The following is a 1,130,277-nucleotide window of genomic DNA, read 5'->3' as shown; positions in this document are numbered from 1 at the left end:
TGGGATGCAAGTAAAGCGGTCATGAGAGGGTTCTTGATACAACAGAATTCTATAAAGAAAAGAACACAGAATGAAAAGAAAGACAGGATTTTGGAGAAAATCAAAGAACTAGAGAAGAAGTTAAGAGCAAATCCAAAATCGCAGCCGATCTTGAGAGAAATTAAACTCCACCAGGCACAATATTCTAAATTGATAAATCAGGAAATTGAATGGAAGATTAAGTTGATGAGACAAAAAACGTTTGAATCGGCAAACAAATGTGGGAAACTGCTGGCTTGGCAGTTGAAAAAGAGGCAAAAGTTGAATACAGTAACAAATTTGGAAATTGAAGGAAGAAATATCCAGAACCCCGTGGAAATTAGAAAGTGTTTCCAGAAATATTTCAAAAAATTATACACTCAAGGGCCGCAAAATGAGATGGAAATTAAACAATTCTTGGGAAAAAATGGGCTCAAAAGACTGTCACAGGAAAATAGAACACTCTTGAATAGCAAAATAACTCGACAAGAGATTGAACTTGCCATTCAGAACATGAAACTGGGCAAATCTCCAGGGCCAGATGGTTTGACCTCCAAGTATTATAAGACATTAAATGACTATCTGATACAACCACTGATGGAGGTCAGCAATGAGATTATGGAGGGGAAGAAGGCGCCGGAATCGTGGAAAGAAGCCTTTATCACATTGATACCAAAATCAGAAACTGAAAAGACACAGCTTAAGAACTACCGTCCCATCTCCCTTCTAAATGTGGATTACAAAATATTTGCTGAAGTTTTGGCAAACAGACTTAAAAGAGTTTTAAGTGAAGTAATACACAAGGACCAAGCAGGCTTTCTCCCAGGCAGACACATGTTTGCCAATACAAGGAATATTATTGACATTTTGGAGCTGTTGCAAACAGAAATTAATACCAAAGCAGTGTTAGTTTTTATAGATGCGGAGAAGGCCTTTGACAATATCTCTTGGAAGTTTATGAAGGGAAATTTAAAAGAAATGGGAGTGGGGAGGGGTTTTGAAAACGGGATTGATGCGATATATTCAGAACAAAAGGCAAAACTGATAGTCAACAATGTGGTTACGGAAGGGTTTAAAATTGAAAAAGGAACACGACAAGGCTGCCCAATTTCCCCGCTGTTGTTTATTACAGTCCTGGAGGTGCTCCTGAATCTTATCAGAGGGGACCGGTTGGTGCAAGGGATTCAGGTCGGAGCGAAACAATATAAACTTAAAGCTTTTGCAGATGACCTAGTTTTGACCCTGCAGGAGCCAGAATCTAGTACAAAAAGAGTTTTGGAATTGATTCAAGACTTTGGTCGGGTGGCGGGATTTAAATTAAATAAACAGAAAACTAAAGTATTAGGGAAAAACTTGACAGACATAGAGTCAGAACGGTTTCAGAAAGAAACAGAACTAACATTGGTGAAAAAAGTTAAGTACCTAGGGGTAAATATAACAGCAAAAAATCTGAGTCTATTTAAGGATAATTATGAAAAATGCTGGTCTGAAATTAAGAGAGACTTGGACTGTTGGACAAAATTGAAACTTTCTTTGCTAGGCCGAATTGCCGCTATTAAGATGAATGTATTGCCAAAGATGTTGTTTTTGTTTCAAACATTACAAATTGTGGATAAGACGGAGTGCTTCAGGAAGTGGCAGAGAGATATTTCTAAATTTGTCTGGCAGGGCAAAAAGCCTAGAATTAAGTTTAAGATACTAACTGATGCAAAAGAAAGAGGTGGCTTTGCCCTGCCGGACTTAAAGCTGTACTATGAAGCAGCAGCTTTCTGCTGGCTCAAGGACTGGCTACTTCTTGAAGACACGGATGTGTTGGATCTGGAAGGTTTTAACAATGCATTTGGTTGGCATGCATATCTATGGTATGATAAAGTCAAGACCAATAAGGCCTTTAAGAACCATATTGTCAGGAAAGCTGTATTTAATGTCTGGACAAAATACAAAGACTTGTTGGAAAACAAAACCCCAAGGTGGCTTTCACCTCTGGAGGCTAAGGCCCGGAAGAGACTCAATATGGAGGCCAATTGGCCAAAGTATTGGGAAATATTAGAAAAAGATGGTGACAATTGGAAATTGCAGAGTTTGGAGAAAATGAAGGGTAAAGTGTTAGACTGGTTACATTATGCTCAGATTAAAGAAGTTTTTAAAAATGACAAAAAGTTAGGATTCCAGGTGGAAAAATCGAAGTTAGAGACAGAACTGTTAGAACCAAAGAGTAAGATATTATCAAGAATGTATAACTTGCTGTTGAAATGGAACACACAAGATGAAATGGTTAAATCTGCTATGATAAGATGGGCACAGGACATTGGGTATAATATTATGTTTGAAGACTGGGAAAGGTTGTGGACCACTGGGCTGAACTTCACTGCATGTAATGCTCTGAAGGAAAATGTAATGAAAATGATATATAGATGGTACATGACCCCTGTTAAACTTGCTAAAATATACCACTTGTCCGAAAATAAATGTTGGAAATGTAAGGAAAATGAAGGAACATTCTTTCACCTCTGGTGGACGTGCCCGAAAGTGAAGGCCTTCTGGGAAATGATATATAACGAGCTGAAAAAAGTATTTAAGTATACTTTTACTAAGAAACCAGAGGCCTTCCTCCTGGGTATAGTCGGCCAGAAGGTGTTAAAGAAGGACCGAACATTCCTTATGTATGCTACAACGGCAGCAAGGATACTTATCGCTAAGAACTGGAAAACTCAAGATTTACCCACACTGGAAGAATGGCAGATGCAGCTGATGGACTATATGCAACTGGCGGAAATGACCGGCAGAATCCGAGACTTGGGAGAAGAAAAGATTGAAGAAGACTGGAGGAAATTTAAGATCTATTTACAAAAATATTGTAATTTGGTGGAATGTTAAGAAGGGTGCTTGATTACAAAAAATTGGCCATCACTAATCTGGATTTGAACTGGAAGATAAGTGAGATTTTAGAAAACAAAAATTGCTGAAGAATTGTTATTTATCATTTAAAAGAGCGACTATAAATTACATGATAATTTGCTTGGAAAAATGTATTGACAATGTAAGTGTGAACGGGAAACGTGAGGAAGTCCAAAAAGGTTTGAAAATTTGTTAAGACAAAAGGAATGTTGTTTATTATTTTTGTATTTTTTATAAAAAAACCCTAATAAATATCTTTATAAAAAAAAGAAGAAGCTTACCATTATGTTACATGCTTCCAACTTCATGATTGTTACATTTTGTTTATTTAAGTGGTGTTGTTTTCAACTGTTATTTTATGAAATATTTATTAATTATCCAGTTTCTGATTATGGATGACAGTAAGCTAAGTCACACTGAAAGCAGACACACTGAAATTAATGGAAAGTTTTAAATGCCATTTATTTCAGTGTGTCTATGCTGACTATGATTAATGCTGGGTATCATACTTTTTAAGGGAAAGTTAGAAATAAAAGCTAGAAATAAGTAAGTAAAATGTTATCTAAAATATGAGAATGTAGTACATTCGGCAACTACCATACCTTAATTAATTAGAAATGTCTGGCTATACCTAAAATAGCTAAACTGCTTTGGGGATCTCCTTCCTGTATTGGTGAATAGAATAGGATAGCAATCTAAGAAGTAGGCTGTCCCTAAAGTAGCCCTCAGCACACAGAATCACTTAAAGACTTGTATGGATTTTTAATCATATACCAGTCACCCAATTTTAGCCAGATTCATGTTTTTTTGGTGGGGCGTGGGAGAGAGAGAACTTATTATGATGCTTGGAGGTTCTCACAGTTTTCTCATAACTGAATAGCATAATGCTGATGCCACTATCTGCTTAACCTAACAGTTTCCTGTCTGTCCACCCATGGAATGCTCTTTACCCCAGGGGAGGTTCCCATGAATGGAAAGGGAGGGGGAGAAAGGTGATTTTAGCATATTCCCCCTTTTTCTTGCAGCCTCATGCTGTTTCCATAGGTTTTTTTGGATGGAAGGGTTCAGAGAGCACCTGAAGAAATAGGGAATTAAAATACATCCCCACTTCCATTCAGTATCCTGGAATGAAGAGCCTTCCATGAGCAGGAGGATGCAGTTGGATACAATCTTTTGTGTATATTGTTTATGGGGTTGCATATATACTTTCTGCAAATTCTGTTATCTTCCAAACACAAAATCCATATAATGCACTAATTTGACAACCTCCTATTTGTTATTTATTTAAAAGCTATCTGAAAATGAATATTGCCAAATCTGACTCCATTGTGTAAGGAAGCTGTTTAAAAACTTTTAACATGATAATTATGTCTTCTTTTCCACACTGATTGCAGGTTAGGAAATAGCAGCTTGTGTCTAGTTACTTTTTTCAAATGTGATTAACTTCTGAAAACACTAGGTTTATCAAGGAGTAAAAAGAGAAAACAACTGTGCCTAGTACAAGGTTACTGTGCAACTCTTCCAAATTTGTCTCAAATATTTGCATATTAAATAACTGATGTCATTTAATGACTCCAATACATTTGAGATCTGTTATGGTAATTGCATAATACATTTTTGGAGCAGCAGTTGTAGTAATGAAGAATGAAAGGTCCTAATATTAATACTGATGACTTTAGGAAACCAAAATGTTCTCAATTATTTGTTTGTTTATTTATTTTGCTTATGACAGATTTAATACAAGACACATATAAAATTGCCATATTCTCAAAAGATAGAACTTTGGAGAGATTACAATAATGTGTCTGATTTTTGCAAAAATATTGATGAGATGATTTCAGGTTTCTATTCAGTACTACTCACATTTGGTTCAGTACCTGATAAGGGCTTATTTAATAAAACCACAGACGGTTTTCCTTCCACCCATTGCACCGTATGTATTAACTGTTGAGTTAAAGGAATTTGTTAATTCTGTAGTAGATAAAAGAAGTATTACATGGCTTTAAAAGCCATCCATTGAAATGGCTTTTTAAAAAGGACTAGATAAATTCATGGAGAAGGCTTTCAATGGCTGCTAGCATAATGGTTGTCCTCTACCTCTACAGTTGGAGGCAGTAATGGAAACTGCAAGGAAGGGAGAGTGCTCAGGTGCTGCTTGTGAGTTTCCCACCGGGATCTGGTTGGCCACTGAGAGAACAGGATGCTAGTCTAGATGGGGCATTAGCCAGAGCTCTTTTTATATTCTTAAATATGCGAAGGGGTGTTTCAACTGGAATACAAGCACTAGAGGTGCTTCCAGGCAACAGTTTATTGTTTCTTAATTTTTATCCTCTCTCTCTCTTTTAAGCTTTCAGACAATGTAATAGACAGTCCCAGAATTTGAGTGCAAATTTTACTACCATTTACTACCATTTCTGGGGATGTATTTTCAGCTTCAGGAAGTGCAACTTTTGTGTGAGTTTTCTGATGAAGTGAGCCAAGGTGTCAAACATCCCTCTGTTCTCCCATCTCTTAAAACATGCACTTTTTTGTATATAAAAGTGGGTCCAGAGAGAGTTTTCTGAGCGGATGAGAAAGGCTACAGCTCAAATCTTGCACATGTTCTGGCTCTCACAGACAGTTTGAACAAAAATAAGTGGAAATCAGTCAGGCAGTGTAGAGGGATAATTAAAAACCCGATAGCAATAAAAGCAGCAAAATCTGAGCACTAAGCCTCTCATCTGGAAGCACCCTAGAAGAAAAGTAAAAATAAGAACCTGTGAACATAAAGGCAGGTACAGTAAGACTGCAAGTACAGCTGTGGGAAGCAGAGTGTCTATTTCAGCTGAAACATTTCTGTGAATTCATCACATCTCATTCCATTTCATTTAGAGAATTCCTTCCTGTTTTGCTAGTTCTACTGGGGGGCGGGGGAGAGAGACTGCCTGAAGAGTGCTTCCCTGAGGGGATTAGCTAATAAGCAAAGGAGCCATGTGAGAGTTAGCACCTTGCTTTGTCTGACAACATAGGATGAGTTTGCTTTCTTTGATCTACATTCACTACAACTGCTTCAGACTGCAAACTACACTAGAGCAAAAGTGCTGAAAACATCTGTATCAGCAAGACTATCCAGACACGTTTTTTTATTATAATTTGTTCCTAAATTTGCTTCAGGTGTTTTACTGCTTTTAGGGTTTCTTAACAGTTTTAAAATATTTTAAAATATTTTAATTTTTGAATGTATTTTTATTACTGAAGTATTTGCCACCCTTGGCTTCCTTAGGAAGAAAGTTAGGATATCAATTTATGTAAGCCGCCCAGAGTGGCTGGGGAAACCCAGTCAGATGAGTGGGTATAAATAATAAAATTGTTGTTGTTGCTAATTAATTAAGTGTCGGCTAAGTTTGTCCACACCTGGAGGCAAAAAAGCACAAGTGACTTCTGGTAGATGTTATAGTAATTTTAATTAATGGTTATCGAAAACTGTCAGCATATATAGCACAGTTATTTATAATGGAGATTTGGAGTAATCATTTTGCCTTCCTCTTCAAAAGTTTTATATCTATGAGTCAAAGCATATTGATCAGTATTAGTATGTTGCCTTTTCAATATATGATTTATTTTTTATTATAGAAGAGCTGACCTTAAAAAATTTATATTCTTTATAGCTTTCACTATGCTTATGTTATATTGAGCTGCTGATGAAGACCTTTGTGTCAAAACTTGTTCAGCTAACGTTGGAATATACAATACAGTGGAACCTTGACTTATATCCACCTCTTCTCGCGGACGTTCTAAGTTGCGACCACGGCAAACCTGGAAGTAAACACTGGGTTTGCCACGATTTGCGCATGCATGGAAGTGGCTTCTGCCATCTGCCCATGCGCACAAGCGGCGGTTGACTCTATGCATGTGCAGAAGCATGCTGCCACCGAATGCGCACACGCACAACGGCACCTCCACTAGCGTCTGGTTTCGCCCAGTGGACGGACCTCCAGAATGGATTATGATCGCAAGTAGAGGTTGTACTGTACAGGATTTGGATTACTAAGAATTTATTACTGTGGTGTTTGCATATATAATAATTATACCGGATTTTAAATATATATTTTTCTTTAACAATTTTTTTATGTGCACATGTGTTAAGGATCATTTGAATAGTAAGTATGGCAATTACTGGTTAAGAAATTAAGAGGTGGGAATCTCTTCATTCCATTTCCATGTGGGCATGCAATATGCCTGGTTTTGGCTGAAGTAATCAACAGGAGACATGTAACAACAAAATAATAATTTTATTCTATAACCTTTATCTTAAAAAATATTACTGTGTCTGATATTTAGAAATGAAACAAAACAGTAAGTAGCATGCTGTTTCCCCCCCTCCTGCTTGATATGACTTGAGAATGCATTATCTCGGCCTGCAAGGATTGTCTTGACATTTACTTTTGTATTCAATTCAGAACTGAAGTTCTGAAGTGTTATTTCTTGTTGAAATAACATTCTCAACTAATCTAAGTCAGAATGTTCTATCTGAGGATTAATTAATACTTGTGGCTGCACTGGTTACTTTTGGGGAAATAATCATAGCCCCAGAGCTTGGGCAGGCCATTGGAGACTGACATTTCTAGCTTGGTAAGTTAAAACAGTGTGCTGGCCAGGTGACTCCATTTCTCAAAAACGCTGGCTTTTATTGTATGGAGTAGAGGTGCAAGTGCCCTGCCATATCTGCCACCAAATGCAGTAATTCCAGCACCACTGGTCTTGCATGTTCAAGTCGAAACAGAATGTTGAAATATGACCTACTTACGTTGGGATCCAGTGCTCCCGTGCCAAATTGCACAATCAATCCTCTTTCCTTTGGGCTGCTCTCAGCTGCAGGAACACTGTCTGTGGTCCTGAATCTATTGCTGCTGAATTCCGGCCCAGCACCCTTGTCCCTGTTCAGGGTCCTTACTGCACTGAAGCACAAAAGCAACTGAGGCGCTCCTGGACCTGCTCCCAGCATCTCACTCAGACTGCTGCTTTTTCTTAGTGATTGAGGTAACTATGGATCAGGACAGTAAGCTACTTTACTAATCTTCTGCTTCCTGACATATATGCTCAGATGCAAATGTGTGGGAAGATTCCCCTTTCCACTGGGGAAGACAGTATATATAAACATAACATGTTTAGCTTCCACCTGACACACAGTAACCTGTGTTTAACAAGGATGTGTTAAGGCATGATACATTGGTGTGTTTGCTTCTTTTCAATATTTCAAACCCACCCTTCACCAGTTGGTCCCAAAGCAGGAGCACAACAATAAAACAACAGAAAATAACCAGATATATGTAACTAAAATATTAGAAAATAAATCCATGTCGATAAAACTCAACATTGAGATTTTCAGAATATTCCATCCATAGCTGTGCTGAACAACTTAGATACTGCTCACAATCCTTTAACGATACCCTAGAGAAAGCTGAGAAACAGCTCTCTCACTGAGGTCCATTCATGGTTTAACAAATAAAGAACAATTGTTTGAGATTTCTGAAGCCAACAGGAGAAATGGATGCCTAATTCATTTAAGATTAAGAGCAGCCAGATTTTCAAGATTTCATTGAGGTAGATGAATATCTCTATTTCAGTGCCCAATAATCACTTTGTTAATATTCTTTCATGGCTGTCAAATATCAAATTCAGTTGCCTGCCACTTTGCACTGCAGTCTCTCTGGAAGGCTGACATGCCTTTTCAAATGGGATGATTGCATTCTGCTTTGTAATGAACCTTCCTTCACACAGTGCCTTGGAATGAATATGGAGGTATCGTCATTGCCTCAATAGAAATGGATTGCATGGTTTCTTCAATCAAAATGGGAGGTTATTCCAAAATATCTGATACGAACGATTCACCAGGTGCAGGTAATTAGACTATTAGTGAATTTTACACAATAGAATGATTTCTGGCTTCAATACCCCGAAACGACTTTCAGACACAATGTGAAGTTTTCTATTGTGGCATATCTAATGATCTGGTGCAATAAATGTGCCCGTGTTAAATTCATTCCTTCAGTGAAGTCTAATTCTGAACATTTTTCATGCATCCTACTTGTTGCTATGAAGATATTAATCGCGTTTGGGAATCCAGTTTTCTTGCGAAGGAAGTAAGTAATAAAATCTGATGGTTTCACTTGCATCTATTATGGAGTAGTAGCTCAATACATTTATTCACATTATTAAGTGGCAGAGAGCTGTCTTCATGATGAGCTAACTGAAACCTCATAAGACAATCAATTTTCCTAGGGTAAAAGTCTGCTTCAAGTTATAAGAATAACCCTTTGACTCACCAAGTTACTGCCAGGTTGGGAAACAGGTTCTTGAGAACAAATAAGGCTGGCTGGAGTGAGGCAAGAGCAAGGCAGGGGGAAAACAAGGCAGATCAAGGATAATGGATGGCAGCTACTTCCAGTTCATTGCTGTGAACATGAACCATTTTGCATGAACATGTTGGTGTCTTGCAGCCACTTGAGCCCGCTCTTGAATCAAATGGCATTTAAAGATGACCTGGCCTGAATTTACCAAAATCAGAATCTAAGCAATCTTGAAACACAGTCCATTGTTTGTAGAGTAATCAGAAGATACAGAACAGTTTGAAATTATGGCAAGGCTTTGAATTCTGCTTTGTAGAAGTAAGAGGCAAAGCCTATTTGAACAAGGCTGAAGGCCCCAAAAAACACAAGGGATAGGGAAAAAAACACAAGGGATAGGAAAAAAGCAACCACCTCAAGCAACAAGAGCTGCAACAGAAACTGGATCCGTTTTCTGGGAGGGGATGGGCGATGGGGTTATTATTTTGTTTTTGTTTTTATTATGTATTTTGTGTTTTTGCTTGTCTTTTTATGGTGCGAACTGCCCTGAGATCTATTTGTATGGTCTTGTGCTTTATTTTTAATATTCCTAATGTACACAAACCAGAGATCTTTGTTTATGGGACAGCATGGAAATATCACAAGGGAAACAGAATGACAGAGGTTGTGACAAGGCCACCCATGCAGAAGTTCACCTTAGGTGACAGACTGTGAAGTACTGGGAAATGGAAAACAATTGTCAATTTATTCATTTATTAATTTTACCACTTTGAGTTTTCCATCTCTGACATCAGACAGCCTTGGGGCTTCATTGGGATGAAATATTAGTGAGGCAGGTTGTTGACAAATTGTTGCTCAGACATTAGATCACAGAGATAACATGACACTGATATTTTTATAGTGGTGGAGCTCAAGCCTTATAGTGTCATTTGCTACAAGTTCCTGTTAGCAATTTCACTCCTCTGATGCTGCAGATGAGATTGTTGTAAATCACATGCCTGTCTGAGAAGAGTGTGGGAAACGGAAGACAGTCTTATTTCTTTTGCGGTAATATACTTTCACTTTTGCTTGTGCCTGTTTGTTCTCTCAGAGCTGGAGAGAACGGACACCATTATGCTTTTGTCTGTACATAGTGTGTAAATAAATAGTAGATTAGATCTACGATGTCTCACTCTTCTTGCTGTGTTAAGCCAGAAGATTAGTGTGCATATATCATTATGATATATGTCACTAGGAAGCACACTGGAAGAGATGGGAGATGCCTTTTCCAGAGCTGCGCATACCGGAGGACGCTCGGAGTCTGGGGGCTTGCAGGCACCCCCAGGGCGTTTTTCCAACAGTTCCTGCATTGGCCAGAGCTTCATAGTGCTGAATTCCCACATAACATCCTACAAACAGATTTCACAAACAGATCCTACAAATACCTACAAACAGATTTTTTTATATACACACTGTCCAATATGAATGTCTGCTCCAACTGTTCATGGCTTTTCCAAATAAAATGCAAGAGACTTGTGATTTCTGTGTTTCAATTTTTAATGCAACTTTATTTTGTCAAATGTCCTTGAATTAGTATTTAAATGAATCAGCTATGCACATTTGCATTTATCTAAAAAACATATAACATATTCAGAAGTTCAGTTAAATTTATGCTCTCCGCAGAGAGTGATGTTATTTTCAAAGATTTTTAACAGCATGTGATTATGGAAGATTTGCAATGAATTGGAATAACATATCATTACGGCATGAATAAAGGGGGTTGTATCATTTTGAATATGGTGGAACAACTGCACATAAGAGAAGGGAATCTAGGCTGCAGAAAGAATTATGTCTAAAATTATACAAAGGATATTTAAGAAATAACTTTTCCTCCCCCCTCCTTAAATTTCTAATTGTGAGCCATAACAATGGAAATCAGATTTGGTTTTTTAATTGCAGTGGATGTGTGTGGATTGCTGGCATTTGTGCCCACTCTATTCCTGTGTCATATGAGCCTCATCAGCACTTGCACATTGGCACAATTATTGATAGCTCAGTTTTTAGGTCATTTTGTGTGCTGAGTTTTGCCATCTTCTTTATGATACGACCCTAAATATGTACACAGCTTGCAAAATCACTCGTGAATATTATGTTTATCCACTGTTTGCATAATTTCATTATACAGTCATCTATATGTTCACAAGATGTTCAGTGTGCAATGCCTATTAGAGGACATTAAGGCATTAAGAACAGGGACTTGTGGCCTTCATAACCCAGCCATTATAATACTACTTTTTAAATGTATTGTTTTGCTACTTCATTGTTTGCCACCCTGAGCTCCTTTGTAGCCCTACTGACATTTTGAACAAAGAGATTATTTTTTAAACAGAGATTGATAACCCCCCACCACCACATTTGTTACATTTATTTTCTCCTACCATGTTTGCCCATTGCAACCCTGTCAAAAATCAGTGAAAAATATTTAGCTGTTTTGGCTCTGTGTTAAAAAGAGGAAGACTAATCTACAATCAGATTTGTTTGGATGTCAAACACCTATGTGTGCTTAGCACCCCTTTATCATTTTATGGTAATTTACTGAAAGAATAAAAATATAAAGTAACCCATTTTCCCTTGTTGACATAACAATCAAATTGCATAAACTCTTTAATAGACCATGACCTCATTCTCACTGCAGCTTGCTAACAAGAAAAAGAAAGATACCATCAAGGAAGATGCTGCTTAATTGCAAACCAAGGTAGAGTTGAACATTATTATTACCAACTATTGTAGATAAGAGATAAAATGAGATCAAGCAAGGAAATGACCAAAACATCATATCTAACAGGACAACAGATATTCACCAAATTTCCCTATTACTACATTTTGAATGTCAAATCTACCTAAGAATTCAAAATATTGGTACTTTAAACAATTTCAACTTTATGGAATCTGTTAGTCTGTCGTATGACAGATGCAAAATGCTATTCCACATCAGCTATCAAATCCTGCAAAATGGTAAATATTGCTACATGTCATCAAATATTCTGAAATATCAACAGTTGCATGTCAAACGCTAAAACAAAACATCACTGGATGAAAAATATTGGTATAAAATATTTGATGAACATTTGACAGAACATTAGCTATAAAAATGCAGTGGAGATTTATGAGGAAAATGACTAGGAGAAAGATAGGAAGAGAGGGACCTGCCATATGCTGACTGAGACCATTGATCCATCTAGCTCAGTATTGTCTACACAGACTGGAAGTTGCTCTCCTGGATTTCAAATAGGGCTCTCTCCCATAACATGGATAATACAGGGTGAATCTTTTAAAAGAGGCCCCATGGAACATGGGTACTATGTATCCATGGGGCCTCTTTTAAAGGACTCACCCTGTAGATGCAAACCCACTCCTCACTTGCATGTTCACTCACCACCATAAGGTCCCAAAGCAGGTTGCAAAACAAAAACATTAGTTTAGAACAAAATAAATCAACCAGCCATACACAATAATCATCACCCACCATGCAGTCATTTTTAAAGTGGCCATCATAGTTAAGTGTCCATGTGGTTCCAAACATGAAGAATGGATGAAAGCAATTATTCAGTCTCTACGGGACTTGAGCAGAAATCATGAATCTACTCTATGTATTGGAAACTTTGTAATACACGTGTAATACACGTCCCATTCTACCTCTACTTTAGACACAGGCTGAGTTATCTGCACGTATTAGAGGTACTGAGGGTGTCTAATTACTTGAGATTGCTGTAAAGCTGTAATGGCTGTTAAGCTGATTTTACCCAATCTAGCTGGAATGCACTGATTGCTTTTAGAAGTGATATGAAATTTTCCTTAGAGCCAGGAAAAGCCCTGATGTTAAAGTAGATCACATACTGTATTATTAAGATCAGGAAAATTAGTCTTATTTAAATAATATGATTGGCTGTTCTATTGGAATATCTTGTTAGCTTATTTCAGATATGATGTATACCTTGTCCACCTTAATATGGTAGACAATCTTTGAACAGCAACCAAAATCCTAACTGTCTCAAAGTGGTGCACTGAAAAGGAATGGTTGACTAAGGATTGACTTGATACTGAGGGAGGGAACACAGAGAAAATGTAAAAAAATTTTTTTTGAAGCTATTTGAAAGATTGCCTCTTTTTGCATATGCCTTTTCATAATAAAATTGGGTATGTATGCTTCCTTTGACAAGGAGTACATACTGTCCACATTTCAAAGAAATTATGTAAATGCCAATGTATACAGGATTAAACTGACCACTGCCCTATGTGGTGAACATCATAACTGTAGTCTCTCGGGGAAGAAACTTCCTGGCCATTAGTTCCTCCTGGGCACAAAGGGGTAAAAAGGACTTCATTTTCTAGTTGAAAGTTACTCAGGCAACAAAGTGTACCTAAGCTCCAGTGTGTCTGGCTCTGTTTCCAGTTTCTGACATTCACCAGATACCCATTTTAAAGCCCGCTCTTCATGAAAGTCCCAGCAATGGTTCTAAGTGAATAAATGTAAAAGGCAGCATGCTCCGATCCTCTTGTAAAAATTTATGTGGGAAAAAGAAATTTAGTAGGGATTTTTTTCTTAGAAGATTACAGCTTCATGCAGAAGCAGAATAAGAAAGAATGGGGTAGCAGGGGTGGGGTGAACTCATCAGGAAGGAAAACAGAGTGGTACCACAGTGATTCTCCAGTCTAAATGCCAGTATAATACAATTCTGTGATTGCCTATTCTAGCACTGCAGAGCAAGGGTTTTGTTTTGTTTTGAATAAGACACTTAAGGGTTGCAACAAGTGATTGGAGAACTTTGCGATACTTCATATGGTTTTCAATTATCAGAGTGAAGGAAGGTTTTATGTGCACAGTCAGGTTTCCAGCAGTAGAGTGGCACAAAGGGCAAAAATAAATAAATTGGCAAGTGGGCCTTGAACAAAGTCAAACTACCCTTGGCAATCTACCCAAATAATTCATTTTCAAGTTACTTTGTGATTATGGTGAGTTACACTTGTCTTCTGCCTAATTGCCGTTCACACATCACAGCAGATTTTTAAATCAAACTCAAGTCTTGGACCGAGTTGAATAGTTACTTGAAGGTAGAGCTATATACAGTCAATACTCTTAATTCCCTGAGCGTTGTGTGGGAGGTGATGTCCTCTGCATGCCCCCTGTTAGGTCTCACACATCCATAACTTATGTTCACCAGCAGCAGTACATGAAATTAGGCTGTATTATTTATTTTGCCACAGGACATAGTAAAAAATTTTTTTAAAAAAAATATATGCATAACTTGTTCCTTGGCATTCATAGTTCCTTGATCCTGTACTAATTTTCTTCCCAAGGTTAAGGATTTATTTATTTAAGCTTCTGCTTGAGTTAGTAGAAGCTGTTTATGCAATCTGCGATGGAGTGTGAGGCTTGGAGGCAGCAAGATGTGAATTTTGAACCTCTCTGTTCTTGTGCATTCATGGCGGATGGACTGGGCAGGCAAAATCATGAATGCATGAAGAGGTGAAGAAAGTAGGATTGCACCGACTATTCACGCTCCTGACCTGCACACATTCAGTTTCATGTCTGTTGCTAGGACTCTATCCATGTGACTGGGAACTCTGGCAAATAGCTCTACAAATATACAGTTGCACCTACTTCACCTCTATGCATATATAGAACTGATTGCATGAAGACCAATATGTATGCTCCTAGTCATGCACATCTTGGTCTCTTATATCTACCCTCATATGAAGGTCCCTTATATTGACTTAGACTATTGGTGATCGTGCCCTGGAGTGCCTATGCTGCTGCCTGGCAACAGCTCAGACAACACTACCTGGAAATGCCGGGGTTTGAACCTGAGTCCTTCCTGCATGTAAAATATGTGTTCTACTACTAAGCTGCGACCATACCCCGCTTCCACTGACCGAAAACTCTGAAGACACCTTCAGATATCCAAAGTCTGCTGGAAGACATTTCTATTGTATCCTTATAGTTGTAGTCCCTCCCCACTTTGTTTTTCAGATGTTTGTCCTTAAAAGAGGCCCTCTGTAGAGTGGTAAAACAAAAATAAATTAGTTTTTTTAAAAAAAAACTACACATCACTTTCCCCCTCCATAGAGAGTTGCTCAAAGTGGCTTACAAAAAGCAGATATAAAACTAGTTTATCCAACTACTAAAATGCAAATGAACAGATTAATAGTAGCAGCAAAAGCATAGAGGGGGGATTCCAAATGTAGACCTCGAAGCAGAAGGAAAGGAATCTCTTAAACTGTAGAATTTCACTATTATTAAATAAATATTATACAAAAGTGATCCAGTGTGGTAAGTTTACACTAAAGCATGACAAAAGGAAGGCTCAAAAAAACCCCAACCACTTTCAACCAAAGAGCAGAAACTAATGAAAAAAATGTTGCCTGCCACCTTCAAACTCAGAACCTTCCTTGAAACTCTTAACTGCCATTTCTGAACATGGGACATCTGTATTTGTTTCTTCCTGGAGTGACATGTCATTTTCATACAATAATTTTTGGGAAAGGTGGAAATTGGAAAGTGTGAAGTTCTCCTCCTGCCAGCTAAATCCTCCAACTAATTCAAAAGCCTCAGTGCTGCTAGCTGACAGCATTCAAACACCGGGAGTCTGACCTCCCAAAATTGAGATTGGTTTCCAGTTGTTGCACTGTGAATCCAGGATTTCTCTTTTTCTTTTCTTTTTTAAGGTAGCACCTACTCAGAGCTGCTTTCCTTGTGGCATATATACTCTTGAAAACCCTGAGGACACTGCAGCCGCTGCTCAAATCTCCCAATTAGCGCTGGGACCCAAAGGCGCAGTTATAATTCAGCCACTCAGAGCCGGGAGAGAGCACAGAGAACATGAAAGCCACTAGAATAACAGGTGCAGCAATCACGTCTCTAGGAGCTGTTGGGGCTTCCTGAAGATATGCCGAGTTGTGGAAACCAAATGGTGTTCCCGCCTTTTTCAGAAAAGGGCGGGAAACGCAAGCTCATGGCCCTGTTGCCTGTGGGCTCCTCCTGTGCCTGCCTGGCCATCAGGTCAGATTTCAGCTGCCCCCTACACTCTTCCCTTCCTACACTCTTCATTTCCCCAGACAACAGGGGAGAGAAGATGAAGAGAATGAAGGAGAAATGAAGAAGGGGGGAGCAGTCAACAGGAGAACCCAGTGAAAAAACTCACTCAGAAAGATAATCTAGCAACCAGGATGAAGGAGAGGACTAGACAAAGGGAAAACCCACAGAAAACAAGCACTCAAGCAAGCATTTCTCCCACACACAGAGAGAGACACAAAGACCAAACCTTCCCCTGCTGGAGGCAGAGTATGTTGCAAGTTGAAGACCCTGCCTGTCTCTAGTAGGGGGAGTCATCCCTATCAGGAATGCAATCCCCCTCCATCTGGTAAAACTGGGCAAAGCAATGGTTGTACCAAGCTAGAAGCATTGTCATGGTTCAAAGACACATTCCATCCAGGTAAAATACTTGGGATGTGAAGAAGGGTTTGTGAGACATATGGTGTGGGGAGAATTCCAAGGGTCAGATAGAAATAGCTCAGGGGCCACATTTGTCCCATAGGCTTGAGGTTTCCCACTCCTCATTTAAGTGGCCTTTAAGAAAGCAGTGTGCAAAACACATTTGGGGAGCCCACCTGACAATTTTGGTTACAATTCACTGAAATTGTTCCCTTCCGTGAATCTGTTACTGTCAAACCTTTCAAACTTCTGATTCAAAACAAAATGTATTCACAGTAGGCTACAGGAAAAGAAATATCAATTTCACCATTGTGCTAATAAAACTAATCTGAGGGGAAATTCCAGCATTGAAGTCTACCGCAATAAAATTATAGAAGATGTAGCATAAATCCTTTTCTTTCTTTCTTTTAGTTTAGAGAGATTATACTGCAAAAGTTATATTGAATGAGTGAATGAATTCAACTGATTTCAAAGGTGGAGGCTTACTAGTCATGGCCCAGTAGTGTGATTATAGTAAGAATGAATTTTATTTTGAGAAGTTGAAATGTCCGAAATTTATATGGGAATCCCTCAGCTGAAACAGCTAGCTGCTCACCTCAGTTACCCTGTAATGTACAAGATAAAATATTTTGATTGTGCTTGAAGGATGAACAGAGTGAGTTATTTTTTAACAAGAATTCAGCAGAAAAGAAAAGCACAGAAGCAAAGCATATATTTGTACACAAATGATCGTACATGCAAGCAAATGGATCCCTTTGAGCTCAGAAATTTCAGACAGCCAGTACTTATACACCTGGCTTCCTCCTTCTCCCTTCCTCCCCATCCCTGAGACACACACCTAGCAGTCTTAACTAGCAAATTCTAAGAACAGAGTCTGTCTTCTTCTGACATCCCATTCCACTCTGCTGGCATCATCATCAGTCATAGCTGTCATCCCCTTACAGACTCATTATAAATCAAGGAACTGGGAACATACCAACTGCATTCATTTTCTCTCAATGCTGCTATACACTTAATATCACAATCCTATACAGGTTTTAAGAATCGGCAGGGTCAGTATACATAGGACTGCAACCTTAGCTCAACATGTTGTTGTGGACTAACTTGGCACAGACTAACATCTTTCACACCAATGTGTGCAAAAGGAAGAAAGAGATTGGTCAATATTAGTTTGTACTGAATATCACCTCTTTATTTTGCAAATTCAAGACAGCAATTGCACAAGGCCACATTAGCCAAGTAGTCCAAATGGTGCTTGCTAGTGGTATTTCTTAATGAAATGAAAAGCAGAATGCAAATTATTTTAAAAATAATTTAATAAAAATAAGTATTACTCTGTGCAGGAAGGAGTATACTGCCCACTGAGATGCTCTTCAACACATTAGTTTGCCACGTTGTGGTTCCTTGGAAACTTATCACACTATGATTATCATTACTGCTGTTAATATACTGCTTTTTGGTGCAAATGCCCCTTAAGCGGTGAACAGCACAATGAAACCCTCAAATCAGGAGTGCCATCTCACCCTCAGGATTGTGGGTGCCTGCCACCATAAGACGGATGTTCGACATCACACACACATGCCTTCATATAGTGCATGTGGCATCACACACACTATGTGCAGTCATGTGCTTGTGACAGTGCATAACTGCAGTGTGGCGGCTGGTGGCAGCAGAGGTTCCTCTTCCCCCTCCTCTCTGCAGCCAGCAAGGCACCCTTTTCTGTGGGAAGGGACTCAGACTCGGAGGCAGAGAGACTCTGCCTCCATGTCCAAGCCCCTCCCCCGGAAATGGATGTCACATTCGTTGGGTGCAGAGGGTGGAGCTGAACAGCTTCTCTCTCAGGGGCAGCACCACACAGACTGGCGGGCTGCCTCTCTCTCGGAGGCAGCACTGCTGCCGCCTGCTGGCTTTGCTCATTGACTTTGTGGGTGCCTGGCCCTCACAATTATATTATTGCGGGTGCCCAAGCACCCATGGCCCCTGGAGTTGGCTCCTATGCCTCAAATATATAGTAGAGCACAATAAAATGCCATAAATTAATCAAAACAATATGAAACAGCAAAATCAGAACAAAGAAGGACCAGAAGAAAGTCTTTGCAAGCTAGAGGACTGAATTAATACTCTTTGGTAAGAATCATAGACAATGTGATATCGAAAGGGTTCCCTAAAGGCAAAACTTCCACTAAATCACAGAGATCCAACACTGTATATATACAAACAAAGACCCTGGATAGCATGGACTTACACATTCACTTCATTTGTGATAGCAGCAGCTTTGAACTCACACTATGTCTTCATACGCACAATTCCAACTCTTGCTGCAAACAGGGAAACTCTAGAGAAGATGTGGATTCTGAATATGCATTAGAGCTCCAGTGGAGCCAAAGAAGCTCTGAATTAGGGCATGTGAATTTTCAACAGCCAGCCATTCTGGAAACATCAGTGATCATTCAGTATATCACAATAACGGTATACTCTGTTCCCTACTGTTTGTTCCCAATTTCTTATAGTCCATGGTTTTGGTAAGTATATTAAAATGCACCTTAACAAATTAGTAGTCATAATTATTTCAACTGGTAAAAAATAGTCTTACATTTTCAATCCAGTTATAATAGTTTTCATCAAATCCAAATGCTGCCCCTAGTCCTGAAAGTTGTACGTTTTCAGTCCCCCTTTAACAAAATTATACCTAACTTGAATTTACAGTGATATTGCTTCTGGTTCCACAGTTTGGTAATATAATGTTGAGCCAGTAAAAGTTAGCTAATTTAGCAGTCATTGTCAAAGGTAATGAATCAAGGCTGAACATTTATATTAGGGGTTCCTTGAATTAACCAGTGCTAGCTTCATCTTGTTTTATGACTTTAGAATAATTTTACATTGTGATTGCTAATTAAATATATATAATTTAAACTGCAATACAATTTTATTGATATCTCAGCACTCATCATCTTTGCAACTGCTAACACTGTAAATGATGTCTGTGAATCCAGGAAAAGTAAGGTCTGCTAAAGGGCATTCAGTTCAATGGGATCTGAGTCTTCTTTCAATTATGTTGATTTGGGTGCATCAGTACCATTACCTGTAACCATGGCTCATCTAAGGATCAGATTCATACATTAGGAAAGAGATTTATCTCACTTTCCCATGAGCCGCCATGCAGAAAACCTGGAAACTGATTTTGACTAGGTGGCTCAAACACCAGCATACCAGCAACTGGACATTTACTTCAACACAATACACAAAAGAAAGGAGCATTAGAATAATAAGGGCAAACTCCTTTCACCCCAGGGGCTGACAGATTTCCCACAAGTGAGGAACAGCAACAATCCAGGTGGTAACTCAGCATCTTCTTACCTTCCAAGAAATATAACAGGAAGTGTGGAACATGCTTGAGTGAAGCCCAGCTTCCAGACTGGGACTTTAAAACCACTGCAGGCTCAGGATTTCAGTGGGGTTTCTTTTGCCATTTGGCAAAGAGACAGTCCTACTTTAGTCTCATCTCCCCCTCCCCCTGGTAGTTTGTCCAACCCAATACATGTTTACTTGGAAGACTGACTGAATACAATGCTTAGGAACACTATCTAAAAATGGATGCTCAGTGACTCCAAATTATAATAGGTTGCCTCTGCACTAGTATCTTACCCATTCATTTTGCTAGCAAATGAGAACCCAAAGTTGCACAACCAGATGAAATTTTGATTTTCCATTTCTGCAAAGTAAGAAATCAAAACAACTGGATGTAAACCAAGCCTATTGGTCTTAGAGAAAAGGGCTTAAAAGCATATCCATCTTTGGGGGAGGAAGGGAAAAATATGTAACTCCTACTTACTTCTTCCCTAAAATATAAAAGCCTCAGAGACAGAGTATGTGGTTTGCATGCAAAATGTCCTCAGTCAATCCTTGGCATTTCCAGATAGGAGGTGATGAGGAAGATTTCTGCCAGAAACCAGTGGTGGAGGAAAGGGGGGAGTGGGGGTGATGGGCTGCCCCGGGCTGCTGGCTGAAGGGAGGAGAAAAGCGGGGAGGAGCTGAGATGGTGAGCCACTCACTGGTGATGCCACGAGGAGGGCTCCGGTTATAGTTCTATTGTTTGGTTAAAGGGCCAGAGGCGGGGAAGGGGGGTGTCGTGTTGGCTGACAGGAAAGGAGGCGGGGAGGGAGAGTGAGGAGGTGGAAAGGCTCTCCCGAAGGAACTCGTGCATGAGCAGCCAGTGACCTTTTGTGCTTCAGGGTCTGCTACTCAGTTTATTACTTTCCTAGACTTAGGAAAGTTTAAGATGGCAGCCCTTATCTGACCACACCATCCATAGGTACCAACTCCCTATGGCTGAGGGAACATCAGGTCCTCCTACCAAAATGAGATGAGGCTGAGCCTCCCCCCCCCTTCCATGAGGGGCCAGGCCTCACTGCAAGTGAGAGAGGGGGAAAGAAGGGAAGGATAGTCAAAGGGGAGAAGAGGACCATGGCAAGCCAGTGGGGCTCCTGGATGAGGAACAGCGAGAGGGGCGGCAAACTCAGGTGGCAAAAACCCTAGTTATGCTACTGCCCGAAACCCTGGAAAACCATCACTAGTCAGATGGAAAAACTAGTCTAGATGGAAAAAGAGTCTGACAAGGAATAAAGCAGCTTCCTTTTCTCTCTTCCTAATAATGAGCCTCTATACTAAATTTCATTGAAAGTACACATCTCACCAATGGAATCCAATGTGTTTGCAGTATTTTGTGTGTGAAAATTATAAAGTTCAATAAGAATAAAATGCTCTTTGAAAATTTACAATGAAGCTGGGGTATATGGTAGAAGAGATGTTAACCAGAGTAGATTTTCATTGATTAAAACAGACAGTGATATATCACTCTCTGCCACAAGACAATTTCATGGCCATGTTCTAAATCAAAAAAATGTTATTTATTTAAGCAACTGAACTTTACAAATAAGGGCAAGAAATTCACAACTGAAAGGATCTGGGGAGTAACAGAAACAGTTTTCAGACTGATTTTTTTTAAAAAAATAGTAACAAAATAGATTCAGACAAAAGAAAATTATCAAGTTAATATTTCAAATAAAAGAAAGCAACCAATCATTCAAAAAAACTCATTGAACAATTGAAGATACTGTTGCCTCGTGCTGTCCAGTCTATAAGGCAAGATCAAACCACGGTAAAGCATGCTAACGTTCCTACTATGTTCCTACAAAGGATCAAATCTATCATTTTTTGCACTTCCTAGGAAGAGTTCCATACTATAACAATTAGCATGGGTTATTTTATTGATTTAGAACATCTAAACTGAGTACAAGGGCACACTGTTCAAGATTATTTTTCAAGTTCTCTCTGTCTAAAGGACCTGAACAAGATCAGTCATAGGCCAACTGGAAGTGTGATAGGATTTTCCTTTCCATGAAGCTTTACCTTCACTCTGTTTTTCCTATCACTTCTAGTATCCACCAGCAAATCAGATATTACTCTGTAAGTATGTTCAACCTATCCTCCATTGCATGGAGAGCCATTAGTTGCCATCTGACCTTTTTGCCTGCCCAGTGTACCTGTACTGTCCCCACTGCCTTTACTGGGATGGAACATCAAGTATATTCTGTGAACAAAAAAGCTAATGCACATGGCCAAAAGTGTGCAGTCCATTACCAGATTTGTTTTCCTGGGGGGGTTGATCATGTGATTATTTTTGCTTTCATACATCCTGGAGTTTACATAAAAAGGCCACACATAGTGCATAGATAAACTATGGAATCTATGGATTAGATAAATTGATGGAAGTAAAGGCTATCACCCCCCAGATTCGGCCCTCCAGATGTTTTGGGGCTACAACTCCCATCATCCCCAGTGGTCAGGGATGATGGGAATTTTAGTCCCAAAACATCTGGAGGGTCGAGTTTGTGGATCCCTGACTTGGAGGAAATGTAAGTAGTGACCTTCAGAGAATATGTAAGACTTTTTGGGACTACATCACAATGCTATTTTGCATTATCTGTTAGTCTCCCTGTGCCTCACTTTGCCATTAAGAGAATGATCTCCAAGTATGCAATTGAATACCTTCAGCACTACTATGGTATTCTTTCAGATTGCAACTGATTTCCAGTGCTTTATTCTGCAGAAAAGGGGAACAAGGGCTATGTCACCTGCTGGGTTGCTATTCTAGTTGGCAAATCACATAGTGTGCTGTGCCTTGGATTTTCCAGTTGTAAAATATATGTAAGCACTGTTTCAGCAGAATTACATGTAGATATAAACATGGTGGTGCTCTTTAGAACAGCCATTGAAAATAATGAATGAATGTTAAACACATACCACAATGGTGTTCTATGGCTCTCTCTATTTTCATTTTAACAAAGGTGGCTGTAGATATATCTAAAATGGTGTTGCTTATACCCAATTTAATATCTGAATTTGGTACTCTAAAATGAAGCAATGCATGGTGGTTGAACTCAACTTGCTAAACAAATAACAAAAAAATTCTTAACTACTGAATTTCCATCTTGCCCTACAATTGTTGAATTATGAGATAGGGGGGGGGGGAGAGAAAACAAAAATATATCTTGCATTCTTTGTCCTCCAGTCAGTGGCCATTTCAGTAGTGCGATAATATTTCCTGATTCAAAATGCCTACTAGTTTCCAGGGAAGGCAAAGAAAAGATGTTTATTATGATCTTCACTTTTAATTGTACTTATTTCTCAGAGTTATATTATAATGAATCTTTCTTTCTTTTTAATTCCAATGCTCATTAGTTTTCCACTTTTCATCGCTCTAGAAGAAATTATAATTACAATGGAATACCCAAGGCTATAAAATAACCAAATTAGCATGAGTACTGTTTGGTAGCAGTTACAGTGATACAAACTCCCATGTTCCCTTCAGTAGTACACTCCAGAGTGGAAAATACAGCATTTTGTAATGTGAGGTCCATTTGTACAACATACATTTCCCAAGTCAAGCTCATTTGATAAAATTACATAATGATGATTTTACTAAGTCCAAAAGAAACAGATTGAACAAAATTTTAGAATTTTCTGTCTTCTGACAAGAAAGAAAGATCCATGGCAAGACCACCCCATCCCAAGATTCAGATTACTACTAGAACAGTGTAACTCTGAAAATGAATTACAGTCATACCTGTAGTCTGGAAATGTTGCTAACAGGTTTTGTGTGTTGTTTTTTTAAAAAAAGCAGTAAAGACTGAATGCAAATCTGATACTTATGTGATTTGTTTTGCCTGTTGTTCAATTATAGCTGAGTTCCTATTAATGTTACCCTTCCACTTCATTTGAAATGCTTTTTGCATTGTAATGAGATGCTAAATTATCCCAAGGCTGAATGGAAGGTGGAAGATTGTTATCACCCTCATTGTACCGCTCCCAATGTTGACAATTCAAATGCTGTTCATGGAACAACCAGATCTCCCATTTGCACTCTGGCAGGTGGAGAAAATTTAAATAAGTTTAAATTACAATAACGAATCTGAATTATAGCAGGGGTGAGCAATATTAATTGAGGCAATGCACTGACAAACAGTACCTATCTCTCAAAAATCAGAGGAAACAAAAGAGCTTGAAAACTGTAAACAAAATCAGTGCTGCCAAAATAAAACATATAAATAAGCATATCTTTTTCAGCAAAATAGTACTATTAGTAAAATAGTACTATTGTGAGCATCCTGTCCTCAAAGAAACTTTCAAAAGTAAAAATGTCAAGAAAGCTGTAAGAGGAAAGGAAGCCCATCTGCTGATAGAATTCTCTGATAAAAAGAATTGGTCAGGTTTAAAATGCACCTGAAAACTTGGGGAGGGGAGGAGGAGTAGTAGTAGTATTCAATTTATTAGTCACCATATCAGAGTTACCAAGTGACTCAACAAAATTTTAAGATGGTAAAGATGGTAAAATTTTAAGATGGTAAAGTGTAGCACAAAATCAGAAAAAAGCAATGCATTACAATAAAAGTCACACCAACAATAGATATACAGTGGTAGTTTGACTTAAGAACTTAATTTGTTCTGGAGGTCTGTTCTTAACCTGAAACTGTTCTTAACCTGAAGCACCACTTTAGCCTATGGGGCCTCCCACTGCTGCTGCACGATTTCTGTTCTCATCCTGAAACAAAGTTCTTAAACCAAGGTACTATTTCTGGGTTAGTGGAGTCTGTAACCTGAAGCGTCTGTAACCTGAAGCGTCTGTAACGTGAGGTACCACTGTACCAACACTATAAATGCCTGATCACTTTAATGCCCAATAGCAGAAATAAGTTTTTACCTGGCACTGAAAGAATGCTAATTATGGCACCAGGCAGACATCACTGGGCAGAATGGGGTGGCACAACTGAAAAGGCCTTCTCCCTTGGTACCACCCTCCCTCAATGGGGGCACCTGCAAGAAAACCTCAGATGAAGATCTAAGGCAGTGTTTTTCAACCTTTTTTGGGCAAAGGCACACTTGTTTCATGAAAAAAATCACGAGGCACACCACCATTAGAAAATGTTAACAAATTTAACTCTGTGCCTATATTGACTATATATATAGTAATTCTCTTGAATAGGAATCAAATAAACACAAAGAAAGTATTTTATAATTACTTTATTATGAAATAGTAAGTAAACAGAAATATGAAAAATTATTTTTAAATCTTTCAAATTTTTCAAATTTTCCCACGGCACACCAGGCAACATCTCGCGGCACACTAGTGTGCCGCGGAACAGTGGTTGAAAAACACTGATCTAAGGTTCCAAGTAGTTTCATATAAGGAAAGGCACTCTGAAAGACACTGAGATCCTCAGCCAAATAGGCTTTTAATTAAAGGCATTTATATTGATCTTCCTCCTCATCTTATACAGTTGAGGTGAGCACGTTTTCTCCTCCTGTAAAAGTAGGGTTTTGCTATCTAAAGTAGAAAAACATATTAACTCTCTTTGTCAGATTAGGTGTGGTGGAGCCTGGTCATTCTTAAACCTGATTAGAGGGGAACAAGCTGAAGCTGGAACAGCTCGTCCTCTCTGGATGATCAGCCATCTGGAAAACGTAGCATTTCCCTGTGAGCCATATATTTCTTGAGTGTATGTTTGTGTGGGGGTGGGAAGTACTAATGGCGATGTTAAGTGCTAGGTTTTCCTAATTAAGAGAGGAGAGGCGAGAGATCCAGCTTTGTGTTTCCTGAGCTAAGAGCCAGTTGGAAAGGACTTTGCCCTGAGACTATTACCGAGTAAAATAGAACAATTAGTCTGTATCCATCTCAGTTCTTAAAACATCAAAAGTGGCTTGCTGGTGGCGATGGCAAGAATTTCCCCATTTCAGTTTGTAAGATTTTATGATACATAGATCAATTGGTCATTAATTCACAAGGACATATCACATATTTGGATCATGATTTATTCCAGTTTATCTGCCCTTCCATTTTATGATTTCGCATAAACAAAGCTTCCACTTGCGAAGCATACAAGTCTATTTAAACCCTATTCCAGTGTTCAGTTTTCTCCTGTGAAACCCCAACCCCCCAAATCTTAGGAATATAGTAAGCTGCCATATATGAAGGTCCATTGAGCTCGGTATTGTCTACAATAGCTGGCAGCAGATCTCCAGGGTTTCAGATGAGGGGTCTCCCAGCTCTCCTGGAGATACTAGGGACTGAAATGGCAGTCTTCTGCATGCAAAGCTGATGCTCTGCCACTGTGCTACAGCCTTTCCTCTGTTCTATTATGTGCAAAGAAGCTCTCTTGTGCACACAAACAAGTGAGAAGGAAGTTTTTAATGTGTGATATTTTAGTGTATTTTTGGTTTCTGGGGAAGCCGCCCTGAGTGGCTGGGGAAACTCAGCCAGATGGGTGGGGTACAAATAATAAATTATTATTATTATTATTATTATTATTATTATTATTATTATTATTATTAGCAGGGTTGCACTGCCAAGCCCTTCCCTTCCAGTGTATCATTGTGCACAGTTTAGGACTCCCAGTCTCAAAACCATGATTGTGTATTAGTACACTTCCAGCTTGCAAACAGACAGCATCAGAACCTATTTGAGGTGAGTGAAACCAAGGCTGTGGACAAGTTGGTGTATCGCAATGGTTCGCAATTGGTGGTCCAGGGAGTCTGTGGCTCCATTCACATAACAAAAACTACCATAGAGATATAAAAACTTTCAAAAGTAGGGAGTCCATGGCTTGGCTTTTGAAAAACAGGGGGTCTGTAGTACTTAGCTAACTGGGAACCATTGGTCGATCACATGGTGCAGTTGCTGGAGCGAGAGAGTCTCAATGTTGCATGAATAAGGGGCAAGGATTCTTGAGACAACAGCTAACTATGGCTTATTAATAGGCTACTTTTCTGAAGTTTTCTCCTCTGGGCAGAGTTTGGTGTTTTGACTATAGGCTGAATCCACAAGTCCAAAGAGTGACAAGATTCTTCTACCTTTAACAGTCACTTCAAAGGAAATGTTTTAGAAGAAAACCTTCAGCTACTGCAATCCCAAATTCTACATAGCTATTGGATACACAACCCCTGTTTGAATCTGGCTAAAGTCCCAGCTTGAGGCTTAAGTCCTTAAAAGGTAAATCAGTATTTTATCAATCAAAGGTTTCTGAGGAGGAAAAGGAAGAGGAAGAGACCATGTTATTTTAAGACAAAAGGCCTATCCAATCCAGCATTCTTTTCCCCATGGTGGCCAGCCAAATGCCTCTTGGAAGCCCAGAAGCAAGACATGAATGCAATTGCCCTCTCTTGACTGTTGTTCCTCAGCACTTGATCTTCAGAGGCACACTGCCTCTGATTCTGAAAGCCATCACAACAGGCGGTTATTTGTTTTAGGTCTTTACAGAACAAGTAACAAACTATTGCTCCAAGTTGATTTCATCTGAATACCACATTAATTAACCCTCTTCTAAGATCTGACAAACACTGAAAACATCACAACAAAATAATTTCCATTTTTATTAAATTTTTTATTTATAAAAAGAAGAGAAAGATGAAAAGATGATTCGGTGAGGAAAAACTCAGTTTTCAATGTAGTTCTATTTTCATATGTTTAACTGTAGGCACATGGAGTTTATTATCTCCTAAGCAGAATGAAAAGTTAAAGAAATGTCCACTTATAGTTAAGGTTTTTACTATTGCAGACTCATCTATATACATACAGAAATTTTCATTTTCCATTACCACAATGGTACTACAGGAACACTGTTGGAAACTTGTTACATTGGCAGTTGCTGGGTTAACCCGAGGATGCTTTCAGCAGCATTCTTTCAGGAAGCAATTGCAGCAGTGTCATGTCAAGATGACATGGCAGAGCTCTTTAGCAGACAATCTGCTATTCTCTAGGAGGCCAGAGGATCCATTCACAGGCAACTATAGTTGGAAGCAGAAAAGCCTCAAGTGTGCACAGAGGCATTTGCCTGAACATGGGACTCTGTATTTGTAATGGCAGCCAGGTTTTAAAAGCAGCATGTCTGTGAGATTGCTGGGTGGGAGTAATGACCCTAAAGCTTAATGCATGTGCAGAGTTTCCTGTGCACAGTTTTATGGTGCTAGATTGGTATAGTGTAGTCTTCCCCTCTCTGATGTCCTCCGAACACTTCAGGTTACAGTCACCATCAACCCTAGTTAGCATGGTCAATATTTGGGGATAATGGAAGTTGTAGTCCAAACATTTGGAGGGCAACACATTGAGCAAGGCCACTGTACAGTGGCTACAGTCTTGGGACTGCTTTGACCCTTGTTTAGATCCTTAATTATCCATGAGACTCATTGACTGACCATGAGCCTCTCTCACTTGCAGGCGCGCTGGGTTCCACCCAACACTGGGGTGGGGGGCAATGCTTGCATGTGATAAGGCCTGATAGGGCCCAGTGCGCCCTTTAAAAGTCCTGAGGGGCCCCGCTGCTGCTGCGGGAGGGCCCTACAGAGCCCGTCACAGCTGTGGGAAGGCTTAACAGGCCCTGTCCATCTGCATAATATGGGGGGGGGTCTCAGCCCCTCGGCCTCCCCCATAGATGGCATATCGGCTCATTTGTGGCCAAATCTAATGCAGAATGTTGCTAGTAATAAACAATCATGTTGTGGCAGTATGACCTGGATAAAATTATTCATTGCAAAGATTCAGAAAGAAAGAAAGAAATGTTATTTTACAGCTGTATCGTTTCTTTTAAGCTGTTTTGAGTTCAGGTTTACAGAATAATGTTTTCTGAAGTCCAAGAAATTTGCCAGCATTTTCAGGTCCTAATGGAGGAGTTTTGACCCTGAAATGCTTGGGTATCTGAATTTTAGTTGCTATAAACTTTAAAACTTTTTTAAAACACGTGCACTTTCTGAAATAATATACCTGGTCTTGTACAGTGCAGTATTGCCACTCTAAGATAATATTGAATATTCTACATCACTGGCCTTATAACAGAAAATTTGAGTTCTTTGCATGGTTTAGGGTTGGCACTGGAGGAGAACAAGGTTCTTGGCCTTTTAACAGCTGTGTGGCATGCAGAGATGCAATAGGTTAAGCCTTTTCTATTAAGGAAACATGCTTTTGGAGAAAGCTTCAGATGTCTTATCATTTGTGTGTAGCCCCAGGTTTGTTTCCAGCCCACAAAATAGGACACATATTTGCAAATGACACAACATATAAGACCTATTTTGTGAATGAGGTGAAGGGCTCAATGTACAAAAAGTGTACTGGGCCCAGAATATCCTGTTGGCACTTCTGTCCTGGAGAATCAAGATCCCATGTTAATGCCCTAAAGGTAAAGGGACCCCTGACCATTAGGTCCAGTTGTGGCCGACTCTGGGGTTGCGACGCTCATCTCACTTTATTGGCCAAGGGAACCGCTGTACAGCTTCCAGGTCATGTGGCCAGCATGACTAAGCCACTTCTGGTGAACCAGAGGAGCGCACGGAAACGCCGTTTACCTTCCCGCCGCTGGAGCGGTACCTATTTATCTACTTGCACTTTGTGCTTTCAAACAGCTAGGTTGGCAGGAGCAGAGACCGAACAACAGGAGCTCACCCTGTCGCAGGGATTCGAACCACCAACCTTCTGATCGGCAAATCCTAGGCTCTGTGGTTTAACCCACAGCGCCACCCGCATCCCTACTGTTAATGCCCTAGGCAGCTCCAAAAGGGCACAAAATCATTTAAAGAGCAACACTATGTATGCTTACACAGAAGTAAACTCAGCTGTGTTCAATGGCTCTTGCTCTCTTGAGTATGTGTGCACAGGACTGCAGCTGCAAATACTGTAGTATTAAAAAAGAAATTCTGAGATATTACATGTTCCCCAAATACACTTGCAGCTTTTAACATAGCATGTACTTTGGCCCTTAGATTTCCTTCCTTTCATCACTCTTGGCCAGGATTTAAATTCTGAAAGAGATCATCTGCTTAGGTGTTCTTAAAAAGTAACTGGTTGTTTCATCTATTTTCTGACAACTTTGTCATATCATGCCCTCTAGCATACAACATTGAAATTCCAAAGATTAAATCATGAATGTAATTATAAAAGATTTGGAAGAGCTGAATGAATCATAAGGCTCGGCCTATGTTCTCCACTACTTAACAAGCTTTGGCTACATTGATTTTTGCTGAGTAACTTATTAATATGATGCTTGGGAAAGAACATAGCATTTTTATCCAAATCAAATAACTGCATCTAATGCTCTAACAATAGGCATTATGAAGAATAATTTTCAACTCTATTATATAGCAAATGTCTATCACTCCTATTTGACTGTGAATACATACATTAGAATTAGCTAGAGAGTTCCCAGTGCTGTTTTATTCATTGTTGCTTGCTCATATCTTTGAATCCCTACACCAGAGCTTTCCAAACTTTTCTTGTTGGTGACACACTTTTTAGACATGCACCATTTCATGACACAGTAATTCAGTTTTACTAGCAAACTGGAGGTTAAACTAACCCCTTTCCAGCCCCAGGAGGAGTGTGGGGAGCATTCACATTTGGAAAGCTCTGCCCTACACTCTTATATGTGCAATCTGAGGGAATAGAAAAATATACTGAAAAGGACACCTGAGATCCCTGCTGCTGGGAACAGAGAGCAAGTCTGGTTTAGCAACTTGGGCTTTATGCGCAATGTCAACCAAGCCTGCTGAGCAGCCTGCTGGGTGCCAAGTAAAGCCTGATCTACACATGCAAGAGAATGCAGCAGCAGAATGAACAGAATCATTTCATATTCTAGGTGGGGAAGACATGTTTTAATGCTCCATGCAAGCAGAAAAGAAACAATTAGGAGAAGCATTTTGTACACTCCATTTGTTGCTAATCTAGTTTTCTAGGTAGCATTAAAATAGCCTTTCCTATGCCGTCAGAACAAGTACAGTCTGTTTTACAAACTCATTCTAGTGTGACTGAAGACCAGAATTAAATGGTTGGGGTAGGGGACACCTGTGAGAGCCAAGAGTCATCCTATCTATGTTTTATAACAAGTAACCAAAGTCGAAACTACTAATGAAAGCATTCAGCTTTCACTTCCCCCGTCATTTGCAGGTAGAGAATGGTACTTCATAAACTTTCTCCCAACTATCTTTTACAGAACTTTATTTTACAATAAAAACAATAATAATAATAATAATAATAATAATAATAAAATCAATTAACAGTTTGGCATACATATTGGCATTTTTTCTTTTTTGAAATCATAACATTTGGGTGGGGGTATATGCCTTGGCACGGGTCCTGTCAAACAGAGAAGCATAAGCTTCATCCTCTTATTATTAAGGTCTACAAAATCAGCTTGTTGATTCTTGTACGTACCAGCATTGCAAATCCTCCAAACTTGGAATCCTCCAATTGAAATATAATCTGACTTAAGTGGGGCAGGAAAACAGACCACTCTTCTCTGTGCATGTGATTTTGCCTATCCAGGTAACTATTTTGGGGGTTCTTCCTTTCTCCAGGCCTCATTTCTCATTTTCTAATTGGCTATTATTCAGTAATGATACTAGTTTTCACCAAACCGAATCAACCTTTTTACTAGCATTCCAAGACATCAGGCTAATATTTTACCACTCTGCAAATTTGGAGTCTACCTTGATTTTCAATAGATAGATTTTTTTTAAAACATACACATATTATTCAGATTATTTTGATGCAGGTGTAAAGCGCTTAACAGGCCTTGGAACTGAGCATCTAGTAATTTCTCAGTGAAGATAAAGAACCTCAGTAATAGCCTATGGCAGTCAAAATGGGAATATAAATTGAATTACGAATAAATAATGAAGGATTGACTTTGACCTGCTATTATCACTGCTGCTCTATCAGATGCACTCTATCAATGTGCCAAAGAAACATGATGAGAACATTTTTGTGTGTGGAATCAATATAACTATCATTATTCAGACAATGAACGCTCCAGTTCCCTATTTGCAACCTGTTGTTCAGAGCTATGTCTTATAGCCAATGCCCAACTAACGCTTATTTCCATTTACTTTTTACATCTGTGAGACTATGGTTCAAATCCCTCTGCAGCGGTGAAGGTCACTGGGTAACTTTGAACTAGTTACTATCTCTCAGCCTAGCCCACCTCACAGGGTTGTTGTAAGGATAAAATGAGTAAATGGACAACTACCTATGTCACTTTGAGTTCCTTGGAGGAAAGGTGAACTATAAATGTAATAATAAATAATTTAAATATTTATATTTTCACTTTTTCTATATTATTTGTTTGTTTTTTATTGAGATTTTTCAAGGAAACAAAAATTACATAATAATATGTTGAGAAAGGACACCTGAGAACCGCCCTGAGATCTACAGGTATAGAGCAGATAGATAGATAGATAGATAGATAGATAGATAGATAGATAGATAGATAGATGATAGATAATAAACCTTGAAATGCATGCTCAGCAGTAGCACAGAATAAGTGTGCAGTGTGTGGTAACTGATGTTTGAGGTTATTATTGGAAGAACCCAGTACTTGAATTGTAACAAGGCTTTGCGTCAATCTCCTATGCTAGCAGGGAGAGACCTATACTGATAACCATTCCTTTTGTTTGGGGGAAATCCTTTTGAAGTGTCACCTCAGTAGTCCCATTCAGACATCATCCATTCTAAATTTTAAGGATAGGTGGGTGCAGAGAACACACTCAACCCGTTGTGCCTGCTACTTTAGAGTTCTTCTCATTAGCTCCTACATTCAAGTTGTCCATGCCAGAAACCTTCCATGGGAATTCAAAATTTTTACCTCTCCTAAGAGAGGTAGGCTTATCTGTCACTCTCGACCCACCAGATCTGAGAGCATATATAACATGGGGAATATTTCCCCCTGTTAGTTGTCACTTCCCTTGACCCAAGGATGATGTACACTGACTCTACATGGGTAGCCTCTAGATGTGCATGATGTGGATAATCTTCCAAGTGTCTTAGTGTAGGATAGCAATAATTTTAATATTTTGTTTTCTTAAAAGTCTCTGTCTGCTTTCCCTTTGACCCTTATTGCTTAGTAAATATTCCCCACCCATATATAGGCATTGGGAGGAATCAGCTGCACAAAATATATTGGACAGAGGGATCTGATAATTCCTTTGTAAATCATCAAAATACAAAAGCCTGTCCTCCACATGTGCAAAATGTGTCTCACATGTTTCTCAAGGAGAAAACTAGACAGGATAATTTTGTGCATTTGAATTACAATGTGATGCCCCAAATTCAAAGTGTGAAACTGCCATCTCATCTTCTTTTCTTTTAGGAAACCAACTGTGTCCTTTGATGAAGAGCAGGCATAACTTTGTAAAAGAAAAAAGTTTTAACAAGAACACAGAGCATAGGTGTTATATTTCTTGCTTCCAAAGAGAAAAGGCTCCTGCAGGTGAGAACCAAGAAAAGAAAATATGGTGAATAGAAGAGGGCTTCAGGTATCAGGTGTACATTTTTATTATTTTAATAATGCTTCAACATTTCACTTTAATTGCATTTAACCTTTCAGAATGTATTAGGCTTGATTTTTGTGTGTTCTGCATTTCTGAGTCTCCCCCTCTTACGCTGCATTCCATCTCTCCTTATCTACCTCTGAAAGTGGTACAAATGGCAGGATGTTTTAGCACCAGAGTGTAAATCAGCTATCCTTGAAGCTATCTGAGACCCAGGAAAAGGATTTTATGATGCTCTTCCCTCAATGAAGGCTCGGTTGCCAGGGTAACACCAGACACCTGAGACCTAAAGTGGCCAAATGGTCTGGGCACATCGGGGCCACTCCAAGGTGATTGCGGGGGTGAAGATACCAGTATGGAGCTATGCATGTTTTACTTCTCAAGACCTGTAATCTTTCCTGACGTATGTGAAGATGTTTTAGGATTCTTTGTTTGCTGTGTTTGAGCTACTATATAAGCTTTTGTTCTGAAGTGCCTCGGGGCAGACCTTCTAAACCAGCATGTTGAGTTGAGTGAGCTCTGTCCTACTGCAATAGCTGTAATAAACACTGGGTCCCTAAATCCAGATGCTGGACTTGAGAATAGTTTCATTGGTTCTGTGGTTTATTCAAAAGGTGATTGTTCCTCACCTGGGTAACGAACAAGGTGGTGTAGGGGTGAATTCTTACCACAGCCACTCATCAACATTTGTAAAAAGAAGCATGAAGTGGTTTGTGACAAACTGGTCAAGAGTTCCATTTAGAGTGCCTTGGCAAGCACCTTAAGAAAGTACACTGCACCTGCTTCTTTCTGCTTCTATTTGCTTCACTCTGACTCTAAACCTCCTAACTCTGCCCTGAATCCTTGCCTCACCTAGCTACGTCTTTCCTGTCTGACTGCCATTAGCTTTCCTGGGCCTGCAGATACCTAAATCTTCCACCCCAGAATGCTTCCTACCGTAACACCTTCATTTTTGTTTACCACACTGGAAGGCTGCAGGGAAGACAGCAGGGTACAAATAACTAAGAAACCAACCAATCAACCTGGCTTGACCCCCTATGGGCAGCTGAGGAAGTAGTCCTAGTATTGTTTTATCAAACCAAAGTTGAGCAGGTGAACTCTAATGATCACTTTCCTATCAGATTTAAGCAGAATGGGAAAAGGCGGGGGTATAAATAAATATAATAATAATAGATGATACTGTAAAAGTTGGCAACAATAAGCAATTGATGATGGCTGGTGGGCGTGACACAGAGGAATCAGCTGAGTAGAGGGATCAGCTGAAAGGACATACCTGTGCAAAAATTGTAATAAGAACTGCTGAAAGCAATTGTTCTAAATCAAATATTCAAAGCAAACACCGAGTCATCAAATATGCTGTCTTCAAATGTTTGGATTTAAATAATATTTGAAAGTGCACATCTGCTAATTCTATACTCAGCAGTTTATTTGTTCTTTTCAATATTCATGCAGCTCATTTCTTATAGCTCTCTTTTAAATTCTGGAAGTTGGCAGCACATGCCATGTGATCAGTGTAAAGGAGACAATTATTCTGTTGAAGGAAAGGGCACTAGAAAAGTTAACTGAAGATGTGGCTGATGTGGTGGGGCAGAAGCACCCTCCTAGTAGTCTAGCTTACTTAGATAGGAGAAAGGTCAGGCAGGGTGGTGACAAGGTCAGGGCTGTGCAGAAGCACTGACGGGAGTAGCAGATTGGTTGGACTGATGCATCTGCACAGTCCCAACCTTGTCACTGCCCTGGTAAGCTGTAGTGACACCATTGTCCATGGCTCCACACTGGCCACTACTCCAGCATTGTTTATGGTTTTCTGCTTCTGAAGAATACAGACACAACACAGAGACCTGTTGTGAATGCCTCAAATTAGGAAGGAAGTTTGACTGGATCATCATCCTTTCCCTTGTAAAAAGTTGGCCTGCAAGTATGACAGTTATCAATAATAATAAACACATTGGGTGTGCAACAATTATTCATATCTGCAATACACTGGAAAGAGGTGGGGGGGGGAGGGAAAACTGTGATTTTGAATGGACAGCATAGAATCATAGAACTGTAGAATTGGAAGGGACCACTTAGGTCATCTTTAGCCCAGTGTAGGGCTCAGACCCACAGCCCTGAGAATAATAGTCTCATGCTCTATCAACTGAATATGGTGTGCAATTAGGAAAATTATGGATAATAATAGTCATGGAATGCAAAACAATTACATGGCTGTGTGTTTTGAATACCATCTTTGCTCTTGAAGGTAAGTATTCTAAACTTCTGAAGGCAAAAGTATTCAGAGCTGGAAGAGATGATGGAAATTATCTAAACCATACCTCCTGCTCCAGTGCAGGAATCTGCAGCTACCACAGCCCAGAGAGATGGCCCATCTATTCTCTGCTTAAAGAGAAAAAGCTTTCTAATCCCCCGCCCCCCCGCAACCTGTTACATAGCCAAACAGCTCTTCCTATTAGGAAGCTTCTCTTAATGGCTATCCAAAATCTGCTTCCTTGCCATTTCCACCCATTAGTGGAACAACAAAAAGCAAATCTTCTTCATAGTCCTACATGACAGTCATTCAGATATTTGGTGGCCACTATCATGTCTCCCATTCAGCTTTTCTCTTGGCTAAATAAAGGAACAGGTTTTGCATAATTCTATGGAAAAATAAAACCACAAAAGCTAACAAAAACAAACAAAAAGTACTCTGAAATAATGAAGAAGCCAAACTGCGGAGGAACAAATTTTCCTGGGAGCAAATATGAGAAGTAATGAATTCAGCTCAACGTTTACATGAACTGAAATACAGGTTATTCACTGAAGCAGAGAAAATACCCAATTTCATTTCATGAATATCAAGAGGCAAATTCATTTTGGCTGCAGTGAAAGTACAAAGCAAAAGACATAGGATGGTAGAAAAAAATCAGGAAGATGGCTAAAGTGTAAAACCAATTAATATACTGAGCCATCTGAAGGGGATTTGGGATTTTGTCACAGGACAGCATTCTGGTGCAGAAAATCCTTTCGAAGCATCCGGTTAGAGATACATTAAAAAAGTAGCTGGAGCTGACTCCCAAGGGACCTGCCCCTGACTAATCATTAATGCTTTGACATGCCTCAAGTGGATTAGCCTGTTATACTAAACTGTCTCACCTACCCTTTGTGAATTGGAGCCCTGGGCATTTGTTAACAGGAAAAGGTCAACTTGTTTAAAGCAGTCACTTCAGTCCCACAGCAACACCCCCGCTATTCCTATCTTGGTGGAGCTCCTCCAGGCAGTGACATGACTCTTCCCCCACCCCCACACAATCTACATGGGGAGAAAAAAACTATCACCCCAGGATATTTTAGAGTCATAAAAGAAGCATGTTGGCTTTTAATTATTCAAATATTTGCCAAGTTTGAGAAATAATGGGGAGGCTTTGCTGGGCTGGTGTAGGAGAAAGGGAGCAGAGATGCAGCAAGGTAGCCTTTGCTGCCAGCCACGCAGATATGACACAAGGCTACTGGCCAGTTTTCACAAAAGATGATAAGACAGGAGCATAAGCCACAAGAAGGTTGTGAGGTCAAGCTGATCAATGGATAATCAGAGCAATAAGGATTGGCAAATACATACACATACTGCTCTTTCCAGCTATAACTCTGTGCTGGGTCCTGCAGGAGGCTGCTGAAAGGATGTGATTGACCCTGCTATGAACATAGATGAAATGTTACTTTTACATGGGGATGGGGTAGTTGAAATGCAAGGGAGAAGAAAATACTTTGTCTTATAACAGAGTCCACCTGCATTCCTCACAGAGTGATCTCTGCAAAAGGAAACATAATTACAATTAAAGAATCTTATCAAATAATTAACACCTGGAATACTGTATCCAATTCTGGACACTACAATTTAAGAAGCATATTGACAAGCTGGAATGTGTGCAGAGGAGGGCAACCAAGATGATTAAGGGTTTGGAAACTAAGCCTTACAAGGAGTGCTTGAAGGAGCTGCAGATGTTTAGCCCTGAAAAGGAGAGACTGAGAGGAAATATGATAGCCATCTTCAAATATTTTAAGGGCTGTCACATGGAAGAGGGAGCCTGCTTGTTTTCACTTACTCTAGAGGGCAGGACTGGAACCAATGGCTTCAAGCTACAAGAAAGGAAATTCTGACTAAACATTCAGAAAAAAATTCTGACAGTAAGAGCTGTTCAGCAGTGGAACAGAGGTGGTGGGCTCTCCTTCCTTGGAGGTTTTTAAGCAGAGGTTGGGTAGCCATCTGTCATGGATGCTCTAGCTAAGATTCCTGCATGGCAGGGGGTTGGACTAGACGACCCTTGCATTCCTTCCAACTCTAGCATTCTGTGGATTTGGTCTTTTGAGTATTGCGTCAAGCTGAACCAAAAGCAATCTCCAAACTTCTCAGCCCTATCAAAAAGCTGTGAAGAAAAACTGCTGCTGGTATCTGGGTTCCTCATCACTTCCCCAGCACCCAGGCAGGCTGATTGGTTGGGACACACACACACACACACACACACACACACACACACTCTTTCTACCTCCACCTCTGTGCTGGGCCATGCAGGAGCACACTGATAGGACTGTGCTATGAACACAGATTTTACACAAGGAGGGTAAAAGAGGCTGGTTGAAATGATACTATGCAGTGCAGTTGAGAAACAGATGAGAAAGAGAAAAGACTCTATTTCTATCTTGTAACAGGTTCCACCTGTAACCCACATCAAGTATCAAGGTAACACTCAGGCTAGGAATTCTCCAAACATTCCCTTGAGATTCACTCTGGTCATAAGGAGACATCAAAACAGTGTTCCTTTGGTTCTTCTTGGAGACTTTGGTCCTTTGTTAAAGGGTTAAACACAAAGTGGGGGGATATCTGGGATCTGTCACACAGGTTCCATATCATTTATGGAAGGTATGGAAAACCTTCAGCCTGGGCCCATGCCTAATTTTATATGACCCTCACCCTAATTATAGCAGAATTGTAAGGAGTGAAACAAAGCAGAGAGAGAGGTAGGGAGAACAAGGTGGCCTGCTCACTTTTTACTCTGGCACCACCCATCTTTGATTATGGCCCTGCCTACCATTTGCTTCTGACCCACCCACCATTGCCATGCAGTCCCTCAACAGGTTCTCCACCTGGGTTCAGAGTTTTATATAAAAGCAGCACCTTGAACTGTACCTTGGAAATGAACCAGTTAGCTAGTTAAGCTGTTGCAACATAGAGCTCACAGGTTTCCTACAATTGGTCCCAGTCAGCAGTCTGGCTCTAGCGTTCTGAACCAATAGCAGTTTCTGAACCCTATTCAGAGGCACCCCTATGTTTTGCATGTTAAATAACTCAACTGATGTAACTAAGGCTTGTGTCACCAGAAGGAGACCTGACATCTCCAGGAATGAGCAGATTTAGGGCACCAGTTTTCAGCTGTGCAAAGGTGGTCCTGGTCACTTGCTAAAACCTGAGCTTCAGATTCATACCCACATCCAGGAAAACACTGAATTTTCAAGGGAAATGAAAGCTCACCCAAGAAACCTTATTCCTTACCTGCCATTTTACACAGGAGTAGCACCATTGTCCTGTTTACTTTAAGCTTCAGTTTATCCTTACTCTGTCTAATATCAGTGCCAAATACCCCACATCCTTTCCAAAAAACCTCATTGCCCTTTTTTTTCACATTTGTGTCAAATCTGCACAGATGTTACAGACCATCTGCTCAAAACAATATCAAATGATCACATGTTTCTGCTATACATATGCCCAGTATTTAATTCCATTTCCAAGCCTTCACCAGTTTAACATATATATTGTAATGTATCCAGGAATAAACACTTGTACAATTCTGAAATCAAATCTACTGCTTTGTGTGGGTGTTTAATAGAATCTCCGCACTTGAGTAATTCCCAAGGCCTTCGAGACTCGTGGTTGATGAATTCTCTTTGCTTACCCTGGTCCAGTAATCTTGAACTTCACTCACGTTTTAGCACAATATGTAATATGCTGCTATATGTAGACCCTACCAAAGAGTTTCTTGCTTTAACTCTCCAAGATAATAAAGTCCCATTAGTCTTGTTTATACATTGTCATTAAAACAAATTAGCACCACATGATATCTTGCCTCCCGCCCTCCCAAGGCATGGAATTTTACAATATAAACAACCAGGCCCACCATTAGGCAGAGTGAGGCAACCCCCCTCAGGAAACTGGTTTTGGGTGCTGTGAAAGGGCAGCTAATGTGTTAGTTATTTAATTTATTATTACTGCATTTTAGTCCCAAGGAGAAATGCCTGTGGGCATTTCTGCCTCAAGTGCCAAAAAACATAGCTGGCCTTGGGTGCAATCAGGCACAGCACCAGGAGTCAGTGAGGCTGTACACTAGATGAGGGCCCAGAGGCTTAAAAGGGTCCCTCGCTGGCCTAACCCAGCTGCATCACCATTTCAAGCTCTACCCTCCAGCCTCCCAAATGCTTTTCAATGGCAGTGCCACTCTCAAATAGGAGTCAAGCTTAGCTCCTATCCACAGAGGCCACCCACCGTTTTATGTTACCTAAAATGCAATGCTTCCACCCAAAGATGCATTTCATAAATCTATAATCTATGAAAGACTTCCCAGCATCTTTGGATCCATAAACCCGCCTTGACACACACACGCCTGAAACACCCAGGCCAATGGATACGGCCTTGCCTGCCTCATCTCGCTCAGGGCACATCCACTCGAGGCAGCTCTCACCATCCCTATGCAATGGGAACCAATGGCTGCAGAATAAGGCAATGGCCTTTTAAACAACAGAACCTTCCTGTTGGCCCCACTCTCTCTAGGGCGTTATCAAACTGGCTGGCCAGCGGTTCGGTGGTCATTCACACTACCCTGTTCTCATCTTATCTGGTGCCAGGTCTTCAATACATAATAACTCTGCTGACATTCTGGGTGCCCTGGACTCTTACTTGTCCCCCTCCCACAGTGAGGACCCCAACTAGAGGGGAACAGAGGAAGAGCATCATGACTGGACAGCACTACCCTTGTCTTGAATACAATACATGAATGCAGAAGGCTTTGAGTTTGAATTTCAGATCAATTCAGGGGGCTTCCAATATAGCTCCCAATTCTCCTTTCATCAATCTTACCCTTCAGTAATTTTATCAAATCCATCCTTCAGCTCTATAGCACTCCTCCAGGAATTGCTTTTAATTCATTTTTAATCTGTGGGTAGAAGATTACCCCACCCACAAGCACACTCAAATGTAGGACCGCATTCAAAGGTCACTTCCTGAGCAACATCATTCTATCACTCAGGATTTAACAGCATATGAGCTCTAAAAGTTTTAACTGACCTAAGTGCTCTACGACCATGCAGGTAAACTTGTGTTCTTCACCTGTGTAGCAACTCAAAAGTAGCACAAGGCTTCCTATATGAATTTAGCATCTGCCCTTATAAGTAATGAGGTAAAGTGCCATTGAAGAATATACCAACTGCCAGCTTCTAGGCTGGATCCAATCTCTAGAGCAATGTTATCTGGCCCCTGGCAGGTAATGGTGATTTAAAAAGTATGCACTCACAAGAAAAAGAAAAACCAAGAGAGAGTTATTCTATACTTCAGTGTTCTTTCTAATTAGATAGCATATCTCATACCCAAGTTTGTTACTGCATATTTGCCCTTTAATTAAAAATGTGCCAGCTTTATAAACCCCAATCCCCTCGTGAAGAGTTTGGTTGATGTCTCAAGAAAAGACACTGCTATCTGAGATGACAAATAGTGGCCCTCCACAGTATAGAGGGTTATTTTCTGCCATGAACATGAGACTTAAGAAATGAAAGGTAAGGTAGCTATGGCTGCACAATCATTTTAAAGCCTTATAGAAAGGTGATGTGAGCTTTATAGAGTTTAAATAAATTTTTGATACCAAACACTTCAGTTCTGTTCTAGGCATCACAATTTAAGAAGGCTATTGACAATCTGGAATGTGTGCAGAGGAGAGCAACCAAGATGATCGAGGATCTGGAAACCAAGCCTCATGAGGAACAGTTGAGAGAGCTGGATATGCTTAGCCTGGAAAATAGGAGACTGAAAGGACAGCCACTTTCAAATATCTAAAGGGCTGTTGCATGGAAGACAGAGCAAGCTTGTTTTCCCCTGTTCCGAAGGGTAGAACTTAAACCAATGGCTTCAAGTAAAAGAAAGGAAATTCTGTCTAAACACCAGGAAGAACTTTCTGACAGTAAGAGATGCTTGAGCTTGCTGGTCGGACAGAAGTTCGAATCTGTGTGATGGGGTGAGCTCCTGTTGCTTTGTCCCAGCTGCCGCCAACTTTGCAGTTCAAAAGCATACCAGAGCGAGTAGAGAAATAGGTACCGCTGTGGTGGAGAGATAAACAGTGTTTCCATGTGCTCCGGCTTCCATCACAGTGTTCTGTTGCACCAGAAGTGGTTTAGTCATGCTGGCCACATGACTTGAAAAGCTACAAATGCCAGCTCTCTCAGCCTGAAGCGAGATGAGCGCTGCACCCCATAGTCAAATTCAACTGGACCTAACTGTCCAGGGGTCCTTTACCTTTACTTTTATTAAGGTAACAAAGAGTGGCTCTGTGTCAGACGACAAATGGGTGGGCCTCCCTGCCTCAACTCACTGGCAGCTTCAAGCTCATGAACCTCAAACTGCCAGTGAGCACATGGAAACACTCTCAGGTGAGAGACAGAACAATGCTTGATTTCTGCTGTACTCCAAGGCTGTGGCTATGGGAGAAACAAGAACCTTTTGGGGTGTTGATGCTGTGAGCCCTTCCTTCGTAGGCTCAGGTCATATGAATGTGTAAATAAACCATATATCTTAAAGACACCACAGTCTCTGCTGTGTGATAACAAGACTTGAAGAGGCAGGATTGGCTAAAGAAAAGATGCAAATGAAGCAACACCAAGTATTGTTGCCTCAGGAATCGCCTGGATACTGTTCCTTTCAGAAAAATGCCCTATGCTTGCCAGCATTTTCGCTTGGAGGGCTAGGGTAAGCCATATGCATGCATTGATCCATGTTGAAGGTGATTAGAAACGATAGCACAGCCGCTCAGATATAATTCCTGCAGTCATCTCACAGAGAAAGCTCAAAACTATTTAACCCTTCTTGAGAAACAGCTTCTCAAATGCTGTAGTAGTATCCTTTGAAGAAATGAACATCCGTTGAAAGAAATAGTGTTTCTGTTTAAGCTCATGTTGAACTAATGACATTGCTAAGCAGAGTGACTGATTTCCCCCCAAGGTACAAATGTTTTTTCAAACATGGCACACATAGAGTCATTCACCAACAATATATTAGTTGATGTGTATCTGGTCAGCAAATTCCATTTGCGTGCATATATAACTGCCTGCACACTCTGACTAGACATGATTTTACATGTCAGACACTTCAATAACAGTGGCCATAGCTGCAAACTAGAAAGGTTGCTCTGCAATATACACCATGCATCAATAAAATTTGAAACTCTTTTAAAATCAACCAAGCAACCAAACACACACACAAAAGTGTAGGACCTCATTTTGGTGGACTCAAGTCACTTTTACAGTTTTTTGTGTAGCCACAGTGGCTCCCACATAGATTTACACTTATGGCATTCATGAACATAGAAGAGTGTTGACTGAAAAGCTCCAACTTTCAATGGCACCAAATAACAATTATTATTGTTATTGTTATTGTTATTGTTATTGTTATTGTTATTGTTATTGTTATTGTTATTACCCTGCCCATCTGGCTAGGTTTCCCCAGCCACTCTTAGCGAATATATTTAGGATGCATACTTGAATTTGCGAAGTGGCAGTTGTAGATCTACTGTTGTGGAAGTGAGATTCCACCAATAGAGACACAATTCTTAAATAATAATTTCAACACTATTTTTTATCATTATTTTAAAGCTCAAATGAATATATGAAATGGCCCTCAAGTTAGGGCCAGCACTGGATAACCTGCTTCCCTAAGGCTACCTATATCACCTGTCTGTATTATCCGATGGTCAGATGGCTGATAAGTAAAAGAGTACATAAAAAGCAAAGGTAGAGGTGTTCCGCCATATGCAAAAGCTCAAAATCCACAGTTGGGTAATGTGTGGTTTGTGCATAACTTGCTTGTGCCTTGAAGAAGCACAAGCACTATAGCAACATAATTTTCTAACATCTAAAGATGGGCTTTGCATTTTGAGAGTTAAATCCTCTCCAAGCCACTAGGTAATACTCACTATTTGTATTCAAATGATTCTTCTACCAAAATTAATGTTTTGCTACTATACAGACTATCATGTTTTTCTTTCCATCTGCTTTCTGCCTAGCCAGGAATCTTTATGTTTTATTTAAGGAATGGGACGGACCTGTATAACCACCAGTCTTTTGTGCTTTCAAAAATGGGAAACAACAATTGCTTCTCTATTCCAGAATTCTAGGTGTACAACTTTGTATCTGTAACCCCTAGGGGAGACTTATCAACTACAATCTCCATCACTGAACTTAGTCTATAAGCTGACCTAATAGCTGCAACATTCAACCTAATTTTTGTATGTTTTTGTTTATTTTTCCACCTCCCCCTGCACTGTGTAACATCTAGACTGTGGCACAATGGGTAAGTGTGTCTGGCTGTTAACCAGAAGGTTGGTGGTTTGAGCCCAACCAGGAACAGCTGTAGAGAGAAATCCAGCACTGCAGGGGGTTGGACTAGGTGAACCTTGGGGTCCCTTCCCTCTCTACAATTCTATGATCTTGCCGAATAAAGACTTCTGAAAAACTCAAAAGCCTGATACGATTTTGTGACAAAATGAAATGGTATTCACTGGAATTTCCTCTTAGCTTCATGTAAATATAGACATGCTTGGTTCCATCCCAGAATTTGGGTATTTTTACATCTTAGTTTATGCTACCAGTCTGAAGACTTCTACAGTCATACATTTATTTTTAAATTGGCAACTTACATTTTTTTGAAGCTGAATATATGAGCGCACAGACATTTGGAGATAGCAACTGTGGGGAAAGGCCTGAAACTAAAATGTATCATGGTTTTAAAATGAAAAATGCCACAAAATTTACCTACCACAATTACAAACTTACCTGTTAGATTTCAAGCATCCTCCATGCACATAGGCTGGAAACTCACCACACCCCTAGTCTTTCAAGAGAAGATAAGAACTAGGAAACATTGCCTATCTTTTACTTCCACCTTCCTAGGTTGTTGAAAGGTGCCAATGACCTATGTCTCTTCGTGTACATCCCAAGTGTTAAAAATTCTCCCCTCCATGTAAGCTCAAGCTTTCATGGTCATACTGATGGAGGATCTGCTGCCCTGTCAACCCCTGTCCTGATTTCACAAAGTTAAAAATAGCAGTTATTTCCTGTGAAAATTTGTCATCTGTTGGAAAACACTCCTCACAAGTATATTTGATATTCTTCTTTAGCGTAGGTCACTTAGAGAGTAAATAGTTCTGTTTCTCTTCTATTTTTAATGCTACTTGTTTTCCCCTAATATCTCCACCCCTAATCCCAATAGGATTTTTTTTGTTTTGTTTGTTTTTGTTTGATTTTTTTAAAGGATTTTTAAAGGATTTTGTTTGATTTTTTAAGGAATCTAGGATCTGACAGTATGAATTGAAATATCTTTCTCCTGAATGCTGGTATGTACTGTTAAGCCATCATGCTTAGACCTAGAGGAGGGTTAAAGGGAAAACAGATGGAACTCACCCAGCTAACTGGAGAGATAGCAGGCTGTTGACCCCTCACAGATTGAAAATTGAGCCATAACTCTTGGGAATTCCTCTTGCTCAACAGTTAGGTTGAACTGAGAGGTGGTGGCAGCAGGGTGGTCTTGGCTTCAAGGCAGCTTAGACAATCTCCACAGCACCCACCCATGAAGGTGCATATAGAAGACAATGGACTACTGTTTCAAACAAAAAAGAGAAGTCCTGCCAAGCATACATGGACACTTTGGTGAAGTTTAAAAAAGGAATGTGATCATAGAAATGAAAAGGAGCATTATTAACTTTCAGTCTTTTCAGTCTTTTCCTACTTATTCCACACGTCTGCCTGCACATTTACCCAGAAGAGTGATAACATCAGACATCTAGGATGTACAGTTGACACACCACAACATTCATTTATACACTAACATCAACTACGGCAACATAAAGGGAATTGGCATATACACAAGAAACCTGGTTACTCTGACAGTTCACTGCATTAGGCAGCATGTGATGACACTTATGAAGACATAATTGTATTGATGCTTTTTTAAAAAAATAATAATTTAATTTTTCAATTCTTTTTAGCACCCCACTTAACACAATGGTTCTCATCAACATGTGCAAAACTATAAAATCAGTATTTTCTTGATCAGTCCATTGTAGAAAAATGAAACATTTAACAAAAATATTATGTAAATCTAAACCTGTGCCATCTGTTGAGGTTGGGGGAAGAGGTTTATCCATTTTTCACCAGTATTTGTTCATGTGGAGATTAACACAGTAGGACCTGCCTCACCATTATGAGGTTGTCATTATCTACCACAGAAGGTAGAATGACTTCCTCTCTAGAAAGCAGAGCGGTGAACTGTCATTCCAGAAGCTTTGGGGGAGGGGAAAATAGCAATACTGGTGGCAGTTTTATACTGTTAAAAGCAAGAATAATAAAGCTGCTTTTTTAATACAGTAAAGGGGGGGCAGGAGGGAACTGCACATAACAAGCACCTCTTCTTTACTACTACTATTCTCAGAATATTACTACTCCACCATGAATATGAGTGACAAACAGAGGCCATTTCAGTCCAGCACCAGTTTGCATAGAGTTCTCAAATTGCCCCCCTCCCACAGCTGGCTGTAGAGACTCCTTAATCTCCGTTCCACTTCATGCATTCAGACTACATGCAAAAGGGAGGTGTGGAAGGGACTACAGTGGCTACACTACAAACTGGAGCAATCCTGCCCAGAGCTCAAGGAGTGTACCATCAACCTATCAGGACATATAAGCATGAGAACATATGACATTAATATTACTTGCCCAGTAATTCATGAGATCCACAAGCGGAACTGATTTAGAACTTGTGTGTAAACTATTCAAACATGGTTGACAATAATAGCTCATAATAAAGTATCAGTTCTGAAGATTACATTTTAACAGCAAACATATCTGCCAAAAGACACCCAAATTGTATTAGATTATGTTAATGTTCAAAGTTTTATTTATGAGGTTCATAAATGCTGATGGTCAGAGAGGCTGTAGAACGTACAACATTTCTTGCACTTTTCAGGCATTATAAGTGTTAAGTTACTAACCAAAAGTGGTCAATGGAGATAAGTGCACTAGCACTCCCTCCCCACACCATCCTCCACCAACTCATGAAGGGTAAACTTCTCAGGACTTGCAGAGGCTCACCACCTGTTTTGGAACCCTAGAAAGTCAGGGTTCTAAAATGCAGGGGGAGCTTCCAAAAGTACAGAAGACTTTGTGCTTCATGAGTTGGAAGGCGATGAGAACTGTGATGGGGATAGGCATAATTAATGCACTCATCCCTGCACCACCCCCTATCATGTGGTAACAACACTAGGTTAAATGTTGGACAGTTTTGGGAAGCATTTTGAAGGTGCTTCCTTGAAGAAGATCTCCTGTAGGATTATAAATAAACAGTGTGTCATATTAGTGCAAAGGGACGCGGGTGTCTGTGTTCTAAACCACTGAGCCTCTTGCACTTGCTGATTGGAAGGTTGGAAATTCGGATCCATGCAATGGGGTGAGCTCCCATTGCCCTGTCCCAGCTTCTGCAAGCCTAGCAGTTCAAAAGCATACCAGAGTGAGTAGAAAAATAGGTACTACTGTGGCAGGAAGGGAAACGGTGTTTCCATTTGCTCTGGCTTCCATCATGGTGTCCCATTGCACCAGAAGCGGTTTAGTCATGCTGGCCATATGACCTGGAATGCTGTTTGTGGACAAACGCCAGCTCCCTTGGCCTGAAGTGAGATGAGCGCTGCACCCCAGTTGCCTTTGACTGGACTTAACCGTCCAGGGGTCCTTTACCTTTACAGTACCTACCTTACCAAATTAGTTCAAATCAAAACACATGTGCAAAACAGGTAAAGGGGTTGTGCTGGAAAGATTGTGAGGAGAGAGGTTAGTTTAAGTATACATGATGATTTTATCTGGAAAGAGATGTTCATAGCTCAATGAAACTGTTGACAGAGTGTATGGCACCTGTGAAATAGGTGAATTTGATCATTAGGAAAGGAATTGAATATAAAAAAATGTCTATATGGTAATGTCTATATAAAAATCTATAGTTCAACCACACTTCAAACATTGTGTATCAAAAAAGCTATTGAAGACCTCAAAATGGTACAACAAAACTCCAGACTTATCCGGAAGAGTGGTGCAACTTCTCTGTGGTAAAAGTTTACAGCGCTTGCAGTTATTTAGTTTAAGGGGTGGGGGATATGGTATATAAAATTATGGATGGCATGAAGAAAGTGGATAGAGAGAATATTTTCCTCCTCTTTTTTAGTATCAGCATCCACAGTTATCCAAATGAAGCTGAGTAGGACAGACAAGAGTAGCTCTTCACACAGCAACCCATAGAATTTGCTCCCTCAACTTAGCTGGCCACAAACTTTAAAGGAGATTTACCTAAAACCTTTATAAAGGGAATTACACAAATTCATGGAGTCATAACTAACCACAATGGCTACATCCCACCTGCAGCATAAGAGTCAGCATACCTTTGAATATCAGTTGCTGGAGAACACAAGTAGGATGAGTGTGCTGTGCTCATTTCCTACTTGTGACCTTCCCATAGGCATCCATTAACCAGTGTGGGAAATAGAATGCCAGCAAGGCTCTTCTTATGTTTTGGAACCTTGACAGAACATAATATTCTACGTAATCCCTGATGGATCTTGTTAAATGGAGAATGGGATAATGTGGTTTATTAGCTGCAAAGAGATAATTAATCTGTGAATGGCAAAACTGTGTATTGTTGAATCCTGGAGAGATAGTTAGACACCTTCTATTTCTCAGTGGAGGTAAAAATGAAGGGGCAATACTGTGATACAGAAAACTGATTTAGTACACATTGCATGTGGATTTTATCAGAAGGGTGACAAAATTATTGGAAAACTAGAATCCTTTCTCTGTTTATGGGCTGTGCACACACTGTGTGCACACAGATTCAATGCATCCCATGTGTGCATGGTTGTTGTTGTTTTTTGTTGTTTTTTTGCATCATCCACATGACATTGTTCCCATCCAAGTGACAGTCTGCATTTAATTCAAATCTTCCCAGTCCATGGATAAAATCATAGGGAGGGGGTGGAATCCAACAGAAAATTGCATGTTACCTATGGACACACTGAAGTGTATTATGGGTGGAATTTTTTTATCTGTGTGGTAAGGTTTTGCTGTGTCATCCATCACCATACCCCCTGCTTCCACTGGGAAGGTACTCCTTGGTGAACTACTGGAGGAACTGGGTAGGACACACATCTTTTACATTATTTTTAACCCACCATTTTGTGAAAATCTGGCATATCAGAAAACTTGTATCTCAAAAGAAACGTGGCAATGACAAATATCTGCATGCATGCCCACCATGGACCTCAGTTTTCTGAAATTCAAGGGTGTGTGTGTGAGGAAGTACTAACTGAGGGGAGGGGACAACAACACAGAGTGGAAAGGGTGACAACTCAGTGGAAGAGCATCTGCTTTGCATACAAGAGGTCCCACGTATAATCCCTTGCATTTCCAGGTAGGAGACACACCACCGAGAAACATTGGAGAGCTGCTGCCAGTCAGTGTAGATAATACTGAACTAGATGGATCAATGGTCTGACTTGGTATAAGGCAGCTTCCCATGTTCAAATGCATCCCATCAAACACTACCAACTATTGTGGACTTGAAATAGCTCATGTGTAGACAAAAATGCAGACAGAAAAAATGGATCTGTGTAACCCATTAATTCCCTGGTGTGTACACAGACACGGATAGCCATCAATTAGAGTGGATCAGATTGACACATAAATACAATCAATTCATAACATTAGCTGCAAGTTACAGGGTTTGTATGAATGTGAAAGGACTTAAATGTCATGCTTGGGAGTAGGGGTGTTTATTGAAATTTGTATCCATGTAGCTTTTTGTAAATAGTGACAAATCCAAATAAACTGAATGTTACAAAAAAAAGCTACGTAAGTAATCAAAGAATATGTTTTTTCAGTTGGCCAGAAGCATAGTAATCTGTATTCATAAATGGTTCAACACAGTGTGTGCTGCCCAGAACTTGGCTATTTTTATAGTTATAAGGATTGCCAAGAAAACAAAAAATAGAGGGGAAAGCATTGAAAGACAATAAGCATTTAAACTTTGGTGAGCAATAATAATAATTTTGGTCTTTAAAATGAAAGCAAAGACTGGAAGTGAAAGAGAGAATCAACAGATTCAAGAAGTACCTATGTAATCTTCAGTTAATGTTGGATGGAGATACCTAAATCCACTCTAGAATTAGTATGGGCTGAACCAACTGATTCCACCCCACTACTGCAAAGTCCATTAGAGCTTTCTGTTCCAGCGCTTTACTCTTCAGCACTCATAAACTCCTTTCATGTATACGTTCCAGGAATGAACACACATGTCTGCAAAAAGGTATCTTGGCTGCAGGCTCTGCCCCCAGTCTATACATGTTTATTAGAATTTCTAAAGACTCCCCATTCAAGCAGCTGTACACATGACAGACTCTCTCCAGATGTTCTAATCAATATGCATGGTTCAGGAGTGGAATCTGCTGTGCTTCTCCCTCAAATGAATTTAATTCATTAGCCTCAGAATCAGCTCCCAAAAGAGTGTGACTTTCCAGTCTTTGAGGCTGGCATGGGGAACCTGTGGTCCTCAAGATGGTGCTAGACTACAGTTCCCATCATCTCTGATCATTAGCTACGCTGGCTGGGGTTGATGGCCATTCAAGTCCCACAACATCTATAATGCCATGGGTTTCCCATCCCTGATCTGTTCTAGACCATTATTTGATCACAATGTGCTATTCAAAGAATAGGAAGTTTAGAGTTGTATTTTTCCTTGTGCAGTGGAACAATCTCCCCCTCTCCTTCCCCCATGTGCCAGCTGAATCTGTTCTGGAAGTTCCCCCAACCCCCTAAGTCTTGCACTAGCACAAAAGTGCCATTGAATACCACCCACAGGATTGCAGAATAGTGGAAAAGAGCAATGCTTAGTCATTTCAACCAGACTCTTGCCTTGAGGGGGTGATAAGTTCAAGAGTAGTACTGTCTACTATGTAGCATGGTGGAGCTGCTATGGAGAAAAATCAAAGGCCAAATCTCCCTTGAGCATTCTGTTCTTTGGATCCAAGCCTTGGTCTACGACTTTCTCCACAAATATACTTGCAATGGTTGTGCATCAAATAAATGTATTGTGTTATTTGGCCACAAATCTAAACTGAGACTTCTGCATAGACCAGTGGGTATGATCTGAATCAGCAGCAGCCACACGGACAAGTGTGACTGATAACGCTTCATCATCACCATCATCACCATCATCACCTTATTTGTATCCCGCCTTTCCACTAAAACCATGCTCAAGGCAGCTTACAACATGAAAATTACAATTTACAATTACAAATGTAACAAAAGTAGTCATAAACAAGATATACAACACATCAAAAAGTACACAACCAAACTAAACAATTTCCATACAAATAAAAAATTCTAAAAATAAAGATACAAAAAATTAACATCAACAACAGCAAGGAAAAACCCCATACAATACCCCAACCCAAGACCGTTCAGCAGGTTCACCTTTCATAAGGTAAAGGTAAAGGGACCCCTGACCATAGGTCCAGTCATGACCGATTCTGGGGTTGCGGCGCCCATCTCGCTTTACTGGCCGAGGGAGCCGGTGTACAGCTTCCGGGTCATGACTAAGCTGCTTCTGGAGAACCAGAGTAGCGCACGGAAAGACAGTTTACCTTCCCGCCAGAGCGGTACCTATTTATCTACTTGCACTTTGATGTGCTTTCGAACTGCTAGGTTGGCAGGAGCAGGGACGAGCAACTGGAGCTCACCCCATCACGTGGATTCAAACCGCCGATCTTCTGATCCGCAAGTCCTAGGCTCTGTGGTTTAACTCACAGCGCCAGTCAATCAGTCAGTCAGTGCCTCGCCCTCCCAGGCCAAATGGAAAAAGGGCCAGCAAGGCAAGGAACATGTCTTCCAGGACTCACAGTCAAGAAGGTGTGTGGCCTTTTCAGCAGCTTCCTCTTTTGTATCTGGAGTCAGTTAGGGCATTGCCCTCTCAGGCCAGGTAGAAAGAGGCTAGCAAGGCAGGGAGCAGGTCTTCTAGAACTCACAGCCAAAATGGCTATTACTAATTAAACAAGTGATTACTATATTGGTTATGTAATTTTTAAGATAGAATGATATTAGTGGTTTGCCAAGTAGTTTATGTTAGAAGCATCCATCATTCACACTTAACCAGAGTGTGTGTGGATACAGTTTGTAGGCAATAGGATGAGACTACTTACTTGGACAGCTTAAGGAAACTGGTTTCATTTATTGGGTAATAAATTCTACTAATTGACATTATCAAAAGATAATGTGTTCCTCTATTCACAGGAGGGTCTAACCAATTCTTTCCAGTCCTAGCTGTAAAAATAATCAGAGAAGCTCAAATATGCTTCCAACCTGCTTTAGAATCAATTGTGTCATGATCAGTAGAAAAAAGTGACCACCTCCATTAGCACTGTTCAAGCACTGCTCTTGAAAAACTATTTGAGTTGAAAGATCACCACCCACAGATATCCACAGGACACTTAACTACCACAAGTCACTTAAAAAAAATAATTAGTGACCAGAAGCAATGTCAAATTGCTTTTCGAAGTACAGCAAAATGATGGAGCAAACTGAGTTACAAACTAAGGGGGAATAAATTGTAAATAATAACTAGAGCCTGGAATTTGAAATCAATCTGAATATTACAGAGGATGATTTTAGAGCAAATCAGAACTGTATTCTGTGCATAGAATATAAATGGCTAGCAGGTTTTTAACTAGGCTTTTTGGAAAGCCTCATAATCATACAACAAGCACAATTACTTCAATAAGCCTTCAGAGTGCTCCTCTATGCAATGGACTGCTTCTACTTACTCCGAAGACAGAATATGTGGTTTGGTGTGTCTAACCCATAGCTATAGCCCTCAAATAAATAACTTTCATGGAGGCGAGATAGTCATTCTGCACACAGATAAGCCACTGAAACCCCATTGACATCTACAGGATTTTGGTAACCTGAGAACAATATTGCAGTCACAATCTACAAAAAGACTTTTGTGGGAAGATGTTTGGGCTAGATACAGCCATTGCATTTGACTGATCAAATGTATATCCAAGTATCATATAAGAAAGCAAGTATCATATAAGTATATATATATATATATATATATATATATAGCCTTATAAATCATCCAATTGCTTGCATTTAGGATCTGATTTCCCCACTTCTCCTTTAATGCTATTTGAAAAGCAGAATGTGTTGGATTGCAGAGAAGACAAGGGAAAAAGTTGTTTTTTAAAAAAATCTGCCAAAAACTATTGGAAGGAGATGGTGTTCAAAGGCTGTGATCCAGTACATGTAGTTTTTACATTGTAAATGCTGGTTCTGGTTCCAGAAAGGAAGAGAACACTCAAGTTTTAACACACTGAGGCACACACACCCACAAACCCACACCCCGACTCATCCTCTCCAACTCCACGTACAAGCCGCTGTACTTCAGCCCCACCCCCCTGGTGTGCCTCCAACTTTCGGCTTTCCTTCCTGTGATGCTGAGTTAACCCTACTGAGAAAACAGAGCAAACAAACCACCCACTTTCGACGCTGGAGACTTCCTGGAATATTAGCATGCTAGATGGCAAGTCTTGCCGACTTAAGGATTGAAGACGAAGATGAAAGATCTTTGAAATGCTGCTTGCTATCTCCCCTCTCTTCTCTCACTTCCGCTCTTTAGGGAAATATATCCCCCCTCTTCTTCCTTTCCAAATGATGAGCATTAGACATTCACTGGCAGCATGGCTTACACACGATTAAAGGAATTAACGTACGTACGTCTCTCTTTCAGCAACCCCAAAAGGCTGCTGGAAAATGTTTTGCCACCTTGCTAGCCCCCCCCCCCCCGCAAATGAATGAATTAATAACACAGCATGGGACCGGGAGTAAACAGGTTTTCCTCCGCGAGTGTGCTGCACACAGCAGGTTGCCGAGTTCTCCTCCTCACACACGTCTGCGTGAAAGGTTTACAACATTTCAAAAAGCAGCTTCCAACACAACCCCTGAAGCCACCCACTTTCCCCTCTTCTACAACCGCTAACACAAAACGACGAGCTCACACACATGCACACCCTTCGCTGTCATTTCCCCCCTTAGCGCGAATTTGCCTCTAACCATCAGTGTGTAGCTCTGTTAGTTGCAAGTGGCACATGCTTCGCTTTGCTCTTTTTAAAATGCCCAGTGCAAAAATCCAGTCTTTGCAAACACACATGAGAAAGGGAAAAAAGGGGAAAGATTATCCTTACCTCTCGAGGGTCTTCTTTGTTTGGTTTGCAGAGAAGAGAACGTGCCCATTACAGCACCCATTGTAACTGCTACTTGGGTGAGGGGCTACACAAAATATGCTTCCCCTCCCTCCTCCCAGTGAAACACCACCACCCCAAAAAAAATCTGTTTGGAATATCTACTCGGAGAAAAAGGAGGAGGGAAAAGCAAAGCACTGCAGCTGAGCGTTCAGCAAGCGTTAAGCTTTCAGATTTTTTTCTCCCCCTTTCAGTCAACACACACATGCACTGACTCACAGCCGGCTGCACTCTTATTATTCAAAACAGCTCCCCATCAAAATTTAAATGCTAGGTAGATTCCCTCAGACCAGAGCTGGCAGCAGATGCATCAAAATATTTACTGGAGCACAGCCACACAAACACACAGGCTAATTTTTTCTCTCATTTCCTTATGGCTCCAACCAGAAGCCTGTAGGTCTACAGGGAAAACATCAATGCATCTCTTCCATTGTATACTAAACTACCATTCTGTAGGCATGGCGAAGGTCTCAAGGGATGCCAGGGGACTCGGGCTGAGTACCAATCATGAATGAATGAATGAGAACTTGCTGAATGGAAAATAATAGTGAACCAGCTGTCAAAGTTGTGGTTCTGCAGAAAGCTAATTCCTGCTGATTAATGGTCTTGCTAAAAAGGCAGGAAAGAGCAGTCACTTAAAACTCTTCCCAGCCAGAGGACTGGGGAAAGCAATTGCTTTCCTCACAAAAAAATAATAACCAACAGCTAGTAAACTACACCATGTCCATTGTCCCTATGCTTCTCTTACATGCAGTGTAGAGACATGGAATGTGTATTTTAAAAATGTGAATCACAGTTATTTTAACTTGTGCAAAATACAGAAGGAACACTGGCTGATAGCAGAGCACCACTCTCTTTCCCCTAGAAAATATATGTGATAGGCATCATCATTACCTGAATCCCAATCAATTCCCTTTACTATTCACATTCACATTCCTGCTCCAACCATATAATACTATCTAAATATCACTCTTCAACTGAGGCCTTTGTACTTCTAAGGTTTCAGGAAAATCCAGGTTACACTATGTGTTGGTATTGACCATTTTGGTCAGAATATGATGTAGATTGTCTATTTCACACAAAGAATGAAAAATGGACAAAGGGTAGAGGGAAGTCAAGCCTAATTAAGCAACCAAGTCAGAGCACAGGAGTCAGCTTGCTGATCACACATCCCTTCAAGAGAGCAGCATTTGTGATAATATTTCATGGTACTGTGGAAATACCCTGTTCTACAGCAGAAAAAATGTATTCTATCTTAGTGGTTCTATAAGTCATTTCTATATTATTATTATTATTATTATTATTATTATTATTATTATTATTATTACAACAAACATTAACCAAATTTGATACACCAAACAACTTTGATGTACATTAAAACTATAGATTTCAGATCATTAATAGGGTGAAAATGATTCCTAAATAAAGTTTAGAGTGGTGTTTTTTTCTGGAATAAGGAACACTTTGCACATATTGTTAGAAATATATATATCATTTTACTGCGTTAACACCTCCCTGCCAAAGGATGTAAGGCTAAGTTGTGCCCCCAAATATATTTGGGTTTTGTATGGTTGAACCTGATGCATTGTACTGTGGAGGTTTTTTCTTCTTCTTATGGACTATCACACCCACCCTTGCTTTTCATATAGAAATTACGGCATAGAACTTAAAATAATGCCAATCCATGCAATGTACACCTCACATAGCCTTATTGAATATACCCTCTTACATATCAAAATAGCAAAGTCACAGTAATACCTTTAATAGACCCAGCACAAAAATCACAAAACAATGCAATACTTAGTCTGAGCAGGGCATGAATGACAGAAGCTACCCTACCAGCTTGATTATAGCTAGAGATGGTTGAAATCTCCCTAAGAAATAATATCTATCGTCTTCCCTTGACATTCCTGCACATGTTTCTCCTGGTGTTTCACCTGAACTGCTATGACAATTAAAGATGTGGCCAACATTCTTAAACATCTGAACCCAGTATTGAAACAACATTGCTTTACCATCTCTCAAAAATCCTAAAGTGGCTTTGCCTAAGCAAAACCTTCCAAATTCCCTTCAACTATCTATTTATTCAAAACTCAGTGGGTACTGACAATGCTAATCATGACACAAAGGATGAAATTCACAACCTCTGTGTTGCACAGAGCACCTAATTCGGCCTCCTTTCAGTCTCACTGCCATTCAATGACAGGTCCTTTGTGTGACATTGCATCCTGTTACATTTTGCATGCATCTTTCAAGCGAAACTTGTATTTTTGTGTGCACTTTTTGCAGATACACAAAAACATTCAGAAATACAGAGAAATCCCACACACGATCCCACACAACTTTCCACATCATGACTCATGCATTTTGGGTGACAGCACCACAACGCTAAAACATGAACATGTAAAATGAATTGCCCTACGTAGTTAATTACACAGAAGAGATGCCACAGGGAAAAACAAGTGGAAATTAACTCCTTTCATAATGCTTTTTGGCATTTATTGGACTGCACCCAAAAATAAAAGCATTTGATTGGCATAGGCCAATTCAGCCGACCATCTACATGGAGAATGGTGGGAAATACACTGCCAGCTTTTGTGAGGAAATCATGAAGGGTACTAGCACAGCAGAGTTGAACCCATTACCAAGATGTCTGTAATTCTTGTAGCTTCAGTGCTAGTGTCTGAGTATGGCAGCTGCTGTTTTCACAGAGCACCATGTTTTTCTGGGTGGATGAGAGCCTTAACAGTTGTTTTTAATTTTTCTTGTAATTTATATTCTTCATTACAATCTGGTGTTAGCATAATTTTACCATAGAAAGGTAGTTTTGTATTGTCCAAACAAAAAGGAAACATAAACTGGGAGTACATCTGCCACTGACAGCCTGACCCCACTTGCATCCCCAGTGCCTGCTCACCAATGTACATGGCAACCTCATTCACAACCTACCAACTCTTATCTCCATGTTCCATCTAAACGTCCCCCTCCTCTGCCTCTCAAGCAGACCCATGCAAAGCTTGTCTGAGCTCAGGGCAGGAGTCTTGTTAGAACAAAGTTACTGAACTCAAACAAAAAAGCAGCCGGTCCCTAGTGGGGCCACACAGCAGGCTTAGCCCTCCAAGGCCAGGGACTGAGGCAGATTTAGGGGAGTGCAATTGGTTCAGTTGCACTGGGTGCAGAGCCTCGGGGAAGCAGCAACTATGTTGTAGACAGGAAGGTGAGAGGCAAGGGGGTGTTGAATCTGGGGACTTCAAGGTCCACCACTGCCCAGGCCAGGTATACCCAGCTACCTCCCCCTCTGAACAGGGACTGCTCTCAGGCTTGGTGCAATCTGCTCTGACCCAATCTATTGCTCTTGAGCTTGCTTGTGGATCAGAACACAACATTTGGTTGGATTGCACATTGGATTATGGGCTGCAGTCCATTTTATATTAATAGATGTGTACAAAATGTGTATTTTATGGATGAAAACACTGAAAAACATTCGAAAATGTGGTTGCTTTGTTTAAAAAATGGTTATCCTACATTGAAAGTATAAACAAAAAGCCTACAATTCAAATGTAGACTTATTGTGTGTCATTTCAAGAAATCCACAGAAAATGGGATGGAACGGACCGGTGATGGAGTGTTGGAACAACAGAAACATGATGAAATTAGTTGCTCAACCTCAGTTCTCTGCTTGGGTCAAAGAAGAGAGTTAATTTTTTAAAAAAAGTTTCTCAATGTGAAATGCGGGGGGGGGGGGGGAGAATGACCCATTAGGGATGAAAACTAAGATCATCATCACCCATTCTGATGGTACACATGCTTGAGATCATGTAGAGTAAAAAATGAAGGACGAAGGAGTGACCTCACCTATACCCACAGCATGGCAGGCTTGTCACTGCATAGCCATATATATGGTTGTGGCGGCAACAGCTTTTAAAAAGCAAAGGAATGAAGCCCCAAAGCCAACCCACCCATGTGGCTAGGTGAGGCAATCGCCTCAGGTGGAATGATCCACAGGGGCAGTAGATCCAGTGTCCAAGGAATGCACCACCCGTTGCTGCTGCTGCTGCAGCAGCTGCAGTGTGTTTCTTGGAGGCCAGATCTATCGCCTCCTCAACAGCCCCCCCCCACCTGTACAGTGGACTCTTGGTGAATAAGAGGCTCCAATCCATGTCCCTGATATAGCTCTTCACTCACCCCTTCTTCCCTCTCAGGGGGAACATATTGTGGTTCACCTGAGGCTCCAAAAGGACTTGGGCTGGCCCTGCCCAAAGCCTTACAGAGCCAGAGCATGACATAGGAATGAGGGAGGTAGAATGGAAGCTGATGAGTGAGGAGATATCATGCAACATACACACACAAAGCGGAGATGCAGGGCACAAATACACACACAAAACAGTAGTGGGACAGTGAATTTATGGCTCAAAGCAAAGGGGGAGGGTGTCAGCAGTGGCAGGCACAGTGAGCGCAATTGACAGGTGTCCACCAGAGAGTTTTTTCAAAAGAGTGTGTTGGCAGTCTAGCCTCCTGGTAAGCATGACCTGGCGGTTTCTTCAGGTTGGGGCTAAATGCAGATCTCAACACTAAAGTGTTAAGAATTTCTAGCAGCCAGTTCCTGCACAGGTCTACTTGATTCATGTTTCTTCCTCCCATATAAATGTGATCTGAAGTGAAATTCTGTGAATTTCCTCTCTGAACTTTCGCTTAACAATTTCATGTAGTGTTTAACTTGAATGACTCCTTTAATACTTCCAGATTTTCCTTCCAACACAACACTCACTCTGCCCTCCACCACCATAATAAGATGAGCACAATAACGAGCAGAAAAAACACACCCTCAGTGATCATTGTCACCAACCTCATTCTGCACCCAAAGAATGGGGTAACACCAACCCACCCCTGCAGTGGGGATATGCTGCTATGTGTTTTTTGCTGGTCCCTCTTGTCTCTCTACAACTACATTTAATTTCAAGTCCCAACCCTACTGGGATCAGTAACAGAAAAAATAATTCTTGAATTGCACAAGGGATGTGTGCTGTGCTCAGGTCCTGTCCGTGGGTTTCCCACAGGCATGCAGTTTGCCACTGTGAGAATAGAATGATGGACAGATAGGGCTCTTATTATGCTCATATGGGTGCAAAAATGGTTCTGAGATGTATAGGAGCTACCAGGGGATGAGGAAATAATACAGGTGTAGGATAGGAGTACTGAGCATGTGAAGAAAGCACATAGGATTTAGTAGCTAATCATATATAATGAGATTCCTAGGATATGGGTACTTGGAAGACTTTTGAGGTTATACTTCAAAAAAATGTAGACAGTTCTAAGCATTTGAATAAATACAGGATTTAAGCAGAGTCTTGGGGAAAGTAATATATAAACAGCAGTTTTGGAAACTGATACAAATTTTTCATTGGAAACAGCATAGGCAACCATTTTGTCATTCTTTTCCTCTAAGTACCCTTCATTGAGCGGTATAATAAATTCTTTTTTCGGAATTTCTCAGAGCAAAATTTCCTACTTCCTTTCTACAAGTATTTTAAATGGCTGTTGAAACCTCCCCACCTTACTTACATCTCCTAGCTAGCTGCATAGCAAAAATGATCATCTTAAGCCAGAGACAAATAACAGTAACAGTAAACTTCTGCCTGGAGCAGAGCCCGTCCATCACTGGAACATCAGGGCATAGAACAAGTTTTATCTGGCAGCACAAAATGTACTGACAGGATCCAGCTGGCAAATCTGTGCACTGCAAGGATGCAAGTTATTGCTGGACACATGTCAACAGTTAGATAATTAGATTAGTTTACTAGGTATAACTAGGTGGTTTCCTGTTCTCACTATTTATTTATTTTTACAAATGACAGCTTTCATTTGCCCCAACTCCTGACTGACAAATGATGTCCACTAAGCAATGTGCATTGCGCTATCCACTAAAAACACTTGGTGATATACCCACATAATTCTTCAATCTGTCATTTCAGAATCTTCAGGCAACCTTCTCTCACTTAGGGAAGCAGCAAAACAATGCCTGCTGTAGCAACAGATCTGTGTTTTTTTTTATATCATCACATAAAGATTCTTAATCCCATAGATCACATTATATGGATTATTAAGCAGTATTTTACAGAGGTATTACATTGCATGGTTGGCCCATAATAATCGCCACAAACATGAAAGCCATGTATGCATCTCATGGTGTAGCTGTCCTCCCCCAGGTAATCACCTATGAAACTGAACTAATTGTTTAAACAAAACAAGTGGAGTGAAGAATATGAAGCTTCATCATGTAGTTGTAGACTGTTCAATGCACTTCATTGCCCTGACCTCTGATTTTGTATATGTATATGTATGTATGTATATATATATATATATATTTGCTTTCGTAGATTTTCACGGGTACAGGAATGCAGGTTTTGGTGTCCTCGGGTGTCTTCCCGTGTAAAAGTTGGGGTGTCTAGGCGACGTTTCGACGAGGTCTCACTCGTCATCTTCAGGCTGGTGCTTTCGGCTTCTTGTTACTGGAACAGAGCGGGATCTCAATGTTTGAGTTCCTATAAATACTGTAGAGGGGGTGTGGTGTCTAGCCTCCAATGTTCTGGGCAGAGAGGAAGTTCCCAGGCTAGTGTGCCTTTTCTTCTTTTGTTCCTTAATTACTTGAGAGATACCTTGAGTGATTTCTTGAGTGATATCCAAGAAATCACTCAAGGTATCTCTCAAGTAATTAAGGAACAAAAGAAGAAAAGGCACACTAGCCTGGGAACTTCCTCTCTGCCCAGAACATTGGAGGCTAGACACCACACCCCCTCTACAGTATTTATAGGAACTCAAACATTGAGATCCCGCTCTGTTCCAGTAACAAGAAGCCGAAAGCACCAGCCTGAAGATGACGAGTGAGACCTCGTCGAAACGTCGCCTAGACACCCCAACTTTTACACGGGAAGACACCCGAGGACACCAAAACCTGCATATATATATATATATATATAAAACTTACCCTTTAAATAAAGTTGTTGCTGTTGTTTTATTTGTGCCCCAGTTACAAACTTATTCTAAACATGTCCTGGGACATTATGGTGAAAGATGGGGCAAGAAAAGTAATGAATAACAACAGCATCAAAGAATGGGTGCTTTGCTTTGTCTTCCCCTCTCGATCTCAATTAGCTATTGCACAACATATATATGTGTGTGTGAGGGGTGGGGCTGGAGTGTTAAATTAAATACTATATTAAGAAGGGACCAAAAATATATACTTCATAGATATTATACAATGGACTAAAAGCATTATAAGTTATCTATCCAGGGCATGGCTTCTGTGCACAATTTCTCCCTCTCCCTCTCCCCCCCCCCCTCTCATCTCTCCATTCATTAGGTCTCAGCTGCTTCCTCCACTACCAAGACATAGAACCACCATGCAATTATCAGTGGAGTCCTTAAAAATGACATGCACCTCTTGCTCTTCTTTATCAACTAACCCTAACTACAACAGTAATTTTCCTGATGATCCTGGAGGGGCTCTCCTCTTCTTGCTGTATCTCTCAGGCAAGTCTGAAGAAACATTTTAAAAAGGGTTCTGAAGCTGTCATTTTTTTCACAATTCTAGTTCACCATTTTATTGCTGCAGCCAAAGGCCATGACAAACCTGCAGCAATAGTACCAATAAAATAGCGCAGAACGTACATCCATAATATAAGCCAACATCTGTGATGTAAGGGAAAGAAAATACCAGAGACACCAACAAGCTTAATTCTAGATTGATTTCAGATTAAACCTCCAAATCACAACAATTTATATCAATGTTATCTAATTTCTTTGTCCTGATGTTATGTTACCGAATAGTTGTCATTCAGATTCAGGCATGGAGTTACTCATTCATATGGTTGTCTTGTCACAAGTGCAAAAACTATGACTCAAAGGAGGGTTGGCAGGCATTCTTAGGGTACTACTAATAGCTTCAAGTAATTATGTACCTAAGTTTACCGAAGCTCAACAGGCTTATTTTTTTCTGCTTAGCTCCTTATAAGTTAAAAGGGGGGTAAAGGACCCTTGGATGGTTAAGTCCAGTCAAAGGCGACTATGGTGTGCAGTGCTCATCTTGCTTCAGTGCCACACACTCTGTCAACAGTTTCACTGAGCTATGAAGGTCTCTTTCCTGATTAGTCAATATACTGACATAAGATCATCATGTATGCTTAAACTAACGTCTCTCCTCACCTTTCCAGCACAACCCCTTTACCTCTTTTGCACATGTGTTTGATTTGCACTAATATGGTAAGGTAGGTAAATGTAAAGGACCCCTAGATGCCGGTTAAGTCCAGTCAAAGGTGACTTTGGGGTGCGGTACTCATCTCCGCTTTCAGGCCGAGGGACCCAGCATTTGTCCACAGACAGCTTTCCAGGTCATGTGGCCAGCATGACTAAACTGCTTCTGGCATAATGGGACACCATGATGAAAGCCAGTTTACCTTCCTGCTGCAGCAGTACCTATTTATCTACTTGCACTGGTGTGAAAGTAGCCCCTTATATTGCACCTATGAGCTGGTAGATGGATGTTAGGCAAAAAGGTGCAACGAATAACCAGTGCTTTAAAGGGATAATCTAAGGGTGGGATTAATTTAACCAGTCCTGTCAACAAAAGCCCTACGCCAAGACTTGCACTTGTGCAAAGGGGCTTTCCCCCTCTTCACTCCCTGAAATTGGCTCTGAAGAGGTTGAAAGAGGTTGAAAGAACCTTCAGAACAGCACAGGAAGGAGAGAATAGAGGGGGATTGTTCCCTCTGGATTGCACAGACAGAATGAGTGGAAGAGTGTGACACTGAATTTCACCCAATCTGTTCATATAAACTTCAAACAAACTGCAGAGATGATATCATCCAGAATGGTTTTTTCTCCACAAAAACAATTATGACAATAAAATTGAAACAATTTTTTAAAAAGTAAAAAAATAAAAATTGATTATTTAGAGGTCAGATCCTGCCACACTTTCTCACGTGGAGCAGCAGTATCATAGAAAATAATAGGCAAGACAGTTTTGGAAATCTATTGAAAAGGTAATATAACAATTTATTAGTATAGCTGTACAGGCCCAAAGCAACAACTCTCTCTGGATCTTGAAAGCTGCCCCAAATAATCTTCAACTAAAATAAAAATGTCACATTTCGTTCATGATTTTGAAAGTGGAAATAAAAATGCTGAAGTGTGCATGAAAAATGAGTCCAGTAGCAATGGGATCATCTGAAGCTAAAAATAAAAGATGGGGTAATATGACCAGGAATGTGGAAGCTCCTTTGCTTTGTCTATACATAATAAATATTCTGGGAACTAACATAAAACCACACCATTTACATTTAATAGCTGAACAGGACTGAGCATTTTGAGTGTTCAGCAAAAGGAAGAATAATGCATCATATGCAAATAAGAATTGATGAGGTTTTTTCCCTTGGCATAAAAAATGACAAACAACTCTTAAGTCCAGGCATTTCAGTATCACTAGCCAGCTCTCAAGTCTGGCATGTGTACCCAGTAATGAGTGTAGTGATGCAGTGCTGTGGGATAGGTTTACATCATCAGTTTACATCAACATATGATAACTGCAATAAGCTTACAAGCAGGAGAGTCCTCTTCAGTGATGAAACAATGCAGGGATGTCCAAATACATTCTGCAGCCTGAAGTGAAATACAAGATGGCACCACTCTCATTCCATACACAGAAGCTGACCCAGACTTGTATTCTGGCACCGGTGATGGCCCAACAATTCCGCCCCACACTCAAGGGCAGTAAGTTAGCATGAGTGAGTGCATGGATAAGGTCTCAAGGCAGGCCACACTGCACCCACAGCTCTATCATCCAATATCTGGTCCTCACACCTTGCCCCACACTTCAGCATCTGCCATCTGAAATGGTGCTTTATTCTACCTAATGAGATCTATATAGAGTTGAACAGACAGATCTTTCCCATGATCCAGTTTCATATGACCCTCTTCACATTGTAAATGAAAGCAAGCAAACAAACAAAAATCAACAGGTGAAGAAGATAGTTATGCAGTGGCGTAGTGTGGGGGTGCAGGGGGGGCCGGCCGCACCGGGCGCAACATCTGGGGGTTAGGGTTAGGGGGCGCAAATCCACAGGTTAGGGGGCACAAATCCACGGGTTAGGGGGCACAAATTACTTGCCTTGCCCCGGGTGCTGACAACCCACGCTACACCACTGTAGTCATGCATTTTAAAACTTTCTTTTGAGTTATAATGGCTAGCAGGCACTAAAATAAGACATCAGACTGAGTATAAAGGCCCTGTGTTTGCTCATTCATAAGCATGCAGCATGCCACAAGAGCAGCAGCATAGTCACTTGTTCATTTCTGAATATATTCTCATTTCTTGGTCCGTAGTGGAGTATTTCCATTTTGCAAACGTAATACCGAAAGAGCAGATATTACATTACTTGTTCAAGGTGGAATGACATTTGTAACACAATAAAGTATGGGATATGTTAAATTAATTCAGAATCCTCTGTTTGCACACATGCACCCTGACTCCCGCAAAATAGTCTTCAGCTCAACACTGTTTGAACTTTCATATAAATCTGTAAATGACTGACAGGTGAAAATCCTTCGGGTTTTTGTTCTCACCAGTCAGCCAAAGAGACTAAGTACTGAGAAGTTCTTAAGAGGAAAGTGCTACATCAAAACTGCATATAGAATATTTGAGGAGGGGGGAAACCACCCACAAATGTCAGTCAAATATTACTTCCTGCTTCAGTTCAAGGCCAAAAGGCCAAGCTGGAATGGTAAGGAAAACAATTCTGCTATCAGGGATGACAAGACAGGGATAAAAGAAGAAATAAAAAAAAGAACAATATTTTAAAAAGATGGTTTGGCTGCATCTCCTAGCATCTATTTGTGCTTTAAAAGCACTCAGATGAGAAGTGCCAAATCACCAACTGGTAATTCAGGTCACTGAGCAGATCTGCACCGATTTGTTGACACAGTGGTCATCCGGCAGACTATTTTTGCTTCCCAGCAGTATTCTACCTTTTGCCACAGAATTGTGGTCAGGAACATAATGGCTGTTACAAAGCCTAAAGTATGTACCTTCTCCTCCTGTCAGGTTAGATTACATCAGGCAAAGAGAGAAAGCAGAACAAAAAAATGATTTTGTTTATGCAAAGCTTAACTTGTTTTCTTTTTTTATATCAAATGGATCTGAAAAAATAATACCTGCACTGGTTACCAGTAGTGGTTTATAAAGCAGATATGCCCCATTGTGTGTAATGCTTATTTAACTTGGCTTTAAATTATAGCAAATGCATTAAGTAGCAGTACCATACTATAAGAGAGCTGAAACTAGGAGGGGTGTGCACAGATACAGATACACACACAAACAAGAGTGACAAGGATCTGTCTCCTTTGAAAGCTCAGTCTGGTACAGAACGCACAAAGGAGAGATGGTTCAAGAGGATGCTTTCTTCAGGGCTGAATTGCAGCTTAATGTTTTGCCACTGTTACAAATCTGGCCAACATATTAGGCACTTGTGTTAGATTCTTAGATTTTAAAAAAACAAAGAAAGAAAAGCAGCACATGTTGATGGTACTACAAAAACAGCAGCTTGAAGCAAACATTCAAGATTTTGTACTACCAGCGTTCTAAACTCTGGCAGAAATCCCACACACAGGGAGGCTGCTTAAAAATCTCATAGATTTCAATACAGTTTTACTCTGTGCAAGATTGCAGTCTAAATCTCTAACAAGGGCATCCACCCGAACAGCTTTAAGCTCTGATGGCAATATCGGCTCAGTATGTGTCACTGTCTATCACTCCCCTGGGTGCAGAGTATATATTGGGGATGCACTTCACTGATTACATAAAGCAAAAGAACCAGGAAGTTTCTTCTGTCCATGCCTGTCTGTCTTGCTGAGCACGTGTCTCACACTCTGAATAGAGATGTGTCATGCTTTAATCAGGCTTCATTTCCAAAGATGTGGAAAATGCCAGTGGGTTAGAAAGGGTCATTAAGCAGCTGGTCTGGTCTGATGAGGCTGCAATCCTTCCTTTCAAGAGGATGAGTGGACTGCAAAGAAAGACAGGGTTCCTTTACCTTTCAAGAGCTGTGTGGAAGAGGGCAGTTTCAGGTGTGTTTTTCTTGCCCCAACATAACAAGCCATAACTGCTTCTACATGACTATTCAAGGAACAGGAGCTTTGCCTTCATTTAAATCTTGGCATCCTACACAATGAACTCATCACGTGAATCAGTCCTCACAGGGATAGGAAATGCTCCTCTGAAGTTGTGGGCCTCTGAATACATGATTATCCACCAATTATCAAGGCTAATTGCTAGTGCATCAGTGCTGCTTGCTCTCAAGGGCACATTCCACCTGACCCTAATTGATCTTCAATTATGTTATTCAATATTATATTTTTGCACCCATTGTTTTGCTTTCTTCCCCTCCACTCGCACCCTGTCCTTGATCATCTTAAATTTGTCAAGCCTTCACTTGTAATTTGCATTTATTCTGAAGATTGCATCAAGCAAGCATGCTCTCCACCCACACTCCCCATACCCTGCTTCTGATCAGCTACTCGGATTTGTCTGCTGGCTATAGGAATTATTTTTAGCAATAATTCAAATGGATTATTTTTAATTTCATTGGAGTGAACACTGGTTTGTTTTATACTCTTAAGTAATCTTAACAGCTCTCTGAGAACAGGAAAGAGACATAGTTGCCAGCGCCAGCTGAGTAACAAAAACAATGAGCCCAATTTGCATAAATAGATGAATCCAAATTAGAGAGATGCTGAAAGCCCTGCATTGCAGATCTCCCTTATTGGTGAAGATACACAACTGCTGGGGTACATCCCTTGCTGCCACCCATTTCCGTGGAGACCTAAGAACTCAAAAGAGAGAATGAAAGGAAAATTCTACACCATTGTTATGAGTGCTAACTGCTTATTCATATTTATGCAAACACACTGCTGCTGCTTCTCCCAGTGAGAAGGAGGAACTCTTTAATGCATCCCTCATTTCTGAGCCCTATTTATTACTATAAACATAATTTCTCTATGTGGGATTCTGGTAATTCTAAGAGGTTATCCAGATGGTTCCTTTTGGACACAGAGAAAGATATAACTGAAACCATAACCCCCTTCAGGCATTTGTTCTTCATAGTCAAGAAATGCATGGAGTACAGCCACACATGCTGATCTCACCCCCAGCATTGCTGTCAGTCCTCACTGCCTCTGCCTTCCAAACCTCTACATACTGGAGAGGAGTTCTGAAGTTCTGTGCATATTCAGCTAACAAACAAAGGCTCCTCCAAGCTCGTGTGCTCAAGGCTCCTGATCATATGGAGGAGCCTACACTGTGGAGCTGAGAGTGTCGGCTACCCATTCAGGCCTTATCTCTAATGTGCTGAGGTCAGTAGGGCAGACACAAGAGGGTCAGCAATGATGGAGGCAGAGCTGGTACATGCAGCCCTGATTCTCCTCTAAGCATTATTGGGTAGCAAATATTTCAGGGGGCTAACATTAAAACAGAAGCCAAGACAAGCAAAAGACAAAAAGAGAAGTGTGTCATCACTTGCACCAAAAGCTAACCAAAGGACCAGAAATACTGCAAAGAGACTTTGATTTTGCAGCAAGCAAGCAAGTAACAAATAAACAAGTCAGGCCTAAATCCATGTAATGTGAGAAAGCTGTAATCAAATATTCTGATTAAAAAACAAAACCTTTAAAGCAGTGTGCACACGCACACTTCAGCCTTCAAGTGATTTGGGATCTCTGCAGGGGTGTGCAGTAATTTGCTGTTTTACAAAACCATGTGGGGTTTTTTGCCACTCTGTGAATATGGTTGTGGGGTGTGTGGGAGTAAGGTATAAGTCTGCTTCAATAAATGAAACAAACAATTTTCCTCCTTGCCTGTAGGCTGCCCTAGTATGGTGGAGTTCTCTCCATCCAGTACATTTCTGACACACCCAGTTTAATTATCATAAACTGTGGTATGCATTAGGGAAAATAAGATGAGCACTGAGAGAACAAGTCAAAGGCTACACACACTGCCCCCTTAGTCATGAGGTAGTGTTGGTGGCTGCATAATACATACAGCTGAAGAAGGAAGTTGGAAAAGTGATACTCTCACTCTTGATCACTTCTTCTTTCTGCACCAGATTAAGTTTGCTTGATACGACTTTACTCAGAACCCATGTGGGCACATGCTCTCTCATTTTCCTGTCTCTCAGCAAGGGGCCAATCCAGGATTGAGCAGTGATCAGAGGGGTAGTGCCCATAGCACTTGACTAAAAATACAAATGCCCACATAGGTCTAGAAAAGGTTGACAACCCATGCATACAGACAAAGCAATACATATGGCAGCATTTTGCTGAATTAGTTATGCAGCTCTCCTAGAGCCATTTATCTGCTATCCTGCAATACCAGCCCAAATAGGAACTTCATAACTAGGATAGACTCTAGTGTGCCACATACAATTTTCAATGCAGTGTGAAGTTCTGCACAGATCAAACCAACTTCAGTCCAGCATTCTTTTCAAATTAATATTCAGCTAGGCCAGGCTATTTTAAATTGCTTTTCCTATGCTTTGGTCCTGATGATGCCCTGTTAAGTGTTTCTGATTATTCATATATTATTTTAAGAGAGTTTTTCAGTGAAATATTAATCCATAATGTATATTGCCTGCCTTACTATGACATCCTTTTGGGGGGTCCTATTCAGTTAGCCACACCACCCTAATACCATATCAACATACATGAGTGAGATCTCCTGCCCTTCATTCTTAAGCACACTGTACAGTACTGATATGAAACATTGGTGGTACAACTGCTTCTTTCTTTCTTTTTTAAATCTTAGTGTTGCTGTAAAACAGTGCCTTCTGTTTTGGGGGACATCAAGCAAGTATACACACACACACACACACACACACACACACATTTTTTGAAGCAAAACTCATTAATGTAAGCCGGATATGTCCTGGCTTCATTTTGTCACCATAAGGTTAAAAAAATAAATCAGTGAGGTTAAATCAGATTTGGCTGCACAGATTTAAAAAACAAATGACAAAGGAGCCAGGAATATCGGAAAGACTACAAAACGTTCTATGACATAAATTTTCATTGGGCCAAAGTCCATTTCATCAGATATCATCTCCAAGATCACAAAGAAGTAATGTCTCTGTCAGAACAGATTAACACGATTATGTTTCTGGAATTATTTTATTCAGGATACTTTTAAACAATCCTGGAATATCAAGCCATTTTAACATGAATATTGCCGGACACTGTTGCTTTCTCCCTTTGAAATGGCATATATATTGTGGCTTTGGCCTTAAAGTGATCATTTTTCACTATTCTACGGTGATTTAGCAGCATAGGTTGGGTGGAGATAGCATACTGAGCAACATTCCCAATGCTTCCTTTTTCAAAAAAATTGCTAGTAAATCTGAAAAGCCTCCCTGCTGGAAATGTGAAATACACGCTGTCTTGAGAAGTGACATATTGCAAGAGTAAAATTCAGTTAGTGCTCATGTTCTGTTTGTTATGATGCTATTCAAAAGCAATTTTTTTCCATCTTGAGCATTGATCACGAACATTTGTCAGATTCATTTCCTGGGTGGGGGGGGGGGAGAGAGGAAGAGGGAGGGAGGGAGGATGAGGAGCTCTCTCAATAAGCATTACAGCAATTCAAGAATCTGGCATATGATCCATGTTTACTTTCATGAGAATTAATAAGGCTTCTGTTTGCATAAGTAGTCATACATGCATAAACAGATCAGCATCATCCAACACATGCATCTGTAATCATCCTCACAGTTCAGTCTGTCCAACATAAGTGATGATGATTAGGAAATTGATTTGAGAAGCAGGAAGTGGTGAAGCCCACAAATTCAACACAGCTGACAGAAGACTGTAGCACTGTGTGGGAAAACAACCATTTCATCTTGTTACTAGATGTTTATGCAATAATTCATATTGCATCTTAAATGTGTGGCAAGAAGATACAGATTCCTTTAGCAACAACAAAGCTGGCATACAAAGATAAATGTGAATAGCTTCTTTTCATTCTAGGAAGCATCTCTGGCATTACACAATAATAAACACATTTGTAGATCCACTTTATAGAGAGAGCTTTGTTAGATTATTGGAGATCTAGAAATAGTTTTAAACTGCGCAGCTTGTATAACATTAGCTCCATATTTAACTACTCCCATATTTCCAAATTTGCTTTCCTATGGTGGCAAAGAAGAAGTCCACAGAAGCCACGATGTGTTTCAAACAAACTTCTTCCACAAGTTTAGCCAAATATGGTGCAGCCCCAACCAAGAGTAACTGGGCATTTAGTGTGGTATCCAAATAGGGGCACCTGCACAGATACAGATACATGTGCACAGACTCTCCATGCAGGACATCAATTGGGTAGCATGAAGCTGGATGTACAGTTGCACACACAATAGTCTACCCATTCAGATGTCACTGAACATGCAGATGTCATAGGAGGGGTCTAGGAGATGCACGGACAGTGAGGGCAGCTAAGCCTAGGGTTGCTGCTCCCTCTAAGCAATTAATGTTAGAAGTCTGTGACAAGAAGGTTTATTTGAACACTCCTACTGCTATGCAAGACAGGATGAATTACAGGGTTTTTCGGGTGACTGGGAATTCTGCTTTTTCAGATAAACATCCCTTGAAACGATTAATAAGAATCAGTGTGACACAAATCACTGAGTCATGCTTTATATGCAGACCTTGGCTGCAGCGACAGCAACATGCAGCATATGTTTGGGATTATCCAAGTTTCTGACTAAAGCATTCATGAATATAGCTTGGTTTGAATAAGAAGGCTGTTCTGTGTTATAGAAGAAGCCCTGTGGATCATCTAGTCCAACCCCTTGCAATGCAGGAATATCAACTAGACCATACATGACAGAAGGCCATCTAAGCGCTGCTTAAAAACTTCCATATTATGTTAGCACTAGAGAATAAAATGTGAAATATATGATGAGGAATGAGTACAGACGGTTAAGGCGTGCGAAATCCATGCACTTTCTTCTTTAAAAAACTTTTTAAATTCAAAATTAAAACAAAACATATTATCCAGAAACATAGCATCCTTATTTTTTCCCCCATTTTTGGAAAAAGTATGGAAGAAACGTAAATGGAAATGATAATTTTTAAAAATCACAATGGAAAACTATGGCAAATACAACAGGAAATGGGAATGGAAGATAAGATTAACAGGCACACTGTAGGCATGGGGCTAAATTTGCACCTGTTTTAGTGACTGAATTTTTGCAAAGGGGGTTTAGTGTTTGCAAGCTTGCTAAATAACTGAATGGAAACCATTGAAAAGTGAACTGGTCATATGTGCCTGGCTTCATCCCATCGTTTGCAGATCTGTGGTTCCTTATTGAGGTATGATATAAAAGAACACTATGGAACTCTGGGAAGTAGTTTTTATTTTGACTGCACAGCAGGTGGTATATTGATAGGTACTATAATACCCCCCAACACCCTGTCCTATCCAAATTAAGCCTTTCTTAAGAATAATTAACTTTATTTAATTCCCCAAAGTCTCCAAGAGTCAATGCATGCTTGAGAGCAGTACATGTGAAAAAGATCTAGGAGTCTTGGTTGACCACAAACTTGACATGAGCCAACAGTGTGACGCGGCAGCTAAAAAAGCCAATGCAATTCTGGGCTGCATCAATAGGAGTATAGCATCTAGATCAAGGGAAGTAATAGTGCCACTGTATTCTACTCTGGTCAGACCTCACCTGGAGTACTGTGTCCAGTTCTGGGCACCACTGTTCAAGAAGGACACTGACAAACTGGAACGTGTCCAGAGGAGGGCAACCAAAATGGTCAAAGGCCTGGAAACGATGCCCTATGAGGAACGGCTAAGGGAGCTGGGCATGTTTAGCCTGGAGAAGAGGAGGTAAGGGGTGATATGATAGCCATGTTCAAATATATAAAAGGATGTCACATAGAGGAGGGAGAAAGGTTGTTTTCTGCTGCTCCAGAGAAGCGGACACGGAGCAATGGATCCAAACTACAAGAAAGAAGATTCCACCTAAACATTAGGAAGAACTTCCTGACAGTAAGAGCTGTTCGACAGTGGAATTTGCTGCCAAGGAGTGTGGTGGAGTCTCCTTCTTTGGAGGTCTTTAAGCAGAGGCTTGACAACCATATGTCAGGAGTGCTCTGATGGTGTTTCCTGCTTGGCAGCGGGTTGGACCCGATGGCCCTTGTGGTCTCTTCCAACTCTATGATTCTATGATTCTATGAGTTGCTGGTGCTTACACTTGAAAACAGTGCTTATTTCTGAGAAGACATATAGAGGATTGCCCTGTTAGTATGATAACAACAACGTATAAAATTTGGATCATAAACAAAACAATCATGGTTTTTGAATTTTATATATTTGTATTTGAACACCAGTGATTTGCAGTGTGGATAATGAGTAATACTGGGGAAGCAGCAGCTGAAAGAATAGATGTGAAGTAAATACTTGGCAGGGGGTTGGACTTGATGGCCCTTGTGGTCTCTTCCAACTCTATGATTCTATGATTGTATGATCCATGCAGTAACCAAATTCAACTGTATTGCAAATGGTGATAATCCAAAGTCTCTCCTAATGAAAAACTGAAAACAAACCCATAATGGCCAATTAGCATGGCTAAATGCTACCACCAACATGCCTCTGAATACCAGTAACTGTGAAACAACAGCAGAAGACTATTACCCTCATAATTTCCTGATTGTTGGCTTCCCATGGATCTGTGATGATGAAAACAGACTTCTGGTCTGGATAGGCCTTTGCTCTGATCTAGGAGGGCTGTTATGATCTTGCTCTTGTGGAGCAACACTTTGCTTAGGGAATTGCAATGGTAAATAATTTTTGTGTTCTCACAACACTCTTCATCTGTTTGGAGGTAACAAATTCTTATTACAGACAGCATATGTGGAATTCCTACAAAACAAAAACAGGGCAGATCCTGGAAGAGACAATGTACTGTTGTTGTTGTTGTTGTTGTTGTTGTTGTTGTTTAGTCGTTTAGTCATCTTCGACTCTTCGTGACTCCATGGACCAGAGCATCCCAGGCACTCCTGTCTTCCACAGCCTCCCGCAGTTTGGTCAGACTCATGTTTGTAGCTTCAAGAACACTGTCCAACCATCTCATCCTCTGTCGTCCCCGTCTCCTTGTGTCCTCCATCTTTCCCAACATCAGGGTCTTTCCCAGGGAGTCTTCTCTTCTCATGAGGTAGTCAAAGTATTGGAGCCTCAGCTTTAGGATCTGTCCTTCCAGTGAGCACTCAGGGCTGATTTCCTTAAGAATGGATAGGTTTGATCTTCTTGCAGTCCGTGGGACTCTCAAAAGTTTCCTTCAGTACCATAATTCAAAAGCATCAATTCTCACTTCCATACATCACTACTGGGAAAACCATAGCTTTAACTATACGGACCTTTGTTGGCAAGGTGATGTCTCTGCTTTTTAAGATGCTGTCTAGGTTTGTCATTGGACAATGTACTAGTGATAGGTTAATTGCCACCCCTCTTCTCATTGAGAATGCAATGAGGTTTGTTGGTGTTATCATATTCCTGAGCTAAAGCAGCTGTCAAAGCAACAAGACATAAGGTGCATGTTAGCAAGTAAATGTCAGACATTTCCTGATTAAGGCACCAGAACAATGGAAGGCAAATAGCAATGTGTAAATGAAACTGCTTAAAACTTGTGGACAAAATGCTGAGAGTCAGGGAGAAAGATGACAAGAGTAGGTATGTGAAGATGCAGTGGGAACAGGAAGGGAAAATCTAACTGAAATTACATCAAGCAAGTAAAGGAAGCTCAAGCATAACAGTATTACAGAGGACAAGGTGTTGAACAAGGAGTGAACAAATGCATGTTTGCTGGAGGAATTAGAAATAAATTCAAATAATGAAATTAATTCAGCATAAAATCCTTGGCTATCAAGGGTTGGGGGAGAGATCCAAAAAATCCATGGCTTTAGAATGGTGAAGAAAACTTGCTGTTAATAGAGAAGAAACAATGAAATATCTAGTGGTAATGGACTAAAATTTGCAAGGACCTAGGTTCATGAAGGATACAAGAAGATGCTATTAAATATCTAGAAACACTGATAAATATCCTTCTGAAGCCTGGGCCAAAAACAAAGAACTGAAAACTGGCAGGGTTCCATGGGCAAAATTTCGCTGATGGATGTTTACCAAGCCTCATTTGAAAACGTTCCAGACAAAGGGATGTCAAATTTCTCTCAGCAGCTTGCCCAGATTTTAGGTCAGGTCTCAAATGGATGGGGCCATTACATTCACACCAATAAGAAAGACCTTTTTTGAAATAGCTCATCAGATGCAATTACTTCTCGCTATAAACTGCCTTACATTTAATATGTAGCCTGCTGCATTAGGCCCTGATCCAGACTGCAGCCAATAGAGAGGTGCAATTAAATACTTCCCATCCCAGTGTCGCCTCCTCCCACCTGCTATGGCATGCAACAACCAGGACCAACTAAATTCCTTCCAATAGGATTCAGTCCAGGAGAGTAGAAGAAGCAGTAATTGATGTCATCCTGTGGGTCAAGCATTGATTCCCTATTTCCTATGCCACTGGGATTGCTGACTTAAAGACAGAAAAAGTTGGGATTCCAACACCACAAACCAGAATCCCCCTGGTGTCAGGAATCGGGGGGTCACTGGTACCTAATACTGTGCCAGTGCTAGCAATAAAGTTGTACTGCACTACCTGAGTCTGGGCACTTTGTCACTGAGAGAGGACACTTGACTACAGTATTTTTAGGCTATTGTCTACATTGGGCTGCTTGCTCTGTTCCAGCTTTTTGACAGTTATCCGGTGATGATAACTCACTTATTGGTTATTCAAGTTCCTGGTGGGAGAATTTAACCTTACTCTCACTCACTGGGTACCTTACAAGGAGGAACAACACGGATCCCCATAAGCACTATTACATTACACACTAAAAACATTTCATCCTGCTGGCCTTTCTGTTGTGCACACCACTTGTATCCATCATCATTCATTATAGTTTGCCCCATTAAGTGGAAGAATTAGGCTGTGACCATGAGCATGTGGTTTATCATTATGCCCTGCTGCAGCAACTGCTGACACATATGCAGAATGCAACTGCTGTGAGGAGGTATTAGGTACCTTGTTAAGGAGCCATCCTTGACTTTAAACTCTATATTTATTCCTAGAGGACTTATTAGAAAATCAAAGAACCTGAAAACAAAAATACACAATTTAATTAAGGCACCAATGAAAAATGGCCACCCAACTTGCAATAAATCACCCAAATATCAGAACAGAAATCACACTATGCATTGTACGGTAATTAGGACCCTCATAATCAAAGCAAATGTTCATCACATACACTAGCAAAACAAAATGACACAACTCAATTTACATTTATATGTGGGGTAATGATTTCATACTTCAAAATACAAAAAAGAGAGTCCATAATAGATGAGTTCATATATGAAGCAAAGAATAAATACGATGATAAGATGGATGCTATCCACTTCCCAGCATGACATCACACATATCCCTACATTGCTGGGATGAGTGTGGTGGAATGAAGCTGCTTGCAATATGATGGCTGTCATTCATGAGGCAAGAGCTACTAGATATTACAGTGGGATAGGAGAGGGATGTAAAGGACTCCCTACAGAGAAGTTTTGGGTTAAAATATTTTAAAACAAGGTATTTTAATGCAGTTTATTACAATTTTGAGGCAAGAAGTGTACAATAAAATTCAGAGAAGTGTGAAATGAGAAGGGTCATTTTGTTCTGATACAGGCTAGGGGTCTAAATTAGACCAGTTCACTTTAAAATTTGGACTGAACAAAATTCTCATTTCTGTCTGAGAAAAGTCTAATAGGACAAACTTCATAGCTCAGAACGAGACTCTTAATCTCAGGGTTGTGGGTTTGTGCCCCACGTTGGGAGAAAGATTCTTCCATTGCAGGAGGTTGGACCAGATGATCCTCATGGTCCCTCTATGATCCTATGACTTCTGAATAGACATAGATAAACATTTGAAAAGGCCTGCTGGAACAGGCCAAAAGACCATCTAGTCCAGCATCCTGTTCTCACAGTGGCCAACCAGATACCTACAGGATGCTTCACGCAGGGCCTGAGAGCAACAACCCTCACTCCATTTGTGATTCACAGTAATGGGCATTCTGCCTCTGACACTGAAAGGTATTATATAGCCATCATGCCATAAAAAGCTTATGCTGCAAAATGTAACATGCCTCGAGGAATGGAGGTATGGAGAAAGCATACCTTACAGGGACTCTTTATATTATAATATATTAGAAATAACCATTAAAGCAAATGTTCACCAGCTTGGAAAGTAGAGCTACATAAATACAAATAAATCCAGTTCATTTTATAGGCTATCTGCAGCTGTAGTACCAAAATATATCATTTCTATTGCAACCACAGGAAATCAATGAAGGAGAAAGGCTTATGAAATGTCATATTTGTGCACATCCCAGACCTAACACCTGTCAAGGCCAAGACATATTGAAGCTTCTTATATAATTGCAGACCTCTTAAAATATGTATTCTGTCTTAAGTAATGCTTGCAGATTGAAATATTTTTGAAACCCAATAAATATATTTTATTGGAGAGTTCTTGTCTACAAAAAAAGAAAAAGAAAAAAAGAAATGAGGCAGTATCTCACATTTCTGAAGAATTTCATTGGTGTTCTCCAAGATGCATTAGACAAACCTGTATGCTTTATAGGCATATGTCTTCCTTTCAGCACTTTCGACAGCTTTCCTAACAATTCAACAAGGATTAATATTTCAGCTAAAACAGAGGTGGATCTGGTTTCAGAGACACTACTAACTACACATTAGCATTTAATGCATTTTACATAGTTTGATAAAAAATGGAAGCAAAGGAAACAAACAAAAATTACACACTGGCCAAATCAGATTCACAAACAAAATCTGGAACTGGAAGACTAGGGAGCCATTAAGCATTTTCCCCTTCATCAACCACTTTATATATTTAGAGAAACAATCTAATACCCATCATAGCTTTTCATCCATAACACAGTTAATTACAGCCCCAGCATTCTGTCCATTCCAGTGATTGAAGAAATGCTACCACTTATCACATGTGATAGTTGAACAGGAATGCACTCAGTCAAGCTAAAGAAAAGCAAGCTAGCAGTTTAGTCTATACATATTTCCACAGCGGGGGGGGGGGGGGACAGCTATACTATAAAAAGAGTTGCTTTTATAGTGACTTCTGCATCTGATCTCACGCTTCCAACACCATTAAGCAGACTAAGGACTTTTAACCTAATCCCTCATGATGGACATATCTCTTTTATCATATCCTTCCCTCACTCATGCTCCATGCCCTCCCCAGATCTGCTCTTGAGGGTTGGGGAAAACCCCAGAACAGACTTAGGTAGTGTTGCCATATCTTGAAGAGAAAATAAGAGGTCAGCCTGAGCCACTGCCAGCCTGAGCTGGCGAAATAGGTGAGCGGGCATGCCAAAAAGCGTGTGCACGTAAGTAAGTAAGTAAGTACCTCCCAAACCCCAAAAATTTCTTTAAAATGTAAAAATCTCCCCTGGATGCGCATGTTGAGCCCCCAAAAGAGGACATGTCTGGGATTTGCCAGATGTATAGCAACTCTAATTTAGGGGGTATTCAGAGCAAGGATAGGGGGAAGTTCCATTGCCAAAATGCAAATCCTTTTGTTAATGGAATGAGTTTCCTGGGTACAACTCTTCCAGTACAACTGAAACCATGTCTTCTCAGAAGCAAGTTTCTTTGAATTCAATGGGGCTTCAGGTAAAGGGACCCCTGACCATTAGGTCCAGTCACGGACAACTCTGGGGTTGTGGCGCTCATCTCACTTTACTGGCTGAGGGAGATGGCATACAGCTTCCAGGTCAGGTGGCCAGCATTCTGGGAAACCAGAGCCGCACACTGAAACGCCGTTTACCCTCCCGCTGGAACGGTACCTATTTATCTACTTGCACTTTGATGTGCTTTTGAACTGCTAGGTTGGCAGGAGCAGGGACCGAGCAATGTGAGCTCAGCCCATCACGGGGATTCGAACTGCCGACCTTCTGATCAGCAAGCCCTAGCCTCTAGATTGCAGCCTGAATCTTTCTGGGCCCAAGGTAGAAAGGGAGCTTGTTAATTCCCAGTATTATTAGCAACATACACTCCCCTCTCTCTTAACTCTCTCACAAAGATTAAATATGTTAATATAACTGAACTGTACAATCATAAACACATTAGTGTTAACCTGTGGCTCAACACCTGTTATTCTACATGCTGCTTAGAACAAATCTTTCACATAATGGGAAAACTGACGTAACTCTCATTGCATGCAGGTGTAGAAAAGCAGCCACTGTGAATTACAAAGCTCCAGGAATCACAATGTTACACCTACCTATTATGTCTAGGTCAACCTTTTCATTTTTAAAAATATTCTTACTTTTAAATGCTGATTTGGATTTTTGCAAATGCATTTATTTCATTGGAGAGCATTATCTGTGGATGAAAGATAAAGCTATCATCAAAGAAAGATTTGCACATTCCTTCTTGCCCCAGACAATTTAAGATGTGAACTGTCAGCTGCGTAGCCTACTTTTTAATATATTACTGCCATATGTTTACTTAACATCTGACTAATGCTTTCTTGTGGCTCAAGAAAACAAGACTATTTAAAATGAAATATTAAATCACTTTTGACTGGACCAAGCTGACCTAATAATTACAAACTCCATTTCAATTAACACTCGGAAGTTTCCCTGACACATCCTGCCTTGGGGTTCTTAATAGAAAATGGAAAATTAGCATGTAAAAAGAAATCTTGGCTTTAAAGTGTTGCTGCTCTGGTGTAAAAATGATGCTATTAGCTAAGTTGTCATGCTGTGTAAGGCAGATGAATGTCAACCATTAGCTTGGGCTATGAAAGTTCAAAGGTTCACTAGAATGACCAATGAAGGTGACTACAGAAGTGTATCTTGACACAATCAGCAGTCCACCATTGCATGCACTCCTAACAGTCTCCATGTAGTGCATTATGTTTGTAGAAATCACTACTAGAAAGATGCAGGAGTGTCCAAAATTGCAGGAAATGAACTGGTCAGAAGAGTAAGTTGCTTGAAGGAATGGGAGAAGGAGCTCTCTGCCAAACACTTCTTCCATTTCATTTAAATATTAGGTACACTCCACTCATCCCAGCTTTTATGTGAATGGGACAGGTGTGAATAGGGATTAGGGAGAAATTTGATTCTGCCCTAATTCACACTTTCTGGAACAATGTGTGAACCGAAATGCCTCTACACTTCAAAACTTGCACTTCTCCAAATTTTGTAGCACAGTTCTCCAGCTAAATAACATATTAAAAAATACATATATTAGGGGAAAGTGCCAAAATACACGTTAATGAAAATAACATACAAAAATACATTATATTTTGAAAAATGGCTTACAAAAATGATTATATGTGGTAAATTGCTTGCAAAAATGTGTATATTAGGCAAAATGGTGTTCACAAAAATATATATGCTGATGAATATGATGACTTTTAAAAAAATAAAATCACAGAAAGATGGAGGACTGAACTTATACTTGGGAGGGGAATAAGAAAGGGGGGAAATGATAAATAGAGAAACCAAAATTGTTTCATTCACCTCTGGTTATGAATAAGATACATGCTACTACTCTGTCACATCTAGTTTGGACCCAAAACTATTTCAACTGCTAATAAGCAAAACAGTGATACCACGGTATGGTGTCCCCAACATGCTGGAGCAGTCTGTGGTTGCTATAGCCATTCTATTAATGAATGCAAGTAAATCCTTAAGGTGGAAACAAGCAATAAAAATTGTACTCAGCTTAAGGAAAAATATTATTGTTGCCATCAAGTTGCGTATGTAGGTGGGGTAAATAGAGAAAGTAAGAACTGCAGGAGTTCCAGAAAGACATCTACTTCTGCTTCATTGACTATGCAAAAGCCTTTGACTGTGTCGACCACAGCAAACTATGGCAAGTTCTTAAAGAAATGGGAGTGCCTGATCACATCTGTCTCCTGAGAAATCTCTATGTGGGACAAGAAGCTACAGTTAGAACTGGATATGGAACAACTGATTGGTTCAAAACTGGGAAAGGAGTACGACAAGGCTGTATATTGTCTCCCTGCTTATTTAACTTATATGCAGAATTCATCATGTGAAAGGCTGGGCTGGATGAATCCCAAACTGGAATTAAGATCACCAGAAGAAATATCAACAACCTCAGATATGCAGATGACACAACCTTGATGGCAGAAAGTGAGGAGGAATTAAAGAACCTTTTAATGAGGGTGAAAGAGGAGAGCGCAAAATATGGTCTGAAGCTCAACATCAAAAAAACGAAGCTCATGGCCACTGGTCCCATCACCTCGTGGCAAATAGAAGGGGAAGAAATGGAGGTAGTGAGAGATTTTACTTTCTTGGGCTCCATGATTACTGCAGATGGTGATAGCAGTCATGAAATTAAAAGACGCCTACTCCTTGGGAGAAAGGCGATGGCAAACTTAGACAGTATCTTAAAAAGCAGAGACATCACCTTGCTAACAAAGGCCCGTATAGTTAAAGCCATGGTTTTCCCAGTAGTGATGTATGGAAGTGAGAGAAGGACCATAAAGAAGGTTGATCGCCAAAGAATTGATGCTTTTGAATTATGGTGCTGGAGGAGACTCTTGAGAGTCCCATGGACTGCAAGAAGATCAAACGTATCCATTCTTCAGGAAATCAGCCCTGAGTGCTCACTGGAAGGACAGATCATGAAGCTGAGGCTCCAATACTTTGGCCACCTCATGAGAAGACAAGACTCCCTGGAAAAGACCCTGATGTTGGGAAAGATGGAGGGCACAAGGAGAAGGGGACGACAGAGGACGAGATGGTTGGACGGTGTTCTCGAAGCTACAAATATGAGTCTGACCAAACTGCGGGAGGCAGTGGAAGACAGGAGTGCCTGGCGTGCTCTGGTCCATGGGGTCACGAAGAGTCTGACACGACTAAACGACTAAACAACAACAACAAGAACTGCAGATTATTCCTAACCAACCAGCAAGTGCTAATATAGATTCATCACCAATCTTTCAAATCTCTCACAAAGCTCATACACTCTTAGGTATTAGGTAAAGAACCCTGTTTGCAGAAGACATATGCAACAGCTTCTGCTTGTGCAACTGGGCTATCCCACTCTCCTCCCACTTGTGCCCCCCAAAATTGGCTCAGGTGGGGTGGGAGAGTCTGCAGAACAGTGGAGAGTGGTGTGGAAGATAATATGCTTATGCAGACAGAGTATTCAACATAATGTGATGCTGAAGTTCACCTTTAGTCATTTCTAACTTTACGTAGAATTCTACCTCCCCCCTTCCCGTTCTTGGTTCTTGCTTCTATCTACCTTAGCTAAACAATGCTAATCTGTTGGTGAAGCTTGTTGTCTTTACTCTTGGCTTTCATTTTTTTTTTTTACATCAACAGAAGAGGAACTAACTGATGATTTGTAAAAGCTCTCCTTGTGAACAACTCAACAGGTGGTCAAGAAATGAAGTTGGGATCCTGCTGTACTCTGTTTAGATTGGTCAATTCTCTGTGTATCCTGTTTACAGGAGCAACAAAGACTTTCAAAAGAAACTACAACTTCTGAACAGATACAATTCTTATTCTGCATTGCAGCACAGCACATGTTCTGAAGGCTTGTTCCTCTTTAACATCATGCCTGTATTTGTTAGTGATGCACTGGCATTTTATATTCTGTTGTAGAAGCTTTATTACAGAATAAGCTGACTTTTGAATTTGTCAAAATCTTCTGAAAAATATGTGATGACTTCCTGTCTGGGGGGTATCAAAGAAGCAACATTCCAGTATTTTCTAACAGCTGACCCACCAAGAGATACAGAAAAGGACTTCTGGTTGTCCACACTTCTCATGCTTGATACCTGAAAGACTAACCACCAATAGCTCAATTGTATTGTTGACCACAAAGCTAAGAACCTAATGCTTCTGCTCTATTACACCCACTAGGAATTCTGCTGCTTGTTTTATTAGGAGTACTATCAGCCTCTAAGTGAAGAGTTTGATGCATTGTCATTACAAGCTCTCTTGGAGCACAGTCAAATAAGAGATTGAAAGTTGTCTTGATAAGTAAATGCTTTGGAGCTAGCAACTATGTGGTCTAGTGCTTACAGGTATAGATCAGGAATTACATATTGTTGGCTCACATTCATTCTTGTCACTGAGTTAGCCCTTATGGACTTTACACACAGAGATTGTAATTAACTTAAAAGACAGTTGGGAGAACAAGCCTCCAAAATCTTTTCCAGAACCATGAGATGTCTCAAATGAGTAATGTTTTTTATTTTGTGGGTAGCATTCCCAAGTATCTAAGGAGGGCAACTGCCTGTCAGTAAACACAGCAGTCATTCTAATAATAATTGCTTCTATCTATTCTAGACAGTGAAACAGAAAATTGAAGCATAGGCTTCTGACATATTCAACTTTTCTTCTCCAATTACCGATGAAGAAAAATGAGAAAGAAGAAATGTAGTTTATTGGAAAAGTGGAGGTAAAAAGAAAAGGCAAAATAGATTTTTCTCTAAGGGTAACAAAATTTCAACTAGTGGACATGAATACTAAAAAGCATAGTGGCCAGAAAGTCTTCCTAGAATTCAGGATGGATACACTAATTGTTTGTAATTTCTATTATCTTAAGTTTGCTGCTGACATTACCTAGTGTATGAAATACAGAAGCATATAAGCATGAGAAGAAAAGCTCAGGGATATGACCATTCCACTGCAAAAGGGCATGCAACAATTCAGGCCAGGGGCAAAGATCTGCCAGAAAATATGTAAGATTTTCCCCCACTTCCCATTTCTATCACTGCTGCCATAGACAAGGGGCATACTGGGGAGAATAATCTAAGAAAATACTGTTGGATTTCAATCATCTGACCAAGCTACCAAGTGTTTCTTAGCCCTAGAACATAAACCAGACTGGATAGGGTCAAAAAAGTATCACCCAGGAACGTCTAATATTGGGATGTGTCACCTTCTCTTTCATCTTGCCCAGAATGGCAGATGGAATGCTGACCTGCATGAATGGAAGGATCATGTTCTCTAAATAAGTAACAGAGAGGGAAAGAGAGAGAGAGGAAATAGAAATACACAGGGGGGGGGGGAGAGAGCTGGATAGGCTCCACTTATTGTTAAGAGAACACATCACCTTCCTAGAATGATGCATTATAATTTCAATTACTTGTGACCTCAGTTACTCTTTGCTAGCTTTCATCAGTGAGTTAAGACAGGGAATGAAAGTGCACACACGACTCTGTAAGCAACAATATCTTGATTCATTGCAGGGTTTTTTAAATATTTATGCAAAACTTATTGTTTTAATAATAATTTCAAAAATTTGATAGATTGAAACAGGTAAGTTGTTACTTTCTAAAGCTTCAAAATGAAATTACATTTCAGTTTCATATAACAAATATTTTTAAAAGCATTTAGAAAGTCTCTTGCAGGTTTGCATTAGCTGAAGAAATTGTTGGATATACTAACCTAGAAATAGAGTTAGCACTTGAGGGAATCCGAAAATCACTGATGAACTAATGATTCATTATAATTCAAACTGACAGAGTTTTGTGCAGCCTTAGGTGGAATTTAAAGTTAACCTCAGGTAGTATCCACTGTGAAGGGCAAGCAATGGTATCGCTTGAAAGCATCTCCCTTTGGGGATTAAGTGCTCAAACTGCTGCAAAGGTGAGCAATTTTTATCTCTCTGTCAGAGTGTCTAAGGACTGACCTAGTGACCTTTTTATTCCTTGGTTTGCAGCTTTGCTGACTAATTTCACACAGATGGTGATATGCTGCAGCAACCACCTCCCAGGATGACTGGGCCACTTAAGGCTTAAGCAAAGAGAGAGTACAGCACCTGTAGAAGGCAAGAAGGTATTTATCAACGCTATTGCACTCTGGTCCCCTCTGAAAGCATCTACTGTTGCCTGAACTGAGGCCTCCATTTCTCCCCCTGTCCAATGTAAGAGTTAATTGGATAGCAAATTGGTAAATTTGGATTAAATTGGGATGTAGGGCATGGGGAGAGTCCTGTTCAACTCATCTAGCCAACTAGTACTATTGTTCCCGTGACAATTTTGTATCAAGAGCCACAAGTCAATCTGAGCAGTGTATTATTAACAGACAGGCTGTCCTCATTACTGCAGATAAATCTGAGAGCAGAGCAACAGAAATGAAAAACTTAAAGGTCATTCCATGTTCAGGGAACATACAGTTCAGTCTTCAAACATTTAAAAGAAATCCTTGACTACTACTCCCTTATAGTGGTTAAGTGAGAGATCATTGGCGAAGGAAAAACAAGAATGATTGAGGATAATTATCCTTACAAGTTCACTTGCAGTTCATCCCAGTACCTGGCTCTCGCTCCAGCATAAAATGTGAGGGGGAAGGAGAGGAGGCACGGAGTGCAAAAGCACTTCACCTGCTGAAAACCTTCCTACACCATTAGGAAGAAGAGGTTCTCCTGTTAAGTAGAGCTTAATTGGACTAAAGTACAGGCATGGGATAGGGACATGGGTGACACTGTGGGTTAAACCACAGAGCCTAGGACTTGCTGATCAGAAGGTTGGCGGTTCGAATCCCTGCGACAGGGTGAGCTCCCATTGCTAGGTCCCTGCTCCTGCCAACCTAGCAGTTTGAAAGCATGGCAAAGTGCAAGTAGATAAATAGATACAGCTCCGGCGGGAAGGTAAATGGCGTTTCCGTGCGCTGCTCTGGTTCACCAGAAGCGGCTTAGTCATGCTGGCCACATGACCCGGAAGCTGTACGCTGGCTCCCTCAGCCAATAAAGCGAGATGAGTGCCACAACCCCAGAGTCAGTCACGACTGGACCTAATGGTCAGGGGAAGAGAAGAATTATACTTGTTAATAGTCGGAGTCCCCATGTTCATTTTCATTTCTTGAAAGCTTGAACCAGGCACTTTCTCTATTTTTTTCCAGGAGCCAGAACAATATCAGGCAGAATCAATCCCCACCTCAAGTCTTTAGGAAACCATTTGGAGATGGATCATCTTAATAGATCCCCCATTCTTAGAAGGAGTGTAGCTAGACTTTGAAATAATAGTTGGCAGGTCTCCAGAAATATCAGTGCACAGTATACAAGTGAGATCGAAAAGAAAGGAAAGGAAAAACAAAACTTGTTAAGTCTGAGAGTACTGAAAACATTAAACATGGTTACATCAAGTACAGTAGACAATTTCTTCTTTTTGTTATTTCTTTTTGTTATTTCTTTTAAAGAAGAGCCTATTCCAACCATGCTGAAGGCAGGTCTAGACATGAAAAGCAGAGTGGTAGAGGAAAGTTGTCTATTTGAAAGTAAGCTTCACCCTGAATTCAAGGAAATGTTACATCCAATAAGAATCAAACCTTGGTATGTTTGTTCCTTATGTTTTCCAACTCTCTTCATTTTTTTCCTTTTGCCTATTTCATAATCGCCACCACCCACCCCTACATGTAACTTCAAACCAATCCTGAAATCTCTTTTTCCTGTTGCAGTCATGCCATCTTAAACCCTGTAGCTAAAAAAAGTTTCAAATTTCTTCAAATGTTTACTAACATACATTTAGATACTGGCTCCAAATATTCACCTGCTTATACACTCTGTACACCAGTCCTATTTTCTGCAACATCAGATAGAATTTTTATTTCCATTCCCAGCTACCAAATATTTGTTTCTCCAGTTCCACAGAAATGCTTATACAAAAGAGGGGGATACACACTCAAAAACACACTTTCTTAAAAAGAAAACAAAAAAAGCTGCAAACATGATACATTATGATACATACATATTTTAAGATGTGACAAACTTCTGAATGAATGTATTTAGAAGATAAAAATCTATCTCATTATTTAAACACACACACACACACACACACACACACACACACACACACACCCTTGCCAGATCCTTCAAAGACAAACCTATATTGGTGACAACTTCCTGTTTGGCTCTTGACTATACCTCATTTGAAACAGTAAAGAAGGCTCACCTATAGGCTATGAACTTGTTTCTCCCATAAAAGACGATGAATGTATCCTCAAGTTGGATAATTCAGTGACTGCAGGCAATAACCAATGGAAAGCTCCTGAGGCATGAATGGCAAGAGATTTTCTCTAAGAATGCATCTCTTCCCAAAGCTACACAGTAGCCTAAGAGAATGGGAAAAGTCATAATGAAACACAAAATCATCTTCTCTGGAGGATAAAGAAATACACACATCTCTACTTCATAAAGATGAGTATCCAGAAAAGGGGCTCTAAGACACAAATATGCAGTTAATCACCAAGCTACAAAGCGCAGAGAGGATAAAAGAAACCCCTAAGTGCTGAACTCATCTCCAGATGGATGCTGCCCATTTAATGCAGTTCTCAGTGTACAATTCATCAAGACTGTGGCTGCATCTGACCTCAATTACTATGTTTCCTTCACAAGTTATTTTTGAAACAGACTATTCTACACTTCAGATGAAGCCATGCACAAAAGGCTAATAATAATGGCTAGGATTTATATAATCCAGAAAGTATCTAAAGTGACTTTTCAAAGTCGGGAAAATCTTTTCCCAACTCTGAATGTACAAATGAAGATACTCTGAAGATTTGAATCCACTAATTTATTTGGCATAAATACCAGTTACAAGATTTACCTGTTTCCAAGATTTACCTGGAAATGCCACATACAAATTACTTGTGTGTATCAAATATGCAGAGTCCTCTGACATATTCTCAGTCATTTTCACATTATGAACAATGTCCTTCCCAGCATATGCAGTTTTTACATACTATCCAAGATTTTGAACTGATCTTCATATAACAACATAGTTATTGCTGTCTTTGAATTGCATGTAACTTTATAATCTTGATTATGAGAAAGATCAACACCACTGAAAGCCCTAAACAACCATCTTGTTCTGACAAAGTTTGGAGTCCCTCTATTTAGTCTCTCATCCTAAGCTTCTCCTGAAAGGGCCAACCAACTAGCCTGGAAGTAAATACTTCTTTCTGTGGCAGTCCGCTCAATGTGCTCTCTTGCACTGTTGATTAAGTGCAGTGGAGGTACTTGGTTGTGCAGGTGGACTGGACTGGGGGGAGGCATTCATGAGGGTCCTGGCTTAGATTGTGCAAGCTCTTGAACATTAACCTCAGGTTCAATGTCAGGATCTTGGTCCAATTCCTCAACTAGTGGTACACAGAAGCCCTGGACTCCTCCTACTTTGAGCTTAAGGTTTAGACCATGACAATTATCAATCCAATTATCAATTGTGTATCTGAAGAAGTGGGCATGCATACGAAAACTCATACCAATAACAAACTTAATTGGTCTCTAAGGTGCTACTGGAAGGAATTTTTTTTATTTTTTGTTTCAATTATCAATCCAGTTCATGAAACAGGAAGTGGATAGTCACCATACTTAAAAGCTTTCAGATAGCTTCAGTATGGCAGAAGACTTGAATTACCCAGGGGAAAAATGGGAAACTCAGCCCTGGAGCTGGCAGTGAAACGTCCTTTCACTGCCAAATCAGTCTGATCCTGACTCTGAATATAAAGCCCTATTCTGATCAACTAAATGTTCAAACTCATCGGGATGTCAGTTTCTGGAGAAACCCACAATTGAATCCTTTATATTGATTACATACATCATTCTCAGCAGCATGACCTATATAACATTATTTCAATTTGAATGTGCACTTCAACATCAAAAAGAGGAACCAAGAAGATTGTAGGAAGTGTCTTACCAGTATCAAGTGCTTTTTATCTAGAATAGGTGCCAGTACTCAACATGAAGTTGTTACAGTAAGTGTCACACTTTTTAACAACAACTAAAAGAGCAGCCGGTCCTGCATGCCCTTAAGTACCCCCTGAAAAAAAGACTGCCAGTACCTAAGAACCCTCCCTCTGACTGGATCAGTTCACAGGTCCATCTAGTTGAGCATCGCACAGTATCAAGTCAGATGCCTCTGGGAAACCCACACACAGGGCATGAAGGCAGTAGTCCTTTCCTACTGTTATATATTGTTATATAACTATGATATAGTTATATCCAGTCTTTCTATAAAACCTTATAAAAATCTATAACAAGAGTAAAAATACACAAAGTATAGTAAAGCAACAAGAAAAACAAACTTCAATGAAAATAGCCTAAAAATTAAAGTCTAAATCTCGTAAAAATATATACCAAGTATGACCGCAACACAGATTTTTATAGAGACATTATAACATTATAACATTTCTTTTTAGTAACCCCCTAGCATAGAATTCAGCTTTTCCATAGCTGCTGTTAGGGATATGTGAATCTGTCAATTTCTGCTCTGTGTCACTTTCTCATGCTTTCATTTTTCACAGTAAACTGTGATTTTTTTTTAAAAAAAAGAAAGCTAAAGATATATATTTCACTATCTACTTAAATCTGTATTTTCTCTTAAAACATGTACTTAAATGAGTGTTTTGATCCTGCTGAAAACTGTATTGCATGTTTAGAGATGGAGTTACCCAGTGGATTGTAAAATTCTGGTCTGCACATGAGATCATGTCATTTCATATTGGAATTTGAAAAGACTGGAATCCTCAAGTATCCCAAAATGTTGTATGATGGTTCTACATCTTCAGTGACATATTCACTACAACCCCAGGATTTCTTTCTTGGTTAGAGAAAATGATGTCAACTCAAGTAGTTCCTCTAGTCACCATGGGCCCTAGCAACTGGCCATCCAGAATCTATGTGACTAATCCAGGGATAGCCAGCATGGTGTCACCCAAATGTTATAAACTGCAAATCTCATTATCCCTAGCAATTGTCAATGATGATACAACATCTGGATGACACCATGTTGGCTACTTGTAGACTAATCAAATCAACCATCCACTTCACTAGTTATACATTAGCAAAATGTCCTACCCTTGCAGGAAAGCACAGAGATATAGAAATGAACCCATCTCCATTCAACTCCCCACCTCTCTATAAAACATGGCAGGCAAGAGTTGTCACATGCATGCTTCTTTCTGTTGGCAGGGAACATCTTGGTTGCAATCCTTGAGCTACAATACAAGGGGAGAATTGTGTTGTTAGGAGGAAATGAGTTGAATTGCAGCTTTGGAAAAGAGGAATTGTGGTGCTTTCTCCTTCTGTGAAGCAACCTCAGTGGGAGGAGAAATTTACTCAGACACATGATTTCCTTTGGCAGGGCTGCTACTGAGTTCAAAACATTTTCCAACAACCATTTGTGGGGCAAGGATAATAAGCTACCCCTTTCCCTCTGAAGCAATTGCAGGAGGGAAGGCAAAAAATGAGTCCTAGTGACAGTCCAGTCCTTGATTTACATCCCCTGCAATGGCTGTCTGCAGGGTGAAGGAAGGCTGAACCTTCTCTTCCCCTCCAGAGCATTCACAAGGGCAAGAGATTATCCCTCACAAATGCCATGGTGTAGATACACTTGTCCTGACAGAATACTCCCTCATGCTGAATTTGAAAGAGGAATGCACACCGATATATAAAATTAAGGCCAGACAGCAACCGAACTCATTCTGCAGCAACTGGAGTAAGCAGCAGGCATGGTGTTCTTGTTGCTAAGCATTATGCTCTTTTCTGGCATCCAGTATTCCTTGATTTACTTGGTTTCTTTTGCAACAAGGGCTTTATTTCAAGTACACTTCCTGCTCTCATAAATAAATTGCTAGCTGCCCAAATGTAATGAAGAGCTGGAAGAAAGCATTTTGTGCCATTAAAAAAGAAGAGGAAAAAAGAAAAGGCGGCTGGTATTTTCATCCATCCAAAAGGACAGCCTAGCTCATTGGAACATCTGCCTGCACTATTTCCGTTGAGACACAGTCTATCCTTTATCCAATAAAGTGCACTGTCAGCAGCCAGTACCATCACATCTTAATTTTGTGGTTTGCTCTCAGATTCTTCCTCATGCTGTTAGCTGACACCCTATTACCTTTATGCTTACCAGCATGGCAATTTACAAGAGTCTTCGGCAAGATCTTTCAGGCCTCCTCCACACCCTGGCCCCACTTTAAACTAGTTATCCAAAGGACACCAACGCAGAGAAACTGAGAAGAGACTTTTTTTGCAGGAGTCCCCATGGCAATGCTATCGATTGAAGAAGTGCGATTTTTCTCCCCTCTATGAAATATAACAATGTCTCGACAGCACAGCTCAGAGAAATCACCTATTATAGGCAGCTGCACAAGAAAAAGCTGAGTAGGTCAGGTAATGAGGGATAATGATAGGTAGTAAGTTCAGCATCTAGGCAAGCGAGTAGCCCAAGTAATGTTCTTAAAGATTTTTTTTTATATAAAAAAGACAATTGCTACACACCAAGAAAATTGACTAGGCAGCAGAATACACAAAAGAGGGGGAAACTTTTTTGTATTATTATTTTCACTCTGTATCCTAAAAAGTACTGTACGTTACAGAACCTTACAATGTACCAAGTACTCAAACAAGACTTACTAAATCATGTACAAATACAATGCATGACCATCCTGATAGATTGACATTTCCCCATAACAGTTAAATGGGGGTGTTTTTATGTTCAGTTAGTTATTAGGGGCACTGAAAATGAACTTTCCCTCCCTCTCACACAGGATCATGCTCAACCCTCTTCCCTTTTGTGATGTTTCCCTCCCCACCCTCACACTTATTTTTTAAAGGTGTGCAGGGGTGATTTGAGCAAAAATTGGAGGAGTCATGATGATAAGAAATGGATATTGAAACTGTGGGTCTTTATATTGGGTGATATCCCAACATCAGCTGACATAAATCCAGCCCTCAAACAGCTAGAAGTTCAGTGCTTAATTTGTATGATTTTAATTTGTTTGATTTGCATCATACTGCAGAATATGCTAGGGCTTTTTAAATGAGTCAGGTATGTGACTACTCAAACAAAGCTTGTCTTAGAGATAGAAAAGAGTCATGCTTTCACCTTTTCTCCTTAGAAATAATTTTTATGCAAGTATAATTTATAAATGAATTTAAAAGCTTGGTAAAGCTAAGCTAAGCTTGGTAAATAAACCATGTTCGGGGAGGGCTGTTACCAATGAGCAGCACAGTCGCTAGTTTACCTAAACTGTGGTTTTGCTTTGGCATGCGAGTTATTTATTAGCAAATCCTCCTTTCTTCATGCCCTAGCCTGTTATTTAAAATGTAGATTTTATTTAAGAGCTGGGAAAACCTGTAAGCTCAGAATGACAGCGCATGTATAGAAGTTCATAGAAGTTCACTGGTGAGGATAAATTACATGACAATTTCAAGAAGAAATCTCTCAGGCACTTGGGAATTGGCTGTTGCTGGCTAACCAATGTAACAAAAAATGTGTCAGTGCTCTGAAATGAGAAAATTAATACCTTTTTCTAGCTTATGTTTTCAGTGAACTTTTCCATTTAGTCTCACTATATGTCGTCCAGTTTTATACAACATGAGGCTGAACATGCAGCAGCTTCCTACCATACAGACATTGTCCACTTTGTTCATGGCATGGAGCACACACAGGGGGAGTTCTGTTGTGTAAGCAGATGTTCTGCTCACACAGCTGAATACCACCCTCGTTCGCTCGTCTGCAGTCATAAGCATACTGATATGGCAGGACGTCTCTGTGAAATTAGTGGGAGTTTCTTCAGTTCTCTGGAGCAAACATGGAAAGAAACAGCCTGTCACTGCAGTAAAATAGTGATAGCAATCTGAGGGGTCTTAATCAAAATAACAATTACATTGTCTGTATTCAGGGCTGTTAAAGAACACATACTACTTAATGCCCTCTACTGCAAGGACTGCTTTTCAGGTTCTCCTAATGTTTGAGCTCCACTCCTAGGCTCACTTCATAACATGTCATGGAGGGAGTTAAAAGTCATTTTCACAGATACACTTCCTCACAACCTTCTGTGGATAACTTCCAATTTGAAAAAGAAAAAAACCCTTTTCCTGGATAGGGCAAGGCAAGAGGATATCAGCAAACCCAAGCTACAAGGCAAAAGGATATCAGCTTAGCTAAAAGATATCAGCAAACCTCTATTCCCTTTCAAGTTTGACATTATTCAGTGGAGCTAAGTAAGGCCCTAGCTGAGACAAATCTTTATGTGAAGGATTCAGCCTTTCTAACATCAGGCAATCACATTTGGGGATTAAAATGCCCCCATCTAAGTCAGCAGTTGAGCAGAGATCTGTGCATTTTAGTCCCCTATATTTAACCTATTACTACACATTCATTACATCAAGGATGTGCCAGGTGATGTACCAAACAAGAATATTCCATGGTGCCTCCCACAGCGCTTATAATCTACACACATTTAAAGGTCAAGAAGGCGATTTCATTCTACAGAAGCCAATTCAGAAAACCAATAGCCTCTACTGCTGGCATAGGCTGAAGCAAGAACCATATAAAAACATCAGGTTTGATAGGGTTGCCATATGTTCAGGAATGGACATATAAGAAAAGCCCCAAAACGAATGGTTTTTCTGCAAGATGTTCCCAAAAAAAACCTCAACAACTTTTCAATTTTGGGAATAAGGCAACCCTAGAGCAAATTCACTGCAGATGCATCACCACGTTATATTATACTATAGTGTATAATAGAATCACATTTCCTTCCTCAACCATACACATATGAGCATATTTGCAGGTAATGCACATGGTCATTAAAAGGAATGGGGGGGTGTCTGTAAAAACCTCTCACATCCTCCTCTAGTGCCACTCCACAGCTTAATCAAGGACTCGTATTCCTTTACCAACTGGAAGAGGTGGACAGATCCCTCAGTCCCTTTAGTGATCTTATGTACTATCTGCATAAATGTGTATGCATGTGGTGATCTGAATCAAACTCATTATATCAACTAAATTTAGCAATTAGATCAATGGTAGAAGAAAGATCTAGTGTAGGGGTACCCCATATGGTACCCTCCAGACTCTATTGGTCTGCCATTCCCATCAGCCCCAGCCAGCATGGCCAACTGTCATAGATGATGGGAGTTTCAGTCCAACAACATCTGAAGGGGGCTACATTTGTTTCCCTTGTCTTCTTACTTTCCTACCTTCCTTTTTTAAATTTGATTTTTTAATTCATTTTCAATTACAGTCCAATAGCCTCATTATAACAATATCAATTTATAATACAATTATGAATGCCAATCATTCAAATGCTGAATTATATAATTCAATTATATAATGGGGGCTGCCTCCATTAAAGCAGAGCAGAACCGGAAGCCTACTTTCTTACATCCCTAATGTACCAAGAAGTTCCCATAAAGTTTCTTTACTACAGTGGCTCCACAGTCATTTGACTACCAGATAGTCAAAATCATCTAAAATGCTTTAATTGCCCACAGATTTATACTTAAGATTTTTAGTGCCAACACAGTGACAGGATTTTATATCTTTATTTCCAGACTCAGCATTTCATAGGAGCTGGAGAATTGTGAATCCTGAAGAAAAGCTGTTACATTTGTATTTTGCCTATTCACACTTTACCTCATCAAAGATGTTTATTGCAAGCTGTGAAATGCCCTCTTCTCAAATAGCAGTCCACATAACACTTAAGGTCTCATGCTAGATGTGCAAGTGACCAGATCTAGAATTTTAGAAAAGTCAGAATTTTAGGGTCATGGGGAGTTCTAAGTGAGCAACTTGCTGTCATAGATAGAGTATCTGTGTATCTGAAGAAGTGTGCATGCACACGAAAGCTCATACCAAGAACTAACTTAGTTGGTCTTAAGGTGCTACTGGAAGGAATTTTTTTTGTTTTGACTATGGCAGACCAACACGGCTACCTATCTGTAACTGTCATAGATAGAGTCATTCAAATATGTCAGTCTCTCAAATGTCTACCGTTTGCAGTCAATGGTGACATTCAAATATAAAGAGAAGATTTTCATTTCATTTCAGCATATGCATTCATCAACATAATTAGCTCTCCTCAGTTGTTCTGACCCTCATGCAATAGGGGAGGGCAGGAACAAATGTTCTAACTCTGATGTTCCTATTAGCCTTTACGAGTTGGAGGGATAGCTTCTGTAGCAGAGAGCCTTTTATACTTATATAGGCTCCACACATGAACCCAGAACTTCCAAGGTTCTAAATCACACAACAAACCTACACATGTAGAACAGACTGTCCTACAGAATTCCAGCCTCCAGCACATGGAAGACTGCAGGAGCAGTAATAGTGACATAAGCAAAGGAAAGGGGACTGATAATAACTGCAAGTGGGAGAATGCCTGAAGAGTGTCATTGTCTGAATATGCAGGTAAGCTTCTGGAATTGTGGTTATTCATAAGATAGGTCCTGTACTGTTGGATAACAAACCTGTTTAAAAGAAGCATATCCTCAGATATGCAGTTGACACAACCTTGATGGCAGAAAGTGAGGAGGAATTAAAGAACCTTTTAATGAGGGTGAAAAAGGAGAGCGCAAAATATGGTCTGCAGCTCAACATCAAAAAAACGAAGATGATGGCCACTGGTCCCATCACCTCCTGGCAAATAGAAGGGGATGAAATGGAGGCAGTAAGAGATTTTGGGCTCCATGATCACTGCAGATGGTGACAGCAGTCACAAAATTAAAAGACGCCTGCTTCTTGGGAGGAAAGCAATGACAAACCTAGGCAGCATCTTAAAAAGCAGAGACATCACCTTGCCAACAAAGGTCTGTATAGTTAAAGCTATGGTTTTCCCAGCAGTGATGTATGGAAGTGAGAGCTGGACCATAAAGAAGGCTGATCGCCGAAGAATTGATGCTTTTGAATTATGGTGCTGGAGGAGACTCTTGAGAGTCCCACGGACTGCAAGAAGATCAAACCTATCCATTCTGAAGGAAATTAGCCCTGAGTGCTCACTGGAAGGACAGATACTGAAGCTGAGGCACCAATACTTTGGCCACCTCATGAGAAGAGAAGACTCCCTGGAAAAGACCCTGATGTTGGGAAAGATTGATGGCACAAGGAGAAGGGGACGACAGAGGCCCGATAATAAATGTTGTAAATGCAAAGAGACTGAAGGTACATCCCTCACCTTTGGTGGACATGCCCAAGGATTAAGACTTTCTGGGAGATGATCTATAATGAAATGAAAAAGGTATTTCAATATACCTTTCTGAAGAAACCACAGTCCTTTCTCCTGGGCATGGCCAGCCAATTGGTGCCAAAGAAGGATAGAACTTTCTTTATGTATGCTACAACAGCAGCAAGAATACTTATTGCAAAGTACTGGAAGACACAAGATCTACCCACTAGGGAAGAATGGCAGATGAAGGTGATGGACTACATGGAACTAGCGGAAATGACTGGCAGAATCCGAGACCAGGGAGAAGAGTCGGTGGAAGAAGATTGGAAGAAATTTAAAGTTTATTTACAGAAACATTGTAAAATTAAGGAATGTTAGAAGGATGTTGCAATGAAGTTATGTGGTTTTAGCAGAAATGTTATAAAGGATTAAGAAAAAACAGACTTAATTTGGTGAAAGGAGGGAAAGTACAGTTACATTACATTAAGATAAATTACAGGACAAAAATTGGAAAAGATGGAAAGGATTTGCTGAAATAGCTAACCAAACTAGAATACAAAAAAGGGAGGTGTGAGGAGGTCAAGGAAACAAGCAAATGAAAGATAAGTTATGGGAAGATTTGCTGTGTTTTTTTAATTGTTTTTATTTTTCTGTTTTCTTCTTTTTCTTTTTTTCCTCTTCTTTTTCCTTATTGTGATGTGTTGTTTTTGTTTAATATGTGTTTTCTGTTTTTTCTTTTTGTAACCTTTAAAACTTTAATAAATATTATTCTAAAAAGAAGAAGAAGAAGGGGACGACAGAGGACGAGATGGTTGGACAGGGTTCTTGAAGCTACCAGTATGAGTTTGACCAAACTGCAGGAGGCAGTGGAAGACAGGAGTGCCTGGCGTGCTCTGGTCCATGGGGTCACGAAGAGTCAGACACGACTAAATGACTAGACAACAACAATAAATCCTTTAGAAATTGAAGAAATTTGGCATTCCATATGAATCAAAACAAATACCTCAGTACATATTGCATGATAACTAACATTCAGATTACCTTAAGCAATTCCTTGACAAACCTTGTTAGTAAGATTTTACTGATAGCTTAGGCAGAATTAGCTTATATATTTTTAAAAATCTACATAATAGCTACGTAGTCATCAAGAAACTGACTTCCAGCATATGTTTAAAAACTCCAGATGTTAATTTAATGGTGCAAACAGAATTTAACTACCGTAGCAATATTCCTTTTATTTATGTAGTCTAATTTGTTTTCTTGCCTTTCCTATTTCTCCCTCCATTTTCTGAAATATATAGCTCACTGACTCAGTCTAGAAGGTATCCAGCGAGGAAGCTATTCCCATAATGATGTACAAAGAATGAATCATCATTCTTTAGTCACTTCTTCCCTTTATTTGAAACCTCATTTGAATTCATGGTTATTTTTTATTTATTTAAATAATTATATTTGCGAGTTCATCACAAAGTCATGCAGTTAAATAACTGACAGTATAATGGCCCTTCTATCCCAATAGACAAAGCATACTAAAATTAAGAAAGGAAATTTTCTCCACAGTGTATTTTGCCCTAAGGCTTCCCAATGTTGTCTCCACAGGAAAAGTATGCATGGACCAAACTATGGATTTTTCACTTTAGTTTAACTCTAGCTTGTTTTTACATCCTAGTCAAACCAGGCTTACAAACTATCTCTGGGGCCAACAAACCAACATCTGAAACCATGGGTATTATGTTCCTGAACATAAAATAGCCATTCCAAAAATGGGCTGCATCCAAGCAGTGCATCCAAGTCTCAGTGACATGGGAGAGAGTGGCAGGGAGATGGGAGGTGATGAGCAGAAGGTAGAAGTCTGTGCTGTGGGAATTGACAAAGGAGCAAGGCAAACTTTGCTTTCTGAGGACTGGGCAGGGGGAACATTACAGAACTAGGAATCGGATTGAATTATCCAGTGTGGTGTAGTGGTTAAGAGCGGTGGACTTGTAATCTGGTGAACCGGGTTCTTTTCCACGCTCCTCCACATGCAGCTGCTGGGTGACCTTGGGCTGGTCACACTTCTCTGAAGTCTCCCAGCCCCACTCACCTCACAGAGTGTTTGTTGTGGGGGAGGAAGGGAAAGGAGAATGTTAGCCGCTTTGAGATACCGTACGGTAGTGATAAAGCGGGATATCAAATGCAAACTCTTCTTCTTCTTTTTCTTGAGCTGGTAAATGGACATACTGAAAGGGATTGAAAAGATGCTGAGTAGGAAAAGGAATTTTTTCACACATGGCTGCAAGTTGTGGATCTCAGCTTCTACAAACTGTAGTTTGTTATTATGTCATGGCTTAATTCTAAATTGTTGCACCACTCTATCCCTGCTCCCCCACCTGGCTACAAAAAATGTATGGAAAGCCTATCCCCCCCTGCAAAAGAAAACGACTCACCATGATAGGGCTCTCCTGGTCGTCTCTTGCCCCACTTACTCTGCCTGGCAACAGGCTCCTTTCATAGTCCACTGAGAAGTTATCCCTTTCCAGATCAACTGTCTGGGGGAAATATTTTTAAAGGAACCTTGGTGCTTCTACCCATATCTAATAAATATTTCTGCAATAATCCACTCTCCCCTTTTTTCCTTTATTAATTACAATTTATTGAAAGTTAATCATAATTTCATACAAGAGAAACTTGCACAAAAATATAAAATTATGTATTAGCTCTTCAAACAATCTATACAAAAAAGAAAAAGGGAGTAAATCTACCTATTTACAAGAATAGTGATATAACACACACACACACACACACACACACACACACACACACACACACGTGTTTTATTAACATTCATGTCTTAAATATATTCTGCTATAGTACCATATAATCAATCCCCCCACCAGTTATTCCTAACTCTTTTTACTGAATTGTACCACTGGTCCTCATTTATGTAGAGCTCATTTATGTACTCCTTGCTTTCTTAACATTATAGTTAGCTTGATAACCTTCAGCTGTTACCACAATTTCCTAATTAATTCTATTTTACTCGGCATGCTATCCACCTTTCAACATTTGACATTCTTGCTAGGGCAAGTTTATAGAAAAAATGTTCTTGAGTTGCTGTCCAGTCAGATGTGCTAAAATGTGTATTCCATTGAACTTTGCTTTATTGAAGTGATGTTGGCAGCCATTAACAATCATTTTTATGTACTAGTACTAGCACTAGGTGTGGCAGGCAACACCACTGAGTTTCAGAAAACTTTTAAAAACATTGTTTCTGTTAGAAGATGTCTTTTGGGGAAACTCTTTAAGCTCTGGCACAGACGTGACTTGCCTCAACTGAACTGGCCTTAGAGGCCTCAGAAATAGTACAGGTTTCCATCATCTCAGGAGGGGGTGTGGCAGTCAAAAGCCCAAAACACCTTCCTGATTCCACTGAGCTGCTTGCTCAGAATCAGTTTACACTACAATGACTTGGAAATTATCACTTGGCCTTCCATCTTCTGGCTCACCTAACTGAAATTCAATCCCTCTAGGCAGTGTTTTATTCCCCCTTACCTCACCTTCATCCTTCGGGGCCTTCGGGCACACTCACTTCTCCTCTCACTCTGGCTTTCAGTCTGTGCTAATAGCACTCACCACCAATATTACAATATGTCCTTCGGACACCACGAGCAGCACCCTCCATCATCTCCTGTGGGGCCTCCTAGACCTGCCCCTCAGCTGTGCTTCCGCAATTAGGACTCAGGTGGAGCAAGCAGCACCCCTCCCCCAAGTTTCTCTCCTTCAGGATGAAGACTCCAGCTGCAGAAATCAGAAACACACTTCCATCTGTCCCCTGCCCCCTCTTCACAGGAAGATAGCAAGATCCATTATTTAAGAAGCTATATCACCCACTGCCGAGAGAATAAAAAACACTATAGCGCTATTTTCGCAAATTGCCATACCAGACAGAGATCATACATACATAGCTAAATGTGAACTGCAACAGTGTAACAAGAACACAATCAAAAGACAAGTGTTTCTTTGCCTCGTTCCTTAGTCCTTGCTGACACCCAGACCCAGTCATACAAGTTTTTATATACAGTACTACCTTCTTAGTCCGTTCTTAAACCAAAGCATTCTTAAACCAAGGCGTGCTTTCTCATAGCAGCAGGGGACTCAGTTTACAAATGGAACACACTCAACAGGAAGCAGAACATATTCTGCTTCCAAGGCAAAGTTCACAAACTAAAACACCTACTTCCGGGTTTGCAGCGTTCTTAATCCCAGTTATTCATAAACTAAGCTGTTCTTAAACCAAGGTGCCACTGTACCTTGATATATGGGTTGATTTAGCTGCGCCCTCCTCTTTGCCTTTTGCACCTACCCTCTTTCTACCCTAAGTTAGAAAGCTATTACTAGCACGTTTTTGTTTTGTTTTCCCAATCACTCATGCTCAGCTGCGAAGCTGTAGTACTGGAGAAAAAGTTTATCTTTACTCAAAGAGTGGCCAGAATGTGAAAGGAATTATGTTGAAGAGCTTTGAGAGGAAAGGGTTAACCCTTCATATGGAGTGTTTAGGAACAGGGGTAAGAAGGAAAGATTTAGGGAGGGGTAGGCTACCCAGTAGCCATCTCAATGTTGTGGTACTCAAGGTCTCTTCAGCCCCAGCTAGCATGGCCAGTGGTCAAGGATGACAGATGATGTTGTAGACCAGCAATGTATGGAGGACCACAGGTTCCCCACCCCCTCCTTCAGACTTGTTGTTGTTGCTGCATGCTGAGAGTGGTTGAAGATTTGAGGAGGAATGTTCATGTTCCCCATCCCATTTTTGCACTTGGACAATAGTAAGAGAATTGGTGGTGTTTTGCCAGTGCTTGGGCACTGCAAAGGACTTTGGTATTGCAGTAAGTTATTCACCCAGGAGTTTGAGAGAACAAACAAGCACCACTAGATAAAAATAACTGTGGTTTGTTTGAACATCTGTGGGCCAGTTCCTGGCATGTTTAACAAACTATGGTGAAAACAATTCTTGGTATTGCCAAGTGCATTGATTTGCCTTTGCAATGCAATTTTAATATTTTTAGTAGAGAGGGGGCCAAAAATAGAGGTAGAATGATAATGTAGAAAATGTAAAAATCTAGATAAGAAAGATGATCTTGTGAAAGTAAGTTTGCTTTCGGGGGCGGAGTGGAGAAACAGATGGTAGTGGAAACAGTAATTAATATAAACAGAAAAAAATGGCATTCTGCAACCATTAAGCTTTTGTAGATGAACTCCATTATACTCATATTCCTATTACTTAATTTAAAAATGGAGTAGGCAAAGATTCCATCCTGGATAAAAATTGATCTTGCATTTTTATAAATGGCATAAACTGAGATGCTTCAGTGGTTTTGTTCCTTTGGCAAGCCTTCCAGACAGTTAGAAAAGACCCAAAGTCTCTTGCCAGCCATCTAACAAGTGTGGAGAGCTTGAAAAGACAAGATCTTGCCTCACTTGCACCGAGGCCTGGATAAAAGCAGAAGAATCCTGCTGTCTTTTTCTAATCTCCTGTTGTGCGAGGAGTAGACAGTCATAGGTCTCTACAGTTTCTCTTCAGGAGGCAAGAGGCGCTAACACCTGGCAAGCTAATGGCTGCCTGGAGATACCTTTCTTTGCATCAGATTTTTTTTGGGGGGGGCGGATTCCTGAAGTTGGGGGTACTTCCATTTCCAGTGTCTTCTATCAAATTTATTTACTTCTTAAAAATCATTCCACTCCATATAGTAACTTCAAGTGCTCAAGGAACGTCACACACATTATTGCAGTAATCTTTACACAAACATTATAGCACAATTCTGTCATATAGTCACCGCTCCACATCAAACCCCTATCGCTCAAAACTGAAGTGTCTCTATGACAACACCTCCCATCAGAAAAGCTTTAAACTTTTCTGGTAGCTAGAAAGGGCAGCCTTTGCTCTCAGATGAAGGCTAAAGGTATTTGGAGATACCACGTGAATGCTTTAAATAGATGCCTGGATCATCCACTGGCTTATGGACTTCAGCCTTTCAGAATCTTCTGCAGCCATGCTCAAAAACAACATAGCTTATAGTATAGTGACATGATCAGTAACTCCTGGCCTAAGCAACAAGCAGCTCTGTGAAAACCGATGACATAGGCACAGATGACATAGGGGTCTGGAAACTTCTGTTTCAGTGTATCTGAAGAAGTGTGCATGCACACGAAAGCTCATACCAAGAACTGACTTAGTTGGTCTTTAAGGTGCTACTGGAAGGAATTTTTTTGTATAGGCAAAAGAAATAATAGAAAGGGTAAGGCTAGATAAGAATAAACTGTACAGTTGGAAGGAACACCAAGGATCATCTAGTCCAACCCCCTGCAATGCAGAAATCACAACTATGGGGATCTCTTCAAAAAATGCATCTGGAAATACCCCAGATTTGGGGTATTTTTGAGTGAATGAAAATGTATTGAGTGTATCCCTACTTTATGGATTTTGATGTTTTATGTGTTTTTGTTTTATGTTGTGCATTATTTAACTTTGCTGTCATATTTCCTTTGCAAACCACAGTGATATTTTATGGTGGGGAAAATAACATAAAAATAGTAAAGCTCCCTTGGCTGCTCCTGGTAATCCTTGCCAGTGGCCTCTCTATGCATGCCAGGAGTAGATTCTGCAACATGTTCTCCAATTCACTTGAGTATGGAAAGTGCTGAATGGATCCATTCCAGTTACTGTTCATCTTAATATCTGTCAGAGGCAACAGTACTATTCCCTATCTCTGTGGATATTGTGCCCTCAGTGTCAGTATACTCACAGAAGGACAACATGATTTCATGGCAGGTAGCCAATGGTCAATGTCTCCACTTAGGATGAATGGGTGATATTCAACTAAGACATGCTTAGAATTGATTCAATGAAATCAAGCTACTTAAATTATTTGAATAGAACTAATCTGAGTTAGACTAACTTTGGCTATCACCTAATATAGAGATAGGGAGCCTATGGCCCTCCAGATGGGACTCCAGTCCTCATCAGCCCAAGTCACCAGGGCCAATGGCCAGCAATGACGGCAGCAACATCTGGAGGACCACAGTTCTCAGCTCTTGCCTTAATATTAATGTTTACTGCCAGTTCTCACAATAAGGAAAACATAGTTATCTGACGCTACGTTCTTCATTCAGTACTTATTTGGCAAGCATAGTTTTCTGAATATATCAGTGTATACATCAGTGTTCTCCTGTTATTACTTCAATAAATCATTTATTGTGTGGCACATGGCATTTAACTAAAGGGTCAATATAAGATTATGAAAAAAAACTAATCACAGAAGAATCCCTGTGACCCAGAACTGTGCGATATTTGGTTGGGCTCATTAAAAAGTTGTGTAAAAAAGCCCTTCAACAGCTGAAATGGTTGCAAGAGGGTTCTGTAGTTCAAACTGCATTGGTTAATATTGTAAGGGAGATTTTCAAATAATAAAAACCAGCTATGCTGCCAGCTCAGACCAACACACCATTCTCTTAGCAAAGGATGGCTAGATCTGAATGCTTCTGGAAGTTTGCATTTTGAGGTACTTAATATATTTGCAGTCAATCATCTGAAAGAGACAAACTAATTTGTTTGCCAGCAGGAAAGCTCACATTACAGTTTATCAGAGAGTGATGGGGAATCAAAGAGAACAACAGGAATATGCCAGTGATAGATCACATCAGATGAAGCTCTTCCCAGGAATAAAGCACCCTAGTACAGAGGGAAAATATATGTATATTTCACACAGAGAGAGACAGAGAGAGCACCTGCCATGTGGCAACAATACATTTCTCCTTCTAGTGTCATTTATATCTCTGGGTCTGAAAAACGATTTAAACACACTTATTTGGCAGACATCATTTACATTGCAATTCAGAGCAGCTTCACACTTTATGTGGCATAGATGACTGCTATGTGTACACAGCAATATTTACACCAAGCACATAAAATGAAGATGACATACACATATCTTGAAAAAACTGTACATTCATCTGGATGCCCTAGGGCCTAGGCCAACCAGCACCCTGGCTGGGGACAGCAGAATTTTTTGGGCAGCTATACCATAACTCAAAGCAATTATTGTGTCAAGGTTTCTGGAGAAAATATAAAATAAAATATAAAAGTGCACTAAATTATTACTGCAGGGTATGGTGACATCCACTAGTTGGCTTTTTCAAAATCTTCAAAAATTAAATCATATATAACCAGAATTTAGAAGGCGATTAGGCCAGATCCGGCCCCCAAGCCTTAGTTTGCCTACCCATGGATTAGACAGGCCCTTATCTGATCTATCACGGTTGTTTTTATATTAATTCTTCATGAGATGCTGTTCTCAGTCAGAAAGTTGACGTTTCAGGAGTAAAGTGTTGGTAGAAATGTGAAGGCTTGGGAAAAAATGGGGGTACAGAGTGGGGACCTATTTTTCCTGATTTATTTCCAAACCTTCACATCCGCAGCAGTGTTTAGGCTGCAAGGACTAGAGCTCTTACCATTTAACCATTTTATGTCCACAATGCTTACGCATCAGAGGGAAGATTGCAACTTGGTTTCCGACGATTAAGGTATGCAAAGCAGGAAATCAACACTGTCCCACCTGCCCCATCTTGAAAGTGCCCAATACATTTTATGTCTGATACAATTTGAAGATGCAGGAACAGTAATCAGAATACTTAATAGTATTATGAACTGTAAGGCAGAGTGGTAAATTGGGATCATTTGGAAACAAGAGTCCATGGCTTTAAATTGTAATGTAGCTATTATTATAGCCCTGAAACAGGATGGGGGCTCAGGAGATATGATTATAGGCACTAGCTTTATTATACCCAATTGATGTGCTGAACAGGCACTGGACAGAAATGTGCTATTCAAACACTTTTTCAAACTACTTAGCATTTCAAAGTTACAGCATGCCTGTCTGGTTTTATTTTGCCCAAAATAGAAATGCTTTCCATTTTTCAAAATTCTGTGAATTTATCTGGAACCCCCTTTTAACAATTGCTCTCAGACAGTATAGATAACTGTAAGAAGGAAAGAATAGGAATAACACAGTTTTAAAAAGTAGCGCTTACTATGGAAATCATCTTCAATAATAACGATGCCATTTTTAACAATGTTTATTTTGAAATCAGTAATGGTAGCTACATTTTCACTTGGAATCTGCAACTTTCTTTAAAATTCTTCCAGGCTCATTTACCTGAATAAATTGACTCCTTTCTCCATGTTTTCAGAATGCTATCTACAGTAGCCACAAATATGTGAGTCATAACTAAATATTTTTAAATAATAGCAGTACAGTAATCACAACCATCATCCCAACTTTTTGCTTAGGAGTTGTAACATTGGGTGAAATGGCTTGAAGAAGCAGACATGCCTGGCAGTTCTGCACAAAGAAGAGGAGGAAGCAGCATGCACAAAACAGCATTTCCACCCACCCTGGGTGCAGTCAGCATACTCTCCTCCTTGGACTGCAGCCCTATCCCACTCAGCAAAGCTGCTCTCATGCCTGGGCTTCAGAAGCAACAGCCAGGTAGAGCCTGGGCTGACAGCTAGAAGTGTGGGCAGAGTGAAATCTCTGTTAGGCAGCACAGGGAGCAGTTGAAAGGGAACTGGACAGGAACTGAAAGTTGAAAGGGAACTGGACAGGAACAAATTCACCTCTGGGAGCATCAGGTTAGTACAATCCATATCTTTGTTTATGCAAGAAGAAAAGGGTTGTGTGTGCTCTGTGTGGTTGAACAAGTCTCACTTGTGTGCATGAGAGAGAGAGAGAGAGAGAGAGAGAGAGAGAGAGAGAGAGAGAGAGAGAGAGATTTCTCATCATCTCAAAGGCTTGGCTGTTTCCTATCTGTAGAATGGGTACACAATGCATAATGTTATACATCTCTATCATTCCCCCTTGACTCCCCCCCCCCAACTAAACATTCCTAAAAGTTTCAATGCTTTCTTATAGTGGAGTCACTCCAACAACCTGATCATTCCTCTTCTGTGAAAGCATTGTGTTATAGCTGCTTATCTGAACCATGCATGTCATTTAAATTATTTCTAGTCTGCAATCACAAACCATTTTTTCTGGAGCCCTGACTAATACAAGTTCAAACACTTGTTTTAAAAGAATACATATTTCATATGTTAATCCAGCTATAAGTAAAACTGTATTTCCACAAATAATGAAGTACCGTATTTTTCGTCCTATAGGACGCACCGGCCCATAGGACGCACCTCGTTTTTTGGGGTGGGGAATGAATAAAAAAAAATTATTTCCCCCCTCCAGCCGCGGCTGCCGCCCCAAGCCGTGCACACGCCTGCCCGAAGCACGGGGCACCCTCCAGAGGGCTACGCGTGCTTCGGGCGGCAAGCTGCCGCCCCAAGCCTCGCGCGCCCGGCGGGAGCTCCTGCCGGGCGCGCAAGGCTTGCAGACACTCGCCCGAAGCATGGGGAGCCCTCCTGCCGGGTGCGCAAGGCTTGCAGACACTCGCCCGAAGCACGGGGAGCCCTCCTGCCGGGTGCGCAAGGCTTGCAGACACTCGCCCGAAGCACGGGGAGCCCTCCTGCCGGGTGCGCAAGGCTTGCAGACACTCGCCCGAAGCACGGGGAGCCCTCCGGAGGGCTCCATGTGCTTCGGGCCGCCCCAAGCCTTGCGCGCCTGGCGGGAGCTCCTGCCGGGCGCGCAGGGTTGCAGACACTCGCCCGAAGCACGGGGCACCCTCCGGAGGGCTCCACGTGCTTCGGGCAACAGGCTGCCGCCCCAAGCCTCGCGCGCCTGGCGGGAGCTCCTGCCGGGCGCGCAAGGCTTGCAGACACTGGCCTGAAGCACGGGGCACCCTCCGGAGGGCTCCGCATGCTTCGGGCAACAGATGCCACCCCAAGCCTCGCGCGCCTGGCGGGAGCTCCTGCCGGGCGCGCAAGGCTTGCAGACACTCGCCCGAAGCACGGGGCAACCTCCGGAGGGCTCCGCGTGCTTCGGGCAACAGGCTGCCGCCCCAAGCCTCGCGCGCCTGGCGGGAGCTCCTGCCGGGCGTGCAAGGCTTGCAGACACTCGCCCGAAGCACGGGGAGCCCTCCGGTGGGCTCCCTATGCTTCAGGCAACAGGCTGCCACCCCAGGCCTTGCGCGCTCGGCGGGAGCTCCTGCCGGGCGCGCAAGGCTTGCGGACAGCTTCCTGAAGCCTGGAGAGCGAGAGGGGTCGGTGCGCACCGATGCCTCTTGCTCTCCAGGCTTCAGCGAAAGCCTGCATTCGCCCCATAGGACGCACACACATTTCCCCTTCATTTTTGGAGGGGAAAAAGTGCGTCCTATGGGGCGAAAAATACGGTATATCCATTTCACGATCATTCAGCCAGCAAGCACAATTTCCTCTAACTGTGCATGCATTTAACATTTGATAGCATGACCATGCAGACTTCACATGCCAAATAGACAACAAATTCTTCTAACACAGGCAAATATGTGAAGGAAAAGCCCTGAAGTATAAATTATAAAGAACAAACCAACTTAGCAAAAAATCAATAATAATAATAAGAAGAAGAAGAATTTCTACCCCAACCATCTGGGCGGCTTTCAACAGAACATTAAAAACAGAATAAAACTTCAAACATTAAAAACTTCCCTAAACAGGGCTGCATTCAGATGTCTTCTAAAAGTTGGATAGTTGTTTATTTCCTTGACATCTGATGGGATGGCGTTCCACAGGGCGGGCGCCACTACCGAAAAGGCCTCTGCCTGGTTCCCTGTAACCTCACTTCTTGCAGTGAGGGAACTGCCAGAAGGCCCTCAGTGCTGGACCTCAGTGTCCGGGCTGAACGATGGGGGTGGAGATGTTCCTTCAGGTATACTGGGCCGAGGCCATTTAGGGCTTTAAAGGTCAGCACCAACACTTTGAAATATGCTTGGAAATGTACTGGGAGCAAATGTAGGTCTTTCAGGACCAGTGCTATATGGTTTCGGTGGCCACTTTCAGTCAACAGTCCAGTTGCCGCATTCTGAATTAGTTGTAGTTTCCAGGTCACCTTCAAAGATAGCCCCACATAGAGCGTGTTGCAGTAGTCCAAGTGGGAGATAACCAGAGCATGCACCACTCTGGCGAGACAGTCCACGGGCAGGTAGGGTCTCAGCCTGAGTACCAGATGGAGCTGTTAGACATCTGCCCTGGACACAGAATCGACCTGCACCTCCATGGACATCTGTGAGTCTAAAATGACTCCCAGGCTGCGCACCTGCTCCTTCAAGGGCACAATTGCCCCATTCAGGACCAGGGAATCCCCCACACCCGCCCGCCCCCTGTCACCCAAAAACAGTACTTCTGTCTTGTTGGGATTCAACATCAATCTGTTAGCCACCATCCATCCTCCAACCGCCTCCAGGCATCATGTAAACAGAATATAAATATGGTACTGCAGAAATCTAAAGTATCAGGCGTGGTTAACTGGCTATATTTCCCAGCACAGCAAATTAAAAATCTCTCTCAAAGAAAAGCAAGGCAGTTTTATGCAAACATCTATTGAGAGCAGACTGCCTATTAAAATGTGCTCAAAGCTGGTGCAGCAAGGTCATTCATTTCTGTGGGTTTCCACACTACCTCTACCTGCAGGCTCTTCTTGGTTTTCTTTTTATCTTTAAAGCTCATATCCATCCAGTGATTTGAAGTCCCCAAGGACATATTTATAGAGATTGTTACATGTTCTAAGAAACCTGAAGTGAAGCTGTTAAATGAGCTTTGTGTAAGTTAGCATATCAAAAAGGGGGGGGGGGGAATATGAAGTATTCATACGTACACCATCTAAGAATTAAGACTGGAGCCACATCCTACTTAAGGTCAACAAATCACTCCTTTGGGGGAATAAGAATCATATAACTGACAATTTAATACATTTTATCCTTAAAATGGGCAACAATTACTGGATAAAATGTATTATGTAGGTGGAAAGGGTAAAGAAAAATAATGAAGACTTGTGAGGAAGGACGACAAGGGCAAAATAGCACATGTGCTGATTACAAAACAAGCCTCATATTATGAGATGTTTATTCCACTTGATTGGTTACCTATGCATTTTGCTGTGCAGCTGTTAATTAGGCTTCTGAGAATGCTTACAAGTCAACCATATCTGCTGGTTTTCAGTAAAGCTTTCCTCTGTGAAGCCTCAAGTGAAAGGCATTAATTGAAGTGTGTCTGAAAAGACTTTTTTCTTCTTACTGCGGCTATTAAATAAGTAAGCAAACTGAGAAGCTAAAAAAGAAAAATATTAATTTAGAAGTGGAATTGAAGATATGATTCATGTACATGCATAGTATCTTCCTTGCAATCCCTTCATTAACATCAACAGAAGAAGAAATATGTGTGATGAAAAATGCCAACATATGAGGTGGCCACACACAGCATTCAAAATGAAAGTATATCAGACCATCTCTTCCTACCCAAAGACACCATCCATAGTAAAACTATGGAAACTATTATCCCTGTTCACATGAGCAACTGGGCGTGCTAAATGTGTGGAGGTGGGTGTGCACATCAACCAACTCTCCTTCACAGTTCCTATGCATATACAAGTTGCACTTGCACAGACTTTGACCACTGAATCAGGTTTTTTCATGAATCAGGTTTTTTCAGGATTCCTATGTACATGGACAAGCCAATGACTGTGCTGAGGTTAGGGTTGGAGCCCATCATCATGATCCTGCCTCCCTTCTCCTTCCATAGTGACATAGATCGAGGGTTCCAGAGTGTTAGAAAATGGTATAAATTAATAAAAACTAGTATTTAGAAAATATTTGGGATATGAGGGGGAAATACAAGCTGCAGAACTGTGCCAGACAAGAAATTCCAGGGTTGGCTTATGCAAACCAGCCAGGCAGGGTGAGCTAAGTGGAGAGCCATTAAGAAACAATGCGGAATGAAATACTGAGCCATTAAGGGCCATTTGCAATGCAAAAGAACTGTCCTCCTCTATGGCTCTGAAGATTGGCAGGTTGCCAAGGTGACAGGGGGCATGTCACAGGAAAAGTTGTCCTTTTTGAACTCTAAAGGTGTTCTGGGAACAAGAAAGAGGAAGAAGGGAGAACCATCTTGGCGTTGGCTGGAGGAGGCTACTCCGAGAGATGGGGAGCCATGACTAACTGCTTTGGACCCAAGCTTGCTGAAGCTATAAGAGGGACAATGAGAGACACTCTTGGGATACAGTGGTCCCTGGGTTACAGACACTTCAGGTTACAGACGCTTCAGGTTACAGACTCCGCTAACCCAGAAATAGTACCTCGCGTTAAGAACTTCGCTTCAGGGTGAGAACAGAAATCATGCAGTGGTGGCGTGGTGGCAGCGGGAGGCCCCATTAGCTAAAATGGTACCTCAGGTTAAGAACAGTTTCAGGTTAAGAACGGACCTCCAGAACGAATTAAGTTCTTAACCCGAGGTACCACTGTATATTGTTCTGTAGTCCCTCCACTGAAGACTCCAGGTGTAGACATGCGTACAATAAACCATATTTCTTAAAAGACAATAGCCTCCACTGTGCCTTGGTTTTCCCAACAAAAACACAACCCTGGGTGAACACCTGGAATCCACCTGGAATCTTGGTATCACTCAGCAGAGATTGGGGGTGGCACAAAACTTTCAAAATAATACATTCAGATTGTATACACATGACCATTTGCTCCTGCTCCAGTGCATCCCACCACTGCTGTTTGAAGCAGAGTGTACATAACATATGTCACAATCAGGGTCAGATCTTATATGAAACTAATGGAGCTAAAGCGTCAGGACCCCTAATCCCGGAGGGATCCCTGAAGCTACTTTAATCAACACTCAAATGAATTACGTTTTTGTTGTATATATTTTAACAATCCCAAAGTTTGAAAGTGAGTAGCACAGATGCTGTAAAGGTGTTATGATCTGTTGCAGAACAACCTAACTGAAGAAGATAACAGTGGTTACCCAAAGCTTGTTGCTGATTGCAAAGGGATCCCCATGACAGTTAAAGCTTGAGGCCCCCAAAAATGTAGCTCCACCACTAGCCACATATCACATGTATACTGCAGTTCCCTGAAAAATACTATGTTTCCCCTCAAACAAGCTTCCATATTATTTGAAAACATAAGTTGTAGTTGAGCTGAGATGTGGAAATTTGAGACAGCTGTTGCACATGCAGATGACAGCTTCACTGATTAGCAGTTTGGCATGGGGAAACACTATCCCCCTTTAAAGATTATTTTGAGCTTCTTTCTCTCTTTCTAATGGCCTCCCACTCACTTTCACCCTGTCCAATGTTTCCAACTCCTGCCTCCTAGATGTGTCCCATATCTAGCACACACACACACACACACACACACACACAAATGCCAGAAGTTGGGTATTTTGAGGATCAGCTCTCCCCCCCCCCCCAATATTTTGGGCAAGTATTCAGGGCTCCTACCCTTTATTAGGGTCTTGGAGCCCTAGGTTGCCCTGCCCAACCTCTGAAATAGCAATCTCACCCATTCAAATGTGATCACCTAATAATAGACAGATTCTGATCTTGCATTGCTTATACTTTTTTGAGTAGCCAATTCTCCTTTTCCTCATTCCTTTGGTCATCTTGGTGTGCTTATTCTTGGATTCATAAGAGCTGCCAACAATTTTTATCTAGTGGAAATGGTGCATTTCTTTGGTATGTGTTTACAGATCAACTAGCCTCTTTCACTGTACTTCTTCAAAAAGAAAAAGGGAAATATATTTAATTATGCAAAAATCAGTCCAGTTCCAGAAAGCAATTCAGCATGTTTACTGGTCATTATTATGCTTTAACAGCAATCAATATAAAAAAACCCCAATATAAAATCAGGGTTTAAAATGATTCCTGGCTCTGGTTTAACTCTGTCAATGTTAAGGCAAGTTAAAAAACATCTTTTGCTTACAGCAATATTTAGCATGTTCTTTGAAGAGTTTCATTTGTACTGCAGGGAAAGGAAATCTAAATCCAGATTGTGTATTCAGAGGCATGTGAGGCTTCCTCACAGAAATAAATAAAAGGCAAACATTAAAACTGCCAGAGACTGAGGAACATCCCCAGTTTCAAAGCCAAATGGAACCTTAGTCACACAATAGACTTTAAAATAGGCATTAAACAGTAAAACCACAAGGAATCATTCAAGCGCAAAACTTCTATTAGCTATTTCCCCAGATCTTGCCTGTCCAACAAGTCTTATTTCCTATAAAAGATACTGGGTTTCCAGATCTCCTCTCATAAAAGCTATTGATATTTGCTTCAGGCCATATAAACTCATATTCCTTTTGGTTTAAATAGAAATTAAATTAGTGGGGAACCAAATCATACGCAGGAGCAATTCAGGTGGAAAAAGTAAGTGAACGAATGTCCTTGAAAATATGTTTTCAAATAATCACCATGTTCCTGGCTTCAACTAGACTAATCCAATACATACTATTTCAGCTGACACTGAATACATGGTTTAAGAGCTAGGCTATTTCAATTATTCATTGAATATTGTTATAGGGTTGGCAGGGGAGATCAGTCTCGTTGATACCTGTGGATCCTTTCTAAACCTGTGGTCCTGCATAGGTGAGGTTAGAATCTTTGAAGAAACTTGCTAAACATGTCAAATCAGCCCCTTTGTCAAGACAATTGCATAAACTAAGTTCCCATCATCTGCATCTTAAAGAGTGAGCTCTGTTGCCATAGGGACAAATGGATGCCACATCATCTTAGGATAGGGAAAAATAGATCAAGCAGAGGGCAAGGTAAGTTTGGCTGATGCTGGAAGCTGTCTTTTTCTGTGTTAGACCCTTGTAAACTGTAATGAAGAAGCTTTACTCTTTTTTTACACACATATATGTTATAAATTAATTTATTATATATTTGGAATGATTAACCTGCCCTATCTTAAGGGAACATTAAAATAAATGTTAAAAAATTATAGGCATCCAATATTAACAGCACGCCCTACCTGGTCCCAAAATCATTAACATTCCCCAACACCATTTTAATCCTGACCATGAAAATCAAAGCACACACATTAAAGGAAAGAATAGCACTGCTAAAAACCTGTGTGCCTTGCTAATTATAAAGATATAACATGAAGGTCAAAATGTTAATCTATTGCTATAATTTATGCAACTTAATTCTACAAGAAAGAGGAGTGTGAATAGAACTTTGCCTTATTATTATTTTTAATGGCTTTTCTTTCTTATATGGTAAGCAACCATTCTTGTAGGTTCATTACTTTCTCCTAACCACTTGGTCACTTCTCCACTTTCTCTGGTCCAAGGATCCCTCTCCTTATGTTGGTCTGTAGTGGGAGGCAGTGGCGTAGTGTGGGGGGTGCAGGGGGGGCCGGCCGCACCGGGCGCAACATCTGGGGGTTAGGGAAATCCACGGGTTAGGGGGGGCGCAAATCCATGGGTTAGGGGGCGCAAATCCATGGGTTAGGGGGCGCAAATTACTTGCCTTGCCCCGGGTGCTGATAACCCACGCTACGCCACTGGTGGGAGGAGACAGTGTTGGAAAAGAGAAGTGGTGAAGAGCTGCTATGCGTGGCAATGTAAGAAGCACTATGTGAAAATAAAGTGCTCCCTCAGAGTCATCTGTGTCATTATAGTAGATCGGAGTGTACACATTAACTTTCTGTGGGGAGAAGCACACCAGACACCTGCAAACTGTTTCCAACTCAGCCAACTGCCCCACACAAGGGAAACCCTAGCGTGATGACACAAAGTAGGCTTTGGGATATATTTCCACTGTGCACACAATGTCTTTCAAGGAGCTGGATTGCATCCCTTGGAAGTCCAAGACATAACAAGCTCTATAACTTGTACAATTTCAACTACACTTTTGGCAATTCTTTTCAATGGCTCTAATAGTGCTATTTTACTTTGAAGTAAATCTATAGGATTCCACTCTCCCTGTTCACTATCTGTTCTGTTTACAATATGGGGGAAGGGTGGAATATTTGTTCCAGCCTTCACTTGATAGATTCAGTGCCATTTCACCAATCATATCAAAGGCCTTTCAGATTTCCAGTGTTTTTGTCTTCTGGGAAATCAAGCTGATATTCTGTCTTCTTCCTCTGAGTTGTTATCTCTAGCACAGACTTTCCGTTTCAAGAAATCTTCTCTCCCCCTGAGCAATACTCTGTTCCCTCAGGCTTGGGATCAGAAACAGCCAGCAAGTGGTTGCACAAAATACTGATGAGCCTTTGAAGGAATCTTGGCTTTATCCTTCAGGAAATCTACATTTCATGAAACCAACACTAATCATTAAGATTTTTCTCCGAGAAAGCCGTATATGGGAGATGCATAAAGGTATGATCAGGGATATATATATATATATATATTTGCTTTCGTAGATTTTCACGGGTACAGGAATGCAGGTTTTGGTGTCCTCGGGTGTCTTCCCGTGTAAAAGTTGGGGTGTCTAGGCGACGTTTCGACGAGGTCTCACTCGTCATCTTCAGGCTAGTAACAAGAAGCCGAAAGCACCAGCCTGAAGATGACGAGTGAGACCTCGTCGAAACGTCGCCTAGACACCCCAACTTTTACACGGGAAGACACCCGAGGACACCAAAACCTGCATATATATATATATATACACACACACACACACAAAACACTATCAAATACAATAACATATAACATTAATAACATTAATGCAATTGCGAGACAAGAAAGTTTGGGTGAGCGCACAAATGCCAATTTTTATTTTTATGACTAAAAAAATTGGACAAATTGGGCGCCAAATGGGACAGGCGACTCTGTGCCCCCAAAATGGGACTGTCGTGTATTTTGAGGGATGGGTGGCAACCCTACATAGCCACAAAGAGGTTAGGGTATATAAATATAATATAAATCTCCCAGATTCAGAGTTAAGCTTTGAGCCCTTGCACAGGCCAGGAGCAATCTGGTGCTACATGTTGGCCTGCTGGGGTATATCTACTGTCATTTTCTGGAGCATCTGATGACTGATTGGGGAAGTAGGCTCTCTTATGTTATCTTGCATGAAGACCCTTCAGTGATTTTCCTGTTATATTTGGCTTGCTACTTAATAAAATCACTGAACTTCTTTCTACCAGTGTGGTTATCTGTCTATGAATCCAAAACAACCCTTGACTTTGGCAAGACAACAATATATAAAAATTTAAGAGCAACCATTAAAATCAAGAGCAGGCATAGGCAAACTCAGCCCTCCAGATGCTTTGGGATTACAACTTGCATCATCACTAGCTAACAGGACCAGTGGTCAGGGATGATGGGAGTTGTAGTCCCAAAACATCTGGAGGGCTGAGTTTGCCTATGCCTGACCAAGAGGATACATTAAAATACTAAATGCCAACAAAATATTTCAATCAATCAAAGGAAAGGAACTACCCAACAATCTCTGCTGTGACTAAAACAATTCTCAGAACAGAAAAAGTGCTGATTCATCTTTCTTAAGACTTGACAGATAAAGCTATAAATCATTTCACTTTCCTATTTGTTTTACAATCTGAACAGGAGGTTGCTTTGGTGCATATCTAATATAAATGTTGTATTGCTTAGCCTGTTCAGGTGTATCTGCCAGGCTTTTGCTATTCAAAATGTCATTATCCATTTATTAATATTTACTGAAGAGTAACTCCAGATCCCTGCACACAGCTTTATCTTAAGTGGTGTTAGGCTGATGTTTTTTACTATCTGTTTAACAGATACACAAGACTGATTTCTTCCCACTAGCTCACCCTAAGTATAAATTAATACTCTCTTTCAACACTCACATTAAGACCTGCTTTTCATTAACTGGAAATTCCATATTGGCAAATGATTTTATCGATGTTGCTGCTGTTGTTGGCAGTATCCTGTTTCCCTCCCTTCATGTTCACACTTTCATGCACCCGGTGAAATCCTAAAATATTTATAGTTGTACCCAACATAAACAATTTACATCATGTCCCTTTCTAACTATCTCTATTTCAACAGAGCACACAAACATGTGCACATATATTTCAGTTCTGAAATAATTACTATATGACTTCCATTACATTTCACCATAGCATTATTATATTATATTATATTATATTATATTATATTATATTAGTATATCTATACATTTCACCATAGCCAATACATTTCACCATAGCAGGGAAGACTGTGCGAAACAACCTTTAGCTTTCTCCATCTGCTTCAGGTGCTCAGTGTGGATGGACAAAACTAATGACTCCACACTCTCTTCTTAAGGATCCCTACATTTAAACTGGACTTGGATCAGATAGCCAAGTAAATAGAGGATAGCTTCAAACAGAAGGCAGCTTTTTATAGCTGTCTTCTGCAAAGTAGGACACAGTCTGTGACAATGTTCCCATCGTACTGCATTAAGGTCAGTAGAAGAACCTATAACTCAACTTGAGAAGCACTGAGAACAACTCAATAATTGCTTTGGACAAATCATTTTTCACAAACCAGCTAGTTGCAAGGTCTGGTACTGAAAGGGAACCAAAGGGCCTTTTTAAAATGAAAAATCTTAGGAACACCTTAGATTAACATAATGCAGGCACTTTCACGTGTTTCCACATACTTCCCAATGTCTTCACTTCAAAAGAAAATTAAAAACCATCTGACTAGAGATATCTCTGAGAAATGAAGTCATTAATATCAGGAAAAATTCAAAGGCCTAGTATTCCACTAAGTATATTCATGGAAAGCACTAAGCAGTTAAGGAGTAGAGGCACAGTCACATTTTATGTTAATTGTATCATTTTATTTTACAGCTATCCCAGCCAAAGGGCTAGACAGCTAAACTCACTAGCAAACTCAAGTAAAAGAAATATATTTTGCACCACCTCCCATTGTGATGGGTTGCCTTTCCTTCAAATTTTCATTCTGTACCATTTTGAGACAAAACTTAAAACTCCAAGGATATGAAAATTCAAATTGCTAGCATGCCATTTCATTTAGTTCAAAATTATTAATACAGTGGTACCTCGGGTTAAGAACTTAATTCGTTCTGGAGAGTCTGTTCTTAACCTGAAACTGTTCTTAACCTGAAGCACCACTTTAGCTAATGGGGCCTCCTGCTGCCACTGCACTGCCGCTGCACGGTTTCTGTTCTCATCCTGAAGCAAAGTTCTTAACCCAAGGTAATATTTCTGGGTTAGCGGAGTCTGTAACCTTAAGCGTATGTAACCTGAAACGTATGTAACCCAAGGTACCACTGTATTCCATAAACCTTCAAATTCTTCCCCCCCCCCCTCAAAGAAAACGGTCCAATGAAGGGAAAAGAATATCCACTGGAAACATTGGTCTATCTAGCTCAGTAATGGCTAAACTGATTTGTAACATTCAGAATTATTCTTCACTCCTACCTGGAGAAACCAGGGATTGAACTTTTAGTCTTATGCATGTTTCCAAATAAAAACCTTACAGGTAAATTTCACCTTATGTGAGGTTACGTTCCTGGCTATTGTGTGTATAAGCAAAATTGTGCAAAGGCAGAACAGGCCCTGGAATGGCACCACACAACCATCCCTACCTGTCTGAAGCTGACACTGAGTAGGCCTTGCTCTCCCCATCAAGGCAGAGAGCTTTTTAAGCCACCTGCCTTATTTACCAGGCTTTGGGAAGCTCATGCAAGGCCTCTGCAAGACTCTTGTGACCTTCCCAGAGCATGGAAAGCAAGACAGGGGCTTAAAATCTCTTTCTGATGATACTTTCCCACTGCAGAAAGAGCTTTTTAAGCCCCCACTTGCTTTCCACATCCTAAGGTCACACACAAGGGCACTTGCAAGATCTCAGACAGCCATTCTAGAGTTTATTCCTGCTTCTCACACCTCTTTTCCACAATCACATATTGAAATCTACCTGAACTTCTTAAATGTTCAGTAGAAGTTGCTTACAGATCTTTACAGCTTTGAATACTAATTTTGCAACTGATTTAGTTCCATGGGATTGTGTATATGTGAGATTGTGTATCCATGACCAGGAGAGCTGTATACTAATTTACCGGTAAAGACCTTCCTGGGAAGGAAAAAGTCAAGGGACAAATAACTCTAGTAATTTCATGGGTAAAACAATTTCTAACACTTCACTATCACATGGGCATACACAGTTTTTATAGGAATGTCATTACATTTTATTTCCAAAACAGTAAAAAGAAAGCAAATTAATGTGAATGCTTTCCTATATCTGGGACAAATAACAACCTCCAGTACTTAGAACAGACTTCTCCTGGATCCACAGCAGCCTCAAATGTAATGGAGAATCTCTGTATGGTAGCTCCAGCCAGTTCAGCATTGTCTGTACCAACTGGTGGACCTTATCCTAGGTTTCAAAAGTGGAGATAAATGTTTTAAATAAATAAAAATTCCCTGGTTCCTTTAGCAAAGCATGCATAAAACAACTGAGCTACAGCCCGCCTCCCACTAGTCACCCCCCTGCAAATTTGCAAATAGGGTGACAGATTTCTAAACTACAGGTCATAAATTCTAGTAATTTTCAGCCCTCCAGTTTCCATTTAAGAAATTAAGTACAGATGACTGGTGAAGCAGCATCTTTCCTCCCCTGAAGCAGTTAATTTGGCATTTTACAGCAGTGGTCTTTCAATACTGTGAAACAGACAAACAAACAAATGCTAGTTTTGAATTTTTAATAGTTTGGGCTATAATGCTGCATGCAAGAAAAATGCAGACCGAGAACATTAATATTTCTGACCCAAGTATCATTTATCTAAAAGCAATTGCAGCATTTCGCTTTTAGTACATTCTTTCCAGAAATTCTGCAGGTGATTTAACTACTGTGCTGCAAATTCTAGGAAAGGACCGTGAAAGCATCATGTTCTACATATGGACTGTACTGCACTCTGCTGTATGCTGGTGGTATCGGTCAGCTCAGATATACAAAGCAATTTACCAGAAATTGTGAGCAGTACTACATACTCCCAGTAGCATTTTGAGTAAGCATGCTCCTTTTATAGACTCGTCTTTTTTTAGGGTTCTAAAAAAAGCTATGAGTAAAAGGCCTTTGAAGAAAAAGATACACAAAGGCCAAATATTCTAGGGAGCCTTGACATTAGAAGATGCTTCCCTGCAATTGACTGATCTATGCAGAACTTTCCGCAGTGCAGCTAGAAAATGAAACATCAATCAATGGAGTGGACCTGAAACCATCTCCCACTATACAGTGGTACCTTGGTTTTCAAACTTAATCCATTCCGGAAGTCCGTTCCAAAACCAAAACGTTCCAAAACCAAGGCGCACTTTCCTATAGAAAGTAATATAAAATGGATTAATCCATTCCAGACGTTTAAGAACAACCCCTAAAACAGCAATTTAACATGAATTTTACTATCTAACGAGACCATTGATCCATAAAATGAAAGCAATAAACAATGTCCTGCAGTCACATAATCAATCAGTAGCTGAACTGGGTTCCACAAAGTCACAAAAACAAAAGAGCCACAAAAACAAAAACACAAAATGAATAACAAAACCAGACAGACCTCAGCGTAACACTCAAAACGGAAGCGTGGCACTCAAAACAGAGCATGTTTGGCTTCCAAAAAAAGTTCGCAAACTGGAACACTTACTTCCGGGTTTGCAGTGTTTGGGTTCCAAGTTGTTTGAGTACCAAGGCATTTGAGAACCAAGGTACTACTGTATCAGCTTTGGCTTTGCAAATGATGGTCATAAATTCTATTTTATGCTGGATTTTGAACAGCAGTTATTTCTTTCGAAAACAAAATACAGAAATTAAGGTGGCCAAATGAGTCCTAATGCAAACAAGCTCCACTGGTCCAGCAGCTGTGCATAAATCCAAAAGGAATGTCACGCAGAGGCACTCAACTTGGCTAAAGGAGCCATGTAGTCCCAAAACAGAGCTAAGGAACATGGTTGAACTGGAGTCCCAAAGCTAGAACAATTTGACTGTGTTCAGAACTGCCCCCCCCCCCGCAAAACAACAACAACTGGGCTTCCTGTCCCTTCTTCACCAAGCCTCCCTGCAGACAGCATAAGAATTTCCTTTGTCTGAACAAAAATTATCTCTAGACAAATGTTAAAGGGAAACAATATGCTTTTTTTGCACCAAGGCCCAAAATAAGCACACAAAAATAAGTAAGTACACTTCACTAAACAAGCAGAGCTGCTCCTCCTTCTGGTATGTTTCTTGATCTGTTGTGTGTGACTGTTGGACCTTCCAAAAGCAATCAGGCATTCAACACTGAAAATCCCCTAAGGGTGGGGGTGGGGATACTGCAAAGCACAGCTCAAAGTGAGGAAAGGGATAGCAAATAGCGAATTGCTAGGGGTTAGTTAAAAAAGTGTTTGTGTGCAGGGGCCCTGCACAAATGGATGAGCGCCTAATGAAAGCCCCAAACCCTATCCAGACTTTTCCCTGTTTCAGCCAACTCCCCACATCTTTTCAAAACAAGTGGTCAAAAAAGGTAACGAGGCCAGACCTTTCTGCTTCCTGTCATTTGAACACTACACCTTCTTCAAATAATCAATATTATTGTAATATTGGTGTCTCGGCAAGAGAGACTGAAAGTGTAGTACACTATAACTCGAAATCTATCCTCTTATTAGTTTTTTCCTCAGCAAAAGAGGCTTTTATTTTACTGCCTCATTCTTGGGCACTTGAGAATTTATTCAGAATTGGTTGGTACAGCGTTTGGAGCTTACCTTATTATTGTGAGGTGGCTAAGGGTGCTGTATACAGTTTTCATCTGAGTAATCGTTTCCTCTGTAATGCCACAGCTTTCTAGGCTGTCTACACTTCCTGATCCAAGAAAGCTCAAATGAAAGAGTCACCTCCACATGTGTCCACCTGGGCTTCAATTGAAACATAGGCACCTGGGAAGGCTGCAGTGTGTAGATTAGAGGTGAGATGATCTGCATACTATTAGAAAAGTCACTCCCTTGGTCACCTTAAAAGCAAGATATGCACTTTCAAAACCATGAACTGTGAAGATTGAAAAGTTGTTGTTTTCTATTCTCTTTTGGGAGGAAATGCAGCTTTTTTTCTCATTACTTGACAGAAATTGGTTTTTTAAAAAATCACACGCATGTAGGTGCCAGAACAAGTAAGCAAGCAATCCCAAAAATGGTAAAGCTAGACAGTCACATGATTGGGTTTATTTGTTTCTTATTTAAACATGGGAAAATCCATGCAAAACACTGCCTTTGTCATCCAAGACATGGGAGCCAGCGCAGGTCTGTATATACTCTGTGCCTTTGGAAGGCTGGGCAGAGAAAAGCCACATTCCTGTGGCTATAATGGCAGACTATAAGGAAGGGCTTATAAAGGGTTTGGACCTATAGCTCTAAAAGGGTCCTCGCCCTGATATATTATGGGTATTAAGCATATATGTCTGATAATATTTATATTTGTGTTTTTGTAGTTTACTGTGGAACTTATTTTTTGCACTGCATTCAGCTTCTAACTCAAACCAGACATTTATAGGAATAAACAGTCATAAAGCTTTTCTAGGAATGCAGAAAAAATTGTTTCCCAATTTAATAACTTTTGCTGCAGTGAAATTTAGTCCCTAAGATACCCTGTACATACATTTTAAGAGCACATGCATCTAAGTCCCCCCCCCCCCATGCACACTATTTTCATAACTGAGCAAATTAAAGTTTATTGCTATTCATGTTCAATGATTTCCTTTTAATTCTGCCCTTGGAATATTGGTTGCTTACTTCAGTGCAATATGTGGACAGCAGAGAGCAGTGTTATCTGGCTTATTTCAACATGGACTTTCAAAACTGCTGTTTGAGCTATCCAAAAGAAGGAAGAAACGGTGTCTCAGATTCCCATTTATCACAGAATGGGATTTCAAACAAAGTACTTCCATTCTCTGCACTTAAGTCCTAACTAGTTCCTACCTGTGTTTCAAATCCTGTCCAATTTAGAATGGCTATTAAAGTCAGAACAAAAAAAGTGAAATATGTAGAAAAATACACAAATTGCAAAGTTAGTGCTGTTGCGCTCCACTCAGATCTTTATCATCTGTTAATAAAATGCATGTTTTGGTGCTTAGTGTAGTAGAGGAGAGATAATGGAATTAATCTGTGAATTTAATAGAAAATAAATATTTTCTCTGAGTGGAGTGCATGCAAATTTATCTATTATCTGATTCTGATAATAGAGTTTGGTGTTGCTGAGTTTAGGGAGGAGGAGACAGTAGAAAATTGGTTGCATATGAGGTCTACTGGTGGTTAAAAAAGTTGAGAAGCTACCTTTTCACATTTTAGTAGAATAATTGGGGGGAAACTGCCTTATATCAGGTAAGATTAGTCTACTCCATTCTTATCTACTCTACTCCATTATTATTATTTTTTGGAATACACATGTGAAGGCAGCCCTGTATCATGGAGTTTTTAATGTTTGATGTTTTATTATGTTTTTATATGTGTTGGAAGCTGCCCAGAGTAGCTGATGGGTGGGGTAATAATAATAATAATAATAATAATAATAATAATAATAATTATTATTATTATTATTATTATTATTATTCAATGATTATTATTACTTCAGCCCTTCAGCTGGCTAAAACTAATAGCAACATCTGGAAGGCACCAGGTTGGGGAAAGTTAATTTGTTATGACAAGCTGCAGATCTTCAAGATCTCTTTCCTGCTATGTGACTCTTTTAATTGGAAATGCCAGGCATTGAATCAGGCTCCTTCTGTATGCAAAACATATGACACACATCAGCATATGTACTGTTTATTACTACTACTACTACTACTACTACTACTACTACTACTACTGCTACTACTACTTATTTATTTATTTATTTATTTATTTAATATACCAGTTTCTGTTGATTATCTCTAGGAAGCAGCTATGTTTGCAGAAGAATGTTTATAGTGGGGTCATAATTTATTCAGAAGAATGCTGCATGAATTTGTTTAGGACTGAGCTATTAATAACCAGGCATCAAGTTCACTGCATCCCATAGGTTAGCTTATTGGCAAGTGACAATTATGAACCCCCCTTTTTTTCTTGCATCTGTTAGTTTAAGAGAAGCCAAAGTGGTGTCAGTGTGTCCAATAATCAGGGCTGATGGAATTTATAGTCCAGCAACATCTAGAGGGCACCAGGTTGGCGATGCCTTTATTAAATTGCAATTCTGTGGGCAGGGGCTGTCTAGTTCTGTCTAGACCTTTTGGCTTGTGGCTGTCTTAAATCACCTGTGATTTTCTCTCAATTCTTAAGCCAGGCACACTGTAAATTAGGTTAGTAGACAAAGAGAAGGAAGTTCTCATAACCATGCAGTACTTGCCCATTTAAAGTAAAAGAAAAAAGAAAAAAGAATAGGCATCTGAACTTGCACAAAATAGTATAGCATCAACAATTCAGTTCCACATGTACAGCATGACCTACCTCCCCCCACCAAAAAAAAAATGTGTTGGCAAAGTTTTCTGCAGCTTTTAGAAAATCAGCACAATACTTTCTCCCACCACATTTTACTGAAAAGAAAATCCAGATTTGATATGAAGGAGTCTGCAAATGAGCTCTATGATGGGCTTCCCAGAAGCAGCAGCATGAATGACAGTGCTTGGTGCTCTGGTTTTTATGAAGGCTAATAACATCCTTCAAATATTGTTATTCCTTATTTCCTCTTAATATTCATTAATCTGTTATTTGGGAGCTTTTCAGGGAAAATGATAAAGCAAGACCAATGAAGATGAATATGCAGCTATACTAACTGCTCAGCTTCCTAAGGTAAAATAAAAGAAACAAAAAAGACCACAATTTTCTGGGTCTCCCAGAAGAAATAAAACAGTGATTGCTGGAAAATGCATTGGAGGGAAGATATATTGGGAAGGATAGCAACGGGAATCAGCTACCAAAGCTTGGCTTTAGTGAATACTGAAAAATATACACAGAGATTAAATAAGGGATTAGATGGCAACGAAGCAAGCAAAGCCTACTCTTGAGTGCATGATTAAGTGCATAAGTGCACAGAGATGAAAGATCAAAAGCTTAGCAATTCTAAGTAGGGGTACACTAAGTAGAAGTACACTAGGGGGCATATTATTGCCATTTAGAGGCTATATACAGGCTTATTAGAAGCCTAAAACTCTTTAACAAGGAAAATACTGCGTTAAGGGGGAACAACTGAGCAGAGAGGCAGTAGGAAGAAGGTGGTTAAGCTCTTTCCCACCCATCATTTCCCCACTTTAATTCTCCCCCAGCAGCTTTTCTCTCCCTTTTCAATCACCCTCTCTTGAATCTTCTCTAGATTGGAAAATAAGCACCAAGACATTAATAAGTTCATTTGCCTCTTAGGTGTAATTAGCCCTTTATTGCAATCATAATTGGGAGAGAGGTTGCTTCATTTTTTACATTGCAAGTGTCTTCAAGCACAAATATGCCTCCATTAGTTATTATTACTCTTCATGCTCATATCCTGTCTTCTTTGCTACAGGGCCAAGAAGCAACAGCAATACAACTAAACACAATGGCAATGTTCTTCCTCCATGGTCAGAGGAGTAATTCTGAAACCGCAGGAGGGGCGGCTGCTGTCATTCTCAGGTCCTGCTTGCCAGTTTCCCACAAGCATCTGGTTGGCCACTGTCAGAGCAGGATGTGGGACTACATGTGCCCTTGGTCTGATCCAGCAGAGTTATTAATAATGCAAAATTGTGCAATAGAAATTTACCCAGTCCCATAGCACCCTTAACTTCCCCCATATGGCATTACATTTACCAGTTCTCTCCTAATGCCATCTCTCTCTGGATGGAATTAGACATCAACATTTTGTTGGGAAACTAACCAAGTGCCCATTTGCCCAGTCTTAACTGCACTTCCTCTCATTTTCCGTAGAAACAAGTGCTTATTGACTGACAAGCAAAGTAAAATAAGAATGGGAAAGGAAAAAAATTAATGCAACTCACTCTTGGAAACTGCTTAGTGACTAACAATCCCAACACAAAGAAAAATGCTCCTGTCCAATTATGATAGTTCTGTTATCTTGTGTAAGCAGCTTTATATAAATACTTGGGGGACAGAATCATAGGACGGTGCAGCATTTCTTGAATAAAACGCAAGTTTCAAAAATACTATTAGACAGCCTGCTAACAATTAACAGGCTGGTGCTACAATCAGCATACCAAATTATTACTCTACTTTAGGACAACGCTTGAACTGATTGCAGTTTGAAAGGTGAGGTGTATCTAGTTCATGGATAGTTATTGCCACCATGTCTCCTGGGATGGAATAAACCGACAACAGTAGTCTTTTTTCCAAATGAGAATAACAATAGCAATTATTTATAGTATTTAGACAGCATTTCCCACTATGTTCAAAATTAAGGAGTGCTTAGAATGGTCTCAAAAGAAAATGGAACCTTCTAAATGACAATATCCTTCACATATCCTACACTGCAGTGCACATCAGCCTACCAGTAAAGTACTTTGTGATGTGTTCACTACCAAGCTCTTTTCAGGTGGGGGATTAAGGTAAGGTAAAGGTAAAGGTACCCCTGCCCGTACGGGCCAGTCTTGACAGACTCTGGGGTTGTGCGCCCATCTCACTCAAGAGGCCAGGGGCCAGCGCTGTCCGGAGACACTTCCGGGTCACGTGGCCAGCGTGACATCGCTGCTCTGGCGAGCCAGAGCCGCACACGGAAACGCCGTTTACCTTTCCGCTGGTAAGCGGTCCCTATTTATCTACTTGCACCCGGAGGTGCTTTCGAACTGCTAGGTTGGCAGGCGCTGGGACTGAGCAGCGGGAGCGCACCCCGCTGCAGGGATTCGAACCGCCGACCTTTCGATCAGCAAGTCCTAGGCGCTGAGGCTTTAACCCACAGCGCCACCTGCGTCCCGGGGGGATTAAGGAACCCATTGCCTAAAAATAATCCCTACATATAAAATGATGTTATCAGAGGAAAAGCTGGGCCAGAACCCTCTCTTGGCATAGAGTGTGAGTGTGTGTGTACATGTACATGTACATTTAGGCATGCAATAATTTACACAGGAAACATTCTCTCAGAAAGTGGTGTACCCTCTTTGATTGGAGTATTTTAGAGTGGGGTTTCTGGTTGTTGTTGTTAAAATTTATATAGTGTCCTTCATCTGAAGATCCCAGAAAAATACAACAGTAAAATACAAAATGATAATACAAAATGATGCTGCATTGAGTACCCAGGTGGGCACAGCTGGGTGAGACCAAACACACCCATGTCTCAATGTTGCAGACCAGATTGGCCTCCTCATCCATAATCAAATTTTACTCAGAATCAACCTGGCATTCAGCAACAGCAGCCGCAGACCTGAGGGCTGGCTGATAGGACCACTGCAATCCTGAAGATTGGAGAAAGGGCAGCTGTCTGTGCTGTGTGCCCCTACCCTACCTGCCCCAGCTCCCATAGCATATCTCTCTCTACCCTGAACCACTGTGATTGCTCCTCCCCCCTGCTCTTCCCAGACAACTCCCACATCTTTAAATTAAAAACAACAACTATACTAAACACAATGTGCAACAGTCTGTTCAAATTTCTTCATTTAGAAAAACAACAACCCAGAATCAACCGAATCAGCTGAACCCTGGAATGCCTATGAGTTTCCGCATCCCACACATCTGGAGCTTTTTAAAGACATTGGTTTTGGTGGAACAGCAGTCGTCTCTCTTTAAAATACAGCAGGGAAATGCAGGAAGAAATGTTTTGTCTTGGTGGCCTCAAATGCCATAAATTCTTTATTATCTGTGCCACGTTTACATAAGCAGCTGTTCCATTTTCAAAGCATCAAGCAGACAACATAAAACATTTAGCTAAATGGCTGCATACCACACAGACTCTGTGTTAATCAGCCTCATTTGAATCAAGACTAGCAGATGAGAAGGCAGAACCTTTCTAACCATTAAAGCACATTGGGAGGATTATAAAAGCCAAAAGTATTTTCCCTGTGCTGAATGTGTACAGCATGGGCCAACATGTGGTATTTATTGGTTTGTGCACAGGCAAAGAAAGGTTTCAAACAGAGTAAAAGCAGGTAGCCTCACAACAGATTACAATTCCATCCAGTCAATGAAATGGCTAAAGGAAGAGTGATGTACTCTTTGCAAGAATGCAACTATTACTCTCCAGCTGCCAATCAATGTAGGATTAATGTGCATGTTTACATGTGCAGTAGATGGTATTAGACAGATGGGAAAAGCAGCAATTACAGAGGCAAATGGTGCAATAAAGCACTTCTGTTTAGCTGTTGTTAATATTTTGTAAATAATTAACCATCACTTTTGGACAGCTTTCTTTCTTGTTGAGCAGGCAGATTGTAACACCAACAGTGTACCCTTATAAAATGTTGCCCTGCATGCACCTATTGAAAATACATTACTTTATTTCTATGGAGTTTTCCAGTGTGCTGCCCCATGCTCTTGGATATCAGTAGAAAGGCTTTGGGATGTGTCAGACATTTTTATTTTACTTTTCAAATGATATATGTGCATGTGGGATTCTTTGATCCCTGAAAAGCTGATGCTCAAACTCACAGACATCATAGAATCATAGAACTGTACAGTTAGAAGGGACTCTGAGGATCATTCAATTCCAACCCTCTGCAATGCAGAAATATGGAGCTGTCCCATACAAGGATCAAACTTGCAACCTTGGCATTATCAGTACTATACTCTAACCAGCTGAGCTATGCCCCAACAAAGAGTAGTGGACCTCTGCATTTGTATTGACATTTGACACAGGCAAATGCATGAGAAATACTGCTCATAGCACCACAATTCCAACACCATTTTGCTGCCTTGCAAAACATTTATAATTTGTGATGGGGAGGAGAGCCTAGATGGATATGCAGGAACATGCAATCATTCTAACTACAAAAAATGTTTTGCTTATGTAGTACCCTGACCGAGGTTTTGCTGCACTTGTTGAGGATGAGTATGTGAAGAGACTGAAATAATTAAATTGTTTAGTTAAGTTGTTTTGCAGATAAACTGCTAGATGTAAAGAAAATAGGCCATATTTCACATGGTTGAAATGGAGTGTGCAAACCATGTTACCATGGCACCCCTAACTCTTGAACACAAGGCAAATTAGTAGGCAATCCTATCCACATTTACTAGGGAGTAAGTCCCATTGAATTCACTGGAATTTACTTCAGAATCAGCCAAGTTACTTAAAGCATCATCTGTGCTCATATGAACCAGCCAGAGCATTGTTCCCACCATGAAGGGAGGTTAGATTGGTGGGCACAATATATGGGAACTTTTCAGTGTTAACCGCACAACTGTTGAACTCCCTCCTTCAGGAATTTGATTGCCCCCCTCCATTTAGGTGGGTCTATAAAAAGTCCCCTCCCTTTCATATTGCTATTAATGGAGGTGGTATGCCATCCAGTCATGAATTGCCACTTTCTTACAAGTTTGCATGTGAAACAGTCTAAGGACTGCCTAACGTCTTTCAAAAGTACTTTCACTAAGCATGAGACTCCTGCCACCGCTCATGATGAAATCAAAGTAGCAGGTTCTGCTTGTAGTGATGGGTCTTATGGACATGCTGCCACTCTCAGGGAACATTCTATGTATTTTGTGCACATTGTATGTTCAGGGGGAATCGAACATAATGTGTAAAATATAGCTAAAATCCCCAAACTAATAAAAATGTGCAAAACTTTCTATTAGAGTTATCAAGACCCATTGCTCCCAACAGGACATGCTCAATACAACACCTTTCAGCCATGGAAGCAATAGTTGTGACAACATTGCAGCTAATCCAGGAACAAAAGAAGATAAATTTGGCTTCTTCTTGCTCATCTGGCAATATCTTAGTTAATTAAAACAGAAAGCAGAGACAGTGCAGGAAGAGCCTATTTACTTTTATTGTAGTTCTCCTCTTTACAAGTCTCTGGTGTTTTCCCCATTTTTTAATCCAAGAGAATAGATGGAGTAAACTCATGCTGACTTAAGCACTTTTAAAAACTACCATTCCAAAACTCACAGTCACAGGCAAGGCTCAATACTGCTAAGAATTGACTCAGCTCAGTTGAAATCACTAGGGTTATGCTAATCTAGATCACATGATGATCATGTTGAGACAGCCAAACTTTTAGGAGGCTGACAATGCAGAACATTATTTGGAGGTCAGCAAAAGGCAGCTATACAGGACAAGTTTTGAAAACTCTAATTGCCTAAATTTATTCCCTCTCAGCTCTTATAACTTTTAGTTTTAATTTAGGAAAATATGTGAACATAGTCTGGAGACCTTATCCGGCAGGTAATTAAGCATACATTGGGAATTTGATTTTATAGGAAATGCTGAATAACCAATATCCTCTGGATAATAATGTGTCTAAACACAATTATGAACTTGAGTGTCTTGATCACTTGGTCTATTGGTATGGTTTTGCCAAAAGTGTTGAATGATTTTGCGTAAGATCAGGTATTTAAAACCATGGATAAAACGTTCACTGATAAGGTGCAACCTTGCAGGGCTCAGAGAGCAGTCAGATTTACATATAAAAGAGAATAAAATTGTATTTTAATTGTATTCTGGTTCTTTTTATTTCTTAATTTTACAATACATTTTAATACTGACTGCTTAGTTTTGTCCATATGCAGTTAACAAAAAATAAAAATAAAAGGAAACCATGGTTCCCACTATGAGAATGACATGCAGTAAGCCTCGGGCTTGTGCATTCTCCCTTCTCCTCTTGCATACCAGAAGAGGCTATCTTTAAGGCACCTGAACTTGGAGAACTATGGTTTGGTTAAACTGTGGTTTGAGAACCAGTCAGAATTTGATTTAAAAACTATACTTTAAATACCTCACACTTCCCTGAGTTACTAACCACCAGCCTGGTCAAAATAAAGAATCCTAACATTAACATATGATTAATTTTAAATTAGATCATTATAATGCTTAGGATTTTAGCAGCACGGTCCTCCACATTATCAGAAATATGCCTTATGATGTTCAACAGAGCTTATACTCTGTGAGTTTACTCAGGAGAAAGGACTGCAAGTGTGTTTACTAAGCAGTGAGTCCAATTCTATCCAATGAAGCTTACTCTAAAGTAGGGATGTAAGAAGGCCATAATCTCAATTCCAACCTGTCTCTGTCACAATCAGTGCTGTTTCCAGTCTGCTGCAGGTCATTTTCTACCAAATGCTATGCTATCTTGCTCTCTGCTATTTAACGTAATTACTTATGTGATTTACATTATTATGAAATTAACATAATTAATGACACAATTATTTACACACCATACATTTCAAAGTAAAGGAAATGTCAGAACAGTGCAAAAAGTTAGTTAGATGTGGGCTTTAAAAACTAGTGATCGTATTCAACCAATCATATTGGCTGGATTGATTTCTTTTCCAGGCCTGGGATGGAAATGCAAACAGTGGCAATTTCTATTTCCAGTGGAGTTCTCTGACATCCCTACTCCCAGGTAAGTGTGCATAAGTTTGCCATTTTATGCACTTACCAATTCCTAAGTTCTCTACAAAGGCCGGGGATCAGAGACACAGTTTCCTCCATAAGCTTCAATCATAAAAGAATGGACACAAGGAAGGGGATGGAGCACAGTTTGAATTATGGCAGAGTGAACCAGAGAATTAACCAATACTTCAATGCACAGCGAAGAGAAACCTAAGGGCAAATGGGTTCCCACTCAGTAAATGAAAGCTGAAGTGTTAAGCTGCAATGTTGGGTTTAAGCAGAACACCAAAGCACGAGATTGAAGAGGAAATGGGGAGAGAAAACAGAAAGATGTGTGCATTATGAAGTCAGTAAACATTTAAAGAGAATACAAGAGAAGAGAAACAAGTGTAAAGAATGAAAAAGCGTATTACAGTCATAACAAGCGGGATAGATTACAATCACAATTCATCCTCAAAGCAGCCTTTTGTGAACTGCTTCACAGTTCATTATTGCTACATTTTAAGGCTGAGAACACTGAAGCTGTGATAACAGAATCACCAGCCAGTGAATCCCTGAGTGTGTCGGGATATGAGATTATGGGATTTGATAATGATGAAATGGGTAACATCCAGGAGTAAGAAGTCCAGAGGTGACCATACATTTTCATAAGCAAGCCAACCTTTGATGGCTCCTCTGCTGTCGCTGTTATTTGTTTTCCCCAGAGCCTTAAAGTGTGCACAAAATTAAGCCAACGTCATTTTATTCCCCCTCCCCTCCGCTTCTTTTTTTGTGCTTTGTGAATATAGGCTGTACATAATGCAAGCACAGCTGAAAGAACTCCAGCCTTGGCCCCTGGGAGCATGCAATTTGTTTCCAAGATAAAAGTTAGCAAGCTATTAGCTGTCAATGATGCTGTCGCTGACTTAATGAGAGTGCCGTCTTATCTTTATGTCCTCGTTTGCAACAGCAGTCTAGATGCTGTGCAATAAAACACTGCAGCTCAAATGCTATCTTGCAGTACATTTCAGGAAAGGGAGGGAATGGAAATATTTGTTTTGTGATAAAAACTCTTCCATTATCTTCATAGTATTCTGGATGAAACATACTTCCATGCATCCAAATGCTGTTTTTAATCATCTTACTACTTACATCCTGCCCACCTAGCAGTTTGAAAGAACATCAAAGTGCAAGTAGATAAATAGGTACCGCTTCAGCAGGAAGGTAAACGGTGTTTCCGTGCGCTGCTCTGGTTCGCCAGAAGCAGCTTAGTCATGCTGGCCACATGACCCAGAAGCTGTCTGCGGACAAACGCTGGCTCCCTCGGCCTACAGAGCGAGATGAGCACACAACCCCAGAGTCATCTGCAACTGGACCTAACAGTCAGGGGTACCTTCACCTTCACTACTGGTAGAGCTTCTTGGACCATAGTATAACCTGACCTGGGAAAGAGGAAATGAGGCCTGACAATGCTAGCAGTCGCAGACTGAAGACATCCTCATGAATACAGAGATCCTTCAAGAAGCCTTCAAGTGGTGTGAGCTTCCCACAAAGTGAGAGTGAGGGCCCTGCTCCAGGCAGAGCAGCCAATTTAATTCACCTGCTTGACTATTTATACCTAGAGGGTGTTTTACACAAGAATGAAAAAGGATCATAGTAAAACTGCATATAATTATACCAAAGCCAAATCAGTGAACAGTATGACTCTTGTAATATTATAAACAAAAAAGGGGAAACAGAACAAGAAAGAGTGTTTTTTTCAAATGTGTTCCTTAAGATCTAGCATCATTCAAGGGCTGTGTGTGTGTGTGTGTGTGTGAATAGTACCACTTACAAGTTACTATGTGATATTATTCCAAGGGATGGGAATTGTAGGGGGGAAAGGGGCCACTACAGAGCTGCCAATTGCACACTTGTACCTGTTGGGAAAACTATGTTTAAGAAAGAAAGGGGGAAAGCAGCCATCACTTTTCCAGCTATGTGCCATCCTCAAATGAATACATTTCTTCCTCTTGAAAATTATGGGATTTTTCTTCTCACCCTTTCAACCACTCTCAGCTAAGGATGAAGGAATGAGATTCAGTTCAGTTCACATTTAATAGCAATGTTAGCTAATCCGCACTTCCCAAAACAATACATGAACCAAAACATAGGCATCCTTTGAAATCTGCACTTCTCTGAATTTTGCAATGTAGTTCTCCAGGCAGTGTGTACAAAAACACACAGGTTAGAGTAAATGTGTTATATTACTGAATGCATTATATTAGGAGATTTGCTTTGCAAACAATGTTTACAATGGCAGAATTGCATTCAAAAATCTGCATATTACAAAAAATTCACATTAAAATGCTGATGAACTTTCATGAATATATTTTATATTAAAAATTGCAAACTGATGTGGAAATATGGAGAATCAAACATAAGAATGGAAAAATGATAAACTGAGAGAAACTCAAAATGTCTATCCCTACTCTCAACCCAATTTTATTTGCTGAGAAAGCCACCCTAAAGAACTTTAAACTCTAGGCTATCTAGAGACTGAATTTTTCAACTATTTGAGACAAATAGCAGCAGTCCCAGACAACAAATCCACAACTGCATTGTGTGTGTAGAAGATGCAATGCAGACAAAATTTGTGCTGCCTCAGCACTTTCCTCCTTGTTTTCCAGAGCCAATATTTAAACTCCCTTATGAAATCTCCAGTGAGTATAAGAGCAAGTGCAGTTCATAAAAATTATTTCCTTTCCCCCCTGATGTATTGTTCACATTACTGTAGTATTAGGAAATGCCAACAAGAAAAAAAGAAGCATCAAAGCTGCTCCAGAGTTTAAAATCCATTTATCCTAACAGTTGGCTATTATTGGCTTAAGGGAGCATGATGATGTGGCATTCTTTAGAACACAAAATGCTCCCCCTTCTCCTTTTCCATGACTGCTTTGAGTTTCGTTAAAGTCCATCCTGAGACATTCTTTCAAGCCTTCTCAAATCCCTATGGAGGCCATTTTCATCCTTTACAAAGTTAGCTCTTAATGAAAACATACCACTTAGTTACTAGCCGATGGGGAAGACTTCTGGGGTTTGTAGAGCAGCTACTGTAAGCACTGAAAGGAATGATTTCCACAAGCTTGCTCCACATGTGTTCTTCAAATGGCTGAAGGACTTTCCTCCATTCTTCAGCAAAAGTGCACAAGGAAGTCCTCTCTCAGCTTCATAGGCAATCAACACCAAAGCCCAAAGGCCCATATCTACTGTTATGGAATGGCTATGCTATTAACACTAGTGATTCTGTGATTCGGGCTTCTACAATTTACTTCTAAATTAGTACATTCAACCTGTGCAGCTAGACAAAAAACACCCCCCAGTGCCCATCACACCAAATATTCATGTTGTTTTGAGCCCATATGCTTCTCAGCATCAGTTTTCTCCTCTGCCCCCTTTTTCTTCACAATTTCCACCCTCCAATTTAGGAAATATTTGTACTTCCACACTGCACAAAGGTGTGATAAGCTGGTGAGGGTGGTGGTTGTTGCTGCTGCTCTCCCTCTTGTTGCCTTGAGTGGCTCAATCACAGCATATACCTGTGTAATATAATAATAATTCCCAAAGCCCCAAGTCCCACATAGGCAATCATTCACTGGGAACTAGCAGATAGAAACACAGTTTTCTTCCTCCATGCCTAATATGAAGCCTTCTGGGATGAAAACAAAAAAACTCTTATTGTGAACAAGTGGAATCAATTACATTATGTTTGAATAAATGAATTAGCTATTCAGTACAGAGAAGGGAATTCTAGCAGCTAGTGTCATCTACGGCAAAGTAAGTCACATCCTCCAAAGGGCATGTTGCCTGACACATGATCAGGTTTAAATGCTACTTGAAATCCAAATACCAACCAACACAGAATGTAATATCGGGAACATTTAAAAGGGAAAATTGTTCATTTCTGGTCTTTCAGTCCAAGTCTACTTAGCCAAGTACTTGGAGAGGGGTGCCAAGCAGGCAGGCAATGGGTTGCTCTGCAGCTGTGGAATTGTTTCCCATGAACTGTTACCCCCTTCAGTATATCCTTATAGTGTTTCAAAATAAGCAAACAATATCCTAAATAATTTTGTTTATATACACACATGCAGTTTACTAAGGATTATAACAGTGAACTATGCCAAAGAGTTCATATTCCTATAAAAGAGCATCACAAGAATAAGCATGGCACAATTTCAAAGACTTGAGAGTTGCATTTCTCAATGCCTTAATTTCAAGAAGTTAAGTAAGGTTTTTCTGGATGGAGGCACTATTAGGAGGTGGGACCCATGGGAAATCAATTTCTCTGGTGTCCTGAAGCTTACTGTAACTCGATAAAAGCTGAGGGGAAGCAAGAACATGACTATTACCGAGGAGGGTTGCAACAAACATGCAACTTTGTTACATGATACTCAGTCCTTCCACATATTGATCCTGGCTTGACAGAGTCTACACTTGTTTAATAACCTGTGGTGTCAATTCACACTACCTACCTGCCCGGCCCCTGACCTGCTCCAAGCATTTGACTTGGTAGATATATAACTTTGATCATAGATCTAATCCTGCTTATTTCAATTCAATTTACTAAGCTCAATAAATCTTTGGTAGTAAAATCCACTGTTGTTAATGATTTGGGAAAGTCTGATATATGCATACACAGATCAACAAACATTGGTTAAAGGGGAAGTTAGCAATCATATGGCATGATTCCAATTTTAAAAATAATTACTGAGGAACTTATTTGTAAGGAAATCATGCTTTACATGCTTAAGAAGTGTGCAACACTTAATTGAATTTGGGTTTAGCGCATACATACTAATGAATCCATACTAAAGAGAAATCTGTTTTATATAATTCCTAAAGGACATAACAATGCCCCTTTTTCTTGCATAGCCTGACAAAGTAAGCAGTGGGTAGCATAAGTAGGAGATGCTATGGAGAAAGGTATGGAAAACCCATGACAACTTCTAAGGAAGAGCATTAGTGCATGAAATTAAGTGAGAAAACTACATTTAGAGTTGGTTCCACTTGAAGTATTTTGCATATGAACTATTTCTTTTCCTATCAGTGTAGCAAATTTGAATGCCCTAAGGTTACAAAGATATTGGTCATGGACAAACAGCCTCAAATTATTTTATCAGTTTCTTGTGTCAATTTACACAAAACCTCATCGAATTCTTGTATCCATGAATAGCTTTTAATTCTGATGTGCTGAGATATGGCAATAGCAATATAAGTTAAAAGCCTACCTATGTACTGTGATGGAAATTATAGGATCAGATTGTACAAGTCAGCCGGAATCTATCTTTGCTAATCAAAACAAAATAAAAAAAATCCTTCCAGTAGCACCTTAGAGACCAACTTAATTTGTTATTGGTATGAGCTATCGTGTGCATGCACACTTCTTCAGCTAATCAATTGAAGGTAGTTTATACCACAAGGGGGAGATGTAACTTCTTTGCATTAAGGTGTAGAATGCTTTAACAAAAAAAGCAATGCCTTTAAATAAAACATTCGCAGACAGAAAAGGTTTACATCATTGTTTACAGTGTCAGTATGCAGATCACTTAGCACCTGATGTATGTTGCCTGCACTGAAAATGTCTGCAAATTGCAGTGTTGTACCTTCTCCAAGAGTAACAGATCCCCCAGTTTAAGAACAAAAAAAATCCACAAAATCAGCTGTGCAGCCATTACCTGTGAAATAAAGCTAAAATTACAACTTCCCCTGTTTCATGTGTTTTTCTTTCTTTGTCTTTTGCAATGCCACTCTTCTGGTATTGAGAGAATCAAGAGCTTCAGATGTAGGCTAATGCCTATCTCTGCACATTATTTCCACACTGGCAGTACAAATGTGTGCTTTTGTTTGGTCGTTAATTAGCCTTCGCAAGAAGAAAAGCACCTTTTCCAGTAAGCACCATCCCTGCAGGTAAACTACAGTATATTGAAAGCTGTTTACATTTCTTAAGGTAAGGATCTCCCCTACAGAACTCTCTTTACACCCTCGACTATTTCACTCAGCTCCCAAGGCCCACGAACCCTCTAGATGTAAGAATCTTATTGAATTTTGTACACAACACTTGTGTTTGCTCCATAAGGAAACCACCCCTGGTTGCTCTGTGGTGGAAACGTTATCAGTAAACTACCTCCAGTCAATTAATGTTATCAGCCTTTTGTCCACTCTGTAGCATGCTTGAAATGTTGGTTTGGGGGAAAGTTTGTTACTGTGTTATGCCACAGACAAAAGTTTTCTAAAAATTGTACAGGTAAATGAATACCTGCTCACACAATGGACCTCAGGTCTCCAGAACTTCCAGAATATGGGCAAGTACTAACTGATGGACATGAACAACGACAGTGGTGATTGGTGCTCACTGGGACTGGAAGGGTGCAAGGCAGTGAGGTCAACAGTAGGTGGCACCAAAGCTAATGGCAGGCAGAGTCAACTAATTCTAGTTTTGTCCTCCTCTTCCCTGCTGAGTTCCACAAGGGATCACTAAAACTGAGGAAGAGGAAGCTGACAGGCAGTGCCACCTCTGGACTTGTATGCAGGAAATCAGGCACATGAGGGGTGGGTGAGGTTGGTGGCCCAGTCTCCACTAGACAACACTACACAGTGTAAATACATCCCATCAAGCACTGTGCACTACTGTGTATGGGTTACATTAAAAGAGATTTAGATTGAAAGTGCTCATGTATAGATAAAAGTGCACAAAAACACATACACAACCTATGGACTTGAAATCATATGCTTCCATGGCAACATGTGTACCATGTGATCAGGCATACATGTAGACTTGGTAATAGCATATATTTTTGTGAAGTGAGCTCTTGTTCATGATCTAAAAATAATGAGTGTATGTTCCCCAGAAAGCACACTGTAGAAAAAGAAAAATACTGTTGCTCCCCCCTATATATAATCTTCCACATGGATCATTTATTCATTCTATTTAATAGTATTAAAATTGTTGCAAGATGGATATTTCAGCTATAACTGGATATTTATTTCCTGGATTTAGCACTTTTCAGCCCACAAAACCAAATGATACATACAGCTTGCCTCTTTTAATTACTACTTCTGCTTCAACATATTTCACAATAGGAGGGGCAGACTAACTCTCATAATTCACAAAAATTGAAGTGCCCATTTATTTCCTCCTAATCTGCCTCCTGTGGCTCAAGCTTATTTGAGTTCAAAATCACCTTGCCTTGGCTCGCTGGGAAGATAAAAACATAGCAAATGGCTCTTTAAGTAATCTGAAGTGGAAAGTGAAGATGTCAACTCCTCAGAATGGAACATGTCATCTCTCTGTTTGGGGAGACAAATTCAATTTCTACAGGACAAATATCTTTTCTGTGTATGTGTGGTGGGGACACAAGGCTCCAAGCACTATGAAAATTATTTGCATTCTGTACTATATTGTTGCATGCCACCCCAATCTCTGAGTGGTGTGAGACTCCAGGGGTTCCAGGCACTTACCCAAGGTTCATGTTTCCTTTGGAATGAGGTACAGCAGATACTGTAAACAAATAAACTGTATGTCTTTATGACATATGTCTTATTTACACATACATACAACATGAGCCTATGATGGAGGGGTTCACAGCACTAGCACACCAAGAGGGTCTTGCTTCTCCCGTAGCCAGAAATCCATCAGATTCCATCAGAAATCAAGCATGGTTCTGTCTGCCAGCTTCCATCTTCTGGTTTGCAAGCACAACTTCCAATTCTTTGTCTTTCTAACTAACAGACAGTTGACAGGACCCACACATTTGTTTTCTGGCACAGAGCCACTTCCTTTGTTACCTGAATGACCCCTCCTGGCTATTCCAGGAATTGAATTCATGCTGGATCCAGGAATTAGAAGGGGGCTCTGGCATAAAGCCCGCACCCCAATTCATAACACTACAATAATAACATTTTGTTATTTATACACCATCCATCCAGCTAGGTTGCCCCAGCCACTCTGGGCTGCTTTTTCCAGGATGAAGATATGCAAGCTAGCCTTCCTTGTTACCCTTCTTTCCCAGAAAATACCGGTCACTTTCACACATTACTCACATTAAGGAGCAAAGGGGCTGCACCTTTGACCCCACTCTGACAACACTCAGCTCTCTACCCCTGCTTTTCACATGTTAGCATGGATGTCTGAAGTGGAGAAGGCTTGAGGCACTTAGACATCAACATGCTTTTTCACATGAGTAACACATGAAGGGAGTTTCTGTTGCCAATCTTTGCGGATTCAGGGTTTGTATCTGCAAAAAGCAGTAGCAGAATCCTCAAATGATGCATAGACCTGCTACCTGAATGAGCGCCAAGGTCTTTCTCAGGGCATATTCTATTTTAAGTGGCAGAGGGGAGGGGACTTTATTGAAACGGAGCTCTCTGCCAGAAGATTTTCAGATTCTTTGTGAGAGCCAAATATTCAAACATTACACAGAACATTACAGGGAAAGGTGGTTGGGGTTTTTTTTTTGGGGGGGGAGGATAGGGAATCTGGTATCTTTCTTTCTTTCTTTCTTTCTTTCTTTCTTTCTTTCTTTCTTTCTTTCTTTCTTTCTTTCTTTACAGAAAACAAAAAACAGCCACAACTGATGAACTGATCTGATAACAACCAATGCAACCAAAGATCTGATGTTAAATGGAACCAGCTGCTCTCAACAGACATCCCAGGAAACAAGTTGAAGTAATTGTTCCAGTAGTTATATACACCAGGGAGTTGGGAATGTGTGATGCTCCAGATGCTGTTGAATTCCCAACTCCCATCAGCCCCAGCCAACATAAATTCGTAGAATCACAGAGTAGGAAGGTATGCTGAGGATAATCTAGTACAGTGTTTCCCAAACTTGGGTCTCCAACTGTTTTTAGACTACAAGCTAGATAGCAGGACCAGTGGTCAGGAATGATGGCTCAAGTTTGGTAAATACTAATCCAGTCCAACCGGATTATGCAGTTGTCCCATACAGGGATCAAACCTGAAACCTTGCCATTATTAGCACCACACTCTAACCAACTGAGCTATTCAGGCTGAGCATGGTCAAGGGGTGATGGAAGCTATAGTCCAACAACATCTGGAGGGCCATAGGTTCCTATTTCTAGTTTACATGGACAAGGAAGTACAGTTTCTCCACAGATGTACCCCCACCCCCATTTACTCATTGCTAAAGGGGGAACTATAGATGGGCCAAAAGATAGTCCTCTTATTTTACCTATATAAAGTGAAGAGATATTATAACCAGTAATGGGTGGAGAAATAGGAGCACGTAAATGAAAATAAGATGAAGTCTGTTGGGACCTGCACTAAATTAATGTCTACAAATTTTAAAAGAAAAAGAGAAGCTGGATGAAGAATTACCAGCCACAACCTGAAAAATGATAGTTTGTTCTTCTCAAGTACTTCGACAGTACAAGCATATCTAATTAAAGAGAAGCAAACACTGTCATATAAACAAAAAGAACATTAGCTTGCTTGTATACTGCTCTACATTTCTAAGAGCTGCTGAACAAGAATTATACCAAACTGTAAATTCTGACAGATTTACATTCCTTTAAACCCTTTACTAACTTGGATCATAGCCCTGAAGCCAAAGCATGCATGTAAAATTGATGAAGAGAAGAGAGATGAAAAGCATTACACAGCAGGTTGAATCCCAGAAAACAGGCTGGGAAAGCCACCAAAAAAGCATTTTAAATGTATATATACCACAATAGTCTTGACACAGAACAGGGATTTCCCAATAGTAGTTCAATAATAATAATAGGTAAACAGACTTTGGCACATAAATGAATGGGGTTTACTTCTAAGTAAATAGGTTTAGGAGCGGGCTGGAAGAAGACTAACATGCACTATGGAAGAATTGGGAAATAATATTGGAGAAATGTGCATAAGAGAGATATTGTCCCTTGGACATTTTATGTTTACCATTAAGAACAAATTAATGAGACTTGCAACTAGGGATGTAAGTAGGCATTGACTTCCATTTTGACCCACATTCATTGCACGTACTGCAGTTTTCACTGAGTTGCAGTTCAGATTGTAACAAAAACTACATTGTCTCGCTTTCTGCTGTGGTGGAATTTTATGCAATTACTTATGTAATTAATGACACCATTACATCATTCTACACCATTAATTTCAATGCAAAGAAAATGCAGTGCAAATTGAGGAGAGGGCTCATCAATTATGCATCACCTGTGGACTGAATACAATAGTCAATATTGAACACATTCGCTAGATTGATTTCCTTTCCAGATATGGGACAAATAAACATTGGCAATTTACACTCTTGTTTCTATCAGAATTCTTTGACATCTTTGGCATGTCTGATAATTCCATCTAATTCTGTAAAATAAATAAATAACTGTTTCCTTTTAAAATAAATAAACAAATATTAAAGGTTTCTAGTCTTAAAACTCCTAGACCAGGGGTCAGCAACCTTTTTCAGCCATGGGCCAGTCCACCATCCTTCAGACCATGTGGTGGGCCGGACTGTATTTTGAAGGGGAAAAAATGAATGAATTCCTATGCCCCACAAATAACCCAGAGATGCATTTTAAATAAAAGCACACATTCTGTTCATGTAAAAACACCAGGCAGGCCCCACAAATAATCCAGAGATGCATTTTAAATAAAAGGACACATTCTACTCATGTAAAAACACGCTGATTCCCGAACCATCCGTGGGCTGGATTGAGAAGGTGATTGGGCAGCATCCAGCTCACGGGCCTTAGGTTGCCTACCCCTGTCCTAGACCTATCTGTATGTAATTTAGCAGGTTGTATCCACTATGGAGGGTCAAGTCCACCTGTAAATTTCATCCAATTATGTTTAAAAAGAGAAAGAGAAAGTTATAGGAGTTTTAAAAAACAACAACGTAATAGTGAAGCAGGGAAGCAAGGCACTTTGTTTCTCTGAAGTTGATTTGGCCTTAGCCAAATTGGAAGATTCTGAAGCACTTTAGATCAAAGCAAACCCTTTTTTTAAAGTCCCAAACTGAGATCCAAGCCAAATCTTTAATTCAGTACATACCTCAAATATAAACCACTAGGCAAATTAATGGCGTGACTTTACACTATTAGACTACTAACTGGTTTCTGTGGTCAACACAGAGACCAATAGCATATTAGGATATTCCAACAGATGAGCTAATACAGTATATCTCCTTAGAATGATAGCATTTGATTCAGCACATCACATTCCAAAATCAATAGAGAAATCCTTTTTGCATTGGGCTGTGGTTTGCTGTCTTTGGTTAAAAGAACACAATGTTGCTCTTGGCCCTACAGAAATACAAATCCAATGTTGGATATAAAATACTCTTTAATTGTCTATTGATTGTTCTTAAGATTTTTGTCTCCAAAACCTAGTTCAATGTATTCGCAGAGAACTTATGCCTTAGTAAAATCTTTGCAAGAATATTGATCTAGAGACAGGACACTAAAATCATGATGTCTCAAGTAAATATGTGCTACAATTATAAAGACTCCGTCTGCTCTGCGTTGTGCTCTCAAAATGGCACCTGATTTTGATACTGTTTGCCAGCTTTCCCCAACATGATGCTCTCCAGATCTTTGGACTACAACTCCCATCAGCCCCAGCCAGCTTGGCCAATGGAAAAGGATGATAGGAGCTGTAGTCCAAAACATCAGAGGGCAGCAGTTTGGAGTCCATTGCCTTGATTCACCATCCTCTAACCAGCAGCACAAAGGCTGTTGCACTAGGGCAATAATAATGGTTGAGTAATATGAAATCTAGCACAACTGTTGCGCCTCAGAAGCTGGCTTTGCAACAGGAAGTATCAGGGTTACAGCAATCTGTTGCACAACCAACCAAGAGAACCATGCTAGCTTCCTGTACAAGCCATTCTGCTAGCACAAGTAGCTAAGGGACTTCAACTTAGCACTACATTTAATTCATCCCCATGAAGTCCAATACAGTGGTACCTCGGGTTACAAATGCTTCGGGTTACAAACGCTTCAGGTTACAGACTCTGCTAACCCAGAAGTAGTACCTTGGCTTAAGAACTTTACCTCAGGATGAGAACAGAAATCGAGCGGCGGCAGCGCAGTGGCAGCAGGAGGCCCCATTAGCTAAAGTGGTACCTCAGGTTAAGAACAGTTTCAGGTTAAGAACGGACCTCTGGAATGAATTAAGTTCATAACCAGAGGTACCACTGTACCCTGTTTCCTACAGTGGCCAACCAGAAGCTTCCAGGAAATCTATAAGTAGGGCTTGAAGACAATGTCCTTTCCACTGTTGCTTCTCAGTGGTATCAGGAGCATTCCACATACCTGTCATGCCTAATGGGGATCAAGAGAGCACATGGCTCGATGCATCTCTAAAAGGACCCTGTCTAATTCATTAGGCTGCATCAGCTAAAACTGAGCTCATAACACAAGGTTAAATGTGGCATTGGACCCCTAAACAGAGGCCAATGACTGGCAGCAAGGTTCTCCCATATGTGAGTAACTTTGCTCTCAAAGTAAAGTTTGGTCATAGAACAAGGCAAAATGGACATAGAGGAGCTCAATGGGCACTAGAGGTCCATCTACCACAGCAGGTGTGGTTATCTCTGGGCCACTTGGAAACGTTCTGCTAGGAAATTCCCCAGAACATTGAGGAATCCCTTGTATTTAAAAAGAGGTGGTCTGACCATGAGAAAGGATTACTGTGGACTGCTCCTGCTTTCAGACATCCCCTCTCATCACTTGGAGCGAAACTAATGGGTGTGCTTTGCTCTTTGTGTTAGGCCAGCTACCTCTGGTAACAGCCATATCATAGCCATGGAGGCTAGGAAATCCTGAGCTGAACTGACTGCAGTTACAGCTGAACTGAGATCACCCTGAGCAATTGTCTTGTTGATCCCCCGACACCCAATGGCAATCTTCTCTTGACCTTCTGGCTCAGTGCCAATTCTAGTACACGGGGGGGGAGGGGAGAGGTGAATCAGGTCCAAACCACCCAGTTTGCCCATCCAAGTCTCTGAGTAATGTGTGACAAGTCAGCTCCCTGATTCATGATTAAATCATGAAAGTGTATTTTATTATTACAGTTGGCTTTTAATTTATCACATAGCATTTAACACATAATGACCCAAACAAATAAGTGATTCTTCAGGGCAGCATTGTTTTGTAGCTCTATGGGACAGAGATAGCAAATTGGTCACAAGTGTCCAGGTGCTGCTCATTAAACTAACCCTCATTAAAGTAACAAAAAATTCATATATTCTTAATACTGCACTATGTTAGTGGGTTAAAGCCTCAGCGCCTAGGACTTGCCGATCGAAAGGTCGGCGGTTCGAATCCCTGCGGCGGGGTGCGCTCCCGCTGCTCGGTCCCAGCGCCTGCCAACCTAGCAGTACGAAAGCACCTCCGGGTGCAAGTAGATAAATAGGGACCGCTTACCAGCGGGAAGGTAAACGGCGTTTCCGTGTGCGGCTCTGGCTCGCCAGAGCAGCGATGTCACGCTGGCCACGTGACCCGGAAGTGTCTCCGGACAGCGCTGGCCCCTGGCCTCTTGAGTGAGATGGGCGCACAACCCCAGAGTCTGTCAAGACTGGCCCGTACGGGCAGGGGTACCTTTACCTTTACCTTTACCTTATGTTAGTTCCTAGCTCCCTTCAGAGAGGGATGCCAGAGAGACTGACTGTGGGAAGGGCATGTATGCTCCCAACCCCCTACAGCCCTTATGCCCTTGTATATTCAGGCTGAACACTTTAAAACGGCTCCTTTATCCATTGGCCACTTCAGCATTCACTTGCCTGACTTGAATACTGGCACTGAGCCTACTCTCCAGATCATTAGGTACCAGCCAACATGGTTAGAAAAATTAACACACAATAAAATAAATGGAGATAAAATGTGTAATGGCTAACACAGCATGTCCTCTGCTCAAGCACATCAGTCAATGTTGCATTTTGCAATTAAAGCCTTGCAGGAAAGAATTAAAGAGATATTAATTATTTATTGCTGTTTGGTTTTTGCAATTACTCTCCACTGAATTTCCCCTTCATTGCATCACAAATAAAGTTCATTTGTAAGGCACTTCAACCTCTGTTTCTCCAGCAAAATCTTGCTGTTTGGTCTCAGAATACATTTAAGTATTATTGATATAGAAGAGCTGTAATTCAGCAATAAAAAGCATGTGTATATATAGTACCTGTACATTTTCCAACATGTTTATGAACTCGCAAAACCAGATGCAAATCATTATAGTGCTGGGACACAATTATTATCAACCTATTCCCTTCAGAAGGAAGAAGGAACATTGCTGGTATAAAAGGTCTTGAAAAGGGGGGACCAGCTGTAAATGGAAGTGATCCTAAAGAAAACAGTTTCACTGGGAGGCCAATCAAGCAGCCCAGATTTGAAAAGTATCTGGTTTCTCACAAATACATGTTGATTGCCCTCCAGTATGAGAAGCTAGGACTCCAGCTCCTGAGTTAGACCGGACCAAAAGAATAGCATCCTTACCTCGACCAGCCTTACACACCATCAAGCTGGTGTACCAGAGGAGGTAGCACAAGTGGCAAAAGATAGCAGAGAAGCAGCAGAATACCAGACACCAAGGCACAGGGCTGCCCATTTAAGGATCTTCATAATCAAGCAAGAGGGTGGGGGGCTGGAAGGGGTAGCCAGGGTCCAGGATATATAAATATTCAGTTAGCATGCAGCACTCATTGAAATATGTCATTCCTTCCTTCAGGCCTTTTTAGGCTTCTGAGGCAGCCTGTCTCTGACCATTCTTGATTTCACCTTCTACTACATAATTTTCAAGATGATATTAACTTATCATCACCCTGCTCTGGTTAGCTGGTCCAGGGCACTGTGTGACTGGCTTCCTCCCAACTCCTGTTGAAGTTTCCCTGGCCTAGACACCCATAGAAGAAATGGAAAAATTGAGCAGCCTGCTCAATATAATTAAATTAAGGCATAACTGAGTAAATATACAGGTGGCATTGGTCATCAATTGGTTACACCAGAAGAATGAAACCATTTTTTCCATTGAAAACAGTAAAGGCGCCTTACAACAAGAGGAAAAAGTGCACTCTTTTTTCTTGAATTTTGCAAATCAACATTTCACCGTAAGGTGTGTGTTTAAAGATAACTGAACTGTCTCCTACTGTGGTTTCATAAATTAACATGTCAGCATTCACATCTGTGAAATCAGTTTATTAACTCGGCATTTGGCATCTCTGTACACCAATAAAGATCAAAGACAACATAGGACAAGACAAAATGTAAACTGCTATAAGAAATGGATCAAGTGACCATCATAAATCCAGGGCGCATGTAAGCTGTGGGTTGATACTGTTGCAGCAATGCCATCTCTCTCTGAGACACACATGCTCATTAACCCCAGACTGAAATGGGCTTATGTCACAGCTATGTAGATGTAAATAATGACCCACATCTGACGGTATTCCATAGTTTTTCAATAGAGGCAATCTAATGTACTTTCAAATGTGAAAAGGGTGTGTGTGGGAAGATATGCGTGTGAATTATAAATGCAAAGAGGAAAGCAGTCTCAACTTTCATGTGTGCCATTGTAAACAAAGGCTGAGTCTTATTCAGCCTATGAATTTCACTACTCCACAGAATTAATATTGTGCAGTCTGTTTTGTTCCTGGTGAAGTTCATAGCCAGCTGGAAGCCCAGCCCAACAGGGGTTCTAGCATGGAATCTAGTTCAAGACAATCTAGTTCAGGTTGTGCTTTGTACCCTGGAGAGTCACATGAACAGAATCAAATATAGCTTTGGCAGTAGACAACCATAGATTGGCTCTTACATAGGGCTGTAGCTCATTCTATGTGGTTTGTTCAACGTCTGATGGCAGAAGTCTCTTGTAACTAATGAGCCTTGCCTTTGAGCAACCATCAGCTCTTAACAAGTGTTTGGGGGTGTGGGGACTATGGCTCCACCAAGGTTTCCAGGCTGGAATCCTTAGAATACAATATGATAGCACAACACCAGCTAGGATGTCACCTAGGGCTTTTAAGGAAGCAGGGCCACATGGGGTTGCTGCTACCTTCTTGCTTACCTCCTCTATTTCATCATTTCCTTAAGAGTCCACTGTCCAATCCCTCACACACAGGGATTCTGACCTTAGCACCATGGCATAGAAGGGTTGCACAAAGAACATGACCCATTTTATTTCATATTCTCAGAGGGAAGGGACAGAAAGACTGAAATCCTAAGCAAACTTCACTGACATCAAATGCTATTACATTTAGTAAGAAGTAAAGTCCACTGGGTTCAGTTTACTCCCTAGTAAGCAGACTTCAGATTGCAATATTACTTTCCAGTAGCTCAGTGGGGCTTATGCCTAATACACATATATAACATTGGACCATATGTTTCAAACCAGGCATAGGCAAACTCGCCCTCCAAATGTTTTTGGACTACAACTCCCATCAAAACATCTGGAGAGCCGAGTTTGCCTATGCCTGTTTCAAACTGATAGTTGCATATTGACATTTGTATTCAAAACCAAGAAAGATAATGGATAAAAACTAACAGTTTGGAGCTACAATTTCTAGTGCATTGAAACTGGCAGAAATTTTACATTAATGCCATGAACTTCTCATTTCAAAGGGAGTGCAAAAGGGACTATCATGTCTTTCCATATGGTTAACAGTAGGAAGGAGGCAGTCTCTCATTTGTTCACTGTGCACTTGATACTGTCATGCTGTTCAAGAATTGTGTGCCTGCAGTTTTTGCACAACTGGCAAAATGTTGAGCTAGGAAGATGATTTCTTTTTTAAAAGGGGGGACATTTACTCTTGCAGAACTAGACAAGATATATGTAGTGTGAATTCTAATTTTCCCATTATACAGTAGTTTTTGTTAATTAGCAAAATCCAGCATGCTGCGGCAGTCAAAGGGCTAATGAGACTCAGTTCAAATTCACACTCTGCCATGAAGTTCACTATGCAGCACTGGGGCAATAGCAATCTCACAGCCTAACATACCTTACAGGGTTGTGGTAAAGATAACAAACCTCACCTACAGTACAACGAGGGCTATGAACTTTGGGGTAAGGTGGAAACAGGAGCTAGGGAAAAAAGGGATCCAGAGGATTCTGAGAAGAATGACAGTTCAGCCTCCACTCACCCTTTGGCAGAAATTGGGATGTGCAGAGGAGAAGTGGGATTGCACTTAAGTTCCTGGCAGGATCTTGAGCTTTGCTTCTTGTTTGCTTACTGCAAGCCTGCACTGCTGAGAAACTGCATGTAAAAGCCATGGTAAAGCTTATACATCTTAGAGCTGTTTCCTCCATACTTCCCAGGTTTATTTAAATCTCTTTCTCTCCCCTTAGTCAGCTAACAAAAACAAACACTGAAGAGGAAGGTTTGAGCTTTCTATTTTAAAAAAGAGAGTTCAGAAGTACAGGAGTTTATTCATCATTTCCTTTGAAACTGCCTGGTTAAGTACAAACAGTTCCAGTAATAAAGAGATGGTTCTAATTCAGCTACAAGGGAAATCTGTCTCCCTCTCAAGCACCCCTGTGGCTAAAGAATTAATTAGGAAATGCTTTTCAATTAGATTAATTGTTTCACTGCTTACTCCTCAGGTCAAAAGAGTGCATAAAAATTACAGACTGAAGCAGTCATGTTAGGTGCAGCTAGGGATGGACAAAATCAGTGTATTTCATATCCATGCCACTTTCAGATGTATTTCCCCTCATAAGTATGTTCTGTCCCATTGAAAACTTTAAGCTTCATTTTCTCACTGCAAGGAATTAGCAAATATGTATTTCTAAACATTTTCTCTTTTTGAAAAACATCCATGCTTAAAAATGTATTTTGATAGGTTTGAGCTGAGGACTGCACTAGAACATTCAGAAAATGAGAAAACTAGTAGATAACTGAGTTCCAATCTGCATGTTGGAAGGTGCCAATCAGGTAAGTGTTCCCTAAAATTTGCAGAAACTGAATTCTAGAAGCATCGCTAGATGCTATTCTCAACAGTTAGCATGTCTCCATATGAGGCACACAGCATGACTGCCCTCCCAGTCTATTCCACTGAAGTGTGTGGACCAGCACAATTTGTACAGCTGAACTGAGGAAAAGAGAAATTCTTACAGGCTCTCCAGGGTAGCGGCACAGGGTATGCAATTTTTCACTCCCCAGGGAATCTGGAGGGCAGCAGCAGTTAATAGAGACAAAGGTCACCAAGCAATGAAAAAGAGCACAGTGGATGCAGTAGTGCCTGTGGGGAACAAAGAACACAGCTGTATCTCTAGCTGCACATATAAACCTTTAATGAACTGCCAGCTTTAAGCGCTTCAGTTTCATTCTGTGCCATCCTCATGCATCATCATCATCATGCTTCTATAAAAAAGGGGGAGTAATAAGCAGGTAGATGTGGAAGAAGCACCTCAGCTTAGCTTGAACAACCAACAGATGAAAAGGAGATTAGCCCAATGGAAAGAGTCATATTAAGTTATTTAAGGCCTGCCATAGCAGTCAATTTACCTATGCTCCATGTGGGTTCTGGAATACAAAGCTTAGTGATACAGAGGACACTACCACATAGCTCCTTGTTTGAAGAATATAGGAGAAACCCACACTATGGAATCTTCCCAAGCTCCAGTTCCCACATTCCTAAAGGAAGGGGCTTCAAACTATGGGGATAAGCCTTGGAAAGTCTGAGGAATTTTGTCCTAGATCATACCTGATGCAAATCAAGGAAACCATTCCACTATAAGTCCTATCTGAAATTTGGGGCTCAGATAGCCTGCACAAATACAATTATCTAGATTCATTTGTATTGCATCCAGCATTGTCAGGACTGATATGAGTGCTGAACAAAATAAACAAAATCAGTGTATAATCTTGACCTAAAATATTATCCAAATTGCTTAACAGAAAAACAAAAAGCAACACAGATTTCCTTTATTATATCTAGTCAGCACAATATGTTTTGCACAACGATTCACTATGGGCATACCAAGACCAGATCTCATAATGAGGGCATAAGATTAAAGGGTTGTATTCAACATAGTGCTAAATAGTTTCATCATTGCAAGGATATCTGCTTGTGCAATGGAATTTCCTCTGCCTCTTCTCGCACCCATGCCCTCCCGAACAAATCTTTTCTAAGTGTTTCCCCCAGACATGCCAACTCTAGGGGGCAGAGGTGTCGTCAGCCACCTCAATATTTCTTGGCAAATGGCTCAACCACCCTGAATACTGAGGGGTCAGAAGAGGCCAAACTTCTGAGCTGAGCGTGGTGCAGCATCAAAGGCAGGCTCCTCCTGAGTGTGAGAGAGGAGGAGCTGCGGTCATTGAAACTGCATGGTGCTGGGCAAGGCCTCCTCCCAATGATGCACCTTCTCCCAATGATGCATGTGCATCACGTGTCACGCATTACATGTCAGCATGTGATGTTACAGGTGCCCATTAGCTATGTAATGCATTGCTGCCCCTCCCAAATCTTTGGCCCAAGGTGACACCTTTGGTTTCTCCAATCCTCCAGAGCAGGAAATTTAGGTCCACTTTGGAATACACTTGGGATACATACAAGCTAGAAATCTCAGGAATCCAAGACCCCTAGATCCAAAAAAAAAAATCAGCCTGAGGTTTCAGACTGAGGTGAATACCAGGCCTTACAGAGGCCAAGAGGGACCATCCAGACATTTTATCTTGGTCATCCTTTTGTCAATACAGTACAACACTAAATAAATTTCAGATTTCAAAAATTCTAATACCTGGGTGAGGCCAGGAGCAACTATAGCACAGCACCACATAAAGAAGGTGCAAGAGTAATTCCCACAACTGGCACATTGTTCTGCCTCCACCCACAGCACACTCTTTTATGCATAGAGTGGCTATGGAGGAACCACACGAGTGCACAAATGCATATCCTAAAGTGCATATCACAAGCTATAGTACTGGATCTCAACTAAGCAATCTTAGACCTTAATAGGCATGCATTAGCTACATTGTTTAAATATGTACATTAAGCTAAACCTAATGAAAGCTAGATGAAAATTAAGCTGTTGATTTTTAGAAAGAATGCTAGCTTTTTAAAAAAACAAAAACAAAAGCCACCCTGGCAATTAGCTTGAAGATTTTTAATAAGACAAGCTAGACTGTTCCCCATTCACCACTGGCAACGCTTCTCTAAACTATGTTGTTACAGTGTGTCAGTGGTAGAAATACTAAGTTTGAAATTACTTGAGAGTTTGGTAAACAGGAGGAGGGAAGGGGAGTATAATTTGCCATGGATATAGGTAAAAGTAGCTGAACCAAAGAGAAACAAGAAACAGCTGTGCAGGCTGGTTCTCAAGCAGCTAGAGCTTAACTTGTTGGAAGCCAGTGTGATGCTTTCCAGATGTTTTGGAGCGGACTATAACATCCATCATGCCTGACCATGGCCATGCTGGTCAGGGCTGAAGAGAGTTGTAACCTACAACATCTAGAGGGCACCATATTGGCTATCCCAGATTTAACTGAGGTATTTTTCCTCCTCCATGACACTCCATTTACTGTGCCCTTTCCAAAACGGAAATGCCTTCACTACATTGCAGTCAAGCCGAGCCACTGCCAACATTTCAGAATGAGATTTCAGCAATGCTTCTTTTCCTTAAAAAATGTTTAGGGGTACTCTCATTTTCCTACTCAAATTGAAATACTGTCCCTCAATGAGGCCAAACTTAGATTCACAAACTGTTTAGGGGTATTTGTCCCCCTGCGTCCCCCTAGAAAAAAAGCACTGGATTTCAGTAATACAGAGCACAGTGTGATCTCATGACTCTTTCTGTGGCAAAAATAAAATAAAAATGCAGCTGACCATACCCACGGCAGTTATTTAAACTGTCCAATTTCTTAAGGGTAGCAAAAATATTATGCATGTAATCAACATCTTCTTCATGGGCTCCACCATCTTGTTAAGTCTTCATTAATAGGGCTCTGGCCCCTTAGCTGTTTCTATTACCAAAAATATAAAGGTAATCAGTCATCTATAAGCTGAGCAAAGAGAGAAAATGATTATTACAAGGAGGTATGAGCTGTTAATGACACTTGAGACTTTGTCTGGAGTTCTAGATGCAATCAGGCATCAGTACAAAACCTCAAGTGCCTGGAAATTCAGCAATGGAAAAGAGATTCATCCAGAAATATATGCCTAACATGCTATCCATTAAACCTTGATCTCTATCGTAAAAAAGCAACATACATCCACATCTGATCTAACTCTAGCTTCACTCACAGCAATAGCAAAGGACAACAAAGGCATCAAACACCTGGCACATCCCTCTGCCATCTGCTTAAATTGTCCTAATGCAATTCTTACATGGTTATTGCAGATGCCACTCAGACTGCTTAGTGCAGTCATTTAACCCTATGGCAAAGACACAGCATAGCAGTACTATTGGTTTCCCACCAATATCACTAATTTCTTTGTAACTGTTTGGTAAATAGTTGATGAGTTCTTAAAAATAGTCCTAACACAGTAGTTTCCTGAAAGGGGAACATTAATTTAGAAGTGTGTTTACGGAGGGGGGAATAGGTTGTGGGTTTTAGCAATACTCTTCCACAGTTAAACATAAATGGCTTGAAGTCCATACTAGTAACTCTTTGAATCCTCATTAGCTGATGCTACCCAAACAGCAATTGTTCTTCCTGATCCATTGCTTTCAGGGCTACCCACCAACACACATGTTCTAATTATCATCACCTGCTTCCCCTTCTGGCACATATCTCCTACAAAAAAATTTTTTTTAATGAATTTTCAATTGTCTCAGTTTGGATTCTGATATTAGAATTTTTATCTAAGATCCTAACACCTTAATTTAAGGGGCTGAAACTTGACATCAACGTTTAAAATCCAGGCATTTTGATTGTATGAATTTTCTTCCTTTTCAATAAAGTTGACTGAAAAAAGTCTTATCAGATCCTGCTAAATATTGATAACTGGGGAAAAAGTTGGGATGTTACATGCTGGTACTGAATATCAAATATTTCTAGGTTTTAAGTTTCACAAAACAGAATTGTGAAGGGATGTTGGTTTTTTGTGCATGTTCATTTCAATGCTGTATCAAACTAGCATAACTGAGACCATGTTGAGAAAAATAGACAGAAAGGTTGGCTTTGAAAGAAGCCTAATGCTTGTGTTAGCTTGAGATATCTCAATAAATAATTTAGATATGAACCGTCCTAGGGGTACACACATTTCAGGATCATTTTTTAAAGAAAATGAAACAGCAGCTCTTCATCTGATGAGCAAATGTTACAACAAAATAAGCTCTTTGCTTTACCAGCATACTAAAAATACTTTGTTTTGCTTAATTTTGTGTTATTTACCAAATATCCACTTGAATGTCCTCTTGGTCTAGCCAAGCAGGATCTAGCTTAATTATAGCTCTGATGCATGAGATTTACAAATAGTTTAAAGATACTAAATTTATAGCAGATTCTAGTTTCCTGTCCCTTGTACTTTATTTATTACAGAAGTGTAAGCAGTGCAATAAAAAAAGGAAATGAAAGCCCCTCTTTGCTGCAATGCAGGTGTGCACATAGAGTTTATGCTGTACAAAATGAACTGCTGCAAAGTTTCCTGGAAATGTAATTTAACACTCCGGAGTCAATTCCCTTTCTCTCTGATATAATGTTTAATGCCATATCTTTCAAGTTTCTGAACTAGACCATTAATCATCTTACTGCTGTTGTTGTTTTTCTTTTATTTCTTTTTTTGGAGGGGGTGGGTGAGAAAGGCTACTCAAACCGTATTTGTAATTGTGTCTGTTTCATTTGAAACACTTTAGCAACCCAGCTCAATATCAGTTCAGTTCAGTATCAAAAAGGAAAGCACAGACATGATATATGTGCTTATAAAAAATGGGACAACTTCTAAAAAAGGAGGTGTGTGGACACTTTCTCAAGTTCATTCTGAAATTCACATTTCTTTTAACTTTTTATTGATCTCCCACTTTATATATTTGCAAATCTCTGATATTCAGTATGTTTTTTTAAGGAAACATATGCATGGACAAATGCATTCACCCTCTCAGCCTGTATTATATAGTTTGCCATGACAATAGTTATAATGGCCTGTTTTTTATTAACTGAATTCAGGGACCTCTTTGGGGGCTGACCAGGGCATCTTAAATTATATAAATACTTTTAGTTAACAAAAATCCACTTGCCGCAACTTTCCCTATGGGGTTGTCTGAGACACCTTTTGGTTAACACATTTCATTTGAACTACCACCATCAGATTTGCTCTCCTAAACCTGAACATGTGGGTGTCCAGATTTACAGTATTTTAAAGGGGAAAAACCATGCTAGGTCTACTCTCCTACAGTAAGCAAGTACTGTTTGGGCAGGACAGGTGGATAAGACAGTGATCAAATAACCAACTCCAGATTTTTTCAATCACCTCCAGGTTTCTATTTCAAGAGAATGCATTAAAGGAATCAAGATAAAGGAGCTAGAGATACCATAAACTTCATAAAAAGAAAATAAATGTTTTATTTTCCCTCCATTCATTCAGTGACTAGCATGAAGCACCACCATCCTCATGCAAGGAGATTCCTAGGACCCATAGAGACGGCATGAGCAAGCAGAAGTCCTTTGAGCCGTGGCCACAAGCACTTGCTCAAGCTATCTACTCTGTGCTTCAGAGTGCTTAGTGCAGAAGAACTATGATTTGGTGAAGAGAAAACCAGTACCAAATCAAACAGGACCTGGGTCTTACAAGTTCCAATATGTAGCTGGATGACAATATATAGCATCTTCATTAGTTTATGCTTTAGAAGATGTAAATTGGGAAGTCTATTCCTTTGATTCTTGTCAGACTGGTTAAACACAGAGTAAAAACATCCTTGGCTGTATTGAAGCAAAGGAAAGTGCCTATGTCCTTGTTTGCTCTCATGAAAGGAAAGCTTTTAGTAGATAAAGTATTCTTTAAAAGACAGAAGGTTGGAGCTTTGGGTTTTTGTCACATCAGGGCTTGTGTAGCAGTTAACAACTATTCTCTTTAGAAAAGGCTTACTATTGTCTGAAGATTTCTCTACCCTTTGGCCAGACCTACTTTAAATTATTGCTAATATGCTAAGGACAGTAAAAAAAACCTCATCTAGAATAATTATGAAGACTTATCCAATTTTTATTTCTAAGTTACAAATCAGTACATTTTCGGGAAGCTATGGATACAATCCACAAGACTGCAGATGAAAATAAAATGTAATGACGTAACAAGTGATCAACATGGATGAATGAGTCTAAGGATGAACAGGAAATGTACCATCCCTAAATGTCTGCAAGAGATTGCACATGTCAGTCCAAGTGCTTCCACTTGATCATTTGCAATACGTATGATTCCTAGACACAGAACTGGTCCCAAAGTTCTAATCTCATCTAATCAAGCTCCTATCCCACTCAAGGTCAATGCCATTTTCTGAACCATAATTCCAGCTTTTTCTTTTTAGGTACAGTTATTGTGCATGCACATATACCCCAAAATATGCTAAGTATATAATTAAAATACCTGATGATGAAGCAAAATTGGTGCTGCCCTTAAAGAATGGAAGGGCAGCACCTCTTTTGCTTCATTTCTCTTTTTTACAATTACATGAATCATCACCATCATATATTTTAATATTTTATTATGATAACTTATGTAAGTTTTGCAATGCATTCAAAATCTGAGACCAACAGAATGTCCTTTTGAAGATGAGGAAATAAATCAATACTCCAGAAAGTGGTCAGTTGGATACAAATGTACAATTGGATTTCCAATTGTAGAAAATCCTTGACTGAGCAGAATCTTGATTATTTTCCTTAGTAAGAACTGTAATATTATCCATTTTATAGCACTCTTTTTTATATATACAATCTTTGCCCCACATTGCATTTACGGTACTATTCTTGCTGTACACAGTGATCATGTAACTTTGTCTGCATGTTCTTTTTAATGGTTTGGATCACTTTACATGACCCTCTCAAATGGGACCTACATGAAACATTAGATCTAAGTTCTAATCAGAATAGACGATTGCAATTAATCATCCTAAATTAGTTTTGCGCATTAACTTCAATGGATTTACTCTGAGTCAACCTACAACTCACAATTGGCTGCAAATCACAGCCTCTAAATTCAGCCCCCCCCCCAATATATATAACTGATCAAATAAAGAGTCTACACAGGCTCAAGAAAGAACTCAGGAATTTAGAAGCAGTGACTACCAGAAGCAGGAAGACACCCTGCATGTACATTTGCCACAAGGGTTGTTTTTGCTCTCTGCATTTTTTTTGAAGCCGTGAGAAAATAATATCCACTGCCCCCCTAGAAGGTAAAAAACCATTTTGGGATTCAGGAAGGGTATCCGGATATAGTTAGATCAACCCCTGTATATGGCATTTATTGACCTAAGGCCTTCAGCATTGTAAACCATACTGTCCTGTGAACTGTCCTTCTGAAAATTGGCTACCCGGAAAAATTTATGAACATCCGGGTCCTCCACAATAATATGACAGCAACAACTGCAGATAACAATGGCTCTCAAAGTGAACCATCCACAGTGGGATCAGGCGTTAAACAGGGATGTGTTATCGTCCCAACTCTATTTATTATTTTCATCACCATGATCCTACACACTGTCAGAGGGAAACTTCCCACCAGGGTAGAAATCATATATTGAACAGATGGAAAGCTCTTCAATTTGAGTAGGCTGAAAGCAAAGAATAAGGTTACCATAACTTCCGTCATAAAGCTTGGCCTATTGCTAAATATCCAAAAAAACACACAAAGTGCTGCACCAACAAGCACAAAACAGCCCCTCCGTAATGCCACAAATCCAACTTAATATTGGAAAACGATGATCATTTTTCCTACTTAGGCAGTTACAGTATCTTCACAAGGGCCGACACTGATGCTGAAATCCAGCATCACCTGAGCTGTGCTAGTGCAGCTTTCTCCCAATTGAAGCATAGAGTGTTTGAGAATCAGAACATTCACAGAGAAACCAAAATGCTTATTTGCAAAGCTATTGTACAACCAACTTTACTGTGAAACATGGACCACTTATAAACTTATAAACGCCATCTCCAACTCCTCTAAAGATTCCATCAATGGTGTCTCTGAAAATTTTTACATATCACTTGGAAAAATATGCAAACTAATGTCAGTGTACTGGAAAAAAGCAAAGATCACTGGTGTCAAAGCAATGATTCCTCATCATCAACTTCGTTGGACTAGTCATGTTGTCCAGATGCCTGATTATCATCTTCCAAAGCAACTACTCTATTCTCAACTTAAGAATGGTAAGTGTAATGCCAGTGGACAACAAAAGAGGTTTAATCTTTAAAAATGTAGTATAAACACTGACAACTGGGAAACACTGAGCTACGAGTGCTGCAATTGGAGAACAGCCTTCACCAAAGGCGTCATGGACTTTGAAGATGCACAAACTCAGGACCAAAGGGAGAAACAAGCTAAGAGGAAGGCACATTTAGCAAATGTTCACCATGATCAACTCCCACCCGAAAACTTATGTCTCCACTGTGGAAGGATGTGTGGATCCAGAATTGGCCTCCATAGTCACTTATAGACACACTGTTAGGACCACATTCATGGAAGACAATCTTACTCGGCTATGAGTGATCACCAAAGAAGAATAAGACATTTGACACAATTCCTGGCAGATGTAACTTTGCAGAATAAACTTTGTGTTGAAATCAAGTATTCTGAAGAGCACTTTTGACAGGAAACACATGACATCTTTATTAATGAGACAAAACCAATGTGGGTAGCAATGGTGCCAGATCCAACGAACATAGATCACAGTCCTGACCTTTGAAAACCACAGTCTGGTTTTCAGTTAGTTCAGGTGCAGCATTATCCTGTGTCCAAAACAAATTTTATAAGGATCATAATGATGTCTTTTGCAGGACTGCTGAGACATCCTGCTTAGAAAGTGCATGGAGTGCAGGCAGCCAGTTCCCTGCTTTCAAACACAGACAATAGCTTACATTACATATTTCAGCTACATTCCCAAGAGAACAATATAAAACATTATTCAGACTATTACACATACCCCTTAGTCTTATTTCTGAAATGCACGATAAAATGCACCTTGTCCTCTTTGCCGTACCACACACAACACCCCACCCCAATTCTGTAAAGTTATTTGTATTTACTACCTGTATCAGCCTGCCCAGGTCCTTAGATAAGAACGAACATCCAGCCTCTTGCCGTTTCACCACCACGTGAAGTTAACTAGGTGGTAATAAGGGATAGGATTTTCTCTGTGGCGGTGCCCCCAATTATGGAATGGGAATGACCTGGAAGAGCAACTGGCACTAACACCTGCCTGTTTGCCCAGGCAATCATGGGATGCAAGTCTGCTGCTGCAATTGATATGCTGGATTTTTTATTCTATATTTAGTTTGCATTATGACCTGGTATTCTTTTGTGTGGATTGTTGTAACCCACCCTGGAATCAACTGATGAAGAGCAGGTAATAAATAAACACAATAAACACAATTATGTTTGTATCATAATTGTATTGGTTTGTGACCATACAGATTAATTCATCCAAATGGGTATAAAATCTAATTTCAGAAGATAGCTCAGTTGGTTGGAGCATGGTGCTGATAATGCCAAGGTTGCAGGTTTGATTTCTGTATGAGGCAGCTGCATATTCCTGCATTGCAAGGGAGTTGGAGTAGATGATCCTCAGGGTCCCTTCCAACTCTACAGTTATATGATTCTATAGTCCACACTATGAATCATTAACACACTTAAGAGTAGAGGCTATACATTACAGCCATCAATTCCCATGGATAATTTTCACTCCCAGCCCCAGTTGTTGTTGGCACCAAAACACAGTGAATTCCCCAGTCCTTTCTGATCGCCATGAATGATACGGAATGAGGGTCATGGGTACATGCACTATGCAAATGCCCCCAATGTACATAATGATTGATGCAGTTATTGTCAAGAAGTTTATAAATGGAAAATTCATTATTCTATCCTGACTTGGGTGATTGCCATGAAAAGCAGTCTGAATTGGTAGAAAGTTAACAATGAATATACTACCTCGCTTTACAGGATTCCTGTGATTTGGCTATATTTATCAGACCCCAAATACTGTTCATTTGGCTATCATTGCATTTGCAAATGAACAGTCATCACATTTATTTCTGACACACAAACACAGTGTTTCCAGCAATACTGCTACAAGCGACGCATAAGGGGATGCGTCAGCATAATGCCAGCTATATCTGACAATCTGTTCAAGCAGCTGGAGCCCTTGTTTTCAATACTGTGTCATAACCAAATCCTGATGCCATTCCACATTATCCCAGCTCTGCACATTGCTGACTAAAGTGCAGAGATGACACTGCAAACCTTATAACGTGACACAAAATAACAATTACACACACACACACACACACACACACACACACACTTTTGTTTATTTATTCACATCCAAACTAACTCTCTCTTTCCAATAATAATTCCAGTAATATTATCATCTGTCCAGCTGGAAGGATGCCCTGAACCACCACACGCTTAATAAACATCTATCACTGTACATCAATGTCCATAAGGACTATCATTCTGGCATTTGGAAAACAACTGCAAGACAAAACCATTTTCAGCATCAATTTCTGTAGTGAAGAGAGTGACATAAAATATTGAAAGGATTTTGATAAGCTAATCTCTATTTTATGACCAATATTCGCATAGTTAATTTCAAGTGCTTACTTTAGAAACCTGGAGCAAAATGATGCTTGGGGAATTGCCCAGCCACAATTTGTATACATTTTTCTCACATCTGATCTAATGAGGTAGGCATGCAGGAAGACACCTTTGTGATGTGTCATCTAATTGCTGATTCTCTGTGGGACAGCAAGCCCAAAGGAGATGGTGGCCATCTCCCTGTTCTGGCCTGGTGTGGCAGGATTCCTGGGAGCCTCTGTGGTAACACAAAACTTCCAGGGGAGGCAGGGCTTCTTGGATATAAAAGGGAGCCCAAAACATGAGACGAGGCTTGTTCATATCAAGGCTTTTCCACTCACCACACTTCCTTCAGTCTCTCACTGGGAGCATTGCTGATCACTAGTTGACAGGGCCAGAATGTTATTTTGCTCATACATGATTGGCCATCAGAAGGGCTGAACAAGTGGTTATGACTTTGGAAAGTATACATGCATTAGTGGGGTGGTTTGTCCATCTTTGGTCCCTCCACAAAACTCAGCTCTCACCTGTGGCTCCTAGAAGATGTCAACATGTGACTGGCTAGCTAAACTAGGTGATGGTAGCTAATGGGACTCAAACCCTCAATGGGGTAGCCGATGGAACTTAAACCCTGCATGCAAAGACAGGTACTAGTAGATTGAGCAAACGAGACCAATAGTGGGTCCAACGGTCAAGAAAGCAGTTTCTGCACATGCTATAGAGGGAAGTGAGGGGCAGATGGCAGGTAGCTCATCTAGGGGAAGGAAAACTCTGGTGCTAAACCTCTGCTGCCTTGTGGGATATATCCGAGAGAAGAAAAGGCAAAGGAGGTAGCCCTAAACAAATCTGGAGTGCAGTCCCTAAGACAGTTGGATAACAACTTGTACACCTTCTTCTGGCAACTCCTGCAGCGAAGCTGGCGCCCAGTGTATTGCTCTGCTTTTCTTTGGACCACATCAGCAAGGCCAAGAGTGCGGGCTTGTCATCTAGGCAGCCCAGGACCTGCATTAACACTACCCAGGCTTGCACCGCAGGGAGGTCACTGTGGTGCTGCTAACACAGTTGTTTTACTTCACTCCCAGAAGTTCACTCCATTGAGTCTCAAGACAGATTGATGCCAACAACAACCTATGTTCCATCAAGGGGCTCTTTACTTTAGGTTGCAGCCTAAAACACGGTTGGGGCATCTGTCAACAACAACAAGAACAACAACATCAACTGAAAACAACATACAGAAATGCATCTTAATCAGGAAAATGCTTTGCAAAAATAGGCAAAATAGCATTTAAATTTGTAAATTAGGATAAATCCATACTAAAAAGGTGATGAATTTTCAAGAGGATTACACACACTCACACTGATATGTAAATGTGGAGAACTGCACTTAAAAGTGAAAAAAATGAGAAACTGAGGGAAACAGAAATTAAGACAGATTCACCCATCCCTTGCAACATAACAAGAGCATGGTTAACATTCCTGGCAATGTTATCATTGTAGTGGATTAAAATTCCCTGCGGTAAAGGCAGGGCTTGCAATAATTCTGTTAACTATGTGAGGCGTGTGCAATGAAGCAAATAAAAAGTCTATATAATGGGGTCTTGTATCGAAGGCAAATTTATAGCTCCAGTGAAAGCAATATCAATCTTATTATATAAGGATGGCAATCATAAATGTTCATTAGCTTGGGTGACAAAAGAAATGTTAGTGGTGGGGGAAGGATTTCCTTTTAATTTCTTACTCCAGTGAGAGACACACTAATAGATAAAGGATCAAAATGTTCTGATTTTCAAATGGGAGAAGAAGGCATCCTTCATTTGTTTCTGCAAGGTTATTGGACCAGATTTCATAAAATGCTGGCATTGAAATAAACGAGAAAGCCATTGATCACACATTACTTGTGGGGAACTGGTTGTTTTCTCTTTTGTGAAAGAGATAAGGACACAACTATTAACTCTGAAAACAAATGAAACATGTTGGTACATAATCAAGATTTCAGTTGGAGAAACACAGAAGGTTTTAATCAGAGTCCCCTTGGGACCAAGTTAAAACAATCCCTTTTCTCAGACATCACTTTTTTTCCTCTTGTTGACATTCTTTCTGGTGCTTGTCTGCACTAACCACTTTTTGTAGGGAACAGCATGAAGAATAGTCTTCTTCAACTGTTCATATCCCATATAAAGTAAAAAGGCAAGGGAGGACCCAGCTGCAATGAGTGCACAAGCCCTGCCATCTGCCACCATTCCACTTGCCCTTCACAAGCTGGAGGGCAACTGTCTGAAGCAGACAGCTAACTATATTCATGGAGGCTCCCCACACATTTTAGAACCTTGTAAAATCAGGTTGGTTGTGCAAAGAGAAGCAGTTTTAGAACCAGCAGAATGCCCTCACCTTATGAAATCTCATCCGATGACTGCATTGACCATCATAAAGAAAGAGCATCCAGCCTACCCCTTATATTGGCAAAAATGTCAAAGCAACCTAGGTAACTATCACCCCATAAATGAGCCCCATAAGGTAGTTATTCTCCAGGTGGTCCAAGAATGAGTGGAGGAGAGAGACGGCAATGTCTGCTGGCCCCACCTTCAAAATCCTAACGCTTACAGATCTCTATGTGTTGGGTGGTGGGTCTCAAGAGAAAGGTTGAGGCTAGCATGTATGACCCTGTTCTCCATGCCATGCCACACATTCTTGGAACACATGGAGAATACCTTCTGCATACAGCTAAAGTCTGAATACAAATGACATGAAGGAACAGCTTTCCTCCTCCACTGGTTCACTCTTTCCTCTAGTGTGGATTCCAGTCTCAAAAATTTAGAGGCTTAGTTTGTTACATCCAAGGAAGGGATAGTGAGCATTTTATAGCATGTTGGGGAAAGTCCTGCTCCCTATACAAAAGGTTATACTCTTCAAGAGGCTACTAAAGTAGGCATTGTTAATACAAACACAATTTTGTTAACTGACCCTTTCAGGAACTCACCACTGCTGTTATTATAGAGAAGTACATATTATATTAGACTGCAGTCAATGTTATGCTGAATTCCCAAAGAACTAACATTCATTATGGGGTGATTGCTCACTAATGCACAGTAAAATTTAATAACTGAAACAATCATGATCCAACACCTTGAATCTATATCTGTTCCTCTGTGAAAAGAGTGTCATACACGTTTTAATGTTCTGCCCTGCATTCTATCCGCTAGGGAGTATGCTAAAGGCATTTTTATCCTTGCCAGGCAATTATGTGCAGAAAGTCTGAATTCTCTTTGGTCAGCTTCCATAGATATTTCCCTTTACCAGCATTAAAATGACAATTTAGTTTGCTATTAATATACTTCAATTAGAAGCAGAGAGGCTAATAACCTCGCTGGGTTTTACCAAGATCAGAAATATTCTCATTTCACAGCCCACTGGTTCTTTAGAGGCAACTGAGGATTCCCCACAAGTGAAGCTAAAACACTTATTGAGCTAGCTTTGCATACTAGACGCACATTCTCCTGCACTTGAATACAACAGCTATGCTGCTTACACCTAATTTATGGATCAGCCAATACACAGAGGCTCAAACTGCACATGACATTAATCAAGTGGTGTTTTCCTCCTGACAGCTTTCTAAAAAAATATGTATTAATATACCTTGGGCCATTGACAATTAAGGTATTTAGTTTTGTGGGACCCACCTCTTACTTAATTTATATCATTTTATTCTGTTTGGAATAGCTTTTTGACATCCTGGGACCTTATGGGTAAGAAATATTATAAATAAATAGTGAAACAGCTACCTAGGCTGTTATCTGTAACTGGAGACTGTCATGGAAGAGAGCAGGAGAGTATTTCCTCCTTCCTCTTTTCCCTCTCCAGTCCTGCCCCTCCTTGCAGCTGTTTTTAGCAACTTGCAAGAAAACATGGATGAACAGCTATTCATTTTCCCACATAGAACTAAAAACAGCTCAGTTATGCCAACCTTTCCTTCCCCAGGTCAGCCATTGGAGATTTAGATTTTTTTGAGGGAGGGCTATTGTCAGGGAGCAACATTCCACCAGTTTATTTGTTTATTATTATTATTATTATTCCTTAGCACCCTGGTTCCAAAATGTAGCAGTTTATCTAAAAAGGTAAGTTCAGCTTAGTACTGGCTGTGCAGGATGAATTAAGTTGCAGTTTCCCCAATTCTCCTTTAATATAGAGAAGCCAGTGACTTCCACCTACTGTTGCTATTCATAGGGTGACCAGTTATGCATTGTCAAAAAGAGGTCAAAATAATTTGCATGAAATTTGCATATGGCAATTTGGATGTATAGGTGCAAATTTAGAAATGACTGCTACAATTTAGATGGAAGTAGAATACATCTCACCATAGTGGGGAAGATACCAGGTGACTCGTGACCAACTGCTGCTAACTGTTGATCGGCAAGTTCAAGGCTTCTGTTTCCCTCTTTTGCTCCATTTACCCCTGCCACTGCTTCTCTGCTCTTTCCCCCCATGCAATATTTTATATTGCAAGATTTAAGTGTCATGCATACAGCTTGTTGTTGTTGTTTAGTCGTTTAGTCATGGCCGACTCTTTGTGACCCCATGGACCAGAGCACTCTAGGCACTCCTTGTCTTCTACTGCCTCCCGCAGTTTGGTCAAACTCATGCTGGTAGCTTCGAGAACACTATCCAACCATCTTGTCCTCTGTTGTCCCGTTCTCCTTGTGCCCTCATGCATACAGCTAGTGCAACATAAATACGAACAATTCAAGACAAACATATTTCCCCCAGCAGAGGCTGCTGAAAAATTATTTGCAGCTAATACCGATTCGGAAGCCAGGCAAGGAGGTAGCCATGTCCTCACTTGACAACCATAACAGAATTGTGAACATTCTTTGACCTGAACCCCTCTGCGGAGCTCAGCAGCACCTCTTAGAAGTCTCTGTGGCCAACAAAATTGCGGCAGGATGGCACCAATGCTCATCTATGCAACCACATTTGCACTACTATTGGGATTTCAACAAGCAACACATGTGTTATAGCAAACAGCTAGGAACATATGGAGTACTCAGCATAGCTTTAAACAATAAACAACAGTGGTTTTAAAAACCAACAATGATGTTCACCAGTGGCTCCACCAGTGGCCCCACCATGAAAGCAGCACACACTTTACAGTAGCACACCCTCTAGGAGGGATGTTTTCTTTTTTAAAAAATGGGATTCTTGTTTGAAAGATTCCCACTGATTTTTTTTAGTATCCAAAATCTTATTTCCACCACTAACTTAAACTCCAAGTTACAGATAGGTAGCCGTGTTGGTCTGCCATAGTCAAAACAAAAAATTCCTTCCAGTAGCACCTTAAAGACCAACTAAGTCAGTTCTTGGTATGAGCTTTCGTGTGCATGCACACTTCTTCAGATACACGAAGTATCTGAAGAAGGTGTATCTGAAGAAGTGTGCATGCACACGAAAGCTCATACCAAGAACTGACTTAGTTGGTCTTTAAGGTGCTACTGGAAGGAATTTTTTTGTTTAAACTCCAAGGTATAGCATTAACTATGACCAATCAAGTCCCTTTGCATCAACATTTGCACCCATTGACACACACAAATGGCTCTTTGAGACTCCCTTTAAATACCCAGCCTTGAACTAGCAAAGCATAGGGACTTAGTAACCTAAATCCCCACAATAGTTTTAGCCCTGTTCCTTTCTTCCTTAGATAGAGAAGGAAATCTTTGGAAAGCTAACGTTTTAAAGGTATGAAGCCAATTACTTTTAAGGTGTGAGTGTCTCCCCATAGTTGAAGAGGTTTTTATGCACCTCTTGCCGGACATCTGGATCTGTTTTCTCATTAGAAAGATTTTGCAATAACTAGACATTTCCCATAACTGGAAAAGAGTATAGCAACAAGGATATAAGAGCTAATACTGAATTTGGGCAAACCTTTGACCCAGCCTTGAAGGAACATCTGAATCTAAATCTAAGTCCCTCTTTTTGCCATTTGCTTAATTTTTAGTGTCTCCCACTGTTCAGGGTGTGCTCTCAGGAGCAGAAAGTAATTCCGGAGACAGCAATGAAATAAAAACTTTCTCTGGATCTAACAATTTCATATTCTGATCTTTATTCAATTTTTATTACTCGGATTTATAGCAATGCATAATTAAACACAATTCTCATTACAATGATGCAAAATTACAACCTGGTTATGATTCTGCAGGAATATTTATTTTATACACACACCACACAAGATCTAACTTAAAATTCATGTTTGAAAATATATTTTCATTTAATGGAGGAAACCAATATACAATAATTTGACACAGGTACCGCCAAATAGGCATCTTTTAGAGATCTATTGTATTTAGTACAAATGAAAATAGGGCCCTAGGTTGGAGTTGTTCATAACACTGTGGGTCAGCTTAGAGTCTGCAGCAATTAATCTTTAAAAGACTGCACACTTCCATACCTTACCATTTATGGTAACAGAAATCTCATAATAAGTGAGCTAAGCTAAAAGTCCAGTCCCAGCAATCAGGGCAAGGAAGTTTCGTGTAATGGAGTTTTTTCAGCTGTGGATTTGCTGCTGCTTGATTGCTAATATGGAACAGACTCGGGATATGTCAAAAACATTATGAACACAAGACCTTCTGGGCAAAGACTTTACCAATTCCCTGCAATTGTAAGTAATATTTCAGAGAAGTTTGTTTACCTGTTTGCAATCCTTTGCTGTAGTTTTGGTGTGTGAGTATTTTAACAGAACAATTCTAAATTTCCTGAAGCATCCCCACCCCATCTAGATAGCAAACACATTTCAGAAATATTGCAGACAGCAAAGGACAAAAAAATAAATAAATCAATTTTTGAATAATGGACAAAAAAAGTCACAGGAGGAAATGTTTCACTGAATCCTTTGCTTATAAAAATTATATAGGGACAGGAAAAAAATAAAGTGAATAATATATGCTAAGATCTTGTGAACTGCACAGTGTGAAGGCATCATTGTGAGGGCCAGTGCTCTAGCTTCATCTAAATGAATATCCTTTGCTTCAGCAACGAATTTTTCTCAAGGAATTCAGTGAATTTGATATGCCCATTCCTAGTTTATTTTTTCTGTGGATTTGTAGTCATTAATTTTTGGTTAAGAATACTAAATGGAAAAAGCCCTTTCATGGCTGGGAATGAACCAAGAGCCACTTTAGAAGTTTGTTTGCGTTGCTTTGCTTTTCATTAAAAGACACATTTTTATTACATTTATCTTAGAACTTTTGTGATAGAATGGGTTAAGAGATTAAATAAAGAAACCCAAAAAGTCACATGTGAATAATCCTGATAACATTTATTGCAGGAAATCATATCAAATTATAAAACAAAACAAAATAAAGCACTCAGTGGGAAAACTATGCAATACCAACCCAAAACAAGACAAACACAAAGAAAAGCCAAACCAGGAGGCAAAGAATAAAAGAAACAAAGTTTAAAAAAGCAGAAATGAAGTTTGCTGTCCTTCTTCAAAGTGTCTGAAAGTTACAAACACACCTTCCTGGCTCCATGTTATTTTGTCTACAAAAGTAATTGTTATGTCTGTTTACAGGGGCCCTGGGTTATTCTTTCCATCTCGTGTCACTTAAGATTTATTTCTAGGACAGCATCACCAGACAGCACCTACAAGGTAACAATTCACATCACAAATTTATGGAGGAGAACTCAAGGGAGTGTGTACTGAGCTTTGATTCAAATAGGTTACAGAAATAAATTCTCATTTATCCCTCATGTTATGACTGTAGGTCAAGCATAACTTTGCTGACTTGAAGATTCCCCACATCCCCAACAATTTGCAGCCCTATGAGGCTGACTTGCAGAAATTCAAGTACCGTATTTTTCGCCCTATAGGATGCACCGGCCCATAGGACGCACCTAGGTTTTTTGGGGGGAAATAAAGGGGGAAAAATTATTTCCTCCCCCAGCCGCGGATATCTGCCCGAAGCGTGGGGCGCTCTGATTCAGCGCAGCCCACGCTCCGGGCAGCAGGCTGCTATACGCAGCCTAGGGAGCCCTGCGGGAACTCCCGCAGGGCTTCCTAGGCTGCGGATATCTGCCCGGAGTGCGGGGCGCTCCCGCAGGCTCCCCAGGCTTGTTGATAGCTTCCTGAAGCGTGGAGAGCATTCGCCCCATTCATTTTTGGAGGGGGAAAAGTGCGTCCTAGAGGGCGAAAACTATGGTAGTTCTTGCCCTACAACCAGAGACTTCACTGAAAAGAACTACCACAGGAAATGGATTTCCTCTGGAGAAAAATAGAACTCTATATCTAAAAGTTAAAATCCACCATAGAAGTTGAACCCGCAGGTCAAGCATAATATGAAGATTATCATGAGTAGCAGCAGAGTTCCATGATTACATACAACATGCATAAACAATAATTCCCAAACCCAGCAACATTCAGCAAGGCCACAAAAAGTTTAGGATTCAAAGTCTCTAGATGTAGCTTTGGAGCTTTTAGCATTGCTTCTTTTAACATTGCTTCAGCTGATTTACTAAAATACAAGCTTGTCTCTAAGTCAGAACTGAAATTACCCCAATGTACATTTAGGGTTTTTATCACAGACATTATTCTTTCATTGCTTTAAATTCCACATTGTATTCATATGCACAAACACAAAGCTTGGGAATGAGGTTCTATTTAAACTCTCTGTTGACATTTAAAATTCAATCAATTTATATAATTTCAACAACAAAAAGCGCCCCCCAGCAGCTGAGCAGAAAGTTAATTTGTAGGATTGCTAACCCATTTGTGTACGTGCACTAAACTTAGACACAGGAATGAGCAGACCATGAATTGTTCTGTCAGTATAAACTAGCAAAGTTAACAGAATGTATGCATACAAGGAAGAGCATGCAAACATGTACTTTGGGTCTGGCTGCATGCGTCACGCATTACAAAACCAGTCTTTCATTTTGTTTTGTTTTGTTCAGGAACAGCTGTACCTGGAGGGGTGTTTGGAAGAGAACAACAGTGTATATTGGTGGGGAGGGGAAAGTGCTCCATTATCAACCCAAGCCACTTTTCCACCTGCAGGGTCCTAAGGCTTGATGGGAGCAGTTGGGGGACCATTTGATGCAGAGCCAAGCAGTGGTGACTGAGGGGTACATAACCCTTGTATTTCCTGGTGCTTCACCACCAAGACCTGTGCTACCTCAGGACTTTCTGAGGCAGTTGCCTCAGGTGGTACTTCAGGAGGGGCAGCAGATTTGCATCTGGGTGCCATGCTTGCAGAAGTGAGGACCTCTTCCTCCTCCCTGAAAGTGAACTGGATTTTGGTCCAACACCTGAGGCCCTTCTTTGTGTGCCTTCACCACAAGAGTTCTGGAGGGTGGCACCTGGCGCCGTCATTATACACCTTTAGCCACCAGGCAAAAACGTTCCTCTTTAAAGAGGCCTTTGGCTGATTCACATCCAATGCCCTTTTAAAATGGGGGTTATTGGTTTGTTTCTGTTTCTATTTTGATTATGTGTTTTGTAGTTTTATATTGTGATTTTATCCTGTAAACCACCCTGAGACCTGTGGGTATAGGGCTGTATCCAAATTCAAGAAATAATAATAATTATAATGATGATGATGATGATGATGATGATGAAGAAGAATGTAGCAGTGTAGGTATTTCTCCACCCCCCCTCCACTCTAGTATTTCCCACTATGTGGACATCCTGATATGGTGATTCTAAAGTCAGGCTTAGGGCATCCTCCCAGTGTTCAGACTCATCACTGTCTTCCTGCACTGCTTTAATTTTCTGTCTCTGAGTTTCCTTGACAGGGTTTGAAAATCAGTTGGGTTTAACTCTAGAAGGTTCAACTTAGATTTTAAACTTTGCATATTTTATTGTTGTAAGCCACTTGGTAATATAGATGGTGAAAAGCCCTGTATACATTTAAGTAAATAAATCAGAAGACAGAGTTGGATAAATATCCATAAAAGTGGGATTAGGCTTACATTGGTGGTTTAAGATAAGGTGACCATATTGCAGAACTGGAAAGGACTTTAAGGTCCACAACCAGGGATGTTGGGGTGGTGTGGCTGTGGCTTCCAGGATCTGGTGAGATCACACAGAAGCATTCCTTGGATTCTGCTGAGGTGGCTGCCTCAATCTGCTTCCTGGACAGGATGGCCCTGTCTATAACTATGCATAACTAACACCACATGACCCCATACACCTTCTAAACCTGTTTGGGGGGTCCCCAAACTTCCTGAGTAGATTGAGGGGGCACCAGGGGGCACAGGAAGAAGAAATGAATACAAAATGTATTATTTTCTCTTCTTATTTCATATCCTCTTTATTCCCCTCCTCACAGGCCCAACAGAGAACATCTGCCTTACAATGTCATTCTAAAGGACTTGCATCTACATGGTTATAGGAATGTCCATCACTGCTCAAAACCTTAGTAATCAGGTATGGCGGCTCATGTTTTTTTCAAGATGATGACTGGTTCTTGAAAATACCGAGGGACTGTGTCTGAATCGCAATGAATTCCTTCCCTTCAAACTTTCTCTTCTGCTAGGTCAACTTTGCAAAACTCAACACTTCACAGTTAATGAAGCTGCTGAATGCTGCGATTAAAAATATTTTGCTTCTAGATAAAACTAACCCAGTCCCTAGAAAGATGGAAAGTTTTGTTACCCTGAGAACAGTCAACATTATCTCAACATTTCTAGCTTTTTCTGCTAACCTAGAAGTACAATGCACCAGAAAAAGAAAGTGTTAGTACTTATCTCTTTGAGTAGCAAAACTCATGTGAGCTTTAGAGAGACACGATCTTGTTAAGGCATTGTATACTAATTTCTAAGCAATCTTGAAATGGTGGAATAATACCACATGAGACAACAATATATCACTGAACCATTTCAAAGATCTATGATATTTAAACCAAAATGCATGGGATCTTCCTAGGACTGCTTTCATAACTCTCTCTCTCTCTCTCTCTCTCTCTCTCTCTCTCTCTCTCCCCACACACACACACACAAATCTAAAACTTGAGAACAATAAAAAAGCATATTGTGGCAGATACAGCATTGGTAGCAATAAATAAATACCCAATTTTAACAACTAAAAGCCTAGTAAAGCATTTTAAAGGCCTTGCCTGGCACCAGCAGTGTTGCGTCATTTGCCCGCACATGTGTGCCAAACGGGGGTAGGGGTTGGAGGTGTGAACAGAATCCACTGAGCCTGCCCAGTCCTCACGGCTAATGCCGCCAGGTGGGCGCACACAGGGTACAGGGGATTCACGGAGCCTGTGCACCAGCCCAGCCCTCACTACTTGAGCCATGCGGGACCATATTGTACCTCCTGCCTGCTCATGCAGCTCTTGGCAGGCAAATCTGTGAGTGGGTTGGGGATGTGGCAACGAGACCAGGCTGGGCTCTGGAGCCCAGAGATCCTTGGCAGCAGGCAGGGTGAAATGGGGATCCCTGTGTGGGGGCACCTGGTTCATGCCCCCTAAAAACGGTGCACCCAGGGCCACAGTCCCACACACACCCATGCTACACCCCTACCTGGCACCAAAAAGATATCAGTGTTCATATTAGGTGAGCCTCACAGGAAAAAGAAATCCATAAATAAGTCACCAGGACTGAGTAAGCCTTCTGATGACGATAATCTCTGTACATGAGCAGGTTTCCCTTGCAGAACTTTTGTTCCTAACTATGTACAGTGGTACCTTGGGTTAAGAACTTAATTCGTTCTGGACATCCGTTTTTAACCTGAAATTGTTCTTAACCTAAGGTACCACTTTAGCTAATGGGGCCTCCTGTTGCAGCTGTGCGATTTCTGTTCTCATCCTGAAGCAAAGTTCTTAACCCGAGGTACTATTTCTGGGTTAGCGGAGTCTGTAACCTGAAGCGTCTGTAACCCGAGGTGCCAATGTAAACTAGATCTTTAAGAAGATAGCACCACCAGCACTTTGAGATAAGTTCAGAAATAGTCTGGTCACCAATGTGGTGGTGGTGGTTGATAATGTATAATTAGGTAAAGAGGCCCCTGGCCATTAGGTCCAGTCGTGGCCGACTCTGGGGTTGCGGCGCTCATCTCACTTTATTGGCCGAGGGAGCCGGCATACAGCTTCCGGGTCATGTGGCCAGCATGACTAAGCCGCTTCTGGCGAACCAGAGCAGCACACAGAAATGCCATTTACCTTCCCGCCAGAGCGGTACCTATTTATCTACTTGCACTTTGACGTGCTTTCGAACTGCTAGGTTGGCAGGAGCAGGCACCGAGCAACGGGAGCTCACCCCGTTGTGGGGATTCGAACCGCTGACCTTCTGATCAACAAGCTCTAGGCTCTGTGGTTTAACTCACAGCGCCACCTGCTTAATCCCTTAATCCAGGCATAGGCAAACTCCAGCCCTCCAGATGTTTGGGACTACAATTCCCATCATCCCTGACCACTGGTCCTGTTAGTTAGGGATGATGGGAACTGTAGACCCAAACAGCTGGAGGGCCGGAGTTTGCCTATGCCTGCCTTAATCCCTGTCAAAAAAACCATTGAAGCTGCATTTTGAACTAGCTGAAGTTTTCAAAAGAATGTTCAAAGGCAGCCCAATTTGCAGAAAAGCACTAAAGGCTGCTCCATGCAGCAGCAGGCTGGAGTTGAAAGCTTGCCCCATTTCATCAAAGCAACTCATTTGACAGAGAGAGCAGCTGCACCAAGACACAAGTGGCTGTCCTCCCTCATAAAACAATAGGGGAGAGAGGTCACATCTCTCTCTCCTTATCCCTTTACTGCTTTAGAGGAAATACCATAACTTTCCTTTTATGCCACCACTTTCCTTTGCCAAAGTGGAGGAGGCAATGACAGAGACACCGGGAATCATTTCTGGTAGAAGTATTAATGCAGAACTTACTTACCCCACATCCAAATCCAAAAGTAGAGCACTCAGTTACTGTGCCTGGAGCTGGCACAAGCAAGATATAACCCAAGAGAGGTGCCAGTATGTGTTATTCCTATGGCTGTAATGGAAATTATACAACTGCTTCTGTTGGCTGGATGTATTTTGTCTAACTCTGTTCACAGCAGGTTTAAATGACATGGTAGTTAATGCATTAGAGGCTGCTGGCAGATTCACTGCACAAGTATACCCATCATAGCTATAAATAGCTTTAGTGCTTAGATGACACTGAGACACTGAAAAGGCTTAGTTCAAGTGAAAAAAATCAAGCCTTAGGTGAATCACAATGAACCATGTTACCCCAATCAACACCACATGCATCAAGTAAATGCCCATTAAGAATAGATATCCCTTTGTTCATAGGGACAGCCTAGAAAACAAATGTGTGAATGCAGTTAACATACCTGGAGGGTTTTTTTTGGGGGGGGTGTCATGTTAGGAGAAGCTTGAGGAGCTGCAGGACAATGGGAGTGGAAAGCAAAGAAGTTGACTCTTTCACTCCATGCCAAAGTCCCAACAAAAATCACAGAAGCTGCAACTTGCCTTTCAAGGGAGAGTTGTTTAGATATATTTATTGGAATTGATGGGAACTTCCCTTGAAATGCTTTAAAAACATGACAAGCAATTAATATCACATCCATTTTGGCCCACAGGTGCAGGTGAACACTGAAAATGAGTCATATTCACCTGCACTTTCTAATTCTAGCAGTGTTGAATCAAGCACGCTAAAGTAACAGTATACAAGCCCCATGAAGCAGCCAATGAAGGAGATGTGAACCACTGACCACTACAACAAATAAAAAGACAACATGCATCTGTCCCTGATATGCCTGCTGCATCCACAAACAAAGCATACCAGACCAGCTTTGTATGTGCAGTAAAACTCCAAAATTAACCAAACAGTATGTGACAAGCAATTAAGTCACACACAAACATAGATATATATTAGTCTGAGTATCTGAAATTTGGATTTTAATATTATCCCTGAATATGCAAAATTCATTCAGTGAATTGCTTTCCACATGCTACTGGGTTTATTTTGGAGTTTTGCTTCTCAGAATATAAGTATGCATAGATTTTTTTAAAAAAACACAAATTATCCAAGCTTTGCAAGATGAGGATGAGTTCTTGAGTATGTTGAACCACCACAATGGTAAAACTGATTGCTTCTGTTATTTATTTTATTTTTACACAGAGATAAAGGCCACAGAATCCATCACCATAAATCATGTTGGGGAAAAAGCCGGTGACAGCACAGAAACGAGGGGAGACCAGAGCACTCTGCCTGGGCTTGGCAATGGTAGCATGCTCAGTGATCATGTATTTCTTTATCGGAATCACCATTGTACCCTTATACAATAAAAGGTAACTGGACTTCTTGAGCAGGCATGTATGTGGTTTCCTCCTTCAGCATTCGGGACTATCCCAACATGTGGAATGCATTCTGGGTCTCAGTGTCACAGCCTGGTCCAGTCCATTTGGAATATTAAATTTTGTGATCTAAGCCTGATTTAAACATTGACAGTAATAAAACTTGCAATCTTGAAGATTGAGCCAGTGCTTCTCTCCACGTGAAACAATGTATGCTGTGTGTGGAACATGCCACACAAAGACGAGCCCTCTGCAATTTCCATTATTCTTTCCTCTGAAATTGAGGAAGAGAAACCACACAAACATGTTTCCAAATGTCCATATCACACACTTCTTATTGCGGAAGCGAACAATGTGTTCCCCACAACTGCATGGCTGGCTGAATTAAGTACATCAGCCTAACCATAGATAATTCTGGACATTAATGTGTTCTAAGAACTGAAATTCTATTTCACTTAGGAAGCACTTAAGGCAGGATGTTCATTAACTATCCATTCATAACAGACCTTCATTGCTAAATATGCCTAATCAAATTTCTGTCTACAGAGAAGTTAACTTGGAATTGCTTAAATGGCAGGCGCTTTAGCTTCTGGAGCAAGGAAATATGTTTATCCTTGCTGTCATGGCTCAGATCAGAACCGTCATGGTGTTCCCCATTGTGACAGTGATAACCTTTCAAGCTGACCACAGTTAACTAACAAATAGTGGGCACAGCCAGTGAGGTGAACTGTGCATATTTTGAGAAAGGAATTAGCTTATCTTAAATTTACCCTGGCACTGTCATTTCATATACCATGCACACCTACCCTCTTTTTCAAACAGTAAAGCTATTTGTGCAAATTCCACCAGAACTTAGAGTAGCATCTGTTTGGGGGCGGTAAGGGAATACTGCTATAATAAAAACTTTATTTAACAACAGCCAGATTTTAGGAGGGGAGGGCAGAGGAGACTAATACCAGAAACCAAACAATCAGGGATGAATGTATGTATATTAGATTTTTCCAACTCTGCCAGTAACATATGGTTATAAAAAGGCAAGTTGGGATGCAAGTGATGTTGTGGTATACACCACCGAGCCTCTTCGGCCTGCCGATCAGAAGGTTGGCAGTTCGAATCCACAGGATGGAGTGAGCTCCCGTTGTTCTGCCCTAGCTTCTGCCAACCTAGCAATTCAAAAGCACACCAGTGCAAGTAGATAAATAGGTACCACTGCAGCAGGAAGGTATATGGTGTTTCTGTGCGCTCTGGCAATCATCACGGTGTCCAGAAGCAGTTTAGTTATGCTGTCCACATGACCTGGAAAGCTGTCTGTGGACAAACTCAGGCTCCCTCAGCCTGCAAAGTGAGATGAGCGCTGCACCCCATAGTCGCCGTTCATTGGACTTAACTGTCTGGGGGTCCTTTACCTTTACCTTTGTTTTAGCAAAAGGCAGCAAAGAAATGTGCAGCAACCACATTTGTTAAAGGGTATTTCCTCCCCATACTCTTTTCTCAATGCCTACCCACAAGCCCCAAGATAACCCCTTGCATTTGCACCTTGACAAACCTTTGTATGTGAGGCGTATGTACGTGAGGTGTAGCTAGTAGCATTTTCATTGTTCAGCTTCTCCCATATGCTAGAGACACACCTCTTTACCTTGGGCTCTTGACAGTTAAGGTGTTTCATTTTCTGGACCCATCTTTTTGATTGAATTTATATTCTGTTCCACCTGGAACAGTTTTATGTATATTCTCATTGTAATGGTTTTATTTGTTTTCTAATCGTATATTCTATTTCTGCAACCTGCCCTGGAGCCATATAGTGAAGGCCAGACAAGAAACCTTATTTAAATAAATAAATAAATAAATAAATAAATAAATAAATGTAAGATATAGACTACTCCTAGTTTGTTATCAGTTGACAACAGTCATATATAGAATTGAGGATGCAAAGGTTCATTAACAGGCACCTGAATATCATACACCACAATTTACACACTGCTTTAACACAGTTGTAAATTGAACCTCATCTTAAAAGTAGTTGTATTGAATGAAGATAATTTCTATATTTCAAAATATAATTTATTAGATAAATCAGTGGTTCACAAAGAGTGTGGTGCGCTATGCTGGTGTGGGAGGAGAGGATGGCAAGTGAGGCGGGAAGATTCAAGGACAATATAAAAAAATGAAATATTATAGTATCAAAATAATATTTTTTTTATATACAGCCATGCCCGGCTGCCAGACAATGCCAGACTGCCATGCCATGCCAGACTGCCCGGCAAAAGCAAGCTCACATGTCTCATTGAGTTTGTATACATACTTAAGATACATATTTAAAATACCTGTTTATAATTATATTTTGGTAATGATCCATGTTCTCATGCAGCTGCATTGTTTTATATTTTCTGGATGTCCCATGATCATATTATATATTTTTTTTATAAAAATTTTTATTGAAGTTTTCCAAATTAGAACAAATCAAAGCAAATTAAATCCAATCTATTGCCAATAACTAGGACTTCCCCTCCCTACCCCCTCTTGTGTTCCAAATCTTCCAAATAAGCAATTAAATTCAACAAATTCTTATCCCCAAATTACACTCTTCATCAATGACCCAATTTATCCAAATTCTCGTCCCCTAAGATCGATCTATACCCTTCCACGGGTTTCCCCCTTTCAAACATAGTACAGATGAAAATAAGATAAATGTAAATAATAATTTTACAGCCTTTGGATTCCAATTTTCCCTCCCCTCTTTCCCCTTTGCGTTTCACCTATCCCTCCACTTCTAATATCTTCCTGGAGTTCCCACATTATACTATATCCCTCCGATTCTTTGCCAGTCTTTAATTACGGATGTCCAATCGTAGAAGGAGTCTATCAAATAAGGGCCCATTTCTTCTATCCAGGTTTTTATATCCAGGAGTAAAAACTCCAATTTTGTATCCATAAGCTTGTCAAACCTGAATATCTCAAATGTTCCCCCAGTTCTGTCCAGTTCTTGTTGTTTCCTTGTTCTTATCAATCATTCTCCTCCTTTTTATTTCTCTGTTCTCCCACAGAAATGTTCTTTTTCCAAAAGTTTCTAGTGTCTCTGCAGAGGTTTGTTATTCTTAAAGCAAAGCATTACATCATGTTCCTTTCATTTTCCAACAAATAGTTCCATTGTTTCCTGTAGTGTGTAAACCTCTGTAGACAAAATAGTGTTCCATTCCTGCAGTTTCCCAGGAGATTGAAAGTTCCATTCAACTGTTCACATTTCCTGTGAAAAACACATGCAATGTCCCTCGGCTCCTCTAGGTGGATTGCAGTAACAAAGTTCCCTTCCAGAATCACATCCACCAGCCCAAGTAGCTTGTTGACCGATATTTAAAACAGTTTGTATTCAATTTGTAACAAATATAACCGGCAAAGTCCTCATAACAAAGTCTCTATTTTAATCTTCCTTTTTGACAGCTCTTTGACAGCTGTCAAAACCTCCATCACTTTTCTCCAGGCAGTTTCACGAATCGCTCCAGGGATTCCGGGGGGGTTGCTTTTTTTTTTAAACAATTCCACTTTTCTCCTCCAGCTCAATCTTATAATTTTCCCTCGCGAACTTGCTGATTCGGCAAGATAAGGTTACACTCGATCTTAGTTGTCCAGTCCTTTGTTTTGGCTCTTCTACAATTTAGGGGTAGGTTGACTTCCTTTTTTCCACCTCCCCCGTTCGCTCCAAATTTTAAAAATTTATCCCCTTTTTTTTTTAGTCCATATTCCAATTACTCACGGGTTCTTCTTTAGAGCCGAATTTTCAATAGAAGAAGTCAGCGCTCTCCGCCGGATGGCATGCGGCTGCGCTCGGCAGGGATAGCAGAGAACTCAAAGCACCACGCTTCTCCCCGGCACCCGATCCGTAGCCTTTAAAAAGGCTCCTTCACGAGTCGGGAGGGCGCTAACGGTGCCAGCCGAGTCTCCATGTCCACGGCCTCAATCTGGCCGTGGTTTTTAAGGGTCCCCGCATCGCCGGTGCGGTAGGACCCAGCCCCTGCCAAGCCGGCTCCCTCCGGAGCTCGGAGGGAGCCCGCCATTCGGCGATGGCGCCGACCCGGAAGTCCCCCCATGATCATATTATAAAGTTGCTGTGTTCTATGTTATAAATCAAGCACTGCTAGAAGTTGTTTATTTTCCCCCAATGTATTTTTTATCAATTAAAAATTCAGTGTGGCATGAGCAAATTTTTATTCTGAAACTGTGGCACAGAGAAAAAAAGCTTGAGAATCACTGAGAAAAATGTCTAAATTACATACTTTGCCATAGAATTCATCAACATAATTCATTAAACTTCAGTTTCTTAACAATACCGCTTGCTGCATAATTTGAAAAAGTGACATTTTAAAATATTTGCCGGAGTTCAGCCTGAAATGCTATGGAAATAAATGAAGTAGTTGAATATTTAAGTAGTACTGGGCTGAAGTACATGGCTATAACTCTGGAAAGCTGTGATATGTGGTACTGCATTTAAAAGCAGGAGGGGGGTCTTATTTGTTTTTACAGTGTCTGGACCAATAAAGGTATATGCGAACTGAAAAATGCCAGCATCAAGGAACAGCAGCACTGTTCATTCAATGATGGCTCCAGTGATGAAAATAAGTTTCAATATCCTTGTCTGGACATCATGGTCAATTTGACACCTGTCGGGCAGGTGGTAAAGCTTTATCACCAGGAGGAGACCGTGTTCAGAAACCCCAAGGTTTGAGTTATATTCATAAGAAATCTTGATACTAAATCTACATACCAATGTCAAAATCCAGATATTCTCCAATGCACATATAGATAACATAAGCATAATGCCATTGCTCCTGGTCACACAGAAGTAAAAGATTTCCCCAAGGAAATCTGACTCTGATACAGTTTCCTAGCCCTGAGCCAGGTGACGCTAGATGTGAGATGTAAACAGATTCAAACAAAAATTTATCTATCCCTGCTTCCGCAGGCAAAAAGTAGCATTTTGGCCAAGAGCCTCTCTTCTGCCACATTATACAATCCTTTAATTATGCAGAATTTATAAACTATGGTCAGGGATGGCAAAATCTGCCATATCCCAAGGCTACGCTGGACAATCCGCATGCATTACTTGCTCACTCAATATGTGTTTGTGTGTAGCCTAAATGACAATTGTGCTGACTCTGAAGATATGTGGCCAGTACGTTTTTTCCTTAAAAAAAAAAAATGTTTAGACGTACTCTCATTTTGACTCAAGAAAATCACCATTTTGTAGTTCAAATCAGGAAAAATAAACACAGTAAATGGACAAAAGTACAAAGATTCACAAAATGTTTAGGGGTATGCGTACCTCTGCGTCCCCCCCCCCAGAAAAAAAGCACTGTATGTGGCCAATACATGGGCCCAGAGGCTTTTAAACATTACATTGGCTGCATGGATTGCCTGCATGCTTCTGGCCATAGCCACTATTATAGGGATGAGAGAGAAATTCTCTGCAGTTCACATTTAAAGGTGAACCTACCTAATTTGCACTTTCAGAAATAAAAGATACTGTAATCCGAAAAACAGCCATCTTTAAAAATTTGTACTTTTCCAAAATTCGCAGTGCATTTCTCCAGCCAAGTAATGTACACAAAATACTAGGGTATAGTGACCATTAAATGCATATATTACTGAAAGCAACTTGCAAAAAACACATTATTTTAGGGCAAATTGCATACATTTTTTTAAAATTGTACTGTAAATTACTTTGAGATCTCTCATAGCACACAATTCATAAAATAGCAGTGCAAACATGTATATCTTAACAAAAATTCTCATTAGAGGACTGCTAAATTGTCATGAGGACTTATATTGCAAACTGATGCTGAAAAACAGAGATATGATCTTAAGCCTGAAAGATGAGAAACAGATAAATGGAAATTGATAGATTTGCCCATTCGGACCCCTGGGTCAGATTTGTGTCCAGCTTTGGAAGTTTCATATTCCTGAATACTTTCACTTGGAATAGAAATCAAATATCAGAATCAATCTGCAGTTCTTGCAGAGGTATTGGTCTAAAATTTAACAAGACATTCAAAAAATACTAAAATAACAACAACCACCATTTAAAAACATTTTGGCTTTTTGTAATTGTGCAGTGAATGTTTAAATAATTCATTCACACATGAATTATGGATAATTAAAAACACATATCTGACCCATATCAGAAAAAACCCTGATATAACTCCTAAATCATAGGACCTAAGAAGCGGAGTAGGGGGGGTATTTTTTGCTCTTAAAAACAAAGCATTACAGTGGTGCCTCGCAAGACCAAATTAATCCGTTCCGTGAGTCTCTTCGTCTTGCGGTTTTTTCGTCTTGCGAAGCACAGCTATTAGCGGCTTAGCGGCTATTAGCGGCTTTGCGGCTATTAATGGCTTAGCAGCTTTAAGAAAAAGGAAACAAACTCGCAAGAACTCGCAAGACGTTTCGTCTTGCGAAGCAAGCCCATAGGGAAAATCGTACCACTGTACTGACATTCTAAAACTCACAATTCCTGTTAGAATCAAATGGAGCCCATGTGAAAGGTTCTCACAGTGTCAGAATAGCAAAGCAAAACTGAAGAAAATTGCTCATTCCTACAATATATCCAAACAACTTCAGTTTGAGTCATATAAGAGAAGCCATAAAACCTTTTCCAAATAGGGAATTACTATTTTAAACAGAATTATTTTGTACATTCACTTGTTTGTTTTTAGCTGCATTTGTTATTAGTTTCAGTGTCTTACAGTAATTCATAGTCTAGCAAGAAATAATCCTATTTACATTGCATATCTAAAATTCCCTAGACAAATTAACAATATGGGAAATTTCCCTAATGGAAAGCTCAACTTGTGCTTCAAGGCCATCAATAGTTGCTCACGTATTTTGTCTCAGGCACACAAGGACATTTAGAAATAAATATTATTGCACAGAAATACTTGCTCATATTAGAATTACATCTTTGAAGTAAGTGATTTATAGTTCTTTATTACATTGTTGCTGCTGTTGGTTCTACTTTTCAGTTTAACATACAGGAGAGAGCTTTTTTTAATATATACATAACATAAAATGCTACAGTGAGCAGTTAATTGATCTTAAATTGTGCGGCTAAACAAGAAGTGCTATATATTTCTCCATTTCTAATATATAATCAAGAAAAATTAGATAAATTGTAAATTTCTTATTATAATAAGAAATTCTGATTGTCTTACACAAGGAAACAGGTTTGCTCCAACTGTCAAAAGTTTCATAATTCTGGACATCCTTCCTCCCCTTCTATGTGACTGAGCTCTGTTAGTAGGGGTGGGTAACATGGAAGGGCAGTGCCACAGAGCTACTGTCCCAACAGCAGGGCAATGGTGAGGTTAGGTCTATGGGAGAACTATCCAGGTAAGCAGCAGTGATGCCACTCTCAGTAGGGTGGCCTATGCCAACACCCACCCATACTGGTTACTCTTGTCTAATAGTCATTTATTTTGTATTTCCCCCCAAGTCCTCAAAACATTTCACAAGGATTTAATAATCCTTACAATAACGCTGAAATGTAGGCCATTTTTATAACTCCCAGCAGATCATTCTGTTCTCAGATACTCTGTATTAGACATCAATAAAGGGGAAAATTCTGTGTATTTAACTATGGTGAAATACTGAAAGTGCAATCCAGAGAGTCCTTGATACACTTTTGTACTACAAAATGTGGTGGTTATGATTCTCAGTGACACCTTCTTTCACACACCTATCCTAAAGGCATCACTGGCTGCCTTTGATGTCAAGCAGAGTTAAGTTTTTGTTGCTACCTTATAAGGCACTGAACAGTTTAGGACCTGGTTGTCCAAGAGAGCAGCTCCTTCCATAGAATCCAACCCATTGCCTGAGATCAGGGGACACCAACCCCACTGTAGTGTGCCTGGTGGTGACTTAGGGGAAGGTCTTCTCCACACTAGCACCTTCCTATAGTAGGTGCTGTGCTGGCTGGGTAAAACATAGTAAAGGTAAAGGTACCCCTGCCCGTACGGGCCAGTCTTGACAGACTCTAGGGTTGTGCACTCATCTCACTCTATAGGCCGGGAGCCAGCGCTGTCCGTAGACACTTCCGGGTCACGTGGCCAGCGTGACAAGCTGCATCTGGCGAGCCAGCGCAGCACACGGAACGCCATTTACCTTCCCGCTGGTAAGCAGTCCCTATTTATCTACTTGCACCCGAAGGTGCTTTCAAACTGCTAGGTTGGCAGGCGCTGGGACCAAATGACGGGAGTGCACCCCGCCGCGGGGATTCAAACCGCCGACCGTGCGATCGGCAAGTCCTAGGCACTGAGGTTTTACCCACAGCGCCACCCGCGTCCCTGGGGAAACATAAACATACTTATTGGCAAATTCCATCCCCACAGCTATTCCTGCCCACCCAATTGCCATAGGAACCAATTATCCATTTGGGAGTGACTCCTGAAATTAGTCCTCAGATTGCTTGAGTTCTTCCACTTCATTTCAAAAGAGCTTAAGTAAAATTCTGAGGGAAGCTTTTGGAAGTACACCTCCCTCTATACAAAAGAAACGATAATACATATATTAATGATCTAGTTCACAGCTGGCACTTATTGCCAGAAAGCAATATTGGTAAGCATACGGCTTTTCCTGTTACTGAGTAATTATGATTAACTGGTTTCCTGGGGTTTGTTTTGTTTCTGCAGTGCTCCTACATCCCCCCGACTCTGAAGAATTATACTGCAGTTCAAGAGAATGTAGAAAAAGTAAGACAAAATTTCACAGAAGCCAAGGTGTTTTATTGTTATTATGACCCATCAGGACAAGAAGCCACGGTCCTTTTATACAGACTATATCTTCCAGAGTTCCTTTTGTTCACTTTTGTCTGGCCAAGTCTAATGTTGATTGGTGGAGTCCTGATTATTGTCCTGGTGAAAATAAGTCAGTATTTTTCTATACTCTTAGCTCCACAGTACAGAACAGGTATATAGAATGTCCCAATGTTTGCCTGTATCATACTTTCACATCTATATCCAAGACAAGCTGTGAACAATTTCTGAAGTTTATTCACTGCGAAGTAACAAGGCAGGAAGCTTAAAGGAGACACGGATAAGATTCAGAGCTGGAGGCCATCCAAATGAGACACATTACTGTACTGCTTTTGATCAGATAAAACTTGCAGAGTCAGCTTTTGTTCATATTTCAAGTTCTGAATTGTTCCATGATCAGAAAGCTGGGCAAGGAAATTGGCTATATTCTCACATACACTACTGTTGAAACTGTGGGTACACAGAACATTTTACAGATTGAAAACACCAGTTATTCTGGGCCAACTTAGTACAGACTTCCATGTAAGCATAGGCACGAGTCCTTCATTGTACACTATGAGGGCTAGATTTTAAAATTAATTAATATGACAAAAAGAAAGAAAGAAGCTATTTAACATAATGTGGAAAAAGGAAGAACATTCATGTCCTGCCATCTGCTCCTCCTCCCCAAAGAAACCCAAATGAATGTTATATTGTCAGGATGCGACATTTGCAACTGAAATTATTCAACACCCATTGCAAATCAGGTTTATTATCAAAATTTACAGATTTTCACCCCCCAAAAAAATTCAGCAATGAAGATTTTGCAATGATCAAAACAAACAAAAGTCATTGAAATAGCGCAGCACAATGGATGCTTTGAGTGATTTCCCCAAATTCAGCTGAAATTGCAACTTCACCAGCTTTGAAAGCAAGCGCTACAAGCAACTCAATGTACTGGTAAATTGCAGCTGTTGTCATTACCTGTGCATTAAGCTAATGTTTAAAGCTTCATTGCTCACTGAAGTGTTCATGTGCTACCTAAATCCATAACAAGCATATACATGGAGCCCTCTTAATAGCAGAGTCTGAGTACCAGGCCAAAGGCAACCTTGGCAAAGACATAATGGAGAGCAAGGCTATTAGTGGGGGACTCTTCCAGCATTACTGGGAAATCCTTATTTTTCCAGGGTTTCAGATCATACAGTCATGGTTGGTTGATAGGCATCCATCTGTCTCAGAAGACAGTGGAAGAGTACACCTTTGGAGGTGAAGTCAAACTTTTGGAGACTTACAGCACCTGCTATGACTGTACTGACTGAAATGGAAGATACCCATTTTGTGCAGTTGGGGAAGATGAAGGCCTCTGGTTTGCTGCTGCAGATGCACCATGGTGTTTCTTCTTTCTGTGTTGCTCCCAGCAGTCATTCCTCCTCTGGTCACTGCTGTGGATACATGACCTGACTGACTGTCTCCTGGCACTGCAGCCGTATGCAAGGGATTCCCACACAGGAGGGTTAATGTTGCCAGCCTTCGTGTCACATTTGCAGACAACTTTGTAACACAGAGCTGGTCTACCAAAGGTCCAGGTGCCTGAAACCAGCTCCCCATAATGCATGCCCTTGAAGATCTTCCATTCTGTGGACATTACCAAGCTAGCACAGATTTTGCGGATACAGGAGTGCAAACATGCTGGGAATGTTGGCTTGGGAGAGCACATCTTTGTTTGAGATTCTTTCCTGCCATGTAAAGCCCCAAATCTTCCTCACACAGTGCTTATGGGAGACATTGAGGTGTTACTCCTGGTGGGCGTAAGTTATCTACGTCTCAGTTCCGTAAAGCATTGTGCTCAACACACAGGTCTTGTAGCCCTTTATCTTGGTATTGGTTGTTAGCATTGCATTCTTCCGTAAGCTTTTGGAGAGGCTGATTCATATACACAAACATTCAACACAGCCAGAGAGCCATTTAATTCAATGTACATAGACTGGGGACAGGACCTGCAACCATACTGTGCAGAAGTGGAGTGAAGAATTTTTTTAAATGGCGAAATAATGTGAAAATGTGGAGAGCTGGACTTAATATAGGAAGAATGAAAAATCAAGAGAAACAAAAATTGACATATTTACCCATCCTTCACCATACCTCAGTGATAGAGCACATGAGGTGGTTGGTGGTTAGAGTAATTCAGATCTCATTTTTAATTCTATAAGAAGGGTTTGTTTTTTTAAAGCAGCAAATACAGCACAACACAAAATCCACACATGGATTCCCCCTATTACAAAAGACTTTCAGGTTTTCTAGCTTCAACCTATTATGATTAAGTGAATAAAATTAAAGAACAAAATTACAATCCACAAGGTGTCAAATACTTCTAGATTCACAGGTGCTGAATTAACTGGCTGTTTCTTAAGCAGTTGTGGGGGCTCTTAATAACCCTGGGCTCAACTACAGCTCAGGTATTTGATCTTCTTTTTGCTTGGCCCCACGCAGTGCCAAGAAGATTGCCTGTCATAGTACTGGCCTCTGCAGATGGAATTCTCTCTGTGTTTATTACTGCCTATTGAGCAATGCAAATCAAAACAGCACACCATTCATGTTTAGTTACACAGGTTAGTACTCATAATGCTTATGCAATTAGCATTTGGAAAGAAAGCTATAGCCTCAAAGGAGTTGCTGCTTTCCCCAAATATGATCAGAGCAACACCATCACCTCCCTGTTCCTCTAAGCAACTTACACTTCTGTAGTTTTATTTTGGTGTTTCACAGTTGAGTGCAAAAGGTGTCAAGAAATTGAAGAACATTATTTCACAGCTCCCATGTGTTTGGGGAAAAATCTGTACATTTAATGGTTAAAGCCAAATAAGGGGTCTGCTTCAAAAAGTGACAAATTTCACACCATTTCCTGCATGCAAGAGCTTCTCATGTAGAGAAAATACATGCATAGATTTATTGTATGCGACCACCATATATTATTTTAGTAATGTATGCAGTCAACCAAATAAAACCATGTGATCATTACATACAGCAATACACACAGGTTCCACACCAATTCCTACATTTGTATGTATTTATTTTTGTTTAATGTCACAACTCATCTAAATAGATCTGGATGGAAATTCAGTCAGGTATTAAGACAGAAGTCTAAAATTGCTCTTCACTCCACTCTCCTCTGGGCAGTCAATGTAACCAAGGGATGAAGTGCCAAGGTGGCATATGATTTTTTTAAAATTATGAATGAAATTGATACCTTAAAAACAGATTAATATCAATAGATTCATTGCAAATCACTAAACATATCTGCCTAATATAGAACTAGCATACCTCCCACCATTTATTAGATGGAAATTGGGACATGCTCACAGTGTCATACCAAGGTTCACAGCCCAAGCTGCCATTCTACAATTACATATTGGTTAAGACTAAGCTCTGTCTGCTGTATTCATCAACCCTGCAAGAACTTGCTCTGTACTCTTTTTAAAACCAGTGTGTTTTTCTCTTTTTATTAAAGATAACCATTTTTAAAATATAGCTGTCCTATAATCTGCTTTAAACAGTTGGAAATGAGCTTCATCAGCATGCGAAGTGGCAAGCAGTGAACCAGGTATATGGGCAGGCTGTTTGGACCAGTGAAACCGACCATCTGTCTCCTTAATCCTTGCCCATCCTGGATCCTAAAAGCGAGCTGGGAAGGGTTGGGCGATGAGCTCCGCAGGGTGGTGAATGACTCCCTCTGTGAGGGAGTCTTCTTAGACTGGCTTAAATAAGTGGTTATTAAACTGCTTCTTAAAAAAATGTATTTGGACCTGGCCAAAGCGTATTCACTCCCATCATTCAGTCCAGACACTGAGGTCCTCCTCAGAGGGACTTCTGCTGGTTCTCTCATTGAAAGAAGCAAGGTTACGGGGATTCAGGCCTTCTTGGTAGTGGCACCCTCCCTGTGGAACACCTTCTCTTCAGATGTCAAAGAAATAAACAACTATCTGACTTTTAGAAGACATCTGAAGGCAGCCCTGTATTGGGAAGTTTTTAATGTTTGATGCTTTAGTATGTTCTGATATATGCTGTGAGCCTCCCAGAGTGGCTGGTGAAACCCAGCCAGATGGGTGGGGTATAAATAATAAAATTATTAATTGTTGTTGTGTTAATCTCCCTACAGCAACACTGAATAAAAGATGCATCCTCATTACTGGAGACGAGCAACTCATATTAATACAAAATGTTAATCATTACAAACTCCACAAAGGCACACCTTTATTAGGGCAACCAAAATGTCACAAAACAGTAAACAAGCTTGGCATGAAAGCCATAAAGAAAGGGAGTGGGAATGATTGATGGGACCTGAGACCATGTACCAAGTTTTTTCTGCCCCTCCCTTCATCCTTGCCAGAGGCTGGAGTGGAGAGGATGGCACTGGCAAGAGGTAGGCAAGGTAATAGACTCAGATCTCCTAGATGCTATGCAGGTTTCAGGTGACACTTGGGGATTCAGCGTTGAAGAAATACAGGGATTTTACAAGGAACAAGACAGAGGGCTTTCTCAATAGTGGCACCTTTCCTGTGGAGATGCAGGTAAGCATGTACTGTATGTTGCTCTAGCCTCCTCATAAAGAAAAGGCAGCATATAAAATGCAGCTAATAGATATAATAAAACTAGCTTCAAAATCCACCCTTCACCATGATGATCTTAGGCAAGTCACTCACTTTCAGCCCAATAATCATGTATAAAATAGCCATAAGAAGCAAGGTCTTTAGTACCACAGACAGTATCTAAAGTTTAACATCCATCAGGTAGGCCTAGAGCTTGGAAATGTTTACCCATAGTCTGAAAAGAGAAGAAACCATAAACAAATGAAAAAAATATCCTTACTCCTATTGCTACGAAACAGATTATTTTCAAATTAAATTAAACAAAATGCATGTATTTGGCTGTATTCAAAGTACAAAAAGTAATAAAGTAATAGAGGCCCCAAACCAAAAATGTTCAAAGGCATGAAAGAAAAAGTCAATTAAAAATATTAGAACCTCCAGGAAGCAGATGAGAAGAAAATGACTTTCTATAATGCTGCTTTCCTCTCCTTCCCACTCCCTCAATCCTACAAAAGGTGGGAGGACTATTTACACACACACACACACACACACACACTTCTGAGTTGTGTTGTTCAGTGTGCAAGGTGTCATTTATTTACTGCTTTCTGTGCTACCCTCTCTTCAAGGAGCTCAGAATAATGTACATGGTTCATCTCTCTTCCTTGGCTGCCTGTTTTATTTTTACACCCATTTAATTATTTTATTCTTTCAATTAGGGTGGGGATAGGGAATCTGTGGACTTCAGCTGCCATCAGCTCCAGCCGATATTGACAGTCATCAATATGATGGGAACTGGAGTCTGACAACATCTGGAGGTCAATGAATTCTCCTTCTTGAAACAGAATTAGGCTGAAATGTAGTTCTTTGTCATTTGAGGCCAGCCTTAACACATACTGTATCCCAGTGCAAAGTCATCCAGTTGTTGGACCTCTATTTCTGATTTGCAACAAAACCTGTGGAGATAAACTACCTACTCCAAATTAAGTGGGAATTGAGAAGATGCACATGTTTAGCTTGGCTTTCAATTCTGCTGCTTGCCCCAAAGTGCCCCCATCCTACCAGTTCAGCATGACACAACTGCGTAAGTCAGAATGTTTTACTGCCAAACACTGTCAGATCCTCTTGAGGCCCCTGAAGATCCCATGATAAATTGACAGCTGGCAAGATGCAGGACACTGCTGCTGTCTCAGGTGTTCTTTTGTGGCTCTTCACAGCACATTGCATGAAAGTATGCAATTGGAAATGCCTCTTCCATCTTTTTAACTGCTTGTCTTAAATCAATGGATAAAAGCTGAAGGGAATTTTAGAGGGAAATGAAGGTCTTCATTAAGTAATTAAGGCCATAAACGAAATGATTCAAGTGGATACATGCCCACTTTGAATTTATGTGCTACTGATTATCACTTTAAATGCATTACTTCTAAATCCTCACAAGCAACAGACTATGGAAGGCAGCCATATTTTGCAGTCATTGTTCAAAGCAACTCCAGTAAGTTAAACAGAAGAGCTGTTTGCAACACAGACTGTTTAGTTAATAAAAGTGCTTCTAGGAATATTCCAGAGGTGACTACAGGCCTTTAAGGTCAGTCAAACATACAGCTATTTCTACATAATTTGTCAAGAGAAGCTAACCCAATGAAGTTATAGAAGCTTTAAACAAGGCCTCTGTATGTTTCCTATGTAACTTTACCTTTGATATGTTAGTACTGTGCCATCAGTCAAACCTAGAACAAAGTTAGTGTGACTATGTCTCCTACAGGAGAGAGGACAGTCCTTGAGGAACAACCTGTTGGAAATAAGCAGTGTCCAGTGCACAGCGGAATGATGAAAAGTACGTGCCAACATGCTCTATATTACTTTATTTACACTTCAAAGCTGGTAATTTACAGAAAAACATCTTCCCTCTGCCGGAGCAGAGAAAGGCATCCTCTCTCCTCTAAAGCACGGAGAGAAACACTGAACTGCAAAGAACAGTGAAAAACAGGAAACCAGTGTACGTCACATCCAGTCTCCTTTCCCGTGAGAAAACCCAACAGCACTTGACTGTGGAATGTAAACATTGTCTTGTGACAAGCACTTCGCTGCTCAGTGAAGGAAGCAGAAACCAACATCCTCCCCCTTTCTGTGAACATCACTGGGCAGCGTGTTCGTACAATATTAGTACAAACCCAACTTCTGCACATAGGTACAGTGTTGATCCCTTGATACAATTTTGGACAATACATCAGCAGGAATTTCATTACCTGGCATATAGGACACCGTTACGAGTCCCTTTTGAATACGTTCCCTAGCATGTTGCAACTTTAATTGCAAGTGCTTCGTGCTTTGCTTACAACCTTCAGAATTCAGCAAAGCCAAACATGCTTTGTTGTCCTGGTAAACCTGGATTGGACATTTGACAGGAATTTTTATGTCTTTGCACAATTGTAACAACCATTCACAATCCTTAAGTGAATAAGACAGTGCATTCAGTTCGGCTTCACAAGTACTTAAGCTAACTGTTGTTTGCTTCTTGCATGACCAATCAAATAGACCCTGATTGTACTTATAGCAAACTCCAGACGTACTTTTCCTGTCTGTAGTGTCACTTCCAAAACTTGCATCTGCAAATATCTCAAGACCACCAGACTTCTGATTGTTAAATCTCAGTCTGTAATGCATAGTGCCTTTCAAATACCGCGCTATGCGTTTCAGAGCTTTCCAATCCTTAACAGTAGGATTGTTGACTTGTCTGCTTAGCAAATTACAGCTAACAGCAATGTCAGGTCTTGAACATCTGGCAATGAAGTTTAGCTTGCCTAGCACACTTCTGTACAGTGTAGTATCAGAAAATGCTTCTCCAGTGTCATCTACCTGATAACCTGTTGTCATCGGTGTGTCTACAGGGTTAGCATCCATCAGGTTTAGTTTGCTTAACACATCAGCAATTTTACGTGACTGGTGTACTAGAATGTTACCATCTTGATCTCTCTCTATTTCCAGAGATAGGTAGTTGTTTACCTCACCAAGATCTTTCATGTCAAAGTGCTCTTTCAATTGAGCTAGGGCATTATTGTACATTGTGACATCCTTCCAAAAGAATAAAAGATCATCAACATAAAACAAACAATACAGTTTCTTTTGCCCCTCCTCTTTGACAAATACACATGGATCAGCTTTCCCTTGCTTAAAACCTAGAGAAAACAATACTTCAGTGAGTTTTGTGTGCCAACACCGTGCACTTTGTTTGAGACCATAAAGGGACTTCTTCAGAGCACAAACAAATCCCTGTTTTACCTGTACGCCATCAGGTGGAAGCATATAAAGTGATTCATCTAGAGATCCGTACAGAAAAGCTGTATTCACATCATGGTGACTAATGTGTAGATTCTCTTCTGCAGCTAGCTTGAGCATAAGCCTAATGCTCTCATACCTCACGGTGGGTGAGTAGGTCTCGTGATAGTCTTCACCTGGTACCTGTGCAAAACCTCTGGCTACCAATCTGGCTTTGTGTCTGACTATCTTGCCATTTTGATCTGTCTTCGCTTTGAAGACCCATTTGCTTCCAAGCAGTTTCATTCCTGGAACTACTGGAACAAGGTCCCATGTTTTGTTCCTTTCCAAGGAATCAAGCTCAGCCTTCATGGCATTTAACCATGGCTCGTCTTCCTTTGAATCCAAATCCTGGATTTCTTGGAAACTTGAAGGTTCAAACACCTTCTTGGAGCTTTTAACAGCTGTTACTGCTATCTTAGCAAACTCATCAGCAAATCTCTTTGGAGGTCTGCCTTTTGTTGCTCTCTGTGACCTGCGAATTAGCCTTAAGTCTTCAACACTCTCCTCTTCCTTCTTAGGAGAAAAGTGACCTATTGTGAACAATGGTTCCTCCAATTCTTGATCAGAGCTTTCAGAGGGTCGCATAGAGGCTTTCGCACTCTTGAAATCCTCTGAATCACCCGATTCAGTTTCAGACTCAGAATCAGAACCTTCATCAGTGGGTGTGGGTTGTTGCGGTTGCTTTTGACTATCCTCAGTTTCATCACTGTCATCAGGATAACATTGGAAAATTCCCACATTCTCCCCCCACTTGGCATTGTACTCAACACTTCTTGTGAGCTTAATTTCCTTAGAGTCAGTCATCATTATTCTGTAAGACCCTTTCTGATAACCTAGAAAGATACCATGCAATCCACGCTTGTCTAACTTGGAGTTTTGTGGTGAGTGAACCCACATGTCAGAACCAAAAATTTTCATGTGTTTGATGTATGGCTTCTTGCCAAACATCTTCTCATAGGGGGTACAACCAATCGCTGAAGATAACCTGCGATTATAACTGTAAGTGAAACATGAGAGAGCTTCGGCCCAATAACTCTCTGGAAGATTGGCATCATGCAGCAAGGTTTTTAACCCTTGAAGCAATGTCTGATTTGCTCGTTCCGCAAGTCCATTCTGCCATGGCGAGCGAGGACTAGACAAATCGTGTTGAATTCCTTTCTCAGTCAGAAAAGCTTCAAACTGCTGAGAAGTGAATTCTCCCCCGCGATCACTGAAAAGAGTCTTTACCTTCTTACCATGCACATTTCCCAACCAAGCACAGAATTCCTTGAACCTTGGAAAAGCCTCTGATTTCTGCTTGAGATTGTACACATAAATATACCTGGAAAATGCATCAATGAGAACCATGAAGTACCTGTTTCCACCCAAAGAGGGCGCTAGTGGTCCAACCAAATCAGCATGAACAACCTGGTATGGTTCTGTAGCTTGCCTACTAGACACCTTACCTTTCGCAGCCATTTTCACCTTGTTTGCTGCGCATGCCTTGCACTTCATGTGGTACCTGCAGGGTTTAATAGTCATACCTTCAACCAAGGCAGGCATTTTAGATACTGCCTCAAAATGCAAATGACCAAATTTTCGATGAAAATCGTGAATACATTCTGCATGCAAACTTTTGTTAGAACCTGCAATGCAACAAGTGTCATCCTGCACAACATCATCAAAATACAAAACATACAAACGATCAACATATTCAGCATGCAATACATAATCATTTTTCTTTGTGATGATGCACCTTTTGTTCTTAAAGGAAACGTCAATTTTCCGCTCATTCAGCTGTCCAACGCTGAGCAGATTATGCTTGGCATCTGGCACATAAAGCACATCCTGTATCGATAAGTCCAAACTGTGAAGAACAACAGTTCCGTAGCCTTTACTGGGAATTGTGTGGTCATCCGCCTGGTGAATCGCACCTTCCTGCGGTGTAAAAGACACGAACAGTCGCTTATCATTGCACATGTGATGCGTTGCAGCCGAATCAACAACGAAGAAAGATCTAGATGTCTTCTGGACCTCTGCAACCTTTGGAGTGAAGCGTGAGACCATTGCCTTGTGCTGCGTTGTCCTGGACACCGGACCTTTGCCTTTGCCTCGGCCTTTTCCACGCGATGAGCTTTCGCTGCGCTGCTCTGTCTTGGCCCTGGGATATCTGCATTCCCTCTTCATATGGCCTAGACGTCCACACGTGTAGCATTTCACTGCCTTCAAAGCTTTGGCGCCATCTGGTGGATCCACTGCACTATGGGATGACGTCTGTGAAGTCTCCCCCTTGTTGATGCAGCTAGCACCCCGGCGATCCGCTTCATTCAATATCACGGCAGTAACATAGTCCACTGTTAGCTGAGCAGTTGGCTGTACAGCAATCTGAGTCGCAACAGACTCCCAACCTGAACCCAAAGATTGTAGTATCATAAAGGAATACACTTCCTCTGGAAAGTTGAGTCCTCTCTGTTGCAGCTCATGTCTCAGATTCTGCATCTCCATCAGATGTATACGCACATCTCCACCTTCAGCAAGAGCCATATTATGCAGCTTGTTAAAGTAAAACATTGTGGACCCAGCTTCTGTCCTCAAGTGAGCCTCTCTCAAAGCGTCCCAAATTTCTCTGGCTGAGGTCTTATCACGCAACAGACAGAGCTCTTCTGGGGATACTATCAACGTAAGAGTTCCCCTTGCCTTGGAATCCATAGCTTTCCATTCATCTGTAACTGGAGCCGGGGGGGTCTCTGTAATAACTTTAAACAGACCCTCTTTCCGCAGAATAGCCTCTGCATAGAGAACCCAGTCCGCATAGTTCTTCCTATTGAGCTTAGGAATCCCACAAGCATCCTGAAGGGCCATCATGACTTTGGCATTAGCCTTTAGCGTCATCTTTGCTGCTTTAAATCAGGCTGCTTTATACATGCTGCGTCTGTGTACAGCTGCTTCAATCCAAAAGCAAATTCAAAACAGCCTCTGCCTGTGAACCTGTGCCTTTCTGCTTAACTGCTTTGCTTATCTGCAGCTGCTTCAAACCGCATTCCAAAGGCAAGTTCAAAAGTGAAAGTTCTCTCTGCTGTCTTAAATTCATGCTGCGACACTGCTGCAGCTGCTTTACTTTCGATTTCCCCCAGCATAGGAAAAATTTATCCTTCTAGCCTTTTGCCTTTGCCACGGCAAAACCGGCTATAAAAGTTCAAAGTCCAGCCATAAAGCCATTAATTAGAAGCTGGCAGGCTGCCCGGAGCTGTAGCACATACCTCATCAAATCATCTTGACGCGCAGAGATATCGTCCGATCCGGCCCTCTGCATTCCGATCCTTTGCCGGCACTTCAATTCTTTGCTCCTTTGTTCCTTTGCCAGGAGCCCGACTTCTGGAGTCCATTCTCAAAACACTGCGTTTTTCTGGGCCCATAACCAAATGTTGGAAATAAGCAGTGTCCAGTGCACAGCGGAATGATGAAAAGTACGTGCCAACATGCTCTATATTACTTTATTTACACTTCAAAGCTGGTAATTTACAGAAAAACATCTTCCCTCTGCCGGAGCAGAGAAAGGCATCCTCTCTCCTCTAAAGCACGGAGAGAAACACTGAACTGCAAAAAACAGTGAAAAACAGGAAACCAGTGTACGTCACATCCAGTCTCCTTTCCCGTGAGAAAACCCAACAGCACTTGACTGTGGAATGTAAACATTGTCTTGTGACAAGCACTTCGCTGCTCAGTGAAGGAAGCAGAAACCAACACAACCCACCCATGAGGTAAGGTGAAGCGACTGCCTTGGGTGGCAGAATTCACAAAGGCAGCAGATCCAGCCTGAAAGGAATGCATCTCCCAACGCTGCTGCCACTGCCACAGTTGCGGCCTGTTCTTTGAAAGCCGGAATTTCCTCCTCCTCGGCAGCCCCTCCCCCAATGCCACCTCTGCAGTGGCCTCTTGGTGAATAGGAGGTGCTGCTGGTCTCCTCCCAGCTTTGATCCCAATGTAGATCTTTATTCTCCCCACCTTGTTCCTAGTAGGGGGGGCACCATTTTGTGGTTCACCTCAGGTGTCAAATGGTCTTGTGCAAATCCTCAGGTGAAGGGCTGTTTATAGTTTAAAGAACTATAAGAAGAAGGAGGCGGAGGCTTCAAATTTGTTTGTTATTTATTTATTTATTTATTTATTTATTTATATTATTATCATCATCATCATCATCAATAATTCATATACTACTTGATTACAGTCATGATTAAGTGGTGCAAAGGAGACTCAATATAATGAACTAACAGTAAGTTAAAACTATCAATCAGAATTTAATTAGAAGCCTGCAGGAATAATAATAAAAAAAGAAGTAGGTACCAGAGGTTCAACAGGGTCTCTGATCTCAGCCCACAATACTGAACAACAGCTCCAATGGATAAGAGCAAGCTTTTGAGCACTAGAGCTGTGTCCTGGCATACCATATGTAACTGGTAAAAGGCACTCATAACCAAAGAGGCTAGCTGAGCCTCCAGTTACAAAGATGGACCCAGGAGCATCACCAAAGTCCAAATCTATTCTTTAATATGGAGTGCAATCACTTCTAAAACAGGCAACTGGCCAATCTTATGGACCATGGGAACAACCAACCCACAGTACTTCTGTCTTCCTGGGGATCGAGCTCAACGTACTGGTCTTCATCCACTTCACCACTGAGACCAGATAATGGTCCAGATCATGCACAGCCTCTCCTGACTCAGAAGTTATGAAGAAGTAGACCTGCATGTCACATCAGTGTACTGATGACACTTTGCCTCCAAACTCTGAATGGCCCTACCCAGTATAGCTGCTAAACAACATTGGAGACAAGATTGTACCCTGTGATACACCATAGTACAAAGCTAATGGAGCCAAAACACATTCTCCCTATGCTGCACTATGGACACGATCCTGTAGGTAGGAACAGAACCACTTTAGAACAGTGCCTCCAATACCCATAGGCGCCGACTCCATGGGGCCTGAGGGGGCCCGAGCCCCCTCAATAATTTTTTTGGGGGGGCTCAGCCCCCCCAATAATCTTGGGCGCCCCTCCAGCAGAGCGCCGCCGCCGTTCCCCGCCTCCTCCCCACCTGCTCCCTCACCAGCCAGTCAGCCAGCCGCGCGCCCTAGCCGGAGAGCCCCGGCTGTCCCCCGCGAGATTAGGGAATCCTCGCTGCTTCGCCGCTTCGCAGCACCACTGCCGGGGGGAATTTCCTTCCTCCTGGCGGTTTCAGCCCCCGCGAGAACAGGGGAATCCCGACCGGCCACGCCTCCCAGCCAGCCAATCGGCTGGCTGGGGGGCGTGGCTTGCCCTATTTAGGGCCGGAGCAGAGGGGGCTCGCCCTCTCTTCTCCGGCTAGCCCCCACGTTTGAGCGCCTTCTGCTTGCTGCTGCTATTGCCTTGCTTAAGGGAGCTGACCGCCCGGGAAGCCACTGAGAGGCTCCTTTGCCCGGGACATCGCTACTTCACGCAGGAACAGCATCACCTCTCCGAATCGCTTCACCTCTTCAGCCACGCGGCTCTGCTAAGATTCCGGGAGGAGGAGTCCTCACCTCTTCGATCAGGTCGTATTGCCGTGGAGCTTACCGGGGGTCAAGCCTGCAAGTCTAAGGGGTGGGTGGGTGCTTTTCCGTGCTGTTGCGTCCGTTCCTGCGGGGGCCCCTGATTCAGCACTAGCATTCAGGGCACGGGCTCGTTTCGCTTTGGGAGCGGTTGCTTTGGGGTTGCTGGTTTTCGCAGCAAACGGCTACCACTGGGAGATTTAGCGCCGTTGCTAGGCAACGGGATAGCTTTGCGGCAGCCATTTTGGATGACCACGTGACTTTTTGGCGGCGGCCATTTTAGGAGAGGCAAGCCACGTGGGAAATAAGCCTTGGTTTAAATTCATTGTTTTAAATAAGCAAAGTAGCGGAGTTTGGGAGTTGACTGCTTGGTAGCCGCACTTTGGTACCCCCTCCCACAGTAGGCACCCCTTTTATCGAGGGGATAGTTTTCAGCGGCGGTAGTTCATCCGCGGCCCCCAGTAGAGGATGTCAATGAAAAAATTCAATGCCCTCATCTAAGTGTTGCTGATCTGGAAAAAATATATGAGGGCTTGATTTGTATATTGAATGGAAGGCGTGATAGTTTTGAACACTTTTGGGAATTGTGTTTAAAAGAAAAACCTTCACAAGTTGATGATCCTTCGCTTCCTCGGAATCGACGTATACCAAAGAAGTATGAAAACAATGAAGCCAGCTCACCGCACACTTTCAAAACCCCAAAGGAATACTACAAAGCTATTTACATTGAAGTTTGTGAAACGGTGCAATCTTGCATTACTGAGCGGTTTGCATCAACTGGATTCACACAGGTCATTGCAGTTGAACAAGAGTGCTTGCTTTTAGTAAACAGAGGTGAAACAAATTTTGAAAAATCAACTGAGTTTTTCAAAAATGACCTAGACATTGAGAGACTGCGCTTACACTTGAATATGTTAGCTGATATCGCTAATAAAAAACAACTGGTCTTAAAAAACATGCGTGATGTGAGAAAGTACATTACACAAGAGCCTGCAGTTGGAGAAATGTTATGTGAAGTAGTGAAGTGCATTAAGCTTCTCCAAGTAGTTCCAATCACGACAGCAACAGCAGAACGGTCATTTAGCGCCCTTAGACGTCTGAAGTCATATCTCCGATCAACAATGGGACAGAAGCGATTGAACAACTTGGCTGTTCTTCAAGCCCATCGAGATGTTTTGGATGAATTGGATATCCGACCAGTCATCAACGACTTCATATTCAGTAATCCAGTCAAACGGTCAACATTTGCACCTTTCTAAAGACACTCTAGCCCTAATAATGGTATTTAGAGCAATATTGAAAATCTTTATAAAATACAGAATTAAATACATACAGAATCAAAGAGAGCCAGTGTGGTGCAGTGGTTAAGAGCGGTAGTCTTGTAATCTGGGGAACCGGGTTCGAGTCTCCGCTCCTCCACATGCAGCTCCTGGGTGACCTTGGGCTAGTCACACTTCTCTGACGTCTCTCAGCCCCACTCACCTCACAGAGTGTTTGTTGTGGGGGAGGAAGGGAAAGGAGAATGTTAGCCGCTTTGAGACTCCTGAAGGGGAGTGAAAGGCGGGATATCAAATCCAAACTCTTCTAATCAAAGTGCTATTACTGTGTGACAGCAATATTTTATGTTTTATTCTTTTAATGATAGTTTAATGATAGTTTAGGATTTATTTAAATATCATTTCAGTCTTTTCAGAGCTATATATTCACTGCTCTGTAATAGTCTATAAGCATAATTATTACTGTAAATTAAATTAGCTTTTTACGAAAATACCGTGCGTGTTTATGTTTTGTTTCTTTTTTCAAAGCCAAAAAGTGTTTCAGGCTTGTCGAGTTTCCCGGAGTGTGGAGTTATAGAGAGTCGAGTTTTCGGGGTTCTAATGTTGATCATATGACTCTAAAATACTTTTAAAAAACTTTAAAACTCACTAATTTTCATCTAAAACTTAGAAAACTTCCCGGGGCAGGACCCCGGTATGGGCCCCCCCAATATTTTTTATAAGTCGGCGCCCCTGCCAATACCCATTCCACAGAACTGGTTAATGAGGTTACCATACATATAAAAGACTAAGCAGGACACAGGTCACTCACTCCACTATGGTTAAAACCTTTCTCAGCGGACCAAGTCAGGGAACATGTAAGTTTTTATGTAGTGCTGAAAAAGATGCCAGATTGACCTCATGTGAGAAAGCATTCCACTAATGGGGGCCAGAATTTAAAAGACCCTTGTTGCAATCCTCTGAGCCTCTCTCAAAGAAGGGACCCAGAGGAAGCCTCAGATCCAGAATCAAGGGGCTGGATAAATTCATATCAAAGTTAGCCATCTCTCTGTAGTGGCAAGGTTTGGCATGAGGGTGCTTTCAAACAAAAGATCACATTCATGAGAAAACTATATCACCTTTTGAATTGTTTTCCCCCTGTATTATTTCTAAAGTCAGCTGTCTTCAAAAGACTTCAGCAATATCTTTGTATCCTAAACTATAAGGAATTTATTTATTTTTTCTTTTCAGCAGCCATTCTAAATAAGCCAGTCTTGTCTGTATTACTGCACACTCCAAAATATATTAGCAAGTTTCCATGCCTAGTACCTATTTTATCATATCATTTCTAAAATACAGATTTCTACTCACATTTGGAACTTGTCATTTCAGTCTCAAAAGCACAATGCAGCAAAAAGGAGAAAAGATTGAATCTGCTGCTCCTTAATGAATAGAACTGAAAGGCTTTGAAATATGCTTTCCAGACACATATGGGAGAGATGCCTTCCTTTACATTCTAGTAGGCAATTAGTTTTAGATTAGCTGAAATGGGCTACCTTCCCCTCTCAATGAGCTTTTGAAATGCTAAACATCATCTTACTAACATCCCAATTTGCAGCTATAATCTCTGAACAGGAACATTTAAGAAACTTACTGGCTAGAGAGGTGAAAATGACAGAAACCTTGCAAAGTTTGTTTGCATAGAAAAGGATCAATCACAAAACAACAATTTTGTGCTTTATATGCCATTTAACAGCCCATGGACACAGCTTAGAAGTGGAACATACAGAGGAGCATATCACATTGTTCAGAGACAATTCTAAGATCTTTTTCCTCCTCACCACAGACCCATCCCCAAGATGGCTTGTACACCATTGGCAAGTATGGGAAAGCTGAGGAGAAAAATTGTGGCTTTACAATGTTGTGTAGCTTTTGCAGGGTACCCTGTAGGAAACAAGAATTGGATAACTACAGTAGTTAAACTTCAGTGTATCTGAAGAAGTATGCATGCACACGAAAGCTCATACCAAGAACTCACTTAGTTGGTCTTTAAGGTGCTACTGGAAGGAATTTTTTTTGTTTTGACTACAGTAGTTAAAGGTTGCTGATCCACTTTCTTTGGCTGTTTTCAGCTTGTTGGCATCTGCCCAGCCTACCCAGTTGTGGAGTTGCTGGTGACTTACCAAAACCAGAATAGCGTCCTCCACACACACACACAAAAACCCCTCAAAGTGGCCAGGAGAATGAGTGTTTCTTTTCAGCTATTCTACACTGCATTGCTGGGGACAGGGGAGCTGCACTGGGTTATGCTTTAATTTGGTTACATGTAGAGATGGATGGATAAGCCAATATATCAGGTTTGTGCCATGCTTGCATGCCGCTTTTGCAAGTCTTCTCCATCACATTTCCAGAATACACACAGTTTATTTTTTAATTCAAGTAGGAAATACAGATTTTGAATGTTGTTTCCCTATTAATACACAGCTTAAACATACTTTATCTCAAAGACAAATTACTAGTGTTTTTTCATCCAACAACTATGTGGCACAATTGCAATTCAACAAGGGGCCATTGTAGTCACTGTGGACTTCCCTTCTGTTGCAAATAGCACCTGCAGAAGGTTCCACTCCAGATCTGGAATTCAGGGGACAAATAGTTAAGAGCCCATCACCCATACAATCCTGATTGAGAGGTCCTGCAACAGTTTATTTTTTAAAAATAATAATTTTAAAACATTCATGCAATACCAGTTCTATGAATGTCATGTTTTTGTCCTTAAATGAACTCTTACTACAACAGTACAAACATACATAGGAGCAAAATTGTGTGTGAGCACATGTACATACATTCTAAGCCGAGTTAAACTCATCTTAAATAATTTTTCTTAATAAAATTCCCAGGCTTATCTATATGAATCCTACATTAAAATCATGTCTGCTTTTATGAAGGGTGCACAGTGAAGGGGGGAGGGGGACACACCACAATATTTAAGCACAAGCAGTCTTTAAATAGTCATGATATATATGCAGAGCTCAGAAGTCTGCACAAGGCATCTGAGTGATGTTTTCAGATACCGTTGCAATAATGAGTGATTAAGTTAAAAAACAACAACCATCCACATTCCTACCAATAGAACAAATGTTCAAAATGGACCTTCTGTTTTAAGCAAAGTCAAAACATACACTTCTCTGTTTCACTCACATTTGTGATGAGGTGACAGATGAGGACTTGTTCCAATGGTCTATTTATGCAGACAGGCAAGCATTCCATTAATCTGATGTGCTATGCTTCCCGTTCAACAGAAACCACCTGGTGATTTTTTTATCACCACCAAGTATTGCTGTAGCAACTACCTTATGGAGTTCCCTCCCTTTCTGTCAGGGACAGTCAAGAGTCTGAAGGGTGGGCAGAGTGGGCAGGGGGCAGAAGCTTGATCCAGGGAAAGGGGCCAGTGATTTGTGGGGTTCTGTGCCACCTGTGAGCCAGAGGGAAGACGAAGAAGCTGGGCAGTCATAGACAGAAGTGGCAGAGACGAATGAAGTGTTGCAGGAAGACACAGAAGTGGAAGAGAGAGTTGGGTTGTTAGAATCTCCTCTGTCCCCTATTTCCAAGGATGAGGAGGGAGTTAAAGTTACTGGAGAAGCTGGAGCTCCTATGCAGGAGAAGTCACTGTTCCTTGCACACACCACATCAGAAGAGGTTGTTTAAACCTGCTGTTGGAGACATGTTCATGCTGTTGCTCCAACTATCCAGGTCGAAGCACAGGTCTGAAGAAGAAGATGCCTAGCTGGGTATTTAACAGCAGTGGTATATTTGATTCTTGCACCTTAGGAGCTGCTGTAATTGAAGGCTTTGCCAATAAGTAACCAAACTTCCAATTGTGTGTCCTCATTGGGGGGCTGGGTGTTGTTGGGACACTTTTAGTATTGCAGGCACCTACTGAAGACCACCATCCTCTGTCAACAAATCTTTGTGATCTTTCCCAGTCTGCATCAGTATGGAAATTGTTTTTTAAGATGTCTTAAACATTTTTATTTTATTTTATTACTTAAAGTTTGCCACCCTAGGCTCCATTGGGAGGAAGGGTGGGATTTACATTAAATTTTATAAGAAAAAGCCGCTGCCCATCAGAGTAGGTGAGACTGAGCTCAGTGTCCTAATGGTCTGATTCAGTACAATATCAGTTTGTATTTTCAATACTTTATACTAGGGTTGTAATTAATTTAGTTTCACTTATAGGTTTCCATTATATTTTGACAGCCAACATATGAAAAATCATGTGATCATTTAAGTCTGTTAAAAGCTTCCTCTTTAAAAGGGGGTGGGGGTGGCAGATGGTGTTCTTTGTTAGCAAACTGCAGGATAATAGTGAAGAACAAAAAAGTCTGAGACATTTCGAAATCACACATGACTGGTGCACATAAAAAAAGAAAAGCTGCCTGATGCTGAATTCATCCTGATCCAGACATGACTGCAGTGCTACAGCAATATAACAGACTGCTAGCAACCTCCTCTGCAAAATTGTTTCCCATGTCTTGCAATTCCTTCCTGGTGATTCTACCTTAACTTTCCTTTTATAGTGAATTGCCATCTGTTTAAACTGCTTCAGCTGGAACTTCCAACTCAGCCTTCTCTCTGCTTAAAATTGATTAGGATAAATTTCTAGGCCGCTTCATGCATGAAAACAAATGCTGGTTGATCAAAGAACAGCTGGAAACCATAGCAAAAAAGATGCACTTTATCAACTCATACTACACCTAGAACCCCAAAAGGGAATCAAATTAGTTTTCTTGCAAAATATGGGAAGAAAATAAGCAGAGAAAATCAGTTAATAAAACTAATGCATATCCCGTTTGCCAATAATGAAAGGAAGCTATGGAGCTAATTGGCTCCACATTATATAAAACAGAATGAAGAGCTTTCTGCTTCCCTTATGTGAGAAGAAAAGTAAATTTAGAATAACTAGGCTTTTTAGAGCAAGAATTAGTAACCTGTGGCCCTACACATGTTGCTGGACTACAGCTTCCATTCTCCTGACCATGGAAAGGCCACAGGTTCTCCCTGCCTGCATTAGACAAATGGTGTCACGATAATGAGAAGTCTGTCATTTCCTCATCAAACACTGAATTTTGATGTTTAAATCAGTCACTAGGACACAACACAAGAAAATGTACGGTAAATCCAACCTACAAAGTTAAACTAAAACAAGTACGGAAAGTTGGATAAGAATAAAAGATGTAGAATACTTCAAAATAAATTGATTTGTCTATTCAGGTCAAAGCTTGATCAAAAAGAAAAATGGTGGGCAACTGACAATTGGATACTCAAGCTTTGGAATATGTCCAAAAAGTGTAGTTCACTGCACACAATTATTGGAAAATAAAACCTGCTACACTAACTCATATACCATTGTGATTGGTACTACCTATGCATAGCAATTTCATGGTTATGAGTGTATGGGGTGTTAGAGGAGGGGAAGTACCTCTGGTGGAGGACATTTCAGGCTCCTTCTGGGGTAGGTTGTCCTCTTTTGGTCCCCACTGCACTCAGCTCTCACCTGTGGCTTCTAGAAGCTGTCAGCATGTGACAGCAACCACACCCCAAGAAAGGTTTCGACTGGCTGGCTAAACCAGGTGAGGGTAGCCAATGTGTCTCAAACCCTCAGTGAGTTAGGGACTTCAATTATATATGAAGACAGGTTCTGGTGGACTGAGCAGACGAGTGGGTCCAATGGTCAAGAAGGCAGTTTCTGCGTGCACTGTAGAGGAAATCAAGGGATAGATGGAGCTCATCAACCTGGGAAGTAGCACATCTAGGAAAATGAAAACTCTGATCCTAAGCCTTTGCTTGTGGGATATATTTGGGAGAGGAAAAGGCTAAGGAGTAAACCCTACACAAATCCGGAGTGCTTGCATGCCTCTTTCTGGCTATTCCTGCAGCTGAGCCAGTGCCAAAAGTATTGCTCTGCTATCCTTTGGCCTATATCAGCGAGGCTGAGAGGGGAGTCTTGTCATCTGGATGGCCCAGGACCTCCATACACACTGCCCAGGTTTAAACCCTGGGGAAGTCACTTCAGTGCTGCTAATGCAGTGGTTTGACTTCACCCCCGAAAGCACATTCCATTGACTCCCAATTGAAGGTCTAAGAAACATCTACATACATAGAATTGTAGATGTGTAGGGCTCTTTGCCTGAAACCAGAAACACCCTTTTTCAGGCTTCCTAGTTGAATGAAGAGAACCCGACATTCAAGAGCTCTTTTCCATTCCATTTGTTGAGAAACATCTCCATGGAACATTTTTCAGGAGCTTCTGAGCTCCTTTGTAAAGTCAGGGTTTCAAATTACAGAATTACACTGGGCTTTGGCTCCACCCTGAGGTAATATTCTGAAAACACCTAAGGCCTGTAGGGGGAAGATGGGGCTGAGGGTGCAGAGGGGAGAGGGAAGAAAATCATGGGGGCAGTAATAGATAAGAAGATGGAAGAGAAGAAGATCTTAGAAGAAAAGTTGAGCATTTAGTAGAACCTAAGAAAAAGGCTGTGTTCTCAGGCTAAAAGAGGAAATGAAACTGGGATCTACCAAAAGAGGTAGAGGAGGAGTTAAAGACCTAAAATTGTATTTACTGCTTCCTGTCTTCTCAGGTGGCATAAGCCATTCTCTCTCCTGTGCTTTTCACCCCAAATGAGAATAGCAGGTGCATAAACAGATTATCACTACAATTTTTCTGTTACTATGTCATTCACCAACATAAAGGTAAAGGGACCCCTGACCATTAGGTCCAGTCCTGGCCGACTCTGGGTTGTGGCCCTCATCTCGCTTTATTGGCCGTGGGAGCTGGCGTACAGCTTCCGGGTCATGTGGCCAGCAAGACTAAGCCACTTCTGGTTAACCAGAGCAGCGCATGGAAACACCGTTTACCTTCCCGCCAGAGCGGTACCTATTTATCTACTTGCACTTTGACGTGCTTTCGAACTGCTAGGTTGGCAGGAGCAGGGACCGAGCAACGGGAGCTCACCCCATCGTGGGGATTTGAACCACTGACTTTCTGATCGGCAAGTCCTAGGCTCTGTGGTTTAACCCACAGCGCTACCGACCTGATTAAATACAAAGATCAGAATGCAGCAAATAATCCTTCCAGGTGACATTTCAGCTCTCCATTCTGCATCTCCATCCCATCACAGAAAGATCAAGATGGGGGAAAGTTAAGAAAGCAGATTGAACTCAAACTCTTAAAATGGATACTAACCTCAACTTCATTTAATTACAAGTTCATTTTGCACCACTATACTTACGAAAGTAAAGTAGATTCCCCAGACAACACACATTGGAAACTTCTGGATTTGTAGATGTTTAGACTTTTAGCCCATGCACTATACAAACTTTTACAAACACATTGAGAAGATACCTTGCACTATATGTTAAGGGCTTTTAGGGTGCGCAGCTCCAATTTTTTATTTTGGCCACCTGTCCTCCAATTTAATATTTACTGTGTAAAGAGTTTACTTATGAAATAAGGATCTTATTTAAATAGTTAACCTTTCTTCCACTGCCAGCCAACAAAATGTGATCACAACCAGCAGTCAAACCAGTTGTCTTATACACATGCAGCCTGTTATTACATACATTTCAAATGCAACACATTTTTAGCAAAATATAAGAAACATTACACTTGCTTACTCTCATACAAACAGTTTTTTCCTCTGGAATTCCATGCTATCAATCCCACCAATTCCACCTAGGGGTGGGATCTGTACACTAACTGATAAGCAGGATGGACTGAACTTTGCTTTGAGGAAAATACGAAAGGGGTATAAATAGCCTCTAGCCAAGTTTCTATCTTCAGCACAGAATGTCAATTCTTAGCTTTGTACCAAGGTAATGAGGGATGCTCAAGTCCTCCAGATCTTCCTTGCCCACACAACAGCACTGCCAAAAATATCATTAGTTTAAATTGGCAGGAAATAAAAGTATTTATCCAGCAAATGCCAGCATAAGGATACCTGGCAGTTCTTAAACAGTTAGGCACTATTCAGTCTTCTTCACTGAAGCATGCTCCCAAACAGAATGCTATCCCTCAAACATCTTAATCCAGGGGTCGGCAAGGTTTACCTCGCTTGGGCCGGTTCACTCCAGTGGAGATCCCTCAGTGGCCCGCATTGTGCGTGCACATGAGTGCATGCGCCCATGATTTCCGGCGTCTATGTCTGCGCAGATGTGATTTCCGGCATCTGTGCCTGCACAAACACATTTTTTGGTGTCTGTGCATGCGCAGACATGATTTCTGGCACTGCGGAAGCAAGTCCCTGGGCCATGCTGCACCAGTTTAGCGCAGTGTGCAGCAGACTCGCCGAACAGGCGGCTCGGTTCAGGGGCGGCTCGTGGGCTGGTTAAACGACCCCCGTGGGCGGCTTGTGGCCCATGGGCCTTTGGTTGCCCCTCTGATCTAATCTGCTTGAAAGCCAAACAGCAATACTCTCAAAAAAAATAAAAATATGAAAAGGTTGTTCATTTATAATTGTAGTATCTCTATTCTCACACAAAGGATCACTTCCTGAGATGTCCTGCTCTAAGTGAACATTCCAGATTGCTCAAAACTTTTAGCTGACTGCTTTATGTGGCAGGTGTTTATTTTGCAACAGCCTACCCTACTATAGTACATGGATTTTAAAAGCAAAGGTAGCATTTTTTTCTTCCAATTGAAAGCATTCTTGAAAAATTGTCCTATAATGTGATACCAATGTTCAAAATGAAACCCATTAATTGTAAGGTGCAAAATTGCTGGTTGGGCACTGGAGGCTGCATACACACCATACATTTAAAGCATATTATTTTCCCAAAGAAACCTGGGAACTGTAGTTTGTTAAGGATGCTGAGAATTATAGCTCTGTAAGGATTCCTGGGATTCTTTGCCTTAAATGTATGGTGTGTACAAAACGTTGTTCATGCACATGCATAGGCATGCATGCAGATTCAGAAAATTACATATCACTCAGAGATTTAACTTAGATCATCTTGGTAGCTGGTTCAAAGCTGAAAAATGGGATCTCTAACACCCCCCCCCCCAACAATATAAAACAATTCCACAATTCCTCCCCTCACCCCGCCATGCAAGATAAGGATGAAATAGGAGAAGCTTTCAAACAAGAACCATCTCTGGTTTGCATAACCAGATTATGCAAAACAGTTGCAAGTCAGGCTCCATTTCTCCCATGCTAGTATTTGTCACAGTCTTTAAGGTCATTTCTTGGGGAGGAGATGGGAGAAGAGATAAAATCACAGCCAGCTATCCCCAGTTGTATCCCATAAGGTTCTCCACATCAGAAGCACCTACTACATTTTATTAGATGCCTCATCTAGGTCAAACTAAGCTGCTCATTAAAATAGCAACTGGTGAGAAGAAGTATTCACAGTTTAAAAACTGAATTCACAGCAATGCTGCAGATACATCCTGCAACTGGTATTAATGTATAACACCCTTTCTTCTGGCTTTCCTCCACTGGGTATTTTTTTAGAAGCACTCATACCCTCAATATAAAAAAAAGAAACACACACACTCACAGCATTTTCAGCAATGGCTGTTCTACATATTTTGATTTCTGTAGGGAATATTTGTGTTCATTGATGCTTCAGCAGCAAACACATGGATGTGGTCATACATTTATATATTACACCCATATTTTATCTTTGCTGTGGGAAACACTAGTGATTCCCTGAAATAAAGCTGGTCAAATCTTGGGAATGTGCTGAGGTGTTGCTGGCTTGTCTGCTATGTGAAATACCCACCCCGCTTCTCCTACAGTGCCCTGTGAGCATGATTTTAAATCAGAATGTTATAGGCTAGTAATAGCAGTGTTGCTTAGGCGGCCAAGGATGGGAGCAGGTAAATACTTCTGCGCTAACATCAGCAAGTCATCACTCCTGAGAAAGCAGACCCTCTGAAAGTGACGGTGTTCCCATAGAACTCTTCCAGCATTAGAGAACACATGCACAAGTTCAAAGCAAGATGTGGAGTGCATGGAATCAAAACAATTATCAACAATTTCCCAAAGGGGAAGATAAAAATAATCTGCCATATATTAATGATTTTTTCATGTGTGTTCATCATCTGCAGAAGTAGTGTTAAAAAAAAAAAAGGACCAATGGTGAGAAAACAGGATTCCATTTAAAAGATTATCAATGCCTTTGGTGCAGCTTTTGTCAATCTGGTTGGGGCTGATGGGAGTTGTTCTCTCTCTCTCTCTCTCTCTCTCTCTCTCTCTCTCACACACACACACACACACACACACACACACCACACCAGGTTGGCAAAGGTTGAGGGCTATTATATACTTGTAGTCTTCTAGTTGACCACTTGCCTCTATAGAGGCTCTTGCTTTGTTCAGGACTCCTACTGAAGCTCTTCCTCCACACTCCAACAAGCCTCTGCTGCCTTTTAGCTTCCAAGTTCCCTTGACAACTGTCTTCTGGGAATTCTACTCTTCCCCACAGCTCTTTTTCTGCTCTAGCCAGTGATTCTAGCTCTTTGATTTTTCTTCACTCTCCAAGCCGCTTTAAGCCACATTGCCTGGCTCTAGCTTCTAGCTCTTCCTTCCAGCAAATTTTCCCTCTCCCTCTCCCAACCTTCAGGCACACATGAATTCTCCTACTGTGATCTCTCTCCAACCAATCCTTTTAAATCCAAGTAGAATTCTCTGTCCCTCATCAGGCCACAACTCTGGTCCAACTGGATGAAGCAAAACACCCACTTAGTTAATCAATCTAAAACAACCTTATTTTATTCTCTTTGTTTTTGACATGTATACAATATGTGCATGGTTAGAACACGGAGGTCACCCATGTGGTCAGATGAATGCATGAGGCCCTTTCTGCATAAACTTATATAGGGTGGAGAGGAAAGCTTTACACTTTTTTGGTGCCCAGAATAATCTATTGCATGGAGTTGTCTAACATACTATTTTAAGCTGTCTTCCAACAATCCATACTGGGGAAAGCTACTTGATTCTGCACCCTTCCCAAAATGAACAGATACACAAAGCTCTGACATTCTTGAGTAGTTAAGCTGTATCATTTTGGATCATCTTTGAAATCAATAACAAAAAGTCTAGCACTCATAGCATATGTGTTTATGACATCCCAACGATCTTTGTAAGCCCTAAATTGAGTTATGGATTCAATAGAAGGTGACAAACAGAGCAATTCTATTATTGTGAGATAGGAACTTGCAACATATTTCATTATATGTGGGGGGGGGGCAACAAATCCTTTATTTTTATTTCAGAAAAGGTAAAGATAAGAAGAAGGTAAGAAGTGCTCAACTTAAATGCTCTGACATAGCTATTAAAAAAAGAAGATTGACTACAAAACTTGAAACATTGCTTCTTTTCTGTCAAATACAGTGGTACCTCGGGTTAAGAACTTAATTTGTTCTGGAGGTCTATTCTTAACCTGAAACTGTTCTTAACCTGAGGTACCACTTTAGCTAATGGGGCCTCCCACTGCTGCTGCGCCGCCGGAGCACAATTTCTGTTCTCATCCTGAAGCAAAGTTCTTAACCCGAGATACTATTTCTGGGTTAGCGGAGTCTGTAACCTGAAGCGTCTGTAACCCAAGGTACCACTGTACCTATCTTGAATCTTCACATGACCAGGTCTAAATTGACATTAATACATACAAACAAAGAAGCAATTGAAATAAATATCACACCCACACCCACATTGCAATGAAGTCCCCACTTAGGTGATATCCTGCATCTATACCATAGGAATACATACACATATATAGGAACCAAGCCAGGCTCTAACTCCAACTAGCTCAGTATTGTCCTCACCAACCATCAGTGACTTTCCTGGATATCAGACAGGCATCTTTCCCAGCCTTATCTGCAGATGACAGGGATGAACCACGGACCTTCTACATGCAAAGCAAACATTCTGCTGCTGACCCAAGACCTTATCACTCCAGAATAGGGATCAAATAATTGAATGTCCCTCCATATTACATAATCATTGTATCCTGAGCTCCTAAAAAGAATCCAAACTGGGTGCAAAATAAACAATATGTTCTCTGCAGACTCAATCAAGCTCAATCAACAGGTGAATGAGGAGAGAAAAAGTAAATAATGGGGTATGGAAAAGAGTAGGGAGGAAGAGAAACACAAAACTAAAACCTCTAAGCTAACTGGAGAAGATCATGGAAAATAGAAGTGTATCAAGATATTTCTTTAATGGGAGAAATGGGAAGTTGGCCAACCAAGTCTGTGATAACTACTTTTCTACATGCAGGGTGGAGGAACAGTCAGTGATGCAAGTTGTACCTGTATCTGAAGCAATATTGCCCAGAAACAGGCATAAGAGAATTTAAGCCATCATCAGGCATCTTAAAAGACAATCACTTTCTAGATCATTGATCAGGAACCTGTTGCCTTTCAGAGGTTGTTGGAGTCCAAATTCCATCAGCCCCAGCCAGCATCCCCAATACTCAGGGATGATGAGTACTGTAATCCAGAAACATATTGATTGCCACAGATTCCCTATCCTGGTTTTAGACCAAAAATGTGGTATCACTTTTCACACAGAACTAGAAAAAAAGCTAAATATAATCATTGTGTTTTTAACATATACCACTAAGAGGTCATAAAAAAATACCTTAGTCTTAAAATAAGAAGCAGCCTTATTTACCCTTCACATGCCCTCCCAGATGGAGTCAAAGTCATTATATCCATGACCAGAGCTTAAGAGTACTGGGGCATGCAACTGCTCGATTTTCAGTCTGAAATTGGCTCTGACACACTTCTGATTATGTTGTACAGACTTGGTTCCTTAGGCAATTTTCGAAACCATTTATTTTTATTTATACAGCTGTACTATGCAATACAATAGACTAGAAAATCAAGGAAAATGTAGGGCAGGATGATGGGGTTGGAGAGTGGAATTGCTGAGAATTTTCTAAAGATCTTCCCCCTCCACAAAGGCAGACAAGTTGGCAAGCATGTTTGTCAAAAGGCAAGAACCAATAATTTCTTTGACATTTTCTGGCAGGATACAGATTGGTTAGAATTTTTTTAAAGCCTTAATTCCACTTTACTGATCAGTACTGTGCCTGTGCATAGATGTGTGAATATATATATTAAAGTTAAATTAAGAGATAATATTGCTGTTATTTTCACTGCTGATAATGTGGCAAATGTCTTAGCCCTAGCCCAAATCATTACATAGTGTGATCCAGGCCCATCAGGTGATTAATTTCCCCACTGGTGTGCATTGGGAAGTTCCAATGTACCATTCCCAATTTATGCAGTGAGTTCTCCCATTTAACAGTGTTGGGGATAGTGCATAGTTTTTATGTACCGGTATATTCTGTTCCGAAGGTCTGATGAGTGCATGAACTGTGGGCAGAGTATACCCAGACCTTTATATTCCTCTATTGTGCACACCACGAGCTTCTGGAAAAATCATGATGAGAGGGAAATCAACAAAGACTTTGGTAGCAACTTGAACAAGTCTATAGCATTAGCTTTCTTGGGCTAATGTCTGTGGCACTGTGGGTAAAACCTCAGCGCCTAGGGCTTGCCGATCGCATGGTCGGCGGTTCGAATCCCCGCGGCGGGGTGAGCTCCCGTCTTTCAGTCCCAGCTCCTGCCCACCTAGCAGTTTGAAAGCACCCCTAAGTGCAAGTAGATAAATAGGTACCGCTTTATAGTGGGAAGGTAAATGGCGTTTCCGTGTGCTGCGGTAGTGCTGGCTCGCCAGAGCAGCTTCGTCACGCTGGTCACGTGACCCGGAAATGTCTCCGGACAGCGCTGGCCCCCGGCCTCTTAAGTGAGATGGGCGCACAACCCTAGAGTCGGACACGACTTGCTCGTACGGGCAGGGGTACCTTTACCTTTACCTTTATATGTACCTCCCAGAGCTAATAAAAAAAGTGGTGGCAGTGGGGAGGCATTCCCTTTGGGGTTTCATGTTTCAGAATGCCTTTTAGTTACTTCTGTTAGAAAATGCCAATTTAAATTCCAGTTTTTTGTTTGTTTTTCAAAAACTGAAATGGAAATAAATTCAGGGTTTCTGGGCATCCAGGCTGAAATAAATGCATGCTTCAACATCTACAGTGCTGGGAAATTGCTTCATGCTTAAAAAGAATTGGGAAAGTTAAACATGAACAAAGGTGCTCAGCAGCCTTCCATGGCAACAGGAGGAGGAGCAATGGAGACTCTTAATTTTTAGAGTCAATGTAGCACCATTCAAGACCAGGAACTGGTAACTTTCACACTAAGAGTTAATCTGACCATGGAAGGCAGGCTTTACAAGCATCCAAAATAATCCACATGAATTATTTAGTTTTACTGGCTGAAATGTCATGTTCTGAAGTCAGACAAAATCACAGCACATGCCCTTTTGGCAACAGATTTCATTTCTACCCCACAGTCCCTGCCAGAGAGATAGTCCTCTGGCTTAACACATCTGAATGAGAGATATTGAAAGATCTCAGACCTACACAAGTTGACATCAAACCACCATAAGCTCACAAAGTTCTTTTGGTCCCTAAGCCTAGAGCACCTGGGCTTCTTTTATTTTGTAGTTAAAGGTGAACACTTTCAAGGCTATACATGATGCTATACTAGACACTAGAGTACTTCAGTTCCATGATGAGACAGCCTATTTTTTATCATGACATCTTCCTGCAACATGCAAGCAAAATCATGAGCTTAAAAACAAAAGACTACTTGGCTAGTTGTTTCGGTACATTAACTCTAGCATTATCTCCTGATCTCCTGAGCACTTGCTACCAAGCTTTTAGTGTTTATTTTTATTGACTTGCTTCTTGCTCCTGCTGATGTTGTACAGTTGCAAGTGGGTGTTTAATATATTGAACTTCAGATTTTTTTAATGTATTTTTGTTTGGATACTCTTGCCTTACATTGCTCTGATTTTAATTTTATAAGCAACACACACATACTTATAAATTACATCAGCCCTGTTCTATTACTTGTGTGTATCTCATGTGGACAGCTACCTTCAAAAGCAGCAGGATGGGAAGAACATGCTACATCAAACTGGTCATCATCACCTGTAGGTCCTGCTATATGATTTATATATAATCAAATGCAAAAGGGGGGATGCAATATCCAGCACATACGTAAAACAACAACCAACCTATGTGTACATTTTAGAAACCGCAAATTTTGACCAAAAAATGTGTGAAGCAACCTGCCACTAAACACTAAACCACAGCCTGTCTGACTTACTAAATTGCTAAAGAAATGCCAAGAGAGTCAGCACTGTTAGCAAAAAGAGAAAACTTAGGGATGTACATGCTGGTCACATTAACACTACATGGCTGCATCCTAGAGGACAGTGCCAGCATCACTTAGCTTCAGCAAATGAAGGTCTTCTAAGAGTTCCATCCTCAAAGCATCATTTTGATCAGAACAACTGATGAATGAAGAAGTTGAAATGTTTTGCTACAGGAATCTAACATTTATGTTTTGTTAGTCAGTGTAATAAATATCACATTAGCTACATCACACCAGGATCTAAAACAAACTTGTGTTGTTTGGTGCTTGTACAGGGGTACCTCAGTTTAAGAACAGTCCTGTTTACGAACAATTTGATTTACGAACTCCGCAAAACCAGAAGTAGTGTCCCGGTTTGAGAACTTTACTTCCTTCTAAGAACAGAATCTGAACAGTGGAAGGACACCAGCGGTGGGAGGCCTAATTAGGGAAAATGCGCCTCGGTTTAAGAACGGTTTCAGTTTAAGAACAGACTTTCGGAAAGGACTGAGTTCGTAAACCGAGGTACCACTGTACTACAGCGGAACCTTGACTTATGTACGGCTCTACTTACGTACAATTCCAGTTACGACCTTCAGTAGGTGCTTTGACTTATGAACTTTCCTCTCGATACGAACAGAGGCCTTGCCAGCAGCCCAGAGCAAACCCCGCTGGCTGCAGAGCACTTGTTTTTGTGACTGTGTGGCACCCAGTTCAACTACTGGTTGATTGTGTGACTGCTTAAATGGATAAAAGCTCCCCCCCCCCATCCAAACAATGACTACTGTATCATCAGTGCATGTAAGAGAGAAAAAATACAGTGGTACCTCGGGTTAAGTACTTAATTCGTTCCGGAGGTCTGTTCTTAACCTGAAACACCACTTTAGCTAATGGGGCCTCCTGCTGCCACCACAGCACAATTTCTGTTCTCATCCTGAAGCAAAGTTCTTAACCTGAGGTACTATTTCTGGGTTAGAGGAGTCTGTAACCTGAAGCGTATGTAACTTGAAGCGTATGTAACCTGAAGCGTATGTAACCCGAGGTATCACTGTACTGTAAATGTTAATTTTTTTCATCTACAATACTGTCTTATTTATTTTATAGTGCAGTACATTGATTGTTGCCTTCATTTTATGGATCTATGGTCTCATTAGACCATAAAATCTGTGTTAAATTGCTGTTTTAGGGGGTGTTTTTCATCGACTAGAACGGATCAATTCACTTTTCCATTACTTTCTATGGAAAAGTGCGCCTCTACTTATGTATGTTTCTAGTTATGACCGGACCTCCAGAATGGATTACGGTTGTAAATAGAGGTTCCACAGTACTATCTGTCCTTAATTAAGGGTGGTATATTAATTCTTTAAATAAATAATAATAATAATAATTTAGTACCTTTATGTAACTTGCTCTTTATGTTGCTCACAACATTTGTTCCCAAGTAAAGAAAGGTATTATTTTTATCTTTTTTAATGTAAAGACAAAATCTCATTTGTGCAAACTCCAGCAGAATACAGTCACAACATATCAGCATAATACTGCATAAGCAATTCATTTAATGTGTGTTTTAAAAACAAAACTGAATCATTTCAGATTCCCATTGTCTTAGTTGGGGCTTAGATGCAAAATAAACAGAACACCTCTCAGCAGCAAAAATGCTAAGATGAAGCAGCAGAACTAAGTCCAGGACTGGAAGCAGGCAAGCACACAAGGATGGAGTAGAGTGCATGATGATCAATGGAACTCAGTGCTGCCAATAGTTCAAACAAATTCAGGCTGGCACAAATGCGAGGCCAATTAAGGAAGCCAGAAAAGTGTTTGCATCATTGAAAGGAAGCAAGGCTCTTTTCAAGAGGAGAAAAAAAAATCAAGAACAGCATGAAAAGAAGTGTTGGACCTCACAGCTCCATGAAGCCTATTTGTAGCTCTGTTTCAAAGTGGTCAGTCATCTGAAATAAGGCCTGTGGGGGAACAGGAGAAATTAAAGCTGAGTATATGCCAATATAGTTCAAATTGCCTGTATCAAATTGTCTTCTGCAGTTGCCATTTCTTCAGTCATCCAGTCAAAAACAAGGGGGAAAGCAGCCTAAAAAGCTATGTTTTAACAGTGATACATAGACACTGTTCATCACTGTAATACAAATGTAACAACAACAGCAAAGACCAACAGTGGGAGAAGCCCAATCTTCTTCCAATTTTTCTGCTAACAACATGGCAGCCTTCCTATAAGGATCCTAGTGTTTGTCATATGAGTTTATCCCTTTTCATAATAAGGACACCAGACAGTATAAGAGTGCACACCATAAATTTCAGCGCCTTGCAATTTAGCTACCCCCAGTTCAAGCAGAAACTATAATTTGTGATCTGAGCAATCAAGAACAGCAGAACATAACTCCTTAACCAGGACAAGATAAAGAACTGCCCTCCTAAACTGCAACCACAATTACCTAGTTTTATTTTCCAGCATGCAGCAAACATCTGAGAATGATGGGAGGTGATCACATCAAAAACCAGCACAATGTAGTGGCTCAGGTTTCAAGAGACTTGAGTTTCAATCCCTACCTGTCAGAGTTGTTGTGATTATAAAGAGGAGATATAACCCTGAGCTTCTCACAGTGTGAATGTAATGTTGTGCAACTTAGCCCAGAGGAAACATCTTACACAGAATAATAATTATTCAGAGGCAACATCTTATTCAGAATAATCCAAGTGCAAAGCTACGTTAATGATAAACGCTGACTATAAAGTATCAACTTTTGAAATGCAATTTTATAACACATCACTCTTTGCAGGATTTCAGCTATTTTGGGCAATATGTATTAGCACCTCGGCAATGCTTAGCTGCATTGGTCTTTTCACCACTCTTCTGAAAAGCTACTGTACCGTGCCTCCCATTTAGAGAGTTACCATTAATCATTCTTACTTTAAATCTCGTAACTACTTAAGTTATCAGCAGTTGATGTAGTCCATCCTCTTTCCTTGGAAAGGAAAATATTAGAAAATTGGCAACGCAACAAAATTAGAAGCTTACTGAAAAATGAGAGTAAGGGTAGATTTGTAATTCTATGTGAATTTAAACTTCCCAAGTGGAAACACTCCATGAATATTCATTTCAAGGAGAACACGGACTTACAATCCTGATGTGTTTTCTGCCTGTATCCATTTAAAAAATCTGGAACTGTGCTAACAGCTGTAGACCAACATTTAATGTGGCTGTATCAACCACACCTGGCTCTTCCACAGTAAAATATCTAATATAAACCAGTCCATTCAGGAAACAGCCCATACCATACTACCACTGCCATTCTCCATGACATAAGAGACAGGTGAAAAGAGATAAACACAAGATGAATATTTTTTTAAAAAAATAATTTTTATTAACAGGCCAATCACATCACATTATCCAAATCACATTAGTTCCAAATTATACAGCCAAATTTTAAATTTTGTTGGGGGGTACCCATACATAAAGCTCCGCACGAGTCCAAAACTCCGAACGAGTCCAAACATCACTTATATTACTGCTTTAATTAGACAGTTCTATCCAGTTCAATCCAGATAGTCCTTTATTACTTTCTTTCTCTTCTTCTTGTTATCGTATATTCCTTTTTTTGCGATCTCTGATAATTTTCACAAGCAGACTGAAAACAGGTATCCTCTGTGTGGGTTTTGTACTCTTCAAAGATCATATCGCTTAGGGACAGCCTCTGTTCAACGCTTCCATAAAAAAAATAAAAATCTTCGGTCTGTCCTTTACTTTTCTCAGGCTTGCCAAATAAATCAAATGAATCAGGAGGCTCAAGCTTGCGTTCCAACATTCCTTCTCTTTCGAACAATCCTGATTCTCCTCCCCCTGTCCTTCTTTCTCCGGCAAGCCTGTCTTGGTGAGACGCCATTTTTTAACTGCGTCATAAAAATTTTCCTCTTTCTCACCGTTCACCAATCCTCTCTCCTGTTATAATCCATCCCACACAGTTCTTGAATTCCTGCTTGTGATTAATAAAAATGCAACGATCTTATTTCTATCTGGGGTGAAGGGTTATTAATATCACATCGTGCAAAGAAAAAAAAAGTTTTTTCCTCCACCCCCCCTTCATTCCAAACATACAGTCTCCTAGTGGTGATTCATCAGAAGATTTACTTATCCATCCGTCACTCCCGGTCACAGAGATCCATTAATCAGCAGTCTTATCTCTCGAACATTACTTGATGTATGTGCTTCAGCTTCATTCCAATCATATGTTTCCAGTTATAATTCCGAGCTGAAGCTAACCAGCACACGCTAATTGGAATTGGCGTCAGGAAGATCTGACTTCACTGAGGGCTCGTGCCAAGTGTTCGGCACCCCCATCTCTCGGATCAGGGGGTGCATTGTGAACACCGCTGGCAAGGCAGCGCCCCCCGTCTCCTGGGGGGTAGGAAGACTGCATACCTCCCATAGCAGCCCCTTAATTACCTCGTATGGGTCAGAGAGATGTTATTGTCGGCCATCTTCCAACGCGCCACCTGGTGGCCCCCCAACACAAGATGAATATTGATAGGGTAAGAGAAGAAGCCTGCAGCCAAGGATGGAGCAGTATCACATTCTTTACAACAGGGATAAGAAACCAACAGGCCTTCAGATGCTCTAGGCCAGGCACGTCCAACTCCCTAGAGACAGTGATCTACCCATTGTAATGAGGGCCGAAGGCCAAGGTTGTTGAGCTCTTTGTAGGGGAGGTTAAAGTTGCTGAGCTTTTTTTAGGGGAGGATTCAAAGCTGTTGAGCTTGGGTGGGGGCAAGTTGTTTAGCTTTTTTGGGAGGGGAGGCTTCAGTTGTGGAGCTTTTTTTTACAGGAGGCAAAAGTTCCAGAGCTTCTTTTGGGGGGAAGGGGGGACAATAAACGCTCAATAGCAACAGCACTATTAACTATTAATAGCACTATTAACAAACGTACTCAGCAAAATATACGAAAGCTTAGTAGCGCTAACGACCGCCCAATGCATGTAACAAACGGGCAGAGCGAGGACGGCAGGGGGAGGAGACTTTCAAAACAATGCTTTCTGCTACCGGAGATTGGAAGTGAGCCGCAATCGACCACGACTGACCACGATCACTCGGGGATCAACCAGTCGACCTGTTGGACATCGCTGTTCTAGGCCTACAATTTCCACCATTCCTGTACATTGGTCCTGCCAGCTGGGGCTGCTGGTAGTTGTGAGTGCACCCAGAGGGTTATTCTCTTTCAGTGGACAAATATCTTCTTTATTTAAAAGGTTATATTCACAGCACCTCCACTTCAAGGAAATCAGGTGGCAAGCTTCTAAAAGAATTTTGCCCAAGAGACCGACTATCATCAGAATTAACACTGCATAAGGCAGCTCATAAAACATGCTGAAAGCCATTTAGTCTGAGGGAAGAACTGCGTGGCAGGATCTTTTTTGTCCTCATGACATGGGCATTGCACTTGGATGTTGGATGTTGACTAGGGGATTGAAGTGAGAGAGAGAAAAGAGTGCTTCCACAGATGAACTGCTGTTTATATCAACTGTAACTTGAATACCATATGCTTGAACTTGCTTTCTCCTCATGTGTCATGATTAAATTTTGACCATCTTCTTGCTGATTTTTGGAAGCTGAGAGTCTTTTTGGCTATGGGGGGGGGGGAATATTAATCCAATAAATAAATAAATAAATACACTTTATTACAATTACAATATAGAAATGCTAAAAGCTCCCTGAATGCAGTTGATCATGTTGTTGTTGTTGTTTAGTCGTTTAGTCGTGTCCGACTCTTCGTGACCCCATGGACCAGAGAACACCAGGCACCTCTGTCCTCCACTGCCTCCCGCAGTTTGGTCAAACTCATGCTGGTAACCTCGAAAACACTATCTAACCATCTCGTCCTCTGTCGCCCCCTTCTCCTTGTGCCCTCCATCTTTCCCAACATCAGGGTCTTTTCCAGGGAGTCTTCTCTTCTCATGAGGTGGCCAAAGTACTGGAGCCTCGGCTTCACGATTTGTCCTTCCAGTGAGCATTCAGGGCTGATTTCCTTCAGAATGGAGAGGTTTGATCTTCTTGCAGTCCATGGGACTCTCAAGAGTCTCCTAAAGCACCATAATTCAAAAGCATCAATTCTTCGGCGATCAGCCTTCTTTATGGCCCAGCTCTCACTTCCGCAGTTGATCATACCTACCTGTTTGTCAAACAGTATTGCCTTTCATAGAAGGAGGAGTTTCAGATTATGCCAATAAAGTGCCAAATGCTACATTGGATCACTGACTGAGATAAAGCAAAAATATGCTTCCACTATCACTGATTCCTGCTGATGTTCTCATCACATCTGCAGTTACTTCCTTTGGCTTACTAGGAAAACACAGCAGCAGTTACATACTTGTATAGACTGGATATTTTATAGGATATTTTATAGGAATACTGTACATTGGCCATACAGATTACATATCACAGTTCCTCTGTTATACTTAGTAGAGATCAATCGTATTTGTTACACAAGTACAAAGAACATCCCTTATCACCACAAGCATGAAGGCAGCAAGCATTATAAAATTAATCCAGACATTATATGCTGTTAATTATATTATTACGTTTGTAAATATTACACAGCTCATCTGTTCGCCGGGTGGGAGGGGGAGGGGGAGAGTAGATGAAAAGACTGGGAGGGCTTTATTTCACCGGAGCAGATAATTAGGCAATTAAAATGAAAAGTAGGCAAAAATTACCAGCTGCCAGAAACTTAGAATGCATAATAGAAACTAAACATACACACAAAAAATCCCATGCATTGATCCTGAAGTGGTAGCTTTAACAAGGACTTTCAGGAGCAAAGAAAGAGTGCAGGTTACTTAAGCTACAGCAACTTCTCCAACTTTGAGAAAGAAGATCCCAGATGAGTCATCAACTAAATAGCTCTCTGCTCTTATTACATTATACAAACAATCTCTTTTGAATTATCAACCTTGGGTACTTTTATGGACCTTTTTGAACAATACTAAATAAATAATGGCCAGAATATCCTAAACCTTGGCCCAGGTACTGGTACATATTTCAATTACTGGTTATGCATTTATGGGGAGTGGGCTCTACACACATCTGCTGCGGACTTCCAAGAGGTGGTGGCTCATGCACAGGCCTGTTGCATCTGCATATAGGGCACTGATGAGTTACAAATTCCAAAAACCCTTCCTAATGCAAAGAATGCATATTTCTCCCCCACTTTTATGAGCCACAATGCAGGAGTCAGAAACAGGACTACCTATTTTCCATAGTAGTATTGGTTCAAGGAAGAGATCCTTGGAAGGATTATTCACTTCTAGACTGATGGGTGTCCTCCACTTGTAACCAAAGCCCTGAGCACCCCCTCCTTATCACTGCTGTTAATGCTGCTGCTTGTTCACTTTTCCTGAAGCAAGTTTGCCCTCGCTCTCCTCACTTGATTATGGCAGTGAACAGACAGCTGGGAGGAGAGGCAGAGCAGCCAAGTAGCTTTTGGAGTTCCCTTCAGCACATACCTGAAAATACTGATCCCTGACAGTAGATGACATTTCCCTTCCAGCTGCAGTGCTTTACACCACATCAAATGCCACTTCCCAGAGAGTCTGCAGTAGGAATTGGGGCTCCAACGAGCATTGGTGTACAGCATGCACACCAACACATGCAGTCATGGACTGCAAGTAATCTGTATAAGAACAGCAGTCCATTTACTTGGGCTCTAGGATTTGCAGCTCTTAACCTCAACTTTTACAAGCCATAGCATTAAAACCAGCAATGGATCTCATAGAATGTTGACTGAAAGTATGGCATATCATACTGTGGTTTGAGCGATTTTTACTATTTTTGTACAATTTGTGCTTGAAAGAGACAATGTGGAAAAACATGTCTGTACCACTGGGGTGAAGAGGGTAGGTGGGTGGGGATGGTACAGATCTCTTTGGATCTTCATTATATCCAGGAGCAATCAGTTTAGTGTAAATAAACAGAATATCCTAAGTGTCTGAAGAAGAAACATTTTCTGGAACATACAGTTCTCATCACACCAGGTAATCACAGTTAGTTAATTGTAATGCCATCTTATACCCAGGGCTGCTTTTCTCTTCAAGATGTTTAATCCATTAAATAAGTGTTTATTTGACTTTTTAGTTTCCTAACTTATTATATGAGAATGTTCGATTTTAATTACATCAGATACTTGAGAGACATTTTAAAATCAACTTGTTCCTACTGTTTATGCCTTCCTAAGTCTGCATCTTCCAGTTTGAAAGTCATGCTGCAAAAGAAAAGACATGATTAAAGTTTCAAAAGTTTGATTCCTTGGAGACCACAAACATCTAATGTTTGCAGCTTTGAAGTTGGATGTTGCCAGAAAACAGAAATGACTAAGTCAGAGCACACATCATCATTTCAAACAAGAGATGAGCAAAGGGACCATGATTCCAGTTTTATAAAGCAACATACATTTTCTAGTCATTTGTACTGGTTAGAGGGTCTCACACTCATGCATGACCAATGTGAAGCATAATCTTTAAATTCATTACAAGAACTCATGTGCTGAAGCCCAGCAGGTTTGTAGCTTTAACAGGGGTGTTTAATTCAGAAGCAAGACCATTGTTATACCCTTTATTTGTGCTGGTGTAATAGTCATTTCCTCTTACCAGATCAGATATCTGTGGGAACTGTGGTTCTCTGTCTCAGTGTGTGTACAGGCATCCATCTCTCTCCCTCTGTCTCTCCCTCTCTCTGTATACATACTTAATCATCTCTCTCTCACACACAACTGACACCTGAGGCGATTGATGCGCACACACACACAACTATTACCAATATTGTTTTCAGGGGAACCATAATCATTAGATAGCACAAACTCCATTGTAGTCTCAATACACCAATATCCCAAAATCAATCTGAAGTAGTTCTGCATCCTCCACATGCCTTTGTATACTTCTAAGATATTAGAATTGTAGTTATCAGTACATTTACTAGGCAGCACACATCATTTAACTCATGGGAACTTCTCAGTAAATATCTTAGGCTTAGGCTCAGGCTACACACACACACACACACACACACACACACACACTCTGTCTGCTTGACTTTATTGCATAATCCATATACATAATCACATACTGTATAATAAATTGACCTTTGCACTCCATTGCCAACTATCCTTCACCTTTTTTCCTCAGGGATACTAAATTTATCCTAATTTTGTTAGTGTTGAATGACAAATTTCCTCATTTTTTTGAAGATATCAAAGGTGAGCACGGAGGTTGCTGATCTAATGATCAATCAGCAAAAATTGCATTAAATCAACTGTTTGGAACCATAATGCAGTGAGGATTCTTGGGTTTTCTTGCCCAAGGCATCATCTGGCACTTTGAAAGACCCATATCTCTTCAAGGAGTCCGCTGAGAATTCCTGAACCTTGTGGTTATACCTACCCTCTCTAAGCACCCCAACAGTGATATCTGTGAGAAGATGAAGCAGCATCCTGCCTGTGCCTTCTGTTCTCCCTCAGGGCAGTTGTGCTTAGAGGGGAGGGCTATCATGCAGTTTGCAGTGGTGAGGAAAAGGGGGCCCAATGAGAGTGTCTTGTCCAAGTGTCTTCCGAAACCTTTCCCCTAGGTGGCTGGCACACCTGACATTCAGAAAGAGACCAGCTTCACTGAAGGACAAAAAAGGGGGGGCGGGGAGAAATCACCAAGTTCAAAGTTTTAAGAATACACACAACTTCTTTCCACCATAGAAGTAGGAATTAGTACACTGGTGTGCTGGAAGCCTGAATCCATGGGGGAAGAATGCCACCACTTCTTTTCTCAGCACTGACATGCAATTGTCCAGCATGGTATTTGTCCTGCAAACTTTTTTTTCAGTGTTTCTGTATGAAAAGGCACCTTGGTGATGATAAAGAACTGCCACAGCCTGATAGTTATAACAAGTTTTAAATTGTTTGATTTTTATTTCCCTCAGCTGGCCTTATGCTCAACAGTCTTCATACAATGGAAGGAATGAAACAGCAAGAGAATAAGTAGAGAAACATGGAAATCGTAATGTTTTGTATAAACTGACTTGGAAATCACAAGAGGAACCAGCCATTATTGAATTTTGGAATCTGTTCATTACAACTACAAAGGAATCAAATGAATTAATTCCCCAATCTGTACTAGAAGAGGATGTGCTAATACATTATATCTTGGTATTTGTCACCAGCTGTTAACATACATCCCCAGGTACACATTAAGTTATTTCTGTGGGAAAATAATATCCAAAACAAACACACATTTCCCCCACAACCACTAACACCAAAATAGTACATATGAGGTTTCAAACTTCTCAAGAAACATTCCTTCATTTTTCTGATAATGTACCTAATGTGTTTTTAAAGCTTTATGTTCTTTTATTGAAATAAACTCATCAGGTAACCATAATGAGACTCAACAGCTGTATTAAACACACATGTGATCCTGTTTTTAAAATGGGCTCAAGCCAATAAACTTTAGAGAAGTCTCAACTAGATATTTGAAGCAGTTAAGGTCTGAATGCACAGGACACTTAAGAAAATTAAAGCACTTTCCCTGTTCCTAAAGTTCAGACAAACAAAGGCCAATGAAAATTTCACTCTTTAAATGATTTTTGAAATAAGGCATTGATTTCAATACATTCAGGGACCACCTCCATTCTTTTAGCTGGGGAGAGAAAGGAGAAAGTGGAGGTAAACAGGAAGGAGAAGGCTTTGACCCATCTAAAAATAAACAGATTCAGTGAACTGATTCACACTTCACTCTAGATACTGCAAGCGTGCAAGAATAATAGCTTTTGAAGCAATGCCTGCAATAACTAATGTCCCAGATTTAGAACTAAAGGTTTTTAGAGACACACACTACCACTTGCAACAAGACGAATTCTCAATCAAGTACACTATTAAGATACTAATCTGACACTAGAGCAGAACAGTTTGCCAAACCTTTTTATTTTGTGTACACTAGCAAGCAGTGACTTCCTACAACTGCACAAAAACCTGCTTGTAGAACCAACACCTCCCCCCCAAAAAACATGAATGAAAACACTGCAGCCTGAATGTCTCAGAGCCCACAACTGCCTCTCCAAAGTTACAAACAGTTATGTAAGGCTAACCAGCATCACTTCCATCCTTCACTGCACATGACTTCACTCTAGGAAACAACGTCCCCAAAGGGACCTGGCTAATTTCAGCCGTAATAAAAACCCCAATTGGCAACAGCGGTTCCCCATTCCCCACAGTTTACAGAAGACAGAATTCCTTTCATTACCTTTGTTGAGTGTCCCTGTGATGAGTTTAAAGATGGTTTGGGCAAATTTAACAATTCCATGTTTACATCTCTTCGAACAGTCACTCATGGTTGACCGAAGAGGAGGGAAGCTCTTCTCTCTCTCTCTCCCTCCCTCTCTCTCTCTCTCTCTCCTTCAGTCAAGAGACAGGAAAGTCCCCTTCCAACTTAGATGGTACAGAAGTCTGATCTGAGGTTCCAGTAGCAGCAGCAGCAGTAGCAGCAGCACCTCTGTGCTGAAATGGATTTCTCTAAAGCTTTCAGCGAAAGGTTGCAGTAGAGGCTTGTTTGTATAGTCTGTGTTAAAGGTACAGCTCACCCCAGCAAGATTTTAACCATGCAGCCTACATTTATGCCGTAAGATGCCCTGTGGCTTTACCAATCCGGATGGTACTTGGTGCACAGAGAGCCTCTGTAGAAAGCAGCAGAGAGGAGGAGTTTGCTCATATACCAAGCTTTGCTGACTTACAGGACAGTGGTAATGCAGCAATTAATGCCAAAGTCAGAAGGGGGATGGCTACTGCACTGAAATGCTGCTGTTTAAAGTGCATCTTTCTGCTTTACATCACATTTCTTCCCTGTAACTCTCATTTATGATTTCTGACTTAGTTCTCAGAGACAGAGGAAGTGATTTATCATGAATGAAAAGGGATATATTTTATTTTAAAAAAAACAACATGCAGAAGACTTTGTGCCCAGCACAGAGTGGCATGCAGTAAAAGCAAGTGAAATTTCTCTCACTGAGATTACCGTGTATACAAACAATAGCTTGACTTCGAAAGCCCACTGCAGGGTTGGATGCCTCTGCCAGCAGGAGTTAACTAACTACCCAATGACTAAGAAGACAGAGACTGCTTCTCAGAAAAATCTTGCCTACTTTTGAGCATAGCTGTCAACTTTTCCCTTTTCTTGCGAGGAATCCTATTCGGAATAAGGGAATTTCCCTTAAAAAAAGGGGAAAGTTGACAGCTATGCTTTTGAGTTCCATTTCCACACCAAACATACAAGTTGCCACTTACTGTCCTTCTCAGTAGCCCAACTCAATTGTGGCACATGTATTCCATTGTGTGCCCAGCGACAGAGTCTCTGTCCACTGGGGAGTCTGACTAACTAGGGTATATGAATAAATGGACATCACAACTGTCTGGGATTAAAAAGGCCACAACTTTATAGATTTCAGAGGTAGGCAAATCTTTGGCATAGACATTGGGCATGTATCCCTCTCAGCCCCGTAGTGCAGGGTCTGTGGCACGACAGGATCTGCTTGGGGAAGAGAAGGGGCCATCGCAAAATGCAGGTTTACATGGATGGCCTGACCCTAAGTGCTGAGGAAGCTCCATGGCCCAGTCCCCACCCGCTTCAGGCTCTATGGTCTTCCTTCAAGACGCCTCTAATGGGGTGCCCTGTAAACGCTGCCGCTGGAAGGGGGGGTGAGTCACCACTTCACACCCCCCCCCCAAGGTTAGGAGATAGCCTAAGGATTCTGCCCAAGGCCCAAACCACCAAAGTTGTGCGTAGCGCTGTGGGGAAGGCAAAACCTGAAGTGCAGGGGAAATTCCTTCCCAGCTCCAAATACGGCAACCGTCCAAAGACCATAGCAAAGCCCGCTATGCTGGAAAGAAAAGGGGCTTAAAAGAAACAACATAAATGTCTAAAGGGAGGGTTGCACAGGTGACGTTCCTGGATGACTGCACTGCAGCCTTGGCTTGCTTTTACGCCTGGGAAACGTACCTGAGGGAAGACTGTATCCCTCAGGTCCACCCCCCAAACCCCTCAGGCTGCCATGGATAGGCCAATTTGAATAGTGGGCTTGGTGGATTGCCATGTGGGTCTGCGGCAGCCAGGGAGCAGAAGCAATGGCCACTGAAAAACGGTGAGGTTCCACGGGGAGACGAGGCACTGAGGCCACAACCGCCACCATGGAGAGAGGTAAGGGGCCATTTCTATCCCATGCTTCCTCTGGAAGAACCTCATAAATTAAGCAGGTTAAGTTGCTCTTATCATTTCAAGAAAAGCTTCACCTGCTTTTTCTGATTACTGTCAAAGACACAGGGGCAGGAAAAAGAAACTTTACAATCTTGTTGGGTTTTGGCAAAATGCAATTACAAAATAGTTTTGGCTTGGCATTTACAGAAGAAGGCTTCTCACATCCCAACAACTATAATTTCCCCAGTTGTTTTGTTAGATACATAAATCCTCTCACACACCGAAAATCATACAAGTTTTATGGAAAAACTGTCTGGGGCAGCATAATATCTCCAGCTCAATAATAGGTCTAACTTTTTGGATTCAATGAAAGGTTGCAACTTGAATGGCTATTTAGAAGTTTGGTGCTTTTAACAAATGCATGCCATATATTTCAGAAGTGAATATTCTCATGCATCTGCTGTAGAAACCACAACTGTTGGATTTCTACTTGCCATTTAGTTATTAAACAAGGTAATAACTCTCTTTATGTATTAGAAAAAGTAGCTTTATGAGATACTGAATACAATAAGACCATAATCTACCAAAGGTCCCTACTCCTACCAAGTTTTGTTTTGTCTTTTTTTTTTTTACTTTGAGATGGATGTTTGGTGAGGAGAAATTGACTGCTTTTAGGAAAACGCTGCCTTTTCTTGTCTGTGTTTGCGGGGGGGGAGAGTATTTTGCCTATTTGGCAGAGTAGGGGTGAGGTTCTGAGCATTGCCAGGGTTTCCCTTCTGTGAAATTGGCATTTTGTGACGCCCATTATACTTTCTTTGTTTAAAAAAAAAAATCTCTGGCATGAGAGTAACTCAAATGCTGTGCTAAGAAAATATGAATTCTGGAAGCAATATAAACATGAATGTTGGAACATTGCATATTTATATATTCTGCATAATTTGGGCTCTGTCCCTTGACCATGAAAAATCTTACTCAAACTTTTTTTCTTTAAAAAAAAAAAAGCAAATATGCTCTAGATGTTCAGTGCTGTGTGCGCCCTCACATTCTGACCTTTTTACATTGTGTAAGAAATATGAAACATGGCGAACATGGGTGGGTAGGCATATAGTTTATATTCAGTAAAGTAGAATGGAGCAGATGACTTTCTTACAAAGCTTTTCTTCTCTTTCTTACTCTGAATATTTTTTATAAATAAATAGTTACTTTTAAATCGGGGGTGGGGAACTTTCTCCTGTTGAGGCCACATTACTGCAGGAAGAGTCTGTCAGGGAGTGCATACCACCAATGGGCAGGACTGAAGCCAGTGAAAGGAGGTCAGAGCAAAGTGAGCAGGGCACCTTCCTCCTCACCCTCTCTCTCCTTGCAACCCACATTAATTTGGGCTGAGAGGGCATGGAAATAGAATGTAGGCCACCCTCTCTCTGCTTTAAAGTCTGCATAACACAAACCATTTGGCAGGTACATATATAAGGTTATTTGTCCAGTAACAGCTTTACTTTCAGGTTCCAACAGAAGGTCCAAGAACATCCAAAACGTAGGGCTAGAATGATGACTGTATGTAGAGGGCTGGTCATACCCTTAGGCAGGCTTCCTCAACCTCGGCCCTCCATATGTTTTTGAGACTACAATTCCCATCATCCCTGACCACTGGTCCTGCTAGCTAGGGATCATGGGAGTTGTAGGCCAAAAACATCTGGAGGGCCAAGGTTGAGGAAGCCTGCCCTTAGGCAAGTGATCTGGGATGTCACGAAACTGCAGCGGATGGTTTCATGTGTTGTTAATTTGCTATGTTTATCACTGTCAGGGAGGAGTTGCACAAATATCTGCTTGTGGTATTTTATTTTATTTTATGCCCCAGGTGGGCAAACATGGCTGGTCTAAACTAAACTTGGCTCCCTGAACTAAAGTAGAAAATTGAAACAAATTAGGGCAGAGTTAAAGACTCCCTTGTGTTGCATTCATTGTACAGCGTTGTGCCACCCCTTGCCAAAAATTGGGATGAGGGGCAAGAGAGGCTAACACTTCCCCCTATTTCAAATCTTAAGTCCTCTTGTGTAGAACAAATCTTTAAAACTTAGCTGCTCTCATCTAGCAGCTCCCTGCAGCACACTCTAAGCTGTTGCATTAGATTACCCCCTACAGAAAGCAAAGACTATCTGCTTTATTATGTACATGCACAAAAGCTGCTTGCTTTTGGTTTTTAGTTTGCTGTCATAGAATCTGAGGGCATAAAGTGACTCTGGATAGTGCTAGAGAGATTTTTGTTTTAATTGCCTTGTAAGGTTGCAAATGCTTTCCAGCTTTTGAAAGGAAATATAAAATGTTATTGTGTTTAATTTGGTCACCAGTGTGTTCTTAAAAGATCACTTGTGTGGGTAATGTGTGTGTGTTGTATAGCCTGATACTAAGGATGTTTACTCAGAAGTCACAGGACTGGGCTCCAAATAAAGATGCAGCCTCACCATCTCTCACCTTTGCTAGGTAGCTTCTCTTCTATATCCAGCATTTGTTCTAAGGAGCCTATCTGCTTTGACTTAATAATAGTTAATAATCCAGTTATTTAAATGAAAGTTTCATATGACATGCAGGGACGCAGGTGGCGCTGTGGGTTAAAGCCTCAGCGCCTAGGACTTGCCGATCGAAAGGTCGGCGGTTCGAATCCCTGCGGTGGGGTGCGCTCCTGCTGCTCGGTCCCAGCGCCTGCCAACCTAGCAGTTCGAAAGCGCCTCCGGGTGCAAGTAGATAAATAGGGACCGCTTACCAGCGGGAAGGTAAACGGCGTTTCCGTGTGCGGCTCTGGCTCGCCAGAGCAGCGATGTCACGCTGGCCACGTGACCCGGAAGTGTCTCCGGACAGCGCTGGCCCCTGGCCTCTTGAGTGAGATGGGCGCACAACCCCAGAGTCTGTCAAGACTGGCCTGTACGGGCAGGGGTACCTTTACCTTTACCTTTACCTTCATATGACATGAAGATACTCTAATGTGAATTTACAGATATACCGGTACTTACCACTTGGATTATCAACTGACCTGGTAAAATGGTCTGGCCTGCCCCTGTGCCTGGAACATAGGTCTGATATACAGAAATAAGCAGGTGAAACGTTCATTGGTATGAAACTAAATATTGCCACCTTCTAATTGAAGGCAAACTATTTTTAAAGAGGCAGCTACGGGGGCTAGTTCAAAAGCTGACAGACGTTACTGATGCTTCATACAATGTTTACTAGTTTGATAAAATTGCTGGTGAGCAGAGAGAAAAAGTCATAGAAACAGGACATGAATGTGGACAGTAGGGATGGCTTTCATAACACAGATGGGCACATTAACCCTTTCCCCCCACACAGTGGTTGCAATGCCAATCATCCCTTTGGGGCTAGGGAAAGGGGAGTGGCTCACTTGGCTAGAGATTGTTAGTAGTTGGAAGCAGAGGATATTCCCAGTTGAAAGCATAAGAGCTGTGATTTGGTGGTGCTATATCTGGGGGATGGGGTGTATGTGTGAGACAGTGAGTGGGTGAACCTCTGTCTTGCATGCCTAATTAAATACAAGTTATCTTGTGAGGCCATTTCCCCCTATCTACAGCTGCCTCACACCTGACATGAGATGTAGGACAAGTAGAGATAGGCACAACACACAACCGGGACTCTTAAAGTGTGCTGTCAATTGTGGCACGAGTGGCTTGCTGTCAGTGGCTTGCTGTCACTGATAATCAGTTGACTGACAATAAGAGGTGCCACACAGCTGATCCCTACCCAAAACAAGGCCTGGAGAACTCCAGCAGGCTTGAAGGCACTACCTACTAGCTAATAGATGGTGACTACAATCCCGCTAGACCAGCTACACAACTAAGTTCACCAGAGTGGTACTTGGTTGCTCAGCTGACTTGAAAACAGGCTTGAGGTCTCTGCATATCAGCTGATAGGTGTTTTCAAGCCTCGGCTGATCAGTGCCCTTTCAGAGCACTTCACAGAGTTTCACAGGACACTGCTGCTGTTGCTGCTCTAGTGAGTGCTGGGAAGACCGCTCCCTTTCCTGCCAACTCCATCCGGCCTAGGTGGCGGGGCCTGCACTCACCGCCACAGCATAAGAGGCCTGAGCAGCTACCTGCAGCAAGGGACAAAATGATTTTAAATGTTTTAAGCGCTTTTAATTTGCAGCACCTTAAATGGTGGTTGTTTTTTATAATATTATAATAATTTCATTATTTTATTTTTGCTTGGGGTGGGATAAGCATTTAGTAAGGGTGGGGAGTACTTTAATTTGAGCGCTATTGTTTCTTGCTTTGTTTTGTTTATTATTATTATTATTATTATTATTATTATTATTATTATGTTAAGTTATTATATAGTTTGTATTTTGCTTTTTAAGGGGAAGGGTCAGGGCTGCCTGGGAGTGGGCCTCAGCCAATAGAATGGCTGGGGCAGGTTCCACAGGGGAGGATGTATTGGGACACCCAATCTCAGTGATCACAGGCAGAAGGAGGAGTTATGCTAAGACCAGACCATGTCATTACCGAGGAGACAGGTTTAGTCGTTGTTTGAGGACTATCCCTGCCTCCTGGTCTGGTCCTGACCGGAAGGATACAGGAATCAGCAAGGGAAACCCACATGACCTGAAAGTGTTGCTGTGCAATGCCAGGTCAATGATGAATAAAACCACTGCCATCCACGACCTGATTGTGGATGGAGGATTTGACCTGGCATGTGTGACAAAGACCTGGTTGGATGAAGCGGGTGGGCCTGTCCTTGCCGCTGCTTGCCCACCAGGTTTCTCTTACGCACAGCAACCCAGGTCATGTGGGCGGGCAGGGGGAGTTGCAGTGATTTTTAGGAAGTCATCAGTCTGCACCAGGTGTCCTATTGGGAAGACCCAGTTTTCTGAGTGCATGTTCTGGAAGTTGAGCAATAGGGGCAGTACAGGATTCCTACTGGTGTACCGACCTCCCCGCTGCACCAAGGATTCCCTGCCCGAGCTGCTTCAGGTCGTGGCGGATATGCTCCTGGAGACACCTAGCTTGGTTGTCCTGGGGGATTTTAACATCCATGCCGACACGACCTTACAAGGGGCCGCTTGGGACTTCGTGGAAAGCATGGCTTCCATGGGGCTGTCCCTGAATAAGTTTGGCCCAACTCATAGCCGCGGACATGCCTTAGACTTGGTGTTTACCTCTATGGATGTTGGTGATCTGACACTAACTAAAAGCGAAACAAAAGAAGTGCCATGGTCAGATCACTTCCTGGTGCAACTGGACTTCTCCGCAACCCTTCCCCTCTGCAGGGAGGTGGGACCGATTCGGATGGTCCGCCCCCGCCACTTAATGGATCCAATTGGCTTCCAGAGAGTGGTAGGGGATGTTTTATCTCAAGTTGATGGCATTTCAGCTGATTCCCTGGTGGCACGCTGGAATGCGGAGTTAACCAGGGCTATTGACTATCTGGCTCCGAAGCGCCCTCTCCGATTGCATGGAGCCCGGACAGCCCTGTGGTTTTCCCCGGAGCTGAGGGCGATGAAACAATCGTTGAGATGGCTAGAGCGCCGGTGGCGGAAAACTCATTCTGAATCAGACCGGACACGGGCTAGAGCTCAATGTCGAGCCTACCAAGTGGCAATGGCGACGGCGAAGAGGGCTTTCTTCACCGCCTCCATTGCATCTGCAGAAAACAGCAGCAGGAGACTTTTTCAGGTGGTTCGCAATCTATCGGAACCACCTGTACCACCGGGGCCTGGTAGGAACCCAAGATCTGCTGCAATGCTTTTGCAAAGTTTTTTGCAGATAAAGTCGCTCAGATTCAGAAGGAGGTAGACTCCACCGTGGGAGCAGGGCCAGGGTGGGAGAGTGCTGTCTGGTCCTGTTATATGGGATCAATTCCAATCTGTTACCTCCGAGGATGTGGACAGGCTGCTTGGACAAGTGAAACAGACCACCTGTCTCCTTGCTCCTTGCCCATCCTGGCTTATAAAAGCGAGCTGGGAAGGGCTGGGCTCTGCGGGGTGGTGAATGCTTCCCTCTGTGAGGGAGCCTTCCCAGACCCACTGAAAGAGGCGGTCATTAAACCGCTTCTTAAAAAAACATCTTTAGACCAAGCCAATTTGGCCAACTATCGCCCAGTCTCAAATCTACCATTCTTGGGCAAGGTGATTGAGCGGGTGGTTGCTGAACAACTCCAAGCACGCCTGGGGGAAGCGGACCATTTGGATCCCTTCCAATCGGGATTCAGGCCTCACCATGGGACTGAAACTGCCTTGGTCGCGCTGGCTGATGATCTCTGGCGGGCTAGGGACAAAGGTGAGAGCTGTTTCCTAGTTCAGCTGGATCTCTCAGCGGCCTTTGACACCATCGACCATAACATCCTTCTGGACCATCTAGAGGGGCTGGGAGCTGGGGGCACTGTCATACAGTGGTTCCATTCCTTCCTCCTGGGCCGTGTCCAGAAAGTGGTGGTGGGGGATGAGTGTTCAGAACCCTGGGCTCTCACTTGTGGGGTGCCTCAGGGTTCCGTCTTCTCCCCCATGCTTTTTAATATCTATATGAAGCTGCTGGGAGAGATCATCAGGGGGTTTGGACTGGGTGTTCATCAGTATGCAGATGACAGCCAGCTCTACCTCTTCTTTAAATCAGAACCAGTGAAGGCGGTGAAGGTCCTGTGTGAGTGCCTGGAGGCGGTTGGAGGATGGATGGCGGCTAACAGATTGAGGTTGAATCCTGACAAGACAGAAGTACTGTTTTTGGGGGACAGGGAGCGGGTGGATGTGGGGGATTCCCTGGTGTTGAATGGGGTAACTGTGCCCCTGAAGGACCAGGTGCGCAGCCTGGGAGTCATTTTGGACTCACAGCTGTCCATGGAGGCGCAGGTTAACTCTGTGTCCAGGGCAGCTGTCTACCCTACCTGCCCGCGAACTGTCTCGCCAGAGTGGTGCATGCTCTAGTTATCTCACGCTTGGACTACTGCAACGCGCTCTACGTGGGGCTACCTTTGAAGATGACCCGGAAACTGGAATTAATCCAGAATGCGGCAGCTAGACTGGTGACTGGGAGTGGCCGCCAGGACCACATAACACCAGTTCTGAGAGATCTGCATTGGCTCCCAGTACATTTCCGAGCACGATTCAAAGTGTTGGTGCTGACCTTTAAAGCCCTAAATGGCCTCGGTCCTGTATACCTGAAGGAGCGTCTCCACCCCCATCGTTCAGCCTGGACACTGAGATCCAGCGCTGAGGGCCTTCTGGCGGTTCCCTCATTGCGAGAAGAGAGGCTACAGGGAACCAGACAGAGGGACTTCTCGGTAGTGGCGCCCGCCCTGTGGAACGCCCTCCCATCAGATGTCAAAGAGATAAACAATTACCTGACATTCAGAAGACATCTTAAGGCAGCCCTTTTCAGGGAAGTTTTTAATATGTAATGCTGTACTGTTTTTAACACTTGATTGGGAGCAGCCAAAGTGGCTGGGGAAACTCAGCCAGATGGGCGGGGTATAAATAATTAATAATAATAATAATAATAATAATAATAATTATTATTATTATTATTATTATTATTATTATTATTATTATTATTATTTTGAAATCCCTGCATGGTGCCTTGAAGTCCCAATGATCATCACCAGATGTCATTATGTCAGGTTAATTGACAGGTGGATTGCTACACCCACCTTTCATATTTGATGGGGAAGAAAGTACACTTTGAGAATTATAGAGTGAATAAGGTTGCAATCATATGCAACTCAGTGGGGCTTACTTCTGCATAACTTTTTATAGAGTTGCACTAGGAGGAAACTTTGAGCTGTATCTGTAAAATGGTAGTTACTTTTGTCTTTTCCTTTGAGGGTGCCTCCAGATTGTCACTATTTTGCAAAGGGTAATTAAAGTGCAAGCTGAAAATGTACATTTGTGCAACTGAAGTGGATTGAACTGTTTAAGCTTTGTGTAAGCAAATCAAGAAGAATGCTGAATAGACAGGTTGTTTGAAGGAAACCGCAAATCTCTGCTAGAAGAACTTTGGGAACATGCAAAAAGCAAATACAGTAGTCTTGATCATGGGATACCCCTGAAGCTGTATACGTGCTCTTTGCTTGGCAGACTTTGATTGCTCATTTAACCTACAACATTCCAAAACTTCCCTACAGAAAGGTTAATGGATTCCACATGGCCACAGGATTCCTACACATTCCCCCCTGTATGGATCTGTAGATTACTGGATTCTTCAAGAGTTTTACAGCTGAAAGTCAAAAGGTTTCAGGGCAATTGAGGCCATTCTTTCTCTTGAAGGTAGTTTCAATAGAAAGGAGTATAGGGTGGCCATGGGCTATACTTTCAATTTAAGAAAATGCATAGCTCAACACTTTTTAAAATTTTTGATAGTATAAGGTGATGGTGTGAGCTCATGAGCTCATTATGATTATACAAAAGTGACACTAACAAAATACTGTTTGTTTGAATTTCTGCAGTGAAAGAAACAATTTAAGAGAACAGTCTATGTGTCACCTTCCTTCTGTAAGAATTCAGATGAGGTTTTTAAGTTGCTGTAATAATCATGGTTATATTCTTACTGAGCCCTGTTATCAATGACTTGCATATTTGTTTTTATTGTCTGGTTTTATAATTATGTATTGCAATGTGGCCTTCCTTGGTGATTTTTAATATTTTGATTTGTTAGCCACCCAAAGGAACCTTCAGTGCTCATTGAATAAATAAATGAGCATACCCCAAAATAGGATTTTATTTTTTAAAAAATAAAGTTTTTTATTTATAAAGGATTTAAATGCTTCTGCACATATTTAAAGGCTTGACATATTTTCTCTTCTTTTATAGTTTCCAGACTGTTGCTGTTTTCAAGTGGCATTTGATGACATACCAGCAGATACTGGCTGTGCAATTATAATTGGTCAGGAGGTCCTGCACACCGAAGTTCAAATTTTTTGCTATAAGGAAAGTGACAGGGAAAACGAACTGGATAACATTTATTATTTACTTGTTTATATACTGAATTCCTATCCCACTTTTCATTCAAGGAGCTCAAGGTTCTCCTCTACCCCATTTTATCCTCAGGAACAACCCTGTGTGGTAGGTTGGGCTGAGAGGCAGTGACTAAACCAAGGTCACCCAGTGAGCTTCATGGCTGAATGGACTTTGAACCCAGATCTCCCAGTTTGTAGTCATAGTCCAACACCATAACCACTACTTGCTTGACTATTTAACCAACTGTTAAATAGTTCAGCTGGTTGGCATGATCCTCTTAATCTCAGGGTCATGGGTTTGAGCCCCATGTTAGGCAAAAGATGCCTGCATAGCAGGAGGTTGGATTAATTAACCTCATGGTCCCTTCCAACTCTACAATTCCATAATTCTATGACACAACATCATCTAACCTGCCTGCAAAACAAATTCGGATGAATGCTCAATGGACAGGCCACCTGGAAGCATCCATAATCAGAATATGCTTCCAAATTTCCAAAAGTTTGGGACCAGTATACTAGTCAGTGGAAAGAGGTGGGACTTGATCTGCTTTTAAAAGTGGAGCACTCAAATACTCTGGCCCATGCCCATAGAACCCTTTAACTAATTATGCTGTTTTAAATGTGCATTTTTAGTTGACTTCCTTAGTAGCATTTTCTTCTGAAATGTTTAAGATAATGTTTGTTTTGTTAACTTTGCTTCATTAAATGTGCATTCTGTAGTTGACCTCCTTTGTAATGTTTTATTCTGAAATCTTTAAGGCACTATTTTAGTTTCATGTTAATTATGTTGCTTTGAATATATACTTTATATATGACTTTCTTCAGTAACATTTTATTCTGGATTGTTTTATTTGATGTTTCAAGGTAAGCTGTAAATCATTTGAGATTTTTTTCTTAAAAATAAAAATCAGTACAGTATAGAAATGAAGTGAGTAATAATAACGCCTGGCCCAACATTGCAGTCCAGTAGACACCTACCTGCAAGAAAGCCCTACTTAGCTCAGTGGAACTTGCTTCTAAGTAATCATGAGAAGGATTGAGTGGCACAATGTATACAACAGAAAGTATTTGTGAAATAAATCTTGTAACAGTTGCATTTTCAAGTTGGGCTTAACCATAGGTATTGATGAACCTTCTGAGATTTTAGAGTCTTCATTATTTTTTAGGCACCTGGATAGCCTTTGTGAAACTCGTCGTCTAGCCTGCTTCAGAATTCTCTGCTAAAGCAACCCTGATTTACTTCATGCTTGGGATTTCTGCCAGGGGAGTGCTTAAGTATTGAGCTGTTTGGGTATTAAGTAGCATGCAGGTGAATAAATGTCTTGTTGGCAATTGAGGACTCCATGTACTGCACTGCCAAGTAGCCTAACATTCCTGCCATTACACTTAATCAACAGAATTGACACCTGCAAAATCATTTCTTTCTTATATAACATTTCTTTCCAGAATAAGTACCTTGAAAAGGAAGGCTTAACATAAACTAATGGTGGTTGAGAGATAGACTATTAACTCCCTGAAGGTAATAACAATGTTGACACTTAAACAGAGATGAGTAATCCCAAAGGGCTTTGCATACTTTGAAAGCTCTTACCCTGAAGCATGCTGGTTAGGATTATTTTATCCTTTGGCATGTGTAGGCTTGTTTGCTTGGGGGTATATTGACTGTATTCCAGTCTCAATCATTAGTTTCATCATTTTCAAGTTTTACTGAAGGTTCAGTTAGAGATTTTTCTCTCCCGCCCCCCTCCAATTTCCCTCCCGGGATGGCTGTGGTTGTTCTGTTCTGTCTGTGTGCATGAGAAAGAGGATATGCGCACAGTATCTTTACCATTAGCAAAAGGTAATCATAGACAGGCAAAAATTCTATTCTTGGAGGAAAAATGAATAAAACTGCTACAGAAATTTATCAGAAGCAAAATCTGAGTCATATTGCGGATCTGGAAATATATATTGTAGATGGATAGTTCAGTTGGTTAGAGCATTGTGCTGATAAAACCAAGGTTGCAGGTTCAGTCCCCGTAAGGGACAGATGCATATTCCTGCATTTCTGGGGGTTGGACTAGATGATCCACAGGGTCCCTTCCAACTCTATGATTCTATTATTCAAAAGTTCTGGGTATCTAGCTAGACTCTGTCTTGCTTCCTTCAGATCTATGACACATTCATCAATAAATCAATAGATCAATAGTTCTCAATTGTTTCTACGCTTTCAATGATCATTAGGGATCTGCAACAAAACACTGCATTAATTTGAATTCTTACTCCCTAACAAGAGCATTCCTGTTCAAGGTTTTAGCCAGCCATGCTCTCCTTCAATATGCTGAGGGCCAAACTCAGCTAACTAATTGTGCTAGTGGGAGCCAGTGCAACAAGTCCTACTAGCACATGGGGCTTTACCCCTCTCCTTTCCTTGCCACAGCTTCACACCCAAAATCAGCTTTACAGGGTTGGGATAGAGAAGGTTCTTCCATCAGGGGAGCAGAAATGCTTGTACTGACAGAGCAGTCTCTTTAGCACTACTTTGAATTTCACCCCATAAGTCTTATCAATGTCCAGAATCATTGGACAAATCACTTTCATTTGTGTTGTTTTCCTTAGTCATCTTCTCATTTAACTGCAATTCTTTAGTAAATCATTAGTTCTAAAGTGGGATAGGGTTGACAGAACACAGGAGTATTTTAACTTTTTCATTATTACTGCCAGAAACCTTTTTTGCTCAAAGCTTTGTAGTGGATTTTGGCCTATAGCAATAAGTAAAGGACAATGCAGCCCAGACCTTTAGAAACCACAGATAATATCTGACCCATTACTAATTATGATTAAAGTCACAGTAATGGTGATCTTCTATGTAATATTCCTATCTACTCCCTGAAGTGAGAAATAAGTTCCCTCCTTTCTATCCCTTCTCAAGAAGTAGAGTGCATGGAAAGTGTGCTGCTGCTGTGAAAATTTGTTCTGGGTTCTTTCAAAATTCGTCAGACATTTCACTCGGAGAGCCCCAGGCTCATTCTGAATTTCAATTTCAATGAAATCCAATGGCAAACACATCAAGCAAACAATTAAATTAACTCCTAGTGTTTTACTTTCAAAACACAAGCCCCCACACCAACACACACTTAGCAATGGGGACTTGAATTATTCAAGAGGTATAATTTGAGAATGATCCACCTGTCTTTCCCAGATATTGTCTTCCTCAAATTTCAAAACAGTTTCAGAAGGCAACTGCATTTTGTGCACAACAACAGAGAAAGAAAAATACTTAAAAATAATAATTGCACAACCACTGCCACCCAGAGTACATGAAATTAAACAGCAAAAGGAAAATGAAGGAATCAGCATGATATTAATTATTAGAATTATTTATTAGTTTTCAATTAATAAAAATACCCAAATGATCAATGGCTATTAGGATCCTCTGAGCATATAGCCTACAGTCTGGGCATACAAATAATTCAGCTGGCTTTAATAGCTTGAAATGAAGTATTCTACAACTACATCATACTGTTAAAACAAGCATGCTTGAATAAGTTCATCATTGAGGATTGCTCTACAAAATGCCTGAATTTGTACTTCTCAGACCAAAGTGGGGGTTGGAATTCAGCTGTCAACTAGACTTCATACTTCTCTGAATGTTGCAGCTGTATTTGTATTTTAAAAATAAATAAATGCATGTTTAAGTGTATGTGTGTGTGTATTGAAAGAGAGAGAGTTTTTTTAAAGCAGTTTAATGCAGAAATGGAGTGGAACTATGAATAAAACTGCGTAAAAGTGATTATAAACAGATGCATGATGTCATCATCTCTAGTCTGAGGCTGGGGTGTATTAGGTGTTAGGGGATGGGTAGTACCTCTGGTGGGGGGATATGTCATGCTCCTTCAGGGGTGGTTTGTCCCCCTGGTTCCCACCCTGCACTCATCTCTCACTTGTGGTTTCTAGAAGCTGTCAGCATGTGACAGTGGCCACACCCCAAGAATGACTTAGACTGGCCAGTTAAACTTGGTGAAAGTAGCCAATGGATCTCAAAGCCTCAGTGAGTTATGGATGCATGTGAAGACAGGCTCCAGTGGATTGAGCAGACATGACCAATGATGGGTCCAATGGTCATAAAGGCGGTTTCTGCACATGCTGTAGAGGGTAATGAGGAGCAGATGGGGTTTATTAATCTTGGGCTACCATCTAGGAGAAGGAAAACTCTGATCCTAAACCTCCACCGCCTTGTGGGGTATCTTTAGGAGAAGAAAAGGCCAAGGAGTAAATCCTACAGAAATCCAGAGTGAAGTCCCTAAAGAGGTTGGGTGGTGCCTTGCATGCCTCCTGCCAGCAACTCCTGCAACCAAGCTGGTGCTAAATGAATAAAAGCTTTCCTTTGGACCACATCAGTGAATCTGAGAGGGGGGTCTTGTTGACTGGATAGTCCAGGACCTCCATACACACTGCCCAGGCTTGCGCACCAGGGAGGTCACTTCAGTGCTGCTAACACAGTGCACCCCCAAAGGTGCACAGCATTGTTTCTCAAAACAGACAGATGCTGAGGCTGCACATACACTATACATTTAAAGCACATTTCTCGAAGAATTCGAGGAACTATAGTTTACCCCTTACAGAATAACAATTCCATGCAACCGTTAACAAACTGCAGCTCATTGTCAAAGAGCTACTTCACATATGCATGTTCCCTGCATCTTCATCAAGGGGTTGCTTGTGTGTATGAATGAATCATAACAAATCAAATAGGAAAGAATCTATTCAAACCAAATGAAATGCAATGCTTTTCACCATGAAGCCAGTTCACACGTTATGGTAAAAAGCATCAAGAGGTGAGCAAACCAGTGGTGATAATCAAGTGATATAAATACATCTGTGAGCCAGCATTAAGATAGCCCTTTGAATCTCTTTATGGAAGTGCTTCTCCATTAACTGCATATCCTGGGATTGTAAACATTTGTTAAATAACTCAGGTCAATTATTTAAGGGGGTTCGGATCTGGGGTACAATTTCTACCATTTGGTTAGGAAGACAGTACTTTATACTCTTCTGTAATAACTCAGATATAAGAAGCAGACGTTTTCAGGGCAGGATTCTCTCCCCCCCCCCCCCCGCCCAAGCATAGAGTGCTTCCATGCAAAGGAGGAATCTTGAGAGGCCCAGGATCCTGCTTCACATAGTTGTTAGAGCTGCTCTTTATGCAGAGGATTTATTCTTGTTGTGGCCAATTGTGTGACCTGTAGGGGGCATGGCCAGCAAAAGAGAGACAGACAGACAGACAGACAGACAGACAGACAGCCAACAACTCTCCATTTACGTGAGAATATCCATAAGGATCTCTTAATGAAGTTGGACTTCACACAATATTTTATGTGCTTAACTCAATAGTCATGGAATATATCCTTACTGGTATCAATAGCTGAATAATTCAAATTTGAAATAGAGAAACTTTCACAGACAAAGAGTTATTTGATTATGCTGCATTTATTTATTTATTTAGAACCATAACTTTGTCTGTATTTCTTTGAATTTTTATCCCTGTAAGTTGCTATAAGATTCTCCTTTGTAAAAATAGCAAAATAACTAATACAGCAAGCGTTTTATTTTTTTTCAATAGCATTGATGCAATAGCCTGCATTGCAACAGAGAAAATAAATCCTTAACCACTTTTGCATTGATTTTTTTTTTTTAAATGAGGTTAGTACTAATGCAGGAGAATAGACATGCTTCACAGTTTGTCTGGGTTTAGCACACCATCATTGCTACAGTGTACTTTTCTGGAAATAAAATCCAGGAGCCAGGTCCCCTGTATGTTCTGTCAATAAACAAGGCATGAAACACCCACCCCCAAAAGCTATTTAAGAATCTTCTTTTCATTATTCCTCAATATTCCATAATTAACAGAACCCTGTGGATCCTGCCTTCTCCCTGTAAAAATATCAGAAAGGACTCTAGTAACAGCTGATAAGAGATGCATTCACCACCACCCCTTTTTAATCCTGCAATTCTTCACTGATATGTATCAATGTGTATCTCTTGTGTGTCAAATAGATTACTTTTACCAGTATCTCTTATAGATGGTACATGGTGTTGTACTTTATATTATTCTCCAGTTCCCAACACTCAAGATTATCAGTCAGAACGGTCTACATACTGGGAAGAAACCTATTGCTGAAAGAATATCTGGCAATGACAATGAAATTACATTTGCTTTACTCTCTGAGAGTTGTTGTTGGCTCAGTGGAATGTGTAAATGGCTGATTTTTGGCATTGTCTGCAAGCAGCACTGTGATGTTATTCTGTTCAACATTAACAGCATGAATCTTTATTCTAAGAGACCAACATAGTTTGTAACTGATGGTACAATGGGAAAATAAAGGACACATGCCAATTGGCCAATGAATGTAATCAAATCTGAGTATTCTTCTAGGGTAGGAGTAGCCAAACTGGTGTCCTCCAGAAGTTGTGAACTACAAATTCCATCATATTTCAATACTAATTAGCCATCCTGTCTGGCGCTAATGGGAGTTGTACTCAAAGACCTCTGAAGGCACCAGGCTAGCTACCCCAGCTCTGGTGGTGGTGGGGATTGGGGCCAGATTCAATTAACTGCTCTTGCTAGCAAAAGCCAGCACCAGGACTTCAGCTAATGCAATGTGGCTTCCCCACTCTTCTCTCTCTACACATGCCCTGGACCCTGACAAATTGGCTGGGTGGGGGTTTGGGAGAACTTGCAAAACAGCTCACAGGGGAAGGAGAGGGGAGCAATATCCTTAGCTCTGTGTTGAATTTTGCTCCGTATTTGTGTTATAAAAAAACATTTGTTTTTAATTCCACCTCGCTAAAAAGAAAACTCTCAAATTGGCTAGCTACCAATAAGAAACTGCATAAATATGTATTAATTCTATATTTTAGGTCAAGATGAGTCAGGGAAATCAATAAGGACATTCATAGCACATTAATATTTCTTAAGCGGATGAGGAATCAGAACCCGTCTTAATGCCAGCAGACCATGGCCCATTCCTAAGATACCATGCTTTCTACTATAAGTGCATGTCACTTCAATGTTCAGAGGTATCCCATGTTGATCCATATCTTCCTTCACTGAAGTAATCAAGTAGAAAAGGCCCCCACTCATAATCCAGGCACAGAGCAATTATTGGATATTTGCGCCAAATTCAGCTAACTAAATACAGCCTGTTTTCTTTGCAGGCTTCTCACTTGCATGCCCTGGCTGCTGTTTATCCATAAAACACCCAGAAGGGGGGAAAGCCCCACTCCCAGCTAACCCAAACTGTAGGCAACTATTTTGTAATTCAGTTCAGGAGGATATTGTCACATTCATGCATATCTCTGACCTCAGAACATAATTATATATAATGTAGTTCTGAAGGAGATAGACTAGTCTGCTGCCCTTCATCTAGCCCCAAAATGGGAAAATTCATGTCTCAAAGAATGAAAACCTACCCACAAACAGACACCAGCCTGAGTTTTACAGCTCTTGTCTGTAGGAGCCTGAGTAATGCCCGAGTGGTGTGCCTTGACTCCCATTATGTCGATCCTAATCACACACACATTTGTCAGTGGGAGATTAAAAGCAGCAGGAGAAGCTGAGCAGCATGTAAGCTCTCAAGAAAGAGTCAGGAGGGAAACAAAATATATTCAGAAGGTAGCAGAACTCTGCAATCTGCCCGTTAAATTCAGCCCTAACTAAAATGCTTGCGGTGATGAATCACTGCCAATATTTTAACAACATCTCAGAGTAGCTTTTCTCCTTAGCTCCCTGATAAACTCTGTATCCTCAGGCTGTGCATGCTTCTGATAGAATGGAGACTATCCCTTTTAATTTCCACACACCCTCTACTCATACACTTCAGCCAAAGATATATTGTATTAATACCTCATCCACAAGTGCAGGGCTGAAGAGAGACAAAATTGGATTGCAAACAGCACAACTAATTCTGTCATGTTTCAGTCTCACTTGCGCTCAATCATAGGTCTGTTTCATCCAATCTGTGCTGATTGGTTCAAAGAATATGCAAATGTCTACATTAAAATGTTACTTATTGTGTGTATGTTTTCATAAAATACACAGGACTGCATCCAACAAAGTTGTCCTGTTACCACAGGGACATCCACCTTTTCCTCTCCCTCTTCCCTTCTTGCACTTCACACACCCAACCAAGTCCTGGGATTTCCTCCAACTCTCCAAAGCTGGTGGGGGTGGGACACAGAGTGCAGAGAAAAGAAAGGGAGAAGAAATCATGTTGTGCAGGTGGATGTCCTTGTGCTAATGGGATGACTTCACATTTTGCTATGATCTTCAATGCTCCCATCACCAATTCCTACTCACTAATTTTAATGCTTTTTCTTTACCGGTTTGTGTTATCATAAAGCAGCAATGCAGCAGCAAGCAAAGGCTCTAGCAGCTCAGTCAACTGCAGGTGGCTGCAAAGCCAAACAGGATGTTTGTGACTGTTGCCATGAGAACATAGGGGCAGTCCATTCTGTACTGAGCACCGGATGTTAGCTCAGTGTGTGTGTCATATGACCCGTACTGGAAGTACATGGGTGGAGTTTATTCTTACTGCTGTTGAGTGCAGACATGTTTCTCTGTACTGATGTAAGAGACAGAAATAAAGGATGTAAATAGATTTCTGTCTGCTTCTTTCCCCTCCCTGGGGGACACCAAAGGGGAGAGAGAATGAACGGTGTGTTCTTCTCACACATCTGGGAAGAATTGCCGAGACCTCGCCTGCTTATCTGCCGGGAGTAGCAGCGGGGAGGTCGCCAAGGAATATCTGCCGGTGCCTACGCTGTGGCACATTCCTCTGACCCAGGCAGAATTCCAACAGTTTGTAGGGTGTCACTCTGCTACAGAGAAAAACAGCATGTAAGATTAACTGCATAGTCATTTTAATGGAGCCCTATAACAAGCAATTCTAGCTCTGTGAAACTAAATTTTGATGAAGGCAAATAGCTGATATGAGTACCAAAAAGTGGAATTCATCTCCTTCAGAAATCTCTCTAGAGTGATTTTTGTGTATGTCATTGACTCTCATCTCTTAGCTATATCATGGGTTATTAACAGCCTCTTCAAAGCTCACTTCAGTAATCAGGGTTCCTGATCAAGCAAAGGATTCTAATTGCATTCAGCTGGACACAGAATCTCCCTGCAGACTTTTGTGCTCAATGCTCAAAGTGTCAGGAGAGGGCAGGAACACTGCACATGGGGACACTGGGGGTGATGCTCTCCTACAGGCATTATTCTGAATGCCTGAAGAGGACTTTGGTGCCTCTGGGTGGGAGTGGAATTCCTGAATTGAGGAACAGACACTTAGAATATCTCCCTCGCCTTCCTTGCTGTCCTGACTTCATTAGGCTGAAAAGAGGCAATTAGATAAACAGAGCGTGTAAAGGCCATTGCTGAACCTCTGCACCTCACACAGAGAAGGGAACTTTTTTGGATTAGCAAATATATCAGAAGTCTCAACAATACCCAAGCAAGATAAAGTGTCCTTTGGGTTAGCATCTTAGCAACAAGCAAGCAGAAGATGTGAAACGGAGAGTGAGCTGTTCTTAGTCCTGAATCCTGGTTTCTATGTATCCTCATAAAGTAATAGTGTCCAATCCCACCTCCCACCAAATCAAGATAGCCACTTCTGTCAAGTACGTATATCCTATGATTCTATTTCACTATAACTATTCTGAAGCTAGAGAGAGGCATCAGAGTCCATCACAAACTTAGGTTCTCTTAAAACCCAATGATTTCCATTGGATTTGTGTGCATATTTGTGCAGAAGATTATGGTCAGGAAGAGGGGAATAAAATAATAGGAATGAATGCCTACAGTGTTGAAAAGTTCCTGAAATGGGATCTGAAATCTTAAGGAAGCAATAAGCAGAAATTATTGCAAATCACAATATTGAGACAGTGAAGTTACTTACTCTCCTTAATCTGCATAATAAAAGCTGGAGGTGCTAAAAGCTTCTATATTCCAATCTACCACCTCCATGGGGCATTACTGGTGAGAGGGAACCCTCTCTGGGCTTCAGGCCAGGATTGGTGCACGTGACCTTTCAGCATTGTTATCTTCTTAAATTAATAAGAGCCATTTCAAATATTTTAATACATATAATATGGAGCTTCTACTATTTTTGTTCCTTCTTATTGTACCATGTCCAGTGAAAAATTAACCTTGTGGACATTCAGAGATTTGGCTTCCTATGTTACATGAGGGTTTATCACCTGTCTTTTTGAAACATTTTTTACCTAAGCAGAATTTCTACATTGAGTTGGAAAGTTATAGACTTCAAATATTGCACACTGCAGATCCTGTTAAGGACACAGATAACCCTGTTTCACGTCTCCTATCTTATTGAGTCCAGCAACAAGCACTTCACTGAATTTCAGATAAGCTAGGTCTACTTCAGTCTTCCTTGTTCAGAAATTCAATTATCCCCCCCCCCAAAAAAAAAGATATCAGATTTGTCTGATATGAGTGAATCCATGCTAACTTTATATCCTGGTTGATGTTTTATTTCTACTTGATCCAGCTGATCAAACTAATCATATTCAAGGTTATGCTCTTTGCTTTTTTAAAAGAAGATTGGCAATATGTTATCTATCAGAGAAAGCCAAACACAATGAGAGTGAGAGAAACTTAAAGAACTATAAACAATTGTGCTTGTCTCAGCACTGCAAAAATACTGCATAGTGCCACTATTAGACAGTTACTCTCAAATCTACATAGTGGATTACTTTAATGGCTTTACAGATACAGTGATTAAATAGATGCAGATAATAATGATAATTCTACTTAACAGCAATGGGAAGAAAACTATAGACCAAAGTTACACCCCCGTGCACCCAAAGCAGCCGTTAGTTAGGAGATAAAATGCACCTTCTTGTATCTCAAAATTCTGTTAATGGGCTCTTTGGTCTATCCATTCAATTATAGAGAGAGAGATAATCAATGCCTTTTTCTTTTGATTGATCCTTTCGGCTAAACATACTTGGCAGCCACAGCTGTTGACTACCCAACACTTCTCCTCCTTAGCCCACAGGTCTCTATCAAGTGCAAAATGTCCTAGTCTTTCTGTACTTGTACAAGCCAAAATTAATGATCAAGAGAAAGTATATTGAGGCAACTCATGAATGCATACACACACTCATCCAGAGATTGAGAGAAACACTATTACTGCTTTACTGGGTCCTGAGAAGAAAAATGGACCCTGGACACAATTTGGAGATTTCACCAATGTAAAGACTAGGGGCAGAATCCAGCCAAAGTTACATTCTTTTTAATCCCATTGTTTTCAACAAAAAAGATTAAGCACATTCCTATTTAATCAATGGAATTTAACGGTGCTTAATATTTGCAGGATCATAATCCGAGAATTCCATGGCTGCTTAGTGCAATGCCCCTTCTGTTCTCACCTAAAATCTTTATTTTCCTCACATGTCTCTGAAAATAAAAAACAGTGATAACAGAAAAGATATAAAACTGGAAAATGCCTTGCAGAGAAATAGCTCTAAGAAGCCCCTGCACATGTACTTCGACTAAGCTCTACTGAACTCCACACTGGAATGCACTTCTGAGTAAGCATGCACAGAATGAAGCTGTATAGAACTCAAGCAAGCAAGATTATGCACTACAGTGGAAGATATTCCCACTTTAACCCAGAATAATGATTTTACTTTTCAGGAAATGTTTTCCCCATATGACAGTCAATCAGATAATATAGCCAACCCACTGAATCTTTTATGAAGAGGTGAAATGGGCATAGGGTTTTTCAGCATCTCATTGTGATCATCACTGATGCCCCAGAAGGACAAAAAACACCAAATACTGCTTGGATAGATGTCCATTTTTGTTTTGGTTTTTTCTTAGATTAGAAACTCCTGTTGAAACCCTTCATTTTATAACAGCTGTGAAAGCATAATTTATTTCCTCCATTTGGCATTCTAATGATACCAAACAAGTACCAAATGAGTCTATTTTCGGTTCCAGCTTTTGCATTGTATTTAAAATCGTTTCTAAAGATGTATCCACAGCTGGCCCCAAGGACCTTTTTCCTCCCTGCTACTGCAAGTTACTCTTGGGATATTATCTAGTTTGCAGTCTCAGCACCGAGAACTAAAATTAACCAAAAATCTCTCTTCCAGCTGCTTCCTTTTTCATAGAATCAGAAAAGAACAGTGGTAGCCAGTTGGACATCCTTTGCTCTTGTTGTCTGTGTGCCAGAGCCTTCTGGTTCATCTGGTTTAAGGCAAAGCTTCACATCTCAGAGGCCAAGGATTATAATGGTCACTTGAAAACATACATTTACAAACGTAAAAACAAAAACGCCTTTGTGTGTATTCAGACAGCCTTTCAATACAATAATTTAATTGTGCAATGGAATTGAAGTTGTTGTTACTCTATTGCAAGAGATCCAAATGTCTTTTCTCTAACTAGCTTGCCATTTTACTATAATGAAAAATCATTGTAAATTATTTCCCTACCTGCCTGTTTTAAGGGCTGTGTACTCCCCAACATACCAGTCTGATGAGAGGACTTCTACTAACTCTTAAAATAATTTTTCAAAAGCTGCTTGGAGTACTTGTCAGACAGGTGGAATAAGAATAAAAGCAACATGAGATTAGCATATTTAACGAACATGAACAAAGCTAGCTAATGTCTGGTCTAAACCACTGAGCCTCTTGGGCTTGCTGATCAGAAAGTCAGCAGTTCGAATCCGTGCAACCGAGTAAGCTGCTATTGTTCTGTCTCAGCTTCCAACTTAGCAGTTTGAAAGCATACCAGTGCAAATAGATAAATAGGTACCACTGTGGTGGGAAGGTAAACGGAGTTTCCATGTGCTGTGGCACTCATCATGGTCATCCGTGTCCCAGTAGCAGTTTAGTCATGCTGGCCACATGACCCAGAAACCTGTCTGTGCACAAATGCCAGCTCCCTTGGCCTAAAAAGTGAGCCTACTGTCACACCCCATAGTCGCCTTTGACTGGACTTAACCGTCCAGGGGTCCTTTACCTTTTACCTTAGTCCAAACTACCCTTTTGATTCTCTGTCATTTTTAACCATGTGTCTCTTTGTCTCTGCATCTTTGTGGTAGAACATGTTATTGTTATTGTTGTTGTTTAGTCGTTTAGTTGTGTCCGACCAGAGCATGCCAGGCACTTCTGTCTTCCACTGCCTCCTGCAGTTTGGTCAAACTCATGTTAGTAGCAGTAGGACATACATCTATTTAATAATAAAAATAATAATAAAAACATGGGAGAAATGAAAGAATATCTCCTTTCTTCCTTCATGCATTCAACAGAAACAGGATAATCTGTTGTGCTGCTTTAGCAGCAAGAATAAAAACTACCTTTTCATTCTTTCTGGAAAGCTGATTCTACAAGGTCTCCTTCCTGTAGGTTCATGCAAATTTCCTCTTTCCTCAGAAATAAAAGTGCATCAGTGCCAAGCAAAAAACACAGAAAGGAGTCTCTAGAAAAAGAGCAATGATTTGCCTTGAAAGATTTATAGTTCCTGCTGGCCGGTGAAGAAACACATATTTAAATGTGCCCATAGAGGATATGTTTATCAGTATCTCCAAATGTCTTTACTTGTTATCCAATCAAACAGTCTGGAGAGCATAACTGAGTATCAGTTGTTTGGTGGTAAAATCAAATTTAGAATATTTTGGATTTATAAAAAAAATCTCATTGCCTAATCTGATTACCAGACTCCCTAATGGGAGTCATACTCATACTCACAGCAGGAGGTGAAACAAGAACCCCCAATTATTTCTGAGCAAAGAATATAGCAAATTACTCTTGATGTGTAGAGAATAATCATTCATGAGAAGAGATTTGAACATCTTGGGTACCTTAGAAAGTCTGTTTTTAAACAGGGTTTCTGCTTTTATTCCTGGCTAGGGTCCATCCTTTAACAGGATGGCCATCTGTCAAGTATGCTTTAGTTGAGATCCCTGCATTTTTATTAAAGTTTAATAAAACCAAAACAGCTACAAAAAGTACAAAAAAATAAGAAAAATACAGAGTCCTCTCTTAAAGGTAGTTCTTAACCCTTACCACCCACAGAAGGTAGTAGCCCCTATCAGTTCTCCCTTGGGATCTTTCCTTTCCCCTCCAACCCTTTCACCCTGGGTGGGAGACCAACATTTCCCTGCATCATACTCAGGGTCCCTCATCAACCATCTCCAACCCCTTGAGTATACAATTGCTGCCTGGGACTAGGCATTTGCTTTGCAACAGATGGCTGGGGATTAGCTGTGTTATGGGTGTGGCTAGTGGAAGTGCAGCATGATTTGAATGTTCAAGTTTTGTGTGTGTGTGTGTGTGTGTGTGTGTGTGTGTGTGTAATTTAAAGCAGCTTCACACACTTCACATTGCAAGGTATACTGGCCACTGTCTCCCAATATCCTTCCTTCCGAATGTAAGTGGGTGATGACATTCTGTGGCCTTACTCTGTTCTTGTGTCTAATTGTGATGCCCAGATTCTATTATTTAAGGAGATATGCAATATAGTGGCCTGCACAGTCTTTGGGAGAGCTTTAAAATAATTAAGTTTTCTTCTGTAATATAATTTGACCTTTCTGCTCCCTTAATTTACTATTATATTTGCTTTCTGAACATTTGTCAGATTTTGATTCATTTATAGAAGGCATCTGGTAGATAAAAGGTTGGTTCCACCAAAGACATGCTTCATGAGATCTTTTTCATCCTGCTCTGGCTAATCTGCTTAACGTGTGCTGTGATCAATAAAGACTTTTAAATTGTATCAGCAAAAATTATTACGCTGTAAATCAAAACTCTCTATCAGGGAAATAATTATTTTTCTGCCTAAGTGTCAGAAATATTTTTTTCTCTTATAGAATTCTGAATGCAAAAAAAATAAAAAATGGACACCAGATTAATTCCCCAGTGTTGAAAGGATAATAAGGTATTTGGGTGGTTTTGGTATCATAGGAAGAATCTCAAAAGGATGTCCTTCCATAATATGAACCAATATGAACTATCAAAGTTGCAAAAAATACTTGCTCTTCATTCCCTGAGTTTTAACATTCTAACTTTACTGGAGTGGCACACCCAATTCAAATCAACCCTTCTGAAATTTAGTCCTGCTGCCCAATACTCTTTTCAGGTCATCTGTTTTATGAGTAACAAGGATTGGGCCTATTATTTTTACAAGATGGTCCAATTGGTAATTGTATCACCTAGCCTTTGGTTTATTTAAGGAAACACTTACACATGTTTTCTGCGGGGCAAATGTATGGCAACATTTGTGGGGGTTTTTAAGAATAATTTTTTATTAACCGACCAATCACATCAAATCAAACCAAATTACATAAATTCCAAATTACACAGCCGAATTTTAAATTTTTGTTGGGGGTACTCATATTTCAAGTTCCGAAGGGAATCCAATCAACTTCTTGCTTCTTACTGCTGTTTTAATGTCCACAAATCTAACCTTATGATGTTCACAGTACTATCCAGTCCTTTCTTATTATTTTTCCACATCTCTTGTTGTTATTTTCATATATTTTTCCTTTCTCTTTGTGACCTCTGATAGTCTCCACAAGCTGGTTAGAAAATTTTGTAATCCTGCGTGGATATTATTATTTTTTATCCAGTAGCCATATCCAGACGTTTTCCATATAACATCACTTCCATACATCAAAACAGTCTTAGCGTCATTAATCTTCACCAATCTGCCTCCTTTCTCAAAACCTCTGAGGAGATTCACCAGGAATGCAGTCTGAAAACAAGTCCGTTCTTCCTCCCGGCTATAAATCCTTTGGCAAGATGGCGACTCCGAATTAATTGCTGCACCATTCCAAAAGCTCTTATTGCTTCCCGATCTCCATAAAGCATACTTTTGGTTAAAGTTTATCTCCACACAGACCTTAATCATCCTCCTTGAGTCAGTTCAACCGACGATTCTAATGAGGAGGGGTTCTTGTAAATCACATAGAAGGAAAGTAAAAAAGGTTCCCCCCCCCATTCAGTCCCGTTGTCAACATACCCAGCCTTTGGTGTATCTTCATCTTAAAATATTCCTGTTTCTCCAACCCGTCGTCTTCTTTTGCAGAAGTCACTTAAATTAGCAGACTTCACTCCCCTTCTTCACTTGAAATATGTGCATTTGCTTCTTTTGTAATTAATTATTCCAAATTGCTGCAGCTAGTGCGCGATCAGAGACAGCGTCCAGGAGAGCCGAGGTCCACACAGGGGCATTCTGCCTAGGGCCCTCACCCCCTTCTTTCAAATTAGGGGGTGATTTATAGGCACAGCAGGCAAGGGCAGTGTTCCCCATTTCCTTGGGGCAACAAGGGAGGCTGCCTACTCCCATAACAGCCTCTTAATTACCCCGTGTGGGTCGGAGAGATGGTATTGTTGGCCATCTTCCAATGCGCCCCCTAGTGGCCCCCAATGTATGGCAACATTTGGGCTTTCTTTTACAACCATGATTGCACATTCAATGGGGAGTTGAGATTGTTTGTCCCAATATTCCATAAACCACTGTTTGTAGCAGAATTGCATACCAAGAAGGGACAATACCATACTGCCGGCTAATAAAATGTTACAGAATATCAGGCAGCTACTTGATTTATTCTGTACAGAGTATGAAACTGATAAAGCACACTGGAGTTTTAAAAGTAATTTCATTCCAAATATTGAAAACATCCATGAGAAAAATATGCTTGATTTGAATTGGATTTAGGCCCAGTTCTGACCAGCTGAGTCTCAGCTAATGATTCTTTAATAATATACAGCAAGCTTACTATATAAAATATATATCAATAAATATTATTATGATGCTTCAGAACTGTTTATATGCTTCTGAGAAATGCCAGGAAGCAACAGAGAGAATATTTTAGTATAAACAGCAGCCACCTAAGTCAACATGTATACTTGTTAGAAAGGCAGTGTATTAAATTTTTAATACCTTTCCTGATTATATGACCTAAGGACTTAAAGCAAATTTTATAGCCATTACTAATCATGTTGCTTAACTGAACAATACTGGGATCAGTTTGAGGCCAGAGCTTTAGCAGTGCTCACATAAATTTCAAAATATTAAATTTTGCCAACAAACCTACTATCCATAAAACACCCCAATACAAACACTCAGCCTAGTGAAAGATTCCCAACACATACTCCTAGGGGGAGATTTTGGCAAGGCTGAGGCCTCAGAAGAGAATGAGCACTAGCTGACATACATGCATTGTATGAGTAAAGTAAAAGAGGCTCTTAAATCATGGTTGTTTACCACTGGTTCTTCAAGTAGTCATCTTTGCAGACATATATGGCTTCTGCCCCTGCACTGGGCCTCGTTTTGGAACTTTCTAGAGATACACAAGTGCTTTGGCAGGCAGCACGCTCCCCCTCTTTAGTACACACACCGAAGAGGCCAAAGCTCCCATGCAGTTCCTTTTGATCAGCACCATGGCATTATCAGTAGGGAGTTTCACTCATCTTCTGAGCTCAAGCTATATTGTGTAAAAATGGGGTTCAATCCAATGGTGTCACTCAGCTGGTGGTAAGGCTTCCTTCGGTATAATGGGGAGGGAAGCAATTTTCAGCTATTCCAACTGTCTGAAGCAGAGTTCTAGATGTGGGGGCTGCAGGAAGGATGAAGATTCACTTAAAATCACAGTGCATTATGTACATGTCAAGCTTTCGTCTGAAAAATGTATGGGCTCAAAAGCAGCCATTACATATGTAATAAAAAAAAACCTACAGGGGTATATCATATTGCTCACGTGGACATGAAAGCAGAATTATGTTTGTCCAACCATTGCATCTTGTGATATTTTTTTGGAAATGTGGAGTAGAAATATTTAGGTAAATAATGGTGGTACATAATAAATGGAAAACATGGCCCCAATAATATGTCTTGGGTTCATGAAACTTGTGGCACCAGGAAGCCTATGTGTATGTTCTGGGTGCTAAATGCATGTTCAGTGATGTTAAAGAACAAAAGGTGCACAAATCCTAACGGATGGATTTCACTTTGCATTTTGGGTTTTGCAATCATTCTTGTGCATGAATATTTCACCAACTCAAAAATGAACTGTGCCCATTCTGTGCCCACCAAAAATAATTTTCTGCCCAAGTCCATGCACACCCCCCCAACAAACAATTATTTTGCAAGAGATGGTTGATTGTATAAACCGTGTAAGCATTTTAGCAATTCAACATTGTGTGTGTGTGTGTGTGTGTGTGTGTGTGTGTGTCAAAATCTGAATGTTGAAATATGGAAATTTGAATTTTCCAAGGATTTAATACAGGTGTTTCTCACCACTGGACAATTTCATTATAATGACTTCCGAAAGATAAGCCAGCTACATTTAACGTTTATCATTTTATAATTTTATTATTTTATTTTGAGAGGAATGTGGGATTAGCAAAGTCATCAGCAGCTTTGTGGATACTACCTGCTGTGCCTAACTTGTTACTCTCTTGCTGGGATTGTAATTAGAGTTTAGGAAATTTGACCATAAAACTCTTTAGTATTAGCACACTTGAATTGTGTGCGTGTTTAGCTAACTTCATTTTGCGGCCTGCAATTGCTTATTCTTCTCTATTTTCCTTCCCAAAAAGGATGCCAGAGGGGCTGGAGCAGATGCTACTGCCGCACAGATGATCACTTTTTCCTTCAACCTCCTGTTGTGAAGAATCCTTGGCATCAGTGCCCAAACCCTATCAATTTGTACAAAATATTGGACTGAATCCTCTGCTACACATCCAATCTATAAAAGCAGAAGCTTTAAATAGCTAGAAGCAATCAGTGACCATGCACACATAAATAAACACAGTGTTCAATCCAATATAATTGTAATAATAATAGATAAAATAGTAAATAAATAAAGGCAATGCAAAATATGATCGGGGAGCACGAACAATATAATGGCTTTAAAAGCTAATATACAGTGACGTCTCAGAAGCAATCCCTCAAAGAGGAATGTAATGTGACATGGTTGTTGCACTTTCCATGGTAGTATCACTCCTCTTTTGTGGGTTATTAATGCAGAAGGTCCCAGGTTAAATCCCTGGCATCTACAGGTGGGACTGGGAATGTCCTTTCTGAAACCCTGGAGAACCCCTGTTAGTGTAGAAAATTGTGAGCTATTGACTGATGGTCTGGTGGTGTAAATCATTTTCCTATGTTCCTATTTCTCTGGAGCACAAACCACCATTCTCAATGCTTGCTGTGTGGAAGAATCAGAGCTATGGCCACCTGTCAAATAATTAAGACTGATGGGTGTTTCCCACCCATAAATGGCATCCCCTTGAGACACATATGCCACTATAATGTCAAGGAGGAAAAGCATTATAGTGGAAGCTGCAAGAGATTTTTTGGTGGTGGTTTGAGATTTAATTGTGTTCCATCAGTTCTTACCCAGAAGAATTGTGACTGTAGTCTTAAAAATAAAATTGCTCAGGAAGAACATTTTTTAAAAGTAATTTTAGTGTCCTAACTCATTTCTGCTTTGAATTTCAGGTGAAGGATATCCAGTGCTGAAATGATGAGTGTTTCTTGTCCTGGTTTTATAGAGGGGGTTGCTCAATGTTTGGCAACCATGTTTAGAGCAAGATCCCTGTACCACTAAGTGGGCTTTTGGGCACCAAACACGGCTGTCTGGATACTGTATGGCCTTTTTGCAAGTCTAGATTTATGAGGAATCATTAACTTGGAGCCTCAGGTGAGTTAGCAGTTAGTTACAATATCTGAATAGAACCTGTTTGAAGCTAGGTTCTCTGGAGTGGAAAATTTTACATTTTACATTATGGAGATGGGTGCAGCAGGGGGATAATTGAAGGGATGCCTTTGTGGCATGGATGGAAGCCTATTTGAACGACAAAGGACAGGTTAGCTTTTACAATTGCTGCGGTTGAGAGATTCTGTGAGTTTCCAATCTCCTCCCACAAGACTCAAGTATAGGCCTGGGTATCATGTGATTAATGCTAAGCTGTGATTTTGCATATGCATATCCTTGTACATGCACATGAGGACTAGGAACTTCCTCCCAGTACAAACACATCACATCAGAAGTAGAAACTGTCAGTTGGAACCAGTGGTATTCAATGAAATTTTTCGTAGGGGAACAGTTAACGCCAGAGGTTAGTGCTTGCGTGGGTGATGGGGGGACGATACGTACTGTGCTTGACGTCCTTGACGTCGCACGCATTAGCATCATGCCTCTCTCCCTAAGACGGTCAGAAGCTTCCTGGGCTTTGGGAAGGAGGCACCAGGCTTTAAAACTTACTGGGAACATTTAGGGAATTAGCCTAGTTGCCCATGCACCACTGGTTGGAACAATTCATGGGATCATAGAATTGTAGAGTTGGAAGGAGACCCCAAGGATCATCTAATTCAATCCCCTGCAATGCAGGAATAACAGCTAAAGAATCATTGACAGATGACCGTCCAACCTCTATTGAAAAATGTTCACCAAAGGAGAGGCTAAAACCTTCAAATAAGGTAGTCTGTAAGAAATTTCTTCCCAATGTTTGGTCTGAATCTTCTTTCTTGTAATTTGAATCCATTGGTTCTGGTCCTACCCTATGGAGTAGTAAGAGCAACCTTGCTCCATCTTCCATGTGATAACCCTTTGGATACAGTATTTGAAGGTGGCTATCAAATCACCTCTCTGTCTTCTCTTCTCCAGATTAAACATACATAGCACCCTCAACCATTAATTATAAGGCTTGGTTTCCAGACCCTTTATCATCTTGGTCACCCTCATTTGCACACATTCCAGCTTTTCAATATCCTTCTTAAATTATGGTGCACAGGACACAGCACTCTAGATGGGGTCTGGCAAAAGCAGAATAGAGTGGCACTATAACTTACTTTGGTGAAGTGCAAGCAGCTCTCCCTGCTCAGTTTTCTAGACTTAGATAATCTTAGAATTTAAAGAAATAATAATAAGGTAATTCAGTCCATCCCCTGCATGAAGCAATGCCGCCTTTTTGTGCATGTATGTGTATGGGAGAAGGGTCCAATGGGGAAAAGAGAGGTATCATATTATAGAGTAAGGTAATACAACAGTATGTAGTGCATGCCAAAGGGGAAGATGTTACTTTAAGAGATGTGATAATGCCCTTACAGTGCCTAGGCAAGCCTACTCAGAAGTAGGATCCATCAAGCTGAATGGGACTTACTCCCAGGTATGTGAGTACAGGATTGCAGCTTGTGCTCAATGGGATGTACTTCTGAGTAGACATGCAAAGAACTGTGCTGTTAGTTTTTAAATATAGATACTTAGTCCCATTTCATTTAAGGAAAACCCAAAACCTATACATTGAATGTGGTGGGATATAATCCAAGTAAACATTAATAGGTCTGGTCCGCCTATCACTTGCTTTTAGTTTGTTAGATTAATTTTTTAATTACAAATGACAACCTGCAAAATGACAAAATATCATCCATGTTCTCAGAGAGTGTAAATTTGAATGATGAGATGAGAAGCACACAGGAGGGATAATAATGTAACAAAAATGACAACTAGGGCACAAGTACAGCAATAGACCTAAGAATTGACCAGAAGAAAAGAAAAAATAGGATTATACAAGAGCAGCTTTAAAATAATATAAGGGTAGAACATCTCACCAGAACAACTTGTGAGATTTAGCAATCCATGTTATTCTTTGATAACAATAGTTCATGTTTGGCATGTGGCAAGTATTCAGCTGCAAAGACATGTCGTATCCTACAGCTAGTATGGCAAAGCTTGCAAAGTTTATGTAAGTAATGTTTCTGAAGCAAGTGTGTCATTAGATTATAAACTACATCTTATACAACAAAAAATAATATTTAGAATTTATTGGACTCTGATCAATTTGTACAGACAACATGTTGCTGGGGATATAAAGAAAATGCTTATTTGAAACATATGCTTATGCAATGTCCAATGCTTATGAATTTTGGGACAAAATTATTAGTATGTAGAAATATGACAACTCTTGCAACATATTAACGGATTGCTTTTAGATGCAGATTGTGTATGGATCTCTACTGTTCACAACAATAACAATGCTCTGAACCAGAGATCCATGTGCATTCCAGCAGATTTGTTGTTCACACTAATCTGCTCCGTTTGTTTAATTTAGCTGGAAAACTATTGCTGCTGAAGGAGCCTCCTATGTACACACTGGAATAATTGGCATCTGAAACAGATCACTGGAGTGGGGCAAATGATTAAGGAGTTCTACATTGATTGCTCAGCATAAATATTGTTTACAAACACCCATTAATAATTAATTAATGGCAGCCTAATTAAAACACCACATTTTTAAATTCTGTAATCACTTTAGTTAATTAAGAGTGGCTTTTGTCCCTCCCAATGTGAATATTGCCTGCTGTCATTTACCAAAATTCTCCTACTTAGCAGAGCCATCTTCCAAGAACTCAGAATAGAGTTATGCTTCTCACTGGAAAGCACCTTAGGAGCTGAGCTGAGAATGTATTATTTATGCCTTCTGAGGTTACGTCACAGAGTCAAACTGTGTTGCAAGCAGGAATGAGGCAAATGAAGAGCAGTAGAGAATCAGCAATGAAAACTGAAGCAGCACTTTCAAGTAATTTGTTTAATAACGTGTCCCGGGGAGAAAGACAAGGGCAGAGGAAAAGCATGAGTGGTATCAGAACTGCATGTTCAGGTCACAATAGTTGATTTATAGGAAGGCAGCTGTGATTCTGAGACAGAAAGAAGAACACACTGATTCAGCATGAAAACTGTACAATTGGGTTCTCATTGCTTTCAGTGATCAGAGTGAACAAGAGAAGATTGCTGATAAGTGCCATGAGTAGCAGTGATGGTAATATGAATTAAGGGCTGCCCTGTCTGACGTCATATAATGGTTTTCTAATAATAAAAAACTGAACAGAGAGATGCTTCAGGAAGGAACAAGAAAGTATTTAAACAATTAATTTTTTTAAAAAATTGGTTTTTTAAAATACTTTTTCCTCTGGCCAAAACTTCTACTATAAGTGAAGAACTGTGATGAGTGGATACTACCTGCTGTGCCTAACTTGTTACTCTCTTGCTGGGATTGTAATTAACTGGCTAAGAAACTGGCTAAGAAAAAATTATTCAAGGGGGCATTAGGAAACCTCAGTTGTCATTCTGATTTGGTAGCTTGACTTTTATGTCATGCAAGGAAAGTAAGTTCATTAGGAACATAGGACACTGCCTTATATGGAGGCAGGTAATTAGTCAATGTGGCTCAGTATTGTCATCAATACATTGACTGCTAGCAGCTCTCTTGAATTTCAGACTACACCCAGGCCAACAATGCCTAGTCCATATCTATACATCAGAAAGAATATCTGCACAGTACTTCAAATAGAATTCTCATTATACCAGAAAAATGCAATGCATACAATAGCCTAAGTATGTGCTGTGCTTAAGAACCCAGTCACAGCTTTTGCTTCAAATAGTTTTTCCTTTCTTTCTATGGCTGGACCACCAGCTGAAAAACAGTCTCCTAAATGTTGCCAATTACATCCAGGAATTTTCCAAAATGTACTGATTTTAGAAGTCCTGAGCAGCAGTAACTTCCAGATACTTCAGAATGCAATGGCTTGTGAGAATTGTCCTGCAGCAATAACCTGGCTAACAGAACAGTCTCTGCATGTCTACTCAGATATATATAAACAAGAAATCTGTTTTCTTAAACTAAAAAAGTGCAGGCAGCCTGTGGGTGAAGAAAAAAACCAGTGTGCTTCCTACAGTGCACATGGATCTCTAGTTTGGTGGTTTTATTTTTTGAACAGTAGATGATCTTTGTTTGCATTAAACAATCAAGCCACTGACATTTGATCAAATGGTAAGCAAATGTCAACAACAAATCTTTGAAATATTGGGTTTTTCTGAAATAGTACTGTATTGCTTTGGGGCATAACTTTATCTTCAAGGAGAGAACTGAAATGAATCGCCCTGTCTGAGAAAATACTGCTTTGCTGCTTACTATATTCAAGGGGCATCAAGACACCTCAATTATTGATCTACAGTTTTTTATAGCTTTCTTTAATATGCTTTACTGCTACCAACAGCATATCTTTATAAGTTTATATAAACAGAAACTTATATCACAGTCCCATGCATGTTTACTTGGAAGTAAGTCCCATTGTGGCCAATGTAACTTTCTCCTTAGTAAGCTCAAGTGGGACTGCAGCCTTAATATAGCATATAACCAATGGCAACATATATGCAAAACAACCAGTGCATGCATGAACCTATCCATACCAAACTACAGGGCAAAGCAAGGCTGGGTATGTGACTGAAGCCTCTGTTGCTGCCTGTACCAGTTTCTGGAAGAAGCAACATTGCTGCCTTCTTTTGGAAATCAATAGAGACAATGGGAGGCTTGGTTATAAATCTTATTCATTAAGACAATAATGTGTGAACCAGACTAATGTCCCTCTCTTACCTAGTTAGCAAATTTAAATAGGCTTAACCTTTTCGTAAAAGAAAGCACATTATTATTGATGTTTCCAAAGTGGCCATGTTTTATACTAATAAGAATAGTATGCCAACTGCAGAGAAGAAACTTCTTCCCTTGAGAGTTTGCCATTAAGGTTTAATATTTGCACTATGCTTTCTTTGAAGTACCTATCATCTGCTCACATCACATAACATCGCCGCACAAAATCATTTGGGCTTTTTTTCCTCTTTAATGTCAAGGTCTTGCTAACATCACACTACCCTCCTCATTATCAAGACTTAAAGTACATTAGACTGCTGCTCATAAACACTTGGCAATAGGAAACAGAAGTCAATTTGCTAACAGTTTGCTTTGTGGAAATGCTTTTCCATGAAGGTGAAAGTCATATGTAGACAAATGATGTCATTTAAACACCCTTGAACATAGTACTTCAAAAGCAGCTTGTAAATGCAATCAGATTTTTGTTTTTTTTAATCCAACGAGGGATGTCAACTGGAAATGGAAACTACACAACACAGTTAATGCATTTTTCTTTGGAAAACAAACCCCTCAATGCCCTGAAGATTCCACAATTCAAAGTCTTGTAGCAATAACTTGGCTAACAGCATAGGCCTAGTCATGTCTACTCCAAAGTATGCCTCACTCTTTTCAATGGAGCTTACTCCCAGGTAAGTATGCACAGAACTGCAGCCTAGGCATGCTTCCAATATATTGTTAAACATTCCTCCTTTCCCTGACACAATGAGAAATCCAAGGGCAACACTACTGCCTTTTATTTGCTTTGATGACTGAGGCTTAGGGAGTCTTTATAATACACATTTTACTTAAATATATACAGGTAGTTCTGCTAACTCTGCACCAAATTCCCAAAGAAGCCCCCTCCCAGCCCCTCTTCAGTTTCAGCTAAATCCAACCCCAAAACCCTCTGAGCTCCTAATTCAAAATACAAGTTGTTGTTTTTACATACTTCTGCAAAAATCTCAGACCCCAGCTTCTACAGGTAGAGTGGACTGCACCACAAAATTCTATACAGGTAGAAAACTAGAACAGAGGCAAGTGGCTCATGACAGATCCTCCCCTGAATAACAGACATTCTCATGTTTATAAGAAGACCTGATATACTACTGCTTCAGTTACTAAAATATAAAGGGCACTGGCAGAAGACACAGCAGTTTCAGTCAGAAACCAAAGCCATTACTACCTAATTATGCGTTTAAGCCTTGAGTGAGGCTACTGCAATTATGATACACACTGGATGCAAATAAAAACAAGCAGTCACTGGTCTGTTGGTCTCTCTCCCTCCCTCCCTCCCCCCCTCTCTCTGTGGACTCAGCTATACAGCTGCAAATAAATTTTTTTGAATGTGTTGTAAAGTGCAATATACAATTGTGACACTAGATGGTAACTATGAGCAGCAGCAAATTCTATGCATTTTTCAAAACCATTTTTTAAAAAAGCATTTTCACAATGTTTTTATCATGTGTATAGATTCCACCGGTGTGTGTGTGTGTCACATATGAAAATAAAAAGCTAGAATTTTAATGGTTTAGTTGTTAGCATGAAAGCTGCTTGCAACTGCAGGTAGGTGACACTCCCACCAAAATGCAGGCTGCCCCTTTAATATTTTTTAACACTGAAATGAAGTGATCCTTTCCGCATCTTAAAAATATAGGGAAGGCTGAATGTTGATGATGTTTTATTTAATACATTTATACATTGCTCAGTATTTAAGATAGCCTCTTTATAGCTGTCAACCTTTCTCTTTTCTTGCAAGGAATCCTATTAGGAATAAGGGAATTTCCCTTAAAAAAGGGATACATTGACAGCTATGAGCCTCTTAGCAGCTTACAAAATAACTCGTGTGTGTGTAAATAAAACAATGAAACTGAGAAACTACAGTGTAATGCAATGCAATATTACGTAAAACTATAATACAATGCAATCAAACAACCACCACTCCCCAAATGATTGTACAGCAGATCTCTTTAATAAAGCGGCAGCTCTAAATCTACAGCACAATCACATCCTTCCCCCTCTCATGTTACGCACTTTGCCAATGTAAGAGGGATGTGGGCCACCTCCTTTAAAGCACCATCCAGATGCTTTCAGGCACTGCATTTCGTGTACCGACCATCTGAGCCATGTTAACACAAGCATCTTTTCAAGTGACATGGTCTTCCATGAATAATTCCATACAACTGGACGTTATAGTGGAGAGTAGGGGCTGTTTAAGTTTGACTTTTCTGCTCTATATAACTAAGAGAGTGGCAAACAAAATCAAACTTTTAAAAAAAAATTCAAGGTACTTAATTATTCATTAAGCTATCTGCAGACAACTAAAAGGTGCATTTATGTTAATGCTATTAAAAATGTATAGTTGGTAATGAATGGAGAGTGCCCAGACACCTTCTCTTGGAGTTTAGATGTTCGTTTGTTATCGGCACCAGCTAACGGATAATGCTAATGGGTAATATAATTTCTTGTTCTTAAAGGGGAAATCCTTTGGTAACCAGGTATGAAAAATGTGAGGAACACAACCCTCCTGGCATTTTATCACTGAAGAATTCAATATGGGGGTGGTATGTTAGAATGCTTCCAAATTATTTTTATTTGGCTTTAAAAATATACAAACCACAGGGTACCTGCATGTAAAAATAACTTTCATGTCAGGAAGAACCAGACACATGCTAGATTTCTAAGGGCAGGAAATGTGTTTACAACTGAGAATAGTGAAACATGCAGTACCCCCTCCCCTGCTCGATTCTGAAGTGCCACAGTCTCATTGGATTGTACCACATGCTTTTTCTGAGCATGTAGTTCTGCACTAACACATTCTTTTTTTAAATGAACCCAACCCATTTTCTGTACTGCTGTTTTAATATTCCAATCATACCTACATTTGTTAAATTAAAGGACAGTCAAAACAAATCAATTATATACTGTAGTTACCAGACATGTTTTTTAAGTTTGAGGCTTGTTAGCTCTACACACACACACACACAGAGAGAGAGAGAGAGAGAGAGAGAGAGAGAGAGAGAGACAGACAGACAGACAGACAGACAGACAGACAGACAGACATTTTTATCAATTGGGAAATCATACTTTCTTGCCAAGTGTACCCAGATTGTTATACTTTTATAAGACCTCTATCCAACTTCTCCATCAGCCATAGCTTCTTCTTTTCTCTACTCAACTTCAGCTGAGCTTTAATGAGAGCTGCTTCTGCCATTTCTAATCTTCATGCAAACACATAAGGAGATGTGGTTTATGTGGCTTGGTGGGAAAGATGTGGGATACAGAGCTGAGTTAAAATTCTCTCTCAGACATCGACTTATTGTATTAAATTGGGGAAGTCACTGGCCCTCTTCAGGAATACTCCAAACGAGCTCAGCAAACAGGCTTGCAGAGGTTCTCCATGTGTTTTAGAACCATGGAAAGTCTAGGTTTTAAAATGCGTGGGAGCTTCCACATGAACAGGAGCCCCAACTTCAGACAGTCTTACATGACTTCCAATATGACAGGGATTGAAAACACACTTGTCCCCATGGGCCCCCTGCCTCATGTGTTCACAAAGCTTGGTTAGAGAATGTTTAAAGAGGGTTGCTGGTTCTCAGCTTCAGTTACCCCATTGTAAACTGAATTATAAAACTGAACCAAATCATTATTCACGACAGTAAAGTCTGGCATCATATATTGTAATGTCGCAAAAAATATTCACAGAATGACACTAAGCCTTTAAAAAATATATATCATGTTTTACACACACACACACACACACACACACACACGTAATTTTTAAAGACAGTGATCCAAAAAAAGGGGGGGAAATCCCTCACAGCAGATGCTTTGAAATTGCAGTATGAAGGAACGAAATCCTTCTGGTCACTTGGTTCTTGTTGCTTCTATTAACTTCCGAACTGAATTACACCCATTTAAACTTTACTGGAAGATTATTGGACCCTCTTGCTGTTTGCTTCTAATATCTTGAACTGCTATTTTCATATTCTAAAGGATCTGCCTCAGCAGAAAAGCAGTCATTTACTTAGTCTTTGGCAAAAGACAATATACTGGGTCCTAAATTCAACACAATAATGTGTAACCTAGGTCAGCCTCTCCTCTGTAGATCAAGATAGAAGATATCTGCAGTTCCCATTTCACTCTTCTGAGTCTGGCAGGTAAAAGTCCTAAGATGGTCAATTTGCAGTTGATTCATAATTTGTCATGTTAACCATTTAAATGCAAATACAATTGAATGCTATCAAAACTCCAGTATAAATACTTTTCTGAGATGTTGAAATACATGTGAAATGGCTTGCACAGGTTTTTTAATCACTTTTGATCAGAAGAAATGACCATATTTTATACCTTTTATTCAATGTTAATTGAAGTAGCACAACATAACTAAAATAGTTTTAAAAATAAGCAAGTGGGTCCATAGTTCCAGCCCCCTAATTAAACTTTACCCACACCAATTAATCAATTAAAATGTCAATTTGATTAACATACCGTACCTATTAAAATGAAAAGTTTGCAACCCAAAAGAAATTCATGTGTAACTATGAAGCTGTGCCTTGATGTGCTAAAGGCCAGTTTCTTCCTTCATTTTGACTATCTGGCTGAAAGAGCATCCATCTTCCCAAAGTGCTCTTGCATGTATGTGTTTTCTGCTTCACTGAGCAAATAAAATACTTGCCGATGTTAGTTCAGTTGTAGAACCTCTCAGCATGCAACATCATCACCCCATAATATTTATGGAGAAAATGTGTCAGCCGTGCATGACACTTTTCCAAAGTTATAGATATTTTTTTCGATCTCATTATGCCTTTGTATCACTCTGCAAGACTTTTAAATATTGAGAGAGATAAGCTTCAGTAAGGACATTAACCTTGTGTTCGAAGTTGCATTCTCAGAGTCAACCTGAAATAAGAGATTCCAAAGTAACTTTTCATCTTTCATGGGCAGTACCGTAGAAATGCTGAGCAGAACTCACTCTTTTATAGAATTTAACACCAGAGAATGCCATTGATGCAGCTATACAGCACAGAATCTAATCCAGTGCACACTGTACGCATACTGCATGTTTCACAAGTCTTTAGGTTACTGCCTTGCCAGAAAATGGCTTGCATTGGCACAGATGCAGCAGCAGCATATGCTGAGTGAGGCAAGCATGGCAAGACCTCCAGCTATGCTGTGAGTCAAGTCCATTGCTAATGTAACAGCTTACCTCTCTGTGTCAGGCAGCTGGTAATAATACACTACTAAATAATTTTGTAGCCCACATTTCACCAATACAGAAAAATAAAGCAATCATAAAACAATTAAAAATGATTCAAATTAAGTCAAGAACAAAAAGCAGAAAAATTAACACCACAAACCAACAGCGACAATGTAAGCTAGCAGCTGAAAATGGGTTGAAAGAAAAGTGCTACTTGCACGCACAGGCACAGTAAGTCCCTTGCCAAGAAGCTGGTGGCAGAGGGATGCAGAAGTAGAATAATCATAGTACAATGTTCTTGGATCAAAACAGGCCACAACTTTTATTTATTACAAATGTAAGTAGGCTTTGGCTTAGGCATTGTGTATCCTGAATGATCCAGGATGATGGATGACCATTGGAGGTTGATTGTGAGATAAGGTTGCCCTATGACATACATCAAATAGAAGCAACCCATCAGGACCGTCACCTTGGGGAGTGCTATGGCCCTCAACCCCCATCTGGGTGTAGGGACAGAAGCACCTCCTCAAGGATACTTTTAACAAGATACCCCTATTTCCTTGGAGGGGGAAGGCAGAAACTTAAATCACACTCCCTCCACCACTGATGAAGGATCCAACCCAATGCCTTATCTGCCCAAAGTTGTGACAATTGCTGAGATAGGCAAAAAAACAAACAACAAAAAAACCCTCAGACAGGCCCAATTTGCCTGGAGGAGAAATTCCTTCCTGATCCCAAATCCAGTGACCTAAACTTTCATAGCAAGGACATACAGTAAACCATGCTAACGAGGTGGGAGAGAGACTAACTGGCAACCGAACATGGAGGTGGGCCTGAATATATCCCCAGGGAGCAACAGAGTCCCAGTCAGTCTGGGCCTGCTTGTGATTGATCAGTGGGTGAGAAATTCAAATCCCAGTTGCCAGTGGGAGAAGACATGACGTTCCCTGCCAGCTGTTGAGATAGCTGCTGGCAATTGGGGGGGGGGGTTGTGTGGAGCCACAACTGCTGCTTCATATTGCATGCTGAGTGGAACATGCCCACAGCACACTAGAACAGCAGGTGCTAAATTCACAGCCTATGGAAACACAAGTTCTCTGCCAGCAACTGAGAAGGGTTTGCTTCTTATGAAGTCAAATCTAATCACACACTCTAGGGAGGTTCATTTGGGGTGCTCATTACAATTCCTGTATAGTTTTAGGGAACAATAGATCAAAGTCAGTATCTGAAGAAAGGTTGGAAAATGCAATGGGTACAGAACTGCAGTCATATTGCTTTAGTCCTTAAACAGCTACACGGGTTACTAGAATATTCTGAGGTCCATTTAAGGACCAAAGCAATATGACTGGAGTTCTGTACCTATTGCATTTTCCAACCTTTCTTCATGGGCAGCCCCTGATAGAGCACATTGCAGTAGTCGAATCTCAAGATTATTAAAGCATGGGTGACAGTGGTCATGCCTCTGTATTCCAGCAGAGGGTGCTGTTATAATACTGTCAAATAATGGTTAAAAGCACCCTGAGGTTATTTAATTATTCAGGAAAAGGTCTGTATACAGAAGTACTCTAGAAAGGCATTTCCCCTTCCAAGCAGTCCACTAAGTCCCTCATTACTATTACATCCACTTTGTCTGGAGTGGACTGATCTTAAGTTTATTTGTCTAGCTCAGGGGTGGTGAAGCCGAAGCTTACCCCACCAATCCACTATAGATTGCCCAACAGCCCTGTGACTTCTTAATTTTGACCTTGGCTCAACCCACCACTGTGCTGGGTCTATCTGAATTCAGAGTCACAAATTAGTATAGCCGCAAGGCAGCAGAGGTCTAAGGTAAGTTTTCCTTCTCCTAGATGGGCTACCTCCCTAGCTTAACAAGCCTCAGCTGCCCCTCATTTCCCAGTACAGCACATGCAGAAACCACTTTATTGACTGTTCAACTCACTGCTCAATCTGCCAGAGCCTGTCTTCACATGCAGGGGGTAAACAAGTCCCTAACTCACTGAGGGGTTAAGACCTACTGGCTACCCTCATCTGGCTTAGCCACAGTCAAAGCTGTCTCCCAGGATGTGGCTGCTGTCAGATGCTGACAGCTTCTAGGAGCTGCATGTGAGAACTGAGTGCTGAATGCCATTATGCTTTGGTCATCTTTGGGACATCTTTGGGAAAAGAAACAACTAAGGAGTAAATCCTACACACATCCAGACTGTAGTCCCTAAGACAGTGTTAGCTTACATTGTCACTGCTCCTGCCAAATGTATTGCTCTGCTTTCCTTTGGACCACATCAGTAAGGCCAAGTGGAGGGTCTTGTCGTAGGAACAGCCCAGAACCTCCATACTCATTGCCCAGGCTTGAGACCCAAGGAGGTCACTTCATTTTGACTTCATCCCTGGAGGCACATTCCATTTTCTCTCAAGAGAAGTGGATGGCAACAACTTGGCTAGAACTTGGGAGAAGTGCAAATTTCAAAGGCATGCTGTGTTTTGGTTCATGTATTGTTTCAGAAAGCATAAATTTAGCAAGTTTGCCTTTAAATGTAAACTGAATTGAGTTTCTCCACCATCCCAGCTTTCCAGAAAGTGTGGTTAGGATTGCCAGCCTAGTGTGCTAAATGCTATGGCTAATAGCATTGTTCACTGACTTGACCAGCAAAGGATTTCCCACTGAAATTATGGTCTGAGGCACAAGCTATATGTAACAGTAAAGGTAAAGGTAAAGGGACCCCTGACCATTAGGTCCAGTTGTGGCCGACTCTGGGGTTGCAGCGCTCATCTCGCTTTATTGGCCAAGGGAGCCGGTGTACAGCTTCCAGGTCATGTGGCCAGCATGACTAAGCCACTTCTGGCAAACCAGAGCAGTGCACGAAAATGCCGTTTACCTTCCCGCCGGAGCGGTACCTATTTATGTACTTGCACTTTGACATGCTTTCGAACTGCTAGGTTGGCAGGAGATATGTAACAGTAGATGTCTTCAAATGTGGGTTATTCTATCCTCAATCACAAGCAGGGACGGAGCTACCTGCCCTGGCACCCAGAGCAGCCCGGGGACGGGGCTAGCTGCCCGCGGGGACGGGGCTAGCCATCCACATGGCAAGCATCCCTAGTCCCCTTCTGCCCGCATGGCGAGCATGGGGGGGGGGATGCTGCTAGCCACCTGAGCAGCCCTAGTGGCCCGTCGCCCATGCAGCAAGCATGGGGGGTGGTGCAACGATGTCACCCGCCCTCACTGCTGACACCTGGTGCACACCGCACTCTCCCCGCACCTGCCTTCCTCCACCAGTGATCACAAGGAGTAAGGTGACTGTACTTGTATGCATTCTTACATAGAACTAAGCCCCAGTTTGTCTCCCTAGCACGCGTTTTTCAGACTGCAATGTTTGAAAAGCCAAAGGGATGCATAGGTTAGGGACACTATCCTCATACTCTAAGTTCCGCTCACTCCGCACTTTGGTTCTAACACCTGGAATAAGGCCTTTTAACATCAAACATATCTATCCTACTCCTAGTTCAAGTTATGAACAAATTCAGTATGTGAATGCAAATAATTGAACTTTGCTGCCTTCTTGTGGTAATACGGAGAATTTGCTGTCAATCCTTTCTTTATAGAACTGAATAAGCCTTAGCTTCACCATTTTGGGGACATAGGCTGAGGCCTGGTCTAAAGACAAAGCAGAACAAGATGATAGAATCTTGATTTGGTAGAGTGGGCTGTACCATTTCAGTCTGTATGGATGCACCTCACATTTCTAATGTTCCCCCATATTAATGTTCCCCACATTAATGGGAGGGAGATTTGGCTTAGTGTTCTCTCTACTGTGCTAATTTCTCTTTGCTGCAACTATGTTTCTAAGTAGAGCATTCGAAAATATAATCCCTGCTTGTAATGTGGGGGGTATTAACACCTCTACCAGCTCAGAACTCTGCCATCACATTCTTTTTAATGTGTGTAGACCCAGACATCAGTGACCCCTAGCTTTGCTTCACATTGGACAGGGGGGAAAGTTTCCTGGGTCATATCATTTCTTCCTTGTCACCGTAAACCCTTCTTTTGCAATGGTAGGATTGAGCCCCGTGGTTCCTTGTTTATGTATTTAGATTCAGAAAAAGGAAGTGGTGGAGTTGACTAACTAGCTGACGGGTTTTCTGAGAAAGAAAAGAAACCGTTTGGTTCACACCGGAAGCTGTTGCTCTGAGCAGTTTATTTGCAGCACAGTTTTGAAGAAAGAAAAAAACTTGGGAATTTACCAGTCTGGGTCACTGTGTGGGATGAGTCCTGTTCTTGGATCACTTGCAAGATAGGCATTAACAGGCTTGTAACTGGCTAGGCAAGAAGAAGAGAAATGGATTCACGAAACACTCCCTATCGCTCAGAAGTGGCCCGCTGGTCCCCAGATGAGTTAGCAAACTACTTCAAGAGGGTAAGTTTGATTTCAGTTTTGCTGCTCTAACTTTATGCTACAAAAATTATTTTTGTTACATGTATGAGATGATCACTTCATATGAATCCTTGGGAAGCCATTTCTGATAGACTTTATGCCTCCTTCTGAATGTGATGGAACTTGTTAGAAACTTCCTAATTCACTTTTCTGAAAGGAAAGGATCCTGTTTCAACCCATCCCTATCCTTTCTCTTCACTGAACTGGTATTCTAACTTCTGTTCTGTGAATAAAAACTGAGTTCCATTTATAGAATGGGTCTTACTCCTCACACCCCTTGCAACCCAAAAGTCCACCTCTGATGGTTGGAGGACCCTTCAAAACAGCATGACATGTGGCACAAGAACAGGAGGGGAGGAATCACAGAAAGCCAGGAGATCCCCCCTTGTGTGAGCAAAAGTGTCGTCTGCACATGTAACCATACCTTTTGAGCCAGGCTATTGTCAGTCCCTAACTTGTCACGTCTTCTCTGCCTTGTGTATCAAATATGGATTTGTAAGCTCCCTGACAAAGGACTGTGGCCCTTCAGAACTCTATATAGAACCTAGCATGTAGTTGGAGAGAAATGAATGTTGTTTAAACAATTAGGAACACTAGTGATTCATTGGGCACTCTGGTCCAATATATGAGCACATCAGTCGCAGGTTGTCCACCCATTCCAGTGGCAAGATACTAGCAACGAAACAATACAAAGGCCTGTCCTCCATCATTTGTCAAAGAAGGTTTCACCTTGATTTTACTTTAAGTGAGAGAGAAGCTTCACATCAGGGCATGAGGAGCCCAGAGGACGAGTGAGCTGCCTCCATGATGTTTGCAGCCTGGGGATGAGGCTAAAATGCTGGGGAACCTTTGCTGTGAAGGTGTATTTCCAAAGAACCTAGACAATACATTTTTATTTCCACATATTTATTTATCTCATAAATCCTCATATTTATTTTCATACAACTTAGCTCCAAGGTTCAGAGAATTTCAAAACTCTGAATGTATTTGTAAATGGCTACAATCTCTGTTACTTTCACTCCAGTTGGCTATGAAGTTCTGTGTGTTTCCATAGGCAAATTGCATATCTCTTAGCCTAGCTTACATCACAGGCTGCTGCTGCAACAATCAATAAACTCAAATGCATGCCATGGGGGAATGGGATAAAATATTAAATTTACATAAGCAATCTAGGAACTTGTAACTTTCTTTGCAAAGTATAAGGTTTGTTTTCCTTTGAATACTTTCACAGTAGTTCACATTTTGGCAGTGTTCAAATTGCAGAGGAAGAGGTCTATGGCTTAGTTATTGCTTTAGAAAGCGGTAGAGAGGTTTTCTGATCCAGAGTTCTTCCTTGCTTTGCTTACTCATGCTGCCAAATATCCAGCAGGGTCTATCTACCTACCTGCTTGGCACAGTCCCCCCACCCCCAATACATTTGTTTTGATCAGACACTCCCTCCAGTCAATCCACTGCTACCTTCCAGGCCCCCATCTGCCTTGAAGTCTATGTATACTGCCTGGAATAAGTTTCCAGCACAGCCTTTTTAATTTTCCTTAAACTTAGGTCCTTTCCAAAACGAGCACTGTTATTCTGCAATCAACTGAGAATGAAATTAAAACAATGATTCTATATGGCACTTAACACTGTGCTATAATCACATTAGGACCCAGCAATACCCATTCCCAAGTCTGAGGCTTACATGACCCAGGAGTTTTCCATAAAGAATCTTGCAGAATCCACTCCATGTATCAGATATTTGGCTCACACTCCATTAACATTGATGCGGAGCAGGGGCGCCGACTTATAAAAAATATTGGGGGGGCCATACCGGGGTCCTGCCCCAGGAAGTTTTCTAAATTTTAGATGAAAATTAGTGAGTTTTAAAGTTTTTAAAAAGTATTTTAGAGTCATATGATCAACATTAGAACCCCGAAAACTCGACTCTCTATAACTCCACACTCCGGGAAACTCGACAAGCCTGAAACACATTTTGGCTTTGAAAAAAGAAACAAAACATAAACACGCACGGTATTTTCGTAAAAAGCTAATTTAATTTACAGTAACAATTATGCTTATAGACTATTACAGAGCAGTGAATATATAGCTCTGAAAAGACTGAAATGATATTTAAATAAATCCTAAACTATCATTAAAAGAATAAAACATAAAATATTGCTGTCGCACAGTAATAGCACTTTGATTAATAAGTGAAATAGCTAATTTAAGCTTACTTGAGCTTACTGAGGGTTCATTAAATAAAAATAATAATGACAGTGAGTTTGGAGTAGCCCAATGCAAAAATCCTGAGGATCCATGTGGATCCATGCTTTGTAACCACGTTTTTGCACCACTGTGACCCTAGGCAACAGTGGGTGCGTGATTTTTTTGGTGCAAGATGTAGCCATGGACATGCTATGTGATCTGATGGTGAATTTGGGGTGACCCAGTGCAAAGATCCTGTGGATCCATACTTTGTAACCACGTTTTTGCACCATTGCAGCCCCAGGCAACAGTGGATGCGTGATGTTTTTGGTACAGACTGTAGCCATGGACATGCTATGTGATCTGATGGTGAATTTGGGGTGACCCAATGCAAAAATCCTGAGGATCCATGTGGATCCGTGCTTTGTAACCACGTTTTTGCACCATTGTGGCCCCAGGCCACAGTGGGTGCGTGATTTTTTTGGTGCAGGCTGTAGCCATGGACATGCTATGTGATCTGATGGTGAATTTGGGGTGACCCAATGCAAAGATCCTGAGAATCCCTGTGGATCCATGCTTTGTAACCACGTTTTTGCACCATTGCAGCCCCAGGCAACAGTGGGTGCGTGATTTTTTTGGTACAGACTGTAGCCATGGACATGTAATGTGATCTGATGGTGAATTTGGGGTGACCCAATGCAAAAATCCTGAGGATCCATGTGGATCTGTGCTTTGTCACCACGTTTTAAATGGGGAGGGAAGGAAAAACACAGAAGGGACAAGAAGCACAAGAGGGGTGTGCAGAGAAGCAGCTGGCTAAGAATGCAGGGGAGGAGTTTAACGGGGTGGGGGGGGAGGAAAGGAAGGCAAAAGTCCCCCCCCCCCCAAGCCAGCCCTCTCTCTCTCTCTCTCTCCCACCTGCATGTTTTTCGGCTGCCTGCGAGTCCTTAGAGCACGGAGAGGAGGAGGTGGTGGGCTGGAGCCTGCACCGCAGTGTGACTAGGAAAGAATTAGAAGGAAGGACTCAATCCTTTCCTTAACTCTCTGCTTGCCAGGAGGGCAGGGGATTCCCTGCTCTTTGTTGAGTTTGAGCAAACGCAGCAACAGAAGCGGGTGGGCAGTAAGACCCTGAGGCAGAATGCAGGAAAGCAGCAGCTGCCCGATATTATTTTTGCCTGATTTTTGCCCCTGCGCTCCGGCTCCAGGGACCACACATTCGCTCAATAACACGCACAGACATTTCCCCTTACTTTTTAGGAGAAAAAATGGGCGTGTCATAGAGCAAAATTTACGATAATAATTTTCTTAAATTATTGGGGGGGTGGAGCCCCACCAAACGAATTTTTGAGGGGGCTCGGGCCCCCTCAGGCCCCATGGAGTCGGCGCCTATGATGCGGAGTTAGAGCAAGGATTCCTCTCCCAATACTGTTTCCCTGCACTGGCCCTAGCATCACCTCCCTGCTTTGCATCTCTCCCTCTCCCTTTTGCCTTTCACTGCTTCCTCTCCAAATAATAATAATAATAATAATAATAATAATAATAATAATAATAATAATAATAATAATAATATTTATACCCCACCCTGGCTAAAATGGAAACAAGATTATTTATCTGAGAGCCCAGCAAAATATCCTGGAATACTATTGAATAGAAGGGAGTCAAACTAAAAAGAGCCAACAGGAATCTCTTAGTATCATGCCTGTGTGTGTGTATGAATTCTGTCTCTTTGGGCTGCCGCAGATTCTGCTGGCGAAGGGCAGAACATCTGCCATGAAAGAAATGCATAGTGTTTGCTGGCCCCTTTACAATTTGACTACCCAGAATGGAGAACAAAGTCTTGAAAATCCCTTTCTGGAATTAACAAAGGGTCAGAAATACAGAAATACAGCCTTGGGGTACTCTTGTAAATTATCTTAACCACAGTGTGTAGAGACAGGCTGTAGCAGTGTTTTTGCTATTCGAAAGGGAATTGGGTTGATTAGTGAAGAAAGTAATCCACTGTTAATCGTTGCTGTCCTGTGCCATCCATCTGTATTCCATGCATATGCTTTGGGTTGGGGAGTTTCTATTGGATGAAGCCAGAATTTCCTTTTTGAGACTAAATCTCACAAGCACAAATGAGAAGACAGTTGCTTAAAACTACCAGGGATTTTTATTTTGCAGTTACTGAAGTGGGGAATGATTTAAGACCAAATTCTATGTGAAAGTAATGATATGATTAGCAACCAAATAATGTTTAAAAGAACAAATACCAGGCATGGGGCAGGTGGCGGGGTATCAGTATCAAAGCACATAGGGAGGGGCAGTTTTAAGCCTTCTCCTTACCAGCGGCAATCTCTGAATTTTATGGGGAGGAATAACATTTCAATTGGCACCAGTGGAGATATTGTTATACTTTCTCCCCTTTCTCCAACCTTTCTGCTCTTAATTGCCACTGCTGGGAGCCATTTTCTCAAATATGATGTCAGGCTATCATTACTTTGGGTGCAAAATTTAAGTTGTGCTTAAGATTCTCTAGTATGTTCTTAGGCCCAAATTGCTAATTTACACAGGATTACAGTCTACATGAAGTGTCCAGTAAATTATGGACAGACTATGAACAGCGTAGACTAATTTATTTTTCTGAGTTAAAACAGATTCTGAAATCAAAGTTTAAGCTTCGAGAGTCACTAGTTCTTCAGCTAATAATAAAAGGGAAAGACCAGATAACCTTCCCAAACCATTCTCACAAGTGATCCTGTAAACTGATCGGCTTACATCAGTCTCTCAAATGCAACACTGCAGACTTTCTACACAAAATGGCTGCCTGCCTCTCTAACTGTTGAAATTATAGAAAATGAAAAAAGTCTAGAAAATTGTGGCTGCTGCCTTAGCTATAACCGTAAGTGACCTGTGACAAATTCTAAAACTACATTCATTTTGAGAAGGAACTGAGTAGATTCTTTGCTCTGTTGTATCTTTCGGACAAACCTATTGTCTTAGGAAGGAAATGCAATTCACTAGATTTCGTTTGTGAATTACTACTGCATGGCAACAGTGCATTTTATCCTCAAAGTAGAGAAAAGGTTTCCTCTTAAAACTACAAGAGTACTCCAGTTTGGAGTCAGCCATTTCATATACCACAGTTATTTTGAATTGTTTTACAGTGGTACCTCGGGTTACATATGCTTCAGGTTACATACGCTTCAAGTTACAGACTCCGCTAACCCAGAAATAGTGCTTCAGGTTAATAACTTTGCTTCAGGATAAGAACAGAAATCGGGCTCCGGTGGTGCGGCAGCAGCAGGAGGCCCCATTAGCTAAAGTGGTACCTCAGGTTAAGAACAGTTTCAGGTTAAATACGGACCTCCGGAACGAATTAAGTACTTAACCCGAGGTACCACTGTACTTAAACCCTTAAAATGATAGGAAAAGCTCTCTTTAATTTAAATTACTCATAGCTGCTCAATATGTTAATAGAAGGTAAGTAAACACTGCCATCTAAATTTTCAGGAAGATAGGATTAGATGGGAGGGATTTTTGTTGCTTTGTAATTTGTGAGGATTTTTACATCAGTGTACATGTCAATCTGCATTTTATTGAATTAACCTGTTACACAAGGGACAGAACTTGGGGAAATATTTTTGTTAATATACTTTTAGCTTTGTGCCTTTTATCATCTCAATGCCTTTAGTAACATTATTCCTGTTGAAATTTAAGTTTTTTTCCATACTAATTTCAGCAGGCTGAAAAGCTCTGGCAAATTGTGCCCTTATAAACCATATACTAGCTCTGCTAAAGTCCAGCTGAAATAAATGAGTTTAGTGATGAATTTGTCTAAGGATGTAATCCTATGTACACAGAGGAATTCCAGAAGTGCCTATGTTAATGAGACTTAATTCTGAGTAAGCATGCATAATAGTCAGCTATGGTTATTCAGAGACCTATTTGATATAAATGTATTCTTTATTAAAATGATCAAGTTTTCCTGAATATGTGTCTTTTCATCAGCAGCTAAACTTCAAGGACTGTGAGAAAGTTGCAAGGAAATACAACATAACTGGACAAAGATTTCTAGTAAGTTTTTCTATAAAATTACATTTTCAAAAATGGTCATTCCTTTGGATTAAAAGGAGAGGATTACTAGCTAAGTGGAAATGGTGTGGTTGCATAGGAAGAGAGATATGGATGAATTATTAAGAAAAGTGCTGAAAAGGTGTGGAAGTTTTGGTTACTCTGTGGTGCATTGTATCTGTCACATTTAAGCAGATTGTCAAGTTTTAAATACCACTTCTATGTAACTACAGCACTTTTAGTTTTATTTTATAATAATCAAAACTACAATGACCAAAACGTGTTGTACAGGCACCATTATAACATACTGCATATGTTTCTGTTTCAGAATATGTCTGAAAATGATATTCAGAAGTTTCCAAAGCTAAGAATGCCGTAAGTAAATCAGATGATATAATCAGATTCTAAGGTGGATGTGGAAAATGGGTACAAAGTTACTGTATGGTATGGAGAAGACAGATAAAATCTGTTCCCCTCGGCTTTCATCAAATGCATTTTCTTGGGGCCAATCCTGTTCATGCAACAGGGTGAAACAACTAAAGAGTAGTGGGGATAGATGAACTGAAGCGGGGCAGTAAGATTTTTAAAAGTGTCCTCCTTAGTGTGAGTGCATCATTTTGACTGCTTCAGGCAGCAAAATGTATTGAACTAGTGCTTCCTTTTCTAAAAGAAATATTAAAGACATTGGTCTGGATCCAGACTTAGTTGCAGTTAGCTCCCACTGAGACCAATGTTTGTGAGGTCTGTGCAAACGATGCCAGAAGTGCCACGTGGATGCCGCAAACAAATTGCATTCAAGCCTGTTGGAGGGGATGTACATTTTGGGGTAGGGGAATTACATCCGTACGTGTGGTAGACCTGTACAAAGGTGAACATGTTTGGGTGTTCAGAGAAATCAAAGCAATAAAAGGGCAGAATGCTATTAAACAACCCAAGCTGGCATTATTCAACCTTTATTCAGGAGATAATGTGGACCTGCATTATAAACACATTGGACAGTTATTGCTAGCAGCAAGACTAACGATAGCCAATTATTGAAAACTTTTGGAGGGTGCCATGCTGACTTCATGGTACAGTACAAGAAAATCTGGCAACTAGTGTTAACAGAGAAGCTAACCAATAAAATAAAAATACCAAAGGGAATAAAAAGCGATACCTTTTCAGGTACCCATTTCATACATACACCGCTGCAGGAAAGAGGGCAGGACACACACACACACACACACACACACACCCTCACACTATAGAATTTTTGGGCTGATATGATTGTATACTGTAACCAATGTTGCCACACAACTGGAAGCATGAGGCTGTGAGATTTGAGTCTCTAGGGGTGAGATCCCATTTTTTGTATCTTTTATATGGTTTGGTAATTGTAAAATTTCAAGAATTGTATGCATAAGGAGCACACATCCTACAGTAAACAATCATCTGGAAGCACCCTTACATACTTTATGTAAGTAGTCTACAGAATACATATTTGCTGTATTTCAAGGAATTTGCTTTCAGGACAAAGAATGTGTCATCAAATCCCTTTAATCATTTAGAAGTATCTTGATACTTCAGTACATCAGACTTCCTCAAACACAGAAGTCCTAAATCTTACGTCTATCTCTCCCACACACTGGCCTTATGAATCCTTTATTGCATATGTGCTGAATCTGTCCATCCTTTAAGATCAGCTGTTATGGCCCTCTTGAGTAAGCTATTCTGAGGCATGACTGGTGGTAACACCAAGATAACTTTCCTGGTGGAATTCCCTCACCCAAGAAGCTAGGTTATCTTCCTCTATTTCAGTTTCGACAGAAACTGAAAATGTTAATTTTTAAACATGCATTTGATTCAGTTGGTTAACGTATTGGTTGTAAGAGATGCTCGTTGTGTTCTTGTATTTTGCTGCTGTTTTTAGGTTGATCATTTGTATTGTAATCATTTGATGAGTGTTTTTTATATTTGTAAGCCATGAGCAACTCCTTTGTGGAAGGGAAAAGCAAAATATAGAAGTTTTAAATACATAATAAATGAAATAAATGTATTAGAACTACTATGTAAAGTGAAGACATATCCTCCCCACCCAATCCAGCCTTTCATCCAATGTGATTCTGTGTTGCTTCCTCATGCGTAGATTTAGGGTTTGCATCTGTTTGTGTTTCATTAGTTTGCATAGTTTACATAACATTATCCCCAAGCCCCCCCCCCCGCTGTAAATTTAGATTTTCCTGGTGCAGGGATAATCTGATAAATTGGGGAAAATCAGGCTATAAACCCCTCCACTCATGGTCACAGACCAATTGTTTTTGAGTTTTTGGGTGGGTGGGTGAATTGTCACTTGCTGCTTTATGTGCTCACTACTTCCTTGATATTTTCATTTATTTTCTGGTTGCCTTACTTACTTTATGCTTTTGCCTATGGACTACCCTGGTCTTTTTCAAATGTGGAGAGCGGGGAGTAGATTAACAGTTAAATGATGCTAAAATGTGGACAAGCCCTTATTCTCAGAAAAGCTAGCTGATCTGCTTCAGTTGCATTAGCTTGGAAGATTTTTCATGAGAAGATCCAATTGTAAGAAAGGCATCCCAAATCCTAAAGTGTTTCCAGCCTGAAAGTTGTGTTGTAGCTGGTACCTTCTTCAGTGGAAGCTGTACTTCAGTTTTCAGTGGAACTGAGAATACTCAGTTTGTTCTACAAATGTGGCCTGATGTCTGGCAAATGTTGCCAGTAGGAACTGGGAAACAAATACTTAAGAACATAAGGAGAGCCTGCTGGATCAGGCTAATGACCCATCTAGTCCAGCATCCTGTTTTCACAGTGACCAACCAGAGAGGAGGAGAATTAGAAAGTGGTGGGAAGGACCTTCAGTCCTTGAGACTGTTTCATTTGAGCAAGACCTACTGGGCAGCAGTTGCTGGGACCACTAGGCCCGTGCTGCTTTGGTTTCTTTGAATAAAGACTTAACTGCATCGACACCATGTTTTTTTATTGCTGACCTACGCTTGACTCTGGCTACTGCCAAACGGAAATCACACATTTGTCATTATAAAGCATATCAGGTTTTTAAATAAAGTTAATAGCAGCTGCTTAATTTTATATGATTGTATAAATTTGATAAGGGGACTGGCTTGTTGGCATTGCCAAACACAATCCAGTCCAACCAGCATTCCCCACAGCTTTAAGACAGCCATCACAGAAGCAGCTCAAGAGACAGTAGGCTTCTTGGTTCACTTGGAGGTATCTGAGCAGAGCCTGGGTGGCCCTTTTGTCAGGGTTGCTGTAGTTGCACATCCTGTAGATTCTGCACTGAGCAGGAATTGATTTTCAAGATCCCTTCCAAATCTGTAATTCTGTTACCCAGACTCTCTAAGACTCTTGCTTCCTAGTGAGCTTTGCCCTTTTAATATCACTGAAGCCCAGAGAGTGACTTCTGGCTGGGAGCTAATGGGCAAAGGAGCTTGAGTTTTCATTTGTCAAGGGATGTTGGTAGCATTTTTGGTGTAAATGCCAAATTACATTGGTCAGTTTTTTTATTCATACTGGCCAGTGCTTGTTTGGTATATGGTTGATAGCTGGCTTTCTGTTAAGCAGGACCTGAGACTGACCAGATTTCCACCCTTGTGGAAGCAGGATGGAGTGGGTGCTTTGATTTTCCCCCTTTCCTACTTGTGGTTTCTGGGGTTTTGTTGGTAGTGGTGTTAGCAACTTAGCCTTTAAAGTTCATCCATCCTGTGCTTCTTCTTTCTCATGCTAGTAGGTGTCTGTTTTGTTTGCAATGGATCTATTGTGCCATGGAGGGGGAAAATAGCTTGTGATGTCTAGGACTTTTTCCATTGTCACCTTCAATGTAACGAACATCCATCTCCACTAGCTCTCAGAAAGCATTGCAAAGCCCACTTATCTCAGGGAACCGTTGCTGTCGATGTTGCCATTTATATTTGAGGTTGTTCTCTTTTTTCATTTTAGTTGTTAGTTTTAGATAGCAATCTGTATTATTTGCCAACTGTCCTAAATAATTGGTAGGCAGGCAGACAAGCAGGGAGCCAGAACTGTGCACCACAAGAAGAGACTGGGAGGGACTCTGATGCCCCAAGACCAGAAGTCTCTACAGAAATCTATTCAATAAGATCTCACATAGTGAATAATTTAGCATGTTCCACATAAAAGTAGAGAGACTTATTGTTCTTAGTATCCATAACTTCAAGACAGAACTGCCAGCAAAGCCTTATGATGCCCTGCCCTGATTTCACTTTCCACATCCCAAATAAAGGTTTATATATATATAATAATAATACAGTGGTACCTCGGGTTAAGAACTTAATTCATTCTGAAGGTTCATTCTTAACCTGAAACTGTTCTTAACCTGAAGCACCACTTTAGCTAATGGGGCCTCCTGCTGCTGCTGTGCCGCCGGAGCACGATTTCTGTTCTCATCCTGAAGCAAAGTTCTTAACCTGAGGTACTACTTCTGGGTTTGCGGAGTCTGTAACCTGAAGCGTATGTAACCTGAAGCGTCTGTAACCCAAGGTACCACTGTAATCCAGTACCAGCAAGTCTTCAGTATCCCACATCATACACTAATACTAATGCCTAATCATTAGGCATGCTGGCTGGAGCAGATGTGATATGTTCACTAATGCATCCCATGTCTGGAATAGAAATCAATCCAGTGAACATGATTGGTGTTTGCTGCTGCTGCTGTTTTCAGTCCTTAAACAATACACAGCTGATGTTTTGTTCCATTTGCATTGTGTTTCCTTTGCATTAAAATGAACGGTCTTTTTGCTGAGGTGAATGGTGTGGAACAAAGTAGTCATAATGCAGTTAGTTACATAATTAATTAAATAACATTCCACCACAGTGGGCAGTGTGATGAATAACACAATTTGTTAGAAGCCAAACTACACTTTAATGTGAACAGCACTGCCTGAAACAAAAGTAGCTTGGAATGGAAGCCAATGCCTTCTTTCATCCCTGTGCCAGACAGATTTGACCCTATTGATTTCCCCTTTCAACTTCCTTTTATCTACTCATTCTTGAGAAGTTTCCTCTTTTGAAATCAAGTAACAGAGAATGACTTAGAGGGTCATTACATGAAATTTCAAATTGGGCAACAAATGCAGGAAAAGGGAATTGGATCATGCTGGCCAGCCAGATCATACTTCCCCCACATCTCATGAGCCACCTTTGACAGGTGTCAGTCACCCAAAGTTACAATGGTGTCACAATGATATAAAGCAACCCATTTCCCTTTGCCTACATGGTTAAAAATAAAGCCACACGGGTAAAGGTACAGAGCTTTGCAAGCACCATTGATTGGCAACACTTACAAAACCGCAACTGTGTCTCTGTAAGCACTGCTGATTGGGTGAGTGTTGGTGCTTGGAAAGCTTGTTTCAAAGCTATGTTGGTTCTTACAAAAGCACTGGCACAAGGCCTTGGCTTAGGCAAAACACCCTGATAGGCCTAGTGGGGAGGCCTGGCAGGTCTAATTAAGTTGGCAGACCAGAGGTTTCCCACTGCTGCTCAAGATACAAGCTTTGTTTTGTCTCCAACCTTTAGCGAAATTAAGCTAGCCACATCCTCCTATTTGGAATTATGAGTGAGAGGAAAATTAAAATGTTCCAAAAACTTTGACCTGTCCATGTGGGAGGGAGACAGGAGACAAGAGACAAGAGACAGGAGTATGAATAATATTTTCTGCAAGTCTGCTGCCTGCTCTTATCCTTAATCACATGCAACCCCCACTCCCTTATAACTAAGCAGTGTGGTTTTTATACTTCCTTCCTTAGCTGCAGATTCACAGGCCTCGTGCTTGAAATAGTCAAGAAAGAAATGGTGTAGAGGCACTGCCATTCCTTGTAACATTTCATAAAAGAATGCATTAAAACTCTTTACTTTGAGCTACAGATGCACATTGGATAGATTGTGCACATGTAGCACTGATCAAATAATTGCTGCAGCATTACCAGCTGTTTAGGGATAGGGGAGGAAGGGGGCAGAGGGACACAATTCAACACAGGACCTGTAAAAGCTTGGTGTATGGTGTGTTCACAGCAGCCCTTTACATGTAGCAAGGACATGTTCTTTGCATGCAAAAGGCCCTAGTTTCAGTCACAGGCCTTTCTAGATAGAACTGAGTGGGGGTGCTGTCTGAAAACCCAGAGCTATGTAACCAGGCACTGTAGACAATATTGAGCTAGACAGACTCTGTAGAAGGCAGCTGCCCATGTTAAAATTTCATTCAGAAAACAACTTTTGTTCAGCCATGAAAAATAATGATAAATAGAAGCTATCTGTAGTACAGGCTGCAGATGGTTAAAAGTATTATTTTAATAACATAAGAAGGGTCCTGCTGGCCAGGGTACAAATAAAAATTATTATTATTATTATTATTATTATTATTATTATTATTATTATTATAATCCTTTTTAAAGCCATACAAGTTGGTGGCTACTACATCTTGGGGGAGCAAATTCCATAGTTTACCTATGCACTCTGTAAAAAAAAGTGCCTCTTTTGCTTACATTGAATTGTTTATGCCATTTTACTGCACATTTGCCCAGCTTGGAGTTCCTAACAATCTGGTTGTATTTTAACTACTTTGAACAATTTGGTATCAGCAAACTCGGCTACATTACTGCTCACCTCTAACTCTAGATTATTAATGCACAAACTAAAGGCGCAGATTCTAATATCAATCTTTGGTGGGCTTCACTTTCTGGTGCGCATCCTGGTGATAACAGAATAAATGACGTAAGGAGGGAGCTATAGCCCAAGATAGGAAAAGAGGTGTTAAGGGAACACCTGGCTGCTTCAAATGATTTCAAATCTGCAAGGCCTGATAAGCTGCACCCAAGGGTACTAAAGGAGCTTGCAGATGTAGTCTCAGAGCCTCTTATCTATAATCTTTGAGAATTCTTAGAGAACAGGTGGGGTACCTGCAGACTTGAGGCGGGAAAACGTTGTCTTCATCTTCAAAGGGGGGGGGAGAGGGAAGAAGACCTAGATAACTACTGACTTGTCAGCTTGATGTCAATACCAGGAAAGGTCCTCCAACAGATAATTAAACAGTTGGTCTATGAGCAACTCGAAAACTATGCTGTGTTTACTAAGACCCAGCATAGGTTTCTCAAAAACAAATCATGCCAGACAAATCTCATTTCTTTTTCTGATAGTTACAAGCTTGTTAGATCAGGAGAATGCTGTGGACATAGTGTATCTTGATTTCAGTAAGGCTTTTGACATAGTCCCCCATGATATTCTTGTAGAGGAGGGTGACCAAGATGATCACCGTTTGGAAACCAAGCCTTATGATGAATGGTTGAGGGAGTTGGGTACATTTTGCCTGGATAAGAGGATTTCAGGGTAATGTTGGGTTTCAGGTAATATCATAATTGCACAACACTATTAAAATGATGTTATTGCATTCATGAGCTTGCAGAAGTTATTCTAACATGGAAACAAAGCCATCAACGGTTTCAGTAAAAGGAGGTAGCATGTTTTGACACTACTTCAATATCAGCATCATTAAACGCTTCAAGCATTCAAGGGATTTTCCTCAGACTGGCTGTTTACAGCAGCAAGTGTATGTCTACATCACCTCTCATGACTCACTTCATAGAAGCTCTGTTAAAAGCCTCATTCCCAGTTATGAAGGAACACAAAGATCAGGAATTAATGGGGTTTTACGCAAACAGCTCTCAGTTGTCTTTCTGTGATTTCTAGCTGTTTCTTGGAGTAGGAATTGGTGAATGAGAACATGTGCACAAATCCTACTGTGGGGGGCAAATTAAAATGGTTAGAATGAGGAATGCTATGAAATGTTCCTACAAGAGAACATGAGGGACATCACTATAAGGCTAGTAGCATCTGATGTATGAGATACTTAGTTCTAAGAAGGGGGGAAAGTGCAGGATAAACTGTGGACAGCATAGCAGAGCCTATGATGAGGAATTAACGGGGTGGGGGGAGAAATAACCAAATATTAAGTGAAGGCAACAACTTTCCATTTGCACAAGCTGCCTGCACAGGATTACTGGCAATTCCCACTGCAGATCCCACACCCCAGGCCTTTATGGGGGTCCTCAAACCCTCACAGGAGACTTTGAGGGAAGCCACAGGGATCTGCAGTGGGGAGGAAGGATGTGAAAAACCCCTCGCACAGTACTGAGTACAACTGTGTGTGTGTTTGTCCAGCATGACTAAACCCACTTGTGGTGAATGGAACACTGTGACGAGTGCCAGAGCACATGGAAACACCATTTACCTTCCTGCCACAGGAGTACCTATTTATCTACTAGCGCTGGTATGCTTTCAAACTGCTAGGTTGGCAGGAGCTGGGACAAAGCAACGGGAGCTCACCCTGTCACATGGATTCGAACTGCCAACCTTAAGATCAGCAATCCCAAGAGGCTCAGTGGTTTAGACCCTAACCCTAACCCATTTGCAAATCACACAAATCCATGGTTTAGTGTGTTTTGCAAAGGCAGGAATGAGCTCCAACAAGCCTGCAACTTGCACATTACATCCTCCCCTGTCCTTCCACATGGCTGAAGATAGAACTTCAGAAACTACTACATTTAGTTAACCACAGTTTCACCCTTATACACAATTGTGGTTAATACCTAGCTTCTTAATACCTTAAGAAACCAGTTTGAAGCTGGGTGTTTGAAATAAACTAGAGATCTAATCTTAGTTTTTTATGCCAAATTACACAACAAACCATGGTTAAAGGAAAGCAAATGATCCCAGCTGTGCAAGAGGAAGAGATGGGATGAAAGCATGACTGAGACTCTCTGTGGCTCATTCCTACTCATGCATGTTACACTAATCCATGGTTTAGCATAACTTGAGAAAGAAGACAATGTGTTGTTCGTCCATGACAGGCATGGCCAAACGTGGCCCTCCAGCTGTTTTGGGACTACAACTCCCATCATCCCTAGCTAACAGGACCAGTGATCAGGGATGATGGGAATTGTAGTCCCAAAATAGCTGGAGGGCCAAGTTTGGCCATGCCTGGTCTATGAAAACAACATGTATTTAATGCATGGGGTTTCTACCTTATTATTTGTTTTCTTTTCTCTTTTAGTAGCAATGTGCCAAAGCTGCCATGCTCTGCACTGAGTTTACTAATTGCTTCGTTTGGGTGTTAAAATTATTCTAATGTCATAGCTCCACTTAACAGCAGGTTTATCTGTTCGCATGAAATTGAGAAAAACATATATTTTGTTGTCTCTGTCTTTCATTCCTCTGCTAAAAAAGAAATCATTCTTATATTCAACAGTTTGAATTTACCACATTAAAACAAATAAGAAAAACTAGGACAAAATGCACCTTTTATTCTCATTATTTTTAACCATAGACCTGAGCATGTGCTTAACTTTTTCCCATTGACGTTAATAAAAATGCTTAACTTTGGCTGAATTGTACAATACAACTGAGATTCTCCTTCCAACATATTGACTTGCTCTAATAACACGTTTTTTTACCTTAGAATTCTAAGCAAGTTAAGTCAGGAAATAAACCGACATGAAGAAAGAAAAAGTTTTTTTCCAAAAAGGTAGGGAAATTGTTCAGTATTTTTTTTCTTGTTACAACAGTAAATGAGTTCTTTTTTGAATTTCTTGGAGTAGAAATTGGTGAATGAGAACATAATCAAATTTAACCATGGGGTGGAGGAAAAAAGGCCACTATATTTAAATGAGATGTGGAGGAGCAGCAAACAGGTGACCATGTACACCTTCGATTGTATAACTTAATTTGAATACATTAAATATGGTTTCCATACTCCATGAATGAATAGAAAAAACAAGTCCAAAATTTCAGAAGACCCGATCTAACCTGAACATGAACCCAGATATTTATTCTAGAATCCCAAATGAGTGTGATTGAGATGCTTTGTGTTTAAATGGTTTGTAGATCATTAGTGCATGGAATGCCTTTTACCTGCTGTGGCTAGTACATCATCTGCCATTCTTGGACAGGGATAGTCTGGCCATGATGGGCCATGCACCGGAAACCGCAGGACTTGATTACTGGAATGAACTCTGCATGGGGCTACCCTTGGGCCTGATCCAGAGGCTCCAGCTGATGCAAAAAGCTGCATCTAGACTGCTGCCAGACTGTTGCCAGCATATAAATCAGATGCTCAGAAATTTGCATTAGCTGCCCATACACCACCAAGCCAGGTTCAAGGTCCTTGTATTAAATTACAAAGGCCTTAACAATTTGGGTCAAAAACTGCCTAATCCTTTATATCCCTGCTTGATCACTGACAACTTTAGGGGAGTCACTGTTCCTACGCACCAGGAGCAGTGTGTTTAGCATTGTAGACTGAATTTTCTGGAACTTCCTTCTAGTTGAGGTCAGACCCTTCGTACTGAATTTCCATTGTCTATGGAAGACTTCTTCTTCTTCTTCTTCTTCTTCTTCTTCTTCTTCTCCTCCTCCTCCTCCTCCTCCTCCTCCTCCTCCTCCTCCTTCTCTTGCAAGCTTTTAAACTGAAGCAGGCTTTTTAGCTGATTTTGTTGTTTTAAATACGGTATATATATTTTTTCTGTATTGTATCCTTGTAAACCACTTCAGAGGTTATTGTGGTTTGTATATATCCCAGAGGAGCACATTGGGCTACTTAAACTGAGAACGGTTTGCTGGGGCAGTCAGTTGCTCCTGCTTTAAAATGCTACTTCTGAGGTTTTAGCTTTTAAAAAAGAGAAACTTATTTCCTCCTCAATGTTCATGGGAGGAGCACTGGCCTCAAACAGCTTGTTGTTCAAAACTGCAAAACAAGATACTCATTTGTGATTTTACTGTATTTGCTCAAAGGAAGTATCTGAGGCAGCAACATGAAGCTGTAGGATACCTCTGATTGTTGCTAAAAACATCAGTACTCTATTTATTCCTTGCTTTCCTCCCTGGCAACAAAGTAATACCAAACACGTCATGTCAGTGTGCTGCAAAGTTTTTTGCCTCACAAAACTACAGGCAGCAAAGAGGGGCAGAGTTGGGGAATCTCACAGGACAGTGGCAAATGGCATCTGTTTAACCACACAACCTTATTCTTCCAGGTGTTATGTTACGGATCTTTTGCACTTTGCCAGGATTTTACATGTTATCATTTTAGGCACTGTATTTCGGCACGTTTTGCCTAAATGTTGTCGGTTAAAATGCACATTTATTTGGATACATGATGGCTAGGTATTATAATGCTCACCTCAAATATATTCAATTTATAATTGAAATATGAACTATTAACTTTCTCATTTTCCTCCCAAAATTGCAGCAGGTCACAAACACAGAAGGTACCTGAAAATCCAGGTAAATACACTGCCAATTTATATCTGTGTCCAATTTCCAGATATTTAGAAGCCACCCTCTTCAAATTCAGTTTTGTTCTGTAGTGTTCTCTGTCTATGGATTGGATCCAGACTAGCAGAGCAATCCAAACTACAGGAAGACATTGTAATTTACACCATGGTAGACTGTGCTGGTGCAGACTTTTCTTAGAAGCAGTCCAAGACTAGCGGAAGAGAAACTAAATGTTTAAAATTGAGTTTGACTTGTACCACCCTTTTTGCCACTTAATTTCCACTGGGTTGCTAGGTTACATGACCTGAATGGAGTTTGGAATAAGAGTTTGGATATACTGTACACTGTGTTGGTTTTCCATTCAGCAGAAGCAGCTGAGCCAGAATAGAAGACTCACAGAGTGTATGTACAGTTGAGCCAGGACAGCAGACTTTAGCCAACATAGCGCCAGCTGAGCCCAGGCTCAGCCAGAAATCCACATTTTTCCAAACCCCTCTCATCCCAACAAATCATTGGTTTTGATTGCTCCCTAAGTTAATTGCATTTAGTTCCTATTAAAATCAATGGGACTTAAGTCATGTCTAACTTTTCACATTTATTTCAGGGGAGCCTAAATGCAAGTTTTAAATGGATCAAACCTTTTCTTACTCAGTGGGGAAATATATAACATGCTAGTGTTTATAAACAAAATGTAGCACAAGAAAAACTGATCCCTAGTAATGTACACAGAATTTCTAATTCTCCTTATGCTAATTCTTATATATTTTCAAAGTAGCAATTGTACACTCATGCAGTTGTAAAGCTGCTCAAGAAGCCTAGTGTGGAGTTACATTTTTCACTTAATAAGGCAATATCTGCATGGGCCCCCTTTGCCTCTGTACTCCATCCTCATGCTGGCTTTCCCCCCTTCTCTCAAAAGAGGAAGTCTTTGTTGTTTCCTGTTACCAGGGTTACCAGGACCAAGAAGCCAAAAACTTGACACTGGTTTAAGATCCTAACTTGTTTTTATCCTGGTGACTATAAAGGAAAGGGCAGCATGGGGATAGAGCACAAAGGAACAAGGATCATGCATACCACAGCTTATTAAGCCAAGGTATGTACCTCAGCTCTGGGCCTGGGTCATACAGTGAAAGTGCTTCTTTTGAAATCTCATATAGCCAAAACAATCCTTTTACAGAGCATACGGTCAGATTTTAACGTGATTTTTACGACGCTAGAATTTACTGTTAAAGTTTTATCTTAACATATATGCCAATTGATGGTTGGTGCCAGAGCTGCAGAATTGAATACTTTATTAAATTCCCTAGTGTAAATTGGATCATGTGCACATGAAAGTAATTCTTGACCTAATATTTCATGTTTTATTTGATAGAGATCATTATATATTAATCACACATGTGTTGGTTACCTAAAATTTGCTGAGTTGTGCATCTGGAATTGTCCTTATTTTCCTATTCATATGGCAATATGTGTGAAATGAACATCATCAAACAATACCCAGAGAGCTTTTATATCACTTTATACAATGTTTCTCAACTGAAGTGACTGACCAGGTAATATGTATGCATGTGTGAATCAGCCTTGGCTGTTTCATTAATGTCTGCCACAACTATTCTTGTAGTTATTTAATTGTTAATTGTAAAACCATCGTGAACTTGGAGATTTATAGCTGCTGTGTGATTTTTGTTGCCTTTCCATAGAATATAGACAGGATGAAGGTGATGGTTGGTCTTCCTTTGTAAGTATTTTTTATCAACACTACAAAAATATTCAGCTTAAAAGAATGACATGGCAAATATCACTGCACTCATATGTTCCTCTTTAGAGGCATCCAATGTAGGTTGTTTGGGGGCTGAAGCTGCTATTGAAACTTGACAAAATAAAAAATAAGATTTCTTCAACTTTTTAAGATAGATGGAGTAAACATCCTTGATTATCTCATTCTCTGGGACTGTTCAGAAAGACCAGCTGCTTGCCTATTCTACAGGTTCAAGGAAATAGAGGCATGTTTGAAGGGGGCACATATGAAAATAATATATTTCCAATTAACTGGTTACCAATGTTTCACTGGAGGTCCAGTCTGAGAAATCTTATCCGATTTGCACAATTAAATGCTTGAGGCAGATATAACTGAATCCTAGAGCTCAAAAGACAAGTGCCATAGGAGTTCACCTATGAGGGTTTGCTCTCTTCTTTTCTTCTCTGATACCGATGTTGCATCTGAGTATATGAAGGCACAAGAGGGCATGTTCATGTGAACACTCTGTGTTCATACGCAAGCCCCACCCACTACCCCAGTGTCCCTGTGTGTATTGCTCTGTGTGCTCAGTCCATGACAGGGAAGGTCTGCAGGGGCATTTACTCATATTTCCTTGAATGTGAATGGAGGGTCTAAAAATGTAATCAGAGGGGTCAAAGTCAAGAAGAGTATGTGTTTCAAGGCAGCATCCATTAAAAAAGTAGGGGCTAGGCAAAGGGTATTATTCAACAAAGTGTTGCACAGAGTAGAGCCATTGAGATTAATGAACATAATATATTAATTATAATAGGTCTCTTCACAGTAAGATGTAGTTGAATACAGCCCAAAGTTTTCATACCAGAAACAAGTTGCTCAGGTTGATCAAACTTTTGGGCCTTAACTTTATACGGCCTGATCTTCTGAGACTGGATACTCAGACTGACTGGATGTGCAGGCTGACTGGATGCTCAGGCAGGCTTGAATTGTAGCCTAAATAGCACTATAAATCCCCAAGCTGAGTATACCAGATTCACATAGGAACAAGAGCATCAGTGTGGCTGCTGGGAGCTCTGGGTTGAGACTCGTTCCCTAACTCTCTGCAGACACTTGTACTACAACTCAAACTTCTTCTAATATACAGGCTAAAGTGGTACCCAATAAACAATCTGCTGGTGGCTGGTGTATAGAGCTCCCAGATAGCTACAGTCCTGCCGTATCAGATGCAGTATTGTTGCTGATGGAAGTGATTACGTTTTCTTTCTGCAAAAACAGCTGGCCTTCAGCCTGTCTGCTGTGTATCCAAGTGATGTGCCCACCCTCCAGCTTAAGCCTTCTTGCCAGCCTCATATCACGTTTCTTGATTCAGTAGATTGCTAGTATACTAAATTGAACAAAATGTATTTTTCCCTCCTCTGCAACACTAACACTGTTCTAATGTAATGTTATACAGCAGGTGTAGCCAACATGGTGACATCTAGATGTATTAGAGTGAAATTCCCATCAGCACCAGCCAGTGTGGCCAGTGGTCAGGGATGATGGGAGTTGTAGTCCTCATCTGAAGGGCCCTAGGTTGGCTATCCCTGCTGTACACAAAAGTAGGATGCCTCCAAGAAGACACTAGTCTTCTCTGCTGTAACACCATCAAAACACAATCACTTATAAACAATTCCCATTTATTCAAACCTGTGAGTTTTTTATGTATCATTCTTCCCCAATTTAAATGAATAAGGCTTTGTTACAATTTCTCATGAACTCTAGAATTCACTTTCATTCAGCAGTGGAAAGCACAGGGATGTAACAATACAACCTTGCTACATTAAGATATTTGATAGTCTGATACTTCTGTTTTGACAGGATGAAAGTGATGATGATTATGAAAGCCCAGATGACCCGGAGCATGAAGATGGTGTGGACTATGAAACACCCAATGATCAAGATGGTGCTGAAGATGAAGCAGATTATGAACCTCCTCCATCAAATGATGATGACACACACCGAAACACCTTATTTCCTCCCACTTTAATACCAGCTGCCTCAGAATACATAGGTAACCATGTTAAATGTTCTTTCACACTTTTCATTTATGAAATGCATTAGAGAGTATTGTCTAGTTTTGGGAAGAAGACACAGAAAACATTTTTTGTTTTCTAAATACCAACTCTTATTGGCAATTTTAAAATAATTCATTTTGAAACTTCATTTTACTTGAGCTTTCATAACATTTTTGTGCCCCCTTCTGGGTAAACCAACTACAAGCTTGAAAATGTGCTTTATTTCCTGAATGGATTAATTTAGTTCTCTCAAATGATGTCTCAAAGTATATAAAGATGTGTCTTTTTAATGAGATCAAGCAAGAAGGATTCCCACCCACCCCATATATTCTGTTATTTTGTTAATGTTATTCCTTTCTTCAGATCGACATCCGGCAGAAAGGTCTAAAATATCTACTCAGCCTCCCATTCCACCAAAAAGGCCTGAATCTTCCCCTGTACCACCAAGTGGAGGCAGAAGCCCTGCGGTAGGTTCCATTGGTGCAAAATGAATGTACTGTTTCATTTTGTATTTATTTTTTTTCCTGGGGATTAAGTGCATAGAAAACCACAGTCAATCAGTGAGGAACTGCTACACAACTGTGTATCAGCTTTGGAAAAGCCTTTTTAATACCTTACCAGAATAATTCACCAGCCCTATTTCTGAAAATGTCACCAGTTGTTTGCATTATTTTGTTGTAGTTGCCCAGTATCTAGTATGGCCAGATTATACTGCACACGTCAATCAGGGCTGGACTAGCAAAACAAAAACAAAAAAATCAGCATGTTTCAAAATTGTGTAGATTCACAACCCTCGTTTAACTGGAAATAGATCCAGACATGGGGGGTGGGTGGAGGAAGTAAAGCAGGAAAGCAACAGTTCTGTGATACAGATCTGTGATACTTGGTTATTTTGAACACTGGTTGGCAACTATGAAATACCTTCAAATAATCTCAATAGATTAAAATCAAATCTGTAATTACCATTCTGCTAGACACAGTATTTACTAAATCTATTACTTTAGCAGCCACATTTCCTTTCTCCTTCAAGCAATAATGAGAGTATCAGAGAAAAAAGCATCAAACCCTTTACACGTAAGTGCTTTTATTTAACCTTTTAAAAACTGCATCCTTTAGTATATTTACATTGCTTTAAACATAAAGCATTATTTTTACATCTGTCCTTCCAGCTTTTCCCACAACCTGCAATTAATTGTTGAACAATTTTTTATTTTAACTCTAAAAAGGAATATTACTTTATAAGAATTACTGAAATACTGTGCTGAAATTCATATCCAGACAGCTGTCAGGAATTCACTTCACTTAGAAGTGAAGCAAGCCCCAAGATTTTTATGTTTTCAGTGTTGAAAGCTTTAATTTTTTCCCAAATTGTCCCAAATTAGTCAACTTTATTTCTGCCATTCTTAATTCTTCTTTTTTTAAGCTTTTAATACTATTTTATGATCTGTGTTATGTTTTGTACCAGATAACTATAAACTGCTTGAGTATTCTCTGAATGTAGAGGAGTTTTAAAAGTCTAAAATAAAGTATTTGCACCAAGTTTAACAAAATATTTTTTGTTTCTCACTGTCACCAGCTCCCATAGATCGAAGCAAAAAGCCCTCACTGGAAAAATCTGGGCCTCCATTTGACAGAGACATCCTACGATCAGGTAGGCATTGGTTCATAGCTATAAACTGCCAGACATTGTACAAAGCACTAAAATAAGCTGACCATAAATGGGGAAACAAAATAAAAAAATTCCTTCCAGTAGCACCTTTGACACCAACTAGGTTTGTGATTGGTATGAGCTTTAGTGTGCATGCACACTTCTTCAGATACACTGAAACAGAAGCCACCAGACCCTTATATATAGTGAGAGGGTGGGGAGAGGTTTTACTCAGAAGGATGGTGCGAATGGGTGTGGTTGTTACCACACCTATCAGCCAATTACCCATTCCCACCACCTGAGTAAAACCCCTCCCCACCCTCTCACTATATATAAGGGTCTGGTGGCTCCTGTTTCAGTGTATCTGAAGAAGTGTGCATGCACACAAAAGCTCATACCAATAACAAACTTAGTTGGTCTCTAAGGTGCTACTGGAAGGAATTTTTTTATTTTGTTTCGACTACAGCAGACCAACACAGCTACCTACCTGTAACATAAATGGGGAGGGTATGAACACATATGTGCTGTATGTGGTGATTAGAAAGAAAAAGTAACTCACTGTAGTAGCATTTTAAGCTAAACTTCATCATTATACATTACTACCTGATTCTGAGAGATAATCAGAAAAAGGCAATCTAAAATATCAGTTAAAGTAACAGAAGTAGCAACTATTAATAAGGTGTAGTGGTGAATAGACTTGAACAATAAGACAGGCTCTCAAGACTCAGTCTTTTAGCATTTCAAATACTGCAAACTTTCCTTAGTAAGTTGCATGCTTATAAATTAATTCAGTTTAGCTTCAGTAATACAAGTATGAAATGTTTTACCTTATTGCCTCTCTAGAGGTTATCACAACATTTAAAAGCTGGTAAAAGGAAATAGATAGGGTTGACGCACTGTATATTCCTATCCTCAGAGATGCCAAAGTAAAGAGAGATTTACAACTCAGTTGTCAGCGACATACTTGCTTTGTGAAAAGGAAATAATCACCTGAACACATTCATTTTCAGAGATACCATATAGGATGTCTTAGATTTATGAGAGAGAGAAGAGAAAATACCACCTATTTTTGTATTCTATGCAGTAGGTTAACAAACATACTCTCAGTCAAATTGTGACAGTCCTAAAGTCACACAATTAAACTTACAGATAGGTAGCCGTGTTGGTCTGCCATAGTCAAAACAAAAAAATTAAGAACTAACTTAGTTGGTCTTTAAGGTGCTACTGGAAAGAAAAAAAAATTGTTTTGACAATTAAACTTGATCATGACAGTGGTCACCGATCACAATTAGCTGCTTTAACTTTTTTTTCTTTTTATTTCATCTTTTCAGGCAAAATGGTAAGAAATGTCTTCACTTCTACTGTATTACATTTTAATCCATTTTAAATATATATTTTACCCTTTCATTTAATTTGACCTTCCTTTATTCCTTCCTTATAGCCTTTGACCCCTCAGCTGAGGTAAATATTTTATTTTCTGTGACACAGATTATCACAATTAACTGCTTAGCATGACAGACCAAAAGTAATCAACCCTATTCTTTGCTGTTTTTCTTTTATTTTAGAAAAGAGTTAGAAAAGATACAGAAGCCTCCAGTACCATCAGCTGATAGCTATGACAGAAACAATGCTGCCTCTAGAAGGATGCCACCACCTATAAAGTAAACCTACATTTACAATTTTAAAATAAAACTTAGTCTAAGCATACAAAATATGTAATATAGTGATTTGTTATTTCCTGACCTTCCTACTAATATATTGGTTGCATAGCTCTAATATCTAGCATGCCTTTGGTCCACTTGTCAGAAGATGAATACTCAGGCTTTTTTCTGCCATATAATAACATATTTTGCAGTGGTAGGTGGGTGGGTTCATTTTGTAATTGGAATGAAATACATTTGTAACTGAATGTTCAGGCAAAGAGTAATGATTTAGCAGAGAGTCATCTTTAAAAAAGTTAAAATGGAGGAAAATGTGCAAGATTAAAGTGTTATATAGGATAAGATGACAGCCCTCTTATGGACCAGGAATTGGTTAAGAAACAAGAAAAGAGTAGGAATTAATAGGTAGTTCTCCCAATGGAAAGATGTAGGAAGTGGGTGTCCTCTAAAGTTCAGTATTGGGTTCTATGCTTTTTAACTTGTTCATTAGTAGTTTAGAGTTAGAGGGTAAGCAGTAAGGTAGTCAGATTAGCTGATCAAATTGGTCAGAATGGTTAAAATAAAAAGGGATTATGAGGAGCTCCAAAAGGAACTTTCCAGACCAAGTGTATGGGCATTAAAATGAGAAGGTTGCAATATGTGGGAGTTTTCAGTTTAGGGGGAGAAGGCAAGTAACAGGAGACATGATAAAGGTGTACATTATACATGGTACAGACAAAGTGGATAGAGGGTTTTTTTCCCCTTTCTCGTAATACTAGAATTTAAGGTCATCCATTGAGGCTAAATGTTGGAAAATTCAGGGCTGATACTTCCTCACTCAGCACACAGCTACACTCTGGAATTCTCTCCCACAAGATATAGTGATGGCCACCAAATTGGATGACTTTAAAAGGATCAGATAAATTAAGGGAGGGCTAAGCTATTATTAAGGGACGCGGATGGCGCTGTAGGTAAAACCTCAGCGCCTAGGACTTGCCGATCACACGGTCGGCGGTTCAAATCCCCGCCGCAGGATGCACTCCCGTCGTTCGGTCCCAGCGCCTGCCAACCTAGCAGTTCGAAAGCACCTCCGGGTGCAAGTAGATAAATAGGGACCGCTTACCAGCGGGAAGGTAAACGGCGTTCCGTGTGCTCGCTCGCCAGATGCAGCTTGTCACGCTGGCCACGTGACCCGGATGTGTCTGCGGACAGCGCTGGCTCCCGGCCTAAATAGTGAGATGAGCGCACAACCCTAGAGTCTGGCAAGACTGGCCCGAACGGGCAGGGGTACCTTTACCTTTAAGCTATTATTGGGGATGCGGGTGGCGCTGTGGGTAAAACCTCAGTGCCTAGGACTTGCCGATCGTATGGTCGGCGGTTCAAATCCCTGCGGCGGGATCCCAGCTCCTGCCCACCTAGCAGTTCGAAAGCACCCCTAAGTGCAAGTAGATAAATAGGTACCGCTTTATAGTGGGAAGGTAAACGGTGTTTCCGTGTGCTGCGCTGGTGCTGGCTTGCCAGAGCAGCTTCGTCGCGCTGGCCACGTGACCCGGAAGTGTCTCCGGCCAGCGCTGGCCCCCGGCCTCTTAAGTGAGATGAGCGCACAACCCTAGAGTCGGACACGACTGGCCCGTACCGGCAGGGGTATCTTTACCTTTAAGCTATTACTGCTGGGGGCAGTATGCCTCTGAATACCAGCTGCTGGAAGTACAAGCGGAGAGTTGCACTTGAGTCCTGTTTGCAAGTTTCCCATAGGCACCTGGCTACTGTGAGAACAGGATGATAGCCTAGATGGGACTTCTGATCCCTCAAGGCTCTTTTATGCTCAGTGCCCAAGATGGGTGTTCCTTGCTTATAACACATTTTCACCTAGAAACTAAAATTTTAAATTCTAGCCTCTTTGATGGAGGTTGACTAGCAAAATAACTAGGCAGTAAATTGCAAGCAATGTTTTTTCTTAAATATTGAGTGTACCAGCTAGTCTCATGATACATACAATTATTTTTATCTTTCTTTCCTATAGGAACAATCAGATAGCTGAAAGGAAGACAGAAGTAAGTATGCATTTTGAGAAAGTGTAGAAACTATATTTAATTTGCTACAATTGAATCTTATTTTGGGGAGAGCCAAGTGTTTAAATCTCACTGTACTTGATCTGAAAACATTTCCTGCTCCAGGAACAGAGTAGGCTCACATCTGCCTAACTTTAAGAACTACATCACATACCTTCTAATAAAACAAGCTGTTTTCCTGAATTAAGGCTAGAGAAAATGAAACTAGAGAAAATAACTATTATAAGATTATACCTGCTGTGCCACATATGTATTATCTAAAAGAAGAAATAATGCTTTTTTGCCTTTAAAGCTATTTAGTTCATATGACATATGCTTATTAGGGCCATATTCGACTAAATTGTTGCACTAGCAGAAGCCAACACAATGATTCCCGCTAGCAAAACAGGACTTCCCCCTCATTCTCCCCCACCCTCTCCACATCTGCTGGGGGGGGTCAGGATAACCCCCAGAACAGCACACAAGGGGAGGAGAGGGAAGATTTTTCCATCAGGCAAGCACTGCTTAGTACTGCTTTGAATACAGCCCATAATAATCAGCTAATATCTTTAATTAAGTGACAACCCTAATGCTAACTTTTCTTCTTCTTTCAGATGGAAGATGGCAGTATGTAATGTATTTCTTAATTATTCCTATTACTATCATTATTGTTGATATTTATTTGAAAATGCAGTTCAGCTTGCTTAGGCCTTCTTCCAGTTAGGGATGACCACTAAGGAGCTAAGTAAAAGGCTTTCTTTCCAAAAAGTTGGCAAATTTCTAAGGAAATCTGAAGGAAGAAAAAGGTGATACTAAATTCCACTTTATTTCACTGGAACTCAAACTGCTTTCAGGATTGCCACATTGGAATACTACTGGACCCATCTCCATGCGTGGAATCCTAAAATGTAATGGTAGCCAAGATTATTTTCTTTCAGCAACTGTACTCCAGAAAAATTATGTCAAACTAATCCTTAATTAAGGGACGCAGGTGGCGCTGTGGGTTAAAGCCTCAGCGCCTAGGACTTGCCGATCGAAAGGTCGGCGGTTCGAATCCCTGCGGCGGGGTGCGCTCCCGCTGCTCGGTCCCAGCGCCTGCCAACCTAGCAGTTCGAAAGCACCTCCGGGTGCAAGTAGATAAATAGGGACCGCTTACCAGCGGGAAGGTAAACGGCGTTTCCGTGTGCGGCTCTGGCTCGCCAGAGCAGTGATGTCACGCTGGCCACGTGACCCGGAAGTGTCTCTGGACAGCGCTGGCCCCTGGCCTCTTAAGTGAGATGGGCGCACAACCCCAGAGTCTGTCAAGACTGGCCCGTACGGGCAGGGGTACCTTTACCTTTACCTAATCCTTAATTTGGGACGCGGGTGGCACTGTGGGTAAAACCTCAGTGCCTAGGACTTGCCGATCGTATGGTCAGCGGTTCGAATCCCCGCAGCGGGGTGAGCTCCCGTCTTTCGGTCCCAGCTCCTGCCCACCTAGCAGTTCGAAAGCACCCCTAAGTGCAAGTAGATAAATAGGTACCGCTTTATAGCGGGAAGGTAAACGGTGTTTCCGTGTGCTGCGCTGGTGCTGGCTCACCAGAGCAGCTTCATCACGCTGGCCACGTGACCCGGAAGTGTCTCCGGCCAGCGCTGGCCCCCGGCCTCTTAAGTGAGATGAGCACACAACAGAGTCGGACACGACTGGCCCGTACGCGCAGGGGTACCTTTACCTATACCTTAATCCTTAATTTATCAGTTTCAGCCGTCACTGTTATACTTCATGAGTAGCCTACATAAATTTGCCTTTAAAAGCTGCTTGGAAATTTCAGTTAATACAATATATAGTTGTCTGCCTCCTAGTGTTTTTTAATTCCCATGTACCGTACTTATTTTGAGAGCTGGACCATAAAGAAGGCTGATCGCCGAAGAATTGATGCTTTTGAATTATGGTGCTGGAGGAGACTCTTGGGAGTCTCATGGACTGCAAGAAGATCAAACCTATCCATTCTGAAGGAAATCAGCCCTGAGTGCTCACTGGAAGAACAGATACTGAAGCTGAGGCTCCAATACTCTGGCTACATTATAAGAAGAGAAGACTCCCTGGAAAAGACCCTGATGCTGGGAAAGATTGAGGGCACTAGGAGAAGGGGACGACAGAGGACGAGATGATTGGATAGTGTTCTCGAAGTTACCAACATGAGTTTAACCAAACTGTGGGAGGCAATGGAAGACATGCTCTGGTCCATGGGGTCACGAAGAGTCGGACACAACTAAATGACTAAACAACAACAACTTATTTTGATCTATAAATCCCTGAATGCTGAATACCTTGCATGCAGTTATGCCTATCAATAGTGACCACAAGTATCTGCTTCAGTCTGCTAAAATATTGAACAAGGAACATGGGGAGCTCCTCTCTTAGAACTGTGAAATCTGATCACCGTCAGGACTGGGTGAACCAAGCAAGGTCATCTCAGGAATTTTGGGCATTTTTAAGTGGCTACCAACCACTAGCATTTCAGTGTATGTTAGTGGTACCAAATTTCACCAAATAAGGAATTTGACAGCAAATCTGCACTTTTACCAGTGTTAGTAATACACCAGGATGGATATGGAACTTAACAAAAATGGGCAGATTTTATCATCAATTCAGAAATCTTCCTGGATGCTGTGGTTCTCACTGTATATTCACAGAGGTCAGGGGTGTAGGAAGGGGGGGCAGAGGGGGCAGGCCACCCTGGGTGCCACTTTGGGAGGGGTGACAAGATGGCCCCTGCTTTCCCCCAGCTGTAGAGCGGCCGAGGGCACATGTAGTCTGTATGGGTGCCGTTCGCACACCGTCCATATGGGATGCCGCTCGCACGGCAGCCTATACGGACAAGTGGCAGACCATATGGCCGCCATGCGCAAGTGGCATCCCATACAGACTGCGCATGTGCAGCATCCCGTACGGTCACTTGCACGGCGTCCATACGGGATGCTGCGCGCGAGCAGCAGCCCATATAGACTGCACATGTGCGGCATTCCATACAGATGCACATGCAGGATGCCACACATGCGCAGTCCATACAGGCTGCGCCACCCTGGGTGCTGGAGAGGGTTCCTCTGCCACTGACAGAGGTTTCTTATGCAGAAACTTACTATACTAAATTTGTGCAAGTGCTTTAATGTAGCATTAATTCTATCAGGATTTAATAGTTTTGAATGATTAATTTTTTAGCAGTTCTTATTTTTATCTGTAAGCTGCCTTGAGTCCCTGCCAGGGAAAAAGGTGGGCTATTAAAAACTAAAAGTAATAATAACAGTAGTCGTAATAGTAAATGCAATGTGTTATTTTGTTCATGCAAGGTGAAGCCTACTGTGTCAGTGAAACTTGAAGATCTGCTGGAACCTCAACTCTCATAGTTTCTATGCTGGAACTACAGCATTTTGAATCTGAAATGAATTCCAGAATATGAGTCAGAAATGCCTAAGCTTTTCCAAAACAAACTGAGTAGTTCCACAAATCTCTTATTCACTGTCCCAATCTGAGTCAGTTAACTGTGTTTTTGTTTTTGGTGTGTGTGTTTTGCAGATATTCACCACAGGTCAGTTCCCCAGCCATTTTTGCAATGTAACACATTTCCAATCAGATCTCCTAAGCCGCATTCTAAACAGAGCCTTTTACCATCCAAGACCATACCTGGTGCAGAAAGGTTTGTTGAATTGAACTGACCATTAGTTGTGTGCTATTATACATTATGTGGAACTTGTTCATTGCTATTCTTAATTCTATAACAGAATTAAATTCTATGAGAATCAAATGCAGTAAGGGCAATACATCCTGCTCACATGATTGAGACTAACTACAGTACACTGGTACCTTGGGTTACGTACGCTTCAGGTTACATACGCTTCATGTTACAGACTCCACTAACCCAGAAATATTGCTTCAGGTTAAGAACTTTGCTTCAGGATGAGAACAGAAATTGTGCTCTGGCGGCGCGGCAGCAGCAGGAGGCCTCATTAGCTAAAATGGTGCTTCAGGTTAAGAACAGTTTCAGGTTAAGTATGGACCTCCGGAACGAATTAAGTACTTAACCCGAGGTACCACTGTAACTGTTTTCCACTCCCTCCCCACCCAGCTATACCAGTTTAAAACTGGCTTCTGTGGGCATAGTTCTGGAATGACTATGTTCCCATACTATAGATAAGAGTATGTATACACACACACACACACACACACACACACACACATACATACACACATTGTCCCGGATAGTTCCTTTATTCATCCTGTGGATTCCCACAAACAATTTGAAACAAGAGAAGAGTTGCAACCTGCAACCAATTCTGCTATACAAGCAAGTATTTTCTGGCCTCATTTCTAAGATATAAAACTAGTCACTTACAAAGTATCAGATCTCATTTGTACATGCTAATCATTGTTTATTTTTACAGCACTCTTTCATCAAGTGGATCACTACCACCACATTTTCAGCCAAGTATGTACTGTATAAATACCTCATAAATATTCAGGCTTAGATTTTCAAAACATATGATTGCTGCCAGTACAAACTAACAGCTTTTCCATTAAATATTTTGCGACAATGCAAATTTATGAAGCATAGGTTGTCTGAACACAAGTTGTTTTGTTTCTTGAATTACAAGGTTTTAGAGCAGTATAGTAATGAAATAACCTAAATCAGAAATGGGGAATCTGGCGCACCAGTTATTTTTAGATTCAAATTCCCATGATCCCCATCCAGCATGAACAATGGCCAGGGATAATGGACATTATAGTCCAGCAGCAAATAGATGGAACCAGGTTCTCTAACCTTGATATAAATCAAATAAATGCATTTAGGAATGTCTGTCATAATGCTTCTCATGTTTGACGCTTTGCATTTCTGTGAGATTTTGTGAGTTATGCGTCCTATTTTTCTATCAGACTTGTCTACTCTTTCCCTTCAGTTTGCCAGTTACTGCTTAAAGCATTTAAGTTGTAATGAAACATATTCTCATCGGAAGTCAATTTCATTTTTACTTTGTCAAGACCCTGTCAAGCTTGTGTGGTTCGTTAGAATCATGTTCCAATGTCCATTAAGTCATCTGGATTTAATTTTTAAATATGTTCATTTTTTTCTGAAGGTAATATTGGCAGAACTGCTTCAAAAGGCCCTGCTGATGGAAGACCACCATTACCAATTCCTAACAGAACATTCACACATTCTCTCAATGCTGAAAATGAAGCGATGGATCAGTACCACAAGGTACAATAATAGCATCAAAAATGTTTAATATATTGTGAATTCCAAGCGAACAATTTATGTGATAGAATGCCAGACCCAGTTCCTTCCAAGGCATACATATGAGGCTGTATTCTTGCCCCACATCTATTTAATCTATTTTTTAATGATATGAAACAACATCTACTCATTGTGAATGGCCACCCTCCTAGGTTAGGACCTAAGGCAGTTCCCATACTTTTATATGCGGATGACACTCTCCTCTCCTGCACCAGAATTGCGCTCCAAAGGTATCTAAAAGCATTCTTTCATTACTGCCAAGGAAATCACCTAGCGATTAATTATTCAAAATCCAAGATCTTAGTATTTTCAAAATGGCTCCCATATAAATAGCGTATTGGTGATCAAGAAATGGAACAAGTTAAATCGAACAAGTTAAAAACTTTAAATACTTAGGGATCACCTTTTATTACAATCTAACAGGACAACCAACTTAGCTAAATGCACTGCAGCATGAATTAAAGGATTCTAATTTTTTTTTATGGTAACCAGAATGTGCCTACAGCAGTTAGGGTCTATAGTGCAAAAGTGTTTTTCAACTCCTTTATGGGATTCCCTTATGGATAACTGACTTTAACAACAAAGCCGAGGATGTACAAGCATCCTTCCAACAAATTCTAGGAGCTCCAAAATGCGTCTCCTACAGTGGTACCTCTGGTTATGAACTGAATCCGTTCCAGAGGTCCATTCATAACCGGAAACCGTTCTTAACCTGAAGCGCGCTTTCGCTAATGGCGCCTCCTGCGTGCAATTTCCGCCCGCATCCTGGGGCAAAGTTTGCAACCACGAGCGCCTACTTCAGGGTTAGTGGAGCTCGTAGCCTGCAGCGTGCATAACCAGGAGCGTTCATAACCAGAGGTACCACTGTATTTAGCTATGTGTGCAGAGTGAGGCCGGCATCTCTTAGAATCTAGGGGCTGGATTATGACTTTCAAATTCTGGTTAAAAATTTACATTAATACAGACCCGGAAAGTTTCCTAACTTCTTTATTAAGACAGATAGGTAGCTGTGTTGGTCTTCCGTAATCAAAACAAAATAAAAAAATTCCTTCCAGTAGCACCTTAGAGACCAACTAAGTTTGTTATTAGTATGAGTTTCATGTGCATGCACAATTTTTCAGATACACTGAAACAGAAGTCACCAGACCCTTATATATATAGTGAGAGGGTGGGGAGGGGTATTACTCAGAAGGGTGGTGGGAATGGGTGATTGGCTGATAGGTGTGGTAACTCCCTTATAGCTTAAAATATACCGTATTTTTCCCTCTATAACACGCAGATTTTTTCTCCTAAAAAGGAAGGGGAAATGTCTGTGCGTGTTATAGAGCGAATGTGTGGTCCCTGGAGCCGAAAAATCAAGCAAAAATCAAATCGCGGCGCTGCACGCTGCACGGAGAAGCGAAACCTGAAAAGAGGAAGCGGCTGCTTTCCTGCATTCTGCCTCAGGGTCTTACTGCCCACTCTCCTCTGTTTCGTTGCTGTGTTTGCTGAAACGGAACAAAGAGCAGGGAAAGCCCCTCCCCTCCAAGCAAGCAGAGGGGAATTCCTCTCTGTGCTGCTGGGGGAAAGGGAGAGAGAGGGGGGAAGGGAGATAGAGGGGGGAGGGGCAGGGAGAGAGAGGGGGGAGGGAGAGAGAGAGGGGGAGGGAGGAAGGGAGGGAGGGAGAGAGAGAGAGAGAGAGAGAGAGAGAGAGAGAGAGAGAGAGATGGCTGGCTTGGGTGGGGGGAAACTTTTGCCTTTCTTTCCTCCCTCCCGTTAAATCCCTCTCCTGCATTCTTAGCCAGCTGCTTCTCTGCACACCCCTCTCATGTCCCTTCTTTGTTTTTCCTTCACTCCCCACTTAAAATGTGGTTACAAAGCATAGATCCACATGGATCCTCAGGATCTTTGCATTGGGTCACCCCAAATTCACCATCAGATCACATAGCATGTCCATGGCTACAGCCTGCACCAAAAAAATCACGCACCCACTGTTGCCTGGGGCTGCAATGGTGCAAAAACGTGGTTACCAAGCATGGATCCAGAGGGATTCTCAGGATCTTTGCATTGGGTCACCCCAAATTCACCATCAGATCGCATAGCATGTCCATAGCTACAGCCTGCACCAAAAAAATCACGCACCCACTGTGGCCTGGGGCCACAATGGTGCAAAAACGTGGTTACAAAGCATGGATCCACAGGAATTCTCAGGATTTTTGCATTGGGTCACCCCAAATTCACCATCAGATCACATGTCTGTGGCCACAGCATGAAGCCCAAAAATGATACATCCACTGTTTCATTCAGAATGTTTTTTCCCTTGTTTTCCTCCTCTAAAAACGATGTGTGTGTTATGGTCAGATGCGTGTTATAGAGCGAAAATACGGTAGATTTACAAAGAGTCTATAATCCAATATTTGTTGAGGGATGATACTCCCAAAACTACCAAGATTGTTTCAGGGTATTTAGCTGAGATTTTTAAAGCTAAATCAAAAGTTGCCTGATTTGCTCAACGGTGACTATCTAGTCTTTTATATATTGTATGTGTTTGGATTACTAATGTATTTGGATGGCTTTGTATGATTTTATGATTTTATTTTTTAAACTTATGCCAATAAGGACCAATAACAGAATACATATGAGCAAAGCATAGGAAAGCTGGGTAAGACAAGCTGAAGAAAAACAGTCCATATGTAGCAAGGAGCAACAGCTTGTACAACAATTCTGCAAGGATTTATTTATTTATCCCTTGTAGGTACTGAAATTAAAGTCTTATACTGTATAAACATCTTGTGAAAATAGATTCTCTAAACTGGGTGCGCTGTTGCAATCAACATGCAGCAATCAGTGCACATAGATGTGTTTCTTTTGGTATTTGGAGCCATTAGAAATAAAATGGCTAGGTTGTGCTCCGGTGAGGAGCAAATGCAAGCATAAGGACTCATCCACACTTCTGCTTGTCCTGTGCCTAAAAATCATGGGTCTGAGTGGTTTCCCACTTGGCCCGCTCCTTTCCCATGAAAAACTATCATTTTAGAGCAAGTATCAATCCAGAGCAAGTATCAATCCAGAAAAAATTGCCATTTACTACAATTAAGTGCTAAAAAGCAGTTTTCCCCAGGAGAAAACAGCAGGACAAGAGGAAGTGTGGATAATAAGTGTGGTTATAGAGGTAAAGGTAAAGGTAAAGGTACCCCTGCCCGTACGGGCCAGTCTTGACAGACTCTGGGGTTGTGCGCCCATCTCACTCAAGAGGCCAGGGGCCAGCGCTGTCCGGAGACACTTCCGGGTCACGTGGCCAGTGTGACATCGCTGCTCTGGCGAGCCAGAGCCGCACACGGAAACGCCGTTTACCTTCCCGCTGGTAAGCGGTCCCTATTTATCTACTTGCACCCGGAGGTGCTTTCGAACTGCTAGGTTGGCAGGCGCTGGGACCGAGCAGCGGGAGCGCACCCCGCCGCAGGGATTCGAACCGCCGACCTTTCGATCGGCAAGTCCTAGGCGCTGAGGCTTTAACCCACAGCGCCACCTGCGTCCCCTGTGGTTATAGAGACTTCCCACCAAATCCATCACTACATTCATGACAAAATGCCCATTAACAACAACACACGTAGGAGGTTCCACTCATATATACTACAGATATACAACAGGTTATTTTTACTTATCTGTTTTTCATGATAAGGAGAAAGCTAAACTAAATGTCAGAAAATAATAATTAAAAATGGGCTGGCATTTTGCTATTGCTATTGATGTCATATTAACACAGGGGCTGGACTGGTGGGCAAGAGCTGCAGTATTTTCACATCAAACTTCCATAAGCAACCCCCCCCCCCCCAAAGAAACAATGGCTTCAGTTATAAACATAAAGAGGTGAAAAGAATGATTGGGTACCTTACGAGTAACATATTCAGTTAATAAATACCATACCTGCCTTTCAAAGCTCTGTACTCCTTTGCCCTACACTGGTAATACCATATTCTCACTAATAAACAGCTCTTTGTCTCTCTTTTCATGTGGCTCAAGTATAACCAGCTCCCGCTAAATCAGGAATGGTATGCTGCTGATATAACCCGGACAGATGCAGAAGCTGCTCTTAGGACCATAAACCAGGTGAAGAGTTAAATTATAACATCAATATAGTAATATGAGAAAAATATTGAAATTGAACACACACTCCAAGACTAATCCTGAACACATTTGCTTCGAAATGCAATCAATTCTGTTCACAGTTGTGATTACATTTGTCTTAAAAATATTTTAATGTGTTACTTTTCTAGGATGGCACTTTCTTAGTAAGAGACAGCTCAACGAAGGCCGCTGATCAACCCTATGTCTTGATGGTGCTTTACAGTGCTAAAGTATACAATATTCCAATACGTTTCCAACTGGAAGATAAAGTGTATATATTAGGAACTAGCTCAAAAGGGAATGAGGTATGATGTAATGTTACTTTATTTATTTATTTATTTATTTATTTATTTTAATATTTATTACTTATTAAATATAATACTTTCTACATAATGACAATTCTTCTTACTACTTCTCCTTCAAGGTTTCTCAAATGAGAGTGCAGTAACTGAGCAGAATCAAATCTAGGCTAACAGCAAAAACTAGAACCAAAGATAGTTTATTTACTGTCCCTAAAAAACAATTTGTATAAAACAAAGAGCCAAAATTATGTTGCTTTAACTTTCTCTATAGTCAGAATCATTGACTGATTGACATTCTGTAAACCACACAGGATTTTGCTTCGGTGGCTGATATAATTGATTACTTCAGAAGAATGCCTCTTCGACTGATAGACGGAAAGGATCGGTGTTCAAGAAAGCAGTGCTTGCTGACATACACGGCTGGATCTCTTTAAAAGATAACAGAAAATTTCCTGGAGGATCACCTATTTATCTTTGAAAGAGAAAGCCAGAAGAGTAACTGATTTATATTTGGTGAACTTCTCTTATTTTCATGTTAAAATGCAAGTTCATTTCTTGCCTTAAGTTCTCAAACTGAAAACATCAGTGTATTACTTCTCACTAAGCATACGCTTCATGAGACAGTTTCATGTGTGTGTGATAGCCACTGTCTGAAATGCAACATTACACAGACTGAAAATAACTGTGTGGTCTTACAATTTGTGTACATATTTCTTTACATGTGAATGCTTTTTGTGGAGTAGTGTTGTATAAAATACAATAGACATATTAACCTGAGAATAGCTTGGTGTATTCAAGTTGTTTGATGCTCTCAAACACAGTATCCATGCTAATGTCTAATGTTTGTGGGAACTATATCTGTGTACTATATTTCACATATGATAACAGCAATTAGTTTAGGATGCTGCATTTTCAGATGCAGCTAGAATCAATAAAGCATCTATCTGTTTTTATATTCCTTTTTCCACTGCTAACCTTTATTACTACCCATTTCTCTCACACAAATAAACTTCCATTCTCTTTATGTATCTTTTCAAGTTAGCCACTGTACAAGATGGACTCCCATAATACAAATGACAACCCTTTAAGTATTGTTTTAGTCCTCATATAATTACTAGGAGCTGCTGCCCCCGTTCTTTCCACTCATCAACTCCACCTACACGCCAACCTCTTTGCCAACTATTCAGCCGCACCTGGCCAACCCCTCCTTCCTTTATACCTCACCTTGCCTAACAGCACAGCTCACCCCAAGTCCCACCACTTTTTAAAGGAAGAGAAGGTGCTTCAAAGAGTGGCTTCTGAAGTGCCTCCCTCTCTGTAAATCTCGTTGCAGCCACATTTAATGGAGGGGGCAGACATTGCACACAGTGGTTTGCAGTTCCCGCTTGCTCATCTGGAACGGGCATGGCCACCTGTTGGCAGCTACATAAACTGCAGCATGACAGCTGTACATTTTTATGTATATAGGAAATTCAATCATCTACTCATAGATTCTATCCAGTACCAATAATTCCTATTATTTCAAATTCCTGCCTAGACTTCACAAACATAAAAAATGGCTTGGCACTAACTTTAAGCCACTGTCCATCTGACTTATCAAGGACAAATTTGCAATTATGTTACCATCACATGGCAGGGTGAAGCCCAGTCTAAAAGTCTAAAAGTCAGTTTGAGTTCAAAAATCAAAACCAATCACAGTACTTTGTAAATCTTACTGAATCGTTAAATTGGATTGGATTATTGGCCTTAATTCTGCAGCACTTTATTAAGAAATCCATCCTTATGTTCTGATAAGGTAAGATACTATACACATATTTTCTTTCTGTTATTTAAGAACATTAAATGTGCACAGTTTTGTGTCCAGTGAAAGTAGAGCACAGTGGAGATGCAAGGGATGAGAAGAAGCTATTCTAGTAAAAGCTCACTGCTCCTTTTTTTTAAAAAAAAAAAATTGAGGATTTGGGTGATATATTATTGTATCCATTTATTCCTTAGCTTGCTCTACACACCTACTATGTGCAGTAAATAAAAGAATAGCACCAGCTAACTTAACACACCAACGCCAACTACACAAAAACAGTAATTTAATTAGTACAGTAATCAAATATAGCATGCAATTCAAAAACTCAACACTTGACAGACTTTGTAAAGTGTCTCAAAGGAACAATATTGTCCAGGGGCATAAAAAGTTAGGAAAGATAAAATTTATCTTTCAGCTTGCCCTTTTAAATGTAGCACCAACTACTGACAAAGTGTTAATGAAGAGGGACAATAAATGGAACTCACAGATTTGTGGACTCCTCACGTTTCTTTTCATCAGCTTCTGTTGAAACATCTGTTAGAGCTGGATGACTGAAGTTCAGAATAAGATCACAAAGCAGCAGTTGGGTTTTTACTGTAGAACAACAATATTTCTGTATTTATTCATTTAGTCTGTTAAATTTATAACCATGTGAAAGGGAGCACCTAATTTCAACATACACACCCCTTTCACTATTGGTAAATCTACTTCCTTCCTCCCCTCCAAACCCTCTACAGTGGTACCTCGGGTTACATACGCTTCAGGTTACATACACTTCAGGTTACAGACTCCGCTAACCCAGAAATAGTACCTCGGGTTAAGAACTTTGCTTCAGGATGAGAACAAAAATTGTGCTCTGGTGGCACGGTGGCAGCAGGAGGCCCCATTAGCTAAAGTGGTCTTCAGGTTAAGAACAGACCTCTGGAAAAAATTAAGTACTTAATCCGAGGTACCATTGTATTCACTATTGGGAAATTTAAAAATGGCTACGACGTTTTCATTTGGGGGAGAATTGGAAGACATTTGCAGGCAAATGCAACGCTTCTGAGGGCATGAAACCTATCAATTGTCAGAAGGATAGCTGCAACAGTTGTCCCACAAGGACAGCCATTACAGCAAAAGTAGGGAACATTTTTGGCCCATTGGCCACATCTTTTTCTTTCTCCATCTCAGCAGGGTTTCACTGGAGTTTGGGACCATCTACTGGTCAATCATCTGTTGTCATAATGATGCCTGGTGATTGACAACTGTCAAGGTTTGGGCTTTGCACAGAGCTTCCCAACAGTTAGTTGGTTTTCAGGCACTTGGAAAATATTCCAAGAGGGCTTTGCAAGCCCCATGCTTGGGAACTGCTGAGCACAGGGCTTGCAATCTTTGCTCAGTACTTCCAGTGTCCAACAATTAGCTGGTTTATGATCCCTTGGGAAGCACTGTGCAGACTTTGCAGGCATTGCCAATTGGTAGGGCCCACAAAGCCCCTTTCAACCAAGTCTTGCCATTACCTGATATCTGGTGTCATGTATAGGGTAGTTGTTCATGGCTTGGTGAAAACAGCCTGGTGGGCCAAATGGGGAGGCCTAGAATGCCAAATTTGGTCCACAGGCCAAAGGTTTCCCACCCATGAATTATAGTTTGAGGCATACTCATCCCCTCCTGCATTCACTAAATAGGAGCAGGTAATAGAAAGTAGTAAATAAAATTTGCAGACACATAGCAATGACATTTAACATTAACAGAAATAATGTGTTCCTGAATAATTGTGACTTCAACAGGAGATGCACAGGTTATAACCATCATGCATTAAGAGGATGTGGAATAATACTTTATTTTCTTATGCAGTTAGGTAGGTTTGTATATATTGATTCATATACAATACATCATTTCCTAGAACTCTTCAGGCAGTAATCATCACATAATAGGAAAATAAATCATTATCTTCATTCTGACAATAGTAGCATTAATAATTACCCATAAGTTTATTCAGTTCAGATGACATTGTATCCATATTTTTAATTGCATTGTCAATAGTAAACTGCTGATCATCATCATTCTTTGACATCTAAAAGAGACCAAGAAATCAGAATGAGAATCAGTAACTTTCTTAGGGTTAATTATATGAGAAATGGCTTTATATGCTTAAATTTTACTTTCATGTGTTAAAACATCCTTACAAGGGTCACTTGTTCAAATGGCTTAAAAACTGTATAATCTAAATTGGAAAATAGCTGTGATGAGAAAACCAGCTCCTTCCCCAAACAGAGAGCAGACTCTTCTGACACGACTAAAAAAAAAGCCAGTGGCAAGATAATTTTACTCTAAGTATATGTTCACACAATACAAGCATACAGCTGTAACTATTTTGTAATGAACAAGTATAGTTGGCACCAGCTAGAGATTTAGACCTCACTGGAATAAGGAATTTTGCATCTAGCAAGCCACAAGTATGTCAGGTACTGGTGGAGGCATCATTTTAAAAAGCTCCTCTGACTAAAGAAGAATCAGATGTAATCCTTCTGAACTAGGGAATGTGAGTAATCCCAAGGAGAAATCAGAGGGTTTTATGACATCTCCAAGTCTGTGACTGTAGCTACTTATCTAAAAGGCATTGTATGGTTTCCCTAGAAAGCATATGCTATGAAAATAAAAAGTTCACCTGCCGAAGACAAAAAATTCTTCATTACTGTTTGTAAAGGGAAACAAACACTGAGAAGTTTGTGTTCAAACTAGCTACAGCTATTTTTATAAAAATCCTTAACCACAAGAGGGTGCCATCATGTTGCAGTAATAATATTGTCATCTTTGGAAGTTAATCATAGGTTCATTGTTGACATTTTATTACATTTCTCACTGAACACTTTAGGACTAATCAGGTATGCTCTATGGAATCAAATGTAAAGTCATTTCCCCCTTAAATCATTGGGGAAATGTAAAACATTTTTTGTGGATTATAAATATAGTGACTTTTCTTTCCAGACTTGTATAAAATATTACTTCCAGGAAAGCTCAAAGAATTTAGAACATTTTGTCCAAAGGTAAAATTGCTAGTTGAGCTCCAGGGGTTGTTTTGTTGTTGTTTTTTTGTTTTTTTAAAGAAATGGCTGGGTTGGTTTTTTTTAGTGTGTGCATATAGATATAGATATAAGACAGAATTTCAATAAAGGGAATGAATGTTGAGGTAAATGAACGTAATGGAAACAAAGAGTTGAGCGGATTAAAATTCCTGAGTGGCTGAGGGAAACCAGAAATGAGAGTGCTGGAGGGATAAGCGAACACGGTTTATAATTATCAGATAATTTATTATTGGGAAATACTCTAAATGGCGGGGTCTAACTGGCGCACTTCGAATCCCCACCACCACACGAAGGCTGGGCAGAGAGAAGTTTCGACTCCTGTGTCGGCGCCTCCTCAGAGAGAGCGTTTCTCTTCACCACAGATCTGACGCGACGCCGCAAGAGGCCGCTGACCGACAAGCCTCACAAAAGGAACCATTTTAAACTGGAAATCCGCGCGGCCGCGCGCTCGACGCTATTGCTACTCACGGCAGCACGACGCAGGACAAGGGAGCCTCTGAATTGTGGGGACGTGACCTGGGTCATGATATTAGCACACAGCCATAAAATATCCCTCCTGCGGGCGGGGAATGGAGTAAAAATAGTTTCTCTCTCTCTCCCAGTGCTTCTGAGGAGAACTACAGGCGCGCCCACATCTTTTCAACTCAAAACCTGACTAGGCTTTTTTTGTGTGCTGAGTAAAGTGGAGTGAAAGAACCATCACATCCAAATTTCAAGCCCCGGAAGAGCACACATTCCTCAGCCGTTATCAGTTAAAAGAAATAAATGTATAGCTTTTCAGTGCTCCCCCCCCCCCCATACAGAGTTGCCGGGACTCACGACAAACACCTCCCTCGTTAGAAGGGCAATGGCACCCACCTGAGGTGCCGGAACTGAGTTCCCGTGAGCTCCCGCCATTCTTATGGCAATGGGAGAGGCCAGCGGGAAGGTGAACTGAGCAGAAAAGGCTGCCTGGATTTTGGGCTGTGAGGAAACTCGAGCGAGAGGTCCACGCAAGGAGCTGGAGCAGGAAGTGATTAACAGCGGGGAGAAAGGAGAAGTTTAAATAGCAACATAAAAACCTGAAGGTCGCATTCACACCATACATTTGAAAAGCGTGATTATGCCTTTTCTTTTCTTTCTTTTTTTACATACATGGAGAATCCTGGGAACTGTAGTTTGTTAAAGAGTGCTGCTAACTTGGCCCTCCAGCTGTTTTGGGACTACAACTCTCATTATCCCTAGCTAACAGGACCAGTGGTCAGGGATGATGGGAATTGTAGTCCCAAAACAGCTGGAGGGTCAGGTTTGACCATGCCTGCGTGACAGGTATAGTTGCTAGCATACTTCCCAGGACTCTCCATGGCTAACCGTGGCATAGTAGCTTGTGCTTTAAATGTTAATTTTAAGGAAAAAGAAAGCCAAAGCTTGGCATGTGGACCCATAAGGGAGGGCAGGGTATGCGAAGGAAAGCGGAGTTGTTTAGCAGCTTTTAAATAAAGAGGACTTGCTAACTTCACTATCTGCAGCTGTATGAATATTATTTCTGCATATGTTGCTCTGAGTTAATTGCAAGTATATGGGTGAGCAGGGATGCGGGTGGGGCTGTGGTGTAAACCACTGAGCCTCTGGGCTTGCCAATTGGAAGGTCGGCGGTTCGAATCCCCACAACAGGGTGAGCTCCCATTGCTCGGTCCCAGCTCCTGCCCACCTAGCAGTTCAAAAGCACGTCAAAGTGCAAGTAGATAAATAGGTACCGCTCCGGCGGGAAGGTAGTCATGCTGGCCACGTTACCCGGAAAAACTGTCTGCGGACGAAGGTCGGCTCCCTCAGCCAGTAAAGTGAGATGAACGCCGCAACCCCAGAGTCGTTCGCAACTGGACTTAACTGTCAGGGAACCTTTACCTTTATATGGGCAAGTAATTATATCTATGGCACAGTACACTATGAAAGGAATCAGTTTACTGGTGCTTGCTTAGTCAGATTCTGGGGGGGGGGGGGGTTAATCCTTCCTGTCCTCCTCACTCCCCATTAATCTAATTCTTAAAACTAGAAGTGTATTGCTTTTCAGTACAATCTGCATAATCCGGGTTTGAACACTCTCTGAAAGGCAGGGAAAAGAAAACAATTATTATACACCATTTGGTCAGAGAAAGACAAAGCCATTACCTTGCGATCTGACGTCTTGCTGAAGAATTTTGAAATACTAATTTCCACATGCTTCATTGTAATAGTGAAATGGTGCCAACCAGAGAGAATGGGGTGATTTCTGCACACCTGCTGGAGGGGAACCGACAAGATCAAGGGCAGGGCATACATGTTGTCCTGAAATCCTGGCAACCTGAAAGCAGATCACTGAGGTGCAAACCTTCAGGCTTAGCTTCAGGTGGCTGCTTAGCTGGAGCTGAGGTAAAGGGAGATGCATACATACATACATACATACATACATACATAATTTTATTTCTATACCACCTTTCTGCAGTACAACATGGGGCAGGGGGAAATAGCTACAACATAACAACAGTATTCATAAACAATAAATAAAACATAATACACAGCCAAACAGAACAATTTCCACATAAATCTCAAGATCTAAAATAAAGATGCAAAAAATCAACAGCAACAACCCCCACCCCCAAAAACAAAAAAACTAAACACCACCTTAGCCCAAGAGTCTGATGTCCTACCATGCACAGATTTTACACTCCTTCCAGTTCAGGGTTAAAAAAATTTTTTTTTAAGGACTCTGACTCCTTCACAGCTTAAAGACTCCTGGATATGGAGTCAGAGAGAAAACCACTTTATCCTGTCCCAATTAAATACACAAACAAGTGGGAGAAACAAACCACAACCCAGGCTTAGTGTTATGTCCAAACTGTGTTAGGAGATTGTTATGTTGTGGGCAAACATATCAGACGACACAGCGATTCTTCCAAAGCAGCTCTTTATTTGTAAGCTGGAACAGAACAGAACTGAGGAGCTCAGTCAGCCTGCTTATATAGAGCTCCCCTAGAATGCAACAGTAACCATTTTCTGTAACTAGCCAATCACTGAACGTCACTTTCGATCCTTCATTTGCATACAAACTATCCAATCACTGAACGTCACTTTTGATCCTTCATTTGCATAACTATCTACAGTATCCCCCTGCTGGCCCAGGGTGAGAACTTCAGTACATAACTGAGACCTCTATTCCCCTTAAAAGAGCTGTTGTTTTCAGAGTGTTGTGAAAGTCACTTCCCCTTCGTAGGAGGACTGTAGCTCGCTGAAGGGAATATGGGTCTCCTAGCAACTCTGACCACCCTTTAACAAACTATAGTTCCCAGGATTCTTTGGGAAGAGGGGGGCATGACTGTTTAAAGTGTCATGATACTGCTTTAAATGTACAATGCGTATGGGTGTGGGTTTTGTGTGTGCGCGTACACACACACGTGTACCTTGTTATTGCTGCTGGCTTTCTGTGACTGATGTACCTACCCAGTTTTAAGTGGTATATATACATTTGCTTTAGAACTCTGCTTATTGACATTAGGTAGGTACCCTTAATGTATTGTTTTAGACACCTGCTGAAAATATTTTATCAGACCTAACCAGACATATAATTTAATTTCCTATATTTGTTTTTAAAGCATAACTGGCTTTATCTGTGTTTTACTGAGAATTATTTTATGTATATTTATTTAATAGTTTTGTGGATCTTAACTGTGTTTTATCTACATTTTATTTGTACTCCACTTTTAAATGAACAAAAAATATATTAAAAATAGTCAGGAGATACATCATTAAACACGATTAACAACCTCCATTCTTAAGTGTGTTGAGTTGTTCAGTTTGTACAGCATAAATGCTGTCATGTAGTTGAATGGATAGAATCAATTTATTATATCTCAGTACCCCCCCCCCAAAAAAATCAACACTTCCAGCTGTTAACTCATATTCAAATGCTGATACATACACAGACCAGAATATTTATCACATCCACAAATCTCTAAGGAAATGACTCAATCTACTTAATATTTCAAGCACAAATACACTGGCACTATTTTAAAATTAAAACTAATTTTGTTTGTTCTGACAATAGGGCAAAAAACATCACTTATACCAAGTGATAAATTATCCTGTAGGGGGCATGGTGAGATATTGTTGGAGGAATTCTACCTTTGCAATGACCTTATGGCACTTTCCTGTAATTACGTTTTAGGCTTGGATATTTCATATGCTGGATGTATTAAATGAGGTATGAACAGAATTTTAAAACTTGATGTGATTACTCACTGCCATGGTGAAATAAATGTGTGTTGTGAACTCCTAGAAATGCATTCAAAATTAAAAGCGTTTATTTACACAATGGCATAAGAGGCGGATGTATGGATGGTATTTATTGTGTTAGGGTTGCTTTAAAATTTACTGAATTCAGCTTTCAAACTGAAACAGGTTTAAAATGCCACTGTGATTTCAATGGAGTAAAGGAACGGAGATGAGCAACGCTCAGCCTATCAAAGGTTTCAGCAGCTGCTCTGACTGCAGCCATCCTCCCAATCAGTCATTAGAGCTGACAGAGGGATGCAAGTGGCACTGTGGTCTAAACCACTGAGCCTCTTGGGCTTGCAGATCATAAGGTCGGCAGTTTGAATCCTCGCAATGGGGTGAGCTCCTGTTGCTCTGTCCCAGCTCCTGCCAACCCACCAGCTTGAAAGCATACCAGCATAGATAAATAGATACCACTGTGGCAGAAAGGTGAACAGTGTTTCCATGTACTCTGGCACTTGTCATGGTGTCCCATTGCGCCAGAAGCAGTTTAGTCATGCTGCTCATATGACTTAGAAAGCTGTCTGCAGACAAATGCTCCCTCAGCCTGAAGCAAGATGAGTGCCACACCCTAGTCAGGGGTCTTTTACCTTTACCTTAGAGCTGATAATCACCAAGTTCTTCCTGATCATCTGCCTATAGGCAATTCTCAGAAGTATTCGTCTCACCCCTCATAATGTAGTGGACATCTGAAAAAAAGTGTATTTCATTCATCTGATAAAACTTCTGCTATGTATAGCCTTTTTACCCAACAAAGGCCATCGGGCCATCAAGGTGACTCATATTTACATTATAATATTAAATTAAAACTTTGTCATTTAAAAAAGAAGTAACTGTAAAACCAATCAGATAGTATATACTAAAATAAAGTCTAGCTAAACAGCATGGGCAAAACCTTTTATTTATCCAGAATATCTTGACCTGCCAGTGAAAGGCCAAAGGGAGTTCAGCTGTCAAACCAGGCTAGGAAGGATGTTCCAAAAGAATACCACTGTCAAAAGGCTCCACTCCATTGTTGTAACTATTGGTCTAACCACAGAGACATAAAATATTCCGAGCAGGGAACACTCTGAAGATCTCAGCGTGCAAAAAAACCTCATACATAAGGAAGCAAACATTTATTTACATAAGCAGGACCCTTCAAGGTGCCAAGTAACAACCAGGCAGCTATGGTCTAATTCAGCAGAAGTTTCTTAACAGTTTTCAAAGGCACCCCACGTAAATCATATTACAGTAATCTAATTGAAAGGTATGATAGTGTAAAGACGGTTATGATTGTGAACCCCATGCATCTTTCTATCAATTAACACTGACCTGAGCCAACATTACTATGTCCTTGATAATAAATCTCCAATTCAGATAGAAGAACAATGAGGGCGAGTTAAACCAAATGAAATCAAAGTTGCTAAATTTTCATGATTTATTCTGGGGTATAACTCTTTTACATAGAGGCACACTCTTTTGTTTTTTGTTTCATAAACAAGGAGATTCCTGATCCAAGCATATTTTACAAAAAAATACAAACACGTATTCATCTTGGGTTAATAAATGTTTCTCATTTTAAGATGAATAAGTTTACCTTCTGGTAGCACCGAATTCAACTTGATAGTATATGTGAGAAAAATATTTAAACATGGCATGACTTCAGAAGCATTAAGCCCTCTTCATATTCACTTATTACTTAGTCAGAGCATGACAGAAACAAATACAAAGCAGGATTATTTTTTATCTCTCATATTTATTATCTCTTGACACTGCTGGAACATGCAAATCAATCTTCTCTTCCTCCTAAACTTAAATGAGATGCATTTTTAAACTAAAGCAAACAGCAGTAGTAAGAACATTTTAAAGTTAATTGCCAATTTGTGGTAATATAGCAGCTTTTTCATGCTGATAACTGTAAGAGCTAAATCTATATAAACAAAGTGACCTCTGAAATTCAAATGCACTTTACATGTACAATGTTTGTGTTCCTAGTTTATCTTAAGTATTTTATTCAGATTTCTCTGCTTGTGGCTCTGCTTCAGAGGTGGATTACTGCTCTTCGTTTCAGTTAGTTTTGCATGAAGATATTGAGTTTCTTTCTCTCTGGATTTATTCCTTTGTACTGTAAGAATGTATATAAAGATAAACTGCTTAAGGGATCAATATTACTTGTGTTTAGTCAATGCCTTCTTTATTCCTTTTTGCATTAGCTTATAAAGAAGATTAAACATATTTTTAACATATCTAATGACATTCTCAGTTTTGTTTTTTCAGTATCTGCCCTTGATCCTAACAATACAATTTTTATTACTCTTTAAAAAATTGGTAACAGCCTAGGTTGCTGGACTCAGTGCCCTTTTGACGTGGGCCGCCTCCAGTATGCCATTCTCTGTCCTTTCTATAGAGTTTATATCCAAAGATAACTGTGTCCCGTTAGTTCTCACCACTCTTCCAGGTTGTCATTATGTCCACTGTATCCATGCTGCCCTCTATGACAAGCACTCTAGTTCACCCATCTTGGCTCAGAGGCTTCTAGAATTAGTGTATAAACAACCCTGAGCAGGGATGTTAAAAGGCATCATTTTTATTCTACTTTGTATTTGTTGCATTCAGAACTGTCTCCATTCTGCTGCAGTTCATCTTCTGCCAAAACCAACATTATTCAACTCACTGTATGCAATAGTGAAATTATGTAATTAATTACATAAATTATGTTATTATATTATTCCACTCCATTTCAAGGCAAAAGGATGGCAATTTTATGGATTATATAACATTTGCTGACTGAAAACATCAACCATGGTGAATACCATTCAGACTCGCTGCCTTGATTTCCATTCTGGACATGGGACGAATAAGTGAACCGTGATTTCCACTCCTGTTTTATTGGAACTGTCCAACATAATATTCATCCCTAACTCTGAGTAAGACCTAGTTGGATACAAACTAGTGTTTTGAATTATATTTATTGTTGTACTTTGATACATTACATGAACCAACCTGGGAATAATTTTACTGTTGAAAAGCGGGATAAATTAAATAAATAAATAAAGAATAATATAATTTCAGTCCACATTTCACACATTTTTTTACTATGCTAGAAGCAGGCTTATGGACATTGTTTATGACCATAGCATTTGACTGCCGAACTCAACTTGCAGTGAATTAAGCAGCTATAGAATTGTCAAGGCTTCCAGTGAAATTTTCCTTTTTCTGCTTTATATTCATCATGAGTCTTGGCTCCTTCTCAAGTAAATAGGCTGACATTTAGAAGTAAAATGATGGATGAAAGTTTTTTTTGTACGCACAGGCCTTATTCTTGGGACTCATCACAATTTTGCTGCACATTGATTCAGAGTAAAATCATTTTTAAATGATGGAGAGATAATATTCTTCCAAGTTTTTTTCTGAAGTGACACTGAATAATACAATTGAAAACTTCTCAATTCAATAAAAATATGTTTCAAAAGAGTTGTCCATGACAACAGAGAGATTATCAAGTTACTCGCAAGAACATGGATCTATCAGTGGTGCTTCTGATAGGTTTGCTAACCCCAGCTGTTGTTTTAAACAAGAGATACTTTCTATTTGATGCATTTGAAGGAGGAAGCTTGGGATCAGGAATCAGATAAATGCATTTATCATAAGATAAGACAAATCACCACGCTTCCTCCTTCGAAGTGCCATTGACAACAATCGGGTTCTTAAGGGGAGCAATACAACAAAACTTGTTTTCCAACACATCATATGCTTGTTATTCAGCACACTAAAGGCAATTGTGCAACTCCCCAGTGACTGTGATAAAGTCTCCAACCATAGTACACAAGCTATTGCTTTGTAATGTTGCGGTATTAAGTTGTTTTTGCTGTATTGTCCTTGTAAAAAGAGAGTTTCTGGGGGCTGTCTGAAATGCTTCAACTACTATTCCTGCATTGTTTTTATCACACATTGCAGGAGTGTTTGAACATTAACCTTTATGTGCTACGTGATATGGGGGTGGTGGGTTAGGGGAAAGTATGGGAAATATAAAGAAACTTTCTTGGGCATTACTGCAACTTCAATAAGTAGATCAGAGAGTGCCGTATTTTCTGTGGTTTTGAATTTGCCATGAATAAGTGTAATGATTTATCAGCTATGACCCCAAACCAGAGAGATGTAAGTGCTGCAAAATGCTAGCTTCCATAGCTGCATTTGAACGTAGCCTCTATTCCCCCACACTGTGTTTTTTGTAGTTCTGCAAAGCTTGGAGTTCCCCCAGGCCTGCTAACTTCTCCATGTTAAGTATGGATACTGAGCTACACAGACCAATGGTCTGACTCAGTATAAGGCATTTTCCTGACTACCTTGGTTTCATAAAGGTTGGCACTCAGAGAAATGAGTTCAGTATCAATATATAATATGCTAAAAAGTTGAGATTGGGCTTATAGAATATGATGTATCTCAGCAACCTTTGATCATTACAACAGCACGTAATTATTTTCTTTTTTTCTGGTTGTACAAAGTTATGCCATGTATTTATTCTTGCTGTTTAATTATATATGCTGTATTTTAACTTTTTATGTAATCAGCTGTGTGATTCCTATCGCAATGAAGAACATGTAATAAATATTTCAGATAAATCAGCTCTGGCATGCACATGGAGAGTTTTAATACCCTGGAGCTTCTCAGTAAACATTTAAATGCAAAGATCACTTGGCATAAGCTGAATCTGACATCTTCATAGAAGTGAATGAGGAAGCCCTCTTGTGTTAGAACGGTAGTGTTGTGGATTCAGGGTGTTGTATTTTAATAAAAACACTGACCATTGTTAATTATGGAGCAAATGTGACAAAAATTAGGACAAACCACATTAAAAACAACACAAAGTCCTGTGGCACCTTAGAGACTAACAACTCTATTATAGCAAAAGCTTTTGTATCCCACAGTATACTTCATTGGAGGGATGAAATGTTATCCAGAGTTATAGGTTGGGTAAATTAACTTGCAACTCAGGATAACACTTTGTGCATCTGATGAAATGGACCATAGTTCACAAAAGCTAATACATCTGTTAATATTTATGGCGCTCTTTGTAGTCCTTACTGCAACAGACTAACATGGCTGCATCTTGGAAAATGCAGTAAAATAATGGACCAATGAAAGTTTCACCTTCACATCTCATAATGATTCACCTGTTATTCCTCTTTGGTTGGGGTGCAAAATTAACATCGCCCAATGTAAAGCCAGCAGGCACTCTTCTAGTCAATGACCTTTCTCCTCTGTACAGACTTGTTTGCAAGAGTACACAGACACAAGTGGGCACAAACACATTGAGCTTCAGCACCCAGCAAAGGCTTATTTTGCAAAGAAACACCAAGTGTTAGTTGTTGAAACTATTTTGTGCATTCCCACAAACAAATGACACTATTTAGAATATTTCCTTTCTGACCAGTAGATAAAGTCTTTCATGTTGACAATGCTAATATTATATGCAAAAATATATTTTGTCTTTATATTTTGCAGATTTTATTGCTTTATATAAATTGCCCAGCAGGGACTCATTTTGAGAAAGAAGACAATTTCTCAGGACTGCACTGGACAGGGTCAGGATATTAGATTGCTTAAGGAAGGAATAGGAAAAGAAAATGATCTTCTGTGAGCCTCATGCATACATAAGTGAAGTAGGTCCCAACAATTTTTAAAAGTTACTTCTTGAATTGCTTTGTAGAAGGTGTCTTCCTAAATGAATATTATACAATGCATTTACTGCTTGTACTTTAAAAAAACTGCTTTAGCTTTCACAAGATACTATGGCATGGCAATAAAGAACTTGTCAGTGTGGGGAACACACTGTTTTATAGCTAGAAACTATACTTTTGTGACCACTTCTTTTTTTATTAAAGAAAAACCACAATTCTGAATAAAATAAGGAGCAAAGGGTATGTGAAAAAAGTAATATTTCTGAGAGAAATTACAGAGCAGGTTGTAAGGAATCATTTCTTCTTGAGTGTTACTGAGACTACATATTTACACAATTGGTCTCTGGAGGATGGGTGTCTAGAATTAGCCTGCCTGAACATGAATGAACATTATTAATTACTGCATTTAAGAGAATTCAGATAAGTAAAGCCTTTCTAGTAAATGTTTCATGAGGTTGATATTGTTCTTGTAAATATCTCTTTCCACTTAATGGTTCAAACAGCAGTGTTAATTTTATTTCTTTCAGCTAATATAACCATGCAGTCTTCTACCTTGCTTGAAAAGAATTTTCTCCAGGAGGTATCCTTTAAAAACAATAAACTACAAATAAAAACATTCAATTTAATATTATGATATAATGCAAAAGCTTCATTTTGAGAGACAACTTGTGAATGCTTGTGAATGTTTATTTTGCTATCAAAGAATTTTTTGTGTTGGGAAAGGAAATGTCTTCATAGTTCGCATTGGTCAGCATAGCAATCAGATATTATCTGAAGCACAGATATGTGTTCTTAATTTTAGAATTAAATTTCAGATCCAGATTCTGATACTATCAGAGCCCTGTCAAACTGGTTGGATGCACATTTTCATTCAAATCAGAACACCCATCCAAAGACAAAAACAGTGTGTGACTGCAGCGGAATCTACTACAGCAAAATGACAACAGGGTTCGCGCGCGCGCGTGTGTGTGTGTAGTTTAAGTAAGTCTAGTTTTCATATGGCATCAATCCAGCACTTTTATTGGGGTGGGATCAAATTGTCTAATATGTGTTTTTGAAGATAATGTGGCAGCTTTATATCCAAACATCTTCATATTGTCTTGCATTTTAAAAAACCAAACCTTAATATATTAACAGCTATGGCTAAATTACCACATCCCAGTGTTTCTTCTATTAAGATAGATTAATGTATGTGCTCCTAATTATGGGTTGTAATAAGGAAAACATGCTTCTCTATTGTCTGTTGTCTCAATTTTAGATATATTTAGAAATAAACTACGTGGTATTCCAGAGCTGCATGTGCTGGGAAGACTGTTTAGGAGCCTATTGGGACATGCACAAGGTCTTGTAGAAAGTGATTAACCTGCTATGGCTGTACTCACATTGCTCCTAGAAATATTTGTATGAGGTATTAGTAGTAGAATTCTTTGACAGTCATCTCTGACAGTCAACCTCTTTCCTCTTCACTTCTTATTCCCTTTTGCACATCACTATATAAAAATAATATACTATCAGCCTTCCGTGTTCCTTTCTCCCACACCTATTTTCATGACTTCCACCATATTCTTACCATGACTAGAGCAGTGTTACCATTTCTATCAATCAACCAAGCCCTGTTATCTCCTTTAAATCCCCTTTCAAAGCTCATTTGTTTACCATTATTTTCCAAATCTCAGTAGATTTTTCCCCCTGTTCTGCGCACTCTCTGTTTCCAGTTAGCCTTCTATTCCTATTTCATTTTTGCTACCCCTTTGCCAAATTCTGTTTTTTCCTTTTTCTTTTTACTTCGCCACTGTTTTGTCCATGTTATCATATCAGAGTAATGGCTTGATGGAATTGTTGTGTCACTTACTATTGATATTTGTAAGGAGCTTTGGATGGAAGGGACTGTTGAAAGAGCAGGAAGACAAATTTGCTTTAGTTAATCCTCCTATATATTTTGGGATGAGTATTTCTCAAAGGATTTGTGGCCATCTGCTCTTTTGATTTCCAGACCTTTGAGAAGAAGCTCTTACTTGAATCTAAGGCACTACATAAATCTTAAGATGTTTATTGCCTTATTAGTACTTTGATTTTTTTGAAGCAAGCAAACTGCATAAAAGAACTGATTATTACAATGGACCAGAGTAACCTATATATTTATAGAGTAAATATATAGTTTTCAGGCAGGGAAGAAGTTGTGGTTAGCCAGGCTAATTTTTCAGCAGTTAGTCTTATAAGTGTTTCCCTATATATTGCTCCATTTATAATCACTTTTTAAAAAGGTTTTTAAAGTAGTCATGTATTCTAAATTAAATTAAAATTATAAATTAAAATATGAAGGTAATTTTTTAACGACAATAAATGCTTGAATTGTTTAACTGGTACAGAATTCTGTTTGGAGAAGAAAAGGACATTGTTTGCTGACTGGATTTTGTTTTCAATTATCAATTGAAGTCTGACTTATAGGGGTGTTGGTTATTCCACACCTTGATTTTGTAGAGTTATAGTAACTCCAGACCTTGGAATTCAAACTGTTCACAATTTAGTACTGCAAGATCATTGAGCAAGGTCCTGACTACTTTTATTAATTTATTTGCTTGATTATTTAACAAGGTTTATAGACTGCTCAATCAAAAATAAAGAAAAAGGCTCTAAGCTGTCTTGTGAGATTCTTGTTAAAATGTTGTTTGCACCAGTGGCGTAGGGTGGGTTGTCAGCACCCGGGGCAAGGCAAGTAATTTGCGCCCCCTAACCCGTGGATTTGCGCCCCCTAACCCCCAGATGTTGCGCCTGGTGCGGCCGGCCCCCCCTGCACCCCCCAACGCTACGCCACTGGTTTGCACTGATGAAGCTGTATAGGTTAATAATAAAAATAATAAAAGTGTGAGAACAGTCAGCTCTGGAAATCAAAAGCCCCTTCTGGGCCTCATCTAATTCAAGCACTGACTTGTAATTTGGGCATGCATCCACTGTTGTTTTTGTCCTGATCAGTACAGTGAAAGCTTAGCTGTTCATGAGACTATCTGCTTACAGGTGAGTCTTCCTTTCCCATGTCTATATTTACAGGACCTTTTAAAATATTATCTTCAGGATTCAGTGGTGTGAATCATCACTTGGTATTAATAAAGGAAAAGTTCACACACTTTTGACCATTAGATTGTATCTTATGTCCTATTTTGTCTTGAATGAAAAAGAAGATATTTTATATTAGAGCTTTCAGGGGCATTGGCCAGAAATGGAACAGCGAAATGGTTTAAACACCATGAAAACACATTGGAATCACCTCATCCTATGCTATCTTGGAAATGTGTAATCAAATGTTTTCTTTGACATTTTTAGCAACCAAATGTTTTTGCTGGATTGTGCAGTAGAAATACATTTTATATTTTGGAAACCCCCTTAGAGGTCTCCTTACAGTGAAGCAGTATATAAATTTTATGAACCAAAAATAAATAAAATAAATGTGCTTCTCATCATAAAAACCATCTAGTCGGCTATGAAAACTGCACAATTAAAATAAAATGGTTAAAATATGAACACTTTTGTGGAACCTAAATGAAAGGAAAAAAGTCAAAGGCACAATCCAGCCAAATAGATGGTGTTTAAGTCCCAATTATTTCATTATCATCCATCTGTTTGTCTGCCTCTTTTACACAATATTGTACCCAGTGGCTATTGGTAGTGGTCTATGATCATAATAAACTGATTGATTGATTGATTGATTGATTGATTGGTTGATTGATATGGGTAGTGGTATTAGTAGTACTTATTTGGTGCATTTTTATCACAGTAAACTCAAAGTGCCTTATAATATTAAACAAAAATTAAAACCATTAAAAATCTAAACAACATAAGAATTGAAAACAATCAGATGCATAAAAAGCTGCCCAACACAGAAAGATGCCACAATATCTAAAAGTCTTCAAGTTGAAGACCAAAAGCCTAGCTGAAAAGAAGAATTTTGCCTGACACTTAAAAGTAACTAGTGATTATGCCAGGCAAGCCTCCCTGGGACAATGAACTCAATGAATTTAGACATGCTCAACTGCAACTAGACTTCAGAAAGAGTAAAAAGGGTACATTTTGGCTGGATCATGCCCCATTGATTGTTTTAATTTTCTATTTTATATAGATGGGGGGAGAGATATAGGCTTACATTGAGATACCCACTTATAGTGCAATCCTATACATGTCTACTCAGACATAGGCCCTACCGAGTTCAATGGATCTTGTTGCCAGGTAAGTCTTAAGTGTCAAAAGACTATAAGGCTTGTCTAAAGCAATAAACTGTTTGTCATGTCACTTTGATTGTTTATTTTTTATATATTTTTATATATTTTATATTCCCTTTGAAATAGTGTTTCCATGTAATGGCTCTTAGAACAAGAAAATATTACAGCATTCTTTTTTAGCCTAAGGATTAGACACGTCTGTTAAAATAATAGGAGAGTGGTACCTTTCAAGAGGTTGTGCCAAGTCTTTGGAAAGGCTTTAACAAATCACAGTATTCTCTATGTTGTCCAGCCACAAACAGTGATAATTAATCCTCAGGTCTGCTTAAGAGTTGAATTGCAAACATTTTTGACTAAGACAATTTTTGATTTTAATTTTGGGTGCAGTACTCTTCTGACGTGAAATATTTGGGTGTCTCACCTCAAGATTTTTTGTGGAAATCCAACCATTTTGACAAAAGTAGCAAATTTCTCAGGGGCTCTTGGTAGGTTCCTAGATTGTCCCCAGATTTTACCTGAAATGAAACTGAAGGAAATTTGGATGTAAAACATCTGTGGAAAATTGTTTCCAGTGGCTGGAATACAAATAATTACTAAGTAGTTCAACACAAATGAGGCTCAAGACCTGTGATTTTTGAACAGCTGCTCTTAATACCAGATGGCAATGGGGGGAGGGAACCAACATGGAGGAGGTTTTGACATAGTACAGGAGTGTGCTGGGCATGTCCAGTCTCTTGGGGTTCTTCCAGACGGGTTTTTGTTGTGGAATGGGTGCTGCTCATGCACACAAGGCTTTCCATGGAAAATCCAGTAAATTTATTTGAAAGAAAAAAAACCAGTTGCCAGTTATTCATTTGCGAGATCAAAGTGATCTGCTTGCAGTACTAAGCACCGCTGTCTGTAAGAACCCTTGGTTTTGGATCCCAACTACAGCCTCTTAAGTTGGGCCCAGGGATTTTCCATTATCTGCATTTTCCGACACCCTTTTGTCCTTCAAACCAGAGAAGGCTTGTGCTTATTTACACAAAATACTGATGGCCTCATTTCATCGTTTCGGTATGTGCAACCAGTATAATGTACTACTCCATTTTCCAGTCCTAGCAGGAAATAAATCCACTACTGGTCACAAATACATGACTTGTGGGCTCAGTTCATTCTGAAAGCTTCAGCAAACATGTTGTCTCTAACAACACATCTGAGGTAATGTTTATAAAAGTCCGGACTGTTCTGTTTCCTAGTTATTGGTGATATGAGTGTTATCAAAACACGCCATTACAGCTTTTCGTGCCCTTGACTTTCAGGAGATCAGATGAAGGTGATGTTGGAAAAGAAAAGTTAACTCAGTGTTTGGATACTAAGTCAACACGTCTTTCATGAAGCTGAAAAGCTGTTTCTGGCTTTTATGGCCGATTGTATTAAAGTTTTGCACTGAAGAAAAAGGATGCTTTCACTTCCTTTCTGGTTTAGAACATAAAGAAGGAATCAGATACCAAAACCCATTAAAAACAGAGGTGAACTGCAAAAGATGCTGTGAAACCTTTTATCAGAGAAGCATTCCAAAAAGTTTAGTATGCTTCAAGTGAATACTCTGCAGATCTTAAAAATGGTGTAATTTTTAAAACACATTTCCCTACAGAATCCGTATGTTAGTCTCATATCACACTGTGTTCATATGCTTTTATTAGGGTGCCAATTGTTTGTGTCCAAGACAGAGGTTTTCAACCTTTTTGAGTCCATGGCTTCCTTGACCAACTACGTTTTTTCTGAGGCTCCTCAGTGGGGAAATGCACTCCAAGCCTCAGAAGCCCAATTATGTCCCCACTTGCCTGCAGAGCCAGCAACCCCTCAACCCTCGTGGAGTGTTTTCTTTCTCCTCTCCTTGGGAGTCCTCTGGACAGCAGCTGCCCCCCCTCCTCCAAGGAAGGTGCCACAGGGGCGGGGAAGAGGATAACACCAGCCTTAGTGGCCCAGCAGAGACTGGCCAAAGGCAGTGGCGTAGCGTGGGTTGTCAGCACCCGGGGCAAGGAAAGTAATTTGCGCCCCCTAACCTGTGGATTTGCGCCCCCTAACCCGTGGATTTGCGCCTCCTAACCCTAACCCCCATATGTTGCGCCCGGTGTGGCCGCCCCCCCTGCACCCCCCATGCTACGCCACTGGCCAAAGGGTGAATGTGAGGCCATCACCTTACTCACCATGGAAGGCAGCAGTGGCAGCAGCAGTTGCCACCAGGCCTGCATACTGGGAAAGCTCCCCTTCAGCGCTGGACACTCAGCTCCCAGGCAGGCACTGCACACAGCAAGCACAAGAAAGGCCAGTGCCTGCCACCCAGTCTCCCAATAGTTGGTCCATTCCCAACAGCAAGGGCTGGTGGACTGGCTGGTTGGGCTCCCTCACCCGCTTACTTACTCCAAGGCTGCCTCAGCTCCTGGCAACCAGCATCTCCTGGCCAACCCCAGAGGAACCATTCACCTGCCAAGCTTGTAGCCAGAGCTGCTGCAACAAACAGCTGTGCAAACCTTTGGGAAACAGAGACATGAAAGGGCATCAGAGGAGGAAGGGAAGGGAAGAGGGATAGATGCCAGTGTTGTCTGTGGCACCCCTGATCATCATTCAAGACTCTTCAGGGTGCCATGGCACACTGGTTGAAAACCTCTGGTCTAAGGTTTTAAATGCTGTGCTATATTGAGCAATATCTGTCTATTAAAAAGTTTTGTTTTTGAATTGCATCAGTCATATTTCCAATTATATAGAAAACATTTTCCAGAATGCTTCTTTTATAAATGTTTCCATAGCACCTTCAGAGATACTTCTAGATTTTCTGGTTTTTACGGGTGCATATTTGTACATAAAGATGAAATAAATTAATAGGGAACAAACTTTTAACAATGAAAAATTCTATCATCAAAGTAGTTTACTGTTAAAATTTAAAAACAATTATTGAAAATGCAATATGAAGAAAAACACAGTTCTTTCATTCTTCCATGTTTATATATTATATACTCTTTCACCCTAACACATATAATCACATACTTATACTTAATCTCTCCCCCCCCCCCCCCGCCACACACACACACAAGCACGGGCCATCTCATTGAATATACACATACAAACCATTTGGCTTGGGGAAATGCTGATCTAGGCAGTCTATCCCAAATGAAAGTCTTCTATGTAAATAATGGATGTAGTCCTGTATAGCTGTTGTTGTTGTTGTTCAGTTATTTAGTCGTGTCCCACTCTTTGTGACCCCCATGGACCAGAGCACGCCAGGCACTCCTGTCTTCCACTGCCTCCCGCAGTTTGGTCAGACTCATGTTGGTCGCTTCTATAACACTGTCCAACCATCTCATCCTCTGTCGTCCCCTTCTCCTTGTGCCCTCAATCTTTCCCAACATCAGAGTCTTTTCCATGGAGTCTTCTTTTCTCATGAGGAGAGTTATAGTTATGTATGTTTAAACCCGGTAGCCTCAATAAGCCTAAATTCATCTAACTCAGGAGTAGCTGGGCCAAAATCTGGATTATGCCCTCCAAGTCACTGAAAGTGACCCATCCCCTTCCTGTTGATCACGGCACTGGGTTGAGGGTGGGTAATGTTTCTCTTCTCAGTCCAATACTGCAGTGGGAAGCAAAATCACTGCCTGCTGCTCAGAGAGCACTCTCTGGAGACCAGAAAAGCCATTTCCTTCTCCATCACAGCACTAGACCTGGTGCAGATGTTTAAACTTCTCCACCAGGTACAGTACTACAATGGAGAAATCTTCCCATCACAGCACTGAAATGAGAGGAGAAGTTTTAAACTTCTATAGCAAGCCCAATGCTGCAATATGGTTCAGTATGGTGTTTCTGTGTGTAAGAGAGTAAATATGTTGTATATGCTTGCATGTGTGGGAGGGAGTGCATGGGGAGGGGGAGGTATTGCATTTGTGGAAAGTGCACAGGTGAAAATGAGTGCTCAGTGGCATGTTTGGTCATGACCACCACTGGCACGTGACTCTCTCAAAGTCAATTTATCTAAACTGAAAAGCTCTCCAAGTTATAACCTTTCCTCATAGGGGAGTTGCTCCATCCCCTTCATAATTTTACTGTATCCTTTTGATGTGCAGCATTCAGAACTGGACACAGGATTCCAAGTGTGGTTGCATCCTAGATTTATATTATAGCATTATGATATCAGCCATTTTGTTTTCAATGATCCCTTTCAATGATCCCTGGCATAGGCTTCATCTATTTTACACACTGAGGCGTCTAATGTTTGGTTATGCACATAAATCTTTTAAAGGACCCATTTAAAAAAAAAAATGAAGGCCAATGAGAAAGACAGCCTGAACAGATTTGGAGATGAAGAAGGAACTTTCATGTGCTGCTGTATGTTGTTCAATAAGGAAAGCAGCCATTGGCACATAGACTACATGCAAATTCAGTGTGCAGGAAAGTACACGTAGGATCCAGTTTTATAAACAACCTTTTGTTTGGGAACAGCCTTGATTTTAAAGTCCACTAATCTTTAAGTTAAGCTCTTCTTCTTTCTCTTCATGGTTGACGTGTCAGTCATGCATTTCCCTAAGATAAATACATTACTTTAATCAGTATAGATTTTTATAGCCAACTTTACAGCCACTTTGGGGCATACCAAAAACACATAATTGTAAACTTTTACTTTTTAAATAACAATTGACATATTTGTAGCTAGAAATTGCATTCATGCAAAAAGGGTTAGAAGTGTTTTTTTACAGCCCATATTCACCCAATTAATTTGAGTTTAACAAAAACATATTATGGTTGCAACCCTAAATACACTTATTGAGTAGTAAGTCTTATCGAGGAGCAAGTCTCCAGATAGTGGGACTTGCTTTGAAGTAGAAATTAAGAGGCCTTTTTTGAATCCTGTGAGATTTATAATATAAAATATAATCTAATAATATAATATAATATAATATAATATAATATAATATAATATAATATAATATAATATAATATAATATAATATAATATAAAGAGTCCTCTCTGGACTCTTCCCCACTCTGTCCTGCAGAGGTCAATCTTGTTCCTCTTTCTGTTTCTTCATGCTCATGATGCCACTGAGAAAATAAGGTAGTATCTCTCTTCTTATAAACTCAAGGGTGACATGGAAATTTACATACAGCACTCTAGCCTCTAATTTAAGTAGATTTAAGTAGTGATGAAGGGAAGGTCCCTTTGCTGTCTTCAGCCCTTAAGGTCATAGCCTTGGAGTGGTGGGTTCCAGCCTTGGAAGGGCTTGTCAGTTCATCTACTTTGCATCGGAGGGTGTTTACAGGGACATACACACACACTGAAGCTGGTGACCGCCATTCATGCTTTATTACCTATGAGGCTAGACTAATGAAATGCTTGCTCAGTGAAGCTCCTCTAGAATATTCTTTGAAATCTTCGGCAGGTACCGAACCCAGCAGCTTGCCATCTACTGAGGGTGGCTGCTTATCCTCATTTTGCATTAGTAACATACATCTAAATCCTTATTATTACTTACAAGGTCCAAAATGTCCAGCATAATGGACTAGCTTTGGTGGGAGCGTAGAATTAAGTAGATGGGGTGAGAGGGTTGGTTTTTTTTAATTAAAAAAAAACTTTTTATTGTGGTCTGTTTTCTTCTTATGAGATTTTATCAGAGGTATAGGGCAAGCTGTAAATCTGATTAAAACAGTAAATATCCCCAACATTACATCACAGGACTTTGTCCTTCTTCAGAGAAACACAGACCCTATTTAGAGAGCGTTCATGGGGACGATGTCAAAGCATCAAACCTAATGAGCCTGCCCCACTCTCCCACTCCAGTGAACATGTGGACGAGAGGCAGTAGGACAGTTCTGCTCCCCCATACATACATTGATATTGCCACACACATTGCCTGAAAGGGGCCATGTGTGGGGCTGAATGGGGCTGCAGCATTTTCTACATTTGTTCTTAAGGAGATGTGAACAGTACAGAGTAAAGCAAAAAGCTGGGCCAGAGGCCATTTTAGGGTAGTGCGACTGGTTCACCCGCACCGGGTGCTGTGCTGCAGGGGGTGCCACTATAATGCTGTATAACAGAAAGAGAGAGGTGGGAAAGTGGCTTTGCACAGGGCGCTGCTGAAATCTGAGAGCCCAAAGTCCACCAGTGTTTGGGCACAGTCATATTGCAGCACGTAAGATTCAAGTAGCATTTCTTGGTTTGGAATGTGTGCTCCTACCAGAGATGACAATGAGCAGCCCAACAATGGCTTTCAACATTTGTGTTGCTTCTGATTCAAATTCAGTTGCCAACTTCACAATTTCGAAGAAGTATTTTCCTTTTAACCAACTGCAAAGGAGCTGTGAAGCACATGTCATATTTGCTTCGAGTCATGGTTGATGATAGCATTGATAATTTTCAGGGACAAACCAAATCAGAGAAATGGATAGAACAAAAACACATCAACAGGGACCTGTTTTGACTCAGATATGCCTGCCTTGCTTCAGAGCTCGGGGGGAAAGATTGTACAGCCCTAATGAGAACCTCTAACTGCACTTTGTGCATGTCACACCTTTGGGGAGCTGGCTTTTGAATGTCTTTTTCTCAGTGTAGCAGATACTTTTAAAAAATGTACAACACTATGGACTTTATTTATTTATTTATTTATTTATTTATTTGGTTTATGAATCCCCTTTATCCCCAAAGGAGAACAGGGTGATATACAACAAGCATGTAAACATCATAATACAAACCTTATTGTTACTAAATGTAATTCTTCAGTGGCCTCATAAAACATGTGACTATGATCCCTCCAGTGACATTCCCTGTCCTTTCCCAGCAATGCATTTACAGTAGAAGAATCTAACTGAAGGGCTTTGAAACCTTCCCTTGTTTAACGTAAGCACCTTAAATAACCTGCCCTTCTTTGCATTTATTGCCTTCCCAGGCTTGCAGTCAAACCTCTATTTCATCCCACTTTGCTCATCATTCAGCCAAAGTAGACATATTTAATCCACATAGCACGTCTCCATAATTCCTCTGAGGCAGAATTCCTGGAATAAATATATACTGCCAGAATGAGCCAATGGGCACCCTCACTCCATATCTTACAATTGGTCATACAGTGGTACCTCAGGTTACATACGATTCAGGTTACATACGCTTCAGATTACAGACTCCGCTACCCAGAAATAGTGCTTCAGGTTAAGAACTTTGCTTCAGGATGAGAACAGAAATCGGGCTCCGGCAGTGCGGCAGCAGCAGGAGGCCCCATTAGCTAAAGTGGTGCTTCAGGTTAAGAACACTTTCAGGCTAAGTACGGACCTCCGGAACGAATTAAGTACTTAACCTGAGGTACCACTGTATCTTACAATTGGTCATTATGGGGCTGGATACTTATTGTGCTGTCAGGTTCATCACATGTTGTTACAGAATTTGTTCACCAACCTCTAGAGGTCAGTGTAGCATTTTAGGAATAGGATAATTTTTAAAAAAAATACAGACATCTGCATTGATCCATTACGGAAAGAAAATTTCAAAAACAGGAACATACTCCTTTGATTAAGAGCAACTAAAAACTATGAAGTAGCAGGCTGGATTTGATGGATGGGACAGGGAAGTGTCTTGTACTTGGGATCAATTAAAGATTCTCAGCAAGATGCAAATTTGAGTTTGCTAACAATGAATCTGGATGTTTGAGCTAGCTGTTCTTCAGATGAAATTTCTTCAGATGAAATTTTAACCAGGAGTGGGGATAGGTATCAACTCTTACCTTGTTACAAGAAACGGGAAAGGTCTATATATAAGTTTACAAGCAAAGGCAAAGTTCTTCAACTCTCTCTTCAAGTTCTAGTGTTTCCTCTTCACTATCTTTTTTTTTTTTTTTTAATTCAGAGCAGCTGCTTGCAGCACTCAGGAAGTATTTTATTTCACAATTATATGCATTGAACCTAGTGAACCTACCAAGACCAATGACAATCCTTTCACTGACTTCAGGACTGGGAGCCACTTTACTAAGGACTACTGCAATGCACTCTATGTGGGGCTACCTTTGAAGGTGACTCGGAAACTACAACTAATCCAGAATGTGGCAGCTAGACTGGTGACTGGGAGCGGCCGCCGAGACCATATAACACCGGTCTTCAAAGACCTACATTGGCTCCCAGTATGTTTCCGAGCACAATTCAAAGTGTTGGTGCTGACCTTTAAAGCCCTAAACGGCCTCGGTCCAGTATACCTGAAGGAGCATCTCCTCCCCCATCGTTCTGCCCGGACGCTGAGGTCCAGCGCCGAGGGCCTTCTGGCGGTTCCCTCATTGCGAGAAGCAAAGCTACAGGGAACCAAGCAGAGGGCCTTCTCGGTAGTGGCGCCCGCCCTGTGGAACGCCCTTCCAGCAGATGTCAAAGCGATAAACAACTACCTGACATTCAGAAGACATCTTAAGGCAGCCCTGTTCAGGGAAGTTTTTAACGTGTGATATTTTACTGTATTTTTGGTTTTATGGAAGCCGCCCAGAGTGGCTGGGGAGGCCCAGCCAGATGGGCGGGTATAAATAATAAATTATTATTATTATTATTAAATTACTTGACAGGAATAATTGCAAAAAGGTAAAATTATTTGCATTATACTAAGAGAAAAACCCATACCTGATATTTTCTGTTGATCCTGCCCCCACCCCATGGACATTTGTTGCCAAACCATAGCGCGCAGATCGCTTAATTCTGCTGCATGTATACAATTTGAATTGTATAGAATTCTATTAGATTCCAATTTGTTTGTGAGGATGTTATACATCTTAATAGTGTGTTCTTCTCACACTTTCCTGCTCATTTCCCCATTGTCTTCCTAACTGCAAAAAGTCTGGTGTGTGTGTGTTTTAATTGATTTGTTGCACCAGAATGGCAGAGCATTTTAGTCCACTTTAATGGTGCAAATCTAATTTTTCACAATATGCTTGAATCCCTCCTGCAAAAGCTGCTCGTCTGGAGTTAACCACAGTTAATTTTTCATTCTAACCCTGACAAGTGAAACTGAGCTGTCCAGTTGTGTTCTCCAGCCAAGGAAATTACACATTTTCCATTCAGCGCCCTGCCTTCAGAAAACTTGCGCGCAAGATTTCATATAATAAACCTCTGAGTTATTCAGAACTGAACCCCAAAAGCTCATATACTCCTATACCAACAGAGATAAATTCAATAAGAAAGTTAGTATTCACACTTATTTTCTCTGCTTCTTGCCTGCAGCATATTAGTTTTATCAGTACAGTACCTGTGTTCTATTTTATAGTGCTGTTCAGGTAGCACAGTTGTTTGTGTTCCTGGGAAAGTGATGCGTTCTTTATTGCTCTTGAAAGGCACAAATAATGTGTTTTGTAAAAGTTTGTTTCCGAAACACAAAGCGGTCTCCAGTATGTCTCTGAATCCTCACACTATTCTCCTCGATAAAAACTATTATACACTGTAAAAACAGCAATATCTTGCATCAGTAATTAAGGAGGGACAGTGGGTTGAGGGACCACACTTGGAACATTCACGTCTTAAAAAATGTATAATAAGCAATAGAAGCAGTGCTACAGAACAAGTGAAAACCCTCCCACACACATTGCCAAGGTGCTACCAACAGAAATTATTTCCTGTGCTAAATCTGGCAATAACCTAAGCATTTGGAAGGCAACAGGAATGATCCTGCTCAACCTTAATCTCTAATCCTAATGTCACAGAGTTCACAGTGGAAGAACAATAGACCTGATTCAACCATATAGAAGAAGAATTATGCTGGTATTTAAATGGCTCCTCCAGGCATCAAATACAAACACACAGTCTTGGGTCTTGTACTTTTTCAGAACAAAGTTTTCCGTTTCTCCACCTGGACTCTTCATACTCAGTTGTTGAAAAACAAATCCATATAAAAATCTATCTCTACTTGCCATTGATGGCAATAGGGAATGTGCTGCTGGTCCTTCAGATAACAGTAATACCTCTGTTTATAGAGGGCTTATTTTTTAATAGACCCCTCTGCCACTACTTATTGCCAACCTTTTCACTATTTCACAACTGTATACAGTGGTGCCCCGCAAGACGAATGCCTCGCTAAACGAAAAACCCGCAAGACGAAAGGGTTTTCCGATTTTTTAGCGGCTTCGCAAGACGAATTTCCCTATGGGCTTGCTTTGCAAGACGAAAGCCCATAGGGAAATCTCCGGGGACAGTGGGGAAGCGCAGCGCGCCTTCTCCTCTGTTCCCGGACCTGTCCTAAGGCTTGCGGTGGGAGGTCCGGGAACAGAGGGGAAGGCGCGAAGGGCTTCTCCTCTGTTCCCGGGGCTTGCGGTGGGAGGAGGGTTTTTCCTCCCCACCGCCAACATTCAGAACAGCATTCTGAATGTTGGCAGTGGGGAGGAAAGCCCTCCTCCCACTGCAAGCCTTCAGGACAGGTCCGGGAACAGAGGGGGAGGTGCGCAGCGCTTCTCCTCTGTTCCCGGGGCTTGCGGTGGGAGGAGGGTTTTTCCTCCCCACCGCCAACATTCAGAACAGCATTCTGAATGTTGGCGGTGGGGAGGAAAGCCCTCCTCCCACCGCAAGCCTTCAGGACAGGTCCGGGAACAGAGGGGAAGGTGCGCAGCCTGCTGCCCCGCGCAAGGGGCGCTCTTAAGCAGAGCGCCCCTCGCGCGGGGCCGACATTCGCCGCTTGGAGAGCCCTGCGGGGAAGTCCTGCAGGGTTCCCCAAGCTGCGAATGTCTGCGCCGCGCGAGGGGCGCTCTGCTTAAGAGCGCCCCTCGCGCGGGGCAGCAGGCTGCTATCCGCAGCTTGGAGAGCCCTGCGGGGAAGTCCTGCAGGGCTCCCCAAGCTGCGAATGTCTGCCCCTCGCGCGGGGCAGCAGGCTGCTATCCGCAGCTTGGAGAGCCCTCTGGACCTCTTCTGAAGGCGGGTGGGGGGCAAAAGTCTTTGTCCCCCCTGCCTGCCTTCCCGGGGGATTTTAAAATGCTGGCGGGCGGCAGCGCTGCCGCCCGCCAGCATTTTAAGATCGCCCCGGACAGCGGAGAAGTCCTCTGCTGTCCCGGGGTTTTTAAAATGCTGGCGGGCGGCAGCGAAGGCTTCGCTGCCGCCCGCCAGCATTTTAAAATCGCCCCAGGACAGCGGAGAAGTCTCCGCTGTCCCGGGAAGGGGAGGGAAGCAAAGACTTTCGCCCCCCGTCGGCCTTCAGAAGAGGTCGGGGGACAGACTGTCCCCAAACCTGGTCTGAAGGCGGTTTCCATAGGAACGCATTGATTGATTTTCAATGCATTCCTATGGGAAACCGTGCTTCGCAAGACGAAAAACTCGCAAGACGAAAAGACTTGCGGAACGAATTAATTTCGTCTTGCGAGGCACCACTGTATCAGGTAAGAGAGAGCCAGCATGGACCAATGCACTGGTCTTCAACTGGTGGGTCAGAACCCACTAGTGAGTCACAGCCTGGTTCAAGGTGGGTCACAACAGGAGCACTACCACCATGCAATTAAATGTTAGAAGATTAAGAAATGGGCTCGCAAAGGCATGAGCGGGTTAAAACTGAGTGCTGGATCTGAAAAGGTTGAAGATATCTGGTCCAGTGGATGGATTCAAATTCCTATTCAACTCCATCATGTTGACTGTTCCTTCAGCAGTAAGTCATATTCGTAAACATCTGCTCAGCATCTGTTCTTCATATGCAGTATGGGAATCATACTGACCTACCTCACTGGGTTGCTGTGGGAAGAAATAAGGGACAAAAATGGGACAGAGGAATTGCATGGAAGCTAAATAAATTCTTTTTATCACTCTTAACTGCAGAAAAGAATTGGAAATACATCTTGGAGGGATACCATGAGTTATCAACTGGCAATAGTTTGAAGAAAGGCAGAATCAGTTATTCTTCTAACAGTGCATCATTAACTAATATAATTCATGACTACATGGTGCAATAGTGACTCTTTAAAAAGTCTAGACAATAGATGAACAATAGATTTATCAATCAAATAGCATTAATAGGTGAAAAGCAAGCTTCCCTGGAGATAGCTATCACAACTGTGCTCTATGTGTGAGTTGCCTAGGAATATGGATCTGGCAGCTACTGTTGAAGATGGAGTCTGTGACTAGTTGGACCTTGTCTGATCAAGCAAAACAATTCTTACATTCATGTTGTGAAGAAGTACTTTTTTTGTTTTTTTAAACGTTTAAATGCACTCTTACAAATGTTACATCTTATTGCCCCACTCCTTCATGGTGCTATGGGGCCCCTCCCATAACACTCCCCAGTCACATTTCAAGGAGCACATGGTGGGGCAAAGAGGGGGAGACCCCTTTGTGCAAACAGAAATCCTAGCACAGGACTTTTGCTTATGCAGAACATTAGGTGAATCCTGTCCTTTATTTCCACATATATCATGCTCACAGTGGCTTCCAGACACTCTTCCATCTGAGTACTGTATTTAGCATGAAGAATATATCAAGATGGATTGTACGCCCACAGACACTCTCTTGAGCTAGGCTGTGTTTTGATTGTAATAAGCTTTCTGCTGTTCTACTGATCCACACAAACAAACAATCATTTTTGCAATCACCTTTGGTAACAGTTGTTCTGTTTATTTGTGAAGCAGTTATGTATCCATTCAGCACTGTGCTGTGTTCTGTTTGTGTGTGTCTGTATAAACTGCAGCAAAACTCCAGCAGAACTGAATAGTGTAAGAATAATGATAAGAAAACATATGCTTGCCTCTAAAAACCATGCCTATTTCACATTTCACATTTTGTCAGACTCAGCCAAGAGGTCCAGCACAGAAATGGGTTCTGAGTGGTATGAGCCCAGCATAACATCTGGTTGGAAATGATAGAACATGGACTTAGAAAGGGGGCAGCAAAGGGGGCAGATGCTCACTGTTTCAACTCACCTGGGAGTTGGACTTCACAGTTCTCGGAGTTGAGAATATTTCAGCAGTGATGGAAGTGATGGAATTGGGAGATTAGCAAAACCAATTGGTACTTTAACTGTAATAAGTTCCAAAAGAAGGGTCACAAAGCATAATGATAGAGAGACTGCAATGAGGTAGAAGTGCCTTTACTCATGGAATGTAAAGATTTCTATCATTTTTCAAGTTAATAATTGAATGAACTCTTGTAAGAGTAAGATAACAAGTACTGTGTGGCTCAGCTGCCCATTTGAGTGTTGATGCCAATATCTCAGAGACAGTGTGTGTCCACTGTCATATATCTCCAGAAGTTGTTGGATGTTTCATAGACTTGTACCTGTTAGTTGGAAGCACTAACTGAACGAAACAAAGGAATTTAGAAGACAACGTCTTCAGCTATCTGAAGGCACAGAATTAGACACTTGTCTAAGGAGCTGCCTAAGCTACGTCACATAACTCAATTTATGAACCAGAACATTCCTGTTTCCAAGAACTGTCGCTTGGGTCTAGGTCTGTAGTATTTTTGTAAACAGGTTATAGGGGTGGAGTGGCAAGAAACAGAGATATTGACCATGTACTGCAGAATGCATTAACAAAATCATTTTTGTGTTTGGAAGTAAAATATATGTGAAGTGTTAAGGCTGGCTATTTTGGATATGAAGGGACGGGGCCAAAGCTCAGTGGTAGAGCACATGCTTTGCATGTAGAAGGCCCCTGATTCAACCTCTGCCACCTCCAGGTTGGACTTGGAAAAACTCCTGCCTGAAGCCCTCAGGAGCCATTGCCAATTAGAAAGACAGGCCAGAACAAAGGGCAGGGAACAGGTGGGCCAAATGACAGTGGGCTTATGATTTTGAGGGGGCCTACTTTGAGTTCCCCTGGGGGGGGACCCTTTGGTAAAGATTATTGAAATGAGGCCTACATTTCCCATCAGGCCTGGGCCTATTTCCAGCTTTGCTTGTAGATGAGCCAATGGTTTCACTTAAAGGTGAAGACAAAGGGACCCCTGACCGTTAGCTCTAGTTGCGGACGACCCTGGGGTTGCAGCGCTCATCTTGCTTTACTGCCTAAGGGAGCCGGCGTACAGCTTCCGCGTCATGTTGCCAGCATGACTAAGCAACTTCTGGTGAACCAGAACCAGAGCAGGTGAACCAGGGCTGGATTAATCACCAGGCCAAGTAAACTATAGCGTATGGCCACACCCAGTAGTGATGCTTGTGGTGAGGTGGAACTACTGGATGGGACTGGGGCAGTGTGGAGGCAGGAGTGAGGTCAGAGCTGTATGGAAGCAGCCAATCTGCCATTCCTCCAATGTACCCATGCAGCCCCGGACTCGCCATCACCCAGTGTGGCCCACAACCGAATAGTGGCCTTTAAAAGAAGTATTTTTCTGAGACATGTAATTAATTTGCTTAATACTTCTGATTACTTTAAAATTGCTTGCTATTCAAATATCATTACATATCAAGGGTGATGGTGGTAGTAGTCATCGTAATCGCAGATATGACAGATTTTTAAAATTCTGGTTGCTCTAGAAGAATGATTGCTATGTGCCATAAGTTGCTTGGAGGACTTTGGGTAAAAAGCGACTGACAAGTCAAATACATACTAATACTAACATGCCCAGTATGAGGAGAGGATTGTCTCTGAATCTCTACATACATGTAAATGGAACATAGGAACAGTTGAAGCTGCCTGATACTGAATGAGACCATTGGTCTATTTAGCTTAGTATTGACTACTCTGACTGGCAGCACCTTCCCAGGGTTATCTAAAAGGGCTCTCTGCGAGCCCTAGCTAGAAATTCCAGGGACTTCTGATAACCTCTGCGTTCAAAGTTGATACTCTGCTGGAAGAAAACATAACCTGCTTTTTCAGATGTGTCAAGAATATGATTCAAGAAAACTATGTAAGGTACCATGTAAATTAAATTGACTCTGGTGAAGTAATATTTGATGATCCATGCACTAGTTTATGCCCAAATACTTGTATTCTAATATTAAGCTATGGATCTTGCAATGTACTTGTTCCATCTTTGTTTTTAAAATGAAATAAAATAATGTCTCCGAAATTGCCATGGGGATATGGCATTCTATTTCATATCACAGCCCAAAGCTTTCTTTCTGACATAGCTTCCTGACAAAATTATTTGATATGTGCAATCACTTTGAGAATGAGCATGTAGTTCAGTCCATTTGAGTGCATGTGAACACATATATAGTTTTTTCGGTCCTAATAGGTGTGTCGCTTTATTTTCACACATTGGAATTATATTACCTGTTGCTCTTTTCTTTTTGGTTTCATATTTCCAAAAGCACATGAAAGGGGGAATATAGATACAGGGATGTGGATGTGTGTGTGTGTGTGTGTGTGTGTAATATAACTTCATCATACAGAAATCATTAGATACATTTCTAAAGCATTTTGTCAAAATAGGATGTCCTGAATTTCATAGGGAAAGTATTGGTTTAGAATAGTTAAAAATCAAGGCACCCATCTTATAGGGTTTTTTATAGCATGTAAAAAAAAAGATGTTGGGAATGGCTCTAATTTGGTTTAAATGAAAGAAGAAAAGAAAAGAAGTAGTGCATTTAATCTATACCTTTAAACTGAAGATTTACCTTCAGGTTAGGCTCTTGCAGCTGGAAAGCAGGGAAATGGTCCAACCAATACATTGTTCCAAATATACCTGGCATCTTGTCTACTTTGATGACTTAAATGCTGTTTACCCTATAACCCTCACACAGGTAGATTGCAGTATAGCTCTCCAGAGGAAGGGAGCTGTGGAATTTTTGCATTCTGCACAATGTTATGGGTTGGCAGCCGCTCCTTTGTGCTACACAGATAGACTCCATCCCTTGTGTTTATCCTATAAACAAGAAAGTGCTCCACACTGTTATCCTGAAAAAAATACTGAAACCTGAAGCAGACCAGTCCTGTTCAAACCATCCCAAGACATGCTGCCTACCACGCGTGTTTGTTTTTCATCGTAATTGTTAGTACAAGCTGGCAGCAGATGCTATATCTTCATGGATATCATTCAGCATGAAAGAAAAAGAAGGCATTCCATTAATTCACACCCGAATGTTCTTCTTTTTGCTGTTTCCCCATCATATATAACTCTCAAACCAATGAATTTCAAAAAGTAATAAAATAATTGCAACACTTCTTGCAGCATTAAAAAATGTAAGTGGAGCTCTAGGTTCTTGTGCAATATGGAAATTTGTAATTGAGTTTAAACTATCTCACGAAATCCTTAGGGGCTCCTTATATCCTAAGAAATTTGAGGTATGGAATATTTTGCCATATTGAAGAAGGATTTGTCATTTGTCCTCTATTTAAATAGGAGAATGTCAAGCAATTGGTTGGTTTTTAATTGATTAAATTTAAATATGTTTCCATATCTCCCAAACCTCTTTTTGAGGTCTTGAAGGGAATGTAAGATAATTTATACAAAACTAATTTAATAAGGAAAAGCTACAATGTATTGTTAGATTGAAAGACCATGGGGGAAGGGAAGAAATCTATTTCATTTTCTAATAGAGTAAAACAGCAGAACCTGACCTCAGGGAAAACAACCACCACCGAGGGCCTTCTCGGTAGTGGCGCCTGCACTGTGGAACGCCCTCCCATCAGATGTCAAGGAAATAAGCAACTATCCTACTTTTAAAAGACATCTGAAAGCAGCCCTGTTTAGGGAAGTTTTTAATGTTTAATGCTGTATTGTGTTTTTAATATTTGATTGGGAGCCGCCCAGAGTGGCTGGGGAAACCCAGCCAGATGGGCGGGGTATAAATAAGTTGTTATTTTTATTATTATGATTATTATTCGGTTCCACCACCAGAAAAGCAGCATTAATAGCAGAGTAAATGTGATCCTCAGCTATGGAATGCAGCTAGGTTTATCTAGATTCAGTGACTTAAAGCCATATTTTGGATCAGGGCAGCCCCCCACTGATTCAGAGCTATCAGAAGAGAAAGATAGCCCAAGTACGATGTCCAAGCATACCAGACTTGTGCTAGATGGAGCTGCTAAATGAAAAGACTGAGCAACTAGAGCAGCTGCCCTAAGAACTAGCAACAGAATGCCCCATGGCAATCAAACCATTGCAGAACAAAATCTCCAATGTAACCATGAGCTTGACAGATATCACTGAAACAGCCAGCAGAATTCTGGACCTCATTATTAAGCAGAACAAGAAACGGCAAAACATCTATAAAACTTCACTGGAGAAGCAACTTGAACAGAAAACTGTTCCAACTTAGCCAATTTTTGAATTCTGGAGTTGGTAAAAAGACACAATATGATCACGATTTTGCTCAGTGCTTTGCAAAAAGCTTACCTGATTTATCAGCTACTTAATTTTGACAGTATGCTCAAGACCCTGTCACCTAAACCTCTCAAGTGCTGCCATACCTCATATTGAAGGTATGTGTTTTTCCCAGTCTCCAGCAAAAAAGGCCACCTGGAAAGGACTATGATAGTTTCCCTCAGTTTCATGTGAAGGGGAGTCTGTCATGATTCTTCTGGACCTGCGTCCAGAGATGATGCGATTAAGGTATAACATACAGAGATATTATTATGCTTTCCAGCTAAGGCAACTGCTCTCCTTGATGCAAAATGAATAACGTAAGTTTTCAAAGAGTTTTAACAGAGCCTCTGTATGAGAAAATGTCATTTACCCCAGCTGCACTGAGCTATCTTAAGTTAATATTTCCTTCCTCTGAGTCAGTCCAGAAATGCTGTCTCCAAAACCTTTTGTTTCCATACTTGAAATTATTAGTCTAAAGAATTTTAAGTGTGATTGTTGCATGCTTCTCTCTCTCTTTTCCCCCATGAGCTGAAATGTGTTTGAGGAGCCCCTACTTTAAATCAACCATGATAATTTTTCAAGCTTCTTACTCTAATGGTGTTTCTATTAGATCAGGGCTGGGCTGATATTGGAAAGTGTGAAGGGCCCACCTGCTTCTTTGCCTCTCATGCTTCCCTGTTGCATATTGACTTCAATTGCACAAAACAGGTTTTCTCCAGCAAGCAAGGATTTGGCTCTGGCTGGTGTTAACACGACATTGCATGCATTATAATATATTATGTCAGTTTGTCTTTTTGCTTCCTGTAACTGTGTATGCTTATTGTGTACTGAGTAAAAAAGTTTTTAACAGCTGCACCTGTTAGAACATTGGCATCTTTCCATGCAGTTCGCTCTTTCTCCACGATCGTTTTGTAGGCCCCAAACAAATTATCCATGGTTCACGTTCCAGCAGTGGAGGTGATGAAATATAAGGCTTTCAAAATTAATTTCTTTCATAATCTTTTGGACCTAATAAAATTGTATTTTGTAAAGCAACCATTTGCCAAGTGTGAAATTATCCTAGCTTCATTTTTCACTTATATCAAATTGTCTTTCGCTTAGTGGCCTGACCCTTGTAAAGACATTTCTTTGTAGCACAAAATGCTGCTCACTGCTATGCTATTTGTTACAAATGAAACAGCTTCAAGTTGAGTACAGTAGTACCTCGGGTTACGTACTTAATTTGTTCCGGAAGTCCGTACTTAACCTCAAACTGTTCTTAACCTGAAGCATCACTTTAGCTAATGGGGCCTCCTGCTGCAGCTGCGCCACCACTGCGCAATTTCTGTTCTCATCCTGAAGCAAAGTTCTTAACCTGAAGCAATATTTCTGGGTTAGCGAAGTCTGTAACCTGAAGCATATGTAACCTGAAGCGACTGTAACCCGAGGTACCACTGTATCTACAATATCTTACCACCCTGATAACCCCAGATACATGAAAACACTGAAGTCTAGGATCTTTTTGAAAGTTCGGTGTGGTTGCTTAGAACATTCTTTACCTGTGGGGATTAACCTTCTGCCAGTATCTTTTCTTTTCTTGTGCTTTCCAGAAGCACTATCAAGGTGTAGCTACACTGATGAACCTGGTCTGGCTGTCCATGTACACCATTGTCACTCTAAGCATTTCTGTGCTGTTGCAGCAGGCCTTTCCATGACACCATAAATGGACCAAAGCTGTCTGCTTGTATAAGTTCATTGCTGCTATTAAATAATCAAATCAGGCATATAATTTCTCAGATTTGCAGACACTAAAGCAGTGAACACAAACCCTCCTGGAACATTCCTATGCAAGCTCCATTGAGGCAAAAGGCAGGTGCGTGTGTGCACCTTCATCTGTTGCAAAGCTTCTGTCTATGAGGCTTAACACGGGAGAAATTTCCAACAGGCTATGCTCCTTAACTTTGTGCATAATGACAATCTTCCAGACAACACCTGTAGCATAGTGGCCACAAGAAAGAGGTGGCAAACCCATGTCTGGGCTACACCACTTCAGAATTCAGTTGCAGGCTTGTTCCGATGATTCAATTTTCCTCTTATAAATATTTCTTTACCATAGAAGACCAGTCCTATCCCTGGCATCCAGTTTATGTGCAGGTTTTTATTGTTCTGGTTATTTTTTGCAAAAGGGAGCAAGTGGGCAAGTTAGTAGTCTCAAGTGGTAGAGCCCAGACACAGGTTTATCATCTCATTGAGAACAGATTGAGAACTGTAATGTATAAGAAGTCCCCAGATCATGCATTTGCCATGAACTAGTAACTTTCTTGATCATAGCTTAGGCAAAACTCAGCCTCTCAGCCTCAGTGCTATTCCCATAACACCCCTATCTGCAATATGAGAATTATATGGAACTAGTTATATGGAACAAAATTTCTGTAGAGAGTAACATAAACTAAGTTCTTTGAACACCATAAATCACTATATCAATGCTCACGAATGTTATTTATTAAATATTCGGGTGAGGTGTATGCGTTTTTGTGGTGTTTAAAGCATAATATAGATTAGTTATGCTAGGATGCCATACATTCAATAACAATATTTCCTTATTATATAAAGCTTTATTAAATGAGCCTGAAGGATTATAATGTCTATGAATATGAACCCCAGAATCATTGTGCAATATTTCCTATGAGTTTCTAAGCATTCGTTTAAAAGACAGGCTATTATTTTATATAAACCATGTGGCAAGACACAAATCTAGACATGCTTCCTTAACAGAATATCATCTTATTCACTAAACTCTAGTTCTGAGGAACTATTTATGATTCAGTTATCTGAAATGAGGTTGAAATGGAAAGTTGAATTTACATAGGTTTAGGGACAAAGGTAGCTGTCTCATACTTTTCTTTTTTCTTTTTATTGGGTTTTATAAATTAGAATAATGTTGTCGCATACTGAGTGAGTCTATGGCTCTATCTAGCTCAGTATTGTCTACAGTTACTCTCTGGGGTTTCAAAAAAGAGAAATCCCCAGCCTTACTGGTCTGTTCAATGTGGAATTCTTTTACCTGTTTTATCCTTGTTAACATGTTTATAATTGTATATTTTATTGCTGTAACCCGCCTTAGGACAATGTGGTAAAGGCCATGTAAGATATCTTATAAATAAATAAAAGCATGGAGATATTGATTATTGAACCTGGAGCCTTAAAAATGCAAATCATGTGGTCTATCACTGAGTTATAGCCCCTCTCCACTGAGATGATATATGGTGTCAACTCTGAGAGGCTCACATACCCTTTTGAGCTCGTGGTAGAAGAGATCTGAAAAATATAGACTAATAGGAAAACCATTGGCAACCTGTAAATGTACGAGAACAGATCCACCTTTTCAATAATCTCTGAAGTGTTCCTGCTTCATCAAAGAACAGAACCTATTGTACTTAAATGCCAAAACCATACATTATATTGAAAGGCATCTGTCATGGAAGTGCAGCAACAAATGGCTTACTCTTCAACTAATGCAATCTTGAAGAGACAAGCAATGAGGTTTTGGTCTGTCATTTAGTGTTAACTGCAGATAAGAAACAACCTCTATATTTTAAGAAACCTTTGTGCACTCAATATTTAGAGTTTCACCTGAAATACTTACTTAAGTTTCATAGTCTTATGAAAGTGAATCATTTTTATGGATCACTAACTAGTTAAATAACAGGAAGCAGAAGGAATAAATAAATCAGGAGTTTCAGAAGGGAGGGACATAAGAAATAGGATCCCCACAAGGGTCTACACTGGGACTAGTGCTTCTTAACTTGTTTATAAATTATCTGGAGTTAAGGTTGATCAGTGAAATGATCAAATTTGCTGATGCCACCAAATTATTCAAGTGGTAAAAACAAAAAAAGTTCATGAAACGCTCCAAAAGGATCTCTCAGAAAAATGAGTGAATGGGCTATGAAATTGCAAACAGCTCAGTATAGGTAATGCGATATTCTTTGGGACAAAGAGAGAGAGAGAGTTAACTTCACATATACACTGATGGCCTGGTATCTAGGGTCATTCAATGAAAATGTCAATTCAGTGTGGATCAGGTAACCAGTCCATAGGAAATGACTTTGCCTGAAACAGACAAGGTTGTGGCCAGTCAAGAGTATACAATAATGAGCTAGGAGGACTTGTTATTTGTTGCCCCAGAAAGTGGGATGAGATCAGGTGTGGGAAACCTTTGGCTCTCCAGATTTTGCTGAACTACAACTCCCATCAGCCCTGGCAAGCATGGATGATGGCTAGGGATGATGGGATTCAGCAGCATCTGCAGGGCCACACCAGGATTAGATATAATATGCTGAAGTTGCAGGAAGGTAGATTTCAGTGGAGCTTCTTAGTGGTAAGAACAAAATCTGAGCAACGGAATCAGTTACTCGGGTGTATTTTCCCTCATTTGAGGTCTTCAAGCATAGGCCATCTTCTGGAGCTCCAGATTTCCTGCCTCAAGGAAGGGGTTTGGACTAGATGGTCTACAAGGCCCCTGCAACTCTTTGATTTTGTGACTTTGTAGATGAACCTTCACCTAAATGTTCCTCTGCTAAGCGCATGCAACTATTGCATATTTGTGTACTTATGGCTTTAAAGTGCTGAGTCAATCAATCTGCCTTTTATAATAAAATGAACAACCTGTAAAACACCTTGACAGTTTTTTACTGTATAGTGACATGGCTAAACAAACAGCAGACAAAGATCTTACAATTTCATTAAAATAATTTACATCTCACTCGACCAGAATGCTAAGGTGTGAATTGTCCTTTGCGGGTTATTCATTCACAGTCCTGTCATTAATCATAAAGGATGCAGATCTCATGACTACCTCTATTATGTAAGGCTCTATCTCTTATCAATCACCCCCCCCCCCCAATTCCAGTTACTTTGCTCCACCTGTCTTTCCCTTTGTGTCTTTCTGATGCTAAACTTTTTTTGGCAATAGAAACTGAAGCTGTGTTTGAGGAAGGAAGGAGGAGCTGAGGCTACATCTAGTTTAATCCAGTGTTTCCATTTTCTAAAAAAAAAAAAAAAATCCCTCATGCTGCACAAGCAGTTGCATTGTTTAAAATGGGGGTGGAGAATCTCTGGCTCCCCAACCCCCATCAGCCCCAATCAGCATAGTCAGTGGCCAGAGATGTCGGCAGCTGTAGTCCAGCAACACCTGGATTTCCATAGGCTCTCCAACCTGGTTTAAAGAATGTTAAGGAATTTATTTTGAAATGTAGAGTCAGATACTTTTATACTTGTTGAACATAAAAGCATTTTAAGTCACAGCTATGAAACCTGGGCAACCATTTAAAAAATTTGCAGGAAATGATTCTACATCATCGTTATATTTGAACTAGGTTTTCACTATTGTCATCCAAATAATAAGATATCAGCTCACTACATGACGTTCCAAGCTCAGCTACTGCTGAGCCAGAATGGAACGGCCTCTTTCATGAAATCTTTGCTTCTATGGAAAAGGGCCCAACATTATTTTGATTAGTCACATGAACAGAGCAAAAATGTTCTTCACAGCGATCTATTGACTGATGCACAGTGTGAGTCCTACTCTCCTCTTCACAAAAGAGGAGGAGGAATTCCACTGGTTGTCATATGGCATATGCACCACTTTTAAAAAATGATGTGATCCATAACAAGCCCTGTGGTGAAATCTCAGTGCAACACAGGGAAGAAAGATCTCAATGCAGACCATGCTGTGGATCTTCTTCAACGTAGCAGTTACATTGAAGGAGGTGATGCTCCTCACACTGCAGAGAAGGGCTGAAATCATACCCTTGATCATGCTCTAGATTGTGCTCTGCACTGCGTCCTTAAAAATTGCATGCATCAATCACTTTAAAGGAGATGATCTGCAGGACCGCACACACTGTGGCATTGAAGGTACCTGAAGTATGACAGAGCACATTCCCTCTAAGCTTCCCCTTTAAAGGTAAAGGGACCCCTGACTGTTAGGTCCAGTCATGACTCTGGCGTTACGGTGCTCATCTCGCTTTATTGGCCACGGGAGCCAGCGTACAGCACGACTAAGCTGCTTCTGGCGAACCAGAGCAGCGCACGCAAATGCTGTTTACCTTCCCACTGGAGCGGTACCTATTTATCTACTTACACTTTGACTTGCTTTCGAACTGCTAGGTTGGCAGGAGCCAGGACTGAACAACGGGAACTCACCCTGTCGCAGGGATTCGACCTTCTGATCGGCAAGTCCTAGGCTCTGTGGTTTAACCCACAGCGCCACCCGCATCCTCAAGCTTCCCCTTTAAGAGGCATTTTATAATTTGCATGATACAATGGGCATCATATGGAAAGGGAAACATCATTTAGCCTAGAATTGTGCCCAAAGCAAGAGGCAAGTGCCATCAGCTCTGTGCGTTTGCTGAATAACAACATGAAAGGGGGTTATTCTGGGGAGTCTTTCATGTTACGGAGCCAGATTGTTCCATTAACCAAGCAACAAAACCACACTAAGGCTGTGAATGGCAGTATGTATCTGAATACCAGCTCATATCTTATTTGTAGGCTTCCCATCTTCATCTGGTCAGTTACTGTAGAACAGAATGCTGGATTAATGGGACTTTAGTCTGGGGCAACAGGGCTCTTATGATATTGTGCAGCTGCAAGTGGAAGAAGCAACAAAATGGCCTTTTTCCTGGGGGCTGGCAGACTGATATGAAAAATATCAGAAATTTTCTCAGAAAAATGTCATCTGAGAAATTTCAGCTCAGTGTTAGTTTAGACCACATACAGTGGCAATTTATTATGGTCAGGAGGTTCTTTAAATGCTTTTCTTTCAGATAGAAAAGAAAAATGCGAGCCCAAGAGCAAAATGAATCACTCTTGCTGTTCTGCTAATAACCATGTAGGTTAAAGAAATCTTTGACATAAAGAAACTATGCATTAAGTGCTTGTCTTCAAAAACAGAAGTTGTAATGCATGTGATTCCCCCCACCTCAAAACAGGAGGGTGGAAAAAGATTTCTAATATGCCAAAGCCTAGAGCAAACTGAATCATCTCCCCAGTGCTTTATGGCAATTCAATCTTTATGAAACACTCATCATCCAATTTCATGGCTTCTTCATTCCCAACAAAACGTCTCCTCTGAAACCAAAGGCTCAGCAGCCACCAAGTGCCGGGAAATCTGTGATGAGCTCACTAAACTGACTGTAACATTCACTCTATCTAATTAGGTTCTGCTGGCAATGCCCACTGTTCTTTTCTTTAAAAAGAGACATAGAAATAGATGAAGACAAGACTATGAAGAAACTTGCATTTGGTGGAACACCCCAGGACTCCCACAGTGGCAATTATTAATGGAAAAAGATTCGCCTTTGAAGAGAAGATTTGCTGAATGGCTCTGTGAAGAGCACTATCATTAAGGACAGACAAAAGGCCTTTAAATGACAGTCCCTGCCTACCACAATCAACCTTCCCTAATGACAACAGCATGTGAAATGGAGGACCGTTCCCAAGTCAGGCTACCCTGTTTCTCCATTTCCTGTCGTTCTATCATTACAGTGCTGCTGTTTTGTTGTTCAGCTTGTGACTAAGTACAGTACAGTATTGGAGCAGGGAGGCAGGGAGAAAGAACATTTTGCTGTGAACTTAGCATTTTTACCAAAGCTCAAAAGAAGATTTTAAATAGGTGGCTTAAAAAAACACCCACGCGTTTTAACAGTAGTTCAAATAGAAGTTTTTTGTCTAGAACATCAATGTGCTAGTGTGACCTCAATGGACTGTGCTGCTGAATAGTGTAGTGGAAGGGGAGGGCAATACTGGAATTTCTCAGAGCAGGAGCAAGATCACCTTTTAGAGCAGGAGGGAAAATTGATGGACCTTGCTTCCTCTGCCAAGTGAAGGCGATGATAATGAGACTTTCAGGCTTGTTTGCAACAGATTAGCATGGAGGAAGGGTAGGAAACCTCAGGTCTGGCGGCAGGGGCTTGGTTGGTGGGGGGGGTGAAGTGTAGCCCTCCAGTACTTCTTTCCAGCTACCAGGACTCTCTATCCAAGCAGCCCCCTCACCAGTCCTGCTCTGCATGTTCCTCACATGTTTATACCTGATGAGTGTGTCCTTCAACTACAATAATGGCTTTTGCTTGCTTTGATGGGAGATAGAGGGATGTGCATGTAGAAACCTATGATTAGATGCAGCCCACTGTACATTTGTTGTTGCACCCATTTTTGCCTCTAATCCCACCCATCACTGACATATGAGTCTCCTCCTTCCAAATAAGGTTTCTCATGGGGGAGTGTGGACCTCAGACCCTGGCACAGAGGAAGATAAACGATGAGGAAAACCAACTGTGTCTGGATGCTTCTTTCACTTTCTGTAATGGGTTCCTACTTTGTGCTAGCGGCTTAAATTATAACAGTTCATTGCAATATTGTTTGCATCCCTATTTAAAAGTTGAGGTTGCATTTCAGCTGGCTGGAGGTCTTTTGTAAAATCACATCATGCTTTACAAATTGAAACTCTGCAGTCAGAAGAAAGGACCGAGACAGTCAATGGAATTTACTCCCAAGTAATGCTGACCGTAATAAATTAGATGTGCCATACACTGCTGGTCTTTGTGTGCTATGTGTATGTGTATTATTACTATTTATTATTTATTTTATTTATATTCCCCCTCCTCCTCCTGAAAATCAATAACATGGGAGACAGACACACCTCACTAGGGAGGGCATTCCACAAATGGGCAACTGCCACTGAAAAGGCCTTGCCATGGCTCACTGCCAGCTGGGCAGCCCCCAGTGTCAGCACTGTCAACAAGGCCTCACCTGCCAATCATAGGGCCAAAGATGGTTGATAGGGGAAGGCATTGTTTTAGGTACTTGGGTCCCAAGTCATTTAGGGCTTTATATTCTACTACTAACACCTTGAGCCCAGTAGCTCACCCTTAAGATGTTAAATTAGGCGAGGATAAAAATTACTGTTGTCACCTAGGAATTGACAAAGCTATCAGTTTTGGTTTCTCATTTTTTTCAATCTTAAATCTTAAATTCAGTTCGCCACACTTTCACCTGTTTGTGAATATTTTTATGCATATATGCATTGTTATGCACACTTTAACTAGAATACCCATTTTGTATACATTTTTGTTTTTGGTTGGAGAACTGTGCCACAAAATCTGGATAGGTGTGGATCTCAACAGATAGGTGGGAAAATAGGTATTGTGAATTAAGTGTGAATTAAGTAGGCTCACAATAAAATGTGAACCAAGCCAAATTCCTCCTCAGTCCTATTATTACTCTGTTCTTGGCTTATAGGTGTCTTGGTAGCCTTTCAGATGCCACAGAATTCCTTGCTGCGAAACACTGTAGCTTGTCAGTGGGCCCAGTAGCTGCTGGCATCAAGATCAGACTTTGATATGCAACTGCAAAGACTCCTAGCCTCCTTCAGACTAACAAGAATTTGCCTTTAGAATCCTCTGAAGATCAAAGCCTATGCACGAGGAGGGGCTTATGCCAGTGTTTTGATAGACTACATTATTATCAGTGCATTTGTTCATTAGCATCCTAATCACTGGGCTGAGCAAGTTTAGCATAGTAATCACTGGAGCATGCATCTTCTCTCTGGTTGTCTGCCCTGCACCAGCTGTTGTTGATTTCAAATCTGCCTTGAAGATTACCTGGGTGCATAGTGAAGTCACTCAAGCATGCAATCACACATGATCTCGCCCCTCCCTATGTAAATACCATATTATGCGTAAATCGGATGTCAGCTAATTCCGTTACAAATTCTATCCAAGGGCATAATGGCATCCATTTTGTGAGTAACTTAACTTTAAATCTCCATAATGCCTTAGGCAATATCATTACAACCACCCCCCCCACACCCAACCTTTGAAGAAAACATGTTAAGACTTGATATTAGAAATTTAAATTAGAGAGCTGTCATGATCATACAATATCGCATCCAGCTAGTCATTAAACATAGATCTTCCTTTTCTTTTTCTTTTTAGCCAAGTACTTGAACTTGCTAAGTTTTATTCATTTCACTAATAGTGAGCCTAAGGGGAATTCTGATGAAATTTCAGAATGACAAAGACATTACGTATAAAGCCTGATATTTGCTGTACATGCAATTAAGAAGAATTCATACACATGGCATGTAATTGTATAAAAGATTTGGGGTTGATTTAGTTGTAATGCAAAACTATGGTTTGGTTTTATGTGAATGAGCTCTCTGCTCAAATGATCCATTTTCCACTCTCCCTCAATCCTGACCTTGCATGTTCCAATTTCCTTCCTCACTTCCAGTTTAGCAGGGAATCCTAATTTAACCACAGTCCAGGACTGCAGACTATGGCTGATTTGCTGCCACTGCACTACTTCCTCTGACTTCTGGGAAGAACTGGAGGTGCATGTAGTGGGAAGAGCCAGAATGTCAGAAAAAGGATTGGGGAAGGAAAGAGTTTAAAGCAAAGAGGAAGATCAGCTCAGGATCTTAGAGGTTAGAGAGGAGAGGAGAGCAGAAAATAGGTATAAAGACGGTATAATAAAGCTACCTTCTCTGTTTCCATTCTGGCCCCAGGGAGCTGGCAGGGCAAGGGAGGTGGTGTTTGCTCTGCCCTAGATTCTCCCCACCCCTTGCCTCTAGTAAGATGGGTCTGTTAACTACAGACTTGAACCAAAACTCCATATAATTCAACCCCAAGAGAATCCCATTTGATCATTCCTCTACTGATAACCAAACACAATACAGACACCAGCGTGCTACACACAGAGAACTGTTGCTCTGCAGAAAGGTATCTGCAGAACTAGATGAGTAACAGGACTAATGATTTAAGCACCAAGCTGTCCCCCCACCCAGATAATGACCTTAAACATGTTCCCACAATAAATGCCAATCTTTTCTTCAGCTAATAAACCCTCCTACATTTTCATGGGTAAAACAGGGGTCATTTCTCCATCTACAGTTAGCTCAAGGGTGTAACTCTCATCGTGCGTGTTTTGAACTAATTAAATGAAAACTGCTGATTCAGAAGGCGAGGAAGCCCAAGTTTAGGAAATTTGTTTCACATTGTTTTGATCACATTAGAGGGTAAAATTTGTTGTCAGGAAAGAGGTCAACTATATTGTTGTTGCCATCCATCTGTCTCGAGAGATAATGGAGTGTGCCTCTGGGGATGAAGTCAAACCACGGCATTAGCAGCACTCCTGGGCTGCCCAGATGACAAGAACCTCCCGCTTTTAGGGACTCCATTCTGGATTTCTGTAGGGTTTACTCCTTAGCCTTTTCTTCTACCGAAGATATTCCATAAAGCATTGGAGGTTTAGGATCAGAGTTTTCCTTCTCCTAGATGGGCTAACCTTCCCAGGTTGATCAGTCTCATCTGCCCCTCACTTCCCTTTACAGCATGTGCAGAAACTACCTTCTTGACTGTTGGACCCACTATTGGTCTCATCTGCTGTCTGAGGGTTTGAGACCTAGATCAAGGGAAGTAATAGTGCCACTGTATTCTGCTCTGGTCAGACCTCACCTGGAGTACTGTGTCCAGTTCTGGGCACCACAGTTCAAGAAGGACACTGACAAACTGGAACGTATCCAGAGGAGGGCAACCAAAATGGTCAAAGGCCTGGAAACGATGCCTTATGAGGAACGGCTAAGGCATGCTTAGCCTGAAGAAGAGGAGGTTAAGGGGTGATATGATAGCCATGTTCAAATATATAAAAGGATGTCACATAGAGGAGGGAGAAAGGTTGTTTTCTGCTGCTCCAGAAAAGCGGACACGGAGCAATGGATCCAAACTACAAGAAAGAAGATTCCACCTAAACATTAGGAAGAACTTCCTGACAGTAAGAGCTGTTCGACAGTGGAATTTGCTGCCAAGGAGTGTGGTGGAGTCTCCTTCTTTGGAGGTCTTTAAGCAGAGGCTTGACAACTATATGTCAGGAGTGATCTGATGGTGTTTTTTGCTTGGCAGGGGGTTGGACTCGATGGCCCTTGTGGTCTCTTCCAACTCTATGATTCTATGATTCTATTACCTATCAGTTATCTTCACCTGGTTTAGGTGGCCAGTTGAAGCCATTCCCGATGTGTGGCTGCTGTCACATGCTGACAGCTTCTAGGAGCCACAGGTGAGAGCTGAGTGCAGGGTGGGGAACAAAGGTGGGTAAAATACCCCAGAAGGAGCATGGTGTGTCCCCCACCAGAGATACTACCCTCCCTTAACACCCTATACATTCCATACTATGTATACATTCTTAAATGCAGTGGCTTTTAAAAAAATGGGAATAAATTCCCAACTTATCTCGTAGATGCAATAAAAGATTTAGAATGCTGCCGAGATTTTCATCTGTAATTTTAGCAATAGGGTATTGAATAATAGAAGAGGCAACCAGGCACCAATGCCTAATCTAGGATATTCAGACTTATGGTAGAAGTCTTAAAAGTGTCCATTCAAAAGTGGTCACTGCTCTTTAAGAGAATCGTGCTGGAGGAAACCTCCTGCCAGGAACAAATTAACATGGAAAGTTTGTCTCCTAGCCTATATGTCAGGCAAGCTGTTTTGCCTGCCAAAAGATATACACAATGGGATTTATTCGGGAGGGGTGGGATAAGAACTTGAAATCCAGCCCAAGCGTAAGCCCATGAAAAGAATTGTTTGTAGTCATTTATGTTTGACCGTTAAACTGGTTATACCTGTACTGCTGATACCATTCCTAAACTGGCACCAAAGCTTGTGGGTTTGGAAATGCTGCATTTCTAGCTGAAGCTATCTTTTGGTGTGTGTGTTTTTCTTTTCTTTTAATGATGCTGAGTTATTGCCATATTTAATTTATTGTCCTATGTTACGTCTCTTCACAAAGACTTGTAAAAGACTTACGGTAATTCTTAAGAACAGGATGTTGCAATCCATGCCTTACAGAGAACTGCATACCCCTGCAGGAAAATAAGCAGGGTACATTGCCACAATCTTCCAAGGTCCCATTCAGATGGATTTGACATACACAGCAAGGTCAAATTGTGGCATTCCTGATCTACGGCTTTCAGATCCTAGAAGGAAAATGGATGCAGTATTTTTAATAGACAATACTACTATTTAAAACACTAGAAGCAAATTACGGGATAAACCTGGTTTTCAAACTTATGATTCTGAAAATATCAGAATTTCAGAGCTCACCTTTTAAAATATTGAGAGCATAAGAGCATATTCTTTTGCACTTATTAGATTTTTATCCCAGTCTTCTTCAGAGTCAACATGCTTAGGATGATCCTCACAAAATTCTGTGAGAGACAGTAACTGGATGTCATTCATCTGACAATGTGGGCTCTGGCACATAAAAGCTAATGTCACAAGAAACATTTCAGCCTTTAAGGTGACACCAGACTCTCTGTTATTTTTGTCACAACAGAGTTACATGGATACCACCTGAGTGCTGCGATGCTCCCATCCTGCTTTGGAGCTTTCCATAGGCATCTGGTTGGCAACTGTGGGAACAGCATGCTGGACTAGGTGGGCCATTGGCCGGTTCCAGCAGGTTCTTATGTTCTTATTCTGGAATATATTAATTAACCATTTCCCTTAATTCATCACCATCAGGCAAGACTATGATCCTGGTCACTTGGTGAGCCACCCTAGCAGGCCATAAAGTAGAAGCCATTAAATAATTTCTTCCTTTGTTTCATGTGCTCCAACTTTTGTTAACATGTAGCCAAGGACAGTTATGGATGAGCAAGCAACGACCACACTTTACCAACTGTCAATTAAAATCACCAAATATAACCCTCCAACTTTTACCAGCTTCCTCCCTCATTTGCAGGTTTTTGCATGTGTGTTTTTGGCCACTGTTTTATCAGATTCCTGAGACTAAATATTCCTAACCCAGTGGTGTTAATTCATTATGTCATAAACCCAGAAGTGGATAAATGGGAGAGATTAATAATAGCCTGCCAATAAATGAAAGTTCCCTTGGCTTGCAATCCAAGATGTTATGTTATCACCTCCATAACACCGTAGGAAAGTCTAGGCTCTAATTACAATGTTACACCTTTTTAACATGCTGAAGTCAGGAGAAGCCCTAAAGTGCCCTAAAATGCTACAGAAAAAGTAGATAGTATGACCACAATAAGTGCTAAGGACACCACAACATCCACTTGCTGATCTCCTCCCAATCTCAGACTGACAGAAAAAGCCAGACACCCATAGTCTTTGCATGAGTTCTGGGTGAAAGTCAGATCCAGTGGAATGAAAAGGTATTTCCCTGAATTTATGTGATTTTACACAGGATTTAAAAAAACCAAAAACATTGTCAAATTAAAACGTACAGTACACTTGTAGGCTGTATAGTAGAAGTTCCAGATCCAGTGCTTGCCAGCTTTACAAAAAGATTGCATACATTTGGTGCCTAATACATTTCTTTTGCAATTATTTTAAAGTTTGAACTTATTCTTATTGGACTATGAGGTCTCCTCTGACTCAAGGAAATGATGGGTCTAAACTAGCTGACTCTATGGGAACTGTTCATCCTCTTTGTGGCACTGGGGGAATTAAATAAAAACTGGTCGTTGCTTCCTCCCAGGCCTCTGAGCCCCACACTTCAGAGACATACACTCTTTGGCAGATGAATCAAATAACTTACTAGAGGGCACAAAGTGCCACTTCTGTAGCAAAAGGGAAGAAGCTGTGACTGTCTACCATGACTATTTTGCTTGCCGCATGGGAGGGGATGGAAGAACAGTAGATGCAGGAGCCAGGCACACTGCCAGTGTTTGCAGTAAACACTGGACAGAAGGTGGTCCTGCCTCAGGGAGTGGACTACAAGCAGCAACAGCAGCAGGACAGGCAACAGGTGCTGCTTGCAAACAGAGCAGTAGGCGAGCCAGGGTCAAATGAGGAAGCAGGCAAGATACAGAGTTTCCTAGAGTATACCGCACCCACCTAGCTGCAATGAGTGGTAGCTGGTTGAACATGCACTCAACCCTGCGGTCTCACATTGCAATAACTAGACACCTGATCTTTCAAGAACTAAAGGCTGCAGTCCGAATCTTATACCATACACACTTAGGAGCACAGGGAGCTCCCTTGTGCCTTATAGTAAGTCAAGACATAATTAAGTGGTAGGTAAATACCTTGGGGGGAAAAATAGAATAAAATATCCAACACTGACTGTCAGTCACTTTCCAGGGTTTTAGGCAGGGGATATTTCCAGTCCTACCTGGGGATCCACAAATTGAAGCTTCCCCTTTTCCGAGTGGAAAATTTATTCTCCACCACTGAGCCATAACCCTTCTCTGCTGGGTGAACATAGGATGTGTTTCTTTTTTCAGGTGTGCAAAATAAAATCAGACTGTTGTTCCGCATATGATACCATGTAAATTAATTTCATCCTGTTGAAGGGGTACTTGGTGACCCAGGCACTGGTTTACATATGCTTAGGAACATAGGTAGCTGCCTCAGGCCTTTGATCCATCTAGTCAAGCACCACCTGCACTGACTGGCAGCAGTGCTCCAGGCTTTCAGACATGGAACCTTCCCAGCCAGGTATTGAGATGCTGGGGTTTGAACCTGCTATTTCTAGCACACAAAACAAATAAATGCTCTGTTACTGAGCTACAGTATGTTCCTAACCTATTGAAAATAATAACCTACTTCAGTGTAGAAATGTATAGCATTACACAGTAAATACAAGGTGGGGTTTTCTAAGGGCTAGATGGAATAAATAAGAAAGGGTCAGGGATAGAGTTGTGTGTGTAAGACGAAAAAGTTAAGAGCAACTTAAAGCCATTTTTGTGAGTCCACAGCTATACCTCTCTAGGACCCCAAAACAATCCCTTGCTTCATTTCTGACATCAAGGTAATCCCACTGTGTTATACTTAATTGTTTGATGAACAACAAAAATGCATTATCATACCTTTATTAGGCTAAGACAACATAGTGAACCTTTATGGTCAGAGGCAATCAATCTACATCTAAATCCAAAATGTTAGGAAAGAGATTCATGCCCTTCTTGTGAGCTTCCCATCTGGATGGCCCAATCTAGAAACAGCATGGAAGTTACATGGACTCTCATTTGGATGCAAAATGGTTTTTCTTATATTCTTACCATAGAATCATATAATTCTAGAGTTGGAAGAGACCCTGGGGATTATCTAGTCCAACCCCCTGCATGTAAGTGCGTTCCTTGTTACATGGTCATGTCAGAGATTCCAAATCCTTCCCTTTAAAAGACCTGGTACAAAATCTCACCTAGGGGTTAAGAAGGAGAAATAAGACTCATCTGCTGATCTTGAGAACTTCATGTTCAGCAATCACATTGTGCCTGAATAATGTTGCAGAGATCTAGATATTCAGAGCTCTGTTTAGTTCAGTAACACATTTATGTACTTGTCCTTCTGAACAATGGTGCAATCATCCTTTAACACTGGAGATGGCTAGAAATGATTGCTTGTTTTACGGTCATTTTATTCTGTGGCATTTCCCCTACATTTTCCTTACCGAGTACATTACCAAATCTCTTGGAAGATGTATGCAACTGTGGAATTTGCCCTTTCAGAATCTTAAAAGAGTTAATAAATCAAAGTGAGGCTGAAATAGCTACTTTAACCTACTGCCCTATAGTTTGCACCCCAGGTGACCTCTGAAATTGAGTGGGATTTAAAACACAGTTTGTTATGAAATGCAGGGGGCAACCCTAAAATCATCAGCTGATGTCCCTTCATTGGCATCAGTAGGACCAAAACAAGTTCTGTGTGGGGTCATTGTATTCTGATCCACATCAGGGTCCTGTCCCTACCTTCTTAACCTGCTATTGAAAAATGCAGTGATATTTTAAGTAGCATGTGTAGTTTGGCCCAGGGTCTCACCTTCAATTAATCCTATGCAAGTAAGACATGTGACCCCTGATGTTAGACACCCGAAAGCCATAAGCTCTCTAGTAAATGACTTGGTGCTCTGAATTTGAGTATAACAGTCAGAATAGGCTGGTAGCGTACATGTATTTTACTTGCAGAAAATGCTCAGGAATGAGTCAGTTTGTCCAGAGGGAATTTAATTAAAGGTGAACTCTCAAGAAACTGCTGCCTGTCCTTAAGCAATAATTGCTTTGTCAGATGATGACAGGAGTGAGACCTTAAGGTCAGTTTTCACTCTCCCAAAGTAGTCATTACATATGTTAACAGCTGCTGTTATGTTAAAGGCATCGTGGCCACACTGCACAAGGTGGTTATTAATGGTCTAATAAAGGCAGTGCTTAGTTACAGAATGAATCTGTGTTCTAATGCGAGGAAAGCAGGTTTTTCTGATACAGTAGCCATTATATCCGTCTGCCTGTTCTGCAGTGCTTATAGCTCAGACACACTGAGGCATTATTTTAACCTGTGCAAGCAAGGAGCACATTATGCCATCTATTGGAGCTGAAATAACAATTGAAAAAACCATCCAGTGCTAATGGACAAATGCGGTTGTTTACTTATAAACTATCAAGCCCTTTGTCGCAGACTCTAGGGAGGTGTTCAAACAACCCACACGTGCACACTTTTATTTAATGTACGAGAGGGGAATGGCATGCCAGTACTTGCGCCAGCCATGCCCTTTGCCAGCATGTCTTTGACAGTAGCGTGAAGGGCTCTAAATCTGTACAGATGCACTTTGGCCTCCTCCATCGGCATGGGGGCCCTGATTGTCTCTTCTCATGCAGAGAAGCCCTACATGGACACACCTGTACATGTGAAAGACACCCCCCCACACACACAAACACACTTCTGCTGCATTCCTGGCAGGAGGCATGGCTGGTAGGCATTTGCAGGCATGGTGAATGAGCAAAATCCCAATCTCCCAGTGTGATCCTGGGGAGTATCTTGCAGTTTCTCCTTTGAATACAGTGGTACCTCAGGTTAAGAACTTAATTCGTTCTGGAGGTCTGTTCTTAACCTGAAACTATTCTTAACCTGAAGCACCACTTTAGTTAATGGGGCCTCCTGCTGCCACTGTGCTGCCGCTGCATGATTTCTGTACTCACCCTGAAGCAAAGTTCTTAACCCGAGGTAATATTTCTGGGTTAGCGGAGTCTGTAACCTGAAGCGTATGTAACCCAAGGTACTACTGTACTGACATCTCATTGCAGTGATTATGCAGTTGACAAAGGCATGGCTCTAAACCTGAAAATAAATTCAGTATGCAAAGTTTGGCTACCAAAGATTAAATATGCAGTGAATCAATACTTTATCACACTAAACCCCGGGTGTTGAAAATTGTTACATTTGTTCTGAGAGTACAGACATAGGTAATATATGAGGAAAGTATTTGCAGATTAATTCTATCATCAGGTATGGGTTTCAGATGGTGGTGAGATCATACATTAAGTGTGTATGTAGGGGGGTGTGTGTGTGTGTGTGTGTGTGTGTGTGTGTGATCCACCTCTACAAATACCCCCATAGTCATAACTTGTGAAGGACAGTCTGAAAGTCTGCTTTGAATCTTGCTGTATTAATTTTGAAACTACTAATTGAGTGAATACACCACATAGTAGAAAATATTTTCTCATCTCAACATTTAAACAAAAGTCATAACTCTTAAGATGGGCAAGAACAGATGAAATGGATTCCTAAGCTCTCATATCCCTTAGATGACTGAATCTGCTAGACAAACTCAATCTGTATATCTGATTCAAGATATATAAAAAAGTATTTGGCACAGGTACGACACTTACACTCCACAACCTTTAAATTCTCATGCCCGCCTGAAGGGAAATGCCTTGGATGTATGCCCACTTTTAATTGCTAGTGAAAATGAATTGTTAAGCAATCACGAAATGATCAGCAGTTATCCAGCTGCAGTCTAAGGACATGTACACGTGACAACTTCCAGTAGTGGCTCTGAAAGATTTCAGAGAGCTGGTCACAAGGCTTTGGGGAAGTAAATTTATCAGTGTCGAAATCTGGAGTGAACCAGACCCAGCCAGGACAAGCCATATTGTGTGAAATTCCAGCTCTCCACTTTTATAGTAGCTCTAGCTGCCAGATGTTGTTGTTGTTCTTACTGTAGTACTGTAAAGATGACCACTAATATTCCCAGCTAAAAATGGAGGGGGCAGTTTATTTTCTAGCCCCCTCAGTTAGTGGATGACTGAAAGAGCGACAAGGCCTTAATTTTATTTTATCCTATTTATTGTAGATTATTAGCTCTATAAAATAAGATTATCTTGTCTTTGTGGGCAGACAGGCATCCTATATATTAGTCATTCAATTTTATACTAGACCAAAGTTATTTATAATTCTCATGCCTTACACTAGGCCAGGGGTCAGCAACCTTTTTCAGCAGTGGGCTGGTCCACCGTCCTTCAGACCATGTGGTGGGCCGGACTATATTTTGAAAAATATAATGAATGAATTCCTATGCCCCACAAATAACCCAGAGATGCATTTTAAATAAAAAGACACATTCTACTCATGTAAAACCATGCTGATTCCCAGACCATCCATGGGCCAGATTGAGAAGGCAATTGGGCCGGATCCAGCACCAGGGCCTTAGATTGCCTACCCCTGCACTAGGCAAAAAGATTTCACAGTAACAATTATGGTAGAGAAAACTTTTTTTAGTCTTTAGTAGGAGAATGCATTACTGCTTTGCTTAAAGGAGGATGCAACGATCTAATCTACACATCATTAGAAGTACATTGTGTCACAGGTCTTATATATTATGAATGAGTGATTTGGGGGGAATGGTTTTTGGTTTGTTTGGTACAGAAAAACATTATTTCACATAACCCCCCTACCGCTAGTCTGAAGTGGTACAGGAACAGGTTTACCATTTCAGTGACAGCTCAGCAAGTCAATATGATTTACCTCGTCAGGTCTGACTTGCTAAATGGGCAACCTGTACATTCTCTGTTACAGCAGGATAACCTCACCCCCTTTGGGGGGATTTGTCTTCCACTACAAATGAAATAGATACAGAATGTACAGGGAAGGGAGTGAGTCTTGCTTGACAGAATGATAAATAATGTAATCTCATTGCAAGTCACCACAACCCAGAACTTCCACACCCTCCATGGTTCTTTCTTGTCTTTCTTCAGCTCTTAGGAGACTCAGCTAGAAAAGCAATCCTAATCATACTTACTTGGAAGTAAATGCCACTGAAACAAATGAGACTTATATTATGTGAAAATGTTTAAAGTCAGGATGAAAGTCATAAATGCACAGTTACCAATAAAATATACAATGTTCTTATGCTCCATTAAAAGTTGAAAGCACATTGTTAAAAGCCTTCTTGCTAACTGGTATCGCAACACCATGAAGTGTATGCATAGATCTGGAGGGCTGCTTCATTTCATCCTCTGCTCTCAGGATTTACAGTGGTAATATAAATTTAAATATATGTTTCACAATGATTGCTCATACCTGGCAGTAAAGCCATCGTTGTCAGATTACCGCCGCAGAATTTTTTTACAAGCATATCTGATCATACCACTATTATTAAAGGAAAAACTGAATTAAATTGACCCCCCCTCCCTTCTACTACTGGTCATGGAATATAACTAGTTTACATTGGTTATTTTAAAGACTGCACACTGAACAGAACAAATTCCAGAACAACCACAATAACAGACCCCACACTATTTCTAAGGTGACCAGAGATGAATATTCAAAGGACAGATGCTTGTGATAAAGGATAGATTTTTCAAAGGGGGATTTAAGCTAACAGAATTCAATTGTCCTTCTAGAGTATGACAATCAGGCATGTTTCCTAGATGGACTAGAGATACAGCTATACTTCATGTTTTAAATGTGTAGTCTGTTTCAGAGTGATGATCTCCTTCAAAGGTCTCTGCAAATTATTGTTTTATTAAGGTGCTGAGAATACCATGTCACTGTCATAGGACAGCATGTTTAATGGTTCCTTCTTACTTAAAATTGTTTGAAACTGATTTAAATATGCAGTGTAAATTAATGCCCTTGGGAAGGGGAGTGCCTTTTCTGTTCTGTGTTTCTTGTTTATAACCATCCTTCTCTCACACCAGTAAGAGCCACATGTAAAAAGCTTTGCTGGAAAGATAAAAGGAAATCATGAGGCAGGTAAAATAAGCAGAAATCTTGAGAGAGCAGCTATTTAAGCTATTGTATATCATAGTGTGTGGAGAAGATTTATGGAAAGGACAATGATGTGATGACTTCACTGCAAATTTGTTAGGTACAAAACAAACTATTCTGCCTGTATGTCAATTTGTGTGCAGAGTTGCAATAAACACTTGTGCTATGCCAGGGTGGGAATCCTCAGGTCCAGGGGACCAAATGTGACCTTCCAAACCACACTGTCCTTCCCTCAAACTCTCTCAAGGATCCATTCCTTCAAGCCACATCCTCTCTGCCCAGCATAGCATCCTCACCAACCCTGCTATGTGACCTCCTCAAGTGCTTTTGACCAGCTAGAATGTGTCCTTGATCTGTGAGAATGCCTCTTGCTTGCCTGGGTGGAAGTGTGTGTGTGTGTGTGTGTGTGTGTGTGTGTGTGTGTGTGTGTGTAAACATAGCTGTAATGCACCTTACTCTACAAAGGGAAGAGTTGTGTGTATTGCCTTGCCCACTTTTCCAAATCATGAAATTAGTATTTGACCACATGAACTATCTATGCAATTGCTCATAAAACACAAGTCTATTGGGGTTTTCTTTTACCGTAATTGCTTGTATCGCTATTCTGCTTAGCAAAGCCCTATGGGAACATCATTTGCTATACACACTTAAGGAGGATAATCTCTAGACAACTCAAATCTGATAAAACAGACAAATATGGAGTTATTAATTAACCTCAAATGGCCACTCCAAATAAAGGCCCCAAGGGCTCCTCTTTTCAGAATAGACAAGACTGGGCTAGGTAAACAAATTGTATAAGTTAATATAAGTTAGTTTTCATGTATCATATGTCTCAGTTATGTTTAGATCCCAAGCCCTATTCCCCATTACTTCTCTGAATCCTGTCCAGTTTGTCAACATCTTCATTCAAACTGGTTCGTGCAAGACTGCACAGAGCTCTTTGGCTTGAGATACTTGGGGGCATACTATATGTTGATAATGAACTCACTCTATATGTTGTTCATGAACTGTAGGCAATAATTCTCTACAAACACATTTCTCTGACTCTATTCTCCCCTACTTGATTTATCCTATTCTTGTATAAACAAGAGAAACAACAGCTAGGATTACTTCACTTATAGCAATAGCACTTGCTCGGCAACAGCTGTTCAAACATTTGTTAAATCACTTCACAGCAAATAACATCACAGTGCCGCATGGCTGTTTCTCTCTTAATCTTAACCATAACACTATTATCATAACCCAGGGAACACATATGCTGCACACAAGCTGCAGGGAAGAATGTCTCACCTTTCCTGTGACACCACTATGGAGCTCCTCAAGGTGACTGGCATGCCTGAACCTCTTAAGTGAGCCTCATTTTCAGCCTGCTCCAGACCAAGGGGGACTGGGGGATATGAAATTTGGCTGATCTTCAAAACCAAGGAAGCCATATCTATGAAGCAATCGCAAAGCAATTACAAAGCAAACTGTTTTCCTTCACTCATGAGAATCATTGCTACTTCGTTCACTGGGAGGAGATTTGTCCTTGTGAGTGTACATCTGGAGACAATTGGGATGGTTTTGCATGGAAAACAGTGATGTGTTAACTGTGATTCCATACTAAAGTAATTTCTGACTTCCATACTGGCATGACAAACCATTGTCTGTTTCTCAGTTAACATAGGTTTTACTTATTTGTGAAATTAACAGAAGGATGTTATCTAAACCACACCATTATAAACCAATTTTCATCAATGAATGATGGCAAGGAATCACATTGTGTGAATGTTATTTCTTTACCATTGTGGCAATAGAACTATAAAATAATGTTATGAGCATAAATTATCACTTCATGCTAAGGCTCATTTGTTTTCTTGTTTATCCTTTCAAGCTTAGTAACTGAAATAGCCATAGCACCTTTTACAAGGCAGTTATCAGTGAGACTAATGTCTGGTAACTTGCATAGCTATTTATGGAGGCTGAGACAAAGAAATGGAGCACTCATTGCAGATGCTTACATCTTTCTAGGTCTGTTTTGGTTGCCTATAAAACAAGGCATTGCTTTTCCCAGCCAGATGGGTGGGATAGAAATAATAAACCTGTTGTTGTTGTTGTTGTTGTTCCATCAGTTCCAGAATTGAAGGCTAGAAGATCCTAACTATTGGATTAATCAACCAAAGTTGGCAAAGACTTGATCTGAATCAGACCTCCTACTGCATGGTAGGAACCTTTGCACCACAGGTAAACCTATTCTACAGATTAAACATATAGGTAACACCTTTGGCAACAGCAATTAGTTCAGGAGCATGGCTTAGTGTCAAGCATGTGAAACTTCTATAAGTTCCCAAATTCAGTTCTTGGCATAGACTTCTTACCATTTCAGCGGTGGTAGCAGTTGCAGCCTGGCATAGTCATGGGAGAGCCAAGAGAGGAGCCAAAAAGCTTCCAGTGTTACTGGCTGGCATTGTCATTGGCCTCAGCCAGTCAAGGGGAATATCAAGGGGAGCCAGTGTGGTGTAGTGGTTAAGAGCGGTAGTTTTGTAATCTGGTGAACTGGGTTCGCGTCTCCGCTCCTCCACATGCAGCTGCTGGGTGACCTTGGGCTAGTCACACTTCTCTGAAGTCTCTCAGCCTCACTCACCTCACAGAGTGTTTGTTGTGGGGGAGGAAGGGAAAGGAGAATGTTAGCTGCTTTGAGACTCCTTAGGGTAGTGATAAAGCGGGATATCAAATCCAAACTCTTCTTCTTCAAGACGTTTCTGTCAATCAAATTTGAACTGGCCAATTGTGGCTAAGCTAAGTGAGGCAGACCTGACTGAAGCCTGGCTTCACTCAGGTCCATCTCCAATGCATTTAAACCAGCTGCAGTTGCTTCCATCAGTGCAGTCAGCAAAGACGTCGCAACCCCACACACCTCACATCTTTTGGCCCTGCTCATTGGTAAGTGGGCAGTGCATGTGTATGACCTTGCTGTGGAATTACTTGGTCACCGTATTTTAAGCCAGGGAAGAATTTGCCTGCAAGCAAATTGGGCTGGTTTGGAGGTTTTGCAAAAGTACTCCTTGTGTACCACATTATATGCAGCAGAAGATCCCATGAAAACTGAGATTCCAGAAGTACACCTGCATTCACAGGTCTCCTCTCCAAGCATACTGTCATCCTTATACATCACCAACGTGTATGTTCATGTCAGACAGCAAACTGCAATACTACATCAATGTCTTTAAAATGTAGTATGGCAGGCAACTCCAGGTGACATCTATGTCTGCTCAGGAAAGGTTGCTTTTCCTTTTTCCTTACAGACTAGCAGTGCTGAACAACCTCGGGCACATTCAAACATAGAATACGGTTATTTTGTTATTTATTAGTTTTAGCCTTCATCCAAGCAGACCCCAGGTGGTTTACACAACCCATAAAATACAACTCCTCATAAAGTACAACAATAAATTCTAAAACCAACATCAGAACATTATACACAGCAGACGGCTTCAGCAACTCCACAGCATTCTAGTGTCCAAACATAGCTCCCATTATCAGCTCTGCCCAAAAGCTTGGGTGAATAAAAATGCTTGAAGCTGGCATCAAGAGATCTTCAATGAAGGGAAGGCTTAAATTGCTGAAGGGAGGGAATTCCATAGGGTGCCATTGCAGAGAAGGGCCCCTTCTGTACTACCAAGGAACATACCTCACCTAGATAGAGGCAGCACTGAGTTCCGTTACTGCAGTAGCTGGAGAGGATGCAGCTGCAATCATGAAAATCACTGCTATCTCTAACATATTAGCTTTGTACATGCATGTGTGGGTATAATTGTTTCTTGTCCACTTTTGCCTGTTGGTATGTGGCTCCCTAGAAGGTTACCCAGAAGGGAATGTAGTTCTAAAAAAGGTTCCATAAAGGTAATGGTAAAGGGACCCCTGACCATTAGGTCCAGTCGTGACCGACTCTGGGGTTGTGGTGCTCATCTCGCTTTATTGGCCAAGAGAGCCGGCGTACAGTTTCCGGGTCATGTGGCCAGCATGACTAAGCCGCTTCTGGCGAACCAGAGCAGCGCACGGAAACGTCATTTACCTTCCCGCCGGAGCGGTACCTATTTATCTACTTGCACTTTGACGTGCTTTCGAACTGCTAGGTTGGCAGGAGCAGGGACTGAGCAACGGGAACTCACCCCGTTGCAGGGATTCGATCCACTGACCTTCTGATCGGCAAGCCCTAGGCTCTGTGGTTTAACCCACAGCGCCACCTGTGTCCAAAAAATGTTCCATATGATAGCTCAATTGGCAGAGCATAAGACTCTTAATCTCAAGGTCATGGGTTTGAGCCCCATTTTGGGCAAAAGATTCCTGCACTGCAGGGCGCTGGCATAGATGATCCTCATTCAAATTTATAAAAACCCTGCTATAAAAACCCTGTTTACCTCACAATTACTTAATATCAGAAATATATAAGAATGTGAGTTTAAAGCATTGAGGGAAACTCTGTATTTTGAGAACATTACAAATCAAATCAAATCCACTGTTGGAAGAAATAAACCCTAGGAAATAAATACACTTAAGAAACATGCAAATTCATTTTCTTTGTCAGCCCAAAGGAGACACAAGACTCTCTGACTGCTGTATTTATTAGTTTTTATCTTGTATTTTAAGATGCCTATCTGAAAAAGGAACATTCTCTTTTGGCTTCTAGTTTGCATGGCTCTGGCAATCGTCATTCAAAACATATGCAAATATGAAATAGGTTACTGTTAGGGTTTTTGAAGAAACATCATCCGAATACATTTACTCAAATGAATCTGTTAACAGTGAGTTTGAATTATATCTATATTTGAATTAGAAGAGAAAGGACACTCCTTGTTCTTTACCTTCAGGGCTAGGGTTCTTCAAGGATGATTTATGTATAATTGCAGCCTACATTTGAATCATTCTCCCAAGCTTAATTCACAGTCAAAAACAGGATAACGAAGTGCCAACACTTCTCAACCCAGAGTCTCAAAGTTGTTTCAACAAGAATTGCACAAAGAAAAACAATTAAACTTAATGTAAAGCTACCCATCGACCTGATTCCAATCTAAGCCATAGTTTAGCTGCATGATGTGCACAAGTCTGGTGTCTCCTTTTTCTCTTGGGTAAGTGCAGGAGAAGCATAATTTCATAAAACTTCAAAAGCATCTCTCTTATATTTTCAAACCCCTCACATCTAAGAAAGTCCATCTGTTAATACTGTAATATCAAAGACAGAAGCAGTTCCCGGTTGGTATAGTTTCCCTGCTTAGAGATAACAGGGACATTTGGTTAAATGCGACTTCCGATCCACCTGCCCCCACCCCTACCATGGAAGAACAGAAGCAACCGCATGCGGGTGCATGAAGTCCAGATATGATCATCAGAATGTGGCCATATTTTATAATGTCAGTACAAATACCAACAGGGACGTGAGTGGCACTGTGGTCTAAACCACAGGGCCTAGGGCTTGCCAATCAGAAGGTTGGTGGTTCGTATCCCCATGACAGGGTGAGCTCCTGTTGCTCAGTCCCTGCTCCTGCCAACCTAGCAGTTCAAAAGCACGTCAAAGTGCAAGTAGATAAATAGGTACCACTCTGACGGGAAGTTAAACGGCATTTCCGTGCGCTGCTCTGGTTCGCCAGAAGTGGCTTAGTCATGCTGGCCACATGACCCAGAAGCTGTATGCCGGCTCCCTTTGCCTGAAAAGCGAGATGAGCGCCACAACCCCAGAGTCGTCCACAACTGGACTTAATGGTCAGAGGTCCCTTTACCTTTACCTTACAAATACCAATGTCATGAACCTACTGTATCAGTAAGGCCAAAATGTTTGATTTATATGAATATGAGTTATGCTTTTTATATTAGGTTCTGAGTTGCCTCTTTTTGCATAGGTCAGCCTGGCAAATAGTCCTGTACAAACCTCTCCCTTTGAGGGCAAGTATTCCAGTCTTTATAGACTGGCTACTTTGGCTAAGAAGGTCTCCGTAATGTAGGGCTGCCATATTTTGAAGAGCAAAAAAAGAGGAGACATTTGCAGACTTCTACTTTTAACTATGGATTGCTATGACGACTCTACCTATGAAAAAGAGGACATATGGCAACCTTAAAAATGCAGCGCTTCATTTGTGACCCTGGATGATGTAATGCATCCATTGATGAGCAGTTGCATTTTTTTTTTTACAAACATAAACTACTGTATCTTTATATAGCTGATTGAAAACAAAATTACACAACTAACCCTTGAAACATTCAATTTTACACAACTAACCCTTGAAACATTCAATTTGGGTAAGTGAACAAAGTCTTTCCACAAAGTATATTGGTCTCAGCAGAGGTTTTTTTTAAAAAAAAACTTTAATCAACTTCTTTTTAATAATGTCTTTTGTATTCCAAAGTCTTTAAGAAATGTCAAGAATGCTATTCACCAGGGTGCCCATCCCAGTAATTAAAAGTGGAGCCCAACTCTGAGAGGATTTCAAAGCACTTTAGAGGAAAGCACCAGCCTGAAGATGACGAGTGAGACCTCGTCGAAACGTCGCCTAGACACCCCAACTTTTACACGGGAAGACACCCGAGGACACCAAAACCTGCATTCCTGTACCCGTGAAAATCTACGAAAGCAAATATATATATATATATATATATGCAAGGCTCATGAATATAGATGTGTTGTTGTTGTTCTTTTGTTGTTGTTGTTGTTGTTTACTCCACATTTCTGCAAAAATACAAAAGATGTCCACATAAAATTGACACAGCCACAATGGACATGTTGCTTAAGAACTAATGCTAAATTTTACCAAAACAAGATTCACTGTGAATTTGGAGGTGCTTACTCAGCCCAAAGATCTGGGGAATATTGAGGCAAACTAAAAGAATCTTGAGGACTAGTGGCATTACATGGGAGAGAGGTGCAGAACTGCAGTGCAGCCTATAACCTCCTTTCCACTGCTTTTCATTGTCGATGCCTCAGTATACTTATGCTGCTGCCTCCAGCTATATATTTTATGGTTATCCTCTGTCTAGCTGCAGGCATTTCCACTTCAGTCCCAAAGCCTCATTTTATAAGGTTAAAATTCCTTCTGCCAGAATCAAGTGCTTACCAGTAACTAAGGGTTTATTCACACTTACCTTTGCTCCGCTCTTTCTAGGCAGAGTCCGTGATTTAAAGCTTCAGGTCTAAGTGGTCCCCCCCCCTCTTTTTTTTTGCTGTGGAGCTTTCCCCATGGAAATCCTCTCTTTAAAGCTCCATCAGAGCAAATGTCAATCCAAAACCTGTGCCTAGAAAGAGTGGAGCAAAAAGTTGGTGTGGATAAGCCCTCAATCTTATTGCTTTCAATGAGACTTATTCATTGCTATTGGGATTGAGACTTTAAAAAGGACTTTTAAAAGGAGCGTGAAAGTCCAAGTCATTCAGATGGATTACATTGTATCTTAGTCTTTATTAATATCTACCAAATACTATTTTCAATAATATACATGGACATATACTAACTTTGCTCTGTCTCACACCAGGAAGGAAATGAAAAATAGTGCAGATAAAGGTGATTTTCATTTATCTTTAAAGCCCTAGCCTTAAACTGTATGTCTTCCATGAGCACAGTGCCCACATGCAAAGAAATCTCCCCAAACTGCGCCTGTGGCAACACCCCCAGCCCTCCCCCGCTATATCTCTACATCCTCATAGGGCCTAACCATATGTGCAATGCATCATGGCAATGCATCTTCCCACATCCCCTACCTGCTTCTTGACCAAGCTGAGTGACATGACTGGAAGGGAATATGAGAACTACACCCGTCATGCAGCGTATCCATGTACCCAAGTGCTGCAGGGAAGGAAGGCTCTGTTATGCTACATGGAGATTGCTCTGCTCCCACGGTGGACTGGATTGAGCCTTTTGTAGTTAAAAATAGAGGCGGCTTCGCAAGAGCAATGCTAAATGGATTTGGACTGGAATCTAGGTATTTACTTCATCTTTTTCTCCCCTCTGTTATTTTTGGAAGCACAAGCACTCTCAGCTGCCCAAACTGGAAGCTTTTATGCAACAGATGGACAGGTTGCCTGGGAAAAAGCCTTCCTTCATGGGTAAACACTCACCCTCCACAAATGTCACAGGGAGACAGCAGCAGCTTCAGGACATTTCATAACAATCATGCCAGTGTTTGTACCTTTGGCTATGGAGCCCTCAGAGACTGATGGAACCGGATGTGTTCCTGAATGCTCTGGGGGATTTTCCAATTGAGAAAGCTGGCGATCATGTCGAAGCCCCAGACTCGCTATAGAATGGCGAAATGAAATGAGCGGTTGGCACGATAGCTTCCGAGCGCCCTGACTGGCACTTTGGAGCCCAGGTTGTTTTTTGGTTCTCTGAGGAGCTCTGGACTATGAAACAAGCCAGACAAAGACTGCAGCACAAGTGGCACAAGTCTGTCTCGCTCTGAGAACACATAATTGTGCTTACCATGTGACAGTGGGGGCTGTGAAAAAGGCTCATTTTACAGCTCGCATTGCATCCTCTAGTAGCTGGCCAGTGGAGTTATCTTGGACACTCTGGAGGTTACTGACCCCCAGTGTGGGGAAGGGACCTCTGAAGCCTTCAAAGACCTGCTGTGACCAACTGGCTACACACTTTGAGGATAAAGTTGCTCGACTTCACAGTGATCTTAGCTCTTCACTTGTTGCGGCTCCAGTTGAAGTACCAAGGATGCTTTCTGGGATCAATGTCACCTTATGCCATCAGCTGATGTGACCAGGATGCTGGAGGCAATGCATCTTGTGTCTCCTCTATGTGAGGCTTCCCTCGTGCTTTATCCATAAGCTGAAGTTTGTGCAGAATGTTGCAACACGTTTGCTGACAGGAATGAGGCCTTGTCAGCATATCACACTTGTGCTCAGAGATATGCACTGGTTGCCAGTTTGCTGCCAGTCCAAGTTCAAGGTGTTACTATTAGCATATAAGGGACGCAGGTGGCGCTGTGGGTAAAAGCCTCAGGGCCTAGGGCTTGCCGATCGAAAGGTCGGCGGTTCGAATCCCCGCGGCGGGGTGCGCTCCCGCTGCTCGGTCCCAGCGCCTGCCAACCTAGCAGTTCGAAAGCACCCTCGGGTGCAAGTAGATAAATAGGGACCGCTTTCTAGCGGGAAGGTAAACGGCGTTTCCGTGTACGGCTCTGGCTCGCCAGAGCAGCGATGTCACGCTGGCCACGTGACCCGGAAGTGTCTTCGGACTGCGCTGGCCCCTGGCCTCTTGAGTGAGATGGGCGCACAACCCCAGAATCTGGCAAGACTGGCCCGTACGGGCAGGGGTACCTTTTCCTTTACCTTTATTAGCATATAAAGCCCTTAACAACTTGGGACCATTTTACCTACAAGATTGCCTTGCCCCACATATGCCCACTCAGCCGCTTCAATCAGCAGAATTGGCACCACTACAGGTGCCACATACCCACTCCACATTTTTAAGTAATTGATTGTTTTACATGGCAGCACCTGCACATTGGAACTCCCTGGCTATTGAGATCAAGCAGACTCTTCCACTGTACTCTTTTTTGCTCCTGCTAAAAACATTATTGTTTGGAAAAGCCTAGCCGCATGCCTAAAAACCTGAGGCAATTTTAACCTTTTTTTTTTAAAAAAAACCTTTTGTATGTCTTATGGTTCTGATTTTTTCTCGATTTTAATCTTCCATCTTTTTGTAAACCGCATTGAGGTTTTGTTCTTGTATAAATTTTATGAAATAAATAGATACAGTTAGAGGGGGGCAGTACAGAGCCAGCATGCTGTAGTGGTTAAGAGCAGTGGATTCGTAATCTGGTGAACTGGGTTCGCGTCTCCGCTCCTCCACATGCAGCTGCTGGGTGACCTTGAGCCAGTCACACTTCTTTGAAGTCTCTCAGCCTCACTCACCTCACAGAGTGTTAGTTGTGGGGGAGGAAGGGAAAGGAGAATGTTAGCCACTTTGAGACTCCTGAAGGGGAGTGAAAGGCGGGATATCAAATCCAAACTCCTCCTCCTCCTCCTCCTCCTCCTCCTTCTTCTTCTTCTTCTTCTTCTTCTTCTTCTTCTTCTTCTTCTTCTTCTTCTTCTTCTTCTTCTTCTCCCCAGCTTTGGCCAAACACACTTTCAAACCCTAATCATTTTTTTTAGTTCTGAACTGTATGTAAATAAATGAGAGTATGGACTCAGTAGAAATCTTGTTTTGCCATGGTAAATTTTAAAAAGTGGAAGAGAAACCACTGTGGTAACCAGTGGCGTAGCATGGGTTGTCAGCACCCGGGGCAAGGCAAGTAATTTGCACCCCCTAACCCATGGATTTGCGCCCCCTAACCCTAACCCCCAGATGTTGTGCCCGGTGCGGCTGGCCCCCCCCTGCACCCCCACGCTACGCCATTGGTGGTAACAATGATGGTACCAGGTTCAATCCTTGCTGGCTTCAGGTAAGGCTGGGAAAGACGCCGCTCTGAAACCCTGGAAAGACATTGCCTGTCAACGTCAAAACAGTACTGACAACAAGACAGACCAACAATCTGACTTGGTATCAGGCAGTTCCTATGTTCCTATGTAAGTAATTAATTACACATGCCAACATTTGAAAAGCTGGGGAAGTCTTCACAGCTAAATTCCCAGAATGTTGTCTGGTAGAAAAACGGCACCACCTCCCCTACTTGCCTACTCCAGATCACCACTGAGCTCCTAGGAGGATAAATCCTTCTGACAGTCACAATGATACATTACAAAAATTAGTATTGTGATATATAAAAAACAACAAAGGCAGCTATGTTGGTCCATAAGAAAATAAACAAACTCTGAAATCCAGTTGTGCAATAGTTTTATGAGGACTACTGAACATAACGTTCTGGTTTCCAACTTCTCCTGAACACTTTGCCAGCTAAGATTATGCACCAAGTAGGATGTTGGTGGGTGGGGTGATGTGATATTGGTTGGTCCAAATAAAGGTATTAGCAGGGGGCACAGTCTTTCTGGACCTAAATGCCTATATTTGCTTTTTATGTCTCCATTGTTCATTTATACAATGTTGTATACATTTTTATTGTTGTTGATCTTACAATTCTCAATCACTTCAAGGGAGGTGATAAATAAATGGAATTAAATGATACAATAAATAAATATGCCTTGGAGAATACTGCATCAGCCATTCACAGTAGAATCTTCAACCAAAGGAAAATGATTTCTATACTGCCTGAAGAGAAAGACCTTGTATTCTGAGGCTTACATGCCCCTTGACCAGTACACAATTTGCCTTCAATTGACTCTTTCACCAAGTGCACCAATGAGAATTTATCCTCAACATTTTTAGTATAAAGGCAGGCATACCTCTCTTTGCAATACTTTTTTTTTTGCCAAGTGATAAAGATTTTGTCATATTAAAGAGTTTAAAATGTTCACAAAGATTATATTCTGATGTCACAAGAGCAGACCATGATGAATATGTTCTTTTTGATCAGGTGATTAAATAGGCAAACTGTATACTGTACTCATTTTTGGTTCCTTATTTAGTTTTTCTCTGTCACCTTTTTTATTACATTTATTATGACCAGGGGTCTAAAAAGCTAGAAGTGGGCAGCCTGGGCCTCTCTGGACCCCTGAGTCTTCTTTAATCTCCATCTTAAGACTGGGTCTAAATGCAAGCTTTGACACTTCAAGATCCTCCCTGTTTCTGCTTTTTAGTTTGGGTTTTCCCCTCTCCAACTCCTGCTTGGTGTAACATTTCATATGGTGAGAGTTCAGGAGAATTCAAAACTGTGTGCACCATTTCGTGACAGTTTGGTTGGTCCAAATAAGGGTATTGCCCAACTGTGCATTTTGAATATCTAGTTTTAATCTTAAGATTGGTACCATGATAGCTTCCTGCATACTTGCAAAAAGATAGGGAACCTGTGGCCCACCAGGTGCTGTTAGGCTCCAATTCCCAGCCTCTGCATTGCAGGGGGTTGGACAAGATGACCTTTGGGGGTCCCTTACAACAATTCTATGATTGTATGGTCAGCAGTCAGGGGAGATAGAAACTGAAGCCCAGAAACTTCTGGAAAGGCATATCCCTGACCTGAACCTATGCAGAGTTTTAAATGATTTTTTAAAAAATAAGTTGTCTTAGATAATGACACGGTATCGTTGCCAAATGAGCATGTACAGTAAATGCCTTCTCTGTTTCCAAGTGTGCTGTGTGTGAACTACATCTATGTTAGAGAGAGAGAAAGAGAACCACAATGAAATTTCCCAGAGATCGCCCACCACTTGTATATTTTATATTAATTTAGGTTGTGCCACATTTGAGGGCAGAGCTCATTGCCATTTCTCATATCCATGAAGAGCCCAAGGGAGATGCAGATGAGGTGAGTTATGTAAGGAGCATATGCAGATGGGATGCTGCAAACAGTATCCTAATGATGATGAAATGGTAGCTCCCTGGAATGACCAAGGACACAAGAATAGGGTGAATAAGATTTATACCTTCTGCTAGGGAAAGGCTTTGTGCAAGATAAATGGAAAGAGCTGAAAGCCAGCAGAAGTTTAATTGTCCTGGCAGCAGGAGAAAGGTGCCAATATATGGCACACATTAGCATGAGATATAAACCAGACATGGTAATGCACTGAAAGAGTGTCATTCTGAATGGAGAATGATGGCCCAGTTGAACTCACCAATGGCAGTAGTTATGATGATGAAGAACGCTGATGTTAAAGAGATTGCAGGCATTCAATATTTGCAAACAAACAAATATACACAGAAGACGAAAGTCTGAAATGACTACATTCTAATATAATAAAAGTCCTTGAGGTCATATAAATATATGAAGTAGCCTTATACTGAGTGAAATCATTGGCTCATCTAGGCCAGAACTGACTGCTCTGACCAGCAATGACTCCTCAAGGTCTCAAGCAGAGGCCTTTCCCAGTCTTGCTACAGGAGAAGTGTTTAACTGGAGTCTTTGGGACTGAAGCTGAGACCTTCAGTGTGGATGCAGTGCATCTGTTCTGCTACTGTGTTACACATTTGACACCAGGTATAGAACAGGACTGGGAAACATCAAGCCTGGGAAACATCAAGCTAAATGTGGCAAGACATCAAGCCTGGGGGCTAAATGTGCCAAGAAACAGTGGTAAAGGGCACCTTCCAATCTCCTTGCGCTGTGCCAAAGGAGCAGAAGGGCTGGTGCTTGCAATGCTCAACTATGATCAAGCATTACTGGCAAGCAGACTATTAAACATGCAATTAAGCCCTGCTTCATTAAGCTCTTTCTTATCAAACAGCAGTTGGCACAGATCAATACTGTGGTGCAGGAAAAGTGGGATTTAATGCACATCTTGCATCATTTTCGCTCTGAAAATTGCCCACAAAGATGCTGTTTCTAGTACCTACCACCTTTGGAAGCACATCAATTTTTGTGTGCGGGGAGGGGGTAGGGGTGGTAATTTTTATTGGGAAAATTGTACCTGGAGGAAGGTTAACTCCCTGTCCCCTCTGCTGCTGTCCTGTTCCGGCTCCTACTCCCTGCAGCCTTCTTAAAAATGAGATTATGGCAGATTGTAATCGTTTCTTCAAATAGTATGCTTAAAGTAATATGTAGTTTCGCCATAAAATCTTCTGCTTAGGTGGCTGTCATGGCACTGCTAACGCACCATTTTACATTTATATATACATACACTATATTTAGCATTGCAGTGCTCAACAGTAATCAGATTTTCCTTAAAAACAACAATGGATTCCACACACACACACACACACACACACACCCTAGCATGAATCCATTTTTGTATCAATATTCTTAAGTAGCAGCCTTAGTCTAAGTAACATCAAGAGTTTGTTATGTCTGCATATAGTGGTTACGTGAAATAGTTAGCAGACTGGGAGAATTTCTGTGTTTAATAAACACAGAGCAGCATTGCTGAAGTCGGTAGCTTTCAAAGCATCTCACTCAACCATCTAGGCATAACACACATTTTCTACAAACACAGTTGTTTTACCAGTTGAACTACTTACTTGCAGAGTCTAAACGCTAGCCTGGTCACGTGGGGATGAAAAGGAAGTAATCAAAATTCACTGACAGAAATATAAATAATATGAGCCTCCTAACAATGTAGTAGCCAGAGGGCTCCCTAGGTAAGCCACCCAGGTACTATTAACATGAACTCACAGAGCAATTCTTAGTGGGGTTGAGGAGGAGTGAGTTGGTGGGTCGACCATTGCATTCCAAGCCCCGCTGTGGGGGCAGTACTGTAATTGGGCCATACACAAGAACGGCTAATACTTTGGGGGCAGGGTTTGGTTTTCTCCTTATTTGTTATACAAGCTCCAGTCTGGCTTAGCTTAGGGACTCTAAGATGGGGTTTTTGATCTAGTAGATGTCCTTTTGAGGGCATTCTGCCTCCCTGGGCATACCTGGAACCTCCACTGCAAAGGCCAGCAGAGAAGCATCAACACACAATTCTAATCTCCCACCATCAACCTTGCGGGGAGGATTTTTGCTCTCATACCTCTGGTTTTGCCGCATGCAGGACTGTACCAGAACCATATTCTTCCACTCTTGTGAGATCAGGAAAGCAACAAACCAAATGCAGTTTGCAATCTTTTGAATGCCTATGTATAGAAAACCTTGATTGAACACATCTTTTATTCTCTACCAGCATACAGCCATTGAATAACAAAGCCCCTAATCATTTGGTATGACAAGTTTTTATCATGTGCCAAAACTGCATCACCATTGACACCTGCCTTATTTCTGGAAGGTGGCTATTCCAAAGAGTGGTGTCAGGGACTGAGCAGAGGAGGAGAAGTGTTGGAGTCTGCCTCCCCATCCTGACCCTTCCAGGCAGAAGGAAAAGGAAAACAGTATTGATTTACAGCAGTGGTTTGCAGGAGATCACAGCTCAGAGGCAGATGAGGGAGAAAGTTGGGAAATAATGGGAGAGGAGGAGCAGACAGAGCCGGGGCAGAAGCTGGCTGACACGTTGTCACTAGAAAGCATTCCAGACCCATCTCCCAGACCCTGGCAAGCCTTAAAAGTAGGAGAGCAAAGAGCTCAAAGACAGAGGGCACTTAGTGGCACCTGTAGAGGAGATGATGATGATGATGAATAAGGAAGTGGGAGAGAAGGGGGGTGGAGATTCACTCAGGACAACACCATTATCCAAGAGGCTGGGTTCAATAGCTACTCTCTGTAAACTATGAAATAAAAAAAGGCTGTAATAAACTTTTCCTTGTCTTTATACTTTCCTGGGCAACCAGCCGGGACAGCAGCTTGACAGGTGGATACCACAGCAGAAAAGCCTTTTTTCCCTGGTCACCATAAGATGAGCTTCAGCAGAACCAGGAAGGCCTCAATAGATGACTTCAATGACTGAGCAGGTCTGAACAGGATAAGGTGTTCCCTCATATAACCTGGTCTCACATTGTTTAGGACATTGTATGTCAAATCAAATCCTTAAACTTGGCCCTGTAGCAAATTGGCAGTCCGTGCAGTTCTTTTAATAGTGATGTTATATGCTGTGCCAGGAACTCCACTCAGTTGCTACTAACCTAGGACTGCATTCTGCACTTGCTGCTTTCTGGACCAACCTTCTGGGCAGCCCCACATAAAGTGCATTATAGTAAATGAGTAATGACTGTGGCAAGGTTATCATTGTCCAGGAAGGGACATTGCTAGCATACCAGCTAAGAAGGTAAAATACAGTCTTCCACATTAATAAAAATGACGCTAATCCCAATTAAATGGGAATATTGTAAGACTTAAGACTCAGCTATACAGCTGCAAATAAAATGTTTTAAGTGTGTTTTAAGTGCAATATACAGTGTGACACTAGATGGTGATGGTGAGCCTTATGGAAAATTTTATGTATTTTTAAAAACGCTTTATTTAAAAAGCATTTTCAGAACCTTTTAAAATATGTGTGTAGATTCTACCTTGGTGTGTTAGCATTTAGTAATCACATTGTTAAGTATTAGTTTAGTATGTTAGCATTTGGTCATCATGTGATGATGAAATAAATAAATTAGATGAAATGATGTTTAGTCATTTAGTCATGTCCAACTCTTCGTGACCCCATGGACCAGAGCACGCCAGGCAAATGAAATGAAATGAATAGACATAGATAAAAGACGATGATCCTGCATTAGAAAAAATAATGTCCTTTACATTGAAAGTTATGAACAAAAATGAATTGAGCATTCATTCAAACAAACTGAGCTAAAAGTAAACACATTTTGTTTAATGAAGAGATACGGTTATTTAAAATGAGTGAACTGTTATTTTAAGAGGCTGGATGAGTGTTGCAAAGGACTCTACTGTAGAGACCCCATTGGGTTGAATGTGTGAAGTTTTCATGCACTCCCATTAGCAATTACAAACATTTTATTTTCTCCAATGTGGGTAAATGTTCTTGTTCAAGATGATATAACTCTATACTTTAGTGGGTTCCCAGGTGTTGTTGGACTACAACTCCCATAATCCCTAGCCAGCAGGGAGTTGCATTCCAACAATATCTGGGGACGCAAGGTTAGGGAAGGCTGTTCTCAAAATCAGTGGGAGACAATGGTGGTACAGTGGTTAGAGTGTTGTACTATGGCCTGGAAGAACAGGATTCGATTCTCTACTTGGCCATGAAGCTTACTGGATGACCTTGGGCCAGTCACTACCTCTCAGCCTAACCTACCTCACAGGGTTGTTGTGTGGATTAAAGGAGGAGCAGGTGGGATATAAATGCAACATAAATAAATAAAGAATCCATAAAACACAGGGAGGACACCAAAATCAGTTCTTCAATATTCAAAGGACAGGGCAAAGAGGTGCATTTTAAGCAACCAATGGAAGCTATAAAGAGATGGTGCCAGTTATTCTCTGCATGCAGAGAGTTCCACATTCTTGAGGCCATCACTGAGAAGGCCATTTTGCAAGCCACCACTATCCCAGAACCCTTGAGAATGGTGCAGGACCTCCTTTGTTGATCCTAATCCCCAGGCAGGCCTATAGGAAAACAGGTGCTCTTTCAGACAATCAATCGTAACCACAAAATGTTTAGACTTTTCACCTCATGCTATGAAAAATGCTGGTCATGCATATTGTCAGGGTTTCAGGGACAGAGAGCGAGGGGGAGGGGTCCCAGGGTGACGAGGAAGAGGACGACGATGACCCGAGGTTGTCAGTGAGTCCGTCAAGTGAATCCGAGGATTCCCAAAAGGGAGCCCCCCTGGTCAGGCCAAGGGGCAGTAGAGAGGGAAGCAGTCAGAAGCAGGGGAACGAAGAGGGAATCCCCAGTGGGGGTTGGAGATCGGGACCGGCCTCTCCGTCGGAACGGAGTGAAGGGGGTGGAGTTACCAGTGTGTCAGAAGGAGCAGAACAGGGAGCAGAGAGGGGAAGGAGTTCGGAGCAGAACGTCCTGCCGGAAGGGGAGGAGTGTAGTACCGAGAGTAGCGTAACGGTCGAAAGGAAGGTCAGAGGCAACGTACGCGCGCCAAGTTCAAATGTGGAGGCGCGCGGAAATGAGGAGAGCCCTGAGGAGGAGCCTGGTCCCAAAGCACGAAGGAGGGGGGAGCAGGCGTCAGAAGACTCAGCCTCGGGGGAGTCCCGAAGGGAGGGAGCACAGGGGGGCAGGAAGACCCTGCGGAAAAGGAAGGAGAGGAAAAGGTGGAGCAGTACAAGCCTCTTAAGCTGGTGCAGGGGCGGGACTGACTCAGAGGGGACTTCAAACATCTAAGGGTAACAGATGCTGAGCCACGGAGCTTGGATGTAACGACAACAATGTTCTTCAATAAAACCTTTTGTATATAACTTGGACTGGATTTTGGTCTCTTGTGAGCTGGGACCTCGGGTGGCTCTGACACATATGAATGTAGAATGTTTGCTATTCTCAAAATAATTCCATTATTATTAACGTAGTCCTTGCTTTTAGTTAGTTTGTTTATGGTGGTTTTGACACCAGTGGGTGCAACAAGGAAGCAATAATAACCGTTGGGAAAACACTACAAAATGCTGCAGGAAAGTTTTCACCTCACACACATGAGACTGTATGGCAGACCCAAATCAAGTTGACCAAACCCTCTTGCACCTTCTACCCCTCACTGTAGGATGTTCCCTTTTAAGATCGTTATCAGAGCATATTTGTATTTTTTTTGTCAGGGAGAGAGGCTCCTCTTTGACCTTTTCAGGTTTTCTTTCATTTGTCTTGCATAACACTCAAAGGCAGCCTTGGGGAGGTTTCCTTTGGACTTGGCTTTTTCTTAAACATGAGTTTCAGTGAAATCCAACCCTCCCTTTTCTACAGCACAATTACTCACATAAAAAGCTATCAAAATGGCAGTGAACCTTTTGACCAGTGCCTAATTGTAACATTGAGAGCTGTACAGGCTCTTGAGTGCCAAAAATCCAACCCACAGACCTGGAAGATGTTAGCTTCTGGCCTCATTCCTCAAAATGTGTGTGGGATAATTTTAGTTATTAAGTAAAAAAAAGAGCTGCTCTGAACACGGTTAGTTACTTTCTGCTTCACATGCCCTAGAGTAAGTTATGCTATTGAAAATACATTCTGGCACTGGTTCGTGGCTCAAACAAGCCAGTGACTGGAAAACCTTTTTTCAGCATGAAGACCACAATCTCCTGAAGACAACTTTCTAGGGCCAAATATGCACTGGGTGTTGCCACTCTTGATCGGCAGGAGCTATGAATTGAGCACAAGACCTTCTGCATGCAATACATATGCTTTACCACTGATCTATGGCCCTTCCCCACTCATGGGGATGTTTCAAAGTGTTTCCAGTTGAACTCACTCCTTTGGTGAAATTTTAACAACACTTTGCAAATGCACATTTCACACTGAGGTCTTTGCCTTTATGGGCAATGTTTGACCTTAGGTGCAAGTTTTGTCCCATCTCTTCTCCCATCTTTTGCATTTCTACAGTTTCATTTAAGGTCCAGGTCAAATCTTTGAAATAAAATGTTTATTCTGTTTGCTTGTTTAAATATTCATAAACTGCACTTTCATAAAACACAACAAAAAAAGATAATATTGCAGTACCATCAATAAATACTGTTGTTGTTGTTGTTGTTGTTGTTGTTGTTGTTGTTGTTGTTGTTGTCATTATTTCAAAAAGTATCATGTTCCAAAGGCCTGTTTTCAAAAGCTGTCTAAAAGAAGGGGTGACTCCTGCTGGACCTCTACTGGGGAACAGTTTCATAGAACAGGGCCTGCCATGCTAATAGCTTCTGGTAAAGGCTGACTGAAGCTCAGGAATGTGGGCTACCACCAGAAGTTCCCTGTCAGAAGATGTAAGCGATTGAGATGAAGCATAAGGAACCAGGCAATCCCTAAGGTACTTTGGGCCCAAGTTGCTTAGGACATTGAGAATTAACACAAGAAACTTGAACCTGGAAAATCAGTAACCAGTTCTGCTCTCTCAGCTGTGGCAGTGCCACATTAAACCCTCTGAAGTCCCCATGGCAGTCAAAATCTCGGGGCCACCCTTGCAAATCATATCCTAAGAGGTTTTTGTAATTTTCTTTCTTGATCAAATCAATATTGTTTCAATTCGTTGTTGCGTGGAGCCCAAAGGTCGGTCAGTGCCTACTCTGCCTTTTTGGTAACCTGGCACTGAGTCATATAGTAACATGTTGCCAGTAACCAGTTCCAGGATGTTTTAACAGGAATCAATTCTTGAAGTTACCAATGTATGGACTGCTGTGTTCAAACTATCCTGGTCCAGGAATCCAGGAATCATGACAGTTGGCATACCAGTTGAAACTGAAGGCACTCTTAAGTCACAGTTGTTACCTGGGCCTGAAGTAACAAAGATGGCTCAAGGAGTATCCCAAAGCTGCAAACTTTCTCTTTCACAGGGAGTGCAGCCCCGTCCAGAACATGCAACTGAACACCTCTTGGGCATGGGAAACAACCACCCAAAAGGTCTCCTGCTTTGCTGGATTCAAGCTCAGCTTATTAACCCTCATCCAGTGCACCAGGGTATTCAGGCACCAGGCCAGTGTTTGCACTGCTTCTCCTGACTCAGATGTAGCATCTGCCTAGAACCTGGCATTTTGGTATTGATATATAGGTAACTTAGTTTTAATGGTGTGGTATTAAGTGTGTATTATGCGAAACTGGTTTTGTTTGAGCACCACAGTATTTGAAAGAAATTGTCACTACTCTTTCCTTCAGTCTATTAATTATATAAAACCAAGTCTGCCAAGTCACATACTGCTAAGACTTATGAAGAGCCAATATTGGTACTTTGAACTTCAGGAGCTTTGAGCATCTGAAAAAGCACATTTTGTGTGTGTGTGTGTGTGTGTGTGTGTGTGTGTGTGTGTGTGTGAGAGAGAGAGAGAGAGAGAGAGAGAGAGAGAGAGAGAGAGAGTCTGTGTCTGTCCCATGTTTAGAAATCCAGGCCGTGTTTTCTTGGCAGTTCTAGTACACTTGAATCTGAAGTAGTTCCAGCCCAGGTTTTATTTAAGATTCAACTTCTCTCAGCCAAACTCTTGCCCCACAAAAGTGGTGGTAGGCCTTGGTTTGGATACAGGCCCAATACTATTGTAATAAAACCATATTTTGCAGTGCTCTGCATTTTTCTGGGTCCCTGAAGAAGATAATTGTCTTTTCCTGGATTGGAAAAAGGACTACATTTTTCTCTTAAAAGGTAAGGATGCAGCATAAGGACAGAGGACTGTGCTTCTGAAATGGAGAGCAATCAATCCCATATATCCAAGGGAAACACCTGGATTTAACTCTCCTAGTTTCAACCTCAAGACGTGGTGACTCACTCAGCACCATGTTACCACAACACAAAGTTCTGCTCAACCTGCAGCTTAGGCAAGCTCATATTTTCTGCTTCCATTGTTCAGCCACCCATGTGTCTGTGCCAAGGCAACACCTTAGTCTCCTCAGTATCCTGCACCTTGGCCGGTTTTGCCTAGGCCTTCCTGAACCTGCAGATGGCCAGGACAAATTACCTTTGCCTGAGGTGACTGGTTTCTTCCTAAAACTAACCGCTTCTCCCTTCCTCCCTCTATGGCAATTGCCTGAAGGCTGGATTAGGCCACTTGTTTATATGTAAACAGATGGCACGCTCCACCTGTATGAGTGTTTGTTTTCAGTTTAGCTCACAGATAACAAGGCTGTAAATTTTATGGCTAAGTATTGCATGCACAGCGGCACACCATGTTTCACCTGATAGCTAGAGCCCAAGTCAGACCTAATCTGAAATGCATGTCACTATTCGGGGCTTAAAATGGTGTCACCCACCCTAGCCCCTTGGTATATGGTGGCATGAAGGTCTGCAGACGACGTGTTGGTTGAACACACACCCTCTGGGGAACAGAGTATAGCTCTGGGTTCTGTCACTGAGGCATTCTGCCTATTTCTTCCCTCTTGCCTCTTGGTAGTCTGCACTGTGGTTCACGGGTTATATACAGTCAGACCCACACTATAGAAAGGTATGGTTCACACATGGTTCACACATAACAAGGTATGGTTCACACATAACAATAAGCTCTGGTTTAGCACTGTGTGTCTGAGGTAAGGGTCATGTCTCTGCTCTCCCTCACCCTCTCACAAGAATATAAGAGCCCCCTTGGTTCAGACCAAAGGTCTATCTTTATCTAAGTTGGTGGTCATCCCCACATCTTGTTATGGAGGTTTCAAAGGTCAAACTAACTAATGAGAACTTGTTATGAGCCAGGATTCATTGTCTGGTCACAACAACAGGCTGGCATTTGTGAAAGTTAAGCTAATCTGTGACAAAGTCCTCCTCCTGGCTGGGTGGGAGAAGGAGAGAGTGAAACTTTTTCAGCAGGGGGCCGGTCCACTGTCCCTCAGACCTTGTGGGGGATGGGACTATATTTTTTTGGGGGGGGGGGAATGAACGAATTCCTCTGCCCCACAAATAACCCAGAGATGCATTTTTAATAAACGCATACATTCTATTCATGTAAAAACACGCTGATTCTCGGACCGTCCGTGAGCCAGATTTAGAAGGCGGTTGGGCCGGATCCAGCCCCCGGGCTTTAGTTTGCCTATCCATGTACAACAGATTTGCTCGCTCGCTTAAGTTCATGCAAGCAGCACTAAACCATGGGTTAGTGTTTGTACATATATACCTAAAGATAGGTGAAAAAGTGGGAAGGAAGCTCTTCAGTATGCAAAAAGTATTGCATGACATGAATGTTTGTGGTGTGGTGGTGAGAATGTAGAACTAGGACCCAGGTTCAAATCCCCATTTAGGCATAAAGTTTGCTTGCTTTCATAAAGCTTTCAGCCTAAGCTACTTGAGAGAGTTGCTGTGAGAACAAATGGTGGGGGGGACTGTGTATACCTTCCTAAGCACCTTGAAAGAAGAGTGGTATAAAAATGAGATAGATTAATGAAAGAAGGAATGATAAGGCAACATACACTGCAAGGGCAAATAACAATTCTGCAGTAACACAATCCATAAAAAATTCTGTTTGTACCATTTTCCTAAGATGTTTTAAGGAATGGTAATGATGAGTTAAAAACTGATCTCTTCAGGCTGTAAATTCACAATAAATTGGTTACAGTTGTGGCAGGTAGTTTTAAGAGAGGCAAGCCCATTTTCCATTGATATATCAACTAGTCAAGTTCAGTTCCAGTAGTTGAAACAGAGCAGAGAAAAACACCTTCATTCCTGTGATACAACATATTCAGGTTACCCATCTCCTTGATCATTCCAACTCCATGCTCTTCCTCATTAGCTTCTCATAGTTCCACAAGCCTCTAAAAAGAATGAATGAAATAAAGAGGCAGAATTACAACATACGACTGCCATTCTGCCAATGGAAGTTTGAGAAATGGCTCTCCTGCTTCATAGATATTTACAAAGTTTAATTACAATGTATATGACCTTTCAATATAGAGAAACTCAAATATACAAATATGTCATTCATAATGCCAGTTCTCCATAAATGGAGTGCTCTGGTTTATAACACCAGACCTTCAGAAAAGTAGTTTTTGTAAACTTGCTCGAACAAACCTGAATAAAAAATACCCTTTATTTCATTGAAGCTCCCGTTCTCCACACAGTAAAGACTGTCAAAATGCTACACTTACACGGTATCAAACTACTGTAAGTGGCTTAAATGCCAAATCCATATTTAATACTCTCTAATAATATAAAGGATATATTATCAATAATTAGAATATAATATAAGGAAATCTTTTATAACCTTTTATGAAGCCAAACTTTTATAAGCTTAGTCACGACAATGCCAAGTAATCCTGCTTTGTCATTTTTTTAAAATGCCACTCTCAAAAGTAAAAGGTATAAGGACTATACACCCTTTAGGTCTGCATGTTTAAAGTATATGTCTAAATTGGTGCTGACAGACAGGAGTGCATGATCCCATTTCCCCTTCTGTGCACATTCATTGTATGCCTAAGTAACATGTATACAGTCCTAATGGTGAATAAGAACATAGGAAGCTTCCTTATACTGAATCAGGCTGCTGGTCCATCTACTTCAGCTTTTTCTAATGTGACTGAGAGAAGCTGTTGAGGATTTCAGACAGGAGGGTCTCCCTGCTCTATCTGGAGATGTCAGGGATTGAATCTAAGAAACTTTGTGTTAAAAGCACTAGCTATAGCATTGAGCTAAAACTGCGTGCTGGTGGATTTTATTAGAATATATTACTGAAGTCCTATCAATGACGGCTGATCATGCATAGGCCTGTTATGCAATCTATCTTACTTAAGGCGAATAAATTTCACCAGTGGGAAGACAGAGAACAGGGATCTCTCAGCTTTGACTTCTGTCAGGATTTTAATCAAATCTTATTCTCTCCTGCCTCCTCACTTCTCTCTCCACCCCATCCTACTTAATGCATGTGGTATTTGTGGAAAGCACAGTACAAGATAATTATACTGTAATAAACAATTCTAGGTTAAACATAAAGCATCAAAAAAAGTTAAATAAGCTCATTACAAACTCTTGGCAGTAAAAGACTACATAATAATCTAATTAGAGCAGTCACCACTAGCCACACACACAATCCTCTCGCATCCACAAAAAAAGTGCTAATGAGCTTGCAAGGCTGCTACTGCACAGTGAAGAAGCAGATCCTAGTTCTAAAACTGATACCATTTACCCAGTGAACTAGCCCTGAGCCTTTTGAGTAGCTAATTGATTGCTTATGGGTGTTTAAGTAGGGAGAATTCAGCAGAGAAAGAGTGTCATTCTATGGTTTGTGGAAACTACGGTACAGAAATCTGTGAGGCTGCATTTCATCCAATATGCAAAATGCTGTTGAAATTATGCATCAGATCATATGACATAGCAATTTCCTATTTATAGGATTTTCCTATGAGCGTTGACAAAGACGATAGTCACTTTGGAAGTGCAGCAACAACCAAACTTTGTCCATGATAAAACTAGGGAATTGGCCAACTTTTGAGCAGCACAACACTGAGCAGGCCATAACATGATGGAGAACATGTGGTACTCCTTTAACATTCCTAACATTCCTACCATAAGCCTTACAGCATAGATAGAAAACAAGCCAGTGTTTGTTCCCTTTCCTTCCTGTTAGAGGCAAATGGAGTGAATTTGCCCTGAATTTGCATGGCATTTTGCATATTGAGAGCTTGGAATGTGGCAGCAAATGATAAGCTGTTTTAAGTTCAAAGAAAGGCATCAAACACCCTTGTTGGTATGTAAGATACTGTGCATCCAAATTACCCTGCAGTACCTCAGGAGGAGGCTTAATCCCATTGCTGTCTTATTTGTGACTATCCCAATGCATGACATTCTGTTAGGGAGAAGTCTCTCTCAAATGCTTTGAAGAGAAACAGGCAGACACTATTGGGTCTGGGATTCATTGTTAAGTATAGGGCTGCTGCTTCTGCATCAATACAGCAGAAATATTTATCCACTGAAACTAAGAAACAGGCAGTTCCAAAGGATATTTGTCCCTCAAGTACATAAGAAGAGCCCTGCCGGTTCAGACCAAAAGTCCATCTAGGGCAGCATCCTGTTTTCCCACAGAAACTAACCAGGTACCTCAAGAAAGGCTGCAATGAGAACCCAAGGGCACTAGCCTTCTCACTATAGTAACTGTAATTTAGTGCCCTGCTGCATCTGAACCATTTAGCCACCATGCCTAATGTCCAATGATAGATCTTCCATGTATTTGTCTAATCCCCTTGCAGACCATCTAAGCAAGTGGCTTATCACTACATCTTGTAGCAGCGAGTTCCATAGTTTGTGAGGAATGGACCTCCTGAAAAGATGGTACCTGCAGGGGGTCCTCAACTACAGAGCATAGTGATTTGATTGGGAATATAAGGGGTGACGTGATATTTCGGGTATCCTAGTCCCAAGCTGTATAGGGCTTTATATACCAAAACTAGCCCCTTGAGCTAACGGGCAGTCAGTGCCATTCTTTAAACAGTTGGGTAAACAGTTACCCCAGTGAGAAGTCAAGCATCTTGCACCAGTTGCAGCTTCCAGACCAAGATCAAGGTTATTAAATGTTTCATGTTTGCCTCTGTGAACAGGAGAGAGCACTGGAGCCCTTACGGGTCCCAATATTCTCAGCAGATAAATGAGCATGTATTCTAGTGAATCCTTTGGAACAATATAGCAATATACAGCCTTTGCCATAATAATTATGCTTCAAATTTGTTTAGAAGCATATTAGCAGGCTACCAAGAAGGGCAGAGCTGTAAAAGCACACATTGGGATGGGAAACCTGTGGCCCTCCAGTTGTTGCTGGACTCCAGCTCCCATCAGCCGCAGCTAGCATGGCCAATGAGATGATGGGACTTGAGAGTCCAACAGGAAGATCCACAGCCCTTATTTAAGTCTTCAGGTATTGTATATCAACCTGAGCATTTCAAAACAATACACCAAACCCAAATGAAAGCTGTCCAAGTCCTAAACTGTTGGCATGGAAATCACTTGTTCTGAATATTCCATGAGAGCTCATTTGAACATGTACCTTCTGTACATTTGCTTGACGTGACAGGTTCTTGCAGGGAGGAGGATAGTGTGCCAATTAGTTTGTGCACAGATTCAAGTGGAAAAGATTTCTTCGCCTGACAACCTTCCTTGACATAATGCTTCCTGGTGATCTTTCCTACTTGCTTAGAGACTTCCTCCTCCTCAGCCTAAAAAGAGAGGTGAAAGGGTACATAGACCTTGACTGCTCAACACCTGCCAATACCCAACACCTGTGTGTGTTGGATTAGTTGAAGCTGGAAGGTCATGACATACAAGTCAAACAAAAACTAGGGATTAGTTTAGAGGGTCAGTAACGAAGTAGTTCTGCATATGCTTTATAACCCTCTAAGAATGTGTTGACTAAGCACTATCTGAGGCTGCATTCACACAGCAGTTTATGTGGGCTGGAGTCCTATATTGCAGGGGGTTGGACTAGATGACCCTCAGGATCCCTCCCAGCTGTACAATTCTAAGGCCGAGCAGAACTTGTTTTAAAAATGTAAATTAGAAGTGCTATCTAGAAAGTAAATCTAGAGATTTGTACCTTATTCCATTAGCTACTATGCACCTTCACCCTACCCACCTTGGGTTACCCTTTACCATCTGTGAATACATATATCAAAACTCCCTCATGCACAATTTGAGCATGTTATTATGATGGTATGTAAAAAAATGTTCAGGAATACTTGACTGAGGCAATATGAACTATTACCTAGATCATCTTTCTCAGAGGTGCTTCTGTGCCCCTGAGGGCAGAAGAGCTGATGCCACCATATTCCTCTCCTTTCCAGAATCATAGTATTGTAGAGTTGGAAGGGACCCAGAGGGTCATCTAGTCCAACCCCTGCAATGCAGGAATCTTAACTAAAGCACCCATGACAGATGGCTATCCAACCTCTGCTTAAAATCCTCCAATGAAGGGGAGCCCACAGCCTCCTGAGGGAGACCATTCCACTGCCGAACAGCTCTTTCTGTCAGAAAGTTCTTCCTGCTGTTTAGAGCAGTTGTTGTTGTTAAGTCGTTTAGTCAATAGTGATGGTGGATTTCATGGACCATTCGGGCACACATTATTTACCGTGCCCCTCATGGTAGGATTCATGGCAATACTTTTCACATTGCCTAGAAGGGCAGCAGGAAAAGGGCACTGCAGGTTGGTGAGCTCTCCAGAGCACTTGTTCATCTTCTAGGTTGTTCTCTTTTTTATGCTCCACCCCACTACTCACATCCTTGCACAAGCAGATTGGCAGAGAAAGCAAACTACTGCAGAAGACCATGGAACTCCATGCAGGCCCATTTCACCGCTCCCTGCCCTGGCTTTGGTAGGCCTGGACCACTGGTGGCTTTCCCACTAGGCTCTGAGCTGAGCATGTGCATGAGCATGATCAAGGCCAGCTCCAGCACATGGCTGGGTCAGTCATCCACCAGACCCCTCCCCAAAACCAGCAAAGGCTTGCTGCCAATCTTAATTTCCACAAAGGACGCAGGAAAATCTGAGGCCACATGAGAGAGTTCTCAACTGGCATTTCCTGTACACACCCTACATTAAAAGCACATCCCCCTGCCTCCCCAGAGCTACAATTGCCAGCCTCCTTAACAAATTGCAGTTCCCAGGATTCTGTGAGGGGGGGAAATGTGCTTTAAATGTAGGTTGTATATGCAGCCTTAAAAGGACCATTGGAGCTAACACTCAGCAGGATATCAGTGTACCAGGGACATGGGGGTAAAGTGATGCAGGATAGCAATTCTGTCCCCAGATCACTCCATACCCAAACCCAGGAGTCATGTAAGTGCTTTGATTTGGCAGATGGAAAATCTTAGGAGGAGATTTCAAGTGGGAAAAGCATTTAGTCTTAAGCAGTACGGCAGGGATTTTTTTTACTGCTTCTGTTGAATAAAACATTCACGTTTCCTTTCTGCATGCTTTCATTTTTCAGACATGTGGATTAATGCACGTTCACACTTTACGCTTTATGTAAATAGTTGACTAAAGTTATTGTTCCCCACCCACCCAAGCACTCTCAGGCAGGACTGTAATAAACCCCCAGCTTCTCAGTGTTCAAGGCAACTTACAGTAGACCAACTCATTTACATAATGGACGGGATTTAGACTTTGCTCCCAGTGGCGGAGGGAGTGGAGGCTGTCTTTTGATGATTCCCCTTCCCTCTGTAGCCTCAAGCAACACACTGCCATTGTTCCAGAGGGCTGGGGAACCTACTGGACCAGGGGTGGGAGCTTGTGCTGGGGGCTGCAGGGGGAAGGAGATTGCCAACAGTCTTGTCAGCCTCTCCTTTCTCCTCCAGTGGGATCCCTCTGCTGGATCAAAAAGCTTTCTGTGGCTGGGAGTGAGTCTTTATGTCTGCAGCAAGTTAAGTCAGTATTCTACCAGACAGGCAGTACTCAGCTAAATAAGTCAGCAAGCAGAATGGCTTCTGCTTGTGCACAAAGTGGAAGTTCCGCTTGTGCAAAGCGCTCCCAGGTGTCTGGGAGAAGACATCTGAAGGTAGCCCTGTTTAGGGAAGCTTTTAATGTTTGATGGACTACTGTATTTTAATATTTTGTTGGAAGCTGCCCAGAGTGGCTGTGGAAACCCAGCCAGATGGGTGGGGTATAAATAGTAAATTATTAATTATTATTATTATTACTACTACTACTACCACTATATTGCATAAAACACATATTTACTCATAAACAGACATGACAACATCCTTCGCCCACAGACAGATTTTGAGCATGGTGCAGTTAAATCTTACTCCAGTGGAAGGCCATGCGGTTGGCTGTGTTCCATTGTAATCGGGACTAATTTAATTTAGCTGGATCATTATTATGTATTTCCCTCTTTCACTAGTTAGGCAATTTGTGTCACTCTTTTGTATGCAACTTAATACTGGCCTTTAAGTTTGGGAAGTGGTATGCGATAACTATAGCTGACCCATTTGACATTTGTGTCCTGCTTTGTAGGTGTTATTTTGTGATCAGGGCATGTAGCTCACTGATATTAAAGAGCCAGCAAGCAAATGTTGCCCTGTTTGGCCCTTTGAATGAGAATTTGTTGTGCTAGTTTCCCACCAGCCTGCAAGTTAAGTACAAGTTAAATCTCCAGATCTTGAGCTGTTGTCAGAAGAACATCACAATAATCCATTGTCATCTTATTTGTTTTGGCACTTACTGTCAACTTCAAGTACAATACGCACACAGTTTTTACAAACAAATATTTTATTAAAAAATACTTCCCTGCAACTGTAACCAAAATATGCAGAATAAAAATATCAAGCGACAGTGTTTTCTTTGTCGTCATAATACATAAAGGTCCCCTTAGCAACCTTGCCAGAGAGCATCCGTTAGGGCTGCAATCCTTTACCCACTTATCTCGGAGTAAAGCCCATTGAACTTAATGTGACTTACGTCTAAGTAGACATGCATAGGATTGCACTGCAAAACTGCCCCAAGTTTATGCTTTACAGTATTGTATAAGAAAGGTGTACATAAATTAACCTTCAGGTTAAAAAAAAAGAAATAAAAGAATGCCCCATTTGTGTTAATACCGTGGACAGAGATTGTTTAAGAACTGTAAAATAAAAAGGCTTCTTTTCCTCCCTTGGAAAATGCAGTAGCAACCAACATGAAAGATTCTTAGGTTCTCATAAAATAGCAGTGTTGAAACTTGGCGAGTACATAGAAATTTTACCTTTCCACCCAAACACCATGCTAACAAAATTATCAGTTACAACTTCTATGTCAGGTTGGCTACCTGGACTAGCATGACTTCAAACTGAGTTTTAGATTTATTTATTTTTAAATACCAGTAATAGTAATGGGTTTTGAAACAGACCCAAACTATCAATTCCTGTTCCGAAATCTTTTTACCCTCACATCTGTAAACATAAAAGATTAAAGGCCAGGCTTTTAAATATGGATTTTATTAAGAAGGAACAGAAGTTTCTAGTACTTCCTACCCTTTGTTACACTCCCCCCCCCTTAAGTGTTGTTATATCATGTTTCACAGAACCATCAGAATGCATGTGCATATTTTGAAGAAAGTAGCAGATCTCATGGACATGATCTGGTCAATGTTAAGTTCTTTTAAATCCCATTGGTTTTAGCTGAGAAGCATCAACTCTCCAATTGAAAATCAATGAGATTTAAAAGTACTTGCCAATGACCAAACCAGGCCTTGTTTTCAGTTAAGCACGAAAGCAGAATCAAGACCATTTCATGAAGCTTTAGTCATCCCCCCCCCCCTTTGTATGGTGAGCAAGCAATAGAAGAGTCGCTTTTCCAAGGCAGTCTTAGGTGTAAAGTGATGATTCCATTCTGTTTTAATGTCAGAAAGTATTGAAGCAGTGATTACTATGGAGTTAAAAATGATATGCTGTCCTGTACAGATCCTAAGACAAGCGGAAGTCTGCTGTTAGTCATGGCTGTACAGTGCAGCTTGAAGCCTCTGTGGCCTATGAATACCACTACCTGAAAACATTGGCCAGGACAGAGATGCCTTTCTGGTGTATCTTAACATAAATTGAAAAAAGTGAGGGGGCTAACGTGAAGCACCTTTCCCGACAATATTTTCTCTCCCTGTATCCTTACACTTTCCCCTCTTTCCACAAGACCTCCCTCTGCTTACACCTCAGTTCCCTCTCTGGAATATAGAGTATTATTTGCAGCGAGGCTGTTGTAAAAGCTGCTGTTGAACTGGTTGAGAACTGAGCTGCCATAGCCAAGATGACCAGAGGACATGGAATTGGACCATGGCTCTCCGCTGCCATGGCTGGAGATGTTGGCAAGAGGGGTGTATGAGTTGAAGCCTACCACGTTCTGTCCCATTTTGTCACCAGCATCGGTGCCAAGTCCTAGGGCCACTGAGCGGCTGACTGAATTGGACCCATTCACATAAGCTGTCATGCTGGACAGGAAGTTGTTGAGGCAGGGAGTGGTGGAAGATGGTGGTGGAGATCTCTTTTCAGGGGAGCTCTCTGCTCCAGAAGATGAGTTCTCCAGCAGGTCTTGGTGCTCTGCTGCCGTCTTGGGGCTGCCAGTTAAGGCGCTGTCCTCCGATTTGTCAGAAACAAGAGATGCTGTGCTGGCGCTGCAGTCAGACTTCTTCTTCCTCTTCCGCCGAAAGTTTCCATTGTCAAACATCTTCTCACAGTTCGGATCCAGAGTCCAGTAATTGCCCTTCCCTGTTAGAACAAGAGCAGCAGAATGTAAATATAAATCACAGCCAACAAAGAGATGGTTCTCAGGGCTTATTCTGGCTTGGATTCAGAAAAAGCAACACATTGGGAAACACCCTTTAAGAAAGACAGAGACTCTCTGCTTGTATTCAAATCTGTCCAGATCCTTATAGCCAGCCCCTGCCCAGGCTTTAGGTAAACTGAAGCTGAACTTTTACTTCAGTGCAACTTGGTATTTCAGTCCTAATAGCCCACTCCACTCCCTGCCCCCACCACCAAAAACACTTTACAAACCCTTCATTAACATCAGCAGATTTTACTGAGACAAGGCACTATTTGCCCTCAGGCAAGACAGCAAGCAGGCAGAGTGATTGTGTCCCCCAGTAACACCCAACAAGAAATCAGCCCTGAAAGTGAGTTCCTTAAAAAAACAGCTCAAGTGTTTTTATAATCAAGACAAAGGAACTAATGAATTCTAGGCCACCTATGGACCAGACACCCCCACCCCCCAAAAAACAGCCCTGGTTGCTTGTGTGATCTTTAATCAACAAGGAAAGAATTTCACAGCATGGAAAAGATTATCACTTGCCAATGTCTTTGAATCAACCTACTATTAAAGTCATAGGATGAAGAAGTGTGCATGCACAGGAAAGCTCATACCAAGAACTGACTTAGTTGGTCTTTAAGGTGCTACTGGAAGGAATTTTTGTTTTGTTTTGAATAGGATCAAGGGTTAATGAAGAAGTTGACAAACTTACTAAGGGTATTCAATTGCTGCTATGAATGGCAATTTGGAAGGGAGGGAGCCTATAGAAAATTGGGATTGTAGAATCTTACAAAAAAAAAAAAAAATTTAGACACATCACCAGATTCCAAAAGCAAACCATTTTTCTCCCCACACCCTGGCACCCCAATAACTTTATTTCCCTGGTGGTAACCAAACAAACAGGTATTAGGGAGCAATTTAGGATTATCAAGTCTGGCGAAGGAGAGGACAAATAGCATAGCTACCATTCAAAGGTTCATAGGACTCTGCCTGTGCTTTGCTGGAAACTGGATCAGAATCACATTTAGCCTACTAGATACCTTGGGGAACTTATGGGTGATTGTCCTCTTAAGGGAGGCTGGGGGTGAAATTATTATTAAAAAGTCTTCTTACCTGGGTCATCTTCATCCCGGGGCACCTTCTTGAAGCAGTCATTGAGAGACAAGTTGTGCCGTATGGAATTCTGCCAACCGGCTTTGCTTTTGTTGTAGAATGGGAAGTTGTCAGCGACATACTGGTAGATTTGACTGAGGGTCAGTCTCTTGTCCGGGGCTCCGTGGATGGCCATGGCAATGAGCGCAGAATAGGAATAAGGTGGTCTGACCAGCTTCATCAGCTCTTCTTGAGAAGGCATTGGGAGCCAGCCCATTTCATTCCCTGCCAAGCCGTGCATGTTAGGCAAGAGCTGCCTTTGCATCCCATAGGCTGGTGGGATGTATGGGCTGCCATTGGTTCCCGGTAGGTAAGGTGGACTGTTAATGGAAGGTCCATTTAACCACAAGTAAGGGTTGGGTGTAGCATTGTAGTCCCCTGTTTCGAAGTTTGTAGGCCTCTGTGGACTAGGAATATTCTGTGGATGAAAGAAATTTTCATAGTAGATGTTCATTTCAGGAGGTTCCTGCCCAATGTTAGGAAATTGCGGGCTGCAGCGGTGTGGTGAATGTATCTGTGGATCAAATGAGCTCATAATCTAGCTCTGGCAGTTGACCAAGTTTCAACACACCTGTGTAACTCCTTTCCCTGAGACAGGTGCATCATCTGTGCTGGCTAGCTCTGGTACTTATACACCTGTAATGTTTAGGTTTCCCTTCCAAGGCTCAGCCTAGTGCATCCTGATAGGCTGGAGATCAGGGTGATATCCCTTTTTTGGAATGCTGACAGCCCAAGCCAGTAATAGATGTCGTATTAACCAAATTTGAAAGTTACAACTGTTTATCTTTTTAAATAAATGGAGGAATTTTCCACTAGTACGATTGACATGAAGAAACCTGAAAATCACTTGCATGTAAGTTGATGCAATGAGAGAGATAGTCTTCCTCAAATGCAAGTAGAACACAATAGGGAATGCAGAGACAAGCAAATGTGTATATTCTGTTGTTAATACTCTTAAACTACCAAAGAGATCTGCAGTTTAGGAATATTTATGATTTCCCTGTTTAGGAATATCCATATTTTAAACTATGAGGGCTTCTGTCCTGCACACACACTATGGACTACGTAAGCAAATGCTCTTAGAATCACACTGTAAGCCTTTCACATTTCTTATGGAAACAGTGCATTTGGTAAGGAAAATGTATCTTGCTAACAGCACAATCCTGTGTTGCTCAACTAAGAAGCGATTCCCACTGGCTTCAGTGGGGTTTACTCCAAGGTAAGCCAGAGGTTAGAGACAGAAAATATTTTACCAGCGTGCTGCTAATGAGCTGTCTTTAGGCAGAAGGAAATAAAGGATTTTAAAAAATCCATTGCTAAATATCTTGGGAACCTAAGAATAGACTTGCTACAGTTTTATCTCTCAGACAGGATTCTTGTACCTTTAAAAACTCTGTTAAACAGAAATTCAAGGGGTGAAGTTTTCCCTTTTATTTTGTCTTCTCTTGGGTTAGGCATAAGGGATTTGAGGATAGATTTCTGGGTAGTTTACAGTAGATAAGCTGTGCACCATACTACTTTAATGAATAAATTTTTGGATAGCCAGTACTGGATTTTGTGTCTCGAAGGACTGTGGACTCTTCGTTTCTGGTAGTCAAGACAAACTATTGGGCTTGGAATTCTTGACTCCTAAGAATATGTCTTTTGTACCTCACTCCTGGCAGATCTGAAGGTTATAGTAGAAAACAAAGTGGACTCTGAAAGCCTGAAGTCTGCCTACCCCCTGTTCTTCACATGCTGGGGAAAGCACTACCAGTTGAATTTCTGCTTGACATACAAGAACTACCTCACTCCCAAACAGAAGTAACAACCCTTTCACTTTAAAATTAAAATATGTTTGTAAGGAATTATAGAAGCTAGAGGTAAACAAATAGGGTAGCAGGGAGTTTGGAGTGTAACTTGACTAATTATGGAAATAAATTGTACATTGTTCTTTGTTATATTAAAAACCAACCAGAACATTGCGCGCGCGCGCGCTCTCTCTCTCTCTCTCTCTCTCTCTGTGTGTGTGTGTGTGTGTATGCACACACCACACATACATACTTATTTCTGCCTGTAAAATTTCATGCCTCTTTTTTGTGATTGTGGTAGAAATTGTTGCCTCAATGTTAAAACTGCATCATTATATTGCAAATAATTTATCACAATGCAAATCATTTATTTAGTATAACCAAGTCTCTTCTTTCCTGAATCCTGGGGAATTTACAGTCATTGGAATATTGGTTTAAAATACTTCAATAAACCTTTATTTTTTAAAACAAATTGCCAAGTCATCAGCAACGCCAAAGGTCACCTGCAGCTTCTTCCATGTTTCTCTAGAAAAGTTTGTATGCAGGAACTACATGGGTGGGGCTATGATGCAGTTCCTTCCCACTTGAGGGTTGCCAAGCTTTGAGAAGGTGGGCAAAGTTTCCATCCCAATGCAGAAAATATATAAATTGTCCTAGAAATGCAACAATACAAGACAAACCAGAGGTGTGAAATGCCCATGAAAGAAGGAACCAGATAAGAACAAAACTTTTTCCAGCTAGACTTAATTCTTTCATTACCCATACACATATTTTAAAGCCATCTCATAATTTAATCCAGGAAATAATTCAAGTATCTTAAATGTTACATGCCCTATGAGAGCACAAAACAGCACAGGGTCCCCCACAAAGAAAACAGTCGTTTCACAGAAAAGCACACCTGATGGACTAGAAAACATAGTTTGTACCAATGAACATTATTCTGAATTCAGTAGGTGCTTCTTGATTATGTATGTGGCTATACCTGCTGAGCTTCTCAATGCTGTTCAGCTGTTGAAGGTGCAGGAATCTGTTAGGAAGGGAGGTGGCAACCTTGAGTGCAGATATTAATAAACTGGCCAGTGGGTATTTTTCTAATAGTCATTTTGGAAATGCCACATAAATATGAACGATGTTCTTCCCAGCTATCATCCTGAAAAGTCCTTGCTCTGCAACTTTCTTTCATAGCAATATACAGATCCAGAGGAATCACTTAGCACAGCTCTCTTGGCACTGCATATGTTTGGAATGCATGTGGTGAGTGCATGATTGAAATCTTCCCCATGGTCAGAGCCAGCATGAGGGAGAAGGCTGCATGAAAAGGGAGAGCTATTTCTTCATGTACATATTGATACAGGAGGAACATTCAGCCATGCAGCTCCTCACATCTGTTCAAAAGTGGTCCGGTCCAGTACTGTGTGAATCTTTTGATTAGGCAGATCAGCTAGTTGCTGAGGATTCTAGCACCTTTTAAAAGGTACTGAGCAAACCTCCAGTTAATCTGGCCATTTGCTTTATTTGCATTTACTATCGGGAATAATATGAATGCAATCCTTTCTGGGCTCAGTGTTTGCATAAAAACTGTTCAGGAGAATCAGATTCACAAGTTACTAATCTTTTCTGTCTATAACAAGAGAAGCCACTATGGTTGGAAGGAAGGGACTTTGCTGATTTGAAAATGCAGCTAGAAAACACCCGGAGAAGGTTGCTAGTTCACTTGAACTACAGACAGGTGAAAGCCTTTTAAAGGCTCTTTTTCATGTAAGTGAAAGTTCAGCCACAAGTAGGCTTTGATGATTAGCTTCTAAATGGGTTGCTCCCTGGGGCAGCGTGTCCTTATTTATACCTAAAATATACTGACATGGGTGTTTTCCATATGCAGACTTTGTAAAGAATCCACAGCTGGGGCAAAGGAAGAAAAGAATTGAACCCACCTCCAAGGTATTATTAAACCTACTGTTCTAAAGTTTTAGATATCAAAGCAGAGTCCAAGTGGTTTGTGCTGTTGGCAATTTGTTCAATAATTTAAGGCTACAATGTACAAAGGCAAGCGGCGTGCGCTGCACCAGGGAGAACTTGGGTAGCAATCCTAGATGCATTTATCTGGGAGCAAGTCCCATTGAAGTTAATGGGGCTTACATTCAAGGAGGCGTATATAGGATTGTGATGTTGCAGAAAGATGCTAGGCCTCCTCTACTCCCCAAAATTAGAGGGAAGTCTGCATAGCAGATTTGTATTAAGCAAATAGTAAAGAAGTTGAGCTCATCATGGGCAGCTCAGTATGTGAGCTGTTCATGCTGTTTCAGCCAGACAAGGAGAAAAAGCCTTTCAGAGCAAGCAGAAGCCTGCCTACACAAGCATTTCATTGTGTGTTGTAACTTGCAAATTTCATTGGACCTTATGAGAATTGGATGTATTGGTTTGGCTTCAGCATATTGATAATGCATCTTGATAGAATACCATTTATTTACAAAGCCTTTGCTTTGCTTTAACAAATGAATGGAACACCTGGATGGAAATCACTGCCCTCCTTCCATAGACAGTACCTTAAAATCAGCAGCAACAACAAATACCATCAGTTAATTTTGCTATCACTTTAATTCTCTATCTCTCTCTCTTTTTCCTAGTTTAACGTTTTCAGTCACCAGTAATAGCAATCCATTTATTTGTCTGATTGCATGCTGGCAATTGTAGACATAGTTCTAGGCCAAATGCTGTCTCCGGACGTATCCAAGGCTGCAACCCTATACTCCAGGGGTGGGGGACCCTTTTCAGCCTGAGGGCCGCATTCTGCCACAAGCAAGCTTTGCGGGGCCCACATGCTAAAGGTGGGCAAAGCCAGAGGCGAAAAGTGGGTAGAGCAACAGGTGTGATTCTTTCCTTTGTACAGCAGGCTGCATTCCAGCAATGTAACAATTCAAAGATTTCTATACACACACACACACACACACACACACACCCTCCATTTAAGCAAGCAAGAGGCATTATCGCAGTTCAAAGACACATTCCAGCCAGGCAAAAGCACCTGAGGTGGTTGCAGAACAGGGCCAGTGAAGGGCGTGCCCTGAGGAGAAAGAGTGTCAGCTGGGGAGAGTCCTAAGGGCTGAATAGAGAGGCTGCATTTGCCCCCTCTGTGTGGAGGCTCCTCACAAACCTTCTAAGCCTGGAATGAATCCCCATTGAACTTTTGAGTTGTGCAGACAGCTGGGCCCCTTCCAACTGCTGATTCAGTGGGACCTTCTTCTGAATAGATGTTCAGGAATGCCCTATGCTTCAACTTTCCTGCTTCTTAAGAGCTGTGTAGAAATATTTCACCCAAGTCAAATTTGCTAAGCTCTCCTACAGCATAAGGCTTTAACTGCCTACTCAGAATTAGGTCCCTCTGAGTTCAATTGGGCTTACACATAGGTAAGTGGGTGTAGGATAGCAGCCCTCATCTCTTTTGCAGCTTGACATTTAATTAAAACTTAGCTGTTTGCATTCAAGAAACACTAAAATATTCTCCAGAGAAGTAACCATCTTAAATTGTCTTGCAAGAAAGTGTATTTTGACATGTTGAACACTTCACAAATTTATTGTGCCATAAGCTTTTGTGGACTACTTAGTCAGATTCATACAGTACAACCTTTGTTGCAGGTATATGGTCAGTAGAGAGACTGTGCACAGAAATGAGAGGGAAATAAAATGCAGAAAGTACAGAGAAAGTGACAATTATGTAGGTAACTGGTAATTCACAAAGGTAAAAGGTAAAGGACCCATGGATGGTTAAGTCCAGTCGAATTCAACTATGGGATGCGGTGCTCATCTCTGCTTTCAGGTCGAGGGAGCCAGTGTTTGTCTACAGACAGCTTTTCCGGGTCATGTGGCCAGCATGACTAAACTGCTTCTGGTGCACGGAATATCATGATGAGTGCCAGAGCGCATGGAAATGCCATTTACCCTCCTGCTGCAGCAATGCCTATTTGTGCTGCTATGCTTTTGTTGAACTGAAATGTTGGCAGGAGCTGGAACAAAACAACGGGAGCTCACTCTGCTGCACGGATTCGAATTACCGACCTTATGATTGGCAAGCCCAAGAGGCTCGGTGGTTTAGACCACAGCGCCACCCGACAAAAACAAAATAATGTTGATAACACAGACATCCTGGCATTGATAACCAATTAACACACATAGGCTGCAATCCTAGCCCAACTTACCTGAGAGCATTCAGAGAGAGAGAGTTCTGCTTCTGAGAAACATGGTTTAGAGTGTGGCTGAAGAGTGAGTGATAATAATGATCACCACCCATGCTTTTCTACATTGTTTTGCCTTCTGCTTACCCACACACCAGCAACGTATATATGTTCCTGCATTTCAGGATACTTTATGCATCTGATGAAGTGGACTGTAGCCCACAAAAAGCTTAAGCTATAATAAATTTGTTAGTGTTTAATGTGCTATAAAGCTCTTTGTTGCTTTTACTCAAATATTTACTTCTAATGAAGTTATAAAATGATTTAAAAGGGTGAAAAACAAGGTACTGGTTTTATGTTTTGCCATAGTTTTCAAGTATTTATTCAACTGACTCAGTGTGTTTTGACTACTGTAGGTGAATAGCTCCCTCTTGTGAAAGCTGTTAGAAGCACACTGGAAAAAATATGGTTGGTCTATTCAGAGCTGCAAAACCTTGTGCAGGTAAGTACATAAGCCAAACGGCTGCTTCTCCTATTATATGTTTTAGAGTGTGGGAAGGCTCCCACCATGTTTCCACACATTTGCACAAGTACACCAATATCTGTTTCTAAATCAGCACTATATACAACTTCAAACGCTTTCTTAAGTGATGCTGAAACAAAGCGCATCTCAGTACTGACGTTCAGTGCAAATGGAGTTAAAAGCCATTATGTGCATTTCAGCCAATGCAGGTTTTATTTTTAAATTACAGATATGGGGAATGTGAGAAGCAATTTCAGGATCACTTGTGAAAAGTCTACAGAATTGCTCCTAAAGCATTGCTGTTGATGATGAGTCCATTAGCAAGTAGATACATGTACTATTCATCCAGACAATTCCCTTGCAAGTAAAAGATGAAATATATGTAAGGTTGCTACATAATGTATGAAAATTGTAACAGCTTTTAAGGCTAAACCTGAAATTACATTTTGGAGAAAAGAACATACATACTCCTGTCTAAGGCTGTACGGAAACATAATGTCGGAAAAGTATCCTCTACGAAAGCTCATACCAGTAACTAACTTAGTTGGTCTCTAAGGTACTACTGGAAGGATTTTTTTATTATTTTATATTTTATTTATTTTATTATATTTCATTTGTTCTTTTTTCAAAGCTCTTTAGCCAGAACAACTCTCAGAGTGGCTTATTTTAAAATATTTTAAAAACAGTCCCTGCCCTTAGGATTACAACTTTAGGAAAGGAAAATCTGATGTGGAGGGGAAAGGGGAACAAGTGAACATGTTACAGGGTTCTTATTACGATCAGCTTGGATGGAAATGGGCTGCTCACAGTTCATAAAATAGGCCTTGGCAACCCCTAAGGAATAGCCTAGTAACTCAGACTTCCCTGGAACAAGGACCACTTCAAAACAACAAACAAACAAATTTGTTGGTAAACTGCTTCTTGAGATTCCTGCATTGCAGGGGGTTTAGATGACCTTTGGAAGCCCTTCCAACTCCAGAAGTTCTATGATTCTGTGATTCAGTAGCATCTCATTTACTGAGGAACGCTTGTGAATTTTAATCTCTCAGAATATTTGGAAATACAAAAGGTCCCTCCTTTAAAAAAATTGGGGGGTTTTGTGTTACAAAGCAAAAAACTAAACAGGGAATGGTACATCTATTGTCTCCACTTTCAATTCAGAGTCTTTTTCACAGTTCGATTATGTTTGGTGAGAGACATTTTTGTCATAGACACCTTGCAGTTTCTTAATGTGTGGGGGGGTTGTGTCAGCATCACACGGGCATCTCCTTTGTGTATTTATTTATTTATTTTTATTGATATTGCGAGAGGTATGGGGTTCCCGAGCTTGGTTGGTTGTGTTTAGTTGATAGTGGTGTGGCTTATTTGTGTGAGGGAAGCGGGCTAAGTTGTTGGGTCAGGTTAGCCATATTGATTTGTATGCTGTTGGGGCGGATAGGTCATTGTCCTGTTGTGCTGAGTATGTAATAAAGGGGAACCACACTTGGGTGAAGGCATCCTCCGTAGCTTTTCCCCATGCTAGTTTGAGTTTATTGGTTAGGTTTTCTAGTGTTGTGGTTTCCCATACATTTTGGTACCAGTGGTCTATGTTTACTCCTGATAGGTCCTTCCAGTGTCTAGTTATGATATTTCTAACCGCATGAGAGTAAGTGACTTATGAATTCCTTGTAGTGTGTGTTATTGTCCTGGAAGATATTTAATAGGGCGTTGTCAGGGGTTCAGAAGGAGAGACACAGGAGGGGGAGCAAATGGAGAGTGAGGAGGAGGAGTACGAGGGGGGCGCAGGCAGTGACAGTGGCCAGAGTTATTCCACAAGCCTCTCTAGCGAATCGGAGGACTCACAGAAGGGAGCGCCGGTGGCCAGAGCAAGGGAGATTCCAAGGGAGAAACCTCAAGAGGGAGGGGCCAGCGGGGAGTCCCTGAGCAGCAGCTGGAGATCAGGACCAGCGTCTCCACCAGAGCGCAGTGGGGAGGGGGAGTCCCAGGAGTCGGGACCAGTGTCCTCACCACCAGAGGGAGGAGAGGAGTCAGGTTTGGCAACACCCACATCAGGAAGTGGGGAAACGGTCAGAAGGAAAGTCACCGGCTGGGCGCGCGCGCCAAGTTCAAATGTACAGGAGCGCGGCACAGCGGGGAGCCCGGGAAGGGAGCCAGGTCCTAAAGCCCGCCGGAGGGAGGGGCAAGACTCAGGAGGCTCCGCGTCAGAGGAGTCCAGGAAGGAGGGAACCCCAGAGGGCAGAAGGACCCAACGCAGGAAAGAGCAGCGCAAGAGGTGGAGCCGGGCTAGAATCTTAAACTGGTGTGGGTGGAGCAGTGAGTCAGAGGGGACTTAGCCGGTCTAGCGTTAAGACGTGGGTCTGCGCGCCCAGAGCTTGGAAATGGAAACTAAACTTCAATAAAGACTTTTGTATATAATATCCACTGGGCGTTGGTCCTCTGTGAGCTGGGACCTAGCGGCAGTCCTGACAGGCGTGTTCTGGAGTTGCTTCTATTACCTGTTTTGTTATTTTGGAAATTTCCTGCAGCACTGATATCCAGAAGGATTGCCACATGTGGAGGTATGTGCCTATTGTGGTGCAGCCTCTCCAGCATTTAGATGAAGTTCCTGGGTATATCTGTGCTAGCGTCTGTGGTGTTAGGTACCATTTGTATATATGTTTTAGGGTAACCTCTCGTCTTTTGGCTGAGATAGATTTGAATGGTGGTTTAGACCATAGTCTAGACCACTTGGTATGGTTTAATTCCTGCTCCCATTGGTTTTTAATTGTGTTAAAGGGGTCTGTAGTGTCTTGGAGTAGTATTGTAGAGACCAACCCTTTACTGTGTCCTTCTGTTGTTGGGAGGAGTTTCTCAAAGCTAGTCAGTGGCCTGCTAGCTGCTGTTTTTGTTGCTGGGTTGTTTAGTAAGGCTTGTAGTTGGTGGTGGGTTAGCCACCATTGGAGTGTCCCCTAGTTTATCTCGTGTTTCCTGTATTGTTATGGGCTTGCCATTTCTGTAAAAGTTGGTTGTGTATGCGTGTGTCATGTGGGTTGGACCCAGAGTATCCTTTCTGTGCAAGGAAGGGCTCAATAACTGGAGGACACTCACAATATTTGTCTATTTCTCCTTCATCTCCAACACCATTCCAAAGTGTCACCAATCCTCCAGAACAGGTTTTGAAGGAGCTGCAGTGGGGAAGAGGAATTGGCAAAACTTGCTTCACCCTTCTTCTTCTTCCAGCAGAGCTCTACTCATGGGAATTTTGAATCCAAGCCTCTGCCTTTAATCTGATTGTTTAAAACTACCACTCCATGGGTTCACTATTCTTCAACATAGTAAATATAGCTTCCCAATCATGCAGGCCATTCTCTGAAAGGGTAAGGAAAATCTATTACTTTGCCTGGGCTAACAGATCTACATTACAGCTGCATTTAGACAGCACTTTATTCCATCTTGCCAACGTTTTCTTACTTGTTGGTATTCACATTTTATGTAATCTTTCAAATAATGTAAAAATCACTTCTGGAAATCAAGAGAGAAGCACTAGTATAAGTAAAACTAACACAATAAATGCAGCCTTAGGTGCAATCAGATGCCAGTTTTCACAACTTTCCCCTGTAAGTTCCATATTATACCATAACTTATCCAATGTAAAAGCCACTTCTGGAACTATAGTGGATTTTTGTGCAAATATAGTGCTCTTTTCCATTTCATGGAATGGAAAAGGACAGAAAAATCCAGAAAAAAATCTCTTTGCAAGTAATATGGAAAAGTGGCTTTTACGTTGTGTGAAAGCTCAAATATACTGTGGAAATTAACAGATAGGGAAATGGAACAAACTGCAATGTAAATGCAGCCTAGGTGATACAGTGCTTGCAGTGGACATATTTTCCTATCAGTCTTGTGGAGGGCAAAGCCATACCTTTTGGGTCACCTTAGAATTGACTTTAGAAATTGAGGCCTTTCTTGTAACATCCTAGCCTACAGGAAGGCTAGAAGGCCAGTAAAATGAAGAAAGGTTGCCATTCAGCTGCATCATGGAGAGTCTTTGGGTAATATTCAACAGGCTGCTGCTGGAGGTTTTTCCTCCATCTCTGTTCCCCCAGGCCTCAAAGGCATCCCTGTTTCTGTCTTCTCCATTGCCTGGAGAAGAATGCTGTAGGACGTTTATAAGCAAGTTCCTCGCCCTCTGCTGATACACTATTGCTTGTTTGGTGTATCAACTTGTATTCTGCTCCTTCAAAACAAAAACCTACGGATTCTTGATCTTCAAAAGACACCTTGGAAAACAGGTTAACTTAGCATGCAGGGATGATGGGCAGGGACGAGTACACATGCTCGTCTCCCCTGCCCACTTTTACTGCTCTCCACAAGTCAGGATGATTTAAGGGGTGCTCACATGTTACATCTGACGACTGTACATTTTTTGTTCCTGTGTTCACAAGTAGCTGACCTGTGTACATGCAGTTATTCATATGTAGTGTTGAATGAGTGTGTAGTTTGTAACTGTGTAGACAGTACTTGAGCTGTACGAAGAAGTACACATACACTTGCACAAGCACTTGTATCGTTTTTGCAGAGGCCGCTCGTATCTGTGTTTGGTGGAAGGTGTGAACCACCTTCCGAATCGAGGAGCCTACTCTATGGGCCTGTATATTCCCCAGCTCTTTGCAAAACCTCTGGTACAACCCATGTTACAATTCTTTAGGAAGTTGTCAGCTGGGTCACAGAAATGGAATTTATCAAGTTTTGATTAGAATGGAAGGGCAGTTTGATGCCTTAAGCTTATACAAAGATAAAGTTTTATGAGGAGACTGGCGATAAAGCAGAGTTTATTGATATATCAATTTCATTTTTTGGAGTCCTGGATTTGCCTACCACCAGGAGTCTTTTACTTCCCAACTTTAGTGATTCTAACAAATTGGTCAATAATTGCTGGCTTGGTGTTACGTTTCATATTTCATTTGTAATTTTCATATATTGTGGTCACGGGCAAAGTTTACACTCTAATTAAGTAGACATAAAAATGTTTCACCTGAAAAACAGATTACATTTTATCATTTGTAACACAACAGCCCTACAAAAAGTAGTCCCTGTAAACATTTAATTCAGCACTGAGTTCTATTGATTTCAGTCGCATTTAGCTGCATCTAGCTGAAACTTTTGCTAGCTATCTCTTGTGAGTTTGCACTGGCAGTGCTACTTTTCTCTGTCATTTTCACCCATAGGAAGTGTGAGCCCAAGATTAAAAAAAGCAATACATTCACTGAACAAAGTCCAAACATTTGACGAAACTTCAAAGGATTTCTCAGGATGGTCTCTGTAATTGAGCATTTTCCGTGCATTAATCCATTGCTGTTTGGTGATAAAACGTCTATTAAATGTCATGGCTACATAATTTAGGATGGGTTTTTGAAAGAAAAAAATCATCCAGACTGACTGTTGGGCCAAACCTAGCTAGGAAACTGGTGCTCACAGGGCTCAAGGCACCGTGATCAGTAGAAAAGTCTGGAGGAGAGACTTTTGTTCATATTTTCCTCAACACAGGGGCTGGCTGATAGAACAACCACAATTTCCCAGGTTGAAGGAGGGCTGGCACACCGCACAGTTACTATCTACACTAGTAGTCAAAATTGTGGAAACCTTTCAGAGAAAATGTATTTGCATAGTGTACAGTGGTACCTCGGGTTAAGTACTTAATTCGTTCCGGAGGTCCATTCTTAACCTGAAACTGTTCTTAACCCGAAGCACCACTTTAGCTAATGGGGCCTCCTGCTGCTGCCACGCCGCCGGAGCACAATTTCTGTTCTCTGTTCTGTTCTCATCCTGAAGCAAAGTTCTTAACCTGAAGCAATATTTCTGGGTTAGCGGAGTCTGTAACCTGAAGCGTATGTAATCTGAAGCGTATGTAACCCGAGGTACCACTGTATTTGTATTTGTAAGTGTATTTGTATAGTGGCATAGAACCTATCTGCTGCTGTTGCTGCCAATCCTGCTAATGGTGGTTCATCGAGGGCAGCAGCTGTAGAAACTCAGGCTCAGTGACCTAGGTCTGCCCTAAGAGACAACCAAGACAGTCTATAACATTATATTATAGCTTGTTCAGACACCTGAAAAGCTTGTATATTAAACAATTAAGCAATGAATAGGGCTTACCAAATTTGATTGATGGAAAAGGATTAACTTATTCATTCTCCACTTCATAGTGTTAGAATGATTCACCCTTGGTGTCAAAACTGTCTCTGTGTTATTTTCTGTAACAGACGGTGAGCATGAGATCATAATTCACATGCAAATGAGAAATGTGATGTTAGCAGCAAAGGCTGTAGAACTGTTTTTCTGTATTGATACTTAGTGGACACAAATACTTTAATATATTCCAGGATCATTGATTCCTAGTAAGTGTACGGACGCTGTATAAAAATAAGCATGATCATTATTATTATTAACAACTCATAGTTGAGTTTTTATATTGTTGTTTTTAAGACCAGCATTAGAAGAGTTGGGTATGTCTGCACAAATAATTTTGATTTGCTTAGTTCCTCTGGCTCATATATAGCAGCACACACATATATTTGAGAATAGTCACCAGCAGATCAGCCAAGGAATTATTGTTTTTTAAATTGTTTTTATTAAAGTTTTTTTTTTTTTTACAAAAGTACATATGTCAGGGGTTCAGAAGGAGAGACACAGGAGGGGGAGCAAATGGAGAGTGAGGAGGAGGAGTACGAGGGGGGCGCAGGCAGTGACAGTGGCCAGAGTTATTCCACAAGCCTCTCTAGCGAATCGGAGGACTCACAGAAGGGAGCGCCGGTGGCCAGAGCAAGGGAGATTCCAAGGGAGAAACCTCAAGAGGGAGGGGCCAGCGGGGAGTCCCTGAACAGCAGCTGGAGATCAGGGCCAGCGTCTCCACCAGAGCGCAATGGGGAGGGGGAGTCCCAGGAGTCGGGACCAGTGTCCTCACCACCAGAGGGAGGAGAGGAGTCAGGTTTGGCAACACCCACATCAGGAAGCGGGGAAACGGTCAGAAGGAAAGTCACCGGCTGGGCGCGCGCGCCAAGTTCAAATGTACAGGAGCGCGGCACAGCGGGGAGCCCGGGAAGGGAGCCAGGTCCTAAAGCCCGCCGGAGGGAGAGGCAAGACTCAGGAGGCTCCGCGTCAGAGGAGTCCAGGAAGGAGGGAACCCCAGAGGGCAGAAGGACCCAACGCAGGAAAGAGCAGCGCAAGAGGTGGAGCCGGGCTAGAATCTTAAACTGGTGTGGGTGGAGCAGTGAGTCAGAGGGGACTTAGCCGGTCTAGCGTTAAGACGTGGGCCTGCGCGCCCAGAGCTTGGAAATGGAAACTAAACTTCAATAAAGACTTTTGTATATAATATCCACTGGGCGTTGGTCCTCTGTGAGCTGGGACCTAGCGGCAGTCCTGACAGTAAGTCCCCTCTCTATTTTCACCAATTTTGCAACCTCGTGGAGTGCGGGAAAGCAGCGAGGGGTGAAGATTGGTGCTTCGCGAGCTCACGAAAAACAGGGAAATGACTACCGAAGAGAGGATAGCGAGTTTGCAAAACGCAGTGACGCAGTTGACTGCAGAAATTGCGGCTTCCAGAAAGAAAGAACAGGAAGCAGCTGCTGCCTGCCAGGATCTGCGAACCAGGTTAGAAGTGCTAAGTACACAGAGGCTACCGGCCACCAGACCAGAAGGGATTGGGCTGGGAAACAGAGGAGGGAGCCTGGTATCTCACTTCAATGGGGACCTGCAGGAGTATCCTAACTTCAGAGCAGATGTAATTTATGCATTGCAGCTGCTTGACAAAGACTTTAAAAATGAGGAAGAGAGAGTGGGATTTATTATTTCGCATTTACGGGGGGAGGCAAAATCGTGGCTGCGCAATCTATGGAGAGACAAGGATCCAGCCCTCCAAAATGCGGCTGCCTTCATTAAAGTGATGGATGCGTGTTTTTTATCTGAGATTGATGTGGATATCGCTAGGAGGGAGATTCACGGACTAAGACAAGGTAAAGCCACTGTGAGGCAATATCATTCACGTTTTTTCGGATTGGTGAATGTACTAGCCTGGGAGAAAGAATCGCCTGCCGTCAGAGACCTGTTCTGGGAGGGGTTGAGCGGAGCTGTGAAAGACGAGATCGCAAGGGGGGGAAGACCCCAAACCACCAAGGACGTGGTGGAACGGGCACTCTCCATTGGGGTTCGGTTGGAAGGACGCCCTTGGGGCAAGGAGGAAGGGCATTTGGGACGCACGCCAGCGAGAGGACTGCCTCCCTTCCCCAAGGAGGCGGCGCGCGCTCGATCCATGCCTCCGCTGGGAGGGGGAGAGGAGCCGATGGAGATAGGTGGTGCTAAGGCTCACTCCACAGTCGGAGCCCTAACTCCGGGAGCAGTCAAGATGAAGCCTCCTAGAGGAACCAGGAAGTGCTACATCTGCGACAGTGCTCAGCATATGGCAAAAGAGTGTCCCCAGCGGTTTCACAAGCATACTGCAGCCGCAGCGACAGTAACAGACGCAATTCAGCAGAGGGAGTCGCAGCAGGAAAACTCCACTGTCTGGCTGGAGATGGCGTCTCTGGGGACCAGCCAGACAAGTCAGTGAAGCAATCCCCAGGGATCTTACAGCCCACCGACCCCCTCCCACCCAAACCAGTAGTGCAGCTCACCGCATCCCTTCAGCTCCCCAATGGGCTACTTGTGGAAATTCCCATCACCATCGACTCGGGGAGCAATGCAGATTTTATAGACATGCAGTTCATCCAGCAACATGGCATAGCCCTTCTGCCAGCGGCGGTACCTCTGAAAGTCATCACAGTGGACGGCAGGGAGCTACTGGGAGGGCAAGTGCTACAGCAGACGCCGCCAATGGTGATGCGCATTGGAAACCACCGTGAGGTCATCAGCTTCAACGTCACCCGCCTGTCAGACACGCCCATAGTGTTGGGAATGAGTTGGCTGGATAGGCACAGCCCGGCATTAGCTTGGTACCAGCGGCAACTGACCTTCGGCTCCTCTTACTGCGCAGAACACTGCATCCTGGCGGACTTGGAAGATGAGGGGCACGAGGATGGACCACAGCTGAACTTGGGCATGTTGCAAGCGGTGCCTAACAAATACAAGGAGTTTTTGGAGGTCTTCTGCGAGAAAGAGGCGGATAAGCTGCCTCCCCACAGACCCTACGACTGCAAGATCGACCTCCTGCCCGGGGCGACGCTCCCGACGGGGAAACTGTACTCCATGTCTGAGGATGAATTGCAAGAGCTCAGGGAGTTCATAGATCACAACCTGAAGCGGGGATTCATCCGGGAGTCCAAGGCGGCAGGAGGCAGTCCCGTGTTCTTTGTAAAGAAGAGGGATACGCCCCAGAAGAGGCTGGTTGTTGATTTCCGCGTCTTGAACCTCAAGACCAAGCCCTCAGCCTTCCCTATGCCCAAGATCGATGACCTGCTGGCGACGGTGAGGAAGGGTCGCATCTTTACCAAGTTGGATCTGCGCGGAGCGTACAATCTCATTCGCGTACGGGAAGGCGACGAGTGGAAAACAACCATGTTTACGCCGCTGGGCACTTATGAATACAAAGTTATGCCTTTTGGATTAAAAAATGGTTCCCACTGCTTTCAAGCCTTCATGCATCATGTCTTGGCGGGTCTCCTCTACAAGAAGTGCGTCTGCTTCCTGGATGACATCCTGATCTTCTCGGAATCGCCGGAGGCTCACGAGAGAGATGTTAGGGAAGTTCTGCAGAGGCTGCGGGAGCACAGGCTGTACGCCAAGCTGGAGAAGTGCCAGTTCGACAAGACGGAGGTGGATTTCTTGGGCTACAAACTGTCCGACAAGGGACTGGCTATGGACGGTGCCAAGGTACGTGCAGTACTGGACTGGAAGAGCCCACGCAATAGGAAGGAAGTACAGAGGTTTGTCGGTTTTGCCAACTTTTATCGCAAGTTCATCAAGGGTTTCGCCATGCAGACAGCGGCCATCACCGACACCCTCAGTTCCAAGAAGAAGAGGTTCATCTGGACGGAGCAGGCAGAGCAGTCCTTTCAGAAGCTCAAGCAGCTCTTCGCTTCCGAGGAGAACCTACTGCACGTAAATCCCAGCAGGCCCATGAGAGTGGAGACGGACGCCTCAGACAGGGCCGTGGGAGCCGTTCTGTTGCAGCAAGACCACCAGGGGGACTGGAGGCCCTGCGCTTTCTACTCCAGAAAACTCAGCAAAGCGGAGCAGAACTACACCATCTGGGACAGGGAGTTGCTGGCCATACATGCATCCTTCAAGGCGTGGCGGCACTTCCTCGTCGGAGCCAAGCACACGGTGCAGGTCCGCACAGACCATAAGAACTTGGAGTACTGGCGCACGGCGAGGTTCCTGAACCAGCGACACATCCGCTGGGCGGAGTTCTTTGCAGATTTCGACTTCAGAATTGAGTACATCCCAGGAAACAGCAACGTCTTGGCGGACGCGCTGTCCAGAAAACCGCAGTATCTGGAGGCAGAGGCACCGGCGGCGGCCAAGCACATTTTCACACCACAGGCGTGGGCATGCGCGTCAGCCACGGTGGACCTGGACGCGGTGTGCCGCGCGCTGCAAACGGACTCGTTCGCCCGAGCCAAGATGGAGGAGGTGTGCAGTGGCAAGGCGAGGGGCGACGAATTCCAAGTGCGCGACGGCCTGCTCCTACGCAAGGGAGTCCTCTACGTACCAGGAGACAGCCTCCGCGCGAAGGTCCTGCAACAGCTGCACGACGCGCCCAGCGCGGGGCACTTCGGCAAGGAGAAGACGGTGGACTTAGTAGCCAGAGACTTTTGGTGGCCTAAGATGTGGGGGGATGTCGCGGACTATGTCAATAGGTGCGACACCTGCCAAAGGGCTAAGCCTGTGCACCAGCCGCCGGCGGGCCTGTTGGAACCGCTACAGACACCGTTCGTACCGTGGGAGAGGGTGGCCCTGGACTTTGTCACAGATCTACCCAGCTCAAGGGGCAAGACGGCAGTGCTCGTGGTAGTGGACCTGTTCACCAAGATGGCCCACTTCATTCCGTGCGCGAAGGTGGCCACGGCCGAGCAGACCGCTAAGATGTTCATAGACCACGTGTTCAAGGTGCACGGCCTACCACGGTCTATTTTGTCCGACCGGGGGCGCCAGTTCATCTCCAACTTCTGGCAAAAGCTGATGGGATTCCTGAACGTCAAGGTCAGCCTGGCGTTGGCGAGACACCCGCAAACTAACGGGCAGGCGGAAAGGGTCAACGCCATCATGCAGCAGTACCTGAGATGCTACGCGAACCAGCAGCCATCGACCTGGGTGGACTATCTACCGTTGGCCGAGTTTGCCTACAACAACACGAAGCACGGGTCCACGGGGGTGACACCATTTTTCGCCAACTACGGGAGGCATCCCAGAACCTTCCCGGGTCTGGACACAGTGCGGGAGGGGGAGCCACAGGGAGCAGAGGACGTGGCAGCGGAGTTGCAGGAGATCCACGAGCAGCTCAGGAGGCAGTTAGAGTTGGCAAAACAGGCTTACAAAGTGCAGGCAGATCGACACAGGAGGGTTGGGGAGGACATCCAGGTGGGAGACTGGGTCTGGTTGGCAGCACAAGCAGTTCCAGCCAGATCGTTAGCCAAGAAGAAACTAGGGCACAAGCAGCTAGGGCCTTACCAAGTAGAGGCGCAGATCAACCCAGTGGCCTTCCGGTTGACACTCCCGGAGGGTTCCAGAATGCACCCGGTCTTTCATAGATCAGTGCTCACGCCCTACAGAGAGCCCCACAGGTTTCAAGCACCGGGGAAGGCGCCAGACCCGCTCAGAGAAGCGCCCAAAAAAGGGGGTCGCCGAAAGGGGAGCCACTTAATGAAGCCACTGAGATTTTAGACTCAAGGTGGGGGGAGGACGGGATTGAATATCTTCTCGCCACAGAGGACACCCCGGCCAGCGCCAACAGGTGGGTGCCGGATTACGCAGTGGAAGAGCAGTTGCTCAAGGAAGAATTCCACACACTTTTCCCGCACAAGCCTATGCCGGCGGGCTTTTTCGAGGATTGTTTGTTCACACCCACACTCTCGGCCAGCACTTTCCGGGGTTTCTCGTCAGCTGAGGACTCGGCTCCGGGAGGCAGCTCCCCGGAGGGATCGCTTTCAGGTTTTGGCACGGGGGGATCTTATTGGTGGGAGGACCAACCCGAAGTGGGCTGGCGCAGAGACATGCCGAAGGGGCCCTGGGAGGTGGACCCCCATCAAGCAACAGGGGGAGGAGGGCTCTTGGGTGATTTGGGGTCGAGCTCAGATTTCGAGCACACCGCGCAGGAGATGGAAGCGGAGGAGGTCGTCGTCGACGAGCCCATGGGGGACTTCCCGGACTTATCTCGATGGTTGCAAGCCTCAGGGGACGAGCTGTATCCTGGACTCACCCCTACAACAATGGAGCACCCGGAACCCGCACCGGAAGAGGGGGAGGGGGGAAGGGGGGGCTTCGAGGGGGGATGGATGTCAGGGGTTCAGAAGGAGAGACACAGGAGGGGGAGCAAATGGAGAGTGAGGAGGAGGAGTACGAGGGGGGCGCAGGCAGTGACAGTGGCCAGAGTTATTCCACAAGCCTCTCTAGCGAATCGGAGGACTCACAGAAGGGAGCGCCGGTGGCCAGAGCAAGGGAGATTCCAAGGGAGAAACCTCAAGAGGGAGGGGCCAGCGGGGAGTCCCTGAGCAGCAGCTGGAGATCAGGGCCAGCGTCTCCACCAGAGCGCAGTGGGGAGGGGGAGTCCCAGGAGTCGGGACCAGTGTCCTCACCACCAGAGGGAGGAGAGGAGTCAGGTTTGGCAACACCCACATCAGGAAGTGGGGAAACGGTCAGAAGGAAAGTCACCGGCTGGGCGCGCGCGCCAAGTTCAAATGTACAGGAGCGCGGCACAGCGGGGAGCCCGGGAAGGGAGCCAGGTCCTAAAGCCCGCCGGAGGGAGGGGCAAGACTCAGGAGGCTCCGCGTCAGAGGAGTCCAGGAAGGAGGGAACCCCAGAGGGCAGAAGGACCCAACGCAGGAAAGAGCAGCGCAAGAGGTGGAGCCGGGCTAGAATCTTAAACTGGTGTGGGTGGAGCAGTGAGTCAGAGGGGACTTAGCCGGTCTAGCGTTAAGACGTGGGCCTGCGCGCCCAGAGCTTGGAAATGGAAACTAAACTTCAATAAAGACTTTTGTATATAATATTCACTGGGCGTTGGTCCTCTGTGAGCTGGGACCTAGCGGCAGTCCTGACAACATACATCACCTCTGTTTTCAGATCATAAAGTCCTTTCTACAGATCAGTTATATTCAATGTGAGACATTAATGTTGTAGTCGGTATAAGGTTGGGGGAGAAGAGAGGTGGAGAGGGACAGCATGGGGAAGAGGAGGTAGTAAACTTTTGTGGGAATTCCTCCACCTCCTGCAAAAGCCCACATTTTGGGGAGAAGGGGACAGAAGCGTGCAGCCTGTGCGCTTCTCCCAGACCTTCTCCCTGCTTTTGCGGGAGGTGGGGGAATTCCCCCACCTCCCGCAGAAGCCGTGCACTCTTTAAAGGGGCTGAGCGGCTTCTGCTGGCTTTTCTAGGAGGTGGGGAAATTCCCCCACCTCCCACAAAACCGGCAGAAGCCGCGCGCTCTTTAAAAGGTCTGCACGTCTTCTCCTGGCTTTCCTGGGAGGTGGGGGGATTCCCTCACCTCTCGCAAAAGCCCACAGAAGCTGTGCACTCTTTAAAGGGTGCGTGGCTCCTGTGGGCTTTTCTACGAGGTGGGAGAAGGGACTGATGCGGCCAGTCAGTCCCTTCTCCCTCCTGTGGAAAAGCCCCCAAGAGCGCACAGAGCTTGTGTGCGGCTCTTGGGGGCTTTTCCCGCCTGTCTCCCCCCTGCATTCGCTCCATAGGACGCACACATTTCCCTTACTTTTTAGGAGGGAAAAAGTGTGTCGTATGGTGCGAAAAATACAGTATTTTTGTAGATGTTTGTTAGGCGTTGTAAGTCTTTGGCTTGCCAAGTTTTTATTTAGACGTTTTGGGCTGCGTAATGCCAGGGGGGTTAGTGGGATAGTTTTCCTACTTTTTCGTTCCATGCTATGAGCATGGACTGTGTGAACCTGTTTAGTGTTGTGGGGATTTTCCTTTGTTTTGAAGGAATGTATGCTGTGGCTGAGGTGTTTTCAATTGTGTCTATCTCTGTGTATTCTCATTGTTTCATTTTGTCTTCTAGTATGTATGCGATTACGGTATGGGGTGCACTTGGCTGACAATGTAGTATAGTTCTATATTGGGGATTCCCCTTCCAGAGGAAGGGAGGTGCAGGCATTTGGGGTTTATTCTTGGCTTTTTGTGTGAGAAAATAAACAAGTTTGGTTTTTTCCTGTCATTTATAGAGTTGGGTTGAGGGAATCCAAATTGGCAGGGCTTGGAATATGTAGGTTAATTGGGGGGGGGGTATCATGGCTATTTTGTCTGAGAGGGTGAACTTGGTGTTGTTCCATTTCCTCAGGTCTTTGTTATTTTCTCACCACATGATGTTGTAGTTGTGGAGGTATAGTTTGTTAAGGTTTCTGGTTATTTGTACCCTATAGTATCTGAATTTGTTGCTGTAGAGTTTCATTTTTGTGATTCTTGTCTTTTATAGCAAAATATGAAAGGGAAATACCACAGTCAGAAATCTTCCAGCATTTCAGCGAGACAGTACATAATGAGGATGAAACAAGAGCCCAGGGTGGGGAATCTGTGACCCTCCAGCTCCCAGTGGAGGCCTGACAGCATTGCAAATGTGTTGAATTCTTTGGTAAGGTGATTGCTGTGTTTGTGGGGCCTGGTGTTGTGATCATCAGGTCATCTGTGATCAGCCAAGGAATTATGAGTGACAATGTGTACAGTGGTACCTCGGGTTACATATGCTTCAGGTTACAGACTCTGCTAACCCAGAAATAGTACCTCGGGTTAAGAACTTTGCTTCAGGATGAGAACAAAAATTGTGCTCTGGTGGCACGGTGGCAGCGGGAGGCCCCATTAGCTCAAGTGGTGCTTCAAGTTAAGAACAGTTTCAGGTTAAGAATGGCCCTCCAGAACGAATTAAGTTCTTAACCCGAGGTACCACTCCAAATGGCAAGTTGGAGTTCCTTTGCTCCAGTGAATTTACTCAAAGGAAGGCCACCAACCATCTACTTAAAATTAATCCATGGGCAGCATACTGGTTTGCCTTTTCTAGTGGTTGGCTTGTTATTTGCAATGCCAGTCAAAACAATGTGAAGATCAATGCACAGAATTAGTATTTCATCAATAAAATACAAACTTTCTCAGTTAACTTTTCTGGGGGGAAATGCTCATCAACACTGCCACTTGGGATGAATAGACTGTACCAGCTGTTTGGGATATGTCCCATAATATCTCTTGTGAAATCAATCTTTTTGATAAGATTTCAGAAACTTGGGAACAAATCTGACTTTCCTAGAAATGACCTAATTAGCTGATAGCATTCTGCCAGAGGCATATGGCTCAGTTGTTTTAGAAAGCTCTGTAGTTTCTTCCAAATTTCCTTCCCATTATATAATCATGGCATTATTATAGTTGCTGTAGGCTCTAAGCAGGAGACCTTTATCACTGACTGCTGCTCCTTCTGGTGCTGGTCAAATGCTCCAGGGAACAGTGATCGATCCTGAACTCTACCCCATCTCAGTTCCAATTGCAGCAGAATATAAATTACCAGGAGCAAGTGGGCTTTTAGACATTCATATTTTCCAGAACACACAAATCAAAGTTTACATTTTCCTGTTATAACAAGCAATTTAAAACTACCTTGAAGCCCCAAAACTGGGCACAGTTTATTAAATCAGTGCAGTTTTTACACAGTAGCCAGGAGATACATAGGCAAATGAATATGTCAAAATTTCTGAGTAATCCCAAATCAAGATGATACATTTATTGACTTCTTTAAAATAAATGGGTATGTTATACAATAATAGTACTAAAACCATGTAGCTGTACTTTTGTCTCGGAGCAATGAAACAAGCAAAAAGGTATAGCATAAGCATGTCGGAAAGGTGAGAAAATCAATTATATTGACACAGTAGCAATACAGGAATTGTAGAGTTCTCTTGTCAGTAAAACGAGATGAATTATGCAATATACTGAGGAATTTGGAGAAATTCCATGAAGGATGATTCAGAGCAAATGAGAGAACACATATAACGTTTGATTACTAAATTGCAGGAAGTATATAGTCTATAGAAAGGGTGTAAGGGTTCTTTCATACAGAAACTTTTTCTTGCATATTTGCGGAGTGTGTGTGAAATTAAAACACAAAAGAGCTATCATTCCTGGGGGTGCAGTGGTAATATATGGCAAGACAATTTCATGACAACAGTTCAAGGTTGTACTTTAATAAAAACAGAATTTCAGTCAACCTTTAAACTTCATTGGGAATTTTAAATAGGAATTACCAGTTCAATGAGCTAACAAACACCCGATTTACAAGATCAGTCTTTTAGGTATCCTATAAGCGCAGTGGAATACAGAAGCCAGCACATACACTTAATAAAAAGTGCAAATAAAATGCAAAGGACTGCATAAATCAGGTTAAGTGCATATTATCTGTCACATTATGTTCTGTGCACAGTGGCAGGTGGATGCTTGTTCTAGTGAGCCACCATGTTCCTAGAATGCTGAGTCTGGGAACTGGCCTAAAGATTACTAAAAATGCCTTGACTTTATAATCTTGTTAGAAATGGAAAAGCAAATATTTTTATTACTATTGTGCACTGATTAAAGCAGCAGATGTATAGATTGTACAAGTGAGTTATACGAGTTAGTAACGTTCTTTTATGCCAGCCTTCCTCTCCGGTTTGGAATCTTGTTTTCCCCACTTGCTGGGAAATCTCTTCTCTTTCAAACAAGGTAATTTATTCACTGCTCTGGGAAGAAATCAGATTGTCGTTCACTGGTATGCCTCCCATCTTCAAGTTGTTTGGTCCTGTACTGGATACATAAAAAAGAAGGTTGCCTGTCAACATTTTTCTTCTTTTAGTGATCTTGCTGTAAGCCAGGGGTGGCCAACGTGGCACTCTCCAAATGGGTTCCAAGTCCCATCAGGCCCAGCTAGCATAGCCAGTGGTCAAGAATGGTGAGTCATAACTGAGCAACTTCTGGATGGCACCACATTGGCTGTAAGCTCACCAAATAAGGCACTGTCCAACAGCTAACCCAGCAGTTTCTCTTATAATAATAATAATAATAATAATAATAATAATAATAATAATTGTCAGAGCCACCCGAGGTCCCAGCTCACAAGAGACCAAAATCCAGTCCAAGTTATATACAAAAGGTTTTATTGAAGAACATTGTTGTCGTTACATCCAAGCTCCGTGGCTCAGCATCTGTTACCCTTAGATGTTTGAAGTCCCCTCTGAGTCAGTCCCGCCCCTGCACCAGCTTAAGAGGCTTGTACTGCTCCACCTTTTCCTCTCCTTCCTTTTCCGCAGGGTCTTCCTGCCCCCCTGTGCTCCCTCCCTTCGGGACTCCCCCGAGGCTGAGTCTTCTGACGCCTGCTCCCCCCTCCTTCGTGCTTTGGGACCAGGCTCCTCCTCAGGGCTCTCCTCATTTCCGCGCGCCTCCACATTTGAACTTGGCGCGCGTACGTTGCCTCTGACCTTCCTTTCGACCGTTACGCTACTCTCGGTACTACACTCCTCCCCTTCCGGCAGGACGTTCTGCTCCGAACTCCTTCCCCTCTCTGCTCCCTGTTCTGCTCCTTCTGACACACTGGTAACTCCACCCCCTTCACTCCGTTCCGACGGAGAGGCCGGTCCCGATCTCCAACCCCCACTGGGGATTCCCTCTTCGTTCCCCTGCTTCTGACTGCTTCCCTCTCTACTGCCCCTTGGCCTGACCAGGGGGGCTCCCTTTTGGGAATCCTCGGATTCACTTGACGGACTCACTGACAACCTCGGGTCATCGTCGTCCTCTTCCTCGTCACCCTGGGACCCCTCCCCCTCGCTCTCTGTCCCTGAAACCCTGACAATAATAATAATAATAATAATAAATTTTATTTATGTCCCGCCCTCCCCAGCCGAAGCTGGGCTCAGGGCAGCTAACAACAGTCAAAATAGTTCAACATTCTAAAAACATTCATTATAAAATTAATTAAAATCAAATTAATGGCAACCATCAAGCAAAATCCTGTGCAGGTTGCCAGAGGAGGGGGTCAGGCTGCGCCCTGACCAAAGGCCTGGTGGAACAGCTCTGTCTTGCAGGCCCTGCGGAAAGATGTCAGGTCCCGCAGAGCCCTAGTCTCTTGTGACAGAGCGTTCCACCAGATTGGAGCCGCGGCCGAGAAAGCCCTGGCTCTAGTTGAGGCCAGCCTAACCTCTCTGTGGCCTGGGATCTTTAGGATGTTTTTATTTGCAGACCGTAAATTTCTCTGTGGGACATACCAGGAGAGGCGGTCCCGTAGGTACGAGGGTCCTAGGCCGTATAGGGCTTTAAAGGTTAAAACCAGCACCTTGAACCTGATCCTGTACTCCACCGGGAGCCAGTGCAGCTTGTATAGTACTGGATGAATATGATCTCGCAGCGAAGACCCCATAAGGAGTCTCGCCGCGGCATTTTGCACCCGCTGGAGTTTCTGGGTCAGTCTCAAGGGCAGCCCCACGTAGAGCGAGTTACAATAATCCAGTCTGGAGGTGACCGTCGCATGGATCACAGTGGCTAGGTCAGGGCGAGAGAGATAAGGAGCCAACTGCTTAGCTTGGCGGAGATGAAAAAATGCCGCCTTTGTTATAGCTGTAATCTGCTCCTCCATAGAGAGGGAGGTATCGAAGATTACACCCAAACTCTTAACGGATGATGCTGGCACTAACTGCACCCCCGCAAGAGATGGGAGTTACCCCCTCAATCCCATATCGCTCCGTCCCAGCCAGAGGACCTCTGTCTTCGAAGGATTTAACTTCAACCGGCTCCCACGTAACCATCCAGCCACAGCTTCCAGACATCTGGTCAGTGTATCTGGGGCCGAGTCAGGATGGCCGTCCATCAACAGATAGAGCTGGGTGTCATCGGCATACTGATGGCAACCCAGCCCAAAACTCCGGACAAGCTGGGCGAGGGGGCGCATAAAGATGTTAAAAAGCATCGGGGAGAGAATCGCACCCTGAGGCACTCCACACACCAAGGAGTGGCGCGATGACAATTCCCCCCCAAGCGCCACCCTCTGTCCCCGACCAGAGAGAAACGAGCGCAGCCATTGAAGGACTGTGCCCTGGATCCCCACGTCGGCAAGGCGGCGGTCTAGGAGTTCGTGATCGACCATGTCGAAGGCTGCTGACAGGTCTAGAAGAATCAGCAGCCCCGACCCGCCTCGATCCAGCTGCCTGCGGAGATCACCTGTTAGGGCGACCAGAGCCGTCTCGGTCCCATGACCAGCGCGGAAGCCGGACTGGAATGGATCGAGAGCCAATGTTTCATCCAGAAACCTACCAAGCTGTTCAGCAACCGCTCTTTCAATCACCTTACCCAGGAATGGAAGATTCGAAACCGGGCGGTAATTGATCTAAAGGATCTAATGATGTTTTCTTTAAGAGCGGACGCACCACTGCCTCCTTCAGTTCCCCTGGGAATATCCCGGTGCCAAGGGACAAATTGATGATATCACCCAGGGGGGCCCGCACCTCGTCTGGACACGCTCTAATCAGCCAAGACGGGCACGGGTCAAGAGGACAGGTGGTGGGCTTTCCAGCTTGGAGGAGTCTGTCCACATCGGCTGGGGATATCCAGTCAAAGTGGTCCAATACTGGACCTGAGGACAGTCGAGGCGCCTCCAGTTCCTTTATTGTATCCAAATTGGCAGGGAGGTCATGGCGGAGCAACAGGACCTTCTCCGCAAAAAAGCTCGCAAATGCCTCACAGCTGTGTGTCAAATTGTTATTTAAATTTGGCTGTCCTTCAAGGGACGTTAAAGACCTAATTATACTAAATAATTGTGCCGGGCGAGAGCTAGCGGAGGCAATGGAGGCCGAGAAGTAGGACTTCTTAGCGGCCTTCACTGCCATCTCGTAGGTTTTCATAAAAACCCTATAAGATGTTCTTGAGGCTCCGTCACGGGCACCCCGCCATACTCGCTCTAGCCGTCTGAGGTCCCGCTTCATTTTCCGAAGCTCCTCGGTAAACCAGGGAGCCCGGTTTCTGCGGGGTCGCAGAGGGCGCCTAGGTGCGATCTCATCAATGGCTGCTAGGAGCTGTATATTCCAGCCCTCAACACGCTCAGTCAATGAGTCGCCAGGGGGAGCAAGGTCCCGCAAGGCCTGACGGAATCTATCAGGATCCATCAGCCTCTGCGGGCGAGCCCAAATTGGCTCGCCACCTAAGCAGGGTGGGGGTGGAAAACCAATCCTGGCTTTCAGTGCGTAGTGATCACACCATGGCACCTTCATCGAAGGAAACATGATCACATCTATACCGGCGCCAAAGATCAAATCCAGCGTGTGGCCTGCTTGATGTGTGGGAGAGCCCTAGTGTCGCCATGGAAGACACCAGGTCCAGAGCCTGGGCTCTCCGTCAGAATGGTCCAGTGCTTTCCTCCCACTTAAATCAGCCTGTAGTGCTTATATGAATGCATGCCATGAAGGAATTCTAATCCACTCCAACTCCAAGCAGTGATGTTTATTTTTATGTTAAATATTTAACTTGCCTTTCTGTATAAAACCCCAAAGTGGCTTAGGTGGCATGGGATTCCTTAAAGAACTAGCTACTAAGGCTTGCTGGGTCCCACTGCAACACCCTCTTCTCTGCTACAACACTAGAGCAGGGTGTGTGGTCACAGCCAAGATAATGGTGCTCCTACATTCTTGGAAGTAGGCATATTCAATATGACAGCTGCAAGGCAGGTCTTCATTCAATTTTTTGCTTTTCATTGAGAGATTCCCTTTCAGGCTTGTCTCAAAGGAGTTTAAACCCGCAAGATTCCACACTTGCATCTAAGCTCTTAGGAGTATCCTTTCTATATTCTCTGTCTCGTATTACTTGCAAGTGCAAACCTGATACTTAAAACCAGACTTTAAAGTGCAGGGAGATTTCAGAAAACAAACAGTGAATCAAATCTGAAGGTTGTTACTAAGGTTGCTGTCCCTTTGAAGGGGAAAACTTCCTTGTTCTAAGGAACTCTAATGAAGTCAAAATATAGGTTGGCTGACAGATGAATTAAAGCCTAGCTTTTGCTTGGCTCTTATTAGTGAAAGAAGTGGCTTTTAAAAATATGTTCCCTCTTGTCCCGCAAGCTGTTCACTTTTGATGTGATTTGATTTACTACTTCAAGGCTGCAATATTGTGCACACTTAGTTGGAACTATTCCTATTTGCTCAAAAGCAAATCACACTGAGTTTTAAACATATACATGATCAAAATGCAAGTAAGATACTCCTGAACTCTACACTTGTGAGGTCAACATAAAAGCTAGATTACATGTAAGAGCTTTTTTGTAAAGCATTTTTTAAAAAAACAGGAGTTAAAGAAAATCTTAGTGGCAGATACTAGGTGTGAGCTGATGCTGGGAACACATGCAAGATAATAAAACCAGTGGCGGCTACTGCTGCTGCATTGGGGAACCTATAGCTCTCCAGGTGCTGTTGCACTACAACTCCCTTCATCCCTCACCATCAGTCATGGCTGACAATTCTGATTTACCTTACAGTATTGTAGCAAGAAGTACTGAAATATTCTATATGGCATCCTTTGAACACTTAAATGTTAGTGATCGTAGTCAGCTAAAACAAAACACAATTATAGTCTTTTATAGCAAATTATGAAAAGGAAATACCAGTCAGAAATCTTCCAGCATTTCAGCGAGACAGTACGTATAAAATGGCAGAATTTGCTATCCTTTCATGCACCACAAGAAATACTAGCACCCTCTGCATTTCTAGGTTGCATATTTTGTTTTGCTATCGGAGTTTATAAAATAATAACATCTCCAGTCAGGCTTTTGAAAAAAACCCTGAAACTTATCAACTTTAAATAGATATCGGCTGTAAGCCAACACTTGCCTGGACTGTATGTTGCTTTGCAGGCAAGATGTGATTTCATTGAAAGAAGAAAGTTTTGCCTAGAGTACATGAAATGCAGCATTGTTAACACCTTCTATACAAATGTGTATGGAAGCACCACAGTGTAATGGGTGTACCAAGCTGCCTACTATGATCTAAACAGAAATGTGCTCTGTAGTGCTGCTACTGTGTGGTTGAGTTGTTCCCCTCAAATGGCTTTGGTTTTTGAAATCTTAACGAAGCATTAAATTTTTGCTGGGTTGGCAAATAAATCAGGTCAGGAGTACAAGTGAAGGTCAAATGAGACTTCTTGTGTTAACCTATTATTAAAATTGCTGTGCTGGAGCATGCTGTGCATACAGAATAGGTAAATATTAAAAATAATGCAATGAGCAGATAGATTTCCTCAGTAGGTCTTTTCGGGTTGTGCGTCTTCAGTCCCTCACATTTTCAATGCAAGTTACAAGATCTGCTTTGAAAACTCAGGGAAAAGGTGGAGCACACCAGCAGCTAGAAGCTGATCAGACGCCACTATTCAGTTGAGCCCCAACTTGAAAATTTTCACTTACTATTGTTTTGAAGAGTTGGTTCACTTTCTTCTTTTTTAGAGTTTTCCTGTCCAGCTCCAAGATGGGAGGAGGGATGCTTGCCTGGCTCATCCTCTGTGGTGCATTTGGTTCCTCGGGTGATGGGCAGCACACGGACATAGTTACCCCTTAAAAACAAGGAAATACTGGTACATAATGAAGTAACAAGAGAGAGCCCAAATTAATTAATTCTCAAAAAATAATAATAAAATTCGGCATGCAGAAAATGTAACTCCCTTTCCTCCCATGGTTGGACAATGGCAACCATTAAACAGCTTGACACAAACTATGAAAGCAAAAAGACTTTATGCCTCTTAGGGCTTCCATTCCAAGTGCATGTACAAGAATCAAGATGACTGATAAATGTTGCTACCCAAGGATCTCTGCAGAAGCACCTGTTCCAGAATAAATGACTACTCTTGTAGGATTCGCCCTTGTCCAGATCCAGTGCAATGGAAGGCTTTGGCCTTCTCCCCATCTGTCAGGTAGCTCCCAAGATTCCAGCAAGATTAAGAATTTCACTCCTCCTCTAATATGCTTGTTTGGATGCTGTGCATCTGTGAGTTTGCTGGGAATTGTCCACAAGAGCTTTAGTTAATCAAGTGAAGAGTAAGAACTGCTAATTGAGAAAAGAGCAAGGTAGAGGAGTGGGATACCAGCCTCCATTATTGCATTTATTAGGCGTGGGTTTTTGTCTTGCTAAATATATGTCCAAACACTCTTCCTTCTTTTCTGTGCTGCACAAAATACCTGTCCCGCCACTTCACAAGTTCTTAACTGCAACAGCAATGAAATATTTATGTTCCTTTGATTTTGCTGTTACTCTTTATTACTGTGATGCTGTCACAAAAGTGAGTTTCTAAATGGCTCTGATGTCTGTGAGGACTATCTGAGCACATTGCTTGTGTTTGCGTCTGCGCACTCTATACACACAGTGATAGTTAAAGGACTCGAGTGATAGTAATCTTAACTGATTGTAACCGCTATAATGATTAGATAACATTGAATAAAATATTAGTTGATGCTTGGCCTGTATCAAAATGTCTGCTTTAGGCACTAAAACATTAATAGAATACTTAATATTCAACACATTTTGAATTTGAAAAGATTGAAGTTCTTTTTTAAAACAACAGTGAACGGAAGTAGCTTATTTTATTTTAATTACTAGCAGCCCCAAAGTACAGAGTTCTCATTCTCTTATCCTAATTGCCTTACCTGGAATGGTTGGCATAGAACGGCTGGCAAAGCTCATTTGCTTGAGAACAGATGTTTTGTGAGGTACACCCAGATGTTCAGAAAGATTCGTGTCACTCATAAATGCATGTTTTCTTGACAGCTGTGCAGTAACACACAAATCATTCAGTACTCAGGAGGGGGAATTAACCAATTTTAACAGTTGCATATAGGGTAAAATTATTCGTCCGAGTTTTACTTGTGTTGGCAAACATAATTTTTTTTTCAATTATTTGAAGAGACTACTGCTTCCTCACAAGTGAAGCTGCCCCTGGCTAAGCCAGAAGAATGCAAAATGCTTCATTTAATAACTAAAGATCAGTAAAGCCCAGCAGTCATTTTATTGACTCAGGTATGATGCCTAAGACCATTAAAATCAATGGGAGTTTTTTCCTCTGTAATTCAGTAGAATATGAACTGTGCTCTAAAAATACAGTCCACTGGGAGGTTTTGTACAAGTTATCTTGAAGCTAATGAGACTTGCCCAAGGGCACAAAGGAGGTTATAGCATCCTTGAAATCTTACTTAGTCAAGCAAGGGGAGCCACTTCCATTTCTTTACTTATAGATACTGAATGCAGAGGAAAGATTACCCAAACACACTTCTATTTTCTTACAATGGCCTCATTTGCATGTCACAGTAAACATGCTTTCTCTATATGAACAAAACATACCCACTTCACTCTTTTCCACTGTTGCAAGGAGTGGGGAGGGAATCCACAACTCTTAATATAGCATTAGGTCTTAACCCGGGACTGTAGTTTGTTTCACTCCCAACACACAGTTCCATGCACAGAAGCCAAATAGACTAGATCTTTCTACAACACTGGTGAAGTATTGACCACCACACCTGGAGCAGTAGGCTGGTTTGGGGCAGATGGGGGGGAGGAAGAGGTCATTTGGCAACAGAGGAGAATGGTTGGGGTCTAAAGGAGAACAGCCAGCAGCTGTTTCGGCTGTCCCTGAGCTTCTGCCTAACTCTAATGGTTTTTACCCTGTCACAAAACTGAAATGAGGCAGAAGCTTTGATCTATAGGATATCACCAACAGAAAGCTAGAAAAATCCCACAGGCATAGTAATTAGACATACATGCTCAAGGACACTTGCTAAATTTCTGAAGGTTAAATAACTGATGTCATATTCACTTCTCTACCGCATCTTTCTTTATTTGGCGAAGGTGTGGCCAACACTCTAAATCTGTTCAACATCTGCTTGGCAGGCACAAATTAAGTTTTAGTCATTTATGCCATGATAGTCTTTAAAAACTGAATTTTATTCTGATCTCAGCAAGCATATGAAACATATTTAGAATTATTGAATTTTGAAAGTTATGCATGTTTACATTTTATGTGATCACAAAAGGGAGTCAATTTATTCCTGGGGTGAACAGTAAATGAAGCTGATGACCATTTAATAGGGTCTTAAACAGATTATATTGGGATAGAACTTTATGTCCTTTGTAACAATTCTTCCAAAGGATTTATGATTCAAAGTGATTTTTAGTTAGCATTGCTTCTGGATAGTAAACTAAATTAGATGAGGCTTCTTTACTGAACTGTTTTTGATTTTTGCTTTAATGACGTTGCTTTTTTAATACTCAAAAACATTTGGTTCTTAGGGGTGATGTTATAAAATTGTGCAATGCAAGTCAGGCTGATGATAGATTAGTGTGATCAAAGTGCTCAAATGATAGATCGCACAAAAAGGTGCCAGTGGTGTAGTCTGCAGCTTGGCACTGTTTATAGAGCACAGTTTGCAATGCCCTAACAATATTTAATTTCCTTAAGAAGACTCATAATGACCACCTATCCCTCTTGAAAGTATCCACAGCAATCAGGACCACAAAAGTGCATCCAACTCCTTTCTTCTGGATCACTGCTACAACCTCCCACCAAACAAACCACCTGACTGTCACCAACAGTAAAAAAAAGAATAATCTACTTTAGGTCAGGGTATATTCCCAGCCTCCTTGACTGTTAAGCGTACTGTATACCAGATGTGGGGAACCTTTGGCCCTCCAGATGTTGCTGAATTACAACTCCCAACATCCTTGGCCTTGCCTGCTAGGGCTGATGCTAGGAGTTAGCGTTCAGCAGCACCATTAAGCAAATGTATCTTCCACCACTTACCAAGATGAGTGTCACATCTTGCAAGAAAACCACATCTTTTTCTTTCATGGACATTGATACTTTAAGGGACACATACTGTCCAGAAAACATACGTCTAATATGAAATTGACAGTTTGTACTTCAGAATTATAATGAGACTACTCATCTATAACAACGTACACTTTTCATATCAAGAAGTTCAGGTGATGCTTTTTCATCTGCAAATACCACACTGCTTCTCTTTGCTCTCTTCCTGCACTTTCTCAGCTTAACTTCAGGCAGGGGGCTTGCCAGGCGTACATTCTCATCTGACACTGACTTGGTAGCCTTGGGAGACAGGACTTCCAGTTCAAAGCTGAGGATAGAAATTGAGGCAAAGCACTTTTAATTATTATGCCCATAGCACTGCTCCTATATTGAAAGATGATTCTGTGCAGCATTGCAGGCCCATTGTGCAAGACAGCTCAGGATTTCCTCAGGTGGGTATATGCATGAAGCTGATGGAGGAGAATAGAAGATGAGGGTCAGAGCAGGTTTATTGGGGAAAGTACCTTTATGTAGTCTTTTTTTGTAGTGGCACAAATGCAGCTGAAAGGAAATGGATGGAACAAGAAGTGACAACAAAGCAAAGCAGGTGAGCTCAGAAGATTCTCGCAGAGGTAAGGTACTGGAAGTTGTGGTGAAGAGTTCAGGGCATGGCTAAAATAAGTTTGAATCTCATGCTAGGGCAGGCTTCCCCAAACTCGGCCCTTCAGCTGTTTTGGGACTACAACTCCCATCATCCCTAGCTAACAGGACCAGTGGTCAGGGATGATGGGAATTGTAGTGGAGGGCCGAGTTTGGGGATGCTTGTGCTAGGGTGAGAGAGGGGAGCTTGGGACCAGAAACAAAACACTTGAAATGTCCACTCTAAATACTTCTGGGGGGTAAGAAAAACAAACTGCATATAAATAGGTAACAATGGTACAGCAATTTTTTGTTATGATTTGCATTTTATTTATATACTGATTGTATGCCCAAATGGCTTCTAAGCTGTTTACAACTATAAAACCAATCCATGGTTAAAATGCATGCAAAATTAAAATATCCTTAGTTAACATATCCAAGAAAACAATAATAATAAGAGTTAAAAGAATATTTGAAATACAGTTAAAACAATAAAATCACTAGTATTTTTTTGATAATTCTAGGCTTTAGTTCTTCACTGTCTATTGGTGATGTAGCAACTCCAGGATAGTTCATTAGCTGAATGTATTAATTAACAGAACATCTTTGGCATCATCATAATTAGGGGACCTTCCTATGTTACTTTGGAGGACAATGGTGCCCAATTAGAAGTTACCACATTATCTTAAAATACATGGACAGATAATCCAGGAAGGCAACACTCATGTTTTAAAAACAGTGTGTTTTCAAGCTTTCATGTTTTCTCTGTGAATAAAGCATACATATTTTCATTTGCCTAATGCATATTTTTGTGGCTATGACTCCTGAAATCACTGTAGTAGCAAGTAGTGCTGGAATGAGAATTAGTAAGTTTTCAAAGGTTCACCAGCGATCTATGTAGTCAGATTGCCATTGCAAATTTCAAAAGTAGCTTTTAGTATTGAAATGGGTTTCCCTAAGAAATATAAAAGATTAAAAAACCTTTCTCAGCTGAGTCATCACATGCTGTATTTCCTCAAGATTCTTACTGTCTCGGCTAAGCCATTGCATGCTAGTTCAGAATTCAGTGGACAGAATCTTAACAGGGACCAGGCAGTCTGAACATATAAAAGCAACTCTGGTCTGGCTGCACTTGTTTCCACTGCGTTTCTGGGCCCAGTTCAAAGTACAGGTGTCAGGGGTTCAGGAGCAGAGACACAGGAGGGGGAGCAAATGGAGAGTGAGGAGGAGGAATCCGAGTGGGGTGGAGGCAGTGACAGTGGCCAGAGTCATTCCACGAGCCTCTCCAGCGAATCGGAAGATTCACAGAAGGGAGCGCCGATGGCCAGGGCAAGGGGGGCTCCAGGGGGAAAACCCCAGGAGGAAGGGGCCAGCGGGGACTCCCTGAGCAGCAGTTGGAAATCAGGACCAGCTTCCCCACCAGAGCGCAGTAGGGAGGGGGAGTCCCAGGAATCGGGACCAGTGTTCTCACCACCAGCAAGAGGAGATGAGTCAGGTTTGACCACGCCCACATCGGAGAGCGGGGAAACGGTCAGGAGGAAGGTTACCGGCTGGGCGCGCGCGCCAAGTTCAAATGTACAGGCGAGCGGCACAGCAGGGAGCCCGGATAGGGAGCCAGCTCCTAAAGCCCGCCAGAAGGAAGGGCAAGACTCAGGGGGGTCAGCATCAGAAGAGTCCAGGAAGGAGGAAACCCCAGGGGGCAGAAGGACCCAGAGGAGGAAGGAACAGCGCAGGAGGTGGAGCCGGGCTAGGATCTTGAACTGGTGCGGAAGGGATAGTGACTCAGAGGGGACTTCGCCGATCTAGAGTCTAGACGTAGGGCTGCGTGCTCTGGGGTTTGAAATGGAAACTAAACTTCAATAAAGACTTTTGTACATTACATCAACCGGGCGTTGGTCCTCTGTGAGCTGGGACCTAGAGGCAGTCCTGACAACAGGTTTTGATCTATAATAATAATTTTGTTATTTGTACCCTGCCCATTTGACTGGGTTCCCCAAGCCACTCTGGGCGTCTTCCAGCATAAAATACAAAAACATAATATGCAGATTTGGAACTGCAGTGCCTTTCAGAGAATTGTTCCATTCTCTCTTTACTCCTAAGCATTTGTTGGTTAATTTTGTCTCCTGCTACTTGATTTTTGATTGTTTGCTAGCTTATTGTTTTAGATCATCATCATTATGCTGATGTACTTGGGGAATGGTTGGGAGCTAGTATACGATTACTATTATGCTCTAGTGAATGAATGAATTAATTAATTTATTACGGTCATAGACCAGAAAAAACAACAACGATAGTTTACAAGGGGAGTAATGGTGTCAATTAAAAATTGTAAAATTATACATAAAAGCAATACACATATGCACACACACACACACACACACACACGCACACACGCACTACAATGTATGTATAGACTTAAAAAATGAGGGGGCTTGTCCAGGGGTCAAGTCTTTTACTTTTTTACAGCTAATGCCCTCCGCTTGATCGCAGCCGCAGAAAATTTGGCCACTTTCAGTGTTACTTCTGGGTTTTTATCTCCTAGTAGGATTTTCAGCCGCTGAGATTCAGATCGACCTGGAAATTTCTGAACGATAGGGGAAATAAACAGTGACCTGATATCCCCATAGAGGTCGCAGTGTAGCAACACATGTGAAGCCGTTTCCACCTCTTTCAGACCACATGGGCAGACTCGTTCAGCATAGGGTTTGCCCCCGTATCTGCCCTTTAGTAAGGCAGATGGCAGTACATCAAATCTGGTAAGGGTAAACGCCCGCCTGTATTTTGCGATTTGTAAATCCAGCAAATATGGTGTTAGATTGAACCCTTTTCCATAATCTTGGATGGCTGGATATTTATCTATCTTGCTCATATGGTCCTGAAGCTCTACATCTCCTATTCGCTGGCTCACCATCCTTTTAGCCTTTTCAAAACCTGAGGCTATAAGTTCTTGTGGGGAAAGCCCCAGGCCCTTCAATTTTTCATAGAGCAACAATCTCCATTTAGACTGGAACGGGTCTAATAGAGTCAATGGAGCCACTCCCACTGGGAAAAATATGAGTTTTAGCCAGAAGTGAATCTTCAGGATCCATATCCTGGCATTGATAGGGAGTTGACCTACCTCCAGCCTAATGGCTGTGTTGGAAACACAGGTAGGTAACCCTAGTAGGGAGCGGTAAAATGTAGTTTGTACAGATTCCAGGGACTTGAGTTTTTGACAATTAAATATCTGGGTGCCATACATCAGTTGTGGAAGTATTTTTGCGACAAAGACCTGGGAGGCAGCAGGAACATATTGACCTCCTTTTCTATAGAAGAATCTTATGATAGCTCTGGAAGATCTTTGCGCATTTGCAATGGAATTCTTAATCTGATGGCACCAGGATCCCTTCTCATCAAAGATTATTCCAAGATATCTAAAGGATGTTACTTGCTCAATAGGTTGGTTATTAATTTTCCATTTATGTCGGAGTTTTCTCTTGGAGAACACCATAATTTTTGATTTAGTGTAATTTATTATTAGGTGTTCAGCTTCGCAATACTCTGTAAGAGCTCGTAAAAGTTTTCTTAGACCCACACAAGAGAAGGAAATAAGTGCCGCATCATCTGCGTACAAAAGGACTGGGATTGGTATATTATTTAGGTTTGGGGGATGAGTACTTGCATCCTCCATCTTTCTGACTAAGGAGTTTATGTAGAAATTAAATAGAATAGGGGGCTAGTGTAATTTTTAAAAATTCTCTGTAGTATTATTAAGTTGCTTTGATAACTTTGTTGTATAACGTGACATTGTAATAGGAAGATGAAGGAGAAGGAAGGAAGAGGAGGAGGAGAAAACTCCTGCCATATCTGTATGGAGCGGTCAGTATAAAACTCACCTTTCTGCAGTAGTCTTGCTTGGTGTAGCACAGTCTGAATTCATAGAGGACAGGGAAATAATAGACATCTGACGATACGATCGCAGCATAGATGTTGGCCGACCAACTCGCCTATCATCAAAATCCGGCTGAATAGGAAATATAAGGTAGTTAATCTTCCCTGGTGGAAAGGGAGATCGGTATTTACCATGAGGTAGAACAGATAAAACTCAAATACCTCAGCAAGGCATTTAACCCTTGATTTTGTTTTCCTTTGATTTAATCCCATTTGTAAAGTTTGCAAATTAAGTGGAAAATAAACAGTGTGTTGTTGGAAGATAATAGTGGAAAACATGTATTGAAGACATAAAGGTAGCTCAACTTGGAGCTCAGCAAGGTTCAGTGATGGCATATTAACCTAACACACCCTTTCCCTGCATCTTGTTCTTTTTTCTAACTTTAAGGAGAAACTCTGTATACTGGCACTACACCCTATTTTTGAAAAATGAACCAGACAGCATGCAAGGGTCTCTATTTTTCTTTCTAACCAACCTTGAAAATGTAAAGGAGGCGGCTACAGTAAACTTGCAAGTTGCACTTGTTTCACTTACGCAATCGCAACCTTATACAGGTGGTGATGGAGATAAATTAATAAATGGAGAGCCGAAAATAACCACCATTCCCTGCTCTCCATATATTTATTTTTCCTCCCAACTGCACACCCAGTAGGGGTTTCCTTGCTTACAGGCATTGGGAAGGCAGCACAAGGGCTCTGACAGCATCCTAGAGCCCTTGCTCCACTTTCCCAAAGCCCAGTAAGCATGACTGTGCCTTCCTTACTGGCCTCCATGAAGGAAGTGCAAGGGCTCTGGGAGCATCCCAGGGGCAGGCAAGGAAGATGCAGTCATGCTCACTGGGGTGTGGGAAGCTGCTGGGTCCCTTCCACGACCTGTCCAGACCCCAATAAGCAGCCTTAAAGGGAGGGGGCAGTTCCAAGGGTTCCTGACTTTGCATGATTTTGCCTTTGTACTTAAAATAATTCCTGCTGGCTGAGGACTTTCTTCATTCACCGAAAGGCTGCCTACAGCAGCTCAGTATGTCCAGGAAAGATCAAGTCTCCGGGGTTAGTGCAATCCATGACTAACTGAGCTGTATTTTGATCACCCCCTTTATTTTCAGCTCACATTATCGAAGAAGCAGAAATTTCTTCAGTTACCTAGCATTAAGGCAGAGAAGCTATTCTCAATATGTATATGGTGTAAAAACCTGCCACCTCCCTGAGTTTAATACTTGAAAGTCAGGGCCTTTAAAAAAAAACCAAACAGATTTCAGAGATATTATGAAGCCTCTATGGAAATTGGTATGTAATCTCATACTTCAGGCTCCATTCTGACGCTGTCTCATTTCACTCAGAGAGCCACCTCCGGCAAGAGACTCAGGAAAGCCATTTAGAGCTCCCAAGTTTATTTTCAAATACGTTTTACATTTTATATGCAGTGGGAATTGCTTCTCATCTGGTGAACCCCAGGTTCAGAGAGAAGACACAATCACACAGCTACATTTTACAGGTAAAGAGAACACACCAGCCAGCCAAAGAGATGATAAAACCAGAAGGGGTCTGCTCTTTGAATTCATTGGCTTTTATATGTATTGGAATATATATTAAATATTGGCATCCCCCAAGCATATTAATTTATGTGGAACGTATTCAAAAGTGATGAAATACTTCATTTTGCAACATATACTTGAAGGAAATTACTTTTCATTTTTGCATTGATATGCATGCAAAATTTCAGCTCAAGTTGGAACCCAGAATAGGCTGGGAGATGTTCAAATCTAAAGGGAGTGAAGAAACCACACTACTAGTTTGCTTTACATTTAAAACACTAGAGCCAGGCTGCTATCTTATCCATGTGCTTTATGTCAGGTTGTGCATGTCAGACTCTGGGAACTTCCCCATGGTTTGCTAAAGCCCAGGTTAAATTAACTCATCTTGCAATGAGACCCAAATCAGCAATTGGGATCTATTTATACCAAGCTCCCAGTGAGAACAGCTCAGGCAAAATGCAAGTGTAGCCGGGAGAACCTGGATGCATTTTAGCTGACCTGAAAGTGACAAGGACTGTTCAACCAAGCTGACACTGGCTCTAGTCATTCATAATGCAAAAATATGCTTCAGTGCTGCCATGTGGACAATACTGAAAAAGCCTGAGCAGTGTGTCAGGTTTGTGCACCCCCCCTCTCCTCCCCATTTATGGTTGGGAAGAAGACTTTAGCAAATTGTAATTTTGCTATTACTGAATCCCATCTTATTCTGGCTTTCAAACAGGCAACTATGGATTCTGAAGCTAGTTTATTAAGTTAATACAAGGGACGTTTACAAATTATGGCTATTGTGCTATATGCACACAAAGCAGACAAATAGCCATAATTTGCATTATTTGGGACTTAGGCCATGTAATTTCCCCCAAGGAATAAGCTTAAAAATTCACCACCTAGAAAGCCTTTCTTCAGTAAAACCAAATCAGACCATTACAACCTGCAAGGGCAGTGTGTTCCAGGCAGGAGCAGAAATTCTCTTCGATATACAACAACCCTCTCATTCCTAATGCTATCAAACATTTCATCTAATTATTCGGCTATTTAGTTGGCTGTGCTCCAAGAGCTGTCAGAAACACATAGTGGCTAATTCTATTGCACAGCCTTTTTATACAACCATTTTAGCCTCAGCTAATGCATTTATGTTTTATTATAGAGCTTGCTTCAGAAGCAGATTCAGCAAACAGCTGGAATCTTCCAAGAACCAGGACCCCTGGATATTCAGTTTGGATCAAAGCTCTAAGCTATTAAAAATTACAGACAGAGGAGAGGAAAGGAAGCAGGGGCTCTAGGTCTTGGCCGGCAAACTTTCATAAGGTTTTTAATTCAGCTCCCTAACTATGTGGAATAGCTTTCATATAAACAGAAGGTTCTTGGCTTTCCGCTAGGGGAGGCCTAGTGCCCCAGAAGTGGATCTGGCTACTGGATGAAAGCTGTAGTGCCTTCATATCACAGGCTGCACCTTACAGTCCGATGGTCATTGATTCCTTCCCCGTCCCCCTTCAAGCAGCTAAAATAGAAGTAAAAATAGAGAAGTAAAAGCAGGGGAATCTTACCAGTTCTCTGACACCATATTGTTTCTCCACTTTGACCTTTAAGTGCCTGAAACACTCCTCCATACGCTCATGGAAAGGACGAAGGCTATCTGAAACCCTCCTCTCATGGATCTTAATTCCAGCTCCAAGAAATGGAATCTGGGAAGGAACAGCAGGAAGAAGTTTAGCCACGTTATCTCCCTGATCTACAGAATGTGTAAAAAAAAAATCCTGCCACAATATAGCCAAGAATTGTAATATATTTGCCAACTGACTTTTCTTTACCTCCTTGGAAACATTTAACAGCAGTTTGGCATCTTATTGTAAACTGAAGACTATTCTAAATAATAAGAGGTAGGTGGTGCAGCAATACAATGGTGAGCACATTTACAAAGCTAAGTAGGATCCAGTATGGTTTCAAATTGGATGGGAGACCGTGTGTTGAGATTTTTGTATTGGAGTAGGTTGGATTAGATGACCCTTGGGGTCCTTTCCAACTCTGCAGTTCTATGATTCTGTGTGTTTCCTGAGGAAAATCACAGACAAGTAGAGGTTTAGATAGAGGGAGGCTTTATTACATTTCGCCTAGTTTTAATACACATAATGAGAGCAAGGACTCAAAAACATAATGTGCCAGGGCACGCTTAATCAGTCCAGATTAGTAACTGGAAAAATACGCTGCAGCAGACCACCATTTCACTTTATCCTGTGCTGCTGCCTTCTAGTGTACTGGGTTAGTTGAATCCAGCCCTATGCAAACAATATTTAGACATCTAAATGAAGAAAAGACGCAATTCCTTATGCCTGAGATTAAAAATTTTCTTGCATACACTTACAGCACCCACAGAATAAACACTCTGGGTAACTATCACAGCAAACAGCATTGTTCTTGTTGATTTACAAAGGAAGGAAGAAACTGACAATTATTGGTGCTTACCCGGGAACAGGCTGGCAGCAATAAACATTTAGCTCATGAAAAGGAAACTTTGCCATCATGCTGCATCCCTCATGTAGTTTTGTTGCAACATTAAATAATTGACAAGAACATAAAAATGAAAGTGATATTTCCAGGAGATCTGATTGCTCTCTGTTTTCCTGTCCTCTCATGCTGTAGCTGCTAATAACAAGGGAACCAACGAGGGCTATTTCTCCCCAACCTCTGAGCAAAAGCTATGCTCTTTCTATGACATTGCCTAGCATCCCCCTCTAAAGTCCTGCAAGGTAAGTTTTAAATTTCTCTTTTTCAAAATAACAAAGCATTTTGAGATAAAGGAGAAATATCAGATATTTAACTTTATGCATGGAGGGCCCTTTGATATATGCACATAACAACTGCTTGCATAGTTCTCTTCCTCTATAACCCCATGAAATCAGTGTGGAACCCACACATGCAAAATCATGCATATATGGCTTTCCTCAGAGTCCCATGTGCACTGGAAGTTTCTGAATTAGTTAATCTTTTTTATGACACAAAACCTTCTTTTCTGTCAAAACAAAAAAATTCCTTCCAGTAGCACCTTAAAGACCAACTAAGTTAGTTCTTGGTATGAGCTTTCGTGTGCATGCACACTTCTTCTTTTCGGTGTTTGCCATTAGCAGTTGGCCTCTTCCCTTTATCTTTTATTTCAAGAATATAGGCAAAAGTGTAACATCAGCCATATTAGAATCTACTATGCCACCTTGCTGAATCAGAGCTATGCTATTGAAAAGTGAAGGATCACTTCAGAGGTCATTTTTAAAATCCTGCTAACTGACTCATAGGAGGTTTGGGATGATTTTAGCTTTTTACCTGCTCTTCTCTGCAATCTACTCAATTGTTTTTGACAAGGGTCAGTGCACCATTCCACATCCCATAAACAATTTTTAAGCAACTCCTCAAAATAAAAATTAGTCCCTTTTGTATGCAGGACACAAAATGGCACTTTGCTTCTACAAAAGGAAAAATACAAATGTAAAAAAACAGACTGTTGTCAATTAGCCCAGGACATATTTCTGTTGGAAATCAGAATACAGTGGTACCTTGGTTTAAGAACAGCTTAGTTTATGAACAACTTGGATTAAGAGCGCTGCAAACCTGGAAGTAGGTGTTTTGGTTTGTGAACTTTGCCTTGGAAGCAGAACATGTTTCACTTCCTGTTGAGTGTGTTCCATTTGTAAATTGAGTCCCCCGCTGCTATGAGAAAGCACGCCTTGGTTTAAGAATGCTTTGGTTTAAGAATGGACTTCTGGAACAGATTAATTTTGTAAACCAAGGTACCACTGTAATTTTTAATGGTTCCCACTGAATACTTGCTATGGAAATAGTACAACTATTTACTGTTGCTGGTTCCTCAGCTATAGTCCATTTTCCTACCCTTGCAGGGTCAGTATGGGATTTACCGTATATTTCCTATCTTCTAGGACGTTAACACTCCACTGAGTTTTCACAAAAGTGTATAATAGGTTAAACAGGCAGTAGAATCTTCCATCAGTACCTTAACAAGACTGGCTGCAACAAAGGTTTACAGAATTGCTGCCAAGGCAGGCCATCATACTAGGCAGCTACGTGCACAGGCCATGGAAGCGCAACCACACAACTGGACGTATTTTGGAAGCTGAACTGCGCCCGACCACTTGGCTAAACTGGCATATTGATATTAAATGGAAAGAGCATTTTATTTGTTCCATTATTTGTATGTGGTTGTAGCAAAAACTTCTGAAAGATCTCAAGCTTGGTGCACTTTGATCTCCTACCCACACCTATACCTGCCTAAGATTACTGCCTAGCACTTGATCTGTACACACATATTTTAAAACAATAGGATAGTTTCCTTTCCTGTATGTTATAAGGTAGGAGCAAGTTAATGGAACTTCATGGATCCTGAATCTAGATGTTTAACTCCTAAAATGCTTTGAAATTAGCCAGTAAAAGCCAATCAGTCTTTGGATGAAAGTGGTCACTTTTGACTATTTTCATTTCTCCTTGTCTTGTGAGATATTTCACAGCAATAACATATACTTCAGACCAAAGGGAAAGAAACTTTAAGTTCTATAGAAATCAATGGAACAAGTTAGCAATGACAAATGTAAAATCTCCATTGATTTCAATGAAATGTAAACAAGAGTAAGATCCTTTGAATTGGGTCCACTGGTTTTTCCACAATTCTATGACATTAGATCAGGGGTTAGCTTATTTTGGGCCAAGGAAGTCCAGAATATGTCAACTCAACTTCATGACGAGGCTGCTCTTTCATCCCAACTAACACTTTTAAAGAATTTTTTATTATTATTAAAAGCCTTTATGAAAAGCTCCTTCTCAGTAATATTAGTTACATACTGCAGAGCCAGTCACTTTTATTCCCTACTTTGTTACAAATATATATTAAGAGAAAACATGTGCATATTATACAAGTAAAATCACATTATGCTGCTCCACTAGAAACAAGATCAATAAATGAAGAGGCAGGGAGGAAAGAAGAAAAAGCTTCAGAGAATTGTGCCCAGCATTGTATTACCTGCCAAGCAATCAAATCTTTAAGTCTGTTTAGTTTCTCTTGATCCTCAGGGTGGTCCCTGATGTACTCATCAGTGAAGAAAGCCTGCAAGCAGAAAACAGATCATTCCGTCTTTCTTCCTCACATTAGAACAAGCAATGATATCTCCAAGGTTGTGTTGTTGATATAATAAATCAAAGCATTATTTTAATTTTAAAAGCAACTATTCAAAACCTTACCTTCTCATATTTAGCAAACCCTCCCATGACGGCTGGATCAACAATTCCATTCAGAAGCATGGACAGAGGGTTAATTGGAAGGTTCTCATCACTTTGGTATTGATTAACCATGGCCAGAATCTTCTCATTGGTCATAGACATTGTTTCAATAGCATTTTCCAGGGGGCTAATGGTAGTCTTTGGGGAAATAAATCAAGAATATCATTTGTGTAATCTGAAATTGTACTACCTATCTATTAAATAGATGTGCTTCAATAAATCTTGAGTGAATTCTGCATTCAAAATGCAGGGTCAACTCTGAAACATGTTTTAAAATACATCAGAATGGCCAATATCAAGAAGGAGGGAGGGAACCCAACCCTTGTTAAGTACTAAGAATGAATTTCCTGGTAACATAGTGTGTTGTTGTTGTTGTTGTTGTTTAGATTTATATAATGCCCTTCATCACAAGATCTCAGAGTGGTTCACAGGATAAAAATACAAGGTAAAAACAGAAGGAAATAGTTAAAACAAAAACAACCAAGCAATAACCCCCCTCCCATAAACACATTTAAAAGGCTTTAGAATATTAATCAGCTATATAAAGCAAAAATACAAAATAAAAATTAACATATAACATAACACTTAAGAACAATTTAAAACAACTCCCCCCCCCCATAAACAACACCCACCCAAGTTAAAATCCCATCCCCATTAATACCATATTTTTAGCACAAGGGGACTGGCCATGTCCTTGTTCCACCCCCAAAGGGACAACACCATTTGGTGTCTCCCCTTCGGCTTTCCATTGAAATAGTGCTGAGTGTATTTAATGTGTACTTTTGCGAGTTAAACTGTATTAACCCTAATCAGAATTCAAATACACACCTGTGACATAGCAATAACTTCAAACCAACGCAGGATTCCAGGGAGCTTGTAAGCAGTAACAAAGGATGTTCTCTCAATCCACATAGACTGTTAAAAGACACACAGAGGGAATAGGGAGTAGTGAAACCATAATGTTAAGACATTAAGGGTACTGGAACAAAAATGTAAATAATAGCAGGAAGCTGCTCCCCTCCTTGCCCCACATCGGCATTGTAACAGCAATAAAAATGCAAACATAAAGGAGGCATCTTTCTAAATCCAATTTTAAACTAGGCCACTGTTATGCAAGCTGTAAACATAAAGGGAGAGTCAAGCACCGAAAAAGAAACAGAGTAATGGAGTAAATAACATACTGGATTCTGAACCAAGATTATCTGGAGCAAAAGATTCATTGTATGTCATGACCAACAAATCATTTATTACTTTATCTGCCCTGGATATTACCAGTATACCCACCAGGAATAGTGGAAATATGTTCTCTTTGGCAGCAGCATTCTATGTAGTCAGGAGGAAATGCCTGTTTGTTTCCTTCTCAGGCCCAATTGTGATTAAATTTATCTCCCCAAATAGCAGGTGAGGCCCAAAGAACCAATCGTTTTAGTAGACCAGATTCACTTGGCTCTAATGGTGCTATTGAGGCACCCTACTCTTGTCCCATTTGTACGCTGATTCCAATTTTTCTGCTGGTAACACAGCCTGCAGTTCAGCCGGGGCCTTCGCCACACATCGCCTCTGCACAACTAATGCATGCAATCTTGGTCATTCTGAAAACATAACTGGGGAAAAAAATACTTACAGCAAATTCATTTTCAGGGTCAACAGACCCTTTTCTGACTGGTCTTGAGTAGTGGAATCTTTGCACATGGTTACACTTGTAAAAGCTGAAAGAAAAGAAGTATTACCAAACTTTTCAACTGCATGTTTGCTTTACGTTCCATTGAATGTGCAATTAAAATAATTAAATGATTTTTTTGATTTTTTTTAGTTACAGCACAGTTAACTCACTGCAGGTAGCTCTGGTCCATACTGCAAAGGTAACATTGGAGTGAGGACTCAAAGGATGGCAGTTTTGGGGTGCAGGGAGGAGAGAAGACAGAAAAATGGGGTGGGAAGGGGACTTGCATTAACTAACAGAGTGATTTGCCACAAAGGGGAAAGTGAAATGATGACACTTGTTAAAAGTATTATACGGAAACCAAAAAAATGCCAACATTTTCTAAGGTCAAAAAACAAGTCTATCCAATGATTCTGAATGGCAATTTGCTGAAATCTCACTCTGCAGATGCTGCTGTTTTCTGTTGCCAATCTATCAATCCTCTCTCCGCCACCTTTTTTTATGGACAGACATAAAGCACTATGTTTTATGGTGAGCTGTAAATGACCTGGTGAAGCAGATGATATTTTCCTTGTTGATACATGTGATATTTCAACCACTTTGCAGACATAACAAGATCACCTCTTGTGACAATTCCACTTACAGTGCGGAAATCTAGACACTCAAAAGCATGAAGCCATAAAACAATTCTGGTTTGCAAAGGGTAGGCAAGCCTTGAAGGAAAAAAATCTTACTGAAAGTGATGCCAGAGCACCAGAATCCATGTTATTTAATGATGCTCCCTGCCCTATATAATCACAATTAAATCCAACTGCTTTAAGGATCAACAAGGAACAGTCATAGCTACATGAAAATGAACAAAATTGTTCTTGTAGCTTTAGAATATTGTCTTACCAAAATTAACTTTTTATTTTCTGTTCATTTCTGTTCTAAAAATCTCATATGTAATAATGCTACTCATAATTGGTGTCTGAAAACCTCCCTCTAGGTGACAGCAAATGTATTAGCGTAGGGATGTTCCTATTTCCCCCCAAAATCGTTATATTATCTATTTTTAATATTGTCCAAATGTTTCTCTCTCTCTCTCTCTCTCTCTCTGTGTGTGTGTGTGTGTGTGTGTGTATTGTGCCTATTATGATTTTAGAATACTATAGGGACTGTAAAATACATGCAAGTTAATGTAATGGGTGCTGTTTCCTACCATTGGACTTAAAGAACAATACATGCAGCTGTTTTCTATTTCTACTGGATATTTTACAGCTATTCTTTGACTCCTTGTTGTGTACCCACGTTTCCATTCAACCCTGTCATCAGCAAAACAAAGAGCAGGGGAGAAATGTAGGCTATGATATCTTTTCTACTTTGATTTTCCACAAAGGTTTTCAGAATTAAACATGGATAACTATTAATAAGAAGTGTATGCTTCTTATTAATTTGTTGCCATTCAGTCAGTCAGCCAGCCACATAGAAGACAAAAGTAGGGAAGGCGGACACAGTTAAGCACACATGAACCAAACTGAGTAGATAATTGATGCCCTCCGGCCCAGTACTATCTACTTTGACTGTCTTCATGGCAAATATATCTCCAGGGCTCTTTCCTAATACCTAAGATCAGGTTGAACTAGAGAGTCTAAAATTTGAATCTGAGAACTCATGCTCCTTCACTGAGTGAGGAGCTCTGGACTGTAAGCTGGCAAACTTGTCTGTCCAGAAGATGTTGGATTGCATATATCATTTAATCATCATCATCATCATCATCATCATCATCCCTTTATTCCCAATGCGTTTCACTCTCTTAATCATGATGGCTGGAAAACTCACCTTCTTAAGCATGTTTCTGAAGTCAGGATAGTGATATCTGTTTCAGATCCAGCTGTCTTAGTTTAATTATAAAAGTCTATCTCTAGAAAATAAGGCAATCCTATATATGTCTGCTCAGAAGTAAGCCGCACCAAGATCAATGGTAAAAACAACCATCAAGTCATGTGGTGCCTTAAAGACTAACCAATTTATTATGGTATAATCTTTTTGTGGATTGCGGTCCACTTCATCAGCTACATGAAGTGTGTCCTTGAGTTCCAGTGGAAAACTCACAGGCCAGTTTCCCAGAATGGCACTAACAGTGTATAAGAGGAAGGCTTGGGGAAACTCCAGGGCACACAAAAGTACAAATCTAAGGCAGGAGATAGGCTCAAAACTGCTCAAGGAGGACCAAGCAGGATCAGTGTGCATGGAATACAGACTGACTTGGGGGAGGGCAGAAATGGAAAACCGGGGGCAAAGGCATGGCTGGCTGGCATCCTAAACAAGAGTACTCTACTGTGCAACATTTCGTTCCAGGTTCTGAACGTATAACTCCAAACAGTATGAGATGCTGAATATATAATACTGAATTGCCAGAGTCTTTGGCTAGAAGTAACACAGTGATACAGTCATTGTTTATGAGCTAAGACAGGAAAAGGTAATGGAGCATCAAGAGGAGTGAAAGACATTTAACTGGCAGCAGGAAGTGCACAAAAGCAACATCCATACAGACCTAGTAGCAGAGGAGCTTGAAGAACGGGTAACCAGATGGACCATGTCTGTTCCAGACATCATCACCATCATCACCATTTATTATTTGTACCCCAACCATCTGGCTGGGTTTCTCCAGCCACTCTGGGCGGCTTCCAACAGAGATTAAATATACATTAAAACACCAGTCCTTAAAAACTTCTCTAAACTTCAGATGTCTTCTAAACGTCAGGTAGTTGTTTATCTCTTTTGACATCTGATGGGAGGGCGTTCCACAGGGCGGGCGCCACTACCGAGAAAGCCCTCTGCCTGGTTCCCTGTAACCTCACTTCTCGCAGCGAAGGAACCGGCAGAAGGCCCTCGCCGCTGGATCTTGGTGTCCATGTAGAACGATGGGGGTGAAGACGCTTCTTCAGGTATACTGGACCGAAAATATGAAGTCAAAGGGACAGACAGTAGAAGTTTCTGAGCCCAGAGTATGCAAAAGAGGAGAAAAAGACAGAGGCACCTGTGTAAGTCTAGAAGGTGACTCAAATGGGAGCAGAGAGCTATGATCACCATCAGAACTATTTTCATAGCTATGGAGAAGGAAGATGATGGAAGGGAAAGAAGGCATCATTGTACAGATGTTGTTGCCCATGAGGCGCATGGTCATTTGGGTGACAGCTATGATCTTAAACAGCAAACTGCGCCTTCTGCTCCCTCCATTCAAACTGTACCCAACAGTTTGACCAGAACTCAGAGGCGTACTTAGGCTCCCTTGTACCCTTGGCATGGAGCTGTATCTGTGTCCACTTGTGCCTTGTGCCCATGGCAATGAGATATATTGCCCCCCCTCAATTCCTTGCACCTTTGGCTAGGAGCTGTATTGGCACCTCTGAAGCCAGGAGAGACCCTGGACCAGAAACTCAAAAAGCTTGCTTTCCTCCTCTGCGATGGTCCATGCTAGTAATGGGATTTCTCCCCTGAGGTGCCCAGAATAGTCTGTGTGCCTTGCCAGGCCACCCAGAGCAGCGGAGGAGCTGCCCAGGGAATGTGGACAGGTGGGCGGGCTCCTAGCCACTCTGAGCCAGAGTGCAGTGGAGTGATTTTTGCACCCCTCTGGGCCTGCGCCTTTGGCAGGGGCCAATTCATTATTTTGAATAATGGATACATATCCACTTAAGAACTCGCAGGCCTTTAAAAAGAAGATTTCGTTGGTAATGGAATGAACTGCTTATGACCTGGTCTGGTAAAGATGACACTGTAAAACACACACACTCCTCTAATTACTTTTGTGTGGTTACCAATTTACTGGACCAGAGCTATTTACTGGACCACAGCTTGGCTTCCGAACAAATTGGCTCCCGAATGTCATAAACCCGGAAATAAGTGTCCTGGTTTGCAAATGTTTTTGGGAAGCCGAACGTCCGTTTCGGCTGTCAGCATTGTCTCCGGGGCCAATCGGAAGCCGCACCTTGGTTTGCAAATGTTTTGGAAGTCTAATGGACTTCCAGAATGGATTGAGTTCAGGAACCAAGGTACTACTGTAATTATTTCTACCCAGCAAACAATAGGAAGGAGATCACAATGGATGAAGTCTTTAGGTAGAGAAATGAATCTTAGACACTGATGAAGAAACAACAGAAAGATTTGACCATAACCTCAGTTACAAAATATAGTAATGAGTGGGGGGTCAAAGCCCTATTCAGGTGCTCTTTTTGAATATATGTTGAATAGCCACACCCGCTAGCCCTGTGATGAGGAACCTTTTCCAGACAGCAGGTCAGATTCTGGCTTGCCCCACCTATCTGCCAGTCACCTAGCCTTTGTACGTGGAAACTTCACATATACAGCTATACGTGGTAAAGAACCCCAAACCACTGAGGTTCTGGGTCATGAGGAAGCTGTACAGACAAAGGACCTATTTCTACAGACTGTTCTTTGAGCAAAGAAACTGGCATGCAAAGGCTTGGTGCATCCCTGCTACTCACTCCCATGTTGACCAGTAGGGACAAAGAGCATCTGAATAAGGCTAAACATTCAATATGACATGTCAAGTAAAAAAAGGAGAAAGAAGTATTAGTAGGGAGAAGTGTGGCTTGAAAGATTAGGAGTTGCAGCTCCCCCAAAGCAGCCAATAAATTATCCCAGGGTGCTAGGAGAATGCATTAGGGTGGGCAGAGATGGGAAAGTGGGCAGGGATCCTACATCTTTAATAAGTGTGTAGAAGAGGACATTTTAGCAGGTACATTTTGCCTTTGCATCTGGCCACTCTTGAGCACATTCACTGATGTTGGCTTTATTGTTAGCTAATTTCCCTCCCAAGTTAGCACCGAGATATACTTGCCATCCTCCCATTACAGCACAAATGATCAGAAGAAACAAAAGCTCAAAAGGTTCCATCTAATAGATTATGGCTATTGCATTACATTTGAATTATCATTCTCTTCAATCAGCTGCTTTTGGCAGCATTAGCTAGATTGGTGGTTCAGTGTCAGGTTTCCCGCTTAATGACTAGGGTGGGGGTGGGGAAATAAACGTAGCAGTGGCAACATGACAGATGGAAGGACAGATACAAAGACTTATGCAGTGCATCATTTCAAGGTGTCCCTTATTAGGGTAGCAATTTGTGTGTCTCATGGTAGAAGAGTCTTTAAATTAGCTAACAGATACAACTGGGAAGTGCCTTATGCTGCCAATTTTAAAAATTACTTAAATAAGGAGGATCTCTTTGGAGTTAACATTTGATGAACTAAACATGTTATTTATTGACTGGTATTTAAGTCTGTATGTGAAGCAAAAAAAACTGGTTCTCTATATGTTGTTGGGCTCCATGGCTGTGACAGGGTAGGGTTCAAACATTTGACCCAAGGGGGAAAAACCCGGTCCAGTAGTCCATATTGTAAGCAGAGAGCACTTGCTTACACGCATCCTGTTCTGAGTCCACGGCATTTTGCATTTTAATCCTTTTAATCCTTCATGCAAGGGCTATAAAAAATTAGAACAAAGTGCATTTTGTAGGTCTGTTGATACTCTCTGCTGAAATGGAAAAGAGAGTGCCTCAGACTTCTATATCCTGACCTGGGTCTGACTCTGAATCTGTTATGAGTCAGGGGAAGAGGCTGCTGGTTTTACACAGCAGCGTTACCTAGTGTGGTGGTTGTGGATCTGTACATAAGTATGTTTACTTCAAAGATCAAAAGAATTGTATATAGTAGATAGTAGTGTTTCGATTTGTCATGTGTCTGGAGACAATAAATACTTTGTTACTGTGAACTGTATGGGAGAGGAATCTGGAACAGGCTGTTCCATTGGGAGCAGGAAATCTCTGAAGACTCTGCTAGGGCTCTGCATACTCTGCTGATACATCATCCTGGGTGAGGTGTGGTGGACTAACAAATGACACCCGCAAGTCACCAACACAGTTGTGTGCTGATAACAGGTCCTACCAGCCTCCTTTGGCTGCTCACCACCTTCTAGTTCTGCTTAGTAGGTGTCCTTTGCACTATTTTTTCTGTACAGTCCTCTCCCTTGCCAGCACCCTCTGAACCTCTCTTGCCAAGGGCACCCAGAGAAGTGCCCTAGATGATTCTCTTGCTGTCTGAGTAGGTTCACATTGGCGTTCCAACAAATACTGGGATCCTGAGTAGTATAAAGATTAAAGCTCCTCATGTTATGAAAGGCTACATTCCATCTGAAGTTTGGCTTGCCTTTTAGATTTCTAGCTGGTAGGGACGCCAGACAGAAGATAACCCACTGACTATGCCACTCTCAAGCATTTTTATACAATCAGTTTCAACAAATACATAAACTCACGTGATAATCTGATCGGGAACTGGCTTATTTTTGAACTGAGGGTGTTCTTCCAAAACTGGTTGAACTGTGAAGCATTGTACATCTAAGATCACACTGGTTAAGGACAAAAACATTACAGCATATTCTGCTAAGCTTTGTAAGCGGATATGAGTAGCTTGGAAACAAAAAACACGGAGTATTGGGGAGTTGACAGTAGTTGCCAAAGTAGACATTAATTAAAATTTAGGTTCAAAAATATTACTTTCAATGTGTCTAAAATATATTGAGCCAACATGTCTTTCTTAAAGCGATTTAACCAACACTTTCAACTTAGCTTGGTAGCTAATTGGCAGCCAGTGAGTTTCTTTCAGCAGTAGCATAACATGGTGGTGGTGAGCAGTTCAGCCTGCCCTAGTGAGTAGTTCAGCCTCTGCATTTTGCACTAAATTCAGCCTGTGGGCCAACCTCAAGAAACAGTGGTCAGGCTATCCTGGGCTGTAGATGCCTTATTAGTTGAATCTGGTAAGGTCACTGGGGCCACTGGTGACAAAGATTGAATCAGAAGTCTTTCAAAGGGCATATGACCCCCAACCCAAGCAGGTAATCAATTAATTATCAAGCTAGGTCCTCTGTTTTGCCAGGGTCAGACTCAATTTATTGGTCCTCATTCTAGTCCACCACTAAGTACAGGCACTGGTCCAGGTCTTGCATGGTCTCCCCTGAATCAGATGTTACAGAGAAAAAGAGGTGGCACTGAGCACTGAGGACAAGATGGCACCCTGTGGTATTGCACAGCAAAAGTAACAAGGGCCCCCAAATAATCACCCAGTGCTATTATTTGAAACTGAACTTGGAGATACAATCAAAAGCATTTTAAAACAGTGCTGTCAAAACATCTCTCACTGACTCAGTTCACGAAGATGATGACGACGACAATTTTATTTGTACCCTGTCCATCTGACTGACTTGCCCCAGCCACTCTGAGCAGCTCAATAGTATCAAAAACCACAGAGACACCAAATAAAAACATCAAGGTCACACTCTGCTTAACTGTCTCCTTATCCTTATCTTAAATTTATCCATCAGGGAGACCAAGGTTCATAGTAGGATCTGAACCAGGACTGAAATGAGTCAAGATAATCAGTTTCATCCAAGACTGCTTGCAATTGTCCCACCATTCAGTCACTTTATGAATGACTAAAAAGGAAGCTTCCTACATTCCTACATCTTACATCTTTGAGTGGAAAGCACTGCAGCATAATATAGAAATCAAACAAGGAACATTTGTTTGGTTACTAAAATTGTGTTTCAAAATTGCGCCCTACAGGTAGGAAATGTCTCTTTTTAAAAGGTGATTGTGTATGTGTGACAGCTTCCTTTCCCAGAATAGGAAGCCAGAAGAAAGGAAAGGTGAAGGGTGAATGGAAAACAAAAAGAGCTTGGTTCTTAAGTGCTTTTAGCTTGAGTGTTGGGCCTGAGAAATGGAGACACATGATATTTTGACAAGCTGTTATAAAACATTCCTATAAAAGACAGGCTTAAGGCTTTCAAAGCTTTCTAAGCCCTCCGTACAGTATGAACATGGTCTTGACAAATCATGATCCAAAAATACCACCCGATTGAATAAACAGTGTCATGCTTAGAAATAAAATCACCACAACCTTTCACTTCAAAAGAACAAATACAAATAATGCATTCAATGTTGCAACGTGCTGAGAAAATAGCTAAAGTGAGTGTATTGTGTTTCAATTTGCTGGAAGCCCCCAGAGTGGCTGGGGGAACCCAGTCAGATGGGCGGCATATAAATAAATTTATTATTATTATTATTATTATTATTATTATTATTATTATTATTATTATTATTAGCATTAAGAAAGGTCTGAACCAGGGTTGGGGAACTTGTGGCCCTCCAGCCTCCAGATGTTGGCCAAAGGTTAGGGATGATGGGATTTATAGTTCAACAACCTGTAGAGCAGGCTTCCTCAACCTCAGCCCTCCAGATGTTTTTGAGACTACAATTCCCATAATCCCTGATCACTGGTCCTGCTAGCTAGGGATCATGGATGTTGTAGGCCAAAAACATCTGGAAGGCCGAGGTTGAGGAAGCCTGCTGTAGAGGGTGCTAGGTTACCCATCCCTGCTCTAAATGACTGTTTTTCCTTCAATAGGAGGGTGATGCTTTGCTCTACCTCTTGTTGTTCAGGGCATTCAGATAGGCATTTCTATGAGGCCATTCAGATACTGCCTGATGTGTCCCAGTGACACTTTTGATTTTCCTCCCTGAGTGATAGACTCGATGGCAGCTGTTTTATGGCACTTTTTGTTTTAAATGTTTTATATCTGATTTTACCAACCACTGTTGGAGTTAAGAGTGCCATTGTGGCAGAGGTTTAAAAATAAACAAAAAGGAATTACTGTGGTGCTAAAACTTGCATTGTCAGTATACAGCTTTGTACCTGAGGGTGATGGTGGTCTAATGAAGAAACAAACCGCTCTCTGACTTTGTGAATGATCCTTAAACACTCTATGGACTTAGGTGTGCCACTGTGGTCAAATTTTTATTATTTCTGTGACATATTCATAGAGCGGCATATACAGCTAACAAGAACTATGTGCAAAATTATTTTAAGTAGTTTCGTTGATGCATTTTGCAGTAGTGGACACAGTATTGACATGATGTACACCATTCTCTGTGTAAAGCCTGCCTGCACAAAGCACAACTGTGATATGACAGCTGTTCCATGTATGCCTTTAAACCATAACTGTTTATCATCCTGTCAACATCTCTTCCCTCTTAGGCTGGAGATGGACAGTAATTTTTCAGCATATTAAAGTTGTATGTGAAAGACATCATGGTTTGTGGCATCTATGTATGCTCACCTCTGGTAATTATTTTCAAATGAAGCTTCATAGTTCAGTAGCAGAGGTCCCCAACATCTCCAGTTAAAGCTGGGGTTGAGCTCATTCAATCCTCTTGCTATTGGGCTCCAACTCCCATCAGCCCCAGCCAGCATGGCTAATGATGAGGGATGATAGGAGTTGGAGTCCAACAACTCGAGGGCCAGACGTTACCCATCCTGGAGTTTAAAGATCAAGAATACCTTTGCCAATCACAGTTGATAGTGTTGAGTTAGATGGACTAACTGTCTAAGTCACCATAAGGCAACTTCGTTTTTCAGGGTTCTATAGTAGGTTTAACCAGGGACGCGGGTGGCGCTGTGGGTTAAACCACAGAGCCTAGGACTTGATGATCAGAAGGTTGGCGGTTCAAATCCCCGCGATGGGCTGAGCTCCCGTTGCTTGGTCCCTGCTCCTGCCAACCTAGCAGTTCGAAAGCATGTCATGTGCAAGTAGATAAATAGGTACCGCTCCAGTGGGAAGGTAAATGATGTTTCCGTGTGCTGCTCTGGTTCGCCAGAAGCGGCTTAGTCATGCTGGCCACAGCATGTCTGCGGACAAATGCCGGCTCCCTCAGCCTATAGAGCAAGATGAGCGCCGCAACCCCAGAGCCAGTCACGACTGGACCTAATGGGTTCCCTTTACCTTTTTATAGTAGGTTTAAAAAGTGTATGTACACTGAGGAAAATAATAGTGTTATTATAGCACTTTCAACTCTTAAAAGTATTTTTTTGTCTTCAGCATTGAACCATGCAATCCGGTATAATATAAAGAAGTGAGAAATGAATGCATCCCACATTGTGTTTCATTAAGGATTCTGATATGCACTTAGCACTTAGCACAAATGGCAGATTTATCTTTATGGAGAAAGACCCTATTTCAATTTTAGAATGTGCAATTTGCTTCCTCCTCTCTCCTATCCTCTCATGCAAATATATTTTCTCCTGCCTGCCTTCCCATAGTTTTAGATAAACACAAGTATCTGGAACTGTCTCTCAAGTGATGTTGGTTAACTCAAACATTTTCTAAAAAATAAATACATAATTAAAAAGAAAGGTGAAGATCACTGTGGCCAACTGGAAAAGAGCTGCTGAACCCAACAGATGCGTATTTACAAAAGCAGGGATGTTTTTTACTGGCAGGTCGTAGCCTACAAGAGAGTACATTAAATACTTCAGAAAACCTAAAATAAATATAGCATTACACATTAAGCAGAGTAGTAAATTGTGCCAGTTACCGAGTGCTCATAGAGCCACAACCAAGCATAGCTTCTTGGAATATGTGAATGTCTATTTGTATACTCCATATATTTCCAATGTATATGTAAAACACTTTAGGAGTTTATCTTCAAAAAATATACCTAAAACACTGAGAATTTCGGTATTGCTTTCTCTAGACTTCCATCTAACACTAGGCATCTCTTTCCCCTTTATTAATAACTATAGATTATTAATAAGGATTATAAGGATACATTGGCCTGTGGAGTTTTTGATGTTCTCTCCAGGGGGTGCAGTAGTAGTCATTTTTTCAGCATTTGGAAAGTGGCTGATCAGCTGCGCTTGAAAATCTTCCCTCCGCTCATATTCTTTGCCACGATAGATGAACACTTTGTTCTGCAAGAAAAGCTTAGATGACTTTTGAGACTACAAACTTGTAGATAATATTGCTATGCATTAGAACATTACATACTCTTTTCCTCTTAGCAATAGTGAATGCAGGCTGCATATGCAACACTGTCTTCTTAACATCAGCAATATTTCAAGGTCATCATTTGCAACACATTATATGTGAGGGCCAATTTAAAAAGGTGAATAATAATAATAAAATTTTATTTATATCCCGCCCTCCCCAGCTGAAGCCGGGCTCAGAGTGGCTAACAACAATAGAACCTTGCCATTCTTTAAAGAAGCAAAAAGTCCATTTATTATGGACCACTGCTCCTTACTCACACAATTCTCCTGTAGGTTGATAGGCTGGGTAGGGACATCTAGTATTCTTCAGTGTATCTCAGGCTATGGCTGCGCTGCTAATCAGTTTTTGAAGGGTGAGGAAGCGGAAATTGACTTTGTGGATTAGCAGCATTTGAAAGTTTAAGCTATTAACAGCAACAGGAATCATAAAACTGTAGTAAAGGCACTGCTGTTTTATGAGATTTCACCTATACAAATTACAAATATAAATGGAAGCGCACTAGATGTAATCGTCATTAGATTTCCTGTTTCATTCTCTGGGCTATTTGTATTGCTGTTATTATTGTTCATTAGGAAGAGTTCCAGCTATAAACCATTCCTTAATTATGATTGTCTTGTAAAAATCCAGAACATTCCCTTATCACCACTGTAAGCCTCTTCTAACCTTGAAAGCAGCAGGAAAAAGAACAGAATGAAATAAATCACATTTCTTTCTGAAAATGTGACACTCACTATTGTTACAAATGACACTTCAGATGGCTGCAAGAGAAATCCTGTGCATTGCAGAGTCAAATGAAGATAAATCTCTCCTGCAGTAAATAACTCCATTTTCACTGGCAGAATATTGGTGTTCCTTAGGGCTATGTACAAACAGTTATTAAAGATAAAGTACACAAAGCAGATGCATTTACCCTCAGAAAGGTGGGGAACCCTTGGCCGTAATATCCAACAGCAAAGTAGTCTGGTTTAGGCCTCAGAATTTTCATAATATTTTCATAGAACTTTGCTTGCTGCCTCTGAAAGTAAAGACACAGATAGGTTCCTTTAGCATCACAGTAAAAAGAAACTGGTTAACATCACTTTCATTAAGTAGGCAATTATGCTTTACATAGCTTCCTTGAGCATTTGTATATTAGTACATTTGCATATTACTATGAAAAGAAAAACAACTATTCACCCCACACAGCGAATTATTTAAAAAATTCTAGAAGAAATAAAAAATTGATGCCTGAAGCAAATAAAATCTGAAGATTTAGAGGACATTTGACCAGAAAGAATTTCATGTGCCTTCCAGCTTGATGAAGATTTCCTGGCTACATCATAGCTACCCTCCTACAACTTACAGAATGTCATAACAGGCCCACTCCTCTCTCCAATCAACTTAAATGAGAAAAGAAAGCAAAGATCATTTTTATAAGTGTTCTTGATTTACTTTTATTAAGCAGCTTAATACAGATTGACAAACACCACCTAAGTAAGTTTACACATGCACTTTCATCACTCAGCAAATGCAAAACACACTTCAGGATTTGCATATATGGAACAGCAAGGAGGAATCAAATACCACAGACAGCACTTTTAGTTCACTTGACATCACATATTAAACTGCAAGTCTTTGAACACTGAGTAATTCAGCAGTATGTATGAATCAACACGATTAATGCTGGCCATCGGATCTACATAAAGGTTTTAAAAAGAAATACGAAATTAAAAGTAACTGGATATTTTTGGAGAGTGGCATTCCTACCAGGTTCTGGCTGAGAAGTTCATAATCAAAAATTTCCATTTCATACTGTTCTGCCAGCTCTTTGCACAAGGATATTGCTTCTTCCCACATCTGCAAACAACAGGACATTCAGAAGCATAATCACAAGATCACAAAAATAAATAATGCTTACAGTCATCGCCAAGTATGGCGATCTTAGTGATGCTTCCAGGGAGTAATACTGGGTGACTGTGCTGTTTGTCCACAATGCTATTTCATATCTATATGAAACTGCTTGGAGTGATCTTTAGGAGATTTGGGCAAGGTGTCACCAGTATGATTCTGCCTAGCTTGATTTCTTTGTGAAATCTGAAATGAGAGTCCATGCATATTCTAAAATGGTGCCAGCATGAAGTCATGGGTTCAATTAGAGCTAATAAGGTTGGATGGTTTTCAGATACGTTGTTGTATATAAAGATCATAATAGGGTTGCACTTTTTCTGAAGGAAGAGGTGCATAGTTAGGGGTGCTGCTCTCACAAGAGCCCCAGATGATCTCAGTGGCTTGGAGAACACGTTACCAACTTTAGCTGGTACACCAACTTTGGAATTCTGTTGGTAAGAATAGTCTTGTCATAGTGATTCATACATTGGTAAACTCACCGTTATGCTACTGTAATGCACTCAGTTCAGAAGCTGCAGCTCATGCAAAATACAGCTGTTGTGGTGCTTAGTGGGACATCCATCTTTCCACATATTACACCAGTGTTGAAAGATCTGCACGCTGCTCAGCTTTTTGTGGTACAATCATATTTTGTTTTCATCTAGTCCTTACAAAATTCTATTGATTATTGAACTGCTTAGAGCTTTTTATTACATTAAGTGGAATACATTTTTATAAACAATATATATCTAAAACACCACTAATTAAGGATATGTGTAAAATGAAGTATTAGAGGCAAATGTATCTGAAACACAAAAGACTAATGTGCAAAAATAAAGGTGTAAAATTATTAAAAGAAAGGTGCATGAAGCATTAAAAGAAGAGCACAGGTAGGGCAGCTTTTATCTCTGAAGACCAGAAGAATGTCACGTCTGCTACCAGAGGCATTTGCTTTGAGCCAATATTTTTAAAGGCTTGTGTGTTACCTTTCCAAAAGTATTATATTTAAGTGCCATAAAGGGCACCTAAATCAATCTAGCCTACTTTATACCCATCTCTCTTTTAAGTTATGCATACCTGCTTGCTAAGATACACAAAAATATAAAGCTAGAAATTCAGCACATAGCTCATTTATTTCTGATAGATGTATGATTTTTGGGGCACTGTCAAGAGTATCAAACAACTACACACACCTTCTGATAAAAACAGGCTAATGTTAATCTTAAGACGTGATATTTCATACATGCAAATCTCAAAATTTATTATTTTATTCTTGTGGAAAGACTTCCCTAGGTTCTTGCTGTATCAGTACAAACTTAATGCAGTAAACCAGGTCTACGCTAAATTAGATCAAGTCCACCTTTGTGCAAACATGCCCTCATATTAAAATCTTCTTTATAAGACAAGGACACCAGATATTATCCAGATAACATCTACAAATCTCAACTTTTCCTCCACTGTATAATAGTGACCTGTTTATGTATACGCACTGGCCTTCTCCACATCTGTGCCACATTTCATGTTGCCATGACAAAAAGTAAATGGAGAAGAAACTTTCACAATGCTATCACCAAATTCCAAGACCTTTTGAACTATTGCCACGGCTAAATGGAAGATGTCAGGTGCACAGGGTAGAATTTACTACAGACTAGTGCCTTCCTAGGAGATAAATACGCCTTCTGAAAGAAAGCCTTTAAGTTCTCCAGTGATTTCAATGCAAACATCTGCTCCTTACAGATAAAAACTGCTTTACTATTGACCTCAAAATATGATAGACCAAAGCCTAGATGGCTTTAGCAGTGTCACGTAGACCTTAACGTGTTGGCTTGATCTCAATACATAATCTATGTGTTGCCTCAATCATAGCAACACCTTGCTAATGGAAAGGTCACTTTGCTAATGGAAACTTGCATACACTTGTAAAAAAATAAATCTATGCACAAACACTATGTTTGTACCACCAGTAAGACTAAAAGCAATATACTTCATGATGTATGCAAAATGGAAAGAATGTTATATTAGCCCATCAGACTATTTAAAAAACAACTGGTGAGCTTTATATTGTGGAACAAACTTAAAAGCCATTGTCTAAAGCTCCTCAGCAGGAAATAATAATAATAATAATAATAATAATAATAATAGTACCTTTCCCTTGTCAAAGTATTCTATTATCATCTCATACAAGTGTTCTTTCAGGTGCCGATGAGTTTGTGAACTCTGAAATTCTGTTTGCATGACTTGGGGAGTGCACTGTTCATCAGACCACTGAGGAGGAGGAGGAGGAGGAGGAGGAGAAGAAGAGAAAATAAGAAGAAAATACATAATTGCCATCTGTCTATAATTTAGGAGCTGGAGTGATACAAACAAAGCAGTCTTGTTCTGACAAACCAGGTACAACACTGTAGTTGAGTACAAAATACATGCACTGAGCATGGACCCAGTCCTTGTCCAATCACTCACTGTGTGTATTTCAGTGTAAAACAACACCAGTGATATGCATGTTGATTCTGATGGGCAAATTTGCACATGTACATTTATATCTCGGTAGAAAAAGTGTTGTATCTCCTTTGGAGAACTTTTTTTATTAAAGATTTTCTTCGGTTACAAAAGTATGTGCATTGACTCTACTTTTGGGTCGTAGAGTCTTTTCTACAAATCAGTTATGTTCAATGTGAGACATTAATGCTGTATACCAGGGGTCAGCAGACTTTTCCAGCAGGGGGCTGGTCCACTGTCCCTCAGACCTTGTGGGGGGGGCGGACTATATTTTGAAGAAAAAGATGAACAAATTTCTGTGCCCCACAAATAACCCAGAGATGCATTTTAAACAAAAGAACACATTCTATTCATGTAAAAACACGCTGATTCACAGACTGCCAGATTTAGAAGGCGATTGGGCCAGATCCGGCCCCTGGGCCTTAGTTTGCCTACCCATGCTGTATACAGTATAAGGCCGGGGGAAAGTGGAAGAGCGTGGGATTTAAATGGGCTTCAGTGCTCTCCCATTTCAAACTTTGTTAGGGGTGCTAATGGAAAAGGGCCAATGGTTTACAGTTGTCTTGATAGTCCCGTTTGTAGGCCCCATGAAATGTATCAAATGTTAGTCTCAGCCACAGTAGACCAACTGAAATTCATAACATTACTTACTTTCAGAAGCGAAGCATGCAGCAGAAGAGTATAGGCTGCCTCAGTGTAGTTCTCGCAGTCTAAATGAAGATCCCGAAGTTTATACAAGTACCTGTTAGTGGATGAAGTGAGTGAGGGAGACAGAACAAAAGAAAAGTTAATGAAGAGTTGGCAAGATGAGCAGGACTGCCGCCATTCAAATCTGGGACGTATAATAATAAATTAATGTATTAAAACTGAGTTCAGACTAATAGAACTTTAAAAATGCTTAATGTCTGGCCGGATCAAATGTTATATTTCTGACTGCCTTCATTATGAAGCAGAGCTTGACAATGTGACATACAAATGAGAACATAATGAGAGCTTTGAAGACCACTCCCACTGACTTTTGCTGCATTACAAAAAAGAGAAATGAGGGAGCCTCACATCCTTAATTATTCTCCTTTCACCACTTTGCTTCTATCTATACTGAAAACAGGCTTAAAACCAGAGTTGGTGCTGATGCTTTCTTGTAGTCCATGATAGGAGCTACATATATCTTCTGTCAGTTGCAGCTGACATTATCCAAATTCACAGAGACACAAAAGGCTTGCTAAATATCCATATCCTTATACTGTATTCATATAAGGGAAGAAGCAACATGCCCTGATAAGAAGATAGGCAAGTTTCATGAAGAAACTGATGTAACATGTTGAATTCAAAATTTTAAGAGGAGTGCATATTCAAAAGAAGGATTATTTTTTGTGGGGCAGGGAGAAAACAGTTCTTGCATTGTATTTTTATTGTTCCAAGAGAAAGAAAATGAACATCAGAACTGAAAGCACAGGTAAACTGCATGCACTGCACATCTCCAAGTTCACATTGCAGGTACAATCCATCTTGACAAACTGCCTGTCCTAATATACTACTTTGAAAGATGCTTGTTGGCCTGCTTTATAAAATCCTAAGTTTGCCTATGAGTTGAAAATAGGGAGCGAGGAAGGGAGAAACAACTTGCATGTTTCTAGCAGGGTTTAAAATGCTGACTGTTGCCTATGGATTTACAGATGCAATTTAATGGCTTTACAAATCTAATGTGTCTATTTATCATCATCACACACATACTCACAATATACATCGTATAAAAAAGCTGTTTCTGCAAAGATATCTTCGACTTCCGATCTAATTCCAAATGTAGTGCTCCATGTGCAAGACACTACAGCAGCAGCACACCCCACAGAACAGGTCTTTATTTACAGATTTTTGTCTAATGCTAAGCAATCAGGATTGATTCCATCTGCCAACTTGGAATGTGTCATCTACTTTGCTTCAAATTTCAGCTCCCGTTACATAACTTTTAGAGAGAGAAAGCCAGGCACCTGATTGGTTCACTCAAATGAAATACCAGGGTGAGGTGGGGAATTAAAGTTATATGTATGGCATGGCTTAGTTGCAGAAGGCTCAAGAAAGATTTATAGAGGACTGGATGAGCCTTAGACATTGCAAAGTCGAGTGAAATGGAGTGCTATCAGTTATGTACCACAATTCCATATAACTTCCTGTAGATTATGTGAGGAAAAGCAATAGCGATATCTCCAATAACAACAAAACCAGCTGAACGATCACCATACCTTATATACATCTCTTCACGGTTAATCTCCTTGTAGAAATTCTAGAGAAGGAAAATGAATGAAATCTGATCACCTTTGCACACAGAAATCATGGTTAGTTTCATTCAGGGAATCACTTTGCCTTTATGTCATATTTCATCACTAAAAGTTCAAGGCTTTAATTAGCTAACATGAATATGCATTACTTATGCACTGCCTCTGATTGAAACCAGAATTCATACAATAATTGGTAATGTACTGCCCCAATCTAGGGTCATAACATATTTCCCCACAGCAGTTCTGCTGATTCTCAATGAAATGATATTTTGAAATCATTAGGGTGAAAATCTTTTGAGTTCATGACAGCAAGTTGATGAAAAGTTTTTGCTTGAGAAAAGTAAGAATCAGGCCTTCTATCTGCCGAGTGATATATCATGAATTCTAATGTATACGTTCATGTTGGGGCTGACAGTTTTTCATAAGTAGCCAATGGGACGATTTTTTATCAAATACACAAACTGTGACATACATTTGATGACAGAAAACAGGGTGGATAAGTTAGGCAGCTCAGAATGGCCAATACCCTTGTAGGTAGGGCAAATGTTGCCTTTCTCTGTAAGGTGTGGTTTAGTTACAGTGCTGAGCATTATGATTGCTCAGTTGGTTAGATTGTGGTGCTGAAAATGCCAAGGTTGCAGTTCGATCCCTGTATAGGGCAGCTGCATATTCCTGCATTGCAGGGGGCTGTACTAGATCCTCAGGGTCCCTTCCAACTGTACAATTCTATGATTTCTATGATCTAGAACAGGGGTCAGCAAACTTTTTCAGCAGGGGGCCAGTCCACTGTCCCTCAGACCTTGTGGTGGGCCAGACTATATTTTGGGAAAAAATAATGAACGAATTCCTGTGCCCCACAAATAACCTAGAGATGCATTTTAAATAAAAGGACACATTCTACTCATGTAAAAACACACGGATTCCCAGACTGTCCACAGGCCGGATTTAGAAGGCGATTGGGCCAAATCCAGCCCCCAGGCCTTAGTTTGCCTACCAATGATCTAGAACCATACGTTGTTTTCTATGAAGTATACAGCAGTAAGAGACAGTAGTAGTGTAGATAAGCTGTGAATCAGGAAGTACCTGGTTCATTCAAGTTTTACCTCAGGCATGAGTACACTAGGTATGATTCTACCCTCTAAACCTCAGTGTCCCATCAGCAGGATAAAGGGAATTGTATCAACCTACCTTACTGGGCTACTGTAAGAATTACTGATCTAATATAGTACCCCAAAGGTACTATATAAATGTTGTTGTTGAGCATATTGGCTTGCTGCTCTCTTAGCAGCCCGATTTTATTTTTTGGGGAATGCATGGAGTGTTCTCTTAAGACTTTTTGGATAGAAGTTTCTATCTAATATTATACAATTTAGACTTGATAACTTATTTTTTCCCTTCCAGGTCTATGATAATATGAGGATACAGTATAGCTTCCATTTCCTTTCTATGTTTACTCCCTTCAGTCATTACTATGAGCCACCTTCAAAACAGATCAAGCATTTGCAGATTTTGTAGATTGCTCACAACTTCAAAACATTTCCCCACCATCCTAGTGTATGGATTTCTTGATTTACTATCTGAAGAACGTCTTCAAGCAAGCCTTCAAAACACTACACACCAACAAATTCACAGTGCAGCTCATGCGGTTGTTCTTGCTTTCATCATTCATCACAGCACGGTAGTCCAACAGCTTTTCCAAAAGGCCTTTGACTAGGCTTACAAATGTTTCAACTGCCTTGGCAATCTTGGCATAACTTGAGGAACACTCGGTGAGACTGAAAATAAAGAAGACAGTATGAGAACCAGCTTGTTGGAGAAGACACACTGGTGGGTGTTCCTCTTGGCAATAAGAAGGGAGGGGAGATGGGGAGAGAGGGGAGCAATAAATAAAATCATTTGACTGCAAATCTGAGATTATACCTCTATGAAATGATACTCTAGGCACTGTTGCCCAGAACCCCACGATTCTACACACACGTGTACATTGCTACCAGAATGGGTTTTGCAGGTCTGCCATGTTTTTCCAAAGTAAAGCTTCTGGCTGCTGGTTTAAGTTAAAAGCCCAGAAATAAAAGAAATCAAGCAGTTTAGGTTTACTCATCTGGGAAATGTGTGCTCACACCACCTCCGTAGTCCAACCTGATGGCTATTTCCCCACTTCTGGCATTTGGTTAGATGCCCCCTTGCTACCCAATAAGCAAACCTTATTGATAATTCATTCTGATTTACTAGCACAAAGCTTAAGCAGAGGTTAGATTACATATGGTCTTTATTGATCATTCATTCTGATTTGTTTGAACGCCCTGCAACCATCTGGATTTGCTTGCAGGTGTTTATACATCTTCCCATTAGTGATTTGTTTATTCCACACTTTCTCTATGACGTTAGCCACCCTGAGCCTGGCTTTGGCTGGGGAGGGTGGGATACAAATAGAATTATTATTATTATTATTATTATTATTATTATTATTATTATTATTATTAAAAGTGGATTTGTTGAACTAGCATGACAGAGCCACTTCAACTGCACAAAAGCAACATTCCAGTATGCACTTAAATCCCTCCAGCAAGATAGTGACAGACTGTTTCTCAGGCATGGCAGAGCTGGTCAAGTACTGCCATGTTACCCAACTTGTGCACGTCTGTGATTATGTGCTAGAAATACTGTGTGAGCTAGAAGTACATGCATACACTACAGTAAGCCCATGGTGGCAGCAGTCAGTTATGCCATGGTCATACAAATTGTTGTAATCCTCTGTGCATAAGTACTTCCAGTTCACAAAAGTACTTGCTGTCCTTGATCAGGTGTGCAGAAGGTCTACGGCAGTTGCAAATGAATTTAATATGATCATTTGGAGGAAATCTCATGGGGGTGTTTTGCCCATCCTGCCAGTCCTATCCTGCCTTTTCACTACCATTTCAGTGAGAAAATGCATTGGAAAAATAGGATAGCTGCTTCTGTACAGCAAGGTAATTTTCAGTCTTGAGTCATTGAATGTGTGACACTACAGGGCTGCCTGAATGTATTTTCTTCTTGTCTTCTGGCTTTGCTTTAATGTGAGACAGGGGATTCATGGGCTCTGACAAAGTGAGAGGCTGGTGATGTTTCTTTTTGCACCATTATAGTCACATCCTGTTAAAGCATCCTGTCTTCCTAAATTCTGATCTAGCTTTTAAGTGACTGCAGCAGCAACTAACCAAGTCCATTAAGGATTTTAAATCTGATAAATTATGGAAATTATGAGGGACACTGCACTGGAAAATAATGACAAGAAGTTAGCAAATGCTCAGTTTCATTCTTCACCGTCTTAAAATGCAATTATCCTGCATGTCTTGAATTGTTGCTGTGCTGCAGTATGTACAGTTCTTAATTTCCCTGGGCTTCATTAGTAAATTCATTTAAATGCAAAGCTGTGTTGTAATGCACTAGTATATTTTACATATGCAAATATATTTTGTAATTCATTGGCATTCTTTAGCAACTGCAATCTTGCATTTTCATTAGATATCATGGCATTATGTTTTAATAGGTATTTAATGTTACCTCCAAAGAATAATCTAACTTTCAACCTAATATTTGGGCTTTCCATAAGGAATGTGAGGAGTTACTCTGTACACTGGGAATTTATTTATGCTTCCGTTTGTAGTTCACTTGCACCTTGCTCTTCCATCAAAGGCAAATGTGGGAAACCTGTGGTCTTTCAAATGTTGTTGGACTATAGTTCCCAACATCCTTAACCAGTGGCCATGCTGTCAGAGGCTTTAGAATTCCAAGACCACTCTAATGATACAGCTCCATTGTGACAGTGAAAAACAACCATGGTCAAATCCTAATTACCCTTTTGGCTCAATTTAAATTGATTTCTCCCTCGTAAGCATATTGAGCTTTCTTCTCCTTGAGAAAAGTTCCATAGAGGTGTAAACATATTTTTCCTTGCTCTCTGCAATCTAGCACACCAGGGACAGTGGACTATAGCAGCATCTTTTCACTAAAACACTGTGTGCAGTGCTTTGCATTCCTATAGAAAGGGCATATTTGACATGGAGGAACATTCCTCATACTATCCTCAGCCTGTGTTTTGAAGTGACCCAGTGCCACATTCTTATTTCCTAAGGTTATTTGATTGCAGTATTACTGTGTAGTGCAATCTATTATATTTAATACAGCATTCGACTTAATTTCTATTGTTTCCATCTTCACTGGTATCTCAGTTGAATAACGTCTGACCTCCAGGACACAATTCTGTTACCAAAAATTCATGGTATGGCATATTCTTCCCATATTGGTCTTAAATAGGTTTTGCAGGAGGGAGTTTTTGACATGGAAGTATTTTGAGAAATGCAATTCTCCACATTTTAACTTTGAGAGTTATGAGGAGGAATGTGTTCTGTATACATCAGACCATCTGAAACCATTACTTTAGGACAGAGTAGCTCTATTCTATGTTACCTGTCCTGCCTTCTGGAAAAGGGCAAAATACAAGCATCAGGCAGCAGAATATGAGCCAAAGCAAATTAAATAAATAGATGTTCCAAATCATTGCTTTTACAAACAAACAAACAAACAACTTATTATCCACAGCATGTGAAGCCTTGACTTCAGGTGGCACAATGTTTCTGGGATACTCCAGAACAAAATAGGGGCCATGTCCCCAATTATTCACTCTGGCTATTCCCAATCTGGCAGAAATAATATAGATGGGAATCTATAACAAGGTGAATTTCATTAGATTCTGTCATCTCATGTAACAATTCAATTGAGCAGCACTGAGAAGTGTCAGGGTGAAATAATGCAATGCTTTCTGTGGCATTCTCCAGGAATCTCTATAATTTTGAAAGTGCAGATCATCATCATTTTATACTTTCCAAGCTGATATATTTCCACAGACGTATTTAACCTCTTTCCTGAAATTTCTGCCTCCCAAAAGGACCACTGTTGGGGATGTTTGTCTTCTGATTATTGCGGTATTCTGCTTAAACTTATTTTTGACTTTAAAGACTTAATTTACCTGAAAGTTTGTATGTAGTTTGTAATAAATCAAATGTAAGTGCAGGGAAATGGTTCTGCCCTTCAGAAAAGAAGAGATTTGCACATTTCAACATGATTGTCCACACTTCTTCTGTGACCTCTATGCACAGACCTCTAGTTGCATATGTATTAATTCTTTTCTGATTCTTAGGCTGCTCTTTCATAAGTTGATTCACAGTTCAACTGTCACAGAGCATGTTCAGAGTTAAGCATGAAAATTAAGTATTATTTTGTAAAGCAGAAAGTTGTAGGCCACAGCAACAAAGAAGGCAAAGTCAAGAGATGATGCCATTCATCATATGTTGCTTCTGTGCTGAAACTGTGCCTTTGAGATCAACAGCTCCCTTAGATAATAAGAATATATCTTTACCTTGGGAAAAAGAGAAGTAATTATCCATTTCCTAGTATGGCCAGAATTATGGTGGGTGACAAGTTGAGGCAACAAAGCCACTACTATACTTTTGCTCTTATGCTTGTTCAGTTCCATTCTAGAAACAGAACCCATCCACACATGTTAAGAAAAGGAGGGAAGGATTGCATTTATTAAACAGGGTACTGTCCAATGACCAAGCCAATTTAATTTCTGTAATGCCTCCAAAAGTGTAAAAATGTTAGCCAGTGTTCCCCTATGTATCACTATTTACGTAGGGGATCAATCAGCACCTGGATGCAAAGTACCTTTGCAAAAACAAATTGTTTATATATTATGGACACTTCCTTACAACTGATTTGCATGCCAGTATGTCGGGTGGTGCTGTGGGTTAAACCACAGAGCCTAGGGCTTGCTGATCAGAAGGTCGGCGGTTCGAATTCCCGCGACGGGGTGAGCTCCCGTTGTTTGGTTCCAGCTCCTGCCCACCTAGCAGTTCGAAAGCACACCTGTGCAAGTAAATAAATAGGTACCATTCCAGCGGGAAGGTAAACGGTGTTTCCGTGTGCTGCTCTGGTTTGCCAGAAGCGGCTTAGTCATGCTGGCCACATGATCCGGAAGCTGTACACCGGCTCCCTCAGCCAATAAAGCGAGACTGGACCTAATGGTCAGGGGTCCCCTTTACCTTTACCTTTACCTTTTTATGTCAGCCACAGAAGTATGTGGGGTAAAGCCATGGATCCATTACTGCTGCTTGCCTGGCTGGTGTGGGGGCAGAGTGGTGGTAAGGTCAAGGCCATGTAGGTGCCCCAGTGAGACCAATCAGGTACTCCCACAGGTGCACCCACATGCCCTGACCTTGCTGTTGCACTGCCCCAGTCTTGTCCAGGTAAGCAGCAATGACACTGCCGTCAGGAAGGCTGCTCCACCCCAACATACATGCTGCTACAGGTCAGCCATCTGCAAGGCAAGTGTAGACTGTGCTAACCTCTATGGTGGTTGATGCTAGATTGAACATACTAGCTCTAACAACAACAAACCCAGTAGCTTAGCTCCAATACCACATCCTAACATGTTCCAATGTTATGATGTACTTTCTGTTTTGCTTCTGGGTCAGGTCTACCATCTCTGGAGAAGTTTGTGTTTTGAGGCACACTAAATTTGAATGGAAATGTTTTATGCCTGAAGCATTTTTCACTCCCTGCCTGTATATATATTTGCATGACAGAGCACAGGTGCCCTGGGGGCACAATTGAGTTACAGACCTATGTTTATTTAAGACACACGCACATACACACACACACACACCCCACATTAAAAAAAAGTCAATTTAAAGAGATTTTCCAAGGAATACCCTGAAGCTAAGCAGAAGTGGATCTCGTGGCCATATTCTAGGAGACTACTGGAAGCCCCATGTAAGAACAGGGGAGAAGTACAATAAATACGTTACTATATGGATCATACTTAAAACAAATGTTCAACCTTAAAAATTGTGGGAGGCATTCATCATCGTGCTAAAGTGATTGTTCTGTCAGGGAAGCATTCCAACTTACTGGATGGAACAATCTCCATTCTCCTCCCACTGTGCTGTTCTGGAGGTTCTCTCACACAACATTCCCCCTGAACCAATTTTGGGGTGTGTGTGGAAAGAAGAGTGGAAAGCCCATTTGTACAAATGGAAGTCCTTGTGCAGGGCTTCCACTGAGGGGGCTCATTGACTGAATCCTACTCCAAAACCAAGGATTTGCCCCTTCTTTGTACTTACATTGATTCAAACAAATGCAGATATTGCTCATCTCCACGGCCTCCTTCCACTTCATGGTCCAATTTTAAAATGATTTCGTTTTCAAACTGTTCAGGGAAAGGAGGTAAAACCTTTAACCACTGTGCACATAAAGGAAAATATGTCACCCACACCAACCATTTAAATATTTAAGAACATTGACGGTTACCAACAGCTTAGTGATTATAGAAATTAAGACAACATTCCAGCCTGAAAACATAGGATTCCCCACCCCCCAATAAAGATGACTGTCCCTATTGAAGTATTATTGAGAAGTCGGGTTTTGATATTATTGCTGGGAGTAAAGCAACAACACATGCAGTAAGTTTCCTGAATTGGGGAGGGGGGGAGGCATAGACAGAAAGGCAACCTGTCTGTGCCACTCCCTGATTCTTTCCCTTTCAAGTATCTTTCCTTCCTTCCTGCTTCTTCTCCAAGTTAGTCAGTCCAAGCATGAGCTAGCATGTACTAGTGTTAAGTGCTGGCTCCATCTGGACTTAGAATGGCTTTGTTTGCCATGAATAAACCTTACGTTTTATTTATCTTTTAAAGGAGCAGCCTTACCAGACTATTTTTTTCTGCACCACTGTGATATATTTGCTAAACTCCAACAATTATAAAACCTACTTATTTAATGAGGGCGAAAAATACAGTCATTTACTATGAAGAAAAAACGTGGCTAATTCTGAGTTACTCTGAAAATAAAGAACTGAGACAAATTTTGAAGGCAGTAAGACTGAATGATGTGTGGAGAAAAAGGTTTTGCCTTAGACTGCTGAAGTTCTAAATAGTAATATCCAGGTAAGTCTTATCTGAGAAAATTTGACTTCGGTGATGAGCCATTGCTTTTATAGTTTGGGTTCTTAAGGCCTGTAACTTTATTTTTAGGTCACTGATTCAGTGCTGGGTAATGGCTATTATACATATGCATTGAAGAATCCTATCTGAACAGAAATTGAATTGCTTCTGGGGTTTTTTTACAGTGATAGTGTGTGCACATGCATGTGTACATGCATGTGTACCCACCCACTTTCTTTATAAGGTGATTTATAACCTCCAGCCTTGATTCCTCAGAGAACTTAGTTTTGACCAGTAGGCTAAGCTTTCTGGAGGTGACAGAGTTGGAGACCAACAACCATCTGGGGACTCGTGGTTGAAAAACTAATTTACATGTCTAGTCTATCAATGTACAAACAGTTACCTTGCATTCTTGGTTACCTTTGAAACAAATGGTTAAAAAGGAAATGGAATGAACTGTTTACTGCTGGAGATTTGCCCTTTCTTGTCAGTGCCATTTGATGTGGCAATGAACCCATACAAGCTGGTTGTGAAGCTATTTTGGTTCAGGCTTTACCCCCCCCCCCCGCCCCGCCCTGGCTGCATGTGAAATCTCACCAGTGCTTGAATGTTCAAAGTTTGAGCATCAAAGATTGGCAAATAATCATTTTATTCTATGTTTGGAAAATATGCAGATGATAAATACAAGTTGCATGGAATCACATTTCCCTCCCTCCAAGTAAAGTACTTAGGTCCAACTGGAAGGCAGAAACCCCACATGCACAGAGGTCTGTCCCCCACCTGATATCTGCCATGGACCCAGTATTACTTCACACTTCAAAAAACAACAACCCCAAAACACCTAAGGGAACCTCGAGAACTTGGTGTGGTGACTTGTACATACACAAAATAGAAAGTGAGCAATTAAGCAGAATGGATAAATGATAATGTGAAAGACGTAAAATAAACATGGGCACAAGTATTTCTAAACAGTAATGGTTAGTCATGTTGCTTGGCTAAGAACTAATATTTTTGAAAAGGGACTAGTGCTTAAAAGGGGGAGGAGGAATCCAATAGACATCGGGGGCCAGATTCAGCTAGCTGGTCCCAATAGCAGAAGCCTGCACAAGGACTTCAGCTAGTGCAGTGGAGCTTTCCCTCTCCCTCCCCTCCCCTCATGCTCCCTTCAAATTGGCTCAGGGTGGTGGAAGAAACCCTAGAACTGCGTGTGGAGAAGAGGGGATATCATTCTGTCAGACAAGCAGAAATGTTCACAATGATGAAATGTTTGTGGCAGCTTGATGTTGAATTCTTCAAAATGATAAAAGGGGCTGGAGCAACTCCCCTATGAGGAAAGGTTAAAACACCGGGAACTTTTTTGTTCAAGAAAAAAGAGGGATGGGGGAGGGGCAGGAGAAGATAGAGGTGCAGGAGAAAGTGGATAGAGAGAACACCCGGATGAAAATGAATATTGGGAGGTTCAGGGCAGATATAATGAAATACTTCTTTAAGAAGCAAATAGTTAAACTGTGGGATTCAATGTTGAAGGATGTAGCATGGCCACCAAATTGACTTTCAAGGGAGTTTAGAAAAATTCATTGAGGATAAAGCTACCAATGGTTACGAATCGTGATGGCTGTGTACTACCTAAAGTATCAGAGGTGGTATGTCTCTGAATAAATGTTGCTGGGGAGCACAAGTGTGGAGCATGCTGTTGCACCCAAATTCTGCTTAGAGGTTTTCCATGGGCATCCGGTTCACTATTGTGAGAAGAGGATGCTGGACTGGACCCACCATCTGTTCTTATGGCAGAGGCGGGGCCAGCATAATTAAAGATGATGAAGCTGCAGGCTTTGCACCTGCCATGTGCAGGCCCAGTCAGCACCTGTTCTCTCTCTCACACACACACATCCCTGCCAGCTGTCACTCTGGACAGGTAAGCAGGCTGTTGGCTACTGAGGTCAGTGACTGTGTAGGAACAGCACGCTGTCCCGTGGTGCTGAGCCTGACTGTAGCACCAGTGAACCCTCCCTGTTCTGATATACCATGTTTTGATGTGGGCCCTGATTCTATTAACACAGTACACATCCAGTACAATTAGTATTTATTGCTGAATGGCATCATTGTTTCCTTGGTAACCTTGGAGAAACACAGTCTAGGGACTGAACAAAACCCATTTAAGTAACAGTCAACAGCAGCATAAATAAAGGCATCCTTCATGCAGATCTCTTCACCAGTACAAATATAGAATATTTGTCTACTTCAGTACTCCAAATAACTAAATACATTGTGCATTTTTGGAACAGAAATCACTTGCAAGGTTACTTAACAAGATGGCAATTTTTATAACCACATACTCAAGAAAAGTCCCTGAGGAACCAGTAGCATAAAGGTTGTAACTCGGAAATATGTTTGAAAAGCCCCCCTAGAAATATTTTCACAAAACTAGAGAGCAGTACTTTATAGAATCAAGGCTTTAGTCATGTAATCAGCACAAATGTCTTCTAAAGTTTTATGCTGACCAGCAGGCCCCTTTTTGGCAGGAATCTTTTTTTGCAGCTTGGCTTGAGTTCAAGCCAGGCTGCAAAACAAGAAAAGAAAGAATTGGCTGTGAGCTTCCTGTTCTTTCCTTTGAAGGTGGGTCAGCTGGTGTCATGGGTGATGGCAGGCGACTGACGGGTTCGCGGCACTGCCTGCCTGTCAAAGTGGCCCAGGGCGGTGGGAGGAACTGAGAACCCCGCCTACAGACCCTGTTCTCCATCCCTGTTTTATGTTAATTTGGCAGTGTGCTAATTCATAACAAAAATGGTGAAGATGAGAGTTTGGCCTATGGTATGCAACCTGCTGAAAAAGGCAAAACTCCAGTGGCCGAAGAGTGTAAGGCAAAGCTATGCATGCTTCTTTAGTTGTTAAAGGAAATAAATGCACCACCTATCCCTTGCCACTCATTGTTACTCTTATAGCTGCCTTTGGTATAGTATGGTTTGTTACCACACCAATACGTATGTTAGCAAAAGCATTTCCATCTTTTGCTATTTCACGAGTCAATATCTGTCCCAACATTTGGTACCTGAATTATACTTTAACTCATGTTATGTTTGTGCTGTTGTTTTAAACTGTTTTTATATAAATAATAAGGGTGCTTTTTTCTAAATGCTTTTAAATGCTAGTGTTTAAACTCTTTTTATATTTGCAAGTATTTTATATGCATTTTATTATACTGTGATTTGCTGCCATGTGGGGAGAAATGTATAAAACAACAACAACAATGCTGCAAATAGATATTATGGCAAAGATGTCATCAACCCCAACATCAGTGCACCTCAGTCTCTCTATATTTTTAGTTTGATTGGATTATAGTATCTATTATATACTAGCAGACACCCTACCCCACAGAGCTGTGTTTTACCCTTTTCTGCTTTAGAGACTTTGCCCCTGGTTACAACTGAACTGGCTCTTGGTCACTTTCCACTTAGTCTTAATGCTTGCACTAGCAGTATCTTTCCTTCATTTCCCATAATTCTCTTTGTCTTTCATTTTTGTATGCACAATTCTTACATCAGCCTCCTATGTTTCTTGTGACAGCAACCTTGGCCATACAGGACATCAGCAACACTCACGCCTACTTCAGCCCATTAACACAAAGTTATCGTATTTGGACCACTGTAAACCACAAGTCAAACATTTAATACTTCTGGCTATTGCTTAAAGCTGCTTTACAGGTACATGCAAATTTCTGATATTCCTCTGTCCCTTTGTCCTCTCCCTTCATCTTTGTCCTATGCTACCTAGATTGTGCTGTAACTAGACAGGAAACATGTCACTTCTATGCTCTGCTCTGCTCTTCAGATATGCTCAGTGTGATTAATTATCCCACTGAGTCTTTCGTCAACACTGTCTACACTAGAAGACACATCTTTTTCTTTGACCTTCCTTTCTATGTGAGGCTAGCTGGATTTGATTACTGATGACTGAGCCTTCAAAATGCTGCTGCTTAAATGTCTCTGAAAACTAAAATTCAATTCAGACATATCTTGCACAACAATGGTAGAGTGCAATGTCCTAATTTAACCATAGAGAGGGTGCTTGCTTTGCCATTTTCACTTCACAGGACACAAAAACAACCTTTTCCAAATCTGCTGGTCCAACAGTGGCCATATATCTATGCATCTCTTTCTCATCTTATTTGTAATTCTCCCTCTCATCTTTTTTGCTGGCTATAGAAAGACACAGTGCTCAGTGGCAGCACCTACATGTCATAGTAAACCATAGTTAATAGTTTACTGAGAATAAATGGGTGCCTCCTGATCCACTTCTCCCCTACTGCAAGTAATAAAACATCATCCCTGGATTAGTATTACATCCAAGCCAAAGGTATTGGTTTGTTTTGCTGAACCAAACCACAATTGGTAAACCAAAAACAAACCTGATGCACACTGGATCTAAGTGTGATGGAAGTGTTTAAACATACATTTGGTGTATTCTGAGACATTTGTCATCATGGCAGAGAATGTTTATTTAAACCACTTAATCTATGTTCCATCACATTTAAAATGCTCATCTCCCTTTATCCATTGGGTCTAGACGACCCATCCCTTTTATCACCCCCTCAAAACACTTAATGTTTATGGTGCTCATAATATTCTAGGTGGCTCCTTATGTAGTTTCTCCCTGGTGCTACAAGCTTCTATTTGATCTATAAAGTCTCACATCCAAATACAAATCTAACCTCTACTTTTGGATGAAAATCCAAAATAGGCCAGGAGGAACTAAAAGTAGAAGGAAGGGGGTGGGGAAGGAAAGAAAATAGGTACTAAAAAAACAGCAAGCCTCCTCATTCATCTCTTATACATAACAGGTAACAGATATCCTCTCTCATTCACATGGGTATTAAGTCTAACTTTGATCAACACCAACCACTCACTCTCTTTGGCGATAACCATTTCATAGACACAGTTTTCCACCCAGTTGATTTGGTTTGCGTCCTCCTTCCCCCATCCCCCATTTCTGCAGTTTCTTCCTTTATTTTATTTATTTATTTAAATTAAATTATATGCCACCCTTCATTTGAAGATCACAGGGCAGTTTACAACATAAAAACCACAAATACATAACATAACAGCAAAAACAACAACAACCAGCTGTACACCCCATTTCCTCTCTTTCCTTGACTCTGAGGCCCATGTCAGACAGTTCACATGACATCTAAATAGCATTTTGATAATCTTGGTCTGCTGTTCCTTTGCTGGAGTGGCAGCTAAAGAGGAGGCAGCCAAAGGAAAATGCTTATCTACTGCCAGAGGGTACCAGCACATTGCCAGGCATTCAGGAAATAAAGGCCAAAGAAGATCTGTTCCTATAGACACAGTCCAGCCTGTGCCACCGAATCTTGGCAGCAGTCTGTCTGCCATTTGCAACGCATTCTGCTCATTTCCCCAGGCCCTGCGCTTCTTCTCTTTAGGTGAATATAGAAACAGTGCATGTGGATGATGGCTGTTAACTATGTTGTTCCACATTTGGTTTAAGAGGAAGCAGGGAGTCTCCAGTTCATCCAAGAGTGGTTACCAGATCTCTTCCTCACTGGCTTCTCTGTGTATTTTAGAAACACTATCTCTTCCACGGCTGAAGCTTGCCTTCTCTTATTGTTTGCTCTGATCCATATTTGGAGATTAATGCAGGCACAGAAAGTAGTACATTTAAATTGATGTGCTTTTGTTGCAACAGTGGGAAAACTGCAAGAACTAGGTGCACCACCTTATCGGGAAAATGTGATTCCTTTCTCCCACAGAGAATGCAAGAAAATGAAATTAAACTGAGCACCCTCACAATACGAGGCTGTGAAGCATTGTACTGCAGAAAGGCATCCAAGACAGCAAGATGAAGATATCTACCTCCTACACACAGGGAGGAAAGTGGAATAGGGAGTTTAAGCCGCTCTCTAGATTATCAGTGAAAGCATACAGTACATCAAAGAGGTAGAAGTAATGTAGGAACATAGGAAGCTGCCTTGTACATAATCAGATTAAGGTTTTGGTAGTGTTGGTGCTGCCTGGCAGTAGCTGTCCAGGGTTATAGGCAGGGGATATTCCCAGCCCTATCTGGATTGAACCACTGAGCTACCACTGAGCTGTGGCTTGTCCCCTGAGCAACATAGAACTATCTCAACAGTACTGAGTTCTTAAAGGGGAGGGGGGCATACACTGAAAACATCTGTTAAGAACATAAGAATCCTGTCGGATCAATCAATCAATCAATCAATCAATCAATCAATCAATCTTTGTGGTCAAAGACCAGACAGATCCTGTTGGATCAGGCCAAAGTTCTGTCTAGCCCAGCCTCCTGTTCTCACAGTAGCCAAACAGAGGCATATGGGAAAATCACAAGCAGAACCTGAATGCAGAAGTGCTCTCCATACCGATACAAGAATGTAAGAACGTAAGAAGTGGCTGCTAGATGAGGACAAAGGCCCATCTTGCTCAGCATCCTGTTCTCACAGTAGCCACTCAAATGCTCAGAGGAAGCCCCAAAGTACTCTCCCCATTTGTGATTCCAAGCAACTGGTATTCAGCCTCCAACAGTGGAGGGAAAACATATCCATCACAGCTAGGAGCCATTCATAGCTTTATCCTGCAGAAATTTATCTAACCTTGTTTCAAAGCCATCTAATAGAGGGCATCACTACATCTTGTGAGAATGAATTCCACAGTTAACTATGTGCAGTGGGAAGAAGTGCTTTGGTGTTTCCTGTATACCTTTTATATAATATATAAAATAATTCTGGAGTTAAATCACTATTCTCATTACTACTGTTGTTCAGCCTGAGATTAGGCAGCCAAAACGGCATTATCCATGCACAAGAGGGAGGCATTAGATTGAACACCAAGGTTTGCAAGATGGGGACTGAAAAAGAGGAATGGCCATGGAGCGCTGACTCTTTTTGGAGGTGGGGGCAGGAACCAGGTGGAAGGGAAGGCTGAAAGAATAATTGCATTTGGTAACTGAAAGTGTTGCTCATCTGTAATGGACTGTTAAAGTGTTATATCTGTAATGGACTGTTAAAGTGTTATTAATTGTTCTCTGTCATTCAACATATATGTTGTTATGGTGTTAAGAAGCTGGTTTATTTTAATGTTTGGCAACTGAAAGTGTTGTTTGGCTGCAGTAGGTGTTAAATTGTATTCTCACCTCTATGCTATTATTATCTTTAGATTGTTTTCTTTCTCTGCTACTTTTGCATTTATTTTTAGTGAAATGCACAGGGTGTTGTTGTTGGTTTTTTTACCAGACTTTTCATACTGTCTGTTATGCTGGAGGAGGGCGCTGAACATTGATGCTGCAACATTTTATTGCAAGGGCTCACTTGTTGGATACAATTCTGTATCTGTCCTAAGACTGTCCTCATCCTGATAACCCAAGGCACCATGACAGATCAAAGCAGAGGGAACGCACACTGTCAGCAGCAGAATGATCATAATGAGTGGTTTCTTTGCCCACCTGGCAGAGATGCCTGTGTCACAGTGCCATATAATCTTGCCAGTTGGTTAAGATTTGCCTCAGGAATCCTCTGTGAGTGCTCACCATTAAGATCAGTTAGGTTGGCAAGCAGGGTCCCCAAAATATGGAACTCCCTAGCTATTGACTTCCATCTTGTCTTGTACAGCTGTTTAGGTGAAAACTGAAGACTTTCCTCTTCAATGCTGTGTTCAGCATAATTAGTTTAGGCGTTACCGAGTAGCTTCTTAACGTATATCGTAGTCTTCCTAGTATGGCTATTATATCTTTTTGTTTGTGTGTCACCTTGTGGGAGCACAGCACAGCCCTCAGAAGCAACTAAAAGGAATACTTTAAATAAATCATGTTCTCCTTCCACCTAGCATGATGCCTGGGAACTGAGCCTGATCCATCAGGGTGGTAATGCTGGTAGCAATTCTGACACAGTCCTTGCCTTGCAGGATTAACTTTCCCTCTAACTTCCAAAAGGTTCAGCAGAAACAGGATGAGTTTATGTGCTTGTACTGCCTCAAGGCTGACAGAAGTGATGGGAGCCAGGGGATTAAAGCTAAAGAGCATAGGCTACTGGGGGAAGATGTGAACATTTTTCTTTCCTTGAGCCAAAAGTATCTATAAAAGGCTTTGAAAAACACAAGGGTAAGGCAAGTGCCTCTTACAGAACACCTTCTGGTTGCTTACTGTCTAAGAACATGCACCTTCCTTTTCAAGCAGACACCTGTATTATGCTTTCCAACATTATATTACAACCTTGAGAGGTGGATTTTCAAGAGACTACCTGTGTCTTTGAAAAGAACACGGGAATTAGAGCTCACAGGGAATACACAACCTATCAATGAATGCTCAAAGTCAGTACTATTTTTGCTGCCGTCTAATAACTACCAGGCAAGAAAAGTAATTTAAAAACCTGCTCACAGCTGGTTAAAATATGTGATGGAAATGTTGAGTGAAGGATTTAAACAGGGATCTGCAACATGAATTCATGTTGCTTACCAGGATCAAAATAGTATTATGCTTAGGAATTAATCTTTGCTAAGCCAAAGACAAATCTTCTTTTTTAACAATAATCTTAACCCGATATTTATTTCAGTGATGTTTTCATTTATTCTGCATATTATCATTTCATCCCTACAAATACTTTCGAATACAAACCATTTTATTTTGGGGGCAGATGTTTCATCAGCTCAGCACATAAAACCATTGGCTGCTCATTCAGAAAACAATTCTTCAAAATGGAATATTGGGACAAAATTCCATTTAACTCTGTGTGTGGACCTTTGAGCTAGTAACTACATCTGTCTACGCCTTTGGATTTAATGGAAGGAATCTTAGAGTAGTATTTAACTATGCTTTACTCAAAATAGACCCATTGAAATGAATGAACATGACTGAGTTAGGCATATTAATTTACTCTGGTCTACTGTTCTGAGTAAAACATAGTTGAATGCCACCCAGAATTGCTTATGCGTGTGTTTTTAATTTCTCTCAGTATCTATTAAAATTGTATGTAAGCAAGAGAGAGAAAAAACACAAAAGGACTATTTTTTTCATAAGGGATTGAATGGATAGGATTTTCCATTTTCAAAAAACATAATGAGAAGTAAAATATTTAACATCTCTAAAAGCATGATTTACCTAAAAAATGCCCTCTAAAAGGTTTAAAGGGACTTTATATTAAGGGGCATATTTTGGAAATGGAATAATAAAATTGTACAGTTATCGAGTTTGAAGGTGCTCTGAGGATCATCTAGTCCAGGGGTAGGCAACCTAAGGCCCCGGAGCTGGATCCAGCCCAATTGCCTTATCAATCTAGCCCACGGACGGTCCAGGAATCCGTGTGTTTTTACATGAGTCAAATGTGTCCTTTTATTTAAAATGCATCTCTGGGTTATTTGTGGGGCATGTCTTTGGGTATTGCAGCAGACTGTAGCACTGTCATGCAGTAAAACATTATCCAGCCTGCTGTGTCAAATGGCAGGCTACACAGTGCACCTTACAAACTGATCTCCTTACGAGAGAGCACACCCAGTTTCTCATTGCAAACAATGAAAGAAAGTGCTTCCCTGTGTGGGAATCTACCAACAAGGGCACACTCCAACTTGACATTTCCCCCATTTCCCTTTTCTTTGTTCCTTTCGATTCTTGCACACAGGCTGGCAATGCTCATACTGCAAACAATGAAAGAGCAGCACGGAAAGAACCAGACAAGTGAAAGAAAAGAAATTAAATGGATTAATTATATAAGGCAGCAATGGGAACCTGTGACTCTCCAGATGTTTCTGGCCTACAACTGCCATTGTCCCTGACAGTTGCTTGTGCTGGTTGGGGCTGATGCGAGTCACACAGAATCACAGAATTGTAAACTGGAAGGGACCAGAGGGTCATCTAGTCCAACCCCCTGCAATACAGGAATCCTGCCCACAGCTATCCCTGGGTGGGCTTGAATCGCCAGCCTTCCAGTTAACAGCCAGACCCACTGACCCACTGCGCCACTTGAGAGTCCCGAGTCCAACAAACTATAGAGGGCCACAGGTTCCTCTTCCTAGTCGGTCAATTTCATCCAGTACTGTGTGTCCTTGGATGGTTTCAAAAGAGGATTAGACAAATCCGTGGAGGATAAGGCTATCGGGGTTACTAACCCTGATGGCCATGTTCTACTTCCACTGTCAGAGGCAGCACACTTCTGAATACCAGTTGCTGGGAATCACAAGTGGAGAGAGTGCTGATGTGCTCAGGTCCTTGTGGGCAGGCTTCCCACAGGCATCTGGTTAGCTGAGGTGAGAACAGGATGCTGGAGTAGGTGGTGTGGCGATCACACAGGGCCCCCGGACGTTTCACCATCTATTGATCCCTGTGCCACCACTTTATTTCTCGCTGCCACCACCCAGGCCCTACCTGGTAAAATACTGAGTCCAGTCAGGGTTAAATTGGAACATAAACTTCTGTTTATTTATTGCAGTTTAACAAGTGTATGGTTTCCATAAACAGTCTCAGTCAATTACAACCATGGGGTGCCTATCCAGACCTATAACTTCCGCTACCTGCTCTCACTCACTAAACCACCTCTCAGATATTTACTTGTCTTCCTAGCTCCTAACTGTTCCTGACTCAGCTTATTTCGCTACACTAACTCAACCTACCCACAGACTCTATCCCAATTCACTCCCACTCCAACCAATCACCCAACTCCCAACGAACCCCTCCCAGAGTTGGTTTTATAGTCCCTCTGGCTCCACCCCCTGGGTTCTGATTGGGTAACCTGTTTAACTATTTCAACTCCAGCACTCTCATATGTTACCGTCACAGGTGGGCCAGTAGGCTGTTATGTTCTCCAGCATCAACTTATGTGGAGCTCAGGCAGTTGTCTTTTCCAACCTTGATACACAATTTATTTTTATTTTTTAAAAATGGAGACACCAGGGGTTGAGTCCTCAACCACCCTATAAATGTCGATTGTTGGTTTTCGTGTATTTTAGTCTTAGGTTTATTTGTCTGATGACAATGCGATTTTATTATTGTATTTTACTGATGCCTTTTAGTGATTGTTCTGAAAGGTTGTTAATAAACATTTTAAGCAAATAAATAAGTACCACTGGGGCACAGCTTTAACCACCCTTTGGTGCAGCTTTAACCATCATATGTGTTTTATGTCCTTATTCTGTAACACCAAACTATCCACCTGAACCTTAGAAATCTATTTAGCAACTAAGCTGTGTGTCCACATTGCAACTATAATTTCCTAGACGCTTTAGATGTTATCCTTGTTAAGCTTATATTACCTTTTTTAGTCTGAGATACACATTTCAGGAGCATTATTATTATTATTATTTTGGTCCTACTACCTGCTTGTCTGCATTGATCCCCAAGAGAAACAGTTACAAGCCAAAAATAAGAAGCAGTAATTAAAAACGGAAATAGAGGGCTATTAAGTCAAGGGAAGAGCAGATGCAGAGAAGCAAAATGGTTTTCAGTCCTGGACTCAGGCCAAAAGCTTTGTGCTGTGCTACCAACAACAATAATCCCACCTGCCAGATTGTTCCAGGCTCAACTGATATAATCATGATGCCTTAAATGCAGTGCACACATGTGCCCCCATCTACAAACCATGTTGAACTCTTCTTTCTTCTGGGAGAGTAAATACTGAGCACTTAATAACAACCTTTCCAAATGAAATCTAGCAATAGATAGAACCATCATTATTAATTTACCACAGCTAGTGTCGCGACTGCTCTTTGAACCCTGAACTGTGATTCACTGCACTAACTGCAAGGCAAAACTGATGATTGTATTAAAGGCTAATGCATAAATAACAAATTTGGTACATTTGTAACCTAAGCTGCCATGATCTTCTCTAATAGTTCACCAAATACACAGACTTCTATCTTCTATCTATCTAAAGGTCAGGAGGAGAAATTAAAGTGTGGATCAATTAAATGACCCCTCCAGAGATCCATAGACAGATATTTGGGAGAGAGACAGTGTTAAGGGGCCATAAGACCATTATAGAATTGTTGTATCTAAATACAGGTAGCCCAATATGTATGCATTTATTTAACTGTATTACTCTTCGTGAGCAGTTTTCCACGCTTCATTATAACTTTCCCAAGTAAATGTGCTAGAGACTTGTTTTTTAAAACAAAAGCTGAAAACTCACAGAAGGTGCATTCCCACACAACACACACAGAACTCATCATTGACCACAGCACTTTCTTCCATGAAGTGTTCTAGTTCTAGATTAATTCATTCAACCACATACTTTGCTTCTCACTTTCATTTAGATATTTCATATCAATGTAATTCATTTCATCCCACATAACAAACTGCTCAGAGTATATATATATATATATATATATATATATATATATATATATATATATATATTTGGCATATTTGTGAGTCTGATTCTGTAAGGATGACTTCTTAGGTTACATGTTTCAGATGAATGATATGTTTATGACAGGAAAAGGCCACATTAAATCACTGATAAACTCAGTCTTCCATATCTTTGCCCAACAGTGCTGCAGCTCTTTCCCTTCCTTCTATAGCACTCACCTTTCTATAGAAAAGTGTCAAGAATTGCAAGCACCTTTCTGGAGTATTCATATAATATTGCTGTTATTTAAGCATAATGGCAGTACTGACAAACACTATGTAAAGCTAACAATACCTTTCTGAATTCTCCAGTGTTTCTATATTCACACAACATCATATCAAAGAAGATTGGGATGGTGGCTTTCCGTAACTCAGCTTCAGGAATAAGGGTCATCTCTAAGATGGGTCCAACCATTCCAGGAATAAAGCGGATTTTATTCTGCCCTGGATCAAAGTGTGAAAGAGAATATTAAAAATGGGACACAATGCATGCAGACATTCTGTGTAGCTATTCTATTATTATTATTATTATTATTATTATTATTATTATTATTATTTAAAAAATTGTTAACCAGCCTTCATCATACATGAAATCTGTTCAAAAGAGAGATGTACAAAAATGTGTATAAAAAGTGATTCACACACAATTTGCAATTTAAAACCAGCAAATGACAAAAGGACAAGGGAAACACAAATTAAAACCTCAAAAAACATTATAAATAAAAACAATCTAAAAGTATCATATATCTTAATGCTTCAGTTTTAAATAATTGTTTTGCATACATATATCACACACATTTAAGAAGTTGTTGGTTCAATTCGGAAAAATCCTTCCAATGGACTAAAAAATGTCCCATCACATAAGTAAGTTCTACAGGTCTTCTGCTTCTTGCCCCATTATAGTGGAATGGACAAGACTATTCCTTCTATGCTAAAAGTCCAGATTCAGTACTTTTACGACTATACAGACTAGTATCTAATGCCCCCACCCACATCATAGTTTGATGAGTTCTGAATATCTTGTGCCTCAAGCTTTCCATAAGCTTCCCATTTCATCTTCCAATTATTAAGAACCGATGTTGTGTAGTAGTTAAGAAGAACATGGATTATGACCTGTAGTTCAGCTCAGCCATAAATTCATTTGCAAGCCACAACCCACTATGTTTAACCACCCCACTAAAGATGTATAATATTAGCCTTCTTTGCACAAATAGGCATTCATGAAATTCTTTGAGCACCCCATTAAAAGAATAACACCAAACTATTACAATGAATAGTATAATGAAGAACATTATAGAAACAATGCTGTCATCATTATTGAGAGCAGAATTATTGATCATCATTATTGGTAGTCATGGAATTGGCACTACTACAGGTGCCATATAATACCTGTTCTGCATTTGTAAGAACTCAACTGTTTAGTGTGGCAACATGTACACCTGGGAATTACCTGCCTACAGAGATCAAGCAGGCACCTTCACTGTACTCTTTTTGGTTTCCTGCCCAGATTCACAGAAGATTGACGTAATTTTAATCTGTTTTAGTATTTTAACTTTTGTATGTTTTAAAGTGTGTTTGTAAATGTTTCTGGCTTTATCTTTTTGTAAAACATTTTGAGGGATTTTTTTCTTTTTACCGAACCAAGTAGTGTATACATTTTATGAAATAAATAAAATGCATTACTGCGGCAGTCTTACATGCGGCTTAACTTTGCAAGACCACAAACTTGCACTGCTGCTATAGCAGATTTGCAATTCGAGATGGAAGCCGACTCTAGAAGCACCTCACAATATCCTAGGTAGTGGCCAACTGAACGTACTTGAACATGGAGTCAGTTTCAAACATCTCATTGCTGAGCGTGCTTGGAAAGGAAAATAATTGGAAACAATAGATTTCTTCACCCCTTCCCACCAAAACCCATCTATCAGACAACATTTTACAGGAGCCATTTGACATGTCCTCTTCTCTCCATCACAATGGACAAAACTTATCTGCCTTCATTCCTGGATGACTAATGTCAGCCATTAGAAAGCTCAGAATAGAAATAGTGTCCTGCTAACTCTATTATAAATTCGCTGTACAATGGCTTAAAAGCCATATGAAATAGAGAGTCATCGGAGTCTGCCTTAGGAGACATTTGCAATTATGACAGACAATAAAGAAATGAAGAAATGAGGTTGCAAATGTCATCTCTAACAGGAAAAAACAGCTTTTTAATATTCTTAAAATATGACTTTTTGCAGGACAAAATCAAATGCAGAAAGACTCAAACCATTTGTTTGTTAGCTTTAATGCTCTTTTCCTAGAAATCCTTAATGATGCCTAATACTTCAGGGAAGGTAGATAAAAAACCCCAAACACGAACAGTTGTGGTCCGATTTAGGATTGATTCGTAGCAGTACTGCCTGACACAAGGCACCTTGTAAAACCACAAAAGAGCAGCAATCCATTCCCACATTGGAGCTCATTCCTCAAGGTCTCATTTCACAACCAGAGCTGCTCACACTTGTATAATAGGGACTAATGCAATTGCTTGGATGTATTAGACCTGCTCCGTATCCATTATTAAATCTTGGGGCATTTCCCCCCTTTTTTTCCTTTTTACAACATTCATATACCCAGTAACAAATGTTCTCCTGGCAGTTTACAGTACTAGTAAGTATTTCTTCTGCAGAACAAATAGCAATATTTAGGGGAGGCAACTTTGGTTGGGACAATGATACAAGGAGATATGGCACAGGGTTTTTGTTTTCTAAAATAAAAATAAATCCTCCCACAGCATAGAGATCCTGATCCCCCTTCTCTCCTCCAGCTGCTTTTAACCTTAAAAAAAACACTGGTGAAAGAAAAATATTTTAAGTGAATACATTTTTTCCTAGAGATAAGCATGCACATCATGTATTGAATATGGCCTCTCCCCTCAATAATAATAAAGCTGTTTTCAAGATGTGCTTTAGTGGCTTTAAAAACATGTGTTGGAACAACAATCCTGATCTTTTTCATTTCCAGTCGATATTAAGCAGCTGTTTTTACAGTTTCCGTTGTTGTTTTTAATCTCAGCAGAAATAGTAATCTGTACCTAAAGCATCTTTTGTTTTAGTACCCTATTAAAAATCAGCTGAAATAAAGGAAGAGACCCATCTGGATGGAAAAATAGTAATAACTATGAGAAACAATAAAAATCCAAAATAATTTTCATTCTCTACATTACATTTTCAAACACACATCTATACCAAAGGAAGAACATTTGAACATTTGATTTCAGTAAGGCTTTTAACAAAGTCCCCCATGATATTATTGAGACAAAGCTAGTAAAATGTGGGTTGGATGAGCTAACTGTTAGGTGGATTTGTAGCTGGTTGACTGACAAAACCCAGAGAGCTCCTCGTCATCCTGGAAAAAAGTTGACAAGTGGGGTGCCGCAGGGTTCTGTCCTGGGCCCCTTGTTGTTCAACGTCTTTATAAATGACTCGCATAAAGGAATTGAGGAGAAGCTCATCAAATTTGCAGATGACACAAACCTGGGCGGGGGGGTAGCTAATGCCGCAGAAGATAGAATCAGAATTAAAAATGGCCTTGACAGATTGGAGAACTGGGCGCAAGCTAACAAAATGAATATAGGATGGGGGACACCTGGCTTACTAGCAGTACATGTGAAAAGGATCTAGGGGTCTTAGTGGACCACAAGCTTAACATGAGTCAACAGTGTGATGAAGCCCCCAAAAAAGCTAATGCTATTCTAGGCTGCATCAACAGAAGCATAGTGTCCAGATCAAGGGAAGCAATAGTACCACTCTATTCTGCCTTAGTCAGACCACACCTGGAATACTGTGTCCAATTCTGGGCACCACAAGCTGGAATATGTGCAGAGGAGGGCAACCAAGATGATCAGTTTTCTTTTTTCTTGATGATAAATGAGAAGCTACAGTGCCCGCCTAGGTACAGTGGTGCCTCGCAAGACGAAATTAATTCGTTCCGCAAGTCTTTTCATCTTGCGAGTTTTTCGTCTTGCGAAGCACGGTTTCCCATAGGAATGCATTAAAAATCAATTAATGCGTTCCTATGGAAACCGCCTTCAGACCAGGTCCGGGGACAGTCTGTCCCCTGACCTCTTCTGAAGGCCGGCGGGGGGCGAAAGTCTTTGCGCTGTGTTTCTCCGCTCTCCGGGGATGGCAGGCAGGGGGGAGCAAAGACTTTGGCCCCCCGCCAGCCTTCAGAAGAGGTCCAGGACCTCTTCCGAAGGCGGGAGGGGGGCAAAAGTCTTTGTCCCCCCTGCCTGCCTTCCCGGGGTCTTTTAAATCGCCCTGGGACTGTCCCGGGACGATTTAAAAGCCATCCGGGATAGCGGGAAGCGCTTCCCTGCTATCCCGGACTGCTTTTAAAATGCTGGCGGTGGGGAGGAAAGCCTTTCGGCCCTCGCCGGCCTTCCTGGACCTCTTCTGAAGGCCGGAGGGGGGGGGAAAGGCTTTGCTCCCCACCGCTAGCATTTAAAAGAGGTCCCCGGAGATTTCCCTATGGGCTTTCTTCTTGCGAAGCAAGCCCATAGGGAAATTCATTTTGCGAAGCGCCTCCAAAACGGAAAACCCTTTCGTCTTGCGGGTTTTTCGTCTTGCGAGGCGTTCGTCTTGCGGGGCACCACTGTATTTGCAATCTGCAGACAAAAGATCGAAACATATGCCACTCTCCTTGGACAGGAGTTCTTTTCTTTAATGACAACCAGACATTGGAGTCCGGAATACAGTGTCCGCTCATGCAACTGACACCCCAAGTGGACGAGTTCAGTTTAATCTGCCTGAATATCAGCTTTCTGAAGCTGTCAAAGATACAAAACCTTCCAGGTTCCCCCAATGTGTTTCACTGCAAATGGAATTTCTTCTGTTACCCATCTTTGCAATACTTTCCCCCTTCTCTTTTCCTCTGCATATTCCAATCCCACGACACTTGGTACCTTCACACATTTAGAAGTTATTTTATGCCATACACACACCAGCAAACAAACAAACAAAACAAACATATAAATTGTAGGATGGAGCCACTTTAAATAAACCAATGTAACAACTCATCTGATCTTATTAGAAATGTTCACTCAACACCTATTTGAGGAACATCTGTGTTCCTGACTGCACTTACTTACCAAGTTTGTACCACATGTCACGAATAGCAAACCCAATCAAGCGTCTCATGTCTCCATATCTGTAAGAGAAAACAGAATACACTTAGTCATCATCAAAGCTTTGTTGTGAAAATGAGAAGAAAATATAGCTTTCAAGAAGACTTACTTGCTGACAATCTTTATGCACTTTGCATGGGAGAATTGTTCCAGCTGCAAAGAATCCTGGGTGATAAAAGCCACAGCAAGATGGAAATAGTTGTTCCACAGCTGTAAATTAAGCAGAAGACAGACCCCTGAATAGTTGTAATGGGTTTCACCTAAAATGGGAGGTGATATTAAGCTGTGTGAAACCTAAATAATTTATGAAGGCAACCAGCCGAAGCAGTGCGAGGTTGGAATATTATGCAAAGTTGGAAGCTCTTATTACCTTGCAATTAGAATAAAGGCAAGAGTGTGATTTTTATACCCGTTGGCCTGCATTCCCTCAGTAGCATCAGGAGATTCATATGGGGTTCATTAGCTAATAACAATAAACCACAATTTACAGCAGTGCCTGTGAAATGCTGCATATCCCAAGTTAATCACAACTCCCCAGATCCAAACAACCAATGTAATTATAGTGTGTTATGGGGGCATATGTTAAGCATAGCTTTGTGAAAACTCCCAGTGTTTCTGATGAACTAAATGTTATCAGAATAAAAGTAAAATACGACCAAGAATAATTTCTATTCACGTCAAACTTCTATTCATTCACATGCAGTGAAATCTTTCAAAAAGCTCAGAATTCTGAGGAATAAAAATGGGAGATGAAGATGAATAGATGGGAACTTTTGCCCACTATCTTTCATAAATAAAAAGCAGAAGGATATGTTTTCAAGGAGGTGATGGAAAAGAATTGACTGCAGAAGGGCCCCTAGTTTATTGTGTCAGTACAGAAATGCCAGTATACGTTGAGTCTTGCAGCAGTGGAAAAGCATTTATTCTTTCCCACAATTGTGGTGATTTTTGCATCCCACTGCAGCCCCCCCACCCTACCCCAATGCCTCATCTCAGGATGTTCCAAAGGGAGTGACTTGGGGCTGCAGTGAGGAGGAAGAGCCAGGGAAACTGAGCCAACTTCAGGGAAAAGCAGCAAGACAAAAGGTTGAAAACTCTTCATAAACCGTATGACGCATTACGCATAAACCAGAACTCTACTGAATCCATTAATTCATAGCTATGACATCGTCTTTCACTGTGCCATTGAGCAACTACCCTAAGTTCACGTTCAACCTGGTCTGCTAGCAACACCCCTATGCCAGCACACTTTTTTCCACACATAATGCTGCAGTAATTACCGGAGGCGAAGGGATCACACTGTTTTTGTACTTTTCCAATCTCTAAAATTAGCATATTTACCTCCCTTGCAATAAATCGCATTTATATTCACATCACAGTTCAATCAGACCCTCAAACAGTATAATCTTTGCAAGTGTCACTCTTCCACCACGATTTATCAAACAAACTTGGAAAAGGAACGAAACATAAACCGAATGGTACTATCAAAAAGTAGGGTCACATAATTTACTACTATAATTTGATAGGAGGCAAACTGATGAAAAACTAATCAGGGTCAGCAACCGAAATATTTATTGAAGAGCGAAGTAGAACTGTTCTTTTTTCACACACTGAAAAATTGTTTCACATAGACCTCCCAATCTACCAATTTTATTTTCATTGCTGCAGAGCCCAACTGATGCCTTTTTTTTTTTTTTTTTTTGCTTTTTCAATTCTAGCAACTGCAGCCAGAAGGGGGTCAAAACACTTTTGGGGGAATATTTTGCTGCAACAGACAAACATGACTGCAGCTTCTGATACAGCTAGAGTTAACTGTGAGGCAACAAGGAGTGTCTGAGTGGCATCAGTGTTATCCTAATTGCTCCCTTTGTGTAAGTGTCAGAAACTGAACAGGCACAGAAAAGGAATTAGCTTCTATTTGCTCACAGAAACCCTGCCGCTGAGTCAGCAGATGGGCGCACTGAAGAAACAAAGTAAAACAAAGCCCCTTGCCCCTTTTTAGTTCCCTGTTCTGCCCCTGCCATGTGACTAAGACAGCAAAATGCCCAGCTTCAGAAGTGTCACTTTGCTTTGACATTTCCACAAGCATTAAATTCACTTGAAAATAAACACTTGCTCACAACAGATACACTTAAAATGTCCACAAACTGAGAAGGAACAAAGAAAATATATTGTCACAGTCTCACTGAAGATAGTAGAATTCTATGTTCCTCTTGTAGACAAGGAAAAGAAGTATGGCTGATGAAATGGAATGGAATGGAATGAAAATACAAATAAATTCTGTCATACTTCGAGATTGCATTTCTTCTGTAAGCACTGCTGATGCAGTTTGGGCTATCGCTTTTCAAAAACCAATCTCTAAGAGGGGCATGAGCAGTGGAGGCTGGCCCATTAGGGAAAGGGAGGTGCTTTCCCACGAACCTACAACCCACTACCCTTCTCTGTTTCTTACATTTATATTCAGTACATCACTTCACATTTAGAGACACTCGGGACTCATTTCTGCACATTGCCTGTGCTGGTCAACTATCTCTGTTCAGCACAGTCAATCACAATCATTCCTATGGTTCCACCCCAGTGTCTAGAGATTTAGAAAAGGGTTTTAAATAATAAATTCTAAAAGGAAGGGATTAGGGCTTAGAAGGGGCAGAGGACCAATATGAATCTCCATTTTGATTTTATTTTCCACTTTTCCCAATGGAGTAAATACTAGTCAATCAGCAGTCCCTTGGTAAAAGTGATTGAGGGGTGGGGGGGGGGAGTCCACTCTCTGTGTGTATGTAAGCAAAAGGAGAGAGAAAACAATTGGAACTGTTTGTGTACACACAGAGAGAGAGAGGAACAGAAAGCAGCCATGTGCTTTTTGAATTCCAACTCCCATCAGCCCTAGCTAGCATAGGCAGTATTCTAGGATAATGGGAGTTGTAGTCCAACAACAACATCTGAAGGACCTCAGTTCCCCTCCACATCACAGAGGTACCTACAGACAGGTAGAGATTCCTTATTTATATATTGACTTAAATTTCTGCCTGTATTTAGCATACATCTCAAACTGAAAGCAGTCTTTGAGGTTGGGGCAAGGAGTTAATCATTAAACGTTTCAGTGAGAATTAGGGAAAGTAGGCAGTTTTATTTATCCCACAATCTGAAGCAAAGTTCCCTTATTTGCACCTACTGGGCCAGAGCTTGGATCAGAACCTAGCTAAAGAGATTAGGCCACATTCCTATGGACCTTTCTAAAACAGCACTTGCTAGAAAAATGTCTATAGAAATGCCCTGAAAACAGTCTTATGTTATGATGGGATGTCTCATTCTTGATTAAGTCTGTAAGGGGAAAAGATGGCTCTCCCTTGTTATCTTAAGTGACACCCCCACCCCCATATAATGCTCCTGTGAAACTAACAGGGACATTGCATAAAAGAAAGATGGCTGCCATATGGACAGGTGTTGTGCACCTAGGATTTTGCAAAATGAGTCTGACAATTTTGAGAATATACTCATGTATATTGTCACCCTTATACTATTTTTAATGTAATGTACGACTGTTTTTAATGTAATCAGCTATAACCTGTGTGAATGACAGAAGAATGAGTTAGTATTTGGAAAGGTGGCTCCACAAGGTGTTAAAGAAGGATGACATATTCCAGTGGTTGATGGCTATCTCAAATAAACAGGACTTTGCTTATAGCAAAACATCAGCTGAAAGGAAAGCAACATTCCTTGGAAGAGGAAATGGCATGTTCCAGGACAGCCGTGCCCTGTTGCCTAGAGGCACCTCAATAAGGCTAGATAGGACAACTTTTGGGTCACATCACCAGAAATGCAAGAGAATGTTTGCAGTTAAAACTTCAGTCTACTTGTCACGTACCAAGAGACTCAGCCAAGTAACTTGGTGTGGTGATAGAAACATTTAAACACCATTTTCAGCAATACCCAAAGGAACAATGAAAATCTTCTACCATTGCCCTGCTCCATCTATCCCTCAGTGCTACTAGACTGGTCAACTTGTTAGACAAGGCAACTACTTTTGGTTATTAAACACCTGTAGAGCATTCGTGGGTGTGCTGTACTACTGAAAGCACTTGAAGAGATGCAATTAATAAATCATTTTTGAAGAGTAGCACCGTTGCCTTGGTGTCTGTGCTTTACCCCCTCTGATCCAGGTTTAGGGCTGGCCCACCCAGGTGGCAGGATCCACAGGAGCAGCAAATCTGGCCTGCAAGGAGTGCATTGCTCGCTGTTGCCACAGTGGTTGCAGCACACTCTTGCAGGCCAGATCTGCCACCTCCTTGGCAGCTCACCACCCTGCAATGCTGTCTCTACAGTGGCCTCTAGCCAAATAGGAAGTGCTGATGGTTTCCTTCCACCATGAGGAAGGAAATGGTTAGGGACTGTACCTTAGGGTCTCCTGGGCTCTGCACCCACCTGGGTCCCTTTCTCCCCTGCAATGACCTTTGTTTCCCTTTTCAGCAATTTGGTAAGGTTAATTAGGTTGTTCCCTTGTTCCCAATGAAGTGCTTCACTCACCCCTTCTTTCCGGGCAGGGGGAGGGGGTGCTATTTTGTGGTTGGCCTCAGGTGTCAAAATGCCTTGGTCCTGCCGTGCCTGAGTTGCATTCATGACACAGACATAGCACATCATAACATATTACTACTTCCAATGCATTTTGACACATTTCCCAACAAACATGGCAACCACCATGCCCCAAGTAGCTTGGAGCGAAGAAAAGGAGCGAAGAAAGGAAGGAGCACTTGGACCACCTCATTAGGTATGGGGGCCACATGCCAATGGTGGATGGGGCCAGAAGCCAAAGTGGCAAAGCAACAAATGTGACTGTTTCCTTTGCAAAGCAAACTACATTCCAGCCAAAACTAGCAGGTGTACACACACTCAAAAGCACCTGGAGAGTGTGAAGCAAGGCCTGTGTGGGGTGTGACCTGCATGTGTGTGGTCAGAAGATAATTCCAAGGGTCAAACCGAGGGGCCTGGAGGGCTGCATTTGGCCCCCAAGTCTGAGGTTCCCTATCCTTGCCTTATATGTTTGGAGTGTTCATGATCATAACTTTCAACATATAAGTGTATCAGACTAAGAACATTACAGGAGTCAAAATATCAGTACCTGCTCACAGAGCAATCATTTCCCGCATTGACTTTTATCTTCCAGATATGCTGTGATAGAATATTGATAGAGAATATTTGCTACTGAAATAACTAAGTAATGGAAAAACATACGTTCAGTTCTTAAAGGATAATATAAAAGAAATAAGACAGGTACTTACTTGTTCTTCAAAATTCATGTTTTCCAAAAACTTCTGGTTCATAGTCTCAGAAAATTTGTTGATGGCTCTCAGAAACACCCTAAAGAAATAATTTAGTTGAAATTTACAATGGAATTTTATCATCTTAGTTAGTATTAAAGCACAACTAAAGTATGAATGATACACCCATAGAATACAAATTGCTTGCAACCACATATAATTAATAGTATACTATACACAGGGAAAGCATTTCTTAGAATTTCTGGTATGCAATATGTTCTAATTAGTACTTGCCACAGAAGAAAAGACCCTGTCTTTTTGGTCTGCTGCACAATTACAGTTTGTTCTTGTGAATACAGTATAGTAGATTTTTCACATTCAGGTTGCTTCTTCAGACTTAGCTGTACACAATTAAAAGAGGGGAAGGGTTTCTAACTGATCAGCCAGGCAGAAATATTAACTTCTTTAATTATTTAGATTGACTTTTAGCTTATTAGAAATAGCCTCCTACATAATGCCCACCAATGTGAAATATGAAATTACCCTATTTATTTACCACTTTCTGACCAGCTATACATGATGTCATTTAAATCAACACAACCATTTTTTGATGCAAAAAATTCATGTAACTACTGCTTCTAGTAATTAAACAGAAAGACAGACTAATATGTCTTTCCTGAAAAAAATCACATGATGGCTTATTAATACAAAATATTTCAACACCCATTCCCTCTTACTAATAGAGAGACTATGGCTTCTGACACCTCCCCGTTTCTGAAAACAGACCCCCACTTAACACTGCTTGATATGTTACTCCTGGAACTTGGGTGAGGAGAATTGGGAGGGCTAGAATTTGTAGAAAGAAAACACTTGGGAGGGCTTGTTGCATGCACAAAATTGTTCTTTGGATCTCAGCAACACTTTAAGTAAAGAGAACACGATTTAATTCATTAACATTTGCAGACATTAGTCACTAAATTATCCTCTCTCTGGTGGTTTTTGTAAAATGTATACACATGCACACAGGGATAGCAACTGGTACACTTATTAGCACCCCATGACAAGCATTCCTTGTAATGCATGCTTTTTATTATGATAAAACTGATCAAATAACTGCACAATATTGTTTTGTGTTAATGCATGTGTATTGCCTTGATCATTCTGCTGTGCTATACAAAGTTGTACCAAACCATTTAACAGTTGATAAGGTTGGCTTTACGTGAATTAATTCTGGGTTTCTAACTGCCATTTAGCAGCACAGCAGAAACATCCTATGCTTATGCTTTTACTCATGGTCAAACAAACCAAAAGATTAATTGCGGAAGAAACAACATAATGCCAAAAATGTGGGAAAGTGAGAGATAATCAAATATCTGGCTACAAGTGTGCACCATTTGAGTGTGCCTTGGCAATACTATCTGACTTACATTTAAGGAGATACAATAGAGGGGACAAACTTTTTGTACTTGCAGGTATGCCTACAACCTTTCCAAAGTAAAAAGAGAGTTTTGCAAGTTTCCACACACACTTCTTATGTGAGCTACTTAAGGTATTGTCACTAAGGCTTGTAATATAATGTATGAGCAAGGCCTGTTTTACTTCTGGATCTATCAGTGTTCTCTACTGCTTATAACATTTCCTTGTGCAATTGCAGTCATACATATGGCTAGTTAGATGTTGCAGCTTCCCATGTGTAATGTAAACCACATTTCTTAGCCAGCTCAATCTCTTTTATAAGTGGGGAATAATTAAACTTGAAAATGTACATGTATACCTAGGCCAGTTTGTTTAATGAACTTGTCTTTTCAGAGGTTTTCTGCTAGTTCAGCATCAGTCCAATCAAAATAGCAATAGGTTGACGCAAATATTCACCCACCAAATGCTCTATTAAAATATCTCTGCACCTCAGTAGAAGGGAAGGTATCTAAGATCTATTGGGGGGGTGTATAAAAATATTTCCCTACCCTAATACTTGTGCTATTTTGAGGGAGACATGGGACACCCCTCAGAGCTTAGATCTGGCCTAACTGAAATCCACCCTAATCATCACATATAGAACCTAAAAAGGCAACAGTTTGGATTCAGAGCATACAAGACCTACTGCTACAGATCATGGAAGTAACCAGTATGACAGGAAAAGGATTGGTGTGGACATTTTCTTGTTCCTCTGTATGCAAAATACAGTGAAGATGAGATACCTTGAAAAGCACAGAGATAATTGCAAGAATGAAAAATGTCAAATTTGCTATGTGAACGACAGACGCAGTTTGACAATAGTGTGACAATCTACCAATTCACAAAGAGAACATGTTGCAAGATGGAATTGAACACAAGATATGACAACCCATTATGAATGTGAAAATTTTCAGAGGCACAGATGTTTGATGTATGAACTTTGGCAAGACTTGTCATGTAGCCATCAGAGTGATGAAGTGATTTAATTTGAATGGACTGTTTTCTGGTAGGGCAAAATGCTTCCTTGCAAAATTCCTAATGTTGTATCTTCTATGGCAAAGTGAATAGGCTCTCACTTCAATATTTCTTTTGAAAGAACTGCAGCAGTTTTTTTTTAAAACTATTCTATTCTAACTGCACTCTAAATCCATTCTGTCCTGCCTCTCCAATAATTTGCTTCTTCCCATCTCATCTTCTAATGTTTTAGGACTGCTGTTGGTCTAATTTTATATTTTCCCTTCTACGAACCAGTAATTGTATTTGAATTTAGAGTATTCCTCGAGTGCCTAGTATTTTTTTAATTCACCTGCAGGAAAACCTAATGCAGATGTAAGTTTAGGCTGCAATCCAAAGAAACATATAGGTATTTCCTTTTCAGGCTTGAGGCATCAATGTTTCCAAACTCCTCTATAATCTATTCCAAGTTTTTCTTTTAAAGCAACGGGATTTGGGCAAAATATATTTTCAAAAAAGTAAAGCTCAAAACTTAATGAAAATCATACTAGATTTTTTGCTAGTATATAAGATTCTCATAGATAGGAAGATTTTGAAACAGGTACTTCAAGACAAATGATCCTCTACCTGAATCCCAAGAAGGAGCAGTCTCTTGAGGATACTGTACAAGATGTTCTCTCACGAATGCTTAAATTTCCATTCAGACTAGAGTTACAGTCTTTAGTCATACAATTAGAACTTTAAACCACCTGTCAAAATTTTGGCTGAGTACAGTAAATTTAATATATTTACTTTTGCAACAAAGGAAATGCTCCAATGAGAGCAGCAAGCGCTAAGATAAGGCAGAAGAGAAAGGAAGAATTAGGCTGATCCCTGCAATTCCTACATCAAGGCTCATTCATACATTTACATGAGGACATGGCATCGTGATGTATCATGATCAGGTTTGTTTTTGATGTATTAGCTAGTTACCTGGTTAATTCAACCCATACTCAGGCTTGAAGGAAACTGATACAGTTCATAATCCTAGCATAAGGTTGTTGCCTAGCAGTCTTGGTATCAGCTGAATTATTCATATGAGCAATTCATTTATTTATTTAACCAAAGTTGATTAGGAAGTATACAAAGGTTGAAAAACGACCTGAAAAAATGTTGTGCACTTGTGTTCAGTTACTGATTCTGGATAAAAGCACAAAGTCTGAGAGTGCTATAGGGTCTGCACTAGCTCTCTTCAGCAATGGTCTTGCAAAAGGAGACCCTTTTTAGAGCCCAAAAGCAAGATATAAATATATTCAGCGCAGTAGATTTTGTAACCTCTTTCTTTGAACTGTTCACCCCCATGGCATATCACAAAACTGATTTGAAACTCCCCTCAATATCAAAAGCCATTTACCATGCTACATGGAGGAGCATGCTGTTTCAAGAAATATAAGCCAAACCTCCCCTGGACTTGCAGAACTTCTTTCATGATTCTTTGGATCCTGGCCCAGATTTTCAGCATGTAACAAATCAAAGAACTCCCTATAGTACTCCTGGGCTTTACATACTACTTTATAAAAGGAGAACATAACTGATTATATATAAAGAGCAGATGACAAATGCTTTCTGTGAATTGTACTATTTGTCCTCCATTCCTCTCCTGAAATATGAAAGTGTATTACATATTTGTTTTCCTTCGGGCAAAGCATCCACTGTGATAAGAGCATAAAGGATTACAAGCCAATACAAATGCGTTTCACTTTCATCTTCCCTGAGCTTTGTTGAGATACAGCAAATGCAAGAGGATGCTGCCTTTACACTTGACTCTACTATTGAAAAAATATTGAAAGAGATAAAGAAAGTGCTGTGCTTGCAGTGCTAACTTTAATTTTTCACCTTGAGGCAGCAAGAGAGAGAGAGAGAGAGAGAGAGAGAGAGAGAGAAAGAGAGAGACTGGCCGCATGAGAGTGCATTGTGCATAGGGAGGCAATAAGCTTACTACCTCAAAGCAACTATTAGAATAGTATGAAACGGGTTTATAGTGAATCAGCAAATTCTCCCTCAAAGTCAGATGCATAATAGCTTTAACTATTGTCTTCCTGATGCTGCGTCTTTGAAAATGAAGGTCTCATTCAGAAATAAAACCAGAATATATATATATATATATAGAGAGAGAGAGAGAGAGAGAGAGAGAGAGAACAGTCTTTGGGGTTTACAGATTACTTCTAAATAATCTAAGGACTGGGTGTGCAGCTCATATACACGACTGCATTGTGCAGATGGAAACAGAAACTTCAGTCACACATTGATATATTGCTTGAGTTAAAAGGGTTGCTTCATACTTCTCATTTTATTAGTTAGTGGTCATCTACATGCAGAAAGTATGATGTAAACAGTCATGTGTAAAATGCATTGCAAGGCCTCTTTGGAATAACTGTAATTGAATGAGCTAGAAAAGTGTTTATTGAGTAGAAGCTCAAAAGAGGTCAAAGACTGAAGTTCCTCACTAATCTCATACTTGTAGAGCAGTTTATAGATGAAGTGAACATACTCTCTGGTGATAGTCTTGGTGACTCAGCTGGTCAGCTATGGCATTCATATCTCCCCTGAGATGTTCTGCTTGCTGTCTGTGATAATGCATGGCTTTCTATCCAGCTAAGGAGAGGTTCTGATTCTGCAGCGGATTATAAACAAGTCTCTCCTTGGCAAGTGATATAAACTTCCATTGTGATACTATGCACTCTGACAAGCACAATAGTTTTTCTCAGCTTGCAATGCAGAAGAATTTAGTGCCATGTTGCCTGCCCAGAGTCTAAGATACTTGATGCCTTGAATAATTGTCTATTATTATTATTAGTAGTAGTAGTAGTAGTAGTAGTAGTAACAACAACAATAATAGTAATAAATGTTTATACATGTAAATCTCAGGGTGGTTCACAGCATAGAAGCTATCTGCCAAACCTTACTTCTCCTTGGTATTAAGAACCAGGCAGACACATGTTTATAGTAATTTGTATCCTGATTATTTCATATGAAAGATTAGTCAAGTTGTATAATTGTATCTGTTATGACCCCAAACCCTGGGACTTCATTGTACATGGTAGAATATTCTGATAAATATTAAACTCAGGTCACTTCTGTGAGGGAGTTCTATCTGTATTATATTTGGAGTCTCCCAGCCAGGTTACATAGCCCTGCTACCACCCTTAGATTCAGAGAATGTGTCCCCTATAGTGGCATACTGAACATGCTTGCATGTTATTTACTTGCATGCACAACCTGGCACTCTATAAATATTGAACAGCAGGTACATCATTTGGGGGCGCAATTTTACAGATCACTTAACATTAGCATGATCTAAGTGAGCAACTACAAATAGGGAACCCTGACCATTAGGTCCAGTCGTGGCTGACTCTGGGGTTGTGACGCTCATCTCGCTTTATTGGCCGAGTGAGCTGGCGTACAGCTTCCAGGTCATGTGGTCAGCATGACTAAGCTGTTTCTGGCGAACCAGAGCTGCACATGGAAACACCGTTTACCTTCCCGCCAGCGTGGTACCTATTTATCTACTTGTACTTTGACGTGCTTTCGAACTGCTAGGTTGGCAGGAGCAGGGACCGAACAATGGGAGCTCACAGTGATTCGAATATGTAGAGGTATAATAACTCTTTGCCCCTGAAGGAAGCAGCACATCATATAATAATGATTTTGATACAGTGTCTCTGTTTCTTTGGGTTTTCATGAATTTATACAACACATTTTCATGATGAAATAAATCCAACTAACAATAGGTTTTTAAGGTATGCATTTTGCTTCACACACACACACACACACACACACACACACACACACACACACTTAACCATTATCAACAAAATTAGCCTTCTTGATAAATCAGGTTTATATTATGCTAAACAGCTTCCCTTTTCCAAAACAAATTTACCATCCTCATCACGGAAAGACTGTTCTACTATCAATTTTTATTTAACTTTTATGCCTACTTTTCTGCACAGTTTCAAGTATTTTATGAGTGATAAAATACCAACAAGATCTGCATTCTATGTGCCTGTTTTAAAAAACAGCAACAGAAGTTCTGTGAATGCACAACTAGGTCTAAAGCCTTCTCCAGCTAAAAATAGGGTAAAATTAACTGGAGACTAAATGTAGCATGGTAGACAAAAATATAATGTAGTACGAACATTGCTACAACCATCAATTCTACAGAAAAGCATTGCCACTTATTAACTGCAAAAGTACTTTATCACATAACAGCTTTAAAGGTGGGCCCCAAAGATCCAACTAAAAGGAGCAGCCTATATGTAGGAGGTAAAACATTGGACCCTTTGGAACAGATATTAATACCCTTGACTCTGCCAACTTCTGATGAGTGTTGTCACTGCCTCCAGGCTTAATTAGACGATAGCAGGAAAGACTTTGTAGATTTTGTTACCTGAGGCTTCATAAACTGTTTGCCCTTATGAAAGAAGTGCACATATGTTCCTGCACATAGATACTCCCCTCCCCCGCTAATCAGTTGTCACGATCATCTCCCATGCTGTGAGTACACGATATTTTCTGATGTTACATTTGGATCTGATCAGGCAAAGCTGTTTTAGCTCCTTGGTTGCATTTAGCTTAGGATTGCTGCCTCTTGGGAATTTCCCCCCTGCAGTATGGGTCTGACTGCTAAAGATACAGAAATGGCTGATTAAGGGAGAGATGACTGATAAGTAACGTGTTTTCCACTCCCCTTGGAGCCCTCTTCTGCCATCTCACCCCAGGCTTGTATTTGCCTGGGTTAATAGGGAGCAAATAGGGGGAAAGACTGAGGAAAGTGGCAGATTCCCCCTGCCCCAGTTCCCTTCTACTTGCCTCTTGCCCCATTCATGACTTGTGTGTTCACTCTTCTCTTCTTGTAAGAAAATCAGTCAGCCCAATCTTTGGATGAGCTAAGTGACAGCAGAGGAGCAAGAAGTGATGTGGGTAAGAAAACACTGCCCAAACAAATCCATTTCCTTTCCCATCCATGCCTTTGTTTCTCCACTGAGGGTAGACACAGCTTAAGAGCATAAGCCTTCCTGAAAAAAGACCACGGAGTCCATAATTCTGTTTGTATCCGTGGTCAATCAGATGCTTCTGGGAACCTTACAAACAAGACATGAAGACAACAGCCTTCACTGTTGGTTGAGCCTAATGTCTGGTATATGGAGGTGTACCACCTCTTAACGTGTTTCGCTATCAGTTGACAGCCCTGTTGTCTATAAGTTTATCTATCCAATCGGTTGCTGTCATAGTGCCTGTGGATGCCCACATGACCAAAAAGACCTTCTGCTGGTGTCCACAGGGTCCCATCCTGCCTGCTGAAATTAGGCTTGAAAGCATTATTCATCAAATAAAATGGTTTTTTAAGCTTAACTTCATACCGTCTAACACTTTGAAGCCCCAAACCAGGACACCATTGTCCCATTGTTTTATTATATTTTTTTGCAAGAGCACAGCAGCCAATTTGATTGCTCTGATCCCATGCCATGGTCCCCTTCCCCAAAAGCATTTTTTTTCCTAATGGGAAATCACCCTGTGAAATCGTGAGATCATGGCAACCAAAATGGCCACCATGTTCTCATGATAAGAAACGGGATGTCTCAGTTTTTCCAGGACAATTGTGGGGTATGTAATCGCAGTGGGAGCATTTTCAGTGGGGCTGCTGCATGGGAGGACAGAGTGGTGCCATGAGCAGTTTTCTGGTTTGCAAACATGCCCACAGACCCAAAAAGGTTGGCAACCTGTGATTTATCCATTTGGAACATAAGGATAACATTGCTGGATTGGGTGAATTGCTCATCTAGTCCACCATCCTGTCCTGTGAGAATCATGCAAGGTTATTTTGTAACTATTGTTTCAATGTTTTGTTTCATGTTACTTTATGGCTGAAAAGAGCAAGCTCAAAATATTTAAAATAAATGATTTTTTTTTTCATGCTGGTTCAGATTTTCAAGATACCAAAGCATGGTTTGATTTTACATCTCAGCTGGGCCAAAGTGTGTTTAAACCTCTCCCTTGCGGGAGGGGGCATGGAGGAAGGTAGTGGTGGATTTTATCAAACACTGACTGCCAACACTGCGCCATCTTGAAACACAAAATGCTGCTCTTAGTTACTGGCACTATCAGGCTGTAAATTCAAACTGTTCCCCATTCCCTACTCAATACACTGCATTTTGTTTTTAGATTTGTGTGCGCTGCAGGAAACTCGTAACATAAACTGCTTACTATTGTCCATACAGCACAAAAATAAAAGCACAAAAACCACAGGGGACATATGGTGAAGCCATTATGCTTTTGCAAACAGCCACCGCTACCCACTGCATTAAAGGTTGTTATATACATTGGCATATAGTTTAGAAATGGAGTCTTTCAATTAAAGAAATGAAAAAGGAAACATTCTTGTTAGAACGATGCATCCTACAAAACATCTGCTACTTTTTGGGATCCATATGTGCTGAGTTATTATCCTTACAGGAAATATGTTAGAATGCAGCCTACACATACACACGCCCTAGGTAACTTTGTTAGTCTATTAGAAAATAATAATAATCTAGGACTCAGTCAAAAACATTTTTTAAAAGAATTGCCCAACACATTGTTGAAAATGTTCTTTTTTAAAAGCTTCTCCAGGACAGTTGGATTTCTGTCCTCCCCTGGAGATTAGTCTCCCCAGCTTTGCCATCCATGAATTCTGGGCACCACTGTGGACCATGTTTTAATCCTGTTAGTCATATTGTAATGTTTTTGAAGGAAGCAGTAGACTTGGCCCCTGGTCCTTCCAGCTCTCCTTTCTTAGATCATTGCCCGTTTCATCTATTAATATGTAGTAACCTCCTAACCCCCCCCCCCCCCGCTGCATAAAGCCATTAAGGCTAGTACCATATTAGGACCAACAAAACAATCACAAATAGTAAGCAAGTATACAGAACTCTTCAGGATGGATTTATATATATTAAAAATTGGGGGGGGGGGAGAGAGCAGGAAGGAAAAGAATAAACACTGGGCAAGTTGTTGAAGCCTCAAAGACTTGTATCTAATGTAGCTGTTCTGCTAGCACGGATTTCTGCTTATTTATTTAAATTTCTGCTCCTGCAACAGAACTTTCCCCATCTCTTCCATGCACACACGCCCCATATTCTCCATAGGCCTGGAAGACCCTTCAGAGCAGATTTTGAGGCTGTGCAGGAAGATGAAGGAATCCTGAAGGCAGTGTTGGAGACAACCCATAGTGTATAGTTTGCAAAAGTTTGAAGATGTAATGTGAAAAGTATCAGAAAGACTAACAGTACAGTCATATACATGTTCACTCAGAATTCCATTTCATTGACTTTCCACTGAGCATAACCCCACACTCAACTACCTTGAACCTGGTGGGACTCATTTTTGAATATACATGTACAATGGTACCTCATGTTACATACGCTTCAGGTTACATACGCTTCAGGTTACAGACTCCGCTAACACAGAAATAGTGCTTCAGGTTAAGAACTTTGCTTCAGGATGAGAACAGAAATCGTGCTCTGCAGCGGCAGCAGGAGGCCCCATTAGCTAAAGTGGTGCTTCAGGTTAAGAACGGTTTCAGGTTAAGAACGGACCTCCGGAACAAATTAAGTACTTAACCCGAGGTACCACTGTATAAGATTACACCGTTAACTAGATTAGACAGATTTGGGGTTCTGCTTAGCACTGCAAGGACAAGAAACAATAACAACTATTCCACCATTTTTGAAAATATAAAACCTAACACTTACTCAAAGTTAATCTTCTTCCTTCCCCAGTAAGTACAAAACAAAATGCCATTTGATGTGGGATAGTGTCACCTTTTGAGTGTGAGAAGCTCAACTTGGGCCTCCATTTAAATGCACAGGGTGGATTACAGCTGCTGTCCTTAGGCTCACAGAGGGCCTTCTGATTCAACAGAAGCATCTGCTATTGTAAGGGGGAGGGGACTTTTTTTGTCAGTTCACCTTCCCTCTGCAATTCCCAGTCCCCCATCCCCAAATCAGCTCCAGAGAGTCGGAAAGGGACGCTCCACAACAGTGCAGAAGGTAGCTTTGGGGGATTACAGAAAAAAGGGAAAAAATATAAAAATGGCCTCCCCTCCTCTTCTGCTATAGCAGAGATCTCCAGATCCAAAGTCCTTCTACATGCATAACTGTACCAGTTGGATTACGCCCATAAGGACAGCAAAGATTCTGGTGTGGTTTTTTGGTTTTTGGTTTTTTTTGCTGCAAACTTTTAGCAATAAAGGACCTTAGGCATATTGCAATAGGGTGGCAATGCGGACAGAAAGTGTAATCTCACACATGAATTGCTAATGTCAGGAACTGATGCAATGTAAATATAAGGCAATCCCATAGGGGAATGATGCAAGCTGAAATCAATGTGTTGTCATTGCTCTGTAGAATTAAAAATACTGTTGTACTCATGAATAATGCAGATGCTGACATGTTCTTGCTGTGCAGAACAATTTAGATGTGAGAAGTCTTCAGATACAAAGGACTGTGAAAGTTGTGCTAGTATTAAAAAGCCATTATTTAGATTAACAACCTGTACAGTCAAATACTCCAAATGGTGACAAGCATCAAAGTGCAGGAGAAATTTCTACACAAAACTCCTCTTGTTACAGCCGAAACCTCTTCTTCTTTTTTTGCAGAATGAGACAAGTGGGTAATACTTGCTGCCTACAGAATTTCTCACGCAAAACTAATTGGGGATTGATTTGTAAACAGGAACATAGCCAGTATGCATATAGTCCTGCTTGAATCCCTGATGATTAGACCAGCAGCTTTTTTGAACTTCAGAAGAGATGAATCAGGGATGGGAAATGTTTTCGGCCCAACAAGCAAGATGCCTAACTGTCCCCACCCCTGCAGGCCAATATTGACAGGTGTGTTTATCTGCTAAAAATGGGCCATAAGTGGATCAGTTTGAGAATTTCCTTTGGGGAATTTCCCCTACTAGCTATTGTTTATGTATGGGGAAATGGAGTTTTTAGTCTATTTATAAAGATCCTGGATTAGCTGTCAGTGTCCAGGTAAGCAGGGCAGAAGAAATAATCAATAGTGCAGATAGGGGGAATCATTAATGACATATGAGGAAACATCCTCCCCCAATCCCTGGGCATGTAAGCTAGCACATTATTACTCCACAGCCAAGAACTTGCCAAAGTGAGCCTTGGGTAAATTATAGCCCAGCTTATGTACCTGGGCCCTGCTGTCCAGAATTTTCCATGATGTGCATGCCATTCTCCAAGGAAATCCCAAGCCTCCAGTTCAGAGATGGCTCGCAGAGGCACAGACCACCTTGAGCCTCTTTCCCCCTAGGATGGGTAGAGAAAACCTGCCCCCACCAAAGGCAGGAACAGGGTTTTCTGGTACCTTCCCCCAGTAAAGCAGTCTTTTGCTTTTGGGGGAAATGCTGGATGTCTATTAGGTACATCTCTAACTGTTGGGAATATGCATCTTGAATCTCTCTGATGAACAATGCCAGCTACAAGCTACAAACAACTGCAGGTACAAGTGAGCCATACAGCACTACAAGCAACAAATAAATTCTGGTGGGGGAGAAGCTTACTTGCTTTACTTACAGAGCAATTTGCTACTGTGCTACCAGTGGGTTGCCTCATTTTCAAGGATCTGCTGACAATTCAGCAAAGAAAGGTGCTATCAGATTACCTGCAATTGTGCCCATGAGTGTGGCAACTTTGTGCTTGTGCCAAAATAGCAATCCTTCAGATATGTGTGGGGTCAGAGGCCACCTTGTTATGAGATGGTGACAATAGTTCCCCAGTAAAATAAAAAAGCTTGGTCCTATCTCAAATTAAGCAAGAACCAGTTTGAACTCCACTAGCACTGCCTACAAAATGCAGAACACTTCCACTGAGAGGATAGACACACAGAGAGAGAGAGAGAGAGAGAGAGAATGAGCCTGTACTCTTGGGAAAATCAGGTTTGAGGCTGATGACAGCAGTCACTCAGAATGAACTGCAAATGAAAAAGGGAAATAATTCTAAATTTTGCACTGAGACATGCATCTGGAGGAGATTCAGCCTGCAAGTGGATTTGAAACTCCAGGAAACTAGGGTGAGGACGGATTGACTCAGGGTGAGTCTGCTAGGTCTGATTAGTAGATGCTGGTTGCTAATTAAAAAAAGCACAGCCAATGACCAAACTGTCAAGTTAGTCTCTAATCTGCTATAACAAACTTACATAATTCCAACAGCGTGCTAAACTAATTTCCTCCTATGTGTTATGATTACAAGCACTTTTATATTTACATGCATACAGTTGATGCTTAATTAGTTATCTAAATGGTCAATTGTTTGTTTGTTTGAAACTCCCTAACCACTTGACAACGCTGTCATAAAGATGGGTGCACAAACCATCACATCAGTGTTTTATACCTAAGTATTAGGTACTGTGTGGATATTTTTGTACAAATGTCTTTCACAAGTACATAGCAGTGGTGTTTCTGTTCCAAATACTGGGGATGATTCAGAGTACTAAAATAAGAATCCATAACATTAACTTCCATCTCCCCACCACACCTGACAATAGCTCCACAACCCAGATCCTTCTGAGCTGAATGTTAAGATTAAGGTTAGGTGCCCTGATATTTTAGGTGGGTTTGGATCACATTGCTAGCAAAATCTTAGCCTTGTGTTATCTATTCATGCCTTGCTTTGTTTAAGACTTTCAAGATTATGTATGTCCAACATCACCGAGCAGCATGGAAATTCCAGGGCTCGGTTTTCTTTGGAAGGAGGGATCACTTAAAGTGTTTTGTGCTATTTGACTTCATTTGCAAATAGGCAAGATGAACATAAGTGGAGGGACAGCTGGACTCCTACAAACAGCAAATTTCATTGTATCACATCAGATCTCTAGAATAGACACATACCGACACAGATTTACTGTTTTCGGTGTTTGCTAAAAACATTTTTGTTTAGGTAAGCCTACTTAGATATATAAAGTGGACATGTATTTTAATATGTAATTTTATTTTATGACGTATATTTTAAACTGCTGATTTTAGTTATATTTTGAATTTTTTTAAGGTCAACTTATTTTTAACTTCTGAGTTTTTTCATGATTATAATTACATTTCATGTTTAAAATAAAGAGAGTTAGTGCTGTGTCAAACCCCACTGCCCACTTTAGCAAAAGTCTTTGCATCCTATGAAGGAGGGATCATTTATTCTTTTTCAGATATGAGTAAAACTTCCATGAGCATTTGGGACAAAGGTGTGAACAATGTGCCAGCACACGATGAATTTCGTTTTTTGAAGGTGTTAGTAAAAAGAGAACTCAGTCATCTTCCACTTTTAGTATGGTAAGTGGACACCACCCCCTCACCCTGCAAGATTTGCTAAAATTATTTCACTCTCACCTCAGCCTCTTTGAAGGCCACTTTAATCTGCTCACTCTCAACCTCCTAAACTTGTGACCACCAAACAGAAAACAACCTGTAATGTGGGCTGGTGGATGACTGGCACCCCCACGCCCATTTCTTCCCCAGCCAGAGGTTCATTCAGTTCTGGTGGGCTGCCAGAGATTGCTGGCTGGCTACGTTTGGCCTAGTATACTGCAAGTCTTCCCTATGGCTTTTGATTACCTGTTTTGCACCATGCTCATGGCCATCCAGTCCAAGGGATAGACATTTTTTCCAATGAGATCTTTGAACATTATGAAGGTTTCCATCAAAAAGTCCTAGGAGGAGGAAAATGTCACTGTGGATTATACCGTTTACACTAAAACAATAACAAACTTCTGAAAAACAGACAGTGATATCTTGCTCCCACATGCTCAAGTTATCATCAGTTATCCCAAAGGCTCTAAAATGAGGTACCTGTCTAGCAATAAAATGCAGCAATGAACAGACGTCATAAAACAAAATCAGTGCTAGTATTCTGCTCTTAAGAGACAATTTTCATGATGCTAGTATAGAAGTATAAATACAAATGATTAAAACAGAGAATGTCACAGTTGAATATATTCCTCTCAATTTACACCAAGTTCATAAGAAACCAGTTGAAAATATGTAAACCTACGTCACCTCACAGTGGTCCATCCACTTTATTTCTTATACTTCACCTAAAACATACAGACTGAGACCCTGAAGACATCGCATTTGTGTTAACTAATATATTCTTCACATCCATTACTGTTATATATATATATATTAAAGCCTGGACATCAATACATTTCTGATCTCCCACCCAAAGATTTAAAATACAGCAGAACCCAGCTGATATTTTAAAGATGAATCAAAGATTCAAAGATATATGTCTAGCAGCAGCTATCTCTGTCTGGTACTAGCATTCAGAGGCTATGGTCAAGGGAATGAGCAAGAACATGGCAAACCTGAGTCAAGACAAGATGGCAGTAAAACTGGAAAGAAATGGCACTGGAAGGGGTAGCTGCCAATGATTGATGAAGTCTTTGTAATCCTATCTGATTAGAAAGTACTTTGCAACAACAACATGGGACTTTTTAAGATGCAGAATTGTTACAAGTGCTATCTTCAGACTGTGGCTAATATGAATGTCCTTCCCTGTCCTAGACAAGCTAGACTTCAATATATTTAACCATGCTTCTATAACTGGATTACTGGAAAACTCTCTACATGATGCTGCCCTTGAAGCTAACTTGGAAGCTTTGGCTGATACAGAGAACGCTGCTCTACAATTGCTAACACGTACTGGGATGCTATTCTCTCAGTCAGGTGGTGTGAAGTGGTAATAGTTTCAGACTCTAAAATCTATAAGAAGGGCTTGCTGGATCAGGCCAGAGGCTCATCTAGTCCAGCATCCTAACCTCACAGTGGCCAACCAGATGCCCATGGGAAATCTGCAAGCAGGACCTGAGCCCCAGAGCATTCTCCCCTCCTGCCGTTTCCAGCAGCTGGTATTCAGAAGCACTGCTGCATCTGACCACTGATAGCTTTATCCAAGTTGGTAGCCATCACTGCCTCTTGTGTGAGCGAATTCCATTGTATAATTATCCACTGTGTAAAGAAGTACTTCCAAGAAAGACTGGAAAACAGTGCCCATCCCAGTCTGGCTGTCTAGAAGGCTACAATAAGTTGATCATAATATGAGAGGTCCAGCAGGAAATATTTATTGATTACTGTAAAGGAAATTGGGGTTGCTCATGCGTAAGTGGCCGCTGCTCTAGGCAACGTTGTCTGGCTACACCTTTCCCTGGCTGGACAGCCCTTTCTCCGTGGCTGTGTCAGTCACTGGCAGAATCCGTCAGTGGGCGTTTCCTGAACTTCTTCCAGCATAAAAGCTCTTTGACACCAAGTCTCCGCCTAGCCTCCCTGCGCGGAAGTTTTCTGCGCAGAGTGGGTGTGGCCAGCGGAGGTCCTGGGCTCTCCCCGCTGGTCTCTGTGGAAGAGTCTTGGAGCCATCTCTCCGAAGCCCTTCCCTGCTCCCCTTTCTTCCTGATGTCACGCTGATTTCCTTCCTCAGAGGAAGTGTTCCCTCTCTCCCTACTGGGTCCTTCTCCTGCATTGCTAGGGAGCCTTACCCCCACTCTTGGCTCCGATGGCAGTTCCCTGACAATTAGTTATGTATTCTTACTTTTATAACCCACATTTCCTTTGTCATGGAACCCAAGGCAGTATACATGTGGTTCCTAGCAGTCACTAATCCAGAAGGCCAAGACTTGCTTCAGCAAAGTGTGCCTTCTTTGCCTATTTGTCCCAGCACCGATCATCCACTATGGTGACCAAGTCCCAAACAAAACCTGCAGTTGCATCAATGCTACGTGTTCAAGCAGCTTGCCCAATAATAACAAATTGGAGGCTAGCCAGAAACTATCCAGTAAGATTGGGTGTCGTGACAGCTTTTCAATAAAGACCTTATAGAACCCTTAATTTATGTTCCAATGCAATATGAACTCCCACTTCCTTTAAAATAAAACAAATTCCCCTTTAATTGCAAGTTGTTGTCTTGATTCTCCCCTTGTTCTACTCAGTCATGTGATTTTATACTCCTAAAAAGATTGTTTTGGTTTTCCTTTCATAAGGAAATGAAGACTTTTCTGGCAGCTATTACTATTTTTTAATATTTTTTTACAAAAATGTTTCCTTTGATAGGAAACTGGTTGAGGTACAAGGTTAAAAGGTGCGAAGGGGGAAAACTCACTTGCTGTCCTACCCACAATTACTTACCACTAGCTCTGAGCTTGTTCGAAAAGTTTCAATATATGAGGCATAATGTTGGTCATCCATTTGGTTCAAGATTGCTGTCATGCAAGCCACAAAATGACTCTACAAGGGAAAGAGAAAGAGATTAGCAATACTGATAAGCACATTTAGGTTGAGTCGCATGAAGAAGCAGAAGAATACATTTATATTATGTGGCGCCAAAATGTACTTAAAATGTTTAGGAAGTTAGACATATAAAATCATAGTTGATCATAAATCTGATGGCAGGCAAGGGAAGAAGTGCTTCTGATTATGCTGCATAAGTGGCAATTTACAAAGATCTCTGCCACTTGGAATGAGTTGTCTTCTTGAAAAACTGGCGGTGTTTGACTACAGATACATATCTGTCAGCCAAACCCGATAAATTTAACATTGTCTTAAAATCCCTTAAATAGATTAAAATTATTGAGAATTTTGTAGAGCAATAATTATAGGAAGGGAAGACTATTTCCCCAGAGAAAAATCCCTATTTATGTAATTCCTTTAAATGCATTTTCTTTTTGAATTGTCAATTGGTTAACACGAACGCTAAGTTGGCAGGCAAAATACCCAGGCAACACCAAAAAGAAAAGAAAGTAATTTTAAGTTTTGCTGTGCAGGAAACCTGGTGGAAAACCATTGATAGCCATTTTGGAAAATTAAGTCAGATGTAGTGGGGGCATGGGACTCTGATAGATTCTATGAATTTTCTGTATGTCAACTATTATGGAGGTATTTTCCAAATAGGAAAATACCTTTTCCAAAGTATATATATAGCTTGTATTCCTGATACATCCTGTGTGACATGCTTATTACACTAATTATGCTTCATATGTGTGTTTTGGCTTTTTAAAAGAGTCCTTTGAACTACAGTCCTAAGCACATTTAACTTTCAGGTTAGCTGAACTGAAATCAAGACTTCTTACTTTTCTAATTAATGGGTTTAGAACTGTCCAAAGGCATTATTAGAAACTCCAGGTTTCTTCCAGCTACATGTGGCTATAGAGATGGAGGGGGAAATCAAATCAGTATGCATTTAAGACCAAATTTATCTAATTTGCTCTTTCTGAAACGATATGTGAACCAAAATACAGCTATCCTTCAAAATTCACAATTATCTGAATTTTTCAATGCAGTTATCCAACCAATATTCAGAAAAGTGCATATATCATTACCATTGTATTAGGCGTAAGAGTGCATAAGAACGAAGATATTCATGAAAATAGCTTACAAAAATGCACCATATTAGGGTAACTTGCCTGCAAAAGATGCGTTACTCATAACGACATATAAAAATGTATTTCTGAGGAGAAAATTGCACTAAAATGCTGATGAATTTTAATGAGGATTTAAAAATAAATAAATCACAAATTGCTGCAAAATGTTGGGAACTCAAATTAAGACTGGGAAAATGAGAAACTTGGAGAACTGAAACTGACAGTGCCTTTCAGCCCTATATGGATACAAAATGCCTTGAAAGTTTCTTGCTGCCATAACTTTTTTTAAAGAAAAACAGCAGTTTGTTGATAATTCTGAATTGTTGCTAGGAAGCAATGCTTGCGCATGCGTGCACACACACAACCCAAAGTTGGATATGTCCATCAATCAGATCGGATTCATATCAAACTTATTAGATCAGTTTGTCCGTGCTTCCAATGATTGTTCAAGCTTCTTGGTCAGAAGTTCATTTCACATATACAGCTACCCTGAGAAATCTGATTTCACCCTGTGATTTGTTTATGGTGACAAATTCAGCAAGGTCACACATCACTGTAAACTATCTGCAGTTTGACATACTCAACCATTTTGTCTACCACTTAAAGCAAGGAAAGAAGCCTCTTTAACTTCAGGTTACAGCCACTAGAGGTCTTTTTTACTTTCATATGGTAGCTTCTGTTCAGTTGGTGCTGCTTTTTTTTATTTATTCCTACGTGAGCAGACCCAGTACACTTCTGGCATATAAACAGTGAAAATTACAACATAAACGATTACTTATTCCTGCTTTTGGAGTAACATTTGTGCTACTCAGAGTTTTGGCTATCTGTAGGAGTCTAAAAGGAGATATTTCCAGCAGGTAATCACAGATCTTTCAGGTAAGGATTCGTGTGGCTTTTGTTACTGATCCTCTTCCTAATAGTAAATGCTTGTGTTTTTTTTTCTGTCTTCATGCTATGGTAGTTTACTTTTATGGGAGCAAATGTTCTGGAGAGCATGTGTATATGAAAAATGTCAGCTGCCTGCCCAGAACATCGTGCTAAAATTATAATTGCATCGTGACAAGCTTTGCTATCCAAATGTCCTGATTTTGATTTTGGGGGTGGAGGGTGGGGGATCAGAGCTAGTAGAAACCAGAAAGTAATCTATATGCAAGGATGCTGTGCAGTTTTGATCTCTTTAATAATATGTGAAATACATTCTAAATGTCTCTCTTCATTCCCAAATGATTTTCAGTAACCTCTTGTGGCGTAAGCAGCATCACTAATAGCCTTTAGGCAGAGGTACCTTGCAACTGAATCAAAATGATTTTAGAAATGTTAATCTAACTTTTAAAAATGCAGCTAGCTGTGGATTGTAGCATTATATGTTCACTGTAGCCCTGCATGTGTGCATAGACTTATCAACTGCAAATGGGAACAGTGTGAACTAACAGATGACATGCTTTGTTTTATGAAAACATTTCTGCTACCAGTGGGCTAAATTTATGGTTCTGCTACTTGAATCAGTCATCAATGGGTACTGCAGATGGGACAGATTCTAGTAAGTTTGCTGCTGAAAAGTCTTACTTCATCATGCCATGCCTGTACAGTAACTTTATAATCAACGACCCTCAATTTGTTTCCCTGTTTGAGAGATTCTTAATATTACAATTAACCGTCACCCATTTAGTTCTGAAATCTACCCCTAATCATCTGAACAGTATCCAATCAAGGAACTGCATGAGCCCAGACTTCCAGGTAGAAATGCTTGTTTCCAAGTTACCCAGAATCTCTGAAATATGTTTTCCAGAGCATCAAAACTTGAGCATACTTCAGGACTGCACAATTCAAACAGCGAAACTAGGAAATAGATGTAAGCAAATCTACCTTGTGTAAGAACAACAGACTCAAGATTGGGCTCATTGGATGCTTTTGTACACTATAGTAAACTGCCCTCTCCCTTACCAGAGCACCCTTTTCTTTTTGTCATCAGTGCTTATAACTGAAGATAAAGGCACTTTGTGCAAACACAGCCAATAAGCAATTGTGATGTGCACCATGTTGTGTTTTTAGACAGAGAAATGAGACTGTTGATACCACTAAGCATAATGAATAAATAACTAGGAGCCAAGGCAATGAAGTTGCTCAAGTGGAATCCTGACATGTCATTTCAGCTACACTTAGCCTTGTTAAAAATGTGTCTAATGATGAATCACTGCGCTGATATGCATGATTGAAACTAGGTCAAACATGTGTAAAAATAAGTGTAATCACAGCAAACACTTGACTGATGAGGGAGCACTTAACAGAATGTTAAGAGGAATAAGTCTGTTTGGAAGACATAATGCTATTTCCAATAGAAGCAATCAATAATGTGCATAAATTTCATGGCTGTGTGCACAGCAATGTCTCACCATCTGACTGTGACCATAAACTCTAAGCAAAACAACGTCCATTAAGGAAATTGGCTGACAATATTTGAAAAAATGAAATACAGACACTTTTTAGGCTGGTGAGGAAATAATGACAAGATGGGTGTTACTGAATTTATATCTATTAGCACAATAAAAAAGATGAAACTAGATGTCAAAGGAAAATGAGATACTCTTCTAGTAAATGTTCAAAGTCCTCTGACAGCAAAGAAATTATGATAAAATGATTCATTAGACTCTGAAAAAAATGTAATAAAGAACTGAGTGGCCTTAATGCATAATACTGTGACGTGTCGGCTACAGAAATGTAATATTGTACTGTGTAGAATTTAAAATAAAATAAATAGAAGTGACAACTTATCCTTATCAGAAGGAGGAACATACCTTGGTAAACTATACAAATAGATGGCTAAATTAATATATCATGATCCCTAAGAGTTTGATATGTAATTTTGATAGACTGGCAGGGGGGCAGGGAGGGAAAATACCACAGGGCTCCACAAAAAGAGATGGCAAACTTCAGCACCTAGCAACCAAAATCTCATCATACTTTACAACACCAGATGGTGACAGGTTGCCGTAGTAACTTCAAACAACATAGGAAAGCCACATAAATAAAAGAAAAGCTCTAAAAGAAGCAGGAGGAGTCAGGACACTGTGACTAATAAAGCTATTTGTCAACACTGCTCTAGCATGGCTAACCTTTGGTGCCCTTAGCAGACATTTGTGATCTTAGTAGTGTGTGGATGGCTTCCCAAACACCCTCAACACAAGACACCCTATTAGCAAAAGGGAGGTGTAAGTGTCCTACTTTCCCAACAGTGGAGTAGCTATGGCGGGGGAGGGGCTGAATAAGCAAAGCGGTAGCTGCAGAGATCAGTGAACCGCAAGTAGAACTGCCTGTGGTGACATAGGAAGTTTCATGTCTGGGATCCCCCAACCCCTGGGCATGTGTGTAGGAGAGTGACTTGTGCAAAATAAGCAGAAAGTGCACGCTAGAACACATCACATATATAATATGAACCAGTAATCGTAAAAGCTTCTTTGTTGAGACAGCAGGAGGTCCACAGTCAGCAACTTTTGGCTTTTGCCGTTGTGCTTGATGAAAACTTCCATGCAGCCATTAATGTTATTTCTATAGTAAAATCAGCATACACAGTGCTTTATAGAGTAACAATCAAAAGACAGATCCCTGATTCCATAATTTAGAATTTATCATGTATGGTCACTGCAGAACTATAAAAAGGCCACTAAGAATGTCAGGGGGTGGCACTGTTGGGTTAAACCACAGAGCCTAGCGCTTGCTGATCAGAAGGTTGGCGGTTTGAATCCCCTCAATGGGGTGAGCTCCCGTTGCTCGGTCCCTGCTCCTGCCAACCTAGCGGTTCAAAAGCACCTCGAAGTGCAAGTAGATAAATAGGTACTGCTCCAGCAGGAAGGTAAACCATGCACTGCTCTGGTTCGCCAGAAGCAGCTTAGTCATGCTGGCCACATGACCCAGAAGCTGTATGCCGGCTCCCTCGGCCGATAAAGCCAGATGAGTGCCGCAACCCCAGAGTTGGTCACGACTGGACTTAACTGTCAGGGGTCCCTTTACCTTTTAAGAATGTCAGAGGTTTAGAGTAAAAAATGAATAAGAGGAGGCAAGCACACTTTCCCCAACTGATCATATACTTATGCATAAAAGCTGATCTTTGTGTCTGCAGGAAAAATGTGAAATAAATCAGGAATAGCAGTTTCGTTAATTAGACAGCATAGTTTTGAAATAAAAAAAATAGGCTTTTTCCACAACTGCAGTGTAATCCTAAACACGTATATGAAGAAGTAGCCAGATAAGTGGGTATAGGACTGAAGACTAAGTTAGTTGTACTTAATCAATACAATTAAGTTAATCAGTTATTTTGACAGGAACTAACTACAGCTTATGGAATCTAGCTCCAATCCATTGAAAACAATATGATCTCTTCCTTCATGCCAAAGAAGCCAAGAACATTCGTGTAATACAAATGTTGGCAATCCGCTATTGTACACTAATTTTGATTGTGTTCACTAAATGTAACTAGAATGTGGAAACTCAGCCATCTTCTTTATGTTTGTCACAGCTTACTGGCGTACATTCCACAATAATCAACTCCATCACCTTCAAGATCTATTCTTTCATGCGCGTATGGTTCACGTCTTATAGTTCACTAGAGCTGTCTTCTTGTCTTTCATAGGTGACTGGAGTGTAGGCCATGCTGCCCCATCTGCACATCTTACTGACAGCTTCATGTTTTAGATTGAAAAAATAAGGTCTGCTGCCTTGGCCCACTATTTGCTTTACATTCTAGGGACATTAGGCTTAGCAGAGTTTAAGAGGATAGAAATCTACCTGCTGGACTTATTTATGGGGAAACCTAAGATATATAATTTTGAATGAACATGAGAAGGGAGTCGTAGCAGCTGGTGTTCTGCAGTTTAAAAAGGCTGCTATGGCTTATAAAATTAGGGTGCTTTTCTTCCATGCTGTATCACCCTAGTAACCAAAATATTAATGCAAGCAATTCCCCTAATGTTGTTACACTAATCTGAGCCCAAATCACTGTTAGGGGCATTTTCCCCAGTTTTTAATAATAAACTGTATTCCCCATGATCTTTGCATGTTTACTTCTGTCCCCATGTGCTTTCTCAAATGAAAATTTTTCAGTAAATAAATATGAGTGTAGCTATTCATTCAGCCATGTTCTTAGTTGCACTGTGCTACATGAAGATGAATAGATAATTCGTCAGTGTAACACTCAAATCGGAAGCATAACACTCAAAGTGGCGCACATCCAGCTTCCGAAAAATGTTCGCAAACCAGAACACTTACTTACGGGTTTGCAGTGTTTGGGTTCCAATTGTTTGAATACCAAGGTGTTTGAGAACCAAGGTACCACTGTAGTGAAGTGTTTTCACATGGAGCCAGTCAGCTAGACTTGGATACGGTGATGTGTTGCTCTTAGAGTTAGCATATGTATCTATGACATTAGTAGACATGCAAATAAACTTTTTAAAACATTATTATTTGATAGATCCGCAAAGGTACAGCTGCTGTTAAAAATGGGAAGCAGCAATTAGATAAAAAAAGAGGAACAAGTGGCCCTCCAGATTTTATTGGACTCTTAATTCCCTTCAACCCCAGCAGGCATGGCCAATGGTCAGGGGTGGTAGAAGCTGTAGTCCAAGAAATCTAGAGTGCCACAGATTCTCCTACCTTGTATTGGATCCTCTAGTTCAGCGGTTCTCAACCTGTGGGTCCCCAGATGTTGTTGGACTACAATTCCAAGCATCCCTGAGCTCTGGCCTTGCTAGCTAGGGGTGATGGGAGTTGTAGTTCAACAACATCTGGGGACCCACAGGTTGATAAAGGCTGCTCTAGTTGGTCCTATCCAACAGAAGGTTGTCACCCGCAATACCGAATTTATTGCTGTGAGCTGCAAGAATCAAGAGGATCAAGGCAGGAAACTACTTTTGATTTGATAACTTGAAGGAGGCTTGGCAATTTCTTGGCTTCAGCATGACCTGCACCCTATTTAAACAATGCTTATTTTAACTTGTGACACATTGTTTCAAGATAGCTAAGACTGACATAAATTCAACATGTGCTGAACTCAAGTTGTTACTGTAGGGGTTTTTTGTGGTTGTTGACTGCCATGAGCTGACTGGTGGAGAAATGGTACTGGCACCAGCACCCCTTAGAACTTGTTTTCATTGCCAATTTGTGCCGCTGCTGCAAAACCTATGTAGGGGATGTGACAGCAAGGCAGGGCAGCACTTCTCATTTCACCACAAGCAGCAAAATGGTCCATCCTGAGTTCAGCAAGGGATGTCTGATAATTTTAATCTTTGTAAATTCCTGTACTAAACCTGACCGGCACTTCTAGGGGCAGGTCAAAAATTAGCTTTACATATCTGAGACACAGGATAATGTTGTGACAGACCTGTATGCAACTAACATGACTGTATCAATGGATCTACCCAAGAATGACTTACTCAGATAGAATGCTTATTTTGAGAGACAATCATCATCTAAATTCATATTAGAACACATATTTATAAAATTTATCACAAAATCAGTGCAGTATGAATTTAAGGTACAACAGTGCAGTATGAATTTAAGGTACAACAAAACAAGCAGAGTTTTCCACCATGCTATTAAAAATTACTAGTCACATGGAGGGTTTATAGAACTACTGGTACAAAGATGCACTGTTTCCCAGAAGTTAAATCAGTACTATTAAGTCATATTAAGTCATATGCTGCCCAGTTCTATCCATATTCATTCAAAAGCAAGTCCAGGGTTCCCTCCTCCCCGCATGAGGTGAGCCCAGGCAGCCGCCTCAGGTGGTGGAAGCTCATGAGACAGCACCCCTGCCCATCCTGCCCCCTCTGCCCCCAGTAGAAAAGCGGTGCTGGAAGTGGTGGTGGTTTCTGGTGAGATCTCACTGAAATCTCATGCCTTCTGAAAGATCTTGCTGCTGCAGCAGCTTCGCACACACTGCCACGCAACCCAGGTAAGGGAGGGTGGGGGTGACATGGCGGTGGCAGCAACACTTTACAGTTTTGCCTCAGGGAGCGAAATGGGATACACTGCCCCTGAGCAAGTCACATCGATTTCAATGGATTTTACTCCCAACCACTTTTGCACATAATTATAGCCTAGCAGCACAATCTTAATCATGTCTACTTAGAAATAAGTCCTATTGAATTGAGTGGGGTTGCTTCTTAAACCTTCTAAAATATATATTTTTCTTGCTAGATGCTTGTTGTGTTTATAGTACAATGTGTAATTAATCCCATCATTCATTTATTTGAAGTTTTGCTTATGAATGGCTCTTTCTCTGCTGCAAATCTTCCTGTTTTTATTATAAACTTTCATGAGGCTCCACAAAGAATCTGCTGGGAGTCATAGGAGAAGTGACTGTTAATAATAGGAAATATAACTTGTGTTTCTAATTCTTGTGCTAAGTGTGAAATAACTTGCTTCTTGGCATACTGCAAAACTCTACCACAAACTAGATAAACGTTGCTAAAATGTAGTAACAAAATGAAACACAACATGAGCCTTTTTCACAAGAAATCCATAAATTTAAACTTCAATTTCCTGCGTTGTATCCACTCAAACTAGAAGTCATAACTTGTGCAAATGTAAAATCCAACTTGCCTTTTTATACACTTATTTTTGTGTTCACTTGCTATATTATCACTGTGAGTGTCAACAGGTGTAGTTCATTTAACAATGAGGCTGAGGGGAAAATTTGGAAGGGGAAATGAAAAAAAAAGGTAATGGAAAGCAGAATGGCATACAAAAGCAGCATATATCCAAATGGAATTACTTTCTCCTGTAAGGATTCCTTGTCATTCAGAGAAATGTTCAGCCATGTGGTGTGCTTTTCTGCAACATTGCCGGAACTACTGCAGAGAAAACTGCTTAAGGTTGCAATCCTATAACCACTTACCTGAGAGAAAGCCCTGCTGAATTCAGTGGGACTTACTTCTGAATAGGGATGTACTATAATGCTACAAAACTATTCAAACTTACTTGGGAGTAAACTTTATTTACTTCAGTAGGATTTACTTTTGAAAAAGCATGCATTTCTTATGATTGCCCACCTTCCACTTCAGATGTCAGCAATAATAATAATAATAATAATAATAATAATAATAATAATAGTTTATTATTTATACCCCGCGCATCTGGCTGGGTTTCCCCAGCCACTCTGGGCGACTCCCAACCGAATGTTAAAAACACAGCATTAAACATTAAAAACGTTAACTTATACTATAATATTATAGAATAGGCTTATTCAAACCGGCATATTGTGTTTTCACTTTTACGCTACTTTGGGTGTTTTTTAGCCAAATACCTTTTGCTTAATAGTCATGGCTGCACAATGAGTCTATTCTGCTTGTTGTTTATGGCTGAACAAATGCTGAACTGATTGATGCCTGGGAATGGAAACAAAGTGGATGAGGTCCAATAAAATAAATCTCAGTATTGATAAGATGGAGATACTTTTGGTGGTCCTTGAATCAACACTTCCAGAACACTCATACATGAACTTTGTGAATGCTTCTCTGATTCTGTGGAAAGAGCACTACTGAACTGTTCTAGAGACACCGCTGAAGTGAGGTAAAAAGGTAAAGGGACCCCTGACCATTAGGTCCAGTCATGACCGACTCTGGGGTTGCACGCTCATCTCGCTCTATAGGCCGAGGGAGCCGGCGTTTGTCCGCAGACAGCTTCCAGGTCATGTGGCCAGCATGACTAAGACGCTTCTGGCAAACCAGAGCAGTGCACGGAAACGCCGTTTACCTTCCCGCTGGAGCGGTGCCTATTTATCTACTTGCACTTTGACATGCTTTCGAACTGCTAGGTTGGCAGGAGCAGGGACCGAACAACGGGAGCTCACCCCGTTGTGGGGATTTGAACCGCCAACCTTCTGATCGGCAAGTCCTAGGCTCTGTGGTTTAACCCACTGCGCCAAGTGAGGTAGAACCACGTAAAAGATGCAACCTACAACACAGCTGTGTGCTCTTTGGACAAAAGAGAGGCTGGTATCAAGGACATGGAGCTTGTTATCACTGCAAAGTGTGTGGTTCTTGTGAACTACACTGCACTGAGAAAGGCAAGGACCAATGCCCAGAGGATTGCCAGACAATATGCCAATGGCTACTGCCTTAAGCTGTGTCAAAACATTCAACTTGCTGCTGATAGTGGCAATACTCACAAAATGTACGAAAGCATGAAGAAAGCCTTCGGACCAACAGTCAGAAAAACTGCACTGCTGAAAACCTTGTTTGGAGAGACCATCAGTGATTGCAGTAAGTAGATTAAGCAATGGTCAATGCACTACCAAGAACTGTACTCGTGGAAAAACATGGTCTTTGACACAGCAATTGACAGCATTCAGACTCTACCTGTCTTGGAAGAACTGGATGTTCCTCCCTCCCTTGACAAGCTAAAGAATGCCAGCAACTTTTAGGCATTTGGTAAACCCAAACATAGGACAAAATGCTAAAAGCCGGCTTCAACTCCTCCCTCATGATGCATCTCCATGGCCTTCTCTTGCAGTGCTGGGAAACAGGATCCGTGCCACAAGACATGTGCAACTCTAGCATTGTGACCCTTTACAAGAAATGCTGAGTACTGAGGAGAAAGCCTTCACCCATGTCCGCAGACAGTTTTTCCGGGTCATGTGGCCAGCATGACTAAGCCACTTCTGACGAACCAGAGCAGCGCACGGAAACGCCATTTACCTTCCCACCAGAGCGGTACCTATTTATCTACTTGCACTTTGACGTGCTTTCGAACTGCTAGGTGGGCAGAAGCTGGGACCGAGAAATGGGAGCTCACCCTGTCGCGGGGATTCGAACCACTGACCTTCCAATCGGCAAGCCCTAGGCTCTGTGGTTTAATCCACAGCGCCATCCGCATCCTAAGCTCTATTCCTTCATATCATCTGAATCTGGAGAGACCATGTGAATCCTGAACTGCTGCTTAGGTGCAGTGGTGGAATGAATGAGGGAGCTTGAATCCTGACAGGATGAAGACACTGTGGGTGAATGGTTCCAATTTCATGAATTGCCTGCCTTCCCCTGAAAGTATGCAATTTGGGGATGCTCCTGGATCCAGCTTTGTCGCTGGAGGCCCAGGTAGCCACAGTGACTAGAAGCACTTTTTAATAAGTGTAATCTTAGGAACTGGCACTGTTACAAGTGCCACATAATATTTGTTCCATACTTGGAAGAAATCATTTTTGTGTGTGTGGGCACACTTACACTTTGGAACTCCCTGCCTATTGTCATCAGGCAGACTGCTTCATTGTACTCTTTTTGGCACCTGCCTATTGGTTTAGACAGCCTATCCAAACACACAGATGTTGATGCATTTTAATCTTTTTTAAGCTACTGTTGATTTTAACAATCTTTTGAATTTTCTCAATTCCTCCCTTTACCCTTTTTATTTACATTTTTTAATGTTTTATTTTATACCACACAAAGATGGATTTAAATACATTTGTTAATTAATAAAGAAATATAAATCAGCTTCAATGATAGCAACTAAAGATCCAAAGTAGTGATTTCCTCTATGGAAGCCAGGAACTGTGCTCATAGGTAATGCCAGTGATGGAAGAATTATGGGAGGGGAATAAAGACAGAAAAGACTAATTTAGCATGCAAGGTTGTAGCTATTTCAAGATGCTTCTGACAAACTAGCATCAACACTTACACAATCATATGAGGGATCTATGACCGAGTTTGACCTTCAAGCCTTAAAATAGTTTTTTTGTGTGTGCTGCAGACAGAGATGGAAGGAGCCAGAGGCTGGGAAGCTTTGAATCAAACCAGACAAACAACAGCAGGAGATTCAAGGGTGTACCTGGCTAGAAGGAAAGGGTTTAGCCTCATCATTAATGACTTCTTTTTCCTGACATACAAACAGTCCCTACAAATTTGTGCAATAGCTCCTAGATATCAGGACAAGGCAGAAGTTAGCAAGTGAAGGTATATATCACTTAGGCAATTTGTGCTAAGAAAATGTACATCTCTAGCCAAGGAGAAAAAATACACAATACTCTTAATGCATAGACTGGGTAACTGTGGCACACAAGCTGCAATACAAATGCCATTCCATTGACTTTGAAAATTGTAGTTCACAATTAGATTTCGTTAGTCAGTCAAGTAATTTGCGCAATGTGAGTGCTCATCAGTATATTTCCGTTCGCATCAGGGACAGTTCAGATACTGTATTATGTTTAAAGAATAGTACTTTTCCCTTAAAGTATGAGGCCTCTAACGATGCCAGGCAGCTAATACTATGATTTTTTATTTTTATTTTTAATTTCAGGGATTTTCAAACTGGTACTTAATACTCAGTAACACATTTTTTGCTCATATTCTGTAGAACAACGTTTATTGAATTGCTCTTTATATATTAAGATGTGAACTAGGATGCAAAGTGGTTTTTATATCATTTCACTTCAATAAAGTACACACAACAGTATGGCTTCTAGCTCTGCCAGTTCCGGTTGCTAGAGGGCAATTATGGATTGCCACTGCTGGCCAGGAGATTAGCTAATTACAAGCCTATGATATCTTCCTGAATGCATAAATGTCTAAGTATATGGTAACAACCATATTATTGTTTATAAAACTTTAGCAGTGTTATTATCACTGAGACCAAACAGATTATTGCTTCTAGGGTACTTCAGTTGACATATAGTGAAATAGAAGAATCATATAATTTGACTGAAGAAAATAAATATTAGGCAAGCAAAGAAGAAACAATAATCTTTAAAGACAATAACGTATATTCTGGCATACAGTATGCATTACACAAATGAACTTGGCAGGGCAACCCTCTGCTTTTAATCTTTTGAAAAGAGCCTGGGCTTTGCAATAGCATTATGCAGGGATTTGAATTAAATTTATTGAGCAGTTTCTTTACAACTCTACTGTGATTTAGCAGGATGCCCTTCTCAAAAAGATTATCTTGCAGAATGTTTGACAGAAGGTACAATCAGCTTTTATCACTATCGGAAAGGTTTTCATTTTCCATATTACACTGCACAATGGGCACTCATTTTAGGAATTCTTAATATGGAATTTCAATGAACTCTATTGCTTCCATCATTCTTAGAGCCAGCTCATGACAATTTGTACCCCAGAATCTGTTTCAATGCCATGGAGAATGCTGCAGTCCATCCAGAATTTCTGCTACAGCTGCCAAAGCTAGCATCCGCTGCAACATTGCAGAGGATGCTGGGATGCATTGCTCACATCACACAGCATATTGGGTTTCCTTGGCAACCTTACTCAGCACTATTTATTTATTTATTTATTTGTTTATTTAGTCACTTTATCTTGCTCAGGGCAACCCAAAGTGACTTACAACCCGACAATAAACCCCACAGAGATATATTAAAACCAAGAGGAAAAAGAAATACGCTAAAAACATCCCACCTATTTCTAAAAAGCCACAGATGGTTGAAGCCAAAGTCCTGGGTTATAGAGGAAAGTTTTTGCCTGGTGCCTAAAGAAATGTAACAAAGGCACAAGGTGAGTCCTCTTGAGGAGAGCATTCCACAAACGGGGAGGCCTGTTCTTTTGCTACGACCCTCCAGACCTCTTGTGGAGGGGCACATGAAGAAGGGCTTCAAATGATGAGTGCAGGCTATGGGTCAGTTCATATAGGGAGAGGCAGTCCTTGAGGTACTGCAGTCCTGAACCATTTAAGGCTTTATAGGTCAAAACTAGCACTCTGAATTGGGCCCAGAAACTAATCGGCAGTCAGTGCAGTCAGGCCAGGATTTGTGTTATATGCTCAAACTGTTTCACCTAGTGAGCAGCCTGGCCACTGAATTCTGCACCAGCTAAAGATTCTGAACCATCTTCAGGGGTATCCTCGTGTATAGCACGGTGCAGTAATATAACCAAGAGGTTACCAGAGCGTAGACGACAGAAGTTAGTTTGCTGTGGCTCACTCCAGGATAGCCCGATCTGGGCCAGAATATACCTACTGCTCCTAGAAATACATCTTCCATATATTCAACAGGAGATTTGTAATCTGCAAGGTTGTGTAAATCCATGTAGAAACTCATCTCAAAGAGCTTTGCCTGGGGTGCATTTTGTAGCATTTGAAGACCAATTCAAACAAGATGCAGAGTTACAAATAGTCTGTCATTGCATTTAAAGAATTATTAACAAATGCATATCTTATCTATTAGTGATCCATGGTCCAGAGGGAAACCATAATGGCAAACAAATGCTGTATGCATAGGAGCTACCCCGCATGCTAAGTCCCCTGTAAAGTTACAACCAACCCATGTGAAATCTAGCATATGCAACTGGTTTATGCAGATTAAGACAGATCAAATCATCACAGTACAAATACTTAAAACTAACATAAATATTAGTTTGTTCCAACTACATGATCCAGTTTACAGTTGGGTCTTTGGGTTTCTATGCCATGCAGGTTAACTAGCAGGATAAGTCTGCTTCTTCCACTGGATAAATGATACACTATTAATTGTCTATGCAGGGGCCAAGCCCTTGATGTGATCATGGATTTTAATTTCATTTTTAATGAACATTTCACTTGAGCGGTGTCCTTATCATCCTGGGTACAGCACAAGGTTATAGTATCACCTTTCCCAAGAGGATGACATAAATGCTTATCTTTGCTTTTTGTGATCTCTTTACTAGATTATTTCAACTCCTCTTCTGGATGGTAGCCAGGGGAGGCAACACATAGACTTCCATTTGATTCCTGAGTGCATCCTCTCCAGCCTTTTCACACAAAGTAAACTATAGACTCATAATTCACTAATTTTATATTGGCTTCCATTTAGTTATCTTATTGATTTTATAATCTTGTTGTATATGCTTAAGGTATTATAAAGGATTTGGGACCCCTTATTTTATTAAAACTCTACCATCATTTGACCTTTGGTTAATCTTGTAATCAGAGGGTTAACTTTTTTAAAAAAGGCTATAAGTAGTCACTGATTTTGGAATTCAGGCTCATCACACCACTTTTCATTACATATTAAAAATTAACCTAAGCAGATGCCCAAGATACCTGACCATTAAAATACTGGAACCATCCATTTATTTGCACAAAGATTCCCAGAAGCAGCTATTCTAGTTATTCTCCGGGCAACTATAAAGACACCATTTTCAAGGCAGGAAGATATAAATTAGATGCTAGATCTGTCCCCCGCCCCCCATTTCCACAACCTTTATCTAACTCACCAGAACAGATAGAGTTCATTTTTTTGTTCCTTTAGTGAAAGGGAAATGTAAAGAAACAGTGCACATCATGACCAAATGCTTTTAACATTTGGCAGTGCAATACAGGGTGACATTTTATAACCGCAGTTTGCTGTTAGCAAGACCAGAGCTACTGAATGGATGCAGCAGACATCCAAAAGGAACTTGGAAAACATAATGGGGCTTGGGTTGGATGGCCTACTGCAGCTTAACCAACTGTATTTCCTTACAGCCAAAGCCAATAGAATTACAGAACTTTAGAGTTGGGAGGGAGACTCCAAAGGTCATCTAGTCCAACATCCTGCAATGCAGGAATCTCAACTAAAGTATCCATGACAGGTGGCTATCCAGCCTCTGCTTAAAAACATCCAATGAAGGAGAGCCCACAACCTCCCGAGGTAGTCTGTCCGCTGTGAAACAGCTCTTACTTTCAGAAACCTCTTCCTGATATTTAGTTGGAATCTCCTTTCTTGTAACTTGAAGCCATTGGTTTGGGCCCAATCCTTCGGAATATGAGTAAACAAGCTTGTTCAAGCTTCCATGTGACAGCACTTTAGCTATGGCAATCATATCTCCTCTCAGCCTACTCTTTTCCAGGCTAAACATACCCAGCTCCTTCAACCATTCCTCATAAGGCTTAGTTTCCAGATCCTTGACCATCTTGGTTGTCCTCCTCTGCACACTTTCCAGCTTGTCAATATCCTTCTTAAATTGTGGCACCCAGAACTGGACACAGTACTCCAGTTTGGTCTGACCAAGGCAGACCAGAGCACAACATTAACTCCTTTGATTGGGGGACTGTACTTCTATTGATGCAGCCTAGAATAGCACTAGCTTTTTTTACTGATGCATCACGCTGTTGACTCATGTTAAGCTTGTGGTCCACTAAGACCCCTAGATCCTTTTCACATGTACTACTGGCAAGGCAGGTGTCTCCCATCTTATATTTGTGCAGCTGCTTATTCCTGCCTAAGTGTAGAACCTGACATTTATCCCTATTGAAATTGAAATAATGCTAGAACTGGATAGCTTAATATCCATTCTAGGACAGTAGCCACATTTATGGCATATATCAATTTTAAGAATGGGAGGAAAACTTACATTTAAATGTAAGAATAAGCGAGACCCAAGGCTGCACCGATTCTCAAGCTCTTGCTCTGCAATCAGACCCAAGACCTTCCCCCTCATCTGCTTATCCAAAATCATTTTATACACATTTGCTATACGAAGCAATTAGCTTATTATAATTCCTCCATAACTTATTTTAAGTCATTTTATTGTAATGCAGTGCTCCAGTTACCATAATTCAGTTCCTTAGCAAAAAAAAACACCCTTTCAGAGTCAGGATGGATATGAAAGCTGGGTATAATCACCATAGCAATGGCAAGCCCAGCATCCACGCAAAAGTAATTCCCTAAGGAAGAACAAATCATCAGGCTGAATGGGCACATAAGACAGAATCTTGGATCTAGGCTCTTAAAACACTGTCTTCAAGGACAGAACGGCTGACAGAGATTTTCTTTCAGGCTTTTTGCTGGCCTAAGCCTCCTCCTTCATCAAATGTAAGCCAAACTTTCGTTATTATAGTCATGAAAAGAGATGCTTGGTTAACAAAGTGCACCATATTGTTGTAGCTGATGACATTACTTTGCTGTCGACCACTCCACCAAAAGCGGGGCAATAAAAGATCATCAGCATGAATTCAAGGTACATAACACCAGACAACTATTTTGCCACTATACTCCTGTCCCTTAAACCAAGGCATAAAAATTATTTATTAATGTGTAAACCACTTAATACCAACCTAGGCTTCCAAGAGGTTTGCAAGCAAAAAAACAAATTATCCAAGTTTTAATTTGGTTTTTTTGACACAAAGCAGCACTTAGTCATTAGGGGACGGGTGGCGCTGTGGGTTAAACCACAGAGCCTAGGACTTGCCGATCAGAAGGTCAGCGGTTTGAATCCCCGCGACGGGGTGAGCTCCTGTTGCTCGGTCCCTGCTCCTGCCAACCTAGCAGTTTGAAAGCACGTCAAAGGTGCAAGTAGATGAATAGGTACCGCTCCGGCAGGAAGGTAAATAGCGTTTCCGTGTGCTGCTCTGGTTCGCCAGAAGCAGCTTAGTCATTCTGGCCACATGACCTGGAAGCTGTACGCTTGCTCCCTTGGCCAGTAAAGCGAGATGAGCACCGCAACCCCAAAGTCGGCACAACTGGACCTAATGGTCAGGGGTCCCTTTACCTTTACATTTACCTTTAGCACTTAGTCATGTTCTCCACCACCAACATTCTGAAGGGATGTTATGGGGGGTTTTTAGCAGACAGTTCACCCTTGAACCCAACAAGATAGCACAGAAACATCCTAAGGGCACATCAAACTGTACAGCAGCAGAACATTAGGTTTTAAAAGTGGTCCACTATGGACACCTTATACTGTTTGCACATTATGGATCACAAATTGTGACAACAAATGGTTTTATCTTGTCTCCATATGTTATCAGCACAAAGACAGGATGCAAGATAAAGTAAAACTTTCTCTTTCCAGGGAGCATTCAAACTGCTATAGTGTAGTGCCTACAAAGAACCTTCCTCAGCTTGAATGATCCCAGGCCTGCGGTCACACAGTCTTCAGATCCCCATGGAGTTCAGGGACCAATCCTGATCAGCTTCAGTAAAAGGCAAACAGAGATGTAGACAGGAAAGCCATTTTAAAGGAGTTGTGTGAAAGAGGATGGATAGACAAAAAGGTCAGCCTCTAATATGGGATGATATTTGAGGTTCACTTAGTCTAGCACACAAGCAGGAATTTTGCTTATTTGTTTTGACTTAGAACGTTTGTTCATCATAACAAAGTTATTTGGGCAGGTAAAAAAAAAGAAAATGAAAATCCAAGGCAAGATATAAAAACATTTTTAAAAACCATAAAACCTATAAAAATACAGTGAAACAGAATTTGCCACACCCTAAAAACACAGAGACCCCATTAACCTAAGTTATTTTAAAGGACTGGGTAAACAGAAAGTAGCCTCACTAGGAAAGCTATTCCACAACTAGGGTACCAGTACTGAAAAGGCCTTCACCCAAAAAGTATTAAGGAACCAGTACCTAGCATCCGGGACGCAGGTGGCGCTGTGGGTTAAAGCCTCAGCACCTAGGACTTGCCGATCGAAAGGTCGGCGGTTCGAATCCCTGCGGCGGGGTGCGCTCCCGCTGCTCGGTCCCAGCGCCTGCCAACCTAGCAGTTCGAAAGCACCTCCGGGTACAAGTAGATAAATAGGGACCGCTTACCAGCGGGAAGGTAAACGGTGTTTCCGTGTGCGGCTCTGGCTCGCCAGAGCAGCGATGTCACGCTGGCCACGTGACCCGGAAGTGTCTCCGGACAGCGCTGGCCCCTGGCCTCTTGAGTGAGATGGGCGCACAACCCCAGAGTCTGTCAAGACTGGCCCGTACGGGCAGGGGTACCTTTACCTTTACTTTACCTAGCATCCAGCTAAGCTAAATACATATCTGGAATAGGTGTAAAGTTGAAAAAGATTTCTTTCTTTCTTTCTTTCTTTCTTTCTTTCTTTCTTTCTTTCTTTCTTTCATCTATCAGGCATTTCATTGTGCACTGGGCAACAAACCTGGTGCCCTTGTGTTGGCTTGATTTGGAGAATATTGAAGACAGGAACCTTCCTCTCCTTGCTAGATGAAAGGAAACACTCAACAGCAAACAATGGATTTTTAAGGGAAAGAGAGGTTTTGGCTTGTTAAAAACCAAGTGAATGCAATCTGCATAGTTTGAACTAAAGGATGCATCTGCGCAAGCCATACATTTTTCAGTTTTGAAAGCCCCAAGCTAAACAAAGATGCTATCTTCCCTTAAGTATCAAGTTAACCTAATACATTTTGAATTAAGATACAACATGATGCCGTTAATTTACAGCTACGCTCTTCCCACAAAATAATCACCTCAGAAGATGAGCAAAATACTTCATATTGGTGCAATCTATCATCTATCTATCTATCTATCAATCATCTATCTATCTATCTATCTATCTATCTATCTATCTATCTATCATCTATCTATCTATCTATCTATCATCATCATCTATCTATCATCTATCTATCTATCTATCTATCTATCTATCTATCTATCTAATCTATCATCTATCTATCTATCTATCTATCTATCATCTATCTATCTATCTATCTATCTATCTATCTATCTATATCTATCATCTATCATCTATCTATCATCTATCTATCTATCATCTATCTATCATCTATCTATCATCTATCTATCATCTATCTACATTTCCTTTTTACAAGTTGAGTCAGTACATGTTATGCATGTTTTCATACTGGGAAGTGAAGCATTCATGCAGAGCAACTGCGAAGATGCCAGAAAGTTATCTCTGCTGAGTTTGATGTGCCTTTTCATGCTGCTTTTCTCAGGGCTCCATATTTCGAAAGCATTTTGTAGTTGGTATCTTCCTTAGCACATCAAAATGAATATATAATGTTCATTGTTTCAATAGCCTTTGCTATGTGCAAAAATAATAATTACACATAGATTCTTACGAAAAGGAGAATTTAATTATTATAATACCTGCATATAGAGGCAAATATATTTCTGGGGCCAGGTATATTTCAGTGGCTGTGTGAGGGAGCAATTGCTACTGAGTAGGGAAGATTCAGTTCACTGATAATTAACCTTTGCTAACCTGTCTACCCACAAATTTTATTGGATCATATTCGAGCCAAATGTTACCTTGCATCTTTTAAAAAATTGTAAGCTCTGTCTATTTCATGACTACTGTACATCTCATACTAATTTTAAAAGCTTTCCAAAGTGAATATGATAATGGCAATGTATGAATGTCCTCACAAGGCATGCTATTCACGGGGCAGGATTATCATCATGTTAAATTAAGTCTAGAATGAGGCTTATCAGGGAGTGCGTCATTATGAAGCACATCCTCATCCAAAATGCCTAAGAGCCCTGAGCTGCAGGGCATTTCAAAGGCTATATATGAAAATTTAGAACACCAGCAGCTTGCTTGGCTAGCAAGAGCCACAGAAGCCTTTATGGTGAGGACAGAAAGGGATTAACAGGAGCAATGGATGCTGTGCTCATGCAGGTGAACCAGCTGTTTCTATGTTGTTCATGGATCTGATACAAGATCCACAAATTCTAGGTCTGTCCAGTGCCTTGTGTTCTTCAAACCTGGTTTAGACTCTTATCTTCTCAAGGTTTATGTATTCTGAGGTTCTGAATCTTTTACTTTCTTCCAGTAACAAGCAGCATCTATACCTAGAGCTATCTACACCAGACAACTGTCCACAGCACCGTAACCAGCAACTCTTTTGAAGAACACAACTACTGTTCTCTCTTAGCTCTCAAATGGAGGATAAGTTTAGATTTCAAATGGTAGGCTTCATTCTATGATGAATATCCTTTCCTCTCCATCATCTTTCATGTTGCAGCACTGCAAAACAATTAAAAAGTGCCCAAAATACACAGAGACTTGTCATAGCTACTCGTTAAGTGGCATTAAAAGATTCTCCCATTAAATAGCACTGAGAGCTGCAGACCTTTGTGATAGACAACTGAAGATTTGTGCGTTTCTCCACAGAATAATTATACTCAGCACAGCCACAATACTGCATCTATCAATATCTGCAATGGAAATGGGGCCAATGCTTATTAAAAACCTTTCTAAAACCCAGTGTCACTTTTCAAAATATTAAACACTGGAGAATAAATTTAGAGAATAAATTCCTCTAACAAGCAGACAGTTTCCAAGCACAGATGGGAAGGCAGACTTCAGAGTCCAAAGACAGGTGATTCTGCAATTCAGTATTCAGTGAAGATTTTTAACGTTCAGTTAGCACATGAGCAGAAATAAGAACAAAATGATTTTTGGCACCATGTATTAATACATTTTATAAAACAAATACAGGCATTGAAACAGCTGCATATTTTAAAACCCTCTACCTTGATACTGAAATTAATTAGTCTACATTAATCTTGCAGAGCTTATTAAATACATTAAGATACTTCAAGATACACAGGAAGCTATGCTTTTGGCAACCCCCTGCAACATTCCCTGCTAGATCTGAAGCAGGCAAACAGAAATGCTGAGCTTTTAAAAGTGTGCAAATGCATATCTGCAATTTAAAGTTTTCTCAACTTACCAGTGTTCATCACACTCAGTGCTGCCGTTTATACAAGCTTACGCTTAGCAGTGACCAATAGGGAACACAGTGTCCTAAAATTCTAATATTATGCACCTATCCTATAATCATAAATGACTTTGATTATATCAGAAGTAACAGAATTTTCAACTCTTGTGAAATTAAAATGTTGGAAGCTTTTGTGGCAGTAGAATACATGAAGGCTTAGCACCCTGACAAAAAGATTTATTATAGAAGTGACTTTTTTCAACTGTAGGCATTTCCTCAATAAATTTAATTTGGTTGACATCAAAAAAGAAATGTAAGTTCAATAAAATAAGAAAAAAGACTGATTTCTCTCTCAGTTGCTTGCATACATAAAAGGAACTTATGTGAAACAATGGAACCTATTATTTACATTCAGATCCTGTGTATCAATTAGCTGTTGCTGTAATATAAGATTTGAGAAAACGCCAAGATTTGTAGTGGTGCAGAAAAAAAAACTTTAGAAAGCCCCTAAGGGACGGGGGAAACTCATAAAACCCATAACAACAACAATAAACAGTCCAGCAAGGTCTGAGCATGCTCATTGGCTATGAAATGCTGACTATCTGATGAGAGGGGGAAATGGAATGGGAGAGTGGGAGTGAATGGAATGGCTGGCAACCTGAACAGGAGGGGAGCGTGCACACATACACACACATACACACACGATGGGGCATGACAGTCCAATGGAATAGCACAGAGTTTTCCAAACTGTGTGTTGCAACACATTAGTGTGTTGGCTGCAGTGTATAGGTGTGTCGCGTGAACGCTCCCCAGGCTCCTCCCATATTTTTACGATGGCTAATCATTAACTACAAAGCTAAAACTGGAAACTGATACAATGGAAATCAAAATCTAGCTAAATAAGTAGGACTGGAATTCAGAGCTAGACTTTACTTATGTCATTTGTTGAGTTGACTGATGGCTTTTCATTAAGTGGGGTTTTATTTATGTTTAATTGTGTTTTGTTTCATGCCATATCTGTTTTACAGTATTATGCTCATCATGTCTGCTTTATTTTGTGGTGGCCTATGTAACAAGGACTAAAGTTGAACTGAACTATACTTTCTTATACAGCATGTCATTCTTTCTTATACAGCAACTGTATGAAAAAGCCTTGAGATGTAAACATATATTAGCAGCAAGTAATACAAATGTAATCACATTGTAATTTAATCTGAAAAAGAAGCAAGTGGTATACTACTCATATACAAACAGAAAAGCAGACTCTGGAAATTTATACTGCAATATATTAGAACGTCTCTAAAAATTAAAAACAGCAGTTCAAGATTATATTCAACTGCTAGGCAACAATGCACTGATCTATAAAAGCAGTCAATCAATTAAAACTATGTCTGTGTATAGTTCAGGCTCAAACTACATGATATGTTTAGTGCTTGGTGTGTAGATATATCTCTCATTTTTCTTTAAATAATTGCACAGAGCATTGTTACTGGGATCACAGCACATGGGCAAGAAAGAGATAAATATGGAGTTTGTCCCTTTCCTCCCCTCCTGTGTCCTTCCCCAAGACATCTCCAACTCCGTTGCACCAATGGGAACTTTTCAAAGGGAACTTCCCAGGTGCAAGTTGTGGGGGAAGCTGGTGAAGTTTGTGACTGGCATTCAGCAGTAGTTGTACTCAAAGCAGACCCATTGAAGTTAGTGGGCATGACTAACTTATGTTCATTAAGCATCTACTCTGCATAGGACTTAACTGAATACCATCCCATGGCTGACGGGAAGAGATAAACCTTTCATCCCTGCAGACAGCAATCCCCATGGCAATTGCCCCCTCTTGCTGTACGTAATGGAAGAAAGACAAGAAATGTAGCTGCATCCCACACATTAAGTGTAACATGTAGTTTGACCCTATAGCTACATCTGATAGAAATATAGATAATACAAGTGGGTATAATTTCAGGAGACATGAAGGATTCTGAAATGGAAGTATCCTTTTCAGTCATCTCCACCTACATCCCCATTACACCTGTAATTGTAGTTACATATTTGGGGACCTTATATCTTATTCTAGTCACATAAATCAACTAGCTTAGAGGAAACACAACCATAATTCATTTGGTAGCTAATTCTCTGCAGCCAGAATGAGTGGGTCTTTCTCCCTACCTTATATTTTTTTTTATCAAGAACTGCTTCCCTCACAGTATAAGTGCTTTTAAATACTTATCAACTGGGACAATATGCAACTAATACTGAACAATACAAGGAACATTCGAAAGTGGTTCTATGGATGAATGAACTGTCCCTTAAATGCCGCTCCTTTCCTCATATCTAACAAAGGCTCTGCTTCTACTCTTTCTGACAGCCCCAGCCATTGGGATTTTCTTTCATAGTTGGTTTTTCTAATAAAATAAAATAAAATGTCACCCCGTAAGGCCCATTCTAAATCCATTAACCATTCAAACATGCCTGATCTAGTAAAGCTTTCAATTTCACAAGAAGAGAGCAACATTTTCCTTCTATTCTCTGCCAATTGTATGACAAGTAGTTTAAGACATAGTTTTATGGAAATAGTTTGTTTTTTTAAAAAAATCTACTATGTATTGAAATGTCTTAAAGCAAATTCCTGCAGAAAATTGGTGTTATTACAATATGCAGCAAGCCATGCCTGTCTTTTGGCCATTTATTAGTTCTGTTTGGAATAACAGACAGGAACTTATAAAAGAAGACGGCAAACAATCTTCAGCTTTTTAGTTTTGCTGAGCAAATACCATCCCTAATTGCTGTTTATCTGGAGCACTTTTGAATTTTAATAAAAGCTGTGTGGAAATAACTGCCTTTTGATATTTTTAGAAAAATTGCGTGGTTTTTTGCCTTTAAAAAATCAGTACTATTTTCAGCATGATTTGACAGGCTTTCCAACCAAATTCATTAACTAGAAGTGATAGGTAAAATAAACAAGAAATGTAAAAGCATTTTACTTGTAGCTTGAATTCTAGGTACGATTTCTGCTTTGGGAGACTTAGGGTTGTATCCAGTGCTGTGTCAGTGAGGTTCCTTCAGGCACAAGAGGATTCCCATTTCCTTTGCTTGCAACCATTTTATTAATGGCTGCAAAAATTGTTTGAACCAGAAAATGTAATGACTGGAATTCACCTTCTGTTTGGGAGTAGTCAGTAAAATGTCTTGAACTGGAGGTCATTGATATATTGACAAACATAGTTCAGAAAAGGTATTAGAGGAAATATATATTCAAAGAAATGGAACTGTTTTGTGGGCTTTTGAAATAGGTTATATGGAAATGAAAGATTAGTGCACAAAATGTATAAACTAATTATCTCAAGTAGATGATATAACCACTTTTTTTACTGCTTTCCATTCATCCCATTCTTTCTTCTTCTGCCTGTGTAACATGCAGCTGAAGAATATATTATCAGTGTTCCTTGTGATCTATATCCACATACTGTATCAGGGACTGCACATCAGTGAAACTATCTTTGAAACTGTGGCAATTGTCAAAGCCCAAATAATGCCAAAAAGTAACTGATACCCTATAATTAGCAACCTGATCCTCAAGAGGCAAAGAGACTAAGGAGTAGGATTAAAGATTAGACAGCAGGAAATGTTCATATCTTGGAACATTAAACACTTAGGAAGTTTGTGGCTCCATCCTTTATGCAAAATGCATAATTGCTTCCTGTGTACACTTATGTTTCCTGCAACAAATACGTAAAAGTGTGGATGATGCACGTGCAACCTTAAAAGTTTGTATGTATGCATTTGGGGAGCTTGATTGGACCAAGGTTCTGAGATATGTTTAGATGGCTGTCTAAAGGCACTCATATGTCATCCAGACGTTGTGCTTTTGCTTCAGAAAACACTGGGTTGCAAGCAGCAATCATCTGTGCTATGTAAAGCATGGAACTGCACTTTGATCTACTAACATAAATAAAACATAGTAAGCACACTTATATGCAGTCTTAGCATAATTTGTGCTTGTGCTTTTTTATGGCTCTTGAATCTCACCTGCAGGCATAGCTGTCAAGTGTCCCTTATTTGAAGGGACAGCCCCTTATTCCAGTGCCATGTCCTACAGCTGTCCCTTATTGATGGATGTCCCTTAAATGTCCCTTAAATGATGTCCCTTAAATTTCAAAGGAAGCAGCTCCTCTCCCTCCCTCCCTCCCTGCCGGCCAGGGAGGAGGGAGGCTCCAACTGTGTTGCTTGGCTGTGTTGCTCACCCAATAAGAAGTCTAAGAACGACTGGGGGTGGAGCTTCCATGCCTTGTGTGTGGCTAGTTAATGCAAGCTGAGGAGGTTTTTGAATGCTGGACGCCATTTTGTTGCACGTGCTGCTGCAAACTTTGCAGTGCAAAGCCAGGCTGGGGAGCCATCTTAAGTTGAGGCTGCATAGGCCTTGTGGTGCATGTGATTCATATTCTATTCAGTTGAACCTCTGGTTACAAAGCTGGTTGGACAGTGTTCTCGAAGCTACCAGCATGAGTTTGACCAGACTGCAGGAGGACAGGAAGACTGGAGTGCCTGGAACAGGTGAGGTTGCAGGTCCCTTATTTTCAAGGCTGCTGGTCCCTTATTTTCAAATCTGTAAGATGACAGCTATGCCTGCAGGTGAGGTCTATGAACTATGAGGTCCCATTTCTGATGTTGCAGCATCCGGGAAACAGAAAACAAACAATTTCTGTGTAATGTGTGAATTTGCCCTTTGGCAGAGACAAAGTACATTGATTGAATTTCTAGGCAGCCCAACAGTAGAAAGTCTTGGGGAAGCAAATCATCCTCTGTCTTTTATAGCAGCATGTGCATTTAGAGAGGTTCAAATACATCAGAATAGCATTACCATTTGTGTCTTCTCTGTAACCATGGAGATTTATGCTTAATTGAGATGCATGCTGCCCAAAGTTAGCCTTAAAGCGAATATTTATGTAAACTTACAAACAAGATGAAGCTGTACTAAAAAAACCCCACCACATTAGAAAAACTCACTGATGTCATAAACCATTGCAGTGACATCTCTCCCCATGATAGGTAGAATTTCCCAGTTACATTCCCCTAGAACTCAATCTCAGTTTAGAATAATTTATTCTTCAAAAAAGCAAAGTACGTAGTGAACTGCAGAAGGACAGGTCAAATGTCTCTTTACTTCAGCTTCCCATGGTGGACAACCAGATGCCTATGGGAAGCCTGCAAACAGGACATGAGTGCAATAATGGTTTCCCACTTGTTATCTGTATGTCTCTGATACTGCAAACAGAATCCACTGATAGCGTTGTCATCCGTGTATTTGCCTAATCCCCTTTCAGCTAATTCCATGATTTGACCATGTGCTATGTGAAGAAGTGACATGGGGAAATGTAGTGAGGAGATCCTGGAAAAGAAGTATAGGTTGCTAGCTGGATGTTGAGAGCCTTTCAAGGAACAAGCCAGGTCTGAACAAGAGAAAAGGACTCCCCTTGAACCAGGATGGAGCCAGACCATTGGCACTCAAAACCAAAAAGACTGCAGAGCAGCTTTTAAACTGTTGGGGAGTGGGAGCTGAAGGATTTGAAAAGGGTCTGGGTCATAACAAATCTCCTCAGGATGAAGGTGGAAAATATATAATATTTCAAATGGGGTAGAACTAGGTGCCGAATAGCAAATCAAAGAAGAAAAAACCCTGTAAACTAAAATGCATGGAGAGAGATGTTCTATATATGAATGCTAGAAGCCTCTGAGCCAAAATGGGCAAGCTGGACGTTTGGCCTTAGATGACAGCATAGATATAGTGGGCATAACAGAAATCTGATGAAAGGGAAACATCTCCCCAAGGACAAAGAACAATAAATGTGCATTTTCTTTAGGGATACTTTATGCACATTAAAGTTCTGTATGTGTATACAAAGAAAGAGGATCATTAACCTTTCTGCTTTTGCTTGGCAAGAGAAAGCAAAGCTAGTGCACAAGTAAAAGCATTTCTAGAAGTGACTGTTAATGTTTAGTACGATCTGAATATGTGAATGTTGCTATTGGTTCAATGAACTCTCAAAATGAATGTGCATTTTGATCAGTATGATTTCCCCCCCAGTTGAACTGCAAATGCAGCAAATAAATGGGGGGGGGGAGACATTTGTGATATAAGGCAAAGTTACTGAGCTATAATTTACAGGCCAGAGTTCTCTCTGTTTTGGAATACAGGAGCTCTGTTAGAAATTATGCTAAAAATGGCATCTTAATTCCTTCAATGACTTAACTGTGCACCACTGATAAGTTTTTAAAAAATCTTGAAGGCATAATCCTGCAGATTTGCTTAGGACCCAAAAATCAGAGTTATTTGTTCTGGTCATACTTCCTTCATCAGTGATTTTTCTTTTTTTAAATGCAGCTAAAAAGAGAGAGAGGTTTTTTATTCCTGCTGTGCTTTCCCTTATCAGGCTTGGTTCAGTTTAGATAAAAGAGTATCAGGTTGAAAATCTGGCATGCTCCACTAAAGGAAATGAGGTTAAAAAATTTACTGAAGGGGCAGAGCTACTAAATAATGGTGCTTTTGTGACAATTCTCTCATTAAGACAAACACGTTGCTTAATTTCCAGGATCTAATTAAATTGGACAGCAACTAGCACTTTAATTCTTCACTGTATGAAAGTATGCTAATGTATGCTAGTCACAAAGTTATAAATGTGCAAGCTCAGAATGGGAGCTCATTTATGCACAATGGAGATGAATTTCAAAAGCCCCAGTGCAGAAAATTCCCATGGTTTTAATAGCAATTTGAAATTGTATATCACCTAAACTGCTGAATATGTAAAGGTGCTGAGAATATGCACATCAGTGCAGAATAGACCTTTGCATTCACTGCACATAGGAAAATGTTGTATTGTTCCTGGGTAGCTTAAGGTTGCTTAAGGCTGAGTGGCTTAAGGCTAACTACCTTTGAAGATGGCTTAATTCCTTGGAGGAGGCAAGAACAAGGCACAAGTCCTACTAGAGCAGGAGTCACCAGTGTGGTAGCCATGTGTGCACTAACAGAGGCCTTCCATGGTGCAAACAGGGTCCTTTCCTTCCAGCAACTTTCCTTCCTCACCCCCAGCAGAAATTAAGCTTGAAAGCAACATTACATTATAGCCCACAGAGAAGACTGTGGGGTGTGCTTGGTCCACCTAGGTCAGTATTGTCTACATGACTGGCAGTGGCTGTCCTGGATTTCAGACTGGGGTCTCTCCTAGATCTACCTGTGTCCAGTTCTGGGCACCACAATTTAAGAAGGATATTGACAAGCTGGAATGTGTGAGGAGAAAGGTGACTGAGATGTTCAAGGGTCTGGAAACCAAGCCATATGAGGAACAGTTGAGGGAATTGGGTATATTTAGACTGGAAAAGAAAAGACATCCCTTTAAATATCTTCAAATATTTAAAGGGCTGTCACATGGAAGCTGGAACAAGCTTTCCCCCTCTCTTGCTCTGGAGGGTAAGATCCAAACCAATGGATTCAAGCTACAAGAAGGAAGATTCTGACTAAATTTCAGGAAAAACTTTATGACAGTAAGACCTGTTTGAAAGTGGAACAGACTCCTTCGGAAAGTTGTGGACACTCCTTCATGGGAAGTTTTTAAGCAGAGTTTGGATGGCCATCTGTCATAGATGCTTTAGCTGAGATTTTTGTATTGTAAGGGGTTGGACTAGATGACCCTTGGACCCCTTTAAACTCTACATTTCTATGGTTCTACCTGGGGATGCCAGAAATTGAACTAGGAACCTACTACTGAGCTATGTCCCTTTCCATATGACACAGAATCATTTTGTTGTGAGAAATACCATAAAAATCACATGTATATCTTCTCATGCAACAGTCTCACATATGAGTACATGCAGACAATCTCTGCTTTCCAGCTTATATGACTGTAATTTGACTCTAGTGGAACCTCCTCATATAAATGTTAAACCCCATCTCATGCACTGTTATATTTCAAAGATACTTTCTTGGGAGTAACCCATTATATCAATTGCCCTTCTTGGTGGTGGCATCCCATTCATGGAACTCCCTGTCCAATGAGGTTTGATTTGGCACTTTCCTACTAGATTTCAGGGAACAGGGAGCAATCTGTTTTTTCTCAGAGAGCTTTTAAACTGAGCCAGTTTTTTAATTGGAAGGGTGGATTTTTTATTTTTTTGTTTGTCTTTTAGTCATTGTATTTTATTCCACTTATTATGCTCTCTTGATGTTATTGGTTGCTTCATTACTTTTTTCTGTTTTATTGTAAGACACCCAGAGAGGCTTGCTCTGAACTGATAAAATAGTACTTCTGAGAGCAGGAATTGTAGTCAGATTGTCACATGCTCTGAGCTGCTTGTGTGATCCATGTAACTAACTGCATGAAGTAAATTCCATGTTGGGATGTTGTCAGCCAATGCAATGGTGCTGGTGCACCACTGTGATTTAAGCGATGGTTTGTGTGTCATTCAAACCTGGGCTCAAAGTTTTGTCTCCCTTTTTAGACAAACCATGAGCTGTAATGTTAACCTAAACAATGGCTTGTCTCACAGCACTACAGCAGCAGAACTGGAAAAGGAGCCAAAAACTAAGAGCCTGCACTTGTGCATGTTTGCAGTAAGCCATAATTCACCTTGGGGCTGGCTACCTTTAAACCAGCTTTGCGTTTTGACAAAGTAAATAGAAGGGGGGGGGGAATTCAAATTGCAGGCTGGTACGAGGAATTTAATATTAAGGAACTCCTTGGCACAGAGGCTTCTATGGAGGGGCATCTCTTTACATGTGCAATATTAACTGCACACTGGAGCCCACACTACTGAAACCCCCAAGGATAACTAAATCAGGGCAATATTTATAGTGCCAGTTGTATTTTCACAGAAAAGATAAATCTTGTTTGTAAAATATTGCAACACCAGCAGCACCTGTTCAGCAATCAAAAATGGCACCAGCATCTGTTCTTTCCCTTTTAAAAACATATATTTATGGATTCTTTTAGTACAAGTATCACAGGTATGCAAAAATGTAGTAATAGTCATAACATGCCAGGAGTAAAAAAGAAGAAAAAGAAAAAAGAAGCAGCAGCCCAAAATAAGGAACAACTCTTGCCTTCCCCCACTCCCTCCCCCAGACCACTTGGGGTACCTAGTTTGAGAAAATATAACATGTAACCACAGCTCACACTTTCTTAACTGTGAATGAATTTCTGTAAACTTGGAAGAGGGATGGAAGAGAGTATTATACATGTTTTTGAGTTAGAAATTATAAATATTCCTCATGAATTATGCCATTTCCCTGACTTTTCAGGAGCTACATAAAATAAAGAATTGCACTGACACACAGTATGTATAAATAGTTCCCCTTTCCATGGGAAAGACAGAGAGATTTGATCAGGATAAAGAATAGCATAGTTTGAAGAATCAATGGATACTGAAGACCTCCCTAGCGTTTATAAGAGCCATCCAGCACAGTGCGGAATGATTCATGATAGTTTGTGGGAAAGAGAACAGAATAAGCAACTATATATGGGATTAAATATGCATTTCTATACATAGACCCTCTAGAAATGCAAGGATGTTGGGAATGGAACTTGAGCAGTGAAAATTAGTTCTCCAGTCAGGCCCCTGTAAACTGGAGACAAAGAAATAAGGAGGATCAGGGTTCTGCTTGCTCAGTAATTTGCACCTGCCAGTGCTTGCAAACTTTTACAGACATATTTCCAAATCTGGCAGTAGTTCTCATGATTGTGATGACTGGAAGAAGTGATGTCAGGTATGAGAAATGTCACAAGTCAAAGAGTTAGGCTCAGTTCAGACATCCTGTCAAACCATGGTTTGGTTAAACATGATCTGGAACGAAAAGTGAGGCTTGAGCTTCCAAACTTACAGGCAAAGCATAAAACTGCTTGCCTACACATGACCTCTCGCTTGTCAATAATAATACAGTGGCTTAAATTCTAAGATAAGCTAAATCAAGGAAATACACCGAAGGAGATTTCTCATCCCCTCTTCTCCTCCCTGTTGCTACCTGCACCCCCGCCCCCCCCAAAGCCCCTATGAATGGTTATGGAGCTCTCCTGAACAATGTGGGATGTGACATGGGGTTGGTGGGGAATTGGTAAATCCCCCCCCAAAGTGGGCTTGGATCCCAAGACAAACCTATATGCAAACTGCGAGATCACAATATAATCTATCACACTGCCTCCATGCTTAGTAAAGTGGGCATATTCCCTGGGCAGATCTCCCTCTGTCATACAGTTTATTATTAGCAAGGCCCCTGTGCCTTACAACTTGGGTTAAACAAAGCCCTGCATAATTACATCTATGTTCTTTAGACAATCGGGAGGTACCTCCGACTAAGTAAATATTTGGTTCCAGAATCTGATTGTAATGGGTGTACAAATTTACATTGTTGGCTCCCATACATGCATTAAAATCTCCTGCAATGATAAACACTGCAGTAGAATATGGGGATTCCAGGGATTCTGTATAATTATCTAGTTCTGTCCAGATAGTATTTATAGTAGTGGGGTTTTTTTTGGTGGGGGAGGTGGTATGTAGATATTAATCAGCATTAGACATACTTGCCAAACTATAACCAAGGCAGCCTTTGCAAACGGGTTACATGCAATCATGGCAGTTGTAGTTGTATTCAACTTTGTGGAGATGAAACATGCCAGACCCCCCAGTGGCCCTACTACCTTTCGTTGAGAGAGTAGCTGTCAATGAGTGAAATTTGTATCTGTTAAGAATTATAGAAGCCATTGTGCCATGTTTCTTGTAGCAGAATAATATCAAAGTGCTCAAAATAGTTCATCAGCTGTTTAATATTCTGCTTTGAACACCAACCTGCTATGTTCCATGACATGAGTTTTAGCCCCAATTCCTTTAAGGCTCTGTGCTTGTCACTTCCACTTTGTCCACTTTCTACCCAATTTCTTTTACAAAATTTTCCATTCCTCTTATCCGTGAGAATTAGTAGGCTGACTTCCAGTAAGGCAGGGGTCCCCTATTTGGAAATATCTGTAGAACAACCTCACATGGTCTCAGTACCATGTTGATGGAATGAGGATGCCTTCCTATTTCTTTAATTTTTGACAAGTTGTTCATAGGCATGAGTTGGGCTTACTGTGCTTCTCCCTAGGTATTGTTAAGGAGGGAGAGGTGTAAGTACATTGCAACTTGTAATGTAAATTGTCAAGCTTCTCAGATATGTTTTTCAATTGTTCAAAAATATTTTGAACTGTCTGACCGGTCAGCAGGCAGCACTCCACTAGCAGTTCCACCTTTCTATCAATCAGCCTTTGTGCCACAATTAGGGGAGTATTAGCTTTATCCTTCTCGTTAAATCCAGGAGCGTGTCTCCTCTGCCGTTTCTGTGTGCAAAGAGTTAAAAGGATTTGCTTGGATCCTGAGATATGTTAGCTCAATTAAGTTCATGGAAGGAACATTTCCTGTCCCCTTCTCTTCCTGATCAGCCTGCCCCATTTCACATTATTCAAAAACGCCCTTCTGACCATCCAGAGAGGCTTTTGGGGGGACACAGAGGGAAGGAGGAAATGGGAATCTTTCCTTCTGTGAACTTTTCAAAGTTAACTTCTTAGGACCAAATATTAAATTATTTTCAGGTATTTAAGTAGCTCATAAAAAGGTAGGAAAACAAACTATAGATGAAAAAAATGATGGGGGGGAATGGTGTAAATTCTTCATTGTCTTGGTCTCTACAAAGGCCAAGCTCAAACATACAGGTATGCATAAGTAGAACTGGTTCAGTGATTTCTTTCACATTTATCTCACCCACTCCCCGTTTTGTCCAATTCTGTCAATTGAAAGACACTCAAAAGCAGCATATACATTCCTAAATAAATTAAATAATTAGGGGGATCAAGTAAGACACTGCAACAGCCACATAAAAAGAATACTCAAAATGACTTCCTGAATAAGACTACAGTAGATTATTTTGATCAAAACTGCCCTTACCCCCTCCCTTTTTTTTACCATAGCTTCTGGGGAAAGACTGGCTTCTTAAAATACAGAGAGAATTACTATGGGCAAAAATGCAAAGATTGTCCCAGAGTCTGAGAATAGCCATTCGTATGGGGTTTGCTTCTGGCAGCTTCCACTCTGACTCCCTGAAAATGCCTAGCTGATTAAATCACTGTGTTGTTTCAGTTTAATATTTTACTTTAAGGTGGCCAGAGGGGGGGGGGGGATGCAACTCATTTTTCTAGTTCAAACTTTAATGCTAAAATTGTTTAGGTTTATTTTAAAAGAAAGATAAAGTGCTTGAACAAAGCCAATAATTTATAGCGGACACATGCTGGACAAGAATGACACTTTGGAGGATTGCTGCAGTGTTTAATAGTAAAATGTACTGCCTTGCATGTGACATCTGATAAATTCCAAACGAGGCCAGGGCTCGTGAAATAGATTTGAAAAAAATTTGCAAATGTTTTAAAGATAAAAGGAAGCATGCAAACCAAATCTAGAGCTATCATGGCTTGGGAGAGACACACATTATGGAATATTACTAAAATCACAAATAACTAACTGAAAAATGAATATGAACTGTGTTCTGCACAAATGAGAGACCACTGTTATTCAAAGAAATGTGTTGTGCTTGTGCATCAAGATGGAGGTTAGTAAAGCCAAAGAGCAAAAACAAGGCAGAACATCAATTCATAAGGCTGCCAGACAAAATGTCACACACTTCAAGGCAGATTCATTTCCATCCATGGAATCTTAACTCTGCCACTTAAAAGCTGCGTATAATTAAAATGCCAAAATGTAAAACAGTTGATAGTTTATTGTGTCGTGTGGGTGGATTCAGTATTCTGTCAGGGGATGGTTCAGGGTTAAAGCAAAAGATGAATTCATCAGAAATGAAATTGAACTGTATTTAAATATGGGGAAGCACAAGAGGAGAAATGGGTAGCTGTGCTTTAGAAAGACTGCAAAACAACTACTGGATTTCTATTACAGCTTTCAGGGCTCTTAAGGGATCACGGTAATGTAGCACATACATTCCAGGCTCTGTAGTATTTCTGGTGCATAAATTACTTAGTTCACTTTTTAAAATCAAACAATGCAGAGCTTGGAGTAACTTAAAAACAACAACAACAACAACTAGCTCAACGAGCTGCCAGAGAATGTGACATTTGTTTTTTCCTCTGTATTAGGAAAAGTTCACACAGCCATCAAGATATTTATGAAATAAATTCAGTGTGTGAGGGCTTCAGGGTGGTTATTTTTTGTCAAGGTTGAACTCAGTGAAACAACTTCAGAGAGCAATAACTATTGGGAATCCAAGTTTAGTATGTAAGTAAATAATTTTCTTAGTCACTTTATAACATCCATTCAATAACAATGTTTGATATAAATTCCACTTTAGCTAATAATGTGTGCTTGTTGGTTACAATTTATTTGTACATCAGATCTATAAGCTAACTCCTCTCCTCCATTTATGCAATAATTTGCATTTATGAATATTTAATTCTCCCAGGTTCCATTGCAAACACATGTAAGAGGAAATGTGGAAAACCAAGAATATTTCAAGCATGCTTTGGTAGTCATGGAACACTGTATGAATTGAAACCAGACACTGATATAGGGGGGATATTTTTTTTTTTAAGTTCTAGTCTGAATATTGAGCTTTGTATGATTTGACCATTAAGCAGAATATTCTTTTGAATAGTTTGCATTTTGAAGAAAATTAAGGTGCATATTAGTGTGTTTGGCCTTCAGTGATTCTGTATTACCTGGACACAGCAGTTTGCTTGAGTAAGAGCAAACGTGTTCTGTTAATAAAAATATAGATTTTTTTCTTGGACTTCATCCTATTGCCAAAGCTATCCAGTAAGGAAAGTGGAAAGACTTGAAGCAACTTGTACAGTTGACCTCGTGTGATAATCCTCCATCTGTTTCTGAACATTGTATTAAATATTCACAAGAGCATAACTAATTACTAATTTTAGGTGCTTAAGTTCAGCAGCAGGTTCTCTTAAAGCAAGAGGCTTTTGAATCACTACAAACCAGAAACAAATTTAACACCTTGGACAGTAGGACCCAACTCTGCACAACTGCTTTAGTCTGGGTCTACATGCCCTGTTCTCTGATCCTTTGTACCACCCTCATGGACTGGACTTGGCTATACTCTTCTACCTGAAGTACAGCAGGATTAATGACAGCCCCACTAACCTTCCACTTGGAACTATACCAAGACTAGTGACAGTACACATTGAATTCAATAGGACTTATTTCTGAATATGCATAGTTAGTTTAGGGTAGCACCTGGCTATCCCACTGACACTAAAAGAATAGGGCTGGACAACCTTAGAAGTTTGGTTGTATTTTTGGATGTTTTGAGGGTAATGCAAGCAACTCTTTTACTTGCCTTGCTTATTAGAGCTAAAGCTTAACTTGATTAATCAAATGCTCTTTAAATCCCAGCAAATGAAAACAGCTAGTACAACCAATGATTTGTCTTGTGGTGAGCAATTATGTACAAACTCTTTATCTACTGGAGTTTAAATCTGCAGAAAGAATGCAATCCTAAATTGTTCTGGTTGGGATTATTTTTTTAATGGAAAAGGAGATTTATTTTATTGAAGCGTAGAGTGAAATGTAGGTGTCAAGCAGAGGTTAAATAAATTTATTTGCATGCAGAGATCTTGTGGTTGGCCAGGGCCCAGAGAAAGATGATGAATAAAGAGAGGGGGCAAGGTCTTGGGTTCAAATAGGCCACAACTATTTGATTACAGATGCAAATAGGCTTTAGCATAGGTACTGGGTATGTATCATATCAGCCAACCAAAATGCAGGTTAATTAATGGTTGGGTCAGCCCTAGCTTGAGGGTTGTCCTATAATGCTCATCAATTCCAGGAGATCACACCATGACAACCATTTGGAGGGGAGCTATGGCCCATCAGCCCCCATCTGAGCTTCTAGACAGTAGCAAGCCCTCCCAGACCCCCATTTCTTGTTACAAAAGGGGGCAGGCTCCTAACCTCTGCCAAGACTAATGATGCAACCCAGTGCCTTATCCATCAACAAGTTGTGACCATTGCTATGAGGTAGGTAAAAATTTCAGACGACCCCAACTTGCCTGAAGGAAAATTTCTGCCTGGCCCTGAATACAGCAAGGCCCATAGCAAGGCCTCACACAAGGCTCACCTTTGGACAGTAGCACAGACTACTGCATAGGGTGGGAAATCCAACTCTGACTGAGCTGGCTGGGGGTGGGCGTAAGGTCACAGCCTGCCTAAATACCTGACAAGCGGACCTGAATAAAGACCTGAGGCTCAGATCCTCACCAAAGTCCGCTGCGTAGGCTACAGTTCCCTAGCCCATCTGGGATTGTGTCATTCAAACAGGCAGCCACCCAGCAGTTCGTGCAACTGGTGCAGGAGAAGGGTGTCCTCCAATGGCTGCACAGGGCAGGAGTAGGGACCCAGACTGGTCCACGGCTGAGCTGAGTGGCAGCCACCTCCTGTCACCATTCAACAGTAAACAGTCCTTTCTTAAGACCTATGCAGAGAAACCAACAGAAAGAGCTTCAGTGGTATGTAAAACACATATATAACCAGTGCTCAGCTCTTTCTTCTACTTCTAAAATAAGTAATTCATAATCCATCTGTTTGTAGCAATTGTGACAGTACAGTTTATACAGCGAGAGGGAGATAGCTAACTCTATGTATCCTTTCAAATTCTGAGTAGTTATCTACAGGCCCAAGACAGCACACCCATTAGAATGCAATTGATCCTAAAGTCCAAACCTATGCTTTATTGCAATGAATGTAGGGAACAAGCCAAATTATTCCCTCTAACATCTTTTTCATATTGAAATATGAAGTATGTGGATTTCACATCTGAGCAAGAGATTTCTGACATTTCAAAGATGCATAACTTCCACAATTTGCTGGTGGCTTACTCATCCTTTGAAACCACAAGTTCTTAAAATGTATTATTATTAGAAAGAATCATAATTTCAGGTAAAGCACAGTGTAGGAAATAAGCAAGGAGATGGTCCTGCTGAAGTAATTCTTTTTTTAAAAAATCAATTCTGTCTTAAGAGTTGATGAGTGTGCACTTAAAAGAAGAACACAAAAGTGCTTCTTGGAACACTGCTACTTTGTTTTAATTAGGATTCCAAGCAGCACTATCAAATGTTATGCCTTAGAATTGCTTCCAAAAGGAAGTGCAGTTTAATTCCATCACTCTTTATTGCAGGCCTATATATGCAGGAAGATTTAAAAAAGAACCAGAAAGGAGTCAGTCCACCCTCTCTGGTATACTTTTGCCTTGGTCCTCCCCTTCCCCATATTAACGTAATGTTTCGTTTTCGCCTTCCCCCAGGAAGACAATATCTAGATGTTTTCCTTTTGCTTAAATTTCCTTAAATCAGTTTTCCCCAACCTGGCATGCTCCAGATGTTCAGGTTCTGCCACTCCCATTGGCCCTGGCATGCCCATTGGCCAGGGCTGATGGGAGTTGTAGTCCAAAACATATGGAGGGTCTCCACTTGGGGAAGGTTGCCTTAGCTGTAAGAATGTTTAATATCTCCTGTTATTTTTTCCCGTGTAATTCCTGAAGATTTGTAATATGCTCACCTTTACAATGATATCTGTTGAGTCATTTTGATAGTTTCTTTCTAAATTATCCTATTTGTGGTTGTTATGCAGTGAGGATAATGCTTACAGTCATTTTCCAAAAGGTTGTTATGACTTTACCCAGGATGACGGCAATCTTTAAAAGGGCAAGGCAGCAAGATAGAGTATGTACCCTTCTTCCCTACCTGGGGTAGCAACAAAGATTCTAGTTTTGCTCTTCAGCAAATGGAAGAGGATGCTGGTCAAGGGCAGTGGTGCAATATACCGTAGTGCCCTAGAACAGAGGTGGGGATCCTCTGGCTCCAACTTATGACTCTCATCAGCCCAAGACAGCATGGTCAGGGATAATGGGAACTGCAGTCCAGGAACATCTGGAAGATCACAAAGCTAAAAGCTAATGCTATTCTAGGTTGCATCAACAGAAGTACGGTGTCCAGATCAAGGGAAGTAATAGTACCACTCTATTCTGCCTTGGTCAGACCACATTTGGAGTACTGTGTTTAGTTTGGGCACCACAATTTAAGAAGGATGTTGAGAAGCTGGAAAGTGTGCAGAAGATGACAACCAAGATGATAAAGGGTCTGGAAACCAAGCCTTATGAAGAACAGTTGAAGGAGCTGGGTATGTTTAGCCTGGAAAGAGGAGACTGGGAGGAGATATAATAGCCATCTTCAAATATCTTAAGGGCAGTCACACAGAAGATGGCACAAGCTTGTTTTCTCCTGCTCTGGAGGGTAGGACTCGAATCAATGGCCTCAAGTTACAAGAGAGGAGATTCCAACATCAGGAAGAGTTTTCTGACAGTAAGAGCTGTCCAACAGTGGAACAGACTCCCTTGGAATGTGGTGGACTCTCCTTCGTTGGTGGTTTTTAAGCAGAGGTTGGATGGTCAACTGTCATGGATGTTTTAGCTGAAAATTCCTACATTGCAGGGGGTTGAACTAGATGACCCTTGTAGTCCCTTCCAACTCTACAATTCTATGATTCTATGCACCATCTCTAAATGTAAATTTGGGTCTTATGTCCCCTGGGCAGCATTATAAAAACAAATTGAAGAAAAATAAATAAAATCTAATGCTTCATTGCCTGATATTGTTCAACTGTTTCATCTGAAAGGAGAAATTCAAACTTTAAATGCAACCAATTCACCCTTAAATGCCATGGCATAATGGATAATGATACTGTAGTCAGTTACTGTTCTCATTCTCATTCTGAATAACCTAATGATCCAAGGAACAGAAGCAGGAGCAGTCATTCTTCCCTACAATGAATGTACTTGGGGAAGGATTTCATGTTAAAATGCTTTCCTGCTTCTTGGTGGTCTCATGGAGTTCACTGATGCTTTAAACAGAGCTGCTGTTTCAATCACTGAGCGTTTTTAAAAGTCAAACATGTCCCACTTGGACCCATCACTCCTATACTTGACCTGCCTGGCTCCACAATTCAAGGCACAATAGTATTGCAGTGAAACCTCATTTCACAGTTAAGTCTGAGATGTAGTTAATCTCTGGCTGTATTGACACAGTGACTTCACTTAAGTGACCCCTACTAAAGAAAATAAACTATAATGGGGAGAATTATGCTACAATCCATAGAAGCTTACAACTCTAATGGAAGTTTTATCTCCCCCCGACCCCCGGCTATAATCAGGCCTTTCACATATAATAAAAACCTGGGTTTTTTTAAGCTTGGGGAGCTTTAGAATTAAACGCAAGGCTAAGGACCTACTTGTACCAAGAAAAATGTTGACAGTTACATGGACTTTTCAAACCCTTTCACACACCCTTTCAAATTTTTGATAGATTGCAGTTCAGGTTTGCTGATGGGCTGGTTAGGAAAAATGCCTCATAGCACCCACCAATTCACACACACACACACACACACACACACACACACACAGCACACACAGTCAATAATAGCTACAGGGTAACAATATGCACTCACATCTGCAGTCTGACTTAATTTAACACTAGCAAGCCACATGGAATTGCCAAAGCTTTCTCCAAGTCAGCTAGGCTTTGAAAGTTATCACACTATAACATGCTTCTAACCTGAAGCCCTTATTAACATTTAGGGATTGGAAGGATTAATGTTTCTGAAAAAATGTTTCTAAACACAAGAGTGAAAGAACAGTAAACATATCATTTCAGCAGAAACAAGGAAATTGGCATCCCAGAAATGAAAACTTGTTTTGATCGTGGATACAAATCAGCAGATGTCGTGCTGGCATAGCGAATGTATGTTTAGATGCAATTGGAACTAGCACAGTGACTGATAAACTATCAAGCAATTGTTTTGACAATAACACAACAACACTACAGTAGCTCCTTTTTAAATTGTTCCAATGAGTCATGCAAATGCATCTCCAATAATATTAGGCAAGTCCATTCATTTACACCAGTGTCCTTACTAAGTAAGATATTACTATTTCATATTGGATGGCGTAGAACCAAGTATATTCTGATACTTCTGGTTATGGAAGTTCTAGGCATAATTACTGATCCTTTAAGTAAATTCTTTGCCATATAAACCAAGAGCCGACCCCAGCACAGGCCAAATAAGGTGGGCTATTGGGTGTCAATGAACAGTGCAAACTTTATTTGTTCGGGCTATATTATTCTGTTCTGCAAAGGAAATACATAGTTTTCTCTTTTTAGTTCCTTGTGTCAGTAGATGGTGAACCATAGGTGTTGCCAGCTTTGGGTGACCTCTTATGGCCCATTGCGGAAGGTACCTGAATTGCATAAACTTGAAAGATGGACACCATATGAATCAGTTTCTGCATATTAAAATTAAGCGGGGGGAAATAAAACCCTTGGCACTTTGGAGCTGAATGCCAGAGATTACTAAGTGGGTGCCTGCTGGTTTTTTACATGCATTTATTTAATGATTTATAAACAGCTTTCCAATAAATGCTTCCACAGTGGTGTAACAACAAAAGAACATATATAGTAAAAAAAAATGTGTACATAGGAATCTAAAAGTTTTACAGGTCATTCTAGTGCTGGATTGATGCTGTTTTAGATGTATGACCTGAATGTATGCCTACTTGCTTTCACATGTTCTATATTTGTAAACAGAGAATAGTCTACAACAGGGGTTGCCAAAAGTTCTACCTGCAGAGCCTACTTGAGATATGTGAAAATAACTAAGGCCCACTAAACGACAGTGCAGGGACAGAGCCAGCCACAAAATGAAGGCAGGTGGAGGCAAAGCTTGGTATAATCAGCTGGGGATCACCAACATCACTTTCTACCAATATCTAGTCCATATTTGGAAATTTCTAAATTCTTTGCCACATTGTTTTCCTTGTAGCAAGGAGTTCCATAGCTTAGTTTTCCATATCTTGAGAACAGACAATTTGCTCCTGAAGTATTGTGACAGCCTCACCATTTTCGGCAGAACTGGCTGATCCAAAGACTCTAAGTGGAAGAGGCTATATCTATATTTCACCTTTCTCATCACTACATGCCTCTCAAAGTATTTTTTACCTGTCTCTTCTCATTGCTTCTTCCATTCTCCTTTCATACTCAACTTGCATCTCATTCCCATCTCCATCCCCCAAACTGCCAGATTCTTTTATTCTTCTTCTCTAGTCTTTTTACACTTACTTCTTCCTCTTATAAGAGCTTTCCTCTCTTATTCTCTTCATTTCTATTCCCAGTCTGTTTATTACAATTATTGTTAATAATAACCTTTTATTTCACTTTCTAATTTCCATCAACAACTTCTCTAGATCTTTCCCCTCAGAGAAGGGAGACTTTCCTTCCTTCCCCATCCACCTCCATGCAATTATCTTTCTCCTGGTCTCCTCTACTCAGTCTGCAAGAGGTGCTGACATTGATCTAATCAAAAGACTATGGCAAGGGTTGGGGGCAGGGCAGGCAAGTGAGTAGGCACTGCACTGTTTGTTGCACTGAGGCCCACCTGAAAATGGTCCAAAGCCCACAGGTGAGTCTTGGCCCACTGGATGAGAAACACTGGCCTATAGCACTTGTGATTAGTGAAGAAACTGGCCTATGGTTTACCTTAGAACGTCCTACATTGTTACTAGATGGATGGATGGAAAGATAGATGCCATATAGATAATGTTTAAGGAATTCTATATTTGAGAACTCTGATACAAACAGATCTGCACCTCCTAAGCTAATGTGCAGATAAGAACTTAGTTGCACACCAGTTCTCATACTTCCCAGATGATTGGATGCAGTTCTCGGCTCAAAAAAAAGGACACAATATATTAGAAATCCATATTTTCAGAGGAAAATCACAGTATGAGAGAAAAAATACATTTAGAGTGTATATTTTAATGTGTGTTAAATGTACATTTTTATGCTGATCTTTTTAAATTGCAGATTAATGCAGAATCAGAACAGAACAGATTTATGGGTGAATACATATGGAAATGACATGGCAATGAAATAAACTTGTTTCACTTATACCTAATTGATGGATAGACTGGGACAGTGTAGCAAATATTAGTGTGTGTCTGTATAACATTGTTAAAAACTTGCTTCAAGTCCTGTTTGTCATGTGTCAAACAAGGTTAATTTATGTTAAAAACATTACGGTTATTGAAGAGGGGTCTTAGAAAAGAGGTAAGAAGGAGACTGGTTATGTCAAGGGCTATGTGACGGTTGCTATGATACAAAGAGTGTTCTTCTGCCAACACCAGACAAAGCACTAGCAAGCTAGCATGTCACAGCAGAGACTGCCCCAGGCTTCCACATCATAAGGAGACCTCCTTCTCTGAAATACCACATTAAATTCCTTTGCAAGTTGATATTCAAACAAGAGGGAGGGATTGAAATCACTATTCTGATGCAAAAATAGTTTGATACAGGGGAAAGAACTGTGGATGAGAATATGAACAAGATAAGATTTGGGTCATCACCATAAGGGACGTATTTCTCAATTAAAAATTCAGCACATCTCTTCAGATGCCAGTCATCATCTCCTTGTGCAGCACTAGGGACTAGCCTTGACATTTTGAACCACTGGCTCTCTCATGAAGCAACACTTAAAACAAAGCTCAAATACCTTTGCAGCTTCATACCAGTGTAAGCCACACTTTAGTCACTTAAGAGCTAATTAAAGCCAAGAACTGATAGGTTGTATCCAACTGGTGTCCCTCTGCTGATGGAAGGCTCTCTGATCCAGTGGTACCTTCTTCTAGTGGAACATGGATAGAGAGAATATTCTGCAATTCCCCTTCCTCCTGAAGCCCATCATCCCAACCCTGGGTTTGAGGATCACCTTCACCATTGCCAAAGATTGCCTCCGTCTGCTGGAACAAAGAGTTCTTGGCTGGAGAAGCATCAATTGGATACAAGTCTGTAAGTATTCTTCTGATGAGGAGCCAAATGATAACACTATGGATGCTGTGGGCAGATGTTAACAGTTCTGCTTTGGACAGCTATTAAAGAACAGATAGCAGCATACAGGAATATTAGAATGAAGTTTAATATTACAAGACTGAACCCAGGACTTCCAGAGACCCACAGATATTGGCCTGGCCTAATGCCATCGAGCTGTTACCTGCTTGCAGTCCTGATCATCACAAGAACAGAGGAACACCCCAGCCAGCAGGTACATGGCTGCTTCATATCAAGGTTTCCGCTTCCTTCTCCAATAATGTAGTAAAAATCATACTGTGTCCTGACATCACATTGTGCATTTCCTACCTGAACCATGCAATGTTGCAACACCAGGTGAGGAAGGCAAGGGATATACATATGATGCTATCAGGGCACAAGCTATGGAGAAGGAAGAGGAGAATGTGACATGGGGCTGCTATTTTCTGTGGCAGCCTCCTCTTTTTCATCACACTGTTTTGAGTTTGGTTGCAACTTTCAATGGGTCTTCCTTACCATTGGATTAAAGCTATTCAGGCATTAGAAAAGTTTGAGATGCACAGTATACACAGCGTTTGTCAAATGAAAAGTGCCAGGTGCCTCACCTCTTCACAGGATCTGGCCTCCTCTACACTACCAATAGGATTCCTCCCATCCCCACAACTGTTCTAGTTTGGAACAGCAGCAAAAAGGTTATTATAGAACTGGAAGTATGTCTAGAGTTTCTAGACATTCTAGGGTCAATGTTACTGATTCATCACTTACAAGAAGTTATATAACAAGTTTCAGAAAATATATCTCTTCAGTAAGTGGCAGAGCAAGGACTGTCCCCCACCTCCGTGAACAATATTTAAGCTTGAAAACTTTAACAAGTTATGAGGGGGTGGGCATAAGAAGATAGAAAGAAAAATGCTACAAAATATATATCTTATTCCTTTTTAACTTCTAGGAGTTCCTCGGACATAAAGAAATTATAACTCAGCATCAACATTGCCCCTTTAAGGCAAGCAAAACTAAAGGCAGCATTAACATACTATTAAGCTTCAGTTCTCAAGGCACAGTTGGCACTGCTAAAGCCCAAGTAAAATCAAAGGCGGCATGAAGGCACAGATCTCTGAGTGCAACACTTGAAACATTTTTAATATAGAAATGGAGAAACTTGGATGTCTCCACTCTGTGGGTCACTGTCAAGTGAGGAAATTGCAAAGTGAAAAGTCACCTTAGATGTCCATGAAACAAAGTATGCTCTAATAACACAATGAATCAATGTCCTTCACCTTTCACTCATGTGCAAACATATACTAGCTCACATAAAAGCTTCAAAAGTCGCAGGGGAAAAAAGATTTAGCCACTGTCTGGTATTTGAAAATATGCCTGAAAATATTTGTTGGGTTTGTTCTATGTAGGGAAGCTCATACTTCTAAAATAGTATTGATGATAGCCAATACTGACAACATCTAGTCCAGCCTTCTCTGTAAAAAAGCATTCACAACTGGCCTTGAACCCAAAAGATTTCAAGCAGGGAGTCAGCCTGTGTTCTGTCCAAATAAACTAACAATAGGCATACCAGCAAGGAATCTTCATAACAACAAGCCAGAAAGGAGCTTACCTAACCTGTTTAAAACTCTGATGCCATACTTGCCACTGATCTAAACAACAAACAGTCTCTGTTGATGTATTCTTCCAGTAGACCACATTGACCCTGTTTTACTTTCACACATCCCTCATCTTGCCCCGCTTCCAATTTAACTAAAGTTTAGGCTGATACTCCCATGGCCCCAAAAAGCTGACCAACCATTCCCCTTTAGAGCCTAGACAATATCCTAAGTGGTGCCCGCAACCTGATGTTGAAATAACCACAGTTCTGTCAAATTCAACACATATGTTAAGTTGGAAGTTACCAATGAAGTCCATCACAAATCATGGCACAAGGAGAAATGGTGTCAAACCTATATCTGTTTACAAGTGCTGTATATACAAAGAAGAAGAAGAAGAAGAAGAGTTTGGATTTGATATCCTGCTTTATCGCTACCCGAAGGAGTCTCAAAGCGGCTAACATTCACCTTTCCCTTCCTCCCCCACAACAAACACTCTGTGAGGTGAGTGAGGCTGAGAGACTTCAGAGAAGTGTGACTAGCCCAAGGTCACCCAGCAGCTGCATGTGGAGGAGTGAAGACGCAAACCCAGTTCACCAGATTACGAGTCCACCACTCTTAACCCCTACACCACACTGGATCTCCAGTGGCTTGACATTACACAGAATCCAGCTACACCTAACTGTTTATCCACTTTAAACTGCTGGAAAGGATAAATATATGTTAAGCAATTTCAAACCTGTAAGAGAGTGGGGGGAAGAATGTGTTTTATTTGTTATATTCATAATAATGCTTTAAAGCTCTTGCAGCAAGCCAAGGAACAGCATGCTCTAAAACAGAGGATTTCATTTAAATATTTGACATAAGCAATTGTCTGGATGGCATACACATTTTTATGAGCAGCACTTTTTATAATGCTAGTGGCTGTAAATAATGGAAAGCCAATTAAAACGAATATCTTATCAAGGACAAATGCCATTAAACTACGAATAAAACGTTTATGCCAAGTCGTGAAAAATCTACCCTATTTAGTTAATGAATTGAACATGGGATAATTTAGATTGCCAAACTACAATTTTAGAAAGCTGATGGGGATGTAAACCTGTGGAGAACTGCACTTCTGTGTTAGTGTATTGATTTGACTAGCACTTATGTTAGCAGCCTCTTGAATTTTATTATGAAGAGGAATGGAAAAGTTCCTCTTTTTCTGCTTGTCTCCTTAAACTGACTTGTTTTATTTAATGTATGCTTCACATCCCATTTAAGATTAGTTTAACAGCACAATCCTATGCATATTTACTGAGAAGTAAGTTCCACTGAGTTGAATTGGACTTACTCCCAGGTAAGCATTTATAGGCTTGCAAACTAAGTGTGCACTCTATGGGTAAAGGGTTGAATAACTTCAGAGAATTCAGTGCCAAAGAATTATGGGCTTCCCCACACTACATATTTATTGAGCATTCGTTTACTTTCCAAACCACACAAGTTACACTCCTTTTTCAAAAAGTGGAATTGTTGCCATTGGAGTAGTATATAACTAATTTTTACTGTGGGGTTTCCCATAGGCATCAAGTTGGCCACTGTGAGAACAAAATGCTGGACTAGATGGACCATTGGCCTAATCCAGCATGCTCTTTTATGTTATGTTCTTACTCTTACTTTATTTTGATTGGTCAACTGAGATTAAAATTTAGTTGAGTATCATTCATACTATCTAATTTAATTGCCTAAATCTAAAATTCTGGTTCCAAAATTTTTCCCTTCCATGAAAAACCAACAATCATGTCCTTCTTCTGCCAGATAAGTGTTTTAAAGAATAAAGTTGAGACAACTGTCCCCTTTTCTTGCAAAACAGATTAAAAAAACCAAACAAACCAAAAGTTTAAGCTATAACTAACTCATAAGTTACATTTGGTTTCAAATGTGACCAAACTTTTCCCATCACCTGAAGGAATTCTAACATTATCCAGGTGCAATAAAATGTGCTTTTAATGCCACTACAGAGTTGCTTGAGTATTATTACAGACACAGAACTGGCTGAAGAATCAAGAATCGGATGAAGAAACCAGCTTCTGGATTGACAGATTTGTTATTTAACAGGATCCATGATAAGTTACTAATCTCAATGCAGGCACTCTCATATAATGATGACTGACTCTGGGTGAATTGCTACTGCCTTCAGCCCTGAGTGCCCAGGTGCCCAACTGTGCATAGACAAGCAAGTGGTCCTGAATATAGGTTTCTCTGCAGCCATTTTCGTTCAGTGAAGCAGGGATGCATTCTTGGTGGAGGAACTGGCGGAGTGACTCTGCTCCTGTTTCACCATACGAATGTACTTGGAAACTTGGTAAGGAAATCTAACACAAAGTGTGCAATGAGCAAATGATTAACGTTAAATGAATATGTATAAATGCCCAACGAGCAAATCAAAATTAATACAAAAGGAATGCTCAATGTTGTATAACTGCCCTGCAAACAAGTTGGAACAAATGCTCAATAAAGACTGGACATAATCTAATTTGTGCAAGCAAATCAGGATGAATGTTCAATAAGTAGGTCATGTGAGGGAGTCCATAATTTGGCTTTGAACTCTCTGAAGTTATTTAACTCCTTGCCTATAGAGTGAAGATGAAGCCCATAATCCTATAAATGCTTACCTGGAAGTAAGTCCCATTCAACTCAGTAAACGTGCATAGGATTGTGTTCTTAATCTAATAATCTTAAATGATGTGTGAAGTTTATGTTAAACAGAGCAAATTCCAAGGATACAATGTTATGCAAACAGCAAATGGAAACCTTTTTATCCCTCCTCATAAAAAGTAAAGAGGCTAACATAATAACTGCTACTCAAATCAATACACTAAGACAGAAGTGCAGTTCTCCACAGGTTTACATTCCCAACAGTTTTCTCAAAATGTAGCCTGGCTATCTAAATTATCTCATGCTCAATTCATTAACTAAATAGGATGGGTTTTTCAAAAAAAATCTGCTTTATTAGTAATTTTGTGGCATTTGCTCTTGAGACAATCATTTTAATTGACTCTCCATTATTTGCAGACACTGAATGTATTTATCAGATTTGTTTCCCCAATTTCTGATCTTAAGCAGCTCACATTATTCTGTAAATACAGCAAAATTAAATCCAAATAGAGCCCTGAAGAGAGGGGAAGCAGGAGAACAGAACCAAAAAGCAGCAGCAGCAACAAAAACAAACACACACAGAGAGACACAAGAATATTTTCCCACACAGATAAAATTCAATTTCTATAACAAAGGCCAAAGGAACAGAAGCAGAAGCAGCTCTGTTCTGACTTGGGGCACGCATGTGATGGTGTTTGCCTTCCCTTTCCTTCCTTGCTTGTCCCAAACAGGGCAGCTGTCATAGATGCTGTGTGGAGGGATTCAGGCATGGCCAAACTTGGCCCTCCAGCTGTTTAGGGGCTACAATTCCCATCATCCCTAGCTAACCGGGTCAGTGGGAATTGTAGTCCCAAAACAGCTGGAGGGCCAAGTTTGGCCATGCCTGGATCAGTCCCACCACTAAATAAAGTCAAGGCATCAGATGGTCTTGACCTGTTTCCCTAATATGGTTTCCTTAACACAGGATAGCTGGTCTTTCAAGACCACTGTGGTTGTAGTGGCGGAACTCCTACTGAGATGCAGCAACTTTGTGCCAGTGGCTTGCACATAATTCATAGTAATTATATGCAACATGAAAATAACTACACATCATTCTAAAAATTATATTCTGCAGCCTATACTAACTATGCATAGACTATACAACCAACTCTAACCAAGCATTCCAGATCCTTAACCCAATGTGGTAGAGAAGGTTTAGATGAGATGGAGGCATGCTGGTCCCTGCCAACAAAGGAGCCCTGCCTCTTGGGAGCACCCAGTGGGCCTGCCCAAATGGCAAGTGAGCAGAAGCTTCCACCAGTGCTATCTCCACTGGCAGCATCCTGTAGAATAGCTCCTGAAACAGAGCATTCAGATCTGACCTGGCCTGGAGCAAGATCTGCTGGATCCAGAACCAGATCTGTTGCCATCGTGCGATAGAAGCAGGCTGGATCCAGGCCTCTTCACTGCCCAAGCCCAGCAACTAGAGTAGCAAAGAGGCTTTCCCCCCCCCCCCCGGCCCCCACCTTCCACCCTGACCAGTGTGAGTGGCAGAACTGTGGATGCAGCAATGGCGGCACTGCTCCATTAATACCTGCCACTGCCAGCCATGGGGTTTAGATTATGCTCTAAGTGTACGTACTTGAGTTTTATGATTTCAGCAAAGACAATTACTTGGCCAAGAGAAAAATAGAGCAGAAAATATGTCATAAATGTTTTGTGAGGCAGCACTGTGAACAAGCATGTCTCTGTGCTGCACGATCAATCTGCTGATTCTTTTAAAAAGTTACAAGAGCAGGCCATAAATCAGAGGTACAATTTATTTGCAGCTTTATAGAGACATCCTGAGTCACAGAGTCTTAAATGACTTTGTCTTGACCTTGTGTGCATTTTTGTTTTAAGAAAAGATAAGAGTGTTACATTCCCAATTTTATATTAAACGGTAAAATAGGAATGCTCCTTTTTCTTTTTGTTGTTGTTATTACAGTGGTACCCCAGGTTACATACGCTTCAGGTTACAAATGCTTCAGGTTACAGACTCCACTAACCCAGAAATATTACCTAGGGTTAAGAACTTTGCTTCAGGATGAGAACAGAAATCGTTCTCCGGCGGCGCAGCAGCAGCAGCAGGAGGCCCCATTAGTTAATGTGGTGCTTCAGGTTAAGAACAGTTTCAGGTTCAGACAGGAAAATTGGCTTCCAGGTGGAGAGATCAAAACTAGAAACAGAACTGTTAGAACCCAATACTAAGAATTTGTCAAGAATGTATAACCTGCTGTTGAAATGGAAGAACAGTTTCAGGTTCAGGACAGACCTCCAGAACGAATTAAGTTCTTAACCCGAGGTACCACTGTACTTGGTTGCTTTCCTGAAAACCCAAGGATGTTTGGGTAGTTTTGTTAAATGTCAGAAAAATAAGACAGCCAAATGAAAAATCTATCATCTATCTATCTATCATCTATCTATCTATCTATCTATCTATCTATCTATCTATCTATCATCTATCTATCTATCTATCATCTATCTATCTATCTATCTATCTATCTATCTATCTATCTATCTATCATCTATCTATCTATATCTATCTATCATCTATCTAATATTCCACACACAGAAAGCTTCATGTCTATACATGGGCATAGCCAGGATTTATTTTGGGGTGAGAGACTTTATGTTGCAGGGGCAGAACCGAGTTACCTGGTTCAGTTTGTTATGTATTTTTATTTATTTATTTGATTGGGGGGAACAGTTGCCCCTCCCTGCCCCTCCCTGCACCCACCTGGCTACGTCCATGGTATATGATCTGAACACAAACTTCAGACAAAAGACAAAAATACAGGGCCAAATCCATGCTTATTACTCTACCCCCATCTGTCCCTATTTTTTTCTCTTTTTCTTACATGGTAGAAGAACAATTGGTGTAAAAGTACAGCTGCTGACAGGGCACGTACCTGATAAATATTGCTTGTTTACCTTCAATGAATCAATAAGGTCAAGATGTGCCCAGCCAAGCAGAGGTTTTGCTGGTGGAATGATTTTGCTTTACTTAAAAAAGAGAGAAAAACCTTACTATAAAAAATAGTAATACATGAAATAAGTGATTATGAATTAGTCCTTCCCCATTTTTTTACAGTCAACTATATTCTCTCTCTCTTATTGAACTACAATTTATTATTTGTATTTTGTATTAAAAAATATTCAATACCTTATCATAGTCTTATCCTTGTACTGTACCTTGTACCTTGGAGGATTTGGTCCAGAAAGGTGGCTTATATATATTTAAATGAATAATATAACATAATGGTCCTAAGTCCGAAAAGAGGTTTAAATAATCTTCTCCATAGTTCTTGGGTGTTTTGAGTTAATTGTGAGAGAAAAGGTATACTAAAAAAAAAAAAAGAGGGAGGACTTGGAAACAGAACAAAAAGCTCATTTTCCTACTTAGAATGGTTAAATATATTGTACTGCACTTGTGGTTAGGCAGGCTCCTCATGAATGGTGTGCATGTGTGTCAACCTGGGGGTGTGGTGGAGAGGGAGGCAGGGAAAGAAAGTTTTGGTTGCACAAGTAAGAAATACACAGAAATTAGTAGCCAGAGAGATTTGTACCTACATGGCAAATGGGTAGTAGAGACATATGACAGACAAGAGACATGACAGAAGAGAATGAGTTTGGCGCTATTGAGAACATGCATCAGGAGACGTTAGAAGTCTGCATAGTGGTGGGGTGGGTGGAATATAAGTTCAACAATTCACTGATTTAATAGTGGGGGCTGAGAACTATATGTACCAGAATTTACCAGCTAAGGTAATAGCTACAGATCTCTTTTGTTGTTGTTGTTTAGTCATTTAGTCGTGTCCAACTCTTCATGACCCCATGGACCCAGAGCACACCAGGCACTCCTGTCTTCCACTGCCTCCCGCAGATCTCTAATATGTATTATATTTCCTGATGCAATATTGAAGGACTGTTACATAGGACAGGACCTATGGATTCTTAAAAATAGCCAAAAATCATCAAATAACCAACCGACTAAAAACAGGGCTAGATCTAGACACATCAAAGAAGCATTTCAATTAAATGCGTTGTAAATTTAAACAGGGAAAATGGCTAGAGAAAAACAACGATCCACAGTGCCATCTGGTGACACAATGTTATTTCGCATATACAACACATATAAATCGTTTTTTCTTTACCAATCTAGCTGAGTCCCAGGTGTGCTATAAAAAAAGATTTACTTAAATTAAAGGTGATGCTATTAACATTTGTTCCTGTAGCCCATCAAACTGCAATGAGTCCTTTCTGGCCTTCCTGAACTTACAATTTAGCACAAAAAAGGGCTGTAAACTCTGCTGCGGTTTCTTATGTTATGCAAGTTAATGCTGGCCATTAAAATCTGTCCTAGGATGACTTGCCTTAATAGTTTTGCTGTGGATTTCCTTCAAGAGTACTGTAAGAAAAATGTTTCATACATTGCTCCCTTGTACTTGTCACAAGGTATTTAGAAATTTGCTCAGGCATTTTTATGATGCTATATGACCACTAAATTCTTAAGTACCTTTATACTGGGGGCAGGGAGAAGTTAAGCTTTTGCTCAAACAGCAACTTTTTATTATTATTTCACCTCTAAAATGCCTTTTATCTCCTGGAAAAACTTTGACACTCTGTGCTGTGTTAGCATTTTGCTGGCATAAATGTTTCAGTATTTACATCCCATAAACAACAAAAAAAAAAAATAGAAAGAAAAAGCACATTGATCAGAGGTGGCCCTTTCTTCTCTCTCTTTTCGTAGTAGGCAGTCTCTAGCAAAATTCAAACCAGTTTTTTTATTTAAAAAAACCCTTTATCAATCACCTAAATGTTATTAGGAAGGCATGTACTGGGAGAACAAAGCAAATGGGACAGAAATCGATATAGTTTTAATATTATGCAGAGTTGTCACTTTTTTTGGATGATACATTTAAATGAATTCCATATTTATGACTGCACTTGGGTAGATTTAATAACTTATCTGATATAACGCATCACAAATTGTGCTATAAAATAAAGAGCCAAGTGAGTAAATACTGATAGGAAGACTCGCAGTGCTATTCTATCAGTGTTTACTCAAAAAAATGTCCCACTGTGTTCAATGAGGGTTCTTTCCAGGTAAGTGTCAGGTTGCAGCCTAAAGCTAATCATGAAGGAATTTCCAGAGGGAGGACGTTTCTTTTCCCCCTTGTTATCATAAGATTTTTAAAGTTTGAGGATCCTATGATTTTGTGAACGAACATGCTAAAAATAGCTCTATTTGTTCTTTGCATGACTTTTTATCCAGTTCCGATTTTAAGGATTAAATTCAGAATTGAATTTGTCACCACACATAGATGAAACCAAATCAAAATCAGGAACACAATTATTTTCTCTCTGGGCAAGTGGTCATAAATAAAAAGATTCATGTGCAAAGCCTTGAGTGGAAATAACATATGCAGGAAAATAATGGTGCGAGTAGGGTTGTGTTTTAAAAATGGAACTTCTACCCTATGCATAAATCAGGTAATATTAAAGTAAAATAGCATGGGCTTATAAAATGAAATTCAAGTCTTAGGCACACATTTGATTCAATGCTTCAAAGGTGATCATAACCAGGCCAGGTTGCTCCACTGGTTGCTGATAACAGATGGAAACAGGTGTGCTTTAGATGGTCAGCAGTCCACAGGGCATATGTAGAGCCCAGCATTGTCATTTGATATCTTTCTGGTGTAAGGTGAATTTTATTCATCCAGGTCATCCAGGTCTTTCAGGTGTTTTAATTTGTGTAGATATGTGGATTCAAAGTCCTGGTTATGACCTTACAGTTTGGGCCTAAGTTACCCGAAGACCTATCTGCACATGTATCCACCTACCTGTAGCCTGAGATCAACACCAGAAAGCTTGCTCAGATGCCCACCTGTTAAGACTATTAGGTATGTCACCACCTGTACTAGAGCCTTCTAAGTGGTGGCCCTGCAGTTGTGGAACTCTTTCTCTTTGGGAGTGTGACAGGCATCACACCTAGCAATGCTTTGAAGACCCATCTCTTATCAGTGGGTTTGGGTGAGTAATATATATATGGAGATTTTATGCTGTGGGCCCTTGAATTTTAATATTACTTTGCTGACTTATTCATTAGATTACTTAATTGATCCTTTTTTCTTATATTATTTTTTATACTGCAATAGCTGCTTTAAAAAATCCAATACACAGGAAGTCACTTTGTGGAGAAGATTTCTCAAAATCTTATTAAATATGAATAAATATTTGTTAAATAAATGTTCATAATTGATTGGGGAATTTTTTTATAGTCCGTTTCTGTTATTTGATCACATCAAAAAATTAGAGGATAAGACAGCAGAATAGTTTAAGAAAGCTACTTTGACTATTAATTGACAACTCTTTTTCTTTTTCCAGAAAAAAAAAATACTTCTATGTTTTTCTGCAAAGACAGGCTTTCGGAGACCAAAAATATTTCTGGATCTCATCTTTATCACTCAGTTTGCCAGACGTCCTTAACCCCACAGTTCTGTGAATAAGATCAAGGAATATACTTAAATAATTTGCTTCCAGTTAATCCTGTTGGATGCGTTACTTTCATTTGGACACAACTCTCTGGCTTCTGTTCAGCTACTTAAGATTAGTTTCAAGAGTAACAGTGAGAAGATGGGACAACAAGAAGAAAAACCCCTAAAGGAAAAGTCAAAGTTTATTATTAAAGGATATGTTCTTCCAGCAAAACTATGCATCAGGGAGGCAAATGCCCTAAACTGCTATTATGCTTGTTATTTATATTCTATGCAAAGACAAAATATCTGGGATCAGATATTTAAGTTGTAAGTTTACTATTTAAGTCATAAAATAATATTTTAATAGAAGTAAAAGAGTAATAAAGAAAAACCCTAACACCGGGAATTGCTAACGAAAATATACATGGCAAGTCCACATAAAATGAAGAGTTAGGTTTTCACCTAATAACAATAGAATCTGTGGCCTCAAGCCAAATGTTGCTCAAATGACCAAATGAAATGGGTCGCAAAGAAACACATTATCTGCCTACACTAAATTGCGACTCAATGGCTCAGCAAGGCATCAAAGTGCGCCCTGTGCTGCTGAAGCGGAACAGTCTGGATTCAGTGGATTTTCGGAGGCAGCCCCACCATCGCAGGAGCAAATCTCAACAAGTCCGATTCAAAGACGATGGAACAGACAACCCACCTGTGGCAGAATCGGAACTGGAGACAGGAGCTGCTCAAGACCCATGCGAACTGGGTAAAACACAAACGTCCGTAGTCAGTGGTTCCCCCTTTCTAACTCCCTCTCACAAAGGATTACAAAACATTGCCATACAGACTTCTCCCAGCCTCAGGAAGCACTTTCCGGTATTTAAAAAGAAAAAAATCACAACAAGTAAGTCCTTAACAGAAATGCCGAATGAATCTGAATATTCAATTCAAGTCAATGGCAATCTTTCTGAGCAGGACATAATCTCTTCCAGTCTCTCTTACCTAAGTATCACTCAGCATTTAGATGATGGACCAAGAATGGCCAATCGGCTGTTTCAGAGGGTGCCTAAAGCACAAAGCAATGGGCCTGTCCATTTGGTGTCAGATAAAATTACAATACTGGAAAAGGCAACTGTTTCTACCCAGGCCCCTGAATACACACACCTGGGTTCTGCACAAGACAATTTTTCCATTTATGGCCCGCACACACAAATGGAAATCAGCAGCCCAATTCATTCTTCTACAGCTGTCAGACAATCCAATGAGAACTGTTCAGTGCACATGGGCTCAGAGAAATCTCTCCCCTGCTTAAGTAGTAACTGCAATGAAGCCAGTGCGGATCATAGTTCCTATGAAGAAAAAAACTATACTGAGCTACTCGCATTTAAGGATGACATTAGCGCTAAGGAAACCATTCTGTCATCGCCTCAGCTACACCACAGTTCATTATGCTGCTCCCTCCAAGAACATCAGCAGCCAATTCAGCAGAAAACAGACTCTGACCATAAGACATTGACTAATGATATACAAACAACATCATTCACTAACAACAATGCATCACCGTCTGTTCCCTCATGTCAAACTGTAACAGAGAACGTTTCTACCAATACCGAAGTGCCACAGTATGACAACTGCTTAGAAGGCTTTCACATAAATGCCTATCTTCCAGGGGCTGAAATAAAACCACACAACAAAGAGATTAAAGAAATTAATCAAATTCACTTGGCGCACAGCGAGCTGTGTGCCCTGCAAGACAGGCTCCAGTCTGTTGAGGAATCTTTGCAGTCGAACCAGGAGAAGATTAAAGTCCTTTTGAATGTAATTCAAGATATGGAAAAGGCCAGAGCCCTCAATGAAGGGTACGGTGTGTTTTGGTATTTAACACTACTTTGTTTGTTAACACTATCATCTATATCTATCATCTATCTATATCTATTTGTCATCTATCTATATCATCTATCTATCTATCTATCTATCTATCTATCTATCTATCATCTATCTATCTATCTATCTATCTATCTATCTATCTATCATCTATCATCTATCTATCTATCATCTACTGTCCTCTGTTTCTCTCTGCTAACAACACTATCCCCTAAACCAAATCTTCCTCTTATTCATTCAGGGTTATATAACCATAAGGAAACTTGGGGAGGCCCAGTCCCCTTTCTGGATTTTCAGCTTGAACTTTAAAACCATTCCTAGTCCAGGCTTCCCAGTCCTTCAGATGTTGTTGGACTTCATCTCCCAACATCTGTAACTACTGGCCATGCTGGCTGGGGCTGGTGGGAGTTGGAGCCCAAAACATCTGAAGGGCATCAGGTTGGGGAAGGCTGCTCTAACTCTTTTGCTTGTGATATATTTTTTAAAGCTGCTTAACTGTTTAAGCTGAAAGAAGCAAAACTGCTTCTGCTTTCCAGTGTTCTAGCAAATTAGCACAAAGGCACTGTGATGACTTGCAAGCACAAGTAACTTATTTTCAATTTTTACAAAAATCAAAAATATATTCGTGTGCAATACAAATAAAACAACCTTAAACATATTAAACCACTGGAATATACCTTCTGGCTGTTCTGTATTGATCTCCTTACAGTGTATTTCAGGCATCCTCAGCTCAAAATGCCTGGCTACAGGCCTATTTCTATAATGTGCAGCAGTGAAAAAGCAGTGCCTAAAGCTAGTTCTAGTACTGAGCTTGCCGTTTCCCATGTTATCATCCAAGACATACCACAATCCTTTTTTTTATGAGTGGGGAACCAGTAGCCCTCCAGCCACTGCTGAACTACAACTCCAGTTGTTCCTACGATCATGATTGTCACTTATGGTGGCTGGAGACATGGTGGTGGGCTATGGGCCCTCAAATTTCAGCAGTGCCCTGTGCTGTGCTAAAATTTGGTGCACCCCCTCCCTCTCGTGCTCCATTCTACAGGATAGTTTTGGTGCCCCCTGCAGGGCAGTGTCAAGTGTGGCTGCACCAGTTGCACTACCCTAAAGCCACCTCTGCTGGATCATCAAACATCTGGAGGGCCACAGGTACCCGATCCATAGCTTAATTCCACAGAAGTGACTGAAATGTCAACATAGTTCTCTACTCTATAACAAATCAAGCTTTAGGTTTCTAGTAGCTCTTCTGAACTCGTTTTATCACTGTGACATTAAATTTGTAATGTTTGCAATTTTCAAAGAACTTTTATGGTGCTGAAAAGAAGAGTAAAATTAGATCCTAAGAGAGAATTCATGGATTCGTCTTGGGCTGAACACGCCCACACCCATAACTCAGTGCAAGCTGTCAGTGAGTAATGGGGTGATTTTGACCCATGGGAATGAAAATCCCACTAAAATGTTACATCCAGGCCATTTCACTGAAAATAGGCTTACGTTATTGCACTCGTCTCTAAATCATTCCTGATAGATGACTGCCGAGCCCAGCCTTGAAGGACATTTCCAGGAATGGCAGCTTGGATATTTGCTCAAGCAGGTAGCAACTGAAGGAACAAATGCTGCAAATCATGTTATTTAAAATTAAAACATTCTGTAATAACATGGCTTTGTGGAAGACTTTAAAATAATTATTATCTCTGTTAAAAACAAAACAGGAGCAGTAAACCATGTGTGTGAAATAGAAAGATGGATAAGTGCGGAAAGAGAAGGGGCCTTTCAGGAACACTAACTTTTAATTAATGTGCCCTGTTTTCTATAACATTTCCCACTCGTGTATTTCCATCATTCAGTCTGATACTCCCAATTATGGCTGCATGTAACTGCATGCAACAGGCATAGCCTCACTCATATGCTCATGATCACAAGGATAAATTTAAGTGTGGACCAGGCAAAAAACAAGCATCTCATTTGCCACTGATGTATACTCTTCAAGGAACAATAGACAATCCAAGTTGTATGTTGAGTATACCTGTATGAAGCATACCTTAATAGATGGTTACAATTCATACTTTACATTCTTAATTGAAACATCCCCTTTAAAAATGCAGTATATTAAGTGGCCCACAGATACAATGCATAGTAATTTTAACAGCACTTTCCCCCCAACCATTGCAATGCAAAGCCTTACCACCATGGGTTTGGGAATCCTTTTACCACTGGTGCACACCCACATTTTCCCCAATGAGATACATCTGGAATTTTGTGTAGCCTGCTTCCATGTAAGTAAGAGAAAGAGATAAGCTATTTTGAGCTCTTTTAAGGATTTACAGTGCAAGGATTTACAGTACAGTTTACTCAGAAGTAAATTCTACTGTAGTCAATGGGGCCAACTTCCCAATAATCTGGGAGTAAGGCACATTAGATTCAATGAGACTCTCTTCTGAGTATAGACCTGTATGGGATTGTGTTGTAAGAAAGTGCTGTAGGATTCCAGTCTAATTCAATCAAGGTAAAATCAAATTCCTAATAATATTCCTTAATATTTAAAGCATTACACATGGAAGTGCCTGCAAAATAAGTGTTGTGACTGAGGAGATAGAAGTAGAATTGCTGGTTTTCTAAATAAATCATAGTACCTGTTGTTTATTGCAGGCGGAACTTCTACCGCACTGGCCAAGATCTCAACAACTGCAGCACTTGCCAGAACACAGCATGTATCATTTACAGGTAGGTAAAGGTAAAGGATGCCTGGACAGTTAAATCCAGTCAAAGGTGACAATGGGGTGCAGCGCTCTTCTTGCTTTTCAGGATGAGGGAGCCAGCATTTGTTTGCAGACAGCTTTCTGGGTCATTTGGGAATATGTGTCTGATTCTAAGAGATGCAAAACACATTGTTTAAAAATTAGCATGTGTTTGTAAGTACAACTGGTATAGCCAAATATTTATTTCAGCTATACGTCTAGGCAGCGGCATAGCTAGCCGTCGGGTGTCTGATGCGGGGGCGTGCCCATGGGTGCAGGGGGCGGCGGCAGTGGCGTAGCGTGGGTTGTCAGCACCCGGGGCAAGGCAAGTAATTGCGCCCCGTAACCCGTGGATTTGCGCCCCCTAACCCGTGGATTTGCGCCCCCTAACCCTACCCCCCAGATGTTGCGCCCGGTGCGGCCGGGCCCCCCTGCACCCCCACGCTACGCCACTGGGCGGCGGGCCTCTTCAGCGCTTGGAGCCTCTGCACTGCCTCCCCCTCAGCTGTAGGGGGGCTGAGGGAGAGACAGTAGGCAGACTAAGTCCCACGCTGCCGTATCAGGCAGCACGGAACCTGCAGGCACCTAAGCCACCACATCACTCCTAAAAAGTTTCATGAGCCCATTTTTTTTTTGTAAAAAAACCCCTCATTTGTCATCCTCCCCAGTAATGACACCCAAGATGGACAGCACCCCCCGCACCCCCCTTCCTCCACCACTGCATTTAGGTCTGTTCAGAAATTACACTGAACACAGGCACAGTCTGTACAAGCCTGTGTGAAAGAGTGTTCACTTGTTGATTTCTACAGCTCATTTACTGTGTACACAGTCTGTACAGTTGTTGAATATTATATGTGAATAAATCTTTCAGTGTCCAGCCCAACTGATGTACATGTGGGTACAGATTGTACATTTGTTGAATGTAACATGTGAACACGTTACAGATACAATCCTTCAGTTTCGCAAGTGTTCCATTGGCTTCTTCTTAAGACTCAGATAATGATTTAATATTCCATTCAGCAGATGAAGACAGGATGCTACTATTTCGTTGTCCTCAGTGTCAGGAGTGCACATGTGAAGGCTGAATGCCCAGAAGATTTCCAAAGAGAATTAGCTAGTTTTCAAGCCTTCTCTCTAACATGGGTTTTTCATGTGAAGTCAATTAATCTATAAAATGTCTGAGGCCCACTTGTACATTGTGCCTCATGTCAGTTCTTTGAGAACTCAAATGAGAAATTGCTGAAATATGTAATGTATTGTTAAAACAAGTTTCCATGCCAGAAGACTGGAAGCTGGCCAACATAATGCCAATATTAAGCAAAGAATCCAGGGGAGATCCAGGAAAGTGCTTTATAATGCTTGTCTTGGTTAAATTAGTGGAAAGCCTTCCTGAGGCTAGAATAATTCAACATGATGAGGTTTTAAAGCCTAGCGGTGGGAACTGCTGTATTTTTTTATTGTAAAGCTTACCACTATAGAAATAATAAATGGCATGAGGAGATCTACATGGCTTCAGAAAACAGAAGCCTTGCTTCCCCTTAATTGCAGCTGTCAATGCAAGCATTTAAACAGATGTTATCTACTAGGTGCTATATATTTGGATTTTATTAAAAAAAAAAAAACCTGCACAAAGATATTTAGCAACCATGGGATAAAATGACATCCTCTCCTAGATCATTACAGGTTATAAATTAAAAGAGAGGAAGCAAATATGCAAATACAGTGACAGTTTTCTGGCTTGACACAGTTGGAAGGAGTGCTGGACTATGCGGAATTTTGGTGTCATCTAGCAAAAGCGCAGCTACACTATTGGTTTAATTTTATGTTTTCTGCTTTGCTTTGGTAATTATCCCTTGCTTCATTTTCAATATCTCCATACTCTAATTTGCATACATCTGTTTTGAATTTTATGAATAAAAAATAAATTAGCTTGTAAAGTCCCGTACAACACTGGCACCCAGCAGAGACAGGCAAGTGCACAGACGGCTCACCAAGTAAGATTCCAGTCACCAATATCCTCTTCTTTAAAAAAAATTACAATTTTACTAGAACAATTTTACAACAGCTTATTTCTAAACCAGCTTTCCTGATATACATATTTATGCATGAAAAGCAAGAGCCATCACTTAAACTGCAGAACTGAGTCACTCATTCACCTCAGTGTGTCTGACGATGGAACTGCTTTGAGGTTTTTCCTACAATAGATATAAATTTTATGAAATTAAAATATAAACTTTCCCTTTAGCAAAATGACTGATGTTACAGCTCCACAAAGCAGTTCTTGTGGCTGGCCTACACTAAGGTGAAATACATCAATGGAGAACAAAAACTGCTGTGATGCCAGCATGGTGGTTGTGCTGCAAAGTGAATCAGAAGCCAAGGTAGAGGCCCCTTGTAATCTAAGTTTCTCCAGAAGCCTCTAACCCCTGCTTATGGAAAAAAGCTACTTTATGCATAGTTAAATTTATCTCAATCATCTGATACTTAAATTACTTGCAGAAACAAGCTACCTGAACAAATAAATCACTGAAATCCAAAGAAGACCAAACATATAAGCTTATCAATTTTTGAGAGACCAAACATATAAGCTTATCAATTTTTGAGAGAAAATGTTCTGCATTAGGAAACAGGATAGATCAATAATCTTGCATGTTCACATTCATTCTGAAGCCTCACATTATTTAATGTACACAATAAAGTCAACTGCTTGTCTGCCAGTTTATGGAAGAAGCCTAAGCACCAAAGTACTTTTGTGACATCTACCATGAAAGCTTTAGTTCCTATCTCTTAATATAATATAAAGACTTAGTTTAACTTAGAACAACTTGTCCGGTTTATTATTCAGTGAATGTCAGCTTCAAAATTATAGGACCAGGTATCCTATAACCAAAGGAACTGTGTTGATTCTCTGAACTTTACCACATACAGGGCATCAAAATCATGGCAGATATATGCACATGTTGAGAGGCAGTATGCTTCTAAACACTGGTACAAACTGCTGGAGAGAACTATTTTCTTCATGTCCTGCTTGTGAGCTTCCCAAAGGTATCTAGGACATAGAACCATAAGGTTCCAACTACAACTACAACTCTCTTGAGTTTTGTTGCTTGCTTCAGATTCTAGGAGTTAAGTCTTAAGGTTCATCTCTTTTGACCAGCTCATGTGACTGCCAACTATCTGCCCCACTGTGCAAATTCTGCCAAAATTCAATAACCTTGATAACCCACACTTTTTCTGTCCTAGCCTTCCTTTCCCTGCTGTGCAGCCACTCCTCATCTGGTTAAATCTCCCCTTGCCTACAATTTCTATGATAGATAATGCCATATTTTTGTTGTTTTTATGTCTAATTTATGTATTTATTTCTAACTTATGCATATGCCACTGTTAAAAATAAATGCCTGCAACATTCATGTAACAACATTCTATACGGAACTCACTATTGCAATGGGAAAGTGATTACAGTATTTCACAATAGATGAAATATTGCTGTCTGAGTACTTGGAAAAGGCAGAGAATTGTGTCGCTCATTACTGTAAAACGAACTGGTCATATCCCTGCCCTACATCATGTGAAGCATCTACTTCTATCTGCAGTACTGGGGAGATGTGTTCCCCTTTGTAACAAGATGGGATATTTGGCTACTAATTGAACTCATGGACCTTTTCAGTCCCACTCAACTCTACCTAACAGATCCATTTACTCCTTTCAACTGTGTTAGAATGGTGGGTTGGGAAAGAGGGAAGGATCTGGGTTTTATTTTATTTTAAATTTAAGTTGCATATTGTGCAGTGAGATCTTCAATTATGCTTAATTTTATATTTTTTATTACTGAAAGTTAGCCCAACATTTTCTTTGTTAATTTTATCTTCTAGTACCATACAAAAATATTCTAGGGCATAAACCAACTTTAATCAAAGTAGTTACTTCACATCTGAGACTCCCTGTGATTTTAATTATCTTGAGGCCATTTAGGTCACTTTTAAATTATACATTGCCATTGAGGGAGGTTTACATGCTACCAAATAACTGTTATCACAATTTCATGTAACTAACCTTAACAGATGAAACTGCTAGCCTCAGTCTACAAACAGTAAGCAAAACATGGATCACTGCCTCTTATATGCTTTGGAAGCAAACATTCCAAAATCAGGATCAAGCTGGGAGGTTCTTAAAGGCAATGGTCCATAGTGGATGCTGACTAACTGAATGTGTGACTTTACCCTTAATCAATTTGCTTATTAAGTATACAATGAATAAACATATCTAATAGGAAATTTTAATAAGTACACTGCAAGTTTGATTAGTCACCTACAGTTAAGCCAAACTAGCTAAAGGAAATTATATACTGAAATTATTTGTTTATGGAAGGTGATGAACATGCTGTGAGGTTCCTTCTCCAACCTTATACTAAAGGTAAAGGGACCCCTGACCGTTAGGTCCAGTTGCAGACGACTCTGGGGTTGTGGCACTCATCTCGCTTTATTGGCCAAGGGAGCCGGCGTACAGCTTCCGGGTCATGTGGCCAGCATGACTAAGCCACTTCTGGCAAACCAGAGCAGCGCATGGAAACGCCGTTTGCACGTCGAAGTCCCCAAGACACCCCCCCAAAGAAAAACACAACTGACACTTAATTTTTGTTTAAGGTTTTTGGCATAATTTTGGCCACAACTTTATTCAAATTACAGCAATGTGAGTGGTTGCTTAGGCATTGGTAGCACTAACTGACCCCGCCCGGGGACAGCTCTGACATTTGCACCCCCCGCGAAGTCAGCAAGGGTAAGTCACCTGGGGAGAGTGACGGGACTAGGAACCATGCCTCACCTCTCCCCAGAATGCTCCCAGGGGCTTGCATGGTCTTAGCCCCTTGCCAGGGGGTTTCGGACCAAAGCATGGGGAGCCCCTGGGTTCCTTTAACAGAAAACCCTTGAAGCAGCAGCAGCATTTTGGAGGGGCAGGCACAGCCGAATCCATACCCCTCCACCAACCAATTCCAAGACCAATGCCTAACCGCAAACCTTACAACTTGTGACGATTTGCTATGCAGTAGGCAAAAACCAAGTGGTACATACTAATCAGCCAAATGGACAAAATTCCTACCAGGCCCCTGTCCCAAAGCAGACGACCCCATGACAGGCATAGCAAGGTCAAGCAAACAGCCTAAAATTAGGGAAGGGAGGGCGGGTGATCCGAAGTAAGCAGCGAAAAGAGGAAGTTCCTCGCTGCGAGCATTGTATTTAACAAATAGGGCTGTCAATCAACAAATGGCAACATCTAGATTCCCCCAGTAACAGCCCGCCCCTGCTTAAAGGATGGCCAAACCATTTGCCTAGTAACAGTGAGGTGTCTTGTCAGCCCTGCCCGCAACCTGTGCTCTCCATGAGGGAGAACACACTTTACCTTCCTGCCGGAGCGGTACCTATTTATCGACTTGCACTTTGATGTGCTTTCGAACTGCTAGGTTGGCAGCAGCAGGGACCGAGCAATGGGAGCTCACCCTGTTGCGGGGATTCGAACTGCCAACCTTCTTAAGCACACAAAAACCCATCCAGTACAAACAACAAAACTACCTAGAGATGTGATATAGAATCCTTACATTTTGAGAGAAATCAGGGCATTTGTTCAAATCAGTTACTGAACTACATAGAGAAGGCTTCCTGCTTCAGACCTTCACTGTCTGTGACTTGGAGGTTGATAGTGACAGCCATGGAGTAGGGTGTGGGACGCTTAACATGCTCATCCCCTGCTCTTCCCACTCTCATGGATGTTTTACAGGCAAAACACCTGACTGGGGTGTCAGTGATCATTCCAGGTTCAATCCCAGGTAATTCCATTTAAATAAGTTCTCAGGTAGCAAGGCTGGAACAGATGCCCTGTCTGAGATTCTGAAAGGCTACTGCAAGTCTGAGTAGTCAGCACTGAACTAGTGGGCCAATGATCATAGGTCTTCTTAAAGGAATTAAACAATCTTCATTTAAGTCTTCAGAACTCTCAAGAGTTGTGTTTCATCTTCACAACTTTTCTTTATAAAATCAATAAAAAATATTTTTTTAAAGAGCTGTGCTTCAATACATATATTGTAGACTGCAGTGCTATGCACTCTTCACTGAGAGTAAGCAAAACAGAATGAGAATTAGTCTTGAGTAAACATGCACAGAAATGCACTGCAGGTTAAAAAAAAACAAGAAGCAAAACATTACAAAAATCTTATTACATATCCCTGCATTATTTAACTCCGATTGATACTAACATGCTTCATCCAGCGAAATTCTCTGTGTACCACTTTGAAATTACAAGGGTCAACGTTTCCATAGAAACAAAAACGGAGTATAGTTTTCTCTTGAATCACATTAATGAGAGAGGAAAGAATATACCCTTAAGACTTGCAATTATGCTTACTATAAACATAAGGGAGAATTTGCCATCTAATTATCTCAGCTTCAGAGGGGTAGCAAGTATGAATTGTTAAGGATACTAAATGTAAGATCTGAAGGAAGCTAAAAAAAGTTGGCTTGGGCATATTTTTAATTAAGAAATTTTAATTTTTGTGTATTTTATAGTCAGCTGGGTTCAAACTACACTAACTGAATAAACATACTGATGGAAGAGGTCACTATTTAAGATGAAAGAAAATGCAAACAGAAAAGCAGATAGTGTGGTTTCTCCCCCCCCCCCAGAGATTAAGAGTAAAATTTTAATTACCTCAAGGTGAAAAACTAGGGCAGTGTTTCCCAAATTTCTGAGAGCTAAGGCACATTTTTGTTCTGAAATGAATTGTGAGCTCACTTTTCTGTTGCACCACAAAAGTGAAATAGTGTAAGTAGTGAAATAGTAAAAATTGTTCACCTTCAAGATAATAACATAAAAAGAGTCCTGCTGCATCAGACCAAAGGTCAATTCAGCATCCTATTTCTTACTGTGGCCAATGAAAATGTCTATGAGAAACCCACAAGCAGGGCATGAGGTTCAATAGGCCACTGCCACTTTTGTTTTCCCAACAACTGGCATTCATGGTGCCAGTAGCTTGCCTCAGACAGAATGTCAACTCTTCAATTCAAAGTGAAGGAAAAAGGTCCTGTGAACCAAACATCATTTTATCTTGTACCATCTGAAGTGCCTACATCCGGCAGAATCATCAAGATTGCTTCTTCCACTATAGTTTTAGCAGTTCCAGGTTACAAATTTATTATACATTTGACAATTTGTACTCATTACATCCTTCTATCACATGAGAATGTGCTGTGGTGAGCTGCAGCTGGCCCTGATTTCCTGCAGGATTTATTTTATTTTATTTTATTTTTGAGGGGGTGGGATATTTGTGTTAAAATAAATGCATGCGTTTACTTCAGTGAATGCCATGGGTTCCTGTTAAAATAGAGCCAAATCTTAAATGGAAATCCTGTACTATGATGTTACTCTTCACAATTGCACTGCAGTGTTTAGTTTTCTTGCACAGTCCTGCAAAGTGCAACCTAGGCTGCAATCCTAACTCCACTTATCTGGGGATAAGCCCCACTGAATTCAATAGGACTTACTTTCGAGTTGACATGGTAGATTGTCATGAATCTGTTCATGCCACATAACGAAGTTGCTTCTATTCATAGGTGCTGAGGGAGTAAAAATGATACAGGTGGAACAGGTGAACTGTAACTGTCATGCTGCACTATCACATTATCATATGCTAAATCTGATCAGGAAGGCTGCAATCATGAGTCTGAATAGCTTCTTATCTGTGCCTAGTGGCATGGTCCATTTGTATTCTGGTTATAGACTGTTGCTCACATACAACCTGAGGCTAAATAGCAACTTGAAATCAGAGTACTGGTCTAGTGATTTCAACAAAAGATTCCTGCATTGCAGGGGGTTGGACCAGATGACCCTTGTGGTCCCTTCCAACTCTACTATTCTATGATTATAAGCAGCTAAGAAAGCAGAAAATGCAAAACAATACATTTTAACACTGTAAGAAACATTGCTTTGAATCATCTGCTAACTGGTCTGAAAGAGATCTGGGGCACTTAAATAACCTGTCTTATGCTGTGATATAAACCAGTTAGAAATGTTTTCTATGAGAGACAGGTAAGCAACAACACATGCCAGTCAGGAAGCAGGAAAACACTAAGATATTTTGCTTATGTGTATGCATATTTCCCAAAAGATAAGTGGATGGATCATAATGTGTTTTGAAAATGTTGCCTCTTTAGGCATTTTGTAAAACTTTTTCCTAAGATGATACGGACAGATGGTGTGTGTAGCTTGTTCCCATCTGAAGAGCGAGCAACAGTGGAGACCTCTGTAATCTAAATAATCCTTATAAAAATCCTTTTTATCGTGTTATTACTACATTTAGAATTGAACTACTGGAATCAGAATTAAAAGCTTGTTCCTGAACCAAGTATGCTGGTGATCCCACACAACTTATCTCTTTCTGAAGATTACTCGTACCCTTAGCAAGTGATAAATACTTATTATTGATAGCCATCTGGTCAAACATTGATGATCTACCGGGCAATCTAGCACAAAATTTCTGAATTTCAAATGCAAAGCAAGTATGGCATTTAATCGCTTTAACTTTTATCTGTGATCTCTTTTGAGCTGTTGCACTGGATGAGGGAACTGTTTGTGACACACCCTCACAGAGAGAATATAGTAAAAATTCATTATTCCAAAAGGCTCTTATGAACTATCAACATTTAATATCAATATTACACGGTCAAGAAAGCTACCATTAATGTGTGAACATGTATCATATTTATTATTCCATAGCAAAGTAACCCTTGTCAGCGAAAATGCTCATTAAAAGTCTACCTTTCCCACCATTTGCCCCATTCTCTCCAGTTCATCAGTAGCACACTTTCAGGGATATCTAACTCACACCCAGGGTGCACCTATAATTTCCCACTAAAAATAAACTGATGGTGAAGGAGGCCTTTTTTAGAAGTGTTTTGGGCTGTACTAGAAATACCAAAATACTTCCATACCCATTCTGCTCTAGATGGTCTTGCCTCATTAATACCCTGATCCACAGCAATCTCCATCATTTGAGTGACATGCAAGCAAGATGGTGAAAGCAGGCTCAGGGGACTGCTCAAACCAGCTTCATGACAGAGCAATTTCAGGACCCTAGACAGCACCAAAGGTTCTTTAGACTGTACTCAACACTAATGTCTCATAACCAATGTAACTGATCTGTAGAAAAGACTGTACCAACTTGAAAAAAAGATACAAGACATGTACTTTTGAAGTCCAATAAAATCTTTTATAAATAATAACAAACAAAAAACAAAAACAAGAGTTCAAGACCACAAACAGCCCCTAAGGGCAGGAAAGAATAGAGTTGCCTCAGCCCTGGCTTGTTGCAGCTGCCAGAGTTCTGTAGTTTGGTCTGGAGAATCCAGACCCTACTAATTAAAGGGCCTTTGGTGCTGCCACTGGCTTCTTCCTAGACAACAGGGTCTTTATCCTCAGAGGAGACAGTGATCGATTCGTCAAAGATCAAATGCTAAGGGATTTTGGAGCTACACACAGAATCTCATGTCAATGTGTTTACTCAGGATGAGATAGTTAATGGGTCCATATCGGCTCAGGAACACTAAGTCTGAGGGCTCCAGGGCCATAGCAGATAGAATATCCCCCCCCCAAAAAAAAACCTGCTCATTTTTTATGAGGTAAGAATAATTAGAAAGACTTGGACTGTTCTACATCTAGCCAGATAGAAAATAACTGAACCACGACTCTCATCAGAACCTTTTTCTAGGAGGGTTGTCAAACAAATAAGATCATATGTTTTTCAGCTGATTGCATCTAAATATATTTGCATGTAAACAAAGGCTAACCAGAAGTGCCTTTTGAGATACTGAAGGAAATTCAAGATAACTTAATGAACAACTGCTGCCACATTATTAAAAGGAAAGTCATCTTTCTTATTTTCTGTTTCATTGCCTATTACAGCAAGACACCACAGTCAAATAGCCTTTAAAAAAATAAACAAATGGGTCTTTAAATCACAGCTCCACTGATTAAATTTGGCCTGACCAATTAAAATTGGCCCTTTTCAATAAATCAGCTAACACTTTAACTGATTAATCTTCCAATTAAAATTTGCACCTCACATTTCTAGGTCTGCAGGTCATTTTAACTTAGTTCCTTTGTAAGCAACACAAAGCAGTCACTGGGTGCGGGATAAATGAACAGTGGGAAGAAGAGCTAGAGACAAACCGAGTCAAACTAGTGTTAGGATGTACAGGTGCTTTAATAACAGCAACTCTTTTAAATTAGCAGAAATTGCATAATACCTTTTTATTCATGTGGGTGGCATATTCTAAGCTTTATTCTCATAGGAATATGGCAGCAGCCCTGCTGGATCTGATCAAATGTTCAACTAGTCCAATTTAATATTCTACACAGGGCCAACCAAATGCCTCTGGGAAGTTCCCAGTAACTGGTACTTTCTGAAACCTCAAAACTGCACAGTCATTGTAGTAGCCATCATAGATTTATCCTCAATGATATTTTAAGTCATATTGTTGTATTGCATATTATGTGAAATCCCTAATCGAGAAATCAATTGTATTTCTCTTCCTTAATATTACCGAGCAGAACCTCAGCATGATATGGTAAAAACAGAAAAACCCCTATCACTTCACTCAGGGATTTCTGATTTCCACCAAGTTCTCCCCTCACCCCATCTGTGAGAGGGTTGTCCAACCACAAGGGATGACTTCTTGGTAGGTGGGAAAGCCCAATTCCCAATGGAATTCTGACAATGGTTCTCTGGATACACACCATAATGTGATGGAAACACTAAGCATTTTCCCTTTTGTTGCTGAATGTTTCTATAAGCTAAACATTAGCCCTAAATCCAGAATTCAACCACCTACAAGTTTACAAATTAAAATGGGTAGAAGATAATGGCAACACACTGGAATAGGTAATTGGATAACAAGCAGAAAGTCACTCTGTGGCATACTTATCAGCTGTAAGTCAGACAACTCGTCACAGCCTGAGCCCTGCATATCTCAGATCTACCCATTAGTTGGGCTTCAGTGAAGCTTTTTTCCAGTTATTTGATACCTTAAACAATGAGGCAGCAGGTTTTTATTTTATTTTTTAAACATTTTCAGTATGTTTTCATTTGTTTGTAATACAGTGGTAGCTTGGGTTAAGTACTTAATTCGTTCCGGAGGGCCATACTTAACCTGAAACTGTTCTTAACCTGAAGCACCACTTTAGCTAATGGAGCCTCCTGCTGCTGCCGCGCCGCCGGAGCACAATTTCTGTTCTCATCCTGAAGCAAAGTTCTTAACCTTCTCGGTAGTGGCGCCCTCCCTTTGGAACGCCCTCCCACCAGATGTCAAAGAGAACAACTACCAGACTTTTAGAAGACATCTGAAGCCAGCCCTGCTTAGGGAAGCCTTTAATGTTTGATGGACTACTGTATTTTAATATTCTTTTGGAAGCCGCTCAGAGTGGCTGGGGAAGCCCAGCCAGATGGGCGGGGTATAAATAATAATAAATTATTATTATTATTATTATTATTATTATTATTATTATTATTATTATTATTATCCTGAAGCAATATTTCTGGGTTAGCGGAGTCTGTAACCTGAAGCGTATGTAACCTGAAGCGTGTGTAACCTGATGTACCACTGTATTGATAAACGGCTGGACATTCCAACATACCCTAGAAGTATATAACAGCAAAAAATGCAACAAGTTGAAATGGATAAAGCAATTCTCAAAAGAGAAATCAGATACAGCCCAAAGGTCACTTCATCCTTCTGGGAAAGCCTGTAAAATTTAAAAAAACAAAAACGTTTTAAGCATCCAGTTCACCGTCTACAATGTTGCAGCCTGTGTAACTTCAAAGGGCTGTGTGTTCCACAAAGTGCGTGCTAGGCAGGACCTAGTTTGGGCCACCACGTATGTGACAACAAAAGGAAAGGTTCACACAGATGACCAAGGTGCAGGGATATAGGGGGAGGCTTCAGAAAGTTATTTAGGGGTTTACACACTAACAGTAAAAACTTAAAATTTAACCCAGTAAGCCTATTGGCTGTTTTAGTACTTGCTACTTATAAAAACCACAGGCGGCAAGTCCCATCTTCAGAAAATAAATAAATCCCAACCCCTCCACCCTTTTTGTCATATAGAAGGCAAAGTCTTTTCTTAGGGTTAGGCCTGCTACAACACAAATACACCCTTGCTTCTTGCTTCAGAATTATTAAATCTTGATAGATCAACTTAAAATTCACATGATTAATGAATAATCAGAAAGGGCCTGTAGCTTGATGACAAAGAACCTATTCTTAATGTAGAAGGCTCCATGTTCATTCCCTGACATTTCCAGGTAGAATTGGAAGAGACTGTTGTTACTCGGTTTAAGGCAGCTTTCTATGTTCGTATGACTAAATTTTAAATTAAATTGCTTTTATTGATTTGTTTATTATTACTATTAATATGAAATTATTATTACTATTAATCTGAAATCAAGCAAATGGAGGGAGGCCTTTTTTTTAAAGAAAGAAAGAAAAGAAAGACCTAATTTTAAAAACACACACACACAAAGTGGTTAAATTTTGACATCCTGTTTGATTACAGTCTGAGCTATCTGGAAACATGTAAAGTATTTAAACATGTAAAGCATTTAAATAATGTACTGCTATCTTAAATACATTTAATTGATTTGTATTTTACCACAACACTCTGACCGCTCCCTTTCCAATTCAATAAAAATATTTTTATTAGATATTTTTACACCATTTAATAGGAATGAATAAAGTATGTAGAAGAGAAATGGCAAGATATTTATTTTTACATCCTTCTCATAAGTTTTACTGCATAATTATTTGCCTACTTGAAACTGACAGCTTTGGCCATCTGTCAGATTAACTAAAGCAGTTTTAAGCACACCGGAAAGCAATCAGAAAAGCAAAATCTTTGCCTCAACTGCTATTGGAATGAAATATTTTAAAAGAAAATAACCTCCAATTGCAATAATTTGAACCGGAACTCTTTTTTTAAGGTAATCTCTTCACATACAAATCAGATTTTACACAAACATGCATAGATCCAGAACCTTCATTACAAATATGGGAAGAAATTTCTATTTCAAATCTACCATGCCAGGTCAATTAGCTCAATAATTCAATTTCTAGACTGACTGACCATATGAATTGCAGTGTTTCAGGCAAAGTGTCAAATGTAATTGTTTCTTGAAATGCATACTTGAAAACTCCCTAACACATTTCTCTCCCTGTTTTCATTATGTAGTGTAGAATATGACTTCAGACAACAGGAAGGCAGGTTTCACCAGGTTCTGAAAACACTGGATGAAGTAGAAGAATGCCCTCCTGTAGTGGCTCTACAAAGGCAACCATCTGATCATCCAGTCACTGAGAAACAGGAAATAAGAAGAAAGTCAAAGAGAAAGAAATGCTTCTGGTGGATTTGAAAGCCTTAAGAACTGGGTATGGGTATGGGCTGGTCCAGCTGTATGGACTTCAAATATGAACAACCCCTCCTTCACATACTCTGATTTGTTCCTTCACTCCCTGGTTTGTGGCAAATGCAGTGTGCCGTGATGCTCATTCAGACAAACCATGGTCTGGATGCAACATCTGAACTGGGTCTAAATCACTAAGATCTGAAGGGGGAAGTGGTGCTTGTAAGTCAGGGCTGTGTCTACTTTAATATACATAAAAAGCTCAGTCTCAAAAAAGGCTGGAACAAGATAGTTAGAGATCCAGCTAAACTTGGTATTTCATTTTAAAATTCTGAAATGAATGGAACATTGGTTTTCTTTCTGAATCTGACACTCTTAGCAATTCCGTCACATGAATATAACTTGGGCATGATGGAATCATTTGGGTCCCCCATTCCTTGCTTTGGTTAGCTTGAATCAGAATTTCTGAAGCTGCCAGATTTTGGTTTTCAGATTTTATAGCTTATTTTCCCTGACAAACTCCTTTATAGCAACTCTGTATTAATTGTACCAAAGTGCACCTAACATCCTTCACATTGTAGAAAGGTGTTCCTTCTAAATAAAGCCTGGCACTCAGCATAAATGCTGATGTAGGGAAATGTTGAGAACCAGATTTTTCCAGATCTTTCATACAATAAAATATTCAACTATAATTCAGGAAAACACCCTGTGACTGTAATATTCCATTTTAATCACAGCACACAAATAAAATATTTTTTTAAAGCTCTGCACTACTCAAAGTAACTTTGAATTAGGGGGAAATTACTTCTTCTGAAACAACAAATGATGGCTTGGATCCTAAAAATAAGTTAAGGAAGTTTAGAGAAGGAAAATTTGCTGTCTCCTCCTCCTCTTCCCTGCACAGTTTCTCTGGATGTCTGGGGAACTCTCCTGAGCAATGGGGGATAGGCACAGGGGGCTGCTCAGAGAAAGGAGAAATGTCCAGAATTGGACATGCTCCCTTCCCCTGGGAAACCCTGAGCCCCCTACATAGTAGATCTGGAACCCCCTCTCTCTGGGAAGGCTTTTCAGGAGGTACAGCCATCTGCAGTAGGGGAGGCGGGAGTGAAGAACTTTTTGTCTATAATCTTCATTACACTGACTGATTGATCAAAGGATCCAGGCCAAAGCACTTCCTGTCCAAGGGACTTGTAGTTTAAACAAATAGATAAGACTTATCTTTGATAAGTCATGACGGCACAAAAGGTTAACTTAGGCAGAAATATTTATAACCTAGCCTATCTTAATGGGATTAGGCACACATAACATTGCACAGTGTTGGGTTGTAAATCAGTTCCTGAAAACATAGCTGTGTGGAACAGTGATAGAAGAAAAGAAAAACACTAAGGCATGTCCTCCCTTTTCTCCCTGTGTGGTTGCTCCTAGGTGCACATTCCTGGAGGCTGCTGGCACTGGCATGGAGACTCTCCATGTGCTTGGTCCAATCCATGTGGTAAGTGCCAATGTTATAGCTCCTGTCACCAGAGGGAAACATTTTTCAGTGGTTTCTAAAAAGAGCCGGAGTTCCTTGAATGCTGGGAGTCAGGAAAGGAACAGATCACTGGATACCTCTCTGTGAACTGCAGGATAGCTTCACATTGTTGATAACAGATAACGCTGCACATGACCAGCTAAGAGCTGGCAGAGGAGGATTTTTCATTTCCGTGGCTACAGAAGTAAGTTTCTGTGATGCTAAGAGAAACAAATGAGACCCAAATCAAGTTTTCTAAGATGTGTTTCTTAGATCACACCAAGATTTTAAAGCTAAAATGTTACCTTCCACCATTTGGGATAAACAATTCCGGAAGAATATTGAACCATCATTTAGCATGCCTGTCAGATATAAACTGAGAGCTTCATTTTAAAATGATAATGGACTTAAATGAATTACAAGCACCAAAATATATCAGTTATCTGCAGCCATGAGATCCATGTTACTGATGTGCCTTTAGTTTACCCACCCTTGTGTTGCAGCATCCTTTAAAGATGGACCACAGATGCCAAGTTCAGATGTTAACCTGAGCACGTTTTTCAACATTTCCACCACATCTCCCTTTATGGAAACACTGGAATGTGTTCTTCCATCCATCTATCCCACAGCATTACAGCAACATTCTGATATATGGACAACTAGTTGCAGGAACTTCCAGGATCTGCAGCAACCTATGTTCAAGGTCACAGACTGAGCATCCACAGCTGACCAGTTCACATGTTATTAATGTGAACACAGGTGTCCTGATCCAGCAGAGATAAGCAACATGCAGAAGAAAGTTCCACATCTGCATTCAATCACAGGCCTGGTCTTATCATTTGTCAGACTGAGACAGATGAGTTTGAGTGTCATGAAATAGCAGGAAATGGTTTGCTTATTCACAATTAATTTATTATTAGTATATTTTTACTTCCAAGTACAGTGGCCAGTTCTTGGGGGGGGGGGGTATGGCTCAGTGCCAAAATAACATGACTGGTTTAGGCACTATGCACCTTGGGGAGGGGAGGCGGTGCCACTTATAGCAGTTCAAACCCAGCACCTACAGTTATCCATGGGGTTGTACATGCTGAATGAAGTCAATGTACACAGCCTGTTGCAAATGTTTGGTGTCATGGGCTCTGAAATTGTCACCTTTTTCTGGAAGGGAGAGGCTCAGAATTCAGGCTTTACCTTTCCCCTGATATATGCTGTGTGAGCAGGTATTTCAACCATCTGTTAACAGTACAGACAGCATCATCACACCTTGCTTATGAGTTTCCAAAGGCACCTTGCTGGTCAAGCTGAAAGCAGAATCATAGAAAAGATTGCTTGGGTCTGATCCGCCAAGGCCCTTCTTCGGCTCTTGCTTTGAACATGTGTTATTTGGGCTTTAGGAGGAAATCTGCATCAGGAAAAGGATGGTGCTCACAAACACATACCCCACTTGTTATTTAGATTTTTGATGCAACATTACAAATAAGTAAAAATTATTGACAGTTCACACTATGCTCATATTTCAGCATTGAGAATTAGATTACATATATTTAAAAGTCTTTATTTTATTATTCCAGAAGGGTTTCCTTTGTATGTACCTGCAAGCTAGGGATAGCTTTCAGTAACACTAACTGTATACAGAAAATACATGATGTGCTGCCATTTTTTAAAAAAAAGTGAAATGAGGTACTTAAGTGAGAATGTTTGTAAAATACTGTATAGCACATATTACATATTCTTAAACTACTGTACTTGAAATTACTCTGTTTTACAGAGGAAAGTGAACTTTTGGAAGAAAAATTTAAGAATACCATAGTCAATCTTCTATGAACAGTATCTTAACTAAAGGTTTATGTACTCCTACAGTATAATAAATACCTATTCCTCCTACCCACAGTGACAACTCTTGGAAAATAAGCAGGCTCCAATACAGATTACTTTCCTGATAAAATGTATTAATCAAATATACTATTTTGTATATTTCTAGATTCTTTTATTGGCATAATATCTTTTGCAATAAATGGACATATTTTTTCTGTCTCCGGATTCTAACTTGATAGCAGAGTTTATGGTGACTGAAGGTAAGGCACTCACTCAAAACCGGCAAAACTCTTCTTTTCCAAATGCTCTTTCACCCACTTATTTATCAATTTTCCAAGGTCAGTTTTACAAAATCTGGTCAGGATTCAGCTCCATGTTGAACATGACACACCTTTTTTTTTTTTAGCTGTGCTTCGGATGAGCTTTCATACATTTTCAAATGCAGTAAGCATCACAACATCATTGCCATTTGGCCACCTGCCTACAGATATATCTTATGTTTCATGCTTTTCTTCACAATCAGTTAAATAGCCATCTGGATGGAGCTGTTTTGATGGCGGATTGCTTTAATCATGTTTCCTACAAGTTTCTTGAGTATGCGAAGTAAAGCAAATAGACCTACCAGACTGGCTACTTTCTATGAAAAGAACTCTTTCACAACAAAGGAAAACATGGCAAAAGAAAACACCAAGAGATTCAGTTACCACACAATATGCACTGTAATGAATTGAACAGAATGTTTTAAATAGAAATACAAAATATATTCCTAGTCTCACAGCTGATGTTATTAGTCAGCATTAGAAACTGAACTTCACCTTCCCCCCCATTTTTAAAAAACAACAAAGCACTTTACAACCTCCTCCCTCCCCGCCTACTGAACCTGTAAGGTATAACATACAGGGCCACAGCATGAGTAATGGTGCTGTAGAGTGCCTAGTCCAGGGATGGGGGCACCTCTGATCCTCCAAATGTTATTGGACTACAATTTCCATGATCCATGGCCTCCAGCTGGAACAGACGGTAGCTGATGTCCCACCACATTTGGAGGGCCACAGGTTTCCCATCAGTGGTTTAGTCACTGCCCAACAGAAACCTCTTTCCAGCATTCACTCAACAGCTACCTAGTTTATTAACATTGTCCTTGCTGTATAAAATCATGCATTCTCATTTTTTTAAAATCAGATTCATCATTTTCTCAAAAACACCAAAGCAACCTACCAAAGTTAATTAAATATATGAGTAAATATAAAGTAAGACAGACAGATAGATAGACAGACAGACAGATACAATATCAAACATGTCAACAGTTCTGCCTTTCAAAGGCTTTCAATCATGCGGTTAAAGGAGCGTGTGAGTCACAAATCTGAGTCATCTTTTTTGCAATAAAATAAAAAGTTAAGCCACAAGAAGCAAGAAAAGAGACAAACTCACAAGAAAGTATACTATAGCTGACTCCTCATTTTAAGATATGCTTAAAGTGTCTGTTCCTGCAATTAATTTGTCTCTTACTCTACCAACTTCAAGTTTCAGAGAGTTATATTAGCAGATTCTTAACTTTGGTTACTTTATAAAATCTGATAAGCAGCAGGGGTATACTTTTCCCCCTAGATACTTTGCAAATTGCTGGGTATCTCATGGCATCTCAATGCATAAAATAAGAAGAATCCTACTGCTCAGCACAGCTTATCTGTCAGCATTTAAAGCACAATTACCATTAGAATAAAGCAACTAAAATTAACACAATAGGGTTCCTTATTAATTTCCTTGCTTATCAAATCCTGTGAGTTTCATTATAATTGTCTCCATATCAAAACAACTTATTTTTGAAAGAGTCGCACCACTTGCAGATTTCTTTTCTGAGGTTTTGCCCTTCCTAGGCAGCCCCACTCACTGCCTAGGGTACCCGATTCTGGATATGCCTGTCATCAGAAGGCTATCCGCTTCCCTTTCTCAGGCAGATGCACATCAGCAGTAACTGTTTAACAGAAAGCATATGCAAGAGAAATTATGGGCAGTTCAAACCAAACCAACCCACCCGCTCAGACAGGAGTTCAGACAGGCCAGTGCTGCCCCACTCCTACCCCTATGTGTCCACCCTCTGGTGCGCTTGAGACAGAACACTACACACATTCCAACATAAGCACGTACAGTGAGGGGGAAAAATATTTGATCCCCTGCTAACTTTGCCCATTTGCCCTCTGACAAAGAAATGACCAGTCCATAATTTTAATGGTAGGTTTATTGTAGCTGTGAGAGACAGAAAACAACAGGAAAACACCCAGAAACCCAGAAGACAAAAGTCAGATTGATGTACATTATAATGAGTGAAATAAGTATTTGATCCCCTATCAACCAGTCAGATGTCAGGCTACCTGGTAACTTCACTGTATGGAACGAGCTGAGATTAGAAGCACCTGCTGTAAGGGAGAGGTCTTACCTGTAATCCCAGCTCATTACAGTACCTGTACAAAAGACACCTGTCAACAGAAGCAATCAATCCAGCAGATTCCAAAGTAGCCACCATGACCAAGACCAAAGACCTGTCCAAGGATGTCAACCAGCACAAGGCTGGACTGGGTACAAGACTATTGCCAAGCAGTTTGGTGAGAAGGTGACAACAGTTGGTGCAATAATTCACAAATGGAAGAAACACAAAATAACTGTCAACCTCCCTTGGCCTGGGGCTCCATGCAAGATCTCATCTCGTGGAGTTGCAATCATGAGATCATGAGAACGGTGATGGAGCAGCCCAGAACTACACGGGGGAACTTGTCAATGATCTCAGGGCAGCTGGGACCATAGTCACCATGAAAACAGTTGGTAACACATTACGCCATGAAGGACTGAGATCTTGCAGAGCCCACAAGGTCCCCTTGCTCAAGACAGCACATGTACAGGCCTGTCTGCAGTTTGCCAATGCACATCTGAATGACCCAGAGGAGAACTGGGTGAAAGTGTTGTGGTCAGAAGAGACCAAAATCGAGCTCTTTGGCATCAACTCAACTCGCTGTGTTTGGAGGAGGAGGAATGTTGCCCACGACCCCAGGAATGCTCCTTGCCTGGGGCACCATTTGCCCTAGGATGGGCCCTGCTCCTGGTTTCCTGTATATCATATGGGAATGACTAAACATAATTAAGTTTGCTAGAACAAAACAAAAAAAATTCCTTCCAGTAGCACCTTAAAGACCAACTAAGATAGTCCAACTAGGTTAGTTCAAGAACTAACTTGGTGGGTCTTTAAGGTGCTACTGGAAGGAATTTTTTTTGTTTTGACTATGGCAGACCAACACGGCTACCTATCTGTAAGTTTGCTAGATTATATTTAGGTGGAAAGCTTTCTGTGGCAGTGAATTAATGGGTGCAGTTTTAACAATTATAAGGACCGTATTGTTGTTTAGCAGTCGCCCAAAAAGTAAAGACAAATGACCATAAAACACTCACCAAGCCAAATTTTCATTGTTGGTGCACACTGAAAGAGATCAACTGTACATATGTGTACTTGTACAAGGATGATAAGGATAAGAAATCTAGGAGTGTTGCTGAAAAGGTTGCCCAGTGCCACTTTGATTATGTATGGCACCCTTCCTGGCACCAAGGAAGTGCCAAGTAACTTAAGAATGCAAATGAGAGGCAACAGGCCTAAGCCAGGAATATCTGACCTAGAAAAGCAGGCTGCCTGTGTGACACAGCCACTGCAGGAAACAACCACACCACTGAAAGCTATATATAAGCACTAGATATGAAGGCTGAAACACTTCTAGCCAGAAGCAGGTGAGTCCTGTAAGTGATCTATAAACAAGCCCCTGTAGTCCTTAGTCAGGGAGATGTAATAGCAGAAGCAATGGCTGCTTTGAATGGACCAACATCGCAGTCCTCCTGAGTCTTTCCTCTCCACGCCGGAGGCAATATCATCTACTTGTCTTAATTCCAGCTGTAGCTGTATCAGTTAAAATATGCTATTGTGGAACTGGAAAAACAGCTCTTTATTATTTATTACAATCATTTTAGTAAGTTGTAGCCCACTTTTTATATAAAACATAACTTCACAGCTGCTTACATCATAAAGATAAGAATGCAAATCTATCCAATGTGAAATTATAAAGCCCTTCAGACAGGCATTTCTTTTTCCAACAACAAGAAGAAATGCATCAGTTTGTGAGGGCGTAGGCACCAAATAAGTGGGGAAACTCATTTGCAGGCAATTCCAACAACCATGGGATTGTTTAAGTTGATGTAGCATAGCAGCTAAGAGATGGAACTGAGAATTGGCAAGTCCCCAGAGTTTCCTGTTCTCTGCATGAGCTCACTATGTGGTCCTAGGCAAGCCATTCCCTCAGACTCTCATCTGCAAAATTAGCATAAAAATACTTACCTGTCTTCCACTGTTGCTTTGGAGTATTTGAAAGTGCTCTAGAAGTATGATTATTAATATATGACAACCTTCCAAGGAAGTCCACAAAAATGACTCTACCACCAAGCATTTTTGCTTGCCAGGTCTGATAAAAGGCCTATGCACCAGAGAAGAAGCCAAACTATATCCCACTTAAACAAAGCTGGACCCCTGCCTATTCACCAGGAGAGTATTATGATTCTCCACAAATGACTAAGCAAGTGGCAGCTTACATGCCTACTTTAGGACATGGTAGCCATTTGGTTCATTTCTCAGTAGTGTCTATTGTGTGGTTTGATACTATAAGTACTCCTTCCACATGACAGTCTAGATAAAACATCACTCTTTGACAGTCTGTTTTTTTATACAGGGAGCTTCACTTTTTTTTCACTTCACAGCTGAGACAGCTTTCACAGCTAAAATTTATGAGGGCAGCATTGTACATCATTCTCTGAAGCAAGTTATTGTGGTTGGAATTTTTTTATGGGAAGAAGAATGACATGTTAAAGGCACCTTTGGTGTTGTACCACGTTGATTTGACCACTTTATACGCAGAAGCTTAAAAATTGAAAATATGTTTTTTAAAATTAATATACCAATATATGAAAACAAAGCTGAGTTTGGACAATCTCATTTTCACACAAAAAAACATTCACAGATGATGTTAATAATATATGTTTTCTACTGCTTGAAATCTAACACACAATGAAAAGCAGGCATTAACTCGGTTGGAATCAAGCTGACATCATTATGATGCCACAAAACAAAAGCGATCGTCTGGTAGCCATGGACACAATAGATAACACAAAATAAACACATGGGGTCTGTAAGTGGCATTGTATTATGAACGAATCTGAACACAAGTAGCTTTTAAATGTGAAGAATAATGCACAGGAATCAACCCTGTTTGTAGCACAGCTGTTTTGGAGTATTTACATTTGCAAACAAACTGGCAGCCAGATACCGTACTGTCATTTAAATTGCCAGGCCAATCGTTTTTTGACAGCCAACTATATCAAATGATGCTGCACGGGGGGGGGGGGGGGGACTAGCACAGTTATTTTGATTTTCTTGATACCTTTTTCTTGCAAAGTATCTTAAGCTCTGTTGAAAAGTACCCTGTTTTCAACAGTGTGGTTACTTCCTGTCTTTATAAAATGCTTAGCTATCAACATTTTATTCAAGTACTTTCTGATCTGCCAAATACATAATACTGTCAGGGTTGATTTCTTCTTTGCTACAGCTAAACTGTTAGCTGTAAAGGAACCTATAACAGATGAGGGTCAGGCAAGTCAGCGCACCTTCCCAAGAGCCTCCTTATGAGGATAAAGAACACTCAACACTGGTTCTAAACCTCTCAATTATCTCTTACCTTCTGAAGTAGATGAGGTCACCCAAAAATTGGGAAAGCACTTATTGGTGGCAAAATATGCTCCTAGGGATTTTTGTTGTGGTTGTTCATTTGTCCAGGTGCAATTATTTGCCACACAATGTTTAGTATTCTTTTTATCCTGCTTTTCTTTTTCAAAAGAAGCAACTCAGGCAGTTAGCATTAAAAACTCCAACAGCATAAACAACAAATGAACTCAGGAAACCAGAGAAAGGACATCACCATCCCCTTCTCCACTTTTGCCAGCTGCACCAATGCTGGCCTTAGAGGGGAGAAGCCAAGTGGCAGGTGGCCTGGGCAGGCCAATGGAAGGGGACTGGCTAGTTCCCTCTGCCTGCAGCAGGATGGTTGTGTACTGATAGGCTTTGCTCTGGGAGCTGCAGCCTTCAAACATGCCAGGGTGGCTGTTGCCTGCTGGTTCTACATCTTCCACTAATGGTGCTTGTGTGCCCAGAGCTCTAGCAGTGAAATGTATTTACAAAACCGATTACTCACAATTAAGGTGTCATCTCTTCCCATTCTAATGACAGCCCTGTTAATGGTGCGCAGCAGCTGGACCATTATTTCTTGTATGTGCTGATGAGTTGACTTCTGTAAAGCAAATGCAATTATTTTCACAATAATGAAGAATAATCTACACAGAAAATGCAAAGGCACACTTCATTCTGAGGCCTATGAGCATAGTACCTGTCAGAGAGCTAATCACCTAATAACTGCCACCTCAAATTGGTAATGCAAATTGGCAGTGTAGCTGAACAGAATCCCTCCACCACAGCAAACCTCCAGATTTACCAATGTCGTAAGTATAATGGCTGCTTAGAATTAATTAAGCTATTTGGGGCTGTATACAACTGCTTAATGTATTTATTTGGGACTCTGGTTTCTATTCCATCAGTTCACAATCCCAGGGCTGCTTACAACAATAAAATCCACATAAAAACCATTCGAAACATCAAAAAAAAAGTACAATATAAAAACATGGCATTGCAGCAGACAAGACAACTGACCACTTTTCAGCTGAACACCCCAAGTGCCTTTTAAGTACATACTATAAAAATGCAATTCCTTCTTCTTATGTAGCAATATTATTTCAGTATTATGTGATAAATCACTGGTTTATCCCCACCATCTGATAGCGATATCTGTAGAATGACTAAAAGTAGACCAACTTTTCCTTTTCCTCGGATATACTGCTGGGCTGAAAGTTTCCCCGTGCATTGCCTCAATTTTTTTCTAATGTCACCTTGGGTTTCAGTTACTGGCTGAACATGTGCCTTGTAGTGAATTGATTTTTTAAAAAAGGTTACAGTTCTGTCTTTCTCTAAGGGCAACAAAGTAGTTCAAAAAACACTGCATTTCTCATCACTGGATTCTTAAAGGTAACTTAAAGAGTGATCTTATGGCCACAAGCCAATGCTGTATTAGTGTAATGTTGCTGTAATCCTACATACTCCAAGCAGGAAAGTAGATAATAGCATAATTGCAGCAGAAACCAGAAGCAAAATAGTGATACTGATAGATACTCCACATAGACCCCAGCAACTCCAGCGTCACTCACTCATCATCACGAAGCTCACTAAGAAAGCTCCATATCATCCACAGACACAAGTGTTACTTATGTACTCTGCTTGTATTGATTAGCCATTGCTATTTGTTTAAAATTCTTCCTTTGTGTCCTTGCAATATGCTCGTTTGCCAAAACTCCCCTTTTTTGTGTCCATGGTTCTATAACCATTGGGGAGGATTCATTTAGTCTCATGATCCACATTTTGATATATCAGCAGTGTTCCCTTTCCTGTGCTTACTCAGGGATTTGTGCTGGTTTCTGGTGAGAATCCTCTCCTCCAGTATATATGGAGGGGGAGCAGTTTGCATGTGGCTCTCCATTAACTCTAAAGGGAATACATTTTTCATATGTCACCTCTTTTGCTAGTATAATGTTGCAATGACATTGGGAGTTAGAGCCACTTGGGTATGAGCATAGGATTCCAATTATGCTGTGATCCAAATTCCACTAATTTTCCCCATGGTTTTGGCAGTGTCCCCATAGGGTAAGGTTTATGCTGGCACAGTATACAGCCAATGCAATCCCATCACTATGCTGGCGTAGATCCACTATGCTGGCATAACATTTTGTTCTGTTAGTCAATGAGTACATAGTCTATCCTATCTCAGAATATGACAACACTAGTGCTTTATATATTCCCAATTGTGTAACTATACATGTGTATTTTGTTCAGATTGTGCCTCATGATCAATATTTTGAAAATAATTTTAACATTTGCTTAACAGCTTAGGTACATCACCAGGAAAAAAAGGGGGGGTGATCTGACCTATCAAAGTTTCCATAGGGGAAATCACAGCTTCCTGGGATTACACTTGCTTATATTACTGTGCAAAGGCAAAATAGTTTCTCCCAAATTATTAGCATTTTAAAATTCTGCAAGTTCCCCAGTCCTACACTCCTCAGGTTACAACATGTATGTATGCTTGACAATATGAGGAGTGATTCACATGTTTCCAGATGTGGGACTGGCAGAAATGCCCATTGCTCAAATTTCCAAATATTACTTCTGATATCATGCCCAAATTGGGACTCACAGATCTCACTGTGAGTAAGATGTTAGTCTTCACATTGTGCATTACATCAGAGTACAAGTAATTTTTGGCTTCAAGAGTTGACTTCAAGTCTAGCGGAAGTGCACCTCTATGTTCAGGGACATTCCATCTATATCAAAGCCAAATAATATTTATAGTTTTTTCATTTTTCCAACCTTTACAAAAGTTACAATATGACAAATATAAAACATTCTAGAGTGCAGGAGGAGGAACTAAAGGATGCAGAACTGAGGGAAAATATCAGTGACTGCATCACTGAACGTCTGATTCTCTTGCATTCATTGTATTCCTGTTTCGTCTTCCATCAATTGCTTCCTATTGCTCTGTTACAGATTGAATTCATACAGCCTGTGCTGGCTATATCCAGTTACCTTTCATTCTCATCTGGCTTGGAATTGCTTCAAATGTTCAAAATAAGAAGCTAGCAGGGAAAGATGAATTGTGTATTCTCTCTTATTTCACTTTTGAGGCAGCATTTGGAAAGAAATTCATACAAATATTGCATATTTATTCTTTTTAGAGTTTTCACTTATTGTACTCCTTTCTTGCTGCTTACTCGGGCATGTTACACTCGGGGCCAGTTCAATAGGTGGTACCCTACTAACTCAATCTATCAGTATAAGAATCTCTGCTTGTGCAATGGAACTTTCTCCCTTTTCCTCCCCCCATGTCCCCCAAGCCTGTTCTAGAAGTTCCCCCAACCCACCAGAGAACATCTGGGGAGACTGTAGGGTGCATGCAGAGAGGAAAGGGAGGAGTTCCATTACGCAAGCAGAAATCAATGCATGGATTGAGCAAGTTAGTTGGGTACCACCAAATGGGACAACAAATGAGGGTCTTTTTACATTCAAATAAGTATAGGCTCTCCCCAACTGGATGCATTCACTTTTTGCTGCAGTACAGCGGGGATGTATGCTCCCAATATTTGGGGAAAAACATCAACATTTGGTTTCATTTGACTTATTTTCCAATTTATTTCAAACCTATTTATGTATTTATCCCTGGCAAAGCCAATGAGGTACCCTCTGAAGGTTAGTCTTACAATTCCAATCAGTCCCAACCAGCAAGGCCAATGGTCAGGGATGCTGGGAATTGTGGCCCAAAAAGCTTCTGAAGGGCACCAGGGCAGGCTACCCATGATTTATACTGCCCTTCTCTGTTTCACTGATATCTGATGAAATGAATGCCCATGATGGTTTATGACAAGATTGGTTAATTGCTAACTCCTATAACAGCTTCTAACTTAATTTGCAGCAATACACCTACAGACACATCCATTAAACTCTCAGTGTTCATAAATCTTCCATGCTGTCTTTAAGCACAGCCTTTACCAAATCAAAATATAGACTATTCCTTAAGCGTGACTCAGCAGCTTAAAATATTGAACAAATGCTTTGCCTGGTCTAATTAAGAATAAACATGGGATGCTACTGGCATTCCCACTTTTCTTGAAGTTGTTAAAACTTAGCAGATAACAGCCTTACTCTTGCACCTACTTTTATTTCCCTAGCCAGCCTACTAACCCTCGTCCTCTTTCTTTGATCAGCAATTACTGTGCCAGATGCCACAGTGGGGTAGGGTTCTTTCCAAAAGCAGCATCTGGTTGTTTGGCAGATTTCCCAGTTCCTTCTGGCAGGTTTGGCATTTTCAGAGGGCCTGTCATACACTGCTGCTGTGATCTGACAGAGTTTTCCTAAGAGGCTATCTCATTCCTCTCTTCCCCTTCACTCCCTCTGCCTTGATAAATGGTACAAGTAACTGTAGGTCCAAGTTCTCCTAAGAGTTCTCTAATTAGATACTTTACTCTCCCAAAAGAACACCTCATCGTAGATGTTGAATAATTAGCTTGAAGCTTACATTTTGTTAAAAGGGGCCCAAATTGAAGTTACTTATAGCCCTGCTTTTTAAACAATAATAATTATATAATAATACATAAATCAGGCTCAGCCTTTCAATTCTGGAAAGGAGAAAGAGATAAAATAGTGAAACACTACTCAGTACTTGATAAAACAGAAAATAGTATCTGAGCAGGCTCTTTTCCTTTCAGAGAGAAGTATAGAGGCAAACTAATTGAAAAACTACTTGCATGTATGCAGAGTCTCAGAGACTAGACAGGTATGTGTGTATTTAAAATTGAGGTCGCTAACTTGTGGTCCTCCAAATAATGCAGGAGTATAATCCCCAGGATGCTGGTTAGGACTGATTTAAACTGGAGTCGGGGAACATCTGGAGAGCTAGAGTTTACTCACCCTATTTTAATGCATGATTAAATGGTATTCAAGTTCAGGAGAAGATTCACCTACTATGAGTGATATACTGTATCAGCTCTACTACATATTCAGAGCCCCCATGAGTAAGTGGTGTCCCATTAAGAAAGAGAAAAATTCATGGGCAATTTTGATGACATGTGAACAAAACTTCCACTAACATTCAAGTAAATGTTGCAGTCCATAATTAATCAGATCTCTGTTTGCATAGTAAACCCCAATAGAACCTTGTGTTAGGGTAACCGCGTCACTTTGCACTTTAGAAGATCTGTCAAATATTAATTGCCTTGCCTGGGGCCAATTGCCACTTGATTCCCTTTCCCAGAGCTCTCTCTGTGTGTGTTCACCCATTTTAACACCCATTGTACCTGGTTTTCTCTGAGGAAGAGTTTAAATATCAAAGCACCTTCTGTTGTAGGGCTGGGGAACCTTTGGCCTTCCAGATGTTGCTGAACTACAACTCCCATCAGTCCCACAAGCATGGCCAAGGATGGCAAGAGCTGTAGGTTCAGCAACATTTGGGGGTTCTGTTGGCTCAGTTCTGAGCAATAAGTGTTTGTCACTAACGATTCCATATGGCTGCTATCAAAGGCAGAAGCAAGACATTGAGGTCCCTTCCACTGTCCTAGTTGGGTGGGACCAATGGCCATTTGGCCCCTCCCTCCCGCAACTACCACTTGGTCAGCCTGTGCACTTCATGGAAAACCTTCATAGGCCACATGGCTATAAAGGGCAGCACCATAACCAAATGTTGACACAGTAAAAGTGGGCAGAGTCAGCGCCCACTCTCTCTTTCTACCTCACACTCACCTCACTTGTTGGCCCCTTTCCTGTTGTTGTTTTTTAAAAAAAGCTTCCATTGGTGCCAACACAAGCTTTTATGGGATTTTCCCTAATGTCAGTGATTTGAGGAGTGCGGAGGGAGAAGTGTCATAATACATGGGTAGGGAGCTACAGGTAGGAAAGGACGAGTTAAACTTCCTCTCCCCAGCTTTACACCCCTGAAAACCACCACCACAGCAATGAGGCTTTAAGAAATACCTCAGCTTGGCATCAATGACATCTTTTAAAAGCTTATTTACTGCATAGGGCCAGGGAAACCATAGGCCACTTCTGGGTCCAAGGGCTATAGGTTCATTACCCCCTGATCTACAGCTATTCTGTCTGATCATTCTATGTAATGGCAGGAACCCATTTTGTATAATACTCATGAATATACAAAATTATTAATAAATTATTATTAATCAATATTATTATTTAAAATGCAAATGCACATTTGGCTTCAGTTTGCACTTCAAGTTATCAGGTTTGAAAAGGGAACTCAAGCATTTAGCAGTAGAAGAAATGCACAAGTTCACTTTTCAGATGTGACAAGCATGGTTCAAAAAGCAGGCACATCTGCTTTATTGTGGTAAAAATTTGCTTTTTGTTGTTTGTGCAATAATACACCCTGCATCTGCAGCCTGCCAGGAATTTAAGGTCACTCTTGCACCTGAGATCCTAACATACAGTCAATTTAATTATAAAACAGTGTTTGGGCGATAACCTTTGAGATTTCATACATGCAATCTGTAACAGCAAGTAGCTCATCTTGGAGGAGACAGCATCTTTTCAAAACAACTGAGGGCAACAGCTAAATATTACGGAGGGAGAGAAGAATAAGATTATTTTTTTTCATTTTTCTGCTTTAATATGGCCTTTTCACATTGAAAGCACAACTTTGTCAAACAGCTATACAGTAATAGATAAGGGACCAAACATGAAAGCTCATTATAATATCTATACTATGTTTACTCTATAATTATCTTAAACAACTATACTTTAAATGCCAAGGGGGCATTGCAACCACACACTTCACATACAGAGTTATCGTCTTGTTCCTATTGTAACAGTTTCATTTACAAACCTCAGTAATGAACCCAATCGCAGAAATTGCTGGAGGGTGGAGGGAATGTAACAAGCTCATGTAAAGTTAAATATTTGTATTGTTGTTCCCAAGGTGGGGCATCATTTGGCTTCACTGCAATGCCCTAAAGAGAAAGTTTTAGGCTACAATTCCATGCTCACTTACTTGGGAGTTAATGTCTTGGAACTCAGTGGGACATATGAGTAAACATCCATAGGATGAGGTTATTAACAGATTTCTCTCTCTCCTTAGTAGTGGCAGTGAGCATCTACAGAGCGCCTCATCCATCATGTTCCTAAGCTGGATTTTAAACATTTGCCATATGCTTCCAATTTAGTTTAATTGCACTAACCTTCAGGTATGTTAAAACATGGGGAAAGGAAGACACTGCATTATGTTAACATTTAATTTTTACATTTGAAACTAAATGTTTGGGAAAGTGAATGTTACTTTGCTAAAACTTCTTAGTCCTATAGAAGGTCCCCTTTCCTTCCATTCAGCACATTCTCCTTCTGTACTTACTAATTATGTCTTCCACTGTCATCAAGTACAGGATCAGAAAGTTCAAGGATATGCCTCCTAAGTCAACTCAATAGGCCCTTAAGATCTTATGTGCTTCACTAAGATATTTATTTGTTTAAACAACTCATAGGCTAAATTTAAGGGTTACGCCCAGCCAAGGGGGCTTCCAGCAAAATATATGAAAGCCAAAATATTAACACTACAATAATCTACAATAATCAAACCACAATTATCACCAACAGAACAAGCCATGAAACTTAAAAACAAAACATCCAGCAAAATACCAAACACCAGTAAATAATTATAGCAAAAAAACAATTAAATTTGATTCTTGATCTCTAACTTAAAGCACTTCAGCAACAGTTAGCATGCGTGCGGATCTTCATGCCTGCCCCCTCCAATTTACTCTAGAGCAGCGGTTCTCAACCTGTGGGTCCCCAGATGTTGGACTACAACTCCCATCATCCCTGAGCTCTGGCCTTGCTAGCTAGGGGTGATGGGAGTTGTAGTTCAGCAACATCTGGGGACCCACAGCTCGAGAAAGGCTGCTCTAGAGGGTCTCCAGGCCTCTTGAAATTATTTGGCAGAGAGGCAGCGTAGGATGCAGGAGGGAGGACAGCACAGGGGAAATTCCATTGTGCAAGAAGGACCCATAAGCAGAAGCCTCTTTTAAGCCAGTTGCTCCTGGAAGCCTGTGATGAACACCTTCCTCAGGTATGTATGCTGTCCAAACCTAAAGATTTCCTTCTAGTGACTACACAGTGCACAGAGAGGAAGTCTCAATGTCCTGCTGAGAAATGCATTAACTTTACAACAATTCATCCAATGATCTTTCCATTTTTTAAAAGAAAGAATTTCGCTGCCAAGGAAAGTGAAAGGTAGACTGTCGAAGTGCATCCTAAGGAACAAATGATACCAATTTTCTAAGCCTGACCATCTCTACAAACTACTTGTGAAATGGAAAGAATGCTTTAAAATCACAGAACTGAGAAAGAAAAAAGAACCTGCCACTAAGGCTATGACTATCCTTCTTGAGATGATCTCAGCCAAACGGGGTCATCTAAGCCAAAGCTTTTTCTCCTTGAAAATTCAGGTCAAACAAAGTACATTCCTGATAGAATAATAGCCATTCTATTAAACTTCTTGCATTTTGGCATTGTCAGTAAACCAGTGATACAGATTATACTGAGGCCCCTGAGGTGGCCCAAGATTCATCCAGTTTCCACTTTAAGACATTCTAATTGGGAAGAAATGGGAAGAAACTGGGATAATCTCAAAAGAAGTGGAAAATATCTTTGTACCTAAAAACACAAATTAAGTGTATATTAGAAATGCAGTAGTGGCAGGCAGGGCGGCTTTTCTGATGACTGCCAGTAACAGAGGGGAGAGCGGCAAGGTAGCAGCAGCAGTGTATGGCATTGGGAAACCAAGTCAGCTTGTCAGGAAAACCTGCCATATTCACAAGAGAAATTTCAGAGTTCAGCACCCAGAATAGTGTAAGAACTTTCATTACTAATATGATTTTTTTAAATGCAGATTAGTGAAGGTGCATTAATTAAATGATAACTAAGACAGACATTGAGAATCACATATGCAAAATGTGGAAAGCAAGCTTGCACAGCAGCTAATATTAAATAAGCACATGTGATGACGGCAATATGGTTTATGAAACAAGAACCTGGCCACTGGCTTTCAATGCATACTAATATAACTCACCCTTAAAAAGTAACTGTTCCTTTAGTGTTGCAGAACAGTTTTGAATATTTATTAGAAGCAGAAAAGGCATAAAAATGACTTGTTCATTTATTCACTTTGATTTTTTTCATACAGTACTATCAGTGATTCAGTGCAGACATAGCTATGGTATGGATATCAGAAACATCCTGTGGAGTTTCCTACCTCATTAACTTCCATTTAACGATGTTAAATAAATATATCCACACTGGCACTTACTAGGGCACCAAGATTCCTCAAACCCATGACTTAAAGTGGATTTGAAACCACAGTAGGCAACTATGTTCGTTTAGGTACCTGTAAACACTTAAAAATTCCATAAGCCCATTTAGGGGTATTTAGTTATGTATACTTGTTTTTAATTTAGTTTTATAAATAATAAAAATTGGTATTGGTATTTTTTAAAATGCTGATTTTAATCTTTGTATTACTGACAGTTATTTTAATTTATTTTATGTACAACACACAAACACACACAAACATGGTTTATGCGTTTTTATAAACAATGAAATAAATGGTTTGGGGCAACCTGGATGGCCTGAAACACAGTACAGTGGTACCTCAGGTTACATACGCTTCAGGTTACAGACTCCGCTAACCCAGAAATAGTACCTCAGGTTAAGAACTTTGCTTCAGGCTGAGAACAGAAATCATGCTCCGGCGGCACGGCAGCAGCAGGAGGCCCCATTAGCTAAAGTGGTGCTTCAGGTTAAGAACAGTTTCAGGTTAAGTACAGACCTCCGGAACGAATTAAGTACTTAACCCGAGGTACCACTGTATCAAGGAAAGAGTGAGCCAGCAACATATTCCCAAACTCCATGGTCCATGTGTCTAGTGTCAATGATACAATGTGTACAAAACGGCATGACTCCTTTGGCTTTAATAAAATAAAGCTGATTCAGGATTGATGATGTGTCAAGGTAAATGATCCTGAAAACCAAGAGGGAAAAATTATAACTCTGTTTCCAGTGTCGTACTGAAAACTAAGAGAACTCTTTCAATCTGTCAGGGCCCTGTTATATTTAGAATTTAAATGAGAGTCATCAGCATCAATATTTTACAACTTAATCAGCACCGTCTTACAACCTCCTGGAATCAGCCACATAATCATTCTAATCATCAATACTCACTGGATCTTGACAGCTGAGAACCTCCAGGATGCTGTTGAGTAATTCAACACAATACTTCTTCTCTTGGTTTTGTGCCTCTTCCCTTGGATCCAGTAATTCCTTCAGTTCTTTGGTAATGACAGGAAGCAGGATATCTCTACATTCTGAAAGTAATAATTTGCTATTTAGGATTATCACAGAAATTTTCATGTTTTTCTTCCCAGAAAGCATACAATGCAGCTCCCCCTCCCAAAACTATGCTTAATTCCAGTCACTTCCCATGTAGAGCCTTCTGGCTTCTATCCCCTTTCATCTTACCAATGTAAACATGAAGAAAGCAAATTAGGCTCTACAGAATGAATGTCTAAGTAACTAAAGGCAGTTCAGCAAAGAGTAATACCACATTCTACACTTCATGAAGATCTGGCTGGTGAATGAATGAATGAATCAATCAATCAATCAATCATTCTGAATAGAGTACATGTTTATGGGTAATAAATGTCTTCCTGCAATGCCAACTTGCTAATATTGTTGTTGTTGTTGTTGTTGTTGTTGTTGTTGTTGTTGTTGTTATTATTATTATTATTATTAAACTTTTCTTGTTGCATTAATAAAAGAGAGAGAAAGTGAAAAGCTGACCAAGAGCTAGAAAGGCAGCAAAATATACATTGAAAAATGTGAAACTTGCATACGTTTGACAGCAAATCAGAGCAAATAAATCCAAATGGCATGGAAAACTATGCAGAAGACCAATTTGGCAAAATATCATTATCTATGAAGCTATGCTAAGTTCTGCCCACAACATTTACCAGTATATTCAAGATTGTTCCTAGAACATCCTTGGAAAAGCAAGAGTGCCTCTTACTCATGAATTGTGCATATGCACACTACTTCAAATATTTGGGGAAAAGGAGAGAAACAATGTAACAGATACTCAGCATCTAAGCCAGAGATACAACTGTTCATGAAACATAAACAGGCATCATCAAAACCCAAGAATGGCCATCTGTAACCCTACTCTTCCTACCAAAATTTCACTCCCAACATCCCCCAAAAATGCCACCTTCAGCACCAGAAAGAAAACACACTTTCCCCAGCAGCTTATTTTATGGTAAAGAAGAAATATGACATATGAAGAATATAAAATAGTGTGAAAAGCTGGATGATGGTGGTGGAAGAAAAGAGAAGTATTTCCTCCAAAACCTTTTCACTGCTTAATAAAATTTCCAAAAGTTTTTAGTATTCATGCCTTGCTTCTCACAGTAGCAAATCCCCCAATTAAAAGTGGTTTTATGTTAGAATATTAACTGGCCAATTCTGACACAATCCCTAGTTATACCTGACATAGTATTGTTTAGTAGGATTGTGCATCTGAATCCAAGTCCCAAGGTGGTGAGATGCCTCAGAAGTATTGGGGTTGATTGTCACAGGTGAAAGGGGATCTTTATGAGGTATCACAAGTCAAAGGAAGGACTCCTGAAGCATTGACAATAATGCAGACAAGCATTGGCTGAAAGGGGAGAAAATTATTTTACCCCCATTTTCCAATCCCAGTGCTTTGGTGAAGGAAACAGCTTTTCAAGAACAAAACATATGCCTCTGAGATCAAGGAAGGTGCGAAGGTGAGGAGTGGAAACAGGTCAAGATCTCCATTGCAACTGGCAGGTCAAGTTTGTATCAGAGGAAATTATTTTTTCTTAGAAAGTGAATCATTTGGTTCTTTCCACCCCGAAGCCAACTTTAAAGGTACCTGGCACAATCCCACTGAACCTATTTGTTTGTGATTTAACAGGTTTCTTACCCAGTGGCACCACTTTTATGTTTGCAATTTTCAGAGCAATTGTCCACAAAACACTAAAGGAGATTAAGATATTATTATTATTATTATTATTATTATTATTATTATTATTATTATTATTATGTGATTCCCACCCAAAACTGCCACAGCTGCTCTTGTATCACAGCAGCTTTGCTTCAGACATTTTGAAGGATTCATGGCCAGGAATAAGGTTACTTTCCCAGCAATTTCATCAAATTCTGCTTCAAAATAAAAACCAGATTTTCTCGGTTTCTAGCACAAAATCCCCTATAGCTGTTTGTTTATAAATTTGAAAACCTTTATCCAGCCTAAGATTACATTCACTTCTGCCAGAAGGAATAAAGTGAGAGTCATTTCTTGAAAATTCTCAATAGGGAAGGAAGAGGAATGGAGCAGATCCTAAAACTAATTGCTGCCTTTGCGGGAAAACCTGCAACTACACTTCTGAAATTTGAGAGAACCTATGAACTCAGAAGGAGTAACAATGCCTTCACATTAATCAAATTTTGCCCCAAATTAACAAGTACTTTGTATGGGAGATACCATATTTTAGAGGTATACAGAAGGCTTTACTCATTTTGGAATGATTATGGTGCCTGCAAATTTCATCCATTTCTATAAAAAGCAGGGGATTATAGCTGTGTCTACAGCGATTGGGGAAGAAGAATTAGACTGCCTATGTCTGACCAAATCAGGTTGTTATGAAGCACCAAACTGAAGTCCAAAGTGAATCTTGTGGTTGATGCACATCTATTTACACACAACCATGCTCTTTCCCTATGAAAATATTTATTTACTCTCTTGCTTACTGTTTGAAATTGCTTTATACTATTAGCTGTAATAACATCCAGTTTTCCCCAGCATACATTACTGAGGGAGGGAGAAGTCAGACTGAATGTCTGCAATCCCCCTGCCCCCGCAGCCCCTCAAAATCTCTTTTGGGGGTTGAGGGGTACTTCCAAAATGGAATATTGGGGCAGCGGTGCATGGAGGTAAAACAGAAGGGGATTTGGCAGAATTTGAGAGGAGGGAACTTGCCATTTATTTGGATCAAATGTGGAAGAGCTGATAAAGTTTGGGTAATGGTAATCCCTGGCCCAGATGGAGTGGTGGCTGTTTTTAAGCTTCTTAAAAGCAATCCTTTCTATTCGTTGTAAATCCCAGCCACTGTCATTAATAATTGAGGTATACTTAGCAAGCACAATTTAGTACATAACCTGAAGCCTTACTTTTTGTGCAAATTTTAATTTTAAATATACTTTTGCTTGACATCCCTAGTGTATAACTTCAGCTTGTTTGGGTGAATTGATATATCTATGGAATATATATATATATATATATTAAAAATACATCTTTTCAGAATTTATTATGAAGTTACACTCTTGTGGCTGCAAAATATATGAAAATAACATTTACAGAGCTTAGTCAGAACATCTCTGGGGAAGAATATATTTATGGCAGGGGTAAGGTGCACTTGTTCTGTGACCCAATAAATAGAAGTTTTTTGGCAGCTGCCCAAGTCCTCAGCTCTTATCTTTTAAAGCTTGTAACTCTTTATTCAAGGGAGGTAAGATAAGATGAATTGGGTGCAATTACACAAACAGGGTATTAAAAGCTTGCATTATTATTGAACTTTAAAAGCTGAGTGAAGGCAAGGACTGAAACAGGAGGTACAAATTAATGCATACAGGGTATTTATAATAGATACACTTCAAGATGATGGGCAACTGCATAGACAATACAATGAGTCAGGAAGACGTGACAATTAGGTCCTCTTGAGATGCACCCATAGCTGGGAGCTGTTTTTCCATGCATGGATCCCACCTTGCTTCATTCACATGGTCTGAATGAGGCAACCATTTAGGCGGGGCATCAAATAGGTCTTTCCCATGGTATATACTGTCCTGAAACCATGAGCGCATTCTGATACTTCTACAATTAGTACCTCTGGTTAAAAACTTAATTCATTGCGGAGGTCCGTTCTTAACCTGAAACTGTTCTTAACCTGAGGTACCACTTTAGCTAATGGGGCCTCCCGCTGCCACAACAGGATTTCTGTTCTCATCCTGAGGTAAAGTTCTTAACCCAAGGTACTACTACCGGGTTAGTGCAGTCTGTAACCTGAAGCGTTTGTACCCCGAGGTACCACTGCATTACATTTGACTCCAATCAATTCTACCAAGACAGCATTTTTTCCTCACTCTTTCTGAGTGGAAAACAATAGCAGGAACCGTAATAGTTGAACTGATTTTTTCTCTCCTAACACATTCTATACACAAATAGTTTCAAGCATCCATTTTCATACTAGCATTAAAAGTTTCCTTTTAACAGTAAAACAAAGCAGTACCCACACATATAATAGAAAAAAATAATTTGTACTTGTCACTGTTTTTAATATATAATAATAACTTTGACTGTTCTGCCTAAGAGAAAATTGGGCTATGTGGTAAATGTCATAAAGTAGGAGAAAATATGCTAACTATGCAAGATGGGTTGCCTGTTATTTATGCAGCACTGTAGACCTAATTAATACACATTTTCCATTAATAATGTTCATGAATTAACTAATAGCCAACTTACCATGTTAATCTTTATTATTAAAATAATGTAATCATGATCGTTCTAGCCTTTAATTTAGCTATGCAGGCATTTTATTAGAGATAATAGAAATTTATATAGCTATTTATATTCATTCCACTTCAGATTTCTTTAACAATAGCAGACATAATTGAATCTTAATTCATCCGCTCCCCTACACACACACACATGATAACCAGTATTGTTTTCACCTATACTGGTGGTTAACTGTTTTGAATACTGTATATTATTGCTTGCATAATAAGATATGCAAAAATTCTCATCTATGCTATATATTGTACAGCCTCAATATCAGTTATTTAGGATTTAAGTTAGGAAGCATGCTTCTATGAAGAGCAGTCGCAGTACACAAAGGACCTCCCAAAGTAAACCAATTTTGCTGTGCCCCTGAAACTGCTGGTGGCAAGGATAAAAATAGGTATACAAGGAGAATTTGCTGGATGCCAAGAGTCAGGTTTGGGGCAGGTACTTTTTGGTGAGAGAACCCAGCAGAGATTTAAGGTAAGAAAATATGCAGCAAAGTTTTAATAGGCTGTTAGACCTTTAAAATATGCCCTTGTGGGTTCCAAAATAGTCCCTTCCTCCTCTAGCATAGAAAAAGACCACATGTTTAGTAAGTAAAAATGGTTTATTATTTACAAGCTCTCCAAAGGCAGATTCATGTGCTTTTCCTTACAGCATTTAGAAAAAGATGCACAGACAGTATAACATGGCTAAGTTACAGTGGTGAAAGTTCCTAAAATTTTGGTATAGGAACTCAAGTGTAGATTGCGACAGCCATGCGGCCTGAGCTTGGAGTAACCAGCTGAGACCCCTTTGCATGATGAGTTTCTCAGGTAGACTGGGCGGGAGAGCTGTTGAGGAGGGGGAGGTCTGACAGACACTCACAAGGTGAGATGAGCCTGGCAGGACAGCTTTATGGTCTTAACCACTTCATGCATTAATTAGAGTTAAGCATTTTGGTTATATGAGGCTGGTTATCTCACAAACTCCTCACCAGTTGAAACAGTAGGGAGCGCATAATATATTTCCCCCAGAATTGAACTGCCAGGGATAGATTGAAAGCAAGCTTTTAAGTTTGCATGATGCCACTGCCATCCCCATCACTACAGCCACCTGAACTACTTCAAAATGAAATTTAAAACTTGGAGAGATCAACTCAAAAATCTCCCTCATAGCATCTGTTTCGACCCTAAGAAAGCAGCGACAACTACTGCTTAGCTGCAGTTGGAGCTGGGAACATTTTTCTAGGCCAAAACAAAATTATGCAGCCCAAGAGGTTTCTTGATGGAGTAATTTTGATAAGCAAACAGCATCTAAGGCTATTGCGGCGTATACATCCCAAGTTGCCATGTGCTGCTAATGATGAATTCATTGTGATTTCCTATTTTTAAAAGTATAAATATTTGTACAATTCTGTAAAATTAATTTTAAGATGAAGAAATTTATAGACTTGCCTTTTATAAGGGGTACCGTTTTCACAACAAATCTTTTGTATATTTGTATTCTTGCTGTACCTCGAGTGGCAGATTTTAAAACAGAAAAGCTTGAAGCTTCCTCCACAGTACAGAAATGTTTACTGCAAGAGGTTTTGTTAGTTCTTGTAGTTTATGATTGACTTAATTGTCACATCTGTAAATATTAGTTATGGAAAATACCAATAAGTAACTCGTTTTAGCATAATTATTCACTGAGCAATTGAACTCGTTTGAAATTATTATCTTTAAAGACACCAAAAATACTTGCCCTTAACTGCATATTTTACATTCTGATTTAAAAACTGATGTACTTGGATTAAACACACAGGAGCCCTAGGCTAGATGTTATACAACCAAATGATTCAGCTCTTTGCTTACATCATATTTTCCTATAATACAAAAACTGGAGACCAAACTAATCACGAAGGCAGCAAATGCATGAATTGAAATTGGGCTGCCACCCAATCACTGTAAAGCACTGTAATATAAAACAGAGAAGGGGTGGGTGGGAAGAGAGGGTTGAATCCTTACTCTTGCTCATGTTTGCCAACGCCCAATGAGAAGTTCCCTTATTGTTTCTTTCTTGTGAGTAACCCTCACCTGGATAACAACAGAAGACCTTCGACTGATGATCTTGAACACTGACCCCAGGCTCCCTTACTTGCTTTGCAGGGAGTTGGATAATTTGAATATCTGAAGCTCTCATTTTCACTTAAATATATTTATATCCAGAACTTTAACCTATAATTGGCTAAGCCAAAGGAGGACTTTGGGTACTGATCTGGTTGACATTCTATCTGAAAGTTGCATATCAGTATCAGTAATGTGATTCCTCTGTTGAGCATTCCTATGCTGCTATTTAGTACAACTCAACATGTTAAGAATATATGTTGAATATATGTTCAACCCCCACACCTATTTTCAAGGTAGAAGAAATCACAGAACAATGTGCTGAGATAAAGTGAGATAACTTCCCATGCATGCTGCGAGTTCCTGGAATGAGGGTCAGGATACAAATGTAATAGACAGGCTACAATAAAACGTTCCAACATGGGAATTATTTCATATTAGTCCTTGGGCAGAAAATCCACCTAAGAACATAAGAATCCTGCTGGACCGAGCAAGTCGCACATCTAGTCCAGCATCTTGTTCTCACAGTGGGAAGCCTGAATCTGAGTGGGACAGTACATTCCCCACTTGTGATTCCCAGCATTTCATATTCAGCGACACAGTGCCTACAACAGCAGAGGTAGTTTTACAGAGGAGGTCAAGTTGCTAAAATTTATTGTCTCCAGGAGTCCAGTATTAGCTTGCTATCTTCTGCTTCAGCTTTTCTACTTGAAATATTATCTTTAAAAAACTCACCTATTTATAAGAAGTTCGGTAAACATTCAAATTGCAAGAATATTTGCCGCTTTGATATAAGATTTCCATGCCCCTGCTTAGTGCAGAAGATTTCAGCCATAGAAAATGCAATTTCACAAGAGCTTCCCTTTGTATGTGTGAATAGTGCTGACTAATAAAACCCTCGCAGTTACAGTTGCATAGATTTCTAAATGGAAGCTATGATTTCATGACTCTCATTTTGACAATATATGCATCATACGTGCATTTTAAAAAACATTATCTTTAATCACTGGTATATGAGGTAAATTTTTCTTCCAAGTATTTTATTGTTTTTAAAAGGAAGTGTTTTAAAGGTATTAAAAGGAAAATGGAGGGGCTTATCAAAGAACTGTTTCTATAAGAGTTAAACTACACTGTGATGTTAAATGCAACTTTGAATTTAATTCACAGGTTTTATAAAACTGAGGTGGCATCATTGGAGGAGGTGATAATGATCAGGATTGTTGTAAAGCAGAGAAAGTGAAGCTGACTCTTTCATTTGCAGATGTAGTCCTGAGGAAAATCCCTTTCCTGCAACCAGAATTTGCATTGATAGAAAATTCCCCATTTGTGCCAATGAGGGATTTTCTCCCAATGTGATTACCAGCTTCAGAGGAGGGATTTACCTCACCTACTCTCAGCACCTAGCAGCATCATAACTAGATCCTAGAGGGACCTGCCAGGAGTGAACATGGACCTCTGGTACCAAACTGTATGGGAAACAGCCATACTAGAAAAGCTACCCAACAAACTGAAAGTAGAATGGGGGCAAACAAAAGAGGATGCCTTCCCTCTGGTGTAGCTTCCCTTTATTACATATACAGCCAACAACACAAAAACATAATCCCTCCCGCACTACCAACAAAAACAAATGAATAAATAAAGAACCTATCCACATGATACTAGCACAAAACTCCACACATACACTATGCAAAAGGAGGAACACCATCCTCTTCTCTCTCCCCCCCCCAATCTCACAATGCCTATGATAGTAGTAAAGGTAAAGGGACCCCCGACCATTAGGTCCAGTCATGGCCGACTCTGGGGTTGCGGCACTCATCTCGCTTTATTGGCCGAGGGAGCCAGCGTACAGCTTCCGGGTCATGTAGCCAGCATGACTAAGCCGCTTCTGGCAAACCAGAGCAGCACACGGAAACGCCATTTACCTTGCTGCCGGAGCGGTACCTATTTATCTACTTGCACTTTGAGGTGCTTTCGAACTGCTAGGTTGGCAGGAGCAGGGACCGAGCAACGGGAGCTCACCCCATCGCAGGGATTCGAACCGCCAACCTTCTGATCAGCAAGTCCTAGGCTCTGTGGTTTAACCCACAGCGCCACCCGCGTCCCTTATGATAGTAGTATCTCAGGCCAAATGTAACTGATTTGTAGAAAAGACTATGAACTGAAAACAGAGACACTATATGTACCTTTGTTATCCATGAAAATCTTTCAATAAAAAACATTTTTTTAAAAAAATGCAGAGGTAGAAGGGGTTAATTTCTACCTTCCTGCTTGCTGTGATCTGGATAATTATCAGTCCTCACCCTCAGTAGATACTATTTATATTTTAAATGCCAAGACAGCAAATCTAGTGTGGCCCTAAGTGGAAGTAGTACAGAAGGCAATCTATATAGAATCTATATGGAAGTGATGCTTAGCCTCACCGAAGCTTTAAAATGCGGTGAGATTTAAATGAAGAAAGCAGAATGGAAGGAAAAGGCAAAATGTGAGGAAAAGGCTACACATCCTTCACCCTACGCTGTGCTCTTATCAAAACTCACATTTATCCAGACCTGTGTTAGATGCAGGCTGATTATTCTACAACACATCAGTGAAGGCCTAGCATTTTATAGAAATAAAACGTAATTGCTGGATGCAGTTGGAATCTTTGGTTTCTTCTTCTTTTGCACCTACCAGGTCACCTTTCTTTTGAGCCATTTTTGAGGCAATGTGTGCTTGTTCTGGTATTGCTTGGTCTCATGACTTGAATTATAAATGTTAAAATTAACAACACTTGCTTATTTTTTAATAGTTCCCCAACTACAATTTTAAGATGTGAAAATGATGAGCTTCATAAAATATTTGGCATATGGGAAAGCCCCGTGGTCTTCTAAAACGAGGTTCACTTGGCAAATCTCTCAAGGAGTTGCACAGTCATTTGGTACAAACTATCCATTAAGATAAAGAAGGCTATCCTGCAGAATTTGGGACCTGGCTTCCAAAAGATCAAAATACATTAATTTTAATTATTTTATTCTGCAGTTCTTAAGTGTAAAGCATTATTATCCAAATGAAAAAACTTCCAATGCTCTTAGTGACTGAAATTCCTAAAAGACTTCACTGTGGGCACATGTGCTTTGCAATTGTGTTGCTTTTTAGCTATGAAGACCAAATACAGGGGAGAGAAAAAGGCACCTGTCCTCATCTTAATCATATTTAGACAAAATCAAAATTAATCCCAAACTACAATGTTATTCTCACCTAACATTTCTCTGAAGTAATTAGCTTTCTCTTACGTACAAAGGCAGCAAAATATTTTTTTAACCTATTTATTTTGACTTCTGTGGATCTGTTGTTTGAAGTGGGAAACAGAGTCTGACAATCTGAAAGGAGTTTGTTCATTTATTTACTCTCATTAAATTTTGTAGGAGCTCTTGAGCCCATTGTGAAAGCCTCTAGGCACAATTAAAAATGGATTGCCTTTCTTACCAACAATGAAGAAAGGGACCTGACAGTTTTGCAAATAACTTCTCAACCAGAGTTAGAAACACTCTGAATAACACTTCTCTATTGCTACTAGACAAGGGATTTCCTTTTGGCAAGGACTTCTGCCTTCCAGATATCGAAGAGTCAGGGGGAAAGCTACCAATATTTTCTCCCTCTAAAATTTATTTAAAGAGAGCTCTCAAGGGAGAGCTAGAAAATTGCAGGTCACTTGGTTTAACAACTGCCCTGTGTTATTTCAAAGAATCATATAATTGTTGGAAGGGACAATGAGGGTCATCTAGTCCAGCCCGCCAGAAAAAAAGAAATCTTTTGCCCAGCGTGGGACTTTAGACCCACAACCCTGCTGACTGAGCTATTCCAGCAGGATGTGGAAAACACAATTAAAGCTAGATTTGTTATGCATGTAGAAGAATAAGCCTTTGTGAGAAAACATAGCTTCTGCAAAGGGAATTCTGCCTCACCCTGAAGAAAAATTACCTTATGTGGATTGGAGTTAGTTTGGTTAACATCATACACTTGGACCTCCAAAAAGCTTTTGCCAAAGTTTCTCACCAACAGTTCCCAAATAAATTTGGGATAATAGAATGGATCCATATGGATGAGTACTGACCAACTGGCAACCTCATATTAAGCTATTAGAGAAGTTAAGGCTCCAAGGAAAGTAAAAAGAGTTTTCACAGTGTCAATTTGCGAAGATCTGAAGGTCTGTGGAATGTTTATATAGACTTCTAGGCACTCTGCACATCATGGCTGCTGCCAGTCTGAGCCAGGAAAAGAGGTGCACAGGGACAGCGGCCCCATGCACCAGCACGTCTCTTTCCTCAGCTCAGGCTAGCAGTGGCTCAGGCTGTCCTCTTTATCGCTCTTCAAGATAGGGCAATCCAAATTACAATGCGAACAAAAATCTCATGAAAGGAAAAGCTAGTAAGTTGGTTTCTTTGCTTTTCCAGAAAACAAATAACTTGCACATCTTCAAGGTGGTGCTGCTTTTACCACTAGCATGCTGTCTTTATTGAATGGTCTGCTTCATAGTAAGGAGCTCCCTAGTTAGAGGAGGCACGTAACCATAATATTTTATACTCCCTTTTGAAGTAACATTAGTGATTCCAGTGAATGTAAAGTCTCCTGCAGCATTAGAACGAACAGTCTTGTGGCACCTTAAAGACCCACAAACTGATTGTGGCGTAAGCTTTCGTGGAATGGCACACTGGGCTTTGAAGATACCATAAAGCACTTGAAACTCATTTAAGCAGATGCACTGTGTATTATCTTTTACTCTGATACAAAGTGTTTCAGAACATAATATCATATTAGAAAATAAGGAAGGGTTCACACAGATTCCTGAAGAGTCACAGTTCCTGGGGGGAAATACCAAGAATGATTTGCCAGCCCTAAAGGATAGTTTAGTGTTGATGCTGGAAGTACAATCTGAAATGATCTGGGAAGAAAAAGTGACTAAGCCTCCTGCAGTAGTATCGGTGCTGGAAGCAACGGAACAATGTTGTGCTGGAGCTATGACGTTGGAGGAGGAGATGGAATTCAAGGAAAGAGGACTTGTGTACAACTTGGAATCATCTCAGAAGAAAAAGTGGCCATGCCTCCTGCAATACTATTGTTTGGGCTGTGAATTAATGTCTACATAATTTGTTATGGATATTGTCTTATTATATAAACACAGCAAAGAAACTCGTGAGGAATAAAGAATAAGCACTGCATGTCTTTTTAAATCAGGAGGTAAAGTTGTGGTGTTTGACTGGAGGAAGATTAAGGTTGATTCTTACTTATGAACTTCATGGATGGGAAGGAAAGGGAATGAAACTGAGATGCCTGGATTTAACATCAGCTAGCAGAGGGAGGAATAACTGGACATTACTCTGGACTGAACACTGGATTATTATAAGGAACTTTTGCAGGCACAACTGACAGATAGTTGGAAGTCACTTTTACTTATTTCTTTCTCTTTTCTGTTATTATCTCTCTGTGTCTGCTTGGTTTTCTCTTTGTTCTCTTTCTTATTTCTTGTTTTGCTTCTTTTTTATTGTATGCTGAAAAGCTTTATTAAAACTTTATTATAAAAAAATAAAGGAAGGCAGTTTAATCTGTAAGTGAGGTGGTGAAAATGAATGGACAACAGCTGAATTATACTGGTGGTGGGTACGTTTTGCTGAGGTGTGTTTTGCACCAGCACAAATTATTAGGCATTGTTGCTCCAATATCTTGTAATGCATACTTTATCCTGCAAATGGGTGCTTAAGACACTGTTACGATAATCAACTTATAAGCATCAGCAGAACTGAGGAAGAAGGAGATGATAAAGTACTTTTGAGGCATACTCTGCAGCATTTTTTTGCAAACACCCGAAAGGCACAGAAACATCTGGAATTCAAAAAATCTCTCAAACACCTAATGCAAACTGTTAGCCACCAAATAATTGATGCCATAGCATATCACTAGCATTTCTCAGATGCTTTCAAGGATACAACAATTAAAGAATCAGTAAGCCCTTTGTTTTTAAATAGCAGAGCATATTGAAATGGCTCAGTGAACAATTCAATCATTAAGTTTGTGATGGATATGCAGCCTGTCTGCAGATGTCATGCAACGTCTGGATATTCCCTGGTAGAAGGGAAGAAATCAGTGGTCTTGTTACATCTTGTTACATGTGGTACCACTGATGTAGTGGAATGCAGTCATGCAGTCCTAGAAGCAAAATTAAGGTTGCTAGGTAGGAGGTTGAAAACCAAGACCTTCAATGTAGCTTTCTCTGAAATGCTACCTGATGAAAAGGCAGAGCCAGCTAGACAAGCACAGCTGGGGAGTCTTAATGGGCAGATGAGACAGTTGTGTCAGAAGGAGAAGTTTGAATATGTTAGGGCAACGTGATGGAACAAGCCAGGCCTGTATGAAAGGGATGGGCTCCACTTGAACCAGAATGGAACCAGATTGTTGGTGCTAAAACTCAAAATGGCAGAGCAGCTTTTAACCTGATCTTGAGGTAGAGTCTACAGGAGCTCAGAAGCATCTCAGTTCATGGTAAATCATACGTAAGGGATGAGGGTAAAAATGTCCACACGAAAGTGCAGAGGGGCCAAAGCAGTGCAGAAGAAAGAGCATGTGCCTAAGATATTTGGAGAGAGACCTAAACCAACATGGGATAGCAGGGTTGTTGTTTTTTTAATCATTATTCCCAAGTCATTCTGAATTTACCTTGTTTTTTAAAGAGATTGCTGCATACTATATTCTTCATGGAGCGCACTTTATGATTCTGTAGAGATTTTGGTGGAATGCAAGTATAAAATTCATATAAGAGCTGGCTGCAAAAGATAGAAAAATGAAATCATTAGATTAGATTAATATGTTATATTTAAAAAAAGAATCTGATGAAACATATGGAGGTCTTCCAAACAGTTAAACTTGCTAGTGTTTGCCATAGATATTTTAACTGTCACAACAGAGCAACTGTTATTTTCCTGCTTATTTTATATCTGGTAATGAGAAGCCTATGTTTTTTAGACACATTGCTTATGTCAACTTAGGCTGTTTCTGAAATCAGATATGACTTCAGTTCCAGAATAAGAGTTTGCAGCAGCAATGCATCAAGTGTGAATTTACTTAACTAACCCAATACCAGCATAGTCCTGCCAAAGGTATAGTGCCACCTAGATGACACTGAATTCTGAATGTTAGCTCACCTAAGTAACCTGACATCAAACACTGTTTCCACATCTTGGAGAACAGAAGGAATATACTTCAAGGCAGCCACCTGAATGAAAGAAATATAAAATACTTGATCATTTTTTTTGCATGTTTCATAAACACCTGTAAACTAAAGGCCATCATACCTGGGAAAACCCACATTTTACCTCTAAATGAGAGCAAATGGCAATCCTTGGAAAACCTAATTGCTGCTTGCTCTGATTCAGCTGTAAAACACTGGTATTCCTGAGAAGAGTGCCAGGACCACCACCACCCCTCCAAAAAAAAACACCACTGCTCAAACATGCAGTTTTAAAGCACAAACCTGTGCCTAGAAATGCAACACAAAGGAAAGTCTGGATGAGCCTCAAGTATCATCACAACTTAAGGATACATGGGGGTAGCCTAATAAATGGGACCCTGAGCTCCTGGTAAGAAGCATTTAGATCAATGAAGAAAAACAAATGGAAATAAAATAATAAACTTATTTTCTCCTGACTCTCCCCTACGAAAGAAGTACACACATTACACAACCATACACTCCCACAGAACCAACCTGAAGTAAACAAACTGCATTTGCTTTCGCTCAGTAATACCTAGGCTTATTTTTTTAGACTGGAAAAGGCATTATGGTAAGTTAGGTTTCTGGACACATTACCCATGCACATGGATGCTGCATATTTATGAGATGAGATACACACACACTATTCCCACCACAGTATTAATATTTTAGCTGATTCCATCACAACAAATTTGTGAATGTGAAAGATACATGATGATAATTATGGCAGATACATTCCGGTTTGTTAATAAGAAAGCAAGTCCCTGCGCTATCCTTACTCTCAGGGGAGCAGTAGACACATCGAGGCTCAAAAAGATGGCCCCAAAGAAATGGCAATAAAAGCTCAGTTCAATTTTTATTCAAGTCTTTATTACACAAAACTTCAAACAGAGAGGCATGTGCAAAGTGCTGCTTGTTGTTTCCACATGCTACCACACACAAACACACACGCAAATGGTACGTCACATGTCCTAAAGAACACCACACTTCTATGTTTCTCAAGGGCAAACCCATTAAGTATGGCACACTCTGGCAAAGACAATGTTGCTGTTAACAATGCCTGGTACAAAGCTTGCTATTCAGGTTCACCATACTCCAACAAACAGAGATAACAAAAGTGTCACGTCTAATTTATTTCACAGTTATTTCAACTGTCTTTTAAAAGCAACGTGCCAACTCATTCCATTCCTTTTGGGTAACAGTCACCACAAAATGCTACTTGCAACATATAGCTTTGCATGTACTGTACTATTGTGTAGCATTTTTGAGGGGGGAGGATAAAAGGAAACAGAATAATTCATTTTATTACATTTTTATCTCATCCTTCTTTCAAGTAACTTAGGGCTGTGTGCATGGTGTATCCCAACCACCACTTTGTGACAATTTTAGGTCTGTACAGGCAATAATTCTGGGGGCAGACTGGAGCAAAGCCTGCTCCACTCTTCTTTGCTCCCAAGTCCCACCCCCATGGACTGGCCTGATTGGCCAGAACTCAAAATTGAGACTGGTGGGAAACCCTACCCTCTTCCATGGCCAGCATAGGGATTTTCCAACTTCCAGCCACCCTGTCCAGCGTTGTTTTCAGGGGGTCAGGAACAGTCGCAAGAGGCTGCAACTGCAGCGCACCACAGGAAGAAGAAGAAGAGTTTGGATTTGATATCCCGCCTTTCACTCCCCTTCAGGAGTCTCAAAGCGGCTAACAACCTCCTTTCCCTTCCTCCCCCACAACAAACACTCTGTGAGGTGAGTGGGGCTGAGAGACTTCACAGAAGTGTGACTGGCCCAAGGTCACCCAGCAGCTGCATGTGGAGGAGCGGAGACACGAACCCGGTTCCCCAGATTATGTGACTGCCGCTGGGTAAGCAGCCATTCTAGGAATAATCAAAGCACACTGGCAGTGGATAGCCCTGTGCCTGCTAACCCCAACAACAATCGCAATACATGGATTGACTCTTCTGCACGTAGGCTGTTTATGTACAACTTGCACAAACATAAGCTCTGTCCACAGATTCAGTAATGTGAAAAAAATACCGAATGAAGTTCACACAGATTAGACACATTCCCAGGGCTGGATTAACCATGAAGCAAAATAAGCAAGTGCTTAGGACATCAAGGGAACAGGAGCACCACAGAAATTTTTCATTGCCAGATTTTTAACATTAATGGTCACAAATTGCTCCACTGAGTGTTCATTTTCTCACTTGAAGTATGTTAAAAATCCCAACAGAACAATTATGCAACAAGGCAGGCTGGCTACCTTATTTCTACTAAGTATAGAAGTAGATGTGTTGCGTAAGATTAGTTTTGGGGTTGTGATCAAAGACTTTGCAATTAGAAAAAGTAGGAGAATTTTTTTAAAAGTATAAATAAAGTGGAAGTATACAAAAATAAACATTATTTTCCATCTTACTATAGGTTTTGCAAAATTTAAAAATATTTTATGGTTTATTATTGTGTGTGTGTGTGTGTGTGTGTGGCACCAAAATCTTTTAAGTGCTTATGACGTCTACAGGTGTTAATGTGGCCCTGCATGTTCCTTCCTCCATGTGGTAATTATCCTCAGATCTCTCTTTCACACTAGGTTCATGTGACATAGGTTAGGCTGTAAGAAATTCAGCCAAGGATACCCAGGGAATCTTACGAATGAGAAGGAATTTGAATTTGGCTGACTAACCATTACGCTGTACTGGTTCTACTAAAAGGCCAAAACATTTCTATCTATCTATCTATCTATCTATCTATCTATCTATCTATTCTATTCCATAAAATTAATATACTGCTTGATTGTAAAAACAAACAAACAAACCTGAAACTGGTTTGCCAAAACAATAAAATATATCAGTAAAATAATAAAATTATCAGTAAAAACAGCTATTTAAAATATCTCAAAAACAAATCAGCAATAAACTAAAAACAAATTCAAATCAACATTACACATATCTGAGTAGGCTTGTCTAAATAAACATGGTTTTGGCAGTCACCAAAAAGTACAGTGAAGGAGCCTGCCTGATATCAAGATGCAAGGAGTTCCAAAGTGTAGGTGCTGCCACATTAAAATACAGTGGTACCTCGGGTTACATACGCTTCAGATTACATACGCTTCAGGTTACAGACTCCGCTAACCCAGAAATAGTGCTTCAGGTTAAGAACTTTGCTTCAGGATGAGAACAGAAATCATGCTCTGGCGGCGCGGCAGCAGCAAGAGTGGTGCTTCAGGTTAAGAATAGTTTCAGGTTAAGTACGGACCTCCGGAACGAATTAAGTACATAACCAGAGGTACCACTGTATAGATTTCTTATGAATAGCAAACAGCCGGGGGGGGGGGAGTGACATATCTGAAGTTAACAGACATGTACGTGGACATTGTCATCATGTGGTCCTAAGCATTAGCTTGCTTAAAAGGAACGAAATGTTCACAGATATTCACTGTTTTTAAACAAAAACATTTTTTTTATCATTTGTCTCTAGAAGTGAATAGCCCCTTAAATTGCAAGCAGGGAGGCTTAAGAAACTTAAAAAGCAGGCCACCTAAATATGACTGTTCCTTCAGTAAAATCCCTTCCCACTCTCCTCAAACAAAAATTAATTTGAAAGGCATTTCTTGTAGCCTTACTTGATTCTCCAAGATTGATTGTTTTTAAAGTGCCTATTTGTAAGGCAGTTTCTTCAGAGCAAGATAATACAGAGATTTGGAGGTGGGGAAGAATAGTAAGAGGGTTATTTTTTAAAAAATCATTACATTTTCTGGTTTCTATAAGAAAAGTATTCCAAGCAAAGGTGGGGGGGGGATACTTAGGAAGTTTGAGGGGGAGACTTCTCCACCCAAATTCTAGTGATGCAACTAAAAATATTCCTGCAGTTTCGCTCAGGATCGTAAGCTTAGTTTTATGATCAAAGTGCTCAGCTGCTCTCATTTATACTCAGTCCATGTACACACTGCCGTGGCATTTCCATTTTAGTGCCTATCTTTTCCAACATACTTGGCACCTTATCTTTCCCTGCTGCTGAAGTCTGACTTAAAACATGGCATTTCCTTTCCTTGTGGTTTCCGCTTCTCCCATGTTGTTACTGAAATATTCATTTGCTGACCATAATTTATGATGTTTGGACATGTTTAGGGCGTTTCTGCCTCCTGGACAGCTACGTGTTTAAAATCATCTCTGTGTGAGCAATCAGTTATTTCCCTAGACTACAAAGCCCAAATGAAATTAGGTGCTTGAGGAAAACATATTTGCTTTGCTTAACAATCACACCACAAAGCAAAACCAACCAACCAACCAACCAACCAAACAAACAAACAAACAAACAAACAAAACCCAACTTTTATTCTTCTGAGCAGAAGATTAAGAGGATAATTCTATATATATATATATGTATGACACATTTTCATATGGTGACCTTCAACTATTATCAACAACAATAGTCATTAGCTTCCTGGTTCATATTCTTTTAAAACAACAACAACTGTAAAATGCCATGCTTAAATTACTTTTAGCAGCCTAAAGTCCACAGAATGTAAGCTTCTTCATCCATATTTGGTCTCACTTTCCCAGTTTATCACCACCTATTCCAACCTGCAGATCTTTAGCATTGAAACTAAATAGAGGGATTCAAAGTGCAATTGATTATTTTTTGCTCTAATACTGAGTTGTGCTACTTCACAGGAAGATTGATCGTCCAGACCTTAGTAGTGGGATTACATTAGCTATAAGATTTCAAAGTGCTATCACAAATCTAAATAACACCCCAGCCTCAAAATAATAAATAAATTTGAATATATCTCCAAGAAAGGCTTCTGCAAACACCCAAATGGAATTCAGATGTTGTGCTAGCCTACTTGGCACCTCAATATTTATTAGTGCTATGCACAGGATTCAGATCAGCTGGGACACAAGATTCTTAATCTCAGGGTTATGGGTTCGAGCGCCCCACCCCTTTGGGCAAAAGATTCCTGCATTGCAGGGGGTTGGACTAGATGACCTTCGTGGTTCCTTCCAACTCTATGATTCCTTTTTGGTGCCTCAGAAAACAGCCTACCTAAGTCTAAGGCATATCATACGCTGCCTGATTAAGCTCAGGTTTCCTCTGAGTGTTCTTTATCCCTCCCCACCCCATTTGCTACAATACCAAGTTGTCAAAGGAAGCTAGACAGCTACATTCACTTTCTTAAAGAATGAGGGGGGCAGAGGTAGCCATGTTGTTCGCGGGGAGGAATGATAAAGAACTTTCTGATAGTAAGAGCTGTCTGACAGTGGAACAGACCCCCATGAGAGGTGATTGACTCTTCTTGGATGGTCGTATGATGTGTGTGATCTAGTTGAGATTCCCGCATTGCAGGGAGTTGGACTAGACGACCCTCAGGATTTCTTCCAACTCTACAATTCTATTATTCAAATATTGACTCAATATTCAATATTTCAGTATTTATTATTTAAAAAATCTATTTCCCAGCATTTTTTGTGTGGGCAAAGCTAGTCACATAGGCACAAATTCTGTCAGAAAGCCCTAAACATTTGGCATGATTTCATATGGTTGCAGGAGTCCCCATGCAGTGCTACCCGCATTGTTACTGTAACAGTGAAAGGGCACTCTGGGCAGACCAATAAAAATGTATTCTACATCTAAGCAGCTGTTTAGAATAGATTATTTGGTCCTAAAGAAATTTCAGTGTTAAAATAAGCATACAAACAACATGCACACACACACAAGTTTCAGAGAGCTCTTGAGAAATCTTATACCTTCATTAAAGGGAGGGAGGGAGGGAGGGAGGGAGGCAAGAGAGATTGAGCTCCCCATAGCTGCCTATCTACATTTGTACTTCCATGTGCTCTAATCCAGGGCAAGACAGGTAAAGCAGGCAAACCTGTGGTATAAGGGCTGTTTTTTCTTGACTTCTCATCAGGTTGTTGATTGATTCAAAAAGCCTCCTCATTGCTTCTTCAAATTCTGTCACTTCTTTGCCTTCATACAGCCTGAGAGAAAACATATTCTCATTAAGAAGTGTAACTGCCTAACAAAACAAAAAATTGAAATCACTGGATTTCAGATACATCGGTATGTAACTAAAATGACTAACCTAATGTTATTGTTCCAATTCATGCACACAGCACATAAAAACATACTTATTTATTTCTCCACTCCCACCCCTAGTTAATAGCCTTTACTGAAAAAATACTTGAGGCTGTCTTTGGAAGACAACTCGGACATTGTAGTATGCATTGCAGTAATCCAGTCTGGAAGTTGCTAGAGCATGGAGTAACATGGTTGAGTCATCTCCATACAAAATGGCCTGTAGCTAGTGAACCAGCCATAGCTGGAAACAGGCACTCCTAGCTATCTGGGCCTCAAATGACAATGTTGGATCCAGGAGTACCCCCAAGCTATGGAGCTGTTTCTTCCAGGGGAGTGCAACCCAGTTCAGAACAGGCTATCTCCCCATGTCCTGCACCTGAGAACTTGGAAAACATATACAGACATCATCGGGACCCATGCAACTACTAAGAACTAAGACTAGCACTATTAGCAGGAGCAATCTAGATTAATTCAGGACTATAGTTTTAGGAAACCCCAGACAATGGTAGCCCTATATTTTTAAAACACAAACACATCACTGCTACTTAGATTACTAAACTTCTAACTGTCCCAGCATTTGGATGCCACTTATTCTATTCAGATGAATAATGCTGTAGCCTGTACTATACAAGTCTGTAGCACAAAACCCTCAAATTCCTTCTCATCAGTTTCTTGTAGCACAATTAAAGCACCCAATGCTATTCATAATTGTTTCCTGAGTAACTCCATCACTATCCAATTCTGTGTCAAATCGAGATATTAAGAAAACCAGACAGCAAATGTGAATTAGATTACCAGCCAGCATGAATTAATATCATATCCCAGCAGTATTTATAAAAGGCGAAAGCAGGATTTAGCCATTCATCATCTGGTTGTATTATACCTTTATTAAATCAAATATCAGTTAATACATATTGCCTTTTTCCGAAAAAGGTAAAGCTCAAAGCTTGCTAATTAACAACAAAATTAAGGACTTTTCCCAATTCACATTAGTTAATAATAGTACTGCAGCCTTCATTCTATCAAGTTTATCAGTGGTCGTTAAAGCTGATTTAATCTTCTTTATTAGCAAATTAATCTAACCCGCTACATGAGGTTGAAACAAGAATGAAAATGCATGTTTTATTATGACAAGGGAAGGCTAATACTTGCCTGAAGCTTATATACAAAAGCTAACAGCAATCCAATCTGCAAGTTACAGTTGCTTCCTCTGGCACCATTTACTTCCAACTAAAAGTCAAAGCTTACCCTTGCATGAAGATGCGATGTAGTCAAGCACATTGGACGTGTAAGACTCTCTCATACATTATAGCAGCACAACATGGAAACAGGATTTGTAAACATCACTTTTTACACGTATTTTCTCAGCTGGGAAAAGCCTTTTTATGATTGTTTCTACTCACATTTTTTGCCAATTATTTCAACTATATTCTGATACACCATACAACTTGATTACGACAGCCAAGCATCTATGTTGGTGAAACATTGCTTATCTTTATTAAACATCACTGCTTTGATGTATATAGCATCACCTTATCTTAATATACCAGTTTCATAAACCCCTCAAGAGTAGCATATTATTCCTTCATCACACAAAGAGCCAATTGCTGTTGATACATTTATTTAATAATAACCCAGCATAAGTGCTGGGTTGCTGTTGGTTTCCCACCCCCAACCCCCATATCTGCTACACAGCGTCTCAGTTTCCTGATTTGACAATATTTATGTTTAGTTTATATTATAGTACTAGTGATCCAGAGATCCATTGGTACCACCCAAAACAATTAAACAGAACTAATTTCAAGTCAGTATTGCTCCAGTCTCCCTCTCCCTCTCACATTTTGCGTACATGTGGAGAAGAGCTGAAGTGGGCACTGAAGCCATTTAACCACCCTGCAACTTTCACAGGCACAAGTTGTGCTGATCGTGCAATAACATATAGCCTCTCCATCAACACCAAGTATGTACATCATGATGAATCTTCAATAAAAATAATGCCTGGAGGGGTCCTGATATGTAACTATAGACCAGCTTTGAATGAAGCTTGCTCAAAGTGCTGGGAAGTGATTTTCCTGTGTTTGCAAGAGGGTAGGAAAATAATATCTAGAATGTGTTGGGGAATGAATATTTCAAAAGACTGAAATACTGAGTGAAGGTCAAAAGTGATTGTCTTTTGACAGATGGCAAACTTGCAGTAATGAAAAAAAGCTTAAAGCTTTTGTCAACAACACTTGAGAAAAAATAAAGCAATCATCTAAAAAGATACTGTTATTATGTCTGACGGTTGCTGCAAGGTTGTAGCTTTTAGTTGATCTAATGGATATATGAAAACCTAGAGAAGTAGAGGTAACTTCAGCTAATGGGATGTATCTTTGGTTTTATTTTAGACCAGTAGTTCTACAAATAAATCAGACTATCAACATATGTATAAGCCATAGGTTTACTCTGATATCCCTCTCCAGGGTTTCATTTGGATGTATACTGACAGCAATTGTGTTGTGACAACAATACAGGCCAGAATTGATTACCTGTGCTTAAATTATGTGAAAAGACTTCAATTTCTTTTGGAGGAGAGATTCCCCGCTATGTCACACACAGAACAGAAACAGACCAAATGTTGGAAGGACGGTATCCAACGCCTCTTGTCCCAATACCAATTACAAGATTTTCAGGTGACTATGAAGATGGACAAGAGGCACTTAAGAGATTGTCTCTTTAGGTCCCATGCAGAAAGGGATCTAACCATGATGGCTTCTACCAAGAGTTCGCCATGGTTCCTACTTCTTAAAACCGAGCATACCGGGGCCAGTTACCTGTCAAAGCTCCCATTTGCCATGCTTAGAATTGCTTTCACAGAATTACGATTCCAATCGATACCCTCAGCGGTGTTGGATGGACACTACGGCAAAGTACATTATGAAGAAATACTTTGTGTGGGCAAACCTGTGTGGAGGACCTCTGCCACTATTTATTGCAGTGCCCGTTATATATAGACCCAAGAGACCGATTCATAAAACCCCTGTTTCCGAATGGAACTCACTTGAATAGTTGGAAAGGGTGAAATGGCTACTGAGCGATACTGATGACTTTGTAACTTATAAAATAGCACTCTATGCGCTGGCAGCTAAGAAGATCAGGAGGAAAGAACTAGATACAATAGCAGTCAACTGCAAAGGGGATTCAGATATTTAATTTGGCACATTTTACTAGCGAATCTTCTGCTATTCTATTTTATGCAACAAACAATCTTAGTTGTTGTGACTGTGGTTTATATTGTATGTGTGGTGACTAATGATTTTTATGGTTATTGCTGTTTTTCCTTTTGTTATTTTTCTGAATGATGCCATGGCCTATGGCTAGCGCAATAAATGTCTATGATGATGATGATGATGATGATGGCGACAATGACAGGCAATACAAAGCCTAGTCTAATTATAACAAGCGCACTAGATAAAATTGTTGCAGTGGGGAGAAGAAGGAATTTCAACCTAAGCATTAAATTAAATTGTGGTAAAATGTTGGTCTCCACGCTAAGCTAAAATTGAGGAGTTTGAGCTGAAGATTTCAACAGTCTGGGATTTATGTTTCCAATGTGTCAAAAAAAGAGAGAGAGAGAGAGAGAGAGAGATACTGGAACTTCAACAGGACAGGGCAAGAATGTGATAGTAAATCTCATTTTTCGAGATTACATTAAAAAAGAGAGGATAGATGTCCCTAAAATTGTTTGTTTTTACTTTTTGCCAAAGTTGAAAGCACAAACATGACCTCTGTACAAAGAAGATTTCCAATTGTTTTGAAATTGTAATCTGATATGATACACAAGGTTTAATAATGTGAACTGCTGCAGAAGTCAAAATAATTCTTGGAGTATACAGTATAAATCAACAGGTGTGGTTTTTTAGCTTTAGCCTTTTTTTTAGCCTTGAAGTAACCCATCAAAAATGTAGTTGCTACAAACATGTAGTTAGCACCTTCCTTTGGTGTGCTTTGTAATCTGAAGCTAACTTTGTTTTAAAGTTAATTTTATTTTTAACATTTTAAAATGTATGAAATCCTTCCAGTGAAGCTCTGATGGACCCCTAACAAAGAAATCCTCCCTTTCCCGTAATCAAAGTCACAGCAAGCCTGGCTATGATTTGCTGCTTTAATAGCTAGGTATTTAGCAAGGAAAGCTAGGGATCCTCCAATATTCCACAGCTTGAGTAGAAGAAACTGCTGGGTATGTAATACAAATGTATTTATTTCTTCTTCTTTTAAACATACAAGATACTTTTGATAAGATGGGGAACTCATTTTTTGAGAGTTTATGCTAAGCATTCCGCAAAGTATTAAATTATAGACCAGGTTTGATGACTCGCTGGGATCATGACTGTTTCTTTCTTCAAGTTCTTAAATGTTATTCTTATTGTGGCATTTTGCACTGAAAACAATCCCTCTTTTCCAATTACCAGTTTTGTTTCTGTGCTATTCCCTCCTAATGCATGGAAGGTAACAATTTAGTTAAGGAGTTGTTTCTATTTTGTGGTTCTGAATTAAAAATGTAAGGGCAGTTTCCTTCCACAGTGTAGCTTTATACTCCTTATTGGGGGGGGGGGGGATATTCCATCCTGTGCTCTCAGATCTATCATATAAAGAGCAGGGGTAGGGGAGAATGTTTTTGTATATAGTAAAAGTCAACCGAATTATTTACAGAAGAAAGCAAAGTCCTTGCTTAAATGGCAAGCCTGTGCTTCTTTTGGAGCAAATGGAGAACTTTTGCTCTTAAAAATCGTAGATCTTAAGGAAAACACTATTCCAAATTCAAGATTGCTCATTGAAATTAAATGTACAAGCTTATTACACACTTATTGGTTTCTCAGACTCCCTTCTCCTCTCTGGGCCTATTTGGCAACTGTAATGTGTTGATCCTAAAGAATACAATTAAAGCTACTGGAGACTGCTATGCAAGTTCACATTGTTGTGCTGATTTTGTATCCTGAAACACAAGATGCTATTTTACAAGTGCCATTACTACCTCTATGGACAGCACAAACAAGGTTGATAACCTCTGCCAATACTGTAAATTGTGCCACTGCATCAGGTGCCATGTATAATATCTGTGTGCAATATCTGCTTTCATTGACCTTGCAAACAAAATTTCATCTGTAATCTTTCTTCTCCGGCCCAGAGCATTTCCAGTTCTATTTATATTATAGCAAAATGTGAGCTCACTGTCACAGTAACTGCAACACCCACCCAATTAATCTATTTGAATAATAAGCAGGTGAACACATGTCTGATCTATCAAGAATATACATTTTTTTAAAAAAAGAATAGATTTCCAACATTATTTAATAGAGTAGGTGAAAAATTCCCTGAAACTCCCAAGAGCCTGATGAAATTAAGCAGGGGCTGCATCTGGTGGTCAGGCCAGAAGCCCCTCACCCTTACCCTCAGTGCTATTTCAAAAGTAATCAGACTCTAATACTTACTGTGAAAACAAAGTCCTTGACCGAACTATGAACTTGAACACATATTCCAGAGATTTCAGAGTTCTTAGTATAGGTTCACACTGTTCCCCTCTGCAGGAAATGTCCAAGTAAGTCTTCAAAACTGTCATTAGTTTCCTGAAATTGGAAAAATGTGTTACAAAGGGGGAATAGGGTTAAACTTTATCACATTTCCTTTGTATAGAGTGTAAAGTGGCAAATATCTATATAGTGCATGATGTAACATGGCAGACTTGGTTTTATTACTTTATAATTCAAATAAAAATATTACACAATTCAATGGGGGGAAAGCACAGTAGCATGACCTTTTATTTCCCATTATTATTTCTATCTATCACAGAGGATGGCGTTGGACAGTGGCCACGGTCATTGCACTGAATAATATTGCTAGTACAGTGTAGGGCTGGGAATTCTTGGTGCCAAACAATCTGCAGCAAAGCAGTACTTTGGGTTGCAGTATTTAAACGTTTTTGCAGCATGCAAAGTATTTTGGCAAGGACTGAAATGATGATGAAGATGACAAAGGACTGTACCTGAAAGCCACCGACTCATAGCTATGAGTGGAAAATATATTGGTGGAAATATATATTGTAAATCATACAATATATTCTGTATGCTCCATAGTCTAATATGCTCTTAGAAGAAAGTGCGTGTGCAATCGCACACACAAAACACCTCCCTTTTCAAAAATGGATTGAATCTAGACTAGGTGAGCTCCCCTTTTGTAAACTATGAGACTTAAGTCATGACTGGTTTCAATAGCAGACTGATCCTCCCCTCCCCATGTGCTGTTCTGGGGGTTCTTCTGACTTCCCTGCCTCAGAGCCAATTTCAGGGAGCACCAGGGTGCACAGCCTCATTGTACAAGTGGAAGCCCTCGTTAGGTGAATCCTGCTCTTAGTATGAAGCAAAACTATTTTACATAATGACTAGAAACAAATCTAAGGACACATTCTGAACCGTATCACATACCATACACACATGTGGATAGTAAAAATTCTCTATGTATCAGTGATCTTAAGAAGACTGTAGAATGGTACCAGCAATCCCTTGAACATTTGAGCAGGTGACCTCATTCCAACTCACAGCTTATGAAACTTTAGCGCTAACCAGATTCTGACTCTTCCACAGCCTCCCTGGAAGGGCCCATGAAATCACACCCCAAGCACCATGGCAGACTTCTTAGCAGAGCCAGCCCAAGACATTTTTCTGCCCAAGGCAAAGGACAAGATTCCACCCTCCATGGACAGAAGTTGACTGCGCTGGCCGTTGAACTTAAGTACAACATTGGCAATAGGGTAACATATTCCACAGCACCTGAGGGCAGCAGGGGGTGCATTATCTCCATGTGCTACCTAAAGAGATTGATTAACTCATTCTACCTAATGGGAAAGCCTTAGACATTGCCCATTTTAAAAAAGAGATTCAAAGCTCCAGAATCCACTGAGGACAACCATTAGAGAACAGACAGAAGCTGTGCATAAAAGACTGCACCCAGCTTGATGCCCCAACACATGCAGTTTAGGGGAAGTTCCAACCATAAGATCTAACACATTCACATCTCAAGGGACTAAGTTCTCATCTACACATGGAACAACATAACTAATTTTGCAGCTTGTGGATCTGTAGTGTAGTTCACCATATGCCTTGTCCACACAGTGCAGAATCTCCATACCATCATCACCACCAGACAAGATCTTCCATCAGTGGCATGGAGTTCCGCTACACATAATGCAGGAAATCTATTCGGCAAGTTAAACTTTGCACAGACAAGCCTTGTATACAAAGCATGTAGACCAGCACTCAGAGATCGATGAGGAATCATTTTCTTGAAAATACAGAGAACAAAAACCAACATACGGTAGTAATAGATGGAGTTTAGTGCCAACAAACTCATTGGTACTTTTATTCCCTTTTTCCTTCCTGAGCGTATGGTAGATCTGAAGACCCATAGTGTTCTAAAGTCCCCACCAAACTAATAAATAGGGGACAGGGTTAGGGGTTGCTTTAGTGCACTTGGCTTTGATGTGTAATCAATAAAAAGAATGCCAAATTGCTGTGAGTGAGCCTGATTTTATGTGACCTTTAGTGAATCTTATGTTGTGGGCAAGTTTTTCCAACAAGGCAAGATGACACAGCTTGTCGTACCATCTGTCTATGGAAAATTTGTGCACCTCTCTTCAGAAATATGACATTTCCCAAGATGAGTATCTGTTGGTGTTTGTATGTTAATTTGATGACAATATTTATTTAATTTTCCATATTGATCTGGAGAAGGGAGCATTATCTTTCCCGAAGACTGACAGAAAAATAAAAATAAAAAAATAATAATAAATAATAATAATAATAATAAACCTTTATTGTCCCTACACCACCTATGTGCAGTGAAATTAAACGAGCCCCCCCCCCCCCAAAGTCCAGAGAAGATGTCACTTACAGCTCTGCCACCGAGTTTTACATGGAGATAACAGGGATGCTATGGATGGTGTGAATGCAAATTATTTGTTCTATATATCACTTTTCTCTGTAATGATTGAAATATTGTCAACTTACTTGTAGGCTAAAGTTGCGCTGAAGTGCTGCTGTATATAAGCCTCCAGTACGGTATTGAAATGCTGGAATTTTCTGTCTGCAATGAGTCCTATTATGTAGATCTGTAACAGGTTAATAGGATTAGTGGTTTTTTTGTTTTTATTTTGCACACCAAAAGTCATTTGAAAAGTTACAGTTTGCAATGAGCTCCTAAAAAATTTCAATTAGGTATTTTGTGTATTAGCTAAAGCCAAAAGTTTATTATCGAGGGATGCAACATATCTATGTTGGTGATCCTGAAGCCATTTCAGTTACAAGCAGTGCCTTGCTCCTATAGTAAATTGTTTCAAAAAATGGAGCCCATAGTTTGAACTTGAACAACAGAGGGCAATCCTTACCAGTGCATCAAAGACGAGAATGTCATATTCATCACTATGAGAATGTTCCATCATGATATTAAACAAGGCATCTAAAGTATCTTGGAGGAACTAGAGAGAGAGAGAGAGAGAGAGAGAGAGAGAGAGAGAGAGAGAAGATGAACAAATATTTTACAAGCTTTGATATCATGACAGGATAAAGATTCTTTGAGAAACATTTTCATGTCTTTAAAAGAAAAATTCCACCTAGCCCCAGGGAAAGCATTTCATGCCTCAAAGGATCCATCTTTCTAGTCTTGTCACCTGGAGCATCACCACATCTTTGAAGACTTATTTTCTTATCATAGCACACATTTGACTCAAACAAGCAAAGCAGTCATCCCCCCCCCCCCCAATGTAATGCTAAGGATGGCCTACAGTTTATACTGGAATGAACAGAGCATTTCCTATTCCCCACAAGTGGAAAGTTGATTGCTTTATCTGTAAATGTTTACAGGTGTACTGCAAGAGGTTTGTAAGTTGCACAGTCCCTTAAAATGTGGAAAGTAATTGTTTTCAGCAGTGTGTCACTGTGAATTTAGCTGCAGCTAGTGTTAAATAATATCCCTCAGCCTAAAATGGCTTGATAGTATGCCCAGACCATCAGGATACTTAAAGCACAAATGCAGGGGAAGGAGATAAAGCTAGTATCTCTCCTCCCATTAGCATGCCTGGTCTCAAGTCTTCGGTATCACCCAAATCATTGCCAAGTGGGAATGAAAACATGGTGCGTGCCAACTGGAAGAGGATTCTTCCTTCCATTCATACCAGCTCAGGTCTCTCCCGCCCTTTGTGCTTTGTCAGAAAGCTCAGATGAGAAGAAGGAAAGGAGGGTGAAGAGGTTTGCAGCAGGCCAGGATCAGCCATTGTGCTGCCAGTTGCCAACCACAATTCCAGCCTCAGAAACTTGGTGCCCGTGAACCCCAGCTGGAATATTCTACAGAATACCAATAGAGAGGGTGATGAAAACTTTTATTTGGCTTTTCTACCACATGTTGCTTATGATATAGACATCATAAGAACAGCATTAAAGCTCCAATATGCGAAATACATGGCAATGATCAGGAGATGAACTGATCTTTTACAAAAAGAAGAACCTGATCCACATTTCTAAAAAAATCAGTTCTTACAGCAGAAAAAGAAACATCAGTTCAATGCAAGGAAAGATTAATGAACTACTTATTTACACGGTGCAGAAGGCGGCTTTTCAAGTTTAGAAACACTCTGAATAGATCTTCTAGAATAGCCTGGGTCAACTGAATTCCTTTTCTAAACCCCATTAAAGAACTGTTTGAATGAAGGTTTATAATCTCACCCTCTTCATCAGTGCTTCTAGTGTGACTGCTGTGTGTAACATCTTGCCTGATGGAAAACATTAAAGTTTGTGACATTTTGGTTGGCCCTAATAATGATGTTACTCAGCTGTGGATTTTGTATGTAGGTAAGTAATCCTTGCTACATATTTCCATAGTCATAGTCTAAGTATAGTTCTTCATAGCAAAAGGAGCTTGCATCACATAGATAAACCATTACATGTTCACATTTCACCAATAAACACAAATATTTTCCAAAAAAGAGCAACACTCACCTTGTGATCAGAGATCAATTTACTTTTTATATATATTAATAGGAAAGGAAAAGATAATGGGTAGCTTTTCTTAGTCTCACAACCCTCTAAGCATATATTTCATTTCATTTGTACAGGTAAAGAAACATTGCCTTTTAGATTTGCCTTGATATTGTGCTTACTTTGAGTTAATCGTGCGTAAAGAGTAAAGACTTGAATCAAAGGATCTACGGTTGTTACAAAACTGTCATGCCCAGAATTTTGATAAGTTTGGGGAGTGCTAAAGCAGCAGCTCGCTGATTCTACTTTAATCAGTGTGAGTGTCCCCAAAGAATATTTGTGTGAAGCTTCAAGTCAAGGGAAAATGAATTATACCTGCTGTATGTAGCACACATGCAGCCTTAACTTACTTTCAGTATTGAAGCTAATATGGGAGAAAATTGCTCAGCACAATGCAACAGAAGGCAGGTGTGACCCTCCACCCAGGTGCCCCTTTTGATGTAAAAATCAAACCTCATCCTTTATTTGATAAACGAACAGAGCAGACATATGAACAACCAGGACTGCCCCCATCACATACAATCAATCAGGAATTCGCAAATAACCTGCTCCCACCAAATCAGGGGTCACTGGGGCAGAGGGCATATTTTTTGGGGGAAACTCTAATACCAAGTCTTTGAAAAACATGCTTTCTTTTGTTTGAAAATATTCTGAACACAATTGTTTCATCATTGTCTTTTTTTAAAAAAATCATGTTTGCTGTTAAAAAACAAAAAAGCCAACAAAGGGAAACATATTCCAGGGCAGCATTTAGCACAGCACGGTTAATAAAACAGGAAGACATTAAAATAAAATAGAAATTCTGCCATGTAAGGTATGCCTGAAATCCAGTTCAATTGTTGAGCTGCCATCTGTTTTCTGTGCAAACAGGACTGGTATTAGCCTGAACTGATGTCACTTTGGGGCAATTATTTCCAAAAAGAAGTGGCTCTCCAGGTTTCAGGTAGGGGAAATTCCCAGCCGCATCTGAAAATCCCTTTGCATGCAAATAATATGCTCTACCACTGACCCATGGCCTTTCCCGCAATGAAGCCAACAAGACTGATGCCTTGTAAAAAGAAAACACAACTTTATTATTTGAGAACTATGCTCTCAGCCTATGATGGCTGATACTGAGTGAAGACAATTTCCTGAGCCATTCTCAAGGGATTAGTTTGCTTCAATGAGCACAAAAGATGTGTTACCACTTGAGATAGAAAAACATGTTGTTGAAATGGCTAAGATTTCCTACATGGATTTTGGAAATAAGTTGAGGAATAGCACCAGGATTCCTAATTTGTCTCTCTAGGAAATATTTATCCATTGAGGAACCAAGGACTGCACACTACATCATTTCCCGGGAAGGGGGGATGATTACCTCCCCCATAGTATATGGCTTTTCAGAAAGTCCCTGACCTAAAATTACACTGCTGTAAACATTTTAAAAACATACCTTCACAATTTCTTCCCCATCCACAATCTTCAGTTTTTCTAAGTTCTCCTTCAAGAGCTCTGGCTTCATACGCCACTTCAAAAGGCCCAGTAAACCAACTGCAGAGAAGAGCAGAAATATATTAACAGAGAAAGGGGGTCTAGCTTTCAAGTGCAACTTAAAAAGCCTTGTCAGAAGCTTATATCCTTACCATTTTGAGTTAGCTTGGTTGAACAAACAAGCGTTGAAATGGTAAATGTGTCTCTTGAGCTTACTGAGAGCCCTCCAACACTGCTTGAACTCCGACTTAAGGTTGAGCCTTTAGAGTCTATGTTATGACGTGAGGAAGGGAGACTCAGGTAAGCACTGGCATCCTCCATTTTCTTACTATCACCCTTGAAAGCAAGGCATGAAAACAAGGTGAGAGTCAGTGGAATGAGCTAAATTCACATATAACTAGGATAACTTTGCTGCACTCTTCCACACCAGTAGCCTATTAGAAATAAATCTTTTTAAAAAAAATATTGGATTGAGAGACTTAACCCAGTGAAGACTGCAAAAGTATATGCAATTTCTCTGCACAAACAAAACTCACAATCTACTTTTGAAACTAAGTGAGGATACGTGGGCAAAGAATTTTCTGCTGGTTTATAAAGAGAAGAGGTCACAACATGCACATAAGTCCATGGACACACAGAAACCGTTAAAAAAATCTTCTCAGTGAACAATGGAAATGGAAACAAATTGATTTTATTTAAATTGTGTTTACCTTGCTCTTCCATCAAAAGGGTCCCCTGAGCAGCTTACAAATAGATCAAAACTATGGTCCTTAGACCACCGGTGGGGAATCTGTGACCTTGCAGATTTGGTTGGACTCCATCTCATCCATCCCAGCCAGCATAGCCAAGGGTCAAGGATGGGGGGGCGGGGGTTGTTCTCTAACAACAACCTCCACAGTTTCCCCATCTTTGCCACAGTTCCCCCATAGCAGCAGGTGGGGCAGGAACTAAAAAGCAAACTCAAGCACCAGTTTTTAAAGCAACAGTTCTTATAGCAACTGGATGGGATTAAATTATGGGATGCATCAAGGTGAAAAGTAAAGCTTCAAAAAGTAGCAGCTTTGGGTTGAATTGTCCTTCAACTGACACCAGGGAGCGCTCTCCATGTGAAGTTGGATTCCGTTCCCCATCAGCCCAAGCCAGCATTGCTCTTGCCAGATCTGATGGCAGCTGAAGTCTAGAAACGTCAGGATTGCACCACATTGGTTACCCTAGTACAGGCAGACTTAGTTATGCTGCTGTGTGATCATTTTGTGTATTATCCTGTTCCCACACCACTGGCTGGGTATGGAAAGATCACAGTATTAAGTCTGTCTAAATTTTATTATCCTTTTGGCAGGGACCAGCTGTATGTGAGAGTTCCCTGCGGGGAATTAGCATCTACAGGCAAACCAAGGAGAATTGACCCCCACCTCCCACCAGCTGATATCACCTGCCCATCAGAGTGATGTAACTTGATTTACATGCAGGAGTGGTTTCAGAAAAATGGCCTTGCTAGCCAAATTGCAACTGGGTCAAGATAAGCCTACAGGCCATATTCCCCAGCCCTGGACTAAACATGACAAGAACAGCTGGGAATACTTGAACTGGGGCTTCCATTTTCAGCAACAGTCCTACAACTCATTGCCAGTTGTGCCCTAAAAGGCCACAAGTGAGAGTCTTTTTCTTTTTTAGCAACACTCAGGGCATTGGCCATGTCCCACAGGGCTTCTAACTCTTAATTACTAAGAGTAGGTTCCTAAATTGTATTGCAGGCTGTTTCTCAAACTTGGGGAGCCACACAACTCTGGTGCTAGGGACACCTGCTTCATCCAACTGATTTTCCTTATTTATCTTCAAGGAAACATTGCGGATGTTTAGTAATAAACTGCTTTTAAAAATGGAAATCAAAGGGCTAAGTCTGAGTATTTAGGCAGCCATTCCCAGTTTAGCATTTAAAACAGACTAAAGGTTTTATCACCAGACTGCAGCTTTTTGTCTGACAGATCTCCAGCATCCTATAAGGACATATTTGGAAAAGCTCCAAACAACCTGAAATATAGTCAGCTCAGTCTTTTCGTCCCTTTCTTTCTGTTTCCCACTAGGCCATTTGCAAGGATTTTGTGTAAAAGCCAGAAACTTGGGCTAGTTGCCAGATGTGTTGAGTACACCTGATTTTTTTTAGGCAAAGTCAGCTACAGCATTTTCACTTGCTGTATGCGCTAGAACAGTGTAAGTCAAGAATAGTCAGCGTGCTGGCCTCCAAAGTGCAACTCCCACCACCCCTAGCTATTGGGTATTCTGGCTGCGACTGATGGGAATTGTAGTCCACAGCAACTGGAAGGTACCATGTTAGCTATTCCTGGCATAACTCACACTACACAAAGAAACCACTGAGTTCTAGCACTGATGGATGTTCCTATATGAATATGCTATCCTTCAGGACCCCTCTTTCAAAGTTTAGGCATGTGGATCTGGGCTGAGGAGAAGGTTTTTTTCCTCAGTATTTGCATGCCAGTTATAGAATGCCCTCCCCCTAGTCCTTTCAGGCTAGGAGTTGTTGGCATCTGTCTGTCTCAAGAGACAATGTAGTGTGGCACTGATGGGAAAGTAAAACCACAGTGTTAGCAGAACCAAAATGAGCCTCCTGGGACTCAATCTGCCCCAGCCTGTCTTCACATGCGGGGGAAGTCCCTAATTCACCAAGGGTTTGAGACCCATTGGCTACTTTTACCTGGTTTAGCCAGCCAGTCAAAGTTGTTCCTGGAGTGTGGCCACTGTCACGTGCGGACAGCTTCTAGGAACCTCAGGTGAGAGCTGAGTGGAGGGTGGGCACCAAATGTGGACATACTACCCCAAAAGGAGCACGGTGTGTTCCCTACCAGAGGTACTACTCCTCCCCTAACACCCCCCACACCCCAGGCTTGGAGCATAATGTTTTAAGTAGACCAGCAGGAGATTGTTAGTGGATTGTGCAAAGCAGTGTGGAAGTCTATGTAGCAAAACCGACAATACCTTTAGAACGGCCAGATCATGAAAGCCATCAAGCAGAGTTGTCCCATCCTCCTTCATTAACTTCACATATGCCATTGCAAAGTTTTTTTCTCCTTTGTCTTTAGCTGTGCAAGAAATAATTTGGTATGATTCTTTCCCCCCGCTTATAACATGTCCACTTATCTAATGTTGCATATTGAAAGCAAGTAATCAAGTGGGTTACTTACACTCCTGAGATGACCGATGTCTAAACGTAAAGCGCAAGTGAATTCTTTGCATATCCTCAATGGGCAGTGCTACCTATTTAAATACATAAACAGCTATTAAAGTAAAAATGATATGATGGAGGGAAGGTCTACCAGCAGTTCTAAATTAGTGCTGCCCAAATATCCATCTATGGCTAAAGTCCTGCTGTAGTCATCAGTGGCAGCTATTTGTGCATAATGACCTAATGTTATGCTCTGCTGCACTTTTTCAGGACTTGTATTTCATTATTTGCCAAATGAAGCTATACCACCACAAGATTACATGCCTTTGAAATAAACTTTACATTTTAATGCAAATTCATATCATGCTACTGTTGAATGAACTTTCTTGCTGAATAAGATAGTATTGCTTAGTCATAGATCTATTAAAGGGCTTGCTTTGAAGTCCCTACACCGCAAAAAGTAAATTCTAATGTGCCTCCTTTGTTATTTGATCTTTAAATTGTGCGTGGATAAGATTCACAGTGGTGGAAAGTTGTATAATAAAAGAATCCACCAATGTAGAAATGGAGCCAATTCAGATGTAAATTCCTCCACAAAGAGGAGCCTTGCTATTTTAAGAGATAACACCTGATCTGGTGTTAGTTACAGGTAGGTAGCCCTGTTGGTCTGAAGAGGTGTCCATGCACATGAAAGCTCATCCCAATAACAAACTTAGTTGGTCTCTAAGGTGCTACTGGAAGGAGTTTGTTTGTTTGTTTGTTTGTTTGTTTGTTTGTTTGTTTGTTTGTTTGTTTGTTTTGACCTGATCTGGTGCAACTGCCACTATTTGGGGAGTATGACATCATGTCTCATGCAAATCCTGGAGTTCCAGGATTTGGGAAAGTAACAAGTCAGATGTTTCATCCTCAGTGAAGCTACACTCTGGAACCTATGGTCTGAACTCATCTTTATACTACACCAGGTATCTTAAGCTTGTATACAAAGGTCACCTTTCTAATATCTGCCAATAACCCTTTCGCACCACAGCTCTCTGTGCTACATCTCATACTGTTTCAGAGAGCTACCCAGTTTTGAGCGCTTTTTAGGGGACACAAAAGTGGGGAGGAGAGACCATGAACATTCACTCTCTTCTAGATCCAATCTATCATTCTAATTCATTATAGCAGCATCACCACACGTACGTTTGGACACTACTGATCAAAATCAGAATTAACTTGGAATTAGATGACTCTAAAGGCTAGTTTTAAAAAGCTCCAAATATTTTATTATAAGCTTAGCTTGGATTTCCATTAGTGCACCATTTTCAGAAGAGACACTGCTTGACACATAAATATTTGAAAGTACATGGAAATAAATACATTTTGTACCCAATAATACCTTTTATTATGCCATATTTTTTTCTCCCTGCTGCCCTCTGTCTCTTCTTGCCAAAGCACCTTAATAGAATTAAACTCATTATCTACCTAAGAGCCACATTATGACAGCAATTTTCTATAGTGCTCTCTCTTTAAAAGGAGCAGATTTACAATAATCTTTTCTAGTAGCCTACAGCCATTTTGTAATTATTTCCATCACAACCTTCCAAGAATTTGCTTATTACAAGTTACATGCAAACCATAGAGATGTCAATTAATTCTCCTCTAACAAGGATATAAATTGTAAAAGGTCTTTTTTCATGAGGTGTCAGAAGTTCCTGTATTTTCTAATTTTTCTCAGCTTACTGGACCATACACTCCTACGTTTGCTCTAAGTTTTTTTTTAAATGCATTATTATAATACTAGAAGAAAATGGAATGGGATAAAATTTCTATCAAATTCATCTTGGAGATTATGGGCAACTAAGTTAACTGTATACTTTTACAAATGGAAAAATCACACTTCTTGCTTCTAGACAGCAAAATAATGCAAGCAATTCCTTGGTGGCTTGCATTCTTTCAACTGTATTGTCAGAGCTTCCAGTTTGCGTGTCGAGGTCCCCAGGTCCACCCCAATAACTCACACATCACACAGAATTTTTGTTAAAGGTTTTTGGCATAATTTTGGCCACAACTTTATTAAAATACAAATTTGTGAGTGGTTGCTTAGGCATTGGTTGCGACTATCTGCCCCCACCATGGGGGACAGAGTGACATTCCGCACGATGCGAAAGTCAGAATGGGGGAATACACTTGGGGTTACGTGGAGCAGGGAACCTGCCCTCACCCCAAATGCAACCAGGAGCTCATTGCTATGGCCCGAGTCCCCTTGACAGAGTGGACAAGCAATAGTTAGCCCCCAATTCCTTTAACGGAATCCCTTGCAGCAGCAGCATTAGAGGGGCAGGCACAGCCAATCCATGCCCCTCAACCAACCAAACCATAAACCAATGCCTAACCGCAACCTTACAAGTTGTGACGATTTGCTACGCAGTAGGCAAAAACCAAATGGCCCCAGCCAATCAGCCAGATGGACAAAATTCCTACCAGGACCCCGCTCCAAAGCAGACGACCCCATGACAGGCATAGCAAGGTCAAAGCGAACAACCCTATTCTAGGGAGGGAGGGATGGGCAATCCGCTGCACGGGCGAAAAGAGGAAGTCCTAGCCTCGTGCAAGGAGTTTTAGCATTTCTGGCTGTCAATCAATAAATGGCAACATTAATTTCTTCCCAACAACAAGGGAAGCCCAAATCGCATCAGTGGCCAACGATCAGTTAGCCCGCCCCCAACTTTGGAGTGTCCTGGCGGCCCCCACCACAACACGTGCTCTCCATGAAGGAGAACACGCTTTAGCATAAGCAGCAGAATCCTAGGTTCCTCTTAAGCAAAGATTTTAAATAGGGAGGTGAGGCGTCTCCTCCCCTTTCATACCTTTAATGTCTCCGCCCAGCGGGGCTGTTTAACTTGGTAGTAGACCACTGATTTATATTCACTTGTAGGCTTGTCTCCAGCTCCTAAACATATTGCATTCTTACACAAAACAGGGGAGAAGAGGAAAGAGGTGCAGCTTCTTAGTTCTTACGTACATATTTTCAATTCAGAACTATATAAGTACTATAGTTTTAATACTGCCATCCATACAGTCTATGCTAACCTCTAGGACTCTTATGTCTTGACTCTCCAGAGAGGGCAAGTGTACAGTCCCAAAGTGGGGCAGAAACCAAAGGAAAACCACGGAAAATATGTTTATGATGGTGCAGCCCTGTAAATTACCTGAACAGGCAGGAAAGGGTGAAGTGCCTCACAGCAAGAACGTACGGTAAGTAATTAAGGCCAGCATCAGCACTTAGCATTATGGACCACTGGCAACTCTGATGCACTTTGGAAGGGCCCACCATGTTACTTTGGCCTAAATTGTATTTGTGAACTGTCTGTGTCCCTCAACACCCCTGATACTGCCATCAAGGCTTTGTGGAAAATGTAAAGCGGTGGCCAGCCTGCAACCACCTGTTGCCACCAGTGCTTTTCACCACCATTGGTGAGTCCCCAGAGAACGCTACAAAGCATTCGGGGCCCACTAGGCCGCACTTTGCTGAGGATTCCAATGGACCCAGATCTGGCACGATATTAACAGACATACTTGCAGAAGCAATGATTGCAGTTAAGCAGAAATTTAGCTTAACAACTCAAATGCTGGTCACAGAAATTCTCACAGAAGCACTTTTAGGGACCACATTATCTGGGAATGTGGCCATGTCTGTACCTGTCTCTTCTTACTGAACAAGAAATGCTGTACTTCTCCCACTTGTAAAGGATAGTAACATCTGTCCTACCAACTGTAACTCATTAGCAAATTTAACTGCATTTCCACTACCTAGCCCCTAAAATTATTCAGCTACTTCATAAATTTTCCAATATTGGAAATAATGTTCTCAGCATCCAACAAAGCTATATGGTGCATGGGAGAGGAGATTAGTCATTGAAGGTTTTCTGGCTACTTCTTCTCTCAGCAGTTTTCCAGAATTTATATTTATGTAACTGTTTTATGCTACTTATTTGCATGTTTAGTCTTTCATGCAAATGCCCTGCCAATTTTTTCTTCCTTTCCAACCAATATCCAACCAATACTCTGATCCCTAAGTAACTCCCAGGAAATTTAACAGTGCAATTATTTTCTCAGCCAAGGATATCTTGCTGTTCCCATAAATTCTTCCTTCTTTTCACTCTGTATCATTTATTTTTAAAGCTAAGATGTCAAATAGGTTGGTCACATCTACTTAAGCACACCTACACAGCAGACAAAAATGTATATAGAGCTTTTATCTGAATTATTAGTCTGAAGGAGCATGAGAAGAGATTATATATTATTATTATTATTATTATTATTATTATTATTATTATTATTATATTATAAGGCAGTGGAAGACAGGAGTGCCTGGCGTGCTCTGGTCCATGAAGTCATGAAAAGTCGCACACGGCTAAATGACTAACAACAACAACATATATTATAATATACAGTGGCACTTCGGGTTACAAATGCTTCGGGTTACAAAAGCTTCAGGTTACAGACTCCACTAACCCAGAAGTAGTACCTCGGGTTAAGAACTCTGCCCCAGGATGAGAACAGAAATGGCGTGGCAGCGGGAGGCCCCATTAGCTAAAGTGATACCTCAGGTTAAGAACAGTTTCAGGTTAAGAATGGACCTTCAGAACGAAGTAAGTTCTTAACCAGAGGAACCACTGTATATTATATATATTATAACACAAAATATATATAACACAAAAACAAAAATCCTATACACACACACACACACATATATATACACACACACACACACACACACACACACACACACACATACGGTATATATACATACATACATACATACATATGTGTGTGTGTGTCATTTAAATATCAAGGTGTTTTGGTTTTGGTTTTACAGGCAATTTCAGCCTTAGATCAGATCCGGAGGAAGACTTGAGACTCTCTGCCACAGACTGTCAATAATCTTTCCGCAGACCTATCTCAGATTTTTCACATTATTTTGGAACCTCCAGAAAAGCCTCGCAAAGGCAAACACCAAAGGGAAATTCTTTGTTGTTCACTACTGCTTCATTGGCAGCTGGCATTTCAATTTGCATTGTTGTGAGTACACATGGAACTTGCAGGAACAAGCAACCTTGCATGACTTTTGCATGTTGGAGTGTGGAGCGGAAGCTATGGAATATATCAGCGAATGGGCCTGGGCCCAAAATGGATTACTTTAAAGCGGAATCTATGATTCTATTATTTGTGGACTCTAAAAAAATTATGTTTTGCTCTTAAGGAGTGTTATGGAGGTCAACAAACAATAGTTGCTGAAGTAAACCTATTCTTGTTGCCCTTGATTTATTAGCTAGCTGCTTCACTTGTAAAATTCAAGGGCAGAATGTGGGGCGGGGGAAAATCTTTTTTATACTAAAAATGCACAATTATATATGTATAAAAACCAATGTGCCAATGCTATCAGTATATTATATATCAATATATTATACTAGGGTTCTTAGAATTCTTACTAAAATCTTACTAAAACTCCAACCGTTAAAACATATGGCAATCTATTTAGGCCAACTTGCATCTATACAACTTTTTTTACCCCCTCATATATCAAGTGCAAACATATCTCTCAAAATATGTCATGACTGGGATAAGATGGCTTGCCAATATACACCTATGGCTGAAGAATTCTGTGTGCTGAGTTTCTGAATCAAGCGCTCTTCATCAGCTTATAAATGCTAACAGAGCAAAACCAACAGATCTGAACTGCAGCACAAGCTTTAGGAAATGAGGTTACAGAAAAGTTGTGCTTGTTCATCTTCAATATGCACACTTACTGGTATCACTTTCCCATCTTCATCACAGACACACATGTTGACTTCTATGTTTCTCTGTGAAGTTTTATTAGACTTATCCAGGTCTCCATTTAGCAAGGTAATGTAGATGTCATTTCTTATATCGCCTATGAAAGAAATGAAAAAAGGGTAGATACCAGGACAGAAAGGACTGAAGCAGCTAAGGTGACAGAATGCATAATATCCATGCCTTGCCCTACTCAGTGATATACTGAAGTGTGAATGTTCATGGGAGAAAATGAAATTCGGCTTTGATGTCTATTATCAAACTTTTATAGTCTTGTCAGGAAAGAGCTTGACATTGCTTCTACAGCGATATGTAATTCTCATCCTACAATGACACCTCCTGGTGAAGAACAGCAAAGGCACACCAGCTAGAGGGAAGAGTGTCAGGCAGATTTGAAAGAACTATGCAATTAGTAACATGTTGCTGTAAATTTAATTTGTGAATCACTTTTTGTGTAAGTTTCAAGGTGGTCTGTAATCAAACAGTAAAAATGACAAAATATAGGTTTAAAAACAACACAACTCTGCAAGGCAGAGACCCAAAAGAAATAGTACAAAGCAAAACTCCCCTTCAAATTTTAGGGGAGGGGGCAAAAGTTAGGATGGGGAAAAGTCACCGACTGCAAATGGGACCATTTTACCACCAAACTAATTTTGAAACAGAAGAGAAGCACAAGGCAGCTTTTGATACAGGATGACTGTCTGTTGTATTTTTTTTTTTTTAAGGAATTAAAAATAGGGTTGATTGAAAAGTTGTCAAAACTCTTTTGGCTTGAAATGAAGGAAATACACACAGGCAAAGGGTTTCATGAACCAGCACTCTGACTCACCCTTTTCACCTGCACTGCCTGCTTCATGGTCCTGGGGGCAACAGTATTCATACAGTGGCTGCAGTGATTGTGAGGCACCATTTCCCTCTCTCCCCCTCGCCACTACCAGCTGGATCCAGAATGAGGACAGAAAGCTTTGCCTTCACTCTGATGTCACTGTGTCATCACGAAGCCAATTGCCTTTTGATCTCACTCAGGAGCCATTTGTGGCAGGGGACTGGAGCCACCAGCCAGTGAGACTCTAAGAAGCATGATGGTGTAAGTCGCAACTTCACAGCACACTTTATCACCTTTGTGGTGCCACCCTCCCACCCCAAATTGCAGAACCACCCCAGGCAACGTCACAGCAGGAAAAATATGGGTGGTGAAGCTGGTCTCAGAGTATTGCAACAGAAGGGGAAGTCAGGGCATGAAGTTTCATAAATCCCATTAAGGCATTACCACTAATTTATAGAAAAATTGAGAAATAAAAGTCCCAGTAAAAACATTACTGTTGCTTTCAGCACCTCAGAACAGACTTTCTTTGAGTGGTTTCATTTGTAAAAAGAAAATAGCCAGCTTCTAAGCAGAAGCAAACAACCTCATACCTGGCATGATTATTTCCGGAAAACCAAGCTTCCTAGCAACAACTGTTGTTCTGTCAACAAGATGAGGGTAGTCCTTCCTAATCTGAGTAGTGTCTCCAACAAGCATTTTCATAGTTACCCATAGCCCTGTAGAAGAAAAGAAGACAATATTTATAGTCCAATGCAACTATCATTTTAAGAAAAGCCTGCTGAGGTACTTTGTGCCATGGGCCAGGAGTCAGTTTAACCTGCTAATCAGAAGGCAGAGTGACTCCACCTGCTGCTGATCAGCCTTCAAGGACAGAGAGGAGAAGGCACTGATGAGAATCAGCTGGCTTCAGCCTTCTTAAGAAGAGCTTCCAGCAGCATTCAGATGCTGGTAACAATGCTTGTAGTTTCTGGCCCTACCTTGCTGATTCCTTGACCGTTCACCCCATGATCATCGGATTCCCTGACCCCTGGACCGTGTGACTATGTGGATTGCTGTTCATCCACCCCTAGGACTGGACCTGACTCTTTGGATGCTGCCTCTGCCTCCAGGCAAGTACATGTCAGAGATTCTTCTACTTGGCTGATCTCTCACTCCAGTGAGCTCTGCACATTGTTCCTCAGCAATGAGACCACAACACCTTAGTTCACAAGCCACAAATCTATGGGCATAGTTACATTAACCACATCTTTCCAGCAAGGAACTCATAGGGCCTGTTAGGCATCTCTATTTGACCAATGAGGGCATTTTGGCTAAGCCATGTCTATCGGCCCCACACAAGATGTTAGGTGTGGAACAGGTAGAGATCTGGCTTGGTGATAGTGGGGTTGCAGGTACCAATCAGCTGATCATCAAAGCTTGCACAGCACTGTGCACAGAAAACTAGACATCAGGGCTTCCCTAACACTGTGCAAAAAAGGCTGACCTGCTGTCACTGTGCCATCAGGTGACTGACAGAAGCCTGTGAAGCTTCGTCCACTGGGAAGGGGAGCCTTCTGGCCATCTAGTTCCCCACCGCTTACATCAGGTGACAGCACATCTGTCTTAGAAGCTTAAGCTTGCTGCTATTTGTAAGAAGCAGCACTTCTATGGGAGCTGCTGTGGCTAAGCAAATCATAATCTAAGTACATATACCTGCCCACATAAGAGTGCCTATCATAGAATTCTTGCCTGCTAAGGTATTCAACTTGGCACCAGGTGAAGTGCAAACTGGTCCTAAGGTCTGTCAATAATGCCATCCTATTTAGGTTAAAGTGAGTGGGGGTTAAGAGCAGACACCAATATGCTTTACCTTGTCCATCACCTTTGAGTGTTGTGACCTTGCTTAAGAGGTTATGCAAGAACTCATTCTCCGACACTCTAGAGGAAAAAGAAGAAGGAAAATATATCTATAAAAATAAACCATTAATACAAGCATGCAGTAAGATGAACAGGAAGCACAATTGGAGGATGTTTGCACAAATGCTTGTTCCATTTCCTCCACCCAATGCTTGAATTTGCAACAATGGGAAGAATTCAAAATTGTGCTATGCCAGAAGGAGTGATCCCTAGTCTCCCTCCCTCTGCACTGTTCTGGGAATTCTCTCTCTAGCCGATTTGGGGCTGGGGGCTTAGGGGGCATGCTCAAGGAAGGCTTTGCACAGGGCTTCTGTGGTGGGACTCCAGCCAAATACACCTGTAGAACCTCATCTAACCTCCCTCACAGTGTTGTAGTGCAGATAAAAATGTAGAGGAAGAAGCATGCATGCCACCTTGAGTGCCTTGGAAGAAAGGTGGAATATACATGTAATAAAAAAATTAAATTAATTAATAAAAAATTCTTACGGGTGAAAAGGAATGAAATGCTGCTTCTCTTCATCGCTTTCTGCTTTTCCCTTTACGATGTCTGTAATATCCATAACTGGGGGTGGGGAAGAAAAAAACCGTCCAAATGTACATGAAAGAAATGGACAAACAATTCCTCTTCTTGTTAGGATCAAATACCTCATCAATTTCATCAAGCTGGACTGTAGACAAGTATTATACTGCAGATTATACTCTCAAGCTTATTATGCAAATTCATTCCAAATAGCTTCAAATGTAATTACTTTTCCACATATATTTTTTAAATGCAAGTTTCATTTTCTAGTGTAGTCCAAGTCTAATAATTCTAACAATATCAAACTCTGCAATGTTGTCCAAATCTAACAAAACACATCGTCTTCAGTATGGCCAATTTGCTGCCAAGGAAGTTCCTCCTACTGTGATGCTGATCTATAACCAGGGAAAACATTTTGTGTGTTCTCAGTTATCCAGAACTTACAAAAATAATTAAATTATTTGCCTCCGATTCCTGTCTCATCAATTAATTTAATCATGTAGCAATGAAGAACAGCCAATAAATACCAGAGCCCTAGGTAGATGGTAATTAACTTGACTTCAAGGAAGCTGAGACAGCTAATTCGTTGTGCATTCTTAAATAATACATTAGCATTCAGCTTTTGCTTATGCGCATTACATCCCTACAGTTTCTTTTTGTTACCCTATGAAACTCCAATGTGGCATCCTATGCTGAGGTATTCCCCCAAAAAATTGTTTAAAGCATTTCATCCTGTACACCTTTTCCACACCCAGGAGATCTCATGCCACGTACATATCTCCAACAAAAGGCCATGCACAAATTTCCATTTCTCTGCCACAATCCTGCCCATACTACTGTAGTTTTGTGGACTTTTTTGAAGTGAAGAGCTTCAAAGAACATATTCACCTAACAACACCACCCTGATCAAATTTAGGTAGCCACTTTCTTAATTTCGCTTATGAGCATTCCATGAGCAGAGCAGTTATAACTCCATGTTTAATGTCCAGTATTAACTTCAGTTATTTCTTCAGTTCTAGACTCTTTCATAGAATCATAGAGTTGGAAGTGACCCAAGGGTCAGGTCATCTAGTCCAACCCCCTGCAATGCGGGAATCTCAGCTAGAGCATCCATGACAGTTGACCATCCAACCGCCGTTTAAAAACCTCCAAGGAAGGAGAGTCTCATGGGAGTCTGTTCCACAGCTGAATAGCCCTTACTGTTAGAAGGTTCCTCCTGATGTTCAGTAGGAATCTCCTTTCTTGCAACTTGAAGACATTGGTTCTAATCCTGCCCTCCAGAGCAGGAGAAAACAAGCATGCTCCCTTCTCCATGTGACAGCCCTTAAGATATTTGAAGATGGCTATCATATTTCCTCTCATTCTTCTATTTTCCAGGCTAAACATACACAGTTCCTTCAAGTGCACCTTATAAGGTTTAGTTTCTAGGCCCCTGATCATCTTGGCTGCCCTCCTCTGGACAAGTTCCAGCTTGTTAAATTGTGATGCCCAGAACTGGACACAGTATTCCAGGTGTGGTATCACCAAGGCAGAACAGAGTGGTATCATTACTTCCCTTGATCTGGAGACTAGACTTCTGTTGATGCAGTCTAGAATAGCATTAGGGTTTTTTGCTGCTGCATCACACTGACTCATGTTGACCTACCATCATTAAAGGGGGGGGCAGAGTCATGATCCAGAGACACCTTACACCAGTGGTTGTATGCCTATGAAAAACTTAGAGTAGACCCCCTGAAACATTTCAATGGGTGTATGCTGAACATGACAGCCAGTTACAGCCCCACGTATCTTCCCACATACAGGGTGGGGAGGAACAATGTTGCCAATTTTCACATCCATTGGCAGCCCTTTATGCATAATACAATGCCCTTTAGAGCAGTGTTTCCCAAGCTTGGGTCTCCAGCTGTTTTTGGACTACAACTCCCATCATCCCTAGCTAGCAGGACCCATCATCAGGGACGATGGGAACTGTAGTCCAAAAACAGCTGGAGACCCACGCTTGGGAAACACTGCTTTAGAGGATCCACAACTTTCAAAGGCAGCTTTTTAGGGTAGTTTAAAAAGTAGTTTTAAAGCCGCAGTGTACCTGAGGAAGACCATGCAACCCTCTTTGGATCCTGTCCAAGTATTTTCTTACCTGCCACTCCAAAAGGTCGTCTTATGCCCTGGGTATATTTTCTTGTATTACTGTCTCTAAGATCCATTCTTCCAACCCGTACAATCTGGCAAATCAAATAAATTTTTTCTCTTCCGAGATCCTTGTTTCCAAGATCCTGATATTTGTGAAATCAAAGACCAATTACAAGAGTCACAATGAAATTCCATACCATGTAGAGATTCATAATGTATAGGTACAAAGAGTGGTGCAAGAATATGTCCATAATGGAAAGGAAATGTTTTCATTTAAAGGAAAACATCAGTTCAGAAAACTGGATTTGACTGACATGAAATCTGGATTCAAAGTATGCATCAACTTCAAAGCAAGAAGCTAAGTGAAGTCAGTGAAGCACCTTGAGAAATAAGTCACTGCATGATCAATCAATCAGCAGACCTTCACCCAATTTGATCCAACACTTTCAAAATACTTTCAAGTTCACTGAAGCAAATGACGAGCTACATCAGAATCAGTTAGACCTTTCTAACAGGGCATGTGGGGTGTGAGAGAGAGAAGGAACCGAATGTATTGATCTCTCGGAGTTCTGAAAATGAAGGTGAATTTTCACAAAGTCTTTATATACAATTCATTCACACACTATTTTGTAAGCATATTAGGGTTGCAACCTAAAAGACTGCAGATGCAATCCTCATACTCAACTTTTCATTTGCTCTGAGCTGGAGGTTTTACATGCCACCCTCAACCCCCGCCCCCTGCAAAAAAAAAAACAGCCCGATTTTTAAACTCATCCAAAGTTAAACTGTAGTTGAGGATTTGTTTCAAGAGTTTGATAAGAAAACTAAGGAGATAAATAGAAATGTCCCTTTCAAAAATTCACAAGCCCAATCCCCCAGCTGCTTTTTAAACTGGGGAGGGTGGTGTGGGGAATTCAAGAAGTAGTCTTGAAATCTTGCAGAGTATCTGGTTCTAAGAGAGAAGCTTCCTGGAACAAGAGTATTCACAGGTTTCGCTGACTGGCCTTGAGTTTTCTATGCATTCTGCTTTTTCTAAAATTAAACATGATTAAACTGAACAGCCACAAGTTCATTAAGCTTGTATTGGAGGGGGAAAATATTATTGGTCCCTTGGTGACAAATAAGGGTGTTTTTTTCTTCCCTGGGTGATATGCATAAGCAATAATTTACTGATGTCCTTGAGTAATCAGAATAGGAATTGTATGTCTCAGTGATTTCAATCACCTCTTCTGTTTAGTGTAACATCTGTCTACAAGATTAATAGAGGTATTTTCCCTGTACTACAGTATTAACTTCTGCCAAATATAGCTACGAACAAGCTAATATCATACGGGTCAATTACTGCTGAGTCCTGACCAGCATCTATTCTACTAGGTCATGTATCTAATGTAAGCAAAATACAATGGCATATTATTCATCCTGAAAGAGATGAAGAGTGCAAATGGAGCTGAAAGCAAAGTTGAATTCAAAGCAGTTTAATACAGCATAGACCCCCAAGGATTTAAACTTGGAACTAATGTTCCAGATGAGTGGAAATGTTTCCTCTATGTATCCTGGCTAAGAAATGTTGCTGTTTATTATTTTAGCATTAGTTTTCTGATAATACACTGAATAATTTTTCAGAAACATAGTCATGTGTCTATCATTGTGCTGATGAGCATACTGACAGTACGATCCTATACATTTTTCATTTTCTTGCAGGTAAATTTGTATAGGGCTGCAGACTAAGACATCTCTCAACCTGGGCCACATACAGTTCTGCATATATTAGGTATATTAAGTCAGACCACCTATCAGGACTAAACTCTATCCTGTCTCCTGAAAATCTAGCAATTTTTAAAATATAGAACAGAACATCCTGGAGATGTGACAAAATTTGAAAAATGCTTGATTCGATAAGCTTTCCAGAAAAATGCCACTGGCAGTTAAGTACTATAGTAAAGATACAAGCTACTCACAGTGAAAACCACCTTCAGATTGTTGAAATTGTCGATTTCTTTCACAAAACCTTTGCTCCCCCATCTCACCAAGTAATTTTCACTGTTTAAAAAGAACACATCATGTTATACTCTGTATGACTGGGTCATCTAATAGCTTCACAAAGCATAATTGGCGAATAGCATTATATAATACACATTGCTCTGAAACAAATCTGAACACCTGACAATGCCACTTCTACAAATTGACTCTTATTCAGATATATACCCCATTCTTTGCTTTTGGCAAGCACATTCTAAAGACAAAATAATGGCATGCCATGAAGGCTGGTGTCTAGATAATTAAGCAAGAAATAAGGTTGGAAAATATATTGTGTCTGCACTTTAAAAAATGCTATAATGGATAAGCGGCTAAGGCCCCATTAATGGTTTTGAGACATAAAAGTATCTTCCTTCTAGTCTTATCCTACACATGGCTGCTTAGACATAAATACCGTTAACTTCAGTGGAGTTTATTTCTAGCTAAGTATTCACAGGATCTTAGACTAAGAAGGGGTTCAAAGGCCCTGGAAATACTTCCAAAGTAGTAAGGGTGCAAAAATAAGATCAAATTCAAAGAAGAATGCACAAGATAGCTCAGACTAGAAGAAAAAAAGCACTCAAATGTGTTAGTTCTACAATAGCATAAAAGCAAATACTTTATATATTTAAGAGTATAGCTTTCTTCAGTATTGTTGTGAAATTTTATAACTGGATCCTGTGGTTGGGTTCACAGGAAACAATACTGGTCAGTTCCTGGATTCATAACCTGGTTTCCCCCAAGCACAGCTCCACTCAGGAGATGCTCCAGTCTGTCAGTATATGGAAACATCACCGCTGCAGAAAGCCAGTTTGTTGACATCACATGATGCGCTTATCTCTGGGAAAGAACAATTTCCCAGGATGTTCACAGGCTGGATAAGTCTTTGTGAAGAGTGTAACTTGAAGCCTTCTGACTGCGCATGTTCAGGAAGTTTGTCAGACTTGCTGGAAGAACTGTGAACTGAAAGGACGTGCTTTTCTCTAGTGTTGTAATGTCAGAAATAAACATCATGTAAATAGATTTCTGACTTATTTTTCTTTCCCCTGCGGAAGCAGGAGGGAGGGGTTGTGCATTTTGCCCATGCTTGGGAAAATGTCGCCTATCAAAATCTCCCTGGTCTGTCTGGATATCAGCCAGAGGAGGTTACCGGTAAGCAAGCTCCGAGGACAGTGAGAGGGACCAGCCTCTATGGAGGGGGCTTGCAAAACAACACAGTCAGCAGGAGCAAAGTCTGGATCTAAGCAATAAAGAACGGTGGTTTCCAAGATATCATGCTGTCTTACTGGCTCTGTATTTTAGGTTGGTATACTACTTCTACTAAACCTTCCAAATCTTCTGTCAAAGAATTCACTAGCATGGATAAGTTCAAATGCTGCAAGCCACCAGAGTCATTTGAAGCTTCTCAATGTACTCAGTGTACTCAGTGTACATTCACCTAAGCTCCATTGTTCAGTTTATTTTTGCACATTTAAAGATATTTAATAAATAACTATTACCTCGTTCCTTAACATTTTGGAACATGCTTATCATGCAATTGAATTCCATACTAATACAATTTACTTATTGCTTATTTTATATTGTTCTTCCTCCCAGAGCTACTTAAAATGGTTAATTGTAGACATTTTGGGTTTTTTCCTTTTCTGTTCTATCTTTCTCCCTTCTCTTTTATAGTATGAATATTCATTCTGTCTTTTACTGTTCTCTCCCTTAGGGTTCCAAAACACCTAATGAACACTGAAATTACAATTGCAAAGATTCTCATTGATAGTGTGAAAGTCTATTTAAAGTACCTGACAATTTGCAATCTCTTTAAGCTGTGAAATGTGTGTGTGTTTTCATTTTCAAGGGATCATTCTTAGAGTCACACATTTATCCTAAAAACACTTGTCAGCTTGGCAAGGAAGATTGACACCTCACACCAGCAAAACAGCAGCATACCTTATAACTGTCTGCTTCTGGGGATCATAGAGTGACATGAAAAGTTCTGCATCTTCTCCTATTCTGCAGACAAAATTCCTCACGAAAACGTAAAGACTGTGAGTGGGTGATGAAGAGCTTCTGGAGTAGGTCCCATAATCAGATTCATCCTTTGACTGTATATGAACAAATCATAAGAAGATAACGTTATCCAAACTACACCTAGAACCCGCCTCCTCCTCTGTGTTAGGTTTCACAGTAATGCAACATTTTGGCCACAGTACACAACTTGAACCACTATATTTATTAGGTGCAGATTTAACCTTTGTTTTCAAATTCAAGAATCGATGCACTGCTTTTGTGAATATTTTGAGAATCCAATGGGTGGCACCCAATGGGTGTTCCTCCTCCAGTGCAAAACATCCATTAGTGGAACAAGGAGGGTGGCAATTCCCTGCTCCAGAAGGTCCCCTCAATCCTCCATAATAGATTTGGAGGGGTTACTAGGGGGGGACGTGATGAAAAACTGGAGATGGTCTCCCTTTCTGTTCCTCTGACAGAGGTCTTCATCAGTGGAAGCAGGTCACCGGGCACCATATCATTTCCAAGTCCAACATACTTACAAATACTTACAGATAACCAGCAGTGCATTTTCAATAGAACAGATATTTTGCATTGTATGTGCTGGTTATACAATAATTTATGATGCACTATCAGATTATCAATGTGGCATTTATTGTGCACTTGATTTTTAAAATGATGCTTGGTCTTTGTTACTTATTAATGACATTAAATAACTATCTGAGGGTATTAAAAGGTATTTCCACACAAGTTAAGCACTAATTCAAAGGGTGGGCTCAAGCCTTACAGTAGATAATGACTTCTATCCACCCAGCTACAGATAAGCTCACCAAGTTTGTCTTCTCAAGGAGGGTGAGATGCACTGGCAACTTAAACCTGGGTTATAAAGAACAGAAGTAGCACAGCATGTCACTGTGGAACTAGGCTGCAAGAATAGACCTGACATTATCATTGTTTATTTTATTTCTGCTATTTATATACCGCTTACTTATCCAAGTGTCAAAGTTTAGATGGTGCAATTGCTGCTTCTGTAATAATGAGCCTGGAAAGCTATTGCTTCAAGAGGACTGAAGCTTTTTAACACACCAACAGATGATCAAGTAAGTTCCAAATGCAAAATAAGGCTACTTGGCTGGCTAAAAGGAATGATCTTGGAGAGCAGGAAGCGAGAGATAAGCACCTAACTTTTTGAAATCTTATTTGTCACCATATCAGACTTTGAATTCTCTTTTGTCTCTATAGCAGTGATCTGTGCTAATTGGGGTATCCTTTGCAGCTGAAAACTTAAATAAAAGATTAACAATACAATACATAGTAACGACACTTTATACAAAACATTCTCAATGTACACAATCTGGTGATGAAAAAGCTTTCACTGGCTAAAACCAGAAAACGACAAGGTTCTCATGTAATAACCTTCCTACTATGAGAAAGGAAACTTCTACTTGAAAGCACAGAAATGGTTGTGTAAACTTCATACCATCTCCTCTTTAATCCGTTCTGTGATTTTGTTAGTAGCTTCAGCATGAGCATGAAAGAGGCTGATGACACTGGTCTTCTCTGGATCCAAGATATTCCCATCTTCATCTCTAACTATCAGATCTAGCTCTAGTATCCTGTAAGCATAAAGAGGAAATAACATCAGTAACCTTATTTGTTTATTAGAGCTCATATCAACCATCTTATAGAAGCATACCTTTCCAAGTCACTTAGCATTTAAATAATCTGAAGCTCATGCTTGTCTTTAGATATTTAAATATGTTATCCTTTAATATGCATTTAGGAATCACTTTTAAAATGTCTACATCCCCATGAAACAATACAGCACATCAGGTGTTCAAATTTATATATGCTGGTTGACGGGCCTTGTGAAAAATCTTAAGAATGAAAACACTTTAAAATTAAACACAAACACATCTAAATAAAAAAAATGCCTGCCTAGAACAATATGACATCACTATGATTTTATGAGTTCATTTTTGAAAGCAATAGTAAACCCAACTCAATCATTGTTAACATTTCTGAAATATCCCAGCTTGCAGCACTCACTTGAACTGTATCAGTAGCCGTAAGCCAGAACTAGAGAACTTACTTGTTGCCATAGTCAATTTTGGAAGTGACTTTTTGCTTTAGTTCTTTGAGCTCATCTTTGGGCAGTGTCCCTGAGAGAAGCTGAGACCTCCACTCCATTAACTCGCACATCATAGATTGTACTTGTCGAAACCGGTCCTTCTTGTTTGCCTGAAACACGTAACATTTCAGTTGTCAACTTATCTGAAATTTCAAATACTATTTTCTTTTATTCCAGGGATTAAACAATTATTGGACTGCAGAAAAATAAGGATCTTTGCTCTGGTATTAAAGCAAAACTATCCTACTTTTGAAAGCTACAAACCAATCAGTGCATATAAAACCAATGTTATCATTTTTACAAAGGCTTGGTGCATATTATTCATGCTACAGGGTGACAGAGAGATGGGATACAACAGCGAAAATTGGAGGTAACAAGGGCAAGCCTGTTTCCCCAGGATTGTGAGTGTAGCCCACAGGGAAAGGTCACAGCTCACTGGTAGAGCATCTGCTTTGCATACACAGGTCTCCAGCTGAATCCCTGGCTTCCCCAGCTGGGGTTCGGAAGGACTCCATGCCTGAAGCCCTGAATGGTCACTACAAGTCAGTGCTGACAATGCTAAGCTAGATGGGCTTTTGGCCTGACTCATTGTAAGGCCACTTCGTATGTTCCTATTCCGCCCTTACACTCAGCACAGCTTAAACCCCATCATGCCAAGCTTGCCAATCAGAAAAAGGTGGGCTAGGTCACACCTCACCACACCAAGGGAAGAAATAGTATTGCATGGCCTAAGTGGAACATGGGATCCCCTGCAGTACCACACCCACTGCAATGATTCTCCCCCCCCAAAAAAAAAATTTGACTTTGTGTGTGTGATGGATCTTTTATTTGGTGAAATTCAGCTAGAAGAGGGGGGGAAAGCTTTTAGGTTTCTTATTTGTGCCTTTGACAGAGTGCTATAGCCACTGAGTCACACTGCTTTCACCAGATGTGCTAATTGTGGCAACTAAAACCCGCAGTATAGAGAGGCTATTTATAATAATGGCACTTCCAGTTAAGGTTTAAATACACTGTGCAGTAGTGCTGTCCTTTGGCATGCAAAAGTCCCTTTCTTTGAATTAGGTAGGCTGTCGGAACACATTAAAAATAGACAAGTTGTTTAGAAATATATAATAGCAGCTTTTCCCTATAAGCAAAAAGTAGTATGTTCTGAATTACAGGTGCCTTCAACCTCCTACTGTGAGCACATTCCTGCATTGCGTATTAAAGGTCAGTCAGAGACTGAAAGAGCATAAATCTCAAAGTGGAATTATACTGGCAGGCTTTTAACAAAAGAGCAAACTCTTCAATGAAGGGATTGATTCTTTATAGTCTCTTTCAAAGGAGTGTTCTTTTCATGAAATGAAAGACAAAACACTGTCTTAAACACCTGCACATCCATAATTAAGCCTACACAATATGGCTAACATAGCACCTAACCCTGTTAACGTCTTCTTTGCCTGCAATCAATAATTTTATTCATCTGAGGTAATTTTTGTTTAAAATACTTGAAGTAATAGACCTATGGGAGGGATTGCTTACCACATAGAGCTGTTTCCAGATATTGCCCCATTCCCAAAGTGTGCAGGTAACCTCTTGCACCAAAGGAATCTCAGCAGGTATTACATTTTCTGCATTTCTGAATAAAAGGATAAACAGTGGTTTAATGGCATGATTCCCACCCTGATCAGCAGCCCAGAATCTAGCCCAGAGAAGGAACGGTCAGCCAGATCAGAAGGATCAGTGGTAAAATACACAGGGGGTGCTAGATGGACACAGATGGACCCAGGCCTATCACCAAGGCTGAGCCAATCAGCTTGGAGCCTCTTAAACCTCACATTCCTGAACTAGAAGTCCCCAAAAACAGCCACACACAAACTCTGGCCAGGCTGATTTCCTCTGTGAGAAAGTCCCTCTACACCAAGGACCTCACTTGTGCCAGCACAGCACACCAGAGGAAACTGACAGGAAGGAGGTGGAGTATTAGGCTCCAGACCAAAAGACTACCCCTATAAGGCTCTCCATTCTTCAGGAAGGAGGCAGAAGCAAAGGGGGTTAGTCTGGCTAAGAGGGACATAAATCTCGGAGACACTTTCTTGTATTTTTATGCTGTGAACCACCCTGAGATCTACAAATGAATGGTGGTATACACATTTAATAAATAATAATAATTTTGGCACCTGAAATGAACAACAAAATGGCGTCCCCAACCTTTTAAAGAAGAAGAGGGGAATGGGGGGAGGGGGTAAAGTTCCACATTGGGATCAAGGGGATAGTGTAGTGGCAGCAACAGCGGGCATTTCTTGGCGGTTGGATCTGCTGCCCCTGTGGATCCTGCCACTTGAGGCAGTTACTTCACCTTGCCTCATAGGTGGGCCAGCCCTGGTTGCAGATAACACTGAATCAAGTTGCTAACTTGGAACAGTCCAGGGTCCTACTATGCCAGACTGTTACCTGACTGACAACACCACCCACAAGCACCCCTCACCCTCCTTGTCATTAGGAAAGGGCACCTTACAAATCTTTTGCCTATCAGCTACTGGGTGTGCACATTCTAGCTTTTCCCATCAGATGATAAGGATCACTCTTAGCAAAGGACCCTTTCAAGCATTAGTTACAGAAATTATTTCGCCAAGCTGTTCAGCATCAATCACATGGGGGATTTTAGCTATAATACTCCCATCCGCTGACATATACCTCAAAAGAATTATCTCAATGAAATACCTTTTTTTCTCAACAGAAAGTTCTTTGATGTGGATAAAAGATTTTGGAAATATTCCCTAATGGAAGAAGAAGGGGGAAAGCACATTTGTTATATTGTACCGAACATTTCTTCTATGACAAATTAAAAGGACCAAAAGTAGGTTGATATATAGAGGTTCTGGAATAAAACTCTGGTGAGTTTTATTCTCATGTAGCTGCAACTACTATGTACGGAGTTAAATTATTAACCATTTGCCACTTTTCCCAGCCTGGGGCCTTCCAGATGTTTTAGACTACAACTCCCAGCAGCTCCAGCCAGCCAAAACATCTGAAGGGCATCAGATTAAGTTCACACATTACCAGGGTTGCTCATAGTGTCCTGTCCACTGCAAACGAACGTCCACCTATTTTCTTCATCCTCAACTATTTCTTGATGCCTGACTCAAGTGTTGGTTCCATACACCAGCTTTTTCTTTGACTGAGTGGTAGAGCACAAGCTTTGCAAGCAGAAGGTCCCAGATTCACATAGCTGTCAACGTTTCCCTTTTTTAAGTGGAAATTCCCTTATTCCAAATAGGATTCCTCAAGAAAAGGGAAAAGTTGACAGCTATGCAGATTCAGCCAGAGCCATCTCTTGCTAAATGTTTCAAAAAGCCAGTTATTTGAAAGAGCTCTGCCTGAGGCCTCAAAGCCACTGCTAGCTGGAAGAGATAATACTGGAGAAAATGGAGAAGTAGTCTCCATCTAAAGGAACCATTGACTTCACCAAAGTACAAACATTCAAGGTAGCATCTCCATTCATATAATATTTTATAATACCTACGAGGCTCAAGAGGAGTTTATGTATTAAAGTATCTTTGTCATGGTTCTGTCTACAAGCTGTGGGTCTGGTGGCCTAACAACACATTCCATTACACAGGAGGATTAGCAGTCACCCGCTAGGTTCTTAAAAATTAAATACCAGGCCAGTGCAGGAGACCACAATTCTGATCAGCACCACAGCCTGAGAGGATAGGTAGCTGAAGCCTTGGTGCCACTGAGCATTTTTTCCTAATGCTTATTACCATGTAGTGGGGTGGTTTTGCTGAGACTGCAGCTGGAGAGAGGAGTCTTAAGCCTTCTCTCCCAGAGTGTTGCAGTGACCATCATATCCTGCTTCATATTTAAATTTTTTTGCTAACCACGTGATTGCTAATCATGTTGATGGAACATGTAGCCTAAGATCCATTTGTGAATCTTCTCTTTAATACAACACATGATACACATATCCTCTTGTGATCAGCAGTCAAGCTGAAAAACTGAAATGTCACTCAGATCCTGGATTATCCTGACATTAAACCTGAGCTCACTGTTTCATCTAAACTGATGGGAATTCAAGTTTAAACAAAGCAGGATGTTCATGCCAATGCTAGTCAGTGAAGGGAGGGGAAAGGGAAATATTTAAATCGGCACATAAGAGAAAAAGGAAACGGGAAATGAAAAGGGGTGCTTATGTGTTAAATTCAACAAATGTAGTATCTGTGTACACAATAACTGAGCTGTACAAATCAAGTCTATGCTCTTTCACACAATCATTTGTACTTACAGCTACGTTCAATGTCATGTGGGGGAAAGCCTAATGGGCAGAGTCAATGGGGGAAAACCAAAGGGAACAAAGCAACTTAAGAAGTGGTTGTTAAATGTAAAAAACAAAGGCACACAGTCAGATGTCAGCTGGAACGTAGGCACTGCAGGAATAAAGGGATGCCGGTTAGTAATAGGGTAAAGCTGAACTAGAAGATACACAGCTATAGAGCTGCAAAATAGCTCTGAAAGAGGCACTGCTAGATCAGAATCCCTTATGAAAACAGGAAGACCTTCCATTTGCAGAAGGGCATGATTTGATCCAATCAAAGTACTGGTTCTAAGTACTCCATTTTAGGCAGGCATTTTTTCCCTTAGAGGCTGTGGTGTTCTACCTGTGCACAAAGATGCCCTATCATACTGCTGTTGCTGTTATGCCTACGTTTTTATTGTCATGGTTGTATTTTTACTTTTGTGATTTATACTCTGGTGTTGTGAGATGCCTCATGGGTGCTTAAATGAAAGTGTGGTTAAAAAAACCTGGTGCAAATAAATAAATAAATGATTTGGCTCAAAGATTTCAGGTATGTCCCTAGGCTTCAGCCAACCTATTAGGATCTTCAACTTTTATCTTGTGCTATATCATAATTTGCTTTTAACAGCTACATCAGTTTCAATTAGCTAAAGGGCACTGCAATTTGTGATACACATGATCCCTTCAGTGTATACGACTAGTTGGACGCGGGTCAATCCATTATTTGTTATTTAATCTACCTTTCTCATAGTACAAAAACATTCATTTCCTTATTGAAATATTGGCCACTGACATAGATTCAGTGACTCTTCTCAGGATTAAACTCCACACACTTAAAAAGAAAGAATAAAATAATAGTCTATTACAAAAAAATAATAATCAAACAGATAATCAACAACAAAAAAAGAATAAAGTCAATAAGAATAATCTTACCTCTACCCCTTTATGTCTTACAATGTATCCTTTGTACCAACCTAAAAGTCAAAGCAAAACAATAGTTACTTATTATATGATTTTCAATGTCCAAATTGAGCCAATTCGTTCAATTTCTGCAAAACTAGGGTAGCAATCCTATGCATGATTACATGAGAGTAAGTCCCACTGAACATAGTGCAGTTTACTTCCTGGTATGCATAGATTAAATTGTGTTGAAAGAGGATCACTGGTTGGTATGTATGTATGTATGTATTTGTGTTTGTTTCTTTGTTCATAATAAAGTATTCATAAATGCCTTTCAGGGCAGTTGCCCAAGCAAGGAGGCACACAAAATTTACACAATTAGCATAGCAATATAAAATGAATAAAGTTAAAATCCACATTACACCCTTTGATGAGCAGTAAATCCTCAGGACACAACTTAATGAAGACACACCAAATAACAAAAAGGAAGTGGGTGCAAATTTTAAAAAATCTAAAGAGTTCTTCTAAAAATCACCAGTGATGGGTTCATGCCATAAATACCTTTTATGAACAAAATCTGCCTTTTTAAAGATTTTAGAAGAGCATTGGAGTTTGATCTTGCCCCGGAAGTAATATATAGCCATCCAGACTCAGAGCCATGGATAACCTTATCCTCCATGAATTTGTCTAATCCCCTCAAAAGGCTGAGTTGGTGCCCATGACTACATCTTATGAAAGCAAAAACCACTGTTTAACTATGTGTCCTGTATGAAGTACCGGTACTTCTGCCCTGAATCTCTCAATACTCAGTTTCATTGGGCAACCCCAATGTTCAGCATGATGACAGGGAGAAAAAATTATCTGTGTCCACTTTCTCCACACACTGTATGCATAATATAATGCAACTTTTCATGCTCCCTGCTTACCTTTTTTCTTACCTAAAATTCCCCCAAATTTTCTCTCCTTCACGTGTAACCACATTGTATATATAGTGAAGGGGAGAGGGCAACATGCCAAATTAATCTGGGTTGAGGGGAGAGCAGCAATGTTACTTCTCTCCTAGCTGATCCCCCCCCATGCTCTGATTATAGCTTTCATGTCTTGTTCAGTCCTCCAGTCAGGAGGCACAACAGCATCCTTTTCAGAGGTTGCTTTGCCTTGTAGGCCTGTCGGACTAGACTATAATCTACCAGTGGGAGCCAGAATTGCTTTGACAGTCATTTCCTAGAGGGAAAAGCCACCTGAGCCTAAGCATAGCTTCACCGACAGCATCCAGGACACGGCGGAAGCTCTGCTGTACAGCCATGTTGCAGCATAGCCAGATCTTCTCTGCTATGGGAAAAAGCTCAAGCATTTCCCTTAGCAACCAGTATTAATTATTGTGTCAAGGCACACTTAAAGCCCCAAAAGGCCATGTTTGTCAGCCTTAAAGTCAGACTTTAACACTATAGGGTTAGGCCATTAAAAGTGCTAATCACTTAGATTGTCAGGCCTGTGCAGAGTGGGGGCAGCCAGATATACTTGCCCCCAAGCCTCAGAGGGCTATAAGCATGCCGGGGAGGCCTCATCCATGGCCTGCTGGACTTACACTGTCACGCCAAGAACAAGACTCCCACCCCAGGCCTCAGACAAGCTCTGCACAGGCCTGGAGAACAGTTGCTAAAAGGCAAACGTTAGATGTTAACTTTCGGCTGCTAGGAACTCTTACTGTTGTGAGACAGTTCAGAATGATCAGAAGTGCCTCACTTCCCCTGTTTGGCATCCTAGCTTGTCCCTCTTTGAACCTGGAAGCTCGCTGGCAAGTGGTCAAAAAAACAAAATAAGGAACCCAGACACTCATCCATCTTTGGTAACTGTCAGAATTCTGGAGAATGGGGAAGGGCAATACACAAGGGGGAAATATTTGAAGTACACCCTGTGGGATTTCCAGGGCTTCCAAACACACTAGAGCTGCCTTATCAGATTTTGAAGCAAGCAGCGTAATACACATTACCATCTAAAAATGGTCCCTCCATAAGAAAATTAAATCTAGAGTCGAAAATTACCTAAGTGCACCACTGAGTACATCCTTCACTGAGTACATCCTTCACAGGATGAGGCAGTCAAGGTATGATGTGTGAATCACAGGACCCAAGGCAAAAAGAAAAAAATAAAAGAAAACACCCTGCAGACATAATGCTGCTTATGGGGTGTCAGTTAAACTCTCCCTGAAATACAGTGGTACCTCGGGTTACAGACACTTCAGGTTACAGACTCTGATAACCCAGAAGTAGTACCTCAGGTTAAGAACTTTACCTCAGGATGAGAACAGAAATCGTGCGGCGGCAGTAGGAGGCCCCATTAGCCACAGTGGTACCTCAGGTTAAGAACGGTTTCAGGTTACGAACGTACCTCCAGAACGAATTAAGTTCTTAACCAGAGGTACCACTGTAACTATCTTTTGAATAAAATGCTTTTTAAGGATCTCATGTCAATGTTTGTAGCTCAAGAGAGACCTCCTCTGGTAAGAAATATGCTAAACACATTAAGTAACTTTTTCATATCTGCGTTAATCTCATCTGTGACATAAACCTACAGAACTTCACTCTGGGGCTGTCCACCTTTGTTCAGATCAACTATGCCATCTCATTATTTTTTTCCAGTACTGGCTTTCAGTCCAGCAGTTTTGTGTTTCATTTCTGAGCACACAACCTTCACATGTTAACAGTGCATTTATGAAATCCAATAGTTGCATTTTCTCAAACTTTATAACCCCTGAAAGAATGCCATCCTTTGAGAATGAATAAGAAAAAAAAATCTTTCAACTAAAAAGGAACTGTGCAAAATTACATTTTTTTGCTTCAAGATATGGGAAACCTACTTTTGCTGCTGCATGGAACTACCACCACAGGTGCTACTTGGTTGAAGAGTGAAGGACAAGGAAGGAGGTCATTCGCCTGCTTCTCATCCGCCTTTCAAACAGATGGAGAACATGGCAGTTCCATGGAGATTGTTTGTTTGTTTGTTTCTCACTATTCTACTACTGAACCCAGAGTGGGTTACAACACAAAACTTTTTAATTAAAAAAAAACAAAACCCAAATGGTTAAAATTATACAACACTACTAAGAAAAGCCCAGAGCAAATTAAATATTGGTTTGGTTCAGACAAATAACTAAGCCTTGGTTTGTTTAGCCTAAATATGATTTGTCCGAACCTAGCCTAGCAGATTAACCATGGTTTCTTTTCTGGCAACAATGATGAGAAGCCATGGTTTCTTGCCGGCATACCAGCCATAGCTTGCTTTACCTATGGTTTTGGTGCCATGCCTGAACCCAACAACCTTGCTTAACCATACATTGTTTGGCCACCCTATCCTATACTCTTGCTAAGCTACAGAGGCATTGGGCAATATCATTTGGAAAGCAAACTAATCTTTGGAAAAACAGGAAATGTGAAAGACTCATTAACTAAACAAACATGTGCAATTGCAGTCAAATTAGAGAATCAATTGGAGTAAGTACTGCAGCTCCTCAGCCTCTCAGTCACACTGAATATTTCAGTGTGCACATGCTGCATGGGCACAAGAGCACCAGAAGGTCTCCCTCTGTTTCATAGTTAATATATCGTATTTTAAAAAATCATGTTTATTTGAGTTCATATGTTGGTATCTCTCTCCACAAGCATAGTTGTTTGTAATACTGTCACATTACAAAAAACTACAAAGCCTGCTTTATGGCTACAGCTATGGATAAAACATTTCTGGTTATCATTTAACCAAAACCACTAGCAGAATTAAGGCTGTTTTTATTTATTACGAAGTGTTGTTCTGCTTATGTTAGTTCTGATGGTTTTACCACAAAACCCACACATAAAACCCACAAGCAGGAAAAAAGGAGGCAAGTTAAACAAGTTTCACTCCTAATAACTCATATAATTGTATTCATAATACAGACATCACAGTTTCAGTGTAAGGAGGTAAGTCACATCTGGATAAAAGTAAAATCTCATTAATGTCTCATTAATTCACCAAAAATGCACTCAGAGAACAAATATGCTTCTAAATATGCAGGCATGATGGCTGCATGTTTCAAGACAACAGTAATAAAAGCATTGTCTCAGGATTTTTTTCTTTCCAATGAGCTCGTAACTCAATGTGATGATGCAAGATACAAACCAAAAATTATTTCTCACCTTCACAGTCTTCCAGTATATGGACTACATCACCAATATGCAGAGATAGCTGTGGCACTCTTGCAGCTCTGAAATTGGATATTGCTGTGAAAATACAATCACTCAATCAATCTTTATTACGGTTAAACAGACAACAGAAATAGTATCAACAACATGTACTACATCAGCACTAAGGGGTGGACGCAGTGGACAAAATAAAAAATTCCCTATATACTTATTTACATTAAAAAAACCACTCCTTCAGCTAAAGCTGTGAAAATACAGAATAAGCTGTTATGGATTCAATCAAATTAACATTTTAAACACAAGAGCTGTGTTTTAGACAAGATGCTAAACCACAATTTGGTGCTATGGGGGCAAGCCTTGAACTTGCTTGCTTGCTACCTACTCCCTTTTCCTCTTTTGGTGCAGTGACAAGAAATTTGGAAGCTTGCTAGATCCGAACAAAGAACTGTGGTTAGTGTAAAGTACGCTTTAAAAAGACAAACCAGGACCACCAACTCCAGTTTGAAATTGCCTTGCTTTCCTAAACCATAGTTAAGACTAGCTACAGTCTGTCTGACTTTGGACATAATAAAGTAATGACAGTTGAAAGCGAAAGCAAAATCTTCTGATTTCTTCAAAACAGCCATTTCAGAAAGGAAGGCCCAGCCTTTGAGGCTCTTGGATATAACACCAAACAATAGCTTAGGGTTGCCATATTTCAAAAAGTAAGACCCAAGACAACCCGAAAGTTGTTGAGTTTTTTTAGTAAAAGCTACAAGAATGTCCTGGAAAATCAGGACGTATGGCAGCCCTGATATATCTTAGCATTGCATATGATCCAACTTAATATGGGATTTTAAAGATTATTTTGAGAGTCAACATTATTTTAAACAGAAGTACAGCAATAAATATTAAATAAACTGAATATGAAAGTTCAGTTCTCTGCCTCACTTGCAAAAGACATCTCCATAAAATGTGGAAATTGGAAATTCACACCTGAAATATCAATCATAAGAAATATATGCAGATAGCAAGCTGAAGTGCTTGTCTCCAAAATAAAGCAACTAAAGGGTGTGGCAATCTTTAGAGACTGTTTTCTAATCACACACTAAGAAAGACTTGCACCTGAGGAGGAGGGATCAGAGAGCTACCTTTTTAATTTGTTTACTGTTTTATTTCTCAAAACTGCTTTTATTTTTCAAAACATTTTGTTTTGAAAACTCCAGAGCAGTAAACAAAGGTTAATGAAATACTTCATAAACAATTATAAAACAATTATAGGAATAAAACCATATAAACTCCAAATAATGCAGCATCCATAGTTATTGGCAGCCTGCCTCAAAGCCGGTATTAACCTTGCACTGGTTGAGCTGATGTGCTTTCTGCTTGTGAAACAGCACTTCTGGATATACTGTCAAGTACGCTTGTCTAAGCCAAAGCATAATACCATTTGTAAAGCAATTTTTATTAAATCTGCAATTTTTATTAAATCAACTTGGAAGATAGGAGTGAGAATTAGACTTGTTCCAAAGTGAGAATTGGGCCTTCAATCTTAAATAAATTGGCTTGGGCAGAATAGCCTTAAAGCGTCAATTTACTGAAGTCCTGAACACACACTTAATAGCTTCAAATTGTTCTGAGTTCTCCTCTTGTCCCCCTAATTCACTGCCATTCAGAAATCAATCTTGGCATTCTTTCCAGTGCTTTTGGCCAAAATACAGAAAAAGCCACAGAAGGCTGTTTCAAGTTATAGCAGCCACAAAACAAAACAAAAACAGTATATCTCAGCAACAATTAAAAACAAAACTTTAGTGCATTTTGTTCTCACATTTGGCCACCCCTTTTAGAACTTTAAACATACCCTGTGACCCAGATTCAGATATCCAGAGTATTTGATGTAATTTAGTTCTAATACAATTTCTATAGCCATGTTTTATTAAGCTGTTCTTATGGTACTCCATTCTTCTTAAGTTAAAACAGTGACCCTTCCACAAAATGGTCAGTTTCACAAATAACAACCTAAAAGTGTTTAATATTTAGGTACTTTAGCTTTTACATCACTTTGTCTTCCATTTTTGTTCTGTTCTTCCTCACCATTCCTTCTCCAACCTGGCAGCTGGCTGTAGCCTTGGCAGCTGAGGAAAGTTTACCTTAAGGTTCTCTCTCTCTCTCTCTCTCTCTCTCTCTCTCTCTCTCTCTTTCTCTCTCTCAAAAACACTTTTGAACTACTTCTGACTTCAGGATAAGACCTTTTGACCACCTATAAAGGTATACAGGTACTTGCACACTGCTAGTCCATACCCTCCAACATGTTGCCACGGAAACCAGAATGCGCCCCTTCTGGGGCCATGTTTCCACGTGAGAGCACAGCCCCCAAAACAACATTCCCAATTTAATCGGGACAGTTTGAGGGGTTTGCTAGAATATGCAGATAATGACAGGGTATAAGAAACAAAACAACAACAATAATAAATACCAACAACTAAACTATTTCTTATGGATTTTGGCATTTAAAAGAAGCTTTCAAAAACCAGATGAAGGGGAGGTGGAGTGCATTCTGTCCTTTAAGCCATCACTACTCGTCGTGCTCATTTAAAGAAAAAAAACCTAAAAGTTCAGAGCATGGTTGTGTTAACATAATATTGCATTGCTTCCCAGTGGTACCTTTTTTTTCTTTTTTATTTTTACAAAGGGTTAGTATGGTGACATCAACCAACTGACAAAGGAAGTGGTTTTGCAAGCTTGATGTTTTCTGAGTAAGTGGAAACTTACAGCTTAAAGTCATTTGAAAGTACAAAGGTCCTGTTTCTTTTCTTTACTTAAAAAAGGGAAAGGGGGAATAAAGCAGGAACATGCATGTTTTGTTGGAGCCAAGATACACAGAGCACTATAAACAAATTCCTGAATCCCAAAGAGGAGGTAGGACCCATTAAAACTCCTATCGGTTAACAATTCCCAGCTGGATGTCTATTGTAGTAAAAAGCAACAGGTCCTGTGGCACCTGAAGGTCAAAGAAATGCATTGTGGCGTAAGCTGCTGCAGTCCAGTGCCACTTGTCAAATACTTGGAAGTGTCATCCTGAGTTGGCAGAGGTGTGTGTGTGTATGTCTGCCAGCTGAAAACAACACTTTTCCGGGCCATGAAAGCTCATGGCACACTGTATTTACTGATCTTTAAGATGCCACAGCTGATTTTACTATTGGTTAGCACAACATGTTGTGGCTATGTGTGTCCCACTTCCCTGAGCAGTGAGAACTGCCTGGGTTTGATTTCATTTGGAAGGAGGGATCACTGGATACATAAGGTGCTTGGTAACAGAGTTTACTTACAAATTTGTAGAATTTGTTGACGCAGGTGGCGCTGTGGGTTAAAGCCTCAGCACCTAGGACTTGCCGATCAAAAGGTCGGCGGTTCGAATCCCTGCGGCGGGGTGCGCTCCCGCTGCTCGGTCCCAGCGCCTGCCAACCTAGCAGTTCAAAAGCACCCCCGGGTGCAAGTAGATAAATAGGGACCGCTTACCAGCGGGAAGGTAAACGGCGTTTCCGTGTGCGGCTCTGGCTCGCCAGATGCAGCTTTGTCACGCTGGCCACATGACCCGGAAGTGTCTCCGGACAGCGCTGGCCCCCGGCCTCTTAAGTGAGATGGGCGCACAACCCCAGAGTCTGTCAAGACTGGCCCGTACGGGCAGGGGTACCTTTACCTTTACCTTTTAGGTTGAGCAGAGGTGGTCATGGACAGCTTAAACAGCAACCCTACATCAGATCTGTAGCAAGGAACACTTGCCCACTCACCCAGTGCTGCTAGCTTACAAAGCCCCCAAAACTGAACTCAGACCACTCTGTTTCTCTCACAGTCTGCCTTAGTCTCCTACTCTCAAATGCTATTTCTGTTGTTCTTTACACAGAGAAACCTAGTTTATGGGAGCTGTGGGAGAAGGTATGCCCATGTCCCTTTCTCTGACCATTTTAGAGTAGTCCTCCATCACAAAGCAATCTCCCAACCATTAGCCCCTATTTAGGGCTGTTAAAACTACCTTTGTCAAGTTCAACATTTTGGCAAGGTATTGTCACAGTCTTGTTCACAGAAATATGATAGTAAGCCCATAACAATTGTGCTCCGCTGGTGCGGCAGCAGCAGGAGGCCCCATTAGCTAAAGTGGTGCTTCAGGTTAAGAACAGTTTCAGGTTAAGTACGGACCTCCAGAATGAATTAAGTACTTAACCCGAGGTACCACTGTATTTGTATTGAAGCTGATACAGATAGCCTATCAAAACTCTCTATTTGTAGACAAGATAATGAGGGTGAGGTCCTTCAAAATTATCCAGGGGTGGTGAGATATTATCCAATTTTCTCATGCAGAGTATAGCACCTTTTCTTTTTCTGCCTCTCCAAGTGATAACAACCACAAATGTATTGGCAGCTTGATCCCCATTTTTCATGCTCCACCATGTCCTGGGCCCAGCATCATTACACAGCATCATTCACCGGGGGAGGAAGGGTTCCACAGCTTCCACCACAACAAAAACGGTAGAGAATATGTGTAGAAATTTCTTCAAAGTGCTCTTCCATTTTCTACGGGGGGAGGTGGAATTCAGACATTTTCTCGGAAAGAAATGGCTTTTCTTTAATTTGCATGTCTGGGGGGAAGCAAATCCAACCCTCGCCCTCTGCATTACAGTCCATTAATACTATCTCCCCACCCCACACACCCCTCAAAAAAAAAATATAAGAGGGACAAGAATGGGACCTCTGCAGGTGAAACCTGATTCACATTACTTTTTCAGCGCTGTCCTGGATTGAATATATAAACCACAGTTGAAGTCTCACAACTTCCTTTTGTGGCACTTGCTTGTGATCCATGCTTGCTTCATTATCATGTTTTTTAAAGCTCCTGGAGGAGAATCAATGATGCTAACAGGGAAAAGAAAAACAACTAAACTTTCAGAGTCCTGGCCTGGTTTCAATGTGAACTTTTGGAATGTTTCCATGGACTTAACAAACGAATCAAGTATATACAGTCAGTACAGCCGTTTTCTAATTTGGGGTGACTAACATGTGGCCTTCCAGCTAATTGCCAACTCCCAGTAACAGCTGGTGGATCATAGGTTAGCCACCTATATTCCAGTTCAAATTCTTGAAGTCTCCTTAGTTGCTCAGCCCTAAAAAAAAAATCCAACTTTTCCAACACTTGCCTCCACTTAAATGAAAATCATTTTAAAGTGCCATACTTTATTTATCTAACACCACAGCATTTAGCAAAAAGATACCTATACAGTCGTACCTTGGATCCCGAACGCGTTGCGAGACTAACGTTTTGGCTCCCGAACTCTGCAAACCTGGAAGTGAGTGTTCCGTTTTGCGAACATTCTTTGGAACCTGAATGTTCGATGCGGCTTTCATGGCTTATGAAGCTTCCTGCAGCCAATCAGAAGCCACGCCTTGGTTTCCAAACATTTTGGAAGTCAAACAGGCTTCCAGAACGGATTCCGTTCGACTTCCGAGGTACCACTGTAGTATGAGAAATGTGCTGCTCACTTCCTATTTATTTTTAATTCATTTATAAAAGACTATCTATACCAACATTTTATGAAAGCAGGGTGGTGTACAATATGAAGCGCCATTAAAAACAATATAGATAATAATTAAAGTGACTGGCTAGTAAAAATAAAAAAAGAAATAGCTAGAAAGGTCTTCAGGCGATTCTTGAAAGTCAAAAGTGAAGGTGCCTGTCAAATCTCTTTTGGAAGAATGCTCCATTAACATATGTGGTGATAATGTGAAAAAAGTTAGTTAGGTTTTTTTTTTTTTTTAAAGATTAAAACTCCCAAATCATTGCCATTATAAGCAGAACCATCAATATTCCTTACAGCTAAATCTGAAGTGTATATTTAAAAATGCAATTCAGCCTGACCATTTAGATCCTCTATGGACTGTAACAGCTGCAAGAATTGTAATTGGTGCTTGTTGACATTTACCCCTATTGACTATCGAAATTGTGTGGTTTAGCAAATCTTGGCATCTGGTCTTAATGATGAAACTAGCACAATTTGTGGGTCTACTCTAGGTCTAAAGGAAGACCAAGCGGAAAAACATATGCCACACAAGTAGAGTTCCAGGTCTTCCGGGGGCTCAGTGGGGAGAAGTGTGAGGTGAAGTCCCCATTTGTGTAAGTAAGACGCAGACATAACTGGATTTTACCTGACGAAAATAAAATTTCTTGTGACTGTTGGCTCTATTCATTTCTCTTGAGCACCATCAATTAAATTATTTGTATCAACACATTAAAGGCTCCACCTTTGTTTTACTGCAATTGTAAAACCTTAAAATGACTAGGATTCATCTTCCATAGTTAGTGCAGGATTGCTCATAAATTATATGCTCTTTAGAGATATGAACTATGTACTAGTAGAATTATAAAATATATTCAGTACATATACAGACAATGGTAGATGCTATGTATTTTGTATGCGGTAGTATTTTTCCAGAGTAATTCAAGCACTGAGCCCAAGAATAATTTCAGAAGGCAGCGAGACTTCTGACCATTCACAAGAGAGAAGTCAGTATCCTGGTTCTTTAGTTTTGCAAAAGGAGCTATCTACCAAGCTTGGTATGAGTTTTGAATAATTTTGCAATGTTACTATATCATTGCACTGAAACTCAATTGTATTTTGCTTCTGGCATTTCTTCCAGAAATCCAAATAATTTCATACATCAAGCAAATCAGAATGTGTAGATTGCCCTGTCATCACCACAGGAACATACACAGCTGACTTAGACAGTCAATCAATCCAGCTAGGTTTGTATTGTCTACAGATTGGCAAAGGCTCAAACAGGAGTCTCCTCCAGCCTACCAGAAGATTGAACTTGGGACCTTTTGCATGCACTGAGCTACGGCCTTTCCTAAGTTTCAAAATGGGGTTGAATGTTTAAGCTTTGGCCATGTTCACTCATTTAATGATTTCTCACATGAAAGTCTCCTAACCCAGCACAGTTCATGGTAATTAGTTGGTAGTTTGCTGTGGCTTATAATTATATTATCACTGAAAAATGAATGAACAATCTCAACAAGAATATTTTAAAAGCAGTGGACTAAACAATCTACACAGCACATAAGTACAAGTTCAGTTATTTAGCACATTTATTTCCTGCCTTTTGTTCCATCATGTAATTCAACATGGGATTTTTAAGCACTGACAAGACCCAGCTAGGTGACTGCATGATGCGGCCAAAGATCACACCCAGAACCAGTAAAACAAAAGTCTCAGGAGCACAGTACATATAGTTTGTTTCTGAAAATATGCTTGATCCCTTTCCATTTCCTGTTTATAACAGAGCCAATAAGAGGACAACTTGCATAACTGAGTCAATGCCTAAGAAGAACTCGAATGTCTAAGATTCCAGTTTGGTTATCGCAAGACAAAGGGTTGTTTTTATAGTTTACAGCTTCAAATTTAGTTAGTTCCACAGGACTTTCCACAAGAATAGGGAAACAGCACTAGGCAAAGATTGATTGGAAGCAAGTATCAATGAAACCTTCTTATGTGCGTGTTCAGCATAGACCCATCAGACAAGGCACAAAACAGCTATTTTGTTGTTTCAATTTTTGGGTTTTTTTGCTGACCAAGTTGATTTATCTTTGTGCATTGCAGCACTTCTCCCCACATCCTGCAGAGGAGGAAAACCCCAGAGAGGAGCTTGCATGATACATACCCACTCCAATCTTCTTATCGGTTTTTTGCCAAGGAGTCATAGCCAACAAGTCCAGCAGGCTAGGGTAGCCTTGATTCAGGAGAACAGCTGTTTGGTACCGGATAAAATCCCAGTAATGTTCAAGGATGGAGTCAAGTGAATTGCAAGGCAAGTTTGTCTACTGCTGCAGTTGCAGCAGGGAGCTTTGCTCTTCTCACAATCCCTCAGCTTCCTTCCTCTTTTTCTGTGCACTGTCCTCAACGAGGCTCTTACGCTAAATGAAAGTGATGCTTCTATGTAGAGGAGGGACAACACCGGGCGCCTTGCTGACAGGGCAATGACAGCAAACACAAGCAAATAGGAACGTAAGGGGACTATGGTTACTACCACCACTACATGCTAAGCAAATCACACAGCTTCTAGCCACCATGTGTTCCTCCCAAGATGGTAAGATCAGTCAATGAGGTGCCGCTTCATGTTCCATCCTTTTTAATGGTGACATGTATTACAGCACCGTTTTAGGAGCAACATCTACCCATCCCTGTCGCCACTAGCTGAAAAACGGGTACATATTTCATTATATTGTTGGCCTGCTTTTAAACAAGATTCTGTTTAGTTGTCCTGTTGTTTTTAAACAGCTTGTGGGCTTTGTACTAGCCTTATTTTGCATATCACATGGTTAACTCTACAGTATAAGACTTGAAGATTTTAGGGAAAAGGTTATGTACAAGAGATGCCTTACTTCTCCCGTTGTGATGCTTTTCCAAATATTCATTCTTCAGCCATAAAAGACAAAAGTATACTTTTCCCCATGCCTGGCAGGATTTGTATTTTTCCGTTTTATACCGAGAAACATGTTTTGTTGGGGAAAGGCCATGCAGCAGTTTCGCTGTTATTCCATTAGCCTAACCAGGTCGGAAATGTGGAGGCAGAATAATGGAGGAACATTGAGACACCACTGAGAAAAGGATAAAATGAGGACTGCAGCCATGATAAAACCAGGACCCTATCAAAGAGAATGGGAACTACAGGATCTGAACAAGGAGGGTCTGAACAATAGAATGCTTTAGCTTTATTCAGTATTAAAGATACAGCATCATGAACAAACAGTAGTATCTGTGCCTGAGAGAGCCTGGTGTTGTTACACAGCAGTCTGTTTCACCCATGCTGCAGGATGGACTACTACTCTTCAGTTCCAGCTGTACTGCCAGTCTTCCTTCTCCCCTGCCTGCAATGAGCCATTCTGTGCTCACAGAGCACACTTATATCTGATTTGACCGTTTAGGTCACTACCCCTCTCTTATTTTGGAGGTTTTCACGGTGTGGATACACTTGCTGTCTTAAATTATTTAATTTCAACACTGGAGTAGATGGGCAGCTGCTTTCTGTTTGTCAGGACACATTAAAGTAACGTTTTGGTGTGGTCCAGAAAGGGACTTGTTTCAGAAATGAGATTGTTTCAACAAGTCCCTTTCTGGTCCACACCAAAACGTTACTGTGGAACGCCCTCCCATCAGATGTCAAAGCGATAAACAACTACCTGACATTCAGAAGACATCTTAAGGCAGCCCTGTTCAGGGAAGTTTTTAATGTGTGACATTTTAGTGTATTTTCGGTCTCTGTGGAAGCCACCCAGAGTGGCTGGGGAAACCCAGCCAGATGGGCAGGGTACAAATAAAAAATTATTATTATTATTATTGTTGTTTTCTTCTAGTCATTCTGTCATTCTCCCACGCTGTTGCCAAATTTCTTCTTTTTGTCATTCTCTGAACATTCTGGGCAACTAGGTTATTGCATAGCTGTTTTCTGCTCCTGCCCTTTAGAGTTTTCCCCTAAATATTCTTTGGTGGTTTTTTTTGCTAACTCCCTTCTTCATGCGCGGCCTGGTATGGCTACATAAGGATAGATGCCAGGAGTGAAATTCAATGTAGCCTTATGTCTCTTCTTCCATCAGCACAAGGATTTCTCTTGCACAGTAAAGGTCTCCACCTCCCATCACAACACTGCTAAATCAGTTGTAGAGTGTTCCCCAACCATCTGGAGCAGATTTGAAGATGATGGGCAAATGCAGGGGGAGGAGAGGAGGTGAAGTCCCATTGTACAAGCAGAAATCTTTTTGCTTACAGGATACAATAGTGGTATACTCGAATTAGTATTACTTAGTATTAATTAAGTAAAGGTAAAGGTACCCCCGCCCGTACGGGCCAGTCTTGACAGACTCTGGGGTTGTGCGCCCATCTCACTCAAGAGGCCAGGGGCCAGCGCTGTCCGGAGACACTTCCGGGTCACGTGGCCAGCGTGACAAAGCTGCATCTGGCGAGCCAGAGCCGCACACGGAAACGCAGTTTACCTTCCCGCTGGTAAGCGGTCCCTATTTATCTACTTGTACCCGGAGGTGCTTTCGAACTGCTAGGTTGGCAGGCGCTGGGACCGAGCAGCGGGAGCGCACCCCGCCGCAGGGATTCGAACCGCCGACCTTTCGATCGGCAAGTCCTAGGCGCTGAGGCTTTAACCCACAGCGCCACCTGCGTAGTATTAATTAGGAAGACTGAAATGTGACATTTTAGTGTATTTTTCATCTTTGTTGGAAGCCGCCCAGAGTGGCTGGGGAAACCCAGCCAGATGGGCGGGGTACAAATGAATTATTATTATTATTATTATTATTATTATTATTATGAAACTTGTATCATTGTATATAGCTCACTCTGAAAAATGTATCCACAGTGAGACTATGAATTAAGCATACGGTTGAATCTGAGATATACAATACAGTATTTTAAAAACTGAGCTATGGCTGGAGCTTGGTTTTAGTATGGCAGAACAATTTGACTGACAGAAGAATCATAAAGATGGGTTGCATTTCACCTTTAAGCTTTCATTTTAAAAAACCCACACACCTAAACGTATAGAATTTATTAAAAAAGAATCAAGATTACAAATTGAATACAATAACTCAAAACAATTATTTAAGTCAAACATGGTCAATCTTTCATAACATTAGTACATCCGAAAAGATCAGAAATGTAGTTAAGGAGGCAAGAGAACCACTAATCTACATTTTGCCTCATAAGAATAAACTTGCCAGCCCAGTGTGCAATTAATGTCACATTTTAACAGGTACCTGAAACTATTACACATTTCTGCTTTGTTAACCAACCAGTTGATGTGCTTATTTTACTTCTTCTAGAGCAACAGCTTTTGAGGTATATCACACAGCTCCTGTAGTAGAATCTGAAGAATTTAGTTTCTGTTTTGCATATCTACTCAGCTAAGGCAACATGATAAAAGTTGCCTATATGAAGTCTGAGTTTTTAATAAAAGGCACTGAAGAAGATAACCAAATGTTCTAGTAGATTGCTGTACACTTAAATACCTCAGTAACAGAAAAGGCTATTCGATTTATTGTTGAGTACACTGAGTTTCAGGATCTTGTTTGGGAGCCATAAACATTATGGGGTATGTTTTCTTGTGGCTTTTCTTCTCATGTTTTCTTGTCTGTTCAGCTGCAACAGTGTAGTTTTCTTCTGTCTTTATTCCAGGGTCAGATGTTAACCTATAGGTAAAGCAACCACTCTCGTTTCACTCTAAATTTTAATAATGAACACTGAAGTTAACAAACTACTACCCAAAACATGTTAAATACCATAAAATTAAGTTATTGTTTCCTTGTTCACAGGCACTATTAGCTTCTGAACACTTTTACATCAAGCCATGCCAAAAATGTAAAAAGCAGACATACAAGAAGCCATGGAGACAACACAAGTTTACTAAAAAGAACAAAATTACATTATGTGTTAGGTACAATCAGAAATTTAGTGTTAATCTCCTCACCAGGTTTACCAGCTGCTGGAGTAAGCATATTAAGCAGTACTGTTTGTACATTTGGTACACAAGCAAGAAATCTTTTTCTAGCTTGACTAGTGCAAAAATTGGGAATTAAACTGTTTCAAGTCAGAATACCACAGGGACTTCAGGCAGCATAAAGGTTAAAATAGCCATTCATCTTCGACATACAAGAATTACTTCTAGGTGAATAGACAAGGAAGCTGTCATAAAGTGGAAGGAAAATGGTGGTCTCATTTTAGGCTTAAAAAAACATTCATAATAGACAGAATACAACACTATAGAGTGTTTGCACATCGTGGCAAAATAGAAAACATGTACAATAGCCCCAATTTAGGTTGCCAACTGTCAACAGCATGCCCCAAACACCACCTGCAAATGGCACATACCAAAGAGCCTTAGTTCTAGCACTTTGGGGCCTTTGTATCCTTCGCTTGTCTGTGACAGGAGAACGAATGAAGCAAGAAAAATTCAGTGGCTTACCCTCCCCCCACATCAGAGTGGTAGGATGAAGTGAGGATCTTGAAATCATCCTGTCAAAAGTAGTGCTTGGCAATACAAGAACACTTGTTCTCAGATCCCCTTGACATCTACAGTCAGCATTGTGGGGACCTCATCCATGTGGTGCGATATGCTGCTCATTTAGGGTATGGCTGATTTGCATACATCTGGGGTCCCCAGGATGGCAGGTGTGGGTGCATGGCACCAACAATCTCCCCTCCCCCCCAAAAAACTGGCATTTGCCAATGTCCATTGTCCCTACAGATTTGATTTTATTCTTTAATTGAAGACTTAGATATAGTCTTTTAGCCTTGGTGGGTACTGGGCTGGCTGGAAAGTGAAGAGTGGGAATCTCACCACTCTGCCCTCTTTCTTACAATAATTTAAATATACTGAACTTTAGTTAAGCCAATCTACTAATTTTTCACTTGGCAAAATTTATCTATTCACGCTACTGCAGGAACTTTGTCTTTAGTGGAAATTGTTAATTTTTAAACTGTTGGTTAACTGTCTTCTTGTTGTTTCCAGTTCTCCTGTAGGATCAACTTTCAAATTCTTAACTATCTGTGTCTTTCGTGCAGACGTCCACCTCCACAATGCACAAACAGGCAAAGAAATAGCAGTGTAGTGTTGAATCCTTAAATTGCCAATTCAAAAGACAGAGCAGAATAAAACAAACTTGTACCTGCATACAACTAAATAAAGTTTTTTGGCCCCACATTTTCACAAGTTCTACCCCAACTTGACATGCAAGACTTCCATCTCTCAGAAACAACTACATGCCTTTCAACACCTTCTCTTTAAAGTTAAATCCCTCCTTTGTAATCTCACTAATTATTCCCTCCTCTGACCAAATATCCCTTCTATTTAATGTGCCAAACCTTCCACACCCAACTACCTTCTTCACATGACTAATATCCATCAGATTCAACATCTTAAGCATATCATAACATCTTAACCCCAACCCTGTGTCTACATGCTTCATCTTTTTAGCTGATCATTTTGAATATAGAACGCCCTTAAAATTATTATTATTAAATTATTATTTTGTTATTAATTATTATTATTATTATTATTATTATTATTATTATTATACCACCACCCTATACCTGCAGGTCTCAGGATGGTTCATAACTTAGTCCCATGGCTGGCTGTATAAGCAACCCCTCACATATACCCGCCATTAGTAGGTTTTCATTTTGAAAATACTCGCACATGTATTTCCAGGGCTTTCCCTAGGTTTTTTTGGGGGGGGGAGGGGGGAGGTAGAAATCTGAAAAAAGGCCAACACAACACAACACAACACAAAAAATGCAACAAGGATTATTTTTATAGTACTACCTGCCCAAGTCAATCAGCTATTTGCAAATGTAATTTAAGTCACGGAATTTTTGCTTCTGACTGTATTGCAAGTGCAATAATGCCCCATGCAATGGGACCAAATGTGCATTAACCTCAGCACTGCAATTCTTTATTCCACCCCAAGCCTGGCTATATGTCTGACATTTTTTGCCTTATCTGGATTTGTTGGTAATCATTTTCCTTACCCCTGGAAAAGAATTCTAAAGTAGTGTGTGTAGTCTCCAGGAGAGCATAATAATCACAAGTGCACAAGATCAAATAACACATACCATGTCAAATACACAAGACAAAAAGCCTCACCAGTGTTCCCCCCTACACCGCCACTTATGTAGTAAATGTAACCACCTACAGAACACCAATGCCCTAATATTCTCCTACTAATCCTATTAGGCAGACTCAATTTCTAGCTCCCACCTAACCACCTCACTTTCTACAAACACACACACTTTTATCAAGTGACTAATATCAAACTGTTTCTTTCCCTTTTCCTAAATTACTATGCTGGACAATATAAGCATGCAATAACCTGGTTTTACAGGATTGCTTGCATAAGATTTGTGCAATACTATTCACACTTACTTAGGGACACGGGTGGAGCTGTGGGTTAAACCATAGAGCCTAGTACTTGCCTTTCAGAAGGTTGGCGGTTCTAATCCCTGCGATGGGCTGAGCTCCCGTTGCTTGGTCCCTGCTTCTGCCAACCTAGCATTTCGAAAGCACGTCAAAGTGCAAGTAGATAAATAGGTACCGCTCTGGCAGGAAGGTAAATGGCGTTTCCGTGCACTGCTCTGGTTCGCCAGAAGCAGCTTAGTCATGCTGACCACATGACTCAGAAGCTATACGCCGACTCCCTCGGCCAATAAAGTGAGATGAACGCTGCAACCCCAGAGTCAGTTACGACTGGACCCAATGGTCAGGGGTCCCTTTACCTTTACCTTTATTCACACTTACTTGGGAATAAGTCCCACTGAAGTCAGTATGACTTACTTCTGAGTAGAAATGCATAGATCATACTGTTAGTCAATTAAAAAAAAAAAAAAACACTGATTACCACAACCACTGATCACAGCTATCCAAGCAAATTTTACTTAGCAATTTAAAAAATCCTGAAACTGTCTATGCCAGGGATGGCAAAGCTATAGCCTGCAGGCCAGTCCTAGACTGTGAAACCATTTTTATTGGCCTGCCACTATCCTCCAAAATCAGGATCCATCTTTTGACCTTTGAAAAATGTCTCTTCTCCTTCTGGCATGGTGCCTGAAGTGATGCACAAGTAAAGTGGGAAGAGAGCTCCTTCCTGATTTCCTGGGCTCCTAGGACCTTCTTACAATGGCACCAAACCAGAAGGAGAAACGCCGCTTTTCAAAAATTAAAAAAGATGCTCTGTTCTGGGCTTTCATCCCCATTGGAGCACTGGGGTAGAAAGGTGCACTGGGTGTGGTGTGTGCATGCTGTATGCACACAAGTGTAAGTGTACATTGGCCAGACCTATCACTGGCTGACATACAATCCTCAATGCAGCTCTCTGGATATAAAAGGTTTGTCACACCTGGTCTAAGCAATCTTGTACAGTGGTACCTTGGTTGCCGAACTTAATCCATTCCGGGAGTCTGTTCGACTCCCAGAACCGTTCGAAAACCAAGGTGTGGCTTCCAATTGGCTGCAGCAGCTTCTTGCACTCAGTCGGAAGCCGCGGAAGCCGTGTCGGACGTCCAGCTTCCCAAAAAAGTTCGCAAACCGGAACACTTCTGGGTTTGCGGCGTTCGGGAGCTGATTTGTTCAGGAGCCAAGCCATTCAACAACCAAGGTACCACTGAACTTGAATGTCTGAGACAAGTTACATACTGTATCTGGACAAGTCAGACCTTCACTGCTAATTCTCCCAAGAGCATAAAAACAGAAATATATATCAATTAGAAAATACAACTTGGGTGTGGGGGTGAAGAAACATCAAAGCAAAATATAATCTGTAATTACATTAACACACACAAAAAAAACACTCCTGGGAGTTCAATAGCCATAGCCATATAATGGCCTTCCATATAAGGAAAAGCTCACCTAGTTACCTAGTTTCCCCACCCATTTCAACACTAAATTTCTATATCCACTTATTAAAAACCTTGGGGCTTTAAGTTTAAAATTTATTCTGAAAGCTAACAATGGTTTTTCAGGCATTTTCATCATGAAGTTAATATTGCAAATTTTTGCAGAGATCGTATGCAAATTGAAAAATAAGCTGGAAAGTACAATAGTGTGAATTACACAACTGCCAACGCAGAGGGAAAATATAGTGCAAGCACGAGATTATTGCAGTGATTTTTCAAAGTGAAAGAACATTTTAGTTTTAAATCAGTCCATGATTTAAGAGTCCTTTTGATTCTCTGTAATTTTGATCTTTTTAAACAGTTTTGAAAATTTCAAACTAGGTAGCTGGAACTGAGGGACGACACTGCATGCAACACTGAGAAAGTAAATGAAGAAATGGATAGCAAAGTTCATGCAGCGGAAAAAAAGTGATGCAGGTCTGTGCTGATTGCCTTGCTCATACATATTAGAAGACACTGACCTGGTAGAGAGGGAGGGTCCAATTTCATTCTTATCTTTCATATTTATAGCTGCCCTATCCAGTTCTTCCTCCTTGATTTTAACCTTCTTCCTTTCAGGTTGATCACTTCTCTGTTCAATTGCAGAAAGGGGAACTTTGTTCACTGATACGGCCTGAAGTGTGGTTTTCAGAGCATCCTCACTTAGTTTTGTCTCTTCCTTTTTCTGAGATAGCATACAAGAGGTTTCACACTCAGAAGACCCTCTGCTACTTAAGTTGTATGAAATCACATCCCCTGGAGCCTTCTTGAGATTGAACGAATCTCTCATTAACTCTAGAGTAAAAAAAATATGAAACAAAACACACAATTGTTTTGGTCAAATAGGTTTGATTGACCTCCACCCTTATCTATATTCATTCCTTTTTCATTAAAAGAAAATGCATTTTGGATCACCATTGCAAAATCTTAAGATTTCACAGTTTAACTACATATTTGTTCTGTTTACTCAGAGAAACTGCAAGAAATTTCAACATCCAGATCCAAAAAACATTTTTTGTAACTTTTATATATCTACAATTCCTAAGTCAATGTTCTGCTTGCAAAAGGAAAGCATAATATTGGATCAGAAAGAATTGTGTAAAGCATTACCCCAAGCAAACTGGCACCGATTCTGGAGTAATGACATAGGCCTTGTTTTCATTGGTTAATTTTGCCATGACCAAGGATACAAGCATTCTGAGCAAAAGTGTTCTCTGAATGTTGCAAGATACAATACATTGCAAGATAGCAAAGCAATGTATTCACAGCAGGCCACAGGAAGCCCTCTTGTCTATAGCCGAGAATCAAATTAAGAACTTACCACACAATGTGGTAACATTTTTTATGGTGGCTGCACGCCAACTCAAAGCAAACAACTAGAAAGGTAAAAGGAATATTTATTTTTTAAAATGGTACAAATGTATCAAACTTAAGTGGAATTAAAAGTCAAGAGACAGAATAAATTGGAAGATTATTTCAATGTACATTACTATAACATTTTAGTTATTGATAAACTAGTATTAGTCCTCCCCATGCTTGTGGATGGATCCAACTTATAGATGAGGCTGCTGGATTATATTAGATAGGTTGATAATTGAGTCAAAGGGCTAATATTTCTTGCAGCCATACAAGTATTGTATAGATGTAGTGCATTTATTCTTTTATTAGCAAAATACATATTTGATAGGTCGTATTCAACTAAGTTTTATTCTGAGTAGACCCATTGGAAATAATGAACATAAAACTGTTGAATACCACCCAGTATCTCTAAAATACTATATAACACTGGGCTGACCACGAAGGTTTCCAATGGTTCCCCAAAATTTGAGATTTCATCTTTTTAAAAAAGAGTCTCATCTTCCTAGAAAGTTATGGAGCAAAATGTGCAGGTAGCATTTAAGCAATTTCTGTGAAATGAGAGTGATGTGGCTACATTGTATACTTCTCCTGGTGGTGAGGAATGCTTCCTGGTATTAGATAGCAATAGCATTAGTATGTCTAATGTCCATAATAAGGATCAGCAGCACATAGCTGACATCTCATTGTAAACATAAGGTTATTGGGAGTGGTTGTCTCTCTAATTTTCTATTATGCCAGTCCCAGGAACAGCCATTTTCTATTATGCCGTACCCACTCCACAGCTACCACTTTGTGCTCACTAGCCCCAAAAACAGATAGGTAGCCGTGTTGGTCTGCCATAGTCAAAACAAAACAAAAATTCCTTCCAGTAGCACCTTAAAGACCAACTAAGTCAGTTCTTGGTATGAGCTTTCGTGTGCATGCACACTTCTTCAGATACACTCAGTGCTAAGGTGCTACTGGAAGGAATTTAAGGTGCTACTGGAAGGAATTTTTTTTTGTTTTAGCCCCAAAAAGTTGACAACTGCTGACCTCATGTAATACCAAAAAACACCCTGTGATGCATCATGTTACACAAAATAAACTCATTTTCTAAAAAATGTCAAACGCTTCAATCTTTGCAATTAATCAAATTTCAAGTTCTTTTTTACATACATTAGAACAGAATAAAAGTCAGACATGTAACTAATTGATGCAGGTCCTTGAAAAACTTTTGGGCAAACACATACAACAGACCTCCTCATGAGCAGTGGGCTTTACTGCATTAATAACACTGCTTTATAACCACTACACAGCTGATTCACAGCAAGGAAAGAGGATCAGGATGAAGAGAAACCTTTGAACAGAAGGTAACTGAGCATATGTCAAGGCCAAGAAACGCTACGCTATCTAACCTCTCTGTTTTCCTACCAGCATTGATCAGCTTTATTGGATGGAAGCAAAAATACGTAACTGACACTGGTCACATTATGCCATAACATCACACCAGGGATGGGTGCAGGGAAGCAACTCAACACATAACAAACTTATTCCAGGATACCTGCAAAGCGCAAATTAAGCCATATGGCTCCCCCCATTCACATACTATACATACAAAATAAGGGAACAGAAATTGTTACCTTCAGGTTGATACTTTATTCTCAATTCATCCAGCATCACACGCAAATTTATGCTCTCACTTTGAGAGGCTTCAAGTTGTCTTTCCTTTGCAAAGAGCTTCCTTTCCATCTCCAAGACGCGTTGACTCTCAAACAGAGCCTTCATCCGCTGTAGCGACAATTCACTTTTCAAATTTTCTATCTCTTTTCTGCAAAATAAATTATCTGTATGAATACTGAAATACATAGTTGCATTAACATTAAGTTCCTAAGTTCTTACCATTCCAGCCTTGAACTCACCACCTTTCAGTACCAGGAAAAAAATCCTCCTATCCTATTTATTCCAATAATGTGTGCATATTATTAAGATAAACTACAGATTGACTAGCAGCAAACGTTTGTAAAATAGATTACTAGTGGGCCAGAATACAATAGAATTAGCAGATCCATTTAGGAGTTACATATTGTAAGATAAACAAGAACAGGTTCATGCTGCTGCCTTATTTGAATTGTGTTTTCCTTGCATGGATGTGGGGACATCAATGTGCAACTTAATATGATGGTTGTGACAAAGTTGGAAAGACACTGTGGAACAGGCTGTCAGTGTTACCATGTTTCTACCATTACTCCTATGTTTTTACTACCTGTCTGGAAGAGAGAATGGGGTTCTGACTAGTAAATTTGTCTCAGAATTATGAAACAATACTTAACTTTAACTAAATAGGTTTGGTTTATTTGTATTTATTATGTATCTCATTTATTTCCCATCTTTCCTCAAAGGCCCTCTACAATTTATTCTCACAAAACCCCTGTGAGGGAGGTTAGGCCGACAGACTGACTGACCCAAGATCACCCAGTGAGTTTCATGGCTAAGCAGAGATTTGAACGCTGGGCTCCTAGTTCCTACTCCACACTCAAACCACTAGACCAGACTCAGAATCAGGTTGTCAGTTTCTATAACCAGCTGTGAGGTTTTAATACTACATTTCTAATTCACAAGACTTACTCTGAATTCTCAAGTTTCATCTGAAGCAAATCGGTGTAATATCCATCTTCAGATTCTGCATATTCTGAAGTGCTTGAAAGTTTCAGCGCTTTTGAATTTTCAGACTTCTGGGAAGATAATTTTTTTTTAAAAAAAAATGAGCTCTTTTCCTTTTGCCATTTCAGTCATCTGGGTTTGAATATTAATGGCAAAGAGGAAACTTTTTCACATAGACAATACTGACAGAAGTGTATATCATTCAAATGTAATAATAAATTATGCTGCATATCAGCAGAGGAAGTTGCTATACCAAATTCTCATCCCAAATTGGTCTACCTCAGAGCCAAGCCAGACTGGCTTTGTATCGCCTGCTGGAAAGCTGAAGCACACCTTTCTGTTCAGTACTTTCTGGAATCACTACTGAAGGTGTTATCTACCAAGGGCAAAACTAAAGTAATAAATGGCAACCATTCAGCAATTCCTCAGCATGTCCCAAAATATGTTTCGGGTGTTAAATAATACCACAGGTGTTAAAATTTACAATGGACAGTTTGATCAATCTCTTCTTGCTTATACAAATAAGGTTGACTTCTGTTCTCCAGTCAGGAATATGTGACATTGAGCATAACCAAGCATACAAGAGTACAGTTTTACTCCAGGCAACTGTACTTCATTTAAACCAGGACTCAATCCTTGTACTTTTTCAGAAAGTGTTCAACCCTGGAGCACAAATAAAAGAGGATGCCAGAGAATATTATATACATCTTTAAACTCTAATTAGAACTTATTGAAATATATCTGAAATGAGAAGGGCTCAGAACTTGGACATGGAAGATGTATCTTGCTAGAAATGTGCACAGACAAGTGGGGTCTCTTTTTACCATCACTTGTGACTGCAGGCTCCCGAGTGTGCATGGTAATAGTTTTGAGGCTCCAAATAATGCTCCAAGGAGCTGGATCAACTCAACATCTAGATTATTTCAGTTATATTTAGATACAGTGGTACCTCAGGTTACAAACACCTCGGGTTACAAACACTTTGGGTTACAGACTCCGCTAACCCGGAAATACAGTGGTGCCCTGCAAGACGAAAAGAATCCGTTCCGCGATTCTCTTCGTCTAGCGGTTTTTTCGTCTTGTGACGCAAGCCCATTGACAGCTTAGCGGATTAGCGGTCTAGCGGCTTTTAGCGATCAGCTGTTAAGCGGCTTAGCAGTTTAGGAAAAGGGGGGGAAGTGGGGGGAAACCGCGGGAACTCGCAAGATTTTTTTCGTCTTGCGAAGCAACCCCATAGGGAAATTTGTTTTGCGAAGCGCCTCCAAAACGGAAAACCCTTTCGTCTAGCGGGGCGTTCGTCTTGCGGGGCACCACTGTAGTACCTTGGGTTAAGAACTTTACCTCAGGATGAGAAGAGAAATTGTGTGCCGGCAGCACGGCAGCGGAAGGAGGCCCCATTAGCTAAAGTGGTACCTCAGGTTAAGAATGGACCTCAGGAATGAATAAAGTTCATAACCAGAGGTACCACTGTAATTCTGTAAATGTAGTTTTTTCCATTTACTACCTGGCATAAATACTTGTCATACAATTAGTAACATTCTGTTTCAATCAGATGCACAATGCATGCTCATTGTCAAGTCAGTGATCCAGATTACCTGGTTCTGTGCTTACTGTGCAATGTTTTCCAACACAGTTGTATGTGCTTCCTTACCCAATTACTAATACTTTAAAAAAACAAAACCAGAATTTTATTCTCCATGCATATACCATGGGCTTTTCCAGTTGCTTCACTTTCATTAGAAGTTCTTCTATTTCACCATTCTTTTGTTGAAGCATGCTTTGCAAACGTTCCAGCTGATCATGCTCCCCTTGCGAACCTTTCATCCGTAGAAGAGCAGCCATCTGTAGCTACAAGATAAACCAAATATTGGGTTGGCACTTTTACAAATATTCTGTTACAGTACACATTAATGCAACTCAAGTCCCAGAACAGAATGACCAAGATTCAGAACACCAAGACACTAGTTATCTGAACTCAAAGAAGTTTTGAACTTGGTTTTCCCTGTGTACTCCATACCACATGTCAAATTGCTTTTGAAACTGATTGTTGGCTGAAAAGCTCTGTGTAATACATCATTGGTCTCAGCTGCTTAAAGTTAATGAAAATTCATTCGTGCATTTTTACCAGCCTCCATCATCTATTCAACAATAGCCATGCTATGAGCTGCTTGCTAATAGCTGCTAGCTAATTTACCAGAACACAATGTTATCACTTGAAATTTCCTCCACTGCCCCTCCATTCCATAGGCTTATTTCACCAAAGTTTATCCCAGAGAGCATATCAAACTAATACTGAGCTGACTATGGCATTTGGAAGACCCCTACAAGAAAGAGTCTTCTAGTGTACAAACACTGTGATTTGTTTATAGTAATTTTAAGTAAAATGACATTTGATGCATTGTTGTCAGCCACTCTGAGCAAATTTGTAGAAAAGCAGTATGCGAACAGCAACTCAAAAGAAGCCTTGTTTACGATCTCAAATTACACAACAACTACTAAAGGTCTTTATTGCTCAGCTTCTTAAACAGTGCTCATTTCTCCAAGCTGAGTTTTTAGCACATTCCTCACATCTTAAATCACTTTTTTAAAAACCCAATTCTATCATTTACGTATATGAAAAATAAATGTCTCAGAGAGTACAGAACTCTAGCACACATACTTTTAATTCCTATCTTATAGTCTTTCAATTTCTAACAAAGGAAATGTTGACTTAATCATACCTTCAGTCTTTGCTGCTGTTCTCTAGTGAAAGAATACTGATTTTGTAGCAACTGATATTTTACTTTCATACTGATCAACTGACGCTCCATTTCTGCTCTACGGTCCTCTACCTACAACACATTAAGGGGAAAAAAAACCTGTAAAGTTGGTTCTGGCATCATTTAAAATTTTATACACTATCTTGTATGTTAGTGTCATTAGATATCTTTACTTTATTAATCACCATGTCAACAGAAACATCTGTACTTTACATGAAGTACTGGCCAGATTACAGTGGTACCTTGGGTTACAGACACTTCAAGTTACATACGCTTCAGGTTACAGACTCCACTAACCCAGAAATATTACCTCGGGTTAAGAACTTTGCTTCAGGATGAGAATAGAAATTGTGCTCCGGCGGCGTGGCAGCAGCAGGAGGCCCCATTAGATAAAGTGGTGCTTCAGGTTAAGAACAGTTTCAGGTTAAGAACGGACCTCCGGAACGAATTAAGTACTTAACCCGAGGTACCACTGTAGTAGCAAAATAATTCATTGCCATGAAACCTGGCAGAAACATTTCTACAAGCATTTGAAGGAATACTTTATATTTAATATATGTGAAGTCATTAAGTAATTATATATTACCACGACCACAAAGATTTCATGCACTCAGGCATAAAAGTTCAACCCTTCAATTAAGCACCAATATTTGTTAGGGCAATACACACTGACTCAGCTAATAATAATAATAATAATAATAATAATAATAATAATAAAGCATCCACCCATGATGTTCTAATTCTTTCAGATAGTGGTTCCTGCAGATCCAGCTCTGGGAGTTGGACAGGACACAACTCAAAGAGTTATTTCCTTACTAGGTGTTCTGAATTACTGCTGTTGTGCTACCTGTATTTATGGCCCTGGACTGTTCAGACTAACAGGAATCAGCATGCCCAATCTGCAGGCACTTGGCACACTAATTCAACACGTGGAAACACTTCAACAGAACTACTTCAACCAATCCAGAGGATTTTTGCAATGCCATGGTCGTCTTGAAGTATTTCTACTATGAAAAGGCATTAAGCTCAATAACTGTAAAGTATAGTGAACTAAAATATTTGTTCCAAGTATTATTCTGACTTTGAATTGAACAAAAGATTCAAATACATTGGTCAGTTTTTGAAGTGAGCAAATGCAAGACGCCTGTATAACCAGAAACATACTTTCTAAAAATCTTTGACATATATACTTTCCTGTCTTTTTTAAAAAAATAATCTTATTAGGTTTTCAAGAATAAGTAAATATATAATCAGGGAAAGTTATTACTGTATTGAATAAAGTATGCTGATACAGTTGCATTACACTATTATACTTCCCTCACCCAGCAAACTAACATACACAGAACCACTATAAGAAATAAACTAACTGAAATAAAACTAAATACCCCTCCCTCATCCCCCACAGCCAACAGACCCTTTGATTCCAAGTGTCATAAGAATGGCCCACATATACATTTTCTGTTAACAAAAATAACATTAGTACCTCAGCGAATAAGGAATTGCCTTTACTGGAAGGATCCAGGGCTTCTTGCCGTGCATGGTCAAGCTGAAGCTGAAGGTCTCTATTTACTTCATGAGCTTTCTAAAATTGAGTCAAGGAAAATCGTTAGATCTCCGTTACATTTTCACAACTAAATTTGTGTTGTAGTGCAACACATACTCTTATTGATTTGTGGAGTTCACTTTTAGGATCACTGTTGTTTTGTTTAATAGTTAATGCAATAACTATTAAACAAAGCACACCCAAAGAGCCTGCTCTTAAGTCACATCTAAGGAAAATGAAAGAAAAACTGATGTGACTTCCCCACCTTCATGAGTGCAAAGCCACAAGAGGCTTCTCACCACTGCAAACAGCATTTGAATGTTACTGCACCCATACAATGTCAAATATTCAACCTGGTGTCAGGCAGTATTTCAGCTAAAACTATCCAAACAGCCTTGGTTAGAAAATAAGCTTGCTGTTTCAGCATTAAATGTGTAGTGTTATTTTCACCATCACTATTGGTAGGAAGCATGATACATCACCTCTAACGCGTTACAGTATGAAACAATATCTTTTTCTCTGTCTTCTCTCTCCTCTTCGAGACGTGCCAGTCGATTAGTCAGATTGCTGTTTCCAAGTTCTAGTTGCTCCTTGCTGTACTGAAGATCATGTAACCTGTCCTCAAGGTCTGCCTATCACAAAATTTAGATACCATGAGTAATTTACTTTCTAATTGTATATTCTGGAATACTATTTTGACTTTTCAATTATTTGTACAAAGCAAGGACTGCAACCTGAAGCAGAGATGAATATTAGTACTAGTGCTTTTAAGGATATTAGACCATGATCAAATTTCTATAGCAGGAAGGGTGATTTTTTCTGTGGTTTATTATTATTATTAAATACTTTATTCACACTAATTTGCTGCATACCTTTGCCTGTTCAAGTGCCACCAGCTCAAGTTGAAGATTGAGCACTTCTGAAGACATGGTTTCATGTACACGCTCTGACATCATGCGCAGTTCTTCTGTTTTAGAAGCAAGGACCTCCTTCAGATGCTCCACTTTGTGTTTCGACTGTTTCTCACTAAGAAGTGTTTCCTCTAGTTCAGATTTCAGTTTTTCCATCTTCAAAACAGCACCCAGAGAAAACACCTTTTGAGTTCAGAGACCTTTAAGCATGTCCCTCTACCCACTTGTGAGCTGATTTTTCCAAGTAGCTTAAGCAATTCATTATTTATTACATTTATATCCACTCTCTTCCATCATGGAACTGAAGGCAGCATGCATACGGTTCCCAGGAGGTCTCCCATTTCCATCAATATCCTATCAATATACGATAAGGAAGCCATCGCTTCCTTAGTATTTGCCCAACTCAAGCACATCTGAACTACATAGGATTTTAAGATTATGATATATGCTGTCATTAGAAAAACATTGTTCAGAATCCCAAACAAAAATACCATAATTCTATCATACACTATGTAATCATACACCTATAAGTGGCTAATTACCACTCTTAATAAGTGGCTCTTTATCATTCATCTATTCAAAACAGCTTTGTCAGCAACCAAATTATGTTTATAACACTTTCAAGATAGGCATTAATAATTGCTTTAAGGTATCACCTGCTGCACATAATACGTATTCTATCACCAACCTTATTCTTAAGTTCATTTGTTTCTTGTCCATGCATTCTTACTAGTTGTTCACGCAGTGTATCTAATTGTATATTTTGGTGTTGCTTAAGTGTTTCACATTCAAGGTTCATACTTTCTAGCATTCTGTTCTTTAGTTCTACTTCTCTCTGGAGAGTATATTTTTCTTGTTCAAAATTCTGAAAAATAAATTTCACATTTACAGTGCAGATAGAAAACTGTTTTTAAAGGACCTTCCATTAAGTGTGTGGTCAAAAGTATAGGCCTTAGCAAGGATGGAAAGGTCCCCGTACACACTTGGGTTTCCCAAGTCTCCTTTTCTATTTCACCCACCAAAAGAGATCACCTGAGGTCCAAGAGTATGCACAAAGCACCACAACACAGTGCACCCAGATGCAGGCAGAGGTACAGTTTTCATCATGTGGCAGGGATTGCTTTTTTAAAAAATCAGCCTTATTTTATGTGAGCCAAGGTATTAAGTTATGAAGGAGTTTCATAGGCCCCTGTGATGGCCTATGAGAGATGCAAACATGGAAGACTGGTCTTCCTTCTTGTCCATCCACCCATGCACACACAGCTACCCCAACCAAACATCAGGAACTAGGCTTATGGGAAGCTTGTGCTCCTTTCTCCCAACAGCAGAGAGGGACTTCAAAAACTAAACTTTGTTGCTGTACACATCTTATTGCTGCCTACCTCTTCACAAGCATGCCTCACCACAGGCAGTATGTGCTGCCTTTAGCTTTAGCAGACAGAAAATTGTCAGAGCATGTCTTATAGCTACTGTGTCATTAACAGATTTGCTTTATCCTATACATGACATTGAGGTAGTGAGTAAAATCCAGGTGAGGAGAGATATTTCCATTACTTGGCTTCCATCTTTCTCCCCCCACCCCAGCAGCATGTTTTCCATGCATGTTTACCCAGAAGCGAGTCCCATTTACTTCCTCCCAAAGTGCATCGACCTGCAGCCAAACTCTTTTAAGAGCAAGAATCTTTTCATAAACTTCCATGTTATCTGTTAGTACAGACAGTGCTGTATCCTGTGAATCCTCTTAAAACAGATTTAGGCAGAGCCAGATGACCTTGTGAACTACCCTGCACATATCACTGGGGGTCCCAAGCAGCTCTCAATAGTACCAGGCTGCTAATGCTTCTCATGCAGTGCCATGTTTTGTCCACTTCATGCTAAATAGCAGGTTAGGGTACAGCTTGTTTTTCTTAAAAAAAAACAACAACCTGAAGTCACGTTTGTTGCTGAGGTACTACTAAAAGGCTTTGGCAAACCTGGAAGTTTTTGCAATAGGCATTCTGTACACATTGATCCAGAAATAGGTCTGAGAAGTCTGGGTTTAACGAGGCTTCCACTCTAGCAACATGTTGGCTGCTCTTTCAATTATCTTATAGGTACAGTAGCACTATGAGAAGATTGGATTTTATGGTTCGCTATCAAGCTCTGGCACAGTTTGCTAGATACTCTTTTTACATGTTAAATATTTTAAATTTAATGACTAACAGCTTTGGCATTCATGCTTCCATCAGTAGGTAGAGTGGAATCAATCTAGGGAGAGCAACATTCTGTTGATTGTTTAAAAGCTCACCTCCGTTATGGTGACTATTTCATTCTGCAATTTATCTAGCTGATTCTGTAACAAGCTCTCGCTCTCCACCAGATCTAAACCATATTGTGCTGCCTTTCTTCTTTCCTCCTCAGCTTCTTTGAGCTGACGTCGGAGACGTGAAATTGTTTCTTGATCCGGCTCCATTTTCCTTAAAACTCACACTGTACTGTATGTAAATGAAGGAAACAATTAACATTATTAAGCCTATTTTGTTAATTCAGCTTTTACTGATAAGAGCTCTGATAAACTTGTGGTTTTAAACAAGAAGACCATGCCATGGAGGCTACACGTGCCTAGCTCTTTAAAGAATAGACAACAGACTTCATCAGTCATACATGCTCAACATTAAAGGGAAACGGTCTCTAGATTTAGGGACACATGCACAGGAGTTTTTAATCCAGAGCCAGAAGTCTTTTAATGATTGGGGACAGCGGAGAAACAGCCATGTGTTTGGCACTCATATCTTGACACCAGATCAGATACTGACTTTAACAAAGTGAGAAAATGGGAAGGACATTTATCTACTGTAGTTAAAACATCAAGGGACCTTTAATCCCAAAGAGCAGGGGCAAGGCAGTGGAATGACAGGATGAGCACAAATACATGATTACCAGGTAGGTGGGCAACTGCCCCCGAGTATTTTTCCAGCAAAACTGCACCTAACTGCATATAAAACAAGACAATATAATGGGGAAAATCTTTGTCCAAGCTAGAAGCACAATGCTGTAGCACTAACTAATTTGCACATTTTAACGCTTTTCATGTGGCACTGTTTGTAACTTTAAAACAGAAGGTTCCTCTCAGGGATGAGTACAACAGAAACTGCAAAGCTAAGTTTCCAGACTCAGGGCCAAACTAGCTGTTACTTTTACTTGTTAGCAACAACAGCTGTCTGTTGCCCCCTCTGCTCACATCTTCCCCATCCCTAGTATTTAGTTTTTAAACTCAGCCAGATATAGCTGCTAACCACAAGAGTATCTTTAATAATGGGACACAGAAAGAAGAAAAACAAAAGCTCTTTTTCCAAACTATACTGTCTAAGTAATGTGGTGGTTGGGGTGGTTCCTGGGCAGACTGGCCTGATCAGGGGCGGGGGGGGGCGCTGTGCACGGCCCTTATACACGGCTCTCATTACTAACAAATGGTGATGCACACGCAAAGTGCATCTAGCCTGCAATTTCAGTTTCCGTGAATTGTAAAAGATGTTTTCTAACGTTAGCTGTTACTTACACAGTCACAGTGACCATAAGCGTCTTTATCCACTTCAACTTGATTAGGCTAGGTAGCTTCCGTCTGCATTGTAATCTCCATGATAATCTCCATTTTGGGCTTTCAGCAACTCCTGTGCATTTTCAAAGTAGAAACTGAGTGATATTTTTGCTTGATAATCATGAAGTGTCACTAAAGAAGAAATATAGTATCAATACAAAACCAAGAGCTTTGTGATGGATTTTTAAAACTCAATTAACAGCTTGAATTGCATTTTGTTGTTGTTGTTTGGAGGCGGGGAGGACTGGAGCAGGAACACAAAATCCCACTTTTAGACATCCACTATACATTAACAACAAACTTAAGAATACAGCCCTGAAAACAAAAAACAAAACAAAAAGAAATGTTTTCAATGTTATTCTATCTTGTAAATAAAAGACTAGTAACTCACCTTTAAGTGTATTCCATCTTAAGATATTGTAAACTAAAATTCAGTGACTTTTAATTAGCAAATAATCTACTTATTTCTGCTCCAAAAAATCTTCAGCTTTTTCTATCACACTCACTGTTGCCTCCCAGAATAGGTAAAAATCACATGGTGAGATAATTGAAATGCAAATCCTTTTCAATCTACTTGGAGCAGCTGTTCACTATTTCCATGGCTGCCAAAGCCTACAAGCCTGTCAAAGAACAGTGGCTCTCTGTAACCAAGGCCAACATAGTTCTTGTCTCTCTTTGCGTTCCAATACAAGCCAAGCCACAATAATAATTAAGCAAGCCCCCATCCCCATCATTGTTTACTAAGCTTTAATGAACTTTGGAGCTCAGCATATTAGATTCTTGGAAAGTTTACACCCAATTCCATTATGTAAAATGAACATTAAAAAAATTCTATGCTAACTATGTATAGTATACAATCAGGGCATTTCAACTGGTATCTTACTGTACACACTCTTCTGCAGCTGATGACGTGGCAGCAAAGTACTCCTGCTATTTTACACTTCGAAGAGGAAACAGGAATAGAGAAAGACATACGAGATAGATGCTTTTGCTTGTTTGCACATAGATGCCTACTCAAAATAAAAGGGTAAAATTAATAGGGATCAAGTTTTGTTGGGCTGTAGGTTATGACTTCCCTTTATTAAGGGAGTGATAAACCGCTCTGGGTAGAAGACTATAAATACTCAACAAATAACATTTACAGAGCAATCCTAATCATATTTACAGAGAAGTAAGCCCTGTTATGCTCAATTTGCTTTACCCACTGTTTAGGATTGAGGACTTAGGATAATACAGTCTATCACAGTAAAACATTCAAAACTCACCTGAACCTGTGGCTACTATCACAACAAGAATGGAAAGGAACTTGGGAAATCTAGGCTGTGACTCATCTTCATTGTACCACTTCAGATTAATGATTTCAGGGCCAGAAGGGAGACACAGCACAACTGTGCAGGGTTTTTTTTTTCTTTATCTCAGATATGTTTCAAGGAGAAATCTTATATAAAGAGCAAGTAAACTTTTTGCTCTCTCTACAACTATGCATGGTTTATTATTTTAATAACAAAGCAGAGATACAATCTATCCAGTTGCGCCTTAATTTTCACAATGTAATTCGGCCAAGGTGAGCATTAGATTTGAGTAAATATGGTATTACAGCTGATCACTTGCTACTGGGTAGATCCCTTTCCTTCCAACCCAGAACCTCTTATCTACAATTTATATGGAAGAGAAGTTGATGCCACCCTATAATTATATGTAGTTTTTATAGTTCCTCATATAAAACTAGGTAGCAAAATATAATCTAAGTTGCAATTACTCTACAAGTAATAATTAGGACCACATATAAAAACATGGGATAGCTGTCCAGAAAAGCCAATGATGCAACAATTTGGACTGAATTCTGATTTGAGCCATATACATTATATCCATCCTATTTTCTTGAAGATATCACAAAGGGCCACCTTAGAATCTGCTAGCAAGCACAAATTGAAGAGCTAAGACATAACACTTAGTAGTTCACAAATTCTGGGCAGCCTCCTAAGCCAAGTATTGGTGGTTGCCAGGAGCCTGCCCCTCATCCAAAGCCTTATTCCAATTCATGTGCTAAACTTCTGAAATACATGATCATCCCCTGCTCTATTGTTTGGGGTGAGGGTTACAGCATTAACAACAAAATTTAAAATAATGTAATTGCATTACACATATCCACAGCCCTCTTTTTCAGCTAGGAGATTGAGAGGAGGCTGGGAGTCATTCTCAGTTATGACAGATCAGTGTTTGGATGCCCAATGTAATTTGCAGGGATGGCTCCTTCCCATCTCCAGCTAGAGCTAACCATGCTTGCTGGAAGAGGTTGTCGCCTCAGTTGCACTATATTTCAGAAGCTTTCGTTTTCTGACCACTTCCATCAGGAGACCAAGGAGAGCAAATATTCCTTACCAATTCTTGCAAGCCCTTAGGAGCTACTACACAGGCTCTCCAACACACCCTTTGTGACAAAGGCTGGAGGAGAGGGGATGGGAGGAAGAAAGCTAGCCTGACAGCTAAGCAATGGAGGCAAAGGCCTTCATCAGGCTATTTGGGCTTCAGGATTTCAATAAGCTATCTGTACCTACCTTCAGCACAGTAAAAATAAGAGCAGAGTGAGAGAGCAAAAAAAGCCTGCCATGATGAAGTGCAGCCTCATCATTTCCCAACTTCATTGAAAGGCAAGTGGCTCAAGGCTGCACGGACTTTACTAGCCCAATACAGTGGTACCTCTGGATACGAACGGGATCTCTTCCAGAGCCCTGTTCACATCCTGAAATGAACGCAACTAGCGTCTGCGCTTCGCAATTCGCTGCTTCTGCGCATGACGTTTGACCGTCTGCGCATGCGGCGAAACCCAGAAGTAACGCGTTCCGTTACTTCTGGGTCACCGCGGAGCGCTCAACCTGAAGCAACTTCAACCCGAGGTATGACTGTACTGGAAAGAAGGTGTCCTATCTAAAGAAGATTGGCAAGTTGAACTAATGGAATATGCTGAAATGGCAAAACTGACAATGAAATTAAGAGGAAGAGATGATAACGAATTTAAGGAAGAATGGAAGATGTTTATTGTATATATACAGAAGGTTAATACATTAGCAGGGTTTTAAGATACTTAGTCATGCTGGCCACATGACACGGAAGCTGTACGCCGGCTCCCTCAGCCAATAAAGTGAGATGAGCGCCGCAACCCCAGAGTCGGCCACGACTGGACCTAATGGTCAGGGGTCCCTTTACCTTTACCTAATGTTATTATGAATGGATAATACATTATTTAAGTATGTTAAAAACTTAACAATGGACATGCAGTATCTTGATAAACTATTTAACTAAGGATTGGAGGGAAGTCAATTTGTTTTGTTTTATTATTTTTGGAAAATTAATAAAATGTTATTAAAAAGAAATGCAAGTGGCTCAGGCGCCACTCAAGAAAGCAAGTTGAGGAAAACCGAGTGGAGGAAAGGATAAGCGAGCAGAGATGTGGAAAAAGGCAAGAGGGAAGAGCATCCCTGTGTTTCATTTGCTTTGAAGCAGCCTACGGGAGGAGAAGCGAATAAAGCGTCTTAGCACTCAATTCAGCAGGTGGATCTCCCCGCTCCCCAGAACAGAGATACAATTGGGTTGGGGTGTTTCACCTCCTTAACTCTCGCAACTGAAAACACAAGAGAAGGAACATTTTAAAAAGCAGTTGGCGACCATCGCAAAAGGGTTTCCTAGAGAAAGGCAGAGAGAGGAGGAGGAGCGGGGGTGGTGGGAGAATCCTTCCTCTGATAATCCTTCCACACAGCAGCCCCTGCACTCCCTAGCCTTTCCCTCAGCAAACAGAGAAACAGGAAAGCCAAACGGAAAGAAAGAGAAAATAAACTCCTCTCGCCCCCTCTCAATTGCCGCTCACCTGCGTCTCCTTGCAAACGTCCTCAGTTCCGGCTGCTGGGGAAGCAACAGAAAGATCCGCCAGGTCTCCAGTTTAAATTTCGCCCCCCCCCCCGTCCCCGCGCGAGACGGCCCAAATCTCACGATACTTTATTCCTTTCCCTTTTGTGGGTTGGTCGGGGCAGGGGGGCAGGGCAGCCCAGCTCCAGATGCGCGCGCAGGTCCGGAAACCTCTCTGCGTTAAGCATCTAGCGAGAGCTCGTTTGAGGCGCGCGGGTTCCGCAATAGCAAAAGCGACGCGACGAAGGGGCTTCCCTCCCTCTACTCCCCAGCTAAGAGCAGGGAAGTCTCCCGTTGAGCAGGCTCGCCCGTGGCAGCTGCCGGCCCGTAGTTGCAAATGGCTTCCCTATACATTACCTAAAAGACATCTCTCCGTAAAAAAGCGGGCAAGCGCAGGAGATCAATAGGCAGGGCGCAAAAGTAGGTGAAATGTCGGGAATGGAATGGGATAGGGTTACAAATGCTAACTTTACGAGCCGTGTATTAAGGAGCCGTTCTCTCCGGCGTCCTTTTCTTGTGGCAGGTTGAATGCTTCTGCCGTGATAAATAGGCACCGGCGGCAGCTCCTTATCAGACGGAGCGCTCCGTACGGAAGATCAGGAGCTTCCAGAGCCCTCAAATACATAGCTAGCTGGCTGGGCGGAGTCGCCATTTTCAAAGTTCTTCATTTTACGACACCCTTTTCCCTGCCTTTCTTACTTCCCGTCATCCCTTTTTCCTTCGTAAAGACTGGCGGGAGTAAGCAGCTGGCGATACAGTGCTGCTGCTTTCTTCTATAGGCTGACGACTCCTGCCCTGTCTGGTTTTGTTACTAAGTACGTTGCAAGTGTTAGAATCATAAAGGCTCATCAGATCGGCTCTCCGTTTCCACTATTTTTATTCTTTCAAGCAGCTCAGTCCCCAACACTTCTTTCTTCACAAAAGACTTCTGTCCGTTTACTTTCTAGCATTCAGCATGCTTCACATCTATGGAGCAACTCATGCTAAGAAAACAAAATACACTTGCTAACGTACAAAATAATGATACAATGGTACCTCTGGATGCGAACGGGATCCGTTCCGGAGCCCCGTTAGCATCCTGAAAGGAACACAACCCATGTGTGCGCAGGTCGCAGTTCGCTGCTTCTGCGCATGCGCGTGGCGTCATTTTGAGCGCATGCACGAGCGGTGAAACCTGGAAGTAACGCACTCTGTTACTTCTGGGTCACCATGGAGCGCAACTCGAAAATACTTAACCTGAAGCTACTTCAACCCAAGGTGTGACTGTACATTAAACATTGTTGCCATCAATTACTTCTTATGTTTGCTCCTAAGGTAGAGATACCTTTTGCAAGCTTCAGCTACTTCACCACCAGCTGTGCCTGTTCCCCAGGAACCACCTGTAATACATTATTTTGTAACTGTGGCATGGACTACTGCAGCGCAGTCCTCCTGGGACTGCCTTGGAAGACTATTCAGACATTTCAGCTGGTGCAGATCCTAAGAGCCAATCCAGATTTTTGAGTATGGGTGTTATGTGTTGTCTATAACACTTCCATCTACTTCCAAGAGAACAATGCCCCAAATTACCTGTCACTGGAGCCCTATTCCATGTGGTTGACAAATGTATGGGAGGGAGAGTAGGGACATGCCCTACTCTCAAGTTGTGATAAATGATATGAGGTTGGCAAAACCCCAGATGAGCCTAATTTGTCTGAAGGTAAATTCCATAGTGACTGAAGGCTTCCATAGCAAGATCTTACGCAGCAGCGCCTGCCTGCTCACCCTTGGGCAGTCCTACACATAAAGCATGGGATGGGTAGGTGAATCCAGAGCTGACTGGGTGAGGCTGAAGCCTGGGTACAGCTGACTTTTATAGCCAGGGAGCAGGCCAGAGGAAAGAAGCTTTCCTTCTAGACCACTCCCTAAACAGCACCCCAGGCTCACCCACGATTGACTGCAACCAGGCAGCTGGTGAATGAGGAAATGATGTCCTTCCCTGGCTGCATCAAAGATGGACCACAACTGCTGCTCCCCTCCCCCACTCAAACTGGCAATAACCTAACCTGCTTTCTGTTATGTTGACAATGAACTTAGAGTAGGAAATAATAATACAGTACTGGTATGGAATTCACATGTTTCATTTGTCTACACAATGAAAAAGTAGATATGTCACATTTTATTCAGTGGTTAAGGAAGGCTGGTACACCTAGCATTATCTTTTCTCAAAATAAAATCAGGAGTTGAAAAAGGGCAGCAGCAGAAGGAACCAAGTGCTATTTAGGCAGTGATCCAACTTTCTTAACAAACAGACCATTTTTCTAGCATAGAGTTTGCAGTTTAATAACGTGCAGCTGCATTATGATTTAACTACACAAGCCCTTAAGTACTGCTCTAGTGCCCATCCTTATTGCTTCAATCAGAAACTAAACAAACACTGTACGTGTATTAAGAGCCAACTTCTTCAGTCATTCTGTACTTCAGAATAAAAACAGCCTCTTTATAATGTACCATTGTATGTTTTTTTAAAAAAATTGTACCAAGAGCTCATTCAAAATAATTTGAACTTTGACAGTGGAACTGAAAGTTCATGTTTACTTTCATTTTAATGAATGAACCATTATTAATTACTTTTATTTCTACGAGTTTCCTTAAGTATGTGGTCTAGTTTTACGAACTTCAAAAAGGATTAACTGTTCAAGTGAAAGTTTCCTGTTCCAGAGCATACACTTTGCTTTCTCTCTTTTTATATATTCTGTCTTTTTAAAAAAATATATATAATAATAATATTCTGCCTTTCTACCATCATAAACTGAGGGCGATGTAAGTACATTTACCATCCCAAACCTGCTCTACTTCAGCAAAGTTGCTTCATTATGTGTTTCTAAGCCATCATCCCTTAAGAACCCAAAGCAATCTTATCTGGCCTCCTGGCTAGAAGGTGTATCAAAAATACAGTAAAAAGTGTGGTCACATTTTCCCTCCTAAGGAAATGGAAGAATATTTTCAGGTTGTAAAAGAAGTCATATTTTGACTGTGTATATATTACCACTTATATGTTCCAGCATGCTTCCGCTGTTGGTGTTTGACGCTGAATATACATGGCATTAGCTGCAATCCATATCTGTTCTGTAGCTTCTTGAGAAATACTGCTGTTGATGTATTTCCCCCAAAACCAGCTTCCAGCTGATTAGAAAATGGAAACCACAGTTAACCTGAGGTGTGTACGTTAGAGACAGCCGATGAACATGTGCAGATGACAGCTTCAGTGATAAAGAGTTCAGCACTGGGTGATGTGCATCGACTGAAGAGATCCCCCCTCTGGTCTGTACAGCAACATGATGCTACTTGAAATGATGCGGTGAGGGGAGGGGGAGCGGGAAGACAACATCAAACTGTTTTCAGCCCCTAATGTGTTCATAGCCTTTAAAGCTACATCTTTCCTTGTAGGCCTTGAAGCCTATTATTGTGTCATTTCATGGCAGCATGCTGTGTTTTTCCTTTTACATTTTAGTTTACATTTTGTTTTGTTTTAATTTCTTCCATCACAGATCTCCAATTGCAACTGCATGCTTAGAGGGATTTTTCTCATTTCTATACATGTCAGAATTGTGAGAACAATCAGTACTGGGTAGCCTAGAGGCATGAAAGGGGTGTCTTCTTTGTTGAGATTTCACATGCTTGCAACTACAGTGGAATGCCTTCAGCATATTATCTGGCAGCACTCTTCAAAACACTATATATTTATATTCCTCAGAACCCGCCTTGTTTGCAAGGAGGCCTGGACTGACATCATGCTCTGGCTTAGGAGACAGAGCCTCAACTTGTCTCATTTTCCAAAGCCTTCATCACTGGCTATGATAGGAATCTTAATGTATGTATATTATTATTATTTGCCAGAATTGCAAAATTTGAAGGCACCCCCTTCTGAAATGAACCATGCTAAAAAGAGGCTAATTGATGCAGACATCTTCTTCTTTTGTACTTGGCAATTTAAAGATTTGAGACGTTTTAAAATGGGGAAATGAAGAAATGCATACAGTATTGTGTTTATTTATTTTATCTGCAGACTATTATATGTTTAAATAATTGCATGATATACTTAGGAGCAGCTAGAGATATCACGGGCCAGAGCCCTCCCACCCCCACATACTTCCCCCTACTCATCCTATCCCTACACATCTCTAGCAAGTAATAAGAAACAGTTTACCAAAAAAAAAAAGGCAAATAGTGTTTTTTATTTCAAATAATGTTTCATTATTATTTCAAACTAACCCAACAGGCGTCTGCTTCCTGACTCTTTTCTTATATTCATTTTCTGTAAAAACTCACCCTTAAAATAATTTCTATTTTTTGTTATTAATTCAAAAAGTAACAACCTCTTATTTATAAGCAGCCAGGAAAGCTGGGGGGGGCAGAGAAAAGGAGAAATGGGTTACAGTACACTGACTTGCGCATCTACAAAATCCCATCTGAAAGTCCATGGAGTTCTGCACAAATCTGACTTGAATGTGGCATATCCGTTCAATTATTATGCATTAGCTCCCTCTTGTGGCAGTTCTACACATTTCTTCATTATACTGAATTTTGTGCATAAAATACTGGGGAAGCAAGATTTGAGATTTGCTGTTCTGTGAGTTTAGGGTTGCTTTTCCCATTCCTTTTTCATTTGTTTAATCTATTTCTTAATGTATTTATTGTGAAGGAAAGGTAGGGCTACCATATGACCTGAATTTCCTCCAGTCTGTTTTCTGGTACACCTTGGACATAGTCAGTGCTCAAGTGAAAAACAACAGGGATTCCTATTTTACACAACTGTTAAATGTGCAAGAACCCTCCCCTCCCCACACTGAGGAGCCAGTGTGGCATAGTGGTTAAGAGCAGTAGACTTGTAATCTGGTGAACTGGGTTCGCGTCTCCGCTCCTCCACATGCAGCTGCTGGGTGACCTTGGGCTAGTCACACTTCTCTGAAGTCTCTCAGCCTCACTCACCTGATAGAGAGTTTGTTGAGGGGGAAGAAGGGAAAGGAGAATGTTAGCCACTTTAAGACTCCTTAGGGTAGTGATAAAGCAGGATATCAAATCCAAACTCTTCTTTTCACCAGGCCAATCTAGGTGCATTCCAGTGACAGTAAACTCAGCCAAGACAATCTTTGTTCCAGCTTTTGCAGTTCCTGACACAAGCATTTATGCTGGTTAAATATTGAAGTAATAGTAATACCTTTGATTTAAGCGATGGGAATTAATTTTAGAAAACACAGTATACTGATCTCCAAGATGAACACTGCAAGACTAGTGTGACTGGTATGTAGGTCACTTTAAACTGAATATCCAGTCCCACCTAGCGGACAACCAAGGAATATGATTTGGACCCATGGCGGTTGTGTAGCAAAAAGAAAAAAGAATCTAAGACAGTCATTTGCAACTATGAAATATACTGCAAATAAATATACTATTTCCAGTAACATTTTAAGAAACATTTAATATGAAGTCACAAGCTTTATTTCAAACACTTATTAGTAGCTGTATACTACTAAGTAAATCAGCAGTTATAACTAAACTAAAGATTCTGTTAATACTAGGGGTGTGCAGCAGATTTGAATGAATCTTGAAGCAGATGGTTCAGAGGGATTCTGGGCTTGTTCAAGGCGCACAGAAACCAAGTAGGGACCTCCAAAGCACTTAGTGGCTGCACTTTGGGTTGACAGTGGACATCAGACCATATTTATTGTAAATTTGCCTACAGGCGTGTGAGACAGTGCTGGAGCTGTGACAAACACAAGGCCCACATTCCTAGAACTAGCCAAGTCTGTAAAAGAATGGAAGCTGGAAAGTCCATCAAGACATGAAAGCAATAGATTACTATAATGTGAGTAGTAACAATGAGCAACTTTCCTATTATTTACAGTGGAAGTAGATCACAGACCAGACGGTGATGAAATATAAGATTTGTTTATTTTTAATAGATTTTTCCAAGTGTGAAATTTCCTGGTTTTAGATGTATGGTTTGTTTTTAATTCTTAAATTGTATTTGGAGCCATGATTCATGGAAATGGGACTGTATACGATTTATTTAAGATTTATTGTAATGGCTAGTGACAAATGGCTTGATACGTTTTCTAATGAAAAAAAATGAAAACAGTGTTTTCAGAAAATTATTAATTCCCGTAAGGAAAAGAGTCATATGACACTTTAAAGACTAAGTAATTTATTGCAGTATGAGCTTTCATAAAATGAAGATTACTTCCTCAGACAGTGAAGGTGTTGGAAATACATTAAATACGCACAGAGGAAAACTCTTTTTCAAGGTGAGATTAAAAGATACAGGAAGACATTGTGAAAGCTTATATATGCAATGGAATTCAACATCACACTTTGATGACCATTCTTTCTGCTCAAGTGTTTCAGCCTGCTAGACTGAGTGGTCACTCCCCCCTGCCCCCCCCCAGCTTGCTGTTCAACACACACCCCTGAGCCAATTTTGGGGGTGCACAGGGATGGGGGGGAGTCCTGTTATGCAAGCATAACTCCTTGTGCAGGACTTCTGATAGGGCTCTTTAGGTGATTCATGCTAATAATATTTGGACTCATGCAGATGGCATTCAGCATTCATCCTGATTTGCTTGCACAAAGTTAACACGGTGATTGGACTACAGTGGTACCTCGGGCTACATACGCTTCAGGTTACAGACTCTGCTAACCCAGAAATAGTGCTTCAGGTTAAGAACAGAACAGAAATTGTGCTCCAGCGGCACGGCAGCACCAGGAGGCCCCATTAGCTAAAGTGGTGCTTCAGGTTAAGAACAGTTTCAGGTTAAGAACAGACCTTCGGAACGAATTAAGTACTTGACTTGAGGTACCACTGTATGTCTGATCTTTATTGAGCATTTCTCCTGATTTTTTAATGGGCTGCTTATATGAGCATTCATCCAACAGTCATCCTGACTTGCTTACAAGGTGTTTTTGCATATTCCTGTTAATTATTCAAACATTCCACTTACATTGCTTACCTAGCCAAAAGAGCAACAGCAATGGGCAAGAGCGAGGTATCAGGATATTTTGGTGAATTGCACAACATGTAGAAGTAGGGGTGGGGCAAAAACACCTATAGGAGAAGAAAATGTAAGAGGAGAGGAGAACCCTCCCCACAAAAACATACCAGTAGGGATTGAGAATGCTTAGTGCCCACACAATGCTGAGCAACTGCTGAGTGGTGGAGGGACAGACTGAAACAGAATGGGAAGAGTGGCTGCAGAAGGATGGCAGAGGAACAAAAGCATAGGCACCCACCACCCACTTTCCCACTGGTCTGCACCCACCCTGGACTGGAACACTCGACAGCAGCACTGCACACTGCAATGTGTTGCTACAAATCCCACTTGTCCTACCTAAAGTTTATTCACCTTCCATTCTGCCTCCAAGGATGATAAGGAATGGAGGATATAACAGCCCCTTTCACTTGTTTTCTTCACATATTCTGCATTGCACATGGGGCAGGACCATGGCAGCCGGCCACACCCACAACATCTGTGTGCTCAGCTAGCCAAAGGAAAGGGACATGTATTCACAGATGGTTTGTAACAATTGCAACCCTTACTAATTCAGCCAAATTTCATTAGCAGGGATGTCGTCAGCAGTCGGAGTGGTTCTGCAGCTGAGTGTCTCAGAGGAAGAGCTAATATATGCTAACACTACATTAGGATTGAGTACCACTCAACAGCTCCAACAGAAAAGACCGCTGCTCTCACTGAAGATTTTAGTGCCAACAGAAGGTAGATAATTACCACCTTGATAGGCAACTTCCATCTTAACAGTGTTTAGTCTAATACATCATTTACTTGTATTACTAAGACAGCAGTAGCTATTGCTAACATATGATAATTTAAGGTTGGAATCACTTAGCTCACAGACTGTGAAAAACAAATTACTCTTTGAAGAAATTCTATTCATACATTCCACCCATGAGAAGCCCCCCTCTCCATATTTGAAAGATTATGCCATCTTTAAGCCATTGTGAGATTATTAGCAATAGCAGAGCTAGCTATATGAAAGCACAGTAGTTTATATAAATAGCTGAGGGTGGCCAATGTAGCTTTATTTTGGTTTTTGCAGGAGTCCACAAGCTCAAACTACCACTCCATGTGGCCTCTACATACAGAGTGCAATTATGGCTGGTTTTATGCTAGCCAGCATGACCTGAACATTAGTTAAGTGTGAGAAATTCAGCAAATACATCCATATATTTATTTCAGATAGGATCATATGGGTCTGTTTCGCCTGTCTTTGCAACCCTTTTGTTTATTCAGACAGCAACGTTGAAGCTTTCATTTTTGGAAAACATTTAAAAGCAAATAAAGACCTTCCAATATTTTTCAGGGCAAATGTTTCCTAGGCCTTCTGATTACCAAAGTATTACTCAATGTTGGCAACCAATTAAAGATACAACCCTCTTGTAGGAGCTATGTTCATTATCCTTATAATTCCTTACCGGATCCATTTAAGAAATGCATAACGTCTAGCAACTACTCCATAAGGGATAGATGCATTTTATGTGGAATCTAACGTAGCGCTGTGTCATGCAGGTGTGCAAGGGATGAGGTCTGCTCATGCAGTACTACTTTCCTCCCTCTCCTCCCGCTATGCACCTCCTAAATGTGTGCTATGGGCCCCCCACCTACTCTCCAGAGAAGATTTAGAGGGTGCAGAGGAAAACTCATTACATGAGCGGACCTTGTTCCACATACACAACAACGTGTTTGAATCCTGCCCTTTATGCATTTTACTACCCATTACAGTAACTTAGTTTGGAGAGGCCCTTTTGGAGATCTTTGCAATCTTTTTGTCTTAATGACCCTCACTGCTTGTCCCTAACTCAATATCATTTATGAACCAATTAAAAAACACAGGTACCAATACCAATCCTTGGGGGAAACTACTTTCTACATGGGAGAACTGTCCTTCCTGTTATGTAGCCAGTTCCTGATCCCTAAGAGGACCTCCCCACTTACCTAGGGAGTATGTCCAACTGAAATGAAGCTGGCTTTACTTCTGAATTCACTTGTCCTGTTAGAAGAGAAAGGACACAATCATTTTCAACTGTGTGTCAGCATTTGATAGCTGTTGTCTTGTAGGGTTTGGATAGATTCATCAATATAGATTCATCAGCTTTTTTCTTGAATTCTTTTCGCACCAAGTTGCACTTCAGTGGTAAGGCTGAACATTATGACCATTAATTATGCTTGATATTTTGTGGCTCTTTCGCTTGCGACCAAGCTACTCAGAATCAATGGCTAAACTGAGAAGTGTACTCATTCTGTTCAGCATGTGGTGTAGGCCTTCACAATCCTAAGCCACAAGAGAGCATTGCAGCTATTTGCATCTTTCCCAGATCATCTTCCCCTCCTCCTTTTTTAAAACTTGGGTATCTTTTCCGTAAATCACTTTCTGATCAAAAGCACAGGATCTTGGAAGACATCCATGCAAGTTATTGGAACAGGATGCTGCAGCACATTCTTATCACTGTGGGTTGCTTCATTGTGCTTTTGAGCCAAAAGCCTGATCCAATTTTTTCACACTTTTATGCAATGCTATGTGAAGCTCTGCCAGCGCAACTTGTATTCTTCTGCAAGCCAGGATTCCTGAACGCTCTCATCTACTTCCCTGATGCTAAGCAGGCTCGTGCATGCACGAGCTAATGGAGCAGACTTCACAGAATTTTAATCTTTAAGCTCATAAGTTCTTTTGACAGCTCTATTCACTTTCGCCTAGTAAATATGAAGGTTGCTTCCATTTTCACATAGCACTTCCATCACTGACCAATTGAGAGGATCATAAGTGAGTTCTGTTCGCCGCTTCAAAAATGGATGAACAGAGTATGGCTACAGGGCTCCTTTGGGACAAAGGGTCGGATTAAATTTAATATGTTGATAAAAAAAATTAGTAATTCTCTTTTCTTCCCAGTTCAGGATTAACAACGAATTTATAAACACTGCAACTTTCGCTTGGCATCCCACTTGCAAACAGACCCATCCAAATCTTGGCATTGTTGATTCTGTATATCTGTATTTAGCATGTGTTTTCCATTAAGACTTATATCAAAGTAGTTTCTAGTGCAAAGAGCATGGTACCTGTTCTATACAAGCTAGCATGCATTTATAGGCAAAAAGATTTCCCCAGCTCAGTTACCTGTACAAGGTATTGCAGATCATTTCTACATGCTTAAGGAAACAATGCTGAATATGCCTTTGGGCTTTGCCTTTAGCGTGGAGCATGCTGAACTAAGATTTCGACAAACCTATTAGCAAGCCGAGTTTGCATCCATTAAAACAAATGAATCCACAATGGTATAGCACTAAAAAGGGCCTTTCTTGACTCGCACCTGGCTTCCAGTTCTGCTTTGCCTTAATGGGGGCAGCCCCCATGACAGCAGAAGATAATTGGCAAAGGAAAAACAATGATGATTGAGGGTAATCATTCTTGCAAATTCCTCCCAAGGGACAGAGGGAACGGGGCTTTACTCACAGTCCATATCGGTACCTGGCGCTCGTTCCAGCATGGAATGTGGGGGCAGGGAGGCGCTGAGTGCAAAAGCACTTAGCCTGGTGAAAACCCTCCAACGTCGCCACTAAGAAGCAGAGGTTCTACTGTTAATTAGAGTTTAAAGTACAGTACAGGAGTAAAGTACAGGCACGTGCTAGAAGAGATGAGATCACAAACTGCAGAACAAACCAACTGCAAGGACTTTAAGGTTTGAACTTGAGATAACACTTCATTTGGTGCAAAAGACAGTGGGGAGGAGGGGAGCCTACAATTTCTTTATTTAAAGTTTTCTTCTCCACATTATGATTCAGCAACCCTCCTCTGAATGTTAGTTCAAATTATATTTGTACAAGTGAGGATGGAAGAACTTGGATTATAAATATGGAATATAACACCAAACGGAACTGTTTGTGTAACAAAAAGGGGAAAGGGAGGGAAGCTGTATTTTGCAAAAGGTGTATGATGGAAACTTAAAGCTGACTCTTCCCCATCCTATATTATTTACAAAGTGAACTTAATAATGCTAAGAGGACTTGGAATTTAATTTAATTGGAAGTATAATTGCTCATATATCTTCAGTTGGAAGGAAGGATGAAAGGAGTCTATGAGCTGCCAAGGAACTGATAAGGTTCTTCACTGAGTCATCTGCAGTTTGACAGACTGCTCTCCTTCCCAGGCTGAGAAGAAAAATGGTAACTGCTGCAACTGGATTTCTTATGGACAGTGCCAATCCTGGGTGTATTGGATTTGTGATCATTATGCTCATTTGCCTTCAGTAGCAGTAAAGCTCTGTTGGATTAAATACAATTGCCTGTGGTCTATTTTGGGGGATCCTGCAACGTGTTTAAGTTTTTACTCTGCTAACTAGGAGCGTCTCCACCCCCATCGTTCAGCCTGGACACTGAGATCTAGCGCCGAGGGCCTTCTGGCGGTTCCCTCATTGCGAGAAGTGAGGCTACAGGGAACCAGACAGAGGGCCTTCTCAGTAGTGGCGCCCGCCCTGTGGAACGCCCTCCCATCAGATGTCAAAGAGATAAACAAGTACCTGACATTCAGAAGACATCAGAAGACATCTTAAGGCAGCCCTGTTCAGGGGTCTAAATATTTATTATTATTATTATTATTATTATTATTATTATTATTAACTATACATTGGAGTTCTGCTCCGGATCAATATTGAGTAGAATTTCATGACAATACAGGAGGCAGCAAGGGGGAGGAGAGGAGGGGGGAGTTTTGTTGCCCGAGCGGAGGCCTGTTTTGCAACAGTGTTGGATACAGCCCAGCGTTAGAATGAACCCAGTGGTAAACAAACAGTGAGATGGATGTCATCTCTACTGTGATCAAAGCTGCCAAGGAAAGTGTAGCTGTCGTCATGGACATCCCTGTCGCTCTCTGCATGTATGCTTCAAATCGTGCTAATCTTGCTCCTCAAGACAATGTACTCACATACATGTTTGTGTGGAGGAATTTGGCAAATACAGAAAATGCCAAAGCCGCAGCCAAACAGTACACAAGATCTGCCTGCACCCATCAGCCAGCCAGGCTTTGCAAGTCGCAGTGTGTCGCTGTGTCCACACATTCTCTTCCAGCCCTACCTGGAGATGCTGGTAATAGATCCTGGGACCTTCTGCATGGAAAGCAGATGGTCTCTATCACCAAGCTACAGCCCTGTCCTCTATAAATGCACATGCACATGCAGCCTGCTTTACGTGTTACCTGGATTTATACTTCAGCAAAAGACTTCAGTACCCATGGAAAGACATGGTTTCAACAGATGAACATTAGCAACATGCACAATGGAAGCAGAGGGTGCAGAAATAAGTGGCTGGGTGCCTGTATGCGGAGAGACGTCACTGGGAATTCACATGTTTCTTTTTTTCTTGCACCACTCAAATTTCTCCTTGATCCATGAATCATTGTAATTTCTAAGTAAAGCATAATTAGAAGGAATGTAGACCTCCATGTCGTATAATTGAAAAATATGTTTATGGAATAAATCAATAGCAGCCTGTTTTGCAAAAGTGGCTTTGAACTGGCTAATTGGATTAGCAGCAGATGGTGGCTTTTCAATTGTCTTGGCTTAGAGCAACTGATTGCTTTTAAAAAATAATAATCACAAAAGACTTTTATTTAAGACAGCTATTCCATAATCTGGGAATATCTATCTCTTCTCATCTGCCTGTGGCCTATTGTGCAATTTGAGTAATTCATAACTTTAGCGCTCATCTTATTTCACTTGTTTAAAAACAGCACTGTGTTGACAGACACATTTTCCCCTTTAGGACAATGTGTTCCCTTGCAACATTTTTCCTATAAATTAAGCATGTTGCTTTGCTAGGAATTTTAACAGGATCTTCCTATTGTACCAGATTCTTTGGTTTCTGCCTCTGTTTTGCTTCGTTCACATCTATTAATGACAACATTGGGGTGAAGAGCCAAGCTCTAATTTGAGTTTTATAATTTCCTAACTTAAGCATTTTTTTCATGCAGTTCACTTGCTGCAATAAACCTCTGATTTGCCTTATTTATTCATTTTTAATAGAATTGTATCAGTGTTTTAATGCACTCTGAAAGCTTGGTTTAGGGCCCAATAAGCATTTTTTATTTCCATTGTTGTCTTTTGAAGTTAAAAGCAGTAAAACTCTATATGGAGTTTCCTTTGATACTTCAGAAGCTCCAGCTGGTGTGTAGCAGACAACCTGTCATGTTGTCTTCTCATTCTCATAGGGTAACATCTCACAGCAAAACTTCTCAGTAACCAGAGATTAGAAGCCAGGATAAAATGATGACCAGAGACAGCTAGAACACAGGGGGCATACACTAACAAGGTCAAAGGAGGGGGAGAAACAAATAGATGCTCTGGTCTAGAATATCATAAAAAAGGTGAGGGGGGCAAGTCAGTCTTGTAGCCTATTAAAAAGAATTGAAGAAAGGGGTCTTGAAATGGCAGGATATTGATCCTCAAGTGGTAGCCTTGCCATTTTCTTTTGAAAGGCTACTATTCTGCATATATGGACAGTGTGTTAATTTTTATCAAACCCTTTATTCACACCCTTTAAAACCCCAGGTGTCATGAAGTATTATAATGTGGAAAAGTACAACAAAGGCCTCCTGCACTGGTAGGGCCAGTTCTTTTGATCACCCTTCATGATAGAACTGTTGTAAAGCTGCTGTACGGAACAGGCCCTTTAAAATAAGAAGGGCAGGTTTTTTTTTTATAAAAAAAAAGATGGCCAGGTGGCAAATCTCGATCTGCTCAGTCACCTGCTTTTATCAGCTTTGCATAAGTACCTGGCACCAATTCATGTCCTTTTCTAAACTGGAAAGTTTCCAGTTTCACAGTTTATGTTTCCTGGAGTAACTGCAAGCAGGGACAATTATCTTTTCATTGTATTTTGTTTATGTCATCTGTACTGTGAAGTATCATACTGATCCATGCCTATATACGCTATCTTACTCTTAATCATTTTTTATTTTATCACTATAATTTATATCCTACACAAAAACACACCCACACTATAATAGAACAATAGCAAACTTGTTCTTATACTATTTGACAGCTGACTGTATTCATTATTTGACAATAATTAGCAAAGGGAATGTTAGAAGTTCCGTATTGTTTTTGTTACCTTAGGCTTCAACGTGTCTGTCTAAATTAAATTCAACGACACCAGATCTTTAGGGTTATCCTTTTAAGGTTATATGCTAAACTTACTTTTTGTTCAAAAAATGTATTAGCATTGAGTCTATTGCAACGTTTCAGTTTCTAAGTTTTGCACACAGAGATCCAAAGCTTGATCATTGGCATCTCTAGTTCAAAAGGCCAGGTAGTAAGTCAGGCATAGGCAAACTCTACCCTCCAGATGTTTTGGGACTACAATTCCCATCATCCCTGACCACTAGTCCTGTTAGCTAGGGATCATGGGAGTTGTAGTCCCAAAACATCTGGAGGGCCGAGTTTGCCTATTCGTGTAATAAGTGTTTTGAAACGCCGTGAAGAGCTCAGTCCGCCACAGTGGGCAACACTGGGTTAAATGGGGGGGGGGGAATAATCTGATCTTCTATAAGACAACTTCCTAAATTTGTACCAATTTATCAATTGCTATTTTGTATGGAGCAGGTAGAATACATCAAGCGGTACTGCTAAGATCCCTAGGGCTGCCATTGCATGCATACTTTTTTCAAATAAGCATGCACGAGACTACGTGTTGCTTAAAAAACAGAACCGTACATTCTGTTCTGTAAAAAAAAAGGGGGGGAAGATACTACTACCAATATATTTCTGATACAGCAGACAAAATGGGATTAATTTTGAAAACCTGCATTATTTTCGTTGGGCCACATGCACTATTTTTCATGCACACTCCCAATCTTCTGTCTATTTGTTTTTTACTTGCCAAGATTAAAGCATCTTTACAGTCCATCCATTCTGCTTTTCATCACTTTTCTTTCCATACACGAGTTTTGCAATAGGAAAGGGCATTTCTTCAAAGCGGACTGCTCACTCGCAGCTGTAACAGTATCAATCTATGTGGGCTTGAACTGGTACAGAAATAGCTATGGGAGCTTATTCTCAGCTTGAGAGCAGGAAATGGTTTACCAATTGCCGAAGCAAAATGTTAAGAAACTTTTCATTTTAAAAAACCCCTATTTTACCCTCCAGTAAACAAAGTGGTTTTGTTTATTTCTTTAAAGTAAACTTATCTAGTCCCCTGCATTGCCAAGTACAGCTGTTCATGCCAATGTGAGCTTCTAAGTCTTGCCTGCAGCTTCCATGCAGCTTCCCCAGCACTGGGTTTCTTGAAACCAGATCACAATTAAACCTCTTTCCAAATGTCCAAATTCCATGACACGTAGAAAACCTTTAACATGCTTTGTAAATTATCTATCGCAACAACTCCTGAGAAGGGCCTGTGAAATAGTTGGTTGTTCGATAGAATGTTTATGCAGCCATAGAAAGAAACAGGAACAATATTAAAGTCCAGAAGGATGGTCAAACAGGTTTATCAGAAACACACTAAGGCTGAAGTTGTGCATGCACTGTCAAGCACATTAATGGTCTCTCAGGAATCTTCCCTTCAACTTCTCAAGAACATAAGGATAGCCCTGGTGGATCAGTCCAGGCTCCTGTTCTCACAGTGACCAACCAAATGCTCTTGGGAATCTTGTGACCAGTTTAAAAGCTGCTTTGCCACATTTTTGATTTTAAGTACCAGCAGTTTGTTTCCATTGCGGTTCAAATGGAGGAGCCCATTCCTCTTGTAAAGGCCTGGCTTGTCCCATAATGTTCCCCAGTGCCTAACAAATCCAAAACCCTCTTCCCAATACCATTGTGTCATGCACACACCAGGACTGCAAAATTGTGCCTGTTCAGTTGACCCTGTATGTGAAACCGGCAGCATTTCGATAAAGCTACCGGTACCTTGTTGGTCCTGGTTTTCAACATACAACTGGTTTTCAACATAGTAAAGGTAAAGGTAAAGGTACCCCTGCCCGTACGGGCCAGTCTTGACAGACTCTGGGGTTGTGCGCCCATCTCACTCAAGAGGCCAGGGGCCAGCACTGTCCGGAGACACTTCCGGGTCACGTGGCGAGCATGACATCGCTGCTCTGGCGAGCCAGAGCTGCACACGGAACGCCGTTTACCTTCCCGCTGGTAAGCGGTCCCTATTTATCTACATGCACCCGGAGGTGCTTTCGAACTGCTAGGTTGGCAGGCGCTGGGACCGAGCAGCGGGAGCGCACCCCGCCGCAGGGATTCGAACCGCCGACCTTCGATCGGCAAGTCCTAGGCGCTGAGGCTTTAACCCACAGCGCCACATACAACAGCCTAAAGATCTCCAATAAGATGTGAAAAACTGTTATTACGCCGCCCCTCTGCCTGCCTGCCATTTCTCATTGGGATATCCCTGTCTGAGGTAGTTTGTCCACTTATAATTGCAGTGTATTACTTTCAAAAGCCTGCCTATGATGATCATAGTCTTCTATTCAAAACTGTAATTTGCATTTGTTCAGCTGTTATTTCCATCATTGTTCCAGCATTGAGTAAACAGACAGTGTCAGCTTTTGGAATATTACATATTCACGTTCTTCTATATTCTGCAAGTTATGTGAGATGTTCTCAGTGGTGGTCACGAGGGCCCTATATTTTAGTATATATTGAAACCACATTGTTGCATACCATGAGTCTTATTTCATGTTCCTTGCTTCACTGCAGCCACTCACATTCTGCTAAAACCTACTAGGCTATTTGACATCTATCTTTTATAAACAAGTCCCTCTAATGCATTTTCAGAAAGGGTTACTTACCAGATGAAGCTGTTTTAGCCTGAACATTTTAAACTATTAAACCTAGGCTCTCCACATTAGCCAAAGCACATATTTTAACCCCTGTGACTATTTCATGCTTAACTCCATAAAGCTAAGACAGAAAAGACGACTAATGTAAAGAGACATTGCTATTTGCCTTGCTGATGCTGATGCTGTTTATTCTCTTAACAATAAGTTTTGCAGTTCCCAATAAGAAATAAATATTAGTTGATTAGTGAATATTGTTGATCACTGATGGTCTCTACATGAACATACACCTTTGTTTTTAAATGTGATATATAAGAGATACGTTCCATTTACTTCATTTTTGCCCGTCGTACATATCAGGAAACATTTCTCCTTAAAAGGCCAGAAGGGTCACCACTGCAAAGAAAACTCTGGTCAATGGGATGATCATAAAAAGAAGGTTGTATCCAACTAAGTTCTACCCAAAAGAGACCCACTGAAATTAATGGACCTCATTTAGCCATGTCCATTAATTTTAAAGGGTTGACTCTGAATATTACTAGCACTGGATACAACCCATACATTTGTTTTTGTAAATAGCTACCAAACTTTTAAGTTTTTTGTTCTGTTCAGCTAAGAAATTAAGATACTGGTTTAAAAGAACTGAGGATGGCCAGCCCTTGAGCCAGAAGCTGCATCTGTTGCTGTTTGTGACCACAGCATAAGAATGACTGCTGCCGTCATCCATCTTACTTTCCTTCTGCTCCATGTTCTGTGATACAGAACTGGAGTTTCATTTGCTATCTGAAGAAGGAAAGCAGGACAAGAGAATGGACTGTCACACTACTGAGAAGGGTATCACCCTTCTGACCGAAAGTTAATGTGCTGGCGCTGTTAAACAAGAGAAAAGTATCTCCTGATCAGGACCCTAAGTGTGTTGATTGCAGTCATGTCAAGGATTTAGCTGAAAAGCAGTTGTGTGCTACTGACTGTGTTCCAGTTTTGGACTATTTTAGAGAGTTCCAACTGTTTCTGGTTAAACTAAAATGTGTCTGAAACAACAGTTTGGCTTTTTTTCTTTTTTTCTTTTTGCACTGGCAGCATGCATAAGCATGCTTCAGCTCAGCCAATTTTCTTTTAGACAGATCTTTCAATGTAAAGCTTTTTTCAATGCTCTTGAGCAGGTTTTTGATAACATTGTCCTGTGAAAGCAATATATCCTTCAACATCTCACAGACATAAATATAGGTACGTCTGTTGTACACCTTCTCTGACCCTTTATTGGTCATAGTAAATATAGTTATATGATGCACGCACGTGCACACAAACATCTTAGGGCTGTGCCATTTAAAAGTCCAGTGAGGCCTAACATTCTGCTCCTAATAAACCAGAATTGCTTGTGAACTAAGCTCACCCAATACACTTGAAAAGGTCCACACACAGAACAAGGGGCAAAGTATCCTGATGGTATAGACTGGGCTGTTCACATGTGAGGGTTTATTTTCAGGCATCCATGCTCAGTGCGCATCAGGCATGGCGCTAGTCCAGCTGCACATCATTGCAGATGAGGTTTATTCTATAATTTTTAGGATGGCCTGAGATAGAAGCCAGAAAAGATAGCTACCTAGTGAAGTGTAGGTGGGTTCCCACGAAGCAAGACACAGCAAGAACAGCAAGAACCTTTATTGAACTAACAGAACTGCTGTTGCAAAGCAACTGCTTATATACATTTCTGAAGGCCTGAGCCACTTCCACTCCCAACGTGATTGGCTGTCTAAACTCCCAAGCTGCAAATCATAACTCAGAGTTTAAGGGCCAATGGCAGTGGCCCAAATCCTGAAATGTTCTGTGATTGGATATCATGTATCAAATCAGAACACAGGGGCTCAGAATCCTTAGTCCAGACTCAAGCTCAGGCAAACACAGACCACTGAATAACAGATGATAGATGATAGATAGATGATAGATAGATAGATAGATAGATAGATAGATAGATAGATAGATAGATAATAGATAGATGATAGATTAGATAGATAGATAGATAGATGATTGATAGATAGATAGATAGATAGATAGATAGATAGATAGATGATTGATTGATAGATAGATAGATGATTGATAGATAGATAGATGATATAGATAGATAGATAGATAGATGATATAGATGATAGATACAGATTTTTTTGTTTTCTAATTTAGAACAAATATGCACTTTACATACATAAATACATTCATAACCCTTTATCTTTTTTTCTTACACAGACTACACATACATGCTTCTCTCTCTCTCATACAGACACACATCCTGACTGTGTTAATACCCATTGTTCCTTATCCTCACCCACATACTTTAAAAACAAAATAGCCCTTATAGGGGGCTAACCAATTAACTACGGTCGGTTCCACATGGCTGGTGGGCAGGAAATGGCTGAGTGAATAGGCTGATTCCTCTGTCCCCACGCTTTTTGGGGAGAGTTACCCCAAAGGGCTAAGCAACTGTTTGCCACCAGCTCCAAGGAAAAAGACAAGCCAGAAACTCCTGAGGGAATAGAACAATCCATGTCTCTCTTTCTCAAAAAGAATAAGAAAAATGGACAACAATAGGGAATGAAGACAGCTTAAGCAAAGGGTGAAAGTACATTTTTTGGTATCAGGGTGCAAGGGTGGGTCGTCTGTCTGGCAGGTTTCCATACTTGCTGTTCAAGGGGGACTTTCTTTTCTGCTTTATAACCTAATCAGCAGCGTGGGAAGTCATAATCCAGAAGTGTCTATAATTTCTGTGCCAATTATGCTCTTGCCTTGAGCACAGGAAACCATCTACCAGGTGAGAGTCATGAGATTACTGGTTTGGATAGCAATACCTTTTGGCTTGAAAAGAGTCTGCAACTTTGACTATGTGGGATGTCTAACTAAGCTGGTTTCATAGTTCAAGGCCTATTACCCTGATGCAAATGAACCAGCCTCTAAAGATGCAAAATACTTTGTTCCTCGTTGTGGCTTGCCCACTGAAAACTTTTAACTTCATTTCTGTGCTTATCCTGAATAAACATCCTCCCACATATCAAAACACCCAGAGGATGCTAGTCCTTTGTACAACAGTTGCAATGAATTACCCAGCCCCTCATTATGGTTGAATGGAATTAGTCTTCTCATGAAGGCTGTGGATGGGAAAAAAATCTCTCATTTCGGCTGGCCACGGCCCGCCACAACTTTGGCTGCTTAGCAGAGCCACCAGTCTGCCTGCCAGTGGCCAAATAACCGCAACAGGAGTCAGCTTTAGTTCTCAGGCTAATTAGTCCCAGGCATTTTGGAATCAAGGGAAAGTTTGAATGGGGGAAACAGGAACGAATGACATTTGCACATTGTTTTGGAATTAGGCTTCTGTTTATTTACTGTTCACAATAGGTATGCTACAACGGCTGCTCCCCTCCACACTGTTAAGAGAAATATGATCCCAAACTCTTGGGATCCTGTGTTCCACTTAATTGAATTGGGCTTATTCTCCTATGAGTGTACACAGGATTGCAACCGAAGTCTTTTGGGATAGCACACCATGGTGGCCAGCTTAAAAACTTCAATCATGTTAATCAACCAATCTATGAATGATCTTGTTTTATGTTATTATGTGTGGGGAAAGTATATATATATATATATATATATATATATATATATATATATTCCCTGCTCACAGTGCACATTAGCTCCATCTAAGTAATGGAAGACTCTTGACATATACCAGATCTTAGATAGCGTCCATTTCGAGAGCTTGGCATTTTCCCCAAGTAAACAGCCTTATAAGCACAGAAGGGTTTGCCTTGCGAACACACAAAGCGAGAGCAATCAGCCTAAGAGGGAAGGTCTCTTAGATCGGAGTCCAAGAGAAGATTTGCCAAAACAACTTATAGAGAAGGGACATAAATGCTCATGCATAAATACTTATTGTTTACCTTCAGCTGGTCAAAACTAGTCAAGATTCAAAAGAGAGGAGTCTAATGTTATGCCGTGTGTTTATAGTTTTGTGATGCACTGATCTAAGGCAGATCTCACTTAAATAAAAGCGACCAAAAGCAATCACTGAGCTAGTCAGAGACATTGGAGTATAGCAGATATGCATGAAAGGGAGGCTCTGATGAAGTGCATTCACATTAAGATTGACTGCGCCTGAGTTGGACAAATCTTCAGATGCGTAAGAGAGACTGGACAAAAATCTTTCATTGCTTAAACAGCTCTATTTGCACATCTGGAGAAATCCCAAGCCATAGGTTATAGGGTGTGTTTCGTTTGTTTAATGCCAGGCACCATATGGAGAGTGGAGATTGAAGTACCAGTTCTCTGCTCACAGCATCACCAGATTTTCTGCCCTGCAAATGAGCCCACAGGGATTTTGAGACAGACAGCAGAAACTGTGGGAAGACACATCTTGAGCCAGTCAACCGCACCCTACATCCTTCTTTTCAATCTCCAGGGCTTGCTGCAGTTCATCTACCTGTGCAATTTGCTGCTGAAGGCAGTTAGAGTAGCAATGGAGAACCTCCAACCCAGGGGCCAAATACTCCAGGACTGGATCTAGACATATCAAAGAAGCATTTCAGCTAAATGTGCTGTAAACTTTGTATGAGAAATCGGGTTGGCAAAAACAGAACTCCACAGCGCCATCTGGTGTCACAGTGTTATAATGCATATACAATGCATATACAGTGCTTTTTCTTTGCCAATGTACTATAGCTGAGTCCCAAGACACTCGTCAAGCTGCACCTCTCCCTAGCCAGGCCCCTCACTGGCCCAGCTTCACAGTTTCCTTGCTGGAAAGTGTCCTTGAACTCTAATGCCTCTTGCTTACCTTGAGGATAAAAAGCAAGCATGTGAGTGTGTGTAGATAATGGCCTACTGTACATAAGTAAAACTTGCACTTGTTGCTTTGCCCACTTTTGCCAATGGATCCTCAGCCTGAAAAACGTTCCCTACCCCTGGGTTGGAGTACAGGTAACTCACAACTTACGCAGATTTAACTTGTACTCATTCAGCTTTACATGCTTGGTAAATAAATAAAAAATACAAAGGGAGCGGTCCTCCAGGAAAAAAAAATACTAGGACTGGAGAGACCTGGATTTAAATTCCCGTTCAGTCACAAAGATCACTGGGATGGGTGATCTTGGACAGGCCAAACTACCTCTTGGCCTAACCTGCCCCACAGGGTTGTTGTGAGGATAAAATAGAGGATGGAAGAGCCATGTACATTGTCTTTGTTTGTTTGTTTAATTTGCACCAAATGGAAACTTCAACTCTTTGGAGGAAAGGAGGCGTATACAACTAGTAAGTAAGAAACCCAATAAATAATATTAAAAACAGCTTCCAATATATCTTACCCATTTTAAAAGGTGTTTGGGATCCTTTCAAGGAGTAACCTGCTCAGCTTCAAAGCTGTTTCTTGCTCTAAGCAACCTATTTGTTTTTTGCGGTCTTGTGCTAGTATTTAACTACACAGCATCTGAATTCATTGTCAGTGCCATGCTTTATATGTGCTTACCTAGAGAAGGCCATCTAGTGGTTAAATATGGGAAGCAAACATCACTCTTTTGTGCTGTATAAACATGCATATCTTGTAACCTGAACTGCTCGGTATGTTATTTTCTGCAGATAAATAGTTTCCAATTTTATAAGACACATCTTTAGTAAATTACATACTTCCTGTTCTTCCCGATGCACAAAATGTGCAAATTAAAATTGTGAACATTTTGTACACACCAACCAAAGTTAACCAAGATCTGCCTTGTTGCATTCTGTTTTCAGCAAGGCATGAAAGTGATCAATATCCCCTGTTGTTTGACACTGCTCCCTGGTGTTCAGAGCTATGCCTCTGTACATGGGGTTTTCATTTGGCTGCCATGACCAAAGTGCTCTAGTGTGACTTGTTCCCTGCCCGGGATTCTAGCACCTTGGTTCCATCTCCCCTCCCTGTTTTCTGCTGTCCTCCCCAACAGCCAGGCAGTGTACCATGGCAACTGAGCACACTCAGTGCTCCTCAGCTTATTCCTCCCCTCTTTGGGGTTCTTTGCTAAATTTTTTTTTTGTACTTCCACAAACTTTGGTGCTCTTCCAAGCTTGCGGATACCTTACTCATGTGTGTGGTGCATCGTGCCATTTTGGCTACATTATTACAGGCTCTGACAGCCTGAACATCGGAAATGGAGAGAATTACAGACCTATCTTAGATGACTCTGTTTAATCCTTTTTAAATGCCATCTGCTGGTTGCCACCGCCACATCTTTGCAGCAATATATTCCATGAGTTAAGAATGTGCTGTCTGAGGAAAGTGCTCTTTCCTCCTAAATCCAGAATCAGCTGCCAATCAACTTAATTGGACAGCCCCAATTCTAGTATCATGGGAAAGAGATTTCTATCCATCCACTTTCTATCACATCCCCCAGCATGGAAAAGCCTCAGATGCTTTCCACAGAAGAAGGTGCTCCAAGTCCTAATCCCATATCCTATAACAGCTACTTTTATCACTTTATTGAGAGGACATGATGGTTTTGTAAAACCAATCTGTGAAACTGATGAAAGAAATTGATGTGGCACCAAGGCACCCAGCCACTACAAACAAATGTAATGGCAGATCACACATACACAGGGATATGGAGCTCTTTGCTAACTATAGAGGAAAATAACTTAGGTGCATTTAAAATCTTAACTTCTTAATGATCTCATAAAAATGGTGTTTGTTATTTTTAGCCCTCTTTCTTTCTTTCTTTCTTTCTTTCTTTCTTTCTTTTAAAAAAAGCTTTTTCATTTTGCCTTTCTTTAAGGAGAAAACAAGGTGCCACCGGGTTCTGTCCTGGGCCTGTTGTTGTTCAACATCTTTATAAATGACTTGGATGAATGAATTGAGGGGATCCTCAACAAATTTGCAGATGACACCAAACTGGGAGGGGTAGCTAATGCCACAGAAAACGGAATCAGAATTCCAAATGACCTTAACAGATTGGAGAACTAGGCGTAAGCTAACAAAATGAATTTCAATAGGGACAAATGTAAGGTTCTGGACTTAGACAGAAAGAACCAGATGCACAAATATAGAATGGGGGACACCTGGCTTACTAGCAGTACATGTGAAAAGTAGACCACAAACTTAACATGAGTCAACAAGTGTGATGCAGCAGCAAAAAAAAAAAGCTAATGCTATTGTAGGCTGCATCAATATAAGTATAGTGTCCCAGTCAATGGAAGTCATAGTACCACTCTATTCTGCCTTAGTCTGACCACACTTGGAATACTGTGTCCATTTCAGGGCACCACAATTTAAGAAGGATGTTGACAAGCTGGAATGTGTGCAGAGGAGGGCAACCAAGATGATCAAGGGTCTAGAAACTAAGCCTTATGAGGAGCACTTGAAGGAGCTGGGTATGTTTAGCCTGGAAAATAGGAGACTGAGAGGAGATATGATAGCCATCTTCAAATATCTTAAGGGCTGTCACATGGAGGAGGGAGCATGCTTGTTTTCTCCTGCTCTGGAGGGCAGGATTAGAACCAATGGCTTCAAGTTGCAGGAAAGGAGATTCTGACTAAACATTCAGAAAAAACTTTCTGACAGTAAGAGCTGTTCAGCTGTGGAACACAGTGGCGTAGCGTGGGGGGTGCAGGGGGGGCCGGGCGCACCGGGCGCAACATCTGGGGTTAGGGTTAGGGGGCGCAAATCCACGGGTCAGGGGGCGTAAATCCACGGGTTAGGGGGCGCAAATTACTTGCCTTGCCCCGGGTGCTGACAACCCACGCTACGCCACTGGTGGAACAGACTCCCATGAGAGGTGGTGGACTCTCCTTCCATGGAGGTTTTTAAACAGAGGTGGGATGGCCATCTGTCATGGATGCTTTAGCTGAGATTCCTGCATTGCAGGGGGTTGGACTAGATGACAAGTGGGGTCCCTTCCAACTCCAGCATTTGTTGTCCACTGCCATGTCTTCTCATTCAATAAGTCTTGAGGAAAATTCCAAGAAATGTTACAAAATTGACTCTTCCCTGTGTAGTTCACATGTACCGAAGGCTGCTCTGTATCACGCCTCATGATGTCATGAGTCCCACAGTTCTGGCAGGATTGGGATCGGATAGGCAGGTTCTGATGCAGGAGGAGGAAAAAGAGGAGGAAGAAATTTACGGGAAACCATATGGTGGGAACCTCCCCTTTCTACCCAATCTCCCCTTTCTACCCAAACTTCAGAATGGTGAGCAGGGATGCCAGCTCCCCCACCTCCACCTGTTCCTGAGGAGCAGAGAGCCTAGAGTGCTGTGAGAAGCAAAGTGGGGTGGCAGAACTGGATGTGGCAGTGACTGAACAGCCTGAACAGGAAGATGAAGCCTTGCCACTTAGAATGAGGCACTGCCTTCACTGCAAACCCACCCACCCAACCAGAATTTTGCAATCCTCACATTCCTGCAAAGTGAGCAAGTCTCACGAGCTGAGATTTGCTCTCATGAGCATGCCATGCCTTACCTTGAAAAGCTTGGTGGCCAGGGCATGGAAACTTATGGAGGCATCTCCATTGCTTCTTCCCACTTGTGAACTTCTTGCCCTGCACTGGGTCTGCTTTTGAGCCTGTACTGTTATTTGCCTGAATAAATATCTCTTTCTACTTCCAAGTAAGAGGCTCTGCTTGCATGATTTGGGGTAGCAGAAAGGCCACCTATAGCTTCTTGAATCTGTGTAAAGTCACTGCATGCCTTAAAGCTGTTCGGTAGTATGCCCATATGTGTGATTTTACTTATTGCGTTTATTTTAGAATTTATATTCTACTTTATAATGCTGAAAGATCCTCAGAACAGTGGCAAGTTAAAGACAGTTGACTAAAGTATCCAATCATTAACATGAAAAATAATAAAATGTCAGAGCTTTAACAAAGTCAGATGTTAAAAGCCACAGAAAATCATGCGCTCAGTGCCTAATGTGGCAGGCATCAGTAGTATCATACATAACCACATAATCCAACCTAACCACTTGGGCACAAGTTGCAGATGTTAGGAGAAGTTGCTCGGTAGCAAAGAATAGCAATATGTAGGTTACTCCAAGTAAAAGATAAACAGGACCTCAGTTTTGTGCACATTACCACTTGAACGCTGTCTTTTTGCAGGTATTTTCATAATACAAATCTGTTTATGAAATCTGGTCTCCTACATAATTTCCCCATGACCCATGACTATGTACCAAACAAGCCAAATTTGTAATGGTGAGGTAATAAAATATATTCAGTTAGAACTTACCTGAAGTGTCCACTGCAAAGATAACTATATTCTGTGATGAGGTTTTTGTTTTACTTTTGCTATCCATCCTCCCAGTATAAATCTGAATATTTATATTAAGTTTCTCAAGTTATGACTTGCTGTGCATATGAGTGACTATCACAAAAACAATACCTTCATATCACCATCCACCAGCCCAAACATTACACGTTTCTGTGCTAGCAGTAAGAACTGAAAATCATGATGACATTCCACATTATGAATATGCATATGTGAAATAATCCCTGAAATAATCCCCAAAATGCTTACCAGGAAGTAAGCACCATTAAAGTCAGTGGGATCTGCTTTTGGGTTAAAGATGAGATTGCCTTGCAAATGTGACTGTACAATGCCCATTATAAGTATCTGTCTACCAACATTACGTAAATAGAGTGACATCAGTGTTGCATGAATTGAACTTTCCCTTGTGTACATGCTGCCTAAAACTGATGAACTTCCAACCCTTTTGTTACTGGTAATGACTTTGTCCCTGGTACATAAAATTTGAAATAAACTTTACTGCACATATAAAGAAAGGAATAATTTAAAAAGGCAGCACTGTCAAACTTTGCAGGAAAGTAAGATATATGCATAAAACGTTTAGATGGGAGGGTTACAGATAGGTAGCAGTGTTGGTCTGCCATAGTCAAAACAAAAAAAAATTCCTTCCAGTAGCACCTTAAAGACCAACTGAGTTAGTTCTTGGTATGAGCTTTCGTGTGCATGCACACTTCTTCAGATGGGAGGGAACCTAGTTATTGGGGATAGGGGCAGAATGGTTGGCCTTCCAGATTGAAAGGCAGATGTCAAATGCTTGAACAAACATTAGAGAATCCTTCAGGAAACCTGCTGCATTAAACAGAACCACTGGAGAAAACCATCAAACTAAATGACATTGATTTCTCTCCCTACCCCCTGCCTCTCTCTCTTAGAAAATATACAATGGCCTACAGAAAGACATTTAGAATTTAAAGCAACAAGTCCAACACAGCACATCTGTTTTCACTGCAAATGCAATAATACATACAATGTATTTGCACCACTGCAACTAAAAGCAAAAGCAAGCCAGACCCACCACATAGCACTTAATTTTCCGAAAGTCAGAGACACAGGTGTGCATTAGACTGCAACTCCCTGAGAAGGCTGTGTGGTGAGGCTGGCGATGCTCCACGCCTTCTGTGCCTTGCAGATTTCCCTAAGGCCACAACTTCTGTGACACCAAAGAGCCTTGCGCTACCCGTGGCTCGGTCACTGCACTTCTTCGGTAAGAGCCCCAGCTGGAATTGAGACTCTCTTAAATGCAACAAGTAAGAAAACCAGATCTGTCTCAATGAATTGTGTTCTTTATGAGTAGAAAAGAGCAAGCTCACATCCTAATTCCTTTGTTCTTATTATAGTCTTGGTGAAATAAAGCAAAAGGTGGCAGGAAACTTTACAAGTATTCAAATTTGTGGAACTGTTGCTTATCAACAGCTACTTTGTCAACATAAACAAACAAAATGCCCCCAACTACCTGAAGTTCCTCACAAGAAAACAAGGAAGGGAAGGGAAAGAAAGGCAACTATATTAATGTGAATAACTGCAGTTTTGTCTATTTAGCTGGCAATCATTTATCTACTTACCTGGAAGTACTGTATGCCCCATTGAACACAGTAGGATTTATTTCAGAGCAAACATCTGTACAATTGTACAACAGTACACATAGATTTGGTCTTCATTGTGGGAGATTGTGGAGATGAAAAAAGACCTTCATGGGAAAGTTAGGGTTTAACATAACAAGTGTTCCATGGTTGTGTAGCTCATAAACCTAAAAACCACAACTGAACTCACCGACATTCTCTGTGCTTGACGTTCGCCAACATATTTTATGCAAGATGGAGACCACCTAAAAGGTTGCAATCTGACCTAATGGAGGATTGAATTTAGGTCTCACTCATCTCCAAAAGACAAACATTATGACCTGGCTTCATAGTTATCCTCTAGATGTTATTTGAATTTATTCTTGCATGGATAAACTGCTGGCTGGAGCAAGAATAGAAACTCATCTGTTTCTCTTTAGCCATTGTTTTTAAAATGCCCTAAAATACAAAGGAAAGATGCTATTGTGGTTCCTATCCTTATTTGTCCTTCACTGGATGTAATTAATACTGCTGGTGTGTGCGTGTGTGTATCTGTTAATGAAAGTGTGGCTTCTTTTTCACATCTCCACAGAACATTTTGGTCCTAAAAGCAAGCTGTCACTTGACATAGGGTTAACATAAAACTCATGTCAAGCATCTGATGTGGCATCTGGGAAGAAAGCCAGCATTTAAGAATCACTAGTTTGCTTCCACCATGAGTGACTAGAAGAGCTGAACAAATAGGTTTGTAATCCTTATGTACTGAAAGAATATCTTGTGGGTGAAGTAATTCCATTTTGTTAGAAGCTGGGGCTCCTTTCTAATTACATATCTGGTACTGAAATCAGTAGAGTTTAGCTGGCAAATGCAATTCATAATGCAAAGTTCCTGGAAATTTTGAAGACACTGAAAATTGGTTTCTGTGTTTCTCTGGAAATAGTGAATCTTAAAATAAAATAAAAATACATGTGCTAATTGCTGTAGGACTATTTACTGCTGCCAGGATTGGTAAAACAGGGCATTCTACAGCCTTTTTCCATATTACTATAGAGTCTTGCACAAAGGGGAAACCTTTGCCTAAAGCTGCCTAAAGCCCTTCAGATGGTTTGGACGACATCTCCCATCAACTTCACCCAGCATAGGCAAATTGGACACCAAGTTGGGCAAAGCTGTTTTGAGCACTCACCCATCAAACAGACAGTTGGTGTCAGACTGGCACCAGGTTAGCCAACATGGTGCTCTCCAAATGTCATTGGTTTATAGTCTCCATCATCCCTGACCAATAGCCATGCTGTCTGGAACTGTTGGAAATTGTAGTACAGCAAAATCTGGGTTACTGTTGGGTTGGAGATATGGAAGGCAGAATGTACCGTATTTGGAAAAAGAGGGCAAGCACACAATATTTGATGATTATTACATTAGCCAGATGTCTCACTCTATTCCCATGAGAGTATAGGGGCCAGAATTAGCATGAGGTGTAACAATAGAAAATAATCTGATAAATTGTGTCCCTACAGTCAGTTTAGTGGACTACATCATATCAATGACCATTTTACATCTGTTTCATGGAAGTCTTTCTGGAGAACTTCCAACTTTCTGTTTTGTCTCCACTCCCTCAGTATTGCATCAAAATTCATAGGTCCTTTAATTAGGTTCTGCGCTATGAACCATTTCCTGTGTCAAACAAATTGGCTATTGATGAGTATGTAACCTTATTAGGAGAGTAGCATAAAACAGCATGGAACACAGTTCCACACAGGGAAGTTAGCTATTCATTGCACAGTAACATTAAGAGAGCAAAAATAATTGCAGCTGTATTTAAGGGGGAGAATGCTGTAGAGCATTCTTGCAGTGCTCTTTAAGGGGAGAGGCCATAGCTCAGTGGCTTGCCTGCAAAGGCTCCTATAGCACCTCCAGGGGCAGGGTGGGAAGACATCCATGAATTTCCCATTTTGTGGGAATTTCCCATTTTCACTTTCCCATTTTGTGCCTTCTCCCCCTCTCTCGGCTCCCACACCAACTGCTCTGCTTCCCCTCTCCTCACCACTGCTTCTTCTCATGCTGCTTTCCTGCGTAAATAGACAAGTTTGTGGGGTGTTGGGGTTTTTTGTTTGTTTGTTTTTTTTAAAAAATGAGTTTTAGTCATATAAGTGTGGAATACAATTCAACCATAATGTTCAACTATATGTTTTATTTTCACTTCTGTAGTGTTTCTTTCTGCAAAATATTTGGCTGCATTCTGTGATTGATTTTTGCCAGTTTGAGGAAAACAATCATACATTTGTGAAAACAGATCTATAGAAAGCAGCAGTGGTGAACATATTTATGGAAAAGTTGCTATGGAAAAATAAACAAAAATCACAAGGAAGTGGAAATCAACAGATATTAGGAAGGCAAAAGTATGTTGGAAAACCAAACATATTTTGAAGATCTCTTCCCGTGCATTTGAAGGATAGAATGTGAACTGATAGAAAAGATAAATGTAGTTAAAGAAGAATGAAATGTAGCACTGCAACACAGCCTTTTCCAACCTGGTGTCTTCCAGATTTTTTGACTACAACTCCCATCAGCCCCTGCTGGCATGACTGTAATATATAGGACTGATGGGAATTATGGCCCAAAACATCTAGAGGGCACCAAGTTGGTGAATATTGCTGTAAAACACCACTTTACTTGCCTTCCTCTTGCACTTTATCACCATTGAATGAAACTGAATGGAGATGTACCCATTACTCTATCTGGAAACAGACTGGCTTGTAGAGAAGGCTGGAGTAGAATATACATTCCAGATCCCACCATCGATAGGGGACAAACCTTACTATGTTAAGACAAACTAAGACCGCATTAATGTGGTCATGTTCAGGTCCAACATCTTGTGATGCCAGAGTTTGTTGGTTCAATCTAGTTACGGTACATAAGAAATGCTCCCAAGGAGCCAGCGCCATAATATTAACCAGATTATTTAGCAGTCTTGTAGTCTTTAAGTGTGCTTAAAGCAGAATTTCATAACCATCCATTTTTGCATGTCTAAAGCATGACATTAGATGAAAGGAACAAAAAACAAACACCCCCAAAACAGATGGCCATATCACAAAAGAATGATACAGCTACATTAAGATAGCTATTGAGATCTGGCTAGCATCCTGTGTAAAAACAAGGGCACAATACTTTAGGTAAAATATGCAGAATCTGAACAATGAGAAGAGGTTGTTGCTATAAATTCAGAGAAAGGGTACATTTTTAAGCTTGAAACTCAGAAGATCATATTGAGGACATAATTTCTATGTTTTAATAAGAAAGTGAGGAGTCAGAACGGCAGATGATTGGAAGAGTGGGCCATGAATGTGTGGTAATTACAGTGTGCTACTGCAATCTCAGAACTGATGTAAGTAAGCAATACAGAGTCATTTGAATACAAGTCACGATGCATCCTCAAAGAGCCCAGAGTGACAGTGCTCAAGGTAACTTGAAAGGTATGTTGGTTTGAGTCCCAGGGTTTTGGGGGGGGGGGGCTCCTAGATCCATTGCTGTTTACTAGAGAAATCCAGCTGACTCAGAGTGCCCATTGCCAACTTTAGTTGGTGCATCACCTATGGAAATTCCTGGACAGGAGTTACATTGGTAACTCATGATTAGACTACTGTAATGTGTTGTAAGTGGGGCCTCTCTTGCACCTGATTAAGAAGTGGCAGTTGGTGCAAAATACAGCTGCCAGGTGGAACACCCAGCTTTATACATTTCACATCAATGTTGGAAGATCTGCACTGGCTGGCTATTAGCTGCTGAACCACGTTCAAGATTTCATTGTTGACATTTACTGCCCTAAGCAACTTTGGACCAAGATGCCTAGCAGAGTGTCTGTCCTGGTACAGACCTAGCTGATCTTTGAGATTTTCTAAGGAGACAGTCGGCAGGTTGTCACCAGTGAAAAGTGAAATTCCCCCCTCAAGTGGTTTGCGGAGACAGTAATGACCTTTAAACACCTTTTTAAAACTTATGTTTACCCACTCTTTCCCAAACACTGAAGCTTTATTTTTATTTTGTACACTACTCAGTTTTATCTGCAATATACAGTTGTTGTTTTTTAATCTTTAAGGAAGTTGTATTGAGTGTTTGTGGGGATTTTAGTTTACGTAAACCACTGAGAGATTTTTTTTTATTATATTATAGGGTATACATTTAAAATAAATATACAGATTGGGCAAAGGGAATGTATCCAAAACTGAATTAGATTAAAATATCATTACATAAAGGACCGCCTTCACAGGGAGATAGATTGTGTCTGTGTGTGTAGCTGCATTGATTCTCCTAACCTCTGAGCTGCTTGCTGTAATGCAGACTATGGTACCTTTCTGGTTTGGGTGGCTTATTTGGAGATTGACAGAGATTTTGCTATCCACTCCCAGAAAGGTCTCAGTGGTTATTGCTATACTACTACTACTACTTATTTGTACCCCACCCATCTGACTGGGTGGCTTCCAGCATATATAAAAACATAGTAAACCTTACAGAGCTTCCTTTTCTGGGCTGCCTTCAGATCGTTTCCTAAATGTTATATAATTACTCATCTCCTTAGCATCTGATGGGAGGGCATTCCACAGCATGGGCACCATTACCAGGAAGGTCCTCTGCCTGGCTTCTTGTGGCTTTACTTCACAGTGTGGGAACCGCCAGAAGGCCCTTGGTGTCTGGGCTGAACGATGGGGATGGAGACGCTCCTTCAGGTATACAGGGCCGAGGCCATTTAGGGCAACTGTGGCTCTATCCCATTGGATTTGTCCTGAACAGAGCATGCAACACCTGTGCTGAAAGATCTACAGTTACATTCTTGGCACAATTGAACTAGGCCTCTTCCTGAATGAACTTGCCCATACATTGAGTTCAGCAGTTGGGCCCCTGTTTGAGTGCCAGTATTGTCTGATTTTAGATGGCTGGAATGAAGGGTAAGAACATAAGAGGATACCTTCTTGATCTGGCCAAAGGCCCATCTAGTCCAGCATCCTGTTCTCAAGGTGGCCAATCAGATTCCTAGGAGAAGCCCACAAGTGGGACATGAGCTTATCAGCACTTTCCCCACTCATGTTCCCCTGCAACTGGTATTCACTGTCTCCAATACTGGAGCTGGCACACAGCCATTATGACTAGTAGCCACATTGTTAATGGCGGCATCTGCATTGTAGAATGCCCTGTCAAGAGGCTTGTCAGGCTGCAGTTCTGTATTTATTAGAAGTCTGGAAGTCATGAATTTTATCTCAGACTTACCTAACCATTTTTTTAACGAATCACTGCTTATTTACTTGTTATTCAGGTTGCTTATTGTTAAGCAATTTTATTGTACCAATCTGTTTTGAACCATTAAAAAAAGCTCCCTGAAACAGTATTAAAGAATGTGGCAGGATATAAAATCAAATCTGATGAAGACAGATGTCTCTGTTGACTATCACCAGTGGGTATCACATCTTGAGGTACTCCGCATGAAGCTCAAGGGTATATAGCCTCATAAATAGAAATTAACAATGGCTATATTCCTCTGTTCGGCTCTGCACACTGCAATTCTATTGATATTAATGGGCATCAAGTATAATTCAGTACAGGACTGAAAGCCAAAGAAAATATTTTCTCAAACCATGGGACCCCGCACAAACAAAGTTGCAAACATCACCACTTGGGGCTCAAAAGTGATTTAAATGGGATCTCTATTTGTTTTGCAGGCATAAAAGCAAACATATCCCGTGTGCCCGAGAGACAAATGTGGTTCTACTAAAAACCAAGGTAAGTTTCCCTTGCCTCAAGTCAGGTCTGTATTTCATTTGAAGTACTTAATGTTCAGGTCCTTGAAATGCTGGATGGTAGAGCTAAATGAGCTTGCTTTGTTTGAGCTAACTTCTCCTTACATATACATTTCTAAAAATGTATTAAGGTTTTTCCTGCAAATGAAACAAAGCAAACCACTTCTACCAGATGGTAATGACATTGGCTACTTCATAGGGTTACTTCCATTAACAGATGGACTAACTTCCATGCCTTCCAGGTTATACAGCCTAAGTTTCTTTCTCATCTACTTTAAATGCCCACCATACTACAGGTCTGAGGACTGTGACTCACTCATGCTTCCTGTACTTTTGTATTTGTACATGAAGTTCATGTCAAAAGCCATCATGAAAGGAGAGACCACATTTCAAATGTTAATATAGTCCTTGGAGCTTCACGGATTCTAGCTAATACACAGCAGAGGAGGGTGACGTTTTCCTCTTACATTCATTCTCATCTCTGTCACAATGCAGGTGGGGTGGAATATTTTCCATATTAATCTAGGAAAGCTAATCCCATCTGTGGTAAAAGAGAAAGCGGTGGGGGAAAGAAAGCTATCCCTGAGGGTTAAAACATACACAATCAGACATGACAAGCAGTGCAAGAAACATGAGGTCCAATAGAGGTTATCAGGGGAAAAAGGAAAGGTACTTATTAGAAGTTGAATTGCCATACATAATTGTGTGAAAGGTTCAACTGGTATCTTGACAGCCAATCTTGAAAAAGCAAGAGTCTTTTGAAAAGGAGTATGTCAAGGGAAAAGTATGAGAAGTGTGTGTCCAAAATATATCCAGTCAATCTTCTTGTTAAGACAGTGAACAAAAGGAAAGCAACACACACACACACACAAAACCCCCAAGGTAATAATGTATGATGTTTCTGCCAGCCCCTAAGACTGGCCTGTCACGCAACAGGGTGAGTGGTTTTTTCCCCAGGCAGCATCATGCATGTGGATGCAGAGAAAGTAACTGGTGTCTTTAATGGTGCAACAAGACTTTTCAAGTGCTGGTCCTATCAGGGAGAGGAGGGGATGATCAGAAGTGCCATAGCTCAGAGGTAGAGCATCTGTTTTGCATGCAGAAGATCCTAGGTTCAATCCCTGCTACCACTAGGTGGGACTGGGAATGTCCTCTGTCTGAAAACCTGGATAGTCATTGCCAGTCAGTCATACTGATCTAGATGGAATCAATGGTCTGACTCAGTATAAGGCAGGTTTTGATGTTCCTATTTGGCTTCTACTTCAGACAGCAAAATTTCATGGGCCAGCACTGCCAATGATTAAGATCCCAAACAGTTCTCTGTCCTCCCCAGTAGGCATACACAAATGGTACTCACCCTTGCTTTGGCACCAGAATGGCTCTTATCCCAGGCCCTCTAAACAGGAAGCTGTTCATTTTAGGTCAGCTCCTCACTTTCATTTTTTGGACTCAGTTACAGATACCCAAGTAGAAACTACAATAGTAGTAATATTTCAGAAATTCCTTGGTACAGAAATAATATGAGAGATATAAAGGAAGAAGAGGAGGAATGAATAATAAATTGTCAATTGTCAAACTATGACAGGAACAGAAAAGAATTAAATATGAAAAAGAAGTAAGAAAAGAAAGATGGATCTAGAAGAAAGAAAGAGAAAGTTAGATGAAGAGGATTTCATTCCTAAGGAGTATATTCCTTGGGCCAGTTGGCAATGGAGCATTCCTGTTTTCCTGGCAAGCACCCGAATGCTTTCCTGTTCCAAGTTGACATATGTTCCACCAACACAGAGATGAGGTTTTAAATGCAAATGTGTCATCTGGAATGACCTGAGGGTATTAGTAGTTGTATTTAAGGATGCATGCCCAAATTCAAGGAAGAGATAATTGCATTTTAAAAACTTATTTATTAAATTTGTTAAATCCTTCCTTTTCACCAAATGTTGTTCGGACATATACACTAGCCCTGCATCTATTTCTGTATATCAAGTAGTGACCTTTAACATCAGCTCAAGAAACCTCATGTTGAATGGTCAGAAATAATTTAGATTCATTGGTCAGTCTGTCTCATTTGGTCATTAGTTATTGTATTCTTTATTTATTGCATTTACATCTAAGTGGTCTTACAGTTCAGTATTTTTCCTTCATTCATCTTGTTTAAAATCACATGCAGCCACCACCTCTGCAACTCTACATGACACACACAACTGATGCCCATGATTTAATTTGCCCAAGGCAGCTTCTGCCCACCTGGTACACTTCAAATATTTTGGGCTACGACTCCCAACTGCCCCAGGCAGCACAGCTGCAGTGTAAAGGATCACCAGGACTTTATGTCGACACTTGCTTCTCAAACATATGTAGCAATCATGAAGAAGTATGCTGCTTGATGGATAAATAATGTTTTGCTTGCCCACTGAATAATCACAACCAGCCGATGCATTGAGGACCACAGATAAAAGGCGCCAGGCCAGAGGGCATAAGGTGTAGGCAGGTTTTGGCCTTGGCAATTCTTCTTTCAGAAATGAAGCGCCACTTGTGTTTATCACATCCTGGTGCTGAAACTTCACATTATTAACTTACAGGTACTTCACTGCTTCCAACTATGTAAATATCCAGAGTCTGTAGGAAAAGCAAACCTAACCTGAAGACCAGATGAACCCAGGTACATTATCTTTATCCTTAAGTACACAAGTGGAAGCTGACTTAGCTTACATTTAAACAGGAAGATGTGATTAGTCTTTAATATTTTAAGTGTTTGTTTAACTTTAGTTTCCCAGTTCATTGCCTCAGCTTTAAAGCTACTGAAATGCAATTAACTGAACAGGCGAAGAAGGGGTGGGAAGAACTAATTGCTGGCCAAGATATGGGCTTGAAGACAATAAGTGATTGAGCAATTCAACAGAACCTGTTGGGTGTGATTTAATTACATGAGAAAATTTTTTGGGTGTTGCACTTAGAGAAATTAAATAAGAATGACTTTAAGGTGGGTTTAAAAGGCAGCCATATTTAGACGCAAGCAAAAAATACATTTCCTGGCACAGGTCCTTGGCCATCCACAAAACATGTTGTTCAATGCAACTCACGGCCGTCTCACATTAAGTAGATGAGATACGGCTTACTGCCTGTGTGGGACAATAAAATTGCTCTTTTTGAAAGACCATTAGTGGGCAACCACCCTAAACTATTTTTAAAAGCATTTAACCGATTCTCTAATGCTCCTTATTATGGCTGAGGGCATGACCCACTTGGAATAACATCCAAGGCTATTCTCTCTTCAGTTCTAAAGCCAGACTTTCCTGGGAGGGGAAGGGAATAGAGAGGGTCCAAAGGAAGCCCAGTGTTTCAGAGATCATGTATTGTAAGTTAACTGATATGGACCACTTGCTGGGGGCTCTGCCCTATCCACGCTCCCTTTTGTTTTCAGGTATGTGTCATGTTCACTCAAAAGATTATATGGCCAAAAGAGGACTATAGGTTCCCCATCTCTGGTTTAGATTGGAAGCTCCTTGGGGAAATATTCATTGACAAAGTAGAAGGGGAGGAAATGACTGGATGTTGTGGCACACTGTATGCACAGCACTCCACAAAAATTCAGAAATAAAACAGAGAACGACAGAGAATTCCTAATGCTCTGGTTCTCATTTTGTTTTGCTGGGTGCATGATGTTTTTACCTTGGATGCACCTGGCAGTATCATTTAAAAAACCAAAACCACTTCTCTTTTTACAAGGAACTGTGTCAATCACTCACGTTGTGCTTCCTAATACCCCATTTGGAAGTGTCTCATACCCCTATCAATCATTTAATAGCTAGATTGGATTTCTTGAAACATCAGTAGTGTATAAATGTGTCTATTTATATAAAGTTATAGCCACATATTTTGGGATTAGAAAATCTCCCTAACTTGATTCACCACCAGGCAAAGGGACAGAAAGAAGTTATAGTCTGGGAGAAGCTGGGAAGCACATTGCTTGCCCTGAGTATGTTGACTAGCTACTGTATTAGAAAAGTTAAGTCTGGTTAAAAAGAGAAAGCATTTCTACCACCAGAGGGTAGTACAAGAGTGAGGAAAAAAGAAGAAAAATGTGATTTCATTGGAAGTTCTGGAACTTGAGAATTTTGAATAAAAGACTAACTTGCTGGGTGGCTTTCCCCTGTGTTGCTGTCTATAAATGTGTGGCTCTGGAAAACTTAGTGGTCTATGAAAAAATATCCACCAAAGCAGGGGGAACATGTACTAAAGACTTTTGTGCATCTTCCATAGAAGTCAGGTGGGACATTTAAATCTTATGCATCTATGTCTATTAGAAGTAAGCCCCATGGAGTTTGATGGGAGTGTGCATAGGACTACAGCTTTTGCTCCAAGAAGAGTGATTCTGGAGGTTTCAATGGAATGAGAAATGGTAAATCATAGGTCACCATAAGATTCTTGAAGAAGGAATCTGTCCACTTGTATTCTGCAAAGCCTCATGCATACTAATGGCCCTGTAATGTAGTAGCTATGTAAAGAAACAATAGAAAGAATGACAAAAGAGCAAGCTAAAATTACTGGGTGATATCCAAGGTTAGTCATAGTAGACCCACTAAAAGGAATAGACTTAAGTAATGAACTCTACTCAGAGTGTGACTTACGGTAGTTTGTTTTTAACCACTGTCCTAGAACCAAGTAATGCCCAGAGAGATAAGGATGAAAAGATAAATTTTTTAAAGTTATGTAATTCCTTCTGTCCAATGAAACAAACCATGCTAATAAATGTGTTCTCTGTGAAATCTGATACGGTCTTCATAATATGGCAAACACACAAATGTGCAATTGTCACTTTCTAGTGCCTAGAGGAATGCTTCTAATTTCCTTTCTATTTAATTTATTACCTGTGGCCAACCACAGAGCTCGATCCAACTTCCTAGGTTTCTGCTTCCAGTTTCTGTGACCCACTGAGTTTGGATCACCAAGTGGGCAGAGTAAACACAGCAGAGCTTGCCTTTTGAAATCCAACTGCTTTGTCACAGAAATGTATTCTTTACTGCTTTGGTTCTCAGTGAAAAGCGCCTAAGACTATGGTTCCTCCAAACAAAGCTTCAGGAATATAAGACCTTCACAGGTATTTAAAGGAAATGAAGACAACCTAAAACTGTGTGGTTGCAGTGGTGGGGAGAGTGGAGATCTTATTTCTATAGTAGTAGCCAAAACATTTCAGGTGGCATGTTGTTTCAAGGTAGGGGTTGCTCCTTGGATCTCCCAGGACCAGGTCACCCACTTTACAGAAAACTGGGAACAAGGATGAAGAGAACAGGGAATCAGATTGCTTAGTAATGAACTGTGCTTAATTTATAAGTGTCAGAGGTCAGTCCTGACTGGGGTTGCCTTTTCAGTCCTGCTCTGCATGAGGGCTGCCTATGATGACTTAAGCAACAAAGACATTTTGATTTATTCATACTGCACTTTTTTTAAAAGAGCAAACAGTGCACGCCAGTTATCCGCATGCTTGCCTTGTAAGGTAGGTCACGATTATTATTTTATAACTTGCAGATGAAGGGCTGTGGCTGAGACATAGTGGTTTGCCCAGCACCATTAAGGGTCTTTTCCATTGTTTGGCATACCTAACAACAACTGCTTTGCCCACCCCAATAAGTGTTCCTAAACTCTGAGACATTAAGAAGAGACCTGATGTATAAGGCCAAAGGCTGTTCTCAGTGTCCAACCAGATATAGATGGGAAGGCAAATGCAGAGCATAGGATCTCTGCACAGTCACAACCCTCGCATTCCTATGTATGCTTACTTGAAATGGAAACACAGCGCACTGAACATAATGGCACATACTTCCCACTGCATACGCTCAGATGCCTTATTCTCCAGCCCTAGCAGTGTAGTTTCTGCTAGGTAGTAGTGTAGTAGGGTATGGGCATAGCCAGGATTTTTGTTGGGGGGGGAGAGGACTCTTGGGGAGGGGTAGTATGAACGCAATTGGTCAGTTAAGTATTTCTATTGTTTTACTTGATGGGGGGCAACTGCCTCCCTGCGCCCTCTCGGCCATGCCCATGGAACTGGGTAAAAATGTGCAACCCCTCACACAGGAAGCTCCCCCCCCCCCATATTTCTGGTGGTGAAAGTAGTCTGGCCAATTAAACTTGGTTGGCAAAATGAGTTACATGGTTCTAATGGGGATCCAGGCTGTACACGCCTGTACTTCTGGAAAAGAAAAAAAAACAAAGCCCTAGACAGGATCCAGTAAAAAGCTGGAAGTTTATTCTTTGGTGGAAAGTAAATACCTGTACAAATAAATTAATTCTCTAATAATTATAATTCCTCAGGTTTCAGGCCTGAATCCTATCTCAAATAGCTGTGATACCACGGAAATATTTTTGGGAAGGGGAATAATTTACCTCCGCCTTGACGATACAGCGGGTTCGTGCTAGTGTTTAAGAGGAGAAATGAAAGAGCCGGAAAGCCTGGCTGCTGTGTGAGGCGTCACGGCGGAAAAAGAAAGGCGCTTTGCTTATGCTCAGAGGCACTCTTTCCCCGTCGGCCGTGAGTGAGCCTGGTGCATGGAGCCCAAGCTTCGCGAGGTATCCTGCTGCAGCTAGCGCGACGCTGAAGAGGACGCCCTGCGCGGAAGACTCCGCTCTGCCCGCCCCTCCCTCCTTCCAAAACTTTCGCCCGACCTTCCCTGCCAAAGTTCCGAAGTTTGGTGACGTCAGCGGCGCGGCCGCCAATCCGCGCCGAAGGTGTTATTTTGGGGAGGGGAGGGGGCGGCTCCTCCGACTCCGGCGCCCGCCTGCTTCGCCTTGCCCAGTCCATGGAGAGGCGGCCGGCTGCGAGCGCCCCTGGATCGCTCCCAGCTCCGGAGGCTCTGATCCCGGGACCTGGGCGCTGCTGCTGCTGCTGCTGCCGCGGTCTCCAGGGGACAGGCTGGGCTTCCCGCCAGGCGCTTCCGAGTGCGCTCCTGGGCTGCTGAGCTCCGTCGCTCCTTCTCCAGCAACCGGTTACCTGGACTGCGAGGCAGAACAGGATCGGGCAGGTTGTGGCTCAAGCAGCGGACCGGCCCCCTCTCTTCCACCCGCCCGCCCGTTTTGATCCTGCGCGCTTTCCGCCTGGGCTTGAAAGGCAACGCGACGATCCGTCCGGGGACTCGGAAAGAGATGCCTCCCGCACCGCCGGGCTTCCCTCGGCTGCTCTGAGATCGCTGCGTGGCGCCCTCGAGGGCTGCTGGTTGGGATCCGAGGCGCTTTTTTGGTGGGCTTCTCTTTTTCTCCCTCCTCGCCCCTTCCCCACTTTTGCCCGGAGGAGAAGGCGAGCATGCTGGCCGCAGGGAGAACGAGCTGGGGGCGCCTTGGGCTGCTCCTCTTGGGGATGTGGAGCATCGCGCTGTGGCAGCGGACCGAAGGATGCCCGAGTAAATGTACCTGCTCCGGATCCAATGTGGATTGCCACGGACTGGGACTCCGAGCGGTGCCCCGAGGCATTCCCAGGAATGCGGAGAGACTGTGAGTACCAGCCGGAGGAGAGGGAGGCTGCTTTGCCCGCCAGGTTGCCGAGAAGGAGACTGCTCCTGCCGGGCGTAGATTAGACACAGCTGTTAAAATAAGATAGCCTAAGATAGAAACGGGGAGAGTGGTGCTTTCGCCGGGTTGGACCGCTGGCCACTGGCAGCTTAAGGGCACTGGAGTTCCTGGGGATTGTGAGCCACGGGGAGGTGCCGGGCTGCTCCTCTTAACTTCCTGGCAAGCAACAGAGCTCAAAGCACTCCAGGAAGAGAGAGCCTTATAAAGAGCCTTTGTGGGTTTCTTTTCTAATTGCATAGCAGCTTAGCCATTGTGTGTAAATGCTCAGGAAGGAAAAGAGGGAGTGTGTGGTGGGAGAACCACATGCAACAAGTATGCTTGGCATTTTTCCACATGATGCTCACTGGAATGTCTCACCAGACTTTGCGCTGGCTTACTGACATTTGCACATCCACACTGCATTCGCTCAAGGTGCATCTGCTTGGTTGCAATTGGAGGGGGCATCTGACTGCCATAGTCAATATGTAGGATTCTTTAAGCCTAGGCTGGTTTGTGGTTGCCTGAAAGACTAACCCGAACAGTCTGTGACTAGTTCAGCCTCTGCTTGTTTCTACAGCTGGTTTTCCACGCGCATTACATAACTGTGTGTGTGTATATGTGTGTGTGTGCCTAGTGGATTTGGGGACAGATGGGCCCAAAAGATATTCAAATAAAGAAATCCAAACATAAATGGGATGTGTTAAGTGACTGGAACCTTACCTTTCCCGTGTCTTGATAGATTCACTAGAGCAGTTCAGGAAATAGTAATCTCATCCCTGATCTAATGCGTGATTAATTTTCATTTAGCATTTAGTAGGATTATGAAACCAGCCATATAGCCACAAATGAAATGGCCCACATATTCCTCAGAAGTGAAAGAGCCTTATGGCACCTTAAAGACTTAACAGAGTCATTGGTGCGCAAACTTTCATGACACTACATTGGATGCCCAACATGTTATATCCTCTGTTGGCTAAGGATGCGTACAAGAACCCATTCCTATTACACATGGGTACAGTTTTTTAAATGTAAACAGTGAGGCTTAAGAATCATAAAATGCAGGGAGTAGGTCTTTAACACTTGTGTTTACAAAATGGATAAACTGTGTGTGTGTTTTCATCATTCATCATCTCTCTCTCTATATATAATCTATGTATCTATGTATATGAAATCTGCCAACACAACACTTCATGCATCAAATGAAGTAGGCACTAGTCTATGCCACAGTGTTTCTTGAAGGTGTCGAAAACTGTATTTCTGCTATGGCAGACTAACACAGATTTTTTTATATATTCCTAGTTACCTCTCTACGTTACTTTCCAAATACTTAAATGCCTAGTTGCTTTTATTTGTGCACCCCATTGCCCTCTTTGTATCAAGTAATTTAATGTCACTAAAACTTTAATCTAAAGTTCTTGGAATTTTTTTAAAAAACAGATAGGCCATTGGTTCATTATAGCAAAATTCCATAGGGTCAGTAATAAGCCCTCAAGTATTTAAATACTGTACCATCTTTAGGACCAGCTAATGCTCATGCTGGCATGGTGAATATCGGTCCTAATGAAGGCACTGCTTTGCTGACCCTGTGAAATCCTTACAAATAAGTTCCATTGTGAATTAAGTGGATTTAGGTACAAGTACATGTGTTCAGTATTGAGGTGTCAGTTATGCAGCTAGAAGCGTGCAGAGCCTAACACTTCAGATCACCTTTGTACAGTTTCACTATCTGGAGCCAGTAATAAATGAACTGAAGTATGGCTTAAATATGTCTTCTTCACATGGCTAGTGACTGAGATTCTAAAAGCTTAAACTTGATTTATGAACATCTTCAAAGGAAAAAGGCTAGCAGACGGATCTCGACAGAACCTTGCATTTGAAGGTCTCTAATAATTTCACTCTACCCTTACGAAAAAAGAAAGCATAACATTGAAAATGAGTGTCAAAATTTTTCTTTTGGAGCTGAATCCTTTTGGTTCCAGATGTTGAGCTTCAATCAACAGTGACATTTGATAGGGCCAAAAAACATTTGAAAATATGGTGTACAGTATACTGAAAATTATGAACCCACACTGTTATGATCTTAGTAATGTTGTCATCTTAGTATTCACACCATGTTTACACTTTGAAATATGAGTCTGAATAAAGCTTCAGAACTACAATTTATCCCCAAATGTTGAATGTTTTAGAGAGCTTGCTAGTATGGACCTGTGGCCAGAATTAGGCACCTCTCATGCTTTCTGTGCACATGTGCAAAATTAATGGATATGTACCTAGTTTTGTGCCAGGACAATACAGCTTTAGCCAAAGTCTTTTTTTCCTCTTGGACGCAGGTGTTCCAAGAGCTCCCTAACCCAATTGCAAACTATTCCCCTTCTTGGTGAGAAAAATCCTGACCACATCTAGGTACATAAAAGATTAAATACCTACTTCCCTGGTCCTCCCTGCATCCTGCTTCTTTTCCCATCAGTCGGTTGGGACAGACACCACTATCACAAGCTGGTGCTTTGGAGAAAGTTCCACATGCTCATTGGCATAACGGGTATTGCTTGTGTCCCTTGGGGATAACAGGTCTGGAAAAGCAAGAATTTTTAGTCCGTAGCGAAAACTTGATGCATTTGTGGAACAATGTTGTGAATCAAAATGTAGGAATTGATGTAGCAGAGTAGTATTTAGTTCTGGATGCCTTTTAGTTGTGTGCTGCTAAACCCTCTACTAGTTTGCCATTTTTAATAAGCCAGAAGACATGGAATAGAAGCCTGCACACCAGCTGCTTAAATACTCCAGCTTGATTAAAGTACTGTAGTTGCAGTGCATTTCTATACATGTGTACTGAGAAGTAAGTTTTATTGTTTCCGGTGGAGCTTACTTCCAGGAAAGGGTTTATAACATTGCAACCTTAACTTTCTCTATCGGATTTGAGTCCAGGCAATGCAGTTCACGTACAAGGGGGAAAGCCCTGTTGCACTCAGTGGGACTTACTGCGGAGTAAGCATGACTAGGATTGGGCTGTAAATGTCTTAAGAGTAAAATAATACCCTCACATTTTAAAACAATTTTTTTTTTCTTCCAGTAGCACCTTAAAGACCAACTAAGTTAGTTCTTGGTATGAGCTTTTGTGTGCATGCACACTTCTTCAGATATGGTATCTGAAGAAGTGTGCATGCACACGAAAGCTCATACCAAGAACTAACTTAGTTGGTCTTTAAGGTGCTACTGGAAGAAAAAAAAAATTGTTTTGACTATGGCAGACCAACACGGCTACCTATCTGTAACTCACATTTTAAATTATCTGTGCGCTCCTCGATCTGCAAATAGTAAGAGCAATCAAGACTTTGCCAGAGTGAGATATGAGAAAAGCAAAACCTGATAAAGTTTCACGTCAGTGTATCATGTGAAAAGCTCCACATAAGCCAAGAAAGCAAAGAATTCACCAACAAAATGAGAATGACTTTTACTGCGAGGACTTAATATGAGCCAGCTTTTTGCCGTTCCTTTTGCTGTTAATACATATGAGCTTGTGTTTTGGAAATCACATTTAAACCCTCAAGTATCATTATGATTCTGTTTTTCCCAAGCTAAAGCAGGAATTATAAATATATTTCAGATTTAGACTTGTCTGAACTTAGTTAAGTGATATATATATGTGTGTGATTGCATCCAGACCTCTTAAACCTACAATTTAGCTTGCTGCTTATGGTCAAATAAATCCATTCTTTCTTAGAAATAAAACCTAAATTAGGTTCCATTCCTATACATGCTTTACTTTGGAGTATGTCACATTGAACTCAGGTAGGACTTATTTTCCAAGTAAACATGGGCAGTCTCTTGGCCACATGAAGATATGGGATGGGGGTTATTGGTGTAGGAAATTGTAGAGTGTGATTGGAAAGAACCCTGAGATTATGACCACAGTCAATCTAAAACAAATGTCACTGGGAAATAGCATAGTGTAGAGTAGTTAACATGGTGGCCTCCAAAAATTGTTGGATTACAACTCTCATCAGCCCTGATCATTGGTCATGCTGGCTGGACCTGATGGGAGTTGTAGTCTGACAACATTTGTCGTGTGCCGCCTTGGCTACCCCTGGAAAAGTGTAAGGCCTTCATGCCTGATCATTTGACTTTGGGGTGAGGGGGCTGAACCTGAGTTGCAGTGTAAGTGTGTTGGGGGTGAATCAGTGAGCAGAACTAACTAATAGAGACAAACTTCATACTCTGGGAATCACTACTTTGTCAGAGCATTTAAAAAAAGATGAAACAGACATTTAAGAAATAACTTGCACTGGCAGTCACATATATTGCAATGCAAACAGTTTTTGAGATTTAGCCCTTGGGTTTGTGTGCTTATGAAATCTGTACTTGCAGCAGAAGTCCTTTTCCTGATGTTTGTGCCACAAATGCAGAATTTGGGGAGCTTGAAATCAGATGTCACAGCTGAAACTGGTTTCTTTCAACCTTGTTTGTGATCACTGGTAAGCATTTAAAATGAATTTTGTGCCGAAAGTGTTGCTGACTGGGACAAGTCTTGGGCTGTTTCTCTACTTTGCCTTCCAACCAGGAGCAAGAAAAATGAGCTGCTTGTTTTGTCATAATATCTGCAGCAATATATTAAGGAACTGCATTTGTTAGTGGCAATTAGATCCTCAAGAAATCCAGCCAAAGCCTTTTAATTCTCAGTTAGATAGTTCTGTAATGCACTAACTTGAAGTATAGCTCAGGAAGTTATATTACATAGAAATTGTTTATGAGTACTTCAGATTACTTTATTGAGTCTCCAAGTCCAACAGGGATGGATAACCTGTGTCCCTCCAGATGTTGTAGGAACAAACACCCATCAGCTCCAGCCAGCATGGCCAATGGGTGATGGGACTTGGAGTCCAACAAAATCTGGAGGGCCACAGGTTCCCTATTCCTTGATCTAGTCTAAACTAGAATCACTAGAAACAGTTTTAAGTTCCTTCATAGTTATCCCAGAAAATTGTCCCTTCAGCAGAAGACTGCAAAGTGTTACTAAGGTTAAAAGTTCTTTACTAATTTATGTGCAGTGTTACAATTATATTCCACCTTTCCTCCAAGAACCTCAAGGTGGCGCACATGTTTTCTTCCTCCCCATTTTGTCCTCACAACAACCCTGTGAGGGAGGTTAGGCTGAGAGACTGCGACTAGCCTAATGTTATCCAGTAATTTTCATGGCTGAGTAGGGATTTGAACCCTTGGCCCCCAGGGCCTAGTCCAGCACCCTAAACCACTGTGGGTAGGTTGCCACCTTGCAAATGGGACACCAGATGCGTACACATAGCTACCCCAGTGCCGAAGATGGTGGGGCTGCCATGGATCTTCTTCATAGGCGCCGACTCCATGGGGCCTGAGGGGGCCCGAGCCCCCTCAAAAATTCGTTTGGGGGGGCTCTGCCCCCCCAATAATTTAAGAATATTATTAGTTATATTATGCTTTGTAAAATCACAAAATTATGTTGGTATTTTTTATTTTCCTTGTTTGACGATAGTTACCTTTTAAAATACATTCAGTAATGAGTTAAAACAAAGCCACTCCCGATCTAGAGAGGGGGTGGGGTTGCAGGCTCTCGACCCATCAACAATCTCGCGGGGCTGGCGTCAGCCCCGCGAGAAGCGGGGATTCCCCCTAGCTCATTAATATTCACCGCCCACGGCGGCAGCCAATTGGCTGCCGCAAAGGGCAGGCCCTCACAGGTTCACTTAAGGTCAGGGCAGCCCGGGGCTCGCCCCTTTCGTTCCCCCAGCAGCAGCGGTTTGGAGGTCTTGGGCCCCCCCAATATTTTTTATAAGTCGGTATGGGCCCCCGCCCCCCCCCCCAATATTTTTTATAAGTCGGCGCTCCTGATCTTCTTTCCCTCCTCAGTTCGCAGTCTCCTCCCCTCCTACCTTCCTCACCACATGTCTGGAGACTGAAGCAGCAGGTGAACAAGGGGCGGGCAACTGTACTGGGGAAAGCTCAAGTAGGAAAATCCACAGAATTTGGATTTAAAGGTATGCACCCCATGTCTGGGTTGCAAGACTGACTCAGAGTGGTTTGTGGGAGTGGAACTCTGCTTGCTAAATGGAACATTCCCTTCCTGTCCTCTCTGTGTGTCCCCTAACCCTCCACAGCAGATTTAGAGGGTCATGAAGAGAAAGGGGAGGTTCTGCTCCTTGAGAAGAAGCCCATTTTGCTTGTGCATGGACACAATTGGCTATAACCCAGAAGTGGAATAAAACTATTCCTTCCCTGCTCCTGGCTGGCTAAGGTTTGCTCCACCACCCAAACACCATTTTCTGCAGCCTAAATCATGTTGCTTCCCCTGCTACAGGATAGGGCTTTGGTGAGTTGCACATTGGCAGGCCTGCTTGGGAGAAAAGACACTGGGGTGTGTATGAAGCTTCGTGGCCAATCTTTAGCACAGGTTTGACCTGGTGAAAGCTATTGATTTGCCAGTTGAAATGTTTGCCCCCTGCACTGTCTGCCCCACACATGGGACATTCCACTAAGTAAGCTACAGCCTACTAATGCTTTTTCGGCTATCTGGCACAGTTGGATTTTTGAGAAAGTGCCCTGAGAGCTATTCACAAAACGGATGTGTTGGGGGGTGTGCCACATATCTAAGAGAGGACAACAAAATAGTGCTGAGATACCTCCCACCAGTCACCCTATTATGGGTGGGCGCTGCTATGCTATCTCACAGAGAGAAGCTCTTTGCACCTCTTCTTTGTTTAGAACAGATGGCATAGTGGGCTTCCAATACTAGCATACAATCTGTACTTGCGGACAAGTTTAAAGGGATGTGTACACTGCAGGAGAGGCTGAGCCAGATAGTGAGCAGGAAGAGAAAACAGTGAATCATGTATTGTGGATTTTTACTGAGACCTTTTGGGGATGCCATGGAGGGTGCTGGTGGGCACACTGGTGCCTGTGGGGACACCACTTGGCAAAGGTGAAACTGTTGATGTGCCTGTAAGTGGCATGTGGTTTTGTTTGATCAAAAGCTGCTGGCAATTGTTATAAAGCACAGTAACTGGCAGAGAGCAAGGATTTCTGCATTTTGCAATACACGGCCTACTTTAGGCTTGCCTCTCAGTGTCTCTTGCAATTCTCACAGAGCTATGGTGATGTTAGCAATGTCACACATAAGCCTAAATAAACAATGCAGAAATTCCTTAGTGATACATCCTTCTAGCATCAGGAAGACTAAATACAGAGGACACAAATGGTGGTTAAAATAAAAAAATACTTACGATGATTCACATAGTAAACACACAAGAGTGCCTACCATCTGCATTGCAAGAACCCACAGAAAACTATTTTCTTCTTAAACCTCAAGAAAGGAAAAAGTCAGATGAAAAAGAATTTAGGTTAACTCTGTGTGTTTTTTAGCCGCTTCCTCCCCACCCCCAAGGATGTTTGCAAATACCTTTCACATGAGCAGGTTCTGCTGTTGCATAGTTAGAGCATGTATGGTCTTCATTTTCTTAGTTGGATTAAGATGTGCTGCTAAAAGCCATAATTCATTGTGCACTTCCTGTTCACAGAGTGTGGGAACTTTAAAAAGCACCCCTATTAATGGAGACTTGCTTGCCCTTACAGTCCCTTAAAATAAGTTTAAACAGGTAGTACTGTCCATTAAAAATGTGAGAAGTGCAGCTTCTCTTAAGGAGAGACACACACACACACACACACACACACACACACTGTATAGTATGAGTTACACTGACTGGGAAATAAAGGCTTGGATATATCTAATGCCAATATGATGTATCTGACTTTTAATCTTCCTGCGAATATGTTGATGGGTCACTTTTAAAACAACGCAGACGTGCTGCTTATAGCCCAGCTGTGGGTTCTTGGTAAAACTGAAACATGCCATCTTAAAAAAAATATTGTTTACTGTCTGCCCTTTGCTGCTGAAGAACAAATAGTCCTGTATCACAGACAGCTCTGAAGGCATTTTGCCAAGTTGCATGTGACCAAGAATTAATAATAATTCTTATGAGCCTTCTTTTGTCTGTTAAATTTAATTTGAGCAGAGCAGTCGGCATCAGAGCTGACTTTCAAATATACCACCACAGACTCATGCGCACGCACAGAGCCTCAAATGACCTGAGGATGCGCTGAGAGTTTAATTTTATATGCATCTCTTTTATCAACTTAAAATATGTGTCTTTGGTGCTCAAGGTGGCTACTCTGGGGTGTTCATTCGGTGCTTACATGCAGAAGTGAGACAAAGCGTGTTTTCCTTCATGGAGAGCACGTGTTGCGGTGGGGGCCGCCAGGACACTCCAAAGTTGGGGGGCAGGCTAATTGATCGTTGGCCACTGATGCGATTGGGGCTTTCCTTGTTGTTGGGAAGAAGTTAATGTTGCCATTTATTGATTGACAGCCAGAAATAGTAAAACTCCTTGCACAAGGCTAGGGCTTCCTCTTTTCGCCCGTGCATTGGATTGCCCGTCCCTCCCTCCCTAGAATAGGGTTGTTCGCTTTGACCTTGCTATGCCTGTCATGGGGTCGTCTGCTTTGGAGCGGGGGCCTGGTAGGAATTTTGTCCATCTGGCTGATTGGCTGGGGCCATTTGGTTTTTGCCTACTGCGTAGCAAATCGTCACAACTTGTAAGGTTGCGGTTAGGCATTGGTTTATGGTTTGTTTGGTTGAGGGGCATGGATTGGCTGTGCCTGCCCCTCTAATGCTGCTGCTGCAAGGGATTCTGTTAAAGGAATTGGGGGCTAACTATTGCTTGTCCACTCTGTCAAGGGGGCTCGGGCCATAGCAATGAGCTCCTGGTTTCATTTGGGGTGAGGGCAGGTTCTCTGCTCCACGTAACCCCAAGTGTATTCCCCCATTCTGACTTTCGCATTGTGCGGAATGTCAGTCTGTCCCCCATGGTGGGGGCAGATAGTCGCAACCAATGCCTACGCAACCACTCACAAATTTGTATTTTAATAAAGTTGTGGCCAAAATTATGCCAAAAATCTTAAACAAAAATTTCTGTGTGATGTGTGAGTTATTGGGGTGGACCTGGGGACCTCGACACGCAAAGTGGATACCTAAGAAAAAGTACAGTGGGTTCCTGTTTTTTGTGGGGCTCTCATTCTGCATGGGCTTCGTTTGTTCTCCCAGGGGAGCAGCATGGAATGAAATCTGCACTGATGGGACTGAATATGGATTGGTACCACATTTTCCTCCCCATTTCAGAACTAAGGTGTGGAAGGACAGCTTGTTCAAAGGGTTGATTTCAGTAAACATCTCCCTATTCTTTATGGCTTAAAGCGTCCTTTAATTATTCATTTCCTGATTGCAGTCCACAGTTGGCAACGGTCTCTCCCACCTCATGTGTTTTCCAGTGGCTCCTTCTCCTGGTTACCAACTCTTTAATTCATTTCCTGAACTGAGCTAAATAAAGGGCCACTACCTGGGAGAACCAGGAATTGAGTCAAAACACCCCAAATGGAGAGATCTTTGTGGCCTGTAATCCTAAACACAATTTCTAAATAGTAAGTCCTGATTAGAATTTACTTTTGATTAAATAGTATCTTGTCTGTGAGAAGGAGCACTGCAGGTTGTTGTGGGGAACAGAGTGTCATATTGTGGTGTGTGTGCCACGGTTTTAATTCGACTTTCAGCTGATTGCTGAAGACCATCACCTTAGAAACATGCAAGAGCCCTTGGACTCAGTTATGCAGCTGCGAATAAAATGTTTGAAGTGCAATATATAATGGGACACTTCAATGTTTGTTTGTTTTTTAAGTCTTTTAAAAAGCATTTTCAGAATGGTTTTTATATGTGTGTTGATTTCACCCTTGTGTGGAAAAAGTTCTAAAACAGAAGCTGGAGATGCAGCAGCCATAAGTAACCCCATAGTCCCCCACACCCCGATCAGGGAAACACAGCAAGGCCTGTATCTGTTACCAGTTGGAACAGGGGTAGGAAACCTAAGGCCCAGGGGCCAGATGCTGGCCAATCGCCTTCTCAATCCGGCCCGCGGATGGTCTGGAAATCAGCATGTTTTTACATGAGTAGAATGTGTCATTTTATTTAAAATGCATCTCAGGGTTATTTGATCATTCCCCCCCCCCTTCAAAATATAGTCCGGCCCGCCACACGGTCTGAGGGAAGGTTGCTGACCCCTGAGTTGGAGGGTTCTTGTGCTCTGTTAGTCAGTCAGACAGACAGACAGTCTGACAGTCAGTCTCTCTCTCTCTCTCTCTCTCTCTCTCTCTCTCTCTCTCTCTCTCTTTTACTTTTCTAACATGTAGATGGGAGCTGCTTTCCTGTTCTGTTACCCCACACTGCTGATAATTATAATTTGTGTGTGAATACAAGAACTACAAGGGTGACCGAGTTGCCTGTGCCTTTGCCACTGTGGCTCTTGATTGGGTAGAAAGGGCATCTGTGATTGTCCCCACCTATGTACTTCTGGTATTCATGGATCTCCTGCAGTAGTTTTTGTTGGTTTAGCTTAGTTTATTTAATAACTTGCTTTTTAAGTCTCAAGGGACTCTCCCAGTGTGACTTAGAATTGTTAAAACAACAAGAAAACAGTAAATAGTGATAAAACAATCTAGTGGCAAATCTGATTGGGATGGCATTTGATCTACTGGAGGTGCCCACGAAGATGGGGGGGGGGGCAATTATCACTTAGTTGCCCTCCTATTGCAGACCTCTGTGGAAAATCCATTGTTCGGCTTGGGGAAACCCTCTAGAATAGTGTGAAAGGTGGTGTGGGGGTAGTGCTGTAGCAGGAAGAGGGGGACATAGAAAATCACCCCCTTCCTCTTTGCTTAGCAGCCAGGAACATAGGAAGCTGCCTTATACTGAGTCAGATCATTGGTCCACCTACCTCAGTATTGTCTACCCTGACTGGCAACAGTATTGCCTACCCTGACTGGCAACAGGCTTTTAGGGAGGGTTCTCTTCCAGCCCTCCCTGGAGATGCCAGGGACATTCTGCATGCAAGGCATATGTTCTGCCACTGAGCTATGGCCCTTCCCTCCATTGGACACCGCCACTGGATCAAAATCTGCATGGAATTACGTAGTGGATTTCAACCAATAAATTAAGCCATTTGAGCAGCCAGAAATCCCAGTATAAAAACCAAATAAAATACCAAGGCTGCAATCCTATAGCAATTATTTGAGCATCATTCTGAAGGACTTACTTCTGACTAGACATGCAGAAGATAGGTTATACAATGTCTAAAAATAAGCTCCTCTCCTAGCACCCAAAAGAAATCAAAGTCAGTACCAGGAGAGATTTGCCCTGTTGGTACACCACAACTGAAAAGGCCCTATTTATGGTCACCCCTCTTCTCTAAAAGTAAGGGCACCCAGAAAGCGGCCTCTGATCTTAATACATGTGCGAGAAGCCCATCCCTAAGGTACCCAGATTACACTATGGGGAATTGGCTGTCATTAAAGGGTGGGATTCAGCTAACAAGTTCCACCAGTGGAAGCCTATACAAGGACTTCTGCTAGCGCCATGGGGCTTCCCTCCTCTGCTTCGCTTACTACCCTACTGAGATACCGTACCTCCCAGAACAGTGCACCAGGGAGCAGTGTAGAAGAGTGGGCAGACCACTCCATTAGGCAAGCAGAAATGCTTACACTGATGGAGCAATCCTACGTTGAATTCATCCTGCAGCTTGGTGTGACCAAATGGGCCTCCCTCCACCCCTCCATGTTCCTCTCTGTCTTCTGCTTGGAAAGAAACCTGCAGCCGTAGCACCCTGCTGTAGACAGTGCTCACACAAAGCAATGTGTTTCTTCAAGCGAAGTGTTTCTGAGATAATAAATTAATAATGATTTCACACTATAGGATTTGTGTGTGCTGCGTGTGCCTCTCCAAACAAGGATAATCTACTTGCTGAACACAGGTTCTGAGCATGTACAGTTTGAATAGTCGGGCTCAGGCATGCTGACCGTGAAGTTTTTATGAGGTTTGGAGTGTTGTGTTACATAAATGCTTAAATGCATTCTTGGATGGAATGAATAAAGTTCTCCTGACGTCGGGAACATTTTGTGTTTATAGCCTGATTTGTGGAGTTTAGTTAGCTCCAGTATCTCCCCCAAAATGGCTGGATCAGACCTTGGTGGTTGGTTGGTTTTTGCTGAAAAGTATTTATTAAGATTAACTCTCTACACTAGTTGGTTTCCAGGAGCACAGTAGAAGCAGTGGAGGAACGGAGTGAAACCAAGCAGCATAGACTCACACACATTAATGTTCTCATTAATGTTCTCATAGTTAGTTTTTAACTGTTGTTTAATGGGGAATGCAAACGAGGCTACCTGGAAGCAAGAGATGCCAATAATTGTGGGTTAGTCCAGCCCATCTCTCATTCTGAATATTCTCAGTTAGAACATGTTGAAATATGGGGAATTTTGAGCCTTGATTCCAAAAGTAGGCCCAGGATGTTTTGGTACTTGTAAGGCTTATGCTGTTATCTACTGCTCAGATTGCTTGAAGTGTTATCGGTCTGAACACTCTCAAATGTGGAAGCAAGTCGGCAAGCAAATAAGTAAATGGATTCACTTTGCAAACTCTGTTGTAAACTGCAGGCCTTTTATCCTATCTATCCCAAAAGTGAGACAGCGGCATGTTTTACTGCTAGCTTGATTAAAAATTAAGTGTTATCACAGGCTGAGGTGCACGTAAAACACTTGTAGGTCTGCTCAGACCGCTCCTGACAGCCTCTGGTCTCCTAACAGCTTCTCAATTGAGAGTTGGTAAAATACTTGCATTTTGCCTAAGCAGTAGCCTTCAAGGGAGGCGGGGGTGGGGCGGATATCTGCTGTAAATGGCCAATAACAAAACAAACAAACAAACAAACAAACAAAAAACAGTGAAATGCTTGGTTTGCATTTCAACAGTATAAGCAAGAATCCAGTTGTCTAGTGGCTTGGTAACAATTTTAAAACATGGCAAATATATTAGTTAATCATATGGATGCAATCAGTCCTATAGGTATTGCATCTTAATGCAGCTAATGTTTTCTGCACCAGTGCAATAGATATACAGGTGCTTAAGGTGTTATAAGGGCTCTGTTCACCACAAAAGTTCAATTACTACAGCAGCATGTACATGGTACTATTATTATTATTGTATCCCACCTGTTCTCCCCACCCCATTTTTATCTCCACAACAACCATGTGAGTAAGTTAGGCTGAAAGCTAGACTTCATTCAGATGCTCGTATCTCAGTTGATTAATCCAAGATATGCACCATATCTTTGAATTTCTCCTTCCCTCCTCTCTTCTTTTCATGCTTCAGCTGAAGAATTTCAGGGTTAATTAACCATAGTTTTGTCTGATGTCTAAACTGGGAATACCAGGATTAGAACAAAGGGTGCTTCCAGACGGGTGTTTATTGTGGTGTTGGTTCTCCTCATGCATGTAAGGTTTTTGTGTGTGTGTGTGTGTGTGTGTGTGTGTGTGTGTGTGTGTGAAGTCCACATGATGTCATCGACATCAAAATGCCAGTCCATATTTCCCTCCCATTTAATCTTGATTTACCTTTTCCGGGGGAAATCCAATAAGTAAAAAAAGCTGTTCATAATGACTTGTTTGCAAATTAAGCCCCCATCTGGAAACATCCAAAGTAGCATTGTAAACCACAGCTTGAAGTTAGTTTAAGAACCTGGTTTGCTCTGAGCCTGGCAACAATAATTTCCCAGTATGGATGTAACAAGAAACTATAATTAATTAGCTAAGGGAGACTTCAGTTGTGGCACATAAGAAAGGAAGAGGGAAGTGGTAGCTTGGGGAGAGAATGAGTAGCGAGCAGAAGACTTGAGCACAACTCAGCTTCAGAGAGCAAAATGTCATTGCAATATGAAGAACTAAGAGTAAGGAAATCTTTTTTTCTTTTTCTTTTGCCATACTGATGAATGCAAAAACTTTTAAACTAATTAATGGAAGCTGCAACAAGCTCTTGTAGTGTGGAGTGTTCCTGTTCAGAGTGCAAGCCAGCCAAGCCATGGAGAACTGAGCTTGTTATTAATGTGTGTATACACGCGCACATACACATGTATGTGGTGAAGGTAACTCATTGTAACAGCACAGCTGAAGCTGCACATGGATAATGCCAACCAAATTGGCTTTACGTCTTCACACAGAATGGTATCAATTATCTGGGTGTTGTTTCACTTAGAGGAAAAAGAATTTCTTTAGAGAAAAATCTGGTCAGGGCTAGGAATATTGACAAAATTGATGCCAAGGGTTACTTCCTTTGTGGGCCTGGGATGGCCTTCCAAGCGAGAGAGAAACCTAAGGATGGGCAGATAATTGCAGGTTTCCGTTTTCATTTTAGCAACTAAAAACCATAAAGTCATTCCTCCACACATAATGAGCCACCACAGTCTTCTTCTGCATCATCACAGTGGTTGTAGCGTTTTAACTTTTGCTGTGTTGAGCAGCCAAGCTGGCAGACTGCATCAATGAAGAGATTTTATTTCATCCCTTTTCCTTGCCATGGCTTATGTAATTCCTTTCCATGGCAACTCCTTCCAGAGATGCACCAGCTTTCTGGCTGGTTCCTCCTACTACCGTGGGAATGGTTCGACCTGTTTGCTAGCCATTAGGAATTCAACCTAAGATTGGGGCAGGAGAATACTCAATTCTTGTGTTTTGGCCCCAAAGGGAGCATCACTGGAACACTGGGAGTTTGTCTCCCCACACAACTGGCAGTGTTAAAATGTCAGCTGTGTGCTAAGTAGGTAGATTAGGAATGAACACCTGCTACTATAGTCATACGTTGTTGCATTCCAGCTCCCATCAGCCCCAGCCAGTGTGTGTAATGGTCGAGGGTGATGGGAGTTGTCCAGCAACATTTGGAGGGCCTAGGTTAGCCACCCTCGAGTTATAGGATTAAGCTGACACTTGTTAAAAATCATAGCGAGGCACCATATAGATACTCAAGAAAATGTAGAGCTACGCAATCATCCTCCACAGATGGAATAACAAGTATATTACCAGATTCAACTAAAGAGTCCTGCTAGTTGAAGCCTGTGCAAGAACTTCTGGGAGTGTAACGGGGCTTTACCCCTCTCCCCTGCTCTGTGCCCTCTGTGCCCCCCATATTTGCTTGGGGGGCATTGGGAAAACCCCCATAACAGTGCATCAGGGGGAGAGGAGGGGTCATTCAATCTAGCAAGCTGAAATATTTGCACTGATCCAATGATTGCCATAGCGCTATGCTGAATTCCTCACAGAGAGTCACAGCTGAAGGAAGATGGATCACCCTACAAAAGAGATCCAGTATGACCTTCAGGAGTGTAGGGAAGTTGGGTTGCAATCTGGAGATTCCCTGCTGGCTTTACATTTGCTGCAGAATTTTGAGATGAGGCAGCTTTGCTTATTTCTGCCTCTTTCCTCCTTTTATTTATCACCGTCTGAGCAGCAACATCTAGAATCCTGGTTCCTACAAGAAGGAAGGGAGAGGGAAACAAACAGAAGATGTGACTACAGCTCCTGGGCAATGACAGCAAAAATAATGCTGGCTTTCTTAATAACAGTGGTACCTCGAGTTATGAACTTAATTAGTTCCGGAGGTCTGTTCTTAACCTGAAACTGTTCTTAACCTGAGGCACGCTTTTGCTAATGGGGTCTCCCGCTGCTACCGTGCGATTTCCGTTCTCATCCTGGGGCAAAGTTCGCAGCCCGAGGTACTACTTCCGGCTTAGCAGAGTTTGTAACCCGAAGCGTTTGTAACCCAAGGTACCACTGTAATTTTGTTGGAGGTGGTATTACCGAGATTAGTGAGCAGTGTTGATACTACTGGTTTCACTGCACATGCCAAGCATAAATTTCCTTCAAGGAATTAGGTCTTTTGTCAACCCTTTATGACAGAAACTGTGCCCCTTTGGATGTTGTTGGACTACAAGTTTCATCATCCCTGACTGTTTTCCATGCTTGCTGAGGATTATGGGAGTTGTATTCTGTCAACATCTGAGGCGCCTTAGGTTCTCTGTGTGGGGAATCGCCAGAATATATTTGCTTCCAGACAGGATTGCCATTTTCCTCAAAAAGCGTATGTGTATTTATTATTAATTTATATCCCACCTGCAAGAAGCTCAAGGTAGCATACATGGTTCTCTCTTTCCTCAGTTTATCCTCTCAACAGCCTTGTGAGGTAGGTTAGGCTGACTGAAGGTAACTGGCCCAGGTCAATAATGTGACTCGACTTTATTTTAGTAATATCTGGTTTCTATGCTCTCTTGTGGCAGGATATAAAACATTCGACAGTTGGTGTGGAGGTGGTGATGTATTTTGAAATATTTTGTTTCCCAAACCACTGATTCACTTGCAAAGAAAATATAGATATGCTTAAATATATTTTTCAATCCCGAGTGATGGAAGATAGGCCCACCATGCAAGTTTCAGGAAATAGCTATTATATGATGGGGAAGGCTGGAACAAAAGATATTCTGACACACAGTGCCAAGCCCTTAAGAATAATGGTTGAAAGCAGAACGCTTAATATGGCTTAATGGCACAAATATGTTGAAACACCAATGTAATAAAAACAGTGCAAGTGGGATTTGAAAAGCAAATGGGAAAATATTAACATGAGAATGCATCTGGAAGGATGGGTGGGAGTTTAAAAGTGTCCTCATGTTCTCCTGGCAAACGCAGTGGTGGTTCTGGTTCTTATTAGAACAATTTAGAAGTCAACAAACTGCTGACCTTAATTAAGAATCTTTTCATAATCTATCATCCTCTTCCTACAGCAGTTCCTTGCTAAATAATCTTAGGAACTTGTTTTGAACTGGGAAAATGTGTGTCTTGAATGCTCAGCTTGTCTGGAACAAAGTAGGGTGTTTTTTAACCATCTTTAAAACGATAGCTATGAGTAATAGGAACCCTGAAAATTATGGGTTATGACTGAATAATAAAATAAAAGAAATAATAGGCAGTACTTGGGTAACGATATTCTGTAACTATAGAAGCAAAAGTATATTTCTAGAGTAGGTTTGCATTTTTTTATCAGTCCATCTCCATGCAGAAGATTACTTTCTTTAATCCCTGCCTGATACACAGGATAAAAGCAGGGATACCAGCTTTTGAGTTGTAGGAAGGGACCTGATAAACTGAAAGGAGAACTTTGTGGTGTGTGGAAAGGACCCTTTTAGAGGGAGGAGGAAACCAGCCAACAAGATGCTGTGGAATAATTAAAGCAGAAATATTCCTGAGATGGCCAAATCATGATCAGATGCAGGAAGGATCAGGTCCGCTGACGTGCTAGGATTAAAACCACAGGTTCATTGCTAGTATATTCATAGCCTTGCAACAGTTTCCCAATCACAATTCTGGCTCAGGATATAAAACAGTGGTTAATACACAGCTCATTTGTTAATTTTATTTTCTACATTTTACTTTTTTGTTTGTAAACATCTCTGGAATCTCATATACCAACTCTGCGGTGTTCATTTTGAACCTTTGATATATTTTATGCCACTCTGTGTGAAAGAAAAGCCTTTGCAGAATTACTGGAATGGTAGCTGGGGAAATAAAACCATCCCACTCGGTTGGGCAGAAGGCTGCTCTACAAGCTTTGCCAGCTGCCTTCTGCTGAAGATGATTGGATTGGGTTCAGTACCGTTCAAGGAAGCTGTGTGATATTTTATGCTTCCTTTCTTACGGGAATAAGGGCTACTGGACATGAGTCCACAGTGTTGTGAAGCAACATTTTCAGTAGCTGTGGCAGTTCAGTTGCCTGGGAGACACTTAATTCATGTGAATTTGGGGCGATGGCTCAACCCTGCTCTCTCCAGAGTACAATGAATGAACAATTGACTTGTCTCCTAAATATTTGCCCAGAAAATATTGACCCTTAGTTGGTGTATTGCTGACTCAAATCGGCCCTCCACCTACGTATTATCCAATGGGCTAACAAAAGGAGGGTCTTGATTTATACATAATAAAGCCCGTGCTTTAAAAGCTGTTGATGCATTTTAAATTATAATTTAAAATAGTAAAATTTTGAACTGTAACAAAACAGTTGGAGAGAAAGAAGTAGTTGTTGTTCCTGTCACCACTGCTGTCCCACAGCAATCCATTGTTATTACCTTTTAAAAACAACAGTGTGTCTTTAACCCCCAACAGCTACTGCATATGCTGTATGGGAGATTGATACTTCCAGAACAGACAATGAAGTAACACTTTGAAAAGATGTCCAAAGCTGCTGAGGAGCAAGGGTTTGTGTAGGACAGAAGCTTCTGCTTCCTTCTCATCCTCCTTCCATTGCTAACCCATGATATGGTTATTGAACATGAGGCTTCCACTGTGCTGAAGCTAAGCAGGTCTAGGTCTTGCCAGTGCCAGAGACATCCAGGGAACCCTCAGTTTTGTGCCCCCTCAGTGGTTCTATGATGAAAGGACAGTGGGATATAATTGTAAGATCTCCCCCCCCCCCCCCCGGATCCCAAACCTTCTCTGGCTGTTTGTTCCAACCAGTGGTTTGATGATGGGTTTTGAGGTTTTCTAATCAATGGAAGAGCTCTAAGATGTGAACGGAGGTAGAGAGATGTGGCAAAGCTTAAATGATTGATCATGAAATTCATGCTGGTTTACACTGTCCTGTGTCAACCATCCCTGAATTCATTTTCAACTGTTGATCCCTTTTTTTACCTGTTTAGAGAATAACGTAGAGGTTTTGCGAGTTGAAGTGAAGCCAACAATGATAATAATGACTTCCCTGACTTTCAACTCCTTTATCATCAGATAATTATTATATTTGTTTGTTTGTTTGATCATTTGATTTATATACCCCCCTGTATATATTTTTATATATTAAAAATAAAACAGTAAAATAATAACTCCCGCTTCTCACAGACACATTAAAAAAGCTGTAGAGTATTAATCAGCCTGGTTGAAGAGGAATGTTGAAAAGGCCCAGTTGAAGAGGAATGGTTTGCCTGGTGCCCAAAAACATAGAATGAAGGTGCCCGGTGAACCGCCCTGGGGAACGATTATATAAATAATAGGAGGAAATTTTATGGGTGTGCTTCATACTCATAAAGGAACATTGTGAGGTGTTCCCCACCATACACAGCTGGACAGTGTTCCACACTCTAGTATGGAAACCTCCTGTGTTGAATCTAGTGTTGCATATATTTATTCAACATCTTTATCAACGACTTGGATGATGGACTCAAGGGCATCCTGATCAAATTTGCAGATGACACCAAACTGGGAGGGGTGGCTAACACCCCAGAGGACAGGACCACACTTCAAAACGACCTTGACAGATTAGAGAACTGGGCCAAAACAAACAAGATGAATTTTAACAGGGAGAAATGTAAAGTATTGCACTTGGGCAAAAAAAATGAGAGGCACAAATACAAGACGGGTGACACCTGGCTTGAGAGCAGTACATGTGAAAAGGATCTAGGAGTCTTGGTTGACCACAAACTTGACATGAGCCAACAGTGTGACGCGGCAGCTAAAAAAGCCAATGCAATTCTGGGCTGCATCAATAGGAGTATAGCATCTAGATCAAGGGAAGTAATAGTGCCACTGTATTCTGCTCTGGTCAGACCTCACCTGGAGTACTGTGTCCAGTTCTGGGCACCACAGTTCAAGAAGGACACTGACAAACTGGAACGTGTCCAGAGGAGGGCAACCAAAATGGTCAAAGGCCTGGAAACGATGCCTTATGAGGAACGGCTAAGGGAGCTGGGCATGCTTAGCCTGGAGAAGAGGAGGTTAAGGGGTGATATGATAGCCATGTTCAAATATATAAAAGGATGTCACATAGAGGAGGGAGAAAGGTTGTTTTCTGCTGCTTCCGCTGCTTCCGCTTCCAGAGAAGCGGACACGGAGCAATGGATCCAAACTACAAGAAAGAAGATTCCACCTAAACATTAGGAAGAACTTCCTGACAGTAAGAGCTGTTCGACAGTGGAATTTGCTGCCAAGGAGTGTGGTGGAGTCTCCTTCTTTGGAGGTCTTTAAGCAGAGGCTTGACAACCATATGTCAGGAGTGCTCTGATGGTGTTTCCTGCTTGGCAGGGGGTTGGACTCGATGGCCCTTGTGGTCTCTTCCAACTCTATGATTCTATGATTCTATATGCAGAGTTCCATTCATGCAACAGGACTTTCCCCTGCCTCTCCTCTCCCTGCTCACCCTCAAAATCTGCTCCAGAGTGGAGATGAGTGAAAGGTTCCATTGCACAAATGGACATCTGCTGAGTAGTAGTGTTGGACAGGACTCACTTGTAGAGAAGGGTGGATACATAAGCATAACAACTGGGAGATAAGAACCTTGGAATCTGGAGCTCTTGGCAGCTCTTGGCCACTGGGGAAGGCTGGGCTGATGTCCACTTTTTTCCTGGAGTAACAAGGGAGCTGGCAGTTCATCTGAAAATCAAGTGAAGAGAGAGCTTTTTCTTTTCTTTTTTTAAAAAAAGCATAAATTAATACAGTGTTTAAATTCGGATGAAATCTGACATCTTTGATATGTGTATTGTTAACAGCAGGAGATAATGAGTGGTATGAAATTGATTTTCAACTTTTTGAATTGTTCAGTAACATATGACGGGTGAAAAAATGTAATTCATTTGTTTGGGAATGTTATATCTTCCAAATTATGCCACTTTTAAATTTTTATTAAGACCAGTATTGGATTTGGGAGAGCAACAGTGTTCTAAATGACTGGCAGTCGTTAATATAATTACTCTTGCAGAAGGATGGAGTGGTGAAGCAATTCAAACCTGTTTTTGTATCGGGGTTGGCTCACATGCTTGTAGCTCACATTCCTGTTTGTAGAAAGTCATACTAAATTAAAACACACAGACACACACACACACACAAGCCCACATTTCACTCAAATATGCTTCACATTAAATGGCTAATGCAGCATGTTTATGGGTAAAGCTTCCTCCAAAGGAGCTAAGCTCTGAACTCACATGATTGGTGTTTATGTTAAGTAGGCATTCCATGCCATTGTAGTCTGTGTTTATGTTTCTATCTGAAATCACTGCATTCCACTGTTGTTGCCTCCTCCCCAAAAACTGCCTGTTATACCAGTGGCTTTGCTTGGCTGCATGTATTGAATATATCACAAAGAAAAAAAGTTTGCTACCATGCTTGCTTAGGACACAAGTCTCTAAACACATTTGCACGCTACTTCTCCTTGTGTTGGGGAATAAGCCCTTATGCAACACAAAAATGAAGTGGACATTTTGCTCAGATGGTGTGTGAGGGGGAAAGCTCTTCCTAAGGTGACCCTTCTTCCTGCCTTTGGAAGCCTTATGCAAATCTGCTGCAGGCGATGGACTGTGGGTAGAAAGGTAAAGGCAAAGGACCCCTGGATGGTTAAGTCCAGTCAAACTTGACTGTGGGGTGCCGCACTCATCTGGGTCATGTGGCCAGCATGACTAAACCGCTTCTGGCTCAATCGGACACCATGGCAAGTGCCAAAGTGCACGGAAACGCTGTTTACTTTGAGTAACCTCAAGGGAGGAGTGTTTCCAGCTACCCCAGCCCCTGTCTGTGGAAGCCTCAGTGGTGCCTGAACGGCTGCTACCAAAGGCGCAGTGATCCTTTGGGGAAACTGAGGGAAGCCTTGACATTTGGTCATACTGATTTGATGCTTGGCTAATTTGCAGTAGACATCCAAGCAGTGGCTAGAATATCTAGGACCGTGGTGAAATGGTTCATAATCCCTTGTTATTTTTTTCCTACTGCAAAGATGTGTAATGCTGCTACATTTATAGTATACAAGTGTTGTTGTTTTTTGTATGCTGTTGCATTTGCCATTATGTTGCTGTTAGGAAATGGTTCTTACAAATGCTGATTTGTGGCGTATTGCTGTTGTCCTTGTTGCAAGACACTTTGAGCATAAGTGTATGCGTGGAAAAAGAAAACGAAAATTAAGTGGTGATGAAATGCAGCCTTGGTCCTGTTCCACCCAAGAACAGCCCGATGTCAAGCTGGTGGAGTCTTGTCCTACCCACTAATCAAAATACCAAGGAGCTAGGTGTGGATGATCAGATTATTTTAGTCTCAGTGGAGGAGTGTCCTCAAAGTCAGGGCTTTTCTAGAAAATACCTATTTTGATGGAAAGAAAACTAAAGCAGCAATCAACGGTTCAGTTATGAGACTTTCCCAGAAGGGAGAGAGATTGGGGGGCAGAGGGAACAAGGGGTTGTTGGCAGGAACATCCAGAGCGGTGAGGCGGTGCCACACCATTGCCCTCCTGACAGCAATGGTGCTGCTGTTTTCCAGCATGAGTAGGGAGGCAGGTCAGCTTGGTGGGAAAGTTGGGGTTGTGCAGGCCGGTGGAAGTGCTGGATTGGCTCTGTCACTCTGTGAGCATGTCCTTGACCTCACAGCTGTACAGTCTTGCTCCTGGTTGTGGGGGTGAGTTGGTAACACAACTGTGCCGTCTAAATGCAGCTTGAACAAAAGTGGAGGGAGAAGGAGGATAGTTGCAGTGTCACAGGGAGGACAATGGGGTTGAAGAGGAGAGGCGCCGCTGTTACCTACCCTTCCACTCCGTTTTACAAATACCTGAAAGGATAAGAAGACTCTGGGGGAAAGGGGACTGGAGAGTATAGAAGTGCAACTCAGGAGCACCAAGAGAAGGAAGGGCTGGTGTGTCCAAGCAGTTATAGGCTTGGGCATCGACTACTTTATTAAAGAAGGGGTAGTTCTGGGTGGGTTCCCAAGCAAAGGGAAGTGATCTTTGGCTTGATTTACAAGGGAGGATGGGGGCTGGAGGTAACTGGCTTTTCTACAGTGAGCTTAGCACTTCCTGTGTGGTGCCCTTCCTTCTAGGGCTCCTGGAAGCCAACCAATGGAGTTTCAGTGAGGCTTTGGTTAGACTGCAACAGGGTGGAGATAGGATGTTTCAAATGTTCCCTAACTCCTGTCTGGGATCCTATAGTGCTGCCTGGCAAATTGATGAGTTCCCAAACTGAAGTGCCTTCTTCCACCAGTTGCATTAGCAGTGCATGGAAAATATGGTACATTGGTCTGGCTTCTTGGGTGCCTGATTTGATACCCTTGTTAATGTTCAATGTGCGGCTGGTGATTGGAAGCCACAGTAATGCAAAGTCTTCCAATAGGCAGGGGTACTTTGTCCTTTTCCTGTTGCTAAGCTACCACTGTTAAAAGCCAGAATACATCCTGCTAGCCACACAGCTGAAGAAAAATTTAACTGCTCAGTCTCTCCCAAAGGGAGAGTGTAATGCCTGCTTCCTCATCCCCATCACAGAGGGCTACATTACTGCATCATTCATGAACCCTGAAGTACATTTCTGCCCCGTTCCCCCCCCCCCAACAGTGCCAACATAAATAAGTCTGGTTTGTTGCTTGGGTTGGAAAAAATCATACCGAAAGCTGTTATGGCCAGAAGGTCATGTGCCAGTTTTTCATTGCCCATAGCTTAGCAATGACAATGTAGCATTTTGTTTACTTCAAAGTTAAACATTAAAAAATCCTTTTTTAAAAAAGAAAAGAAAAGAGTACCATAGATATTTATGATGACAGGATCATTATTTGGATCAGTAATTTGGCTTGGTTTTGGTGTAGGCCAAATTTCTGTGCTCTCGGTAGTGGTTTTGGGTGTGGCCATCTCTTTCCCTTTATGTTGGGCCAATTTCAGACAGTTGACAGGTGTCTCTGCTGTTCTTCATCTTGTGTCATATGGCTATTCTCTTAGTTCAGGGGAGGGGAAGGTAAGCTCTCTGTGGTGTCCTAGCAACCAATGACATGCTAAACTATATATAGCTGACAAATGTGCCCTGTGATTACTTGGAAACCACAAAATGCTTGTTCCTCCCTTCTCCACCTTGAAATGGCCAAGATCTAAGTGCCACAATGGTGGTTGTTAGTAGCTGGCGGGAGAAAACCCAGCCTACAGAAATGAACTGGTTTTTGGCTTGTTGAATTGGTGGGCTGGCTCTTGGAGGCTTCTGTCTGAAGACCTCTGGAGAATCACAGCACCTGCTGTGGCTGCAGAGATCGGTAACTTGGAACTGCTGCCTCCTGTGCTGTTTTTGCTGCATTAGCAGCACCAAAGTGACCTCTCCAAGGTGCAAGCCAGCGCACTATGTATGGAGGTCCTGGGGTGCCCAGATGATGCATTGGGCACCAGCTTGGCTGTAGGAGTTGGCTAAAGGAGGCATAAAAGGCTGGACCTTGAGGTTATAAATATTACGTTTTGGCAGGGTATAGCAATAGTTTTTCCAAAGTTCAAGAATTGTTGTTGTTGTTGTTGTTGTTGTTGTTGTTGTTTTACAGTTGAGTTTGAAAAGCTGCATCAAAAGTGGGTTCTTTTTTGGGGGGGGTAGTGTGTGTGTATTAGATTTTACTTTGAATGTACTCTTGTAATACTCCAGTGTCTTTAAAAGTCACATTTGAAGTGGAATTTGGCTGCTGCATGTACTTAACATTAATAGCTACTCATAATGAAGAAATGCTGCTCATCATAAAGGCTAATGGTCAAGAATGTGTATCATCTGCATGTTGCGTTAGACAAAGTGAACTGAATAAACACATCAGTTGTACTCTGGCTGACTGAATCCACTAGTTCTTCTACATTAGCCCCAGGAATCATTAAAAATCCAGCAGCTGAGCTCATATTGTGCCTGTAGAGGTTTTCCTTTTAAACTGATTGGCTGTAAGCAGTCTCTTTTCTGCATGGTCCACACTCATCCAAATCAGACCCAAGCCTATTGGGCCTCCTGCCAGGGAACTTGGAGGAAATGTAGCCAGACCTGGCTTGGAAGCTGCTTTTGGCTGCACTGCCCCCACAAAGTTTTTTGTTCCTTCCCCATCCCTGTACAAATGCTTCTAACACCAACTTTTGCTGGTGGAAGGAACACAAAGGGTGTGACTATAGCTGGGCACAATCCACCATTAGCGTGGAACAGTCTACAGTGGTACCTCGGGTTACATATGCTTCAGGTTACATTCACTTCAGGTTACAGACTCCGCTAACCCAAAAATATTACCTCAGGTTAAGAACTTTGCTTCAGGATGAGAACAGAAATCGTGCAGCGGCGGCACAGCAGCAGCAGCAGGAGGCCCCATTATCTAAAGTGGTGCTTCAGGTTAAGAACAGTTTCAGGTTAAGAATGGACCTTTGGAACGAATTAAGTACTTAACCCGAGGTACCACTGTAATCTGGTTTGAGCTTCAGTTTGTCGGCTCTCATCCGTCTATTACTGAGGCAAGACAATGGTCCAGCACCTCCACTGCCACACCTGCAGATGTAAAGGAGAAATAGAGCTGTGTGTCATCAGCATATTGCTGAAAACATACTCCAAACCCCTCTGGATGACCCCACTCAGCGGTTTCATGTAGATGTCAAACAGTATAGGTAATATGAACATCAGTTTGCCTAATAGGTAATTATTTCAGTATAAACCTACTGAGGTGAGGAAAGAGCTTCTAGTTATTTACAGAACTTCTTTCACTTGGAACTATTCTATTGAAGTCAATTATGAGGATTGGCTGTTGTATTGGGAATGTCCTATTAATAAATAAGCTCTTGATTGTTTTAGTTAAAAATGATCAAGATTAAACCTTAGTTGGAGTTTATGGAATTCAGAACTATAGGGAGGGAGGTTGCTAGCAAGTACAATGGAAGAACACAACCAATAGTATATGTTGTAGGGAGTAACAACTGTTGCCATATTTGCTGAGAGAGAAGCAGGGCCACAGCTCATGCAGGTTATGAATGTATGAGACTCATTTCATAATTGTTTTTTGGAATGCTAAAACAAATGTTAATGTTTCCTGGCTATTCAAAGCTGCTTTTACTGGAAATAGCTGACATTCTAAATATACAGAAATAGCAAATCTAGCACATAAAGTGTTGATAAATTGTTAAACTCATAATTTACAGTTCCATTTAAAAGGGAAAATTTTCTAACCCGTGTAATTATTGAGTAATTTGTGCTTCAGCGGTTTGTTGCATACATTTTATCGCAATAATGTGATAAAGTGAGCTTGAAGAACTGGGCTTGAAGAACTGAGAATTTCATTGAATTCAGTGATGCTTTTTCACCCAGTCTTTGATATAGCAGAAGATTCTGCTAAGAGAAGAGGAAGGGAGTCAGCTGTTTCTCTCCCCCAATCTGTTCCTTGAGGTAGGGAAGAATCTCCAGAACTGCTCTAGAAGGTGCTGAGAGAAGCTGCAGGGAGAAAGGGGGAACTTGGTGAGAACTCACATTCCCTCTTCTCTTATTAGTGGAGAGCAACACTAGGTCAAAGAATATTCCATGAATTGAAGGGCACCACTGGATACAGCCCCAAGTGTCTGTCTTAGTAAGAAAATTTCCTTTGAACCATCTGTTCGGAAGCTGATGCCACTATCCTCTCATGTTGTCCCCTGCAACTGTGATGTAAAATGAGGATTCAAAACTCAGGTAAATGGAAATTATATGGTCTGAAGTCCATTGTTAATGGTGTAACATCCTTTAACTGCAGAATATCCCTTCTCAACATGTTCCCTTCTTGCTTCATAACTGCTTCACCTTCTTTTAAAGATGACAGCTTACTGATGGCCACCTGTGCATATTTTCCTTAGCAAACACCGGTAAAACTTATTACCATGTGTTTGAAGGATACAGCATTTGAGCAGTAATATCTCAGTAATATCTCTTCTTTCATATACTGAATTAAATACATGATAATACTTTGAAAATGATCTTCTGCTCAGCACACATTTTGTTGAACAACTTGACTAACTTGCACTTCCTCACTGCTTTCTAAAATTCTGCACGTATCTCTAACATTGCTCTTTCCACTTACTATTACTATGGGTTGTTTGTAACTTTCATTGTGCTTTTGAAACGCCTTCTCTATTCAATGTGCACCATATATTTATGTTAACATTTTGGTATCATTTTTGGCATCTATAGCTAGCAGTGTTTTTACAGCTGCTTTAATGATAATTGTGTTTTGGTTTAACTTTCTTCTCATTAACAACAATCTGCTTCCCCACAACTGTAATAGTGAAGGGAAACATCAACAATGTAGGCATATATCGGTGTGTACTCTTTTGTTGTAACTTGTTCCTGCATCACTGATAATGGAGACACTCAACTTTTTGGCAAGTCAAGGTGTTGATAGTGGTGTACAGAGCCCTAAGTGGCTCAGGGCCTGAGTACCTTCCTCAATACCTCCTGATCCTTGCTCTGAGATCAGTGAGGAAGGCCCTGCTCATGGTCCCATCAGTGGGCATTGTCCAATGTACTGTGACTGTAAACAGAGACTTCTCAGTAGTAACTGTGTGGTAATGGTGCTCCCTCCCTGAAGATGAGGGTACTTCCTTTACAACATTCAGTATCTTCTAACATCTGTCTTGTTGCTAGTTTTTCAAAACTCAGTACTTACATGTTGATAAAAATGCCTTTAATTTTTTTTCATTTTCTTGGCCATTACCAAAAAGTCCACTTTTTCAAAGCTGCAATTATAGCAAAACTGGCTATTTCCACGAACTGTCAGTCCTGTAACATTGAAATTAGGATTTAGCACCCTGGCTTCAATGTATAACATAACGTGGGTCCCACTAATTCACACAAAAGATTGCTCTAATCTGTGTTTTCATCTCCCCTTAAATAGCCCAGTAAAAGTTAAGTTAAGTTCCAAGTTGCTGAAAATGTACATTTTGTGTTCTTGAGAGAACTGTAACCAGCAGAGGGCAGTATGAGGCATTCTCTAGTCCAGTGGTTGTTTCAATATGTATGTCTCGAATGTAAGATTAAGGAGGTCCAGATGGATTGTTGTCAGGTGACATACAGGTCTTCATATTGAACCCGTTTCTTATGTTAAGATAAAGTCAAGAGGGAAGTGCCAGGTTGACCAGATACCGCCTCTTGACTTGCATCATTTCAGCTGAAACATGTGACTCTAATCTACTGCTGAAGCTAAGTGGATCTGGCCTGGGCAGAATACCATCTGGGAGCCATATGTGGCTGTTCTTAGCTCTACAAAGGCAAAACTGGTACAAATGTAATAAATAAATAAGGGCATAATTAAAGCAGCTGTGTCCCCATTTGTGGGAATACCCCCCCCCCCGCAAAAGCTCTCAGAGGGTCTTCTTCCTCTCTTAGAACCACAGATTTGAGGCAGGAAACCAAGTACATATGGTGATACCAAGCAACAGAGAAGTGTTATTAGAACTGCGGGGGGTGGGGGTGGGATATACTTTTTATTGATCTGAAAAAATGACCAAGATCCCATCTGTACTGTACATTGAAAGCAGTATCATACCACTTTAAACAGTAATGGCTTCCCCAAAATAATGATGGGAACTGTGGTTTAAGAGCCCTGAGAGTTGTTAGGAAATCCTTTTTCTCCTCATCGAGCTAAAATTCACAGAGTAGTTTAGCAATCCATCCCTCCTCCCAGGGAACTCTTGGAATCGTAGCTCTATGAGAATAGGATTCTCCTAACAACTCTTGGTATCCTTCCCAGGATTTTGGGGAGTAAGCCATGACTGTTTTAAGTGGGATGTTACTGCTTTAAATGTATAGTGCAGATGGCAGATGAATATATTTGAAGGCTTAAGGTTCTGGGAAGATCTGGTAGGGGAGGAGGGTGTGATTAGGAGTGAGAGAAGAAGTAAAAGTTAACTGCAGACTGAGAGCAGTAACTAGCTTTTAACTGCAGCAGCAGGCCACAAATAGGAAGTTGTAGCACAGTTAATTGGCAAGTTTGTGGGACCCAGGAAAAGTTCAAACTCTTGGTTGACCAAGATAATAATTTGTTCAGTGCCAAATTTTTGTATCAAACGTAAGTGTGGGATGATTCTTTCCTTCTTGAGGCTTTTCCTACCTGTGTCCTCTTTTCCCTGTTCTGTACTGGAAAGTGAGTGGTGTGAAGAAAGAGACTTATAGTCCATTCAATTGTGATGAATGAGGAACAATTTACCTCACACCTTGGACTGTTTACCTAACCTATTGAGGTAAAGTGGAGGATTATGATCTCACCAAAGAATTTTCTAGATTAGGCTGAAGCTCCTGGAATTCTACTATACCAGATAAGACACCTGTATGGCCTGTTGCAATGGCCATGGTCATACTCAATTTATATATCACATTTTATGTCTGTGCTCAGAGCAGTTCACATAAGAAACAAAAACCATCTAAATACTGTGGTAGAGTAACAATACATAGTATAAAAAGTATACCTGAAAACATTACACTAAAAACACCAACCATTAACAGTTCATTTGGTATGCATCAAAATGTCAATCAGGTTCACCAATATAGCAAGTAAAAAGATATTATAACTTCACACTCAAACCCAGTAAAATTAATACATAGTAATCCCCACCCTTTTATGCTTCAACTCAAGACAAGAAAATCCCCTCAGAGCTATCACAAAGGCTCCCAGGGGCTAGAGAGCGGTACAAGGTACACAGAAACAACAATTTCCTGATACGCAGGCAATTGTGAAGGAAACAGTAGGAAGCTTTTACGTATTTGTGGACAGCTGATGGTACAAGTCACATAGCTAAAGGGTGTGGGGTAAAACAAAGGTGTGGGAGGGGACAGAGTTAATGGTGGAGGTGGGTATTTCAGTGCAGCTAAGTGCTGCACTTAGACTTCAAATTTCAGAGGGTGATGATAAGTAACAAAGTTGAAAATATGGAGAAGTGTTTAAGGAGGAGAACAGTTGACTACCAGGCTGGAAAAGGAAGAGGCTGCCAAAATACTGTTTTGTTGCTTTCTCTTAAAGCTCCATGAAACATGAGTACTTTGTATATGCAAATTGCTACTGAATGTTTAATAATAGGCCTTTCACTGTGTTGGCCTGTAGGGTTGCCAAGTCTCTCTCTCCTCACAGGGCCAGCGGGCCAGGGAGATGAGCCAGTTAGTTCAAGGATGTTGCCTGTTTGAGCAGGAAGTGGATGTTGGTGGTAGATTGTGATTTTTTAATTTTTCTTTAAGTTTACTGCAAACAAATCTCAAGTGGAGGACTGATGGACTCATCTGCATGTGTTTCCAAAGCATATGTTTTATGTCTTTGTTAGCATTTGCTTCTTAGGTTCTTGCTTTTACAGGACAATAAATAAATAAAAATACTTAGATTGAAAGTGAATGCTGGAAAAAGGGGAAAATTTAAACTCACTTGAGGGTTTAAGTATCCTTGTGGGTGTGGGCAGGAAAGACTGAGGGTGGGCCTTGTAGAAAATAGCTTTCTCTCTTGTTCCAGCTCCTTTACATGAAATTGGTCTTCTAGTGAGCAAGTTAGGCCCTATAACTTAACACCATCCTTATCATTGTCTACGCAGGCTGAACTGAGTTGGAGTCTACAGGTTTCCCACCTGTGTAATAATTTCACGGCTCCTGAATACCTGACAATCCAGTTAATGATGGTTTTAAACAAATGAAAATTCACAGGAGAGAAGGGGCCTAGAATGCCATATCTGTTAAGGATAAAATTCCACTGGAACAATTGACTCCATGTTTGGAAAAAAATTAATATAGCATGTCATGCCAATCAGGCTCATGGATTTACTAAAATTATTCAAAAGTTGTACATTAAGGCTACAAGTCTGTGGGTGGTTAACTGGGATTAACCTTGAATAGCATACTGGAACTTCTCAATAAACATGTTTAAGATTAAATTTTATCATTTTTTTATTATGTGCCCTTTTTATGTTTTAGTATTTACAAGCAGCAAGGTAATATGTTTATCTACAGGATGGGATATTAATTAAAAATTACACCTAGATTAAAAATCAATTACCATGAGCTTCATGAAGTACTGATTCTACAAGTGGAGATATGACAGACAATGTTTAAACTGAAGCAGAAAATGTGAAGAAAACAAATTGTGCATCAAGGAAATTTAGATTCTGAATAATACAAATCAGTTTAAAATGTGTACATAAAATCATTTTGTATGCATGTTGTCAAGTAGCATCTTTATTCATGATTAGTGTTTATGATGCAGATTTTATAATAATACAGGGACAGGAAAAATGCATTGTTATGTAATAGACAACAGGACTGCAGTGTATAGTATTAGATAGGGAAAGCTAATATTTGAAACTATCACAGCCTGGATTTTGCTTTTTAAAAACGTACATGAAAATCTCAGTGTTAACACCAAGAGAGGTTTTTTTAATGTACTGCCTATACATTAAAATAAATATAAAATGTCAAATTATGCAAAATTCCACGTGTGCCGGTATTTAGAAAAGTATTACTCTTCTCAATAGTATAGGCAACCATGCACTACCAATTTGCTCTGCCCTGGAAACCAGACATGCTTCTCTGCAGAACGGACCAGTACTAGTTCGGTGTGATAGTGACATTTAAATTTGGCTCAGCTCCGGCTCAGTACTGGGGAAAGTATTATTATTATTATTTTGGCTTGCAACAGTGCCCTGACTTTCATATAGTTAATTAACGTCAGTTGAGTAGCCATCTGTGGTTGTTCTGGAAAAGACTGATAGAGCCAACACTGGAGTTGTGAAAAGGGAAATACAGTAATAGCTCTAGTAGTGGTATTGCCTGCAGCAAGCTGCTGACATTATTCAAGTACCAATTGGTCTTGTCTGGCACACCAGTCTTTACAAACTTGCTAAATGCCTTGTGGCATGAATAAATTAATCTTGTCTTCCTAGGTGCGCTCTCTCCCTCTCAGACAGATAGTTATTTCTTAAATTGTTGAAATGCCTAGCAGGTGCTTTTGTCAAACATGAATTTACTTTTTCTTTTACAGTGACTTAGACAGAAACAACATTACAAGGATTACAAAGGTGGACTTTGCTGGGCTTAAGAATCTTCGTGTTCTGTGAGTATGGGGGGAAGTCTCCCTAAAGCAGTTCCTTTTATTTTAGTATTCAGCAGCTATCTACCACAAGCAATAAAATTCCCTCTGTGTTGTCAGTCTTCAAGCTGATACACAGCTGTGCTGCATACACTGTATTGAATTTATATGCTAAAAGTACACTTTTCAAAGGTACAATGTCAGGCACATTGCACTTTCCACACTTGATTTTGATAAGTCTATTGTATTGTTTCGCTTGCTTGTAAATTGACTTTACTAAATTAGTAAGCAGGATGTTCTGTAGAGTTCTGTAGGATATTGACTTAGACTTAAGCAGTGCAGTCCTAAATAGTAAAAGCCGGCTCAGTTCAGCGAGTTCACACCCAGAAAAAGTGTGAATAGCATTACTGCCTAAGTGACATTTCATAAGTGACACCAACAGAAAAACAACAACAGACAATGGTCTGATTTATTGAAGTTATGCTGTGGTAGAAATATCTGTGTGCAAATGTGTTAGCAAACCATTAAATGCTCACTAATAAAATGTGTGATTTTAACAAGTCTCTCCCCCCCCCCCGAATATGGTTAGTCAAATAAGTCATGTTGAACTCAGCTGAATTCTGGTATTTAGAATTGCAGCCTGAGGCCAAGTTTGTACATGGCTGTTAGTCACTCAAAGACCGCAGTAATAACTTGCATGCATGAAAGAGACATTACAGATCTAACACAGACAGATATAAATCAGCTGATAGTTCTTATATAGAGTTTTTCAATTGGTATGGTTTTCTGTTGATAACAATACTTCAAGCCTGATTAACACTTGATGCACATGTCATTCAGTAGCTATGTAGAGCTGATGATTACTACACCCTGTACCACATAATCCTATATATGTTTACTCATAAGCAAGTTCTACTGTGTTCATTGTCGTCTATTTCTAGGTAATGCATAGGATTGCAACCTTTTTAACCTATTACTGTCTTCTACCAAACATATAAGTTGACGCAAGGAATTCTGTCACCGCCCTTCCCCTATGCCACATCTAATTTCTATGCCCTTATTAGTCAGTGTCATTGTCATATGATAGATAAGAAAAGAAACTAATGGATAAACTCATTTTTAAGCAGGAATTGTTTTCATTTGGGGAGGGATGAGTTGGTATCTTCTCTGTTTCCCTAGTTAATATGACTGGTTTTTAGATTGTTTAATCGTTCTATTTTAATGTGAATGTTTTGCAACATTGTATTTTAGTGGTTTGCTATTCGCTGCCTTGAGATCCCTTTGGGATGAAGGCTAGCTGAATATAATAAACATTTGTTTTGGAGAGAGTGGGAAGCTAACCTTTGTGATGTATTTATTTTTTACATAGGCAATTTGAGTAATTTGAAGATTGCTTATATTTTTAACATCAACAAATATCTTTTCCCCCCTAAAATAGGCATTTGGAAGAGAATCTAATTAGTGTAATAGAACGTGGAGCATTTCAGGATCTAAAGCAACTTGAACGGCTGTAAGTATTCTCTCTTGCTAAACCATCTAAATTGTACAGTTGAGAGATGGTAAAGCTTTCTTGATGTGATGGAGGGTGGGGTAGGGGTGACATATCACATAGTGATACCTCGGTTTACGAACTTAATCCGTTCCTGAAGTCCGTTCTTAAACCAAAACCATTCTTAAACTGAGGTGCGCTTTCCCTAATGTGGCCTCCCACTGCTGGTGCTCTTCCACTGTTCGGATTTCATTCTTAGACCGAGGTAAAGTTCTCAAACCGGGACACTATTTTCGGTTTTGTGGAGTTCGTAAACCGAATCGTTCTTAAACAGGACTGTTCTTAAACCGAGGTACCACTATACATGTTAACATAGCAGCTGTCTCACTCTGGGGGGTGGGGAAATGGTTTGAGCTTGTGGATGGAATATATTCAAGCTGTTAAAACTGAATAAACAAGTTATGATTGCTATTTTGTGATCTATGAAAAGCACTGAATAATAACCATAATAGCACCACCAGTGTGCATGACATTTTACAGAATACAAAAGAATAGTTTCTTACAAGAATCTTACAATCTAAAATTCAACACAGGGGAATCAACAGAGTTAGATAATACAGATATTTCAGTTGCACATGCTTTAACTGAGTTGCATTTCGAGTTCCTGAAGGGCATAGGCATCCTAGAATTGTAGAGCTGGAAAGATCCCAAAGTGTCATCTAGTCCAGCCTACTGCAATGCGTGAATCACAGCTAAATAATCCCTGACAGATAACCATCTAACTCCTGCTTAAAAACTCTCCAATGAAGGAGAGTTCTTAGGTAGTTTGTTCCACTGTCAAACAGCTCTTACTTTCATAAAGTCATTCCTAATGCTTAGTTGGAATTGCTTTTTGTGTAATTTGAATCCATTGGCTCAGACCCTGCCCTCTGGAGCAGCAGAAAAGAAGCTTGTGCCATCTTCTGTGTGACAGCCCTTCAGTTATTTGAAGATGGCTATCATACCACCTCTGCTTCAGGCTAAACATAACCAACTCCATCAGCTGTTCCTTAAGAAGTAGGGAGGTTAATACAAAGGTGGGCTTTAAGGAGAGATGTGAAGTTGTTCTGCCAGACAGTTCTAAGTATACATGGCAGAAAGGGAGAATGGATGGAGATCTTTGGTTAATTGAAGAATCTGGAGAAGGAACTCTAACGCACAGTGATATATCAGGCTATAAGACCATCAGGAGAGATGGTCAGGGAAGCTGTGTAGGACTTTGAAAATAAAGGCAAAGCAGGTTGTGCTAGATCCAGGAATCGACAGGAAGCCAGTGCATAGGGATTTAAGGTGATCAGATGGCCAGAGAATGAATGGTTTTGGCAGCAGAGTGCTGGATATATGTGAGGGTATAAAGTTGAGAAAACAGAACACCAGAGAGAAGATTGCATAAGCTGAGATAATAGATGAGCAGGGCACGAATGAGAGTTTTTGCCAAGGTGACAGAGAGAAAGGGCTGAATTTCTGCAAAATTGTAAATGGAGAAGCAACATGGTTTGGCTGCAACAGAGTAGAGAGAACATTCAGTGGATAAGGAAAGTGTACAGGAAGAAGAGGTTTGAGGAGAAAAGTTGAGAAGTATTGCATTCTCTCCCCCCCCCCCCCCAAATTCATGCACAATGTATTAAACCTTGCATCTTAATATAGTGAGAAAGCTGTGGGGTGTAGTTGTAGTGGTTCTTTTCATCAGAGAGGACAGATAGGAGCCATGTGCTGATATGGTCAGAGTTCAGACTGGCTTATGGTGTTCAATTGCCGTTACTGAAAATCTGCAGTTGGCAGCTGAATACCAAAAGGCAGTGTAGGCTCAGCTTAGCATGTGGTGAATAACACCATCTGATCCAACCTCCAGTAGCATAGCCTGACAAAGCCCACAGTTGCCAAAGGCTCAAATGGTTGTGTAAATGAGCTCTAATAAAATGTGGCCAATCCCTGCAAGTGTTCACATGTCATGGAAAGTGTGACATATTTTGCCGTAGGCTGAATGGGATTGCCTTTTCACTAATGCAGTTTGCAGAGTTCAGTATTGAACATTAGGCCGCATTTTAAAACGGGATTTTATTCATACAATTTCTTTTTTACTCTTGTTGAAAATATTTAATTACACTTGTAGTTTGATCTGTTATATTAGATGAAAAAATATTATTAGCCCTTTTTAATAAAGTAGCTGTTATGACAGCTAGACTCTCTCTGGCCAAATAGTCATTAATATTGCAATAAAATATCACTGGAAATAATACTTGCTTCATTTGTGGTTATTCAAAAGGCATGAAACTTCAATGCCAAATGAATGTTGTTTTAATAGTATTTCACTTGCTGACACATCAAAGTAGAGCTAAAACTACAAACTAAAAATATAGAAATTTTTCTTTGAAATTTATTGCTTGTTATGGTTCCTGCATGTAAATTTTGAATATATGAAAAGGTCTATAGATTGTATTCAGGCCAAAAACACACTTGTTGACAGCTTTCAAGTTATGTTACTTTGAAGATTTACGCTTCCTAAAAACTGTAACTTAGATTAAGCATTTGGATGCATATAAGTTCTCAAACCATAATGCAATGATTTACTTTAATAGACAGCAAAATACTTAGGGTGGTTGAAATTACTAAGTGCAAATAAAATGTGGCCTTGGAAAAGGTTGCACCATAGGAAAACTGCTGTTCAGTCAGAGGTGGCGGTGGCTGCTCTGAAATCAGTTATGCCCAGTACTGTGTAGGCAAGTATAGTAGAGCTTCACAATTGCAGAGATATGAATAGCTGAAAACTTGTTATTCTTATTAAAGAAGAAGGGCCAGTTTAAAAGTCTATTATAGGCTGTAAAAAAATCAATATATTATTGGCTCCATGTAGTGTACATAGTGCAGGTTGTTGATTTGGGTGCTTAGTTCATATGTTGAAATGTAGTTTGTACACATGGAAACTAACTTCCACTCCCAGTCTTCCAGAAGCTGTACTCCAGTGTAAGCCAATTCTGTATATTGGGGAAGATCTAGTTACAGAATCCCATTTTCATGTTTCAGATAAGTTATTTTGACTGTTTTGAGCTGCTTTCATGGTGGGCTTTTTAAAAAGCTTTACTCTGAGTGGAAAGGTAGCCATTGGCAAATTCGAGATGACTGCACTGGAAATGGACAGTTCATTTTTTATGCGATATTTACAGGGAGAGGAGGGTGGGAGATAAATTTGGGCTGCGTCAAAGTATATTTTCCTCATTCAAAAGGAATGTTCTGAAATTCTTTGTGAATAGTTTCCTGATTAGTGGATAAAAAGTTGGTGAATTGGGGTAAATAAATGTTTGTTCAGATGTTTCATATTACTTAGGTCATGTTGGATTTATGCTTTAGGGTAACAATTCTTTTAAGATTCAAATTTTATCCTGTGGCTGATACTGATTAAAACTAAGTGCAGTGGACAAAGATTGCTTGTGTAACATCCAGTTAACTAAAGACTTGTTCTGATTTAGCCTCTTTCGATTTGAGCTTTTGGAAATATTCTTATGGAAGTATAAATACAAACTGTTAAGGCCTTTGATTGCATTTGGATCCATGAACAGTATATGAGAAGCCTGCTACCTTTTCCTGTCAGATCACTATGGGGAGGAGAGGGCACCAATTCCTAACATAGGAACAGTTGATATACAATAGGTTGGATACAGCTGGACACCAGTTTGAATCAAGATGGTGGACTGAATCGTTCAAAACTAAACTGATTTTAACTACTGATTTGAAAACTGCACTTTTTTTTGGTTTCTTGGAATTCCACCAGGTATAAAGCTGCTAGCATCTAATTAATTAATTAATTAATAGCTGGCATATTCTGGTAGGGCTGAAACCCTGGAGATCTGCTGCTGCTAACTTATAGACAATATTGAGCAAGACAGACCAATGGTCTAATTCTGTCTAAGGCAGCTTCCTATTATCTATTAGGTAAAGGTAAAGGTACCCCTGCCCGTACGGGCCAGTCTTGACAGACTCTGGGGTTGTGCGACCATCTCACTTAAGAGGCCAGGGGCCAGCGCTGTCCGGAGACACTTCCGGGTCACGTGGCCAGCGTGACATCGCTGCTCTGGCGAGCCAGAGCCGCACACGGAAACGCCGTTTACCTTCCCGCTGGTAAGCGGTCCCTATTTATCTACTTGCACCCGGAGGTGCTTTCGAACTGCTAGGTTGGCAGGCGCTGGGACCGAGCAGCGGGAGCGCACCCCGCCGCAGGGATTCGAACCGCCGACCTTTCGATCGGCAAGTCCTAGGCGCTGAGGCTTTAACCCACAGCGCCACCTGCGTCCCCCTATTATCCATTACATTGGAACAAATCTAAAATGATATAATTAGATTATCTTCTTAATGTTCCCTTAGAGCAAGAGTAGGAAACATTTTCTATGGGAAAAATCTGTCAGAGACTGCATCTCATGATGGTCACAGCCAGAGCAAAAAGTGGACAGAATTTACAACACTGTATAGTTTCTCTTTCTCCCTTTCTCCGCATGCAAAATTAGGCTGATGGTCCTACCACAGCTCTAGAGCCATGCAGTGTCTAGAAACTTAACTAAGGAGAATTGCCAGACAGGTTAAAAAAACCCCAAACATTTGTCCACTGGTAAATAGTCTAATGGAAAAGAGTAATGCACTAATATAATAGTAATGAAGTATTAGTGTTGATAGCCACTTATACACTGGCACTGAGAATGGACAGACTATTAAGTTTTCAACAAGCATCTTAAGTTTTGTCCACAACAATCTGCATTATACACGCATTTCTGATTATTCAGTAGCCTAGTTGGCATGTGACACCAAGCCGCAGCTTGTATTTCCATGATTTTGATAATAAACCATGATTAAACCTCAAGTTATCATTGACTAGTGATGCTGACTCACAGATGCGGGTTCCCCCTCAAGCTAATTGGCAAGGAGAGATGTCCAGAAGATGGCTATGTTGTAGTTTCTACTTTACTTGCAGCTCTACAGATTTTGGATGAGGCTGGCTTGCAATAGAATAATTAATGAGTGTTGAGTTAACGTAAAGCAAGCTTTACAAACTATGAATTACCAGCATGGTTTGCGGCTTATAAACCATGGTTAAGCCACTGAACCATGTTTGGGTGATCAAGGGAACCATAAGTAAGCATTACCTATGAACTAGACCAGGGGTTCATGGCATCGGGAACTGGGTTGGAATGATTCCAAATATATTAAGGATGTAGATAGGCACTTTAACACACACATTTACTTAAGAAATTCAGTACCATGCTGGACAGTGTAAGGTAAAGGTAAAGGTACCCCTGCCCGTACGGGCCAGTCTTGACAGACTCTGGGGTTGTGCGCCCATCTCACTCAAGAGGCCAGGGGCCAGCGCTGTCCGGAGACACTTCCGGGTCACGTGGCCAGCGTGACAAAGCTGCATCTGGCAAGCCAGAGCCGCACACGGAAACGCCGTTTACCTTCCCACTGGTAAGTGGTCCCTATTTATCTACTTGCACCCGGAGGTGCTTTCGAACTGCTAGGTTGGCAGGCGCTGGGACCGAGCAGCGGGAGCGCACCCCGCCGCAGGGATTCGAACCGCCGACCTTTCGATCGGCAAGTCCTAGGCGCTGAGGCTTTAACCCACAGCGCCACCTGCGTCCCCCGGACAGTGTAGTTATGACTTAATCAAATTAGCATGTTTTATACTATGTGTGGTTAGTGGTTAGATATAATAGATGTGTTCCTATTCAAAGGAAGAAATGTCACACAATGCATGAAGAAGTAAAGGAGAAAACCAAGGTTTTTATTTAATTATTTTGTGGGTGGGGGGCATTTGTTTCATTTTTAAAAGGCTTGAAGCAGTTGGTAATTAAACCTCCCTGGCTAGTGTCAGCTGCTGCCTTTTAGAAGTGGTTTATTAATATGAACAAGAAAATGCCTTGAATTGAACAACTATACAACTTGGGATAGAAATGCAATGGAACTTCCAGCAGCTATTATATCTTTTTGCACTTTGTTTGTTGGGTTCTGTGATATATGAATTGGAATGAAATCCTTAATCAGTGTTGCCTGTTCAGCATTATTGGTCTGCTAATATGAATGACAGAACAGTAATACTGAGCTCCATTCATGATACAGCATGTCTGTCTTCAGTAAGCAATAACTACACTCTGCAACATGGAACCTTTTTTGATCTCCCTTTACTGATGAGAGTGGACTTTGCTCCTTCCTAAACACTTAAAAATTTGGCGCCTCTTCTACAGAGGAAGCCATTAGCAGCTCTGTCAACAGGCCTTCACAGGAGGAAGCCAAATTCAGGAAAAGGGCAGCTAGAAAGACCGCAAGGAACATATTTTGATAAATTATTTTGGTTTGCATGGGTGCATCTGCACAGGCCTGAAAAACACAGAAGCTTATTTTAACTAATAGAATAATAAGCCATCCCGATTTCATCAAAAACATTTGCATAGTAGGTCAGTGACCCACAAGAACTCAAGGAAAAACAAAAAAGGTCATGTTTAAATAGACCAGAGGATTTAAAACCACAATTCCTATGCTTCCAGACCAATGAAGTTGTGAATGAAGAAAGCACAGCATAGAACTAAAGCTTCTGGAACTGTATATTCTTTGCTTAAACAATTTTGTAGTTCTGTGACATGTATGTTAATGTTTGTACTTCTAAATGCATTAGTGGAATGTTAGGTCCTCTTTATTTGTACCCTCTTCTATCTTGACTATCACATAAAAGCACAGGATGGTATCCAGCTGGTATCCTGAGGCATACTGCCTCCAAGAGCAAAGGTAAAACATAGCCATGATGGCTAGTAGCCACAGATGACCTCATCTGCATTAGGATACTTACAAAGGACTATTTGAAAGCCTTGTGGTTTGCTTCGAAATTTCAGTAACAGAGGGTTTCAAACGAAAGCATCATCTGGTGTTACTATGATGCCAGGTGATTGACAGGTGGATGGCCCTTCCCACTTGCCAACTCTGGCCTGCTAGAAGTGTGGGACATAAAGATATGACCTCTGGCCAGAAAATGTCCCCCACCCCTGATTTAAAGCCATCCAAATTGGTGGTCATCATTCCCTCTTGCGGGAGCTGATTTCATCTTTAAACTCTGCATTGTGTGAAGAAATACTTTATTATTTTATCTTTCCCAAGTCTTCCAGCATTCAACTTATTTGGATGTTTCTGAGTTCTAGTGCTTTGAAAGAAGAAGAAGAAGAAAAAATTCTCTATCCACTTTCACCACACCGTACATATGTTTATACAGTGGTACCTCGGGTTAAGTACTTAATTTGTTCCGGAGGTCCATACTTAACTTGAAACTGTTCTTAACCTGAAGCACCACTTTAGCTAATGGGGCTTCCTGCTGCTGCCGCGCTGCCGGAGCACGATTTCTGTTCTCATCCCGAAGCAAAGTTCTTAACCTGAAGCACTATTTCTGGGTTAGCGGAGTATGTAACCTGAAGCGTATGTAACCCGAGGTACCACTGTACACCTCTATCACTCATGTTTTCTCAATACTAGAAAGCTCCAAACATTGGAACCTTTCCTCAAAGGGGAGTTGCTCCAGTCCCTTGATCATCTTGGTTGCCCTGTTCAGAGCCTTTCCTACATTATTTTTGAAGTGAGGTGACCAAAATTGTACACAGTATTCCAAGTGTGGTCACAGCATAGATTTGTAGAGCCACAATTCTATTTTCAATTCCTTCCTAATGATCCCTAGGATGGAATTCACTTTTTTCACAGTTGCAATGAATAGGGTATCCACTACAATCCCAAGGCTGTTCCTTATCAGCCACCACCCATTTAGAAACCATAAGCATATATGTGGAATATATTTTATATGCCCCAGCATGCACCACTTGACACCTGTTTACATTGAAATTGCATTTGCCATTTTACTATCCATTCACCAAGTTCAGAGAGGTAATTTTTGAAGATCTTTACAATCCCATTTTGCTTTAACCGCCCTGTGCAATTTCATGTTGTCAGCAAACTTGGCTCCCTCTCTGCTCACCCCTAACTCTAGAATTTGTCTGCAGCACTCTTAAAGAGAGCTTAATGAGAGTTTAGCTGTGTCACCTTTTCTTAGGTATATTTTCAACCCTGTTGTTAACATAGCAAGGACACACCTTTAGGTGTGATCGTAGCTGCATTGCCTGTCATGGTTGAATGACATTTTTTCTTGTTGGGACAGAAAAGATGTCAAGAAAGGTGGATGCCTTTAAAATAGCCTACAGTTTCTCAATAAATCTTCATAGATGATTTTATTTACTGGCTAGATGCAAGAGTAAAGTACGTTTGTTAGTATATTTATATTTTTCATTTCTTCTCCACCCTTCACTATAAAGAGTATCATTAGACTTTGATCCTAACTGACAAATGATGGGCAAAGTCCATCAATAATGAGCCTATTCAGCTCTCATTGACCAATGGTATTGTCACTCCTCTCTTCTCAGTATTATTTATGTTCATCTTTGCTTTGTTTACTCTCATTCGCTCTCCAGATATTAACTAAAATCTGCAGCAGCTGCTCCTGTTTCACATGAAAATTTGAGTTGGCTGTTATTACGGCATGAGAATGCTGGAATAGTTTATCCAATTACAGTCTTGGCAGCAGTGTGCCACATTGTCTGCGTCTGTGGGGTTGAATTGAACAGTGTCCCCTACAGTTAGTGGGTTCCGAGCTAGTTCAGATGTACGGTATTGTGCAACCAGGTTTACACTATGTAAACAAATTTTTAAGAGCCATTGGGCTCAATCTCTCTGCTGTGATATGCCATGATGCTTATCCCCTTCTGGTTTCTGGCAAACCACAGAAGGAGAAAGGCACAAGAACTTACCGGTTCTTAAAAGTATATTCATTGTTGATAATGAAGCCCCTTGATAAATACCTGGAGCCTGACCTTTAGCCTTTGACTGGACATCAGAGCAGCACCCTCTGCTTTCTGTACTTCAGATTCCTGCTTCTCCATCTTCAAGTTCTTCTGACTTCTGGGAAACACATCATAGGAACACAGGAAGCTGCCTTATGCAGAGTCAAATCATTGGTCTATCTAGCAGACTGACAGTACTTCTACAGGATTCCAGACAAGGGACTTTTTCAGCCTTTCTTGGAAATGCCAGGGATCGAACTTGGATCCTCCTGTATGCAAAACAGATGCACTACCACTGATATATATATATATATATATGTGTGTGTGTGTGTGTGTGTGTGTGTGTGTGTGTGTGTGTGTAAAGAAAATGGAAAGTTTTATAAAATTTAACAACCCAGCTAATAAAACACTTGAAAGATATAAAAGAATCACACGGTATAATTAACAGGTTGGCCATTTTTATTATTGTTTTAAGTGATCATCTGTCCTACAGTTGAAAGTAAAAACAGATTTGTGAGGTACACCTAAAAATCTATTTTGCTTGAGGGAGAGATCTAAATGAGGGTGAGGATGTTAGGATTCTTGCTCTGTGTTTGCAGTCATGGGATTGTTTTCTATCACATGGTGGTGTATGTTTTCATTCCACATAGTGGGAAGGGATAGAGACAGATTTTTTTTTACTGTGTTCTGTGATGTGGGACTATTGTCTCTCCCCCCCCCCCCTTTGCTGTCTGATGAGAAAGAGGAAGGAGCTAATTCAGAATGCTCTTAGTGTATTATATGTAAATAAAGTAGATTAGCCAAAATGCTGAGCTACTGAGTTTGTTACGTGAACCACTAATACTCTGCAGGTTCCGTAAGCGTGCTGATGCCTTTTGGTATCAGTCGCTGTGATGTGTGCTGGTCCCGGGGGTAAGGTACCGTGGGCGTAAGCAGAGTCCACACGAAGAGGGGTGAGGTCCGAGGCGGCGAGCCGGGCGGGGAACAGGAACGCTGGAACAGGAGACCGAGCAGGGAACAGGAACACCGGATGATCAGGAACAGGAGGCCGAGCAGGGAACAGGAGCACCGGATGGTCAGGAACAGGAGGCCGAGCAGGGGTCAGGAACACAGGAAGGTCCGAAACCAACAACGACGTTGCTCCCACAACCTGGGGCCGGGCTGACTGGGCTTTTATCCTCTTCTAAGGCCAGGGGCGGTCCTGGCCCCCAGGAGCCCCGCCTCCTCTGGCCTTAAGGCGAGCACTCCTCCTGGGAGCAACCAGTTCCCTTCGCCTCTCCGCCCTAAGCCTCTGCAGATCAGGAGAGGCCGAAGGGTTACTGGGCCCTGGAGGAGGCTCACCTGTAGCCACTGAGTCCTCAAGCCCCTCTGGGGCCAGAAAGGTTTCACCTGGGGCCAGCTCCTGGTGCTCTGCCACAGGTGCCGGCTCTTCAGCATCTAGGCCTTGCCCCAGTTCAGCCGGCCCTGGAGGCGGGGACTCCTGTGCAGGCTGGGATTCCTCTGGTTCATCCTCTGAATCGGAATCCCAGGCCATCACATGATGTTTGGGCTGGAGAAAGCTTTTGAAGCTCCCGAATGACCGACCAGGAGGGAGAGAACATGCCAGTCGGGCATGTGTCTCTGCCAGGGTCCTACACACGAGTAGGACGATCCTAACAGATGACATATACAGAACTAATAAATCGCATAATTCGCTTTCTAAGTGGATTCTGTTTTAGAAGCAAATAAGAGTTGACAATTATAACTGCTAAAATACCTTTACAAATAGAGTTTAATTGGCCAAATGATCAAAGCAATCAAGTTCTGAACAAAACATTAGGTATGTTTTTGTTAATGGATTTCCAACGTAAGGGGTTAGCAGTAATATGTCAGTTATTTGAATATATTTGTGTTATTCATATTGTGGTTTTTCTGTTTATATAGTGTTTGATATACTTGGCATTTAAAACTTGATTCTTCCTGTAGTTGAAAGGAAGATAAGTCTCAGACTCTTGCTCTACCATAGAACTATTTGGTTCAAACCAGCTATGAAGTAGCTAGTGCTGAACAGATTAAAACTTGCCACTGTGTGTTAACAAGCTGTCAGATTTGCAAGCATATAAAATAAAACTGCATTTTTAAAAATCTAGTATGGGGACAGATTTGGGTAGTCACAAGGACCATGAAGAAAATAGTAGGGGAATGCTAAAGATAATTCCAAAGCAAATCGCTAAGGAATATCAGAGTAGAGCTCCTGTGCTTCTGTACTCTGATAGAACTCCACTGAGGTCAAAGAAGAAGTGAAGTTAAATGCATTAATACAATTAATGTGCATGCTTTTTTGTTGTTTAAATAGAGGCTGCTGGGAAGTAACTCTAATTATGTGAGCTTCACTTGAAATGTAAATAGCTTTGGAGAGGCAACTTATTATCGGTCCCCACTCTCCATGGTCCTGAGATAGCACAGGCTTCCCAGCAGCTACTATTTACAGAACAAAAAAAATATGTATGTTAATTGCATTCACATAATTAATTTCACGTCCAGCTTGACCTTAATGCCATGTCTGGTTTGGGATTGCATAAGGGAAACAGAAAATGTTGCTAAAATGTTCTAGCTCTCCAGTTTAGTTTAATTTATGTAGTAGAGTGATTTTGGGGCAGACCACCAAGAGCTCCTGTGCTTCTGTACATAACATTAAAATACAATCAACACCTGTTACTGACAGATCAATTTGTCATGTACACCCAATGTATTCAGAAACCCTATTTAAAAGCCTGGAGGAAGAGAACTTGTCTTCTGGTGGTGCCAGGAAATAGATAGAGGAGAAATCATCATGAGGAGGGAGGGTGTTCCACAACTGAGGTGCCATTACTGGAATATTCTCTGGCACATCATAGATCTCCTAACCTCAGTTAGTGTTCGCACTGTAAGAAGGAAGTGCTAGCCCAGGCATAGGTAAATTTGACCCTCCAGATGTTTTGGGAGTACAACTCCCACAATCCCTAGCTAACAGGACCAGTGGTCAGGGATGGTGGGAATTGTAATCTCAAAACATCTGCAGGGCCAAGTTTGCCTATGGCTGTCCTAGCCCACCACCAAAGACCAAACAAGGCTTTATGGGTATTTTGATTATTAGTATCATGATTGATACCTACCTCTGCTTTTGGTAGATTTTGGTTGAGTGCATGAGAAACTATGGATATGGGCCTCTGGCTGTCAGGCTCAGTTCAGTGTTGAGGCCTGCATCCAGAACCCTCATAGCTTACACCACTGGTCCTCCTAACCTGGCTGGTCAGACCCTCTCTGTTTCTGAGTCGTGGCAAGTGCTTTTATTTTGGTTCATGAAAGTTATCAAGAATATATCATATTTAAATATATGTAAACCATATGAAGATACTAGTGACACAATGTTTTGATAATGCTTATTGGATATGACACAAGTTATCAATTGACCTGGACTTTCAGAGTTAAAGGTTTCTTCAGAAGCAGATTAAATGTCAGAAACAGATTCTAGGGAGGAAGAAAATTTAAGTATATATTTTAAGTATTGTTTTCACATTTCACTCAGGCCATGTATAAGACAATATAATCCTTTCTTGTGTATATAGAGAGAAAGATGTCCCAAGGAAAAGGAAGGCAGTATCTTATTACGACCTGTAGTCTACTTTGGGAAGAGGAAGAAAGGGTCAGGTGGATCAGGAATTCACCCATGGTCCCTTAACCATTTGGACTCTGTCTTGTAGTGGCCAGCCAATGTGATCGGCTCCTTTCTACTTCATCTGAGCCTTGTTTCCATATTCAAACACTTCCTCTCCTATGGTCTCCTATAGAATGGGAGCTGGGTTCACAACCTTTTTTTATTCAGGAAGGTAGCCGTGTTGGTCTGATGCAGTTGAAATTAAAAAAATAAATAAATTGTCCAGTAGCACCTTAGAGACCAACTAAGGTGCTACTGGACAATTTTTTTATTTATTTCAACTGTTTTTTATGTTTTCCTTCAGTGCCTATGTTCAATAAACCATGTGTTAAATTCAGAGTAGCACTAAACAGATTGCATTCATTGCTTTTCCTTTAGAACTTAGTGAAATAAAAATTTTCCTTGTTCAGAAAACTTTATTGAAAATGTTGTCTATAAACATATTTTGCATAAAGAATCCAAATATAAACAGATGTAGTCTTCCAGTATATTTTTATTTTGCTCACATTAATAGTACAGTGGTACCTCTGGATACGAACAGGATCTGTTCTGGAGCCCTGTTCACATCCTGAAGCGAATGCAACCCACGTCCACGGGTTGCGATTGGCCACTTCCGCACATGTGTGTGACGTCAATTTGACCGTCTGCGCGAATGGCGAAACCCGGAAGTAACACGTTCCGTTACTTCGGAGTCGCCACGGAGTGCAACCCGAAAGCACTCAACCTGAAGCAACTTCAACCCAAGGTATGACTGTAATTTAGTACTTTTCTAAGCAATAGCTAGCAATTTATACAAAATAATATACAAACTAACTAGCTGATGTACAAATTGGTTGGAGTTGGATGGTTCATTTTACACACTAATTGTTATTAGCTAAATTCACACATTTACTGTAACATATATAGAAAAAAATGCAGCTGTCTCAAATAAATTTGATTAGCTCATATAACTTGAGCAAAACTAAACAATGACAAAGTTACACCCAAATGTTCCCAATAATAAGTCTCAGCTTTACGTCTAAAGAAAGCATTGCTGGCCCAGCTGCTAAATTCCACATCTCTTTTGAAAAGCTGGTGGATTAGAAGCTAAGGAACACAAAATATTATAACATTTTTTTGTTGCTGTTAACGATACTAACACAAACATGGGCTGCCCTTCCTCAATCACACTCCCAGCTTGTTAACTGATACTGTATATTAATGTATTTTGTTTTCTTCTGTTAGATCCTATTAAGGTTTTGATGTACTTAGATGAAGTGCCCAGGATAGTGTATAGAAATTATATCTGTGGAATCTTGTTATCAGGGAGAGAACAGTGATGAGGTGATGCTGGTTCCTAGAGCCTCGACTTCCTTAAGGTCCTATGTGTAAAGAGAGGATAACTGTGGCTTTAGTCCTGCTGCATCTGTGGGTTTCAGCAGTTATCTAAGGGCTTAGTATGAGTGATTTTCACAAATCTCAAATCAGTCATAAAGTGTAACTGGTGTGTCTAAAGAAGCTCTTGGAGTTTGTACTATATGGCTCACTTCTTCTGCATAGGGTTTTTTAATGAACCATAACATAGGAAATTAAAGGCTGAAAAAGAAAGGAGCAAGAATATAAATGGTATGCCTATTTCAGAACCTAGATGCTTAGTGGAAAGAGAACTGTCTTTTTATACACTATGTGCTATTCTGCCTGCAACTGAATAAATCCGGACTTGAGCATCGTAACATGCTCTGATGTAACTCCTTGGAAATGGAACAAAAAGGAAAGAAGTGTTTGGAGTAATGGAACAAGCACAATGTAATTGTAGAAGGTGAAAACTATACTGCAGATGTGAATACAGTGATAGATACGAACAATGCTGGAATTGGATCCTTCAAGATCTCCAATATATCTTAGCACGGTATAAATGAGGGCATCTTTAAAGTTTCAAAAAAGCAGGGTTTCCATACTTAGAAACCAGTTGTAATTAGCAGTGTGTGATCCTGGGTTTGCTTCAAAAGCCATGTGGGTTTTCAAATTTTCTTGTTGAATACTCAAAAAACCTGGAGTTTTCAGTTCAACAGGATCTCTCTCTTTGCCCTTTACCCTCTGTCATATTTTCTTGGGATAGGAGTGTGGCAACAGGCAGATAAAGGCTTCTTAGACACAAAAGTTAAAATTTGAAAAGAAAGCTTGGGTTCAAGGTTTACTGCAATTGTCTCCGTCCCCCCAAAGATCAGACTCTTAAAAAAAAAAAAAACCCTGAAAGATTCTGTGTGTAGAGTACCATTTGTAAACCTTTATTGTTCATAACATTTGCTGTCCTGGAAGAGTCTCCAAATAATCTTTGTTAACTTTGGTCATTCTTTATTTAGGCGGCTGAACAGAAATAAACTTCAAGTTCTTCCAGAGCTGCTTTTTCAGAACACGCTGAAACTGACCAGACTGTAAGTATAGTTTTTATTTTTGGCATAGTATAAGTGCTTTGTTTGGTTCTTTAGTCAGCAATTTTGGCTGTGAGGTTTTGGTATGATGCCTTCTTGAAGTGGATTTTGCGCTGTGTCTTGGTTTATTGTACAAACTCTTTGCTGAAAAACATATTCGAGTAACAAATTTGAGAAACATTTCCTTCTCCTTTTACTGGTGCTGTAGATTTATTTAGAAATTGAAGGTTGCTGATGTTACAACTCCTTTTCAACATATTTTATACAGGAGGAGTCTGAGAAGTTGGTAACCACAAAGAGAGTGGTTTTGGTATATTCACGCTGTGATTACAGCTGTGCTGTAATCACTTACGTTTCTTGATGGAAATATCTCTTATGTCTCTGTGATGATTGTCACTTGTCACGTGTCTTGAAATATTTGCAAGATATGGGTTAACTTGAATTTAAGAGCCAGTGTAGTGTAGTGGTTAAGAGCGGTAGTCTCGTAATCTGGGGAACCGGGTTCGCGTCTCCGCTCATCCGCATGCAGCTGCTGGGTGACCTTGGGCCAGTCACACTTCTTTGAAGTCTCTCAGCCCCACTCATGTAACAGAGTGTTTGTTGTGGGGGAGGAAGGGAAAGGAGAATGTTAACCGCTTTGAGACTCCTGAAAGGGAGTGAAAGGCGGGATATCAAATCCAAACTCTTCTTCTTCTTCTTAAGCAAGAATGGTCAAGCCATTGAATTTGCAGCCTTGCCTAACTTAAATTTACAGTACAGTGATTTATAAGAGAAATGGGAAAAGCAGCCCTAGTGAGGGGATGGGAAGGAGTGGCGGATTCTTTACCACATGGAAAGCCCTGCTGGCTGCTGCAGGCCAGAGGGAATGGGATGGGGAAGGGACAGAACGGAACGGGACAGGACAGGATGGGATGCACACATTGTTTTCTTCTAGTGGAGCTAGGCCAGCTCCAGATGGGGGGAAGGGCACAACGCCCCCCAGGAAATCCACAGAGTTTCCTAAAGCAACCAGGATCCTACCTCTCAGCCTGCCCAGAAACACTCTTTTTCAGGGTATTTTCACAGTCTACGACTGGTGGTAGCTTGCTGTCCGCTTGAGTGGAGCAGAAGTCTCTCCTGTGGCAGAACAGTCCCACTCCCCACAGCACCCTGGTCAGCAGTGATATACTCTTCTGACAGGGACTGGTGGAGAGGTGATTGTGCACCATTCTCCCCAGCCATTAGCACTAGGTGTGGGGTGGTTAGGATAGATGTGTTGGAACATTTCCTGCCCCCGACATTCTGAAAGACTTTACTCTGATGGCTCACATACAAAAAGGTTTTTTCTAGGTTTATGAAAAGGTACGTTTGCAAAAGAATCCCATTCACTATAAAAGCTTAAATTAAAAATGCTGTTGATAATCTGGCAGTCACAGCATATGCATGGCTCTCAGAATATTAATAGACCCAGCAATCAGCCAGCATTCAGCATTCACCTTTTTCCTGTCCTCTGTGCCAGTCAATAAGTTGATCTTTTGTTTCTAGCCAAAGTTAACAATAGCAAAGATAATAAAGGTTGTTTGAAAAATGCCAGGTATTTCCTACAAGAAGATAACTTCATTTTCACAAAAAATGTGAAGTTAAGCTTTGCAAATATTTTTACTGTACAAGAATGAAGCACTAAAAGGTAACAACTCTCTTGTCTACTGAGACAAAGTTTCCCTGGATTTTAGTGTCAACTCCTTCAAACATGGGCTTTTCATTACTTATACTTCCAGTAGCTATTTAATTAAGAACTTCAAATTTTCAAATGTAGCTGAATGCAAATATGTTGTGCCTTGGTATTTTCTCCAGCAACTTACATAACTATGAGGAAGGTATGCATCCTCTGAAGGTATAAATGAAACAAATAAACCACTTGGACAGCTCTGTAAAAGCCAAAGTTATAAGGAAGCAATCAAATTATAGTATCTTTCAATACAGAATATGTCTGCAACATCTATAATTATTTCTATGGTCCTTTGTAACATCTGTTTGATATTACTGGTAGGAATATACAGGAGAATCAACCTTAAAATGGAACAAGCATTTTGTTAAAGGAGTTTGATGCATGCCTTATTCTATCCTTTCTTGCCAGGAGGAGGAGTCTGGAGTTCATACATTGCATGTTTGCTTTTTCTTCCAAGGTCATTTTATTAAAGTTTTATGATACTTTACTTATACTTTCCTGCCCCCAATATAAAAGGCAAAGCATTTTTAAAAGGACAGGAGGAAGAGGGAGAGCGGAGGGAGATAGAAATGTCTGAATTGAGGTACTTGTAACTGAATCACTTCTGTTTCAATCTATACCACTTCTAGAAAATGATTCTTGAAATAGACATTCAGATCGCTGAATCCACATATAAGTAATAAAGAAGTTAGTGGGCTAGACAGTGTTCATTGTTTAGTTATGTGATCAAAACAAAGTTAACATTTATGATTTCCATCTAACCATGGATATCAAGTTTCATTGATATTTGAAAAACCAAAACTTGTACCTTGAACAGTTGAGCCCTGCCAACCATACAACTTGCCGGAAGACCAGTAAGCTTTTCTCCTTGCACATACTTCCTCCTTGGGTAATGCTCAAATTGTTTTTCTGGTTTTTTGGTGGTGATGGTGAGCCATCAACAAGCATCAGTTTGAACTTAACAGTTCCTTCTGAATGACTGCATCAAGTTTTAATTACTATATCAGGCTAACAGAACATCTGTATATGATGTATTGTTGTTTGTACCAGCACGAGCATAGCAGCAGTGGCATGCTTTAAAATTTTGGGCTTTAAAATTCCAGTGGCGCCCTGTACAATGCCAAAGTTCAGTACATACAACTCTTCTCACCTTCTGTTGGTCATCATTTTTGTGACGCCTCCTGCAGTGCCCTCTCAGCTTTGTGCCCAGTGTGGGTGAACTGGTTGTGCTCCCCTAAATCTGCCTCTGGCAGCAACAAGAAGCTCAGAGGACTTTTGTGAAAGGAGGCAGGATCCTCTGAGGCCTTTACTTGGTTTCCTTAAGTTTAGCAGCGTAATACCAGAACTACTGTGTCAACATCCTTCTTCATCTTGGTTTTGGCCAGGTTATGGGAATTTGATGGAACCTAAATAGTAAAGGATGGCATGAAATTTCTAATCATGATTTAACATGTCATAGTGTTGATGATCCTCTTTTGGTTTGACTAAGGTAGATATCATTTACCTGGGAGTAACCGCCTAAAGTAGGTTGGTTTTACTTTTGGACTAACAAGTCTTCTTTTTTAAGTCACTTGTGCTAGTGACCATTAAGTACATTATTCTGTTATGCCCTCTTACTTACAACCAGCCCAGGAAGTGGTGTTGACTGTCAGCTTCTTCCTCCTCCACCACCTCTTCTTTAGTCTCAGTTTTGTCCTTGTAGAACTCAGCAGACAGGAGGGTAGAACAAAACTAGAATTAGTTGGAACTTTCTGTCCTTTGCTCTGGCCCCACCTACTATTTTTCCCTCTGTCTTCCACCTTACTAGTCCCAGTGAACACCAGCTCCCACTCTTCTGTTGTAAGGAATTCTTTGAATTAATTGAGAAGTACCAGAGGTACTTTGTTTTATGTGTATGCACAGTTATACAAACAAAAATGTCTATCATTGGTGTGGTGCTTCTTTTTGCTCCCATGTGGTTCATCTAACTGCTTTTTAATTGTGTCTAGTTTGACATATTCCTGTTGTTATTGTTGGTTTTGATAACAGTTCACCATGATAGCTCACTGATTATTGTGCAATACATTTCACATAGGTTTAAGAATAATTTGGTAGAATGTAGGTGAAGATGGATTAGATTGTGGTTGTGAGATGGGGAAACAAAAGTGAAGTCCAAACTTCAACTGGCGAAGTTGACAGTTTCGGGCAATATTTCCTACACCTTCAATTCTGTTTCAACCTTATGTCTTAAAGTAGGTAGCAATTACTTTAAAACAAATAAAAAACCCCAATAAAACTAGCAAGATAAAATTGGAAAATTATGTTAAAACTGATTAAAAATTACCCCATAAACCTTCCTTTTAGAAAGCTAGCTCCAAACAAGCCCAAGACCTTCAAACCCAACAAGAGCTAGAAGAGGAATAAATAGACTATGCAGAAAAAAGGAGGTCCTTCCTTTAAATTAGCGGTGAGCTGAAACAATTGATTTAGTTTTGCTCTTCTTATTTTTTTAAGAGCATTTCTAATTTCAAACAGGCATTTCCAATCAAGTGCCCCCTTGAAATGATGTCTATTAAACATTGTCCTGGTTATTAGAAGGAAATGCACAAAAGCCTGTCAAGACTATTATTTTTAAAGGCCCCAGAAAACTGTAGGAAAGATCTAACTTCTAGCACCTTGGGAACAAGAAGCTTGTCTCTCCCATAACTTGTCTCTGGAAAGCTCCTTGGCTCAAATGACGCACAGAGGCACTTTTACATACCCTGTTATATCTCTCCCCTTTGTATCTACTTTTAACATTACAATAAAGCAAAAAAGAAATTTATTCTGAAGCCTAGTTGTGTACTTGTTGTGAACGTGGTGGGACAGGGCTGTTCCTAATATCTGTGCCCTAACTGCTTAGGGCTAAATATATAAAAACAGCACCTTGAAGTGTGCCTTGACATTACTTGGGATCTGATGCAGACGAGAGCCTTTTTCGCACTGTGCAGTTATTTAGAGAGAGAAAGCTAACCTTGTGAGGCAAGTGCCTTGTGAGAATGTGCCCTTAAATTAAAGGTCCCCTCTCATGTGAGAGCAGGCGCAAGTGGCTCACCTTGTAAACGAGCTCAAATGATTAAGCACTGCCAGGGCAAAATGAACATGACCATATTAAGCAGAGGTTGCTATGGTTTTGGCTCATTCAGGAATTGCGGCTTTACTGTGTACAGATCCCAGCAGGTCTGCTCAGAAGATGGTAAATAATTACAAGGAACACCAGTTCTCCTGGGGGCACTTCAGGTTTGAAAGGATGTTCACTAGGTCAGAGGTGAGAACTACAGACTGCTGAGAGGCTCTTGTACCATTTATCAAGCTGGAGCTATTTTTATTGCTTGCATTGCGTGCTGACTCTAAATGGCATAATTTGAACAAAATCATGTCTGGAAAAGTGACTCTGGTTGCAAATCCTTATGGCACCTTTCGGTTCAGTCTACTCCAAGTGAGGCAGAGGGCTCTGTTTATTTTCTTGAAGTATGAAAGGAACGTTAACAAATGATCTGAAATGAGTAGGAAACAAATGAGGGGATGTCAGAAAGTGAATAATCGAGGTTCCATCCTGGATTTCCAGTCTCCCCTGTGTGAAGTTAGCTACTCAAAACTAATATGTGCAGATGTTTCCCTTTTTTTCTAATGTGGCAAAATGGAAAGAGAAGCAACCATGAATGTAAAGGGATAATCATGAGTTTCAAATAGACTGGTTGATTTTGTTTTGTGTGTGTTTTTTAAAAAAACCAACAACACACCACTGATAACTAGCAAAGATTTTGTTGTATAGGAAATGTCTTCACAACGTTCAGAAAGAGAACTCTTAATTCTCTTAACAGAGCAGAACAAAAAATATTTTTTCTCTTTTTGTCTTCTTCTTCTGCCCAATTAGTGGTTAGAATTTTCTTCTGAAAATCATAGACTTAATGTAGATACCAGATTGTGCAGTAACTGAAAGCAAGTGTAAGCTGTTCATAGACTGTAGCACTGGTACAAGGATACTTGGGCTTAAATCTCCACACAGATGAGTTCATAGACTTGTGTAGCATCAAACACAGGTTTTCCAGTGAACATACACATGTCCATGCACACCAGCCAATCCTGTAACAGGTGTTTTCAAACATCTATTTGTATGAATACCATTCATTTTTCCATGTGCATTTAAACCAAAAATTAAGTGTGCACTTGTGCATTTGTAATGTTCTCTTCTGTCCTTGGTAGCTAGTGAAAATATGTGTTTGCTATTGACCTAGCCCTTGCTTTTAGGGGCAAGGTAATTCTTTTTTAAAAAATAAAATAAAATATAAGAAACATGTAATATTCTGAAATATACAACAATGCATGATAATACCAAATCCCAGGTGCAGGTGAGGAGAAGGATTTCCATTTCCCATTTTTTTACATTCTTCTGACATTTAGTTCAGTTTTGGGACTGTCCTTAAAAGTAGCAGGAACTTAATTTTGAGGCCATGCTGATCTTTGAAGGTGTTTGAGCGCCTTCAAGTAAGTTCCTGTACTGCTCTCTAGTTCTAAGCATGCTCCTTTCCCTGGAGGCTGGCATGTGCTTTTTTGTGTGTGTGTGTGGGGTGGTTGTTTTTTTTGACCTAGTGCTGACTTCAGAGAGGCTCAGAAAATACTTTCATTGCTTCCTGAATCTCTCAGAGGCTCACTGTGAAGTCTGGGACAGTTCTTGTCTATTTCTGGGCTCTTCGAGAAGGGCAGAAGCTCTTGCCAGAATGGTTTTTTTTTTTAATGGCCTTACCAGTGGTAAGCTGCCCAGAGCATTTATGCACTCTAGGCTAACTACTTATTACTCTAAGAAATATCACTTATTTGTGCTTAGATAAAATTTGATATTCCTATATAGTTGCCTTGAATTTGTTTGAGGGAGGGAAGAAGACACAAATGTAATAAATAATTTGCTAATTGGTAACCTGAACACTAGTTTTCTGGGGGGGGTGTGGATTTTATCTTTCTTTAATAGATTGGCATTTAAATATTACCAGGCATCATTTTGGAAAGTCCTACACACCACCAATACCTATAACCTGAACAAATATTGATCAGTTTTATACAGTCGTACCTTGGTTCTTGAACGTAATCCGTTCTGGAAGTCCGTTTGACTCCTGAAACATTTGAAAACCAAGGAACGTCTTCTGGTTGGCTGCAGGAGCTTCCTGCACTCAAGCGGAAGCAGCGTTGGACATTTGGCTTCTGAAAAACATTCGAAAACTGGAACACTCACTTCTGGGTTTTCAGCGTTTGGAAACCAAAACGTATGAGTACCAAGGCATTCGAGAACCAAGGTACGACTGTATTTTGAAAGTTTCTACAAATATTGGTCAATGGAACATGTACTCAAAACAGTATATAGCCCCAGGTAAAAAACAAAAACAAAACACCATTCTAAGCATGCTGTGAATGGAATCGGGGTGGGGAGTGTACTTCACAAGGGACTTTTCAGAAAAGTGAGGAAACCCGTGTGCCATCTACGTTTCTGTTGCTTCATGTGAATTTTACACTGTAGTTTGTAATACCAGTAATTTGTGTGAGGAAAGGACGTAATCACTTGTGCAAGGGAACTATTCTAGTTCACACCAGGAATATACATATTTTTTGTCTGGTATCAGGTTGTTTCCAGGAGGCTCATACTGTAGAATATTTTATTTGAAGTGAATGCAGGGGAAGAAATTTAAAATCATTGATACATGAAAAACTCAGACAAATTTCTGCCTGTTTGTTATGATATACATTTGGATGAAAATAGTTGCAAAATACAAATTTAGTACTAAAAATGTAGAAGATAGCCATGCTAGATTGCTTTATAGTATATAGCAAGGAATCTGAAGCTGGCTAAGAAAGCTTCTAGTATATCCAATTTAGTATGTCTGTACTATTTTCAGAGCTTTGCGTGTAAGATGTGAATGAACTTCATAGCCAGATTCAACATAGGCCACAAGAGAGACATCCATCACTGTGACTAGAACCAGCTGAAAGCACAATCTCAGACTGTTGCCTGATAATGGATTTCTTCAAACCAAGGACCTGAAAGCAGTTTAGTTCAGAAAGCATCCAGAAAATAATTTCTGAAGATAGGAAAAAGGCCTATTTGCAGTTGATGGTGAATTTCCATCTTATACTAGCATGTAAAAAAATATGTGGATAAAAGATGTTTACTAATCATTTCCTAAAATGTGTTCACTCTAAAATGCTTTTGTTTCATTTAGGTGATGTAATACTTAGCCATGTGTCAGGGGACTGCCATCGGAACAGGGAAGGGAGGCAGAGGGGTCGTTGGGGATACACCTTGCCCACCTTGCGCAGAGGGTTAAAACGTAAAGAAGGAAAGAAACGGCTGGGGGTGACTAAGTTCTTATGTTGGGGGAGGACCTGGAAGGGACCACTCCTGGATTCTGCTAGCGATTGAGGCAGACATGAACTTGTGGTTCTGCACTGTAAATAGTTTTGCACCAAATAAAACCTGTAAAAGACAGGTCGGAGTCCTGCCTGGTTACACATGAGCAACCACCACTGCCATCTGACACAATGGTTAAAGAAAATAAACCATAGATAACATGTCTGCACAAAACCTTAATTTATTGTATAGCCATTTTATATTGCAAATCAGCTGTTCAGATTCCAGATGAATAGGAAACTGCAAAATCATAAGTCTTCTACTGAAATCTAAAGAATAACATAGGGAAGCTAGCTATGCCATTTTAAACAGTTCAGCTATAGCAAGGATTAAGAAAATTGGGAATTGCAAGTTCTCACATAAGCAGGCCTTAAAGGTAAAGGTACCCCTGCCCGTACGGGCCAGTCTTGCCAGACTCTAGGGTTGTGCGCTCATCTCACTCTAGAGGCCGGGAGCCAGCGCTGTCCGCAGACACTTCCGGGTCACGTGGCCAGCGTGACGAAGCTGCTCTGGCGAGCCAGAGCAGCACACGGAAACGCCGTTTACCTTCCCGCTAGTAAACGGTCCCTATTTATCTACTTGCACCCGGGGGTGCTTTCGAACTGCTAGGTTGGCAGGTGCTGGGACCGAGCAACGGGAGCGCACCCCGCTGCGGGGATTCGAACCACCAACCATGCGATCGGCAAGTCCTAGGCGCTGAGGTTTTACCCACAGCGCCACCCGCGTCCCTTAGGAATCCTGTATTAATGCAGTTGTGAGCTAATAGTTGATTTTCACGTCCTTCTTATGTATGAATATTTTTGGGATCAAGAAGTAAACGGTCTACCAACTATTATAAGTTTGATGGATGTGTCCATGTGTGCAACTTGTGATTAACAGCATAGCAGGTCAGTTTAGCAGCTGCCTCTTTTCTTATTTATATTAAGCTCCTTATTTGTGGCTTTAAAACACTTCCTAAATCCTCATCCACCCCCATCCTTTTCACAACCCTTGGAGAAAACTGAGTAGATCATTTCTCATAGCTAAATCTAGGAAGCATCAACTCAAGTTGTTCTTGACTTCAGGGAGATTTGTTTTGACAGAATTTGAGAGTACTGTACCTGCATAGTGTTTGCTTGCTCACTGTAGCCATCTTGAAAATGATTGAGGAGGTAGAACATGGATATTAACATGTAGTATATAATTGTTGCCTGTTCCTCTTTTATCTGTAAGCTGCCTTGAGTCCTGTGTCTGGGAACAAATGCGGAGGAAGAAGTTTGTGTAGCTGAAGATGTTATGTCAGTTGCACACTGGTTTATAGGTCAATAAATATACTTGTTGCTACATAAACTGAGTTTGGAATGTGTCTGTAATTCTAGAAATGACTGTTTACATAATTTTGTTTAGGGAAAAATATTCCAATAGGGTGGCTGTGGAAGATGTTGGGTTAATAACTGTGTGTGGGTGTGCATGTATGTATGTATGTATGTATAGATGATAGATAGACATGCTATCATCTATCTGTCTATCATCTATCTATCTATCTATCTATCTATCTATCTATCCCCAAAGAAGGTACAAATATACCCTGATGAAACATCAGTGATTGCTTATTTCCTGAGTAAGTTAACCTTTCTGTGACAGCACATAAAAGGCTATTTCTAATTGTTCATTCCCTCCTTCTCTTGTACTTCCATGGAAACTTCTGGTGATGGAATTAGTACATGCTGTGGTTTTGTGATTGGCTCTTAGGTAACTGATGGGGGGAAATTGTGTGAAACACAATTCAAAATACTTTCTGGTAGTTGATTGATTAAAGGACTTTGTAGTTGGTGAACTAAATAGGCAAGTTTTCATATTAAATATATATTTGCACTGCAAAAAAATTAAAACAAAAAACTATGGAATGATCCCCACTACAGTACTGATAAACAAGAGATTGCCAATAAAATTACCATTGAAAAGTAAAACTATTTAAATGCTTTCGCTAATGTACCCTACCTCTTGACTTTTTGATTTGGTAGGATCAAGTCTCAGTGTCCTTGTGTTATATGCTTTCTCTTTTTGTCACATAGATGTGTTTTAAGAGATTCATTTGGGAACCTTCTTAACAATGTGTGAATGAATTGTTAGATAAAACTGCATAAAGAAAATAAATTATGTCAGAAAGTTAAGTGCCATTTCTGGCATGTGATCTGAGTGCTACTTAAATGGAACAGACAGCATTTCTTCCAGAGACACTGATCTGCTAATCCTAATTTGACTAATCCAGAGAAATAAAAGGATGGTTTTTTTTGTTTTTCTAAAACTATTGTGAATTGGTTGTCTGCCAGGGCTCAAATTGAACTGTAAAATCATGGATACCTCATTTATATAAGCAATTGAGGGTTTTATAATAAACACGGGGAAGATTTTATAAGCAATTACATTTTATCTTTGTTTCAAGGGTGAGTTTTTAAGTGGAATGCCTGTATTTTTATGCATGTTGTGCACTGCTTTGGGGGTTCTGGTTGGAAAGCCCAAAATAGATCTTAATAAATAAATAACATTTGCATCATAAACAGTGGTAGATTTATAGGTATGCACAGTATGTGCAGAATTAGGGTCCCATGTGGCTGATGGGCACCCAGGTTGTTAGTAAACATTGTTAATTGACAGGCTACTTTTGAAACATGATTACAAATAATAACATGCTATTGTTGATTTATAGTATTTTAGTTTGTTGTATTGTTTCCTCTCCTCATTTCTCCTCCTCCCCAGTGAAAGTCAGTGGAGGCTGATCCATCCAGAAAACCAAGTAGTTTTGTGAAGGCCTACCAAGTGAATTGTGAAGGATTTTTTTAAAAAAAGTTTCCATCAAAATCTGAAAGCCACACTATTTTCCTCCCAACACATCCCGCTACAATTCATTTCAAAGTAGAGAGAGTCCTAGATACTTTTCTGTCAGTCTCCTATTGTCTGACCAGTCAGTTATCTGTACTACTCAGTCTTGGTCCAAATGTAATGCTATGTCTGGGAGTTCCCACCCATCTGTCTCGGGGACCGGTTGGGACAGGACATTGCAATATTAAATCTGTATGTTAATGGAGCTCCTGGGTCTTATCCCTGCTTGTGCAGTTTTTCCTTCGCCCCTGTTGTCCTGATGGCAACCCAGCCACATTAGCAGATATATTCTGGTAGATCCAGGAGCCAATACATCTGTTCTGAACATGCTCAGAGCTGTTTCCTTGAGTTCAAGGTCCAACCATATTGTTTGCTTTTTTTATTAATACTTTCTCTATTGTGTGAGTGGACTCCATTGGACCCACTGTAAGAAGTATATTATGATCTCCTGATTCTCAGACCTAACTTCAGGCAAGACATGGCTCAGGTGAAGCTGAGGCAAGAGGTTGGGGGATAACAGAAGCCCACAACCAAAAACCCCAAAGAGAGATCCAGTTTGGTTTGCTCAGAGCAAGGAGTAACTGAGATGCGGGAGCCATTATAGAATGAGAGATTATTGCCCTTCCCACTCTGGCTTGTTAGTTGTCGGTCTGATTTCCCTGTTGGTTACAGCTGGATGTTCACGCACCATCTGAATCCTTCTCTCACAATATCCTGGTGCTTGGTATCAGGACTCAGGATTAGATACAGGTTCTCTGCCTCTTATGGTTTTTCACCATAACAAATGCATCATGAAGACTATCATATATACTATCAAATGAAACCTAAAGGTGGGTGATTACCTGGGGAGAGGACCTTGTCAGCTGTGGTATGCTATTTTTGAAAATCTCTCACCCAGGAGGCTCACCTGATGCCTACTTTGCTATCCTTTTGGTGCTTGCAAAGACCTTCTTTAATTCTCTCAGGCCTTTTAAGTGTTAATAATGTGATGGTTTGACTGTTGCAGCTTTGTGCACAGCTTTAACTTTTTAATCATCATCGTTTTACTGCTGTATTTTATTTTTTAATTGTATAATTTCACTCATTGTTTGAAACTGCCCTGCGAGTATATTGAAGGGTGGTGTAGAGATTGACATAACCGAATAAATAAATAAATAAATAAATTGGGGCTTTTCTACATGTTGTTATTGTTGTAGGGGTGTCCCATTGTTAGGTTGGAATTTCCAGCAGTAAATACACCAATGTGAACATCATACCTGTGTATACACACATATCTTCCAGCACTAGGACTTGAGCTTCAACTTAATTCTCAAATGCTTGTGCTCCTTCCTATTTGTCTGCTTTTGGTGAGATAGTTTCTCTCCTGATCAAAGTCACTTAATGATACTATGCCGCAGTGGACATGAAGAAATAGCTGAGTCGTCCCACAGCATCTCTTAGCAAGGTTGGAGTGTGCAGCATGGGGAGTGTCTAGTGGAAAAGTGCCATGATTGACAATCAGGAATACAGCAAATAGCTTTGGCGTGGCTTGGTAACTGAATCAGACAAGGTAAGCAGCAGGAGAATTTCAGCTATGTCGTGGGAAATGGCCTTGGCTAGTTCTCTGATTAGCAGTGGAGTGCAAATCTCTTGGGTCACTGCCAGGGTTCAGGAGAGCAAAGCACTGCTGGGATGTCAAATTGCTGCCATATTTCATTCAAGGGGGGGGGGAAGAGTTGACTGTTTGATTACAGCTTATTGATGTTAGGGGCATGCCATCATTACAGCACTCTTAAAGCATTCACAGAAATTACTGGAGAGCTGTGAGCAAATAAGTACATTTCCATTTGACAGAAGAAGAAAAAACAACAACTTTGCCTTATTTTATTCAAATATTTTTTTAATGGGCATTGCTTTAGAATCTTAGAGCAGTGGGAACAATACGAGCATTAGTTTGAAAGACAAAATCTTGGCTAAGAGCTGTGAGGTGCCTTCAGAGGATGCAGAATAGTTCTTAACATCCATCTTTTCATTATCATAAATTATCTGTATTGTGGGCATGATAAGAGAAACTGGCAATTAGACTAATCTATTGTAATATTTATTATTACAATTATGAAACCACATTTCGTAAATGAATTCATTACAGTGGAACCTTGGGTTGCGAACGTGATCCATGCGGAAAGCACATTCGCAACCCACAGCGCCGTGTCTGTGCATGAGCGGGTCCTGATTCGGTGCTTCTGCGCATGCGCAAAGCGCGATTTAGTATTTCTGCGCATGTGCGAGCGCTGAAACCCGGAATAACCCGTTCCGGTACTTCCGGGTTCAGTGTGGTGCACAACCCGAAATCGCGTAGCCTGAAGCGTCTGTAACCCAAGGTACCACTGTATTTTAAAATAATAAAACAGTTCAAGACAATATAAACTTTTAACAACAACAAAAAACCTGAGTTAGAATAACAGGAACAACAAATGGAAGGCTTTCTTTAAAAAGAAAAGCTTAACCTTTCCTTGAATATTTTCAAAAAATTGAATATAGGCATCACTGGAAAAGGAATTCTGCAAAACCCAGTATGACAATAGCCAACCCCCCCCCCCTCTTTTCCCAGGCCCAATAGAGGATTGAGAACAGGGACTCTTCAAGCAACCTAAGGACATGAGATGGTCACTCTGTAAGAAGAGATGTATAGGCTTGATTCCACACTGTTTAGAGATCTAAAGGTTAAAGACCAGTACGTTGTATTATTCCAGAAGCAAATTGGTGGCACTGCAGAACAAAAAGACTGAAGTTACACAATCACAATATTTAGTACACATCAAACAGGGTTCTGCATCCATCAAAGCTTTCAGAGGTTCCACAAGGGCAGATTAACAAAGAGGTAACAAAAGCAGCTAATATGGCCACCAAACCCCTCCTTTCCAGATAAGTATTCACCTGATAAATCAGGTAAATTAAGTTCTAGACACTGCTGTTAACTTGCATCTAGAAGTTTTCTAAGCTCTATGCATGGCTATACCACTGACTAGATATACTAATGGTGGACTCACTTCATCATAAACTATTCCAGCCATTTGTGGATCATAGAAAGTACGTATGATTATGATGCCAGTTCTTTACATAGCCAGTTGAATTTGGCTGCATGACAGCATCACAGAGGGCAAACAAAGCAAATTGAGTGTGAGGGCAATTTTAAAGTGAGTATTTTAGGTTCCGTTCCATTGATCTCAGTTCCAATGTATGATTGAAAATAATGGCCAGATTGCATTTTGCTAAAGCCTGAATTATGGTCATTTTCCTTCTGAAAACCTTGTGCTTTTTCTTCTCTCCATGGTCTTGTAGATCACTGCACTGGTCTTTTCTCATATCCAGCTTGGTGTCATCACTTTAAAGACTGTACCCTTGAGTATTCTTCCTGTACCACCAATTTTTATTTAGAATTCCAACTGCTCTGGGAAAGTGTGAAAATATAGCATCATGCTGCTTTGTCACTCCATCAAGACACTCTTGTGTGAAGAGCTCACACTGAGACGTTGTCAACATACTGTAATGCTGGTAAAATGATGTTTGTTTAGCTTCTGTTGCCCTGATGGCTGTTGTTTGCCTGACAAGGTTTTTTGTAAGTGTGCTGGCAGTAGGCAGACAAAGGAACAAATAGTTTATATAGATCCCTACTTAAATATAGGACACGTTAGGCTACAAATGCAAACCGGCTCTATAAAGAATTTTCATGATAAATGGCTGCCTGACCAATATAAAATTACTACATAGAACTTGTATAATATTGTATCCCAGTCTACTTCTCTCCAGATGTAGCAGGAATGTATAACAGTGTTTTACTTTCCTTTGTGGTCATTGTCTTTGAAGTATAAAACAGACTTTCAAGTAGGAAAAAGCATTTATACCACATGTACATAATCTCATCTGCATTCATCACATGTGACTCTGTGTATGTAGTATGTATGCTTTTTCCTTCTCTCTCCAGAGAAAAATAGTCTTGTGTAAAGTGGACCTTAGTTGGCACACCAGACTGTGTGGGTGGGGTGCCAGAACTAGCATGCTGTTGTCAGTGTGTGTGTGTGTGTGTGTGTGTGTGTGTGTGTGTGTAATCTGTTTCTATTCAAATACTAAACCTTTCTTTCATTTTAGTTACCTTTTCCACAATAGTGGCTACTTTGCACATTGCAATCTGCCTTCTCAGCAGGAGAACTACTGTCTGCTGTACACTTCTAAACTTCATCTTTGCAATCTAATGTTGAGGTCATTCTAAATATTGCATGCATTATCTTACAACATAAGGATTTAAATACTGAAGGCATACACATGGCCTTCTAATTATGTGAGTTGCTTTTAAAGATCCATTTATATATGCTCAAATTAATAAAAAAAGATATTTCAAATGCTAGAATAAAAAACTCGAACAGCAAAACAGTAATTGTTCTTTACATTGTTAGCATTTGGGTGTGTCCTACATAAGCTTAAGAAGAAGAGGGGCAACCAACGCATTCCAAAAATGTCCAGGAACGTTGTTCGGAGATTACTTTGTGGCAGTGTAAGTATGGCATGCTAAGCCAACTGGAATGAGGTGTAACATGGCTGTCCATGTATTCAGAGCTTATCTTCATGTTCTTCATGTATATCTGTATGATATACTGTTTTATCAATGGCCCTAATTTGTAGAATTAAGCCCAATTGGTTTTAAAGTGTCCACATTTGTTTGATTCCCACCCCCGTCTCTCTCACACACTAATTCACATCTCTGTTCAGCTGGATTGGGGAAGTTGTGCTGGGTTTATATGTGAACTGTGTGTATTCCTTTTCTCGTCACACAGTTTCCTCACTCTAAATTCCAACCCCAAAGTTGTTCGCTCTGCATGGCGAGTACAGGAAAACATAGTTAACTGTATGTACCTGTATACTTCCTCCCACTGAGCTTCAGCAGATGTGTGTGGATTTAGATAAGGGAAATCAGACAGGAGGAAAGGTTTAAATAGGTCCCCCCCCCCCCGAGCTGTTTCTCTTCAAAGAAGCCATGTGAGGCTGCTAGTGAGTATAAGAAAGCAAAACAAAAAGTGATTTTGCATCTCCTGCATCATACAGTGGTACCTCAACCTCAAGTACTTAATTTGTTCCAGAGGTCCGTACTTAACCTGAAACTGTTCTTAACCTGAAGCACCACTTTAGCTAATGGGGCCTCCTGTTGCTGCCGCACTGCCGCTGCTGCACAATTTCTGTTCTCATCCTGAAGCAAAGTTCTTAACCTGAAGCACTATTTTTGGGTTAGCAGAGTCTGTAACCTGAAGCGTATGTAACCTGAAGCGTATGTAACCCGAGGTACCACTGTATCTTGTTTGGTTCTAACTTTTCATATTGATTTTAGTGTTTCCCTTGTTGTGTATGTATGTTTCTGTGAATAAGAAAGATAATACATACATATAGCGTTGCCATATCTTGAAGAGCAAAAAAGTGGATAGCCCTGAGCCTAGGAAAGAGGCTCATGGGCACTGTCTCTGTACACCTTTCCCTGGCTCGATCTGGCAGCGGCCATGGTGTGCGCCCAAGCCACTGCCAGCCTGCGCAGAGGCAGGACCCCAACTCCTACCTGATCTTCGCCTCGCAGCGAAGCTGCAGCGCTTCCACTTCTTGGGCACAGCACCAGTGGCATAGCGTGGGTTGTCAGCACCCGGGGCAAGGCAAGTAATTTGCGCCCGCTAACCCGTGGATTTGTGCCCCCTAACCCTAACCCCCAGATGTTGTGCCCGGTGCGGCCGCCCCCCTGCAACTCCCACGCTACGCCACTGCACAGCACCCTCCTGAGCATGCGTGTACCTGCCTCCCAAATCCCCCAAGCCCATTGGTTTTTCCATTTCCTTTTTCATAAATCTGAAAAAGCTATAGTAAAAGGTAGAAAATCAAAAGACAAGTCAAGGGTTATCTTGCAGTTGATTATTACCAGAAGTTATCTTTTTAACAGTGGTATTTTTACTGATAGGATGTTGTTAATGATTCTGATTTATATGATATTGTTTTAATCAGTTTCACATGATTAATTTAAAAAGTTTATTTCGTGGTGAAAGGTCAAATAAGGCTAATCTTTGCTTAAACGAGATTAAGGCTTTATAGAATTAAGAGTCACATTCTGAACAAAACTATGGAGATGAGCTAACCAAGTATGAGCCTTACTTTGAAGAATCAGTCAAAAGACTGGAGCCATGAGCTTATCAGGAGTTTTTCCTCATGGTAAAGAAATAATTGAGGAAATAAAAACTGTTTGAAGTGAAAGAGTTTGCCCTGCAGATCACTACTTTAACATTTTAAATGATACTTTCCCCCAGTCATCAGTATTTGAGTGTTTTGCAATTAAACAGATTTAGAAATCATATCAAAAGAGATTCTAAATAGGAAAGCCAAGGGCAGGCAAATAAAAAAGTTATTTTCAGGTGAACCCTGGTGTACCTTCAGGGTCAGGGAAGTGTGTATGTGTGTTAAAGCTTCCCAAATCATGGCAGAATACTTTCTCCCAAGCAGCAGGACTCAGATGCCTTTCTCTTTACATAACTATGGCGACTAGTCAAAGGAAGGAATGGCTGACCTGCTTTCTGCTGGACTGTGGTGCGCCACCACTGCAGATGTGGCAACTGACTCAGCAGGGATCTTTTCTTCTTTCTTGGGCTCATCTTTCTGTGACATTTAAAGGTCTGTAGGCAGAATTGATTTCATGAGCTTTCCCCATAGAATTGGGACTCCCAGACAGCCATTTTTTTCTGGGAGTTCGCCTTACGAAGATGTTGTAATGGGGTGCAGAATCTGTGGGGAATATTTGTACAAATCAGAGCTTTAAATGTCACAGCAGCTGTATGGTTAATTCATGGAAAAGCAGCACACAATCTTGCTCTTGCTCTTCAGGGAAACTGAGACCGTTATCTAGTGTGAAATGTAGTGCTTTCAAAGAAAAATCTCTGTTGAATATACCAGAAACATAGCAATGAAGAATTATAGTTCCTTAAGAACTGAGACCGAGGCTGCTGCATGTTGAAGTCTGAACAGCTTGTTGGCTAATTTGGGTAGATATTATCTGGTGTTGATCTAATCCTTCATCTAAATGGCAATTGGGCTGTACAAATTATTTTGACATTTAAATTCTGTAATAAGTTTGCATAGTTTTCCTTCTCTAATGACAGGTTGGAAGGTAGCCTTTTCTGATTATTCAACCGTTTTCTGTTTTGACAACTTGCCCTGCAAATAATACATACTTCTGTGACTGTTTCCTACCCTCATAAATGCCTTATGAGGTGCGGAAAAACAACAACATAAACAATAGATGCGTCCCTTTTTGTGTGTGTTCTTGACGTGCTTCAGTCAGTTCTGATCTTTGCATTTGTGCATGTTTGCTTCTCCATAGCAACATGTTTTCTATTGAGACACTAATCCAAGAGCTGTTTTTTGTGGTACAATAAGCCTGCAACATACATGGTGGTTACATTCCAGAGATAGTGCCTAAAGCCAAAATTGTGTATAGTCAAAACTCATTGGGTTCATTGGTAGGTGGGATTGCCAAATATTCTTCCTGGAATTCTACCCCCTTTCTATACTTTTTTTTTTTACTGGCCATGCACCGTAAGCTGAATATGCACAGGTTAAATGTGGGGACTTGCTGTGTATTGAAATGTACAAAGTACAAATGTACAAATGTAAAATCTTTGAAGCACTGTCCAGCTCATAAACATCAAGAATAGGAGAGAGGGACCTTCCCATCCTACCCAGATTAAGGCTGGATTTTTGTGCATAGATATCAGCACCAATGGGTATAGCATTATTCGAATGTTTTAAATACCTGCTTTTAGCAGTTTTTGCTTCTCTCCCCGACCCCCTGAGCTGCTTTGAGGGTGTGTGGGTTGTTCTTTTTTTTTAAAAAAAAGAAACAAGCAGTATATAAATTTTACGACACAAAATAAATTCTAGGCCTCAGAAAGAAGAAAAGATAGAATACTTGAGGGGCTGGTATGGCCATAAGAAGAGTGGCATTCCTTCCCTTAAAGTATTTAAATAAGCAGGGGAACCAAAAAGTTAGGCAGACTTAACAGAGGGGCCATCAAAATCCTACATAGAGCTGAGAGGCATTACGATAATCTGAGCAGTCCACCCAGTGGGAAAAGCCAACAGAACTGTGGATTAGCTAAGCAAGGAGATGGTGCAAGACTTGATTTTTACCCTAAAATTTAGGAAATATTAGTCTATTTACTTCTATGATTTGCTCGTATATGTGTGGGAGATCGCATGCCTGTTCCTTGGCTTGGTTAATATGGTATTCATCCTACGCACTGCCCCTGGTGAGTTCTTATGTCAAAATCACATTGAAGATGATGAACATCTTGTGCTTCATATGCTTAACCTTCTGCTATAAATAATTACATATTTCCGAAAGCTATAACTCAGATTTGCTTGCTCATATCATACTAACAAATATTTCCAAAAAAATATAATTGAGATTTGTTTATTAATATGGTTAGTAGATGCCTCATTTACCCCCTATAAATCCATTTATGTAATAGAAGACCATTGATATAATTGAAAGAGTGTTGAAATTGTGCTTCAGTTATGTATTCAGCCATGAACTCTGCTGTGGTACTGTTTGCAGAGTTTAGATGAGGGAGTCTTTCTGAGTTATCTTGAAATGGTATTAATAATGGAATCAGCAGTTCTTTAACATCAGCACTCTAACAGTCTTCTGACAGGCCATAGGCAAAGACATGATAAATGATAGATATCCAGTCTTGAGTAGATTTATATAATTATGATGCCAAGGCATGTTACATTTATAATTTGATGTACCACCACTGTGCGTGTGCATTCTCTCGCTGTACTCCTTGTAATTAGAATATATAAGTCAGCAATTCTTAAAGTTTGTATTGTTGCCTGTTATTCTGATTTGCTTGTTCTTGGCAGGTTACCACATTTTAAGGTTATAGCTACCATATAGAATTCCCCTTGAAAAAATTCCTAAATTCAAGCTCAGTCAGATTCTTCTTTTCTGCAATGCAGGTGATCTGAATGTGCTACACACTGACAATATTTGCAGATGCTTCTGCTGCTATGATGTATTTGTCAAAAGACTGTTAGCCGGGAACACCCTAGCAGTGTCCGTCTCCAATTTTCTGTTTTACGCCATGCATTTATTACAGCTGCATGGGCATAAGAAGAAGTTGAACTTTAGTTTGCAGGCTGTGATAGTTTGCTTTGGAATAGGCTTTTAGTACCTCTTCACTGTGGTCTATCTTAGAGCTGACTTGTAGTTTTGATAGACAGATAAAAGTGGGGAGAGAAATGTGAGACAGTTGTGCTTTTTCTGCTTCTTTGAGGCAAGCGAATTGGTCCTAAGTGTGCTTCACCCTGTGCAGTTCTGATGAATCTGTTAAAACATTTCAAATAGTCTGGAAGCCTACATCCACTTACCTAGAAATACTTCTGCATAGGCATGTGTAGGTTTGTGCTGTTAGAGAGTACACGAAGCAACTGGCTAACATTATAGCATCTCAGCATTAAGTAACTCACCATTGGCATTCCTGCCTCAAGCACCTGGGTATGGTACAACTTTGGGGTGCATGTGAAACCAACACAAAAACTGATTAGACTTTGGAGTGGATCTCTAAAAAGTCTGTGGGAACATTCTTAGAAAACTGGTGGGTCCAGACAGCCTAAAAAGATCAAGGCACCAGAGACTGGAGCCCTGGGGCAGTGGGTGCGGTGGTGGGGATGGGGGTAGAGTAGAAAAACTCACTGGTCTGAATTGTCTGGCACAACTTCTCAGGATATTTATCTTTACAGATCAACATTTAACTGGAAGTTAACTGAGGTTGAATGAAGTGACTTTCTTTGCAAGGCAGATGTGGCATAATAACATTTTGGGAACTTTTCTAGCACTCAGGAAAGGGTTTGTGATGTATTACCAGAGCCAGAATCTATTTCTCATTTGACTTCCAAGTAGAGAGTAAAAATTACATCATGCAACTTTCTAGTCTAAGTTTCTGGTTCTTGTTTCTTTTCTTGCATAGTGGTGGTGTTTTGAATGAGCATTTTAAATTGCCTCAATTATTGAATATATGTTTTGTTTCATAAACTTATTGTTCTGTATATGCAGAAGACTGGGTAAATGTGTGAGAAAGAAGAGCATTCAAAAGGGAAAAAAAATTTGTATAATATGTGACATCAAATTACAGCAGTACAGTGCAAAACTGTGGTTTCTTAATATTTCACAAAGAAATTATATCACAGTGAGTTACATGATTATTTATTTAAAATATTTTACACCACTTTTAAGAAAATCTTGAAGCAGTTCACAACATAGAATATATATACCATTTCAAAAAGTAAAAAATGTCAGAAGCTCAAGAAATATAGAACTGCTGAATCCATTGATAATTACCAGGAAACAACATGGTTTGTTTTTAATACATGTCACAAGCTTGCTACTGTTAATGCTTCCCAAATAACAATATAACAATTCTATATTCTTTATGAGGCTAATCTAAACCTATTATTTTCTCATTATAAATAAACAAGGAACCTTATATATAAACAGGGAACAGATACCTTACATATGTAAGTTTCAGCTTACAAATAAGCAGTTTCAACCATGAAAATGGGGTAAAGGGACTATCAGTGTTATCAACTAAAATGGGTGCATTTTTGCAAATCAGCAAATTATATTACATTATGCCCTCTTTTTAAAATAAATAAATAAAATGAAGCTAAAGGCCACTGAGTTATAGAACTATTAATGAACTCGGGAAGTTATCTGCTTTGCCTCTGTTCTGTCTCTAAGAGAGAGTTCCTGCTACTGAAGACTGCAAATAAAAGCTTTCCGTTCTGTAACAAAAGGATTAGTGTGGGCTTACATGACCGTGGTTCTTTGATGCTGTCGTTTGAGATGGTATTACAATTACATTTCTGAAGCCGCTGTCTTCAGTTCCTGTAGATATTTCATTGTGGGGGAAATTGGTGTAAAACAACCTGAACATGCAGAAACTTGATCCCCATTTCATAGGAGGCAAAGTGGATATTGACGTGTTGCTACCATCAAACTGTACTCTTTTGTAGAACCTCATATATACGTAAGTAATAAGTAGAAGTAATTTATTTATAAGGAATGGGTAAAGGGACCCCTGATCACTAGGACGACTTTGGGGTTGCGGCGCTCATCTCGCTTTACTGGCCAAGGGAGCCGGTGTACAGCATGTGGCTAGCATGACTAAGCCGCTTCTGCCGAACCAGAGCAGCACACAGAAAAGCCTTTTACCTTCCTGCCAGAGTGGTACCTATTTATCTACTTGCACTTTGATGTGCTTTTGAACTGCTAGGTTGGCAGGAGCAGGGACTGAGCAATGGGAGCTCACCCCGTTGCAGGGATTCAAACTGCGACCTTCTGATCAGCAAGCCCTAGGCTCTGTGGTTAAACCCACAGCGCCACCCTATTCGACGATAAATAATTAACTGCATGTATAACTTGAGTTATGTTTAACAACAAGCCAGACAGCACTAGTTCAGCACTTACCGTATTTTTCGCCCTATAGGACGCACCTTTTCCCCTCCAAAAATGAAGGGGAAATGTGTGTGCGTCCTATGGGGCGAATGCAGGCTCCTTGGCTTCAGCGATAGCAACGTGAAGCCTCCGAAGCCTGCGCTCCCCCCATCGCCAGCCCCAGAGGATCGGGGGGCAGCGGGAAGGCGCATGACGCCTTCGCGCTGCTCCCCGACCCCGCTTTGAGGCTGGCGGTGGGGGAAAGCAGCGCTTCCCCCCATCGCCAGCCCCAGAGGATCGGGGGGCAGTGGGAAGGCGAGCGACGCCTTCGTGCTGCTCCCCGACCCCGCTTTGAGGCTTGTGGTGGGGGAAAGCAGTGCTTCCCCTCATCGCCAGCCCCACAAGCTGGGTCGAAAAGCCCGCAGGAGCCACACGCTCTTTAAAGGATGTGCGGCTTCTGCGGGCTTTTCTATTTCCCCACCTCATAGAAAAGCCCGCAAGACCCGCGCAGCCTTTAAAGGCTCTTGGGGGATTTTCCCCCAAGTAGGGCGAAGGGACTGACTGCCTCCTGTGGGCTTTTGCGGGAGATGGGGGAATTCCCATAACTTTCTTATTGAGCTTTCTTATTGAGCTTCAGAAAACAGCATATTATGGACATATTATGGAAAGTGGGGGAAAAGAGATCAAGTTTCAAGTTCTAGAAAGCAAGTATTATCGTTCCAAGGTGAGAGCAAGAAAAGAGCCTGGGGTTGTTTTGTTCTGAGATGTGTATACTGTGTTATGAAAAAATATCAACTAGTTAGAATTTATTTTATTCATTTAGAATACCGGTATATGTTGACTGCTCAGTCAGCAAAGAACAACCCTCCCCCCTCCCCGCTCCCGCCACCGCTGCTGCCCATGGCTTCATCCATTGGCACAGGTAACACATACACTGCAACCGTTTGTTGTAGAATTCTGCTTTCCCCCTCCGTTTCCAAAACTCAGGCTATGAATGCCATTGCTTATGTAGCCAAAGTGACACCTATGCACAAGAGGAAGTTATCATGCTTAGCAAAAATCCTGAGTTTTTCAAACATATAAAAAAAATATTTAGGAAAATAACCCTAGGAAGGGAGTGCATTGGGGTGATGATACTGTGGAACTGGGGGAATTCTTGATATGAACTCTGTTTTATATATGCATTTTCTAGGGTGTTTGAGGCAAGTCATTTTTTCTGCTGCAGTTCCTGATGATGATGATGATGGTTATGATGATATAATATAACAGTTTGCTGCTGTGAGGAAATTATATTAGTATTATTATTATTATGCTTGAAAACAAGGCATTGGAACAGTTTATAAATAATACTTTATTATTAACCTACCTCCATAATATTGTTGTGAGTTTTCCCCCAGTCTATTATTTGCTGCAGCAGTGAATAACAACCAGTCCTGTCTTGCATTCAGTGGGTCACATGCCACAATAATTAAAATCTGGGAGGAATTCAGCATAGTGCTAAGCAGATCACTTCATCAATTCAAACATTTCTGCTTGTCTGTTGGAATGATCTGCCTTCTCCTCCCCCTGTGTGCTGTTCTGGAGCTCTCCTCACCCCCACCCCCAAGTCAACTTCAGGAGGCACGAAGGGGGAGAAGCCCTGTTGCACTAGTAGAATTCCTTGTATAGGCTGAGCCTATTAAATAATCCTGCCCTATAAATTTAGCATTTAGAACATGGTGGGTTTTAAAGTCAGAAACTGAAATTGCTATCTGTAGTCGGATACAGCTAAATGCTGTCCATACCATTTTGTTAGCTCTGAACTTCCTTTCCATGAACCTGCATAAAGACATATCTTAATCCTTTCACAAAACACTTTTTATCACAAACTTTGTGAATATCATATCCAGTAAACTGTTCCTGATGAGTTAGTCTTCATTTGCCACTTGTGATTTATACCTACAGATACTATGCTGAGCTTGGTGTAGATTGTTTCAGGGTTAGAGAAATCTTACTCGATTTGGGTATAGGTATGTACAGTTTTTTGGTGAATGGAATTCTTACTCTTTAATGTGTGTATAGAAAAACAACAACCTTGCAAGCCTGAATTTTAAATGTTGAAATCTGATCAACTGTTGAGGTAAGATTAATGTCCCGTAATGCGGGATAGGGTGTTAATTTAAGTTTTTGTTGTTGTGCATATATTAACATACCAAAAAAAATTGTAATGGGGTATCTTTCTCCTTTTTTTTGCTGGGAAACGGCTTTTTAAAACCCTTGTGAACATTTATTTCTTGCTGCCATTGATAAATTTTGAGATAATAGAAGCATTGCACTTTAAAAATATTTGGCTAGTTGTTTTCCCTTTAACCTTCCATTAAGGAATAGATAAGCAGACAAAAAAGATTGATCCTTACATTTAAGTCATATTAAATTTGAATTCCTGACTTCGCTCAATTGTTCTCTTTCATGATGCTGGACAAGCACCAGTCCAAATTACCCCAATTTTCCAGGCTTCAGTAGGCTTGTGGAATGCACACAAGTCAGATGGTAAATCGCCCTAAAGTGACTTTCCTGTATGCAATTTCAACTGCAGTAAGGCACCACAAAGCTAAAGACAAGGCCAAGGAGTGGTATATCCCTAATGATTGATTAAAATGAAAATAACAAAAAAAAAAAAAAATAGTATCTTTCTGTAGAACTTACTTCTCTTAAAGAGAAAAGGCCAGTGTATCAAACATATTCAGAGCTCACAGGATCCTGGCTCAGACTCAGCCAGTAGTGGAAATGCAGAATAGCTGCACTCAGTGTACTTTAGAAACTGGTTTGCAGCTTTAATTTCTTCACTTGATTGATTGGTATGGAAAGAATGCACCTGGTAAAAATTCCCAGCCTAGAAACCGAGGAAGTCACGTTGTCAATTTGCCTTTTGCAAAGAGGAGGCAGGTAACAGACAGCTTAATCGTCACAAGAGTGTTGCTTTTGAATAGTAGCCCTGGCTTTTTACTCTTAGAAGTGGTTACTGCATCATTAAAGCCAGATGTATGTATAATGGGGTGTTTCAAAAAGGTATGCTGGGGATTAGATTGATAACCATCATCTTGCTTGTGTTTTGTACTGAGGAGCCAAGGCACCTTGATCATCTATCTTGCATGAATAGACATTTGTTTCCATGGTTTCTTTCCTCCTTTTTCTTTTTTTTAAAGCTCACTATGGTGAGTCTAATCAATAAACTATGTTCCATTGTTAGTTAAGATGTAAGCAGAACATGAAAAACCAATCACACAGCTCCGCAGAACTGAGGTGGGGGGGGGGGAGAGAAGGAACATCAGATAGGTAATTGCCATTCTAGGTCATTTTGTGTGAGTGCTTTTGAACTTTGATGGGAGAAACATGTTATTTTTGTAACTAGACTTTAAAGTTTACTTATACAATATAGTGTATGCAGATTTCTCTAATTGATAATCAGATGCACTTTTTTATTTTAAAATAAGTATATGTATACACAACTTCTTACAGATGGAAAGCGTAAGACCTCCAAAAATACTCCTTCAGGCTTGTAGTGCCTTGTTTTAATTTCAGTGGTTGAAATAATGATAGCTGAAGGAGCAACAAAATAGGCAGTCTATGTTCAGAATCCAAGATGATGGCTTGAGCCTTCTGTTTTTGTAATTTCAAGCATGTAATACAATCTGAGCACAAAATTATACTACCAACAACATCCATTTTATGTTCTAGTTTTAAAGCAGTCGGTAACATGCTGCTTTTTTGTTGTTTAGCTTTGCTATAAAGAATTACATAAATTACATAAAACTTTGTTTGCAAAACAGGATCTGAAATCAGTAACTCCCTGTTTTAGTAAAGAAATTTGCTGGTCTTTAATGTTTGGTTGTATTACAAATCAAACACTTTCATCAACAGCTCCAGCTCCTTTGAGGTTCTGCACATGCATAGGTTAGTTGTATGAAGTGAGCTGCTTTGTAGAACTTTTTTAATGTTAACCCCTTAATTTCTGTTAAATTCTCTCTTGATGTGAAAAATGTGACCAGACAGCTCCAACCAAGCAAACTTTGAGTTGGTTTGGTCATTCAAATCTAGTTTGGTCAATTCGTATTTCTTGAAAACTTTTTATGTGTGGTAGTAGTATTGTAGGGTGTGTGCAAGGTAAGTGTAATCAAACTATAATTCCTAGGGGGGATGTGCATGCACAGGATGTCCCTATTTTCCTTGGAGAAATGTTGGAGATTATGTTATCCATGTGTACTAACATTTTAAGCTGGGAGAGAACTTTCAGAAAACATTACCTTTTTCCATTATCAAACCAAGGCGATTTTACCCTAGATCTAGATGGTAGGAAGGAAATGGGGGCCCAAGAAATGATCTTTGGATGTATACTGCCTTTTAAGTCCAGATTCTGAAAAGGTGGCTGTGAAGGTGAACACAATTACCGCATTCTGGAATTAGCTAGACTAGGAAACAAAGACTCACGTATCAGGCCCCCTATGTATGGTCTTGGTTCTTTCAAGGCTTAGTATTAGGTCAAGCTTAGTTAACAAATGGCGTGTATTTGAGTTTATTATTTTAAAGTTTATCTTTCACCACGTGCACTCAAGGCAGCAGTTGTTTTTAATTATAATCATGTGCTGAATTCCACCTCCATCTTTTTATAAAAACAATAACAGGCATATCTTAATGACATGTGGCAGAAGTCATGCATAGTAATTGCTGAGAGCTGTTCACCAACGCAGGCAGAGGAAGTGACTTCCTGAGGCTCTTTACTGCAGCCTTTTAATTTCCACTTCTTGGGAAGCACTTGTTTTTTAAGGGAAATGCTATCTGTAATTCTTCGGTAAAGAAATCCTGTTTTTGACAGGACTGGCGCCTGTTAGAACTGCACCTTGAGATTTGTTGTTTGCTTATGGCTTGTTGGTTTTATTACACTCCTATTTTGTCAAGGTGTGTGTGAAAGGATATTGTCTTCATTGCTAACTCTGAAGGTAGCTTCGTCTAGAATGTCAGCCGATAACTTCCTTGTGTAAAAGAGACCCAACAGAGGTTTTGTATCAGCTCAAATACAGTAGTACCTTGGGTTAAGAACTTACGGTAATTCGTTCTGGAGGTCTGTTCTTAACCTGAAACTGTTCTTAACCTGAAGCACCACTTTAGCTAATGGGGCCTCCTGCTGCACGATTTCTGTTCTCATCCTGAAGCAAAGTTCTTAACCTGAGGTAATATTTCTGGTTAGCGGAGTATGTAACCTGAAGTGTATGTAACCTGAAGCATATGTAACCCGAGGTACCACTGTACAATAGAGGAAACATGTGTTGTCAACTATGAGTCATCAAGTATATTGAGTAATAATGACACTAGCTCATAGTATATAGTGAATGAAACAAATAACTGTAGGAGCAAAGCTTCTATGTGAGATAATAATGGGGAGCGATCAAAGCTCAGTGATAGAGCATCTGCTTTCCATATAGAAGGTCTCTATCCCTGGCATCACCAAGTAGGGCTAGGAGAGAACCCTGATTGAAACCCTGGAGAGCCACTGCCAGTCCGTGTTGATAATACTGTGATAGAAGGACCAGTGGTCTGACTCAGTATAAGAAAGCCTCCCAATAAGCAGGAAAATGACAGCAACTACTTCTTGCACAGATATTCACACTTAATAACATGCTGTGCTGGACTAAGGAAGAATAAAGATTTCAGCACCTTGTCTGGATTCACCTTTTCCTACAGTGTAGAATCAATCAGTGCTTTGACTTCATATTAAGTTGCTAAATTGGTTTTTTTATGTGTGTGGTTGTGTTGTGTTATTATTTCTTACAGATAAAGGCAATCATGCTGAACCGTGTTTGGCATAACTGCAATAAAACACTAGCTTATTTTTGAGACACCTTTCACTTTCTTTTTCTAAACTTTTGGATGCTTTCTTTTTGTGTGTGCTTTCATTAAATTGGATAAGCAACATTAATTACACCTTTTGCAAATTTACATATGCATATACACATATTTAATAGAGCTAGACCTTCTGCATAGGTCTAGTTTTAAACGTGTGCCCATGAACTTTCATGAAGTTTATTTTAACTTCTGTTCCAGTAATCTAGTCTTTAAGTCACACACTTTCAATTTTATGAGAATCACTTTATCAGCATAATTTTCTAGATAGCACACTTTTAACAGAGACATGTTTTATTTAATTTTGTATACTAATTCTGCATAAACTTCAGCTTCTCAAATCATTTTGCTGCCAAATGATACTCCTTGTTCTTTAACACTTCATTATGTTACTAACATTACATGCTCTTACACTTAAATATCCAAAAGTTAGTTCGGAGCTCATTATGTTTTGACCTTCTTGTCTAGGCACATTTGTTGGCCACAGCTGTATGTAGTAAACTGTCTCTAGAAAGATTGATCTAAGTTTACTGTCTTCTCCATAAAAGTGAATCTTGATGGATAAGCACTATGGTGATTATTCATTTTATACAGCTTTTTTTTAAAGAGCAAAGAAGTTTACAATCTTCATCTTGTTTGCCCTTGAAATCACCCCTCAGTTGGTACTTTAAAAAATAATAATAGGGAGTTGAGGCTGAGAAAATGTGACTTTCCCAAGACCACCTGCCAATTCCATGTGTTCAGCTAAATGCTTGAAGGGCATAAACTGTAGGGCAATGCCAGCCATATCCTTCATATCACCACATGCCTCATCTCCTCAACTCCTGACTATCTTGTGATCAGCACAAAAGCCTGAAGGGAGATTCCAGGCATGTTCAACTGAACATGCTTAGAAGCCTCCCCTCAACTGTTATCTCTGCATTATCGCAGGGAGACTTCTAGTTCTTGTGCAGGGCTTCCACTGACTGGACTCATTAGCTGAAGTGAAAACAGTCTTGCACACTTCCCCACAATGGTGCAATTAGACTACAGGATTGTTCCAGCTGTGACTTAACATTTTTGTGGAGTTTTTTCTCTTTGCATCCGAGGTGGTTAGAAGGGCAAACAAATCTTATACTCAGAAATCATGAGAACATTCTCTGCGTTTTAAACCATAATCACTTGTTCCTTGCTTTGTTCAGTCAACAAGTTTAGAAAAGGCAACACCCCCTACTGCCTCTTTCTGGCTTGCTCAGGCTATAATTTCTAGGGTTCAATTGCTGCTCCAAGCTTTTGCTTGCGCTGATGCATAACTAGACATTAAATATAGTATGAGGTTTTAAGTTATGGCACATAATATTGTTCTCATGTCTGCATATCCAACATTGGTATCCTTGTGCTTGGTAACGTTAGTCTCGTATGCCTTTGATTTATGACAAGGTGTATCCTGCTGTATAATGCAATGTGAATTTTGAATTTGAATATTTTTCCTGAATTAATTTTAGCAAGTGAATCTAAAGTAGAAACCAACATTTTAAAAGTATGTTCCATTATTCTAATTAAGCAAGACTGTGAAGTTTTGATCATTTAATATTTTATTGTCATATGCACATAATTTTTATTCACATATATGCATAGCATTCAGCTTGTTTACATACCTTCACTCCTACAAAAATAGCTGAGGCCCTTATTTGTGTGCTTCCTCCATGACAGGTCTGAAGTATGACTGCAGGCCTTTTCTATGGTGGCTTCTCGCTTGTGGAATTTTCCTCCCAGGGAATGGGAGATATGTTGCCTTTGTTACATACTGTATCTTTAGATGCCAAGCAAAAATATTTCTCTTTTCCCTGGCCTTTGGCTAATTAAAGTATCTGTATTTTTGTGTATTTTGTATGCAGTACACAAATGTAAACTACCCTGTGATCCTTGGATGATGGGCGGTGTAGAAATTTAATAAATAAACTTAATAACTAAATAATGTTATCTCCCACTCACTGCTTGCTGGAAATATCCAGGATCATCTCTTACTTTTGGGAACTGAAGACAGTTTAGCTGGAATTTCCAGCAAGGGCACAGGAAGAGAGCTTTAATTTTCCTCCATTGAGACCACTGGAGGGCAGGTAGATTGAAGATCGCTGTCTTTTCTCTTTCACTCAACATCACTGGAAACACATCTCTACTCCTTTCACCTCCTAGAGTTCATTGCTTCGGGACATCATTGTTAGTGTCAAAATTAGGGGTCAGTAAACTTTTTCAGCAAGGGGCTGGTCCACTGTCCCTCAGACCTTGTGGAAGGCTGGACTATATTTTGAAGATAAAAATGAATGAATTCCTATGCCCCACAAATAGCCCAGAGATGCATTTTAAATAAAAGGACACATTCTACTCAAGTAAAAACATGATGATTCCCAGACCGTCCACGGGCTGGATTTAGAAGGCAATATGGCCGGCTCCGACTCCTGGGTATTAGTTTGCCTATCCATGGTCTAAAGCCAAGTTTTCAGTTCCCAACCACCACCATCCATAACATCAGACTAACCTGCTGGCAGGTGACAAATAGGATATAAGAAAGAAATTTGGGCCAATAATGTTTAGTTTTTCATGTTGTCTTCGTACTTTATTTCAAATCGCTCCTGAGCATGTCAAATATTGACCAAACAAATTTAACCATCTGCTATTATCAAATTCACCAGTGGGTTGTATTTTTAACCCTCATTTATAAACATTAATAAATGATGAAATAAAAAATGTCATTGTATCTGATTGAATAAGTACTTTGGAGTAGTTGAACCCTTGGTTCTTAAGCTTATATTCAAATATTCCTAAATTACTAGAAGTAGGCAGTGAAGTTACATTTGCAGTTCTCTTGACCTGGCTTTCGATCCCGAGGGTGCAGTCCTATATCCACTTAAGCCCCATTGAATTTCTAACTAACCGGTTCTTGGTTTAGCTGCAAACATAATGGCACCAGAAATTATTTGCTGTCTCCCAGTACATTTTTTTTCACCAGTTTGGATACACATACTCATTCAAATACAGATGGGAATGGAATTTTGCAATATTGCATTTGTGTTTTTTGCTTATGGTGACATTATCATGCCTGTGTTGAGCTTGCCATAGTTATTCTTTTTGATGAAACCGTAGGCAGTGTGTGGGAAGGGAACAGGTGCTGTAGTAATGTCAGAGCGGACAATACTGGGGGAAACAATGTTACAGTTTGGTAGTACTTCATGCAGCCCACCACACTCTGCACACTGCGGCTGAATTTGAATGTATGGCCTGGGCATTGCCACCAGTTCTGCTCCTGGATCTGATATGTGTGTCTGTGTGTGAGTGTGAGTTCTTCTGGAACACGCAAGGCAACCAGCTCTTCTAGAACAGTGTTTCCCAACCTTGTGCCTCCAGATGTTTTTGGCCTACAACTCCCATCATCCCTAGCTAGCAAGACCAGTGGTCAGGGATGATGGGAGTTGTAGGCCAAAAACATCTGGAGGCACAAGGTTGGGAAACACTGTTCTAGAAGGTTCTAATATGCATAGACATAACTATATGACTGCATTGTAAGAATTGTAGCTTGAGTTTGCTCTTCCCTCCTCCTTCCCTTGTATGTCATTTCTTTTCTGAATTGTGAGCCTGAGAGCATGGTTAGTCTTAGTACTGATTTTTTGTAAGCCACCCTGAAAGACATTTTGGTTAGAGAACAGGGTATAAATTCCTTGACTAATTAAATAAACAAATCCAGATGACCCTAACAAAGAGTAGGACTTGAATCCAGTCCTCCTTGGTCCTAATGTAACTTGGCCACTCTTGAGTTCCCAGTGCCAATATGTACATGGGCCACATTAGTTAATTTGTGTGTGTGCTTAATTTAGGCTGCAGTCCTGTATTCACTTACCTGGGAGTAATCCCCACTGCACTCAAATAAACTTGCATCTGAGTAGATTGTGCTGTTGTTGTTGTTGTTATTTATTATTATTATTAGTGAAGTAAAGGTACAGTGGTACCTTGGGTTAAGTACTTAATTCGTTCCGGATGTCTGTTCTTAACCTGAAACTGTTCTTAACCTGAAGCACCACTTTAGCTAACGGGGCCTCCTGCTGCTGCTGCACGATTTCTGTTTTCATCCTGAAGCAAATTCTTACCCTGAGGTAGTATTTCTGGGTTAGCGGAGTCTGTAACCTGAAGCATATGAAACCTGAAGCGTATGTAACCCGAGGTACCACTGTAGTTCTGAGGATTAGTGGATAAATATACCAACTAGTGAAACTGAATGGAAAGATGAATCCTAAAAAAAAGAGAGTTATACTTTTACAGGGGCTTCTTCGCTGAATTCATGGTGGAAATGATAGAGTGACATTATCCAAGGCAGCCATATGTTTTATGTACAGTGTTGACATAATTGATTATTTGTTAGTAAGGATAATGGTTAACCTCTGTGGAGCTTTTTGTATCCAACCCCTGCTTTGTGGTATTTGCATGCTATTGAAGTCTCCACTTATGGGGCTGCATCTTTCGTTCATAGTATGGTGTATCTGAGCTTAGACAGCAGAGTGCTAAAGTCTAGTTTTCCTAGCAGAACACAAACAAGAATGAATGGATGGAATGGAAGCTGCAATTCTTACTTATGGGGACTATTTAACTCTGGTTCAAGGAGTTGTTAACTGTCAACATTATGTACAACTCTCAGATAAAGGCTAGATGGGTATTCTGCTGCTGTTTTTAAATGATGCATTGGAGTCTATACAGTGGTACTTTGGGTTACCTACGCTTCAGGTTACAGACACTTCAGGTTACAGACTCCTCTAACCCAGAAATAGTACTTCGGGTTAAGAACTTTGCTTCAGGATGAGAACAGAAATTGCACAGCGGCGGCGCGAGGCCCCCTTAGCTAAAGTGGTACCTCAGGTTAAGAACAGTTTCAGGTTAAGAACGGACCTCCAGAATGAATTAAGTTCTTAACCCGAGGTACCACTGTAATTGAATAGCCTTGATGTAATAATACATATTAGAAAAAACATACATTGTTATGAGTTTGGGGTCTGTATACCAGATGCCATTAATTCCTAGATTAAGCAAGTATTAAAATTTAATCAAGGCTTCTTAATCTTGGAATAGCCAGGCTAGCCTCATGGGTGATGAATCATTAAGAAGAACAAAGGAAAGGAAATCTATGTGAGATGGCAAATGGGTGGGTGTTGATGCTGACCCCTCCATCATAGGCTCTGGTTATAACTGAACCATATATCAGTTTCTTAAACTTGGGTCCTCAGTTGTTGTTGAACTATAGTTCCCATCATCCCTGACCACTGGTCCTAGCTAGCGATGATGGGAGTTGTAGTTAAACAGAAACAGCTGGAGACCCAAGTTTGAGAAATGCTACCTTACATAATAAAGACACGAACCCTAGGTAAGCACCTGGAACCCCTGAAATCTCACATCGCTTGGAGATTGGGTGGCATGCAACAATATTATCATGCTGATTATATTTAAATTTAACTAAATTTCTGTGTTTAATTTTTCCTCTGGTATGTAACCTTGTGGGCTTATAGCCGAATAAAGTATTATCTATCTATCTATGGTACATAATGTTTTTGTGAGGGAAATGGAAGAGCTTAGAACAATGCATACTCATTGAACTGTACTTCATTAATCATTTGACTATAAGGTGCGCAAAAGGCAAATATGCTGTTGAAATGGTAAAATGCAGGAGGAACAGAATATTTCGTTAAGATTCATGCTCTTGGCAACCCTGCCTACCATATCATTAAATGTGACACTAGGATTAGTTAGTTATTCATCTTTTGAAGGCATGGAAAGAATATTCTTCTGAAGTTCAGATTAGCCAGGATTTCCCAGGCTTGTTCCCTTTTCATTGCTTCTTTCTTTTGTTCATTTATATCACACCCTTCCTCGAAAGGTTCAGGGTGGCATACTCAGTGCTCCTTTCTCCACCACCTTTTTAATCTCACAAAATAACCCTATGAGGTATGTTCAGCTGAGAGTAACTGGCCCAGGGATGAATGATGATTTGAACCTGGGTCTCCCTAGTCTCACATTCTAAACACTTACACTAAGCTGTCTCTGTTTCTCAACTGAAGATGTTTATTGACAGGGCCTAAGATGTTTTAAATGCCAACCATTTTTAAGTTTGGCTTTGCAATATTGTAGTTCTGCCTTAAAGGGAGTCAAATGCTGGGCTTCGATGTCTGCCCATATCTATATGTGCTATGCAGTGGTACCTTGGTTGTCGAATTTAATCCATTCTGGGAGTCCGTTCGACTCCCGGAACCGTTTGAAAACCGAGGCACGGCTTCCGATTGGCTGCAGGAGCTTCCTGCACTCAAACAGAAGCCGTGTTGGATGTTCGGCTTCCAAAAAAAGTTCGCAAACTGGAACACTCACTTTCAGGTTTGCCGCATTTGGGAGCCGGTTTGTTCAGGAGCCAAGCTGTTCGACAACCAAGGTACCACTGTGTATGGGAATTTTTAAGCTGGTTCTTCAAAGGTTTAAGTTTTATTTAAGACTGAAAATGAAATATGCTCTATTAAGAATTTGGTGTGGAAGCCTGATACCAGTTGGAGCAGAATGATTTTGATACTAGATAAAGGGTGTGTGGTGTATGCAGGTAGATTTCAGCCTGCTCCAGAAAAATAGTGTGGTAGGTGGCTAGCATGCCTTGGAAATATCCCCACTATGGATTCCACAGTCCATTGTAGATATTATGGGAAGAGAAATCCAGATGCTCTAAAATTGATCAAATATTCTACTGCAGACCTAGGCACTTGCACTTGTTTGTAGCTTAAATGGCTTCACAGCTAAGGGTCCCTTGTCTTGGCTAGCGGGTGCCAAGACTCCAGCAATACATAGAGACAGAGCAGCACAAGAAGCCAAACTCATTTTTAGTAATCATTTACACTTTACATTTACTGATTTAACAGAATTTAGAGCTGGCTGCTTATAGGCTTACGTACAATCCCAGAGAATACTGATCTAGGAAAGTAGTAGTCTGGGGAAATGAGCCAACCTCTATAAAGCTAATTGTAAATGTCCACAATTTTTAACTTTTTGATTGGGCCATATATTTAAAAACTCTGCTAGATAACATTTTTAACTGATAACTTGCATACCAAATATAAAAAGAATGATTATTATTTAAGTCAATTTGATGTCCAGAACATACATATATCAGGCTATTTCATGAGGTTTCTTGGTTGCGATATAGATCATTGGGAGGGGGAAAGACTTAGTTAGGTCTAGACTTTTCAGAAATGAGACACTTTTGTTTCTAAGACCATACAATAAAAAGGCTTGTGAGTTTCAGGCTACATGTTTAAAATAAAACCTGCCAGCTCTAAGGATGGAACTTGATGTTACCTTGATAAATTCAGCTCCAGTTTGCCAAGATGGTGGAAACCCAGGAGCATAGCTGCAGCAGCAGATAAGTGGGTGGAAAAGGTAATAACCCCTTCAATGTTCTCCTACACATCTTCTTCTTCCTATCCCTAGAGCGGTTTTGCCCTTGCCGGTTTTCCTTAGTTTTGGAGTACATCTGGGGGCAAAAATTATGTAAACACCCCCCTGCTACCTGCTATCTTCTCCCCATACTGTTTTTCTAATAACAATCAACATAATGTTTTGTTCTAAGCTGAATTTAGAACTGTCCTACGTTTTAGAAATGGATATATTCCCAAATAGTGTTGCATAAAAGTTTGTTACAGAGGTTTGTACGTGTGTGCATGAGAGAGAGAGATTATGTTTGCATTATATAATTTTTGTCTTTACTAGTTTGCAAAAGGTAACTGGTTGCCAGGAGCAATCCTACTGCCACATTTCCTTCCAGGTGATGGTGGTAAAAAGAGGGATTTTATTCACTCCTTCTGCTCTTCCACACACCCCATGGCCGTTGCTCATGGTTAGCTCTCAAAAGCAGTGTTAATGCAGCATGGCCAATGACTTTCAAAAATGTTAGTGAGTCTTCATGCTTTGGGCTTGTCACCAAAGTCATAATTTAATGGTAGCTGATGTATATTATCCAGAAGTGTGGCCATTTATCATACATGAGAGTTAAGTACTAATCCAGATCAGGAACAAATCCAAAAAGTCTATCTGGCTGTCCAGCTTCTCTTGTGGAATGAAGAAAGAATTTGGTAGGGGGAGGAGAGGGTTGCAAACTATTAAATCATTTACTTAGAACTTAAAACTGTGTGCTTTAGCTCACTGTAAAAACATTAGAGGTGCCAAAGGAATTTATGACAGCTGGATTAGATAAGTAGGGCTGACACAAAATAAAATTTATCTATTTCCATAGTGTCTGTGAAACAGTCACAAATTTCTCCTGCTGAAAAAAAGCCATTTCTTTATTATGTTCATATATATCATCATTGGTTTACTAATCCTTAAGCCTCCTAGGTGGTGAGCAGGTGAAAATTATGCTAGAACATTTTTTACAGGCAATTAGTTTGAAGTAGTGGAACACAAAGGAAAGGTGTCACAAACAAGATGACTTTCCTAATTAGCATACTATTTGCATAACAATTAGGTAAACTATATGAATGCAGCAAACAGGACCTATTGGTTTTCTTCAGCCATCTGACGACAATGTGACCCATGGTTTGCAACTAGTATCAAATACTGAAGGGCTTGGAAATCAATTCGTTTTTCTTACATGAAAGCAATGGCATAAACTCGGCTTGTGTGGTGGTTGGTTGACCACTTGGAAGATTTGCTGTCACTTGTAAATCAAGACTGACTATAGTGAAGAAAATATGATTTGATGTTCTCTTGTCAGCTGATGCAATTGTCATAACTTCCTTACTGCACAAAATCAAGAATGAAATAAATAATCCCCCACCTTAAGCAGGATTCTTCCTTCCTTTTAAATCAAAATGGGAATCTAACAAGGTTTCTTTGGCCACACAGATATGCCTTGAAGGCTGCATATGGCACATTGGCGGTAGATCATGCATCTTTGTAAAGCCTACAGATTTGATGAACTATTCCCTGGAAGCATAATGTATCAGTTTTCTTTCTTGCTCTCTTGCCATCCAATATACAGAATGTATTTTATATAAACAAAGCTAGGAAAGTACATAACATATCAGCAGATGTTTAAAAGACAGTCAGATTGAATTAATAGGCTATGTCGAGAAAGAAGGTATTGCAAGCAATTTCTCCTAATAAAATAATTGTATGTTATTTTCATTAACATTTGCATTTTTATTCACATTTTCTGCTAACATATATAGTTTGGTACACATGTTGTGGTTGAGAACTCAATTAGAAAATAGCAAGAAGTGCAAATTTCAAAGGATAGCTTTGCTTTAATTCATGTATTGTTTTAGGAAGTGCAAATTAGATAAGGTCCCATCCCTACCAAGGAGTTTGAACCAAGATGCACAGAGTGAGCATCAGAAGCAGAAAGGTGATTTCAGGCAAGTACTTTTTAGCACTTTTTAGCAACAACAAAAAGAGGTGCTGTTACTGTGTACCCTTGAGTACCTCCTGAAAAAAACAACAACACTGGGCAAATCCAAATCAATGAAGTAGTATTTGGTTCTGCAAGCAGGACATGTAAACACCCCCCTAGACAGCAACTTGGCCCAGAACAGAGGCATCTTTAGTAAACCAGATTGTAACAGAAGAATTTTTGACAGGTGAACAGCAAGTTTGACATCTGAACAGCAGCAAGCAGTCTTGCAGGAGAAGATCTTGAAACACATAAAGTCCGTCAGGCAAGATGTTAAGACACTTCATTAACAGTGCAAGGAATTGAGCAGATAACAGGAGATCGTATACAATTTCGCTGCTGATTTGGAGATTTTTATTATATTAAGCAGTATAATTTTTTAACAAATAAACTAGGAGCCTGATCTTGTGATTCCTTGTGCTGGCTACCAACTGCATTCACTTTGCTTCATCTGTGCCACACCTCACTCAGCTCCCAGCATGGAACTGTGTCTGACAGTAGTACAGACAAATTAACTTTCTAAAATTACTGCTTGTCAAAGGGATTCTCCTGCCAAAGGGCAAATTCATGTCTCCTCGTCTTTGGTTGTAGAAAACCGTAATCCAGACGTTAGGATGATCTGTTAAATTGATTTAAGTGCTGAGAATCCTCTTTGGGCGCAAAGATTAGCTTCTTGCAGTGTTACAAACCTATGACTAGTTTCCACTTGTTTAATACAAGTCTTGTTTTCGTTAACCACAAAAGCTGTTGTATGTTGTTGAAAGATTTTATCATAAGTGTAAACACTATTAAGTGGAATGTTAAGCAAGACCGACTTTGGTGTTTGAGTCACTGTGGAAACTGATTTGACCTTTTAATCCAAACAAAGCAAATTGAAGGTTTTATCCAAATACACACAATTAACACATTAGTGTATATAGGAAGGCAGCAAATTACAATGCTTGCTGTTAATTCAGGATAGAGATAAGCTTATATTGCCATTATTTTATTTTATACCCCTTAAAGACTATGATTTCACGATTTCACTGTGAACATAAACTATGGAAAAACTGTTAAGTGGGCCAGTTACATTTAGATACAAAGGACTGTGTTTTTAAATTACTTTACACTTCGTAATTTTTTTGTCCAGAAACACTTTCCCCATTGCTTCAATGCATGGTTTATAGAAGCAGCAGCTCACTGGGTGGGGTGGAGCCGCTAAACTAGCTTTCCAACAGGTGGGTCATTGTTGCTTACTGGGGAGGAGATAAGGACCAGTGAGATGGCTCTTCTTTCTGTGCCAATCTGGCACTCATATCTGCATTTGAACTGTGCCAATCTTACCTTTTTCCCTCCTGGTAAGCAACAGCAGCCTACTTGCTGCGAAGCTAGCATAGGGGCTCTACCCATCTGCCAAGTCGCTTCTGTTTTATAGCCAATAATTAGTTCCAATCCTTCAACTTCTAATTCTCCTAAGAGAATCTCCCTGTCTTAGATGAACAGATAAGTGCGGTCTAGTGTGAGAGCCAGAGTTCAAGTACTGTTTCTGTATGCCAGCTTGAACAAATGAAGCTGCCTTCTAGTTAGTGAAAAGCAATGATCCATCTAGCTCAGTATTGTCTGAACTGATTATCAGTGACTCAGCAGAGTTTCAGGCAGGATCTTTCCCAGCCCTACTGGGAATCAAAGACCTCTTACTCTTCTCCATGCTAGCAGCAGTTGCAGTCCAGTGTGGCTGGGGGCAGGGGGACAAAAACCTCCACCATCCTCATCAACCCCAGCCGGCCACAGGGAGTGATGGGACTTCCCTACCTCTTTGAATTTAAATTGGCCAATCAGAAGCCAGACTGTGGGGCAGGAACTTGGAGATGGACCCAGGTAAGCCTGTTTCCACTCAGGTCCATCTCAAATCATAAAAGCCAACTGCACCGCCTTCCAGCAATACAGTTGGCATCGGACACATACCCTCCCACCCTGTAGAAATTTGCCCTCACCTGAAGGTAGGCAGGCAGTGTGTGTGGATGACCTTGCTGTGGAGTGACACAGTTGTCTTATTCAGGCCCAGGGAGGAATTTTCCAGCAGTCCAATTAGGCCACTTTTGGGGTTTTGTCTACCTTGCAGCAATTGTCACAACTTGTTGGTGGGAAAGGGCATTGGGTTGCATCCTTAGTCTAATCGTGGGGTGGGGGGAACCTTACCTTCCCCTCCAGTTCAAAGTATCAGGGTACCCAGGCTAAGGGGTCCAAAGGAAAGGATTCTTTCTGTATGCTCAGATGGGGGATAAGGGGTCATGGAACTCCTCAATTGGAATCCTGGAAGGGGTTGCCCTTATTTGATGTATGTCATATGGGGATCCTTAAGCCAAGATTGACCTTGACAAAGTTATCAGCCAGCAAGCGGGTTGGCTGTTCCAGGAGACATACCCAGTGCCTAATCAATAAAGTTGTGGCCATTTCAATTCCAAAAGGTTTGATTGCTTCCTATGGCCCTACCCCAGCGACCTCAGGCTTACTGCAACTCGGCCCACAAAGCATGTCCTCTACCACTGAGTCACAGTCTCTCCCAAAAATATCCGTGTGTTTTTCCACTTGTAAAATATGGTCTTGTAATGTGGGAAGGTGGTTATTGGTTTGTTTTCGTTCTTGCTTTCATTATGTATTTTGTGTTCTCATCTTATTTTATTTTAAGTTGTGAACCAATCTGTGATCTTCAGATGAAAGGCAAATCTAATAAATAAATAATAACGAAATAAATAATTGTAATACAGCTTATTCAATGTAGACAATTCTCAGGTCATAGTATCTATAGTTGCACGCTTTGAGATTGCCCTCCAAAGTGTTTTTATTATATCTAAAGATGGTTACTACTGGAATGAATTCTTGTGTCCAGCACCACTTGCCTGTCACAGTACTCCAATAAGCATGCCCTTTGATGCCAGGTAGTAATTTCCTATTAGCTGTGAGTATTGTGTTCAGCGTAAGAAGATCTTACATGTTCTATGAAAGGGCCAAAGTAATTCACACACGTGCTATATTCTCGGAGTAGAAATTCTATAGCATGCCCTTCATGTGCATTGTCTTGGAACAAGAAGTGTGTGCAGGCATGTGTGTGCATAATATTCTAGTTATATCACAAAAGCCATATGAAACAGATGGAGTGAATGGTGAGGAGAGATTGTCTATCTGGATCAGAAAGACTAATTATCTGTGGTATGCTTCAGGAATGCCAGCTCTGCCAATAAAGATTGGAAGCTGTAAGATGAGCTCTGTGTTTTCCAATAGAGTGTGATCTATTAGACCAACTCTGACAGTGTTTGGTCTTCCCTGCTGTGCACAGATTGAGTCCATATAGATGGCTAATTAAACTTTGAATCAGTAAACAGAGATGAGAAGCCACCACTTTGAAGACAAGAAGATCACAAGAGCAATATCCTGTTGGTTGGTTAGCGTCAGTTAAAGCTCAGTATGGCATATCCTCAGCTATGCATTTTATTAATTTAAACCCTCTTCTCACAATCACAGCAAGTTTCTTATCAGCAAATAAATTCTTGTTTCCTGTTTTATATAAATGTATTTGTTTAATATATTGTGAAATCTACTTAGTAGCATGAAATTTACATTGACACAGTGACTAAAGTCTGTTTTATATATTTGACTGTGAAGCAGCTGAATCCAATTCTTTGCGTCCTGTCAAACTGTCACATTTAAATAATTATTTATGTTAAAAGAAGTTATGATAGCAATCTGCTTTTTTTGTACATTTTTTGCACTTCATATATCCTAAGAAAAATGAAGGAATCTCAAGGTCTGTTTTTATGGTGGCAGATAGTGGATTTTCTCTCAGTGTAATATGTAAATATAATAAATGGCTTACGAGCAGCAATAGGGGTAGATAAGTATAGAATCAGTATTAATAAATGGTGCAGTCCTCAACCCCTGATCTGTGCTGCTATAGGCAGGAACCTACTGCTGCCAGTTGTGGAAGCTCCAAAATGGGGTATTTCAGGGCAAGGGTGGAGTGCCTGAACCAATCTTCAGTCCCTTCAGCCTGGAGCTGGCATGGCAAAAAACATGGGATAAATCCTACTGTCTTTCACTTTGGCCAGAGCAGGTGACAGGACCTCAGGGTGATGGCAGATTCACCATTCTGCTCTGCTGTACTGCTGTCTTTCAGGGATTAGGTATGCTCTGTAAGACTTGACTCAAGACAATAGTACAGGTACAAGCCTCAAGTATGCATGCCCCTTACTCTATCTGCATCATGGCAGTAGATTAGAAGCTACTACTTCTAGTAAGTAGCAAATCATAGTTTCCTATTTGTCTGAACATGTGGAACTGTCATTGTTACAGCTGCCACATCATATCCATTCTGCATTCGTAAGAAATATATTTTTTCATCTGGCAGCAGTTATACTTTAGAACTTCTAGCCTATTGACATCACACGGGCGCCTTCACTGGACTCTTTTCCGAGCCTGCTAAAAAATTTTTTCTTTGTTTAGATAAACCTACCCAGATATGTAGGGATGCAGGTGGTGCTGTGGTCTAAATCACTGAGCCTAGGGCTTGCCGATCGGAAGGTTGGCAGTACGAATCCCTGTGACGGGGTGAGCTCCCGTTGTTCAGTCCCAGCTCCTGCCCACCTAGCAGTTTGAAAGCATGTCAAAATGCAAGTAGCTAAATAGGTACTGCTCTGGTGGGAAGGTAAACTGCGTTTCCGTGTGCTGCTCTGGTTCGGCAGAAGCTGCTTAGTCATATTGGCCACATGACCCAGAAGCTGTCTGTGGACAAACACTGGCTTCCTCGGCCTAAAGAGCGAGATGAGCATGCAACCCCAGAGGAATCCGCGACTGGACCTAACGGTCAGGGGTACCTTCACCTTTACCTTTACCTTTACCTTACCCAGATATGTAGTATGTTGATGTGTGTTTTTATTTTAATGAAGGTTTTAATTTTTTTCTGGATGTTATACTAGTTTTTATGGTCTTTACTAATAATTTTATAGTTTTATTCTCTTTGTAAACTGTTTTGAGGTTTGTTTGTTTTTACATTCAAGCAGTGTATTTATTATTATTATTATTATTATTATTATTATTATTATTATTATTATTTTAAATTGTATAGCACCCGTCATCCGTAGCTCTTAGGGCAGTTCATAAGATCAAAACACAAAATACATAACAAAAAAGAACAAGCACAAAACAAAATAACAACCCCCACCCCATAAACATATTAAAAAGGGTAAAAGGTAAAAGGACTCCTGACTATTAGGTCCAGTCGTGACCAGCTCTGGGGTTGCGGCGCTCATCTCGCTTTATTGGCCAAGGGAGCTGGCGTACAGCTTCCGGGTCATGTGGCCAGCATGACTAAGCCGCTTCTGGCGAACCAGAGCAGCGCACGGAAACGCCGTTTACCTTCCCACCGGAGTGGTACCTATTAATCTACTTGCACTTTGACGTGCTTTCAAACTGCTAGATTGGCAGGAGCAGGGACCAAGGAACGGGAGCTCACCCTGTTGCAGGGATTTGAACCACCGATCTTCTGATTGGCAAGTCCTAGGCTCTGTGGTTTAATCCACAGCGCCACCCGCGTCCCATTTAAAAGGGTATAGGATAGTAATTAACCAAAGGCCTGATTGAAGAGGAATGTTTTCACCTGGCGTCTAAAGGTGTATAATGAAGGTGCTTTCTGAGCCTCCCTGGGGAGAGCATTCTACAAACAGGGAGCCACTGCAGAAAAGGCATGTTGTTGCGTTGCCATCCTCTGAACTCTCAGATGTAAAATTTATGAAATAAATAAATATGAAATGTCAACTTACTAATTAAAGAAGTTAGTTTACTGTCAAACCACAATTCCAGACCACAGTTGGATCTTATTCTTAATTGGGAAGAAACTATGGTTTGCAGAAACTGCATTTTCTTATATTTGGCAAAATATTAGAAACAGATTTGTTGGAAATTACAGCCAGAAGTTCCTTCTTCCTTTGTATGCCTTGTTCTCATAACACAGCTGAACTATGTATTAGGCTCTCTTCAGAAATATGAATGCATGGGAGTAAGTTATGTAGAAATTCAATAGTTTTTATTACTGAGAACTAAGCTACAAGTTATATTAAATGCATTGTTTGCGATACACGCATAGTATGTATTTAGTACGTTATCTTGAAGGTTGGTATCCTCAACCATTTTACAAGTTAACAAAATGCTGCACTGAACTCTAGGCTCTGCTTTTTCACAAATATTTGGAGAAAGGAGAAAAAAGGAATTTTAGAAGGAGTAGAAAATTGCTTTCTTTTCAAGTGTCACTGGCCTGACCTTAACTTATTTGAATCTAGCCTGAACATTCCTTGCAGTTTCATTGTGGCCTGTGGCTGCTTTTGCCTTGTAGCAATTAACAAGTCAACACCAAACTTAAGGTTATTCTTCCAAGCAAGTGAATAAGTGGATAGGTGGTGTGTGTGTTTTCTTCTTTCCTTCAAACAGTATTCCTCATTTTTGCTATTGGTAACCAACTAAAAGCAAACATGGAGTCAGCCAGCATAGGAAGACTAAGACTATCTTGTCAACATCTGTAAAATATAGTGAAAGCTGGATGTCAGCTTGAGTGTTACAAGGTCTAGTTAGTATCTGGATCTGTCACTTTGCAAGGCTGAAATTAGAAATGGGCAAGTACCGCTGGAATGGTTGCAAGGCTCTCTTTAGATTTAAAAATTACCTAAAGGGAAATGTTAATTGTCAATTACACATTACATCTCCTGTCAACTGTAATTTGGTTTTAATTAAGAGCGTTGTGGTGGTTTTTTTTTACCAGTTGCAGCCTCTTGGATTTATCTTCACTGCATTAACATCAGTTTGGGAAATATGAACACCTTCATTTTTATTGTGTTTCCATATAAGAAAATGGTGTGTGTGTGTGTGTGTGTGTACGCGCCTGTCTGTCTCTGTATTCCCTCTTAATCAGCAGAAATTAGATCAACAGAAATTAGTTTTTAATATCTGTGATCTAGGTCCAAGGGCAGGTTACTGCTGTGGAAAATATGTCTGGGCGGATGTTTCATTTTAGTAGGTAACACAATTAAGAGCACTCTATAAAATAAACTTGATTTCTTCTTTCAAGGTATAGCATGCTGCAATCTTTATTACCGTTTCCTGTTTTCAGAATAAGGTCGAACAATATATTAAGAGTTCTGTGTTCTTTAACTAGTTTTATTCTCAGTTATATCACGGTAATGTATGGAAGTTAAAATTAGGTGACATGAGGCTCGTCCACACGCGGACCTAAAACTACTTGTGCCCACAACCGATCTTAGGTTTCCTGAACTTATAGTGGTAGGGAAACATTCATTGGAGGGAGGGTGCAAAAGTCCACTCAGTATCCCCACATTTCATTCCACACTTGGGGAGCAGGTGTGGGGAGATATAGAAATAAATAAGCTGGTGGTGGGTATAATCAGTGTAAGGGCATGAAGTAATAATGTCTTTGCAGCCACTGTTGTATTGTCACCTAGATATCAGTCCTATAAACCAGTAGAGACAATCACTTGTACATTGCTCCATGTGGAACAGCCCTAAGGAGGAACCTCATAACAGATATAGCATCTGGCTTGGGTCATCCAGAAAAATTGCTCCCATTGTGAGGCAGCAATTCAGGTGACGTCAGTGGATCACTGGGCTCATTTGAATTGCCTCTAGTCTGCATCTCAACATGTACCAAGTTAGATATTATTTCTCCCACATTGCTGTGTTCCTGGTACCATTCACGCTGTGCATATAGGAAATGTCTGAACTAGCCCCTCCGCAAAAGATGGAATGAAGTCAACTCTAGCCAGATCAATGAGTAATTCAGATGTGTCCTTTTGTCTGCTATTTTTTAAACTTTAGGATATATTTTAATGACTTGAACACTTTAAAGGTGTCTAGAGGCAACAATGCTATCTTGTTTCTTTCTGGTTATAAAATATTCTTCAAATAAACTACAGTGGTTTGTGTTGGATGTCCCAGGTCGCTGGATACAATGGGCCCACAGATTTGCAAGCATCAAATGAAAGGACTTCCATTAAAGAAACATAGCATGGGGGAAAGGAACTATACTAGATTTGTTGCACTGAAATAGACTTATGCGCTCCATGGCTGAATGAATCTACTAGGGCAATAAGGTAGTTACTTAAAACAAATCATGTTGTTTTTGTAGTAAAAGTCAGAATTTTAAGCAGTGATCCTTTTGGAGCTCTTTGTAACCAAATAAGGACATGGTGCATAAGGATAGAGAGAAATTAAGCCTAAAACAAAAGCAATATCGCAACTGTTAAAATGAAATGCCATTTCTGCTTCCATTTGGAAGGGTTCCTCCTTTATAAACCCCTCCTTTGAGCCCCATCTTGGCATGCAGTCCTGGCTAGCTTACAACTATAAAGTGCTGAAGAGAAGTGAGCAGAGGGTGGGAAAGAAGGCGGAAATATGTAGCACTGGAAATTTTCAAAGAACAGCTTTGAAGAAGGATCATAATAATTCTGATGCTGTGTGGGCTTGAGGAATTTCAATAATGGTGCAGAATTTACAGTATACAACCCATGGAAGACTGGCTTTTAAAGCTGATAAATCTTTCTTATGCCTCACAGTTTTTTTGCCTGTATTAGGGTCACTAAAACATAAGCTAAATGTGGCATATGCATAGCTTATTGTGAGAAACTGAGATAAAATTCTCCATTGCTTTCCTTTCAGGGAATGAATGGTGCTTATTTATGAACAGTACAGGAGTGAAATGAATAAAGCATTCCTCGAAAATGACAAGACTACATACCTTTTGAGTCTTGAAATAAAAATATTAATTCCATGGCTTTTCAAGTGACATGCCGTAGAGATGCAGTTAAAGAGGTTAAAGCTATGCATTTCACACTTAACTATTTGATGCCACAACCTGCCATAATAAAAGCAAAAAAAAAATACTGAATGACTAAAAGCTTTGGAAATGGAGAATGAAAAAACTGAGGTTGACCCATTTAAGTATTATTTAATGTAGGCTCATGGTGTTTTACAGGGTTTGCAAACAGTTAACTTGGTTCTTTTATTATTCCAAGTGCAATTACTGCGCTCTATTAATGAAACTGTGTGCCTTCTGACCGATTCTGGCAAGTGTCTATGTCCTTCATTGCTCTGTCAGATTCCTTCTGTAATTGACCACTACCTCTTGTGGTTTGGTATGTTCCATATACATGAAATATAATATCCCTTATCCTTGCTCACAAACTGGACCTACTGTTCTCCCTTGTTGGGTAGATGGCATAACAAGAATTAACAGAAGGGAAAGGGAAAAGGGATGTTAGGCAGTTGGAGTGCCAGTTTCCCTTTTTGTGCAGGCCAGGGCCAGTCAGCCCAACTGTCGATATCGAAGAGTCCTTGATCCTAGGTATGTATTATCTGTTAGAGCGGGTGTTGTCTGTCTAGCACAATCTGTAATTGCTGTATTTTGTAATGTAACCATCCCAACTAACAGAGCTTTCTTGGAGGTATGTTAAATACCTCCAAGAACTGGACATACAGTGTTCTGGAGCTGTTCATATTAACTTCTCTTTTTTTTTGTATGTGTATGGAAATAGTTGCAACAAAACATTTTATATGCACTTTCAGCAAAATGTATCCCAAACCTCCTTCCTTGCTGGGCTGCTTTGCAGCTAGAAATACTGCATTAGCTCCTTTGACAGAGCTGAAAAATATAGCAGTGCATCTCACATCTCTCTCTTGTCAAAAAGCAAAACCATACATGCCTGGTGGAGGGCAAAGGCTGCAGCTAATCATTATGCCAGGAAGGCTACAATAAACCTTGCTTTTGAACAAGGGTTTACTCACACACAACACCTTACCCAGCAGTGTCTACACCTGCACATGGATTGTGGATGGTTGCTATATATCATACTGCCACCCCAAACAGTCACCAAATTCAACAAGTAGATGAAAGTCAGATTTATGAGCCTTTAGCTTTGGATAGTTTTAACCCTTCATAAGAAGAGCAGACTCATCACTTTAATTGCTTTAGCCAACATGACTATAGTTATGCACTATATACTTGCTTTCTGCGCAGCATATAGGTGCGCCTAATCATTGTCTGAGCGGGACGCAGGTGGCGCTGTTGGTTAAAGCCTCAGCGCCTAGGACTTGCCGATTGAAAGGTCGGCGGTTCGAATCCCTGCGGCGGGGTGCGCTCCCGCTGCTCGGTCCCAGCGCCTGCCAACCTAGCAGTTCGAAAGCACCTCCGGGTGCAAGTAGATAAATAGGGACTGCTTACCAGCGGGAAGGTAAACGGCGTTTCCGTGTGCGGCTCTGGCTCGCCAGAGCAGCGATGTCACGCTGGCCACGTGACCCGGAAGTGTCTCCGGACAGCGCTGGCCCCTGGCCTCTTAAGTGAGATGGGCGCACAACCCCAGAGTCTGTGAAGACTGGCCCGTACAGGCAGGGGTACCTTTACCTTTTTAATCATTGTCTGTCCCTAAGATACTGGAGTGGGTGGGTGGGTTGTGACCTTTTCATGTTTGTGCCAGCCATAGGCTCCATTATTAAGACTTTATCTCTCCAGCAGTACAAAAAGAAAACCTAAGCATTTCAAAATCAAGGAAATCTACATATGCCGATTTGTATCAAGTGTGAGAAATCTGATGATCTCTCTTTCTTAAGTGATATAAAATGGAAAATGTGCTATGGCTTTGCAGATGCATTTCTACAGGGATTCTGAAGCATATGAGAACTTAAAACAAATGAATTCCTTTTTACTTTTCATGTTTTGGTTAAATGGTAGCTTTAGTGCCAGTGAATTGGTAGTTATAGGTATGTTTAGGTGCTTGTTTTAGAATTAAGCTAAAATCCTTTGGGTAGTGATAATAATATCCTGATCCAGCTTGCAGGCTGGAAAACTCTTGAGCTTTTCAAAGATTTGAACATGGAAGTGGTGTAGAATAATGACCTGGTTTTTTTGGGGGGGGACACAAAACAAATGGTACTACTAAAAAAATGCTGTAAATATTTGTAACTTGGATATATTTACAATAGAACCCACAGCAGTTGTTAGGTAGTTTGGCCAGTGTTTGGCCAAGTGCAGGGAATAATAAGGTCATCACACAGGACAGCAAAGCCATCTCCACCAATTTAGAAAATAGAGATATATTTTAAACCTAGATTACCCGGCATCGTATGTAAAAACTCAGATACCAATACAATATTTAAACTAACAGTCAAAATCAAAACAACATCAAGAGAATGGAGGTAGAGCAGGTATCACGATATGATCCCTAAAAACCCTGCAATTCAGACTTTTGACTTGAAAAAAGAATGGGAATGTGCTGCTATTGTTCTCCTAGTCCTTTCTGCTGACCAGTCTCGCATTGTCCACTTGTCTCTGCTCTGCCTTACTTGTATATGCTTCACTTTTGCCTCACTGCTTCAAAGACCTTGCCCTCTTTAATCTTTTCTGCAGAGATATAGTCTTTTCACACCCTGTTCTTGTAGTCCAAATGATAGTTGTTAGTTCTGTTGATGGTGAAGATGGGATGGAGAATGCCTGAGCAACTCTTAATTATAAAATGTACAGTTTTTAGACAGGATTCTGGATTAGTTAAGAGCTAGGGACATAACAAACATAAATGTCTTTGAAGTATCCAAACAAGATCATTGAGCAAAAAGGGGGGCACGGGACAGATCTAGCATTTCAAAGAAAGTCTAGAATGACTTGCACCCTTATCAATGAAGTCCTGTTGAAAATACATATAACATACAGGCCACATCAGCATTCGTTTCTGGCTTATAGCCATGAATCATGACTTACTGTGATGCATGAATGAAGCCATAATCATAATACTAAAATAGATTCAGTTCCTAGAGTATCACACTTGTCCGTGTGATGCAATTCCCTGTGTGATGTAATTAGTTCCAACAATTACAGATTCCCTCAAAATAGTGGTGATGTCCTGGTTAAAATATCCCATGAAGAAATATCTGTTAAAGACCATCAAGTTTAATTCAAACAAGAGAGGAAGACAGCACAAAATCACTGGAGACCCATATTTTTTAACAAGTGAAGAATGTCTGTTTCTTTCCTCTGAAGTATCCAGCATAACTGGTGCATCCTGGGAAGCAATGTTTCAAGGATTCCATGGAAGCAGACTGCACAGCAGAAATGTGGGAGCCTAACAATGATTTAAGACTGCTTAGAAGTTTTTCACATATGTAAGAATGAGGAATAGCAGTGAGAGCCTACATTACTCTTCATCCCAAAGGAGAAGGTCAGGAATGTGAGGCTGAGTCAAGGAACACAGAACTCAATTTGCAATGTGTTTGGAGGATCATATGGTGCTTTGAATAAAATAATGACTTACATATCCATTTTGTGAAGCAAGCATGTCTTGGTAACCTCTTGCCATAAATTTTAGGCTACTTTCTTTCAGTATCTCTTTCTAGTCTAACTGAACGTCTAGGAAAATTGGCCAAGGTATTTTAAAAATAAAATACTGTGAAAATCTGCTTAATCAAATACATATATGATGCAAACATTTCTGACTTATCCAGATGCATTGGTTTTATGTACATAAAAAGTCTTTCCCCCCCCCTTTTTGTTTATGAGAAGCCAACTTTTTCTTTCTTTTACTTTCTCTTTTTTTCTGGTATGCAAAGTGTACAGGCAGACTTTGATTCCGCCCAAAGCAAATTTATCTCCTTTTGCACCTGAGTTGCCTCCCTTTGAGGAAGCGGGCTGCAAAGTTTAGTCAAGACTGGGTGAAGGGATTCTCCCTTCTCTCATATAGCCTGGCCTTCATGCCTGACTTGCTTCCCCGGCTCCAAAATACGACAGCAAAGAGACAGGCCCACCCATGCTAACTAGGGTAGAGCACCTCCGCTCCCATCATCCTTTGTTGGGCAGTGTGGCTTCCCAGATTCCCAATGGAGCTAGGCCTCTCTGGGCATACCTCCTTCTAGGTGGGTGCCTGGGGTCAGATGAGCATTTTGTTAGTTGTACTATGAAGGCAATCCTCGTTTCGGTGAGGGGTCCATTCTGGACCCCCCACACATAAGCCCACTCCACCTCCCCTTGCCACGCCCCTTTTCATGACCTCTTTATGATTTTTGGGCCTGCCCTGTGGAACGCCCTCCCATCAGATGTCAAGGAAATAAGCAGCTTTCCCACTTTTAAAACACATCTGAAGTCAGCCCTGTTTAGGGAAGTTTTTAATGTTTAATGCTGCATTGTGCTTTTAATATTTGATTGGGAGCCGCCCAGACTGGCTGGGGAAACTCAGCCAGATGGGCTGGATATAAATAATAAATTATTATTATTATTATTACTTCTGGGTTCTCCACTGTGCGTCCATGCTCAATCGTGTGTCATTCAGATGTGCCTAAATCAGGATTTGCCTGTAGTACTATACTTTTGCTGTAGCTTCCAGATGGAATGTAAATTATTTGCTTATATTTTTGTGGAAAGCATTATTTTTACCATATGTTATTAACCTGAAGTTTGTTTTTAGTGCACTGTTTACAAACATACTAATACCTCTTGACTGGCAGCATATTTTGATTTAAAGGAATTTCAATATATGTTAGAAAATGTCTGAATAGATAGCAGAAAAGCCTGTTTCATGAAAACTGGACTTTGAATGCATCTAGCTGTGTAGGCATGAATTTTTTTGGTACTATTTCATAACATTCAGTACAGAGGCCCTGAGAGAAATGCATGCTTAACACCCTTCAAAAGCTGTTCTGCCTCCCCATCCCCCAGCAAAGCCATTCTGCTGAGATTGTACTTTCAGGAACAGAGTTTTTCACATACAACTTTTTTTAAAAAAGCATCTTAATTCCATATTGCAGACACAATGACTAAAGGAAAATGTATATCAGGCTAGCACTTTGGGGGGAGTTAAATTTCCACTCAATTGTCTGCTTTCCATTTCCATACTGTCATGGTTAACATATTAGAGCCCACTTCACAGGATGGTTGAAGGTTTGCAAAAAGCATAACTAGTAGTTACATAGAAAATCAGGGCTTATGGGTTTTGAATGAAACATTTGGGACATCTAGAATATGAAGCTTTTGCTTTGTACAAATTGCCCATCCTGGGATAGGGCTGTCAAATCAGGGCACTGTAATTTGCCTTCATGTAAGTCTGCCCTTTCAGACCTCCTGGTAAAACTGTATGTGGGGCTCCCCTTAAACAGAAACAAGGATACTTGGTAAGTTTGATCTTTGCAAATTATGATATGAACTATCCAAATCTATACCAGTGTGCAGATTTTGGTTTTCAAACATATCCAGCAGTATCATTTATGGTGAAGCAGATCTGCTCTCCCAGCTGCAGTGTTTGTGGGAATGATTAGGGAGGCCGGAGAGTCTCTGTTATTTAATCATATCCTTCCTAACTTGCACTAGCAAGTTCCATATTCTAGCAGCGTTCCAAATATCCCCCTTTTTAAATTACACAGCAATCAGCTTGTTGCTGACTCATCTGAGTCTTACTATTAAATATTCCTTCCTGCTACAATCCCTTCTAATCCCTCTTAAAAAGAATAAACACAAGAATCTGATTAACGTTAATATAAAAGTAGTTTACTCACATATTCATTTAGGTTCACAGACATATCCCTGAAGGCAGGCTTACATAACAACTAGAACTATTCCATAAAGAAGTTAATCCCAAGTGACTGTAACTAAGCAGTCACTTCTTCAAACACACAACATACAAAATGGAGAACACACACTTATCAGAACATGGAGGCTGCGTGCTCCTCTATGCTAGTACAACAGACCACACCCTCTTCAAGTCACATGTAATGGAAATCTGTCCCAGCTCAGGAGGAAACAGGAAGCCTTCTCCTGAGTGGTACAAAACATCCTCTAACATGTCCACTGTAGGAATGTTGTACTTGACTGCAGTTTTACACCCCACAATGTTGCACCTGGATAGGGCTAGGCTGGACCTGGGGCAGGGTGATGGTGTTAAAAGCACAGGTTGGAGCAACAACCAGTGCACTTCCAGGGCACCAACCTGCCCTTCCCAGTGTCCCATCAGCATCTAAGTAGGCAGTAGTGAAGTGTGTCCGGAGGTTGGTTCCACCCTGTCACACTTGCCGCTACTGAGCATATCCCTGCAACCTTATCAGAAGCTAAACTAGGCTCTGCACTTCATTTAAATTCAGTCTCAAATTCTGCATTTGTAGAAGTCACGAATGGGCTTGGTTTTAAAAGGTAACATGAGAATACCTACTGTAAGTATATATGCAGGTGACCAAAATGACTATAATCTGAATGCTCTCTCCAAGGAGGTGGCAGGCATAAACATTCATCCATTCATCCAGGTCTTTGCCCGATTAACACCATATGCCCCTTTTAAATATGTTTGTGAGAGGAGGTTGGGGGGTATTGGTTTTTTTGGTTTTGTTTTTATTACATATTTTGTCTTTTATATTGTACTTTTATGTTGTGAACTTCCTTGAGGTCTGTGACTGAAAGGTGGTAAAATGATAGATGATAGATAGATAGATAGATAGATAGATGATAGATAGATAGATAGATAGATAGATAGATATAGATAGATAGATGTTTGCTTTCGTAGATTTTCACGGGTACAGGAATGCAGGTTTTGGTGTCCTCGGGTGTCTTCCCGTGTAAAAGTTGGGGTGTCTAGGCGACGTTTCGACGAGGTCTCACTCGTCATCTTCAGGCTGGTGCTTTCGGCTTCTTGTTACTGGAACAGAGCGGGATCTCAATGTTTGAGTTCCTATAAATACTGTAGATAGATAGATGATAGATAGATCGATATATGATGGATAGAGATGATAGATAGATAGATAGATAGATAGATAGATAGATAGATGATAGATAGATAGATAGATAGATAGATAGATAGATAGATGATAGATAGATATAGATATAGATATAGATATAGATATAGATATAGATATAGATATAGATATAGATATAGATATAGATAGCTGGAATTCCTAAAGCTATATAGATAATGTGACAGGCAGGTCAACTGCCTACCAGTGCTGTGGTGAGAAGAAGGAAAAGCAGGGAAGCAAAGAGTCAGTGTTTTGAATTTCAGTACTTTTTCTCTACTGAGTCAGTGTGGAAAAGTAGTGGTGTGGGAAAACTTCATGGCTATTTTTGCTGCTGGCAAGAAAGTTGCCAAGGAGAGCTCTGCAGCATCCCAGCCCTGGGGTGTGGCAATAGGCTCTGAAATGCTCTTATCTCATGTCTCACCCTGCCCCAGGCAAGGAAGCAGCAAGGTGGAGAAAAACCACTCCAAAGTGTTATTTCTTTTAAAAAAACCTAGTTAGAAGGCCTGAGTGTCAATGCAACCTCAAGAGTGGGGAAGTTATTATTATTCTGGTCTCATCACTAGTCATTCATTTTACACAGTTACTTGTATACTATATTAGTATATTAAAAAAAATCAGAAAATGCACATGGACAATTACAGCAGCAGCACAATGTCAGTTTGTGGACTGTATCATTATGGTTAGTCTCCAGGTGGCACCGAACATGGGATCTGAGTGGAGTTGAGTGTTTACTTTGGCTGTCCTGTTCTTGTTTAAGAGAGATAATAAAAGTTACTAGCGTTACAGTGGTGTTGTTCATGATTTTGGAGCCCAATATACCAGTAAAACATTTAGGATAAAGGCATTAGAAAGCATGTTTGAGAATTGCTACCAACATATGCACATTTATATTTTTGAGAAGCCGGATTCGAATTCTTCCTGTGCAACTCCTGCCAGTAACAAATTGCATTTGCAGTCTTTATAGCACAGTAAGTCATTGTGTTATCTGATAAAAAAAATAATCTGGACAAATTTCTGCTGCATTAATCTGTATTATTTATTTATTTTTTAGTTTCATGAACAGTAACTGTTCAGCTTAGAATAATTTTAATTCTGCTGTTAGTTAGTATAAAGCTTTCTTAAATCAGAGGTTCTTAAAATCCATACCAGGTGCATTTGGTAAATAGCTTGAAAGCTGAAACACTGTCCTGATGGTGCTCATGCTATGACAAGAAGTCTTTAATTGCTTTCAGCTTAACCTATTAGTTTTAATTTTCAAGGCTCATGGTTAGTCTTTGGAAAATGAACATTTGTTGAAAGGTCTTGTAAAGGTCCAAATACTCATTATTGCCCTACAATTAGTCACTCAGAGTTGGTTAAAATGTGGAATGTGTCAAGAAGCTTGCTATGGAAGATTGATGAGACTTTTTAAACAGTGGAGTTTTCCGGCTGTTTGCTTCTTAATATTAAAGCACAGTCTTTTAAACTTCCAAAAAGATGAGGTTCAAACACTTTATAAATTTGAGGAACTGTTAATGGAATCATGTCTGCTTAATTTGTGGTAACTTTTACTTTAAAATATTACTCTGTTTTGTTATAAGATGTGATATGCCTTTTCTGTTTGAGAATTGAGCAAACCAATTCTATAGATATTTACTTAGAAGTAATCCCCACTGATTTCAGTAGAACTTAATCTGAAGTATATGTGCATAGAATTGTAGCCTCAGTTGTTCTATTAAATTGGCCAAGCAAAGTGAGGCTTTTCTTTTAGTAGTAAAGAACAATTTGGCATTACGTTTGCATGAAATGTGATAAGTCTATTAAACGTTGAGGCATTAGGATAAAACATTTATGGTGCAATTCTCTGTTTAAGTTTTGAATACCAGCTAGTTCCACAAACTTAATTGTATTTGTGGATTTGGTGTTTATTATTTATTTGAATGTTTTATTGTGTAAACTGCTCTGGGATTTCTTTAATGGAGTGTTGTTGTTTTTGTTTTTTTGAAGATAGGATACAAATTAAATAAATCTGTTTTCAGGTAGCAGGGGAAATATAATTAATGACGGGCTTAGCTAGGCATGCACCAGGTGCTGGGGCATCTACATAAAGCCTGCCTGCCCTTGGGGCATGACTGCCCTCGGCTGGGCTGCCACTGAAGGGGAGACACCAAAGTGTATTGTCCCTTCGGGGACTGCACTTTGAAGATGGAACTAGATGGGGTCTAGAATGTGAATCCGTTTCTCCCCAGTCTGCTTTGCGTGAGTTCAGTGCCTTCCACTGACTCACCTATGAACCCTCCATCTCTACTGGAACCTCTGCAAACCTCCTTACTTAGCTAGTAGGAGCCACTGAAGCAGCAAATTTCTCTCCCCCTCCCTCCAGTTACTTAGCTATGGTGGCTTCAGTTACTACACTTCCCAAAGATCTGCAAGGACAAGAAGCAGCTACTGTCACTTACAGCTGCTGGAGCCACAGCATGAGATGAAACACTAAGACTGATATTCTATGTGAGGACATGATACCACTTGAAAAATGAGGCATCAAGAAGAAAGTTTGATGTGTACATTCAGGTTAGCATTCTCTGTTCCAAGTACATACCTTGGTTTGAGTCCCATCATCCATTTCCAAAGCAACCAGGAAACAACAGCTAAAGAATACAATTAACACTGGGATTTCAGAAAATAGATATGGAGCTTCAGGATAGAAATTTCTTTTTCAAGTGTGGACCATGACTTAACCCTCACATCTACAGTGGTACCTCTGGTTATGTACTTAATTCGTTCTGGAGGTCCGTTCTTAACCGGAAACTGTTCTTAACCTGAAGCACCACTTTAGCTAATGGGGCTTCCCGCTGCCGCCGTGCTGCCGGAGCACGATTTCTGTTCTCATCCTGAAGCAAAGTTCTTAACCCTAGGTACTATTTCTGGGTTAGTGGAGTCTATAACCTGAAGCGTATGTAACCCGAGGTACCACTGTATTTTCAAAGGGGCTGGGAACAAGAGAGGTCTCCCGCCCAAAAAACCCAGGTGTTTAAAAACATGGAAATAAATATCCAAAATAACAGAAGTGGGGAAATGCCACCAGTTGAAATACCATCTGCAATGTGAGTTGACTTGGCAATTCCCAACAAGTCCAAAAGCAGAGATAGCTAGCTGGTTCTGTGTCTAGATTTGTTGAAGTGAAAAACTGGTTGAGTGTGTTGGTAACTTGATAATAGTTTCATTTTTCTGTGTAAGCTCTCATTCATGCATACTGAAATTTCTGTGGTTTTGGCTGAGGATCTCCATTGCATGTTCGTGCTTTGGCCCCCTCAACGACTCATGCTATTTCTGGAGTCGAATTCATTTCAACATTAGTCCCCTGAGCCTCTGAACAAGGGGCTTCCAGACGGACCTTGATCCTGAAAGGAAATGTGCCTCTTGGCCCCCGCCCCCCAAAAAAAGAAAAAAGAAAAAAGCAGGGACAGGGAGTACGACCCTCATATTTGGAGTTTCATACTAGGGGGCTAGAAGAGAAAGGTGTTTACCAGATTTCCAGCACCTTGTAACTTTTAAAGGGGAATGAAAGCTTGCCAATGTTTTATAGCCATGTTCCTTTAGTCATATCACTGCTATATAAGAACATGAGAAAAGCCCTTGCTGAACCAGACAGAAAGGCTATCAAATCAAGTATCCTGTCTCCTTTACCGGCCAGATGCTTCCAGGAAGCCCACGAGTGCAGGAAAAAGGCAACAGCTCTCCCTGTTTGACTCCCATCCCGTGATTGCATTTAGCTATTGTAGATCCTGATACAGCTAGCCTCCTGTGAATTTGTTTAATCCCCTTTGTAAACTATCTAAGCCAGAGGGAGCATAATTGTAAGTTTACTCCGCCCATCGATGGCAGTTCTGTGCTTCTCTATTGCCTATTTGGAGCAGTAACAACAACAGCTTAGCAACTGCAGACCCATGGAAATCAATAGTAGTCTGGGTATTTTGTTGCACCCCCACCCCTTTTACTATAATACCATTGTTTTTATCTTAAAATTGGGCGTGGGCTTGGAAACAATTTTCATGGAGGTGGAAGAAAAGAATAGGGCAAAGAGGACAAAGTGATTTCTCATTGTATTCTCATATGCATGTATCTTTGTCCCAATGCATCTAAGGGTTCACCCACACTTTCTTTGGTGCCACACTTTCAAGGCCCAGTCTGGGATTTCCAGGTATGTCACTCTCCCTGGGGAAACCTGCATTTTGCTGCTGAATTGGAGCAATCGCCAGTCCATAGAAAACCTGATTCGATTGCTGTTTGCTCAAATTCAGTGGTAAAATGTGGTTTTCTGGGGAAAGTGGTGGGGCAAAAGCAAAACAAAGCAAAACCCTAAACAGTTTGGACATGGACATGAAAATCCTGGACCTGTGCCTAGAAAGATGTCACAAAAGGAAGTGTGGGTGAGCCGTAAGGAAATCCATGTTGGATCAGGAATCACAGGTGTAAAATTGAATATACATTCAGTGCTGTCTATGCACAATCTGCATTTTGATGGAATATGCACCATGATTTGCATCTGTACATGCACTTGGTTCTGTCTCTGAATGTTCACTCCATTAACAACAATGGCATGCAGATGGACAGTGTATGTACTTGGATGTGTACTTGGATGATCCCAGGTTCTGATCCCACAAGTAATGCATGCACAGAATCCAGCTTGCACGTACACACACACACACCTACACTGGTCTCCTTATTTAGCCAAACTATTGGCAACGCTTATGTAGAAGCTTGGGGAAATTGCATCCCTGAGGCTCTTGTAGTTTGGCAGAAGTAGATTAAGCTATTGGGAGTGTGTGAGAATGGGAAGATAACTCTTAAAGAATGTGTCAAAATGGACTGCACCTGTCTATTCTCAGCTTAAATGCAAGCATGCAGGACATGATCACAGGCTGCCATTTGAAGAGATTGGCTGTAGACTGTGGTTAAGTTGGAAGATACCCTTTGACTCTTCTTAACCTAAATAGATTTGCTGTTTGGGGTTACAATCATAACGCTCCAAAGCTCTTCCCCAAAGCAAATTTGAGCTGGTATGGTATTGTTCAAAACACAAGATCAAATATATTATTCTGTGAACCACCCTGAGACTTTAGGGTATAGGGCGGTATATAAACTCAATAAAAACAAACGAACAAACTGTTTGTTTGTTTTTATTGAATTTTTATATATTGGGGAAACAAACTGTTTCCTCAATGTAGTTGTGGGAGCTGGTTGTATATGTTGTAGTTCTTCTAATTTGCCAGGCAATCAATCCTTCCATTAGCTGTCAAAAATAAGTAAAACTAAGCTTGGGAAATAAACAGCCTTCAGAGCCAAGTTACTTTTCCAAATACAAAGTGTTCCAAATTTGAATTTGTCCCTGGAATCTGATTAAGTACTGATGTCAATGCAAGCACCATTCATATTTAAAACCATGCCACTACTTAACAGAAGCCTCTGGGAAATGTACATAAATCCACTGTGTGTGGTTGGTGTTTGGATACTCCTTAGTTTGTTGATGGAGGCTTTCAGTTTTATCACAAAATCTATAAAAACAGTTTTTTATAGATTTGCTTCTTCTTCTTTCAGAAGAGGATGTATGCATGTATTAAGCCCTGAGTGTTTACGGTATATCTGAATACAATTAGTTACTCACAAATACACTTGAATCATATTTTAATGCCAACCGTTCTTAAATGTATTTTTATTAAAGATTTTCTTGATTTACTAAGGTATGTGCAATGTCTCTCTCTCGTATTTTTTTCCACATAACCCTTTTTTTAAAAAAAAACAAATCGGTTTCATTTGTTGAGACATTGGGAAGAATAGGGGGAAAGAGGTGGAGGGGGGGGGAAATATGAGTGGGGTTGGGGTTGGGTGGTGAATGCCAACAAAAATTGCAGTTTTGCTGCAATTAAGAAGTCAAATATCATAGAGTGGTGCACTGTTGAGGTGAAAAAAATTTTCCCCCTCAATATTTGCTGCTGTTACATTCTGCGCCAAACAAAATTAGGGCCTTCCACACAGCATGGCATTGCAGAAACAGATGGATCACCAAAATGGTATTCATTGGTATTCCAGCATCTATATTAGTACTCTGTATTGTAATTGTTCCAAACTAATTCAGGCTTTTCACCCCTATGTTCTTATTTGGAATGCCTTTCCCCCAGATATGTCACAAAGTCCAAGTCTGAGTATTTTCTGGAAGCGATAAAACGTCCTTTTTCGTTTGGCACATTTTGTTTCAAATGAACAAAACTGACCTTGACGTGCTCTTTCAATGTGCTGTGCTTTGATTCTAAATGCCCTTGATGAGATTTTTGGGAAGATGGTAAACTAAATTAATGTAAAGCAAGCACAGGAGCAGAAGCTACATTTGTCCCATTAAAAAAATGTATAGTTTTTTTCAGCCAGTAGGTTCTCTGTCACCAGAACTGCGAAATACTTCAGATGTATGGTATATAATCATTAATCATTGTGTTGACAGTGATTGCTAACCTGTCTCTTTCGGGAGTCCTTTAGCACTATAAGCTATTCACCTGCTAAAGCTGACATTTGGAGGATTTGTCGTGTGGAAAATGTTTGCCAGAGGCATTTTTTAAACAAGGAGATTGACAGGCTTTCCTTAAACCAAAAGAAATAAAAGAGGAAAGGATGGCCACTTAGACAGGGCACAGCAAAGTTACCTGGTTGCTGTCTTAATAGTGATATGTGAGAAAACACTGCAAGCAGAGTTGACACTGCAGGGGAAATCTTCTCTTGATTCAGCACAATCTCATTTAACATCAGTCCTTCTGTGACATGATCATTATTAAGACTGGTGAAGGAGGCATGAAGAAAACAATGCCTCTTAGGTTGGTCTGCTTAGCAATTCTGTAGTGCCTTGTGATTGTTGACAGAGGCCATCTCCCCCCCCCCCGCACTCCCGCCCCCCCCACCTTGTATATTCTTCTTTCTTCATTTTAAGCACTATTGCCTTGATATTAGCCCTGCTGCAACTTCATTTTGTGATACTACAGGCAGCTAGAAAATGGGATGCTTTGTTGGTATTGATGAGCTCATAGTATAAGACTTAAAGGGGGAACAATGAGCAGTTTTAATGCTTGTTTAATTGGCCACGATGAATAAAGTGTTGGGGGAGGGGAGTCTGAAAATGTCTGCAACTTTCATATAAATCTGCTGAACACCTCTTGACCCCTGTGTAATAATAAATAAAATGCATTGTGGCTGTCTGAGACAGATCGGCTACAGTGGAAGATATGAAGACATTTCACTAGAACATCTGGCATTCATTGCTTTTCCTCAGGGAGGAAAGGAGGAATCAAAAGTCTTTGGGCCAGAATTTCATTTACTGCTTTTTCATATTGCCATATGGATTTTTATTTATTTATTTATAAAAGCACTGTCCTGAAATAGAATTGTTTGAAGTAGGAGAGCCGTGTTTTCTCCTTTCTTAAATTGAGTATAATCTACATATTTAAAAGAGAAAAGAAATTCCTTCCCAGGAAAAAAAGAAGTAGCAGCAAGTAATGTGTTGTTCTTCATATATCATTCAGTCCTTTTCCCTCTTGGTCTGCAGACACATTTGAAACTAAAGTACATAATATATGTTGTAAGAGTGTGTGTGAGTAATCTTCATCAGGGATATGTTTCTTTCCCCCAAATCGTCTTTGAAAAAATAACTGGGAATTTTGAGGTTAAAGTACTACATTCCCCCCCGCCCCCGAAAATCCAAATCTCTCAAATTCTTGCAAAATTCAGTACACGTATCTTAAATAAAACATCCACTAAAGGGGATTTACTGATTCATCCAAAGATCACAAGGCAGTTCACAACATAAAAATACAAAATGAAAACACAAAATACTTAAGTAAACAAAGCAAAAGAAACCAATAACCTCCCTCCTACAAACATATTTAAAGGCTATAGGATGTTAATCAGCTAAATGCCTGATTGAAGAGAGATGTTTTTGCCTGGCACCTAAAGATATGTAATGAAGGCTCCAGGCAAGCCTCTTTGGCTTCTTTTGACCCTGTGTAAGGCTACCTCCAGCTTCAGGTTCTTTCCACCTGCAATTTTCACTTTGCTCTTCACCTCATTTCCCTCAGGCCATATACTTTCTCCACTGCTCTTCTAGACGCACGTTTTTGTCTGCTCCCCACACCCCTGTTTCTGGTCTATTGCTTTATCTTTCTCTTGTCCTGCAACACAATATGTACAGACCAACCCACTCCTCCTTTAATATACTCCCTTCCAGTCCATCATCTTCTGCATTCCCACTGGTCCCTTCAGATTTCTATGACATCATAGCAATTCAACCAACAGTTAGGCAAAGTAGACAGTTGCCTCTAATTTCATCCTTTTGCCTGCAAGCATTTTATCCATGCGCAGCACTCAATACATGTAATGTGGGTGAAGTAATGCAGGTAGTACTTTGTATCGAACATTCATATCACAGTAATCATACTACCATGACACGGTTGAGATATGGCTTAGTTTAGGCATCTGACTCAACCAGGGTTTGCACTAATAATAAATAATGATAATTTAGAACCCAAATCATTTGGAATGGGCAAGCACCTGCTTACCAGACCCTCAGTATCAGTTGGGCTGCTTGAACAATCCCATTTAGTCTAACCTGGCCTGCTTTCTCTGCTGCCCTTCTTTTCCTGCAAGTTCCTCCCTTTGTTTAAAAAAAAAGTTATTTTGGAAAGGGGAGGATAATAAAGTGACATAGGACAGGAGAGACCTCTCCGCGGCAGCTATTAACGCAATCTGTTCATCATTTCCTGCGGGGTCATAGGACTTGTAGTAAAACAAGTTTATCATTTGCTGCTGACAGCGTTACTGAAGTGAATGCCAAAGGGGCTTCTCCTGACTCACTGCCCTACCCTCCACCACCCAGCACTCCCTTGCCTTTCCCAAGGTAAGGAGTTCTGCTTGTGGAATTCAGGAAACTGGCAGAGATGGTGGAGGAGCAGGTACACTGAAGAATGAGACCATTTTCAATGTAACCCAGATTGACTATGAGTGGGAAGGGATATTGTCAACTTAAAAATGTAAACAGGCAGACCATGGTTTAGAACGGCTTTGCTGTTTTCATTTCAGCATGCTGCTTAACCAGTTTACTCCTGTCTCTGTGGTGGAGCAGCTTCTGGAGGTGGAGTAATACCCACAGCTATACTATTGTTGATTCAGCTATCATGGCAAGCACAGTTTAAACGTCTTTGGTTTGATGTGGCCTGAACTGAACAATTGACCTATTGATTCTGAAAGTCAAATAACAGTTGGAACAATTAATTATACCTTATATCTCACTATGATACAGAAACATTCTATTCTATGAAAGATTTCATCCTGTTAAGCACTTTTCTTCTGTCTCCGTATATTACGCATTTTGATATAGTTTCTGCAGTTGGATATGTATTGGGCAAACTGATGGGAAATTATAAACAGGTGGGATTGCTTCAACACTTGAGGTATTAATGGAATGCTAACTGTTTCATGGTGCAGAGCAGTACAGAATCGTCTTGATATTATTATTATTTTTTAAAAAAAGGTGGTTTGCAAGATAAAAAGTTCTCAATAAATGTGAAAAGTAAATATTTGAGTGTGCTTGGATTTTGAGAGATAATGAGTAGAAAAGAAGAACTGCTATAAATGAGAGAGATATTCCCTTCGGTCTCTTGCTTTCAGTCCTTTAGGACTTATCCATTTATGTTTTCCTCATTCATAGTGTTTACTCATAAAATATTCAAAAATATTCAGTAGGAACTTGTTAGTAGTACTGGGTAGTTGTTGAAGATTTGCTCTAATATCATATGTACTTTTAATTAGTCCTATCACAGCATAGGCAATGGCAAGTTGCATTCGAATGAAACAGAAGATGTTTGGAATGAAAAGTTTGGCCTGAGTCTGTGAGAGCCATTCTTCAAAATATTCACTATCTCATGAACCCTGCCACCTGCATCCATAAGGTTTATGTCAAGTATAGTTTCCAGGTTGTGACAAAGGCCGTGTAATCCCTTAAAACTGTATTCATGAATTTTTAAAACTTATTCAGCAAAGTATCAAAAAGGAATAAAGGTTTTTCAGTGTGATTGTTTTTCATCTTAATAAGTGGTTGTTAGTTTTGCACCACCTGTATGACATAAGAACTACAGTGGTACCTCGGGTTAAGAACTTAATTCGTTCTGGAGGTCCGTTCTTAACCTGAAACTGTTCATAACCTGAGGTACCACTTTAGCTAATGGGGCCTCCCACTGCCGCCACGCGATTTCTGTTCTCATCCTGAGTTAAAGTTCTTAACCCAAGGTATTACTTCCGTGTTAGTGGAGTCTATAACCTGAAGTGTCTGTAACCTGAGGTACCACTGTACTCCTAAAAACATCTTCAGATAGAAATTATGTGATATATGTTGTCTTCCTCAGTACCATATTTCACCACATACTGGTCGCCACCTTGAATAAACAAATGTATGTTGGAAGGAAGAGGCTGGCATCTGTAAACTGGTGTCAGGCACTGAGGAGGGACCAGGTCAGTGCTGGGGCATTGATGGTAGCCTCTGCAGGGCCCCTGGACTCTGGACCAAGGCCTGCCAAGCTTGATGGTCACTGCTGGCCAGAAAACCAAATAGTATGCATAATGGGAATACAGCTTCAATTTAAAAAATCAACCCATTTGCGGTTATAACTTGCTTTACTTTTATGCTGGAAAGCCTAATGTGAAAATAAAGCATGGAAGCTAGGCACTATTTAATGTACCAAATAAGCTTCCCAGTTAAGGGTTTGCCTAGACTAGGAAAAGAGGAAACAACTGATTGTGGTCAGATTTGATAGCTCTTTGGAAATGTTTAAATCTAGCACCTTCATCTAAGGCTCAACATGTCAATAATGGACCCCTGGTGGTATGATGCAGCTGTAATTGAGATGCTGTACCAGCTGCAATCCAGATGAAGAATGCCTTTGAAAATTTAATCACAATCATGCTGTACATTAAATACTTATCTGTCTGGGTTGCTGAAGAGTGGAGGAAATGAAGCTGTCAAAAAAAGTAGGAGTTTACATAGCAGGGGAAACACACCTACAGTCTTAGAATGTGGTTTTTCAGTGAGATCAAGGAGATATGGAGCATCCTGTTTATTTCAACTTGTGTTTCCCATAACACTTCCTAAGTAATCAAACCTGGTTTATCATATTAATGGTTAGGAAAATGTTGAGGACGGCTTGAGTGTCACTAGTGCTAATAGCAAAACACTGCTGGAAAATAAATACCCCACCACAACATCTGTGTTTATCAACAATTTTTGTTGAACCCAAACACAGAGCTGCTATGGAAGTAAGCTGCAGAGACAGCATAACCTGGCTAAGAAGAGGTGACAAGCAGTAGTTAAATTTGAATTTTCTACAATTCATCTTACTTGCGATACTGATTCTTTGTTTGTGTTGGAAACACAAGAACACTCTATCTCCTTCACCACAGAGTCAATGTAATGCTTCTAATCTCGTGGAGAGACAATTCATATAATTTATTTCCTTGTTCTCCACCTCCTTTTTGGAAGAAGAGAAATTGCATAAGTTGTGAGTTTATTTGACCAGGCATGGTCAACTCATATGACCTTGACATCCAGACAGAGGGCCTTCTCGGGAGTGGCACCTGCCCTGTGGAACGCCCTGCCATCAGATGTCAAGGAAATAAGCAGCTATCCTATTTTTAAAAAACATCTGAAGGCAGCCCTGTTTAGGGAAGTTTTTAATATTTAATGCTGTATTGTTTTTAATATTTGATTGGGAGCCGCCCAGAGTGGCTGGGGAAACTCAGCCAGATGGGCTGGGTATATATAATAAATTATTATTATTATTATTATTATTATTATTATTATTATTATTATTATTATTATTATTATATGCATGATGGAGGAGAGGGAGTATCCTAACTTTTACACTATGTAAAAAGTAGTTGTACTCTGGGTTACAAGCGTATTGTTGAATTTGTGGGTGCTGTAACCCTTTAAACTTTGGATCCAGCAAGCATTAGAATTTAATCAAGGCTTCGGGTATTAAACTGAGTGTCGTAGTTCTAATTTCTGAATCCAGCAAGCGTTATAAGCTAATCAGACCAGGATAGCCTCCTGGTGAGGTGTAAGGAGAACAAAGGAAGGGGCTGTGTGGAAGACACAAATGGGTGGGGCTTCTACCTCAACACACAGATAGTAAGATGGAATAAAGCCAGAGGTGAGAGTTAGGAGTTATGTGAGCTAGAAGTTGGATGCAAATGCGGCAGGCTAGAAAAACAGAGAGAGCTATGCTGGATCTCTGCTTGAATCCAAGGCTGTGTTTACCGGAGAAACAAGACCCTTTTGGGGTCTTAATGCTGTGAAGCCTTCAGGTTGTATAGCTGTGTAAATAAACCATATATCCTAAAGACACCACAGTTTTCCTCTGTGCCTCATTCCCAAAAGGAAACACAAACCCTGGGTACATGCCTGGACCCCCTGGAATCTCAGCAACAGAATTGTTGTTTTCTCACTGAGGTGGACTGAAATGGCCACAAACACAGAACTCATCTTATCATTTGCATGCAGTGATTTGGGATAGCTTTGTCAGTGTCATTTGGCAGCATAGGGAAGTCTTCTTCCCTTTTCTTTTATCTTTTAAAAGCTGCCGGCTCTGGGAAAGATGGAAGGTAGCAGCGTGGAAAAATAAGAACCTCCATAGCCTTCATAGTAAGTCAGCTCTCCCACTAGAATAGCCTGGATTGCTTTGTGCTGCCTTCCTGCAACAACAAAACGCTAAGAGGAGGAACCATTGGGTTGTTGTTTTTATTTTGGTTATGTATTTTGTGGTTTTATTTTTTTATTTTATTCTGTGAACCGCCCTGAGACCTCGGGTATAGGGCGGTATATAAATCCAATAAATAATAATAATTAATACTAATATTAACCAGCCATGATTTAAGACTGGAATTATTTCTTGAGATCTGTAAACAATACAAAACAGTTTTAATTATGCAAAAGCAACTCCATGTCTATGTAGTGTTTTAATTCATGACTCTTACACCTGTGTGTATCAGGGTGTTTCTGCTACTAGAAATTAGTACTGTATATGAATAGTAGGTAATTTCTAAGCAACATAAAACAGCATTTAAGCCATTAAGGAATGGTACAAAGAATAATCGTCAGATAAAGGACTTCCAGGTTAAGGTTCTTTATTGGAATTAAATAAATGAAGGAAGTAATTATGCAACATTTAGTTACACCATAATATTTACTTTGTACTTAATAGTAAGCAAACAACATTCCAGCCTGTGATTTAACCTTTAGTGTATTTAATCCATGCTTAACATTTTAATTTGAAAAGACCATGGCTTTATTGGGAAATGGAAAGCCTTTGTGTATTCTTCTGTAACATAAGACAAACAACAAATTAAGTAATCTGTGGTATTTTGTCTTGCTGGAATTACATCTGCTTTCACACCTTTTTCTCAGTAATGAAATGTTAGTGGGGACTTTTCTTTCACATTTTAAGCTAGCACTCCTCTTCAATCTCTTGCCAGCTTTTGCCCCCCCCCCCCCCCCGCCAGGCTCCAAATCGGTTTTAAACAAGACATGATAGAGATGTTTGAAATCCTGCCTTTGTAAAATTACCACCATACATTCCGAATGGTAACAGATGTTCCAAGGGTGCTCCCCAACGTTTTGTCCTTAGGAAATTTCAATTAGTTCTGAAGGCAAATAGGAAGGAGTGGGCATACTGGGCAAACTTGCAGCAGAAAAGGTTGCATGTCTTGTTGTAGTTGTGTGGAGGATTTTGTAGTAAGTTTTAGAGGAGGATTCAGTGACAACTGGGCAGCAGTGACTTGCACTCTGACTATGATTTCCTGTATCTGTTGCAAATCCAAGTATATCAGTACAGTCCTAGCTGGGACTCAGGGCATGGAACAGCAGATTCTTCACCACATTCTCAGCCCTGCTGGTTCCTACAAAAAAGCAGGCAGCTTCACAACCTATTTTGCAGCACCACCAATGCCAGACTAGCATAGCTTACCGATCTAAACTGGGCTCTCTGCAATAAAGTGACTAGCTTTATGTCCTCCAGAGGTTTTGGCAACTACCATCATCCCTGACTACTGGCCATGCTAGCTGATGAGAGATGTAGTCCAAAACATTGAGGTCACCAAGACTTCCCTAGTGACAAATATAGATGAGAAGTATACCTCAAACTATGTATATCTAGCTGTAACCACCTGCATGATAGGTTGAATACCACTCTTCCTTTCTTAGATGATTCCAGTTTATTGTCCCTTCATCCATGTACTAATCAGACTTGCTTAAACTGTAAAGGAAAAAGTCCCCAAGCTACATGCAACATCTTAAAATCATGTTAACAGCGCCATCATTGTTACATTAGGGTGAGATACTTCTCCTGTTGTGTATAGAGGAAACTTAGCCAAACTATTCCCGTGCAGCAACTTGTTATGAAAGGGTAATTATTTTGATGGTTGTAAATTGGCCTTTCCTTCCTAAACACATGACTGGCAATGTCTCTGTTTTTCTAATGCTGATGCAAATGTTTTATTGTGAAACCACAACTTTACATTGGACAAATGTATAACACTCTGAGAATATCCAACCTTCTTTGTTGCTAGCTACTGAAGTAATTTAACTGTGTATGTGTGTCTGAGTAAACAGAACCTTAGAATTTGAGAGCAATATTTGAAGACATTGAAGACATTTGAAGACAGCCTAATGGTTGTCAGGGCCGACACTGATACACATACATAGTGGCATGGAAGCCCACTTCCTCACACTGCAATTCCAAACCAATGAACTGAGTGTGTGAATGAGGCAGCTATAGGAGCTGACTGTTCCCCTACCCCTTGGTGTATGGCTCAGAGGAGGCCAACAATAATGTGAATAAGATTTCTGGGGGCATAGGTTTGGATTGCAGTGACAGGAAAATGGCATATGAATAGGACCAAGAGCACATGAATAGGACCAGACTTTGGGGAAGTGGATACTGGGCCTTTTCACACATATTCTTGCAGCAGCAAGTCCTGAAGGCAAATAGGAAGGAGTAAAATGTAGTCTATAAAAATATTCATTGTTGTTGTTCATAAAAACTTAGTTATCCTTACTGACCCTTTCCACTAACAGCACACAGAAGCATGCTGTGGTGAGCTTGTCAGACTCTTACCTCACCCCGCAAAACAACTGGTCACCAGAAGGTGAGAAAAGTGCCTCTTAGTATTCCTTCCCACCATCAGCTACAGTCCAATATGAGACAGCTAGACAGCCAGATTCGCAGCTGCTGGAACATTTTACTTCTTTAGTATTCTGTCTCTTCCACTTCCCTAATCTTGGTCTCCTGCTTCTTGCATTCCATTGGTCTTATGTGTTCCTGCTCTTTGCCTTCTACCTTTCCCTTCTGGGCTTCTGTGACATCACAGCAGTTTGAATTTGTTTCCCAGAGTTAAGAGCAAATGAACAACTAGGAAAAGTTGCCTTGGGAAATTTCAAATCTCCTGGAAGTTTTAAAAAGAGAAGTTAGGTAAGATCTGTCAGGAGTTTGTTGAGTATCATAAATATTTTGGCATAAAGCTACAGGTTATGGCCTCAGAGATGCTTGGTCAGCATTATGATTCAGTTTTCAGATACCTTAAACAGGATTTGTATTATGAACTCGAGGCCTATCTCTCAGCTTATATCAGCACATTATTCAAATTAAATTTTAAAGAAGACAGTTTTACTGTGGGCATGGTACTTAAGTCATGCATGTATGATGGCATGCGTCTATAAACATACCAAAATATAAGGCCTATGCTAAAAGAGTAGCTGTGTTTTGTTAACACTGTGTTATTTTTCAGTGTGAAACTATTGGTTTCCATTAACTTGCCTTCCAAAATTGGTTTTGCTAGAACAGGAAAAAGAGCCTTAGAAGCTTACAAAATTATATTATATCAAACCAGTTTAGCAAGAAGTCCTAACATTATTCTCATCTTACTGTCAAATATTTGGAAACTTGTTCCTGTATTTTGATATTGAGGGAGGGAAAAGCCTATGGTTGCAATCCTATGCAAGCTCAGGTGTAAGTACATCTCAGCTCAGTTGGAGTTAATATGCATATGAGTGACCTGCTGGTCTGTTAAGTTTATTGTTATCAGTACCTATTTGCCCATGTTGAAATTTTCTTGTGGGTTCTTTTTTTTTTTAATACAAAGCTGCCTGTAACACTTCAAAGCCAAATGTGACAGTATTGAACTTTTAGCTGAACAGCATAATGTGCTAGTCAGAGTGGTGCTAAGATGGCTGTTCAGTATGCTTTCTTTGGCATAAAAATCAAAGGCAACATTTGCCTCTTTCTTTTTAATTAAGTATCTTTAGGTTAATAAGTGTCAAGTGTTTTGCCATTGGGGATCTCAAAGGACTGGATCCACTTTCCTAAACAGACTGCCTGACTGCTCAGTTCCACTTCTTGTTTTGTTCTTTGTTTTGGTTTTGTTCTGGGTTGTTGTTTTTTAAATTAAGTGTCATGCTCAGTTGTGCAAGTTGGAGAACACAGAAACCAGCATTAGTTGCAAAGGGGATTGCCTTAGGCTTAAGTGGTTTTTCCCACGCCTTATTCTTAGATTCCCAAATAACTTGGTGTCTAGACTTTGAATAAGAACCCCAACATTCGATCCTTGTGCTTGCTTACTTGGGAGGAGGTTCCATTCAACACATATGAACTTGCATATGTAGGATTGGACTTTGTAAGGCTTTGGGGTGTATAAGATTACATGCACCTGTGGTTCCGTAATCAGCCTTCATCACAGCCTCACATAAAAGTAGCCTTTAAGCACAACGACTTTGAAGGAACCTATATGGGACACATACATGTCCAGTAATCGTGCTGGGGCTAATCCTCTTTGAGTGAGAACAACCTGTGCAAAACATATTGTGTGAATGGTTTGACCGAAGGAACTGCTTGTACGTCACAGTCTATAAAGCTGCTATTGCTGGGGTCACCAGCAATAGCAGCTTTATTTTATTTAAAGCCTTATTTTAAAAGGATTAGAGAATTCCACAGAGAACAGATTTATCAGTGGTTGTTAGCTATGATTACATGAACTATAATTTGGAGGGAAAGGGTTGTTGGCTTTTTGCCCTGATTGTGGGCATCTCAAGAGTCTGGCTGCTTTTGGAAACAGGATAGGACAGGGATGGGGGAGACGGGATCTCTTTTAGCCCAAGAACCACATTCCCTTCTGGGCAACTTTCCAGGGGCCACATGCCAGTGGTGGGCAGGGCAACAAATGTACATTTTACCTCTGTGCAGTAAGTTAGTTTCTACACATACTCACACACCCTTTCTGTCTTCCATCCAGGCAAGCAAGAGACGTTATCAGAGTTCAGGTATACATTCCAGCCAGGCAAAAACACTCAAGGAAGATGTGAAGTAGAGCTATTGGGTGACATGGCCTGGGAAGTGTGGAAGGTGGCCTTGGGAGAGTTCTGAGGATCCAACAGAGAGACCTGGAGGACTGCATTTGATTCCCAGGCCAGAAGATCCCTCACCTTCACTGTAGGATTATCCATCATGGTGCACTTCACATGCTGCTGGACTCTGGTTTCCATCAGCCCTAATCCTTAGCCATGCTTGCTTATTCTGATGGGATTTGTAGTCCATTGGTGCCATCAGAAGGGTACCATGCTACCTGTAGACCAACCTTACCTGACCTGATGCCCTCCAGGTGTTTTGTGCAGCAAATCTCATCAGCACAGCCAGCACAGCCCACTGTTGGGAATGGCAGGACTTGTAGTCCAAAACATTTGGAGGGGGTACCAGGTTAATCTTAAAGCTCCCATAGATCCTTGTTGTGATTCAGCAAGGCTATCATAAGCTCCTGTTTAAAAAAATAAAAAAGACTACCTGTGGAAGCTCTTGTAATCAGGCCTGAAATGCCTCTGTAATCACTTGCATAGCTTTCGGGTGATGACAGACAGATAAGTAGTTTGTCTCAGTCTGTATGTGTAAATTGCAGCTATGCCTTGATCACATGGCTCATCTCAACTGAATAGGCTTCTATCCCACGTCATGCTCAAGATGAGGCATATCTTGGGATGGCTGCATATTGAGACATGGACAATGGTATGGGTGGAGGAGCTGTACATGTGTTCAGCAAATAGTAGGAAAGAAGGAGACTGTTTGTTTATCTTTGCTCACTTTTCAGCCAAAATTTTCAGCTTCTGGCTATTCAGAGTTTGAATTGCTGTTGAATTCCTAATGTTTATCTACACACCAGGCATTCAACCACAGTGGCTGCACTGCCAAAAAGACTTCAGCATTTTTGCAAATAGACCACCCTGCCGGTGGGTGAGGTGTGTAATTCAGTCTCAAAGAAAAGATGCTGTGCAGAGGCTGCTTATTATGTTGAAGTGTGTGTGGTTTTCTGGGAGGCATTACTTGGCAGTTCACAAAAAATATTAAACTTCTCTTGACTTGGAAAGGCCAGGATAACTTAAATTCAAAGGTCTGCAGTTCATCTTTGCTGCTAAGGGTTTGTGTTAAACTGATGGGAGGTCTTGCCTGCCTCTGAAGTTTATCCTGTGGTCCTGGATCCTACCAAGCAATGACTGTTGGGAATGATTGCCACTTATCAGTCTCATAAAAGAATATGGTGGGATTATACTCAGAGTGCATAATACCAACAACATGAGAAGCAGCTTTCAGTGTTTTTTTGTAAACCGCCTCTTGGAATTTTTCATCTTAGAGCCAAACTATATACTAAATGTGTTTTTAGCGACCACATCTGCTGTTCCTTTAAGAAAAAATAAAAAGCACACAGGCCATATCACACTTATATGCTGTAATCCTGATGGAAGGAGGGAAAACCTGCTATTATATGCAACCTTGGGAACAAAGGTTTTATCCAGGGCTAATAGCTGCTGGTTGATCATCAGGGTTTTACCAATGCACACTTGCACACCCTGAATTCCCAATAAAAATTGGGATTCCCTGCACCTGTTGTTTGTTCAGTTTTAAAAAAACAAATAACTGGCAGGATTCCTAATACAGTGGTACCTTGGGTTAAGAACTTAATTCGTCCTGGAGGTCCATTCTTAACCTGAAACTGTTCTTAACCTGAGGCACCACTTTAGCTAATGGGGCCTCCCGCTGCCGCCACGCTGCTGCTGCGCAATTTCTGTTCTCATCCTGAAGCAAAGTTCTTAACCCGAGGTACTATTTCTGGATTAGCGGAGTCTGTAACCTGAAGCGTCTGTAAGCTGAGGTACCACTGTACAATAATGCGTTTAGCTGCACACTAAACCAATGGCTGGAACAGGGATTCCATCCCAGCAATGGCTCATTAGGTGTTCTGAAGACAGCACTGTGCTCATTGGGATTCGAATGAAGCAGGTTGGAGGACAACAGCTTGCAGGTAAATTTGCATCTGCAGGGTCAGTGCTGCCAACCTGGAGCTCCTCCAAGCTTGACGCTGCTTTGCCCCATTCTCACCTTGATGAGTGGTGCCCAGCACTGGGAGGACACCACTGCCTGTGCCTCCCTGCGCCCCCTCAAGAACCACCAGTGTTCCACCGAATCCATGCATCCTGTTGGAACTGGAGTGCAGCAAGAAGTGTTGCCCTTCTCCACCTGGACTTCCCTTTCCAATAATGCAAATGAAAGACTTGAATAAATCTATACCAAAAACTTTAATATTGGCCTTTTTTGGAGGATGGGCTGGAAACTGCTCTTGGCACGCAACCTTTTGCTTGAAGCTCTTATTTTGTTAAGATAAGAATAGCTTTTAAGAGCATATCTTTAAAGTAACATAAATCAGAAAAAGTCATTTCTAAATCTTGGCCAAGAAATAAGGCAAACTTCAAAAGCTTTTAAAATTTACTTAGAGGAATTAAATTATTTTACCAGTTTCTTTCAACAAATTACCTAATGTAATTAGCTTGATATTTGGATAGAAGATAGCTGATGGATTTTAGAGGTTTGACTATGCAGTATGAAGGAAAAGAACCCTCAACTATTGGGAATGTGCAGGGGAAAGGGGAAACAGGGAAACAGCTTATGCTTGTATATATGGAGAGAGAGAGAGAGAGAGAGAGAGAGAGAGAGAGAGAGAATTCAAAGCCGCATATTAGACAATCAGAGACAGTGATTAACATCTCTCCCATATTAATGCTGTAGTGCCATCTTTCAAAACTGAACAGTCTTACACAAACACATAATTAAGAGACTTGATTGATCTGTTTGTATCAACATCGTTGACTTGGCTTTGTGTATGGAAAAAGGGATTTATCTTTAAATTGCTATCGTATTTAAGCCTCAAAATTCTGCTTTGCTTCTTACTGGATAGTGAAGCCCACCCCCTCCAATTTTCTGTACAAGTGTGTTGCAGATGTAAGGATTTTTTTATGAGCAATAGAAGGTCAGGTAGTAAGTTCTTTGTTAGATATTGCAGTCTTTCTGCAAAACAAATCTATAAAAAGCAGAATCTCCAGCTATTGCTGCTTTCATTTTACTAACAGTACAATTCTATGCATGTTTACTTGGAAGACAGTCCCACTGTGCTCAGTAGGATTTACTCCATGGTATGTGTGATCAACTGATGTAAAAACTGCAGTTTCTTTAGTCTTTCGTATAAATTAGTGTGGATGCCTCAGCACTGAGGCCAATGATTTTGCTGCCTTGTGGAGTCATGCTTGGATTCTAGGCATGCTTATGACCTGGTGTCTGCTTATGACGTTAGGCAACCAGTATTTCCAGCTTCTGTTGAGTAAATCTTTAGCTCTTGTCCTTCAAGAGATATGAGTGAAAATGTTCAAGCAATAATTCTCCTAGATGTTGATAAGACAGTGTTGGGGGAGGGTGCTAGCCAAGTTTTTATTGCCCTGGATGAAGCCACCAGAAAGGCACCATTGAGGCAAATGCACATGGGGGGACGGGGGACTAGGTCTTTGAACCGGGTAAAATAAACCAAAGCACATGGAAACGCTGTTTACCTTCCCACCACATCAGTACCTATTTATCTACTTGCACTGCTGTGCTTTCTAACTGCTAGGTTGGCAGGAGCTGGGACAGAGCAACAGAAGCTCACCCCCTTGTGCGGATTTGAACCACCAACCTTCTGATCGGCAAGCCCAAGAGGCTCAGTGGTTTAGACCACAGTGCCACCCGCATCCCCTTATCTAAGAAGGCACTCTGCCAGTGACTGCAGGGAATTGATATGTATGTATAGAAAGAGTCTGCTTTTTGTTATTAGAGTTCCAGGATGTATAGCGCTTTGCAGGTCAAAACCAGCACTTTGAATTGGGCTTGGAAGCAAACTGAAAGCCAGTGAAGCCGTAAAAAGACAAGCATGATGTACTCACACCATCTAGACCCAGTTTAATGCTCTCGTCACTACATTCTGCACCAACTAAGGATTCAATCTTCAGAGGAAAGCCATTTATAAATACATTGCAGTAAATCAAATGGGAGGTTATCAAAACATGGATTATTAAAGCCAGTTTATCCTACTAACTTCTAGTTTCTGTCTTCTTTGCCTGCCCTTTTTATCAAGCCTCATTCTCTACATTCCTCCTTGCCAGATCTGCACCCATCTAAATTGTGTCTGCATAGGCAGTCATTCTGCAATCTGAAACCCTGCAAAATTTCAGTTGCCCTTTTCCATTGAACAGTCCTTCTTGCACATCACCATAGTACAGTAAGCCAGACCTTGTGTCTCTGCAATGCAGGAAAACTCAGGGAAGACTCCTTGACCACTCTTCAAACCACCATGTGCTGTAAACACTTCAAAATTAAAGTACTTCTAGCTAGAAATGGCAGATTACTTTTACCAGGGTGACCTGGTGTCTACTTATTCTTGAATTTGTCTGAATTCTTGTTCAGAAAAACAATGAGTTGTGCAACTACTAACATGCCATCACAGATAACACTGCAAATAAGCTTTGGCACTAAAATTAGTTCTGGTGGAAATTTGAAATTGCAGCCCATTTTGATGGGAAGCGCTGTGCAGCATGACTGCACGGGAGAAGCATGATGAAATTCTGCTTCATATGTGTTTAGTTCTTTTGCTCCCGGCCTGTGAGCTCCTTTGCATTCCTCTGTTGCCTCTCAGAGGTGAATGCTTACAGGCTTCCTCTCATGTTTACATTTTCATTTTGATGGAAGATTGCAGAAACCAGCCCCTGTGGTGTCCAAAGCGAACCTTTCCCTCTAGTCTCAGGCGAGCAGCTTCAAGTGTAATGAGACATGAAGCTTTTGCAGTGAGCTTCTCCTGTTCTGACCACACGAAATGGGCTGTACATGGTATCTTGTTTTCTTTTAAGAGAATTCTCTGTTTCCTGCTTGAAATAAGTTTGTTTGTTTGTTTCCCTGCTATTCATTATTAGCGGAGCACCTGTGATTCTGGAAAATTGTTGCAAGTAGTGAATAGCATTGATCCTATTTCACTACTGTGGATTTTGTGAGATCTTCAGCACTGATAGAAGTTGAAATGTGGAGTCAGAAATGGAAAAATACTAAAATGAAGCTATGGCCATGGCAAAGCAATACAGAGTAAATGTATTCATAGGCTGCATCATATTTGAGCAGGGAAGTGTCTGAATGATTAGAAACTGGAGCATTTAAAATGATTGCATGCATCCTCACAGAAACGTCTTATGCATGTATGCTTTAGAAATAAGCCCCACTGAGTTCCATGGGACTTAATTCCCAGTAACTATGTTCAGATTTGCTGCCTATGTGAATTAAAGAAAATAAGAATCTGGCCTTATGTTCTATTTCTGCTGTTCAATCTCGGTTACATTTGAGACCCTCTATCTCAACCTTACAATAGGACAAAAGCAATTTAGGTTTTCAGAAGTTCGTCTCACAGATATTTACTTTAGGTCTATTGCTAAGCCTGCAAGCCTATAAATTCATACTTATTGGGGAGTAAATCTCACTGAACTCAGTGGGACTGAATAAACATGCTTAGGGTTGCTCTGCTTGAAAATGTTTGCACAGCAGGAGTGCAGTGTTTTACACATGACATTATTTCCCTCTATGTGTCTACTGCTATTTTGTGCATAGTTTGGCTTTAATTGTACATAAATCAAGCTTAACCATTATGGCTAATTAACAGTTTTAGTGAGTTTGTGGTAGCAGTAAAACACTGGGACACACCTGGTGATTCAGCATTCACAGTTGTTGACAGTACTGCCACTGTCCTCTTGCCTTTTGAATTATGCCATGTTGAGCTCTTTGTCATTTCTGGAGCACTGGATAGATGCCTTCTGAGAACATGAGTGTTCTCTGGTTTGCAGCTAGAGCTGTTCGATAGTTACAATGGTGTAGTTTTACTTAACTGTCTTATGTTTAGGGTTACCAGATTGCAACCTGGAGAAAGAATATTTATGTTAAAGGAAGGTTGGCTTCTCCTGCCCATTCTTCCCCCATTCCTATTATTTCACTCCCTCGTCCACCTGCAGTAAGGCTAACTAATATGTAGTCCCGTTTGATTGCTCGGAGAGGATGGAAGGTAGATAAGAATGTAATTAGAACCCTGCTGGATCATACCAAAGGCCTATGTAATCCAGCATTATGTTCTCACAATGGTGAACCAGATCACTTTGGGAAGCCCGTAAGCAAGACATGATCACAATAGTACTTTTGTATTGATGTTCCTCAGCTACTAATACTCAGATGCATGTTGCCACTGGTACTGAAAGTAATATAGCCATCATGACTATTAGCCACTTATAACCATAAATTTCATGAATTTGTCCAATCTGCTTTTAAAGCTGTCTTCAGTGGGTGACTATAATATCTGTGGTAGTGAATGTGAGTGCAGGAAGCTGTAGCAACTTAGCCTTCCACTTGAGTAACATCTACAGTGGTACCTCTGGTTGCGCACGGGATCCGTTCCGGAGCTCTGGTCAGATCCCGAGGAATTCACAACCGGAGGTGCCGCTTCTGCACATGCACTCATCGTCTAGAGCGCTTTTGCACATGCAGCAAAACCCGGAAAAATACTTCAGAGTTTGCTGCGTTCGCATCCTGAAGGATACGCAACCAGAGATGTGCGTATCCAGAGGTATCACTGTGGTTGCGTTTTTGGAGATTATTGCTTCTTTTTCAGGGTTGGGATCTGGTAAATCATCTTTTTGTTTTGATCTTGAGATGGTGAATAAGATCCTGGTTAATCTTTCCATAACCCACCCATTTTTATGCCTTGCACCATACATACAGCTGTTATTGGGTCGCTGGCAATTGTGCCATCAAAATGAAAGGCTTCATTGTTTATTAATATGAATTGATAAGCACGTTTTCACACTGCAAGGTGGTTAACCATAATGGTATTTAAGTTCTACAGTGGTACCTCTGGTTAAGAACTGAATTCGTTCTGGAGGTTTGTTCTTAACCTGAAATTGTTCTTAACCTGAGATACCACTTTAGCTAATGGGGCCTGCTGCTGCTGCCATGCCACCACCGCACGATTTCTGTTCTCATCCTGAAGTAAAGTTCTTAACCCGAGGTACTACTTCCAGGTTAGGGAGTCTGTAACCTGAAGCATTTGTAACCTGAAGCGTTTGTAACCCGAGGTACCACTGTATATAAACAAACATTAAAGCATACATTAAAAAACAAACACAATTATAATTTAAAGCGACATCCCATAGAAGTAAGAGCTCTTGTACTGTACTGTACTACTGTACTGTACTGTATATGCACAAGGAGACTTTTGTGATTCTAGCCTTTTAATTATATGTATAGGCTGCTCTTCTTTTTCTGTGTTCAAGGTGAGACAGGATTGTGCTGTTAATAATGTGCCTCTTTCTGCTGCTGTTTTCCTCTCTGTATTTAAAGACTGGAAACAAAACACCTGAAAGACGTCTTTTTAGAAATACTGTATTTATTATCCTATGCTGATGATCTAACAATACAGTTTAGAGATGAGAGTTTTTATTGCTATCTCTATAAAGTGTTCTTTCATGGCATGATAATAATTTCCTTATAGTGCCCACTAATATTCAGGTATTTTCAGAAATTTGTCAGATGCCAGCTGGGTAAGTTCATAAACTGACTAGATTAACCTCAAAATGGGGCAGTCAGTGTCCTTATGCAATTGGCTAAGGCAGGTTCCTTGATGCTTTGCGATGTCTTCCTGATCTCACTGCTGACTTTGGGAGATGTCTGGGAAAAGCACCAAGATTGCTGGAGGCTTCTTCTGTATGTTCTCAGCCAAGACTTGGTGGGTGGAGAGGAATTCCCATCTGGAAGCTAATTAGATGTTGATGAGTTTATTTAGGCTAAGCACCTTTCCAGGATAGATTAATTCCATTGAGGTAAGGTGAGATTCTAAAAGAATTGAAAGCTAAAGTTTGGTTCGTTTGTCATGTTCTCCAAAGCTGAATGAAATACAGCAGTTCTGGTATATCCACTCTTAAAATTCGCTTCAGAAATGCATCTTGTAGATATGTAGAGCTAATGGTCAATCATTTTGTCAAAACATGCCGAGAAATGGGACAGTGAAATAAGTTTTATTTTTTCTTTGTTTTCTGTATTTAGAAGTAGACATGGCAAATATTATTTCTGATTCTAATAGCGTTACAATAAAGTATTCTTTACTAAGTAGGACTGCAGTTTCTTTGTTTTTTGTTTAGCATAGAGGATCTAAACCATATGAGAGAACCATTGCTCAGATGTAATTGTAAATCATTACATTTTGATTCCTTAAAAATTTATTTACTTAAGTTAGTTATTTGAAACTAAGATTTGACTTTATAGTCCCTATAGCTACAGGGAGAAACATTAAAACACAATTCTGACATGACTTAAGGAATCAGAGCCAAAAGACAAAAGACTTTTTTAAAAAAGAAGTTTTCTTGATTATGTTCTGATTCATTCATGATTTCAAAGCCTTGCATTAAATGTTATATACTACTCCTGGAATAAGATGTAAAAAACAAACAATTAACCTTAATGAAATAATAGTAGCAAAAAGCACTAGACAGTAACATACCTGGAAGACACTCAAGGTCTTGAATGCAACCTTTGAACATGCCCTGTCACATTTTTCCAGGTTTCCCATTGCAGCACCCCTTCTTCTGGCACCTCCACAGGCATCAATTCCTTCTTATGCACACATTTATTGCATCTCCACCTGCACCATTGGCACACATGGCATGAAGAGATTTATTTGCAGCAGCTTTTCACCTCCATCCTGCAGTTTGTCCTCCATGGAGGCACTTTTCTCCTCCTTTGCTGGCTTTTCCTCCTCCACTCCCCTTTCCATAACAAGCACCAAGGGAGTGGTGAATTCCATTAGCAGCATCTCCTCAGCTTCAGCAAGCTCATCCTTCTCCAAGGCATTGTCTTCCCCCTTGTCTTCAGCTACCGATTGCATCTCTTCCCAGTCCCAGCCCCTCAGCTGCTCATCCACACTCTGAATCTCTTCAACCACCCCTTCCATCTGAGTACCTTGCAGCTGGGCTCCTGGGTCACTTTCAACTCATTGTAGCATCTCATCTGGCAGGGCCCTTACCTCACAAGGAGTCACACTAGCCTCTCCATGGAAGCTTCTCAACCCCTCTGCCGGCAGCTATGCTGCTTGATTTGTCACCACTTGACTCTTTCAAGCTACTCAAGGAACATCACTATTCTTCCCTCCGTTTTGACTCTCTTATAGGCCCTCTCTTATAGGAAACATGAATCCCACTTCTGACAGTGGAATTAGAAGTTAGCTTCTCCTGTCATTGACCTTGGTTCCACCTCCTGTTTGTCACCATACCTTCCACCTTACCAATCCCAATGAGCATCAGTTAGCACTGTTTAGAGTTATTCCTGCCATCATGGATCTATACATTAGGTAGGTACTGTGAATATATCAATTTCCTGATTCATGCAGAACTGTTAATCTCTATAAGCAAAAATAACACTTAGCTTGCATAATTTGGTTTGCTTGGTCAAAGTCTAGGGCTAGTAATGAAATTAGAGCACACTATATTGATATTTTTGTTGGATCGATTAGTCTTTAAAATACTAGGAACAGGTTTTATATGTTATTTGTCGGGTTTGGATGTCCAAGTTCAGAAGTGAAAAATAGAAGGTGTTACATGACAAGGCTCTAAAACCTGGACAAATCTACTGTCCAATTCAGTTAGAGGTATCATGTTTAAATTAAACTTGTGAGCTCGTCCATCTGTACTAGGAAAGAGCCAAAAATATTAGGCTTATAATGAAGTATGATTGAAAGGGGATGCATGTAGAGTAGATTGGCACTTGTTTTTAATATGCTGACTTTAGTCATCATATAATAGTATGGTGACCTGACAAGACTATTGTGCTTCCATGAATTATTTAGATGATTTGTAAAAAAATGTAGTGGCTGGAGCGGGGAGGAGGTGGGATTATTTTGTTGTTGTTTTAGTTCTGCTTGTGTTTAATCTTTGTTCACTTGTTTTGTTGTATGCTATGCTTTTATAGTAGCAGACATCTAACAAATGTGATGATGGTAATAATAATAATAATAATAATAATAATAATAATAATAATAGTGATGCAATAAAGAGTCATAGGTTGGTCTACTCATAATGCAATACTGTCTTTTGAGGAAGTAGGCTCACATGGAAATTCAGAGAATGAATTAGCAATTATTTATCAAAATCCGTTTTAAATTCAACAACGTGATACAGTACCAGTAGCTGATTATTTTGAGAAACTAATCACAAATTAATAGCATGAAGCACATAAATTCATACTAGTGTTTTGGAAAATAAATATCCACAGTGATTAATATGCTATTCCAGACCTTGTATAAAGTTAGAATTCCAGACATTTTCCCATGTTGGTAACTGGTTCCAACAGAGATTATTCTAATGTAATAGGATAGCTATAGTTGATGGGGGGGGGGGGCAGGGGAAAAGAAATGAATTTAAAAGTTCGGTCTTGCTAATAGTCAAGAAAGTACACAGTTGATAGACTGCCCTGATTTACAACATTCTGCTAGTGGGTAAATTAGCTTCAGGGTGTCTAAATTGTATGAATAAGTTGTTTCCCAGACATAGATGTGCCACAACACTACAAAACTTGCCCCCCAAGACTGTGTGCTATGTGAGCTGTCAGGCTTTGGGGTGTTGTGTTATCAGTCAAAATGAAAATATTATTTCATTTTTGGAATGTGAGGCAGCTTCAGTATTTATTCTTGTTATATCTGGCAGAAGGAAAGTTCCCTGTTGGTGCGGCCTGATTTTCCATGTCCAAGTTTTCTTTGATTTTTGGGAGAGCAACTTAAGGCCTGAGGCCAGAACAAGCAATTAATTTTCTAAAGATGACAGCATGAGACAAGAAATGTGTACAGTGAGTTGTCATTGTTCCTTTTCCTTATTTTGGGCACTTGGTCTGTCTCTGCTAAACTGATGAATGTCTGTGAGTTAATTAGTACTTTCTTTTTCAGACATTGTTTGATGGATTTTGATTTGATCGCAACAGAGCTAATAGAACTCTGCTTACTTTCCAAACAATTTCAAAATACACTGCAGCATTGTTAAATAGATGTATAGACACATTTGCCTATGGAATGTATTGATATACCACCTTTTATTATAGCCTATCAGCATCAAGGGACGTGGGTGGCGCTGTGGGTTAAACCACAGAGCCTAGGACTTGCCGATCAGAAGGTCAGCGGTTCGAATCCCCACGACAGGATGAGCTCCCGTTGCTCAGTCCCAGCTCCTGCCAACCTAGCTGTTCGAAAGCACGTCAAAGTGCAAGTAGATAAATAGGTACCGCTCCAGCGGGAAGGTAAACGGCATTTCCGTGCGCTGCTCTGGTTCGCCAGAAGTAGCTTAGTCATGCTGGCCACATGACCTGGAAGCTGTACCAATAAAGCGAGATGAGCGCTGCAACCCCAGAGTCGGTCACGACTGGACCTAATGGTCAGGGGTTCCTTTACCTTTTTTAGCCGCATCAGAGACAAAAGGTGTGGTCAAAATAGGCTAGTGGTTGAGTTCAATGCACTACAGAAAGAAGATGTGATCCAAATCAGGCTGTTGGGCAGACAGTAGATGAGGGAAGACAAGACTCTCTGTCTTGGCCTCAGTTCTGAGCAGCAGAGGGAAACAGGTCCATACATCTGTCTTCTTTGCATCCCCAGCAGAGCAGTGAAACACACTTCCTGTTCTTGGGCCTGAGACTGATAGCCTTGTAGCTGCCTGTGAAACAGGACCCTAGAAAAAACAACTCCTTAGCACAAAATCCATGAGGAATCAAGTCCCAGTATAACAAACACCTGCTCAGCAGCTGTATTAGGAATGGCACAAAAAATGCAATAGGAGGGAAGTACAGGAAAGAAGCCATATGACTAGACTTCAGGTCCAAGGTCTGTCCATGTAAGGATAACCATTCTTCAAGCCTTGGGTGGAGCCTGGGAATGGCAGTCAGGGTTTGGAAGAATATACTTCATCATTTGGAGTGACAACTCTGCTCCTTACACCCCATGATCTGTCCATGGTACTGCAGTGATTTACCCGGCCCTCCTGCTTCTGCCCCATGGACCTGTATCAGTTGCCACTCTGTCCCTTTTGCCCTGCAGGCACCCTGCACCAAATTCCATGCTGTTCTGGAGGGTCCATCAACCCCCTAGAACAGATTCTAGGGGTCATAGGTAACTGCAGCAAGAAGAGGAATTGTCAAAGATCATCTCTCTTTCTCTAACTGTTCTCTAACTCTGTTGATTCCAAGCCATTCTGCAAGTGAAACAGCAGCTCTGGATTTCACACTGCCTTTTTAAATTATTAAATACGTCTAGAAACAGTCGGGAAAAGGTGCTAAGCAAACTCTATTGGGAGGCTATAGTTGGGTGCAATTGGGAGGCTATATTTTGGTGCTACAACTGAAAATAGTAGTACGTATCCTGAAAGGGGGAGAGAAGCCTTCATCCCCTCTTGGGTATCATTAAGGCATTTAAGATCATAATAGCTTAACTGTCCATCTGCATTATTTTCAGCTATCCCTGGTTGCCTGTTTTAAGTGTTTGTGGTAAGTGGATTTGTGCCAATGTGTTAAATAAAACTGAATAAGCACACACATCACTAAGGCTCCATTAAAGTCATCTTCTCTTAACTGTTGCCAAGAGAGCACCCGCTGAAGGCACTTGTTACAGAAGAGGAATGTAGATTTCAGTAGCAGAGTTTTCAGAATTAGTGTCTGCTTGGGCAGAGTAATTGATTAACTACAGACTTTAAAGGAACGTTAAAATTCATTGGCTCTTTTTAGCTAATATACGGTAAGGGCGTGTATTTCACAGAACTTAGTGGGAGTCTAACTTGTTCTTTATAGTTTTGTTTAGCCATATATTTATTTCAGATTTGTTTTTCTGTTATGAAATAAATGCTTCTGTAATGAAAAAAAATAATTTTGCGGAAGGTATTTTGTGGACCAAACTGAAAAAAACAAAGAGTCTACTACTCTACTGCTGGAACTATTTGTGGAGTGTAGATGAGGATTCAGCACTAGGGTGGCAAAACTTTAAATGTTTGATATAACTGAAAGAATTTTGAGCATCCCTGATTGATGCAGCCAAATTTGCTATTATGGAAAAATTGTGTCAATCTTGAACATCCCTGAAATTGCTGGGGGTGTCACATTCCTAATAAACTCTCTGATTCTTCTTGAGTGTACCATGAACTTGGGGGCTCTTTGCTGGGAATTTATATTTCTCCGTCTTTCTTGTTTGTTTCCATTAAGCTTGAACCCTAAAAAAATTTGGATCCAAAAGTTCCATTGCTCACAGAGAGCTTGTGCTAAAGGAACGGAGTGAGCCCCCCCCCATCCCAATTCCATTCCACTTCCCACAGAGTTCCAGAAGGTACACCAACTCCCTGGAGCAGATTTGCAGATTTTAAAGGAGTGCAGTGGACCCTTCCTCAAGCATGAGATTCCTGCAAGCAGAATTACGTTCCCTGGAACTATAATTCAAGCCAGTATTCCTTTAAGTGTTATTTCTTTGTAAGTTAATAAAGTTTTTCTCAAGGCAGCTTTTGACAATGAACATTGACAATATACAAAACGGAGTGTAGCAGCACTAGCAAATTTTTACTTTTTGTGAGAATATATGTGCTTTACACACAGAACATGCTAGAAGAATAAGGGATATTGTTGAGCTACAAAGTTGACAGTTCTACTTTACTCTGTTCGATCCATCTTTGTTGTTATTATTTGCTTCTTATTAAAAGGATCGCTAACAGATTTGCCAAAGAACTAGTGTCTAAATTGCTGTTAATATGAATGAGAAAAGGAACACTGAAATTGGGATGTGTAATATGGAGCCACCTGCTGGTTATTTGTAAGCTGTTGCTGTGTTTTCCATTTGCCAAAGAATAAAAGTCCAATATGCTATGAAATCATAGCTGTCAGCTTTTCCCTTTTTTAGAGGGAAATTCCCTTATTCCGAATAGGATTTCTCACAAGAAAAGGAAAAATTTGACAGCTATGTATGAAATACTTTTTGCTCAAAGCGAGAAATACGGGAAGACCTTAAAATAAATACTTAATAAAAGAGTGGATTTCTGTTTGTAAACCCTGAAAAGGACCAGTAAATAATTCAATTTTACAATGTTGGTTGGAAGATCTTGGGCACAGCATACAAAATGAGACAAATGAATAAGCTGTATTAACTGGGCTTAGTTATGTGGCAAAATTTTAATTTTCAATTAAACTTTTTATTGCACTAGCCATAGGAGAACAAAGAACAAGAAGGAGAACAAAAAGAAAAAAAAAACAAGAAAAAAGAACAACAATAACCATAAAAATCATCGGGTACAGGAATACAATAAAACCATGGTCACGGCTACTAAAATTATTTGTTGCAGGCAAATTTTTAATGGAATACTCAAGTAAGACAGCTTATAGCAAAAGTGAGAAGGAATTCCTTGCAACCAGGCACATGGAATTCCATATAGATGAGTGAGTCAGCTGACAAAGGGAGAATTAGCACTTGGACCCTCCTCTTCGCTTAGCACACAAAAATGCAGCAAGCAGGTGACAGTAGTCTTTTTGTGGACTTACTTTCAGAGCTGAAGCAAGTTGCTTGTATTCTGGCAATTTTGCTTCATTAAATGGTAACAAAAGTTTGCTTCTTTTCCTTTATGTATCAGAGACTCTGTGTTCAGTCCCTACCATCTCCAGTTAAAGAATATTATCCTGCAGGTCTAGGAAAACGTTTGCCTGAGGGCTTGGAGAGCTGGTCATGATAGTATGCGTCTGGATAGACCAAAGGCTGCACACAGCTATAAGGCAGCTTCATATCTCCATATGCTTTATATATGGAATAGAGGGGGGTAGTAAGTTATAAGTGCTCAAAATATTACCAGGTAGAATACAATATTGCACTTGCAATAGAGCATATTACAAGGAGTTTGGGTTAAAAGATAGAAAGGCCACATTCAGTTGGTGAAGAATGGTGAGCTGCTACTGGGGACTTCTGTACATTCTTCTAACTTTTAGGACTGTCACCCAGCTGTAGTAAGATATGAGTAAAAACTATTGCTTATCAAGCAAGTAACATATTTGACTTTCTAAATAAAGCACATATGTGTTACAACATACATCCTTTTAGAAGAAGCATTATTGCCTTTAAGGCAGTGCTTGCTTGCTATGTGCTGCTTTTATATTAAAAATAATGCTTTTTAAAAAAAATACACCCTTGATGAATTGGGGCACCTTCTTAGTTAATCAAAAGTACTTGTAAGTGATAAATCCGATCAGTTGGTTAAGCACAATTCCGAAGTACTTACCACCTGATGTTCTGCATGAATGGTTCTGAATACACCTTGTAGTTTTCTCACTCACTTTGATTAAATAAACAGCTCTGGTTACATAACCAGTTGCATGCCCAGAGCTATCCATTTAAATGAATAGGGAAGATGTTATAAACAGGATCTGTGTGCTACGTATGTGAATCTGGCAGAGCTCTGGATCCAAGCTGAAAATTGTGCGATATTACATGACCAGACAGTATGTGGCCTGTATAAATTATTTGGGCAGTATTTGACTGTAGGACCTTGAGGTTTGGCTAATACCAACATTTTGGTTGTGGTTATTGCATTCTTTATTTGCTACGGGTTACTTTTATTTTAGAAATTTGATTTTAATTGGCAAATTATGTTAGTGATCCGTTTATGTTCCTAAAGACAGGCTATATATATTGCCTTAATAGGCTTTTCCAATAGCCTCATTTTAAACTGTTTGAAATCTCTGCAGAGCATGGGACTGTATAAAATGTACAAAAGAAAACGAAAAACCTAATTAAACTAATCTATAAAGCAGTTCCTTGTTTCCGCTACAAGTTTTTAAATGGAACATTTCCTAATGAGCTCACTGAAGGAAATGCTCTGGAAACAATTTTTATTGGAAGCTGGTCTCATTTTCTCTGAGTTCATATGGTAACAGTACCTATGGAAACTATTTTAAACTTGAAATACATTGACATTTATCTTTTTTTCCAGGTTTTAGGTCACAATGTTATTGGTAACCAAGCTTCTTCTCTTCAGTTTAGTTCAGAACTGAAGCATTATTTGATAAAATGCTTTTTTCGTGTCTATGTGTGGTTGCTGGCACGTTGAGGACTCTTTTAAGTCAGATTTGTCAACCAGAAAATTTTGCTGCAACTTTAAAAATCCATAGGGTTTATTTTTGAGAGGTTTAGATGCCAAAACAGAAAAGCTTGAATGATTATGCAAGTGGTTTGTGTTCCACTAATTAAGAAATGGCAATAACTGTCTAAAAACAACACAGCTGGCTTCTCTTTCACTGATTGTCACAAATAAAAGATTTTTAAAAGTTTCACTCTTGATTTGTTAAAAATGTTTTATTATTTTGTACACCACCTTGGTATTTATTTGAAATTAAAAGCAGAATACAAATAATTTTAATAAAAAAGTAAAAGAATTTTGAAGGGGCTGAGGTAGGGTGCTCTGATTAGAGAACAAGAAGTTGGTTTTCTCAAACCTTACCCTCTTTAGAAAAAATGAATTTCTTAAATATTTGCAAATATATATTCAATTAGTAGGGGGGGGGGAATCATATGATTCTAAGTTATACTTATGCTTGTCATTCCAAAAATGTCCAAACCCTTTCCTGTTGTCATCTTAGTAGAGCCGAACAGCTGTGAGTACTCCAGTTGTATTATTACTCAAGTGGTCACTTACCTCAGAAAAAATGATGTTATTTAAATAGACATTCCACATAATTTAAGTTATGTTTTCTATGCGTATAAAGGTCCATTCAACCATTTCTCTTCATAGGCCTCTAAAGGATTATAAGAAGTGCTGTACAAAAAATAGTTCTGCTATGTATTTGCTCACTGGGCTTGCTTTGCCATTTAGTGGTGTAGAAATTGTGAGCAGTATCACTGGCAGCAGCTGTGTGTGCAACTGAATTATTTTCAAAAATACCCCCAGTTCTTCCTGTTCTTTTTTTAAAAAAAATTATTTGTCACTGTAGGGCAACAGAAAAAGCCCCACCTCCTAAAAAAAAAGTCATATTGTACCAGCGGATGGAAAGGAAGTATATTTAGGGAAGTATATTTAGAGGAGTATATTGGAGTATATTTAGAATCATCACACTTACTTTAAGTTTGTGTTGTAGGGTTTGTGTCATATATCTGATATCAGGTGATGGACAGGTGGGTTTGGTTTGGGCAAAACTGCACTATGGGGCGAATGAAGATGTATGGTGGGCCTAAATAGGCCTACAGAACAAAGATTTTGGTTTAAAATATAGCTAGAGATTAAGCATATTAACAATCCAATAAATGTATTTCCAGTTTAAGCATTCTTTAGGCAACCAAGTATTAAAGGTAAAGGTACCCCTGCCCGTACAGGCCAGTCTTGACAGACTCTGGGGTTGTGCGCCCATCTCACTTAAGAGGCCAGGGGCCAGCGCTGTCCAGAGACACTTCCGGGTCACGTGGCCAGCGTGACATCGCTGCTCTGGCGAGCCAGAGCCGCACACGGAAACGCCGTTTACCTTCCCGCTGGTAAGCGGTCCCTATTTATCTACTTGCACCCGGAGGTGCTTTCGAACTGCTAGGTTGGCAGGCGCTGGGACCGAGCAGCGGGAGCGCACCCCGCCGCAGGGATTCGAACCGCCGACCTTTCGATCGGCAAGTCCTAGGCGCTGAGGCTTTAACCCACAGCGCCACCTGCGTCCCCAACCAAGTATTAATCAGAGCTAATTGTAAGGAGCACTTTTTCACTGTTTGATTTTGAAAAATGATTAGCTAGTACCATTGGCAACCTAGGCCAAAGACGACATGATTAATTTTCATGCATTTGCTGGCTAGTATGCACCCTAATTTCTGAGCCACAGAAAGAAAACCAATTCTGTCCAAAAATAGCACAACTTGATCTTTCTTAACTTGGCACATAAACAACAATGTCATAAAATATGACAAGGAGCTTCAATTTAACCTCAGCCACAAAGATGAGATTCATGGATAGTTCATGCCTCTTTCTTGCCAAATTTATTGTGGGCATAGTTGGAAACCATGAAGCTGAAAGAGGCTTTCTTAGTTGGTTCTAGCCAAGTTCAGAGAGAGTTTCCAAGGTCATAAGTGCATTTTTAACTGTTGAAATTTTGTTTTATGCAAAACATTAATAGACCAAATTTCAACACAATAAGTCTTTCTTTGTTTTATTTGGGTAACAATGTTCTTTGTAGTCTGTCATGGAACAGACATTAGCCTACATACGTTACAGGAACATTTCAAGTCTTACAACAGTGAATGCTTTAGCTACATTCAGGTTGTTAGGAAGCATTAATTCAGTTCAGATAGTTTAAGAACCATAGATGGGTGTTTTCTTAAAGTCTCCTTATATATATCATACAACAGAAACATTTATCATTAATTTCAGTTTCTTTACCTAGCTTCTCAAGAACATGCTTTAGCCGAGGAAGAAACCTAATAATAATAATAATAATAATAATAATAATAATAATAATACCCCACCCATCTGACTGGGTTTCCCCAGCCACTCTGGGCGGCTCCCAACAGAACACTAATACAACAGAACTTGGGGTTTTAGTAATGATAAACCCGGTTGTGTGTTTGTTTCTTGGATCTTGCACTTACCTTACCAAAGCATTTTGCCTTACATCTGCCCACACTGAGTAACCCTGAAAAACCACACAAGTGAAGAGAATTGCAACGACAACAATGAACATTTTGTTTTCTAATAACATTTTATTAGATTTTACAATTTTACATTCAGTCAATATAATGCAATCACATAATGACAGAAAAGCCTGCTTGGTTTTTTTTTCAACAATGAACACTTTAAACTAGCAAATTTCTTTTGCGGAGTTGTTCTTCTAGGCACAATCATGGCAAATTGCAATAGTTCAAAAGCCTGAATATGTAGAAAGCAGTTATTGAAGCAGTGTTTTCTTTTAGAGGCAATAGTGTTATCCTCATTTTGCTGTAAGTAGGAGAGCCAGGAGTAATACTCAGGAGACCAAGGATAGAGCATATACATTTGTTTTGAACTACCTCCAGGTCTTTGGGGTCTCTGTGACCCCAGACTATTGCTCCATATAATGTTTGTTCATGAAAGCTTTTCTTTTATTTAAGGTATTTATTTTTGGATATAATGTTTTGGACTTACGGAGCTGAATGTACTTTGGGGTGGCTGGGGTGTGTGTGTTTCTACTGACCTTGATAGCTTCTTTGTCAAATAATACGTTGAAAGGCAGGCTGATTTCTGTCATCAACATAGTTTTCCCCAAGTATCCTGTCCTACAACTTCATTAGCCCATTTCTCCCTCAAGATACTTTAGAAAGAGAGACTAGAGTATGAGTAGCTCACCGCAAAGGCATTTGAATGTGCCTTAACTGAAATATTCTGTGTCAGATATGGTAGCTAATAAGGCTTCTTTCCTTTACTACCATTTTGTCTACAAAGTGTCATCCAGCAGGGTTGTTTCAGGTGATCAAATATATTTTATACAATGTTTATGAACCCTTGAGGAGGTATTGGAAAGAGTTTTTAAAGTAGTAGGAAACCTATGATGATATAGTAGGCACAGACATGACCTGCAGTGTCCTTTCTAAGATGCATAATGGCTACTTCTTGTGTCTTCCATCTTGCCTCTCCCTTTCCTAAGGGGTCTCAAAATGAATTATACATTGGAAATTCTTATGTGAGGTTAGAAATCATAATGTGCTTGTTGAAGCCCAAAGGTCTTTGTTTTCTTTGGTCTCAGGTTTGAAGCATATTTTCATCCTCCTGCTTTGCATTCTTTCCCCAAGAATGATTTTTCACACCCCTTTGTGGAAGGGTGCAAAACAATTTGCAAGGGAGCTGGTGTCATGTTGAAGAGAGAACAAAAACCAATCAGTTACTCCTGATATGATTTGTGCTGAGATGCTTGTCCAAATGCACATCTTACTGAAAATAGTATCATACAGCTAGGTGACATCTGCATTTAGATATACAATGGAATGAGGGTATGCATCTGTGCTACAATGCTTCCCATGGAATTAACATCCAAATTAAACCCCAACAAGTAACATGTAACACTGTTTCAGTAGAGCAGACTTCCAGAAAAGTCAGCACTGTTAATACAGTGTAGGAAGGTAAGGCACACTTGCCAGTTGTAACAGTTCAACACTGTAAATTTTATAGGTGCATCAACTTCCTCTTGGCTATCTGTTTCTCTTTGCTTCTTGCCAGAAGCAAGCTCTCTTTGGGGATCAGTCTAATTTTTAGTTATATCTACAGCCTTTGTCCAGAGATTAACCAACTCCTTGTTAGCATCTATATCCAGAACTGGATGCTACACCACATACAGCATGAAAACATTTATAACTTGGCTTCATAATCTTTAGTGTTAGTTAATGAGTACATTCATCTAAGAAGAGGCAAAAAATAAAATTAGTGAGGAAGGTTGTAATATTACTTGTCACATCTAATTGCACATGGTTGGTTGGTTTAATCCATTGTCATGAACTGCTGATTTACTGAGTGTTTAGAAAACAGCAACAACTTGTGGTTGCTTACAAATGTGGTTACTAATATTTTCCTTACATTTTATTGTTGTGATTGCTTTAAAATATTTCTAACACTATGTAGTCTCTGGCTTTGCAATTCTTAATAAGTCAGAACAAATATTCTTTTCTGTCTTTGTCTGCTGAATCAGGCAATTTGTTTGCAATGTTATACTCAGCATAACACTACTTTATGCATTAGATGTTGCATAGTTTCAGCTCTTAATATTGTAGGCTTTCCATAAAGTTAATTATATAGCAGAATAATTAGCTATATAATGTTGAACTTTTTATTGTTCTCAGAAGGATCAGCTTTTAGTTTTTTAAAAAGAAGAGCTTTATTTCTAAATCAAATAGAGTAAAACAGGATAAAAGGGTAGATCTGATGTTCTGCATCCTGTTCACATATCTGGGGTACAATGAGAGTCTCTTGATTAGGGCAAGTAGAAGTATTTCCACAAATTTCAGTTGGACTCAGTTGATCTCCTACTTCATTTTTTCAAAATGTCATGATCTAGAGCTGTATTTTAGTGACAAAGATAACATTGAATCCGTTTCCTGAAGTGGTATACAAGTTTTTTCTTGCTTTGTGGATTCAGGATGAATCTTATGACTTGTGTATGATGGACTGGTGAGAGGTTTAAAATTGGGAGTCTAATCAGACATAACTTCTAGGCTACCTCCACTTGCCTTTGAGTAAGCCCTGCTGAGTAGACACTGTTAGGATTGCACTGTTAGTTGGCATGCTGTTCGGCACATCTTTGCGACAAAGTATTGCTTGTATTTTTCTCTAATATATAAGTGCTTCAAAAGAAGGATCATCAAATACAGTGGTCTGTTCCGGAGCCCCGTTCGCATCCCAAAGCGAACGTAGCCTTTGTCTGCGCATGCACGGGTCACGTTTTGGCACTTCTGTGCATGTGCGTGACGTCATTTTGACGGTCTGTACATGCGCGCGCGGCGAAACCCAGAAGTAACACGCTCTGTTACTTCCAGGACGCCACAGAGGGCAACCCGAATTTGCCTAGCCCGAAGCGTATTCATCCTGAGGTATGACTGTACATTGAACGTCACATCTTTACGTGAATAATCATTGAACTGAAGTAACAGAAAACAGCCTCCTGTTACTGAATAGGAATATGTTCCACTGGGAAGTTGCAATGGTCAGTTTCTCTATGTTGTGCAAAGTGTTTTATCATCATGGAGTCTTCACAACCCCCCCCCCCCACTACATTATCCTACAGCTGGTATCCATTTCCCACAACTGATAAGATGGCAAACATACTCCTCATACATTTAGTTTACAAATCAGATTTATTTCGTTCCTTGAGGTTTGCATGTAGCTGATTTGATTTCCTTTTCTAACAAATCCTTAGATAAGTTTGTCAGATACACACATATTAATTCTTTGTTGTCCAGTTGCCCTTCTCAGGATAGGAACATAACATTGATATATCTGTACAGCATGCTCTGCATAACAGGCTCTTCATAAATAATAGCTTTCTCGTGAAGCTTACATTTTTAGTTGGATTTAAGCCATGTCATCAGAGCAGAGTTATGTTTTGCTAGCCATACCATTTGTTGTCATTAACTTGTTTAGCTTTTTGAGTTTAGAACATCACATAAGAGCCTTGCTAGATTAGACCAATGACACATCCTGTCCAGCAGTCTGGTCTCACAGTGGCCTATGGGAAGTCCACAAGCAGGAACACAAGTGCAACAGCACTCCCTCACTCATGATCCCCAGCAACTGGAATTCAGAGGCTTGCTGCATCTGATGCCGATGTTATTGTTATTGTTACTATAGTTATTATTATTCATTTGATTTCTATACCACATAATTTAAAGAAAAAAATCTCAATATGTTCTTAAAGGTCAAAGATTGACTAGTTATCTTAAATATTAAACTAATTGTTCTTATTCTAGTTATTTGAAAATCTCAGGAATGGGAAATAGGTTGTGACAGTAGGATCTAGGGAGCAGTGGTGAGTCAAAAGGAGATAAGGCAATGATTTAGTAGAAGTAGAAGGAGTAATGCTGGCAGGCAGGACCACAGCTCAAAGTGGGTGCAAAGGAAGTGATTATGGGTTTGTGTCAGTTTAGCAGATGTAGTTTAGGGAGACTGTTGTTGTTTAGTCGTTTAGTCGTGTCTGACTCTTCGTGACCCCATGGACCAGAGCACCCAGGCACTCCTGTCTTCCACTGCCTCCCGCAGTTTGGTCAAACTCATGTTTGTAGCTTTGAGAACACTGTCCAACCATCTCATCCTCTGTTGTCCCCTTCTCCTTGTGCCCTCTATCTTTCCCAACGTCAGGGTCTTTTCCAGGGAGTCTTATCTTCTCATAAGGTGGCCAAAGTATTGGAGCCTCAGCTTCAGGATCTGTCCTTCCAGTGAGCACTCAGGGCTGATTTCCTTCAGAATGGATAGGCTTGATCTTCTTGTGGTCCATGGGACCCTCAAGAGTCCTCCAGCACCATAATTCAAAAGCATCAATTCTTCGGCGATCAGCCTTCTTGATGGTCCAGCTCTCACTTCCATACATCACTACTGGGGAAACCATAGCTTTAACTATACGGACCTTTGTTGGCAAGGTGATGTCTCTGCTTTTTAAGATGCTGTCTAGGTTTGTCATTGATTTTCTCCCAAGAAGCAGGCGTCTTTTAATTTAGGGAGACTATTGCCAGTGAAAACTGTGTTTGTGCATGGTCATATAAAGTTCAAATTCACATGCTAAATTTTTAGCAGATTGTGCATATATTCCATTGTTTGTCTCAAAGCTAGAGATAAATGAAGTGAACATTAGAAGGGCCATAACTCATTGCTAGACCAAATCCATGCAAAACTTCATAGTGGACAATATAGGTCTGCATGGGCCAATGGTCTGGTTCAGTGGCATCTTCCTTCACATGTTTGTTCATCACCACCACTGAATTTTATGAAATTTTCATTGACTTTCATAAGATATGTGTGAAAGTCAGATTAAGACTGAATTTTTTCTTGACTTTCATAAAATGTGATATAAGATTAAGTAAGATTAAGCTTTCCTGCCTCCTGTTTAGCTACAGTTTCCAAGCGGCCAAATTTGGAATGTGAATCTGAAGTATGACATCGTCCAATAAAACATGATGGAAAAATTGTGCAGGGATTATGCTGTGAAATTTGTTTTCTATAGCTTACTCTTAGAACTTTGCAATGTGTAGCAAACGAGTATAAGGCATGCTCAACTTAAAAGGGCGGCATTTTAGGAGAGAGTTACCTTTTTGTTTTCTCAGTCCAAACAAATCCCTAGTTTGAAAGGTCATTGTTTGTTCTACTTGTAACTTGGGCAATATGGCATAGGCAAACTGGGAAACATACTTTTTTTTAAAAGTACCAAAAAACCTAAGCTCTTCATGAGGAATGGCTGAGAAGAAACACAATCTTGTTCAAGACCACACAGACCTCCCATAAAAAGAAACTGTCCTGCCCAGCCCTTCTGAACCTGTGAGTTATGTCCTATAAAAGGTCCCGTGGAATCTCAATTGTAGGGAAATTGGAGGTTTCTATTTAAACCTTAAGTTACAAACACTTGCATTAAAAGAGTTCCAGCTGAAGAAACAAGAGACATACCCTTGAGTATTGTTACCCTAAATTTAATATTCACAGTGCACTCCCTTGGTGAAAAGCAAGCCAATTGCAATTACAATTTTCAGAGTATCAGATTAAAAAGTACAAAGCAAATTCAACAAGGAAAATCCTAATAAGGCACTGCAGAGGTTAAGCACAAAATAAAAGAAGGCCAAGGGCAAAACAAAGCTTTAAATTTAACCTAACAAATGATGTGAGCTGGTCTATGAACTGCTACCTCACCCCTTTAAAGAATTGGTTCTGTGGTGTGTGTCTTTTGGTTTTTTTAAGGACTCAGGTGAAGCACTTCTTCATGCTATTTTTGTGCTCACGGACTGTTGTAGTCAACAGGAATTTCTCTGAAAGATGTACTAGTAGATTTTCACTCATGGTTACTGGTTTTATTGAGTTACTGGTTTTATCGAGTTACTGGTTATATTGGGTGGCAGTTGTTTTCAGCTGCTAGGTGCTTATGTACAGAATCAGCTTGATCATATATGGAGCTTACACAGCTATTTGAGATTGTGCAATTCAAAGAGCTCCACTCATACCAAAGCAAGCAACTTCTATGTCACAGGCTCTGTTGCTTATTCCGGTATAAATTGGCTCTGTGTACTGAAAATGTGTCCCAGAATCCTCTGAGAATCCCAGGATGTCTCCAGTCCAGCAGCAATCAGCTTCCATAGTAGCACAGAACATTCAGTCAACCCTGCTGATATCAATGAAAAGGCTTGATAGATCTGGAGACCCGCTGTATTTGTGGGCCCTACAGCTATACATGCATGATAATACAGCTTAATGTAAGGTATCACATGACGTCTTCTGATCTTGGGCTGTGACTCTAGGCTCAGAGAAGCATTATTTTAAAGGTAGAATATGGTAAAGCTGTTGACTCTTAGGATTCTGACTAGATCACTTTGAATAATATAGCAGTTCAACATGATTATTTTGGTTATAAAATACAACTCTTCCATGTGCTGGATCAGTGCAAAGTATTTGGAGAACTACTTTCATAATTTAAGGCTACCTTCCAATGATCCTCCTTTTTTAAAAAAAAGTTATTTAGGGATCTATACCATTTGCCTCAACAGGTTCTTAGAATTTAAAATTACAAAGGAAACAATTAAAAAGCAAAACAAAACAAACAAACAACTCATTCAAACAACATTGTATAAAAATGCAGTAGGAAAGCAGTCAGTAAAACTGAAAACAAATGCAAAACAGCATAAAAGCACAGATCAAGGGGGGGGGAAGTCTGGGAAAATGAAAACAATTTATTTCCCAGATGCTAAAATTACATCAGAGTAGGTGCTAAGTGATCCTTCTTGAGGGAAGAGGATTCCACAGTTGGGGTGCCACCACTGGGTGCTGGTCCCTGTAGCACCTCAGATAGTATGGGCATCCAGTGACTTTCTGTTTATAGGCAGGTGTGTGTAGAGACAAGCAGTCTTTCAGGTATCCTGGTCTCAAGCAGTGAAGGGTGTTAATGTCAAAAGCAGATTTTTGATTTGAGCCTAGATATGAACTGGGAGCCAGAGCAGTTGAGAAACCTCAAGTTTTATGTGATCATAATGACCAGTCAACACCATTCCAATTGTATTTTGGACTAATCACAATTTCTGAATCATCTTCAGAAAGAAGCCCTAGATATTATAAAAAACAATCTTTCTTCAAAATAAGCCTCATGTCAGTTTGAGACCTTAAATTGGTCATCATTAAAGTCAAAGCAATGGCAGTGGGTCCCATGGGTGGAGTGTCACCTTGGAGCTAATGTTGACTGTCCTCTGATGTTGGCTACCGCCATGTGATAGTTCATTCTTATCTGAAATTACATTTCCTATGTAAAATGTCACTAAGCATATTTTGCCAATTTAATGGCTCCTTTAATGTTGCTCAATTAATGTTGTTTGTTGATCTAATCCAACACAGCTGTTTTTAAAATGATGGCTAGTAATACTTCTATCATTACACGAGGCTGACTACATCCTTACTCTTTCTGTCTGTCCATTTCCCTTAGGAAATTCTATGCATATTGTCTTCATTAGTGGCTAGATTACAGCTGTGGCCCTTCAACTCCCACTTCTGCCCCCTCTTCTTGATTTCCAGTTAGGTTCATCCTCCATCATTGCTCTAGTAATGTTTGGCCCAGAAGGCAGTGCTGCTATGTACAGGGTGGATTTAAAGATCATAGAAAAGTCTTGGACAGGACTGCAGGGGAGACAGTTAAAAGATTAGATGGTAAATTTACTTAACAGAAAATAGTCTACTGGGAGCAAACTTCATATCCTGTTTTTGGATAATATATTTCCTTCTTTGCTCTGGAATGAATCTGTCATCTGAAGTCTAATAATGAGAGGCAGAGGATTTAAATCTTTGACCCTCTTCTATATAATTTAATAAAGATAAATTTCTCCTTATCTTGTTTAGGACCTGATATTAGATTGCTTGCTTGTATCTACCCTGAGAAATTCAGAACAGGATTTTGTCATGTAAACACAGGATCATTTTTTAAAAAGTGTTACAAAATAAAACAGAGCACCATGAGTGTAAGGCTCCATCTTCAGATTTTCTTTTATGAAATAAGTTTCTGGCTCTTCAGTAAAGCAGATACTAAAAATGCCTCAAACTTGCAGTCAGGCCATCCTGCATTCTTTGCCTCCATTTGCTTGCAGAGTTCTGCATGGATTACAAGATTTAAGATTTAAGCTTGATTTACAGAAGCGCATGAGCTTCAACTCAAAGCATAGTGGGCCTGGCTCTTACTGTGTAATCATGCACTGCTACTTCAAAGTGAAATGATTCTATGCTGTTACACACCTAGAACAACCCACTGTTTCTCATGCAGCTGATTTTGAGCTGTACAGTAAATAAGATGGCAATCAGGAAGAGAAGAATGAGGTGGGTCTGTTACTGCATTAGTATATGACAGAATATCAGAAAATATCGCTATAGCTTGAATGGTTACATATGAATTAATACAACAAAACAACAACACCACAAACTGGCTTGTAAGTATAAAACCAAATTTACTAGAATAATAGCTAGAATAGAGACAGGCTTGTAACCATTCAAACAACAAACATACTAAGGTGCCATGTGCAAAACAAAGCCTGGAGATACTGTAATCATGGAGTGGATAAATGTACAACTCTATCTTAACAAGTTGGGGACGCAGGTGGCGCTGTGGGTTAAAGCCTCAGCGCCTAGGACTTGCCGATCGAAAGGTCGGCGGTTCGAATCCCTGCGGCGGGGTGCGCTCCCGCTGCTCGGTCCCAGCGCCTGCCAACCTAGCAGTTCGAAAGCACCTCCGGGTGCAAGTAGATAAATAGGGACCGCTTACCAGCAGGAAGGTAAATGGCGTTTCCGTGTGCGGCTCTGGCTCGCCAGAGCAGCGATGTCACGCTGGCCACGTGACCCGGAAGTGTCTCTGGACAGCGCTGGCCCCTGGCCTCTTGAATGAGATGGGCGCACAACCCCAGAGTCTGTCAAGACTGGCCCGTACGGGCAGGGGTACCTTTACCTTACCTTTACCTTTTTATCTTAACAAGTTACATGTACAGTAAATGTTATACTTTGATTTGCCTTCCCGTGATTGATCCATGTACACGGCTTTGTGTTTCCAACTCAAGACCCATTAGAGAACATGTCATCCAGTTCAAGCTTTGAAAAACACCTATGAAAAACTTTTTCATATTCTCCAGTGTGCTACCCTTGCCGCTGTGGCAGCACAGGATTGCTGTTCTGTGATTGGACTTACACTACTTGTTGAACGGTTCATTTATCCAGTCTATATAAGCCAGTTTGTGGTGGTGTTGTTTTGTTGTATTATTATCACTGTCACCACATTTGATACCTTGTGTATACATATGAATTAAACCTATGTGCCTGGTCCTGTTTTCCATATAACTGTTACAGCATAGGTGGCAGGGCTTTTACTTCTGCCCTACTAGCTATGGTCCTCCAGGTGTTCCTGGACAATTCCCATCATTCTCTGACCATGCTAACTGCAGTGGAGGAGAGCTGGAGTCCAACATCTGCAGGGCCACTGCTTTTCCTCTCAATCTTAAGGCCTTTGTGGTAGCAGTGGATACATGTGGCCGATCTACAGCCTCAAGATCTTGTGACATGGTCTATAGGCTACTAGACCGGGCCAACTTCATAGTTATGCATGATCCAGGATCTATCTGGGAGGACATCTTTCCTATCCTGTTGCAGCCAATGTAAATTGAACCTGTGAGCTCGCTGGCCACTGGTCATCTAAACAGGACTATCCGATACCTCTATAGGTACCTCTGTAGAACAGCAGATGACAGTGTCTGGTAAGAGGTGATAATCATTTCTACCAAGGTGAGATTTCAACTAAAGATTTTTTGTAAAATAATGAAAATATAGTACTATTATCTGCTGTGGTATTATGTTATCTACATCAAAACTGAACAGTTTTCATGGAAACATATTATATTAACAAACTATATATATCTTACCAGACAATGAAAAAATCCAAAATACTTTGCAATAAAAAGTATCACAAACCACTTATCCCAAATTATCAAGTCTACTTTATATAAAACGAGCATTTGCTACTCAAATGCTTAAATAGTTGAGGCAATTTTAATACATTTTAGTATTTTAACTTTTGTATGTTTTAAAGTAGGGTTGTTAATTTTTCTCAATTTTATTATTTTATCTTTTTGTTTGAAGTTTTTTTTACCATCAAACGGTGTATATTTTTAATGTAATAATAAATCTCCTTTTCATGCGCCTCGGTATCGAATATAGTTAAGATTATTCTCAATTTATGACCTTGCAATTCAGGTTTTGCATGTAGTCATGCTGGACTTGGCTCAAGTTTTGAAGGATCACCTTATGGTCCAACAATATGGGGATGGCCAATATGGAGAATATTACTCACCAGTTAAGCCATGCCATGGGAATGGCCAAATGAACTTTTGGAAATTCTTATTGCCTAGACTCTATTTCCAATTTATGGAAAAACAAAATATGAAATAATGATTAAGCCATATAAGTACAGAACAATATGCTATACTGAACATTCAAAGACACTTTGGAAAGATGTGACACTTAGAAGGGACACTGGCAATAGAAAACTAAAAGGGCAGCTAAGTTAGTATTTGAAGCAGTGGCTTTATGTTATTTGTTATCAATGTGTTCATATCATATTGATAAAATACAAATGAGCAAACTGTAAAAATAATGTTCATGTCCACCCCATCCCATCACAGGACTAGCACTTATCACTTACTCAGCAAGGTACCTCATATATTCAAGGCCTTCTCTGTGTATTTTTTTAGCCTCCAGCTGTGGCAGATAATATAGTCAGCAGTTGCTGGCTTCCATCATTCACCAGCTTATCCTTAACATTGCTTTGCGGTCCCAGGAAATGGATGCTGCTTGTCAGGAGAGGTCCCTGGTGCTCCTGCTGCACATCCACCATGCACCTTTAGTGGCAACAGCATTGCAAACAGCAATATTTTGCTTTGACAGTACCTGTTCTCCTGCAGAATTATGTTCAGAGAAAAGCTGCAGATATCAGAAGGAACTGTCAATCCTAAGAGTGCATGTGGTTTGTTGTGTTATCCTAAGAGACCATTAATCTTGCCCTCCTAAGAGATAGGAATATGAAAATTAACTCTAGAAAATGGGCAATTGGTTGCCTGAATGTGACACAGCTCTGTTTAATTTGGAAGCTATCCTGCTAAAGTTTCTTTGACATAGTCACTTGTGGCCAAATCCAAGCCATAGCTGAACGGAATTCTACTGCAACAATTGTCCATCAGATTTTGGGGAAGCAGACAATGCAGTATATGTATCACTAAATAATAGGATTGTATTTCTATTATATCCTGCGCTCTATGCCGTCATCACCAACTTATTAGAAACTGCCATAATTGGAATAATTATGAAAACATTAGTTAATATTTCACAAGGTCAGGTTTGTTTTTCCAAAGATTTATTAACTTTAATTGTACTGGGTCCTTAATTTAGCAGTGTGGGTGGTAGAAAATATCGTTTTACACTTGAATGACAGTACACTTGGATGCCTGGACCTTAGTTTCTGCCAGTCTCCATAGATACCAAAGACAATACATTAGAATAGCTGCACTGAAAGAAATATTACAGAAGGAGATCTGGATATATGTGAATTTGACTCAGAAAAGAATGGCCATGAGGGACACTTTGTAGCAGATGTGCTGAACAATGCAAAACCAGTTCAATATTTTGCATAACATTAGGAGATAAGCTTGTGGAAGATCACACTTAAGGTAAGAAATGATGTTGTACGCTAGAAAGATTGTTAGGACATGCTAAAGCAATGGGCCTGTGCTTTGGTGCCTCGGGTTAAGTACTTAATTCGTTCTGGAGGTCCGTACTTAACCTGAAACTGTTCTTAACCGAAAGCATCACTTTAGCTAATGGGGCCTCCTGCTGCTGCCGTGCCGCCGGAGCATGATTTCTGTTCTCATCCTGAAGCAAAGTTCTTAACCTGAAGCACTATTTCTGGGTTAGCGGAGTCTGTAACCTGAAGCGTATGTAACCTGAAGCGTATGCAACCCAAGGTACCACTGTACAGCACACCCTAAGCTGTTCTTTATGTAGGACTGTGTAACAGACCTGCTGTAGCAATGTCCTAGATGTAATGACATATATTCATTTATATCAGTTCATGTTCACTTGCACCTTTGAGATACCTTGATATTAGTTTATTGTTTGTATGTACATTCAGAAGACTTAAGCACCCCACTCCATGAATGGAACACCCTTTTGCAGGCATACAGGGGGAACCAACTTCTAGCTGCAGCTCTTGGGCTACGTAAGGAGCTTTTCCTTAAAAGTAAAGGTAAAGGTACCCCTGCCCGTACGGGCCAGTCTTGCCAGACTCTGGGGTTGGTGCGCCCATCTCATTCAAGAGGCCGGGGGCCAGCGCTGTCCGGAGACACTTCCGGGTCACGTGGCCAGCGTGACATCGCTGCTCTGGCCAGAGCCAGAGCCGCACACGGAAACGCCGTTTACCTTCCCGCTAGTAAGCGGTCCCTATTTATCTACTTGCACCCAGGGGTGCTTTCGAACTGCTAGGTTGGCAGGCGCTGGGACCGAACGACGGGAGCGCACCCCGCCGCAGGGATTCGAACCGCCGACCTTTCGATCGGCAAGCCCTAGGCGCTGAGGTTTTACCCACAGCGCCACCTGCGTCCCTAACTTTTCCTTAGGGTCCCCCAATCTCTCAGAGTGGGGGGGTGAGGAGCTGTAGTTGGGAGGGTGGGTGTACAGAAGCTCCTTGTGCAAGTGGAGCCCTCAACTACTATGGATCTAATCCTAAGTGCTTTTTTGGAACCAGAGTATCTCTTCCTTAGAAGCCTGTAGGGCTCAATACTGCCTGAAACCATAGCAGTCGTATCACAGATATGACATTGCCTGGAGTAGCTGTTTGGTTTCTGTTCGTAGCTGGTTTGGCTTTAGTCAATCTTGTCTCAGGTGTGTGTAAACTGAGTCTATATATTACAGCATATCAACTAAAAGATTTCTCTGATGTGACTTTCCAGCTTCATTCCACTTTTTAAATGCAAAACTAAGCATTCCACTTTGCACTGTTTTATTCCGAACCCTATCCATTCCTTTCTGGTATTTTGTCGTGAATTTTCATTTTGCCATTTTCTCCTCTTGCTTGCGAAACCTAAATTCCAACGGCTACATGAATTACAGCTGTCTACGTTTTTTCCGTTTTCCTGCAACCTATGAATATGAACAACCCTACAGAAGGTGGCTAAAACGAAATACTTATTTAATGCAGTAAGTTGCTGAATTTAGTGTGCCAAGAACAAGACTGTCAGAATGCCTTGTGAGCACCAGCAGAGGGCACCATAACCTGTCAGCACATTTTTCTGTGATGTGTTTAAAAATCTAAACATTTTCAAACGATGTTACTTAGGTTCTATGCTAGCTTTGAGTGTTCATCAGTGGCATGGCATTTCACCACCACCTATCATTGTTCTGGCCTTGTTTTGTTTTGTTTCTTGCTTAGAAGGATTTGCAACCCGTGTTGCAGAGGCCTTTATAGCCATCAGAAAAAAAACACATTTACAAAACTGGAAATAGGTTCCCCAAATGGTGATGCAATGCTTTGGAGGGGAGCAGTCTCACTTGACAGTGGTTTGACATTTCTTTGCATATTTTAAAGTAATTGATGTGTATTTACACATTTGAATAGTGATATTGGGAAGTATGCAACCTCTTTTAAAAGTATGAAAAATAGTGCTGAAACTATCATTACCATTTACCACTGAACATTACCACTTCCCCTGTATTTTCTTTGTCCAGGTCCTGGACACCTAACACTTTTCACATGGTTGTGAGGAGTGTGAAGATTCATGAGGCTGTGTCGTTTGAGCCCGTAGGGCAAAAGTTTTCAACCTTTTTTTGGTCCACAGCTTCTCTGACTAACTACATTCTTTTTGCAGCACTCCTGTGGGGCTCAGGAGCCCAGTTATGTCACCCCTCACCTGCAGAACTGGCAGCCTCTCTTCCTCCCTTGTGGAGTGTTCCCTCAGCCTTCTCTCCTTGGGAGTCCGCTGGGCAGTCACTGCTGCTGCCCTTGGTCTCTGAGCTGCCCCCCACCCCGTCCAAAAGAGAGATGCCTCCTCACACTACCCCACAGGGGCCTGGGAAGCTTCTCCTGCCCAGCCCCAGAGGCACCATTTGCCTGGGGAGCTTGTAGCAAGGGCTGCTGCAACATACAGCTGCGCAAGCCTTTGGGAGGCAGAGACACAAGAGGGCATCCAAGGACTAGGGGGAGGACAGAGAGAAAGAGACCAGTGTTGCCTGCAGCACCCCTGACCATCATTCAAGGCACCTCAGGGTGCCACGGCACACTGGTTGAAAACCACTGCCCTGGGGAACTTTGCAAGACCAAGTGAGTCCACATTTCCAGAGGTGATGGGGCAGGGTAGCAGCATGGACATAGCATCAGTACTGGGTTGGCCCCAGCTTTACCACCATTCTGGTAAACAGCAACAGTGCAGCATGGCCTGCCCCTCCTGAGCAGAATGCGTTTTTGCAGCAGCAGCTAGGTGGCAACTGAACATTGCTTGAACAATATAAACTTTGTCTGGAAAGGTTAACCTAGAAAGACTGTACCTGGTGTGGACTCCTTAAGTTGTCTGTTAGTTGTTTTACTTTGCCAGTTATTCAGGTGTATTGATGTCCTAATTGATTGCAGTGAAGAAAAGAAATTTCAGCCATGCATGTCGTTTGGTTTTGTTTTGTTTTAGCAAGTTCCAAAACTTGATGAATGTGATCTAGTTGCCAAAGTAAATAGGGCACGCTGAAGTGTTTTTAAACTCTGGCTTGTGCTGGTAGATTTGTTCCAGGGTGGAGATAAAAAGCAAGAGGGACTGGGGATTGTTCAGTATAAATTCCAAAGCCAGAATTTGCTAGCTGTGTACTTCCAGTGGAATGTGAAAATGTGAAAAGATCAAAGGCGCAATCCACAAGAGTGCTCATTTGTGCTAATAGCCCTAAGCATAGGCAGCAAAGCTCTGGCATACCCTAGGCATGTTGGCATACTTGGGAGTTGGATTCCACATGGCCCACTGGCTGTGCTTTGGAAATAGCCAGGGTGGTCAGAAAAGCCCCCAACTGAGTACAATCAATTTCGTTTCAGTAGAAACATATTTGGCATAAAAATGTCATTTAGTGATTTAAAAAAATATAGAAAATGTGACTTAGGTTGCTACGTGATGTCTTCAGCTTAAACCCCAGTAAGAATGGGACATTTTGAAGTAAAATTACTTTCCACAATTCACTGAAGCAAAACTCTCCCTGGCTGAAACCTGATATGTTCTGCTGCAGGAGAACACAAGTTATAGCTCTCTTGTAACATGGGAAAACTAAATCTAAGGGGTTTTTGAGCTCACATGTTGTAAACGTAAATGTAATTCAAATGATAGTGTTAAGACAGTGAGGATACTGCCAAAAACTTCTTCAGCTACTTGATGAATGAGACACATTTTAATTGTTGGACTTAAAAAATATGGGGAAAGCAGAATGGGGAAGCAGTTTCACATGAGTTTTCTTGTGAGTTCTCAACAGCAAAACTGGCTCTCTTTCCCTTCCTCATAAAAATTGGCTGATCTGACATGCAGCTTATATTACCTTACTTCAAATCTTACATTAGTTTTATTGGGGGTGGCTTTCCTTGTTTTTAATTTATTTCATTATATGGTCATTATGAGCACACTTTTTGTAAAGATTATATTGCATAGGAGGGTACTATCAACCACTATTGTGTGGCACCTTAAAAACTGACAACTACTTCATCAGATGCGCAAAGTTAAATCTTAATTTGCTGGTATACTGAGAATAAAATTATAAGGTGGGAGTTGAATGGCAATGAGATGTAAAAATTACAGTCAATGATAAACAGAGCTTAAATATAGATAGCACAGATATCCCAGCTTTTGTACACTAATTAACACAGGTAGTGGGTTTCTTAGATTCAGATTCAATGGGCAGGTGAGGGCACATAAAACCGTTTGTTAGGCTTTAAGGTGCCAAAAGAAGTTCTGGATCCATCCATCCTTCCTTCCTTCCTTCCTTCCTTCCTTCCTTCCTTCCTTCCTTCCTTCCTTCCTTTTTCTTTCTTTCTTTTCCAGACCAGTGTGGTTAGAATTATATTTTAAATGTGTTACTAAATACTAAAATCCTAAGTTGTATGCTCAAGTAGAAACATAATCTTTTTCTCACTTGGTTCCAGTGCTGCATGTTTAGCAGCCAGCATAACTTGACTGGCATAGATTGCTAACGGATGGCATCAGATCAGTGCCAGATTTACGTATAAGCGAAACAAGCTATTGCTTAGGGCCCCACTCTCTTGCTTCCCTCCAAATTTCACTATTAATATACTTCTTTTTAATTGTATTTCAGTTGAACAATTACTTTGATAAAATACATGTTTTGTCATGTGCCAATGGCTTTAGATACCATATAGCATATATTCAACACAAAAAACAGCGACAATTTGTTGTTGACAAAGGACAGCTGGACATATAAAGGGCCCCATTACCTTCAGTAGCTTAGGGCCTCATCAAACCTGAATCCAGCCCTGCATCAGATAACACAAAACTGCAGAATGCTTTAGAATATAAGAAGAACCCTGTTGAATTGGACCACAATGGCAATTTTACATTTGAGTTATTTGAGAATTCTTTGGTAGATTCCATCTGGATCCAGTGATTTGTTGATTTTCAATTTATCAATAAGGCCTAGAGCTTCATCATTTGTCACTAGTATTTGCCTCAGTTCTCCCACTCTTCCTTCCTATAAATGTCAGTCCAGGCACAGAAAGACAGACACAAATAATCACCACTCTCTGTAGGGACTTTCTGTCCATGGCTGTCAAACCAGCATACCACACTGTAATACAGTATGAGAGAACACTTTCTATCGTGGACCGATAGAAGGAAATCATCAGTTGCTGCCTAACATTGTTCTTTCGCAAGACCCTAAGGAAATGAAGTCTCTGTTGAGCCTTCCTAACCACCTGGGCTGTATTGACCTTCCAAGTAGGGTCTTCACTAAGATGGACTCCTAGGAATTTAAAGGAAGAGACTCTCTCCACACAGCCTCCCCCCCCCCCCGATATACAACGGGGCTAGCTCCCCCCACTTCCTCTGAAAGTCCAACACCATCTCCTTTGTCTTGCCAATGTTTAGGTCAGATTGTTCTCTGAGCACCATGTGGATACCTTTTGAACCTCCCCCCTGTACGCAGAATCATCTCCAAATGTCTTGAGCAAGACATTCCCTTTGTGGCATACAGTGCGGTTGTCTGAGTAATGTTTGGCCTTACCTAGATATCCTCACATTTTCAAATGAAAGCAATGATGTAATAAAGACAAATCCAGAACAGTGCACTGTCATATAATTCAGTGCAAGTAAAAAGAGCTCTTACATAGTGGTTTTTCTTCTCAAAATACTGTATCCTGTTATTATATATCTACATATATACAAAATTTGATCTCAGATAGCAAGTTTACCAAGCCCAGCATAGGATATATAAAGTATGGAACAGTAAAACAAATATTTATTTTTTAAAAAAATTGGACTATTTTCAGGAATTGGCACCAGATCCATCATGGCCCTGTCCTACCTTAGTTCCCACACCACGTTAGATCTTCTGATAAATTTTATTTTCTATGCTGACCTGATAAAACATTCATCTCTGGCACTAATATTGTAGCTATAACAGGTGCAATTTATTATTACCCCCCCCAAAACCCCCTGTTTTTCAAGATTGTAAATCAATGAGAGTAAATAACTATTTCCATGCATTGTTTGGGAATTGGAGAGACACTTTGCAGTTAATGAAACCTGCACCTGCATTTCCCTATTTTTTGTTTGTTGCGTTAAATTTTAAAAACGTGTGTTCAGAAATTGCCTTGTTTTCACTGGGTAATTTTCTGGTCTGCTTATAAAACTTGGTTAGTTTCACCAAGTAAATAGTGGGAAATATGGGTTTTAATGACAAAACCAGTATGGAAAAGTAGGTTGCAACAGATGGAGAAAATTAGTAGTAGATTCTCTTATGCTCTTGAAGTAATTATATTGTGTTGAAAGTGCAGCTGCTACAGAAGTGTCATTTCATTAAAGCTCTGTATTATTTATTTAGCACATTCTAAGCTGATTATGTATACTAAGGTTTAGGCACTTTCTTAGTCATTTGGGAAAACAAGAAAACTTTGACACTCTGTCCAATACATTTGATGCACCACTTTCCTTGCCTTTGTGCAATAATTCTTGTAGCACAAGCATAAATAGTCTACCTTTCATTTTGCAAATGATCTCCTCAGTGAAACAGCAACAGATCATCTAATCCAGGCATCCCCAAACTCGGCCCTTCAGATGTTTTGGGGCTACAAATCCCACCATCCCTAGCTAACAGGACCAGTGGTCAGGGGTGATGGGAATTGTAGTCCCAAAACATCAGGAGGGCCAAGTTTGGGAGGTGCCTGATCTAATCAGTGGTATGTGCAATTCAGACCTCTGGGGTGCCCACGGTTCAGTTAAAGCCCAGGGGACATTATGAGGTAAATTTTCCCATAGGGCCTTTTCAGATTAGAGAGCACAAGGAGCCGAGGAGGCTGCAGAGTGCTGGATAAGTGTTTAATGTAAAGAAAAACACAAATATCACCATTGGGTAGCTTGCAATGATAAGGTAAGCTCAAACCCCCACACCCACCAATATGTTAAATAAATTCTTAAGTGGCCTGAAAGTGAACAGAAAAATGGAAGCCTGCTTTGCAGAGGAAGAAAGCTTTGGAGAAATCAGAGGATTGATCTCAGCACATCACTGGTTTCTAGATAACCAATATTCATTCATTCATTTTCATTTTTCGATTGCCCATTGACTAAAGCCCTCCCCTCTTCCTCTCTCACACAGAGGGTATTTCTAGACTGTCACTATTTTGGGGTGTGATTCAATCACATACTGGAGAATCAAGTTGCGCAATTAAAATTGGTTTGTCATTCTTGCTCAACAAACTTGCTTCTCTCCAAAATTGGACTTTTTGAAATAAGGAACATGACAGGAAAGTGCAAAGAAAGTGTGTAATAACAATTGTTTCATGCACTGTTGCATAACCTCACTGTGACCAAATGAGAATGAATGTTTAATAAATAGCCCATGCCACCCAATGTTCCACAAACTTTCTGCAAACAAATCAAGATGAATATTAAATAATTAGGTCCTTTGGAAGCTACTATATACCGTATTTTTCGCCCTATAGGGCGCACCGGCCCATAGGACACACCTAGTTTTTTGGGGGGGAAATAAAGGGAAAAAAATTTATCCCCCCCAGCCGTGGATATCTGCCCGAAGCGCGGGGCGCTCTGCTTCAGCGCACCCCGCGCTCCGGGCAGCAGGCTGCTAACCGCAGCCTAGGGAGCCCTGTGGGAACTCCCGCGGGCTCCCCAGGCTTGCTGATAGCTTCCTGAAGCCTGGAGAGCGAGAGGGGTCGGTGCGCACAGACCCCTCTCACTTGCCACGCTTCAGCGAAAGCCTGCATTCGCCCCATAGGATGCACACAGATTTCCCCTTCATTTTTGGAGGGGGAAAGTGTGTCCTATAGGGCGAAAAATACGGTATATTTATATACAAACTAATAGTCAAAGTAACTCTTCAAATTTTTCTGTACGGAGAAAATAAAACCCAAAGCAGTCTCACAAAGTTTTCATAAAGTTCAAGCATAAAAGACCTTCCCAAGTTTCTTTTTAACAGCTTTTATAGGACAGCCATAGGCATGAAGTCTCATTTTGATCAGTGAAGCTTGCCTTGTACTGTATGTGCATAGGATTTCATTTTTAGACCCTTGAATTTAAGCTGTAAAGCTTGCTTTGTTCTTCTGGAATGATTCATGGAGACAAGTAAATATCCTAAACTGTGTTAGGAAAGCAATCTGACCCAAATACCACCTTTGTCACCTTTTATGAAAATCTGATAGAAATTACAGAGATAAAAATCAAGGGCTCACCTGTTGTGGCTTGCAAGTGTTTCATTTTCAGAGCACATGTTCACAGTGCTAATCAGGTACCAATGGGATTAAACTCATTCATCTGACTGACAACACCTTACTTTTATGTTCTCCCCACCACCACCAAGGTAATAAATCCTATCTCATAATCAATATGGCATATATCCAAGCACCTTCTGCATATGATTTTCTGATACATCTCTGATAAGAATACATCCTTGTTAGACAAGATAAATTGTTTTTATATGTGAAAACGGCAGCAAGAGTATTATTGGCACAGAAATGGAAGCAGGAAGAACTGGATAAGATGACAGGGAGAATTTGAAACTGGCGGGACCAGAAATTCTTGAAAGATCGGAGTAAATATGCGAACTATTCGAAAAACAATTGTAATCAATTGACTATGCTTGTAGGATTACAAGAAGTTTTGTAAGGAGAACTATATGAAATATTGCCCGAGAAATTTATGAGAATGGATTTTAAGTTATGGACTATTAAAAGTAATAGTGAAAATAATGAAATGCAAGGCTAAGTGATGAAGGTTGAAAATTATTAGATGTGGTTGATGGAAGTCCTAGGCTTATAGCCAAAATGTTGTATAAGATGAGAGGAGATGTTATGTTTTGTTTGGAATATATATATAAAAACTAATAAAAATATATTTTAAAAAAAGAATACATACATTGTTTACCATGTGAAGGTTACTAAATATTTCACAAATGTGCCTGAGTTCTTTTGATGGGGCAAACTCTGTCAAAAAGACTAAGAATAAATACCACACACACTGAAGCATACAATTAATATATTAATGAACTCAATAGATACAAAATAGGCAAATGCTATATTTTGTAGACCATCATCTGTTGGTGTAGCAGTAGGCAAGCTTTGCAAACTGATGTAAGGTATACTGGAGGTATACTGACTTCCTGTAGCATCTGAAGCTGTGCACTTCACATTAGAATTTACAATCTGTCCTCCTTTTCGTACCCAGTTACTTGGTACTGCCAGCTCTTGAGCAGAAACCTCTTATCCTTTTGTTTCCCACCATTTACCTTATAATTAATGTCTATAGGGAACAGAGGTTGCTGCAGATTGGTAGGAAAGGAGTCTTCCACAAGAATGGGGTAATTCATAGAGTACTAACCAGATATCTAGTTGGTTATGACTCAGGATGCCATATAGGAAAGGCAGAGCAAACATAGGAAGCTACCTTACACTGAATCAGACCATCAATCCATCTGATTAACTATGAGTGACACTGGCAGCAGCTCTCCTGGCCAGACAGAAGTCTTTCCCAGCCCAGTCTGGAAATACCAGGGATTGAACCTAGGAACTTCTGCCTATGAATGTATGCTGAACCACTGAACTGCAGCCTTTCCTCATCCTTCCTCTCTCTTTCTCTGCCCTCCCCCCATCTTTCAGATGACGCATTATTTCAAATCACTAGGATTGGAAGTAATCTATCTGCTGCCTTTTAAAGAGCAAGCAGAAGCTTATCTCTGATCTTAGCCATAGCTTGAATTTTCCCATGCCTGACATCATATGGATAGTTTGGTTTTCTGGCCCCTCTGTCAGTCATGGTGTCACTTTGGACTGCCTTGAATGAATGTGAATTGAGGGCACAATATTAGCATGACTTTGTTCATTCCTGAAAGATAAGCCCTAGAAGTGGTGTAGGGGCACTGCTTTTCTTTGCTGTGGTTGGTAGTCGCTTGGGATTCCACAAGCATCCACCTGTAGATAATATCCAGGCACAAAACATTTTATGCTTGGGGTCTTGGTAAGAAATATCTATTGCAAATGTTGCCCTGCTGCTGGTACTTTTAAATTTGTTCCTTCCATCCATGCCACACTAGGATAAAAAGGAGTGTCTTAGTTTGAATAAAACTAATAGTACGTATAGCCCACTACCGTCAACAATGACAGAGAGCAGTTTTCCAGAGTCTTGGACAGAGGTCTTTTAGAGCCATGCTATTTGAGAACTTTAAACAGGAGATGCCCGGAAATGAACCTGCAAATCATGTGCTCTGCCATAGAGCTTCATTGGTCCTTGAAACATTAGAAGCAAGCCACCCCCCTTCCTACACTATTCTACCTCATTTCACTTGAAAATGTTTGTGTTTCCTCAAGCTTTCTTGACATCATGACCAAATTATTGGTTTTCAGGAAACACAATGATACTTTTCCTAAACAGATGAGGTAGGCAAACCCATTTTATAGCCTTAAGAGAAGTTTTTGTTTGGAAAAAATATATTAAGTATCAGAGTTGTCTGCTATGCTGGATACCTTGTAGAGGTTGGCTGACTTCTTTACAATACCTTTTAAACCCCTTTCCTGATCTCACAATGTGAATGCTACTATAGAAATAAATTTTGTTTTGGTTGGTTTATCCCCAGATTTGTTCTTTGTATTAAATTACCTGTTTCCTTTATTTTCTGGCACACAACCTTGGAATAGTAGGTACTGCAAAGTCATTTAGCAGCTTCTTGTCACATTTTGCAGTAATATTTTCCTCGGCTCTTTCATAGCCCGTATGGGTGTCTCAAACAACTTTACATCATTACTTGCATTATTACTTAAGATTAAACTTCATGTCTTTTTTTTTTTTTGTCGACAAATAATATTTGTTTAAACTATTAATTCAGCATGATAATCATGCTTCCATCTTATCATGCCACATGGAGTTTTCCAACAGGATTTGACATGTTCTAGTGTGTTAAAATAATGAAGTTTTAATCGACTTCAGTTGGGGGCAGGAATTGCTATTACAAATATCTCCATTACTTTTTAAAGTCCCATTGTTTCCAATGGGAGGGTAAAACAACATGAAAACATGAAAAAGCAAGAAAGCAAAATTATATCACACATGGATGAAGGAGAACAAGGGCATTCTTCCACACTTTATATATATATGTTAAGGTAATCACTTTAAGGTTATTGTATATCAAATCTTATTTGAAATGTGAGAACTGGTCACCTAGAGAACTTGAATTTGTGATTTTTGCTTAGAGCCTAGGCAAAAATGTAGTAATGACCACCCAAAGAACTGAACAGGGTGGATTTATTTTTAGTTGCATATCAGTTGATAATGATTACAAAGTATTACTTTATAACTGTCAGACAAAACACTACATGTGGTTTAACTTAGTATCCTCCTGAAGAAAGATTAGTCCAAAGGGCATATCTCATCATTTATTTCAAGGACCATAAGTCTTCTCTTGTCATGTAAGTCATCACTTTTTGTTCCCAAGGTGAGAAGGGAGTTGTCCAAAGGAATCTTGACTTCTCACACTAACAATGGTCCACTGTGTGCCATGGGATGATTTGAGATGGGAAGCAGAAGAAAGCATTTGTACTCTGTTTAACACACTTTCCTGAAATGGAGGTTAACTCTTGTCTCACAAATTTAAAACCAATGACACATCTTGTCAATGAATGACAATGTTACTTTTCAGATCAGAAAAAGCAGAAGTGGTGTGGTATTTGGAATACACTGCCAAATAAAATCTGATGAGTGAAAATGGCTTTACCTGGGAGGTTTAAATCACGGTATAACAAAATCTTGATACAAGAAACACCTGGACTGTTTTTCAGGTTGTGTCTGTGCATGTGTGAATCCATTTATACATGAGTTGGTTTCCCAGAGGAATCTAAATTATAGTAAGTGGTGTCAAAGTTGAAAATGAAATCAGATGAACTGCTCATAGCGCCAAAGTGTTAAGAAAGGGAAGATGAATGGCTTCTCAACATGTACATCATACAGAAGGGCTTGGAAATGCTTACATCTCATATGGAGAAGGCAGCACTCCAATTCACAAAAAAAGGTCTTTGCTCAACATGACAGAGTACTAGAAAAAGCTTGAGTAGCTACTTTAGTAGTTGCATCTGTTCACTTAGTTTGTATGCCAATTTTTCGATGTTCGTGCAACATGCAAGTGTTTGCTGAAAGAGGATTGTCATTATAATGACTAATTGTGGGTGCTTTGTCTACATTTCTGCACCGGTAAAGTGCTATCTTCAAAACATTTAAGTTATAAAAACGTTTACTGTATCTTCAGTGCGTTTCTTTAATGATCTTAGGGGAAAATAAGTCCAAAGTTAATGGATACTCATTTTGGGGGCTTTCTTAATCATGGTTTTAAATCTTTCTTTAGTTCCTTTACTGAAATTATCAAGATGCTGTAAAGTTTCATGCACCCTGGGTGAGGAATGTAGAAAACGATTACCATATGTTGAACATTTTAAGATGCTTGTGATATCATCCTGTATGAACATGTTTAAAATGGATTCCAGATACTGTATTATGCTGCACAATCCAACTTTTGCTATGGAACAATATTTGTGTTCATGTGCTGGATACATAGAAGTTATTTAAAATACCCAAACTTAGACAGAAAAGGCATGAACCATCAGGTCAACCGAGTTCTGGGCATCATTTAAGTCAATAAAATTTTGTTGCCATGCTGTATACTTAAGTCACTTACTTAACAAGGAGGTTTGTCATCTATTAAAGTAATCTGCCACAAGGGAAGCCACTAATTCTTAACTTTTAAAATTAAATCTACAAAACGTCCCCCAATTTCCTCTTAAGACTGTACTGTGGGCCTAGATAAGCAAAGGTTAGCATCATACGATTACACAAAATTATCTTCTTCTTTTGCATCTGTGTATGTATGCATGTCTAGTCAAAATATTTGAATATCCACCTTCAGTCAAGGTTTCATTTACATTGTGAGTGTTGGATGGTCCCAGTAGCAGCTTGTGGGGCTATGTTGCTGACCTGGCTTCCCAACACCATGGTGTCAGTTACCTAGAGAAGGAGGGACAAGGCAGTGGCAGAGCCAATCCAACAGCACTGTACCAGCACTGAGGTCCCTACTGCCTTGCCACTTCCCCTCTCCTTCTCAGTAATCAGCAGCAATGCAGGGGTTAGCAGCACAGCCCTGCTATTGTCCTCATGTCCTGCTTATGGGCTTCCCATAGGTAGTTGGTCGGCCTCTGTAGTAAACAGGTTGCTGGACTGGAAAGGCTCTTTAGTCTGATCCAGAAGGACTTTTCTTCCATACCTGAAACACCTTGGGTGGCAACTTGCTCAAGATCACCCAATCAGCTACAAGCACTGAGCTAGGTTAAAATTTAAGTTTCAGAGGTTCAAATATACTCCAGTTATTACATCATTCAGGTTTTTATGTCAGGGTTTAAGCCAGGCTTCCTCAACCTCGGCCCTCCAGATGTTTTGAGACTACAGTGCCCATCATCCCTGCCCACTGGTCCTGCTAGCTAGGGATCATGGGAGTTGTAGGCCAAAAACACCTGGAGGGCTGAGGTTGAGGTAGTCTGGTTTAAGTCATTTACAGTCTTCTCCACACATTGTCATCCCACCACTAATCCCCTGGCTTTGAGCTTTCTTCCCTTGGGGATTCCCCAGCTGATGCCTCCCATCACTCCTCTGCCAGTCTATAACAGGGAAATACAAAATAAGTAGGACTTATGCTTTATCATTTGGGAAAGAATGTCTCTCTCCACTTCTTTAAATGCATTCTCATTCTTAATTTACCTGCCATTGCATTGCTGAGAGACAAGTGAGGCATGGAGTGAGGACTGATGGAGGATATAGGCCCAATTGCACCATGCAATTGTAAAAAATCAAAATGTGTTGCTTTTGTCCTTGCACAGATTGTGAGAGCCCTCTGAACAGCTAGAACACAGAGCATTAAAAATTCTCTCTGTTTTCTGCAACTGCTTCTCTACCTCTCAACCCACCTGCCTTGCTGCTCAGAGGTGGCAAGGGGAGGTGCAGTGAGATATCTTTCTAGAAAAAAAGACTTTCCTGGTTTCTAGTGACAATGCTACCCCACCTGAAACAAGGAAAATGTTCTATTTTTTTTTTTAACCTCTTGGTCAATCTCCTCAATGAAGCCTCCTGTTTAGAAATGATTGCATGCTTCAGGGCTAGCTGATTGGTAGCTGATGGTTAGTTGACTGCTAATAAATGAATATAACAGGTCTATCTTGTCATACTGTGCAATAAATGCTGGCCTTAAATTTATCAATCTGCCTAAAACAGGCATAGGCAAACTCGGCCCTCCAGATGTTTTGGGACTATAGTTCCCATCAGTGGCGTAGCGTGGGTTGTCAGCACCCGGGGCAAGGCAAGTAATTTGTGCCCCCTAACCCGTGGATTTGCGCCCCCTAACCCTAACCCCCAGATGTTGCACCCGGTGCGGCCGGGCCCCCCTGCACCCCCCACGCTACGCCACTGGTTCCCATCATCCCTGACCACTGGTCATGTTAGCTAGGGATGATGGGAGTTGTAGTCAAAAAACATCTGGATGGCCAGGTTTGCCTATTCCTGGCCTAAAAGAAACTGAGCGATGTTAAAATGATGTAAAAGTTGGTAAAATAGAGCAGCAATTTGGCTAATTGTAACATAAACTGGGCCTGTTAATTGGATCTTTATATTAATGTCACTAAACATAATAATGATCATCATTTCAGTAGCATACTGTTAGAGCAATGTTAATTGCGATAAAGGGAAGCTGGGAAAATCTTCATTTCTTAGGAAAGACTGTTGATTGTATAAAGGTACCTATAAACATGCTGATGATCAAGGTTAATGAGACAAATTTGGGGTTTGTAGAAGAACAAAATGTATATTTAAAACTTAGAATGGCAAAAACGCAGACTCAGCAGCTTTCAGCACAGGGCAAGGGAGGGAAGAGGAGAAGTGTAACACAAGGGCCTTTTAGCTGTTTAGTGAAAGGTTACAAAAGTGTGAGACACTTAAAGTGGGGGGAGTGGGTTAGGGGGAAAGGAAGCTCCCTGGGCTTTTAGAGATCCTTGAACAGCTTACTAGGGGAGTCTGCTGAAAGGAATAATAAGGCAAGTTAAGCAAAATGGTACCAGATGTGGCTGCAATGCCAACAATTAGCTAGAAATGTAAACATACATAAAGAGTCAGTAATAAAGTTGTTACAGCTGTAATATTTGGAATCATAAGAAAAAAATAGGAGTTTTTTTATTTAGTTAGAGATAAATCAAAGTTGGGCTCATATGGTAGCCTGAGCATCCACTATCCACTCTTTGCATGTAATATTCCACGTAAATTAAATAATTTATCATTGCTAAAAGCATTTTTAAGGCAAGTGAAAGCAATAATTGTCATAGGTTTTCACATGTGATGAATTTGCCTACTTTCAAAGGTGCTGTGTTTCAGGAATGTATGTCAAACATATAAACAAGCATGTCTTCAGTGGCTCGTAAATTCATGATAATTCTGCTATACAATAGTTACCCTGTATAAAGTTTTTATTTTTTGGCTTCCCCTTAATATAGTCCCTAATTTACATTTAATTGCCTATTTTGTGAGCAAGTCTGACTCTAACAAACATTGCATCCTGTGAAACTTCTGCCTGTTGAATGAAATCATAGAATTGTAGGAGTAGAATTGCAGAGTTGGAAGGGACCCTGAGGATCATCTAGTCCAACCCACTGCAATGCAGGAATAAGCTGCTGTCCCACGCGGGGATTGAACCTGCAACCTTGGCATTATTGGTACCATGATCTAACCAACTGAGCGTAATGAATTAAAATGGAAATTCAAGCAGGTTTAAATTGGCTTTTTATTTATATTTCAAAAACATTTTATACAGACCAAAATAAGGCCTCAAAGCAAGCAGATGAATGAAGGAGGAAGAACAATTTGGGGGAGTGGGTGGAGGCCCAAGAATGAGTTTTCTGTGGCAGCTCTCGATTCTGGATTTCCCTTCCCATAGGTATATCTTCTGTGATCTGGTCTCTCTTTTAAATTGTTCTTATGGAGTTGTATTAAGTCCTGATTTTAAAATATGACATGAGAAATGTCTTGCTTTGAGTAATGCCTTGGGGGCGGTTCTGGATCCATACTGTCCCTGAAGGCTCATGAGGCCTTGGTGGCATGGAACACCCTCCATCAACTTCAACTGGTGGCCCAACTGTACCCCCATATGGGCAGGGACAGTCTTTACTTCCATTGTCTGTGCTCTGGTAACCTATAGGTAGAACTACTTTCATGTGGTATATGTTGGCCATAAACTGCAGATGTTGCAGAATTTGGCAGCCAGATTGTTGTCTGGAGGATGGTGGTCTGAACATAGAACACAAATTCTGGCATGACTGCACTGGTTACCAACTAGTTGCTAATTAGTTTCTTGGCTCAGTTCAAAGTGCAGATTTGGACCTAAAGAGCCTTATATGGCTCAGGACCTCAAGGACTGCTTCTTCTCATGTGGACCAACCCAGACCTTGTGGTCATCATCAAAACAGGGCTATAAGTGAATAGTGTGTTCCTGGAGCCCCAACCTGAGCTGCAAAGTCCATCCAGACCCCACAGATAATCATGGACACAAGAGCAAAGCCTGTTTGGAGACACAGAGATAAGGCTTCTGCAATCAAGGCCACTAGATGCATTCACTGCTCAGGAGAATTTGAAATGGCGACAGAGAAACCACAGCCTTGACACAAGTGTTGACATCTAGGCGAGGAAAGCATTTGCAAGCTTTTCGTTTTGAAAAATGAGAACACTCCTCCACTGATCCCACAGATTCTGTCTTCAGCATAATTCTTTAGGTTACCCCTTCATGGCAGGTTCATAATGTGGCCACATGAGATCAGGCCTTTTCTGTTGTGGCAGTGAAACACACACACACACACCACTTGTGGAATAATCTGCCTAGAAAGGCACATCCAGCACCATCTTTTATCTGTCTATAGGCTTTGGACCTTAATATGAAGGGTAGCATTGTGTTCTGTTTTAGTGGTGTAGAATTTGTTACTCCTGAATTTTAATGGTATATTTGCGTTTTTAGGATTTTTTTTATTGTTCCCAATTGTTTGTTACGTAAGTCACTTTGGATCACTCTGTGAGAAAAGTAATTAGCAAATATATTTTAAAAATGATAATCATTGTTTTGCTGTACCCAGAACTGTGCTCTAGCTGGGAAATAATGATATATAAAGCGCTCTATCTAGAGGGCACATATAAGCTTACAGTCTATTAGCATACAACTGTCGAAATTGCTCACTTCAAACAAAGGGATAAAAATACCCTGAATCCCCACTTTCAAGTAAATGGGGAGCGTTGAATGTAGCAGGGGGTAAGGGGAGAGTGTGTTTGGCAAATGAACACGTTGTTAAATCTAGTAGAGACACTTCTTTGGTTTTGCCTGCTGTGTTCTCACAAGAGCTATAACTTCATAAAATAAACATTTCTACCAAGCTTGGTATACAACAGTAGAGCTCTTTATGAGGTGAGTAGAGTTGGAGGTTGTATCCCCACAAGTGCAGCGGAAGCATCGCTTTAAATGGTGGCAGCAAGCCCACAGCAGGCTGGATAGGGTGAGGGTTATTAAATAAAGGTTACTTCCTTACAGTACCAATTGCAAATGCTGAGCAACCCTTTTTCAGATAACAGGGTAACACCTGCAGGAGTGGTTCCCTCAACCAATGTGCTAAAACTGTTTTTGGATAATTAATGATATATATAGGATTCTTATGAACCTCTGGGTGCAAGCCATAAAAGCTGTGTGCAAACCTAAGCAATCTCTGGAAGGAGTCTCCCTCTGCCTGATAAAGTAATAGTTTGTTGCTCGGTGGGTTTTTATTGTGCATCGTAATAGTTTTCCCTGATATCCCCCTGGGTTATTGGCTTCTGGCATCCTGAGAAACAAAGCCACACAGGCAGAGGGGCTTTATTTAAAACGATGATTAAGAGGAGTCTAAGGGATGTTTGAGGGAGAAGCCCAGAGTTTTATCTCACAGCGCACACAGGACCAAGGGACACAGATGGCAAGGGAGCTGCTGCAGTGACCTGCAACACCTGTGCCATGTTTGTCTTCCTGTCTGAGAATGTGCAAAACTACATTCTTATGATTCAGAAGAGGGAAAAGATGTGCAAATCTTTTCTGTTTAGTAACATGCACATATACAGATTTTCTGTTTTGGACATATGTAATGGAGAAGTATAGAAAAAGTATTCTAGCGCCCCATCACACACAAGGTAACTGAATTTCATTAAATGCGGTATTAGGATGATTACTATTTTTTTAACAAGGAAACCTCAGTGCTGGCAATATATGGTCCAAAGGAAAATTAGCTAGTAATCTGTTATACCGGGAAGGGGAGAGCTATTTCCTCTCCAGCTGACACTTTGACTATGTACAGAAATTCCTAGTATTGGATTTTAAATAAAGGTTTGCAACCTGGTTTTATTGTCAAGTGTAAAAATGTCTTTTACAGTTATTCTGGGGGCGAGCATACACCTTCTTTTAAACTATACCTTTTAATGTTTATTGTGTACATTTAGTTGCTGTAAAATGGTGTAACTGAAAGCATCAGTTTGATCATATAAAACCAAATGTGGGTGTTTGGGGATGAGTTATCTGTCTTCTGTGTCATGAATAAATAGCATGCAGCTTTATTATCTGAGAATTTCTTCCATTCAAGTTTCCAGACCTTAGAACCACAATTCTGAAATCTGTACCTCTTTAGTAACATTAAGAGGATAACTATGTGTGAAATATAATTAGTGGCTCATGCCCTTAGGAGGACCAGAAGGAGGCTAATATGCTGCTATAGAAATGAACAATGCGGTGCCTGATTCTTTGAATCAAAACTTATTTGAATTGAGTCACCACAACAGAGAACCTAGCCCAGCTGAATCCTGTCATGCTACTAGTGCAGGAGATGGGGGCAAAGTAGCCTTACTGTGATGCAAGCAAAAACCTGCTCAAATGACTTTTATCCTGAGCTACCTAGTGAGGATGGATATATTACACAACCATACAAAATCTTAGCACAGTTGAATAATAAAATATGTTTTAATGAAACTGTTCACCTGTGAGCACACTCTTTTTCCCCTGGATGTCACTGTTGCTCCATGTAAATGAAGGGGAAATAACATTCATCTGGCTAGATTCATTCATGTGAATGCTCCCCTCTCTGTGACTCTTTAAATCATGCCCAACATTTAATTCAACTGTTCTTTGCAGTAATTCTTAAGCAATTTTAAGATTGCACAGGAGCACAAATACCTGACTTGACAGAACATTCAAAGTGTTCGTTCTACAGGAACTGAGAACAAGTGCCATGAAATACATAGCATATATTTTAATATTGTTTTTAATCCTGCAACTTTCATAACCTTTGTATGCAGCCCATAGGGGGGAAATAACACGAAAATAAACTTTGGAGATTTCACGATAAGTCTGCTGTAGCTTGCATGGCAGTACTTTTTTACATTGACTTGAATCAGAGGTGGAATTTCAACTGTGAGATCACAGTGACAGTTTTAGGACAATGATTGGGGATGCAAATCAGATGTATACTTTCAACTGTAAACATTATAAACTGCTGCCAACTGGAAGTGAATGTTAGGGAAGAATATGAGGTTCCCTAATGCAAGAGTCTGAAATAAGATTGTGATATTCAGAATAGCAGCTGGCGACTACTTGTGTGACTGCGCTTCATTGCAGCTTTTTCGAATACTTCCATACTTCAGTTAACAATCCTAGAAAACCATGTGTTGTGTTGATGTTAGCTGGATTACTGACATGTAAAAGCTGAGTTGCAAGCTTGTTTTACTTTGATGCCAGAGGGTAGGCGAACAGCTCTACAGAGAGCCTACTGATATAATGAAATAGTTACAAAATCTAAGGCTATTATCCAATTACTTTGACATTTAGCTGTTCTTCGCAGCTAATGGGATTAAGCTCATTATAAAGAGATTAAATGTAGAATAAAAGCTAGGCATAGCAAAGTAAGAATTAAGCATGCAATCTGGGAAAGCTTATAGGAATTTCACCATTGTGGCACTTGGGAGATAATGTAAAATAGTTGGATTTGGTTCTTTAAATTTTTGGAAAAAATCATGTGCATCATTCATTATTTTAAGAAAGTCAGTGTTTCATTCCTTTTTGTAGCAAAGTGCTTTAGCTACTAAATAAGTGATCAGTAAGATACAGAAACAGCTGTTTATTTAAAATGTAATATTTATTACTCTATTATATTCCATTTTTATATTCCATTTTTAAATTGTCCATCATTTAATATCACAGGGTGATTAACACTATATATGTTAAAACAATAAAACTACAGTTACCAAAGAATAAAACCATTAATAGACAATAATTAAACAAGTAATAAACCTTAAACAACATATGGCTACAGCAGCAACTGTCATTATTTCCTTCAAAGGTCTGGCTGAAAAAAGTAGGTAACTGGTTTCGATGTTCAGTTTGTTTTCCTTAGTATGGCGGGTGGGGAAAATTCAACGCCAGGCAACACACCAATAATATTTTAATTGCAAAGCAAACAAAACATATTGTATTGTTCAACTCACACAAATCCTTTAAAAAAATGAATCAGAACAATTTCTCTTTCTCTACCAGAGTAGTTTTCTTAATTCCTTTTATGTAGGAATTCGTGAGGCTTACTTAGATAAGCAATATGCTGCTTACTGTTCACTGCGTTGCTTTATTTCTTTATTTAGCCTTTAGCAGTGTGATGGAAACATTAGACAAACAAGCCTTTCCCAGCATGGAGATGCAGTTGTATTTATGCCTCATTCTGGTTGTTGAAAGCACGGGAACCCTGTCAAACAGCAAGGCTGCAACCTCCATCGTTGGTTTACATGATCAGTTAATTATATCTGTTGCTACATTGTAATTATACATTTTCTTTTTACTGCCTCAAGACTTATGTAATAAGAGATTTGTCTCACAGTGTGGGATGTTTAGCATTTTGCCCATTGGCTCAAATGCTTGGAGCTGTGTTTGAGCTTGGTGCCTTGGAATAGATGAAGCAATTATATAAAGGGCATTTGTAGATTGCTTTTCCCTTGTCCCTAAGTAACCACAATTAACCCTCGTACAATTTTGAATTAGGGGTATAGAATTCTAGGTCAGAACACATAGTTTTCAGACGGGCTTAAGCACTTCATTTTGCAAATGAAGCACTGCAGACACAGGGATGAACTTAAACAGCAGATTGCACACTTGCAGGGACCATAAGGTTGATTCAGCGGCCACAAACTCACAGATCTAGGGAGACAGATTTACTTCCTTCTACAGCTGTTTATACAATCCAGAATTGTATCCTTGTATGTTGTACCCAGAAACAGCCAGGAATGCCAATGAGCTGGGGGTCGAAACGGCTGAACCTTACCCTGATCCATTAGCCCTAGTCCATGAGGATATAATTTAGACAGTTATATAACCACTTGACATCAGACCAAGCATATCAGAGAGTGATAATACTGAAGTTGTAGCAGAGACTTCAGAATCCCCAGTTGTGGAATACCTTCATGTTATTAACAGGCCTGCATTAAAGACCCATATTGAGGAAAAGGTTTCAGTTACAAAGAAGGTACAAATGTTTCTCATGTTTACCATATGTAAAGTAAGGTTGACTTTGTTTCATGAGTCAGTGCTCTGTGAAAATCTGTAATTATTTGAGGTATAATTATTTAAGGTATAGCAGCTACCTTACCACAGTTCTTTGAATACTAGTAGGTATTTACAAAAAAATCATTGCTGTGTGCAACCACACCATTTTTCTTCCTGTTGTATATTTTTTTTACATTTTTCTTTATTTGTTTCCTAAGACATGCTTATGTTTTTCAAAATATTTCCCCCTGACCCCAGGTTTCTTCAGTTGAAATTTCTCAGGTTTAGATCACACACCTATTCAGATCTCATCCCTAAATGGAATGTGGATCTGAAGAAGTGTGCATGCACACGAAAGCTCATACCAAGAACTAACTTAGTTGGTCTTTAAGGTGCTACTGGAAGGATTTTTTTTGTTTTGACTATGGCAGACCAACATGGCTACCTATCTGTAACTGGAATGCGCTGAAAAGCTTTGTAGTTGCACCAATACTATTTAGTGTGAGATGGCTCACATGTGAAAATCACCATTAGATGTTGAGGAAGGACTGCAGCTTAGTGGTAGAGTGCACTCTTTGCATGCAAAAGGTATCAGGTTCAATCCACAGCATCTTCAAGTAGGACTTTAAAAAAAACCCTGCTTGTAATCTTGGAGAGCTACTGTCAGCCAGTATAAGTAGACAACAGTGGGCTAGGTATGGAATTCTAGGTCAGAACATACAGTTTTCAGACAGGCTTAAGCACTTCATTTTACAAATCTAGCACTGCAGACATGGGATGAACTTGCTTTTGGGGACATTATGTCATGAGAGTATGAGAAACTGAAGCAGTGAAATTTAAGCACTGCTCAAACAAGTTCAGAAGCAGAGTTGTACTGGATGTAAGAAAGATTTGCGGGCCTGTGTTTTGTTGTTGCGGTTTTCCCTTTGGTAGTCTCTCATTTTCCAGCAGTTTGTAATTGTTTCCAGCTACAAGCTAGATTCCAGTGCAATGCTGCCTTTCTTTTCACAGTACAGTGGTACCTCTAGTTACGAACTTAATTCGTTCCAGAGGTCCGTTCTTAACCTGAAACGGTTCTTAACTAGAGGTGTGCTTTCGCTAATGGGACCTCTTGCTGCCATTGTGCCACCGGCATACGATTTCCGTTCTCATCCTACTGCAAAGTTCTCAACTCGAGGTAACTCTTCCAGGTTAGCGGAGTTTGAAACCTGAAGCGTTTGTAACCTGAGGCGCTTGTAACTTGAGGTACCACTGTACAGTACTTCTGATTACCCCTGTGACATTGGAGAATATTGCCTTGCCATTTATAGTGAATTCTGAATTATAACCACCAGGTACTGACTACTGTACCTCACAACATGTATTATTCCATGTGATCATCATGTAATAAATTAAACCATTACAGGTCATGATAATTAAATGTTATTAACAATTTTTAAAAATTAGAGCAGAATAATTGCATTAACTAATTTAGGAATAGTATGGGTTAAGAACGTGAGAATTCAGGTTTTCATTATGCTGAAAGCTGCAATTTGAGTTCCTGAATTCCTTAAGTGAGAGAAAATATATAAATTTAATTTTATAAATAAAAACATTTCAGATATATGAAATCAAATCTTATTACTTGTCTCTCCATGCTTACACTGTCTCTCAAGGGGTATAGGTTTGTTAAAGTACCTTTTTATTTGAATCCCCCCAACAAACTTTCTAATCACAACATGTTAAGCAGATAAGCATAATGGTTCATGTTACCATGTGATTAATATGGATCTGTATTGCCTCAGTGTAATATTACTTCTGTCAAAGAGTGAGAGTTTTATAGCTTTTTTAAAGAGTTATAATTAATTGCCTGCATTTAGCACTTCTGTTGTCCTCAGTTTTTAAAGCATTTTACTAGATAAGGCTGAAGTGCAGGAAAGGTAGATGATTTACCTAAGATTATAGTGAAAGCCATTTAGATAACTGGGAATAAAAATAATGTTCTTTTTTTGATATGATATTCATTTGGCTTCGGCCTTAATTTTCTCACAGTGCACATTTCTTTTGAATATACCCCACTCACATCCCAGATAATATATAGTAGAATGTGGGAAAGTGAGTAGTTATATAAAAATGGTGGGTAAACATTGCCTCTTATCAGATCATATAAAAAAAAGGACATTAAATTTGGACCCCTCAGCAGGTTGTACCTGAGAATTAAATATTAAAAATAATATTATATTATTTTTAAAGATTTATAAGTTGCTCACATTATGATATAACAGAATAGTGTATAGTAAATCAAAAATAACTTGCAAAATATACACCAAAAATAACACAACACCAGAAGACAATCAGCAGGCAGCAATTGGAAATTTCATTCAGAAAAAGGTTGGGTTTAAAAAAAAAGATTATAAACATTTGACTTAACTGTTAGATTGTTAGAACATACCTAATCTCAAGTGGTAATAAATTTAACATTAAAGAGGCCACAATTGCTAATAAGCAAATTGGAATCAATGTTTGTAATTTTAATGGATTTTTTAAAAAAGACATAGTTAGCTCATAGGTTAACAGTATGCTCCTTTCCCAAATGTATGTGCTTCCTCCTGCTTCCCCTAATACCGCTCTTCATCCCACCTTATTGCTTTCTTTAAATCAGCTAATTATACGGACAGGTAAGAGAGAAAGAGAGAAAGGAAAGAAGGAAGGAAGGAAGGAAGGAAGGAAGGAAGGAAGGAAGGAAGGAAGGAAGGAAGGAAGGAAAGAAGAATCAAAGAAGGGTTCTAGGACTTGGCATGACTTTAGAAACAGCTCATGCACTCCCCATGTACATTTGATGGGTTACCCTCCATGGTTTCGTGTATACATCAGTATGATAAAAGAAACTCCTAAATTGCAGCAAGGTGGATATTCAAAAGCCTCAAGTATTGGAAGTCAGAGGGAAACTTTTAAAACTGTTAGGACATTTGCTTGCTTTTTCATTGCTTTGGGGTGATTCGCTATCTGAATAACACATGGTAGATAGATAGGTAGGTGGGTAGATATACCGTAAATTTCGCTCTATAACACGCAGATTTTTTCTCCTAAAAAGGAAGGGGAAATGTCTGTGCGTGTTATAGAGCGAATGTGTGGTCCCTGGAGCCGAAAAATCAAGCAAAAATCAAATCGCGGGGCTGCACGCTGCACAGAGAAGCGAAACTTGAAAAGAGGAAGCGGCTGCTTTCCTGCATTCTGCCTCAGGGTCTTACTGCCCACCCTTCTCTGTTTCCTTGCTGTGTTTGCTGAAACGGAACAAAGAGCAGGGAAAGCCCCTCCCCTCCAGGCAAGCTCCGGTGCTGCTGGGGGAGAGGGAGAGAGAAGGGGGAAGGGAGAGAGAGAGGGGGGGAGGGAGCGAGGGAGGGAGGGAGAGAGAGAGAGAGAGAGAGATGGCTGGCTGGCTTGGGTGGGGGAAAACTTTTGCCTTCCTTTCCTCCCTACCCCTCTCCTGCATTCTTAGCCAGCTGCTTCTCTGCACACCCCTCTCCTGCTCCTTGTCCCTTCTGTGTTTTTCCTTCCCTCCCCACTTAAAATGTGGTTACAAAGCATAGATCCTCAGGATCTTTGCATTGGGTCACCCCAAATTCACCATCAGATCACATAGCATATCCATGGCTACAGCCTGCACCAAAAAATCACGCACCCACTGTTGCCTGGGGCTGCAATGGTGCAAAAATGTGGTTAAAAAGCATGGATCCACAGGGATTCTCAGGATCCTTGCATTGGGTCACCCCAAATTCACCATCAGATCACATAGCATGTCCATGGCTACAGCCTGCCCCCCCAAAATCACGCACCCACTGTTGCATGGGGCTGCAATGGTGCAAAAACATGGTTAAAAAGCATAGATCCACAGGGATTCTCAGGATCTTTGCATTGGGTCACCCCAAATTCAACATCAGATCACATAGCATGTCCATGGCTACAGCCTGCACCAAAAAAATCACGCACCCACTGTTGCCTGGGGCTGCAATGGTGCAAAAACGTGGTTACAGAGCATGGATCCACAGGGATTCTCAGGATCTTTGCATTGGGTCATCCCAAATTCACCATCAGATCACATGTCTGTGGCCACAGCATGAAGCCCCATTCATTCAGAATGTTTTTTCCCTTGTTTTCCTCCTCTAAAAACAATGTGCGTGTTATGGTCAGGTGCGTGTTATAGAGCGAAAAATACGGTAGATAGATGATAGATAGATGATAGATAGATAGACGATAGATAGATAGATAGATAGATAGATAGATAGATAGATAGATGATGGATAGATAGATGATAGAGATAGCTGATAGATAGATAGATAGATAGATAGATAGATAGATAGATGATAGATAGATGATGATGATGATAGAGATATAGATAGATAGATAGATAGATAGATAGATAGATAGATGATAGATAGGTGATAGATTAGATAGATAGATAGATAGATAGATAGATAGATAGATAGATATAGATAGATGATAGATAGATAGATGATAGATATAGATGATAGATAGATAGAAAAATAGATAGATAGATGATAGATAGATAGATGATGATAGATAGATAGATAGATAGATAGATAGATAGATAGATAGAGATATAATACCATTTTAAACTTGAGTTTAAACTGCTGTTGGAAGCAATCTGAATCAATATGTTAAATATTTTCCATCAAGACAGCTCTATAGTCTTACAGAATTGCTCATTAATTCCTTAGAAATAACATTCAAAATATCAAATTAGAGAAAATTATTTTAAAATGTCATGTGGAATATTTTCCAGACTCCATGTACATTTGTTGTTGAATTCACTGCTAATTTTGTGTGATTGTGCGAAGTGGCCGTGATCTTTCAGTGTAACTGAGGAGATGATTTACTTAAATCAAAGAAAACAGGTCAGAGTTTAGCAATTCATTTGGTTGGATGTGCTGCTAAGGTTCTGGGTTGATGCCCTTTCTGTGTGCTCAGCTAGCCTTATATTTAATTAACCTGGGTGCCTAGATGCATGCTAATGTTTATTTTGTAGTTGATTCTCACACTACCACTGAAGCATAGAAGGACAAAAATGAAAAGTTTTGTAAATAGCCTTTTAAAAAATGGAGCAAAATAGAACTCCTTAATGCAGCAAAACTTAACCTCTTGTTACAGCTTTTATTCTTTTTTCATAGTGTATTTATAGCGTACAGAATTGATTTGCAGGATTTAGACAAATTAGATGCTGGCAGGATGCTACTGGAATTAAAGGCACATACTTCCAAGTAAATGTGTTCTGGGTGATATTGATAGTCACACATGAAAAGAACTGTCTTTTTACAATAGCTTTGCTAAAAGAACATTTCTTCTGTGTTCAGAAGCTCGATACAGAAATTTTACTTTTGTTCTTAAATGATTGCACTGTATTAATAAGATATTTCTGGTCTTCCAAAGGATAGCCTCTCTTGACAATCATGCCGACAGAAATACTGGTAACTCTTTATATAAAAAGTACATGGAAAATCCTATTTAAAATAATGGTCTGTTAGAGCATGTAGGCATATATAAAAAGTTTTCTCATCCAGAATTTTTCAAACTGTAGCCAGTTTTTGCTATTCTCCTTAGATTTAGAGCTCAATCTCTATATAGAAAATAAATACCTTAGCATAATTACTTTAAAATAATATTTACAAGTAAAGGTTCATATTATTTTTGAAGAAACTTTATGCCTGTTGATCCAAAGAAACAATACACAAGTATGAGGAGAAACTGTGGATGCATTCACAGTTTGCTTTTTACCCAGTACAGTGGTATCCCTGGTTACGAACTTAATTCGTTCCAGAGGTCTGTTCTTAACCTGAAACCGTTCTTAACCTGAGGTACCACTTTAGCTAATGGGGCTTTCTGCTGCCGCCGCGCAGCCACACAGTTTCTGTTCTCATCCTGAGGTAAAGTTCTTAACCCGAGGTACTACTTCCAGGTTAGCGGAGTCTGTAACCCAAAGTGTCTGTAACCCGAATTGTTTGTAAGCTGAGGTACCACTGTAGAGCTTTTAAACTGAAGCATGTCTCACACTAGCTTGGCAACATACGAGTTGGCCATTTTTCGGGTAGAATCAGTGCTTTTTTCCTGGGGGTACGCATGCCCCTAAACATTTTGTGAATCTAGGTTTGGCCTCATTGAGGGGCAGTATTTCAATATGAGTATTAGATATGGGCCAATGGCCGTAATCAATCAATCAATCAATCAATCAATATGAGTAGGAAAATGAGAGTACCCCTAAACATTTTTAAGGAAAAAAGAACTGGGTAGAATTATAGAGTATCTCACAGCTGAGGCCATTATGTGTAGGGCTGCCATGTGTTTGAGTTTCCCCGGACACATCCAGAAATCAGACTTTCAAAATGGCGTCCAGGTGGAGATATGGCAACTAGGGCGATTTTTAAAGAAAAATGCTTTAAAAAGCCCAAAGACTCAACAACTTGCCTGGCTGGCTTAGTCTCCCAACCCTGACAGAGATAATAATAACTATAATTTACTGCTTTAATGGTTACCAACCACACTTTACCATTTTAGTAACAACATCATATTCTACAGTGCTCTGAACATTGTAGTGGCTTCATTCCCCCACCCATTGGTCATGTAATCTTAACAAATTCTAATGCTATTCTCCCCCCACACCTAGTGTGCATAAAAGAAGACAAAAAAGTATTAGCACAACCGCTGAAAAAGCTATAATATACTTTGTGCTACCTTGCGTCAGTAGTCACTTGGAACAATAATAATTCAGGGCAATATAGATAGGCTTGATGGTCTTCACCTCAACACTGTGTAAATAGGAAATGAGTGTTCAGGCAAATAAAGTGGTTATAGCAAGCAGATAGATTGGAGAGCTGGGAGAAAGCCGATGTACTAAAGTTCCTGTCAGTGCATGGTCTCTCTCATGGGGAGAAGAAAATGAAAATTCAGATTATATGCCAGTTGCCTTGTGGTGCTAACTGTGAGGTCTACAGCTTTAGCTCTTGATTGCCAAGCCTGTGAACTGAATTAAATCAGAAATACTGAGATAAAACAGAGTATCATTTCGAGCTCAAATGTATAAAGAGTTTTAATGGTGTATATGGAAAGCAGTGATCATGCTAAAAACATTAAGGCTGCATCTTAATGTTTTAATTTTATATTTTAATCTTTTTTTTTTTTAGTTGTATTTTAATCAACTTGTTTTTCTTATTGGTTGTTAGCCACCCTGAGCCTGGTCTTGGCTGGGGAGGGCAGGGTATAAATAAAAATTATTATTATTATTATTATTATTATTATTATTATTATTATTATTATTATTGCTGCTGCTGCTGCTGCTGAATAATATCAATACACCAAGAAATCTATTGTTTCTTATTTTTTTCAGTGCCAGCTAAACTCTTGCAAACTACTGGGTTGTGTTGAATGCAACTGCTATTTTTTCTGAACGTTCCATGTGAGATGCCATGTGACACCCATTTAATTGGCGATTTGCTTTATCCTCGGGTGTTGTTTTCTGACCTTGGATAAGTGACCGACATTTTTTGATTTAGTAAAAATGCTTGAATGCATCCTTGCCCAGAAAGACCTACCGGTAAATGTTACCTCATTGCTTCAGGAATATTGCTTAGTACTCTGAAGATGGAGAGGCCATTTGCTAATACTTAATGGGCAGAAACTATTCCATAAATTACCTCTTCAGTTGCAACCCACTTGAAAATGGCAGGAACTTTAAATGTTGCTAATCCTCAAATAGATTTGTATAGCTCAAATTGTTTATGTTACTCCTTATTGGACGTGTTCAAATTATACAATGTTCTTTAAGCAGTAAACATATTTTCTTAATAAATAACTTTTTAAAAGAATGCAGTCTCAATAAAAAAAAAAAAACCAAACCCTGAAACTCTGTCTAGAGAAGATAGAAATACTGTTGGTGGGTGATTTGTTTGTCTGGGTGGGTGGTGTTTAATCTCTTTTGGGTGGGGTTTCACTCCCTCAATAGCAAGGGTGACTATCCTCTTTTGGCCTGAAACCACATTCACCTTTGGCCAACCCTCTGAAGACTACATTTTAGTGATGGGTGTGACTCCCCACGGGACACAGGCATACACAGGACACATGTACATACACACAGAGGCAGGCAGCCCTGCTCCTCAGATGATTCATGAAAGTTACCTGGCAAGGGCATGGATTATAGCACCTGTCCACTCATCAAACAATCAGTCTGATTATTGGAAAGGGGACGTTTCCCAGCCCTGTGTCTGTTTCCCATCCCCTTTTGCTGCCACAGCCAAATTTGGGATCTTGGCAGCTGCCCCTGCCTTAAAGGATCAAATTGTCCAGTTTGGTGGGTGCCCGTAGATTCAGCTTTTCCATGGGAGCGTCAGTGGCACATAATGCCTTTTCTACCAAGTTAAGGCTGGTGAAGCAGTTGTGACCCCTATTGGACAGAGGTAATGTGGCCATGCTTTGGTGACATCCAGGTAAGACTATTCTAATGTGTTATTGACTGCAAACATGTTGCTTTGGGGTTCTTGGGAAACCAGTAGACTGCTGAATAGGTTCACTGATGAAAACTTCACTCTTAAATGCTTACACAGTTATATGTGTCCTTAGCTAATTTCTGAGTGACAAGTCAAAAATCTGTTGCTTATCTTTAAAGCCCAAAACAGGATTGCCTGTTCTAATAGGAGTTGGTTATCCTAATTGTTCTGCTATCTGAAGTGAAGTGGGTAGTAACTGGGAAGGTGGCCTTCTCTGGTGTGGCATCCTGCTTATTTTTATTTTATTTATGCATTACAGTTTATATTCAGTTTTATTGTAAGCAAACAACAACAATGGAATAGAATGTTCTCTTCAGGGAGGCTTATCTGACACCTATTTTATTGACTTTTTCATCTGGGCAAAGGCTCTTTTACATTCCCAAGCTTTTAATTTGTGGTTTTGATTACATTGACATCTGTTTTATTCTGTTGTTTGTTTGTTTATTTGTATTGTTTGTTGTATTATTTTGCATCCTACCTTGAAAATGAATATTTCACCACCACCACACATCCTTTTAGAATATATGGGCACCTTGAACTTTTATGCATCTTTGATTTTATGGATCATGATCATTTTGTATACAGTATATTCTCTGTGCTACTATAGTATTTGAACAATAGTAAGTTTTCCTTGTTGTGGAGCTCGAGACAAGTTAGAAGTAGAATCAGCCTGCAGCTTTATTTTAAGTCATGCTTTCATTATATGTCTAAAGTTTATGTAACCTATTTATCTTGCACTATCTCAACAAAGCTTTACATCTGCTGTGTCAAACTGGAAATGAGCTTGTACTGGAGAACCCTGTTGACTTCAATATTATTCAACTCCCATGTTAAAATATAAAAGATGTAGGTTATCTTAGATTATTATATTCTGCCCATACTCAGTAAGGTCATCTAATTACACATAATGGGTTGGACCCAGAGTTGTGCTTTGCAGAGTTTTGCTCATGTTGGAGGAAGGACTGGGGAGGTGATTGGACCTTACCAGCACCTCCAGAAAAGTTGCTATGGAGGGTTGGGACCCTCTGGAACAGCATGAAAAAAAGCAAAGTATGCTTTTTGTGAGATGATGCATTGTCAAGCTTCATAACAGATGATAATATACCAAAACAAAACAAAATCTCCCACCCTAACTTCCTTAGTCAGCACAGGCCTGTTAAATGACACCACAAATATTCTTGTTTTGCTCCCTACAATGAATCAAATAATCAGAATGAATAAATGGAATGTTTGTCCTGTCTGCATTTACGTATTTCTAAATCTGTGTTGATCCGACTCTGAATTAAATCACAAGAAAGGGGATGCAAAATCAGCTTCAATTGTTTTAACAACACCGTTGGCTACATTTCAGTCAAGCATAAAGCACAACCCAGTAGCCCTTGTACTTCTGACTGGTGACAACTACCAGAATGTCCTTCCCCTTTGCTATGGCAATCCTAGTCCAACTGGCAATTGGAGCAAAAAAAAATTTGCCAGCATTTATAGAAGCAAGATCATTCTTTAGCCATTCTTTGTCCCAAAATGGTGCTGTCCTTGTCATAGTTTTCTTCCTGGGAAAGGATGTAAACCAAGCCTTGTACCCCTGTCTTTTTAACTGAGTGCCCTTCCCCTTGCTACTGCAGTGAGAGGACAGCTATAAATTACCAGGTCCCCTTCAGTGTGCTACACCCCTTTCCTATATGTTTTATTTCTGATATGGATGACTTTTCTCACTGGGTCTTATAACTGAGGTATCTAAAGTCAGCGTAGGCTGCACTCTGCTTAAATATTGTTATATGTAAGTTTATTGTGTGTTAATTAGAGGCTTAGCCTAGGATAGCTTTAATCAGGGATGCTAGGTTGAGAATAAGTGGAATGATTCAGGCACTTATTTAATCTTACATACCAGAATGGTTCTTACCTACCTTGCTTTTTTTTAAAGGCTAAGCTGAGATATAAAGTAGCTTTTGTATTTGTGTGAATATTTTGTATAAAGTAGCTTTTGTATTTGTGTGAATAAAGTGAAGCTTTAGTTTCAAACGGTTCTGTGTTACAAGCCTGCCCATAAGGTCACCTGCTGATTGCTGCCAGTGTGGAAAGCAAAGCTTGTTGCATAGAGGCATAAACAAAAACTTTCAAGATGATTTACATAGCACTTTGCTTTTGCTAGATTATTTAATTTTTCTACTCTTTAATCATTTTTGCTACTAAAAGCATAGTTAGCACAAATAAAATATCAAGTTCCAGAGCAGTACATACAGGACCACTTCAGTAATTATACTTTGTATTTACTTACCTCACTTCCCTTGGGGAATTTTGGATGCCTCTAAGTATGTCAATTTAACCTTACTAATTACTGAGATTATATAGAACAACGTGTCATTTTGAAGCACTTAGGTTGCTACCCAAGTATTGTGCCAGAATGAAAGCTTGGAAATGAAAAATGAAACCAAATAAGAGTGCATATCCCTATTTTCCCTTACCACAGTAATTATGGTGAAACGCTCTGTGTTCTGGGCAATGCAGACCATTATGCTTTTATAATTCAGACAAACCTGTTTTTGTTGGTGATGATAGATAAGGGAGGGTGGGTGAGGGAAGGTCTTGATTAATCCCGAATGCTGTCATTCCAGGCTTCTACCATGCTCAGCAGAAAGCTGGGAAGTGATATTTTCCATGGAATTTCTCAGATTGTATGATCTCACCCAGTTTATTTATGAGAGTTGTGTCTTCCTCACTGAAGGTCAAAACATGGCTTAAAGTTAAGGGAAGCCACCCATGGACTTCACAGCTGAGTGGAAATGAATCATATAATTATAGAATTGTAGAGTTGGAAGGCCTCGAGAGTCATGTAGTCCAACTCCTGCAATGCAGAAAACTCAACATGCGGTCTTTCATCCAATTTGAAACCATACTGGACCTGGCTTAGGTTTGCAAATGTGCTAGCGTTTTATTACTGCACCAGTAGGAGGGGTTTCAATTTCTCATATTCAAGTCCACCACTCTTGCCACAGCACCCCATGGCCTTTCCCATACGACATGTGATATCATGGCAATTGTGTCATGTGTGCTTGTTTTTCTTTAGTCATGGGGAAGGCAAATACTTTTGTTCTTTTTTTGTTCTGGGAGGAAATTTGCCTACAGCAGCGTCCATCCAGAGGCAAACAGCAGCCATGATCTGGACAACAATCACAACAACAAAAACACACCATAAAACTCTCTGACTCAGCCAAGAAAGTGTTATTTCTCACTTTTACTTCATATATATTTCATCACTCAATGGGCATAATTGAGACAAAGAAATCAATTAAGATTGCAAAAGCAAGAAGAGAATCATTTGCAGACATTCTGAAATGTTTTATTTATTGCTTATGTTGTGTTGTAGTTATGCATTTTTTTCATGTCGTAAGCTGCTTTGAACATGGTTCAAACTCTGGAAAGGCAGCATCCAAATAAAATTATGTATGGATGCATGAATGTATGTACAGTGGTACCTGAGGTTACAGACGCTTCAGGTTATGCAATTTCGGATTGCGCAGCATGCTGAACCCGGAAGTACCGGAACGAGTTACTTCCGGGTTTCGGTACTCGTGCATGCACAGAAGTGCTAAATCGCACTTTGCGCATGTACAGAAATGCCAAATAATGATCTGCGCGTGCACAGATGCAGCTCTGCAGGTTGCGAACACTGCGGGTTGCAATCGTGCCTTCCGCACAGATCACATTCACAACCCGAGGTTCCACTGTATGTACAAATCCACTGGGTGAAAGCTTTCAACAACCTGACCTGACACATGCATCAGATGAATTTGGTTGCCTACATGACAATATAAAATAAAGTAGAAAAAATAAAATACTGCATCTTCCCAGTAAACTGCTTGTAGTTTGTAGCTGCTTAAAATAATGCACATTTTTATCTGCCATAGATATCTGTTGCACTGTGTTTTGCAAAGTGTCCGTTCCAGACAGCATGATCTGTAATCCATATGTTTCCATCCATTTACAAATTCTCTGTTTGTATTTTGTTTGGCTATTAATAATGAACTCTATTAATAATATTTTATGGTTTTTGCTTTTGTTTTTGTTACTGAGCACTTTCCAATGACAGTTTTTCCAACTTAGAAGTAAAAACATATAAAATCTGATGCAGTGATGAATAGTTTCAAAAGGTTCAGTGATACAACTTTGGAACTGTTACCATTGGCTTTGTTACACCCTGTAGTTTAGCATACATTTTATGTATGTATGTACTGGTATGTGCCATGGCTTGTGAGAGATGTGCTGTAGGAAGAGAGTTGACATCTTTTTTGGCTTCACAGACTTACGCAAAACATTATCACGATGCCTACCCATTTCTTTTTAAATTTCAAACTGCTTCTTATATGTGATCTAAGTGGAAATTGCTGCCAGTAATTAGTTTCCTGTGGAAGTCTATGATAGGGACAGGACTAATGTGACTGTTGCTGTAAGATTAGAGGATTTCCCCCGATTAGCAATAAAATGAACTAATTTTCTTTGTTCTTCATTCCTCCCTCCCCCTTTCTCGTTTTACCACATTTACCAATGAATTATAGAAGGGTATATCTTTCTCTCTCTTGCCTTGTAAAAGATCATGAGCATGTAGTCAAAGAATTGCTACTGTAGCCTGTGCTTTGCTAACCAAAGATTTTACTGTATATTCATATTGCACCCACTATTCCTATTGCAAACTCTGATGTACCATAGGCTGGTATATCAAGAAAATGCTTATGTTCTTATGTTATGATGGAGCAATGTTGTTGTTGTTGTTGTTTTTAAATCACACTTTGTATATGCTTGATACAGATTTAGACTGCAGACCTATGCACCCTTACCTGGAAACAAGCCCCACAGAATACAGTAGAACTTAGGAGTAAATGTTAGGAGGAAGGGAATGTAGCTAGGCAGAGATGGGCTCAGGATGATGGATTGCTATGGAGCAATCTCCTAGGGCTGGTATAGCTTGGTGTTGTCTATCTGATCCCCTGGGCTTTCCCAGCTGGTCACCTACCTGGGACTGGGGAAGTTAGATATAAGGTGGAAGCTTTAATGCTCACTCCTTCTCATCCTCAACTTTTGGGGTGGGAACTATTACTGATTTAAGCAAGCAGCTTTTGGGTAGTTACTAGGGAGCACGTTGATGTTATTATGCTCATTCAGATTAGTGGCTTATTTGGAGTATGAATAAAGATTCTGGCCTTGGTTCAGTTTAGTTGTCATGGCAAATAAATATTTATGGTGTGCTGCGTATCATGTGAACTCCTTTAGCAATGTACACTTGTTCTGTATCAGGCAAAGCTTGAAGGTTGCCGCTTTGTCAGATCCCTGAAGTACCTTTGTTAAGCAGCAGCGGTAGGCTTGAAAGAAAAGAGAGCTCTGAGCCTTTGACAGTGGAGGTGTGGTTTAATTGTTTGACAGCTTTCTGTGTGTTTGTAAAGTTCCAGCAGGGGTTGCTCAGCTTGTGTCCCCTAGGACTGATCTCTCAGAATTGCAAAAAGCTTCTCTGTAAAAGATGAAACAATAAGCTTGTTTAGAGCAGGGCTGTGCTGCCAAAGGAAGTTGTCAAACATTAGCTCTGCAGCTGCACCTACAGCAGCCAAATTATTGCACTGACATGATGACAGCTCTTCATGGCTGCTTCGTGGAGAGGACACAGAGGGGGATCAGAGGTACGCATATAGCTGGACAGCATGGATCACAGTCAGCAGTCATAAGTTATTGTTAGCACTGTCTTTCCAGCAGGGCGGTAAACAGGTTTATGAACATCCTGCTCTGCTGCATTTAAAGTAGATAAACAAGACCATAGCATTGTATGCCATGCACTATAAAACCAAATTTCAAGAAGAAAGACTGAGAAGATTTGGAAAATCTTAGTAATTACCAGCAGGTGGTCAGACACCAGATCCAGTATGATAATTCAGTGCTCCCCCCCCCCCTAAGAAAATGTTTAGGGATACTCTCATTTTCTTACTTATCGTATATTGAAATACTGCCCCTCAATAAGGCCAAACTAAGATTCACAAAATGTTTAGGGGTATGCGTATGCCAGTGTCCCCCCAGAAAAAAGCACTGTGATAACTTATGTGAGAGGGGGGAGAATAAATGTGTCCCTGATACATTTCAGAAGAATGTTGCAGGGTTGTTGGGTTGGGCTTGGTATCTGTCTTGATAACAAGGCAGAAGGAAAATTCTTCTGGGATATGATTCGCTCCCGATCAGTTTTTCTCTCCTTCCTCTTACAAGCAGCTCACCTTTGCTTTGCTCCTTTTTTTCTGTCATGTTTACTTACCTTTCTTCACTATATTTACTTTTTTCTTCAGATCTCTTCTTCGCTCCACTGATAGCAGTTTCCCTTAGTCTCCTTTCTTTTCCTTTTTTTTAATAGAAAAAAGACAAAAAATTGCCTCAGATTCCCTGCGTTCTTTTCCCCTACCCTTTTGGTTTCTCTGTCTGTCTCTTTCTGTCTCTCTCTCTCTCTCTCTCTCTCTCTCTCTCTCGCTCTCGCTCTCGCTCTCGCTCTCGCTCTCTCTCTCTCCCCTTCACACACACACACACACACACACACACACACACGGCTTGGTGGTGGTTGCTTTTTTTTGCCTGTTCTTTCAGGCAGGAAAGAGAGGAAGAAGCATTTGAAGAGGTAACCCTTAAAGCAGGAGTAGGCAACCTAAGGCCCGTAGGCCACATGCGGCCCAATCACCTTCTCAATCCAGCCCGCGGATGGTTCGGGAATCAGCGTGTTTTTACATGAGTAGAATGTGTCCTTTTATTTAAAATGCATCTCTGGGTTATCTGTGGGGCTTGCCTGGTGTTTTTACATGAGTAGAATGTGTGCTTTTATTTAAAATGCATCTTGGGGTTATTTGTGGGGCATAGGAATTCATTCACTTTTTTTCAAAATATAGTCCAGCCCACCACATGGTCTGAGGGACAGTGGACCAGCCCAAGGCTGAAAAAGGTTGCTGACCCGTGCTTTAAAGGAATAGGAAAAGGGAAGCTCCTTTGTCCTGTCTGTGGCTCCGTCCTCACCAGTCACTCCGGCGCTCTATTTTTCTCAGTCCCACGGCATAAGAATTTGTTGCTCCAGTGAGTCTACTCACAGTCTTCTGAGCTCCCTTTTTCCTTCTAATATACATAATTCTATCTGTTGTCTTCCTGGGGTCTGCATGGTCTAAGTCCTTTACCATCATCTAAGCATGATGGAAGTACAGCAGGTCCAGTCATCCATGGCCCCCACTGCCCCTGAGAAGCCTTCTATGGCTAAGCAGAAGAAGAAAAATGATGATCAAGTATTGGAGACAGCAACAGCACGCCAGCATGCTAGGGGAAGCCAGACAAAGGGAGGCTGTATCAAGCAGAAGGCATCTGTTAGGGGAAAGGGTAAGATGTTGCCAACCCTCCCCGGGCCACTTGCAGCCCTTCTTGAGAGGCTTTCCCTTCATTTTCTCCAGCTCAAGGGATGATTTAAAGTCACAGGATCCTTCCCAGCTTTTTCTCTCTCTCTTTCCTCCTCGGATGAGGATGGTTTTATGGCAGAGGTTTTCAGTCTTTTTGAGTTCACAGCTCCCTTGACCAACATTCTTTTTGTGGCACCCCTGTGGCACTCAGAAACCTAGTCATGTCACCCTTGCCTGCAGCGCTGGCAGCCTCTCACCCTTTTTGCAATACCCTCCCTTGTATTGCAATAGCCTCCTCTCCTTTCCTCTTCTCTCCTTGGGAATCCTCCAGGCAGCCGTTGCAGCCACCCCTGGTCTCTGAGCTGCTCCCCACCCCCAATACAAGTCCACCCGTCAGCCAGCCCCTGCTCATACCTTGCATGCTCAATTGAATAAAACAGGATCTCGTGCACCAACTCTCACCTGAAGTCTTGCCCCGTTTTACAAGCTTCTTCACCTGTTCAGCCAAGGCCTGCTGGCAAGAAATTTATGAGCTCACAGACAGCACCTAAAATACACTCCTACCTCAAGGCTCAAGGCAATCTTTATTATGCAAAGTCTTAGCTACCATGTAACTAAGGTAGAAACCAAACGGGTGGGGCTGCCCCTGCAGAGCTGTTCCCCCGCTGTTGATGAAGTGGTGGCAAGACTAAAGGAATCACAACCTTCCACGTCTAGAGTTCCAGTTCCTGCTCCCTTGAAGGTTACCAAGGCTGAATGGGGTTCACCTTTCCAAACTTCTTGCAAAAGGACTTTCCCCCCTCTGTTGCTTCTCTCAGACAAACTGTCATCCTACCCCAAAAGCTACTGGGGCCATCCAGTCTTTGTAGCCTATGATGGCTCAGACTTAGCGGTTATGCTACGCTGACCCAATGCTGTTAGCATAAGCTTTACTTAGGGGTTTCCAGTTTGGGCACGGTTTTAATAAAGCCTTGAATAAATCTATCTTTTAATCCATCGTGGATCGTCCCCATGCTTTATTCTGTCCCCTTGTCAAACCATTACCATTTCCTTTGCTTCTCTGGAGATAAGGGCTGGCGATATATAGGTGATTGAGTCAGGCTTGAAAGATTCACTTTGTTGCCGTTTTTCACTATGTTTGGTAGGAGTTGCATGTATAATGCCCTGGAAATTCTCTGCCAAAAATTTATTCATTTTCCTGATATGAAATGTGCATTTGAGGTAAATCAATCTCTGTGTTCAGTCCTCAAATGTATGATAATTTTTAAAAGAGCTAAATCCTTTTCTAGTCTCCCTAGAAACTAGTATAAAAGGCATTGGACAGGGAACTTCTAATATTTTATTTAAAGTGGACATTTATGACTGGCCATTGACCTTGAGATTCCATTAGAGATAATGAAGGGCAGCATTTGAGGTTTCTTTCACAGCATGCAGCAAATGATGCATACCCCCAGATCATAGGACATTTCCTGTTCCATGCTGTGCAAGAATGGTGCATAACAGCATTTGCATTAGTTGCTTGAACAAAATAAGATGAAACAGCAGTTTTAGTGCAAAAGAACATTTTTTTTCTTTTTGAGTGTTGGAAACAACAGTTGATATTAGCAGCTGCTAACTAGTCATCAGTACTGCTTAAATATCTCCAGTCTTTTATAATGATAGATTTTAGTTGCTGCTAACTAGCTGTTAACTATTGAAACCTCTCCATTTTTTAAAATGTTAGATAATGTAAACATAAGAGCAACATTGTGCCTTTAACTCTTGTGAAAAGAATGGAAAGATGTTTACAAATGCACCACCGAGTAAGTCTCTTGACTTCCAATATATTTTGAACTCCAGCACTTATTCATCAGGGAATATTTTCAAAGAATAAGCAGGTAAATCTGTTTTGTTGTTTCCATACATGGCTAAGATTGGTGACTCTGAAACTTATTGTAATCTCAGTGTATTCTTTCCTGATGAATTACCAACATAGTCCAAAACCAGAGAATCTATTCAGAAGCACTATTGTTTAATTTGTGGCCTCGCCCTTGAAGCCTTGCATTTGTCCAAAGTTTTATCAGTTTCTGAACTGGACAGAAATAGGGTCTAAGAACCATCTGCAGCCATTTCTCAGGATGAGAGGCATATGTCGTCAGACAGCAAACCTGGAACAGTAAGAGCCGAAGTAAATGTGTGCCCAGGTGCTACTACCCCCTCTGCCTCCCAATCTAGGACAAGAACCAGAGGGGACAGAATTGTCAGGAGTCCAGGTTCTCAGCTGTCTGCACACCTTCCCTGGGAGCTGGCTCATTCATGACAAGAATGTATAGGTTTGGGGTCAAATAAGGCCACAACTTTTATTGATTGCAGATGCAATGGGTTTGGCAAAACCATTAGCAATCCCTTAGAGGGGGTTGCTCCTGAGGCAAGGAGGACCTATGACATATATCAAGTAGGATTACTTCCTGTGGGAGCACCACTCTGAGGAGTGCTGTGGCCCTATTCCCCAACTGGGCATCTCGACAGAAGCACCTCCTCCCAGATTCCTTTAACAGGATACCCCTTTTTGTTGGAGAGGCAGGCAGAGGCTTATAATCTCCTCTTCACCGAGTCTAAGGCCAACTCAAAGCCTAAACTGCCAAAGTTGTGACAACTGATTTGAGGTAGGCAAAAACCCCAGACGGAGCCCATTGGTCTGAAGGACAATTTCCTGCCTGGCCCCAAATATGGTGACCAACATTTGTCCAAACAAAAAAAAATTCCTTCCAGTAGCACCTTAAAGACCAACTAAGTTAGTTCTTGGTATGAGCTTTCGTGTGCATGCACACTTCTTCAGATACACTGAAACAGAAGTTACCAGACCCTTCTATTTGTCCAGAGCAAGTTCATTAACATAACAGGAGCAAAAAACATGAAGAAAGTGGGTGGATGACCTGACAGGGAACTGCCCTGGAGGATGATGTCAGGCCTCTTTAAATGCTCAAGGTGCAGACCCAAGTGGAGCCTAAAGGCTCCCCTGAGGAGTGCATGTCCCTGGAGTTGCCTGCCATTGGCAAAATAGCTGGTTAGGAAGCCCAATAGGGATTCCCACTGGCTGAAGGAAGCCGGTGCTATCCTTGCCAGGGGAGTGTTCTGGGTAGCGACGACTAGCCTGCAATGCTGCTGTCCCTTGAGATAGGTAAGCAGACTTACAGTAAGCATGATATTTAAGTGCACTACTCTTCTCTCTTTTCTAAACAAAAAACCACAAGTGGGGTTGGATAGAATCCGGATTGCTACCAGGAACACTCCGTTTTCCTACCAAAACTAACCGCCCAAAATGGCTTTCTGTCTCTGAAATGTGCACAGGGCTGCTGTAAGTGGTGGATTTGTGTAATATAAAGGGTGCTCACCACTTCCCTTAACACCTAGCTTGGCCCTTGCTATACTCATGTGAAGAAGTGTCTGCACTACAGGAATTTAGGTCCTCTATAGATGTGAAGATCCTACCTTTAACCCTACATTCAGAGAATACAGTAATGGCCTTGTTGATTTCTGTGAGGCAATTCCAGCAAGGTGAGTGTTTGACACAGATGCTTTAAGCATTCTCCCTATTCTTTTCTTATTGAGCAGTTTTAATTTTGCCAAACAGCAGCATTTCTTTATTTTTTTACTGTAACTCAAATGACAGCTCACTACAGAGCTATTTTTTATTTTGAGTCTGAAAAATCTATACAGTGTGTGTGTGTATATAATTCAATAATCCTGCTCCAATTCAATAGAGAAATGGCATACACAATTTCCCTTTGCCAGAGTGTTATGAGAGAACTCGGTCAAATAAGGAAATGAAAACCAGATTTAACTTTAGGGGGATGGTGGTGGGGGGACCAAGCAGTTGTGTTTGACTTGAAACCATTCAGAAATATACTAAAACAAGACACTGAAATGACATGTGCAAATGCTTTTATTCTATAGCTCTATCCTTAGTCATAACCTTGGTTTACCTGTGCTACCTTAGCCTGTGTATTTTATTTTAACAATATTTCAATAATACAGATGAAAAGCTACAGAACATGCTTGGAGAAGCAAGGCTACATTATTTTCTACCATATATAAATGCTTACCTGTCATCCTGTGGAAGGTCATTTTAAAAAACATTCCTTAGAGCACAGTTGGCATAGGCAGGACACTGAAATACAGTATTTTATGTGTTTGAAGGAATTCAACTAAAAACAATTCAAATCTTCCAGGGGCTTCTTTGGGAGCATGGAATAGTTTTGGTCTAACTCTATAGACATTATTGTAGCATCTTACAGATTTTGCCACCTTTTTCTTACTAAATTCAACTCCTTCTGAGTAGTATTTGGAAGCACACACAGAGCTATATATGCTATATTTCTTTAAAATGTATTGTTGTTAAATTAATAACCTTTCATATAAATGCCAGTGTGATTTACAAGCATCAAATAAAAAATTAAATTGGTTAACAATAACAAACAAACAAACATAATGCAGAAAACTCCATCCTTTTCCATTCAGATTAAAATGCTTGTCAAAACGGAAACATATTTAATTGTTTTCAGAAACTGCAAGTATTGGGATGCTGTTCCACAAAACAAGGGAATCACACTGAAAGCCCTGTACAAGTTGCTGTGGAGCATTCTGCTACTATGTTAAGGACTTAAATAAGAGATTCTGTAGCAGCAATGTAACATACTGCGGCAGTATAAAAATTACAAGCTGGAAATGGAACCCCCCCCCCCCCCGCCCCGGATAAAGCAGTTGCATGCTTAATTTGTGGATTTCTCATTAACTCATTTGTTATACTAGTTATGAGTAATCAGTGTTGTCCTTTTTGGTGACATTAATCATATAAAATCTCTAATTGTGTATTAACACAAAGCTTCTTTTAATGCTGGTTGATACAATTATTTTGAAGATATTGTCAATGCTGGTTCAGCAAGATATCAGATGATCAACTTTGAAAATATTTAACACCTATTAGTACATACTTCACTAGCAAAGAAACTCAGTTTTCTCAATGGTAGATAGGTAGTTTAATCTGATATGTGGAAAGTGCCCAGTGAGGACTATGGCCAGGATACAAAGAACAATGCAAATAGTTCCATACAACTAAAGAGGGTTTTGGAGTTCTCGCCTTAACTACAGTCCTGCATGCCACAGAGAACCCACTTTTGAAACTGCGTGGACTTTCAAAAATCTGTTTGTGATGTAGCATTGGGACATACAGTTGAACAAAAAAGTAAAATAAAAAAATCCTGATTATGACTAAGTCTCTAAAGTAACTCTTTAGTTCTTGGAAAATTCATAAAACTGAACAAACACTCTTACCTAATTTCTTTCTCTTACCCACACATTAGTATGGGGTGGGAGGCACGACGTGCCCTTTCTGGGGTAGCTTGTCCACATTTGGTCTCCATCGTGCATGCAGCTCTCACCCGTGGCTCCTAGAAGATGTAAGCATGTGACAGTGGCTGCACCCCAGGAATGCCTATAACTGACCATCTAAACCAGGTGAGGATAGCTGATGGGCCTCAAACCCTCGGTTAGGGACTTCTCCTGGATGCAAAGACAGGCTCCAGCAGATAGAGTGGATGAAACCCATAGTGGATCCAACCAGACAGTTTCTGTACATGCTGTGGAGGGAAGTGAGGGGCAGATGGGGCTTGTCAACCTGGGGATGTAGCCCATCTGGGAGAAGGAAAACTCTGACCCTAAACTTCCACTGCCTTGCGGCTATACTCATCTGTGAGAAAGGCTTTAGGAGTAATCCCTGAGGGAAAAGCCTTGCAGCGTATCTTTGACAGAAGAAAAGGCTAAGAAGAATAAAGTCTCTAAGGCAGTTGGATTACACCTTGCATGCCTAATTCTGGCAACTCCTGCAGCCAAGCTGGTGTCAAATGCATTGCTCTGTTTTCCTTTGTACCGTACCAGTGAGATCAAGAGACGAGTCTTGTTGTCTGGGTAGCCCAGGACCTCCATAAATACTGCCCAAGCTTGTGCCCCAGGGAGATCACTTCAGTGCTGCACTTTGGCTTTACCTCCGGAGACGCACTCCATTGTCTGTCAAGACAGACAGATGCCAACAACAACCAACACATTTGTACTGAGATAGGATAGCTTAAAATGGTGTCAAAATTTGCTTCATTTGTAGCTCAGATCTCTCCTTAAGTGTACTACACTTTAGCTTGTGATAAGATCTAGATTTAAGTCCCATCAAACTCAGTGGTATTCACTTCTGAGTAGACATGTAGTTAGTTACATGTTTGGGCAGCATGCACATGGCAGTTTATTCCATTTTCATGATGCTTCCGTGTTAATTTTCACATTATATCTTATCACATGACATAAAGGGCACTTCTAGAACTATAGTAGAATTTAGTGTGCTATAGCGCAAGTTTAGGGCTTATTTCCATATTATTAGCAAATGGATAATTTCTGGAAACAAATAACACGAAATTGAGCACTAAACTCACACTATATTTCACTATTGTTCCTAAAGTGGCTTGGTTGATTGATTGAATTTATATATTGGCCTATACCTGGAGGTCTCATGACGGTTCACAGAATAAAATCAAAATATAAAACCACAAAATACATAATCAGAATAAAAACAACAACCCAATAACACTCCCTCAAAAGAGCCACATTTGAAAAGGGCATATTGTGCGGACGTGCAAATATAATTCAGAACTTCACATTTAGGGGGAAATGTGGGAACTAAATAAACTGCCATGTGAATGCAATCTAAATTAATGATGTTACACGTTAAGTGTTGGTATCAGCTTTTGTTCCATAGGATCAGTTGAAATGCTTTAAAAAAAATGAGACTTCTGAGTTGACATGCATCCAATTGTGCTGTTGGTTATTTATAGTAGCAAACTGAGAACCCAAAGAACCCCTAAGAAACCATTTCCTTTTCAGTTACTTGTGTATACAAATTTTATAATTAATACGCTTATCGGATATTTTTCTTTAGTGTTAATATGGATATGATTGTTAACATAGATACAAGCATACAATGTAAAGTATGACTGAAATTTACAGTGTATTCCTAAACATAATGACTCAGAAGTAGGTCCTATTATAGTATATTGTATTTTAAAATGAGATTTTAGAGTTTTTAGGGGTTTTTGAATGTTTTATGTAGATTTCAATTTTCATTGTTCTGTATGGGACAATGACAATAAAGATACCGTATTAATTTTAAAATGTGCATGAAATTGGTAGCATATTTCTTGTAGTATTCATATGCTCTCTGTATTCTGTGAAGTTATGCAACTGTTGCATGTATAATAAAAATTAGATAGGGAATAACTGTTATGTAAAATATGTCATATTGCCATCCTAAATGCAGTAACTTTTCCAGTACATTTGAAATCCTCTTCCTACAATGTCAGCTTTTCTTAGGTAGTCACTAATGTGTAATTATATAAATTAGAGGACTGCATAGGTGGGGGGAAATGCAAGTAGTATCTGACAGTTATTAGATGGTTTATTTGTTTAATTCCATGAGAACAACACTATTTTTTATAACCCCCCTTGGTAATATTAAATTTTAAAGTATCAAAATATTAAACTATAATATTTTCTTATCCTAATCTTGGATACTAAACAAAGGTCTTGCACTGAGAATAAAGCATTCCTTTTGTTTACAACAGCAGAAAATTTAAGGGGTTTATCATGTACATTGAAATGATAGTCTGCCTAATTTATACTCCTCAAACATGGATGAAAAATAGAATAATGAATATTAACTGAATTAGTCCTTATCTTAAAGTTTTGTTTAAGAGTGACATACATAAGAATAAAAAAAATTCCTTCCAGTAGCACCTTAAAGACCAACTAAGTTAGTTCTTGGTATGAGCTTTCGTGTGCATGCATACATAAGAATAAATTTGTTCTTCTTCATATTGGGGTTTTTATTTTTCCTAGAAATGAGCATGCTATTTTTAGAAAACAACGACTGAGTTTTCTAAAAAAAAGGTTAGATAGTTCAGATTGCTTGCTCTACTTGAAAATAAATTTATCCTGACCAGTTCTGTGCCGCTATAATATCTCAACTATCATTTCATTAATGTACTAATGCAGAAAACTGATTTCATTCATTGCTCACTGTCAGGGGCTAGTGCTGCTGTCAGGTGTTTATTGAAGTAATTAACTTAATGGTCTGACAAAATTAGCAAAAATTAATTTGTGCGATTAGAGCTTTCTTCGGTGATGGACTGCTTTTTCAAGTTGATAATAATAACAGTAGACAGTAGATTAATATTTTACAATTGCAGTCTAATTTTGACCATTATGGGAAAACCTAACCCAAGCAGTTGTAAAGGTAGCAATTGAAAGAGCCAACAATAATGCAACATGGTGGGGTTTTTTATTCATGGTTGAAACAATTGCAGTCAAAATAGGTTGTACGCAAATATGGAAGCTGCCTGTGCACTTTCTAGGAAATGTACACATTTCCCCCACAGTGTCTGTGTTCTTAGCATTTTGATTGGACCAGGCTGCCAACTGTGACCCTTCCAAGCAGTACAGCATAGAGGTGTGACTTCTCATATGTTGTATTGATTGTAAACATGGAGGAAACATTGGCGCAGCCCCCTAGATTTTCTTAATTTTGTTGATTGATTCTGTTGGCTCTTTTCCACTAATATTTTTCTTCCCTGCTGAATATCATCCTGTCCACATGAACGAATTCATCCAGCAGAGGCCAGTGTGTGTGTGTGTGTGTGTGTGTGTGTGTGTGTGTGTACATGTACTTAGGACAAGAACAACCACCTGATTTGAAAATAAACATAGTCAGCATAGTCAACTTTTTGTCCTATAAGGTTCTGGCAGCTTATCATTTTAAAACAAAAAATTGCAAGAGAAAACAATGCAACATTTCTAACACATTATTTTTAAGGAATTAAATACCCAGACAAATTCTGCTGAAAGCCGTCTCACATAAATTTCCCTGCACATACATCCCCACTGCTCCAGTCTTAAAGGCAGATGATAACGGTCCCAATTCATTTCTTCATAAACTCTTACATCTTTAACAGGCACAATGAAAAAGATAATGAATGATAGCAATTCATAAGTGAAATATGTATAAAGCAATTGCTTGTTTCAATTAGTTAAAAAATAAAACCGTTATCATATTGTTGACAGATAGTGAAGAGCTGATTGCCATATTTGATAGTGCTCATCAAAAAAGAGAGAAGCGCACTCGGAGAAAAATGACTTTTGATCAAAATGTTAGCAAGAAGAAGGCACTAGGATCAGAAAGATGGGCAAGAAAGGGTGGACATGGTTGAAATATCAATATGAAATACAGTGGTACCTTGCAAGACGAATGCCTCGCAAGACGAAAAACGCGCAAGACGAAAGAGTTTTCCGTTTTTTGAGTCGTTCCGCAAGACGAATTTCCCTATGGGCTTGCTTCGCAACGTCTTGCGAGTTCTTGCGAGTTTGTTTCCTTTTTCTTAAAGCCGCTAAGCCGTTAATAGCCGCTAAGCCGCTAATAGCCGTGCTTCGCAAGACAAAAAAACCGCAAGACGAAGAGACTCGCGGAACGGATTAATTTCGTCTTGCGAGGCACCACTGTATTGAAACATTAAATATGAAATACATTGAATGAGGGTTCTAAGAACTATATGTGGAATTACTTAGGTAGGTAGGTTAATTGCCTAATTTTTATGGTGAGTGTGCTGAATTACTTGACTTCCTGGTTGCAGTTTATTTGAAGGCAACCAACCATGAGTACTGGTTCATATACTGTATAACAGAAAGCCAGGCTCTGGTTTGTTTCCTCCCTGCCATGGCAGGAGAGGAGAATCTTAGAAACATTTAAACCATGCTTTATTTTTATTTTGTTTAAAGTAATCCATGGTTTAATGTAATGTGCAAACCACCTCAGTGTAAAGATGTGAGAAATATTTTGAGAAGACAGAAAAATAAAACATATACGGTAGTTCAAAAAGTCTTAAGTTTTCCCATACTTTTTATGTAAGTTCTAAATGATGGTGTGGGAGTGGTACAGTTTACTATTCATCAGGAAATAAATCTTCAGAAAGAAAAAGAAGCACAATATAAAGGGGGATGAGCCTAATTATATTGGTTAAAGTATAATGTGTAACAGTGATTCTATTTTAGCGGAGAAACTGATGATAAAGATGAACTGGATAAGATAGTGTTGTTTTTTAAAAAAGCAAAGTTATTACAAGGTTCATTAATTCTCCAAAATCACATGAATGAAGAGAAAGAGTTTAGAAGAATTACTGGCTTTAGTTCAGAATGTCAATTTCTACTTTTTAATCCCAGTTCTCACAATTTATTTGACATCCTGAACAGCAGCCAAAAAAGCTATTATAAGTATAAAACACACTCATTGGTATAAATCTCATTAAGTTGAGCAATTTAATTAAGGTATTGACATGCTTAATTGAAACGTGCAAGGAGAGACTATTTTCATATCTAATTTCCATATGCTTTCCACTTTAAAAGAAAAAAAAAAACCCCTGTAAAAATGTTATAGATTCAGCTAAGCCATGCCATCCCAAAGGAGCACTTGCTCCCATTTACCTTGATTTAGAGCCAACCACTCTCCTAAGTGGAGGTCCATTAAATGGATCTGATGTATGCCTGACTCAAACATGCGTCAGCTTCTCTTATGATCAATAGAGGAATATATATATTAATAAAGCACCAACTTAATTAAATCAAATAGTCTTCTGGGTAAACTTAAGATACTCAGAGATGGGCAGAGAATCAATATATTCTGCCATTTGAACATTAACTATGTGCTTGGAAATTTTATTCTCGCATTTTGAAGATGCTTGCAGTTTTTAAGTGTAGACTTGCAGAAGTTCACTGCATAGAAAGCTGTATTATGCATGAGAGTTAGCTTGTTCGGAAATACCCTTGCTCTGTTCTATATCTTTAACACCTTTCTTAACTATTTATTCTAACACTTTAGTATAGATGCCTGGTGTCTAAAAAGGATTAAAATAAATGTTGCACTGGGGAAAACAGTATGCTGGTGGTCTGTCCCCAGTTCTCATAAGCTCAGTAATAAACTTAACAAACATTTACCTGATAATGGTGTGGTGTGTTGTTTCTATTTATGTTGTGAAGGCTGTTGAAAAATCAATGTGTACTTAACTATCAAATTTGACACATGTTTTAGTTTATAGATATTTCAAAGTTGCAAATAGTAACTTCTTATAAAATGAAGCCTCTATCTTGTGCATACACATTAAATTTTCATAGCAAACCATCATGTTTTAAAGTACATTTCCCTGCAACAATATTCCTAATAATTTATAGAAGGTATTTGTATTTAATCGTTTCTGGATATGTTACAGGGGAAGAGAGAGAGAGAGAGAGAGAGAGAGAGAGAGAGAGAGAGAGAACATGCGACAGAGAACACTACATGTATCAGGCTAGAACTCTTGGTGCATTGAAACTAACGGAATAAAATTAACCACCCTGTGATCTTCGGATGAAAGGTGGCATAGAAATTTAAATAAAAATAATAATATAATACAGCAAGTATCCTCATTAAATAGTAATACTTGTTCCTGAAATTGTTGAAGTGTGTACTGAATTGGCAATGTAACTATAGCTTTAAGCACCAGGTCACAAATGGAATCTTATCAGATTCTCTTTTCTGCTAGAAAATTAGAATCTCTTTTTTATGTCTGCATTTTTTAAAGGAATATGCAATCAATTATCCTTATGCATACTTAAGGCATTTAAAATTTATGCCTTTTAAGTTCTGTTTGTGTAGTAGGAGATGATAGTTAAGGCAGGGAATTTTAATGTGCACGTTGTCTTTAAGTTTGTGAATTTGACTCCAAGAGCTAACCCATTGCTTAAAGTGTCATTTGCTTTTCCACGACATCCATGCACAGTCCTTCAGTCGTGCTCTGTATATGCTTTATTTTTTAAAAAAATTAAGTGTACATGAAAAAGTAGCCATAACAAATCAAAATAATATCAATTAATATATAACTTGCACCAAAAAGTAATACTGCAATTCATGGCATTGATCTTAAAAAGGCCTGTTCTGTGCAGTCCTCAGACCATGGTTTATTATTTTGATTTTCAGTATGATTCCAAACAATGGTTTTCAATTTAAACATCATATCAAAACATAGGTAAGCTTCTGTAACGATAGTTTGGCAAGATACATGAAGTGTGCCTGCCTCCTTCAAAGGACACCAAAAAATTACTTTTAAAAAAACAAAAAACAAAAACCTTAATAGATTTTAGTAGATAAGTGCTCTGGGATAATGTATTATTTTATGATCTGAATAAGTTAAATGTATTGCTCTGACATTAGTTGTAGACATTGTAACCTATGGCACTGTAGTCCTATGTAGTCTGAAAAATGAGAACATATAATAGCTCTTGTCTGCTTCAGCAGTTTGAGACAAGTTTCTTTCCATTGATGTATTTGTTTTGGTCTGTGTTGATAGTTCTCCCATAACGAAGTGCCTTTGAATGCAGGCAGGGAGAGTGGTAGTGTAAAACCTTGCTTAGAAATGTTTACTGAAGTGAACTACTCACTTTAAGCGGCTGCTGGAAACTATATTCCTTCCACAATTAGATTTTTAAGACTTTCTAATGTTGGCAGCAGACCACTTGGCTTTTCATACATCAAGGATTTCAGGCATGTGCTATCTTTAAACAAACACATTAGCTGGAATAGATATTTTTCCAGACTTTTACATGTAGAATAGACTTTAGACAGATACATTATGGTAGAGCTACAGTTCCTCCCCACTCCCCCCCCCCAGATGTGATAATAGTTAATTGTCTTGGGACCCCTTTTTCTCCCTTACGTTGTTCCTAACAGTAAGTAAACAAAAACTGGAAGATGTGAACTTTTATATGAGCCTATTAACCATGTGGTCTCCTCCCGCCCACCCCACCAGCCATCAGCTACTCTTCTATACTTAATTTAATTATATGAGCTGACATTGTCAATCTGCAATCCAATAACATGTTTGATGGCAACTCAGAAGAGAGTCCAGTTAATTTTTGGGAGTGCTATTATGTAAATAAATATTCTTACAGAGTGCTGAGCCAAGACATTTGCTGATTAATCGGAGTTCTGCCCTTGTCTTCTCCAGGAATAAACCTTGGAATGTCAGAAGACACTTTAATGCTTTTAAATAGCAAGAACACACCCACACTTTTTATTTTTTTGCCTAGTTGTGTGCTATTAAGTGAGAAGCCTGATAATAATCACACTGTACAATCTTTGTGGTATGCCGTAGGGCCAAGGCTTGTTTCACGTATCCATAAGGTATTTCATATATATTTTCTTTAGTATATATTTGTTTTTCACCGCTATTGCATAGACCATAATTGCCTATGTATTTCCAGGTGTTGCTCCCCCTCCCACAAAGTTATATGTCAAGAGAGAAAGGTGTTGACATTGAATGCAGAAGATATAACAATCCTGTGAGAGATTTCATTATATTTTAATCAATGCTCTTTAGGGCGAAAGCAGGACATTGTGACACCAGATGTCATAAATAATTATATCCTATTTTAGTGGTTGCTTTGCACTGTCACTATTGTTGCAAAGTTGGTGCTACTAGTACTCACAGAGACCAAGGTGGTGGACAAAAAAGCTATAGATGTTGATAACTGTATGGTGAGTTGGGGAAAATCATTTTGTCTTGCTATTAATGTGTTTAAAGGTTGTGTTAATGTTTATTGTTAAAGACTGCAATTAAACAAAGCAAAAGAGCAGTTCTATCTCACGCTTGGGTCATATTTGTGACATCGTGAATGCTTCTGGTATACAAGCTGTTCACGCATTTCTTCCAAGCAAAATAAAATGGGCTTGAAAATAGAGTCATACCTATGGAATGGGAGCATTTCAGTATATTAATTAAGGTTATACACAACCTTCACAGTGCTAAGATAAGTAGTCATGGTTCTTAATTTGTTTTTTGCACTGTGTAAGAGTTGCTTGCCAAGTTAACACTGCAGAGAAGCTGACAAGGTGTATCATAGACAGTATTGGGGGAGGGGTAGAAGGATGTTTGCATAATAGAAATAACTTTAAAAAGTTCAAGGACATTTTATTTTATAATGTTTTAAAATTAATTGATTACAGTGTTGCATTATTATTATCAACATTTTCCTTACCTTTATAAGACTTCTTCAGTTCAGATAACCTCCTGAATTATTATTTTTTAAATATTTAATGTAATTTTTAAAGTGGAGTAGTTCCCAGCAGAGCAGCAAATAAATTACCCAGTTTCTAGTTTCGGTCAATTTACTGTATCTCCTGTTGGTAGATATACATATGACTGTAACAAGGCTCAGGATTTTATTGTTCAGAAGTCGCATATGCCAAGTTATAATCCTGTAAGTAAGTCTTGCATTGGCTGGGATCTGTTTCATTGATGTTCTTTCTATTCAGGCCCCAAGGGAACGTTAGTATTGCTGGATTGTGTCCAATACTAGAATTCCATTCACAGAAGGCTCTTTCATCCAGGCTTCTGTAAGCAGAAGAGAAGGGGGGGTATTTTGCAAGTTTGGTCTTTCTGTTTCCCCCCATCCCAGCAATCCCACACAGTTCTAGAGAGTGCCCAAATTATTTGCAGCAAAAGAGAGGCTGTGTACAGGGCTGTGGCAAAAATGGTCTCCCTTCATAGATGCCTCCAATGAATCAAAGAGCATTCCATGAATGGAAAGGCACTGTTGTATACAACCTGCTGTTAGTGTTGTATGCAAAAGCAGCATCTAATTACCTGTGTGCCTTAATTGCTGTTTCTGGTGGGGGAAATATATATACTTTAAAAAACAAAAATAAACTGAAACTAAACTGAACTGTGATACTTCTATTATGACCAAGTAATATCACAACATATTTTAAACTTTCCAGAATTCCTCCTCAGTCTTGGTGTTCAACAAATGAAAGGATGGTGGAAGGGCTGGAGTGGGTGTGTATGTCAAAGTTGTTGATCATATTGCTCTGCCTGCAATATGTTACATTCTTAATACAAACTTAAATATTTTCTTCATCGGCTAATTATGCTGAAGGATTGTGCCCAGTGTGTACTGGTGCAAAGCAATAATAGTCACTCTTTTTTGAAATTAGAAAAGCAGGCATTTATTTTCATGCTTCTAGCATTGTTTTTGTAGCTAATCAGTGTGAAGACTATTCATACCTGTCAGGGGCTCAGGAGCAGAGGCACAGGGAAGAGGGGAAATGGAGAGCGAAGGGGAAGAATCTGAGGGGAGCGTAGGAGAAGAGGACAGTGGTCCGAGGGATTCCATGAGCCTCTCCAGCGAATCGGAAGATTCACAGAAGGGGGCGCCAGTGGCCAGGGGCAGGGGGTTCCCAGGGGGAACGCCCCAGGAGCAAGGGGGCAGCAGGGATTCTCAGAGCAGTAGTTGGAAATCAGGACCAGTTTCCCCACCAGAGCAGAGTGGGGGGGGAAGGTTCCCAAGTATCGGGGTCAGTGCATTCCCCAACAGGAAGAGAAGACGAGGCAGGGCTGACCACGCCTCCGTCGGAGAGTCGGGCAACAGAGGGGAGGTCAGATCCAACCAGTGTCCCGGAAGAGGGAAGCAGTGACAGAAGTAGTGTAACGGTTAGGAGAAAGGTCACTGGGTTGGCGCGAGAGGCAAGTTCAAATGTACAGGAGCACGGGACAGCAGAGAATGAGGATTGGGAACCGGGTCCTAAAGCCTGACGGAGGCAGGGGGAGGAGCTAAGCGACTCAGTGTCGGAAGAGTCCAGAAAGGGCAATGCCCCAGCGGGCAGGAGGACCCAGAGGAGGAGAGAGCAGCGGAAAAGGTGGAGCAGGGCTAGGATCTTAAACTGGTGTCAGAGGGGAGGAGACTCAGATGGGACTTCGCCGATCTAGGGGTTAAGACGTAGGGCTGCACGCTGTGGCTTTGAAATGGAAACTGAACTTCAATAAAGACTTTTATACATTACCACAGCCTAGCGTGGGTCTTCTGTGAGCTGGGACCTAGAGGCAGCTCTGACAATACCTAATATGATAACCCTGCTGTTTGTTTTACTGATGTCAAATCTCAGTCTTGTGCATGGATGTAAGATAAGTTTTATCTCTCTGTAAGGAAATAAAAGAATGAAATAGCTGGACTGAAGCTTTATCCTTGGCCTTTATATTACCCCCTTAACAGTATTCTAAGATTTTTTACAGATTAACATTTAACACCTCCACACAAAATCCCTCAATTTCTTTAAAGGACATTCTCATCCTAATGTGTATTAGGATTATAAATTGAAATAGTAATAGTATCACAAATGTTGAACAGTTGAACAAATAGCTATATATTGTGGTTGGATACTGCTTCCTTAGTGGCCTTAAGAAAAAATATTTAAGAAACTGACATGTTTCAGAAAATGGAAAGCTGTTAATATGGCCAAAGATACTTCTGTGCGTTGGGTGAATCTGATGGCAGCTGACTTGGTCCTAGAAAGTCTTTAAGAGTGATTTGGAATGCTGGTATCAAACACGAGATCAAAAACTTCAAAACATACACAACAGTGCATACTTGTAAGAGTGAATGGGCAGCTATATAAATGCAGCTTGCAGCTGAAACCTCTACATTGCTGCAACAACACCTTGACAATGTCAGGTTGTCAGACTATGAGATTTATTTATGAAATCGGCACACAATCCTGGAGATTTGTAGAGGGTTCCCTGTTAGCCAGAGAATAGTACCTCAATAGAAGATAAAGTGAATGTAAGTTACAAGCAGATTTTTTTTTTCCTGAGCAAGATTAATTTCCTGCAATCTCTTGCGTTCTTGGATAGCTGCAGAAAAGACAGAGTAGAGGGATAAAAGAGACATCAATAATATAAATTATCTTGGTATGCTAGAATACTAGAAACATTGCTTTAAATCACAAGTTTGCTACCTTTTCACTCTGCTTGCAGTAATATAAAATGCATATTTTTCAAGGACAAATTTGATTTTCTTGTGTTCTGCTTAGGGTGAATGCTTGCTTCATTTATCTCATTTTGTTATCATTGGTAACTCTCAATTGATGTTTCTATTTTAAACCAGCTGCTTTCTCTCTTAAGTAGTATATATCATACCATAGTACTGTATGTTTGTCTTTAAAAATTGACTTCCTCCACCCCACATTTCCCTTTGTAACACAGAATAAAGATCTGCCACAAAGCATTTAATATTTCAGTATTAAGCACTGAGGAACAGAAGGGAAAGAATGGAAGAGGAAGATGCCTTACTAGTCACTGTTGCATAATTTTGGAAAGTGAAACATGTCTTTTAGGAAACAATATAGTATTCTGCATGGCCATTTGTGTGTCTGTCTCAGAGAACAATTTTGCTACCGAGAGGAATTGGTGTAGACTAGATGACTAGCATAAATTGAATTAGTCTGACAAAGACATTTAGGGTGGGGGTCGAATGGACCATCATCCTGATGGAAAACAGAAGAAAGCCCTGGGTGACACAGCTTGACCTTAGATGTCAGTGTGGGTTCTCTGTGCGGTGCTCTCATTCAGAGTCACAATGCTTGTTTTTCAATAAAATCAATTTGATGGAGGTTCACCTTACAATGCAGCATTTACTTTAAAGGTGGGCGGGGGATTGCATGGGGTGCATTATAATGAATACTACCCAGTTGAAAAGTCTGGCTTTAGGATGAACAATTTGTACATCCCTTAAAAAAATGGCTTACTAATCTTGGTTGGGTATTAGTGTCCTTAAAGTTCATGCTCTATCCCATTTTTTATTATTAATTTTTCTATACCACCCTTCACCTGAAGATCACAGGCCAGTATAAAAGCACAAAATGCATAACATAATAACAAACAAAACAATACTACTCCAAGTTTAAAAGGCCATAGATTGTTTAATTAGCCAGAGGATGTCCAATTATTTTATTAAAAACAAAGGTTTCCTTTGGATGTTAATAAGAGCAATTTGCTTAATTTTGCAATGCTCTTGGGTAACTGTTTTGTTCTTTTTATGAACTACAGTTTATGTATGTATTAGGCCACAAATATTAAGTAGAGGGGAATGCTGAGATTTTATTAAAGACGAGACTGAAAGGAGATATGATAGCCATCGTCAGATATCTAAAGGGCTGTCACATAAGGATTTTCTCCTGCTCTGGAGGCTAGGTCCAGAACAAATGGATTCAAGTTACAAGAAAGGAGATTCCAACCAAACATCAGAAATAACTTTCTGACAGTAAGAGCTTTTCCTTTGTGGAACATACCCCCATAAGAAGTGGTGGGCTCTCCTTCCTTGGAGGTTTTTAAGCAGAGGTTGGTTGGCCATCTGTCTTGGATGCTTTAGCTGATATTCCTGCATTTCAGGGGGTTGGAATAGATGACCCTCAGGGTCCCTTCCAACTCCACAATTCCATGATATTTACTTTTCTCATACTTAATACTTTTCTCTTTCTTCTTGGAACATACAGTACTGAAATTCCTAAGACTCTTAATTTGTATTTATTGAAACAGTTTTAATCACTTGGATCCCACTTTGTTCTGTACTCATTGTATCTCAAAGAGCGGTGAGACAAGGGGTTACTGAGAGATTTGTTCTGTAAGGCTACAGTACGCTCTTTTAGTAAGTCCTATGTACATATACAGGGGAGCAAATCTAATTGAACTCAGTACAGCTTGCTTCAGAGTAAACATCTATAGGATTGCACTACACATTACTTTATCTGTTGTATTTGTTGTCTTTCTATGCTATCTCAGGTGTGTTCCCCCTACAGTTCACGTCCTTGTTAACGTTAATCTGTAATAATAAAAAAGGGTTGTAAAGGCACAGACAAATTTGAAAAAATGCTTTTAACATCTGTGAGGGTAAATTTTGTATAATATTTAATCCAAACACATAGGAATAAGAATCTGCAGCTCCATTAGCTATGTCATCCCATAATAGCCATATACAGTATCCATAGTTCATGGAAATGTTAAAGCCTTCCCAGCAGTCACTTCAACACTTAACCTGCTGAAATACAGTAAATGTGCAACTATTTCTTTCCATCTCTAAGTTGTCTACAGCTGTGAGCATTTCTCTATGTCATTGTGTGTTTTTTGTTTATTTGTCCCTAATAAGTGTGTATTTTCTTTTCTTTTCTTTAGGGACTTAAGTGAAAACCAGATTCAAGGCATCCCAAGAAAGGCTTTTCGAGGCATTACCGATGTGAAGAATTTGTAAGTCACATCTACAATAGAACTTGGGCTGAATATGAATTATTATATGCTACTGCTCTTAGGTATTTGAGGACCAGAGGCATACATGGAAATGGTTTTCATGCCTAGAAATCACTGGTCCACTTCCATGCTCTCACATTTGCATTAAACATAAGCACACTCTTCCAAGATTCCATTGTCTTTCACAGGTCAATTGCCTGAGACAGCAGATGTTTCATCAAAGGGAGCAGACTGATAATTTGTTTAGCTTAATAATGTATGTTTATTGTAATTGGAACATATAGTATTTTAATGAAACCTTTAGGATTTTCCAACCGAGGTACTATGATGTCTTGGGCTAGCTCATCCTGTGGCTACAGAAAAACAAAGGGCTGCAGTACTACACTCACTTTCCTGGTAGTAAGTCCCATGGAACTCAATAGGACTTTCTTCTGAATAGAAATATATAGGATTGTACTGTTAGTGGAGCATCACATCACTTGATGGTATAAGTGAATAATGTAGTTGACTCATAATTCCATAAGTGCAGAAGTCCTTTGAACTGCAAATTCAGCCTAGTGAACTGTATGCTGCTCTCCTCTGTTCAAGTAGTAATAGCTGTAATAGTATTTTGTATCTTGTTTTCTAAATTCAAAATGATTCAAATACGTTATTTTAGTAGTCTTTACAATAGCCCCATAAAAGTAGGCAAATATTACTTTCCACATTTTTCAAAAGACAATTGTTGCTGAGCTAGAGTGACTTGTCTAACACCTTGCAAACAGCTAAATTGTCAACTGGAAAGTTCCATTCCAACTCTTAACTGGCTTACTATGACATATACAGGTAATTCTAGTGTTGATTCTTTTTATTATTCCATCTCTTAAATGTTCTGTGTGCCTGATGTTAAATTACATGCTAATCTTCTCTCTGCATTTTTAGCTTTAATATATGCACAAATTTAAACTGGAGGGCATTTTTTTATATCTATAATATGCCTTTCATTTTTAAAAAAATAACTCAGAGTAGGGATTATTTGTTCCAAAATAGTGCATTTTTCTACTGTACTACTTGTTGTTGTTGTTTAGTCATTTAGTCGTGACCGACTCTTTGTCACCCCATGGACCAGAGCATGCCAGGCACTCCTGTCTTCACTATACTACTTAGGTTTTATATATGTGTTGCTAAAAATAAATCTAGTGCTGGATACCAATTTGTGAAAATATTTCTTAACGTACTATAGACTGCAAATATACTTTAATAATTTTTGAAATTCCGCAGAATAAATTAGTGTATTATGATGTTGACATTACTTGAGCATTGTAGTATTCATTATTAATAATGACAGCTTATCTCTGTTAAAGTCAGTTCACAATTTAGAAACAAGACCAATGTAGCTACAATTAAAACAAACAGCAAATTGTTATAATAGCAGCAGTGAAAGCATTGTGAACAAGTTAGTATTTAACTAAAAGCATGATGGAATAAAATTGTCTTCACTATCCACTGAAAGACAGTCAGAGATGGGGTTAGGCATATCCTGCCTCAGGAACCAATTGTACAATCTGGGTGCCACAAATGGGTGCCCTTTCTCTTCTGCCAAGTTACTGCAGCTGGGTCTCTGAAGTGCTGTAGAGTTCTCCCTCAGATATTTATGGGAGGAGATTGTTCACAAATTCCAATATACAATAAAACCGTGCTTTATGGAAACATAGGACAGATTTCTGGAAGCTTTAGAAGAAGTCACATACTGTATGTCACCTCATATACGTTGCCTAGTTTTAAGCAATACTGTAGGTTAAAGAAGCCTGTTACTCCTTCTAGTGGTATTAAATCAGTTGTAGATCTTAATGAATTCAGGAAATAACCCTTTGCCTGTCACTTTAACTTTCACAGCAATTCAATAGCTAGGCCTATTACTATACTATTAAAATTATGTCACCAAGTTGAAACTTCCTATAAGAAAAATTACTTCTAGCATAAGTTAATTTAATGAATGGATTAATCTCATCCTTCACCATCTGTTCAACACCTAATTATGAATACTAAAAGCACCTATTTCATAATTACATCATTAAAAACTATGATTGATTGAAATACATGTTCCTCATGTTGGTCTGAGGATGACTCCTCCTCTGCATAAAGCAATCTTCTAAATAAGATTTTACTGCAATCTTTTATTTTAATTTCTTCATCCACTTATAATGTAAAGAGGTTTTCAGGCCTCTAATGTTGGTCTCAAAAGCATATTCTGGAACATAAAACAATCAAGGTAACAGTTTTACAAAGTAATAATTGAATATTTGAAGGAGCTGAGTATGTTTAGCCTCAAAAAGAGGAGACATTATAGCCATCTTCAAATATCTTAAGGGCCGTCACATGGAAGATGGAGTAAACTTGCTTTCTCCTGCTCTGAAGGGTAGGACCTGACCCAATGGCTTCAAGTTACAAAAAAGGAGGTTCCAACTAAACACCAGAAAGAACTTTCTGACAGTAAGAGTTGTTCGACAGTGAAATGGAAGTGCGGCTGTTGAATGCATACTTGAAGCAATAACCTTTCCCAGAACAATTCAAACTGTTTCCCATCTGTTCAGTTGCAGCCCTAAGTGGTGGGAATTACTACAAAACTGTATTGGTTCTCTTCATGGTATGTCTGAAACAGGATGGGCATATAGTGTTGAATGTGTAAAGACTTTTGCAGCTCACTTGCCTGACATTAAATTAGCACTGAAAGACCTCCTAGAACTAAATTTGACGGCCAAAACAAGAAATGAAGTCCATGGTGTTTTATTTCATGTGATACCTTTTGTCTGTGTTAACGTTAGCCATGTGGTACAAAATATTAGCTGGCATAGATATTTGCAACAGGGTCATCAAAGCTAGGGATAACACACTGGATGCTGAAGTAGCAAAACATCAAAACAACTGGAAATGAATGTGGAATGAAGCCAATTTGGCTGTGTCAAACCAAAATATAGAAATAAAACCCTCCCGTAGATGTGATGGAATTAAGGTCAAGAGGTCATGGCTGCGTGACACCTGACAGAGGCTAACTTGGAAGAAATGAATGACACACATGATACTTCATAAGTGTGTTCTTCACATTTTGGTAGACAATGTTGTAACAGGATTAACTGTCCACTTCAATGCCGTTAAGCAGTTGGCATAAATATCTGATTTCTTGTGGAAATATCTTTCCATATCTGAAAGCATTGTGGAGAGAAAAGCTTTATCTTTATCATAGCAATATCCTGCTGACCTTGGTGGTGATAATTTTGGAAAAGAAATGCAATATTCACCCTCAGTACATAAAGCTACGGTAATTTTGTAAATGTACAGTTAAAGCCATTAGATCTGTTTAACTTGTTAACTGAGTACAGACTTGCTTATCCGTTTCCAAATGTTACACAAAAGGTCACTAAAGCTCTTTTTAAAAAATAAAGAGTAAGTTTATCTACCTTTTTATACTAATATTAATGTGTTCTGATGATATGATCTGCATTGCAATATAAAAGGATGTTCCAATGTGAATTCTTTCTCCTTCTGTATTGTAGCATAAACAAAGATGTTCAAATCAAATGTTCTTTCTTATCTTTGATCCTCTTTTAATTTATTGATATTTATTTATATTTATCATGGAAGGAGTATGAGAGCATAAGGCCTTAAATGCAGGAAATCAACAGAACGCTCCACTCAACCCCTCTCTTGTCTTCCATATCCCTTTTGATTTTATAGGCTGCACCTCATGGCATAAACCTATAGTGGGTAGAAACGGAATGACTAATTGAGAATGGAAGGGGCACAAAAGAAACTTTGTACCCCCTGATAATTCCTCTCAGAGACCCTGGCTATACCTACCAGTGGGAGACACTTCAAGCTGGGACATTCAGTTGTCTCTCACCTGATACTTGACTTTAAAACACTTTTCTTACAAGAATCTTTTGTAAACTGCTTTAAGCTTCTTGGGATAAGAATGGTTGCTTTCTTGGCCATTATGGAGCCCTCTTGCTCGCTTGCTCTCCAAATCTTATCCCGATTTGATTCCTGTTCACAATTTCTGGAATTGTGAAACATCTAGTCAGAAGAAGCACAAAGGATGATGATACTGTGGTTTTAAACAATGCATCTGCAAGGCCAAGATTCATACCTCAGTAAACCCAGAACAGAGATAATCTGTACACTGAGACTACCTTTTCTGATACTTCCTTGCTGCTGCATCTGAAAATCTTTATTGGAAGTGAAACATCCCCGTTCTCAGCATGTGCAGTAGAAATTTTAGGAATTTGATCATAAACTGCTTGGATGCCGTAACACCCCTAACAAGAAAGCTTTTTTAAAAGGGCAATCTTCGCTCCAGTGGCCAGGAAGCTATATTCTTCCATTGACAGAGTAACCTTGTCAGTGGTTTACAGCAGCAGCCTATGGGGCAGGAAACCTTGGAGAAGCAGCTGGAGATAGCATAAAACTACTCACAGAAAGAAAGGCTAAGAAAGAGAGTTGAGCAGTTACAGATAGATTATAAAAAGTATGACAGTTGTAACCATGGGCTCAGACTCCACTTCTTCAGGCAATGAAGTCAGAGAGAGGAAATTGCCCTCTAGGCCAGCCACAGATGTACATACTGAATCAGAGGCACTGGTTCTAGTAGAGCCTGTGCGTCAATGTCTCTCCAGTCCAAGGAAGTTGTATTGTCTTTGGCCTCCAACTCAGAAGCCATGGTGAAACCACAGCCCTTGTCCACTGATCCATCAGATTCAACAGGCTGGGTCCTTTTAAATTAAGAGGCCTACTGAGAAAGAGCTGTAGTTCATATTGAAGGTTCACTCTGAAAATGCTGAAATAGCATTTGAACTCTGATTTTATGGAGTCTCCAGCCTGAACCCTGCCCAGAGGCAGGAGACATAAAAATGCACCTAACCTTGAGCTGGAATTACAGATAAGTCTACAGCAAAGATGCTACAGCAAAGATGCTGGCTCCTAGACATACTTGTGGTTGTTGGCTTCTTCTGCCTTGCTCCTTCTGAGCACACTCCTCGACCTCTTTGGGTTGCTTCAACACAATGGATCATTTTATATTACTTTACTTTCTTTATGATATGTCTCCATGATTTTGTCCTCATTTGGTTCTCTCCCTAGTCCCTACCAGTCCAGGAATCCCTTCTATTATTATTATTATTATTATTATTATTATTATTATTATTATTATATTAGGGAGATCTTCCACAGCTTTCCCTCTATCTACTGGGATTTTTCAATAACTTGTTATTGGCTTTCTGCGGCTCTCTGCAGCTCTTTGTCTACATGTTATCCCTCAGTGACCTCATCAAATCCCATGACTTTCCAGACAGTCTATACATAGATGTCATCCAGTTCTACCTCTCTACTGAGTATTTTCTCCCTCTTTTTGTCCAAACTTTCCAAATGACTTGGTTGGATATTTCCAATGTAATGCTTCACTGTTCACAAAATCAACATGTCAGACCCTAAAATTACTATATTTTCTCCCAACCCCATTTTGCCTCATATCCACTGAAAATGTCACCAACAGAGACTCCAACTCCTCAGAGTATTGTGGAAGAACGATGTCAATCAACATTTGATGATCTCCTTCTACAGGTCAACAATAGAAAGTGTCCTTTCATACTGCAACATGGTGTGGTATGGTGGTTGGACATCATCTGATAGGAAGTGCCTACAGAGGGTGGTGAATACAGCAAAATATATTATAGGCTGTCCTGTGAATCCGCTGGATGAAATAGCGGAAGAATGTTGCCTCAGGAGAGTGAGGACAATTCTCAGGGATGATTCACACCCTGGCCAGCACTTTCTTGATCTCCTTCCCTCAGGCAGAAGATATAGAAGCATGATTAGTCGCACCAACAGGGTAAAGAACAGCTTCTATCCATGGACTGTTAGGCTGCTGAATGAAAAGATAACAACAGGGCAACTGACTTTCGGGTTTGGTGTGTGTGTGTCAATAAACGAGGGGAATTAAGACTAAGAGAGCTAAGTGGGGGGTGCTCGTGTAATCTCACTGTATACAAGTTGTACAAGTGACTACAGTTTGGCTCATATTGGCTCCAGAGTTTGTGACCTTTGCCCTTTCTGCATATGAGCTCTTATAGGAAGAAATGCATGGGAAACTAATTGACACATAGATTGCGCCCTGCCCATTGTATATGTACTTTATGGTGGCAATCTGAGGAGATAATTCCCCAAGAGAAAACAATTCCTCTTGGCTTAATTGCAGTAACTAGGATAGGGTACAGGTTGGATCACCATGAAGAAGACTATATTCTAATGAATATAGTCCATGAAGAAGAATATATTCTAATTTGCAAACTAAGTAACCGAGAATGTAATTTGATTTCCATCCAGACTTAGATTCCAGTGCCTGGTACAAAAAGTGGCTAGAATTCTGGCCTCTGCAACTGGAACACTTTCCTGCAATTAAAGTTATGCAGCTGGGTGCAGTCAGTGAAATCTATGGAAGTATGTTTAAAAGATTGCTTTGGAATGTTGGGCAAAAGAAACATTTGCATTCCTTTTCTGTTTCTGGGTGTAGGCTTTGCTAGTCAGGGTGGATCTTTCAGCAACAATTCACTTAAAAGCCATACTTGTCACCCTGCCCCACTTCAGCACTGGCCTTAGTCTTTGCCCAGTCACTCTTATCCCAGCAAAACACCAGGTCAATAAGGGGTTAAATGATAACTTTGAAGATATTAAAATAAAGCTACAAATAATTAGGATTGCCATTTACACATCACCAAAGAAGAACAGATGCATTACCAAAAAAGGGGGGGAATGGCATAGATGATGTGCATAACATTTGTGCATATTAATTTTTATGCATGGATCCAAATTTAGAAATTGTTGTTATAGTTTAAATAGAAACATCTCACCATAGGTGGCCTCTGCTGTCCAGGTGCTAAGTACTGATGACCCTTCCTTCTGGTTCTTTAAAGCAGACTTGGATCAAACGTACTTTCAAAAAGTGAACACAGTCAAATAGAGGACTGCCCTCTATAGAGTAGGACACCCTAACATGTATAGATTAGAGGTGAAATTTTATCAGTAGCAAATCTAAATAATTGGAGCAGTCACAATTAAAAATTTTATTTAGACTGTGTGTTAATCTGTGTATTATTTACCTGTGTGTTAATCCAATTGAACTCAATGGGCCTTGCTTCACAGAATTGCACTGTATATTTTAATTCTTTTCATGCTATGTTTGACATTGCTTGTGTAATTAAGCAATTTTATCCAGGTATGTCCTATGTTTAAAGAAACTTTCTTATGTACGCCGACAGAATTATCTTCAACAGATTTTGCTGTTACTTATTCTCATTGTGGAAATGTTTACTACAGAGTTATATACACATTTTGGTACATTTCTCTTTTTAGCAGAACTATGATTAGAGCTTTTTGTGCTCAGGACTGATACTCAGCTTTCCTTTGTGTCCTAAGTGCAACTGTATTGACCTCAGTTTTATACTTGGAGAATGGGAAGAGGAGGTTTTGTAAGGTCATTGGCTATTGTTGAGTTGTTGTTGTCATCAGTTATGTTAACCTGCTCAACTATGACCTTGAATGGAACATTCTTTACCTTCCTTGTTTGATGCTGGAGTCAAATGTTTATAATGGAATGGTGCCTGAAAAATGTCACTTTAGCTCAGAGGAATAGTTTCCATAACTAAGTATAATTCATATGACTAAATGTTGCATGACTGTGTTTAATGTTTCATTCAGTTACACCAAAACTGGGCAGCAAAAGAAGTCAAAGGTTGAATAGTAAGGATAGATAAATACATGAGGTTAAAGCTGACCTTTTGCAAAATTTATTGCCATTGATATTAAACAAAATCTCCTTGTCAGGCACTTGATTGGAACATTTAACTAAATTAATTTGGTCTGTGCCGTATGTTGTGTAGCTGTGTAGCTTTGCTAAATAGATGGCAGTGCGATTCAAAAATCATGTAAAATCCAACATTCTCAATTTTTTATCCCTTTGACTCAAAAATGTACACTTAGAGGTGATCCTTGACTAATTTATGCTGACTTCATGCCAACTTCGGATGTATTTGTTGAAGATTTCCTGTAGCATATATTTGGGGCTGTCAAGGAGGCTTTTATCCTAGGAAAAAAATTGTGCTGGTTTTAATTACAATTTTAAATAGCTCTATAACCATTGTGAACTCCGGGTTTACATCATTTTTATGATAGCCTCATAGTTCCTGGTTTATTGATTTTGTCATTTGTTTCATTACATTTAATGCAAACCTTTTGTACTGAGTTACTCTGTTCTCTGGGGATTGTTGGGAGGGGGGAGGGTCAACATGTAATGTTGGCCAAAACAGCAGAACGCATATAATTTAACCATGGACTGAACCAATCGTGAAGAGCTATTAATACTGTTCAGCAAGATGCTGCAGAATTATGCCAGTGTGACCCCTTCACTTAAACTCAGTGGGAGAGCAGGATTTTGAGGCAGTATTTGTGTCGGCTCAGCACCCCCTTTTTCAACAAAGTGGAAATGATTCTAGGAATATAGCTCTGTGACATAATTGATAAAGGTGGGGCAAAATGGTTGGGGAATTGTTTTCTACATATGCATATAAGCAATGGACTCACGCAGTCTAATGATGTCGGCCATAGAATATTTCTTAGACTTAGAACTAATCTGTATATAGAGTAGAAGTATAAGCAGTGTTTCCCAACCTTGTGCCTCCAGATGTTTTTGGCCTACAACTCCCATCATCCCTGACCACTGGTCTTGCTAGCTAGGGATGATGGGAGTTGTAGGCCAAAAACATCTGGAGGCACAAGGTTGGGAAACACTGGTATAAGGGACAGTATGCAGGGAGAAGTCTAGCCTAGAACTGTTTCTCTGACATACTAGCTTTCTAAATGCAGGGCTGGTGGCAATTAGTAAAGCTAGATTACATTTTAGTTAAAAAAGCCACAACAGACTCTTGTGGCATCCTCAAAGCTAACAAATTTATTATAGTGTAAAACAGAATAACAGATTAAGTTACAGTCTTCTTTTGGGAGATGTTGGATTTGTACATTTATGTGTTCCTGTTGTACTCATTTTGTATATATGCAGACTATATAAGAAAAAGTTAAGCGGGTGGTCTGTATCTCAAATGTCTGACTATCCGTTAGCGGAAATTAAAACAAAAATGAAAAAAACTCTCAAGCAATAATTTTTAGGAGGGATGGAGGGGATGAAAAAAATAGGAAGCTTAACTGCTCAGGTTTTATGTCTGTGTTTTAAACATTTAAAAACCTATGCTTCCTGCAATGGCAGGGGTGGGGTATAGCGTAGCTCAGAGGTAGCTCACATGCTTTGCATGCAAAAGGCCCCAGATTTAATTCCTGGCATCTCAAGGTAGGGCTGTAAGAAGAGATCTTTGTTTGGAGAGCTGTTGCCAGTCAGTGGAGGCAGTACTGTGTGAGGTGGACCAATGGTTTGATTCAGTACAAGGCATACTGGATATTTGACATCCTGATGAGGCAGGGATGCATAATCAAACTTCCCAGTGTCTTTTTATTTTCCTAAAAGCTGCTGTGGGAGGGAAGTAGTTTGGGTTGTGGTTAGAGCACTATGAAAGGTTGGCTTTATCCCTTTCAATAGCTCTAATTCCTGAATGCAAAATCCTATCCTCTCAATTGCTGCTGTTAGGTGTAGAATACCACCATGTTCCCCCCTCTGCAGTTAATAGCAGCCACTTCCAGGGAAATGCAGAAACATGAAGTAATCTGAAATTAGGGTTAAAGTCAGTAGTGGGCGGGGTGCTGCTGCTCACCTGTGTCCCCCCCCCCCCGCCATTCATGTTGCTGCTACTTACCAGGAGGTGAAGAGCAAGATGGCAGTGGATTTAATGTGGTGTGAATGCACCAGTGGAGCCATTTTGGTGCTGTCACTGCTGCTTATCAGGATGGGACAGGGCGATGGCAAGGCCAAGCTGACAAGCAGAATGGTAGGAGCATCTGACTGACTCTGCCAGTGCACATGTGCACCTCCATCCTCACCACTGCTCTGCCCCATTCCCATCCAAATGAGCTTCAGTGACGACAGTGCCAGGAGGACTGCTCTGCCGCTCTGTCTCACTGCATGCGCTGCTACTTCAGGTATATGTGTACAGTATAGAATTGCAGCCTTAGGAATCCTTTTTTCCCTCCTGCAAAATGTAAATGCCCAGAAAGTGTTTTTTGAATGTGAATTGATAATCATTTGAAACATGTATCAGTTTGGAGCTGAAAACTGAGTAGAGAACCCTTAAGTCCTATATCCACCCCACCCTTCCCGTTACACTCTGCTAGGTACAAGGCTGTTAGGTTTTCTTCCAATAGTTAGAGGAGGTGCAGTTCATTATTATTTATTTGGAAGCTTTGAGAGGTTTCTGAATTGATGGATAATAAACATCAATTCACATCAAAAACTTTGATTTCTAAAGTACATTGAGATTTTTAAAGTGGATGTAAAGTGCTTTTAAGAGTATTCTAAGTAGAATTCCACTGGCTTTGATATAAATTTAGTCATACTTTAAGTAAATCCTTTGAAATTTATGAGATTTCAGTTAGTAATGGCTAATTTAAGTGTCATTGATTTCACTAGGTCTGTTGAAAGTGAAAGTGTTGATCCAGCCCCATCCACATTATGAAAATCCCAATCCGTTTTATTATGAAAGGTTCTGTTACTTAATGTATGGCAGGGATAGGAAAACTGTGGCATTCTAAATGTTGTTGGACTACAGCGCCCCTTCTCTCTGACCATTAGCCAAGCTGTTTGTGGCTGATGAGCATTGGAATCCAACCACAGCTGGAGAGCTATAGGTTCCCATCCCTGAATATGAACTAGGAAAATCAAAGTTTACAAACAGTCTTTCTTCAGTGTCACATTATAATCCATATGTAATATCCTCCTTTGGAAAAGGGTGCAAGAGTTTATTTTTGAAATGTAGAAAAGTGTCTTGAATGTGACGGCCAACTTTAATTTGTTTGTCTCAATCTTCAAGGATGTTCTCACACTAAATAGTGCATTTCATGTTTCCTACATCCCTTGAAAATGAATTGAGGTTCATATTTGAAATGAAGAAAGTTATCCTGAAAGTCTGCACCAGCAATCATTTCAGTGTTATCCAGTAGACATACTGCACTATATTCAAGCCAAGAGGGATAATGCAGTAATTTTCTTCAACTTTAAGACTGTGGGATGCAATTTTCAGAATAAAATTCCACATTTCATGTTTTAACCAATGTTTGACCTACACACACGCACACATGTTCTCACTTTGAAAATATTATGAGGGAGTTGAGCTGGGGTTTTAAGTTGAATTTTGTCTTGAATGTGTGTACCAAACTTCATCCTGTTGTTTCAGTGCTCCAAGAGTGTTACTGCATTACAAACAAATGGGGAGGAATTCAACGTCACACTAAGGCTGTCAGGGCAAGCATTTCAGTTTGCTGAGTGGAACAATCCCTCTTCTCCTTACCCTGTGCACTGTTCTGGCCTCCCGAGCCAATTTCAACAGAGTGAGGGAAGCACTGTTATACAAGCAGAAACCAGTGCAGAGGGCTTCTGCTAATGGGAACCATTAGTTGAATCCCACCGTTGGAATTCAAGCAGGCTATAACCCAGGTTAACCCAAAAGACTTGGTCTTCATTTGGTCAATAGGATCATTTTTAAATATTGTTTTCTTAGTTACTGAAACAAATCAGAAGTTGAGTTCTCAAGAGGAATGCTTCTTTTAGAAGCCAGTGTATAACTGTGGCAGCATTTATCTAGTGGGAGCAAATCCGAATTATTAAATCTGCCTATACAAGCGATAAAATCAGATCAGACTGTCCTGTAGTTTAATTAATGGCTTCAAAAGTCAATTCTCCTCTTCCCAAGCAGCCATCTTCCTCCATTTTAAATTATTATTTTTAGAAGTCAAGATCCAATATCTGATGCAAAGTTGAACATTCACAGTTTTGGTTCTGAAAGGATTATTTAATGATTTTTTAGAGTAGAAAACTCCACACAGCATATGAAAAGGGATTTCAGTTTGAACAATGTTAAATTAACCCCCCTTTTCAAGTGGTTTGGATCTTAACCTAGATATTGTAATATTGTCATCATACACAGCACCATTGAAGTACATGGTGCTTTGCAGTTGCTTAAGCAAAAATATGTAAGCTCTTGATGCCCTTAGAATTTGAGAGTTGAGAAAACAACAAATGGGAGAAGAGTGAGACATAGTATGAGATGTATAAGTTGCAGGATTTGCTATCAAAGGCTGAAACGTGGTTGGGACACTTAACATCTCTTTGAGAAAGGCCCTAATGACTACTTCCCCTCCCTTCTCATATTTACTCTTCCCCACTGGGCAGTGGAGAACAACAGATGGTTATCAGTCAAGAGTAACTAGGGAAACCAATAAAACCTTCACCAATTGCTATGGAGATGGTCTTTTATGTGTTTGGTATGCAGTGTTCATTACATCAGCAATTGAGCAAAATGAAACAAGGATGTTGTAAAAATCCTGAAACTGAAAAGTGGGGAAGGGAATGAGGGAGATTTAAGATTTTAATATGATCATTAAATTCGGATCTGTATTTTTCATAATATTTACTTCCAATATAACTCAAGGCCATTCTCAGTCTAAAGAAATAGCAAGTTTGCAAGCCATACAAATTAAAATAAATGTGAGTGTGCACATACATGCACATATGTGTGCGTGCAGGCATTCTTGCAATGTTGGTAAGAGCCTGTTAGATCTTTGCAGTAGCCTGCAGCTAAGGCATTGTTCTGGTAAATGTAGGTGAGTGTCAAGTGATCCTTCCCAAACTAGGAAGGAGGTGGAAACTTTTGTGATACCTACAGTACTCATATTATAGCATTTATTTCATTAATACCATTTATATTTGACATTTATCAATTTCTTAGAATGCTTAGTGCATTTAACATATATTTTATTGTTGTAAGCATTACAAAAAAACCGTCTTTAAGATAGGTTGGTAGTATTATTACCATGTTATAGTTGTCGGAAAGTGTCAGAGAAAGCTTCCTGCCTAAAGCCATCTAGTGAGTACATGGCAGAATCAAAATTCAAATTCTTATTTCTTTAGTACTATGGTTCATAGGAATCTGCCTTATACCGAGTCAGATGATTGGTTCATCTAGCTCAGTATTGTTTACACTCACAGTATTGTTTTCACTCAGCAGGGGTCTCCCCCAACCAGGCCACACACTGAAACTGGGATATTTTATTTACAAAGCATGTGCTTTACCTCTAAGCCATAGCTCTCCCCTTGAATTTTGTTTGAATTTTGTTTGTTTGCAGGGAAGTAATTAATTTTCATTTTAATAATGTGTACAATATGCAGTCTGTAAATATGTAATTGCTGCAATTTAAAATTTCTTCACCTTCAGCAATTCAGATCCTTAGCAAGAAAAGCATTTGAAATAATGTTCAGCACCTAAGAAAGTCTAATTCCATATGATAACTTCAGAAGAAAGAAATTGTGGGTGTTTTGTTTCCATTAACCAGTTTTTGAAAGCAGGAAGAGTCCCATTTAACTGGGGGCCTTAGTCAGATGTGACCAGTCTTTGGCCTTCTTCTCTCAAAAACAAACACAGAATGTTTTGCAATGTACTTCAAAAAATAAAATTGGCATCACATAGTTATATACTTAGATTCGATAATCATATATTTATCATTCTAAAAAGCTGTGAATGTTAAAAACTTTCTTGCATATTAGGAATTCTGACTAAAGTGATAGAAAACAAGTACCGTATTTTTCCGTGTATGGCAATATTTTTTCCTTAGAAATAATAGGCCAGAATTGTGGGTCGTCTTATACATGGATAGCAAAGGGGGGACAGACGATTGGTGGCAGCAGACAGCAAGAGATTGTCAGCGGCGATTGGGTATGTGATTGGTTGCTGCAGCAAGGTCTGCTGACAATTGGCAAAAAAATCTCAACAACTTTGGGCAATTCCCCCCCCTCATTTTTTTGTTGCAGTCCCAAGAAATTGGGGTCGTCTTATACATGGGAGCATGTTATATACAGAAAAGTACGGCAATTATTTTCAAGCAACAGTATTTTTTTTTGTGGGGGAAGGGAGAATCTGCCTTTACTACAATCCCATGACTGAGACAATGGCTAGTATGTAACTAGTTCATGTGGGACCTGCAACACATTTCAGTGTAGAATGGCCCTATTCAGGTTTCCTGCCACCAGACCATGCTCTCTTTAAGATGCTCAGTTTTATTCTCCCTCCTCCAGTGCCACTTTTCTTGCCACTCTCCCCAGTCAGTCAGATTTCTGTGATGACTGAGCATGCTCAGTTTTCAGTGGCTTGCTTTTAGTTATCCCTCCACCTCTTTTAGCTCCCCCGCAAAAAAATACCCAAAGCAAATTAGTTTACTCTAGAATCAGTTAACTTTAGAATTCCCCAAGTCTGCAGATTCTGTCCTCTTGTGTTGGCATGATGGTATTTTGATAATGTTCAGTATTCGGATAACTTCACAAAATAATATATAGTTCACAAAATAGTATGTAGAGTACTGTAGGGTAGGAAAACAACTAAACTGAATGGGTAGAATAGCAGTCAATATGGAAATCTTACCTGTTCTGCTTTCTATGCTTTTGTTCTTTAAATTCCCCTTGCAGCTCAGAATATGGCAGGCATCCCCTAGAACCATAGCTTTCTCTCCAGCCCTTCTAAATCTGGTTTCAGGATAATATAAGCTTCAAGGTTTTTTGTTTTAAAAGTTACGATATTTAACTTAAAATATATTGTAATGGATTCTTTAAGGTGTATCAATGCGGTTATTGCATCCTTACTTGGAAGAAGGCAAAATCCTACTGCATTCTAATTCACACATTTAATAGTTATGCTGTCATTTATATAAAACTGGGAAAAGTGTGTTTTGAATATTTTGTAAGTTCAGTGAACTTTCCACTGCTGACAAAAATCTGCTACATCATTCTGAATGGATATTGCATTTAGATGATTAAACACAGAAATATAACAGAGAAATGAGAAATATTTGCACTTAACGTATTCGTCGCATTGGTTATGATAATTTTACTAGCACTAAAAGTGCACCAAAGTATAGAAGAAGTGGGAACAAAGTATATTCCGTTCTAGGATCCATAGAATTTATTGACAGATTACAATTCTAATTACACACAAACAAACATGTTGTATTATGATTGTGTTTGATATGAGGGTTTCCCCCTTTTCATTTATTTTATATGGATAGAATGATTTGAATTGATTTCCTGCAAAGTTTACAATTTCAGAGATTTGTAAATGTTTTTTCATGCAATTTATGTGGAAAAAAACCTGTTGAAAAGTAACACAAGAAATGTCCTGTGGCAAAAGGAATAATGATCTATTGCTTTAGATATTTAAATGAAGCTTATTCAAGGGCTTTTGTTGGCTGCTAAACATTTATAACTTGCTATACAGGGCTCTAGAACATGGGTGGGCAAACTAAGGCCCGGGGCCCAGATCCGGCTCATTCGCCTTCTAAATCCAGCCCGTGGACAGTCCAGGAATCAGCGTGTTTTTACATGAGTATAATGTGTCCTTTTATTTAAAATGCATCTCTGGGTTATTTGGGGGCGTCTAGTGTTTTTACATGAGTAGAATGTGTGCTTTTATTTAAAATGCATCTCTGGGTTAGTTGTGGGGCATAGGAATTTGTTCATTCCCCCCACAAAAAAATAGTCCGGCCCCCCACGAGGTCTGAGGGACAGTGTACCGGCCCCCTGATGAAAAAGTTTGCTGACCCCTGCTCTAGAACCTCTGACATCCTGTTGCCTGCCTGAATTTTTATTGGAATTGTTTTTGAGATGATTTTATTGTTTTATCTCTTGCTGTTTTCCTCCCCGGTGCTGTCAGGCAAGGAAGGTCCAGAGGAAGATATTAACTCTTTATTGTCAAAAGTACACTTAGAAGATAGGGGAAGGCATGTCAATCAGTCCTACAAATCTCAGCTACTTCTAAGTGTGCAGCTGATGAGGCAGTTGCAGCAACAGGAAGGCACCACCCCCATTCTCAGCTTATATATCTTCCCCAGCTGAGCTGTGAGCAAGCAGTCTAAGACTCGGCCTGCGTTCAACCGGTGTCTGCTCCTCCCGCTTCAGTCCTCTTCTGGCCCTGGGAGACAGTGAAGCAGGAGGTGTGGAGGCAGGAAGAGGAGGAGGAAGTGTGGATGCCCTAGACTCTACACCAGCCTGACCTCTCTCTCCCTCCTCCAACATCTGTCCTTCACTTTCCAATCCTGCAGCTTAGCCTGCCTCTGACTCTTGCCTCCTGGCTGTTACGGGTTCCTCAGATCATGGATCTCTTCTAAGTCAATCTCCAACCCCACCTTCTCCCAGTGCCCTGTCATCTGTATCCAGCCACCACTCCTCAGTGTCCAGACAGTCCCTGACACTGGGGCTCATTTGGGAAGGAAAGAGAAGATATGTTAAATAAATACATGAAAGTATGAGAAAAAAATTTTAAAGGCTACAATTATAACAAAATAAATGTAATCCATATATAACATTATACTTAGAATATCCATCAAAACTGAATCCCTTGTATGATGTTGATAGCAGTAGGGAATATAAGAAGTCTTATTTTTTGCTGAAATGTGTCTATTGAATTCTGTCCGACAGTTGTTTGTATAACCTTATTTTGTAACTCCCAGATTTCCCTCTTCCATTGGTCTGTTGAAGGTATTGTGTCTGCTGTCCATGCCTTTGCTATGAACCTATGAATAGCCGAAAACTGTGCATTACTGTCTACCTGATGCTTTGCATAACTCAAAAGCATTGTTACTGGGTTCACTTGCAATTGACAACCAGCTTGTTCTTTAATTATTTCTCCCCATAATTATTTTAATTAAGCAACAATCCCACCAAATATGGAAAAACGTACCTTCAACTTTTCAAAGCCTCCAACCGATATCTGATGCTGTTCCTTTAATTAATTTATTTAGAGTATAATACTATTTTGCGTTATTTTATAAAAAAATACTGTTTGAGGTTTACTTTAATTAAGTTTATTACCTTCTGTTTGTATGCACAGCCACATTTTTCATCAGAAATCTCCGCAATGAATTCCTTCTCCCAATTTTTTTTAACCGATTAGATATGTCTGTGCATTCCTCTTGTCCTTTAAATTCTGAAACATGGGCTTACATAAATCCTGAACTGTTGCAGATTTAGGCTGTATCTAGAACAGTGTCTGCTTTCTCTAAAGAAACTTCATAAGAGTCTGGGTTCAGGCAGGCACCAACACAAATGATTTTTGGAAACTATTATAAACATATTTATGCTCTCAGGCCTTTGCTGGTGTTTAATTCCAGTAGATTGTTATGTTTTTAACTGAGCCCTGGGATATTAGCTGCAGTGTGTGTGTGTGATTTTAGTGTTGATGAATTATTCTTAAAATCTGATGTACGCTGAAGACTGATGTGAAAGGAAGTATAAAATGTTTGAGAAATACTTTAGTGCGCATTTTATATATGTGTTATGTAAAAGCTTTTCTCGTACCATGTTCAGTAGCAAGAGAGACTTTGTATGTACATAAGAGCTGTTCTGAAAGTCTGTTGAAAGTGCAGAAGAGCATAGGAAGATACTTTGTACTGGGTCATTCTACTGATCCATCAAGCTTGGCTTTTTGGCACAAACTAGCAGTAGCTCTCCAGGGTTTCAGGCAGGATGTTTCACATCATACCTGGAGATGACAGGGGTTCAACTGCGGACCTTCTGCATGCAAAAGTAGATAACCTTCCACTCTCCATCCCCAAATACCTCAGGTGCAGAGCTTGCCACCTTGGTCGTACTCCTCCCATGCATGTACACAAAGAGATTGTGTAAAAGGTGTTCAAATCTCTCAGCAGTTGCATGATACAGCCTAAGGCTTATAGTTAGTGCTGGCTGCACCTAAGAAAAGCTGGATGGAAAGACTTCAGAATGCGAGTATAGCACTCATATAAAACAAACACAGTTTGTCTAGGTGCATGTTAGGATAGTACATTAGATTTCTCCTAAAATATTAATAGACTTAAACGGGATCATTTCAAATGCAGAGCCTGAAATGCCAGTGGAGGGCAAAAGGCTGGGGGGGGGGGACTACCCAAATCAACCTGCTTTCATCTCCCGCTGTTCCTGGCTCTTCCCTGAGGCTACCTGCAAGTTAAGAATATAAAAATATCTCTACTGTATCAGATGAGGGATCTATCTGGTCCAGCATTGTTTCTAATAGTGTCCAGCTCTTATTATGTCTAACTGATTTTGTAAAAATAATCACAACTTTAAAAAAGCTGAATGAAACTGAATAGTCAGTCACATACCTCTGGGAAGGCGACATAAAAGAAGACAGCCTTTCCCCCTGTTGTTTGTGCTCTCTGTATGTAAAATAGTGGGAGAGCACATAGAGCTTTCTTTCCTCAGAGAACCTTGCAGATGCTAAGTGACTGCTTTAATATATTTTACTTAAATACTTCAAGGGAAGGACGGATTTAGGTTTAACGCTTCATGCGTATTTTACCCCACTCATCAAAAGGTGCACTAGAAGTTGAGGAACTTAATATCTAAGGCTGTTGAATTCCATCCTGTCATCAGTTACTGCCTAGGGATGGGGCAGAAATTTTATTCCATTCCAATTAAAGGTGAATTTACCTATTTTGTACTTTCTTAAACAATATTCAAACCCATATTATCTTTCAAAATTTGTGCATTTTTGGATTTTGCAACACATTTCTACAGCCAAGTAATGCATATACAAGGGTAGGGGGTGTATAAAATACACGTTATGGAAAATAGCATACAACAGCAATTTAATTGAAAGAATGCATATCTCAGGCAAAACTACACACAAAGATGTGCATATTAGGAGAAATTCACAATGAAATGCTGCTGAATTTTCATGTAGCCCTTAAATGAAGTGTAAACCGATGTGAAAAACTGAACTTAAGAGCTGAAAAATGAGAAACTTGAGAGAAGCCAAAATTGGCAAATTTGCCAATCCCCAGTTGCAAATGCTTCAGTTATACTTATTTACTAGAAACAGCTCCTACTTTTTTGAATACATTTTTATTGAAATTCATAGGCGAGGGGAGAATCTGTAGTCTAGTGCCTATTTAAATTATTACTAGCATGCACCCACATGTATTAGAATTCTTCAGATTTACCCAGTGTACCTAAAAGGCTAAATATCTGAAACTGTAAAGCTATACTTGTCTGCTCCAAAGTAAATTCCATTCAGATCAATGAGACTTACTGCTAAGTAAAGTCATATGACAGTAGCATGAGAGTCAGTGCTTGGAAGAGGCAGATGTGACCCTGTGCAGTTCTGCTTCCTACATACACCTGATTATGTTGCTGAATGTGTTTGAATTGCAACTGTTCGATAAGTTGCATCTAACTCCATTGTGAAATGAAAAAACGCAACATTCCAGTTCATAGTGTGTTTGTTTGTACTTATAGAATAATTTGCTTTTTTAAAAAAAAAAAAAGACAAATGTGCCAATAAAAGAGTAAACAGTGTTAAATCTAAAAAGGAAAAGGAAAGTGTTATGGGCAGTGTGCTGATGTACACATCACATCTAAATCCAGAGCAGAATAGGCTGTTTTGTGTTGTATGTTTTTATTATGTTCCATAAAATATTTTCTTGATGTTGTACACCACCTGGGGATTTTTTGATAAAGGGGGGTGGTATATAAATAGAATTAACAGCAACAACAATTGCAGAGTACATTAATACAAATATAATCAGCAAGGCAGAGAAGAGCCATCAGCAATGTGTTGTGGGAAGGGGGGAGTGAGAGAGACGGTGGAAGAAGCAGCTCAGGCCTTGACCCTTGAGTCAAAAGTAGAGCTGTGTTATATGTGTGTCTGAATTTTCAATATTTTATAGCAAAGAGAATATATAACAAACACCAACAATATAAAAATGGTAGAAAGGACTTTAATTTATCATTTAAAAAATTTACAGATAAAGACCAAGGTTTGTATCTGGCTATGTACCTTCACTTATGAAAGGTTTTTTGTGGCGCGGGGTAGGGGTGGGGGGTTTTCTGTGAGAAGAAAAGAAAAGGAGGGTTGTTTTTTGCCTGTACTCTCATGTGATGCTCCAGAGAGTTCCCCAACCCACTAGACAAGGTTTGGGGTGGGGACACAGGAGGCTGAAGAAGGAAGGAGGAGTGAAAAATGCTTTGCCTTCTTTCCCTTCACAGAAGTGCCCTCTAGATCAAGGCTCCTTCCATGATTGAAGATGCACAGTGTGCTACAACCCCAACGATCTACAAAAGGATTTTCAGTTAATTGTTTTGTAGCCATGTACACTATGTTAATGTGTAATGCCGTCTCCTGCTACAAAAAGCCAATCTGGCATGGGTGGAGAAAGTGTCTTCTTCCAACAGTTAGCTGATTCATTACTAATTCCAAATCCTTTGTACTGACAATATATGTTTAAGAGTTTGTGTGTGTGTGTGTGTGTGTGTGTGTGTGTGTTATTATTATTATTTTCTGAGGTTGCTATGACCATGGTAGTCAAAACAACAATAAATGAAGCATGAGCAATATTGTTTAGGTATCTTAATTAACAATTACAAAAGTTTTGAAGGTGTTTTTATACCTATCCAGTATCCCCTAATGCAGTTATTTGACTTACTTTTTTTTTTTAAAAAAAAGGTCAGCCCAAGTATCTGTACATCTCCAACAATCATCAGTATTCAGTCTGTGAATGTGTTTCAGCCTAAAACAGTTTAAGTATAAGTTTGTCTTTGTTTTCTCCTGTGAAATGTTGAGAGATTTCAGTTATGACTTGAGTGGGATTTAAGTATATTCCATTATTTTGCAAACTATGAAGTCAAAGCCTATTTAGTAACATGGTCTAGGTTCCTTAGGAATTCCAACGCTGGCATTGTCGGGACTGGGGGCTTGCTGGAGACATTTCAGGAAGCAGCTTGGATCGGAAGGATTTAAAACCCTTCCAGTCCCATGGCATGACCCCAAGTGGCAGGAAATTTAGACACACTTCTTAGCATGTCTAAATCTTTCCCGCCTCAAAAGCATGAACAACTTATGAAAAACCACACACACAGCAGCAACAAAAATCGGTGAAGGAATGCGAAAACATTCCTTCACACTTGCTTCTGTCCTACCACCTTCAACCTGGCGGACCATAGAAGTAAATAGAACCAGCCTCATATGTCCAGACATACACAAATAGGCACACATTTTAGGATCGCAAGCTTAAAAACAAATTTCATTTTAGAAAAAATATCCTTACCTAATTAGCTATCTTTGTTAACAAAATCTAATTTGTACTTGATTTTTCTTCTTTGTTTTGAAATTCTGACAAAGTATAAAGGTTTGCTGAGACTCGCTGTAAGTAGCAAAATACACCACAGCCGTGCTGTATGGTACTAGAGAAATAATTATGGAAGCGGTGATCTTTATAAAGCCAAAACAACACCACGCATGCATATGAAAGAAGTATCAGCAGGCTTGGAGGAGCAGCAAGATTTGTAGATGTATCCAAAAAAACCTTAGAAAAGTACAAAGCTCAGCATAATAAGAGTGTGTGTGTGTGTGTGTGTGTGTGTGTGTGTGTGTGTGTAGCCTAGTCCAGAAATATGAATAGATGTAGCTGTGCCTGGGCCAAGTCTATCCTCAACCCCTGTGTGCAAACATTTTTTGTGTCAGTGAACGACATTCTATATTGAATTGGGGAAAGAGTTGTATTGAATTGGTAGTGTGGAAACACCTGCTGAGATTTTATAATCAGCGATATAAACTGAGATCTTGAAATCAGCGTTATAAGCCATTTTCTTCTTTGCATCTTTCTGTCATTTGATAACCCCTGCATTTACCCAGCATATTCTAAAGTGCCTAAGGAAAAGAATTCACTCCTTGTGTGTGTATTTTTACATTTAATTCCTTGATTAGATCTGTCTTGCTTGATATACTTGTAGTGATTCTGTGTTTGGTGGTCAGAAATGTTTCAATAGACAGGCCTACCAGATGGGGCCAGTAACAATGCAGAAAAAACATTGAACCACCACAGACATTTGGTGCTTGGAATAATAAAAAGACTATAAAATTAGATTAGTTGAGTCTAATTTGGAATTGGTATATTCCCCATACACCCTTGAAGCTCTTGGGCAGATAAAGCCTTGAGATTTAGTACTGTCAGGACGGAGGACTACAACTTCCAGTAAAAGGGGGAAAACAGCATTCTGTGAGGTCACTGGGGGCAGCATGGTGACCTCCAATGATTTACAGGCCTTTAGCTTAATGAAATTGTTTCAGTGACATGACGGTAAAAGCTCATAATGGATTGGATGCCCTAATGTAATGAAATTATTCCCTTCTGCCTTAGAGGGGGGGGGGAGCGCAATTAATATTTACTGAGACCTGACAGGCTTCAGTGTGCTGTAGTATGCAGCTCTTTCAGTCAGTGAGAAGAGACAGAGCAGCGTGGCAGACTACAGGCAAGCTTCCTCCTGGTGACAAGCAAAGACTGCAAGGGGGTGGAGGGACACCTTAGTGACAGGGAAGCTTAGAACATGGTGCTCCAAGGCAGCGTGGTTACCAGGCAAGCCTTCATACTTTTTCTTCCTTCCTGCAGGCAACTGGACAACAATCAGATCAGCTGCATTGAAGATGGAGCCTTCCGAGCCCTGCGTGACTTGGAGATTCTGTGAGTTGACTTTCTGATTTATCTGTGTGTGTGTGCGTGTGTGTGTGTGTGTGTTTGTGTGTGAGAGAGAGAGAGCGAGTGAGAGAGTGTATGCGTGCATGTGTGCGTGCATGCATGCATGCTGCAGTGCCATTATTTCAGTGTTTGCATCTTTTCTTTTTCTGTCGCTCTCTTTTCACTAAAGTGTGTAGCCAGCCAAGAGAAATTTTCTCACTTGCTGACTTGATGTTTGTGTTAATTAAACCATAAAAGAAGGCTTTGGTTCTATGGTCCTTAGAAGCCACACTGGGTTTTGTACAGAGCAGATTGGGTTTAATAGGTTCTAAAGCACATTGTTTTCTGTATACTAACAGCTAGAACCTGTATTTTTATGGTTAGGAGGGTGGCTAACAGGTCTGAGTGGTGTGGTATTTGGAAGCAGTTTACAATTGACCTAGTCAGAGAGAATAATTGTTAAACATACAGGAAGAGCTTTGGCATGAAAACACAATGGCTGAGAGGAAATCCCATTGTGAGGATTGTGACAATCCCATTGTGAGGATTGTGATTTAGTATATGAGCAATGTGAACACCTCTAATTTTAAAGATGCATTTTAAAATATATATGACCTCCTCAAACTATTTGTTCTGAAGCAGATCACTGGTATTTATAATAATTACTAAAATTTACAAATTGGGGCCACCTTACCAAAGTCTTTTGCACACTGTAATTAAGAGTCTCCTTTGTAATGGTTATAATGTGCTCTTACAACATAGTTGTGCTTGGCAAAGAGAGGCTGATCTCAGCCACACATGCAAGCATCATGGAATGTACCCAATATTAATCATATTGAAAGCAGACCCAATAAAATTAATAAACATGCCTAATTTAGGTCCATTAATTTCAGTGGGCATACTCTGAGTAAAATTTTGTTGGATACAATCTTATATCCTTGTGCTTACTCCTTTTTTAAATTACACTAAATGATTTCGATGTTAGTCACTTACATAGAAGTTTTCAGATGACGTGGAGAAAGTTATTGTCTTAAGTTTTTACTTTGTACCTCAAACCAAGGATGTTCTAAAGATATGTCACTTCATTAGTATATCAATGAATGCGCTCAAAACTTGCAGGCTGTGATGGTAAATGGGATTAGGCCTTATTAAGGCTCAAAAAAATAAGTTGTGGTCACCTAGAGGCCACATAGTTTATTTGCAGGGCAGGCGTGTATCTTTACATGTTGCCCTTTTAATTACATTGTGGTCGCATACACTATTAACTAAAGTCTAGATGTGCTCATGGTGAGACAACGCCCTTTTGCACATCCAGCGGCCCTGCCCATTTCTTAGTCCTGTCGTTTGCTGTGAACTAGAATCCATTAATGTCTTTTGGAAATAAGTTTTGGAAACTTGTTTTCTACATGTGGTTCAGGTATTGGAGCGCTGCTATTTAATGAATGAATTTATTCATTCAAGTTCTGATTAGTGATTGGAGGGATGTGTGCTGCTCAGTGGCAGTCCTCCCTGTGTCATTTTTTTAAAGATATATTTGTATCTAGTATTGTTGTGATTGCCAATGTGGGCGGTAAATAAGGCATTTTGTATTTATTTTATTAACACCCCTCCAAAAAGTAAAAATATATTTTAAAATGTTTCTGTTTTTGCCCAACTGTTTACCAGAAAAGTTAATATGGTTCTGCGGAAATACATTAAATAGTAAGATATATTGCCTTTCCCACAAGATCTTCAGTTCTCTAAATGTCCAGTAAGTTTGATTTTAAACGCTCTTTTTGAATTTTTAGAATAGTTGAAGAATACATGAATTATGGTTTTTACAAGTGACACCAAATGTCAGTCAGAATTAAAATCATCTTAAACTTTCTAGAAAAACATGTGAAATGGTAACATTCAAAATTGTGAATAATTTATGGAGTACTGAACAATTGCCTATATTTATGAGATAGTTAAGTCCCAATGACACTCAAAGCATTTTATAAACAGAATTGGTGCTTATCCGCACAGTGTTTTTCTAGGCATGCAGCAACTTCTACTGTGGCGCCTATGACTAGAAAATTGTGCATTCATATTGTGCGAGTAACTTAAGAGTGCTGAACTGTTTGAGTGATTAGCACAACATATCTGCATTAGAATGGGTTGCATAAAAATGTGTCTCATGGATATTCTTATGCAGTTTGATTTTTTTACAGTGGAATCTTCATGATTATAATTTTACGCCATTTGATTTACAGTATTCAAATTCGCACTAATAAAATCAGGGGAAGAGGTTTCCTTCCAATATTTAGGATTATAGAGCAAACTGATTGGCCAAGAATTTAGATGTAATCCTATAATTGGCATCATTGCTTCATAGTTGGCAAACATCCATTTTTGTCGATGTGATAGAACATATGTAAGACTCTCATATTATTCTCAACAGAAGATACGCTTGGGCCAGGAAAAAAATAACCACAGTAGTGGGCTTTGCAGTAGCTAGCTAAACAGTGGATCAGACTTCGTGTTATTGCTGATCATCATTATGGCAAATAAGTTGAGCCCAGAATTGTTGTGTCAGCATTTTATGATATCTAGTAATGGTTGGTGTGTTGCCATTTACCTTCCTTGCCATAACACACAATATTGAGTCATACATAAGACTTTCTTCAGTTGCAGTATACTCTACTGTTACAAGAAGTAAATGAAATTTCCACAAGGAATACGTTGGCTGCCTAAATTGAGTTACCGTATTTATTCTATTGCAGTATTTTATGCAACATAATAATTGTTCAGAGAGAAATCATAGGAACAATATAGTAATTAAAACTAATTATTGTAGATAGTTATAAAGATGGGGATTTTTTTTTACCAAAAGACTTTTAGTTTCTAAATTAAAAAGTTTTAGATTGAAAGACACATCTCTACATGGTCAAATCACTTATGTTTCTATACAGAAGGGCAATTTTTACAGAGGGCTTTGACTGGAAGGTGGGATGCCAGTCATAGTTCATCTATAAGAGTGGCCACGTACCTGTGTATGTGCATGTACAGTATACATTTTACGGCGCTTCTCTTGCGTATTCCCATTTAAAACATTTTATATTTCCACTTTGTTGGAATGCCAGATCCTTAATCCTTAATATGGTGAATTAACCACTGGTCAATGATCTGTTGGCTGAAATCTGATGGTATTGCACACATTGTCTTCAGTAGAATCAAGGTAAGCTAATGCAGTTGGAATAAAATAGCGAATTCGTGATTTCAATATATTATGACACTTCAACTACACATAATAGCTCAGTAAGCTTTTCCTCAATCTTTTCCTTATTGAAATAGCATGTTTGTCATATGTTACATGTACCGTTCTTGATTTGCGATAACATTGTGTCAACAATTATCCTAATATTTTCTATTTAATAGAAAATAGTTGTTCATTAGTCGTAACCTATTCCTTAAAGTATGTGTATTTTAGCTGCACTGTTATTTTGGCACTAAAAGCACTACAATCAGCATATACATTGTAGAAATACGCTGCCTCCATTTTCTTTTCACATCCTCGTTTACATTTGAGGTTTGTATCTCAGATATGCATAGCATATACGAACTAGCGTCTGCTTTCAAATGAAATGAAGTGATGAAATGAGTCAGAATTCAACTTGTTGCTCCTTAGAACATGCTACCTGTCTATTTGAGATCTTTGCCAGTGCAGACTAGAAAACAGTACTTTGTAACACACCCCAATCTGTAAAGCGAACCTCAGACATGTGACAAAAAAAATATGGTACATGCAGTGGTCAGGTTTTTGTCTTTAAATCTCATTTCTAAAAAGACTCTTTAGAGAACATGAATTTAAATTGATTTATTTATCAACTTGCCAGTTTGTTGAGATATATATTTATTTATACCTAATTAGATGCAATGTTTAAAATCATGACATAATTCTAAGTAATTGAGATGTCACTGCTTAATGAAAATCTATAAATGGCAAGAGGATATGATTTGTTGTTCTGTTATGCCACCAAGCACAATCAGTTTAGGCAATTAGGATTAATTTGAATTGTGCAAGTTGCTTTCCTAACTATATAAGCACCATATAAGCAGAATATTTAATGAAGACCCTGATTTTCTAGTTAATGTGAAAATTCAAAACAAAAAAAAAATTCCTTCCAGTAGCACCTTAAAGACCAACTAAGTCAGTTCTTGGTATGAGCTTTCGTGTGCATGCACACTTCTTCAGATAAGTATCTGAAGAAGTGTGCAGGGTTGATCCAGTGAATGCTCTGCTAATGGAAGAAGCGGATTCAATTTTCACAAATTTTTTCTTCCACCGTTTTGAATAGTCTCCCAACTCTCTGGAGCTGCCTTGGGAGAGGAGATACTCGGGGCTGCAAGGTGGGAAGGAGGGAATTGGTGGAAAATGTCTCACCATATTAGCGGATGAATCCACTGGACAAAAAGCCCTTCCTTTGGTGCAAGGGCACCGTTTAGATCCCACCAATAAAACAATTCCCTGTTTCAATCTGGTATAGTTAGTGTGGAAGATGAGAATGAATTTACATTATAATTATGTCACTAGTAGCAGTAATGTACTGTTTTTTTATCCTACAACTGAGAAACCAACAATTTGTTACAGCTATTATTTTTGTAATTTGGTCAGTTAGAGAATTGATATTGTCTCATTTAAAATCCGATGTAATAGGAGAAATATCAGATTGTCCCTTCCTTGCCTCATTTATTTTGATGTTTGGAAGATCAAAATACACACTGATTGACTCATTATTTTGATCCAACATGCAGAAAGATTTCTAGGGAAATGACTAGTTCCTCCTGTCTTCGCCTCACTAGCAATCTGGATGGACTCCAGCAGAAAGCAGTATTGAAACATCCACTAATTTTCCTTATCAGTTACTGTCCCGTTGTAGCAAAGGAGCAACGTGCTAGAAAAATGTAGCACTAGCAGTTTCAATTTCCTTTTTTGGAATCAGATTAGACATATGAGAAGCCATGTTGAAGTCATTTAGATCTGTGCTTTTTAGGACATCATTTCAGGAAAAAGCAACCCCTAATGTGCACCTGTTATGGGAGATTGTCCACCTCTTCCAACGTATCTGTCTACAAGAAACCAGCAATGCTGTCTTGGAGCTAAAAAGAAATGGATTTTAATTGTGTTTAGTAAGATACAGCTCTCTTACAGAGCATATGGAGATACTTGAGACAATCTCCTGACTGTTACGTATGCTGGAAGTATGAGAGTAAAAACAACAGTAGCCAGATGGCATCAAGGTGACAGGTTTTATATCATCTACCAGCAGTAAGAGAACAAGACAACAGAGACTGTATTTAATAGACTAAATTTATTTCCTTGAAAAGTCCCTGATGGCTGTAAAGGTAGTAGGGAAGGGTTTGGATATCTATGTAAGTATCTTGATTAGTTCTCTGTTAGTGCTGTAATAATGCAGTCATACACTGAGTGTCATTCCAAATTATACTGATGAACATTTCAATAAAACAACAGTTTCATCCCAAAACACAATCTATGGCTGAAAGAATTTAGGTTCTCTAGCACATATACATTCTATGGTATATGCTATCCTTCCCCTATCTTGTGCCCTCCAGACTACAAATCCCATCCAACCCAGCCAGCCTGGCCAATGTTCAGGGATGATGTGAGTTTCAGTTCAACATATGAAGGGCACTAGGTTGAAGAAGGCTAGTGTATGCTATTACCGGAAATTGTGCTGGCCCTTCCATGTGGAATTCCACTTTTTGTGCTACAGATAATTATATCTGTTGTTTATTCTTTAAATGCAAAGCATATGTACACACACTTTCATTCCCAAATTGCTTTTAATGGCATGTTTCATGCTGTTACTTTTGCTATCCCCTACCATTCTGTATAGGGAAGTTTTTAATGTTTAATGTTTTACTATGGTTTTTTATGTTGTTGGAAGTCTCCTAGGGTGGCTAGGGCACTATGTTATCTATTTGTAGGGGACACGGGTGGTCTAAACCACTGAGCCTCTTGGGCTTGCCGATCGGAAGGTCGGCGGTTCGAATCTCTGCAATGGAGTAAGCTCCCGTTGCTCTGTCCCAGCTTCTGCCGACCTAGCAGTTTGAAAGCACGCCAGTGCAAGTAGATAAATAGCTACTGCTGTGGCAGGAAGGTAAACGGTGTTTCCTTGCGCTCTGGTTTTCGTCACGGTGTTCCATTGCACCAGAAGAGGTTTAGTCATGCTGGCCACATGACCCAGAAAGCTGTCTGTGGACAAACACTGGCTCCCTCGGCCTGAAAGTGAGATAAGCGCCGCAACCCCATAGTTGCCTTTGACTGGACTTAACCATCCAGGGGTCCTTTACCTTTACCTATGTTATTTATTTAGTCAGTTAACAAGCTTGATATACATATCACTTGACTAGGAACCCCCCTCCCCCCATAAACCCTGTATGTGGTTTACAACAATATAAAAGGAAGGTTTAAAAATTGTTAGGTGTTGGTAAAGCACCCAAACTTATTAGGAAAAACTTTGTTTTGTGAGATACCTGAATCGTTGAGCTGTAAGGACATTCTCCTCCGTTCCTTACATTAGCATCATAAAGTATGCCCATACTATACTGGTGCCCATACTATATTGGGAATCAGTGGTTTTGTGATTTATAGATTGTTATGACAGTGACTTGAAATACTGTGATCTTTAGATATAATATTAAGTTCTGACCCGCCAAGGAGCTCTCGTGGTGTCAGTGAAAACTGGAATGAAAAACAATTGACATGCTAGTATATGCAATTTCAGCACTGTTGAGCAAATAAATGCACATGCATTTTGTTCAGGGATGATAGTTTTAGAAATGTTTCTAAAGATCCTTCACAGGCAGAAAGCAAGATATTTTAGTGCTTTAGAAACAAGACATCTACGGTGTTAGAAAATGGAACATGGCAATTTTCTCTCTCTCAGTCTGAAATGTCCTGAAATCAAATAAAAGTGGGAAAGGACATAATTTTGAAATATTTTGGAATGTAGGCATCTTACACAAAAAGGTTCATGATGAAAATATTGCTCTGTATCTTGTTCGTTGTCTGAGAATCTTAAATTAATTAAGTTCATAGAACACTTCTCTGTTATATTGTGCTCATTTGAGAATATTCTGGAGCTGTTTTAAATTGTTGTATGCTCACAACTGATGGAGTTAAAACAATATAGCTGATGAACATTTAGACAATAGTGCAAACAGACACACCCACGTATTTGTTCTGCAGGCATGTACTTTTTTTTGTCGTTAGAAGTTGTCTTCTCATACTTTTTCTTCATTAATCTCGCTTGTACACAAACAGAGATCTGGTAGAGTTGTTTAAAGGGAAACTTCACGTGGTATTTGACCATAGCTTTCTCTTTGGAATTATTTTGTGTAAGATTAACTGCCCACAGTTTGAACTATAGAGGTGAGATGATTGAAGAATAGTACAGTGAACCATAATCCATTCTGGAGGTCCAGTTGTCAACCAAAACAGGTTGTAATCCAAGGCACGCTTTTGCCAATGGGGCCTCCCTTCCCAAAATGGGTTGTAATAAAAAAAAATAGGTTGTAGTCCAAAAAAAGTGACACGCACTTCTGGGTTTGACGAGTTGTAATCCAAAATGGTTGTAATCCATAGCAGTTGCAAAGCAAGGTACCACTGTACTTGAAGTCCTGTTGAGGCAGCTTCTGAAAAGGAGTTCAGTAGTGTGGTTTTGGTTCATGCCATACCTGTTTACATCCGAGACAAGACATTTTTTGCTATGGGACAGAGTTTGTGGGTGATAAGAGTTGAAAGAGCTACTTAAAGCTACCTAGTGTTCCTACCTGCAGATTTTTCTGCAAATGATTGTATAGCCATATATTGTACTTTGATGTACCTGTTGTAAGAAAAGCAATAGTGTAGATTAAAGCAGAAAATTAAAATTCAGTACTTCGAAATAATTCTATTCTTCCCAAATCAAAACTATATCATTTACATCAACCATCAATGAGATTGAACTATGGCTATAGTAGGACCTAATTTCCATTCCACTCACCTGCTCTATTCAGCTACATCTAGATACTGATTATGCTGGAATCTAACAAATTTACTTTTTGGGACAAAGGGAAAAATTCGTATTTTGGTGCACAGTTTTATTTGTCATATCTGTGTGAGATAGATTAATGAAGCCTAAATAGTTTGGTCCATTTGCTTTATTTAAAAATGAAAAATTGGGATCAAAATTAAGTTAGTCTGTAACTTAGACTCAATTTAATTAAGACAGAGATGAGGCCATCACTGAAGAGCTGTGCTTTAATGGAGATTATCTCAGTGTGACTTGGAGTTCTTAGTTATGAGTATTTCTGCATTCTAGTTTTATAGGCCCTGCATGGTGTCATCCACCCGACTTCTCATATTTTTTGGGTGAAATACGTGGGCTAATCAGTTTCAGATTTGCATTTGGCCATGCAGTAGTCCACGAACTGCCGCAATGCGGTCCCTATGACACCATCTTTGAAGACCACTCAGATTCTCCCAAAACAAGATGAGGTTGCCTGCCTGCTGGGCGGGGTTAGTAGAAGGGAGCTTATTTTATCTCTTCCCCAACTGCAGAGTCTGCCTATTTGCTTCTGGGTGTAACTCAGGTGGGTTGTGTTATCTTACAGCCATCTCTTACCACTGCTTCTGCAATTGCATTTGAAACGCAGGTGAGACGCTTATCTCAACAGTTTTAGACTTGAACTTGTGGGACAGACTACTTTTAATGGACTGGTATTCTATTATCCGTGAATGCTTATATTAAAATAAAATAAATATTTCTTACCAAATTTAAGACAAATAATATTTAGTTAGTGTCTACTTCTTATTAAGAAATAAGGAACAATTTATTAATTTAATTCTCTTTTGTAACTTTTGTTTGTGGGTGTACACAAGTGAGTATTAAGCATCTATAGTCACAGTAAGTATTAAGCATCTATATTTAAGTTTTTCAACATTTTGGTTATATTTAAATATGTAGAACCAGTATTATTGGAGAAAGGCTTAAGGAAGCATCTCTTGCAGGGTAAATGGGTGCTTCTAATTAACTGCATTTAAAAAAAACAACAACACCAAAACTTTAATATAGATATTTCATCTGTTTGTGAATCTGGCAGTGTTTTGTGCAGATTTTAATGCATATTATTCACAGGAATTATTTGTTTATGTATATGTGAATGTGTGAGAAAGACAGAGAATGAGAATAAAGTGATCTGCTTTTGATAGGTTGACTCAGTTTGGCTCCGTGTTCAGTCACCTTAACTGTACCTGATTTCTTCATTTTTGCAATAAACTTATGTAAGTAATAGTGACCAATAAAATTTTCAACTTTTGAAATTGAACCATTTTAAGGCAGCCATATAATATCAGAGTTTTGTGGATAAAGACAAACTCTGTGATGATACTTTGAGTGCACTTAAAGCCATGCTATTGATCTTAATATTTTCCCCAGAGACTGAATGTGTGAGTCTCCATTGAGACATGCTATGCTTCTCTCCACCAGTGTTATAGTGTATTTTGCAAATGTTGAGATTTGATTTATGTTGGCTTTTTCTTCCTTGTTGGATTAATAATTTAATGAATTATTTAACTACATAAAGTACTGGCATGGACAGAAAACTGCATGTGTAACATACTTGGTTGAGTCAAAATAGCATATTTCCAATTGCTTCTCCTTGACAGAGTTAAATTTGAACAATTCTCTGGGCTGGAGCTAGAATCGTAGTCATTATAAGTAGGAGCAAACTGTTGAAGATGGTAGATTTGCTCTGCCTTGTCCTCATATTCTATTAGCAGAGCTTTTAGTGGGGCTTTAAAAACTTCATTGTTTGCCCTTAAACACCCCTAGCGGTCAAATGCAGAGAATAGACACAACATTAGGAGTATGTTGTGTGCCGCAATGCGACATTTGGCTGAAGGGCAGCAGCTGGATCAGTGCCAATTCTGGAAGAAGATGAATACTTTCACTGATATGGTCATAACTGTTCTGAACAAGTCTTAAAACCACTCTTACTGTCTTAAGCTGCACATAAGAAGGCAACCAGTTTCTTTATGCAGCTATCTTCTAGGATTGGCCTGATAATTTTCTAGAGGTAAATTGGATACGCTTAATAGCTATGAATGATTCTTTGCCTGTGTGTTTTGAAATTTTAAATATATATATTAACTTACTCTGAATATAAACTGCTAAGATATTCTCTACACTCGGTATCCTGGCACAATAAGTTTTAAGTATACATTTCAAACATACATCTATCATCATCATCATTATCCCTAATTTTCAGGAAAGCAAGAGGTAAGTCTATTTTCTAAGTTTTCTTCTGGGATAGAGTTTGCTTTCTTCTTGAATACTCCAGCATTTATTTTGTTTTAATACCTTGACCTTGGAGTACTAGCCACAGCATTTTTTCCCTACCATACATAAGCGCCATCAGTTTTATATAGTTTTTAAAAGGGATTGAAAATTCTCAAGGTTCATCCTGCATTTTGCAGCAATCAGAACAAAGAGTAAGGATGAAATAAAATGCTGCCACTCTGCACATGGAATGTATTTTGATGCAGCAGAGATGTTCACTAACATAAGAAAAGAAAAAGTGATTTTCACTTATTCTTGCTTCTACTGCAGCTCCCTCTGTGATCTCTGAAAACCTCTTCCAGAGGGTTGAGGGAACCCTCCAGAACAGCATAGAAGGTAGCGCAGAGGTGCCGCTGAGGGGGAAATTGTCAAAAAAAATACCTTTTTTTTTTTTTACAGTAGCAGATGCTACAATTGGATCAGCATTGGATTTTATCCCATGCCATGCTAATTTGGCTAAAATTTAAGAATTATTTCCATAATCCTTAAATACATTTCAGACAGTGAAATGTAAGCGCTTTATGGAAAAAACATTAATTAATTGAAAAAAGGTATTGTCATAGTGGCTTTCTCACATTTGCTAGAGACAGTGATGTATAGAATATTTGCAGGAGCTAGAATTTTGCACTTCTTGGATGACAAAAGCTTAGTCTAAAAAAAAATAACACACAAGCATTTTAGTGTTTCTTGGCGCTTAGAATTTACCTCCAGTCTTTCTTTTTTCATAACAAAGAAGAAATGAAGCACTGGGCAGGCATTTCCAGTACTGTACTTGAATCAGAAATCAGATTTTCCCAAATACAGAAGATGGGATCTAATCATGTTACGCTCACATAGAGTGATCTGTGAAAAATGGTAACTGTAATGTCAGCTTGGTTTTTTGTTGCATAGCAGAGAAGTTGTGGGAATATAATATAATTTTTTATTTTTCCCCAGGAAGGGGTACATGTTTCTTTTTCAGAAAACAAAGCAAAACAGAACTATAGACTTAAATTCATGTGAACTGAGATAATGGAGTAATATTAGGACAACTACTAATTAATGTATTATTATTAATAAGGCACAAAATATTTTTTACTAAATTGGAGCAATTTTATTGGAAGCTGCCAAGATTGGTAATTTAAGTACTTTATAAATCTTACACAGTTCCAAAAACCGTTCACTCACTATTTTACAATGTAGGCTTTTTTGTTCTATCTAATAATATGCACCAAAATTGCTGTTCTTGCCGTTTCTGTATCTGTTCAAACCTACTTGTTATTTGACTGCATTTTGTCAATATGATTCCATTTTGATTATAGGTTTCCTCCCACTCTTGGATTAGTCTGGGCTGCCATCTTTTATCCTAATATATGTATTTAATATATGTATTTGGTTTTTTATTGATCTATATTGTGTTTGCTGTTACAAACTACTGGGCATAACTGATACAAAATGAGTAGCATTGTAATGTTCAAATAAGTAAAACTGATCAATAATCCTGGAGCCTTAAACAACTATACATACATTATGATACACAGAGTTCTTGGGAAACCATGGGTGAATAGAGATAAATATTTATTAACTGGGTAACTCAAAGTGATGCACAGGTGGTGAGCCACTTTGTGAGCTTGTCATCGCTAAACGTCATGCCACATGGTGAAGAGAATTTTACCACTATCCCTTTTCCTCAGCTTTCTGGTGGAGTACAGAGATATGGTAACATTTCTCCTTTTTATTTGGCAGCACATTACACTGTAATTATTACAGACTACCAGTCTTCCAAGTGATTGTGTAGACCAGAGCTTTCCAAACTGTGTGTTGCGACACATTAGTGTGCCAGCTGCAGTGTGTAGGTGTGTCACATGAATGCTTCCCGCACTCCTCCCAGGGCTGGAAAGGGGTTAGTTTAACCTCTGGTTTGCTGGTAAAACTGAATTACTGTGTTGCAAAATGATGCATGTATAAAAAATCTGTCACCAACATGAAAAGTTTGGAAAGCTCTGGTGTAGACACAGTGGTAAGTCATCATTTCGTAAGTGGTTGCTGTATTACCTAATGAAACCCAGGCATATATAACATCTTGTTTTGGAATCAACATATAATAGTTTAGGATGAAAATAACAGAATTTTTTTTCAGTCATGCATTAGAAAGAATGATTAAAGGAATTTATTAACATAAAACAGCCACTGTAGTGATAAGTGTCCTCCAGTCTTTTGTTCTGGAGATGGGACTGCTCTATGGTATTGATGTGTACTTACTTTCTCCTGGTCTTGAACTAGAACTGAGGTTTGAAGAATGAGTGTGATTAAATTAATCTCATTCTCTGTTCTGAATGAAGACATTTTCAATGCCGCCTTACTGATAATGATCCATTGAGTATTCCACAGGCCACTTGGCTAAATAGAATTGTACTATTGTGCCCTGCACATAGGCTGTGGACTAATATTGCTAAATTGATTCATGTAAGAGTTTATGTGTTTCTCACACATGCACAAAGCAAACAGGAAACCACCAGAAACTTCAAAAGACTTTTCTTATTTCCAATATGCTCTTCTTTATCTTTAAATCTGCTTGTATGAGTCATTTCATGAAAACAGAGTTGATGAAAAGGCTTCACCCTTCCACCCTACTCTCTTATTTTCCCTGGAAAAATGAAGGCAATGAAATTGGATGGGAACTCTATCTGGGATGCTCTTAATGGAGTTTCCATTGCGCTTGAAGGATCAAAGTTCTAAGAGCAACAAGAAGCAATAGCAATTTTGGTGCAGAGTAAGAAAATGTCAGCTTTGAAAATGTTAACTAAAAGAATCAAACATGTTTACATTCCTTTTGCTCTTAATGATCTAAAGAACTCACTGGGGAAGAGATTTTTTGTCAAGCCCCTGATCTCATTAGCATAGCGTTCAAGTAGGGCTGAAGTGCAAGTTAAGTTCAATATGTGGTTTGCCGTTTCTTCTTTTAAATAGGAAATTATTTCAAAATAGGAAATGTTTTGGTAGTTTATTTAGCTCAGACCACAGGGGTGTTGGAAAAATATTTAACCGTTCCACCACATGCCATGGTCTAGATAAAAATCCCAATTCAGGAGTTGCTATGTCTATAGGAAGGAGGCTACTGTGTACAGTTAATGTTAGCAATCTAGTTGATCCTTGTAAGCAAGAAAGATGCTTGGAAAGTGTTGATCGTGAATTTTTTGAAATATTGTAATCAATGCTGTGCTTGAATTAAATTTATACAGCGAATGCCCTGTTTGAAATTGTTGGCTGCGACTGATGAGACTCCAATCTCCTAATAGTGAATGAATACTTTATTGCTCTTTTGCCAACCCAACCTAACACATACTCATACAAATACAAATACACATGCTTACTAATACACATGTCACAAACCAAAGGTAAGCAACAAATAAGTGCATACTTTTTTTAAAAAAAAACCACAACCTGTAAACATTCTTTCTCAAAAATGAAACAATAGATTTATTGTAAGTAACGTGATCTTCAGATGAAATTGATAGCTTGTCCATAGCCTTTTAAACAAATTTGGTGGTTCTATGTGACTTGTAATAATCTGTATTCACCAATAGAAACAGAGTTTTACTTAAAGGGGAGTCATTACTACAGCCTGCTGTTAGGGGCTGCAAATAATGAATGCTCAGATCTGAATATAGGTGATCCTCTGTTAAGAAGCATACCATGGTCGTCCTTCTTAAGGCAGCCAGCTAGGCAAAATCTGCCTACCTGGTTCTAAGTCCTATAATGATTGATTGATTGATTGATTGATTGATTATATTTCTCTGCCACTTTCCATTCAAATGAATCCCAAAGTGGCTTACAAACAAGAAATATCAAGGACATAATAGAACACAGCTACAGCATAAATCATATGATATAATTAACAAATAATCAGTAAAGAAATTATAATCTCTAAAACACTATTAACAAAGTAGCAACTAATAAATAAAAGTAAGGCGCCTTCATCTCCATCAGCTGCTGAAAAATTAACCTGCATTTTGTCAAAAACCATCTCAGCTCACATAAATGGATAAGAGACAAATAAAGGGGGCACCCTTCCAGAAAGAATATAAAAACCTTTGTACTTCATATTGGATCAGCACACCATAACTAGAGTCATCGTGGTCTGCCTATCAATATATTGTAATTGTCTGGAAATCTCTGCCCAGACCCCATCATAGTCATTGATGTGTCTTCTTCCTCTACCTCAAAAGTTAAGATTTTCATTTTAGCATTGTTATAACTTAAAAGAGTTCCATTGTACAATATGAACCTACACATCCCCATCTGCGTGTATGACAGAAGAATTGCATCATCTGCATAAAAAGCACTGATACACTCTTGTCTCCTGCAGGGTGGGGTAGAATTTCAGACTAGGTGAAAAGGGAACTACAGTATGTCACAAGAGGGCAGAATAAATAACAAATGTGCTAATAAGTACACCTGGCAAATTTCCTTATTTACGTGATTGGGTCTAAAAGGTTACCATCTCAGATAACTCAAAACCCTTGGTTACAGATAGGTAGCCGTGTTGGTCTGCCATAGTCAAAACAACAACAAAAAAATTCCTTCCAGTAGCACCTTAAAGACCAACTAAGTTAGTTCTTGGTATGAGCTTTCGTGTATCTGAAGAAGTGTGCATGCACACGAAAGCTCATACCAAGAACTAACTTAGTTGGTCTTTAAGGTGCTACTGGAAAGAAAAAAGGTATCTGAAGAAGTGTGCATGCACACGAAAGCTCATACCAAGAACTAACTTAGTTGGTCTTTAAGGTGCTACTGGAAGGAAAAAGGTATCTGAAGAAGTGTGCATGCACACGAAAGCTCATACCAAGAACTAACTTAGTTGGTCTTTAAGGTGCTACTGGAAGGAATTTTTTTTTTTGTCAAAACCCTTGGGTTCTTCTGATTAACCTATGATCTATATTCAGAAGAGCCAGTTTATGTCAAAGGCATGTGTAGTCAAAAGTTACTAAAAATCCACAAAAGCAGCCCAAGTGAGTGGTGTATAGGAGATGTACAGTATGCCCCCCCCCCCCAATTTTTTTTGTACTAAAACACATTAATTGTAGAATTGCTACTACACAAGCTTGCTTGCCAAAAGTTCACAGAGAGCACCCAAGTTTCTAACTTATCCAAAAGATGAAAGTTTGTTGCTATGGGTGCTATGTGTTTTATGTATACTTTTTTGGCCTGATTCAAGAGGCTTCGAGTTTCAGTTTCAATATGCATTAGTATACTTGTGCCTGAGTCCCAGTGCCAGCCCTGTGGCAACATTAGCTGCATTAGGCATGATAAACAGAAAGGTGGGACATTTACTCCCTATTAATGTTTCTGGAGTGCAGACATAAACAAAAAAATTATTTACACAGCCTCATAAAGCAAAGTTGTTTCTTCACACAGTAAATAATTTACTCAATTCCCTACTTCAAGGTGTGATGGTGGCTGCTTGCTTGGATAGATGTTTTAAATGGATTATACAAATTATGGAAGATAGGTCTATCAAGGGCTATTAGCTGTAATAGCTAAATGTTTAGGGACACCACTGATATACCAGATGCTAGAGACAAACGATAGGGGAATGCCATCACCCTCATGCCTGGCTGGTGAGCTTCCAGGAGCATCTGGCTATTAAAACAGACTGCTATATTAGATGGACCTTGGTCTGACCTAGCAGGCATCTTATATTCTGACAGCCAGATCCTGCATTTTTGACGCATATGTACTGTAAATATTTTTTTTTATTTCTTTACACAATAAATTCCCTAGCACGACTTCATTCCTTACCTAGGGCTTGTAAAAGACAATTTACCATTCAATTAACTGTCCTCAAAATGTTAATTTCCTTTCCAGCCCTCATTTTTCTCAGTCATACTAGCTTAGACCAGAGCTTTTGCATTGAACTGTTAATGAGGGGTGACCTATAAGCCTCAATCACATATGCTGACCAATATCCCAGCCCAGATTATTCCTCTGCCAAAAAACTTCACCACATCTCCAAAGAAGTGCAGTTTTAAAAACGAGCAGCTGGTGCCTAGCAGCCAGTCACATTGATAAACCAACATGCCTATATACTTCATCCATATTGTGCTCCAGCCTTCAGTGTGGGGGCTGTTAAGGAGAAGGGGTTGATGGGAGTTGTAGTTCATCACCATCTAGATCCCTACAGCTGTCCTAAGGGAAGAAACCACAGTAAAATCAATGTACATTTATTTTTACTGTGGTGCTTTTGGTCACAAGACATTGGTTCAGTGTGCTGTGTGTACCGAATAAAGAGTCTCTGCTGGCTGTTTGTCAGGTTTGCATATTCCTTTTAGATAAGTCAGCATTGTTATCTGGGGTATCTGTGAACTTATATCAAGTAGAAGTGTTTTACTATCAATACAGCATTGCATTGCATAGAATTCTTGTTCCACTATATTAAACTGAATTAATATTTTGTAGTAAATGACAAGAGGCATGAAAGTTAGTTCCTGCGAGTTGTGGAACACTTCTTTTGCACCCAGATACACAGATAATACTGTTGGAGTCAATTACATAGTGTTCTGTGGACTTACACACACCTCTTCCAGAAATGACACTGAGGTATAGCAGTGATCTAATTGAAGGAGACAGAGGGAAATGTAACACTTGTTAGTACTACCATTGTTGCTGTAACTAATCATTCAGCCTCAAAGGTCTGTGTCATGGTTCCAGAACTACATCCACCTCTCTCTCTCTCTCTCTCTCTCTCTCTCTCTCTCTCTCTCTCTCTCACACACACACACACACACACACACACACACATGCACACGGACTTACCACATATATATTCTTCATTAATTACAGGTCAAAAAACAGGCAAATAGCTAGACTTAAAAAGATAAAGGGTGCTTGCTATTAAAATACTATATATCTCTTGCTGCAAAATAAAATGCTTGTAGAATGATAGAATTGTAGAGTTGGAAGGCATTCCAAGGGTCATGTAGTCCAACCATATTGGTGTAATTGGTGATTTTTAATTTTTATTTTGAAAAAGCTTAAACATAATGCTAAAGATTATTCTCTGTGGAGCTAATATGTGCACAAGTGTAAAAGTGTAAGAATGGGAGCATTATCAAATGAGTGGATCATTGTTGATTTTTTTAAATAGGAATGTAAGGAAAAATGCCCCCCCCAAAAAAAAAACCTTGCATCATTCTTCTAAGAATGACAATAATTTTCTTTGGGCACCTTTCTAAATATGACAGGTAATCCTAGAAAACAGCATATACATACAGATACAGAGAGATGAATAGTTAGACAAGAAGTAAAAGTGCACAGTCTGTGTATTATCTCTGCACTGCATAGCCCTTGGGCTTGTGTATTTCTTTACCGATTAGAATTACGCTGAAGGGTGTAGTAAAGCCAAATGCCATACAGAAATAAGCCTGGTGCTTATTATCCAGAGGCTTGAATGGCTAACAGCCCCCTGGTAATTACACTAGATGCTCATTAGTGCTGAATAAGCGCTAATCAAAAATTTAATCTACCATATCATTTGTCAATTTGATTAGTTGTTTGTGGTAATTGGCTTTAGAAATCAAATGTAACAGAAAATCAGAGTCTATACTATATTCACAAACTAAAATGCTTTGGTGAGGAAAGGACATTCTCCAAATGTATATCCATTCAAAACCAGTGTAACAAGAAAACATCATGCATTTTTTATTGATGCAAAGCCATTTCCCTTGAGAATAAGACTTGCAGTGAATCTTTCCTTCGTGCTAAGAGGACACAAACCTATTTCTGTCACAGAAGCTGTAGCACGGGACAGATGTTTAGCTATTATTAATAAAGGTTTATATGATAAAATGGTGCCCATAAATTCATTGTAAACTTATTTTACTCAGCACAAAATTACACATCTATTAATATTGTCACCTGTCACCTTGTTTAATATAGACAATGAAAATAATAATGTTACTTTTATACCATAGTTTTTTCTGATGTCATAGCTGTAAAATTTAATTCTAGGCCATTATTCCTGCCTTAGAATAAATCCAATGTCAGGAAGATGTTGTAAAATGTTTATTATTAGAAAGTCATACGGCAGTACTCATGTATGCTTGCAATTTTTTTGTGTTACTTAATCTAACTAGGGGCATGGGGGACATTACTGGCATTTGTTAGAAGGTGTATTTAGGATTACAACTTCAGTCTTTCACAATTAAAATTTTATATTCGTTGCTACAGAGACTCTCTGGAGCCTTGCCCATTCGTTTCACAGAAAAGAGGGGACACTTATGCAGGCAGTCTGGGAAATTGCAGGAGAACTGAATCATATGGTGTCTTGTGTCCTCAGCTAACTTTAACCTTTTTGAGTTTGCAGAATCAATCCTGAGCTCTAAAGGGCTTACTTACTTCGCCAAACCTTTATTTGACATTACAAGTATAGGCCATCATAAAACATCCATATATAAAAATTTAAAACATATATAAATAAACAGCCATGTAAAATATATAATGACAAGGATTTTCATTGGGATTTCTTCCCACTAAATTGTGCCAGCCACCATTCTAAGAGAGCCTATTGACAAAAACTCAGCCATCCTTGTAGTTACTTCTGGGTTAATGTCAGACAGATACTCTGATAATTTCATTGTGCCATGATGTTAGACTACTCAATAAAAGGGGATAGCATGTGTAGCTGGTTGTATAATGGACAGTAGAAAAAGTACAATTCTAAAAAACAATAGAACCATTCCTACACAGACCAAAACCAATAAAGCCATTTCAACAGATGTACAATTGATATTCCATAAATGACTGGGTCATACCTCAGGGAAAGTCTGCTTAAAAACATCCTCAGTTGTTGCCTAAACTTTATGACACTAGGCATCTATCTAATTTTTATCAGTCATTACTGTTCTTCAGTGTTACTGAGTGATTTAGAGCAAGAAGAAAAAATAATTAATGTTTCCAGCTGCTAATATTGGGACTTATTTATGAGTAGATGGTTTACTAAGAGAGGAGAACAGGAATACTATATTACATTTTTATTTTGGCCATAATTTCAGGAATTATGTTTCTTTCTCTTCTCTCTAACTTTATGTTAAAATAGAAATATTCATTGCTGAAGGGACCTTTTCAGTACCTGTCATCTTTCAACATAATATTTGGCATTTGTGGGATTATTATTTTTACAGTTACTCTGTTATTCCATACATGTTGAAGAACACTGCCAGATCAGGTTTAATAACCATATACATTTTCCAGGAATTAAGCAGGACCAAAGAGAAATCAGATATTCCTCCCCAGAAAAAAGTGCAACTGATTTGGTTCTATAACTTTTTCCACAAACCCATGTGCAGAATCACTTTGCCAAAAGTCATTTTGTCAGTGTAATCCGATTTATGTCTATTCAGAAGTAAGCCCCATTGAGTTCAATTGGACCTCCTCCCAGGTATAGGATTGCAGCCTTTAAGTGCCAAACCCTGTTTCAGTAGCCAAATTATAAGGATTATACTTTCTCTGAATACTAGGCTGTTGACAATACAGTACTGAACCTTGAACTATAGGTTGCATGCGTAACTTCAAGCTTCAGAGCTTCAGTTTTGCTATGTACAGGTTTCAGGAATGCATATACAGAGTCATAGCAAAATGCAATTTCCAACAACACTCTGGGAGATAAGTTGTCCCGAAGCTGTTCTGAAACTGGTATATTATCTTCCAACATGCATTACACATATCAAAGAAGCTCTGCTTTATGGGTTATAGGAAGTGCATTTTAAACATCTACTAGTAGCTGCTCTTTCTGCACCTCAGAATAAACATGGCCTCAACTGGTATTTATTATATTTACGCTCAAAAGAGATGATACTTCAGTAAATAATAATAATAATAATAATAATAATAATAATAATAATAATAATAATAATTTATTTGTACCCCGCCCATCTGGCTGGGTTTCCCCAGCCACTCTGGGCGGCTTCCATAGAAACAAAAAAACCACTAAAATATCATACATTAAAAACTTCCCTGAACAGGGCTGCCTTAAGATGTCTTCTGAATGTCAGGCAGTTGTTTATCGCTTTGACATCTGATGGGAAGGTGTTCCACAGGGCGGGCGCCACTACCGATAAGGCCCTCTGCCTGGTTCCCTGTAGCTTTGCTTCTCGCAATGAGGGAACCGCCAGAAGGCCCTTGGCGCTGGACCTCAGCGTCCGGGCAGAACGATGGGGGTGGAGACGCTCCTTCAGTAAAATTATACATTTTAATTAAGTGAACAATTTGCAGTGATATCGAAAACCAAATAATAGATTTGCATGTACATATGCGCTATAGTGGCTAGGTAGGTAAAACCCATTATGTGGTTATATTTTCACATCAGACACAGCTGTACAGGTATACATTTGAATAGTGTGGGGTACGATAAGCCCTGCCAAACAATTTCCCCACACCTTCGTTCATATTCACCATGCAAAGCTCTCCTACCTTTTCTCTATAAAAATCTACCCATCACAGAAGTGGAATTTCATGTGGAAAGTAAAATCCCATTAGTCCTAAACCCATAACAGCTTGACCTAGAAGCAATGAGATGACACTCTTCTTCTTGCTATGCCAATACAATTAGCCACCCTTTCTCCACTATGCACCCCTTCTGTGTGATAACAATTCAGGCATGCTTTGGTAGGCTGTGCACACTGTATATAGAGTTGCTCCTTCCGGAAACTATATATTTTTCCCATACAATTATTTGTTAAGAAGCCAAATAAGCATTACATCCAACTCCATACTTTCAAATGGTCACAGTGGAGGATATCAACAGAAGGCTTTAATTTCAATTAAAAAAAACATATATTTTTTTAACCTTACTAATATGAGTTAGAATTGTGTGTCTGTGCGGATGCACTTATTCATATTTGCAATAGAAACACCTTTTTAACTATGTTGAAATTGTTTCTGTGCTATTTTTTTCAAACCAATTGTAATTAGTTTTGTAAATAGCATTTTTAAACTAATGTAAATGATTGTGCTTCTTTTCTTTTCTCTATAGTACCCTCAACAACAACAACATCACCCGCATTCCTCTCACCAGCTTCAACCATATGCCTAAGATCAGGACCCTGTAAGTATTCCATTCTGAAATGCACGTCACTTGAATTAGCACACACAGCATTTCAGTATTATTTTTTTATTTGTTATTTAGCACATATTAAATAAATTAAATATAATGGCCTAATCTGAAAAAGAGTGCTGTGTTCTTGTTTTTATTTTATTGAAATATGTGGAAGAAGCCATAACTGGAAGTGGGCTGATGTTGGTGGGGAGACCAGGAGCAGGGCTACCATGATGTTTTCATGGCCAGTCTTTATTTAGCATTCCCAGTTGCAACAGAAGCAGAGATTCCAGGCCAAGAAAGTGCAGGCCATAAGCTTGTACAGCTTGATACATAAGGCACCCATTCCTGAAAGTTAGGGGGTCTGGGTTGAGAGTTATTTCTTGGATGAGATTGCAGCAAGAGAGACTGTGCAGAAACCTTGAGCAATCCTATAGCAGAGTTGTATAGCATAGTACTAATACTAACAACAAAAGCAGCATTTAAGGTGTAGTCCTATATAGGCATGCCTGTGACTAAATCAGTTGGGCATACTGATTCCACGGGTATAGAATGGCACTGTTCAAAGAGCGCTTATTTCAATAAACTTCATAACAATGCTAGAAGATATTATTTATGTGACATAGATGGAAGACTGAAGCAACAAGAGTGGTTTGCCTAAAGCTACTACCAATACAGCCTTTGAACCTAGGATTTCCTGGCTCTCAGCATGCTATCTTAGCTGCTGTGCTGCTTTAGGAGATTGGTGTAGTGTGGAAAACTGCTCCTGAAATATTCTGAAACCTTGGCAAATTAGGTAAAAGCAAAGTGACAGTGGCTTGCTGACATATGTATATCCTTTCCTTGACATGCTGCAGTTACAATAGAGACTCTACAACCCAATAGGCTATGATATAGAATTCAAGGCACTCTGGCCTTTTCCTTGAAGCAAGAAATGGCCAAGGACACTGCAGCTGTTCACATCAGGAGCAGAAACTAACATTGTACATGAAAACTTGGGTACTCAATTTGTTGTAGTGAGGGCAGAGTCATTGCCCAAGGTATCAGTTTGGTGTCAATCTCTACTAAGCCTGAAATGAGTGTGTGCTACAAGACAATGGAGTAAACTGGCTAATGATGTGTCATGAACACTCCTACTTTTTGGCTACTTCATATGTAGGCTTTGCATCTTAGGTTAATTAGAATAAATTCATATTTTTTTTAAAAAAATCTGCAATTACATTGCCTCCCATCTGTGTTGTAAAAGAAAGACTTTTATTGTTTAATTTTAAAAGTGCTAAAGTCTCATTTATGAGTTAGTCAAATATTATCAACAGTCATAGGATTTGCCTATTTCCCTCCCGGTGTGTTTCATTATGAAGCCAGCTAATCTAGGCTTATGAAAGTTGTGACCTTCCAAGTCAAAAGCAACCTAAGGGCCACATATGCCAATATACCAAGGGATCAATAGATGTCCAGGCTTTATTGTGAATCTCAGACTACAAAAACAAATCAGAATCCAGAAGTGTTGTTGAGAACCTGGCAAGCTGCAGCTCATTGCTGAGGAACTTTTTTGTTTTGTAGATCACAAGCTATACAAGTCTGATCCATTTGTAGAAGACCTGGTATTATAACCAACAGTGCTTTTTACTATAAAAAACATGTTTGGGGTACTCTCATTTTCCTACTCATATTGAAATACTGCCCCTCAATGAGGCCAAAATTAGATTCACAAAATGTTTAGGGGTATGCGTACCCCCGCGTCCCCCCCAGAAAAAAACACTGATAACCAATATACCAGTGACTGTTATTTGCCCGTACTGACAGACGGCCAAATTTAACAGTGGATTTTTAGTTGTATGTATAATATTTCCTTTTTTAAAGACAAATGCTCACATGAACTATTATTTGCATTAATTAATTAAAAAGTATTTTATATTTTTGAGCATTTCCCTTCTAATACCCTTGTGTCATCTCTTAGTTATTTCAAATTGATCAATCTGTGTGATAAGCAGACCACAGTGTCTGGTGCCATTTTCCTTTTAGTTTAATTTCAGAGATGGCTTTGTATGTAGCTCCCTGGAGACTTATATTGACTAATTCCCTTTTGCTGTAATTAAAGGGAAAAGGGGGGAAGGAAGTCATAAATGGAATTTAAAGGAAAGCTTTTATATTGAATTTTGAGATTTAACATTTTATAATGCTAACCCAAAATGATATTCTGGAAATTTAATTTAGGTTGTGACTAAAAGGGCACTTTTTAAAACTAGAATTTGTATTCATTCCCCTTTTGAGTGCTATAAATGTACTTCCATCAATTTTAAGTAGCATGTTTCAGTTCATGTATACTGCCAAATAATTTGCAATAGCCGTCTAGGCAGCCCTGCTCTTTATGAAAAATAGAAGGGCTGGACTATAATAGAAAGGTTAGATCTTTCATTTGATTTGTCATCTGTTTTGTTGCAGACATCAATGCCATCAGATGAATAAATTTAAGCATGCATGGTGGGGACAGATAGTATTTCCAGGTTCCTTGTATTAGAGTGTTATTGAAAGATGATTTCATATTTCTAAAATTGTTAGAAATGTTCTTCAACATGCTAGTTAATATTTCTACCCCTTTTAGCATTCCTTATTAAAAATGTGTTAACCCAAGTGGATATTAATGGTCCTCTTGCAACCAATGTGCTTATACAGAAAAGATTGCCCTTTTAATAGGACTTGTAAAAGTGTACTGCATGAATCTCCCACATTTCCCATGTTATTAAGCTGTGTGTTATCTGATAGAGGCATTCACTTTAAGAAGACTTTCCTCTTTTATTCTGTTTGGTAACACTGGGACAGTAATAAAGAAATGCTCTTTCTGAAGCGGTGAAATTACTTTGCTAGGATGGCCAGGAAGAGCTTTCTGCCACTCTGAGACTTCTAAAATTTCAATTATGAGCTTTCCTTGTCCATGTTTGATACAGCACAGTTGATGAAAAATGAAGGGAAGCATATGGGTATGATTTAGTCCAAATTGGATTGATTATAGGAGTGACCCACTAGTTTCTATCCAGGCCTCTCATTATGGCTGAAGCATTCACTGCCTCGTAGTTCCTCAGAGCCATCTATAAACTACATTTAGGGGTATCCATATCGCAGACATATAATTACACTTAGCACATGTGTTAGGAAATACTATGGGGGGCAAGGCCTATGTAGTAACAGAGCACCTGCTCCTCTCTGCCACATAAATGCATAGAATTTATAGTTGTTTACCATAGCCATTGCATACTTTAATTTTTTTTTTGCCCCATCTGTTACATACATTACAGATCAAATTAAGTCACAGGTTTATTCTGCCTTTGGATATTTCAATTTTTAATATTTTAAGATCAGGGTGTAAGAAAGATATTTAATTTGAGTTCGACTTCTAAAGAAGAGAAATTGTGCAATACACATGTAGCACTTAATTATATTTTTGTGGTTGTTAATCTATTAATTCTATGTTATAGGTTGTTGATTTATTCTTTTTCTGTTATCCTCCTTCACTTTATTTTTTAATCCTTGTTCAGATCTGACAAGAATTAATTTGTATTGATCTGTTTCCCTTTTGATGAGACAGCTATATTTATGCAAAATATTGCCCTGCATTCATTTGCCTTGTTTTCTTAATGTTGACTTTCTTGCTGTAACCAATGAATGAATGTTACACATATATTTGTCTGTGTTTTCATATAGATTAAAGGCAGACTAAAAAGACTTTGCAACAATTCACAGACACTCCACTTGTAATAGAGGCCTCTTAAATTACCTATTTATTTATCAAAGGCACATGGTTAAGGCTTGATAGATCCTCCCCAACATGGACTGCTCTCCAGAATGCACACTGTACGTTGCACAATTTTAGCACAAATAATAATGTATTTGCAGTTCAAAACTTGAGTCACTTTGGTCACTGAAAGGGGTAAAAGGGGAAAGGAGCACTTTTATACATCTTTAAGTCTGGTCGATCGAAGAGGAGGAAGATGGTTATTCCTTTATGATGAATCATTTCAGTCCTGTGTACTTCCCAAAACATTGACTCTCTGAAGTAATTTCTTAGAGGATATAATTGTTTAGGGAAGGTATGGCCAAACTTGGCCCTCGAGATGTTGTTGACCTACCAACTCCCATCATCCCTAGCTAACAGGACCAGTGGTCAGGGATGATGTGAATTGTAGTCCCAAAACATCTGGAGGGCTGAGTTTGACCATGCCTTTTTTAGGGAATATAATATTACATCAGTAATTTCATATGTCTGAATGACAATAACAGAATATTATCTTATCAAGTCAGCAGACTTGCAGTGCAACACTGCATGTCTGCCCAGAAGTAAGCCCCATCACATTCAATGGGGCTCACTCCCAGGTAAGTGAGCATACAATTGTGTGTTTGTACCAGTGATGTGGTGGAGCAAAGATAGGCACGGGTGAACTAAAGCCACTTATTTCACGAGAGGAACACTAATGTCAACTCTTGGGGCACTATTAGACCATATTCTGTATGCTAAATAAACAAAGCATTTCTCGGAGATAAGCCCACCAAAGCTAAGTAAAGTAAATTAGGTTATATTAGCATGCATGGCTAAGGGTTGCATTGCTACTTATTTTTTATACATTTCACACACAAAAATTATGACCACATATTGCAAAATGTCACAAGGTAGTAAGCAAGTTTTGAGCTTATCAGAAAGAACTCTTCGTCAGACTCAGTGTTCAGCAAAGCAGGGGTGAGGGGTGAAAAAAAAGCTGACTTAGTATTCAAACTATAATGTCTGCATTGGTGAAAATTCTAGAAAAGGCATGGCTATAGGAGTACTTGGACTTCGGAATTTACCACTACACCACTGCTTTGTACAGACGCTGAGATAACTTTGCAATAATTAAGCACCACTATTATTTCTGCTGCCTGCATGTGAAGTAAAATTGATTAAGTATTCTTACATAGGTAAACAGTTGATTAAACTGTTAATGTAGTGGTACATAACTAACCTTCTCTGGATTGGGACTAACATGTCTTTCAAATCAGAGCTTTACCATGATATTGTTGAAACTCTTTACCTTTTGATGTTATTTTCATGAGTGCGTTGATTAACTTGTAAGTTATTTTATATTTAAAAAGAGTATAATGTTCTTCCATAGTCTTCAAGAAGGTACCTCTGTTGTAGTTTTAGAAATATGCAAATGTATTGAAATATTATCATTAGTTAAAAACCATATAATTACACTAGTAAACTATTTAACTGGTTAACAGCCATTAAATATTTCTAAAAAGTCATTTCACTATACAAAGACATTGCCTGAATGAAACTAGTCTCTCTCCTTGTGCCACTAAAACAAATAATTATCCAGTCTTTGATGAACAGATATGTGTGCTTTTAATAGTCTGCCCTGCAGGTCAGGCAACTTAAGCTTTACTGGACACAGTAAGTAAGTGAATTCTGGAAATTTCCCAGCCGAAAAAGGAGAAAAAAGCCTTGTAGGCCACTAGCAGACATACAAATCTAGAGACTGTCGGCTTAGGCGCCACCACAAACCCAATTGCAACTGTCTTAACATAAGGCTCTCTCACATTCTTAATTTATTTGAGAGATGGACTAGACTGTGTTTTGCAGCACTTTGTCTTTGTCAGTGCAATATGTAATGTTTGTCTGTCAAAAATGAGTGTTCTGTCCAACCCTGTCCTATTGAAATGACAGTATTGTCATGGGGACTTTGCTTTAATGTCTTCCTGTCATGACTCATAGAATAAAGGATGAAGTATTATTTCCACATTCTGGCTACCTCATTTTTCAAATATAGAACTTTTTTATAGACAATACAACACAAGGTAGCTTCAGAAGCTAATGAGAAACTACCTAAATTTCAGTGTATCGCTCATCACATCTCTTGCTAAACTTAAGATGTAGGTATATAGCATCTCTTTGCATGTAGGAAATTGAAGTTGAGATGACTTTCCCCAACATATTGAATTCTTCTATCCGCTACAAATTTCACAATCTAGTGTAAAAAAAAGAGGTTTGTTACAACATTACTATCTAAAATACATTGTTGGTTGTTTCATTAATCTCTGGTATTTGCTTCACTTTTTAAACCATTTAGTTTGTGTGTATATATATATATTTAAGCCCTATGGCTTATTTACTCAGAAGTACCATTGCATTCACTAGGACTTCATCCAATTAAGTGTGTATAGGCTCGCACCCTTAAGTTACCAAATGGCAGCATCATTATATCACTGAAAACCTGTGAAGTCTCAGTGCATTGAATACACAAACATTATTATATGACAGTGTACCGCAGTTGAGCTTCAAAATCATTGCTTGCGATAAGCCTATGCAAGAGACTAGATTGTTTTATTATGCCTCCATTTTTGAAGACTGCAGATCTGATGTGAATCTTTTTCTATGCATTCTAGACGGCTTCATTCCAATTATTTATACTGTGACTGCCACTTGGCTTGGCTTTCTGATTGGCTGCGTCAGAGGCGATCAGTTGGGCAGTTCACGTTCTGCATGGCACCTGTTCATCTGAGAGGATTTAATGTTGCTGATGTTCAGAAAAAAGAATACGTCTGCTCAGGTAGTATAAATTTATCATTTTGCTTTTTTCTGTTGTTTTCTACTGATGTTCATATTAAGCACTCAATAAATGATTCTAATGTTGCTCCTACAGTATTTAAATGCCACTCCTTGCTAGTTCCAGTTCAGCCATGCCCCAAGTAAACTGTGTAATATATTTTAAATCACTATGATTTGTTCAGAGTCTTTTCTGAACTGCTGGTCTGTGTTAACAATTCTGTACTTAAATTGTCTTTTTTCAATTGTGGTCTCATATCATATTAATGCGAAAGAGTAATTAACAAATAATGGGATACCTTTTCTCAGGGGAATGCCTTCTGAGCTCTATATATGACTAGCATACAAATGGAATGAATAAGCAAGTGTATATGTAATGCTATAGTTTAATTTAACACACAGTAAGCTTGTGTGTACATTCTGACTGATTGACTGTCTGACTGTCTGACTGACTGACTGACTGAAGGAAGAAGTCTGCATTTTGTCCCTAGGTATTATAATTATGAAACTTTGGAACATGTAACCTTTCTTCAAGTCTCCCAACTTATGTGTTTTGGTTGCTGGTTAGATATGATACTTAAACATAGGTAGCATCTGGGAGAAGTTGAACAGACTATTAAACTTGAAATATCAGTTTTTATTGATTGATATAATAGTAGTTTTTAGGCCACTTTTAGTGTTGAACCTCTGTAAGAGAACATTGTCTAAAGTGTTCAGTTAATCATAGACGATGTAACTCACTTGGGTACTTTCTTATTTTTAATGTAAAAGGTGTGGGTTCCCCTGCTAAGGTTCCCTCCACTCCCTAGTTAGGAAGACTTGGCACAGTGTCCTTGCATTTTTGTTTGTTGAGTAGCATAAAGGATTGGTTTTTAAAAGGGGAAACAATATCCTACATTTTCAGAACTACACTGTGGTGAAGAAAGTTTACAACTTTTTTTGGCTGCAAGCACACCATACATGTAAAGCAGATTGCTAGGAACTTTAGTTTACTCCCACAGACTACAGTCCCCAGCACTCTTAACAAAGTTTAATTCTCGGGCTCCTTTAGGAAAGACACAATAAAGTCAATTGAATGAAGATAGGGTAGGTTCTGAAAACACACATCTCAGGTATTAAAGGCCAGGGCAAAGAGGTACATCTTCAAGTATCTCACTGATGATGATGTTGTTGTTGTTGTCATCATCATATTAAACAATGTGGCAAGTAAGCTTTGTTTTACACTGATATAAATGGCAGATTATCACAACACCACATTTTAAAATACTGATATTGATTCCTTTTCTTTCCCAGGTTCACATGCTGAACCTCCATCCTGCAATGCCAATTCCATCAGCTGCCCATCTGCTTGCACTTGTAGCAACAATATTGTGGACTGTCGAGGAAAGGGCTTAACAGAAATCCCAGCCAACCTTCCGGAGAGTATTGTAGAAATGTAAGTGCCACTTTGGCTCTCTCTGCTCTATTCCAGCCAAAGATAGAAAACTCACATGGAGCTTGCTTTTGATTTATTTTATTTTTTACCATCAGTTTATGGCAGTAACCATTTACCAATGGATATTTACAGTGCAATCCTATTCAGAAGTCCATTGTGTTAAATGGATGATTGAGTGGGATTAATATTCCAGTCTGAACTTCTATTGTAAAAGTTGCTTTTATGCATAATATGTGGTTTTTCAGTATGCACCAGGATGCGTAAGAATATGAGGCCTTTGGAATTTGCAAATTCCAAATCTTTTCACCCTGTACTAATATTGTGACATTAACTGAGAAACAATGATCATTTACACTAGCAATCTCCAATAAACTTACAAAGAACAGGTTCTATTCAATGAAGTTATCCATTAATGCAGAATGTCTGCCTCTGCAAGAGAACTGTCTCTCCCCATCAGCACCTCATGTGTCCCCCACACTCTTCTCAGATCTGTTCCAGATGATAGAGGGAACCTCAGAACAGATTTGGAGAGGACATAGAGGGCATGCAAGGAGAAGTGAAGAAGAGGATGTCATCGTAACAAGACAATATTATTTGATACAAGCCATTATTATTATTATTATTATTAGTAGTAGTAGTAGTAGTATGCTGCCCTATACCCGTATGTCTCACTGTAAATGAATCCAGCATTGCTCATCCTTTCAAACTCTTCCCCTTGCCCCTCTGTTATGGAATTTACAATGAGTGGATATCGGAAATATTTCTGGTTGTGGTGCCTAGAATTTGGAATAGATTCCCAATCACCAGTCTTATTTTGGGATTCAAGATGACCTTAAGAGATTAGAGAACTGGGCCAAAACTAACAAAATGAATTTCAATAGGGACTAATGTAAAGTTTTGTACTTAGGCAGGAAAACCCCGCTGCACAAATATAAGATAGGGGACACCTGACTTGCCAGTAGTCCATGTGAAAATGATCTATTGCAAGTTTAATATGAGTCAACAAGTGTGATGCAGCAGCAAAAAAAGCTAATGCTATTCTAGGCTTCATTGATATAACTATTGTGTCCCAATCAAGGGAAGTCATAGTACTGCTCTGTGCTGTCAGACTATACCTAAACTACTGTGTGCCACAATTTAAGCTGGATATTGAGAAGTTGTGCAGAGGAGGATGACCAAGATGATCAAGGGTCTGGAAACCAAGCCTTATGAAGAATGGTTGAGGGAACAGGGTATGTTTGGATAAGAGGAGACTGAGAGGAGATATGATAACCATTTTCAAATATCTGAAGGGCTGTCACATGGAGGATGGAGCAAGCTTGTTTTCTCCTGCTCAGAGACTAGGACCCAAACCATTGGTTTCAAGTTAACAGAAAGGAGATTCTGACTAAAGATCAGGAATAACATTCTGACACTAAGAGCTGCTTTGCAGTGGAATGGAAGTTGGTAGACTCTCCTTCCTTGGAAGTTTTTAAGCAGATGTTGAATGGCCATCTGTCATGGATGCTTTAGTTGAGATTCCTGCATAGAAGGGGGTTGGACTAAATGACCCTTAGGGTCCCTTCTAACTCTTCAGTTCTATGATTATATGACTCTATAGCATGTAGATAGAAGTTTAGAAATATTCATGAATTTGTGCTGCAAATTGAAGAACTTGGCATTCATGGCAATACCCCAAGGTTCCAAAGTTCAATTATTTTACTTTCACAAAAGAGCAAATTTTAGTTTATCACAATGTATGTGAAACCTCTGTTTTTTAAAAACGTCACTCAAGTACTTTCTGCTTAAGACTTAGAGAATAAGGGTCTGGGGTTGGATTTTTAGTAACATGTGCCTTACTGTTTCTCCATATGACTAAATGATGGGAACATCGAAAGAACGTTGAGATCTGCCTTACAGATAGAATGATATGCTGCAGCTGTACTACCAAATGCTGAAATTGAATTTCATCGAAATCAAATATGACTATTGTTGCATTTAATGTGTATGCATCTACATTTCATCTGCTGGGAGTATTTTTTGTTGTTGTCATGGGGGGGGGGAATCTAATGAATAGCAATAGGGACATTTCATTGTGCAGTGATATGTCCTTTCAAAAAAAATCATTTGAACTCACCTTTAGAAAGTGCAACTTTATTTTAGAGTGCTGCAGTCTCATGCCTTTTGTGGACTGTGTTTTCCTATGTGGACATAATTATGTGATGCCATTATTAACTTACTTGGTTAGTTGGTCTTCTATCCTCCCACATGGCTGGGGAAGGAAATATATTAGTATCTCAATCTGTGCATAGTGATAGTGAGGATCAAATATGCTCAAATATATTTCCACCTGCCTGGTCCCATTTTCACAGTTCTGGAAAGACAGCTAGTAACTTGGAGCTTGCCAGAGAGCCCTCAAAGTTAGGACAGGAGCGGATTTACTGTGCCTACATCAAGCTACTAATAGGCTGTACAATTTTACAACTGTGTAAGTTGTAATTGATTTCCTGCCTTCAATTTAATAAACATATTTAAATTTAAATATTGAAATATGACAGTATTTGAAGGCATGGTAGGTTGCCATGTAGCCATTTACTACTTGATAAATACATCAATGCAGAACTGGAAGAAAGGCACACTTGGCATGGTTCCAGCGATATACCTGACATTGTGGCTCACATAAATCACTTGCCTTGGGCAAACTGCTGATTCTCTGGGGCAAGGGATTCTGCAGCAAGCCCGAGCACTTTGCTTTATGAAAAGGTACACAATGACAGCTGTTGTCTCCTGCACATTATATATTTCGCTCACATTGCCTTCATTCAACCCACCACATCCTCCACATTTGTCTCAGTAATCATTTATTTTTAATTTTTCTACTTGTTCTTTGGGGTAAGGGGGATTATATGGACATCAGTAACCAATCAATTTTCTTTTCTTCCCAGCAGTGGTGGCCAACCCCTTCTATACACTTTCCCTCTAACATAATTTATTTATGGTTACCAGTAATTTTACTTGCTCACTAGTAGCATGGTTGGCTGGATCAGACTCATTTCCTGGCTCTTAATTCTCTCTCCACCATGTTCTGTTTAATTTTTTTCTGCCACATTGGGGAAATTACCACCTTTCTCTCTGCTGCTACCAGAAGCAATGCACCAATAGGTGGCAAATATAGTTAATACATACTAAAATGGGAATGTTTGGTGTCAGAAGGTGAGCTAGCAGGGGTAGAACAGACATTATAGTGATGGTTCCTGCCTTCTCTCTCTGTGCCAGTTCACACTCATGCACATTACTTGATGCCTTATCATATAATGACTTAAAGGCACATGTGTGGACTCCATTTACCAACATTCTGCTTTAATTGACCACACGTGATTTGTTATCATTTGAGATCGCAAATTCAAACACAGTGCTTTCCAACAGAAAACTTTTGTTCTTTCCACAGTGGTTGATATATGATAGCCCATTCAGTGATGGAAGTCATTAACATATGCTGCAATCCTCAAGTGTTGACAGTGCATGTCTGAATCACTCCTGGCCCCTGCTGCACGCAAGAGAGTGGATGCTACTCTATAGCCACTCTATTCAACTTCAGGCTGAAGAGATAATGAGCCCTAATGCATCCTGGCATTGCTTTCTGCTCTGGAAATGCTTCAGCAAGGCCAAATACACTGATATCATCACATCAGGCACTGTGGCATGTCCACTTATCCATACATGCACATTTGTGTCTTCTGCTAAATACTTGGAGCAGACTATCCCTTTGATCCTGCTTTGCCTTCCTTGTTGCATCAATTACAGTACATAATGTACTGAAAACATGTATTTAATTTCATCCCCTACTTTCTCTAAAATGTACTTTTAGAAGCTATTGTCTTCCAAAAAGAGGCCATCTAGCCATGCTACCCAGAAAGGTGCAACCAGAGAACATGACAAGCTTGCTTACTTATTTTACCAATCTGGCCTACAGGTTATTCACAGTTTCCTACTATGGAAGGGATGAGCTCTGACTCTTGCAAAAGAGAGCACAGCACTGCTTGTTAATAGAGCAAGGCTCTCTCATTTGTAGACTCCACTTACTTGACAGCTAAAAATTATCAGTACTGATGCCTCATTCTTTTTTCTGTCCGGTTTAATGATTTGTCTGTGTTACAAACGATTAGGCCACAGTAACATAGCTGTCTTGACAAACGATTAGGCCACAGTAACATAGCTGTTAGCTAAGATGTTGTTCAAACTGGGAAAATTATAGTAAGCTGCTCACATTACCAAACTTAGTAACATTTCCCCCACCTGCTGGAACCTACATTGATATGAATGTCTTACTTAAGCAGCAATCAGTATTACTCTATATGGTTTTGTTGCTCCCAGTAATGTGATCTGGTTTTAGAAAAGCTGTGTTAGGTACTCTTTTTATATATACATACCTGCATTGCGGTCTTCCCATGTGTGTGAAGTGTTCAGGTGCCAGCTAAGGAGATGACAAAAAGTGCTGAACCTTGAGATTGATTAGGATAGAATTCCAGGTGGGGTTTTGACCCTAGAAGATCATTTGTCACCTTAAGTGCATCTTTCTTTTTCCTTGCTGTTTTCAGCCATTTTGTTGAGTGTCTGGTCTAAGCCAGAGCATACACGGACTTGCTCTTAATGTTCAGAGAAATATCTTTGAATCCATCAGGCTGCTCTGCACTCTCTTCAGGCTTTGCTGTTTTATTAGAGAGAGTGAAGGAAATTGCTCTTGTCCTTTGACCTGAACAGTTGTTGAAGCCTTAAAAATAAAGCTCCCAAAGGGCAAAGTAGCTGTTTCTTGGCAGAATAAAACAAATCATTGAATTGTAAGACTGGAAGGTACCTTCAAGGGCATCTCTTCACACACTTCACTGTACATAAACTATTTGAAGTAGTTTATAAATGGTTGTAGACTACATTAAAGACATTTCTTGTTTGTGCTAAAAGCTCAGAGCCATTCTGGACTTTTCCTGGATTTGTTTTTAACATCTGGCTAGACTTCTGTTGGTAATAAGAACAGGGAAAGTAATATTGACAATGAACTCATATTACTATTTATAGAAAGCTTATGGGATAGTCTACTCCTCCCAAAACCCCATCTTTAGAACACATGATGATGATGATGATGATGATGTCTGCTTTGCTTTTGCCTAGAATCTTGAGAAGTTTTAATAGCATTTAAATATTTGTTTTGTTTTTTGTGGTTTTAAGTGTCAGGTATATTTAAAAATAAATACTAAAGATTTATCCTGTGGCTTTGCCTTTTTGGCATTAATGTGTTTAATTCTCTTTGTAGCCGCTTGGAGCAGAATTCTATCAAAAACATTCCTCCTGGAGCTTTCTCGCAGTACAAGAAATTAAAAAGAATGTAAGTATTTTAAGTAGTTTAATACAGTATATAAAATATTTTCAATGCTTGCAGCTGATAAGCTAATTTCCCGTGAAGCAGGCAAATGGGCAAGCTGCTATTTATGCAACTGGAAGGACCTCCAGAGCAACATGTATCATAAGGGCAATAAATATCACCTGCACATAGGCTGTTCTTGAATACAGTCAATCATACCAGTTCATGCTCTTCTAGCTTTTACTTCAGGACCAGATCTGATCTGAAAGCAACAACAATAACTAAGTTGCTGACATGAAAGAGGATAGGAAAACATCTCATGAACATGTAGAACTGGATCCAGCTAATGCATTTGTGGCACTATCAGTTTGATACCAATGCATATGGTATAAGGCCCATGTGAATGACACCAATAATATTTTTATTTAGGACAGTGTGGGTAACAATGCATGGCAGTTAAGCCATTAATAACAGCTCTATCTGCTTCTATCACATTACTGTCCTTATCATGAAATGCATTTTCTTGGAGGAAACTGGCTTATGTTTTTCTTCCTATTTCTAGTTTTAAGCAACTGGCTTAGAGCTGAAAAGACAGTTCTTGTAAGAGCAATTTGCAAATACATATAGTAATATTGTGCTTTTTATGTTTGATAGGAAATAGATTTAATCTCCATGTAAGTATAGTGAGGTTGGGGTTCTTTTTGTAATACATCTATGCCAGTGTTAGCCTGGGAAACACTCAACAACTTCAATACAATTACGTACTTTAAATTGCTGTCAGTAGCAAAAGAAGGCAAAGCATGGCTAAGTTTATGTTCAAATCTATTAGGAAAATGTCAGAGAAAGTCACTAGCAGGCCTGCTGGTGTTTCATTTGGTTTCAAAGCAATAATACATACTTGATGGTGAATGGAACAGATTCCAGATTATTATTATTTTTAAATGTTGGAACTTCCTGGGACTTAAGCCCTGTTGACTATAGTGGGGCTTATTTACTAGAAAATGGCCATAGTATTGTGGTGCACCTGCAGAAAAAGATATGTAGGTGCTGGCTACTTCAAAAGCTTCAGCTTTTCTGAAATTACCAATCTCAGACTACTTTCCAGCATTATAAAGAAACCCTACTGTTTATGAATAAGGCTGCATATGGTACCTCATATACTATGACTGATACACACACCCAGCATCTAAGAAATTCTGCTACTGCCAAGAGACTCTTCTGTGGAATTGGTTGCATTCTCTTCCAAGTTAACCTTTTTAGAAGGATGACAGAAGTGATAAAACAAGCACAGCAAAACAAACAGAACTATTCCTCATTTCTTGTATTTTCAGCATAGGCAATATATTATTAGAAATCAATTCCATATGAATATTACAGAACAGAAATTTCATGAAATATTTCAGGAAAAGGCTAATCTGTATCTTATAATAGATAAAAAAAACTTTTTAATAATTTAAAATCTGTAAACCAAAGTATAAAATATTGAGGTTATTGTAGGTGCAGATTTCAGGCTGTCACAGACACTGGGGTCTGTGTTAATAGTATAGCATGCTTTGCTGCTGCACTATTATAATGGTTTAAAAGCTACAAAATTGTGTGGCACCAGGTGTATGTCAAAAAATCAGGCCTGCGCATATGCGGCTCAATATATACAGTATAATTACAGGTTGTGTAGCTTGCTTATGTTGTAAAGAGATTTCAAAGGTTGTCTGAGAATAAATGCAACCTTTGAAATTATTGCAAATATGTAGGGAGCCTATCTCAAAGAGAATAAAAAGTGTGTGTGTTTTACAGTGGTAAAATTGAAAATCAAAGTTACAAAAGGTGGTATTCTCATTAAATCCCCAAACAAGAGTTTTATTTACAAACTTGTATGGATCTAAATAAATTGCTTCTGTTCTGTAATAATTCTAAGCTGTTAGTGAAAATTTGAATGCCAGTTAACAACACTCTGTTTAAAAACTTTTAACCACTGAAGTGAATTTAAAGAATGAGTCTTTTAAACTCACAAGAAGGAGAAAGGGATTGACAATCAATCCTTATTAAGGAACAGCGAATGGGGTGGCATAAATGCAGTTATAATGAGGCATGATCTGTTTATTGCAGGGACTCTACCAGGTTGGCCATGTGTCCTACTTTAAGGACAATCCTCTCTTTTGAAGGGTTGTCAGGGTACAATTCTCTGTTTGAGGGTTGTCCAGTTTAAGTCTGGTTTAAAAATAAGTATTCATTAAAAAAAGATCACAGGAGCATTGAAGTTGTCTACTGACAGCAGCAATTGGTCAGCAGACTGAATTACACAAGTCACCTGGTGTCCTCCTCACTATACTGAGATGTATTGTATTTCTGTTTAAAATATAATAATTATTCCTAAATTTGCATCTGTATACCCCATATGTAAATTTTATGCACATTTGTATCCTTTTGTGTTGATGCAGATTTTCTCTTTGTTAGCAATGCATAACTATCCACCCTATAGCTTCCAGCACTCCTGTAAGTTAAAGCCCAACCTCCCAGTACCAGGGAGAGAGAATTGGCTTTTCACAGTGCAACACATACTGCTTTACCATACTATTTGTTTCTTTTATTCATGTTTCTTTTGTGAGTTCAAATATGAGATAAAGGAGCTTGGAAACTTAGAGAGTTCCTTCCCTTTTTCTGCCTACCTATAAATGGGTTTTCATGCTATGCAATCCTATGCATGTTCACCCAGAGGTAAACCCCACTGAGTTCAATCAGTCATACTCCCAGGTAAGTGTGTGTAGGATTGCAGATGTATTCAGTGTTTGCATTTATATATAGGGTTTATAGAAATATAAATGGAATTCCAGTGTAATAATTTAGGCAGGTTTCCTTGTGTTTTATGACCCTCTTAGAAAAAATATGTGTTGTGTTTATAAATATGCAACAGAGAATTTACTAGATTTTTTAGTTCAGCCATGTATTGCTCATATAGAAAATATAGAACCGTATATGAAGGTCAGTATAGTTGTATGAGCTATAATTAAGATAGTAGTGATGCTACCCTTAAAATGAAGTTCATTGTACCATAGTCACTATGTGTTCAGTGAATTCACATCTCTCTTTCCACAGGATTAAGAACTTTAAGTGGAGCAGAACTGTGTGCTGCTGTTATCTAAAGATAAATCATTTTTAAAAGCTTAGGGCGCATTGGTAAATGGTGTTTTCATGAGTACCTTGTCTTCTTCCCTTGTGTATCCTTACAGTGATATCAGCAAGAATCAAATATCGGATATTGCATCAGATGCTTTTCAGGGCTTGAAATCACTCACCTCGCTGTAAGTAGAGGGTAACCTTGGATAGGAGATTTGGAGAGTCTTAAAAATAAATAGATCAAGTATTGGTTGGCGATGCTTTCCTTTTCCCAGTGCAATTGTCACCTTGTGAGAAGAACCTAATCTTTCTTAAATTGGAAATTGATCAGACAGACTTGAAGGTGCCATTGTTTATGCAACTCGTAGATGCCTTTTATAGATGAATACCCTATGAAGGTTAGAGATTTAGGCCTCTAAAAAACCCAGTATACTCTTTGTATATTTCTTTTACTTAGTGTCAAAAACAATGTTGGTAGTAACAACAGTTAATCTCTATTCCTTGAAACTTGTTGCCAGAGGACAGCCTTCTAGAGCAGCTTTTCTGCAACCAGAGTTGCAGACTTGGAAGGGGAAAACTTTGCCATGTGAGTTGCACAGTAGGATCTTTGAATTCAAGCCAAAATTATTCTATTATTTAGTTACATTTAAATGGTTCTTTGTCCTGTTATTTACTATTGTATGTCTTCTTTTAATTTATGATACATGATGTCCTGATCACTGTAGGTTGTAATCAGACACCCACCCATCACAAAATTGTGAATGATGGTGCAGAACTGTGTCTATTAATCTGATAGGCAAGTTTGAAGCTTGTTCACTACAACTGCTAAATGTGTCTAATGATCCAACACTTAACAGTTCTCTAAAATCTGCTTTGTTCTCATTTTCATGGTTTGAATAGCAGTAATTGATTGTAATATTGAAATTTCCAGGACAGGGTTTTTTCTGTAATAGCAATGACCATTAAAAATTATTTGCTAATCTATACTGCTTCTTGAACAAGCCCTGTTATAATGAGTTTCTTTATCTTTGAGTTAAGAAATATGTAGGATTAGCTTGCTTTTTTCAAATGTTGATCAAGAGTAGGGGCTAAAGAGACTTTGTGTTATGTGACTTCTCTCCTAGCCCTGAATGTGCTAACAAAACTAAAATAAATTTCATTTAATTCAATGGGGTATTTAGTGAATTAGTATTGGATTTGAAATGAGCATCAGTTTCTTCTTTCTTTCATTATATTTATAGCTCGGGATATGTTACAGCTGTTTCACTGAAATGATATATCACTGTCCCCAAGGTCTCTCAATCTTTTGCACACTGTGTCTAAGACTTCTGGGTGCCAGTAGGCTTTCTGCACATTTAATTTGGCTGTCCACAGCAAAGAAGGCCTTTTCCAGACTGTCTGGAGACATTTCACATGATGTGTCAAACCAGTTCTCAGATTTGGGCTGACAAGAGAATTTATTTCAGATATGTATAAGATGTTAAATTGTTTCCCCTTCTGATTCAACTCATTTTTAAAAGATAGATTAGCTTGGATCCAAATACATCATGGTGGTTAGCCTTTGGCATGTCATTCACAACTACATTATCACCTAATGAGTGAAGGTGTATTATCGTTTTTTGTGGGGATGCCAGAGATGAAGGAAGATGTTGTTGAATGATTCTGATGATAGAGCATTGCAGTAACCATTTTTACCTTGAATTATTTGGCTAGGATTTCTTCAATTATTCTAGAAACATAATGTTTGTTCCTTACGGTATCTAATATCCAGAGCAGTTGTTAGCTAACATTCCTTCAGCTTTTTCTTAGCATAAGCCAATGCATGCCTCTTAAGCATTTACCACTACTCTTAGCATTTCCTTCTGGAACTTGTAACTTATTTCAGATCCTTTTTGAAAGCTAAATAGATGACTTTAGATTATGCTAATCTAACACTTAAATAGAATGTTTAAAACTACTCCTGAATAATGAGCCAAAATGTACTAGAAAATGCTGATAGAGCAAAACATTGGGCATTGATATCCAGCAAAACAAAAAGAAAGAAAATGGAACATTTGTGAAGCAACCACCATATACTTTTTTTTACCATTTTTCACTGCCCCCAGTGCACAATGAAAAAGGTTATGAGATACGCAAAAATCCATTTTGAAAATCACACTGTGGTGTGAGTGGTCTTTTTGCTTCTGGGTTGTGACACTCAGCTGCGTTGACAGCCAATTGTTTGGTGATGGGCATGTGCAATGCTAAATATAGTAGAGCAGTGCTGCCTCCTTTAGGAATTGTCATCTCAACAGGACAGGCTCTGAGATCCTAATGCAAACATTTCTTCAGCGGGTCTCCAAATTCTTTTCTTGCTTTCCTCGAATTCAAATCCCAAATCTTTTCCCCAGTAACATTCTTATTTGCTCTGCAATACCGGACGTTTATTTGGGAGTAAGCACCATTTAGCACAATGTGATTTATTTATGATAAAACATACATAGGATTGCATTGAATATAAGTGAAGTAAGTTGCCACTGCCTCATTATGCAAATATGAAAGTTGTCTCCAATTTTGGTTTGTATATGGGAAGATTGCCTTTGCATTCACTTTAGTCTTGGAGGTAATATCCTCTTTCCTTATCCATCAGTATCCCCGAGCAATTGATGATAACTTTAGATCCCAAAACAGTTTTTTAGTTTTATTTGTTCAACTTTTCAAAAATTGATGTCACTTTATTTTCTCATATATGTTTATAGGCTAGAGAGGCTAAGATACATAAATGAAATTTTCACTCCCATTTAACCACCCATTTAACCATTTAACCATTTAAGCCTAAATGATAAACCAAAAATTGATGCAGAGCAAACACGATCTTGAAAATGTTTCATGACATAAATAAAGCAGGTAACAATCCTTTATTCAATTTTCAAAAGTTTTTCCAAACATTTAATTTACCTGCAAGTCTTATTTTATTTATAGCTAGCAGTTTAAGTGAACTAACTCTTGATAAAGAGGAGAATGATAGAAAAATTAATGTGGCTAAACATAAGATTCGTTGTAAGTAGTGCACCTTTGGACTATTTAATTTGCCTCTTCGTATTTTTCAGAGTGCTCTATGGAAATAAGATCACAGAGATTCCCAAGGGTCTTTTTGATGGGCTCGTGTCTCTACAGTTGCTGTGAGTATTATCCTTATTTCTTTTGTTCTTTTGTTGTTATAAAACTTCATAGATATTTATTGCTCTAATTTCAGCTAGCAGAAGCAGGCTGGTTACTTTGTGCACTGAAAATTAATTGAAGACCATTATTCCTATGTGGTAAGACTGGTATGTGAAGCCAGCAGAATTTCAAATGTCGTAATTATATTGGCAAAGTAGTCTTAGTTTATTAGTAATTTATGTCTAGCTTGAAGTCCTATTGAAGTCCTAGCTTGAAATTCTATTTTGGGACAAAGCATTAACTACTAGTCAAGTGCAATCAGCGAGAGAACAGAAAATTTGTTTAGCAGTTTTCCCAAGAGCTGTGTGTTAACATCACAAGTACATTCTAGTATAACTAATAGAGAGCTATTTCATAGTAGTATAGCAGTATAAGCAGTCAGAAAGTAAAGGGAAAATGCTGTTTTTTTCTGCATAGAAAAGTATAAGGGACATTGCTTTACCATTTCAGGTTCATGATCTTCATAGAAACTTCATGCATTAGGTCCTTTTGTTTCTTTAAAATGTTGAAAAAGAGATAAGTGAAGATTATTTGAAAGTGTTATTTGAGGCCAGAATTCCATAGTCCAGTGCTTGACAACACTGTTCAATTGATCAGATGCGTCTCAACCTCAGTAACTTAATCTGCTTCCTATAACAATTCCAGGTGGCCCAATATTTCAACCCTAATCCTCTCCAAATGCATAAAAAAGAGATGGATTTTCAGTTTGTGGTGAAAGCTGAACAATGGTGTTGTTGGTTGTAAATCAGAGGGAGGAATATTCAATGAGGAAGGTACTACTGTTGAGTAGCTAAGGCACTTCAGATTTCACTCAGAGATGGAATGACATGAAGAGCTTTCCCAGCATATCTGCAAGTCCATGCAGAGCAGTGGACCTCCAGTAACAACTCCAGACCTAGGAGTACCCACAAGCTAGTCAATAACCATTTCAAATGCCCAATAATTCTCTTTTGTCATATTTTTATTTTCATTGCAATCTACAAATGTTAGCACATGGAAGCGGTGGTTCTTACTGAAATGGTGTGCTGTCATTTTGTTTGAAACAGGTGGTAACTGTACAGGTTGCATCTACAACTTCCTTCTTGTTTCCTGTTAGCAAAGTATGGCTAGTAAAGAATGCTATAGAATTGTAGATAGCTGTTTTTGAAGCAGTTGCAAAGTTGGTTGCTATTCTAAATGTGCTAACATCCCATTTGTTACAGAGATTTATTCTAGGCTTATGACTGGTGTAGATGTCTTGCTAGGATTGTTTTTGCTAGCATGTAAACTCCGTATTCTGGTTGTGATAAGTTAATTATATATGAGTCTCTCTTGCTATTTATGCATCCTGCTGGCTTTTGATAAAAAAGAACACTATCTGTGATAGATGACGGACATGAAGTGCATTTAGCATGAAGTGCAAAATCCTGTCCCTTTGGCTGATAGTTTTTCATTTCTATTTTTATGAAATGGCAATTTTATAAATTGTTATAATGAGACTGAGTGGTGCTAGGGGACAGTGAGATATTGTTATTTTGATAAAATTATATATATATATATATATATATATATATATATATATTTGCTTTCGTAGATTTTCACGGGTACAGGAATGCAGGTTTTGGTGTCCTCGGGTGTCTTCCCGTGTAAAAGTTGGGGTGTCTAGGCGACGTTTCGACGAGGTCTCACTCGTCATCTTCAGGCTGGTGCTTTCGGCTTCTTGTTACTGGAACAGAGCGGGATCTCAATGTTTGAGTTCCTATAAATACTGTAGAGGGGGTGTGGTGTCTAGCCTCCAATGTTCTGGGCAGAGAGGAAGTTCCCAGGCTAGTGTGCCTTTTCTTCTTTTGTTCCTTAATTACTTGAGAGATACCTTGAGTGATTTCTTGAGTGATATCCTGAGTACCACTTAGGTGGGTCATTAGGTGTGGATTAGTTGCTAAAGTCTTTGTGTCTTGACCTCTTGAACTTTGTGAAGAGTTTTCCTGAGAAGATGGCTGTATTGCACTTAGTTGTGCTTTGGCTTGGCTTCGTGTATAGGGGCGAGCTATATATCAGAAGTAACATACAAAAATTGTATCATTAGGTACAAAAATATACAAAAATTGTATCATTAGGTATCCATCCAATTTGATTAATGTGTAGACAAGATATATATTGTTAATTCTTTGAAGCAACTTTTTTTCCAAATATTGTGAATGGATAAGTCATAAATGCTGACATTCCCGCTGCGGAGCCTAGTGCAAATATGACTCATAAACTATTCTGGCAGGATATAAAGGTAAATATAAATTATACTAACCACCATGCTGTTTTACTTGAAGGGAGCTGCTCTAAGGACATAGATATAAATATAGATATATACTAAACTGGTTAGGTTCTGAAATGCCAGAATGGTTTAGCATTAGTGGCCAAATGGTTGTTACCAACTGGTCGGACGCTTCAGGCTTAACATGTGTGTTCAGTAGAAAAGGAGTGGACAGAGTCTTTAATAAGAAATGTGACATGCTTCTGATTGCAAAAGATGAGGATGCTGTTTCAACTCTGTTTTATTTTGTAATGTGTTTCTTACTTTAGTATAAGAACTAAGAATGGGGTGCGGAGCCTTCTCTAGCCTAATCTGATGATACCAGCCTAATAATAGCAATTGCAAAAGCTTTCCTCTTGGAGCAGGTTTTGAATGTTTTCATTTTGAGATATATATATATCTCAAATATATATATATCTCAAGTTATTTAAATATTCAAGTTATTTAAATAATTTGAATTTGACTTTTAAACTGTCTTCAATGTGTTGTCATCATCCCTGGATGTCTGAACCATAAAAAGCTTGCCTTGGTTTGAAACCTGCTGTGGAACAGTTGGGAAAGTGCCCTCTCATTAGATCTAATTTAGCGTTTAGAAGGCTGTAGATTAGATTTTTTTTTTTCTTATTAGCCTGGAGACAAAAGGGTAAGAAAAGTCTAATGAGAGATCCAAGTAGCCAGTATAATGTCAGGGAACTGCCATCGGAGTTAGAGGTGCTGGACAGGCTCCAGCAGAGTAGGAGAGACTCTGCAGCAGAAGCAGGAACCAGCAGGGGGAGTGCAGGAGTTACAGCGGAGGGGAGGCTCTCAGACGCTTCTAGTGAGAATAGTGAAGAGGTAACTAGACCCCCTTTAGGAATTCCCTCCCTTCGCCGGAAACTGTCACGCAGAGAGTCACGAAAGCGCATGTCCGTCAAACAGCTTTTATGTTGGCGTAAGTTCCGTAGACGCCCACTGTCAGATACTACCAGCGACTGACGGAGTCATGCTTTTGGGGGCTCCGTTAGTGCCTGGGTTTGGATGACCGGCCAAACCCCAGCGGGATCAAGCTTTTACGCACAAGCAGCTCATTATCCCATCACAGCAATCTGACAGTCTCCGAAAGCTGTTTGTGCAAGCAGAGGGCATCATGAGTGAACCAGCAGGAACCGGGGCAGCTGGAGCTGGAGCAGATCCAAGCCTGGAAGAAAGGTACAGGGCGTTGGAGGTCCAGCTCGCACTGCAAACGGCGAGGCTGGAGGAGAGGAGGGCTCAAGATGCAGATAAGGGGAAAACCACCCCACTTGCCAGAAGGGTGCCTGGATTGGTGCAGAAATTTGGGGGGAATCCCAGGAACTATCAAGCCTTTAGAACAGAGATGCAATATGCTCTCAATCTACTGTTTGATGACTTCCCCGATGAGAACTCTAGAGTGGCGTACGTGATTGGCCATCTAGAGGGAGGGGCGAGGGACTGGGTTCGCCCCCTGATGGCAGCCAATAATGAAATCTTAAAGGACACAATGAAGTTTTTTCGCGCCATGGACTTGATGTTTTCCAGCGAGATTGAGCAGGGGATGGTGCGCAGGGAGTTGATGGCTTGTAAACAGGGGAGCCGATCTGTACGTGAGTACTGGACTGAGTTCACCATGCTGATTCATAGACTGGGGTGGAACCTTGCTAGTGAACCTATTCAAATGCTATTTGAAGAAGGTCTCTCTCCGGCAGTGAAAGATGAACTTTCCCGGGCGCCTAGGGCGGAGTCTATGGACCAGCTGACTAAATCAGCGCTGTCCATAGGAGCACGCCAGGAGGCTAGAGCTTTGGAAAAGCGGGAAGGAAAGGGGGAACGTTGGAAGGACTTCCGCATTCCAGAGATTCCGGAGCAGCCTTTCCCGCCAGCAGAGCCGATGGAACTTGGAGCAGCGCGCGCGCGCACAGTTTCAAACACCAGTGAAGGGCGGAAGAAGGAGGGAAAGAGCGGCAAGAGATGCTATCTCTGCCAACAGCCAGGTCACTTTGCCAGAGTCTGTCCGCAAAGGAAGGAATGGCAAGGGATGGCAGGAACTGTTGGGGGGAAGGAGGAGGATGAAATGAAGGAGCAAGTAAAAGCCAACGCCTGGTTGCCAACATCGGGGCACAGCAGCCAGGCCAGGGAGTAGTGAACGTGCCCACGCCGGAACCCCCAAGACCAGCACTTGTGATAGAGGTGTTGCTGGAACTGGCAAACGGACACCCACTAAAGATAAGAGCGCTATTGGACTCAGGTAGCTCATGTAATTTCATGAGTAAGGAGTTTGCAGCTGAGCACCAGATACAGACTATCCCATTAAGTAAGCCTTTGCAGGTTACCACGATTGATGGGAGGGAGCTGTTGGGAGGAGAAGTGAGCCAACAGACTGTACCAATGATAATGAGGGTGGCACGGCACACAGAACTGATAGCGTTTAACGTAGCCACCCTGGGAGGAGCCCCTATTATCTTGGGAATGAGCTGGCTGGCACTACATGATCCGCTAGTAGGCTGGCATCAGCGCGTGGTTTCCTTTGGATCAGCACATTGCCTAGAACACTGCAAGGAGGGAGAGGCCCAGGCAGGCAGCAGGGCCACTCTAGCAGGGGTGGAAGTGATGGACAAGGGGAAGGTGCCACCACAATACGCTGACTTGATTGACGTATTCAGCGAAAAGGAAGCGGATAAATTGCCCCCGCACAGACCCTTTGACTGTCAAATTACCTTACTCCCAGGAGCACAATTGCCAGTGGGGAAGCTGTATGCAATGTCAGACAGTGAGATGCAGGAGTTAAGGGAGTTCATTGACAAGAATCTCAAGAGAGGTTTCATCAGAGAGTCACGAGCGGTGGGGGGCAGTCCAGTGTTCTTTGTGGACAAAAAAAACACGGGCAAGCCCAGACTTGTGTGTGATTTCAGGTCCCTGAATGCAGTGTCAGAACCAGTGACTTTCCCTATGCCTAGAATTGATGACATTCTGACACAGGTGAGAAAAGGGAAGATTTTTACCAAGCTGGACCTTAGGGGGGCATATAACTTGATACGTGTGAGGAAGGGGGATGAGTGGAAGACCACTATGTTCACCCCCTTGGGGGCGTTTGAGTACCTCGTTATGCCTTTCGGATTACAAGGAGGCTCCGCCTGTTTTCAATCATTCATGAATCACGTCCTGGGGCCATTGCTCTACAAGAACTGCGTAGCGTTCTTAGATGACGTCCTGGTGTACTCAGAGAATGAGGAGCAGCATGTGCGAGATGTAAGAGAGGTACTGAGCAAACTGCGAGAAAACCGGCTGTGGGTGAAACTGGAGAAGTGTCAGTTTCATACTAGGGAGGTGGAATTCCTGGGGTACCGGTTGTCTGACAAGGGATTGGCCATGGATCCCAGCAAGGTTCAAGCGGTACTGGAATGGAAAACACCAAAGACCAAGAAGGACGTGCAAAGGTTCCTGGGGTTCGGAAACTTCTATAGGAAGTTCATCAAAAACTTTGCCCATTTGACCGCGCCCATCACAGATTGTCTTAGTAGCAAAAAGAAATTTGTTTGGACGGAAGAAGCGCAGCGGGCGTTCGAACGCCTAAAGCAGGCGTTTGCGTCGGAAGAACAGCTTCTGCACGTGGATCTACAACAACCAATGAGAGTGGAGACTGACGCGTCAGACCGAGCAGTGGGGGCCGTGCTTCTCCAGCCGGGAAAGGATACGTCGGAATGGAGACCGTGTGCATTCTTTTCGCGGAAATTGAACAAATCCGAGAGGAACTACACAGTGTACGACAGAGAACTGCTCGCCATTCATGAAGCATTCCGGAAATGGCGGCACTTGCTGATTGGGGCGCAACACAAGGTTCAAGTCCGAACTGACCACAAAAATCTGGAATATTGGAGAACAGCCCGTGTCCTGAACCAGAGACAAGTGCGATGGGCCCAGGAGTTCTCCAAATTCCACTTTGAGATTCGTTACGTGCCAGGTTCAGAGAACGTGAGAGCGGATGCCCTTTCCAGGAAACCTGAGTACTTAGAGGGGGAGGGAGCGCCTGAGGCAAGGCATGTAATCTCCGAAGACCGCTGGGTGTGTGGGGCGGCATTGGTGGGGCAAAGGGAACTGATGGAAGGTACGGAGAACGATGAATACGCCCAAGAGAAACTCAGAGAACTCAGGAGGACAGAAGAGAACACAGGGGGATTTGAAGAAAAGAACGGGGCGTTGTATTACAAAGGGGCACTGTACATACCAGATGGGGAACTGAGGGGCAGAGTACTCAAGCAGTTGCATGACAGCCCCACAGCGGGACATTTTGGACAGCACAAAACCATGTGGTTGGTTACCAGGGAGTTTTGGTGGCCCAAGGTGAGGGAGGACGTGCGGGAATATGTTAGGGGTTGCGACAGGTGTCAGCGAGCAAAAGGAGAGAGGGTGGCGCCAGCGGGGCTATTACAACCCTTACCCACGCCAGAAAGGCCTTGGGAGGCAGTATCCATAGATTTTATGACGGACCTGCCAAAATCCAAAGGCAAAACAGCTGTTATGGTGGTGGTAGATCTATTAACCAAAATGTGTCATTTTATAGCCTGTTCACATGCGGTTACAGCGGAGGAGACCGCCAAGTTGTTTGTAGAGCATATTTTCAGGTTGCATGGCGCCCCCTTGAGGGTGGTCAGTGACAGAGGCAAACAATTTACTTCCAGGTTCTGGAGGAAACTTATGAGCTTACTGCAAGTAGAACTCAATTTCTCCACTGCCCGACACCCAGAAACTAATGGGCAAGCGGAAAGGGCAAACGGCATTTTGCAACAATACCTGAGGTGTTATGTAAAGGACAGAGAAAATGATTGGGTAGATAAGCTACCGCTGGCCGAATTTGCCTACAACAACGCGGAGAATGTGTCCACAGGGATGAGTCCTTTCCTGGCAAACTATGGGTGCCATCCCCGGGCATTCCCAGGAGAGGGGGGGGAGAGATGGAGCGTGCCGGCAGCGGAACATTTTTTTGAAGAGATGGAAGCGATCCACCGTCAGCTTCAACTTAACTTAGAGAGAGCCAAGGAAGAATATAAGAAGCAAGCAGACAGAAATAGGAGGGAAGGTGAAATCATAAGGGTGGGAGACCGAGTGTGGTTGTCCACCCAAGGACTACCGTTCAAGGGTGGGAGTAAGAAATTGAGACCCAAGAAATTGGGACCCTTTGAGGTCATACAGCAGGTCAACCCAGTAGCATTCAAACTCAGACTGCCCAGTCACATGAAATTACACCCAGTATTTCACAGGTCATTACTGTCGCCGTACCGAGAGGGACGTGAGTGGGGGGAGCGTGAGAGAGAGGCCACCCAAACGCTCGTGATAGAAGAGAGAGAGCGCGACATGAACGTGGCAGGAATCATTGATTCCAGGTGGAAGGGGAATCAGGTGGAATATCTGGTAGAATGGGAGGGGGAAGTAGAGTCGGAAAACACTTGGGTGCCAGCAGAGGTAGTGAATGACGAGATCTTAATAGAAACATTTCATCAGCGTTTCCCAAGAAAACCGCAACCCGTGGCACGATTTAGAAGGGAACACTTTGGGACCACCGATGAGGAGGGAGAGTTTGAAGGGTTCCCAGAGTCAGGGGTGGGTGAGGAAGCTGCCTCCGACGAAGAAGAAGAAGACGGGGAGAGAGATGGGACGCCGTGGCTAGAAGTGTTTGAATCCTCTGATGACGAGGATTGCTCTTTCAGGGGCTTTCCGCCCTCACCGCCAGTGGGAGAGGAGGCGGGAGGGGGTGAAGGGGGGCCTGGGGGGGAGGTGGATGTCAGGGAACTGCCATCGGAGTTAGAGGTGCTGGACAGGCTCCAGCAGAGTAGGAGAGACTCTGCAGCAGAAGCAGGAACCAGCAGGGGGAGTGCAGGAGTTACAGCGGAGGGGAGGCTCTCAGACGCTTCTAGTGAGAATAGTGAAGAGGTAACTAGACCCCCTTTAGGAATTCCCTCCCTTCGCCGGAAACTGTCACGCAGAGAGTCACGAAAGCGCATGTCCGTCAAACAGCTTTTATGTTGGCGTAAGTTCCGTAGACGCCCACTGTCAGATACTACCAGCGACTGACGGAGTCATGCTTTTGGGGGCTCCGTTAGTGCCTGGGTTTGGATGACCGGCCAAACCCCAGCGGGATCAAGCTTTTACGCACAAGCAGCTCATTATCCCATCACATATAATTTCTGAGGTTTATCAGAAGCTCTGTAGCATATGAAAGTAGTAACTGTTAAGAAATGGTGAAGGCTCTTTCAAGTAAGGTTTGTACCAGGAAAGAAAAGGATGTGCAATTCAGTATTGGAATTCAGTTTTTCTTATATCCTGCTAGGTTTCTATAAAGGACTATGCATCTTATTTTTTATTGAATTTCAAGATTTTTGTACGCTATTATTCATTCCTTGAAAAATTACAGTGAAAAACACTGCTAATACTCTCTCTGGAATTTGTCTTCTAAACTATTAAGTATTCTAAAAAATAAATCCAGTTTTGGACTGTTGCATTTGTATTTGTAGTAAACATGATTGAGGAGCAGCCAGTGTGGTGGGATGGTGCCATGCCTTTGCCCTCTGATCGTGCTGCTGCTGCTTACTGTAGGGCAGACACGCTGGGTGCACTAGTAGGAGCATGGTTGTTCCAGTGCACCCATGCAGCTCCAGTCTCTTTGTCACCCTTCTCCTCCCCACCCCATCCTTGTATGTGAGAGTGGCACCGCTGCCAGCAGGGTGACAGTGCGACACTGCCTCACTGTGCTGGACTTTCCTAGCATGTTTCAGATAACCCTATGGTGGGTAGGGAACTGTCAGTTTTTAGTATCTATAGCAGGGGTCAGCAACCTTTTTCAGCCATAAGCCGGTCCACCGTCCCTCAGATCATGTGGTGGGCCGGACTATATTTTGGAAAGAAAAAAATGAAACAATTCCTATGCCCCACAAATAACCCAGAGATGCGTTTTAAATAAAAGCACACATTCTACTCATGTAAAAACACCAGGCAGGCCCCACAGATATTCCAGAGATGCATTTTAAATAAAAGGACACATTCTACTCATGTAAAAACACGCTGATTCCTGGATCATCTGCAGGCCAGATTGAGAAGGCAGTTGGGCCGCATCTGGCCATGGGCCTTAGGTTGCCTACCCCTGATCTATAGTTTGAAAGAATTAATAGTTACCTGTCAGGAATGGGTGTCAGGAATAAATCACACAGAGTAAGTCTGCTGAGCAGTGCCAGATCTAATTAGCACAACAACTCTTCTCAGTAGATCTTGCCCCGTTGAGGTAGTTGTGGAGACTGACGGTCCCCTCCTTCCCACAGCTGCCTAAATCTCCTTCATCCTAGGTCCTTCCCAAGCAATCTGTCATGGACTGATTGGATGCAGCGGAGTGGTGAGAGGCGCCAGCTGGGAAACCCCAGCTAAACCCCCATGGGAAGAAGTCTCAGAGTCAGGGGATTGGTGGTGGGATGATGGTGAGTGCTCAGAGAGAGAAGACGGGGAGAGGAGGTGTCGGAAGATGGAAGAGCAAGAGGGTTTAGTGAGCAGGAAGAGTCTGTGACACAGTGCAGTCCAGACTTTGAGACTGAAGTAGAGGCTGGAAAGGAGGGAAGTCAAGAGGCTGCTGAAGAATCAAGAGAGTCTCTCCCTCCTGCTGCGACCAGCTTCCTTCCCCGCTGGTCTCCAAGAATGCACACAAAAATGAAGAAAGCAGAACAGAGATTAATTGTTCACAGATGCAGTTTGAGACTGCATGGGAATAGCACTGGAAAGGAGGAGCCTTAGACAGGGGTGGGAAAACAGAGAACTTCAGTCCTCACAACTGTGTCATCCGGGCAAGAACTATCACGCAGGGTTGCTGAGACCACTAGGCCAGAACTGTACTTTAGTTTACAGTGTATCTGAAGAAGTGTGCATGCACACGAAAGCTCATACCAAGAACTAACTTAGTTGGTCTTTAAGGTGCTACTGGAAGGATTTTTTTTTTTGTTTTGACTATGGCAGCCCAACACGGCTACCTATCTGTAACTGGAACTTTAGTTTACTTGAATAATAGTTCACTGGAATTAGTGACTTATTACTTTTGTGCTGACCTGCATCTAACTCTAGCCCTGACACAATCTGAGACAACAAAGACACACTTGTCTCTGCTCATCGCTTTTTATACCTTATCTGGTCCTGGGGCATCGGGGGGGGGGGAGGGGAACTTGGCACAGCAGGAGGGGGAGGTGCCCTGGCTTCTTCACCAGCCTGACTCATCTCTGCCTCTTGGGCTCCCTCCTCTCCTGCTTCCGCCTTGGATTCTGGTGTTCTCTCTGCCACAGGCTCTCCCTGCTCACTAAACCCTGTTACCTCTTCTGCTTCCAGCAGCTACTCTTCCCAGGCTTCTCCCTCTGACCACTCTGTTATCTCGCCAACAATCCCCATGTTCTGAGCCTTGGGGGTTCACTAGCTAGTGCCCACCATTCCTCTGTGTCCAGCCAGTCTGTGACACTACCATCTTAATAACATAGGAAGAGCACCTCTGTACCTGACCAAAAACCCATCTAGTCTAGCATCCTCTTCTCACAGTGCCTACAGGAAGCACACAATCAGTACATGAATGTACCCACTCACGTTCCCCAAAAACCAGCATTCAGAGGCTTAATGTTTCCGATACTGGAAATACTTATTGCAACATCTTGTGGTAGTTTAACTATGCAGTGTGTGAAGAAGTAATTTCTTTTGACTATTCTTTAAAGATCTTTCTGCTTTGGCACTGCAATTTATTTACAAAACCCGATTGATGTGTTTCTTTTATTTATTATTTTTTAAAATGCTGTGGGATTAGATACCTTGCCCCCATGAGTGGCATTGCCTGAGTAGACTCTCACTGACTCAGGAGGCAGAGGCAACTTTTGATCCCCAGTGTCTCCACTTGTTATGGCAGGTTTGGAGTTCTATGGATCAGTGTGGGAGCTGATGCATCAGAGGAGAACATATGGAGAATTTAGCTTTGCATGACACACAGTAATAAGATTACCATTGATAATAGACCAACAGTAAGAAACATATTCACTGTGAATACTTCCTCGCAATGCCTAGTAATATAACACCAGCAGTCCTTCCAAACTATTATTGGTATATCAGAGTCAAGCAATTTATTTGCATGAACTAACATAGCTCCTTAGGTAGAACTTTTTCTGCCTTCATATTCAAGGTGATTTGTTATATATGTAATTGCTAGTACTTGAATAATATATAAACACTTCCCAGTGCACTACGGAACCTGTAATTACTGCTAGCAACTGCTGTAGCACTTAGTGGTAGGTGGACTCTCAACTGCTGTTAACACCTGTGATATACAAATAGTATGACAGCCATTGTAAAAAAAATAGTCTGATATGCAAGACTCCAGTACTAAGAGTACCTTTGTAAACAAGGCACTAGTATAAGATAGTTAAAGAAATTGATACCACAGAGGGACACAATAGCCATATGAAGAATAGACTGAGGAATAGTGACTGAGTCAGGTTAGAATCTGGCTTTCTTCAGACACTCAGTACCTATATTCTACCCCATAGCACGTAGTTTGAATTCTGCTACTGCGCTTTTCCCCATTTAGTTTTATCCATTTTTGTTGTTTGTGTTAATTTTATAAGAATTGTTAATGATGCTATGATAAAAAATGCAGGCAAGAGAAAAGAGGGGTCTTTGTCTAAATTTCTTTTCATAATTCTTTCTGGTTATTAGTGTACTGTACTTAAAATGATTTCTAGCTTATCTGATAATGACAGACACCTGCATTTTCTTGTTGTACTTCTAGTTATTCTCTGATAGTTTGCTTGCTTGTCTTCTCTGATCAGAAAATTAAAATGTTGGTGAGGGCAAATGCTACAGTAATGTCTTTCTTTTCTTCTTCAAACCAATTATTTTCTATCATTCTGTTTTGGAAGCTCAGGTTATTCTTTAAACACTTGAAATTGTATTCATGTTACTACATCAGTTATGAGAATATTAATTGTGCACAAGGGTTGTTGATAATCTAATCTATTTGCTTGCCACTTCAGTACACATTCCTAAAAAGGGCTTAGTTGAAAAGCGTATCACTTTGGCAAATTATGACTTTTTTCTTTTTCTTTTGAGATGAATTTTAGTATTGTGATATAGTACTGTTGTGCACATTCATTGTGAGATGGATAATATTTATACATAAGCAGGTAGCAGTTGATAGGCGTTCTTTTGGAAACAACTGCTTCATAGCACTTCCCTTTTGAGCTATCACTTTGTGAGTTATTCAGATATGGCAGATAGTGATGGAAGTTCAGGAATAAGCTGTAGCTTAGACAAACACACAAACACAAGTAGTTTCTCTCTTCTAACCGCTTCTAATCTATTATACTCCCATAAGTTTAAATTCCAGAAGACTGGGCATTATATTCCCTCTGTGTAAGCTCATAACTCTGACATTTACTGCTTCAAAGAACACAAGGCTACATAAGGGGTGTGACCAAAGCCACAAAATCTTTCTCAATTTGCTTATTACACACAATTAACATGGGATTCTCACTCTCTAATAACAGGTGCAGACATTCAGCTGCAAATTCACTTTTTAAAACTATACCATCATAAGTGATGTGTGGAAACGCCCTCAGAGGGGATAGTCCCAGTTCTATGAAATAACTAGACAACTCCAGCAGGTTAAATGAAATATTGTGGTATGTGCCTGTCCCATTAAGAAACTTAATGTAGCATGTTAAACTTGTTAATACACAACTCCTTGCAAGACAGAATGGTTTGTTTGTTTGTTTGTTTGTTTGTTTGTTTGTTTTTAAGGGATGCTTTATATTCTACTATTTACATGTATTCTGTTTTGACTGCAGCCAAGGTAACCTGAGAAACCTATATACCACAGTGCATCACTTCTAATACCATTCTTTTCTATTGCTTGCTCAGAAAAGCTTTGTTTAGTCCTCAGTAATATTTGTATTTTAAAACTATTTTTTTGTTTTGTTTACAGGCTTCTGAATGCCAATAAGATCAACTGCCTGAGAGTAAACACCTTTCAAGATTTGCATAATCTCAATTTGCTCTCTCTCTATGATAATAAGCTGCAGACTATCAGTAAAGGACTTTTTGTCCCTCTCCAAACAATTCAAACTCTGTGAGTATCCAAGAATATTGTTTTTGATGATGATGATGATGATGATGATGATGATGAAATTGGTTAGTCACTTTATCTTGCCCAAGGCAACCCAAAGTGATTTACAAACAAACAAACAGCTACACATAGATACATTAAAACTATCCATCCCAAACACTCAATGTTTTCAGATATGGAGGACATGGCATAATCTTGTGATCCTATACCATTCCTTAGTTCTGAGTAACACTATGCCTGCCAGAGCGCTAAAGGCTCCAACCCGCAGGGGTGTGGGCAGTTGAAGTGTTGAGAGGTTGAGAAATAAAGAAGCAGACAAAAAGATGGAAGAAAAGTGTTATGGACAGAGCAGATAGAAAAGAGAATGAAAGGTACAGAAAAAGGGAAGAAAATAGATAAAAGGCTGGAAGGGGGAAATTGGCAGTATTTTAAAACATTAAATTTTCCAAAATTTTAATTTTTTTAAAGAATATTATATTTTGCCTTCCTTACTGATTCAAGATAACAAGAAAACACGAGAATAGATATAGCTGCAAGTGGCAGCAGCAGCGCCTGCAGCTTCATTGGTAGTAGAGACTTGTGTTACCCCATGGTAGTTGAGATTTGTGCTGCTCAGAGGTATTGGCCTGCTGCGAGAATTAGAATTTTGACACAGTCAGAATTAAGTCATACAACTCACTCATTGCAACACAGCATGAGAGAGAATGTTTGCTGTTCACAGTGGCCCTTATATACATTGCTAGTGACAGTAGAGACTTCTCCATAGTATTGACTTTGCTACTGCTGCTGCTGCTGACGACATATCATGGCTGGCTCTCCTGTTGGGCCTTGCCTTTTTCCAGGTTACTACTATACCTGTCAGGTAGATAGCTCAACTAGCCTGTGTTGCTGCTGTACCTCATCCCACTCCATTCACAATATTATATCTTCGTATATTGTATGTTTATTGTGTTCATTTTACGCAGTTGCTAATATGAACAGACTCCAAACAAATTGGATATAGTAAGTAGATATTTAGGCTAGAAACCAAAGATGGGATAGGTGCATAGAGTGGGAAATCCACCTAACCAGTGTTTTGTGTCCCGATTTCACTACTGCAGTTCCACTGCTAAACATGTTAGTCATTGTCTAATTAAAAGGTGGTTTCAAAATAAGGAACCAAAGTTCAACCTACATACAGTGGTACCTCTGGTTACGAACTTAATTCGTTCTGGAGGTCCATTCTTAACCTGAAACCGTTCTTAACCTGAGGTACCACTTTAGCGCAATTTCTGTTCTCATCCTGAGGTATTTGATTTTTTGGCACTTGTCTTGGCCTTGTATTACATTCTGTTGGGAACAATTGTTCAATGGCTTTGCACAACTAAAATAATCAGTATCAGTCCCTACTAAAAATCTTTATATTTAAATTGTATTCCCACTTTTGCCCATTAAACATTACATATTATCCCTTTTTGGTGATTTAGTTGCTGTTAAAATATGGGAGGTTCCCCCTTCCAAAAAAGTATCAATTTGATCTATTTTTGTTTTCTTTCTTATAGTGAATGATGGTATCATGTTGTAAGGCTTAAGCGGAGTCAAAATTGTTTTATTTTTATTAGATAAGTTGTATATACAATTTTTGACAGTTTCTTGGATAGCCATTTATCACATGTGTGAGAGAATTCTTTTATTTTGAATAAGCTAAGCTGCTTGGCACCATCAGAAACTTTTTTGGTTTCCTCACCAATTTAAACTCTTGAAATTAATACAGTGTAAGTCTTCAGTGACCAAAGCTAGCCAGAGGCCTCTTTACAAAAAATTGATCAGGAAACCACTTGAACCTTCCTTAAAATGGAAGAAGAGTTTGGATTTGATATCCTGCTTTATCACTACCCGAAGGAGTCTCAAAGCGGCTAACAATCTCCTTTCCCTTCCTCCCCCACAACAAACACTCTGTGAGGTGAGTGGGGCTGAGAGACTTCAAAGAAGTGTGACTGGCCCAAGGTCACCCAGCAGCTGCATGTGGAGGAGCGGAGAAGCGAACCTGGTTCCCCAGATTACGAGTCTATCGCTCTTAACCACTACACCACACTGGCTGCTTTGTGCAATGAGTCATTTATGTGTAGCAGCTTGCCACATTGACTCGTGACCTTTTTGCCCTTTGGAATCAGACATACCACACAATACAAGTTAATCCAGGTGAAGATCTGGATCACATTAATAGGTTGTTTGTTGGATAAATGGCCTGTAAAACAGCACTGGGTTGTTTTTGGTTTTTTAATGCCTCTTTGATTCTTCCCTAAATCTCAATTCATTGATATCTTTTTATTTTACTGGTTTGCATATACAGTGGTACCTTGGGTACATACAGTGGTACATACGCTTCAGGTTACATACGCTTCTGGTTACAGACTCCGCTAACCCAGAAATAGTACCTCGGGTTAAGTACTTTGCTTCAGGATGAGAACAGAAATCGTGCTCCAGCGGTGCGGCAGCAGTGGGAGGCCCCATTAGCTAAAGTGGTGCTTCAGGTTAAGAACAGTTTCAGGTTAAGAACGGACCTCTGGAACGAATTAAGTACTTAACCTGAGGTACCACTGCAATAAAAAGATTCAAAAATATTGAAAAATAGAAAAATAATCTAAAGTAAGGAAGATTAGTTAGTGTTGTCATACATAATTAGCTGAGGTGACTTTAACCTGTATCAAAAGTGCCTAACCCAGGCTTCTTTAACCTCGGCCCTCCATATGTTTTTGGCCTACAACTCCCATGATCCCTAGCTAGCTGGACCAGTGGTCAGGGATGATGGGACTTGTAGTCTCAAAACATCTGGAGGACCGAAGTTGAGGAAGTCTGGCCTAACCCTTTGAGGAAATTTTATGGTGGGGCAGGGCCAGTCTCTTTCTTTTATTTTTATTCTTTGCTATTTGCTTATTAGAAATCGAATCCAAGTGGCACAACATGTTTTCCCACTTACTCAGTTCAAGTTTCTAATAAATATTGACTTGTTATATTTTACCTTCACTTTTGTTGTTATATTAGTTGGGTTCTAGTTTCAAGATCAATTTTGTTCAGGATCAATTTTTAATTGATCCTCAGGAGTAAATCTATTTTACATAAGGATTTAGCAGCTCTGACCAGCACACTTACATTTTAAGTTCATTTGTAGACTGCTTACTGGCCAAAAATACACTAGTTTACAAACATGCAATTTGTTGTCTGCAATGCTTTAGTTTTGTGATAAGAATTATTTTAATCCTTGTATTTCTAAAAAGATGCATTCAACTGCAGGGTATTGTGGCATGAAAACAGTGCCTTTTGTAGACAGAAGGTCTGTGCCCTTTAAAAGCAAGCTTTGCTATATTAATTTTTGTTTCCTTCTTGAAAAGGCTTGCTGCAGACTTAATGGGCTAAAAAATAAGATGGTTCACAGAATTTCTTCCATTCAAGTGCAGCTCCATGTGGCTTCCGCCAGGCCTGGTGTATTGGAAGCTGATTCAATTACTCTATTCTTCAGTTTTATGTTTGTAAGAAACAATGATGGAGTACAATGTCACAGGTCACTTCTGGTTAAACATCCCATCCCTCTTGCAGGCATTTAGCTCAGAATCCATTTGTGTGCGACTGCCATTTGAAGTGGCTGGCTGATTACCTGCAGGATAATCCAATAGAAACCAGCGGCGCTCGATGCAGCAGCCCACGTCGCCTTGCCAACAAACGAATCAGCCAGATCAAGAGCAAGAAGTTCCGTTGCTCAGGTAATTCATTTATCCAGGCTGTACTGCACTTTCAGTTCAGAAATAAGCAGGTCCAGAGAGCCCACTAATCAAATCTGTAGGACAGTGTTTGCTATAATGGATATTATGTAGCATCTTTCTGAAATTAAATTTGGAGAATTGGATTAGTCCTCCAGAAAACCCATTTACCTTATGCATTAAAAGAGAGGCAACCCTTTAGCTTGCCTTGTGGTTTATATATTTATATAGGTACAAAGATAGGATGTAATTTTAAAAGAATGCAGGACTGTATACTGCCTCTAAAAGAGATAAGGTACAAGTGGCCAAATATGTCATATGACTTCTTCTTTAAGAAATAAAAGAATTCAAATGTTTCATTCATAAGAAAAGATCTCACTAACTGAATAAAGGGTTTGTCATGAGGACGTATTTTGCCAGTCAATGAAAGCATGCTTTGTTTTAACTATTTTGACAAACCCCCTCAGGTGACTTTTCAGTAACAATGGTGCAGTCAGTATCTCTTTAGACGTAGTAGATGTGGAGATAGTTGCAGAGGCCTCTTTTAAGTAAGTAAATAAATAAATTGGCTAGAAGTGCTCCTGGGCAGGAGTGGGGAGTGCCCAACATCTGAAGAATAAAATCAAAGAGATAATACTGATTAGATGATTGGGAGAGGAGAGTCTTTTTTAAAAAAATGTATGGCAAGTTCTATGCTCTATGGATGAACTATAAAACAGTGGCATAACATGAATGGAAGGAAGGAAGGAAGGAAGATGGATGCACCACACAGGTCTGTGCAACTTGTGCGACCTACTTGCCAAATTCAACCTACTGGCCATAAATGGCAGTTCATCAGAAGATCAGTAAAGCCTCTTTCTTTTTATCCTGCTTTTAAGACAATTATTGTCTCCCAAAGAGAGTCAAATAAACCAGAGAGTGAGAAGTCCCACCACTAGACTTACAAACTAAAACGATAAGACACACAAGGTAAGGGCAGTAGAGGGAAAAGGTTGGCTAGGGAGATAAGTTCTTCAAGGCCAGAATATAGTAGCAAACTACAAGAATTTATATCCAATTTGGACCAGGCTGATCTTCCATCTCTGGTGTTCTTGCTTGAATAGAAGTTGGTGGCTCTTGTTCTTTAGGACAGTGAATGGGGACAGAGGGTCCTTTCTATTTGCTTCTGTGATCACTGGACAGCTAGCAGCTGGAACTGAGTGTTTTTTTCCTCCCAGGAAGGGGGAAAACAGGCTCCCTGCAGCTGCTCCTTCTTTAGTGGATATATTTAGCCAGGTTGGTCTTCTTATTACCATGATGATTTGGCCAATGGCAGAGTATGTTGCCCTTCAGCTCCACTGGGCAACTCCCCAGGTTAGCTGTCCAGCTGGTCTTCATGTCAAGCCAAAACTCAGAGATGGTGAGCTTTGTTCAGCTTGGTAGGTCTCAATTTATGTCATTTTAGGTTCGCAAAATGTTAAAGGCAATAGCAGCATTCAGAACTGAGAATGGCAAAAAGCATCTCCACTAGTTGCCCATGAGAACTGTGCCACATTGGCATCATAATATAAACAACTAGGCAACCTGAATTAAAAATATGGTGTTTTAATAGTGTTTGATGTTCAATTGATGTCCCTTTGTGTTGCAAAATTGTGGCTGAATGGAAGGATGAAATATTCAGGAAGAAAAGCAACGGTTAACTCTTATGGAAGCCATACAATAAGTGTATGGCTTATATGGCAACCGCTTAGAGACTATTCTGATTGAGCAATATACAAATGGTTGTAATAAATAAAATAAATTATTAGTCGAGCTGGCCTTTAAGATTGTAAACATTCAAAAAACAATGTAATTGAAAGAAATATTAAAAATTTATTGTAATGTTTGATCATTTTAACACACCTCATGTCTAGAGCTCTGCAGTTGATTCAGAGTATTACAGATTGGGATTTTTTCAAGTCTCAGTCAGTGATTACTGTTAGTCTGTGTTTCATCTTTTAGGCATGTGCAGAGGGCCGTTTTGTAATATTCTAGTTGCTCACATTGTAAGGATCGTATACAGCTAAGTTTTCCTCAGAGCAGACCGATTTAAATTAATGAACCCAACTTAGTGCTGTTCATTAATTCAGTGGGTCTACTCTGAGTAAAAGTTAGTTGTCTACTTCCTCATGTTATTTACACCTAAATGATTTAAATGTGTAGCAATGGTATAATATGCCACCTCTTTCAGTGTTGAGAGCTTCAAGTATGGGTAGATTTTTATGCAGCAGAAAATCATTAAGTAGACTGAGAAGAAAAAATGGCTGTCATTGATGGAATATGTTGCAGTACCTTCACATAAAAATGAGTACTGCTACCTTTTCCTCCTGAAAAAAGGATTATGATGAATTGCACTTCTGACAACTAAGAGCAGATGGCAGAAGACACTAGTTTCTTTGTGAGGAAAGATGACATCTACCCTTCTTTTCCTCAATAAGCCTTCATTCATAAACTGCCCTTTGTCAATACAGTAAAAGTTATGGCATCTAAATCATATTTATGTAGAGAATATTAATTATATAAATAAGTTAGCATTCTGCTTGCAAAACATTAAATTTACTTCAAGTTTTATGTATCCAATTAATTTTGCTGTTTTTCGCCTTCCTTTTAGAGCTTCCTCTGCTCCCCCCCCCCCAAAAAAAAAGTGTTCCATAGGGTTGGGGAAAATAAAAGGAGGATAGTAGAGGGGGTTGGGGGAAGAAGCAGAAATTTGGGCAAATTTCTCCCCTTGCTCTTCCATTCACTGAAATTTCTATTGAATCAAAGAATATTCCATTAATGGAAAGACTGTGCTTGATACAACCTTGTGGTATTTTGACCAAATGCCTTGTTGTAAAACCATATCTGTTCCACAAAAATTAATCAATGTGTACTGATATTTAAAGAAACTGATTGTTAAAACAATACCAGTAAGAGTCAACATGGTGCAGGGGGTGGGCTTGGATATGGATTCAAGTTCACCTCAGCACTGGATGCATTGGGAAGTTACAGTTAAGTTCAGTCAAATGAAGCAATAATTTATTAATTTATTTTCAATCTATTGGAATACATCATTCTTTTAATCGAAAGAAAAATGCATTTTGGATAATAACTAGTGAAATTGATTTTTATTGGTGGGAAGGAAAACTGCATACAAATGGAAACAAGTTTTACTCACATTCTATGTCTTTGTGTGCTTAGCTTTTGGTCAATAGTTATGTAGGTGTAAACAATACATAAATTCAAAAACTTAAGTCATGTGATATGGCTTAATTATGGAGGTATGGAGTCAGTTGTGTCTGAAAATCATACTTGGGCCTAATTGCATGGAAGCTCTTGTCCATAGTTATACAGAGAATATTTGATGGGATCTTTAGAGAGGAGACCACGGTGCTTTGCATATCTGTAATAAGTGTTTTACAAGTCCTATTATGATGAAGACAGCAATGTTAAAAATTGTAGCCAAACTAAGTCAATCCTATGCATACTTAACTTAAACTTAGTGAAACTTAATTCTGAGTAGACATTCATAGGACTGCACTGTGAATTTTTCCTTTTGATAGAATTCTGCTTGGTATCTTCCATGTGTAGTTCTTGACAATTAAGACTCATTGAATTTGGTGTTTACCCTCTGTAAATTGGATATAGGATTGCAGCCGGCGTTTGCAAGAAATTATAGTAAACAATATATATACAGTACTTCTAAAGTATATATAATCATTGTACATGATGAGAGCTGGCCATTGCAAGTTTAAACAGTGTATGGTGCATGTGAATGAAAACATATAGTGTTTTTAGCATTGCTTTGAGAGGCAATTAATTTTTGAAGATACTTGTTTCATACAGGATATAGTGGAGAAATGTCGGTGATGGGATCTTTAGATTACTTGTTTTGATGGCTTTTTAATTTAAAGTGGATGTAGTAGTTTTGTCTCTCATCCTGAATTGAAGAAACTCAGATTATATTGTGTGAAGAAAAGTTCTCATATTGCCTGACATATTGCAAAGCAAGGTTGATCTGCCTGTATTTGCAAATATTAGATTTAATCGAATGGCTTTTAAATCCTCTGTGCTTGGACCGTTATAAAAATTCAAAGGAGAATATGGATGAGGACATTTTTTCCTAGCTGCAGCCTTGCTATGTATTAAATATGAATTCTCAGAAAAGAGAGGAATGCTGCCATTTTGGGTAACAGTCATAAAAGCAGTCTTCTCCCTCGGTTGCACCTGCCCAGTGGCAGCCAAGCATCAAGTGAGACATGCCAACTCTATTTCACCAGAGGCTCTCCTTCTCAGCAGGCTTGTTCGCTTGGCATCTTTTGATTAAGATAACTGCTATACAGATTTGTTTTCTAAAGGGAAATCAAAAGGAATCTAGCAGCAGATTGTACTTGCTCAATGGCAGTCCTGCGCCGCTTTAGAATTGGCAGGGCTCCTTGATTAGTGTGCAGCTCTGTGGTGTGCACTGCCAATGGCATGAGAAATATTACTCCGCTCAGAGAAACGTCTCTTTTTGTTTTCTCTTGTAGGTTTCTTTTTGTCCACTCTTTCTGTCGCATTTGACTAGCAGTTGATTGATCTGTCCATGTTCTGCGGTTTCCCTGCTAATGAACGGATATTTAAAGGAAACAGAAAGTCACTAGAGCTTTGCCCTTTCCTGCAACAACAAGAGTTTCCCCCCCTCATTTGAAGCTCTGATAACCAAATGTGTTTTCCCAGTATCTGCAGCATTTGATTCTTGTTCTATTTAACTGATTTAATTAGCTGCTACAATGCCAGATAGTTGTCATACACACCACTAGCACAACTAACAATGAAGGTAGGACAATGAGCCATCTGCCAACAGAAATCTCTCCCTGTCACATGCTGCCTCTCAGTAATTCAATCCAAATTGATGATAGCAGCATTGGTACAAATGTGAAAGACTGAGGCAACATAGGCACCCGCATATTTAGTGACACTTTTTGTAACCTCTATCATTACAGCACCATTATTTGTGTCAGAGCATGTTGCCCTCCATTTACCAACATTTGTAGAAGAAAGGTGGTCTTCATGGCATTTTGGATCACGGCCTGAGTTCTCAACAAGTTTTTTCATAGTGGTGACGACTGATTTCAAATATCATTGGCCATTGGTCCAAGGCGGTGTCAAGTACATGTGCTGCTTTGTGCACCATGTCACTCCCCTCTCCCTTGGTATGCATTGAATGGTATTAGGCGGGCAAAAAAAAATAGAAGCTAACAGCCCAGCTTGCACTAAACTTTCTTCCTAGAGTAGACTATAACATAACACATTTTAAGCCGTGGTGTCTGGATTAACAGCAGTTCTAATAGTAGTGGTTCTGTTTTCCTACAGGTCTGTTCAAATGACAAAATTCTCATGATTGTAAAGGAAATTCAGCTAAACATGAATGTAGGCTATCTTGAGCACAATTAAAGCATAAGTAATAAAATAAAAATATAATGTAATGTAAAATATAAAATAATATGATAAAATTAATAATAATAATAATAATAATAATAATAATAATAATAATGTATTAGAAACTGAAAAGGAAAAAGCAAATATAACATTCCGTGCTAGCTTCAGGTGTTGGTTTCCATTTTAATGTAGCGTTTTCCCCATCCATAAGAGTCTTCAAATCTTAGGCATATATATCTGCATTGCAATTTTTTATCCGTTTTATACCAGTATAATTGTAATGGCTTAACCCCAAAATTCTGAGAGGTCTCTGTTATGGGGTCCTACTTTGCTTAAAGAACTTCAGTTACAGGGTTTCCCAGGAAGATGGAATGACTGGTGTAGACATGCCCTTGATCATGCGGACCGTCTTCAGATCAGGAAATTTGTTTAATGATGAGGGAAATAGGATGCTGGACTAGATAAATCTTTGGTTAGATGGGGCTGCTGTTATGGGACTGAGCCCCATTGAACACTGTTGGGTTTACTTCCATGTAGGCATATTTAGAATTGTGCTGTGAGGGACATTCTCTTAATTGTGGGCAGTTTCACATACATAATAAACTTCCTGCTTAACTATCTGTGGCATATATGAAAATGCTGTATCCTTGCTCTAACATTAGTGGAATTTTAAAGGAAACAAACACTATCAAAATAATTAGGAATATCAAAATAATCATAAGAAAATAATACATTAGTCTTAAAAGAGGCTGATTGTTTCAGAAATTACTACTGTATTGGCTGGATGCTTTATTAAGAAGAGTAAGAGTATTACATTACTGTATTAAATCACTAGATACTGTGGTGTATATATGTTGTTCACAATTTGAGCATGCTCACTTTGTATGATCTGTTGAACATTCATTGAAGGCTGTCAATTGCAGACCTTTAACTGGATTCCTACCACACACCTTCAGAAATTTCTGGTCATTATTCTCATGCACTAACAATCTGTGCTATAGGGCGGGGTTTTTTTGCATTTATAGCAATAAGTATTGACTTCTTGAACTTCAGCTCCTTTATGCATGGGAGAAATGGACAGCAGCTCTCAATGAAATCTCCAGCTTGTGCTTCTCCATGCTGCTTCCTCTTCAACGCTCCTCTCTCTTTGGCGGCTGCCTAACTCTGACTCTGACTTGATGGGATTTTCCTTTGTGCTTGATCTAACCATGTGGTAGAACAATACAAATTGAACATGGTTCTGTCAAGCACCATGGAAGGCTCCATGCTTTCCTGCAGCATGGCATGCTGGGATACTTCTGCTGTTTTCAGAACCGTCAAAAGGTGAGCTATTTTCTTGTTTTGACAGGAAAAGTGATTTTAAAAAGAATCATTATGGTTAAGAAAATTCCATAAAACTAGAAGGCTTACTGCAGATCTCACAAACATAAAATCCTTAAATGGATAAAAGCAATCAGAGATCAACTTTGCAAAAATCTTGCATGTGACTTTATTTACTTATGAAAAATTCTAAACTGTGTCTTCAATCAAAACATGAACTCTAGGTGTTATTCATAAAAATCCCAGATATAAATGCTATATTGAAATAAACAAATATCAAAACATTAGGAATGGTATTCAGAGTAGACTCAGTTAAATTTGTGAATGTGACTGTTAGGTCCATTAATTTCAGTAGGTCCAGTCTGAGTACAACTCTGTAAGGTATGAGAAGTTATAACTGCAACAAGTTGCATTAATTCCTCTTAAAATGAACAAATAGAACATTTAATTCATTTATTACATTTATTGCTTTCAGCTTCAGTGATTATTTCATGGCTGGAGAAATTTTGTAAAAGATGTTAGCATTGCATCGTTAGCTGAAGATGGTAAGCAAGGCACAGTATTTGGCTATGATCTGCACTTTTGAATAACACTGGGGATAGAGGTGTGGGTGTTTGGATATCAAATGTAGCTATTTAAGAAAATGTTGGTGTTGAACTAATCAGCATTCAATCATAGAATTGTAGAATTGCAAGGGATCTCGAGGGTCAACTAGTCCATTCTGCTTGAAAGTGTACATGGTCACACAATTGGTTCAAATCCTTTTCTTGGCCTTATTTAATGTCACAGAACCAACTCTTTCAAATATAGTGAAACTGAGTTTAAAAGTCATTAAGTACTGCCAAGATAGTTGGGAGAGACACTGCTGAAACCCCCAGTTCCAATGCTTAGGTTGCTGAGATGTGTGGACCTTACAGCAATTGATAAGCTTATAAAGAGGATGTTTATAGGACAGTGTGGGTGCAGCAGTTTGAAAATATACCTGGCAAATGAACTTACTACATATTGGATAACAGTTTGTGGTTACATAAGTTTGGAAATAAGTTTATTCCAGCAAACTTCTATGTGTGTATGAATGGATTGTGATACAGGTGGTGCTGTGGTCTAAACCACTGAGCCTAGGGCTTGCCAATCGGAAGGTTAGCAGTTCGAATCCCTGCAACAGGGTGAGCTCCTCTTCCTCAGTCCCAGCTCCTGCCCACCTAGCAGTTCGAAAGCACGTCAAAGTGCAAGCAGATAAATAGGTACTGCTCTGGTGGGAAGGTAAACAGTGTTTCCGTGCACTGCTCTGATTTCGCCAGAAGCAGTTTAGTCATGCTGGCCACATGACCTGGAAAAACTGCCTGCGGACAACATTGGCTCCCTTGGCCAGTAAAGCGAGATGAGCACCACAACCCCAGAGTCATTCGCACCTGGACTTAACTGTCAAGGGTCCTTTACCTTTACATTTTTATGAATGGATTATGTATACGCAGCACATTCCATTTACTTTTTGTGATATGAAAACAACAACAAAAGTGCATATGGCTGCAGTGAGTAGGTAGAATACTGGAAATACATAGTTAGAATCCTATATATGGACCTCCCTTCAATATATTTGCACATTCCATGCTGGCAACTTGGGTAATGTACCACTACAATGTGTAGAGTATGTAACCACTTGACAAATGTCTGTCTGTGCTGGTGTTTTTTATTGTTGTTTGTACCCTTAGAACAGCCTTTCCGTATTGTCTGCTGAAGAATCCATCCGCATCTGTAATGGGACTGGTGCCTCTTTCAGAGGATTCTGGGGCAGATCACAGGGCACAGTGGCCTTCCCCATTTGCCTATATAAACTTGGAATGTGCCCTAAATTACACACAGCACTCCCCTTGCAACTGCATGTTATGGGAGAGATTTTCAAGGAAAGTCCCCCCCCCCCCAATTGTTGATCATCTTATTGAGGAATTTCTATTAAGTCTCCAAGGAAACTGAAAACCCTTGTCTATGTAATCCTGCTAAGTAATGTACACTGTCCATTGCTCTGCTTTCCTTGATTTCTCATAAAATTAGAAATGTTCCTGACCATTAGGCAGGATGATGCAGACAATCAGCGTATTGCAGACTAAGAGATCAATTTGGTCATCTGATTCCCATGTCTAGCTTTCCAAATAATTGCCACTTGGTCAATGGTCTTCTCACCTCTAGCTGAATCTTGAAGTTTACCTTTTCACTCTGCTGTTGCCTTCCACTGAGAGTACTTCAGTAGGTTGCCTTATTTGCTTAACATGCATTTGAAAAGTAAGTGGATCAGACGGTTTTCTTGAGTCTGCTCCCATCCCCTCCCTAGCCACCAAGAAAAATGGAATAGTCTGGCGTATGGGATTAGAAGGAATGGAGCTACATTTTTAGTAGATTTCAAAAATCGGTTTCAGATTTGTCTTTCAAATTAGCTGTTTTGACTAGCATAACAATTGAAACTATTACATGTGTAAATAGAAGTACCGGTAAAGTATTTAAAAGTGATTTCATGGACCAGGTCATTGAAAGCTTTTATTTGAATACTGAAGTTGCAAAAAAAAAAAAAAAAAAAAAGGATTTTCATGTTACGCTGAAGTTTTGAAGGTAATATTATATTCTGAGCCTCCTCTGCAGGGCTCCCCAACCTTGATTTTTATGATTTGCACATAATGCTTAATGTTGTACCTCTTGAATTGCACCGTATCCACTTTAAACCTCATGGGAACCTGCTGATAAAGTAATGTATGTAGAGATGGACGGACACCTATAACTGGTAATGTAACCAGATGGCTGGCTTTCACATTAGTTTCTATAATGGGAATAACATGATAGAGCAGCCACCTGTCCAAGTGATCTCAAGGCTCAAGTTAAGTAGTAAATTTCCTCTCTTTGGCAGTTGATTGCTGCTGCCTTACATGTTGATGGGTAGCCTGGAGTACTTGATGGTGGCATGTGGTGTTTATCACTTTACACTGCATGGCCTCTAGATAATCCATATTTAAAATTTTAATATACACATATATTTATACATAAGCAGTAACCTTTCTTTTTCCTTGCTGTTGCTACATCACCTTTACTAAACAGGAGTGTGCCCTTGCCCTGTCCATAGTATCCCAAATCCTTGTGCATAGGATCCAGAGAATCAGTGCCAATGGCCAAAGTATTAAGATGGCACACAACGTTTTGGAGTGGGGCACTGGGGGTTTGGAATCTGCTGGATCCTAAGACTTGCAGATCACCTGGGAGTGGATGGGTAAAAACCAGTGGAAAAGCCCTCCCACCTTCTGCCCCATTGATAGGAGCCAATGGGATTTGGATTGCTATGGAGGCTATGCCACTCTGCGCCTCCCTGGCCCTCCCCCCTCCCTCCCTAGGCAACTCACAAAATACCAAAAACATAAAAATGACTCATAATGTAATTTCAAACCATAAAACCAAAATCCATAAAACATTTAATATCCAGTCATTCAGTGCAAAGCCGAGTGGTTTACATGCTTCAGTGTGTGATTGTTTGCATGCCTGTTTTCAGGGAATAAGCTATATACAAGGGTGTGGGGTGCAGGGTCTGTTTCTTAGGTGAAAATACAGCTTTCTCCTTCCCCTGCCTAATCTCACTTTGCTCCATTGTTTGAAGCACTTTTGAACCAACTCAGCTCTGAAAGTGAGACAGTTTGGGAGTATTTGGGGGGCAGGGGCTGAATGAAGCAGCACAGCAAGGCAGAGGAGGGTTTAGTTTCCCTCACCCATGCTCAGCTTTTCATGTAAAAAAAACAGCAGCCTCCATCTGCTGCTTTCTACATAAATGGGGAAGACACATGAATAAATACATGTGACTTCCCCTGTCACATCTAGTTTGGCTCCAAGGCATGCATACTAAAAGTGAGAGAAAAGTTTCGTTTCATTTTACATACCCAGCGTTCGTGATGGTGGTGTTATGTTACAAGAGGTAATGTGTAGCCCATTTTCCTTTCTGTATCATAGTCTCATATTTGGTGTAATATTTATTAGTTTTCCCTGTAGCAGCACTTATTAGGTGTTATGTGATTTAAAGAAACCAAAGTATTTCTGAAGTAAGTAGGAAGGAAACTATTCCACTCCTATCTATAAAAACTAAAGAAATTGAGTTAATTGGCTGAGGCAATTCAGTGCATCCGTGACTTAGCTGTGATTCGAACCCAGTTCTCACCTTCATTTTCAGCAAAAAACATTACACTGATTAACCCAGCACATATGAATGGGTGCCTCAGAAGCCTTGTGTATGTGAAGATGATCCTTTGATCAAATCTTTAAATCCTGTCCTATGTGTTTGATTTTAGCCTGATGGTGCAAAATTTAGGCTATAAACAAAATATTTAGATGTCATCATTTTGCTGGATACAGTAGAAATGAAAGATGTTGAGAAATAATGCAAGTGGGACCTGCAACAAAATGTTGCAGTGTCTCTTGTCCACTAAATACACTGATCCTGTTCAGGGTTCTAGCCAGTTAGTCATGCCCTTCTCAAGATTGCCAGAAGGTAGCTATAAGAAGCTCAAGCAGGTGAACCTGTGTGTTTCTCCCTTCCCTTCTAGCTTCAAAAAACTTGTTTATGTGGAGCTTTCTGTGTGGCAATTTTTGAAGATGCGTATATTTTCTGCACAGCTCTGTTCTGTTGCCATTGCAGGTGCTAGTGATGTTCTCAAACTGGATAGGTAAAGCTAAAATTAATCCAAATCTCTGTACACAGATGCCAGCTTAGATTCAGGTTTTTACTGAGGACCATTTCAAACTCTTCTTGCAGTTTCGTTGAACAATCCCTTCCAGGGACTCTGACTTGGGCCCCAGGTTATGGGTGCCCCATGGCATAATATGACATTGTGACATCATGGCGTCACATTGCATCGGTGGCGCAGTGGCTCTTATAAGGCCTTGTAGCGTCTCAGAGATTACGTACAAGACATCACAAGACCTCTGAACGCAAGTTCCTCTTTCTACCGGAAGTTGTGTTCAGAGGCTTGGTAGGGCCAGGGACGTCAGTTCTCAGGCCTCAAAAGGCCTCGCAAGACATTTGATGTGACTTCCAGTTTCTACCAGAAGTTGCATTGGAGCCCTGTGTTGTGGGTGCCCTGTCACCCAGGGCCCCCTAGATCTGGCGCCCATTATCCCTTCCAATCCTTTCCCTCCCCAAAATTATTCTTATGTAAAGTTATTGTTTTCAGATAAATGAATTTGACGCTGGGAAATCAGTGTTCCAATTGCAACTGGCTTTTAGAGTCCTGGGAAAGTTAAGAATAATTAGGTTTGTTAGGATGGTTGGACATCACAAATTATTTCAGAGAAATATTTAGTTGTTTCCATAATTAACTATGAAGTGAGTGGGCAAATATTGCATGATTGGATCTGTGCTGCCAACTCTTTGATTGCATATCCATTAATATTTTGGCTGCCATAAGCACAAGGATCGCATTTAAACCTCCAAGTAATATTTCAAAAAAGAAAATAAAAGCTGAAAAGATTGATTTGCTGAGACTAAATAAGAAGGCATTTCATTAAAACAAGTCAAAGGGGGTCTGAGTTGTAGTACAATATCAGGCTGAAGTAGGCAATTCTTCCTAAATATACACAGTACCAATCATGATTAAAGTAGAAACATTTGCAAGTCATGTTACTTTCAACTGCAGTGTTGTCTGTTAAAATATTTATCCTTGCAAAGCAAACTAGTTAGTTTTAAACATATATGCTGTTTCTAAGTGGATTGAATGCCTTATATTTCCGTCAGTATTTGTTCTAACATGCTATTTGGTATAGAATGATGGATATTAATACCACAACAAATACTTTCCAAACGCTGAAAAGATACTGGAATAGTCCTCTGAGAGACAAGGTAGTCCCTGATTTCTGGAACTACATTGGAGTGAATTATGCAAACCATTTCAAGCATAGTCTGGACTGATTCTTATGGACTTCCCTAAGTAAATAGAAATTCTCTCTTCTCCAACTCTTACTTCTGACAGTTATTGTATAACTAACTATTTACCAGGAAATACTTCTATTTTACAGGTTCAGAAGACTACAGGAGTAAGTTCAGTGGGGAGTGCTTCATGGACCTTGTCTGTCCTGAAAAGTGCCGCTGTGAGGGAACAATTGTAGACTGTTCTAATCAAAAGCTCACTCGACTTCCTAGTCACCTTCCAGAATATACCACAGACCTGTAAGTCTGGCACTTTTGTAAAAAAATATATAATGCTCAATTATGAAAATATTTCAGTTGTTCCTTCCTGCTTTGCTAGCTGAGCTTATACATTTTCAGAGTTATCAAACTATAATGTGTGGATCTTGTAATGCAATTGCCATATTGTGGCCTGATATTTAATGGTACTACTTTGGAGGAAATGAAAATCTGTCTAATACAGCTTTATGTATTAGAACAGCCATAGGCAAACTTGGCCCGCCAGATGTTTTGGGACTACAACTCCCATCATCCCTGACCACTGGTCCTGTTAGCTAGGGATGACGGGAATTGTAGTCCCAGAACATCTGAAGAGCCGAGTTTGCCTATGCCTGCATTAGAACATTTAATGTGTATCAAATACGGCAGTTTATGTTTTAAGTTAAACGTAAGTTAAATTAAGTTAAAGTGTTCAAATACACACTTTATCATGCTTTTGCATTTTTATTTATTTTTGTTATATTTATTTATACAAACTTACTGCACACCATGGGATGTGGGTGGCACTGTGGGTTAAACCACAGTGCCTAGGACTTGCCGATCAGAAGGTCAGAGGTTCGAATCCCCGTGATGGGCTGAGCTCCTGTTGCTCGGTCCCTGCTTCTGCCAACCTAGCAGTTCGAAAGCACGTCAAAGTGCAAGCAGATAAATAGGTATCGCTCCGGCGGGAAGGTAAACGGCGTTTCCATGCAATGCTCTGGTTCTCCAGAAGTGGCTTAGTCATGCTGGCCACATGACCCGGAAGCTGTACGTCGGCTCCCTCAGCCAATAAAGCGAGATGAGCGCTGCAACCTCAGAGTCATTCGTGACTGGACCTAATGGTCAGGGGTCCCTTTACCTTTACCTTACTGCACACCATAATTTTCAGAGGCTGTTAAAATGCAGTTTACAGTAGCATTTATATTCTGCCTTTCCTCCAAGAAGCTCAAGACAGTTTATGTGTCCCTTCTACACCATTTTATTCTCACAAGAACGCTATGAAGTAACATATACTGAGAGAGAGGACAGAGTTAAGGTTATCCCATGAGCTATGTGGGATTTTGCATCTGGACCTCCGCAGCACTAATTGAGCATCTTAACCACTACCTCACACTGATGATAGCTCTTTGCAATTAATATATGTGTGACAAATTTACATAACATGTAGGTTCATCTGAGGCCTAATGTGTTTTATATGCTTTTATTGTTGTTTTTCATAAGGCGTTTACATGATAATGACATTTCTGTACTGGAAGCTACTGGAATATTCAAGAAACTCCCAAGCCTAAGAAAGATGTAAGTTAATCACTTTTTTATTTTTAATACCAATGTGTTAATACATACAATGATTTAGGCAGGAAGCCTTAGCACATTCACTAGGGAGTAAGCCCAGTTGAGCCCAGTGTGCTTTGGTAAGCATACAGGACGCAGGTAGCACTGTGGTGTAAACTGCTGAGCTTTGGGCTTGCCAATCGGAAGGTGACGGGGTGAGCTTCCGTTACTCGGTCCCAGCTCCTGCCAACCTAGCAGTTCGAAAACACATCAAAGTGCAAGTAGATAAATAGGTACCGCCCCGACGGGAATGTAAACGGCGTTTCCGTGCGCTGCTCTGGTTTCGCCAGAAGCAGCTTAGTCATGCTAGCCACATGACCTGGAAAAACTATCTGCGGACAAACATTGGCTCCCTCGGCCTGTAAAGCAAGATGAGCGCCACAACCCCAGAGTCATCTGTGACTGGACTTAACTGTCAGGGATCCTTTATCTTTACAAAGCCCTGTTGAGCCCAGTGTGCTTCAAAGGAGGATCTGGCTGCTCAAAGTGATGCTACATAAAGAAGGCTTGCTGCTTCAACAGGTATTTTGCTGCTGAACCAGATGGAAGCAAACTGTTGAACTACATAATCATAATAAAAAGCATTGTTCTATCATTTATTAAAATCATTTCTATCTGGTCTTTCTGTCTCAATGTCATCCCAAAACTGACTTAAAATGATGGCATATAGTTTTAACAAGGAAGCTTTAGACTTGGCCTGTACATAATTGTTTTAGGTGCAGAACGGCCTAAAATATGGCATATGTTCACTTTGTGGATAGCACACCAATTGGGCAGCTGCTGTTAGTTTCTCATTTAAATTTTCTCATGACAAAAAGAATACTTGTACCACCAAGAGTAAAGCATATATTCACATTACCCCTGTGGAGGTAAGTTTTGATTTGTGATGCAGTCATTATTTTGCATCATGGGTTGTGCAGAATATTTGTATCCTTGAGAAAGGTATTACTCAAATCAAACTTGGTATATGTTTTAAAAGTTATGTCAAATTATGTGGTATAGCAAGTTGGTTCTTGTCTGACCTTGCTGTTGAGCTTGCAAGGCTACAGTCACATCTGAAATGAATTAATAATGTGCTAATACTAAATTGCCTGTACCTGATGCCCAGGGTCAAAGTTAAAGGAAAACATAGAGGTTATATTTATGTATTGATGTCTCTTTTCCCCTTTTCCCATGTCCACAAATAGTGAAACATCTGGTGCTCACTATTCATTCCAGGCTATGCAAAGGTTCCAAGTTCTAAGGGTGGCTTGGATCACTTTTCTCAGTTCTAGTCCAGCTAGTTTGTGTCAGATTGAGCTTTGTAGATCTTGGTTCACAAAAATAATGGAAGAATTTGTATAGCTTTGTAAAACTGCCATAAAATCACTCTAATTTAGAGCCCAGAAACCTAAAGTAGAAAATATATCAGGATAAACTGACAAACTTTTGAATGTTGTGGTTAGTTTAAAAATATACATATACTTTGATTTTCTTTTTTTCACTTAATTTCATGTGAGATTTTATTAATCTGGAACTGCAACTGTCCTTTCTTTGCATTTTGATTTTTAAGGAGTAGGGACAGTTGGACAGAGCCACATTGCTTTTCAATAAATGGGGTGGGGAATAGCCATGTTCCTATTTAGCATTTTATGTTTTATGAAGCAATAAATTATCTGTGTCCTACTCTTGGCAGAGGATAAGAATTGAAGAGTACAGGTGCAGTTCAGATGCCTGTATTCTGGCAGCAAGAGGTAATAGTGCCTTGCAGTTCATCATAAAACAGTCTCATTAAGATACACCATAGATGCCTCCAAGCAGAAAGCTCTCAAGTTTTTTTAATTACATTTTTAAGCTCTCCCTTACCTGTATGTTTTTTTGCCCCATGAGAAATAGGTTATATTGTGCTCCATATTGCAGTATTAAAGACAGACTTAAATTAGAAACCATTTCCTTGTGCACATGACTATTTCCTAAAAATCATGAATCAGGGCTGCTCTTGCCAGCTCCTGCTCATTAGAATTCTGAAACTAATTCAATTTTGTGAAATAGTGTGAAGCCCAAAAGCACTTCAACAAAGATTTATAATAATTTCATGTTTATCCAAAATGCCTCTAGTGTATCAAACTCCTCTTTCTCCGTGTACTCACCTTTCCAACCAAATTAAATTAAATTAACCAAATTAAATGGTTTATTAGTCACACAACTTATTTACTTACTTCTCTTTCACCATGATGCTCACAGATTATTGCAAAAGCAAACAGAGAAATACCCCATCCATAAAATGGGTAAGAACAATTGTCTTCTCCACATGGGAGTTAGTGAATAATTCATGACAGTAACTTTTGCTAAGAGTTACTTTTAAAAATTATTATATAGCCATTATATGCATCGCAGCAGCAGCAGCAGGACCAGAGGAGAAGCAAAAATGGCAGTAATGTCTGCGGGAGCCTGCACTTTCATGCTATACCATAATTTGACCACTGTCAGATAACAGGTTGGAATAGGCAGCCAGGATCCAATCACCTATTCGCATTCTAGAATTATCCTTGTTAATTGTACGTATAGTATTACAGTAGGACTATTACTTGCATGCGAAAGTGACAGTAGTGGTAGGCCCAGAACAGATGATGGACTTCTGTATCATCTGATACAGTGGTACCTCGGGTTACATACGCTTCAGGTTACAGACTACAGACTCTGCTAACCCAGAAATATTACCTCGGGTTAAGAACTTTGCTTCAGGATGTTCCGGCGGCGTGGCAGCAGGAGGAGGCCTCATTAGCTAAAGTGGTGCTAAAGTGGTGCTTCAGGTTAAGAACAGTTTCAGGTTAAGAATGGACCTCCAGAACGAATTAAGTACTTAACCCGAGGTACCATTGTATTATGGCCATTGCATCAGCACCAGCACTGCTTGTCAGACAGAACAGTCTTTCCTCTCCTTCCCCCATGTGTTCTGGGGGCTTCCCGAACTCTCCAGGGCAGATTTGGGGGGAGGTATTGGGGAGGCAGGTGAATCCTTGTTGTGCTAGCTGAATCCTTGCACTGGCCTCTGCAAGCGTCCTAGGAAGCTACCTTATACTGAGTCAGACCATTGGCTCCATCTAGTGCAGCGTTGTCTGTAATGACTAGCTGAAGTTCTCCAGAGCTTCAAGCAAGCTTCTCTCCCAGCTGTATCTGGAGATGCTGCTGATTGAACCTGGGACCTTCTGAGTACAAAGCAGATGCTCTACCTCTGAACAACAGCCCTTCCCCATAGTGTGGTAGGAGCAAGAAAAGATTGTGGGAGAGCACCTGGAAATAAGGCACTACCGCTAAGGAAATTTTTCAAGTTTCAGTTCACTTAAATTGATTTACCTACACCAGCCTGAAGATGTCAACTTTTATGCTGAAAATGATACGACAGTCTTCTTCATACCTCTGTATCCATTTTTTGGCACTTCTTCATACCTCTGTATCCATTTTTTGGCACTTACACTGTGCCGGAAGTAAAATCTGTTATACCTTAAAGCTTTAATATGGTAATATCTCTAAACATTAAATCTCTCCAGCTTTTCCCATTTTCTCTCTGTCCACTGTATCAAAGGAGGCAAAGCAATACCTAGGTAATAAGGCAACTTAAAATGCATTATTGGTATGCCATAACAGTACATATGGGGCAGCATTCACTTGGAGCCTTTGTCTGTTCTGTCAATAAGTCATGTGCTTAAGTGGACCCAAAGGATTCATTGACACAATTGATTTCAGGGTCAACTGTGCCTGCTTTTAAAAAGTCCCTTGGTACAAATTTACATGATAGCTCATCATGAATACTGAAAAGCCATTAGATGCTTGCCTCTAATGAATGTGAACTGCAAGGCTTAGGAGGAAAAGAATATCTGAATATAATACTAGCATGCTGAGTGCTTGCTTGTGGAAAATATTTCATGAGCTGGGGGGTGGGGGAATCTCTCCCGTGTCACTGTTACCTAAGATGTTGGCAGAACTTGGGAGTTTAGTGCCAATTCACAAAATACATTTTGCACATTATTATGTTACCTGCCATGAAACACCGTGCATCTGTGTGAAGCTATTTATTGTAATTTGGATTAGGCATTTCAAACCTGATCCATAATGTTAATCACCTGAACATGTCTTGCATCAAGTAAGGGTATATCATCTCAGCCTTTGGCAGCTACAAGAAACTTTCATGTGAAACTGTTTCATGTGGAAGCCATCCACTAAATGCTGAATCCAATATTTATCAGCTTTTGGTATTCCAGTTCTAGTTCTTTCTTGTAGAAAGTTTCTTCCCCACATAGCAGGGTGGCTTCCCATCTTGTGGAAGAGCTTTCCATTTTAAAACACCCCTAATCTAGAGAAGCTATATTTGTGAAAGTTCTTCCTTACTCACCTGGTCTCCTGTACACAACCTCTGTCACATTTACTGCTTTTGCATGTAACACTAAATAATGATTTAGCACTATGTGCATGAGCCTCCCACTAGGCCAGGTGGAGGATTTTGACAAGTTTAATTTCACTTATGCTATACATCACAGCTTAGTGTTATGTTCAAACAAGGAATCCTGATTCATAATAGTGGGTAATTTAATGAGGCAGTTTCATAAACCGTAGTCTGAAGTTGCCTTAGGAAAGTGACCAAAATTTTTTCAAACCCAAATTTTTTGCTTGAAATTAATGCTAAGCAGTAAAAGTAAAATTAAGCTCCTTCCTCTTGGCTGCACAGTAGAAGAATGAATGAATGAATCTTTATTTGCATCAGCGATTGGCCATAGCAATGAAACAACGATACGATATACAAAGAACAGAAATAAAAAGTCAATTATATAAAATACATTTTAGGATTTTGAATCAGTAGTCAAATAGTGGGTCTTATTCTAATTGCCCCAGCGAAAAACCTTGCAACCTTTGCACAGTAGAAGACAGGTGGAGGGGCAATGCATGCATCCTGACACCTCATTTGGGGTTGTTTTGGCACATCCATGCAGAACTAAATTATGGTTTAGTGTTACATGTTAACCAGGCCATTGCAATGCTGTACTGCTGTTGCTTGTGGAGGAGTCCACGGCATACCACTGACATATGTACTGTACACTTTTCTCTCAAAGTTTTTTGGATCCAGACCATTATGTGTGTGTTTTTTAACTAGAATAAAAAATGAATATTTAAAAGGATAGATTGAGTTGGAAAAATACTATCTAGAAAGAAAAAACAGGTATCTTAATTAGCCAACTTGAGTCACTGAACCTGAAAGCATGCATAAAGTCAAGGTTGTTCCTCCTCTGAGATTTTACAGGTATGGGCATGTTCTCATTATTCATACTGCTTGTAAAAGCATAGGCAAGTGTGACATGATCATTACTATACACAAATCGGTATCTGAACAAGGTACAGATACTTTGCCAATTTGAGGCTCACTATTGTGCAGCCTCCTCAGAGATACAATTAACCTATGTACTTGTGTTTTTTTTACTGTATATTTGCCCATATAAATAAATTTCACAAGCATGTGCCTGTGTCTGTTAAATGTAATGAGAATAGTGGCTCTAAGTGGCACTGATCATTAGACAAGAATACATGATAGCAGCAAAAAGAGCCCTTGCATTATCTGAAGATTTAAAAGAGATGCTTAACTAAATTTTTCATCAGACAACAGCTCAGTACCAGATGAAATGCATCTGTCATAATATTGTTTCTAAGCTGTCTCTGACATTAAGCATAAACTCTAATCTCTATAGTATGGATAGAAGTAAAAAGGCATGAAGCTGCTTTAAGAGACGTGGCGGGGGGAAGCAGCTCATATTATTGTGGTTATTTTTGTGCTTTATTGTTGCCGCTGCTTCCTTCACTTATTGACTCAGACTGCAAGAGGGGTGATGGGTCACAAGCTGTGCAGCCAGGCTGTCTCTGCTGTTCAGTAGACAGAAACCAGGCTACCAGTTACTCATACAAAGCCTAACCCCAGCCTTCAAAATTACTTTCACCCAATAATAACTATTACAAATTATAGACTTCTCATCACATACAAGCCTGATCTGTGCTGCTGGCATGTTCACAATGAATTATTTGCAATTGTTGTCTCTTATAAGTAAAACTGAGTTTTATGGCTGGCTGGTGTATGTCCATCTTTAAGCAGCGGCTTAAATACATTTCCTCTCTCACCTATTGTCACATAAGCCCCTCTCCTCCATTTTTGTTTGTTCCTTTTTCCATATTTCCTTCTCTACCTCACCTCACATCTTTTAGGACTGTAATTCAGTGAACCAGGTCTGTTCTGCATTTTACCATTTTGTGTACAACACTTAGGTTTGGGAATTTTCTGGTTCTTGTTTCTTAGTGTGGCAATGTAAAATTTTTATTACTTGCTTTCAGCTAGTCTATCAGAAAACACTACAAGGTTCTCCCTTAACCTTGATGGCATTATATTTTCTATACCAGGATTTACTAATCAGGAAATGCATGCTGACTTGGTTCAAGGTGAAAAGACAAGGAATCTGTCAACTGGAAAAACTTGCAGCTGCCATGTAAAATAAAAATAAAAATTCTAAGCTTAATTAATGGAAATAGTTGATGAATTTGGGGTTTAATATTGCAGGGTTTCCTGGATTTTCTACCTGCAGCCAAACTTCAGGTGTTCCTGTGCGATAGTATATATATTGAACGTAAAGGCTTATAACCTGCAAAGAAAAACAGATTCTTAGGATGGAAGCAAACTTGGCTGCTATGCCAGCATAATGTCACCAGTTGGTGATGCCCTGTAATTAAAGGCAGATATGCTGGTAAACATATCAAGGAATTGTGTGCTAGTCCCTTGATTTCATGTCATGCATACCTTTGAAATAATGGGAGGTGTGATAAAAGTTGAAAATGAGGCCAGCTTTGACAGCAGGAAATACTTCGACTTCTATCCTTTTAATATATGTTATACCGATTGTTTTCTCCTTTCACTGTCCCGTACAAGCATGTCTGTATTTGTATTATAGAAAGCATGTAGCCTTCTTAAATAATATTGCCTATCTAATTTGTTTCCACTTTCAGAAACCTGAGTAACAACAAGATCAAAGAGATTCGTGAAGGCACTTTTGATGGGGCAGCAGGGGTTCAGGAACTGATGTTGACAGGGAATCAGCTGGAATCTGTGCATGGGCGAATGTTTAGAGGTCTCACAGGGCTCAAGACGCTGTAAGTATAAAACATTGTTTTTTTATTTTGGTGGGGAAAGGGGACAGAGGAAAGAAACAACTGTTATCTATTGGCTGATTGATCACTTATACTGTGAATCACTGATGCAGTAAATCAGTGCTCCTGGTTTTGACAGCAGCCATTTTGGGAACATGACTTAATATTGAATACTTTGCATATGCATAGATCTGTGCTAAATCCCTAATCTAATCTGTTAGTAGTTCCTCTATAATCTTTGGGTGGGTAATTTAAGTCTCTCTGTCAGTAGTGAATACAGTAGTACCTGGATTCTCGAATGTAATCCGTTCCAGAAGTCTGTTCGACTTCCGAAATGTTTGCAAACCTAAGCGTGGCTTCCGATTGGCGCAGGTGCCCCGGAAACAATAGCCAACAGCCACATCACACATTTGGCTTTCAAAAAAGTTTGAAAACTGGAACACTTACTTCTGGGTTTTTGGCGTTCAGGAGCCAATTTGTTCATCAAACAACTAAGCCATTTGAGAACCAGGGTTCCATTGTAGCTGTCTAACAAACCTGTGCTACTTGTCTTAATAATTCCTTGCCCTATAAGAACAAGACATTTCTAATGCTCTAGAGCAAGCATACCATTTCCTAGTGTCAAAGGGCAGTTATCTTGTTTTGAAGACCTATCACAAAGTAAGGGTTGGTGCATATACCACATTTTCCCAGCACTGAAACTGCTCAGAAATCCTTCTCTACTTTGAGCTGCATTTTTCCCCTTCAGCTAGCTGTTGCTGTTTGGTTTGCTGTATGGAATGTGGTTGTAGAAGCATCATAGCCCCCTAATGGATAATGATAAACAACACTGTTCTGAACTATCTTTTTAGATATATATTTTTTAAACTACATTAGAGGCAGAATGTATATACTATTGTTGTATGTCCTGTGTACCATTGCAATGAAACATCTCATTCCTCTAGATCAGAAACAAGTTCAGAATTTGTCTGTAAATCTAAATCGCACAGAGGTGAACCACTACCTGGCTATGTAAAACTCCTCTGTAGTTTCAGATATTTCACTGTATTTCACTTGATGAACACCCTGGACCTATAGGCATTGGCATTTTTTTTATTCACTTATGTTAACTATTTATAGGCTGCCCTATAACAGAAGTCTGAGAACTATTTTTAAACTGTATTAATAATGATTATTTGTTTGAACTGAAGCTATATTTCTGAGTGGGCAGACTTTGGCTGCTTTAAGGCCTTAATGTGTGCTCTCCAGCTTCCCAGTCCCAGTGCCTCAGAGACAAGGCCTTCTTTTGCATCTCTGACACTGGGCTGTAACAGGGGCTACAGTTGACTTTTGTCTTTATAACACCAAATATATAATTTGGCCATGTGTGTACAGAAGCACTCTTCACTAATAGTGGTGGGCAGCTCCCCTTTGAAAATATAACAAAAATTCTGAACTTCATTAGAAAAGCTCATAAAAATCAAACACCAGGGGATCACTCCCATTTCTTTCCTCAATCCCCATAGCAACCTGCAGCCCCCTAGAAAATAACTGTCACAACTTCCCTTCCCTACCGAACGTCTTCCCTTCCTGCTGCACTGCTGAAGTGAACTAAGGAGTGGGAGAGTAGGAGAGAAGTCTTTCTTGCCTACTCTAGCGCCCATAGGAGCCAACTCCAGGGGACCGTGGGTGTCAGGGAAGAGTTAGAGTTAGAAGTTTCCAGTTTCTCAGAGGGAGAAAGCTTTCCCCAAGGGGAGGGAGGAGAGCAGTGAATCTAATAGAAGATAGCAACAGGAACAACAGTGAGAGACAGGCTGTTCACAGGAAAGGCAAGGGTTAAGTTCTAGCTCAGATTCGGAGGAGGGGAGATACAAGCCAGCTCTAGTGAGGAGGTTAGAAAAAAGAGCGGGAAAGCGAAAGGAACGGCGCGTTCACCATTTTGAGAGTGGCTGGTCACGGAGAAGCAGAGCTCAGAAGGTATCTGAAAAAAGTGACTCTGAGGAATAATAGTTAAAGATAAGAACCATGTATAAGATGGTTTGTTAATACGCAATAAAAAGTTATAAAAGAACAAGAAGCGTTTGTGTGGTGATCTGAAAAGGACCACGACCAGTCCTGACAGTGGGTGCTTGGGCACCCACAATGATATAATTGGATTGTCAGAGAGAGTTAGAAAGAGACAAATTCTTATCTGTTTTAGTTTTGAATCTGAGCCAGAGAAGAAGTAGGGGTTTTAGTGATTATTTTATGTTTGAGATAACTGGCTTATGTACAAATTTCAGTAATTTTTGAAACATTTGAAACATAGGAAAATGCCTAACACCAAGTCAGAACATTGGTCCATCTAGCTCAGTACTGTCTACATTGACTGGCAGCAGCTTTCTAGGGTTTAAGACAGTCTGTCTAGCTCTGTTTGGAGATGCTAGGCAAAGCATTGCTTTACTACTGAGCTACTAATATTTATCTAGCACATTATGCCTTTTGATTGCCTCGCCTACACATATGGTGTCTCCTTCAAGTGCCCTCTTTCAATAAAAGAATTCTAATTCTAGGTTTAAATCATTTCAGGATGCTCAGAAGCAACATAATCAGTTGTGTGAACAATGATACATTCACAGGATTGAGCTCAGTAAGATTACTTTCTCTGTATGACAATCACATCACTACAATCACTCCTGGAGCTTTCAATACACTTGTTTCTTTATCTACAATGTAAGTATTACTTTTTTGTCATTTTAAGTGTTGGATTTGGCTTATAAAACTAATTTAATCACATGAAAGCAAGAAAGATCAATATATTTTATTTTTAAAATTATCCAACAGCTGTTCAAGTAGATTTATGGTTGTGGTTTATTATTACTATTACTATTACTACTACTACTACTACTACTTAGCATTTGTATACTGCATTAGAATGTTTCAGGACTTCAGTTACTTTATCTTTGTGGTCCTTAGAATAACTCTGTAGTTATTAGGAGGTCAGCATAATTGTTCCATGTTGCAGACAGGGGCCTAGGACCAAGAAGCATCAGCTTACTTAAGAGAGACAGGTTTTGAAATTTCTGGTTTACCACTTAGTTTCTTAACCAGTACACATGAGCTACTGTACTAGGTGCATAATCCTGAAATCCTGTACCTACTTACCAGAAAGTAACCCCCATTGAACTCAATGGGATTTACTTCTGAGGAGATATGTATAGCAATGCATTGTAAATATCTCAAAAATAAAAGTAAAGGCTCAAGCAATGACTTCCTATCTGTTCTGGGACCAATTCTGATACATTCCTGTTGACCCTAAACAGGATATATAAATTGCAAAGGAGATTACTGCTGGCACTGAATGAATTCAGCATATGTTTATATGCTGGGGAGCAAGAATACTGCAGTGACAGATTCTTATGCAAGGCTAATCCCTTATAATATGTTGTGCCAAAGATGATGATGAAGATGATGAAATTTGTGTACCAACTTTCATCCAAATATCATTGGGTGGTTTGTAACATGGAACAAAGTGTTTCCTGCCAAACCTACGCATCAGTAACACTTGTATAACAAATGGTTCTCCTACTAGCATCATGTGAATTTAAATTTCATGACTTAGATCCTTCAGGCCTCTCACTAATCTCTCTTCCACAAATCTTACAAGTTTTGTTCTGGTTTGCTTTTTCTGCATCCATTAAGGCCCTTTGAAGTGTTCTATTTGTATGTCTCATCATTCTTTACTTTAATTGCCACTTAAGAATGCTCACATTTCTTTCCAGTTTTTAACTTGGCAGAACATCAGTTTTATTTATTTTTCGCCTCACAGTACTTTTTAAGAATCACAGCACAATCCTAACCATGTCTACTCAGAAGTAGGTCCCTATTGAATTCAAATGGGCTTATTCCCAGGTAAGCAGGGCTAGGATTCCAGCCTTATGCTTCTCATTTTGGCTATATACAGAGTCATCATTAACAAGATGAATTAAATGCTTACTTCAGGCATGAGGTTAGAGTAGTTAGATACAGTTGGTTCATTTCTGAGGTACTCATACCATTTTGTTCATGCCAAGCCATCTGCAACCATATTTATGCATAGTTTGTGTGTCATGTGAATTAAAAGGGCACATTACTCACTTTAAAGTGTAGCTTGGACATTGCTCCATATTTGAATCATAAATAGCTTATCTTTCTTAAGTTCATTGGGTGATACACAGCATAGCTGAAGCAAGCATCTGATCGTGCGGCTTCTTCAACCTCTCCTCCCACTGCAGCCTCATGTGCCCCCAAAATCTGCTCCAGAGGGTTGACCTTCAGAAAAGCAGAATTTTGGGCCTCATGGGAACTAGAGCAGGAAGAAGAAACACCGAAAGCCCCATTGAGAAAGCAGGTTTCATTGCACTGTTAGGTTGGAATCACTGAATCTAATTCTGCTCTAACCCACTGAGTTTTGCCTAAAAATATGGCTAAGTGAGTACCACTTTTTTCCAGAATGGTATGCAGTCTGGATTTCAATAGTTAACTTGTATTTTTCTTATGTAAGCCATAATAAAATGAAATATTAATCAAATTTCCAGAAGCCTCACTGCCCTACCTCTGTGTGAGTGACTCTGTGACTCTCATGAGAGAAAAATATGATTATCCAATTGTGTAACCTTTTAACTGTCACTGTTTGCAAATTGTAAGTCTGTTCTCTAATATCACAGTCAATGCCTTAATAATGCTGCACATTATTGTCCCTTTGATGATTTTCAGTTGTTTTCATTGAAAATAATTTTAAACAGTGAAGCTATTTTACTGTCCAATACTTTCAGTGACATTGGCCATCATTATCCTGTTATAGACATCCAAATTGTGCTGTGAAAAGGAGTTTAGCTTTGCCAAGATATTAGTAAATCCAGTAATCAATTTATCTAATAAGCTTACATTAATCGGGGAAAGGTACACTGTAACATTAAAGTTGCAAAAGGCATTATCCATGTAACCTTAAATGGATACATTTCCCCAAAGGCTTAATTTGTGCTACTAATTTACTACCCAAGATTTTTCAGTCAGTCAAGCTGTATTTTATGCAACTCAGTTACTAGTTCTACTTATATCTTTAATTGATTTACGACCTATTGGAGGTAGTGCGACTAAATTCAAATATATCAATTTAATAGTAAATTTGATAGTAAAGTATCATTTAAAGACTACTTCACACATTCCAACATAACTGGCACACCTCTAACTGTAACAAGCATGTTTTGTAAACCAACTTCAACACTTTTTAATGCAAGTATGATACAGAAATATTTCAAAATAAATACTTGCTGTATTCATAAATAGCTTGTAACTGGAAAGAACTATTGGCCTACCGTAGTTCACAAAACAAGTTAAGCCAAAATGTAGCTTACCTAGACTGTGAAAATGTGTGGGCTCCTGGAAGGGTCCTGTTTACTCCTTTGTCATGCTGAGCAAAGCCAATATTTACCTTAGCAAGTTGTCCAAACCCAGGCTCTCTCCTTGCTAAGCACAAGCTATGACCAAAGTTTGGCTTAGCCCAATGCAGCACAGAAATAAAAATTAACCAGGGGAGAGCAAAGTGTCTGTGAATGCCTCTCTAGGAGCCTGCATGTTTGCATGTTCCCTTTAAACCACAGTTTGGCTTTCATGTTGTTCAAAGACATCCATTGTAGCCTAGTACAGGGGTAGTCAACCTTTTTATCTACCGCCCACTAATGCATCTTTCTTGATGGTAAAATTTCTTTACTGCCCACCAGTGCTCGATGGAAGGAGGATTCAGCTTGTGCCATAAAACTCCCTACCGCCCACCTAGAATCCTGAAACGCCTACTAGTGGGCAGTAGGAACCAGGTTGACAACCCCTGGCCTAGTAGCATAAGAAAGGGTCTTGAATGTTCAAAATCATTTTTTCTCAGCTTAACTTGATGGGATAATAACAATAGTTATTATTTATTGTACCCTGGCTATCTGACTGCATTGCCACAGCCACTCTTGGTGGCTTCCAACATAATATACAGAAAACAACAACAACCCAACAGAACATCACACATTAAAAGTGGCCCAGTATAGGGATTTGAAATCCAGGGACCAGGTTGACATTTATTTTTTAGTTGTGGCTTTTGAGTCTGGCAGTCACATGCTCCCCCCCCCCCCTGTGATGTATTTGAGCTTATCTTCACATAACTATTAGAATCCCAGGATCTTAGTATGGCTGTATGCTGATCCCTTCCTTCCCAACCATTGGCAATAAAAATGTCACTGAAGTTTTATGCATTAATGCATTGCATACTGCCGGGCTTGAACTCTAGTAGTGGAATTACACCTGTGAGGTTTTTGTTTTGTTTTTGTTTTTTTAAATGTCTCTTACTCACTGCTCTTAACCTTACTTGATGGCACATTTCCGTTATGCTTTTGATATATGATGTGTACAACCAATTTTACTAATAAAAAACCCTGTGTTAGCCAAAAAGGATTTGGAAGACTTTTGTACACCATCAGTCAATATATTTCTTAACATGATTTGTTAGCTTGAATTCCTGTTAGCGTATAACAGCTGGATTGAAACTATATTGAAGTATTCTTTAACACACATATTAAAGGTTACCTGTATTTTATCACCATGAGGCAAATAGAAGCTTTGGGGGTGATTTAAAGCGGGAAAATACATAGGAAAGGGTTGAATGTCTCCTTTTCCCAGCAGTACAGTACTGATCCAGTACTGTTGCTGTTGTTTTTTTAAATTAATTAAAAACAAATTGATAAGAGATCGTGTTCACGGATCTTCTATGTCATTTTTAGTTTGGCCTTTAGTACAAGCCAGGTAAGTGGCATGTTGAAACATATTACAGATTGACTACTTTCCTGCAGGCTGTGATTTGTCAGTGTCTGATCAGGAGAACAGTGGTAGAGCATAGACAAAAGCGCATTGAGTGATGAACAGTTGCTTCCTGCTCAAGTGTCTCATTTTTGAAAAGAAAATGCAGCCATTGGACATACAGCTTCCTTTGTAAGATAGTTAACAGACTTCATTTGCCTGACTGCCAATTTGCTTTTGAAAAATCCATCCCTTGATTTCTGCAATGACTGTCACTACATTTTACCTCATTTCCCATCCAGTAATTTGCTGTCTAATCCATTTAACTGCAACTGCCACTTGGCATGGTTGGGGAAATGGTTAAGGAAGAGGAGGATCGTCAGTGGAAATCCACGTTGCCAGAAACCATTTTTCTTGAAGGAAATTCCAATTCAGGATGTGGCTACACAGGACTTTACATGTGACGGTAAGAACAGTTTCTAGAAACAGAATAACCAGGCCCTGGTGCAGTTTGTGGTGAAATCTGTACTATTAACTATATCTTAAGTAGCTTGAAAGACCTGACCTGTCAGTAGGAGAACATTGCTATCTCGGTGCCTAATGCATCCAGAAATTTGGTTTTGGCAATATAATTCAAAATCCTTCCATCTTAGGCACCTCATTTTTTCACATTAATAGATAAACATGCTCTTACCTCTCCCCTTCAAATATATTGCCTGGTGGAATTTTTCTTGAACTTACATCCTCATATGGACTAGTCTTCCCCAGGAAATAACTGCTTTTGAACTGGACACCTATATGAATTTTAAGATGTTTCATGGCACTACATATCGGCACTTTAAAACTGAGCATCTAGAAATAATAATAATAATACACCCATCTGTCTGGGTTTCCCCAGCCACTCTGGGTGGCTTACAGCATATCTAAAACATAATAAAACATCAATCATTAAAAACTTCCCAATACAGAAATAACCAAAATACAACTTCTAGGTTTTGGAATTCCTAATGTTCAAGTTGTGGGGGTTTTTTTTGGGGGGGGTGTTTTAAAAATGCTTAAAAATAAGACCAATTCTCATGAAGCTTAGTAAGGGTAAATTTAGATCCTGTTGCATAGGGGAGAGCCTTAGGGCCCTCCCAGTGGGTTATCTGGAACCAGCATTTACAACTCCTCATTTGTCTGCATTAATGTTACTTTATCAATGGAAATTATCTGTTTTATAGTCATAATGTAAGCTATTTCTTGTACCTGATCCTATCCAGTTTGAAATTCATGTTCAAATAGAAGGTACTTCTGTACTAGTAGTGTTGAGAGGACAGGAAAAATCTGATGAATTTGGTCTCCCATGTGCATGCCTAAAAGCAGTTAAAATCACCAGAGGCTATATTTTTTGTTACAATGTTCAGTACAACCTTGTTTGAATTACAGAACATTCCAATTTTTATAGGCCCAATTGAATATATATGCTACAAAATATCTCTAGACATGTGTTTGGATACCACAGTTTGTTTTTCCCCTGATGCTTTGTGAAGCCACATACTAGTTTGGGTAGAAGTCCATGCTTTAATGTTCTTAATTTCAAAGGCTTAATTTTGTAACACTAGCCTCCTGCTCTCTAGTTGTGAGGTTTAATCTGTTTTATAAACTCTGTCTTATAGAAATCATCACCCATGCTGGAAATACTAGATATTTTTATGCATGTGTAGATGGATCTCTAATTATTGTGGATGATTAGCTCATTTTGTTCCTTTATTTTTCATTGCACTTGTCAAAAACAAAAATCCTTATAATTTTTTTAAAAAGGAATGTGACATACTTAGAGTCTTCTCTTTAACAAATAAATATTATCCATACCAAGCTGCACGTGATATTGTAAAGCACTTAGTTTTCACCAAAATAATATACAGGAAAGACAGTTATTTCAGATTGGTTCATAGCTGCATATTCATCAATATATTGTATCATCAAATAGTCCACCACAAATAGAATTTTCATGTTATCTTGTCGTCCAGTACCGGAGGAGGAAAAAACTTAAACATGTAGCAGAGTTTCTAAAAAAACAGACCAGAGGCAATTGTATTCCATTCAGCAGAGCTTTATTGGTACTGAAGGCAAATGAGCATAAATGGTCACAAATCCAGTACATTCAGGATTGGCACAGTCCATAAAAATACAGTTGCAGCAAAAAACAATAAAACTTACAGACTTATAAGACTAAACCCTGTCACTACAGCATACAAATATAGAACACTAAAACAGACAGAAAACAGAAAGTGAGTGAGACCCAGACTCCTCCTGGTCTTAGTATTATAGTCAACTTGACCTTGACAGAAAGGATAACAAAACCAGTTTAAACCAGCTGTATGCAGCTTCCCAGAAAAGTAACCCAAACATCAGAAACCTTCTTCCTGTTTCTCTCACATAGAAATAAACCTTCTTTCACAAAGAGAAAAAACCTTCTAGAACCCTTTTGAACTAATCGGAATAGGAAAGATCTCTACACATCAGATCAATACTTTCTGTACTAAGAAATGAAAACTGACATATCTCAGATCACATTAAATGCTTTTTTCAAAGTAACACATTTAGCTGCCAATCATGAAGAATACAGTAATTAAATAGACAAATAGAGTGACAAAAATGTGTGTGTGAACCAGGCCTCAGCAATGTAACTAAGGGTGAATCCAACTTGTGCCCTTATAGGCACAGAAGGACTTTTGATCCAGCATAGGCATCTGCTTATGGAAGAAGAAATATATAAAACTGCACTTGGCATGAAATGTTGCCTGAGCAAGCTTGCATTTATTCCCCATATAGTGTTCAGAAGACACTTAAAATTTTACTCAGTTATTTATGATTACTAGCGAGATATCCAGGGACATCTTAGCCATAGAGGCTAGTGGTGCAGGGCGCCACGGCACCAAGTTCTGGAGGGCACCATGGAAGAGGCGGAGGCTGGATATGGCGCCTCCTGGCATCAGCTTGCTGCCCTTGCCCACCTCTGCCATGCCATGCCACACCCGGAGCCTCCTCCCTGCTTGAGAAGCTGCCCTCTAGTTGCTGCCCACCTGGAGGGAAACGTGGGGGTGGGGGGCTCCAGGGGGATCCTTGCACCACAGTGCCAGATATGCTAAGACGGCCCTGTAGATATCACAGTTTTATAAGAGGTGAGCTGTTATTTTAGAAGTGAATGATCTCAGGTTCCTGTCATCTCTTTCTGACCTTACCTTTTTGCACTTTTCTCTCTCTCTTCATAGGTAATACTGAAAGCAGCTGTCATTTTTCTCCCCGTTGTCCAGAACAATGCACTTGTGTGGATTCAGTAGTTCGCTGCAGTAACAAAGGGTTACGTTTCCTGCCTAAAGGTGTCCCCAAAGATGTGACAGAACTGTAAGCCATATTTTCAAGAATTTCATGAACAAATATAAATTTCATGTCAATATAAATTAAATTGCCTGGGATGGGCAGCCTTCAGAAGGGCAGTTTTTTAAAAGACTAAAACACTGAGGCCCACCAACCAGCGCCAGATTCAAAATAGTGGCTCAGAGTATGGGTATAAATTTCAATATGAGCTACTGAAGTTCAAGTATTTGGATAGAAAATTATCAAAGTTTGGGATTGGGACTGTTGTTTTGCCTTTCAGTCTCCCAAGTTCTTTATAGCATAGTTTTGCATTTTATTTTAAGTGTGGTGGTTACAGATTTATTTTTTTTAATGCCTCATTAGGAATGAAAGACATCTAGAATGGTGTAGTTTTGACAGCTAGGTCTTTTGCTACCTTCTTGTTCTTTCTGAATATATCAGGTGAAATTAACAAGTTAAATATTGAATGTTCTGTGCCGCTTTTTCAGCAGGAAGGGAGCATGTTCACAATTGCCCACTTGAATGAGCTATTGAAAATGTATTCCCAACATAATCATTTGTAGGCTAATTATCCCTGCTGGTTGACATTTTTTAAAAAAGAAGAAGAAGAGAAACATTTGAAAGTAAAATGGGATTATTTACTCTGATGCTAATAAAATTGTTAAAATAACAGGCAATTAGATTAAATTATAAAGTAGATTTGCAAGAGGTGAGGGCAGCTTCTTGTTTGTATCTCATTTTAGAATGTGGTTTTCTGTGGAAAGGCACTAAAAAGGGGAAATTGGCAGCCAAGTGGTAGACGTTTTCCCTGTTAGTTTCTCCATGTGAACATGTTTAGAATTCAAAATTGCTTGAAATATGTGATTTATTGGTTCTGTGGTATGTGAGGTGAGTTAGTGTCTGCAGAATATATCACTGAAATGTGAGGAATACCTTTTCAACATGTGAACTGCATGAAGTGTCATCTTCACTGCATTGGTGGAAGGCAGGAAATATCAGAGGCTCTGTTGTTTTACTCCTAAGGCTGCCAAGACTATCATAGACCACATGGGTGCAACTCAGTTTCAGGTTTATCTATAGGTTAAGTAGGCTGAAGCATAGGGCCTCTAAATCTAGAGGGCCTCACCAGCCTGCCCACTCCCCAGTGCCGCAGTTTCCCCTCTCCCAAAATTTCAAACCCAAGACTTCATGCAAGGGCAGGGCAACTCAGGCCCAGCAACTATGAGACTCAGGGCTAGCCAGTGGGGCTCAATTTGAAGAAGTGGGGCCCAACTTTAGTTGTTGTTTTTTTTGTGTGGAGTCCCAGTTCACAGCCAAAGTCTGCAAAATCTTATAGATATAAATAAAATCCATATAGATTGCCCTGGTGCAGGGGCCCCCTTAGGAGCAGCATGTGGGGCCCAATTTGGCCCAATTGCTCCAATTGCCTTAAGGCCAGCCCTGATGAGACTGTGCAGCCCAAGCTCTGCACCTTCTAGGTCACTGGTGTCACTATTCAGAGTACAGACTCAAGGACTTGTTATGGAAATGAAGGGAGGCCCACTTATTAGAAATCAGTTTTGTCACCTCTCACCCCCCCCCCCAAACCCTGAGACAATGAGCCCAGCCAACTTTTATTCACAGTGGCATAAGCACTACATTACAGCATGGCCATAAACCTGTATATTCAACCTGTATATTCAATACTGTTTGTAATGAAGTGAGAGCAGTAATTTACTTGCTTGAATTAACAAATAAGAAAGTTTTGAGAATTTTAATTCTAAATTAAAATTGATTACTTAATTGAGAAGGGGATTGTAACAAAAACACTGGTATCTGGTGGGCAATCTCATCCTTTATTTCCACACTGTGTCTGCAGACCAAATCACCTGTCAGAAGAGTTATGAGATTCAGGTGAGGGTCAGATGCCTTGTCAATCCCAGCAGGTATATAAGAGGACAACCGCCCCCTGGCCAAGCCTTCGCCCGAATTTTAAATACACGTCATCATCCTTGGCTTCACTCAATTTTGTTTATAATACTCTTCCATTTTCTTCTAGCCAAGAGGGTGGGGGATGGGGAAGGGCCTCACAAGTGGAGTAGCCTAGAGCCGCTCTTCATCTAAATCCAGCCCTGTTGCAATTGCTACCAGTGGAATGTCAAAACAACTAATTCTTATTCCAGTTAAACCTAAGGGAAATTTTATTGAATTTCCCATATTATATAAGTTGGGAAGCTGTAGTTTGGAACCCAGTAATCCAACATGTGGCCTTTTTTGGTGGCCCTGGCAGGGAAGAGGAAGCAGCTCCTGGGGCAGGGACTGAAATGAAACTGTCAATATCATAATGCAGTTATATAAATGAAGCTAAGTGTTTGAAGATTCAAGACAAACTAAAGAAAGTATTCCTTCACATAGCGCATAGTTAAACTATGGAATTCAGTCCCACAAGATGTAGAAATGGCCACCAGTTTGGATGGCTTTAAAAGAGGATTAGACAAATTGATGAAGGATAAGGCTATCAGCGGCTCTAGGCCATGATACCTGTGCCCTGCCTCCACCACTGGAACAAGTTTTATTTTGAACACCAGTTGCTAGGAATGGGCCTGGGGGGGTGCTGCTTGCAGGCTTGTCATGAGCACCTGGTTGACCACTGGCAGAGCTCTCCTTATGCTCTTAGAAGTCCTTAAAAGTCATTTGGGTTTTTGAGTCCTAGGGATCAGTACTGTGTGGGGAGGTGGGGGAGTTTGCACACTTTTACTGCCATAGAGACCAGTGAATCTAATTTCATTTTCATGTTTTTATTTTCTATATTAGAAAATTGTGCTCAGGAAGTCACTTTTAAATTTAGTTAGTTTATTCCCACTTCCTGCATAGAGTCATACTTGTGTTTTAAGATGTCAGAAGATAATACATGTGTTGACCAGTGAAAGATGTGCAAGCTCCCAATATGCCTTTGGATGCTTTCCATCTCTGTCCAAAATAATGCACCAACATTCCATTGTCTTTTTTTTTTTTTTTTGAGAGAGAGAGAGAGAGAGAGAGAGAGAGAGAGAGAGAGAGAGGTGTAACTTCCATGATATGTCTCATGAAAGCAATGCTGGAAGTGGTTTTGCTAGCAGCATTTGTCACAAAATAAGAAAGGACTGAGCTTCATACTTCATTCTGCAAATGGTACTTTCTTAAACAGGGTCTGTATCTAATATTCTAGCTCTTTCTCCTCCATCTTAAACTTCTGAGTTGTAACTAATATTGATATGTGGATAGCATGCTTATGCCGATAGCTGATGCAGTGTTTTAGAGAGTTTCTCTGGCATCCCATCTGTCTTTCTCTCTGACTGGCTTGATCTGGCATTCTGACATAGTTCCAATAATAAAGGGGAGGATTTATTTAGTAGCATATTAATGAATGCTGTGGAGCCTTGCATTTATAAACTTCCATTTGCCAAGATAAAATCGCATCCGCTGTGTGACAAACATGTTCAGCTGAAATGCTTTTTATTAAAATGTAATCATGCATGTTTATACATTACATTTTAATAAAAAGCCTGCCATACATCTAACAAGACCTAGTAAATTAGAGCTGTATATAAAGTTCCAGAATATCCATACAACAGGAAATCTTTTACTGCAACAGGTCCTAAATAATGTTACACTGAAATGGATACACAGACAGATGGAAAATTTCATTCTGCAGCAGGTAGAGTTTCACCATAGCAAAATGCTAAAGTAATACTTAAAATAGTACTCTTTCTCCAGCAGTAGTGAACTGAGGGCAGATCTACACCATACATTTAAAGCACATGCAATGCACATTTAAAGCACATTACTTCCCCCCAAAGTGGGGGATGTAGTTTCACCCTCTCACAGAAGTTGCAAGATGCAGTTCCCATGATTCTTTGGGAGAACCCATATGCTTCAAATTTATGCTGAATATGCTTTAAATGAATGTTGTGGATCAGCTGCCTACCCCCCCCCCAATGAATTTGTGTACCCAGGACAATGTAGTAACACATCACATTTTTCCCTATAGATACACATGCTGAAATTCTGTATCCTAGGTCTAGTTGAATTCCCAGAGGAATTTCTTTTGAATCCTTTTTGCATCCATATAGTTAGGTCCGGCACATTCAGAAAAGAAAACTGAGCAGCTTACAGCATTACTAGAAACTGAGTGCTGACTGATGCTGCAGTATTCTGTCATTACTGCTGATGAAAGTCATAAGTGTGAAGCTGAATGGATGCTAGAGAAATCACTTTGTAGATTTAGAGACCTGTACTGTCTGGATAATAGCTGCTATTTATATACTACCTGTTAATTTGAAATTGAGAGAATTTTCTCTTTAACATCAATGGCAACCAAACAATTCAACAGAAATATTGCATGGCCCTGTATTGGTTTCCATTAAAATAAAACTGCACCTCGCATAGCACACTGTGGTTGAAAAACTTTTTCATTATAGTGTTTTCATTATTCTCTCAAATGATTATCTGTTTCAGGGGTGAGCAACCTTTTTCAGCTGTGGGCCGGTCCACCGTCCCTCAGCCCTTGTGGGGGGGCTGGACTATATTTTTTTGGGGGGGGGGATGAACGAATTCCTATGCCCCACAAATAACCCAGAGATGCATTTTAAATAAAAGGACACATTCTACTCATGTAAAAACACGCTGATTCCCGGACCATCCGCGGGCCAGATTGAGAAGGCAATTGGTCCACATCCGGCTTTCAGGCCATAGGTTGCCTGCTGCTGATCTATTTTAATGGTCACTGCATTAAAATATGTAAGCTGCATTTCCCGAACAGCAATATCAAATGGTCAGCTCTATCAAGCAATGGATAGAGTAATGAAATTCTCACAGGTTTCAGAAAATTGGCTTCACAATAAGCAACAATGATGAAAATTGGCACTGGAATCCTTGTTTCTCCTGAGGTTGCTGTACACTTGCTGTATGCAATTATTTCAAAAATAACAACTTAATTTAGATTGATGAAATTGCAACTTTTACCCAAATGTGTGTAAATTTCAGTGGCTCAGTTTGCATGTCACAGTAAGCAAGACAAATTGTTATTTAGGCAATATACTGTATAATCTAAAGGTGAGCTGAACTGGGTCAGGGGAGATTTTCACGAACATTTTTGTTCTTCTCAAAAAAGCACCTCTCTAATTTGCAATTACTTTTTAAGGGCACTCAGTAGGACATTTTCAGCTGGTAAAAAGAGGACAAGTCCCCTTTTCCTTGGCAACTAAACCAGTGCTCCCTGTTTTTCTGTGCTGCACTTTGGCAATGAAACCTTCTCAGTGCCATGTGGCAAATTAGGAACTGTTGGAATGCACACCTGACTGCAGATCTGCATTATACTGCTCTCAATGGGAAGCATGATTTAATGCACTTTCCAGTGTGCATTCTGGCATAACTAAGAGCTATATCATAGCTTCAGAGTAAGGCAGTGCCCTCAGTGATGCCAACGCATAGCCGTATCTGATTGGCTCTGAGACATCGTTACTCATTGAATGGTCCTAATTTGCTGTGATCATGAAGGGAAAAGAAACCCTATTAAAATTTTAAAGTGCTGCTGAAGGTGCAGTAGATCAGCTATGAACAAGCTTGAAAAGAGCAAAGTGAAGAGGCTTGGGGCATCATTCTTACACCCTTCAAAAACATACAATTCCCTTAAATGTGTTGGAGGGCAAAAATTTGGCACTGCCAGATCATGTGTATAATCACATGAAAAATGTAATTGCCTGTTCCCACTTATGTTTTCGAGGCACCCATTTACAATAATTTATTTTGTAAAATTTAAATACAGATTTAATAATATCTGACTTTGCATTTAAATCTTAAATATTGCTGCCTCAGTTATTATCAGTCATTGTGTATTCATTTTACATTTTTACTAAGCAGTTAAAGTAAATGGTTGTATGGATTAACACAGCTAGACTGAGTCAGCTTCTGATGTGTTATTGAAATATTGCCTGCATGAGCAGTTTGCAGTCAGAGGGCAGAAATAATTCTAATGAGGTCAATTTGCATTTGGAGTTCTTTTTAGTAGCTTTAATTAAGCACAACCTTATAGCAAGGACATAAGCGATCCTCCCCCTTCTTTGTTAATGTGCTCTCTAGAAGAGGTAAATGAGTTTATTTCAGGTTTCTGGAAAAGATTGTTTTTGTAGTCACTAATTTTCTTTTAAAAAAAGCAAGCAGTAGTATTTTCCTGTAAGCTCACTGATTTACGATAGAAGAAAAGGGATATTCAAGCAAGCCACTCCATCAATACATCTAATATTTACTTACTCCAGTATTTACTTACTCCAGTATTACTCCTAGTACCCTTTCTTTTAGAGATACACTCTTTTACTTTACTTTCAAATCCTTTTACAAACTAAACGAGGGCAAAAAAACCCTAGCAAACTGCGACTTTTAACACATATAAACTGGTGGGGTTTCTGTTGAACTAACTCCACCACTGCCTATTAGAATAGAGATTCCCAAACTCTGATCTATTGACCACCAGTCATCCACAAGCTTCGTTCAGTGTCTGTGGCTTTCCATTGCATGGGAAGTTAGTGCTGATTTTAAAATATGTACGGTATTTATTACTTCTTTTATTTCTTATATTGCATTTTATTGTATTACGATTTAAATTCTATGGAATCACAATTGCCACACTAGACAGAAAATTTGGTCTTCCAAGAGCCTCAGCAAATTTCAGATGGTCTGTGGTAGCAAAGATTTGAGGCTACTGCTACTACAGTGGTACCTCTACTTACGTTCACCTCCGGTTATGTACCTTTCGGGATACGTACGTGGCTAACCCGGAAGTATTTTTCCGGGTTTTGCCGTGCTCGCATGTGCAGAAGCGCTCTACACGCCACACGCATGTGCAGAAGCGGCACCTCCGGATAAACACACCTTGGGATCTGACCGGAGCTCTAAAATGAATCCTGTGCACAAACGGAGGTACCACTGTACTTCCATTACTTACTATAATCTCAGCTTTGAACCTAGGCAGTTTAGATTTCTCCTTTTCTCCTGGGCTTCCTGGTAGCCCACTAAGAATTGCCTAATTATTGGGTTGTATCTTTCCCCAAATATTACATGTCACAAGTTTGTTTCCTTAACAAAACATATACTGGCACTGCTCTCTATGTGTGCTTTTTTGTTCTAAAAAATAAAATTAACGTTGTGGAGTCTGGTGCATCCCAATAGCTTTTATTTTTACATTGCTTTAAAAAAACCCTATTTTTTATGTTAAACTAGACTAATTTTGATGTCACATTATATCTTTATTACCAGCCAGGATTTTGAAGGGGTCCATAGGACACAAACTGCAAATTGATGCTGTCAAAACAAATAATGTGTGTTTGGCAGAGGTAGTACAAAACTGTTTTAACTTGACATGTTCCAGAAAGACGCTGGAAAAAGAAGTTTTAAAAGAACCCAAATGGTCTTCTATAGATACAAGCCCCCCGCCCCAATCACTGCAATATAACAATAGAATTTTGGCTTTGCTTTCACATACACTGACATAGACATCTAATTCGATATTGACTATCACTATGCAGAAATAGGCTTTTGGATAAGCAGTGGTTGAAATCATGCAACTGGATGCATATTTGTATCAGTATACACATCGTGACCCTATTGAACTGGCTGGAAACATATTTTGGTGTAGTTGGGAATTCACCACCATCATTTACAATTAAACCTGCTTAAAGTATTTAACATAAACTCACAATTATGATGGTTTCTGGTTGGACATTCGCAGATGTAGCCTATAACTATTTTCAATATATATTGCTTTCAGATATCTGGAAGGAAACCATTTACCTGCTGTGCCAAAGGAACTCTCCCTGTTCAGACACTTGACACTAATGTAAGTATCTCAGAATTTGGAACCGGCCCTTCCTTTCCAGTGCTTTTTCCCTAGGAAAAAAATGGTGCTGGTGCTACCTACCATTGAGTAGTGCCATAAAAAAGCACTGTTCCTTTCTATCATGTTGGGGCATCTTATGTGTTGCTGTACAGCAATATATTACCATAACGACTTATGGTACCAGGAGTTCCCAAACATTATTTATTAAATTTCTATACTGCCCTTGATCTGAAGATCTCAGGGTGGTTCACAACAGAAATACATGTGAGCAGCATGGCATCCATGATGGCTTTCACTGGTGCCCCTGGGCAGTTGCTCTGGATCTCCATTTAAAAATAAAGTCAGTCTCTAGGTGTTATGGACTGAGTTGAATAGGATCCAAAATGCAGCAGTCTGATTGGTCCTAGAACAATAGCATCCAGAATGCAGCAGTCTGATTGGTCCTAGAACAATAGGATCCAGAATGCAGCAGTCTGATTGGTCCACAGGAGCCACCCAATCCAGTTCCAGGTGGAAGTGAATCCGCAACCTGATTGGCCTACAGGAGAATCCCAGAATTAGCCAATCATGTGGGGCCCATTGTGTAAATAATGTAGACATTCTGAGGGAACTTCCATTCCTCCTCACCACTATGAGCTGAATAAAGAGCATGAAATCCACTCTCGACTCCAAGTATATTTCACTAGTCATCTTAGAAACTTATGTGGCCACCTTGTATATTTTTCCTGGTACTAAGGAATGCTCCCTGTTGCTATTAGGCAGCAGATATATTGGTAAGTGCATATAAAATCAATATTGTATGATCTCCACACTCGAGACCAGTAGAACTACCCCTGGGTAGGCTGACTTCCCAAGATAAACAAAAAATTATCAGGGGTCTCTAATTTTGTGTTATGCCACACTGCCCATTACAACCTCAATACAACTTGCTGTAAATTCAAAGCATTCTCACTGGTCCAAAAAGGTTGGCAATCTCTGCACCAGGCACATGGAGGAGTTGCCAGCGTAACTTTGTTTGAAATTTCAATAATAAAATTTTCTACTTTTTACAGTATTTGGTTTGGTTTTCTTACAGCATTACATTCTTAGATAATTGGTCCTTGTTGATTTATTTGCTTTGAAACAACTTGAACTTTGACCTAACTTTAAGAAAAGACTTATTTTCATTGCATCAATGACCTTTATTTTGTGTATTTTTCTTCAGTGACTTAAGCAACAACAGCATCAGCATGCTGGCCAATTACACCTTCAGTAATATGACACAGCTATCAACACTGTGAGTACTTAGTAGTTCTGGCATACACTGTAATTGCTGTTCAGTGTGAGATCAGTTGCATTAACTAAGCATTTAATGTTTCTAAGTTAATGAATTCTGATTTCTGTTCTGCTTTTGCTTCAGTGAATCAATGACGAAGTAATGCAACCTGTGTTGTTTTATTATTCCAGGATCCTGAGCTACAACAAGCTGAAGTGTATCCCAGTCCATGCGTTCAATGGGCTTAAGTCTCTCAGGGTGTTGTAAGTATTGCTTGTTCACTGTGGCTGGGTTATAGTTTAAGAGGCTGCAGGTAACAGCAAGATTTTTAACGAGCAGATGGCTTTCACTTGAGTCACCACATCACGCTCATTTCCAGACAATTAGTTCCAATTTACTTGCACTGAGATGTAAAATAGCCTGTAACCACTGTTCAAGGGGGATGTTGGACTTTTGTGTAGAGAGCGAGATCGTTTTGAGCTTCCAGGTGATTATTAATTTTGAAGATGCTTGAAATGCAGACTGGCCCAATGCTCAGGGATAATGAGAGCTGAGGTCTGGCAACGTCTGAATGGCCACAGGTCCCCAACCCCTGTATTAAAATATACATGTTCTTATGCAGTATGGCAGAGGCTGATATCTAGCATTGCCAGAAGACCAGTCTAGAATCAGGTGCAAGGATTTTGAACCTATAAGTTTCTTTTTCTCTTCTTGGCTGGCTCCAGTACAGTTTTGTATGTACCTGTTCTAGGAATAGAGAAGGGACTATAGGAAATAGATGATTCATATTTGCAGTAGCTGCTCTTATTTTCTGCAAGGAGCTTCATCACTGCCAAGTAATAAATGGAGCATAAACTTCCAGAAGCACATGAGATGCACTTCCTACATGTTTCTTAAAGCTTCCTTTCTCCTTCTTTCTGGCACACCAGGCAATGTGCCACTCTGAGATATTCATAGGCATTGTTGGGGACATGTGAAAGGAGACAAGGGTGAGTTGCAGGTCAGTTGAAGATTGTGTACAGCAGGATGAAAGCAGTAATCTGCCTGCTGATGAGGCAATATGTTGGTCTGTTTTGTTGAGGGCAAACTTCACACACAGTGAATTTCTGTACATTAGCAGGTGACTCTTTTTCTCATCATTTGAGAAATGCTATGAAGTCTTGACTAGTATATTATTTGTATATCAAGGTTCTCAATTCTAGGATATAGTAGCATATGATAACCTTTTTATATGCAATTGTGCAAATGTTAAGTTATGAGCAAATCAAAATTATCTATATTTTTTCAGGACATGGCAGAAAACTGGTACAAACTCAGGCCCAGTTTTATAAATGCAGATACTGGCTTGCTTAGAAGACTTGCTTCATCATATCTTGGAACAGGCATTTGCTCTAAGAGAAACAGGAGTGGGAAGAGGCTTTTGCTCTAAGAGAAATAGGAGTGAGAAAAAGGGTGGGAGCTCTTCCACATCTGTGCAAAAGTGAAATGACGCATGAATGAGTGTCTCTCTTTCTGAGTTCTGTGCATTTGGAAGCCTCCAGAATGATTTGATTTATTATAGTCTACAAAACTCTGGTGTCAGCAACAACCCTCGCCACATGTCATCTACATTGTTATTAAAAATCAATTCTCCTGGGGGCGGGGAAGTGCTTCTGAGCGACAGTGTGCAATCTGTTAGTGTCATTTATTTATTATAAGGATTCCCAAGAGAACCTCAGTGAGAAATAATCAGCAAAAGCATTTCCAGGTTTCTTTCTAGAAAGGATACATAGCTCATTGTCTGGGTTTGATGTGCAGGTAAAGAGTCCCTTTCATGCATGAGCCACTCCTTTCCTAATTGTTTTGTTTGCCAGAAATTTGCTCTATCAATATTAAAAAGGGAAACTATCTTATCAATCAAAATACATGCCTAATTCTGAATTTAGTTATAGGTATTGCAGTGGTAGCCTTGTCCTGTAGCTCAGAGGCTGGGTTCCTCTTAACACATCTTCATATGTTTGTTTTTTAGGAGTATGCTTAAGTTTCTAAAAAAAAAAAACTTAATAGTGTGAGTGTACAAAGAGATGTTAGATAAGACTTGTTATGCAGGTACAATCATAACAATGTATCTCCTTATTGTGTGTACACTTTGGACACATCCACATTTAATGTGGATTTAGCGCTGTGTGATCAAGCTGGAATAGATTCAACTAAGCCTGAGCCATTTAAGCTTTATGGGATCAAAACCAGCTATTTGAATTGGGCCCAGAAACTAATTGGCAGCCAGTGCGATCAGGCCAGGACTGGTTTTATATGCTTAAACCGTCTTACCCAAGAGAGCAACTTGGCTGTTGAATTTTGCACTAGCTGAAGTTTCCAAACCATCTTCAGAGGCAGCCCCACGTATAATGCAATGCAGTGATTGTTGTATTTGTTTGAACTGTTTGGAATACTCTCACAGTACAGTGCCTGTTTCAAACATTATTGAGCTAGAGTGTACCAATAATTATAATATTGATTGTGTTAAAATGGTATTAATAATGGACTACATTTGCTACAGCTCTTTACTCCTGACAGAATGGCCCACAGTTAAAAACAGAAACACAGAATCACAGGATAATATATTTATCTCTTGCTCTTCTTGTTAAGAATAAAGTCCAAAATGTTAAACTAATATCTGCTTAAAACAGTCCGCAAGAGAAAGCCAAAAAAACAAAACAAATGTATGTAAATTCTGTGAATCAGCACAGAGATCATGTCACAGGATCATGTGGTTAAAGCTAATGTGTTCACACTTAACCATGTTTCAAGACAGTTTCAGTTAAGTGGTTATCCCAGTTAACTCTAAGTTTGGTAGATGCAAATGCTGGCATAATGATTAATTGCTCTTGCATCTAACAGTTGAAATTTGTGCTGCAGAATGGGAGGTGCAGAGAGACAGTCTGTGATATCCTGTATCTTGGTTTGATATAATATTGACAATTGGTTTTACAATCCAATTGTCCATATTGTATCTGCAACAGATTTGTTGATTAGAAATTAGAAATGGTAAGTTTTCCTGATGATACAAAGGTCTTGAAATAATTCCCCAGTTGGACAAAATCTCAGCTATTTTTATATTATGGAATGGGTGGATGTCACCACAGACCTTAACTTCCTTTCTGAAAGTACGTGTTTATAGTTTGCTCCATAACTCCTCCTTTAGTATTCACTGTTATATGAAATTGTATCCCTTTGCCCTCTTATGCAAGGCTTGATGAAAGAGTCTACAATCTATGAGTGATTTTTCCCTTGGTTTAAGTAAAAAAGCATCTTCCTCAAACCACCTTATCTTTAATTTGTGAAGGCAGCAAAATATGTTATTTCCTAAGTTATGTATTGAATATGTCACGAAAAGTGGTTAAAAACACCTGCACTTCTTAACATAATATTTGGTCGAGCTGCATTCTAACATTGTATTATTCCCTTCTCTCTTAGGACTCTTCATGGCAATGATATTTCCAGCGTTCCTGAAGGGTCTTTTAATGATCTTGTGTCACTTTCCCATCTGTAAGTACTGTTACCCTCAATAGAATAGTGACACTGTACAAATCATTTTGCTAAGTAGGATTTGCACAGCTATGTCACATTGCAGTTGCATTTATTATTACCAGCACTGAGCAAATTTCTACATTTGAAACATTAAGCAGTGACTGAGGCTAAACGACATTTTCACCAAGTTTTTAATACTTTAAAATACTGTGCACATTTTTAATGCAAGATTTTAATGCCAAAATGTCAGCAGAATATGAAAGGGATGAATTTGTCTAAACTGATAGCGTAGTCAAATTTACATTGTTCTAAAATTTCTGGCTCAAGTAAATTAGATCGTCAGAATCACTACCATGATCATAGGGTTTGGGTCTTTGGAATAGACTTTTTAATGCAGTATTTAGGAGGTTTCTGTAATATCAGCTCTTAATTAGCTCCTTCATCCAACCTCTACTGCAAATAATGAGTGTAAAGCTTGAAAGCCTTATTTTGGAATAATATATTCAAGGTCATTTCATTATTTTAGTTTAGCAGAACCATGTTTTATTAGTAGGAGTATATATTACCACACATAGGCTCCTATCATAAATATGTTTGGGTTTGTTATAATGTATTTTAACTGTAAATATTATGGCCTCATGCTGAATTGTCCAACTTGGAAAACTGCACTTGCCTTTTGAAATGATTAGAAGCATTTGAATCTACCAGATCATAATTGTAGGCAGCCAAATGTAAAGCATGTACATTGCAAATTTTTATTATCGTTTGGTTTGATTTGAAACCCACCTCATCCAAAATGCTTTGGGCAGCTCACAATATATTAAATAATAAAACATTTAATTGTCATTCTAACTACCTCATCCTACCTATTCCCTGGTCAGTAAAAGCCAACTGAACACAGCAAAACATCATACATTAAAAGCTTTGCTATACAGTGCTGCCTTCAGATGTCTACAGAAACTCATATAATTGACATCTGATGAGAGCTTTCCAAAGGGCGGGCACCACTACCAAGAAGGCCCTCTGCCTGGTTCTCTGTAACTTCATTTGTTACAATGACGGAACTGCCAAAAGGCCTCAGAGCTGAACCTCAGGGTCTGGACTTCAGTGTCTGTGGGAGGAGATGCTCATTTGGCTTTACAGAGCCGAAGCCATTTAGGACTTTAAAGGTATTGTTCTGGGGGAGTCATTTAGAAGTTTTACCTCTTTTTCTTGACTGGAACACACATTTACAGTATCTTAAGCCACCTCTTACTACAGCTCTTCTTCCTTTAGATGTCTCTTTGATCTCATTCTCCATCTCAAGATCTTTCTGAGCATTTGGGCAATTCATAAGTGTATGTTTGTGGAACTCCAGATACATGCTTGTTCAACAGCTCATATATAGTATGCCAAATTATTTTTCTTATGTGAGAATTTATAAATGGGGTACATTTGTCCCCTTTCAGGAAAGATTGCTGTTCCATTTACTTAATGTTGATGGATGAACCCCTGCCGGTAGTTCAACTCATGAACTCTCAGCATGAATTTGTCTAGGGCAGAATTGTTTCATCAGTCATGTCTCAGGAATTACATTAACAACATTAGTGGAATTTCATCTGTCAGTATTCCATCCGCTTTCCCCCAAAAAACATTTTTTGAGCATGAACTCCATTTTAAGAAATTGTTTTTGTTATCTCCAATGGAAAAAGTATCCATGTAGACTTAATTTTTGATCACTTTTGTATGTATAAATAATTTCTTAACTTTCTCTCTAGGGGATGAACCCATCATAATGTTTTTCCTCTGCAGGAACTATAGCTAAGCACTCCTGTGGAGTAAAAACTTTGTTAGAACCAGCATAATGCCACTGGGATCATACCCCTTAACCTTTAGATCGTTCTCCCAAAACATTCCACTTGAACTGCAAGAATTTATTCAGAGTTTCTGAGTCTGATCAATTCAAAGTTTCAATAAAGTAAAATCTTAAGTGGTCTTACAATGAAGTTTTTGGTAGAAGGCATAGAAGGGTATTGTAAAGTATTGGTTAAGGCCAATATGTCCCGTACAGAGAGATGAAAGCCATTGTGCTTTACAGGATGAGTTGACTGACCAGGTAGTAGGATGGTGAGGAGCAGTGAGAAACAAAATAGAGAGAGCTTGTGAAGAATTAACATGTTTTCTCCCCCTACGGTCGGTCGTGTGCTTCTGGGACTTAGTCAGTATCTTTAGATCCTCTGAGAGATACTCATGATTGGACCATGCAGTGAAAGAGTTAATTGCCACCTCTCTTTCCTGAATAACACCAAGGTCTTACTTTTCCCAAACCATAATGGGTTCCTAATGCAGAGTTAGGGAGGGAGGTTTTATGATTCCCCCACTTGCTGTGGATGGACATGGTTCTGCTTCATCTGCATTCAAATTAGCAGTGACTCTGAGTATGGTGGGCTTCTTTCTATCAAAATGAATGTGGTCAAGGCTGCCTTTAAGGCAGGCTAGGTTCTGATCTCCAAGTGTGAGCTGTTAATTCTCAAGGATGATGCCTGCTACGTTTAGGATATTATTAGTTATTCAGTCTCCTCCACAGCAGAAAGATGGGAATTTGTGTTGAAGCTGTGGAGCAGTAGTATACATGAGGAACGGTGGAAGAAAGAGAATTGATGCCTTGATGCTGAAACTGGCCAAATAACATATCAAGAGGCAGCATCAAGGACACAGATTAATGGCTGACCATCAGAAAGTGTTCTTTTAATCACATGTCCATAAAATGTTTTATTGTTTAAATATTTTGATAAAATGAGACAAATAGTTTTGTTGTTGTTGTTTAGTCGTTTAGTCGTGTCCGACTCTTCATGACCCCATGGACCAGAGCACGCCAGGTTTAAAATAGTTTTAGGGATTCTCTGAACAACTATTGGTTATATATGCGCCTGTATTTTAACCCACCTTAGGGCACTTGGTACCAACCCTTTGCATTGTGACTGCAACCTGCGCTGGCTTTCTGAATGGGTGAAGGCAGGCTACAAAGAGCCAGGAATCGCACGATGCAGCAGTCCAGATGACATGACAGACAGGCTGTTGCTTACAACACCAACCCACCACTTTCAATGCAAAGGTAGGTATAAGTGCTTAGTATGCAGTGTGCTCTGTTATATACCGGGCTTCTTACTACATCATAGGAAGCTGCCTTACCCGGATTTGGGAAGGTAGGATGAAGGCTCTAGGCTGCTGATGACCCCTCACACCACTTTCTGAAAGTCTGTGTAGTATGGCTGGAAAGAATAAATAAATTGAGAATGGGTTTCATCTGCTCTTCATCTATTTATTTCTTTTCCCCACACCACACAAAGCTGCAGTCACTAAGTTAATTACATATAAGTGTGAGTTACCTGTATTGTCTTTAGTTTAAATGCCCAAGGAAAATGGCTAAAAAATCCCTTCTAGATAAAACTGTTTCACCATGTTTTAACACAAAGAATTTGATTGCAAACATTTGGCTTTGGTTAAACATTTTCATCTCTCATGCGAAGGGTTTCACAAAGTTTTTGCTTTCTAAATTTTACTGATTAAACATTTTAATGCAAAATAAATTATCACTCATTATTGTTTGGCAGTGTATGACAAAGATATTACCGGCATTTTCGTTACTCATTAATGTAAAGCTCCTGAACCCCTCAGTCTTTGAAATCCTCTTGTTTCCATATTGGCAAACATGCAGAGCTATAGGCTGCCTCCTTAGCCATCACTTTTGCAGATAGACACAATAGATTGTAGTGGCATCCAGTGAAGAAGTTTCCTGCCTTTCAAACAGTTTGCTAAGATAAAAGTGTCACATGTATTTTCATAATTGCACAGTTCTCTATGTAATAAACTATGAGACTTCCTTCTATATGTGGAAAAATGTGTGAGGTCTGTTTGTGTTTGTTTTAATGTATTTTAATGCTTTTAATTACTGTTTACATTTGTAGACTTTTTCAACTACCATGAGGAGTTAAAGAAACAAAAAGGTTTCAAGTTGAAAGGGAACCACTTACCACCTGTAAATAGAAAACATGACATTCAACTATTTTGCTTCAAAATTGAAAAATTGAGAAATAAATGTCAGGCTTAACAACAAGATATGCTATACACCGTTGTAGCTTTTCTGCCCATCTTACTTTGCTGCCACTCATGCCATACTATTGCTAAGCTGTAAGAACCATAGAAGGTCTCTTACTCTATTTCTATGCTGCAGAGAAAGGCATACAGTAATCTGTATTCCATTTTGAGAGTGGTGGCTCAGATCTCTAAATAAGCCATATATTTGATTGTGGTTGTGGTAACCCACATTGAGCTAAATGGGCAGAGCTCTAAACACCTTAAAGGATCTTAGATTTCAGATCAGGAGATAAGTTTCTGTTACAGCAGCTTCCAAGTCTAATTTCCCTAAACTATAAGCTCTGGGCTGAAGGGAAGCAAGGAGCAAACCAAATACTTCCTATCAGTGTAAGAGACATCAAGCCCACTGTACCTCTTGTACCTCTGCATTGCTATCATGCTAGGAGAGTTCCATGGTAGCAGCAAAGAGGACAAAACACATACAAGTTTTGGTCTTTCATGTTTTGGTTTCACCACCACTACCTTTTAATAGTGTTTAAACTAATAATTATCAGCACACCTAAGGAGTTCCCTCCCTTATCTGGTGGTCCATTTTTCTACCCTACAGACTGGACCACCCACTATTGTTAAAGAGGTTTGTGTTAAAGATCCAGCTGATCCGTAAGAACAGGCCCTTCTCTACTGTCCTTTGCCTTGTCTTCCTTACTGTAAAAAATTATGTCAATAAAAATCAATGTTCCTTACATAAACTGCACACACACATTTTTCAGTTGTGCTTTTGCTTCTTTTTAGGAGTTGCTGATATCAGTATTGTATCCAAGTGTAACCCTTGCCTATCCAATCCATGCAAAAATAATGGGACTTGCAGCAATGACCCACTGGATTTTTATCGATGTACTTGCCCGTTCGGCTACAAGGTATGATAACAGCTGGGCCACACCTCTCGGTGGAAATTTAATTTGCCTTTTGACTACTTAAATAATGCAGTGCAGCAGTGGGGATGGTGTTTATGATGAACAACCTCTGCTAGCGATGCATGGGTGGCAGAAATTAGTATGGGTTATTAATTTGGAGCATCTGATTTTTTGGGGTGAGTGTTTTTTTGGGATGAGCCCCAGCTGGGCTCCCTTTTAAATGCTATAGTGCCCAGCTGGGGAAACTGCTGTCCAGATGTCGGGTAATGTTAACACATTTCATAACTTTTCCATTTCATACCGTCTTGAGATTTTGAAGACATTATGTGTGTGTGCATACTAATCTAAAAATACTGTTGCATCTGTATGGGCCATATTCAGATAGTATGGAGTAGAAGAGCAACTAGTACCAGAGACATGGGAGAAAGAGAGTAGAAGCCTTCTACAACCCTCAAGAAAACCCCTACATTGTTGCCACATATTTTTTTTACAGAAGTGACATTTGACAAATTCAAATGTGAACCATATGAAAAGATAATTCTTTTTGTACCAAGCTGTTCTTCTAGAGTGTCATGCTAATTCAGTAACAATACCTTGCTTCCTTCTCACCAACCAGCACCAAACACGTCTGTCCATCTGGAAGCTATTTCCTTTACCTTGATAAATTGTATTGAGTCTGCCATTTCAGCATTTGTTATTCCTTGTTTGATGTCGATGTGAAGAAAATCTTGTGTGGAGGAGTGCGTTGTTACATCAGTTAGATGGCAGGACCCCTAATGCAAGAATGGTTGTGCAAGAGAGCTGAAAGAGTTTAATTGATTCTTCAGTCAGGCAACTCAAAAAGTATTTCCTTATCTGGAGCACAGAAGATGTAGCAAGTCTTCAGCTGCATGTGTTGCTTCAGATGAAAGTAGTCACAAATGAAGCTGGAGTGTTGAATTAATTGAGTAGAATTCAGTGGATAAAGTCTTAGACATAGAACTTGGGGACCAATTGTAGCTAAATTAGAGTAGCTTTCCCCAGTCTGGTGCCATCCAGAAGCTTTGAACTTTGATCATCCCTCACCATTGGCCATGCTGGCTGGAGCTGATGGAAGTTGGAGTCCAAAGCATCTGGAAGTCACTGGGTTGGTGGAAGGTCGGCTTAGAGGATATCTACATGGACATTTATATTCCTTGATGAGCACTGTAGTGCCTCACCAGACATAAAAGAAGCACTCCCAAAAAGTAGATTGATATTAATTGAATGAACTTCTGTAAGCAATGGATCATAAAGTTGGTGTAATACCACTTTTTAAATCTTTCTACCATGTAAATGAGTGGGAAACCAGAGTAAAACTCTGCTTAGACTTGATAGGGGTTGGATGTGTTGAAGTTCTAAAGTCCTTGGCTGTGCTGAGGACTTGCAAATATTGTAAACATACGAAGCTGCATTATACTGGAACAGACAATTGGTCCATCTAGCTCAGTATTGTTTACTCTGGCTGGCAAGTAGCTCTCCAAGGCCTTAGGCAGGGGTTTTCCCCAGCCCTGCCGCTTGAGATTTGGAGATGGCAGGAAATTGACCCTAGGACATTTCTGTATGCAAGATGTGTGCTTAATCTCTTCTGAAGTTTGATACCCTTCTCCATGTACTCTAAAACACTTAGTGCATCTAAAGTGCCACACAAACATGGTCCTCCATTCAAACACATCTCGGGGGGGGGGTCCAAAGAGCCCCTTGGACATGTCCATGTTGTTCTGTACACTCACTAAGTTTTTCCCTATTTACTTTTCTTCAATTTCAGCTCCTTGTGTCAGAGGCCACTCTTGAACTTAATCTAGTTTTCAGGAGTGGCTTTTCAGATGGTATAAAAGGGTTATTTATGAAAGGGGGGTTCAAAAATACCTCTATGAGGCCATTTTCATATTTACCAAAATATTGATATGTTTTGGAAACTAATAAAAGCCATTTATGCTGTAGTATTGAGAGAACTTTAAAGTACAATGGATATAGTTGTGTTCGAACAGGAAGTCAGATGCATTTGAATTATGTTAGTCATGTCAAGTAGTAGTGTAGAATGCTGATTGTACCACTTCTTCCTTCTAAGGTTAGCAATGCAGCCACTGGGCAACAAGTGGCTATTGTAAGATCCCCAGGTATTATTTATTATTACAACTTATACTTCATCTTTGTGAGAGTCAAGATGCCAATCAATGACTTTATGCTTTCTTTATATCTGTAACTGAATTTGTTTGCAAGTAAGAAATTCATAGCTCAAGGGGAACTACTCCCAATTATGGGTGAGACAGAGAAGTCCTGTGAGAGCTCTCGTGTCACCCTTGTGAGATGTACTCTAGCTCCACACCTTTCTTGAAATTGCATACAATGCACATTCCCGAAACATCAGATTCAAAGCACTGCTTCTCTTATAAGCAATGCAGCCATTTAACAATGAACTCAATTTCCCTGATGCACTCTGTCACATTCTTGCATTTGCTCAGCAAAGATTTCAGAATGTTATCTTTAGCAAGAAAGATCTTATCAAATCCAAGCTGCTTTTTGTCCTCAGTAGACTGGTGATGAAATGTGTGAAAATGTGGCAGCATAAACTGGCTAAAATGCTTGCCCTGATAGAACAATCAACTTAGTAGGATATCAGTTTCCTCCCATCATTTTATGCCAATAAGCATTAGTGAAGCAAAATCTATATATTTATGTACAGTACTGTCAAACCATGTGTATAACAAGGGTGGGGAACATCACACCCAGGGGCTGGGGCTGGATGTGCCTTCCAGGCCTCTCTATCTGACTCTTGGGTGTCTTCCCAAGCCACACAACCTCACCAGCCCTTCTTTCTACCCCACCTTAAGTGTTTTTGCCTAGCTGGAATGTGTCCTTTGATAATATTTATCACTTATTTGCATGGAGGACCGAGAAAAGTGTGTTAGTGCGTGCAGAATCTAGACTACTGTATCTTCACTACTCACTTCATTTTGCCTCTGGCCATGCCTGTCACTGAGATTTAGCCACCAGAAGGTGGCCCTTGTACTGGGGAAAGTTCCCTGTTCTTGGTGCAAAGTTTAACACTGCTTAATGCTGGAGAAATCAGATAAAATATTTCTAGCTAAGATATAATCAGCCTTTTATCTTCCTTTGAAGTTATGCTTTAAAGATACAACATTGAAAGTATCTGAAGAACAAAGAAATTTAAGCTTTATCTGGTGTTGTAGGCAAAATGCAGTCTCCTTGACTTGCTTTTAAATTTTATTTATTTATTCATTAATTTAGTGTAGGTTGTTGCAGGTGTCCTTTTGTGTGTATTAGTCGGCATAAATGACACATTTGATTACATAGGCAAACATGCCAATCTGACAACAGTTTAATAAGCTTTGATTCCACAAGGATAGTTAGGTGACCACTAAGCAAAGCAGCTTGACAGAGGTGTTTGTCAACTGAAAGTTTGCTTTTAGGTATAAACAGGGGTCAGCAAACTTTTTCAGCAGGGGGGCAGTCCACTGTCCCTCAGACCTTGTGGGGGGCCGTACTGTATTTTGAAAAAATATATATGAACGAATTCCTATGCCTCACAAATAACCCAGAGATGCATTTTAAATAAAAGGACACATTCTACTCATGTAAAAACACCAGGCAGGTCCCACAAATAACCCAGAGATGCATTTTAAATAAAAGCACACATTCTGCTCATGTAAAAACACGCTGATTCCTGGACCATCCACGGGCCAGATTTAGAAGGTGATTGGGCCGGATCCGGCCCCTGGGCCTTAGTTTGCCTACCCATGGTATAAGCACTAACTTGTTTGGTATTTTTAATGAATTAACTCTGCTACAAAGATAAAAGTCAATAGTATATAATGCTGCTTTGCTGAGATGTTGTTTAAGTTACAAACATTATGTATCTTGCCTTATGTCTCATATATATTAATTTCTTATTGCTTATGTTTGATATTTTACAAGTGCATTACTACATAGGAAGCAACTATCTCTAGGTGATAAAATAACTATATTTTCAATTCCTACTTGACTATTTCTTCTTCTCTTCTCAAAAACCTACTTTAAGGAAAATGCTTTCAGTGAATAGGACTGGATGATCTCTTTCTGAAGTTTGCATCCTTTGTGTCTCTCAATGAGAAAATGCAGGCAAGGGAGATGAGAATCAGCATCTACATCAAAGATAAAATAGGACTAACCATTTTACATGGACTTTTTGTTGTTGTTGTTGTTAGGGTCGAGACTGCAGTACTCCTATTAATGCCTGTATTCAGAATCCCTGCCAGAATGGAGGCACTTGCCATCTTACAGACAATGGATTCAGGTAACTGAAAGCAAATTGTGTTAAAACAAAGATAGTGGATAATGCAACTTAGCTGTCATTATTGTGAAACAGAAAAGGCTATCATACAAAAGCGTCCATAAGATAAAATTGTGTTAGGTCATTGTGGCGATCACACAGGGCCCCCGGACGTTTGACGGTCTCTTGACCCTCTGCCACCACTGTGATTGCTTTATTCGCTGCCACCACCCCGTTTCTCACAGGGACACACGGAGTCCAGACAGTTGTTAACATTAACAAATAATCAAGTTTATTTTTAAATGCAGGAACAAGTGTATAGTTTCAGTTAATTTTTCTCTTGTCAGTTTCTTAATCTTAGTTCCTAACAACTCCAAACTGATTATTCCAGCTATCTATCTTCTACCTTCAACCTAACAATTCCTCTCACTCTCTCACAATGCAACTCGAACAACCCACTGCCTATTCCTCCCTTTTCCTTCTCCAACTCCCAAACCTCAACTAACTTTCAAAACCTCCCACTCTAACTTTTACTCCCCCCTTGCATTCTCACTGGCCAATCACATCACACTCATTTTAACCCTTTCCTTATGACCCATCTAGGAGGCAAACGCTACAGTCATGAACCAAGTAAACCTAAGCATTTTGTTCCATTGTTTTGAATGGATGTGTTAAGCACATACTTAACTCTCCCATTCAAAACAGTTGGAATCACAATACTTAACTTTCAGCTGGATCATCACCTCAGTTTGATTTTACTGTGATATATTTTCCTTTAAAATGGGCTACCTTGTTATCACAGACTATGTTAGGTTCTTGTTATGGAAAGTGTTTGAACTGGAGATGCTGGTGAAATTCATTTGTCAAAGTTTTTGATAAAAGTTATGAGGACTCAGAATATGTGATTTAAAGAAAAGGGAGACATTAGGCACTACAACCTCATCTCAGTGTGGATTAAAATCTGATGCAGCTGACACCAGTGGTGCTCTAGAGCAGGGAGTGTTCTCCCTTTGGAGCCTAGCACATTGCACTGCAGTGTACAAGACAAAAGGATGCCATTGCCCTTTTGGGCAAGCTGTTTCCCCCCAAGAACTATTTAAAGAGAAAGGGTTTGGAAATTGAGGGACAGGTGGGTGGGAGCTCCAAGGGCCTTCTGGCAGTTCCCTCACTGCGAGAAGTGAAATTACAGGGAACCAGGGAGAGGGCCTTCTCGGTAGTGGCGCCCAGCCTGTGGAACGCCCTCCCATCAGATGTCAAAGGAATAAACAACTATCTGACGTTTAGAAGACATCTGAAGGCAGCCCTATATCGGGAAATGTTTAATGTCCGATGTTTTACAATTTTTTATATGTGCTGTAAGCCACCTAGAGAGGAATTTGACATCACTAAATTCTGAACTTACTGGCACTGATTTTTTTCTGTTTTATTTCAATTCACTGTGTAGATTCTGCTGGCAGAAGCAGAATTGCCTTCCTAAAACCCTTGTGTGTCAAGATGAGAGACTATTATCTCTCCTGTGCAAAAGAGAAGGCCCCCTTGGAACTTTCTGTTGTGTGGCCTGTGAAAGAAATTATATAATCTATTCACTCCCCCTCTCACCTCCCAGAGAAACATATAAATATATAAGCTCAGCTGCCAAACTTGTCAAATCTTTGCTCTTGTAGAGGGGATTTTAAGCCAAAGTGTTTCTCCATATGAAATGCCAAGTGATTTAACTCCCAAGTTCCTGTAGTCACAGACAAGAAAATTATCTTTTGAGTAATGGGAAGGTGGTGACATAAGCCAGGAAATTCACCCTGTTATGACTGAAACTCCATCCTCACACCCTTCCTTATCCTGCTGTTTGTAGGTAACATAAGGGGCCTAAACAGCAGGTGATCCCACTACTCCTATCTACTGTTATAGCATGCTGCCACAAGAGTGTCAGCAAAGGGCATGGGATAAAATGAAACATTGAATCAAAATCAAATTCAGGTTTTTAGCAGTAAACAGTTTATTCTAAAGTTGTATTTTTCTTCATGTAAATTCCTGGTTTAAGGAACAGCAAACAAAGCTAGATGTACCCATTTCACAGTTTTTATTTGCTTCCTCCAGGAGCAACGGTCTATATTTCTGATATTGTTCTGACCCCACTGGTACATATTTTAACAGTTACATTTTTAGAATGTGTTTTTGTGTTCAGGGCTGTAGGGGTTTATCTCAGCATTGCATTCTGAGATACAGGTGACAATAATATCTAAAATTAATTAACATTAATAAATAGATCAGAATAAATACTGATTTCCAGCTAATATCCACTTATACAGTTCTGTGTCAAAAGTTGCCCAGTGAGAAATAAGTGGCACAGATATCAGGAAGGTACTACAGTGGTGCCCCGCAAGACGAACGCCTCGCAAGACGAAAAACCCGCTAGACGAAAGGGTTTTTCTGTTTTGGAGGCGCTTCGCAAAACGAATTTCCCTATGGGGTTGCTTCACAAGACGAAAAAATCTTGCGTCCCCCAGCGGTTTTTTTTTGCTTTTTTTGCCCTTTTCCTAAGCCGCTAAGCCGCTTATCAGCTGTTCCGCTGATAAGCCGCTTAACAGCTGATCGCTGGAAGCCGCTTGACAGCTCTAGCACTAATCCGCTAAGCTGTCAATGGGCTTGCTTCGCAAGACGAAAAAACCGCTAGACGAAGAGAATCGCGGAACGGATTAATTTCGTCTAGCGAGGCACCACTGTATATTAGTACCATGCTGTTTTTACTAAGAATGAATACAAACCTACCTTCATACCAGCCTTTCATCATTGCTGAAGCCTTAAGAGTATCAGATAAAATCAAACTGCAGAAAAGCATTTTTATGTACTGTTGATATGAATGGGAAAGGTTTAAGCATGTGTTTAACTAATCCATTGAGATATATGTTACTCACAAATATTTAATTTTAGTTGGAACTTGCCTATTGTGATGAAGTCTATATAGCTGCTGTGCTGAGTGTATATGTTATTCTTCAGCTGAAGTGCACCAATGTGCTTTGCATTATTCCAATAATACAAAGTTCACTTAAGTTTTTTTTTTTTAACTTAACTAATAGATTTTGCAGTGTTAATGTTCCACAGTTGATGGATGAGTTCGGTGTTTATGGGCTATTGAGTCTGTCCAGTTGATATGCAGGTGTGTGTAGTTCTTTAGCCAAAGGGCTCTAAAACATTTGCTGTTTTGAACACAACAGCTGATTTGTAAACTGCAGTACATCTGGCCAGCATTCATTTCATTCAAATACTAAATCACTTGATAGAGCATGCTAATATACATTAGTACATTTAATATAGCCAGCCATCTCAAGCTCTGTTAAAATAAAAATATTTTAAAATTTATGTTAAAATAAAAATTATACTAAGATAAAAATCTTTTAAAAGTTTGTCATTAAGTTCTGTGCTGTGTATTCAATGCCCCTAGACTGAGATGCATGTTTCTTAGTGAAAATACAACGTTCTTCTGGCACCTTAAAGGGTTTAGAGTTTGGCCCAATGAATATGTTTGAAAAGTGCATGGCTACTACAACTTAAACAAAGAGATTGTGTGGTTCCCATTCAGTAGGGAAGATGTGTAAAGAATCTTCCAACATGATTTAGCCAATTGCACTCATGTTAACAGAATACCCTTCCTGGGAAGGAATATGCAGCCATAGTAATTGGTCCTTATTGTGGCTTATGTAGTCAGCAGCTTCCTGAAACCTCCCACTCTAAAGCCTTGTACACACAACTCCGTTTTGCCACTATAATTTATGTTATAAATTTCCATAACAAAAAAACAACAACAAAAAACACCTGCATCTTTCAAAAAATTCAAACCCCACCAACACGGTGATGTTGTGTAAGCTCTGACTCTACGGATTGGTAGCCCAATCAATAAAATATCCAGCATGATCCAGCTGCTATAACTTTGTAGAACATATAATCACATCCAGGAATTGGGGAGAGAATATCTCTTCCTTAATTTGAGTTGTTAATACAGCGGTACCTCGGGTTAAAGGCGCTTCAGGTTACAGACTCCGCTAACACAGAAATAGTACCAGGTTAAGAACTTTACTTCATGATGAGAACAGAAATAGCACGGCGGCGGGAGGCCCCATTAGCTAAAATGGTACCTCAGGTTAAAACAGTTTCAGGTTAAGAACGGACCTCCAGAATGAATTAAGTTCTTAACCTGAGGTACTACTGTATGGCATATGTACAGGCCTCCAATCTCTTAATTCAGGTATGGCCAAACTTGGCCCTCCAGCTGTTTTGGGACTACAACTTCCATCATCCTTAGCTAACAGGACCTGTAGTCAGGGATGATGAGAATTATAGTCCCAAAACAGCTGGAGGGCCAAATATGATCATTCCTGTCTTAATTCCTAACCTCTACTCTAATCAGGTTTCCAACCTCTCTGACTACACATTCAGATTTGATTAATCTTTATGTTTTCTCTGGCAGTTATTTTTCCATAGCTTATGCTTGCATATGAAATGAAACGTGTCCCTGAATCTTTTCAGTTCACCAGAAGAACTAGTTTAAGGCTAATCATGTTTGCCTTCCCTGAAGTCTTAGTGTGGCACACAGAAGGAAATGAGTGGTTTGTGTTTAATGCAGTGTAGTCCTCTTGCTTGAGATTCCAGTCAGAACAGACATAATTTTCGCAGTAGCTCTCCCAGCTACATCATTTATTTATTTGATTATTGACACAGACATCATGAAGGAGCTAGACACATTTAAGTGGCAAAGGAATTCCACAGGCATGGGGCCACAACTGAAAAGGTCCTTTCCCAAAGCCTTGTGCTGTGTATTTCAGGCTGTATGGGGACCACCAGGAAAGCCTCATCTGTACACCTCAAGGCACAGGCAGGTATATATGGGAGCAGGACTTTTAGCACCAAGCCAACCAGATTAACTTTTAAAATGGGGATTACCAGTAAATGCATTCAATCCACTGCCCCATCACCCCCGTGGCCACTACATTTTGCATCAATTGCCATTTCCAAAAGCACATTACAACACTACATACTGGAACAAAAAATTGTATAGATTAATGGCTATCTTTAAGGAATAATTTATACTATACTTAGGTCCTATCCAAAAATTCACTTATCCTCACATTAAGAATTATGCCCAAACCATACTATATGCTCTGCAGATTCACTTATCCAATCAAATGGCTTCCTTACTTCCTTGTTTTGCTGGCCGTCAGCAGCCATTTCTGGGCAGAAACAATGGAAGGAGGAGGGGAACTAGACTGAATGAATCAAAGAGTAGGAGTGTTGAGACAAATCAGTTTTTTACTTTGTCTTTCTTTTGCTGATTGGCTGCAGCCATTGAAAAAGCAGGGAGAGAGATTCAAAAAATCCTAGATTAGAAATATATCCATAGGAAACAATGGTAACCATGGACTCATTATGTGAACAGTTTCCATGGAACATACTGTGTTCAGAAAGCAGGACCTGCTTGTATTATATTTAAACTGCTTAGTGCTTATTTACAGTGGTACCTCGGGTTACAAACTTAATTCCTTCAGAAGGTCCGTTCTTAACCCGAAACCGTTCTTAACCTGAGGCACACTTTAGCTGCTGCTGCCGGCACACGATTTCCGTTCTCATCCTGGGGCAAAGTTCTCAACCCAAGGTACTACTTCCAGGTTAGCGGAATTTGTAACCCAAAGTGTTTGTAGCCCAAGGTACCAGTGTATTTATTTAGCAGTTAATCAATCTGGATGAAATAAATAAATAGGCCCTCATTACATATGCCAATAAATAATACTTCTGGTTTCAAAAGTTCTCTCTTCCTTTTCTGTCTTTTTTAAACAAAGATACGGTTCCTGAGTTTATAGCTATAGCTTGAATGTTGTATGTTAGTGATGGAAATGCATATTATTTGAACAGTGTTGTCTTATTGCCAGTCCTTATTAGCAGTATACTGTTTATTGTAAACATCACCTGTTCTAGTCAAAATGTGGCATACAGAAATAGACAATAAAAGAAGCTAGTACAGGCTCCTCATTTTTCTTTTCTTTTCAAATGAAAGAATGAATCTGTGCTCCCAAACTGAGACCTTGTGTGCCAAGTTGCAGCCTAGAGCACATTTTTATGGCTGAGTTATAAAGCCCTGAAAAATGGGGTTTTGTAATGGAAACGGGAGACATGATGAATGGATCACTTTATTTAATTAGAGTTCTTTTATCCTGCTCCCCCCACCCCCTTTCTTGGCTACAAAAGATGTTGTGCCAGCTCTTCCTGTCTTCTCTTATCTGCCTCATGTGATCCTGAGTATCACCAAAGGGTCAGAAAGAGGACGTTTTTTATTGGTACTAATGAGGTAAAAGACAGGCAAAGAAAATATTTCATACTGATTTAGTGTGCTTTAAGTAGAATTGATTCAAGCAGTTTGTTTTCAGTCATCCCTTCTAAAGATATATCCCTGTCCCTTCTAGCTATTATGACCTATGAGTGGTGAGTGTGGGATGAGAAGTGTCAGGAACTCTTCTGTGCAATCAGTTCAAATTGCTTTTATGGTTCTTTTATTATTTTGGGGGCATATGGTCTGCAAGTATCCAAGTTTTGTGTTGTCATGCTATATAGCTGTGTACTACTTTGTCCTTATACTTTTAAAAGAAAAGTTGTTCCTTTTGCTCAGGAGAGACCACTTGCCCCTTTTTTGTTGTTCATGAATATGAAATAAGCAGATACCTTTGACTCAGCAATGTTGGCTTCTACAAAATTGCCTGCCTCTGCTTTTTATTCTTTGTTTGTTTCTTTATCCAGCTACATATTTTATTTACGGTTTTCCCACCTCAGGCTTTTTGCATAGGAAGCACACAGACTCCAGTGTACACAACACATACTGTAGCTTTCAAGATCAGGGATGACTAAATTTGGCCCTGCAGATCTTGCTGAATTAAAGCTCCCATCGTTACCGGCCATTGACCATTCTGGTTGGGAGTGATGGGAGGAACGTTTGAAAGGCCATATGTTACCCACTCCTGTCCTAGAATATACTCAAGTGATGGGCTGCATTTTTTTAATGCTTCCGCATCATAAGAAGGGGTAGTTCTCACACATAGAGGGCAAAGGAGGGCAACTTGTTACTTATCTACATATTGCGTGAGGGAGGGTTTCAGTGAATCTATCCTCTAAAGTGCAAATTTTTTTTAATTGTGGTATGTATAACTACAAACAAATTTCATGCTTCTTATAGTGAAACTGTGGTATGTGGATATTTTTAAAAATAAAAAAGTGAACTTCTTAAAATGTTCCAAAATCACATCTTCAAAACATTGCTAAGTCTTTTTTTGTTGTGTTGCCTCTTGCTGGTGAGCTGCTATAGACTTGAGTTAGAAAATAAATAAAACATAATTCAGAATTATTCCTGTTCTCAGTTATTACACAAACATGCATTCACAGTCACATGTAAAAAGATGCAGTTAATGTTGGCTACTAATCATACAATTTTTATTGTTTTTTAAAGTACAACGTGCTTTTCGGAGCATTAATATTAGGAAGGCAGCTGGACCGGATGGAATTATGGGACGAGTTATTAGGGACTGTGCTGCAGAATTAGCTGGTGTATTTACGGACATTTTTAATCTATCCCTGTTGCAGGGTTCTGTCCCTACCTGCCTGAAGACATCGATTATAGTGCCAGTCCCTAAACAGTCAGTGGTGGTATCTCTCAATGACTACAGACCAATAGCCCTAACATCTGTCGTTATGAAATGCTTTGAGAGATTGGTGCTAGATTATATTAAGGCTGGTCTTCCATCCACTCTAGTCCTGTTCCAGTTTGCATACAGAAGAAATAGATCTACTGATGATGCTATTTCCATCACTGTCCATACTGTACTGAGTCATCTAGAACGACAGGGAACCTACGCAAGGCTGTTGTTTGTGGACTACAGTTCTGCCTTTAATACAATTCTACCAGACAGGTTATTCCTTAAAATGACCAATTTGGGTATACATCAGAAGATCTGTTTGTGGGTAAGGAATTTCCTGACCGATAGGCCGCAGACAGTGAGAATGGGACCTTACTATTCTTCTACTCTAGTATTAAGCACAGGAGCCCCTCAGGGGTGTGTGTTAAGCCCCTTTCTCTATTCCCTGTACACATTTGATTGCACCCCACTGCATAAGTCCAACACAATCATCAAATTTGCGGATGATACAACAGTGGTGGGGCTCATTAGTGAGAATGATGAGGCTGCTTATAGGAAAGAAGTACAGGGGTTAATTCAATGGTGTAAAGAAAATAATCTTATGCTTAACACCAAAAAAACCAAAGAACTCATAATTGATTTTAGGAGAAAGAAAAGTGTATTTTTACCATTGCACATAAATGGCGAGGAGGTGGAGAGGGTTGGTAGTTTTAAATACCTGGGCATTTACATCTCTGAGGACCTCTCATGGACTGCAAATATTAATATGGTTGTGAGGAAGGTGCAGGGGAGGTTGTATTTCCTGAGAATGCTCAGGGGATTGAATCTATCTCAGCACCTACTTCTGTCCTATTATCACAGTACCATTGAGAGTGTCTTAACCTATAGTATATTATCGTGGTATGGGAGCAGCTCTGAAATGGATAAAAAAGCTTTACAGAGAATAATTAAAATTGCCCAGAATGTTATTGGGCTCCAACTACCAACCCTGGATGAGATCTTCACGTCTCGCAGCTTGAAGAAGTCACACAATATCCTGAGAGATCCCACCCATCCTGCTCACAACCTCTTTGAACTGTTGCCTTCGGGCAGAAGATACAGGACAATGAAAACACGAACCACACGCCTTCTGAATAGTTTCTATCCAAGAGCTCTGATTGCACTAAATAATGATCTCAGGGCCAGTTGTAAGGAATAGCAAGCAGTGAGTAGTAAGGAATGAGATAGGTTTTAGGTTATGCTATGCTTCAAATAGGTTATGTTATATTCTGGATTATGTTATGTTCTAATAGATTATGTCTGCATAGGATGAGAGTGTTGGAGATACGTGCGAATGTGTATGTGAATCCGGTCTCGAGTGTTTGATTTTCGTTGTTGTGTATACTGTGTATATACGGACAATGACAATAAATTGATCTAAGATCTAAGATCTAAGATCTAAGATCTAATCTAAGTATTTTTACCTCACTTTTATCTCACTTTTCAGCCTAAATAGGCTCCCCAACCAAGCAGATTACTAAAACAGCTCTCTAGTATTGTTACACACCACCACAATCTCTGAGCTGTGCAACATTCCAGGGGTACCAGGCACGCTTACCAGAGTCTTTGTTTTCTTCTGTACAATAAGGGACAGCAGAGACTTTGGTTTATGATTTATGGTTTATTTACACATATATACAAGCTGAGCCTAGATAGAGTGCAGAGCATTACATTCCAAAGGGGTCCTGTTTCTTCCATTGCTGCAGCCTCCGATTCAAAGCGAGCCCAAACACTGACTCTCTCTGCAGCATAAAACAGACTGCCTGCCTTCTCTTCCCTGCTACATTTCAGCTTGCGAAACAGACACCTTTTTCCCTGCTCACTTACCTCATCACCCACTGCAATTCTGCCCCTCCCTCCTGAATCTCTGGCCTTTTATATCTGCTTTACCCATTTCTGTCCGGTCCAGAGAGTGTCTGTTATTGGCTTTCTGACATACGACCAGCAAATAATTTTGAAGCCTGGCTTATAGTTAGTTTTCCGATGTGGTTATTAGGAACCTTCAGTGCTGGATATTGCTGGATTCTGTCAATAGTTGATATTGGGGACCTTTCATGGGTGCCAACCCTCTTTGTTCAATACTGATGACCTTTAGTGGTCAACACATGCAAAACTGGTTTGTGCTGCTTCTGCTACCAACTTATTTCAGTCTGAAATGTAAATTAGTCTTCCTGTCTTGTTTACTCTTCTATTAAAAGTTGTTCCTGCCCTATTGGATTTGAGGGTGAAAAATGTGAAAGTAATCCAGATGACTGTGAAGATAATGATTGCGAGAACAACTCAACTTGTATGGATGGAGTAAACAATTATGCCTGCCTCTGCCTCCCTAATTATACAGGTAAGCAAATATATAAGGTATTTGCCCAAGGATCTAAGAATACAAGCCACCAAATCATAACTGCTTATATTCACTGTGCAGTGGTAAGAAAATATCTACGCTCTTATAAACCATGAAAATGTGAACTGGTCTTGCTACTCTCTGAGCATCAGACACTTAGTGAAAGGCTCCTTGTAAGCTGGAGTGTATTACATATCATGGGATTTAATAAGTATCAGGTTTGAGCGGCTTGGTAAGTAAATCTAAAATTTCCCAAACTCTTAAAATGTTGTTTGGGGCCCTTTTGGGATGCTTTTGTAAATGGTTGGCTGGGAAAAAAAACCTTACACTTGAACGAAAACTAATTGTAGCTTTTAACCATCTTTCTGCCAGAAACTTGCTGGAGCTCCAAGAGGAGAAGTTAGTAACTGATGCTTTGAGTCAGTAGTTCTTTTTGTGTTATATCTATTTTTTATCTATTTATTTTTACTTTATAGTTTTGCTTTCTATATATATTTCTGCATCTGCAGAAAACAGCAGCAGGAGACTTTTTCAGGTGGTTCGCAATTTAGCAGAACCACCTGTTACATCGAGGCCCAGTATGGGCCACATGATCTCCTGCAATGATTTTGCAAAGTTTTTTGCAGATAAAGTCGCTCAGATTCGGGAAGAGGTAGACTCCACCGTGGGAGCAGGGCCGGGGCGGGAGAGTGCTAGAGTCCTGTCTAGTCAAATTGTGTGGGATCAATTTCAATCTGTTACCTCCAAGGATGTGGACGGGCTGCTTGGACGAGTGAAACCAACCACCTGTCTCCTTGATCTTTGCCCATCCTGGCTTATAAAAGCTAGCTGGGAAGGGCTGGGCGATGGGTTTCGTGGGGTGGTGAATGCTTCCCTCCATGAGGGAGCCTTCCCAGACCCGCTGAAAGAGGCGGTTATTAAACCGCTTCTTTTAAAAACATCTTTAGATGCGGCCACGATGGCCAACTATCGCCCAGTCTCAAATCTTCCATTCTTGGGCAAGGTGATTGAGCGAGTGGTTGCTGAACAACTCCAGGCACGCCTGGAAGAAGCGGACCATTTGGATCCCTTCCAGTCGGGATTCAGGCCTCATCATGGGACAGAAACTGCCTTGGTGGCACTGGTTGATGATCTCCGGCGGGCTAGGGACAAAAGTGAGAGCTGTTTCCTAATTCTGCTGGATCTCTTAGCAGTGTTTGGTACCATCGACCATAACACCCTTCTGGGACCTTCTTGAGGGGCTGGGAGCTGGGGGCACTGTCATACAGTGGTTCCACTCCTTCCTTCTGGGCCATGTTCAGAAAGTGGTGGGGGGGGATGAATGTTCAGACCCCTGGGCTCTCACTTGTGGGGTGCCTCAGGGTTCTGTCCTCTCCCCCATGCTTTTCAACATCTACATGCAGCCGCTGGGAGAGATCATCAGGGGGTTTGGGCTGGGTGTCCATCAATATGCAGATGATACCCAGCCCTACCTCTCTTTTAAATCAGAACCAGTGAAGGCGGTGAAGGTCCTGTGTCTGGAGGCGGTTGGAGGATGGATGGCGGCTAACAGATTGAGGTTGAATCCTGACAAGACAGAAGTACTGTTTTGGGGGGACAGGAGGCGGGCAGGTGTGGAGGATTCCCTGGTCCTGAATGGGGTAACTGTGCCCCTGAAGGACCAGGTGCGCAGCCTGGGAGTCATTTTGGACTCACAGCTGTCCATGGAGGCACAGGTCAAATCTGTGTCCAGGGCAGCTGTTTACCATCTCCATCTGGTACGTAGGCTGAGACCCTATCTGCCTGCGGACTGCCTCGCCAGAGTGGTGCAAGTTCTGGTTATCTCCTGCTTGGACTACTGCAATGCGCTCTACGTGGGGCTACCTTTGAAGGTGACCCGGAAACTACAACTAATCCAGAATGTGGCAGCTAGACTGGTGACTGGAGGCAGCCGCCGAGACCATATAACACCGGTCTTGAAAGACCTACATTGGCTCCCAATACGTTTCCGAGCACAATTCAAAGTGTTGGTGCTGACCTTTAAAGCCCTAAACAGCCTCGGTCCAGTATATCTGAAGGAGCGTCTCCACCCTCATCGTTCTACCCGGACACTGAGGTCCAGCACCGAGGGCCTTCTGGCAGTTCCCTCACTGTGATAAGCCAAGTTACAGGGAACCAGGCAGAGTGCCTTCTCGGTAGTGGTGCCCTCCCTGTGGAATGCCCTCCCACCAGATGTCAAAGAGAACAACAACTACCAGACTTTTAGAAGACATCTGAAGGCGGCCCTGTTTAGGGAAGCTTTTAATGTTTGATGTAGTACAGTATTTTAATATTTTTTTTTTGGAAGCCGCCCAGAGTGGCTGGGGAAGCCCAGCCAGATGGGTGGGGTATAAATAAATTATTATTATTATTATTATTATTATTATTATTATTATTATTATTATTATTGTTATTATTGTTCTTATTGTTCTTATTGTTATTATTAAAATGACACAAACGAAACAGCATCTTTCCTCTCAACTTGAAATAAGCAAAACGGTGTTTTCAAGCATTTGATGTGGGATGGGGATACTGCATCTCAACAGACTCGCTGGAAATAATTTTGAAGAGGGGCTTAGGATGGGATTTCAGCGTTGATAGTGGCTTTCATTGAGTTACTTCTGTCTCTGCTCAGAATAGCTCAAATCTAAAGCTCTTGGCACAAAAAGTCAGTCTGCGGGGAAGATTTTCAGTCATCTTCCACTTAAGTCTATAACAAAGCTCACAGGGGTTTGTTTACCTGCTTGCATGTTTGTCTTCATTATTTCAAGTGTGCTGCTCAGAAATGAGTGGATATTTAGGTTCAGAGATTATTGCTTTGTATTTCAAGAAAATTTATTTTGATCATACTAGGGAAACAGAATTTTATTACTGCCTTGTGACTTGTGTGCAGCTTAGAGCTATTTCCTGTACTGACTCTCAAAAGAGTTTGGAATTCATTTATATATTCTTCATATAGTTGTATATTTGATTTTTTTTTCCCTAAAAGAGAGTGATTGTAAAAGTGTCTTTGAATTTAGATAAAGTACACTAAAGGTTGGATAATTTAGCTTGGATGTATCAGAGAAAGTAAGGTATAATTCAGTGAAATATGAAACCTACCTTGTCTAAAAGGAGTATGTAGGTTAATTTTGCACATAATCTAGGAAAGCTTCTCCCCATTACAGCTGAGCATGATCCCACAGCTGAATAAAGATAGGGTCAAATACTGTTTTAACCTTATTTAAAAATATTACAGCTGAACAATTTTACCACCAGTAATATCTGAAGTGGTACCAATTTAGTTCTCATGGAATTATGTCATCCTTACAAGGATCAAGCATGGCTGGTTTCTCATGCCTAAAAGTTAAGAATGGTCTGGCATTTTGTAGGTTTCTTCTGGAGAATATTGCCATTTGATAGACAGATGCTAAAATTACTGCAAAATTCCACTAGAAAAATCTCTTTTTGGCTTAAACATGGTCAAGATTTTATCCCTAGTGACTAAATATGAAACCAATAAAAATGCCTTTGACATAAAGCACCTCTTCTGTTCCTTAATCTTTTAATCTGCGTTGAGTTGTTCTTGTTTTGTTACTTTTTGTGACCTTGTTTGATTACAGAAATACCTTGGAAAGATTTTGTGCCTAGAAGTGGCACACACTTTACTTTGCAGTGTAACCTCCACATGCAGCTGCTGGGTGACCTTGGGCTAGTCACACTTCTCTGAAGTCTCTCAGCCTCACTCACCGCACAGAGTGTTTGTTGTGGGGGAGGAAGGGAAAGGAGATTGTGAGCCGCTTTGAGACTCTGTAGGGTAGTGATAAAGCGGGATATCAAATCCAAACTCTTCTTCTCTATCAAATCCAAATCATAATATAGTAGTATTGTACCCTAAATAATGATTTTTGGCTTCATAACCCAGTAGTGGGCTTCCCTGAAGCATTTTGCTTGCCTTGGGCTGCAGGACTACATGAACTGTGGGTCTGCTTTAATGCTTTTATATGTCAACATTGCCCACTGCATATACATTGCTAAAGAAAAAAACCTTGCCAAAGATTGTTTCCAGAAGTCCTAGTAAATATATGAACTGTTTTGCAACTTTATGCTATTTTTCTCTTTAGTTGGTTGCAAATGTTAGCCAATTGTATAATGCACATTTTATTCCTGCCTTTTTGGGGAGGGGAGTTGCCTTTCAATATTTTTTTTTCCTCTAGCTTTGGGCTCTGCACATGATGTTTCTGAATAAAGCTGAAAATATTTTCCATGTCCTATTTCTTATTATAATTAATATTAAAAACAAATGTAAGGAGTGCCCTACATTCAGGCAATGGAAATACAGAACACATGGTATTTGACTTTACCTTAACCAATCAGCTATTAAAATTGGAATAAAATTTGGATATTTTTTTTTAAGTTGTTGGTGCACCCAGTAGTTTCCCCTTCCACTGAACAAGTAAACAATATGATTCAGATTATGGGTTTAAAACATTGAATGTGGCATGAAACAAATGGCATGTATTCTGATGTGGTAATTCCATTGTGGTAAATTGGCAAAATAATTAAATGAAGCCAGCTCCATGGAGATTGTTTCTATGTTAGCTTGTTGTTTAGCTGCTTTAGTTCTGGAGTCATAGGAGGTCAGGATGAGTCAGTCTTAACATATTGTTACATTTCACCCCAATCTCTGAACAGCACAAGATTCCAGGGGTTGCAGGCTCGCTTTAACCCAGAGTCTATGTTTCCGAACAATGAGGCACAACAGAGCTTCTGGTGTCTTCATGATATATGGCTTATTTACACATATATGCAACTGGAGTCTACTGGGAAAGGTTCTCCAGCTTTACATTCCAAGAGTTTCTGACTTCTCCCATAGCCATAGCACTGGATTCAAAACAGACCTCAGCATCCTGCTTTTTTGACCTTTGCGCTTTCAGTTCCAACATCCACCTTGCACCACCATCCCGGCTTACAGGGATTTGGTGGCAACCAGATTCTGACATACAGGTGGAGAGTCTCCCATTAAAAAAAAATAGACAAGGAAAAGTTCCACATGAACTTAGAACATTTCATCTGCTATATCGAGCAACGAAAATCCTGCTAGCATGTGAGATGCTCTGTTTCAGTCTACATATTTCTTATTTACGTTATCTGTGCATTGTTTTGAAGAAATTTGCAGAATTTACAACATGGGTTGCTTCCAGCACACTAGCCATTTCATTTAGAATATCATAATTTGTTCTGTTTTTACTGGAAATGTAACTGACATCACGAGTCCATTGTATTCTACTAATTTTTTTGTGTTGTTCTCATCAGAACAACACAGACCTGATTTGTTGTAGTATTTTGTCTTGCAAATGTAATTGCAGGATGAGCCAATCCAGTATATTTAATAATGCCAGAACCAGGCAGTAGCACTGAATTGAGGACTAGGCTTCTACTAGTGTCTGCCTGAGCCTAACTACCAATTACTGTGCAAATAACAGAAATGAAACTGAAACTAAAGTGCTTTGCCCCTAAGGAACACTGTCAAACTTACTAAACTGTGTAGCTGTGGAACAACCCCAAATTCTCAAATGCCAGCCAGAAACATATATAACAGTATAACAGCAAATTGCTGTTGAGGCTTTTCAGGGCTGCTGTTTCTTTCATTAGAAACTTCCTCCTTCCTGCTTTTTAAATTTAAGTAGTTTCTTCCTGTTCATTCCTTATGACTTTGGCAGTTGTGAGTTGTCTCTCGATTAGGCAGTTCCTGTTCTTGTTGCTTTGATTTCCCCTTAGTAACCAATTGCTCATTTATTATATTTTATGAGTTAAATTGTACGAATAAAAAAATCAGACAAAGCAGCGCTAAAGGATCCTAGTGTGCAAGTAGGAATGTCATTCACACATTAATCCAGTGCATGATAAAGTTTGTTACATATATTATTTTAAATTTAAGCTACTTTAAACTTTTTTAATGTAACCTGCTATGGAACATTAGGGTGAAGGGTGGTGGGTGGTTGTTGTTGCATTAAAAAATGCAAAATATGAAAATATTAGTACATTAGAGGATGCTAGTACAAGCCAAAATATAATTTGGTATATCAAGTAAATTACATTTTAGGTTTCTTGTTCAGTTTGGTATGGTACTGAAAAAGATACTTTTTATTTCAAGCAATGCAATTTAAAAAACTTTTATGACACATGGCATATATACCTAGAGGCAAAGAATCAGCCCAAAGGCAGAGAATTCTGTTTTTAAAAATGTATTACACAGTATTTTGTAATTTTCAAAGCTTTACAAATAAAATATAATAAAATAGAGGTGATAATAATAGATTAAAAAATCCTAGCTTATATGTTTTAGTTTACATGCAAAAATTGAGATTAGGAAATGTGATGTCATTGAGAAGTGATTCAGGAACAAGAATTAAGCTTCATGTTGTGAATCTGTAGGTTTAATAATCATGTGCCAAAATTACCCCACAGTTCCATGTGGATAAGCACATTGGAGACGATGTGATGAGCAGCTCAGTTACTGTGGAAATGATAGAAGTAAGGTTAGATTTCTTGCTTATTGCATAATTAAAATGGCAGATTTAGGTCTTGTAGTTCGGCAGAGCAAGGAACTAGATGGTAGCTCATATCTTTTATATATCAGGAAGAAGCTTTCTTGTAGAGGCATAGGGATGACATATGGTCTGGGAAAATACAAAATTCTTAAGATTTTCTTTCAGAAATTACTTTTGGGCTTGACAAATTTGAGGAGTAAGTAGCACTGCTTCAATTTTGCTAAAAGTCATTTTTCTAAAAGTGTATTAGTTGGCTACTAAATATGACACTGAGAGAACAATCTTCTACCTACTTGGAAGGAAGCTTCATTGAATCAATGAGTATAAAATTGTGTTCTTAATTACACTTGAATTTATTATAGTGATTTCCAGCCTGGTGTGGTCTCAGGGAATAAATGATATCAGTGGAGAAAAATGATGGCATATAATTTAATTATTTATCTGAACCTGTATCTTTATTCTTTAAATGAAGATTTCAAATGTAGGAGAGATTGGTCATGACCCAGTAGTTCAGGCAATAGTTCTGTCTGTTAGTGAAGGATGACTTGTTGAATAAAATTAAGCTTTATATGTTTGGCCAACAGACAAAATATAAGATATTTACAACAAATCATTGGTACTAGAAAAATTCAATTTCTGCTTTAGCAAAGTTCTCATTTCCATAATAAGTTGTGCCATTATTGACAGGTGCCAATTCCTGGTAAGATGGTTCTACTACTTTGTAGCTGTGATGCTCTGAAAATTGCCTGGATTCCCCAGTCTCCAAACATTTGTTTTAGTATTTGAATGCAGTTTCATTATAACAAATCTGCAATGCCAGCATAAATTCATGCTTTGTGTTTTTCCCCCATGTGCTCAGACAATATAAATAATTATTATTACTGAAGCATCCAACATAACTAGGTGCTGTACACAAGATAATATGCACTATCCTGATTTATAAAAGAAAACGCTCTGGTTTGGCGTTCTCTGCAGAACTGAACAGGTGTCAGCTGGATTTATAACTGTTCCAGTACTACCTCAAACTGATTTCCCCTCTTTTGTAAGAAAATCCCAGGTTGATACGCAATAGGCCTAGCACTTTGGAGTGTCTGCTGGGAACCAGCAGCAAGTTATGAAAGTAGTTGAGTTGTGCTGTAACTATACACAACCATATACTTTTTGAATACTCATTTGGTCATTCCCCTGAATCTGACTTGAGTTAACACTGCTCCCCTCCCTTCAAGCAAGGTGAGTGCCATAAATTATTTATAGTTAGGGGAACCCCATGTGGTTCTGACTTTGTTCAATTCCTTTTGGCATCATTTACAACAGACACTTAGCTCAGGTTTGTGAGTGCACAGTGCTTTAGCCATAAGCACTAGCAATATTGTAGGATGTTATTGTTTGGTTTTCCCCTCCAGTAATGAGTTTTGTCATTAAGCTGAATATATAGCAAAATATGGAATTGACTCTGATCTGTTTGCATATTTACAGCTTCATTTTTGCCAGTGGAAGTTTTTTTGTTGTGGCTATTTAGAGACAGTTATGTGTTTGAAATGCATGTTGGGCTATCTACATATATAGGACTTATCTGTGCAATTTTACATTGTGGCTCAAACTGCTCAGTAGACTTCTAGAACAAATATGTTATAAGGGTTTAATAAACCAGATATTACATATACAAAAAGGGTTTTGCGTCCTCCATGGGCAATATCTCAAGTCTAAGTTACAAAGGTGTAACCAAATAAGGCTGGATTTGAACATTGTGGATCTGTTCATTATTAGTAGTTAAATATACAAAACTAGACCTTAACTGAACAGGTAATAACTAAAACCAGCTGAACTATTCCTTGCCCTTGAGGGCCATATTACTTAGAAGACAGCATATTCTTTGGGTTCAGGAGGTTCTGTGCTCTTTTAGTAGATGTTTATTAATCATATGAAGTCTTCAATCTGTTTAGCATTACAAAATAGACTATTTTTACCATTTTGAATAAACTTACAATATTCTTGCAGGAAAAATAAAACATTGGCTCTCAATGAAAGTTAGTGCTTTGTTCAAAACATTTTTGCAGCAATAATGTTACTCCACATGTTAATAAATGAGTCACTAGTTCTCTTTGCTGCTGGATCCAGGGGCCTTGTCATGTGGTCAAGTACCAGTTAAAGCTTAATGTTGTGCCAAAGCAAGGAACAGTGTATGTGATATTACTCTCTATCCTGTTGTAAAACCTGTTCACTGCAATGGATATAATTATTGGTGTAAGGTAGCGAGCTGCTCCAAATCCAGAGGGCAGCTGTGGCAGTGTGTTGCAACAAAAACAACTTACTTTTGTGGCACCTTGGGCAAACAGGTTTATTGTGGCCTGATAACACTTCATCAGATGTCTCTTCATCTTGTCCACAAAGGCTTAGGCCACAATAAAGGCTCATCCATGCTTACCTTTGCTCTGACTTCCATGCATGTCTGGACTTTCCAGGTTCATGTTTGACAGCTTATAGTTTTGCCCCAGCATTTCCCCCACAAAAACCCACTATTTACTGCTGCATTGGAGCAAAACTCAATCCACCCAAACCCCAAATTGCTGTTTGCTCCAATTCAGTGGTAAAGATTGGGTTTTCACAAGGAAAGCATTGAAGAAGAAGAAAAGATCACTCTGACACGGAGCTTTGGAGAGCGAACTGCGCCTTGAAAGCACAGAGGAACAGTAAGTGTGGATAAGCCCTTAATCTGTGTCACAAGATTCAGCTTGTTCAACAGTTTGTGGGTTCACTTTTCTGTAGTCCGCACACCATCAGACCTTTGCATTAATCTGTTATTCTTCAATGGCCATTTGTCCCTAAACCATTTTTCCACAATAGTTCAAGAAAATTAACCAATGTCTCACATCAGAGTTGTTTTTAAAGCCCTCTTTAATTTGTTTCTACCCCAGGGGAGCTATGTGATGAGGTGATCAACCACTGTGTCCCAGAGCTAAATCCTTGCAAACATGACTCCAAATGTATCTCTTTTGACAAAGAATACAGGTAAGCAAACACATACTGATAGTTTCAGAATGGGCCATTGTAAACTACATGGGGGAGCATGTATCCTAATTAACAAATTTCCTTTGAGTGTTGTTTTCGAGAAATGCCTATGGAATTCCACATGTGAGGATGAAGTGGAAAGAGGAGTCTGCTCTTTGATCCTGCTCTTTCCAATTGGACACTTTAATTTGACACAGAATCCCCTTTACAGTCCTTCTCATCTCACCACTCTTGGTACTGCCAATGTTGCCTTTTATATCATTGTAGCCACCGAATCTCTCCGTCTCTGGACTTAGTCACACTTAACTTTGTCCACATTTTCCATGCCCAGTCAACACTTTCAAGCTGTGTCAGAGCACTTTTTTTTTGTTTTCTCCGGACAGAATGCATCTGAGGAACAGCATCAGGAAATAGAACTGTTCTCACCTGAAAGGTGTTTCTCAGAGGTGTTAAACACATGGTGTGGTGGGTAATGCCGCCATCTTGTTTCAGAAGTCAGATAACGCATATGTCTGCCCATTCCTTGTTTCCCTTCTCCTTTTGACCAGTCCATTTTATGATGAGCAATACAAGCCTGAAGAGGAGTAGAAGAATTGGGAGTGCACACACATTCCTGCTCTGAATCAAGACAGGAAATTGATCCAGAGGAGGAGGAGGAGAGCAAGTAACAGACAAAGATCTGTGTTTCCTGTCTTTGGGCACTAGAGGGCAACATGCATAACCTGCCATGCCATGTACTCACTGCTGTTGGAGAACCATGGTGGCTGGGGAAATAGCAAATTCAGTATTCTTAGTTTTGGAACAAGATGCATTAACAGGCGCATAGCAGGTATAGAATCAACGGCAAGCCGAAGGTAATCTAGATTGAAATATAGTTGGAGAGATGGAAATTTCCAAAAATAAAGGCACAAGACTCTAAAGCGAGGTCCACAAAAACTAGCTTTGGAATTCCACAGTAGCACTTAACAGAGAATCTTGAACTATAATCCTCTTCAAAGTGAAGAAAGAATGGTAAGTTAAATGGTACCATTTCAATTATCCCTGCAAAGCATGATGTCACCATTTATGGAGATAAAGGAAATCTGGTAATTTGTTTCTACTGTAATTAGTAGTTACTTGGGGAAGGGGAATACTTACTCAGCAGTAATAAAACAAATGCAGTAACACAAGGTGGGGGAAATCAGCACCTGGGGAAGTGAAAGCAATAAATTGAAGTATTTTGCTGCAGTAACATATTTTGGATCACTTTTAGTATTTTGGCCTCCATGGCTGTGATTATTGAAAGGGGGCATATATGTGTGTATATATATATATATATATATATATATATATATATATATATGCTTTCGTAGATTTTCACGGGTACAGGAATGCAGGTTTTGGTGTCCTCGGGTGTCTTCCCGTGTAAAAGTTGGGGTGTCTAGGCGACGTTTCGACGAGGTCTCACTCGTCATCTTCATATATATATATTTGGCCCCCTCTACATAATTAATTGCAATTTGCTCATTTTTATTTTAAGAATTTCTTTGTCATTCTCCGCAAAAATGTCCAGAGCAGTATATACAGTTAACTAACTGAATGCATCTCTCACAGAAATAAACCTGTTGTTCCAATTGCCCAGAATGTACGTATTAGAGTATTGTTATAAATAATCTTTATTATTCTGGAGCTTGGAATTACTACCTGACAGAATAAAGCACTGATTTAATACTGCTCTTCCAAGAAAAGTGGTGGTTCTATCATTACTGTGATAGCCAATACACATCATAAAAGTGATCCATAGCAGCTTTGAATAGGGACCTGCACATCGTTCATTATTACATCACTTTATATTAGGACAAGAGGGATCAATAAAGCAACAGGATTAAATGCTGCTATTTCCTCCCATAGCATCTTATGATGGATACCGTTTGCATGCCAGTGTGCCTGAAGCATTGCTGAGCTGTTTTGCTATATATTTGCTACATTTTTGAGAAAGAATAGTCCCGGATCTCCAACTTGCTTTTTTTCTGTTCCAGAGATGATTAATTACAGAATTATTGTTCTGAACGGCAATAGAATTCTGAAATAGTGCCTTCAGACAATTGTTCCGGATTTCTAATGTTTTGTAGGTGTTTATGTGATGTGAATGAGCGCAGGATCAGGTATATAGGCTGTGGATGGAGATTATAATGGAGAGCTGGTGGTGTACAAACTTGTCAAAAGAGCATGAAATCATTAGATTGTGAGGAAACCAAAAGAAAGAGAAAAGAGATACACTATTCATAGGAAAATGGTGAATAATGATAAGTGCTCTCAGACATGCTGAAAAGGCAGGTCCTCAGGGAGGATTTAGGAGGTTTTAGTGTTCCACCAAATAGTTCCAGGTAGCACCTTCACAAAGGCTGCTGAGTTCAGAAAATGCAGAGGGAGAATTGCATACTGTTGAAAACCTATAGGTTACCTGATTTTTTAACACATGTTCCCAAGGTATTCATTTCATTTTTATTTATTCTTTCATTATTTAAAATTATAAGCCACATTTCCAGTTTAAAAATTCCAAGGTGACTTGCAATAACATTAAAATTTTAAAAAATTGAAATTACAGGAAATAAAACAGCAACAGAGGCGGTAGAAGATATGGTTTGGTTGACCTAAAATTCCTGTAATTTTCTCCTCTAGTCAGATGCCTCAGAAGTGTAGGGAATAAGGAAGATGCCAGCTCTCAAGGTCCAGGATTTGAAAGCTAAAACATTTCATTTATCCTTTGGTTATATTAAAAGCCGTTCCCAGTTGCTGTTCTTCTGCAGCTACTTGGTTGTAAAATAGATCCAACTGTACCAATTTAGAATTTTTGGAATTAAATCAGAGCTTTTGGACCTGTTCTAATGTTACCTGGCTGCTGGCATTCTATCTAAGGGAGCGATTGATTTAGTCTTTGAGTGTCTTCTATTCCTCTATGCCTCTCCCCTGCCCCTCTCACAAGAGGCGGTTTTAGGATAGTGCAAAGGTTTGGCCACACCCAACACCATGCTGCAGTGGGTGCCACAACAGTGCTGTAGAACAGAGTGTAAGAGGCAGGGGCACTGAATGTTGGCATCACACAGGGTGCCGCTGAAATTTGAGAGCTCCAAGTCTGCCACTGGTCTCACTCTGAGTAAAGGGTAAAGGGACCCCTGACCATTAGGTCCAGTCGTGACCGACTCTGGGTTTGCGGTGCTCATCTCGCTTTATTGGCCGAGGGAGCCGGTGTACAGCTTCTGGGTCATGTGGCCAGCATGACTAAGCTGCTTCTGGCGAACCAGAGCAGCGAACGGAAACGCTGTTTACCTTTCCGCCGGAGCAGTACCTATTTATCTACTTGCACTTTAACATGCTTTCGAACTGCTAGGTTGGCAGGAGTAGGGACCGAGCAACAGGAGCTCACCCCGTTGTGGGGATTCGAACTGCTGACCTTCTGATCGTCAAGCCCAAGAGGCTCTGTGGTTTAACCCATAGCACCACCCGCGTCCCACAAATAAGCTGTAATTAACTAAATGAGAGATCTTCCAGTAATAACTTACCTGCAATGAGGGGAGTAGAAGAGCTAATATCTGAGCCAGCCTTATGCTTCCCTGCTGATCAAATCAAGCAAGTGCTTATGCTCTGTAATAATAGTTAATATTTTGTAATAGCAATTAATAACTTGTAACTGGAGTAGTGTGTTTCCTTGCACATTCAAAAGGGAGAAGGCCAACTACTTTTGTTTCTGGTCACTTTAATGACCATGTCTCTGGTTTAAGTGGTTACTTAAACATAGAAAAGGCATGTTCAGAAAGAAGAACAGACTAGGCCATCAGTTTGCATAAAATTAGCACATACTGATTTTTATTATTTGTATGTATAGATGCAAATTTAGAAATAATTATGATAATCAGAACTATATTATATCTCACCATAGTAGGGGAAACTGTGACCTGTGTTATCTGTCAGCCTGCTGCTGTCCAGGTTCTAACTGTTGAGAGGCAACTTCAAGCCCTTGATCTTCCTTCAAGTGGTTCTTTATCTTTAAACCAGACTTTGACCCAATGGTCCTTCAAATAGGGAACAGGACCACCCTACCTTGATTACAACCTATCCTGTGAAAGTGAGCACAATTCATACAGCTTCAAATGCTTACGGTGTCTGCATATAAAACAAGTCTGACTCTGAAATATGTAGGGTCTTAACTTGCTTTGGGCTACAGGAATGGAAGTGTATAAAACTACCTTCGTGTATCAATATATAACATACAGATGCAAACTACAAATTTAGAAATTAGTAATCCAGATACAGTACATTGAAAGACTAGAAATCTGTTTCCCCTGGGTACTATTTAAACCCCCATGAAACATAAGATGAATCAGTTTCCATATCTATAGATTGTCTAGTCTCTGTCTCTTTTATGCCCTTACTTCCCGTGGCCACTAAATACAACCACATAGTAAGGTGACATGAAGTTATCCCACATATTTCCTCTTAATCTTAATACACCTCTCTTTCCAGCTTTCTGCACCAGTCTTTTTTTGCAGTGCAGGAGGAAATCTAGAAGTAAAGAGGCTAGCATTAGAATTAAATAAGCTGTTGACATCCAGAGTTCAGAGGTATACGAAAGTACAATCTCCAAAATATGTAACATATGCTAAACTGGGGAAGTAATGGATGTTTCTCTTTTGTTCTGGTTTGAATGATATGCTTATTATTTTCCAGCTGTACAGCAACATCCAGCTGGGAGGTTTGAAATGTGGTTTATAGGCTGAAATACATTCAAGCCAGTCCAAAGCATAGTGTCTAAGATTTTGAGAGACTGCCTAGATTTCCAGAGAGATTTGCTCCCCCTGGCCTGAGACCTTGAATGCCAAGTTTCAGCCTAGAGCACATTTTTTATAGTTGAGTAATAAACCTCGGAAAATAGGGTATATAATGGAAATGCTGACACAACTTTAATACAAGCAACTTAACAACAGTAATAAATATATAATAGCTTATGTTTGCTGTTACTTTGGATCCTCCAATCCGCTTTCTGGAAATCAGTTGCCATCTAAAGGTGGTGGGATGGCATCAACATGTTCTTTTATCTTCATATTAAGATCTGAGAAACAATATTTATTGCTTCTTTTCATTATAATTACAGTTCAAATGCAGACTTATTAAGTGATTGTCATTTCGATAACATACAATGCTTCACTATACACTACCTTGAGGGAATTATGAAGATTAAATGTTTTCATGATATGAGAGACCTGCTTTAAATGATCAAGAACTTACTTTAAATGGTTATTACTATAAACAGTGATGTTAGTATGTATGGTTACTTATTAAAGAATACGGTTTAACTTCAGTTAGTTACAATGGCTTTAACAAAGGATGTTTACACTATATTGTTACTGTCAATTTAAAATAGAAATTGGGGGATCTTTTTGGCTCCACAGGCCAGATCCTTATTAGGATCTACCTTAGAGAGCAAAATTTGACGGGCAGGTGGGAGTGCCCACCTGTCAGTCACCTGATGTCATAGTGATGTCTTGTGATTGGGTACTTTGAAGTCAGCTGATGGACAGTACAGCTAAATCTTGCTTTCTGTAGGCATTGGGTATGTCTGCAAGTTCCCCATGGAAAACTTGCTTGCACACCTGATCTGACAGGTTTCAGATTTACCTTCCATCCGCTGATGGGTCGTAAAGCCAAAGACTTGTTTTCCATTGCCAATGCACATCTCTACCTGCCCCATACCTAACATCACATATGATGTCAGGGGTCGAGCAGGTGGGTGTGGTTTGGTGAAATCAGCCATGCTGCTCAAGTTTGAACATCTAGCGGGCAATGTTTTGCCTGCAGGCCAGAGATTCCCCATCACACTTTAAATTATATATATGCAATGCAACATAGGACTCCTGTCACTTTAATATGAATAGCACCGGCAGAAAGGATGCTGACCTTTCTGCCTCCTCCTCCTCTGCAGCCCCTGAAAAGCCTCTCCTGAGATATGGAGGACCCTCATGGATATAGTGGGCTGTGATGCAATTCCCCGTCAACCTGCAGTGACACAGTCCACCCAGTTTCAGAAGGTTCCCTGATCTTCAGGAGCAGCTTTGGGGAGATTAAGGACTGCCAGGTGTTGTTGTGACAGTCATCTTTCTGATATCACCCTTCTATTGGCACTTCTCAGGATTCAAGTCAATATTTGTACTCATCCAGCCTCCTATTATGGGCTGCAAAAACAAATACTATACTAACACTCTTTATTTCTCATCAGATATATTGAGGTATGCTGTGGCCTTTATGCTTTGGTTTCTATAGCACTTTTACCTTCACATGACAAACACTTTTGTTGATATAATTGAACACTGATTTATGCTTATGGATTCACTGATTGATCTTGTTACAGATGTGAATGCTTGCCTGGCTACAGTGGAAAACATTGTGAAATTGATGAAGATGACTGTGCGGGACACAAATGCCGCCATGGTGCATTGTGTGTAGATGCTGTCAATGGGTACACCTGCATTTGTCCTCAAGGATTCAGGTAAGCAAAGTGGCATGGGCTCCCTCCAGATAATACTCTGACATTGGAATGTACAGGCTCATGGAACTATTTTTAATGGTTCAGAAGCTATTTGCACAACATCTAGTAGTCCACTTGTATGACAAAGCCATTTTAGGCATGCACGCTGTTACTTCCAGTCATTGCCCCCTACATACCCAGTTGATACTGTGTTCTGCAGGACAGAGCTTCCTGCAGATACCATCCTATCAGGAGATTTGTTCTACATGTTGTTGGAATGGGGTATTTAGTGTGTCATCACTTCCATTTGGTACGACCTTCCATTGTATATCAGCATAATAATAATTTATTCCCATTATCTGAGGCCTTGTAGGGCAGACACATTTTTTTATATATAAATACCCTGGTTAGTTTATTAAACCATGAACTTATCTTTGATTTCCTCTTCACTCTGTTGTACTTTTCTTCAAAAGAGTATCAAAGCAACGTAGAATAATAAAATTCATAGACTTGCCGTTAACTGAGTTTTACTCAGAGTAGACCCATTGAAATTAATAGACCTAAGTTAGTCATGACATTAATTTCAAAGGATCTGCTCTAAGTGACTTGGTTGAATACACCCCATGGAAATGCAGCTTTATCAATAATTCACCCTGCATCTTTACTTCAGGCAGGTTCACTACCCTCCTATCCCAGCATCTTGCATGCCTGTCTGATTTAAACATTTGTTTGGTGCTTTGTTTTTTTGTAAAATCCCCCTCAATGTTAATTTTAAAAACTGTCCAAAGGAGTAGCAGGTTAAGGGCCTGCTAATCGTGCAGTGTACATCCCAGTTTAGCCATTCATTTTGAATGTACAAAGAGGCATGTGCAGAAAGCTTGTCCCCAACATTTCTATCCCCATCAGAGACCACTGTGTATTAAGTAGAAAGCTGTGAAGGAAGCACATTCTGTTGCCCCACCATTAAACTACATTCACAAGAAATGTAAGGCAACAACACGCCCAGAGGCTGATTGGGAATGTTCAAGTTACGCTTTATGTTACATAGAATTCCTACCATCATCGCACTAAGTGTTCAGATTCTGATTGTCATAAAAGTGCTTTGCATTTGGTGTACAGGATTTCTGTCGCTCTGTCTTGACAATTTCCAAGTTTAGTTCTGTCAGCTGTCAATAGGCCACTCTTCTGAAAATTTCACTGTATGTCAAAGATAAGGACACTTCACCAAATGAGTTCAGTAATCATTGCCTGGAGGGTTAGATATTGCTTCCTTCCAGTCAAATATTTTCTGTATTTGAGAGCACATTCACAGCAAAAAAAGAGCTATGATAAAATAGAAATGTAGGAGCATTTGTGAACCTTTTTCTGGTCATTGAACCTATAGCAATTTACTGTTTTCCCGATTTCATTGCTTCTTTCCTTTTGTTCTTACCATGTACTTCTGTTGCATTACTCTGCTTTTAGCATTCTGAAGAGCAGGTATTGATTCTTAAAGTGATGTAAGGCCATGCTTTCAAAAGCTCAGTGCTTACAAAAGATAAGATAAGGAAATGAATTTCTTTGTTCACCCTTCCTGTTCTATTCTCTCCTTAAATCTTTGACTTTATGCTGGTTGTACAGAAAAAGGCTAATGGATAGATTTGTCTAAGTTCCTAAATCGCCTATGTTCCTAAAAGTGTCTATTTGTTGGTGGCACATTATTTTAAAGTATGTTGCTCGAAACATACCATGCTTAAAAGTAACATGCCACCAAAAAAAGATGGTTTGGGGGACATAGTTTTTAGGAACCAATGTAGTGGGAGCACAGTGCCTGTAAAAGTCTAGAGACTTCACCACGATAAATGTTTTTTATCATTTGATGTTTTTACAATAAGGATGCATATGGAATTTATATAGAACATAGATACATTATAATAAAACCATACTTTTAATAGCTTGAGTATTTTATGCTGTCCTAGGTGCTCATGCTTTTGCCTTATATAATAAGATTTGCAGTTGTCCATTTTCCATTTTTATCCCTTTCTGTCACTCCTAGATCACCTGTGGTGTTCCTCACCTTGCCAAACAAAAAATACAATGAAATGATCATTGCAAAGATGTATTTACGAAAGGGTAAACCAGGCAACTGCCCAGGGCAGCAAATTGGAGGCGGAGTCCCCTCCCACAAAAGCTCAGCCCAGGCCCTGGAGCCAATGGCCACCATGGTGGACTCATGGGCCAGCAGTGGGAAGGGAGAAGCAAATTCATCACACCAGCCAAGGACAGCGCCCCTGTTGTGAAAGGGGAGGTGACACAACTTCACAACAGTTTCTCCTGAGAGAAAGTGAGATGGGAGGGTAGCACTCATGTATAGTTTATTGCTGAAAGGGACGGCAGCATGCTCCTTTGGCATGACTGTCAGAAGGCATTTGGAAGCTTTCACTTCCGCTTTGATTTTATGAAATTATCTTGTTTCAACAAATCATAAGATTAATCACAGTTTAGGGCACAGATGTAATGCTAAACTGTGGTTAACTGAAATCAGAAGTGAAATCTTTCCATCTCCTCATGGCCATACTGGAGGAGGAAAAAGGAGCAGTGAAGGAGAATGCCAGCCCAAAGTGCTTGTTCTCATAATGACAAACTAGTTTATTGTTCTTTGGAGCTGTATCTTACATTTAGAGCAATGGAGACTGAACTCTTCTATAGTGAACTCTTTACACTTTAGGTATGGGAGTTTAAAATGAAGTTTAAAATTCTGGTAACAAAATACTTCTACTTATTATTCTTTACACGAACTTTGCCTTCTGTATTTTCCTGGCAGGCTGCTCTGCTGGGGATTTGGAATCCCTTTTTATTATTTTAAAGACAGCAATGGCAAACACTGTGAGCACCACAAAGTTGAGTTCTCTGATGTGCGTGCATGTAAAATCAATTTCAATTCATTTACAAAAGAGAGCAGTGGTACATGCCTTGGGCATTAGCTGTGTAGTTATTTGAAAGTCTTAAGTGCCAATGAAAAAGAAGGATTGCTTATGGTGGCCTATGGGAATGGAAATTAGGATGAATGTAATAAACTGCAGCCAATTTAGCTAAAACACTGAATGATCTTGTCATGTGTGTACTAGGCTACTTCCAGCTAGGCATTTTGTATGAAATCACCATTCATGATTCACACACACCGATGTCCTCATCTATTTGAAACAGACAGTTTCACTTTTTTTTTGAGAAGGATGAGTAAGTATCAGTATTAAGAGATTCAATTTTGACTTGGGCAGTGGCATATCAGGCAGGGGAATGTATCACAGCTCAACACACATTTGCTATAACCTTTGTGGTGAGCACATTTTTTGCCCTGTTAAATTTGTTTAAGCAAGTTTAAACAAACTAAACACTTTCCCATCTAAAGTGGGGTTTTGGGTTTTTTTTTAATGTTTGTGAAATACTAGTTTAATGAAAGTGTAAGTACAATGCAGTGGGAAGATGCCAGAGTCCTGCCCTTCCAACAGCGGCTTTGTTGCCACTTATCAGAATAGGGAATGGTAGAGTAGTGGTGAAGTTGGAGCTGTGAGGATACACTGTTGGAATACACTTGGCATATTTGCTGGTGCACCCACATAACCCACACAACCTCAGTTCAACACTTCCAATCTATTTTTTTAAGCAAAAAAAATGTTTAAATGGAGTATGTTAGCAGTATACCCCTGTGACCCTAATTTAAAAAATAAATAAAGGGGGAACCCTTTCCAACCCTTTCACCATATTTCCCTCCATAAAACTTCCAATATACCGTATACGTCCAATCCAATCGTTTTGACATTTCATGGGTAGCAGTGGGCAATTGTACATAAACCCTTATTGATTATATTTTGACTCAATTACTTCTTCAAATAACAGTCTATGTGATTTGTAGCTTTGTAGCACCCACTGGTGTGGACATAACATGGCATGAGGAGCATACAGCCACTCACTGCCCAGAATGATGATGTTGTTGGCATCCACCTGTCTTGAGAGACAATGGATTGCGCCTCCAGGGGTGAAGTCAAACTGATAGGTTAGCAGCACTGAAGTGACCTCCCTGGGGGTGCAAGCCTGGGCAAGTTTGACCTAGTTTCATGTGTTGGGGTGTGTTATTTATTTATTTTTGTTATTATCTTGTGTACTCTCTGTTTTTTGTTTTAAAACACCCTGTGATCTTTGTATGAAGGGCAATATATAAACTTAATAAATCATCAGCATCATGATGATAAGCAACCTTTTCTGCTTATTTTTTACACGCCACAAAAATTCATCCTGACCTCATTATACATGTTATTTGTAAACCTACATATGAAATATATCTATGAATTTATTAAGTCTGTTCCCCCAGGAAACACTGTTGGATGTCAGTCGGCATGAGTATATTTTTGATTTTGCTAATTTCAACGTGGCCCACTCCCAAGTAAGTGTGCTTAGGACTGTGGCCTAAATTTTGATGGAGTAGCCCAAACAAAGTGCTGTTTATTTAAAAAAAAATCTAACAGACTGCAGTTTGCTGAAGACTTAGTGACATCATACCAACATGAAGATGCTGTGAAACTGCAGTCTCACCACCCTTGTAGACGGGCTTTGAGGCTGTTGCAGCTATTGCCAATGTCACAATTCTTTTTCAGAGCACTTTTGTGAACATGACATCTGGTTCCAACCTGAATGAAGTGCCTGTGGTTGCAGACTTAGGTTGTACAGTTTGGTATGATCCCTGCTTACTTAAAGGATTTCTGCAGAAACTCCTTGCTGCAAAATGTCACAGCGGGAGAACTTCTGAAATAGCTATGTAACAAAGAAATAAAACAACATGCATTATACAAAGCTCAGCAGTTGTAATGTATGTTTCCCCTCTATAGTGACATCTATCAGAAAAATAGGTGGACTACTAAAGGGAAGGTTTAATAAGTCAGACTCTACTTACCAGGGGTTCATGAATTCTAAAGAGAGTTCATACCAAAGTTAAGGGGAAAAATAACACAGAGTCAATATCTGGGAGAAAGTGGCCATATTATTTATTTCAGAAGCGCTCACACTAATAAACTATTTGAGTTTATAGAGCTGCAGTCAAGAAAGATTGGCGAAACCTGTGCTTGCTACTGATTCATATATACTAGAATGTGACTTAAGCAACAAGAAAGCAATATCTTTGCATGTAAGTTTTAAAAGCCCAGCTCCTCCTTCACATCACTTTAAGCCGAGGAGAGTCAACTGTCATTTTTCACAATAAGAAGTTGCTAGATGAGAAGGTACATTAGACACAGTTCCATCTATCTTTCCTTCTCTGACTCAACTTTCAAAAAAACAAGAGACACGGGGCCAGACAAGTTGTGAGATTAAATGCAGTTTTTGGATTTAATGTGCGGTCCCCCTGAAATGCATAACATTACCTGGAAGATAGATCACCAGGGTTGCCTCATGCACAGAGGGGGAATGTAACCCATTCCTCTCCTGCTTTGGTGCTGAGGAAAATCCTTCCTCTGAAGATGCTATTTGTATAGTGAGGAAATTTTCATTGAAGCCATTGAGGGATTCCAGCCCTTCAAGCTAATGCTATTTGAAAAAGCCTGCACATTCAGTGCAGAAAATAGAGCACAGTCTCTGTTGCTACCTTTGTCTGGATATTGTCTGGATATTTTAGGATGTATTGTTCCATTCAATGTCTTCTTTTTTTAAAAAAAGAAGAAGAATTCTTAATTATTCATTTATATTAAGCAAAGCTGCAGCCGTATGCATGCTATCTGGGAGTCAGCTCCATTAAATAGTGTGGTCTTAGTTCTGAGAAACATGCATAGATTTGTCATGGGCTTTTTGTTTTTGCTTTTTGCTCTCCTTTGCTTAGTTCAGAGAAGTTGTGGTATTATCTTCACACACATTTTCAGTTCTTAAACTGTGTGGGTTTTATTAATATCATACATTTGCTTGTAGCTTCTTGCTTTTGCTCCAAATCCATCAAAGGGGCTTTTCTGCAACAATGACAGAATAAACCTCTTAATTGGAAAGCCTATAGAATGTCTTTGGAAAGAGGGCATGCACCATAGTCTGCTTTACATTTTCTGTGTGCTATGGTGTGACTTTCATGTTAATGATACGCTCATTATGTTATGCAAATAGTTTGGTAGGTTTTGGAAAGTTGTTATAAAAGAAGAACTTTGGGACAACCAGCAGAAAAATAAAGAAATAAATCTTCCTCTCTGTCTCAGCTTAGCCACATTGCCTGCTCAGAGGCATACCTAAGGGTTGCTGAAACTGGCCCCCACCAGGAGTGCAGGCCCAGGGGGAGGTCCGGAAATCACCTATCAGATGTTGGTTTCCTCCCGCAACACCTGGAACACCCCCTGGCTCAGCATTTCAACTCCTGCTTTGCCTGTAGAAGGAATCTGCTAGGATCTCCAACAGGAAAAGCTGCTGCTGCTGCTGCTGCTAAAGATGATGATGGTGATGGTGATGATGATGGCAGAAGGGGGTCCTCAGAGTGGCTTCCCTGTTAAGAGCAGCACATGCAGCCTGTCCAGACTTGAGGAGGCATGATCCTCCTGTCCAGGCAACCTCACTTGCTTCTCATACAGTTCATTGCCAGGGGTCAAAGATACAGCTCCTTGACACCTTTGTGCCTGCCTAATGTGCCAGTCTGGCAGCATTTGAGAACTATGGATGAGCACAGCTGGCTTCATGGGCATGCAGTATCAGCATTCTGATCAGAGTCAGACAATGAAGTAGTCTGTTGTTGGAAGGTCACAGTAGCTCTTCGCACGTCTTCCCTCTGGTGATTTTTCAGTGAAGTGTCTTGTCATTGGCTCTATCCCACAAGAGAAAGCAAATTGTATTGGGTGGGGGGATTCAAACAAATGAGAATACTTGGAGGCACTACGGGGAAAGACAAAACAATGGAAATATTGCTCAAAAGTAATCTAGAACCACTTCTTCACATTCTGACCCAGTCTTACATTGTGGCTGACATCTGAAAACTATTTCGCACATAACAGTTTTCTTAGATGTGCCTCACTTTCATTTAGGACCAACCATGAACATCACTACATGTCTGTTTCACTGCTAGTGATAGGAAGCAGCCCCACATAGCTACCTTGTAAGCAGTATGACTGTGGCTCAATAAAACTAGACACTAGCTGTAAGTGTGACCTAAGAGATAATACAATTTTCATATTAGTAAAACCACTCCTGAAAAGAGGAGCAGATGTCACTGAAAAGACTTGAATTCCAGCCGGTTTCTATTTTAGTCAAAATGTGGACAGAATGGACACACACAGGAATAACAAATTAAAAACAAGTTGAAACTTCATTAGAAACGGAAGGCTGGTAATTGCAAAGAACATGATTACAAATATTTATTTTCAAACCTCTTATAAGAGACTACAGTGTGCCTTGCTTTCAAAACCACCTTGCTGCAGTTTTACCAGTGCCTGATATATTGTTTCATTTAAAAAAACTTAATGAAGTGAATGGTATAGTTTTGAAAGGTTGGTGGTGTTTTCCTTTCCAAATGTCACATGAATATCTTTCTGCATATTTAGCAGTCAAATAATTCAGTCACACATTTTGATTTAAATATGAATTTAAATGAGTGTTTTATAGCCTGATTTCCACCCCACCCCCATCAGCCATGTACCACTGGTGATTTTCCACTCGGGCTGTAGGATTGAAGTACCGGTAATTGATATGTAATGTTTCCTGCTCATATGGTTTTATAAAGTGCTCTCGTGAACATATATACTCATATATATAGTCCATTATGTACTCACAGGCTTACCTAAAAAACCAACACAAGAGCTGGAAATGTTTCTTTAGTTTTGGCCCAGTATTTGTCACTTCTGTACACTCTGGAGCAGCAGGAGTTGACAACGGCACATTTAGACTTGAACTTCATATCTTTAAACTTCTGGTGGGTTTAGAATAACATTCTTACTTTCTTATTTTTTAAGTGGGCTTTTCTGTGAAAATCCTCCGCCGATGGTTCTGCTCCAGACAAGCCCTTGTGACTACTATGAATGCCAAAATGGAGCACAGTGCATTGTCGTGCACCAGGAACCCGTCTGTCGTTGCCTGGCTGGTTTTGCTGGCCAGAAGTGTGAGAAACTAATTACCGTCAATTTTGTTGGAAAGGATTCCTACGTTGAACTTCCACAAGCCAAAATCCGCCCTCAAGCAAACATCTCCCTTCAAGTAAGTCAACCCAGTTCTGTTCCCATATAATGTGGCAAAGAACTTATACAAAGGCCAGCACACACATTACATTCACTACCAGCAAAAACAGTCTTACTGTGATAAGCAATGCCCACTTAAACCATCTTTGGAAGGAACACCTGATGACTTTAAAAGCTGATTAAATTAATCTGCATGCTTTCGCACGCTCCTGATGCAGTTTAAGCATCTTGTACTGGCAGAGAGCCGTAATTTCTTTCCTCACTCAATATGATGGAAAAAATGAAGAAACAATTTTGTTTTTTTTGTTTTGTTTTTTTGACATTGCTCAACCCCTCTTCATTCTCTCTGGTTTTGCTTGCATAAAAAAGCAAAATGTGCCATGATCTAGGAGCTGAGGCACATTCAGTCATATAGGCCACAACTTGGGCTTCATGTTGAAAACAGGTTTATGACAAAAGTAGATTTTGAATGATAATATAAAAGCCAGACTTGTTTACTACATGGATCTCTCACAGATGGTGTTCTCAAAGCTTATTTTGCAGTTAAAATATTGCTTCTCCATCTGGTAGCTAATGCCACACAAGTAAAAAATTAGCTTTAATGAAGCATCTCTTAAAACAGGATTAAGGGGCGCTTCCAAATAAAAACTGAAATAAATAAAAAGTCACTTTCAACTTACCAGTCTGAGCAAATACTTTGATTTTTTTTAAAAAGTGAATATTTCAGTTTCAAATATTGCCATTTGTCTTGCAATTTAAAAATCACTCTGGCACATTTACTGCAGAAATAATTGGAAATAATACTTGTTTCTGAGAACCTCAAAGGCCTTTTTTTAAGCATGTCGCTATAGAAGAAGGTTGGGAGAAGACTTGTATAGATAAAACTTTGGGCGCAGTGGCTAAATGCTTGAAAATTTGTGTGGAACTAAACTAATCACAATACAGGGAAAGTTGAAATAATGCAGGGGGGAGGCTGCAGAAGCTAGTCATCCCTACTGCCACTGCTACCTGCAGTGAAAGTGTTTTCAGTAGAAATGCCTCTCTGTTATCTGTATGCATGGGCAACATACTAGAAGACTCATAGAGCATCTCCACATGAGAGGAGACCTTGCCAAATCCCTGCTAAATATGACATTTGGAATTCCTCCCCAACTCACACAAGCATTCAACAAGCATTCATCAGTATGTGCATACAACCGCTTTACACAACTGCTGAATGCATGGACGGTGGTTTAGTCTTAATTCTGAAATGGTCCGTTGTATATCAGCTGTTACTACTGAAGGATTCAGACAGGAGACTTGGTGTGGTGTAGCCTACCACTTGACTTGCCTGTCCTGGGAGGGCACTGCACCATTTTCTGAAGTCATTGTAAGTGGTTTACTTATTTTAAAGCCTTCAGCTCATGGCTGCTGTTTTCATAAGCAGTCAGCAGTTGAATAATATTTTTATAAGTTTGTTGTGTTACATTCTGTCATTTTATTTCTCAAGCACCTTGAGCTATGTGAGATTTTGGGTAAAAAGTTATTTAAAAAGAAAGAAAAAAGAGAAGATGTATGCCATTATGAGTGCTTCTTAAGCAGAAAGAATTAACTATAAATTATATAAACAAGTAAACTCAGAATTTCCTAACTGGGGGGACGGGTATTGCTTTTGTTTACTGTATTATGTCTTTGTGATCCTTGGATGGACGGTATAGAAATTTAATAAATTTAGTACTTGGCTGCGATGTACATTTAAAGTTGCATATGTTCACAAGCTTCCCTCTTCAAAACTGACCTGAGGGATGTTTGACATGAGTAATTCTTAGTGTACATTTTACCTGGTTGTGTTTCTGGTGGTATAGAAACTGTATGTATCCCGTTTATTAACTTTCAGTGAACATTTGTCCTAGCAAAGCTCCTTTTATAGAATAAGCACAGTAACTGTGATCTGATTCCTAATGCCAACTGCACACAGAGATGCTTACTGAAATATCTAGAGATGCCACACTTAAAATGGTACATGTGAAGGAAAGTGGATTTTCAATCATTTTGAGTTTAGGTTTCGGTTGTAAAACTTGGGTTGTAAAATGGTTTTTTACTTCAAAGGCTCTCCAGCACAGGGGGGCAAAAGTTCACAGTAAAGTTAAAAGCACAAATGGATGTTTTGGTCGAGAAGTTGCTCATAGGAAGTTTAAAAGGGGATGTTTTGATCAGGATATTTTGCATACAAGGGCCTAAGGTTCAGGCTAGCAAGCAGACAATTAAGGGGAAATAAAAACTTTACCAGAAAGCTACTCTCCTTATGATTGGTAAAAGTTTGGAAAGGCAATGGAAATAGGGTAGTTAGAAAGCTGTGGAATCAGAGATTTGAAGAGTTGGAGTTGACAAAGCTATAAGAGAGGGAGGGAACAGAAAAACTCGAAAGTATAAGAGCATAGTTGGGCACTGCAACAGGAGGAATGTGGAAGAGACCACAAAGAGACCCGGAAGTTGAACAGAGGGATGCCAAAATTGCTGAATATTGACTTGGTTAGGGGGAAAGTCTAGAATAGGTATAGAATGCATTTATCTCTATTTATAGATAACTTTCTTGCCTTACTAAAGGTTCCTAAAACCTTAAGTAAAAGCATATAGTAATTTGTGGGAGGAGGAGGCGGAATTAGTCTGAGGACCTGTTATTTATGCCATGCCTAATTGCTTTATCACTCTCTGCAGAGGAGGGAGTAGGTTAGGCCCGATAAAATCTGAAAGGCTAACAGGCTGTTCAGTGAAAGCAGCCAGAGAAAAATCAAGATATGCACTGGGTGGCAGTAGCGAGAAGATAAAGGATTGTTGTGTTGGCTGGTCTGCTTGCCACCTTTCCTTTTAATGGTGCAGGCTACAACCAGTGCCATCACACTGTAAAAAAGTAACCATTTTCTTTACCAAAGAGCACAGTGCAATGGCTTTGAGATAAATGTTTTGGTATTTACTAACTATACATGAAGTAATAGTTGTTGTGACAATACATAAATATTATGCCTTTGCTATATATATATATATATATATATATATATATATATATATATATGCAGGTTTTGGTGTCCTCGGGTGTCTTCCCGTGTAAAAGTTGGGGTGTCTAGGCGACGTTTCGACGAGGTCTCACTCGTCATCTTCAGGCTGGTGCACCAGGCTGGTGAGACCTCGTCGAAACGTCGCCTAGACACCCCAACTTTTACACGGGAAGACACCCGAGGACACCAAAACCTGCATTCCTGTACCCGTGAAAATCTACGAAAGCAAATATATATATATATATATATATATATTGCCATTAATCACTTTTACTTTGACATTTAAAGGTAGCAACAGATAAAGACAACGGCATCTTATTATACAAAGGAGACAATGATCCCCTGGCTTTAGAGTTGTATCAAGGTCACGTGAGACTTATCTATGACACGCTGAGTGCTCCACCCACAACTATATACAGGTAAGTACACTGGCTACAGAATTAGAAAGTGAAGATTTCCTTTTAAAAGTAAAATTGCATTCTCTCCCTCTGCTTACAATTTCACATTTTCCTTATCAGGCTATAAGAAAAGAAGCTGTTGGGAATTTTTTTAAAAAAACCAACAACCCCCAAATAAAACCAGTATATTTACAGACCCACACTTCATTACTGTATGGACTTCCTGCTATAAGTTTTTATCTATCCAAACAATCTATTCTAATCCTCATTCTGACACCACACATATAGAATAGGTCACAACCGGATTGCCTTCAGTTGAATCACAATTGGGCCAGAAGGCATTTTGAAACTGGAAGAAATTATGAAGTTTCAGCCATGAACCACCTAGACCAGTCCCTTCTTGTGAGTTAAAGCCAATTACCCAGAGGTAATTGTTAATGAATAAAGCACCCAGCATTGTCACAGTTCAGCTGTTGCTACTGTCACAGAGAACACATACAGTGCATAAAGAAGCTTACAGACAAAACAGCAATAGATGCCTTGCACAAGGAAAGCAAGTCATGTATGGATTGAAAGCAGGGGAAATTTAGCCAGTCTGACCTGGGAAGGGCAGAGGGGGGGGGAATGCTTTTCTGGCTGCACATATATGGTCATCAAATGCCAAGAGCACATCCTTCCATTGCACAGCCATTGTGTTTGTCACAAGTGCAAAAATATTTCACACAATAAGCGTGGAAACTGTGGATGATACGCATGTGTAATGTGCATGGTAGAATTAAACCCAGTTAGGGCTCCTGGGTGTGTATGAGTGTTTAATGATTCATGTCTATTCTTCACACATTGTTTGTTCTCAGCACATAACCTCCTTTCTCTAATTCTGAGAGTTTCTAGTGCCCCAGAGGATTCAAATATGGTATCTTTCTGTTTTAAAGAAATCCTATCACCCTGCATAGTAAACATAAAAAAGACCAATTTGATGTACAGAGGAACAGGAAACTGCTTACAGAGGCTTCAGTTCTTTGTGTGAATTTTTTAACACTCCGGAAACAAGACAGGATGGGTAATTAGCTCAGTTTGGTGCCGTCTGCTCTTTTTAGGGGACTGTGTTGTATGCAACAGAGTGGAAGCAAGCTCAGTAGGCTTCCTTCTTTGCTGGCGGTGTATCGACTAATTAGGCAGTGCATTGGCCTCAGCTAGCTCTGTACTGGAACAGAAAGGCTAATCATTAGGTCTGAGCTAGCCTGTCTACCCATCGGAAGGGGTTTTGTTGGTTACTTTCACCAGTGATTATAGTCTGGTGGGATAGCCATGAAAACAGACTCTTTATTCTGTAGCTAATCCTAATTAATTCCATGTTATAGCAAAAGCAGAGTTGTTACAGCAGTTTTAAGCCACTAATTAGAACATAGGGGAAGGCTCATTAGTTGCAGACAACACATGAGGTGGCAGATCAGAGCGGGTGCCTGCTCCCTATTGTTGATAGCAGAATGCTGTAGTGACAAGGGGCTGCTTCTGATATCTCAGCATTTCATGGATCCTCTCCTTCCCGGCAAAGTTACCCGTGGCGTGAAGCATCAGTGTCCTCATTATTCCCGTGCCCTTCATATTGATCAAGGAGGAGGTCTCCATTCAGAATGACACCTCATTACCATAAGATTAATGGCCTGCTCGCTGGCTGTGTTTTGCACTGTGTGATCTGTTGAGATGGTGAAAGCTGCTGCTTAATGTGATGCCCTTTCTGAAATGTCACTCTAATCTTTTATTAGTTTAAGGAGTATAGCAGAATGGGGATTAGCATCAAGCTTGATAGGAAAAGATTGGGCTGAGGGAGAAAAAGCTACAGCTGAAGAATGTCAAAAGGCAGGGGAAGGTGGGAGGAGCTTCTAAGTGAATTAGATTCCCACCCCCACCCACAAAGGGTCCAGAAGGGAAAATTTCCGGCTCCTTGTGCTTCCTATTATGCAAATGGTCATGTTTTCTGAGATCTTGGGTTCTATTAAGAAAAATGTGTATTGTTGTGACTCTGCTGATAGGACACACCTCTACAATTCTATTATTCTATGGCTTCAAAAATTGGGGAGATCCTGCCTGTGCTGTGCCATCCCACCAGTGACGGGATCTTTGTGTCTCATGAGGCAGAAGGCGCTGGCAATACTCTGTTCATTTAAGGTGTACAGTTATTGAATGTGCATGCAAGTCAGCAGTATCACCCACAGCACAATATCAAGCCAATCCAGACTACAATTGTGCCACAGTAAGAGAGAAGGAAAATCTGCACACAAAGCAGATATCCCAAGAAGTTAAGCCAAGACCCTAAGCGTATATCACTGATGATAAGATATTTTACAATAAAGAAACTAAGTATGCAGAAGATTTTCTAGAAAATTATTTACCCATTTTAAAGTTTAGAGAGCATAATACCAGAGTGGGGGATGGGGAAAGTAGCACACATTGGCCATGTTTGGATCCAGTGCTACATCAGGGCTTCCTTCTTTGTGAACAAGCTGCAGCAAGTCTTGCTATCCCTTGCCACCCACCCAAACTCCCACACAGCCAAGAGTAGGACTTTAACAGTGTTTACTTTCATTTTTTTAAAAAAAATATTCTTTACTGAAATATAAAATGTAATGTGTATATAATTTAGGGTTGCCAAAAACTGTATTATTTTGAAGAAAAGAAAAGCAGCTCAATAACTTTCCCAGTTTGTGTCCAGATTTTCACTTTTTGAAATATGACAACCCTAATATAATTGTAAGTTTCTCTGAGTCTCAGCTTGTTATTGCATCTCAACTGGGGATTGTAGTTTACACTAATTATGATTGGTTTAAACAAGCCAGCTTCATAATGCATGGTTTGAAGGTGGCTTGTGAAACAGATCAAAGTTACTGATCCCTACTTCAGGTGCAAGGACAAGCTGAGATTCAGAGATTCCCAAACATGAAGCAGTAGGTAGGTAGGTTGTGAACGCAAGGCTCACTATGGCTTGTTCACATAGCACTAAATCATGGTTTAGTGCTGTAAAAGAATCAATTTATTTCCTGCTTTGCCAGTTCTGTCCTTTCTTTTTGGTGCCTCTTGCTTAAAGGTAAAGCACTTTTTAAAGATGTGAGCAGAATGGCAGCCCCTGTCCAGTCAGTGCCCTGCCTTGAATTTGCTCCACCACCACCTACCCTCCATCCTGGTAAAGCAGAGCCATTTGGAATTAGTTACTGCTCTATGGGGGCAGAGAAGAACATCCATGCCAGCATATTGGCACCAGCTACAAAGAGAACCTGAATTTAAAAAGAAAAGGGGGGAAGTGAGAAAATGCTTTTATAACCTGCCCAATGTGCACTGATTTAAAATATGTTGTAGGGTTTGTGGAAGGTTACTTTCAAAATTGCTCGTGTTGCAATAACTTCATAACAAGCCATCACTGCCAGTAGCGTAGCGTGGGTTGTCAGCACCCGGGGCAAGGCAAGTAATTTGCGCCCCCTAACCCGTGGATTTGCGCCCCCTAACCCCCAGATGTTGCGCCCGGTGCGGCCGGCCCCCCCTGCACCCCCCATGCTACACCACTGATCACTGCTTAAACTTCTTTTAGCCAATTTCCCCTCTACATGGTTTCCAGAAAGAAACCAACCCCAGAACCTGATTTATGTCATTGTTTACTATAGAACATGTTGAACAGGGTGCAGCTACAGTTCGTTATTCTAACACATTTTTTTTCAGGTATTGCTTCTTTCACTGTAGAATAGAAACTGTCTGGCCTACATGTTAGTCCCCACCAGTGGAACATGCCATATATGGAAACTAGCTTTTATATGACCAGATCACTTTCACAGCTGTAACTAGTGTTTTAACTGAGCTCCTTGGCACTGGGCATTTAGGATCAGTTTCAGAAATAAATATTAGGGCCTTGGAACAAGTGTGCCCTCAACATGCTTCATTAGCTGGGGCTAGGTATTTCTTTCTACTTTCATAAACAGGTTGGCCAAGGAAAAGGGTATCTTCAAATATTTGATTTGTGCTTTTCCATAGCCAACATCTAGGGCTAGAGGAGTGTGTCTTGAACGCAGCACATCTGTATCACAGATACAATTATATAGTTCTTCTTTACTTAATACCAGGAAGAACTATGTTCATTCATATAGCTCTGCTGTATTCACAGCAGTTCAATCTGATGGTTTTCTACTTTAAGCATACAGAGTGATGTCAAATGAGAATGAATTGTGATCGTTCAGTGTGTGCACTATGTGTTCAGCAGCTGCCTTGTATAATGTGCACAATAGAAAGAATCCATCTTTGGATTTTGCTGATTCATGTTTGCTCAGAAACAATGTGGAATATCTGAGATTCTTTGGGGATTCATTTCAGATTTCCTCAGCCTTATAACTTGGAGTGGAAATGTCAAAGTTTGCATTAATGTTTTCTTAGGCGCTCAACATAATGTCAGGTAGAAGTCAGTAAATATATTTTAGTGGAGATTACATAAAGTATATTGCCATTTATCGCTAACTTTGAAAGAGAAGGATATTAACTAAAGAAAACATTTCAATCAAACCTGAGCTGTTTTATCAGAAAAAACATCCTAGGGATATGGGGTAGTTGGTAGAAATTTTAAAGCTAGGATTTTTAAAATATGCAGATATTTTATTACAAACATTTTCAAAAGACACTGCCTGTGTTGATATTTTCCCAATTTATATATAAGGCTTTTTTTAAAAAGGGGGGCTCTTATTCCTTCATTTAAAAATAAATTAATTTGCATTTGTAGACCAGATTCTTTTTCCTTAGCACTCTGCTTATTGCTTTATGTTTTGTAAAAATTTTAGTTAGGATAACAATTGTGATTCCATCTGACATTTGCAGCACAGAATTTCATATTCATTTATTTTTCTCCACTAGACAGTTTTGTTCTGTACTGTAACTGGAATGCTAAGCATCTTAAAATGGAACTTTACAGCCTATGTCTTTTAGGAAAATATCCATTGTCAATTTAAAGTAATGTAATTCAGCTGACAAATGACTCCATTTACCATTCCCCATGAGAGTTTGTTTATGGTAAGTATTAAAAAGCTTTAGTGATAGTTTTAAATTTTCAGCCACTGCATTTTCTGCAGTTAAAATTAGAGCAGAATGATGCACTGTTCAACCAAGGTCAGAAGCAGGCTACTAATCTGATCATTTTCACGTAACTGGTTTTCCTACTATATGCCGAGGAGACGGTTGCATGGAACAGGGCTATCATTCTTTCTTTTTTCCTAGCATGGCTCATGTGCCCTACATCATGACCAGAAATTCAGCAGGTTTGACTTTTCCTACTATACAGGTGAAGTCATAAGAAACCATCATATTTCTCTCTGTCATATCACACTTACATTGTTTGTTCGTATGCTCTCCATACTGATTCTTGCCAAATGGCCTCAAGGCAGCACTAAAATACAATAAAAACAACAAGAAGAAACTGGAAACAAAAGCAGCAGATAAAATAGAGCTGAACTCCTTTGGGAGGAAGGGCAGGATATAATTTTAATAAATAAATAAGTAGCCCAAATGAAAACGGTATAAAAGAACCTTCAGTGTCATTGAAGTTCATTTAAGGGTTAAAGGAAGAGGATATGTTTTTTACTTGTGCATAAAAGACAGTAAAAAAAGCACCAAGTGAACACGTCTAGGGGAGGAAGTGTTCCGTAATTTGAGCATCACCACTGAAAAAAGTCTTCTCTTTGGTAGCAACCCAGTTTACCCACAAGAGTAGACAAACCTCAAGAAGCATCTCTGAAACAAATAGATGGGCAGGTCCATGTGGGAAGGCAGTCCTTCGGATAACCCTCTATCAATACCTTTTGTGGGTTTAAAGACCAAAACCAGCACTTTGAATTGACCCTGGAAATAGAGAAGCAGTGAAAATGTTTTACACTGGAGTGATTTGCGTGTCGAGGTCCCCAAGACACCACCCCAATAAAATACAAGTTAAACATTATTTTTGTTTAAGGTTTTGGCATAATTTTGGCCACAACTTTATTAAATTACGAGCAATGTAATTTGAAGTAACCTGCCAATAACCCTCTTTCCCTCTCTCTGGTCGTTTACTTTCAGAGCAGGTGAAAAGGGAGAGGTGCTGGATTGCATGCATGCTGGGTGTATGTGTATGTAAGGTGGGGGGTATGGTCTGTATGTGTGGTGGATGCAGTGAGCATGTGCATGTGCAAGAACAACAAATTGTGTTCAGTGGCTACTTTGGCTATGTTCACTGCTGGCATGTGAATATCATAGGACTGACCAAATTTGAATGTGACTCTCTGGCCAAAAAGTTAGTAGCTTCTTGGTTAAGGCAATTGTTAAGTTGCATTTTATGTAGTAAGGTAAAGGTAAAAGGACCCCTGACCATTAGGTCCAGTCGTGGCCGACTCTGGGGTTGCGGTGCTCATCTCACTCTATTGGCCGAGGGAGCTGGCGTACAGCTTCCAGGTCGTGTGGCCAGCAGGACTAAGCTGTTTCTGGCGAACCAGAGCAGCGCACGGAAATGCTGTTTACCTTCCCGCCGGAGCGGTACCTATTTATCTACTTGCACTTTGACATGCTTTCGAACTGCTAGGTTGGCAGGAGCAGGGACCGAGCAATGGGAGCTCACCCTGTTGCGGGGATTCAAACTGCTGACCTTCTGATCGGCAAGTCCTAGGCTCTGTGGTTTAACCCACAGCGCCACCCATTTTATGTAGTAGGCAACAAATACATGCAATCAATAATAGAATAAAATGCAAAAAGACCAGTTGGCAGCCTGTTAAGGTTATTTGCTTGCTGCTACTCCTCTGGAAGCCCAAAATGTTTTATGGGTGTGCAGAATGATAACCCTTTCCTAGATCTCTCATATGGAACACAGAGTGGGTACTGAAAATTCACTGGAACAAATTTGGGGATTCCTCCTTGGATGAAAGACCTGAGGGAAAGTGTTTTCATTTGAGATATGCAAATTAGATGAAACATACGCTCAGGTACAAGAAATAACAAATCAGTTAAACTATCAACAAAGCAAATTGTATGCATTTCAAGCTGCACTCTTCAGGAATACTTAAATAGATGTATAAATAAATGCAGTGCTTGCTCCGCTGATTCTGTTAATGAATGCTACTTTTAATGTATTGATTTGGGGTTTTATATTATATTTCTCTTTCCTTTCTAAGTAGCTTGATTATTTATTTGAATTGGAGAAAATGATAGAAGTATTAAAATGATAACTATACATTATATTAAGTACATGATTTAACTGGACATTGTTTTTGTTTAACAAAAGCAGTTGTGATTTGGCTTAGGACTGTAGTACACAGGGAGATGAGATTTACCTCCTTTCATCCTTGCAGCATTATCCTGCAAAAATATAACCACATAACAGATTAGAATGGGTATCCCTCCAGATCATATTATTCTGTATAGATATTGTGTAATATATTATTTAAGGTATGCTTAAACAGACATGCATGCTGCTAAAATGTGAGCGTTCTTGCATATAATTTTTTGGGATGCATTAGCTTTTTGAGACATACATTGCCCTCTAGATCTCCATGCAAGTAACTGAGAAATCCTTTTTATTTGCTTGATTTCTTTTAGCTGTACTGGAAATGTTGAACCTTATGCAGCATGTTGCCACCCAACTAATAAAGGGAAAGCAATTTCATTTCCTGGCTAGCTATCTGGTTTCTAAAGAGACAGCAGAGTGATTTCCCCCCCCCCCCCAGCTTCCAGTTTCAGCTAAATATCTTCATTTTTCTGCTTTCCATTCAAAGCTGGGAACATTTTTAATTATATCTGGCACTAATCACTGTCAACAGAGTATCTCCAAGTGAATAAAGCAGGTGCATGTCTTTTCAGAAGAATAAAAAGTTATTATAAACCACTTCTGAATTAAAAACTTCCTTTTGAATACATTTACATTTTCCCCCTTTAGTCTTAATCATTATTTCTGTATTGATCTGTACTATGCAAACAAATTTAAGTCCTAGCCACTTACGCCTATTTCAATCCTGAATGTAAAAATGCCGGAAATAGTTTCTTGCAAATATTATATAGGAATGTCATTCTTCCCTTATATTTGGTAACAGAAGCTGCTACCAAATAGCTGTTCCCTATGGGTCAAATTACATGTGACATTTAATCATGTGAAAGCTATCCCTGAGGTTTATGGTTCTTTGCTGAAGTCTATGTCAGACATTCAAATGGGAAGAAGGAGTGCTTATATCTCTCGCTTTTTCTTCTCAAAATTCCACCCACTCCTTTTTTTGCCTGCGGTGGGGAGCAATACCATATGAATAACTGACTAAGCATCATATATAATTTGAGGAATTTTCTTTCTTTTTTTAACCGAGTAACTGACCACTGCATCAATTGAAGAGTATAAATTGGTGACTGGGGGCGGCCGCCGAGACCACATAACACCGGTCTTGAAAGACCTACATTGGCTCCCAGTACGTTTCCGAGCACAACTCAAAGTGTTGGTGTTGACCTTTAAAGCCCTAAACGGCCTCGGCCCAGTATACCTGAAGGAGCGTATCCACACCCATTGTTCTGCCCAGACGCTGAGGTCCAGCGCTGAGGGCCTTCTGGTGGTTCCCTCATTGCGAGAAGCAAAGCTACAGGGAACCAGGCAGAGGGCCTTATTGGTAGTGGCGCCCGCCCTGTGGAATGCCCTCCCATCAGATGTCAAAGAGATAAACAACTACCTGACATTCAGAAGATATCTGAAGGCAGCCCTGTTCAGGGAAGTTTTTAATGTGTAACATCTTTGTGTATTTTTGGTCTTTGTGGAAGCCGCCCACAGTGGCTGGGGAAACCCAGACAGATGGGCAGGGTACAAATAATAAATTATTATTATTATTATTATTATTATTATTAAGCATTATAGTTATTTATTGCAAGCTAGCTCAGACTAAGAATCCTAGTAACCTCTAGTCAGGAAAATAATTGCTGGGTATAGGAGACAACAGAGGGAAACTAACGTTTATGTTTGTAAGGGAGACAAGTTCATTGCATGTTGACGTCATGTTTATTGCTTGTCTGGTGCACTTTATTGAAAGATACTAACAAGGATGGGGAACCTTTTTCAGCCCGAAGGCCACATTGCCTTCTGGGTATTGTTCTGGGGGCTACATGAGAATACACCAAGAAACCTGACCTTGAGCATAGATTTATTCCATTCAGCTTTCAGTTCTCAACTTGGGTTCCAGGGAGCAGAGTCTCTGCTTCTTTCTGAATACTGTATCTGTTTTAAGAAATTCCTGTTGCGGATATCAGTCCACAACAAAGGAAGGGTGAAATATTTGTGCAAATAAACCAATAACAATAACAAATAATTCCACCCTCATTCTATCATAGTCCTGGTTACCCAGTTCTGTTCTTCCATGAAAATGTCGATGAATCACAAATTTGTTTTGACACATCTGTTTAATACAATACATCCCTGAAAACTGGAATAGGGTTGCTCGATGTGATAACTGCTGATGTCAGCTACTTTCTATACATTTTGTTTGTGTGTGTATGTGTGTGTGTTGGAGGGGGGTCATTTTATAGGCAGATAGAACAACATCCTTTAAAAAGGCAAATCTAATGCAACTATTTTGAAGTGTGTTTATATTTCAATGAGGTTTTTTTAAGCATATATTGTGAATTCCAGAAGAATGGTTTCAAACAAGGCAGATTCCACTTATTGTACAGCATTTTAATAGTTTTACTGGAACTTAGCCCAAAGTAAAAACTTGAGGACTGTTTCTAATTGGTTGGCAGAAAGTTGCTAAGACAAGCTTTGGCTTTATGAATCCAAACACAAAGTTGGTGCTGATCCAATTCCTATTTTAAATTCCCCCTCTTTCTCTCTCTCTCACGCACATACACATATTGCTATTTTTTATTTAATTTCTTATCAAAATAATCCTTGAAAAAGTGCTAGATGTGTTTGCAATCCTAGATCATTTACAGATGTTCGGATCTTATTACATTTTCCCTTTGACAACTGTACAGCTCAGCTTCATTCTTCTCAGTTCCTAGAAAGCTTTAAGTTTCGTGGTACTTTATCCTGCCCCAGCTCAATTTTTCTGCCAAGCTGTTTACATTTTGATTTGAGATGATCTGGTAGTTCACTGTGTAAATATGAAAGCAGCACTAGTCACCATCACCCTTTGCCTGAAATTGCTATTCAGCAATGCTCTACTGCCACCTAGAAGTCAAATGTTAGACTGCACCTTAATTCCATACTATGCAACTTCATTTCCCAAGGCTGTGTACTTGACAAAATCACCTATGCCAACAATAGTTTTCACTGACTGTATCTGTCTGAAGACAACGAATACACTAGCATTGACAGTATTCTGATTTATGCTAGATATTGACTTCATCAGTTTGGTAGCTAATTCAACAAATTATTTGCCTTATTCGGGTAGTTGCACAACTGAAGAGGTAGAGCAATGTAGAACAAATAAATCCTTGACATAATGCACTGTTTTGAGAGAATGTTCTGAAAACCACCTGGTTGACAACTGACCTCCCATTTTAACAAAACCCTGTCACCATAGGCAATAGCCCTCTTCTCCCTTCAAGGCACAGTCAGTGTGCACTGTTGGCCCAACTGTGATGCACTGTTCAGTGTCTGTGGCTTTCTTCCCTTCATCTCTCGCCAAGCCACTGTCTCCAACTGTCTCAAACAATTGTTGACTCCCCTATAGCAGCAGCAAGCCAGGCTCTCTAGGAAGAAACGGTCACATAAGCACTTATCATCTTGAAAGGGAATCCTTTCTTGGAATCCAGAGTTGTCTTTTTGAGGGTACAGCAATTGTATTTAACAAAATGCAATTTTTCAAGTGCTCCTTGGAGCATTAGTAGGATGGTCTTTAATTATACATTATCAGCTTTAAAACTCTGGGGCACAATCCAACCAGAGTCCCATTTATATCTCGCATTGGTTTATATCACATAGGCTTGACCATGCATTTAGCTTTCCCATTGAATGCAATAGAGATTACATGCTTAACCTGGACTGGATCATGCCCTTATCGTCCACCCTTTTTCAATAAAGTTTAAGTAAATGCTGTTTCACATTGATTGGCAGACCACCACAATGCTTCATCACAAATTGCTTTTGAATCTCACTTTCTCAGTTTAAAAGAAACCGTTTTCCATGTGGCGGGCAGGTGCTACTGCCTGGTAATGTTAAAGCTGTGACAGAGGCCATGATTGCAGCTATGATACATTCACACTAATAGTTTCCTGCTTGTTTATAATGGTCAGTGTCCCTCTGGTGGGTAGGCATCATCCATCACTAGTGGTGGTTGAATGTTTTGTTACCTCTACAATATCAAAAATCATTTATAGAATCTCAGTGGCAATAGCAGTAAAAGCTATGCACTTCAGAATAGCTACTGCTAACCCTTGAGTCAGAAATTGCTGATCATTTCCTTTTTAAATGCAGCATATTTCTTTATTTGATGAAGTGTGTACTTCAGAATAGTGGTAAACAGTAAAATGAGGAGCAGTTCGTTGTTTAATCCACACTGAAGGATGATGAGAAGTAAAATGCTTTGCTGAGAGTGTTTGTCTTCAAATACATGTTATGTATTACCACATTTCAAGTAGTAGTAGTAGTAGTAATAATAATAATAATAATAATTCGTACCCCACCCATCTGACTGGGTTACCCCAACAGCTTAATTTGTGTAAATGGTAATGGTAAAGGACCTCTGAACAATTAAGTCCAGTCAACGGCAACTTTGGGATGCGGCACTGATCTTCTTTCAGGCCGAGGGAGCTGGCGTTTGTCTACAGACAGCTTTCTGGGTCATGTGGCCAGCATGACTAAATCACGTCTGGCACAACGGAGCACCGTGTCAAAAGCCAGAGCGCATGAAAAGGCCGTTTACCTTCCAGGTGCAGTGGTACCTATTTATCTACTCGCACTGGTATGCTTTGGAACTGCTAGGTTGGAATGAGGTGGGACAGAGCAACCGGAGCTTAGCCTGTTGTGCAGATTTAAACTGCCAACCTTGCGATCAGGAAGTCCAAGAGGCTCAGTGGTTTAGACCACAGCGCCACCTGTGTCCCCATTTGTGTAGTTTTTATAGTCAGGGCATCCAGGTCAGTTTGGACTTCTAGACCGGGTCCTAGATTTCTGATTGTTAGAAGTTTTGGGTGAAAACATTTTTGTTATTGGTTATGATGTCCTCATCCATTAAATTGCTAGATAGAGAGTACAAAGATTTTTTTTTTAAAAAAAAGACTGGCTATGATGACAGACTTAAAGTATAATTAAAGACAGGACACACTGGAGGCAAATGAAGCAAGGGAAAGGGACTTTTCATCTTGTCAGAATTCTGTTACCAAAATTTATAAATATGAACCCAATTAGGACTAAAAAGATTTTTGAAATGGAAAACGATTTAAAAATTAAAAATTTTAATAATGTTAACAGTTGAAATATTCTTCCATTTTTTTCAAGTAAAATTCAAACTTTCTTATGTGCTCTACCAAGACATATGGGCCTCTATATAATCCTGTTAATCAGAGCATTTAAAACTTAATCTCAAAAGGCCATATGCTGCAGAGGACCCAGTGATTTATGTCTGTGCACTCTGGCCTGAAATAAAAACCAGCAGTGCTAAATACTGTAGTGTTATCTTCTGACAAATGACTGCGGTTTTGACTTCTTCAGATAAGAGGGCTGAGTTGGGAGAAGGGAGACTGTTGCTGTATACATTGATTCTACCTCAAAAGTTCAAAGGCCATTAATTATGCTGCCTCAGCTCAAAGAAGCAGCTCCTCCCATCACAAAAAATTGGGTGGCTGTGTTTATACCACCACATGGAAGTCCCAGTTCACACACCTGACAATACCAGCCGGTTCATATGCTCATGCAATAGTTGTGCGTGTGAAGTCCAACATGTTTTGAGAGTCAACAGGTTTTCTCCTGGCCTGTCCTATGTAATAGCCCCAGGGAGAAGAATCAAATGTTATTTTTCACCCTATCAGAACTATCACCACATCCCGCTGAGGTTTCAGCTGGAGTCCACTTCTCTTTGGCAAGCTTGACAGTAAGCTTTCATAAGTGCTGCTATTACCATCACCACATGGCGTAGATCAGACATAGGCAAACTCGGCGCTCCAGGTGTTTTGGGACTACAACTCCCATCATCCCTAGCTAACAGGACCAGTGGTGAGGGATGATGGGAGTTGTAGTTTGAAAACATCTGGAGGGCCGAGTTTGCCTATGCCTGGCTTAGACTATTCTCCCAAATCCAGTCAGCTCCACTGCTGCTGACTCTTACTCCAGACCAAGTAGCTAGTTCCTGGCTACTTTACACACGTAATCAGGAATCAGTACCATTAAGATAATTGTGTGTTCATATGATAATTGTGTTCATATGTTAGCTTAGGTTTCCAATCCTGGCTACAGAATAGAACATGAAAAACATAGTCACCATGATTCTCAATAACAAAGGGTGTAAGTCAGGTGCAGTTCCTTGATAAGAACTTCTCACAGTTTTTAAACAAGATATTAGTAGTGGGGTAGGGATTGGATTGGCCCATTGTAATGGTTTAGCCGTCCCCATGTCATTTCCTGATACTGTATTTTCGCTCTATAAGACGCACTTTTCCCATCCAAAAAAGTAAGGGGAAATGTGTGTGTATCTTATGGAGCGAATGCAGGCTCCATGGCTTCAGGGATAGCCGCCCAAAGCCTCCGGAGCGCAGCGGGAGATTGTTAGAGGATCACTGTGCCTCAGTTTGCATATTGTTTTGGAAAGTGCAAATTTGATAGATTCAGCTTTAAATGTGTACTGAATTATATTTCTTCTCCGACTATAGTAGAAGCCTGAATATTATAGTTAAACACCTTCCTAATTTCCGCTTTTTTTCTCTTCCACCCACCCCTCACTCTTTCAGTGTGGAAACAGTAAATGATGGGCAGTTTCACAGTGTGGAGTTGGTAATGTTGAACCAAACACTGAATTTGGTTGTGGATAAAGGAGCTCCCAAGAGTCTTGGCAAAATGCAGAAACAGCCTGTAGTTGACGAAGATACTCCACTCTACATTGGAGGTAAGTTCATTTTTTGACAGTTTCTTACTGAGAATCAAACCAGATATAACAATGGAAGAGCCACAATTGCATATTTTTTTTATAAATGATAGATGCAACTGTAGGGCTGAAGTGCTGGGGGAAATTATTTTTCCAGTTCAAATTACCTTGCCAGAACAGGTATTTTTCCCATAAGGAAAAGTATAGTTCCAGGGGGACAATTCAGATTTGGAAAATGGCAGAGGCAAAAGGGTTAAAGCTCCTTCTTTGTGCCACAGTCCCTATCCCAATCAATCTTTCACCCCAACTGGCAGCTTCATTTACCTTTTTTTTTAAAAAAAGAAATAAATAAATGCAAAAATCTGTTCCTGGGGGTATTTGTCTAATCTCTCTTGGGAGGGAGCTCCACAAGCTGTTGAGCACTGTTTTGAACCTGGGCCACAGTGTCCAAACCTATTAGTTTAAGCATTGTAATTTGTTTTGTTTGTACATAAGGTATTTGTGTATATTTGAAAATCAGTATGACTTATACTTTGGAATAAGATACAAAACAATCATGCTTAAGAAATGATGGAACAGGAGGGGTGTAAACCGGAATATAATGTACGTTACGAACTACTACTATTCACTTACCTAATTCCCCAGTGTGACCATCCCATTTCGTTGACACATATTTCTCAGAATACCTTGAAGATGCTGAAGTATTCCCTAAAGCGTTTTGCTATGTTCCTTGCAGGCATCCCTACATCCACGGGGCTGTCTTCACTGCGGCAGGGCACAGAGAGGACAACCAGCGGTTTCCATGGATGCATTCATGATGTCCGCATTAATAATGAACTGCAAGATTTCAAAGATCTACCACATCAGTCAGTAGGGGTCCTTCCTGGTTGCAAGTCCTGTAACATTTGCAAACATGGCATCTGTCGCTCTATTGAGAAGACAAGTGTTGTCTGCGAGTGTCATCCAGGCTGGACTGGATCACTCTGTGACCAAGAAGTTAAAGATCCCTGCCACAACAGCAAGTAAGGGTGCTTCCAGACTGTTGCTATTTTCAGGTGGGATTCAATCACATATAAGCAAATCCAGGTTGTGTAATTAAGGTTGATTTAGCACTATTTCGCAACAAACTGGCTAAAATAGGATTTTTTGCAATAGGTAAAGGAGCAGGGAGATGCACTAAGAAAACATTTTCCTCTTATGTAAAAATCAGAATGAATGCTGAATAAATATCTGACATTGTCTGGTCTCTAGACAATGCATACAAACTAGGGGAAATGATTGATAAATAGGTTGCCTGGAAGTAACCTAAGTTTCCCTCTGTGTTGAATGGAAAACAGGGCAGGGGGAATGGGATATTTATGCACCAGTCAACAAACATGCTGAGAAAATGTGTGGGAGCCTGCGCCTGTCTCCCCCTCCCACCCCACAATGGTATGTTTTATGGAGAGCGAGTTAAATTTCAGATTATTTCTCATCTGTATATTTAAAACTGTGGATTTAAAATATGAGTCACAAAAACAACTACTGTTCTTTCTGGTTTCTAAATCTCCATAGAATCTCCTTGTGCTTGCTGTGGACTAAGTGCTACTCATACATGCATGTTTTTCGCAACCAGCTCACAATGCCAGCTCACATTTTTTCCATTTAATCTGGATTAATCCTTTCCATGAAAAATCCAATAAGTTAAAAAAAAGAAAAGAATGCCAACGACTCATTCGTGATATCAAGCCTCATTTGCAAGCCACGGAATCTACACTTTGGGGATGTTGACATTTATTGTACAATATTTATCTGAGGCTTTTATGCACCACTTTTCACCATCTGATCCCAAAGCAGTTTCTATATAGAAAAGCATCACAGAATAAAACATCAAAACTTACAATTAAACCGTTCATAAAAATCAACCTACAATTTCATTCCATTTCTGGAAGCTATTTGTTCAGCTTGTGGTAGACACAAATTAGCTTTCTTTCTTTTTCTTCTTTCCTTCAAGATGCCTCCATGGTAAATGCATAGCCACCACCTCTGCTTACACATGTAAGTGTGTAGAAGGTTACATGGGCATGTATTGCGACAGAAAGAACGATTCCTCCAACTCCTGTAGAGGTCTGAAATGTAGCCATGGGCAGTGTAAGATCTCAGCACACGGGGAGCCCTCTTGTGAATGTGATCCAAATTACAGTGGAGAGCGTTGTGATAGAGGTTGGTATAATTGCAACTTGTGTGCTATGTGCTTTGCCCTTACCTGTTTTGTTCATTAACAACTGAGTATAAGTGAAAAGAGTTCTGCAGATTTTTCTCTATTCCAGAGTCGATTACCATGTTAATACTGTATTTCACATAGTGAGATGGCAAACTTTTAAAAAAGATGCAACACATCTTGGGTGGTTCGGCTGATAGCAACTTGCTTTCTAGGGTCCACTTAGCACCAACACTAGGATCCGTTTCTTTCATACATTTAAATGATCAAATGGCAGGCACATGAAGAATCTGTGGGAGTGTTCTCATCTCTCCCAGCCAACCTATGCCACTCAGTACATGCAGTTATCTCCAAGCTATCACTGTCTTGAAAGCTCTGGAGGGCCAGAGGTTATCTGCTCCTGGTTGACACTGACTGCCAGCACCTCTCCATGGTTTCAGATAGGGGCCTTTCCCAGGCCTACCTGGAGTAGGGATGCTAGGAATTAAATCTGGGAACTTTTGCATGGAAAGTATGTGGACTACCATTGATCTATGACTTATCCCTAAACATGTGTCCAATCACTGAGAAGAAAACATATTATCAACTCATGACTAGGATGGGCAGTCTCCAAACTCTTTTTCTCAGTTTGTTGCAATTTGGTAAAGATTTTAATGAAGAAAATAATTTACTGTAGCCAGGAAATAAACAGGAAGAACCTCCGGCATGCAGCTAGTAGTAGCTTTCTACCTAAAAGATAGCAACATAACTCTCCTACATGCCTTCTGTCTCAAAGAACTAGTTGGATAAGTCCCAATAATGCCAATAAGTACACATGGTTCAGTGCATGATTAATCCAAATAAAATAGTCATCTGGTCTCTTAAAATATAGGAGCTAAAGTTATGATAGTCCTGCACAGAAAAAGGGAAGAGGCACTGATACAAAACCCACCCACTGATGGGATATGAGATGCGGTATGATTCTGGTTCTTCTGTGCTAGCAGATTTATGCTGGGCAGGAAATGGGTGGTATGTTCAGAAGACCTCCCACCCCCCAAGTACCGTTGCTTACCTGTATGAGATACTTGGTTCTTATATCCCGCGTTGCAGCAATGGACCTGAGATTTCTGTTGGGGACTTTTATCTAGATCCACAGTTCCCTGGTGGATAATGTACACATGGACACGAGTATTTAGGTGTATGGGTTCAAATAGGCCATAACTTGATCCTGCGAAGGACGAGAGAGGAGTTCTCCCTGGCCACACTGCAGTGTAAATTACCTGCGGCCACGCCTCCTGCCTGTGCTGATTGGTCAGCAGGGCCAGCCCTGGGTGGGGCCCTACCCAGCGACGCAGCCCAGATGGCAGCAAGTAGGGCATCAATCTCCACCCCCCGCTGGATCTCTGCAGGGGCCCCAATGGCTGCAACGCCACCCACCAGAAAAGGCGAATGGACCCGCTGCATGTTGGGCTGTGATTTGATGCAGAATCCCATCTTCTACTGTGACAATGTGTGGAATTCAAAGTAATGTTGTGGGAACTGCTGTCATAGATATATAGAACCAGCATATCTTCAAAATATTCTGGTATTAAGTGCACTTTGTAGCAATCTGATCTCGGCATAAGCCAAGGATAGGGTTGTGGTTTGGATTCATGTTCTGGATGTTCAGACAAATGATAAGATTTCTGAAAGCATGTATTTGTTTGTTCTAGCAGAGAATCAGTGCCAAGGAGAGATTATCCGCGAATTCATTCGGAAGCAACAAGGTTCGATTGCATGCGTCTCCCTGGTCAAAGTGCCTCGTGTGGAATGTCATGGCAGTTGTGGGAATGATCAGTGCTGCATTGCCCTCAGGAGCAAAAGGCGGAAATATGGCTTCCAGTGTGTGGATGGCTCCTCCTTCACAGAAGAGCTAGAGAGGCATGTGGAATGTGGCTGTGCAAAGTGTTTATAAACAGCTGATCCACCTCTTTGCCCCTTTGTATCGACTCAGATGTGCTATCAAAAACAGGACCTATTTACTTTTAAGTGAAGAAGAGAATATTAAGTATATTGTAAAATAAGCAAAAAATAGAAGTTATTTTTATTATGAAAAGTGACTATTTTCATCTTTTATTATATAAAGTATCTGACTGTTTTGGGTATATGTATCATATAGTGAGTTATTTTTACTATGGATTTTTTTTTACAGTTGTAAAAAAGAAAATTGGGGAAAAATTATTCCGAACCTAAACACAGGGAATAATAACAGAGTATAGTTGATAAGCTTTGCACGATGGCCAGACGTGAACGTAATAAAGAGATTGCCGCAGAAATCACAAAACAAGTCTTTGAAAGGTTCTGGATAGATACACATCTAGGAGCTATAGCTCTCAGGCCCCCTTCCTATCCAGGCATGCTTGGTCAATAGCCCTTTTGGTTGATCAAGGAAGTGTTGGTTGTGTTTATCACTATCTGCTTGACTCCATTGCCCAAAAAAAAAGCACACCACAATGTTGCCGTGGCTTGAGCCTTACGCACAGATATTACGCACATATTAATGCAATGGTGATAGTAACATGGTGTTTTGTCTTCTATGTATGATTAATTCCCACACTGTGGTTTTTGTAATTTGTAGCATGGCCACTCTTGCAAAAGCAAAATGAAATGAAGGCTTTTTTTAAAAAAAGTAACAGATGAAAAGTAAGCACTGTGTAACACCTCATCAACAGTAAACGAGATAATCCTGGTACCTGGCACAGCCTTCCCTGGCCATCCAGCACATGGAACAGCAATACCTTGACTCCCATTCTGCATGCGCAGACTATTGCGCATTCTTACGTCAGGGAAGGGCCATAAGGAAATCTCCTGTGGAGGTGACACCCTCTACCTCCAGATGACTTTATGTTTTAGTTTGCAATGCAAAGGATGCACTGAAAGATGCCTTACCAGACTATGACAATCCTGGTGTGTTTTTTTCATCCCCACGTCCTTACTATAGGAGTATTTCACTTACTCCAAGGGTTCTGCCACAGTGCCAATTAAGTAGACACAAATCTATTGTTCATGGCAGTTGGTTTCTGCACATGCTGAATATAAAACTACAAAGTAATGCAGATGACAAATCCTTCTTTAGATTTGAGTCTATCCTACATAGCCTGAAATATCCTCATGACAGCTGATTCATACAGCAGTGTGTGGAATGTCTCAACACATAGATTGCATCCGTATCACTGCCAGACATTTTAATGGGCTAGCAGTGGCCCACATGGTAAGTCACTCTACATGTTACAGCTGCCATGTGGAGCAGCCACTGTAAGGAGGCACTTTTACACAGTTTTGACAAGGCAGTCATAACACAGAGACCAGTCTTTGTAAAGGGAAATGTTAACAGAACAAGACAAAGTCCTATTTGTTGACCACCTTAAATGCCTTTGACATTTTGTATACCCACATCTGGCTTATTTTCTCAAGTCCTTCCCCCCCCCTTCCTTGCTTGGATGTGTATTAAGAACAACCTGCAATTCCAAGGAATTATTGATGAGACAAAGTGGAATATTCAAAAGTGCCTGAGAGAGCTAGTACTCCACGTTCAAGTTTGATCCTGAAATCCTGGCAAGATCCCCTGAACTTGGGATCAAGTCTCTTCACAGCAAAGGATAGCCATATTTATTGGGAACAATGTTTGTCTTTAAAAACAACCATGGGAATGAATCCCACTAATGACCAGTGCAGCCTCTCCAAACAGAACAGATTTGTATCATGCTACAAGCATTTTACTCCTTTTTCAGATTTCAGGAGTCTGAAAATGCTTAGGAGTCTTTATTATAATTACAGTCTTCTGAAAGCCACAATAGTTTGTTCAGATTTCCTTATGGATTCTCAGGATAATTTCAGACAGGAGGGAAATGACTGATACAATAGTTGCCTTTCAGAAAAAATAGTAGTGCATGGAGCCTGCAATCAGTGAAACGTAAAACAATCACTAGTTACTTTGCCAAGAACTGATTGAAATAATACAGTTCAGGAGCTGGTGGGGGAGAAAAGGCCGCTATGGAGAGTGGGGGTTGTAATTTTGAGCACAATATGTGATGCTAGAAGCAGCTGGAATTTATAATGTAGAAATGTACCACAATCTGCAGAGACCAAAAGTTTGCAAAAGCAAATGCAACAACACTCTCTTGTGTGAACAAGACTTTGGCACAAGTATCCTTTTCTTAATGATTTATTCTTTTTCATGGCATCTGCTATCCAAGAAGCTATTGCCTCTGTTGCTGAGAATGGAAATCCAGCCAGAATAGCCCATTCATAAAGTTGTAATGCTACCAAAGGCTATACACTGCCAAGAAGAAAGTGGGAAAATAATTGTATTAAGATATAACAAAGTAAAGAAAGGAGGTACGATTTTCATAAGTGTCTTCTTTAAGTACACAAGGTAAAGAAGCCATCAATGTTTTGAGAAATAATTTCAAGACTGTTTCTAAAATTGACAGGCTGAGGAAGAACTAGCCACAGTAGAGTGAGGCTGGCAGTGTTCCATCAGTACATATTTGGACTATGTGATGATTTAGAAGAAAGGACACTTTATTTGTTTTCTACCAGTGGACAGTTTATACTGTGCTGTGTTTCAGCTGATATGATATGGAATCTTTTGTTTTGTTTCTAAGTGCCAAAAGGTCTATGAAGTTAGTTTTAAAAGTGTTAATTAGATCTCTTTAAACTGCCTAAATGACGGTACATTTTGGCTATTGTAAATGGAACACAGTAGCTTACTTTAAAAAAAAATTAATATAAAGAAAGATGCTAACCCTATAAAAATTGTACATTGGCAATGTGGGTTGCTATGAATTTTGTGTATTTTACTAGATTGTCCTATTGTGATGTATTAAATTTAAGTAAATTGTTGGGTTATGGACAAATGTACCTTGTTCTGTGTTGCTATGCAAGTTATTTTTCTATCCACTAGGTGCACATTTTCACCAGTACTATACTTGCTTTAATTGAGTGAGCGCCTCTGGTAGCTGCCCATCTAGCTACACAGTTCACGGAATTCATTGTAGCACATCCAATAGTGGACAAAGCATATGTGGATGAACGTATGGAAGAAGGTGTTGCTTAATATACACAGGTCCCAAGCCATTTAGAGCAGGGGTAGGCAACCTAAGGCCCATGGGCCACAAGCGGCCCACAGGGGCTGTTTAACTGGCCCCCAAACTGAGCCGCTCACTGCGCTAAACCGGCAAAGTGTGGGGACTCACTTCTGTGGCGCTGAAAATCATGTCTGCACAGACGCAGACACTGGAATCTTGGGCGCTTGCACAATCTGACCCACAGAGGGATCTCCGCTGGAGTGAACCAGCCCAGGCGAGGTAAACCTTGCTGACCCCTGATTTAGAGCTTTAAGGGTAACACAAGCATCTTGGGTTTACCCCGGAAACAACCTGGCAGCCAGTGCAAATTTAACAAGGCAGGCATGATTTGATCACTTAAATCAACATGAAGA

General features: G+C 40.4%; 8 protein-coding genes and 6 long non-coding RNA genes across 44 annotated transcripts in view; 8 read left to right on the top strand and 6 right to left on the bottom strand.

Annotated features, from left to right (window-relative positions):
• The window catches only part of KCNIP1 (potassium voltage-gated channel interacting protein 1), a 564,777-nt gene extending 255,463 nt beyond the window's left edge, over nt 1-309,314 (bottom strand). Inside the window, exons 1-3 of one of the 7 annotated variants that reach the window (XM_083719857.1) lie at nt 309,135-309,314; nt 307,764-307,854; nt 306,281-306,389 (exon numbers count right to left, since the gene is read on the bottom strand). In XM_083719857.1, coding sequence (XP_083575983.1) covers nt 306,281-306,329 — 49 coding nt within the window. In that variant the 5' untranslated portion in view covers nt 306,330-306,389; nt 307,764-307,854; nt 309,135-309,314. Of the gene's footprint in view, nt 1-54,137; nt 54,543-222,655; nt 222,930-306,280; nt 306,390-307,763; nt 307,861-309,134 lie in introns of those variants that run through there. The other 6 variants (XM_083719858.1, XM_083719849.1, XM_083719854.1 and 3 more) reach the window with 6 other exon arrangements.
• Nucleotides 164,718-184,931, top strand: KCNMB1 (potassium calcium-activated channel subfamily M regulatory beta subunit 1). 4 transcript variants are annotated; one of them, XM_083719956.1, is made up of 6 exons: nt 164,821-164,996; nt 168,664-168,761; nt 172,449-172,618; nt 177,143-177,338; nt 181,303-181,362; nt 182,826-184,931. In XM_083719956.1, exons 3-6 carry the CDS (start codon nt 172,482-172,484, stop codon nt 182,964-182,966), a joined length of 534 nt encoding a protein of 177 aa, XP_083576082.1. In that variant the 5' UTR covers nt 164,821-164,996; nt 168,664-168,761; nt 172,449-172,481; the 3' UTR covers nt 182,967-184,931. The 4 variants fall into 4 exon arrangements, 3 of the variants coding, with proteins under 3 accessions (XP_083576081.1, XP_083576082.1, XP_083576080.1); XM_083719954.1 differs by having other exon boundaries at nt 164,823-164,996; nt 181,303-184,931; XR_014559403.1 differs by lacking the exons at nt 177,143-177,338; nt 181,303-181,362; nt 182,826-184,931 and adding an exon at nt 176,701-176,946 and having other exon boundaries at nt 164,718-164,996; nt 172,449-175,017.
• Nucleotides 267,330-304,949, top strand: LCP2 (lymphocyte cytosolic protein 2). The gene is given in 22 exon segments (XM_083728109.1): nt 267,330-267,631; nt 273,827-273,889; nt 274,215-274,261; nt 283,374-283,439; nt 285,162-285,196; nt 286,888-286,925; nt 288,780-288,972; nt 289,340-289,443; nt 289,981-290,050; nt 290,553-290,627; nt 292,066-292,085; nt 292,190-292,198; nt 292,200-292,285; nt 294,288-294,318; nt 294,930-294,942; nt 295,101-295,223; nt 297,872-297,992; nt 298,738-298,781; nt 299,428-299,549; nt 303,588-303,674; nt 303,842-303,997; nt 304,306-304,949. Coding segments are annotated over 22 exon segments (1,704 nt in total). The 5' UTR covers nt 267,330-267,553; the 3' UTR covers nt 304,429-304,949.
• Nucleotides 301,960-303,396, top strand: LOC310835344. Its single transcript, XR_014559577.1, has 2 exons — nt 301,960-302,736; nt 303,117-303,396. It is a non-coding gene; the product is annotated as an uncharacterized lncRNA (long non-coding RNA).
• Nucleotides 309,315-309,769: 455 nt separating the features above from the next.
• LOC310835271 lies at nt 309,770-319,447 on the top strand. 2 transcript variants are annotated; one of them, XR_014559486.1, is made up of 3 exons: nt 309,770-309,933; nt 318,641-318,798; nt 319,344-319,447. It is a non-coding gene; the product is annotated as an uncharacterized lncRNA (long non-coding RNA). The 2 variants fall into 2 exon arrangements; XR_014559487.1 differs by having other exon boundaries at nt 309,770-310,174.
• A 60,948-nt stretch (nt 319,448-380,395) lies between these two features.
• Nucleotides 380,396-433,922, top strand: LOC310835225. 5 transcript variants are annotated; one of them, XR_014559430.1, is made up of 7 exons: nt 380,396-381,902; nt 397,255-397,313; nt 399,961-400,046; nt 426,581-426,665; nt 430,468-430,530; nt 432,024-432,094; nt 433,282-433,668. It is a non-coding gene; the product is annotated as an uncharacterized lncRNA (long non-coding RNA). The 5 variants fall into 5 exon arrangements; XR_014559427.1 differs by lacking the exon at nt 433,282-433,668 and adding an exon at nt 433,725-433,922 and having other exon boundaries at nt 380,397-381,902; XR_014559429.1 differs by lacking the exons at nt 380,396-381,902; nt 433,282-433,668 and adding exons at nt 386,421-386,504; nt 433,725-433,922.
• On the bottom strand, nt 390,449-394,175 carry FOXI1 (forkhead box I1). The gene is made up of 2 exons (XM_083726072.1): nt 393,547-394,175; nt 390,449-392,393 (listed from the first exon to the last, which is right to left on the bottom strand). Exons 1-2 carry the CDS (start codon nt 394,118-394,120, stop codon nt 391,834-391,836), a joined length of 1,134 nt encoding a protein of 377 aa, XP_083582198.1. The 5' UTR covers nt 394,121-394,175; the 3' UTR covers nt 390,449-391,833.
• DOCK2 (dedicator of cytokinesis 2) lies at nt 415,832-664,973 on the bottom strand. 7 transcript variants are annotated; one of them, XM_083718724.1, is made up of 52 exons: nt 664,505-664,973; nt 656,810-656,893; nt 652,671-652,711; nt 650,162-650,217; nt 648,980-649,076; nt 647,420-647,568; nt 646,808-646,943; nt 645,268-645,422; nt 643,269-643,350; nt 641,318-641,453; nt 639,147-639,222; nt 638,614-638,681; nt 637,355-637,480; nt 635,914-636,038; nt 632,971-633,069; nt 630,141-630,213; nt 629,935-630,038; nt 627,093-627,276; nt 626,903-627,000; nt 623,826-623,915; nt 623,449-623,549; nt 620,878-621,012; nt 615,198-615,306; nt 609,270-609,340; nt 608,785-608,891; nt 595,591-595,733; nt 585,908-586,003; nt 503,969-504,067; nt 501,407-501,501; nt 487,382-487,460; nt 482,212-482,312; nt 482,067-482,125; nt 477,228-477,376; nt 463,757-463,842; nt 458,212-458,368; nt 456,558-456,598; nt 454,969-455,059; nt 453,967-454,086; nt 451,702-451,791; nt 450,866-450,970; nt 449,735-449,876; nt 445,387-445,468; nt 439,036-439,120; nt 438,240-438,326; nt 437,373-437,549; nt 437,155-437,238; nt 433,682-433,819; nt 430,548-430,675; nt 426,187-426,361; nt 423,881-424,001; nt 422,648-422,793; nt 415,832-417,021 (listed from the first exon to the last, which is right to left on the bottom strand). In XM_083718724.1, the coding sequence occupies exons 1-52, from the start codon at nt 664,542-664,544 to the stop codon at nt 416,950-416,952; spliced, it is 5,490 nt and encodes a 1,829-aa protein (XP_083574850.1). In that variant the 5' UTR covers nt 664,545-664,973; the 3' UTR covers nt 415,832-416,949. The 7 variants fall into 7 exon arrangements, with proteins under 7 accessions (XP_083574850.1, XP_083574856.1, XP_083574854.1 ...); XM_083718730.1 differs by lacking the exons at nt 656,810-656,893; nt 664,505-664,973 and adding an exon at nt 654,933-655,107; XM_083718728.1 differs by lacking the exons at nt 656,810-656,893; nt 664,505-664,973 and adding an exon at nt 654,631-654,788.
• INSYN2B (inhibitory synaptic factor family member 2B) lies at nt 505,848-579,851 on the top strand. Of its 2 annotated transcripts, none has more exons than XM_083719317.1 (5): nt 505,848-506,076; nt 558,156-560,103; nt 562,778-562,852; nt 576,136-576,332; nt 577,733-579,851. In XM_083719317.1, the coding sequence occupies exons 2-4, from the start codon at nt 558,767-558,769 to the stop codon at nt 576,314-576,316; spliced, it is 1,593 nt and encodes a 530-aa protein (XP_083575443.1). In that variant the 5' UTR covers nt 505,848-506,076; nt 558,156-558,766; the 3' UTR covers nt 576,317-576,332; nt 577,733-579,851. The 2 variants fall into 2 exon arrangements, with proteins under 2 accessions (XP_083575443.1, XP_083575442.1); XM_083719316.1 differs by having other exon boundaries at nt 576,136-576,306; nt 577,733-579,377.
• A 2,454-nt stretch (nt 664,974-667,427) lies between the features above and the next one.
• Nucleotides 667,428-689,623, bottom strand: SPDL1 (spindle apparatus coiled-coil protein 1). 8 transcript variants are annotated; one of them, XM_083719245.1, is made up of 13 exons: nt 688,928-689,623; nt 685,024-685,135; nt 683,773-683,959; nt 682,174-682,350; nt 681,447-681,641; nt 681,057-681,206; nt 680,515-680,613; nt 678,993-679,103; nt 677,980-678,120; nt 676,237-676,340; nt 675,252-675,439; nt 672,756-673,068; nt 667,428-668,036 (listed from the first exon to the last, which is right to left on the bottom strand). In XM_083719245.1, exons 3-13 carry the CDS (start codon nt 683,935-683,937, stop codon nt 667,883-667,885), a joined length of 1,797 nt encoding a protein of 598 aa, XP_083575371.1. In that variant the 5' UTR covers nt 683,938-683,959; nt 685,024-685,135; nt 688,928-689,623; the 3' UTR covers nt 667,428-667,882. The 8 variants fall into 8 exon arrangements, with proteins under 8 accessions (XP_083575371.1, XP_083575369.1, XP_083575370.1 ...); XM_083719243.1 differs by having other exon boundaries at nt 676,237-676,343; nt 688,928-689,067; XM_083719244.1 differs by lacking the exon at nt 688,928-689,623 and adding an exon at nt 687,621-687,764 and having other exon boundaries at nt 676,237-676,343.
• Nucleotides 689,293-726,709, top strand: LOC310835330. Of its 2 annotated transcripts, XR_014559559.1 has the most exons (5): nt 689,293-689,385; nt 692,124-692,268; nt 694,691-694,813; nt 722,364-722,424; nt 725,021-726,709. It is a non-coding gene; the product is annotated as an uncharacterized lncRNA (long non-coding RNA). The 2 variants fall into 2 exon arrangements; XR_014559560.1 differs by lacking the exons at nt 722,364-722,424; nt 725,021-726,709 and adding an exon at nt 700,063-700,165.
• Nucleotides 726,710-729,206: 2,497 nt separating this feature from the next.
• On the top strand, nt 729,207-1,129,693 carry SLIT3 (slit guidance ligand 3). 2 transcript variants are annotated; one of them, XM_083718777.1, is made up of 36 exons: nt 729,207-729,923; nt 761,676-761,747; nt 763,162-763,233; nt 778,122-778,193; nt 936,413-936,484; nt 959,099-959,170; nt 980,543-980,614; nt 987,026-987,189; nt 988,479-988,620; nt 993,908-993,979; nt 997,183-997,254; nt 1,000,159-1,000,230; nt 1,013,539-1,013,682; nt 1,017,256-1,017,419; nt 1,030,194-1,030,344; nt 1,031,563-1,031,637; nt 1,038,691-1,038,834; nt 1,041,379-1,041,522; nt 1,045,911-1,046,074; nt 1,048,866-1,048,998; nt 1,056,755-1,056,823; nt 1,058,028-1,058,099; nt 1,058,270-1,058,341; nt 1,061,535-1,061,606; nt 1,064,519-1,064,682; nt 1,066,458-1,066,582; nt 1,070,806-1,070,894; nt 1,080,778-1,080,917; nt 1,090,384-1,090,477; nt 1,096,863-1,097,000; nt 1,104,923-1,105,163; nt 1,108,468-1,108,598; nt 1,122,483-1,122,637; nt 1,123,353-1,123,638; nt 1,124,610-1,124,818; nt 1,126,511-1,129,693. In XM_083718777.1, exons 1-36 carry the CDS (start codon nt 729,736-729,738, stop codon nt 1,126,747-1,126,749), a joined length of 4,557 nt encoding a protein of 1,518 aa, XP_083574903.1. In that variant the 5' UTR covers nt 729,207-729,735; the 3' UTR covers nt 1,126,750-1,129,693. The 2 variants fall into 2 exon arrangements, with proteins under 2 accessions (XP_083574903.1, XP_083574902.1); XM_083718776.1 differs by having other exon boundaries at nt 1,126,508-1,129,693.
• On the bottom strand, nt 915,293-916,397 carry LOC310835407. The gene is made up of 2 exons (XR_014559646.1): nt 916,199-916,397; nt 915,293-915,412 (listed from the first exon to the last, which is right to left on the bottom strand). It is a non-coding gene; the product is annotated as an uncharacterized lncRNA (long non-coding RNA).
• Nucleotides 1,090,846-1,094,105, bottom strand: LOC310835319. The gene is made up of 3 exons (XR_014559547.1): nt 1,094,020-1,094,105; nt 1,091,615-1,091,664; nt 1,090,846-1,091,336 (listed from the first exon to the last, which is right to left on the bottom strand). It is a non-coding gene; the product is annotated as an uncharacterized lncRNA (long non-coding RNA).
• Nucleotides 1,129,694-1,130,277: the final 584 nt, after the last annotated feature.

This window comes from Podarcis gaigeae (genome assembly GCF_964106915.1).
Source record: "Podarcis gaigeae genome assembly, chromosome: 2".
Classification (NCBI taxonomy): domain Eukaryota; kingdom Metazoa; phylum Chordata; class Lepidosauria; order Squamata; family Lacertidae; genus Podarcis; species Podarcis gaigeae.
This window is presented reverse-complemented; position numbering and strand designations above follow the sequence as displayed.

Excerpts from the sequence above, each read along its gene's own strand:
- DOCK2 (XM_083718724.1), bottom strand. The coding sequence starts at position 664,544 with ATGACTCCTTGGCAAAAAACCGATAAGAAGATTGGAGTGG. Across the intron at positions 504,068-585,907 it reads GAAGAGATGACACCTTAATT|AGTCATTTTGTGGCTTGCAT; the intron begins GTGAGTAATCGG and ends TTTCCCTTGTAG. Across the intron at positions 482,313-487,381 it reads ACATGAATTTTGAAGAACAA|CTGTGGAACAACTATTTCCA; the intron begins GTAAGTACCTGT and ends CTTAATTTACAG.
- INSYN2B (XM_083719316.1), top strand. The coding sequence starts at position 558,767 with ATGGGTCGCAAAGAAACACATTATCTGCCTACACTAAATTGCGACTCA. Across the intron at positions 560,104-562,777 it reads GCCAGAGCCCTCAATGAAGG|GCGGAACTTCTACCGCACTG; the intron begins GTACGGTGTGTT and ends TGTTTATTGCAG. Across the intron at positions 562,853-576,135 it reads ACAGCATGTATCATTTACAG|TGTAGAATATGACTTCAGAC; the intron begins GTAGGTAAAGGT and ends TTCATTATGTAG.
- FOXI1 (XM_083726072.1), bottom strand. The coding sequence starts at position 394,120 with ATGAGCTCATTTGATCCACAGATACATTCACCACACCGCTGCAGCCCG. Across the intron at positions 392,394-393,546 it reads CCGGGATGAAGATGACCCAG|GGAAGGGCAATTACTGGACT; the intron begins GTAAGAAGACTT and ends TTGTTCTAACAG.
- KCNMB1 (XM_083719955.1), top strand. The coding sequence starts at position 172,482 with ATGTTGGGGAAAAAGCCGGTGACAGCACAGAAACGAGGGGAGACCAGA. Across the intron at positions 172,619-177,142 it reads GTACCCTTATACAATAAAAG|TGTCTGGACCAATAAAGGTA; the intron begins GTAACTGGACTT and ends TTGTTTTTACAG. Across the intron at positions 177,339-181,302 it reads CCGTGTTCAGAAACCCCAAG|TGCTCCTACATCCCCCCGAC; the intron begins GTTTGAGTTATA and ends TTGTTTCTGCAG.
- SPDL1 (XM_083719238.1), bottom strand. The coding sequence starts at position 683,937 with ATGGAGCCGGATCAAGAAACAATTTCACGTCTCCGACGTCAGCTCAAA. Across the intron at positions 678,121-678,992 it reads AACAGCAGCAAAGACTGAAG|CTACAGATGGCTGCTCTTCT; the intron begins GTATGATTAAGT and ends TTTATCTTGTAG. Across the intron at positions 675,440-676,236 it reads ATGAAACTTGAGAATTCAGA|AAAAGAGATAGAAAATTTGA; the intron begins GTAAGTCTTGTG and ends TTTATTTTGCAG.
- SLIT3 (XM_083718776.1), top strand. The coding sequence starts at position 729,736 with ATGCTGGCCGCAGGGAGAACGAGCTGGGGGCGCCTTGGGCTGCTCCTC. Across the intron at positions 763,234-778,121 it reads CTAAAGCAACTTGAACGGCT|GCGGCTGAACAGAAATAAAC; the intron begins GTAAGTATTCTC and ends TTCTTTATTTAG. Across the intron at positions 993,980-997,182 it reads TACAAGAAATTAAAAAGAAT|TGATATCAGCAAGAATCAAA; the intron begins GTAAGTATTTTA and ends GTATCCTTACAG.